The sequence below is a fragment of the Passer domesticus genome, chromosome 10, assembly GCF_036417665.1.
Source record: "Passer domesticus isolate bPasDom1 chromosome 10, bPasDom1.hap1, whole genome shotgun sequence".
Taxonomy (NCBI): Eukaryota; Metazoa; Chordata; class Aves; order Passeriformes; family Passeridae; genus Passer; species Passer domesticus.
In genome coordinates, this window is record NC_087483.1 from 12,286,411 (window position 1) to 13,152,703 (window position 866,293).

General features: G+C 39.4%; 16 protein-coding genes and 9 long non-coding RNA genes across 80 annotated transcripts; 16 read left to right on the forward strand and 9 right to left on the reverse strand.

Moving 5' to 3' along the window:
• The first annotated feature begins 534 nt into the window (after positions 1 to 534).
• On the forward strand, positions 535 to 144,447 carry GULP1 (GULP PTB domain containing engulfment adaptor 1). Of its 11 annotated transcripts, none has more exons than XM_064433787.1 (15): positions 535 to 717; positions 19,866 to 19,919; positions 62,192 to 62,314; positions 69,802 to 69,890; positions 82,333 to 82,394; positions 103,562 to 103,633; positions 112,735 to 112,833; positions 115,058 to 115,195; positions 116,539 to 116,655; positions 117,005 to 117,097; positions 126,006 to 126,230; positions 129,053 to 129,191; positions 135,838 to 135,932; positions 137,669 to 137,704; positions 142,414 to 144,447. In XM_064433787.1, exons 4-15 carry the CDS (start codon positions 69,863 to 69,865, stop codon positions 142,483 to 142,485), a joined length of 1,176 nt encoding a protein of 391 aa, XP_064289857.1. In that variant the 5' UTR covers positions 535 to 717; positions 19,866 to 19,919; positions 62,192 to 62,314; positions 69,802 to 69,862; the 3' UTR covers positions 142,486 to 144,447. The 11 variants fall into 11 exon arrangements, with proteins under 11 accessions (XP_064289857.1, XP_064289856.1, XP_064289861.1 ...); XM_064433788.1 differs by lacking the exon at positions 535 to 717 and adding an exon at positions 1,164 to 1,386; XM_064433786.1 differs by lacking the exon at positions 62,192 to 62,314.
• Positions 144,448 to 151,783: 7,336 nt separating this feature from the next.
• LOC135308613 (uncharacterized) lies at positions 151,784 to 162,758 on the forward strand. Its single transcript, XR_010369007.1, has 3 exons — positions 151,784 to 152,315; positions 158,386 to 158,521; positions 159,219 to 162,758. It is a non-coding gene; the product is annotated as an uncharacterized LOC135308613 (long non-coding RNA).
• A 17,995-nt stretch (positions 162,759 to 180,753) lies between these two features.
• On the reverse strand, positions 180,754 to 223,031 carry LOC135308620 (uncharacterized). Its single transcript, XR_010369012.1, has 3 exons — positions 222,707 to 223,031; positions 216,940 to 217,046; positions 180,754 to 183,455 (listed from the first exon to the last, which is right to left on the reverse strand). It is a non-coding gene; the product is annotated as an uncharacterized LOC135308620 (long non-coding RNA).
• On the forward strand, positions 189,189 to 199,369 carry LOC135309417 (uncharacterized). Of its 3 annotated transcripts, none has more exons than XR_010369689.1 (3): positions 189,189 to 189,302; positions 197,398 to 197,514; positions 199,088 to 199,369. It is a non-coding gene; the product is annotated as an uncharacterized LOC135309417 (long non-coding RNA). The 3 variants fall into 3 exon arrangements; XR_010369688.1 differs by lacking the exon at positions 199,088 to 199,369 and adding an exon at positions 198,717 to 198,750; XR_010369687.1 differs by lacking the exon at positions 199,088 to 199,369 and adding an exon at positions 197,662 to 197,805.
• Positions 201,249 to 203,290, forward strand: LOC135308614 (uncharacterized). Its single transcript, XR_010369008.1, has 3 exons — positions 201,249 to 201,388; positions 201,541 to 201,670; positions 202,283 to 203,290. It is a non-coding gene; the product is annotated as an uncharacterized LOC135308614 (long non-coding RNA).
• A 371-nt stretch (positions 223,032 to 223,402) lies between the features above and the next one.
• LOC135308618 (uncharacterized) lies at positions 223,403 to 311,427 on the forward strand. 9 transcript variants are annotated; one of them, XM_064433811.1, is made up of 10 exons: positions 223,403 to 223,661; positions 226,582 to 226,646; positions 276,023 to 276,147; positions 279,459 to 279,558; positions 284,994 to 285,095; positions 286,439 to 286,598; positions 290,079 to 290,267; positions 295,175 to 295,277; positions 297,262 to 297,368; positions 311,284 to 311,427. In XM_064433811.1, the coding sequence occupies exons 1-7, from the start codon at positions 223,623 to 223,625 to the stop codon at positions 290,232 to 290,234; spliced, it is 747 nt and encodes a 248-aa protein (XP_064289881.1). In that variant the 5' UTR covers positions 223,403 to 223,622; the 3' UTR covers positions 290,235 to 290,267; positions 295,175 to 295,277; positions 297,262 to 297,368; positions 311,284 to 311,427. The 9 variants fall into 9 exon arrangements, with proteins under 9 accessions (XP_064289881.1, XP_064289880.1, XP_064289883.1 ...); XM_064433810.1 differs by lacking the exon at positions 311,284 to 311,427 and having other exon boundaries at positions 297,262 to 297,970; XM_064433813.1 differs by lacking the exon at positions 311,284 to 311,427 and having other exon boundaries at positions 295,194 to 295,277; positions 297,262 to 297,970.
• COL3A1 (collagen type III alpha 1 chain) lies at positions 297,868 to 346,537 on the forward strand. Its single transcript, XM_064433809.1, has 51 exons — positions 297,868 to 298,010; positions 315,527 to 315,732; positions 317,106 to 317,144; positions 317,690 to 317,806; positions 319,383 to 319,454; positions 322,619 to 322,684; positions 323,270 to 323,323; positions 323,537 to 323,590; positions 324,341 to 324,394; positions 324,552 to 324,605; positions 324,948 to 325,001; positions 325,477 to 325,521; positions 325,688 to 325,741; positions 326,667 to 326,711; positions 327,431 to 327,484; positions 327,774 to 327,872; positions 327,986 to 328,030; positions 328,148 to 328,246; positions 329,009 to 329,062; positions 329,194 to 329,301; positions 330,466 to 330,519; positions 330,630 to 330,728; positions 331,830 to 331,883; positions 332,233 to 332,331; positions 332,485 to 332,538; positions 332,651 to 332,704; positions 333,209 to 333,262; positions 333,528 to 333,581; positions 333,811 to 333,855; positions 333,944 to 334,042; positions 334,131 to 334,238; positions 334,725 to 334,778; positions 335,732 to 335,785; positions 335,893 to 335,946; positions 336,549 to 336,602; positions 336,820 to 336,927; positions 337,092 to 337,145; positions 337,635 to 337,688; positions 338,300 to 338,461; positions 338,571 to 338,678; positions 339,506 to 339,613; positions 339,959 to 340,012; positions 340,174 to 340,281; positions 340,908 to 340,961; positions 341,072 to 341,179; positions 342,324 to 342,377; positions 342,608 to 342,715; positions 343,347 to 343,629; positions 344,100 to 344,287; positions 344,463 to 344,705; positions 345,359 to 346,537. Exons 1-51 carry the CDS (start codon positions 297,932 to 297,934, stop codon positions 345,503 to 345,505), a joined length of 4,383 nt encoding a protein of 1,460 aa, XP_064289879.1. The 5' UTR covers positions 297,868 to 297,931; the 3' UTR covers positions 345,506 to 346,537.
• COL5A2 (collagen type V alpha 2 chain) lies at positions 345,535 to 518,094 on the reverse strand. 12 transcript variants are annotated; one of them, XM_064433797.1, is made up of 62 exons: positions 517,963 to 518,094; positions 502,416 to 502,512; positions 490,211 to 490,256; positions 484,712 to 484,802; positions 461,435 to 461,544; positions 403,220 to 403,444; positions 401,763 to 401,776; positions 400,492 to 400,524; positions 399,843 to 399,875; positions 399,159 to 399,212; positions 395,563 to 395,673; positions 393,816 to 393,893; positions 391,824 to 391,868; positions 391,259 to 391,312; positions 390,591 to 390,644; positions 389,081 to 389,134; positions 388,262 to 388,315; positions 387,487 to 387,540; positions 386,458 to 386,502; positions 385,451 to 385,504; positions 384,549 to 384,593; positions 382,253 to 382,306; positions 380,550 to 380,648; positions 380,059 to 380,103; positions 379,844 to 379,942; positions 379,396 to 379,449; positions 378,780 to 378,887; positions 378,232 to 378,285; positions 377,531 to 377,629; positions 376,822 to 376,875; positions 376,226 to 376,324; positions 376,077 to 376,130; positions 375,924 to 375,977; positions 375,378 to 375,431; positions 374,762 to 374,815; positions 374,384 to 374,428; positions 373,863 to 373,961; positions 373,005 to 373,112; positions 372,827 to 372,880; positions 371,238 to 371,291; positions 371,063 to 371,116; positions 369,998 to 370,051; positions 369,124 to 369,231; positions 368,963 to 369,016; positions 368,707 to 368,760; positions 367,425 to 367,586; positions 367,219 to 367,326; positions 366,024 to 366,131; positions 365,823 to 365,876; positions 365,387 to 365,494; positions 365,234 to 365,287; positions 363,856 to 363,963; positions 362,980 to 363,033; positions 362,194 to 362,301; positions 360,014 to 360,305; positions 359,071 to 359,258; positions 358,078 to 358,302; positions 353,797 to 357,259; positions 353,447 to 353,623; positions 351,278 to 352,811; positions 350,042 to 350,180; positions 345,535 to 349,379 (listed from the first exon to the last, which is right to left on the reverse strand). In XM_064433797.1, the coding sequence occupies exons 4-58, from the start codon at positions 484,714 to 484,716 to the stop codon at positions 357,113 to 357,115; spliced, it is 4,503 nt and encodes a 1,500-aa protein (XP_064289867.1). In that variant the 5' UTR covers positions 484,717 to 484,802; positions 490,211 to 490,256; positions 502,416 to 502,512; positions 517,963 to 518,094; the 3' UTR covers positions 345,535 to 349,379; positions 350,042 to 350,180; positions 351,278 to 352,811; positions 353,447 to 353,623; positions 353,797 to 357,112. The 12 variants fall into 12 exon arrangements, with proteins under 12 accessions (XP_064289867.1, XP_064289871.1, XP_064289868.1 ...); XM_064433801.1 differs by lacking the exon at positions 517,963 to 518,094 and having other exon boundaries at positions 353,797 to 354,001; positions 354,680 to 357,259; positions 502,416 to 502,504; XM_064433798.1 differs by lacking the exon at positions 517,963 to 518,094 and having other exon boundaries at positions 353,797 to 354,001; positions 354,610 to 357,259; positions 502,416 to 502,504.
• Positions 364,480 to 365,227, forward strand: LOC135308621 (uncharacterized). The gene is made up of 3 exons (XR_010369013.1): positions 364,480 to 364,519; positions 364,838 to 364,887; positions 365,013 to 365,227. It is a non-coding gene; the product is annotated as an uncharacterized LOC135308621 (long non-coding RNA).
• Positions 518,095 to 518,579: 485 nt separating the features above from the next.
• WDR75 (WD repeat domain 75) lies at positions 518,580 to 535,229 on the forward strand. Its single transcript, XM_064433827.1, has 21 exons — positions 518,580 to 518,708; positions 518,863 to 518,992; positions 519,701 to 519,766; positions 520,330 to 520,423; positions 521,013 to 521,137; positions 521,458 to 521,528; positions 522,069 to 522,182; positions 522,716 to 522,804; positions 523,625 to 523,783; positions 524,091 to 524,150; positions 524,240 to 524,355; positions 524,817 to 524,989; positions 525,742 to 525,905; positions 528,097 to 528,280; positions 529,702 to 529,796; positions 530,175 to 530,270; positions 530,824 to 530,993; positions 531,573 to 531,632; positions 532,694 to 532,837; positions 532,918 to 533,009; positions 534,870 to 535,229. The coding sequence occupies exons 1-21, from the start codon at positions 518,623 to 518,625 to the stop codon at positions 535,072 to 535,074; spliced, it is 2,493 nt and encodes an 830-aa protein (XP_064289897.1). The 5' UTR covers positions 518,580 to 518,622; the 3' UTR covers positions 535,075 to 535,229.
• A 147-nt stretch (positions 535,230 to 535,376) lies between these two features.
• LOC135308639 (uncharacterized) lies at positions 535,377 to 607,330 on the reverse strand. Of its 2 annotated transcripts, XR_010369019.1 has the most exons (6): positions 607,161 to 607,330; positions 602,987 to 603,345; positions 542,950 to 543,092; positions 539,199 to 539,273; positions 537,192 to 537,247; positions 535,377 to 535,535 (listed from the first exon to the last, which is right to left on the reverse strand). It is a non-coding gene; the product is annotated as an uncharacterized LOC135308639 (long non-coding RNA). The 2 variants fall into 2 exon arrangements; XR_010369018.1 differs by lacking the exons at positions 602,987 to 603,345; positions 607,161 to 607,330 and adding an exon at positions 557,751 to 557,890.
• Positions 566,575 to 591,754, reverse strand: SLC40A1 (solute carrier family 40 member 1). Of its 2 annotated transcripts, none has more exons than XM_064433839.1 (8): positions 591,596 to 591,754; positions 582,411 to 582,478; positions 578,093 to 578,252; positions 577,166 to 577,281; positions 576,714 to 576,840; positions 573,467 to 573,709; positions 570,983 to 571,642; positions 566,575 to 569,872 (listed from the first exon to the last, which is right to left on the reverse strand). In XM_064433839.1, exons 1-8 carry the CDS (start codon positions 591,609 to 591,611, stop codon positions 569,553 to 569,555), a joined length of 1,710 nt encoding a protein of 569 aa, XP_064289909.1. In that variant the 5' UTR covers positions 591,612 to 591,754; the 3' UTR covers positions 566,575 to 569,552. The 2 variants fall into 2 exon arrangements, with proteins under 2 accessions (XP_064289909.1, XP_064289908.1); XM_064433838.1 differs by lacking the exon at positions 591,596 to 591,754 and adding an exon at positions 582,646 to 582,874.
• Positions 590,307 to 591,851, forward strand: LOC135308641 (uncharacterized). The gene is made up of 3 exons (XR_010369023.1): positions 590,307 to 590,666; positions 590,793 to 591,188; positions 591,626 to 591,851. It is a non-coding gene; the product is annotated as an uncharacterized LOC135308641 (long non-coding RNA).
• Positions 607,331 to 607,443: 113 nt separating the features above from the next.
• On the forward strand, positions 607,444 to 611,065 carry ASDURF (ASNSD1 upstream open reading frame). Its single transcript, XM_064433857.1, has 4 exons — positions 607,444 to 607,600; positions 609,686 to 609,739; positions 610,265 to 610,340; positions 610,925 to 611,065. The coding sequence occupies exons 1-4, from the start codon at positions 607,526 to 607,528 to the stop codon at positions 610,993 to 610,995; spliced, it is 276 nt and encodes a 91-aa protein (XP_064289927.1). The 5' UTR covers positions 607,444 to 607,525; the 3' UTR covers positions 610,996 to 611,065.
• Positions 611,018 to 617,035, forward strand: ASNSD1 (asparagine synthetase domain containing 1). 2 transcript variants are annotated; one of them, XM_064433836.1, is made up of 4 exons: positions 611,018 to 612,496; positions 613,346 to 613,527; positions 614,376 to 614,676; positions 615,889 to 617,035. In XM_064433836.1, exons 1-3 carry the CDS (start codon positions 611,018 to 611,020, stop codon positions 614,635 to 614,637), a joined length of 1,923 nt encoding a protein of 640 aa, XP_064289906.1. In that variant the 3' UTR covers positions 614,638 to 614,676; positions 615,889 to 617,035. The 2 variants fall into 2 exon arrangements, with proteins under 2 accessions (XP_064289906.1, XP_064289905.1); XM_064433835.1 differs by lacking the exon at positions 615,889 to 617,035 and having other exon boundaries at positions 614,376 to 614,701.
• OSGEPL1 (O-sialoglycoprotein endopeptidase like 1) lies at positions 614,946 to 619,812 on the reverse strand. The gene is made up of 8 exons (XM_064433847.1): positions 619,526 to 619,812; positions 619,137 to 619,386; positions 618,111 to 618,498; positions 617,048 to 617,252; positions 616,819 to 616,967; positions 616,148 to 616,278; positions 615,930 to 616,001; positions 614,946 to 615,071 (listed from the first exon to the last, which is right to left on the reverse strand). Exons 2-8 carry the CDS (start codon positions 619,346 to 619,348, stop codon positions 614,981 to 614,983), a joined length of 1,248 nt encoding a protein of 415 aa, XP_064289917.1. The 5' UTR covers positions 619,349 to 619,386; positions 619,526 to 619,812; the 3' UTR covers positions 614,946 to 614,980.
• Positions 619,813 to 620,136: 324 nt separating this feature from the next.
• On the reverse strand, positions 620,137 to 627,626 carry ORMDL1 (ORMDL sphingolipid biosynthesis regulator 1). Of its 4 annotated transcripts, none has more exons than XM_064433854.1 (5): positions 627,206 to 627,626; positions 626,904 to 626,966; positions 625,630 to 625,810; positions 622,528 to 622,679; positions 620,137 to 621,591 (listed from the first exon to the last, which is right to left on the reverse strand). In XM_064433854.1, exons 3-5 carry the CDS (start codon positions 625,801 to 625,803, stop codon positions 621,456 to 621,458), a joined length of 462 nt encoding a protein of 153 aa, XP_064289924.1. In that variant the 5' UTR covers positions 625,804 to 625,810; positions 626,904 to 626,966; positions 627,206 to 627,626; the 3' UTR covers positions 620,137 to 621,455. The 4 variants fall into 4 exon arrangements, 3 of the variants coding, with proteins under 3 accessions (XP_064289924.1, XP_064289926.1, XP_064289923.1); XM_064433856.1 differs by having other exon boundaries at positions 625,630 to 625,823; positions 627,206 to 627,575; XM_064433853.1 differs by lacking the exon at positions 627,206 to 627,626 and having other exon boundaries at positions 625,630 to 625,823; positions 626,904 to 627,087.
• Positions 627,136 to 703,033, forward strand: PMS1 (PMS1 homolog 1, mismatch repair system component). Of its 8 annotated transcripts, none has more exons than XM_064433825.1 (15): positions 627,136 to 627,264; positions 629,539 to 629,685; positions 633,312 to 633,494; positions 635,430 to 635,532; positions 636,640 to 636,803; positions 647,429 to 647,545; positions 651,199 to 651,321; positions 652,441 to 652,584; positions 653,805 to 654,700; positions 658,675 to 659,130; positions 659,679 to 659,809; positions 667,449 to 667,609; positions 669,341 to 669,528; positions 669,790 to 669,919; positions 702,902 to 703,033. In XM_064433825.1, exons 2-14 carry the CDS (start codon positions 629,554 to 629,556, stop codon positions 669,821 to 669,823), a joined length of 2,832 nt encoding a protein of 943 aa, XP_064289895.1. In that variant the 5' UTR covers positions 627,136 to 627,264; positions 629,539 to 629,553; the 3' UTR covers positions 669,824 to 669,919; positions 702,902 to 703,033. The 8 variants fall into 8 exon arrangements, with proteins under 8 accessions (XP_064289895.1, XP_064289896.1, XP_064289893.1 ...); XM_064433823.1 differs by having other exon boundaries at positions 627,220 to 627,364; XM_064433819.1 differs by lacking the exon at positions 627,136 to 627,264 and adding an exon at positions 627,408 to 627,561.
• On the reverse strand, positions 702,940 to 708,004 carry MSTN (myostatin). The gene is made up of 3 exons (XM_064433852.1): positions 707,527 to 708,004; positions 705,341 to 705,714; positions 702,940 to 703,320 (listed from the first exon to the last, which is right to left on the reverse strand). Exons 1-3 carry the CDS (start codon positions 707,897 to 707,899, stop codon positions 702,940 to 702,942), a joined length of 1,128 nt encoding a protein of 375 aa, XP_064289922.1. The 5' UTR covers positions 707,900 to 708,004.
• A 34,377-nt stretch (positions 708,005 to 742,381) lies between these two features.
• Positions 742,382 to 745,888, forward strand: C10H2orf88 (chromosome 10 C2orf88 homolog). The gene has a single exon (XM_064433858.1). It carries the CDS (start codon positions 742,392 to 742,394, stop codon positions 742,653 to 742,655), a length of 264 nt encoding a protein of 87 aa, XP_064289928.1. The 5' UTR covers positions 742,382 to 742,391; the 3' UTR covers positions 742,656 to 745,888.
• Positions 745,885 to 783,509, reverse strand: HIBCH (3-hydroxyisobutyryl-CoA hydrolase). 4 transcript variants are annotated; one of them, XM_064433849.1, is made up of 14 exons: positions 783,455 to 783,509; positions 782,364 to 782,406; positions 781,418 to 781,558; positions 780,372 to 780,456; positions 779,374 to 779,454; positions 777,346 to 777,398; positions 765,594 to 765,672; positions 761,339 to 761,484; positions 760,610 to 760,696; positions 759,415 to 759,473; positions 758,608 to 758,689; positions 754,030 to 754,149; positions 752,848 to 752,881; positions 745,885 to 747,912 (listed from the first exon to the last, which is right to left on the reverse strand). In XM_064433849.1, the coding sequence occupies exons 1-14, from the start codon at positions 783,496 to 783,498 to the stop codon at positions 747,797 to 747,799; spliced, it is 1,170 nt and encodes a 389-aa protein (XP_064289919.1). In that variant the 5' UTR covers positions 783,499 to 783,509; the 3' UTR covers positions 745,885 to 747,796. The 4 variants fall into 4 exon arrangements, with proteins under 4 accessions (XP_064289919.1, XP_064289920.1, XP_064289921.1 ...); XM_064433850.1 differs by lacking the exon at positions 783,455 to 783,509 and adding an exon at positions 783,286 to 783,392; XM_064433851.1 differs by lacking the exon at positions 783,455 to 783,509 and adding an exon at positions 782,830 to 783,112.
• On the forward strand, positions 748,868 to 781,441 carry LOC135308640 (uncharacterized). 3 transcript variants are annotated; one of them, XR_010369022.1, is made up of 8 exons: positions 748,868 to 749,102; positions 750,109 to 750,154; positions 771,543 to 771,727; positions 773,378 to 773,492; positions 773,750 to 773,838; positions 776,677 to 776,826; positions 777,247 to 777,547; positions 779,048 to 781,441. It is a non-coding gene; the product is annotated as an uncharacterized LOC135308640 (long non-coding RNA). The 3 variants fall into 3 exon arrangements; XR_010369020.1 differs by having other exon boundaries at positions 777,247 to 777,319; positions 779,048 to 781,438; XR_010369021.1 differs by lacking the exon at positions 773,750 to 773,838 and having other exon boundaries at positions 777,247 to 777,319; positions 779,048 to 781,437.
• Positions 783,510 to 785,145: 1,636 nt separating the features above from the next.
• On the forward strand, positions 785,146 to 829,112 carry MFSD6 (major facilitator superfamily domain containing 6). 7 transcript variants are annotated; one of them, XM_064433830.1, is made up of 9 exons: positions 785,146 to 785,254; positions 787,023 to 787,112; positions 795,750 to 795,804; positions 810,301 to 811,897; positions 816,870 to 816,967; positions 822,075 to 822,236; positions 822,796 to 822,894; positions 824,687 to 824,967; positions 826,876 to 829,112. In XM_064433830.1, exons 4-9 carry the CDS (start codon positions 810,354 to 810,356, stop codon positions 827,056 to 827,058), a joined length of 2,367 nt encoding a protein of 788 aa, XP_064289900.1. In that variant the 5' UTR covers positions 785,146 to 785,254; positions 787,023 to 787,112; positions 795,750 to 795,804; positions 810,301 to 810,353; the 3' UTR covers positions 827,059 to 829,112. The 7 variants fall into 7 exon arrangements, with proteins under 7 accessions (XP_064289900.1, XP_064289901.1, XP_064289902.1 ...); XM_064433832.1 differs by lacking the exons at positions 785,146 to 785,254; positions 787,023 to 787,112; positions 795,750 to 795,804 and adding exons at positions 802,174 to 802,332; positions 826,612 to 826,663 and having other exon boundaries at positions 826,876 to 827,019; XM_064433833.1 differs by lacking the exons at positions 785,146 to 785,254; positions 787,023 to 787,112; positions 795,750 to 795,804 and adding exons at positions 802,174 to 802,332; positions 826,645 to 826,663 and having other exon boundaries at positions 826,876 to 827,019.
• On the reverse strand, positions 829,108 to 844,480 carry NEMP2 (nuclear envelope integral membrane protein 2). Its single transcript, XM_064433840.1, has 9 exons — positions 844,123 to 844,480; positions 841,706 to 841,821; positions 839,979 to 840,207; positions 839,733 to 839,805; positions 838,626 to 838,719; positions 837,826 to 837,940; positions 836,962 to 837,187; positions 834,563 to 834,739; positions 829,108 to 832,561 (listed from the first exon to the last, which is right to left on the reverse strand). The coding sequence occupies exons 1-9, from the start codon at positions 844,463 to 844,465 to the stop codon at positions 832,336 to 832,338; spliced, it is 1,599 nt and encodes a 532-aa protein (XP_064289910.1). The 5' UTR covers positions 844,466 to 844,480; the 3' UTR covers positions 829,108 to 832,335.
• Positions 844,481 to 846,251: 1,771 nt separating this feature from the next.
• On the forward strand, positions 846,252 to 852,645 carry LOC135308638 (uncharacterized). Its single transcript, XR_010369017.1, has 2 exons — positions 846,252 to 846,779; positions 848,778 to 852,645. It is a non-coding gene; the product is annotated as an uncharacterized LOC135308638 (long non-coding RNA).
• The last annotated feature ends 13,648 nt before the right edge of the window (positions 852,646 to 866,293 follow it).

Below are 866,293 nucleotides of genomic sequence, written 5' to 3' on the forward strand. Positions count from 1 at the left end.
TGATTTCAGTAACATGTTTTGTTCTGCTCTCTAAATGGCCATTCTTGGGGTTTGTCTAGTGATTAAATGTAGAATGAAAGGCATCTTTCATGTGCTGTTAAGAAAAAATAATCAGGGAGGAATAATAGATGAGTTTCCTGCCTTTCCACAGACACTATTATTGGTGGAAGCCCACCAGGAATAAAAGAAATATGGTAGATATTAATTCCTTGCCTTTCAACAGGAAATGCTTTGTCCATAACTTGCACATACCATCACTGTCATAAAAATGTTGGATGATGCTGTTATGGTGTTTGTGAAGCACATTTTAACGGGGAGTGCGTGCCACAGACGTTCTCTAAAGTGCGATGCTGCGCATCTGTACCCGACAGAATTCATTGCAGCTTTAACCGAGACCAGCACGAGTGGGTGTGTCTTCGATCTTTTCTTTAGGAGATGCTTCCTTGAGGAGCGCAGAGTTACCAAACCGCGTCCCTCACTTTCTCAACCTCCGCCCACTCTTCACGCCTTCCCTCCGCCGCTCGGTGCCGGCGGGAGGCAGGGGGAGCCCGGGAGCAGCGGCGGCGGCCCGGCCCGGCGGCGGCGAGCCCGGCAGCAGGCGGGTCCGCGCCCGCCCGCCCGCGCTGACGTCAGGAAACTTTCGGGGCGGCCGCGGCCGGAGCGGGCGCCGGGAGCGGCGCGGAGAGGCGGCGGGACGGGCTGCTCCATCCCCGGCAGGTACGCGGCCGGCGGGGCACGGAGGGGGCTCCGGGGGGCTGAGCGCCTGTTGAGCGCCGCGGCTGAGCGCTGCTGCCCCGGAACTCGGCGCGGGTGCCGCGGTTCGTTCGCGGAGCAGCTCCTCGGGGCAGCTCCTCTCCCAGCCGGGTCCCGCCTCACCTGCGCGGCCGTGCCCTGCCGCGGGGTCCGCGCTCCCCGCTCCGCGGCCGCCGCTCCCAGCCCGGCACCCGCGCGGACCCCGGGGTCTCGGACACACGGGCAGGGCTTTGTGAATTTCAAGCAGCTGCGAATAATGAGATGCCTTTCATTCGGGGTTGGGTTTTTTTGCCCGTTGTAAGTACAGTAAAGCCTTTATCCGAGAGGAGGTTTTGTTTTCCTCGTGAGGCTCCGCCGTGGCAGCCCGAGCTCGCCGCTGGGGCTGCTGAGCGCTCAGTTGTTGTACTAGGGAGGATCTTCGGCTCGTAACCAAACCCAAACCACCGAGATAATTTTAACTCCGCGTGTGTCGGGAGGGTGGAGTGCTGGAGGAGTTTGCTCGATCATCATGCGAATAGAGAGAAGTCTGAGCAAGGATTGCAGCTCTGCCTTGGAGTCGGGAGGCGGATTCAAGGAGGAATACTCCGTTTGAGAGGGTCTAAAAGTTGTATGGCAATTAGAGGAACGTGTAAAGTATGTTGTTCATTTAATTTCATTGCCTTTCTCATTTATTAGGGGGCACCGCGAGTCAATCAAAGCCCCGTAAAGGTTAATTGTATTCTTCATGCAAAGGAATTGGCTTCCATCCGAAGAAGTAGATTTCTAGGGTCTCTTTTTTGAACTTGAGACACTTATTAGATTTCTAATTTAAATAGCATGCAACTTTTAAACTTTTCAGTTCCTACAGTTCCATTGCAGTTGCAAGTTCTTAAAATGTCATCTTTATAGAAAGAAAAAGTTATCACAACTAAAAAGATGTTAAAGCCCCCCTAATGAACTGGAAAACAAGGCATACGTGAAGGTGATTATGAAGGTGCTTTGAATGTGCAGAGAGTCATGTAAAATACTATAGCAGTATATTTAGTTTATTCAGTATAAATATAAATAAGCATCTGTATTTGTGTGTTATGTGACTGCTTCTCCTTTTAGAAGTTATTTTACATGGTTTTCTTCCCCTGCATGTTAGATGAGCATGTAACATAAGTGGTACCTTTACCTTTGAGTTGCTGTAGGGTTAACCAGTACTTCAGAGCCACTTAAGGTGTTCATGAAAATAAGACAAAATTTACCAGAAAGGAAAATGATATATTTTAAGGTCAAGCTTCTATTTTCATGGTCATTTCAGAATGAACAGTAAGTTTTACCTCATAGTTGTAGATTTACTTGGCTGATTTGTCATGCAGTAGTATGTCAGGTACAACTTCAAATATTTGGAGATTATCCAGTTGAACTTAGAAGCAACAGAACGGGGGGAAATAATTTTGTAATGATTACCCATACATACACTTTTCTGGTATGCATTTCAAGCATATGAACGCGTTAGTGATTATAGATCTTATTAAAGGCATATGTTTACATGAATGGCTTGGATAAAGAGAATGATTTAGGGATTAAAAGCCTGGTGTTTTGGCACAGTGCTGAAGGATGCGAGGCAGAACTGGTTTATACTTTCAGCAGAGCTACAGTGGGAGGAATATCAACGAAAGAGGGCTGGAAATCAGCAGCAACAGTAAAACTCTGGTTGCCTGAGTAGTTAGGATGACGTGATTGGGTGTGTCTTGTGAGAGATGAGTACAGAAATTAAAATGATTGCAACAGTGAACTGTGATACAATGTTCTGTGTCAAGCATTTTAAACCTCATAGGAAATCTTCTGCTACTGGAGAACCAGCAAGAAGGAAGATGTAGCTAACAGGAGTGGAAAACAAGAGGGGATGTTAGACAAACTACTGGTTTGTGCAGCCTCCTTAGTCTTTGGAGGTAACTTTGTAACCTTTTTGAGGGTTTTTCTAGAGTTCAAAGATTGTTCTGCAAAACACTCACCTGATGTGCCGCTTCAGAATTTCCTTTACAAGCTCGTTTGAATTTGCTAGTCTATTGCATGTAGACAAAGTTACATTTCATGGTTCAGTAGCAGCTTGTAAACATTGTTTGTAATGTACAATGTTTGTAAACATTGCTTGATACTCTAAAAGTCATAATCAGGAGAATTGCATGAAGCACTTGAGAGGTCTAATACAATAAACTGGAATTTGTATTACAATTATGGAATTAGTTTTTCTCTTGAGATAATCCCTCAAGAGTGTACTGCTTGAACATGTCATAAGAACATAATTAGAACTACCAGCTGAATTAATTAAAGGACAGTTTCAGCTTGAACTGGGGAACATATAGCTTGAAAGAGAGCAGAGGGGAAACTACCTTATCACTAAATTTTGGTCATACCTAGTACGGTTTGTGTCAGGATTCCTATTCTGTCATTTTTTTTTCAAGAGAACAAATAGAACCCAAGAGTGGAAAAGTCCACCAGGTTCTGTTCAAAAAAACTGCATGTTCCTTACACTTTTTAGTTATTATCAATGGTGGAATGCATGGCAGTAGTTTAGTCTGTATTCCAAGTACATCAGCTCTTGAGACAGGGCAAAAAAAATCATTAGTTCATGAGTTAATAGAGTTGTTGCACAAGAATATGCTAATTGGGCAGAAATAAACATTTTCCCCATTGCCTTTTTTGCCTTACTGTAATCTGCTTTTTGAAGGGATAAGCTCCTTCAGAGACTCAGGTTGTAATCCAGAAAAGAGCAAACAATACTGGCTCTGTTAGAACACACAGTGCCTCTGCATAGCTGCCTAACAATGTTCTCCTTGGTTCTCTTACCTTCAGAATGCAACTATGCATGCAGATATATCTGTCAATATCTTTGGAAGTAATTTCCTTCCTAGTATCTCCTGAATCCCTGAGATCAGAATGTTGGCTTTGTTCATGCAGATAGCTTTGCTACCTCACTGCCAGTGCTCCCCTGAACATTTCCTGTGACTTAAATGCTTAATCAAGCTGTTCTGTGGCTTTGCTGCTGTGGCATGGCCAACTACTGCCACTGGATGTGTAGCCTTGATCTGGGTTTACAGTGACAGCCCATGTTGGTTAGAGCTGGGAGGAAGAAGGAGTTAAGCTTATTCAATTATCTTAATTTCGTTGTCTGTCCTCAGTGTCATCACTGCCCACCCTTTCAGTCTCAGATATGCAGCTGTGGACCTTGTCTGTGCCGCTCTGTTTGCCCAGGGACACTGCAAAGACTCTGGGAATAGTCAGTAGTGGCTCTTAAGTCTTAAAAATATTTTTTTCTTAAGCATTTTAATGGACTTAAAATGCATTTTTAACCTGGGCTGCAGCTCTGCTGCACGTAATAAGCAGACAGTCCTCCCTTAAGAACCCCCTTCCCGTATGGTTTCGGAGAACGTTTGTTACACTAAACTGAACATCAAGAGTCCAAAGTGATGTTACCACAGATTTCATCCAGGATCCCAGTAGAGAATTTATCCAGCTGAAAACACATCATGAATTCCCAGGAAAGCATTTCCACTTTCAGTCCTCCTCTCCTCTGCCAGTTTAACCAGATGTTCTTATCACCAGGCTGAGAGGGCGCTCCAAATTGAAATATGATTGTTTCATCAGGCTGGAGTGACTTGCGGTTCTGATGTGTAATTACATATCAGCAAAGACAGAGTTTTGTAGCTGAAGGAAACAAACATATTTGTAGAACAGACAACACCTGAGTTTGACAGCCATCGAAGTAGTTTTCACTGAAGCAAGAAGCAGAACTCAGGCTGTAACACCTATAGTTTCACATTGGCTGCTTGATAATTTGGCAAAAAGTACCAGAAAGCCTCTTAGATTAAGGCAGTGGATTTCTTTAACTTCTGCAATATTATTTTCTGTTTTGAAGGGCAGCCATTGAAAAATTCTGTCATTTTAATTCCAGAGTCTGACATAATCATCTTATTAGTATATAATCACTTGGTTACTGCTGCATTTATTTTATGTTGCACCCTAAGCTTGCATATTCTGGTTTTATTCTGAGAACTGAGCTGTGTTTTCTCCATTTACTATATCACTTGGAGTTATAAAGTTTCAGCAACATCTGTGCAGCCAAATGTTTTTCTGTGTATTCTCTCAGCAATACCTGACCAATACCCTTGCCTTGCAATGGTGTGCACAAGTGTAAATTAGTAAACAATTCCCTTGATAATGTGCTGGTTGGAGACTGCAGCTGGCTCTGTTGACAGAGTTAAGGGTTTGGTTTTTTTTGGGTTTTTTTTTTTTTTGGTCACCAGAAATTAAAACTATAATCTGTGGAAATTGTGGTTATTCCTGCGATGTAGAGATCCTGAGTAATGCAAGTAAATAACATTTTTATGTTAAAAAATTTGGGAATTCTAAAACAAATCTTTTGCCACACAAAAGTATGTGATGGCTGTTGGTAGCTTTCTTTATTACTTTGTGGAGAAGGGTATGTGGATACTTCAGTACTTGGGAATAGATATGGATACAGAAGCCTAATCTCTTCAATCTTCTCATAATTCCTAAAATAACATGAAAGCTGTAAAACTGCATGCAAATTCCTCCTCATTCTTTTCAGATAGAATAGAATAGTTCTTTGAGGACTGTTGAGTTTTCTGGAATATTTTAAGATCTTTAATGTGATTTCTTTTTTTCAATTCTTCCTCTGCTCTCTCCATCCCCATAGCCTTAATGGGGAAAATTCTGACCAAAGGCAAAATGCAGCTGTACCACAGTGTGCAAATCGGGATCCTGACCTAGTAGCTGTTGTGTGACATTTAATATTCTATTCTGTTTCCATTTTTCATCTTTTACATGCAGATGTCCTATCTTCTAGGCAGAATGGGACATTAGGCATTTAAACATTGTGCTTAAACTTTCCAGGTGAGCTGCTCTAAATCCCTGTAGCCCTTAAAGGCTTTTTCAGAGATCTCAGCAGTCTAGGCAAAATCAAGATTGTTTTCCACTAGACAAAAGGCTGTGATGAGGATGCTCCTGCTGTGGACAGAAATATCGGGAAGAGGGAGGTGGTTGCTCATTCTCCCCTGGGTCTTGCAGCTCTCCTTGTGGCAGGGGTCCCTGGGGAGAGCCGGTTTCTTCCCAGCTGCAGACTGGGTCTGCTCAGCTTTGGCAAGTCTCTTCTGTGCTAGTGCTGGCAATTTATATCTGCTAGAGTGTAATTATTGGTTTTCCTGTTCACAAAGGTACTCCTGATATTAATACATATATTTTCTCTTTTGTCAGATTGGGAGCTTTTTTTTGGGGTCTATGTCTGTGTTTGCCCTTTTTTTAAAGAAGGTGTCTCTTGAAACAGCAGCATTTTTTGCTTAATCTGTTGTGAAATCTTCTGGAACATATCACTGAAGTGAGGTAATGAGCCTAGATAAAGGACTGTGTTCCCAGTAAAATAGATTATTTTTCCTGCAGTCACATCTCAAAATGTTGTTTGGAACAGCAGTCATCTTTGCATGCCAGTTACATTAGGAGTTGTTTAAGAAAGTTTCTTGTGTCCTCAAGCCTATTTTTTTAACGTTTGTCCAGGCCATCTTCCCAAATGCCTTGCTGTGCAGATATGTGCAGTCTCTAATGCCTTCTTCCTACACGCTGTGTTGGCAGCTGAGTGCATTCAAAGATCGTGAGTCAGGTTCCCTAAAAAACCAAAAGCTTAAAAATAATGAGATTTAAAATACTGTAGACTCCTTGTGAACATTTAGTATTGTTTTTCTTCTTTAAAGCTTTATTCTGTACACAGGTGTTTAAATCTGAACTTTATTTTGTATTCAAAACAATATATTTTCCACACAAACTCCAAATTTTAGGACTTGGATATTCAAGAAAAGGTCTCTTGTGAGGCTTGCCCCACAGCTGGAAATTGTAGCTGATAGCTTTTCTCTCTTCTGTTTCCTGATTGATGAAGTGGCAGAACCATCATTTCCAAAGCAATGGACACTTGGGATCAAAGCTAAAGGGTGATTTCATGTTGCAGGGTATTCTATGCCCAAGTCATACCTGTTTTAGAGTATCTGTAGTTAAGATTAATGTGTGGAGACTTGTTTAAACAAAGTAAAAGTGAGAGGTGAAGTGTACATGGTAAATGATGCTGAATCTCTACTTGGGATAGAAAAAGCAGCAGGGGACTGATGATGTAGCCAGCAGAAAGTTTGAGACATTAACCCCCACTGTGGTGCCTCTTAATCTGTTTCACATGTGTAAGCTCTAAAGCAGAGCCTACTGTGGATTTGTAAACACAAAGGTCTTTAATGTCTGAGATAAGGACAGTCTTTTCCTTGATTCCAGCAGCCTAAAAATTGCATTACTAATTTTGTAAGTTACATGTTGCATTAATATTCAATTTATCATGTTGTGCAAATGGGCTTAGTTTGGAAGAAATAGTTTTTCAACAAGTTGTGCACCTGGAGCTGTTACTAATTCCCTAATCTTTCTGTGCCATATAGTAATTGCACTTAATTGTTTGCTTTTGCTGTGTTTTATGGTGTGAAATGCAGTATGTCAACACTGCTGAGCAGCTACGTCAGTGTGTGTAATGCTAACACTCTTGAAAGAGAGCATTTCCAGGTTTCACCTGACTGGATGAAATGGCTCATGTGTACCTACCAGTGCAGTGCTTCATGCATTTTCCTGTAGTCAGAGTTTGTAGTTGGTTTTTTTTGGTGATGGGTTGGTTTTGTCTTTGCACATGTTTTTGTGCAGGGTGGTAAGATAGGGGTTGGGAAAGGGACATGTCAAGTCACATCTTACACAGCCATTTAAAACTGTTAGTATGCCAGTGGTTAAAATTCTTATTAAATTGCTTGTGGTGCTTCTACTTCAGTGGGGCTCTCCACTGCTATTTCTACTTTTTATTATTTGAAAAGCATATTAGGTTTCTTTGGAGACCAAAAGAACTCACCTAGAAGTGTTCCAACCTGTAAAAATGTTTCTCCATCTTCCCTCCCATTCTCTGAGGGGAGCTCTGTTTCTGGTTTAACCCCCACATGTTTGAAATTGTACCCAAGAAAGCAGCCAGTCCTGGAGAGGGCACTTAGGAACTTCAGTTCCCAGGCTAAGTTCTCTCAGGGCCTGTTGCTTCTGCCCTGAAAGACAGCAGAATCTGCAAGCTGTGCTTTAACCTGGCCATACTGACTGGCAATCCCATGTGTTTGTCAAAAGGACTCTGCCATTTAACAGCGAATGTGATAATCTAGAAGAGCATATGAGCTATTGTTTTCTCTTTTAAAATTAAATCCATCCCAGAGGTCTTGGTTCCAATCCCCGTGTTTTATGGCTGAGGGTATTGAATGCAGCTATTAAGCTGTTAGACTGGTTTTGTATTAGTAATTTTCTCTGATATGAAGAGTAATTCATGAATCCAGGTCATTATCTGGCATTTCAGCCTTGATGCACTGACTGATGTGCTGGCATGGGTGATACCCCCAGCTGTTAGTACAGCTATGTGGCTCTTTTTTTACTGGTTTTGACTGGGATGGGATGAGACTGGGATGGCAGGCTACAGCCACTACAAATCTGCCAGTGTGGAAAGCTCAGAGTGAGCAGAGCTACATGGGTGTTGCAGTGATCTGTCAGGAAACTGAAGTGCAGTTGACAGCACTGTTGATTATTTCTCTTAGAAACAAGCAGGTGCTTGCTTGGCTTTGGTACTGATTGGCACGGCAAAAATGATTTAACTGCACAAGTGACAGTGCTGCTGCGAGGAAGGAGGATTTGTGTCACGGCAGGCAAGGATAGTGTGCTGTACTTCTGAGGAACTGCTTTAATGCCCGGTGTTCCATACGGTGTTTATTTCTCCAGCCTTGCACAAGAGTGGAAATGCTGGTTATTATCCACAGCAGTAGATGTAAAATTGTCACTCTGCTTAGAATTTTGCTTCTGTTGTTGGGTTTTCTGAGGAGGAGAAGGAGAGTGTGTGACTACTTACCAGTAATATGATGTCATGGCACTCTGCTTCATGTAGCTATCTAATTAAAACAGATTATTAAGAAATAAGATCATTCTACATGAGCATTTGTATTAGGTAGCAAGCCTAGCATGTGCATGCTAATGCACATACTTAAATTGTTTCTTGTAAAACTGACAGCTTTCAGTCTTGTCTATTTTCAAAATGTATGGTTTGCACCGTGAATTCTAAACCCAGACACAAAAAAGAACTGACATGCTTTAGTGAAAAGTTTGCAGTCTTACTTAGACTTGTTTTTCCCAAGGCTGAATCGAATAGGATAAAGGATATCTTAGGAGCAAATGTGATTTTGTTGAACTAGAATGCATTTATGAAATACCTTTATCTGAATTTTATTCTCATATTAGTCTGTTTTGTCTTTTAAATTCACAGATTTCATAAATAAACAATAACACAGTCTTTACTTTTAAATCTCCAAAGATACAAAGAAATGTAATCACTATAAAAATCGGTGCAGCATCATTTGCTCATATATTTTATTTGAAGCCAGATAAGAAAATTTTGTAGAGCTAATAAAAGTGGGAGGTGGTATTATGTGGGTAGAGTGAATAATTTTCAAGAGCTCATGGATGAGGCTTTTGATGAAGTGTAGCCTGGTGAAGTGTATCATGTGTAGCCTGGTATCAGCCAAGGTGATCATTTAAAATGGAGTAGGAAGCTGCTTCTTCTGGAGGCTCTGTTACAGAGGCTCTTTGAGGAGACTGTGTGGTTTTTTGTGTCCAGATATCTTTGCTGACCACTGATCCACTGATGTGTTTCAGGATTTCCTCATCTGTGAATACTTTTGGCTTGAATCTTAAATTCACTTAAATTCTTCCACTCCTGGAAGAATCTGGGGTACTTCAAACAGAGGTGCAATATAAGAATGAACAGTCACCATCTAAGCTCTTGACATCCAGAATTCAGAGCCAAGTCATGTTTTGATGACTTAAGGATATTGTACTTTATTAAGTAGCATTTTTCTTACCATTCCTGGAGGATATCCTGAGTTTTTATAACTTAATGGCTTATGAAGGATTCCTAAATAAGACTTTCTCCCCCTTCCCATTTTGGAACTGTGTTTCCTCTGAAGCATTGTTAGACTTGATTAGGATCTAGGAAATTTTTGAGTAATGAGTCAGAAAAATAAACAAAATCTGAGCAAGCAAAAGGTGGGGAATGGAAAAGACTTCTGGTTTAGAGGAGTTTAAATCCTTTCAGCTCTAAATTAGAGGTATAGTTTCCCTCTCCTGCATGCACACCTTTTCCTTCCTTTTTCCATGTCCCTTTCCTCCTCTTGCCCTTGTACTCTCAAAAAGCCCCAGGAGAACAGTTGTGTTGTGCCTTACTGAGATGACTTTATGGGTTATGGCATAGCTGTGGGATATATATGTGCTTCTCTAAAAGGCCCTGAAGGGAAAGCTTTCAACTGTAACAAATCTGTCCTGTAAAGGAAGGAAAGCAGTAAATATGCTTATAGTTGTAAACACTAGTAATTCCACAGCATTCCCTTATGTATCTCTTACTCAGAAAATTATCTTTGTTGTGATTCTGTGTGCTTTTCAGTTTGGGATTTCAGGTTTTTTGACACTGAAAGCGAGCCGTGATTAGAAGGTATGAAGAAATGGACCATAAAATAGATGTTTAGTTCAAGATAAGTAAAAGCATACTTGATAGGATTAGTGGAATATATTTGAGATGTGTTATGTTGCTGGCATACCCGTGACTGCTTAACCACTGAAATAATCTGTTGCTATTTAATCCAAATCAATTTCATTTGCTAGGTCGTCTGGAAGTTACCGAATAAGTTACTTAGTTGCTTAGCCAAATGGCAGGGGAAAAAAAAAAAACCGAGTCAAACTACTGAAGAAATATGTCTTGACAGTCAAGAAAATAATAAAATGCTAAGGATCTCAGTTCTGATGGAAATAAGTGGTTGGCTGGAAATACTTGCTTGAATATTTGGAATTCATTATGGTGAATTTTGCCAGATGCTTTTGAAGAATATTTATGTGTGTTATTTGCTGTTGTGTTTCTTGTGCTTGCTGCAAGGCATGTGTACTTCTGGGTAATTTGATCCTGTTTGTTTATGGTCTAAATACTTCTTTTCCCCCCAGACAGCAGTATTCAATTGTGTATTATTTCAGCTGCTATCTGGAAAACGTGACACAAATATAAGTCCCAGGCAGTGTTTGTCTAAGGTAGGATTGTGTTTGTCTAAGGTAGAATCAAGTGTATTTCTTCTTACATGACAAATTTGGTGAAATCTTGACGTATCTTGACAGATTTCTGAAATTTGTGTTTCACAATATACCTGGGAACATTTTATGCGTTAAGATCTTCAGAGAGATGTTGCAGCTCAAATACATTTGTAGCCTGTCTGGAGAAAGCAACTTATTAACTCTACTCTGAGCTTCTGACACTGTGGAAGTGTGAAGGGTGGGGAGAGTGTTTTCTACTTGCTCCCATCTTGTCACTTATCTGGAAATGTGTCAATTATTTGAGTCTGCCCGGGCATGTGGACATTTGGAAAACTGGTATACATGGCAAAGAACTAGCTAGTGCAAGAGCTGAAATGTGAGAAATTGCATTGTGAATGATGGTAATTTTATTAGTTCTGTTTTGTGTAGATGTAGGAATCCTGCTCATGTCTATTTGACTTCTCAGGGTGTCAAGATGTTCACCCTGTAGTTGTGGAAGTCATTTAGAGTGAAATGATGCTCCTGAGATGGTGGTTGAAGCACTTCTCCATATGTTTCCATCCTTTTCCTGTCTGGTGCACCTTTCTTTGGGTACTGGCTCAGGTATTTTGGTATGGGAACTGGATCAAGTATAACCAAGAACTGGGAAGCGGGAGGAGTATGTTTTTTTTAGACATGTTCAGTCTGACTGTGGAGCAACAGAGTAAAATGCTATACAGTTGCTTTTCCTAATAGAACATAACCCAGACACTGGTTTGTGATGCACTGATTTCCTCAGTGCTTGCAGTGAAGTTCTTTGCTGACACAGCCAGGACAGATTTATCCACATGGACATAGTTTCTATCTGGCCTTCACTTTTTGCTCTTCGAGGCACCCCACTTTAATAAATGGGCATGAACAGTGCTGTAGTGCAGAAAAGCAGGAAGATTGTTGTTACTGTATCCAGTTTATTTAGCTTTGTCATGAATTCAGGTTCCTATGTGTGAGTATTAGGAAGGTTTCTCTTGTTTTCCTGCTGAGCTCTATCAGAACAAAGCAAACAGAAAAGCTTTTTTCTTGGTTCTCGCTTCTCTTTAAAAATGAGGAATTTATTAACATTTGAATGCACCAGAGCTCAGTTTATCTATGATCTAATAACAGCAAAGAAACAGAAGTTGCAGCAAACAATGTGGTGGCTCTGTCTTGTCCAGTGGCTGTTCTCCCCTGCTCACCCCCATTTAAAATATGCTATTGCTATAGATAGAATTTTGCCTTTGAATCTGCGCTTTTGTAAGGTTTATCATAGCGTGAAACAACCTGCCAGAACTTAATTGCCTTTTGGCAGATCTTTTTTCAGTTGATGTTGCTGCTGGTGCTGGAAGAGAGGAGGAGTCAGGTGTTCAAGGGACTGATCTTGAAAAAGAAGGCAGACCATTTAAACTGGGTTTTTTTGAGCTAGTCTCTAGTGGAATTGGGCTGCAGAAGACTAGTCCCATATTTCCTATTGCCTCTCTCCCTGGCAATGATTTTGGAACTTGTTGGAGTACTCCAATAAAATTTTCATGCATTTCACAAAATCTGATGAATTGTTAGAGAAGAGAAATTGACATCACTGTCCCTGTAGGAGACATGCAGCTGACTGGAGTATGATGTGGTTGAAACAGTGAGTTCTCACTCATCACTGAAATGTGCTGAGTTTTAGCAATAGTTACCTGTAATAAAGTCTCTGATAAAAAGCTTTTTTTTTTTTCTTGGTCATGAAAATGAATCCATTAATCCCTGTCATGATGGATGCAACCTTTCCAGCACTTTGTTTTGGAGTGGCCTTATAGGGGCACAACATTGTGAATTTTATTATGAATTCTTTATCATACTCATGCAGTTCAGTCATCTCTTTTATTTATCTTCTATTTTTATCACATTTTAGCACATGCTGTTTCCTTGAAGCTTTTGTTTTAGCCCTCTTAGTCTGCTTTTTCAGTAGGCAGTCTTTTACTCAGTTGTGCTTAGGCAGAATTGGCATGTCACATCCAATATGTATACAGTATACATAATTTTTCTTGTTTAGCCCATGTATCTTCACTGTTCCAGATTTTTTAGCAGTGGGCTATCAATCAAATAGCTTACCTGTTTTTCTATGGAATTCTCAGTTTGCTGTAGGTGGCCTCTATGCATTCCATATGCTCCCAGGATCTGCAGCCAATTTTTCTTCTTACAAATATTCCTTCAGAAATCTGGACAGCTTTAAAACTGCATAGTTTGGTTGTGTTCAGATGTCATCTCAATATTCTTGGTTCAGCAGTGTTCTAAATGACCTCTTCCTCTGTCTGCACAAGATTCAGACTCGCCAGTGTTTTTTTTTTAAATTTATTTTTTGGAGGTTTTATGGCTTGGCATGCTTTGGTGCTCTCGAATGAAACCAAAAACTAAAGGAGGAAATCTTGCATGCTGCCTCTGTCTGTTCTCCCCTTGCAAGCAGCTATGTAGTAATGTCCATCTTGAGGCTTTGAAGGTTACTCTTATTACATGAAAGAATTTTAGGATCTTGTTGTTCACTGGGTTGCTTCATCAGCTGTGCTTATTTGACTGGTACCTTTTCTATGCAGTAATTCTGCTGCTTTTTGTTTGAGTTTTGTTAATTTTGTCCATGCTTGCGGGGATTTTTTTTTTCTTCCTATGATTCATTTTAATTGGATAAAATTTTGAAACATTAACTTTTGCCTTCATGTGTTTTTCTGTTATCTGTTTCAGCTGCTTTTTTTTTTTTCTTCTTTGTATTCCTTTTATACCTCTATTTCTCCACCACTTTTTTGGAACTGAATGTGTGTGTCCATCTGCATCTCCCAGTTCATTTAGAGAAGTTAGTGATAACCTAATTGATGAAAGCAAGAATTGGAAGTCTGAAAGAATATCTCCACATTTGTTCTTTTGCCTGATCCCCATCTGGAATTGCTCAGGAGAAAACAAGGAATAGGTGTGACTCCGACACTGAGGATGCAATTTCCATCTCTCCGGTGTTTCACAAATACTCTTTTCCTCTGACCACTTTGTGATTCTCCACATACTCCGATTTCCATTTATGATGTAGGTGATAAGAATGTACCAATACCTCCTGGATTTAAATATGATCTGGTGTTCTCCTCTGGATGGAAAGATGAATCCTCTTCAAAATAATTTTCCTTTCATCTGCTGCATTGCGATGATGTCATGGATGGGACATTTTTAGCCTCTTGTGATTTATTTTTTGTTAAACTTAATATGTTTTACAAAGGAGGCTTTTCCTATTATTGTTCTCTTCTGTGATGAGAAATACAAATGTCCTGAAGAAAACACTGTGTATAATTTTAGATGAAATACACTGCTGATCTAAAGACCAAGTAGGACTCTAAGATGTGAAGTGATATTATCTCAAGTTTCAGCAAGTCTTTTTGGAGGTTTATGGAAACTGTTAGGGACAATATGCTTAAAATATGTTTTTTCTCCATTTTTCAACTAGAAGGAGGAAACAACCATCCAGTTAAAAAAAACCTAAATCTCACTTCTGTCATAGCAATAATCATAGTTGTGGAGGCAGTTTTTAGTTTGTTGGTCTTTGTTTTATATGCAATATGAGTGAATGGAATACATTAACCCTGATGTCCTGGACTTTGGAATAATAGTGTCATCAGTGTCATGCTTCTTTTCCAGTCTGAAAATGCACATTGAATGTGGTGATATCGGTGAAAGGAGAATATATGGGATTGTACAGGACTCTGGACTGAAAATGCAAAGAATATGATGGAAGATTTTCTTGTGGTGAAATAAGGATTAAAAGACAGCTCCTGGCCCAAACTGCACAAGTGAACAAATTAGATGTTTTTATGATGCAAAGTGGGATGTTTGTGGCAGAGAAGTAAAGGTTGTTCTTTAAACTTTGTGCACCTTTGTCTGTTTAGTCCATTGGTTATACTGTTGACACTGCTTGAATTTATATTTCTTGCTTGAAAATAGAAAATATTCTTAAGTCTCTCCGCATATTGTATCCTACATGAGCACACAATTTAGTGTTTGGGCTCTAGATAACATTTTTCAGTGTGCCTAGCTGAATTGTGTATTACAGCCCAAATTTTATGTAAAATGTATTTCTTAATTATATTTCAATATTTCTACTTGATATTGTCTGAATACTTGATCACCTAGATCCTGGTTACTTTAAAAAAAATTATTTCTTAGTTATAATAAGTAGTCTGTTTTACTTGTCAGATTGGTAAGCTTCAGTTAAAAAAAAAAAAATCAGTCCCTAAAAAGAAGCCTTGATTTTTATAAATCCAGAATTTGCAGTCCTATTCTGTTTTATCCAGGTGTAACAGAAATATCAGTGCATGCTGCCTAGCAAGTATGTCACTATGTCCAGTCTCAATTAGCAGACTAACAGTTCTTGAGGTGACTGTGAGTCATTTAAGGACCTGCTTTTGTTAAGATAAATCTGAGTAGTTGATAGTTTTGTAGATGTGGGTGGCTGTGCATGGGGTGTGTCTAATGAAGACTTTGATTTGTGAAGTAGTAAAGCCAAGGTAATTTCAGTTTTTGTGCTGTTTCTTGAATTGGTTGTAGGAGAATATATAGTTACTAACTTCAGCAGAAGACTTTCATAGAGTGTGTCTGTACATCACTAAGATTTTTCAGTAGTGCATATGGTGCTTCTTTTTATGTGCTTATGTTTAGTTCTGTTTGTTGAACCCTGACACTCAATGCAACAGTATCATATGGTTACCAACCTACTATTTAACAGGAGTAAAGAAGCGGGGAAAAATAAGAGTTTTTAGAATGACAACTTTTGTGAATCTATGAAGTCTTGTAAATGAAGAAAAAAATGGGCAGTCCCATACTTGTGGTTATGAACTTGCACTCCAGGGTGCAGACAGAACTGAACACATCAGCTTCTGGTTTAAGCAAACCAGGAGCAGCTCCACTCCAGAAATGCTGTGTTTACCCCCAGAGCCCTGTCAGCATGCTTCACTCCTAAGGCAATTCAGGAGTGTGAGGGTGTTGGAGACACGGCTGTAAACAGTGTGAGGTTTCAGAGGTCATGTGGGTTTCAGGGCATCAGTCCCAAATGGGGTGTTGAAAGGCAACCCATGGAAATATCCAGTTTCCATGCTGTGCCCATACACTGCTTCCTCTCTGCTTATTGCATGCATATTTCTGAATTTCTTGGTGCAATGTCTGGCTGTCTCTACATCAGTTTTTAGTATGTGAGTGTGGTCAGAATCTTTTTGTAGCTTCTTGACAGTTATTATTGCTAGAGTTTTATTAGATTTTCTAGCACTTGAGTCATAGCATATTCGATGTGTTGCAAGATATCTGGAGTAACTTAGTCATAAGTTATTTGGAGAAGCATGTTCAGAGAGGCCTTTAGGTTAATTTTCATATCAGCTAGGTTGTAATTTTAATGAGGAAAAAGGGTTATGCCTGTATGTTAGGCTGAGGAAAGCTGTGGCTTGATATAAAACTTCTGTCTGCGTTGCCTGGTTTGCTTTGGGCTGCCCCTGTGTGAGGAGTAGCCTAAAGATTTGATGTGGCTTCTATGTAGGGGGACAATTTTTTCCATGGTCTGCATACATGTGTATGTCATTGTGCTCCCAGACCCAAACACAAAGGATTTTTCTTGCATAGGATAGAAAGACAGAACTTCTTCCTTGAAAATTTATTGCCCTTTCCAGACCCTGAAATGGATTTTAACCAGTCAAATATAATTCTGGGGAGTTTGATTCCCAACCCCACCCTGTTTTTCCTAATTAGTAGTGGTCAAGGTGCTGTAGGAAGCTTTTTGCTGATGTTAGGAATACCTGCCCCTGGCTTTTGGCTGTGATTTGAGCAAGTGCTGACTCTCATACCTGAAATCAAGGGCAGCCTGCTTTGATCATAAAATACTCCCCATTTTATAGCTCTTTAGGAAATAACACCTGAGGGCTTGCACATGTTTCCTTGGCAGGTAGTTTCTGTAGTTTCTGCCAGGTTTTACTGCACCTGCAGCAAATCAGTTTGAGTGTAGCTGAGTTTAATCCTCTCAGTATAGGAGACAGCAAAATACTTGATGATCATTTCAGATTGGGACCCTCCCAATTCTCTTATGTTGAGTTGCCACACTGGCTAAATGTAAAATAAGGACACTATTTTTGAAACACACTCAAGATTGTGGACCATAAAGTGCTCTGGTGAGAGCTGCCAGAGACAGCTGTCTTGTCTCTTGTGAGTGTCCTCTGGCTTCAGGCTGCACTTTGAGGAGTTTGTGGCAAATAATGCACCAGGCTTTGCAAAAGACCATCGGAGAAGATGTTCATGTGGTGACCTGCATCTGTTTTGTGTACTGAACAAGGCAATAGCCTACAGAAAAAGTGTCATTGTACAATCACATACTGCTGTTCTGGTTACAGGTAAGGGAATCCCAATTATGGTCATGTAGACAACATTTTGCAACAGAGGGGTTTGGTTTTCAGGAGATCAAACTACTTTTCTCCTCCTGGATTGTGCTGGTAGCCAGGCTTGCCTTTTTGTGAAGGAATTTTCAACTGAAGCACCCAGTTCCTGCTATGTCCTCTGTTCCTTTAGGAAGAGGCAAGTTCACTGTATTATGGGGGAATTCCTTCTTTCTTCCTGTTGTGCAATCCCTGCAGATTTATCTCATACTTGATTAACAGCATGGCTTCTGACAAAGGAAATATTGGTAAATCCAGGATTCGTAGGAAGTCTACAAATATTTCATGTGTTCTTGTTCATAATTTAGATTGTTATTGTTAATATAGGTGAAGGAGTTGACAGTCACAGATATAATTCCCATTGGTAAGCTGGGGTTATTGCTCTCATGGGGACTGACAACACACACTTTTGCAGAATCATTGTTTTTGGATCATCTGTTGCTTGTTCAGAGTCCATGACTAATTAACTTATAAAAAAGTCATTGAGCTAATATCTTGCAAAGAAACCTGTGATGTCAGATTTGATCCCCTAATTGCTCTTATAATTGGCATTTATTGGAGCTCTTTCACAAGTCAGGGCAACAGACCTCATTTGTTTTATGTAGAATGTTGTAAAAACAATTGAACTGGCAGCTGATTACAGTTTTCTATTCAGTAAGCAATTCTGGAAGACTGTGGGCTAGACAGTTGTCTGATTTGCCTAGGTTGTACAAGTTCAATATAAAGAGAGATGAATTTTCAGCATATGGCTCTGTGTTAGCAATTACATGCATTAGTGGTTTAGCTGGTGTGTTGTGTCTGCTTTATAAATGTTTATATTGCAGCCTTCTGCTAATAGATATTGATGACAGGCAGTGTTTGGAGGCCCAGTGTATGGCAGTGGTCATTAGTTATGGCCCAGTAATGATCCATCTACTTGTGTTTGCTAGCATATCCAGTTCTAACTCATGCTTGTGGAAACATCAGCTGTTCTGTTGCTCCCTAATGATTTAACACAAGGTCATTGTCAGCTGGGATGTAAATGTTTAACATTTCATATTGAGCATATTCAAGTTTTAGAACTCTTTAAGTGAGCCTGGAAATAAAATTATGCTGATGCTTACATAAAGCTTGTTCTTATTGATTCTAAAATTATTTGGAATGTTTTTTGATTACCTAACGATGTGTGTAAAGGAAATATGCAGTCTCTTTGTCTGCTCTGAAACTACAGAGAGCTCTGTGGTGAAAGGAAACTTTGAAATGTCACACTCCTGTCAAGAACAAATAATTCGTTGACCCTTGTCTGTAAAAATTGGTAGGAGAATTGCACACTTCTGACCAGTCTCTGGATCTCATCTCTCAAAAGTGTGAAGAATGTGATAAGTTTGAATTCAGCTGTGATGGGTATTTTGATACCAAAATATTTAACTTTTGCCATATGGCTTCTCTCAAATTCTGTACTTCTTTCTCAGTTGCACATCAGCTCTGAACAGCATGCGGTTTGTGAAATGTTCTCTTCAAGCTGCAGACACAAAAATGAGCTTTTTTTCAAGTATTTGTCAGTTAGTCTTCTGGAATTGTTGACATTAAATTTTTGTAATTGTAACAATGAATGTCTAATATCAATGAAAAGAATAAATTAAGTATTTCTGGTGGCATTCATCCTGAAACTGAAGCATGATTAGCAAGTAATTAACTGTCACTGTTATGCCTTTGCATGGCTTTACTGGCTGCATCCCAGACATACTGACTTTTCCTAGTAGTGAAAAAGATCAAGGGCTTCTCTTGGATGTTGAGTTCAGGTGGTGGAGAACAAATTCCTCTGACAAATGTGAAAAATGACCTGTGGACCTTATCCCAGGCACATAAACCCATAGAGCAAGGATTGCTGAGCTTTTCTGTGCCCACAGTGCTGTGGTGAACATGTCACTTTTTGCACTGGGAAGCTTTTAGTTTCTTTGGGGATGTTGATACTTTTTTTTTTTTAACCTGGACCTCTTCAGGTCACTGAAAATTGCCTTTTCTGTTTTATTTCTCCACATTTGATAACTTCAGAGGAAACATATCTGCTTATGAAAACTTCAATTTTAATGTGTAACAGTTGGCAAAAAGTGTATTTGATGGGAGTATTCATCACTTTGTGCTGTTTTTATACACAAAGCCTCTGTACTAGATGTGGTAAAATTGCCCAAAGAAGGCACTTAAGTGATTTGTCATAAGATCTCAAAGGAGCCTTGGAAGTTCTGGGGACAGTTGTAGTGGCTGTGTCCCAGAGAACACGTCCCCAGAATTCTTACAAGTGTTCAACCCTTGGGAGTTAGTCTTTGGCACTAGCAAATTTTTCTTCTGTGTGTTTAAAAAGGTTCAGCTGTACCTCAAACGATCTCTTAGTTCGTATTTGATAAATTATTAGGCCAGATAATGTCCAAAGTTTTAGCAATATATGCAAGTATGGAAGGAAATAAAAAAAATTGTTTTAAGAGTTACTAAGAGCTTAATCTAATGATTGTGTTTTCTGAACTTTTTCTGAACATTTCACAGATACCTTTGAGGTGAGATGCAAGACACGTGGAGAGGAAGGAGCCACTAGATCAGGTTCAGTAATAACTTTTTCTGGTTTACTGTATATCTACATTTGATCACATAAATGTCCTTACTAACACAAACAGCTAATCCCTTATATTGGTGATCTGATGTGAATAGAGTTAATTTCTTTGTTGTTGGAACAGAAGTATTACAGGAGGTTTTAGTGTGCTGTTTACACAGGGGAAAATCTGTAAACAACTGTGGTCCTTTTGTCATCTAAATGCTTCTGTTATCACTGCAGGGCACCTGAAACCACAATAATTGTGGGATGGTGAAAGCTAATCCTTGTCCTGGATGAGTGCAGTTGAAATCTTTCTATCCAGCACATATCTGTCAACTTTTATTACTAATTCATGGTTCCTTGATGTGCCTTTTCTTGACCATTATTTATCTCACTTTCACAGGCTGATTGTTTTATCTGTTGCTTTGCTTTTTTCATTGCTAGACTGGGTTAGATCAGAGTGTGCAGCTGTAGTTGTCAGTGCTTTGGGTGATGTGTCTTCAGGGTGAGGTTGTCATCACTGCTTTGAGAGAACACAAATCTGCTTTTTTACCGGGTCAGTTTCTTGGGGAAGTATAGTCATTTAAAAAGTAAACTTGTGACCTTCTGTTGGATTTGTTCTGTTGATTTCATGTCCCTTCAAGTTGTTGCATTCTGACACAAGGAACCAGTGTCACTGGCCAGGTCAGATGGATTTTGAAATTGGTAGGACTGTGGTTAGGATTTGCTGTAGGATTTTAGTTACTGGTATAAATTTCAGGCTCTGTTCTGGGGAGCTGGGAAAGGGGAATGCTTTCAACTTGATAAACAAGTCTATGTGCTGAAGATATACAAATAGCTAGGGTAGGGATTTGTTCCTGATGGAGTCATAGCAAGACTTACCATAAAACTGTGATATTTTTATTATCTGACTTCCTTACAAACATTTAAAATTATTTTCTCTCAAGAGGAAGCAGGATTTAAATCTGAATGGTTTATGTTAGAAGAATGTAATTGCATTTTTGATCCAAGGCATGTGATTAAATAAAGGAGTGTGGGGTGAGAGGACAATGTACTCAAATACTCTGTCATGGGCTGTGCTCTCAGAGTGGGGAGTTACACTCTGTAACAAGTGATGATGTTCTGGCACCTGCAAAGCATCACAGCTGAAGTTTCTTGATGAAAATATTTCTGAGAAATAAATCAGAAATAGCTAGATGGTCTGATAGTCTAACTATGAGCTTTGGCCTCTTAGCTGAATGAAAATGTTATGGAAAGAGAATGCTGGAGTTTTTCAAATTGTTTTGGATTCATTTGGAGCTTTAGGGTTTTTTCATCTTTTTTCCTTTTTTGGGGCTTGTTTTTAACAGAGATAAATTTTATCTATAAAGAGGTGCTGTTTCAAGGCAGAATTTTGTGTGTCTCCAGCCCTCGCCCTGGTGTTTCCAGGCATCAGATTATTTTGGTCTATAGCATAAATAGGGGGGGACATGATAAACAACCCAGAAATGTGTTCTGCAGAATCAGCAGTATGTTGAAAGTCTTCTGAACTTCAGCTCAGGCTCCTAAAGATACATTTCAGCTGTGATTGTTGGAGACAGAGAAATATAAATGGGCTCTTTCTGCTGGTGCTTGTCACATGGGACAGTCACTCTTTGTGTAAGAGTCTGTGTGAGCTTCACTTACTTGCCTTTTTTTCTGGCTTTTGCCTTTCTGCCTAAGAATAAAGCCTCAAATTTTAGTACTTGCACTGTGAAAATTGTTAGATACATTTAGTTACAGTGAGCATTTTTCCAGGGTCTTATTTACTGGGACAGAATGAATAGAAAGCTGTTGTTTATATCTATATTCCCTGATTACTCTTACTAGCATGCCAAATATCTAATGAAAAACTGCCTTGTGAATTGTTGGTTTATTTATTTATTTCTTGAACAAAACCTGGTGTGCTGATGTGATCTTATGGTTCCATAGGGGTAGGCAAATATATTGTAAGTGGCATTAATCAGAGCTCCAGCTCTGTCTTGGTATCTTTAACCCCACCTGTGTGATTAATGCAAGACTTTGTTGTCTTTCCCACTTCCCATCTGTCTTTACTATTAATTTGCATAGTAATACTGCATGCTTATTAAGTTGAAATTAGAAAGGAAAAAATCTGTTACTTAAGTTTATAAAAAGGCAAGCACTGTGATTTTTATTTTTTCTTTTTATAAAGTGGTGCTTGCGTTTGTCTAAGGTGAGAGAAAAAACAGTGGAGCCTATGTGGAATGAAAAAGGAAGTTTTGAGTCCCTTCTGCACATCCAGATGTTCTCACCCTAAGAGAAGCCTTCAGTGTAATAGATGTAATTTTGCATGAGTTATATTCATCCTTTGGGATGTCTGGGTGTACTAAAGCATCTTTAAGGATAAGCTGGCAAACCTCTGACTAGCTTAAAGAATGCCAGCTCCTGATAGTTTTTGAGTTGTACTAGAGTTTGGAGTAGGCAGTATTCCTTGGCAGCAGGAGGATGGGTGTTGATAAACCTGTGTTTAGAACGTCAATGTTCCTTTCAGTGTCATGTATGGATGCCATTCCTTTAGATTTAGAGGCAATTTAGTTTAGTTTTCACAAAGGAAAACCACAAATTACTAACAGGGTACTGAAGTTATTAGCTAATAGCTTCAATTAACATAACAAACAAAATGCAGAATAAATGCAGGAAGAGCAAGACTGACTTAGCCTTGAATTTTCTGCTGTGTCTGTATTACTGTTCTACAAGGCTTCATTCAGTAGACCTGACAGACAACTGGAGACTTAAAATGTTAAAGAATAAATTCCATTTTAATCTCTTTGGGGGAAAAAAAGCCACCAACTTTTGGAACTGAGATAGTAATTAGGCTCAAACAGCATAGATTAGCCCCACTTAATGTGGAATTTAATTACTCGAAAGCAATTAAATTAACATGGAGTCTGCTCAGCTTGGGAAAGGTTTTAAGTATAGGGATTTTTGTCAAAAATGTTAATTCACTCTCTGGGCTATAACTTGTTAATTTAACATAACTTTCTTTTTGCAGTTTGTCATCAATTCAAAGGCAACTAGCTCTTCTTGGTAGGAAAAAAAGGTGAAAACTGGCTGGATTGAACTTTGGTTCCTAGTTAGCAACAACCAGGCAAATAAGACAACATTCCCTGCTTTATTGTGTTTGAGATTTCCAATCATTTGCTTTGGAAGCTTGTTTATTTCCTCTTAATTACCTAGGAATTGGCTATAACTGCAGCACAGCTACCAGGGAAGCAGCTTGTCTGGGATTAAGGAAGAGATGGAGTCATTTTCCTCTGATTTGAGTCAAGATCCACAAGATGCACAGGGCACCCACCTGTTGTGGGGAGGGGAGAGCTCTTTGTGGTGTCCTGATAAATCTTTCACCATGGTTAAAGGAGGAAAGGCCACTGCTGGTGGAGCCACACAGGTGTCAGGAAGGCACTGGGAAAGGGGAAGTCCACTTTGTGTGGAGCTGCTGAATTTTTCATTTGAAGCAAGGATAGGAACAAAGGAATCCAGGATGTAGTGGTCTGGTGCTACTGTCGTTTGTGCAGTGGAGAAGAGGATGTTGTTGGTCACAAAGTGGCCCTAGTTGTAGACAAGGTGAGGGTTTGGGGTCAAGTCTGGGGACTCCTGTGAGACAGAGCCAGTCCAATGCTGCCTGTTTGCCCTGGCTGTGGCTTTTTGGTGCTGATTGCCCATGCTGCTTGGAGAAAGGTTCTCCCAGAGCAGCTGCACAGGAGTCCTTCAGTGCCTTGAGCTCCTCCTGCAAGTGCAAGCCCAGCCTTGGCAGTGGCTGCTGCTGCAGCTGGTGTGGGGCTGGTGGAGCATGGGCTGCTCCCTCTCATGTACCAGTGAGCAGGGGAGGCTGATGGGCTGTGCTAGGATGTATGATTTCTGATTTTTCAAGCTGATTTCTTGTCCACTGCCTGACTTTCAGAAAATAAATTTGGTGCTCAAAACTGCTTGCTTTGGGTTCTAGGAGGGATTAAGTGCCATCCCTTCCTCCCTCAAGAAAACCAAACCCACAGTGCTGCTTTAGTTGCTTTTTGCTATTTGACTGTGAAGTGGAGGACATTGTATTTTTAGTGGCAGCTTTAGTTTCAAAGCATGTTGTGTCAGGGTCTTGAAAATCTTTTGAACTTGTGACTTCTGTTTTCTGCTGGCACAGTAGGTTTAAATGTGGCAGTAAAGAGTAGTAACATTTTAAGTTGGAAATGTCTTGGGAATGTGGTTTGGGCATATATTTTTCAAAGGAGTAACACAAGTTCAGATTTGTGTCTCCAGTGATAGACCATTTTGAAAGATTGTTCGGTTTATGGATAATATTTCCAAGTTTCTCCTGCTGGGTTTTCACTAAGCAGGTTAATGGTGTGTGTTACTCAGACAGATTGCAGTGGAAAGTGCAAAGAGACCCAAAGAAATCTCATCATCCTTAACTTACTGTGAAAACGTTTGCATGCTACTTGGTGGCTACATGAGTGAAGTTGAGATTTAAAGGAAAGAAGGACTGAGCCCAGCTAGCTGTGCCTTTCTTCAGAAGGTGACTGCACTTTTTTGTCCACAAACCATGAACAGAGGAGTGCTGGCTGTAATTTTCCTCCTTAGCCTCTTACATGCCCAGTTAGGAAAGGCAAAAGCTATTCTAAAAGTCCAATTTTCTGGCCTGGATTTGAACAATGGGCTGATAGTCCTGACCTCTTTCTTGTTCTCCCTTTTCCTTGGAGGGGAAGGAACTGGAACCTTTGGGATACATCTATGTTTTAATGCCCGTTGACTGCAAAAACCTGCTGTGTTGGTGGTTTTGTAGCTCTGCAGTGAGCTGTGCTCAGAGGACACTGTGGCTGAAGGCTTAACCTGGCACACCCTTTTGCAGAGTATTTAGGGCATAACAGGCAGGCCAAGGCCACCTTTGGAGGCACTTGGGGTTTGTTTTACCATTGCAGATAAATCTGTTCTGCAGTGTATTCATTGTGCTGTGAATGAAAGAGCGGTTGTTTTGATTTGAAAGGGAATCTTGTTTATAATTCTTCAGTATAAACAAATTGTGGGGAGGAAGCCTTACTGGAAAGCAAAAGAGCCTTCCTGGACCATCTTCTGGTTCAGCAAGTAAAAACCCTTCTGGTTGTTTGCATCAGTGACAATATGTGTACATGTATTTTTAGAAGCGCTTCCAAAGGGCCCCTTGCTGCATGTGGGTTTGTTTATGGTTCTCTATGCAAACCATGGGATGTTCCCAGCTCTTCCCCACCCCAGTTGAAGTTCCCAGCTTGCCTCCCTGTGAGCTGCTGGCTGGTGCAGGGAGTGGAGCTGGTAAAGGATAGAGCTGTCTTCTCACCTCACTTTCCTCATAAATGGCATCAAATGCTAATTGCTTTTCATTCTGCACTTCAGCGGGAGCAGAGTGATACACAGCTAGGGTTTGCTTTTCCCCAGGGTGCCGTGGGTGTGACTGATGGAACAGAGCCAGAAGAATTTGGCAAAGTAGCCGACTGTAAAGGGAATAATCTCTTTTTCCTGATGATGGATGGCACTTAGAAAGCAGCTGAGCCTAAAAGCCATTTCTCATGCTAAGGCTCTGCAATGTGCAGGTCAGCCATTGAGCAAATGCAAGCCTTCAAAATGAGAGCTAATAGCTTGGCAGGTTATGCCTGACAAGCAGCAAGTGATTTGCTTTTAGTTCCTTAGTGTGTGGGGTTTAGTAGGTTTTTTTTGTGGCTTGTAACATTTACTAATTCTGATATTTTTCTAATATTATATGATCATGTTTCTAAGTTCAGAAATTTCTTAAAGAAAACACAGTTAATAAGGAAATATATTTTTATACTCAAATATAGTAAATTTCTCTAATATCTAAAAAAATATTTCTATTTAACTGCTGCACATGCAGCAGGTTAAGAATATAGGATAAAAAAGTACATTTCAGCCGAGCAGTTAAAATATTAGCTCCTCACTTTTCTGTGGAGCAAATTGGCAGTTAGCTGGGACAGAGAATCATGTGTTGCTCCTGAAGAAATGGTCAGGGTGTTGTGGAGGTGAGATTTGAGAGATAAATCCATAGTGGAGTGAAGGTAGATTCATATAGGATAACAGCTGGAAAAGACACTTGTCTAATTTGACATGCAGTACTCATAGCTCCTGGAGAGCTTATGTTGTCATATTTACTGCTGATTTGGTAAAAGAAGAATACTGCTGCAGGAAAGGCTTCCTGGGAAGTACCCAAATACTGAGTTTACCCCTGCAGGTTTCAGAGCTGGTTCTTGAAGAGATCTGAACTTTTCATAGCTGCTTTTGTCTGGTACTGGGTTTTGAGAATTAACAGAATTTTTATATGGGAAGTCCAATAGTCCTAAAGTATCACTATGTGCAAAGTCTTAAATCATTGTAAAATGTGGATTTCTCTCCTAGGAGATGGCCTGTGAGACTCAGTCACTAGCACATGTTACATGTTGCTCTGTGAATACAGGCAGTTCTAATCTTGTTAAGAACTGTACTTCTTAACAAGAAGTTCTTAACTGCTTGTTAAGAACTGTACTTCTGTTTAAAGGGTTAAGTTTTGAGAACTGTTCTCTCTACAGCCAAATAGTGCATTATTCAAAACATAGATTTCACAAATAGGTTTTGTAAGATTGTATTTGCTAAGCAGCAGCATCTTGACAATAAGTACTTTCAGTGTGTCTGAAATTCTTTGTTTACCAATTATCATCTGTGATGCTTGAATTGATTTGTTAATCACAAAACTGGAGTTCTGTTTTACAGGAGTGTATTGACACAGTAATTACAAATGCAAGGTTTTCATCTTTATTGTAATAAAAGGTTTATTATCCAATAATTGAAAAATATTTTTCACAACAGATATATTCATATCTTGATACACATATGCACTCTATGCAGTTTTCCCAAAGATTTTTCACCTTAGCAGTGGCTTAATAAAGTATTCAGGTGAAGTAGGAACATCATTTAAACTTCCACACCAGCCAGGAAGGTGAATTGTAGAATGAACTTCCCTTACAGTTTGAATTCAATGAAATTGAATATGGTTCTTAACTTGTTGTACCTTAGTTCAGTGCAGGGTGGGAATCTGCTTCAAATTCCTTGTTCTACTTAATAAAGTTAAGTATAGAATTTTGAAGTGCTTCTATGGTCCTAGGAAGCGGGGTTTGTTTAGATCTTATTCTGAATTTGTAAATGCATTCCTGCTTCTCTTGTTGCTCTATATCTCTATGTTATGAGAGACAACTAAAACGCTGTTGCAAGGTATTTGTATCCTGTTGGAAATGTGGTCTGATAAAATCCTGTGTAAGATTAGGCTGTTTGCATCCAGAAGTGATTTTTCCCTTCTCAAATAGTCGTGATCAGCAGAATTTGCAAAGCAGTGGTTTGCATCTAAGGCTCAAAGGGCCAGTTTATCATGGTGCCACCTACAGTGTGAGATGTTGCCTGTACAGTTTGTCAGAACATGCAGTAGGTGATGGAATATGCTGGTATGATTTAATTGAAATAATGTTAAAACCATGTACTCCTAATCAGAAACTTGCAACATCATTTACAACTTAAGTGGTTGTTAACATTAGAAATTTCTTGAACAGAAGGACATATTAGAAATATTCAAGTAACTTAATAAGCAATCTTTTTGGGGAGATCAGAAAGAGAATGTGGGTATGAAATACATTTTGTGCCTGTGGTGGGAGATTATCAACTCTAAACTTTTTATTTATGGGAAATAAATTGTGGAACAAACACTGGATGGCTTGCAACATGCATGTCAGATCCATGTAGAAATAATGAATATATTAGTCTTTTGTATGCAAAATATTGCGTTCTCTCTTAAAATTTGAAAAGTAGAAACCTAAAATGTTCAGGGTGATACTTTAGATAAAATGTATCCATCCAGTTTAGGGTGGACCTTTGGCAAAATCTTTCTTCTTTCTGTGTGTGAAAGAAAGGCATAGTTGTACTACAAAATTTAAACAAGAGCAACAGATGGATGATGGAATATGTAATTTCTGCTTGATTTAAGTTTACAATACTCTTTAGAATTTCTCTCTGATTTTTGAAGAGGTAACAAACCCAATGCATGGAAAGAGGAATATGGAATGTTCCTACTGCATTTTCATAACTATACCTTTTGGCAGATAGATGCTCAGACTTTGACTTTGTGCTAACATTGTGGTATATTTTTTGATCAAGCAGTTAACACAACATTTTATTACCCAATGAAGCAATGGAGTGGCATAAAGCATGCAGTTTTCTAGCGCATGTGGCATTGCCATACCATTGTTTAATGTGCTTTGGTTTACCAATACTTCCTTGTTTTTATAAACTCTGGGAATGCTGGCTACTAATATCTGCCAAGCTGTGACATAGCCAAAAATTAGCTAAAGATTATGAAAATCACTGTTTCATTTTGCCTTTGTTTGTACCTGATGCTTTCTGCAGATGTTTCTGTTATTTCCGATATTAAAATCTGACTCAAGTAAGAAGCATGAATTGTTTGGAAACTGCAATGAATATTGTTTGGAAATACTCCTTAGTCATTTTCTGTGGTGTCTTGGTATGGCTGGCATTTTTCCTGGATATGACTGTGTGTCTGCATTCAGAATGTGACAGCCCCAAGCTGCTTTTCCTGCAAGTTCTATGAGGTTGTTTTCATGGTGAAGTGCCATTTTTTTTAACCAGTCTTCATTGTGAATCTTCCTTGATGGCTATGAAGAAAGAATAGGATGGCTTTTAACAAATTTCTTTTTTGTGGCTTTAAAAAGTTGCCTTGCTTGTCCCTTGCCTCTCATATAAGAATAATAATAAGTGTGGCAAAAACATACTGACATGTATCAGAAAGGGGCAATAGTGCTTTGTCCAGACTTTTTCTTAACAAGAATACCCTTTTCTATTTCTATGGAAAAAAAAAGTTAATCTCTGACAGGGTGCAAATGTATCCTGAGTAGCAAAGGTGTAAACTTAGGCACGACTAGGTAACAGGAGACTGCTGCTGCACAGCATGGAACTGGATCACCCACCCGGAGTGTTGCCTGAAACAATTTTGGTAAGGATGGCATTAAAAAAGGTAGCTTGTTTGGTTTTCCTTCCAAGTGAATAAGAATACTCAGAAGAAGCTGAAAAAACATATATCTTCCAAATAACCATGCTAACTTGGTATCTTTATTGTAGATGTGTTTTCTGGGGTTTGGCCACACCTGGAGGAGACACCACTTAGTGCTCTATTTCTGCTCCTTATCATAGATATCTCCTCATTCAGTAGTAGGAATGATAGGAACATGAACAAATCTATCTGTTTTACTGATCTTCTCTTATCAGAGTGATTGCTAAATAAGTGTTGCTGTAACTGCAGTAGTTAAGGTCACTTAAATTTGACACCTGAGTCTCCCAAACTTCTTGTTTTCCCTTCCACAGCTGCTGGACATAATCAAACTTAGGGAAATAAAGGATGAGCTTTTTCTTTTTATTGTGGTAAGGAGAAGGCAGAATTAAAATTTCAGGAGTACCTTATTATACAAATTTTTTATGGTTTGTCAGGAGCTTAAGTGTACAAAAAGGGCTTGCCCATATGCACTTAGAAACCCCATGCTGCTGTATTGGGAAATACTCCTGTTAGCGGCAATTAAGAGGACACATGTGAAACTGTTCCTTTCTTTCTCAAGGATGTGTACTCAGCATCATAAAACCCCATGCATTATGAAACATGAAATTCCAGAGGTGGTAATAAAAAAAAATAGGCTGTTTATTCCGTTTGTCTCTTGAATTTCTTTACTGGTTAAAGGTTTAGTCAAAAGTTTTCTTGTGTGGTTAGAGTTGCTAGAGGCCAAGTTGGAGCTGAAAATCTACAGGATGTCAATATCAAGTGGAACAGCTCCATGTGACACAAAGTTTAAGAGCCCTGTATCACAATTATTCAGGCTTATCAGTTACTCTTCCCATTGATGTACACTAAGACTTTATTAACAGCTATGGAAATACTCTTCTGAGACTTCTACATTCTGAGGAATTTTGTGCTTCCAAACCTAGGAGCTTTTATCTCTTTCAAGATGCTCTGGGAAAGAACTGGGAATAGTGGAAGGAGAGGAGAAGCAAAGGAGAGCTGCTACAGGCTTAATGCACTTCCATGGCTCACTAGGATTAGCACTCTCCCTGCTTTTCAAAGAAAGTTGAAGCCTGAAGGTTGCAGTCACAGTATGTGTGGTTTTGTTTTGATAAAAGATACATGATCTTCTGTGTCTCTCTTGAATGAAGTTTAATAGGGTCCAGCATCATCCAGGTGAATGCATCTTGGCAACTGCTTCCATTAAAAAAAATTTTATTTGTAGTCTCCTAGGTGGTATGCTTCATGCTGTTTAGTTGCAAGATCTTTGTGTCCTGCCAAAATAAAAAAAAAAACAAACATGTATTCCAAAATGTTCCTCTTGTTTTTTAACCAGAGAAGTGGAAGTGGTTTTCTGATATAAAGGAATAAATATTTTCTTCTAAGCAGATACTATGACCACTTTGTGGCTGACAGTATATTATGGCAGATTTGACAATGTTGGAAGCCAAGGGACTTGACTTATATTTAATGCACAGCTTGTTTCTCTCAAGATACAGTTTCTGTTTCTGTCAACCTTAGGCAAGAAGAGTTAAATGAATCAGGTGAGTTCTAGCAGATGGTACACCTGATTGTGATGGCATGCAGAAGATACCTGTTCCTGTCCCAGAAGTCTCAGGCAGCTATTTCATAACCTGCTTGTGAGCAGTTGTGTTGTTTGCTGTCCTCCAGAAGATCTGGGGCTTTTTCAGGCCCATATAAACGAATGGATGATACTCTGATGTGTCTGGGTATGTTGGTGTCTCTGTGAATTACAGTTTTGAGGTCTTGTCAGTCACTGATGTCTGAAATAATGGATCTCTAAGGGGACTGCCCTCTGTGACACTGTCAGCTGGAGGTCCATCATTGTTCTGTGTTAGCAAGAGATAGGGAAGGATGGCAGAGAAAATGAGGTGAAATGGAAATGGAGTAGGTGATTTTTGCTTTGTTTCCATCTTAATGAAGTTGAATTTTAAAATACAGCTGTGACCATGATGCCTCCTTACAAAGTTCTTGAGAGCATCCAGTTGTTTGACTGTAGAAAAGAGCCATAAAAATGTGCAGAAGATTGACAATTAGAGACTTAATGCTTTTCAGAAAGAGCAATTACAAATGCCTTTACTCTATAGGAAATCAGCAGGTAGTGATGGTAGTGTTCTTTTGCAGAGAGACACATAACAAGTATCAATCACTAGAACAGATGCTTAATAACTGGCTTTGGAGGTGAGGCATATGTTTTTGACAATGAAGATGATTCATCTTTTGGACAAGCTACCATTTGGGAAAACATTGTAGCCATCCATTGAGACATTGAAATTGAAAATGTAAATTTTTGTTATAGCTTTTCAAAGGTGGAAATCCTTCCTAGATGAAATTTAATGGCCTGTGACAGGTGCAGCAGGTAATTTTGGTCATGAAATTTAGAAATGCTCTGCCTTCCTAGTTTAGCATTCTGATGTGTTGTTGCCTGTTCCATCTGGAATAGTCTCCTTTGCTTACTGCTTTATTTCTCAAGTGTGATGTTGATCTGAAGGGTCTAAGAGATAAGTTCCCAGAACACTTTAACTGGTCACTTATTGTCATTGCAGCAATGTTGCTTCTTAGGAAATGTCTTTAATAGGCAGCTTCTCTTTTATTTGTGCTTGATTTTTTCACATTGCTCAAAACTCAGTAACTTCCTGTGGTAGTGTTTTAGAAAAGAGCCATTTCATAGGCTTATGGCAGGTATAGATGCAGTTGGTCCTTTTTCTTGTTGTAAAAAGTCATGTTAGAAAGAAGGTTTGGCCTTTAACTTACTGGTAATTTAACTATTTATTATTTATGGTTTCAGGCTGTACTCAGAAATATTGTGGTGCCTTCACCAATGCATTGAGTTTGACTCCTAGCACAGCTGTCTGTAAGATTGAGTTCTTTATGTTGTGGACTCTTCTCATTATGGTAAGGTTGACAGCTCAGCTATGATCTTTAAAAAGGACTAGGAGATTGAGGGGATAGAAATCTTAAGTTTTTTTGTGTAGTGGTTCATTTCATTCCCTGCTGTGTGGGTTTTGATGTAGTATCAGAGGTAGTGTTTAAATTCCTGTAGTTGAAATTTAACAGCAGAACTGAGGTGGCTAGTAGGTGGCTGTGACTTGACAGACTGCTTTCTTTCCATTTCACTTTGTTGCATGCCTGCAATCCTTGTCAAGAGAGTTTGGATCACAGGTGCAAAGTGGGAGATGGGCAGCAGCTCCTTTCCTTGGGACACAGGAATTTTCTATTTTCCTTTTGAGAGGAGTTCCCAGAGACAGCAGGCCTTCTGGCAAGTGCTGCAGAAAGGCACAGCTCCCATGAAATGATGGAAGGAGCAGAGAAAAGCCTCAGAGACTCCATAAGGAAGAGAAGCAGCTAAATTAATCTACAGAGTGACAAACCTGAGCCCAAAAGGATTCACTGGCAGGGAACCAGTGGGCAGGCAAAAGGCTCTGTCTTTTTTTGGATCACTCGCAGTGAATTCTCTTTTCTCAGCTGACTTATAGTAACACATGCTTTGTTGAAACTTAGATTTTTGGGTTTAGCGACCCCTGGGTTGTTTTTGGTAACTTGTAGGACAAATTCAGTTCTAGTCCAGGTCAGCTTGGAGTTCTAGGAGAGCATCACACAGCAGTTAAACAGGAGCAGTGGACTCAAGTGCTGGAGGACTTGGACAACAAAGTTGTAGTTGCTGTGGAATGTACCCATGTCAAGAGTTAGAAATTTTAATAGTTGTATGGAATTACATTAATACTCTTTGTGCTGTCCTGTATGTGGACTCATTTTCTCCTTGATTCTTTGTTGAAGAAGGTAAGAATGAAATAGCACACACAGTTACTTTCTTAGTGATGTGTAAGTCAAGGATAACTCGGATCAAAGCTTTATTTTGTGTTTTAGGGAACTGGATGGATATTTTACCCCTATCACTTTTTCCAGACACTTTTTAAGTGCTTGAAAATTTGGAACATGCAAAACCATGAGCTTTTATCAGTGTCCAAGTTAGTTGGTATGCATACGTGTTGAATACATAGGGGGATTTGTTATTGTAATGGTATTGATACAGTTGCCAAACATCAGTGCTGTTTGATTTGGCATGTGGATTTTAGTTGACTGCTTTAAGGGGTTACTGGACATCTGTTCAACATTCCAGCACACCAATTGAAATAATTGGTTAATAGCTGGTCCTAGCTGTATGTTGTGTAGTATTCCAGCACACCAATTGAAATAATTGGTTAATAGCTGGTCTTAGCTGTATGTTGTGTAGTGCTAACTTTGGGGGTGAAAAAAAAATTTGCGTTTTTATTCCAAGGCAAAATACGACCTTTTTTTTTTTGCTTCTGTTAAATAATTGATGTAGAACAGGGGAAGCTGCTCTGAAGTTTTGCTGGTTACATACACAGTTAAATGGTGTGTTGCTTCCAGAGAAATGAGAGGCGATGTAGGAACTTTCCTAAAGGAAATTGAGCACAATAATGAAAATTGAAAGTAATTCCATTGGGTAGGAAATCTAGTGAATAGCTGAATTGTGAGAGAACAGAGGTCTTGTAGTGGCTGTTCACTGTTCAGCTTTTAATTAAAAATCAAAGCAGTTGTATATTTTTCCAGTTCTATGCACCATGAAAAATGAACAGTTTTTACTTGATTTGTAAAATCCATACCATGTCTTTGTAGGAGAATGCAGGGGGAAGCATGCAACATCTTAGAATTGACTTAGAAATCTTGTGGGATTTTTGAAATAAATGGTTACTAGAAATCATTTTGATACCTATCAGTGTCCCATATTTTATGTAAATGTAAGTTTGAACTGGACCTGTCTGAATTCAGAGGATTTGCTGATACAAAATTGAGAGGGTCGTACCTGACTTAACTTTTGGAATATTGATATTTGATTTATTTAGTACTTGGCTTGTCATTTTCAGTCAATTCAATTATCCTTCAAATGAGGCTCCAAAAGTTCTATCGCTCTAAAAAGATGAAGTATGTGTGCTCCAGGAAAAACTCCAAAACTTGGGTTTTTCTGGTTTGTACAAGGACATTTTTGCAGAAATGAGAGAGGAGAGAAATGGGCTTGCAGCAGTTCTAGAAGTTTTTTGATATGTGAGCAGGGAAGCCTTAGAAGCCTTAGACAGCAAATACCTTACCAAAAAGGGAAGCTTGGAATAGAATTTATTGTAAATGCCAAGATTAGATGTTGCACTCCTGGCAGTTGTCGAGACAGAAAGCAAAAAAATATTTAGGGAGTTTGTGTTATTGCCACATTTTTTTCACAGTTACTGTAGCAGCCATGGGAAGGGAGCAGCAGCTGGATCACATTGGCAGTAGGAGAAAGGAGCTAACTAAAAACCCCCTTGATCTTCAAAACCCTGCTGTACTGAAAGAGAACTTCATGTATAATACAGGAAGATTGCCTTCAGAAGCTTGCCATGCAGAACAGCTTTGTGCTGTAATTCCAGCTTTTCCAGCACAATACAAGTCAATGCTTGATCTAACTGGTATCACTTATGGAAATTGAATGTTCACAGCCACAGTTCTCACATCCCCTGTTGCTTTCAGTGGACCTCAAAGTCAATGTTTCTTGCTGTAAATCTGTTCAGTTTTGTTTATGTTTTCATGCACAACAAATAGCCTATTTTATTGTGCTTATTTGTGGTAGTGGTAGAGATTTGATACACAAGGGTGTCCTTGGGTTATGTACTGTTTACAAGTCTGGTTATAGAAAACTCATTTTGACATGTGGTCACTAATTGGTAAAGCTGTGGTCATTTTATCCTACAGATATACCAAATGATAAGCATTTTTTAAATTAAGATAATGTTTTTCCTATTAACAACTCCCAAAGTGATTGACACATGTTGATAATCATTAAAAAGTTATCTCTTGGGCTGCAGTGCATTAGAAGCAGGATTCAGATTATACTTGGCTAGAGGGAAGGGCTTCTCTCATCTTCCTTTCCCTAGTTACCTGTCAGGGGAGCTTAAAACCCATGGTTTTTAATGATTTCAGATGACATCCAGGGCATTTCTCACTTAGGGAAGCTGATAACCTGCAGAGGCTTTGATGAGCTGGTGAGAGGTTTTCATGTCTCATTCCACCTTGCTATGGTATATCAGAGTCTTTCCTTTGCTCACCCAACAGCCTTGCTTAGGGCTGGCTCTGTGTTAGGAGCTCTGTAGGAAGTTATCTTGGTTGTAACAGGCGTGGGCATTTCTGCTTTTAAATTTTAAAAGCTACATTTGTGTTTTACTGTGGAAAATAGCCTCGTGAAATGAGGGCAGGGGAGCTTTATTTAGGGTTCCATATTTGTCTCATGAATGTTTAGGTATGGCTTTTGTAGTTTTTGCAGTTCTGTCTCTGCTGGCCTAGCCTCTCCCCTACTGTGGGAAGTGTGACTTAATAGCCAGTAAAGTAAGTAAAACAAGTGAAAAAAGTACTATGGGACTCTAAAGTTTTCTTCCTCAAAGACTTCACTGTTATAAAATGCTGATTCCATATTTTGCTAGTCTTTGCTAAGTATCTTGTATCCTGGTTTTTCCCCAAGTGTACATGTCTTAATGTTTTTGCAGTTGGGCTACATTTCTCTTGGCTGTGACTGTATGGTCATTACTGTGCCCTAAGAGAAGGTCAGCTGCATTCTTTCAGCATTTTTTGGTTTTTCAAACGCTTGCAGTCCAGGCTTCTGTAGAGAAATATCTGTTTGCTGTCGGACTACATGAATACATGCAGTCACCTCAAAACATATTTAAAAATGCTATCTGTGTTTTTCCTCTCCATGACAAGATTGAATTATGGTTTTATTCCTGGCTGTTTTGAGCAGGTAAAGATTTGCTCTGTCTACTGCATGTTTAGGTTGCTTCTAATCTGAAATGGAAAAATAGAGTTTTGGTGGGGGTTTTTGTTTCGGTTTGGTTTAGTTTTTTTTAATGTGGTTATTTACTACAGAACTGCTTACAGCCAGAGAAGATAAAACAGATCAGGTGGAAATTTTGCAGGCATATTAGAGGGAGCTTATGTTTGGTCTGGAATTTGTTTCCTTGTTACCCCCTTGGAGCTGGGCTTCTGTGGGTCTTCACTGTTTGGTTCTGGTGCCTGTATGACCATCACCTCTCCAGCCCTCCTGTGGGAAATCTAGGAGGTGTAGAGTTGGAACACCTGGGTCTTGGGGATTCAAACTACTGTCTGAACAGCAGAGGAGCTCCATCTGCTCCTGGTTTGGAGTATATTTCTTGGTGTACCCATGCTTTTGAGACGCTTCAGAACTCAAGATGGGATTGTCCCGCTTGGCGGTTGTGCTTTGGCTCATTAAGTCCATGCAAGAGGATTGTCCGTTGTTAAATGAAATACCAGTCTTTGTGAAAGTGAAGTCAGTATTTTGTCTATGAAATTTAGGAAATGTTAGCAAGGCTGCAGTTCTGCAATACAACCTGAGTTATTGTTATACCATTTTTCTTTCTTTTCTGGTATGTGGTGTTACATTTTGCCTCTGGGCATGAAAAAGCAACATACATCTTAAAGAATATAGTAAAATATCTAGCAACAGACTTAAGAAAAGCAGAACAGAACTGTCCAAATGAGTCCAGTAGGTTTTTACTGCTCTGTAATATTTATGGGAAAGTGGTTACATGGTTGAACCTGTGTTTGAAGTAGACAACCCTGTAACATGCATATGAATGTGTGTTCTTTAACTTGTTTTGCTAGGTGTAAAAGGTTTAATCATAAAATTTACCAAATAATAGAATACCTCAAACTTTTCATCTCATTGGGAAAGGAGGGATTGATTCAAATCCTAACCTGGCATGAAGAAGTTGATGGGTTGAAGTTATTATAAACATTACTCCACAGAAGGCTATGGAATGACAGTGAAGGTTTTGAGTCTGTCTCTCTCTATACAGCCAGTACAACATTTGAACCTTTTTTATAATAGAATTGTGTTTGGACAGCATTTAGAAGTAATATTCTTTAATTTAGTTTCTTTGCCAAGCATGACCTCACCAGACCATCACCACAGAGGTGTTGAACTGGAATAATATGTTCTCCAAAGGCAGCAGTGGCAGTCTGGTGAAGAGCACATAATGCAGACTTCCCTCCAGAAATGCTGGATTGTTGTGTGTGTCGATCTCCGGAACGAGTTGATTGCTATCTCAACGGACAGAAGATTCAACCAAGAAAACAAAGGAGGGAAAAGCAAAAGGTGATGAAAAAGGCTTTGAGTAGGAAGAGAGTAGGAGGTCAGTTATTGGCAGCAAAATGAGCTTCTAGAATCAGGATGATATTTCAGGAAGTTAAATTTACAGAAGAATATATACAGTAAGAACTCTTAATTTCTGTGAAGATAATTTTCATCCATTTTAAAGGATCAAAACAAACTTTAGTGTGGAAGATGTTTAATGTGTACTTTTTCTCTCCTAATTAACTTAGTGTGCTGCTTCTAGGACAGGTGAAATTGAATGCATTTACAGTGCTGAATGACCTTGGCCTGTTCAGCCATTGCAGGGGTTACTGCATCTAAATTGTGGCAAAGCCAAATACTGGGTTTCAACAGGATACATTAGGTATTCATTTGGAACTAGACTAAGATGAAGCATACTGTGCCTGACTGGTGGTGGCTCACTTTGTTGTGAGTGAGGTTACTCAAAACCACAGAATGTCCATGTGAAATGCAGCTGTGGCAGCAGGAGAGCTGTGCTGCTTTCTTAGAGGTCATTGCTACAGTGGAGTTAAAAAGGAGAGAAGCGTTCGTTTTTATGTAATCTACATAATCTTCTAATTGTGGAATCTGAAAACAGCCCCCCAGCTAGACATAAACACTACAGGATGCCTCTTCCTTCTCAGGGAACTAACTCATGGGGGTTGCTTGGGGCAGTGGGGAAGTTGCTTGGAGTCCTTTGGCAAGAGTGATGTATGGTATCTAGTGAAACTGTCCTTTAGTCTGCATGGCCGAGTATCTGCACTCAGGTTGTTCAAGGCATCCTTACTTAAATGTGTGCAGTGTTGAAAAATGTTATACAGAGCTTCCTGTGTGTAGCGTCTAGACTTGGCTTTGCTTGAAACTTTTGTTTGTGGGAGATATTCAAATTTAATCCTATTAATAGATTTGGTTCAGGGATAATTTTTGAGCCTGTTATCTAAAGTTTTTTATCCATTTAATATATTTTCTCACTATGACTTAGGCTTATCTTTGCTTTATGTAATGTGATTTGCAAAACAAAGTTGGAGAATATCTGGCTTTTAGGTCACTGATTACAGCTCTTGTGGTGAATGCATTTGGCAAATAAAAATCTGAGAGAGCTTTTAAAAAGTCAGATGAAAATTGAACTTACCCACCTTAAATATTACACTTGTTAAAAATCTCCATCTGATAAAATTGTTTGATAAACCCATCCAAAATACTTCTAAAAAGATAATTGTTCCACATTCTTTGTAAAAGGGTTTGTCCATTCTGCTAGTATCTATGATATGTCTCTATTCTAGTTTAAAATATGCAGTGAAGTGCACATTATTTCCATATAGTATATTTTGGTGATTGGGCATTAATTCTAGCTATGTAGTTTGGCAGTCTTGTTTTTTGTGTTGCCTCACTTGCCTCTTCCCAAATTCTTATTGACATTTAAAACATATCTCAAGATAGAAATTTCAATTTCTGTAGATAACCTTCTGTACCATATTACCTCATACGAATGAATGCTGACGTATTTCTTAGTTGAAACAGTAGGTTTGCATTGTTTGTCAGCTAACTGTTCTTCATCACTTGTGTCTAATGGCAATTAGGGTTTTTTAAATGAGAATGTATCTATTGTCAAGGCAATTTGAGAAGCTGCCATGGATGCCAGAAGTGTTGCAGCTCCAGTGTTCCATGCATGGTGCTGTGAAACTTGTAGTTTTGCACTTCTGTTCTTTTCTTTCCTGGGTTATTCCTGAAAAACAGGATGAATTACCCAGGATGAGGCTGGATGGTGTTTCTAAAGTCTTAGTCATGCCTTCACCAAGGCAATCTTCTTTAAGACAGGGATCAAGTTCTCTGTGATGCTTTTGTGATATTAGCATAACCCCGAGATCTGAAGTGAAGCCCATGACCCTCATTCCTTGCATTGCTTCCATCTGCAAGGGAGTTGTGGTTCATGTCCTGCTCTTAGCTGGGTGCACCATGCCTGTTACTAAGGGCAGTGGGGAGAGAACCAAGGATATAGAGTATTACTGCGTCCTATGGATGAAGTGGAGTCAAGAGAGGAACAACTGAGAATCTTTAAAAGCCTAGATCTTTGTAGAGAAAATGACATTTTTTTTCCAGAGTAACTAATTAGACTCATGATGTTTTGGTCCCTGTTAACTTGAGTTTTGTTTTCTTTGTCATTTCACTTAGTTACTTGTGGAATATTTTTTTCATTCTCTTACCTATCAATTTTGTGTTATTACACGATTAAAATGTGGAATAATTTAATAGAGGAAGAGAATGTAGATGCTGTCCACTGTGCCTTGATCCACAGAAGCAGCTCAGAGCTGTGAGAGAGGGGTCTGTGTGATTCCAATCTCAACTGAGGTATTCTCAAGTGTTAGGGAAGTTTAGGCTGTGACTAAAGAGCTCTGCAAAGGTGTGCTTTAGACCCTTACAGGATGGCAATAGTAATATAACCAACAGTGTTTTCAAGTATAGTGAAATAGCAGTAAACCTGGTGTTTCAGAAAAATCTAAAGGGATGCAGTGTAACAGCTCAGCAGAGACTTGGGCATGAACTTAATGTCCGAGACAGTTTGAAAGCTCAGGTGAAGGCTTTCCATGAGGAGTACGTGGCACCAGGGTTCACTATGTGATTTCAAATTGGTAAGAGAGAATCATTCTCCAGTTTGAATCATGTAAATTCAGATTTTAAGGAGAGATAGTAGATCAGATTACAACTTTGGATTTTTCTTTTTTTTTTTTTACCTTCAGACATGCACTGTTGTTAGTCTTTCATGTTGGCAACTGCTTGTCTCAGCCCATCCATGCTGATTTGATTTTTATTTGTTCCAAGGCTTGATTAGAAGTGATGTGCTGCTGGAGTGCCTGTGCATATTCTGAAGGTGTCACTCTATCTCATAGAGGAATCCTGCTGGCTGCAATAACTCCCTTAGTCCTTTACACGGTGCTCTTTATGGTTGTTGTAATGACTGTAAGTTGTTTGTTACTAATCAAATGAACCCTTGATACATATTCATGTGCAGATGGCAGGGGCTCATCTTTGAACCCTGCCAATCCTTTGCAGTTGGTTGGGTGTCAACGTGCACAATTCTCTAGTTTTAAATAAGGCATTTTTGATCAATAATCATGACTATTACTGAGTGTTGCCATCACTTTTATTCATCAGTTTTGGTAGCAGTACCAATTAAAGTAGCAGCATCTAATGCATCATTAGAGATAAAATGTATCCTTGGCAAGATTTCTATACTGAGCGCATTTTCTCATATGAAGTGATGGCACCATCAGCTGCTCCAAATGCGACTCTGTATCAATGTGTTCACTATCGATGCTGTGATAAGAGATATCAGTTAGCTGGTGTTATGTATGTTTTAGAGATCTTAATCTTTTATTTACCGATTGGAAAACTTCAAACTGTTTGGGTACTTTTCCTAAGTAAACCCAATACTGAAGAGTTAGACAAAATTATATTTTGATGTTAAATGCATTTGCTTACTACTTTCTGTCTGGACATAGAGCAAGTGTATTTTATTACTGGGAAGTAACATGTCCATTTAGAAAATGACTTAGGCTACATTATTTTTGTTGGCAAATTTATTTTCCAGGCATAGCGGTTCTGGGTTTTTTCTATACCCATTTGTAGAAAGATGAAATCGCCATTAATCATGTTTCAAAGGCTGTGATGCTGAAATTACCCTGTTTTATGCAGTAGTGTGTAGGCAGACTGTCATCCACAACCTGGCCTTTTTAAAGTAATTTCTTATAAATCACAAACATAATCAAACTTTTATCACCAGATAAAAACAATGTTTTTCTTTAAAACTGGCCCCAAATTAGTAACCTGTCAGAATGTTTCAATCAAAATTGCCATCTAAACAGGAGAAAAGGCTGTGCTTCCTTAAATCAACTCAAGGCAAGCAGGTGGCAAGCTTACAAAGAGGTTTGAATTCCAGGTTTGGTTTCATGGACTACTACATTTAGAGAACCTGCACTGAAAAATTGGTGTGTCCAACTGCTTAAATATAATCATGTGGCTGTTCCTCTGGGGCTGAGGAGCAGGGGTCAATCACTTGCCTAGCTTTTGAAATGTTTTAAATCCTGAAACTGTTGTAAGCCACAGAACAAAGTTTTTGCTTCTTGAAGCATTCAGGCTTAGTTTATGTGATGCCTTGCAATATGTTTTTAGGCAGGGGGACTCTGAGGTTGGACATAGGATTGCCTCCGATGTGCAGATGTTTGGAAGTCCAATCAAAAAGAAGTTAGCATACATGATGCGGCTTGTGTTGGCTGTTTTAAAAGTCTTAATTTATTTGCAGTGATTTGGGCTTCAGTAAAGACTGAAAACCATGGAGGAGTGAATAATTAGTGTGAGAGCTGACTAGCTGAGTCTAACCACAGCCTTGTATTTCTATTTGCATGTCAGTTTGACAAGCTGGTAATTTTTGGACGTTCCTCATTTAACTTTCTTCTTTGTTTACTTAAGATATTAAGCACAAAATTATCCTTTTTGAAATATAAAATGTTTCCCAATGCTTTGTGGGGTAGGAGGGAATCGATTTACTAATGTCATGTACATGAGGTTCCCTCCCCACACACTTCCTGCATTGTTTGTGTCTATTCTTCACCTTCCCTGTCTCCACTAGCTGCATTTCCAGCTCTACATGTATCTTCAGACAATGTTTATAATCACTGACTTCTTTACTTGCTGACATAGCATATAATGTCTGGAGTACACACAGAAACCTCTCAGTACAACTTGAGAGTTGTTTGGAGCTCTTTTGTGATTTTCATCTCCAAATGAAATTTGTTAGTGGTGTTTTGTGAAACTTCCCATTGAATGTGTAAAAGTTCTTCCGAAATGTTTTACACTTATGTGGCTCTCCTATCTCTACACCACATTTCCTGGTCAGAGGGATGGGTTTTGTGTCCTCACGGTGCCACTGGTGTTCCCTGCTGCAAGGACTGCTGTTGGCACCATGAGTGTGGCACATTCTGGGCTGATTTCAGCTGCCTGCATGAATTCTGCAATCCATATCCATGAGGAGTACTTCAGGGGAATGCAGGCAGTGCTAGGAGCTTGCCAGGCTACAGCAGCTGCATGAGGAAACCATCCTTGCCAAATGGTCAATCCTGCAGTGCCCAGGGTCACAACATAAACCTTTTCTTACAGTGAGGAGGTGCCCTGTGGAAATAAATTCAGCACAGTGCACAACAGTTTTAGAGGGAGAAGCTGCTCTGGGAGACAGAGGTATTTTTCCAAAATGGTCCTGCATGAGTCATTTGGAGCTGCAAGCAATACTATAATTACATTATAAATTGTACAGAGGAAGGAGCTCTGAATCCCGACTTCTAAATTGAGAAGTTTGTGTTTCTTGACTGCATAACGACTGTTTCTGAGCCTTGCATTGTTCCCTCTGTCTCAGTCCCTCTCCAGCTTGGAGTCAGGGAATAGACTAGCTGAAGGGAAGATTGCTTGCCTGCTTTTGTGACTCTCCTGGATACAGGATTGTGAAGATCCATACTGAAGTACCCAATGCAGAGAAATTATATATTAGTGCACTCTGCATGTGTACACACGCAGATGTGTGTTTGCATGTGCACATACTCCATTTGTTAAGACATAAGGGAAAGTAAATCACTGCCTTATGCATTTTTTTAGAGTGATGTATTGGTGCAGATTTATCACTGTTCAATCTCACAAGGCTGTCATGATCTGCTTGAAATTATTACATCTCATAGGTGTTTTGGAACTGGCATGTGGGTGGGCATAGATCAAAAAAGCTTTTATAAAACCTCCTCATGGATTAAAATGTTCCAACAGTCTAAGGTTTTGTTTTGTTTTTTTACTGATACCACAGACATTTTAAGATTTCTCATCCTGCTGTTTTCTAGCAGAATATAAATATTAGCTGATCAGAGAATTTTTCTTGGTTTTGTGGCATCATTTGTAATAGCCATTAAAATGCACTGAGACAAGCTTTTGCCTTTGTTTGTAAACAGCTATCTCAAGTAGATGTGTATCTGCAGATTGATTTACATGAGAATGAGGGCTCTGTAGGTGTACAGAGACTGGCTGTGGAGGGAGAACTTGTGTGATCATTTCTTAGATAATAAGCTCAAGCCTTGCTGTCCTTTTTAAGGCCAGGAGCTGTGTGTTGGCTGTCCTGGCAGAACTCTATGGAGTTCTTGTTTGATAACTGGTTTGATTAAATTCCTTGTAAACCTTTTTTTGAGGAGATTAATAAATGGGGTATAGTAATGAAAGATTTGTATTTGTACAGAGTACTTCCATATTATACAGCTGAACATAATGCAGTTTCTGTCAGTCTCTGTATTTAATTTGCGCACTGAATTAAGTACCAACCACCATTAGCTGAAAACTCATCTGAGTCTCCTTCCAATATTTCCAGGAATGTTTTGCTTATTTATGAAGCTTGATATGCTCATACCCTCTCCATTCTTTGTGTCTCAGGCATAGATGACATGTAATGGTCAAATAAGAAGTGCAGTACTTCATCTTAACTCTCAAATCTGCATTTCATGATTTGTTTTTCTTTTATGTTTTTATGAAAAATTCTTGTCCACCACTCTTGCAGCGTGTAATTTGTCTACATGTTTTTTTTTTGAGTGAGAATAAGAGCAGAACGAGCAGGAAAAAAAAAAGTACCGATGTTACCAAGAAAAACAAGATATGAAATGTATTGTCTGAATATAAGATGGGTTCACTGAGTGTTTTGTTCATTGTGGCAGTTAATTCAACCCTGGTCACAGCAGTGGAGGCTCATCAGTGAGTCACACAGAGCTGGCCTGTCTGTGCTGAGCAGAGTAATTCACATTAGCCAGTGACTTTTGCAAGCTGACTAAAGTGCCCTGTGCTCCTTCCCAGAGTCAGCAGGGGAGTACAAAGGAATGATCTCTGGAGTCCTGCAGCTGCTGACCTGCCAGGGGTGATGTGCTGCCTGAATACCTGGGGAGGCAAACCAAAATGTGTGCAACTGTAGGAATAAAATGGAGTGGTAGCACCCTGGGATATTGCTTGTTCCTCTAGTCCTAGAGACCTTCAGAATATCCCTGCCAGAAATGTCTCTCATGCAGAAGAATTAAGTAATATTCTACTTGGATGTTTCTTTCCTGTGTAAGAGTGATGGCATGTTTAGTCTCAGCTTTGCAGATACTTTATTACCTAAAGTGTGAGAAATCCTCCTTCCCTCCTTCCCTCCTTCCCTCCTTCCCTCCTTCCCTCCTTCCCTCCTTCCCTCCTTCCCTCCTTCCCTCCTTCCCTCCTTCCCTCCTTCCCTCCTTCCCTCCTTCCCTCCTTCCCTCCTTCCCTCCTTCCCTCCTTCCCTCCTTCCCTCCTTCCCTCCTTCCCTCCTTCCCTCCTTCCCTCCTTCCCTCCTTCCCTCCTTCCCTCCTTCCCTCCTTCCCTCCTTCCCTCCTTCCCTCCTTCCCTCCTTCCCTCCTTCCCTCCTTCCCTCCTTCCCTCCTTCCCTCCTTCCCTCCTTCCCTCCTTCCCTCCTTCCCTCCTTCCCTCCTTCCCTCCTTCCCTCCTTCCCTCCTTCCCTCCTTCCCTCCTTCCCTCCTTCCCTCCTTCCCTCCTTCCCTCCTTCCCTCCTTCCCTCCTTCCCTCCTTCCCTCCTTCCCTCCTTCCCTCCTTCCCTCCTTCCCTCCTTCCCTCCTTCCCTCCTTCCCTCCTTCCCTCCTTCCCTCCTTCCCTCCTTCCCTCCTTCCCTCCTTCCCTCCTTCCCTCTTCTTTTTATAGAGGACAATGTGGTTCTGAAGTGTAAAAAGTCATAGCTGGTTTCCCTTGAGAAGCTCTCTAACTTCCTGCTCCCTGAATTAACCTTAAGAAAATAGTTTGGCTTAGTGGATTTGGATTTTTTTTTTTTTACCAGTTGGTTTACTCCCTTTTATTTCACTGAAAGCTCTTACCACCATGTTGCATACAGTATTTAAAGCCTGTGTGGGCAACAGGTGGTTTAGACAACCCTCAGACTTGTCATGAGGTTTCTTTTCAACTTTAATACAGTGTCTGATATTTAATTCATGTTCTGGCTTCTTCCTTCCATAATCTGCTGTAGCTCACTGTTTTATGGGACTACTGTAGCATTTATATTGCAGGGTGGTTTAATTCCTTTGAGTACAGCTTTGCTTTCTCTCTTCTATCACCTACCGCAGAATTTCCTTTAGGCCTTTACCTATTAGCTTTATTAATTTTCCAGGATTATTTCACATAACACCATAGATACAATTGGGTTTTTTTGAAGCTGTGTTGTCACCATTACTCTGTGGGTATGTAAGTAAATCCAGTTGCAATGTAAAATACATAGATACCACGTTCCTGAGACATACAAGACACTTCTTCTCATCTGTAAAAAAAAGGGTCTCTTAGGTCTGTTGAACCAGAGTATCTATAACAATTCTTTTTATGACCTTGCAAAAGAAGAAGGTTAAATACTTGGCAGAACAAAGAGGAGATTATTAATCACATTAAAATTCTGCAAGATTTCAATAGGGAATTCATTTATGAACTGAAGAAGATAGAGATGGGGTAAACTAATTTGGAAAGGCGAGTTTGGGAAAGACTGCTTGCTTGCCTGTGGCTGGGGGGACTGTGGAAACTTTCTTGTGGATTTAAGGTTTGAAATTAATTTTTTTTTTTAAATGGCATAATCAAGGTAAGTGTGTATATCCCAGATGTGCTATATAAGTCCACTAGGAGAAGTGTGGTTATTTATCTGGAGTTTTCAAAAAGACAAGTTGAAATGATTTGGAACATTTTGTTCTGAGATGATGTCAAGCATACTGTACCTCACAGATTTTATAGCCTTCAGTAAACGCTGTTTGCTGTCTTCTAAAACTGGCATAACTTCTACTAAGCTATAATTATAAAGAAGCATCCTCCCTCTCTTTAACGAAGAGGAAAAATTGAGTATTTAGGAAGAAGCTATACTGCATCATGGGACTGGTACAGTTTGAAATGCATTCTGAAAGCTGAGTTTCTTATACGCTGTTTTATTGTGGGTATTACTGAACCTCTGCAGGATTGCTTTGGATTTGTATAAGTGAGAAAGTACTGGTTTTGATAATGACAGATTTTTGGCAACTGTATGAGAACAAAACACAGCCAAGGTAGTTCCATGTCTTTCTCTGATAATTCAGTTGAAGAACCTCTCTGTGTGTGGTTTCTGCAATGTCTGTGCCTTGAATATAAAGAGTGAATTGCTGTAACTTTCTGCTGCACATCCAAGTCCTTTTGCTGACAACTGCTCTATAAATATAATTCCTGAAATATTGGTTACAGTGACTGTGAACAGTACAATATGAAGGGGTTTCTAAATAAATTTTGCTGGGAGACAGCTGTGTCAACAGCTTCAGGCACTATGGGGTGAACAGCAAATAAGCAAAAAAAAGAGTAGAACCATTTGAGTCAGTGTAATCCCAGTTCCACTGCTCCCTTTGATCTAACCTTGAACGCTGCATTAATGAGTGTTGCCTTCCAGAGTGTTCTATGACCTTTTCTCTTGTTCTGCTTTAATATGAAAAGCACAGTTGGGATGCTGTTACCATATAGTTACAGAAAAACCTGGGAGAGTCAAGTAAAAGTGTTTACACTTTTTTTTTATTAAACAGCATTTGAATCTCATGAGTGAGGTGTCAATCTAGGTGTGAATGACAATTACATATGTGTTTCAGACTTGTCCTCTGGGTCAGATCCTGTGTCAGTTGACAAGGAAATGTTAGAGTGGATGCTGTCTATAAAACCCAAATTTGCAGAGGAGGAAGCTGAGAATTTGGAGCTCCTGCTGTCTTCAGGGGAACAGGAGGTGCTCAGCTGTACAGTCTCAAATAGGGTCACAAAATCATTATGTGTGGAGTAGTTAATGGTTGTATCTTCTGCCTAGAATATAAAACTCTTTAAAAAGCACAGTTGTAGCTTAGAAACAAAAATACATTTGTGAAAAAGCTGAAATTGCCACTCCTCTGCCCTTTGCCCTTGTTTTAGTAGAAAAACTTGCGTGGTACATTATGAGAGTGTGAGTGCAGCACTGGTGTGTTCATCATGATGATGAAATGGTACAGGATACATCTCACGTCAAATCAAGGGAAAATGCATCTCATAGCTCCAGAACACAGTCTCTTAGCCAAATGACCTTCAGCATTTATGATCTTGGTATCCCAATGAAGGCATGACAGAAGCAAGTGAATCAGGCGAGCGTGGTGCATTGTATAATTATTAGAACTGACACATGTTTTGTTTGGCAGAGTAACAAGGCAGTGAAATTGCAACATTGTGGGGCAGTGTACAGCCTGCTAGGGAAGCTTTCTGGTGTTTCAGCACTTGGTTTATGTTCTAATAGCAACCTGTATCATTAGTTGTGCATTTGGGGTCTTCACCACTGGGTTGGTGAGGCAAGTGCCTGGATAGCTGAGACTATCAGCAGCTTGCTAGGTGAAATTATTTGGGATATTAGAATTCAAAGATAGTCAATTGTGTTTGCTAGCTCTGACTTTTGTCCCTGGTAGTATAAACAGAATAATTAAGCACCTGGTGCAATGTCCTGAAGCCTTTTTGCCTCCAATGTTCTTCTGCTTCTTGAATTAACAAAACGTGCCTTTGCCTCAGATAAACTTTAGGTAGGAATATAGGTCTAGATTTGAGTAATATTTGATCATGGGGCTTCAGAGGTTAAAGTTTACTATGATCTTTACTTTCTTACTGAATTTGAGACCACAATGAAAATCAGAATTTCTTGCTGATAGATATCAAGTGCATGTTTAATTATAATGTCTTAAAGATGACAAAAATAAAATAAAATGATAATTCAGACTATGATGTAAGATCAAGTCTGTAATTTGGTTTTTTTACCCTTTCTTCTTGTGTTTCTATGAAGATCAAAAGGTGATCAAATGGTGAGAATTGCATGTTTGATAAGGAATTGGGTACTTGCAAATTTTATCACCTGTTCATTCATTGTGCTGAGTAGGTATGAGGTTGTAATTATTATTGGTGGGTTCTGCACTGTAGCTCAAAAACCTTGGATATTTATGCTTCTCCAATTTGTGGTTGAACTGTTTTGAAATCCTTGAATGCAGAACTTCATCTTCTTGGTAACAACTGACTGCAAAAAAAAAAAAAAAAAAGAAAAAGTATATCAAACTGTAGGAAATTGTTAAATAAAGTGCTAGAGGCATTGGTGTCACCTGGCTTTACTTGCCATCTTGACTAATGATATAGGAAAAAGGGAAAACATAATTAATTGGATTGATTTTGGTGAAACTCTGCTGAGAACTAATGAAAAAATACCCTGTGGCAATTAATAGAGAAAATGGTACAAGGTGAGGAAGGACTGCATAATATAGGTTCCTGGTGTTTTCCTTAAAGTGAATGGGGGAAAAAGCAGCCATGTCAGGGGAAGAGGAATGAAATAGAGAAAAAAGAAATGAAGGAAAAGAAATAGCAGGAATTCATATTCCTCACAAATATAGTTTTTGCACTAAGGCATCAAAAGAGAAATCAATGAAAGGAGTATATAGAGGATGCAAAGTCATTTATTCATTTAATGGATCAGGGAAATAATATTCCCTTGATGATTAGGTAAAATTCTAGGTCTTGATGTCTTGATACTTGAAAGTTAGGAGATCCAAGAGGATTGAAGGAAATAGTATAACTGAATAGCTCAGACTGAATCAACAAAAATGTCAAGATTCAAACAAGGTTGGCTTATTCAAACATTCAGTAAAGGGCATATTTTCAAATCCTCAGTAATGCACTAGAGGGGATTGAACTTCCTTGTGCTGAAACAAGATATGGTACCATTTCTACAGACACATTTCCCACAAGCTGTGGGAGTGCAGTATTCTCTTTATTTTTTAGTTTTAATAGTTATGAAACTGCCAATCAATTTTTCCTTAAAGGACCAGGAGTTCTTGTCTAATTCTGCATGTCTTGTGCACTCATATTTAGTGGAATTAATTTAAAAAGTGGTCAGGCTACTGCTTCATGTGTTGAGTGGTTATTTTGTTGGTGTAGGGCAGATGAGGAAATTACGGTCAAATATATGTATCACAATTCCTATTTGAAAATACAGATCTATTGCTCACAGCGTTTTAGTTTGATTTACACTTCTCCAGCAGAACTGTATTAAATTACATGAAATATATTTCCATTGAGCCCTTGGCATTACATTTCTTAAAATGAGATAACAATTACCGTGCTTTGATAATACTCTAGTTCAGAACTTATATCTTTCATTGCTTCTTTTTATTCTGCTACATCAGAAACTAAAGCAGCAGTAACAAAGGCTGAAAAATGTTGGCAAATGAGTGATCTATTCCACATGAGAATTAGTGTCTGCTCTGTACCTTGGCAAGAAATTGGAATGCAGAAGGGTAAGCTGGTGAAATTGTTGCAGTGTTTTGCAGAAAAGGATTAAGCAAATATTTTAATTTCTTTGTGGTTGAGTAGAAGAAGGTTTCTAATACTGAAGTGAATTATTCAAGTTGGATTTTTGGTTTTCTTTTCCATGTAAAATGCCTGTAAGAAAGTCAAAGGTTTATAAACTTTGGGGGTTAGAGAGATGCTCATTTGTTTCCCCTGTTAAACAGCACCCCTGACACAAGGCCCACTGAGTGTATGTCAGAACTAAGATTTTGACCCAAAGCTCTCCCAGTCCAAGCATCTGTGTTTCAGTAACCCTACTGCTGAATGAGAGAATAATGCTTGCAGGCATGACACTTCCAAACTGCCTTTTCCTCTTTTTCTTCCTTTTTTATATCCCTCTGTTGTCCACAGCTGATAACTCAGGGCTTAGACTGCAGACACTGCTACAGCCCACTGGAGCTGCAGTCTCCTTGCTTCACTTCTCTGTAGCCTAGAAAGAAAGGCTTGCCTGGATAAAGGAAAGGCAGCAACTGTGAGTTTCCATTGATTTACTAGGGGGAAAAAGGGGCAGAATTTGGGGGTCTACAGCACAATGGTGTATAAGAGCTTATTTATGAAAGTGGTTGTAATATACTTGTGAAAAACATTAAATGCTTTAAATGATTGCTAAGTGTGGGTAGGGAACTAGAAGCCTCTGAAAAAGGATGTTTGTTTAGTTTGTGAAAGGAAGGTGAGCTAAAACAATGTATCAAACTTTTATTGATCTTGAGCAAGAATAAGCAAAAGCATTTGTTTAGCAATCTAGTGGTTAACAAAAACTTTCTCTTGGCTGGTTTATTTCAGTTGCTGCAATGAGCAAGTGATTAATTTCATTATAAATCCCCAAATCCATTGAAGTACCTCTCAAAGCATAGAGCTGAAGTTGGCTCAGGCTGTCTGGGGATGCTGCTGCCTTTCACCAAGGTTTTCCTTGACAGGACCCCAGGGTGGCTCTGGCAGGGATATTCCAGCCTCTGCACAGCACCCCCCTGACTTCACTGCTCATCCACACAGCTCCTTCCTGAGCTCCTTGTAGCACATGATCTAGGGCGTGTGAAAATACCATATTTCATGTAAAACTTCCTTGGATTTTGGATTATTGCTGTGGCATTGTCTTGTAGAATGACTTCAGCTACTGCTGGTTTTCAGGAAGTCAGTGTGTATGTTTGTGACTTGGTTGTTCATTCTTTCTGACAACAGTAACTCCAAATCTCTCCCGTGGATGTTGTGGATTCACCTTTTAGCTCTGCACTCAGGACTTCCAGATGGTTCTGTCTTTCCACAGTGAGGGGCAAAGCCAGACACATTCACAGAAACCATTGTTGATAGGACTCATTACCAGTCAAAAGCACAGAATCATTTTGTAAATATAGACCTGTTTGAAACAGATTTGTATAATATTCTTAGATACAAATTCTTTTGCTGATTTGCAGCAGGCTTATGCCATTTGTGGAATTCTGGATTATAAAGAAAAATCTGGTGTTATTGATAAAGGCTTTATTTTTAAAAAAAATTAGTCCTTTGGCTTTTAAGGGTGTATGTACTTCTGGTGTCCATCATTCATTGAGTAAATGAAGCATATATCATTGTAAACTTGGAGCAGAAATTACACAAAAATGCACAGACCAACACTACAGAAACCTTTAGGGCCAGGGTTGATCACTGACGTTTTCAAAATCAGGTGCTGACCAGTGACAAGATCTAAAAACTCCGAAATAGCAAACAAAAGTTCTGACTTCACTGTAGTGGAGTCGGAGACAAAAGACATCTTTCAATAACTCTGATTTTACAGAGAGTTAGAGTTTATTTTTACTCTAGCAGTCATATACTGCAGTAGCAAATAGTAGGAGGTTCTGGCATGCATGACCTGGTTCAGCTGGGTAGCACTATTGATTTGTGTTTGCAGTGCCTCTGCTTTAGTTAATTGTAACTTTGTTTTCTGATCCTTGATTAGCTCAGTGGTAAGTTGTCATTACAGCGTTCAACTCCCTAAGGACATGATCCATAAGGCAGACTTTTCCAGTGGAGGGTCATGATTCTGCTAGTTTACACATAATTTAAACAGCAGTTGGCCTAATAGCCTGAAGTGGAATTTGAGGTACTTGTAGTCCAAGAGTGTAATACCATAAATTACTGTTTGTGTTAAGCACTCTTTAGAGACCTGCAGGAGAGGCCAGTGGGACATAGAATGCACCTTGTGTTTCTTTTTCAACAGGCAAGTGAAGTTAAAATCTCAAGGAAGATTGAGAAGGCAGTTTCACTTAGAGCAAAACTGCCATTTAATGTTTGATTGGGAAAGCTTTGTTTCATCAGAGTTGCCATAATATTTGTTTGCCCAGACATTGTATTTGGATTTGTTTTTAATGCCTATTCCAATAATAATGGGCAGAATAAAAATGTCTTGATGTGGTTAGATTAAGCTAATGAACTCTGAATATTGCACATGCTGGTGTTCTACATTTTGTACAAGTTCAGTGCAGAGCTGCCTTCAGTTACTTTAAACAATTTTTAAAACACAGGGAACTTGACTCTGCTATAGCATCTAAATGTCTTTGTCAAGCAGAGCTAGAGGCAGCAAATTGAGCATAAATGAGTTGAATTCGTGTCTTTTCTGACTCTTTTGGCACAACCTGTCTGTGGGCTGAAGTGTGACTGTCACCACACCTAAGAAGAGGTCGTTACTTACTGAAAGATTTCTGATGTTCACAGAGGCTGGGATTTCCAGTTCAGTAGCACAGCACACGGCAGGGTAGAAGGTGGCAGAGACAGTCCTGCTGCTCTTCTGCTTTCCAGTGTTTACTGTCAGACCTTACTTTTTGTAGTGTGTGATTGGAGAAAACTTCAGCACAGTTTTTTGCAGGGCTTTTTGCCTTTTTTTTTTCCTGCACATTTTCCTTACAGGAACTGTTTGTGCCAGTGCAGAAGGGCAGTATGCATAGGAGCAAATGTTTGGACAGAAGGCAGTGAGGGGCACAATTGCTCCAAGAGTGTGTTAAATCAAATACAAAACTATTCCTGTGACTAATGAAAGAGTAACACCAGATCTGCAGTGTTTGAATGGCTGTGTTGCTGCAAAATGCTTTTCAGCCTATGAGGTGCTGACTAACTTAAGTGTATTAGCAACATTTCTAAAGAAACAGAAGCTACCACCTAGATTGTTGGGTGTTTTTTTAAGTAGCTGTACTTTAACATGACTGAGTCAAAACTGTACAAAACCTTCTCTCTCATAATGTTGTAACTCAAATTTTGGGTCGTGGTTGGATATGGTTTTCCCCCACAGGGTGGTTGGGAACTGGAACAAGCTCACCATGGAACAGCACCAAGCCTGAGTTCAAGTGTTTTTGGACAATTATCTCAGACACATGGTGAAATTCTTGGGCCTGTTCCATGCAGGGCCAGAAGTTGGACTAAATTATCCCTGTAGGTTTTGTCCAACTCAAGAAAAACATACTACATCAAGTAGTATGTTTTAATAAACAATATTAATCATGTAAAACTAGTGTGTACATTCAGAATATATTTTTCCCTTAAAGCACTTAAAAACATTTGTGTAGGAAATGTGAGTGGGGTTCTAAGTATGAGCAAGATACGTGAAGGTGGTGTTCAGGTAGGTGGGCAGAGTTATTTACACAGTCTGGATTCTGAAAATCTTTCCTATAGATGTTTAAGCCTACACAAACCATAGTGAAATCCAGTCTTAACTGAAGATGCTTCCATGACTGGATTTTGCTTTTCTGTTTTTGTTGTGTTTTGTTTGGTTTTCCTGATTCAAAAATGGATTCTGCTTATAGGGGACAGGAATACCAGCGCGCCCATGGAAATCTGTGTGCTCCATACTGTTCACCATGATCAGCTTGTGTAAAGCTCTGTGTGTCTGCTTTGCTGTGTGTGCTGAGCTGCCCCATCCCTGCTGTCTGTCTGCTGCTGGATCTCTGCCTCCTCAGTTGCCAGGCTGGTTTTAGCTCTGCTTTGTCTTGGTTCCTTTATTGCCTAGTGTGGGCAAGGAGCCAGGCAAGGCTGCAGCCAAATGATTGAGAATGTAAAATGTCTTCCAGGTCTGCTTCAGTGCTTTACCTTGAGCATCTTGCAGTCACCTTTCCTATAGGCATCCTGACATTTGGGAGAGTCACTCCTTTTCACAGGGCCCTTAAACTTCTGAAACTTTGCAGGGGGTGAAGATTCCGCCACATCTCTAATTAATCTCTTCTTTATAGCCAATTATCTTTTTTTTAAAATGTGCATCCAGGCTGCATAATGGTTATTTTTAGTTCAGCATTAGGCTTTAGCATCTTTTAAAGTTGAGCAGTTATATCATTTTAAAGCATTTTTATCTCCAGCATTTTGGTGTATTATTAAAACAAATGTGTGCATTACAGTGCCTTTTGGGATAATATGGAAGGTCAAAATAAAAGCATACCCTTTAATTTAAGGTACATTTGAGATGCAATTCTACCTGCTTTATCCCTTTTAGCTTAAATAACCATAACAGAGTCCTCTCGTATGGAAGCAAGGGCTTGATCAATGTTCATAGATGTGCTCTGTCATTCAGAAGGGTCAGCAGCCAGGGAATCCCTGTGCTGCACTTGATAAAGCTTTTGGATGCCCTGCTGCATCTTTACAATTTGGTGTAATCTAGCAGAAAAGCCCAGTTCTTGTTATGCAGGTCACAAGGAAGGAAATTAAGTCCCAGCCATGACCATTTCCAGGTGGAGATAAGTGTGTCTGAAGTGGCTGCCAAAAAAGGTTGTCAATAGCCTGAATACAGGTAATCAGTGATTAAAAAAGCAAACAAAAATCTGATGGATTTTGTTCCTGTGTTTGTATATGTTCCCAGCTGCCCTCCCCAAACCACAAATACTGTTGGAAGGGTGTTTGGGAGAAATCCCATTATGTGCCTGGTCAGTGCTTGCTTGGGTTAATTCCATCTGCTGTTGGTACTGCTCCTCAAAACCTCTTGTTTTATTCTTTGCTCATCAGAAATACACAGTGGCTTGCACTTCCTGCATTTATAGAGCTCGATTCTCTCTTCAGGAGTAAACAGGTGAATGAAAGTATCAGAGGCCACCTCAAATAGGTTTGTGAGACAGCTCTGTAGTGCTTTGTAGTGGAGGTGTAGACAGAGGAGTTTCACAGCTGCCCTCTACCTAACCCTCAATCTGGTTTTTAACTGCAAGTCTCTTCCATATTTCTGACTCATGGCCAAGACAATCCACCTGTGGTCAGCAGCTCAGTGGCTTTGCACTGCAGATATTATTTATCAGGTCTTTTTTTTTTTTTTTGCCTGACACTGGTTAAATGATACGTGAAATTGAGAAATTAATTCTCAACTTTCAAATGCAACCTGTTGCCACTTCTTATTTTCCTGTGTAAATTACTTTATTTTTAAGATCTCTCTCCCCACAGTTAGCATTACTAACAAGCATGGAAAGGGTTGTATTTTTTCCTGTCCTGGAGAAAAAGATGAACTGCAGTCTTTTATTTGCTTCTCCTGAGAGGGGGAAATAATTAGATTTCATATCTCTGGTATGAAAACACATAATATTCTTGTTAAGAGTGAAGGTACTGTCTTGTAATTTGTCTTTTATTTATTCTCCCATAGTTTATGTATTTGGTTTTATATTTATAAATCACTGCATGTAATTTACTCCCAGAGCTGGAAAATTTACACATTTGTTTATTATGTCAATCCAGGTTTTGAGGCTGTTTTATTCTTTTACCGACAGAAGTAATCATAAAAAAAACCTTTAAATGTTACCATTTAGATAGGTATTGCAGCAGTCAAGTGCCCTTGCTGTCCTTTGGGTACTTCCTTTCTGTAGGAAGTTGCTGCTTCATGCTCAGCTTTAGCAGTGTTGTACTGCAGGAGTGGGAGGACTGGAGCTCCTCAAAGAATATTCAATCTATGAGGATTGATGTTTCCACAGTTCTGTAACGTTATTTTCTGATTTTTACTGATTTTATGATATTTGGCACACTTTCACCTGCTCCTGAAATGCAAATACAAAGGCCAGTTAGCCTTACAAATGTTTGAAAAACTGTGTGCTAAAATGTGGGTGTTTTGAGATTAAGTCTCTACTTTGAAAACTCAAAAATTTGATAAATATTTTGCATTGTTAAATTACTGTGGGATTTGAGATGAAGACGAAAAACCCTACCAAAGGAGAATTCTAAATAAATGTAAGTTTAATATTTCTGAATTTAACCCAAAATCTACTTTGACAGGAACATTAAAGTTTGGTCTGTTAAAAAAACAACCAAACAACAAACCCTAAATTAAAGGATATCAAACTTGAATACCCAAATAAATCATGTTTCAATGATGCAGAATAACAGAAAATTGAGATTTGCTGTGTTACTTTTTTTTTTTACACTAGGCCTTTTTTGGAAAAAATATTGGAGTGTCTTTTTGAAGTTTGTCACACCTATATTAAAAGCATTTTGACAAAAAAGATTAAACAATCAGGACGGTTTTTAAAATTAAATTTTTAGTTTCTGCTGTGAGGTTCATGTCTCTGTGATGGCAAGTAGGGATTCTGTCACAGGCTCTCTTCCTCCTGCCTGCATCCCTTGCATTTTGAGCAGGTTTTATTTTCCTGGGTGAATTTAATGCTTTTTGCAGGCTTACTGCTCTGACAGTAACTCTCTGGCATGTCCATTATCATGTGCTTGCTCTGCCATACTGGACATTAATATGCAAGACCCTTGAAAAAGCATTTGTGGCAGAGTGCTCCTGCAGCTCTGGCAGCAGTGTCAGCAGCTCGGGGTGAGGTGACAGCCCGAGGGGTGGCTGTTCTGTTACAGAGTTCTCTGCCACCTTTAAATAACTGCCATGGCTCGATGCTTTTGCAATATTCCCTCGCTGTGTGTTTGAATTGCCATTCACACAACGTTCCAACAGATCCCTGAGCAAGTGCTCATCTAAAACTGCCAGGCTTAAAACTCCATTTATTCCTCTCTTCTGCCGAGGAGTTAAAAATTAAAACATGCCTCTGAATATTCTTCTACACCTCTTGATTGTTTTACTTTGTGGGTGTTGACTCACAACACAGAGTGTGTTTCCAGTTGTTGGCTTCCCAGCACCTGATTCTGCATTTTTATACATTTATAAATACAGTCTCTGCAGTGTTTTATCCCCGAGTGCTAAATGGTGTCAGAAATGTCTTCTCCTGAACATCAGTCTGTGTCTCTGCCCTCCCATCTCTAAAATGAAAGTGAGCTATGAAGGTGGCAAGGCTTTATTATGTGATTAAAGAAGGTGTCAAATACTGTGATAATGGCAGCTCTATGGATATTTAAGAACTGATAGCTAAGCCAGGTGATTTTCTAGGAAGTCAATTGCTATTCACCTTACAGAAATGATTTACTGCAGTTTAGAGGATTTCTGTTAATCAGATAAACCATCTTAATTGCACAGATAATGGCTTACTGACAAGTACAAGATAAAACATGGAATTTTAACCTTGAGTCCAAGTGGTAATTAGTTACATATTTAAAGGCAAGTCTATAATTTTTATTTCTTTACTTTGGAGAGTGGATCTCGTTGCTTGTAAAAATATCCCTGACTGATAACATGATAAGACTGACTTTTTATTTGGCAATATCACCAGTCTGTTTTGTTATACACCTTGGACTGCACTCACGGTCATCCTTTGTGCTCAGATTTGGATACTGCTGGGTAGGTATCTTTCAGCAGAAATGCAGTTTATTAACTCTTGCTGATGAAGATGCACCGATCTCTGGCTAGCAGTCTATTGAATAAAGATAGTTCTCAAAATTAACTTTTTTGACGAGGGAAGGTAGCAGTGTCTGCCAGCGACTTTTCATTTATCACCAAGGAAATTCTTTAGGTTAGTGACTTTTTGAGCCTTGAAAATGTACCAATTTGAAACTATCACAATACAGAGAAGTAAAAACAAGTATCAAAGGGTGATTCCTTGTATGAGTTTAAAAAGAAATAATTTTGACTTGGAGATGAAAAGAGCAGATCTTCTAATGAAATGAAATATTAATTTATTATTTTGATCAACATATTTTAAGGGAGTACTCACAAAACAGGCAGATCAATAGATGTAAATGTCGCCAGTGAGGTTGCTCATGACCCTAAGCAAAGATTTGTTTTCATGTGGATGAATATTCAGTATTCAGTGCTGGAAACCTTGGACGTAGTGCTGGAATACAACTGTATACAAAAAAGACCCCCAAATCCCCCTATTTAATGTGAGCTGTGAGAAAGAGTTGAAGGTGATATGTGTATGATAACTCAGTGCAGAACTGTGTCATTATGAAGAGTAACCTAAGAGAGGATTCCCAGCTAACTTTTACTAGATTTTCCATGTGTTTGCTCCCTTTTGCCTTGGCCAAAAGAACAGAAAAAACTTTCCATGGTGCCTTCCTTTTGCCAGGAAGTTTTGTAAGAGGGCAAGCCTCTACTTGTATCACACATTCAGACCAGTCTGCAAAATCTTTGTCTTGCTAATATTTTAAATAATTCAGTGGCAGGCAAGATAATGACTTAATATCATAAAATAGTGATCTCCACAATTAATCCACAATTAATCCAAAGTTGCACAATAGCCACAAATAGGCAAAGAAAATGGAATAGTAAATGTATGCTTGTTTTCTAAAGCAGATAGTTGAGCAGATTTTAAGGTATGATGGTGAATTGCTCCTCCTTTTATTTCAGGCATTTGGAGGAAAAGCTCTTGGTTTTAAATTTCCTAGATGAAAAATAAGAGTATCATTTGCCCAGGACCTTGCGTGAGTGAACTATCCCCTGTTCATACAACAACAGCAGGGAATATGAGCTGCCCTCAGTATCAGACAGATTAATTTCAGCTTGGATGCTCAGCTGAGACCATTTGAAAGATGGCATACCTATTTCTGTCAAGGAAGGCATAGCATGTCACAGTCATAAACAAAGTGCAGTAAAAGGAATGGAGGTTTGGCAGAGATGGGCAATTTGTGTCCACAAATACCCTGTAGTACTTCATGGCTCCAGTACTCCCAGCTTCCAACATTGCTCCCTCTTCAGTTTCTTTTCAGTTTATCAAGGCATGGATTTTCACATGTAATTTTCTCAAGCTTAAATAATGTTTTCTGCTTTCAGTTTGCAAGGAAACTGCTAATTAGTCAGTTTTATTTTAATCTCTCCCCCCCCACCACCCCGAAATATTTCTTCATGTTTTTTTTCTTTATATATAGAAATTTGTGTTGCAGTTTACATTAGTATTTAGACTGAGGTTTCTTTCTTCAAGAAAGGAGGTTTTTCTCAGGTGGTCTCGATACTGTTCTTTGGCTTTCTCCTTTTTTTTTGTTTCAAAAGCAGAGTCCAAGATGTAAGAATTCAGTAGCAGTTCTTTTTGTCCACCTGCAGGAGACAGAGGAGAGTGCACATCTATGTTTGTGCCTATGTAGTAAAGCAATTTCCAAAGAATGAGTTTTGCTTGAGTTTTCTTGTATACATTTTCTATTAAAACAGAATGGGTTTTAGACAAGTGTGGAAAACTATAGCTAAAGGTTTGATGTGTTTGAGTGGGATAACACTGGCCTGTAATGACTATTCCCTGTTTAAGAAATCTCACATGTTTCTCCATTTCTCAGTTATTATCTTTGTACTCATTTAAGAAAAAAATTGCAACTGCAGTAGAAGCAAGACTGTTTAGGATGGTAATTTCACACAAGCTTAGTTTTTTTCAGTACTCCTTGCTATTTCTTTTGAAATGAACTGTGAAATACATAAATACCAGTAGAAATGCACAGCTTGCTCTCTTGAATTGTCATTATTTGACTGTATAACAACATTGGAGGCTTATTGACACAGTGTCCGTGAAGTTGTGTTTGTATACGAATCCAAACCATCAAGTAATTGAATTTTCTTTGGCAACTACCAGTAGTACTTGCATGTGATTGTCCTGGAAGTAACTTAAGGAATCTGAAGAGTTACTTCTGATTCACAAATTCAGCAATGCCAATGTATGTTGTTGGGGAAGGAGTAGGGGAGATGAGCATGTGTAATTGTGGGATGCAGGCTGAAGTTTAACGATGATGGTGCTGCTTTTGTCTCATCAGCTGATTCCTAGGCTTGGCTTTTGAAAAAAGCGTTTTCTCAAGTCTGTGGTTTGCCCCTCAAACAGAGAGTTGATTACTGTGTAGAGAAGATTCTGTTTGGCTGTGTGCCACTGGGGTATCATGAAGGAGTCCCTGGTGCTGGTGGAGCTGTGCTGTTAGTGCAGGAGCACAGCTGTTAGCCCTGAGCGGTGCTTCCCAAGGAAATCAGGCAGCTCTGGGTGCCCAGGTGCCTTGTGCCAGCTGGTAGGGACAGATGTTAAAGATCTGAGATCAGAGTTTAAGTTCAGTTAGCCTGCAGTCTTCACCTGCACTGAGAATCTCACTCAAAAGGCATTGATACACTGAATTCATGCAGTGAGTTCTTGAAGCCTTGGTAGTGAAGCTTAAGTTTTAGAGGACTGAGCTGCTGCATAACTATCATAGTTTTGTTTCAGTGTTTGCAAATCTAGTCACGGTGTCCAGAGACATAGACCAGGCTTGGTATCTCAGATCTGTAGACAAAAAAAGGGAAATTAAATGCCTGGCACAGGCATTTAAGCTATTCAGTATGAAAATCTAGCAAGGGTCCATTTTTTAAACATTGTACTTCCAAACTTTGAGGTTTGGTGTTTTCTGATTTTGTTTTGTGTTGTTTTGGTTTCTTTTTTGTTTTTTTGCTTTTCTCCCTGTGCTCCCCCTTCCTCCAGGTTTTGAGATGGTAACTTAAAAATTTCTTTATCTGAAAACATAACAGATGTTAGTACCTACTTTTCACATTCCTCTCCTTTTACATCCAGTCATTAAGTTATGGAATCTGGAATGTGATGCTAGCAGGTGCCTAAATTACCTCCCAATGTTCAGGAGGATGATTCTCTACTTCTTTCTCTCCTCTGGTTCTGGAGGTTCAGCCCAGACTGGTGTCTGCCTGGGGACAGAGCTGCTGTGTGTAGAGGTTTAAAATGCTTGTGAAGGGTGGGACCAGGCAGTCTTTCATTACCAAATATTGAAGTTGCCTCACTGAGGGTTTTAAACCACGTGAAGCTGAGCAAACTGCGAACATGACTTGCAGCATGTTTCAACCACATGGATGTTAATTGGAGCAGGGAGTGGGACTGTCCCAGTCCCCAGCAGCCAGTACCATTCTGTGTGTGATGTGGTCAGTGTTTCAGTCTAAACCTGATGGTCTCTTATGTTTTTAAAAACTTTCATGTTCTCCTTATCCCAGCTGTAGTAGAAGATACAGCGAGCACTTGCTAGCTTAGACACTCTCATGTGTATTAGTCTGGATTTCAGTGTTTTCCACCAAATTACTCTAGGATGGATCACTTTCCAAATCTTGAAATAAGATTAGTAATGACTGTAATAGTGTGCAAAACCTGAATGTTTCTCCTGAGTAGACACTATAATGAACTATTTGAATATACACTCGATCTGAATGACAGAGGTGAGGAGATTAATTTGTCATAAATATAATTTTGATTCCCATGCTTTTGTGTCACTTGCATATCTTTGCTTTTAACTTTATGCCAAAATGGTTGGGCTCTTCAGACTGTATTCAGATAAGCTAAAGGAATGTAATGTGATAAATCCTAAAAACCAATATAATCTTGTTTTCAAGATACTCCCTCTGAGATTCATTTAGTACAAGTGAGAAAGTGGATATTGCCAACTTTTCTCAATCTTGAAAACTGTTGAAATCACTTAATAGAGCCCATCTGATCTGTATAAATAAAACTTAATACTGTCCTTGAGGCTAACCAGTTAAAGCGAGGAATCTGAATGCATTAATATTAATGAGAAATCTATTGATTTTAATAGTAAGGGATTGTGTTCAGTATCATGGATTTTAAGTCTTTGTGAAGTGAGTGACACTTTTTAACTCTTGTTAAGTGAATGTCATTGTTTCAGAAGTATGTAATATGTTCATAAATTGATTATGAGAAAGTAAATTATTAGACGTTTTTATTATAGTGATTTTCTTTCATCATATAACCTTTAGCCTTGTAGCTAAATGCTGGTAGGAACTGGACTGTAAGGATAAGAAAACCAGCATATATAGCCTGCATAGCAGTCTGTATGCTTAGTCATTACAGGGTTCTGGTTCTCCTTTGAGGAACAGCTGTGGGAAAAGGGACCCCAAATTAAATTATAAAAGTATGGACTTTAAGTCCTGCAGATAAATTAGATTTTAAAAATGACAACATATTGTACACCTCATTTCCATAAGAGGATGATCTCTCCTAATCTTGAGTATCAATCTTTTACTTTAAAAAACATACCCCAATAAAAACAAAAGCCAGAAAAACTTTTACTGTTCAAAGAAAAAACCCAAACTGATTTCAGAGACTTAGGAAACCATTTGGAATGTTATAGTTCAGATCCCTTGAGGAAAAGGTGATTACCTTTTTCATTTTGCATTTATAATAAATGGGAATGAGCCTGTTGAGAGGATTGTAGCAAAGAAAATATCTAGTGTGTGCTGTACAGGAGTAACAAAAATACAGGAGCATGTGTGGAGAGATGAAGGCACATCTCTTCTCATTCTTCTCTTGCAGGTTGTTCCCTGGTACCTACCCAGAATTTTCTTGGTTGCTTTTGTCTAAACAGACATCTGGGGCTTTCACTTCATCTTAATCATCTTTGGAGCATCAGTAATCAGCTTTTGAACTTCAATTAAGGTTAATGCAGACTGAAGGAAGCACATGAAGTGGTCTTCTGGGACCTGTTGAGCATATGTGCACAATGGTATATCTGAGGCACTTTTCAGGATTGGCCAAGTATGCTTTGGTAGAGGAGAAAAATGATGTCTTTTGTTAAAATCTTGTGCCTCTATAACAGAGTTGCTAAATATGATGAGTTTTTACTCTAAGTGGATCTAAACCTATTTCTGAAATTGGTGTGCTTTGTTTGGAGATTTACCTTCAGAATACCTAATGAGTCTTTTAGTCTCTGCCTTTTCTGTCAGCAGCATTTTTTACAATGTGATCACAAAAATGCAATAATGCAGTAAATGTAACTGGAAAAAATTCAGAAGGTTAACAAAAATTTGCTGCTGTTTTGAGACCTGAAAGTTTCAAATACTTTCCCTCCCTTTTAAGGAAAATACAAGGGAGGGTTTGAAGATCATCTGCCAGTAATTAAATAAATAGGTTATCCAGATTGCTGTAGAGCAATCAGCTCTTATAGAGGAGAAACAGTGATGCCAGCATGGAAGTGACCATAGTCTGTGTCAGGGAATACCTTTCTTCTGACTGTATCTATCCATTCAAGCAAGGACTGTGTGTGAAATTCTGGAAAATTACTCCTCCTGTGAGTCAAAAGCTCAGGTGTCCAGTAATCCCTTCCACCAGAACTGGTTTATTTTTAAGAGCTGTTCTGTGTTTACCTGTCTGTGGTAGATCCCAGTGGTGAACTCTGTGGTGTTAAAAACAGAGCACTCACAAAGCTCCCCAGGTGCTCAACCATCCACCTGAAAGTAGTGGGACAGGCAGAAATCTTGTTTGATTCCATCTAGCTGATCAAATGGCTAATGGGATGTGAAATACAGAAGACTCTTGTCTGCAAGATGTTTGCCATCTGTCTGTCCCTTGGGAGCAGATGAATGTGTCTGAGCTCTTTGGGAGAGAACACACATAAAGCCTTTCTGCTGGCTCTGAGCGTCTGACATTTGTAAGTTCTTCTACAGTGGAGTAAGAATTAGGCTGAAATCCTTCACATTTGACTCACTGGCGCTTGTGGACTGGAGGAAAAAGAAAGCTCCTCTTATATCCTGTTGTGGTTATTTTGTCGTAATGAACCAAATAATAGAAAATGGAAATAATAGAACTGGTTTCTGCAGAAGAAGATGCTCTTGTGTTTTGCAATGACTTTTTTTGTTTGGATAGTATAAACTTCAGTTTGTTCAATGAGTCATGTAATCCACTAATGTGTATCAGCATAATTAAGCATAATAAAAAAATTATTGTTTACAAGTAAATATGCTGAGAAGTGCAATATTTTTTAAAATTACATTGTTCCTAATGCTTCAGAAGACATCTAGAAAATTATTTTTGTGGAACAAGTACATTTTCTATTTGTCTGAGGTTTTTAAAGGTCGTTTCATTATCAACTTGTCTGAGGATTTATTGGTGCTCGTAACAATTATTAATGCATTTTCTTCATAGTTCTATTTCAATACTGAAGTTTATTCTTGTTATATGTATTGATGTTGATATTTCTTCTTGCTGTAAAACAAAAGTTAGTGATCACCTTGCCTAAGGAATTGTTTTTGCTGTCAGCTGAGTTATGTCTCCTTGTCCCCTGTTTACTCCTCTTTATTTTCATTTTTTTCCTATTGAAAGGAACAGATTACTTTAGGAAATGGAAGAGTAAAAAATCACCTAGAAAAGTTTTGTGAAAACCGCTATGAAATGCATGAGTTTCATATAGGTTTTCTGCTTCCTGGCCTCTCTTTGATATTGATATTTATAGCAAAACACTACTGCCTCCTTGTCCTTGGTTTCTGCGAATACTTTTTGGCAGATCTACTGTATGAGAAATGCTTTACCTGCAGTCTGAAAGACTTCTTGCTGTGGGCTGGAAAGCACTTGCCACAACAGTGCTAGGTTTATACTGCTTGAGAGAGGGGAAGAAAATATAGAGCATGTGTGACTCTTGTACCTCCTGGTGGGTTCAGGAGCTTGGGGAGAGCAGGGTGATCTCAGTCAGACCATGGGAGGGTCTTCAGCCTTCAGATTGGGGTGTTCCTGCCCATTCCACTCACAGAAGGGAAATCAATATGTTGGAAGGTGAGCTCTTCTGTAGGGCTGTGGCTTCCAGCTGTTTTGGTGTTAGCCCAGTTCATTTCTGTCTTCTCTTCACTGACACCAGGTGAGCCCCAGTGACACCTCTGGGCACTTCACTCACACACTGCAGGCTCGAGGGCCAGCAGGGCTGTTTGGGCTCTGTCCCACGGGGAATTCTGTCATCTCAACAGCAGTGCCTGCTTTGGTGGTGGGAAGAAGGGAATTTTAGATACAAGACCAGCTCTTTTCCAGTCTGCCCTGCCCCATCCTCTGCAAAGCAGGAAAACTGCAAGAAGTAATTTTGTATTTCTGCAGATTCAAATTCAGGAGGAAATTATGGCTGCCATTTGCCTCTGGCTAATGAATGTGCTTGAAAATGTGGTAATGAATAAAACCTTGAAAGTCGAGTTTTCTGGTGACTGAATGTTTTCCTTTCCTATTTGTGCTTATGTGAATTGTAAAGCACAAGTGTGTAGGCTAAGAATTTCATTTGACAGAAAGATTTTCAATTTTGGTGAAGCCAGTAGAGCCATGTTGGTTTCAAGTTATTTTTCCTGCAAGTTTTTGTAGTGCTAAATTCTATTTAAATGTTCTTGTGCTTTACAGCCCTACAGTTCCATTATTGTTTATAAACATAAATGGCACGTGTGTTTTCATAACAATGATTGAAAGTGCTTGCTGTTCTCCTAGCATGACAGTGCAAGTTTGGGTCTGCACCAAAATGTGTAATTTCTTAATGATTTTACTGTTTCAGAGGAAAAAGGGTTGTGGCAAGTTAATGTTTTAGTTATCTTCATACAAATGGAAGGGAAAGTGCCTCCTGATATTAAGATGTTTACTCGGGTTTGAGTATTACTTAATGAAGTCTTGTATTATTTTTTTCTCTGTTTACAACATGTAATAGGGCAATATTTTCATGGAGTTTCGGTCAAAATCAAAAAAGTACTTACAAAGCTCTTATTATATTTCAGTTTCTCATCTTTCCTTCAGGAAGAACTTTATAAGCCTAAGTTTCATTTCAAGTCAATGAATCACACATTCCTGTGTGCTGCAGCCCTTACAAAACAGGCTTTAAGACATTTTGTGCTTCATTCTTTAAGGAATGTTACCCAGTGTGCTTTAAAGGCTGGGATGTGAGAGGGGGCAGAGTCTGAATGTTCATGTCTTCTGAAGCTAAATTTGCCTTTGTAGGGAAACTCTAGGTGTGCAAGGGAAGGAATAGATTGGATTCTATTTGTTATTACAGGGAGTGGCTGGGTGCAAGTTGGACTTTTTAGGGAGGTTTTATTGTAATTATTTGTGGAATGAAAAAAGAAGCATAAAATCCAAGACTAAGACCAGGTAATTGTTACAGCCCATGCCATTCAAAGAGATTGACTGGGGAGAAAACCCCAAATAAGTCCTCAGGAATAGTTCTAAGAGGAAATAAGAGACAAAGGAGATGAGTTACATTCATGGCTTGTTTTTTTCCGTTCTTAAGTGTGTTCTCTTGGCTTGTCTGAGACAGCTCTAAATTTAGAAAACACATCAAACCCCAGCCTTCTGAAGGAGCCCGCAGGCGTGTGGAGGCGCCTGTGTGGAAGTTGTTGTGTTGTTTCAGCAGGCAGGGAGGGCTGCAGCCCTTGTGCTGGCAGCTGGAAGTCTGCCACTCCGCTTCATTGTTCACTGCCTTTGCTGCATAAGGCAGAGGAGACAGCCACCAACGTGACTGTCAGTGTTAAAAAGTAATTACTCACTAATCTCAGCTTCAAATCTTGCCACCCTTGCACTCCCCAGTCCAAATACCAAGGCCACAAATACCAGCACCAAGGCTACTTGTTTCCCCTTGCCATTCTGCAGTTTCCTCCTTCCTGTGACAAGACTCCCCTGGGTGAAAACCAAGGGGTTAATGACAGTGAAGAAAAAAGGAGATGGTGTTTGCTTTCTCTGTGGCTGCTAAACACCCACTTGCCCAGGACATATGCCCCTGCCGGTGTTCAGTCTGTGGGTGTCAGTGTCTCCTGCTCAGGGTGTTTATCTGTCATTGGAATATTTTAGTGTAATAAAATTATTTTCTACATCTTTTCTCTCTTTTCTTTTTGTTTCTTTTATCTCTGACCTGAAGGAAATAACCTGATATTACCCATATTTCCCCTAGTTTGTACCTGTCAGAAGTCTTCACAAATTTTCAGTTAGGTGCTTTGTGGAATCCTGTGCAGGGTTTCTATTTCCCAGGAGGGCTTGGTTTCTGGACAAAGCTCAAGAAAACTCTTTGGACTAAGGTGGAGAAACATTCTTTACCTAGGTGTGTCTTCCTGAGTGATGAGTAATGGGATGGCTTGGTCCACATTCCTATTCCCTAATGCCTCTGATTGTTACCACTGCTTTACCCTTGCCAGTCAAGTGGTTTATAGGCAGGACTCTCCCCTTGTCCACAGGGCTCCCTGCACCAGAGTGGGTTTCTTTGACTTGCCTTCCTTTTGGCTCTTTACAAGCTTTTAACAGACTGGTCCGTTTGTTAAAAGTGGTTTGGTGTGCTGAGATTTGTCAGAAACTCAATTGTTTTCTGCCAAAAAACCTGTCTACCTTCCATTACCAGAGAACAGCTTGCTTGCTCCTAAGAGTTTAGTTCTTTGTCATTGGACTATTGTGGACAAAGATATTGCAGGATATGTCTAAACATAACTTTGCTTTCCTGATTGAAAATTTACCACTCTGGTTAGCTGCACTGAGGAGATTGAAATGAACCTGGTAGTGTTTGTCTTGGTCTTTTGTTAATAGCAAAATTTTATGGAGCACTTAATTCAGCATCTGAGAGGTTGATGATGATGTTGATATCAGAGTTTGAGGGAACTTTAAATGCAGTTACATGTAGCTAATTCTGTTTCCCTATTGAATAACATCTTCTGTGTGAAGTGGAAGTACACTGCTTAAGTGTTTTGGTATTGTTTGTTGTCTGAACCACATCTGTGTTTTCTTCTACTGATGTTTTGTTGGAATTGAAATTATGAACATTATTTTGGCAATACTGGCCATTTTTAGCTAAGTAGTCAATAAATTTTGGCTTTATTACCATAAATTAATTCAATGGTAATATATCCTTGCTCATGAGGAAGAAGCATACCCTTAGTTACACTGTGTTTTAAACAAAGTACTTGAATGGTGAACTCTAGAAATGTGGCCAGCCAGCTGCCCTGTGATGTGCCTGCAGAGTTTCTATTTAGAAGATGCTCTATGCAGTAATCATCTCAAATATGTTCCTTAGCAGTCTCTTGGATGAGACAAGAATACACACACACAAAAACAAAGGCATTCTGAAAAAGGGCATGTTATGAACCCATCATGGAGGAGAACTAAAGTGTTTGGTCTAATGCTGTGCAAGACAACTGCCAGAGGTATCTTAGAGGGGAAAATAAGTTTTTTTACTCAAAACTGACTGTGGTAACTCATGAGGGTGAACATCCTGAACAAAGTTGTGCTACTGCTTATATATCCTAAGCCTAGCTAACAGGGTTCCTGTGTTAAACCTGTAAGCCAAACACACTTGTAGCTGCTTAAAAAGCTGAAATTCTAATGTTCTTCCCTACTACTCTATGTCAACTGAGTTGATTGTCTTCACTTACACTGGTGAAAGCCCCACACTGCTTACCCTGCCAGGAGAGCTACTCGTGCTTGCTCAGCTTTTGGGGACCCTGATGCGTGTTGGAATTCCCCCAGCAATGCCATTGCCCTTTCCAGGGATGCTGCTACAACCATTCCCAGGGCTCAAGAGGCCTCACAGGTGTTTTTTGTTTCCACTGCCCCCTGTGTACCCCCAGCTTTTGTGTGGTGCTGATGACAGTGAGGGCAGGGATGGCTCTGGGGCTGGGTGAGGCTTCCCCAGCCCTGCTGTTTGAACTGCTGGGCACCAAATGCAGTCTGGGCTTTGCATCAAAATCATGGCATGGAAACTGCATGGGGAAATCCTGCCTGTGCTGATTGTGTCATGCCCTACCTTCCTAAATGCTCAGTAAAATCTGTAAAACAGTGATCTGGTACCTGTGCTTTAGGGACTAAATGGTTGGTTTTATGTCCAGGGTGCATTGTGAGTTTAATTAAAGAGGAATTGTTCCTTCATTCCCACAGGACTGTGTGCAGAAGAAGTCCTGCTGCATCAGTGATTAGTGGAAAATAAAACTGAGGCTTTGTTGTTTCAGTTTGTTTGTTGGGGTTTTTCTCCCTTAGTGGTAATCTCCCATTTAATCCAATCTGAAAAGTATCAAATATTTACATGGAAATTTGGGTATTATTGCCTTAATTAATATTTAACTTACTTGCAAAAGAGGGGTAAGCACCACAAGAAGTATTTGTGAGCTGCATAAAGAATCTTAAATGAGTTTGTCATCTTAATGCTGACATTTGAAACACTGGCTAAGTTTTGTTTTTACTTAAAGCAAAAGTACTGTTCCAGTTGATTTTAAAAATCATCTGATAGCAAAGTCTTTTTATTTTGTTTTTTTTTTTTTTACTGTCCCTTTTTTTATTTTTCGTTGACTGGATTGCTTGGAGAGCAGAGAAAAAGAAACTTTTTGTGATGAAAAGTGAACTAGTGCCACTTCTGCTTGGTAGATCTGAACAGAATGAAAAGTTATAATGGGAATATCTTTACATGTATTTGTAAAAGTAAAAGCTCTCTATTGCAGAATGGGATGGTGTGGAATAGTTTTGGGTGTAGTGGATTTTATTGTTTTTTTATGTTGGTAAATAATATTCAAACTATTGTTGTGAATCAAAAATTAAATAATTTAAGAGTGGTTCCATATTTTTAAGGGAAGAAAATATAGAAATTACTGTACAATTGGAGGAAATTGGAAGAAAATGTCTTCTATCAGTAGCACTGATAGAAGATAATTTTATCAGTATTGAGTCCCTGAGTGAAGAAGACTCTATATGTTGTGATTTTTATTTTTTCCCCCTAGTGTCAAGCCCATATGAAGACGAAAGCCTAGCTTGAAAAAATCTGACAGCCTAAATGGCACCAAACAGGGCAGTGCAAATGTGAACTGAGTGTTTTTATGGAGTCTTATAGCCAGCATTCATTTTAAAGCTTTCTTTCCAACCTATTTGTGTGTAGTATTTGTCTTCATGTATATGTATAATGCCACCTGCTCTGTGCCTCTGAAATCTTTGGGAGAACAGCTTAAAGGAACATTAAAATGTCTTTCTGTATGAAGCACCTCTGGGTGTTTTGAACATAGATCTTCTCAATGCTGAAATTTCTTCCTCAGCAAAGCACATTCATGCTTTCTCAGAATTATTTCAGAATTCTTAAGGTCATTTGCAGTGTCTTTAATATGAAGATAGATAGAACTTCAACTAATAATAATTGATTTTTCTGTTTTCTTATGTGTGTTGTTCTCCAGGTTAAAGTGGGGAGGAAAAAACCAAACCCAGAAGCATCGTTGACGGGGTAGATTTTTCAATATGAATCGTGCTTTTAGCAGGAAGAAAGGTAGGTAATTTAGCTTATATTTCATGGAGACATAAATGCCCTGTAAAACTTTGGAGTATTAAGAATTATACAAAGAAAAACTTAATCATTGCACTGAATTATTTAGATGAAAATGAGCAGCCTTCTAGAAGATGTATGGAGCAAAGCATTCTTGATTGGTACTTACAGAGCTTTCTGCATTCCAAGGCTGAAGTTGAATTTCATATATCTTTTATTGCAGGATATTTTTACACCCACACATATAAATGCATAAACATAAAATACACATTCTGTTATCTTTTTTCCCCTGCACACTCCAAAGAGGCGCTGGAGGGTTTTAGAACTTCTAAGAATCAGTGACTTTTCTTTATATATATTCATTGGATTCTTGTTCTTGGAGAAGCTATTATTTTTTTTCAAACTGTGTTTAATATATTTGAAATATCTCATGCAGCAGGATATTTTTAGCTGTAAGAAACTCTTCTGGATTTGTAGCAATCTGAAATGGCATGCTTTCCAAAAGAATATCAAAGCACTAAATATTCGGAGTTATATATGGTTGCTCCTCTGGCTCACTCAGTCTCTTTTCATGAACTGCTTATGATTAAACATAAGTCTTTAGAAGGAGCATTAGGGGTGAAGCCTTTTTTACTGACAGCTTTGTTGATATTTCCCCCATTTGTTTGTAAGGTAGGAAATACTCAGTAGGTCTCATTTATTTATTTCCCATGTTTTCTTCTAAAGGTCCTTAAGTGTGGCACACACTGAGATGGAGCCCTTGCATGAATAAGTAGGTGTAGCCTCAGTTGGACTGAGTGTAAATATTTTGTTTATATAGCAAGACTTTCTGCCAATATCAAAGCTGGAAATAAAAGAAATATTCTTACTTAGGCCAACATGAAATGCCAGCATCTCTGCATCCCTGTGTCCAGTGCATTTTTGTTAAAGCCAGGTGAATCACGGTGAGAGAAGCAGTCCACAATATCAGCATGTGACCACAAAAGGAAGATACTCTTACAAAGGCTGTAAAATAGGATGAAAGATCTTTTAATACCCTGACAGCAGGAGGAAATAAGCTTAAATCCATAGCCTGTGCTCTCCTTAAGCACTGATGTGTTTCCTTTTGTAGGTAATTGTAACATTGCTATCAACAGATAGCACCTTTCAGGTGCTCGATAGTATTGCCAAGATTCTTCCAGATCATTTGAGAAACCATTTCGTTATTCTTTAATTGAGGATTGATTTATCAAACCTGAGAAAGAAACTTGGGGTTTGCAGATTGTTTTGTATAGGAGACTGTGTTATTATTTTCCTTCTTTTTTTCCTAATGATTTCTGATAACGTTTGAAGCTCAGCCTGCCAAGTTTCAGAAACAGACCAGCTGTGTCTTACTGGTTATTTTCTCAGAGTTTGGACTTGGACCCAAATGCTAAAATGCTCTGTCACTATTTTATATTGCCCTTGGCAGTTTCTGCATCTTACCTTTACAATCAGGTGTGAAATTGTATCCCCAGTTTCCTGGGGTTATTTGAGGGGTCTCAACTTCTCTCTGTTTTCATTTCTTCATAAAAAAATTCTTACTAATTTCTTACTAAGTCCTTATCTAAATGTTTGGGATTTCATTGTATTCAAAGACATTTGCTTTGTTGTTCAATTGATTTCATGTGTTGTTTTCTTTACCCCAACAAGAAAAAAGTATCATATAAAAGCTGTCAGGCACAATGAAATACAATTAGTGTGGATTCCTAATAATGATTCAGAACATGAGGAGACAAAGAAGTTCAACACTGTCATCTGTTTATTTTACACAAAGTAACACTCCTGACATTTCCATTCTTATACCCTAGGAAAAAAAAGTTTCAGTTAAGTAATTGTCAAGAATAAGTGAAAATTGCATATTTTAAATTACATATTTTTAATGCAAATTAAAGTTCAGAAGTTGGCTCAATTAGTGTTCATGCATAATAACTGCATTTAAAAACAGTTTCAATTGCTGAACTTTCTATATAGTATTTGATTTTTCCCCCCAGATCTCATAGATATAGTTATTTCCATTCTTGATGGGTTATTTATCGATTTCTTCTCTCCACAAGAGTGTGGCTAGTTTGAGACATTAACAGTGTGACTGCTGTGGCTTCCCAAGCAGTTCTTGCTAAACCCAAACCAGTTTCCAGCTGGCTGTGCTGCTAGGGTTTGTGTGAATTCCAAGTTTGCAGTGCTCTGTTACCTTGAAGCTACAAAAACAATAGCCTGAAATCCATAGGGCTGTGAGGGGAATTTAAGCAGATGTAGGTGATTCTTGGATTATAGCCAGAGATTATATCTGAGTTGGGCAGATGTACAGAATAAATGTTCCCTAATGTTCCCTGTGATGATCAGGATGCACAGAGGGAAGGTAGTTGCTGGTGCCATGGCTCCCATATTTTTGAGCTGGGCAAACTGGGTGCTGGAATGGCTGGGACTGTGCTGTTCCTGCTGATGAACTCTCTTCTCCTTCCATCACCTGATCCCAGCACCAGAATTTTTCCTCTAAATGTTCAAGAAATTATTTAATGGACAGACATTGGTAGACAAAGCAAGAAAAGAAGCACTAAAAGCAAGCTTTCTTTAATTTTTCCCTCTTTATATTCTGCTGGAGACTGGATAGCAACCTGTGCTTTCATAAAAGAATTGCCATAAAATGTTGCTAAGACAGAAAGTGAGCTCTTTTTAAAATTAATTCTAATCCTTTACAGGCAAAAGTTTCCTGTAAGATAAGATGTGTGGCATAAGTTTTTATGGAGAGAATCTGTTATGGGAACAGCTTTTCATAAATCAGAGCAGTGCTCTTGAGAGCACGCATCTCCATTTTCAGCATTACCAGTAGTTCATTTTGAGGCACAGTTCCTTATTACGGGTATCATATCTGCAGCCCACTGCAGTACTCAGTGTAAGTTGATTTTTGAGGGTCATGGTTTGGACATGAAATAGCCACTTCAATTGACAAGGTGTACTGAGTGCCTTGGCCTTAAAAAATGTGGTACAGCCATTGCCTGATTCCCCAAAATTTAGTACAAACCAGAACTGGTGAGTCTGCTTGTATTTCAGCTGGAATTATTTTTATTTATCTGATAGTCATTTGGGTTGAAGGCTTAATTGATATGCTTAAATCTCAAATTGAAGAAAATCAAGCTGTTCATCTCTCATCCTAATAGTGGCAATGAACAATATAAGAAAATGTGAACTTTAAGCGAATTCAGCTTGCTTCAAAAAGTACTAACAAAGGTAATGATAAATAAATGAAATCTTTCAGCAGTTCAGGTTGTGATATCTGGTCTCTTATGTTACCCATGAGCTTGTACAACAGGGAAACAAATTGTAGGCAATAATATTGACCAAAAAGGTTCATTTCAGCTTTAAAGCTGATACCAGCACTTGCTGTTTGAAGTTGCATGTTTAAATATGGAAAAAACATTCAAAGCAACATAGCCTCTCTCTTGGCTTCAGTAGAGTTTGGTTGGACTAACAAATAGGTGTGTTATAGAGAAAATTCTCGGTTCCAGAAATACTATATGACTCTACAAACTGTACAAAAGCAAGCATTGTTTTCCATTCATTGATCAATGAATGCAGTAAATTACAGTGAAAAGAGGATTATCTTTATTTTAAGGATATCTTTCCTTTACCCACAGAAAGAAATTGATGAACAATATTTATGTTCTTGTTTTCTTGTTATGACCAAGCTTGTGAAAACATTTGTGTATCTATCCCATTATTGGAAGCTTGCTTTTTGTATGTGATCCAGTTTTGGGGAAGGAGTTTTGAGGAGTCCTCCTGACTTTTTATTTTCAATTTTCCTTCAAAGTCACACATGGTACCATGCCCACTTTGAAATGCTGTGGTGCAAAAAGTCTGTAGTGCAGATGGAAGTCTGTTCAATTTGAAATATGTTTGCATTTTGATAAATTCAATCATTCCGTTAAGTAGCTTAGGTATATTAATGTAATTCTCCTGTAAGAGATCTTTCTAAATGCTAAACTGTTACACAAATTTTTCTCATTTTTAGTATATTTGTATCTAAACTGAATTACTTACTTGTTCTTAACTTAGACTTGATTTTATAATGAGATTTATTTGCATGAACAAAATAGAAAATATTAACTATGGGGGTTTTGTTTGACTTTAGTGAAAGGAGTTGCCTCACATAAATGAATTTGGCACATCTTACTGATCCTACATCCTTCTGTTAAAAGATCCTAGTATAAGAACTGGTGCATATAAGGAAGGAAAAAATAACTAGTGTATCCTGGCTTTTGCCTCATCAGAAATGTGAGAGAAAACTCCTGTTCCTTCCAGACACAGACACATCTAAATAAGGGATGATTGTAATCCAAGCCCTCAGCGAGCAAAGGATTGCAACTTTTTGAGTGACCCAAAACAGTGCTAAAAATGTTAGATATACCTGACTACTGAATTACAATGGCTGAAATGGGTGAGGTTGTACAGGATGTAGCAGTTTACTTTAGCTTCATTCTTTATTGTGCCCCAATGATCTTCCTTCATCCCATAAAAGAATGTCAGCCTTAGTTTTCTTATGACATGAAGTTTAATATATGCAGAAATCGAAATTTTCTGAGTTTTTTCCCCATATGGTAGCAGTTAATAAGGTGAATAATTGCTGCCAATTATCAGCTCCTGAGATGTAGATGGTCTTTATAATGCTAAATAGAATATATTGAAGTAATGACCTGTTTTAAATCATAAGTTTCAGCAATGGTGTTTCTGTGAAATGGCTTTTTATGAGTCTTATTTATGAAAGTGTAGACAGGTGCATGTAGTGGGCAGGGGCTGACGTAGAAGAAACTGCAATCAAAGGTTATAGGATGCTTTTTTATGTGGAGTGGCTATAATACAATCTTTATTTTTGTAATAAACGTATGCTGCATTCCAAAGATGAAAAATATTTTGTTTTTTGTTTTATCTCTTAATGAGAAGACAATAGGTGAAAGGCAGAAATTGATGGGGAGAAGCATAGTCCTAAAATAATTTCCTTCTGTCAGAATCTATTCACATCAGTGATTTAAACAAATGGCCTTTTGTATGCTGGACTACCACATTAAGAGTAATGATAAAAAACATAAAGAGGATATATTCACATAGTTTTAAAGGAATGTAAGCAGGCTCCCCCACTGTGATCTGCAGATATTCTTTTGATTGTACTTTGTCCTTTCATAGAAGTGTTCACTTTACAGGGGAGAAAGGGGAAAAAGAAAACCAAAAACCAACAACTTGACAAACCAAACCTGGGTCTAAATCTCTTCTTCTGCCCCTACTGCAAAAAAGCTGCTGCTTGATGTTTGTGGAATTTTCTTGAACAAAATATTTTTCAGGAGTGAAGGGTGAGAGGAAAAGAGGGTGCTTTTTTTTGGTATAACAAATATTTCTGTATTCAGCTAATCTTGACACAAAAATAATTGAACTGTTTTATAACACTGCCACAAAGAAGTCATATATATTGCAATTACTGTTCCTTGTATTTCTTAATGTGGGGTCATGTGTAAAACCAATATTCAGTGGTGAAATCCTTTTTTTTGTATTGATTTTTGACTCTGTTTTTTGAGGTATTGTTTCTACTATTGCTCTCCTTAGGCTATGGCAGGACCCATTCAAGTACAGCAGCAAAGAGTCCTGCAGGGTTTCTGCCTTCATCTGGCAAGGACCCAGAGGTCTTCTCTTGGTGGGACAGGGCTGAGCTCAGTCTGACACTTTGTGTGTGTTTGTAAACATTTGTATGCAGCTGGACATGTATTTATGGTAGTATATCCACATTCTGAAAGCAGAAGGTTCAGCTCTAATTGTTTAGGAAAAGAAAAAAAGGTTACAGTGTGGCTTCAGAGGAGGCATACAGATGAGGAGGGTGCTCTGGAAACCTTCCGTGAAGGATTCTTGGCTCTGTGATCACGCTCTCTGAGCGTGATTTTTCTTTCCTCTCTGGTCCCATAAAAATAGGAAGATAATTTCCTGTTGCTTATTTTACCTGCATTATCTTCAAAAAAGTGCTGCAGAACTGATCTTCTCTTGCCTGCTGTAAGGAATATTCTAGGCAGGTTAACAGTGACATTTACAGCAATAACTTTTATTACTTCTCCTAAAGCTCAGGAGCTCCTTTCCAGAAGACATGTGTGCTGCTGAACCATAGGCACAAATACTGGGAGTGTGAAGCTTTTTGGCTTCTACCCTACTAAAATTTACACAGCCACAGCCTAAATACTTGGGTTACACAGGTACTTGGGTACTGTGAGATTACTTGATGGGTATCTAGTTAAAGGCAAAATATATTATCCTGTGTGAAATAAATTAGGGCTGTAACAACCAGACCTTGACAGGAATCACAGTGGCTACTTAATTTCATAAGATTCTATCCTATAATGCTCTTGGAAAATTGCAGAGAACATCCAAAATAGATCGCTCATGAAAACACTGTTTTGTGAAATCAAATCCTTCTGGGACATAAAAGGATGTACCTTAGGTACATAAGCAAGAGGAAGCTATAGATATATATATATTAGTTGTTCTCACTGCTTGCTCAAAATCCTTCCTTCTCCTTCCAGTTTGAATTTTAAAGAAAGCTCCATTTAAACTTTTATATCACATTATTTCAGTGTTCTGGAATCAGAAAATTAAAATTCTGTTTTAATTATATATTGGGATTGTCATTTATGCTCATTTTCCTTCTTTTTGACCTATTTACATAATGTTCTTTAACAGCAAGAAATTCTTCAAAAGCTTGCTTTTTAAACATTTTTTATAAGCTTAATTGATACTCCTCCAAATTTATTTATAGTAATACTGGAATAGTTCACTGAACTGTTTTTCTACAACAAGACTACAAAAGTGAAATATGGAGTTGGAGGTTTGATCTCTACGTACATCTTAGTGAAAACTTGCAAAATGTGGTCACTTAAATTATGTAATGCCAGTAATCTCTTTTTTTACTTCAAATAGAAGCTTTTATCAAAGAGAGTGGAGCTCTTGTTGTAAGTAGAAGACATATGAGGTATGAGCTAAATAGTTCAAATTTATTTTTCTTGGTTTGTTGCCCTTTGGTTTAGGAATATGAACTAGTTACAAGTTCTTAACATCAAGAAATGAAAAGTGCTAATCACTGGCCAGTTGCACTAACACTTTCGTCCTATTTTCCTGTATTGTCAACACTTACATATTAGCATCCATATCTCAAAAAACATATAGTATGAAATGTGTAGGCAATGCAGTGGATGTTACTGTTGAGGGAAATGCAAATACCAGTCTTGTTTTCATTTTGTTACTATGCCAACCCAGCATTCTGTGACACTATTTTGCAATTATAGCAATCAGCTGTTTAAAACCATTTACAAGGTCCTAAATATTAGAGGAGAAGGACACAGGCAAAGCATTCTGCCAAGCTCACTCTGTTCTATGGAGATAGAGCTCTTTTCTTGGCAAAGAGTAAATATGCATCCAAAGCATATCTTATGTTTTTTCCTCGTTTTGTCCTAAACATAATGAAGGTATTTTTGAGCTTTGTGTATTGATGGGCATTTTTCTCTAAAAGTTTCTAAGAAAGGCTCTGACTCATAATTTCATTTTCTTAGTTATAGTAACCTGTTAAGAACTCTAATAAATTACTGGTGTCAGACACCCAGATTTCACTCAGTCATTGCTCTAGAAGGTGGTGGAACAAATGCTGCAGCTGAACAATGCAATAACATGGGTAGATTTTTTTGTTAGTAATATTTTGGTGTTACATTCTGATGAAAACTCTGGTGGCCAAGCATTGTCTCAGGCCTCAGCCTATCCATTCATGTGTTACCTGCAGTGGTCAGGAAGACAGATTGTACCTAAGTGTCTGACCAGCATAAGGGGGCTTTGTGAGCACCTGCCTGTTTCTGCTGCAGTCAGAAGAAAGGAAATTAATTAACAGGGTGACAGTTCTTTCATGTCCTCTTGTGAAGGTTTTCTTTCTTTACAGATCATTCCTAGGTAATCTAGGAATAATGAAACAGAGTACTTGTGTACGTACACTGAAGCAAGTAAGCTGTTGTTCCTGAGGCAGTAATACCTAGATGTATTATGGATCTCTTAGGATATCTTCTTCAGGAGACTCTTATTATGCTGCTTGTCACAAAAAAATATTTTTGTCAAACCAAGTTTTGTGAAACAGGAAGAAAAGACAGTTCCAAGATTTCTTCTGTTAACAATAAAAGCATCCATCAATGTGAAAAGATCTTAATCCAGTAAAGAATAAAGACATTATTTTCTACCGTTTAGAAATTACTGTTTTCTCTGTGGCACTAAAAAAGAAAAAGTTAAAATCAGAGTCTTTCTCTATTCATTGTATTAAATGAATGGCTACTAGGTCTAATATGCTTTGATAAACACTTTAGTAACATTAATTAATAAATGTTACTTAATGAATTAATAATGACAGTGGGCTTTAGGGAGGTAGTTAACTAAAGCTGCACTGTGAAAATGCCATTCTCCAATCTCTTAGGGCAGTAACATGCAGAGAAATTAATCTCAAAGGGAGAACAATTTCTTGGCACTGCTAGTGCTTTGGTAGATAAATGGTCAGCCGTGCTGTTATCTAACCTAATGCCATCCTCCCCTGAGTGCAGCACAGTTGTTCAGGGCCCTTGACGAAGTCCCCAAGTCGACTGCCTTCAGTGTGTCATTTGTCACACACGTTTGTCCCTCTGCCCTGGCTCACACACAGCATCCAGCCGTGTGGGACTGGGCAGCAGGTGGGAAGTGCACTTTGGAAAGCAGCCTCCCCTTTTTAATGGTAAAGGCTGCCATGGTTCAGGTGGGTGAGAGAAGAGGGAAGGCTCAATTCTGAGTTGCATTACTCTGCCTATGGAAGTGCCCAGCTCCCACCTCCATCCTTGCAATTCAGGCTGTCAGACCCTTGGGTCTCCCACTGTTAACTTGCTGTTTTCTCTTAGCAGACTGGTGTGTGCTGGCAGGGAACAAAACCTGAGAAAATCTCACTCAAGTCAAATTCCCTTAAAAACTGGACAGTGCTGCTGCTCTGGGGGCTCTTTGTGCCTGTGCCACACACTGAGCAGGGCACATGCTGAGATGTTGAGGAGAGGCTGCACACAGGATTGCCAGTCCTGGTTAATCAGGGCTGTGGTTTACCCCATACCCTTGAAATCATGGTGGTGACCCCTTTTTACACCTCTTGTTTCGTGCAGTGCCAGTGAATGTGGGAAAGCCACCACCAGAATATGGCAAAGCCACCACCATACTCAGAATTTCTCATAACCCAGTTAAGCATAGGTTTTGTTGGACTCTGAATGGCTCAAACTCGTAATTCTCAAAAAACAACGGAGCGCTTTTTTAAACTTTAATGTGAACTCTAAAGCAACCTGGATTAAGAACTTCAGACAAGATCTGAAATAGCTGTGGTTTTCACCCAGTGTAACAGCATGGGCCCTTTCACTTTCTATTACTGTTAACATTAGATGCAGGTTGTCAGATTTGGTTTTATCTGGGATTTCAGTCCTTTCTTTAGGACCTATTGTTTTATTTAGCAGCCAAGTGTCTAGAACTCTTTACTGTGTAACTACTAAAATAATAATATGAACTGTGATTTTCATTGTAGGGTTTCATATTTTGCTTGTTGCTTCAGAATGAATAATTAAGTCTTAAGCTGTGAAAACTCTTTAAAAATTAAATTAGCTGAGGAATCATGCAAGCCACAAACCATATCTACATCAGATATTTGACCAATACATTTTATAGGTTTTCTTTTTTCATGTTTTTCTGGTTTATTGCATGCAAAATCTCTGAAATGTGTTTTTTCTCAACTGCTGTGAAATCAAACTAATTCTAAGCAGTATTTCAAATAATTGCTGAGGGTGGTGAAAGTCCATAATCAGACCTTACAATTCAGAAGGAGATGCTGGTAAAAAAACTACCCCATAACAGCTTGCATGATTTTTTGCACGTCTTTGCTGTCAGCCTGAGTTTTGCCTTGTATTGATTTAGTTTAGCATGAAAAGCTCTTTTCAAATCATCACCACTCTGTAATTATTACTTGCCTCTAAGAAATGGACTTCCATTGTCAGAGGAAATCTTCAGTAGCTGTGTCAGTGTCTGTGGATCTACATCTGAATGCTGGACTATTTTAGCCAACAGCACAAGACTCCTGGAGCCAGGTGTCTTTTCATTCCTTGCTAAGTTACTGACTTCATATTGAGCTGGGAGCCCCTGTCCATAATTCCTGATCTTCCTCCCAGTTAGGGGTGCCAACAGTTACAGCAACACTTGCCCAGCAGTGTTATTCCTTCCTGTAATCTCTGTCACATTGCTGTTGGAGGCTGGTAGGAAACTTGATGATTTCACAGAAACATTTGAAGTAAAGCTTTGTACATGATAATAAAATTAGAAAGATTACCTTGCGCTGAATTAAGACCAGCACTTCATACTTGACTCCCAAACTAAATAACATTTGTTTTTCAGATTTGAATTTTTCCTGATGGGGTGAAAGGAGGAAGAAACATTTTCAAGGAATAGTTTTGATGGCACCTGTCTAGCCACTTGTCTCCTTGTAAAATTGCTTTAGGAGCTACAGCTCTGTCACTTGTTTGTGGTGGTACTAGGCATAAAATGAGTGGAGAACTATTGCAATTTCCTTAAGAGGTTCAGTGCTCTATTTTTATTAGATTTTCCTTTATAAATGTATAAATATGACCATATGCCTACTGAAGCTAGTAAATAGAAGAGTGAAGGAACTAGGTAAATGAACCCTTGGTATTAGCAATGTGGCTGCACCTGGAGCAGCTGAAATTCACCCTGAGTGCCAGCTCCCCCTTGCCTGGCCTGGTGACCAGCTGCTTGGCTGGGCTTCAGCTTATCTCCTGGCCTGACAGGCTTTATTCCTCCTGGCCTAACTCAAATTCACTGGGATCGTTCTTTTGCACTTTCAGATAACATCAGCCTTTGATACTCTGCTAAAGTAGAGATCAGGTTTCAGGTGTTAAAATATTCTGGGAAATGATTTCTTGGTTCTGGCAGTCCAATCACAAGCCCCAGTTAAAAGGAAGAGCCACTTTAATCATCCTCCTGGGTGCTGCTGAATGGGCAAATCATTCTTCCTTAATTAAGAAGTGATAATATCACTCTTCAGTAATGGAGCTGAACATTGCTGCCATCTAGAATGAAATTTGCTAAGGGAAAAAAGAATTCTCCCAGCTTTGTAGTTCTGATCCTGTTACTGTGGTGACCAGTGAATAACTTGTTTAACCATTTTCTTGCTTCTGCATAATCTAAAATATTTAATTATTGCTGTAATGTCAATCAGTGCCACAGCTTTTGCTCTTCAACAGTTTGAAGTGAACAGAACTTTATTGTCCTTAAGTGTAACTAACAAAAAAGTTAGTAATTACTGTGACTGCAACTCCCCATAAAGGCAAATGTAATTGTAATTCTACCCTTGAATATCTAAGGGAAGAATTTTGCTTTAAGCTGTTATTCTGTTATTTAGCTCAATAAAGATCCAGTTTTGTGACTTTAATTCATGCTTGTTTAAACCAGGATAGTATCAAGTTACAAAATACTCCTAAATGTTCAATATGTCATATAAAACATTAATTGGATTTGCAGATTTGCCTGAATCCGTGGTAATGAAAATTAGTATTTTGGAATGTTTTTGTTTCTTAAAGGCTCTCAACTGAGAAAACTTGGAAAATTTGTTTCTAAAATTAGTAATAAAAAGAAGCTTTTTCTTAACATTTGGAATTTCATCTTAAATTGTGTAGAACATTCAAAAAGGCCATTAAAGTAAGAGGAGAAGGTGTATTTGACAAATAATTACAGAATTATGTCTTGCAACAGAAAAAGAGTCTTGTAATGGAAAAGTTAAAGGGTAAATATGCAAATTTGTTTAGCATATGTATGGAAAAATTACAGATGATCTGAACTTATAAATCAGATCTAAAAGGTATGATTCTCTGATCTGCCTCATTTTTCTTTTATAGGGATTAGGACTTCTGTCAGTTGCAACTTGGATAATTTTTTGTTTGTACCTTTAATGTCTTGATAATTTATCAGAAAAAGAACATAATTCATCAAAAAGCATCTTTAGATGCACAAGATACAGTCAGTGCTTTAAACAGCAGGATCTGTTTAAAATCCTGATCTGAGGCAGAACCAGCAAACAGCCTCAGACCAATTAATACATTTGGGGGGAGGAGTTGCAGTTCTTATGGAAAATCAAATTGGTTAAAATGGGAAGTGTGGCCAACAGAAAGAAGCAGGTTCTTTCTTCTAGTGTTTGGGTGGGTGTGAGATTATTTCCCTCCAGCGGCTCTAACTACTTCAGACAGCTGGTTTTTTGAGTAAGAGGATGAGTGTTGAACTTTTCCACAGATATACTGTTATACTTAAGTTAACAATCAAATAACCTATTCAGTGCTTCTTTTATTTTGCTTTTCTGTAGACAAAACATGGATGCACACTCCTGAAGCCTTATCAAAGCATTATATTCCCTATAATGCAAAGGTAAGAAAAAATGAAGTTATTTTCTCCTCATACTTTTAGAATGCAGCACGTTCTATCTTGTTTTTGACTTGAAGATTGCAGAGACATAGATTTGCCAGATGAAATAATGAAGACAAGTTTAATAAATGTCTGTTTTGCAGATGAAAATGTTCTGGTTTTAATGGCCAGTTGATTCTTATCCTAAACTGTGGTTTACTAGAAAGCAAGCTAGTGTTCCTTCTTTTATTGATGCTGTTTTTGTAAATGGATGGAAGTTTTGAGTGCAAAGGAATTTAACATCAGGCTGCATGCTTACAATATTATTAAAATTAATGACAAAAACTTATTTTGAACAATATCAAAGGCAATGAGTAACAACCCTCTCTGCTGGATATATTGAAATGTCAAATACTCTGGAAATGTGGTAGAATGATAATGGCATTTTTGCACCACAAAGCCAGAAGCCTTACTTTAATTTTCTTATCCCAATTACAGCGAGATAAGTTTATGTAAGTAATGGTTCTATTTGTCTAATGACATCCCTTGACAGGAAATGCATCTTACCTAAATACCTTAGAACCTAAAGGCTCCTAAATACTTACCTAAATACCAGCTTAAAAGATAGTCTGCTAAAAGGAGGAGAGAATACACAGCCATCAGCATAACTCAGAGTAAACTGAGTAATCTGCAATTATTTGCTCAAACTGAGAGTATAAGTTAATAAAATTCTATTGTGGGCTGTTCTGGATGATGTTCTCTTATGATAGGTTTTTATATTAAGAAATGCCATTCTTAAAATAGTCTTAATAAAAATAAATGTGAAAATTCTTCATATATATACACATACAAAAATATTTGTTTCACAGGCCAGGGCTCAGATTTCTACAAGTGTTCCCTGCTTTTGTATTTGCAATTTTCTTTTGCTTAGCATTGCCACACAGTGAGCAAGTGTTTGTAGTGGAAAGTGGAGTCTCTTTCTCACAGTTGCCAGGTTTTCAATGTGTTTTCGTTCTGTGTTCTCCAACTGAATTTTTGTCCAAAGGATGTGTTACCCTTTAACTGAATAGCCTTGCCAAACACCTTGGCTTTATACTACTCTTCTTCAGAGGGAGGATTACTTGCCGTGGTGACCATGCCATGTGTTTTAAGAGCAAGCTGAAGCCATGAGTTTTTTCAAAGCACTGAACAATGTCTGTTCATTTCTGGTCTTTAAAGAGAAAAAAGAAACCTCCCTCATCTCCCGTGTTTCATTGTCTTGCCTAAGAGCAGATCTGGTGTGTAGGTGTCAGTGCAGCTGTGCAGAAAAAGAATTAGAATAAAGAGGATGGTGCTAAGATGGAGGTAACAGTAGAAACAACAGCATCAGCAACTTCTGGAGCAGAAGGAAAGATTGGACAATTCCAATCTAAAGGAAGTCTGCTCTCAGCCTAGTTAGGAAGACTCTTGGTCCAAAATGTCTTTCCACTTATTTAGGCTGATATGTGCCCATGTGTCCTCTCCAATTCTGCTCCTGTTTGTTGTTTATTCCGGGGCCTCCTCCACCTTTGTGGTGGCCTCTAAGGTCTGCCAGGACACTTGTAGGAAACTGAAATTTTAATACCAAATATGCTGGGTTTTAGTTTTGTTTTTTTTATTTATTTTTCAAGAAAGTTAACCCCTTTTTCATTTGGATCACTGTAGAAAATTCTTATTTAGAACAATCAGTCATTTGATTCAAAGCAAATAAAAAATTTTTCTGCTCTGTAACTGGAGTGCAAAGGGTATGGGATTCCCTACCCTGTTTATTTTTTGACACCTGGAATAAATTTGCAATGCTTTTATGAACTTGACTGGCATATGCAGGTGTAACAATAATAAATCTAGATGATATTTCCACCTCAGTTCTCAAGTATCTCTGCAGTATTTTTCACTGGAAGAGCAAGTTATGTATCTATCAGTACCTTATTTGGGGTTTACAGCATTTTGGGTTTTATGTGAAATGTCTCATTGATTTGATACACAACATGTGTAACTGTGTTGTGAAATAATGATTAAAAGCTTCAGAAAACCTTCATAACACAAGAATTGAAGAAGACTCATTGTTTTTTTTGCCCAAACTGTTCCAATTCTCTAACATTCAGTTCATATGTCTTCCATGTTTGTTGGGAAGAAAAGACAGCGCTTGATCTGATTTATTTTAAAAAGTAATCATGTGAGTGAAGAATGACGTGTTCAGAAAATCAAATCAGTTTGATGGAAAGTAATACCAGAGATGTTATTTGTCCATGAGCGAATGAGCTGTATTCTATTCCACAGTTTTTTGGATGCATATTAGTGTGGATGGAAAAGTGGTTTCTGTTCTTTATAAGACACAAAAATAGTTTCTCTGACACTAATCTGAGATGGTCAGAACACAGGCAGAGCTTGCTGGGAGAGAAGGTTTTGTTGATTCCTAAGACAGCTCGTTGATAAAACTCAGTTCATGAGTTGACTGTTACTAAAAAAAACAAAACTCAAAAAAACCCAAAAAAAAAAACCAACAAAAAAAACCCCCCAAAAATGCAAAACAAAAAAAAAATCCCAGCAAAGTTAACCGGAAATTAAAAGAACCCTGCAATATTGACAACTGGCCTTTTTTCTCTACCAGATGGAGAGGACCTTTTTAACAGAGAATTAGTAATGTCATGTTATCTCTTAGAACATGCACCCTCAGGATAATTTATGGCCATAATCCTCTTTGCAAGAAAACATGAGCTGAGTTTTTTCTTCTGCAAGTAAAATCCAGGAAACATGAGTCTCCTAAGGAAGTATCTTGAATTCCTCTTTTTTATCCAACACACTCCTACCTACTGTTTTAAAATTTGCTGATTTTGGCAAATTTTTCCATGGTAAACCAATGAGGATTTGGGCTTTGGGGTTTTTTATTCGTGGGGGGTGGGGGACTGGGGTGTTTATTTCCTTCTTCAGTCTTGTTTTATTTCCTTTTGTTCTGTTACTGTCATTTTTTTGTGTTTGTTTAGTGGTTTTTATTGGGTCCTTTTTTTCTTATCTTACACATGTCCTGGTCTACCAGAAGGCACTGATAATAAGATTCCTCACCTTTCAACATGCTCTGGATATGCAACCTTGGTTTAGTGAAGCTACAATTTTGACATCCGTTCATGGTCCTGTATTTTTTTATATGTGTCACTACAAATTAAAGCATATTTTTTCCCTCCACAAAGGTAATTTAGAATTTTTATAATACAGTACCAAATATAGACTCATTTTGATGTGGTGATATGATAGTTTTAGTATCACCTGGATATAAAATTCTAAGGCAGACTCAAACTTCTGTGTTAATTTTTTCTGTAATGGTCCTTAATTAAGAAGAGATGTTCGTGTTATTTTCTGTACTGTAAAGAAAAGGCTCTCTTTTGCCCTTAAGGCAATTCTTTTGATTTGAGGTCAGCTTCCTTTCTGCAAAACAAAAGTGATCAAAATGTGACTTTATAATGGAATAAGACTGCAGCCTTTTAAAAAGGGCTGGTGGTTGTCATCCCCTGAGTGGTGCCTTTCAAAATCAAAATCTGCCCCAACCAACCATGTTTACTATGTCTCTCTGTAGTAATTATGTCTGTAGTCCCCTTTAGAGTCACTTGCTTATTTTTGGGCTTATATCAGACTTCCACATGCACAGCTTTCCGTTTTGCAGACGAGAGGTTGTGCTTTGCCAGCCTGGTGTTTATGTTGGCAGCTGGCAAGGCAGGGGTCGGTGGCTCTGACCTTGCACGAGGCAGAAGGGCTGCTCTTTTTCATGGCAAATGATGGCACATTAAACCCTTGGGAGGGTGTTTCACCAAGAGATGTCACAGCTCCCCAGTGCTCACACAGCCCCTGGCCTCATGCTTGCTTCACACTCACTTTCAGAGTTTTTATATTGTCAGCTGCAGATTTGATTCTTGATGTAGTAGTTTCAATTTGAAAGCTTAGAGTTAAATGAACAATGGAAAAAAGGAATTTAGTGATGGTCATGCTTTATGATCTGAAAGGTCTTTTCCAACCCAAATGATTCTGTGAATCTGTAATAAAAGACCTCCCTTGGCAGTACCTAAAGCTCTTAGTCTTCACTGTAGGACAATAAACAGTTTATTTAGATTCTCCACTATGTGCCATTTCTTATTCCATGTATTTTTTATCACCATTGAATGGCAAATAAACTCTTGTGGAGCAGACATTTTGATCAAATGATGTCACTGTGGCTGCAGGGCTCTAGGTGCATTTCTGTCTTTTGAATATCTGCATTTTGCTATCATTAGTGTACAGTGTTATCAAAGCCACATTTTTGTGGCATAAACTGCACTTCTACTACAATTTTTTTTGCTATTGCTATAGAAATCCTCTTCTTCTATCCAGTCAGCATTTCAGCAGAATGATCATGACTGTGTCATTAAAAGTAATGAAAAATGTCAAATTGTATGTAGCTTTCCCAAGTCAGCAGAGTTACAAGGCACACTATTTAAGATATGTGGTGACATTAGATATAGCAAGATATTTCAAACAGAGCACAAAAATGTTGAAAATTAGCAACTACTGCAGTAGAAGGGAAATTATGAGAAATGAGTTTTCCTACTTTAAATTTATTATAATTAGAATTAATAACTTAATGCCAATTAACTTTCATTAGAGTACCAAAATGTCTTGCATGTGATCATAATTAATTTAGTGTTTAAGCACAAGAAAAATTAGTTTTGTGAAAATACCCAAATGAGATAGGAAAGCAAAAATTGTAATTTTACGAGGGAATGCAAATTTGAACTTCTTAGTTATTTCTAATACATTACAGTCATTAAACTGGGGCTCATTATACCAAAGATGAATAAACATGCAAATGAAATATAAAATATTTAAAGTCTGCAACAGGTACTCTCAACAGACTTGCTTTGATTGCTCTTACTCTCCAGAAGAGGATCTTCTTCAAGAAAAGAATCAAATTTATGAGCAATTTATTAGTGTTTCTTCTTTAAAGTCCATTTGTGTACAGTAATGCAAGGCAGCTTAGTATAATGGGTGATGTTTCATTTCTTTCCTTTCTCTAGAGAAGGAAACAATAGAGTGTATGTGTTTCAGTGAAATATTTGTGGTAGGTTTCAGTTAGAAACTAAAAAAAATTACAAGATTTAATTGGCAAAGTGAGATAAAAAACACTGGTCGTGTTTGTCAATACTTTATAAACTCCAACTGAAGGACAAACCAGGAGCTCTTGATCTGTTCTCCATGGCTGTCACCTTCTTTAAGGTTCTGCTTGTCAGCCTTTGGGCTTTTCATAAGCTCCACTTTGCTTGAAATTTCTGAGTCCTGTGTGACATAACTTCAGTTACAATTACGAAACATTTGCAGCACAAGTAAGTTATGGAGCTGGAATTTCTTGCCAGGAATCACACATTTTTGATGCCAATTAATGGCATTCAGCATAGGATCTGAGAAATAATTGGAGTCTCTCTCAGTAATGCAGTAAGATGTTAAAAATGTCATAAAACAGGATGGAGACAGAGGCCCTTGTCTACACTGAAGCTAATATGTGATCCACCACAGCTCTGAAGTATTTCCTGTCCTGAGCAAGTTTTAGGTTTCCTTTGTATCCAAGCAGTTTCTTTCTCTCACATAAATTGCCACACATCCATTTATTTAGCACTCTTACATAAAGAATAATAATTTTTACCAAAAAAAAACCAAACAAACAAACTAAAGAATTTACCTAGCACATGTTGGTTCTCATGTTGCTCACCGGTGTGCCCTGTTAATCCCACCATCCACATAAGTCTTTCATGCCAGAATCCCCTGCTGTGGATTTTCCAACACAAAACAATATACATACTTAGGAAACCAAAACTTTTACTAAAAGGTTGCAAAAAGCTTTGAGCTAGAAAGAATTTCACTATGCATGTATAAACTATGTGCCAAACAATCCAGAAGTAACATAAATTCCAGGAGTTTTACATTCCAGCCCTTTGCAACTGATTCGATGGTTTAGTATTGAACACAGCATCTGAAGCATATTTCTAAAGATGTTAACAATCAGTTTAAAAGTGTGTTTTGAACAGTTGCATCTCTGCCCTTCCCTGGTATTGTCTCAAAAGAAGTGAGCAATGAGATTGTTGAGACAAAAGTCACAAAGTCATTAGAAGATTCATAGCAGCTTTTACAATGTCATTTTCCTATTATTCAGAGAAAGACTAAGTTAGTATTTGAGTATTAATCTTCTGAAGCCTGTGATACTCAGAGTCATGAGTTCCTCAGCCCTGGATAAGAGCAGGCACTCACTGACTAAGGAGCAGTGAGTGATCTGCCTGTTCAAAACAAATGAATAAAGCTCAGAGGTCTGTCCAGTCAGAATTGACAAAGCAAGAAAGAGTGTGCAAAGACCTTAGGTCAACAAAGATTTACTCAACCCTCCACACCCCTCTCTCTTCCTTCTCTATTGCTCCTATTTATTCCCTTGCCTCTCCCTGAGTCTGGTTGAAACTGCCAATTAGCCTCATTAGCATCTCCTCTGGGATTCCCTCTGCAGCTCTAGTTCCATGAGAGCTGGCAGCTGTGGGAATGTGAGGTTTCTGGAAAAAGGCCTCTCAGCCTCTCCACTGTCAAGTATCAAGTGAGTTGCATGTCTGACACTGGAATTAGTAGGATTCAAACATCTGGCTTTTTGTCTTGTGGGCTAGGTGGCCCACAGCAGTTTCTAGATTGGCTTGCTTTAAATTAAATCACGCCTGCAGATGAATTATCTTTATCTCCCATATTTAATCTCAGCCATTCTATGAAGTAGAAACAGAGCTGGTTTATAGAAAATAAGAGAATGGCACAAGATTTTTAACAGAAAATTCTAGGAGATACAATTTTAAAAACAGAGCCATGATACAGGAGTCTGTATCTTGGCTGTTCACCATTCAGGAAAAGTTTCACATATGCTGATCTCCATGAGGAGTCATCCTCAATAAACTATCAGACAAACCACCAGCTGCAGTCTCTGACTTTATTAACTTTAATAAAATAGTAATGTATATTAGTCAGCTGTGGATCCTGGACTGCAATAAATATTTCAGAAAAGCCTCCTTCTGATTACTCTGGGTAAAGGGTAAAACCCATCTTGGCCTGCTTTAAAAAGCGTTTTGAACTTTGACTATGAGAATGTTAGGTGTGACTTAGTAGAACAACTAATAATTTCTGGTTTGAAACATAGCAGAGGAGAAATGTTTGTATTAAGTTATTTGTATAATATTTGTTGAAATGTTTTGCATTTTCACTAGGAATTATCATGTGCCACTAAAAGGGAATGATGGGTTACCTTGGTCTAAACCTTCTTTTTTTTTGTTCTTCAGTATTTTCATAACTAATGTTCTCTTCATTGTGAATCTTTAAGGAAAATCAAAATGGGGCAGGTCCTATTGTTTTACAAGTTGTTTTTCAATGTGTTGCTGTAGTATTACTGAAAAGAGAGAAAATGTGGAATCAAGGATGTCCATTAAATCTTTGAAATGTGTGGAAGCAAGGGTTGCATTTGAAGGGAAAGATAACTTGAAGCATGAACTAGAAAGGTCCTTAAACCCCATCTTGTACCATAGCTATAGCTCCCAGTGCTTCTGAGTAGGGAGAAACTAGGAGGACAGACAAGTAACTCAACAAATCATGTTAATTAGAGCTAAAAGATTAGGTGGGAGGCAAATCTTGTTTACTCATGAATACAGGTTTATTGTGGAAAAATTGATCCAAATCAGGAATTTATAGGTGGTCTTAAGTCAGAGTTTAGAGGCCATATCCTCACTTTATGAGGCATTGAGGACCTGAAACTCTTAAAGGCAAACACATTTTCAAAATGAAAAAGCATTCCCCAAAATTGCATGTACATACTTAATGTTCAGAATAATCTTAAATCTTTAAAATTAGATATAGATTTGGGGGTTAAATTTTGGGTTTTGAAGAGAGGCAGGTGGGAGGGTAGGACCTCTTCACATATTTGGTTTTTTATATTTGAAATCTGCTGAAGCACTCTGAGTGTGTGCTGTGTGACAGAACACTTGGTTAATTTTGTGCTGGTTATAGCTTTTTATTTTTGTTAGTGTTGGCTGTTTGATGTGTACGAGGAAGAATAGGGTCGATGTTTTATATTGATTTTCATCAGTAACACTCAGAGGTACTAACTGAAACTGTGCTGTGCATTTCCAAGGGGTTACTGCAATTTATCACAGTTCATTAGATCATAAATTCTTTTAAGCTAAGGGCTATCTTTTTGATGTTTGTGCAGCCTCTAGAATAATGAGAGAGGGGCTGTAGGTGCTACCCTGATGCAGGCAGTCATAGATCAAAGCTCAGAATAAGTAGGCAACAGAAGACCTTGGACTTCTCTCATGAGCTTTCTTCTCAGCTGGGATAATTAAATGATAATGCAGATAAGAAATGGGTGACTTATTATCCTCAGCTTAAAGATAAGGAACAGAGGTAATACTGAAGGTTTTCCACATATCTGCTCCAAATCTCTGTTCTCAAATCAGACCCCAAATTTTGAACTCTGCTTTCATGCCTTGAGCTCAAGATTAAATGTCTTCTCAGTACCTGCTCTCTTAGTGAAAAGGATTAGGTTGCTATTTAGGGAAGTCTCCAAATCCTGTGAAGGACTTTTAAATGCAGAATCAGACTTTTCTGATTCTATGTTCACCTAATGATATGAGTATCATTATAATGATCTAATCTAGATTAATTTTACCACTTCAGCACCAGATTGAGGTCTTTTATTGGAAAACATTATATTTTTTATGAAGTAAGAAGTGAAAGCCAATATTTTGTTGGATTAATTGCTATTGTAAAATAATTTACAGATTACTTTCCATTAGTTATGTTCTCTTAAACAGTTCATCCAAGATGTTCATCTCATCTGCTGGTGGATCTAAGGTCATAATAATGGTGGTTTCATTTCATATCTCATGTTGTCAGGTTGAAATATTTTTGCATTTTTCTAAAATAATCAGTCTAATAAGAAAATTCAGCTTTCTATTTTGTATTGTTCAGCAGGAAGAATATCTCCTGTTTTAGTAGTGCTCTTCACATTTGTTAAATGATAATATAAAGAGACACTTATTTCTGTTCCAAATAATTTTTTAAAATAAATTACTCTCATCATAGCCGGATTTTGAAAAAAACTGTCTGTTTAAATGTTCTTCAAGTGCCTGAAGGCCAGGTGTTGAATTGCGGTGATCACATCTGTTTTATAACTGTCTTTTATGAGAGCTTGTGTGTAAAGAATGGAGTTTCTTCTGAAAAATAGATTAACAAGAGAGATATAGACAGGCTCATAAAACAGAAATCATCACAGAGAAGACACTTCCAGTTCCCTGGAGGAAAAGTGAAAAATCCAGTATAGCTAAACCAATGGAAGAAGTGCTTTTCTTGTTGAGGCTCGTTGCCTGAGTTGTACTTGCTTCCAGAATCTGTGGTGGAGTAGAAGAAGAGGGATTTAGAGTAGGGTTTGTGTTCTCTGCAGCAGCACTTTCACATGCAATGAGGTAGAGGTATGTTAAGGGTACATTCCCAGACTTGGAAAGGAAGATTTCCAACATGTTTGTTTTTTCCCATAAGAACTTTGAATGCAATTCCCCCAAATCCTTGACCAGCTTACCTTGTGCTGTGGTCATGAGCCTGCAGTAGATGAAAATGCTGTTGAGCTGCTGTGGTTGAAGAGCCACTTCCTCTGCAGCCCCTGCTCTTCATTTGCTTTTCCATTTGCCTCCCAGCTGTGCTGTCTTGTTGCTATTGTCCCTTTTCAGTCCAAATAATCAAAGCACTCAGAACCACTGCAGGTTGCCCTGTCCTTTTTCTTTTATTCCAAGATACCCACTTAAAGATATTTTGTCAGAACTTCAGTCATGTTGCAGTTTTAGGGCATGACTACTGCTCTCCTTTGTTCTCTGTGTATTTCTGCTGCATGGACATTTTCTCCCTGCAGAATTAGTTGCTTCCACAAGTAACTAATTTGTTTTTGACTTGGCTATCCCCGTCAAATACTCTCTGAAAATTTGAGTGTTCTGTGAATATGGCAGATGAGAAAGACCTCTATATGTGTAATTTGTATAAAGTTACCAACACATTTAAAGAAGTAAATTGAGTTTAGGAAGTAGTTTCTAGGAGCCAAGAAAAAAAATTATTGAACACAGACATTTTCTTGTCCACTTTTATCAAAATGCTGATATTAATTTCTGTGAATGTAGTATTTAATTTAGCATATTCATGTAGATTAGCCATGTGATTGTGAATTACACTTTGCATACTGACTTAACATATTTTCCCACTGAAGTTACATTACTAATAAAACTTTAGGCTTATTATTTTTTCTAAATTAAGTGGTTCTCACTATAGGAAATCTACAGTTTAGATGAACCAATGAAAAAACAACAAAGTTTCAAACTTCATGTTCCTGTCCTTTAATACTCCTCAGCACCTGTATCTGCCCTGTGGTGTCTATTATCTTGCCCACAGAATGTATGTATAAATTATTTACTACACACCAAGTTATGATACTAGATTTTAAAGATGATCTTCTCCAGTAATGATAGCTTGAAAAAATGAAACTGAGACTGTCCAAGATTTTTGGTTCCTTTAGAAGCCTACCAAAATTTATCTTGTATTTCCAAGCTGCTAAAGCATTACCTGAACACATTCATGGCTTTTTCTTCAGAATAGCTCTTTACTGGTGTGCTGCTTGTCCTCTCTTTGACAGCACATCGATTCCATGAATCAAGAATTAAATCAGGAGTCATTTATTCTAATTATGGTGCAGAAAGGCTGGCAGTATTAAAAGTCCTGATTCAGAAGCAATGCAGTGTCCTTAAAATAGGCCATTTCTTATTTCACATTAAACTGGAAAAGGTCTTTAATAAACTGAGAGTTCGGGACAATAGTTATTTGTTCCTATTACTGAGGCTGTTTGTGTTGGAATGAGGATTTTGTTCCTAACTGTGACTTCTATTTTTTGTCCCACAGGGAATTCCTGTTTCTGTGTTTATAATGTCATTGCATGTTGCCATGGCAAAAGTATGATAGTACAAGTTAAGTATTATGTTAGTCAAGGACAAGGGAGGGAGAAATTAGATCAAAATAAACTTTAACCACAAAATGGGAAACGTCTGTGGGATTTCATCTCTGCTTTTATAAGATATTGTTAGTGTTTTCTGGTACAGAAGAATAACTTCAATAGTTTTTGATTTGTATTTATTAACATATATATACTATATATATGTATGTAAATCCATCACAATTTTTTCCAGAACTTGCAGACTTTATTTACATTGAGCAGAGGAAGGCTGTAATAATTTTGTGCCCAGCTTCAGTTGCTACAAACTGAATGCTCAGAATTGCACAATCCCACCTTGAACTGGCACATGGAAACTCCTGGCTGGTCTGGTACATGTTGTTATGAAAGAAGGAATCTGAAGCCTGTGCTCAGGGCCCTTCCTAACAATGAACTCATCTGGGAAACATCCCTTGGAAGGAGCAGCTGCTCTCAGTGGTGCCATGGCCTCTTTGCTCCCCTGGCTCAGAGGTGCACCCCAAAGTTCCGAGTGCATCAAAGTGCTCCTGGTTTTAGAAAGCTTCACCTTATAGGTAAAGCAGAGTGGTTCAGTCAGTTTTCTGGATTAAGATGGCTTTGTTACCAAATACTTGACAGCACATCTTGGTTCTTCATAAGAGCTTTTTGTCTCAGTTCAGTTTCCACTCTGTTTTGGGGAGATACGCCTAGCATTTGTAACAGGGGAAAAAGTCAGCAGGACAGATGGAGCTTAACAGAGTTCAAGCTTCAGCTTGCTGAATTTTTTAAAAGAAAATAAGGGATGTTTTCAGGATGTTAATGCAGAACCAACCAGTAGATGCTGCATTCAGAGAACAGTGGGGTTATGAAAACCAGTGTGACAATTCAGCAGGACCAAATTGTCAAACCAGGACAGCAGCTTTGGATGGCTTATGCTGGGTGTTCAAGTTGCTGTGATGCAGCTGTGGATCTTCATCTTTACCTTTAATTGTAGCATTTTACTAGACTGGTGTGTTTTTTGAGGGGCCAGTGGATGTGGGAGTCTGTCCTTTCCATTTGGGAGTGTTGGAGAAGATCATCTTTAAGCTCAGCTTGGGTAGGGTGTGTCTTTACACAAGTAGTGACAGTTAAAGGCTTTCTCCTACAGCAGTGCAGTGAAGTTCTAGCTGAATGGCCAGGGTTCTGGCTGGCAGCTGCAGGGGTGAAGGGGGAAGTGAAGCAAACTAGCCTCTGTGTTCTGAAATTTCTGACACTGCGTTTCACATCTGTATAAAGAATGTAGGAGTTGTTGCAATTTTTCAGTTTTATGTTTAAGGTAAATTAAATCACTGCACTGGCATCTGATTCGTGGAAATAAAATTTTAAAAAAGCAGCAAATGGTGTCAAATTTGGTACATTAAGATATTTGGAAATATCTAGGACTTAATGAAAAACAGTATTTTAGTACATTTAAGGACCTGCTTTGACTTTACAATTTTCATGAACAAATTATGCTTGAGTTAAATTGAGTTGCTGTGGTGCAGAACCAAGTCTGTCTAATAATGAACGTGTAAAGCTGAAAAATCTGTCCACTCTGTTATTGTTTACTTCTGAAGCTCAAAACTTTGATGTATAAAATAGTGAATATGAATTATTTTTAGGTGGCTTTCTTCAATTAAGGTAATTTTTTTTTTTTTACTGGAAGCAATCCACTCAGGAATATAAATTTCCTAAATTGAGGTATTCAAGTAGTGGGATGTGTCTTCAGTATCAGAGGCTTTTCACATTTGAACATCCTTTCTAAAGGAAGTGTCAGGTTTGATAACTAGGTCTGTTTGTCCTGTCTTGATACAGAATGGTTCTTGTGCACACCTTCACTGAACATTGGTTCAGCAATGAAAATTCTTGCAGAATTAAAGATGTGCTGCAGTTTAGGACTGAGCAGTCACTTTAGAGCTGCCAGTTTGTAATTCTCAGAGGACACAAACTAAAAGGAATCTAAAATAATATGAGAGTAACAACAGAGGGTTGCAGGAGCTGACAAGGATGTTATTGAGCATCTGTGGTTGGACATCTCAGTCATTTCCCACACAAGTCAAAAGCAATTCAGGCCACGTGTAGGATCAGGCTAGATCACATTAGTCAATACTGTCTTATTGGCTGGGTTTTCTCCTGGTAGTTATCCTTAAACTTTCAGGCAGTATCCAGCTGGGCTACAGGAGGCTCTGCAGAGTTGATGAGTAGTGGCAGAGGAGCAGAAGACAGTGATTTGATGCCATTGTTTGGTGTAAGTGTCAATAGTGTGTGGATTGAAGTAAAAGAGCTGTAATAACTTGGGGATGGTGCCTTTGGGTTATTCACAGACATCTCCTTCTGCCATAAAAGGATCTGACAGCTTCTCCTACCAAAAAAAAAAAAAAAAAATCTTTTCACAGGTGTAAAAAGCCAAAACTGGAAATACGGAGTATGTCCAAATTTAAGCACAATAGATGAATTTTGAAAATGCGTCATCCTTTAATTTACTTCTTCATTTTGTCGGAGCACAGCATTCTTGCATGTGGGGGTTAAAGAACATTGCAACACACATGAGGAAAGAATGCTATCAAAAGAACCTGTGTGACCCAGTCACAGCCAGGGAATATATGATGAGAAATTATGGTCTCCAGTGATGAATTTGCTCTTGCTGCCATTTTCTCCTGCCCTTGTTTATTACATGCCAAATGTTATCCTTGGTTTTATTTATCAGCTATGGGAAGTGCATCTGGGATTGAAAGGAAAACAGGCCTTCAGCAAGATATACTGCTAGTATTAGCATCCCTGCCATTTGTGCACTGGCAAAGTGTTCCATTTTTAAGCTCTTTTCCCATACATCAAAGTTTTTAAAGAATTTTCTAAAAGTGGCTTGAATTTGCTGCCTTTTTTTTTTGCTCCAAGCTGGACTTATCCCTAAGACATATCCCTATTACCCTCCTGCTTCTGCCTCCCCGCTCAGAGCTGGAGTGAACAGTCAGCTCCAGCTAAGGAGTATGTGGAGCAGAGCCAGGAAAGGTTCATGCTGTCAGAGCCTGAGGTGGGAGTCAGGCTGGGGCAGCTGTGCTGCTCTCAGCCTGTGCCTGTAGTCTGCGTGGATACAGGGGGGCTGCTGGTGGTGTGTGCAATGGGAGGTCAGGGTGCACCACCCCCAGTGCCTGTCTGATCTTCAGGTGCAGCCTGACACCTCTTCAGGGCATGGTTCAGTTTGAGGTGTGCTTCTGAAGTGCTGGGGAGATTGAAGAAATGCTGGCTGCTTTCTCTTGTTCAACTGGTGTTTGCTGTAGTGAGAGTCTTGACAATGTACATGTGTTACCTTTACTCCCTTTCTGTATTCTAGCCTGCTCTTATCTCCCTTGTGTTGGTCCTAGCTGTATGAGCACCATTTTATCATTGGAATTAGATGGTTTAATACAGAGCACAGCTTTGAGAGCTGTGTTGCTATCGGATTTGATTTTTTATTTTATCCTTGTTGATAGCTCCCTTAGTATGTGATCACAAGGGAGAAGATTTAAGTCTTGATCATTTACCAAGAGTGTCGTAAAGTCTGCTGAAGTTCTGCTTACAAACAAGCTGGTTTTAGTAATACAAACATATATATTCCTATTGTAGTTTTCTTTTTGAGTGCCACTTTCCCTTCTGGCTGCAGTGGACTTGAGGAGGAATGTGACCTTGTGTAATTATCCCATTCTTTGGCCTTTAGGGATACACCAAGAGGAATCAGCTGACTTGGCCCACAAGTTCTGACTTTCTTCCAGTCAGCAGCTCAATAATTTCTCTTCTTAGCATATCTGAACATGGGTTAGGAGACAGGTGTAGGTAGGATTAGGGCTGCCACATGCCCTCAGTTTCTCAGGTAGCTTTGACAGATTATTTCTAGGGATTCCTGTTTCCAGACCTTTGGACAGGAGCCACATCCAGGTGAGGTGCACTTCTCCAGGGAAATGTATGTTTTCTCTGTCAGCTGTCTGTTAAGCTTTAATTATCAAATAATGTTCTTTATTACTGATTAATAGAGCCAGACTGAAAGACTGGAATCACTGCTTGTACATTTGAAGGTGTACTTAATTACTGCAGTTGTACAAATTAAGCCAGTGGGGCTTTTTCAACCTAATTATTTTATGATCCTTTCTGTAACACTCTCTTTTTTTTCTCCCCAATTAATTCAATAACTTATTAAATAGATTTTTCTTTTGTCATATCTTAATTACTGTAAATATTTTCTATTGATGGATGAAATACCTGGTAATAATTTATTTCCATTAGATAACCTCTTTTTAAAATGTTTTTAATTGTGCATTCATATCTCTTCTTTGCCAGTAGTAATTGAGCACTCCATCAAAAAATATCTAGAATTTCTTTCCTGTGTCAGGGCCACCATTTGTGCAGAACATTACATGTCAGACAAGCAGGGGATATTCAGGGAATGTGCTGATGTCTGTCTGAGGCCACTTTGTTTCATACTCCCATGTGGTGAGTTGGATTTCTGCTCCTATTTGAGTGGCACTCCTGCCCAGGAGTTGTTTTTAAGGTGGCACTAGGAAAGTGCTCTCCGAAGGGAAAATATCCAAACATTTATGGGCTCTGGCAAAAGCATGTGTCTGTAGAGAGCCAAGGAAGCTGCTGCAGGTGAGGAGCTGGACTATGGGGTGGGGAAAGAGAAGGAACCCAAAATACAAAGTTTTGTTTGTTTTATGATCCCTGTTGTCCTTCTGCTGTTTGAGTGATGGAGAAGGCTCACGAGTGCAAGGCTGAGCAAAACGTCTGCCTGGGCTTATGGAGTGGTTAACAGCTTAGACATTTGTTCAGAACTGCTCCCACTTCTCTTTCATTCTTGTTTTATACACTGTTGTCCTGGTGTTCTCACAACATGGATACATTTGTCTTCCTTTCATCAGTAAATCAGCATCCCTGTAGAACTGAGAAGGTAGAAGGAGCTAATTTGTCAAAAGCTGGCAGCAGGTATCCAGTAATTTTGCATTGGTTTTTTTTTCGCCTTTCTTTATTGTATGAATTTGGTAAGTACTGTTTTCATATAATTGCATTTAAGTCTGCATAAGAGAGAACCAGGAATTTCAGAATAAAAAAGAAATGTTGCACTGTGAAAGACTGGGGTGTTTTTTTGAAGATTGAAATGTGATGACAAAGGGAAACAGATGTTGTTTTATTATTAAAATATCCTACACTGCTCTCTACTGGAAGAGTGGAAGTCTACATTAAATATTCAGAAGTGCACCTAAAACTATTCCTTAATCAAGAGTCGAGTTTATTAGCTTTTTTAGTCTGGTAGAACTAACTTTTCCTAAGCATGTATAGAGTTTTTTTCCCCCTCACCAAGCTTTGAAGAAAAACACCTGGATGTGCTTTGCATGTAAAGCCAATACAGTGTTGAGGGTCAAAATCTAACCTGCCATGGGAAGAATTACTGGAGAGTTTCCTGCTAATGTCAAGGAAAGAAAGTGCACTGCTAACCTTAACAATTCACCTGGCCTTACTGAGACCTGCTGGGCACACCAGAACAGCAGCAGGCTCGTCAGAAATGTAAGGGATTCTGGATGCCTGAAGTTGTCTTACACTTTAATTGAGCCAGCAAAGTAAAGGATTATTTACATTATATTTTAACAGTTTCTCCAGCCAAAGTACAAATCTAAATGCAATTTAATAACTTCACAATGGAATTGGACCAAAAAAAAAGTCTTGTTCATGTTAATGCATAGGGAAATGTCACCTACATTCTGACAAAGATATTCCCCGCAAAGGGTCTGTCTGATAGCTTGTTGTGTAAGACAGCCCTCCTGGCCATTGCAGGGCTGAATTTTCTCTCAGTTGCTGCCAGTGATAAAACCTCTGTTGATTTAATATGTTGAAATAGTGTCTGTTAATTCTTTGCAGCTGCATTATCTTGCAAATCTTTGCATGTGGAGTGAATGCATCTGGTTGTCTGCTAATATTAGATTAGAAACAGTTTGATCTGAGGAGTTTGTCTTGTATGTGGCTGGCCAACAGCTCACTTTCTTCATGGCAAGCATCACTGTACATTAAAGGAACACTTAAATGGTCCTGACTGATAGGATCTGTTGGCCTCATAAGAGTTATATCTGATTGCAGACAGCTGCAAGTGAAATGAGAATGAGTAATATATTAGGAAAATAACTGCTAGTCAGTTTTGTAGGGAATATGTTTGGAAGAACAGCAGACTGCAGTGGAGAATGGTAAAGAAAATTGTTTTGGCTTGCTTTGTTATACAAAATATTAAATGTCATCTTCTTCCAACTTTTTAAAGTATCCAATAAAAATTCGGTATGATCATGATGAACTTAATAGTAAACAATACATAAATACTTGAGTCTCGTGGCATGTCTAAATTATGTATTGTGTCTGAGTAGGCATATTATGCATGGAGTACACCAACCTCAAGAATAATCTTTTTGCTAGCTGCAGACAGTAAATAGATGTAGCAGTCATATGTAAACATTTTTCAGCTGTATTATGTATTTGAACACTTTACTTATGTAAAGAACCCTTAAGCACTTAATGCCTTTATTAGTTTGCATTTAAGATTAATAGTGAATGATCTAAAGGGAAACTGTTATTTTCTGTTTCCCTCTTCTGCAGTGGGAATCTATGTTAGCTTGACTCTCAGGAGCCACTTAGGTTTCTTATGCTGGTTATTCTGCGTGAGTCAGGTTGCAGAAGGGAACCTCAAATGCTGAAAACAAACACTGACTTGCCAAGTTCCCATCTAAAACTCTGGATCAGTACTGCTGCCTAAAGGAGCCTGGGCTTGGAAAGGGAGATTTCACATTTACCCCTTTTGCTCTGAAATTTTTGTTGCGGAAACTCTTCCATGCTGAATAATTGTAATATTCATGCCACAGCTGGACCAACTTCCTGACATAACAAATATTTGTTCTCTGTGTTTGCATGAGATTTGGTGAGAAAAATCTGCTGAAAGGACCATGATGAAGTGGCCACCTTCCCATTTCATGAGGGTGGTGAGTTAGTTGTTGGTGGCTTACCCCAGAAACCCTGGTGCACAGTGACCTTGGCAGCTGAAGCCCCAGCTTTGCAAATGCATCTGTTTGCTTAGCTTAACTATCATCATTAATACCACAGAAATCTGTACCTCATATTAAACAGAAAATTATGATAGATGAGACAGGAAAGGTACAGAGCAGATGAAAAAGCAAGCAATAAAAGCCTCCCATTAAAACATTAGCTGTTTGTTAAGGCTTTATTGCATAGTCATTCTTTTGTTACAAACCTGTCTTGGTCTGAAATTCTGTCTATATTCCTCCCCAAACAGAACAGTCCAATTAATACAAATATTCAGAATATTTCCACTTAATTGCTGGTTTTCTTTTTATTACTCTTACCAAGAAATTAAGAAGGGAGGTCAAGCATGAAATGTGTAAGCAATTTTAAAACACCTGAATTAACAAAAAGTACAGTTCAATTTAAAGAGTTAGAAATAGAAACAGTACAATCCATAGTATAGCCTTTAGTATAGTAATTTTTAAACTATAAACTATATTACTATAGTATAGTAATTTTTCATGGTATTAACACTTAAGTTACAAATCTTCCTTGTATATCTGGATTAAATGTGTCCTAATTATTTTCCTGTGCTCAATATTTTATTATGCACAAGCTTGAATTCGACATCCTGTTCAAAACTGCTGAGAGCAATAGAAATTTCAGTGGTGATGCTTAATGTCAAAACCAACACTCATCTGGAAGAGAGTGAATGACTTATGGAATTCTAGTGGGTTATGTTCTGTAAATGCTGATATAAGGCTCATGGTGTTTCTATATTCTGAGTCTTGGTTATTTATTTTTTTGTAACTTACTGAACAAACACAATGAGTTTTTCTTCAGGTTTTGTCAGTCTTTTACAGTGCTTTCAGCAGTTTATCTTTCTGCTTAGAAATCTACTTCTCCCTCCTCTCCATGATCATAAATGGTAATTTCTGGTTTGGGGAACATTACTATAAGCTTTAAATTCAGTGACATTTAAAAGGTTCCCCAGCTGTGGCAGAAGCTTAATTTGATGCTTCCATTTTCTGAGGCAGTAGTGTGAATTAGCATGAGGTACAAGCTTCTGGGAAAACTGTATTTGTGGGAAGGTACTGTGTGTGGAAAGATTGGTCTGCTGCTGGGATTTACTGAATACAGCAAAGATACCTTCATCCTTCTTGCACTGTGAAGCAGAGCTGGGAGGAGAGTTCTGGGGAAATGACTGACTCTTTCTTAGCTTTATCAGAGCTTGGTCATCTGGATGGAAGTAAGTAAATAAAAAATGTAGGGCAGCCCTGTGCCCTTCTGGAGAAGCAGCTGCAGGCAAGGCAGCATAACCTGAGGCACCTCTTTGTGTGCATGACACAGTTCCACCAGAGGCCTGGCTCTGAAGTATTGAGAAGTACTGGGCTGCCTACACTGATACTGGTGCTGCCAGTTTGAAAACAGCACAAGGATTAGGAAACAGCCGGGGATGAAGCATCTCTCTCAGCTTCTCCATGGGCAGCAGTGACCTGTGCTCTACTCACTGAACCTTGTCCATGCCTGCAGCTCTTGTTTCCTGTGTTTCTACAGGATTTCTGTTCTGGTTATCCTTGAGCTGCTCACAAACCTACAGCAATTATACTTCTGCCTTTTGTGTTCTGCCAGGTGTGGTGGATAGAAGTATGCTTGTGTGCAGATATCTGGTAATGTTGGTGTTTCATCCTTCCTCTTAGACTCTCATCTGATCTTACCTGCTGGTTTGGGGTTTTTTTGCTCACACTCATCTTTCCCTTTCTGTCTCTGTCATGTGCAGTATCCATCATGTCCAAGAATAATTTTTCTTTCTCTACATGCATTTTGTGCAGCCATCACTTTTCCAGACAAAATCACCCCCTTGGTCTGAAGTCATCAGAGATGTTGTGTGAAGGACATCAAATCAATAGCAGAGCCTTCTGCTCTGTTCTTCCAAAGCCTTGGTCTCCTGGCTGGAGAAGTGTAATCATAGAGAGTATTGACAGACAGTGTGTGGTGTTTTGATTGATACTGTTGTTTTCAAGGTGGCCTGTCATATTTCTGAGTCAGTAGCAAATGTCTAATGAGGCTTCATCATGGGTGGAGCTGCACAGTTTCTTTGCAGGAGTACCCTGAGCACACTGACTGTACTAAACATGTTGGAAGGTTTAATAGAACTAAAAACTTCAGAGTTACTCTGCTTAAATGGTCTGTATCTTGGCAAATTTAAATCCCTTTCAAAATGGCCGGGACTTAAAAATGGTACATGCCTCTGTGTGTTGTGATACACAGAAAACTGTACTTTGGGGAAAAAAGGGAGGATTTTTTTTCCTAGAGTTATTTCAGCATGTATATGTACATGATGTGACTTAACTGTTCTTCAATGTGAAAACTGGGCAACAGAAAATCAATTAGTGTATCACACAGATGGGTTTCAGGCAAATTTATCATGCCTTTTGTAACAGTACAGTAGAAGGCAAGTGTGACTGTACAGAAAAGAAAAGCATTTCAGTGTACAAATAAAGAAATAAGGTCCTTTTGCAATGTTATGCTTTATATGTGAAAACATGTTTGGTTTTTTATTAAAGCCTTACTTGGTAAAAATATGAATTGTAATAGAAACTACTTGAATATGACTCTTGTTTTACATAAGCTGGAGCCTAGTTCCTGTAAATCTATGTTACTACCAAGCAGCTCTGAGAGGAAAAGTCAGTTCTTTTAATTTATGTCTTGTATGAATGTTTTAGTGACAGAATCCAAATGATTGGCTCATGTTGATTCATGGGAAGTATTTTCCATCTGTATTTTGTCTGCATTTTTTTATCATTTTCTAAAAAGAGTTGTTACCAAAGTGGTAATTTCCCTGTGGAAAAAGGTACTTGAACTTCTAATTTACAGATTTGTATAGGATGGTTTTTTAAAGTCAATTTTGATAATGCTAATATTAGTATAGAATGTAATTCTTGTTATTCTCTTCATTAGAAATAGCTGTGTGAAGATTTAATTTATCAACTACTGGAAAAATTGCCTTTCCAAAATACTGCTTGAAAATAATTGGGAAATAAGATTACTCAAGTTGATTAGGCCTTTAAATGCATAACTTAGTGCTCACAAATTACAATCTTTTCAGTTTCTAGGCAGTACAGAAGTGGAGCAGCCCAAAGGCACAGAAGTTGTAAGAGATGCTGTTAGAAAATTAAAGGTAAGAATTTTTAATGAAACATGAATGGAATGTACTCCTACTCTCTTTTCTAAGACATTTTGCAGATTTTCTAGGTGAATTCACTGGCTCCAGAAGTGAATTCTCTTTAGTGTGTGGGTTCTTCCTTATTATGTCAGTATGGTCAGGTGTTTTGCTGTGTACAATATTTAATTGTCCTACAGATTTTACAATAATTGAGAAATATTTATAAAGTTTATGTACTTCAATGCCTAATACTGCTTCTTTGGGCTTGTTTAGGGCTTCATTAATACAAGCTGAGGTAACAAGAATTTGTTTCAGCTGCCATCCCCAGCTATTGCTGAGAAAATCAGACTTTTGCAATTTCCTCTTGGCTACATGTGCTTGGGCACCAAGGGACTCAGTGGACAACTAAAAATACCAGAGTGCAATGCCTTGTTGAGGATTGTTTTCATTTAACATGGCTTTTGACTGCTCAGAGCTCTGCAGACACTGTGAGCTGGGGCAGGGATTGCTGATTGTTCCAGTCCACTCCACTGCCTTGTTCCTGTGGAATTGCTTCATGCTTAGCTGCTCTGAGCTATTGGCCCTTCAGTTTACTTAGATGTAGAAATCTTTCTCCCTACTACTGCATTTTTCATAACTTTTTGCAAGCTTTTCATTATTTGTTTAAATGGGTTCCATGGAAATGGGCAGGAAACGTGGAGAGTCAATACTGAAAAAATTGATTGTGTTATTACCATACTAAAGAAATGCAGAAAGGAAACATGAGGCTACTCATGCAGCTCAGCTTTTAAGGCTCAGTTTTCCCTTGAGAAAGCCATCTTTATAAGATGGATCAGTAATCTTATTAAGGTATTAAAACACATTCTTTGCTGTTGTTTTCACTCTACCAAAATAGTACAGCTGCCTTTAAAGATTCATTTAGCTGATACTTGAAGTGTTTTATGCCAAAAAGACTTTATTGTTCTGCAGATAGTCAGAGTCATTATTGCCCAGTTGTTTTCAAGTGTTTTAGGCTAAGTTTGACCCTTTTTAAAGCATTGCAGCATTCTATCAGTGGAAACAAAATGTGTGGGTCTGTTTGCACAGTGTAGTTTGTCTTTATAAAATTCCAATACCCCCAGAAAATTCAATTCTGTGCAGAAATCTGCCACAGTGATATCTTGCTATGAAGCAGCCTTGCTTCTGTTTTAATGGTGTTTCATTGGACTCCTGAATAAACCAAATGCTGAGTGTCTCTGTCTCACTGGTGGAACCCCAGGCTGGGCCTGGGCTCTCACTGATCACTGGAAGCTTTGGGTGCGTTGAATTCTATCATTTCACACGTGGAAATTGTTTCCTCTCTGAAAGAGGGTCCAAAAGGATTTCAAATAACTGCTCTCAGAAGTGTGGGCAAAGCCAGAAATGTGGTGTGTGTGTTTGTGGTGCCACTGTACCTGCCCTAACTTTCTACACACATTACCTTGGAGATAGAAGTCTGAATAGCTGCTGCCAGAATTTTACATTATTTTCTTCAAGTTTGGAATTTTGTAGCTTAGATATCAAGTATTGCATGTGATCTTACATAATCACAAGTTTATTAGAGACCTTCCAAAGTAAATAAACATGACTTTCGGAAGGACTTGAAAAATCTTGGAGCAGAATTCAGAGAGCAATGAAAACGCTTTTATGTTTGAAACAATCCCCAATTAATTGAATACTCATTTGACGACTGACTTACATAGTGCATCTGTAGTTTTTGAAGAGAAGCCTAGAGGTACTGGATTTTTGTATCTAGCACACATCTGGAATTTGTTTTTATAAAATGCTAATTGAAAATTTTTAAGCAGTTAAAACAGCTCAAAAAACTAATGTCATATTGAAAGAAATGTTGAAGAAATATAAAGTGGTTTGGTGGTTGGAGAGTTTTTAAAACACATGTAGCTTCTGGTGTCATATTTATATTTTTAAATTATCTGGATTTGCTTTTAATTGCAATGTTATTGATCATAATTTTTTTTAAATTAAAATTAATAGCTGGCAGAAAAACAACTGACGTTTTCTTAATGTTTAGAGCTATTTTTACAAGTGACATGCATCACTCTAATACGCTTTTGAAGTCACATGCCCCAGTGATACACGGACCATGAAACGCAGCCACCAGAAAGCATTTTTCTTAAGCCCTCATGTCACCAAACTGTCAGAGTCAAGATTTGATGTACAACTGTTTACTTCTCTAAATCATCTGAAAGCCCTTAACTCAGCACAAAAACTTGGGTTGCCCAGCACAGAAAGTGCAGCTGCCATTCCACAAACTGATTTTTCCCAGCAGATGGAGCTGATGTTCTACAGAAACATAAAGTATCCTGGACAAACTTTTTCTTGATGCTTCATTGTACTTTTGTCCCAAATACGACTTTTATATTTTCTTGACAATTTTTCTGGGACAGTTGCAATTAGAAGATTTATTTTTTTCAAGCAACTATGTTTAATTTTTCTAGAGGATTCTCCAGTGGCTTTATCTAGGTGGGATTTCCCCTTGTGTTTTCCAAGTGCTTGGAGCTGTACTGCAGGAGAGAGAAGAAACTTGAACACGAATTTTTACAGTGTGTTTGTTTATTTATTTGTAAGATAAGAACTATTATCATAATTTATTACAAAACATGTTTTCCTTCACGTTTTCTAGCCAAACTGGTTTCTAGAACGAAACAAAAGCTAAAGCACATGGCACCCAGATGCTGTATCCAAACATGCCTATGGTACTCAAATGTCTACATGTTGTCAAATCACACTTTATTAAATGAAATTCTTACTTTCCTTGATTAATGAGGTTTGTAACTTCTCAATCAGACTGTAAGAATTAATTTGATCCTTCTTATTAAGTGTTGGAGGGTTGCCAGAAGTGGAAAGAGGTAGAAAGAGCAGCATGGCTGATGGAAGGAGCAGCATAACCAGAGCAGTGGTAAGAAAGCTGCATGGAGGAATGTTAGAGAGAAACCAGAATAAACACCTGAGTTTTGGCCTGTTTCTTCTACAGTCTTCTAAGGGATGTTTTGTGAGGGCCAAACTGAAGGCTGTTTGCTTACCAGCTTTCAATTTGTTATCCTTTTTTTCTTCCACATTTCTTCTGTAAGTGGAGATGACCAGACAAAATGCAAGTAGAATGAATCACTTTGAAACCACTTGAAATATTTTTCATCATGTCCTTGACCTCTAAGGATACACAGAGTGAAGAGTGCTCGTTCACACACTTCCACACATGCAGAGATGCTGTCCTGCTGCTGCCCTTAAAGGACCATCCATGGATGTTGTTCTGAGCTCCCTGCCATGTTAAAACTCAGTTTCATTTGTTTTTGAAAGGACGGAGGAGGAGGGTGGAGTACAGAGAAGCTTTTAATATTGGGATAAAGAGATTTGCAGCCAAGCCTTCCAGCCATGACTGCTGTCTTTGAAGTACTGCAGAAAGCAGAATTTGTGGTTCAGTGCCAGTCAAGGACATCCTGAAGACCAAAGCACATCAGATGAGAAGAGCTGAATAAGAAAATGCCTATTTACCCTGCCTCTCAAAAAACATAGAATTAGACACTGCCCCTTCCCCTACCCCCCACCCCAAAAAAAATCAACCAAAACCAACCATACAGGAAAAAAAACCAAAAACCTATGACAAAAAAACTCCATGCCACTGGGTGAAATAAGCACAAGATCTCAAAACAGCAACAACAAAGCAGCCCACCCCTAAATACAACAAAACATAAAAAATATGTAAGGAACTGAGAGATGGAAGAAAGACTGCACTGTATTGTCTTCTACACTGTGGATGATAGATGGATAGCCTTCCCCTCAGTCCAGTGTGTGTCTGGAAAATAAAATACAACCTATTCCATAGACATGCACTTCTGGATGGCTTTTTCCCTGCCCAGATGTTTATTGAGAGAATAATTTCGCATTTCATTTCACCCTTTTCTACCTCTTGACAGCTGTTTTTCAGAAGCCATAATTTCATTATGCCCACATCAAATGTCCACGAGAGTTTGGACCATAACAGGAAGAATTAGATGGCATGAAAGCACTGCAAAAAAAAAAAAAATGGGGCCTGTTGGATTTTTTCAGACATGCTTCCTTAGAATGAATGTTGTAATGAAAAAAGGAGGAAAAGCATCTCCTCCAAGAGTGGTTATAAAGCTGTTTCCCAGCTTATCCAACGACCCTGCCCTAAACCAGGGCTCTTTCAGGGTGTGAAGTGCAATGTCTGATTTGTCACTGGTCACCTGCATTAAATGAAGGAGTTGAACCTCTCTTTCCTCAGATGGAGATTAGCATCCAAATCACAGGAATGTCTTCCATTTTGATGTCTCAACTATTTTTAATTAAATCTTGAATAGTGCAGGGAGGTGTAAATATTGAAGAGAAGAACATAATTTTGTTTGCATGGCTTAATTGATTTATAGATCTATAAAGGTAATTAGTCTTAACAATAAATTCTTTAGCTCCAGTTCCTGGCTGTCTTGAAAACGAGATTTTTTTTTTTTTTTTCTTCATGGCATTTTTGTTTGTGGTTTGATAATACTTGATACCTAAACACATCAAATTTAATTTTAATAACACTCTTAGAGTATGCATTTTTCCCTGATGCTGTGATAAATTACTAAATATATGGATGGTTTTTCAGTTTTTTTATTTTTAAAGCTAAGTTAAACTGTAGAAAATAGGTTTATTTGTATTTGTTCCTTTCCCTAAAAATGCCATGAAAATAAAATGTTAATTCTGATGCAGTTGAACATAAACTAGCCCATCCCACTGAGCTGGACGAAACCTGGGGTTCGTGCCTGAGAACATTATATGTGTAAACTAACAGTTTAAGAATTTGGCCCATCATGTCTCTTCCCAAGCCATGCTGTGATTCATTATAATTTTATATCATTTTCCATTTTGATGCCAATGGGAGGCTGCGGATTTTTACCCTCTTAAATAATCTTGTTACTGTGTGAGATACAAATATTATTTGTTTTCAAATGTATGCTGATAGGAAAATATAATGTTTGTACTTCTCCCAGGTCCAGAGATCCCTTGGGGTCCTCCTTAGGTAGAAGAGAAGACTAGAAATAAATAAATAAATTCCTGATACCTGACTCAGTGATGGGAAGTGCTGTTCAAACCCCGCACAGGTTTTAGAGGTGGCTGAGTGAGGCATTCTGGAGAATATCAGCTAGAAAAAAAAATTATATCTGTGTGCTATCTGTTATTGCACAGGACAGTGGGCAGAAAAAATGCTAAGAAAGGAACTGCCACAGATTTTCTGAATTAATCTTTGTGTATTCACTGTACCCAGTAAACCTTTGATTAAAAAGCTCATTTGTCTAGATGTCTGTATGGAAGGGGTTCTTTGGTGCTTGGTTTCTTTCACCATTGTGCTGGTTTTGATTTTATGGAGTGTCTTAAAATGGGTTTTCAAGCTTTCATCTAACTTTGCCAAATATCCTGTGATTTTTTTTCTCCATTTTGTCAACATCCTTCTGCATCTGAAACCCTCAGCAGATAACATTTCTTTTCTTGCAAGCAGCTGATGCAGTGCAGCCATTGTTGTCATCTTAAGGATCTCTTTGAAACACCTTCCCAGTTTTGGTTTCATGAGAAGGTCCTCAGTTAGTGGAAGTCCTACCATATTATCAGACTTCATTTTTCTATCCTCACAGGGTGGTCTCCCAAGAACTAAAGTTTGTTGCCACGTGTGGGGTTTGCAGGATTGCTTGTAGGAAAACAAGGGACTGTGTTGGGATACCAGCCTGTGGTGCTCTGGTTGATGAGGCTTCTCTCTGTTATTTGCCCCTTCATCAGTCTTTGTGGGCTGCAAGTTTCCTCTGTAGCAAATTTGGATTTCAGATCATTAGTTCGTTTTCTCCCCTTTCTTTCCCCTCTTATTTTTTCTGCTAGCAGATTTTATCAGTAATTTTTTTTTTCTCCTGGTCATTGTTCAATAATGTCATGCTTAAGAAATAAACCCTGCTGGAATACATTAGAAACATATCTTCCCAATGACAATTTCCTGTTTATAACTGCATCTGGACACTAATGTAACTAACTTAACTCATGCTTTCTTTCTGTTGCTTCACTTTCTTAAATATACGTGGCATGTACAATGCAGAATTTTTGCTTGGACAAGCTGCATTTTTTGTAAAATATTGATCATCATTAATTTAATCTCACTTGAATTCTCTAGTTCTTGAACTGGATTTCTGCTTTTTGAGAGTGGAGACGTGGTAGGGTCAGTTTGTTCACGCTTTTTTTTGGAATTGGCACAGAACTGCCTTCTGGAACTTCCTCAGTGTTGTAAGTCTTCTTGACTACTTGGAGCAAGCTTTGGCCAGCTGTTCTAAAACTTGTGCAAGCTATTCACATCATTTACTTTAAAACCTTATTCTTTAAAACTTTTCTTTAAAAACTACAGCTTTTTCATGTTGTAGCTCTTTTTTGAGACTCTGAGATGATTGCTGTTGGAAAATCAAACATTCCATAATCATTCTCAATATATACCGTGAGTTTCATGCAGTAAAATCCAACAGTATTTGTGCTTTTTCTTCACTACTGCACAGAAATTCTCGTGCATGGCTTGTTTGCAAAGGGACATTTCCAAAAGGTCAGGATTTGCTGGAGTTCCAGGCTGTTTCAGGATGAGTTGTGTCCCAGGGTTATCTGTTCCAGGGGTGTCTTCCTGGGCACCATCGAGTGCCTTGGGAATTGAGATGTCCAAACTGTCTGGGTGATCTTTGGATTTTGTAATCATTCCATTTGACCTGGCAGAGTACTGAAAAAAGGGCTCACACATGTCCTCCAAGTCCCACCCACTGAAGGGACAGCAGGAAATTACAAATCAGAGAGGAAAGCTGCTGGATGCCACTAATGAATAAATCCATGATCTGAAAATTATCTAAAGACACTTTAAGTTTTATATTCATCTTGGAGAGAAAAAAAAAATTATGCAAATAAAGCAATGGTTGCCCTTTTTCTTTTTTAAGCACAGACTAAACGGAAAATTTGCAGTATAAAACTTACAACAGATTTTGTGTGGTTTAATGAGTGCTGTTTATTAAATAAACATTTTTTTTCTCTGTAGTGAATTTTAATTGTTCTTTGAAGTCAACAGATATCATTGGACAAAATGCTGAAAACCAGCAGTTGTGTTTTTTAAAATTTTATTTTCTATAAAATGTCTTTTTAAAGACATGCATAAATATGCATATGGAATGATATACCTTAATAAAGATACAGGGATTAATGTGTATAAAAAGTGTATATAGCAAGACACAGGCTTGAAGTGAAATACAGGATGGGAAAATGATGTGTTGCAATAAGCATATGCATGGTTCTGAAGAGGCAAAACTAGAAATTATATTTTCTTGACTCTCAACTAATTGATTTTCACAAGTAAATCATCCTGTATGAAATATAAAATACTTTATATTTTATAAAATACTTGGCCAGTGACTGTGGCATTTCTGGATGTTTAAATGCAAAATAGGTATTTATATTTAAGAGTTGGTTTTGAGAATGGCACAGAGTGATTTAGATGGGGGATAATTTTGGGGGGGTTTGAGGTGGAGGGTGCTGTTTGTTTTACCAAGTGTGTGATACTTATCAGCTACTGGGGTGCATTAATCAGTAATGAAGTGCCTGGGTAAATCCTGTTACTGTGTGAAGTTAATAAGATTAATTTTAAATTAAAGTTTAGCTATTAAAAGTCCAATAAGTATGCCTTCAAAATGAGGAATAAAATTGAGAAGAAGGGAAAAACAGGCTGATTTTGTGTTTTTAGGGTCATCTGCAAACTAGTTAATAATTTGCCATGAATGAAGCTGCCCATAAGGAAAATTAAATAACAGATTGACAGTCATATTCTGTAAAGCACTTGTGTTATGGGAAAATTTTCCAAGAACTGGTTGGAAAAGGATCAGAGCAAAAATCCAAACCCTGAACTTTCAAATAAATAATTAATTGTGATCAGAGTTTTTAAGGATTTGAGGGAGAGGTGTCAGTTGGCTACAGCTGAGCCCCTCACAATCACAAGGCCATTCAGGCTGGTGTCTTCCAGGTCTGATAGGACAGCACCATTGGTGACACTCTGGATTCTTGATGGCACTGAAAGCCATTGTCCACACTGGCTTCTGACACAGAGCACTTGTACTGGTGGGGATTGCACACCCAGATTATTCTGGAATGGGAATGTTTTGGATCATGTGTTCAAACATAGAGCTCTGACACAGAGACTCCAACTTCTGGCCTTTAATGGGTCATCATCCTTATTTATGTATTTGAAAATGCCATTCCAGGCTGTCAGAGACTTGGGAGTACAAGGGCAACTTTTGGTCTGGTAACAGAGAAAAATATGAAGCAATCACATATATTTCCTAAGAAAGGTACCCAAATTTAGGGTTCTTCTTAATTGTCATGCAGGAGCAAATTTGAGATACTGTGCTGATTTTATAGATGGTGTTCACGAGAGAAAGAGAGAAAGGTAAGTCTTGAAAAGGATGGAAAGTGCATTGGATAGGAATTATTACCCAACCCAGGCGTATAAAGTGCTGTCTAGCCACCATCTAGTGGCTAGATAAATTCTGAGAACAAAACAGATCACGTACTTCTTAGGTGTTGACAACTGTAGTGCTTTCAAACTGACCCTGTTTAAAACAACTGCTGGAGTATCTTAAAGGAGCATCTGGAGGTGCCCTCCATGCACAAGTATGGAAGTGAGTTTAGAAATAGAGTGGTGTGGAAGGCATAAACATGTTCCCTGCTCAACAACCAGGCAGCTGCTAAACTGAATGTGTTCATGTTTCTGCTGCTTCTCAGAGAAATCTCATGCAAAATCTTCAATTAAGTGCATAAAAAGCAGATAAAAGTTTCGGAGAAATGTGCTAAGTAATTTTAAAATGCTTCTTCCAGAATTTTAGGAACATTCTGTAGTGTGTAGTTAGAAATGCTGGTCTGTGCCCAGCTGAGACTCTTGGAATAATTGGTGCTGTTTATGGGAAGCTTTTTGAAGAAGGAAGGAAACAACTTCAGGTGGAGGGAGTTGAGAGAAAATGAGAATGAATAAAAACAAACTTACTATTAATGTGATTTCTGTTGTGCTTTTCATGTTTCAGTTTGCAAGACATATCAAGAAATCTGAAGGCCAGAAGACACCCAAAGTTGAGTTACAAATCTCAATCTATGGTGTAAAAATTCTAGATCCAAAAACAAAGGTAAGAAACTTATGTGGGTTTTTTTTCATGCTAAACTAGTAAATATTTGTTTCACTGGTGTTGAGGTTTTCATTGTTTTGTATTTTTTAAAGTATTATAAAAAAATCATTCTGTTGGTGGAAAAAATCTTCCAAAATACCATGTTTTGTTTACAACACCTGGGTGACACCTTTCCAGGAAGGTACATGATGGTCCTGAAGGCACACTGTAGCTAACATGATGTTCAATTTTTTTTAATCCTTTCACAGCAGGACTTCTAAACTTTAAGGAAGATGAAGACAATGAGCTAAATAAATGTTTGACGCTGCATGAATATGCATAATAAATATGAATAATATTTATTATAAATATGCAGAATAAATATGACACTGCATATAATAAAAACCTTTCCATATATATGTTGAATATTTAATTTGGAAGATTCTTTTGTTCCTGCTTCTTAATTGTGGAGTAATTGATTTATTCAGGCAGTGGCAGTGCCTTTTCTCAAATGGTAACTATAGTTCAAAGCTACAGATGTTTGCAGCCCATTTTTCCTTCAGACTCTTCACACAACCAGAACTCAACAGTTCACACAGAAGCTGAGGGGACAAGAAATACCCATGTCAACTTTAATTGGAGTTTTTTGCATCTTCCTTTTGCGGTAGGGCAGACGGGTGCTAAACCCCATATCCTGGAAAAAAATGTTTTAAAATAACAGTTTGAAATGCCAAAAGATCTTAGTCTTCCTGCAGAGATTAACAGAAATCTGTGGGATATATGTTCCTGGGGGAGTAGGAACATTCTAATCTCTTAGCAATGTTGTTATTACAACTCAAGTAGTAATCAACTGTGAGCAATCTTTTTATCTCGCCCACTTCATTTCTTGTAGCTGCATGTAAATTTCAATTGAGTTTTCCTTCTTTTTGCATTATAAATGCTTTAGGAAATTCAATTTCATGTTATCAGTGCTAATTAAAGCCTTTTTTGCAGTGTGTTTTTCAAATAAAGCACTTCAGTAGGAATATTGGGTTTTAGATAGTGACTATTAATGGCAGTAGGAACAGGAGGCCAGTTCATATATCAGGACCTGATTCTATACTTAGCACTCAAAAAAAGGATTATAAAAAAGTAATTCTGTCCTTAAACGATATAAAATAATTATATGGATCTGTAAACCTTGCCAGGGCAAGCATGTTGTATTATTTCTGTGTTTTAAGGAGCTACCACAGGACAGGGATTTGGGACATGGGAGAAACTGAATACTCAGAACAGCTGTAAAGACTGAGAAAATGAACTCACTGGGGGCAAGGGCAAAAGATTGCCCATAGGGTGCATTTTTTGGCTATGTGGTTGTGTGCAGAAGGGGCATGGCCTTGTTTATGGGCTTACAGCAAGCTGGGAACCCCAGTGCTGCACATTTTTTAATAGACAATAGTTCACATCTAAAAGGCATATTTTCCTTTAAAGCAAATACTGCTTTCCCATGTAATAAGCCAAATAAAATAAAATACCAAGAAGAGACTTGTTGAAGAAAAACAGCAAAAAATAGCTGAGATAGTTTACTCCAGTCTTGTCAAGCTCTTGCAACTGAAGAGCAGAGCCATTGCAACTATTGCAACTTTTTAAATAGCTGGAAATTTATTTTTAATGGAAAATTAAATACAGTAGCAAAAATATACAAATAATAATGCTTAAAAGCTGATTGTGGCACCTCAAGTAAACAAGTATTTGTGTGTCAGATTTATTTCTTTTTACTTGGTTAGCAAAATCATTTTATTTCTGTTTTCTGTATTTAATGTAGCAAAGTAAGGACCGATTTCAGTAAATCCATTTTAACAAACCTTGGGAGATGATGAAATTTAAAGATCTTGTGCACCTGGAAATGCACAGATTACTTTACATAATCAGGCCCTAAATAAATTGCAGAGAGATGCAAAGCAACAGTAAAATCAATTTTCCAGAACAGAAATTGCTGTCCAATAAACACTTCCAGATAAACGCTGTCCAAATAAACTTTCTGTTTACATTCAGTAAAAACAGGAGCAGTTTTTAGGAGATGAGTTTGCTAACTTCTGTTATGCTTTAAGTCCATTTTTGGGTGCTCTCATTGCAACAAGAGACGTTCAAAAACATTACTGCAGCTTGCTTGCTCTAATGAGGAAATCCAGAGCTTCCCTTCGTGCATCTTTATCTTAAGCGAGTGCAGGAATTTCTTAAAAATTGCCATTCTGTTTGTTTGCAGGAGGTCCAGCACAACTGTCAGCTGCACAGGATATCCTTTTGTGCTGATGACAAAACTGACAAGAGAATATTCACTTTCATCTGCAAAGACTCAGAATCCAATAAGCACCTGTGCTATGTGTTTGACAGTGAGAAGTGTGTAAGTACACGGGACGCTCCGCGGGGCTCGAGGGCGCTGTGCTGCTGATGGGTCTGCCTTGAGATGGGGTGGGAATGGCTAACAAGAGACAGCCTGCCTCTTAGCTGGGACACAGGTTTTCATGTCACTATGGTGTCTTGAAACTTTGATGCATTAAGTTAATGAAGAGTCCCTTTCTTCAGTGATCTGAGGTGGTTTTCTGGGATAATTTCTATTACGGCCCAGCTCAACATCCTGGGGGAAGCATCTGCAATACTCTCGGAGGACAGGCTCCATCCCGCCAGGCTTGAGATGTTTGCACAGCTGTTTGCAAAGATTACTGCAGCTCTGGGGCTCACATACCCTTGCAGGCTTTTCTGCTGATGGGTCTGTCTCTGGTTTTAGTGTTGGAGTTTTTGTGCACTGTTTGTTTTTTGGGTTTTTATTTTATCACAGCAAGATTCTCCCTTCATTGTCCACCCCTTTCCCTGCCACATCTCTCAAGTTTAACACCACAAAGCACTCCCAGACAACTCCTTGCACCAAGAACGGACATTCTCTAGTATCTGAGACAGAACAGTTATTCCTTACTGTGTTTACCTTCTCTGCTAAAGTTCTAAGCAAATGGTGTATCCATATGTTCACCTTTTGTTGGTCCTGCTTTGGAATGACTTATTCCTAAAACCTTGGTGTCCTTCAGCAGCTTCCTGTAGGCTTATTTTACCCCCATCATTTTTGACACAGATATTCTGCACTGACTGTATAAACACATCATAACATAGGGTATGAATCAGCACAGAACTAGTAAATTATTATGCTTTGCACATACAAATGCAATATCTGCAGGTTTTATTTCTGGATATATGTAGTTGGAAATAATTGGGCAGTTTAAATACTTGTCTGCAGTATCCTGAGAGAGCTTTTATAGTACTCACAAAAATAAGTGTTGAAATCCAGATTTAAAATCAATAGGGGTCAAAATATCCACTGGCATGAAAACGTTATTTCATTAAATCTAAAAGACTTTATTTAATAATTGAACAGGCTGTATATGCTTCAGAAATCATCAGGAAAAGCCATTGTGCAGAATGGTATCTGTGTTTTTGGAAATTGAAGACATAATTTATCCTGTCCTGTCTCCTTTCTTTATCCAAAGTATTTTTACATCCTTTCATAGCATTTTGTCAAGGCATTTTGCTGAAGGGTGCTTGTGATGCTCCTTTCTAGTGTTGGCTTCATGGGGGAATGGGGCAAAGCCTTTGGATATGATACATGGTATGAATTATTTTGTGATATTCTGAAATGAAAGGAGCTCCAGCAAATATTCCTAATTTACTAATTTCAGTCTTATGTTTTATGTAAAGGCAGAAGAGATAACTTTAACAATTGGTCAAGCATTTGACTTAGCTTACAGGAAATTTCTGGAATCCGGAGGAAAAGATGTTGAAACAAGGAAACAAATTGCTGGTTTACAGAAAAGAGTAAGTTCTGAACTATGTTATTCTTTCTAAGAGATAAAAGTACGTGCTGCTGTATTTGTATTAGCTGCTTTTTGTGGAAACATAATTTCCAGCATTATTCACAGATTGCTAAGGTTAAAAAAAAAGAAGACTGAAAATAATCAGTTAAAATATTTTGTTTTGCTGTCCTCCAAGGACACAAAAAAGGAAGTTTGAAATATGGAGGATACTGAATATGTTTTGTAGTCAGATAAGGAGTTAAACCTTGATTCTAAATCACCAGATCTCTGATGAAACTTATGCTCAGTAGATGCTGTTGTTGAAATCCATGACTATCCAAATAGCTGTTGAATAACCACTTGCTTTGTAGATTCAAGAATTAGAAACTGAAAATGCAGAACTGAAAAATAAAGTTCAAGATTTGGAAAACCAGTTAAGAATAACACAAGTGCACACGTCTCCAGTAAGTACCTGACAAAACTCTTGCGTCTGAGGCCGCTCTGTATTTATAATCACTTTATGATCATTCTGAGCATCCCTGCTCTTCCCAGAGATTGCCATTGACATGCAGTGATCAAGTAGCATGCCTGTTGAAGGGCGGTGTCACTAGCAGTGACAGAGGGACGAGCCAGCAGAAGTGCAAATTGCAGTCTCTCCAGCTGTGGCCCTTCCATACCTATTTGTTGCTGCCTGAGGACAATAAAAGCTCACTTGAGTAGAAGCTGAATGTGCCAGCTGAGGGTGAAAAACTGTTCTGCACTGAAAGGATCTGGTTCCTAAATGCTGCTTGGGAGCTCCTCACATCTTTGTCACAAGGACATGGTCACCTGTGATGACAACCTGCGTGCCAAGGGGTCATGAGGTTTTGGGAGCTAATGCTGGGTGGTTGGGAAAGAGGAGCAAAGGTGGGTTCCTCGCTGGAAATTCCAGCTGCTCTGCAGTTCCTGTAGGTGATCAGGACAGAAGCTGTTTGAAGTGCTGGCTGGCACTTCCTGACACCTAGGCAAGACCTCCAAAAATGCAGGTTGCACTGCAGACGTGTCCTTATGACCCCTCTTCTCACAAGTGTTTAGGCAGCTATCAAAATAAACCAAATTTCTTAATGTATGTGTGACAAAATCTTACAAGAGGAACTGCTTTTCAGCTGTGCATTTTGGCCTGCCTTGTTCCTGCCCAGAATGTTCACCATTTCCCCTTAAATGGTTGTTCAAAAATGTGGGCAGTGTAAAAGCATATTTGCAGTGGTGCTGACAGTTTCTCAATAGTGTCTGTACACTTTATGTTGATCAGATGCTTGTTCCCATGAGGGACTGCCATTTCATTTTACTGAAATCTACTTAGAGGAGAGAGCACCATAAATTATAAGTACTGTGTAACCACCACAGTGAACATGTTAAATTATGAATGTCTTCTCACTTATGAAGCATTCAGTGATAGGTAATCAATTTTAATGCTAGATTTAATATCATGTTAGTCAATTCTTTCATCTTTTATTTTCCTCAATTGGGATGGCAGTTTGTTTTTATTTATGAATATAATAACTAAATGTGTATTTGAATACAAATAAATAGGCACTAAAATGCATTGCAAGCAATTATTTTCTTTCATTTAAATTAAAAAACTTTGTCATTTCATTAAGCAAAAGAAATTAAAGAAAGTCATTAATAATGCCCCCAAAATATCCCGTAGTTGGTGATTTTTGTCTTTTAAGAAAATGGTGTCGCATCCCATACTAAAGAGTTAAGATCTAAATTTGTTAATTTGACGGCCACTTGTAAACTCTCTCCCTAGAGGGTCTTTTATTATTAATTACTATTGGTACAGTGAATAAGCATATTGCTTAAATAGCACTTGTGCTGCAACAAAACTATAGATAATTATTGATATTAATGAATTCATTTCAATGATCACTGTTGGCTATTAATTTGGACTTTATTGCTTTATTTACTCCTTAATCTTTAAAAGTAAAGCCCCAAACATTTCCTGTCACAAATATTTAAAATTCCAGTAAGAGCCACCTAAGAGCCTGTTCTGCATCCATTCTGACATGAAGTATTTCTATAAATGGATGAGTGTTGGAACAGAATGCCCAGGAGGCTGGAGGCTCTCTGTGCTCTTGGAGATGCTGGACCTTCCCTGAGCATGGTCCTCAACAAACTGGATCCTGCTTCAAGCAGGAGTCTGGATGAAGCTCCTTTCCTTTTACAGGATTCTTCCATCAGTTGTGCAACCAAAAATTAAAAAAAAAAAAAAAAAAAAAAAAAACCAAGCTAATTTTTAGGAAAAAGTCTTTCTCACTCCAGGCCCACAGGTGTTCTCACCAGGCACTATCAACTTTGGCACCTCAGCAAGAGGCAGCTTTCAGCAGGTCCTTTTAAACCAGGTTTTGTGGAGATGGTGAATCAGAGCTCTCAAGTGTGCAGCTTTAGGAGGAACTCCATGTCAGTGCAGCTGTTAGGTTGAGAATGAATGAAGGAATGGGCTGGTGAGGTTGTCAAGTGACTACAATGCAGAGAAAAAGATAAAATATTTTGTTTTATACAAATTAATAAATAAAATTAATATATTTTATTATATCTATTTATTAAAGATAAATTATTATGGTTCATATAAATATAAAATTTTTTTGGGGCACTTTGAGTTTCTTAAAAGGATTATCAGTCAATAATCAGTGAATGTGATGACACCTATCTTCTTTTGTGAGCAACATGTGAGCAACAAATATGTATGAAGGAACAAAATTACAAACAATTCATAAGACAATTGATTGCCTGTTATACTTTACAATTAATTTTTTTCTCTTTTCATTCAAATCAACTATAAATTCAAGTATGATTCAGCGAAGTCTCAATTCCTATCAGAAAAAAGAAATAGTGTAAAAACTTGTTTCCCCCTATTTCCACATGATTAATGAAAAAGGTCACTTTAGTTTTAAACTAAATAATTACAGATTTTTTTCTGAATTTAAACTAAAAATGTCTGTACTGCTGCTGCTCTGTCTTCAAAATTAAAGTAACAGATCTATATTGTGATTATTTTGTCTGAGTAAACTTTTCAGATCTTCTGGTAGTATTTTCTGAAATAAAATAGTTTAAGTGAAGCTGAATATCCAACATAGGGAATAATACCTTTTTTGAGCCCACTTTTGTGTGGATGGGGGAAAGCTTCCTTCCATGCAGATAGTCTTGGTATTACATGCTGTGAAAGTAAGATAATTGTCCTTATGATTTAGAACAGATTTATTAAGCTATAAGTTTTAAGTTTTCTTAAAAAACTTATGATTTTTCATATCACACTGTTGAATCATGCAGGGATGCCAGTGCCATACAACAGCTTTCTGAAGCTTTTCTTAGCCATAATAAGCATTTTGATTTATTTATATTTTTTAATCTTTTATGGCTGGAGCTCTTTATCTGGCAGTCCAGCTGTTCTTCGTGCTGGGGTCTGGGGAAGGGATTGTTCAGTGGCCAAAGGAAAGTTGAAGCCTTGATCCTTGACACCTAATGTGATAAAAGAACACATGCCTTTAACTGGCATCTCAGCAGTTTGTACAGAAATGTTGTTTCAGAAGCCAGCTATAGATGGTTAAAAGCAGAAACATTAACACCGCTCTGGGCTGTGTCCTCTGCTCCCTCAGAGCCACCCCAGGGAAGCCAGGGGGTCTAAGCAGGCACAGAGCTGGCAGCGATCAGGAGGGTGATTTCCATCCCCAGGAGAGGAGGCTGAGGGGATTTTAGAACTTATTGCACCTGTAGTGTGACACGCTGCTGTGACAGCCAGCACATGATGTCACTGTCACACCTTGTATGGTAAGACACTGATCCAGATAGAATGGCTTTCCCACCTGGCAGTCACTGGGAAGCCATGGTACCATTGCATCAGTACCAGTCTATAATTTCTGTGTTCCTGCATTGATTAATCATTCTGCACACATTCATCTTACCATTAGTTTATAACTAAATTAAGAAAGGAGAAAACAGTTCAGGACATTTAAAGTGCACCAGGTTTTTGGGGGTTTTTTTGTATTATATCACTGACCCTTGATTTCTGTGGCTTGGGTTTTTTTGGTTTCTTTTTTTTTTTAAAAAGCAAGCCAATTCTGCTCTTTTTGACAGCTCAGCCTTCTGATTCACAGATCATTTTGCCACAAGCAGGAAGAGATTACATTTTCTGTTTTCACTTCAGTATCAAAAGAAAATAGAATGTGAGAGCATCTTTAAACTGTGGATGGATAACTTAATACATGTATGGTTTTAAGCATCTGGTTCACTGCACATTTTAAAAAAAATTGGTTTCAACATGTTTCAGTTCTAAACAGATACATCCAGGCTGTCATTTAAAATAAACTTTTCTAACTTCCTCTTGTCACTGAAAATAGGTTTGTAGCTAAATATGAGATAAAACCATTTGCTCAGGAGCAAATGTAATATTATCAATACTTAAAATTCAGATCCTCTTTTACTTCTTTTACTTCTAAAATGTTTTTAAAACATTTTGTCTTTGTAGTTTCACAAACTATAGACAAAATGTGATATGCCAGGCTAGACTGCAATGTGTGGCTTTGCTGACAGATTCACTTCTCTAAAAGGAGTTTGCCCTGTGCTCACATATTGAACTCTTGGGTAATAGTGTTGAACACTTTCTTTGCAAAACATAATACTACAACACCTTAATTTTCTGATCCTGCACATTAAAATATGTACAAATTTGGATAGGATGACCTATCCAAAAATCCACACATGGTCTAAGAGAAGAAAATGCAATCAGTGAATTGTAAGATTAAAGCTTCATTTTAAGCACAGAATCAAAAATATTTTGAGTTGATAATTTCATAAGAGAGAACATATTTTCAGCTGAAATATATGTTACTAATTGTTTTAATTAATTATGTTTTAAGTAATACTAGAATTGGAGTATTAGGGAGTTTATTGTGAGTTCTCAGTTGCTCTATTAAAAAAATCAAAAACAAAACCAGAAAAAAATCCCACTGGCATATGAAAATTGAAAGTAGTAATAATTTAAAATTTTAAGGATTACTTTTTCCTGTCCAGTTTATAAGTAGTGCAAGTTTAAGGCTTGATTGGGATGTACAAATGGAAATTCAGTCTAAAACTGCTTTTCTGATGAATCCTGCATGTATTGCAGTTTTTTTGCAGGCCAGCTAAGGGTTTATTTGAGGACATATTTTAAAATAATACTGACAGAGTGAAATGTGTGCAAAATATGTGTGTGAATAATACAATCACCTACTCTTTGCATTTTTGCAGTGTTTAAATGGGTGAAAAGCATTGACAGCAATCAAGTAATGCTTTTCAGGGATACAATTACTGTCAGGGTTCTTTCCTTGCTTGCTTATTAGTATCACTATGAAAATTTTTCTGTAGCTGCTCTAAATCTAGCCATATGGCCAAATCAACATCAATCTAATTTAGGTGTTTTTTCTGTCAGTTCATAAACTCTATGGGAAAAATAAAATTTCTTTCTCAACCTATAAAAGAAGCCATTAAGGCAATGAGATCATAGCTGGAAATGAAAGAGAGAAAACTGGATTGTATAATGAAACACTTTTGCATAAAGTATATTGTGAAAGTTGAACATCAAATTATCAATCTTCACGCTTTTTCTCTCAGGATATTGTAGCTAATTAGATTTACGTTTGCTCAGCACATTCAGTAAATAATAAACTGCTTAGTGATCATGCTTTCTGCAATTGGGTCAATGGTTTTGAGCAGTGCTCCTAGAACTTTGAGAAGTTAGTCCCTCAGATGAGTGTGTTTGCCAATGCAGAAGTGTTATGCAACAGGAACTATCACTTTTTTTTGGTGTCCTGAGTGGCTCTTTCCAGGACATGCAATCCCAAACTAAGAGTTTCCTTAGTTTGCCTCTGGAGCTGCGCTTCCATGTGCCATGGGAAATGTTGGCATGGAATGTTTCCTTTGTCTCACTCCTTTGCACGCACTGCTCATTTCTGTGACTTGTGTATCTGTTGTTTACTTCTCATCTGTTGCAGTGGCTTGGCAATGCTTTAATCACTGATCTGTTTCGCATTTGGTCTTGATTATGTGAGGACCATCGGATTCTCATCCTGTTGTTTGCCTGTGGGGACACTGCTGCAGTTTGTGTCCCCGGGAGGCTTTGGATGCTGCTGCTGTGTGCAACTGCAGCCTCCAGAGCTCAGCACAGCCCTGCCACAGTGGGCTCACATCGTGTCTTCCTTGCTGCTGTTCCCATTGCCAGTGCTGCTCAAAGCTGCCAGGGCTCCCTGAGAGCACTGAAATGTGGGGGAAGCTGAACTGGAGGGCAGCAGGAAGAGGTGCTGGGAGAAGCAGCCCCAGAAGGATCAGTGTTCTTCCATGCACCATAAATACTGCCAAGGAAGCAGTGTGGAATACATACTCCTACATATGGAGGTGGTGCAAAACTCCTCCACTTTTCAGTAGAGCATTAAAGACACTGATGGATTAGCCCTTTGCTCCAAAGTTTTGTTGTGACCCTCACTGGAAAGCTTTACCACACTCATGGGAAAACCCCAAGACAGACATTGGAGCTGTATGCAGATTTCAAAAATCATTTTGGAATGTGTTTATGCATATCACTTGGTTCCTGTTTCCACCAAGATTGCCAAGTGGGAAAATGCATGTGGGTTTTTTTGGGTTTTTTTTCCTATCTTCAGCTTGTTTAGATTTATTATATTCTGTGTTCAGTTGTTTGAACACTTCTTTCTAAGGGTATAAAATTTTGTTGCATTTATAATGTTAAAGAAAATGGATTTGAAATTCCCTATGGCAGATTTCATGTCACTGAAAACGTACTAAATGAACTGAAGATGTAGTAGTTAATGAATGGGAGTGCTAATGCTCATACAGTATTTTATGAATTAGTAAATTATGGATGCGTGAGTGTTCTTAGTAGTCCCAAATCTCAGGAAATGAGCAGGTTCTTGACTAAATGCATAATTTTCAGTTCAAGGCTGCTCACAATTCCCTGGCATGTTCCTGTAGTTTCCTGCCGTGGTGGTTCTGTACATTACCAATTTGAATGTTCTAAGCAGCAAAACCATTTTCTGATTTATTCTAATTCACACTTAAGTGATTGCTGTGTGGGTTTGACACAGAGATTGCAATCAGTGTCGAAAGACATCTTGTAAAAAGAAACAATTTTGAAGTAATTTCCTGATTAATAAAACCTCAATCACATTACATTTTCTGATATGATGCAGCACAAGAGTGCATCTTCAGCACCCTTCTCAGTAGAATGAGTCAAAAATAAATCTTTTGCTGGCACGTAGTTACATCTGACCATGAGAACAAGTCTGCTGAACTAGTATGATAATTTCATGAAGTATCATTTCTTGTTGTTTTCTTATGTTAGTGGAATGAGGCCCAAAATGGAACACATTGTATCAATGCCACTATTGCTGCAGGTCTGAGTGGGCACCTCAGTGCTGTATAAAATGACAATTTAGTTATTTTTGCTATATGTTCTTCCTTTATAAATCGGTGTAAGAGTATTAATTTTCAGGTTGTATTCTTTATAATAAGGGTCTCTGCCTTTCTCCCCCTGCACTTTGTGCATCTGGTGACATTCCCTGTTTTCCATTGTCGAATAAATACACTTCCCTGCTGCCCGTGTGGTGTCTCTGGGCTGCTTGGCTCCAGAGGGCTGTGAGCAGAAAGCCCATCAGCCTTGCAGGTCCTGCTGGGCCCTGGGATGAGACACAGAGCAGCACTCCAGCACCTGATGGGTTCTGTGCTGCTCTGCAAATGAAGAATTCCCAGGGAGAATGCATTTCCTGAGCAGGTGTGTTCCCAAAACTGTGGCGGGAAGCTCACCACCCTAGGTGTGTGGTGTCCTAAGTGTCACTGTGAGACCTGGGACTGCTCCAGTTCAGGGCTCAGATGACACCAGGGCTGTATGTTCTGGTTTTGTATTGAATTTTTCCATTGCCTGGATTTGATATATGTTCAATATCCTCATGGCTTTGCTGCTTGGTGTCCTATGTGCATTGTGCTGCTTTCTGTGTGATTTTTTCATGTGACATCCATGCCTTCTTATGAAAACTACTTATCCTTTGCTGTTTTGCATTTCAGGAGAGTATCTGGCTTTCTTAATTACACTACGTTTAGTCTTTTTGAGCCTTTGTTATTCTGAGGCCTAGGGTTTTTTTCCCATAGTTATGTACAGCAGCAAGGATTCCATGGTAGTAATGCACAGTAGCACTGCAACTCTTCTACCTGTAGTCTGGTGATACTCTTGAAATAATAATCAAAATTCTCTCATGTAGGTTTTTTTATTTCTTTTTGTTGATTACCATTCCAAACCCTCCATTTCACAATTCTAGTATGGAATTTTTTGAAGTTAGGATGAAAATTATTTTTTAATTCTTTAATGCTGAATTGCATGTTTTGAGGAGGGAATTTTGTGTGTTATTTTGATATTCTCAAGTATTGCATCGTTGCTACTTTAGTCACCTATACCCTTAGCCAGGTTAATCTGTAAAGAAAAGCTGAGACTCATTTTAAAAGGATATTAAATGTTTTGTTTTCTACATAACACTGAAAAAAATTGTTTAAAATAATTGAATACTGCTCTACCAAGTTATGCAAACTCCTGATGAAATAATCATGACATATCCTTTGTGTAACTCTACAAGGGGAGGAAGAACAAGCTTCAGAATTCTTGCTGCACTCATCTGCTACTGCTTCAGCCTGGGCCAGTCACAGGGGTTTAAGCAGGACTGGGTTTAGGGTTTAGGCAGGACCCCTCCAGCCCATGTGCAATTTCTGCTTTCTCCATGTGGAACTCTTGGCCATGGTCAAGAAGAACTTTCTGCACAATTGTGCATTCCCTTCTGTTAAGATCCAAAGATTAATTTGTCCTCTGAAGATTGTAGTTCAGTAATGAGCTGTTCTTTCAGCATTGATGGGATATAAATGGTAGATTTTTCCTCAATCAGTTAGAGAAAAGCCTGACCTGTGCATTAACCAGCACAGTAACTCTTCTCCCCAGACTTGTGCCTGCTGCAAATTTACAAGTGCAGATGTGAGAGATTGTTGATACCTTATTGGATTTAGACATTTCTTAGCATCTCACACACTATCAGAAAGATATTGACTTCCTTTTGGTTGGTGTAATGATCAAGGATCAAGTTGTCTTTGTTGGAAATTGGTACTGGGTTACCTCTTAATGTGGCGTATCCTTATATTTTGTTGAAACATTTTCAAGTTCTGTATCTTGTAATTATGGCACTGAACAGCAAGTTGCTGACAAGCTTTTTTGAAATATGAAATGTATTTCTTTTTTTCTTCTTTCCCTGATGTTACCACGTTCTGTTCCTCAGAATGTTTTCTCTTTCTGTGATTCCTTTTCAGCTGCTGCACATAAAGTGTGATAATGATGAACATATGTTTCAAAGACCCTCTACTTTTTTCTGGTGTAACAATGAGGATTCACCTCCTTGTTTAGATATCTCTTCCATTACGCTTACTCCTAGGAGTTCTCCTGACTCTAGACTACCACCTGGATTGTTAATACCACCACCTTCAAAAAGTGGTCTTCCAAAGCCTGCCAGTGAATACAGCTGCCCAAGACCTCGTGTAATCTTGCTGTGCAAAAGCTTTTTCAGTTTTAGTTTTTTATTTTTGGCTTTTTTTTGTTCTCTGTTGTGTATTAACTTGTATTAAAAATGTGCATTTTGTACAGTGGCTAAAGGATAGGGTGGATGAATCTTAGGGTCTCTAGGGTTACTCTTAAAATATGGAATTTGTGAAGAATTACTCTTATTTCTACAGAGCTTTTTCTTTCCCATCCCCAAAACATAAATTCCAGCATGTTTAAATTAGTACATTGATTAATGATCGCTGTAATCTGTCAATATTTTGTTAAATTTTTTTTATATGAAGAATAGCAATTCAAAACAATTCCAAAGGCCCAACTTCAAGGGCTTCTTCCCCCCACGAATTAATAGAAAAGCAATGAGCCATTAAGTAACTTTTAAAATACTTTATTAAAACTGTGCAAAATGAAGGTTGAAAATTATTCTCAAATATGAAATGGGCATATTGCCTCCTTTTTCATATTCATGTGCTTATACCCTAAACTTTTCTTCCATTTGCAAGTAATATTTGGCTTTATTTAGCGACCATCCTGGCTATCTGCATGTGTTCACTAAATAAAAAAATGCTTCTTGTGCTCATACGTATTCAAAATACACATTTCTTAATTACCTTACAGTTTTAATTAAACCATATCAGTAGAATCAAAATGGCCAGTAAGTGACTTCAACTAAATTGAATGTAACTGGGAAATGAGTCTGAAGTTTGGGTTTTCTTTTTTTGCCTAAAAGGCACATTTATAACTACATGTAAGTGCTGTTTATCTGTCTTCTACATAGCCATAAACATGTAGCAGATAATAAGATTCTCCATTAGCACATATGATCTCCAAGTCATTCTAGAATTGCCCATGGGTGTTGGTGGAAATGGAGGTTGATGTAAGCAGTTATTTATGCCTCAAACCCGATCCCACCTTCCTGATGCCAACAAAAGCCTGTCTACAATCAGAGCAATTTCAGATGAAGGAGGGGCTGTGCTTCTTTATTGTATTTACTTTGGGTCCAGCACATCCATTGCCCTGCTTGGAGTGGGAGCAGATGACATCCAGCCACCTGCCAGACTTGGGTTGTCCTGGTTCTCTGCAGGGTTAGTGCAAGGGCCACGGACACTAACAGGAGCCTGTGGTGTCTGAACTCTGCACTGAAATCTTTTCACAACACATGATCTTTGGAACCCCAATAGTAACTCAAGTTGAGGACAGTAACAGCTCTAGATGTGTTAAAATCTTGAAAATTGGGGTTTTTTTGGGTTTTTTTTATGAAGTTGATTCACCTATGGTCATGATTGGGAGTTGCAATGACTGAGAAATATTTTTTTAAAAAGGCAAAAAATAAAAGCAGCATATAAAATGTAAACTTTTTTTCTTGCTATGCTTCTGTATATCTGGGAAGAAATACCCCAGGTTGTTTTAGATATGGTACAGTTACAGATCTCTCTTAATCCAATTTTAAAATATTAATCCAAATTTAAAATATGAATTCAAAACTACTAAGAATCACAGAACTTCCAAGAAATAGGACATGTAGGACTTGAGAGCCCTGTGGTTTTTTCCTCTTTTAACAGTGCATTCTAGAGGAAGCCTGTGGCTTAATATTGCTTCTCAGCCAGTGCAAAGAACTTCCAGAGAGAAATAGCCATGGTTCAGGGCCACCTGTAGACTTGGCTTAGGGATCTGTGATGTGAGCTGTCCCACGACAGCTGCAGGTCTGCAGCACAGGCACTGAAGAAAGCAGCATTCCAAAATAAGGGTTTATCCATGGCACTGTCATGGACAAGCAGTGCTAAGGACTACCTGCTTGCCAGGTTATCATATTTGTGTATTCTGAATAATAGGATCCACGTGACTAATTTAACTTGTGCTTCAAAATTCCTGTGTGGATAGTTTGTGCAGACTAAATCTTGTTTCAAAGCTGCAGGCTTCTGCTGTGCCTGGCTGGCCTTTCTAATACCCAGGGTGTGGGGGTTTCTGTATTGTCTCAGCAATAACATCAACATCCAAACTAGTCATGCCTTCAGCTTGTCAGTCTCAGTTTTAATCTGTTTCATCCTCTGTCTTCAGTGTTCAGTATATTTTAACTTGACTGTGCCTCACTTGTGCCCTGAAGTAGTGGACTGGTGGCAGGAGGAATGAACCATTCAAAACCAAATATGGCTGTAGAACTGTAGTAATTGGTGGATTTGGGGTTTCTTGCTTGCCCAGTATTTTTTTTTTCACCCTTCCAAATTCATTCAAATTTTGAATGAAATCTCTTCAGTTTTACCTCCGAGGACAACAGGTTTATTTTGGATATTAATATTCAGTATATAATGTCTGGATTATTACTTGTGGAAAAACACATTTAAAGTTTTGTTTGTACCAGTTTTTCTAAGCTGCCAAATAAGAGACCATGTAAAGAAGTATTAGTAAACCAAAAATACTGGGGTTGTATCTTTGAACTTGGTTCTGTGCTCTCCAGAGCAGAGCACATTGTTGTTGCCATATTACCTCGACTGGGTCTCATGAAGGTGTCTGTGCTCAAATGTTTGCAAGAGAGCTGCTTGTCACAGCTTTGGCAGGTGTAACTGGGATACATTTTCCACTGAAAATGGAAAAATTGCAATGCTGCTTTTGTACTGGGGAGTGTTAGCATGTGTCAGAGTCTGTACTGCAAATGCCATTTGCTTGGTGTAAGAAACTGGGGTTTGCATGCTGGTGGTTGTTTTTAACTTTTCAAAATGTGACTCTTATCTGCATGCTGAAGAATTCAGTATTGTGATCTTTTTCATGTGAAACATTGCCCTAATATTTATTGTCCTTATTGTAGGCAGGCAGTGTGACACCTAAATCACCCTCCACTGACATCTTTGATATGGTTCCCTTTTCTCCCATATCCCCTCAGTCAACAACACCTACTCGCAATGGTACACAGCCTCCTCCAGTACCCAGTAGATCTACAGAGATCAGTAAGTTTTGTAACAACTGACCTACTTTTTGCTTACATTATTTTTTTCATAAAGCATCTTTAAAGTTTTACGTACGTTTTGCATGAAAAGCCAAATGCAGTTTTTGTAAATCACGTTCACTGATGCCGTTTCATCTTTATACCGTCCTCCCAAAGTCCTTGATGTTGCTGCCAAGTTGCATTATAAACAAACTTGCTGTGAAACTGTGACATATACACTTGGAAGGAGTTGGGTTGGGGATTTTAACTTGGCTTTTCTTTTACAGTCTCTTTTCTGTACTTCAAGGAATACTTTTACTTCCTGTTAGTTCTTTCCTTGTCAAGCCACGGTTCTAGTGCCTAGAGCCTGCATTTCTGGGGAAGGCAGCAGGTGGAGTAAGTATGGTGATGGTGGTGCCCAAGGGAGAGCTGAAGAAACCTTTCAAGGAGACCTGGAATGCTGTTTTCAACAATACTTTTCGTATCATGCACAGCTTTGTTTGGCTGTACTTGATGAACCTCTCCAGTTGTCCAACCGTTCCTAAAAGGTCTTCAAAAGGTTATTAACAACAGCAATTTTATTTTGCAAAGGGTCAAAAGCATCTAGGGTAAGGTTCTTGAATTCACTGGAAATCTTTGGAGTCCAGAAAGTCTTTTTAAAAGCTTTGGGAATCCCTTGAGGGAGGGGAGAGTGGGTCATGCACAAGTGATGTTCAAGGTTGTGGAAATATGGGTCTGTGTTTGTATCTTCTGTTCCTGATGCCTATTTTAGGGTGGATAAGGGACATTAATATTACTGTCTGCCACCATGTGGAACACGTTTGAGGAGATTGTACTGCTTTGGGGCATGCCCCTAAGATGTAGAATTTTCAGCTGTCAGTGGGAGCTGTGCACAAAAAGAAAAAGGGATTTTATGACTTCAGTCAGTGAATGTCTTCCCTCCCTGAGCCCATATGTGATGCACTGTTTGGTTCCATTGCTCAGAATGTCTGCCACCTTCTAAAGAGAAAGTAAATGTTCAGACTCTTAATTCAATAATTAACCCTGTTTTTTAAAAAGAGAGTATTTTAAAATAATTAATTTCTGGGGATTCTCAAAAAGTATACTGATAGAATTTTATATCTATCAATTATACTCATAACTATATTATAAATTATATGAAAATAGTAGTAACTATTTTCATATAATTTAAAAGAATATTTGAATATTCTAAAAGAATATTAGAACAGAACTGCTCTATTGAGAGAATTATGTCTTTGCAATAAATAATTGAAAGATTGCTTCTCTGAAACTACAGGCAGTGCCATAAAATAGATCTAAATGTGCATATACAATTTCAAGAATGGCAACTTGAATTATAGGTCAAGATTTTATTTTTTTACCTATTGTCCTACATCAGCTCCATTGAAATTGTGCCCAGTTCCATAGAAATCTTGTGAGAGCCCACACTCAGATATTGAAGGAACTTGAGGGATCTTGAAAATTCCAGCTATATGGGATTTATAATTGTTTAGGCAGCAGGTTTTGTAATATTATTTAAAAAGAAAAAGAGTTGCTTAATAACAGTGACAGCTGTTGTTTAAAGTAGTTGCTGTTTCTACACTTCACTGATTTGCCTTCAGCTGAGATGACGTGGTTCAGAGATGCCACTTCAGGGAGAGGTTCCAGAGCCCATCATGGTCTTTATACTTTCAATCCCTGCTCTTTCAGTCTGTGTCATGGTGCTCTGTGTTGAAAATTACTGTCTTCATCAGCTGTTAATGCTTTTTGGCATGTTTCAGAGTGCCATTGAAACAGGAGAGGAATATTTTATCATCAAACAAGGGCTTTACTGTCCCAGATGAGAAAGGTCAGCTCCCATAAGCTTGTTCAGGCTGTGCAATGTCCCCTTACTGCAGCAATGTGCAATAATGCACTGCTTTGTTGTGTCACTGCTGCCAGTACCAGCAAGCTGGCATTTCTTTCTCCAGTACAAGTCAGAGGGCTGGCAACCAAGAGGAGCCAAAGTTTGAAGTCTCCATTTTCTGAGATCATCTTTTCCTCTTGCTATCTCTACTTTCTTTATCACTGCACTCAAGCAGAGCTGATTTGGTGAAATTTCAGGGTGATTTTGTTGGATTTTATAATTTTTTAACTTTCACCTTTCTCACATTCAGTAGTAAAGAAGGAGAAAGATGAGGGTTTGCCATCTATTTGTTAGTATCACCTCATTTATTCCTTTTGCCTAATTGGGGTCCGTTACTCAGGGAGGGCACTTGTGCTGCTCAAGCAAAATGTGCTTTTAAAGCCAAAGTTCATCTTACTCATCCACTGGCTAGTTTGAGAAACCAGCCAAAAATAACCCAGAAAGGCCTGGGCACCTGCAGCAATACCAAGCACTTTGCATTCCTCCAAGGAATAGTTGCATAGGTGATTACTGTTCAGCTTCCCATAATGACACATGCCCAGAGTTAGAATTTTGCTCACCAGTTCTTCCCTTGGTAATTTCACAGGAAAAACAACTGTGGAGTGACAAATGGTACCTCTGGCTTTGCCAAGCTCACAGCATGTAGTTTAAGATACTCCACCTTTTAATACTAGAGCAGAACTGTGACCTTTTAAACTTTTTTTTCTTTTTTTTTTTTTTTTTTTTTTGAAAGAGAGCTTTTAGGCTTTAAATATGGATTTATTTCCAGAACTTTTAGGCTTTAAAAAATGAATTAAATTTTGAGGTTTTGAGTTCATATTCAGCAATGTTCCAATAGGGCTACTCAGCAAAGGCCTGCTCACTGCTGGCTATATCAGCAATAACAAACAAATGGGGTGTACCTATTAAAAGGAGAAAGTGGCATAATTTTTGTACAGGAGGTTGCAGATTGGTCAAATGCATGCTGACTCTTTGGGTAATAATTATAACATAGTGAAATGCAACCAAAAATGCAATGCTAGCAATTGCATGCTGCTTCTTCCTCATGGAGTAAGGAGTTGTAAATGTTCTTATAAGTTAGCTGAATGGTCAGAATTAGTTCCTTAATTTTATTTCATTGGAGGAGGAATTAACTTATGTTTCTTATTGGCACAGCATTATTTTCATATCTCAGAAAAAAAAACTGTAGAGGATAATTCTCTATTGAGTTTTTTTGATATCTATTTCACACAAATGCATCATGGACAATCCAAGGTCACAACTGGCAGATGCAGAAATCTGCTCTGAGGTGCTCTTTTTCTGCAGATATTTAAGAGTATTTTGTCAGAATAATGGCTGTAATAATTTCCAAAGAAAAAAATATGGAGTAGCCTGCAGCTAAATGAAAGGCTTTCTGGATATCCCTGTAGCAGTTTATTCCAAATATTTCTTTGGGTGCTTGTCTCTCAGTGTGATTCATTTTTGTCATCACAGCTGCTCCATCTGGGCAAAGCATATACCAGCATAGCTGTGTGCCTGGATGAGAGCTGAGGTAGAGATTGGGATGTGAAGTGCAGCAGAAAAGCCAAATATTTGTATTTTTGCTTAGTAATTGCTAATTTTGAATTTACCATAGAGTGCAGGTTGCTATTCTCCAGTATTATGTGTTTGTTCTCCTGAATGTCATGTCCTAGAATTTCTTACTTGTTCATGTTATCCTGTGGTTTGAGCTGAGGATCTAAAACATCAACATTTCAGGGCTTTTGAATTTGTGGGTCAGTTTTGCAGCCTGTGAATTTATTTACATCCAGAAAGAAATGAGAAAAGGAAAGGAAATTATTTTTACTGTTTGAAAATATAGTTTTCAAAGGCTTCCTTGTTGCTGTTTGTTGGAGAAAGAAATGCCTGTCTATGCTACAGTAATTTTGGGGAGTGTGCCAGGCAAGATATTCTTGTTATAGCTAATTTTCATGCAAATAAAAATAAAAATGGCCTGAAAAAAAAAAGTTGCAAATTTATCCCATCTGTGCTAAAAGGGACCCCCCCCCCACAATAATGAACACTGGTGGATAAGCTTATGGATATCCCAAGGAATAGTGCAGCCCTGCAGGTATGAAATCTTCACATTTCTCCATTTTACACGTGTTCTTCAGCTTTTGTTCTGGAGGCAAATAATGGCAGTGCTGCTGAAAATATTCCATGGAACTGTCTCTCCCTGACTCTTAGCAATGCAGCCTCTCTTATAAGATTCAAACTTTAAATGCAGAAAAGCAGTTGTGGAATGGATAGCAAGTTATGAGAGAGATAATTCCCCAAGTAACAGCTTTGCACAGAAACCCAGCTAGGTAATGCTTCTTTATTTTGAACTTATTCTGTGCAGGGCTTACTAGGCTCTGTCACTTGGAATAAGTCACACTCTGTTTGGTTTTAAATTCTGCCTTGTATACAGTATAAATTCAAAAATCTTTCGCATTAAAGGAAGGAATGACATTAAAGAAGTTAAAACTTGTGCTGTTCTCCTGCTAATGAGCACAAAAGGGCTTTCATTAATAAAAGCCCAATAATAAGGCATGAATGAGATAATAGCCATAATAGTGTACAAAATACTTGCTTTTAAAGATAGTCAGAAGTCAGAATTCAGTACAAATTACATGCAGGAGTTTTGTCCTTCACCATTTTTTCCTAAATACATTAATGGGATGTTTGCTAAGCCCTGGTGTTGAAACTGTCTGCTTTCAGTTGTCTGACCACAGAGAAAGCTGACAGCTCCTTTTAAAGGTAAAAGGAAAGAAAATGGATCTACATAATGAACCATAGACTGTTGAGGGTTATAGAGTAGAATCACTTTTTTGTCCAGTAGAGGTTAGATTGCAAGTCAAAGCTGCTACACATCTGAAGGTCATTTGCTAGGAGCATCAGAGCATTTGAGGACACTGGTTATACTGGAGCAGACCCATTTTGGCTGTGAAAGAGGCAAAGGATGAGGGAGAACCTAATTTTTACATTAGATTATCCGAGTTAAAGTCTCTCTTGCATGCAGGTGGTCTGCCTTTGCCAGGAAAGACTGGATTTCTTCTTGGCTCAAGTGGACTCTTGGAATAAGGCTCTCTTATCTGGGCCATCTCCTGGTCCCGTGTGACAGTTTGTAGCTGCTTAGCCACAGTTTTTTAAATATGTAATCAATCAACTTCTGCTCAAGTTTCTGTACTTTATAATGGGAATTTCTGTACTTTATTGTGGGAGCAAATGATGGTAGTTGCTAGCTATCTAAAATGCCTGCTGTGCAGCCTGATAACACCTAATTGATAAGGGCAAAGCCCCGACAGACTGATATGCACAGTAACTGTTGAAGAGCCCAGAGGACACAGGTGTAAAATTCTGCCTCTGTGGATGCCAAAATCAAACCAGCTGTGCAGCTGTAGCAGGTGCTGCACCACTGATAATGGCACTGGGAACACTGCAGTGAGGGGAGTGGATCCAGCAGTTAATTGTCATCCAGACCTCAGGTGTTAAGGGTGAATTTTGTGCCTAACTGTTCAGTCACTTCAGGATTACTATTGCCCCACTTACTGTCATGCTCTAAAACTAAAATTGTTTTCAGGCAGGTAGAATGCTTGTCAGGTTTCTTGCTAGGCAGCCATGCAAGTTAGGAGAGAGGATATGTCCTCATGGTTCTGGTTTTCTCCTCACCAGTGACAAGGTTGTAGGAACTTGGTTTTATAAATTCTGCAATCAGTGAGGTTGGGTTAGCAATTTATTTTTTTTTAACTGCAGTAGTTTAATCCGATGTGAGATGGGAAAAGTGTCTAGAGGTGGAGCCTTTAAATGTAGGAAAGAAAAATCTATTACTAAGAAGGAGGGAAAAACACCCATAACCTGAAAAAACAAAAAATATTTGAGCAGGCAGACCTAATGAACTGTACTGGTCTAATATGAGAAAAGAACCCAGTTGTATTGGAGGCATTTCTTCTCACCCAGACAAAAAAAAAGAAACACCGCCCTCCTTTTGACCACTAGAATGCAAACTGCAGTTAAGAAAAAGTGAGAAACTTTTGGTATTCACAAAGTGAAAATTTGCAATCATTCTATTTATGCACCCAAATTTAGTGGAATTTTAGCATGACAATTCACGGTCCTGTTGTGGTTTTGGGTTTGTTTTTTTTAAATACTGTTTCTTTCTTAATGTGATCTTCTCCAAGATTTTAAAACTCAGATGACTTTTATTTTTAATTGCTGCTAGTTCTTCATTGAGGAACTGTATAAAATAAAGGCCTTGCCTTGCCTGAATAAGAGTATTTGCATGTCTCACAAAAACATCCTTAACCTGAGGAGTGGCAGACAGGGGACACGAAGATTAATTGGTTAGTAATTTATTGTTGACATAATGTAGAAATGAAATTTGGCAGCTCATGTCCAGTTGCTCCCTCTTCATTTTTGAAACTCCTTCTACACACAGACTCCAGAGCACACGTCAGTACATGATGCCCTCTTCCAAGAGCAGCAGCTTCTCACTGCATCTCGAGACGGCACAAGCATTAAAGGAAGATAAAGAGAGGCTTAAACAGAAGTCCAGTGGTGTTCTTGGAAAAATATTTGGGTATTAAGGTTTGGGAAAGTGCCCAAGAGCTGGCTTGCACACTGGGGTGTTAAAAGTTGTGGTTAATGAGTGTTGTATCTGGTGGTGCTGTTGCTCAGCTCAGGAGGAGATGTAAGGTGGCTTTTTCAGAGCTGTTGTTGTAGCCCATACCTGTTCTCCCAGTGACTCACTTTTCTGTCATTGCAGAGAGAGACCTTTTTGGAGCAGAACCTTTTGACCCTTTTAGCTGTGGAGCAGGAGATTTCCCTCCAGACATTCAGTCCAAACTAGATGAGATGCAGGTAACTACTGTCTTAGTCGGTTTTGATGGCTGTGTGCCTATTCTTGAAATATGTGCTTACTGTACTCTGAAAATGTGTTCTACAAAGCACACACTAATGCACACACAAACCCCTATTTCTGCTATTCCTTCTGTGAGTTTATCTCCTGGTCTCTGAGCTGGAGTTTTTGCCTCAAGAGCCCCACCTGGTACCAATACAGTCAGCTACACTACTGGAGGGTTTCTCAGCAGTGTAACCAAAATGGTTTGGGAGCTGTTATCTGGGAAGGGACTGAGAGAGCTGAAAAAGAGAGCTGAGCTAAGAGCCCTCCAGGTCCCACCATCAGCAGTCTCCACCATCTCAATGTACCCTCCTCAATGGCATCACTTTGGTTTCTCACAGCATTGAGCAAATTTAGGAGCGTCTGAAGCCATGGCAATGTTTTTCTTCCTTTAAAAACAGCTCTATGGCACCCTGGAGCAATTAAACTCTCAAGAATTGATTCAAGAATTCTGAACTGTTGTTGTTTTTATCATAAAATGTTTGTTGATTCTGAAACACTCAACATTGTCCATTTAGTTATTGACCCAATTATGAAACAATTCTAGGAGAAAGTCCTCAAGTTTTGGAACAAATTATGCTCTGCAGTCAGACTTGCAAAACTTCCAGTTTCTTGCCAGCTTATCTCTAGTATTTTTAAGCAGTCTGCCAGCAAAGGAAAAGGCTGGAAATAATGGAAACTTGAATTTCTAGGATCCTGGCTCCTCAGCAGAAAGTGTTCCCAAGGTTTCCAGCCCTCTTGTCTCTTAGGAGCCCACAAAGTTCAAGAGCATTTGCTCTCAGGCTCCTTCTGCTCCTGTCTCCTACCTAGAGAGCAGCAGAGACTTTTTAAAATAGCTTAAATAAATTGAAATACCATTTCATTTTCCTGAGTACATTTTCTTTTCTTTGTCAGTTCAGGATGGTTCCACTGACAAACTCTACTCACAGTGAAGTAAAAAATTTAGCTTCTTGGTCCCCTGTATCATTTCAAAGAGCAGCTAAAAGCCAAAGCTGTCCTCTTTGCAATTCCAACAACATGCTGGTGTTTTGTGAATGCCATGACATTGTTACCAAGCCCTTGAACACAAACCCCAAATCTTATAGCACCTCCCATTGATATATTACCAACATTGCCATTGTTTTTGGGAAAAATAAATTGTAGCCACTGTAGTTACCACTAATAATGGTATGTCAATATTTAAATGTCACATATTAAGAGTTCCTATACAGGTAATATTTTGACAATATTTGGAATTGTTTGCCTATACCAGTACAGAGTGCTGTCACCTCATAAAACTTCAGGGAATTAAATAGTGAATGTGTTTATCAAAGATGTTTGAAGTCATGAAATTAAAATCTCCCATCATTGTTTGTACTCTCTTGATCTAAAAAAAGGAGACAATCAATCTATAACAAAACCCCCAAACACTAGGGTGTTACTGTGTCCTGTGTGAAGAAAGGCACTGCTCCCCAGCATATCAGCTATTCACTAAAAATTAATCAATGGGCCTTTATGTAGGCACAAAACTTGACATTTATGATCCAGCTGAGAATAAGTGTACACCTGCAGGGGTGTGAAAAACCCTCATATTCTAGCTTGAGCCAAAGCAAAGACTGTAGGCAGTTGTTTTACTGTGTGATTGGTGCAAAATGCAGACTGAAACATGTTTTTCCTAATGTCTCTTTTATCTTCTTGTGCTTTCCTGGGTGCGCAGCGTCAGCGATGGTTGGTATATCATATTTTAATAATGGTATTTAAAGCATTTACAATTGAAACGTGCACGTGTTTGTCTTGTGTTTCTATTCTTATGTATATTTGTTTATATATAAAAATTTCAAAAATTATGGTTTGTGTATAGAACTGAGTCAGGGCCATTTCCTTTTTTTTAGGGCCTACAGTCTCTAAGTTAGGGACAGCTGATGGTTGTTTTCTTTACTCTTGTCTTGCCAGGTGCTAATACTAAGCCTTTGTTTTCGCTGCTGTTTGTTTTCCATGTGTATTTGTGAAATCTCCAGTTGTCATTATCAGATTGTCACTAGCGAAATGGTTTAAGCAAAACCTTTAGTACAGATATGGTGTTAGTACAACCACATTTGAGAACAAGTCTTTGGTGATTTAAAACTTTTCAAGGAGCAGAAGCAGCTGTGCTTAGGCACAGCCTTTGAGGAAGGTGAGAGCACAGAACATGTAACATGCTCTGGAAATCCAACAATGAGAATCGTGGAGGAGAAATGTGGGCCTCTCTTCTTTTCTGAAATGCAGTGAATGAATTTGTTATCTTTGCATTATGGAAGCACAGCCTGGGTTTCACTAATTATGTATTCCATTAAATCTGTGAAGGTAAGTTTTCTGCAGACACCTAGCAAATAGCTCCAAGTATGAACTTCCTGTACCATGGTGTGGAATAGAGTTCAGTCTGCAGTGAGGATGTGCCAGCCTGATTGGAGCAGCCCAATCCAGCCTCTCTTTCCCTGTTTCTTGTGAGGAACATGTGAGGTGCCTCAGCACACACAGCCCATGTGCAGAAAAGCTGCCCTGATCTGGCCTTGTGCTTTTGGGAACAAAGTGGGAGAGGAGGGCACAGCACAGAAGAGGCACTGGAGAATAAACTCTTGAGTAGTGGGTGCTTATCCTTTGCATCCTGCATTCTGAACTTAATGAGATCAGATCAAGTTCCCTGGCCTCTGGGGGAGCACTCTTATTTTTAAACTTCAGCAAGGATCCAAATTTCACAGTTAAGCTTTCTATTCCATTTCTCAGTCCAATCTCTGTTGATCTTTTTGGAGAGCTTAAAACTCAAACATTTGCTGAGATGTGACTTTAATAGCTCAGGCCTCTCTCTGATGGCTGTCCAACCTCCTGTTTCCCCGCACACTTATGCTGAAACATATTTTCATCTTTATTTTGACTGTGTCCACACATTAATAAAATGAATGTCTACTTTCCCAGAAATCTTGCAGTGAGAAGTTTCCTTGGATCATGAATCACACCAGCAGCAGCTGCTATAATTTATTAAAATCTCAAGGTAGTTAATATCAGAGAGCTTCCAGGAGCTGCAAGCCATTCTCCCTGAATGCCCTGAAGCAGTCAGTAGACTTGACATCTTTCCATCTCAAGTAACTTATGCTCACCCCTGTAAATGCTCTTCTCAGAGATATGTAAATTTGTCATTGCTTCGTTGGGTTTGTGCTGACTTAAGCTCATTGAGAGAAGTCACTGTGAAGTGATAAGTGAGTGAACTTCTGAGCCGTAAGATTGACTCAGGCAAATTTGTCTTCTGATAAAGTGCGGGTTCTTTGTCTTGTACTGCTTACTGGTTTTAACCAGAATAGCTCACATATTTTTATCCTTGACTCCAAAAAAAGCATGGTTTTGGAAGAGGGATTGTTTCTGAGCTGTTTCGAGTGGAAACAAGCTTTGCTCCTCTCTTTAGAGCATCAATCACATCCCTTAGTACAATACCATTACTTAGTAGGTAGCTAAACTGCTCAGTCCTTGTGTTAAAATGCCTCTAAAGTAAAAAAGCTCCTTGAGGAAGATAGGAACACAGAAAAACAAGGCACAGCATAGATACACACTTCATAGCCCTTCTGTTCCCTCTCCTGGCCAGTGCCACAGGGTGGCCTTCTTCAGCATTTCCTGAAAATGCACTTCATGTCTTCCACTTAAATACCCAAGAGAAAAAAAAAAAATCTAGATTTTACATTCCTTTAATGAAAGGAATGCCCAGCTAGCCACTTGGATTGCTTTGAAGCCCTCTCTATGCTGTTGGGCTTTTTGGCCTTGTGGTTGTCGTGGAAGTTTGAGCCTGCTTGGAAATGCAGCATCTGATGTTGATGATCATGGATTTTGTGTGGCTCAGAAGTGATCATGGAAATGCCATGTCCCTGTTACAGGCAGGAGGGTGCATGAGCCATTGTTCTCAGGAACAGCACCTGGCAACCACAGCACTGATTTCTTTTAGGACAGACAGTTCATTTTGGTCATAAAGTTAAAAAGCTTTTTTAATCATTATGATCCATAAAGAGCAGCAACCTCTGAACAGATTAGCATTGATCACATTGCAAATATGTGGAAATGTAATTGTTTTAAATGCAAAATATCATAGCCTGAGAAGGACTAGACAGGGGTGGGGGGAAGTGGCTGGAGTGAAGCTGCAGAAGGAAAGGCCAAGGAGGCCAAGGTTCTTCAAGAAAGTGGAAATAGTTCTAAGTGAAGTCATAGCAAACATAAGGAAAGTGCTAAGTGACAAAATATCAGTTTGTGTGGAAAAAACTTGACATGCTCAACAACAGAGCAGTGAGATGAGTGTACTTCCAAAATGCATCATCTGATTTGCTCTTCCCTTGCTGGAAACAGGGCAGTGGAAGTGAAGCCACTTAAGACAGTGCAAACTGTGCTTAACAGTAAAAATAAGAGAAAAATAAGAGTGGGCAGGACGGGAATGGAATGGATGTTCAGTGAAGGCTCTGGCTGGCTCAGGATCAAGGTTTCTATCCTTGTCAAACCAGTTGTTGGTGATGTTCTGCTGTTGGAGCTCATCAAGCACCCTCAGGTTGAAGCACCAACAATTCCTTGTTCCTGTATCCCTTTACAGGCTCAAATACAGCCTTCAGATACTTCTGAATTTGAGCATCCTAGGCACACTGTAACTGCAGGGTTTAAAATGTAAGATTAGACCCTAGGGCTAGTTCTCTGCATTCTCCTTCTGGGTAAGCAGTCCTCCTTTGACTGCAGTTACATCAATTAATTTACCCTTTGGATAAATGAACACTGTCTGTTTGTAACAGGATGTGTTTCGCTTGGAATTTCACCTAATGTTCACTTGAAATATCTTCTGCATTGAATGTTCTTCCTTTTAAACCTTGGGAAAATACAGAGAGGAAAAAAAAGGAAAAATCTTAAATACACTAGTGACCCTTGGCAGCACTGTCATCCAGGTGTAGAGAAACTGGGTAGCACAGTTGGGGAATGTTTACACCACAGTGCTGCTGCTTGCTCAGCATCTCATGGTATAGATCTGCCTTCAGGAAAATGCAGCTTTTACTTGGAAATTCTCAGACCATTTAGTAACTATTGCCAGGAGGTTTGCTCTGTTTTTCCACATTATTCTCCTGATAGCAGTAGCTGGCAGGGTTGTTAGATATTCATACACTTTTCAAGTGTTAGCCTGTGATTTGAATTTGTTTGAAATTAAGCTGGTTTAACATGGGATTTATCTTCTAAACCCAAAAGGTATGGTCTTGAGGTACTGCTGTGCATGCGAGGGAAAGACTTGAGTTTGTGCCTAATCCACACAGATGGTTTTACAAAAAGATTTATCTTGTTTACAAGATATTTTCTTGATGAAAGGACCTGTTATTGATTTCATAGCACACAATCAGCATCTCACTGAGCAGAGCACTGTGACTGCTGCCACTGGAGTTGATGTTCTCATGGCATTTCTAGTCAGAGCCCCGTTTCCAATTGCTTAAACCTTCAAAGTTCTTTCACCCAACAGACTGAAATTTTCTTGACTTCAAGGTGACTTTTGAGGTTCAAGCCACAGTTATTCAGCTTATTTTAATGCAAAAAGAGAAATTAAAATAAGAGTGGTTTTCCTATAAGAAAAGTGTAGTTGTTACTTTAGGGCTGGTGTGAATGAAGTACCTTTAGCAAGCCAAACATCTATGAAAGTATACAAAAAAAAAGTACTTGTAGAATTAATTTCTTTTCCATAGAGGAGGTGGTAGCATCCAGCTTATAATCTTTTTTGTGTTTCTTTTAATAAAATGAATGTGAGCAAACTCAGGAATTTTAGTCTGAACTTTCAAAGCAACTCACTGTGCTTTCAAAATACCACTGAGCTTTATTTTAGTGCATTACGTACCCTCAAAATGCACAGATTTTTCATTTGCAGTTGAGCAAGTATGATTTCATTTGCCTTTTTCATGAAGCTCAGGTAGCAGTGGGCAGTAAAGCCCTGTCAATTTAGCTGCACTGGGAGCAATTCAGAGCAGCCCTCTGAGGTGGGGTAGTCAGCATTTTTGTTGGGCTGCTCTTACAGCACCACAGAACACAGAAGATCCCTTGTATCAGTAACAAATTCCATGTCATACCTGCATTTTTCAATATAAATCTTCTTGAATTTTACTCCGGAACAACATGGTGCAAGTCAAACTTGTTTGGATTTCTGTCAACCTATGTACAATATTCAATATTGTTATTGTCTAATATTTTCTTCACTTTATGTACATGCTGTAGCTATGCTGTTGTATGGTGTACATCTTTTATGAGTTAACCACTAAGACTTACTAAAGGTGGCTGACCCAATAATGTAAATATTTGTGAATTCAGGCTGAAGTATCGTTGCAGTTTGTCTGCCTAAAGATATGCTTGGATTTAAATGTTTTTACAAGGAGAATGTAATCCTCCAGAACTCACTTGGCTCTTTACTAATGATGTCTTGTTTCATTGCAGGAGGGGTTCAAAATGGGATTAACTCTTGAAGGCACAGTATTCTGTCTTGACCCACTAGACAGCAGGTGCTGATGCCAAGAAAGTCAATGTGAATTTCCTCCACAGTGGGTTTTTTTTTTTCTGAACACGTACTCACAGATACTATCCATGTGCCAAAAATTGCTTTTTTCAACATGTAAACTCTTGTGAGGCTTGCTTCTGTAAAAATTCAACTTATTTCCAGTCTCTCCCTGTACAAATGTAAAAAGTTGTATTTGTTTATGGATTATGGATTAAATTACGCTGTTGTGTTTCTTTCTGTCACATTTTGGCCCGAGTTTACTATGCTTTATGACTATTAGCTTGGAGAAGTTCTTCAGAAAGGTCACTCATACCTCTCTCTCTGCCTCTCTCTGCAAATGTGCAGGCATGAATTCTACATAATACTTTACCTGGCAGCATTTTGAAATTATGCTTTTAAGGTATTATTTAATATTCAAGCAGTAAAATTATTAATATCTGCTACAAAAATTTCAATTTGCAGTGAGAAAAGCATAAAATACTAACCATTATTATATGCTTCAAAAGTAAATCTGGATGCAGTGTGGTTGATTTCCATCACCGTGTGTGGTTACTATCCTGTACATATGTTGTCATTGGCTTATTCAATCCAGATTTTAGGTCCTTCATTCATGTTTTAGAAACTAACAAGTTGTTAGTCTGCTAATTAGTGCTTAATGAGCCTAGAAGAACTGCTAAATTGCAGAATGGCCAAGCAACCAGCCTTTGTTTTGATATTTTATAGCTGAAGTGTAAAGTATGTAACTTGGAGTCCATTACATGCTAGCCATAACTTAAAAGGAAGATTATGGTCCTGCATTGGCTTAGGAATTTATGTAATTTTGTGTATAAGCAGGCACCGGGCTCACTTCTGTAATTACTTTCAACACCTGAGTGTTTACAGCCAGGCTCTGTTGAGTATAATTCTTTTACTCTCTTCTTTAGTGTTCCATGTCTTTAATTTTGAGGCTTTCTGCAGAGAAACAATTGTAAGTAAGTCCTTTGTACCCACTGGTTGTTCATGTTACAGAAATATCTGCACACCAAAATTCTCAGCTGCTGGTGAGATGAATGCTGACATGTCTATGCATACTCTTCATTAATCTTTCTCATAAGCAATAAAACACCATCTTAAACCTATCTCAGAAAATTATCATCATGAGTTCAATTCAAAAACTTTCCAACCTCTTGTAATTTCCCTTCAAAACATAGAAATGTGGAAACCCCCCTGCCCAAAATTTTCAGATTATTTTTAATGAGAGGCTTTTTGCTGACACTTACAGTTTTGTCCTAAACAGTCACAGTTTACACCAAAACCATATTTTTCAATTTCATCACGAGTATTTTTATGCCTTGTTCAACAAAGTACTTGTGCATGTGCCTTTGGAGTCCTCTAAAAGAATGGGATTATTCCTTTGCTGGGTTTGACACATCCTCAGGTACCTTGCTGAATTGGGGCCTTAACATCCCACATTACATCTGTCTTCCTCTCTCTCATTCTGAGTTCATCATTCATATAGAGTATTATAAAGAAATATATATAAAAAATATATTAAATCACTAACAAATAGAATAGTATATGTTTCATAAAGAAAAGTCTTTATAATTTTGTTTGTCATATAGTATTTTCGAATTTGTATAATGAGGATGTTTAGTAGCCATAGCAATGGCCTTTTTTAACAAATAGAATTTGTATTTTTATTGTACTTTAAAAAGCTTTACATAATAAGCATCTATTTAGTGGTCATTTATTATCAATGGTAACACTAAGATAATATTTGCACATTTTAAGAAACCTTTTTCGTTACTGATTTTTATGATAGTTGACTGCAAATGGCATGGTTAAATCTTATATACCTGGTCAATACATACAAAAGTACTTAAATCAACACAGCAGTGCATTTTTAATTTTTATGTGATCCAATTGGAAACTGTATTTCTATGTAATCTCAAATGTCTGTTTAATTTTGCCTAAAATAAATGTTTTTAAATAAACTGCCTCCTAGAACAGTGTTCATTCACTAAATGCCCAGCTGGAAGGTAGGTTGGGATAGTACTTAAATATTGGGCTGGATCTGCCACAAAAGAGGGTTTAGTCTGGAATGGGTTAAAAGTCACCTTTGGAAAGGATCTGATCTCAGACAGGGTAGAATGACTCCAGTCCATTTTTTTACTGAGTTTGGGCTAATCTGCAATCAGCAGAGGAAAATCTTGTTCTAAATGTAGCTGTATAATGCTGACAATTAGGGAGTAACTCTGCAGTGCTTCCTGGATTTGACTTTTCTTTTTGCCTTTTTTCCCCCCATACTTCTCTGTTAAATATACTTGGCTGCTTGCTGACTATTTAAGGAGGGAAGGATAATAATTGAAGTTTTCCTAAGCCTTAGAAAACAATCTCTGTGACCCAGGTGTGTTAATGGCACAGGCTGCTGCAGACCATATCAGTGTTTCTGAGAGAAGTGGTCTGAAACCATCTGGTAATCTGTTCTCTTGTAAAACTTCCCTTCAAGCTAATGCTCAAAAAACCCATCTAAGCACTTGCATTTGCGGGAATGGGGTTTGAACATCCATGGGATTGGGTGCTGGCAGGTAAGGAGCACATGTCACTGTGTCCTGTGAGCTGTGGGCAGGAGCTGTCCCTCCCTACTGCTGCCAGTGCTCTCTCTCAGGCAGGGCAGCAGCACCTTGTGCCCCATTTCACTGCTGCTCTCAAATACCTGGCTGGGAGCACTCAGAGGAGCCTGGGCCATCGCTCCTGCTCTGGTCAGAGGGAGGGGATGCTGCTGCTGCTCACAGCACACTGTTGGTTGTGGAAGTTGTCTTGTTACAGAGAGAGAAACAGCATCTACTAGGTTACAGATTTGGTGCTAATGAGTCAAGAACAAGATTTTTTTTACTTGTAAATTGCAACAAAAACAAAATACCAGTGCAGCTTTGTGCTGTCTGTTTTGTCAACACTTTTTTTCTTTCTTGTGGGTGCCTTTTCTTTCCATTTCTATTTTTTTCTTCTATAAACTGTGATCACTCTGCTGACCATGCTAACTGTGGCTGTATCACTTCTGGACATCTAATTGTAGATTTTAGTTTCACTCAAATGCCCAGCAACTGTTCTAGCCTGTCATACCAAGCTATATTAACACCTAGAAGCAGGATTCCTGCTTTACTTTCCTTGTTTTCCTATGATATGAACTAATTTTTTCTTGCTACCTTATCCTGGTATACCTGAGTAAATGAGCTGCTTAGGTTAGAATTCTGAAGTCAAACAGCTGAAATATGATGAGTTGCTGTTTTCTTTTTTTTTAACCTTTGATAAGTCACTGAGCATCAGTGCAGGATGTTCTTGGCCTGACTCATCTTTACTCCCAAAGGGTCTGCAGGTGGCTCTTGCCCTTCCATGTGACAGATGGGATTTGTGCTAAACATAAAATTGATCAAGTTGCTGCAATTGGTAAAGACCAAATCGTTCATGTGGTGAAAGGAATTATATTCCATTCTGGCTTCGGAGATGGAAAGGAAGAAAAGAAGGAGAAATTCTCACACTTGTAGAAGCATGGTTGTGTAATCCCAGAGGTGATGGAATGTGCCAAGGAATGGGGCTGGCTCTGAGACTTCATTATGATGATTAATTTTCAATTTGTGGAACTAAGCATGGTTTTATTCTCACTGAGCAGCTCTGCTTCACAAAAAGAGTCTCTTCTGCCAAGGAGGAGACAGTCACTGCCTGAGATACCTCTGCTTAAACACACAGAGCCCCTGTCTGCTCTGTATCTCATCTGTCACTAGAGATTGTCACCCTTTGGACACCCTCTAAAGAGAGGAGCTGTGCTGAGAACAGCAGGCAAGCTCTCAGTTTCCTTATTTCCACACATTGGGGTTTTGTTGTTGCTTTTTAATATTAAAGGGTGCAGAAGTCACACGTAAAAAACCGTCAGAATAACTGGCCATATGTTTTAAAATGCAGCTGAAGATGTCTGCTGGTGGGTGTCTGGTGAGCTTCAGCTAAAAGGCAGCAAGGGAGCCTTGGTACTTCATTAGCCTGCTTTCCCCCCTTTCTTTTTAGAGAGATTCTTAATGAGACACTGAGGCACGAGTTGCACTGTGAGCTGGTGGAAAGCTGGTGAGCAGTTGTCATAAATGAAACAGAGACCAGGATTTCAACTCTGGGTTTGTTCAGTTATTTCAGAAGGGTAAGGCAGTGCTTTGAGGGAAAGCCTGACATTTGTAATACCTGCTGCCTTCCTGGGATGCTTCAGCATACATCCAGTGGTGCTGCATAGATAAAAGAAACTGCACATTTATTTATTCATCAGACCAAAACACTTTCTGGAAGTACAAGACACAGTGGGATTCATGGAGCGAATATGTAGTTCGTGTGTGTGATGCAGTAAAGCTTTCCAAACATATGAATATGTAATTTAACTATTTTGTTTAAGAAATCTCCCAAGAATCTAATTTCTATATAGTTGGTGATAACAAACCCTGCAGGTAAAGTCTCCTAAAGTGGACTCTGGAATGGACTGAGCTTATTTTAAGTCTCATATGAATGACAATAATGAAACTCAGCAGATTTCAGCCTTTGGACTTTTTCTTGGTTTGGTTTTTTTTTGTTGCTTTTTTTTTTTCCCTTACATTTTCCATTGTTTACTTCAGCAGAGCTTATGCCTTGCAATAAAGATTAAGAAGGAACAGAAACAGATTAGGAAGGAAGTATAGAAGAAAATCAAAAAGGGAAAAAATATCATCTTGTGCCAGCACTAAGCAGCTCAGTCATGCTGTATTTTTTTGTGAAACTTAACTGATGTGAGAACTCCTGTTGTTCTGCCCCATCACTTTTTTATGCTATCTCTGGGTTGCACGAGGGCTGCCAAGAAGCAGACTTGCCATGTCTGCAGCTCCCAAGAACTGCTCTTGGAGCTGTTGGAGTGTGCCAGGAATGTCGCCTCACACAGAGTAGGTAACCACAGTGAGCCTTGTCCACGATGCTACTTGCTGCAAGCTCCAGTTTCCATGCATTTATCCTAATTTCTATTAGTTTGTACCATATTAAAACCTGGCTAAGTTGCATATCTGACAGAGGCTTCCAGAAGAAAGCTGTAGTAAACCATCACAAAAGTTCTTTAGCTAATTGCCTTTATTCTAATACTGATTGGAAGGCATGGCAGTCATCCATATTTTCTGAATACCTGTTAATAAAACCTTTATATAAATTAATCTCCTTAAAAGAACTTTCCCAAAAGAGGAGTCTTAGACTAGACCCTTTCAAATTTTCATTGGCTCAGTTTCCTTTGCAGCTTCATGCTACACACAAGCTGCTCTGACCAAAAAGAAACTCAGAAATTCTGTTCAGCATAAGTACTTCTAAAAGCTACCTCTGGTTTTACCATGTGTGACATTTAAATTGTGGCAAGTTTTATTTCTTTTTTGACTGTATCCTGTAAGCATTTTATTCAGTAAAAACAAGATGCTTTTTGAAGCTTCTGCACCATATTAGAGTTGGAATAGTCTGAGCACGTTTTACTGAAAATAACTGAATGAGCTCTCCAGGGATCTGAACTGGTTGGCTTTGGAAAAATATTGTGCATTTTAAATATTTTGGTGTTCTTCTAATTTGGGGATTTTTAAGGAAACTTCATTGTTTTCAAATAAAGCAGTCCTTGACACTGAAAAGACAGAAAATCCTTCTGTGCACTGCAATAGGATAAGGCTCTAAAGATAATACAGTTAATTGAGGGGAAAAAGCAACAAAACTTATTTGAAGGGCCTGGATAGATTAGAAATCTGAGGTTTTTTTACTCTTTATTAATATTTAGAGAATGTTATAACATTATTACCCCTATGCATAGTTTGCTATGGTTTTTGTGGTGGAAGAGAGCCCCCACAATGGCAGATTAAAGTCACCTACAGTGCAAACAATGAAGAAATGAGGTTCCCCTGTTTTTGTAACCCTATATACGATGAAAAACCCAGAATAAATCTGTTTTTTAAACACTTCCACCCTGTAAAATAGTGACATGATCACTAAATAAGCAACATGCAAAAGAAGAAACTACACTTGGCAATAAAGGTAAGAGTTTTCAAGGTAAGTGAGTGAGAAATGGTACAGGAGCATGGAAATGATCTGAGGGATTTCTTGTGTGACTGGGCTCAGCTGTGCTGCACTCATGAGTCGGGCTGTATTTGTGTAGCTTAGCTGATGATCTGCTGTACTGCTGCTGGGAAGCAAAAAAAAAAAAAAATTAACAAAACCATTTAAATCCTTGATGCTGTTTCCAGATTTTGAGTCAGATTGTCTCCTGATGAAAAGTGTTAATTTTGACTTTACAAGTTGTTTGTCTGTTTTCACATCTCGAAGGTTTTGGTGAGTCTGCACTAAAATCTGTCCCCGAGGGTGTTAAGGATTTTTAGCACTCACTGTATGTATTTTGCTAGAACCTGTAGATTGTGTAATATCTGATGTGAAAGGACTGAACAAGGCTGTGATCTGTGTCATCACAGCTGCGTGTTGTGGTAACATGGCAAAGGTTTGATGGATGAAATTTGGAGTAGTATAATCTCATAGAAGATTCCACTATTCAATAGCCCTTTTCAAAGTAGGTATTTTAAAATAATGAAATCTTATTAAAGTCTGAAACATGTGACTAGACAGTTAAGTAAACAAGATAAATTGCCTCTTGGCAGTCTAATAAATAAACCAGTAAAGTCATTAAAACCACATGAGTCATAGAGCCATAATGAATTTACTTGAAACTTAGGAAAACAGCAATTTGTTTTCTCAGGACCACTGATTCAGTCTCTCACAGACCTCCCTGGCTAGAAGTTTGAATGCCAAAGAGAAAACAATCCCACACAATATTCTAAGCAATATTTTATTCTGGTGCAGGGGTCATCCTGAATCTTGGTGTGTGCTCATAAGCAAACTGTTATGGTGGGAAAAGGTACAGGGAAGCAGTGACAAAGCTGATATAAAATGAGAAATTTAGTGTTAGGTTATAAGCAGGAAAATCCTGAGTTTGCACAACCCACAGCCCACAGAAAACACTCACATGATGTTTAACTGCTCTGAAAAGGCATTTAGAGCATCTGTGAATGTATAGCTAAATGCTACTGAGCAGTATCTAAAACTAATGTGTTGCAGATGGCTTTCATTTTTCAGAAAAATGTGTGGACAAGCTGTTTACAATATTTCAAATGATATTTGCTCATTGATCTGTCCACGCTGGAATGGGAATGCTGCACACATGCAAAACAGGGGTGCTGAAAGCTTTCCTTCCACAGGCTGATGCTTCAGAGGTAGCTCTGCAGTCAGGAGGGGCTGAATGGGGAGGTGCTCCAGGCCCTGCAGCTGCTGAGCAGGAATACAGATTGGGAGAGCTGACAGAGTTTTTGGGAATGTCAAGTCAGTCTCCATCAGGAGTTCAAGCACAAGGCAAATAGGTGCAGACAGACACTGAATGCAGTCCAGACACTGGCCCCTCTCTCAGCTGTTACAAAACAGGGAACATTTAAAACTTGTTTTTTCTAAGCCTGAGGGGAAACCCATGGGAAGAAGTACCCTCAAGTACATTCTGGCAAAATTCAGATTAAATAGGGACACATTCTGACTCCCCAAATTTAATTAATAAGCAGCAAAACAACAAGCAGGAGAGAGTTTAATGAAACATATTAAAAATGTATCATCCCTGTGTTTTATAAATGCAAGCCCTTATTTGCAAGCCCCTAGAGAGAGTATTCTAGCTTCTATTTGTTTGAATACTACTTATTTTTCTTATAATTGCTTAGGTTTTGTGAATTAATTTTTATTTTTCCACAATTTCAGTCTTCCTAGAGAACTATCTGGACAGCTGTGAAATATGTGGTGGGTACATATCTCAACATTCTGACATTTCTGCTTAGAAATGGTGGCAAGGCTGTTTTTTGGTTTTCTTTAAAACCTAACATCCAGCCTTCTTCCTGGGAATCACACACTGCATGTTGGTGTTTCAAAGGGCAAATAAGCCTACAAGAAAATTTGGAAAAAAACTCCTGTGGCTGGCCCCAAGGAGCCTGCTGTTTTCCAGGAATGCTGGATTCGTTTGTGATCTACAGCTCCCTGTTTCCTGAGAGCTGTGCTTTTTCCTCCCCACACCTTATGCAACAGCATCACACGACTTGAGCTCTGACTGGAGCTGAGCTAAGGTTACACTCCTGGAAAGCAGCACTTGAGGACACTTCCAGGAGAACACAGCTGGAGTTTGTGGGGAGTTTGTTCCTGTGGGCAGCCAGGGAAGCAAGTTCTGTTCATCCTGAGACCTGACCAAAGGCAGGGAAAATTCAAGATGTAGTAATGCCTCAAACTCTTTTTTAAGGGTAATGTTTGTACAACCTTGTAGTCTGTCTTTTTTTTTTTATCCAACCAGCTAATGATCATTGGTTTTATTCTGGTGTTACAGTTTTTGTCCCATCAGTGCATAAGAAGTATATGGTAGAAAAACCTTGCCAAATTTAGAAAGCAGGTAAACAGGGCCATACCTTTATTTTATAAAAATAAGTTCTTACAAGAATTCTTGTGTGCTGCTCTGGGCTTGCCTTTTCAAAGCTGTTTTGTTAGGGGAAACTGTTTACCTTTCAGTTACACTGCTATTGGATGTCCCCCAGGTTTTGTTACCACTGTAGGTATAGAGAGATAGAAAAATGCTTCCATATCTTTTTCAGTCTCTTGGTGTCACTGGATGTCAGGCCATTCCTTTATTTCATATTGAGATTTAGACATAAATAAGAGTTCATGTATAAATTGTATCTTTTTATATTGTTCCCCTGCAGTGATTGTTGTTCCTTTGAACTGTCAGAAGTACAGGACTAGGGCATTCAGGGCCCTCTGCTGTGGTGCCAAATTCCAGCAGGCCCCAGTGCCAAGGGAGTTCGCTCTGGGCTTTGGAAGCCCAGTGTACACCTCGAGGGCAGCTGGGGCTATGAGCTCTGGGTTTGTCTGTTCAGATGCTCAGCACATGGGTGTCCAGCTCTGGGAAAGAGGAGGAGGAAGCCCAGAAATGCCAGCCTTGTTTTGAGGACTCTGAAACCTTTATGTGCTACAGTGTCTTGCATAAACCAGTGGGGTGTCTGTTCCCCACTCTGAACTTAACCAGGCCTTTGGTGTTTCAGCTCTGGATTCCTCTCCTCTCTTTCAGCTCTCCTCCTCCTCCCCCAGCAGCCTCTGCCCACACCAGAATCATGTTTACACAGCCACAGCCATTCATTAATTTGGGCTCCTGAGCAGTTTACACAGGACTTGCTGTTCTGCTCCGGAAAAGAAATCCTGTCCTGAATCTCACTTGATAGGCCTTAGTTGGGTTGTGGGTTTTTTGGGTTTTTTTTCCCTCAAGCTTAAATTGGTTCCTGTAGAGTGTCTGCTGAGAGGGAAACCAGACTTCCAAGCAGCACTGCTGTAGGACTTGTTTGAAGCATGATCATTTAAACCTCATGAAAGGCAGAATAGATACTCCTGATGAATCAGTCCCAGCTTCCCATTAAAGTCTGACTGGGAGGACTTTCTTTGTGTGGCTGCCATCGTGGTCCTCAGCAGTTCCTTTGCTGAGGAGATGCTGCTTGAGGCCAAGCCAAATGTACTCCTGCTTTCCACAGGGCTGTCTCAAGACCAGACTGTGGCTGTGGCAGATTGAATGCACATGGAAAAGTGAACTGCTGCCCCACAGACTTGGCTGCCTTCACTATCCCAGCTCTGCCACCCACACAATTCTCCGTGACCAATATTGCTGTTAATACTTTCATCCTCCTGTGGCTTGCTGAAGGCCCATATGCCATGTTCTAGGAATTCCAGAAAAATGACCAACAGCAGTGCCTCCTCCAAATTTATGTCTTAACTCAGGGTAAGACCACCCATCCAAGCAGACTGTAAAGCTTACAGTTTCATCTCCAGCACTGATTGATGAGTTAATTTCCATATGGACTACTGCCTTTATCATAGCAGTCTCAATTCCTGGTAACTCCAGGACACTCGGGATTCAGTGCAAGTGGTTCTTAGAAGGTTTTTGTGGTCCAGGTCTTTGCACAATCTTCTTTCCTCTTCAGCTGCATGAGGTATAAGTAGTTTTTCTTCTGAGTGTTTGCCATTGTGGCCAGGGGTTCTCCTGATCTCTGCTGAGGGTGAAACTCTCTTTAGTCAGAGGTGCCTCTGTGGAGAAAAGGGCAGTGTGTGCCCCAGGGATGCCAGCTGTCCATGCACGGGCTGCTGGGCCAGGTCAGGTCCCAACAGCTTTGTCAGCTCCTTTTGGAAGTTGTGGCTGGAGATGGTGTCTGGACACTGTGGCTGGGCAAACAAGGTCTAAGAGGCTGTCTGGAGAGAAGGTTGGGTTGGGGACAAAAATGATGAGCTCTCACTTAGCAACCTGTTAGTGTCATTAAAAGGGAGAGGCACAGGAAAGACTTGCAGCTGAGGACAGAGCAGGGAAAGGCAGGAGGGAAAGCTGTGCAATTCCATTGCTCAATCACTTTCCATCTTGTGTCAGCATTTTCAGCAGCCACCAGAGAGGCAATGAACCACACTCTGTGTGAGGTTATATGTGCACAGCACAGGGATGTTGGACTTCTGTGGCACTGGGGCATCCATCCTCTCTGCCTTCCCAATCCTTGCTGCCTGTTTTTATATCCAGTGATTGATATGTTTAGAGCCCATGGCAATGCACAGGGAAAGCATTCTTCTCCACTTAGTCCGTGCATCCAAACCATGGAAATTTTATCTGCAAGGAACCCCTTGCTCAGAGGGACACAGATTTATGGTGGTGAATGGCAGTATGTTTTGATGTGACCCTTTCATGGATTGTTATGCATTTAGTTTAATTGGTATTGTTTCAAACTAACCTTTATTGACAGAACATAATAAATTTTAGTGTTTTAGTGGTTCTCCCTGTGATTGTCCCATAGGTACCCTTAGACACTTGACAGATAATGTAGACACTTAGCTCCCCCAGGCTTGGCAGCCAGCTCCTCCCTGGAATAATTAGCAAAACATGTTTCCAATCCCATCTCCAGGAAATTTAGTTGATTCTTGTTTTCCCTTTCTGAAAGAAAGAAAAAATAAGTATACATTTCATAATTATATCATTATCTCTGCCTATGTGAAATCAACCTGCAGTCTGGAAAATAAAAAGAACCTCTTCCTTTTCTAAGAAGAGAAGACTGGCTAATCAACACAGTAAACTCCAGCTCTTGCCTTTAACCATGCAAATATTTATATATGCATGTGTTTAAATGGAGTGGCTTAGATATAAGTATATATATGTACCTTCAAACAAACAAACAAAACAAAACAAAAAAAAAAAAAAGAAAAAATAAAACTAAAAAACTTTTGGAAAAGCCCAAAGTAGCAGAGTGAGTAACCATGTGAAATAGATGTAAGAGCTGTGGCCTTCCTTGCTGCCACATCAGTGATGCTGCAATCTATCAGCTTAGAAACCCTAATGACTTGATTTATATACATATATACTTATATGAATTTCTTATTTACATTTGATACACAGTTTATGCCAACTTTATTTTATGAATATGGTCAGAGTAGGAGAAAATAGAAATATTTTATTTATTCTAGCATTTTCAGTGAAGAACAAAGGGGAATGTGAGAGAAAGGGATCAAGGATGCAAAGTTCTTGCTACAGGTTAAGACATGTGAAAGATGTGTGACATACGCTGTCATTCTGAACTGGCTAATGCAGCCTTATATAGAAACAAAAAAGATATTACACATCAGGGAGTTTCAGTGAAAGGGCAATTGTGTCAAAATAACACCACATTTTGAAAAGGTTTTGTTGGAAGGCAAGTCAGTGCATTACATGACCTCAGCAAAGCTAGCTCTAATTACATGCAGGATACATTCTCTATTCCCTGTATCTGTTTTCAGATAAGTACATCCTAGTACTTAGGTTTTATTAGACAAAATGTGAGAATTAGAAAGCGTTATTTGCCAATTTTCTCACTCAAATCATCCTGAGAGTCTCGTTCCAAATAGCCTGTGGTTGAGCAGGGTGTGCCACAGAGAAAAGAGGACTCTCCTCAGTGTGACTGACTGGTAAATTTGCCAGAACCAACTTCTAAATGTAATGTGTTGAAGTCCTAGACCTCCTTAACTAATGTTGTTCCTTCTCATTCACACAGGACCGCCACTGAAAGGGCAGAGTAATGGAGCAAAGAAAAGGGGGGAAGGGGTGTTTTAGGGAAATAGGAAAATAACATAATTAAGATGTTATTCTTTCTTCAAATATACCCAGAGCAAAGAGTTTAAAAATTGCTCAGAAGGCTTTCTTACAATCTAATGATATGAACATAATTTTAATTTTATCCTTTAACAATACATGTAATCTAGCCACAAAAGTATGTAGGTCATTTGCAACCAGCATTTTCAAAGAAAAAAAGCCCAAACCATCAAAAGCAATGGAAGCATTCCTTGGTGTTTTTTCTTACTTTGCTCTGAGTTTATATTTTAGCTGTCTTTAGGGATCTACTTAGCAAACTTTAACCTAAGTTAATTTCATTAATACTTCTAGGCTGCAATGTTTTTTTGGTCACATATTGGAGAGCTTTTTTGCTTCTCATGATATCTGAACTCAGCTATGAATAAAGCTTTCAGTGTGGTCACTGGTAATCTGACCTCCTTTCACATGACATGACCACAAACTGAACTCTGCAATGAAGATTTTACTTCTTTGTTTCATCTGTGATCTGAAGTGATACCAAGTTTCCGTTGTTTCTGGAAAAACTCAAATCCAAGCTAATCTCCAACATGCTCTGTGGTTTTGATCGAAGTCAGAACATGCAGTTTGCAAATCTCAGGCTGCTCTGCTAGGAAAACCTTGACAAGCATCTGCTTCATTTTACTTACCAAAATCCTAGATTATTTTAGTCACTGCCCAAGCTTTTGGCACACAGGGGAGTCAAATCAGGCCTGTCCCATTTCTGCACTCTTTTAGCAGAGAGAGAAGCTCATACTGAGCTGGTCATCATTCACTCTATGGCCATGCCACCACAGCAGTGATTTATGTTTTTGGGATGTCCCATCCTATCTAAGCACACAGCAGGAGGCTGAAGAGGGCTGAGATACCTCCATGTGAAAGCAGAGCCACAGAAACCCTCCCAAACCACACAGGTGCCACAGACTCTGCCCTCCAAGAAATACCTTGTCTCATCCACTCCCTGTGGCACTGCCAGGCTGAGACAGGCTGGGGGGCCCTGCAGGACCTGGTCATGGCAAAGACAGAAAACCTGGGTGCCTTTGTGTTACTGGAGAGCTCAGCAGCAGTGCAGTGAAGCAGACAGAAGCAGGAGTGAAGCAGTCAGAAGGGAGAAGAGCCGGGCAGGAATGTTTCCTTTACAGGAAGGGAGGACAGAAAGGAAGATAGATGAGAGTTGGAGAAGACAGCTAGGAAGAGCTCTAAGAAAAACAGCATTGCTTCTAATCTATAGATCTCACTGGAGCTATAAACAAAATAATTCAAACCACTTGCTGTTAAATGAGGAAATTTAAACCCTTTTAAAGACAACAGCCTTTGGAGTTAGAAAAAAAAAATGAAAGAAATAGGTATCATAGTAAGATATCTAATTATTTTATGCTGTTTTAAAATACTTGTGCTTCTTGTCATTATTTTATTGCAGACTGAACAGGAATTAGTCAGAAATACTCCTATCAGAGGAGTCCAATATGTAATTCTGGTTCTTTCAAGACAGTGAAATATCTGTAGGCCACTTTGTCCTACTACTTTCAAATCCCTGCAATGTGTAATCTCTGTAATGTGTGCATTGTAGAGTGCAGCTTATTTTAGAATGCAGCTTCTTTTGACACTGAAACTCTCTTGCAGGCTCAGTAAAAAAAGGCTGCACAGTTGTGAACTTCAGCAGGGAAAGGGACAGAAGGAGCAGCTATCAGTTCTGCTTGCTAAAATCCTAAACTGACCAAGGATCTTCAGTCCAGTTGTTTCTGTTTCTCTGGATGGATTGCCCATTCAATCCCACTGTTGTACATCTCTGCAGTAAAGGACATCCCAGAGCTGCAGGCTCAAACAATTACATTACAGACCCCCAGTCCCAGCAGGAGCCTGCAGTGGCTCCTTTCCAAAGGATTGCCTGGTGAAATGCTAACCACGGGGCAGTCCATTTGATTTCTATCACATGCAGATGTCCCTTGTTGCGTGGTTTCCTTGGCTGCAGCAGCACTCTGTGTCAAGGTGACACTGCACCAAGCTACCACATGAAAAAATGTACTGATGTGCTCATTAGCCTCTTCTATTTGGGTGTTAGTTGATTTTTATTTTATTGATGTCCTTGGGGAAAATCCAATGTGTTTTTTCTCAGACTGCTTTGGATCTAAAACTAATATTGTCACAGATTATTAAATTATCTGGGCACATCTGCTGTTTCCATCTGTTAAGAGAAAGTGCAACTTCCTGCTTTTGTTCTTTAAAAGTGCCACTATGTGGTTCACTCTGAAAATTTTCTGTCTGGAAGAGTCCTAGTGTTACAAATCTGAGACTTCTGAAAACTTAGCATCATCAATACTGCATTAAAAGATACCCCTTTGAGGTATGACCCCACTCAGATATCCTTACTGTGTAGATTGATTATTTCCTATGTTTTTCCAGTGGCTTTCTCAGAACTCAGTGGGAATTCAGTATCCAAATTCCTCAGAAATTCAGTGGAAAATTACCAGATTGTGCAACTAAGTTCAGGTGGGTCAGCAAAGAGACAGAGGTGAAACCCAGAGGTCTGTGGGAAGAACCTGAGTATTTGTGGGTACTTTGAGCCATTTGAACCCTTTCAGTCCTTGTCTGACCCCTGGATTTCGTCTGACTGCCTCAAGCACTGCCTTGTGCATCCTCCTGCTACAATCAGCCTTTTCCTGGGTGCTCTGGGCTGGGGATTTCACCCCATCCTCTTCTCCCCCACTGACTGCAGGCACACAGCCTGTGCCAGCCCCTCAGGAAATGCCTAAATGAGGTGTTTGGGCCATCTTCTTCCACTCCTGGACAGAGGGAATTGAAGCCTGAATAGAATCCTTTGATTTGTACAAAAGCTTTGAGGGTCGCTCTCAAGAGGCAGGATTTGTGGGCTCCTGCTGGAAGTGGTCTCAAGTCTCCTGTATCTGATCATGCTTTCCCTACAGGAAAACAAAAATCAAAACAAAGAGTTCCTGTGTAAAGAATACAGCTGGAAACTTTGATTTTTGAGGTAAAGCTTCAGAAAACAAGGCATCTGCAATACGGAGTCTTCTAAAACCCAGCCTTGCTGGGTGTCATGGTGCAAAGTGTTGGGTTCTCCTGATGGTACCAAATGAGGTATTAATTACTTATTTGCTTTTAATCACACTGCTGAAAGGGTCTTTTTTCATCTATTTTGGTACATGGTGGATTTCCTTACTGTTGTGAGGCAGAGATGCCACAAATCAAATTACTGAAGTGTAATTGAAAAACCAGCACTGCCATTCATCTATACCTCTCACTAGAACTGTAAACAAGATAAAGACCACTTTCTTATTAAACAAGAAATTTAAAAAAAATAATAATGACAACAGCTCATGGAGTTAAAAAATAAAAAGTGTAATGATAAAATAGCTATGCTTAGAGATACTTCACCAGGGTTTTCTTGATTTGGAGATCTGTGGGGGAGAACTCCCCCATAATAATTTCTAATTTCTTTTCTCAAGTAATCAGAGACTTCAAGGAATTCTCTCTTCCCTATATGTTGTGACTCTCACAGTGTAAACTATTGTCTTAATGAACCTGTCCTGCTGTTTTATATCAATATATCACTCAAATCTATCATTCTACCAGTACCTGACAGAGCCATTACATAATAATTTTGCTCAAGTTCTTTCATTATTTTCCATCCCTCTTGTTTCCCACCTAGCTTGAATCAGAATACTACACCTGAACTGTCCCACTAATCCACTTTCAGGTTGCTGTCACTGCAATATTGCATGTGAGTGACTCTGAGAGCCACAGAGCACACACTGGGAGAAACCCCAGCAGAAAACACGTGCAGCGATGAGTAACATCCAGAGAGTACCAAAAACTAGATAATGTAAAATAAGGTAAGCAAATATAATTATTGCAGTCTTACAGTTACATCTGCTTTCAACTTAAGCACTGTAAATAAGTGCAGTAAGTATATAAAATCACAAGTGAGATAATAAATATAGTCATAAGAGCATAGGAACATTTATATTTCCATGCTTCTAGAAAACTAGTCTGTACTTCTTATGCTGTATCTATTTTATGAGGTGTCTTGTAACTAAAACAGGAACTCTGCATAATTGTGTATTCAAATATGTCAGTAAAAATATGCAAGAATTAAATCCTCTAGGATTATCTAAATTAAATTTTTTAGATTCTTATAACATTTCTGTTGAACCTTATTATTCTTTTAATAAAACCACAGAAAGTTCCCATAGACAGTCAGTTGTAGAAAAATTCCACAGCATTGCAGAGATTGCCACAGATAATAACAGCCATCCTATACAATCTTTCATCTTCATCTAGATATCCATTTAGAGATTGAATACTTGGAGAAGTTTTAGACAGATATGCAAAAAATCTGCAGTTTCTGGGTCATGGTTTCGCTTTTTTTCATCTCATGGTTCAATTTAAATAATTTACTTTCTGTTTTTTTCTTGCCTCTTAAAAATTTTGTTCAAGAAAATCATCAAGCTAATTTCTTATGAAAGCAATGATCTTCTTTTAGAAAATTCCTTACTAAACAAATAAACAAAGCCCATTTTTCTTTTTTAGGAACACTTTTCTGTGTGTTGTTCAAGAAATAAGTGATGTAGATCAGGGGAAAGAAAGGAGAAGAAGAAAGTTGTAAAATGCAGAGGTCTCTAAAGGCCATGTGGAAAGAGGGTGCTGAAATTCTAACAAAAGACAGGAACTGGGATCTAAGACAAAGTTTTGTTGGATACTACTGCAGGACCAGAACAAAACCCTGATAAAATAATTAGAGTTTGGCCAGTCGGTGCAGCTCAGAATGAATGTGTAGAAAGCAGATTATCTTCTCACATCCAGGAGATGATAGAGAATCCAAAACAGTCCAGTTGCAGAAATTTGAGGCCACGACACAGAACATATCACATGTCATGTTTGTCACAGCATACACAAACCAGAACAGCGGTCACCCTCTGGAGGAAGCACATGGTGGTTTGGAAGTGCCAGAAGAGAGACCAGTGCATTGGCAGGCACGTGACAAGAGCACTTTTAGTTTAGGAAGGGTGACAGGATCCCAAGTCAGCCAAGATTTTGAGATCTGTCTGCACCCTTGTTCAAAGCAAACAGGCAAAAACAAAAACTGAGATTTTTTTTGTATAATATCTGGAACAAGGTCATATATGAAACAGAGGAAATTCAAAAGAAAGAGATAAAAATAAAAGGACCTGAACACAGCCTTTACTTTCCCTCTTTGACCTTGAAAGAGAGCATGTGTGCCATTTCCCTGCTCTCAGTTAAGAAACTTCAAATTGCAAGAGATTTTAGAGAGTTCCCTCGCAGAAAAAGCTTTTGATGTCCGCAGAGAGGCCTTGCCATGGCTCAGCGTCCTGCCTTTGCTCATTGCCTGCTGCCCTGTCCCAGCTGTGGGCTCACTCTCTGTTCAGCCCATGCTCCAAGGCTTCCCTGTGGTGCCCAGCCAGCTGCACACAGCTCCACACCTCTGGAGGGACCAGGGGATCTGCAGGGGTCCATGGACACGAGCTCCAGAGCATGGTGCAATTGTTGTTCCAATAGAAAATGGAAATTTTCTTGATTTTAAACTGAACAGAGGTTTGCAACCCCAAGTGATGTCAGTGATGCTGGGACCAATGAAATTAAGAGGACAAGAAGAATCAGAAAGTCATCAAATCCAGAGGGGGTTGGAGCACTGGAACAGAAGGAATGGGGGCTCTAAGTGAGGTTTGGGCATCTGGCAAAGAAACTCGTAAAAAAATTGCTTTTTAGCCCCAGCTGTGGATATTTCAAGATATCACACAGGGATGTGAGATATCTGATAGCTGAAGATCTTCCCTGTGTATGGCAAAAATGTACTGACTTGAGGAGTGAGAAACTACCTGTCTCAAGTTTATGCAAAAAGTATAAACCTGTCTAGACTCCAACCTGCAATTTCTGGGACCCCTGTGAAGGACAAGACACAAAAACACAGTAAAATGGATTGAATTTATTAGAGTAGTCATAGTCATTAGACTACAACATTAGTCCTTAGCAGTCCTAGATGGATTTTTTTCCAACAACAGTATTGATTCTGAGAAAAATGTGATTAAATTGCCATTTAGGGGTCATTTAAGGATTGGGATATATAATAGATGGCTTACATTGGCCCTAAATAAACAGCAAACGTCAAGGAAATTATTAAGGCTTTTGCTTGTGCCAAAGATTATAAAAAAATCTCTAAGGAGACCATGTCAGTACAGTTCCTTGGAATAAGTACAGATAAGCTTAGGCTGGGGAGGGGGGGGAAAGAAAAGAGGTATTTGGCTTAATCTCAGACAGTAAGAATATACTTTCAAGACCTTGTTTAATCAAATCCATTTTTGCTATATGCAGTGTATTTAAATGAGTGTCTGGCAGATGGCAGCAGTTTAGTGAACAACTTCACAGTTTTCTGTGTAGCATGGGGTAAATTCTAAGTATTTTTTCCTTCAATCTGGCAGGTTGGTAAGAAAAAGATGCTCAAATAATTACTTACCAAAATACTAAAAAAAAGCCAACAAAACAACGTGAATATTTTGGTCAGCACTGAGCCACGGTGTCAGAACTATTAAAATACTCTGCACAGTCCCCAGGGAGTGCAGCAAAGAGGAAAACACAAGAGGCTGAGGCCCAGGAGCTTCTATTTGATGAAAGTTGTATCAGCCTGGTGGGAAGCAGGGTGTGAGGGCTCAGGGTGTGAAGGTGCCACCACTCCAAATGGCCCCTGGGGCTGGAGCACAAAGGTGCCCTTTGGAGGGGCTGTTTGGAGTGAAGCCAGGGGCACAGGGAGCTGCCCAGGGGTGCTGGGTGCTTGTGGCTCATCTGTGTCTGCCAGCACTGGTGTGGAGATGCATGCAGAAGTGCTTGGTGCTGTAGGGCATTCACCAGGAGCAGTCTGTGTAAGAGCATTTAGGTTGTTTGCTGTGACACCTTGGTGACCCAAATATTGGTGTGATTGGCAAGAAGCAGGTCAGCTGGCTGGGATCTGGGCCCTTGGGATGGCCCCAGGAAGGAGCAGGTGGAGGCCTCCCTGTGAGGGGTGCAGGGTAAGTGGGTGTTTCACCTGTGCAGGGGCAGAGAGCTCAGTGGTGATGAGTAGAAGGGCAATGAGGACAGAAAGGAAGATTCATAAGTGCACATTCTTCTGGCAAACTTCTTGAGTGCACATTCTTCTGGCAAGCTTCTTAAATGCACATTCTTTTAAGGTCAAATTTTTAGTTACCTACAAGCTGTGTTGTTCCTGCATCCAAATTTCTTCTTTCATTTCTTCTAGCGCTTTCACATTCCTCTGCCCTTGCCTGGCTCTCCTTGTCCCAATGGTCACATCCTCTTCCTCCCTCACCTTCCAAAATTTCTCCACCTCTCCAGGCTCTGGTCATTTCCTCAAAGCCTTCAGCCTTGCACCATGGTAGCAACTTTTAGTTCAAGGGTGACTTTGAACTGCTGCTAACCTCTTTTAAATAGGGCAGACAAAATGGATATAGAATTTAGACCAATTTTATTTTCTTCCTGGGAATAAAAACTGTATGATCACCCACAGTGAAAAATCAAACAGCTTAATGATTTCTTTGGCTGAATAACCTTGGATCATTTTTTAATATGACCAGTTGATGCATTGCACATCCCTCTGTCCAAATGGAAAACAACATAGTCAGAGGCCAGATTTGCAGCTGATTTAAATTGGATGGTTTGATTTTATTCAGCTGAGTTTTGAACAAAATCTAGCTCTCCATCCTGTTTCCTGCTATCAAAACATTATTCTCAAAAAAATATATAGTTATATAATTCTATATTTTCCAGTTAACAGACCAAATTAGATTACGGTGAGACCATTCCATTTTTAATTCTATCATTTTTTAATGATAGAATAAAAATGTCATTAAAATATAATATTGAATTTTAATAATAACCCAAATATTATTTCACAATCATATTTAAACCACATACAACTAATTAATGCAAAGCACATCAGGAAATTCAGTTCTCATATTTTTTAATAAGATCTCTGGGCAAACAAAGGAATATTATTTTATCATATTGATATAAAATCTACACTCATACTAATTTGCTTAGTGAAGATCTAGAGAAAGTGTTGCATGGGGGTTTGTAGGAGACTGCCTGCTGGATCATCTGCATCCAAAATACTGTGCAGTTTCCTCCTTCTTCTCAGGGAGGTGCTGATGCCTCAAAGAAGTATCAGACAAAATTAGATCATTATATTTTGTCAGGAGGAAGTTCAGCAACCCTTATTTTTGTATAAAAATAGGATCTGCTTATCCTAATGTAAGTTTATGCCTTTCCAATTTTTATTTTCTGTGTCACTCTTGAACTGTCCCTTTGTGACATCAAACTCAGTGATCAGCTGCATATTAAGGTGACAGTGGCTGGGTAAGGAGTGGGACCACTAGGACTGGAAGATGGATTCCTGACTGCAGTGGAGGAAAATGAGAAACCTGGTAACAACTGCCCCTCTTGTTTTCACAAATGATTTCTGGCTGTGTATGGGTCTTCCATGAAAATATGGGCCCTAAGGAGCCATGGATGCAAAGAGGAGGAGAATAAAAAACTGGTTTACTGACTGCAGCTTGATTTTTGTTGGGATTGGGATTTTTCTTTCCCTGCAGAACAGCCCACAGAAAATGAAAACAGTGTTTATGTCTTCAGCTGCAAAAAAAAAAAAAAAAAATTTACCATTATTTGCCCTGAGAAGGTCAAAGCGTCCTGGAGAGAAACTAATCTAGCAACAATTGTCTGCTGTCCTTCTTTCCCACCACCATGGGGAAGCTGCCATTAACAGTCTGGCTTTGTTCCTTCCTGGGCACAGGACCAGAGTGGAGACCCTCAGATCCATCCGGGGTAACGCCAACCTCTCAGAGAACATCACACAGTTAAAGTCCCCCTTTCAACCACGCCTGCTTAGGGGAAAAGGCACAGTAAAGACACGTGGATTTTCTTGTACATGTCAGTACTTTAAGGGTCATTACATAAGCTGGCACCAATGTCTTGGCTTTCTAGTCTCTGAGAATTGTGGTGACCATCTGTAAGATCTGAGTTCTGCAGCTGTATTCAATAAGACACTGTTGGACTAAATCTTGGAAAAAAGTGCCTAATGCCAAACTGTCTATCACTGTCAATTTGGCTGTGTTTTAAACTTACAAATATAAATTTCCCTGAACAGTTGGGAAAGAGTAATAAAGTCAAAATGTCTCATTAAGCAATGCATGGTTCGGCCTAATGAACGTATCGCTCAGGAGATAAAGGTTGAGGCATAATTAATGACACGTGATAACACAGAGATTGTCTGGACCACACTGACCTGTCTTTCAACTTTAACCCTTAGAAGAAAGAGGCTGCTTTACATAACAAGGGCAAGTTCATCCAGGGCTTGTCCAGACCAGCACTGCCAAATAAACCAGATTATGACAGTGGTGTCATGCAGATAGCGACTTTCTGTAAGCTGGCTTTCCATAAATTTGTTAGACATGAGAAGGTTTCTAATTTACTTTATGAGGCAGGGAAACTGCAGGCAAAATCAAATGCAGCAAGCCTTCAAATAGTTCAGGCTTAAATCAGTTCTTGAGTCCCTGGGGGGAAAAAGCACCTAAGGAAACAAATCTTGAAACTATTCTTACTCAATATTGATGAAATTTAAGGGGGTCAAATGTCTAAAGGAAGGTGGGAATGAGGCTGATCCTAAATCATTCCATACCAATGAGATTTTTGTCAATTGACTTTTTGGATTCATATTTAGATGCAGCAGATTTTGCCTTCTGATGGTTAAGGCTAGAGCTACCAGTTCTAACATAAAAGCATCATCTAGGAAAACTCATTGGGGGAAGAAAACAGAGTGAAATGTTCTTGCTTACTGGAAAAACTTGTGTTGGTAAATATTTGCTGTTGAACCACTTAAGTTGTAAATCTGAGATAAAACAGGAGGGAAATTAATATTGGTAGATGGAAGCATAAAAGCTAATGTAATATTGACACTTTTATTCCCTTTCAATTGGTATTTAAATTATGTATCATATTTTTGAAAGTGCAGCTGCTATTGAAACTTAAATAGCAAGATTAGCCTAAAGTGTAATGGTAAAAAAGTAAACAAATGTAAAATGTTTAATTTTTCTATTACTTAAGCATCATATTCATGTTATAAAACTGCTAAAAAATACTTCCATTTTGGAAATTTAAACAAAATGAGCAGGCTAGCTTTAAAAAACAGACATATAAACTGCCTTGGGAGGAACTGCAGCTTGCATTAATCTCTGCTTGTGTGTTGTTTGGATTGCCCCAAAACATTCAGCTTGAGGTGCAGTTCTGATGTTTTAGAGCCTCATTTTGTGGTTAGTTCAAACAAAAAATATTTTAAAAACATTTTGACATATATATATATACATATATATATATGTATGTGTATATATATGTGTGTGTGTGCATTCATGCCTCAAATATGTAGCGAGTAGAGATTGTTTCTAACTGAGCCAAAATCAGATTTGGAATTAAGGACAACAAAATTTGCAGAACAGGCATTCTGACTCTGACTAATGCAATGAAGAAATCTTTCACTATTCTGCAGTTTTCTCATGACAGTCCTTAAGTCCCTGGAAGTCTGATTCTAACCAGCAGCCCAATAATCCCTCCGAGCCATCCTGTGATTTCCTCTGCCTTGCCTGTGAGATCTGCAGCCCATTGATTTACAGGAGTTTCCTGGGGCTTTGGTGAGTTCTAGCTGCCTCTCCCTGCCCTTCTTCCCCCCTCCAGGCGTGTGTAGCCCAAAGCAGCCTCCCAGGCAAGGACGTGCTGGAGAAGCAGAAACAGCCTGTGCAGAGCATCTGCTTGGGAGCCTTCCTGGAGGCACATCCCTGCCTCCAGGCTGCTGATGGAAAGCATCTGCAGGAACGCGGAGGGCGTGAGTCACGGAACCTCTTGGGGCTTCATTACTGGGAAGCAAAGTGCCTGGGTCCTCTCCCTCGCCAGCTGCTTTTACAAAACAACAGGAGGAGCGTGAAGCGGAGAGGCGCTTCTCAAACCCCCGCGTACAACGAGCGGCTTCTGCTCCAAATCCATGTCTCCAATTTGCACGGGCCCAAGTGGTGGCCCACTTATGGCTGTGAACAGGAAACACTGGAAAAGAGTGAACATCTTTGTTTCTGCACAGCAGGAAAGCAGGTAGTACAAAGGGGATGTTCACAGTATGCAAAGCAGAGCAGAGGTATCAGATGTAGTTGATAAACAAAGGTATCTTTAATATGGCAAACCTTGTGGAGGGGGCCAGCGTGACTGCCTGCACTAGAATTTACTCCAACAGCATTATAGATAAGCATGTCTGCTTTCTAAATAAATGAAAACTCTGGTGGCTTAAGGTAACATCAGCAGCACTTTACGTTGCCAGCCAAGAAACCTGCAAAGCCTGGTGCAAGACTTACATGACCATGATTAGCACATTCATTCCATCCAGGACAAAATGAAGCTCTGCCAGGTGCTGGGCCAGCCTTTCTGTCCTGTGTATTGCTTTTGCCACATTAATGTTAACAAGAAAACTACAATTATCCTGCACAGCTGTATTTCTGCATTTAGGGAAGGTGTGTTATAGCTCGTAAAGAAACAACTTGCTGGTGAAGATTTTGTTCAGCTCTCAGTATCACTAGCAAGGATGCATTGCAAAACTATTGCATTTTTCTGCAGTTACTGAGCCACAGAGATGTATTTTGTGTGAAGTAATGTATGAATACGTTTCATCCGTTTCTGTTGCAAGAGTTTTCTGAAGCAACATCACCACAGTACCTATTTCTCCTGACTCTTTTCTAAGGTCTTCCATGTTGACACAAAAACACACATATCAGACAAAGGAATTTTCTGTGGTTTGGAGCCGAGATGAATATAGCAACTTGGTAGCTACCCAACACTACTAAACATTAAGAGTTTAGAAAAGTCTTCCATATGGCAATAGTTGAGACCACAAAATTTCCTGTTTCTAATGCAAGGGGATTGTGTGGAAGCTGTTGACAAACATGTTTTTTGTACTGGGAACCCCTGTGTTATGTCTGGGTTTTGAACAAAGTTCTTCCATGCTTTAGCATGAAAAGATGTGACGTGGCCATAAAGCAAGCATGTGACACATTTATAATTCTGGGCTACACAGCATGACTACCAAGTATGTGATGAGGCTGGGACCCTGTCAGATAGATGAAAGCTGAAAATTAGTGTCACTGGGGAGTGACTTCAGAAGGGATAGGCTAGTGGTCAGGCTGGAGGGAGAAAAAAAATGCAGGAACCCCAAGGCAGGAGGCAGATAGGGAGAAGGTTCTCTTTTTTTACAAAATGCTGGAAGACACACTGAAAGAAAAGCTGAGAACACAGAGGCTGGACTGTAGCCCAGGCTGAGTCCCACATCCTCAAGGAGTCTAAAACAGACACTATTTGGAGTCTAGACGTATCCAGCTGGTTGGGGGAAGTGCCTTTCCATGTGGCACTTGTGGAGTCACATCATAAGTATCATGTCCCATTTGGGGCATGCCAGGACAGGAGGGATGCTGACAAGTGGTGGGGATCCAGCAGAGCTCCATCCAGACGGTTTTGGTGGGACCATGTTCATGTACAGAGGGGCTGGGAGGGATGGGCTTGCTCAGCACAGAGAGCAGAAGGCAGAAAACATCTCTGCTTCCTTCAGCTCCCTGGGGGTGAATGTCACAGGCAGTACAGAGCCAGACTCTTCTCAGAGATGCAAAACCAAGGAAGAAGACAGAAAAGACATGACTTGCAGCTAGGGGAACACTAAACACTGCCTGTGCCATACTGCACAGTGGGGAAGTGGGGAGTGAGCCTTACTACGCATGGTAACCAAGGGGTAAACATCTCAGCACTGGTCCCAAGGCCAGGGAGGAGGAATGAGGAGTAAAGCTCTTAAACTTGCCATGTTTTTTGGTATGCTGTCTTATTTTTATACTTCCACACTAGAAATAAAACAGCCTTATCTTCAACTCGTAAAGTTAAACACTACTTGGCTGTTTGTGGTTGCACTTCAAGTGGGGATTTGGCATCTTTGAGGGGATGGTCACCAGCTCTAGTTTGTCAAAAATGGAGGAAAAAAAAAACCCTAAGCCAAATTTGTAATAATCAGCTTGTCAGAGTATTTGTACCGAACTTTGCTCATTGCAGTATTTCTATGCTTGCAGATGGAAAACCCAAATAGGGCCTTTGCTCTGCTTTGGACACAAGTGCAGATGTCAAAATTGTCTGTAGACCATTTCTGATGTGGCCAAAGAATGCTATCTATAAATGTACACAGTCATTTCACTGGTATTTAGGCTGTTGTTTATAAAGAAATAGACTGGTAATAATATGAAAATTTGTATGTTTAGTATTTGTTGGCCGGTAGAAAATTGTTTAAGGAAAAAAAAGCCAAGAAGGGTGTGTAATAAGCCTGTTCCATTTTATTTCTCAGACAGATTTCGTTTGGGCTCTTTATTTATTTATTTGATTTTCCTCTCAGCTGTACATCCTGGAAAATACTCATGAGATGTATGTTCTGAATGCTTTTGTTTAGCCTTAGCTAAACAAACATATGCATGCTTGCAAGTTGACAGACCTGGTGTACATACTTTGAAAAGTCACATGTATCACTCAGAGAGGGTAATTCAAAAATCTCTTTGTGCTTTGTAACCTGGTGTGGCATCTCATTCTTGAGGTGTGTTTTGTTTGAACTCTGGTTTCCTTTCCTGTGTTTTTTTTGGGTTTTTTTGCTAATTCATAAGCCGAAGTAATCCTTCTGCTTAATTTAGTTCCTTTGTTAACAAAAGGTTTTTTTAATTGACATGTTCCTACTTGTAAAATAGGCTAGTGTTTATTTTCTTCAGCTATAGTGTCCCAGGTTGTTATCTGCAGCCACTTAAAGCTTTTTCTCCTGCTCAGTCCTTTATCACTGACTCATCTCACTCCAGCATCATTTGCTAGTAAAACACTAGCAAATGGGACTGAGGCAAATGGGTTTGGCTAGGGGTCAGTTTGGAAGGACATTGTTAAGCTTTCAGTGGTTTCTATTGCAGACTAAAATAAATAAAAGGCCTGTCTACTCACATGCATGCTACTCATGTGAGTAAGGGATCTTAAAAGGTCTATTTCTCTTTTGTAAATCGATTTTATGTGACCAAAAGGGAACTGTGGACTTTATCCTTGTGCTAAATATAATGACTCCATGGTCTTAAGTCTGTAGATTCAGTTAAACTGTCTTAAAACCTTCAATTAACTTTAATTTAAGCTACATCAGGACTTATAGCTATAAGCATTGTTGATCAGGAAAATCTTTTGTTCAAAGTTTGATAAAAGCATAAAGAAATGCATTTGTGAGAGGTTGCATATATTCATGATAGCAATTATTTCTGTCAACCACAGCTAAGTAAAATATGATGTCTGTTTTTTGAAAGACATCATTACCAAGCAAGGCTGTTATTTTCTGCTTCAACATCCAACAGTGCTTGGATACATTAAAGGCTTGTATTGAATGCAGATCATTTAATTTCAGATCCTTTTGGCTTTCACAGAAAACTGGCAAATGGAGTAAATAGAAAACACTCTTCTGGCCACTAAAGCTTTTTATGAGTAGATATGCATAAACATGCAAGTTTCTTTTGGAGTTCCTCCCTAAACATCTCAGTCTCATAGAAGAGGGTCAGACCCTATGGAAAATGGGCAAGGATTTGAACCAACAAACCCCATAATTGTCCTGATTGTGTAGGAGGCCAGACCCAGCAATGGGAAAGATGAGGTACTTTGTGTCAGCTTGGATTGCTGAGACCAAATCAGACATCTGATGAACACAAAATCCTCTTCATCACCAGAATCCTGCATACATTGCAGCTTCCACTAAAATTGCTTTAAGGGACAAAATTCACCCCAGACCACCTCCTAGAAAAGACTCATATTGGAAGCTCGGGATATATACAGTTCCATTTTTCAAAACATCCTGGAACAGTGAATTCAATCTCTTTTCATCTACACTCATTTTTGTATTTTACTTAATTTACAATTTAAGTTATTACATTGAATTTGATCAATATAAAAAAATACACTCTATTAACTATATTTTGCTAAAAAACTGGATACTTCAGCTTTATTCTTTCATTTGAAACAAACAAACAAAAAAAAGAAAAAAACCCTAAAAAACTAAAAAAATTCTAAAAAACCAAACCCACCATCTGAGATAATTATTATTGTTTATAAAACTTAAGAAGTGTAGTGCAGTAAAAGCCAATTAGATACTTCTTTTGTTTAAATCTTGTCCTAGAGCTGAGAGAAGTCTTGGCTATAAACTAAAAACTCTTAATCTGGATCCTCTTTAGCTGGTATTTTTTTATGTATAGGGGATTTCAGTAGGGATGAAAAAATCTAGAAATTCATGTTCCATTCATGACAAAGTCCACATGTGCATCTCCACTTTGTTGTTTTGCTAAAAGTGCAAAGAAATGTGAATGGCAAACTGCAAAGATGTAAAATGGATAATCAAGCCACCAGTGGTAGAGCAGGACACTGGGATTTGTTTGCCGTTGGTCTGAAAAATAACATTTCTTTATGCGCATTATTTGTGTTTTAAACACACTGCAAAACACTGGTGTGTGCTAACACAGTTACTGGCCTCCCCACACTGTTCTTTTCAAGAAGAGATGAAGCCACATCACACACAGCAAGTGACAGCTGGACCATTGAGGGCACTTGTGGAACCTGCTCAAATGCTATGGTGAGAGGACAGGGCATTTTTTCCTTTCCCATTTCAGAGTGAATCCTTTCACAGATTGGCGACATGCAGCAGCAAAATCCAAAAATAAGACAGAAAAAGATATTAGGAAAGATGGATCTGTTGACAGAGCTGCGTCTCATGATGACTGTGGAATAATACATGCTTTAGAGATGGTAAAAAGCTTTGAGGAGAGAAGGGGACCTTGATGGGCAGTTTTCTTACAGGGAGAATCACAAGCTGACCTGAGGGAGTTTTATTTACAGGAATTGGTGAACATGGGATTCACTGAATGTATCAGTGAGCATGTTGCTGAGTGCTGGGTGTGGGATGAATAATGTGTGATAAAGTCATCCAGTTCCCCAGATAATCTTTGCCAACCCTAATGAAAAATAACATAAGAAAAGAACAATAGCTGGCATGTTTATAGGAAATTTGGCTTCTTGCTACTTCTAACTTGGTTGTGTGCGACAGAGATTTTATATTTTTGAGCTATAAAAGTGAGGCTTAAAAAAGCAACTCCCTCAAAGGCTGGAAGCACGTGCAGATGATGCAGATGGCAGCTTTGGCCAGTGTGGGAGATGGAGCCTGGATCTGTCAGTGCCCCAGGGCTGGGAATCTGTTCCTGGTGCCCGCAGACATAGTTTGGTTATTCACCTGCTCTCTCCATGAGGCAAGTGAGTTTTCTGGGCTGCAGCACTGTGCCTGCCAGTCTGAGTCACACTGAAGTTGTTTGTGTTTGGGGATCCTCTGTTTAGCAGTCAGCTGTCCTTCTCTCACCTGTGAAACTTCTGCATGACTTTCTGCTTGAGATGGTGCTCTAAAGTGCCCAGTTTAATGTCATGTGTCTTCTCAGCCACTTCTGGGGTTCTCGGGGTGGTCTGATCACTGCACTGATCCTGAGCTAGTTCTGTGTCCTTCTTTTCCATTACAGCCACTGACTTCTAAATTGCTACACTTAGCAACATTAGACTGTTTCAAATCTGGTTTAAGAGCCTCCTCAGTAAAGCAGGGCTTCATCTGTGCTCTCCAAAATCCTGCACAACAGAGCTGCTAGCTGAAGAGGTGATCCATTATTCATTTGGGATCCATTATTCATTTGAGCATCTTGCTCAAATACATGCATAGAACAGCTACACTTGGCACGATCCTGGAATTTTTCACAGCAGTTGTGTTTCTATCCAGGTGCCTGGCAGCCAAAGAGACAAGCATGGATCAGCACATGCTGTTGCCTTGTATAACTAAATAGGCCCTGAAGCTGGGAGTTCCTTCCTTTCCTTAAAACAAGAGGACCACGTGGAAGGCAGTTTCATCACCCTGAATTTCTTGACGTGAAGCAGCCAGTGAAGTCTCACCCAGGTGAAAGCACCTGGCAAAGAGCTCTGTGCCAGACTGCCAGGAGCAATGGGGAAGTTATCCAGTGGATTCCACAGGTAGGAGCTATGGAGGGATGGCAAAGTGTTTAGGATGGGAATGATCTCTGCCCTCTGCAGAGCACTAAAAAGATGTAACAGATAATGGCTGTTGTATCAGTTGCTGTTCTTGGATTTTGGGACAGAAATGTGCTGCCTGCTGGCCCATGCCTCTCACACAGCCCCTTCTCAGCAATGCTAGGGGTAAAACACAGGGTGGCTTCTGCTGGTGAGCTCCCTGTCCCAGGAATATCATCTCACAGCGGGGACAGCCATCACAGACACCAACAGACATTTCCCAAATACTCATTGCAATTTGCTTGCCTAATTAAATGGGCAGAATTGCTTCATTCCACTTCTGGTGTAAATCTCTGATAGGTTTATCAGTATCGTGCTGTAAACTTTAATGCTGTAATCAGCACAGAGCATTTAGAGGGCCAAAATCTTACATTTTTTGTGCAGTTGGTTAGATCACTCTCACAGCCTCTTCTCTAAATGGGACTTTATTTGCAATTTTAATTTCTCTAGCCGTCCCCCTGTTGCCAGTGAGTCTTAATTTGATTAAAACACTATTTTTTCCTAAATTTCCTTGCATTTTTTTGCATGAGTCAAATTCATTAGCTAGTAGTGTCAGGGGTATGATTTGTTGACAGTTATAAGTCAACAATTAATTAATTTGCAGTTAAACCTGCAAACTGAGGACTGTTTAAAGAATAAAGCACTTCAGTGTAGGAGCTGTAGGTGATGAGACCTCTTTGCCCATTGTGACTTTTCCACACGTCAGGGAACACTCAGTCTGTCATTTGTTCTGCTACCACAGCAGAAAATTATTTCACAAAGTACATATTTGTGTTCTCCAGTCTATAATTTCCTCCCAAAATGAACAGAGATCTTAGAGATCAGAGATTAATCTCAGACATCAATAATATCCATACAAAAAATTATCCTATTAGTTTGTTTTAAATCATGTTGTTCAACTGTTTGAAGCAATTATGGTGCCTAAAGAGGATTCCAGGCACTTGGATTACATCTTGTCTTCTCTTCCTGTTCTCTCATCTGAGTTAAAGCTAGTCTCCGTTTTAACCTTTTAATAACAATTTTATCTATCTTGCAACTTTGTGAGGTAAATAATAAATCTTGATAAATCAAAGCAGTAGTACTATGTTCTACAATCTATCGTGTACTATGTTCTACAATCTATCGTGACTTTCCAAGAGGATATCTGTAGTAACAAGATAAGATTTGAGAGTTTTTTGGGGCTGGTTGGTTGGTTGGTTGGGGTGGTTTCTTTGGTGGAAGAGCATGCACATGGTTTAAATACCTTCACAGGATATATATATATATATATATATATATATATATATATATATTTAAATATCTTCACAGGAGTTTCCAACTCACAAAGAAGTTCCAGTCATGAAAACACGGGAAAAAAGTACTTTTCAGTCTGGATTGCTTTTAGCAAGCCAAGAACTCCTAAGAGACTCAGCTACTTAAACCCCAGAAGCCTTGGAGGTGTCAACTTAGACTGGTAGAGGTGTGAACCCACATTTATATGGGAGCAGTGCAGATAACCTGTTTGGGAAGTCAGGTGCAGGGTTTTCTGAGGTGCTGATAAGAGAGATTTTAGAGTATCTCCTTTGAGCATGGTGAATCACAAGAATTTTTAAGTACGTATAAGTCAGTTCTGAAGAAAAAGCTTGGGAGGGCATCCTTAGCTTTACATTTTAACATAATAGAATGAAAAGGTGAAAGATTAAAGAGCAAAACTGGATCAATAAGGGTAAAACAGGCTTTTAACATGAGTTCAAAAATAAGTACATGGTTAAAAACCTGAAAAGTAATTGCCAAGAAGTTGTAGTTTGAACTGCAATAATACATATAGCACATAAAATATCCTACTGGCTTGGACATTTGCTGCTCCCCTCTTGTCTCAGCTTTACTGAGAATGTCTCTGTACATTAAACAGGCTGCCTTCATTAAAGCACTATAAGGTAAAATTCCCTGTCTGCAAAAATCCTTGCTTGAACCTCAGTTAATGCCATAATAACACACAAATATTTCTTAAATCATTTCCCATTATGAATTAAGAAAAAATATCTTTGAAGGTATACTTTATAAATTAATTTAATCCAGTAAAATGGTCCATGTCTGAAGAGCAGTTCCCAGCACTCTTTAAAAGTAAAGTCAAAGAACACTTTTTTTCTTAGGTGAACTAATTACCAACTCTGGTCATGCCTTGAATGATGTGGCACAGATTTTGTCATTCCTGCTAGAGAATTTTTGAATGCTGCATTGAAAGACCATAAATTTCAATATTTCTGTTTTCTTATCAAGTGTGTCTTTTTTTTTTTTTTTCTTAGTACCTCATTTATTTCCCTATTCTAAAAATATCTCATACAGGATTTGAGTTATACTGCAACTCCAAGCTTCTATTTCTCTAATATATATTCTACCAATTCTCTGTAGCCAAGGGCTGACAAGTTCAGGACTTTAACTTTCTTATCTCTTGCCTTATGCATACATAAAAACAAAACCTGTTAACCAGCAGAAAAAGGGTCAGAAGAAATGAAAACAAACTTTGTACTTGTGTGTGCTTGCTTCTTTCCCTCCCCACTGAAAAAGAAATGGGAGAGAGTTATTCCACACCTCTCTGTTTGACTAAGACAACCATTCCCTCATTAATATAATAAAACAGATTTCCCAGGGGACAAAACACCAGGATAACAAAATAAAAATACACAAGAAGTGTGGGGAATGCATAATTGGAACATACTCATAAAACTGTACTCTATTATCCTATTTTCTCTAATGCTATCTCATGTGGGCTATGAAAGAAAAACCATGGCACCCTACATGTGTACCACCATTTCCAGATTAATTTATGGTCTTTAAAGAAAGCATTAAAATAATGTAATGTAGCTTATGGAGGAAATGCTGTAGACTTTATTTTTTTTTTAATTTATTAAAACAATGTGTGACTGACCAAGCGCATGCTATTTTGAGAGATATTCAATCATGATACCAATTTTATTAGCCTTTCCCTAATTAATGAGAGAGCTCACTCAGCAAGAAAAAAAGGCTTTTTTTGGAAACCATCAATGGAACAGTCACAGAGCTGATAGTCATTAGGTGGCCCATCATTTGGGCCTGGGCTGTGCTTTTGGATCTCCTCTGGTCTGATTAGACATTTACTTGCAATTTAGTGAAAGTGGACTTAATTTTTTTTGGGTGTGGTAGGGACAGCTTTTCCTTTTTCAACATTAGCAAATCATTGAAGGATGGTCACAGAGTACAGCCAGCATCTTCTAGCCTTGCTGCAGAGGTGACAGCTTTGCATCCACCCACCCACCCAGCAGAAATATCAGGATGGATGGATGGACAGATGGATATAACATGCCCCTACATTTCCAGTGCAGAGAGGTCCCATTAAGATGTTCAACAGATCCAGGGTTACCTCCTGCACTCTGGCACGCTTCCCAAACCCCAGCAATACACCTGTCTTCTCCCGAGCCTTAGAATATGGCTCAGACTCTTCGAAGTGACAAGTGAGCATGCGGCATCACTACAGAGAACAGAGTAACTCAAGCTAAAGAGGTGGATTGCCATCAGAAAAATAGTGTTGAATAAGGCAGATCCCACTAGGATCATGAATGTCATTCTTCTTATTTTCAATTTTAAAGAGTGAATACGATTGGCACTTCAAGGAAACCAGAAATCCCTCCAGACACGTTAAATTCCAATTCAGCTTTATATTATTAAGTAACTAATGAGATCCAGCCATCCCTATAAACACAAAAAAGTGCTGAGCACAAGCAAAATAGCCCTTTTTACCATGAATAGTACTTTGTTTTGGACTTCATGGTATCTTTTCCTGCAACAGTCTACAGAGGATGTGCATTCCAATAGTCCATCTTCTAAAAATAGTGAAGCACAGTGTAAATATTCTGCTTTCACTTTTGGGCTGTGCTACCAAGACAAAGAAGATGACACTCTAATGGATATACTTATTCTTATCTCTTTTACATTAAAAAAAAAGCCAAAACAAAACAATATGTTTTGGTATGTAAGGCGTGTTCTACATGCAAAACAGGAAAGTGAAGCAATAAAGTGCAGAGGAGCCTGGTCCTGCAGTAATAATGATGTCCTGCCTCCCCAGCCTTCCTGTGTTAACAGGAGTTAGAACCTTCCCTGTCAACCCAAATGAATGCTGAAGAACATTCCTAAAGTGCTTTGATAACAACAATTGTCCTGTGACAGTCACCTATCATGGCTGTTAATGTTCAGGGTGTTTACAAAGGGCATTTTCCAGAGGTCTTCAGAGAGTTAGGATGCATCTTCAGTCACAAAGTCCTGTGTGGGGATTCCAGACAAGCAAATACAGTGCAGGAGGACCAAGAGCAGCTCTGTCCTCAGGCAGCCAGAAGGCAGGGCTTGGGCACAGCCCTGCAGGACTCCAGCTGTGCAGCTTCTGCTCTCAGCTGGGGCAGTTACCCTGCCATAGTGTTGGATGTGCTGATCTAAGGCTGTGAGGCTCTGAGCCTTGTGCTGGGCTTCAGGTGGGAGATGTGACTTGATTTTTTCTGGGCTGTGCAGCTTTTTGCACTTTCATGGCTTACTGACAACCAGAGCTACTTTTGAGTGGAGGATGCTTTTAGCCTTTTAGCTTGCACCGCCTGCTACCAAGAATGAGCACACGACAGATACTTTTACTCATTTTTACTTGTTCTATGTCACATTCTTTCCCCCTTGGAAAGGTTATTTCAACATCTTGCTGATTTGTTGCTTTTGCCTTTCTTTGCTCTCTGTCTGCTCTCAGCACAGGAGCAGCCAATTGCTTTGCTTCATTGAAACCTTTACTGTAAGAAGGCTGAGATCACTTTCCTGAGCGGTATTAGGTGGGAAGCATTGCCCATGTGTTTTGTGTCCCAGTACTTGTTCTCTGCTGTTATTTAAGGACAACTGCAAATTATGTAGTCATATGTAGACTGACTGCCAGCCCTGGAGGTTCTTGCTAGTGATTTATACACTCTGCCAGTATAGTTAGAGCACTTCTACTACAAAACCTTACATTTCTTACCCAGTTATTTATAACTCTGCCTGCCTTATTTTAAAACTTGCCTTTTTCTTCAGATAGCAGAGGTTCACCAATACAATAATAGATTTTAATGACTGATTTTGTAGAATAAACCTAAAGAATAATCTCTGCAGGAATTTTATCATCCCAGTTATCTGGTTTTAAGGATGTTGCTTCTTTAAGAATCGAGACCAAATTGCGCAATATTTTGTTTCAACTCCTAATCCATATTTTCTTCAGTTCCAGTCTCCCCACTCCTAGGCTGCAAGTGTAATGAATCGGTCTGATTTATAAGATGGATCATGAGAAAGCAGAAAAGGTCTTCCTGCTGCTGTCTGCTGGTCACAGACAATTCCACTTCAGTCTTCCATTCAAAACAGAACAAGCTGCAGAAAATAAGTGTTTCCATGAAAAATAGACAGGGAAGTGTCTGCCATGGAAAACAAGAGATGGCAGTAAATAAAGAAGCTTAAAAAAAAAAGCTGTCCACCCTCTTTCATCAGAGGGAGGAACAAAGAATATTTGCATCTCTTTATAGTTAAGGTAAATCAAAGATTATGCTTTCATGAAAACTTGTCCCATCTAATTTCTGAAGCCTTCCTCAGCCTGACGAAGGAAACAATGCCTTTTCTGTCCTGACGTCAAAGCTCTCAGCCCACCGTGGCTGAATTCAGAAACATACATATCATATGTGATATTCTATTCCAGTTTTAGCAATACGTTTTCTCCAGGATCATATTTTTCAAGCCAGCAATGATGGACTGATGTGGTCAAGGAGAGTCAGAGCAAATCAAATCTGTGTAGTGACATTACATGTTGCAGAGTGTGGGTAGCAAAGAACTTTCTGCTCTTTTTTGGTTGCAATTTTTGAGGCTGCCAAAAGGGGAGATTAATCATATGGTTATACTTGCTGCATGTGGAGGAGCTGTAGAGCAAATAAAAGTTTTACTGAATCAGCAGGCAGCTCTCGAATGCTGTTACTTCTGTTCCTGAGGGCTTTTCCAAGGCAAGAGTTATAATCTATGCAGAAGGAGAGCAATCAAAAGTCTCCAGATTTGTAGAAGTAATGTGATAGGACACATAAAGAAAGGTCAAAAGATCCCAGACACACTGATTTTTAATTAAGTAAAAATTAGGTGCAATGCTGTTTTTCCATTCTTTGTTACTGTGTCTTCCTAAGGAGATAAATTTGAATTCAAAAGCAAAGAGAATTGAAGTCAAGGGATTTCAGTTCGGTCTCCAGTAATCCAGTGTTTGGGGAATAAGATGCTGTCCTGTATTTTAAACTGAATTGTTTGTGTACCAAACACACAAGGTATTATTTCATCCTACAAGGCAATACCAAAGTAACTCACCAAAGTCAGAGTGATTGGCAATGACCTGTTTTTTAAAGTGGAAAGAATTATAGCAGAAATTGAGGTTTCCTCATAGGATTTTATGATTCAGAAAAACAATTCATGCCATATAAACAAAAATGCTTCCAGCCTAAAAGCATGTGCATCAGTTTTGTAGACTGATGATCTCAAAATGGTAAATGGAAATAAAGATTTACAGTAGAAATCAATCTTACATTTTATATTCATGTCACTACTCAGAAGTTGTGCAGTATGTAAATGTCATATATAACAAAGGGAATAAAATATGTTGTATTAGCAGGATTTTGCCAGAACAATACAATTTATATAAATAGTTTGTCTCAGCTAGAAAGAATTCAGCAGTGTTCTCAGTGGAATATTTGTTCTATGCAAATCAAGCTGGATGTAGAGGACTGAAACCGAGTTGGATGCAAAAAGCTACAGCATCTCTTGCTGCATCAATCTTTTTCCCCACACCCGAAGGCTCTGAGCTCTATACGTGTCTGAGGTGGTGTCCAGGCACGCCGGATCCCTGGCAGACACTCAAGGACTCAATCAGCCACAGAATTTCTCCGTGGCTGCACCCACTGGCAAGCTCTGTCTAGCTATGCTCCTTCTCATCAGCTTCCCCTCCTAGGGTCACTCGAGGCCACAGGGAGCTGGCTCGGAACAAGCTTCTGCCTCACTTGACCACAGTGGGAAAAAGGGTGGAGAGGCTCTCAGGTACCTTTCCTGGGGATGAGAAACCAGCTGCTCCTTCCACTGGGACCTCGTGGCTTTGGGGGGAAATTTGTTTAGATTCCTTTAGTTTCTCCTCACCATGTGGTTATTCCCCCTGGCAATAGGCACCTGCTCTTGGCCACATCTCAGCCTGCCTCAGGAAGAGAGGAGTGCAGGAATGGCCAGTGCCTGTCCTGCTCCTCCTTAATGTTCTTTTTCAGGGTGTGACTTTATCCTTTAGTATGTGTGGTGTTCCTTCATATTCAGATGATCCATTTGGTGGACAGAATTAATCTTGATATTTATTTGGGATTCACTGCCTGTGCATAGGGTAAGGTCAAAAGTGAATACTGTGATAATTCTGCCCTGCAACCTCTTCTGAGAGAGCTTAGTAGCAAGTCCATGATTCCTGTTACATCTTTATCAGCTCTAGGAGATACCAAATCCTGGAAAATCTCCAAGGACCTGAGCATATGGGAAAAGAAAAAAGAAATCCAGTTCTTATAGCTGATTTTATTACTAATATTTTATTCTATTTTAGTAATTTTCAATGTTTTAAAAGCCACTTATTAGATCTTATTCTGCATTTATCCATCCTGCTTATCCTGTTGTTACTTAATTATGGGATTGAGGGACAGTCTTCCAGAAATTAAGTGCTGCATAACTTTGAACAAGTTGTCTTCTATTCTTGTTACTTTGATAGACTGTGTGGAGAGGGGAGGAAGTGCTGGCGTGAAAGGGGAGAGCACTTGAGTGAGAAGTGTTTTTATAGAGATAGAAACTAAAATCATCTTTAGGAGGACAGAGTCCTGCAAGACATCAGAAGGATGAGATATAAACAGGTTTGGAGTTTTTTAAGATGTTCTTCTCAAGCATGTTCACAAACAGTTTTTATACCAGCAAAGAAATATGTAGTCAGTGAAATGGAAAATATAAGGAATCTGAAAATTCAAAATAAGTTAACACCTTCTCAAGAGAAATTTTGAAAAATGTTGTATTTGTATGTCTCTTTCTTTGGTTCTTATGCCCTCTATTGCTGTTGGTTCAAGTTAAGTGAGTTGATTTTTGATGACCCGCTTTAGGTGAGAGACAAGCAAGTGAGAAGTTCTTAAAAACATTAACTTAATTACATCATTCTTCCCAGATAACTAGAACTGGCAGGGTACAATGTGTAGCAAAAAATTTTTATTTTTCAGCTTAGAATTACATTTTGTGTAAATGCAGACTTTCAGCTCTCAAGTATCTGTCCTGAATGAAACCAAAAATGGATCATTTACAAGATTTTGTTTTCAGGGGGACGTTGATATGATGACAAAACACAGTTGTTTCAAAAGTTTGCTTTGAGTAACCACCACTAAACAACTGCCTTTGGAAAAGGGGACAAGCTTCTGAGCTTGCTCTTGAATCTGGATGAACCAAAGTGATGTGCCTGCACAGGTTGGGTGAGCAGTGGGTGCTGCCTCAGCCCTTAATTCCAACCCAGGCTCCAGTGAAAGTGCAGCTTCTCCAGCTCCAGTGCAGATGTTTTCCATACAGGAAGCCTCTAATCCAAACTTTCCCTTCTCTCCTCTTGCTGGCCTCACATGGCCTTGTCGTGCTCTTTGCTCATTCTGAAACAATTATATACATTTGAATGGTAGCCAGACCGATTGCAGCCTGTTTTTTAAAAATTAGCCTGTTGTTCTGACAATTGCATTTAGCAGAACATTCAAATCAACCAGGCTGAACATAGAAAATAATTTAATTTTTCTTGTCAATGAGCTTAAGTATAACAATCCACTAAGTAAGTCCTGTTTCTTCTTGAGCCATTTCCCATAGGTCCCACACTCAGGCACAAACCGTGTCTAGGTATGTCTTTATACATACCAGAAAATTTCCAGATTGCACCAAGGAGGCTTTGCCAAAGCATTTCTCTGAAGTGCTTCTACTTCTAAAAAAAAATCAAGGTCAATCCTGAAAGATGCTGTACAGCACTTTGCTTGTGTTATAACTTGTAAAGCCCAATTCAACAAACCAGTTTTCCTGTGATGAAATATTATGTTCTTGCTTAGAAGTGACAGGGTGTCAGGGTGACATGAATCTTTTAGAAAGTTTCATAGCACAGCTCAAGAGATTTGTTTTCAAGGACTCACATATTCCTTGTGTTTGCATAATTAAGAGACAGATTTGTATTTTTTTCTGGTGCCAAAACACACAGGAAAGTACACATAATTTACTGGAATACAATGGGATAAGGGAACCTTCTGGAGTATTTTATTTAGGTTTCTGTTCTGGTTTGCATTTGCTGATCCTTTTTTAGTGTTTTTTTCTGGCAATTGGAATGGATCTGAACTTGCACCATCTCAAAATTTATAGAGCCTGGGAGCATGTGTGTGGCGTGGGTGGCTTAGCAGTATTTGCTGGATCCACAAAAGGAAACTTTTGCATGTATTAGGATGATAAATTTCACAACTGCTTTGAAGGTAAGTAGGAACACTCTTAGTACTTGATTGATTGAAAAGATCTGTTTAATGACCACTATCAATCACATATATTTTAATTTGCAGGTTTCTAATTTGCCCATTGCGTGCCTTAGTCAGAACATGCTTCATGCAAACTAGGGATTTATTAAAAAGCCCAAACACTCCACGTTTGTTTGTTCCTTCTCTTTGTGTTACACAGAGACAGAATAACACCTTTATATCTTTATTTGTTCCCATGGAGATTTCAAGACACCAGTAAGAGAAGATCTACATTACATAAAAGTCATAAAACACATCTCTAACACATGGGCCCCCTGAAACACTATTACACCTTCAGGCTGTGTCTGCATGACCAAATCCAAGCATGCCTGGAAACATTTCCGAGCACCAGGCCGAGAACATCTGGGCTGGTGAAGAGAGCTTTGCCTGCCATGAGTTCATCCTTTCACAAACAGTGCTGTACCCAAACAATTCCTGGGGACTTTTTAGTGTTTTGAGAGTTAAATGACTGTGGTGGCTATTCCCTCCAGGCAGGTCTCCTGGAAAACTCTTGCAGTTGTTCAGCACTGACACAGGCCATCCCAGTCCACTTAGACCCAAACACAGTCTCAGGCCAAGTTCATTTACTGGAGCAGGTATAGCCAGAAGAACTTCTACCAGAAACAGAAGAAATTGTTATTTCCCCACGCCTTGTGCTGTCTTGGAAGGTTATTTTGGAAACAAGAAAACCCAACACCTAGTCTCTTGGATAAGGAACATCTGCTTCTCTGTGATTTTTATAATATCAGGTATCATACCAAACTAACAAAGGGTTCTCTCTCCCACTTGGTTGCAACCGATCCCTCATTTTTGAGAGCAGATTTTCAGCTGAAATATTTCCATCTCGGCCTCTGTCCCAGTTTATTTCAGTTTCCCACAGACCTGCTGAGCTCCATTGTTGTTGCAAATGAGAAATAGGAAAAAACTAAAATTATCCTGAAGTTTCAAGGCAAGATGTGTTTGAAAAGAAACTCATTACTCTGGCTACACATTGGGCCTCAAAAGGGTAGGTCACAGAGTACTGAAAAGAAGAAAAATCACATAAAGTTTTTAGTAGAACTTTGGAGGTTCACAAACTTATTAGAAATCCTCAGGAAAAAAGAAAAATTTGACTGAAAGTTAACTGGTTAAGGACATATTCTACCTCTGGTAAAAAAAAGAAATAGTTAAAGAAACCGATTGGCCACTTGAAGACTTCTGTCATAAACCAAATGACAAAATCACCCAACAGAAGTCAGTGAAGAATCTAGTCTTGATATGACAAGGGTAAGTGGATGTACGAGGTTGTGATTTAAACAGTACACTAATATTTTTACATGCTTGCTATGTACCAAATTCCCAACTAAAGTCCAGTCTATTGACATGGAATAATTTGTACCTCAGGAGGTAGACAGAATTAGTGAGACTATTTTGAGAATATTCAGTGGAAGGAAACCCAAAACATGAGCAGTGTAAGAGGAGGGATTTACAGAGAAAAAAATGGGTTATTTACACCAAGCTTCCTCCTAGAAAGCACGTAATGAGAAATATTTGTAATCACTAGCAAAAACAATTAAAAAAGAAAAAAAGCAGAAGTTCTGCAGTGCTGCTGGCTAGCTTCCAGACCAAGGGCCAGTCAAATGCTCTTCCTCCCACTCCTTTTGGTACTAGCAGGAGTCAGAAACTCTGGGGCCAAGAGCAGCATTAACAGTGTAAAGGTCTTTTTGGATCTTCTAAACAGAGTTGTATTGAATCCTTATTTCTTTGAATTTTGTTTGCTCTCTGCCAATTTGTTATTTCTTATTTTCAGGATATGTCAGGATTGCTTATTTCCTCCTTTCACTGTTTTCTGTTTTTCTTATCTTTTATTACTCCTGTGAATTGTCACGCTCTATATTTTTCTTCCAGGAAAAAGATTTCCTCCCTTCCTGATTGCTCTTCTCTAACTGCTTCTCCATCTTCCTCCTAATCTGTGCCTGTCATATCTGCTTTTTCTCACAGAACTCCTTGTCCAGGTTTCCTTTTTCAAAGGTAAAAGAAATTCAAGAAGTTAGAAACTATTTGTTCTAATATTTTGTAAATTAATTGTTCTTCTGTCTTCCACGTTATCTCTTCCCTCAAAGACTTGTGCTCTACCATCTGCTTAATTCATATGTGCTTTTGTATAATCTCTCTTGAAAAATTCATTATGTGCAAAATCTCTTTCATGATCTTCACTAACAGAATGGTGATTAATAACATGTTGGAATAAGCCAGAAGTGACTCAGAGAGTTTTGGAAAGGTGCAAAGTTTTGAATGCATTCTTGAGCAGGCAATACGACCTTGCATATCTCTTGCCTCTTAGAACTGGAATGCACATATGTTGCACCACTGCAACTGAGAGATGAACCGTCCCTGTCTAAAGGGTCTGTCACAACAATTACTGTGAACAGACCACTGCATGAGGGAAAGCAGTGCTTGCACTTTGGTTTAATAGGCACCCTATAGGTACTGTCCTACCCAACAATTTTTGCTTTCAGTTGATGGGAGAGGCTTCTTAACGGAGCTTTATGATGGCAGCTTTCCAGATGGGATTTATTCATTAAGAGCAGTGCACGTGTGTATTGCTTAATGCAAGCCAAAATGAGACCTTCTTCAGCAGAAACCACAAACTGGAAAGTAGCCCTGGAGGAGGGAATATTAAGCCCAAAGACACCAAGCACCTGGCATCTGGTATTTATCTAAGCATTGCATTTGGCTTTGGCTACTAATCTCAGCAGTATCTGGGAATCTGTTGAGAGAGTCCAGTTGTGAAACACACCATGGTTTGGATGACTACTGGCTTTTCTTGTGGACAAAATTCTTCTTTTAATTAAGCCCTGACGGTCTGATGATGTTAGCTATGTATCATGAATACCAGTAACATTTTCTCTTTGATCTCAATGGGAAGTGTTCCCGCTTCCAAGATGAAAGACATACCAAAAAGGACATTCCCCATTAAATAGATTTGCTGTCCATAATGACCTAAAATTCCACCAAGTCTTAACTTTCAGGTTTTGCTGCCTGCCACCTTTCTGTTGGATAGTCTTGAATAGTACTGAAATTTGTCTTTTTGCATTATTCAGTAATGACATCAGGTCAAAGTAAACTTAGCATTTCTATCACAATAAACCATTTCCCTGTGGTTTACTAGAACAGTCTGAACCTGGCATGTGTAACATTTTCACTGTGGAATGATTAATATCATGTGAGCCAATGGCTGAAATAATTACAAATGAAGGAAAAGGAATTACAGCAAAAGAAATATGGCACTAATGACCAACTTACCAAAGCAAAACTGATACACCTCAGAAAACAGCTGAGCATCAGATGTAGCAAGCAGCAATCCCACCTCTGAAAGGGTCAGAGGACCACCTATAGACCAAATAGGACACTGATCCTTTCCCTATCTAGACATCCCTGTTCTGCCATCCCTGCAGCCTGCAATGCTATCAGCTCTGCGGTTTCCCACTACAGTGCAACTGTTCACGAGGTAGTCAATCACCAGAAATGCTCTAGAGTAAAGAGCAAAATGCATCTGGACCTTGCGATGTCTGAATGGACTCTTAGGATTGTGGGGAGTAGAGTGGTTAAGGACACCTGAATGCTGTTGTATTTTCTGCCAGGCCTCTCATCACCCAGTGGTCCAATCTGTATAGCTTTGCTTCCCACTAATTGGCTTGGCTTGACTGTTACTATTTAAATTATTTTTTTCCTTCTCGAACTCAAGTGATCTTACACTTCAAGGGGTTTGTATACTTTTCTGCAGCTAATTCTACTTTAGTGACTGTCGCTGACTAGAAGATTTTATGCCTAAAATCTTCCTGCTTAAGATCCAAAAGGGCAGTGGATATACTAAGATATGTGCTTGTAACAGTAATAATTGTGTATTGTGGTTCTTCTGTTTAATCATTCACATGACCTTTTTCAACTTGAATTTTTACTTTGTATAAAGAACCAAATTGCATTGATATCTTTAAAAAAATTACAGCCACGTGTGTCTCAGCTGGTCTGATCAGCACTACTCAAGCTGCTAAGAGTAGGAGAAAAAATCCCAATGAGAAATCACCTGAAATCAGAAAGTCACCATGGCAAGCTAGGTTTCCAAATAGCCACTTCTTTGACCTCAGCCAGCTGCTATGGCTCATGCTTTGTAAGGCTCCCAGGCAGATCTGGAGGTTTCCAGTGGAGGCTTTCAGCCCACGTAGCAGTGAGCCTTGTGAGCTCAGAGATGCAGAGGTCTCAGCAGGCTGCACAACCTGTGAGTTTCTGTCAGAGGTGGAAACAAGTGAGATAAATGGAAGCTCTCTTTCATTCCCTCTGCTTAGTTTGTTCGTGATTTTGAGTCTGAAAAGCAGATTCTTCAAGACATAGATCTTTTTATTTGAGTAAATTTATTCAGCTACTTTAATGAGGTGCCAAGAGTAAAGATGTTTAACACACATTGTCCAATGAATGTGGATGAGATTTTGTGGAGGTTTTGGATTCAGATGGCAGGAGATTATAAATTGAGGTAATTATATAGGTTTAGAAACAGGCAACAGTAGGGCCAGTTCTAGTTTATGTCCTCTAGAGCACTAGTGAAATAAAGCTCCAGCTTAGGGCTAGTGATCAAATCAAGGTCAGTGCTCGAACTGAGAGGAACCTCTAGATATAGATATAGATATAGGTATATAGAGGATAGATAGATAGATAGATAGATAGATAGATAGATAGATAGATGATTTTTTTTTTCAGAATGAGATTATAGGTTTTATTTAGGACCCAATGAGTTTATTCTGTCTGTAGTGGTAGCAGTTGCTGGCCTATGATTAAGGTTAAGGCTAAGATTAGCAATAGGGTTAACTTCAATGCAGACAAGTGCCAAGGAGCAGCTCCATGTGAAGCTGCTTGCCTAGTTTTGTGTCACAATGTTGGACTTATAACTAATTCCATTGCCCAGAGAGGATGATCAGTTAGGTTCAAATTTGTATTTTAACTGGCGTTGTTTAAGGAGTTTGAACTGCACAAAACTGAAATATGTTTCCCTCTCACAGAAAAAGAACAAATGCCAACAGAAACACCCTAATTAGGTTCTTTTAGTTGCCAAGAATTTCAGATTAGAGGAAAATCAGTATATTGCTGGATAGAAATTAGAGTTCAGACAAGTCACATGCTGCAGAACTAGAAGTCCATGAAAGGGAAAAGCTGTCCACGTGGATAAATCAGGCCTCTTGCCTGAATCCAGTCTCTCTGGTTTATCTGCAATGCTATGTTTAAAGACTCAGGACAGCAAGGACCTAACCAGTATTGAGAAACACTCGGGAAGCCTCTGGAGGTGGATGTGAGCTAGTGCCAAAGCCAGGTCTCGTGACTAACTGCTTTATGGACAACGACTAGGGGTCACAATCTCACTTGCTGGGGGAACTAAGAATTAACTTTTGAATTAGCAACACTGTGTTGTAGCTAATGAGTTTCCAGGAGCTAACGGGTGTGGGTTGACAGTGTCAGCAAGGGCTGGTTCTGTGGGGTTAGACGTGGGTGATAGAAAAGTTGTTCCTAATGCTGGCTTAGTCATAGCTCCTTGGCTTTCCTGCTCAGGGCTAGCTGTAGTGCTGGCACATGGCCTGGAAGGGCTTTTGAATCCATGCTGGATGCTAGGCTGGGGATTTCATGCGGGAAGGAGTTTCTGTGAGTCACACTGCTCTGGTATCTCGAGTCTATCTCATCTGGAGTAAAGGGGAGGATGGGCGCCAAGGTTAGGCAATGGCCTAATGTCGTCTGAGTGAAAATGCAGATTTAGAACTAATGCTGAGAGGGCCAAGTGCATTTGTGTCAGACAGGACTTGCAAAAATTGCCATTTTATGCACATAGCCAACTTTTGTAATTTCTTTTGTGAATCTAGAAGAAAGTTTGTTTTCACTAGAAATATTGCTGGTTTGGATATGTGATATTCCCCTCCCAAAGCAGCGATACTACTCAAACATAACTAGTCTTCACATTTATGTGAATTATCTTGAAATTTTCTGTGGCATTAGATAATTATTTACTGCTATTAGTATTACATTTTTTTTATGTGTTACAAGAGTAGATGCACTCTATTAAGTCAGAGCATTAGGGGCAGATTTACACTCTGTGGTGTAAACCTGAGGCAAAAGTTCTCTGTGTGAGTATTTTGTTTCTCCATGTGGATGCATTAGAATGACTGTGCCATATGTGTGATGGGGTACAACCCTCATGCTTCCCTATAAGAAGAATGATGGGCTCAGGAAGCAATTTTGAGAAAGAAATTTGGATTTATGTCCTCTTCCTATTCTTGGGATAGTGAGAAGCAACATAATTTAGCAGCAGCAGAAGAGTTCTCACCATAATCCCTTCTCATAATAAACAGAGTTATCTTGTTTCTCGAGTTAAATTCACACCAATAAACATACAATGGGTTCCCACAAGAACGTGCCCAAGGCAGTCCTCCGCAGTCTGAAAATCATTCTAAAAACTATCTGAAAAATGCCCAAAATGCAGGAATTGCTAGGTCTTGTCCTGCAGCTTAAAACTTCACTTCTACTGTGAAGTTTCTAACCCTAAGGATGTCCAGAGTACTCCTAAGCATCTGTAACCTCAGAGTTACTATTCACTGTAATTTTATTCTGTTTCATGTAGGGATAAAATCTTTTATCACTTTGATGATGCTACGGTAAAAAAAGAAAAGTTGCTGAGAGTAAAATGCACAAGCAAGTGATAAGATTTTAGACATATGTAAGAATAGCATTCATAGTGCAAATACTCAAGTGTATAAGATTTTGTTCATAAAGTATCAATGTGGCTGATAACTAACTGTAATGCTGCAAAAGGTCAGTTAGGTGTTCATTACAAAATAAGTCCCATTACAGGCTACTCCTTTAAAATCAAACACTGTTCACAATTTCCTATATCTCATTTTGGTGCCAAAATATTCAGATAATGCTAAAATATTCTTATCTTCTATAGGACATAATTTTTCTTGCCTTACTCCTAACCATGTAATCTCCTTACATTCAAACCTCCCTTCTTTTCTGAGCAATTTTGTGGCATTCGGCATGCCTTTTATATGTTGTGTTTGGAGATGATGGCATAGCTAGTAGTAAATTCTTCAGTCTTTCCATAGCTGCACACAAAGCTGGTATTTCAGTAAAGTTGAGGGAAATTAGACAATCAAATCCTAATAAATTTCAGTGGGTGCTGGACACAGAGCTGGCTCTGCTGCTTTGAAAATCCTGAGAAACATAAAATTTTCTCTGCTTTTACTAAGTAAATAGATCAATCTTTTAAAGGGAAATATTTAGAAATTAACTGAAACACCTGTTCTGAATAAATCTAAATATTACGAAAATCTAGCAGTATAGCTCTTGTAACAGTGTCCATATTCTGTGTTCCATCACTCCTCCCTGTGTAAACTGAGGCCCTGTGGAGCCAGCAACTGAAGTCAATGGAAAGTGAAGCTGCTGAGCAACTCTGTAAACAAACTCTCACAGCTCAGTGAGGTATTCACAGAAAACTTTGATACAATTTGGATAGCAAATTTGGATAGTTTCTGTTAAATAAAATCCTGTTGTGTAGTGACACAGTCTGTGGTGATTGGGAGTGGGGCTGAACCCCATCCCCAGTGGGTACAGCTGTGAGCAGCAGGTGAGCAGCACTGACAGCAACGAGCCATGGAGTGCCCAGGGGCACTGACCAACCACCAAAGGGAGCAGAGGGCACACAGGGGCAGGGCATCAACATCAGGGGATAAAAGGCTGGGCTACACAACAAGAAAGGCTGATGCTTGAAGCCTTCTGAAGTGGTAAGGTGTTACTGTGTAGGGGCAGACACCTGAAGCCTTCTGAAGAGGTAATGTGTTAATCTGTTTGGGTTGAAGCTTTCTGAAATTGTATGGAGATACTCTGTGTATCCTGGTCCTCTTGACTGTGGCATGTGCTGTGGGATATGTTATGACACTAAGGAATTTGATATATCCTAATGAAAATGGTAGGTTTAACATTCATGCCTATGTGGCTGTACAAGCTTATGCTGTACTTTGGTGTGCCTCTTGCAACTCATCCTTCTGAAAAGCAGATCAATAGTAAACAGGAAAGTCAAGGTATGATTAGGCTTGCACACCCTATGGCTTGTCCATCTGAAAAGATGTTTTCTGCTATTGAATTTTCCTATCACATTTTTGTATCTCTCTGTTTCTTCCAGATAGCTGGTTCTCATCAATTATGCAATGAGTGTATCACTCAAAATAAGGACAAGTGATATCCTTCAAAGAATTAATCTGAGGCTTCAACTAGGTCATTCCTGTCTGAGGCCACACAGACCATTATTTTTAACATGCCCCAGCGAAAATAGCCGTGCTGCACAATGTCTAGGGAAATGAAGAAGTTCTCGAGAATCTGGCTAACATGTTTTGTACTGGAAAAGTTACAGAAACCATTGAGGAGGAGGAGGCTATTACAGAAAAAATACCCACAAAATAAATCTAACAGCTGACATGAAGGATTCAGTTTGCAGAAACCAGTGGGGTGTAATTCTTCAATTCTTTTCTGCATATTTCAGAATAAAATCAACCTCTCTCTAGGAAGGTAGAAGAGGAATGAAAGAAAAATGTTCTGCCTACATCTGTCAGAAAGAAATGCACTGATGCATTTTACACCAGCCTTCCAAAGTTGGAGATAAAAAGAAAAGGGTAATTTTAATGCTCAGTTAATATTTTTCCCATTTGTTATTTTAATAATCCAAAATGCACAGCAAGATGTTAGAAGAAGTACCATCTCTATTGTAATCTGAGTGCACCAAATTGAATTGGACCCTTGCTGTTCAAAAATACAGATTTAGAAGTCCAAAAAACCCTCAGGGCTAACTCAAGTGTGCTAAAAATCAAAGGAAAAACAACATATGCATAACTTGAAGCTAAACATAATCCAACTAGTTTAGGTACCCTTTTTTACAAATATTTTCTGTTGTCCTTTCAGTTCTTACTTTTGTGGAAGGATATTCTGTTCTGCCTCTAAACTTTGCAGCTTTAATGGCCACTCCTGTCTAGCTGTTCTTAGTAGCAGATGCAGCACAGTGTGTTGAACAGCAGGAACCCTGGCCTGGGGAGCCATGAGCTCTACTCAGTGAGTACTTCCAGCATGGTTTTACTCTGTTCCTCCGTGCTGACCCAACAACCTAGCAAACATTTCATTATGTAGGCTCTGTGGGACATGTGGGATGCAGAACAGAGAGCATGAAAGGGTAGGAACACTTCACTATTATTTTCTTATTATTTTGCAGTTACAGAATGTTTGGCAAATGATGGTACACCAAGTTGCAAGGCAGATGCTATAAATTGGGTCAGTATGATATATATGTCTGCCAAAGAGCTGTTTAAATACATTTTCACTGTTTCCAGCAAAAATAACAAGAGAGAAGCAAAGACATCATGAAGTAATTTTGTCATTTGGAAAGAAAATGTAGCAGGGATTTTTAAAACATACATGCAAAGGGAAGAACAAACTGAACACACACCATACTTGAAAGCTTAGTGAAAAAGGAGTAATTGATAACACAAAACCAAAGCAATTACCTCCCCTCAATTCAGTCTGAAATCCAAATTATATCACATGTAGGGTCAATAATGAAAGGAAAGGTGGAAACTGTTGCCTTTAGTTTGGATACCACTTTTATTCTCTGCTCAAGGAGCAAGGGGCTTTCTAATGCCAAACATTTTACAAACCAGGGATTGGTTAAAACAGGGGAGCATTGAAGAGAAAGCTAGTCAATTCAGCTATAACCACTTATCACAAATACAGTAGTGCAGGCCTCAGTCTTGCCTAATCCCTAATATAGGGGGCTACACAAGTGTCCTCATTGCACTGTAGAGTCTCCCAGGCAGAGCTGTGTGGTGTTACTTCCCAACAGCAATCTGTCCACACAAGGAAAGGGGCACACTACAAACACCTCTATCCAAAAAAGCAGAAATGAGGTTGAGTACCTAAAATAACTTTTTTTTTTTTTTTTTGAGATGAAACACAAGAGTAAGGGACAAATGGTCAATGAAAAAGGACAGAAGGAAAAAGTTGAGAAAGGAGACTCCTTTGTAAATCTCAGGGGAACTTCCCTGCTCAGAGTGCCAGTAGACAGCAACATGGGAAAATACAGCGAGAACCAAGGCCACTTGATAATGGGCTGGACTGAAAGACTATGGTCATGACTAAGTCAGTCCTAAGTGACTAATTAAGTCCTTTCCATCTCCAGTGTCTCCAATAAAACTTCTTCCCTAAAATATAAAACAAATATCTGTAGACGAGCCAAAACAAAAAAGGGATGTTTCCTCTAGAAAAGACCCAAGGGCCTTGAGGGCAATGCAAATCAAATGCTTTTGGTTTGGAAGGAATAAATATTGTTATGGGCTGTGGAGGCAATCAAAATCCCATAAAGGAAGCTAGTAAATGCCTATTTACCCTAAAATTAAGAGGTGATACTTAGCTGTGTAATGTGGAAATACATCTGTGGCATGTGTTTAAAGACTCATGTACCTTCATGAATGCAATGCTTTGTTATCAATGCTGCAAGTCACTGAGGAGGATTTAAAACTTCTTTTTGTGGGTTTGTTGGTTTTTTTTTTTTCCCTAACAAAGAGACTGATGATTTTAAGGATTTGCTAGCAGGTTTGTGTTACAGTTCCTAAGAGTATTTTCTAACATGCTAAACTTGCCATGCTGATCTCTATAGGCCCCTCTGGCTTGTTGCTTCCTAGTGAGGATAGTGTTGGAACTGACTGAAGTTTTCAGTATCAAATTATATGTGGCTAAGATAGCCCTGTCTCTCCTACATAGAGAAATAATTCCTATTTGACTGTATTTGCATTCCTATTTGCTTTATGCAAATACTTATGAGAGCTTTATGGCCCACTGTCTACAACATGCCACTTTTCATGCTGTTCCTTTTTTGGTCTGGAAAATTTTTTCGGGTTTTCTTTTTTTTTTTTCTTTTTTGTTTTTAATACTATACTCTGCAATGCTGCATTACTCACTGCAGGCTTCCACATTTAACTATTTTATGGGACTGTTTAATGGCTTGAGTTATATTTAGAACTTGCAAAGTCACAGGTTATCAGTGTCAAATGATCTAGCTTCGTGCACTCAAAGGGCCACATTCTGTTCAGGATCTTTCAAATTCTTTTAAGTTATATAGGTCTTTGAAAGCCAGAACATATTATAACATGGTTTCTTCTTTCTTGAGCTTTGCTTTGAACATCCCCATAGTACTGTGTGGAGCAAATCTGAACAAAAGTAGAAAGGAAACTTCAGAATACCCATGAAACAGGGAAAACCTGACGGAAAGGTTGCAAAGATGATTAGCAGAGCTCTCTGAAGTTGAGAAGAAGGAAGCAGGAGTTTGGAAGTAAAAGATAGTTGTACTTTTGCCATAAGCTTGGCCCCCAGCTCTGCTTTTGTGCATTTGCAGATATGTATGCGTGATGAGAAATTATTTTCCTCAGGACGTGCATCTTTGTTATTTATTATACCCCAGCAGCATGATGTGATGTGCCAAGATCTGAGCTGGATTTGGCCCCAAATTCCAAAATTAAGCAAGTAAATGGATGCAAGTCAAGTTATAATTTTTCATTGAATTCAGAAGTCAATACAGTTATGCCATAGCTAAGTCATGCTCAGTCCATGTTGCCTGGCTTTCAGCAATTACTGAAATGAAATGCAGTGTGGCACTGCAGACCTGGGCTCTGCTCCCACATATCAGTTCTCTTTTCCTATTCACATTTCTGACCTCCAAGGGGGCTTTTCTTGTTGAACTCTCTCATTTCACATCAAGAATACTCTTTTGGCTCAGGGAGCCTAATAAAGCTCTAATATTCTTGCACAGTTGTTGTTTGACATCTGTGGTAGTTTTGCATAGGTGGTAAGATCAAAAAGGTTCTTCTAGTAGATCTGCTGAAAAAGAAAGAAAAAGGAAGTGCTTGTCAGGGCAAGCAGGCATCCTGACCAGCTCTGAAGTTACATGGAAGCAAGTTCTATAATATCCAAGGCATGTAATAACTGGCATTCACTTTATCCTTTCTAGTCTGCGTGGGTAAGAAAAACTGGCATGAATTATGTGGCTACAGTTGAGCAAATTCTTTGAATTTCATCTGGTTTAAATAACTAAAAGGTTTTCTCTCATCTTGAAACTATCTTATGAACCTATTTATAATCTTTCCTCCCAATATGGGGATTTGAAATTATGCTTCCTATTACCCAGTAGGGAGGTTTAGTGTCAGGCCTTGAGTTTTGGGAGTGGTTTGGGAGATTCTTTCTTCTTTCTTTTGATGCTGTTCTTGCATTTATAAATAAAGATTTCATAAGAGAAAGGACAAGAATTCAACAGGACTCAATTCCTAAAGGCACAATGTAGCCCACCCATGAATTCAGTCATTTTCAGTCCATCTTAATGACTTCTTCACTACAGGAGACAGGACAGACAGGGAAAAATGAGGAGTTCATCCCAGAACAGCATGCACCAGATCAGTTAGACTGTGTTACCATGTCTTGAATACTTGACTCCCTGTATTGGAGACTAAGTTATAAATAACCATAAAAATGATTTTTCCATAAGCAGAATTATTTGCTTACTCATGTCTGCCAGCTGTCCAAAAGTGACAGGAAGGAATAATAACATGAACCAAGTACAGTTAGATTAATCTTCCTGACAATATATATCTGGCATTCATACAGTGCAGAACAATAAAAATAACAATAAAAAAGTCAAAAGTGGTGTACTTTGTTCTGAATACAGAAGAGAAGAGTGGATTTGCCACACCATTTCTAAAATGGGCCAGCAGGCTTTTGCTGTGCTAAGTTGAAGGAATGTGGGCCACATAACTTCAGTATAGCCAGGAGCTCTAACATTCAGTTAGAAATCTTGTTAAAACCTTTATTCCTAATAAATCTTCTAAATAGGGTTATAATTGTGCCAGGCTTTATTAGTGCATATGCACCCTTCTATTGTATACAGGATCCGTGATTAAAAGAAACTTGCTTTGTCTTTCCTTTAAAGAAATAATATTAAATTAAGCCTGGAATAGAAAAACAAATGCAAAATGTTGTTTGGTTTTTGCAGTTTTTGTTTTGCAGACTTTGTGTAGTTCCCCCAGGTCAGGCTAAAACCAAGTCATTATTGACGCTAACACTCCTTTTGATTGTATAATTTCTATTTTCTCTCTACCATTTATAACATATCTAGCTCTTGTGATTGTTTGGCAGATGTGGTTTCGAGCTGGATTTATTGTTTGGATTTACATAATGGATCTGACTCAATGCTATGAGGATTTGCAGATCCTGTTTTGAGTAGATACCTGCTGAGGCAGCAGCACTTCATCTTTCTGTTTACTGCAGTGGTCTTAGAGCCAGGCTTTGGGCATCATTATCACTCTACTTCCTGTCCCTCCACTTTTTCTTCACATGACCAGAAATGGCTTCCAAAAAGGAGAAAGACTGATAGTTTTAGCTGCAGGTTCAGCCAACAGAAACTTTTTATACTTTTTTTTAATATCATAAAAAATTGTCTTATGTTCAGCTCTGCCCTGTTTCTTTATGTCTTCCTCTTCACCACAAAAAAAATTGCTGTAGTACAGGAAAATAGACTGTGGAAGCCCAAGGTAGTAAATTCTTTATTGTGGCATTCCTCCACACCTCTGCTTTGGTGCCAGTATCTGCAAAAGATTCTTTAGTTTTCTGTGTTGATCTCAATTGCTGAATGTTTCCTGGAAGACACACATTTTTCTCATTCTCATTGCTCATTCCCTTCCTCATTTGATGTCATTAACTGTTGGAGAAGGAATCCCAAATTCCTCAGAAATTAAGACACAGGTAAGGAATAGCTTTCACACAAACTGGGGGTTAAAGATTTCAAGCATTCCACTGTGCTGAGTTGCCCGTCTGGGAAACACATAAAGAGATAGAAAACACTAGAGAGATTGAAATATGTCTCTGAATTCATACAGATAAATGAAAGGAAGTCCTAACACAGTGAAAATATTGAAAACACTGTGTGAGAAGTCCTATGATGTACCATGTTTTGCTTTTCTTCTGTGAAACTGTGAATGCATTATTCCTGAAACCAAGAACACATTTTGGAAGGGAGCCCTTTTCACCACTGGATGCAGAAGTGTTTAATTGTTTGGAAATCGATCCGCTTAACTCCAAAAACTAGTAATAGCAGCATCAATTTTTCCACAAGGAAAGCCTTATTTGCCCTTCCAAAAAGCCACAGTCCCTTGAAAAATTGACACTGCTTGACTTGAGAGCTGAAATGGCTCCAGCTGGAGGCAGTGTGGTTCCTGCTGCTGGTGAGCTGCCTTCCAGGTGTGCATTCCTGCTGCTGAAAGGTGAGAGCTCCAAGCCTTTGAGTGCTGTGGTCATGCTGTTCTTCTGTTCATGACCCTCTAAATTTCAGCTCTCTTGTTGTTTCTGCCTGGTGCAAGGGTTGCTTACAGCCCGCAGATGAACAGGATCCTCTTGTTTCCTTGTGAACTTAGTTTTACTGTCCTGAGTAAGAGGAAGTAAGGCAGTACAGGGAAGAACCCAGGCAGCCACAGCACCCTGTGGTGCTGGAGCACAAGACTGGCTCCTGCACTCCTCTCAAAGCTGTGGCCAATTTTTTTCTATCTGCATTGCCTTCCATCAAAAGCCATCTTCCCTGAAATTGGGTGATTGTTTTTGCTTGTTTGTATGGAGTAAAACAAGGAAGAGAAGGAAATTGGTAAAAGCAGCCTGTGCCTAGAATCTCTTGGCGTCAATGAGTGGTGCATACAAATCGTGTGCAGAAATTCAGACATGTGAAGTTGAGTATACTCCTGTTATTGGAGATGGAATAGGAGCTCAGGGAGGAAGGGGGAGTGCTGGCATGCTTGGAAGCTTGCTCCCTTTCTGAATCAGTGTTTGCAGAAATCACACTGCTAGCCAGCAGTGTGGTGTCTCTTCCAGCAGTGCTTTTAAGGGTAATGCAAAACCCATCACAGCCTAGTGCCATTGCAGAGTACAACTTGGCAATGTACAGCATCAATGGGAGCTCCCAGCCCGTTACCAGGGACCAATATCCAAAAATACACTGAAGGCCTAAATATTCCTACATACACTGAATACCATGCAATACTTACCGTTCCAATCTCCAAATGCAGCATCTGGGAGGAAGCTGCTGGGTTCATTTTCTCAAGACAGGAAAAACATATTTCCAAACAGGTTTTAGCCCAGCTTGTTCAGTCTGCCCCGAACAGATTCCCAGAAAAGTTGCATCATGACATCTCCTGCTGGACTCAAAGCAAAAGCCATGCACTCATAATGTTCCCTGCCTTGGAAAGACACACTATAGGAAGCAGGTGCAGAATAAGCTGCATAGCAGAATTTTGCTTTTACTTTCTTTAATAATACCCACAATGGGGGTAAGGAGGGGAAAAAAACAGATCAGTCCTAGTAATCTTTTTGATATTTGGTTCAGGTTATCAACATGAAGAGAGGAAAACTATTTTCCAAAGTATATACACTGAAATACTTCTGCCACTGAGCCCTCATTAGTAGGATATGCAGAAGAAGCCCTCACAACAGTATTGATTTCACACAGTGAAGATCTAGTAGACTATCTTTCCTTGAAATGAATACCAAACTAAAAGAAGGGAAGGTTTTTCACAAGCAGTAGGTTAAAATGGAACAAGATCATTACTAGTTTATCAGATTAATTGGTGGACTTTGCCCCACATGCTTCAGATACAAGTGGAAACAACTGGCTTCAGGGGCATGGTGGCGTTGGGGGATGTCCAGATAACTTGCTGCTCTCTTGAAGCATGGACATTTGTTCTGTGCTCTCACACTTCTTTATGAAAGTGTGTGGATGACTAATTTTCTAAAGAAGTTCAAGGCCCTGGAGAAGCATTCTGGAATCTTGATATAATATTTCATTCTGTTTTCAGTTGAAGTACACCAGAACAGGAGTCTTTGAGAAACAGTGAAAAGGTGGTGATTTATTACTGTGGTGAAACAGGCAGAAGTCCAGTCTGCAATACTTCTTGTACAGGAATTCGTAATGGGTAAGTCACTGTTAGTCACTACATGAAGTGCTTTGCTATTTTTTTTTTGTTTTGTTTTGTGAAAATGTGCCCCTGCTTTTATTTTTTCCTAAGTATCATGAAATATATCCAGTTAAGTATGTATTGATGATGTATGCTTTTTTGTAGTCTCGTCAATTCAACATTTAAAGAAGCTAGGGAATGATCTTGGGCATTGCAACAGGAAAAGGCAGAAACTGAAATTGTGCAAGAGAAGATAAGGCCAAGCCAGCCATTCCACAGTTTTTTTGTAAAGCCAAGAACAATAATTGGTCTATTTTAAAAAGAAAGATGCACCTGTAAAGATATTCTGCTTGGCAAAATGATTAATATTTCTATGAGGTTACGAAATGTCACATCAGCTTGGTGGTCCATGTTCAGGGGTCTCTGTACAATGTTCCATTGAGTGCTGTGGGTGCACCCAAAACTTCACACTCTAGTCTAGGCACATCACTCGCACGTTTAAGCCCCTTGATCATTGATTTTCTTTACAGTATTTTGACATAACTCAGAAGAGGAAATAGAAAGATATTAAGGAAGTTGTTTAAGTAATCTGTGATTTATACTGTGTCCTTTCTTGATTATTACTCTGTACATAACCATTGTTAGAGCAGAAATTAAGAGAAAGTATGCACTTTCCAGTCATTTAGTAGTTATATATAGTTGTGCTGCATGTTGGATATCATTTACACAGGATATTATTCAGTCTCTACACTCAAGACTATAATCCCTTCGAATCTGACAGGAAAGGACATTCAGAGACAAAACTGCAGAGGAAATAGCAATTCAATAAATATCAATCACTTTTCCAAGTCAGTGCTGAAGTGTTAGCACAGTACATTAGTACAGTATTAAGGGAAACAGTGCAGTTAGAGTGGCTGAGAAACACTCCCAAGTCTGTTCCAGTGTCTTCCTAATGAGGAGGATGTAGAAGGTATTCTCAAAGCCTGCTTCCTGTTGAAAGAAAATTGCCTTGGCATAGGATCTCTGCAAGACAGCTGCAGGCTGCTCCCTTGGGAAGCCCTTCTAGGCTCCACCAACAGAGTGGAGCCAAGGATAAAGGCTGGAGGAACATGCTGAGAACTCAACCTTTACACCACTGCAGATGTTTGAAGTGGCACTATAATCCTTTTACACTGGCTGGAATGTGGCCCAGGTTTTGAACTGTCTAAATTACATTACAGTTGTGGCATAGAGATAGTCAGGAGGACAAGGTAACATTTTAACATTGCTCCTTTCCCCACCCTCACCAACACCCTGGTTCAGTGAGGTCCATGTGGAGTCTGTGTGATGGGCACTCCTCAGAGAAGAGAACTGGAAAGAGATCCAAGCTGCAGTTGACTAAAATTGGTCAACAGGGTGTCACAGACCTATAGGTGGGGTATTTCAAAAGCAAAGTGCAGATGGTTGATGTCTTTGGTGTAAGGGGAAAACGTCTCTTCATCCCACAGAATACTGGTATCTATTCTCTTTATTCCCCTGAATGGTTTCTGATGCAAGAGTAGTTATGTGCTTAGCTCAATACAATGTTTGTTCCTTTTCCTTTTCCCCACAGGATGGATTATAGTTTTTGTATCTACGAGAAATACCCAGATCTACACTTCAAGAAAATGTCAATCATTACATTTTCAGTAGCCTAAATCACACTGCACTTTGTTCAGCACATTTAAGTCTAGATGTCAAATTAGGCATGAAACCCTTCATGTTAATATTCAATTTACTAGCAGCTAATTTTTATTACTTTAAGCTTTACTTATATTTTTATGATTAGGCTAGTTTAAAGCTCTCAGATATAAAAAAATCCCAAGGAATAAAGATTAGCGATATTTATTGGGTTTTTAAATTGGTACTTTAAGGCCAAGAAGTTTGAGATATGACTGGAATCTATATAATATTGGTCTACAATAAACCAATCAGACTTGATTTGGTTTTTTGTACTTAAGACATGGTGTATACATAATCACTAATATATGAGAAATTTACCCATATAATCCTAAATTTAAACTTTTCCTGGATAATATTTAAACTATGTATGACATTTAACTAAACTGGCTTTTCAGCATGCCATGTTTTTGAGAACACAAAGTAAAAAGTGTAAACATTTCAAGGAATGTCAATGGATAGTTTTAATTTAACATATCATTTTTCATACAGCAACTGAAAAAAAGTGATGTTTACTTTTTTGTTAGTATTGCTCAGGCTTTCTGAAAGAGTCAAATGAAAATGTTCTTTTTTCATAATGCATCAGAATGTTCTGAGTTAATAGGTCAAAATCTGTCAAAATATCTGCTCTGAAATGTCAGTCAAAAATTGCTGACACAATTTAAAACTTGTAGATTTTATGCATTATCAAGTGTATCTCAAAAGTAATTTTCAAAAACCCTCTTTTTTTTTTTTTTTTTACAAATTAGAAGCAGTTCTTTGCATGTCCTTGAAAGCTTTTTTCCCTGCTGCTGAAGTACAGTCTGCCTTGTTCACCTAAAATGAGGCAAAACTGAATTTGTGCCAAATAATTGGCATGCATTGACAAAGACTTCAACTAATTGGAAAGAATTCAAAGATTTTTCTGTCATGAAGGAATTTTAAAAATAGAGAGTTTGTCACACATATTTGGACAGACAGCAGTAATAACACTTTACTTGAATATGTTCATTCAAATGCATATTCAAAGCAGGGAAACTGGAACAATTGTACATCCTTTTTGCAGGCATTTTGCATAATTTATGTTAAATTGAGTTGGAGAGTGGGCAGATCTGGATTAGAGTTTGAACAGTTTACAATCAGGTATAAGATGAAAGGGGAGTCAAGTGTAACAGAATTTGCATTTTGGGTGGTTTGGAGGCTACGAGTTCTACAGCGCAGTACTTAAATTCAGAGGGTCAAGGTAGGGCAAAGGACTGCTCAATGCAAGTTGCTCTGAAGAAATCTTATATTTTATTTACTTTGAGTAAGGCATCAGTGTTCCTCATGTGATTGCTATCTAACTCAAGGATTTTTTTTTTTTTTTGGCTGTAAACTTTGACACTCACGCATCTGAATGAAAAGAGAAATTTCATCAATGATGTTTCTCAGTTTCAAAGGAAACATGAAATCAGTTACTATGCACAGGTGAGATAAAAATGAAGATTAAAAAGGTTTACAACTGCTTTGCAAAATCTGGACAAACACTGAATGACTGAGTCATTAAGGGATCTATTATAGAATTAGAGAGCCTTGCAGAACAATCAGACCAGACTGGATCCTTCTGTATGGATCAGATTTAGTTGTAAGCTTGTGGCTAAAGTGAAAAGTTGTCCTCATTCAGACAAGTAGTGTGGTAGCAGAGGGAGGTGACAGCAGAGTTGCGCTTTTTTTGATGCCAAGATTTTAATTTTTGACTCAATAAAAAGTCTTTGCATTGCTCATTTTGTGACTAACCGTTTGGGAATTTACCATTCTCTTTTACCCTGGAGTGAGACAGCTGAGACTTGACTCAGACATGGTGAAAACAGTAAAAATCAGACTCTACTACAGGATATTTCAAAGTAGAATTCAAGCTTAAAAGAACCAGTAAAAAGATAATGTTCATTTAGAGAAAAGTTAGGTAACAAGTTTAAGTTTGAGGCTGAGAAATGACCATGCCATCCTACTTAAAGAAATGAAATGGCCTTTGTCCTTTATATGTGCATGTCATATCCTATAGAAGAGAAAATTGCTGTTTTTTTCCTCCCGGGAAAAAATCCCAGCATGACATCCATTTAACTGGATACACAGAGAATTTTTAAGAAACCTGCACTCAGCCTACCAAGACAACTGGTGCTGTCTCCTGGAACAAAATGAGTATAATTCTTGAACAACTGGCCAACCTCTCACATGGGTGAGTGCTGAGCATAGAGGGTTTGTGTCACAGAAGCCAGAAACAGTGTGGGAAGGAGCACTGCACTGTATCCACATCATGCTTCCCTCCTGTGAAACTGTGAGGGCAGAATTCCTGAAACTAGGAATAAATGTTCATCTTTTTTATTGCAGGATACAAAAGTGTTTAATTGTTGGAAATCTGTCCACTCAATTCCAAAGACTAGAAATAATGGCATCAAGTTTTCCACAGGGGAAACCTTATTTCCTTTTCCAAAAGCTCATAGTCCCTTGAAGCAGGAAGGTATGCCAGAAGTAAATAATCTGAAGTTAAAAGCATTCATAGAAAAAGACTCTTCTTTGATTTTCATGTTCTCAAGAGGAAGAAGGGACATGGGATCTGCTTAAAGATCTCATTAACTGTTAATTGTTGCCTGATAAAGCCAAAACCTCTGTGATATTCCAGGCTGAGTTATTTTAGGAAATTTTGGTTAATCTCACTCAAAAGAAAATATAACCTGTATGCCAAGTAGTAAATACTGTCAATTGCTTATGATAGATAAAGAACGAGGAAAGGATTTATGCATTGTTCATTTTTATTGGAAATCTTAACTCTTTTAAATTACTAAACCTCTGGATAAACTTAATCTGTAATCTGGCAGACGTGGAGAGGAAGCAGGGCAGCTTTGGTGTAAAAGTAATATTCTTGACATAAAAAGAGCTCCTGTTTTATGGAAGATAGAAAATATATAAATACCTGTGACACAGAAAAGGTTAATATTCATGAACTTGGGCTGCAACAGAATTAATGATAGGCTCATCAGTTTAATAATGAAGTGTTTATAGAGCATATCATTTTGGGAGCAGCACCAGGAGAAAAATGTGACTTAAACACAACCTTTTTGCTGTTTTTCAGTTGCCGGAACAACAGAGTAATTTATTCCATCCCTCTCAAGTTTAACACACTCTCCATCATAAACCTGGCCACATCTGTTGGCTGGCACACAGGGACTTTTTGTCAGCCTGAAAAATGCCAGCTCCTTTTGTGCAGGTATATGAAGCATGCTGTCCTTTCTCTCTACTACTGTGCCTGTAGTCACAACCCCCAGGAGCCAGCTAAATGGACGATATTTCCTGCTGCTTTCATGTGTGGAAGCATGTGACTTAGAGATAAGCAAACTTTCACAGTACTTTTCTAACAAAATACCCTGGTGTTTTTAAGTGTTGCACTTTGGGCAACTATACTGCTGTTTTTCTTCCCTAATTTAAACAAGTAATCACATTTGTGACTGTAAGATGATATTTGAGAAGAGGGAATGTTCTATGCAGCAGCCAGCTAAGCTGCTCACACCTTTATTTCAAGTGGGAGAAGAGCTATTTTCCAGCTTGTGACTGAATTTCCAGTCGCACTGCCAGTGATTCCCATTTCTGAATCATCTTTGTCAGGAAAAGACTTCATTTGCTGAATCAATTTGTACTGCTCTAAATCTATATTGAGTACTGTTCAAGCAGGCAGCATTATTATATACATTCCTTTGCAATTAGCTGAAATGTGGGGGCTATCACATTTAAAAGGAAAGAAGTACAATAATTTCTTCTTAACAAATCAATTAATTTGTCGAAAAATGAAGGAGCATCATGACGTTTCTTTGGATTTTGCCATCAACCTGTTCTTTACAAGAGAATAATGATGTATCAGATAAGAAAAAAGTAATTTTAAAATCACACACTGTATTTTAAAAGTATATTGGAATGAGTTTGCATGGTATCAAAGTCAAGGGTTTAAATCACATGTGAAGAAGTTCCCTTTCCAACTCCCATTTAGTTCTTTTTGCTTATACATTTTATTATAACATCATATATTTGATCGCTGTTTCATTCTGTTTGGAGGATTGAGCTTGCCCATTAAAGAGCAATTTCCCATCATGACCTGTACTTTTATTGGTGTGGTCTTGTCAGATGATGCCTAAAATAAAGAATTAGTTGTGGACTGCCTCCCTTGAAGTCAGTAGAATGCAGGATTATTACCCAGACTTCCACAAATGAACCAAACAGTGCAACATCAGAGCAGCTCATTGTCTCAGGTAGTGCAGAGTTTTTTCAAAGCATAGATCTGCAGTTTCAAAGTATGAAAAGGTTCTCCTGTGGCTTGCATGCAGTTCTGCTGATTTTGATTTTAGATTCAATGATCTTAAAGGCCTTTTCCAGACTAAATGATTCTCTGATATGCTCCTGCCCTCACTGGACACCTGGAATAAGTAAAGGATCAGCCATAGACACTGTACATTGAGTGGCAGCGAGTTTTAAATATTTTTAGGGTGGAATTGTTTTGCCATGACTGACAACATCCTTCCTGGCTTGTTTGTTTCTTTCCAGGAGACAGGTAATCTTATACTTCATTCACTTGATTCCATACAGCTGCTGCCAGGGGTGAGGCAAGTGCAAACAAACAAATTACATTTTCCTTATGGATTTCACAGAACACAGAATGATGCAAGAGTCCACAGGGTGGGGGGTGAACTGTGCCACATGAATCAAAGTTTTGCATAGCAATATAAGGATGAAAACTAAGCTCCTGCCAGCCACATGAATCATGAGTTTTCTAACCTCTTGAAGGGGGATTCTGAAACTGTAATAAGACAGATAGCCTTTATATTTCTCACAGTATAAAGGATTCTTGAGAAGCTGTCTGTTACAGGAATGAAATATGAAACAGGAAACATTACCAGCATCTTTTTACATACAAATAAAGCAGGGGTCCTAGGGGTTTTTTCATGTGTTTTTGCAAAGACACAAGAGAAAATTACATCCTTGATTACACAGACCAGATTTGACACCAGTTTTTCAACTGCTTTGTAGAGTAAACTGATTTGTGCAGGCAGCAACAGAAATAATGTTGGCATTTGTTTGCAAGGCAGAAAGAGAGCATTTGCAGGGTAGGATATGTTTTCTCAAACAATGTGGATGAACTGCAGTTGTCTTGCTATTTGTATTTTAAATGTTTGAGATTGATACTGACTGGTCCTGTTCTCTCAAACATTTCTATGTTCCTCTTGATTGAAGGTCTCTGCCACAGAGTAAAGGAAGAGTCCTTCCACATAACTTCATGGTCCTGAGGACACAGTGGAGTTTGTCCAACAGCACAGGCACAATGGCTTAGATTTCTAAAGGGAAAGTACTCAATTTATGTGTTGAGAAGCACATGTGACAGGATTTTCTGCAATCTGCCAAATTCCTTGGGGACAGAAAAGCATCCAGCCAAGATGACCTTAAAGAATCTCTGGTCTTCAAGACAGACTTGTCATTTTATATGTTATACAACTACCCAGCCAAAACATCCAATGAGACTACAGCAAGCTTCAAGAGTTTGGCTTCATGTTCCATTTTAATATCCAGCACATCTCCAAGATGTCTTTGGAGAATACCAACTCTACCTGACAGATGAAAACCTGAACTCTCAGGAGCAGATTTGTTTATGGAGCAAGGACTTAAGACAAGACCCAGTAAAGTTAGTGCTATGCTTCTTCTGCTTTCTCAGTTTAAAGATAGATTTCCAAAAGGTATTGCACAGCTCTTTTAAATCAACTCATACACCCACACCCTCTCAGTAGCCAAGGGTTAATCATGCATCTGCACGTTCCAGGGCTTTGCTCAGTCTGACTCTGAAAGTGGCATGGCAGGCAGCTTCATTCCACCTGCTGAATGGTGCAGATGTTGGGGGGACTGAAGTGGACAGGTAGGAGAAATTTCTTTGCCTTCACAGAATCACAAGATCTGGTACAGTAGATCATATACTAGGTTGAAATCAAATTGTGCTATAATAAGTTGATTGCTAAGAAAAATAATTACAGTATTACTAGGTGAAGAGACATGAAATAAATGAGTTAATTATATGCCCAGTTACCTGTGTGCTAAGCATGATACATCAAATTTAATTTATCTATGCTTATTATAGGAAAAATATAGCTCTATGGAATATATTATAGAGTAAATTAGTTTGCAATCTATTTCATGATGTACCTTTTTAAAATTCTTCTCTCAGTCTAAATTGTCTGGATCATAAAAATCTCAAGGACAAGGAATACAAATAAATAGGACTAAACTAGAATGTGTATGTGCAGTTAAGAGTGAATATTCAGAAAAAAAGCAGTTAATATTGTGCCTCCATTAACAACTTTATGCATTATCTGAAACTGGAATTAAATGGCATCTTAACAATGCAGTGATTAATGATATTAACTCAGAAAATTTGGTGTGCCCCAGACTAACCCACCATAAATGTAAAACATAAGAATAGGAGCAAACAATAACAGGTAGTTTGTGCTATCCCCTTATGTGGCCTACTGGTGCAAGCATTTTTAAATTACCACATTCTGAGGTGACATTGATGAATAGACCAGTCTGCAGGTATTTCTAGGGTGTCTTGTAATCATTCCACCCCTTAGGAATTGGGCAGCATCACTCATTAGTTCTGCTGATTAGTTCTTCTGCCTCCCTTCCCTGGACTTTGGTAATTCCTTGAGCTTGTTTTCAAAATTTAAATTATTTGAGAGCAGGCTTGGCTCTCAAATCCATATGAAATATCAGTTTCTGTACCCCAGTGACATGGTTTCTCCTCATGACTGCTGCACTGTTAATGACACCACTCATTGCTCTTGATGGTGAAGAGTATGTTGCATTGGAATTTTAACTTCATTGGTTCCTTGTTGCTTTGCAGAATGTTGGTATAAATAATAAAGCAATGTCCCATGTATGGTTTAAGTGGTTAAATTGATGGATTCCATTCCTTTTTTCTGATTGTTACAGAAATTGCATTTGTTTAAAGTGTTTGCACTGAGGTACAAAGCACAATCATCTCACAGTTTGGGGGAAATACCACATTATGAAAAGCAGAAATATATTGAGTTCTACAGTTACACTAAGAAAACCTTTTTTTAAGCAAGCTTTACATTTCCACTTGTCATTTTTTCCAGTGATATTAAATAGTACACTGAAATCCCTGTAAAGTCCTGCCAGAGAGAGAGAACTTCTGGATTTCTACAGCACTGTGAGCTTTCTCTGTGTGCTGTGTCTGTTCTGTGGACAGATCAATTTGAGCATGTACCACATTTGCTTCAAACCAGCATAAAAATTAATGAAAGACATAGTGGCCTTCAATTTTCAGGAGGCTGGTGTAGTTTTTGGAATACCCCTGGGTCACCATATGCATTTCCACACAGTGCCTAAACAAGGTTCTATTTAGTCCTCTGTTACAGCTGTTTCTCATTTCCATCTTGCAGATGCTATCTTGCTTACAAGGCAGCTTAGTTAAAAATCCGTGTTGACTCATAAGACCAAGATGTACAACATCCAGTTTGATGGAAAAGTGCATAACCCCTTTATCATCCACAGGGCAAAAAGCTTGAAGGGGGAGAAGATTTTAGGTCCAGAAGTAGTGTCAAAGCTCCCTTTTTTTGTGAAGCATAGTTGACTATTAAAAGCCAAAAAAATGTGCTTATTCATCTTAATATTATGGAAAATCCTGGTGACTCACTGCATGGGCGAGAGAAGTGGTTTAGTTTAGTTATTACTGTTTGTAAGTAAGTTCCCTGTTAAGATGGAAACAAAACAGAAATAATACAGAAGATTCCCTAATGTTCAGGAGTTAAGGAGCAGGAGAGTATTTACAGGCACATCCCTGAACCAGTCAGTTCTTAACACTGAATAAATGTGCCTAAGACAAAAAGAAGGGGGGAAAAAAGAAAAGAGAGGAAATCTCAGTCTTTCCCTATCCTCTCTAGAGCCAGGAGTCGGAACAATGGAATTTCCCTAGTGGGGAAACAAAGACATAATGTCTAATTGCTGGGACATAAAGACTCAGAGGGAGAGCACGCAGTGGCCAGGAGAGCGGAAGAGCACTGACCCAAACGGTCAGAAAGACAGGGAAGGAATCTCAGTTCAGAGCATGCACAAACAGTTCAAGAACCCAAGCACAGCCAACAGAAGGCTCAGGAGTATTGAGGCAAAGCAGCAGACAAGTAGTTGCTAGTCTTGTTTTTATACATTTGTCTATGTGAATGCACACAGATATTCTCCAGCTGACTAAGAAAAGGCAAAACTTTTAAATTTAATTTCCTTTTGTCTTCAATCCATATGTACTCCTATAAATACTGAGATCTCAGGGCAGATTTGCTCAAACTTTCAGGGAGCAGGGAGAACAAGCCTGGATAATGTAAATCTAGGACAGGGCATACAATTCTGATGACTTCAAGAAACAGGGAACTCATTGCCTCCAGTGCATGCTACAGGAAAAGCAGGAGCTGAAAGCTATTATTGAGAAAGCACACTTGGCTGTTGGAATGGCTCCTATACAGAGCAGACTCACAATTCCAGCCAGTGGGAACCCTACAAGCCAGTGAAAGAGGACAGAGTTTGTATCAGGAGATAAGAAAAAGAGTTGTTCTCGGTAAAGGATTCACTGAACTCTGTTTTTCCTGCTATTCCCAAACCTGACTTCTCCTGAAACTTGAGAACTCCTGATTCATGTCAATAATCTTCAAATCAATTGCCAGTTCCTTCCTGGGAAAAGCAAGCCCTTCCTCAGGGAGTAGAAGTTTCTTTTCTACTTGATAAATTTCTGCTCTGCACATGAATCAAGTGCAAATTAACTTTTTCTCCTCTGAACACCCCAATATTTAGACTTCAGCATTTGAGGAAATAAATGTAGGTTCTCAGATTTAAGTTTTTAAGGCCAACATTCAACATAGCATGAAGAATACCAAATCCCAGAAAAGCAGAGAACTAAAAGGGATCAGAAAAGAAACTAAGTAAGTCTTTCAGAAATTATAATATTTGATTTAGAAGGACATCCCTGAGTCAGGAGGACACACAAGGGTACTGGTGGTGTAGAGAGTCAAATCATACAGGCTTTTAATGAGGAAGTAATTATATGGAGGATTTGTTTTTTTCAGAGTGCTTTATAAACACTAATTATGATTTGTTCCTAAATTTTCCAGGTGAATAAACAGAACTAGGAACAGATTAGAGAGCTTGCTAACCTCTGTGAATGAGTCAGCAACAAGCTTAGCAGCAGGTCTTTTGAATTTTTATTGATTATTGCCCTGCTTAAAACCTTACTCAGTGTGGAGAACACTGAATACCTATTAGGCAAAGGAAAGTTGCTTTAAAAAATTTATTGGAAAGGTACTGACCAGTTTAGATAAGGATGCAAGCCTTCTGTACCTTTAGTTTTTATTTTAAATTGCCCCTTCCCTCTCAAGAAGCAGAAATGAAGTTAGATTCCATTTCATTGGAAAAGAGAAGACCTCTTTGATATGTTTACATGCCATTAGTCACTGCATCTGGGAGGTAAGTTGCCCTTGGCTTTCTGCATCTGTCCCCAGTGTGAGCAGATAAAGACAACTCCTTTCCCAGTGCCAGGATTCCACAAGCACAAGGGCCAGCCCTCCACTTCTCTTACATTTCTCCCTTCCCTGCAATCTCTTCAAAAGATCCTGTGCGCTAGAAGAGCCAAGTTAATTATTTTAAAGGTTCCAATAGTTTATTTTTCAGAAAGATTCTCAGACGTATGAATCACCAGGAATAACCGTAGTTCAGGAAAAACTTCTGGGAGTTGGATGTAACTGCTAACACTTGGTCAGAATCAATTATATGGGACCTGGAGGCAAAGGGAAGGGGAAAAGCACAGCTTTGCAGTGCCCTTTGAGCACACAGGGAAGCCAAGGAGGCATTTTAGATCAGCTTAGTGACAAAAAACCAACCCAAACACAAAGCAACCAAGGTCTAAGTCTTTGACCCTGATTTCAATATCTTTGTGTTAAAACAGAATTGACATGCACTTATGCTGAACCTTTCTTTGAACAAGAGTTTTGCTGAAAGGGGAAAAAGTTTGGTTATTTTGTTGCACTTTTCCTTTTCTACTTTTGAGTCATTTCTCAAGATTTTATAGTGGTACAAGCTAAGCTTTTATCTTTAGTTATACAAACTTTATGGTTCCAATAAAAGTTCAAGCAACAAAGGGTAGTTTCAATATTGAATAAAAACAGCAAAACTAGAACACAGAATATCTGTGGCACCAAAATATGTTTCTGCACAGAACAGAGTATTCACAGGATCTGTCGTAACACTATATGGAATCAATTTCTGCCTGGCAAGGAAAATAAAAGTATAACATTTCTTGTGCAAAGATTTTTCCACATTCACTCCAATAGTGTGTGTCATTAGGTACATCTGTGACAAAAACATCACTTACAGCAGGCTAGGAAAGAGAAACCTTGGCTCACTTACCCTATTACTTCATCTCTAGGGTTTGCCCTGCTGCACTTTTCCAGTAACATGATATTTGGATAGATTCTGCGTTGTCTTATATAAAAGCAGTTACTATAACAGCCATCTCCCTGCACTGTATGACTTATCTGTAATTGTTTCATTTGGCTTACAAAGTTATATTCAGTAATTTTATAATAATGGACAGATTAGTCCATGTAAAATTGGTCATACTTGTTTATATATCTGATTAATTAGCAATTTTTCTTTGTTTAGGCTTTAAATTGTAATCCAGTGGATTGAAGATTCTGCATTGGGAGTTGTCATTTGTGGTTTTATGGTAAATTATAAATTACCTCCTAGTGTGACTATATATTTTCACTTATAATTGTTTATGAAAAATTCAATTGTAATTATAAAGTGTTTTTAAACATTTCTATTGCTATAATGTTATTTCACAGTCATGTCAATCTTAACGCTTTAAAAGCAAATATAAGTCAATTTTGTGTATTTCAAAAATTACGGAACAGATTTGACCTTAAAACACCCCACCCATTTTAATGTTTTCTCCCAAAGACTCAGCAGCAGCCAGTACCATACTTTGCTGAAATACATTATATACTTATGAGTAATTTGCTCTGTATTTAAGTCAGTAAGGAGGAAAAGCAGAATTAAATTTGAGAGAGGGACTAGTTCTCCAAGCATTTTTTAAGAATACCTTTTAGATCTCACCCTCAATAGAACTCATCTGTGATTCTTTAGTGAGAGAAGGAACTTGTGACAAGAGTAGGATTTAAACAATTTAGTACTTCCTGTGGTAGATTTTAAGTAACTCCATGGACAGGATGCTGATGTGAGTCCTGTTCTTACAAGCCTTGGTTAATCTTGATCTGTATTTCAGAATTCTGTAACACTTACTGTGCAATGGAGTAGCAAACACCAAGGTGTGCAGGACCCTCTGCTGCAGGAAGGTCAGGCTTTTGCAGTAGTCATTACTCAGGTTTGGGTGGAAAGAGTTGAACTGCCTGTAAATAGCAGACCTCTGTACTGATAAGGTGTGGAGGTCATTTTAGATTATTTCACATATAGTAAGTTGGCTGTCTTTCTTTCCCCCCATTCCTTGTATTTGTTTATACTCTGCAGTGATAGCTGAACTTTTTTTCTCTGAGAATTCATACCGTAGGAAATAAATTTCTTGTCATGCAGATTGCCTTAGGTTCAAATGAAACCTCACAGTTCCAGACATCACTTTTCAGCTGACACCAAGGCTTACTGCAGTAAGCTAACAAGAAATTCATAATAATATAATGTTGTAAGAGCTTGCTCCAATAAATCAGACTCTGAAACTTGGTTGCCTCTCATTTATGTAGGCCATGATGGCAGACAATGCATTTGCAATTCCTATTTGGAAAAAAGGTCTCATTTAACCCTTAGCCTACTGGCCTTGGAAAAGGGTGAAATGAGACTTTTTTATTCCATATGCCTGTATAACTTCCTATCAGAATGAAAAAGCAAAAAAAAAAAATATTTTTAATCCAATTTCTACAATAATAGATATCAGGACATTCGAAGGAAAAAGCCAGCACTGAAAGCCAGTAGAAACCCAAGAGAATTAAATTAATCGTTCTGTAGTAGGCCATTGAATTTCTAAGCTTATCCTACTGCAAAGTAACTGCCCATAACTACATTTTATTATATTAAAGAGCAGAATTGATCTGCCCACTCTTCCTTCTTCAAAAGTGCAAATGCTGAGGTGTCATCTATAGAAGGAACTTTAGAGCTATGCTACTAAGCACCTGATCTTTGGGACGTCACGGTCAAAATTTATCATCTTTAAAACCTTGCTGTTTCCTGATAACTATTATTTCCACTGAAATATTCACCCCTCTGGAGCTCCCCCAGAAAGAAACACTTGGAAGAAATGGGCGTGCATGAATTGTCTCTGGTCCTACCGAGAGTTCTGCTGAAATTATTGAAGATCTTCTGTGCAAGTACACACTGCCAATACCTGTGTTTATGGAATTCACTGTTTCTTATGCCAGAAATGATGACAAAATTCAAGGTGAGTTCAATTTTCACAAACTGCATCTTTTTACCCATTCCTATGGGTACTTCTAAGCTGGCCCTCTAGTCCTTTCAAAAACCCCATGATATTCCAAGATCTCTCAAAGTAACTGAAGAAAACTTGAAAAAATGTTGTAGCATTTGTGCACAGCCAGGTCTGATAAATTCATTGTCCTGAACAGTCCATTTCAGAGCTCACAGGAGGATACAAGTGCAATACCAGTCTCATAGCAGACTATGGGAAATATTTGTTACTGCTGAGCCCTGCATATGTTGCATGCATTTCAAGTCTTACCAAGGATCTGGTTCCCATGACTTGAATTCTGGATTTAAGAGGCAATGGGACATATGGTTTTTAATATCTCCCCAACAGTCTATGATTTCCATGAGTTCAGTATACTTGTCACTTTTAATCCAAGTTTTAAGAAGAAAATTAAATTTCATGGTAAAAAAAATAAATTATGGAATGATTGAATCTTTTAACTTGGAAAGGAATTTGCAAAAATAGTTTCCATTCTTCCAAATTTTAAAGGAAAAAAGTATCATAGAGGAGAAATTGGAGAGATGAAAAGCCAGCATGTACCTCTGCATGGATTGTCCAGCCCCAAGCACCTATTCAGTGATTTATGTAATAGTGAGGCTTGTGGAAATCATTCTCCTCGGGCAGCAGCAGAACCACAGCTGCCAAAATTTGCTGTAATTAATACCACGTTTGTGCCCAAATTTCTGTCTTTCAACCCTGTGTAACCCCACTGTAGTCAGGAGCAGAGTAGAGCATATCGTTCTGCAGTAAATAGGAAACATGATCTAGACTTATTCTTCCCTAAAGATGATCCACTTGTGTCTGCCAGTCAGCTGGAAGGTAACTTGCAGTGTGTTCTGCCTCTCCCCATGCCACGTACTGAGCAACTCTTAATTCCAGAGCCCAAGTTAGTTTGCGTGTGTAATTTGTTCTTGGTTTTCTGCCTGTTTATGTTGCTATGAATCTCAAACTACCCATTAAGCCATGATAACAGAAACAAGAAAATCCTCCCCCTGTCTCTTGCCTCTATCTGTGCCTCTCCCACAACTGCCAGAGGAAGGACAGTGAAGTAAATAGAGGGCTAGACAAGCCATCTCTGCTATTAATAATAACACTGAGGACTGGGAAAAATAGCTGCTCTAGAAACTTCTGGCTGCTGGATTAAGCCAATATGTGCTTCCTCTATCCACATTCATGTAAAATGCTGCTTCTCAGAGATGTTGTCATCTCAGAGCTTGGAGGGGTCCAATTACACAAAAATGTTCTGAAAGTTTTTCTGTCTTATTTTGCTATAACATTTATTTATCCTCTGTTTGTTGAAAGGATACTTGGGGCCAGGTTTATCACATGTGCAACAACCATCCCCAGCTGTGTCATTAGTGCTGGAGTACTGGGGAGGAGGGAGTTAAGAGGTGAGATCAAAGCAGCTGGGATCTATCAAGTAATCAGGGCCCACTGCCAAAGGAAGAGAAGGAACTGGGGCTTTGATCCCAGGAAGAGAGGGCTGGGGGTCAGGAAGCATGAAGTAAGGCTGAATCTGTTGCTTTTGGCCCTGGTTTTGGGCAGGCTCCTCGCCCTTAGAGGTAAAGTTTCTCTTGCAATTAATTTTATAACTTCCTATGTGTTTTTGTTGTGGTCTTGATTCAAATGTACCTGTGTGACAGTAGAGATGATAATTGCTAAGAGAAGCAGTGATGCAAAGCAATGTCTGGATTGTGCAGGAAGAGATTACATGATGTGCAGGCTTGTGCTAGGCTGAGGGCTGGTCTACGTCAGTGAGAGGTTGGCCAGTCTGAGCTGAAATTTGGGGCTTAAGGATGTCTGTCTGGACTGCAAGGTGTTTGAAATGTCACCAGTTTACCCTTCTGGAAGATAAGCACCTAAATGCAAATGTTTTCCTTTGGATTCTGTAGTTTTAAAACCCTGCAGCTTCACTCTTCTGTCTTCAAGCTCCTAAAAAGTTGTGATTTTCTGCCCTTGTAGGCAAGGAAGCAATTTAGTTTGGCTAGCAGAAGTTCTTAGTTTGGTTTGGGTTTTTTTATCTTTCTTCTTCAGTCTGATTCAGGGTAGTCTTGCTGGAGTTTGTTATGGTATGCTACAAAATGGGTGAGACACCAGCATCAGCCATCTCCAGCGGTGTAACTTTGGGTTCAGAGTATGGCACCTGATGGGTTTTAGGTAGGGAAATCTCCAGAAAGCAGCCTACAGGATCTTCTGCACATGGGTAGGGTTCTGGCTCCTTGGTGTTTATTGTTCATCTTGGTGCTTTCACAGCTGCAAGTAGCTGAAGGTGCTGAATGAGGTTTGAGTAATAACTCTTGATGAACAGTTGGAATTAAGAGTTTTCTTTATTTGCTTTATGAAACTCATCAGTGCTCAAGGTCTGGGGACTCACACCTGAAAATTAAGTTGTGCTATAGGGCAAAAGATCCAGGTCTGTGATTTTAGTGAAGGCATCTACCTTGACAGCACAATAACGTCAAATGATAAGCACTGTATTTCATAAATTTGTTGGGTTTTACCTTGTCAAGTGGAAAGTTTACTTTCAAGAAACATCTTCAAACATCTTGTAGTTTTAATATTCTTTTTATCTTTGCTTAAACATATTGAATAGTTGCTAGGACAAACAGTATGCAGGTGCCATACTCTTTAACTAAGATAACTGAATTAAAATCAATAAATTCCTTGTTATGTAATTTATTCCCCTCACAAGTAATTCAAAGCCATCTATTTTTTTTTTTACCAGAGTCTGTATTATTACTTTTTTTTTTTAAATAGCAGGGTTTTGGATAATTTGAGGGGGAAAAAATGAAGTCATTTTGTTCAATGAAATGGAGGTATAATTATCTTGACACTAGTATAAATATTTGTACCAATGTAGCTGCAATGAGTTTAGCTCTACCAGCATAATTATAAGGTGGAATTTATAGTCTTCTCAGAAGAGTCAGATTTGTGTAACAGAATATTCAACTTTTTATAATTTTCCTTCATTTTTAATATATTCATGTGAAAAAAAAGATCTCTTTGTTCATGCATGGCAGTGTAATTGCTGTTCATGTATTCTGGATTAAGAGGTTTTCCCTTGGGGAGCAGGGTATGTTCAGGTGAGATAAAATGAGACCTTATCTTCACCCTTGCCATGAACTGACACCATTCTGCACCACAGCTTTCACAGAAATTAAAAGGCACAAACCATTTCTTCTTCCACCACTTCTCCCTTTAGGCTTCTGTTGCTCTGCTGCTTGATAGAGGTGGGATTCAAAGTCCTTCCTAAAACCTTTTTAATGTACAAATTGTATGAACAAATCTTGAGCATGATGTTTCTGACATAGCCTGGACTCTGTGACTTTCTCAGTCTTTCATCAAAAGCTGCATTAGGAAGTTTTCCTTATGAACAAACCTTTGCACAAGATTACAGAAGAAGTATAGCTGTTAAAATGTATTTATTCCTCCTACTTATGGCTATACAGCAATCCTGTAAAACCTCAGTGATCTCTATAGGTTTTTCTTTTGTGTGGGTGCTCAGAAGGATGTGGTTTGAACCAGAGCACTGCATGTGAGTGGAGACATTCTGGGAGTGTGTGTGTATGAGAGCAATCTCAGTGGAATATTTTGGCACAGGGATGACTATTCATCTGTTGAGCATAACACTGGGACAGTCATGAGTGAGAATCAGTGTGGAGGGAATGAAGTCAAAAGCAAAGTGATGAACTTTGCACTTCAGGCCACGAGCTCTGGAAAGTAACAAGCTTTCTGTCTCTTCAGAAGAATACACTGCCATCAATCATGTATGGCTCTTCCCCTTGGGTTATTAATTTTCTAATAGTTTTCTGAATTATCTTACTATAGCAGCTTTGTGGGTTTATTCTTTTTTTTTTCCTGGATATTGTCAGATAAGTTCTTAAGCCAGCAACAGTGAACACAATGCTTATTGTATTGCTTGTTAACAGCCTTGATCCCTTCATGCAATGAGGAAAAAAAATGAATAGGATCCTTGCATACAAAATTTAAAAGGGCTTTAAAAATTATTGGATTTCTCAGTCAATTAAAAGCTAATTACTTCATATGTCAATGAAAGAAATATTTTCTGGTTTTATCCCGGCCCATTCTCTCTGTACACTTAGTAGTGTCTGATTGACAGACTCACTCAAATTGACAATTTTGACTGCAAATAGAGGGCTGAGTCCACACTGCAAGCCCAACTTGTTTCAAGATCTGATGGGGATGGGTGGCAGCAAGGAAACTTCCTTCATTAATCAGCAAGGAAGATGCTAATGCCTTGTCTAGAGTCATAGACTTATTTATCACAAATATTTGAGAATATGTGAAAATTGTAGGTAATATTGAAGTTGACGTTGTAGCAACTATCAAGTGCAAGAATACATCTTCAAATCATGCAGCTGGCACCAACTCATCCTGGTGTGAATTAGGATTTAGTCAGAGTCAACTGTGAGTTGGCGTTTCCTTATCAATAGAGAATCAGACACCAAAATATGAGGGCAGAACTAATCAAATCTGGAACATATCTTGTTACATATCTGGGACATTCCTATATGAAGTCAGACTTTGTACCTAAGGGGATTACCCCAAAGGGGAAAATCACACTTCATTTGGCATTCATATGATTAAAAGAAAATATTCCTTAATTTGAACCAAGACAGAAATTCTTTACTAGATTCCAAGGGGGATAGGGATATAGATGAAATAGTCTACATAACAATTCACCAGTAGAAAAATAAATGAGGGGGGCGGGGAGAAAGTTTCATTTGTGTCATGGTATGTCAACTACAAGAGTAATGTAGCGTTTTCTTTCACTCTCACAGTTGTGATGTGGCAATATGCTAAATTATCTGTTAGATAAATTATTTGTTCTGAAACTTTTGACAACAAAAATTTGAATGTTTCTAATTTGTTTATTCCTGCAGCCAAAGCACACATAGTGGAGTTAGAAATGCATATAAAATCAACTGGTTTCCTCTTCCAGGATAAAGAAAGAATAGCATTGCATAATACTGACAATAAAATAGCCTGAGATTTTTTGGGTTTCTGTGATGTCATGTTAAGGATTTGATTCTCCCCTTAATTTGGACCAGTTGCAGCACTGGAAGATTAACATTACAGGCTAAAGTACTTTCTGCTACAAGGAGATAAAATACCAGAATGCAATTTGAGTCATCAGAGGTTTAAATTAGTTGCAGTCCTGGGGTATTGACTTTCCTTACCTCTCTCCCATAAGATTGCACCTGCACTGGGATGTTTGTGCAACTTGTGTTGCAAAACCTAGTGGTTCTTTCTCAACATTGTCATCAGGGTAAAAGTGAGTGATAGGCTGTAATAGAAGGAAGAGAAATGCAGACAATTAGTTTTGTCAGACATAGGCTTTCATTAAATATTTCTACACACTTTGCACTGATTATATTTTAAAAATCCACTTTTTTGGGTCAAAATGATTTTTCACTTTTCCAGTTGTGTGCAGGGTGAAAATTTTTTGCTGCTTTCTTCTGGAACCTGACCCAAGAGCATCTTCGTTCAAGAAAAAAGCAGCAGCTCAATGTCTGATACTCATATGATGTTGCTCAAGGTTGCAACAAGGTGGGGATGATCTCTTCTCCCACGTAACAAGGAACAGGACAAGAGGGAATGGCCCCAGGTTGTACTAGGGGACATTTAAATTGGATATTAGGAAAAATTCCTTCACTGAAGGGGTGGTCAGGCCTTGGAACAGCCTGCCCAGGGAAGTAGTGGAGTCATCATGCCTGGAAGTGTCCAAAAAACATGTAGATGTGGCCTTTGGGGACACGGTTTAGTGATGAACATGGCAGCATCAGTCAACAATTACACCAAATGACTTTGGATGTCCTTTCCAAGTGTAGCAATTCCATGACCTGTACCTCAAAACTGAGATCAGACCAGCTGGTTATTGGACACAGGTTTTTTGCAAGCCTATCTCCTTATCATTGGCATTTGTCATAAAATTACATCTTGCTATATTTATAAGAGATCTGGGCCTCATAAATATTAGTGAGCCTAAAAATAGACCAAAGAAACCTTCATTGTGTATCAAAGAAACTGATTATTGCTAAGTAGTCTTCACATCTGGTTTAGAAATCATAATTTAATGATTTTCAAAAGGCGTAACTACTTCAAAATTTAAAGTTCTGCCTGATTTTTATTCTATATTTTTTTCTTAAAAACACATGGATTGCTTGTAGCCTTTGTTAATCCCAGAGCAGTATTTTTGCTGCACAAAACTTTTAAAAAATGCTTGTTTTGCTGGAGTGCTATGAGACTTCTCTGCTCTTCTGGAATCCACTTAAACTCCTTTGGTAATAGGTAATTCTCTTTCTCAGTGCAGCAAAATCTCACCACCTCATTTCATTTTACCATCCAATGTTGTCAGTGTGGTATTTTTAGCTTTCAGCACAATTTAGGAAAACTGGCTAGAAGAGCCAATAGTAGGAAGGAGGTTCCCTGGTCCTCACTAAACCAGATTTTTTTCCAGTGCCTTTCTCCAGAACGGATCTAGTTCCAAACAGAGTTGAAGAGACTACAGGAAATATTTAGCTCTTTATTCCTTTCAGGACTGATCCATTTATGGTTGGAAGACTCCAGCTCTAAGTAGTTAGAGTAGAAATCTATCTGTATGTTGAGTGAATGAATTTATTGTACCTTATTTACTGTTATGCTTTCAGAGTCTTCTTAGTTTGTTAGCACTCAATATATATTTTAACACATCTAAAGGGGAAAAAGAAAACCTTGGCTGGTTTGTTGGCTTTTAGTACACTGAAGTTTGGTCATTGTTGTGATATTTTGGTTGGCTCTCTCTTAGTAGCTAAATCAATGGGAAAATTTAAATTTTATTCTGATGTACTTATTTTTTAATTACAAGTTTATTTTCTCATCCAGCTTAACTAATTTATAAAGTGTAATTGGGTAGTGCCTAACACACCTATCTCAGAGTCCCAGGAAAAGAAATGAAAGGCCCCTAAGTCAGCTGAGCCAAAGAACATCTATGTAATACAGGACAGAACTGGATTTTGGTTTTGTTCTCCTTAGTCTCTTTGAGAAGATTTCTGCTGTTGGACACTGCACCAACTTTCAAGGACATCTGTTTCATGACTTTGCTACTTTTATTTTTAGGAACTCTAGCCCATATTTTCCCCCTTACCTTTTCCTGCTTCAGCCCTGCCATTTCTTGCTCTATCCATAGAGAATGGAGAATATATTCTACTTATCTTCATGTATTTGAAGACCATTTCTATACGTTCTTCTCTTTAAATCAATCTCTCCTTTAAACCTCTCAATTTACTTCAGTTTAATTTTCTAAATTATGGAGTAAAGTGTGAAATGAAATTCCTGTCCTGTTCTCTTAAGTCATTGAGTAAAAATTTATTTTATTTAATATAATTTATGCTGCCTCCCTTTTGACTTTTTCCAAATTATCCACAAATTTATTGAAATACAGTTCTGAGAGATCAAATGCTCTTGAACTTAGGTGAAATAATTCTTTCACTGTGATTTATAACCTAGCCTTTTGTTTCCCTGCAAGTTTAATGCTTGTCTTTTCTTAGCAGTATGACACCAGTGACTCATATTCTGACTGGGATGCAAAATAACACCCAAATAGTCCTCTTCAAAAAACACATCTCACATGTGACTGTCTGCAACAAGTGTGACTTCCTAGAGGCAGCACATGCTCCTCTTCCTGTTTAATGGGATTCTGCTTTCCCAGTCCCTATCTCCAATTTTTCTAAGTGTTTTTTTAATTCTTATCTTGTCCTGCAAGAGAGCTTCTGAAAATCTGGTCTCAGTTCCTTCATTTAGGTCAGAGCTGGCCTGGCTCCAGAGCAGACAGAAAAACCTGGTGTCCCACACCCAGCCCAGCTTTCATTTGTGATGGATGGTCAATAATAAAATCTCAGAGTTTTCCATGTAGCTTTTAATAGTTCTGTCAAGGATTTTTTCCCAAGTTTTCAGACTGTCATGTGAAATGAAGACAAGCCTTATTAAAATCAAGATTTCTCCATTATCCACAATGCTTACAATACTGTCCCCCCAAAATATTGCAGTGATTATACCCCACTTGATCTCAAAAAATTCAGCCTAGACATCACCCAGATCCTTTTGTTCTTTTAGGCTTAAAAGGCTCCCCTGTTTTTCCTGAAACTGTTTTCACATGTATCATATTAAATGTTTAGCACTATATTTGCCATTTTCCAGTCTTCCCTAATTTCTACCTGCTCTCAAAGATAATTGTTAATGGCTTTGAGATAAGTGCTGATTTTCTACATATGTGAGAGTTCCATTTAAAAAATACCTGTTACAACTAAGTACTGTTTAAACTGTTAATTCCCTGCTTAGCTCAAAATAGGACCTTCATACCATCAGCACTCATTTTTAGCTACCTGGATGCTCTTCCTTTTATGGAAGGCTGAGTTGAAACATTGGGCTAGGCTTTTATGGTCTGTCTGTAACTCCTGATGTGTTTTATCGGTTTATTTGCCTTCTCATTTTCTCAAATTCATCTTTTCTTAGCTGCCTAGCCAGCAATTAATGCCAATTTTCTTTCTTTCTGTGTTTGCCTTTGCTCTCTCTGAGTGCTTGCATGTCAGTTCTCTGGCCCTACAGACGCTGGCCTCTTGGAGTTTGATATTTATTTTGTTGCTTTTCCCTTCCCTTTTGAACTTTGCAGCTCATGACTATTATCTCCCAAGATGCCATCCACTAACATTCTCCAAAACGTTGTCACCAAAATGTTCTGAGAACACATAGAAGAGTTGCTCCTCAAATTTCAGGTCTGATTCCCTTTAATTTCTGGGTGTTTGGACAAGTGTTTTGTAGCACATTAAAAGACTGCCATTTCACTCATGCCCTCTTCTCTGAATAAGCTCTGTACTTGACATTAAGAATCAGAGACACAAATATCCTACAAAGCAGCATTACATCAGGCTCTGTAGTGAGCTTCCCTCCTCTGGAGAAGTGAAGTATGCAAACAGGGAATGTTGTTCTTAAACACTCCTGGAAACAATTACATGGGATGTAAGATGTGACTGTCAGGTTTTTTTGCTCACATGAAATCCCTCTGCTGCAACTGAAGTCCTCAAAACCTTTACTGGCCTTGGCTTTCCACCAGGGAGGTTCTAAACCACCCCTGTGACATCCTCTTCTGTCCAAGACTTGAAACAGGAGGCATCCATTTGCAGAGAAAGAAGAGGCTCAAACTTTTGAGGGTTTTTTGAGTTTTGAATTAGTTTGGGAAGCAAAATATGTTTTAATCCTGCTTAATTCTGCTTTAGGCCTTACAGTCAGAACAACAAAATTCTACCTAAAATATTTTTTCTAAATGGAGGAAAACCTTAAGAAAACGGGAGAATTTTTTGTTTACAATCATGTTAGATAACTTGTAACAAAATTTCAGAAATGTTTTACAAAAAGCTAAAATTTAAAATTTAGTCATTTTAGTAATCCATACCAGTTAGCATTTTATTGTAGTTTTAGTTATAGCAAAAGGAGAGTTATCAATTACTCTAGAACCCTTTTTATTTTTATCAGTTTTTAAAGGCAGTTGATTCAAATCACCTCTGTTCTGGTAGGAGAAAAAAAATATTCCAAATATGGTTCTTTACAGAAACAGATTTGACTTATTTTTATTTTTGAGAAACAAAGTTCTTGCTAGGTTGTTCAGGGTAATCTGTTAAATCAAGAGTCTGTTCTGAATTAGGGCTAAGCAGATATACCAAGAGACCGATATTTTTTTTTTAAACAAGCACTTCTTTTTGCCTTTCTTTACTTCTAAACATGTGGGGCCGTGACCAAAAGTACATGCTGACTTAAATTTGCTCTAACTCAAGATCCTTCAGCTAACAGGGACTGGAGGCTACATAACTTCAGAACTGCCTCCACAGTGGAGCTGCACAGATTTAAGCTACACTTGTTTAACGTTGAGCACTTATCAGTTCACCTGAAATTTGTAAGTGCTCCTGTTTAGACAAGAGTTGATGGTATGAGGCCAGGTACTGGTGATTTGGAATACCCAGAGCATGCTGGTTTTGTGTTATGGAGTGCTCACCATTTCAAATGCCTTTATAGAGTTTGTGATCCAATGTAGACTTGTAGATGGAATATGTGCTTAAAGGCGCAGTCTATGGATTCCTTGAATTTAGCAATGAAACTTCCACTAAATTGAAGTGAAAAAAGATTTCTCACATATACTTTGCTGCTGCTAAGCTGCTGGGACAGTATGTAGAGACCTCAGTGCCACTATTCAGAGCTCAGTTTTTACCAACCCAAACCCCTGGATCTCTTTCCATAGGACTGTTCTCCAGCATCTTGTTCCCAGTGTGTTGATATAACCAGCATTACCTGTCCCAGGTGGAGAACCTGGCACTTGCTCTTGTTAAATTTCCCATGGTCACTGGCTCCCAGGTCTGTAGCCTATCCAGGTCCCTCCATAAGGTTTCTCTACCTCTAAGAACACTCACAGCTCCTCTTGGTTTGGTAGCATCAGCAAATGTACTTAATGCACATTTGATATCTGCATCCACATCACATAGAAAAGCATTAGAAAGCACTGGCTGAGGGATTTAGCCCCACTAGTGACCAGCCTGATGTAACCCCATTAATTACATGGCCCCTGATATAACCCCATTAATTATGTGACCCCTTTTACCCCCACGTCAGCCAGCTGCTCAGTGAACACACCATGGACATCTCTTGCTGTGAGCTGGAAGGGTTAACCAGAGGGTGCTGTGAGACAGTAACAAAAGCTTTGCTAAAATCCCAAACCCACCACGTGTGCTGGTTTCCCTCAGCCTACTAAATGGGTGAACTTGTCATAAAAGGAAATTAAGTTGGTTAAACAGGACTTTTCCCTCATGAACTTGTGTTGTGATCAATGACATTCAAGTGTTTTTCAGTAACTTCTCCGTAATTTTACCAGGTTCCAAAGTGAGGCTGGCAGGCCTGTAGTTACAGGGTCATCCTTCTTACCTGTATTGAAAACCAGGATAACCTTAGCCAGCTTCCTGTCAGCCAGGACATCTTCAGAACCCCAAGACTTTTGTAAATAATGCACTGGGGTCCACAATGGTGCCGGCCAGCTCTTTCTCTAGCCTGGGATGAGTTCCTAGGCTAGATGTGGATGGATTTATGTACACGGGCTGACCATGCCCCTGTCACAGTCTGCCTGACACCCATCCCACGGAAGGCAGGTGCAGTTCCAATAACCTCTCTCTCCCTTTCGGGCAAACTGCAGCCCTGGAGTGGAGGCATCCCTCTCCCTGGGCACACCCCGCAGCCGTGCTGGGGTCCCGGAGTCCTGTCGCAGCTCCTGCCTCAGGGGCCGCGTTTTTCACGCAATTAATTCGGTCGGAAAAGTCTTCCGACACCTCGATTTCCCCGCCGCGGAGGCGGCCGCTCGCGCCGCCGGGCTCCCCTCACCGCTCAGGCGCTGCCCGGGCCCTGCGCCCCCCGGGACTGCCCCGGTTCGGGACCCCGCGGGCCGTGCGCGGCTCCCCTCGGGGAAGCAGAGGGCAGTCGCTGTCCCGGATGAGCGTGGGGAGCTAAGGGAAGCCGGGGAAAAGCAAGGAATGAAGGAGGAGGCTGCGCTTCCCCCCGGCAGTGGCAGCATCCCCGGCGGCGCGTCAGGCACGGCTCCCGCAGCCCCGCCGTGAGGGAGGCGTGACCGCCGGGGCCCGGCAGAGCAGCGCGAGTAGGGCTGCACAAAGTGCTTTAAAATTACCTAGAACCCCGGTGCCCCAATACTGTTAGAAAACATTAAAGATAAAACAAAGATGCAGCTAATTCAGGGAAGTGTGTCAGGATATTCAGCGGGGAAGGGAGAGAGTAGAAATCCTTGGTTTGTGTCAGCTACCAAGTTGAAGATGGAGAACACAAGTTCTTCCCCATGAGGGTTGACCCTGGAAGGTGTGGATGCTCCATCTCTGTGAGTGTTCAAGGACTGTACAGGGCTCTGAGCCACCACTTTTAGTATAAGGTATCTGTGTCCATGGCAGGGATTTGGGTCTTTTAGCTCCCTTCCAACACAAAGCATTCTATGTTTATGTGAGAAGGTCTCTGCAGTTGCCAGCTGTTTGTTAGAGGATGCTTTTCCCTTGGTGAAGATGGCACAACAATGTGTGGAAAACAGGGTGTAGGCAGGTGAGGATTGATCTCTCCTCCCGTATAACAAGGACAGGCCCAGAGCAAATGGCCTCAGGTTTTGCCAGGGTGGGTTTAGATTGGATATTAAGCAAAACTCCTTCACCAAAAGGGTTGTCCAACATTGTAGCAGGCTGCCCAGGGCAGTGGTGGGGTCACAATCCCTGGAGGTATTTAAAAGCCATGTAGCTGTGGCACTAAGGGACATGTCTTAGCAGTGGATTTGACAATGCTGGGTTATCAGCTGGAGTCAATGATTCTGGAGGTCGTTTCTAACCTAAATGATTCTCTGTATGATCAAAGTTGTTTTGATCTGGAAAATAGAAAAAACCTTTAAAACCTCTTTGTAGTATCCCTCTAGTAAGAATTCCAGAAGTCTAAGCATAAAAACCGCTAATTTTTTACACTAAAAAAAAACCAAAAACCTGTGTTTTACAGGAGCCTCCTGTTAAGAAAGCAGAGTAGAGACTAGAGACAGTCTTGTCCTTTAAAATCTTCAGCATACTGAGTCTGAGGAATGCCGTTGCGGCACTGAGCGTTATTTGTCTGAATCCTCTGCTGTATACACACAAACAATGTTTTTGCATAATTTATATAACTGACATTTAATTTCAACAATTCTGAGAAAAAGCTCAGCAAATGAATTATATGCGTAAACTGTTGACCATAAATTTATCTAAAAGAAACCTTGGCATTGCTTTTGTTTAAGAATGCACCTGACCTTTTCTGTTCCTTTGTACAATGCAAGTATGACTGTCAGTAGGAGTTTAACAAGACCCAGACAGTAGGAATATTGCCAAAATCTCTTTACAGTGTATGTATTTACTCCATTTCTTTTTTTCATGGGACACTCTCTGTTGAAAAATATCTGCCTTCCAGATAAATTTGGAAGGCTTATGAGGGGAGGGGAGGGAGGGAATTTGGAGGTTCAGGAACATGAAGTGGTTCTCATCTGTGAGCCTAAACTGGAAGAGCTTTGCTAGAGCTGTTTTCATGGGAGTACTTTCTGTGTCATCTTTATTCATGTTAGCACTTATGCCTCAAGACTTTGCAAATATTTCTTTAAGCTTTTCTGTATTTCTCCAGAGCTTACCTGCTTCTGGTCTGTTCACACTGACTTAAAAATCAAGGCAACCAATCAGTATGCTTTGAAGCACAGATTCAGACAAATGCATTATTAACATTATGGAAACCTCTGGAGAGAATAAACTGGCATAGCAGAGGGTTAGAAAAGAATTATCCCGTAAATCAGAGAAGATACAGATGGGATGTTCCTAGAAATTCCTATCTAGTGGATTTCTGTTTCCTCACATCAGCCATTGGGATCATGGGGTGTGCTGGAAATAATCCCATTTGCATCTTTGAGAGTCATTTTCAGAAGTCATTTGGACATATGTTCTTTGGGGGAGTAGAGTGCTATGGTCTGCTGTCTTTGCAAAGAGGAATTCCATTTATTCTTCAGCTGTCAACCATAAATGATTTAGTTCTGGCCTGTCTGAGTCACCACTTTCTTTGTTACACAGTTTGCCCTTTGCACAGGGCCCTCTGCTCTCTGATTCCAAGGAAGACCTCCTGTATAAAACCAGATGACTGCCAGCAGGCCTTTCATGGGAGTGTCCACCAAGGTTAGAGGAATATGCTTCCCACTCAGATCTGCTGCAGATTGCATGCACTTACAGAAGCCTTTGAATCCAGGGGTTTGTGTCCTCATCACAGCAGTGTTTGGTCACACAGTGGTATTTATTGCTTTCTTAGCTGCAAACCACTTTGCTGCAGCAGCTCCCACCCAAACATACAGCACAAGTTTTATTTGTTTGGGTTTTAAATGTAAGCATATGAGAGAAAACCAGCCTAATATGAAAAAGAGAGGCCTATGGAAGCATCTTTTCAAAGATGCTCTTCTGGAATTTTATGTGAAGTTCAAAAGACAAATAGAGTTTCACAGCCAAATCTTCTGGCCTGACATTTCTATAGCAAGCTTTCTGCAAATCAGCCAAGTCACACAATCATATTGCAGTTTGGAGGATCTTTACTTGGTAATTAATTCCTAGGAAATTCCACTTTTCTCACTGCATCACAGAACCAGCTAGGCTGGATAATACCTCTGAGATCATTGACTCCACCCCCTTACCAGTCATAACCTTGTCAATGTGACCAGGGCACTCAGTGCCACATCCAAGCTTTCCTTAAATACCTCCAGGGGCAGTGACTCCACCACCTCCCTGGGCAACCTATTCCAATTCTAATTATTCCTTCTGTGAAAAAATTCTTCCCCATGTCCAACCTCCTTCGCTAACAGTGACATAAACCTGCAGGAAATACGACTGTTACCTGAAACTCAAACAGTTGATTGAGCCAGGGTGCAAGTTTTGCTGCTGTGTTTGTCAGTTTAGTTTTGTGATGTATTTGTTTTCCAGCACAGTTATGAACCAGTGTGATGCTGACTCCCAACACTGTTAGAGTATGTTAGATAAAATTAATGTCCAATATTTTAGGCAACAGTATTTTGAAGGAAAAATTTTAGTGTACTCTTAAGGCAGTGTCCAGGTGATCCTCTTCAGTCTCTGAAGATCTTCAGTTCTGAAGATCATTGCTGTGGGCAGTTTTGTATTTCAGGGTTTCTTCCTTTATTTAAGACTTTGTTGGTAAATACACTTTTTCAATGGAGTCTTAACCAAATGTCAATCTTTTACATAACTTTGCAGCAAGCCAGGTCAAAAACCCTGCCTGTCCTTGACCTCCAGTATGCTGTGCATCTCCAAGAAGTGAGGTAATTCAATTTCTAGGCCAAATGAGATAAGATTAATGTATGAACTGGTCCAGCTGCATGAATTATCTTGCATTAAATACTCTAGGAGTTGGGATATTTGTTTTTAACTTTTTTCCTGCAGTGTTCTTTTAGCAAAGTACCAAATTAATAAGACTTAAATTTTCTGTGAATTGTTTGACAGCAGTAGTGTAATGTCTATTTTTAATTAAAATTGCCCTCTTCTTTATTGCATACAATAATCAGTGATCTATAAATGCACATCTTTTTATTCTCTATCATGCCAAGTCTTCTTTACATAATTCCTTATGTCATATTTCACTACATCACCTAGATGCACTGTCATTTGCTGCTCACCTTTTGATGAAACCCTTCTATCACCCAAAAAACAGGCACTACACTATTAATTAAAAGCATTTGCTATACATTTTCATTTTTCCCTACAATATTAAAACACATTTAAAGCATGGGAGTGGGACACAATGTGGTTTGGGGGGTTTTTTTAGGTAAAGACATTTTCTTTTAGCTAAAGACTGTGTAGCAATACACTGCCTGTGTTTCTTCAGCTGGGGAAGAACTCACTTTAGGGTATAGGTTACATCCAGCTTATGGTAAACTCTTGCAAAAACTGGTTTTGTCTGTGGGTGTTGAGGCAGGAGTTAAACATCACACTGAGAACTGTCTGGCTGTCATAGTAAATTTAATAAGTGTTACTCTGTTCTGCTTTACAAAGAAAGATCTCTAGTCTCCACACAGCAGAAATACAGCAACGGGAAATGCAGAGGAGTGAGAAGTTGACTTATTTTCCATTTAAATCTACTAAATTCACATCTTTCAGGAGCTGCATTTTTTCTGTCTGTTGGTTGCAACACTAAAAGAATAATAATCTTGTCTACTGCAATAAAGAAAAAAAGATAAGACTGTTACCATCATACACTAAGAAGTTGCAAAATCTGAATTTATTCTTATGGATCAGATGTCTAAAGTAAGTGCCATGAGCACAGATGTCTTTGCAAGGTATTTCCTAAAAAGGAAAATAGCCAAGGGACAGAAGGTCATATGTCGGTAATCCAAGTAATTAAGTATTCTTAGGTATAGTGAGAATAATGCAGCCAAAAAAAAAAAAAGTGGACAAAAAATATGCAGTTTCTTTTCTTTAGCTAGGAGAAATTAGATTTAAAATACTATGTTCACATAGCATTCTGGCTGACTTAGTTGCATGAAAATGCCAAAACTAAGTCATAGATTGCATATATCATTTGGAAAAACTAGAGTAAAAAAATGCCAATTTTGTTTTAATATCCTTAAAGCGATTTATAAACTTAAGCTAATCTGTGGCAAAATAGTGGTCTGCAGTTTTGATATCATTGAAAGGTAAGATTCAAAAATTACTTATATGGTTATCCCTTTAGTTCAATTGCTAAAAGGGTGGCATTTAGAGTAGAAAAGTTTGATTTTTGCTTGCTGCTAAAACTGGAAGGCATACTAAAATTTCAAATTTTTTTCTTTATACTCTGATAGTGTTGTTTTAGACTGAGAAATTATTTAGAGCTAATCATGCATTCAAGATAATGATGACCAGGAAAGCCATATCTTATTTCAAGAGGAAGTAGTAAGAGAATATAATAAGAGTTACAGAATATGCAAAAACAGTCAAATTATATCCAAACAGAAGTCAGGATTGTTCTATAAGCTAAAGAAGGTGTTGTAGTGCTGTCCTATTCCTGAAGTATCAGATCATCAGATTATAAGGAAAATAGTTTGTGTATCTGGTGTGGGAAGAGACTGGTAAAAGATTGAAGGAAAACAAAGAGGAGACTACTGAACTCTTAACAGTAAATCTCCAGGATTTGCCATGTGTTGTGTGGAGTGTGGATTTTACTACTTTGAGGTCTTTTTGTAAAATGTGAGAAATGGGACAAAATCCCACTTTAATACACATTGCTTTTTTTTTTGTCATTGTTTGGGGGGATTGGGGGATGGAGAGTTGGTTGCCTGGGGGTTTATTTTGAATCACCTTTTTAAATTGGAAAAACTAGAGCATTTCTCCACTGCAGTGCAGTTATTCCCACATAACTTTCCCTGCTCTTGGTTCAACTGACAGACTGCAAGCATATGGCACTTAGATTTTCAGATGAAAATGTTCTGTACTCCACATGAATGTGGTTTGATGTGGTGGAAACAGGGAGTAATTTGACTGAACCATTCTGAAGAATAAAATTACAGTTAACATATGAGAAAGTAGAATGTGAAGTGAGACTGACCATTTTAAAAATTAGTTAAATAATTAAATGCTAAGATTCCAATTGAATCAGACATGAATATAAATATTTAGTAGGTATCTCTGGATTCTCCATGACTATTAAGAATATTTTCTTAAAGCCAGCCTCCCCTGCCCTCTTATATTCCATCTCTTTAGTCATCTCTATTCCAAATCCACTACCTGGTGCTGGGATGATTAAGGAAGCAATGGAATAAAGGGTCCTTACTTCATTCTTTTGCTGTGCTGCTTTTTAATGCTGGTACCTAGTTTTCCCTTATAAAACTCTGTTCTCAATGCATGGCTGTTTAAGAGAGCTGGGCAGACAGATTTGTTGGGAACTCTCTTTTTATGTGTACAGTCATTCAAATGCAAACATCTCCTGGGTCTGGCTCCAGCCTGCAGTCTAGATAATGGAATAAGTGATTTTTGCTTCTAAGAATGAGACACACTAGTTTTCCAGTTGCAAACCCTTTTTACAGTCAAAAGATCTATTGACCAAGCAAAAAGTCACTGAAAAGTGTGACATTTTATAAAAGGCCTATAGATAATGGCCTATGCTATTTGGAAGTGTTCATTTTAATCACAGCCTAGCTATTTTACTGCAGAAATGTTGCAGCTTAATGTTGTCATTGAAATGTGGGGTTAATGCACATTTTTACAGCATTAAATACTGCACTGACCTAACCTGTCTCTCAAATACATAAGTGGGTGTGCTATGGGTAATTTCCTATACATGACATTTCTAAGGTTGCTCTTTCCATCACCAAAGTGTGGTTACACATATGTAATTTTTTGTCCTTACTGTAGCATTAGGCAGTGTAAGGTGAAGCTGTGCAAGGTCCCTAAGTGAAAAAATTCCAGTGTATAACCTTTTCTTCATAAGTGCTCTTTATTGTTAGTGTTGCAGGAGTTTTTTGCTTTTCTATACTCCAGGTTTCATTCAATTATGTATTCAGGCGAGGTCACTCCTCAATCTACAGTACTGAAAAAGCAGTTGAAAAAGAGGTACTAAGGCTAAGATCTTGGCAGCAGTAAATACCTGGTTATTCCAGAGAAAATTGGAGAGGAAACTTCAAGGAGTTACTGCCAGTTCCTAGAGCTGGGCCCAGCTGAGCTCTGCTTTTACGTTCACATACATTGATACAACTTTGGGTTGGCTCTAGCGTGTATAGCAGGGAACATTCTCCAAAAACCATCTGGTCATTTCAGACAGTCTGAACACACTATACTAAGCCTTTCTTTGCCTCTGGGTTTGTGGCATAGCACTGGCATATTGCAAGAATTTTCCAGAGGCAGCTTCAGGAAAATCTTGTTGGAGCAGGTGGTCTTGATGCCCCAGAGTGGCATGAAACTGTGTGAGACAAAGCCCTTCTTATGTTTTCACAGCATAGACTGCTCCTTGCATTGTGGACACAGCACACAGTCTATGTCAAGTTTGCAGTGCTGTTTCTTCTGTGCAGGATTTCAAGCTTGCAAAACATTTCTGGATGCTGTCAGTTGAAATTTGGATTCTGTAATGCCTTTGGCCAGGGCTTGTATACACAGGGAAGATGTTTTTGGAGCTCAAAACACATGCGTGGAGCTCCACCAAGATGAATCAGCAGCTCAGGAAACTTAGTACATCTTTCTGAAGCCAATTTATTTCTTTTTTTAATCTTATTTATTTTTAACAAGTACTGGCATAGTACTGAACTTTTTTCCAAAAACCAAATTCTTGCCCTGTCAGAGCTTTGACCATTTCTGAACAAATTTATGGGATGGTCAGAAAAGCGGGGTTGCCATGGTATGTTCTGACCAAAATGCAATACTGAACCTATAGTACAAAATATTCAGAATGTATTACAGCACCTTAACAAAGCAGTATGAATATTATAGGGGAAGCCTGTAATCATTGTACTCCTAGCAAGCTCATAGAAATCAATTTTTATCTGGCTTACTAATAGGTATTGAACTGTACATAATCTTGTTAGGTACATTTGGGTATTAGGATAAGCATGGCGTGGATGTGCTTCATTGCACCACCAGAAGTTAATTTTCTGTGTATTTCAGCTAAACTGTCTCATGTTTTCACTAAAGGCAATGATGGGGGAAGGAGGTCTATGTGCATTAATTTCCCAATTAACCAGTACTTGATTATTTCACTGCTTCACTGGGTTTATTATCCCCTGAAGACAGAAATCTTTCTGACTGATGCTGCAGTATGTTCCACAGTTATGCTTCCTCCTTCATACAAATCCAGAAATCCATTTCATATCCTCTTTAATATTGAATATTTGCAGGATATGAAATATTCTATTGCTCTTCTGATGCTGTTTCACAGCAGGAACAATATCCAAGTGCATTTAGGTATGGAAAAAGTATGGTTTTCACACTTTGGTCTGCTTTGCTGGATAGGAGGATGGCATTTCTCCAGAGCAGGGGAAAATCAACCCCAAATATTTTTTGGAGCTTCATGCTTCAGCAGATTCTGCTATTCAGGGCTGATGAATAAATGGAAATATGTTAATGGGAATGAATGAATAGGTAGCAAAATATCTGTATTTCTGTAGCTGCACTGCCCTTACCTTGCAACACAGTTGCAGGTGCTCTGTGAAAACTTTCATAAGCAGTTAGGTTTTATTTAAATTTTTGTATTTGCAGTAGTAGTAATTTCCAGGTGCCAGAGTCTTCTCCATTGGTTTCTGTTTCTAATGCTGTCTGTGTCACCGCAGTTGCTGCAGTAATGTATTAATAGAATAAGGTAACTGTAGTCTAGAACAAAAAAGGTGTGTGATCAGCTCCCTTACCCATTGCCTTGTCCCAAAATTTGGGGGTTTAATCTCTGATCATCTGGATTGTAATTTCTTTGTCCTTAGGACATCACAATCCTTTAGGTGTGAAAGGCTGTGTTATCAACCCAAATACTGATTTTTTTGCCCTGCATCCACCCCTCAAAAATAAACAAGGTTTCCCATCATAACAAACTAGATGTGAGAGAGAACAATTTAATAGAATAAAAGTTTCAGATGGAAGGAGGAGTTGTGTTATTCTCTCATCTCCTATCTTGCATATGGAATTTTCTTGTTTACGGAATCCAATCAGTGATAAAAAAACAATCCAAAGTAAGCAGAGATGATAGGGTAGAACAAAAAATATTATTTCTAGATAGCAAATGCATCAGTGCCATTTTTCTTGCTTTCATTAAATATTTCCTGCCCAAGAAAGGAGAAATTTAAATCTGTCAAAACCAGCAGTTTTACTAAAAATGAATTGTTTTCCCCTCCTGTCCCACGTTGCCTGTTTTCACTGCCAAATGACACATGCCAGTACATTCTAAATTATCTGGAAATAAAGAGGGATCATGGTTTTTCTACAGGAAATTCTTGCTAACTTTCAAATGACACATTTTAAATGTGGAAATAAATAATCCAAATAATGCCAGGTAGAATGCATTTTTGCAAGACAAGCAACCCATCAGAGTGGGTGAACATTCAAATAAAACCTCACTCAAAACTTAATGACCTCTAGAGAAAGTGGAGCCACAGGTCCTTCCAGAATTAGCAGAGGAGTGAGCACTGAGTGCTGTGACCTGAGCTGGCACCTGCCTTTATTTTCATTCACAGAAGTGAGAAACCACACAAAGATAATCTATTCAAAAAATACACACAAGTGAATGAACTCCTCTACCCACCTGACTGTGAATAGTCCAGTGTGCTGAATTCAAAGGGGAACTTCTGCGTCTTCTGCCAAAATTGAAGTAAAAAACCCACTATATTTTTTGCTTTTAGCAAGGCTTCTCAGATTGATATAGAATACCCATAAACTCTGAGCAAACACTCAGCTGAGCAGCTGAGGTTCTTACCAAGTGTTTTCCTGTTACTGCCTGTCATTTACCATTCTCTCCTTACCCCATCCTCTGAAAGGGAATTCTCTGAGGATAAAGCAGCTTAACTAATGAATATCAACAAAGTAAAAGCCAATTGACATGTGCTCAAGTTTTCAGGATGATCTATAGTGATTTAATTACAGGTGGCAATTTCCAGGAAAAGGTAGCATGTAATTTCAGGATAAAAATAGTTCTAAGTTCTTCCAGGAATTTTCAATCAACCTACAGTTTACAGGTCCCTTTCCTATTCAAAAATTTTGGGAATAATTACTTCATGTTACAGACACTTAAGTGATTCAGTTGGTAGAACACATCCATTTAATTCTGCTTTAAAGCTGAATAGCAATATTTGTCACACCTGTGCTTGCCTCTTTCCTGTGATATTCTCACATTTTTGGGATTTTTTATGTGTATTCCTGCACTTTGTGTCTTAGAACCATCCAGAAAAATAACCAGTATTTTATGAGAATGCAAAATACATCTATGCTGGAAGAGAATGATTTATTAGCTCATATTCCTGATTAAATCACTTACATGGCAAATAAAGACATTTGCCTCACTTGCATTGTATGTCTGTTGTGGGCCCTCACTGCTGTTCTGTAGGTTTAGTTTTGAATTGTAGTGCTGCATTTGATTGAAAATTCGTTGTACCACGGACTGTGTTTCAGGCTAATTCAAGATATTGCCTACATTTCTTATACATTAGAAGTTTTCAATATCCCGCAGTGAAAATTCCTCGACTTGGTAATATCCTTCATAAAGTTCTTTGTAACTAAATTTTTATATAGTCTCTGATTTTGATTTAAAAAGTGATAAAAATATTCAAAAAACTTCTAGCTGTGCCTAAGGAAAAAATATGAATGTTCTCATAAATGTTACATGAGTTCTTGTATAGGTGAAAAGAAAAAGTACATAAAGAGGACAAAAATATCGTTTTAATAAAGGCTCCCTGCCATTCTGTCTTCATTCTTTCTCTCAAAGCTATCAAAAGATAGCTTGCAATGCTAAAATAACTGAAAAACTCAGAGTGCGTTCAGAAGCTCCTACTTTGGGCTGTAAAATTTAGCATCCTGAGTAGAAATAGTTGAGCTCAACAAAATGAATTTTTTTATTGCCTAGGAACTCCCAGACTCAGTTTCCCAAGGATTACTTCCTACTTCCTATTTCTTGCTTTCTGGGATACCAAATGCTCTGGTAACAGTCATTCAAAATATTCTTGGAAAGAACTAAGTCCTGTTTGTGTCTTCAGCTTTTTTCCTATCATATTTGCTACTACATAGATTTGTTCATGGATTTCTCGTTAAAGTCACTCATTGTTAAGAAAATGAAAGATACTGCATGAAAAGCAGTAAATATGTCATCCCTTAAGGACTGGATGTTATTCTAATCCAGGTGCTGTGTGTTTAGGTAACCTGACAAACAGATCTCATTAATTTCAGTGACAAGACTTCAGGTATGAACTGAAAATATTTTCATGTGGTTTGATGGACAGTTATGCAGATTATGTTGGGTTTTTCCCTTTAAATTATAGTGTGGAAATGTAAGGCAAAATGAGTCCTGGAATGCACTGACTAGCACTAAGTTTGTACATACCAAATTGTAATCACAGTATAGACAGCATGGTTCTTTAACATTTTGGGGGGTTTTATTAGCAGTGGGCTCCGTACAAAATTGTTGAGGGGAAGTGCAGCTAGAACACAAAGTGGAGAGTGTAAATAAGCTAGGGGTGCATCTCTCCTGCTTCAGGTTATTTCAGCTCAAATGGCATAAAACTGAGTAAAACCATGAACAGTAGTTTTTAGAACAGACACACATCTAACAACAGGCCATGCTAAATCTCTGTAGGACCTTTTCCAAAGTCAGCTTATCTGAAAGCTCTACCTTAAATCAGCTCCTAATAGAAGGCTTGAATAGATTTCCTTTTTTAGGAGGACTTTTCTATGAGGGTAGCTTATCCTCTATTGTTATGATCCTTAGCCCTTAATCTTGATTTAGGAAGTAATTTGGAATAGCTAAGTAGACCATGTGCTCTTCTGCTCAATTTCAGAATTTGTGTGAAACCAATTGGGATTTCCTCAGCTGTATAATTTATCTGGTGGAGTGCCTATAAAAATATTATCAAAACAGGCTCGTATTAGTGCCCTTAGCCAAAGCGTTTCCAAAGAAAATCTTACTAGCCTGTCTGCTAATGAAGGAAGGCAAGCCATAAAGTGGAATCTCTCTTTCCAAGGCATTTGCTGCCTAAGAGCAGTAAATTTGAGTCGTGGCTGCTGGCTCTTGTGCCTAGCCATGTGCAGAGGTGGAGCTGTATGGCGTGCTGTCCACTCACAGATCTACACTGCAGCTCACTTCTTTTCCCCCATGCCCTTTCTGTGAAGCAGTCATGGAGAGCAGTGCAAAGGAGATAAAATATATTATCTATGTAGAGTTAGGTGTGATTTGAGTTCTGTAAGGGCTTGTGAGATGTGTGAGGCTGGAGGGGATACCCAGAATGAAGGCTGTTAGAATGCCTTCTGTGGGAGTGTTGATATAGCAATCATAGCAGGACAGGATGCATTTAGCCAGGAAAACTAAGGTGCCATCAATGCTCAAAAAGTTTTTTGTTTATAATGACAGAAGATAGCTTTTGGGCTTCCCTCATGGCAAGTAGTTATATGGAAATGGAAATTACTGCATGTTCAAGTGCCTTGCCAGTTTAGCTACATTAATTATAGGTTTGGGGTATTTTTTTTCCTTTTCTATGTCACTGTTGCATTTAAGTGAATAAAACTTTGCTTATGTGATGTAGTTGAAGTCACAAAAGGAAATTTTGTGAAATGGTAATTTTGTGAATGGTAATGAAGCAGGACACTGAGCACAGCATGTTGCTCACCCTCAACCTACTCACTGGTGCAGCAAAGCTGTGCAAGAGCTCTTCAGCTATTATTAAAACACTGGTGCGCTGTCAAAAACACAGGTTTGATGACAAAAGTCAAACCCAGCAGGACATGTTGTCCTGAAGAAAACTAACTCCCTCCCAACCACATTCAGTACAGCAAGACAGCAAAAATGTCTGTGCTGTGAGGAAACTTGGTGGTGATTTTCAGGTTTAACACCTGGTAGGTAAACCTGGGTACTTAGGGCTCCAGTTCTACAATAAGGATGAAAGACTGAGTAGCCAGGGTAGGCTTTTTATTGTTGCTTATAGAGAAAGAAGAGGGACTATTTTCACATGATCTCACAATTAATGCTTCCCCCTGATTGCCAGAACTACATTGCAAACCATCGTCCTTTGCTACAGTGTTCAATCCAGGATACAATCAATTCCACTGCAACTGCAGCTTTTCTTTATTAAGTCTTGCAGAACTCTTTCCTCATGAGTATTCCCCAAAGGCATTTGCACACACTAATAAACTTCTTTTTCTTTTTTATGAGCTTCAACAATCTTACCCAGAGTATAGCTACTTTCTTACAGTCTTACAACTAAAAATTGTGGGAAAAAAAATGTGAAAACAAATTGAAACTTCAAGCAAAATTGGAAATAACAAAGGCATGATTTCTCACACTGGAGTTTAGAGAGAAGTCAGAGACACTAATGTTCCAGTGGTCATGATCACACCACCTTCAGCTTCTAAAAAGCTGCCCTCTTCTATTTAACACTATTCTCTATATTAAGGACCAGCTGTAAACCAACTGTTAAAATATCTCTTTCACTATTGCAACAGCTGAAATTGATGAAAGTGATTTCTTAGTGCAGTTGCAATAAAATTGCTTCCACACAGTGTATGGAATGGGTTAGTCTGAGGAAAATCTAAAAATATTGCTGACAGTTCAGAATTATGCAGCTTCTGCCTTTACTTCTGATGCTGAAATACATTTCTTGTTGGTATAAACAGGCAACATTCTGCCTTGGGCAGCTTCCATCTTGCTTGGGCATTTCTTGCTTCTTAAAATACAGGTGTGCTAAAAACTGTACCTCAAAGGTAGAATAATCTGTTTTGCAATAATGGGAAATTGCCTGTGTAGTGAAGAATTGTGTATCCTGGAGAGTTCCCATTCAAAGCAGTTTGTAGGTTACCTGCACAGCAGGTCAGTGGCCAAGACAAAGTACTTTGTGGTAATTCAACAATGACCAGCTTTCTTTCTCCTGACTGCCCAAAAAAAAAAAAAAAAAAAAAAAAAGGAAAAATGGAACCTATGACTTCAGCAGCTCCCAGAGAGATGTTTACATGTTTGGGAAATCTTGATTTTGTTACCAAGTGCAGCACAGTCTTGTAAATCACTTCCAGGTGACGTTTAACTTTTTTCTCCCTTTTTTCTGCTACCCAACATCCATTTTCAATCAATCTTAGTGAGTTTATAAATGTATTGCAATGTGATTTCATCAGAGGTGCCTCTCATATGTTCCACTGTGGAGATGCTGCTACTTCCCAATGTTTGTGGTTCACTTTTGAGGACACAAATAGAATCTCTCTTAGGATGTGGCAGAAACCAGGCTCAGAGCTGCTGTGCATGTAAACAAAACACAGCCAGTGTCTTCTGGCAAGAGGAGAGAGGCACTAAGAGGGTACAGGCATGGTAGATTTGCCAGGTTTCTGTGAGACCCAGCTTTCCAAGAAGAGGTGCTTTTGTCCAGTGACTCAGTCTGGGCTTGTAGCAAGTGTCTTTTTCATGTCTACACGTTGTCACTCCAAAATAAGCCCCCCTGTTAATATGGCCTTCATTAAGCTCTAAGGAAGAGAGACTTTAAAATTTACCTACTGCTTTCAGCAATCCCAAAATTCAAGGCATGTTATTTCTATGTTAGATTGTTTAAACAATAAAAATGTATTGTCTTCTAAAGTTATTTTTGTTTCAAAGTTGACTTAGTCCTTTTGCAATACCAGGGACCCCTTAGTTGCTGTCCTGATGTACTAGATTCTGTAACACTAAAGACTGATAATATATAGTGATACACTATTCTTTTAGAAATTTTTAGGGTTTTTAAGATTCATAGTATCATTTTCTTTAGTCACCAGAAAAGTAATTCATGACTAGAAGGCTCATAATCAGAAACGAGTTACAACACCTGTAGTTTCCAAAAAGTAAATAAGCTACATTGAATAAGCTGCTATTTCTCTCTTGTCAAGATCAAGATTCGTTTATAAAACAAATTGAGGCATTACAGGTGATTTAATGTAGGCTTTCAACAATGTATTTTTTTCATTTAGTATGTGAGAAAATGTTTAAAGTATATAAGTAGTCAGATTAAATTAATATTTTGACATTAGTTAGAATCTAGAAAGAAAATAGTAGGTCTGTCACAGTATGTAAGAAACATTAGTGTACTTAGATTAAAAATGAGCATTTGTGTGCCTGCAGTAATAAAAATATCTTGATGGTTTTGTGATGAAGGTTTATCTCAGTGTATGTCTAAAATCCTTCAAAATCTTTTTCATGAAGTCTGGATAAGGATGGTTGCACTCTGTTGTTGTTTTAGGAGTGTTCTGGTGCACAATTCTCAATATCATGTCACTCCTTTCAGTACTTTTTCCTTGTTGCCTCAGTTTTTTTAGTGCCTGTCCCTCCCCTCACCACCACCACCTCCCTTAGCAAATTCCTGTTGGCTTCTGTGGGGCTGTGTATGCAACCTAGGAAAAGATGAGGATTTGGATAAAGTCCTTCAAGTCCTTTCTTGAGGCAGTTCAAATGACAAGGCAGCTTCATCAGGTATTTCACCATATTTGCTGAACACTGCCTCACTGGGCACTTTGATGGCCAATTAGCCAGCAGTGCTGGGCTGCTTTAATGAGTGCTCAAGAGCTGGAATTGGCACCTAGCTTTGCAAAGGAGCCAGCAGTTGGGGGAATCCTTCCTGATGAATCCCTCCTGCTTTGAAGCCTTCCACTAATGCATAATCAAAACCCTATTTGAAAAGAAATCTATTTTTTTATAGTTTAACATAAGCAGTATGAGTGTGCAGGTTGAGTGGGGTATAAAGTTTGATTCTTTACCTCACTTTAATGTACTCATGCTGATGTCTTCCATGGCATTAGTATTAACTGATAGAACAGAGAAATAAGAATTTCCCTCTGTAAAAACAGTTCTGATGCCCAATTACAAAATGCCATGGCCACAAGATGGCCTTGAAAACTGCCAGAGAAACTAGTAAGTCTGTTCAGAAAGCTACCAGCCATGTGTAAATATTGTTTTTTCCACCCTAAAAATTCATGTGGTCATGTTTACCTCAGAGGATTAAAGACCTTCCACAAGGTCACTTTTTGTTTCTTCTTCCTCTTTCACTTTTTTGTAGAGGGGTCACCCTTTTCATGATGAATAGTACTAAGTCCTGCTTCAAATATTTCTTGGAAAGATTATTTGGGCCATCAAGTGCTATTTATCCAGAACAAATCCATCTGAGCTGGACCCACAGAAGTAAAAAAAAATGAACATGTCTTGATAAAGATCAGATGCATTTCTCTTACATTTGGAAACTCTCTTTTCAGTAACTCCAAAATATAATAGCCATACAGTCTGGGTCATAAGGCTGCCAGGTACCAGTCTCCCATCATATTCAATGCCAACTCTGTGTCACTTCTGCCATTCTCTTAGCTCTGATTTGCACTGCCCCATCTCTGAGATGCCCTTCCCCCTTCCTGAGGACAGACGTGGAGGGAGAGACAGTTCAAATTCAGCTTTTCTCTTCCAAGGGTTTTAATACTGGTGAGTTAATTTATATTAGCATGTTATAAGTAACTCCTTGGTTCAAAGGATTTGTTGACAAAACTGACGCAAGCTTTCTTCAGCACAGTTCTTGTGAGTTTTGCTGTCTGGCTTTAACACTTCACAGCTGACAAAATACTCTCAACAGCAAAACTAGCCTCACAAATCATGGAGGAAACCATCTTTTTTTTACAGTACCTAATTTCACAATGTATTCACACTGGGGAAAAAGAACCCTTACAGTTAACTTTTTTTTCCTCAAGGAAGACTTAATTTAAGCTGTGAAAACCCTTGCATTTTGGAATTTTCTGGTGGTTCACATATGTATCACAAGAGATAACACTTTTGTGCAGGTACCATTTATGTAGAACAGGTAGTCTGTAGACTTTAAAAATATGAAGTGCTAGGAATTTCAAGGTATTACAACATCAAGCTAACCTAGAAAATCACAAAAGGAACTAAGTTATTTTAATGGCTTTATTCTAGGCACACACAGCAGTAATCCATCTTATTCAGCATTTATCAATGTTGACATGTGAGTAATAAGGAATACATGAACATGTATTTTCATGCTAGAACATGTGATGTGAGCTCCCCTTATGTGTGCATTTCTCTGAAATTACTTAGGTGAGGTACCTGTGAAAATATAAATTCTTCTACTACAGTAACTAACAGCATAGAACTTGTATGTTTTAACTGCTTAGAAAATTCTAAGGCAAAGAATGGGAATCATGAATTTGTGCAAACACAGGAGCTGACAGCAGTAGATATAAGGCAAAATATTGTATCCAGGGAGGTAACTTCACACTGCTCAGTAGGTTTTATGTAAAGAGAAGTGATGCTGTAAAAATACAGAAGGATGCAGAAGACCTAAAGAAAACATAGTTATAAGATGTGGTGTTCTTGGAAAATACTGGGGTTCTTTTAACTTAGCCTACTTAAAAACAAAGATTAGAAGAAATTTTCTGTTTACTTCATGACAGCTGTTAATACTACTTCTCTGGAAACCAAACTTAGATAATTTTTTTAGACGTAGATAATTTTTTGAAAAAGACTTATTATAAATTACATTTAATTTCCAATGAGCTGCAGTTCTGAAGTTGTTCAAACAGTTTTCTAATAATGCCCAAAAAAAAATACACACACTCTGTAGTGTAAAGATCCCATCCTGGTACACTGGGCTACTTTGGATCTTATTGCAGGATGGATTTTCTTTGTCTTTGACATGGTTATTGGCAAGGTGTTCTTTGTCCCTTGCAGACAATGGAGAATGCTTTTTATGGTGAAAATGGTGAATAGACCTTAAATGAAGAAGAAGTCTTGGTTTAAGGAGTATTAGCATTTCATGGTTTCATTTTAGTGCCAGATTTTTAATTTCAGATGTTAATGACATAGGCAACTTGCTTCTGAAGAAGCAACATAACTCTTGTGTCACCCTTATTAATGGCTATCCATGATCATATGAGTAGTACTACCAAAAATACATGTATAAACTCTGTGGCTTTAGTTTATCCTTGTTAATACTCAAGTCTACCATTTTGTTCTGAATTGCATAATAGTATCCTTCTCTACCCTATTGGCAAGGTTCAAGAAATGCTTATTGGTAGACCTACAGGAAGACCCAAAAGATTCTGGAATATGTACAATAGCCTAAATAGTAAAAGAACTTACTCTTGTAGGTAAGGTGTTGTATGGAGATAAAGTTGCGGATCAGTAGCTCAAGTTTTTCTCTCAGAAAATGGTGCTTGAGCTCATACATAGCTGCTCCAGCAACCCAGCAGTGTACAGCTGTCTTTTACCTAATGGTGATGAGAAGTTCTCCAGCCTTACCCCTCTCCCTGTTCTGAGGCAAACATATTCTAATGCTCTGAAACTCTAGTCGTGTATTTGTTGATGTGGCATCCACCAACAGCTGCACAAGAGTAGTAACGCTGTCTTTTCCATTAATGGCTTAATAAGGCATAAATGATATATGAATGCTGTCCTCACATGAAGTACTTTCTGAATAATTGTTTATAGAATTAACTAATTGCATATTATTAGTTTAGAGAGAGCCAATAAATAAGGAATGGTGCAATCACTTTGAGTTTGCTGCATTCCACCACATCAAACATTTGGTTTGTTTCAAGTCTTGTAACCCTAATTCTGGAACAAACCATAGTCTAGACTCCAGCTGTCATAAAACCTCCATAGTGGCATCCTCTGGTATGTTTTACACTTTAGCAAAGTTATCTTGTGTGCACCCAAACTTGGGCTCTGGGTTACCGTGATTCTAAGAAACCAAAATTATTGGTGTTGAGGGAAGCAAATAGATGAGAAAAGGCTGGTCTGTCTAAAGTTCCTTCAGGTGTTCTCTGCAAGACTGTCACCATAAATCAAGGTATCAATTTCTGGCTGTCAGTTTTGCCTCTTCAATTGACAGCCATGGCAAATGCTCATCTTCCACTCCTAGTTAGTGTTTTCACTTACCAATGCAGTTCCGAGATTCTTGCACAAAATTTTACATGAATTTTCCAAATCAGGAGAGTTTTTAGCTGAGTGAAAGTATACTTAAGGAAAGTATGCTGGAAATCTTTTTTGATGTTGGGCTATCACTGCCATTTCTTGACTATCACTTCTTTAATTGTTACTCCTCTGGCTGTTTGAACTCAAATTTAGTTCAAACAAGGCAGAGGCACCACTTCCTGAGTACTAAATGTTAGTATGCTTCTTTACCTGCTTCAGGAATTTCACTTCCTGGCACCACTGATCCTCATCAAGTTTAGTTTGGTTAGGTTAGTCAATATTTTTAGGATTGTCAAAAGATCAGAATGTTGAGAGGGAAGTGAATGTGGCCATAGCTTTTCAATGAAGTGAATGTGGCCATAGCTTTTCAATGAAGTGAATGTGGCCATAGCTTTCACACCTCTTGTGACAGGAAGTCATAAAATGAGTCATTGCTCTGACTGAGCAGAGCCACAGAGCACGTATCACTCTGGGAGATACATCATCATTACCTTTTTCTTAGACTGTGACTGATTATTAATGCAAACATTTCTTAAAAAGTTTGAGTACTTAATGATTCAATCTAATGCAGAAACAGTCATTAATTTATTCATTCTATATAGTAGTGTGGCATCACAGTATTTGTTAGAAACATACTATGCATGTTTGTAGACAAACAGTGAAGAGAGATACCTGCAATTTCTACTGAAAGCTGGCCTCAAACTCTGCAGTTAATGCCAGTGTTACTGGAAAAAATCATGGAACCAGAACAGCAAATGTTTTTGTTTTTTTTTTTTCCTTAAGATGGAATCTGAGTTTCTCTGAAATATTTAAGAAACAGTAAGAGGGTTAATATGTCAGCCACTGAGTTCTAAGTAATGCAAATTCATTTTGAAGTTTAGAATTATAGTCGCTGTTAAAAACTTAGCCTTAAAGAGTAAAAGAGCATGTAAGCCAACAGAAAACAATGTGCCAATGCCACAGGATAAACGCAGAAAGGTCAGACACCTGTGTGTTGTATTTCAGTGTAAAGTTTTATAATAGAAGCACTTCCTATGGGCTGGTTGTGGAGATGTCATTGTTCTCCAGAGATTTCAGAAGGGGGAGAATTAAGTCAACACTAGGCGCTTGGGGAATTGCTGGTTTGTTGATGGATATGTTTAGCCATTTTGATTTCCATTTATGGCACTGCGGGATTCTGCCTCATAATGAAATTTGTGTTTGGTTTTCACTCATCATCCAAGACATAAAATCTTCAGATTTTCCATGTAGACATAGATGAAAATAATAAAAGGCTAAAAATAAAGAGGATAGGCAATTAAGACCATGAGAAAGAAAGTGGAGGGAGATTTTTGAGTCAGGAGTAGAGTAAATATGAATTGTTTACTCTGAAAAAGCAGCTTGATGTTCTATAATTTAATTTATTAATCTTTGTTTTATTATCGTGTGATGATTAGCTCTTTGGTTAGGGAAAGCAACGAGTTTGACTTCATCATAAGAAGGGTAATATATAATAACACAGAATCTGGCAAACAATATTCAGCATAATGACCTAAAAGTTCTTCAGATTCCCGAAGACAAAATCAAACCCTTGCTTTTCAAGATGCCTTGCCCTAAGTTAATTATTTGTCATTGTGTGAACCAGCAATAATCTTAATGTTATTCAACTAGTTATAGAAACACAGTTTTTTGAGCTGAAACCAGTAAGAATGAACATTTACAGGAACTAAGAAGCTCACCTTCTTGTAACTACAAACAAAAACCAAAGCAATTTTGGCATTTTGCCACTCCAGACCTAGAAAATATTCTAGGTCTGGATTGGCAAAATGTGTGAAAATTTTCATATTGTGTGAAAATTTGTAAACACTAAGATGTTTTTCAGGGCTTAATCCTGACCATCATCATGAGCTCTGATATGTGTTCAACCTTTTTATTTGGAAATTCAGCTGGTAGATGTAGCCAAAATGTTTTAGCAAAGTAATCTGGAGCATGAGAGTCTCCAAGCCTTGAGCATCTGCCAACACTGGAATAAGAATGGAAGGATTTTTCCTGATCAGGCAGATAAGTTTTCAGGTTTGTATCTTCCTTTGTCCTGTACCTGGGACATCTTCCCAGTTTGAACATTCATGTCTGCTTTAAAATGGTGCACTCCTACATGTGGCTATTTACATGTGGAACAGGACTGGAGAAGGTCTCAGTGAGCAATTGCAGTTTGATTTTTTCATTCAGCTGCTATGAATAAAGTAGATTCAATAATTCCTAAATGGATCAAACCTCCCTACCCTCTCAAAGATTATAAATCTTTATGAATTCTTACTCTTAAGTTGTTCATGGTAATTAGCACCCATTTTCTCATTACAGCTATAAACTCTGCTTTAAACAGCTGTAGTTTTACTATTTTTTTCATGCCATTTAATGCATTTGATAAAATTCTAGATGGCAATCACACCTGTCCTAATCCTTATTTTATCATGTTGAACAGGTAACATTTTGTTTCACTGTGTGAGATAGTGTTTTTCTGTAATTCTAAAAATCTTTCAATCTGTTCTTACTTTCCTTAAACAAAAACAATCCGCACTCTACCTGCTGAATATTAGGGGCACTTGCCAGCACTACCAAGTGGTATTGATGGTTCATCTTCCTACTGTGATTACTATTGCATACAAGTTTTAATCCTTTTATGATTTTAACTAATTGGATTATACTGATTATCCGTGAGGTACACGAGTGTGTGTTTTCTTATACTTAGCTCTGTCCCATTTCTATTGTGTCTGCTGTTGAGATATCAAATTTGATAGGTCATTTCCTGCGTATTTGCTGAAAATACTTCCCACTTCAACTTGTTGAGTGGTATAGTTTTCTTGGTGTAAACATTATAAAAATGTGCCTCATAACTAAAAGTTTAGGGAGTCTTTTTTCTCTTCAACAGCAGCAGTAGTTACATCCCATTTGGCCAAACTTCCCTTCTCAGAACTCATTTATATCTGAAATCTAGGACAACAAGCAACATACTGGGAGACACAATATTGAACACTTAAGCAGAATCTCAAAGAGATTATTTAATTTCCTTTGCTTTTGAGTACCATCTGTCTTATCATAGATGCCACTTCATCAGCTGCCATATATCGTTGTGAGGTCTTTGTTTCATTCTATCACATTTTCCAGTAAGTGTTTTAAAATAGTCTCTCAAATGAGTCCTGAATCTCACGTACTGCTGAGGTCAGACTGTAGGTATCTGTCAGAGCAATTGCTTTTCCATTTCAATATGCAAGAGTAATAGTCTAGGTTTGGAAATGTATTTTTGGTTTGTGTCTAGTACAAAACTCAGCAACCCTTTAGTCATGCTGTTTTAAAAAAAAAAAAGCCATCTTTTGTGGCATTGCCATCATGCTGGGAAAAACCATGCAGCAGCTCTGGAAAAAATGTGGGGGTTTGTATTACGTTTGTCATTTCTCATGTCAAGTATTCAGTTTGTTGCTACCCCCCATATCATTCCATATGGCGACACAATGCTTCTTGTTGATATTTTAAATTTTTCTATATCTGGTTAGTCAACTGTTGCTCACAGAATGTGTATTTCTCATGTGAGGAAGCATAAGCAACCATTCCCAAAATCTCATGCAATTTAGAAAAGTAGACCTCAGTGTCTTATTGTCCTTTTCTCAAACATTAACATTGTTATATAGAGCATTGATTTTGACACAAGTTTTAATAAAAATAATACAAGCAAGGGATATGTTAAATGCAGGAATAAAAGGTACATTGGCTAACTGAGAATACAATAGAAAATACATCAGGAAACTGACAATTCAGTCAGAGTTCTCTTCATTTACTTTTTGTGGATTGTGAGTTCTTGAAGCCATCATGTTTGGGTTTTTTTACCTGAACACATAAGTCTATCAACTGTGAGAACCATTTTATTCATTGAGACTGGAATGTAGTCCACATTTTGTGGAACATGCTTATATCTGTAACACAAAAGAATTTTTTTCAAAAGTAAATGATTGAAAGTTATAGTCTATTTCAGTGGAGACTGTTGATCCTGGCTTGTTGGGATTGTTGTACTGAGAAATGCCTGAAAAAAAATGTTCTTAAAGCCATAAAATGCAGGCCAAAAAGCTTTGTGTTTGGGTGGGTTTGGATGTGTATTTTTCTTTTGTTAAACAGTTGTTTCATATAAGTAAATGCTGCTCTACCCCCTGTTTTGGAAGTTTAGCTTTGCTGGAGAATATGTGAGATGGTTCTGATGTGGATCAGGACCAGCTGTATTAGTGCAACCATAAACATGGTCTTGCCACTTTCAGAGTGTTATGCAGACTTTTGGTGAGTCATCTTCCATGTACAATGGGGGGAAGAGTAATTCTTTCCAGTGTAAAAAGTGAAATTCTGTGGTTTGAATAGTGCAATTCATGAGAATTTAGCTCTTGTTTTGTAGAAGTCAGTGGAATCCGCAGGAGGAATACAGAGTTCTTCTTAATGTAGCTGCTTTGTGTGGAAATATTTAGAACAGCTACAGATGACTCAGTGATTGGTGGAGGATTAGTGGTCATGAGCTGCAGCATCTTAAATCCCCTTGCAGATGATCCTATTTGGATTTTGAATATGCTTTAATTTGTGCTCATTAGCTTCACATAGCTAATTGAGTCTTTCCTGAACATGTCTGCATAAGCAAGTCCAGATGTTCTTTCAAAACATCATGAGAAAATTTCTTTTAGAAGACCCTGAGAAATTCTTTATAGTCCTTGACGTGTTTGACACTATTATACTGCAGTCATTCAATGCCCACATTAACCAGTCTTAATGACCAGGGCAAAACAAGGTTATTTGAAATAACAACTCTGCCAATAACAAACAGCTTGTGTCACTTATGCATTTGTGAAAACTTTGTTCTTAATATTTCATTTTATCCTTTTTTCCATGTTGCTTTGCAATACTGATCAAGTTAGTGCATAACCAAGTATTATGAACTGTATATAAGCTTTGGCATATGTTTTTAGGCAAGAAAAATTACTTTGGTAGTTTTAGTGAAAGGACAATTGGTCCTAAACTTGCTGCCTACTGGTTCTAAATGCCAGTCATATACCAGAGGTCAGACAAAGAGACAAAATGAATCAAATAGAAACCAGATGCAGTATAGACATACCCTGAAATCAACACTGACACTGTTTTTGCAGAATAATTCAGATCTCCTTGCTTAGATGCAACCCAGCATGGGCTTAGATACCCAGTCAAATAACATTTTGCATATTCTGAGCCTTTTCTGAAAGCTCTGCACAGAGAAATGAGACTGGAGTAGTTCACAGATTTACAACACATCTATAAAGCTTGCTATGGCAGGCACAGGGATGGCAACATAAACAAATACACGCATGAACCCTTTGCCCTTGCCTGAAGTGGCTTTCAGAGCCTGCCTTTGGCCAGCAGCTTTGGCCAGAAGCTGTCTGCTGCCAAGTGGTGCTGCTGCCAGGTGGTCTTCAGTCAGATACAGCATTCTGTTGATGCAGTTATAGGGTTTTTGTATTGGAGCTGGTTGCTGTCAATGCTTACTGAAGTTAATATAATTTTTCTTTGATATTCCCTTACCACACTGGCTCTGGAAACGCTCCCAGTGTGCTAGGAAATGGGGATAACATGATCACAATTTAAGGAATTCTTTTGATAATGAATTTTTCCAGCATGAAGCCAGATAATATCAAGGCTGTTATGTAAATATCAAGGCTGTTATGTAAATCAAGCTGTTACAAGACTTTGGTATTTTTCTAATATTTTTTAATTAAGGGGAGCAGGTTCTCCATATCTCTTTTGTCAATGATTTAGTGGCACAGTATTTTCCTTATGAGTGTAGGATGCAAAGACTTTTATAAATTCCATCACTGATGATTTGCACCAAATTTTTGCTTGAAATTGTTTAATAAGTTGTAGTTTGGCTTGTTAGTCAGCTCTATGCTGGAAGTACTGAGTATGTGGTTCCTCCTTTTCCTGTGTTTCTTAGGAAGAGTCAAGAGTCATTTGCCTAGCTCCAATTTTGTTGAAAATATCCAATTTAATCTTCTGTAGAAATGTTGCCTTTAACATCAAGCAAACTATGCTTTTGGTCAAGAAATAAAGCAGCTACAAATTAGTCAAGCATTGGGGAATGAGCAACTTCACCTTTAGTTTTTTTTTAATTTTTATTTTTTAATGCATCTAAATTTAAGTCACCCAGTCTGGCAATAGCCATTCAGAAGGAACAGCTGCCAAGATGGTAAACATTTTGAATTTGTTTGTATAAATGTGAAATGATGTTCTGCAGCCCTAAAATAAAAGCCAAGTTCAAGACTTCAAAGCCCAGGGTTTTACTGGGAAAATAGACCAACTATTCCTATGGGCTTCCTGGAGAGCTGAAATCATAATAGGCTAAATAGAAACAACATAAATAGCAAGAAACCCCAGTATTCCCCAGGGGTTGAATATGAGAATTAAAATGGGGGAAAGAAACAAGAAGACTTGCAAGCTATCTTTTTTCCTGAATACTTCCAGTATTTATCAGACAGGTCATTTTCAGCAGTCAGAAATAAAGACTAAGGGGTGCATAACAAGACTTGCTAAAAGAACAGTATGTTACCTCAGTAAAGGGGGTTATGTTTAAGAGAATCAGCAATGCTGCAATTAATAGGAATCTATGAATGCACCCAGTGGGATGCTGAACTGTAGAGACACAGTCAAAACCAAACAAAATCTCACGGTACCTTGTAATGAGTTTTTATAGAGGAGCTGCCAAAATAAAGACCAGATTAAGAAAACCAATAAAGACTTCTGAAAAGAAATGTGAAATAAGGTGGTTAGTGTGAAATGTAAACAACCTGGAATTGTAAACTGCTAGATTAATCTGAGGATTTCATAAATGCTGTGATGAAAAAGCAGCATGTTCCTCCTGCTCTGTAAACAAGTAGAAGGAGCTTAACTCTGAATCTAAAACACATTAGGGAGATGGATTTAAGCAAAGACAAATTTCAGCAATGTTGAGACAGAAAAACAAGTTAATAGTTGCATATTGGACATTCTGCAAAGCCTTATCAGTGAGACAGAGAAAAATTATCTCTAATCAGAGAGAAAGGTGGCTACAAATGAGCAGAGATTGACAGAGTGAAGACAGTGAGAAATGCATGAATATTGAAGAATATGTACAATATACAGGGAAAGTAATATGGTGAAGATTCCTTAATTTCACCAGAATTATGATCCTGGGAGTGGGAAATGTAAAATGGGCAGTAAAGGTTATTAGAAACAGTAGTAATACAAAGTGTTGCAAAAATTCTTAAAGATTCTAAAGAGAAAAAACAGGTGTTTACTAAATGCATGGCAAAGCTCTCACTAAAACCATTAGGACCAGGTCAGACTTTGGGGACAGAAAAGGAATGGAACAGCAGACAAATGACAAGGATGACAATGGGAGGAATACCAAGATACAACTGGGATGTTATCAAGTTTGTAAAAGGCTAAATTGCTATTAGCAGCTTATGTCTTCTCTGTCTGAAGGCATAAACCTTGCTCAAACCTTGCTGTAGAAATATTTTTGTCCAGTCAAGATATCTTTTAACATCTTCTTGTGAGCTTAAAGGACACTAAATATGGATCATTTTTCCCAAAAAAATCAAGTAAAGTTGATGTATTTCTGTGAGGCTGATATATATAGATAGATATAGGTATGGATATCTATGCTTTAAAATTAAAGATCTATGCAGAATTATTCTGCTTGTTCTCATGAAAAACATGCATATTCCTAATAGAAAGCTGTTATTACCATTATCAGTTGGATATTTTAAAACCACATTATTATTTCACAGTCAGGAAAATATTTGAGTGATTAACTGTGGTTGTCTCTGCTAGGGAACACCTCGTTTGCTCTGTCAGATACTCCCTTTCTGGCAGTGGAAAGGACTGCAAACTCTTTCACATCCCAAATGGGCATATGGCTGGCTTGTGTGTTTTCCAGTAACTCTTCAGAGAATTCAGCTTCTTGCTTCAGACTTTCCCTTTTGATGTAATGGGTTGTCTGCAATATGGTAACTGTATTGTATTTCTTTTTTTTTTGAATGAACCCAATTTTCCAAAAGTTCTTGAAAACACCTTCTAATTGTGCAGTTACTGTAGGAGATGCATTCCCCAAGAAACAAAACAAAAAGATCATAGAGGAAAAAATTATAATTTAAATATTTGGGGAGATTTGTTTCTTTTGTGCAGATTGGACATTGCAGTATTTTTGCCAAACTGATATTGTTCACTTACACTGGAATGCTCAGTTATAGGAATCCATGCTGTGAGATCTTCAGGATGGTATTGTTATTTCACCTCTTGTATTCTGTCTGTGCCAGCAGCAACTTTCACTCATGTAGGGTTCTGCACTTACATTTTTATTTCTGTAAAGGTCTCAGAATATGGTATAGTATTATCCAGTCTCCTATGTCATCACCCACTTTTTCTTCTAAGACCTGGATTTGTACATTTTCAAGCCACAACAATGTGATCCTAACTAATCTAACGACCTGGAGTCCCAAATATGGACAAAGTTAGAAAGGAAAATGTGTATATCTGTGAGTTTCCTTTTTAAATAAGATGTAATTAATTTTTATTCCTATTTTTAAACATCCAGTTTTGGAACTAAGTGGCAGGTTTTTCTGAGTTTTGAAAATCTTGAGGGATTAAATATAAATTTAAAGCCACTTTACCTCTAAAAAACCTTTGCTCCTCCTAAGCCATGAAATCTGTATCCCTACATAAAATGCACAAATAGATTTTATGTCTGTTTCTTCACTGGGCTGGGCATTAGACCACAGGAGAAGGTATTTATATCCACGAGAATGAACCTGATGCTCCACCCTCCACAGGAAGTAACAACATGAAGAGGTCATCTCTGGTGTTAACAGTCTGCTGGTTATGATTTGCCTAAATTGGATCTAACCCAATAATTGAAGGTCTGCAGAATTTCATCACTCTGGGAATGATAAGCATAAATAATTGACAAAGAGATTTCTTACATATGATTTCTTATGTTCAACTACAATGTGCAAATTTAAGCATGTTCTGATAACCATTACAAATACGTTTAAAAACAGGGGAATTTAACTTTTTTTTCTCCAGTCTTCTTGTATAATGGAGAGGTCATTGAAGACTGATGCAACTGCAGTCCTTCTATTTTGTGCAGACACCAAACGATGGTGGTCAAGTGATGCCTGAGAACACAGTGGGAGGATGGAACACCTTTGCAGGACATGCCTTGGGTGGGATTTGGCACAGTGGCTGACTTTCATCCATAAGAACAGCCCGTGCAGAGAGGACACTTGCCAATTAATCAGCTGTTTGCATTTTTAAACCTGTTCTGAATCCCAGAAGACTGCTTTGTGAACCTCTTGTTTCAAACCACTACAAATTTGCCAAAACCAGCAAATACTTGCCTGAGGCCCCAGGATTTATGCCTGTGGGATTAAGCTTTGTAGTCAAGCAGTTCCTAAGCAGTGCCACAAAATGTTACAAAGGATCTGTTGGCAAGGTGCTTGCAGCTATTAAAACATTGTCTTCCTTTCAATATGAGAGTACACGGAGTACAGCAATCCCATCCCAGCAGTGATCTTTCCTGATTATCCTGCCCATTCCTGATTCCCTGTATTACAGCTGTTCCTCTTGGGAGCCATTTCATGGTGAGTCAGCAGCAGCAATGAAAGCAGATGGATTTTGTCTTTCAGATGAAAGAGACTTTGCAGTGGTTCTCATCAGAACCATATAGAGAGAGACACCTAAAGTATCTTTATTTATTGGGACTCAAATTATTTACTAGGATTTTATGGAAAAGTTTGTTAGATTTTAAAAAATACAGCTTCCTTTATACTGGCTGGTCATTCAGATGGAGTGTTGGCGTTCTAACGAGTAAATCAATGAAAAGAAAATCTCTGAAAGTCCTTAATTTAGCTCTTGCTCGAAGGCCAAGGCAAATTCTCCTTCTTTGAGGAACGATTCTGTCAAAAGCATGTCACTTGTATGTACATGTAAAATATTTAACTACTGTGTCTGGCATGGGTAGACAAAGTGAGCTTCAACTTTCTGTTTACCTACCTCTAAAATGAATAGTGTAGTTATATAAACCTCATCTGTAGAATATGATCAAAACCTGTCTGAAAATAACATTTTCAAAAAGGAAAAAGTTGCCTCAGTGTAACACTTCATGTCAAAATATACTGACAAATATTCCTTACAAAGCAGCCAAAGGCAGGGAAACAAATTTTTAAACAAGTTTGCATATTACTCATACAATTTTAAAGACGCTCTGTAAGTATGGGTCATTTAAAATTATACTTAAATATAGGAGTTTGTAACAATAACAAATCTAACAATAATCTTTCTACAGAACAATAATATATAATAACAAAAAAACCCACCAAAATAATTCACCCATCTCTGTACATTTGGCCACCACAGTGGTTGAGCAATACTATTTATTTGTGCTTTTTCACCATGGCAGTAGCTGAAGTTTTATCTCTTGACAATGCTTAAGCTGAATTCTGTGTACCTATGGATCCTCATGCAGCCTATCCATGCTTGCATGATATCCATGTCCTAAAACAAGGGAGGCCTCAATTTAATGCTGTGTGCAAACAGAGCTGCAGGACCTTGTGCTTTTGACTGACAATTTTTTTTTACATTTCTAAACAAATTTTGTAAAAGCAAAGCACATTTTTTGGTCCAAGCAAGGGATGTTATCTGGAACCAATGTTTTACAGGCATCAGCCAAAGTGAGGACAATTTTCCTTCTCTGTGATTGCAGTAGAAGATGAAGTGTTCTCAAGCCAGCTGCAGTGTACTAGGCCAGTCTTTGGATTAAAAAAACGTGTGCTGTGACCCGGGCAGAGTCATCACGCAGCTGATACAGAACAACAAGTCGTTCTTAGGAGCAGCTGCTACACCAAGCCAGGGTTCTAACCCTTCCAGTGTCAGTGAGCCCTGTTAGGTCCTAATTAATTTAAAGAGACCTTATTATCTCAAAAAATGCAACCCTTCTCCTGTATTTGTAATGGAGGTTTGGTCACCAGTAAAGCTTTTGTCTCCAAAACTGTGCTCTCAAACCTTCTCCCAGCAGTGATCAGTTTAGTCCCACCAATCCTGTATGTGGGTATATAGTTTATACAGTGTGTTTCACATTTCAGTGGCAGTGGTAGCATAAATTTTGCCAAGAGGAGCAGTCAGCTCTCCAAGACTTTCCCATACATGTCCCCAATACATGCCAAGCTAAATGAGGTCCTGGTGAGGACACAAAGTGATTGGCAGCAGGGACAGTCAGGCAAGCATGGTGGGTGCAGGGTAGAGTCTTTCCCAGGCACAGAAGTTGTAGTTTCACAGGATCCTTCCTCAACTACAGATACAGCCAGTTCCTTTTATCTGCCCAGTCACATGCCTGTTATTAAATTATTGCCATCTGTTAGTTGGGAACTCCCTTTAGAAGCAGAAAAGAGCCAACTACAGGGATATCTGGCTTAAAAGAATTCTACTTTACCCTGCAGATTGTGGTAACATATCAGTCTTGTATCACAACATGAATGGTATGGTAATAGTGGGAGCTGTTCAGAAAGGTGTTAATTTTCAAACTTTTGAATCAAATGGCTTAATTCCAGTTTTCTCTAAAACAGTTCCGTGACTGCTGCAAAGCATCCAGGCATGTTTTTTGTTAGGTTTTTATGGTTGTTTGTTTCTTTTGGTCGGCTAATTGGTTAGTTTGGATTTTTTGTGGTGTGTTGTGCATGTGTAAAAACACAGAAAAAAGTAAAATTAAGTTCATGTCTTATGCAATTTGATCTTAAGAAGGTTGGTAAACTATGTCTTTTATTCATGTCAGTTTCAGCACCTGAAACAATCAGTTAGTTTTGAACACCTTGGCAAGGTAGCCTTGACTTGTGTTTTCTGTTAAGCTTGACAAGAAAAATCCTGTACTATATCCTATGGGCTTATTATTAATTATTTTTAAAAGGCAAATAATAGAGGTTTGGATCAACTGTTCAGCTGTGTGGAATTACTCACAGTGCTCACTCAGTAGTTTACTGCTCTATCTGTATAGTCAAACATTGCATCTATACCCATCTGTGACTCTCATTGCATACTGGGAAGGCAGCTGAGGGATTTACCTTGTGTGAACCTCTGCTGAGAATGCTACATTCTGTCTCTGCACATGAATGGCCCCATTTTCAGGACAAACCAAACTGATACGTTGTAGGAGTGAATGATTTCTTTATCTCTCACTAAGAAAATTCTGAAGTGCTTCAAACTTTCTCCCCTTTGCAATGTTCTGCATAGAGGTAATTGATGTCAGTAACTGTTATTTATAATTTTAGTAACCATTATGTTAGAGTAAGTTTGTAGCCTTTTATGTAGGTTGTTTATGAGATATAGCATAAATTGCCTTAATATTTTTTCCATCTTCTAGTCTTTACTGTTATTTTTGCAATAGATATTTTTATTAACTATAAAGATGCTTCATATTTGAGAAGTGACTGAAATGTGATGATCCATAGATGATGAACAGTTTTGGCTTCCTATGTGTGAGGATGGGAAACTTTTTCCATTAATACAGTGTTTAGTATTTTCTACTGATTAAATGTCTTCTACTTTTAACTTGTTCACTTTTTATTTAATTTTTTTATTCCTCTTCCCTTCCTGTGCATTTTCATCCAAAACTTTCTTCCTGTGACTCTCACCAAGTGTGACCTCATGAAGGCATCGGAATTTCAAAATTTATCTCTTCATTTTTCCTAATGAATTCTCTCTAAAAAAAATTCTCGGTAAGGTGGAGTCCGTTTTACTTAAGTAACTTTGCTTGACCCAATTCTCTCCTGACCCATTTCCGTATTTCCTGAATTATTTCCATGGCTTTTGAAACCTTAGCAAATATCATTTAGAAAAGCTAAATTAAGGTGTTTATTAAACCGGTGAGGATTGTTGCAGAAAACACACAAAGCTGGAGATGTAATTAAGCTCTTCTTCCGTCCCACTCCCCCCCCCATTCATGCACTGCTCAATGGAAACACATTCTGGCAAAGACAAAAAGCTGTGGCTAAACAACATTAGTGGATGAGTCACTCAGAGAGAACTGGAAAGAAAGAAAGAAAGAAAAAAAAAGCCCACAAGCCTCTGTTGCTAGATAAGAACAAAACTCAGTCCAGATGGTCCTGTACATCTTCCCATACTTTCCTGAAGAAGAGAGCACAGAACCACCATGGGCCATGCTTATGTTTTCAGTAGTTCACACTTTCTTGGTGCAACAGGGACTTTCAAGCACATGCGAACCCTCTTCAAAAGGCTTTGCACAGATTAAGATCAATCAGGCCTTGCTGAGCACTGTGCTGCTTGCTGAGGTGTTGATAACACTTTTGTAAGGATTACAACAACTATTTGCAAGAGTAGTTCAATGACTAGCATGAATAACTGAAAATACGGGATTGAAAGAACTTCATTTCAGTGCCATGACTTTGCAGAGACCACAACAGCTCCGGTTGCAGAGGATCCCTATTGGATCCCTGGACAGATTCCAGGACAGATGGAGTCTCTGGAGTAATGACAATGAAGCAAACCCTCATAAGCATGTGCAGGTTTAGTGTTTGAAATGTTTCTGTGCTCCGCAAGCTTTGGTGGGTTTTCACAAGAAATGTGAAATATGTTAGGCTATGCCCTGCCAAATTTCCACATTTTGTTCCTTAGTTTGGTGACATGAAAGGCTTTCAAAGAATACGCATTATTCCTCTTTGCTTTGTTTTCAGAAGTGAAAGAAGTGTTTTGTCCATGATTGTTCCTCATTATTCTTCCATACTAGTTTGAGAGAGTTTTGTTTTGGATGATTTCTACTTAAGTAGCTAGAACTGTACAAACTTCCAAAAGTGGAACTGTGTGCTGACACACCTGGTGCAGATGTGATCAAGATGATGTTATCAGTATGGTCTGAGGTGTGTTTATGTGTTTGTGAGCCCATGCCCAGAGCAGTACCTGTACTTCTGCATCAGCAGAAGTAAATTCATTGTGCTTTCCACTGTTACCTAGTCAGGAAATATCCTTGATATAAGGAGTAAAAAGTGTTCAAGAAACTGTGCAGTGCTATATGGATACTTCTAATTTATGTAAATTAGAGGTTCTGAGAGTGTTGGCTGATGGTTAGAACTCTGTGAAACAAGATCCTTCAAGTTTAACTCACAGCTCTGCACAGCCATTGGCTGTTGTGGCCAGGCATCACTTGCCACCTATTAATCAATCCATTGAAACTCAATGCCAAGGTGATGCAGGCTGGAATATATTTACAAAGAGCAGTCATGTTAGGAAGCACAATTTTTTGCAGAAGCTATTGTGTAAAAACAAGTGTAAATCACCTTTGAAGTAGCTTAAGCCAACAGGTTTGGGCCTGAAGTTCTTGGCTGAAATATTTCTTGCAGATTAATATGAAAAAGTGATTAGGTGTGGGCCAGTATGAAGTAAAACTGCTGGCAGCTGCTCTTTGAATTATCCTACTTTGACTGTAAGCTGAAAACTGATATTGTAAGTCACTTGTATAGCTCATCAGACAAAATAAAAATAAGCCCTAACTAAGGGAAGGAGGGGATGTAAGCACAGCTGCCTGACCTTTGCCAGGGAATCTCCATAAAACTTCTTTGCATTCACATCATGTTGTGGAGAGGTTTTCCTCACCACTCCCCGTGGGAGCTGCCCCCTCTTCAGCTCTGCAAGGGAAGCAGGCAGGGCTGTGACACTGGGTGACTCTGGATGAGAGTTTGCAGCGAGCCCCTTACTCACTCCTACATTTTGTCCTAGCACAGGTGGGAAGCATGTGGTTACTTTCCCAGAGCAGAGATCAGCCTGCAAATGTTCTCCAGTGGTCAACACAGATGGCTTCGCTTTGGCAAAGGGCAGCACAATACTGCTGTGCATTGCTGGAACAGTTCTCATAGATTTTTCTTTGGCTTTAGTCAGGCCTCTTCAAAATGCAAAACAAATGCCACAGAGACATAGCCTGAAATGGGAGAAAATAGCTCCACAGAGCCCTTAGAAACTAAAGCATCAGTGTGAGGAGCACCACAGAGGGAAATGTGTTTTGAACTGGCCTTTAAACCTGACTTTAGCTGAGGACATGGAGAGTTTTTTGTTGTTTTGTTTTAACTTGATAAAAAAACCTCAGAGTCAAAAGAGGCTTTTGTTTTTAAAAAGCTTGCTTGCTCTGTGAGAAAATCTGGAGGGAGAAAGAATTTGAAAAACTGTCAAGAAAATGCAATATACCCATCTGATGTTCATTGAGTTCATTTTGCATTTTAATGGTGTTGATGTTTGTATATTGGAGATGCTTGACAAAGCATTTATGCACAAAAAGTTTTTTTACAAAAAATGTGACTCTCTACCATAACACAGCTGAATGAAAGAAAAATTTCTTTAATTTAAATTAGCTTCATTTTCAGATTAGTTTTTTTTGTGCTTGTTTGGAAAAATTCTACTGTGCTTTCTTGATTGCTTCCTTGGAGTTATCACACCATTACTCTGCTTCCTTTGTCAAAAGGGTGACAATAGGAGAAATGGGCTCAACTTTTAAACTTCACAAGGTCAGCCAAACCCCAAAATTTGAAAATTCTTTCATGGTGGCTCAAAGGATAAAATAGGTGCTATGGAAGTGCTGTGATAATCCATTTTTTGGTCTCAGGATGAAATCAAAAATTTCTGATTTTTGTTACCTTTTAGAGCTGGTTCTGGTTCGGGTTCTTTTAGTGATGGTGGAATAATCAACAGAAAGAGATGGAAGGTTTTTCATTTGAGATATTTAAAGAATGAAAGAAAAAAAAAGTTGGTTCAAGTATTGCTGAGAATAATCCAGCCTGAATTTGGCTTCTTCCAGTAGTCCATCAATAACAATTAGTTCCCTGGTCAAGAGAGAGTGCCTTTTGCATCCACTGGCTGCTCGTAATAGCTTCCAAAAGGGAAGCATAAGATGAGAAATGCATTCTTTACATAACACATATGCTGCTAAGAAACAGCACAATGCCATTAAAGTTAGTGGGGATTGCAAAATACCACAAGCAGCAAAGTCTTCTCTTGCTTAAAATTCTTTCTGCAGAGTTCTGTTACAACACATTACAAATGGTAGGAACACTATTTATGGGATGCAGATTTTTATTTTATGAAATAAAAAATTAAAAACTATGAGTGACTTAAATGGGGTCATTTTGGTTTTATATAGAGCTAGACATGGAGCACCCACGAGATCTGTTCACTCCGTGGATTGATGATGCTTTACTTTCAGCTGACAGCACAGGGCTGACCTCACACAGCCTCTTCACATGTAAAATGCAAGGTTTTTAAAGCTAGGTCAGTCTGACTCTTGGCTGCTGTGCTTCTACTCTCATCCTGATTTCCAAGAAATCCCTCCTCTGAGATTTCTCACAAGCTGGTTGCATGTTAAACTAGACTCACGCCTTGTCAGCAAGGATCCAGAGTTGAGAGGCAGCGTGACCATGCAACCATGAGCAGGACAGCCAGTCAGATGGATACGGCTGCCTGCAGATTCGTGTCTTCTCTATATGTCTGTGTCACTCAGTTTAGCTCTTTGATCCTGTATCAGAATTAATCAGCTGTGATTAAAATAAATAGAAATTTTTAACTTTCCCAAAGGACCATAAATGTAGGTGGGTAATGTCATTGCCTTCTTGTTCAGGCTTTGGCAGGCCTCACAAACTTTCTGTAAGTGTAGAATAAGACAGTGCTGAGGAGAGACACAGAGTGAAAGGAAAGCAGATGTAAAAATAAATAAATAATACTAGAATGACAATCTGTAGACTAAATGGGAACATTGGTAAATGCAATCTGTAGAAATGTCTGATGCAAGTTCATCAAATGACAGAATACAAAAGTGATGGAATGGGTTAACTTTTCAAAATTTACCACTAAGTTTCTAAACATGGTCAAAGAATTTACAGTAACATGAATTTTTTTAAAGGATGATCAAACTGGCATAGCTTTGACAAAACTGAGAATTATGATACATTGACCTGGGGGAAAGTCTAATGGGAGTTTAGGAGAAAATAATGATTTCAAAGCCAAACATACACAGGTCTTCTGAAAATTATTCATAAATGACAGCTGGGGGACGTATTATATAAGAATGAGTCCAAATTCCCATTTATTTGGCATGGAAGAAAGGAAAAATAATGTAAATGTAATGGACCTGTGATAACTGTGGAAAGTCCCAGACCTTAAGTGAAAATAGAGTTCTTGAACCGAGGAAGGGATGGAAGCAGGTAGCAACTCATTTGATCCAGCTAAGAATAAAGATTGGTGCTGGTGATGATCAGTCATCTTTTCAGAACTATCTTTAAAAGCCATGCTCTGACTGTTCTCCCTAAGCTAAAAGCAGCTGAAGTATTTTTGTGGTGAGCTCATTTCAGATAAAAAACCATTAGAAATGTTGCATTTTTCCAAAGGGCTGGTCTAACAAATACATATGCATTAGCATGGTTCATATTAACATTATACAAAAGTGTTGTGCAGGCACAAACCAGGAGAAAATGAGATGTTTACAACCCCTGTACCCATTTTATTTGTTGTGGTACTTGTCTTTGGAAATCAGACCTTCCTCCCCTCAGATTGTCCTCTTGTCTTCTGCAGATATTTGGATATGCAGATATTTTCTCATACTCACAGTTGCAAATTGCTACAAAAAATTGTTTAACTAGTAAAATTAATAATCACAGAGCATTAAATTTTTCATCAGGACACTACATTTTATAGTCCAAGTGGTCTCTAATAGCCTTGGATGGAAAGAGGGGGCCAGAAAAGCAATATATGTGTAAAGAAAGGAATCTGAGTACTTTGGCAAAACCAGAGACCAATCCTGCTCCCTCTAATCACAAAAGTTTATGAGAATGCAACCAGTGATGCTTAGACATTAAGTGAAGGAAAACAGAAATTAAATCCCAAGTGTCAACTGTGGCACTGTGATACTGTCCCTGAATCACAAAATCTCTGCAAGTACAAGAAGCAACCATAAGTTGATATGTAAGTAGATAATATGATAGACATGAGTAGATATCCCGAGTGCAAAGATCTAATGGATGGTTTGTAGATCTGTCCTACCTGGTGTGATTTCCATGGCTTGGAGTAATCCTCTGCAAGATGCTACATTGATATACTTCTCTAGCACAGCCAGTTGGAATTTGGAAAAGAAAACCAAAACCCAATTCTACAGATGTTGGCATCCACAGTTTCACTTTTAAATACAAACTATCCAGCCTTTTTTATTATCTTTGTTTTAGTCTCTTGGTTGCTCTATTTTTCTCTATTATAGTAAACAAGCGGTGCTTATTTTTAAACAGCTATAAAAATAGATTAGTCCTAAAATAGGTGGAGCAAAACAAGGCTAAATGGGAATACTTGTTTCATACAGTCATGCATTCTAATTCTTATCTTCCACTAGGGGCTGTCCCACAAAAGAGTTTAGGGGGCATAATTGTTCCTATTAATACATGTTAATTGTAAAAGTCTTCTTCACTTGAAAGGTTCTTCTGTAAAACATATATGCTATGAGCAATGACACTATTTTAAAAATACAAAATTAGAAATATTTGGAATTATTTTGAGGGTGTAGTTATATAGAATAACTATGTTAAAGTCCTGTCAGTTTTGGGTGACTTAACATGATTTTAAAATGGGAAATGTACCTACAGTTTCAAAAAGACAAAGCCAAGCAAGAGAGGACATGGGAGGGGATAAAAAAGAAAACAAAATGAAGCATTAATTTAGCAATATCTCAACCTGATAAGGAAATACCACTGCACCAGACATGCAGCTCTTCTGCAACATAAGCTAAATTTAATTTATCTGTGCATAAGGACTCAGTTTTTCTTTCTTTTACATTTAGTCTACTGCTTCACTGGGGCCATAATTTATTAATAAAAATTTATTGTTTTAAATTAAATGTTTTCATGAAGAAGCATTCACATGTAAAGGAGAATATCTGTCTTTTTAGGAGAGGAAGTTATTGCTTCTATTCATTTATTTTGTTCTAAAATCTAATTAAATCTTCTTATAAGCTAAATTCTTTTTTCCTAAAAAGCCAATTTTTAGACCATATCATACTTCCCTGAGGTCAATGGAACTGACCCATTGGCCAGTGTGGGTGATTCCACCCTCATGTTTGGGTTTAACTTTCAGTCATTTTGTGTAACTATTGGATAAAAATTGTCTCAAAAATTCTATCAGGGACCCAAGGAGGTTTTTTAGGTAAATTTGGAGACTACCAAGAATGCTTACTAAAATGAATAATTTTTTAAAAGGCAGGGTTTTTTTGTTTAATCATTAAAATAATATTTTGGATTTCTTGAGAAAACAAATTTCTGTGTCACATGGCAAAGCAAAAACACTGTTCAGAATTCGTCTGCTTTCCTTTTCGAGATGAAAGTTCTCATGATCTACTGTGGCAGAAAATTATGTAGATAAATAAGTATACTTTGGATTTGAAGGAGAGCAAGTTCATTAAAGAAAAAAGAAAGCAATCACCAAGGTATTATGAGTGCTTTTTCCTTTTTACTAGGGGATCCAAACCTACTTCACTTAGAATTTTTCTGGCAGGCCACCTAAGTTCTGCACTACTATTTCACACTTGTGGAAAGGAGATGTTATATTCTGAAGTACAGGAAAAAAGGGGCAAAAACACAACATGTGGTTGAAAGCTTTGGTGTAAGTTTTAAATGAGGAGTGCACAACAGTTTTCTATGAAATAAGAGTGTTTTGAGAGGTTGAGAAGAGGGTGTGAATGTTAAACTTTAGAAAATAAGAGAAGGTACATCTCAAACGTAGAACCTTTAAGAATCACTGGGGAGAAAAAGGACTGAAACTTGTTCCTCTCCAGTTTCTACTGTTGCATTTTCTTGGTTTCTGTGGGTAACATGATTAAAGTGGGACTCTTAGTTTCTGGTGGGCTCCTTTGTATATTCCTTGCTTTTCTAAACTCTTTCCTTAAAACTTCATTTTAACCTAAGGAGCATGGCAAAAAAAAAGTTGTAATAAGTGGAAAGTATGTTAGAAGATAAGGAGATTATTTAAAGCATTTTAGTATTAATGAGGAAAAAAAGTGGAATTTGATGAAAAAGAAATTAATTTTAAGAAGTTCAATGAACCAACCTAAGAAAAGAAAGGCCAAAGCATGTGAGCAGAAAGACTGTCATCCAATGGAAAAAGGTTTCTAAAGAGAGAAACTGTGATTTAGCAAGAGTAAATCCATGCATGTATCTGTTTATGTTGAAAGAAAGGCCAAGCAGCACTCAGATTCCTATCTGTAGGATCTCCAGAGCTCCAGAATGACAGTTGCTAACCATTATGCCATCACAGTGAGTCACCCTCTTCACTTCATACCTATCTCTAACTACTTCAGATTCTTCAGATTTCTTTCTGAATTAAGGAAAACCCACCAGAAATTTAATTAGTTTTTATCTTAAAATAGTAAAAGTTTGCAATACAGACTGAAAAAATGTCAAGTTCCCTGTGTACAGTGTTTCTTTAATATGTCTGTCCCTATGTTTTTGCAGCTTCTAACAATTCTAAGCAGTGAGGCTCATTCAGATCAGACTCAAGATGAGTATCAGGAGCTCAAGGTGCTTTCCCTTTGAGGTCTGCAGTTCTGTGAGAGGATATTCTGCTGTGAATATTACACCCTTTCCTTTCTCTCAAATATCAAATTATCTGCTGCTGTGCGAGTCCTTGGCCCAAACATTTCTCTAACTAAATTAATGGCACAACTTTAAGGTAATGAATCTGTTCGAAAGATGCAGGTGTGTAATTCTGATAGCTTTAATCAATTCCTTTGGATGATATGCCAAAAAGTACATTAGCTGAGTCAGCATGAGCTTCAATTTTACATGGGAATGTAGATATACACTATTATAATCTGCAACTAATTTTTTTTATCCATTCATTTGGTACATAAATTTCATTTTGTATTTAACGCAGGGGAATTTGAAATAATTGAATTTTCTTTCATCATATTTCATGGTGTTTGGCATGCCTGTATACTAAACTTAGTTACTCTTTTCCACAAAGTCTATGTAAAGACTATTTCAACTGAGAAAATAAGAATTTTTACACATAACCAGATTAAAAAATGACATCATGGAGCCCCATGTCTTTAGTGTAAGTGGCAGGACAGAACCCTCTTTAGAGTGCCCGCTGAAGGCAGCGGAACTATAACTGAGGTGGATAACTATAGTGGAGTTAAAAAAATGTATGCTCTGCTTGTTACAATAGAAGAGAAGCAGTTGAAAGAATACCTGTGACTTTTACTGGGTTATTTAATGTTATTACAGAGAATCATCTGATATATTCACAAAAAATATTTGTATGTTTCCCTGTTTATACTGTTATGTTTTCCTTATTCTAGAATGCTCTAAGCATTTAAAGTTTGATTATATATAAATTAACAAAAGTAGGCTCTTAGTGAATTAATTATTCGATTAGAAGTTGTAACAGGCAGTGTTAGAAATGGAAGTTGAGTACCCATTTCCATTCTGTTCAGCTCTATGCAAGAAGGGCTACTAATGACACTTTATCATAGACAGTTTTCAATGTGCTGAATTTATGCTTTTTTATTTGCTCCCCTAAAATATTCTTCTTAAAATTTCAGGAAAAAACATACTGAAGGATGATAAACTTTCCACAGACTTTAATTGATAGTCTTGGAAGTAAATTTCAGTGATCAAAACATTTACAATACAGCACAACAAGAAACAAGGTTTGGAAGGAATTATATAAAGTTGTATATAAACAAAACTTTGGCAATGTCAAATCAAGAGGAGAGATTAATTTGATGGTCTGTTTTTCTGTAGAATTCTTTATGCTTTTCTTGGAAGCAAGTCACACTAGTAAGTATGGGAGATGGAAGTCAGAATAATTGGAGTTATGATCTGATACAAAGTTTTATTGTATGATGGAAGCCTATGTTTCCCTGGTGGTTTTTTTGTATCTTGAATATAGTGTTTAGCTGTGACCCACCGGCCAAATATACAGTTTCTGCAAGAGTACAACAGGAGGGCGGGGTATCTTCATGAATGAAATGAAAAGGCAACCTCCCACAAAAGGCAGATGGCTACCACTTAACCCACATTAGTTCAGTAAGTAAGAATTCAGAAATCTTAAGCTTGGTTAATTTTTATAATTAATAGTCTCCAAAGACATTCCGGGACATGCAGATTTCTGGAGTGACAGAGGATCCCCTACAGTTTATGTCTCATCCATAGACTGATTAGTTGCAGAAGGAGAAGTAAACACAGTCTACGTTTGGAACTTCTGCCATCACTTTTTCATGTTTGCAGAAGCTGTCTGATGAAAGATAAACAGCCCTGAAGGAAGAAATAATTCTTTCTACTGGGTCTTATAAGTTAGACCTCAAAAGGTAACAGCATACTTAACATTTGCTTGCCAATCCTTAAAGCTGGATTATAGGCTTACATTAAAAATATCTGCCAGGGAAGACTAAAGAATAACGTTACATCAAATATTTCCTCTGAAAATAACCTTCAGTGTTAAGAGGTTACACTTTAGTCATGAAAATGTTGCTCTTTTCTTTTCTAATTATTTCAAAGAGAGCAGATTTTATGCAAAGACTCAGGGCTGATCTAGGCAGGTCTTACCAGTTATGGACCTTCTTTGTTAACTTCTCAATTTCTGAGTATTTAAATGAATTTTGAGATACCAGTGGAGATGGGATTGATCATCTCTTTGAGATCCTGAGGGGCATTAGCACAGGGTTTTGCTGTGCAGGATTTGTTTTTCATACAATAAACTTGCTATATGTGACCAAATTGCTCATTACACTGTCTGCAGCTTGGACAGTCACCATGTTGATCATTATTCAAATATAGAAATTTAATGCAAAAATCCTATGTCTTGAAGAGTTAGTTTCCTAGAGTAAGTTTTGCTTACGTAAGACAAGATGTAACGACTTTGTGAAATCAGTTTTAGCAACTTATGGATGACTATGTTTAGATAACCAGAACTTTTAATATTAACACTGTTAAAATAGGCAGAGAAAGTAGAGTGCCTATAAGGGAAAAGTGGTATAAGATCTCTTTAAAGATATTTTTAATAGTAGTAATAAATTCACTAATTGGCCTATTTTATTGTGAACCTTGGGGAATTTTAGTTGGTTATTTTATCAATTCATTTACATTTATGAGCTGGGTTTCAGTAGGAAGTTTCATATATTGTTCAGTGGCCTGTAGTTATGATGAAATATGGGTTTGTAACTTAGCTGCTTCCCAACATCTGAGTTACTATCTCTCCTAAATACTGTGGTATTACCATTTTCTTACGCACTTTCCACAAACTTGCTGATAGGATGAGGCACCCAAATCTCTCCTGGGAATGATACTGATCCTTCCTATTTGTGACATGCTATACTTGAGATAATTCACAGCATCTACAGTCTCCAGGTGTAAGGAACACTTGGTTAAATCCTGTCTTTCCCTCACCTGGAAGGCCTGAAAAGGAACATCTGGCACATTGTACACATTGCTCACATTTGTTCACGGTTGAAAGTGATAAACTGTGGCAGGTTTTCATTCTTCAGAACAGTTTTGAACAGCCACTCAAATTTTTTAGCTTTCAGCTGTTGTCCTTGGCATAAGGAGATTGAAAATCATTCCCCTTAGTTTAAATGAAGTAACTTTGATACTTGGTGGGAATGCTTGACCTCAGGGTTGAATTTCCTATGGCCTGGGTATAGCAGCTACAGTAACAGTAGTTACTGAGTCTGAGAGGTGCCTGGTGTACTGGAGGACACTGGTCACTGCCTGGTCCTCGCCCAGAAAAAATCCCTATTTTGTGCTTCAGCCCAGTAAAATTTAGTGTTGTGGCATTTATGGAACTGGTCTGGGCCTGCATCCCCTCCCAAAATTCCATGAATCTGTATTGCATGGAATAGAATGAAAATGGCGGTTATCTTAATTGATAGAGGACTTTGCCATGGTTTTGTACCTATGTCACAGGGGGCTCTCTGGGTGCCCTGATGTGCTGCAGGGTGGGAATACACTTTTGGGGGCAGCTTAGAGTGAGACCTGTCACCTTCAGTAGAGGCAGGAAGTGGAGAGCAAGCAGCTGCCTTTGGGAGATGAGCACAGCTGCAGGTATCTCCAAATTCCTTGCTGGAAGTAGTAAGAGTCTTTCATACCACAAAGACTCTCAGAGAGTCTTAACCACCTGTGGTGGTTGCTGTTTTACAGATGATATGCAGTGCCTTGAGGCTCAGGGAGCTTTAGCTGATGTCCAAAGAAGTGATGAGTCCTTCTGTACCTTCTGGAACAGCTGTGCTCCCAGCTGTGCACATCTTTATGTTCATGCTGGGTTCTGTAGTCTAGCTTCTCAGAACTGTTTTGGAGTGCCATATTCAAACCCTATTCCTCTTATATCTTTCATTATAGGAATGTTGATTCTCATACTTGAAAGTGGAAGCACAGAAATGTTATAAAATTCACTGAAAGCGAATTATTTTATGTTGCATACTGATGTCATGTTAGGCACAAACCCTCATGAATTAATTCAGATTTTCCAACTTTGCTTAAGGTCTTTTAGCTCAAGGAGATCTTAATTAAAGGCAGATTGAATCAAATCCAAATAATAGCAGAGGGTAGGGGTGGTGTTTACTTTGACTTTAATAGAGATGAAGTTCCAGTTTTATTCAAAGTCATGTCTGAAAATACCTTAAACCCACTATATGATGGCTATGCTGTAGAAATTACAAGGGCTAATACAAACATTGCTGAACCCAGTCTCCTGCTGGATGTAAGGAATTGTACCTAACAAAACAAAAGTTGATTTAGATTTTATCCTTTATACTTTCATTACTAATTCTGCTCTTGTTTTTATTTTATCCATCATTATTATAAGCCTTTGGCAAAAGAAGCAAAACCAAAATAGTTTCCCACCCAAACTATTCAATGGTCTTGAGGCAAGGGAAAAGAAATAACCTTGTTGTTTGTATAATGATAGCTAAAGGTTGCATGGGGTAACATACTTTTATCTCCAACATTATGATCAATATGTCACAGTACTGTTAGAAATACATACAAACAGCATGATTAGGGTCTTCAAATGAGGTGCACTCAGGTTAGGCATGCTGCAAAAGCCATCTCTGTGACCCTTAAAAAACCTCAGTAATTTTCCATTCTTTTCCGTAAAACATATTATGGGCATGGAATTCTGTCCATCTAAACGTGCAGCTTGACTCATTGAGTGAAAGTAATGTAAATGAAATCTGAATTACATCTGTGTTGTGTTATAATGAATAACGTCTGCTTGCTAAGACACTGAGTCAAGGACCTAGTTCTGTGGAAGGAAAATATTTGTGTGTTGCACTGGAAAAGCTGACAGGCATACATCTGTGTGCTCTGCTTCACATGCTGAACACTAGGAATAATGCAAATTGTTGATTTGGCTGGGAGTAGGAAAAACATGGTTCGAGAATCAGACCACTTTCTGCGTGACTAATTTTGAGAAGAAAATGCAAAGTCTTGAGCACTTTTTTTTTAAAGTCTGCTTATTTTGTCTTTCATATTTTGTATTACTTGTGGTATTAGCTTCAGTCTGGAATGTCTTAAGCAAAGTTCAACAAGTAAATCAACAGTTATTTTTATCCAAGATAGATAACTGATTAGCAAAGCAGGATATGAAATAGGGTATTTAATACGGTCTGAATTTTTCATGTATGTACTTGCAGCTTTAAATAAACACTGTAGCTTCCTGAACAAGCAATGCTTGTTACAGAGTTTGAGAGGCTTGTGTAATTTATATGAGGGTTGTTCAAAGCTCTCTAAATCTTTCTAATTTTGAATTTCACTGTGAGGTCAGCACTGAATATGAACAAACTTTAAGCATGACAATGGACTTTAGGCTGTTGATGTCCAGTTGCATAAAGCTATTTGAGTATGCACAAGATTTCTTTCAGAGTAATATGATAATAACACATCAAAATTTCTAAAATGTCATCTCATAAATGTAAGCTGCTCTATCCCTTTTGGCTGTGCTATACATATGCCCATACATCAAATACTAGCTTTAAAACTGCAGGCATTGTTTAGAAGACATTTTTAGAAGCATGCAAAAATGTTGTAAACCTGTGTGACCATGTAACAGATAGGGATTCAATTAATTTTCCAGTGCTCGCATTAAAAGATAAGAGTTTTGTTTGAAATAGAAAGGAAATACTTGTTCATTAGGAAGAGTTGCTCAGTACCTAGCCTGCTGCTGTCAGGAGGTACTTTGGGGTAGTGAATTCTGCTGGATGGCAGGGCCACAGGACACCAAACCTTTACCATTTCAGCAAAACAGAAACAGTGCCAGGGATTTAAACTGCTGTCCCTTCTCTTGGTGTAGACTTTCCTCAAGAGTTGCTCTAATGACTGTGCTGATGCCTCAGGGTCATAAGCCTCAGAATTTAAGTATCATCTTAACTAGCTTAGCACAAAAGCTAGTGAGAAGAAAGATCTTGGTAAAGGCAGTCTTCTGAGGCCAAAGCTCAATTAAAAAAAAAAAATAGTGGAAGTGCTGCTAGTTTTCACCTAGGAATCTTCTTGCTTGATATTACAGTTCCTTATGTACCTTATGCATTGCTTCCTTGCATGTCCAGAACTGCCTTTATCTGTATAGCTCAGAGCCTGTTTTCTACCCAGACTTGATTTTGCTCCAAGAACTAGACAGCTGAACAACTAAACACAAGGCAGCCCCAGTGCAGTGCGTGCTCTAGGAGCACATATACCACGTTCTTGGGAAGCTGGGAACTTTAAAACTGTAATAATTGTGGTAGTTTAAACAAGACCAGAAGAATTGCCTGGCACTATATGGAATACGTGTGCAGGACTACACGTACATTCTGTTGGGGAGCACTTTTGGCTTTTATTTATGCAGGTTTATTTTTAAAAGCTCTAGGGAATGTTCTGCTGTGTTAGGTAGAGTGCTGCAGATGATCTTTGCATTTCCTTATCAGCCTGAAAGGACCCATGCTTTTGTTTCCCCAGGGAGACACTTTCACCATTGGCTGCCTTGGGCCTCTTCAGTGCTTTTCTCTTTGTACCAAATGCTCTTGGTTTACTCCTGCTGGAGTCTCCACAACTTTGCCATTTGTGCAAGTAGGAAGACACCTTGGCTGAGAGACTAACTTTCATTTGCATAAAATTGGGGGTTTTTTTCTATTTTTAGTCCCCTTTGCATAGTGGATATGAAAAAGTAATGTGTATATCAAACATTTATAGAAAACATTAAGTCACTGCAACATTACCTTAAGTTATAGAAATCATTATTTAAGATGAAAGCACTAAAATTGTTAAGATGCACCTATCTGGTATTTAAAATGGCAATAGCCCAAATCAGTCTTAATAAAAGATAGAGCTTTGCAACAATACTTGGACTCCTGAAAATTTGTTCACTTTAAAATAAATATTGATGTAATCCATATATATTAGAAAACAATTCCTTGTGAAGTGACACTGCCATCCAAACTCAATTATTCTTTCTTTGCTGCAGCTGTCAAGCTCTTAGACAAATTGTGTTTTTACATTGTGCTGTTAGTCTAATATTTGCCTCATAATTTCAATGGACACTAATGAAATCCAGTGAAATCTTTTATGAGTGTTTGAAGTAAAATTTATGTTAAAAGAAGATTCGAAATTTCTAGGACTTGGTTTTCTACTTCAAGATACAAACAATTTCACAGAGAGTTTTCCAGAGTGAGAAATGTGGCCTCTTCATTCCTGTGTAGCTTATGTTATTTCACCTGAGTTCCAGCATCAATTCATTTCCCTCAAGCAGTGCATTTTCTGTTTCTATGGGGGTTTTGTGGCTCTGGGGTTGTTTGGTGTTGGGTTTGGTTTGATTTGTTTTTGGTTTGGTTTTTGTTTTCTACCTGAATATTTTTTTTTCTAAAGTCTGTTAGGTAAGTTAAGTTATGAGGAAAAAAAGAAAAAAAAACACTTATTTTTATGCATTAGCTTGGAATAGATCTCTTCAGGGGCACAAAAAAATTTCTTGTCTCTGTTTCTGGAACTAATACTGATTTAAATCTCTTTAGGTTGGTCCATTATTTATTCCCCTTGAAATGAGGCCTCTCTGTGGAAAGTACATGTTTCAATGCTGCCATGTGGGACACCAAGTCATTCTTTTAATAAATCAGAAATATTTTTAATTTGTTTACATTTCAATATTCCATAGCTTTCTACTTGGAACAAAAGTTAATTTTACTAGATTTAAGCATGAGTCAATATTACATAATGGTTTATAATGTCAGATGTAAAACAGGCAAAACTACCATTTAATTTAGGTCACTGGCTATATTTCTTGGTGATTCTGAGTTTAAGTATCTTGGTTTCCTTCCCTCCTCTGCACTTCTTCTTCATTTCTTCTCTTTCTCTTGTCAATTTACACAATATGGTGTTTAGAATTAAATGTTGTCTCAGTCATTTTGTTCAACATTTTAAATTTTTGGCATGTATATTTCATGTACTTGGACACTGAGATCAAGCTTCTCTCTTTATTTAGCTTCTTAGTGCCATACAAGCCATTGCTTCTAGCATTTGAACAGATGCATGCATCTGCTCTGTATTAGCCTATCTTTTCTTGATAATTAGTTGAGAAAGAATAAAAGGACTTTGTATCACATCCTTTCAGTATTTCACTCTTCCTTTGGTGGCCAAATTTGATTGAATAACATCCTAAGTACTCTGAGCTTATATCCACTCAAGACCAATTTAACATTTTCTCAGATAATCTATTGCATTTGCTTGAGTTTTTTCTAATATACACTGACAACTGTACTTTCTTTTAGTAGTCAGCTTTGCTTGGTATTACAATGAGACTTTGAAATCAGGCTTTTTTTTAATTTATGTTGGGTCTAGGGAGGCCCCATGAAATTCCTCTGAATTATGATGAAAGATGACAAAGACAAAGCAACTAATTTTAAAATATTTGAGTGTAAATAGGCATCTGTGGCAAAAAAAAGAATAGTCTGGGGTTCCATCACTTAGAACAGCCTAAATAAATATCACACATTTCTATTAGCATTTAATATTTTTCTGTATTTAGCCACCCCCATACCCTCCAGTGTACATCAGAAGCAAGTGTGAGTGGAAACCAGGCTGAAGCTACAGCTGCTTCTTTGATGTGCTTCATGACAACATATTTGTGTCAGATCTGATGTTGTGAGGCAGTTTTGTTCTTCCATGTGAGTGGAAACAGAGTGCAAGAGACATATTTCAGCTTTCACAATGCCTTCCTGCTCAGCACCACTGTAATTTTCATTAAGTCTCTTTACTGCAAAGGAGAAGGGATTGGCTCCTTGTTTTCACCTTCACATGGAGTTCTGTGCTGTGAACTGAAAATCTTGGTTCTCCTCTGCTTCACCATGAGCTGAGTCACAGAGTTAAACATGCTCAAATTTGTATGGTAAGGAACTGAAATATAACACAAGTGTGAATCCTGGGGCTTGTGTCTACCTCTGCATGTGATTTCCCAGTCACTGCAACTTTTATCATCTTTTTTGCCATTAAAACTGACCATTGCAGAAGTACAGGAAAGCTCTGACATCAGCCAAGGATAACCATCACTTCTATTCCCTGTTTTTTTCAAACTTTCATGGTTATTGTGACTGGAGAATGACAGAAACATTGGGCCAAGCAACCTAAATGTAAAAACCACACTTCCACAGCACACAGTTGTAATCTGGCAATCTGAGTCTCTGTAACTTGTTGGCCAGATGGGAGTGAGACAGGAAGAGCAGCACTTGCAGAATAGCAGTCACCCAGGGCTGTGCCAGAAGGAAAGCGCTACTAGGGCATGAACCTTCAAAGCTACACACCCAGAGTGCTCAGGATATGGTGCAGAGCCAGAAGAAATCTAAGTATTATTTGCTCAATCAACAAGAGGCAAGCTTGTTGTGCTTCTTGCACAGAAGCCCTTCCTGCCTCCAAGTAGTCTGCACAGCACAATTCCTGAGAGAGAGTGAAGAGTCAGGGTATCCATGAATTATAGAATTTTTGCAGCATTCAGGCAAGTATTTGGATTGACCAAGGTATTTTTTAAAGGGATCTGTGCAACAGGGGTCATGGACAATACAAAGGTCATGGACAATACAGATTTCTAATTATGTCTTGGCGGTTTTTCCTTGTCTCCCTAAAAATGCAGCCATAATTTTTATTGCCCATTTCTTACTTACTAAAAATTACCGGACTCATAATGAGAAAACAGAAACACTCCTTGGTGATGTTCCACTACAGGAGAAATGAAGTGCTCAAAGAAAATCCTTTGGAAGTCTTCTATCCTTTAAAATGATAGGCAAGATGCTCAGGAATGTAAAACTGCTCAGATCTTCAAAGGATCTGCAAAGATCTTCTATTCTATTTTCTCTCATTAGCACACTCTGTAAGTAATAGAAGTAAGCCACACTGAAGAGTGGCTTTTAATAGGGTTTTCATGGTTGTGGGGTTTTTAAGCAGAAATTAAAGACATGGTTTCTTGAAGTATTCTTTTGTCATTTAAGAAACTGCTTTCCAAATTTATGACAATCATAATTAATGGTTTTCTTAAAATACCTTCTCTCTCCTTATACTACTTAAAATTATTGTGTATCATGGCTTGGATCTCTCTTTCTTAAATACTTAAATACAGTATATAATTTAAGCATGAGCCAAATCTCTGCAAATGCTATCAAATATGTTGGACTTCTCTAACTAACTTTTCAAGTAACACATCCTGATTTACTGCTTTGCTGGAAACACAGGAAGGAACAATAGGACTTGAATTTTTTTCAGGAAGACCTCTTAACAAAAGTGGTGAAGCTTAGGCATTGACTATTTGTAGAATTTATAATCTCTCTTCAATATTTTCTTTCAAGTTGAAATCTGAATTGTTATTTTTGTTCATGTAACTGTCTTTTTATATACATTTCAGCAAGCATCAGATAAGACCAAAGTCTTGCCTCACAAAGTATGACTTTGATAAAATCTTGTTCTCTTTGGCATTTTCCATCCAAAAATTGAGTTGGAGAAGAACGAGAAGGGAAAATTTCTAGGGGCTGAGCAGTGAAGTTTAATTCCAACACTGAAAGGTCTCCCAGATGAATACAGCAAACCAGACAGCCCAGTAGACATGAACTCTGGCCCATAACCTGCAGATAAATCTGGTTGCACAGACAATTACCTCCACAGCCCAGTGATGTCAGTGGAAATCCATGCAGGGGTAAGGATTTGTGGGCAGACATTTGGCTCTGCTCAGGTCAGGGAAGCTGTTCAGGTATTCCATTTCTCCGTAAAGTGAGACAGATTCTTGCAGCCATTCCATACTTCTACAGTAGACCATGATTCAGTTCAAGCCACTAAGGACTGCTGGCTGTCAGGCTAAGCTGGATGCTGCATTCGTCCTTCACCACTAGAAGTTAGTCCCATATCTTGGATAAGGGTGTGAGTGGAAATAAGATTTTTTTTTTTATCCTATTGTTATTTCCTTTTTCTTGCCACACAACAAAGCTTATTCAGTTTTACCCTGGGTTTGATCATCTGTGAGGATAAATATAAAAAGGTGAAATTTGACTTGTAACAGAGCTTCATGGGGCAGTTGACTATTTGGTAACTGAATCAAAACAATGATGCTGTAATTTTTGTACTTTCATAACAAAAATTCCATTCACATTCCTTATGCCAGTTTATAAATGTTAAAGACATCCTCTACGCATACTTTTCTATGATCCAGTCATCACTTAACAAAATGCAGAAGAAATGTGTTTTATTTATTTATTCCACAGTGTTGCTATTCCATACTTGGATACATATTTTGTAAGTATTTTTAGTTAGTTCCTCTAATTGTCTCTACTTGCTTTCTCCTGTCCTGATGTCATGTGTGCTTGGCCAAAAAGTAACAGATGTCCCATCCATTACAAATGTAAAAGACTGACTTGCTGAAGTCTTCAGTGGAAAAAAAAAGAAGTCTTCTGAATGGTTCAAACTTCCTGGTATCTTTTCCTTCACTCTATCTTTGCTTCTGTTTTCTTTCTTTAGACTTCTTTTTTCACTAAAGTCATTTTTTACTCCCTATGTTCAGAATACTGTTTTGAAAGCTTTTTCTCTCAGAAATCTAAGATAGTTTAGACTAAATTTTGATGGACTAAATGAAACAAAAGATTGCCTTAAATTTGACTTGTTTCATTAGTATTTTATGAGTTCCATGGACAACATCCTAATTAGTTTTATGGTTTTCAGTTTAGAGTTTGCTAGGAACAAAGCACGCAACTGAGAGGACGCTGTAGCATCTATGTCTGTTGTTTTGCCTGATATTTTGGTTAGCACAGGTATCCCATTTAAAACCTGGTTCTTCCATTCTTCTAGTTCTAACACAGATTTTTGGATGAATCATCAATTTATATCCTTTGAGGTACTACAGTAAGAATTATCAATGTATCAATGTACAGTGAAGGCACACTGAAAGTCAGTGTGAGATCGTGATGGCAGTTCCAGCCTTTCCATTTTGGCCTCTGAGAAAACATAGAAGGCAAGTGATGCTGCCAAGTTTCCAAATCATTATTAAATTATGCTTTTGAGTTCATTAATTTAAGCTATTATCTGGATTGCATAATAGTCAGAAGCACCCCACAGAAATTGAGGATAGTAGCTGTCGTGGAGCACCAGTGCTGTGGCTACAGCTGCTCATATCACAGCTTTGCAGTTCCGCATGAATGAGGCTATCAGGGGCTCTTGGCCTCCCCAGTAGGTATTTCCCTGCTTTATTCATTTTAAGAAATACTGACTCCTCTGATTTTTGGCTATTACTTTTCTCTGGCACAGCTGAACTATTTTATAAGACACAAACCTTCCCACACTTCAGCTCACGTCTCTGGCAAGCCAGCAGTCCGTGTTCCTACGAAGCCAGAATGTATGGATGGCAGCCATGCAGCTGACATAGTTTGATTTAAATGACTGTAGTGGGAGAGAGCAAAGTAATGAGTCCTCCAAAACAGGAGGCTCTCGGAAGAAACTCTTGCTGCTGCTCATGACTGACCTTTCTCTTCAGTCTTTCTGGTCTCTGCATTTTGGCCTTCATAAAACATACTTCCCAAAAACCTTGGACTAAATGACGAGGAAAACATTTTTTTCTACTGTATACAAACTTTTCTCTCCAGATAAATTCCCTTCTGAATTTACCATTCAGAAATCCATAGGGTTTTACTTCCTTTTTGCCACAACTTTTTTTCTTGTTCAAATGCTTACCAGACTGGAACACTAGGGGAAATCCTCAAGAGTCTTAAACCATGTTATTTTCTGTGCATATTTGTAAATAACAGCATAGACAGTTATGAATTTATCAATTACAATATGAATAGATTCTTGGGAGTGTCCTGTGCAGTGACAGGAGTTGGACTTTGATGATCCTTGTGAGTCTCTTCCAACTCAGGATATTCCATGATTCTGTGATAGTTCTTGCAGTCTTTTCCTTATCCTCCTTTTTTAGTGTCATTGGGACACAGACTGAAGAATAATAATAGGAAGGAACACCTTTGACTGGTTAGACTGTGTGCTGGTATTTTGCTGCTGATTGTGCCATACCCAGAGAACAATGTCTGCAGGAGCTCAAAGGGATAACTGTCGTGATAATCTGTGTTGTCCTTGCTGTTTCCTGCACACAAAAAGCAGAGTATTCCTGTAGACTTATTCTTCCTGCAGGTTTTGTCACTGATACATCTAACAAAATATTTAGTGAAACCACCTCATGATATGATTACGAGACCCATTCTTTCAGTACACATTTTTTTCCTTTGCATGGAGATGTTCATATTCTAATAAACATTCAATTTAGAGTATTTAATTTAGAACATTACTTTTAACCTAATAGTTTATGTTAAATTTAGCCTAAACACATGGCATGAAAATCCAGAAGGTACAGCTTTAGACCATACGTAGCACTTCTCTGAAATATTGTCCTGACTTAACTGGGATTATTCAGGTATTTAATATTAAGTGCAAAAGTTTTGCTGAGCTAGGACCTTGTGTAAACATAATATCATTCTTGCTTTTACAGTATTAGAGGGAAATATAGGAAAGCTAAACAAGACAAACTCAACAAAGGTATGTGGTATGTCAATCTGAAGACAGAGAAGAAAAAAAAATCAGATGCAAGACTTGAGGAACTGGATTCAGGGTCATGTGAGTAGAAATTATTCTCTTGAAAGATTACACAGAAATTTTTTGAATATAGTTAGGACAGAGACATTTTTTATTTCTTGTTAACATTATATTCCTGTAGCTCATATAGAATAAAGATACAGTTTTTTTTAATTATTATTTTGACATTACCATTAAGGCTGCCACTACATCCTGTGGAAATGGGCTCTTAATTGTCATATAATAGATTATAATTTTGAAGTTTTCCCCTTGCAAGCAAATTTCCTGTTTAAGACACTTGAAACTATAAGGTTGCTGTTATGATGCCTTGCCTACACAGGACCCTGTATATTTTCTTTCCTGCAACATTTTTGCAGTAGCATAGCCTTTTATTTACAATTTCAGAAGCCAAGGATCACATCTTCTGTAATTCATTAGACTCCAATGGCATTTTTTTGAAATTTTAGCCATAAAAAGTTTCCAATCTCCTTTTCCAGTTTTGAGGAAAATAAGCATTTACTATAGGTGATCTCAATAAAAAATACAGAAGCATTGGTTTATGTAAACAAATTAGCCCTTTTGACAACCTTGGAAGAACAAGCAATCCTACAGTTACACACCTCTTAGCTTTTAAGTTGCAAGTAAGCAAATCCATGTTCCGACAGATATCTGAGCCTCATTATTCATTCAGCATTTTGAAATTCTTGTTCTTTCTGTATATACTAATTTCTAATTGGCCAAATGTAGAAAAATGCAGGTAAGGTGGTAATGGCTGACTTGTTTGTGATAAATCATCTTTTAGAGCCTGGGATGATTCTCTACTTACTTAAAATTTTGTAATATTTTTGGCATTAAGCGTCATTTTGGTGTTGAAACCTCTCAGAAAACAGCCACCTTATGCAGCTGAGCCTGAAAGGGAGAACTGAGTTGAAACAAATAAGATTTGGATCTGAAATGTCCATATCCATTTATGAGCACACTTTGTTAAAGGATGTATTACAGTAGAGGCAGTGCACAGACAGAAGGGATGATATGCCAGCTCTGTCCAGTATAAATTAAGTTGCTGAAGCTTTAGCTTATGACGACACTGAAATTTAAATTTTGAGCAAGAAACTAAAAGTGAGGAAATATTTTGCAGGAACAGAATGAAAGGAATGGTTATATGATGTTGAAATACACAGCCTGCAATAGCTTTGTTTCTTGATAGGTTTTCTTCTCAGAAAATTATTGTTTGTGCTTTGGTATTCTGCTGAATGTGGCAGCTGATTCCTTTTAAGCCAAATTATTCCTAACAATCCAAACCGAATCAGTACATATCATAAAATAAAATATTCTGGACATTCTAGTGATATTTTCCAAACTCATTCTGTTTATGCAACACATTCAAGCAGTCATGCGATCTTTAAAATCATACAGTCTTGTACTATAATTGTTACAGATTAATAAAAAAACAAAGCTCAAACACAAAGCACAACTGAAAAAAATTCTATGATTCTGAAAAGAACAAATTCAAGTATACTCCGCTTGCAATAGTCTGGTCCTTCTCTGCTTATTTCTTGCCCAGCAACCCCTGTTACTTTCAGTAAGTTCTAAGTTTATCTTAAAAGTCAGAGGGTAATTCATGTTCCTGGCACAATGATCAATCTTCTGTCAAGAAAACAGTGACCATACATGTGACAACCTGAACTCTTTTGTGGGAAAGACGGGAAGGGACACATTCTGTTTCTCTCCAGTTCCGTGTGTCTGAGCTCAGAGCAATTCCATGCCTGTGTCTCTCAGCTGGCAGAGGAGGTTTTGAGATTACGATTTGGTTACAGAGCAACAATTTGACCAATGCTCCCCAGCCTCCAAAGCAAATCCTGGAGAAAGACTTTGAGTGGTTTATGAAATAAATAATAAGAATGAAAAAGATAAATAAGGAATGGTTCTGTGCTGCCTTCAGCTAGAGGGCATTGAATGAAACTAGCAAATGCCAATAACAAACTACACAAAAGGATTATTTCTTCACACAATACAATGAAATTCAAACTGCCAAGGCCCTGGGCCTTGCCATGGGATGCTCTGAATGCTGTTTGTATAGGTTCAGAATTTTCCCAGAAAACTTGCAAGGAAAATAACAAAAATAAAAAGCAAAATCACATTTGGAAGACATTAAAACAGAAACACTGCTTGTTGCTTAGGATATGCCTTAGCTGTAAATTGCTAGAAGCAGTTTTACTCTGGGAGAGCATCAGTTTCTAATTGTCCTGCTCTAAGACTCCTCCTGAGGAATCTGCTGTTGGTCACTGGTCAAACTAGAATTTGAGTCTAGCAGAGCCTTTATCTGATCCAGTATAGGAAAAAAAATGTTCTTGTTCTAAGTGATGCATATCACATTTTGCAGCAAACTTCCTGATGCACAGTGGTTCATCAGTAAAAGGACAGTGTTAAGGGAAGTAAATTATGTTTCTGACCATGTAACACCTTCGATGAAGGAAAGAAGGTGGGGTAAGGAGTAGTGACTCAGCTGCCAGACTAATTAATGCATTGCTAAATAGCAACTGCCTGATACTTCTGTAAAACCATCTCTTAACATAATGTAATTATGTTCCTATGAGCTGGACATAGCACACCCCAAATTGACAAAGATGGTTTGCAAAGGAGAGGGACAGTTTTCTTATCTGTGACAGATTCCTTTGCTTCTTCATGAAATAAGGCCACACTGAGCATGGTGGTCCATGTGTTAGTCCTAAATAGCTATAAATATTTATGAATCAGGTGTTTTCCCTTATAAATATCCATGCATCTAGTATTGATGGCTTATTTAAATTTACAAATGTTAATAACCTCACTGGGCAACTCTAGGACTACATGAAAATACAAATAAATAATGAATAGTTATTATAACATAAAGCAGTCAATATTCTGCATGTCTGTCTGAAGCACAGTAAAACAGTCCCTCTCATTATTGAGTTCTTACAGCTCAGATCAGTCTCACAACAGCAGATTACTTCAGGGAATATTATGAGGGAAATATGGAGGAAATAAAGGAAATTATTTATATGCTGTATAGCATATATAAGTATATAATGTAGTCAGTGTTTATCTATGATTGCAGGAATAAAATATGCACTGAGTTCACAGGTTTTGTAGGGCTTTATGTTCATCATGTTAATGGTGGCAAGGGCAAGGCCAGAGTATTTAAAAGGTTGCTGTTACCTGTGGACTTAGGTAGGAATAGCATAGTATAGTTTTTCACTATATAAATTATAGGAATTTGCAGAAATCAAAATATGTAAGAAACAGAATAAAATTGAAGTGCTTTCTCTTAAAGAAAAGAGGAGAGTAATTTTTAATGATGAATTTGTCTTCAGTGCAGATACGAAGCAGTTTGCCTGCAGAGAAGCCAACAGCAGATGAAATCTGTAATGGAAACAGAGAGAGAGTGGGACACAGACTGCATAAATATTCACAGTATGTTATTTTTATTCATTCTAAAGTCTGTAATTCAGAAAAGATTTTCATCCTGTTCTTTCAATTTACCAAATAGACCCATTTTACCCATTTTCTTTCTGTACAAGACTAAAGAGCTAATGATGGTTTGCCTTATTTGCTTTCTTTGTTTCTAACAAACTCTTTGGTTAAATGATGTGCAGTTGAGAATATGGAAAGCTGCAATTTTCACAGTAGTGTGACCATGCTCCAAAAAGTACTTGAACTGGTAGTAAGCTGCTCATAGGTCTTGTGCCCTTTGTTTTCTGAGTTAGTTAAGAATCCTGTTCTACTTTTTAACTAATTAACTGTTTTTTTAATTAACTACATTTTGTTTTAAAACTTTCTTCTAATCAGTGTGAGAAGACCCCATACTGGCTATTTTTTTGTAGTTTAAATCATGTGTGGATTTTAATACCAGGTCCATTTCTTTTGATCTTTAGATAAACCTTATGGCTATTTAGTATGAAGTTGGGACAACAGCTGTTTTTTAAGGCATTGAGCTTTGCAAAGTCTGATTCTCCCTTTGGGTTATATATTCTTTTCTCCTCTTGTCAAGTTATCTTTTCGACTTCACCTCTGGTTTAGTGTTGCTTAATACCCATATGAGCTACAATCCTGCATGCAGTCGAGCATCAGAAGTGAAACAAGGTGTCTTCTTTCATTTTGTGTTGCTTCTGATACTCTGCTTAATGTTTTACAATATCACCCATTGCATTAGTTCATGTCTTTTTATCCCATCATGGAGACTTGGAAAATCAAGAACACATGTAATAATTTGTTGCAATGTGTATTTACGTTTCATTCCTGATTCCTGGACTACAAAGTGTGAGTATTTGTATGATTTTATAAACAACTCTTACGTCCTAAGAGATCATAAATAAATGCTGAGATTGGAAATTTATATTTTAGTAAATGTATGTTTTATACCAGAAACAAAGTCCTACTAGAATTCCTTAACAATCATTGTGAAGAACTACTCAAAGAAATTAACACAATTCAAGGAGTTATCTAGCAAAGTTGAGTTGTAATTATTTTTCCTGGCTTCTCCAGCACAGAACTTTATAAAAGGTTCAGTATAAAATCCAATGCTACCCACGCTGTCAGGAAATAAGTTTTCCCTTAGGTAGTATCCCACATCCCCTAAGAAAACATGTGGTCTAGGACCTACAATCCTTTAAGACTGCATCATGTTGCCCTAAATTCTTCAAAAGCAGCCTTAATTTAACTGTTTATATTTATAGGATACATCAGTTTATAATGTAATCCTATTACTTTGAAATTCTGAATCTTGATTTCTCAATTAATATCTTCTAGAAATCTTTCAAGTTGTTTTATTTCTTGCCAAACTGAGCAGCAGCAGCAGCAGCTTCCTTTATGGTATAGGGTGTGGAAGCCCCACTCTCAGTCTGAATAAAGAGTACATGCACACTGTGCACTGACATCCTCTGTAGCTGCTCACAGCTGCACAACAGCCCCATCTGACAACACTGGCTTTACATAGGCATCTAAACAAAAAGAAAGGAAACTAGTCATTGTCTCTGGTGAAGATTGCTGTCCTTGCCAGCAGCATGTAGTCTTTTGCTTTACAGTATTGAGGGGAAAAAAGTATGACCTAGGAACAGTAAATAGTAATGCCTAGTGATGTGTTCACTCCCTTTCAGTGAAATTATGCACAGAATGAACTCTAGCATGACCTAGCAGTTGTAGCTCTTTTCTTTGAGGGCTGATCAGACTTCTCAGTGCTGTACCTTTATATTCAGTTCATATTTAAAGTGCTACATAAGGAGTTGAAAGTGGAAACAGATTTCAAGGATCCCATTTTAGCATATGGGGGAAACACTTACTAGGTTTGCTAAAAGCTGTTGTCAAAACAGCTCTCTGCTCTGGCCTGCCTGTAGAGAAGCTGCCTACTGCCCAGGATGCTGTCAAATGCTGTGTCAACACCTCACAAGCCTGCATGGAGAATTATTCATCTCTTTTACAAAAATTGTTCTTTTTCCAAACAAACTCATCTTCAGTTGGCTTTTTTAATAAAAAATAATCTTTCACAAAGCTCACAAAGTCTTGGACACTAGAAGTGGAAAGGGCTTTTTAGGTCATCCAGTTTACACATCTGCCAGTGCATAATTGTGCACTGCAGGTTTTATTGTTTTTTATTTTTTTAATTTAATATTTAATTAAATTTAATTCTCTGCCTACTGCCTTTTTGTCCCATGTACGAAGGGAAGGAGGATTTATCAGTTCAGTCAAAAATTCGGTGGAGGAATTTTCTTATTTGCAGATTTGGCATGTCTTGTTCATCTCAGTTACCATAAAGACTTGGAGATTTTGCATATTATCCTTTCATACTAAGACCACAACCAGCAATTTTGGCTTAAAATTACATTGGAACTGAAAAAAAAAAGCAAGTTTTGAAGCTCATTCTTCAGTTGTTTATCAGATTCATTTGCATCAGAACTTGCATAGATCTAGGTATGGGAACAGAGTAAAATTGACACAAACTTTTGTTTCTCTTCTTTTTTTTTATTTTTTTCCTTTTTTTAAAGCAGAGCTCTGTCTTTATTTACAGCATCCCTAGTCTAAATCTTTTCTTCTGGTCTTCCAGAAGACAAAAATTGTTATGATGAGGCTCTGTGGGCCATCTTCCACGCTATCTCATTCCTGATTCAGCTCCTTCCCTGCACAAGGCCTGGTGTTCCCCAGATTTTAACTGATTTACAATGACTTTGTTCCTGTCAGTGGAATCTTCATGAGATTCAGTCCTCAAAACTAGGTTTCAAAACAACTTTCATCAGTGTAGCAAGGTACAAGGTAGTTAAGCATCTTCAGAAGATCTATCAGAGCTACCATAAAAGTGAGAGTTTGTTACTTAAAATCCTTTTGGGCATAAGGTTTCTGGATAACCAAAGAGAAATGTCTCTTCATGGTTGGATGTACATGCTAGGCCCAAAATTTCTGCTGCTGTGCTCACAAAATTGTAGAGGAAACACAAAGGCTTTGGTACATTAACCTCTGCATAGACTTCCAGGGCCTGTTCTTTCTTCTTTCCTTCTTTTAAAGCAATTGAAAAGAAACTGCTACCGTTCTGTCTCAAAATGTGGAAAATGCTGCTAGTTCTCTACATAACTGTTCAGGCTCCCTTTGGAGATTCTTCTTCTTGTTTCAAGACTGAGGATATATGACCATAGAAACTGCACTTTCTAAGTTTTGCTGTTTATCCACCAAATCTATTTCTTAACACAGGGCCATATTGTGTCCTAATAACATTTTATCTTTTATTTCAGGTCTCTTTAACTATTGAAAAAGCCTTGAAAAACAAACAAACACACAAACAAAAACAAAACAAAAAAAAAGTGAAATATTGTATAAAGCTACTGAAGTGAACATATTTTCTACACATGGTCAGAAAACACATTAAACATCTTAATATGTTTATGCTGAATTATACCTTGTACAAGGAAGTAATTGTTTATAACATACATAAACGCAGAATTTCCACAAACTGTTACATTGCCAATTTAGTTGCTTACAACCTCTCCTAATATTAAGTTCCAGCTTGCCTTGATTAGGTCTTCATGAGAGCAAGGGAAATGGATTTGACAACAGGAACTAAAAGGTACTGATTTCAAAACACCATGTTTACCTTGCAAGATGTACCCAGAGATAAGGAGACTTAGTTCCAATCATTCCACTGAATCAAGTAATTTTGAACTTTGTTCTGCTGATACATTGGTATAATGATAAAAATGTCTTCTTTTTGTACTTGACAATGGACATAAATTTAGAACATGAAATTGAAAATTTTAGTCCTTTTTTTTATTTGCTCTGGGGAAAAGACCAAGAGCTCTTCTGGATATGATTGCCTTAAAAAGAATACCCTATAACTGAAAAAAAACCCCAAAACCCAACCACAAGAAAACCCCACAGGGATCCACTCAGAAGCTGAAATATATGAAGTTTATGTAATAACATGTACTTATTGGTCATTATGGTATCAAAAGTTACTGACAGTTTATATGTTTTCTGGAACTAAGAAGTCAACTGTTCATTTTTTCCCAGGCTTTTACACATCTCATTGCTATCTAATCTAGTGTCCACAAACCCACTGTAAACACAGACTGATGCAAAGATAAACAGAACACTGAAGATTCAAATTTTTCTCTACATAAGTCTTCCCAACTTAATTTACAGCCAACTTTCCATATGTATCAATTTTCAGGGGACTTTATAAACTTTACATAGTTTTCTTTGATGAAGTCTACAGTTTTCCTGACCATACAGAGGCTCTGATCATACTTTCTGGAGATGGCAATTTGGAAAGTAAAGGAGGTGCTGTGTACAATTAGAAAATATTTATTATTTAGTACAGAGGTCAGGAAGAAAATATTTTTCACTTTTCCCAGAAAAAGAATAAAATTACTTTAAGACCAAAAATGCTTTAAGCTTAACTTCTGTGAGAGCTTTCGTATGATATTTGTAAAATTTTTATGCCTCTCTGACATTAAAATTTCCACAAAAGAGAGGAGCATTTGTGGGAATTTTTGTACACATGCAGAAAAAGTTGTGTCTCAACATTGCTCCTTTGCTTCATTTTACAGAAGCTAGGGGACAAAAAGATCCTGTAAAGTGGTTTTTAATGAGCTAGGTGAAGGCACTAGAAGGTCCTTTGATAAATAACTCTGAAGAGGAAGACAGTGGAATGTTTTGTAAGAAAAGAGATGTTTGGCCAGCTGAGGATTATAGTATTAGCGAAGACCAAAGTGATGAAGTGTGAAACCAAAAACTGAGGAATTAAAACTAACTTTATGTCCAGATACTACTATGGGTGTTTCAGGGGAAGAAATAAATTTTTAAGCATAGTAAACAAAATAATCATTTCCTCTTTGCTAGCAGAGACAGAAACTAATTTTGCAGATGCAATCTAGGGATCTAGTCACCTGGTTTTTTTAGTTCACTCATAAATTTCAGCCAGCAATAGTCTGAAATTTTCTGATTAGAAAATACCAGGGATATTTTTATTGAAAAGGCAGCAGGAAATGGTGTATTAATAATATTTTTTTTATGTGTTACATTTCTCCTTGAGTTATCTGAATAAAAAATACAAAATAGGACTGTTGAAGATGGAAATAAAAATGCAGAATAATGAAGAGGACAGAGGTGTAAACTCAGTCCAAAATGGAAAAGACAGATGTGGCCAGGACCAAGGATCTGCAATCCAAACATTCCAGAGAAATGAGTAACATCTTTTGCAAACACTCCCCAACACAATTAGTCTTTAGTTTTGCGTATTCCGATCATCAGAGGGATTTTCAAAGCTGAGGAGACAAAAATATTTCCATCTAATGCAAATTCCTAACTTGCTTTCAGCCTGATTTTGCTGCTCAGTTACTAATTAATCAACACATTAATTTTAGGTTTTCAAAGAAACTGGTGGCCATTTATTGTAGAACATCAAGGTCTCTCCCTGCTGCTGCATATGCCTTTGTCTGCAGCACCAAAAATACTACTTTATCCAGGTGAGTTAGAATGATCCCTGAGTTTACACACATTATTTGTGCTCCTGATAAATTTATTAACAAATGTTGAAAAAACTGCACACCCTAGAAAAGGAATCTCTGGGCAGCATGTAGTCAATTTATTTGCCATAAATTTAAAAAAAAAAAAAAATCAAAGCAGCTTTTAAATAAACATGTGTCCTTCAAGAAGATCACATGGCAGACATGGCAGAAATTTGCTTACAAGACTGGATTGGTAAAAGGTGGCAGAGAGATCAATACCTCTCTGCTTCTGCTGCAGCAACATCTAAAGTGGCTGCTCGTTTTGTGGGTGGTTCTTTTGCTTTTCAAATTCTCATAGCTGAGACTCTGTCCAGGCCCTGTCCTTCCCAAAGTACACAGAGATTGGGGAAAGGATAGCTAGCAACTGTGAAAATAACTTGGGACATCCAAATATGGTTTCCAAGGCAGTCATCTCATAAAACAGGTCAAATCTTGGGAAAGCAAAGGCAGTTTTTAATAAAATAATTTATATAAAACCATATTTATTTCAAGTGCATTAAGTGTAAAAATACTCTTAAAGGCAGAAAGGCAAGTTACACCTTAAAGAAGTTGCACATTCATAAAAAGGATGATTTGTGTCATTAAAAAAAAGAGTGATTTTGTTTCAGATATGGCATTATAGGTTCAGGTAGATGCAGATTAAAATTTTAAAAATAAATTCTGGTCCAAGAGAATATGCTAAAACCATAAAATTATATTAAAAAGCTCACATGATCTGCAGAAAAGTATAACTGTTATTGCCCTGTGAATTAAGAAAATAAGATTTGTCTGAAATTCAAATAGATCATTTTATCATTCTAAAAATCAATTTAATTAAAAACTACCCATGATTTGCAAGGTCCTTTTGTTAAGGTAATTTTTTAAAGTTCAAAATTTGCAAATCCCAAAGCTTCTGTTTGCACTAAGTGGGAAAGGGTGAAGGTGAAGTGTATAAAGTGGTTTTTGTTGTAGGGTTATCTCATTCCAGAGTGCATTCTGGAGCACAGATGCATCAGTCCTTATATTAACTTATTTCAGACAGAATACATTTTATTTATTAACGTGCCAAAATGTTTTGACTCTGGTTCAGTTCAATGGGTGGAGGTTGTCATGTGTAAAGAAAATATGCTGTTCTGTTGTTGCTGGCTTTGCCTCATGAGTTTGGAGGCAGCAGACAGGAGCAGAGCTCCTCCAGCACGCTCCCACAGAGGCACTGATGGAGCAGGAAGCTCCAGGAGGGCTGGCAGGACTAAGGTGTCAGCCTTTCTGAATTTCTGCTCTGTCCTCATGTGATCTGATGTTTCAGTTTTCTCCATTCACAGAGTCTCTGGCTCAAATGTCAACCTCTTGCCTGCAAAACTGCTTGGTCTGGTTCCTCCCAAAACCCAAGTCTCTCAGAATCCCAATATCCCTTTTCCTGGTCACTCCAACAACACCCATCCTGCACACCTTGAGAGTTCCCCCTTGAAGAGCTGGCACTCTGTAAGTTTTTAGTTACCTGTCTAGACAGGTGATTGTTTTGGTGGTTTAACATTAATTCTGTTTGAAGGGAGAGCAAAAACACAGAACTGCCCAGTTAACAGAGATTAGATTGTAACCCATGGCAGACAAACATGCTTTTCATAGAAATAGAGCTGGCTAAAAATAAAGATCACTGGCAAAAATATCCAAAATATTTGTAGCAATGTGCAAAGGAACAATTTACAACACTTACTTTACAATATCACATGTGTGCAAGCCATTTTACAGTACATCTGGCTTAAAAATTGAAGGGTCTGTAAGAACACAAATATTTAATATATCTGAAATTAATGATAAAACAATGAAACTTGAGTAGCTAATTTAAATTTGACATAATTGTCAAAGAAAAATAAAAGAAAAATATTGTAAACTCTTTGGGGAAAAGTTCTCTGCAGTGAAATTGCAGCACACAAAGAAGCACCGATTGAGCTTTCCTTAAATTTTTATTGTGTTAAGTAGTTTACAACAAAATCATTAGTGTGATGACTGTGAAACTCAGAAATGTTAAAAGAGCAAGCAGCTTCTAGCTCTTGATTCCCTGAAGATAACTGAGAGCCTGCAGGGTCAGCCAAGTAGTGGAAGCAGAGTGTTCTGCTTGTGCCTTGCTGGCTGGCTGTGGGGCTGCTTTATGGCTCCCTGGGGACAGGGGTGAGGGCTTTGGAGAGCAGCCTCTTCAGCTGCCACAGGTCTGAATAGCTCCTCTTCAGTCTCGTTTTCCTTTTGTCCAACTGGACTCCAGATGATCCCAGTGCTCTTAGTTAACCAAATTATGTGTAAGTGGAATAAGAACTAGATCAGCAGCTCTAAAAAAAGAGAATGCAGCAGGTAAAAATGGCAGGTAGATTCACCATCCAGGAGCCTTGAGATCTGCAGGTGCTCACAGATTCTTCTTGTAAATAAGACAATATGTATTGGGGTCCTATTTCAACCTCATAGTAGCTGCTCTCTCCAGACAAATTGGTAGCAATTTTTAAAAAATCTTTTATTTTGTGCTCATCAAGGCACAGTTCAGATGCATTTGAGCCTGGATTCCCAAGGACATCAAGCCAGCCTAGATATGGTTAGTGTAACTCGTGGGAAATCAAAAGTACTTCAATGATAAGGAGTGTGGGAAGTGTCTTTGCATTGGATTGATAAAGTTGTGATGTTCTTATGGTGTTTAACATATCTAAGTTTCTGACTTACATGTTAATAACTAGCAGTGTTTCCCACACCCATTGCTGAAGTGGTAGAAATAACTCTACAGTGAAAGAATTTCTTACATGTGCCATTTTTGCCTGACACTTTCACAGAAACAGAAAATAGAAAAAAATTCTTGCTTGTTTATTCTTTCTTTCCACTACTCAGTTTATTAAAAAGACCTTGGTTCGTCTATAAATATGTTCCCTATCTATTTTAACACTTGCGTAATGAGCATCTATGTGTTTTGGAATTCTGATTTATTTTAAACTGAATCTTCAAAGTTTCCTTTCTGCTTGAAACATATCAGAATGCCATACTTCAATATCAGTTCCAGAAAGAGCCAGATGCAGAAATTTCTGGGAAGGATTAATAGGTTTTTTCTCTTTGGAGAGGTCATTAGCTCTGCATGAACAGATTAAAGATTCCTTGCTCATTGTATTCCAAAATAGGAGAGCACTGGGTCCAAAGAAAAAGTAGTGCACATTGTTAGATTGATAACTATAAGTTATTCAAGGTCAAATTCTCTGAATTCTTATGGTTTGAATTATTTTTCACTCTTTGCTTAGCAGAAATTGCAGTCCACCCTTCTTGTGTACTTTCACGGGTGCCACATTAAAAGCATCTTATGAATATTTAAGCATTGCTGCTGACAGTTTTGTAGCTTTTCAAAGATACTGATGAGGTGAATTTTCCTGAAGGTCATTTTTTTGAAAACAGTGTTTCAATAAGGGTTTAAAGATGAACTCTGAAAAGACACCTTATTGCAACTTTGAAAAGGTTTTAAAAATAATTAATAAAAAAGACCTCATTCTTCCCCCCCTCCCATGTTAGCATATAGGAAGTGTTTGATTTAATATATGTTGTTTGTTCACCTACATGACATTTTATTCTCAAGTTAATGAAAACATGATACGACAAAAATCCATTGCTGAAATTTTGCGTGCTCAATGTTCATCCATCTTTATTAGAAGTCTAAGGTAAAAATCACAAATACACTAAAATGGTGATGCCATAAATTTGCCCTGAACACACAAATCTTATACTAGTGTTTTCTTTCTATCACAATATTATCTGCACTGAGCGGTAGGGAAACTCAGGCTTTCCTATGACATAATTTGTGAGACTTTATTTTAAATGGACACTCAAAACTTTTTTGGTGATAACATCCCATGGCACCAATTTTTATTTCATACACCATAAGTGTTACAAATTCTCACCAAATGTATTGTGCAGCTTTCATTCTCTTGATGTTTCTTGAGGATGTATGCCCTTGCCCTTGGTTTTGTTGAAAAGCATGATACCTGTGGAGGCCAGGTTTGGCAGGAGGGGGTATCTGCTTCAACAGCAGCTGCTTACACGGAAAGCAGCTCTGACTTTGAGGATAGTGAGGATCTATCCCACTAGAAATTCATAAACGTTTCCATGATCTTCCTTTATCCTTAATTTTAACAGTGGCATACCACACACAGGCTTTTCACCATTTTTCAGCAGGAGGTGACTATTAAATATTACCAACTATATCATGTGACAACCTGTTGCAACATGTGGCAAATTTGCTGCTCCTTTCCCCACTAAAGTTTCAAGGTGCTGCTGTGCATTCCTGGCACTGACACAGGAGCCCTGAGCCCCCAGAGCCAGGCACTGCTCAGCTCTGCCTGCAAAGGGTGTGTAAGAGAGAGCTGCAGGGCTGTTCAAAAGGAAAGCATCTTTTATTCTCTTTTGCAATGTGGAATCAAGTAAATAGTCTTGTCAGTATGTTTTTCATACTTAACAACCTACAGGGCTCCTGGTTTGTGTCATACCCAGGCTAACGTGCACGCACGCACCTGGAGAAGGCGACTGTAAAACTTTATCCTGAGGTTGCTCCAGGCTAAAAAGCACTAGAACAGACACTGATGGGAAGCATCATGCATGTTCTGACTTTTTCTGGTTTTTCCCTAGAACAATCTTTGCACATCATGAAAACAGAAGGAATTGCATTTACTGAGAAGAACGGGCCTGGGGCAGAAAGTCATTTATCATTTGTATTGATATTTTTTGTATTAGTTAGTAAAATTGATAAGTTCATTGATCTGTTTTGTACTGCAATGCCCAATTTAACTTGGAACATGGACCTCAACAGCAGTGCAGTTCTCTGTAGCTTGTGCACATGCAAGATTTTAGAAATGTTAACCATTATAAGAATATTGATTAAATATATCCTCAGAAATTTGTTCTGTGCTGCGCCTGTATTTAAGAAATATCTTTTTTTCCTTTCAGAAGTTCAGCAAAAAGTATAGAAGACCTGAATCTGGGGATCTGCACTACCTGAACAGTGGCAAAGGACTAAACAATTTGCAGTGTAATACTGCAGAATGTTGTAATGTTTCATTCTCTGGTGGCACAATTCTGTTTCCGAATGTACCAAGAGTTTGATGGGAATGCCAGTTATATTTCTGAGGAATAATGGTGAGTGTCATCTGGCTGGTGAGGATAGAGTTTGAAGTACCTGACAATCCCCACAAACTGTAATTCACTAAATGTGGCACTGGATCAGGACCAACGCTCATGCTTATTCTGGTCATGTATTTATTTAGCATTTTTAGAAAATATTTTCTCATCCTTATGTTGTAGTTTCCTGTTTGACTAACATAAGGATGGCACTTCATAAAGTTCTCAGACCTCTGTAGATGGTAAATGTGTAAAGTAACTGGTTATTTGAAATTTCATTGCTCTTCCAAAAGAAAAATCTTTCCTGAGTAGTTAAAATGGTCATGGGTGATACCTTGGGAGCTGGAAAATTCATGGTATGCAGTGGTTTAGTCCAAAATGGTAAAACATGGAGACACACAGGAAGGCAGCTTATGGGAAACATAGTACAATAACAACCCTGACCTCCTGGCCTCTAGAAATTAGGAAGTGCAATTCCTAAATCAAAACCAGCATCAGAAGTTCTGGGAATGGAAACAGGCTTAATTCTCTGTGGTGCAAAGGACCCGAGATGTCTGTAACAACGGGTCAGGCTTTCAGTCCTGTGTACGTATCCGCTTGTTCCGTGCATTCCCAGGAGCTGTGTGCTCTCCTGGCCTTGGGAAAGAGCAGAAGCCAGTGGGGGAGATGCAGGGTGGGTGGCAGGGGACTGGCACTCTTTCCATGCTGGAAATGGGATGCAGAGTTGCCCTGTAGAAGGGGGATTTGTGTAGTCCTCTCTTCCCACCAGGGGATCTCTTTGCAATCAAGACTCTGCTTCTCTCCTGTAATGCCAACTGAACTGGTTGAATACTGCCACTGCTGTAAACATCAGCAAAGAGACACCCACACCAGATCTCTAACCTTAAAATAATTACTCATCGGGCATAGTGGCATTCACCAAGTACTGCTCCTTCTTTCTGTTTTCTGTATGCGAGATTTCTTCACTGGTGTGGGTCCTGGAGCTTGACTGATCTCTAGCAAGAGTTTGGTGGAGTTTCCCTTTGAGGACAGAGATTCAGCTGGTCTGGGAAGGTGGGATGGGATGTGTCTTCATTTAAGGCATGCTCTCAATTCTTTGCTCTCAAAATCATGACTATGGTATTCTTCTGTAATCACAATGCTGGCCTTATAGTGTTGTTTTTCATTGTAATCATAGCAGCCTATTCACTCTTCTGCCATTTGAAAAAAAAAAAAGACATTTAATACCATTCAAATAAGGATTTAATTAATTGAAGGAGGCACTTTTCTGAATTTTCCATGTGTGTAGAAAATGATGTGCTGAGAAGAACGCATTCTTATATTAGGAGTAAGAAGATTTCACACCTCAAAGCTGTTTATTGGAAAAAAAGTTATATTGTTCCAATTAAAAAGCATGTTTCTCCTATTATATTTATTTCTTTTTGCCATGAGACACAATTTTTAGGAAAGGAGATAGAAAACATTCCTTGTCTTTAGGAAACAAAGAGCAAGTGGATCTTGAATGAGGAATAATAATTTTCTGATTCACAGAAAAGTTTGAATCCAATTTACATAAGGGTTTCAAGTAAAATTTTAAAAATAATTATGTTACCACTCTTCATGGCACAGAGTCTGCAGGGATGAAAATGAATGAATGTTTGGTATTTTCATTTGGTTCTCCAGATGATTCTTCCTAACTACTGAATTTGGTCACCATAGCCTATCACAACTTGCCTGTTGTTACTTTGGAGGCAGGGGTGGGTGTGGGGTTGTGGTACTTTTTTACTCAGTGTATCTAAGAAAACTTTCCCACCCTTTCCTATCATAGCCCAGACAGTTCTACTGACATGCAGTTATCTGTTTGAAGTGGGGTTTTGTATTCTGTAATATTAAGATAAAACCTGCAAGCCCATGTAAAGCTTAACCATAAAATCAGTTCAAATCAGTAGCATAGCTACATACCTATTTACATGTCTTTAATATCTTCTTTATATGCCATTATAATTGATGTTGTTGGTATGGACTTTGAGACTCTCGAATACCAGGTGGTGATGTAATGTTCTTAGGACAGGATTCATCTTGAAAGGAAGGATGTTTTAAAATCTGCCTTTGAAGAGCAGAACAGATCAACCCATATATCTAAATTAGGGTCCCACGTTGTTGCCCCATGCATGACATGAGTCCATAAGTGGCAGTAGTTTCCAATAGCAGAGGTATAGCGGGCTCTGTGACAGGAAACTGGAGTTTACGGCAGAGAAAAGAATGTGAGAAGGTCACAGATCAGGAAAAAATCCCATAAAATACACGCCGAGAGAATCCTCGCTGTCAGCTCTCTGCGCTGTCCACCCACCAGTGTGAGCAGCAGCAGGGCTGGCCCCAGTGTGGTACACTTCCCCTCTTTCCAGAAAAGCAGCTGGATGCTGTTTCTCCTTTCTAGGAAATCAGTGTGCACTTTGGGACATGTGGAACACTTACAGTCCAGCAGAGAACGTCATACCTGCCTTATACCATCAAAACTGGGCTGACTCTGTTCCTGAAGACTGCTATTTCTTTTCTTTTTTAAACCTGGGATTTCATTTCTAGTGGAAGACTCTTGTATTACAATGGTCTCTGACCTTCTTGTACATCTCCCATGGCCTTCATTTAGAAAAGGTTGTGGTTTTTTCAAAGTTTCCTTTTTTTTCTTTTTTGCCTTGGTAATTATTTTTGCTTCCCAACCCATTAATATTGAACAGATCAAGAGTTAAAACATTTAATCCTGTGTTCTTCTCTTTTCTGTTTTTTCTAAAGGATGAGTCATAGTACGGATGGCCTTTTGTTATTCTTTAGTAAATTCAAACAAGATTATTTATTCCCTCATTAGAAAAACAATAAATCAGCAAACAGAAAAATGTGAAACAATGACTTTAAAAGATATTTGCCATGTTTTAAAGTTATTGGTTTATTTTTTGGTTTGGTATTTTGTTTTTTGTTTGTTTTTTTTTTAATTTGAAAGGGATGGCCAAAAAAAAGTGCTCCTAAAATCTTCTAGATTGCTATTTCTGAAGCCTGGAACCTTTTGATGGTGAGGTACCATAGGAACCATAGCTGAAGCACAATAAACATGGGCACTTCTGGGACCCACATGTGCTATCTGAAGCAATGGTGATTTGAGCAGAGCCAACAAGAGGAAGTGATTTCCATGATGTACCTCCACTTTCCACACCAGCCCTGAGGTCAAAAGAATGTCCTGCTTTTTATGATAATTCATTCTTGGACTGTTCTGATGAATTTAACACACTTTTTGTTACTTAGAGATATATCAAAATACTTTTTCTTTTGTGATTGTACAAAATTAAGCATACACACAAATTCAGAGCCAAGTTTTTTCTTAAATTTATAAATATTTTCTGCCATCCTATATTATCTTGATGTCCAACAACCACAAGCTGCAGAGCACAAAAACCTTTATGAGATCCTCTCCTGACAGAAAATCTTGTAGCCGTTTCATCAAATACTTCCTAAGGTGCACAGAACTGTGCTATTTCTTTAAGAAGTGAAGATCTGGGGTTTTTTCAGTTGCCAAGTGGAAATCTGGATTGGAGACGAGAAGAAAGGATTCCTTTCAAAATAATTTTGACACCTCGGTGAAAAGGAGGAGCATCCTCACAAAGGCATGGGGCCAAAGTTCTGCATTAACAGATTCCATCCCTGGAGACAGAGGAAGGTGCGTGCTCAGTACAGAGAAACCCCGCCCTGGCCATGGATGTCAAATTCCCCAGCACTCAGTACACCCAAAGGTCATTAAACTGCTTTGGCTTCTGTCCCTCCTGCTGGGAAGAGAAAATGCTGTGGGTGCTGTCTCTGCTTCACCCGTATGCAGTCATAATGTTGGCTCTGCCTTAAGAGCCTTCACAGCTGTGCTGTAACACAGTTAGTTCCCAACATGACTCAGATGAAGGATTTTATTTAATCTGCACAGGACTTTGGAAAAAAAAGAGAGAATTTTAGTTTGTGGAAACCTTGAGAATGTGCAAAGCTGGAAAAAGAGGACATGAGAACAAGAGGCTGGGTCTCAAAACTTGATTTCCCATTGTCTTAGCATAAAATTTCAGTGAAAATGGAAAGATGGGAGAAGAATGAAACCATTTCATTGCCTTGGCTGCATTTCATTCCTGTAATAGTCCATTAGAGCTTCAGTCATAGTTTGCATTGCTTCTAGCTCACAAACAGGAATTGTTGAGAAGTATGTGGCTGTGTTTTGGGGTTTTCGTTGTTTAGTAGCTTTAGACTCAGTTTTTCTTGTAGGTTCTTTCCCCCACTGTGCTTTCTGTCACTATTTACACTATTCACAGTGCTTTATTGATGAGAAACGGTGCACTCCTTTTAAAATTTGGAGATTTTTTACTATCATTCAAATCCACACAGAAAAAAAAAAAACAAAAAAACTGTCTTGTTGCTGGCATAGAAGTAACTGCAATGACAAAATTTGAAGATTCTTAGTTCAGATTAAGATCTCAGAAACAAGGAATATTTACCAACTGATTCTACAGGCCAGAACTTTGGGAACTTTTAAAGCAACACTTATATAATTTGCTTACTTAAGGACTGAACATTTGGCAGGGTGGACAAGAGGTCACTTGATAAATATGTAAAAGCAAATCTCTCATTTGTCTTTCTTAGGAAGAATATCACTAACCACAATAGTCAAACAGGCACAAGGAATGCATGAATATTCCAGCATTTGATTAAGAGGTAGTTTTGATCTACACATCTTTTATGGTATCTACTTATGAACAATTGTTTCAGGTTCCTCCATCAAAGATGCGCCAATTTTGATATGAGTACCTTTTCCAGTTTAGTCCAGATGCCTAGACATTGCATCTATAGGAAGACGAGTATTAAACAAGAGCTACCTATCCAAATAATCCAAAATTTCCTGCAAGACTCAAGAACCTGTTTTTTAGGGGGGTTGTTTCTGTGCAGAGGATGTGAAAAGGAAGATTTTGAACACAAAGTGTGCAGAGGATGTTCAAGGAATGTTGCTGTGCCACAGCCTCCTCAGGCCATGTAAGTAAAATGGTGAATGCTACTCAAAAGAATTTGACTTGTGACAGTAAGTGGCAATTGCCAGAGAGTTTTATACCAGAGTTATGAAATCAATTCTACAACCACTATTATGTGAAGGTAACCCTGATGAGGAATTTTTATTTAGCTGAGTATTGCTGTGCATTGTTCCTTGAACCACAGTAAATACACTGCAAAACACAAGGAAGGGTTATTGTTTTATGGGATGTAATCATCAAGAGATGTGGTTTATGCTTCTACACAGAAACCCCAGGATTCATCCCTGTACAAATTCAAGCATACATGTTGATACTCCCATGCCAATGGCAAATAGTAGGTGTTATGGATAAATTTGGGTTCATAGTCTAGCTACAGAATAGCATAACATTTAAGGTGGACAATCCAGAAAAATCATAATTTAAATTTTACTCAAACAAGTGTTGTAGTGTAAAAACTGAAGGTAAGCATTAGTGAAAATAAGGGAGTCACCAAGGGTGTTCTTTTTTTAAAAGCTTAGATTTAAGAAAATTAGAGAAATGTTTATTGTTGTCAAACAGGCTAAAAAATTTGCAGAACTCAACATGAAAGTGTCTTTAAGTCAAAGACCTTGAACAAATTTTTTCCTCAAATGTGAACGCTTACCAAGTAACAGTCATTAGGCCTCATTGAAATTAAACACTTACTGTGGCAAACACATAGATATTGTTACAAGAAATTGACCTGCGTGCCATCTTGATAACAGTTAGTTCAGTTTCATTCACTTTCTATTGCTGAAAATGGTTTTTATTCAGGGTTTGATCTCTTTGTACATTTCTGTTGAAGAGACGCAAACAAATCCACATTCTTGGATTTATTTCTTGTTCTATCTTGTGTTCTAAGCATAACTCCAGAAGAGGAGAAAACCTTATAGCCCTTGCATAAAAATGTGAAGCCTATTGTATTATATTCTAGGATGGCTCAACAGGAGCTGGTTATCTGTTTGTTGATTGCAGCTACTTGAATGCTATAAACCAAATAACCTAACCTGTTATGTGATATGGTCCCAGATATGAAAACCCAAACCTGAAGGAAATAGCTCTGCCAATACAAGAGAGACAGCATGGAGTGTTGGGAGATTCAGGAAAAAAATGTGGTGTGTAATTCCTTGGGAATGAATCAAGGCATTCATACCTTGTAAGCATTTAAGACACAGAAGAAATGCTCAGCATATGTTAAAAGGGACATCAAATTATTTAAGACCTCTTCATACTTGCTTCAGTCTGCTCCACCTCAGGTGACCCCAGCAGAAGAGGGTATTTAAGTTTAAGTACAGATTTATTTCAGACAAATAGGTTTTGCAGTGAGATCCAGCACCTACTAGATTAAACTTCGGGCTGTTCTTATTTTGTGATGCATACAGAGATATGGGCCCCCTTTTTGGATGACAGTTCACGGCACTCACGAATTATTGAGAGGAGAGACAGTTCCCTGGGTCACTGTAATCTCAGCAACACTTGAGAACAAATGAATGAACGCTTCTGCAGGACGTGACCTGGATCAGATTGATTGACTGAGAGCAGCAATTTGTTTGATCATTGTTTGAGCAGAGGTGTCCACTGTGGCAGCTTTCTGCATTCACTTTGGGGTCTTTAAAGGCTACATTCCCAGCAAATCTAGATTCATAACAGAACCTGCTCAAACTATCTGATTTGGAAAACAAGTCTGTGTGTTCTGATCTTATTCGCAGTGAAGTTTTGTGTGGAACAAAGAAATAACTGGGTTTAAAGGGCATTAGTAGTCCCAAGATTTCTTTTCTTTTTTTTTTTTGTCCTCTCTACCTTCTTGTTTGAGGAGCAAATGGACAAAAAAATGTTCTGCATTCCTTTCAAATGTTGTAATTACAGCATCAAACTGAATTACTTGAAAATATATAGTTTGAGAGATTGATGCTTGTGATTTGCAATCTTGTTCTCTTCGTAATTTGTTTAAATGTTTGCTTTCTCCCCAGGTAACACAAAATCACATTGTGAGGAAATGGTGAGGAAAGCCCTGGAACAGAAGTGTGATTTTCAGAACTTCCTTACATTAACTCTGCTCATTAGCAGAAATACCCAGGTTTGCTCCTCCACTTCTGGGATTCTTTCAGTCTGTGCAGCTACACCTCCAGCTATCTTTTATCTTTGTTAGGGAGCACTAACAAATAAAAATCCTCTTGGGGTTTTACCCATTGACTCCTAATTAACACCAAAAAATGCTTTACCCCGGGTGCTTTGGCATGGGACTTTCTTTTCACGTGCTTATATGTCACATAAAGTGCACACTAACTGTTCATATACAGTGTCAGCATGCATTTCGTACGCACACAAAAGTTCCAGATGTGCTGTGTGTCTTGTTTAGTTGACTTTAGTCTTCTGTAAAGCCAAGAGAAATATTAATCATTCATTTACTGTTAGGGGATGGGTCTTCTTCTCATGTTTCAGTGAAGGGGGTGGAAAAGAAAAGTAAGCCAATTTTTTTCCTATTTAAGGCCAAAGCTGGGGAATGCTTGTGGCTGAGTTCTGTACATGGCCCGGTGCTGGAAGGGCAGGGAACAACCGATGTTGCTATTTTGAACAGATTTTTTTCTTCCCCCCCCATTTTTATTTTTGCACAGAGAGTCTCATGTCTAATATTTAGACATGATGAGCTCTGTGCAAAAAGTAACTTTGCTCATTCTTGCCGTGTTTCAACCCTCAGTTATTTTGGCACAACAAGTCGGTGAGTAATTCAAGCTTCTTATGATTTCATGTTTTTTATTTTATTTTTATTTTTACCAATAATTTTAATAGCTTGTCAGAAGTGTGTATGCACGAATCTCACCAGAACACTTTTCCTTCACTAATTCAGCAGTCAGATATTTAATAGTGAAGCTGAAAGCTGCAGGGATCATCCCAAAGGTTTTGCTTTGCTTTGCTTTCTTTAAAGTTAGAAGACTTTACAGTGCTGTCTGTCTTGTCTGCATTTGTTCTTGTTCTTACTTGTTTTCCTGCTACAGACACTGAGGAGATTCTAAGCTGTTTCTTTTAACTCTTGGAATAACATTATAACTGTTAGCTCCGTGCTGCTTGGAAGCTCTTTTTCACAAGGAATATGTCTTTGCTTCCAGCTATTTTATTTGGAGTTCTCCTTTGTACTTGTTTGTCTTACATTGGCAGCGTGGGGGTTTCTTTCAACAATTTGTGTGAAGAAAAAAAAGTCTTGAAATTCTGAATGGTTTTGTTGAAGGAGTTTTTAAGAGTGATATATGAAAATATGTCAGCTTACAGAATTTTTACTTTGGCATAGAACAGGAGGATGAATTTATTCCCTCAGCTGCAATAGTTTGAATCGGGCATCTGCAGGCTGTTTCAGCCCTTCACGAGACAGATTAGCAGTTGATGTTATGTGGAAGTCCATGTGAGTGTGTGTGTGCATGTTTACAGAGAGCAAGAACACCAAAAACCAACTGAACATGGAATTCAGAGGGGAGCGAAGTACTTTGTATACAATAATTCAACCTAGAGTGAAGATAAGTGTGGTATGAGTATTTAAGTTAAACAGATGACATTCCACAAGTACAGCTGACCTTTTTTGGATGTGCTCAGTTCCTGCTTGCCAGATATTGTAAACCAGTCCTTCCTTAAGATAAAACACTTTTCTGTCCCGTAAATACGAAAGATCAGCAATTTATTTATTTCTACAGAGAGGCAAGGAATAATCTCACAATTAACTCAATAAGCAGCAGCCAAAGAAACTGTATTGCTGCAAAGGAAAGCCAAATGTCTTTAAAATCCCACCCCACACTAATCTGTATGTCACACATCATGAAAAAGATTACTTCAGTTCATGGCAAACCCATCTGTCTCACCGTACCTGGACAGGGACCTCTGCCGAGGGGTGAGTGAGTCCACCAGGAGCAGCCTGTTGGCACTGGAGCACTTGGAGCTCAGGAGGATCTGTGCATGAGCAGAGCAGGCAACAGCCTCTGCAGCACCAGCCCCCCTCACCTAGCACAGACACAGGCTCAGCCTAAGTGTCTATTGAAAAAAAACCCCAACCAATGCATATATTCTGTAGAGAGCAAACAGAATTTACTGTGAACTGATCCTTTTCTGTTTCTGCTTTGCCATATACATACTCTCTCTCCAATAATGAGTAAATATTATAAAATGCAGTGATTATCAAATATGAGCAAATATGTGCTGTGAGTTTTCTCTGCTTACAGCAGCAGACAATATATTTATTTTTATATTTAACATGCAGTAAGTGTTCTTTTTTATACCTGTGTCTATCATCAGAGGGATAAGTGCTAAGAGAGAATCCAAAATAAAGAGATGGAACATCAATTTTGTTTTTCTCCATAAACAAACCCCTCCTGAGTGCCAGGTCTCCTTCCCTCACTCTAGTCATATCTCTGGACATTTCTGAGGTGCAACATACATTTGACTTAATAAATAGTAAATTTTGGGTAGAAGAACAATACACAAATGAAGTGTGAATGAGTATTCTCATTTCTCTGCCACATTCCTGTTTCATGGTGTTGTAACATTTCCTTACTGGGCTAACTTCCATACTACAGGGATGAGGTTACACAGAGAGACTGATAAATCACTAGTTATCCCCTTAAAAATTGGATTCTCTCCTCACTTTTGAATGTTTCTTTCCACACATTTGAATATGCTTTTCTCACAGAAAATAGTAATTGAAGGAGTTGATTATTCGTATCACTAATTCATGTGCATGGCAGGGAATGGACTGGGAAACCAAATTTTCCACAATTGAAAAGAGAATTTCCAGACATGCTGAAATGCTCTCTCTTGTCAAGAAAAATGTTTATATGGTTAGTATCAAATGTAAGTCAATATAAAATTTTCCTTAGGAAATCCTGCCAGGAGACAAGACTTGGCAAGATATTAAGGAAACTGCTCAGTATACACTGAGTTTAGGGTAGTCAGATGTACCCCTGGGCTATGTGTTTCTTTGTCTTGCTGTAATAGCTTGGAATGGAGATTTGAGTACAGCCTCAGGCTAAAACCTCTTCTAGAGCTTGGGATCTGGATACTGTGCAGCAAGGAATATTCTGTGAACTCAAAAGCTGTATGTCCTTGTAATCCACCAGGATGTGTTTAGCCTGGAGGTGAAATCACCTTGACACAATCCAGGTTTTCTGATGTGTGTCAGGGCTTTCCAGCCCTGCCCATGTCCAAGATAAGATGCCCCCTGATGGCTGACAGGACACAAAGCCAGCACTTCACACACAGCAGATGATTCAGAGTCCAAGAATGTACACTGGGTTCCACCCTTTGAAGGCACCTTTACATCCTGCATATTAAACTACTCAAAAGTGTAAGATATCAGAATGCTTCTTCAGGAAAGAAATCCATTTTCCACCCCAGTTGTGAAAGCATTTGCTAAGCCTTGCAGCCTGCGTTCATCCCGTTTATCTTGAGTTTGTAGAGGCAATCAATGACAGCTACTTCCAGAAGACAGAGTAAGTTTTAGCTAGCCAGACTGGAGGTATTTGGCAGTTTCCACTGCCTACAAAGGAAGCGCATCCACAGTGCCCTCACATCAGTGCCAAAAGGGAAGTCAGAGGGATTTGGGCCTGTCTCAGCTGCATCTTTGATGCTTAAAGGACACCTCAGTGAGCCAGAGCAGGACACTTCTCCTAGGTACACCCCAGTCCTTGAAGAACTTCACTGAGGTCTTTAGGAAAACTCTACTGCTCTGAAAGCAGCGTGGCAGCAGTGCCAGAAACCCTTCAGTATTATTACAAGTCATCTTTTCTCTAAGGTAATTTAGTGTTTTCCTTGTAATGCAAGTATTATCTTGGATGTTTGGTCAGGAAACACATTTCTGAGGTAATGGCTGAATGCTAAAATCTCTCTGACAAGACTTATTGACCTTTCATATTACTTTCAGTTGCAAATTGCAGTTTTAAAATTATATATAACCATTACATGTAGGTTTCAGGAGGCAGCATGAAAATTACTCTTCCTGCTGTGCACTCCTTTCTGATCCCAGAGAAAAGAATGATATTTTAGGAAAACTTGTAAACAGCTGATTTGGCCATTTTGCTTTCTTTTTTATTAACTGAGAAGGGTTGGATAGCATGTGAAGTGGATGGGTACTGTACAGATGTAGTTTATTTGTGAGACTGCCAGACTGTCATGTTTAGCAGTTAGCTGTATGGAACACTGCACATGTGTGCTCTTTGTTGATAAATTTCCAGTTTAAAGATAATGCTAACAACAGAACTATCTCTCCTCAAAGCTTTTGGTAACTCAGAAAGGTTTCCCCCCAGAATTTTGACAGTAAAACCAGATGCACATCTGTGTGCCAAGAGATAATTAACCATCGTAAGTAACCTGGACTATGCGAAGTAATGAAATATCTGGGGTCTACTCCTCTTCTTCCATTTTTCCTAGCTATTTTTTACCAAGCACATAGTAGACAAGGTTATGCTTAGGAAAATTGAAACATTCCTTTCTGGTCTGGAAAAATCATGCTAAATGAAAGCCTGGGGAATCCACCTCCTCCAAAGATTATATATATGTTCTTGGAAATATGACAAATTTCATAAACACATTTTATATCACACACCCCTGGAACACATTAGCCTCAGGAAAATGAGACTATTATATAACCCTTTCATTATTTTCCAGATTTGTTTTTGACTTGAGACCAAATCACCAAATCTACACAGACTGATTTTTCTGAAAGAGGAGGTGGAGTTGGAAACATCCACTGCTTTATTAGAGGGGGAAGAGGCAGAGGTAGAAGGGTGTTGTTGCTGGCACAAACCTCACTGTTGATGCCTCAGTCAGAGTCATTATGTTTGCTCTCCTCTTAGCGCTGCAGATTACAAGCAGATCCTATTTCCTCTTCCAGCTTCTGCCAAAGTGTTGAGGTTTGAAATAAGCAGCCAGGTGTCACTTGCAAACTCTGCTGATGCCAGACTTACACAACAACTGGGGGAGAGTTGTAATTAATGCTGCTAAAAAAAAAAAAAAAAAAAAGAAAAGAAATTACGGTCACTTTTTTGTTCCACAGTCTAGCTGAGAAACCAGACTGACACTGTTCCATTATTCATTGTCCCAGTTATGTGCTAGTGTTGTTCACACCTTGTTTTAATGAGAAATCTGCAGAAAATGGGACATACCTGCCCTTCTAATTGGGACAGCATAATGAGAGTTGGTAATGGAAGAGATGCAGAGCAGCATTTAGCATTTGAGTGTAAAAGCAGCCTTTTCAGAGTTGAAAGGTTCAGCCTACCAGGAAGGGCAAACCATAACAAAGTGCACTTTCCCAGGCTAGTGGGCACCTGGAGCACTGTATCACTCTTGATGTTTCTGTGGTAGGTTCCTAGTCTGCTGAAGAGCACAAGCCACAGCTGCTGTAAGAGTTGCAAGATTTAATTTGTTGGTTTGGAGTAATAACTTGTCAAAGCTCACAGAATTAGATATTTGTGCAATGGTCATGCCATTTACACTGCAGATTATGCTGTCCTTTAGTCATGCTTGTTTAAGAAACTGGGCAAAAGATCTCAGTTGAGAAAAGGGGAATTGTTGGCAATGGCAAAGATATGTTGTTAACAAATAGGGGGGTTTATAGTCTTAAAATAACCGGATTAGAATCCTACACCATTGCCGTTTGATATGATGAAGCACAGTTCAATTTATTATTGGCAGCACCCAAAAAAATAAAACAGACTTGAGAAAGGTATAATAAAATCTGTTGTGATTCAATACTGCTACTGTTAGCTCATTCTCCATCTTGTAGCCTGGTAAATTGTAGATTACATGACTTTAATGTGGTTTAGAGTTCAGTATCTACCGCCAATGGCCTATAATTTTGAGACATTCTGATTTTGGTTTTTGGCAGATGATAAATAACCTTCAACCTTAAACGGAACAAAAATTTTAGTGTCATCATTTGCCTGCTGCAGTACTTTGCCAGCCTATCCCTGCTTCTATATATCCATGGTGATATACCTTGTACAGAAGGAGGACTGGACACAGATGTGATTCCTGCTCCAGTGTCATTTTACCTCTGTAACTTTGAGTCTGTCAGGCTGTTGAGGGCAGCATGGCTGGGTGCAGAGAAGGCTGCAGCCCTGACCCTCAGTGTGCTGCCCATCTGCATCCCAGGGGATGCTGTGGATTCCTCCTGGAGGGCTGGCTCTCTGGAGCCATGCTGTCACAGCAGTGGTGTCCCTGTGGCAGAGGTTTTGTGTGGTGGCCCACTGCTGGCAGCTTCCCACAGCCTTGGTGACTGCTGCAGGACAGTTATTTCTCTAGGGATTTTCTTCCATTCAGTCCTTTGATGCGCAGGGCTCACGAAGCTTTCTGTTCTGTCCTCTCTGTGGCTTCCCTGACAGGAGACATTTTGTCACTGGAAAAATCTGTAAGGAATTCCCACAAAATTTCCTGATTTTTCTCCATTCAACACAGTCAGACTTTGCTTCAGAGAAATAAGATTTACATATTTATATGTGGTGGCCACGCCATTAATTTCTCACATAGCTTTGAGACTGTATTTTTAAAAAATTCAAATATTAGCCCTTGCATTGTTTCTGACTATGGTTAATCAAGAGAGAACTTCCAAGTAAAAATTTACAAATTACTGGGATCAGAAAATCTCTCCTGTAAGTACAGAGAGACAGGGGGAGATCTGCTAACGCTGTTTAAATCCTGGAAGTGTGAGATCCACCATTGGCTGCAGAGTAGCTCATCTTTCACATATAGGTATAGTACATTGTATTTTTCATTTATATTTTCAAGCAGTCACTACTTTTCCTCATCTTCTCTTTTATAGGAAAGGTTCTTTAAATTTTGATTAGAGGAAACTTAACCTACTTCCAACCACTGCTTCTCTTTGTTTATTTTCACTTCAGAGCCAATCTTGTCTCTGAGTTTGCAAAGTGGAAGCCTCTGCCTGTTTCATGTCAACATGACAATGGAAAACATGATATAACCCCCTCCAACAACAACCGTTTGTTGGCTTTAGTTTGGATAAACTTCAGCTCTGGGACTTCTGGCTTTGTTTAGTTTAGCAGAGGAGATTCCTTTCAGATTAGCTCAGAGACTACTTCCATTTTGCCCCATTTATGTCAAACCCTTCATTTAAACACAAACTATCAGAATGAGAATGAAAACGGTACCTCCTTTAACAATGTCTGCACATTTTTGTCTTGCTTTGATTCACATAAGTACTCTATAAAGAGATATCTGCCAGGAAGGAGAAAGCATGCACAGGACTTTGTACAGGAAGAATGTGAGGGTAATGAAAATGTATGTATTTCAAGGCTGAATGTGGTTTTTTGTTTTGAAAGCCTAGGCCTTCTCCTACAGCTAAAAGGGCACCCAAATGACTGTCAAGAAATGAGGGATGTGACTTGTAGATTTAAGATTTTAGCAGAGTTTGGCCTTCAGGAAAATGCAAAGTTATCTACAGCCACTGGAGAAACATCCCTTTCTGCTACTGGATTTCTCTTTCAAGTCGCTGTGCATGCCACCCTGGAGGGTGGCACAGGCACCTCTGCTCTCCCATCAGGTGAAACCTTTCCTCCTGAGTGCAAACCTTTCTTGGGCTGCTTGGGCAGCTTCAGGCACCCCTTTATTCCCAGCTCCAGCGCCACAAAGGGCAGCAGAATCACAGGAACAACCCAGGCACGTTTTGCAGCAGTAGATATGAAAGGATGATCTTTGTCTGGAAAATACTTCCCACAGCAATTCAGCTCTGGCAGTTCTTGGAAAACTCCTGGACATAATCAGTTCCCACTGAAGCTCCCTGCAGTTCACGCCCAGTGACCAGGCAATGCGTTAGAAGGCAGTCTGCAGCAAACATCTTTTCTTCTTCTTCTTCTTCCTTCCCTTTGTGCTACTTCTTCTCTTTTCCTTTTTTCCATTTTCTTTTAGGAAAATAAGCAAGAACAAAATTGCATCTTTTTTTTTCAAACAGAGGAGACAGAAAAAATTGCTCATCCAAACAGAGTTAATGGGAAATATGGGAAGCATCACTCATTGTTCCTTTGATGTTCACTGTAATTGCCATGCTGAGCATCAAAGGAGAATAAACTACATCCCCCATGCTTTCCTTCAGCTATAAGCAGCAAAAATAGGATTCATATTTTCTTGGAAAACACTTTTATGTTCATGAGAGCCTCTTAAAAAAAAAAAAAAAACCTACAGCTTCTCTGGTTTTGTTTTTCAGTCTACTGTATGGTGTTTGCTTGTTTCCCTACAGAGCAGTAGTCATTCTGTGCCAGCTGTTTAAGAGAGGAATGTCCTAGTGAAAGCAAACAATGGGCTGTGTAGTGGGAATTGCAAATCTTGTAAAAGAGTAATTGAAATCTGCTCAGACATTTTGAAGATTCTTTGCACAATATTCTAAGGCTGTTGGTGGCTTAGCTGTTGGCAGGGTGGTCCTCTTTGTAGCTCCCTCTTTTTTTGTATGAACAGAATAGCATTAATATGAAGAAGGGGGTGGTGGGAGAAAGAAGAGAGGTTTTCTAGTCCAACTGATTATTTCTGAGCAGCTGAAGAGAGAAAGATTGCTGTAAATATCTTTCAGTGAAGAATCAAAAAAAGTGAATTGTACAGAGCCTTTTCATTTATCAGGTGTTCTCTGGCTCCAGCTCTTCCACTCATACCTTTTAAGGGCTGCAGCAGATAAACTGGGCTGGATCGGGTTGTGTCTGCTGCAGATGTTCCAGCCCTCCTGGGCTATGTGGTGCTGTTTATTCTCACCCTGTGCCAGCTGGGGTTGTTGCTGCACAGAGCAGGGAGGGCTAAATGTGTGCCAGGCCTCAGGCAGCCACTTCAGTAGCAAGGCTGCTGACCTCTGATATTAATAAAAAGCCAGCTCTCTGCTTGCAGGCTCTTCACTGCACCAAAAGTGTGAATTTTCACCTCACAAGGGAATTAGTTAGGAAGATCCATAGGTCTTTGTGCTTGAAAAATGGCCAGGCATAGAACTTGATATTTAAAAGTGTTTCCAAAATTAAGTTGTCTTTGGTACCCTGAGAAAATCCTCACAATACTTACTTTAGTAGCCCTAGGAGGTTGACAATAAGAGCGTTGTATCCAGTGTACAAATAGCCATTTAATATCCTCTATGAGGCAGATTAAGAAGAATTTCAAATACTGCCATCCATATCCAACAAACTGTCCAAAATGGATGTGGGGTGAATTAGTACAAACTGGAATAAGGAGTGAATGAATACAAACTGTTTTGCAGATGAATCTAGGTTAATGATGCTCTATGCATTTAGAACCCCACCACAACCTTCTGAATTACAAATACCCTTAATTTATTGGCAGCCAAAGATATGATTCTTTTCTTTAGACAGTATGCCAGAGCACTTTAATCCTTCACTGGAATATGAAATGCAAGAACCAAATCCTTCATTTACTTCCAACTTCTGAAATTACAGGGAAACCAATAAAAATGTGCAGGGACTTAGGCCAGCGCAGAATTTGCCCCCCTGCTGCTTTACTCATCTCAGATGTAAATCCATTATGGCTGTGGAGTTATATTGGGGTGACTTTGTCCAAGGTATCTGAAAATATAAATGATATTACCACATGTATTATACTGCCATTGTAACATTTCCCATCTGCTTCAGCCTCGGGAGAGAAGCATTGAATCAGGCTGATCTCTTCCAAGGCAAACCACAGAAACAGCATTGCATAAATCTGTTCGCTCTCTCACAGAGCTGAGGGGAAAGAGAGGTTCATGTCCCACTTGAAATTTTAATTACCTGCCAAAAATTGTTTTAATTACAAATTTAGACAGTGCAAAACAAAAGTCATACATTTTTTTCCCCACACAGTGTTTAGGCTTTATCATGCCAGAAGCTTAAAGCATCATTAATTAAGTAGTTATAGTTCAGTGTTTAAATGAGATTCTATGTGGACCAAACTTCAACAATTATCAATTTGCATTTGTTCCCCTTCTCTTATCTGATCAAAAGCTGAACCTCTCTCTCATGATGTTTTGGATCTGTCAGAGTGGTTGGAGAGTCTGGGAAGCCTGTGCACAATGACTTTTCCAGTTTTTTATTTATTCTTCCCAGGACAGACTTCTTCAAGAACTGTCTCAAAGAACCCTCTAATGTTATAAACTCTGTCTGGTCCTAGCTAAAATCAGGAATGCAGAAGTATGTCTTTTAGCTACACCTTGGCACTGATTTTTCTTTTTTAATTTGGCAAAATCTTGTGCTGTATCTTAGTAAATTTTTCTCCTTAACATTGAGCTTGAACTATTGATTTTCTTTAGGCAATTAGGTGAGCTTCTTATGGAATACATTTGGAAGAGGTCAAGTGTTCAAAACCTTCACACTTGGTTTCTGACTCTAGAAGACTTCATTGACTGCCCAAGGAATGAGCAGGATGCATGTTTAAAGAAAATAATAAATCCATTAAATCATCAGAAATCATATTAGAACTTGAATTTATGTCCATTTTTGCTTAGTTTAAGACACGTCTTTACGTAAGAATTTGGTATCATTCACTCTAACAATAATAAGTACATTAAAATCATATTTCTGCAGAGTAATATTAGAATTTATGCCAGCACTACAACTAAATATCCACAAATGAATTTCTTGCAGCCTATTGCTTATTTCTAGCATGACACCACATGGCACAAATGGTGATGTCCCAAAAATATTGTAATGTAAGAACAGAGGGGATGGAAAAATCTCATAGGCATTTTACCAGTAATTGAAGAGTAGCTGAAGTATGATTCAATGGTCCCTCTAAAAGGCTTTGACTGCACTGAATTATGATGAAATGTCTTCTTACTTTGTGTGCTGCTCTAATGCTCATATTACCCTTAGTAAAAGATTTGATCTGTCAGGCACTGAAGAGCTTCAGTTACCACCAGAATGATTAGAAGCTAACAACTTTTATGTCTGATTCAAAGCCCAGTAAAATCAAGGGAGGTTCTGATCAGGCAGTGGTTACCCTTAATCAGGGGGGAATTATCTGAATTCTGCAGCTTATGGCAAAAAGAGGTTGATCTCTGCTAAAAAGACAGGAGCATAAATATAATTTAGTCACAGAGTCATCTGTTGAGAGGTGACACTGGAAAGGAAATCCCAGAGTAACACCTCAACACAGATGGTCATTCAGGAATATCTTCCTCCCATGCAAAAAGCAGTTTGACCTATGATGTTGTCAAGGAATAGCTAAGAACAAAACTGGTATAACTGTCTCTTGAATGCAGCCGAAGTTTTTTTCCTCACAATGACTTTTATGAGTTCAGGAACAGACAGTCAACATTTCTCTGGGCAGCTCCAAGAAAGAAGTAAGGTGATGGATATAGAGCAGACTGCCCCTTGTATGACTCAGCTTGAAATGACAGTTCTGCCAAAAAACAATCCTCCCCAACTCAACCAGCAAAGAAACCGCCCTGCACTTTGTTTGCTCTTTGCCAGTTTTGAAACAAGCCAGTTCTTTTGCCACGGTTTCTCATGCCAGACACCAGCTGAAGCAGGGAGGCTGTTGTGTAACAACATCTCTGGTGGGATATCTCTGGTCACGATTTCCTTGCAGCTCTGCCGTGGCAGGGTGAGCTTTGGAAGTTGTATGAAGAACATCATTCCAGGGTGTCAGCATGTGTTCCCAAGTAGAGCAATTTGTGAAACCTAAACCTCTGAAGATAAAACAGAAAAATTAGAGTTTTTTAATCACACTTTGAAAGATTAGAAAAAAAACACAATAATCTGCAGGGGAAATAGAGGCATTTTGTGTTTTACTTGGTAACAAATATGCTTAGGATATATTCTAATCCTGATATTTCTAAAACTTGTTAAAGGCTTCAGAAAGGTTGTGGCATTTGCAGCATATAAAGGCAAATGGAGGGAACAAGGAATGAGCTGTTTAAAATGCAAGCACTTGTTTGTACCAGTGCAGGCCTGCTTTTTTCTTATTTATTTTGTAATCTGACATATAGACTGGGTGGGTCTTGAAACAGGGACAGTTCAGCTGTGTGACACAAGGATCCTTTACCAGAGGATCCTGACTCTTCTGTACATTGCCAGTGAAACAGCACATGACTGCATCCTGCAACACCTTTGACAGACAAGTACAGTATTATGCTTAACCAGCATTCTTTCAAGCAGCTTTCTCTTTCTTACTCTGCATCTGAGAAAAGGGCAAGACTGGGACGAGCGCAGCAGCAGAACTGTTCTAATGCCAGCTTTCTTGGCAGACAAGCATCCCTAGAAGTAAGAAAGCTTCAGTTTCATTCTGAATGCACAGGACGTAGCTGTCCTTTTTGGTGTGAAACTTGGGAAGTCTGTGAGCTATTCATTCATGCTCCTTTTCCATTCCACCTGATAGCTGTTCTTCCTTACACAGCTTACAGAGCTCAAAGGGATTTTTATGGTTGACCCACTCTGGGTCAACATTTAGGTGTTTAGGTCTGCATTTAGGTGTTTAATAAATGGAGGTTTCATTACCTCCAATCACATGTGGACAAGCCTTACAAAATATTTCATCAATACTATTAAATCTGAAAATATCCTAATAGGTATGGATACCTAAATTGGCCCTTATGTCCTCATGCACTGCGTGAAATAGATTCAATTAGTTAACTATTTAAGAAAATTCCAGCTGACAGAATGTTTGAAGGCCTTGCAGTTGAAAAACCCCAACTTGTTAAACCATTTCTTTTTCTTTTTTCCAACTCTTTTCCTGACTCCTGTGACCCAGACAGGGTTTGAGCCCTTTCGAGTACTCAGCACTGACCGGACATGCCAACAAACCAGGCCATCCCTGCTCCTCCAGCCAATTCATTCATTATGAGTCTGCCTGTTTCCATTACTAATGAAGGGATGGAACGAGTGTGTTTGGGTTTCTTGTAAACATCATTCTAATACCAGACAGAGAGCCCAAACCATTTGCCTCGAGGTAGATGCTGTGGCATTCTTTTCTGCTCAGGAAATGGAAAGCAGCATTGCTGCACATGCTGGGGTGGATTCCTCCACCTACTCCAGTAGGGGAGAATGATAGTGTTTGTACTGAAAATAGACAGCATATCTTCCTTCTACTTTATGCTTTGCTTAAACAATGTATCAGACAGTGATGGGGTATGCAATTAACACATGTATTTACTACAGAAGAAATGTAAAACAATTTTTTAAGTACTCATTCTGCAAAGGAAATGACCAAAACTAGTCAGGGAAGCACAGGTTTTGTACATTTAAAAGAGTAACACAAATGTTCTTCTTAACTTCATCAGGCTTTGGATTCTGTCAAAGTCAGAGGCAAGGCCTTCTTCATCTCGGTGCTCTAGCCTTTACCAGATTCACTTTAAATACAGAAGTTGTTTGTTTGACTCATTGTGTTTGTGATCAGATTCTCACAGACCAAAGCTCCTCAGTTTTGCTTCCCAGGCTATCAGCAGGCAGCTGCTGGAGGATCGTGAGTCACCCCTGTGTGGACTATTGCCCTCTCTGAAGCAGAACCAGACAAGTTCAAGATGTTTTTTAATTTCTAACCCTTTAGTCACATCTCTGTAAATGGGATATGTGAGTCTGCTGCTAATGCAATAGCTGGACATTGCCTTTGTCCAAAGTGGAAAAGCCTGTGGTTTTTGAGGATACTATTAGGAAATTTTTTCCTTTTGCCATAAAATTGTGGTTAAGTCATGATCATGGTGCTTGCACAAATGCAAAGCCAAAACCAACTACAGAGCAGGTCAGATTCTCATGTGATAATAAGTTACCTTTCACATCACTGGGATTGGGACTATGTCCCATATGACATCTGTCATCTTTCAGGCCATATGACATTGGCCATCTGTGTTTTCCCTTGCACACATTTGGGCTCTTCTATGTACCCCACTTATAGGTCCTTTGGAACTAAATTGTGATTTTCCTTTCAGCTTTCAATATTGGTCTGCTTATGGACAGTTGCCAATCTTCCTAGAATGGGAAATAATTTAAAACCAACATACAATAATTATTGTCTTGCCTTTTTTTATTTTTTTCACTATTTAGGCTGGCCCAGGGAAGTGCTACACACAGCAAAACCTATAACAACATGAGTGCTCGGTAAACAGCATTATTCCAAATTAATTCAGGCTTCCAAATATTAAACTTTTATAACAGTGCACTCGAGATTGACAGGACTTCCAGCAAGGCATTGCAGTAAGTGCCACAGAAGTGAAGTGCTGTACAACCATCACATGTGGGGCTTTGGGAGGAAGAATAAGATTGTGCATTGCCATAGACAAATACTGTTGAGATCCAATGTTTCTTAAATCTCAGGGTAATGAGTATGTTTAGGAATCAATAAGAAAAGCTGGCTAAGGCAAGTATGTGGCTGTTATCCCACAAGTCTAGAAGCAGACAAGTCAGCTTTTTTATAACCTCATTATTCCTACATGTTACTCACCAGTGCTTTAGCACAAATCAGCTTTCCAAAGGATTTTGGAACTAACAGTTAATCTTTATGAGCAATGTAAAATGCATTATGTCATAACATGCTGACACACAGATCTACATCTGAGCACAGAGGGGGTGTCTTTAACACCCTAAGTCTTCCCAGATGTAAGTTTCCTTTGGAAATCTATTTAATACTTTCATTCTGCCAAAGGCCACAGCAGTTTTCATTGCAGCTCTCCCAGCTTATTTCTTAATTCGTTTAACAATGTCCAGAAAGTTAGAAGCAAATATGAATATCATTATAGCCATATGTCTTCACATTTTTGTCTTCTTCCTGTTAAATGATGCCATCTACTGTAGCAAAACTGAATGACAAGCTTGTAAAAATGCAGTGAAATCTCCTTTATTTCCTTATTCATGTAAAATTATCAGTCATTGTGACATATTTTAAATTTCCGTGTTTTTATTGATATTGTTGAATAATACACATCAGGTGAGTGTTCACCATGTGAAAAATTGGGCACTGAGGAAAGACTCTGCTTCTGTCTTGAAAACAGAATCTTTATTAACTAGCAGTGAAAAACAGGGGAAAGGTGGCCTTTTTCTGCTCCTCACTGGAGCTGTCCTCTTTGCTGTAAGGCAGAAAGATTACATCTCTGAAAATAACAAAACAATAAAACAAATCAATGAAAAAGAAGTAAGAATTATGAAAAAGTTGGTATAGGAAGGTTCAAATCCTTGGATATGAATTTCCTAGTAAATAAGGATCTTGTTGTTTTAAACACATAGTTAAAAAAAAAAAAAGTGGTTTTGAAAGGCTGAGAAAGTGATATTGGGAGCTGAAAATCAGAACGTTACAATTAATGAAACATATCTTCTGGGTATAGAAAAGTATGTATGCTATACATCTCTTTATACGTGTATGCAATTAATATAACTGTATATACAAGTGCAAATAGTAACAATATTAGGTTCTTTTAGGTCCATACTATGGTATTTTTATTTAACAAGTATGACTTGCCCTAGAAAAAAGGAATTTCTCCCTTTCCTTATTATAGTTCCAAATGAAAAGAGCATTTTGACCTGTGGAGCTGGTAGGTGCTCAAGGAGAGTGACAGCTGAGTAGAACATTGCTCTGGGTGATGTGGATCTGTGCCCATCCATGCTCTCCAGGGTGCATCCAACCACTCCTTCAGGATGCCTTAGAGGCTCCAACCTCCCCAGCAGCTCTGCTGAGGCTCTGCCTCCCACAGCACACAGCTTTCAAGGGTTTCACATGTCCAACGAGCCACTCTATGATTTGGTTTTTCTCTTGAGTCACTTCAGGGGCTATAAAGATTTCATTCATAATCCTTCACTTCTGCGTTTCAGTCTTCCTGTTTGTCAGGAAACATTTGTCATTAGCCTTGTCAAGACTGGGCAGCCTGTTTTTTCCCTAAGTGCCCAGAGCAAGATCCTGGTTTGTGAAAAGGAGGAAAATGTTTCTTGCAGAAACAGTCAGCACCTAACGAAGCAGAGAATCAGCTTATTTACCTGGGATCCACAGATATGGTTCTGTGGGGTGAGAACTGGGAAGGCAAGAACATTTTTAGAAACTAGCTCTAGCTTGGCAGATTAAGGAAGGAGGTCTAGACCCTATTTGCAGGTGGACATTGTTAGGTCCTTTGAAGCAGCATCCTCTGATGCCATAACCCTGTGACATGTGGGTGTGGTGAAGAGGCTGTCCTGCAAATGAGCCGTTCCTCTCCATCTCTCTTGTGCACAATATGAAGTTTCTAGAGAGGCCCAAAAGGGGCAGAAGAGGAAAATCTGAGTTTCTAAGTGATAGAGAATGTCTGAGGGGAATGAGTTTTCATATGCCATTGGAAGGTTTTCCATGTTAACAATTTTTGTGTTGTCAAAGGAAAGTAAAATACTGGATCCCAGCTTGATATTGGGCAAAGAAAAAAATATTGGCTTGAAAATTTCTGGAAAGGGTTTTTGAAGATTTGTTGTTCTAATCAAGATAGTGGTCCAAATCAACTGAACCACAAGGAGTACCAGCCTTAACAAGTCAATGTTTTCCTTCTTTTCCTTCTTTTGAAATTAAAGTGCAAAAATAACACAAGATGGTGTGCATGGACATGGACAGCCTGTAGTAGGATTGAAACTGGGAAAGTAAACCCTCCTGTCCCATGCAGTGCTCTGCCCCAAGATCTGTATTCTGGCTCTCCCCTCAGGGAGCCAAGATTGTATTCCCCATTGCCCTTCCAGAGCTTGTAGGAGATAATGAATTTCATGGGTGAAATAGAGGAAAATGTCGTGTCAATGTGACCAAGCAAAACCAGCTGAATGAGAAAGTGGGAAGGGAGCAGGGGAAACCTAAGCTCAGTTGAGCACGTGGTAATAAAGAAGGAGACCTGCTCAGGTACAAAATAAAAAGATTTGCAGAAGATGGAAAGGGAAGTTACATGTTATGGGAAAGGTGAAATGCAGAGGAAGCATGAGAAGTGTGCACATTGCCAAAGAACATTGGTGTGGAATGGGAATACACACCCACAAATACAGAGAGGAAGAAAAAAGAAAAAAAGAGATCAGGGTGCTAATGCAGTGGTGGAAAGATAAAAACAGAGATTAAAGATGGAGGGAGGGAAAAAAAAGGGACTACATAACCCATAGGAACAAACTGCAATAAATTTGGACTCAGTCTCATACTAGATAATTGTGGCCATTACAATTTGATGATATTCAGAAATTTCTGCCTGGAGCCAGTGGCAATTTTGATGTCAGAGATTTGAATTACATCTTTTGTCATTTTGTTTTTCTCTTTGAAGGGTGGTGTATAGTAGGTAAATTACCCTCATATTAAAGTTTTAAGAATGATGTAGGCACAAAAATAGCTCTTTCTTCAGAATGTTGTTTTTATAAACTGAATTATTTTTAATTATCCATGAAAGAAAAATCTTATTAAATTATTCATGACATTCAGTGATACTTATGTTTGCAATCTAAGACTTCTAATAACACCTACAAAACTTAAAATGAGCTTGTAAAACTCAAATTAGATGCTCTTAGTGTTATTTTATATTGGGTTCCTAAATGGCCTGGCTTTCTGGATCATGTTTTTCTAAGAAAATACCAACCCAAAATTTAATGTGTCAAGGCAGATTTTGTCAGCCTTTTCATATTTATAGTCTATAACAAGTTTGATCAGTGAAACAGCTGCTGAAGGAATTCACAAAGCCATGAATATTACAGATGAACAATCTTTTTTTTCTGAAAAAAAAGACACTTGTAACATTTGAGCAGGCCAGGTGATACAATAATTGCAAATCATTTGGGCAATTAATGTGAGCGTTCTTTCAGATCTGTCACATACGCTGGCTTTCAAAAAACTCTTTGAAACCCCTTGGTGGCAGCTATTAATGCAAGATGCTGGAGACAGGGGTTGGTGCTGGACAGATGGCTTATTCCACATCCATGTGCAAATGCTCCTGTTGGCACACGGGGCCAGTGGCACTCCAGCAGGAGAGCTTAGGCACGTTTACTCTTTAGCTGCAGCAGAGAATTCGATTGTTAATTAGACAGCAACTCAGTCTGACACTAAAATTACTCAAGGCAGAAGATTATCAGAGATTTAATTGGGCTTTGACTCAGCTCCAGGAGGTTTCCACTGATGTCTGTTTATAAACTCAGAGCAGACTCTGCAATTAATGTAACAGATCCCCCAGTGCCTGAAGAGCAGCATTTAGCCTTTTACTTCACACGTATGAACCAGGAAACCAAACAAACTATCCAACAGCTTTCATGTTACTCATTTGTAATTTGGAAAACACATTTGAAATAATATCCAACACAATTTTGTCTCTCTTTCCAGTCACAGGATGTACCCATCTTGGGCAGGAGTATGCTGACAGGGATGTTTGGAAACCAGAGCCATGCCAAATCTGCGTGTGCGACTCGGGATCTGTTCTCTGCGATGACATCATCTGTGATGATCAGGAGCTGGACTGCCCCAACCCAGAGATCCCTTTTGGAGAGTGCTGTCCAGTCTGTCCACAAACAACAACACCACCTCCAAGAGTAAGTTTATTCTTACTGTTGTTTCTTTGGTCTTGCTGCCTTCTTGATGCATGTGAACCTCAATTCATTTTGGCTTAGATGTTCTTAAATGCTTTTGTTTTCAATGCCACTTTCTAAATTTAGGTAAATACTTAGGATGGACAATGCAGCTGATAACAACAAGTCTTCTAACTCAGTTTTGTGTAAACAGGCACCAAAATAGTAGAAAGGGACAGAGAGCAGCAACTAGGCATTACATTTTTCATTTTATGGAAAAGCATAGGAATAATGCAAACACCTTATTTTTTACGTCATACTCAATCCATATCCATTAAAATAATGCCAACACAGAGTCAAAGAAAATTAGAGAACTTTCATAGCATCTCTGAGTCTGCATTTCTTATCAACTCAGTTCTACGTCATCACAGAGTGAATTTCCTTTTGCAGGCTTATTTCTGACTTCATTCCCTGTAAGAGAAAGGTGATTATACTGTACATACCTAATTTATCACCATCTTTTTATAGTCACCAACATTGTACAAACCAGTTGCAGCAACTTAGCCTCAGGAAAATCAAGACTGTTAGTACATGCCAAGCAACCTGCCTAAGTCTTCCAGTGAGTGAGCCAGCTATACTGAGCTGTCAGCTTATCTGTACATTTCACCAGTGTTAAAGATCTGTGAGGTTCTGGTAAAGTACCCAGGTTGCCACAGACACATTAAAAATCCTGACCAAACTCCTACATCAAAGAGAGAGGCTGGGGGAAGAATTCACATGTTCTTCATTATCAGGAACCTCAGAGTTTATAAACACAAGAGAGGGAGGTGTATTTAAAATCTCCAGGAGATTGGTCAGGCCACTGGAAGCTGTCCTGATGACCTTGGGTGGTGTATAGGGAAATGCCATCTTGAAAGATTCAAGATCATTTTAGCTGAATATTCTTTGCTACTGAAGGTAGCAGCTGAACACAAAAATTGAAAATCCAGATAGTAACATGTAACTGAACTATTAATTGAAAAAATAAATAAATTGTAGTAGATATGAGAATTTAAAATTAGTTCATTTTAGCTCATTAGCCCAAGGACACAAGAAAACTGTCACAGCATTCCACAGTGGAATTCTGTCCCCATCGCACTCAATGGCAAAGCTGTACTGACTTCATTAGTGCCATTCTTTTGCCTCTAAGATAGGTGTAATTCTATGAATGATCCAAGCAATAGTAGATTGACTGACCATAAAACCTACAGCTTTTAAATATACTGAATAAGCATTAATGGAATTCATGTGAGAAAACGATATCAAATGTTTAAGCATTTTGCTCTTATGTGTGCAATTTGTTTGTTTTATTTTGATTCTGTTTTTTTATTTAATTACCTTTATTATTTTTTTTTTAGACTCCTGGAGTAGTCAGCCGAGGCCCCAAGGGAGACCCTGTAAGTGCAGTTTTGGTTTTTTTTTCCCTTAAGGACCCCATACTTCTAGTGCTGTATATCCCCTTCAAGCTGCCAAGATATCCTGCTTTCATTGATGTCTGAACTGTCTGCAGCAAGACTGTACTATATAGTTGTTTTGAAGTAGAACTTTAGTTTCAACAACACTCTCAAAAATTTAAACTGAAAGAATGCAGAGTTTAGACCAAACTGTAACACATTTGTTACGTTTTATTTCTTTACAGGAGGAGGAAAAAAAATCTTTAAGACTCTACTAGCAGAAATAATTTCAGGTTCAGGAACTGAACTGCTAAATATTTCTGATGTGTTTGATTATATATGAGTTGTAATAAGGTTCCATTAGCCAGGTGTTTCCTTGTGGGAATTTTGTCTGTGTTCCCTGAATGTTTGGTTGTGGCCTTGTAGAGGAGAGGTTTCCCACCCCAGACACACAGCCTTGGTTACAAATGGAAAGGTTTGTCCCTCAATGTCCTTGCAGTTGGAGGAAAGTGACAACACCTGTATCTGCTCTGTTTGTGTCTTTGCAGGGTTCTCCTGGAGTTCCAGGCAGAAATGGTCCCCCTGGCCCACCAGGACAGCCAGGGAGCCCTGGAGCTCCTGGTCCCCCTGGAATCTGCCAGTCGTGTCCCAGTATAAGCGGAGGTGTAAGTCATTGTTATCTTCAGCTTCTACCTTGGTGCTCATAGCCATGCAAAGCAATGCTGTAGGCACCTGTCCCTTACACCTTCCCAGGTGCTTTGCTTTCTGTGGCATCCATCCCATTTGTGCCTTTGGAAAACAGAGCTGGGTGGTAGGTGGGAGTTTGCTGTTGTTTTGGGGGTTTGTCCATAAAATTTCTCTGGAGTGCAATCAAATCTCTGCCTCACCTTATTTTTTAAAACTTTTGGGGGCAGATATGCTGAAGGACTCTGGTAACTCAGAAATAATCAGATCACAAACAGTGTGACGGAGGATTTCCCCATAAGCTTAATTGTTCTGGAAGTCTCCTACTTTACTGTATTTCATCAATTCATGTTTAATAACAGAACATTCCAAGGAGACTAGACTGAAGCATTGCTCCTCTGCTGGCAGGGAAGTGCCATGCAAGTACTATTTGTCATGTCTTTGTTTCTGGCTCACTGAATGCTCACTGAAGTCACTTCAGAAGAGCTGGGCACATCCAGCAAGAAGCTGATTGTAACTGAACTTTATTAGCACTGAGCCCCAGGCAGTGCTTTGTTACAGGGTGACTTTGTCATCCATGCATGTCACCAAGCCCAGGTTTACAAGATGGGATTTCTTTAGCACAAAGCTGATAAAAATTGTATGTTAAAACAATTGCTACTTTTGAATACACTGATTATAACTTCCATATATGCTTCCCACTCCTAGGTAAGCCAGGAAGTGAGGAAAGATGTGTTGTTTTTATTTAATCCTGAAAGGGATTGCCTCTGCAGGACTGAGCTGTTGGTCAGTTTACCAGTCCCAGTGGCCACCTGTGACACTGGTTTGGGGTTTGGAGAGGCAAACACAGGAGAGGAAAACAGGCTGAATTATCCTCCCATTCCAACCCTGTATCAAAGATGTGGTGTTGGATCTTGACAGGAAGATCAGGAACACAGGACTCCTACACCTGGTTAGTGCAGGAGCTGGATCCACGGTGCTTTGGGGGAACAGCACAAGTTCAGCCCTTCCTGCTCAACCACCTGTGGGCCAATAAGGCATCACTGCACTAATGCCACATCATTTGACTGTCTGCTCATGTGAAATGAGTCATTCGTTAGGCACAGGTAAAAGAAATCAGGAAAATGATGATAATAAACAGCTGTGCTCTTTAGTGCAACAGAAAATATTTCATCAACTTCCTTGAGTGAGAGCTAGGTCCAACAGAAAAGAGACAGAGAAAACGGGGAAAGAAGCTAAGAAGGAGTCAAGCCAGAGTAAAAGGAGAGAGAAAGGTAAATTTGTGGTTCAGCTGAGACCCAGCTGTCAGGAAGAAAAATGGATGTGCCCAGCCTAGGCAGCTAATGTCACCACGACCTCAGAAGGAAGACACTGGCCGGGCTTCTCTTATGTAAATATATGGCAGCTATAGGTCAAGCTAATACTGCTCAGATACAAATTAGTTATTTTCATGCATTTGCTGTACCACTGTAAAAAAATACTTATTTGGTTTGTAGCAATCACAATTTTTTTTTTCTTTTTTTTTTCCTCTCTCTTTTTTCTTTATTTCTTTTATAGAGTTTTTCTCCACAGTATGACTCCTATGATGTGAAGGCTGGTGGAGCTGGTATCGGGTACCCACAACCCATTGTAAGATGATAAAGCTTTTTTTCTGCCCTCTCTTCTTTTTAAAGAGCACATTTTCTGCTCATAGATTATACCTTGGGTGTGTATGTATTCTGATTTTAATCTAGCAATATATAAGTTTTCATTTCAATATTGCCTGCAAGTTGAAAAGGCACCAGTTTGTTCAGCAACACTATTCTAGAAAGTAGCTATAGATCATCTAGATGTTTTTATTTTTTGCTTTCTTTCTTCAGTTTCTTACCTTACTTTTCCTGATCTCTGTCTATGATTCACCTTCTTACACTACCTAAACATTTTTCCCTTTCTGTTTCATCTACATTCCTCATTTATCTGCTTGATATTCTCCCACTAATTTCCTCCCTTCCTTCCAGCAATTTTTACTTCTTCCACTGCCTTTAATCTTCCTTCACCCACTCAGTGAAATTTGTCTTTACTGAGTATGATATTCCACACGTGCTAACTTTTCCACAATTCAAACTTGCCTGATAACAAGTGAGTAAACCCTTCTTATAAACTTTGTTAATTCCAAAACTCAAAATATTTTCTTTTTTTCTTTTTACAATTACCATTATTTTACCCACAGCTACTCGGACTGTGTACTAAGGGTGCTGTATTTGCCTGCTAGACCTGGTCCAAGATTTTCAGATTTTTAAGAGAAAAAAAGCATGGACTGCCTCAAAGAGTTGTACCTGAGCTATGCTTCATGTGTAATATAAATCTGAATGTTGCACCTCATGATTCTCCTTCTAGGCACTGGGATTTAGAGATATTCCACATGAAGTGTTCTTGATTCAGGCAACCTGCTACTTGGGGGTGTGGTGAATTGCTGCTACTGGAAATTGGCTGTGCTTCATTAAGCATAATCACTATTTTCAGCCCAATTCTGCATAACATGGTTTGGGTATCACACCTTGTAGCATAGTAAGGCAGTTCCAAGAAAATGGAGGGAGGAGAGGAATTCCATTCAATCATCTTGTGAAATAAGGTTTACTAATCACAACAGCTCTTTTTCCTGAAATATAGCCATCATTTTCTCACATTTATTTTAATCTATTTCTACCTCTTTCATTTGCTAATATGATCATGCATGCATTTTTCTTCAACCATCCACTTTTGTCCTTGTTTATTCATTGATTCATATTCACTCCTCACAGTTTTCACCCACAGCTGTCATACCATCTACAGTCTGCTGCTTGGTGTCTCAATTTCGGGTGTGCTGAACCAGGCAGATAACAGAGGCACCTTCAGCTAACAACTCTGGTTAACTCCTCTCTGTTTTGGCTTTTTCCCTGGAAGTGATTAGTGATTTCTTGTGCTCTGACTCCTGGATTTGGGTTAAAAAAAACCCCACCAAACTACTTTATTGAGCGCCCTAGAACATCTTCAGGGTTGCCTGTATATTTTCAGGTCCTAAGGGCTTTTATATTGCATCACAGCATACATGACCTCAAAGTAAGTGCCAGCAGTTGCAGGCAGATGTGGCTGAAATTACTAAATAGCATTTATAATTTTCATTACATAGACCAATTTCTTTATTATTTTATAAATTCTTCAAATTGAATTTAAATACTCCAAATTAATAAATATACAAACTTAAATAATTTGGAATATTAACAAAACAGTAAAATACAGTATCAATATTGGCTGTGTGTGGTTACCATGCCTGGTATTTCCTCAATCACACATCTCTCCACTGCTGCATTCACTCCCATGGCTTTACACCACTTGTAGACTGGTTTTGTGCTTTACATCACAGTTCCTCTTCACTTGCCCATGTAACATCCACGTATTGTCTTTGTCTCTTTCCACCAGTGCACATTCTCTAACTGGAGGATGCTCATCTGTTCAGAATCTGGAGATTCTAGCAGCAAGCACACCCTAACTATCAGTTTATATCCTCAGTGTGTAACTTGAAAAAGATTATATTTCATTTGTTTATAGCCATACAATTGATTGATTGTTATTGATGAGTTCATGGCTTTGATCCTGGTTGGATCTATAGTTCCTTTATACCAAATGTGTTCTAACAATTAACAGGGACTGCCCATTGTATTCACATATCAGAGGCAGCCCCATTTCCCAAACCCTCACAGCTCTGCCTCTTGCTGTACTTCTCTCCTAGAAAATAGCAAATATTAAAATATCTCTGTTTTTTAGTCAAAAGACAACTGTGAACTACTATTATTTATTTTTGTAATATAGTAGGGTACTGTCCTATATATGCTAGTTTATCAGTAATACTGATAATCTTGTATTATGAAAATTCAGTTGATAAAATTGTAATACATTACTTTTTCTGACTCAATATGACAATATCCCATGAAACACATTCCATGCAATATTAACTATGGAATATTCTGCCAGTACTGCAGCACACAGTGATCCTCATATCATCCATATATGTGATTCTGCTGGCTGTAGGACACGCATGAAGAGTTTATTTTTAAAAAAGTTTTCTTTTAAAGAACCCCCTATGGCTGCAGTAGATCACTGTGCTAACTTATGTTTTCTGTTCTGCAGTATCAAATGCTTTTGTGGCTGTTGCTACAAGAAGTAGAAATATTGAGGTTTTGATTAGTCCAGACCTCATTTTTTTCTTATGGCTTAGTACTGTTGAAGTTCAGAAAATGTTTCACTGGTGAAAATGTTTGCCTTGCTGACTACAGAAAAACTATGGCCTTAATTCAGTGTATCTCTAGGTCATGAGGAGTCTAATGTTGGGCTAATTAAGCTCAGTTACATGGAAGAGAAGCTGACACTCATTTTCCCTATCTAACAAATTCAGTTGTACTTTCTATTCTTCCCCTTCAGGCAGCTGAAAAGCAGGGTTCTGAACATCCCCCTGGGGTCTAGAAAAGGGCAGTAGTGACTCAAAAATGAAAAGCTGCAGCTCTGAAAACACCTTTGGGAGTATTTTAGCCAAGCATGCAAGGAGCAACCCAGTGAAGCCTTTTCTGAAGGGACAACTAGAAAATGTATTTCTTCGACACTGTGTGAATATACTGCTGCTCCCTTTTTACTGCACCAAGTGCAGGTCACTGAGGATTTTTCTCTGAACAAATTATGTAAAAGTTTATTTCACAGTTATTCATGGCTATTGCAGCTATATTAAGCTTCATAGCTATATTACATTAATGTAACTACTGTTTTCTTAATCTATGCTGTAGAGTGGCTTTCCAGGACCCCCTGGCCCCAGTGGCCCCCCTGGCCCACCTGGTCATGCAGGTCCCCCTGTAAGTAACATTAATCTTCTCATAATCATCTTGTATTCTTTTATATGAGCTCCTCCTTTTCCCTGTCATAAATATTAAGCACCTTTTCAACTGATAAAACTGGATACTATGCTGAAGAATTTTATGCATAAATGTCATCTTGGGCTGTACCATCACCAAGACTCAAGAGCTGAGGTCAATATATTGTGCTGGCTTAAATCTTTGTGTACACCTTGAGATTTCTGCAAGTCCATGGGGTGTCAGTCAACATTATTTGAAGACATGGCACTGCCTGACATCCTATTGACACTCCCAAATGTCTATCCTTACAAAAAATTAACAGGAGGTAAAGGAAAGTGGGATACACATTCAGTGAACACACCAAGGGTCTGAGTTTTTCAACATCCATCTCCTTTTAGAGGAGCAGGTTAATTCTGTTTTCATGGAGGCATGTTCTACCTGTTTCTGGTAATTTCACCTTTGGTCACTTGTTGACTGATCTGACTGTATTTTTCTTGACAATTACAAGATTATAAAATATAACTGCACCATGGAATGGTGCATGTAGCTGCTCACATCTTGACTGAGTTTTTTGCTGCATTCCAGGGCTCTGCTGGATACCAGGGCTCCCCTGGAGAACCAGGACAACCTGGCCCTCCCGTATGTACCCATTCAGTATCGCTGTGTATGCTAAAGACATAACCTTAAAAGCATGAATTTCCTCTGCAGTGCATGGAAATTTTGCAGTTTATCCTCTTTGTTTATTACAATGCATGTCAAATGTACAAATATTTATGATGCCTAATGCATTTTTAGCTTGAAAAAGACTTAATATTTTTATTATTGTAGTTAATAATAATTACTTTTCTACAGGGACCTCCAGGTCCTGTTGGAATGATAGGCCCAGTTGGTCCACCAGGAAAAGATGTAAGTTCACTATTATTCATCCCATTATTAATAAATAGGAAGAAAAAAGTTCATTAAGTTGCAAGACAACAGTGGGCATTGATATTATTACGTTTTAATTTTTAACATCTCCCTATTTCTCCATTTGAAAACATGACTTTGAGAAAGTAAATTTAGTTTACATAAGGTCTAATTGTCCATTCCTTTAAAGGTTCAATTTTAGCAGGCAATTTGATTGATTAAAAAAAAAAAAAAAACACAAAAGCAAAACACATAAGCATGAAACATGTTATTTATTTGGTGCAAAATAAATTAGCAGTTATAAAGAAAATCAAACAGTAGTGGTAGCTTTCTGCTCCCTTGAAATCTTACTATGGGACTTAGAGCCATTGACACCATTGTCTCTGGTATAGCTGGGAGTCCTGAACAGGTGGAGTACCAGCCAAGGTGCAAACATACATCTTGTGTCCTTTTTGAGTGTTTTACTAAGAAGTATAAGTTTTCTGGGATCATCTCTTGCTAAAGGTTATCTTGAAGTAACTTAGAAATCAACTAGAATCTTGTTAAAGGCTGAGTTTATAAATCCTGGCAGTTGTTTTCCAGAAGGCAGTGACAGAGTGAACTGTCACCCTGAGAGGATTTGCAAGACCACCACAGTCTTTGGTGGAAGTTTCCCCTGCTTATTCCAACTCACCTTCTTCTGCCACAACTGGTGCCTTGCCAGTAAGTCAAGCAATAACAAAACACGAAAAAAAATTTTTCTTTCAACAGGGAGAACCAGGAAGACCAGGCAGGAATGGAGATCGTGGAATCCCTGGATTACCGGTATGGAAAATCTCCTAATAACAATGCTCTTCTAATCATAGGTTTTGTTTTCCCATATCAAGTTAGTCAAGTGAACATGACATACAGTGAACAATGGCTTGTGTTCTTCATACAATAAGTACATGACTTATTAATCTTTCTATATTTATGTGTTTAGGGTCACAAAGGACACCCTGGAATGCCTGGGATGCCTGGGATGAAAGGCCAACGAGTAAGTATTGAGTATGTTGATTATAACTGAGTCTGTTACTCTCCTTGAATGATGGTGTTGCAGAGTTGTGATCTTCCAGTCATCATTTCCAAGACTGAATCACAGAATTAAAGTTAATTTCTGCACAACGTCATCTGAACTTCCATAACAAAGATTCAAGTTTTTTCTGGTTGCCTCAGTTGCAGAGCTCCATCACTAATGCCAAAAAGGGTTCCAACAGCTGATAGCACTCATTATTGAAAATATGTCTCTTTTGGGGGCTTAATATTTTGCCAAGAGGAATCAAGTTTTCCAGAATGCAGGAGGAATACAATTCACAGATATGGTTTTACTTTCCCACAGGGTTTTGATGGAAAAGATGGTGCCAAAGGTGACAGTGGTGCTCCTGGTCCAAAGGTAAAAATCTAGAGTGTCATCTTTCTAAATAGGTAATGACCCCATTATTTGTTGTATATCTGTCCTTTGCATCTTAAACAATTATAAAAATATAATAAGCATTAAAGAAATCCATTTAATACCTCCATGAAAAGAATACAAACCATTCCAAAGGAGTTAGACATTCATGTCCCAGTTTTCCAGCCATAATAAACATGGGATACCAAAATGAAGAGACAAGCCTTGGTCATCTGACTTTCCTGCATAGTATTTTGAAAGCTTTTGTGGTTGAGTCTTTTGAGTCTTTCTAATTTTTATTTCCTGTTTAATTTTTGATTTGACACTTGTTTACACTTCTCAGAACTCAGTTCATGCTAAGGACACTCAGCGCCCCACAGAAAGGATAGCAAATTGGGCTTTTTTCTGTGTCTCTTTCCCTTGAATAAACCAAAAAATGTTCTCACCAAAGTTCATTGGTTTTTTTTCTCTGTAACAGGGTGAAACTGGTCTTCCTGGAGTAAATGGAGCACCAGGCCAACCGGTAAATATGTGCATCCTGGAGTGTTTAAATGTTAGCTGAGTTGATCCTTTTAATTTTAATTACCACATACAGTGGACCATAGTGAGTTATACAAATAAGAGCAATGTCTCTTTGCTCAGCCATCTGATTTTAGAAGCCATTTAATTCATTTTTACATGTTTTCTAGGGACCAAGAGGTCCAGCTGGAGAAAGAGGAAGACCTGGGAATCCCGGTGGCCCTGTAAGTAATTGCAGACATTGTTCTTATCCAGAGGCAGCACATACTTGGATTCAATACGTTGAGAATCCCCTACTTCCTTAAAGCAGTTGTAATGCAAAGGAGTAAAAAACTATATAGCATTTGAAAAAAAAGTCACATGAAAACTTTTCAGTCCCCAATTAAAAATGTAACACTTCTAACCCACAACATGTTCACCATTTCACTTTTTGAAATTAGTAGATTGCACATTGAGGAAGAGCTAGTGTTTCAGCATAAGCTCAGGTTTGGCAAAGAGAAGCAGGGAGGAGTGGAAGCAAAGAGTGGCTGGGGACGGTAGAGAGAGGGGAAAAAATGCAATCTCAGAAGTAACTTGTGGGAAATGATAAAATTCCCCTTTGACAGGTTAGAGGGTACATCCCTTGCTCTGAAGGAATTCTTAGTTCATAGCATTCAACACAACCAGCAAAGCAGTTTACAGCCAGCCCCTTGTTTGTGCAGACACTGCATAACCTGAGCAGAGGGTCTGGTCTAATATGGCTACAAGACAGGCAGCAGGGTTTAAGTCATCAGTGTTCATCAGGTTTTTGGAGTGAAATTTAGCTTTTTATGTGAATCAGAAGTAACTGTTACTTTGAAGTACACATCTACTGCAATCTTCCTTATTCACACGTGAATGTAGCTGTTATTTCCTTAAGAAATTTAACAGGAATGTATTTTTACATCTTCCTGCCACAGTGCAAGTCACGTAAAGTGTTGGATATTCCTTCACAAAATATTTAATTAATTATTACTTTGGAATGTCTCATTTAAGGAATCCTTGGGTCTTAGTCAAATAAGTGGGAAAGAACAGACCCAAAAATACGGTCTCTGTGTCATGGACACGAAAGGATGTGGGTTCTGTGTCCAAAGTAGTGCTCTGTATCTAATACTTCTCTTCTTTCTGTAGGGTGCCCATGGCAAAGATGGATCTCCAGGAGCAGCAGGTCCACCTGTAAGGCAACTTTGACTTTCAGTATTTGTGTTGTTTTAGTCTAATTACTTCTGGCTGATGTTCTGCAGTACCAACAAACCCAAAATTGGGTTTATTCAAGAATGAGCATTATATTTAATTGTGTTGCAATTGTGTATATTTCATTGTGTTAGTTAATATACTTAAAGGACACAGGGCAATAGGAGAGTTTTAACACTAAATCAGGAAATGCAAAAATCCGAACCCAGATTATTCTCAGATAACTACAGATGGATGGAATTGCTACTCTTTATGAAGATCAAATTTTGAATGATCTTATCAAATAAATTATTCAGCTGTCTGGAGTTGGCAAATATTTTTCTTTCCTATCTGCCTAGAAACCCGAGCATGTCCACTTGTGTGTATAACAGCTGTATTGGCTTTCTTTTCTCCTTTTTGTATAATTAGAAAAAATTTTGAAAGTTTTTTATAACTTAATCTCCCTAATGATAGATTTCATGTTTTAAAATTTAAAACACAGAAATTCAGCTGAACATGTAAAAGTCAGGGTAACTAAGATGTAGGTGTGATATTTTAGGACTAGCCAAATCTCATCTTTTACAGCATGATTTATATTTGCTATTTTCCAGGTGTTTCCTTACTCAGAGAAAAATCCCATAATCAGACTCCCTTTTTTAACTTACGATTAATTCCATATGGCTTTTACCTTTTGCATTAATAGTATTTCTTTCACTTTTAAGGGTCCCCCAGGTCCCCCTGGAACTGCAGGATTTCCAGGCTCTCCAGGTTTTAAGGTATTCAACTAAAGACACATAACTACATGGGATTTGGTCCTTTCTCTAGTTACACAGCTGATGTCACTCTACATCATTATTTTATGAGCCCTCCTTTTCCTGGCTGCTATTACACTCTTTGCAAGCCTAGAACACATGTGCTATATGCAGCATGAGACAAACCCAGTCCTCATCACCTTCATAAATGATCACAGCAAACCACTGAGTGGTAGAAACTATTTAATGCTGATTGCCCTGGAGATGACTAAAATGCCTTCATTTTCTCATTTTACTGGGTTTTTTTCCCTAGGGTGAAGCTGGTCCTCCTGGTCCTGCTGGTGTTAGTGGTAGTCCTGGAGAGAGGGGAGAACCTGGTCCTCAGGGTAATGCTGGGCCACCGGGGCCTCAGGTACATCAATAACACTTGGGACCTGAGAGGTGCTGTGTCACCTGCTCTTCACAGAGCTCTTTGTTCTGGTCCTGGGTTAGCAACACTGGTTACTGAGATATTTATTTTTCCAGGGCCCTCCTGGAAGAGCTGGAAGCCCTGGCAACAAGGGTGAAATGGTGAGTACTTTCCACATCTCTGCCTCTTCTGCACTCTGTTTGTGAGGGTCACTGGACTGGGGAGAGTCCATCAATGCTCCTCTCTCTTCATCTCTGTCTGTTGTTCTCTCTCTGCAGGGACCTTCTGGTATTCCTGGTGCTCCTGGTCTGCCAGGAGGCCGTGGTCTTCCAGGCCCTCCAGGAGCAAGTGGAAACCCTGGGGCAAAAGGCAGTCCGGTGAGTTACTAATGGTACTTACACTGGTTGTACCAACAAATAGAGTGGAAGCCTGATACCATTAAAAAATACCATTGATCTTCTCCTACTCACTAGAAATAGTCTAATAAATTATTCTATAATGAAAATAGGCTCTTTTTTTAATAAGCATATAGCATATTTTGTTTCATACATATAGGTATTGCTATATAAAGATTATATATAAATATGGTGATAATACCTAATTGCTTTCCTAAATTATCTACCAATTCAGATACAGCAAAGATACTGCTTGTATAAATTTGCTACATCAGACAAAATCTGTTGTTTTGCAATCTTATTTTTACTGGTTTTAATTCCCAAGGGCTGAGTCCACAGTCCACTAAACCCCATGAGTTGTACCTGGTCTTTCACTGTCACTTACCCCAGCAGGCCCTTTCCTTACAGCCTTACACCACATGTAGCTCTTTGTCAGAGAAAATATTCGGGGGCTTTCAACAAACGACTCAATGATGTCTGAAATAGCTCAGGAACAGACATCAAATTTTACTCAATGGTTTTTAAGATTCTATCACTTCTTTACTGCATTTTTAAGGAGCCCCATGGCTTCTACTTACAGGTTCAGCCAGTGCATGCTGATTCCTTTGCAGAATAATTAATAAAAATAAAGGAGTCAATAATTTGAAATATTATGTCTACTTCCTAGTATTTCAGTACGTCTAGTAGCTCCAGAATGATGCCCAGCTGCAACCCATAATTTTAATGGGATTTTGTACTTTTTAGGGAGACCCTGGTAAGGATGGTGCAAAAGGAGAGCCAGGCCCAAAAGGCGAGCGCGTAAGTGACTTCAAAATGTGTCCAGAGACTTCTTTCAAGGAAGTCTGAACCCTGAATCTTTCCCTGCAAAACATGTTTGGTTTTTTGGAGACTTCTAACTCACTGATGTGCTTGGTTTCTGTTGTTGGCAGGGTGAAAATGGCACCCCAGGTGCTCCTGGGCCTCCTGGTGAGGAAGGGAAAAGAGGCGCGAACGGAGAACCCGGGCAGAACGGAGTACCTGGTACCCCTGGAGAAAGGGTGAGCTGTGGTACATGGCCTTTTGAGCCAAGAGAGAGACAGAAAATTCTGAAGTTCAAAACACTTCCTAGAGAAATTTGGCTCCATACACCTTCTCAGCATATTCTAGATATGAAACTGGGTTACAAAACTGGGGAGAATTCTTTTCTAGTTTCTCCTCTGAATTGCAGCTCTTGGATCTGTCTCAGTTGGAAAAAAATTAATTTCTTTCAGTTTTTGATATAGAAGAAGCAGTGGTCTTATATATCTGGAAGTTTTACCAAAAGATTTTTGCTGAGAAGCAATCATAAACCATGAGAACTACAAGGGGAACAAATAATCAAAATTTCAAAATTACATCTCAGTTAACAAAAATAAACAATCAAAAGAATTTCTGTTCTGGAAAGTGAAATTAATGTAAATTCTTCTACATTCAAGATATGTCTTTATGTCAACATCTCTATTGTTAATACGTCTTCAATATCAATAACCACAATATTGCCAGGATGTCATCTATGTTATAATATTTCAACTAGAAACAGGCTTATTGGCTAGTATATTAAATAATTTTCCAAAAATGTAATAATTCTCACAGAGAAATCAACAAATTGTTTTATTCAACAAAATAAATAGCAACATCATTACAAATTTTAGATTTCTGTTCCCATCAGAAAGGCAATTGTGCTGATCTATTTGTAAGTCCTAATTTAATAATTGATTGCAATATTTGCTGTGGCTATGAGGAAACCAAAGACGCATAATGAACTAATTAATCACACTAAACATATAAAGGGGTCTGCAAAATGAAATTTATAATTCAAATTTCTTTTAAAAAGATAGTAGCAAATAAATATTAAAATAGCAGAGCTCTTCTCAGTATTGAATTAGAGGAAAATAATTGTCAATACTGAAAGTGATTTTTGTTTTTTGTAGTACTTTAGAAAACTCAAAAGTAGTGATGAAGGGCTAGTTAAAAATAGAGTGAGACAGGGTATAATTTCAACAGGAATGCTACAATCAAAGGCAAAATAGTCTGCAGTCCTTCTTACTACAGTGAATTTCCACTTTTTTCCCCCATTAATTTTCATAATGATAAGTCTAATGGTAGATAGTTTAGAAGAAAACCCAGTTGCTATTACCTGTGTCATACTGCCCGTGATCCATAGTTTGTTTTTTGTCCGGCAGGGTTCCCCTGGCTTCCGTGGCTTACCCGGTAGCAATGGACTTCCAGGCGAAAAGGTACAAATCCTCCTCCAAGAGAGTACTCCAAACTCTTGGAGAATCCATGGACAATTCCAGATTCAGTAGGATGCTGATTCCCTGCTGTGACTCTCCACATCTCTTCCCAGGGTCCTGCAGGTGAGCGTGGCAGCCCAGGTCCCCCTGGCCCCAGCGGACCTGCAGGAGAGCGCGGACAAGACGGAGGCCCAGGTCTTCCTGGAATGAGAGTAAGACAGGACATCTCTGAGAAAATGGGATAACCTCTGTTAGTGATCACTCATCTGAGCTGATGTGATAGACAAGTCCAACCAGAAATCCTTTCTAGGAGTTGCTTTAGGCAGTAGTAGCATCCATTCCTGGTGGGACAGGTAATGGAACAGAGTCACAGGGCATTCCCAGGACACTGCCACAATGGAGTCAGGAGGCTTTGGGAGGCTCCCAGAACATGCCAGGCCCTGCCATGGGAAATGCCTCTAATATGAGTTAGCATTGGGTGATTTTCTGCATTAGCTCTATATATTTCAGCAAATTCTAACATTAGGTATTTAAGGATTTTATTCAAATATGTTTATATTTCAGTTATTATGTAAATAGACTTAAACATTTAAATAATTAAATTAGAAATTAATTTAAGTATTTCAGTATACATGAGTATTATATTTATTGCTTATTTGTAATTAATGCAAATAAGCTGTTGGTCAGTTTTTTACAGTACGTGTCAGTAAAATTTCAAGGGTTGGCCTATTGTGTAGACAACATCTAAGTTGGATGTTCTAAGTTCTACATGGAAAAACATTCTGGTAGCTCTACTAAGAATTAACAACTCCTAACAACAAATATATTGACATTCAAAAGCCCAGCTGCAGGTCTCTAAGAGCCAAACAACATTTTAGTGGCAAGGAAAGTGAACTATTTAAAATACAACAAAAATAATATTTAGAAATTTCAACAAGTTAAAAAAGTGTTGCACATTGTGTTGCTTTCAGGTAGAGGTGTGCAGTCAGAATTGTTGAATTCCTTTTTTTCCATCTAAATATAGTTTTCTTCCCACATAATGAAAGGAAATTGTTGTTCTAGTTGATTAATGTCTGGTGTCTTGCTTATATACAACTCTCAGGAAAAAAAAAAACAAAAAACATTGGCAAATTTGTTTGCTTTCTTCAATTTTCTCCCTTCATGGGCTGAGGGAAATGGGAAGAATTTTATTTTTTATTAAAGAGGATGATAACATGCAATAGTTTTTATATATTTATATTCATTAATTGAAACTTGATTATGTACATTCTAAACTGAAGTATAACACTCTTTTTTTTCCCTTCAATTTGCAGGGCTTGCCCGGAATTCCAGGAAGCCCTGGAAGCGATGGGAAGCCTGGCCCTCCCGTACGTACATTGTGCAAATATTTTATCCCAGTCCCCCTGCTGACCCAACCCTACCCTCATCCCACAGTGTCCACATGACAGGTTGTTATCACAGCTAGGTTAATTCCCTCCTCTCTGCTCGATTTAACTTCCAGAGCACTTTTCATGCTGCATCATTGTGAGAGCAGCCTGCAAGCTCTGTCATTTGGTACTGTGCAAAATACAGAGCAGATAGGCCACAGCTGCAGCACAAAACACATCACGAGTTTTGAACAGTGTCTTCCCCTCACTCAGTGTTGAATGAGTCCTGGGAATTGCTTTATTTCACCTCACAGATGTCATGTCTTGCTTTCCTTTTTGCTTATCCCAGGGCAATCAGGGTGAGTCTGGACGCTCTGGCCCTCCCGGCCCTCCAGGCCCACGTGGCCAGCCAGGTGTGATGGGTTTCCCTGGTCCTAAGGGCAATGAGGTGAGTGGGATTTCTCCTCTTCTGTGCTGATGCCTGATGAGTCAAATGTTAAACTAAATTGTTCCATAGTGAGGCTATCTCACGCTCCTGCTTTAGACAGTTGTCCACTGACCAGAAACAAGTATTTCAAATGTAGTCTTTCTTTTTTGTAAGGGTGCACCAGGCAAGAATGGAGAAAGAGGCCCTGGCGGACCACCTGGACCACCTGTAAGTTTTGCTAATATTTTGTTTAGTAATGACACAATATTAACAATAACTTGCTGAGTCTTACAAAAGTGGTATCACTCTCTAACCATAGCCTAATTTTGTCTTTGAATAGGGTCTTGCTGGGAAGAATGGTGATGTTGGCCTTCCAGGTCCTCCAGGCCCTACCGTAAGTGCCCATCCGAGGCAATGATCAGGGGTCTGGCAGCTACAGATAGATACTGGGAATTTAGCAGAAGGAAAACATTTTTAATGATTTAAAGAAATATCACTTTATGAAGACAAATAAAAGAGCTCTTCTTTGCTATTGTTTTAATGAATGAATATTTAAAACTTTGGTGGGAGAAACCTGAGTCAGGTATACCTGGTGTAGATTGAAATGAAAAGACTATTTAGAGCTCTTGGACTTTTCAATCACAAATGTATTGTTGCTCCCTTTAATGTTTATGGCATTTCAGATTCCTATCAAGTTAAAATGTGTCTGCTGAATCTGAGAGTTGGAGTGAAAAGAGCAAATACCACAACACCAACATACACTGGTTTTTGAGCTTGTGCAATGTCATCATCAGGTCACAATGAGGAGGTGTAGATTAGAGGTGATGAGGAGGTGTTTGTATGTTAAAGTGTTCTCAGGCAAGTTCATGGATTTTCTTCCTCCTTTGTTTGATTCTAGGGTGCTTCTGGGGAGAGAGGAGAACCAGGACCAGCAGGGCCACCTGGCCTCCAGGTGCTGTGTGTTTATTGCTCTCTGATTATTTCTAATAGACTAACACAAACACACCAAATTAAAAAAAAAATAGGTATCTGAACATTTGTATTAGAGTGCCAGATATCATAATATTTTGAATATAATAGAATATAACAGATCAACCACTTGACAAAAGTTACAAGGAATGGGTTGACCACACTTCTTTTTGTCAAAAGCAAAAATGTGAAGATAGAAAAAGCATAACTTATCTCTGTACCATGGATAATGCTGTTCCTTCATGTAGGGATTGCCTGGTGGACCAGGACCAGCTGGAGAGAATGGAAAGCCTGGAGAACCAGTAAGTAGTAAATTCCTTTTTTTTTCTTTTTTTTTTTTTTAAAGTAACAAAAAATTAATGAGAAGTTCTTCCTAAATTTAAGTTATATTTCCAAATTCAGACAGCTCTCAGCTCTCCTCAAAGCAGCAAAGTCTGATTTGTGCAATAATAGGGGAGAGAAACAGGATGCCAATCACAATGCAAATGCACTAAGTTCACGGCTAACTTACATTTATTTTCTCATCACCAGGGACCAAAAGGTGATATTGGAGGACCTGGATTCCCAGGCCCTAAGGTAAATAATAAAGCAAATTTTGTAATGACATAAAGGAATTAACAAAATATGAGCCTGAAAACAAAGAATAACACATTTTTTATCACAGGGTGAAAATGGTATCCCAGGAGAACGTGGTGCACAGGGTCCTCCAGGACCTCCTGGAACAAGAGGTGGACCAGGTCCTGCTGGCACAGAAGGTGCCAAGGTACTCACAGAATTTCTTCCTTTTCTGCTGTTCTGCTACCATTTGGGTTAATTTTGTTTTTTATAACTATTTTTTTGTTACTCCTTAGGGTCCTCCTGGCCCACCTGGTCCCCCTGGAGGCACAGGACTGCCAGGCTTACAGGGAATGCCAGGAGAAAGAGGAGCTTCTGGAAGCCCTGGACCAAAAGGGGAGAGGGTAACACACACTCTTCTGATTTTATGTGGATTTGATGCTAGCATCAAATGGGTTTGTCCATGTCTTCACTTTGGCCTGATTTCAGAGGTGCAGACTGATGCAGCACTCTTGATTTGGCGAGGGGATGTGGGTCCTAGATGTAGAAAAGATGGGGATTTTCCCTCAGTTTAATACATGCTAGATACTTTGGTGCACTGGGTCTCTTGGGGGATGAGTACAGTAAAACAATTCTAATTAATCTAATTAATGATGAGAATAGCTGATACCATGGGCAGACAGTTTGGCCTGGACTTCATTTTGGATCAATTCAAAATCAAACTCAAAGAATGTAGTATCTGATGCTGAATACTGGGCAAAAATATCATCCCCAGTTTAATGAAAATCTGACTACTGAGAGACCCTCAGTAGGAGATCCTTCCCCCCACTTAGGCTCATCTCCTCTTTGCTTCCTTTTCGCTCATGGTTTTTATGTCTTAAACTTCCCAGGGAGAACCTGGTGGCAAAGGTGCTGATGGCCTTCCTGGTGCAAGGGGAGAGAGAGTGAGTATCTAAACATCCAAGAGTTTATCCATCAGCTTTACACAGCCAGCTCTTAGAACAGGAACAACATCACAGTGAATAATACTGTCTACCACAGCTACAGTTGTAATCCATTGTGTTTCATTCCAGCAGTGCAAAACTGGGTTTTTAAATTAAATTAGCCCTAATATTGTTTTTTGTGATTACCACTCCTTGGGTAAATGAAATGGAATTTTTTGGAGAAAGATTGTAGTTGACTGGGACAATGTTTTAGTGGGAAAAAAACCACATGAAAGAGAAAATCTATGTGAGTGATGTTATAATGAATCACAAAAAGACATCAATAGTAAATATTCTCATACAGAATATTCCTACAGGTTACTAAATATGATGTATTTATACATCTATATAGCAAACACACATAAAACAGGCACTTGAAATGTATATATCTATCAAATCACTAGCTGCAGGCAGTATATACATGAAAGTAATGAGGGATGACAAATATACAAATGCAGCTTGGTTGAGTTGGAGGAAATATAAAAAAAATTATTTCAGACCCTAAGGTACACATTAAATTTTCAAGAAAGAAATAAGCCAGGGAGCTAGTCAGGAGATGCTGAAGAAATGTGGATCAACTATGTAACTGAAAATTAGGGCAACAGGTCACTTTTATTGTATACCAGTGAAAGAGAGCTATTAATTTCAGGTGGTTTTGGATTAGGTTTGGATGGTAAGGAAAAAAAAGGAATGACTCAGTTGGAGATCTCTCACACTGCAAAATGGTGTGATTTCAGAGCATCACTCCAAAACGTGGTGTGCAAATGCACTTAGGCACTGTACACTTTCTTCATTTAAGTATCTTTGGCAATTTGTTTACACTGAAACATAAATACTATTGATCAAAACAGAAGAGTTAACATCGTCATATTTTGACACAAAATACATCATTTTCTCATTTTCCAATTGTTTAGGGCAACGTAGGCCCCATTGGCCCGCCTGGTCCTGCCGGCCCACCTGGAGATAAGGTAAAGCATCCTCACAGTGGGGTTTGTACTGTGAAGAGTCCCAGGGGTGGCTGTCTCAGGGGAAGAAGACAAACACCCGTGACCATCCTTGTTCCTTGTTCTCCCAGGGAGAGACTGGCCCAGCAGGTGCCCCTGGCCCGACGGGTTCCCGTGGAGGTCCCGTAAGTGACAGAACTTTTCTTCCTGTGCAACTTCACCGTGGCTCCTCTTGCCTGCTGTAGGCATCAGTGCTGCACCAAACCTGGCAGCAATACATGTGGCTTGGGTTGTAAATAAACCAAGCACTTTCAGTTTCTGTTGACTCTTGGGATTTATAAGTGCTAAAGGCTTCAGAAAATCAGGGCTTTTAACATTGCAAAGGGGTCAGAGGGCTGTGGTGACAGGGCAAGGCAGGAGTGTGAGCAACAGTCGTGTCCATCTTGATTTAAAGTTAAGTAAACTTTCAAAAATACTCTTTTTTTTTATTTATTTTTTTAATATTTAACACTGGGATCTCAGTTGAACACCATGGATTGTGCTCAGGGTTCATACAGGTGTAGTTGAGTTAAGTTTACCACATTTTAGACAATTATCAATTAATTCCTGAACAGTTGTTTTTAGTACTTTGGAGCAAAAGTTGTTATGGATCAGATGTTTTGGGTTTTTCCTCCAAGGGCTGGTAAGACAAAGAAACTTCAACAGCCTTAACAGCAGTATTCTCTAACTTTTAAAGTGAAGTTTATCTTTCTAACATCTTCCATTGCTGACATGTGGTTTTCCACAGGGTGAACGAGGAGAACAAGGTCTTCCTGGGCCTGCTGGCTTCCCTGGAGCCCCAGTAAGTGTCTGCACTACTCTTCCTGCACTACTCAGGCACTCATAGGACAACATGGCTTTGTCCTTCTCCTCCTGCACTGGTAGGGCAGTAGAGTTCAACTGCATTCACATTCAATTTAATATTTAAATTCCCTTCAGACAAGTACCTGGATAGCATTTCTTGTCACAGAATCATCTGCTTTTTTGAGTGGTAATATAACACTATAATTGTTTTACAGGGCCAAAATGGAGAACCTGGTGGGAAAGGAGAAAGAGGCCCCCCTGGTGCAAGAGGAGAGGCTGGACCCCCTGGAGCAGCTGGTCCACAGGGCGGCCCTGGTGCCCCAGTAAGTGTTTGCTGTTCCTTCTGTGTTTCCAAGAGGTTTCTTCAGCCCTCCCTCAGCCTCAGTGGGCCCAAGTGCAGGGAGATGAACTGCCCAAAACTTATTGACACTTCCTATAATTTTAATCTTTATCAAATCCTTTGCTTTATCTGCTTCCTTCCATGTAGGGTCCACCTGGTCCCCAAGGAATAAAAGGAGACCGTGGATCTCCTGGTGGGCCTGTGAGTATCCCTCCAACTTAGTCACTGCTAAATGCCTTTATTTATTACAACAAATGTGATGTAAATGAAAAATAAGGACTTCAGTGACTATAGCATTGGCAGTTCAAGAATATTTAAAGTGTTCTAGAAGGAGTAATTAAAGTAGAAGTTTTTAGTGATCTGGATTACATTGATTTTAATATAAGTAAGGTGCCAAAATAGCTTTTGACACAATGACTCAAAGCTCTAAAATGGCTTATCTCAACAGTTATTGAATTTACTTGCCATCTTTGCCAGCTATCTCAAAACCCATTAACTCAAGTTTGTGGAGAATATGTGACCTCCTCTTGAAAAAAAACCAACAAAAAAACCCCTTCTTCTTCAATTTCAGGACATTTAATTCAGGTTTCAAACAAAACATCACTATAATTTAAACTCTGCAGGTGTGTAAAAATCAATTTGTTCCTGCTTTCCAGTCTTCAGGAAATAACAAGTATTGATCTCCTCTAGGGTGCTGCTGGTTTCCCTGGTGCTCGTGGTCTACCCGGTCCCCCTGGTAACAATGTAAGTTGGTTTATCTCCCTTTTTTTTTTAGTCTTACTTTGTGGATACATTTAGACATATGTTAACATATTATGCAAAAACATTCTGAATATGATGGTTGTACTTCAGGAAAAAAATCTGCAAAAAAGAATTTACCCTCCTTATGGTGTGGAATAGAAAGTAGGGTTTTAATTAAGGTACCATTAGAGTCAATGCAATTCTTTCCATTCATTGGCTCAGCTAAGACTGTAATGAAAGACATTTCATTCTGCACATGTCCAAGACACCATATTAAAGGCATATGGCAGGAGTGATTCAAGAAAGCAGAAGGGCCTGCAGCCTATTTCCAGTTTCTGTGGTAGAGCCATGAGTAAGGAATGTGTACCCTGTGTTGGATGCATTACAGGCACTGGGCATCCAAAATGTGCAGGTGTGTGTCCAGACAGCAGGGATCAAAAATACCAGCTCTGAAAGTGATACATGATTCTCTTACCACACCAGATCAGATTTGGGTGCACAGGGCTGGACCCTCAATCTGCCTTCAGGCAATGACTCAGGTCTGGCTGGCTTTCATGAGACCAATGCCAGTGCATGTGTGCAGCTCACACTTTCCTTCTTAAAACTCTTTTCAGGGAAGCCCAGGGCCCCCTGGTAACGCAGGCCCTGCAGGCAAGGATGGGCCTCCTGGACCCCCCGGTAGTTCTGGTGCTCCTGGAGGTCCAGGACCTGCTGGAATCAGAGGTGAGCCCGGCGCACCAGGAGAAAAAGGGCCCCCAGGAGCCCGAGGAGAAAGGGTAAGTGTCTCACTGTTCCACCAGGAGACAGGGATTCTGTCTGTCCAGAACAAGCTGCCAAGAATGTTAAAGGTGCTCCCAGTGACTGCAGTGACCTTTTCTCAAACAGGGGGCACCAGGTGAGCCAGGTCCTCAAGGCATCGTTGGCGGCCGGGGGAACACGGGACTGCCAGGCCTGCGTGGCCCCAGCGGCCCACCCGGCATGGCAGGGGCCAAGGTGAGAGTCCTTCACTGCAGCTACAGCCTCGACCCAACACAGCCCCAACCCACCTGCTGAAATTAGCCTAGAGAGGAAAAAAGTGCTAAAAAAGCTTAGAGACACAAAAAGTAAGGAATGTATTGGGGGTGTTGGGGGGTTTCATGTTTTCTAGTTCAGAGAGTAGAGAAATTACAGTTATTTGTGTTTACATGCATAAGATCAGGCTTTAAAATGTCTGATATCCAGCTGCTGTGGGATGCAAGGTTGTCTTTCAGATTATATTATATATATCCAGAAGTATATTAGCCACTTCACATGCTTTGGGAGGGTCATGAGGAGGAGACTGTAACCTCTCCCAGGTATAAGATCCAAGTCATAGTCTTATCTACCACTAGCTGTTTACCCTTGCTTAATTCTCAATATGTTTCTTGCTTAAATACTGTGACCCAAACAGAAAAGTACCCTCACCTCCCTTCAGAAAAGATGGGGGTGAGGCTTGGTTTGTATTTTATCACTAATATAGTGATAAGCCAGCATTTCTTGGTTAACAGCTTTGACCATTGTTTTTTGGGTAAATAAGAAGAGACATACCTGTCTATTATTTCCTAGCTGTCAGTTAATGAGGAACGTTCAATGGCCTTGCATGAATATTACCAGGAATGAAAAGAAACCAGTTTGAGCAAGTTTTTATCTCTTGTTTTGTGTTTTCACAACCAGGAAAGCCACATTGGCCCATCACTTCATTAGGTCTCCTTCAAATTCTCTGCATAGTTAATAAGATGCAAAATACACTGGTAACTCCTAAGAACATTATCTGCAATGGAATCCTTTCTCTTTTTGTTCAGGGTGAAGATGGTAAACCAGGCACCAACGGTATCCCAGGAGAACGCGGTGCTCCGGGTCCCCAAGGTCCTATTGGACAGAGAGGCTTACCTGGAGAGCCTGGCAGAGATGTGAGTGGATGGGGTTTCCCTGCTACCTTGTGAGTTACAAATGGGAGCTTCTGGGGGCCAGTTTGCTTTAAGGTTCACAAGGCAGGGGCCTGGGCAGATTTTGGTATGGTGTAGCCTCCTGTCCCTGTCATCCCCTTCTCTGCCTGCAGACGTCATCTGTCTCGCTTGGAACTGCACTGCCTTCAAAATAATGCAAGTCTTACACATGTTTTAGGAGCCACTCCACCTCCAGGATCTCTTCCCTCTTGAAAACTCTATCTTTGATGAGCATTATTCAAGCTTACTGGGAAACAAGATGTCTACTGGTCATGAAGTTTGTGAACAAACTGTGCCACTGTTTTGCAGGGTAACCCTGGCTCGGATGGCTTGCCTGGACGTGACGGATCGCCAGGAGGCAAAGTAAGAAATCAGCAGTGTCCTTAGACTGCCCACTAAATGAGACAAGAACTACATGGCAATATATGTAATCTCTATGCTGTGTAATTTGTTCCTTGAACCTCCTGGGCTCCACTGACTACACTCTTTATGTTGAGTTCTATAAAACATGACATTTATTACAGGGTGACCGTGGTGAAAATGGCTCTCCTGGCCCTCCAGGACCCCCTGGCCACCCTGGTCCTGCAGGTAATGCTGGTGCACCTGGAAAGTCTGGTGAAAGAGGATTTCAGGTAAGACCAAAGTAAATGGGTTACTGCTTATTTACACACCCTTCCTACGCAATGTCCATTTCATGCAGGAATAGAGAGGAAGTTTTGAAGAGTTTGTTACTGTCAGAGTTTTTTGCCATTAAGGACCAGTTCCATAGGAATATCCAGGGGCAAGACATCTCAGAGTTTATGTTCTGACAACGTTTAGAAATTAAGCTCAAAATTCATGTACTCTGTAAGATGCCAAAAAGCACATCATCCCACCAGGCCCTGTCCTAATTTCCATCCCATCTGGTGCTCATGCAGCACAAGCAATGTGTTATTTATTTAAACTAAGGGAGTAATTTTGGAAGCCCTCAAGTTATTTCTCAGGAGTGCTGACACCAGCACAGTGAGCACTGAGCACTCACTGAAAGAGGGAAGGAGGGCTGTAGTGCCTGTACAGATCAGTGCCTACAGGCAGCTGAGAAAGGCTGACATTGGCACAAAAATGGCCTGGCCAGGATGATTGCTGATTCCAGTGTGTGTGGAGCTTCCCCTTGTTTCCCAGCACCTGCTGGCTGTGAACATACAGCTTATGTGGAAATAAAGAGGTGGGCTAAGCAGTTCCAAGTGATCCACACCTTCTCTTTCTTACCATGTCACAGGGTCCACCTGGCCCTCCTGGCTCTACTGGTCCTGCTGGTGCTCGTGGTCCTGCTGTAAGTCATATCTAAAGTATTTGTGATGTCATCCATTCACTATTTCCTGTTATATGAGCAATGCTCTTATCTCTTTCTATCTTCCTTTTATTGCAAATCTACCCTTACAGGGTCCTCAAGGTCCTCGTGGTGATAAAGGTGAACCTGGTGAACGGGGCAGCAATGGCATAAAGGGTCACAGAGGGTTTCCTGGTACCCCCGGTCTCCCTGGTCCTCCTGTGAGTATTTTGCATTGGATTGGGAATTACAACTGATATTAATTTCTGTGCTTAGGCTCCAGGTACCTAATTAACCTTAGCTAAATTGATGGGAATCTATGAAAATTTGGTTTTCAGATGTTTCAAAATCCAGATTCCTTGAATCAACCTGACATAAGCATAATTAAAGATCGAGAAGAAGCTGTTAGGAAATAAAGATGGGTTTACTACAACCTTTTCCATAAAATCTTCTTATATATTCATTTATCATATACTCAGGTTGTTCCTGATTTAATTAGGAAAGAAAGAAGTAGGGGTTGGAATGCCTATGTCTGTTAGAAATCTATCCTAGACAGACAAGCTACTCAGAGTCCAAATGCCTCTCTTCTGCTATGTATCTTTTATAGAAAGTAATATTGGGGCAAAATGGGCAGGAAATTGTAAACTACTGAATTTTACATGAACATGCCATTACCATTTGACCATAGCTAAGAGAATTAAAGAGTAAGAACAGACAGGCATGCCATAGATATTTATGATCAGTAAAGGTTTAAGAAGGGATTTATTCTAAAATAATCTACAAATACCCCTCGTGGTACAAGTGAGAATCAAGAAACCAAAGCTCACTCAATTAACACACCAAAGATAGCACCAGTACCAACCTATTCAACAAGACAATAGAACCTGGAGTCTAACATATCACATGAGGGAAAAAAATGATAAATTCTCATTTGATGATAGATAACTTTTAAACAAATGTCTTACTTCTTTGCAGTGCACACACAGAACGAGTTTGTAAACATATTTGAAATCATCAATGTTTGTCAAATTATTTAAGTAACTTTACTGCTAATATTATTAAAACTGCAGCATTTTGGCTATAGCTACGTATTTTTATGAATATTAGAGTTCATCCAAAGCTCATTGGTGTCAGTTGGCTTTCTTGGATTTTGGACAGCACATCTCTATATGAAAACATATTAGAGAACATTCAATACTTTTTTCTGATTAAAGAATGGCCACCATTCTCTCATGTCTGATATAGCCTTTTTATCAGGATGTGTTTTGTGTAATCTTGAAGACATTTTCAGTGTTTTTATTTAAGGCACACACAGATAGTTGCAAGGTATTACCAGGAGGTGTATGACTGTTCCTTTTTTCTTAGGGTCCCCTGGGTCCACAAGGTGCAATTGGAGGTCCAGGAGCTTCAGGTGCAAGGGTAAGAAAAAGTCCTTAATCAGCCTAACTGGAAGGAAAATTCAGACTGTTTAGTTAATATATCCCTAGATAAAGACATAAATTTTAATTGGCCATCTTACCAGACAGCAGCTGAAGAAAGAAAAAACACCTGATAAATCATACAGAAATATTTGAAATACCTCACCAAGTATTTCTGAATTATCTGATAAACCATTTTGACCATATTGTTTGTGTTCTTCATTGTTCTAGGGTCCCCCAGGCCCAGCTGGCCCACCTGGAAAAGATGGCACCAGTGGCTACCCAGGTCCAATTGGTCCTCCCGGCCCCCGCGGTTCCAGAGGCGAAAGCGGCCCTGCCGTAAGTAAATGGTGCAAACTCACACAAGCAAATCTTTGGGAATATTCATGAAATATAGGATGCTCAACTCTAAATAGCTCCCTCAGAAACTCCCTGTTCCAATGGACAAGATTTGTGGCAGGAGGTTTTCGAGCTGCCAAGGCTAAATCCAAAACCATGCAGCTCGTTTGCAGTTTGGTGCACTATTGGTGCACTGGGTGCTGTGTTGGTCTCAGCTGACCACTGACTGTTCTGCATACAACGGGATCTCCTCCTGCCTGCAGAGCACAGGCTCCCTTTGGGTCTGGGAAGCCATGGAATGGGGTTCCTAGGCTGCTCTAGAGAGGCCAGAGATGCAAAAGGTGTCACTATCACAGTCACCTGCTAAAGCCAAGAAATGGTCGTTCTCTGGATTTTAGTGGAAAGGGTTCCTTCTCAAAGCCCAGACATAAAGATGGACAAACTTGACAAAATGAGGGGGAAAAAAATACCATTTTAAGAAAATAAAGGCCTGGAAAATCTATTAAACAGATGTTTATACATCTGTTTAATTAATGAATAAGTAAACTACATATTTGTGTAAGAAGTCTCAATTTTTTAAGACTAGGGCTCACACAGACTTTTAGTTTTAATCTGTTCACTATTTTTTTAGGGTCCACCAGGGCAACCTGGTCTTCCTGGTCCTGCTGGACCTCCTGGCCCATGTTGTGGTGGTGGTGCAGCTGCCCTGGGCGCTGGTGAGAAAGGTCCACTTTCCTATGGGTATGAATATCGAGATGAGCCCAAGGAAAACGATATCAATCTGGGTGACATCATCTCTTCAATGAAATCAATTAACAACCAGATTGAAAACATCATTAGTCCTGATGGGTCCCGGAAGAATCCAGCTCGTAACTGCCGAGACCTGAAATTCTGCCATCCCGAGCTCAAGAGTGGTATGTTTGGATTTTATTTTCACCAGTGGTAGCAGGTCTTGGACATTGTTTTGGTTTTTCTAACTTGAGAATTTAAATGCGGGCATCTCCCATAAAAATTTGAGGGTTTTTTAAACAAATGTCATGAAAAAGATGATAAACGTAAAAACACATTTAAACACTAATTAATTATGCATTTCCACAGAATATATATTTGACTTCAACTCCACTTATTGTATCCTTAGAAGTGAACATATATTTAAACAATTTTAAGGAAAACAAAACCATTACAAGTTCTAAATTTATTCCAAATTTCATTCCCCTTACACAATTCAAATGAACTCAGTATATGATACTTTTCGTATCATCTTCTTTTCTGTGGCACCTCTTCTGTCAAAATTAATATTTTTCCTGATTTGGCTCAGAATTCTGGCATAGAAATAAGGTTCACCAAATATATTAAACCTCTTAACATTTTTCTTTATCTCTAGGAGAGTACTGGGTTGATCCTAACCAAGGCTGCAAGATGGATGCTATTAAAGTATACTGCAATATGGAAACTGGTGAGACCTGCCTCAATGCTAACCCCAGGACTGTGCCAAGGAAAAACTGGTGGACCAGCGCAAACAGTGGAAAGAAACACGTTTGGTTTGGAGAGTCTATGAATGGAGGCTTCCAGGTGAGAAATGAGCACAGTTAACAGCCCAGATTGTGCATGCTAAAACATACACAACACGCTAAAAAATAATTCTGAAATTAGACTGAGACAATTATTACTATGTGAAAAAGTCCTGATATGGACTGACCCTAGACACGATTGAACAAACACTCTTTCCTGTGCTGGTACTCTGCAGTTCAGCTATGGAGATCCTGAGCTCCCAGAGGATGTCTCTGAAGTTCAGCTGGCCTTCCTGCGCATCCTCTCCAGCCGCGCCTCCCAGAACATCACCTACCACTGCAAGAACAGCATTGCCTACATGGACCACGACAGTGGGAATGTTAAAAAAGCTCTGAAACTCATGAGCTCTACAGAAAGTGAGATCAAGGCTGAAGGAAACAGCAAATTCACATATGCTGTTCTGGAAGATGGCTGCACTGTAAGTAAACAAGAATTTACTTGTTTAGTAATGCTGTAGTGAATAAATAATTCCCTCTAGAGGAGTAGACCCATAATAAAGGAAGAGAGAGCTTTGCCTGGCCTGGGTATGGAAAGGACACAGCTGCAGCTAATAGGGGGAACCTAGATTCTGTGCACCAGAAGTGCAATTCCTGTAGCAACTGTAGGAAGTGAGGTACACTTACACTTAAATCTGTGCTTTACAGATACCTCCTTGCTTTAGAGTCACTGTCAGGGAAGTCGCAGTCACCAATTTTCATCCATCCCCTGTCAACTCCAAAACTAGTCATACCAAAGCAAGACTAGCTGGTTGAAGCCATGAGCTGTGGTTATGGGAAGGGGCACACACAGTCATTTTGCAAATCCTGCATTGCTTCCCTGCAGCAGAAGGTACTGGAGGGGAGCAGGAACACCCCTGAGGCCTGACAGCACCTGCAGCCTTTTCAGTAACAAATGGACAACACTAACTCTGTCCACGAGTTCTCCCTCCTGGGGTCATTTCCACAGACATGGCAACCAGTTGAGAGTGTTTGTTATTGCAGAAATAGGAAATCTGAAATCCTGTGGGATGACTGCCATGTAGGCCATCACTCATGTCTCTAACAATTTTTTCTTTTCTCTTCAACTTCACAGAAACACACTGGTGAGTGGGGTAAAACAGTTTTCGAATACAGGACGCGCAAGACCATGAGGCTGCCAGTGGTTGATATTGCACCATTAGATATTGGTGGTCCTGATCAGGAATTTGGCGTGGACATTGGCCCAGTCTGCTTCTTATAAATCAAAGATCCTGCTTTTTCTGAAACCCCAGCAAACAGATTCACACTCCAACTGTGCTCCTTTGTTTCAGCCTTGTCAGCTAGTACAGGTGCCCATCTGTATCCCAGTTATTTATTAACAAAATTTCTGGGGGAAAAAATCAATTTGATATCAAGGGTTATTTTTGTTTTTGCTATTACACAAAATACAGTAAAAATGCTTTTTTTTTTGCTCTATTTTTTTTACCGAATTCCATCTTCAAAACATGTCTCCGTGGTGCTATAATAAGACTTCAACACTTAATAAAACAACACTGTGTTCTATTAGTTGAATGTTAGCCAATTTACAAAGCACTGATTGCTCCCAGTACCAAAGTTTACCCTTCTTTCAAGATGCAGTCCATAAAGCTAGAACGACCTCCCTGTTTCAACTACCTCAACATGGACAGAAACTGGGATGTGTCTAATGAGTCAAACCAAAAATCAATCAATTCAATCAATATGCATTGGACGCAGTGGTCAATTCCGGGGATTCATTTGGTACAAAATTGTTTATTTCTGTACTGATTAGGTGTGAAAGGTACAGTTTATCTTAAGAGTTTAATACCTTAATGGCAGTAGTCACCATAATTTTATTGTTGGATTGTATTCTGTTGTCAAAGGTGCTTCTCTACTTTCCTGTCATTGCTGGTCAAGACCACTAAAATTAGGGAAGTGTAAAAGACTAATATGATGGTGCTAATCTATTTTTCACTCCTAACTCTGCAAGTCGGGGTTATTGACTTGCTCAAAAAACCAAAGAGTTAAAGGATTTAAAGCAATTGTAAATGTCTCCTGTCAAAGATCGTCATCGGCATGTCATAGTTGAGAATTTTCTCCCTTCACTCTGTAAAAGTCAATAAAGATGCAAAATTGTGAATTTCTTCTGTCACGTTAACACATTTATAGTGTTGAAGGTTAACCATCTTTGTAAGCTTTTATATGGTTGTTGGTCTATTCCTTACAGAGACACATAATAAAATATCTTAATAAAATTTCCTGTTGTTTCATAAAACTGACTCCTTTTTTAATTTTATCTTTTGTGCCTTTGTTCAAACAAATGAACAAGGCAGGACACAACTCTGGTACCACTATGATTTTTCAAAGATCAGTTCCCGTGTTTGAAGGAAGCCCTGGTAAACCTAAGGGATGCAGTTTATGGTGTACTAGTATGGAATCTTCTCTTTCTTGGTTTTCCTACTCCTCTGCATCCAGTGGCCCACATTTGCAAGCACAGGGAGTTTCAGGTGTGACAGCATCACCCAAAGTAGGGCCCTTGCACCAAAGCAGGTCAGGTTGGAGGAAATAGAAGATCTTTGCCTTCCCTAATCCAAGAAACTGTCTCAGTGCGAATAACCAGGCAGTCACAGGCTACCAGCCTTTCAGGGGGCAGCTTAAATAAAGGGTATAAGGCTCCCATAGGGCAGGCCAGAAACACCAGCAGTTTGACAAAGCTTTTTATGGAGCTATACAACTCAGTCATCCCCAGAGCTTAGCAAAAATTTAAGGAGCAACAGTGACCACAGTAACATTTAAGGAGCAACAATAATTTGGCAGTGCCTAAGCTTGAGGCCAGAAGAAGGAACTAAGCACCAAGGAGCCTGGGCCAGGAACGCTCTCCCACAGTCAAATGCTCAAAGATGTCACTCAGCCTTTCCCAAGGAGCAAAGTCCAGAGCCTGTCCCTACATCTTTATTGCACCATTGGACCATTAAAGATACTCTACAATAAGATCAGATACAAAAATTAGGGATTAAAAAAATCAAATTCTTAAAAGTACTCATTGACAATATTGGATTATGCATCCTCAGAGAATACTTTCTGATTAGCCCAAGCCAAGCAGGAGACATGAAAAAAGAAATTATTTTTTTAAGAAATCCCACCAATTTGGGACTGAGCCAAGACACTGCCCTGCTTTGGCACTGCAAATTTGGACATGCTGACACAGAAGGAAAACAGTGAGGCTCTGGGGAGACCCAAACAGCACAAATGCAGCATCACCACAGGCATGACTGTACTTAATGCAACAAGTTAATAACAACAGGGCCAACAATTCATAAAAAGTACTGGCTCTTGCAGGAAACCTCCTCATTGATGATGAAAATAAACTACTATTTACAGAAAATGCAAGTTCCATGTACAAAATAATACTAATCTGACATCAATTACATAGTAGGAAGCCTTTGATTGGAGTTTTATAAAAGCAGCTGGTAAGAATGCTGGCTGGTGGAAAAATGCATTGGAGACACCTGTTCTTAATTCCCACAGCAGAAGAAAACAGCCTTTGCAATGCCCAGTGCTACTGGGGCTGGTGGGTGGCTGGGAACAATGACACAACCTTAAAACTCAAGGTTTGGGGGCTGCTGTCTAAAGCACACACACTCATCAAGCCTTCCATTAATAATGTCTACTAATGAAAGTTGATTTCCTGGAACATTTGTAGAAAACACAAAGAAATAACCAAGACCACCACAAAGCATTTAGTTGATATAAAAGCCTTCATTTTTTTCAGAGCCACTAATTGGGCTACTACGACTGTCGCATATCTGTACTTTTATATCACCACATTACTATTTGGGCAAAACAAGAAAAAATCAACAGTAACAACCACAAATATACAAAACTGAAAGTCTAACCAACCAAACAAACAAACAAAAAAAAACCTGCCAAAAAAAAAGCCAAGAAATACCCCAGCAAAAAAATCCAACCTATCAAACCCCACCCCTCAAAACATGCAAACAAATTAAACCCTGTCAAAAAAAGTTGCCTGAATCATACCAAGAAAGTATCACAGGTTTAGGTTTCAATATTGCCTTGAAACTTCACCTTTCCTACTACTTACAGCTCATCACCTGAAGGTGCAGCTCATTTGCAGGACACCAGAGCTTTTTCTTCTGTTGGAGTCCTTGGCATGGGGACTATTTCAACATCTCCTTTCTGAACTTTTTAAATTGAGATGATGTTTAAAACACTCCAAAACACGGCAGAAATGCAGCAAACCCTGCTCCAGCAGAAGGGCTTTGCTAGCTAATTAGACCCTACTTGTAAACAAATTATACACACCTGTGATTCATTCCTCACCCAGTGTCCTCTTCACAGGCTTGTGCAAAAAGCAGATTTCTTTTGCTGTTCCTAAAGATATTGTCCAATTCCTCACAGGACTGGCAACAGCTTCACAAGAAAGCTGGTCTGTTGTTTGAGGTGTTCCCTTTGTGCACACAAGTTCTCCCTTGGGGCAGGGTTTAACACAGGTGGTTCTCAGCAGTAATTCATCACAGTCTCCATGTTTCTTTCATATTTATTTCATACATTAAGAAGCATTACCTCTGATTTTAACACGGGCTGAATATCTGAATAGTCTGACAGCAGGTAAAACAGGCAGGCTAAAAACAGTCTGAATGTTCTGGTACTCAGATAGCAATTCTGCCCAAATAGGTTCCTTGTGGACATTCTGAACTCTGCAGCACCTGATTGAAATCACACCCTTCAACAAAACCTTTAAACTCCCAGCAAGCAAACTGTGGTGCACTGGACACAATAATCCAATTTTTTTTTTTCCTAGCATAAGCACACCATTTGGACAACATCTATGGATTCCCAGTTTCTCTGGCATTTTCTATTTCAGCCATTGAATTGCTGATTGTTACCCTTTTCATGATTTTTAAACTATAATACCAACATTGTCTGTGATATTTACATTCTTGCAGGAAATCTTTTTCCCTTCATTAGCATTTCTACATTTTCATTTAGTTTAACTTCTCCTTTTGCAACTGTTTTACTCTCTGTCTTCATGGAACCTTCTCTCAGCTAGACCAACTGTGCTGTGAATGTTAAGCCTCCAGTGTAGCCTCAAGTTCCTGAAAAATTAATTAAAATATCCATAGATTAATCTAATAGCTACTATGCTGAGTCTCAGGCAGCTAAAGGGGAGCAAAGAAACCTAGGGGCCCTCACCCTACAGTAAGAGAAAAAAATCATAGTTTTTTGCTCTTAATCCATCTTTAGACTTTTTACTTGCTTCCACAGAGGGACAAACCCGTAAAAACGTAAATTTTTCTTCACAGTTAGTCTAAAACTAAGGTGCATAAATCCAAAACTGTGGGTTGAACAAAACCTCTTACCCACAGAGGGCTGAACCCATGAATTCCCTGTTTGCCTTCCTTACATTTTAAGCCTCCAGAACTGCTCAGTATAAACTGATCTAGATGAAAACACCAACACCTGCTTTCAAGCTGTCTTGGAGAAAAGAAGAAAATGTTGTAGTACACAAAGTTGAAAGAGGCATGAAGCAGACTGAGAGGCAGGAAAAAACACACTAATAAGACTGATACAAGAAATCTCTAATTTTGATCTACAGCTTCTCCTTCAGTTACACCAGCTGATCTCATTTACTTCACAGCACCATATTGTGCTTCTCTCTGAGAGAACAAAGAAACAAGAGGAAAAAGCCTTTCCTCAAGGAGTTTTTCAGGACATACCAATGACTTTAAAATATCACTAATTTAGCCTTTAATATTACCTTGGAATTTTGCCTTTCCAGTTAACTGCAAGTTGTCATCCCAGGGTGGAGCTCTTTTGTAGGACAGCAGAGCCTTTCTTCCAGTGAACATGGATATCCTATTGTCTGTGGCACAGAGACTACTGCACCATCCCATTTCCTTGTTTTTTAGAAAAATTATGTGTAAAAAACCCTAGAACATGACAACAATCCAGCCAGCCCTGGTCTAAGTGAAAAACCTTGCTACCTGATTAGGCCCTAATTGAAACAAATTGTAAACACCTGCAACTCAGTGGGTTCCACCCTCAGCTTCCCCTGGGAGGCAGGCAGGGCTTCTCCATGGCCTCCATGGCTGGCAGCTGCTTTAAACCCCCCCAAGTCCCTCTCCCACCAGTAATTTGTCATCTAGAGCTCAGACAGGGATAAAGCAGCTTTTAGAGTGGGCTCATGATGGTTTATGGGTTGAGCACCTGCTAGGAATTTCTTCTGGAAGCTGGCAAAGTGTCAATAACTTCCCCTCCTACAGCAAAAGGAATCAACTTTTAAATAAGAATCGGGTGCAATTTGCAACCCTTCTTTTGTTGTGGTTTCAGCTAAATAGTATTAAGCCTCCATTTGCAGGCAGTAATCTGGAGGAAGAGCTGTCTACAAGAATTTTGAATTAGTAAAGGAAGTTCTTCCCAACACTTTGCCATGCTGTGGCTGTCCTGATAGCTTCACCAGGAAAATCTAAGGTTCAGTATTCCTTGTCAGGTGCATGTTATTCACACAGACTGGAAAAGGTGTCTTTTTTTTGAAAAAAAAAACTGTCCTTTTGAAGGACTGGTTATTATTTATGGCAATAAGACAGCATTATTGTAGTCATTAAATTAGAAAATGTTTCTTAATACAGATTTCATACCCATTTCAACCAAGACCAAAACCTGATGGCTCAATGAAATATCCAATCCTTTGCACCAGAAAAGAAGCTGGGTTTGGCAAACTCAATATTTAAACCAAGTGTCTCTCTTCTGGAAATGTTATGAGATACATAATGCAAAAATCTTAAGCTACAGTAGCATATGAATTTTTTTATAATGATCTAACATTTTAATTCAACATGTGCTTGTAATAATATGTCCTCAACTATATCTTGTTATGACCTTAAAAAAAAAAATCTGTAGATACTTCTGTTTAAAGTACTAGAAGAGAAAGATTTTTTGCAGGTTTTAGGATTTGGGAGATGAAGAGACACTTTCTATATAGGTTTTTGCCTACCTGTTTATTGGGAGGAAGCAAAAACTAGCTCCCACTACACTGAGGGATTGCCGTTCCAGGATGGATGAAGTCCACCTGAAAAAAATCCTGGTGGGTCTCATCTTCAGAACTGCTCTTCATCCTGCAGTAGCTTCACCCTAGAGCATTGTCTAGAAAGACTGACTGCAACCCACACTGCTGCCTCCCCATCACAGCAGCCCCTCTGGCTTGAGCTGACTCCTTCTGAGAAAGCCACTGACCATCTTTTTTTTTCTTTTTTTTTCATTTACTTTTAATCCTGCAGTTTTATTTGGCAAATCTATACTTATCCAAACTTTCTCTCCTTTCAGTACGCCCCTTAGACATGGGCATCTCTGGATTAAAATTTAAGTTTTGCTGTTGAGTCCACATCCACTGAGAAGGCAGTCATTGAAAGGTCACTCCTGGAGACACTGGAGATGTGCTTTCTGTGGGTTTTTGTGAATATCCCTGTTGTAACTTGCATTTCAGCTTCACTGCATTTGTTATAACATCAATTCAACAAATAAAGTTGTTCACTGTATTTGTTATAACATCTCCAAGGTACCTGGAAAAGTCTGTTCACTCCTCTTCTCAGTTTGGGTGCATCTGTAAAGCAGGAATCAAAATTCCTAGCAGGAAATGGCTGACTTTATATATGTCAGCTACAACAAAGTTAAATTTTCATCCCAGTACTGCCTTGGGATTTGGGATGACAATGCCTCTGCAAAGTGAGCAGTGCTTATATTGAGGCCTTGTCAGCTTCTTACACTGCCCTGCCAGCAAGGAGGCTGGGGGAGCACAGGGAGCTGGGAGGTGACAGCCAGGACAGCTATCTCAGCTGATCCAAGGGACATTCCAGACCATGTGGAGTCATCCTCACACATAAATCTGTGGTGGAAGCTGGCCAGGGGCCACTGCTCAGGAACTGGTGGGCTATAGGTCACTGGGGGGTGAGCAACTGCATTCTATGCAATTGCTTTGTATATTTGAATTCTTTTGTTATTATCATTGTTTTCTTTTCCTTTTCTGTCATCCAATTAATCTTGTATTTTCTAAACTTTTTACCTCCCCAATTCTCCTCCCTGGCCCACTGAGGGGGTGAGGAATAGGCAAGTGCCTGTCTGGTGTTAGGTTAAACCCCAGCAATATGGCAGAAGGAAATGCTCAGACTTTCTCTGATTTTTGTGTGGAATCACACAGCTTGTTCCTCAGAGGACAGAGGCTCCTGAATTACAGTGATGGCTCCTGCAGTCATCACCATCTTCTGTCATTGTCATGCTCCTTTGTGGCAGGAAAGATCATACCATACCAAACATGCAGAAACATTTCACCAAATTTCCTGAATTGTAGTTTTGTTCTTTTGTTATACGTGGTTGGGTTTGCATCAGATCCTTTTCACTCAGTTGACTAAGGCAAAAAATCAGTTCTGTGATGCTTTGGCAAATGTGAATTTGCTTGGTTGTTTTTTTCTTTTTCTCTGCACAAACATTCCTGAATAAGGCTGCAGCCTTTTCTGGAGGATGGACAGTAGTACCTCAATGAAGGAACAAATTACTAATTTTACAATATAAACATTTGATAGTGCTGCACTCTCTGATACTGAGAACATAACAAAACTTAAGCCAGAGAAATGAAAAAATGGAAAATATAGAAAAATGGCTTCTAACTCTACCAGCAAGGAAATGGGAATGTGCCCAAAATAAACATGGGGGAGGGAGTTAAAAATGGACTCTTTAGCATCCTGCTCAAACTAGTGTTGCCTGATACCTTTGTACTTTTCCAGACCTTCTCCCAGCAAAGGATAAAACATGTAATGCCAAGAGCACAGTAAACAGATCAGCAATCAAATTCTCTGGTGTTGTGCAATACCATAAAACTTCTCAGTTTTAATATTTGCACCACTCTGCTCAGGCTCTCCTGAGCTCTGCACAGGCTCTCATATTGTGCCCTTTCTCTTCTGGCTTTTAGAAAAAGCAAAAACTGCTTTTTTTCTCTTTGACTGATCCTGAAGATACAGTAATTGCCTCACAGGAATGAGCAGCAAATTCACAATAAAATTTGCCTATGGGTCTACAGCTTCTAAGGCATTTCTATTTCAGCTATTGAACTCCTGATTTAGTTTTACCTTTTGTCATGATTTTTGAACCTATCTAATGCTCTAATTTTTACCTTGTTATCTCCGTGGTATTTGCGTATTTGCAGAAAATCTATTTTCCATCATTAGCATTTATACATTTCCATTTAGTTTTGCTTCTCCTTTTGCAATTGTTTGACTCTTTCTGGAATCCTCTCTCAGTGGAAAAAACTGCCCAGTGAGTATTAAACTTTCAGTATAGCATGCATTTCCTGAAAAAGTAATTAAAATATCCATCAGTTATCTGAGTGTTTACCAGCTCAATTACTATGCTCAGTCTCAGGTAGTTATAGGAGATAAAAGAAAGCCACAGGGGCTTTTATTCTATAGCAATAAGAATAATAGTGCTTTTTGCTCTTAAACTGTCTTCAGACTCTTCACTTGCCTTTGCAAAGAAAAATCTTCAATTTTCTTGCTCTTTTGTGGGATTTGGATGTGCTGTTTCTAGCTGTAATGCCATAACATTTTCTTTCTTAGATTTCTGTGTTGCTTGGTACCTTCTTCTACTGCATGTGGTACTGCTGGTGCTCTTCAGAACATTTTTAGTGCTGAAAACTTCGAGCTGGTTATCTATCACAACCACACGGAAGCTAGCAGAAGGCAGGGAAGCAGTTTGGGAATTTAATTTCTAGATGAGCTTTTAATGAATGGTTGCCAAACAAATATTGCACTACTGCTTTTAGGAAACCAAGAGCTTTCTGTCAATGCTGGCAGTCCTGGGATTTGTTTCTCCCTGAGGACAGGTTAGTTAAGAAAAACAGAACCAACTCTTGTAACTCAAATTTAATTTAAATGCAGTGTCTGATACTGTATTATTGTAATCACTCTATATTATTTTAATCACTCTGAAGTGCCTTTTTCCTACCATTTTTGAAGCTATTTGTCACTAAGGCAGAACTTCACTAAATGTTATAGCTGACATTTACTTAATGCTACTTCATAAACTACAAATTATTAGCTCATTCATTCTAGGTTGATAAAATTAAAGATGTATTTGCATGAGGCTGTGCCATGTTTCCTGGATAAGAAAATGCCCACCCCCCACACACTTTTTTGTTTTTTCCTTCCTAATATGATTCTACAATACTCTGAGGAATGCAGAAACAGGGAAAGAGGTGCAGTATCTATGTATGCTCTAAACAGAGTCAAGAGAAAAGCATGTCCAACCACCTGCATTACAGACTCCTCTGTTAACTACCTGAGAGCTTGCACTTCAGAGCAGACTTTCCTTTAGTGCTTCTCCAGCCCTGGTTTTTACAGAATATTACCTCAGATGGCTCTCTAGTTACAGCTCTTTTTCAGTGTTCAAAGCACCTGGCTGAGGAAATACTGCACACTTCATATGGAGATAGAGATAAAAAGAGACACTTGAAAAGAAAAAAAGAAAAGGTATTTTTCATAATCAAATAATCTTCTCCTTCAACAACCTTACAAACTACTTATACCAAGCATGGATTGTAATACTTGATGAAAGTTAGAGATTAAAACTAGTTACAAACATAAACCTGTCTTCCAAATGTTATTCATTTTTGTGCATCTGGATAAATGTGCTGTAGAGATATGACCACAGCCACCTTTGCTTGAACATATTGCAGCAAGCCTTTACACTGCAGCTTGAAATTAACATTATCTAAAAGTTCTCTACCAGAATGGTAAGTTAACCCCTGAGTCACATATTTATAGAAATTATTTCATGCCAGTAAGAAAGAAATCATGAAGTTCCTGCATGGGCAGTAAAAGCAAACAGATAACATCAGCATGAACCTGTCAGCTTCCCAGCCCTCACCTCATTTGGGCAATCTAGAAACCTGCAAAGACCCTGCCCCTTTAGGGCAGGGAAAGGGAAGTTCTTGCCTGCTTCACTATAAATGCAACTTTATGTCTTGTCCAGAAGCTGTCACCTATCAGTGTGAACTCCCACTGCCACCAGGAATTGGCCAAATCACATTTCACTCTTGAATAAAAATTCTCCCTGGAGTCTCAAACAATATTATTTATGTAGATTTTCTAGGCCTGCTGATTTCCTTCATAAAACTGACACAGAAGATACTTTACAAATACTCCTGTCTTCAAAATATTTCATAATGCCTTACAAATGATTTATGCAAACAGCAACCAAACAACAATTAAGTACTTCTATTTTTAATTTCCTGGGAATGAACTGATATGGAATGAACACACTGGAAGGAGTTTTACAAAAAGGAAACCACTTACATAGCGAGAAGCATGTATTTAATTAAATGCTTTGCAAAGATACATGAATAAAGCTATGTGCATGACTTTCTTTAGGGAGAGCCCCAGCTGTTTATTTTTTTTTTTAAGGAACAAACAAAAAAAAACGTGGAGAGCACAGATGCAGTAAAGAAACAAAAAACCTAAGTAAGTTTGTACCCACATACTTTACAAAATAAAGCATGTTGGAGGTACAAAACATTCTATATACTGAATGACCAACAAATAAATGCACTGTAACATTGTTCTCTCAAACACTGTAAGCCTAACAGCTAAGCTCTGAACATGACATTGACAGTAGGCATCTTTATTTCATCAGCCTTCTAGAGAGTCATTTAGCACCATCACTTTGTTGCTTTTTTTTTTTTTGCCCTGCCTATCTCCTATCTTGAAATAACAACAGAAGCATAGCACCTTTTAATACCTAAAAGAAAACCAGGAATATTAATTGCATCCCAACTTCCAGAGATGAGGTAGCTCATGCTAAGAAATGATGGAATTTTCCTGCCTTGACAACTCAAGGCCAGCAAGTCAAATTACTGGTGATGTATTTCTGGATGTCAGCTAAAACCAAGGAATTTCTCAACTTTCTTTATTAGCAATTTGGTCTGGTATACATGTGAATGGTCTGCAACACACAGAAATTGGCACCATATATAAGACATCAGTATAATTTGATACGTAATGGCTTCTTAGATGGGCTAATATTGGAAAATCAACAAGTATTGGGTTTAAGACATATTTTGAAGATTAAGGATAATTTAATGGAATTACACAGATACATTGTGAGAAGTGAAATCTAGCCTTAAAAGTTAAGATATGGGACACTCCTACTGAAAACTCATATTTACCCCAGTAATGTTTTTACTTCATAAATTAACCATGGCTATGGATCACTCTTCTGAGCAGACTTACATAGAAAAGTGCAAGAAAAAAAAATGCCAAATTAAGATGGTCTTGTCTGAAGAGATTTTCTTCTATAAAAGACAGATTTCTGTGAATGGCAACCAAAGGAACACAAACTGGGGTAGAGGGAGCAGGTATGATGGAAATACAGCCAACAGTTCACAAAAGTGCTCTACTTTTCTGTTATTCAGTAACATCAAAGCAAAAGAAATAATCATTAGAGCTTTTACATAGTTCCACATTAAATCTATCTATTTTGAATACCTGGAAATGTCAAAATAATTTGAAACAAAACTGAGGAAAAGGATTCATATTACTTTTAGAAGGTTTTCATCAACCTTCTTAAAATTGTACTAAACAGTTGGTTTCAATCATTGAAAACAGAAGGTTTGTAAGTAAAATAAATATTCAAAAGGAGGCCGGGCATTTAGAAAGAGCTGTATATACAATGCTGATCCAATATCAGCCATTACTTCAAGAGTCTCAGGATTAACTTCAATCAGTCTAAGTTCATGTTTAATTGCTGCTGTTGCTGGGTAGTGTGTTATACTCCCCCCTTGCTCTTACACAAAGCAAACTGGCCCAATTTCAATTCCAAACTCCTGGTCGGTACTGCCAATGTCCACCGGAGCAATGTCGATGATCGGTAAGCGCGCCACGTTCTGCGTTCTGTACTCAAAAACAGTCTTGCCCACGTTCCCATTACGTTTCTAGGGGGAAAAGAAGGGGGGGAAAATTAAAAATTAGGCCAGGGCTCATGTCAAAACCAGCCTGAAGTGCAGCTGGTGAGTCAGTTGTCTGATTGTTCAGGAGGGTGTCACTGCACCCTGAGCAACACTGTCTGCACTGCACCTGGGTATTTTGAAATGTCTCTAATGAGTAGATATATGAGACTGACACATCAGGGCTGATTTTTCTCTTATGCTATGAAATTCTTCTCTAGGTGTTCATAATACGTGCCTTCACGTATAATTGTGGGCTTACTTTAAAGCACAGAGAGTACTTAACTTTTTTCAGGTGCAAAACTAGATTTAGGAATATTTGCCAGTATGTTGGTCTTGGCTGAAACTGCTCTTGAACATGAAAAATCTACTACTTCCTGGTTTCTGTGCCCACCATGAACTTTTAGGGAGAGTTTTCCTTTCCAGCTCAGTCATAGTACCAGTAAGTTTTCTCCTCAGAACTGCTGCAATAATCTTGACCATCTGGCAGACAAAAGTTTGTGGTTATCTCACCAGTTTGTGTGATTCCACTCAGACCTAAACAAGTACTGGGAAATGCAAAATGCCAAGATATGTATCTCAGTATTCTCACTAAGAAGGAATTTGCAAATAGCCACTAAATAGAGCAGACTTTTAATATGTGAAGCTGGAATTATAGCAAAATCCCTGTTTGTTCAGTCATGTCTACAATTCATTACAAAGATCCTGCAGAACTTTAATTACTTCCTTGTGTGAGTGGTTTTTTCTAACTTAAGAGGGAAATGAAAATGTACAAAAGTCCTTTTGGGCAAAAGCCCCAAACTTACAGAGCAGCTGTCGTGCAGAACAGTGTATCTGAAGCGGCTGTTTCCCTCTGCCTTGATCTCCAGGTCATTGGCCCCTTTCAGAATCACAGCTTTCTTCAGGTTCTTCGTCTGGTCATCCATGTAGCCAACACTGTTTTTGCAAAGGTAGGTGATGTTCTGGGAAGCTTCCTTGGACAGGAGGCGCAGGAATGTCATCTGAGTGACAGCTGTATCCCCATACACAAACTTTGGAGATAAAGAAATAGATCAATTAACTGAGATTAGGAGTTGGTGAATTTAGAAACATCTGCCATTATTGTCATCTTTCAGACATGACTAGGAGGAGCCCTATTACATAAAATCTAAGGGTGGTTTCTTTTGTAATTTACTGCCAGTTCAGGACAAAGAAATTTAGACATTCTGTAACAGGGAGAATTTTGATCATAATTCTCTGCAACTGCACAAGTCAGAGGAATTTTGGCCTCCACAGATATGCCAAGCTTTGGAATGAATTCTGCCTAATTTCTGAAAGGGATTCTTACATATTAAATAATGCATCAGGGCAACCTTGAAGCAGGTAAGAAACATCAAGCACAGAAAACTCTTTTACAATGCACCTGATATAATGCCAATTTATTAACTTGCTTTCTGTAGGGTTTGTCTTGTATTTAGAAGCAGAACAAACAAAGTTTGACTATTTGGGCCTTATAAACAAACAAAGTTTGCAAATGGGCCTTATAAATTAATTGATTTGCACACGAGTTTGACAAATGTTTCACGAAGTGTCAGTGTTTCTATAAAAAACAAGCAATTTTTCTACAAGACAAATTCCTGAGGTTTTTTTTAGTCTGTTCATGCAGGTTCCATTTTATTCAATTGGTTATAAGCTAGTCAATTACCAACTATAACATTGTGACTGTAGCAGAACCTGCTTAGAGCAGCAGATGAAGTTCCAAACCACAAGGCAACAAGCTTTACAGAAGCCAATTCTTCAGAGTGACTGCATTTATTTACCTGTGATCCCCTGTTCATATCAAGGCCATACCAAACAGGCTTTAAGTCAGAGGACTTGCTGGCCCACCACGTTTTGCGGGGCACAGTGGATGGGTTGGCAGAAATGCAGGTCTCTCCTGTTTCCATGTTGCAGTACACTTTTATAGCATCTTCAACACATCCTTGGTTAGGATCAATCCAATATTCACCTACAAAGAACATAAAACATGACTGTTATATTACAAAGATGTGGAAACCCAGGGCACCAGGAATATTTTTCTGTCTGCTCTGGAGCGCCCTGACTCCCAGGGGAGCACTGACTTTGACCCTCATTCATGGAGAAAGTTTCCAAGACTTCAAGATAGACTAGAATCAACAAAAGTGTGAAACAGGTTATAAAGAGTAGTGTAGGTGTATCACTTGGTGAGAAATTAAGGTTTTGGAAATTTTTGTATGTTGTGGATGGAAGCAAGATGGAGGGCACAGGGTGTTGTCCTGAGTTTCTTCTTCATGCAACTTCTTCCTTTTTCTTTATGGGTTTGGGTGGCATTTTGTAATTGGCAGCAAAGTCCACATTGTGAGCTCTTTGGGATCAGTTATTGGGTTAAAAGGGAAAATCATCTAGGTGTCAGTTCTTAATTGGATAGTTTAGTCTTAGAAGACCTTGTAACAAGAGATTGTTGGCCATTTTGTGCCTTCTAATGAAAAGCTGCTCGACTCACAGTAGTGAGACTGTTTTGCTGATAAGAAATAATAAGCACTTGAGTCCAAATGTGAACTACTGTCTCAAGTGCCTCCAATCCAGACTCAGAAAAACCGACGACTGGAACCCCCACACAAAGATTTTTGAAACAACTGGGAAGACATAAGCAGAATTATGTTGCAGCAGTGCAAAGTAGTGCCCAAAGCCATGCTGGACACGAGGCAGCCTCAGGGGGTCCAGAGCAGAGGTGTGAACACGCACCGCTCCTCTTGGAGGGGTGGCACAGCTTCAGGTCGTCACAGGTCCGTGCCGGGTGCTTCTTGGAGCCATCGGGGCTGCGCATGGTCTCGATCTGGCTGCTCAGGGACTTCAGCGTGGCGTGGACTCCTGGGTCTGTTTTATTGTGGTCATCAGGGGCTGCTTCATCCTCAGTAAACTCTGGTAGTGGGTCCGCCATGGCATCGTCATAGTGTCCCATGATGTCACCGATGGCAGCGGTGAGGTGGCCTGGAGGCCCTGGAGGGCCAGGAGGACCAGGCTCACCTGGTGGGCCCTAAGGTTCAAAACAAGAAGGCAACAGAGGTTCAGTAGAGTAAATACTATGCCAAATGACAGCAAAGCCTGCCACCAAAAAAAAACCCCAAAACTTCAGGGCCAGTCACTCTAAAGCACAGGGAATAATTCAGATATAAATAATTCACCTTTCAAAGAACAGGGATAAGAGATTAGAACTGCATGTGAGATATTTCAGCATTCACTCTGCTTCATGTCCTCTCTGACTGCCTTAATGCCTTGCTTGACTTTTTCTTACTCCTGATTTTAAAATTAGTAGCTGGAAAAAGTCTCCAAGGAATGCCCTCATTCTCTTTGTTAAACCTGTCCCTCCCTTGTTCAGATCCCTGCCTAACAACTTTATTTCTTAAAATTCCTGCTTTCCATAAGTTGCTTCAGGATCATTTTCCTGGATGGAAAATTTGGCACTAGAAACATCTTTATATTGATCCAGTGGAGTGCTGAGCTCTCTGGCCACAGAACTCTGGTCTTTCTGTGGGACAGAATCCACACCATCCTTACTTGGACGATCAGGTGTTTTCCTGACTAAATAAATTTTCCTTCTGTAACCATGAACCAGGACACATGAGAAGATACCTGTTAATAAATATAATCTCACCCTGCCGCCCCTTCTCTGGCAGCACAAAGTCTGTAATGTACCTCCAGGTGAATTTTGATGCTCTGGTGCACCAAGTGGTGGATCAGAACTGGCCTTTCCTTTGAGAGTCATTACTTCAGAACTCACAGCTAGTGCTCCAAATGAACATACAGAGCACACATCCAAACTAACACACACAGTGTCTGAAAAATGAAATCTCAACCTTTATTTCTTGCTTTTTAGTCCCAACTTACAGCTGTACTCAAGCCCCCATGGAAAGCAAAACTAAAAATATTGGAATGTAATATTTCTTGTGTAGTTTCATTACACAGACGATAGAGACATATTATATTCTTATGCTCTGCCACAGACTTTTCATACAGGTCTGGGTGTCTAGACAGAAGTGGAGATCCTGATAATTAGGAGAAATTCAAATGAAATCGGCAGAATATTAGCACATGATAAACACAGGAAACACCATGTCTTACCAGAGAGAAAGTCAACAAAAACTACCTTCCTTTTCTTGCCCATTATTTTGTTCTACCCCTTACACAAAATAAGCAATATCAATTTTTTAATTCTCCACATGACCACCCACACCACACTTTTCTCAAATTCTCTAATTTTTAAAATTTATCTTCTTTCAAGTAGTTTAACTACCCTTTTTTGAGTATTTTGAACTGGTGCATGTGGAATATGCCAGGGGCATCCAGCAAGGTTTAGGACTCTTTCCAAACTGATCAAACCAGTTTTCATCCACAGTGAATCAGCTCATGGTTTGGAGTCTGTAAACCTCAGCCCAGCATGAAGGTCAGCTGGGCTCAGTGTTGGAGTTTGGGCTGTTTATTTGGAATGAAGGATCTCCCTAACATGGCACAGGGGAGGAGGGTGCTGGCAGTCAGGCAGGAGGCTGTGCCCACTCTCTGTGACTGCCAGCCTTGAGCCACTGGTGGCCTGTGCTTGGGCCTGAGGGTTTAGGGCCCAAGTGGCCAAACAGCTGTGTTGGACCACAGATCCTGCAGGATCCAGTAAGCCACCTGCAGAATTGCATCCAGCTCAGCCTAAGGACAGCACAGGTGGATGAGGCTGGGGTCATCCCAGCTTCAGAAGATGAAAATTAGTAAGAAATTCACCTTTTCAATACAGTTACCCAGGATGTTTGTTGGAGAAACTACCACATTTTATCATTTGTCTTGAGCTCATAGATGTTCAAGAAAATAATGTGATAGACTATAAAAAAGAATCTGATTATTTGAAGATAACCTTTTCCCCCATATTCCCATCAATTTACCTCAGGTCCAGCTTCTCCCACAGTCCCTCTAACACCAGGAGGCCCAGTTGGCCCAAGTGGACCAGGACTTCCATCTTTTCCAGAAGGACCAACTGGACCTGGAGGACCCTAGAAAATATAGGAGACAGATGCAATGTCTTTTAGCATTTAATAAAGTTTTACAAAACAGCCCATTATAAGCAATATCTTGTCAGGAAGCAATCTGATTACTTGTGCCTATTACCAAACTTTTTAAAATCACCTCTTTTCTTCTTCTGTAAAAGTAAGAAGGCAGTTTAAAAGCTGCTCTTCTCAAGTGAATCACCTCACATAAAATAACTTGTCTCAGCTATCTTTTTCCTTAACCATTTAAGTTCCAGATTCCAGATGCTGTGCAGACTGCAGTAGCTTCTGTACACCCTCAGAGGTAGATGCAGATGCCTCCCTTGGGTGTTCCCAAGGGACAGTATTTCTCCTTTGTTTTTGGGTTAATGACATACATGGGGAATGAGTGGCAGAGCTGCCACATGCAAGGCTTTGTATCAGCTGCAGCAAAAGTGTTTGGAAAAAGAGACTGCAGCCCTGTAGTCATTCTGAGCCAACATTTTTATCTACAAAAATCTACACTCATGACAAAGCTTTACTATATTAAACAAGGTGATGTCTCAGCAAAAAATATTAGGGTAATGACCACATGATATCAAGGTCAATAAAAGTCATTGAAATACAAGTGATGCAGAAATAGACATCTGAGTAAGAAAAAAATCATAAACCCCAAGCAAGAAAAACCTTAAAAGTTATACTCACCCGAGGACCAAATGGGCCTGGAATGCCAGGACTTCCCTGTTCACCAACTGGACCCTAAACAGAAGAAATTATCATATCATTGTGCCATTTACAGCATACTGCTTTAGTTTTAGGTATTAGTGTGTGATACACACAATTTGGTATGAATAGGATTAAATAGTACATAAATAATGGGTGGTACCTTTATCTTAATCCCTTAGTAACTTAATAAAATTTACTGGTGCTTGGCTGTAAAGCTGTTTCTCTAGAAAAGCCCTGGTTTCAAGGTATTTATAATTAGAGTGGCTTACAAGAGAGTAAATGATAGCACTGTCACCAAGTGAAAAGGTAATTTGGGTGTCAGGCTTTTTGTTGCTGCTGTTCCTGTGCATTGAAACTTCCAACGTTTTCACAGAACCAGTAAATAAATGTTAAAAAAAAAATAAAAGTTTTCCATGATATTTCCATTCAATTGACAACAAAATCACAAAGTTCTTGAAAATATTAGCAGAAGATGGTCTCACAGTCCTTTTGGGATTTTGCACTGGATTCCTTGATTCTAATGAATTCAAAAACTGCCAAAAAGCATTTCACACTCTAAACTGCTTATCTCAAACTACAGCTTCTGTGACCATCTTGTGCTGACAGGTCATTAACTGTAAGGAATTGGCCTTGCAAGGGCAACAAGAACAGAACACATATCTTGCAAGAACAGGTTTATCTCATCAGACAATAGTATTTTAAAATTGCATTAAAAATATTAGCAAGCAGAGACACCAGGCACCTTGTGTGGAAAAAATAACTCGTTTGCTTTTTTTCCACTTTAAACAACTATGTTCCTGCTATGCCATTTAAGTACCAAGCAAATAAAATTATAGTAAAAGCAGAAAAACTTACAGGAGGGCCAGGAAGGCCTTGAAGTCCAGTGAAACCCCTGTGTCCCTTCTGGCCCCTATCACCTCGATCTCCATTGTCGCCTTTGTCACCACGAGGTCCTTGGGGACCCTGTAAATATCAATGATGAAATGTAAAATTCTGAAAATTGGGAAAAAATCTCCAACCTCAAAACTCCCTCATTTAGTTTTAGACACTGCACTCAGAGCTCCTTCCCTTTTAAAGCCAGAAAGATGATGATGTTGAGGCTGCTCCAAGAAACTTAATTTTTTACCAAAGAATAAGTAAATAATTACAGAAAACTGTGCTGTGCTTAAATACAGATGTAGCAAATTTACTCTACGTAGCTACATAATACAGTAAAAAACCCATGGAACTGTACTAATGATAAATAATTTAGAAAACTTTTTTTTTAATATCAGTGTATTTCTTACTGTATATGGCAGATGATTTTTGTTAATGAGATTGAAATATTAAGGATATCTCACAGACTCATTATGACAAAGCCTATTTTCAGTATGAAGTCATCCAGGCTGCATCTTTACTTCTCACAGCTTCTTTCACCTTCATTATGATTCAAGTACAACAGAAGTTGCATTCCCTAACTACAGACAACAACATCCAGGCAGCACAAACACCTTGTTCCTATTACTGTCACAATTTCATTGTTAGTTTTGATAATTGCAAACTTCTTACACTAATTCAAGAATCATTGCAAAACGTAGCTGCTGTTTTCAATTCTATATTTCTCAGCCCAAATTACATGCTAAATTTCTCAATGCCAGATTCCAAATAGTTTATCTATGGCATCATTATCACTAACTACTCAATAAACTTTACTGTCTCTCAAATGACAGCTGCTTAGGGACAGGACAACATTGTTTTGAATTTCCCAAGTGTGCAATTAATTTTCTGTTCCAGGCTTGGATTGTAAAAGACTTATGTAACATAAAAAAAGAGTAGTTTTGTTTATTTTCCTTTTCAGACTGAAGCTGGAAGTTCATGAGTTGAATTAAGGCTTTTTAATGGGAACAGGTGATTTTGCTGTATTTCTGCCATTTTTATCTAAAAACATCTTTTTTTGCTAAGTATTAATTTCCCTAGCCCTTATTTACACCAGACTCCAGCCATTTGCTAACTCAGGTCCTACCATTATCCAGACAGCAACATGCTCCAAATAAAGAGGCTTCCAAAGCACTACTGGAGTATCCAAACACAAATATCCAAATTTGTGCAGCTTTGCAGCTCAGAACTACCTGCACCCACTTGCAGCCAGAACACAAGGTGAGGCCTTGCTTGGCATTCTCATTTGGGCTGAATTCCTCACACAACTTCCTCAGTGGTATCTCAAACAAAACCACAGTGACCATGGGCAACTTACAGGCAAACCTCTTTTTCCTGCACGGCCTGGGGGACCCATGGGACCTCGAGAACCCTACAAAGATTGCATACAGAAAAAATATGAGGCAATGCATGAAAACCATATACAATAGTTTTTGATAAACTACGTATTTTTTTTGAAAGCATCACTTACAGTTTCACCTCTTTGACCTGCATCTCCTGGAGGGCCAACAGGACCTGGAGTTCCTGGACCTCCTGGAGAACCTGGTAAGCCTGCAGGGCCAGGTTCACCACGATCACCCTGCAAAGCAGAATTTCAACTGTTTATCTGAAGAGGACTGGTCTAGACCAATGTAACAAAACTGTAGCACTGCCAGTCTATTTTTGAGCAATTGCAACCTACAAAGATATTCCTGCTGCAAGAACTCAAGTCTGAGTTTGTGGAAGCAGATGTTCTTAACCTCTTAGCCAGGCATCCTCAGCTTTGAGAGGTACTATATTCAAAGCTGGGATACACTTTCAGAACAAGCTCTCCATCCAGGTTAACTGAATGAAAAGAAAATCTACAATAAGTCAAGAAAAAAAATGGGGATTTGCAGAAGCAAGTTAAGAAAAGAATATATTCTTACACGTTCTCCAACAGCTCCATCTCGTCCAGGAGTACCATCATTACCAGCAGGTCCCTGGAGTTATGGAATAAAAATAGAGCTATTGATTAACTCTGTAATCCTGCATTTCTAGAAGAATTAGAAAGTTGTTCTCCACCTCTACTTCAAGTCAAGGAGAACAACCATGTCTTTTCTTGCATGCTACAATACTGTAATACTTACTTCTGGACCAGCTTCACCTACAGGCCCAGTGGCACCTGACTGGCCAATAGGTCCTGGGGGACCTTTGTCTCCAGGTGGCCCTGTGGGACCTTGCTTTCCTGGAGTACCCTAAAAAAGATGACAAATATCATATTAAAATTTTAATCACAAAACAAAGAAAGCACTAAAAACCTGCTGCCTGCCAAACTACTACTGCCAGACTGAAATACCATCTACATTTGTGAATGAAATAAAACCCTGATATTTAAAGAAAAGGTTCTTACATAACTTGAATATGTATTTAATATACTTTGTATTTTTAAGATGTTACTGATAAATCAGTAAGTCTGACATCATTATCTGCAATAGGTATGGTGTTTTGGATTTCAGAAAAATATAATGAAGTTTGAAATAATTAACATGATTTTTCTGTCGCAACACCAAGAAACCTTGTTAGCCTAGAAAATTCTAGCCAACTTCAGCCTTTAGCTATAAAGTGACTTCATGGATCCAGTGGTAATGACAGATCCTCCATATCAATCCTTTTACTAATGGATTTAATACTTTTTAATTGTTAGATGTACTGGATCATTAGACTATCCAACAAATATCTATAAATTCTACATGAATGCAAAAATGCAAAGAGAGCTCAAGTGGCAGTTTGGAAGGCTGTAGTTCACAATTTATGAAACAGTGCTTGCAGAGTATTTACTCACATTCAAGTAACCTTTGGGTACATAAATGAGAGTGTGAGGCTGTTTTTTTCAGGGATCAAGTTTTAAGTCAAATAGGAACACGGAAAGAGTCAAAGTTCTGGAATGGCCTTCCCGGGGAGGTGGTGGAGTCACCATCCCTGGATGTGTTTAAAAAAAGACTGGATGTGGCACTCGATGCCATGGTTTAGTTGAGGTGTTAGGGCATGGGTTGGACTTGATGATCTTTAAGGTCTCTTACAACTTAGTCATTCTGTGAATTTTAGACAAAAGCCTGAATGCTATTATTCACTTTTAATTCAGGTTCAGATTTTCAATTATGACAGAAACAAAAAGGAAGTAAACCTCACGCATTTGCAAACTATTAAGTTCTTTACTATTCTCTCTCTCTTCACTCCTGCAACTGGAGTTTTCCAGCTTTCTCCTCATGCTAAGGAGCACTACACAGCAAATCCCACACAGAAATTGCCAGGCTGGTGGCACACGGCCTGGTGGTCACTTACTGCAGGCCCCGGCAGCCCAGGCATGCCTCTCTCCCCTCGCTGTCCTGGCATTCCAACAATTCCTCTCTGACCAGTAGTTCCTGCTGGGCCAGGGGGGCCGTCTGGGCCCTGAAATCCAGAGGGGAAAGCAATGTCACTGTCATGTCAGCAGTAACAAACAAAGAGAGCGAGCCTGGAGCTGGTGGAGGGACAGTCAAGGGACGTACCGGCTGCCCGTCATCCCCCGGGTCACCCTTGTCCCCAGGGCCACCAGGAGGCCCAGTTGGCCCTCGATCTCCCACACGGCCGTGAGAACCAGGATCACCACGAAGACCTGGGGGACCTTCTTTTCCTGGTTCACCAATAGGCCCAGCAGGCCCTGGGGCTCCCTAAAAAAATGAAAACACCTCATTAACCTCATTACATTGTACCCTTTTCTGACCAGGACAATAAGATTCTAAGGACTGTGATTCAATTAACTATAAATGCATGCTCTGAGGCTAAGAAATGTGAATGAGCTAAAAGCTATCATCTCTTCTATGATCAAATAAATGAAATGAAATAAATATCAAATGATGTCCAAGTTCCATCCATCTCTTCCCCCCAATTTTTGATTCCAAACTCACTCATTTAAAAGACACTTTTATTTCTCTCTTTTTTGTTTTTTTCTTTCACCTCATGTATATAACCACTGCTAGAAAACTCACCCTTGCCCATTCTTTCTAACACCATCAAGCTAAAGTTTGGATATAAACTTTTAATTTCCATGGTACAAATTATTGTTTCAACAAACCTTTGTTCATTTCTCAAATACTTGTAAAAGAATTCACATATATATATATATGTGTGTATATTAAGACTTCACATATATATATGTGTATATTAAGTTTTCCATAAACTTCACATTTGATAACCTTACAGTGACTGCAAGTTGTTTTTTTCATCATAACATTAAAAGGCATATGAAGCATGACACAGTTCTCTGTGTGGAGGTCAAGCCTCAACTTGATCAACAGCTAGTATTTTCTTATAGCATTTCTGAAAATGTTTGAACAGAAGAGATTTTGTGTTTGAAGGTTTCAGTTTATTCTAATGGAACTTATAACCAACTCCACCAATGAGAGAACCCAGTAGAGGCTCTTTTTTTTCCAAAAACTGTTGTAATTTCAGTCACCACTAAAAGGACAAAAAGTAAAATATAGAGAAAAATATAAATTAGGGTTTTTTATTCCTCCAAGCAATTCAGTCATTGGAGCAATTTGAGCAGAAATTTGAAAGCCTAATTAACCCAATGGAAAGGTTTGGACCAATATCAGAAATTGGACTAAGCTGAAGACTAATGAGCTTTATTTAATGATGCAAACAATCAGTCACAGAAGTGAGTGCTGATAAACTCTTCTCTTCAATAGCATCAGGCCATAAACACTGGTTCACCTTTCTTGCTTTATTTAACCTTCAGATTCTTGCAACCTACTAACATAACTACTAGAAAAATGATAATCAACTTACAGTAGGTCCTGGGGGCCCCACTCTTCCAGCAGATCCTGGAAATCCAGTAGCACCCTAAAAAAAAGCTCCTTTTTAATGCCATCTTTATCAAAAGAAACACAGCACTAGTTACCTCAAATGTTCTTGGCTGAATTAATAAGGAAATTATATTTACATACTGAAAAAACAAGCTGAGATAAGGAATTATACACACATCATATAAAACTTCTGTATTAGATTATCTGCAGTGAGGTCTCCACACATAATATCTACTTACAGGTGGACCCTGAGTTCCTCTACCACCTTTCAGACCAGGAACACCTGGAGGGCCCTAAAAGGAAAGGAGATAGAGAGGGATGATAGTGAACATCAGAACTTTTTTAAATGACCAAGATCAGCCCATGTCACTGGTTCTGAGAGGATTTTATTTGTACTTACTGGGGGACCATGAGACCCAGAAAGACCCTGTGGTCCTGGAGATCCAGCATCTCCTTTCTGTCCAGGTTCTCCAGGTTCACCTTTCACACCAGGCTGACCATCAGGGCCCTAGAAGAAAAATTATTTATAAGAAACATTAGGGCAGGCAACACCAAATCTTTTCTAACAAAATAATTCAGTAGAGAATTTTTAAAAGGGTAAAATTTAAATACCAGGGCTAAAAATCAGTCCAGGAAATGCTGTATTTGTTTAATGATTCAGCATGGTCATTAGAAGACCACACATGACATTTTCTAAACATTCTCTGAAGTCAGTATTTCCATTTTAAATATTTTACTTATCTAGCTCACTTCCAATTTTTCTTCTCTTTAGATTTTCTATTTTCCTCAGCTGCTACAAAACAAACACTGTTTTTTCTAGGCTTTTTTTCCCATCAAGGGAAGCAGGTGCAAGACTGTGAAATGGATCCTGAAACAGGATATTTAGGCTGTGGAACAGTTGAGGGTATTCCAGTCCATCTGGTCCATCACCTCGTTTCAGCCTTCACAACTCATGGCACAAATTTTTGCTACCTTCAGTAGACACATTTTAACTTCCCTCATTTTAGTCTCAAAGGAACAACATAACATACTAATGAAAATATGAAATCTGGTGAGCAATTACATAATCTTAACCAGAAAACCACTTTTCAACTGTCCAGGGCACTTACTGGCTCTTTTCTTCACTTGATATACTGATGGGAGAAAGAAACAGCTCTTTTTGCAGCAAAAATGTAATTCCCAATCCAGAATACCACAATATTATTCATAATGAAGGAAATGAAACGTGTCAAAGCATGAGGAAAGGAAACTCATTAGTGTTCCAAAACACATACCGGGGGGCCAGCAAAACCAACAGCTCCAGTTGGGCCATTTTCTCCTCGGGAACCCTGGGCAGAAAAATTGAAATAACTGTATTTAACAAATATCATTCTACAGATATTATCAGTTACAGCTCAATATATCAGAAAGGATGTTAACTATTTGCTGTCATAAGTGTCACTACACTTTTGCTCTATTAATCAGAATCAAATGATCTTTTAATCATAAAATAAAGGATGTTAGCTGTGATGTTAAAAGCTGCCATGTGTTCAAGACTATATTAAGCTTTCAGAATTCAGAGATGGAAGGCATAGGTGAGTTTTAAAACAGCATTGGGAGAAATTCTGATCACAACCCACCCCTTCCAGGGAGGATCATTCAACCTACCACTCCAATCACACTGGGGAAAAAACACAGTAGTTCAAAGATGTACCCTTCCATAAGGTCACAACAGGCTTTGACTGAGCTTTTCACTCAACATTTGCTTGGAAAAGAAGTAGCTGGAGGTTGCCAACTCCAGCACTCCCTAAAAGGGTGGAAGCTGCTCCAAGTTATACTGGAAATAAGAGTGTTCTGATTTATGACAGGGACATAATCAATTTCAAGCAGTATGAAGGATCTAGAAGGGCTGAGCCTCTAATTCCTTAATTGAAGTCAACCCTTAAAATACTTCAAATCACTAATAGATGGAAGATGACAAGAGTTACATAACTGGATGAACTAAGCATTACCTCTGCACTTTGCCCATTAAATATTTGTTTATGTGCAGTGGTATCTGCTAGGGGCAAGCTTTTAAAAACATTGACACAATTACAAGTGGTGGCATCATTTCAAGAGTGAGGTAAGTGAGGGTGACTCTATAAAGTTTGCCCTAAAACAAGTGTAGGTCACAGGAAGAAAATCTGGTAATACTTTTGCAAGTACACAGCAACAAGTCAGAACTTCACACTTGGCTACAGAGAAAGGGAAAGAAAAAGGGGAAAATTTATCAGCAAATAAGAAAAATGCCTGGAGTTTGGATCAGCATTAGGTATTGTTAACTTATACCAGACAAAAAAAAAAAAAGCATGTTTACTTACAGGGTTTCCACGAGAACCAGGAGGACCAACTAGCCCTCGAGGACCTGGTTCACCCTTAAAATAAAATGAAAGAATTTTATTTCCCAAGTAACTAACTTGTTTGGTCATTAAAACACTAATAAAGTCTGATAATATTTAGAAACTCCAGTAGGGAAAGGAAGAAACATCTGTTTACCTTCTCACCAGTGGGACCTGCTGGACCCATTGGGCCTATTGGACCAGGGAGACCCTTTTGAACAAATTAAGATGAAAGGAAGTTAGAAAAGTGATGCTTCAAAAATAAAGTTTAAAACTTCTCATATATTACCCTTTATCCTATTGTATTCCTATTGTATTTCTCTTTTTCCTCATATATTACCTATTTACCCTTTTTGTTCCTTTGAATTCTTTACTTTGTCTCTGGAAAATTATTTTATCATCTTTATTTAAAATTGACTTGCATTTCCTCTCCCAATGACCAAACTCCCCACAAAAGCTCTGCTTTCCTTCATTCTCTCTTTCTTCTCTAAGTTCATCCTCTGCTTTTTGCAGTATTCATTAATAAGGCCAATGATATAAAAAAAACCAAAAGCCCCAGATTTATTTTACTCTCTCATAAAGGTATCAACTCTTTTTTCTCCACTTGCACAGAGCACTGTTTATGTTAGTATTTAACTTTTATAATTATTTGTTAAGTATCCATCATTTTTTCTGAAGATTCATTTAGATCTCACAAACTAGTAAAAAATGTCCTTTATCTCTTCATAAGGCAGGCAAATGGATTGCAAACCCTCCATCCAAACCCACCAACTCCACATAATGATCCTTCAGCTCACCATTACTTCACCTGTTCATTAACTACCATAAGCTCTAAACATCCCTTACAATGAATAAGTACTGCTCTGTATCTTTGGTTAATGTTTGATTTAGATAACCAATTCCAGCTCACAGATAATAACTTTATTAGAGCTTCTGTATAGTAGGGTTTTAGAAAAAAAAGTTTCCTCTTTAACAATAAACGTAGTCTAGACAGGATCCTTGTATTTTCACTGTACCTCAGATTTCCAAATGCTTAGCAGCTAGTACTCCAACTGGTTTGTAAAACCTAAGAATCTCAGATATATTCTCAATTCATGGAAAAAATAACTCAAATAACATCTGGGAAGGAAAAATGGTCAGTGCATACAAAGAAAACCCAGTGCAATTGAGATTATTGGACAGTTGGTCTGTGCAGAGTATGTGCAATGTGTCTTGAACACATCTTGAGCAGACTAAAGACTTTATTAATGCAATGGAGAGTCAAAACTTTCTAGAAGTACCAGCAACTTACTGCTTATGTGAAGCTTAGTACATTTGCAGGAATTTTCACCTGTGAAATTTAAGACAGATTGTGGGCAACTCAATGGAGACAAGGAGAAGGAGTCAGCCCAAGACGGAGAGCTGGAAGGTTTGCTTTTTGCCTATTCATCTCTGCCTGTTCATTTGTTCATATTTTTTACCATAGTCAACTTAGACAAATCCCAAATCAACTCTGAATCCTCTCCATTGAGCTCTTAACCTGCATTACTGATGATACCAAACAGGGGCTTGGAATACAGACACCCAAAAATGTTGTGCACAGCAGTCTTGAAAACTTGAACATTTGGAGGATGAGGTAATGACTGTAAATGTGTGACATACCATGATAACACTGCATAGTGTTTAACTCCACAAGCTGAGTTCCCTAGCACAGGAAACAAACTGTGTGTGAAGAGTAGGTCTAAAGAGAAGGACAGATTTACTTACTCTTGCCCCATCGTTGCCAGCTGTACCTTCAGCACCTTTCTCACCTACGCCACCCTATGGAAAACACCCAGAAAGTCCCAGTTATGGCACTGAATGCTGAGCAGGTCATACCTTGGAATAACTGCAGTGTTAAGGGACGGGTCATGCAACTCAAGAGGACAGCAATAAACACACTTACTCTATCACCCTTAGGGCCAGGTGTGCCAGCAATCCCTCTCTCTCCAGGCATGCCCTGAAGGCCTGGTGGTCCGGGATCTCCAGGTGTCCCACTAGGGCCTGGGCTTCCCTGGAACAAAAAACAAGTTGTTGCCTATTCATCTGAGAAGCATCTTTGTCTCCAGGCTGCAGAACATGTTGTGCCTGTGTTGAAGTCTCTGGGGTACAGTTTTAAGTAATAATTTTATCTGAAATTTGGACTTTATTCATATCCAAATACTTTTCTTTTCCCATTGTGTTACTCAGGAAGTTCAACTGTAATACCGTAGTTCTTCCAAATACATTAATATTTAATCAGTGCATACTGGAGATGAAAATGGACAAAAAAAGACGCTTGAGAATCTTTCTGCCTTGACCTTGATGTCAATAGGTTTAGTACAGAAACTAGGTACAGGTAGAAGTTTCCAGGGGCAGAGATGCTCATGTCTGTTACAGGTCTCACATTAACTAGAGGCACCTCCTGCTTGACCTGACTTTGCTGGCCTAGTCACACGCACAGCAGGTGCATGCATGCAGGCATGAAGCATTTTCTTTTAACTGCTTAGCACTGCCAAGTGTCTTTGTGTAAACTGGCATGGCTCTTACAACATTGCCTGAAGGTTTTCTGCAATTCAGAAATGGCTTTGCCCAGTTCTACTGTGAATTCTCAACATTTACGTATGTTGCAAGTTTTTAATATTGTTATAATCAGAATTGTGTATCCTTCCTTATACAATAGAGACATCCTTCATATTTATAATATAAAATCTCTTATGTTCATGCAAATGAGCAGATTTATTCATCACATCACTGCAGCAATGCAAATCTCAACTCAGTTTACCTTTGGGCCATCAGGACCATGGCCTCCAGCCATACCCTTTTCACCCTGGAGACCTGAGGCACCTGGTTCTCCCCTTTCCCCTGGATTGCCACGTTCTCCCTACAAAATGGAAGATTATCATTTATTTACAAGGCAGGATAGAATTCTGGTATCCTAAATACACCATAAGTGTAGCAGAGCCTGTGAAAAAATTCTAGGAGAACTATTTAAATAAAAACCAGCTTTATGCTTTTGCTGTTAGAGGTGGGCCAAATATGTTGCTCAGCAAACTAAAAATTTATTTCACAGCATCAACCAAATAATTTAGCAGCTAGTACTCAACACCACTTCAGGAGCTAAAAAATGATTAAAGGTGGTAGATTTTACAGAAACTATCTTAAAACATATCCATATTTACACCCATTTTTTTGGTGGGGAAAAAGGTCAAACACCGACTCTAGCTGTTAAAGTCCATTTTATGCAGCAACTTCCAACCTCAGGGAACTGTTATGAATATTTAAACTCTTAAAGAAAACACTTACCCTGGGGCCCAATGGACCAACAGCTCCAGGATCTCCAGGCACACCCTAAGAACAAAATTCACCATTAGAATGAAATCATTATTCATAACTTTATAGTTATGGAAATTAGAGACAAACATTTTTATTTCCAAAGTACTATGAATGTAGATGGCCAGCTCTAAATCCTATCTGTCAATGACAAGAGGTGATAGTCCAGCTCTGTCCAAGAACACAGATTATCATAATTTTATGCCAAAGCAGTTCTTAGACAGCTTTCAGACTACATCAATCAGTAAGTATTTTGAAACAGAGTGGGAAATTCAATTAGAGAAGAAAACACAAAACTACTTTTATACAATAAATTGTATTCTTTTTAATGTTATGTTACACATACATTACCTGATCACCTGGCTTTCCTCCCTCACCTGGAGGACCTGGTGGCCCAGGCAAGCCCTGCAAAAAGTAAATAAAATGGTCACTAACATGATAGAAATTTATGTAAATCCAGACTTAGCTAGGACACCAAGATCATGAATGTTGCAGTACACTCAGTACAAGAGCACACTCTCAGAGGTCCCCAAGGGAAAGAGTTACATGAATATTGCACCAAAGTGTTTCTCCCCCTCTAAATCAGATAGCAGCCCTTCCTTAACATCTGCAGGACATCTCAGCCCTAAAAGTAAAGTTCTCTACAAACAGATAGTGATTTAATTAATACTTCATTATTAAGACAATTATTTTGCTACATATCTGGAACTTTTTTGGAAAGTTTTCAAAGTAAAACTGATTGACATCAAAGGTCCTCTCAAGGGATACAGAGCTGGTGTTTAAGCCTTTGCTAGTTTGGCTTAGTGCACAGCTGATAGGAAAGTTATGGATCATTAATTATTCTCAACATCCTTGCCTTAGTTCTCAAGTTATATTATGCATCACTTGATTGAATTTCTCCAATTTAAATTAATAAAGACATGGCTGTTTATTTTTAATAAAAAAAAATAAAAATGAATGCACATACCTGAAACCCTGTAGGACCTGGAGGGCCTTGTTCTCCTCTTTCTCCTGCCAGACCCTACACAAAGGGAAGTAATAAGTAAACAGAAAAGGAATATAGGCAGGCTCCACAACTTTTTCTTTTCTCTGAATATGCATATTTTCAATTTGGTATTTATTTGCTATACGTTTTTATTTATCCCAGGACAAGATGGCCTATATAAAAGATGTAATAACTGTGTATCATTTCTTTAAAATCCTTCCCCTAAAGATTCTTTGGTAACAAGAAAACATTCAGTTCCATTAAAACCAAGAAAGATGGCGAAATTAACTACAATAATTTTTTACTCCTTGCATAATTTTTTTATAATGGTTAATAAAAGGAATTAGATTACTACTATATATATTTTAATACAAAGCTAGGAATTTTTCTAGGACAATTTTTCTTTGAATGTTCTTGGAATTTTTTGCTTGGAATAAGCTACTGGCATGAAGGTTGATAAGAACAGAAGCCAAAAGAGGGGTGAGTAGATGGAGTACCAGGCAGGCAGAGAGGTAAAAACTGACTTACTGGTGGGCCAACAGGACCAGAAGGGCCAACTTCACCATCTTTACCAGGGGCTCCCTACATTAAAATGACAGGGGAAGAAATCTTGTGTAATGAACACAGATAACAGAAAAGCACCATTTTCCATAATCACTGCAAATTAACAGCCACACTCACTCTCTGTCCTGGGACTCCTGCATTGCCTGCTTCTCCAGGCTTTCCAGGATCACCCTAAATCGCAGAAATAAAAATGACCAGGTTTAGATATTTTTCACCCATAAAATATACAGAAATGGTTCAAGTCAAAAAGGGATTGCCATACTCACACTACTACCCTTTGGTCCAGGAAGGCCCATGCTGCCTGGCTGACCTCTGATTCCTATGGAGCCTGCTGGACCTGGACGTCCATCTTCCCCAGGAGCACCCTGCAGACATAAAGCATTTTCCACATTGAAGTCTAAATATATTTAATCATATGAATTTATTAATCCCAAGAAAATGCTTGTATATACAAAGAAAATAACATTAACCTGGCTTGGGGCTTCACTTATCAGTCAAAATGTCTTTACAGAAGACGTAACAATAGCCACACCGCTAGATTTAACCAAATGCTATGCAATTATTAGAACTTAAACATGTACAAATAATTTATTGTGTCCTTAAAGCAACAACTAGAAAAATATTTCGTTCAGACATTTAACAATGATGCAGCAGGTGGTAAGCAAGAGACACTGCTACACATACAAAACTAAACAAACGTTGTTGGTACTAATTTTGAAGTTAGGAATGTAAAGTGAACTATCAAAAGAGAAGATGAGCCTTAATAAAGAAAGAAAACTCATGTTAATAAAAACAATTTCAGTGAGGTGGGATCTTTGAATTATTGTGACATTAACTGAAAAGACTAATTTTTGTCACTTACCAAGGGGCCAAGCTTTCCTTCAGGGCCTTGAACACCTGGATTTCCTGTCAAACCCTAAAAGCAGGAATAGTATTGGTGTTAGGTCTGTAATTCTATAACAATAAAGAAACATTTAAAAAGCCCAAAGAAATGCTTGATTACTGCTATAGCACAAAGTTCTCCATGTTAAAGGTCTTCATCCTTGTATTCACTTTACACTTTCATCCTCACTATCTTTGATTTTTCTTCTCCCTATTATTTCTTGCTTTACACCTCTTGAGCTTCTCACAGGCTCATCTTTATTTCTGCCATGATCTATATCACATTTTATTGCTCCCTTTATCCCCTTTTTCTGATATTTTGAATTGTCCTCCAATAATTTCCCTGAAAAAAAATCTCTAGATAATATGTACCATTCAGTGTTCTATGTTATCAATAACCAAGTCAATGAAGGTTGGCCTTCAATCCATGTTACCTGTGGCAACTGTGCTTTACAAACACATGTCCTTCATTTGTATCAGGTGTTGTCAATCAGGGCTATTTCTCCTTTTTCTAAGACAAAACCTGTGCTTCCCACCATCAGCAGGAAATAAAGACAGGTCTTTTCTCCTTTAGCCCCACTGAAACCTGTCTGCCCTTCCTTAACAGCTTCTGAATTCCCCAACATCACTGCTGCCTTGGGAAAATGAAAGGTACCACGGTTTATAGGGTCCTGCTCTCAGTCCCTTACCCTTGCACCTGGAAGGCCAGGCTCACCAGGACGTCCAGGATCTCCCTGACCTCCTTTAGGTCCAGAAGATCCTGCTGGACCACGTTCTCCTTGGGCTCCCTAGAAAGACACCAGTGAGCCACTAGTTAATAGCCAGAACAGTGACAGCAGGAGCAGGTGAAATAAAATCAGTATCTTCTATTAAGAATCTGTTTTTGCAAACAAAGTCACAAATCATTAATACTTTTACTATTATTAGTTTCCTAAGAAGTACTAGACAAATGTCCATGTGAGTCACTTCCCTGGAAGTGTTAAAATCAGTTAGGAAAGCCAGATAAACCCATCTTTTTAAGTGACAAGTCCAGAAAATCACACCACACACAAAGAATAGGCAATTTTTCACAGAGCCCCCTCCTACACAGCAGTACATAAAGCAATATATGAGTAGAACAGGTCAGTCCCTTATTGTGAACATTTCAAAACAAGGAAGCTTTAAGCCAGGGACAAGCAAGCAAAGCTGAACATCATGGGAACTGGAAGTGACTTTCCCCAAAAAATTTTTGTCACAAAACACTCAGATTCTCTTTTAGCATTTGTAAATTGAATCTGCCTGTTTGCCCAAAAGCAGACATTTTTAATGCAACAGTTCCTTTTTATATGTCTGTATGTATGACGATTTAACAAATTACACCATAAAAGATAGACAATTTAATTTCATTTACCTTTGGTCCAGGCAACCCATCAGAACCTGGAAAACCACGATTACCAGGAGCACCCTAGGAAAAGCAGTAGGTATGAGACAATTATCTTAATTTTTAAGTACCTTATTACAAATAAAGGACCAGATTTATGGGTTGAAGATTCGGTTAATTTCCTTACAATTCTCTTACTTCAGTACTTTAACTTGGGAAGTGGCGAGTGAAGTTATGACTTAAAAATGGTAAAAACATCAGTGTCTCATTCATGCATGCTGGACAGCTCCTTCTATGTGAACAGCCTTATTGAAAGCAAAGATGAGCAGTTGTGCAGGTGTAGGAAAAAGTCTGCAATGAGCTTCTCTTATCTCCATCCTTTCATACTATCCTGGGCACTGAATCTCCACATAAAAGTATCCAGTGTGAAAAAATAACACACAGTAGTAACTACTGCTAGGAAAATAAGGTTTGACTACACCCACAATCAAGCTGTAAGAACATCCATGGGTAGGTCAAAAGGTTTTTCAGCTTAGCAGTGCATCTCTTAAGACATATTATTCCTCTAGATTTCTTACCCTCTCTCCAACAGGACCTGGTGGACCTACTGACCCTGGATCACCTCGAGGACCTCTTTTCCCTTCTTCACCTATGGGGCCAATGGGACCCTGCGGACCTTGTGGGCCCTAGTGAGAATAAAATGTTATTTTAAAAAACATCGTTAAGCTCACAATTTCTCATATTGAAACAGACTGTCTTCTGGACACTATAAACATTTTTTCCAAATTAAGGAGAAAAAAATAGTTAGGTCTTGGATCAGTTAAAGATAACAGCTTTTCAGCATCTGCTTTTCTCTTTTACAATGTTTATAAGCTAATAAACTAATTCTGCAGTTGGGCTGGACACTGCTTCTTATAATCACCCACAATAATTTGTATTTTGTCAAGCTGCAAAGGAGTCAAAATTCAGTGAGACTAATAGAAATTTTCAAAGGAGAAGACAGTGGTAAAGAACTATTACTTCACCTCTATATTTTTGTCAGTTAATACACAATTATTTAACTGGTGAGAAAGAAAAGCTGAAGACTGGTTGATAAACCAACTCAAACTATGTAGAGTTGGTTTTCTCCCAAAAGTTACATGGTTATAAGTCTCTGTGTTTCCTTTTCATCTTAAAAAGTATATGGAGACTTACAGGTTCACCTTTGGGTCCTGCTTCTCCCTTGAAACCTGGGACACCAGGGTCTCCCTGAAAACAAACACATGGATAACACCAGTAAAGTTAAAAGTCTGCATAAACTACTTCATCATTTTGTATTATGCCATGAAACAAACATTTCCTAGTTTAGTCACTAACTTTAGGCAGTATAATATGATGCTTATAATGGTTTGTCTTTACCCTTATTATGCTTGTTTATTATTATGTTATCAAGACAAAAACTTAAATAAATCTCTTTTCTGAGGTTTATAAAGACACACTTCTTTTCCAAAGGAGTAGTGGTATTTTGGATACACAGCAGATTCACAGGATCTGCATATGCTACTGCTGAATTTAAAGGAAGCCCACTGCTAATCCCTGCTTCAGTTCCATGGAGTGACACGTGCCAGGCACTACAATTCCCAAAGGGACAAAGCCCCATTACCGGCTGGCCTCGAATCCCGGGGGGACCGGTGCTGCCCTGTGGTCCTGGGGAACCAGGGGGGCCTGATAATCCAGGGGGGCCTCCAGTGCCTGGAGATCCCTACAAAAACAAACAGCAAGCACAATAATGAAACACAATCAAAACAAGGGAATAAAAGAAATTAACTTACACAATTTCTTCAACAGACTACTACTACAGGAACTAGGACTACTTACAGTAGGGCCCTTTGCACCAGGGGAGCCATCTGTCCCTTCAGCACCCTAAAGATAAGGTACCAATCATTAAAAGTCATTTTAATGAGATGGGCAACAATCACAAAAGCAGAACATAGTTATTTTATCCACTTTACAAGACCAGAAAATATAGGCTATTAAATAAATGTAGCAACTTATGCAAATGCTAAAAAGAGCAATAAAGCATGCAAGTTAATGTGATTTTTAATGTTGAAAATCTTATGTTTAAGCTTAAGTTTTAAAGTACTTTGCAGTCTGAGACTGTATTGAGATTGTGTAATTTTCAGTTTTCCAATTTGTAATAAAATAACAAAGAGTTATTGTCAACAAATTTAGCACAAAACAAATGAATGAGACTTATTTTCCTTGGGGAAAAAAGGTAATTTGAGTAAAACTCTCTTGTCAGGTGTTCACCCATAAACAGGTGAACACGCACAAGCTGAGCACTGAGGAACTCAATCCAATGTACTTACAGGAAGACCTTGTGACCCAGCTGGACCCTGAGGACCCGTTTCACCTCTTTGTCCTTGGGGACCTTCAGGACCTCGAGGACCTGTTGGACCTGCTTCACCCTAGGATTCCACATGAGAAAACAACTTCAGGTTATTTTGCTCTAAAATGCAGCACTATAAAGTAATGCAAGAGGAATACTGAGCTTATAACAGAAAACCAATTCATGTTTAAAATTGTTTCTTATCCTTAAAATGCAATTTTGCTTACCTTATTTTGCTTCTATTACTTCTAGGTGAATGCAAACATTAAAAGTACAGACAGGATTTTTTTCTCAATGTATACAAGACAAGGAAACTCTGCAGAAAAGCAGCACTATCCAGGAGTCCAAATCAGACCTGTCTCTAAAATCCCACTACGTGTCTGTAATTTTACATGGTTTTTTTAACCTTCATTAACAGCAAAGCTTAAGATTTAGATATGGTAACACATCAGGGATTGGTTGATTTGTTGTTTTGGGGTTTTTTTTTTCACAACACAGATGAACTCACTGTTACAGATCTATATTAAATATCAAATCCCTGTAAGATTAGACTGGATGATAAAAAAATTCCTCCCAGCATCTTCTTTGAGTTTTAATTTTATATAGGAATTATGCCTTTTGGAACTGATGGCTGGCTGTTAATATCACATCTTCACAGTATAATCTGCTGAGTTTTTATGAGTTCAAAGCAACTATTCCAACTTTACATCATCTGATGATCAAACTGGAAGGCAGCTTCTCCTTTTCAAAAGCTCCATCATGTGACAGCTTTTTTAAACATTTCCTTAGGTAAAACCCAGCTGAGCCATACTAAAACATTTTATGACACGCAATACAAGGGCTATCATTTAACTGTACACTCCTCTTGTCTAGACTGTGCTTTTTCCAAGAAAGGTTGGAGCAGATGATCCTAGAGGTCCTCTGGTAACCTGATATTCCATGACTCTATAACTAAGTTGATACTGTATTAAGACTTGTTTCCAAACAGTGTCATGAATCTTGCCAACTTCACAACAGCACAAAAACATCTGCTTATCTTGGCTACCTGACCAATTGAGAGTTTCTTCTTGTATAACATTTTCTTATCATGTTTTAGGAGTGTAAAAGGACAAAGAGGAGCAGCTGGATTCAGGGCATGTATAACAAGTATAAGGGAGCTGTTGGAGTGAATTTTTTTCATTTCACAGAACAATCACTCCAAGCCACAAAAGGTAGCACCTGTAATTTGCTCTGTTGTGATGAACTGCACACCTCTGTTGGGGTTCAGGCATTTCCCCCTTACCAGTCTAGATCATCCCAAAAAGTTTCCTTGGCCAAAACTAGAAGTTTCAGCACTAGAAGGTCCTGCCTCCATATTGTCTTCAACTTGCCTTCACAACTTCACTTCTAGCAATGTATCTTTGAATATTCTGGACAAAATTCCTGAAGCACAGCATGGCAGTCATCTTATAACCACCCCCTGACATGAGCAAAAGGGAAAGCAAGATATCTTAATAGTGGTGAATTGCAATTGCTTTATTTGACTTTGGGTTTTATCTTGTGTCTGAAGGTCTTGACTAAGAGTGATTTCACAGCAGCTCCTGGGGATCTGTACACGTCAGTCTGAACTCTGTGCAGTTAGTACACATTTTTAGTTGTGTGATGTTAGACATTTTAAAAAGACATTTTCATTTTATTTTTTACCTTTATGCCAGGAATGCCAGGAAAACCTGGAGATCCAGTTATACCAAGTGGGCCCTAGAAAAGACAGACACAAAGCTGTAATTCAGTGGTTTAGATCACACAGATTAGTATCTCATCCCTGGGTAAATGTGAGTCTAGAATTAGCTGTATTTTTAGTCATAAAACATTGGATTATAACAAAATCAAAGTAACTATAAATATCAGGTTTTTAAGCAATACATATACATTTTATGGAATTATGGCGCACTTCTTTAATAATGTGTTTGCTGACTTCAGCAAAGCTACAGCTCTTGATTCAGCTATTAATGCCTGAATTGCAATGTACACAATTCATAGTGAACAATTATGGAATCAAGATTCCTAAACTCACAGGAAAATCCATTTGCAAGCTGTAAAACACAGATCTTGTATCAAAATTTCAGGGCTAGAGAGACAAAGATGTTTCCATTTCCATAATGTCTCTTGTGCTGTACAGGACATTCAAGAGAACTTTCTACTGTATTCCAAAGGCTTGGGAGGGCGGCACACAGTGGTTATTAATACTCACTGCAACACTGGTCCCAGATAATTCCTCTGTCTTTTCCTGATTTTCTGTCTTTTTTTTAAAATACAATTCATGCTGAGAAAAAATGTTCTATGTAACAAAGCTCTCCTGACAAAGTTAATCAGAACAATCTGTCCCACTGAGCATTAATTACAGACAACATTTCTGCTGTGACCTTGCACTGGATTTCTACAGAACTGATGTAATAGCTCACCAAATATATTTTTGAAAACCTATGTCCCAGTTTACTGGATCACAAATAATATCTGCCAAATCTCTCTCTTGTTGCAGGAAGAGTTCCAGGATTGGGCTATACCACTGCACTGACCCAAATAACAACACATTTCATTAACTCTTTCTCCAGTGAGAAACATGCATTGAGGACAAGTATCTCCCTTGTGACACTTCAGCTTCAGCTGAGCTCACATTTTATGCCAAAGAAAAATTACAAGCTTCATGTAAAACCTCACAACTTGCCACCCAGCTTCTTTTAACTTTATGGTTTGTTTTAAATACCAAAAAAAAAATAAATTTCTTTGTTTGCAAGTTTCTCCTAGCAACTTACCTTTCCTTCATGATATACTAAATAATTGAGTTTTGTAGCTTTTAGGCACTTACACTCATCTTTTGAGCTTCCATTACAGTTAATTATTTCTTAATAAAGTGTTTAATAAAACAGTCTGTTCATTAAGATGACACAGGAAAATGAATTTTTCTCAGAATTTTGTCAAGTAAATAAAGAGTGTGCACAGAATGAAATTCTAACTGCAAGCAGGTGTCGTTTAGGGGTTTAAGGGGTTTTTTGGTGCAGTGCTTTTGGTGTGCTTGTTTGTTGGGTTTTGTGTTTGGTTTTTGGTTTTTTCTTAGCTGATCACAAAATGGTAAAGGCTGACTATATCAATGGGTAGAAGCTGTTACCCATATCCTACAAATGATGCTTTCAAAAAAAAACCAAACAAACATAAATACTGCATTTTTAAAGTGGAAGTTAGCCTTGCACAAATAGAAAAACATCACCAGTTTTCGCATGCAAAAGCAACACAAAATTAACTGTATGTCTGGGAATAATCCCCGACTGATGTGAATTCACACAAATGTATTTTGCAAATGCAGTGAGATCCTTTGGTACACTGACAGTCCAAATGTAAACAGCCACGTCTTCCTCTTGCAGCCCTGCTGCCATGGTGGGAGAATACCAACAGCCCTGCAAGCCAGGCTTTCTCAGCTTGGCAGACATTCAGACACAGGTCTCCATCCTTCAGTTCAAAAAGTGACTGTCCTTAATTAAAAGGCCCTTTTACACATTTGCGAATGGAACAATTGCAGGGGGCAAGTTGTGCTATCAGTGAGTGCCTTTCTTCTTGCTGACAACAAGCCTCATTTGCCAGCTTTGTATGTGAAGGAAGATAAATGAAGTCATGAACTGCTTTAGATTGCAGTGCATGCACTTGAGGCATTTTCCTCCCTGCCATATGGGCTCCATAAGAGCAGCAGAGCATCACCTCCCAGGAGAGGCTATGGCCAACTCCTCTGCAAATTAAAACCTTCAGATGAAGTAAACTACAGAGGAAAATTTTGCAGAGGGCAGCACTAAAACTAAAACGAGTACACCTAGGAATCGTTCTCAGATAATTAATTCCAGATGCACTTGAATGATACCAGCAACTGCCAACATTTTGTTTTTCTGGTCGTGTCAAAAGGCAAGTGGAAATATAGAGTGAAAAAGTGGGTGATTGAGAACCAACCACTTACCATTGGGCCTGGCTTCCCAGGCATACCATGCTGGCCACGTCCACCCTAGAGACAAAAATAGAAAACACAGAGTATTTGTAAGAACTCTACCTATTTTTTAATTATTTACTGTCAGCATTTGTGATAAAACTAAGGTATACTAAGGTGATTGAAGAAATGCTGGATTGCACATTCATCCAAACACTGGAATGGAAAACTTCTGGAAGAAATTATGCTCCCATTTGAGTTAATGGATTTCTCTATTTCCAGAAAGGACAATATTTTGAGAGTGTCACTGTATGGGGCACATGACACAAGTGGATCATATAGAAGTCATGGGGAGATATGCCAGAAAAACAATACTTGACACTGGATGTAAAAGCAGCAGGATGAAAGTTCTAATTCAAATATGATCTCATAGCAAGCATAATCCCTCTTTTTGCTGAATCAAAATATTTTAAGAAGATAACCTTATTATCTGAAATTAAATTTTTAGATTTAATCTAAATTGAAATCTGAATTGAAAGACTTAATCTTAACTTTGATTTTAAACCTTTTTCCGGACAAAACTGTATCATTATTTCCTGAACAGTAATTTTTGCTGAAAAGAACCTCTCACAAGAAATACAACAGAAACATAGAAGACATTTTTACATCCCAGAAAATCATGCTATCAGGGTATTTGGACTCATGGGCAGCTCTTCTATAAGAAGTTACCATATAGTTACCACTCTCATTTTAAAACTGTTTTTAACTTTTAAAATTTATGGTACAGATGTCACCCCACAAAACTCTTCAGCCCTGTAGCAGGACTCACAACATAAGTGACAAGCAAGTCGCATGAACTAACATTTTCAGGCTCAGGGATTTAAATTGAAGTTAACAAGAGAGGAATTACTAGAGAAAAGGAAGACTTTACTTACAGGAGCACCCTGTGGTCCAATTCGTCCTCTTTCTCCTGGCATTCCCCTAGGTCCCTTGAAGAAAGAACAAAAAGTACATTATACAGGAGATCATCATGTCAGAATAAAAAAAAAGGGTTGGTGTTTTTCACCCCTGCAGGAGTAACTTATCTTGTCCTATAGCAGAAAAGAAGTAGCAGCTCATAAAAATCCTTACAGCTTCACAGGCTTGCCCAGTGGAAATTTAACAAACTGTAATTTCTTGTTTTCTATTCCAACAGTATTTCCAGTTCTAAACACAGTAGAATAAATTCTTTATATACCTACCAGTGATAATAATGCAACTTCTTTCACTAAATCTCATTCACAAATTAGATTCCACTTCAGGGATATTATATTCTACATAACATAGTTCTTCACAGAGAGATGCCATTATCTGATATCAGAAAGAGGCTTTACCTCCAGGAGCACTGCTGAGAGTCAATTTTTGTCATGTAACACTACTCATGCATACTCAGTTGTCCAAAACCACACGTGAATGAAAATTATTCTTTTAAAAATTTCTCCATTTCACTTCCAGGTCATGCATACTTATCCTCACTGTAACCTTCAAAACCCACTGTCCATGGTTTTCTCAGCCAGTTCATTCCTGATCTAAATTACACCAGTTCTACCTCAGAGCAACCCAAGCCAGTTTTTCTCATGTTGAAATCACTCCATATGAGGCATAAACATGCAAAAAAGAAAAATCTATCACCCTACACTTATATGAACTGGGAAGCCATCACCACACCTACAGCCAAGTCTCTGCTGAGCCTTCTGACTTATCATTATTACCTATATCTGTGAATGGAGGGGAAGAACAGCTTACAGGGGACCAAATTCACTGTCAGAGTAACAGAAAACAAGCCTTCATGAAGAGAAAGTTCAGCTCCATGAGCTCAAATGCAGGTATCAAAGCCCTGCAATTCCCACTGGCAATAGCATTTATAATCACTTCTGCAACACCCAAAGCATGTGACACTCACTAGAGGACCTGTTGGACCCATGGCTCCGGTCGGTCCGGACTCTCCCTAGAAAAGGAAATGAAATTATTAGAGAAATGGGTGAAAAGAAAATGGAGTCACATCTCATCCCTATCTTCTGTACTTATGTTGGACCTCAGGGGAAGATTTGCACAGGTACCTGTGTGCATCACACATGGCAAGAACACTGCTCCCCACTCTGATGGAAATGCCATGTTTGTGTCTTCTCTGCCAAGACTGCTGCTGTTGTTGCCTCCACAGAAAGGGGTAGGCAATCTTGGGAAAGAAATATTTTCTTACACAAACTCTCCTTAACTACTGATCTCACATTTAAATTTAGATTTGGAAGATTCCCTTCATTTACTATGTTTTTAATCTAAAGGAATAGTTCTCTCCCACATTCAATTATCACCTATGCCAGGCCAAAAATGTTTCAGCCTCAGCACTGATGAAAGTGGAAAAGCCTGAAAAAAGTGTTCTATTCTCTTTTAAAATATCTTTTAAGCTATCTTGAAAGGACTATCTCCAGCTGGCTATCCTGTGTTACCACTGCTTTGATCTGAAATTGTAAGAGTGGTGCAGTGCCAATGGAGAACAAAGATTCTGAGAATAAGCTAATAAAATGGTCAATTTGATTACAATACATTCCCTCTCCAATGCCTGTTTCTTTTAAGCCAATCTACCACAATTTGAAAGATTTCAGTTATGGATTGCTTTATTTGATTATACCAAGAACCAACAAGAACCATGAACTGTCCAAGTGGAGAACTGCAAGATGTGCATGGGCCCTTTGTTAACAGACTCTGCTGTTCTGTGTTACATACATGTCACAAATGGAGCACTCAGCTCACCCAGTGATCCCTCACAGGCCTGAAGCAGCCCCAGCTACAGCTGGGATTGGAACTTTTGAATTCTCTCCCCCTTATAAAGGACAGAGAGGGTACAAAGCTATCAAAAGATCTCCTGCCCTTCAGGATTTTGGTATTACACAAAACATGCTTAATCATTTATTTGTTTTGGCCATAGAAATACCTTTGCTCCGGCTGCTCCAATTTCACCTTTTGGACCATCAAGTCCTTTCAATCCCTGTAAGTTATAAAAATACAAAGAAATTGTATTTATATATGTACACACAGAGAACACTCCCACTATTTTTGTTAAAGTAACTTGATATTGAAGTATTAAGAATGGATCTGAGGTGGTAAGAGTAAGAAAAGAAAAAAAAATAAAGAAGAAAAAAACAGATGGAATAAAGTTTTTAAACATTTCCTAAATGGAAACCATTTGTACAAGGTACATTTCCCTGGATTTGGTTTCCCTCTTAAAACAAAAAAATTTTTAAAAAAATCCTAAAACAACAAGGAGGAGGCTCTGAGCCATAGGAAACCAATTTATTCCTCCCTGAAGTAAAATTCTGGCCAGAAAACTTGGTAATTTGTAATCACTCCATGTTGCAAACATATCCACCTCTCAAGTTCCCCACCCTAATGCAAGACTTGCCAACAAAGTGAGAGAACTGTCAGGTTTGCGCCTCCTGAAGCTTGGCAGGGCTCATGCAAGCTCCTTCCAGATTCCCAGAACATTTGAAATAGAGTAAAAAAGCACTGGAGCATGTAATACAAAGGTCAGCTTAAAGGGGAATAGCACTGATTTTCTGCAAGGCCCTCTTTCTCTCAAATGCCAGTATTTCTGCTACAGCTGCCTCACCTGTAGCGTAGGCAAATTCTGCACAGATACAAAGAAAAATCTTCATTCTGAAACTGCCAGGAAATATCATCTATATCAGAGGGAAAACCTTGTCTCTTACCCGGTGACCCTTGAGACCTGGGAGACCAGGAGCACCAGGAAAGCCTCGAGGGCCCTAGGTAGGAAAAAAAGAGAAAAAACAAATATAATCCTGATTCTGCAGATAAACCCAGCAATCATGGTACTAACAGGGATAAGGGCAGCAGCAATACCAATATTGCTAACACTCCTTCATCTTTACCAGAGTGAGGAACAGCATTTCAGCAGCTCACAGATGAAACAACCTTGAATTTATTCTCAGCATTATTCACATTTTCACTGACATTAAAAGCTTTATCATTTATATTGCTGTGTGATCAAAGTTCAAGTTTCAGCAAAAGTAATGAAATAAGATGAGTGGCAGGTCAAGTTTTGAGGGTTAATATGGACAGATATTAATTAAGCTGAGATCAAAATTCAGACAAACAATTGAACTAGAAACTCAGACCTGCAAACTGTACTTGTTCTTTCATAATATGTCAGTCCTGAAACATGACAAACAACTGCTACCAAAACACATTTAGCAATTAAACCAAAGCTCTCTTGCACTTAGCTTCCTACCAAGTTTTTCTGGAGAGGCTAACAGAAGTGTCTTGTTTCAGAATATTGGCAATATGAATTTAGAACTGAAATCTCAGATAACAATAGTTATCTCAGCAACAAAACACTGACCTGGAGCTAGGAGTGAGCTAAGACAGGGACTTCAGATACTGAATGGCAAAACTTTCCACTCATAATTAAAAGCAATACCGATGAGCCACATCAGGATGAAGCAATAAGGAACCAGTATCCTATGATGACATATGATTACTTTGTTAAATTTAAATAATCATGCTCTTACTGGAGATCCTGGAAATCCAGGCTCACCGGATTGTCCTGGTCTACCAGGTTCACCCTGAGGAAAGAGAACAAAAAAGGATCACATTAAAACAGGAGATTTGAAAATGGACTTTGTGCATCATTCTTTCACTCAAACAAATGAGGACATTCACATCAGCATTATGCATCCTCTCTTTGCTGTAACAATGTCAGTGACATAAATTAACTGCATATGTACCAAGTAAATGTGCATTGGACACATTAACTCACAAAGGGTTTTTAATCAAGAACAGGGAAAACTGAATGTTGAGCCCACAATGTATCCCAGTCATCAGGAGATGGTGCTGCCACCTGGTTTTCCTGGGAATTAGTGAGTCAACCTTCTGTCATCTTCACACAGAGCATCAAATTGTTGTTCTTTCCCACTGGAACAGCAATTTTAAACTGCACTGTCGTTTGTGACTCTCCTTCTGTTTAAATGTTTTAATACATGTATAATTTCATCCTAGGACATTGACTATTTTCTGTGTGTTGCAATAGGAAAAATAATATGGTGAAACCAAACAAGTATATTTTGAAGATGAATCAAAGCCCACCAGAGTCACAGACAAATATTCCTTTACATGCATCAGTCAGCTCAAATACTCTCAGGATACCAGGATGCAGGAATATGAAAGGTTTCAGAAAAATAGTTTCAGGTCAGAGAGAAGGCAAAGTGCTTCACAAATGCAATTAACAACACCCAAACAAAGGAAATGGGGGAAGTTCTTAGAGCAGTGTCAAGATTTGAATTCCCTGCACTGAGAGTTAACTGTTGCCAAGGATTCTGAAAAATCCTTGTACAGTTTAATGGGAAGGTAGCTGTTACACAATTAATTTCTACACTAAAATGGCATCTGCAGTTTTCTAACTAATTTGCAAGTTAAAAATTATAGTTCAGATGGATTTAGTGTGATTTGCAAACAACTAATATACACCCACCAGTAAGGTCTTGGGCTACTGTTGAGCAGTACATATACACCCATGTAATATATATAAAACATACTTTTTACATAGATATGTATGCATATATGGATAAGGAAAAATCAGTTAGGAGCATAATCAATTATCAATTTTTAAAGAAATTAAATACCAAAATCTTATCCAGACACACGTGTATGCTGCCATTACAGCTCTTCTAACCCAACATGCAATCCCAAAAGAGAGGAGATGCCTCCAACTGACTCCCTGTGATTTATTTTTATGTTTTATTTCAAGAAAGATTATCTCAGTTAAGAACTTACAGAGGCAAGAAAGAGAGATGGTGCTAGACTTTAGGTATGATGATGACACGTAAGGAAAAGAAAGGAGGAGTTGGGAAATGGTTGCCAAGATTCACAGTTGTGATGCTGGATTTAATGAGGAGAACAATTACAAAGGAAAGCAGACAATAGTAGTTAGAACAGGCACATCTGCTGGTTAGTCACTGCCTCACAGATGCCAATGTTTGTTTTATTAAAAATAAAACAAGATACAAAGAATAACAAACTTACATCTTCACCAGGTTTGCCTGGAGGTCCCTCTGGTCCACGAGAACCAACTGGCCCCTAAGAAATTAACATATTTGTTGAGAAGTCAGTTTAGCCATCACTTAAATATCTATTTACTCCATTTCAAAGTCTGGTTTTACAAAAACAGATGTAGAAAAAGGAAGATTTGATGCCTAAGCACATTAGCTCAGTTTTGTGGTGCTCTTTCTAACCATCCTGACCCTAGAAAGCCTGTATTATAGTAGAAGAAAATACAGGATGGATTCTTTAGGAAAAAAACCCAAAACATTAAAAATCACAGCTTCTGTTTGCTTCAAATCTCTGGCTCTTCTTTTTATTTTTGTATCATTATGTTGCCTCAAAAAAAAAAAAAATTCTCATCATCTTTTGTGTAAGTTACACTATCAGGTATGGCTTTACCAGTGCCTAACCATTCTCAGGCCTGTGCTGGAAAAGTGAGAATGATTGTTTCTAATATAATCATTGCTATTCACATTTAAAACAACTCAAATTCACTGATTCATGACGACACATTTTGAACACCACAACTCTTCACTGAAGTTACTTAATAGTTTCAGCTGAAACAACATGACAAAAAATCTGTTCTGAAATTAAAAAGTATAACATATTTTCAATTCTGTTGTAGAAATGTTTGCATTTATTGGTCTTACCATAGGTCCTGGATCTCCAGGTTCACCAGGTGGGCCTGTGGGACCAGCACCACCCTAAAATTAACCAAAGATAAATACAGTTACAAATTCCAAAAGCAATTATAAGGATATAATTTAAAATCCATGACCAGAAAAATCACAGCCTATGGCTGAGAGTCTGGATTCTAATTCAGAACCAGTTCACATTTCCATAGGAGTGAAAGTTGGATAGTAAAACCCCTCAAGCTGTAGATAAATCCTGTGCCATACACAAACCCCACTGGAAACTTAACACCACGCCAATACTGAAACAAGAACAGTCTCCATTTTCATTGCTGCTCACTCATTAAAAAACGAGTTGGGTTAAAACCCTGTTAAAGATCTAATAAACTGTTCTTTTGGAGCCAATTTCTGTGTATAGAGTCCATCTGGAGCAGAGCCCTTGTTTAAATTCCCTTCTGGATGAACGTGCACTCAGCCACAAGTCAGTGAGGATGGACACTGCCCCAGAGATGCACAAACCCCTCTCACCACGAGCTCTGCCTTCAGTTCTGGCCAATTTTATCCCCTCAGGTGAAGCACTCACTTGTTTTCCTTGGAGACCCTGAGGACCTCTTGGACCCACTGGACCCTGTTGAACACACAACTTGTTACACACTGGAAAACAACCTTTCCTGAGTAAGATTCACCCTACAAAGGGCAAAATGGCCTGATAGTGACCACCAGCATTTCTACAGTCTGAAAGGTTTCTACTCAGAAAATTGCATCATGAAACACAAACAGATGCTGAATAACATCTTCAAAGTCCAAAAGCAAGGAGTGTAATTTCATTAGTAGCTGAAAATACGGACTTGGCTGCTTCCTCCAACCTCACAGTCTCTGGAATCACAATAACCAAACTGCCTGTCTAGCTCTATGAAAAAAATGTAGTAACAAAGTAAGAGTTGGGGGGAATAGTCTTCACTTGAAGGGAATGTCATTACTCAGATGAATCTCATCCCACTGGACAGACAAGAATCAATGACAAAAGAAATGAATCTTCTTGTTCTCAGTCAAGCTGAAAAGCAGTAATGAAAGGACACGTTTAAATGTATCATACAAACCACCAATAGAGTTTTCCAAATCATTGTGGTTAGTTACACAAAACTCAGATTGTCCCTTAGAAAGTGCCATGGAACTTTTAGGAACAATCTCAAACCTAATTGTAACTTGTAACATGAAATACTGTTATCTTATTTGAAAGTAATTATCTTGGTTCTAGGAATACAAAAATACCTATAACAGACAACCATTCATTTTGACAGAAATTTGAGACTTATGTATTTTAAAATTCAGTAATTGTTTTACTAACTTTTAAAAAGCAAGTGTAAAAGAGTTAGCAATGGGCCACTGGAAAAAAAAAAACAAAACTAATGAACATTAGAAACAAAACATTCTTTCAGCTGTCAGTTACCCAGTTTACAAGAGAATGAAAAAAGAATGTCACATAACATGACAAAGAGTGAGTGCCAACTGACTTTAGCAGACTTTGTGTAAGGCCATAGATATATTAATATTAAATTTGATCATATTTGAGAATTATAAGAGAAGGGGCAGTAGAAGAGATGCAACACCTTGAGAAAAACTGAGTGAAAGGATTAAGCAAAATAATGAAAGCAACAAAGTAGGACAGACTTGTGGAACAAATCATTTTATGTTCAGAAAGCAAATACACTGCAATAGGACATTCATCAAAAAGTTCTTTGAAGAAATCACTGCAAAAGTTAGTCCTAAAGTATCAAATTATCTTTGGAACCTTTCACATGGCATTGGAACTGATTATGAAGGCTACTAGCAGGGACTTGGATAAGATTCAGGTGGAAAACTCATGGGCAGTACAATCACGAAAGGATTATTTCCTTCAGAATGGATGTTAAAAATATCAGTAAAGACATCAAATGTGAAGAGAGGTATTATTAAGAAACAACCCCAAGAGTTCCACAAGAGATAACTTAGGGTGGTGAAACAGCTCTCACAGACAGCAGAAAATTTCAGTGTTACAATTAAGTCCCCAGTGCACTCAAAGTAAAGAGCATATCTAAATAGTGAGGGATGCTAGTGCAAAAACTGGGCCCACTGGACAGACAAGAATCTGTCTTGTCTTGAAACAACAAAGCATAGACTTAACAGCTAGTTTTGAAAATAATTTTTTTAATTACTATCAAAAAACTCCTGATTTGATGTCACATGTGAAAAGATGCTACATATTTGTTTATTCTGCTTTGTGTTGTGCCTGACAACTTTCAGTCACTCTGCAGTGACTCAAGAGGAGCTGTTTTTTCCTTTTGTACCTTACTATTAGTAGCTGCTATATTCAGAAGGAGAGATGGATAGAGGTGGGAGAAGAAGCTGTCATTTAACAGAAAAACATTTTTTTTCCCCAGGTACTGTGCAAAACTCTACTAGAATATACTGTACATCCAGGTTCTAGAGGCACAGGAAGCTGTAGAGGATGAATTGAAAATGAGCCCCTTTTGGGTTTTTGGACATGCACTCTACTTCCAGCCTCTCTTACAGTACAGGGCTAATGTGGTCTTACCACGGCACCAGGCATCAGTCCCATCTGACTACCAAGTCCAGACTTCTCATCCAGTCCTGCCATCTGAGCTGCAAAGGGCTGGAAAAATAAGATGGGTGATTTTAGCTGTAAGTCATTGTGATTGTTTGTAAGGCAAAAATCCATGCAATCACATCTTCATCATTTACCTTGCTTTTGCAGTGATAACAGCTCAATCCTTGGTTTAAACACTAAACCAAAATGTGTCTCTCCTGTAAATTTGAGGTGTTTAACGCTTCAAAGACCACATGAACACATTATATGCTTATTATTCTATTTCCACGTTAATATTAAACAAGTATAAAATTAACAAAAAAGAGGAAAGCCTCCCACTAAATTAATTACGTTTTTTCATGATTAACAAATTTAGACCAAAACTGCCATATTTCTTCATGTCTTCTAAGTCTTCCTTTTTTTTCCACTTATCATGCTTCAAGTTCAGAAACATCTTAAGATTAATGGAAATGTAACTGATTTCATGATGAGAAATTAGAATTTTTATGCATCTTGCCCTTATCCAGCAAAGCTGAAAGCCACTGCTCTTCCTATCAATTAACAGAAACCAATGAGCTAGAGAAGGGAGAAACTTCAGTGCCCTCCTTCTTATGCAAGCAAATAGTTGAAATCAACAGTTTTATTTTGCTTCATTCAGAGCCAGAGCCTCATTCACAGCAGGCCCAAGCTTACAGTGGCTGAGAACAAGCAACAGCTCAAACACAGATTCAAATCTCCCAACATTTACAGTTAGTTCCTCATTAGATTGGTCCCCAAACACATCTTCTAAAGGCTGGGGACTGCCTGAGGTCAGAGACAGGAATACAAACAAAAAATGAGTTAGATTTCCAGCCACACCTTTCTTCCATATTTTCTGTGGAATTCTATGTAGGATAACAGCCTAGCATCCATTCTGGTGCTTCTGTGATTCTAAGTGATTCCTGTGTGCTGAAGATACTTACGTGGGCTGAGTCTGCTGGATTCAGAACTGTTGGGAAATGTGTCTAGGTCATGAAATGCTGCCCAAAGTTGCAAGCTATTGGCCTAACATGAATATTGCAGATTTCTGTCACTCTAACTATTGTTTTCAGTAACATCTCAGGAACAATGGAATGAGGAATCATAACAGGTGTCCAAACAGCAATAAATGTGTAACTGAATACACTTGACAAATTCAAATATTTAATTATCAACCATAATTAGTATCCAATAGAAGGAGGAGAAGAAAAAAGTTTTGCAGAATACCTTGTCTGTATCTATAAGGTTGGTTAGCATTGCTTTCACAATTTCTCAATCTTCTCAGTGTTTGTCTGAATACTTCCAGCAAGAAGTATTATCAACCACATTTTAGTTTCTCTCATTAGTTACTTATAATTCATTTATCTTAATTTTCACTTCTCTATATTCCTAATTTGGTACACTCATTTCCTCTGTACTATTGCTCACATCCCTTGGCTGGTGGAAGTAAAAGAACCCTTGTGGTGGTTCTAGATTGGGGCAGTTTGGCTTTGCTAGATGCTGTGAAAGGTGCATCCTTTCCCAGGTTTCTCACATTGAACTTGTCCCAGTTTTTTGGCAGAATGTTCAGTGCCACTAGCTGCTGCCCCTCATGACTGGGAGACAGGAAGTGTGGGCACAGTGTTCCATGGTCATGGAACCAAAGGAAAGTCACTGTTTATATCACGTGGATCTGGTCCAACACTCCACTTTGAGCTAGAGCAAATGTACAACTTACCCTGCTTATTCCATCTGGTCCTGGGTGAGTGGGATGCCCTGGAGGACCAGGGTCACCAGGCTGGCCAGGGATACCAGGCTCCCCATCAATCCCTTGAGGACCACGAGGACCCTATAAAAAAATAAGGAATGCCAGCAGTTTGCAAAGGTATTCACTGAAATAATTTTAACTGAGAAACATCAGCCTCTTTGGGATAAATCTGCATTTCTACAGAAAGATCTTCAAACAAACAGCATCCCTAAAGTTCCCATCTCCAGGTCGGAAGCACTGACTGAAATTTATCATGAATCCAACACTTAAGTAAACTGCAGTAATTTCTGTCACAGGCTTTTTTAGAAACTCATGCTTCGTAACATTCTATACTAGAGTACACTATTCGTGAAAAACTCTTTGGCTTTGCACACTGTATAGAATGAAGTTAATTCACTTCTAAAATGAATACAGCTCAGATAAGTGTAAATATACATGGAGGCTTAGGAAACATAGCCTACTTGACACCATGAATGGTTTAGCCAGTTCACAGCACTGTTGAATTCTCAACACAATAATGCCAGAAATGGAGGGAAAGTTACCTGCTGTTGAAGTCAACTCTACTTACAGAATAGGTTGAGCCCACCCTGTGGCTCTCATTTTAACGTGGCTCTCACTTTTTAATTCCTAATCTGCACTCAACTCATATAAGAACCAAAATTAAATATGGAGGCAGCTAATAAAACATTAGTTGAGCAAAATGAGTAGTAATGGGACCAATACAGACACGCTTCAATTATAAATACAGACTTTAAAGTGCTTGTTACTACTTTTCTTCATTAGAATAAAATGTTTGACCAAGGCAATGAAAGGTTTTAGATTATGTAATGAGCTCTTCCATTTTAAGGATCCTTAAACATAACATTTTAGAATCCTGGCTCACTGAGTCATCTTTTCAAACACAATTAACAGACAGATTGCTGGGATTTCCATGAGATGAGGGCTGTGTCTGCAACACATTTCAGGGGAATTTATGTCTGAAGTGGTATGGTGTGAACTAGTATGGCTCACAGAAGGAGCAGTGAATAGATGGCATTCTGAACAAATGAAAAGGTCTGTGCATGTTGGATGGAAGAGAAGGTTTCAGCACAAAACTTCATTCTTAAATATATCAGTTATAAACACAAGTACATACTGCCAAACCTAAAAGTGCTTACAGTCCCCAGGAGGAAAAGAATGAGATACCTTATTTGTTTGTCCTCAAAACAAAAAGAAAACAGAGCTAAGCATTAGAGAAAAAAAACCCACAAAACGACAGCTGGCTATAAAGCATTTGGCAAGTTTATGTCTTTGCCAATTTTCAATACCCACACAAGACACCTTAACAAAATCTAATAGAGAAAAAGGTCTTTTTAAAATTCTTTTTAGAAACTACTTTTTACTCACCAAAACTCAAGCTGCTACAAGAGCAAAAATGCAACTGCATACCTCAATACCAAAAAGTCATCAAAATGCATGTTTGTATTTGTAGGTAGCTAGTGGTATATAACCAATCTGGTGGGTTTTTAATAAAATATTGATTACAATTGATTTCTTTTACAGCATTTATAGGTTTATATGTACAGAAAAAAAGCCCTTTCATTTTTCACCAGTTCAAGTCAGTAAGGTTTAGGAAAAAAAAAAAAACAAAAAGAAGAAGAAACAAGGAGGAAAAATATTCTCACAAGTGCCACGAGGTGGCACCATTTAAACACAATTTTCTCATTCTGGCCCACTGCTGCTGCTGGTCAGGAAACAATTAAAGGTTTTGCCTATAATAAAATCAAAGGAAAAAGCAGCTCACGGTAGGACACTCCCAAATTCTATTTACTTAAACTGCTACTGTAAGTAAAATTGAGTGTAAATCCACATGGAAAGAAAAACATATGAATGGTTCTGAGGATGTCCAAGTTTATTTTCCGTCCTCAAAAGACCATTTGTTAACAACCAAAATATCATCATGGTCCAAAACTCCCCGTCCCTAGATGCATTCTGCAAATGCAGCCATACTATTCCCTAGCTGTCTCTCACTGTTACACTAACAAAGAATCTGGTGTAAAACATATGCTAATACTACTGAATTCACTTTATATCCAAGGGTCCTGCTTTTGTAAAAGGTGGAGATCCACAGCAAGGTTGAGTTCTCTCTGCTCACTAGTCAGAAGGAGCCTGACTTTAAAGAACAAAAAACAATCTGAACAAATAACTAAACAGCTTGGAAATGTGCTTAGTGCATTAGTAACGTACTCAGTCAGTAATGTATTTATCCAGATTAATTTTACAAGGGCAATCTGTACAAGATTACCTGCTCCATGAGGGTTTGGGGTTTTTTTCATAATATAAACTGCAGGTGTGAGTTAACATTTCTTTTCCACAAGTAAAAATAAACCCCCGCACTAGCAGTCAGTGTGTCTCTGAAAACAGTGCTCTTGATCTCAGACCCACACTCTGGCATAGACACAGCTCATCAGAACCTTGATGGAACATTTGCAAAGGAGCTGACTGCTTCTCAATCCCTTGTTAACCTGTGTCAAAGGACTCAAAGCCATTTTGGGATTTTAGGTGCTTGTGGCACCACTCTGTAGAGACAAAGGGATGCATGGCAGGGAATCAGAATTTATTTAGCATCTCATTGGCAATATTGCACATTGTAGGAGAGCACTTCAGACACAGCCTCACTCAGAAAATACAAGTCAAGGTCTCTCTGTGCACCCCAAGACTGCACGACTCCCAGAGTTCTATTAAGCATTTTGATACTCATTCTTCTGACAGATGTCTTCTGGGGATCTGAAGAGCAGCAATGGCTTGGCAAGCACCTCAAAGAGACTGCACACTTCCTGCACTGCTTTAACAACGTCATGACCATCTACAGAGAACAGGCACACACTGGAAACAGGGCAAGGGAGTCTGGGTCATGCCTAACCTCAGCATTGGCTTGCTCTCTCCTGAGGGCTAGGAAAATATACACATTGAAATTACAATGATTTGACTCTCAAATCTGCTTTTAGCAGCTTCTGCCCTTCAACCTAGCTTTTTAAAAAGGAACATGTCATCTGGGGTATTTTCAAGCACTCCTTTTTGGCCTTTCTGTGGTTCTCCACATGCAGACACCGAAATTCCCTTATGAAGTCTTTATTTCCACTGAGCAATCCTGGTTACATTATTCACCAGCATACCAAAAAATGTAGTCACATATTAACTCCTGCTAACTTCTGAGCTCTGTCTTTTCTGCAGTGCTCTGAGCCACACAGCTCACACTGCTTCTGCTGCAGTGACAGCAGTCACCAGCAAACAGCCATGGAGTTCTAATCAAGGGAACGTGATGTTCTAGTTCTGTCTGAGAGTGTTTGTTGAGAAAGTATGGCTTTGGTGGAATTACTGCTAAACCTCTGTCCATTTCTCAAAATATTCAGGTTTCAATCTACCCCAGCAATGATGAAGTACAAATGTTTTGCTCTTTGTTACCTGATTCCTGGAAAATACGAGGACAGTTTTGGTAACTCTAGAAGACATAGAGACAATTTAAAGCCATTTAATCTTTTGAGGTTGCTTCAGGTACTTTATTTCTGAGCACTTTAATAACTTACAGGTCTTCCCTTTGGTCCTCGTTCTCCTCGTGGACCTTGTGAGCCTGGAGGTCCCTAAAAGAAAGTCCAGAAATATTAAGTCTCTTTTAAACTACCTAATGATTAATACAGCTCTACAAATATGAAATCCAATGCTTATTTGAAAATTAATTTCTGGAATTTTTTCTACGTCGTCATGAAGACAACAGCAATAATAACTAAGTATTTAATATTTCTTCTCAGCTGGACATTGCCTGAAAGGAGTAAAACTATGATGCAGAGATCTACAAAATCTTAATCTCTCATGTGCTGCACAGGTTAATCCAGCAAAGGTTTTCTGAATGCTGGGTTTGAGACACCCTCCCTGCTAGTCCAGCACTGCTCTGTTCTCAGCCACGGCACAAAGCATCCTACAGCTCCTCCTGCTCCTGCTTGGTCCACGCTGGAGAGGCATTCCCAGCATCCACCTGGCACTAAGACCTCAGATATCCACGTGCTACAATCCACTCACTCAGGCACAGGCTGCCCTGACACTGGGAAAAACATCCCATCATATTCTTGTCTCCTCAAAGCCAGTGGCTCTGCAGATAGCACCCACTGAAGCGTGGAAGAATCCTCCTTCACATCACCCTCCCAACTCAAACCAGGCATGGCAGGAAGTGGCAGATGCCTCATCAGAGAAGCAGAAGATCAAAAAGTACTCACGGCTGGTCCTGGGCGGCCTCGTATGCCTGAAACCTAGAGCAGGGAACATAAATTAAAGTCACCACATGTCATGGGTACATCTGTCCTGACTGCCCTACAGGAAATCAGTTATTGAAAAGCAAATAGCAAGGCAGGACACTGAAGTACCAAGCAAGATAAAAGTCTTTTTAGGGAAAGGGGGAAAAAAGTAGTAAATATTTCCACTAGTTATCTTTTTCTTGTTTGGAGTCTTTTTATTAGCAATGTGAGCAAAATCTTAGAAATATCAATGTTCCTCTAAAAAAAGATTAAATGAATAAATGAATTACAATTATTTAGGCTCAAATTATTGATTACTTAAATCTGTTTGTCTTCACACTGGAAAGGAATAAATATATAATGAAATTTTATTTCACCTCTTTCTGGATACTAATTTACCAATTACACTTCTACAAAAATCTAACCATAAAAATAAAGATTATGGCAGAAGAACTAACAACTAACAGGAATGTCTGATGTCACATATGTGAAACAGCATACTTAATTCCACTCCTTTCATTCCTAGGCTGTACAGTTTTGTTGTATTTGCTTCATTACTGAAATTCTGCTTTAAAGCACTAATACATGCACTTCTAGTGTGTGCTGATGGATGAAGAAAATACTGACTTACAGGTGGCACTATTCCAGGTTCTCCTTTTTGTCCCTGTAGGAAAAAGACAGCAAAACATCAGATGCCAGAAAAGAAGTGCAAGTACAATTACCAGTACCAGTTTCACCAATACCATCCCTGTAATGTGATAGAAGTAAGGCTTCCTTAAAAATACAAGAAGACTAAATTAAAGAACCTGTGGCAAATAATCCATATTGTTTTAATGACTATGGACACTGATTAAATGAAGGCTATAAATTAACATTAACCTCTAGCTGCATAACATACTGTCTGAAAGAAAAATTAAACTAAAAAAATGAAACTTTTCTGTTAGAACTAGTGCTAGAAAATACACTGGAGCTCTGTTGTTGGATGATTTGATTCGTGTGAAATACAGAGCCTAGAGCAGCATTTAGATTCCGTATCTTCAAGATACTAAATTAAAATATATATCATCAAATCCATGGATATAGAAATCCATCTGCAGCCTAGGGACAGGTGATACAATGATATTGCATAGCTTCAGAGTGAAGGACAACAGCAACTGACAATTGACTTTTCTTTGAGCTGAATGTGTTGACAATGATTACATCAAATAACTGGGTTTAGACCTACCAGCAGTAACTGGTTTTTTAAGGGAAAAAGGAGGACTTTGCAAAGATAAAAAATTTCCTGCCTTGCTTATGAAGTAAAAACTAGTAAGGTGGGTACAATGCACCCACCTTAGTTTTCATAAACTACCTCTGTATAGAGAGTACTCAGTTTTGCTGAGTGCATGTACTTGATCACCTAAAAGTTATTTCAATTATTTCTGTAGTTCCTTACTATCTTAGAAGCCTATTTATGGGAATGCCTTCTCATTTCTTCTGTAAGCTCTGGGCAAGGACACTGGATTCCAGGGCCACCTCCTGCCCACTGGGCAGCTCAACCGCAGCACAAAAACCAGCTGCAAGCTTTAACAGTTCAGCACCTACTGACAGAATGGTCCCTTCCCTCAGCCTATGGCACTGCTAGAGGTGACACAACCAAATTACTCCAACTGGAATTCCTTTGATTCAGACAGCAGGGTTTTTCAGCCAGGGGATTCTCTATATTAAGATCAGGATTTCTGCCTGCATCCCAACGTTTTTTTCATGTAGACTGCAATCTCCTTAGCTACCAAGGAAGGCCAAGAGAAAGAACTACATGTTTTTAACAGAGATTACGTGTGTCTTTTGTGGAATGCTTCAAGGAGATGCATGGGAGTCTTCTAAGGGTAGTAATACATTAAAAAAGAATAAAGGAAATCTTACCTTTCTTCCTCTACCTATGAGAAAAGACAAAAGAAGAAAAGAGAAGAATTAGTGATTTTACTCTGAGAGACAGAATACAGTAAGAGTTGAGTGAAGGTGTTGCAGCTAGAGCCACCCCTGATCCTGGAGGCAGAGGGGATGGTGCATTTCCTACAGGAGCTGGGAGAGCTCCCAGGGACACACATACTCCCTGGTTCAGGTGTGAAGAATCACAATAGTGTGCAAACATGTCCTCTAATTCTCAGCCTTTTTTCTCATTGCACAGAGTAACAAAATACACTTTGGGAAAGCAGAGTATCTTGTCAGATTGTCAGATGCTGCTCTAATGACTGACAGAAAGTCAAGGGAAGCCTTATTACTGACTCCAACAATAAGTGTTGATGGATCCACAACATATTACATGGTATTTTTCAGAAGACAGAGTTTACAGAGGGAATTTTGGCCTTTTTTTTTGTAGAAAGCACCTGCACTACCATGGGCATGTACTCATAGACATATAGCCACACTCATGCCCACAAAAATCCTTCAGAAGAATATTTTATAAATGCCTTGAATAACAATAAGGAATTTGGGAATGTATCCACACTGCTTTTATATTTGCTGGGTGTATTCTGCTGATGTTGGCCCAATGGCTCCCAAACCAGAACAGGATGCACCCTCTATTTATTAATGCTCACCACATCTTGCTCCACTGCTCAATTACAAAAGTCCCTGCTTTTGTCTTTATCTCTGCTTTGTTCAATATTAAGCTGATCAACAGCAATTATATCTCCTGAAGAAATTCATTATTATGCACTGACTGTAGCTCTAATAATTCAATACAAAGTATTATGTAGCTTTAATTTCAAGGTGAACATTTGTCCTTTAGGAAAATTGGGGGGGGATTCCTTTATCCAAGTCTCTCTGGGAAGAAAAAGCTTAATCTTTAAGGTATATAATAGAAAAAATGCAAACAGGGAGTCAGTAATGCTCCATGCTTCTTTTATACTTCACAAAAGGATGTCTGCACTTTGGGGAAACATTTTACATTTACTCAGTTTACATTTATTAGAGGGTCCCTGAACTGAGCATTTCAAAGACTGCACTTATTTTATACAGTTATGTATTATATATTTATATATATTTATATATATATATATATGTTTATTATATATATTTATCTTTCAGTTTCAGATGAACCACAAAAAGAAGCCAGAATTCAGCTTCCTCAAAATGTCAAGACAGATTTCATATCAACCTTTTATCTGTAAAGCCATTTGAGCTTATATGAGACTCATAGTCCAAAGCAAACTGTTTTGAGTCAGCTATGGGGCAGCCCAAGAGGGATGAAAAACAGCAAAGTATTTACTATTTTCAGACTTAAATTTTCACCATAAAAATAGCATTAGGAACTTCAGTATCACAAGGTTCCTAGTTCTTTGGGCAGTCTCTCCTTTCAAACTAGAAAAGGCTCTTACCTATGGTGGGGTCAAAGTCCCGTGGTGTATGGGGGCACACAGGACAGCACTCTCCTGGGGGCACCTGGGGGTTCTCACACTCCAGCAGGTCTTGACACTGGATTTCATCGCAAAGAATGGCTCCATTGTCACAGACACAGATTTGGCACGGTGAGGGCTTCCAAATATCCCTATTCAGGTACATCTGTCCATTCTGAGTGCAGGCTATTTCTTCACCATCTTCTCCTGGAACAGAGGAGAGAATATACAACACATTTTCCAACCATGAAACCAAAGGAATGGGACTGGACAAGGAAAAAGCACATCTGGAGATGAGAAGCAGCATTGTATACACTGAGAAAACAACACACCAGCATAGCTAAAGCTGATGTTAAGCACTTTTAAGGGATGTGTCCTTCTTTCATCACCTTACTTCTTGGTCAGAAAGAAGTAAAATGGAGTCCCCAGTTTACCCACACTACCAAAGGAACTTTGCCTCATGAGTCTTTGGATGTCATTCTCCTCAGTGGGGTGTCACCCCTGCCAGTTCCCTGCTCTGTGTAAGTGCTGAGCACAGCACATTGCAGAGGTCTGACTGGGGACAAGAACCTGTGTCTTCTGTCTGGAACAGCACAGGCTGCTTGCTCCCTGCTGGCCTACGCAGCCAGACGGGACAGGGCTCAACAGACCCTGCAGCAGCTGGGGAAAAGAAAAAAGAAAAAAACCTCATTCCATTTATTGGGTGAGGTTTATTTATTGGTGTGGGAGAATATCAGCACTGAGAACCAAATCTTCCAAAGAGGACAGCCAGCCTCTGTCCAGAGGCAACAGCAGCACCCACTGCAGTGATATTTGCAGCAGGGTCTCCAGCTGAGTAACAAGAGGCTCCTCACATGATTCATGTCCAGTTTTTATAATCTGGCCATGGCCTCACATGATTAACCCAACACACACACAGTACTGCCAATATCTTAACTACATACAAAATACCTCTTGGATATTTTAACCATATATGAAAGACCATCCTTTGTCACCATTTATACAGGGACAGTATGGACTGACTGTATGCATACATCGTCTCTATTTACTTATTCACACAATCACACTTACATTTGTACTATTTTACCATATATAAGTCTTTGCCTTTGTTTTATTCCTACTTTGTAACTAAACACATTGGATATGTTTGGATTTTTTTTTAATCATGAGGTGAGTATATCTCAGTATCTTCTCCTAAAATTAAAATATATCTGAGAAAGAGTCCAAAAAACAAGTAATGTAGAAAGTTTTGCTTGTGTATCCAACATTTCACAGAATGCCCTAGCAGCAAAAAGGACTTTTTCATTTTGTCCTAATGAATATTTCATCCCCTAAAGGAGCAAGCAGCTGCAAAAGAACCGTCCCCAGGCTGTTCACAGACCACGTGTCACAACTTGCAAACCAAGAATGCCAGTGCCAAGACAGTGTCTGAGTCACACACGGCAAAGCTGTCACTCACAGTCGAAAAATTATTCTCTTGACCCCTGAGATGCTGCAGAGAAGACTGATCTTACATGGGTGGGAGCTCCATCTGACCACAGAAATCCCTCCTATCCAAAATATCTTTGAAATTGGACAATCTAGTTAAAACCACTACTGAAAGTTCCCAAACAGGTCTAATTTCTAACTGATACAAGACTGGGAGTAGAGTCAATTATATACACAGGACACATCTGCCTAATCAAACATCATAACCATTGTTTGTTTAAGCAAACCTGTTACTAGTGTAAAAATTAACAGCTCTAAGCACAAAGACAATTTCACTGTTCCATACATTTCTGTCCTAATTTAAACCAGATGTAAACAGAAAATTACAAAGCAATAAATACGAGCAGATTTGGAACTTCAGCTTTGTGCCTCATCTCAAGCCCAGTTACTCCATCAAAGTCAAAGCTTGAAGAAAGGGAGCAGATGTGTCATTAACTGTTGCCTGCCATCACTAACAGCTTTTTAACACAAATTCAAATTGAAATTTTCACCAGGTCAGCTCCTCTTCAATTGCTTTATCACACCAACAGACTAAATGACTCGAAGAGGTGCTGCAGAAGCTCGGGAGGAAATGTTTTCAGTGTGAAGTAAAGACATCAACCAAGTGTGCTGCACAGTCCATTTATGACACTGTGAGAATCATTTTCCAAACTGCAGATCGTATTTTGGAAACCACTCTTCTCATTTCTCCCTTGTGAGCATGACATAATGCACTGTCTGACATATTTAGCCTTTTCCCCCCAGATGTCTGGCATATGGTCTATGTCTTCTTTAACATATCACCCACAGAACTCGTTGTGCTGTTCAAAAGAGCAACAGTTTGCATAAATGAAATTTCTAAGTTATTGAGCCCAAAGTCAGCATTCTGTCATAACTTCAAATAAACCACATAGCAACTGCTTTGGCAAATCGGAGCTGAGCCAGATGGTGACTAGCTTCTGCCTGGGTCCTGCTCAGCGGCCGGGAAAGAGGCAGACGAAGGCAGGGGGGAAAGCACATACCAACTTCTGAAAGCTACTAAGAAGTCTGCTTCCCTATCAGATTGCAGATATGATGACAATGAAAAAAATTTTTTTTTTTAAATCCAAAACCAAAAAACCTACCACCTCGTAATTTCGTCAGAAAACAAGACAATACATCTTTCTTATTACATTCAGTGCTCCTAGGGGTTGTTTTCTGCTGTGACTGCATTACACTGAAAGAGTAACCTGGAAAGGGCAGCTGTTTCAAAGCCAGCTCATTTCACAAGAACATTTTGACATTCTATTCCCAGGCCTGAACTGCAAGCATGTTATCCAGCTACACCCAGAGCAGCAAAGGCAGCAAAGGAAATCATTCTACCATTTCCTTTCTGGCTTGGAAATTTGCAGGTTTGTTTTAATCACAGAGACCAAGTTACAAACTCTTTATAGATCACGTGTTCTTTCTACCTCTACAGCTGTAACATAAGGAGCTGAGTGCCTTGAGAAGCAGACTTGGAAATTTTTTATGAGCAAAAGGATCTGCTAGGCCATTAACTAATTCCTTTCTTACCAACAAAAAAGTACAACTCTAGGTGGTATCTAGGACCTGACTAAAGAACTGACAGGATTCAAACCCACCGAGTCTCAAAGCAGTCTGCAAATATAAAAGGCAAGGTAGGAGAGACACCCAATGATTTATTTAAGGACTCATTCATCCATGAGCTTACTCAACAACCAACCTTCAGAAAGAGGATTTCAATGCAAAGCACAGCAGGTAAAATGCAATTTTTTTTCTGCTGTATGTGTTGAAGTAGGGTTCGACTTTAAAGATCTAATTTATCAGCAGTCAAACTGTTAGTTACTGCTAATTTACCAGATCCTCAGACACTGAAACTATCATCAGCAGCTCGCAAGTAAAATCACACCAGGCACTGCCATACCCAGTTTGGTGTCACCACTGAAGCTGTATTAATTACTGGGAGGGGAGGAAGGGGACAGGGGACCCAACATGCCATGCCAGCCACTAGATGGCCGTCACTGTCCATCAGTCATCATGAGCAAGTGTCAAAGGTTGTGCACAGACCAGGTATGTAAGGCTTCCTCTGCTTTGGGCTGCTTGCGCTGAGCTTGTTTTCATTTCAGATACATCTCTCTCAAGGTTAATTCTCAAGCCAACAGCAGGAAAAGGATTTTAGAAGACAGCTTATGAAACCATTTCAATTTTTCACCACATCATTTTGAAATCAACACCTGAAAATTTACTGCTGCTTCATTTGTTGTTAGAAGTTACTTACTTCACATTATTGTGCCCATACTGCTTTCTCTGATGCCTCGTTCCCATCTTGCACATGGAAAAAGGAAAGTAAGGCCTGGACATGGAACCAAGCAGAACAAATAGAAAGAAAGAAATACAGACAGAAAGACAGACAGAAAGAAAGAGGGAAAATGACACCACAAAAATGTGCACCATAAAAAGCAGAAGCAGTGAACCACCACTACCTCAGCTGAGGTGATGGCAGGTATAGGAACAACAGGAATACATCTTTCAATGACCTACTTAAAGAAAATAAATGGCCCAAGCAAAACCTGCATATATGAATGTTTTCTGCAGACATGAACAGCATTGAGTCATAGATGAAACAAGGAAAAGAAAAGGATTTGGCATCAAAGCAGCTCCATTTCATCACATTTTTACTGGTCCTACCAAATGTGCTAATTAAAGGAATCTAGAGGCTGACAGACCTACAGTGGTAGAGAACACAGTCTAACAAAAGCAAAAAAGATGATGACTGGTACTGAAAGCAGTCTGCCAGTTTTAGGCTTTCCTCTGCCAGGATGGGCTTCTTGATGCATAGTGTAACCAAAGTCCAATTCTTTTGCATTGTTTCACATAAAAAGAATGGAACAGAAGGGGTACAGTTATTTAATGAAAAAAGGTTGGAAATAAAACTGCTTGCACAGGGGTCTTCTCATCTTCTCTTTGTCATCCTCATACTAGTTTGTGAAAAGCATAGGGAAATATAAGATTACACAGATACAGTGGTTTTAAAGTTTAAAAAGCTAGAAAATGAAAAGCTCTGAGTTTTGAGATATGAATTACAAAAGTTGTTCCTGCTGACTCACAAAGCAGAAGTGCAGAAGTAAATCAACATGAAAGACAATACGTGCTAACAACCATTGTGCAGATGCTGTGCATGTGTACAGCTGCCAGGACAGGGACAAGAGGAGCTTGGAATTAATAATGTTTGACAGTCAGCCTGCTGCAACAGTCATGGAGGGCTTGATCCAGATCCCATTGAATCAATGGGAAAAACCATTTACTCCTATAAGAATAATTTATTTTTTTTTTAATTTTATGGGTTTTTTTCTGAGTAGTAAGCAAGTATTATCTTTCATAATAATAATAGACATAATTTATGATACTAATATAAATAATTACTGTGACTTGTAAATTATAATGTAAACATTAATTATTCTGAAAATCAAGTTTTCAAGAGTGCTGAGAAGTATAAAATATATTTTGCATTTGTTGTACAGAAATAATTCTTGTTAATAATGATTAACAGAAAGAATTCACCTAAGTACTTTACAGTTACATATATGAGGATGAACCTGGAATACTTTACTAATAAAAGACTGAATTTATGCACAATTTTGCCAATTTTGTGCACATAAGCATTTAGGAAGAGAAGGGAATTCAAAGTTATTGCCTCACCTCCCTTGTAAAAAAGTGGGTAAGAACAGATCCCTTGCATGAAACTTGGCACATGTACACGGGCACAAAGTTTAAAACACAAACCTGTAAGAACTCAGATTTCATCAGAACTTTTTTAGGAAAAGAGGTGGGGGAGAGTTAATCCATCCTCCAGAGTTCCTGCTTAAAAAAAATCCTAGGGGATAATTTGCAAAGTTGACAATTAATAAGCCTTTTTAACAGCATTCCACAGAATAAAAGGTGTTGAATGCTTTAAAGTCCAAGAGAGTTTTAATGTGATTGAGGAGCTCAGCTCTCCAGTCAAGGAGCTGCAAGACTTCAGAAGTAGAAAAGTTCCAGGGTATTCTCTTAAATAATGTAGATAATTTTAAAATATGTATTTTCAGCTGGAAAATTACAGGCTCAACTGCTTTCTCTGCAGAGACCACAACTACCATTAAGTATGAATAAATACTGTGAAGCAGTAGGTGCAAGTCAGCTCCCAAGAAGAGACTTAACTAATTGTTGGAATTGCTATGACCATCAATGAAGCCTTCCTAAAGCCATACACTGCATCTGGCCAGTTGCTTCTGACTGGGAGGGTGTTCACCCTCAGATATTTTCCAAATAAGAAAACCCAAGCTCTAAACAGCAGTCCACAAGCAGAAAGGAACAGCAGAACAATATACCCTGGCTTGGGAGAAGAAATAAAGTCTCAGGTAAAGCACTGTTTTAGTGTGACCTGGCAGCTGGGGTTTGTTTCTTCCAGCAAACTGTGCTTAAATAAATAAATAAATAAATAAATCTATTAAAAATCAATCAATCAATCAATCAATCAATCAATATGTTTTCCGCTCAGCATTGTGATTTCAATTTTGACTGAATGAGGGAAACTGAATAGGAAAAACTATGCTTAGGATACGTTCTAAAACCTCCAAATTAATTGTAAATCAATACCTGAAGTATGCAACTGTTTCTACACTTACTTGGATGGAGTCAATACTACCCTACAATTGGTTTGGTGGTCCCTATTTCCCCTTTTTCTCACTGGTTCATGAATTTATGTCTCCATCAGGGCAAAGAGAAGTTTTGCCTTTTTATGGATAAGTTACATTTCCAACACAGAACAATCAAAAAAAATGTTTTTATTACAAGATCCAACACATGTTTAATACAAAGGCAGAAAATACTGGGATCCCTTCCAGTGAAAAGGCTTTCTCTCACCAGTCCCACAGCATTATCCAATGTTTATTATACTATTCAATTCCCTAAAAGCAAATCATGGTGTGGTATCTACATCTTAACCTCACTGGTCCTGAGCTGCTGAACAAGACTCAAACCTTGTTGAGTCAACACTCCAGACAAGGCAGGAAAATGTGCAGAAACAACCTTGCTCAAAGTTTAGTCAGACTGGTCCTTCCCTTTTGGTTATACCAGCCTTGGACGTGTCTATTTCAAAAGCACTCAGTTAAACTAACTCATTAGAGTTATCCCATGAACAAGGTTAGATGTAAATATGTTTAACTTTCTTTTTCTCTGTTTTTACTTCAGTTCACAAGTAGGCTGGCTGGACACATTGCTGGGTGCCTGCAGGAGAACGGGGTGAAGGAGGGAGCTGAAGTGCCTGATATGCCAGCAGTGCTTATACAAGTACTCTTGGATGACCACATTCAAGCCTCCAGCATAGACTGGGAAATAAAATTACTTCCAAATGTCCAAGGCAACACAGAGACTGTCATGGGGAGGCATTCAGGGCATGCCTGAGAAAACACTTCTGCAGATTTCAGCAGCTGGAGCAAATCAGTCAAAAGGCAAAGTCAGTAGCAGGGTCCCTGGTATCTGCTGGAGCCCACAGGGTCGCAAACGCTCTGCTTGGACTTTGTCATGCAAGGTAGTTAAAGTCAGTTCAGCTACTGCTGACTCAGTGCAGAAAAAGCCTAAACAAAGTGCTTATCATGGGCAATTATTATGTTTATTATCTCAAAAGAGGCTTGAGGCAACAGAGATCATTCCATTTTATAAGCAAAATGTTGGAGCACATTCTTGACTACGGGATGATATTTTTAAGAGGAATCACTTCATTTGCATGAAGACAGGCTGGTCCCAGAGAAACATCAGGTTCTTTTGGTGAGGAACTCACAAAGAGAACACTCAGCAAACACGTTTCAGGCAGTGGAGGCAGGGCCTGGGCTTGGCACTGCTGAACACGCACAAGTTCAGCAATGCAGGAATTGTCTTTAAAACTAAAACAAAACTAAACCTGAAAATTAGCACATTTCCCAAAATGTAAGAGGTTGAAACCTTCTGAAAACAAACACACCCCAACAGTGGAAATCCTGCCCAACTTGCTGCTACTGGAAATTTAAGCAAATGTGATCAGGACATAATGAACTGAACATAATATTTCTAAACTTAAGTCTAAAATAGCAAGATTACAGTAAAAATGTAATATTATTCTACTGTCTATTTTGGCTCCCTTTCTGGAATCCATAAATGTTTGATTTTGGTCTTTCCAAAAGGCAGACTTGGACCGCTGTGATTTAGTAAAAATAATGCATTTTGGCTGTGAAGAAAATTCTCTCAGCTACTTCCTGTGCCATTATCAGCAAGACACAATTTCCATTCACAGCCCATTTGGAATCCTCTAATAAATCTAGGGACAATTCACAAGAAACCACCCTGGCTGTCCAGTCAGCCAGAAACTTATGGTCTAAGGAACAAGCTACGCCGGGTAAGGTTGCGCTGTGTCAGGCATGTTCCAAAATAACCATCTCTTGGTGTTCCCAGCACTGATCCCTGTGGAATGTCACCATGATCTAGCCACCAGCTGGACTCAGAATTGCCAGCTCTGTGAACTCAATAGTCCCACCAGTTCATCATTCACCTTGTTAGCTGCCTGTTCAGTACCATACTGAGTACTTCCCCAGTTTGTCCATGGGTGCTATGAGAGATGGTGTCAGAAGTGTTGCTGAATCAAAACAGTGGCTTCACTTGTGCACCACGCTAATCATCTCATAGAAGGCAGTAAGATTTAACCAATTCAATGGAAAGGGGGAAATGCATTAAATAAATAGCCCCTAAATCTGCCTGACCTTCTCTGTACCCACCTATTCCAAATCTTACAAGTTCCACTGTTCCAGTTTCACATATGCTCTAACACTCAGACTCTAACTGGTAAAAGAGCAATGAACTGCAAAATAACTGGTTTGCCTTCCTTGTTTTGCAGGATTTAGCTCTTTTGAAGTCACACAAAATGCATATGGATGTCTTTTCTTATTATATCTAAGAGAAACACTTGCTACTGCCCAAACACCCTCATTCTTTGAAGCCATAGACATCAAAGTTCAACAGCAACCTATCATTACACGCTGCCTTTTCCACAAAGCTATTCTACATTGTGGTTTGCAAAATGGACTCCTGTAATCCCCTAAATGCATCCTTGCTGGCTAATATCACCCTCTTTTTCAACTAAAAATAAAGATTTGTAATTAGTAAGAAAACTCAGTTCCATAATTAAAAATCCTTGCATTCCAACAGGATCGGCATTTCAAACTGAAGTGAAAACTACCCAGTGTTTGGGTGGAGTAGGAAGGTATTGCTGGAGAGCTGTACTCATAATGTGCTGTTTGTACAGCAAAGCCATTCATTTGCTGAAATTCTGGGCCTCTATGAAAGTAAAAAAGAAGAATGGTAAGCAAAAAATCTGCAAATATTTCAGGAACAAAGCCTCTTGTTTCTTTTCTGCCACCATTACCTTTACCACAGTTCAGACAGCTCAGTCAGTGACTTCTGGTTCTAAGCTGACATGGAACAGACTTTGGCAGCCCTCAGGGCACCATGGCTGCTTTCTGCACAGCATCAGAGAGGAAGGTTCTAAAAGAGCAGCCTGTTTTCAAGTGTAATCCTGAAGATAATCACACACATGTACATGAGGAAGAGACAGGGATTTAGATGTGCATCATGCCCAAGAGAGAGTTAAACTTATTTATTACTTACAGATATAGCAGTAATAGGCAGTTTCCTCCTTTCAGTGTATTAAAGAAACAATGCTAGTAAGTAACAAGTGACTAGGGTTCAGCTCATTTCAATAAAGGTTTGGGATAAAAAAATTTAAGACTGAATATAGAAGCAAGACAATTAGCATTGCTCAGGAATTTTTCTACAATGTGTGTTGTGGGTTTTTTGAGGGTATTTTTTGTTGGAGAGCATTTCTTTACTGAAATACCAAGGACAGTCCTTTTATTAGCTACGTAACTTGAAAACATTTTCTTTCATTCTCGGGATGTTTGAAATCACCTATTTCAGTCAAAAAAAAAAACCCACTGGGATTTGCTAGAGGGAACCTCACACCAATAAAAGCCTTGTAAAAAAATCTAAGTCAAGCTGCGGAAAAATGTTTTCACTGACCTGACCCAATTCCATCTTTTTCATCATTTCTGAGTCATGAGACCTTTTCAAGGTTGTCCCAAGTCATCCAGGCTGGCAAGGGAAAACTCAGCTATTTAAGAGCAGCTTCCCCTCTAGCACAGGCTGGTGATTGTACAATGCAACAAGGATGACTTCAAGTAGACTCATATTTGCAGACTAATGTACTTTAAATCCCACTGGAAGAAGAACAGAGCTAGGTCAGGTGAAGAACATCCTCATTCCATTTGCAGAATGCTGCATAACTTCATTACATTTAAGAAGCAATTTTAAGCAAGATCCACTTTCTTATTTTGCCCTGATGCAACAGTGCAAAATGGCAACATTAACTTTGCAAAAAAATTCCCATGAAAGAAGAACTACAGGTATCTTTGTCACCTGGAGACTCTGTGTTATGATGCACTGAATAAAATTACATATATTTATTTCCATTTAATTTTTAATTTGTCTTCAGTACTGTCGCAATTCTTGGTCCATACAAATGTTTAAAAAAAGAAAAAAAAAGAGAGAAAAGAAAAAGGTCAGCAAAGAAGACATACTATCCACCCTGTTATTTAGATGCATAGCAGTGATAAATGGATACATACCAGCCATTACTTAGCTCTGCTGCAGGATTATGGTTTCTGGGACAGAGGAAATGAAAGGCTTTTCTGCAGGCTCTCCTGCTCCTGATCATTGGACATCATTCCATACTTCGGGGAGGAAGCATTATGAACTTTGTCAGGCAAATAATCCATACTAAAAAGTTTGGAATGAATTAAAATTCAAGTAGGGATGCCTAGTTTAAAACAAACCAGCCGTCATCACCTCCAGCTACTGTTTGCTTTGAACTTAATCTATTTAGTATTTCCCTTACTTCCTCCTTTCAAAACTACTTCATCATTTTTCAGATCTTTTTAATTTTACCCTACTACTGTTTCTTTGATATAAGCCTTTAAAAGCCCAAGGAGGCAGCATCCTAGTTACAGTAACATTTTTTTTCCAAAGCAAAGCACTCCAAATACTGACATCTTTTTGCACCATTTAACTCCCAAAGCAGAGCTAGGATTGGAAATTAGGTTGATGTAAATGCATAAAATACAAAAGAGAAAATAAAGCATTTATATAAAAGAATGGAAACCTATGTGTGGTTGAGAGAAGCATCCATGTTTAAGGAATGCAACTCAAGCATTAGGCTCGAGGTCACTCCTAGGGAACAATCCAGGGTATGTGGGCACTCCAGTGTGACTATGTCCCATTGCTGGCATCAAAACTTGGCCTTCACTGTGCTCAGTAGCCAGTATAATCCATACAGGGAACCCTGGCACAAAACTGGGCTCCAACATGACCAAACACTGGGCTCTGAAGTGGAAAACACCAGCTGGAAGCCAGGAATCCTGCACAACACCTTTGACTCAGTTTAACAGTGGAAGTGTCTTAGTTTAGACATCTCCAAACTCACACGATAGTAAGTAAAACAAATACATGCTTTTTCCTTAGAGAAAAGGTTTCAAGAAAGAATTTAGCACAAACCCAGCTGAAAACCAGCCTTTGTTTTACTTAAGTCTTCAGTGCCATTAAATGATAAACCTTTGGGGACAGAGCAAACGGCATCAAAAGACACTTATTAACATGAGTGGGCTTTAATCCCATGTAAAGCATTATTGTGTTACATTTAGAGGCACTGAAATTTCATGATGCATCACATCCTTATAAACACTTTTCAGCATAGTTTGTTGTTTTCTTCTCTCTAATGCAGGGGATCATTAGAAGTGATTGTCTGTGGTACAAGAAATGCATCTCAAATTGCATCTTTCACACAGCATTTAAGACTGCAATACAAACAACAAATAACAGCTCAACCACTTGTTTGAACCTTACAGTTCAGGACTTTCATAGAGAGTATAGAGGTCCACTTTGGGGCCCTGTGGGCTCTGCTTGTACAGGAAATTATTGCTGGCTTTGCATTAAAACAATATATTGTGATTGAAACAGCAGTTTGGCATACAAATATAATGCAAGTCCCTTCATCAAATCTATGCAATATTTTTTGAATCACTCCCTGGGGAAGCTCAAATAATGTTTTGCTTGGTTCAGATAAACTCCAGCTTATCACAAGCTCATCAGAGTCTTTGGAGGTCTTATTTTTCCTCAAAAAGCACCCTCATTTCCTATCTTTTTAGGTTCCTACGTATTTTCATTTTCTGAACCACAAAACCCTTCCACTTCAACTTTTCCATTCAAACCCCAAATTCTTTCTTCGAAACCTTTTCCCTAAGGAAAACCCATATATTGGCCTTGCTTCACCACCTCACACATCTGAGTGTTACACCAAGAAGGCACTTTAACATTACAACTCCCCATTCAAGAGCTGCTCAACAAGACTTGTTAGGTATTGATAATTCTAAAAGAAGAAGTACAACATGACACCTTGAATAGACAATCGTTTGACTGCCTTTTACTGTGAATTTAGAAATATTAATCCAGTTCAACAAAGTACTGAATATGTTGGAATACCCTCTAGGTAACAGTAAAGACCAATGCTTGTTATCATCAAAGGACAGAAGTGAGACCATTATCTTGGTTCCTCAAAGCCTGTAAGATATTTATGTTCAAGTCCTTTAAGTGGTGGCTTTATTGCCTGGGTCACTACTTGCATTGTATTGTAAAGCAAGACTGCAACATCTCTGCAAATTAATGTGTTTTCCTCTGCCTGATACTGCAATTCAATTAATCAGTCAAGGATGTTATACTTCAGACTTAACACAGCTTTTGAAACAAATCTGATCTTTTAGCTCCTTTAGGACTTTACATTCACCAAGGGTACCACCAGAACTACTCATTTTTCTTGAAGAAAAAGGCTGGAACTATGTTGCATTCACAGCTAATTTGAAGAGCCAGCTCTGAGAAATCTGTAGCTGCTCCAGTTAACACCAGCTGAAGATTTTGACTTTCACTCCCTTGATCAGGAGCTGTTTTTCACATAGATACCTACCTACTGGACAAATCCCAAAGGATTAGAAGTAGCTGGCATCTATCCATAAAGAGGTTTGTGACACGCTCCAGAACACAGTGTCCAATTTCTAGATTTATTTACACTAGTGAAGAAATGCAAGATTGCCAATGCCCTGCCTCACTAACTCCTTCTCCACTGGTGGTCTGGGCTAACACAGCCTCATGCAGCTACTGCCAACAATCTTTTCTGCAAATCAGGCTAAACATGTCATCACTATATTATATTATCACTAATCCTACCAGGTTGGTAGGCTTGGAATCAAATTCATTAAAGGGTTGTTATAATCAAACAAATTTTCTCAAATAAAATACTCTGCAGGGCCTAAGAAGTGACAATTTCAGCCCCCTGAAGCTGCACACCGGTGCTCAAGACAGAGCACTCTGAGGGAGGAGTGTCCCACAGTGGAGCTACAACACATGAGAGAGACACAATTGATCTGCACAAAGGCAGAGGCAAGATTTGAGCAAGGATTGTATCGTAGGTGCAGCGAGACCGAGCTCTGTATCTCATCCCAGGCAGAGCTGCCTCACCTGTGTGCTGCACCCAGACCTCCCAAACACTCAATGAACAGCCAGTGCTCCAAAACAGCTTTTCACCAGCCCTCAGGTGCAAGGTAACTTCTGCCTTAAGGAGAGCAGTGATGGAAATGTGAAGTGCTGACACAACGAACATCTCCTTGGGAGAGGGCTTTCTGCCTGGCTCCTTTCAAAACTTCATGTGAGAGTTCAGGCTTTCAGTAATGTTGCAACACATACTAGATGAATGTAATAAAACAAATTGATATTCGTAGACCACCCACAAGCAGCAGGCCTTTAGCACTGAGTTGATATCATCATATGAATTAAGTCTTCTCTACTTCTATCCACCAGGGCTTTATTCAATTTTTAAATAAAATCCTTCAAAGCCTGTGCTCTCCTAACCTCTACCTGTTGTCATGAATCTTACTTTTACACATGATAAAACAACAGATACAACTGCTTTAAGTGAGCAAAACAGAAGACCAGACAAATTCTCACACACTAAACACACAGAATTTGTGTGAAGAGCTAGAGTTGCACTGAGGTTAATGGATCAACATTCTCGCTGACAGACTCTCCCACTGCTTACCACTGCCCTTCAGCACAGTCACCTCTACACTGGTTTTAAACTATAAACTGCAGCAATTTTAAAAGCCACAGAATGAGACACATGTCTAAGTGTGGTCCCCTGTGTTGTATCCCTGAAGAACTACCAAAACAGATTAACTGGGAGAATATAAAGGAATATGGCTTTTTGCCTCTGGCAATGAAATAAACAGGCATAAATCAGTATCAAAAGGGAAAACCATCCTTCATAAAGCTCCTCCTTATCACGTCCATAACTGCACCCCTTTATATTAAAGGGAGCAAAATATTTTTGTAGTGATAAGTTTGACAAGAAAAGATAATAAGCAGCTTATTGGAAACAGATGGTTTGCACTGCTATGCTATAGATAAAGTTATGTCAGCATTTCCATAAAAGGCCTCCCTGTTTCCAGCAGTTTCCAGCTGGCAGGCAACACTTCTACCTCAAGGAGCAAGATAAAATCACAGGAATAACCTGGAAAAAGCAGGGGAAGAGTAATCCTTGAGCTAGCATTGGAAAAGAGAGAGGAGAGGCATTTTGGGGGGCAGCCTGGGAGGGGTGTGAGGGTATCCCAGTAGATTCCTGACAGAAAGGAGTGGCTGTGCATGGTCATACCTCAGCCAGCTTGGGTGGCAGCTCAGGCCCTGCTGCAGTGACCCTCACTGACACAGAGCCCCAAACACAGCATCCCTGTCCTGTCCAAGGTGCACAAACACTGTGCCACCTATGCCCAGAGATGCAGATACAATATATATTTTAAGAATAGTCCTCAACCAAGGGTAAGACCTGTTAGAAACCTAAAATAATGCAGATAAGACTGTTATTTGGGTTAGCCCTAAAAAAAATCTCAGTAAAAATCTCTGGCTAATGGATGAGCCAGCACAGATTTCATTACTGCTGAAACAAAACCCAAGTTAACAAGTCACACTCAGATATCTTTTGGAAAATGTAACTTCATCTTTGTCCTTCACAAAAGTATTGACTGCTTTGATCTAGAACTGATGATTACCTGGGATAATTTAATGTATTTTCACTAACTTTATCTATAGAAAATCACTGATTTTGAAGATGTTTGTTAAAAATAAATCTAACTATGTGCCTCTTACTGTGTTCTAGATCCAACCCAGAATTTAATGTTATAGTTTATACCCCCTTAATTTAACAATTACAAAAAAGTTTTTTAGCTTCAATAAATTAGGATCAGGCTCCTCTTCGTACATTTACAAGTCACATTGACTAGCTCTCTGCTCTTCTGCTAGAAACTTTGGAATATTTGAATTTCCTCCTATATTTGGATCACAAATCCTTTCTTGACATGGAATTTGCTCGCTGCTTGACAGAGAAATTTTTGACAGGATTTATTTGCAGTTGGAGGGCTGTTTTGGTTTTCTTACTGTTGTACAAGGCACTGAAAATGAATAATAAGCACTGTCAACATGACAGATTAAATTTGTATCAGATGCCATGAGCTATTGCAGTTACTATCATATGTAAACCATGAAAATGTACAAAGTGCAACAAAGGCTGCACCCACCTAAAGCAGGTAATAACTTTCTATATATATAAATATTAAATTATATATTATGCAAAGTACATACATAGGGGTTTTGACAGAGAAATTCCCCCAGGAGGCAATTTTCAAAAAAAAAAATGAACACTGTTGCTTTTTGGGTTTGGCTGGGGGTTTTTTATGAAAAAATTCTGAGTGAATGCCAGTGCAACTGAGTATTGAGCTCTGTGACATTTCAGCAGGGGTATAGCCTCCTCTGCAATTCTGAATGCATAAATGCAAACACAAGAAATTGATATAAATTTGTGTTTGGTTTGGGGTGCGTGGAGAATCCTCCCTGTGGATGTACTGTAGGACAAACAGGGAAAAGCTTACTTTCAAGATCAGAAGCACCCCACTGTCCACCCTTGATAAACTGCTATATTACATAGAAATCATTCCAATTTGGTTTCAATACAATACTCACCAATTTAGAAATCTAGTAATACAAAACCAGAACAATGCAATTTGCTGGTTTTCTGGGGTTTTTTTACTGTCAGGAGCAAATACCAGAAGTCAGTCTGACTTAGTTCTTGAAATATAATATGCCAAAACATAGACTTCTTTGGTACTATGAAGTATACCTTCATTTTTGTAAATTATCCAATAATATTTTAGAAGATAGTTACTCAACAGAGCTGCATCAAAAACGTTCTGGGATGCAAAATATCCCTTTTTGCAAAAGTACTAGAAGAACAATGCAAGTTACATACTCCCAAGTTCCACATGTTTGGCTGCAACATTTTAACAAATACATTGTGTTCGAAGCAAACCTCACTCTGAGGCATTCCTTGGATATCAACACTTGAAGAATATAAACAGCCTTGTTGTTTCAGGGCCCCTTACACTCTTGATATTAAGCAGAGCAGTGCAGTTGACACTCCATACAGCCTATAAATCAAATATAACAACTTACAAAAGCACATAGCTCACAGGCTGTTGGTACTTCATAGAGTCTTGCCAACGAATCAGAAAGGTGACTGCTGAGTGAGATACGGTTGTGGCATTAATAAAGGACTAATCATAAATAAGAAATGTCCATTCTAATAACCTTGGCTAGTTGCTGAGTGTCTGGCCATTGAAACATGCTAGAAGTCTTAGTATTCTTTAGGTTTGAGTACAAAACCCAGAAATACCTGCAATTGTTAGTTGCTATTCGATCATCAGAAAATGCACAACCTCTAAATATAGAATAAGATATCACTTGATAATAATGGCTACAAATTAACAAACTGAAATTATTACATTATAAAAATAACTCTTTGACACCACCATTTATTGATTTCATTATATAACAAGTCAAATGAATTGAAAGCTTTGGTTTGGTATAGATCACCTCTGTATGCTCTCAGGTACATCTGCAGAAACCACATTCTCCATCATGACTATACAGCACTTGGTCATTACAATTCAAGATCTCATTCAAACAATATTTCAATTTATGCTGCTCATCTAATCTAATCTTTTCTTAACTATCATGTTAGTAGGCCAGTCACTGCTCATTTTTAAGAAATATTAGATATGCAATTAGAGCTCAGCATATAGATTGGATTCTGAAAATATTATTTCTCTCAAAAATAATTTAAATTCTGTCTAATTTCTTAGTGTGTTTTCTTATTATCCATAATGTGCTTCATTGCACTTGGTTTAGCAGCAGTTTCAGGACTTTTACAACTGGAAAGGAAGTTATTTGTACTAGAGCTGATCTCTGAGGCCTTTCCACAGATCCAGGTAAATATCACTGAAGCCCAAACACTAAATCTCACTGTAAGAGGCAGTGCAAACTCCCAGGTTATAATGGGATCCACTATCCCTGGCCACTATTAGAGAATAACCACATTGTTGTCAGCCTTCAAAAAACCCCCGAAACAATCATAGGACAAAATTTCAAGTCCATGTGAATATTGATAAAATGTAAAAATTTCAAACTCCAAGTAACAGAAATCACTGCTGAGCTTTAGTGTCGATGCACTAAAGAATAATACAAATTCTGTCCTGTTAGAAAATGAGTGGGGATACCAGACAAGGCCCTTCAGTCTGCATCTCTGAAACCCCAAGACTTCCAGCATGCAAGCAGACATGACATTAGACCACACCAGACATACTAGACCCCACTGACATTATCCAGAAGCACAGATGGGAACCAAGTGTCCACAAGAACCTCCCTGAGAGACCACATTCTGCAGCTAGATAGGTGTGGAACCACCAAAAAACTAAAAGGTACCTTTAGCAATTCTGCAAGAACTAGGATAATGAGGCACACAACATTTTTCAACAGTGATGTAACCAATAAAAACAAAGAATAACGAGTTCGAGGGTAAAGTGGTGAGAGGGAATGAAGGATGAGATAAAAGGGTCAGATAATGGATGGTCTAACAATTACTTTCACCTCCAAATGCAAGAAACCAGTGAATAATCTTTCAGAAATTTAACCAAGTGCTACAGAAATTTCTGTTTTATACATACCCATATTTACATTTGGACAACATGATTTATTTTTACTCCAAACTATATCATTTTATAGGATTCTTTATTGGTGCTATGGAATAAGTAATTCACTCAAATACTTAGGAAGAATTATTCTTTAAATACTGCAGAAAAGTTCTGGGATTAAACCCATGGCTTACAAATGAACATCATACTGCCTTCTTCATAGTGATGAAATTCCCTCTTCAGCACTTACTGGCCACTTATGTTTAAAAGTAGTAAATGCACAAGGACGCCCAACCTTTTGTATTCACTGTGTATGTATATATTTTTTTATCTCTATTACCATCTATAGAAGTGAGCAATGTTTGTTCCATGTTTGCCTTTTGAAACTCCAGTTCCAACGTGTAGTCACCATACATAGCACAGACACTAAGCAGTTATTCAAACAGCACAAGTTTCAGCCTTTACACATCTGTGTTACAATGCTCCTTTCAATAGGTTGGAACTTTCCCATCTCCACAAATAGGAAATTATTTCAGCTCAATGCCAAAGATGCCACCTCAGATAATAAAACAGGGAAGCAAAACTTCCTCACTTAATCACAAAGGCCTGTGAGAACACATGGTCCAGGATTTGAAATCCAGGTGAGGTTTGGGGATGTTGAAAAGAGTCATTCCTGAGCATTTTCATAACCAGTGATTTCTAGAAATTTCTCAGCACACAGGGCAACATGGAGTACCCAACCTGAGCCCGATTTACTGAGCCTAGCAAAGGAGCCCTAAGTGATAAATTCCATCTCCTGCTGAGTCAATTAGAGAGTAGCAGGAGGGTATTTAAGATCTGTGGAGGAGATTCTGCCTGCCCAGGCAGATGCAGTTTCTCCATGGACATCTCCAAACACACCTGCACTCTGCTTGTAGGGTGAGCTCAAGCCTGGGGCAGTTCCAGCACAGATCCCAGAACAGGACTGTGATGGCACAAAGCCAGCAGGATGCTGAGCCCCAGACTGCAGCAAGCCAGCAGCTCCTCTGGGAGCTGCCTGCATGCCCAGGCCAATGGAACAGTTTGGAAAGTCAGCATACTAAGCTTTATGAAGTAACTAGTCTCTAATCACTAAATCAGCCTGATTTTCCTACTAGAGATGCTTATTGCCACTTTTGTTTGTAAAAGCTTTCATGTAAACTGCGTATTTTAAACAAAACTGACATTTTTTAGATTGTCAGCATATGCTCTGCAGGATGCCTTCATCTCAACAGCATGAGTCAATAAAACTGAAATACTGACATCTACTTTCATGAAATGCAGCAACCAAAACACTGACCTGACCCCCTGGGAATGTCAGATCCCACAAAACAGTCCAAAAGCAACTTGACAAGAAGCAGAGGTAACTAATGATTTCTTCAATACCAAGAAAAGCATATTGTCCTCTGAAATTGATGCACTGTTGCCTGTGCTGCAATAACAGACAAGTCCCTTTCTAAATCAAACCCTAAAATCTGCCTTAATTATCCTTCAATAATTCTCATTCTTCATGAAGAAGCTTTAAAACTGATTCTTCTAACAAAGCATTTCTGAGAAGTAACTAGACTTAAACTAGTTTAAACTACCATAAATGTGTTTGTTTAAGGTAAGATTAACTCAATTAACACCTTTAGACTTCTATTCAATTATTGCAGATGTATTTCTTGGCTCTCAAATCCCAAGTGGTTCAAAACCACCTGTACAGTGATTCTTTCATTTTCCTTCAGTGGATGACTGGTAAACCTCTAATCAATACCTTCAATAAGAACTTTCACATACATTTCCATCCTCACAGAAAGCTTGCCAAACCCAAGAGACAAAAGAGCTTCTGTGCAACATTTTATATCTATTTTTATGGCACAGGAGATCATTTTTCTAGGCTGAAAGTGGTAGTTTCCTGCCAGATCCACCCACTCATACTGTAGCTTCTCATGGTGAACACTTCAAAATACCCAGAGGAAGAACTCTGGTTTAACACAGATCAAAGAACTTTATCTAAAAGAAACATTGATCAAAGTTTTGCAACCTGAGGTTCCAGTACCCATCAATCTTCTGCATCAGCTCTTCACCTTAACACACATGAAAATTGCCCTCTGCAGACCATTGCTGATGCTCAGTCTTTGATTTTCTATTTTTAGTCCATTTTCCTTGCTCTCTCTGTAAATTTAGATTGCTTCAGTTGCTCCACCATTAAGTGTAATAATACATCTAGAAAAATTCTAATACCATTAACAAATCATTTAGAATAAAATTTAAGAAGTTGACTACAGCAAACAAAATTACCCTTTTGTGTGTGTGTGTGTGTGTGTGTGTGTGTGTGTGTGTGTGTGAAGGAGCTTGAAATACCACTTTGAAAAACACCCCATAAGCAACTTTTATGTTCTAGGAATCCCTCCACAGAAGTTACCCATAACTTAGGGTCAAAAAGGAGGCAGCACCTATCAGCTTTTTTTTTTGAACTGCAAACAGGTGGTGAGGGCTTAAAATTTAAACACATTCCTCAAATTTCCTCTGTCTACTGCACATAGCATATTTTAAATGGTTTACTCAATTTATTTGCAATCTTCATGTCTGTTGTAAGTATAATGAATACATGCTGAGATATCCAACAACAACAAACCAATCATCACTTGCCAGGACAACTTCAAAGCTCTGAGACATGTAGTGAAAATCAAAACGATGCTGCAGGAATTTATTTTCCAGACTCTTCTATTTAGAGCTTACTAGCAGCTCTGCCTTTTAAGTGTTCTGTCTCATATGGTGAGGAGAAATATGTCCTGCTGCTATTTACTTATCTTCTGGCACTAGCTGCTAATCACAGCCAGGCTGTGATTCCGGAATTTCATCCCTAGGACCCCAGTCAATCCTACTTCAGGGAACACAGGAGACTCAAACCTCTTTCAACCCTTTCTGTTGCTGGATGGTCTGGAAACCTGAAGCAGCTGAAACAGATACACCCCTGTTCAGAATCCATTTTATTCATTAAGGAAATGGCTTAAACTGCTTTTAAAAAGGACTTTTATACATCTGTCAATAATGGTAAATAACACAAAGTAAAATGAGATTTCTTCTTCTCTTCCTATTTTAAGCTAAACCAAGAATTATCTCACTTTTACAAAGAAATTAATAAAATATGGATTTGAGTCTAAACCAGAATTTTTTTAACAACCCAAAATAATAATTTCTGTTGGCAAGACAAAATCTAAATTACTGACACAGTGTTTTACCAACTTAAGTGTTTACCAAAAGAAACATACATGGCAGGATGTGCAGAATCTCTTCTACAAACTTGTTCATTTGAAGTACCACCATACAACAAGGTTACAATGTACAATGCTGTCCTCAGGTGAAGGTTCTGTTCATGCGGAATCTGTGTCAGAGTTTTCCTTTTTCTTTCCATGAATTAAAATCCCTCACAAAATTTTTCTTCGTGACTTATGCATTACATTATTTTATAATATCCTGCTCTGTGCAGGATAGCATATATAATAAATGGAAAACAGACACGATCACTCTGGGATTTCATTCATTCTGAATTTTTTATGGATTTATATGCATGAAATTTCCTTCTGTCTTTCAAACAGGCCAGTCTGGAAATGTACCAGATTCAACTTACTGTATTTAACAGACATTTTGTTCATGTTCTGACCAGTTAAAAACAGGGACACCATAATAATATAGGAGGCCAGGACCAAATCAGGATGGTAGGGTTGTATTTTAAAAAAAATTCGCACTAATTTGAGAGAGGGCATCAACATATTTGTATTGGGAATATATTATATTACCGTAAATAGTTATTTTATCCTATCCATTTTCTATTTATCCAAGCGTTGCAATACAAAGAGGCATCAAAGACAGAAAACTTCCCGACAGGAAAGACAACAAAAGTGGATTGGGGGGGGATTCCTGGAAAATACTTATTTTTTCCTGTATTTGGATGGTGTTGCTATCATGGCTACCAATTTCTAGCAATACTCAATTCAAATACATTTCTTTATATAATCAAGCAAATGTCCTTGACAAAATCACTTTTCCATTGCAACTTTTCCAGTCTTATAAATGTGTCTACCAAACTTAAATTCACAAAATCGTTCATATAGCTCTGTGAGCTACAAGCAAATACAACTGTTTGCTTATCAAACTGAGAGTATATTACATACACACATTAAATTGCATATGAAACAGGAAAAAACCATTTAAACCCAAACTATTTAAATAGCTCCTTTAAATATATTTCCAAATGGATTTCATGTATCCATTATTAATGTCCAGAGGTCCCCTAAGATAACTACAGCTGTGTATGAAGTGCATAAAATGCAAATGCAGCTGGGTGTCCTGGCTGAAACCAGGTGTCCTGACATTGCAAACCTGGGCCCTGACCAGACGACATGAGAGCTCACTTCTCAGTCAGCCCCTGACACTTCTTCCCAAAAAAACCCAGGGCATAACAGCAAACAAACCAGCCAGGATTGTGGAAATGTCCTCTTTTTCCAACAGGGAACTGAGATGTATACAGCAGATGCGCCTCAGCCCCTTGCTCTAAAGGCAGCCAGAGGAAAAGGCAATGAGTTGTTTGCAGATTTCAAACGCTCTGCAGTACACTGCACTCCCAACGTTTTTCAGGGCCCACATATTAAAATCTGCTAAAAAGCCATTATCCCAGGGATCAGCTGCTCTTAGCAAATATCTGTTGGTTTTCCTTTCCTGCAGTCACTGCACCCCTGCCCCCTGCAGTTCCCATATATTTTGTACTTTGAGAACTAAATAAATATGGAAGAGTTATAAGGGAAAATTCCTGACAGTGATAATTACTAACCCAAGCATGGGGGGAAAAAAAATCTAAATTTCATGTGTTTTTATGGCTGATTACATCCCATCATACTACAAAAGAACTAAAGCACATTTTGCAGTATTTTAGTACATATGGGAAACTGAGATATAGCCAGGAAGACCATTTCAAACGGAAATAGTTTCAGTCTTCCAGAGTTCAGAAAACTATTCCATTTTTTAAAAATATCTCCTAAATCCCAAGGCAGATTAAATCCAGAAAATGTGGAATACAAATCAGTCTGAAGGCCCAGGTTAGCTTGATGAGATTCATTTTCAGCCCTTGGCCAGGGTTTTCCCTTCCCATTTACACTCAACAAATCACTGCTTGCGCATTTTTTCCTCTCTATTTCAGGCTATCACCCTGGCTTACTCAAAATAAAGAAAAAGCCTGGTCTAGCCAACAGCACCTGAAATTATGCCATTCATGGCAAGAGAAAAGCATAACCCAGCAGAGATACACCACTGGGCTGAGCCCTAAATCAGCTCCTTGCTTGGCACTGATTTTTTTAGTCTCAAATACATCACCAAAGAGGAGTTTATGGGGACTGTAGTTCATGGCCAGCAGGCAGTACCAACTGGGTGGTGAGAGGACACCATTTTCATGGCATGGCATTAACCAACATCTACTTTATAAAGCAAATAGATCATAGTAAACGGACAAGAATTCCAGAGAGCTGTAGGAATGCTAGAGTATGAGCACCCCATCAGCTCCAACAAGCCTTTAAGGAAGTACTCCCAGTGTTTGCTCAGTGTGGTGAATGCATGTTCACTACACAGTATGTCTGGGAAATGCAGAGCAGGCGTTCAGGGAGCATTTCCCTTTCAGTAAAGCAAAGCCCCCTGGTTTCTTGCCTGTTAAATTACAACTGCTTCAGGTTTTCATTTCTAAAAATGTTCTTCATATGTAAAATGCCGACCTTTTCTGACACATGGCACTCACTGACACAGAATCATACGTGTTAGTAGCCACAGAGCTTACTTACAACAATGGGTCGATGGTGGCAAAATTCCCACAAAAGGTCCCTTGCTAACACACTAGGTCTTTATGAAGAGCACTTTCCTACACAAGTAATTCCCCCCAACCAGAGATGATGAAATAGCACAACTGAAGATCATATCAGCTCCCTCCCATTTTTTCAGCTTACAACAAAATGTATATATACATATATATATATATATATATGTATGTATATTAAAAACCAATGTAGAATTTATACATAACTTGGACTAAGGGACAAATCAATATATTGGTAGTAACGATAATAAAAGGGGACAGACGCATAAAAGGGGATGGATGTAATAATTGTGTCTCTTCATACTGGTTTAGAGACCGCTACAGATTTCTCCTCTGATGACACATTATTTCACATAACCAGAAGAGCATTCAAGAGGCCCAACACCACCAACCAAGCGTTCAACCCTTGAGTTGAAAACTTCTAAGCCCTTTGAGACAAACCAGTATCAAACCCCTACTTATGCGTGGATTTCATTGTTACATAAAGGATGGCAGGTTTCATCAATTACCCTCAGAAATCAATGTTCCAATACTAACTTACAGGAGCCTCCCACCTGAGAATAATTTCATAGAGTTTAATTAGACAAAAATCCATTAGAGCATCTCTTTCTTTCTCACATACACAAAAATTAAAGTACGGTGCAGTCCGAAATAGCTTTTTTGGAGAGTGTTTCAGACTGGTTATTTTTAAACTCTTGAACCTTATTTCTTAGCTGCCATTTACTTCTGAAGTCAAGTCAGTATCATTTTTTCTTACAGATAGCGAACAGCTTCAGAAATTTCTAGGAGCAATGGTACAAAAAAGCATTTAGAAACTTTACACCATGTCATATGTTGCAAAATCAAGTTTTAGTTTGGTTAGGTATTCCCAGGTATAGCAAATACTTGCACTATATGTTCTAATTCCTTCCTATTTTGAGTAAATATATATCTCTGCATAATTCAAAATGGCAAATTAAGTGTAAATTTAAAATAAAAAGCAAACATTTTAAAATCTTCATTTTAAATAAATTTTGATTTACAGAGAGACAATAAATTACAACAACAACACTGACTAGTCTAACATACATGATTTTCACCATGACACAGGAAGGCATCTATTTCTCTGCTGGTCATCAGTACAACATATTTATCATAATGGTAATAATAAAGATTATTATAAACTTACTATTCTATTATTAAATTGCATTTTAACATGAATTCTACCCATTTTCACCTTGTATATCATCCAAACACCATCACATCTGTCAGTACCAAGGAGTAAGATATAGTGGATGCATTACTGTATCTCCTCTCATGATTTGATGATGAGATAGTGCTTTTCTTAAAACTCTAGGTTCTGGGTCATATTATTTATGAGGACCTAATCTTCCATGAAAACAAAGAGAATTTTAGCCCCAAGCATGCAAAGGAAATCATTAAAACACAAAGTAACTTTAAAAAAAAAGAAAAAAAGCATGGAGAGACAACTAAAAACTTAAACCAGTAGTGAAGACAACTAAAAGCTAATCTTACTTTATTTTTTTTTAATATGACCCATGATTTCATAAGTTTTTCCAATGTCAGCATTGGAAATACTGACACATTTCTGTTCCAGCAATTCCTTTAGAAGTGTGTAGTCAGGACTGCATCCCCTTTCTTACCAAATCACAGCTTGTTCTCTCCCTTGAATTTCAGTTCCATTCAGACCCTAAAAATTCCTTCACCATCCCCTAAAGTTCTCTATTGTCCTTCCAGAAAGGAAAGAAACATCTGGCACTCTCTCCCCTGCTATCTGGGCTTCCAGGTTTCAGACCAGTCCTGCCCTAGTCATGTTCCTTACCTGGTATGATTGCAGTTGCTTGGAAAAGAATAAATATAGACTAAGATAATTATTACTATGAAAAAATCTTTATAAATTTGGTTTCTTAGAATGAAAGTGAAATAGCTGTTTTAATTTTTCCTTTGTTGGACTTTTTTTTCACAGTAGAACTAGCATTAGAACGTGCACTGTGAAATCCCAATGGAGACAAGGTCAACCTGAGTTACCCTGGAGTAACTCTATATCACACAGTTACCTCACAGCAAAATCCAGGCTGGTTTTCCACATTGGCATGAGTAAATGCACATTAATTATCTAGTGGTGAAAACACATCTTCTTGGCACTGAGGACAAAGCTATCTTTTTGTTCACTTTGGCACAAAATCAGTTTTCAGATATACTTCATCTGATAGTATTGAAACAGTTCACAGATTTATTTAGAATGCACAAACTCTCATTTTGGTGGCTGATATGAAGCCAGACGCACCTTTGGTGTTAATTATCAATATACGTGATGTTTAACTATTTAATTATCAGTGTACCTGCTAACCATTAAAGCACTGCAGTTTTAGGCAGCTGAAGCTAAATGGACAGAAGACATCTATAAAATCAGACTCACTACCACACAGGTTTATTCCTGATTTTTCTGTTTTAGACACACAGAATCAGAGAAGAATATCAATCTACAAATCAATAAATTAAGGAAAAATAAAAGTGTAATTCTTCCCAAATAAGTGTGTGTTTGCACCTTTTACCTTAAACCCAGTGGGGTCCCACCCAAAGCTGAATTCCAGAAAAAGGTCATTTCAATTTTGCAAATGTCAGGCAAAATTATAGACAGGCTCTGCTAAGGTGACATTAAGATGTTTCTGAATGATAAGTTGTCCCTCATCAAAACTATACCTTTAATTCTGTAATTCCTAACACTCAGGAATGCTCTTTGGTTTTTTTGTCTCAACCTTCTAAAAAAAATACTTTTGCTACGTTCCCACAACTGTAGCCCAACCCACTGACACGTTTTATGCAAGGAAAAAATGTGTGAAGCAAATGGTAACCAATCCCTTCCATACCTGGTGATGGTGGTAAAAGACAACCAGTACCCAGCCCTTGCACAGAACACTGCAGTTACCTGACTGCACGTGTGAACAAGCCCCAGGGAACACCAGACACTCCGTCCTGCTCTGCAGCTGTCACACTCAGACACAGATTTCATACAGAGCAGTCAGTGCAAGAACTGCACGTGTCTGTCTGCTCATCTCCCCTGCACATAAACAGAACACATCCTCCCATTTTGGCTGCACTTAATCTATTGTTTCTGAGTGGTTGCAGTCTTTTACACAAAAAAATACAAGCTTAATAATGTCATCTCTGGCACCAAATGTACTGTTCAGTCATGGTTTAGACTTTTAGCAGCTAACTTTTCATAGAATTAAAAATCTTAATGAGCGACACAGCATTATCTGTATTTTAGTTTCATGACATTTACCTCATCTACTATTATCAGCATCAGAATGTTCTTTCTTTTTTTTAGTTCTAGTTTTCCATTTCAAAATGCTTTATTAGTAACCAAGTTTTAATTAACTGCACATGCATTTCCCCAGTTTTCAAGAAAAGCCTAACATCAGCAATATACGTATCAGATGCATCTAATCATTTTCCAACTCCTACCTTTGCTCCTACATCCTCCTCCCACAAACCATCTGCAGAGTCATACAAAACAATGTAAAGCAACCCACAGCTAATAAATTCCCATTTAGTCAGCATCAGAGCATCAGGCATTCATCATATGTATTGATCCAAAAACACTGAAGGGTACACTGGTTTTCTGCATTATCAAGCAGTTTGAACTTACTTTACCTTCCCACCTTGTAGAAAACAACTCAATTATAAATAAAATGGAGCTCAGGTATTTTGCTGTAAAATCCTTTCCAGGTCATGAGAACAGAGAAAGCTTAATGATGAGTCCTGGCCTGCTGCCAGTCGCATGTTTCGTATCAGGTTCTGGCAGGTCTGCACAACTCACAATCAATCTTCCTCAAACTGAAATCCTGACATATCAGATATTTATTTATGCTATTTATATAAGGGAAAGCTATTGCATTTACTTTCTGCTTGACATACATCCTCCCGCAGCCAAGCTCAGGATTCCTGAGCCCTCATTTCTGCTCTTGCCCTGGATTTCCTTATCTAGTTCTGATGCATCCCTGACTTCCCTTGATGTCTGTGTGCCACTGAGAACCTTGCTGTGGGCTGCATTGCTCATGACTTCTATGCAACCTTCCACTGATTCACCATCACCCTCTCAGTACAGACTTGGCACAGGTGAATATTAATGTGTGTGCTGGTTTCACTCTGTAATTGCATCATCATTATCAGTTATCCAGTTTTATACACAGCTCAAAAGTACAGGTAAAACACATTTCACTCAAAAAAATTCTTGGCATTTTGTAAGATCCAAAATACCACATTACATGAATTAGTCATTTAAATGGGGCTATTAATTAACCTCCAGAAAACAACCGCAGGTTTGCACTAGACAAAAATAATGTCTGAACATTACTTCAAGTACAAATACCTATCTAAAACAGTGCAGAAGAAAAACTTCCACAGGCACACATTCATCAATATATTTGTCTTGATTCAGTTGCTTCAATGTGGGTCCTCTAGTGGTATTTTGGATACCAAGGTGTGGACAACCTCTAAGCAGGCCTAGTAGATAACAAATACTAATTTTCAAAGTGTGTGTGCATCCAGCAGGCTGTCACGTGGCTTCACCAGCAGGTTGGGTCATGCTGGGATGTTCAGGATTGCAGCTGGCACTGGTCTGCAAGCTCCATGCTACTTTTGAATAACCTACACACCAGGCTGGGAGATTTTTAATATTGCTAAAATAACCTGTGTTTTGGTTTGACTCAACTCCAGTTTCAGTTCGCACATGTCTGGCTTTGCAAAAACCTGATATTTGAATTCAAATACAATCTTTAGATAATCTTCCAGTTGCAAAATTATTTAGAGCCTTAAACTATAATTTGTTTTTACTTCTATTATGAACATGAAAATAATTTACCAGATATTATTTTGCATAATTAACATGAACCATTTGCTGTAAATTTTAATGAAGTTGGAAATATTTTGCTGGTATGTCATGCTTTCCAGAGAAAAGGCAGAGTATGTTGACTAATTCTGAAGTCCTTAAAACATTTGATGTAGCATGACAAATAATGGAATCAGGGACACAATTTGCACACACCCTGCCTAAAACTACTAATGCTAATTGTTCTCAGATAACTCCTTTGAAATTTATTTTTTCCTGATGATTCCTTCTGTTCATTGAATGAATTCAGAAAAGAGAGACTTTGTGAAGTGTCCTGTACAATCTCCTCCTAAGATCAGGATCCTGTACTTGTATTGAAAAAATTCGGTACCATGCATCTATTATGTATACATACTAAAGCATTTCAAATGTGCAGATATGATTTGAGCATGACACCTTTTTATTTATGATTAATATTATTATTATTATTTAATAAATTTATGATATAAAGGGGTCTTTTTCCATTGTAGCATGAAACAGTAATTTGAAGATGACATTTAATTTACATAAAATATTTTCAAACTTAATTATTTCCATCAAAGGATATTAAATACTTTGAAGTTTCAAAAAGAAACCCTTAGGTTATATAATATTACTTTGTTCCTATATTATAGTTGAGGAATGTGTAGTATTTGAAAGTATTTGTCCCTTGTTTGTGGTTGTTCAGCTGGAAAGACTTCTTTTATTGTTGTTTTCTAATGAAATGATGCACAACCACCACTCGACCTGAAGTAAAAAGGGCAAATAAATTGCTTCTTTCAAACACTCAGGCCTACATGTCTCCCAATTTAGAACACTGAAATCTTTACCTCTCCAAAATAGTAGGCCCATTCACCCTGAGATACTGTGAGGACAGCTACTCATCAAGTACATTCCTTCATCTTTTTTTCTTTTGGCAGGCCAACTAGAGGTCACTTTGTAGAAATTTGACCTTAGTCTGCACTAAGCTGGAAAGATAAACTCAATTTTTTTTTAGCTAGAATCTATTTAACACCTGATTTGTTTAAATTAATAGTTTTTATAAAATTTGAAAGCATTTTTAATATCAGAATGAAAATTATTGTTTTGCTCAGTTTACTTGCTTCTCCATGATAATAATAATAATGATGATGATTTTGGTATTAAGGTTATGATGGCAGTTGGACTCCACAGTCCTGGCAGGTCCTGTCTAACACAAGATATTCTATGGTTCTGTGATCATTTCACCATTGCTTGCCTAATCACACATTGTGAGAAGTCATGTAGTTCTGTTTCCTGGAAAGAAATTTGTTTCCAGAATTTTACAGGAGCAATAATGTATTTTACCTGCCTCTCTGATCATGTCAGAAAAGTAGTCAAGAGGACTGCACTTAATTTCACCTGATTTTGAAGGACAGAATATATATAAAGAATATAAATTTAATGAGTATATTTTGCTAAATTTTTTCAGTATTTTAGAAGTTTTTTTGTTTGTTTGTTTTTCTTTAAATGAGGTATCTCTTACTTTGAAAGAAAGCTACATCACATGCAACATTAATAACACTGGTATTGAAAGGACAAATTCAACCACCTACCTTTCATCCACTGGAAAAAAAAGAAAAATCTAGTTTTTTTTCTGAGATGCTCCACAAATATCTGGAGGATTTTTTTCAGTTCTACTAGAAAGTGATTAACCCCTGCTCTTCACAGCCAAAAGTCTCTGCAATACACTGCATATCCTATTTTATCACCCTCAACAAACTACATTTTGATCCTGACAGAAGATAACAGCCAAGCAAAGGTACCACTTAAGCCTGATTTCATCTCATGAGCAATTATCAAATGCAAATAAATCTGTCCAGTTCCCATGGTTTTGGTACCTTTCCTCACAGGAATATTTTTACAACGACATTCCATCCCCTGGCATGGTTGTTTCAAATGAAAAAATGGCTTCTGGCTGCCTCAAAGGTGCTGAGGTTGACTGCAGGTGGAAACCCACATTTTCATGCAGGCAGCTCCCGGGTGTGTTTTTTAACTTTCTAGGTGCACTTTTTGAACATATTTTACTCTCAAACACTACATAGTAACTTCTGCTTATTGTTTTTTACTCTATAACTAAGAGAAATATGATTTCTCCACATTAAACATTTGTCACATGAAAAGAGGATCAACTGCTACACACAGTTACTTACACTACTTTCATCATAACGAAAGAGCCCTTACAATGGGATAACACAACTTTTGTTGCTGTTGTTTTAATTAAGCATTTATGTAAACCCTCCAGAAATACAAGCCAGAACTGGCAGTGTTTATTCCATACACTGGAGTGACAAACATACTTACAGTCAGACATGTTTCCAAACGAAGAGCTACACTTTTAACTCATTTATAAACATACAGAAAGTCATTTTTTAAAGGGCCTTGCCACCATTACACCCACATACTTGTTAACCCAGTACAAGGGTTTCATCTCAGGTACCTCAGAGTGCAATACCTGGATCACTGGAAAAGCAACAGCTGCAGTGTAATACATGGAAAGGCAATTATGGAAACCAACATGATGCCAAGTTACTACGCATTATCAAATAAGTTCTCCTGCCAACTACAGGAGAGAGCTTTAATCCATAGCTATAAAAATAAACACCCCAGCCCACAAAGATTAACAGTATTTCCTGCCTTTCTGCACTGGCTACAAAATATTTTGATTGCACTTCTGTCAGGATCTAATGGAAGTATAGAAAATGCTTGTCAGAATGGAATTTTAGAAAGCTGATGTCAGTGTCATATTTCATACTTCCATTTTCCCAAACTATGTTTATCAACTGGGGAAAAAAAGAGGGAAGAGAGTTATTTAGAGAAACACAGAAACATATCTCATCCCATTATAATTAGTCATTAAACACAAAAGCATGTCAAGCCATTAATTTTTTTTATGTACATTTTCTTGATTATTTTCATTCTGGAACACAAGGCATATTATTAACCAATACACAATATTAAACAATGACTTAAATTCAACCATATTGCTTACTAAGTTCTGAGAAAATCCCAGAGAACACTAAGTAGCACAAAAATTTAAGATCTTAAAAAAAAAAAAAAACCAAAAAAACAACAGAAAATCACTAAATTTTAATTGAAATCTGTGCTGATTTAGCACAAGGCTGAAAGAAAGATATACTTTCCTTTTCCCCCTTTATTTCCTCACAGTTCTCCCCAACAATCCAGTGCTTCTGTGTGATGCTGCAAAGAAAGGAACCAGTGAAACAACAAATGTCTCCTCTCAACATGGGGCTCAACTCTTCCCCCACCTGAGTTTCACAGCTTGTGAATTCTCTGGCTCCATGTCCATTTCTCTTGTTTACATAATTTTTGAATCAAGTCAGTGTACTGGAAACATCCATGGTAGTGCTCTAGCAAGGATAGAAATCTTCCTGGCTCTAGGGACAGCTGTTACAGATGTTGTGGAAGAGATGGGGGTGCTTATCTCACTGTATGAAAGACTACTTACACAGGAACATCAGTTAAGAAATTGTCCTATGGTAAAAACCTGACTTCTAAGTACATTTTTGTCTAGTAATTCAATTTTCTGAATTAAAAAAGCTTAATTTTTCAGAACAAGTTAAATTTGTTTTATACTATTTTCTGCCTCTTTGAGAAAGAAATTTTAAAGCATAAGTTTTTCCTAAACATTTCCATAAAAACTGGGGGGGGGAAAATAAATAATATCCCACTATGCCAACATTCATAATGTCTTGTTTTTCTTTTTAAGTGACACACTTTAATATTCATTCATCAAGATAATCAACGCTTTTCTTACTTTTGCCCACATATGCGTACACAGATTTGTTTACACACACTTCAGCATTTGCCCCAGCCTATTAAAAAGAGCTCTGTAGCAATCAGGACATTTCCATATTTCCAGAAGATGACATGATCTCAAGAACTTCAAATGTTCACTTATCTGGATATTAATCTTATCAGTTGTTTTTCTTCCTGACTTAACATACACAAAAGAACAACATGGACATAATTTCCCTAATTTCATTCCTTTCAATGGACCACAAGCTTGATGATATCCCAATGCTTTATTTAAATAACAAAACATTTCAGTCAGGAGGAGACAAACAAGCCTCCTACAGTTACATTTAGGTAGTACTATTAGTAGTTTTACTAATATCACAGAATCTGAGGCAACACTTGCAGTCCTAACAAGGACTTGCCCAACTTCTGAGGGACCAGACAAAAAGATCTGCTCCTCTTTTAAGACATGTACAATGGTATCAGTGAAAATACAGTGTTATCTATTTCTGAGCAGGAATTAACACACTGAAACCTGTCTGTTTCCTTCCTGTGCAACATCACACGGCATCTGAAATGGCATCCACTGATCACTCAATACAAGGCCATACCAGGACCCAACCCCTCATCCAGGAGGGAAGAAAAGCTATTTTTCATGTTCTCCAATTAGGAAAAAGAACTGTGAATCTCAGTAAGAACATCACAACAACTGAATGAGGCCCTAATCCAAACCTTAATTCGGGCTTTTCAGGGCTGTGTTGGATGAGAACACAAAAAGTAGCCAACAACAGCTTGTTACATTTTCAGTTGTTTTTCCAGTTCAGAAGTGTGTGTGCATTGTGGGAGTTTCTCCTAACCCCAAATTACAGCCTGGAGGTTAGGAAATATTTCCAAATTTATGCATGTCCTTTACATGCAAAGTAAGCTTAGCAAGGATAAGAATTTCATTGCATGACTGCTAACTATGATCTGCACTAGCTGTACACACCACAACAAACACCACAATAGAAACTCATCCATTTTTAATACATTCCAATTTTACAGACAATGGGGCAAAACACAGAACATGGGGCACACCTCATCTCTGGATTATCTTGCAGACCTTTAACTGGTGTAAATTATTCCACTGTAGTAATGGTAGCACTGTAATTTACATCAGATGAAGACCTACTCCAAGATCTGCCTCTTCCAAACAGAAATGTCAGGAGAGTAAGTCAAATGACCTGACTTGACAGTACATTTTTTTTTCATGCATTAGTAACCTAAGTATGACATTGCAATCAAAGGAAAAATATACTGCAAAATTATTTGGTGTTGAAAACCAACCCCAGAGAATCCACTGCAGATGTGACCTTGGTTCAGCACTGCTCAAACAAGCCTTTCAGAGGCATCCTGGGTGGGACTTGGCTGCCAACACAGCACCTTGAAACCCAGAAAACCCAGACTGGTGCTGAGTTTTCTTTGGGGGATAAGGGGGTTGGGTTTTTAGTGTGGGGTTTGTGGTTGGGGTTTTTTGAGGCCATGAGGTCCGGAGACAACTGCTGTCCCGTGGAAGCATCTTGTTCCAATCTCTCTTGTTCCAATCTCCCTGACTAACGTGTACTGAGGATCCCATTTGTATATCTCCATCTACCCAAGCACGGCAGTAGCCAACAATCCTTGAGTTTAGTGCCAAAAATAATGTTAGTGTATTTGCTCTTAGCGAAGTCAGAACAGTCATCTAGAAAGAACCACGGAGACAGAATCAGGCCCGAAATTAGATATCACACCAGCCTCTCCCCAAAATTAATAATCTACCATAAATGCAAAATTATAACTTGATGTTACTACAATTCAAGTATGGCCTTTGACAGAAATTTAATTGCTGGAAAATTTCTCTCGTCTCAGTGGCTAAGAATATAAGTTCTAAACAAATTTTTCTACAGAAACCAAGAGAATCTTAAACTGACAGTTTAAGATCATGAAAGTTAAACACAGTCTATTCCCTTGTCCACTGGAGAAATGAATGAAAGCAGACCCCTCCATTAATTGGGTTTTTAATCATAGTTATGCTCGGATAAGATTTTGCACTAGAAATCTGAGACTTGGAGTACACAGGGAAATGTCTGCAGCATGCATCAATGACCTTTTGCAACTGAGTTCTGGTATTGAAACAGGACAATTCAAATGTCCCAGCATGATCAGTTTTAGGGGCTTGGTCCAGATCCAAAACTCTGGGCTTGTTTAATAAGGAGATTCCAGGCAGCCCACAGCTGACCCTGGGCAGCCACACTGGAGCTCCAGTTTGCTGACGTGGACAAGCTTTGTGCTGGGGACTGAGTAGGTCCAGATGCTCTTTCTCTCTTCAGAAAGGAAATTATAGTCTATAGAAGAGGAGCTTGGCACAGCCAGCTTTCTAAACTAGGAAATTTCATGATCTGTTGGAATATATTAAAATGTACATTTTTAACTCCAACAGAGACATAGCTTGTCTCTGGAACAAATGCTTGATAGGAGCAGAATTAGAGGGCTAAGGGAATGTGAGGGGCTGGGTGATTTAATTACCCCTAAGCTAAGGCAGTTGGCAAACATGGGTATGGTTTACTGCTTTTTTGCCTTTTTTGTTAAGAATTGTATGGATAATTGATGGCAGGTTGCCTAGAGCCTGGGATAGGCCTCCTTCATGAAAGCTGAAGTAAATAAATGGTGGGTTTCCTTTATTTCACTGTTTCTGTGTCAAATTCAGGAATTACAAAGATTGGCTTGGCATTTAAATGTACCAGTCTAAAAGAAGGGAGGAGGCTCATCACACACAGTGGCAGCCTGGACGTCACCCCAGGATCAGCTCATGGGTCTCAGCACTGACATCAGGCCCAACCTCTTCTGGTGAAAGGGAGAAATTTCCAAGCACTTTGTTTATATCAAACTCTGCATTTACACTACATACTGCAGACCAGAGGAAAAACAAATAAAACATGTGAAACAATAAAAAACATGTGAACAAATAAAACCTGGGAGCTGCATGATAAAAAGAAAAAAAAAGTTTCACTCATCATTTTCTCAGCCAAAATTTTTCTTCTACGAATAAACCTGTAAATTTCAGATTCATATAAAGTGTTTATCATCTCAGTTATACACAACATCTGCACAGGTGGCTCTCCTTCAAACAATTTTAGTGAATAATATTTTCACTACATTAAAAAATCTAAGGTTGGTAGTTCAGTGCCAAGCATATCAGAATCAAATTTCCACTTCACAATCACCTTGGTTGTGAAAATAAAACTTCACTGTTAAAAACATTAACTTGAAATTAATCACTTTTCTTACTTTCATGCTGATCTATAAAGACAAACAATGGAAATGTACATGTTTATTCTGTTTTTCCAATGTAGGAATCAACTCAGAATCATAATTAGGACCAGCAGCCAAGCACTGGTTTTCTGTTTGTTTCACTAATGGGAATTGATACATATTAAAGAAACTAGTTCTCTCTTTTTACCCTCAAAGTAATTAATTTACAACAAAAACAAATTTGGAGTGAATGATATGTGTTTCTTTCATGGCAAGAATTGAGGGAAGGCACAGCATGAGGGAAGGCATAACTAACCATGAATTTCCCATAACTGCTATGTAATTTCAATTAACTGCACTGTAAGCTCTATAAAGTCCCTCCATGAAGCAAATTTTCTGTGCACACCTCATTGCTGTGGCTGCCTGGATTTATGTAATCAAGAACAGTTTGAGGTCAATATGGAAAAAGGCCTCATTGATCACTGGCAAACTGTCTCTAAAACAATACACTCCGAGCAGCCCAGTGCTAAAGGCATAAAGACAGAAGAGCCAACTGGTAAAGTACAAAACCTGTGACTGCTTTATTCAGAACATAATTACCCTTGAGAATCTCTAAAGGGCAATAAATTAAATCCCAGATGCACACCTGGAAATAAACACTGAAAGCACAGAATAGCACTGATGTCAGTCATCCACCTGATCACAGAAGCAGCTTCTTTCAAACAGGACAGCACACAAAAATGTCTAACAGTCTTTTGCAAAACATCCTCCTGCAATTGAGCTGCACAACTGAATATTCCTGCCATAACATGGGAGGCAGGCTATGCTTCACACAGGCTCCAGAACTGGCTTTACAAACATACTCCCTTTCAATCAGGCCTCAAAAGCACCTGATGTCCTGGAACCATCTTCCCTAACATTAACTTCTTATGAACATAGGTAACACCTTAAGCTGTTAAGAAAGTGGAAAACTTTCCTACACAATAACTCATTAATGTCAGGTAATTGCTGAGCTATTCACATGTTAGGAAAAGAGAGAATTCAAATGCTCAATGACTCACAGAATATTCCTTAATCAGAAATGCAAAGTTGGGTTTGGATCAAAAAGAGCTGTAATATGTTTCAGTTTTTTCTGTTCTCTGTTCTGATTTTATACTCTTATGCAGACTGCATAACATATAGACCAGTCTGTTCAAGGCATCAAATTTTTTCTTGTTATTGAATATTCATGTCCTGACCAAATAGTCCACATTAGAGTCCATAGTACTTACATTTCTTTCTGCAGAAAGTTTCTCTGAGTAAACACAGTCTAAAGCTCTGGTGCAACACATGCCATGAGCTTTAGTCACATATGACGTGCCAGAAATTTCACAGGCTGCAAAAACCTGCATTTTGCAAGCATGTCAGACTCTTCCTCATAGAGCTCTGAGTGTTCTAACACAGGTACTGGAAAACTCATTATGCATTTAGTTGGACTAAAAGGAGAATATTACCCTTCAGGCACTTTGCATGAAGACAATCTCATTTCCAAAACCAGATCAGTCTGGTTGCAGCCTCCTACAAGTTTCCCACAGGATGGGAATTTAAAAGGAAAAAAAAAAAACAACAACCAACAAGAAAAGTAGTGTAAGCTACAACAGCAAAAAAGGTATTTTGAGGAAATACTTTGTGTTCTTTAGTAGTACATCTGTCATTAGGGATAATATTTAGATCTGCAATTTCTTCTAGCCTCAAATCTCCTACGGGGCTACAAAAAATGTATAGCAGAGAATGGCACATGCCTACATCACCCTCAGGGTCAGGGGCTATGTTTAGTTCATTAAGACTTGAAAGAAACATTTTAGATGCCTGAAAATATTGTGCTGCACTGCACAATTTGTAACTGCCTCTGTAATAACCTACAAGTTACACAGCAGATGTTTTTTCTTTTTCATATCTGCATTCACGAAACATTGTCATTCTATTCCTATTCAAACGGAAGATAAGTTTTTCAGTGTGACAGAGGCTATTGTCAGCCAGAACCACCTGCAATTTTTTTTATTAAATTTGCCTTAACCGGGCTTGTCCTATACCATTTGTTGATGTCTTCTCAGAGCAAGGCAAGCAGTACAAGAAGCACTGTTTTAATAGGACACACAAAGGGAAAGAGAAGCTTCTTCTGCATTAGCTCTGAAATTCCTTGTCAAATCTTCATTATGCTAATAACTCCAGGAGGAAGGAAAAAAAAAAAAAAAAAAAAAAAAACCAAAAAAAAAAAAAAAAAAAAAAAAAACAAAACAAAAAACCTCTGCCCATCCCCCCAAAAATCTAACAAACTTATACCACCCTGTGAAAAAATCTTGCCTTGTGCCTCCTGAGACAAATACAAAAAGAACCAGACCAAAGCTAGATCTAGCTTTAAACTTCACAGTTTGTTAGATATCAAAAGGGGTCATAATAATTAGCTATTTGTCTTGCTTGATTCGGACAAAATGTCCTAAAGCTCACTCTGCCATTTCAATAAATAGTTATAATTCAAGACAAAAGCAAAAGCCAGAGGATCAGTGCGCTGGTATTTACATCTCATTGTGAGCTGCATTCCATTGTATAAACAAGTTACTTAGAATTTTCTAAGTCATGCAAACTTCAAGGAGGAATTTCAGTCCCTCAGTCTGCGGAAGGGAGGAGATTTAAGGGGAAAAAAAAAAGAAAAAGAAAGAGAGAGAGAGAGAAAGTGCATGCACACAAGACTACAACTTTTTTAGCCATCTCATGAAGAAATAAAATCCACTTTGGCGTAAAAAAAAAATTCTGATTTTTTTATTTTGGTGACCGGAAGCATAAGGTGGCAGTTGTGACAAACTAAAAACTAACTTTAGTAAAAGCATATCCTTTCGCTAAAGAAGCCCCAGATCTGTGCTTTCAAAGTAAACAACTGAAAGTCAGAAGATGAACCACTCCATTAATGCTAGCCAGACTCAGATTTATAAGATTATGCTGAGAGATAACAGGCATCCACTAAAGCCAGACCTTTTTTCCTTGTGTGAGAGTGGAAAGCAAAGGATAAACTGGGTAAAGGTCTTTAACCATGGGCTCAGCACAGCCTACACCTCCCTGCAATACCCTACAGTAAGTGCTGCAACAGTGTCTCCCAGCTGTGTCCAAGAGCAAAGCCCGGAGGGCATCATTTGATGAAGCTATACATTTCCAGGAATTATTCCCCTGCATCCTAAGATCACCCCAGCTAATTTAACTATTGGTGCATACTAAGTCTGGGTAACAATACTATTTAAGAGTGCATGCTTTCACTCCAATATTTCAGCCCAAGACCAGCTTTAGCTGAAAAGCAGTGCTATATTTCAGCTATATTTGCAGACTCCTTTTCAGATGTTTAAACATTTAACCAGCAGGGTAAGTAGACTTTAAAGAAAAAAAAAAAAAAAAAGCAGCCCAGGCAGAATGCCTTACTCCTTTTCTCAAGAGAACTCTACCTGGCAGGTAGGACCAATGATGTAACTTGGGCTTTGAATGCAGGGATGTGGATGCAGTCATGAAGAGCAGCAGCAGAGTCGTGCTCTCTCCCCTGGCATTCTGAAATTGCAAGCATGTCAGGAACTGTACTGTCACACCAGAAAGTTTCCTCTCATGGCATTGAGTCAACACTCACTCACATTTATAGGACTCAGACTAAGCCACAGCTGTATGCTGTTAGAAAACAGGACCACAGGAGCATCCCCTTTCCAGCCAGTCACATTCCCTTCTGCTATCATCACTCCAGCCTAGGGGTCCCAAAGCATTCTCCCAGACAGAGCTAGAGATCAGGGTGTTAGAAGTGCCAAGTCACTCTCCTGACTAAGGCATGCTGAAGTCTGTCCCAAACTTAGGCCCTTACTGAATCTCTTGTAGCTAGATATAAAATTGACCAGGAGTTCACCTATTATATTAAGCATTATTAGGCACATAAATCATCTTGAGAACCCCAAAAGCCTTAATTTCCATGGTCTTCTGTACATGTGTATCTGAGATTATGCAAGAACCTTTAATATGTCAGATTTGAGCATAAAGCAAACTCAAACCAAAACCACCAAGATTCCCTTGGTTTCCAGTGAAACCAGAAACTGGGCTGTGTTTCTGTACTGATGTTTACTGATGGCAGCAAGCCAAATCATGTGAATTTGTGCAAAAATGTCAGTATAACTGATAAAAGTTATTTAAGATAGCTATTCCATTTAAAATAACTCAGTGCTGCATCATTTTACCTAATCAAATCTTACTTCAGCTTAAAAGACCCTGAAGCTTGCTACCCTCTTTTAAAAGAAAAATTGAAATAATTAATTTTTTCATTCATTAAGGAGAAAATAAAATAAAGGTATAAGTTGTCTCATTACAATAAATAAGACCATTCATGTGCCTCAAGTTAGGTTCTAAATTACATTCCTGAAAGGGAGATTTAAATTACCAAATATTTACTTTCCATGTTCACTACATTCAAACACAAAAAATAAACTGCCTGTAAAATAGATAAATTCCATACTGCAGAGGTTTCCTAGGAAACCAGGAAAGGCTCAAAGAAACAGAGAACAGCTGGAGGGAAAAAAAAAAGAAAAAAGCCTACCCCAACAACTAAGTGCTCTATAGCCTCATTTTAAAAACCATGAGAATGCAATCACTGATATTAAAGCAGTGCCTCTCACACTGGTTGGCCCTGGTACTCTTCCTAAGGGCAAACATGCACAGCCTAAAGAGATCAAGATTTAGCTCTTCTCTCCCCATCATCTCACCTTGCTCTCCTCTCTAAAAAACAAACCAAACCAAGAAGTGTGAGTGTTTTTGCTAAAATGTGGTAAAACTGCAAAGTGCTGGCGTGTACACTGAAAAGGACAGCCAGCCCCAGAGAGGTGCCTACTGAAACCTTACCGCAAGCAGGTGATTCAGAGATTTCTTTGCTGAGGAGCCAGATTCCACTTCTGAAACCAGCCAGCTATTCAACATGAAAATCCATGCCATTCCAGAAATGTATTATTAGCACAATGACTCAGTATGTATATTACAGTAGTACCCTAAGGCTTCATTTGATATCAAGGATGCTTTGTGCTCTAAGCTGCACAAATTCATAGGAAGCCCTGCACTTTACAGTGAAAAGAAAATCAAAGCATGTTAAAGTTATTCAAGCTCACTGTCCAGGTTTAGATGGAATTTTCTATCATAACAGGAATAAAAATAAAAAAGAAAAAGGGTAAAGGATAACTTACCTAACGTCATTCCTAATTTTTGAAGTAGGCTCCCAGCACTCTGCCAGGCACCACTATAACTCCAGGATTCAGTGTGGTGACAGCAGCCATACTGTCATGTTGGCTCTTCCTTCCCCACATGGCTCCATTTCCCATGTTCTGCTTTGCTTGTCACCAGGCTCAATGCCTCTGACATCAGGTTCTTCCCTTCCTTTGTTGCCGCCAAAGCATGTTCCAGTCCTGTCTGCCTCTTGCCAAAGCAAGCACTAAACATCTGGAAATCATCCTCCATGACTTTCACCAGTGAGGTGCATCTGCCTTGCAATGTAGTTCCCATACAGTGGGAAGACACCACACTCACATATATATGTAAAATTCCCTACAAAAATCTAACACACTGTATATTAAACCACTTTAATCTTTACCATGCAGTAAGTTACAAACATGTTATTTTTTTCAAAGATGTGAGCATATATACTGGGGATCTTTACAGACCACAACACTCCTGATTCCAGAGAGTTCTAAAGTACAGATATTTACTCTTAGGATTGTGTTCTCTTCCTCACACTTGAAATCTTTTTAGTATTCAAAACCAACAGGTTTTCAATGCATACATTATGTGTGCTGGTTTGGGAATTTTAAGGGTAAAAGAAGTCACTCCAATGGAAAATTAATACAGAGGAAAAGAGATACCACTTTTTGCCTGTGCCTCTGAAGGAGTGGGAAATGCAGGCTATTTCCACCCTTTTCCACAGCCCAAAGTCACAACAGGACAATGACCCCTCGGTTGTATGGAGCTGAGAGCTCCTCCAGAGGTCCAAGCCCCATGACACTCCCAACCCCCTTCTGGAAGTTCCTGCCTCTTGCTTCCCTTCCTCTTCTATTCTCAGAGCTTTGGACATGCTGAGGATTATTCAGAAGAATTTCAGGAAGCCTCCAAGAGCCTTTGAGAAGTGAGATAACCCAGCTACTCAATGGTATCTTTCCTACCAAGGGGCTCATCACTGATATAAGCAAGAAAGCCAAAAATAGATCATACTTGGTTAAAAAAAAACCAAAACTTTATTTGTTTATTGATTATATCACTTGTCAACAATAATTCATAATCTGGACGAAATAAATTCAGGGTAACTTGATTTTTCTGAAATAGCATAGATGGTTTAAAGATTACTAAATAATCCTCAATATTTGGAAAATGAGACACTCCAGCTGAAGGAAAAAACTCCTACTTTGAAGTAGACAGAAAATAAGTCATAAATAACTGTCATAGGATAGCAATCACTATGGCAATTCAGTACATTTCTATTAGATCTGAAGATTTGATAGAACCCAGTAAAGAAAGTATTTGTGAAAGGTTGAGTGTAAAACAGCTTCTGTTTGCTGCTTCTTTAATTTAACTTTTTTCCTTAAATATTTTTTCTTGATCTACTGGGATGTTTATCCTGACAGGAGACATGAGATTTCAGACTAGAAAGTGATTTAATATCTATCAAGCTTGTCTATGATTTCTTGAAAGAGAGAGAACTGCTTTAAACAAAATGCTCCCTCAGCATAACCTCTGAGTACCTATGATAATACAGCTGGCCCGAGACAGTTCTCCTCAAATGAGGAACAGTTTCCTTCTGGCTTTTAGCTGGATTTTCACTACCATTTTAACGTGAAGCAATAATCTTGGAGCAACTGGGCCAGGACAAACTCACAAATTGGCAGAAGGCAGGTTTAGATTAGATACTAGAAAGAAATTCTCTCCTGTGTGTTGGATAAAGCATTGGAATAGATTACTAAGAGAAGCTGTGGCTACCCCATCCATGGAAGTGGCCAAGGCCAGGTTGAATGGGGCTTGGAGCAAGCTGATGTAGTGGAAAGTGTCCCCACCCATGGCAGGGGGTGAAACAGGGTGGGCTTCAAGGCCCCTCCCAACCTGAACAGTTCTGTGATGACTCTTCTTTTATCTCCCACAATCTTTTCCTACACTACACTGCCATTATGCCCATAATCCTGCACTTCAGGTGGTCAGCTTGCTGAAGGATGCTGGCAAGCACTTAATGACCAAAGAATATTTGGAGAAGATACTGTATGGACCTTCTCTGCCAGACATCTACTGCTCAGCAGGGAGCAGACCCCAGGGACACAGTTTACTCTTCTGTTCTTACTCTAAATGAGTTCATGTCCAAAGCTCTGAATTCCTGCCAGCAGTATCAGAGTCGCTGTTTGTGTTTCTATTCAGCCACATTATCCAAAGAACAAGGGCACAAAGATTCAAATTAATTCTTTAGTCCTCCCATGCTACTGCTGCATAGTCCAAAGGCTATAAATGAAAAGTAGAGAAGACACAAACCACCAAGAAAGCTTTTCAGTATGAAAACAACTTCATTATATCACTCTCCCAGCTATACTGCTCACACAGAGCAGCAGAAAAATGCAAATTCTCCAAAGCTCCAAACAAGTTTCAGCTGGCAGCAGATGGCCAAGGAACAACCTCAGGACAGCTCTCCAAAGACAAGACCTATCTTCAGCAGCAGATACAAACAGAATCCCGAGGGTCTGCATGAATAGAAGCTCCCTGAACAGGGAGCATCCCACCACTGGCTCTCTGACAATCATTCTTAGTCTTCATGCTTATATAACACATGACCTTTCTGCAGCAAATGCGGGTGGGATAGTGGAATAATGGAATTGTTTCTCACTGCAAGAATAAAAGGCAGCACAGCAGGCTATGAAAAATGTATGTTGCTTACTAAGAAGAGATAATTGTAAGCAACGGTTTGGATGTTTTAATTACCACAGCATCAAGGCTTTATCATCATTCAAAGCTTCCAGCACATAATTGTTTTCATAATTATAAATCAAATTGTGAAATAACCATTTATATTAAAATAATTGTGTTACTTCGTATAGTCAGTACCACTGGTTTATCCTTTCTTGTAGTTCAGGAACAGCACTAACTTTTCAAATTCCTCTAAATTTAAGCTAGGAAAAGCACAGAATCACAGAACAATCCATGATCAAAAAAAAAAGTATCTAGAGAAACGGTATTATTTCTACATACACAATGCACTGATTACATAAAAGACATAAATAATACATCATGCCACCCCCTGGGGTACCTCTGTTCCTCTGTGTTACATGACTGTCATAGATAAGAGCCATTTTTCTCCAGCTTGAAAGTACCTGGTTTCTCATTTTATACAATGGAAAGAAATACATTTTCTTCATTAAACTTGGAATTAATGCATCCTACTTTCCAGCTCAAATCATACCTGACCCTCTGCACATGACAGCCTCACCAGGGCATTCAAGGACAGTTGAACAAGGTGGGTCTGTTGCAGCTTGAGATTTCAGGCAGTGCAACAATCCTTCCTCGTGCTCTGAAAGTTCCAACTCCAAGAAACCTTTGTCAAAAACTGAAATTCCAAGTTAATCTGATTAATTTATTCATTTTACATTAAAGGATACTTGGGTTTGCCTTGTTGGTTATATAAAGAATGGGGGGTTTGTCTACACAACAAAGTGAAGTGCAAGTCCAGTTTCTCTTCCCTGCCCCAACTGAGAATCCACTGGATTAACACTTTGATTTATTCTTTCTAAGAATAATTTCTGAGAAAATTCTGTCATCAGGACTCTGCACACAAAAATATGCAGGGTCACAATGACAAACATTAGTGAAACAGTGCACATATAAGGATAGATCACATGCCTCCAGCTGGAATTTTGACTATTTTTTATTACTTTGTTATTTCTTGGCACTGAGTTTGTTGCCTTCCTCTGTATATGGAAAAATAGTTGTATACAGGCCATGAACATCTGCTCAGTTTTTTTAAAGGATTACATTGTTGCATGAAGATCTGCCCTTGCAGTTCCTGCTTCCCTGCACATACACACAAGAACCTGTGTTTCTTTTCTGAAAAAACACCAAAAACCAAGTTAAGTGGTCAGTTGACCACTTTTAGTTCTAACCACAGAAAAATTGTAACTTACAGTGTACCCAGATAGTAAACACACCTTCAACACCAGGAGTTGTTCCTAAGCAGGGTTTCCTAGGAGCATTTATCATCAGTCATGAGATTTGGTAGATTCTTTTTTTCTGAAAATTTCTAAAGTGTTATCAAGTTAAAAAAGACATATTTTTTACCAATTTACATTTAAGTATTGTTAAATAGGACCAATAGAATGTTTTCACACTGAAACAAACTGCAAGGATGAAAAGACCTAACCAAGAAATGAAGACTGAGCATGTTAAAACATGAGTCATGAAATGACCATTCAGTTTCTATGGCAATAATCCATATTTGTAAACATCAGGAAGGAAAAATGCCTGCACTAACAAACACATCATGCAATTATTCTTCAATCTTCATCATATTCTTCAATGTATTTTCCAAAAAAACTGCAAGTTAATGTAGACAGTTCAACATCACCCTCAATTTTATGTATTCCGTAATTTTGAGCAAAGTTTTGCTCAGGCTGAACAGAAGAAGTCCTCTCGAGAAGTCTTCTTGTAGAAATTTCAGTGTAAAGTATCCTTCCCACACTTTTACAGTCAGGAAAGTTTTCTAATTCAATGAGTTAGTCCCCACAGAATTACAACTTTGTCTCATAGATACTAGATTCCTATTTGCTGCTTGTTTAGAGTTATATTAATTCTTATTTTTGAATTATTTACTATGCTTAAACCCCCAAACATATATACCTACATGCACACATATGCAGGTTTTCTCACTAAGAAAGCAGAGGTACGGACATAATCTGGGGATCTGGAACTTATAGGGGGAAAAAAGAATCACTACAGCATAACCAGGGGATTATCATTTACATACATAAGCAGGTACAGCCAGCATGGGTTTATGAAAAGCAGGTCTTGCTTGACCAACCTGATCTTCTTTTATGACAAGGTGGCCCACTTATGGGACAAGGAAAAGGCTGGGATGTTGTCTACCTGGAACTTAGTAAAGCTTTGGTCACTGTTTTCCATGGCATTCTTCTGGAGAAATTGGCTGCTCATGGCTTGGATGGGTGCACTGTCCACTGGGTAAGAAACTGCCTGGATGGCCAAGCCCCAAGACTGGTGGTGAATGGAGTTAAATCCAGCTGGTATCTGGTCACCAGTGGTGTTCCCCAGGGCTCAGTACTGGGCCCAGTTCTGTTCAGTATCTTTGCCAATGATCTGCACAAGGGGATCACAGCAAGTTCACAGTCAGCACCAAGCTGAGCTGGGGTGTCAATCTACAGAAGCAGTGCTGTGCAAACAGTTGGGTTCAATGATCTTAAGAGTCTTTTCCAACCTAAACAATAATTCTGTAATTCTAAGTACTATCAGATCCTCACTAAAATTGTGACAATTGTAAAAACAGGGGTGCTTTTCCTCTTTCATATAGAATCATACAGTATCATTCTCCTTAGGAGCTGTGTGGACTCTTTACACAGATGAAAGACCCATAAAATCCAAATAAGCATTTGGCACAAACACTCAATAATTCTTTCACTTTCTCATAGCTACAGAGGACTTTCACTTGTCATCTTACTCCCAACACTTGTCTCATTATGGGGACTGCACAATGTAGCAAGGTCTTATCTCCCTAAAGATAGTATCAGTGAGAAGATAATGGACACAGCTAATAGCCCCCATTCCAGCAGCTGAGCTGTTTTTGTCTCCAAAGTCAGCTCACTCTCCTGTCTCTCTTGCATGGTTTCCAGACAAAATGAAAGACCTCGAGAATTCAAAAAAGGCAAAGAGGATCATTAATCTAAACAGAACAATGGCCATTTATTGCTCTTCCTTGTTCACACTGTCGAACAAATTAGTTATTTTTAAATCCGCATCAGGGCTCACACTGATCTCAGTTGAAGGAGGGTTGACACCACAAAAGGTGGACAGGAAAATATAACTCAGACAAAGGTGCATTGCAAAACCTGATGAGAACCAAAGGCAAGTATAGGATTGAAGAGAAATATGGGAAATGGTGGCAATAAACCACCACGTGAAATTTGCACAGACAATTCTTCCTGAACAAAGTGATTCCCACAATTTCAAATCTGATTCAAGTGTACAGATTTTCCACTAAAGGTGTGTTTCTAATTTGTTTTTGAAAAACTTTTACACTCCCAAGGGGACAAGAAAGGATCCCAGAAGCACATCCTGCTTCTGCTAGTAGTTCCCTCTATCCTAAGCCCTAGGAACGGAGGAAAGATCATAGAGTTGTGTGGAAAACACAAAAGTTCAGACTTTTCAGGTATTCAGTGGTTAAACAGCACAGAATTTCAGTCACCTCCTGGGCACTTTCTGATCCTGTTGCATTTCTGAACTAGACCAGGTCCCTACAAAGAAACTAAAACCAGGATCTTTCAGTCCTTCTAGGATTTTGCAGCACTGACCTTATTGATAAATAACTTTTAAATAGGCACATTTAAACAGCCAGTCTCAAAATGACTAATTTTGCTGTAATAGGTTTGGAAGTGTCTGGTTTTCACATTTTCACATGCATTTTAAGGATGTGTACTATGTAGCACTACCAGCCAAATGCTTTGAGCAGAACAGATCAATCTGCAAGGGTTTCAAGAGAAAAAAAAATTAATAAAGAAACTGACATTACTTAAAAGCACAGGAATGGTAAGTGACAAAAAGCTAAACAGTATGTTTGGTTTGAATAAGTATTACAGTTCTTTCATTAAGGTTTTTTAACTATATTATCTGCTTTATCATATTCAACTTATCTAACAATATCAATCCCCCTTATGATAAATTCAGTAACATACTGCCACAAAAGCTGTTTCATTCTGCCACTGTGTCTAAAGCTGACAAGCAGCATTCAACCCTCATTTTTTTTGAGGACTGTCATGAAAAATGACTGGTACAACACTGCTTTATATCCTTTCTGAAAGCTGGATGGACTTTCTAATCTATGCTTTCTTAAGTGCCCTTCTTGCTTTCCCAGATACCTCTAATATTTGTTTATCTGGTAGTACCTATATTCAAGTAAATAAGTGAATGAGAAATAAAGCAGCTCTACAGACAGTCACCTGCAGTAAAATACAGTGTTGACTGATGTTAGACCTCTACACAAACACCAAACCCAAGACAAACTAAGAGTAAAACCTGTCCACTCTTCAGCATTTGTAGGCTTCAATCAGGAACTAAATGAAAGGTGAAATCCCTTTCTTATGCAATTAAACCAGACCAAGGTGTAGAATGCACCCTACTTCTATCTTCACTGCACCAACTCTCAGATCACATTAAAATAGGTTTGGGTTTGGTTTCTTTTTAATATAATGAACATTGGAAAAAGGTCTGTATAGTAGACAAAAGCTATTAATTCTCAAACAGGAAGATGAGTAAGTGATGTAAGTGTAAACAGATGTCACTAATTTATTACAACATATTTTGCTCTCTGACTTACCACGTACCTCTCAGTTGCCTCGGCAAACAGCACATGGGAAATACATCCCAGAACTTGTTGCTACACTACTGGCTTATCCCACAATTTCCATAATTCCAACAATCTAGCAAATGACATGTAATAAACCCACAGAAAACTCATATAAATTTTGAATTTTTTTTAAATAGGCAAAAAGCTGTAATTTTTATTAAATGGACACCAAAAATGAAGTCAGTATTTTCACAAGTGTTTTGTTTGGTATTACATGTAACTGACAAATGCTAATACATGCCTCCCTTTATGGCAAGTATATGAATTACATTCACAAGTTTATATAAAGTGCCCCCTCTATGGGACTTCTTACACAGCTGTGCACGGGCAAGACAGTCTCATTTTGCTTTGTAGAACAAAAGTTTCAGAAATATTGCACTGGTTTATTCATCAGGCTTTGACTCCTCCTCACTTATGCAATCCAGCGTATTACCAGAGAAGTTCCGTTACAAGAAAAATTAGACCTTAAAAATACACAATAAAGTGCAAACTGCATTGTAGGGTACATCCTACAATGTGCTGGAATGCCTTCCAAAGGGACTTTGTAGGGCATAATTTGGAAAAGAAGCCAGTGTTACATATAAGAAGGCTAGGAAGTACGCTCCGGAGTACAACAGCTCCAGACTATCCCACAGCCAGCCTGCTCGCATTTCAGGAAATCAACACAGATCACCACATCCATCCCGACTGATGAAAGAGCACAGTCACTGCTCCTGACCATCAGTGTCTCTCTGGCAGGCACTGAAATGACACTGAACACGAAGGGCTACCAGGCAGCCTCAGCCAGTGCAGGTCGGGGGGTGAAGCTCGCAGCTCCCCGGCGCTCCTGCCCGCTCGGAGCTCGCCCCGCGCCCCAGCCCCGCCGAGGGGAGGCTCTGTGCCATCCTGCCATCCTTGCAGCCCCTCCGCAAGAGCCTGCGGAAGAACGAGCCGGAGAAGGAAAGAAAGGAAAATTAAAAGGAGGAGGGGGGAGGGGTGGAAAAAAGGGAGAATCCACGTTTCTGCATTTCTCTAAAACAAAGAATGTGAGAAAGCAGATGTAGTTCAGCGCAAACGACTCCACCCTGCGAGGCTTCGGTGTTTACTCTCCCAGCTCGCTCGCCCAGCTGTCCTCCAGCCGCGTCCCAAGCCCTTTCTTTTGTTGGGAACTTCCCAGCGGCCGCAGCCCCGCCGGGACGGGGGCTCAGCCCGAGCGCCCCGCGGCAGCACTTGGCCTTTGACCGCCCCTCCCGCTCCGCGCCCGCAGCGAGCGCCGCAAACCTCGGTCTTCCGCTCAAAAACCCAAAGCGCAAACCCCTCTCTGCCTCCTTCTCAATATGTGAAAGCAATACTCCCGTATCCCAGGTTTTCCACTCCACTTACTAGCCAAATCACACAATAAACACACTGCATGCAAAGAGGGGGGATTATGATAATTGTTTAGAGGTAGAGAGAAACTCACCACCTTCATACTCTTCCACTTCTTGCGCTTTTATGGTTACAAATCGGCCTAATAAAGCAGCGAGGATGAAAAAAGTTCTCGTTTGTACCAAGACTGCCATCATGCCTAGATATTAGACATGTATCCTCCCTGGGCAGCAAAAAGTGCAGAATCGTGAGGTTATTTTAGCACCATGAAGCCAGCTGAGGAGTCGTTCTGCCTTTCCGCATCAGTTCCAGGACAAAGTCTGCGAGCCCTCCTTTCAGCACCAGCTCCAGCGCAGTCTGCAAACACTCCTTTCAGGGGATGCAGCTTTAAATAGGAAGAATGCTGCCTCCACTTTCTTCCTGCCCCTTTTCAGCTCGTTCAGGCTCCTAACCATCCACTCCCTGCCAAGCAACAGTCTGATTGATGGTAAATAACCGAATCAGAGCTGCCTTCACTCTTCCTTGAACTTTTCTCTTTACGAGCACACTTGCGGGATACTTTCCTGCTGCTGTGCAGTTCATGTGCTTTTCCAGGACCATTTATTAAGCAAGCAAAAGCAGAGTTTTAAGAAGCTGTCAGGAAGAGAAAGCTCTGCCTTTACCACACCCAGCGCACGCTTCCTGGAAATGGAGGGTATAGCCCCATTTGGAGCCGATTCCCTTATTAGGAACTCGATCGCTTCCAGCGCCAGAGGAGGATTTCCTCCTCTCCCCTGATAACTGCCCCCTGCCTCGCTGTGTTAAACGGGACTCCAGTCCCTTCAGAGGGGCTCTCAGAGCTAAAATAAGGCAGCTTGCTTCAGGAACTTGGAAATAAGCCCCCTTCACTCAAAGGGAAATAATCATTCTCAAATGAATTCTTTTGCTGAATAATCTTTCCTCAAATGCCTACGTGCCCTGTATTTAGTGTCCTACCAGTTGGGAACACTGCTGGAAATCACCGGAAGATGCTGTACACTTTTAATACCAGAATGCCCGTTCAAACTAACCAAATACCTGCTTTTCTTCAAGACTCTCTGCCCCGTTCTCTGACAAGCCTACCTAAGCCCCAGCCTAGTATTTAGCCCTTAACAATGTTCCTTAATTAGCATTCTAGCGTGAGCACTAAGCAAATCTCTCTTTTGTGGATCACTTGCAACTGGGAGTAGAATGTTACATTTCTTTCTTCCCACAGTGTTTATGGTCTGCTGAAAGGAAGCTCAGTCACTAATCCCCTCATTAGCTAAGAATGGGGTCATCTATACCTGCTGCAGGGAAATACAGATTCATCTGCTGGAAGGTTTTCTGTGTTCAGCTATTTCAGCTCGAGAACAATCCTATTTGAAGAAAATATCTTCACCTGGATTCGTACAGATTGGAAACTCCCTGACTAATCACAGGACAATTTATCACCTCAGTGATGCAGAATCCTAAAGCCTAAGAAGTTTTCTTCTGTCTCTTCAAAGGACCAGAATACCCAGAAGAAGAAAGGTAACCCAGAAAATGGCACAGCACTGCAATGCTACATTAAACCTACTCAAACAGCAAAACCAGAAAAGACCGTAAAAATACACTGAAGAACAACATCAAAGTTCCCTGCTCTCTTGCACCAAGCTGTCTTGACACTTTTTTTTCCCCCTGAGGTATTCAAAGATAACTTCTGTGATTTCCCTCCTAGGAGAGATTCCTACAGTGATATCTATAAGTTGCCCTTCATATCTAATTTTGCTTTGGTCCCACCAACAGGTTATGACACCTAACTAAAGGAGATGAACCATAGAATAGAAAAGGATACTAATTGAATCCCTTATAAATACTTCCTTTTACCATGGTTCTGCACTTAGAGATGGTTTCAGTTTTATTACAAGCATCATATTGAATAATTAAGTCTATCATTTTTCATTTCAACAAATTCACTTCCAAGTCTAAGCTATTTGATAGCATTCCACTGGATATGAGTGAGATAAAATCTTCAGGTAGCACCACTGTGAGTGGAGTCAGACCAAGTAATTAAGATTGGGCAGATAAATAATTCCAAGTATGCTCAGTGTCACTTCTCCCTTCTTCCTCTCAATCAGGGAGAAGCCAACATTGCATAGAATAATATTGTATATTTATGCAGAAACTTCTTTCCAAGGTTTTTTTCTTTTTTTTTTTTCCATAGATTTTAGGATTCTGTAAGAATAGAGGAATATGGAATTTCGCAAATTAGCCCAAGGTCATGGATTCACTAATAAAGCCTTTTTTTGGAACTCATTTTTCTTCTGTGCCAAGGAAAACTTACGCAAGAAGAAAATTCCTTGGGAGGAGAATCCTGGGCCCCAACTCCTGGAGCAGATTCTTCCCCAATCCACCTTCATTGTTACACATCCAGCTTACAGTATATAACCATACCTAATTTAGTAGACAGAGAGACTGCAGAAGTCATAGGACTGAATCCTCTTTGTCTAGTCCATCTCAGTAGGGAAATAAATGTGGAAAAGCAGGAAACAAAACCAGGCTCTTTCCACCAGCAGGAGACTCTTCGAATTCAGGATTGCCTCAGCTACCAATTTGTGGCTGATTACTTACAGGAGATGAAAAAGTGATATGACATGATTAAAAAATCACTTTCTAATAGAATCACAGAATAGTTATGGTTGTAAAGAACTTTTACAGGTCATCTAGGCCAAGCCCCCTCCAACAAGGAGGGACATCTTCAAATAGACCAGGCTTCTCAGAGCTCTGTCCAGCCTGATATTGAAGGTTTCCAGATGTGGGGCATCAACCACCCCTCTGTGACTCCTTTTCCAGTATTTCATCACTCTCATCATAAAATTCTTCTTTATACCTAGTCTGAATCTACATTCTTTTTGTTTAAAGCCATTACCCCTCGTCCAATTGCAACAGGCCCTGCCAAAATGGGTGTCCCCATCTTTCTGACAGAACCCCTTCAGCTACTGGCAGAATACTATAAGGTCTCCCCAGAGCCTTTCAACCTTTTCCAGGCTGAACAAACGTCCACCAACTCCTCCAGCCTGTCTTCACAGGAGAGGTGTTTCATGCTTCACATTAGAGCAACCTTCATGTTTTAAGAATCTTTATACAACAGAAAGGGACACAACATCACAATAGCAAAATATTCACACAGAAGCAGTGTGTACTCAGTGATAAGCTCTAAAAAGTCTCAGTGAAATGAGAGCTCCCCAAAGCTAGGACACTCCTAGAAATGTCAAGACACAATATTCTGAAAATATATAGAACTAAATACTCCCTCTTATCCTTTTTGTTGCTATTACCTACTTTTAGCCAGTAAGTTAGTACTGTAAGTTTTCTGACCTAAAAGTCACATGTAAAATTCAAAATTACTCAAAAGTCAAAGCACATTGTGAGTGATAGATGGGGCTAGGGAATACTCTTATGTAATTGTGAGGACACCGAAATATATTAAAATATAATTCACCCACTTAAACCTTTCAAAATCTCAAAGTCAGGCCAGAAAAACCCAATTAGCAGGTTCAGATGCATCTGAGCATGCATACATATGAGCAATTAAAATCAAATATCCATGAGGGTCTCTCCAATGGAGTTTAAGAGCCTCTCACACCTTTCACACTGTTACAGACAGTGCGACAGTGCTCCTGTTCTAAACTAATCTGTGCCAAGCTGATAGAAAGTATCTTTACATAAATGTGTGAGCCATCTGCTACATATGAGAACCTGCACCAGTGTTTTAGATCAATATGAAATCAGTGGAAACTGGGAATAAACTCTAGCTGAATTCAAAGGCTATCTGCTCAAAGACAAGCAAGATTTTCAAAAGCAGTGCGGTTTCACCAAAGGGAGCTCACGCCAGTGTGAGAGTTGCCATCAAGTTTTATGTAGGCAGTTAAATCCACACTAAGTGCTGTTTGAAATTTCCACCTTGTATAACTTCTTCGATCACACACTTAGCTTAAAAAAAAAAAAGCAGGAAATTTCCACACCATATATTTAACTTGCAAAAATATAGTCCACATAAAATGCTTGCCCTTTCTTTGAATTAACTATTAAAATGAACATGACTGAAATAATATATGAGAGGAAAATAGTTCTACCTTTGAAGTGTGTTCACTTTGCACTTTTAAGACCATTACAGCATGAGGAATCAGTTTCCCCATTTTATACAGGCCTTTCACGTAGTAAAAGGAGAGAAAATTCTGCTATTTAAAATGAGAAAATGTAATAGAAAACTACAGAAAAGGGCAAGAATGAAAACAGAGGAATATTACACTACTTTTCAATCATATTTTAAATGGACTAGATTCCAAAATGTACAGCCTCAAAATCATAATCTTCCTGCACATAAATACACCAAAAAAAACTAATATCAGCTAGAGATTTAAGCAATGCTACATCAGTAACACCATTGCCTAGTTGCAGGAGAATATTCCCATCAACCTTTGTGTAGGAAAGTTTAATAAATTAAGTCCTAACAGAGGAAATATATCTTTCTTGGATATATTTCTTTGTAATGTTGTTTCAGTTTCTCTTTAATTTTTGGACATAGGATGATACTTTGCTTTAAAACTGCTAGTGAGGAGTCTTGGATTATGTCAGTCACCATAAATAGGCTTTTGCTATGAGGAACTACAAACCCAGTAAGTTCAATAAGTTATTTGCATTGGCAGCCTTTCCTTTAGAATGTCTCAATTAAATTAAACTCAACATTAGTCTAAGCAAAAAAAGTCAACGAATTAATTAGGGAAGTAATTAGGGAAAGTCTTGCATGAAGTCCTCTGAAAATTATACTTATTCTTTACCTAGAACAGGAAAAACAGCATCATTATTTTATTCTTTATTACAAATTCATTGTCAAGCTGGCTTTTGTCTGCCTAAGAACTTAAACTGATTAAGCGTGAACATAAAAGGATCACAGCAAGCTACCCACTTAAGTGGCAAGGGCAAATGGTAATCTGTAATTCAAATGGGTCCCAGCTGATGGCCTTCACTGTTTTTCCTAATATTTAATTAATTTACCTGATGACCCTGAGACAGCTTACTCCATTCTTTTTCACTGACTGAAAGTCCCTGCAAAAGGAGTTAAAGGCCTATCCAAAAAGCATATTGATAAGTCCAATAATTTTTCTGACCTAGGGAATCACTTAAACCAATGGGACTGTAAAGAAAGAATTTGGCTGAAAGTTTATTTTTAACCCTATTCTCTTGTGGGCATAGGCTTGTTATAAGATGTTGAGGCTCAGGATTACTTAATAACCACCACTAAACTTTGTCCACAGTTTTAAAATAGTATTATTTAATTTTCATTCTTTTAAAATTCATGTCCAAGACTATGTAGAACTATTTTGTCTTAACACAGATTTCAGACCACTGAACTGTGCTTTAATATGCTCAGTGCAGCCCCAAGCACAAAATGAGCTCTTTGGTAACTTGTCATCATGTCCTAGTATAACACAACATGTTTTCAAGAAAAAAAAAAAAACAACAAAACACTGTATCAGTCTTTGGGAGTTTAAATTGTGTAAACTAAGGACATGATTAAAAGCATATGTATTGATTTCATCTATGGTTGTTGAAGTTTTATATCTATTGCTGTTTATTGAAACAGATGTGAATTTTAATTTAAAATTTAAATTGCTGCAGGTTTCACATACTCAGAAATATTACAGAATTTATTCTCATGATCTAACAAGCATCAGTGACCCCACTGAAAGAACAGGAAGATTATGTGGAGCTCAAATTAAACTCATTGCCCATGCTCCTATCTAAAGTCCCATGCAGATAGAACCCTACAGTCACCAGCATTTACGTGCTAGATAGAAACCTAAGAGTGTGTGTCCTCAACCACCAGAAGCAAAATAGTTGTATTAGCACAGCATGCTTCCTGGGCCTGTGTTCAGCTCTCCTGGCTTTATAATTTTTCCAGTTTGGGCAAGAAAAGAGCCCATGGTTTCCATTTTGGTCTCATGGACTAACATCCCAGTGGCCACTACCAGGCTGGTCATTAGTAAATCACCCTTTGGGAATTTACTAGTACGTAGAGCAAATACCCCAGCCAATTGGTTTCCCTATTGTTACACTTTTATTTTTAAAGCATTGATGTTCAGCCTTAGAATTGAATTTGTAGAACACCCGAAGCTGATGGAGTCATCAGCTGAAACCTGGGGAATAAAACATTTAAGTTTGTAGCAACATTCTTACCAACCATAACATGAGCAAGAAGTTCAGAATGCAGTCCTGCAAACCACATTGCTCCCAAGTTACATCTGATTTCCTAGCAAAATAAAAATACTGACAAGCCTGTACACACTACATGCCAATTAACAGAGCTACAGGCCTACAGATGTGACTGGAGAATGGCTAAAGCAGTTCCAGAAGGGACTTTAGAATCACTGAGCCAGTCACAGAACACATATGTTAAAATTAATCTTAGAAAAAAGTACATACATAATGCTCCAAGGAAAGTTAGTTATGGATCAAGCTCTATAGACGAAGTTTCCAAGTTAGCTAAACCCCAAGGTAACCAAATGCACTGGAATGTGTGTGAGCTCAAGCTGAGACTTTGTCAGCAGTTGCTCTGGGCCCGAGCCTGCTGCCTGCAGGGAGCTATGGGGAGCCACGCTGGGTGGCCTGCAGAAGGGAGTGTCCTGAGCAGATGGGGAACTGTGCAAGCCAGAAGTGGAGACAGGTCCAAGGAGGGTCTTCCCTCACAGGAAAAGGGCCACTAAAAAAAGGAATATATTTTCCCCCCTAAACCCCCACATTTATTACTACATCCATATGAAACAAAGTGTCTGTGACTTTACACATATTATAAAGTAGGAGTGAAGGGATCCATTTACACAGGATATTGTTTCCCATGTAAAAAAACCTTAGCAGATGTTTTGTGAGTGTTCAGTATCTATAGACACATTTGGACAACATTCTCAGGCACATGGTGGGATTCTTGGGGTGTGCTGTGCTTGGCCATGAGTTGGACTCAATGATTATAATGGGTCCCTTCCAACTCAACATATTCTATGATATAATGCCCTATATTAAATTTACATTTTCCAGAAAAAGCACAATTTTAACCATGTTGGTTTTTTGTCCTGGATAGTTGAAGTGCCTTTGATTCCACTTACTTGCCATTTAAAATTGGGAAATGCCTCAGCCACATTGACAAAAGGAACTTGGCTTGCTCAATATCTTACTGGAATTGCTCAGCTTTCAATAAGGTAACCTTCTTAAAATAAATTATTCAACATCTTTAATTAGTAAGAAGTAACAGAGTTAATAATTTGGGGGCAGGCATTTTTGATACCAACTCAAAGCAGTAGACACAGGGGTGAAAGATTGACCCTGTTGAAGTTAGCAGCAATATTTCAGCTGCTGAATTAATGTATTCTCTTGCCATGGAAGCTTCTACCCCTTTTTTACCCATCCTTTCATCACTCTGTTAATACATAGACTTTAATCTTCTTTAAAGAATTGGAATAGTCAAGATGTTCCCTTTAGATTCTTTTGAGCACTATTTTTCTTCAAGCAAGAAAATGCAATTTATATAAAGGCTTTTTTTCTTAAAACTAAGTCCTCTTCTATAAAATAGGATCTACCTCTATCAGGTGGTCAGATCTGATAAATGGAAAACTAGGGCATTTATAAAACCCAATTTAAAAGCAATTTTAAAAATCATGAAAAATAAAACTGGTCATATTTTTAGTATTTTCCATGTTGACGTGGACATTCCCTATTTCTTTGTTTTAAGCAGCCAGAGAAAAACTGTGCCAACATGGACAAAATTATGGATAATTAATAAAAGAAAGGGAAATAGCAACAGCAGTGGAAGGATGTAATAGAGAAAAAGGAGGAAAAAAGGAATCAGAATTTGTGTAGGTCGGGGATATAAGATTTGAATTTATGCACCAGGTTCACACAAAGCTGAAAAAAGGAAAAAATTCTGTAACAGAGTTATAATTCTAGCACTGGGGGTGTTGGTGCCACTACTAGAACTATAAGTCCAGGACATTAAATAAATGTCAGTACAGCTGTGTCTAGGTTCAAATAGAGAATGCAAAAGAGGTTTATTCTGCCTGCTTTACTTTTCCATTTCCTTTCCATGCTGTCTTCTTTCCAATATTTTATAGCTTTTATGAGCCTTATTGCACTAAGATTCTGTGAATGCATATGTGGAGCACATTTTGGACTGCCTTTAAACATTAAGTGCTAATTGAAAACATAGTTTACTCCGAAACAATTCATCAAGTTTACATTTAATTTTTGCTGTGAAAAAAATGTGCAAACTGAGCCCTTTTAGAAAACTTTTTAAAAATTTTTATTTCCGTACAGAACTCTTTATGAGATAGGCTTATTTTCAAAGTTATGACCCATCACCAAGTGGATTTTCATCTGGTTAATGGGCTGAAGCAGATTATGGAAGAGAATATCTACTCTCCATACTCACTGATATGCTTTATTTTGCCTCAACTGATTGCTTTCATGATGTAGTTCAGGAAATCAGCCTCTTACTCTTATTACTTTTTAAAGATTGATAGCTTAGATGAGCCTCAGTCATTTTAGAAAATAGTTATTAAAACTTAAAGATGGTTGTATATTTCCACAACAGCATAACTTATTTGCTTCTCAAAAATCCTCCTACCCTAAGATCCTCATGGCAGGCAAAAACTTCTATGCAAAAACTTCTTATACCTCTTGTTACATTATTTCTGGCAGCAGCTGAAATTATTAAACCTGGTGGCCCTGCAGCACATGGACACAACCTTACCTTGTAACCCTGGATCCAGTGATGGGGTGGTTTGAAATGTACCCAGAGATAGGTAACAGCCACAGCAGGCAACTGGACCGCTCGTTTTCCCCTCAATTAATGCCTGTTTGCTATTTGGAAAAGATTGAGGGTTCTTGTTAGAAATCAAGTGTTTCTATAAATTATTCATATTCAGGTACTTTAAAAGTACCAGACCATGTCACATATACTCTCCCTCAAATCTGCTGGGACATTAAATTACACCCACATCACCTCAGAAGGCAAATCAAATCTGACCACTGTTACACAGAGAAAAACCCACACAAACTGAGCCATGTGTGAAAAAGCCTTGCACAAAATGTGGGCAAACCCCAGAGATCTCTCTCACCATGCTAATTTGCATCAGCTAAGGTGCTTTCCATGTGGGTTCCCTAACCAAACTCAGTCCTGAGGAAAATGCAGCTCCCATGCACTGAGCCTCCCGCTGCTCAGGGACACAGCCCTGGCACTGCAGGGCACTCTGCACACAGGCAGTAGGAAGACAGATTTGTAATATTCTCTGTCCACTTCATTCCATGTCCACTATTTTATATTGCTAATTGTCACATATATTCAAAATCTATTGGACAAAGCTTTTTTTTTACTTAATCCAAGCACAAGCACATCCACAAAACCAAGTATAGGTATGAATTAATTGCAATTTGTATTTCTTGTCATCAGGCTGGTTGATTATTGATGTCTCATAATGTATGATCATTTTGATCATGATATTCATGCCAATCATTCAGGGTACTTTCAGAAGGATTGTTTGGCTTTGTGACCATTATATTGTTCCCAAAATACACTCCCAATCACATCTTTAGGAAGAAGAGAGGCCTGAATAGGAAGTACTTATGTTCCACAGATTTTAGGATACTGGAAATTAAATGTTTGATTGTAATTGACTATTTTTATCCTTATACTTAAACATCTCATACACTGGGTAGAAAAGATAGATGAAAATGCTCATTCAATTTCTTTAGTCTACTTCCAACATTCAGCAATGCACTAATTCTCCTATGAAAAGCAAAGTTTAAATTGCATGAAGGATAATTTCAAGAAGGATAAAATATGTGGTTTAGTGTTAAAAGACCTTATTCTTTGCATCTAGAATGCAAGTTTTAACTATCTGCTATTATCAATTCCTATAATATTTTTTATTATAACTGACAAAGGTCACAATAGAAAATGTCACTTCATATACAATTTTAATGAAACAAAGAATTTTCAGATTTTTCCCTCTGTGTCTTGGAACTCTTTTTAGAATTACACCTAAGAATAAGAGACTTGTGTGAAATTCTAGCCCTACTCTTCTAAGAATACAGGAAAAGTTTTAATATAAAATTTTGACCTAATTTATTTACATTCAGGAAGCCTGTGACAATGTGCCTCTAAAGACAAAGCAAACACATGTCAGAGGTAAAGTCCTGTCAGGAACTTGACAATGATCCCAGTCTTACCTGCAAGACTCCCTTAGGAATTGCCAAAAATCTCACAAGCCCCTCTGAAGCCACAGGGCTCCATGCAGATGTTAACTAAAGGATATAGCAAACTCGTAAAAAGTCATCAGCATTTAGTCAAATATCCCAGGGCTTATACAGTCTTCAGGACCCAGTTTATTTAATATATCTTCTCTTTTTCTTTTTTTTTAGTCTTTTTTAATACTTAGATTGAGGTTTGTACCCCAGCCCTTCTGAATAATCTTGTGAGGTTTCTAATGTGTAGAAAATAGAAAAAGAAGGGAGAGGGGAAAAGTTACTCCTAACCTCTCCTCAGTGCCACAGATCCTTAAAAATACTATTTATTCCCAGGAAGGGGGACTTTTAGGACCCTGAAAAATCACTCAAATTGTAGAATAAAGCCATTTCCAAAGGTGAGGGGATCAATAGACCACAACAGCTCACTGCACTTCAGCTTCAGGATCAGTACTAGAAGAAACTCAGCCCACTGACCTGCTAAAGCATGTCCTGGAATAGAATTTCCACCAAAGGAAAGCAAAGGAAATCAACTTGCCTATCACCAGCAAAATAACAAAATACAGACTCTGGCAGAAAAACCCAGCAAAGTATATGGAGCCTTTTACACTCTCTGTGGATATCAGACCTCAATACAATTTTGTTATGACAATCTTGCAATGGCTATTTGAATGTTTGCTGCTAGACCTATAACAAGGAATTTTAAAAGCCCACAATCTTATATATAGGCTCCAACAGACCATCAGAAGGCCAAGCTGAACCTAGCACTCACACAGACTAGAGGAAATACTTAGTTAGAGTGGTACACAGACAAATATTTTCTTTGGCAGAGAACAGGTCTCTATAAACAGGAACATGGTCGAATCATGCACTTTTTGCAGGAACTAAAGTATTCAAGCTCCAAAAAAAAGTCACTACCCAAAGTTATATAGGAAGGAAAAGAACAGCTAAATTATCATAGTGTTATTCCTTTATTTTTATGAAGCTGGATCCTTTGCAACAGCATACCCCTTCAGTGCTATTGTAAGGTTTTAAAACTCTGTATGTTGTGCCCAAAGAACCATTAGTTTCTACAATAGTGGATGCTTCAGTAAATCCTTCAATTCATCTAAAGGCTGTTTGCAATTGTTTATTTTCAAGCTTTATTTAGTGTCACATTTACACAGTCATGATTCAAATCAGCTCTAAATGCCCTGAACACAGAGGCCAGCCAATGTCAGAAAACTCATAGCCAAATGCTGTTTTTCTAATGATAGTGAGAAATTAGTCAAAGAAACTGCAGAAACAATTATTGTAAGTGCTATTGAAACTTAACTCTCTGATGGAAATTCTCCATTATCAATAAGAAGGATATACCAAAAGCAGTTCTGTCTTTTGTTCACTCACATTTACACAGGAGCTACTGGAAGGCTTTAATCCTGTAGCTTGGCTTGTCTAAAATACTCCTCTCTAAACATATATGTGCCCAATATTTATCCTAACAGGCATGCTCTAAATGTTTTGTTCCTGTTTTTATTCAAAAGTGAATACATCCAGATTATTGAGGACAGACAAAACTGAAGTTTGATCTGCTTCTTTAGCAAACATTCATGATCTACACAAACCCTTAGAAAATTAGTCCTTCTTCAAGTTATATCTGTTGGTCCTGAAGTTCTACAAATTCACCTATTTCCTCCATCTCTGAAAGAAGACTTATGTCTAAGGCACTTTAGTAGTTTGTGATTTAACAATCTAGGAAAATGTTCCCAGTGAATACTTTTTCCATATCCTTTAAGAGTGACACAGTATCCCTTTAAAAGCAAATGTACTTCTAAAGTAAAGAGCTAGCAAACAATTCATGTAAATATTACTTTTTCACATTTGAACTGATGAATGCGGAATTTCTGTGAAATGACCCCCTGAAGGCTGTAATGTTACATTCAATTTTATAATTATGTGTATACTCAAACTTAATGAGTAATTATAGAACTTGTTTGGGGAAATCAGGTGAAATCAGCACCGTCCTTCATCTGTGCAATCCTCTGTTTGCCATTGTGGAAATGGGGAAGGGTTTCAATGGCTAACTGGAGATAAATATTTTTGTAAGAAAGCCAGGCATGAAAATTCAGTCACTAGTACTGAAACAAAAAATTAAATACTTGGAAATCTCAAGGTCATCATGCACCTGTGAGACTGTGTAAGTCTCATTAAACTTAACTGACATTTTATACATTTGTTGAGAGCACGACACTCTCCTACAGCTGCAGATCATCTGAATGACTCCTCATTTTCATGGCTTTTTATGACTGTAGGCCAGATTATAATTTTAAATTGCAAAAGCCATAGTATGTTTCAACAGATTAATCAACTTTTTTGGCTTTGGCTTTGTGTTAGCTTAGTCTTAGCTCTGGGAGCTGGATCTGGGGCTGCTGACAGCTGTGGCTCACAGCGACGCAGCTCCTCCCATTGTCCCCACACGGCCAGGGGACAGCGAGGGACTCAGCCTGGCAGCCCAACACAGTCCAAAGGAGGGCACATCCAAGTGACTCAGCCTCTTGTTCTCTGAGCTTTCCCACTCCTCAGAAAGAGACCTGGGCATGAGGAGAGCTGCTGGTGTCTGCTCCCTGTGATGAAATTCCAGAAGGGCTCACGCAGCAGCTCTGGGGATTGGAGACAATTGATCCCTTGTTTGGCAGGGTCCTGTTTCCACAGGACCCATTTCCACCTCTCACTAGGGTTCCAAATACATCCCTTTAAATTGCTATGAAAGCTGCTAGGGCTTTAAAAGCAGGTCAGGGATAGGTCAGAGCCAGAGAACCAAAACTGTTTCAAACCAGCTCAAAAACCAAAAACTGCTTCAAAGACAGTTCTGTGCAAGCTTCATGCAAGTGCCCAACTGAGGACATCTGCAAATTCCAAGAAACACAATTCTGGCCAGATTAAGAGAGCTGAGAAACATGAAATAAATCATCTGACTTTAAAATCCCATCTTCTTCTAGCAGCAGACGTGCCTGAGATTTCCCCTTTCCATCAGATGGCCAAGCATCCTGCCACCAGGCCATCCCTCAGCAGCTGGCTCTCTCCTTTACACAGCCCTGCTTCATCCGAGTCCCTAACCAAAAGTCTGACTCACTTCACAGTGCTGTCCCAAAAGCTATTTTTATTTCCCAGCTTTGTAATTCTCTCTCAGATGTTAATCTATTTGCTCCTCCCTCTTCCTCCCACATAAGAACTTTAAAGTCTTTTTTTCCCAGCCACACTAATAAAATAATAAAGCAAGAAGAGAGATTGTGAGCTAAAGCATTTTGGAACCAAAGAATTTATAATGTATAAAAAATTAACTTCCTGTGTATTTCTGTAGCAATGCAATGTTAAAAGTGGGGTTTTTTTTGGTCTCAGAGCAAAGTTGCCCAGAAAATACAGAGGAAGATTGGAAATTCAGCGTTATGCTAAGGAATACCTCACTTTCCCCTGAACAATGAGGTTACTGCAGCTGTGCAGTCATTCACCAGGAATCCCTCTTACTGGAACATAAAAGCTGCTCTTTTATTCAAAAATTCCCTGCTGGATTTTTAAGTTCTAGTGAGACATGAGACATCCAGGACTGATTCAGGGAGTGCTCAAATTTACTTAATAATAGGAGGGCTGAAAGAAAATATTTCTTATTGAAACTTTTTTTACAAGTATTGAGATTTAATTTAATTGAACAGAAACATAATATCATGTTAGACTAGTTATAGCTATTCTCAGGTTTTGGCTATAGAAAGCAAAATTACGTCTGAAAATCAATCCCTGATGATGAGTCACATTTCAGTCTGTTTTCACTTAATTAGATTTTTTTTTACATATGTAGGGTTTAGAAAAAACAATGCAGACAACTATTGCAACTGGAAAATTATTAAAAGGCAAAATGAAGAGGTTCTGACTCAATGGCTAAGGTATTCCTGACTCCAAGAAAGTTCTGAAGAAGTAACCTTTCTAATTTGCAGAAATAATAAGTCTTGTGAAAGGATGCCCAAAATATTTCTCAAAAGTAACACATGGTCTACTATTTGCCTAGAAAAGGAAACCCTATTTTAAATTAACCTGGCAGACATATCTTACATGAAAAGAAAAAGTGTGAAACAGAATTAAAAACCTGAGAATAAGTAAACAGGAGAGAGAGATAACTACATCCTGCTTTCCATTTTTGCAATTGCTTTTTATTAACATCCAGTGAAGAGATGGTTCCACAGTAAAGGAACATGATTTAAAATGCAAGGTGTTAATAATGGCTAAAAATGAGACCTTAAAATTTATTCTTCTTTGGACGACATGCAAAAGATAAGAGAAAGATAATACTTTTTGAAAGCAACTGAAGTAATTACAAACCTGTTGCCTTGTACTTTTACTTTTGTAGAGGGAAATTATATCTGACTTAAAAATTCCTCAACTGCACCCAGATGAACATGTCGCTCTGAGGTGCATCATGTCACCTTAAAGACTATGACACAAAGGCTGTTGCTGAGCTGAGAGATTCCCATGGGCACTTCAAGCATTAAACCAAAGTGACTTAGCATAAAGATTACATTGCTTAAATACAAGGTTGCATGCAACTGCCTAAGGTGAGAGAAAACATAATGTTTTTTATGTGGACACTCCTTGTACTAGGCTGCCCTCCTTTAAAATAGATGTTATAAGAGGTCCTATTTCTCTTCAAGTACAGGTAATGAGAAAAACAATTCTGTATTTGGGGCATGGCACACTTTTACCTACTCAAAATTAGATTAGAAAAGATTTGCATAATTGGGCCAATTCCATAACTTGCTTTATAACACTGTGCAATGTTATATTTCCATGCAATGGTGTTTATTCCCTAATTGTTTTCATGCTTCAGTACCTGTGCCTTGGGTTCAGGATAAAAGTGTTCCAACTTCACACACACACAAACAAATCAGTAATTAGATCAGCTGGGAAAATGGGCATGGACTTTTGTTTTTCTGCCCACAGCTGAGAATAGCAATAAACACATATTAACAGCCACAATAAAGTTTGACTTTGATGGAGCCAGTGTCCCTAACAATCCTCAGGTTTTTAAAATTTATGTAGTTACCATGTGTAGATAGCTTCTAGCATAACAAAGTTGGAAAATCTGAAATTAACAAATTAGCAGAGGGAAAGACGGCAATAACAACGGCACATAAGTTGCAGATGGTATGTTGGAAACCAGTGGAAAATCCACATTATGGGATGTCATGACAGCTCACAAGATGCAGATCTAGATGCAGTATCAGCAATGCCTTGACTAAAGATTGCCACAGTCAACAGATGAGAGTTTAATCAGTTTGCCTATGTGTAAAACTTGAAATACGGAATTTGCCTGATAAAAGATGATGGTCCAGAAGTGAATACAGACCATTACACTAATATATTACCCAACAAGGCAAAGTTAAAAGAACAGGCCAACAGTAGGAAAACTTTGAGCTAGGACCATTCATTACATTAGGTACACAATCGTTCCTGAATGGGCAAGCTCAAAATGTAAAAACAGGATTTTGGGATAACTAGCAGTATTGATTGCATGTCTTGAAATAGGGGAAAAAAGCCCTGGCCATTCTTTATAAAAATTACTCCTGTCCTCAATACTGTTCAGTGCTTCTACTGCATTTACTTTTGTAGAAGCAATTCACTTTTATTTGAGCTAGGGATGGAAGAAGACTTGGAGTCAGAAGATTTAGCATCCAAACCCCATTCCTTGGTAATCAGATAAAGGCCATAAGCACTAAGGACAACATCTGAGACAAATGTTAAGTAAAAGAATAAGCAGAAAGGTACAGGGAAGAGAGACAAGAAAATGATTAAATTCATTTGTGTTTCTAAAAGCATCCATGTGTCCATGTAATATTCATACTCCCAGAGCTGGAAGGAATGACCAGATTGTTGATTTCAGACTGCATCAGCGTGCAGGGGAACAGTGCTGAGATGTGCCTGTTCTGGAGGCTGCAATTTGTAGCTGTCCTACACCAGAAGCAAAAAGTAAATTCTTAATTCCTTCTCTGAGCCAATGTTTTAGCTCTTACCCAGGACTGTGCCCATGTCCTGGCAGCTCTGCCACAGAGAAATGAAATGAGCTGTATGTTACAATGGGAGCAGGGAACTGAGGGATAATAAGGGCACTTGAATTAAAGGAAATTCCTTGAATAAGCTTATAGGGCCTCAATGCATTTCACCAAAGCACTGGGAATGCCTGATGGTGAAATACCTATTCGGCCTGACAGGAGCATGTTCCATCCCTGCTGGCAATGCCCACAGGAGTGGGCAGCCACAGCTGTCTGACAGGGATGTAAGTAGGGGGAACAGAGACACTGAGACCTCTGTGCTGCTGTTGCTCCTTTCCCTCTCCAAGAGCTTGCATCCCAGATCCAGCCAGAAAAACAGGGGTTAAGAATCAGAGAGCAGCTACAGTGCCAGGAGCACGTGGGCTGCTGGCAGAAAAGTAGAAGAGCAGTCATGTTTCAGACCCAGAATGTCACAGCTTTACCTGAAGTATCACTCTGTAGAAACACGGAGAGTAACAGCTTGCCATAAAAACATAAAAAAGTGGTTTCCACATTAATAGTGATACCTTTAATTTCCAGAAAAGACCAAAGAACCAAAGATACAGTTTCCCTTAAATGCAAAAATTTAAATTGGTCATTATAAAAGCAAAGTAGAAACACATATATCATATTAGAATATTTTTCTGTTTGTTCAAATTTTATTTCAATTCTTCAGCCTCTTTTTAAAAGGTTTTGCTGCTTCTCTCTGAACACAAGTAACTTTTAACTTCCAGTAGTGAATTTACTGACCTTGAAGTAATGATTTATGCATCATTTCCTGCATTGCCAAGCATCTGTGGATGCTCTCAAGTGAACAGGGAACACACAGGTTGAGAAACTGTGTAAAACCAGCAACTGACTTTTTACTTTGGAAGTCCTTCCACTCAGTTGCCTGCTATTTCAATGATTTTCAGTCACTGCAAGTCTAATTGATAGTGAACAAAACTCTTTCAGGCAGGCCTCAGTTTTACCTCATGGTAGCCTAGTGTGAAAGGAAAAATGCAATTTGATGATACTCTTGCCCTTTAAAATCAGTGACAAACAATCCAGCCCTGCCACCATCATATAACAGGCATAATGTGGGCTGTTCTTCCATCAGCACGCCCAACTTCTGTGCAGAATTTCCCTATGGACACTTCCTTTTTATGTTTGTCCCTTTGCTAGAAATTTCACCTGAGTGGCACAAACAGGGACAGCAATTATGAAGGGCATTTCCAGACAGAGAAATCTATCTGCCTGTCATGTAAATACAAAATGTAGCAATTCTGCAACGCTGTTTTCTACAGTGACATTTCACTAAATTATGTCCTGTTGTTTGCTACATAAAATAATTCTGTAAAAATAGATGTCATTTCTCTTTCTTGAAAATCTGTGTAATGGATCTTTAATATATAGTAATTATATTTATCTATATATTATTTGTATTTTTACAGATATTTTTCATTAGATCATCTTGTTCCCCAGTTATTATTAATTGTTATTGAATAGACTGTCACTTTAATCCACCTTATTTTTAATCTGGAAGGACACTGGCTTTTCTATAATTCTGATCTTCATATGAATTTGATTTTTACCCATCACTGACTGATTATGTTAAAAATCTATGCTTCCAAGGAAAACGTTGTCCAAGTTACACAGGTTGGACAAGTTTGATTGTCTGATGGAAATTTTTCCAACCTATGCTTATAGAAGAGATGCCTTTCCACATGTGCAGCCATGCATAATAAAAGGAAAGAGCTGTGTGCCCTCTAACAGGAGACTCAAAATGATCAAATATTGGCATTTCAGAGCAGACAGTAGGAGGTGACCCTCTGACTGCAGTGATGCAGTGGATCTTAAACAATGCCAAGCTGCCACTGACATCCTCAGGGATCACAGCTGGATTTTCACTGCAGGGAAAGCACAAACTGCCTATTCCACTTACTGCTAGATGGATTGCCAAAATTTTGACTCTATTTTTGAGATACCCCCATTTCTTGGGAAGTCTGACTGTCCTGAGTTCTTAACGTTAAGCTCAAAGACAAGTGCAAGTGGACATCTTCATTTCAGTGTACAAAAAAGCCATTATGGAGTTTCATGTGTTTTTACAATTACATGGATTAGCATCTTTCAGTCCCCAAAATAGCTGCATCTGTCATCATTTCTGTTCCTACCAAAGTAGTCTGGTATTCCAAAGTGGTTAAGCTTCTCCACAGCTATGTTCAAGTGAAGGAAATGAAAAAGAAAAATATGAGGAAAGAACCACCTTATTTTGAATATGTGCAGCCTCAGACGTTCTAAAATATCCTTTTTTCTATAAAGAACAGTTCACTTGTCTTACCTTTCTAATATGTTTTCAAGAAAGAGTGCAGATGGTACTTTTTGAAATCTGCTGTTTTAGAAATGTAAATTTCTAAGATTTATAAATATGGTTTACACATTAGTATAGAAAAAAAACAGGGCATTTAGTAATAGGACAATGGGAGATGGACTCAAACTGAAAGAGAGCAAGTTTAGCTTAGATATTAGGAAGAAATTATTTACTGTGAGGGTGGTGAGGCCCTGGCACAGGTTGCCCAGAGAAGCTGTAGATGTTGCCCCATCCTTGACAGTGTTCAAGGCCTGGTTGGATGGAGCTTGGAGCAGCCTGGGATAGTGGAAAGTGTCCCTGCCCATGGCAGGGGAGTTGGAACAAGATGACATTTTAGGTCCCTTCCAACCCAAACCTTATATGATTCTATGAAAAAAAAGAAATCAGAATAGGTTCTTTCTTGCACACCTCTTGATTTTAAAAGTACCTACAACATTTTAAACTAGGTGTGGCAGTCATATTTCATTGCCTAATTAATAAAATACCTTTGCTGAGCAAACATGGGCAAGAGCTCAAACTCATACACATCTTTAAAAAGCAAATTGGTATAAACTCTAAATGATGTGTTCAAACTCTCAATACTGTTAAAAATTCATTCAAAAGTTTGAAACCTGAACCTAAAGGGAAATACTTCACTATGACCAGAACGAAAAGTTGAGAACAAACTTCTGGGCACAGCCCCTTTCTCTGGAGGAGCTGGAGAGCCTTGACCTGCTGCAAGAAGGAAGCAAAGCAGAGCAGAGTCACCTCCTGCCTGTCAGCTGCAACAAACTGGACATATCCTGCTGAATGTTTCTCCTATGCTGCTTCTGGAGCAGACTTCTGGGTGCTTACAACAATTTCTCCAAAACAAGGGAGCATCTCTCCACCTTTTAAGACATTTGTCATCAAATTCTCTAAAACTGCACCTCTCCCTCCCATCGTTTGTGGTTTTTTTTGACGACTACTTTTATCAGCACAGATCAACCATAAACAACTCACTTAACAGACCACTACAGCATTGGAATTTCCCACTTTTAATTCTCCATTTGAGCAATTGTGTTAGAATGTTAGCTCACTGTTCTCTTGGCTATTAATATCATTGTACTCCATGTAACAAAAAGTTAATTGCATCTCAAAGCAGTCATGAAACCATTCAAGAGTTTAACTAAAAATCATCTGACGAAGTGACATTTTGGTGTGGTTAATGATAGAAAAATTGTTAGTTCTGTCTCATTAAAAAAACAGATCTCTGCAGAATAATTTGCAGAGACACAGAAAATATATAATTTAATTTTATTTTTGTCTCTAAAACACCTACAGAACTTCACAGCAACTGTTATGCCTAATTACCAATGCCAATAAAGTAAAATTACATTACAATTATTTGTTTCAAGCTCTCTTTTGAGAACAACCTTCTCTATCCAAACAGTAATAAATTCATACTGCCTTTCCCAGCCAGCATAAGGAGCTTAGTGTAGCAATTATGGATATCTTCATGTAGAGTAGAAAATGAAAAACTCTTGCTTTTCCCAAAGCCATTGTTAATGCATTTTGAAGATTGCATTTTACCCTTTGTGAGCACACACAGCTTTGCTCTCCAAGATGAAATCTCACTAGTGCCACTGGAATAAGTCCAGTTACCAATCTGCAAAACCAGCAGAAGCAAGAAAATGAGGTCTGTTAGGGCCAAGTGTTTCACATTAAACACTGCTGGCATGAAATCTAATGTCTCCAATGTTCATTTCCTTTAAGAAAGGGACAGGATGTGACTCAACAGAAAGCATAAGTCATTTAACTGTGCATTGAAGCGCTTTGCGTTTCTAGTTTGAGTCTAAAAAACATTTGAGGAGCAGACTAAGAACAGATCTTAATTAAGTAGCTCCTTGACAGTAAAATATGGTCCATTTAAAGTGTTCTCCATTGTTTAAAAATATATAGGCTGTGAGTCTTCAGTGCTCATGGACCTGCTGCCATTTCAGGGTGCTAAGAATGAACTTCATTCACCAAGCACTGAATTCTGAATTCTGCACAAACCTGTTTCAAGCCCTGCATTTGACAGAATAATATGCCAAAAAACATTTGAGCAATGCTATCCTGAAAACCACTACACTTGCTAAATAGAGATCACTCTAAATTTAACACATCAGGAACACATCTAAAACTGCAACTTAAAAGTCAACTGCACAGCAATATAGTGTGTGATAGTAAAATTATAGGGCAAATATGACACATCATGTCTAGAGTTCCTCAGGAGACTTGAACCCTGTCTGCTTCAAACAAGAAATGACCCATCATTCTATAATAATTTTCAGAGTACCCTGAGTAACCTAAGTATCCTGCTCAAAATGCAACCTTTCTACTGTGGCAGCTGACTTTTTTTTTTTTTTTTTTTTTTTTTTTTTTTTTTTTTTTTTTTGTCTAGAATATTGCAATTTCAGCCTTGCTTCAGATAATGACTGCCTTTCACAGGCATCTAACTACCACTTACATCATTACAGACAAGGCCAGTAGCTGCTGGTCTGATGATTCACCATCAGCCATGGTTTTCCACTGTAAAAAATGAACACTAGCCAGTTAAGAAGGAAGAAGCACTTATGATAGTGTTAAGAGTAGCAGAAATATCAAAGAATTGCAAATTTTATTCAATCTTTTCACAGTAAATATGAGGCCTGTATGCTATCATGGTGTCTGCAGCTGTCAAAGAAAGCTCCACTGCAAAGAGGACACCAGCAACCTGAATGAATTTTTAAGGTCATGAATTTTTAAAGCTATACTATTAAATGAATTTGCTCTATTTTGTAAAAGCTACCTCCCTTGTACACACCATCTTGACCTTCCATCTCTCATAACCCTGCCCAAGATTACTTTACTTTGACTTTCTAAGTTACCAGTATTATTTACCCTAATTGCGTTAAAATAAACATCAGCTTATTTAGGTGCCTAAATAAAGTAATTCTGGGGAGAAAAGGGGACCAGAGGGTTCATAAAGAAAAAAATATTTTGATTGGTAGGCTTGTGACTCAAATGTACTTGATTCCAACAATGACAGATAGTTAAATTGTGGGATTACTACATAGGCAATCTATGGTTTCAAAATTATTTTCTAGTGAACAAGTGTTATTAGTACATAAACTGTCATAACTATCCATCAAAAGGATGGATAGTTATGCCCTGGAGGCTGAAACATGCTTTAAAGTTGTCTCTCTGAATTAGGGTAAGTAAATTAACAGCTTGATCTATACCTGTTCAAACTGAGTCTCTTCTCGTAAAAGATAAATTTTACTTTTTAGTATTATCAACATGACATATCTCACAAGTATTATGTCTGGTTAAATTAAAAAAAGAATAAAATCTGAGGCCTTACTGTCCTGACAGAATCTCCTTAATTCCCAACCATTTTGCCTAATATGCTGCCAAATTAGAATTTTCCATTCACGAAATTCACTCACTCTACATGAATATACACACTCAACACACACATATCTATACACACGTATAGAATCCATACAAACAGAATGAAGTATAAGGGCAGCACCTAACAGGGAAACACTTACAACCTCCTGATCCCTTAAGTGTGCCTATGGCTAAACAGCTTTAGCAGCCCCAACAATTCCACCTCTGTACCAAAGACCATCACTGTGGCACCAGTCATTTACAGAACTGCTCACCTGGTGATTTCCATGGCAATAATTGTTCAGACAGAAGTCCTGGGGATACAAGGAATCACCCAAACGAGGGAGGGAGAAGATCCATTGAGCCACACAGTGCCATCATCTACCAAACCAGCACAGTACAGAGCTCCCTGAACGTTCATTGCCCGTGTCATGCCCTCCTGTATTTTCACATTCAGTTTTAAATGCATTCATTTTCTGCCAAGACCCTGATACACAGCCTGCTACATCTCACAAAACCTGGAGATTAAACTGATACATTTTAGAATTCTTTTTTTTTCATACTTTTACTCTGTGATTGTTGATTAGAGGATGGCCCTTGTATGCTTTTTCCTTCCCTTCACCAGAAAATGGTGTTTCAGAATGTAAATTCAATCTGTGTATGCTTCACACTCATTTTACTAGATATTCAGAATGGAAGCCATCCACTCAATAGTTCACCAATAGTTCTACTCCTTACAAAACTGACAGCTCCTCTGGCTTTGTTGTTGAAATATCACAATATTTTGTTTATCAGCAATATGATAAAATACAAAAAAGAGAATAGACTCACATTCTCATATTCCAAATGCATTTTACAGTAATTTAAGACTCCTTGGCTCTTAGAAGTTTTCAAATACAAATCACAGGAAAATTCCTTTCACTCACTTTCCTCCGGGAGTAGATAAAGGTGTACAAATATAGGAGTGGCAAATTCCAGAGGAACTTCAAATAGACTCTTCTATTTAATCATATTTATCATAAGATGGTACTAATCCTTCCTTGGGGCTATGTATTTTAAAGCTATATTTGGATACTGAGAAAATTTTGCTTGCAGGGAATGTAAACTATCATTGGCCTGATTTTTAATTTAAAGTGATTTCAGAACTTGCCTGCTTCCAGAATCCTTGGATGGATTCTGACACAAGCCTGAAACATCTTATTTCCCAGTAGGAAAAAAAAAAAAGAATTTGCTTAAGCTTTCAGGCATTTCTTGAGTGAGAACTCACAAGATAATCCAAGGGTGAAATCCTATCACTGTGAAAGTCCTACTTGCATTTGATATGCCCAGATTTTTAACTGCTGTCCATTTTTCTGACACTGACAAGAGTATATAAATAATTGAATTCTGCAGGAGTCTAGCAACAATTAACATAAGTCTGGGGCTAGGGTACAAAAATACATACTGAATAATCCTTTTATTATCAAGGAAATATTAAATTGCCATCATCTATTTCTTATTTTCATCCTGTTGTAAAATTGATTATCAACATACATCTATGCCAGAAGCACATATGCCAAAGAAATCTGTATGCAAATTTGACTGCCAGAGAGCAAATGCATTCTTAAACCTTGGGGAAATGGGAAAACAAAATGTATTGAAAACTAGAGATAAGGAATTTCATTTTCCCTCACATCCAACTACAAATAATGTAGAAGCAGCAGCATGGCAATGGTTCCACCATTGTTATTTTTCTGTAACATTAGAAACATACATTCAAACAGTAATATTAAATATACTTTAAGCATCAAATAAAGATGTTTGTTACTTATTTTGGAGTCAGAAAACATCTGCATACACCATATACATAACACTAATGCTCAGGGTAAATTGACTTAATTTCTCGTTTGCAGACAGCAAAAATGAAAAGGCAATGCAACTGTTGGCCCAGGATGTTCATCGTGGCAGACTAACACTGCCTTGTGCCACTGTCTGCAAATGTCCTTCAAATCAGGAGCCTCTGTTGAACTGCATCTCTTTTTCTCTTTTCACTAAAACAAACATTTTCCTTCCTGGGAGGCTGTTGTATAGTTTCTTTCTTATTGTCTCTTTTTCAAAGGAGCCAGTTTAGAATAAGCAAAGACAAGATGCAAGGTTAGAAAAGATGCTCAGTCACATCCTGCTAAAGACACTTGTCTTAGTTTGTCCATGACAAGCAATGTAGATTTCCTGTAGGTAAAACTACAGTGACTGCTTCTTTGAAGCATGTCTTCAAAAGTCAAAGTCTGCTGCAAAACCTAAATCCTACATTTGGATGGAGAGAGAAGTTTCCCTCCTTCCAGTATCCTCAGGCTGAGAGATGCCAGGGCTTCTCTGCTTTCCCTCACAGAGATTGCCAGCTCCTATAATAGTACTTCATTTTGCACTTGGTACTTCTAGACATTGTTACAAAATAAATTTCTGCCAATTTCCTCTTAGGTATTGAACTTGATAGAGAGTAAAAAAAAAATTCTCTAAAGCCAAAATCATGCTCAGAGATGAGGGGGAAAAAAGAAAATAATTTAGCATTTCAGAAAATTTGGTGGGGGTCAAACATCCAAGTATTTAACACACAACAATGAGAAGCTGCTGTGTTATCACAACCAGAGGATTATTTAGACATAGGCATGAAGACACTTAAACTGTGCATTCTGCATGTACTTGTGCACAAGAGAGAGTCTGCAGTGGGTGGATGCTTTATTTAGGCAAGAGTTACCCATCTGGAACTGCGGGAGGGAGTTGGCAGATGGAGCTCTGGAGTTCCCTGCTGGAATCTGGCCAGGGCACTGCTGTAACCAACCCCTCTCTTCTGAAATGCAGATGGAGAACTTGCATGTCATATGCTAAAGCTGTTAAAGAGCACTGAGCAACCAGAGACTGACTCCCTCTGCTTTGTTCTTTGCAGACCTATTTCTGCCTGATGGAGGTCTGTGTAAAACTCCTACCTCTAAGACAGCAGCTTCATAAACTGCTTCTGTACAAGTATGAAGAACAGGAAGGACACAATGCAGTTTTGATTCTGGTTTTTAGATTGGAATATTCTAAAAAATTTTTCACAACCATATGGTAAGTCTCAATACTACTTTCAAATAATAAAAATCCCACTGAATTAATATTTCTTTAAAACTCTAAAGACTCATTATTCTAAAGGACCTCTAATCTTAGAAACTAATTTAAAATAAAAATCAAAATTGAAGGTGCAATATTTTTTTCCAAATTAAATATCCTCCACCAAGTGGTTTAGTGGTATATAAATAAAGAGGAACAGCTAGTACATAAAGCAGGAAACATTTCATAAAAAGAAAACACTTTGAAATTCACTCAGGCTTTGTTCCTTTAGGGCTTTTCTCATGTGCATCCCTAAGCAGGGAGCACAGACACAGGGGGCATGGTTTCCTTCTGTTATCCTGCTTTTCACAGGCATGTCAAATGAAGGGCTGTTCAGCCTGGATTCCAGACAGAGAGAACTTCTCTGCAAATTCCTGTTGTAGCCAAAGCATAGCATAACTGCTGCCACCTCTACTGCTCAGACACATCCTCTGTTTCACACAGAAACTATTTGGAAAAGATGAGAGAGTTTTCAGTAGGAGCAGGGAACTTTTTTTCATTCATTGGAGACTAAACACAGACCTTTTGGAACTCAGCTTTGACACTGGATGAAAGTAATAGCTGCAATCATAAAGCCTAGCTATTCTTTCAGCTCACATGGAAAACTTGTACAAAGCAAATGGTTATTTAGTGAGCTTCTCAGATTGGAGCAAAAGGCATGTCATGAGTGGCTGTTAGCCTGGAGAAAGTGCTTGCTTTCTCCTTTAGCTGCTAAGCAGAGGTTATGTAATAAGATATGCTCCTCCAGAAATGTGTTTCCCTGCTCATAGAACCTGAAACCTCTGGCTTGCTCTAATACACTGCATTTTTCTGCCTTCTGCTTTTCAGCCAAAGATAATCTATCCAATCACATAGGAAAACAACATCTCAAAGGAGAAAGATGTCCTCCTCAATGTAGAATATGCAGACATGCAGTAAACTTCTCTCCATCCAAGCCCTCTCTGTGCTTTTCTATCTGGAACACTTGCATTGCAGCAGCTTCCCTTCCTCACACCGGCCCTGTCTGCCTCAGCCACCGGGCTTTTATTGGGACACCAGCCATTCTTTTTCTCAGCACAGTAACACTGCAATTCATGATTCTTTAAGGAAAAAGGAATAGAAAAAGCTGTACATTAGAGCCCAAAATACACTGCAAAAGAGAAATCAGCCATAGATCACTGACCACAGAGACAAATGACTTGGCTTGGGAAAACTGCTGAGACAGTGGCCTCAGCGGCCTGGGGCAACGGCAATATTCAGTAATCATCTCCTCAGCTGGCACAGTTCACACAGAATTTTAAGGAAACACAAAACAACAGTTCACTTTTCTTTAAGAGCTACAAGGGAAATTGCAGTAGACTTCAATTCAGGAGCAGCTCAGACAACATGAAGCTAAGAATAATAATCTTATCAGCTACTTCCAGACAAGACACATCTTTTATTTATACTAAAAATGCAATTGAGAAACCAAAGTTTTAGAGCAAACTAAACACTTTTCAGTGTTATTACAAGGGACATCCCTGGGCACAGATGGAAGTTTGCAGCTTGAGCTGGCCACAAACCGCTTGCAGATGCTATTTAGCACACCCACCTGTAATGTCCATATTGTGAAAGCACTTCCATATAAAAAGCAAGGCATTTCCAACCTACATAAAAGCTCTCTCTAAAGAAAGTGTCCTTGGGACAGTGTTTGGTAACAGTTTAAGTCCAAATATTTTCTGGACTGCAAACTCCATTAGAATTCATGAAAAATGTATCTAAAGCATGAAACACACATGTATTTCAATTCTATACATATATTTAAATACTATATTTATATACTATTGCATAAAAACCCACAAATATTTAGCACATTTAATCTGCAGATGAATAATTTATTCTCACATCCTTGGAATACCATACCTCTGACTTTATAATATCTTAACTTTATGTTCTTTGTGGCATGTCTCCTGCTAGATCACATCACTATATGCATTTTGTTAACTGCTGCACATCTACAGTCACTGAAGAGTTAAGTCTGATGGCATAGAAAATATTTTATAAGTCAGAAAGCCTTTATAGTGTGCTGTTCATGTTGCAGGGACTCTACAAATTGCTTCCAGACAGTGCTATTTTTATAATGCCATCACAAAAGCAAATCCTATCCTACCCATTCATGACTTGAGTGCAGCTTTAGATGAAAAGTGCATGTGTCATAAATCAGTCTTTGCCCAAACTGCTGAACAGAAACTTGAAGTTCAGATAAAGCATTAAGGAGGTCAGGACAGGAATTGTCAAAGTCCTCTCCAGTACTCACTTTTAAACTTCCCTCTTACTTTATGTGGGAACCGTTCATCTTAATTTCTGGAGGTTTTTGTTTTTCATTTTTTTCCTCAGTAAGTCAATCAGAAGGTGAGCAGCAGTTGCAAAAACAAAACCAAGAAGTTCTGACAACTACCAGTGATCAGGAGTAAAAGGGAAGAGTAGCAAGAGAGGACCAGGCAGGCAGACACTGAAAATGTTTTTGCTGTTCCTGTTACGATTCCTGCATTACTGTTTTACTTGGTCTGACATGACTGAATTTTCCTAAAGCATTTTCCAGACCTGCATGGGGCCTTGAAGTTTCCCCTCTGTCAGTAATACACAGGACTTGTGCACAGGAATAACCTGGAACTACTGCCAAGACCCAGCAGAAGGAGAGCCATACCTACAGTATTAATTTCTCCCATATAGTTTCCACTGCATAATTCATAGACAGATCTTTGTCTTTCATACCAAAGCAATGCTCCATCAGCTTTTTCTGAAGGAAAAGTGTCCTTTTACTCATCTCTGGGGTATCTCTGGAAACATGAGCCAGGGCAAAGTGCCAGGCATCAGAAATCCCTGAGACCACTGCCCATATGGGTTTTCAACGCATTACATCAAAGGCACTTAATTCCCAGCTTAACTCTGAGAGTTAGATTACTAATACATAGAATATAAGAAGAGAACTAGAGTAATTTACAAGTGCCTTTTAAAAAATTTTGTTCTGATGACTGTAAAGTTAGTTGTCAGCAAATGTCACCCAGGAAGTGATTAGCAGCTCCAGGTGACAACAGCTCCCATACCACTGCCAAGAAGGGATGTGGGGGAAGCACTGATTCTTTGGGATTTGGCATTGTGTTCACCACTGCATTCCCCTCTCCACCTTTCCAATTTTACAGTGTTCTTGTCCTACAGGCATGGAGTATTTATAAAACTTTTTCACCCCCTTTAGAATATATATTAAATTTCACTTTTCCAAGAATGTTCAGGGAAATAGTCTCTTCACACTTTAACCCACTGTGAAAACAAAACCCTTAATAAACGCAACATTTTTGGTTTGTCAGCCTAATCTAAAAAGAGCAGAGTTTTACGAAGTACATTCTGTTGGCTTATACATTTATTAAACTGGGGGAATGCATGATTCAGTCACTTCGAGTTTTCACATTAAAAATAGCATATCATGGGTTTACAACACTATAGAACCTCAGGTTTGAGCTGGTCTTCGGTTGGGTTTTTTGGGGGTGTGGGGTGCGTGCATTTATTTATTTCTTTAAACTACAGAACACTGATAGCAGCAATTCAGTTGGTTTGGAATTTTGTTGTTACTTAGGTTTTTTTGGCTGTTGCTCTCTTTACAAGTTCTCTCATAATTTTTCATAAGTATAATTCTTAAAATAATAGTTCCTTCACCCCACTTTATTAATCATTTTCACAAACAGTGATTTTAGAAGCCACAAATTAATCTGCTTTCTGAACATTCCAGTCATTGCACAAGCTTGCAGGGAGCCATGCAGCCCTTTCCCAATACTCAAATGTACTCCAAGAAGTTTTCAAAGAATAGGAGTTCGGTGTTCAACTACAGCTGAATTTGAATGGGAATACCTCACTATACAGCTGTGAAAGTTTTCCTCATATAAAACCCAGTAGAATTCAGAAGTGCTTTAGAAAGAAGTCATCCAGTTAAAACAGCAAAACCTTAATTTTTTAGAATGAAATTTCCCAAAACCAAAAAATCATGTTTTATATGACTTTTCAATAAAACGGTATGTGAGAGAATATGCAAATCATATAACAAATATGTAGGAAATGTGGAAAAAAACCCAATCCTTTTCTTTTCCTTTGGAGATAACAGTTTCTCCTCTCCTTTCCCACTTATTATTTGGTCTTAAAGTCCGATGTCTCTCTTTTCACAAGCCTCTTCTCTTTTTTCCTCTGCTACATAACTTAGTAAAGAGTCCAAACTACCTGATGAGAATCACAGCTAAGAAAAAAACCCACACATCTGTGCAAGCATGGAAGAGAATCAAACCTGCAGTGACTTACTGCAATGCTTTAAGTGCCTATTAAGTTCCTACGAGAGGAGAGAGGGAACAAAAAACCATGGTGTTGAACTTTATGAGCATAAAATTTAGATCTTTTTTTTCTCTACTTCATAGAACTACAGAAAAAAAATAATACAATTTAACTCTGTAAGTTTTCTAGCAGGTAGTAGCTGCAAGGAGCGTGTTCCTGTGACTGATGTTACAGATGAGACTTTTGCATTCTGGCCAATTTTAAATTATAGTTTTTCTGGAAGCCATAAGAACCAAAGTGAGGATTCACTGAAGTAGCTGGGCTCAAGTGCAGTTGCTACCATTCTTTAATCATTCCAGAGAGCATCTCTGTCACAAAGGCAGGAAGCCAAAGCAGAATTCAAGATGTTAAGACAACAGACTTCAAAGGCTAATGCAAACAATTTGTGCAAGCTTTACTGCTTTCCAAATTAATAAAACACAACCATTCTTAGATACTGCTCATATAAAATGCCCAATTATGTCTTTATAACTTACAAAACTCTATATAAACAGGATTGTCACTTGATCCAAAATATCCCACCTGTAAAATCAATTTTGTTGGGTAATGCAGTTCAGTGACACCACACAGGCCTGCACAAAGAAACTCAAAGAGGCATTTTAGACAACCCTTCAAAAACTGGTCACATTTTTTGTGGCACAAATGCTGGCACATACAAAAAAAATTCAACTAGTGACTGATTTTACAGTTTTTACCAATGATCCCTTAGCATTCTAAATACTGGATGATTTACCAGCCCCAGAGGCACAGGGAGTTTACCAGTGGGATTTTGTGTGTCACATCTCTAATTTGTAAACTTCAGCAATTGGCCTGCAAGACCCCGTTCTTAAAATCTTTAACAGAAAACAATAAAAATTCCATTCCTCAAGATTTATCACATCAGGAAACTGGCATCTAGGAAGATTTCTGTTGGTTCTAATAAAGATAGACAAGGTCAGAACTGATATTTTCAGTTATCTGGACTTGGTGGCAACACCACCCACATTCTTCTAGATTTCTGGAATCTAGAGGATTTGGTAATTTTTACCAAGGGGTTACCAAGTCCTATCACATAGGTAGAAATCCCACAAAAAAAAAAGTATAATTTTGCAGAAAGGAGTCTTTATAGTTGTTTCAAAAATATAAAAGTAAATGTTTTAGCAATTTCTATTACTGCTCTAGTTAATATTTATCAATTTTTTTTTTTGGTGGAAAATATATGAGGGCAAGGTTTGAAACTTGTGAGAAATATTCTCTCTGTCACCAGTAAGCCCTATGAGGGCAAACATCACAAAAATCTGGTTCACACACACACACACATATATATATATTCAGGTGGGGGATTTTTTGGATTCTGGGAGGGCGGGGTTTGGTGTGGAATTGTGGTTTGTTGGGGTTTTTTGTTGCTGCTGTTTTCAAAGCAAGTAAAATACATTAAAAATGAAGCTACCTGAATCACTTCTCTGGAACACGAAGAGATCAACTCCTCCACTTGGCAGTTGATTCATTTTGGTTTTTCCTTTAATATTTTGCATGTTTAGAAGTCCAGGTCAAAGACAGTGCATTCAAGGGTTACTTGCTCAAGCTCTTTGTGAAGGCTACAATTCACCTACCTTGACCCTCCAGCTGACACAGCTGCATGCCACTGGAGAAGGTTTCTCCTGACTGCTTGTGGAAAAGCTCCTACAGTGCCTGGCACATTTTTTCAACTCCATCTAGTACCACCTGGTTTGTGAATTAACCTCTCAGCAACCTGGATGATTCACAGCTGTCATTAAAATTTACTTTTGCTAACAAGTGAGCACCTATGTCTTGGCTGCTGTGAAAAATAATCACAGAAATGTAATCAGTTGCAGATGTAAAGCCAACTCTTTAATTAACATTTTGCAATTATTGGTTGCTATACCTTTTCAAAGCTGTCTTTTCTCAGCAGTTAATTATTCTTAAAAAGACACACCTTTCAGGCATAGGTCTGCTAAGACATTACCCTATTTGAAAAAAACCAATCTCTCAAGTAACCTCTAGTGTTTAAAACAGGACAAATTTTAAAAGGGTGGGGTTTAGGATGGAAAGCTTCATTTAATAGTGGAACACATAAAATGCAATGCTGGCTGTTATAATGAAATGCAGGTTTATATTTTTAATCTAACATTCAGATCTTTATTTTAAAGTGCCTTTGAGAGCTGTTTTTACTTGAGATCAGTGACTCTTCTCTTTCACCCAGCACATGGAAGTGAAAGTTGAAAGAATGCAGTAGGTACTGTAAATACAGAAAGGTATCAGTCCCTTGGATTCAGCTCTGTGAAGCCATAGAAGAATATTTTATTAAATAAGTAAAAATAGGTAATTTTAACTGGAAAAGGGGGGAGGGGGTGGGGGAGTCAAATTAATATAAACCATGTAAGGCAGAAATTACAGAAATTGAGCTCTAACCATTGAAGAAGCTAGTAGTATTAGGCATCATTAACTCAGCCTCAATAAAATCCTTTCTACTGCATGGTATGCTGGAGACTTAAACATTTTAAGACTATAATAAGAATCACAAAATATTTCTGCTACTTACTGCATACAATGTCTCCTTCAGAGTAAAGATCCCATCACTCAAATCCAATAGTTTTCATCCAAATAGATCTTTCTTGTCAAGTAGACCAAATCTGCTGATAAAAATTTCCAGTTACAACACTGTATTTTAAAAATCACATTTTATTTTCAAATAAATGAGTCTTTCCCTCTGTAATGACTGTTTCATAAACATGTTTATGCATACATGACAACTTTCAGGACAGATCAGGAGACCTGCCCCTTTTACACCAGACCATAAATCCATCGTTGTGATTGCTAAACTTTGTCACAGCAGATGGATATTTTGTTTTATATGGAATGTGGTACGATCTCAAATCTGGCTTAATTTGACAGGATTTTGTCTGCAATTTGGACAGGACAGCTCAGCAACTGAGGCTGGGCTATGGCCAGAAACAGCTAAGGACTAAAACTCAAACTTGACATCAGTGGAACCCCAGGTACAGCCTGACTACCGACACAGCCACGCTCATGCTGTGTACAAAACCTGAACAAAACTAAAATTGATACTGGTCTCTTTATAAAAAGTCTTTCAGAGGGAGCAGAAAAAAAGCATTCAAAACCAGCATTTTTTTGGCTGTTTAAATGTCTTTTAGATCTGCCCTTAGACATCTGATGTGAATCTTAAGATGAATAAATACTTCCAATAACCTGGGTTTAATCTTTCCATGATTCTAAATCTCAGGTTGCTTGTCTGACAAAGTATGACACTTATGATAAAGTCCCAAAACTAGAAAAATACAAAGAAAATTATACATTTTCATAGTTTATGAAATATTACAACATTCAGTTTTACTTCTTACAAGAAATCGTGCTGTTTGATAGGTATTGTAAACTGAGAGTTTATGGAAGCTCTGAAAAAAACTCTGTTGATGGACTGGACAAAGCTGTCTTAGAGAAGCAAATTGCTGAAATCCATTACTTCTCCAAAACGTGGGGAGCCAATACTGATGCCATGGTTCCCTAGTTACAGAAACCAGGTCGTGGTGAACCCACAGCCCCCAAGGTCTCATTATCCGTGCTGAGGAAGTACATGTAATGGAAAATGTTATTTTCTCTAACTGGTTTTCAATGAAGGGTTATTACTGGAAATGCTGTATGAGAACTAAGTCTCAGACTAATGTCTGCCCTATTCCTGGTAGGTTTTTGTACCTTTAAAATTCTTATGTCCTGGCTGCATACTTTAGTTGGGTTGTCCATTTTTGCAAACAGATTGGTAACTTCCCACAGTGCAGCACAGAGGTTTTGTCAATGCATTGTTCCACATATCAGCGTGGCCAGATTTCTTTTCCAAAATACAATCTGTGCAAACGGGTAAATTAAATCAGGCTGAGCATGGCAGCAATCTGTGGAGTGCCAGAAAAAGGTCACACTGCTGGCACACAGAACCAAGGGCCAGCCAGGAGATGCCCAACTGGCTTGCACAGTGCTCGACCTCAGAAGCTCATGGCAGGGAAAAGGAAATGAACTGCCATGTGAAGAAGATAGTAAGAGGTACAGATTTAGTCAGCTAATTGAATGCATGCTAAATAGAATTCCCTTATGTTCTTAAGGCCGAAGTGCAGGAAAAAACACTGTTCTGCAACTGAAGTGAATGGAAAAATGCAAAGAAAGCCAGGATTGGACAAGACTTGTGAGTCACTTCAGAGCTATCCAAAGGCATACAGAGGTCGGGCACTCGCTAGAACGTGGGCTGAAACAGCCACTGATTTATTTTCCAAGAATCCCAATAAGAGGCACCCTCAGGGGAGCACAAGACAAGAGCCTTTGCCATGATTGCAGCTACAAAGATGACTACAGTTCAGAAATTCTGGCAAAATTGAGAGGCTACAGTAGAAAGTCAAACTGTACTCTGAAAATTCTGAGAATGCAAGCAGGAAGAGCAGGAAGAAAGACATTACAATGGCAAAACTGCTAGGAGACCTTGGGAGTAATAAATGTGCTTATTAATTTATTTATTCAGATGCATTCTTATCAAAGAAATTATCAAGGTTTCATGGTTTAGACTCCTATTTTATGGCTAAGTGTTTATAGACAGCTTTGGACATCCCTCTCTGAATTACAGTGGGTACTCCTTGTTAGGAAGGAATATAGTATTTACATTTACTGCTGTACTCAGAATTCAGCTGCCCTCCTGCATTCCACAGAAGTGGTGAATTCCAATTACCATTTTCAGACTAGAGAAAAAGACAGACACCTAGGACTACTTGATGAAATGAAAAATTTAGAAGATAAAATTTTATATAAGACATCATTTTGCTTTGGGTTATGGAACAGTCTGAACTAGGTTAAATGTAAGAATTAATAGTTCTCTTATTATTAATTTTAAATCAATTTCTGAAATCTACCTCTAAGGCACTAGATGATTTAATTTAATTACATAAACTGCAATTAAATTAAAACACATAACCTTGGCTAGCTACAACTTTCCTCTTCCATAATCTAAAGTAGAAACATTTAATCTGCCTGGCAGAGACATTTTATTTGCCAGTATCCCTAGATGCCATCAAGTCCAAGCTGACTCTGAGTAAGGCCTGCAAACCCCCTGGTCTTTGAGCCTCAGTGAGATGACTTTATGTACAGCTCAGCCACATTAGTAACAGGGAGATACAGCTCTGGCAGCTCTAATTGTATCTGCAGCACATGGAACTACACGTTAAGGAAACTGTGACAGAAACTGGGCAGAAATAGTAGAAATTACCTTATATGACATCATAAAGCACAGGCCTCATATAAAATTAAATGTATATAAGCCATAGTTTTAAATGAGGAGTTGAGAAAGGCAATGGAAATACAGCAGGTCAATTTTTTGATTTATGAACGATTAAAGGCTGGAGACAAAACTCTGCAATTTGGGTGCTGCAAACTAAAGACTTAGAGAAGTGACCAAGTCTGTAATTCTATGAAGTCATCTTTTGTCAGGTGATTTTGTCACAATCCTATCTGCCCCAAATTCACCTTGGGCATTATTTTCAATATCAAAACTCAATTTTGTTCAACACATGGGTTATTTACCTGCTTTATTATCTTTAAGTAGGATGAACAAGAACCATGATTGACTTTCCCTTCTTTGAAACCTTCTGTTCTCAGTAGCATTTTTCCAGTGCTGCTGAAGGGAGGGCTGGACCATAGCAGCCACACTAAATGTCACTAAGCTGTGATTGAGAACTTCCTTGGTGTCTCCACTGCCCCACAGATTGCTCTCTCTGCTTGACTCAGATGCCCAGGTTACCACTGATTATTGTTTGATGAAAGTTCTTATTCAGAGAATAAGAACAATAAAATTAAATCAAAGTTATGACTAGGGTGTCTGTCCTCCCATTACTTAAGTCTTCATGTTTAACCATTGAAGCAGAGGTGATGTTTTGCAGCCAGAACCTTTTTCCTTTGTATGACAGCATATGTCACCATCCCATAATATTTTTCATGGTGTATGTATTTTAAATGGGGAAAGTAATAACAAAACTGTATAAAATCACTGTGCCAGATGTTGATGTAGTTGAAGAGGAATCCCAGAGATACAAGACTGGAAGCCACAGTCCATCTAGGAAGCCAACCTGGAAAACATGACTAGTGCTGTGGGTAATGCTGGAGTTTCAACATCTTTCTTTTCTTCCAGAAATGAAAAAACTCACACCCTGGAATTTTTTAAAGCTACATATATCAATGCATGGTCTGAAAATGCTGCGAGCTTTTACATGTTATTTTCTGTCTGCTTTTTAAACTAACCTCACTTTGAGTGTAGACATGACCCTTCATTTTTGTCTAGAAAAGATGACTAATAGGATTCTAGTTAGAAATGTGCCGTTTTAAATATATTATCCTGTGCTTTGCATCAACTGTCTACACCAAGATGGGAAATATTAATCATTGTAGCAGTCTGCCACACACAAATAGATTAATTTAACAGATGTATGATTTAAGTGAAACTCTAAGCTCATGATGAAAAATTTGGAGTAAATCCAGTACAAGGAAAATAAAGCACAGAACTTATTAGAGGAAGAAATGTGAGAAAGAATTGTGCTAAACATTCTTCTTATTATTGCTTTCTTAGGAGGACACCATGCTGGGCAAGCTTGGGGAAAGAGGAGATCTGTCTGCTCCCTGAGGAAAAAATGGGGAAGAAGAGATTCATCAGCCCTCCCCCCTGGAAAGCCGAGTCCTGCTCAGTCATTACTTGCACACAAGAAGAGAAGGAGTCTGTGTAAAAATCCTAGACAATGGCTCAGTGCCTACAAAGAGGCATTCTTCTGTCTGACTTCCACTGCTCGTTAGATTTATACTCTGAGACACAAGTAGATCACTTTGCATGAAAGTCTAAAGGATATTATTTTCTATCTTGATGCAAAAAACTACAGAAAGAGATAGAAAGTTTAAGAACTTCAATAAGATTTGGATCTGTGTCACTGAACTGGAAGATGACAACTTTTTTCCCCTGGATAAAACACATAAAATCCACACAAATGAAAGCTCTTCAGTTTTTCAGTAGATCAAGACAAAAATCCTTAAAGAAGACAATTCTTTTCAGTACTCAAAATATTACTTCATCTCTCAAAACATTATTAGCATACCATTTCCATAACTTCAGTTGGTCTTACTACCACCAAGCAGGAAAATTTCAGTAAATAGAGTATTTAATTTGCAGTCTTACTACATAGCTAGAAATACACTGACAGATTGTAATTCTTCAAGAATTATAAACTACAATATATGCTGTGGCTACTTTTTGGCTTCGACGTATCTCTAAAATAGATCAGTATTTCCATTTATTAACCAAGTTATTACAGCTTTAACATATTTTAAATTACTCCTGTCAGAATATACTCAAACAACTGATGACTTAATTTCATTTTGTGGAAGGCCTTAAAAGTACCAGGCAAAGTTTACATTGCAACACCATTATGGTGAGAACAGGAAAGAGTAAGAGAGGAGTGTAACAGGTGGGACTGCAAATCACAGACAGAACTAAAAATTAATAAGCAGATAGGAAGACTAAACAATATAAAATTATAATAATGTCCTGGATAAATACTATTGGTATTTGAGGCACCTACAGGTTGACAGGAATTATAAAGATGGCTCCAAGTAGGGGTTGGGGTTTGGGGCAGCAGTAAGGGGTTTCTTTTTGTCAGGATAGTTTATGAAACAGCATATGAAATACAACTTTTAAATGGACAATACAAATATCCAGATCCTTTCTTACTCATAGCTGCATATTCCAACCTACAAACTCATTTGGAAAAGGGAAAACACCTTTACTGATTAGAAGTGAATTAAATTAATGCTGTGAAATGGAGTACAGGGAGGATTAATTTGGAGGCAAACGTCCCAGAAGCAGCCTCTGTAACTGATAAAACACTTTGTACTTTCCTTGCAGAAACACAGGCTTTTGGGTGCAAGACAAATTGAGCTGCCATTGAGGTGAGTTTGAAAAAGGTATGCAACAATGTCCATAACATGATATAGAGTTATTCTGCCTTACCTGTTTGTTTGTTGAGCTTGGTCTCCCCTAGGTCTTCCCCCCGCCCCTAAAAAAAGGACAGAAATCTTGATAATTGCCAAAAAAGCCCAAGTTTGTAGGAATTCTCACTGCTAAAAAACACAGATAAGAGACCTGATATAAATAGTCACATAAAAGGTTAAAGTCTATTGTTAGCCACTATCTCCTTTTACAGGATGTGAGCATCAAACAGCACCTGATAAAACATCTATATTTTCTAAAGTTCAGGTGTTCCCTTTCCTTCATGTCTTTTTGCTCTGTGTTCAGATCCTGGGGTACGGCATGGTGGGGAGTACCTTCTATTCTCAATAAGGGCAAAGTTGGGGTTGTTTTTATATCTTTTATAACTTAATTTACAAATATGAATTAGAATTTTTCCAACAAAAATATAAATTAGCAAAGCATGTATGCTAGGGCATATGGAGATCTTATTTTTGATATCCGTTATCCTGCTTTTTCAAGGTAATATGAAAAAAGACAGATAAGAATGAAATACATTTCTAGCTAAGACCATTTGCTTATTTCTATTACAAATCTAACCTAGGAAAATAACAGGAAATTTCCAATTCATTCCTATGTTCTCTTAAAATTTAATCTATTTCGACTCTGTGGTCTAGATATGTTTTCATACTTTCTCTTGTTTTTTTCCAGTAATTTATTCTAATACAAACATTAGTTCAGCATTCCTTTCAATTAGAGCAACGTTCCAATTCTCTCACACTCAGTGTTTTCTCTTACCAAAGAGATTTCTTTTTTCAGTACTACTAAGCTAAAGTTACTGGTTTGCTTTTTTTCACCTTCTGCCTCCTCTGAGGACATAATGCAAAATGCAATTGTATAAGTTTATAGTAGAAAATATCAATTTTATAGTGGCAATAGTAGAAAAATTTATCAAGATGTCTTAAACAACAAGATATCAATTGCATTAAATCTTAAGCACTTAGCTGATCTATATAACCAAGGTACTGCTTGCTGTATTCCCTCAGTGATCAGAGATTAACAAGAACTTCTTGAGGCAATGCAAGTCACAGATAGGTTTTACTTTGGTTCACTAAAATGCCTTCAAAACAAATTTGTTTACTCTCCTCAAAACTGAGGGTGTCAGTCAAGAAATAGCATCCCTAACCCTGAACTCTGACTCTCTGCTGTGTAGGAATGTCATCCTTTACCAGCAGTGCTGGCCAAACACTGGCACAAGGTTTCACATCCCTGTGGCCATAAAAAGCAAAGCCAGCCAGCATCTGCTTCCATTACACAGAGTAACTTTTCCCTGGCAAAGTTATGTCCAAAGCTCTTTCAGCCCATAGATCACAACAAGCCAAGAATTCTCTACAGTCCTCTCTAAGGTGACACACAGAACCTGACCCAGAAATCAGATTCAGTCACTGGCCTCAAATCATCTCCTTGCTACTTTATCCAAACTCTTTTTCCCCACATATACAAACTTCAATGTGTTGAGTTGGCATAATTTGTGTCATTCATTACATCATGGATTATTATTCACTTCCAATAATGACCATTTATTTCTTTAAGTTATGAGGCATCTTGGTGAAGTTAATACATTTATGTTAGTCTGCTCTTTGTAATCAGTGTCTAGTAAAAATATTTGCATATAAACAATTAGCACAACATAAATGCAAAATCTGTGAAGATTCCGACAGTCTGCACTTGCAGCTGGTGGTAAAATACAACTAGAACTGGCTATATAGCAACAGTTCACATTAACTGAGCAAAATGGCTCTTGTTTTGTTGATACAATTTATCAAATCACTTTTTTCAGCAATGATTTTATTTTTTAAAGAATCCCTTAATCAGAAGGCAGCTCTCATCTCTAATTCAGTGCAGGCGATGGCTCCTCACGAGTAGGCTCTCAGCACCCAGCCTGTTGAGGCACTTGCAGCCCCTGGGGCAGAGGGGGCACACAGACGTGCCCGGCCCTGTGCCCGGTTAGCGCAGACCAACACTGACATCTGGTGCCAGCAGAGCCATCTTGCACGGGGACAAAGGTCTCACTTGACACCTCAGTGAAGAGGTTTTTTGATGCTAAGATAAATCAGCATCTCCCATTCAGCACCAAGCCACAGCAGAGTCTGACTACAGGGAACAGAAATGAAACTGTAACAATGCCAGGGACATACTTAAAGCCAGAAGAAGAAAGTGAGAGAACATTAATAATATTTTTTCTGTCATATACTTTTTCCAAAATTGTGCTATTGGCTGTCATATCACAAGATAATTATAGCTCCTGCTAAAACAGAGATCCCCATTTTTGTGAGAACAGCATTAAAATAATCTGTGCCAGGGTGAGCAGAGCTTGCACACTAGAAAAAGCACAAGTGTTTCATTCTAAAAGCAAGGGCTTAGATTGTGGTTGGCATGAACTTACCTTGCTTGAATGGCTACAACCACTACATGCCCTATTTTGTGGACAGGAGAATTCCTCTGTGCCAGCACTTTTTGGCTTCTTGCCCAGAACAAATTGTCCGTAGGCAATGGGGCATTGAGCCCAATCTGTATCAATGAGTCTAGCACAGGTAGGGTTTGGGGTGCAATCTTCACATGCACACGTAATGTCCATCTCCTTGTTGGCCACAGCCTTTCACTGCCACAAATATCAAAGACAGGCTGACACACCAGAGAGAATGATCCCAATGCTATTTAAAATACTTTTCAAGACTATGAAGGACCAATTACAACAGAGTATGACTGTCTTACTGAGTAAGAAACTAAGATTTTACACTGCCCTTAGCTCTGCTAACAGCTACTACCTCAAATACATCTGCCCCAAATATAAGCCAACCTCACTATTCTCTCATGCAAGTAGCCAACACAGAACTATTTCCAAAGTGTAGCTGTTCCATACAGCAAAATACTTTGCAACATGTCCTTGTTCCCATAAGGCACTCTGCAGCCAGCAAACTCTTGTAATAATGTTATTTGCAAGCACAGACTTGGAAAAAAATGGCTTTTTATTATTGCATCTTTGTGCCAGTGCAGGCAGCATCCTGAATTACCAGATGTTTCTTATTTCTTTTCTCTAAACTGCACTTTGGTATTTCTAGAATTGAAGGTTTCAGACAAAGAGGTTTCTGTTACCTTAAGAAATCCAATTTAACACTGCCTCAGAAATCTGTGATTACACGAATAAAGCCTGATTGAGAGAAACACACCAAGCCTCCATCCAAAGACAGCACTTTGAAGAACTTTTGTAACCCCACATGTTTAAAAAACATGGAAACAGCAATAAACCCTGCAAGTTCCATGAATGGAAAAGCACTCATTTTATGAAGTTTTGAGGTTTTGGAACACAGAGTTGTGCTTGTGTTTTCCCTTCAGTTTTATTTTTTCCTTTGTTTTTTATTTTATAATTGAGACAGCCAAAAATACTGAAATCCCAGAACCATATAGGGGACTATATTTCATAGGGAAAAACACTATTCGGGATTTTGAGTGCATGTGCAAGGAAGGAAGTGCAATAGCAAGACAAATAAAATGAAGTATGATTTGCCTGATCAGTGCAAAGTGTTGATGATTTGTTTCCATTTCATCTTAATTAATGTTTCAAGACCTTTATTTAAGTACCACAGCTACTTCAGCAGATGCATGGCCAAGGTTTGTGATTTTCCTGCTTGCAGGAGATGTCAGGACATTTCAGTTCCCTGATCTCTAACAAGCACCTTCTGCTCTAAGGAAATATGAGCAAATATAGAAGGCACACAGTTTATAGCACCTTATTTTACTGACTGCTTTTGCCACTACAAGAATTGCACTTAAATTATGAATGGTCTCTAAGCCCTATATTAGGAGTGTGTATTACTTTTGAAAAATAACTGTAAACCAAAGAATGTGGAAAACAAGGTGAAACTCTCCTTCTCTAGATAATAGATAAGATGGAAGGAATTCACTGGGGGGGGGGAATTAAAGCACAGTAGCAGACAGCTGGGCAAGAAACAATGGCAAATAAAGTCCCCACAGCAGTTTATAATTTAAAATCATGTTACCTTGCAGAAAAGACTGTCCTTTTGGTTTATTTTCTGTCTCACTTCCAGATTTTCATCATCAGACTAAAAGTTTATTCAACCAGAATAGATTTTTTTTTCTGATTTACTGGCCTGCAATACCAACAGCAGTTTGGGGTGGCTGCTTTACAGGTTGGACTACTACAGAATATTGCAGTTGCACACTCAGTGCCAAAAGAAAGTTCATCTTTTTGAATCATGCCTTTACTAACTGCTAAATCTTTACATCTCATACTGAGTATGGCCAAGGAGAAACCAGGTTCCCTGTGATACAACCTACAGGCACAGTGAAATCAAGACTCCCTACAATTTCAAAACTCAATATTATTGCATGGCAATAATAATGCCTTGAACTACAAATTCACATTTGTTTTTGTATTTCTGCAATGCAACATTTATATTTTTATTCTGCCAGTGTGTGTGAAAATTCAGGACCCATCACTATACAATTTTCAATTTGGGCAGTCTCTCTGTAATAAATAGTTCCTTGTCTGACTGTAAAACTTCAATGTAGTTACTTCTGACTTCTTCAAGCTCTCAGTCATGCTCCTTCTCTTTCTCCTTTTCCCACCCTTTCCATAGTTAGGACAAGGGATTTCCTGGTATGCTTTTATAAACCTGGGTCTCTGGAAAACAACTGTAAGGACTAGGGAGGGGTGGGCATTGTCCCACAGGCACTTCTAGAACATCCTCAGTTTTGGGGCCTGTTAGAGCCTAATACTACACGGTTTTCAGATTTCAAATAAACCAACTAGAAAAAAAAATGTTTTCTACAACAAGAGCTAAGAATTTAATGAATTCTAAATTGATTCCTGTGTACAACGTCAGCGTCTGTCTTTGAAGAATTTCCATTAAAGAAGCTGTCCAAGCTTATTTCTGCTCCCAGCCCTTCTCATCACAGCAACTGTAACACACATTCAACCACCAGAAAAACATTTGTTCATTCATCTTGTATCTTCTCCTTAATCTGCTACAAAAGAAGAGCCTGTTCTTTTACCAACAGCAATTTACACAAAATGTTTGCTTTTGTTTGACCTTTCCTATCCAGCATAGCTTGGAACACCAAGCTGGCAGTCTCTGATCCCCCTGCATTGGCTCCTCTCCCGGGTGCAGCAAGCACCTCACCAGCAGCCCCAGGAAAGGTGACAGCCATGGGATGGCCCCAGGACCTGCAGTCTGCACCAGGATGGGTTTGTTCCAGGGCAAGGGCACAATGCCAGAGTGAAAAGTTTGCCCTTCCCAGCAGTCACTGGCATGAAGGCCTGGCCAAGGAAAGGTTTGAGTTTCCACTACTGTCAACCAGAACTCTTTCACAGGCACTCTGAAAGCAAGACAGGGATTGCTGCTCCCTCTGCAGTCTCTACAGTGGGACAGCTGACTTCTGAATAAGAGGTTATTAAACAAGACACATAGGTAGTACCTAGAAAAGTTTCTAGGAAAAGAAATTATCTTACTGAGACCAACTTCAGTCTACTGTGCTTATTTTTTAGTCAGTTTTACCAATTTCAGTTAAGCCTGGTATCAAAACAAACAATGCAATTGTTAGTCTTCCATTGCTTTCACTGGAATATGATTTTAATGCAGTGCTGAATGTAGTACTTGGTATCGACTGTTCCACACACTAATGCATGTGAAAACACACACACGTTAATTTCTCAGCATTCTGGGTGGGTTTTACAGCAACACAGCTGCAGCTGGACACAGAGAAAGGCAGCTCCCAGACCCCAAAGAGTCACTAGAGTCTGCTTTCAAACCTAGCCTGTATGCATTCACAGAAGCCTCAAGAGCTGGGTTATGACTCTGCCTGGAGTTTGTGCTCTGGGCACCCAGGAACCTCAGCCAAGTGTGGAAGCCTGGAACATCCTATGATACCATGAGGATCATAAAGAACAGCCAAACTCCAACCCAGTCACACCACCTTCAGAAGGTGCCTGTATGCAGAGAAATTGTTCTTGCAGTTCTACTACCTACCTGTATCACCCACCTTGCTCAGCACTACTTATAAGTTCAATTCTCAACATTTTTTCCTAGATGTCTGCTGATTCCTTAGCCACCATGCAACGGCAACAAATTTTGGCTACTTACCCAAAACAGATCCTAAAAATGCAGATATGTGCCTCCAAAACATAATACCTTCTCTCAACAGACCATGCATTCTCTAATGCACACCTGCTCAAGGGTAGTTTGTTACAAGTGCATATAAATCTAGAGAATTACCAGGCAAAACCAAATCTGCTGCCCTTGCAAGCTTCTCACCCTGAAGTCAAATACACAGCATGCCTGACAATGTAAAAGATCTTTTTTTTTTTAATAGCACCTTTATGTTTACAATATAAGACAGGGGTTTTCCTACTTATAATCAAATAAAAATAATTCCTCACAGGTGCTTCAAGTGGTTTGGGAAATGTGATAGCATGAAGTCTTTTCTTGTTACTTTCCATGAAATAGGTGGGGTGATGGTGGCCATTGCTGATAGCAATGGAAAACTCATCTGCTGTGCAGGAGGTGCACTGAGTTTTAAACTGCGTGGTCAGGATGAAGGTCTGGAGTGTATCCATGCCTGGAAAGCTTTATTACATCCATGTGAACATAGTGACATGCACAGAATACTTAGGGCTGTCCTAAGCTTGCCTTCCTAGACAGTCAGAGAAAGTATTTCTGTCCTTCCTTCCCGCTTTACAGCTGCCCTTTCTGAAAACAAACACATTTCTGGCATATTTCAAGAAGTAAGACATGTAACACCAGATTTTCTGCCACAATTCATGCATTCTTCCTGCTTTTCTCCCAGACATTTGACACAGCAGCCTCCAAAAAAATACCCAAGTTTCATGTGGTATTTGTTGCAGATTATAAAATTCTAGTAAACAATGGATTTTTTTCCTTATTTGAACCATGTGTGTTCTACTCTGTGATCTACCACAGATGGTATTTTTCTTGTTACATAGATGTAGTATCCTCTACTGTTAAGGAGTTATATGATTTATGAGGGAACAATACAATACCATTGTATTCAAGCAAACATTTTTAAAAGCAACTTGAAGGGTAGTTTATAAATTATAGGGAAGCACAAAGCTACCTGGCATTGATGTGCACACAAAAGGGCCACAAAGGACAACAGAAAATTGACTATTTCAAGTGAAGGCCAGACAAGTTGAGCTCCTGAATATTTTTGAGCATATTAAACATTCCTAAGTGTTCTGTTCTATTTCTATCCCCACATTAATTATCAGCCTGTTGATTACTTCTTTGTTTTCAGTTTAGAGCTTGCAAAAAACTGAAATAAAGTCATATCCTTTAACACCTGTAAAAATACTGCAATTAATGGATGCCTATGAAAGTGGGTCAGAACAGAATATTTGAACATAGATAAAAGATATTTCCTTTGGCCATGATAGAATTTTTTATTAGATACATATTTGAGGTCCTTTATTCAAATCCTGTAAAGAGTTTGAAAGAGACTTCAAACTAAAAATTGGTCAGCTGGGTATTAGGAGATCTATGTGGTTCCTCTGATGTAGGATAAATGAGTTAAGGGTGGAGAGATATTTCAGAGGTACTCCTTGGAAGCTATTGTTGTTAAAAGTGGGTTTGATTTACAAATATAAAAGGAAAGACTTTTGAGAATTGGATTACATTTCTGTGGCCATCAGATATTAGAAAGCTCTGCCTACTACAATAGCAGTTACCACACAAATGTGTTTTGAGGGAATCTGTAAGGAATTGTGTCTTCTGTAAGGGCTCTCAAATCCAATGTGCAACACAGGCACATACACATTTTGATATCTTTCTATAGCTACGGCATTTCTACTTTTTCATACAATAGAATTTCATCTTCTCTCCATAATTTTCAGGAAATTCGCTAGATGGACAACAATGCATAGATCAGTTCAAAAAATATTATTCATTGTTGAGAAAATACTTGAGAAAAGTCATTGTTGAGAAAATTGTTGATATGATTCATATGTCTTCATTTTTTCTATTTGGCCCTGCCACAGACTTAAGTCCTGATCTCCTTGGACTAGACTTGTCAAAACTGAACTCCTACTACATTTCATTTCCAGAGACAATTTCTTAGTGCAATTAATGTTTCAATAATGTGAATAATTCATCTGAAATGGCTTACTTAATAGAAATAGGTAATAATTTCCAAAAGCAGAAACCAAAGCTTTGCCAGTAGGTTTTGTCATGGAAAATTCTATCGTGACAGCACTACATGTTATTTCATACTCAGAAAGGGCCATAAGCACAACCAGATGGAAAGATGTACTAAAAGTCTCCTATTATTTTCCTTTCTCTTAAAGAATTTACTGTGGTGGCAGTTCAGCATTCAGTTCCCCAGCAATTCTGGTGGTAAATCTATTTTTGTGAGGAAACGGTCCTTTGATACGCTTGTGTAAAGTGCCAGCAATTCTGAGCTCAGTTACAGATTCATCATAAGCAGGGGTAGAATAGTTGTGCTAACACCATGCATACAAGAAAACTGCTTAGTAAATCCTCAGACTTGGAATTAAAGTCATAACACAGCTAAGGGAGACAGGAGAGAAGGTGATAGATGAAGAAAAATAAGCATGTCTGCAAAGCACAGGCTAGTGCTGGCACATTAAAGATAGATTTATAGGAGGACAGACATAAGCCCATGAACATGCTTTCCACTGATCCAGAAAGGAAATTTCTTATATGCTTAAAACCAATGGGTAAATAAAGTTCTTACTGATTTACAAAGCAGGGGCAGCTGCTATGCCATGTACTTGGTCAATGCAGTTCCAAGGAATATCAATGAAGCTCAAAGGTTAGTTTCAGAGTATTTTTGACTGGCAAGAGTTTGAAATGTTTCCTGGATCGCTATTTGTGGCATCAAAACCAGTTGGACATAATCTCTGGAATATTTACTACACTTTGCCCAGGTTTATTCTCCTTTACAGTTTTAGATCTCCTATTAAGTGCAAAAAAACCCTCAATTTTTCATTCCCTTGCAACAAAGCTTTTCCAAATTTTTTCTTGCTGTACTTTAAACCTACCTAAATGATTTGTGAAGCAATCCTGAAACAGAGAGAAACTGCCTTAGTAGTAAGGTAAAGCAACTCTCGTTTGAAAATGAATCCTCCACAGAGCCAGAAACTGGATAATAGAATAGAAAGAAAAATTACTCTGTAACAGCCCCTTAAAGAGGTTCAAAAGTTTGTTTCATTTTACTGTCTTGGAAAGTTGCTGGTACATATCCAACCAAGTTTTTCTTGTATGTATGCAAAGCTGATAAAGTTAAATCTACAGTGTATGAATACTTCAACTGTTGAAAGATTGGAAACTCCAGGGTCCATTAGGCTCCAAACATATTTTTTACATGTGCACAATTAGTCTTATTTTGGGAAGGGGAAAAAAAAAGTAATAAAAAAAGGACGAAAGCCAGAGACAATCATACATAGCCTTGTTCTTTAACTAGCAAAAACACACTAAGGAAGACAAAAAACAAAATGTATCCTAGAATCCTGCACTTCCCAAGAAAGCAGGCTACGACTTAAAACATATAGCTCCCAAGCCTGAATTGAAAGAGACCTCTGAATGCTGGTTCTAAATGAACAAATAGCTCAATTACTAAATTATCTAATTTTCGCATACGTGATCCCTTACAAACCTGTGACAAAGCTCAGATTCACATTTGTATTCAGAGTTTTGTTGGAACCAGAAGTGGGATTACAAAGCCAGAAGTAGGGTTTTAGCTGTAATGTGTCTTTTGCCACTGAATACACTGTGGATGGAAAGAGCTGTAATAAATAGCACAGAATGTTCCAAAGGCTGGTGAGATGAAAAATGTTGGTTTTTGGTTTTTTATCCTGTTTGGACTAAGCTTTGTAAGCACAGACAAAAATGTGAGCAAGTCACAGCTTGTTCAGATATACGTAAATTTCAACTCCAAACTCAAATGCAAAGGAGTTTTTTTGAATTCCTTGGTCACTTTCAGTCTTAATTCTGAAGCTAAAGCAACAACAACAGATCACAGTAGGACAGATCACATACAGAACTAAGACACCGTTTGATAATTATCCTGCAAAATAATTTAAATTTTAGAACTGAAGAAAAAATATTCCAAAATTCCTGAAAAAGAGTTCAGATAGCTCCAGACTGAGAAAGAGGGGGAGAGGTTGCCAGTTGTCCTACATGAGTACTTCCAGATATGCATGAAGCCAAGTCTTCAATACTTGGAAGTTATTTCCAGCTCTACAACCCTCACTCTCATTTTCCTTACCTGATTGCATCATCTGAGATGCCACAGATTTCCCAAAGCTCTTTAAAGAGGCTTAACAAATAAATTCACCAGGGCTTATTTCAAAGACAAGGCAGACTGACAATAAATAATGCCTTATGCTGCAATGAGAGTGATTTTTAAAAATAAATTATATACATATAATTTGTATTCATATGTAAATAAAAACTACTACCCAAGAAAAAACTTGGGTTATGTATTGCTGCCTCTGCTTTGCAGTAGTGTTTCTAAAGCAGGAACTGTAACTAGAAGATTAGAGGAGTTATGGAAAAACTGATCTCTCAATTGAAAAAAAGTCCACTGGCTTATTTTAGAAATTATTTAACTGGCAGTTGCTATACTTGGCCTTTTATCTGTTCCACAGCATAAACTCTGACAGTCTAACACACTCTTTCTTTCACTGCTGGCTAATGAAAGTGTGCATTTTCCAGTGACTGTGTAATTCTGTTTTGGACTGATGTCATGGCTGCCACTCCAGCAGACCCATTAAAAATAAAAAACATACACACCTAGAACTTGAGCTGTTACCCAAACCAGAAATTTGTGATTGCAGAGGCAAGCTACACCACCTTATAAATGGATTTTGATGTATGGCATCTGTTTTACTGAGAAATGCTGTAGATTCCAAAGCATGCACATTTTAGGAGCATTTAAAATCCAGGAAAAAAAAAATAGAATTGCATGAGGAAAATGTCTGCTCAGTTTGAATTCACTGTAACATTAGATTAAAAAGTGAGAAGACCATTTCTTGGGGGAAAAAAAAAAAAGCTTAATTAAGACAAGTTGGGACTAAAATACAGGCGAAAATTCAGTGTTCCTTCAAAATGGAATCTCTTGCAGAATGCTGCACCATAGGGAAGAAAGCTTTAAATGTTTCTCCTTGACAATACTGATCAGAAGACATGTTGCAAATAATCCGTTTTCATGCACAAAATACACATCTCACAGCACATACATAATTGAGAAGAGATGAACAGAAATTATTCAAAGGCATGCTTTGGCAAATGCTTAATGAATATGCTTTCTTCCCCCTTAACTTAAAAAAACATGCCATAGTCATGAGGGTTTACATTTTGTCACAGCAAGGCCAGAGAACAGATAAACACAGAAGAGCTTTACTTTGGATTTACAAATCATAAGGTCAGTAGAATTTCCAAAAAAGGAGATTATATACATGGTACTAAAACTGTCATCAAAAGCAGTTGCTAGAAGAATTCTAGAAAAAAAAAAATTCATTAAGGCTATTTCTGTCAACATCTTGCTCAAATATACAGAAGCCTGCACAACTGTGCTTTGAACTCAGGTGATGGTAGCTAAACAACATAGTTGTAAATAGCAGAAAATCAGCAGGGTTATTTATCTCTTTTTTCTCAAAATGTACAGTACACCAGGTCAAGCGAAAGTAAGCGACAGGTTAAAGAAAAATGCAGCAGTCACCCTGACATGGCCAGCTAACAGGTCAAAGTCACTGACACAACTTCAAGGCAGACTGTTATGTGCATTGAACAAGGCATTCTAATGAACAATCAAAAGAAACAGAGATCTTGGGGGAAAAATCTATCAACTCATCTTTGGTTTTGGTAACAAAAACACAAAATATTTATGGCTGAAGTGCATTGTATAAACAAATCAACCTATCTGTAAGTCAACTTCCTAACAAAAGTTTTCTCAAGTGTTTTGAAACATACTAACCTAATTATCTTACAGTAGAAGCTTGCCACATACTTTTCTTCCCATTCATCTCAAACACATCATGGAAAAATAATAGTCAAGACACTAGTGAAAATTTTTGTTTCACTACAGCCACACACAGAAGCAATTTCCTTTAAACTACTTTAATGATGCCTGTGAGAGCAGCAGAATAGTCAGAAGATACCCAAACCAGCAAGAACAGCTGATTTCCTACCTCTGGCTGTACCTGTCCTTGGGGACAGAGGGACTGGTATCATACTTCTTCAGCTGTACCTGCTTGGCAGTGCACCAACCTCGGCCAACAGCGGGTGCTAGGAGACAATCACATATACAGGTCAAACATGTACTGGTATTTTCCCACTAGAACTGGTATCTGTAGAGGACTTTCAATCACCCAACCTTATGCAAATATGACAGAAAACAGTTACATGCACAACCATATTTTGTATTCTGTATTTTATCTTGAGAGCCCTGAACAAAGATTTAATTATTAGCTTTAAAAAGTCATTCTTAAACGCAAAATAAGACACATCTGTTTTTATTTCTTTTTAGTTCATATCTCAGGAATACAAACCAAAGCTGTTCATTCAGGTATCTAGTACTTACATGCCCCTTTTAAAATGCCACATTTTCATGAAACAGTGTAGGGGGTTAAGATAAAAGTATCCCACTACTGACCAAAGCAAGGTGGAAGCAAGAATGAAAAATATTTTTGTTAATAGCATTTTGCTGGAAAATCACAAACCTCTCTACAAAAAGTAAAAGGTTTGGTGCTCATACAGAGTCTGCAAAATGCCAATGGTTTGTGAAGAGGGCAGTGGAACATGAAGTAAAGCAACACCATGAGGACCCTGTGCTGCTTCTACTCGAGTTTCTCTTCTGGGTGTGTACCTGCAAGCACAGCCCATAAAACTGCCTTTAGAATTGAACTAGTCTGAAGTTTACAACCTACAAATGACTTTTGTTTCAGTGTACCTCCTGACTATATCCACTTACTATAGCACTACTGTTGTCATCCTGAAAGGAAAATTCCAGTGTAGAGCATTGCAGTTTCTCCCATCCCCACCTTTTGTGGCATCATCTCTGGTAGCAAGTCCAGCCTGGATCACAATTTATGTTGTTAACTGCTGCACAGTGCAATGAATTCAAAAGAGCTACGTGGGGGAACCCACAGTACTTATAAGTAACAAACTCCTACAAGAAAGGTGAACATAAAAAAGCCAAAAGTGAACAAATATATATATATATTTCTCTATTTGCAATCCTAAGTTTTAAAACCTGGTTCTCAGAATAAGTGGATCATGTAACCCAGGAAGATGGGTGGCTAAAAAGAGTCCCAGAATTAGGAAGACAAGTATCACTTGATATGACATTATGTTAAGTCCTTGGAAGATGCTGTGACATATTCAGTTTAGGAAGGCATTCTGTAGGTGTCTGAATTATTCCAAAGGAAAGATTTCACCCTGATTTTCCAATAGGCCCACAGAAATAAACATACAACAATCAAATTCTCTCCCTACTTCTACAGTCACACCTCCTTGAGTAGGAATACAAGTCTTCTCTTTTTCTTACTAAAAGTTGATATATCATTTTGATTAATTACTTGTCAGGGATTTGCTTGGCTGTCTAACAAAATGAGAGAAGGATTTTTCCGCCATAACTTGAAAAAAAAAAAGTTATTCCTTTTCAGCAAATGAATTATGTCTCTGCTTTCCTCTGAAGAACTGGCTTTGGAAGGGGTTTAGGCAACACCTTAAAAATAACATGGACTGGATACTTCTTTTACTCTCTGGGAGGGTCAGTTCTAAGTAAACACTGGAAAGAAAATCTGTCTGTTTTGATGCTCAAAAATAACTAAACTGAAAATATTAAAGAACAGTTTATAAGCTCAAGTAATTTATGGGTAGAATACTGGTAAATGAGATGTTTCACTACAAGGAGAATGTGGGATATGCACTGACAGATGTAGATAAGAAACCCCCTGCCAGAATGAATACATGTTGATAACTATACACATTAACTAGTGTAGCTCTAGACTCTGTTCATGTCAAAATTCTGCCTGCAAGGTAAATGTAGCAGAATGGTGCTTCTTTTCAATCCACAAGTAGCTCATCATCATTCACAAACTAACAAAAGGATCACAACAATTTCACTGCTAGAGAACTCCCAACTACTGAATGGCTTTCCTTTTAACCTTTCACCCTAGAACAAGTTAATCTTTTAGGAGGAGCAGGTTTATTTAGGGTGACATACAGGCTTTGCCCTTTTCCTGACTATGCACCATAGACATTTTGCCACTCTGGTCTCAGTTCAGAACAAGTGATTACTTCTCCAAGACAAAACATTCTTTCTTAAAATTTATCTTTTGAAGTCTCAGCTGTACTCCCAAAGGCCAATTAGAAACACAGGATTCAGGCTTCTCTTAGTGTATAGAGAACTGAAAGGAATTTGCTTAAATTTTATAGAAGACTGCCCCAAATATCTTAGCAATTAGCATTGCCAGCTAGTAATTAATATTTTATTTTCTTTAAAACTTATGAGTCACATTCTGGAAAGCAGATCCTCTGTTTGACAGGGAACAGACTTAAAAGCAAGGTTAAGCCTTTAAGGAAAGGGCAAGTTCTTTCCAACCTTCTCTTTACTTATGGTAAGGTCTCCTGGGACTAAAACACATGGCTAGAATATAGTTGAAGGACGCTTGACTGTGCAGTGCATTCAAAACAAAAATGTCACTATTTTGTTTTCAATTAACTTTTAATCATGATCAACATAAATCTTACTTAATAGCTGGGTATGACTCATTAGGTTCCAGCCACTCCTCTTTTCTATGCCAAAGCACCTCTCAGAGTGTGGGGAGGATGACTTAGGAGCTGACATCATGTAAATTCATTCAATCAGGGCTGACCCCTGAACCCAAAAGCAGGAGCTGGCACAAAGAAAGCAGAGAAAGGGATTTTGAAAGTGTAAGTAGACAAAGGTGAACTAATAAACACCATGGAACGGTTTGATCTGGTACAGACTCCCTAATGTATATTACAGATGTACTCTCCCCAAAGCTCAGACACGGGGATGTCCTTTAGCACCTGCCATGGTGACTATGGAGCAGCTATCAGTATCTACACAGTGAACATTTAAGCATATAGCCTATTGCTGTACAGAAATTGTAATTTCTCCCCTCATGTTCTGAGAGCTGATTTATTAAACACCAGTGTGTAACGTTAGGAGCGCTCGGGAGTTCGCTCAGTGGAAAAACTGATCAGATTGTTGCTCTGCCTGCTTGTCCCTCAGCCTGCTGCCAGAGGGCAGGGCAGCTGCCAAGGGGTCGCACACTCTCGTTCATTGCAGAGCAATCAAACCGGCATCCAACTCACTTGGATTCCCTGCTTTAGCACTCCATACCTTTAACTGTTTGAACAGAAATCAAGAGTTCTAAAGCCAGTCAAGACAAAAACCAAAACAAACCTCAACCCTCAGCAAAAAACCCCAAAACAACTTACAGAACCACCCAACAGCTGCACAGAAGTTATTGGTCCACCTCTTGTCTTCATTTGTTTTCAAATTTCATTTCATACTAGCCCTTCTAGCCAAAGAGTGTCCTGCACCTTCCTTCTCTCCTCTTATCTCCTTCATTTAGCATTTTAAAAATTTAGACCACACAAATTTTGTAATTTGATTTTTCTTTGGCTTTTTCTTTTTTTCCTTTTACCTTTGAAAGCAAACTGAAAACACTGCTGTCAAGGTTTTGGGAAACAGGTCTTCCCTGTAAATATTTACTTAGTTACCTAAGAAAATAAGACTTACCAACACCATACCTGCTCTTAGTTTTAGTTTCTCTAATGCATTTTAAATTGAAGGCATGCATTTAAATGAGTAACTTGAGGGGGAAAAGGTACTTCAGAAAACACAGGTATTGTCACCACATCCTCCCCAGACACATCCAAGCACCAGTCAGCTCTCTCCAACACAGGCACCTGATAATCCATCACTTCCAGCTCCCACAGACAATCACCATTTGCCCCAGCCTGTTCTCATGTGCTGTACCAATGACAGATGTCTCTATCTACATGACAGAGAAAGGCATTATTTGACATGACCCTTTGATGCAGAGATCCAGAATACCTTCTCTGTGTAAAATCTGTCCTTTTCCTCATTAATCAGCTGGTCTCAGCTGTCTGGCAATACCCACTGCAGGTGGTGTTTAATGACCTGTCTCTGTCTCCTCTTTGCAGGTCTGCTGCAAGAGGATGCTCCAGTTCTGACACTGGCACCAGGACTTCCTCAGCTCTGGGGGTACAGAGGTACACTCACATTTAACAAGTCAGCATAGAAGGCTCCAGCTATGAAAATTGCTCTCAAAGAACAGAATGGCCTCAATATCACAATTAAAATCACTTTAAAAACATATTTCAAGGTACCATCTCATTGCACAAGTAACATTAGTCTCAAGCAAATATATAGTCTCAAGTCTTATGAGTTCCAGATAAAATTCTAATTTAATACAAGAATGAGTTCCATATGAAAATTTAAACTGAGTAACAAAAGTGTTCATCAAAATGACACTTTTACATCAGCAGTGAAGATGCAGTTTCCAAGTCCACTTACAGTTTGATCTTCACACTTTCAAACTTGCTTGACATGCTCAGAAGCCCACTTTATTTTTGTAAATTTCTTTGAAATACAAAGCCATTTTAGAGATAAAATTCAACTGCATTCTTTTTCCACTGCATAATTCCCATCAAATATATTTCCAGCATTTCCATTTCTATTGGAATGACTTAATGAAAGCATCTGAAAACAGATGCTTTTCAAATTATCCTTCAACCAAAAGAGCTGGTTTCCTCCAGACTGCATGATGTTCCAAGTCCTAAAAAAAGATTATCACTGAGCTCCCCTCAGGTAAGTTCACTCTATGTATGTTCCATCTTCCACAAGGAATATAGAAATAAACGTCTATAAACGGCCTTCTGTTCTCCTGTTCAAGATAAACAGAGCTTAAGTACTGAAGCAATTTGTCCATTTTGATGGAATTGTAGTGTGATTGTGTGCAATTCTGTGATTATTCTGGGCAAACTGAAAAGGTAGATGTTCATACTTGGTGCTGTACTAAGACTGCTAATGAAAAACCTTTGGGAGGGATACAAAGCCCCGGATAAAAAAGGCCTCTCTTTTTGCTGCCACAATGAGTTCATTTTGTTATTTTGTGAAAGATCAGGCTGGCAGCTTTCCCTCTTTAAAAGTTCTCTTCTTTGAGACTATATGTAATTTTATGGCTAATGAAATGGGAGAGGGTGGTGAAAACCAGGATCTCTGATTTCACCCACACAGCACACACAGTCAGCAGTACAGCATCTCTTCAGCTGGCTCCTCACATTTCCAAAACTCTGGGCAAGTGACCATCTACAAAAAAAGGTCAAATGAAAATAATTTAGTTTCATGCCCTTCTAAGTCCTTTTTACTTCTGCTGGTCCTCTACCACAAGCACAAGTACAAACTGCTTCTTGGTGTGCTGTTGACGTTCCATAAATATCTCTTCTGTCTCTTGATCTAAGTCTTCTCAGATCCTTTCATATGGGGCATAAAGGGAAAGACACTCGTCGCTGTTAATTCTGAAAGTTTCAATGTGGGGACTTGTCTTTTCAAACTAATTATAGTTCACAACATTCAGCTTTGAACATTGTCTTTCCTTCTTTTCTACAAATTCCTGGTGTGCTTAACAAGTCAAAAAGCTGTAATATCACACTGAGATTTGTTCCCTCACTTAATACATGCTCTGTTCACTTACTGCCTTTTCAACATTTTTAAAAGAAAACTCGATATTTCTATTTTCACACTACCTTACTTCTTTGTCATGACTGTCCTGTACTGCCTCCTGTATTTTTTGTACATGCCTCCTTCTTTTGCTGCTGGAAAACTCAGCTGTCCTCTAGCTTTCAAAGTCACACAAAGACAAAAACTAATCCATTTTAAAAAATTTTCCTCTGTCCTTGAAGAGGTCCTTTTTCATTCCCTGGTTCCTAAAATTAATGTGCCTCCTAGGAATCAAGCATAAAAGATTAAATGCATTTGAAGGAAAATCTTGATAGATGTGAAAAGCTATCCTTCAGCTTGAAATTATGAAGCAAAATTATTATTCCATATGCATCCACAAATAAAAAAGGAAATTAAAGCTTCAGTGATTTTGTTTCAAGATTATTCCAATTTAGTTTCATGTGACTGTGTTTTTGACATCAGGGCATCCTGGGTCAAAGGAGGGTCTACACTGAAAGGCTGTTTAATCTAAAGTGTGACAAAGTAAGCATAAAGCATTTATTTCCCTTGGACTTCCCAGGCAGCAAATAGCCTAGCTTACAACTGAAGTGCAGACAGTATGCTGCAGAGAAAAATATTTTTGTTGGCAAGTCCATATCAAACAGAAGAGTTTGGAATAAATATGGAAGTTCTGTGACATTCTGTCTTACACGTCAGTTTCTTCCACACACCTCTATCTCAACCACAACTCCTGCACAAACCCATAGGAGACTTACACCCACCACACAGGGGATAAGCAGGTGAGAAATCTTTCTTACGACATCAGCACATGTACCCAAGGAAGAGAACAACAAGGAAGATGACACAACAAAGCAGCTGCTGCCAGAAACCCACCCAGCAGAGCCAGCTAGGAAGGTCTGCTAGTGGGGAACAGAACATTTCTTGTTACAACATCATAAAATAGTGATACCCAGAAATCACCTTGCATTCAGCTGGCTTCAAGTAACACAAAACAGGAAGAACCTGCAGCACTGCCCATGGAAATAGTTTATAAATATAACAGTATGAGAGTTCTTGTGCTTGTGGGCTCTTAGTAATAAATGGCAGCACACAAGTAAAAGTAAACCGCACAACATTTTGCTGAAACCATTTAATATGGTTTTCTCTCACACTATTCACATTTTTTTCCACCTAAATTGAAAATTCATAATTCACAAAGTTAAAACTGGTTACTCCTGTGGGCCTGAAGGACACCCAGTCAAACAAAATGCAGAGTAAGCAAATTCCAGCAATTGCCATAAGGCTGACTGAAGCCTGGCTCTCTAGAATTGCACAGGAAACTTTTGTTGTATTTGGCAGCCACTCTCTTGTGGGGCTCTCAGAATTTATTTTTTTTTTTTGTCTACAGACCTTATTGCTCAACAGAAGAAGGAAATTTAGCCAAAAAAGTAAGTCGCTGATACCTTTGCTGTTTCCCTTTGACAGCCTAGATTATTTTGAATATTTCAAAAGCTGCGTATCCTTTAAGACAGGATTATTTAACCTGCAAACTATAACTTTTGGTCCTGCTCCTCAGCCCTGATAATTACTGAGCAGACAGACTCCACAGAAGTAATCAACTGGCTAACAAACAATCTGTTTTGTAGAGAGACTCAGTGCTTATCAAAGTCTGCCTTGCCAGCCAAATTCTGCAGTTCCTCCTATACCATCATGTAAGGGACCAAACATTTCCGACGGCTTTCTCTCCTCCATGCAGGAGTGCCTGGAAGCACTGCAGTAACAAAATACTCAGTCTCTGTGGGAAGGGAGGGTCTGAAATTGCTCAACAGCCTGTCTGCTGGCTGACAAAAGAGAAGATTTTCATGGCTCTGGCAGGAGCTCTGTCCAGCCTTTCACAGCCAGTAACCAAGAGTTCTCCTAAATTATGACACCTGCAAGTTTCAGGGAAGAGTGGAGGCCAAATATTTCTCCACAAATGTCAAATACAATCTTATTTATTCATCCCTGAGATGGGAAATACCTGTGTGGTATGTCAATCTGACTGATAGAAGTGGGCACACGGCAGGATCTTGCTGAAATTAAAGGGCATTAGCTCCCTAGACACCCACCTATAATGGCAGCAAAACAGCAGGACACAACATACACCAGCCTGTGGACTGTGCTGGGGACATTTTTCTTCAGAAAAAGAGGAAATTTCTAGGGTGTGGCAATTTATTTACCTTTAATACTGATCAAGAAACTAGTGAAAGATTTGAAATTTGGAAGAAAGAAATTTGAAAAGGAAAAAGAATAGTATGTAAAGCAGAGAAAGTATAGCAGTAACACAGTAAATACACTCAGCTTCACAAAAAAAACCACCTGAAACACATTTAACAGATTTACTGCAGTTTACAAGCAGAATAGCACTGAAGACAGTGAAAGGCAATTGTGAATCTAGAAGTGAAACTACACAGAACATACCACAAGAATTTATATGAATTACCTTCAAAGAGAGTAGAATAGAACTTGAAGTAAAATCTGCCACAGAAACTGTAATAGCTTCAGGATGTGTTAACTTATCCACAGCAAGCCATGAATTAAATGCATAGTTAAGATAGGAGGAGGCATTTACATGAATGGAAAAAAATAAAAGGAACCAAGACAAATAAGCAAATGATTGCAACAAAAAACACTCTGGGTAAGTATTTAGAAGAACAGGTATCTCAGTAAGATTGTCTCTCACAGAAATAACAAGTATGGACACCTAGGGTAATCAGATTAAGATTACTTTTACCTCAATATATAAAGAAGTTAAATTGACAGAAACTTACAAAGGTGTCCTAAAACAATACGACCTAAGGTGCTTATTCATAAAAAGACTTATTAGTCCAACAGGAAGAGAGCAAAACTATACTTAAGCATAATTTGGAACAGAAGACTGATTTAGTGTTCATGAACAATACTAAAGTAATCTAATCCAAATAAATGCTTCCATTGCATAGAGCATTTTATCTCACCTCCAATTAATTAACTACATACTGTATCTAATACCTGGTAAACTCCACCACTTCTGTGACTTCTAAAAGTAGGAGGGTTTAACAGTATTCACTCCAGATGAACCAAAAGCATGGTTTGTAGCAACCTCGGGTTCTTGCTACAAGAATGCATTTCAGGGATAGCATGAAACAAGTCCAGAAGTTCATGGAACTGCTCATGCTGTTCTTCAATAAGACCTACCATCATTTGAAGACAGCAAAGACATGGCTACTGCTGCCTTCAAAAACATGGTGCCATCCTTATTAGTTCACTGGAGCAATACCTTCTTTCTAAGCCACAAATCAGCTGCAGTTCAATACTATGAGCTCTCACTCCGCCAGGGCCCTCCAAGTGCTCTGTGTGGATCTGAAGCACACTGTGCCAGTCGAACATGCAGCCTTAAGAAAAAAAAAATGTCCTAATTAAAGCTACAGAACATTAGCAACATGAATTATGTCAACAATTCCTAAAGGCAACATGAGCCCAAACCCAAAGGAAATCCTTGCTCCACCAGCTAACAAGTTCCAGTAAACTTTGGGAAAAGGCTTCGAAAGGATGTGCATACTGTTTTAGAAGATCCTTAGGTAGAATTGGTGCCTGTGGATTAAGAATGTTAAGAGCAGGTATGCAGCACTACAAGCAAGCAGCCATTGTGGGTTAGGGAAGGCAGAATTTGGAGGGTATAATGCCTACATCACACTTCACACAACCTGTTACTTGCATGCAAGCTAGGAGATGATCTCCTGTTAATTTATGCTTGTCAGTTCAGCAGGGCTTACAACAGAAAGCTATTCCATGATGTCTGGCTGTTGTTTCTAACAGTTACAAAGCCCCAGCTCAGAATACATCTTGGTTTATGTTGGTTTTTCCTGTTAGCTAAAGCAGCAGCATTTACCCAGACTACTAAAAACATTGTGCATTAAAAGACACCACACAACTCTGAAATAAACAACACATTTGGAATCGCTCTCCCCTCCAAAATCCTTCTTTCAGTAGAAATCATGGTAACAACCATTTGGCAATGAAACAGTTTTCCCTGCTATGAAACGCAATACAACTGTTCAAAAAAAAAAAAAAGAAAAAATCCACTCTGCAGCTGCTGTAAGAGAAAAATCCAAACCTTAACAATAGGCATCTGGACTTGGTGCTTGGAAATAATTTGGGAAATGAATTTTACTTCAGCTCGAACACACTTATAAACTAGAGTTCTGTTGGCATCGTGTATCTCAGAGGAGACATTTGAATAGTAAAGGGCACAAACCCTTTAGAATCAACCTCTTCGTGTCAGACAGATGCCAAAAATGCCAAGGCATTGGTGCAAAATGCAGGGGAAAAGTAGAGGGTTCATTTCTTGTAAGAAACAGATGTAGGAGAAGAAAAAAAACAAGTAACCCTGCTAGCTGCAGTATCAGAAAAGGGAAAGTGGATATCTACTTGACCTGTTATATTACATTACTTATGACACCCACCAGTTCTGAAGTATCACTAACTCTGATCTATGAACCCTTGAGGCTCCTCTAGAGTTCTCTCAGAGAAGAAGGTAACTACCATTAAAGACAACCACCTCCAGTAAGGAATTTTTAGAGTTAATTAATGAAACACAAGGAAAAAAAGAAGAGTCTATGCTTGCTTGATTAATTCCTTCTTGAAAAGTAGGGTTGTGGTTATCCTGATGAACTAATGCATTAAAAGTACATTGTTTCCATGAGTTCAAAGATTTTGCAATGAGACTTTTCCCAAAGACACTAAAAGCTGCACCAAGACCCCAGTCTCTTAGGCCAGCTTTCACTGGGCATGCAATCCCAGCTGGCATGCAATCCAGTGCTGGCCCCTGCTCTTGCTGGCTTCAAGAACAGGACAGGATTTTTTAAAATAGGGTGATTATCAGTAGTAGGAATTAACACAAGTTGAGAAGAGAACAGTAAAGCTTGTATGTCCTGCTTTGTTGTTGGAAACACTTACAGCAAGAGAACACTGTTTACACACAGTGATGCATGGTTACAGCTGGTTTGTATCACAGGAGAGGCTGTGAACATTTGTTAGACTGCTTTTAAAACACTGAAAGTCTCTCCTTTTAAGCCAGAATCTTTTTGTAACTATTGCAGCACTTACCTAGCAGTTTTGTTCCCTACCTGAACAAAGCTTTGTCTCCCCTGCTACCAGTAAGGAAAAAAAATAATATTTAAAGACACAGGACAGTGGACACTAAGGATTCAGCAGCTGCTTGATGTAAATAAGATTGAGACCCATTTTAGCTCTGCTCCCTTAAACTATCCTTGCTTACTGACAGCCGCAGCTTAAAGAACAAACCCGTGAAGGAAGACCTCCACATACAATAAGATATACTTAGAGTATGTCTGTCTTTTTAGGGCAGAGTCTTTGCACTGAACAGTTCAGAAGGAAGTTAGAGGTGCAGGCTCTGCTTTGCTTCTCAGGTTATCTTTTGAATACTCAGCATCTGTTTCAGCTGTTATGATTTCCTCCATTTGCATTTTTGTGGAAAGGAAAAGGTATCCAGCAGTAGCCAATGCCTTATTGATAAAGTAACTTAAAGTCTTTAAGTGTCACAGCTAGTTAGGAATTACTTATTATCATTTATTTCAGAGCTTCTTTTCTTTACCAGAATAGAGAAGATACACCAGAATACAAAATCAGCATCACACCTCTACACCTGGCTGGTATTAATAAGCAATTAACAGTGATGGGATTTGACTGGCAGTGCCATGACAGATGTGTACAAGACATCATCTCTGCCTTTCAATGAGGAAAACGTGCTGCAAAATGCACGTGGATCAACTGCCTCTACTTTGTATCTTGGGGTAATCTAGAAGACCCTTGGCACTTTATCTAGCAGGCACTTGTTTCTCCAGTTGAAACCCTGACTCTTCAGTGACTGCCTTGGTGTAAGGCTCACACAGATGCAGAAAATGCATTTGGTGCACAGCTGGTACCAACCACCATCTGGGACAGCACATACACAGGACCATACAGAGCTCCCACAGCAAGGCTCAAAGACTCTTCACCACCTGGATACAAAAGCACAGTTGTGCTAGCATGAAGGCCACTTGGTACCACATCTCCACAAAATGCCCTTTCCAAAGGGAAAGGCACTATCCCATGAATGAAGAAAAGGTGAAATATATTCACCAACTAAAGGTGGGCTTCTGCTGTCATGTTACAGTGTTTTTTCTATTCTAACTACTAGAAATGGTCAGAAAAATCCTATTCCCTTTTTACCATAAAAAAAGGAATTAATGAAATAGGAAGAAATTTCAGTGGGATTCATGTTGTCAAATTCTCATATGAAATATCAATTTTATTTACTTGCAAGGCTTCTCACTGTGTCATTACCTCCTTACTAGGTAACTGATATCTCCTTACCTTAAAATGTTGGTAACAAAAATTCCAAACAGCTCTATCATCAAACTAAATGCACTTCAGTAATTAAGTCAATATTCCCAGAGTACTTAAAGAACTTGTAGAACCAAACTAGTATGGGATGACATTATAATCAATAACTCTGTAGTATTAAACAGTTTAACAATCTTCATAACAAAAAATTACTTTCAAAATTAACTATTTAAATCAAACTGAAACGATACTATTTACTCTTTCACAATTTATCAGACACCAAAACATACAGACGTGAAATAATTTTGTAGACCAACTTCAGAATCACTATCAAGATTCAAATTTCAGTGTATCGAGTTTGCCTCTACTCATTCTCGCCATATGCTCAGTCCAAAAACAAAACTTTGTAAAAGTGATTGCAATGTTTACATTTGTTTTGCCATCACCTGTTGAGCACTGCTGAGGAAACAGTGTCACACAACAGTGCCTCCGAGGTGCCTCCCTTTGCCAGCAGCGGATTCAATAGAACACCAGCGTGCTGTCTGTGGCAGGGCTGGGTCGGAACAGAGAGCTCTGAGGGGCACCACGCCTTTGGCGAGCTCCTCTTTTCGGGGCTTCTGCACTTCACGCACGGAGTTGTTCACGTTGCAGTCGCTCTTCCAGCACCCTCTAGTGACTCGTTACTGTAATGAGTAACTGCTATAAGTACCCTCTCTCCATAAGCCAGGCCTCCCCTCCCGCAGAGCTGCTTCCCACACCACCACGCCTTCCCGCCGCATGCTCCGTTCTCATCTCTGTCACGTTCATTTTTCTTTCAGCAAAGGAGATGTTCATTTTTGTGTACCACAAAGGAAACAGTGTAATTTCCCTTCAAATAAATACATCCCCCGAACTGAAGTCAACATATGAGTATATTGTCTTTGTGTTAAGTTTACTTAGGCAAATTAGTAATCATTTATTTGAGTCAGACACATCACCTCCTAAACAAAGGCATTATTAAACAAGCAGCCTTTCTTATCTCTGATTTCCTTAGAGAAGACTTCAAGGCATGTATTTCAGAACCCTGTTTGCACCACTGGTTGAGAAGGGCCCAAAATGGAAGACAAAAAGGCATTCTAGACCAGCAGTGGAGTTTACAAAGAGAACAGATTTTGAAATGTACCAGATCCATTGCCCCGTGCTGAAATGCTGGCCAGCCAGCATCCCGGTGTGAAAGCAGAGTGTGGGGAGGATTGCTCACAGCTCCCAGGCTCCAGACAGGGATACAGAGCTGGGTATTCTATTCAGGAGCAAGGCTGAGATCAAAGAGAGTACAGGCAAGTAAGAAACCTGCTGAAAACCAAGACAAATATAAAATGTAGTGAGCATTTTAAATCAGATATCTGTCCTGTGTTGTACTACTGACTTAATGAACTGCAGTACCCTTCCTTAAGGACTGTCATTCTGCTTCCTTGAAGTCACAACAAGAGTTTTTTCTCTTAATCACTCTCACACTGTATTATTTACATTGGATTTCACAGGTGTTGGGACAGTTTAGAAGCTTACAGACTAGGCAGAGTACATAACCCTAACTGGTAACACTTGTTACAAAGAACTCACCTCTTGGCCTGGAAGGATTTCCATCTAAGTTGGTAACATATTAAAAGTTATTCTATATTTATTTACAACATTAAAAAAGAGATGTCTCAGAACTACAGCTGCATTCTCTCCAACAAGCTTACCTGTAATTACTTACACAACCACACAGTGAATTCTAAATGCAAACAAATCTTTGGCCAATACTGTTTGCTATGATTTATGAACTATTTGCTCAATCCATTGCAATACATTTCTTCAAAAATATGCAAAGATACACCTTCTAGTAATTGCAATTACATTCTATTGATTAATTCCTCCTAAACAACCATCAACTGAATACACTTGAATCCTTACTGAATCGAGTCACTACTTTGGGAAAGACAAAAGCACCTTTCTGCAGAATTTTGTATACTGGAAATGGAAATTAAAACAAATAGATTAGAAAAAGCATACAAGGCCACCACTTCAAACAAATAAAATCAAACAACAGGTTAGATTAGTTTTGCTCCTTTCTCCATTGAATAACTCAAACCAGATACTCTCAGCATCTTCTAATATCTCAACTTCCAAAAACTGGTACAGGTAAGTCTTGGTTCTTTATACACCTGTGCATCAAACCACACTTAAAATATAGGTTATGACAACAAACTAAAAGGCTGAGTGCATCTAAAAAAAAAGTTTGTTTTTTTCTTTAACACACTCTGTGTGTGTTTATTAGTTATTAATAATTGTATATTATAATTTATAATTATTATTTTTTTCCTAACAAATTTATGGCAACCACTTTAACTTTGAATACAAAAGTCTTTTAAACTCTGCCATAGTGACCAAATCTAATTCACACAAATATTCCATATTTTGAACATCACCACTAAAAACTTTGTGCAGCATTACTTGGAACAATTACACAGAGCATCTACATTTGAAAAAACCCTGTATATAATAACTAACAAGTGAAACTGATAATGAAATCACATTAATTGTGGCTGCACGACTGGGTTTTCTGCTGGAGTGTGGGAAGGAAAATCCAATTAATTGTGCTGCTGGAAGGAGAGAAAGCCAGTGCTGAGAGCAGTGGCTGTGCTGTGGGAGAACAGTGCTCTGCACTGGTGCTAGCAGTATCTGGTTTGCTTTATCACCCTGTGCTCCTGCCCTAGGATATCTGTTTGGGGGTAGTCTTGATCTCTACATGGTTTATCAGCTTCAAAGCCTAGGGCTGATTTCCTAAAATGATAAAAATAAATGTGCATCACAAAAACATAGGCATTAAGATGCACAATGTATTTGCCTTGCTCTTTTATCAAGGAGAAGAATAAGTATGCAAAGTTCCTGTGTTTTAACAAGACTTGACTACATTTAGTGTAGACCTGACAAAAGAGTTCCATTCATATAGTAATGTGGATTAAAGGGACTGGCTTTTCCTGGATACCTCGGGTTTTCCCTCTTTGACAGAACTCTGGCTTTACTGAGTGTCTGTGGCTCAGGATCTGGACATGATATACTGTCCCATACAGGAGGAGCACTAGGTTGCATTTGCCTTTGGGTCTAAAATATCCATTAGAATGAGAGCACGACACAGCTGCTGCACCCAACTGCATTTTCGGCAGCTCTTGTAAATTGTGCCCTAAGCTCCGGAGAGAGTGCACTGTTCAATTGCCAAAGCACCTGAGATTGGCAGCCAGGTTTCTGGGTGCACTGTGCTCTCTCACCCACCCGCAGCTCCCTATGGCCACAATACTGCATGGACATGATCACAACTAGATCATAACGCACCTGTCCCTGCTATTGTCTGTGAAGGGTGGCTGTATAAAAACCAATTACAGGCGTACCAGAGATACCTTCAACAGCGTGAACAGCCGCCAAAGCTACACAGCTGTGCAAGAACTGCAATTGCTATTCCGGAGCAGCACTGAAGGGCGCAGACACCATAAATCACTGCGTGCTCCAGACACTCGCATTGCTTCTGGCAGCGGTTTTCCTCCCGATACGAGAACACGATGTGCTCGGTAACTCGGCAAACCCACAGCTCGTCCAAGTCGGCGAACAAGGGGGGTTTTAGCAAAGCTTACCCATCGGTTTCCTCTGCTCAGCCTTTCTGCTCACTTAAACACGGGAGTTTACGCATTTTTCTCCTCAGACGGGCTCAATTCCAGACCCAGGCAGAGCACTCTCCCTGGCAGCCCGTCCCGCACGCTGAGGCCAGGAGGGACCGGAGTGCCGGCGGGGGGTGACAGCGGCACAGCCCCTCACGGGCCAGCGCAGCCCTGCCCCGCGCTCCTGCCGCCTTCCATCCTGGGGATGGCCGCGGAGAGCAGCCGGGGGAGGTTTCGGACGAAAATCTCGGTAGTGGGCATGGGCAGCATGTCCACAAGCTCCACAACTCCCCACGCTCACGGGCGCTCTGAGGGGCGCTCGGCAGGGGCACTAATGAAGGGCGGAGAGCCCAGTACAAACCACCTGGCGGCCAGGTGAGGGGGGGGGGCTCTGCTCCCAGGAAACCGGCGGGAGCACAGCGGAGGTTCAGGTGGGACATTAACCACTTCTTCAGAGGAGGCGTTTGTCGGGAGCTGCGCAGCTCCCGGCAGTGTTTAGGGACAGCCTGGACGCGGCGGTTTCGGCGCCGCTCCGGTGTCTCCGTGAGGGGGCGCGCGCGCCGCCCGCCCGCAGCACGCGGCGGCGGCGGGGCCAGGCGGGGCGGGGCCGGCGCGCGCGGGCGGCGGCGGGACAAGATGGTGTCGCCGGGCGCGCTCCGCGTGGTGCGCTGCGGCGGCGGCGGCCAGCGCGGCGCCAGGGCCGTGTTCTCCGCCGACTCCAAGCAAGTGGGCCGGGGGACCGAGGCTGCCGCGCTGGGGGTGGGGGGGCCTCCTGAGCTGCGAGCCGCGCTCTGCCCGCCGGTGTCCCCGCGGCCTGCGGCTGCCGCGGGGCGCCCGGGCGCCTTGGGCCGGGGTAACGGCGTTTCCCCGCTGCAGGTACCTGCTGTACGCCTCGGGGGACTTCGTGAAGGTGCACAGCGTGAACACCGAGGAGACCCTGCGGCTGCTGTGCGGCCACGCCGACCTGGTGACCGGCATCCAGCTGAACCCGCAGAACCACACGCAGGTTTGTGCGGGGAGGGCCGGGCTGTGTCACCCTGTGTGCCACCGCGGGGCTGTCCCGAGGCTGGCTGCAGCTTGGGAAGGGGCTGCGGGTGGTAAGGGCATCGTCCGGCTGGTGTTTGGCTGAAATCTGACAAGGAGGGCAGAGCTGTGTCGGTTTCCTACACACACAAACGTGAAGTGTCACGTGGATGAGGCTTCTTGAATGGAATGACAACAAAAGGGAAATGCGGCAGAGTTTCCGGTTGAAATTGATTGAAAGAGTAAAAGAGGCATGTGAGAAGGTCAGAAACACTGTGGTTGGTGTTCGCCCTTCTGTATGTGCTGGTAGTGACGCAGATGGGACTAAGTCCCTTTAACTTGCCCAGTGGCTCCCTCTGCCCCCAGCCTGCCTTCCCTGCTCCTAGTTTGCTTGGGGTTTTTTGGTGTCTGGATATAAACAAGAGTTCTTTTCCAAGAGGGACTGATCTGCATATTAGCTGTGCAACATTAGATCTTTACATAGTGGGTATCTGTGCTTTGTGACAATGTACATTTCAAACTACAGTAACAGTGTTGTGTTGGCACTTTATTGGAAGGCATCACAGAGGTGGTCTCTGTCCTGTATTTTTATTATTCAGTTACCTGGAATCATGGCTGTGATTTTATATAGAATCTGGTTTTGATATATTGCTATTACTTATATAGTTGTTTGTGGTTTTTTTATCCTCAGCTCTATTCTTCCTCTCTCGATGGCACCATTAAGCTATGGGACTTCATGGATGGCATTCCCATTAAAGTATGTTGACTTATTCCTGTTAAGAGCATGTCAAAAATGGACACAAATCAGTCTGAGATGAGTTGTTCTACTATGAATACAACCTAAAACCCATCTAATTATGGCAGTAAGAGAATGTGTGATGATGATAATGATGCAGATCCTTTTGGGGAAGAAGGTGGGAGATGTGCTAACATACTGACTTTGCTGCCTGCTGCAGTTTTGAGTCCAGGGTAGCTCTGGAAATGTTCTGCAGTTTGGGATACACCAATAGGAATTGATCCAATAGCTTGATAATGTGGGCTGCTTACTCTTGCTCACATTTTCTGCTAAATACCCACCTCTGGGTGTGCCTTCTGTTTTGTATTAGGGATCCTGAGGCTTTTCAGTAAATCTGATTTTTCATATTTTATTAGTACTGTTTTAAGATTGATATCAGTCTTGGATAGAATTAAGATGTATTTGTCTTAGAATTGAGAATTTTAATTAATACATGAACATTTCTTTAAGACGTGATTTCCTTATTTTAAAGATGTACACACAAATGTAGTAATTGTTGATTTCCTTCTCTTTTTTTTCTTCAGACTTTCACTGTAGGACCCAAACTTCTGGCACTGTACACGCTTGCTAGTGCTGAGGACTCAGTGTTTGTTGTCATTCCAAAGCAGGGTGAACGAGGTACAGTACAGGCAGCATCATCCATGTCATCTCAGTCATTCTGTGTCTGTGCTGCTCTTCCAGTGGTGTGCTGCAAGAATGGGCTTTAATATGCCACTTGTGAAATATTTTTTAAATCCTGTGGCAGATGGGTGTACTCCTGCATTTTGCACCTCCTTCATTCTCGTTCTGCTCCATCTATCATTCCAATATTTGTCTAGAAGAGTGCTTGTCTTTGCTTTTGGAGCATATACTGCATAGATGTGGTCTCATAGATGCAGTTCATATTTGAGCAGTGCTCACCAGGGTACAGGTTGTACTACTAAAGTTGGGTATGAGTGCTGGGGATTATTCTCTCACTTTAAGCATTTATTACCATAAACAGACTCATCCTATTCACAGCATGCCTAGGTGTTTTTTAATGGGATTTTGTCTGCAATAAATACATCTTGGCCTTGCTGTGTACTATAATATATTGTTACTTCAGAGCAAGAGCAAATGCTATGCAGCTTCCCTTGGCTTCTTCAGCTTACACTTGCAGTGGTACCCACTGCCTGGTCCTCGTTCTTCAGTACTGCTGCTGGTTTCAGACAGTTTTTTCTTTGGTCAGATACATTCCAGCTGGTCTCAGTTAAGCTGACAAAAGGAGCAGGCCAAGATCTGGAAGGCAAGGAGCTCTCAGTGGTTCTGGATGGTGTGGATGCATCAACGAAGCAAATTGCTTTTGGAAGAGAAGTATGTTCACCTCTGGGTTTTTTTCTTCTCTGGATGTTGGTTGGTTGGGGTTCTTTTTTCCTCTTAAATTAACTCCATGCTGTTTATGCCTTTATACAAAGCACAGCAGTACTGAAACAAAACTGGAAGTAAATGAATCAGTGTAAGGACTATACTTTTTTAGTATTACAAAAATGAAACTTTGACACTTATAATGGGAAAGTACTCAACATCAACTTATGTGTTGTCTCCAGAGTAAAGTATTTTGTAGTGAAATATGCTTCATTTTTTTCTTGTGTGAAAATATAATCTGTATGTCATAAATGGCTTTACTTTAACAGGATTCATATGTGGTATCAGTGAAGGATCTGAATCTCCAAGTTTATTTTTTTAAACGGAAATTGTTGAACAGGTAAGAATAACAATAAAAATGTCAGATATTCATCCAGTCTGATATATCCTAAATGGTTTTTAACTCATGATGTGTGCACACATGGTCTCATATTTGGTTTTCTGCTGGAGGGGATGTAGTCACTATATGAGAAGCTTTCTGTAGAAGTGAACAGGGAGCAGATCAGTGCAGTGGTACCTTACCTTTGCAGCTCAGGAATGTATTTTTTTCAGTTAAATACTTAGGTTGTTGCTGACTGAAACAAGTGACATAGTTTGGGCAGTGCCCAGGCAGCGGGAGGGAAGCAGGAGAAAAGAAGAGGGAGAGAAAGACAGAAGCAAAAACTCTATCACCTTGATTGAAGGTGAAGAATTAAGGAAATCAAGAGGAAAATAAGTCTGTCACTATTTTTGAGAGTGCATATAACCATAACAACTTGAAAATATTTCATTTTTCTAATCAGAATTATTTTTTGTGTGCACTAGCTGATCCTTTTGAAGATTTGTTGTAGAAAAACCAACCTAACTCTTACAACTAAAGTTCCTTTCTTGACTTTTGAAGGTTTTCTTTAAGTACAGCGAAGACAAAAGGAGACAATCGCTTCAGTTGTGTCGTGTGCCATCCTACAGAGGATTGCATTGCAACTGGCCATGCTGATGGAAAGATTCGCCTCTGGTATGTGCTGTTTGGTTAACTGTATCCCATTAACTCCTCTGACCGTAGGAATTAAGTCAAACCTGAGCAAAGCAGTCTAATTTGTCCTTAGCACTGCCGTTTTCAGAAGTCAGAATGAGCAATGAACCTGCAGTGCTGACAGTGTATACGTCAAGTGGAAAAATGCCTATGTTAAGTTATGCTGCATTAAATCTAAACTTGGGTATAAAAGGTAATGTAAGAACAGGTGAAATAACTCTTTATGGGTGAGTAGAAGAGCACATCAGTGGAATACACGATTAAAAGCATTACATGGTTAAGTTGCTTCCAGGGCTGGGTTGCTACCTCACATCTAATATGTGAGGTTTGGATTAGGAGGCTTCTGAAAACCTGTAGTGTGGTTCCTTTCCTCCTTCTGCATCACTTGAGCATAGGATAAACTCGTCTAGAAGTTAGAGGACAGGATGATATAATTGATTCAGTTCAATATTTCCTTTGGTTTACTCTGTTGTTGATGTTGTGAGTAAATAATTGTTTTGTTCCTCTCCACACAGGAGGAATTTCCACGACAGGAAAGCGTACACATATTCTGCACTGCACTGGCATCATGATATTGTCATGGATCTGGCTTATTCTATGGAGGGTGAGTAAAAGAGAAACAAAAACCAAAACAAAGCAATAAGAAAACCCTACCAAAAACCCCCAAAAATCTCCATCAAACAAACAAAACCTTCTCAAATTTGAAGTGTTGCAGCAGACAAGAAAGAATCTATAGAAGCTCCAAGTTTGTCCACTTAGTAACAAGTTAGTTTCTAGAATTTTAAGTGTATCCAGGAAGGATCTGAAATAAAAACCAAAGGAGGTTTTTTTATATGCATTTTGATTGGCATTTATCATGTCAAATATCTGCCTCTTGTTGTAGAAGGAAAAATCTAACCCCTTCTCTCAGCTCTTCTCCCTCGCCTCTGCTCTTCCTCCCCTTCCATTTCATAAATATTACTGATGAGTTCTTGCCAGTTTTACTTGCATTCAAATAAAACAAATCAGGCTCTGAGCTCATACCTGCTGTCAGAAATACTACACTTCTATCGGAATTGTGTGATCTGAATTATTCTTCTTAAGGTATTTCTTACTGCAAAGTACTTTTCACAGGAGAACAATTCAGCTGTATCCCAACACAAATATCCAGCTGATTCAGAAAGTGATGGGATCTACTACTCCCAAAGCATTGCTTAAATTTCACTGTAGACACAAGTTCCTGTTACTTAATCCATGTTTCTCTAGCAATTTAACAGGAGATAAAGAGAAGCATGTATGTCTGTATTGGCTTGGTATTATTGTTTACTTGTGACAGTTTAAAAAGTTTTGAGAAACTCATGTCTGTCTATCATTGTAAAGACACAGGCTGCTGATTTTATTTCTTTTTAAGCAAACCTTTTAACTGTATTTTGTTGCTGGAAAAGGAACCAGGTTGCTGAGTGGTGGAGTTGAATCTGTTCTAGTCCAGTGGCACAATGAGTCTTCATGCCAGAAGGATTTCCTGCCTCGTTTGGGGTCTCCTATCGAGTGCATCTCCATGTCCTCTGATGGTGTTCTCTGCTGCACCCTGCACACAGACAACAGTAAGCCAAAACACATCCAAATATCACTTCAATGGAAATGCAAATCTGTCTGAGATTTGTTTTGTTGATTTTGGGTGAATTAACTAAGAACTGCATAAAATTTCATTAGTGATCTGAAAAGACAGATTCTTGTTCTTTTGCTCTTTGATCAGTTCTGTGAATTTGCTTGGTGACTGCTGTAACTTGGCTTTTCACCTTGGTGTCATAAACTGGGAAAAGATGCATTTAACAGTACACATGGTTACAGTTCTTTACCACCATGAGATGTGTGCCTTTTGCAAGACTTGGTCTTTGCTTTCTCTTTCAGGAATTACAATAATCAACAGCAACCTAAGGTTTTCCAGAAGTATTCAAGGGCTAATCAAAAGTAAGTGCAGTAAAATTTGTCTTCCACTTAGAGGATGGAATGTGTCACTTGACAGCTTTGGTCATTTGTCATCTGAATTTTGTTTCCAGGTAGGGATGTCAAGACTGGCCTAGTGGTTGATCCTAGAACCAAAGCTTTGGTCCTGAATGGAGAGCCAGGCCACTTGCAGTTCTATTCCCTCCAGAGTGACCAACAGTTGTTCAGTGTAAGTTGGATGGACTTATACCAAAACTTTAACTTACTTAAGTAACTTGTGCATCAGGATTTGGAGACTTAATATGGCAAATGGCAAAAAAACCTTGCCGGTATCCCACAAGGCTGGATTCCAGGCTGACCTGTTCTTGGCTTTATCTCTGACTTCACGTGCTAAGCAAATCTAAATACTGATATTGAAAAAAGTACTGTAAAACAGTGTGTATCCTCTTAAATGTAAAAAATTTGTAGGTAAAACACCTTCAAATTATTTTTGAATCTTTCTTACACTTTCCATCATTGTGGAACGCATGTGCTCTAATTCTGCTTTCCCACATGCTGGCATACTTCTTCATGCCACAGCCCAGTCAGGTCTAAGTGGAGCCCTCAGAACATCCTTCCTCTGTGGTTTCATGAGTGGTGTCTCTTCCAGTTCTGTCTGAGTTTGAAACCCACTGTGGCCTTGCTTTGCAGCTGGACATCGTGCAGCGGCAGTACATCCACCAGGAGGGCCTGAAGCAGTCGGACCTGGTGAAGGTCGCGTTCAGCGCCCAGGGCACCTGGCTGGCCACGGTGGAGGAGAGCGAGGAGGTGACTGACCCCGAGCTACAGCTGAAGCTGTGGTTCTACAGTGAAGAAACACAAAGGTAAAGGTAACAGCTGCCCTTGCAGCTGTCAGTCACACAAATCCCTGCACAGGCATTGTCTTGCAAAGGCAGGGTTTTTCCAGACCTGGGAAGGTACCATGCACACTACGGCATCTGCAGCAGAGCACAGAGTTGCACTGAATACACACAGGAAATAATTGCTCTGGATCTGTTTTACTTACAGTAATCAGAGACTGTTGTAACCATGGGACTTAAATTCACATATTTTCTCGGTATTAAAAATCAAGGGCCTGACAGAATGGTTCTGTGGCTCATACAGTTTGCCCACCTCTGTGTAATCCATCATTAATTGCCAGAAGGTTCAGAAGATTATAATTTTATTGCTGGGCTTTGTTTTTAGCTAACATATGCATCTGGTTAATAGTCTTTCCCTAATTTTCCTATTAAAAAATTAACATTTTGACTACAAATTATTTTCTTAAAGAAACAAGGCAAAAGAAAGCTACTACACAGATCAACCATGTGACTGATTTTCTAAGTACTGGAAAGAATGCCCAGGTTTCAGGCTGAGTATTTGAGAGATGTTTGCCTACTGGTAATTTTTGGTGCTGGGCTACTGTATGGAAGCCACTAGGGAAACCTGATCTGTCAATGTGATACCATTTGCTGTCTTACTTAGAAATTCCTTTGTTTGCTCTTCTCCCTGCCCATTCCAGAATCAACCTGAACTAAAGTCTTCCCCAGGTTCCAAATTAAATAGAATGGCAAGCTTTTGCTTTCTTTTCTTTTAGCTTTTCACTGAACACCAGAATAAACACGCCCCATGACAACCACATCACAGACATGTGCTTTCGTGACATGGATGAACTGGGAGATGACTCTCTCATACTGGTAACAACTGGCAGAGACTGTGTGTTTAAAGTCTGGGTGATGGTGGAAGACTCTGACCCAGAAGGTAAGCATGACCAGAATATAACTCTTACTTGCACCTTGTAACCTAGAACCATAAGAATAAGCTGAGTTGGAAAGGACCTACAATGACATTTGGAGTCATGCTGTAGGAATTATGACCCTACTTTCATTTGCTTAGTTCCCTGCATTGATTTGCTTCTGCTGCTGCATGAAGTATTGTGTTCTTCTGAGCATCCTGTGATGGAGTTCTGCCATAGTTCCACAGTATTAGTTTGGTGTAGAGGTTCCTGATGTAGCCAAAGACCTTGGCAAGCTGCTGCACAAGGGAGTGGCAGCCTGTGTTCATTGGTTAAAGAACTGTTTGTGGTAATGATTTTTCCATGCTAAGAAAATGGATTTTTGTCAGTCCTCTGGGTCAGCTTTTCATTTGAGTCTCCTGCTCAAAGGAGCAGGATACAGAAATGTGTTACTCTGTTTGAGCTTAGAGTAAAATAATAGCACTTCCACAATTCAACATATCCACCACTTCAGAGTTCACTTTTTGAACATCCTTCCTTTCCATTAGGTACTTGAACATCATGGAATGGGTATTTAGGTATTTCTAAGATACTTTTAATAACCAAATTTAACCTCTTGAAAGGCATGCTGATGTTCACCTCTTTCAAACAGACCATCTCTGTATGTTTATTTATTGCTCTGTATGCCTTTGGACATGAAATACAAAAGATTTCCAACATATTAATGTCCTTTTACTTCAATGTTATTACAGTGTCAGGCACACTTAAGTGAAGTGGCACTTTCCTGCCACTTGGCTGTCTTGTCATTTCATGTTCCTAAGTAGCTCTGGTAGTGGTCTTGCTGAACTGCTGCAGTTTAGTAATCTGTCTTTTCATGGGCAGGTGAGAACATGTTCAAAAGTACTTTGGAGCTAGGGTTTCCATTTGGCAGACTTTCTCTTTCCAATCTCTTTGTCCCTCAACTGTGGCCACTGATGAGAAGAAAGACAAAACCTTGTGTCATTTACTGTATTAGTAGTAATCTCCCCAATGGTATCTGAAAAGTGTTTGGCTTTGCTTTTTTTCATAAATTATTCTGAGGCTAAATTATACCTTAACTTAATGAGAAGCTACTTTGATCTTGATTATAGTGTCAGTTGGGGATGAAACTTAATTTTTTTTCACCTTCCACAAGATAGTTTTGTATCTGCTGACTGGCCTCATCATGGTGTTTGTATTTTAAGTGCTGCAGGGTTCTGTTTCATGGCATATGTGAAAGTACCAATTAGTGGTGACTGCTGTGCTGTATTTGCCCAGTGGGGCAGAGTAAGAATGCTCAGGTAGAAAGGCTTGACATGCTGCAGCTTCTCTGCAGCAAATACTAGTTTAGCAAAGAGCTCCTCAGTTGAGTTAACTCTGGTATGTATTAATTGCAGCAGGTCTCTTGCTGGGCCTCTAGATGGTGCCATGCAGTTGGAAGTACTCAATTGCTTCTGGCTTCCTTTTTTTCTTTTTCTTTTTTTTTTTTTTTTTTACAGGCGGGTCTTTTAATCATCAACTTGTAGCCATTATATAAAGGGTAACTTAGCATAGAGTGATTTTCCCTTGTTTTCTCATCCTACCCAAATGTTTCAAAAGCATGCTGTAGGAATTGTTTTATACTGGGAAATGTGTGTTAATGTGGTAAGTACATCACTTCTCTCCAGTTTATTTTCTGGTAACTGTCAACAGTGGGAAAGGTGTCCAAACAGAATGCAATGGCAGCTGAGCCAACAGAAGGAAGCATGCTGGTGGGTCACTTGGTGATGCTCAGATCCTCTGTAGATGAACCATGGGCTATGCTGGACTCAAATGCAAGCTGTGTTCAGATTTTGAGTAATGCTCCTGTGTTCCTGCTGGAGTTAAGACAGAACAATTTTTCCAGAACACTAAGTGTTGAATCTACTTGAGTATCATTTAACCTAACCTCTGCCTGTGTGAGAGCACAGGTAATGGAGTTGGCAAACTAAGTATGAGTATTGTACCATGTCAGTCTCAAGGTTCATGGTTCAAATGCAAAACTGAGGACAAATGAAAACCCTGCCAGCTGTTTCTCATATTAAAACAGGGCACATTCTCTGCACTGTTCAAAAACTGTGAAAGAAAACTGCCTTGCCTTGAGCCTATTTTGCAGTAATAATTGAATTCTTCTTTCTTCATGTATGGACTTGAATTAACTGGCTCGTTCATTCAATGCAGCACACCAGAGTGTGAGCTGGAGCTGTGACTTCGTGGGCAGCTACCACAACTACCAAGCTACAAACTGCTGCTTCTCAGAAGATGGCTCTCTGCTTGCTGTTAGCTTTGAAGAAACTGTCACTGTATGGGATTCACTTACTTGGGATCTTAAGTGTACATTTTGCCATCCACCTGGAAATATAAGGTACATTTTTCATCTGCTCTTTTATGTCTCATTTGAACTCTCAGAAAAGAAGGAATCAATTCATAGCAGTCCAAGACCTTGTATATGTTCATAAACATATACACATAAACATTGAATTTATCAGTCTTAAATTCATATATGGAAAATACTGAAATGGCTTTTAAGTGTTGGTTAAAAATAAAATAGAGCATTGCAGTTCGTTCTTACTTGCTTATGTCTCTTGTACCTCCCATCCTTAAATCTGTATCATGGAGCACACAAGTAGTGTGTTGATAGTACTTCTCTTTTCCCCCATTAATCCAGGGGTGAATCAGAGTCCTGGAAAAGTGTAAATGCAAACAGTTGGTTCTTTATTTGTGTATGCATGCATGCAAATGGAAATTATATCAATAAACCATAAAGGCATGATGACCTTACCTGTACTGTGAAATACATATCCTGATCCTCTGTAACCTCTGTCCAAAAATCCATGTTTTCCTGGCAGACTGTCCCAGCAATGCTCCATTATATGCTGTCATGATAAAAGACATCATCATTGTGTGGTCACAATATTTTAAAGACTCTTGACACAATGAATCATAGCAGCATACAGAGGTTTCTCCCTTCCATGTGTTGTGTGTATGTTTGTATGCTTTTTTTTGTGTGATGAAGTCTGGTTTATGTTTGTCCTCTAAGATAAGAAATTGAGAAATGTTATTCTGAAACTGGTGTGGAGGAAAGTTGTGGGAGGCATGTGAGCCCAGCTTGGCCACCAGCTTGGTGCAGTGGCAAGCTTTTCCCAGGCCAGCTACCTCCTCTTCTAACCTTTATTGTTTGTTATATTAAAAGGAAGTAAATTACTCTAGGAATAGAATGAATTACTGCATTACCTGCATAATTTCAAAGGGCTATGCTTTAATATACAAAAATTTTTTGAAAATCTTTTATCATTAAAAGTCCCAAGGTTGTTCTCTTATTCTCAAACAAGAGATTGAGAAATTAAATCACATGCTTTCTTCAACTGAAGCAGCCTATAATTACCCTTTTTTAACATCTTTTCTTGTTCTAGTTCCTAAACAATAATAGAACTTCTTTAATTATTAAATTATTTTCCAATCCCAGTGTGAATACTTAAAGTTATGTGTGGGTTTGTAATTTATTTTAGAGTTTTAAATCCCTCCTTTATATTGGAATGCTGTAGAAACATGTAATCCTTATGCATTTATGCACACTTGAACTTACCAGACTTATCTGAGAGTTATATGTGGAGTTTCATGCCACTAGAGGTGAATGCAAAAAGCAAACTTTGGATTTAGATACCAAAACTAAATCATAACTAAATGTTTTTTTGTGACTTGTGAGTAACATACATATGAGATACATAGAAAAACAAAGATGAACTCTGAAGGTGACTAATTTGTTTTGACTTTTTACTTCTGTAGGAACATCTGCTTTGGGAGACTAACATGTTCCAAGTACCTTATTGGTGCCACTGATTATGGCTTTCTGTGTTGCTGGAACCTGCTCACTTGTGCATGTAAGATCAGCTTGAATGTGTGCTAGAGTAATTTATTACTTGAAATTAGTGTGAAACCTTTAAATAAGTCTAGTTCAGTTCCAGATTTAACACACTGCAAAATGCCCTGTGGAAATGGAATTATTTTCATAGTTAGGATAGTATCCTGTCCATGTGCATGTGCTTTGTGTGTGCAGAATAAATCTTAGGTTAGGTGAATGATTACCCAGTAGTAGGTAGTATTTCTTACACTTGTGTAGGAGTTGGTAGCATTTGTGTGTTTTTATTCACCAGGGAATGAGTGGAGCTGCCTCTTCCAGCAGCTAAGGCCCTGTGTGTTTGTTTGACCTTTTGTTTGGCTCCTTTTCACCTCTGGCTCTTGCTGTGCTTGCTTTTCAGTGGAGTGGAGTGCCCACCTCAACGTCGTAGTTCTGCAGGCTGATCCCCTTTCTGAACATATTGCTGCAGTCTCATGGCTCTCCAAAGAGTCCAGCTGTAAGTACAAAGCCTTCTTTCACAAGTCATAATCAGCAGAATTTAAAACTGGGGAAGCACTATTTCTAGAAAAGGTTTTCTTAGAATTCAGACCATGAAAGCTGGAGAGGGACTTCAGTGTGTGCTTGCACCTGTGGAAACTGAGCCATTTCTTACAGCAGCATTCAAATAAAGTGAGGTACCTTTTCTTCCAGCAGGTAGTTTCAGGTACAGGATATATCTCAGGACTAACCACACTTTCTGAGTGAGGGTCTCAAATGTTTTTGACCCTCTCTTGTAAATGCATAACTGTGCAGCTACATTTTAGAGCTCTGATATTAGATTAAGATAACTCTTCCTACAGAAATGTTAATTTCCAAGTGTGTTCTCTGGACTGCAGTACTGTGAAAGGTCCCTTCTATTACTGAGCAAAGTTATCCAGTTATAGTCCTGTGAACTGGTGCTTGGAGGCAATCCTGTCCAGCCTTCCTGGCTGTGATACACAGGGTTTTGACAACTGGCCAGGAGCATAATAATTTCCTGATTTAAAAAGAAGATATTTTTGGTTTTGCAGTGTTTGTGTTTAAACCAAGTGAGCCACGGCCAGTCTACATCCAGAGGAATCTTTGTAAAGAGAAGATCCTGCTTGCTGCTTTCATTCCAAGAGATGAACCTGAAATGATGAGCTCAGAAAAATACCTTTGGCTAAGAAAATCCCAACTGTTTTTTCTTACAGATACACAAGTAAGAAATAGTAATCGGTAGATGGTTCATGGGGAAAACTGTTTTCTTTAAAATGGATTAATAGGAATTCAGAGTTATGCTTATGAGCATGGAAGTTCCTATTTTGATTTCATGTAATTGTAAGCTGTGCTTTGTTGAAAACTTTAAACTGCCAAAACAGCCCAAGATCAAAATTATTTACTGGTTTTCTGCTATTCTTGTGAATAGTTTTATGGTGCTTCATTGAGACAAGACACTAGGTAACATGGGAACATTGCCTGTGCTGTTTAACTTAAGCATCTAGAGGCTGTATGGATTATTGCTGATTATTCAAATGTTCCATGTGATAATCAGTTTCCCTGCAATTTCTGGGTGGGGGTGTGGGTTTTTTTGTTAGTTTTCCAAAAAGCCTGTAGAACCTCTAGGTTCATTCTTTCTTCTCTTCAGTTTCTTTACAAAATAAAGAGGAAGAGATGGTTTTGCCTCTTCCACTTGGCTGATAAAAGTTTTGGGCCAGTTGGAAGCTTCTGTAGGCAAGCTGTGGAAACATAGAAAGCAGTTTCACATATGATAACTGTGCTGCATTCTTCTGTATTTTAGGAGCTAATGACACTTAGCACAAAGTCTCTGGAAGAAAGGCTCACGCCATCAAGCAAACAGGTACCTCTCATAGAAGTTCTGACTGAGATGGGCAGGGCAGTTCAAAATTCTGATGGTTATTTTGTCATACTGAAATTCCCTTTTGTCATGAAAATGCTCACCAGATCTTACCTGGAGTCACAGGCACTTAGCTGAAGGGGCAGTAATCTGGATTTGCTTATTTTTTGACAAGAAGTGCTGTTTGTAAATTTTTTTTTTTTAAGTATCAGTGAGCTGCTCTCCATTTCCCCTGGGGAAAAAAAAGAATAGTTTTCTAAAAGATTCAGCTTACACAAATGAAGCAAAATGTTTGAGTAATTTCTTTCCTTATGTTGGTTTCTGTAACACTTGGAACCTTGAGTGTGGTCTGAACTATGCTTTCTAATGGAGATGAACAGTTGTGACTTACCTGTGAGAAGGAGTTCCAGAATTGCATTCCAGTATGTATTTCTGTGGAGTGGTAGTCTGGGAAATTGAATTTTTTTTTTCTTTAATTAATTTTGAAGAAGTTAAAACTGTAGCAGCAGCATTTGATTATTTGCTTGGTTAGATAAAGTAGATCAAAGTAGAAGTTAGTATCTTTCTAATACAAAATGCTGTGGGACTGTGGGCACGAGCAATCAGTTTCTTTGGAGAGTGGGGAAATAATTTGGTGTTCAGATTAATGTATATTTATGCAGGACAATGCCAAAAGTCAAGGTGCTGTGTTTTGCTTCCCATTATATAATTGAATCTCTCTGCAGGTGATGCTGGAGATAAATGATGTTCTGGTTCTGTGGAATCAGAAAAACCCATCCTTTGGTTTTCTGGCACAAGCACCACCTTCTGTGCTTGGAAGTTAATAGGTAGATCAGCAAACTAAAATCTAGTGTTCTTGGGGCCAGATTCTGGAGTTTTGTAACTGTCTGTGCAGGATTCTCTCCAGACACTTGACAGAGAATGAGTATGAAGAGCTACATAGCTCAGTTGAGTTAAATTTGACTGTAGCCTTTTCTCACTTGGGTTTCTTCTGAGTTTTGGTAACTTAAAAGGAGATAGAACTTAGATTTGTGACACTAAAATTCTACTTACATTTTTTCAAGCTGGCAGTAGAAGAAAGTCTTCCTGTGACACCATTTAGTGTGCTGCTGGGAAAGCACAGACGTCAGCAAGCACAGGAGGATATAGACCTTGGAAAACCAGTTGTTCATACCAAGCAGGAGCAAGCTTCACCTGCTGTCAAAGAGGTAGGAGTAATTACAGTAAATGTACAAGCAAAATCACAACCAACAAAGCCTTTCATAAAGCTTCTGTTTTATCTTTGCAGCTTTTGCACACTCCAGCACACGTTTTGCCATCTGCTTCCTTCCTCTGCACTATATTTATTAACTCATTGCTCATCTCCAAAGAGAACAAAAGGTAAGAAATGTTCAAGGACTCTCTTTAGTTATCAAAGTTATTTTAAATTATGTACATCTTTGTTCAAAGTGTAAAAACAGTTTTCCAACACTCTAGCTATTCAGGAAGTTGGTAGAATACTTCAGTGTGGTAATGGTCTAGCTGTTTAGTGTATTGGCTCTTTTGTTGTTCTTATTCTTGCTGGGTTTTGCATAATGTACTTATACACAAAACACTGCCTTTTACACTCAAATGTTCTCTATGAATTTAACTTTATTCCAGGGATTTAATGGCTTTTTAGTGCTACTTTTGGTTAAATATTAGAATCTCAACTTTATTTGAAATTACTATGACTTGCTGCGTAGCTTTTGGTTTCAGTTTCTAGATACACCAGTAAATTAGGAGTTTGATCTTAAGAATTTGTTTAGAACTTTAGAACTCTAATTAAGCTACAAAATACAAGTGTATACTGTAAGCACATCTAAGTTTGGCTTACAGTGCATTAATGCCAATTTAATAGAGTAGTTTGAAGGGTACATAAAATTGTAGCTTTCTCCTTTGGGATCAAAGGAATGCAGGCACAGGGATTATGACAGTGGTTTGTATTAGGATTAATATCTTGTCATTTACACTGAAGCCAGTTCAGTGATTGCATTTTTGTGCCATCTATTCATGAAGGTGCTTCATTAAACTCTGCCAGACCAGGGATGAAAGCCTGTCCTTGCAATCAGGTGTTGGTGTGGATTTGCCAGACACACGAGTGGGTGGTTTGCAGGTCCAGAGCTGACCCAGGGACAGTCACAGCTCCTCAGTGTGCTCTGGCTGCTGTCACGTTGTGCTGGCCACTGCTGCCAGATCTCTGACTGCATGGCACAACAGAACATCCACAGACCAGTGGCAGAAATCTAATACATGGGAACTTGCATCTAGTTTCAGTCCTGAAGAATGTGAGAGTTCAGTGACCTGCGTAAATATTTGCACTTGCAGAGCTTGTACTTTGGCAGTGGTGACTAGTGTGGCTGTGCATTTAAAGGCACATGCAATTGTAAGCATTGGGCCCTTGAAGACTGACCACAATTTATCACTGTATAATGTATATATTATATAGTGGATATATTATTAACATTAAATGCTTCTATTTTCCTTGGCAATATTACTGTGTGCTTCTCCATTTACATTTTGTGAGTAAAGAATAGTTTGTGTTAGAACAGATGATTTTTAGAAGACCAGTACTGTTTTGCCATGAAGTTCACTTTTAACAGATCTGGAATATTTATACAACAGACACTTCAAATAATACTATTCATTAATGCATTTTAAATTGTAACAGTTCCATATAATTAGTTGGAATTGTGCTTTTTCTGCTTTGTTCTACTTTCTACAGGCTTTAAACTCTTGAACTCAGAAGGGAACAGGCACTTTAAACATCTCTCGATGTTTAGAGAAAAAAACCCCAAACAACCAAAGAATTTTTTTCTTTCCTAGTAATGCTCTAGGTATCGCAGCAGTTTTAAGACCAAGTGACCCCTTTTCAGATTTGAAAGAGAAGAATGACCTTGAATACTGTCTCCTCTAGCAGTATATCCAACGTTTCTGATCCTGTAGGACTGCAATGTTGTAACATTTGTAATAATGCTGACCTACCTGCTCTGCAGTTACCTACTATATTTCAAGAAAGAAAACTATTTTAAGTTTATTTTGAGGAGAGCTATTTGAAAAATTGCTTGAAATTGAAATGGCAAGAGAAGTATAGTAGGTAGACTGAAATGAAAAAAACATATAAAATCTTGTTTACTTAGTTGTTTGCATGATACTTCTCCCCTATAGTACTGTAGTATGTGAGAGTACCTATTAACTGGGTTGTTTCCAACCATCTTCCAGTGCTGAAGAAGTTGCTGATGAAGTAGAAATGGAAAGTGAAAAAGCAGAGGATGATTCAGATGAGGAAGATGTCACAGCAATGGAACAAGAAGATACAAGCCATATGGAATTATTAGGAGAGGTTACATGTAAACTGTCTAAATCCCAGGAAAAGGAGCTACGAAAAATAAGAAAAATGGACTACAGTTGGATATCAGCCTTCTAAACAGACATCTTACTTTTTTTGTACTGCAGGTTGAAGCTTTGTGGATTAAATACTCTTTAAAAATTTTTTTCAGGTCCTCTGGCCAAAAATTTTATCAGCTTCTCTTTCCAAAGGAATGCAGAACTAGGGGGAGCGATTAAAGTTTTGAAAAGCTGTTTCTGCTCTTAGTTTATTACTGATTCTCCTGTGACCTTAGAAAATGCTTAACCTGGTTTGGGGGCTCCCCCCTTGCAAGTGTATGTAAAAGGCTAATAGCAAAACTGAGTTTATTATCTGGCTTGTGATCAGTTAGCAAAGTGACAGCTCAGCTACTGAAAATCTGGGTTACTGCTGCCAAAGCAGCAGCAAATGCCTGGAGTGGTGACAGAGCTTTGCTCAAGGTGTGGCAGGGGAAGTCAGGGTGGTTCTTGGTGCTGTATACAGGTAAGTAACAAGTCTCCTCCCCAGCAGTTCCTCTCCAGCTGTTGAGACAGATGAGAAGTGCCTGGTTAGAGAATATAGATACTAATCTTTTGTAGAGTTTACAGAGTATGGAGATTCTCAGGTGGAGGGTGCACAGTGTATCAGAGCACTATGAAACCTTTCCAGATCTCAAGACAACAGCATCATGTAGGAGATGCATCAGTTTATGCAACAGCCAGTTTAACAGGCCTGTAATGCATCAGCTGCACTTGCTATGTGTCACTTAACTACACAGCAGAGTGTAGAATTGTTTGAAGTGATGGATTTGAAGGCCTAAGTCTGAATACAATCTCTGTGGTGCTGCAGTGTGAAGGCAAGCATATGCAAATGGTACAGGTTACTAAAAGCTCTGAAGAAACAATATTTTGCTAAAACTATTCAGGTTAAAAATGCTGGAACAAGAACAATCCAACACTCAGTGAAACCTGAGTTCTCCCTACTCTGCCTTTCCAACAAAGTGGAGGACCCTTTGCTTCCTCTCCAGTGTTAACACCATATAGTGGAAGGTGCTTATTGGCAACACTTAACTTTTTGGGGGGAAATTATCCTACAACAGACAAAATCTGTCACTTTCACCCATGTATAGAAATACTGAAATTCATCCTTAGGCATCAAGGAAAGCAGCTCAGAATCATTTTCCTAGCAGATTTCTCTCTCCCATTTTAAGATAAAGGCAGTGTTTGCTCCCTTGCTGTGCTGGCAGGTCCATCATCAGCTGCCACAGGGTTAAACAGGCCCAGGCTGCCGCCAGGGAGGAATGGATGTTTTAGCCCCATCCAAAAATGTGGCACAACAGTGACCTGTACATTTAGGAATGAGGTACTTTGGGTGTTGAGCCTGCCATGGTGAAGCTGCAGGGGGAGTCTTAAACCCTGAGAGATGGAAATACTGCCATAGAGACAGGGGCAGGAAAGAGCTGTTAAAAACAATTCCACCAATAGGTCTGAGTCCTGGCCTCAGGGAAAAAAAAAAGAAAGCCAAAAATTAGTTTAAAACTCATTATTACAGAAAATTACCTTTTAATTCTGTAAATTCACTATCATGGATGTCAAAACATGAATGTGAGGATGAAGATACTTCAGAAGACATTGGTATGTCTGCCATGCAACTTGAATTGAGTGATGATAGTCCTTGCACATTATATTGCCTTCCAATCAGACATTAATGTGAAAAATAGTTAATTGATCCAGTTTCAGACTAAACCAGCCAGGGTTAACTTAGTCCCATGGCAGCAAGGGGCTTCTGCATCTCCTCATACAATAAAGTCAGGCACCACAGCTCTTCAGACTACCACTACACAACTGTAACATTTTCTTCTATCACAGATTATTTACTAGGACTAGGATTACTGAGAATTTTAAGGAAAATTTTTCATAATTAGGCATTTTGCTTTCTTGTTTAGGCCTTGGTATGCAGAAAAATAGTATTTTAAGACCTGTAAAAGTTTTTCAAAGTTAGTTTGCCTGTAAGTTCATGTCTTACTTCTATCACACAGGGAGAGAAGGAAAACACACCCTATCATAACTCTGGACAGTTTTCTGCTTTTGCTTTTTTCTCCCCTTGTATAACAGCTTTTTAGATAACCTCATATGTAGCTGAAGCAAAAAAATCACAGCTGCCCAACTGTTAGCAATTTTTATTTCCGTCCCTCTTACCTGCAGACCTGAAACTGATACAGCTTTTCATAACCTTGGACCCAGTGGATTTTTCCCTAAATGAAAAGTTTCAACAGAACAAATATGGAAAATTATTTAAGGCTGTAACTTACAAATGATAGGTTTTGAAAACTCAGAAACATTAAGGAAGTACAGGAAAATAAAAAGTAAAAAGATTCCCCCTCCAAAATATGCACCATACTAGGAAAGACACACTGAAAGGTTTTCGTATTTTTTTAAATAACATCAGACTTCAGCTCTGGGAAAAACAAGTGTGAGTTGAGCAGAGATCTGTACTTGTGTTGTTGCAAAAGTGCTGCTTCAAAGCCTGGGAGTGTGTTACTGTGTCAGCAACATTTAAGTGTGGCTTTAAGGGAGGAAACCTTAATATCTGTTCATGTGGGGTTTTTTAAATTCACATGAAAGTCAAGTGCTTTCCTGGAAGCCAAGCTGGCATGAGCAAGAGACAATCCACGTGCAAGTCAGCATCTGGAGGTGCAGTTCAGTTCTGTGTTCAGGCAGCAGTGCATCGTGTTAGAAATCTTCATCAAGACACAGCTTTTAAATTTAAATCTTTTATCATTACTGACTTGGTTTTGCTTTTCCCAGTAGACTGAACATACTGGGATAACAAAGGGCCCTCACTTTGTAGTTCTCTCTGTGTGTATTTTTTGCTCAAGAAGGAAATACATTTCTGGTTACAGTTTTACTACAGTTAATAGGCATGTTCTTGACCAACCTTTTAGAAAATGTCTTCTAACTGATATTGCAATTGCAACACTGAAGAATACAGTGGGAGGGCTACTACTGATTTGTCTGTGGCTGCTTTGGAATGCTTTAGTTTTAAAACTGTTCTCTGCTGTTCCTTCTTATTTTTTTCCCTTTTTTTTTCCCCCAATCTTGTGTGTCTCAGTAGCCGTAATCAGTCCCTGTATTTACTGTGATGCCCTAAGTGAAACCTTAATTTCATATTTTAGCTTCTGTTTCTTCCTTCTAAAGGCTACTCTACAAGATTTTATTATTCTCTTATAGAAAGATTTGACAAAAAGACCATAGAGAAGAAGATTGAACTTTATCTCATTATTCTAGTTACATGATGAATACAACAGGTAAGAAAACACCTCTGCAACTTGTAGAGGGCAGTGCTCAATACCTGTGGGTGCCCTGTGCAGCACAGCAGGACAGCAATTTCCACAGAAGCAGTCACAGCTTTATTTAGGCTGAGGGACAGAACACACAAGGGTGGCAGGTGCCTAGAAGGAGACTTGTTTACTTCCCAAATTTTCCACTCAGAAAAGTGGATGGATAAACATGAGAGCCTGAATTTCCAGCAGCTATGGCAAGCACTACAAAAAATAAATATACAGGGAAGGCCTTTTGGAGCACATCATGGCAATGGGCTTTGACTGAGGGGCTGCTCAGGTGCTGCTGTAAATGCTGAAGAGATGACCAGTAATTTCAGCCCATTTATTCCAGTCAAGTGCAGTTCCACAGAGACTAAAAATCACTGCTCTTCGCTGGCATTTTGTGAGGCCCAAACCAGTTATTAGTTAACAGCAGCTCCAACACATGCCCTGTCCTTGGTGGGCAGACTTGGCAGGAAAGCCGTGAGAAAGGGGCAGTAGTTGATATAGATTTTTGAGTTCAAGAACTGGGGAGAAAAACCCCCAGCAAATAGTTCCACGTGTTTTAGGATCACCTGGATCTTTGTATTTCAGCCTAACAATCATTGTCTGCCTGGCCTTGGGGAGGCTTTTCCAGCTACCTCCGTGTGCCAAATCCCAGTCTGCAGTGAGCCTTCCAAAGCACATGCTACCAGCCAGAATTAGAACCAGCAGAGAACAGGACAGAGGAAAACAACAGCTTCAAATAAACTCAGAGAAACCTGAACAGATCTTCTGCCCCATAGCAGAGGAACTGAGGTGTGTATATATTCTTGACAGATATTTGTCTAATCAAACCTCTAATGAAAACCATTCTATGGTATGGAATCTGTTCAGTGCTTACCTATTCTGACAGTTTTTCCTAATAAAAGTAGTCTTCCTTTCATGCAAAATTTCTGTGCCATTCTTCAGTAAGAATCTGTAGAAAAAAAATGAAAGTATGCTGTTCTATTTCCTTTAAATAAAATAACATCCCTTTTAGTTTTTATTTTTGCTTTCCCCTGGTCCTTAGCAACACCAGAACTGTCCTTCAGCCCTTCTTTGGGCTGATTGCTTCCAGGTCAAATATTGTTCTGACTAGTGTATCATTTCAAGGGCAAAACTTGTCAGGGTCATTTAATGCATTTTTGGATAGTCCTAAAGCCTCTTCTTTCTGTTCTGGCTTGTACTCCTTGCTGATTACCTTTAGTATCTGAGTCTTTCTGGTGATGGCAGAAGCAAAGGCAGTAATTTGCACATCAGCTAGCAGCCCAGTGCTTCACAGCAAACCCCTCTCCCAGTGCGGAATCCCTGCAGGGCACTGGTTTCTGTGGATACCCCAGTTCAGACTGAACAGGGCAGGTTTAGCTCTGGCTTCTGCACAGCATTTCCTTGAGGAGTTAAGTAGTAGGCTGTAATGATGTAAACTGGAGTTTAGCCAGGGCAGCAAGGTCATTCTCCTCTAAGGTTGCAAAAGACATTTAAATAATACTCTGAACAGCTCTGCATTTTAACTGCTTCACTAACAGAAAGGGGTGAGCTTGTCACAATAGAGTCTCTTCACAAGATGAAATCATTATCAGAGGGCAGAAATCATGAAAAATATTTGTGTCTGTACTGTAAAGCCAACTCAGGATGAAATCCCTACTCTTCAGAAATGACTGACAAAGCACCCTCTCACTTTATAGTCCAGGGCCACAAAGTCACATTGCCAACAATAAGGTAAAGTACCAAATCTTAAAATACTGCTACAAGCAATAGTTCTGTGTGTGGTTTGAAAGTGAATGTAGCCCAAGCTTCTTACAAAGAATTTCTTGTTAATATTGTTGGTAATAGAGGGAACGAAGCCCTTTAGGTAAATACCATAATGTGGCTGTAAGGAAAGTTACCACACAGCTCTGGAACCTGTGTATCAGCAGTTCCTCAGGCTGTGGGTTTCTCAAATGCTTTGAACACACGTGTGGCCACCATGGAAAGAAGGATTCCCACCTCCCACCTAACATCTGCTGCACCTCCTGTGCCAACACAAGTGCCCATTGCCTTTGTGGGGAACAGGCTGGGGAAAAAATCTGCATGTAACCAAACCAGATAATACATGAATAAATAGTTTGAGATGTTCCCAGAACTGAAGTTCTACTGAGAACAGGGCAGGACTTTCTTCAAGAGGTTTCTCTATGCTCAGAACATGAAGTTTTAAAGCTGTACACCCAAACCTCACTCGTTTGTCCCAGAGCCTGTCCCTTGTGCTAGGAGAGCTGCCGCCACACCTAGAGCATTCCCAAGAGATGTTTGCTGGGTGTGACACCAAGCTCAGCTCTCATACAGCAGTTCCTGGTTTCCCCTTACACCCTCTTCCTCTTCTCCCAAAATAATAGGTAAATAAACAAATAAAACAGTGGCCAGCAGTTCAAAGAAAATACTTTTAGACTGATGGCATTAAACTGCTGAGGTTGATTATTCTATTAGCTTCTAAAACGAAAACTGTGAAAGAATTGTGAGCTTTTTAACAGGTAAGGAAGTTTCATTATTGGAGCCAAGACCTTTGTCTTCTGTTGACCTTTCCAGATGCAGCTGTGTAACTAAGAATTAGGCTTATCATTCAAGAACACACATTGCAGCCATCAACTCATCTAATTTCTTCATGAGAGCAGCAACAAAGGAGTAGGTAGAAGATAGTGTCCAGAAAATAGTTTTTACCAGTTTTTCAAAATGGCTTTCTTATACTGCTAGCTCCTTTATTTTAAACTAGCTAAATTATCCCAGCCATAAAGCTGGTTATCAGTTACTGTTATTGATGCCTCAACTTATGTTTGTTTGCAGTGCTTAGTTTACTTTATTTTTAGATTCAAGACTGTGATCAAAGCTTTGAATATCTTGGCTATTTGATTTCCTTTAGTGACCAAAGGAGTTTTCATTTCTTCCTCAAACCAGTGAAACAAGCCAACAAACAAACAAACTCTCCAACATGATCTGAGATGTTATCTCTTTCATTTTTAGTCACTGACTTCAAAAATAATAAAGTAAAGTAACTTGGCTCTCTCATAAAGTTTGCTAGTCACAAGCAATATATAATTTTCACCAAAGTCAGACACTTTTGTAATGAAAGGTTTTGTTCAGGCTAAGTTTCCCCTGTCCTTTGAGCTTCCTTGGCCCTACTCTTCTCTTACTTGCAGTCCTAGCTCTTCTGTGGAAGAAATACAGGGAAAGCAGGGACATCTTCCACAGTCCTCTTCCTTTTCCACTTTGAAAATGAAGTTTAACATAGCATGAAGTTCCTCTTATTCATTAAAATTACATTAAGATAAGTTCTCAGTATGAAAGACAACTGAATCCTGCCTCAGAAGGAGGATCAGAGGGGTTTGACACCATGGGCTGTTGCCTTGGTTCAGGCAGGAGCACAGGGACTGTTGGGATCACGGCTGTAAAGACAGCTGAAAAGCAAGTCCCAGGGAACATCACTTGATCCTCCTGGTTTTTCTTGTGAGCTGCAGATTGCTCCATTTCCATTTCCATCACTTCAAAGAAGGAAAAGTACCAAAAATATAAACACTAAAAAAAAGTGCATGAGCTCTTAGTACAAAGAGACTATTTAAACCCTGAAACAGCCCATCCTGAAAAGAGCCCTTTTTCACTTGGCATAGGGCATATGAAAGCTGGATTTCTGAGAACTATCACATCTGTAGGAAAGAAAAATGTTCATAGCGCTTGCTCCATCAGTCTGTACAGTATGTTATTTCTGGACTGCATATTCTGTGAGTAGGCTCAGGATACAGAGACAGTTTATCTTTCCTTTTCTATGAAATCTACTAGCTGATCTCAAGGATTAAGTGGAAAGAAAAACTCTCATCAGTTGCAAAATAAATACCCACTTCTAAATCAACAGGTTAAACGAAGCCAGAAAACCACCCTGAATGCCCATGAGTGCAAATCACCTGGAAGTCATAAATAACAGTTTTCCAATTAACCAGAAAAGAATGTTCCAAAAACATTTCAACTCAGAATAATGCAATGTAAGTAGAACCACCTACAAAATAATTAAAGATGGGCTGAGATATACAAGCAGTGAAGATTTCCAGCTACCTCTCTCAGCTCAGAGGTAAATCAAGCCACTTACACAGCTCAGGTAAAACAATTCAGTAGATCCTGTAGAAATGCTGCAAAGATCTCTCTATAGATAGATAAATATAATACAACCGTGGCTGAGACCTCAACTCAGAGACAGATACCAATGAAAACACAAACATGTCAAAAAAGGAGAGCTTCCTATTTACATTCCAACAATTTCAGAAGTGCTTAAATAGTTTTCCAGACTAAATACAACTGTGTGATGTATAACATGGAAATCCTGCATCCAGAGAAATAAATTTAAGCATGCTTAGCTCTTTGTTAAGAGAAAAGGAATCTGCAGAGACTCACAGGTGCTGCTCAGGTTGCAAGAGTGGTGTCAGCAAGCAAAGGAACAGCAAAGGGGAAGAGGCTAAAAAAACCCCCATTCCTTAAAGGTTTAGAAGAAAGAAACCCCAAGAAGTTCTGTGCACAGCATAATGTTGATAATTTCCCCCATAATATTTTGGGTTTGGGTTTGGTTTGATCCCTGATGACAACTTTTCATCTACCTGGAGCATTCACGTCCCTTTTCCGTATGAATCTTCTGGTGCCGAGCCACAGACTCCTCTTCACTGGGACGTTCATGGAGACTCTCTCCTCTTAGCAACTGCTCATCTCAATTAACTCCCTGCAGGGCAACTTTCCTGCAAAACTGACCAAAGGGTTCAAAAGTTATTTGGGAAGGGAGCGGGGCTGAGGGAGACGCGCACAGAGAAATTGCAGGAAGTTTCGTTTTTCTCACGGAACCAAGGTAGAAATCAATTCTCTCCTTTTGTACAACTCCCTCCTAGGCAGTCATGCCAAGTGGGAGAGGCAGCTGCTGAGCCTTTTCCCTGAACTCACACTCTGGGCCACCTGCAGTACCACGGAGGGAAGAGGATCCAGATAATCACACAAAAATGCACAGGGACAAGAATCTCACATTAAGACCCTGCTGATCTATTGATTTAAAATATATTCCAAAAAATGAAATCTAACAAATTCAGTCTAGCTCATCGTTCTAAATAAGAATAATTAGGAAAGAACAGAAAGGAGGCTTCCTGCAGGCACATCAAAGGGACTTGAAAGATTACTACAATTTTGTAAGTGTTTTATTACAGTAATTAGTGAAAAGGTGTTCAACCAGAGATGACCCAAAAACTCTACACGTGCAACACAGCAGATCAGATGCTTTAATTTTTATTCCCATTATTATCAGTTGGAGGTTTATAGAACTGATATTCATTTCCTGTAGATTTACTGAAGTCTTATTCTGTAAGGGTTTTCTGTAGCATCTGCTGTTTTTGCTTTCATCTGTTCTGATCTCTGTTTTAATTACCATCTTACTACTTTGCTCCAAATTCACAGGACCTAGAGCCTTACACCAACACAATTTTTTCTTAAAAAAAAAATATCAAAGTTTTAGAGAGAAGGAAAATATGGATGGAATTTGGAAACTGTTTTACTTCTGTTTTGATTTCCACACATAATCAGGCTCTGGGCATCAGGTGTGTGGTTCTCCTAGGTGAGATGCAGTTTGCCCAGGCAAAGCCCTGGCAGGAACAGTGAATTTTGCCTTTTCCAATCCTGCACACCTCCCATTCCCAAGGAATCAAACAGAAACAGAGACAGGAGGGTTCACAGCTGCTTGGTACCCAGCCTGAAATGTGGAACAAGCCATTGTGCTCGGGTCAATGGGCTAAATATTCATGACAAGAAAGCAGACCTAAGCAAAGCAAGCAGGCTGCCTTCATTAAGGAAACTAAAACAATGTGGATGTTTCTGACATTTTTTAAAAGAAATTCAAGAGTTACAAGGAAACCACATCTAGATTAGTGCAAATGTGCTTGTCATAAAAATGAGGTTTAAAATATTAACAGCTTAACAGAACTCAGAAAACTAAAACTTTTAATGAATTACTTGTTATAACTTTTTTCTCCATAAGAAAAAAAAGCCTGTCTGCTTAACAATAGGGATTAGGTTAATTTTCCTAACATTTTACTGAAATAATCACTTTAATTGTAATTTTCCTTTAAGTTTCGTAAAAACTACAGGCTCAGATCTATAGAACTCAGTAAGAATGAAATCAGCAGGGTTCCAGGGAAATGATCTCGGGATCCTGAGGTATTGCTATTTCTCAAGAAATTAGAAGAATAAGAAATACCATAGCAAACATTAAATTCAAAACTATTAATTGAAAAGCCTGCCTTTTTGTTAGATCCAGTCAACACTAATTATTTCTAAAGTAAAATCTGAATGGTACAAAGCAGCTTTTTTTTTATCCTGTATTCATTTTCCAAATTCAACTTGACTATTCATTAATGAGATCACACTACAAAGAATGAAATGTGAACCAAGCCATTGTGCAAGTTTGATAATCCTGTATTTACTTTTTGCCCACAAAAAGGTTAGGTTTTCATGTTCATAAAGGAAAATTAGTGTAAATGAAAGAAATATCTGTTTAAGGGAAGAAAAACTAGAGTAATAGAAATCTGGAAAAATTAACAATTCAGAAATGCTGTAGTGCCCTCTTGGAAGGTTGTTACTGAGAGAGATTCAAAAAAAGGGGGCATTTCTGGGGCTATTTTCTGTAAAACAACAGTGAAATAGGGCTACAATGTGCATATTGCAGATCAGAGGGGTTGAAAGGTACTGGAAAATATCAGGCTAGTCCAAGTTTTTAGAGGGAAAAAGGTCATCATTGCTTCTTTAGACTAAAGGCTGTCTTGTAATACCAGGGGTGTCTGCTGTCTAAATAGAGCACAAACATCCTCTGGGGCAAAGGGGGCTGTGGGTGGGCACTGGCCCTAGCAGAGGTGAGAGGCAGCACCAGGTTTGCTGGGGCTGCTAAGGCCAAATTTATATTCCAGATATGGCTGGAAAAGGGGGCACACTGCAAATAGATTTGTTTTTCTTGACACACTGATGGAGAAAAAAAATCCATCTTAAAAGCCATTACTGGAGGCTCAGGTTTATGAATTTTATGGCTTTGAGGGTTACAAACCAAAAGGCAACAACATCAGGAAAAAAACAATCAAAACCCAGGCTGATTTCCCTTCCACCCTCATGCCCCCAGTTCTAAGAGCAATAATATTTGTCATTTGAGATTATGGGATTTAGAGAAATAGGGTTTGTTAACCCACAGTGTTTCATTTGCTGAGTTTGGAAGTCCCTTGTGCGTAGGGTAAAAACCAAACAACCCTACAAACCAGCTGTGTTTGCATTTAAACAAACATTAATTGATTGAAGTAATGAGTAACCTCAAAAAATGGTTTGGAAAGTTCACAGCATCCTTCAAATGTTTGTAGACTATTAGAAATTAACTAATTTAATTTTTTATGTACTCTTTTGCTACAGCTGTGTGTGGAAGAAAGGGGTGGAAGGCACACCACGCTTGTGTGTAATGGTTAGAAATAAAAGTATAAGTTAAATACTCTGAAAGGTTTTCTTGAGAGTAAATCTACCTTCAGCCTCCAGTGTCCAGAGGACACAGCTCTGTTACACTTCTGCTCTTTAACAGAGGGGAAACACTGCAGCAGTAGCCTGGCAAGTGGGTCTGGGCTTGTTCTGCTCCTGCCCCTCCTGCAAATGCCCTGACACATCCCACAGGTGTGGGAGAGGGTGTTGGGATTTACAGGTGTGGGAGAGGATGGTGGGATTTACAGGTGTGGGAGTGGGTGCTGGGATTTGCAGGTGTGGGAGAGGCTGTTGGGATTTACAGCATGTAAATTCAGAGGAAATGACCAGTCCCACCTGAGAGCTTAGGGAAGCTCTGCAGAGCTGGCTGGAGGCCCCAGAACCCTGGGAAGGAAACACAGCACCCATCACTAATGTAACACAGTCCCAGGGCTGTCCTCAGCCAGAGGAAATGAAAAAATGGAAAGCTAGGACTCATTTTAGATATGTGTAGTACCTCTTCAAAGGAATTTGATGTGTCAATGGTATATTCCATAAAACAAGCCAAAACTTTCTTACTTTCTCAAGTATCACTCTTGTGCTGACAGATATCACTGCCTGGACAGATTTTTCTAACCACTTGTTCCATTCAATTCTTTCAGTGGTGTCTATTGCTGCCCTCTGAAAGCAGCTGGTTACTTTGAAAGAGGAAATGCAACTTTTGGGACTATTTGGTTTTTAATTTATTTACTAAGACTTTACTAGAAAACTGTCTGCTCTTTATTTACACTAAATTTCATACCTGTAATTAAATTATATTCCTATAATACTTGAGCCAATTACTTCTGAGTTTTTTCTGCAGAAATAATAATTAATGTAAAATTTTCCTTTGAGAACCCAATAAATTCAATACAGGGTGATGTTCCATAGCAAAGAATGTATTTCCTGCAGTATTTTGCCCTGTCTTTAGTTTAAGCAATATCAACTCCCAGCTGGGAGGCAGCCATAGAAATCAGGAACTCTCTGCAATGCATCAACGTGCTCAGAAACCACTGAGCTGGTGGCAGCCAAGTCCAAAGCATGTACCTCATTAATTAATACCACATTTGTGTATTGTACACTGATTTGCTGAATAAGTTCCACTGCTATTCAGAAAATAAAGTGGGTAATCAGAACCAGATGATGTACACAGAAAATTTCTTATTTCCTTAGTTTAATTTTTCTAAAACTATAGGGCAGACAGTACTACTTAAAAGGATAAAAAGAAGCAAATTTAATAAAAATTAGCTTGCAGTAATGGTCGTTCAGTGCACTAAATATTTGCCCCCAGATCAAGCCCTGACTGCCTACATAAAGCTGCATGTGCAGGAAGGTAGAGCAGCAGACCAAGGGACACTGTTAATTAACCAAATCCAGCCAGGGAAAATGTTCTCTTTGCCAGACAAGTTGTTCCTACAGTACCAGATGCAGTTTTAGTGCATTGATTTTTACTAGTCCAAGTAAGATCTGGATTTTTCTCAGTCTCTGTGTTCAGAACTTTAAGAGCACTAGAGTTACAAATTATAAGACTCAGTGCATGAGTTCAAGCACAGAAAGTTAGTCTAATTCAATTTACTGGGACAATTCAGATGCATTAGAATTAGAACATACACATTTGCAAAAATCAGAGACTTCTAGATCCTTTCAGAGGGTGAAAATGAGGGTAGGAGAGGAGACAGAAATGTCATGTCAACAAGGTAGGCACCACAGCTGCTCAACCAGCTTCTGGTTTTCCAACACCACAAAAGGTGAAGGGGTTCCAAAAGATGGAGCAGGTGCTGCTGGTGTATAAAACTTGATGATATTCTTTACCTTCCCAAAGATCTGAGCTCCTAGATCTACCAAAAGAAAAGCTAACTGGACAGCAGTTCATCTGCCTGTGCCTCCAGCCACATCCAAGCCTACAAACAAATGCTGCTGAAGCCCGTGAGGTCAATCAGATGGAGAAGTTGGGCAGAGAGGACCCTTGTGCAGAGAAAAAGTCTCAGCTGAACAAACAGTGATTTGATCTTCCTTGGTTCATGCCAGTAGCACATAACAACAGCCCAAGGTAATCAGGCATGTAATTGTATTTGTACTTTGTATTTGCTAAGGTTGCGTGGCTTAGAAGAATTTACAGCTTTGGAATACCAATGCATATCTATAGATGCCTTCTCACATTTTCCATGCTGAGCATGCTCCTCTCTCTGCAAGCATATGGGATGGAGCCTTTCTGAGAGTCATGGCAGGTAGAGGTTACCTCATGTCCCTGGGCTGCACTGTCTCCAAGTTACACACACAATTCCCAGCACAGCAGGAGCTGGTATCTACTGCAGGCACTCCTGAAAAGGAGCTGAGGCTTGTAAAGGCACTGGGAGGCTCAAACCTTTTAATTCTAAGGGAGAAATGATATCACACATCCACAAACCTGAAAGGGAGGCTGCCACCCAAAGGATGAGGACTCTGGCTGCATGGCATTGAAATAATGTATAGTTTGATATAAACTTTCTGCTTCCTTAGGGAAGTTGGCACAAGATGTCACTGCAATATGTCAGCAGTCAAGGAATTTATGATTCATAAATTATGGACAATTGGGAAAAAAATCCCCAACTCCTTGAAAAGCCTTAGCCTTTGTTGAAGACTTACTAAAGACTTGTTTCCTGGGATTATTTGGGTAACTATCTGCATTACCACACAAATTAAGGATTCTCTGCTGGAGAATTAAGGATCATGTAAGAAACTTGTTCTGTGTATCATATGGTTGAAAAGCTTTTACCCCTATAGCCTTTTTAAAAATAGGAGGAAAAAAAAAAAAAGCTGTTCTGTATGAATGTAAAGGATTAGGAAAATCTTGTACTGAGTTACAAAGGCCTCTTACTGCATATCCAGCTGCAGGCACCAGTGCTTGAATGAGCAGCAGTGCCTCCAAGCACACTGGTGGTGTTTCAATACACAGGGTTTGCTGCCACTTCTGCAGATACTAAAACAATCCCAATTAATAATCAAAATCTTACATAGTAGATAAATCGTGGTAGATTCAAATTATCACATGAAATGAGACCGTTTTGAGGCTATATATCCCAAAGACTAAAGCTGAAATCATGATCCATAACTACTGAGAATGCTGATCTTGCACGGGACAATAATGTTTCTGTGGACATTATACCAAAGCAGTTTCATTTAATCTTTTTCTAGTTTTTAATTTCTCACACATGGCTTTTAAATTCATATTTTGCCATGTGAAAGACCTTGTCTTTTAGTAAATGAAAGCTGAAAAACATGCCAAACTTTGCCTTAATTCTAAGAACATATTCTCCAGATCAAAATCATATGATCTGAGGGTAATTTTTATTCCTTAACCATTACTCGTGGTCATTGAACCAGTCACAGCAGTTCTCTGCTGCTAGCAGTAGCTAATGTGGTGAGAAAGCTGACACAGCACACAGGCTGTGGCTTGGATTGCTCAGAAAAGGGGATCTTCCATGCTTAGCAATCCTCACTTGTGCAGGGAAAGGACAGTCTGGCAAACCACAAAAAACCAAAACAACTATTGAGTAATCTGCAGTCTTCATTTTAGTGCTCCCCTGTCCCATTTTAACATGGATTTTTCTTCAGTTTTTCCATTAAGTTTTCTTACCTCACTTATTTAATGATTTTGCTAAAGAATTAATCACAGTAGTTAAAGTAAGGGATGGTTCTGTTATTTCAGTGGAATATACTCCCACAAAGGCCTCTGGAGCCACAGAAAGGACCACAACAAGAAACACAGACAACCCTTAATGATTTACTTCCTACAAAGCACAACTTGTGCCATGTGGTCTCATCCTGCGGGAGCAGTCTATAAAAACAGCTTTTGTCTAGGATAAAATCAACTTTTTGAAAAAAAAAAAAAAACAAAACAGTGTAAAATAAGTGACAGAAAGCATGAAGTGGGCCTTTTACTGAGTGTTTTTTATCTTCAATCTGTGATGTCTGGTAAGTGTATGACTAAGAAAAAATATACTTTTTTTAAATTTAAAAAATGCATCTGTACCAAGGATTTTATACCATGTTTGAATTCCAAAGATGAAAGACATTCAGAGATTAACAACATATACATCTCTCAAACTGCACTTGGCTAAATTAATCACAAAAGTAGCTTGAGAGTGTCTGGGGCCAATACAAAACAGGAAAAGTATTTCCTTCCTCCAGCTCCCCAGAGCTGGCTTTCTTCATGGGACAACATGTATTTCATAGGGCTGGGTGTGGAGGCAGCTCTCCTGCCCTCAGCAACACCACGTAGCCATCCTGACCCAAAACCCATTGTGAAAGAGAAAAAAAAGGTGAAAAAAAAAAAAAAGCAGAGCATGCAAATTCACCCTGTCCACCAGTGAAGGAGAATAAGGGAATGATGATTTCCACTGGGCTCTAGTTGCTAGAAACAATTTAAATGTTCAAGTTTTTCTGTCCCTTACTATGGAAATTAGCCCTCAGGTAGAGCCCCTGAGGAGTGACATCTGGGACAACTGGACTGTGCAATGGGGTTAATGGAATATTTGTTATTCCCCTTGGATTTGACTCCAGCAAGTCTTTTATTCTGAAAAAACAAGTCAGTTTGAAGGCAGGCAGAGATGTCTAAAGCAATTGAAGACAAAGGAAGCACAGTGTTTAAACTGGACTCCTTAGAGACTCCACTTTTATTTCCCTTCCCTAAACACCTCTCTTGGCCTGGAAAGAAATTAATCTTGCTACAGAATCAAGAATCTGTAAGTACAAAAAGAACACATGGTGGTTTAAAGTAAAACTATAAAATAGAAATGTTAACAGCACTGAGTTACAAAGAGGTAGATGCTAAAAAGAAATCTTCATTTGTTGGTCTTGACTGGATTTTAGTGAGATGGAGGTTTGGGGCTGAGGAGAGAGGATTCCCTGTTCTGAGAGGAGCCTTTGCCCATCTCAGTCACACGAGCAGGAAGACTGAGTTATTTATCTGCAAGAGCTGACAGCCCTGATCTGTTACTGGTGCAACAGTGGCCTGGACAGCAAAACATTTCTGCTGCCTCAGCTCCTGACCACAAGGAGTACAGAAGAAAATTTTTGCCTTAGTTTTGTTCTCGGACATAATCAGGGTCTAATTCCATTTAAAAACCATCAAGTCCTTTTTAAAGGGCTGTGAGGCAAATGTAACACTGAAAACCAACTGCACTCACCTGCTGGCCTGGGGAGGCAAAGAGCTTCCTGAAAGGAGTACAGACACAAGGGCTCAAACGGGTGCTTTAGTGTAAATTCATTACAGAAATTAAGCCATTTTAATCTTTCCAGAAAACAGAAACAGTCAGTTCATATTAATTTTGGATGGAGCATGAATTTCAAAAGCAAAATGTTCACAACCAGCCTTCTGCAAATAATGTGCAGAAACAGCACTTTCACAGGCAGAACTGAGTCCCAGAGTACAGGAGGGCCACTGTCACCAGAGTGACAAACTGTTACACCAAGGGATCCCAGACAAGGCTTCCAGCTGTTCTATGATCCAAACAGCACAAATAAAATAATATCGCAGCCCCAATTTTTTTACTAGTTAACAGTGAAATATTCTTTTGTAGAAGAAGCAAATTGTGTAACATGTGGATCAAAAACTTTGGGTTATCTACATTCAAGAACTGTCTCTGTTGATAGAGTCTTACAGTAAAAATATTTATTTTTTTAGTATGAGTAATCCCATTTTTGCTTTTAATTAATTTTCCAAGTATTCTAATTGTATCAAAAGAGGGGTGGCAAACAACCTGTTCAGACAGCAGTTTAGTCCATTAAATAAAAGACATCAGGCTTGTTTTTTCAAAACTCTAACTCATAGGAACAACACAAGCAACAAAATGGTCCTGAGAGGCAAAAATAAAAAATGTAGGATTAGATCACCCAGACACTTCAACTGAAACACTTGGAGATATATCAGACCATAATCACACTGCAATTACACAGCAATTTAGGTCCAGAGATGACTGCTTTTACAGTTCCCTGCAAAGAAGAAGGAATTGGCAATAATTCTTCTTCTGAAACAGCAAACTATCTTTTCTTTCTGGCAAGCAGCTGAATTATTAATGTTTGTAAAGTATGTCAAGATCTATCAATAGAAAGTGTACCAGGAACAGAAAACACATCACCACCCTTGTGTTACAGAGACCTCCCTTAACTTCACTCCTTTGAAATCCAGCTTGAATTGACAGCTACATAAAACTTTGATGTAAAGCAAATAATTGTTCTGCTTAAAATACAAGCTGGTCTTGTGCTTTGAAGATGCATGGCAGTAAAGAGAGGGAAGTCACAAATTATTTCCATGGGAAACATATGACTCCACTGCACTCCTATCATTGCTCAGACATCTACTCCTGGGTCTTCTGATTACACTGTGAAAGGATGTGAAACCTCAGAAGTATTATTTCTTGTATATTTTTACATGTCATGAGCACAATGAATCTGCTTGCTCCCAGGGGCAAATCATAGAGCATGCTTATTGCTAGAATCAGAAAGATCAAAACCTGATTTTAGTGCAATTAAAATAGACTATTTACAGCAAAGGTTTTTTGGTTTTTTTTGAAGGAACTTCCCTTCTAAAATATCAAATTTTTTTGCACTTGTAGAATATATGCTTACATGAGGTTGCACCTTGATGCACAGTGCACTTATTGTGATTTGGTACTAAAGTGCAAAAGCTGATCAAGGATAACCCATTTCCCTCTGAACATGCAGGTCTTCACCAGAGAGAACCATCAAACTCACCTAAGAAACCCACATTCCCTGTTTGCAGAGGCACAGGTATTTTCAGGAGTAATAAAAAATTGCATTTCTGATGCTGTAGTAAAACAAATTGAGTGAAAAATAACTTCCATTCACCAAAATGCAGAGAAAATGCCTAAATGTAGCAGATGACAGGTAAGGAAATTTGTTCTTACAGCTCTGTAGGCAAACAGAATAGGATTTTACATACCTCACTGGATTGTTGTGCTGTTCTAGTTCATTTTACACCACTCACCTCTCAAAGTGTCCAAACATCTTTACAACATCTTGCTCAGAGCACCTTGGCAACCCACAGCCATTCCACAGTTGCTGCCTGCCATCCCTGCCTTTCTGGCAAGTGTCTGCATCATGTAAAAATGACTTGTGGCCCAAAATACCATTTCTACAAAACAAATTTTTAATCAAAATTTCATTTGATTACTTATCCTGGAATCTGAAGGTACTTGAAACTAATATTATTCATATATTTATGACTCATTAAATATTGACCTTCCCTTTTAAGTTGGTCTGGTTTGGTTTTAATTGTTAAGGCTCTCTTAGGGAAAGAAGTGATTTCTCTGCAAGAGTGCAAACAAGAGGTAGGGGTTCATTCTAGACTACATGCAAGGTGAAGGAGTGCATTAGTTCTTTTCAAGGGCAAAAATAGAGATCATGTGAGGAATGTGCCAACTTTCCATAAATAGCCAATGGACAGCGGTTCAAGTTCCTAATTGCATTTCTGTTTTTCCAAGGACAGGGGAAAGAGAAGGATTTCAAGGAAATGAAACTCTCCAAGTACAAGTATCAGCATAATTACATTTGCAATATCTGAAAAACATGAGTTTTTCTTTCTAAGGACAGAAAGAACATGTTCTAACAAGCGACCCTGAGGTAAAGGGCACCAGATGAATTTTCTGGTTCACTCAGAATTAATGTTTTGGAGTTGAAAGATCCTCACATAAAAGGCACAGCAGGCTCTCCTGATGCTGGATGGGCACTGGAGCAAGCTGTTCAGTGGCTAATGTATCCTTGCTATTCCCAGCCTTGGAAAAAGCAGATTAATCTGCTCTTCAGCACCATCTTCCTTATCACTGACTGCATGGAAGACATTTATTTCACGGCTGAAGCTGATTGTGTAAATTAAGCATTGACCTGGCACACTGCAGATGGTGTTTCACCTTGCTGACCTCATAACCACATCTTTTCAATGTGCACAGAAAAGTTTTAGTGCACCCTGCATCTCTCTTTAAGGAAGTATTTCCACTATTTTGTCAGGAAATTAGTATTCAAAGCCTAACAAAGTATAGTCAAGACCACTGATTTTCTTCCAAAATTAGCTTAAGCTTTTCCAGTCATAGATACACTAAGATAGGAGTGAGCCTGTGTCACACTGTGTTTAGACAGGGAGGATGGAGGGAAAATGGGGATGGTGTGGGCAGGAGCTCTGAGACATTCCTTAACAAACCCCTTTAAAGTGCTACCTCTTATGTGGAAGCTCGGGGGAAGAAAAAGCTCAAGCTTGGATATCAAGATAAAGATGCCCAGCAGGTCTGAATTTCAAAGTAACCTTTAAAGGTGGCTGACTCCAGTTCATAGAGGGCCTTTGTATTCACTCTTTTTGAGGGCAGGACAGCTGAAATTTCTACCTTGGTAGTAGATTTAGGTAGAAGTTACCAGAATCCAACAATTTTCTGTTGTTTTTCTGCAAAGGATGACAGACAACAACAATTTGTTTTCAAAACATGAGAGCTTCTTTTACAGTATTGGTTATTACAGAAAATTTTTCTTGTGTCCACTCCTACACATCAGGCAGTGAACAGGACCCAGACTGTTTGGAAAACTTAGATTTTTCACTTGCAGACTCTCAAACTGTGCAGTTTTCCTGGCTTTTGTTTAACTCAGGAAACAGAGCCAATAAGGAGCACTGTTACAGGCAAAGGGAGAGCTCATTATTTTACCTGGAATCCCACAAAGCTTAAATCATTCTAGTGATTGAAAAGAAACTTCTAGAAAAGAAACTTGAACTTGCAACAAATATTAAAATCCTAGCAAGCAGATTATAACTGTTTTACCTCAAAGCAACAAATTACATCCTACTTGGGGTGATACATTATTGTGTTCTGCAAGAGCAACTTTGTGACTTGATAATCAGAATTCATGTTTGTGATATTTAATGCAATTCAAAATATGCATTAGTAGTAATAAACTTGTCTGACAGTAGATTTCCTGATCCTGTGAGAAGAAACTTGTAATCTGCAGTCAGAAAAGTGGACTGTTACTCTGTGCTCAGCTGTAATTGTCATTCTGATAAAACTTTACCAGTAAGACACACAAGGATTTTAGTTCCTTCTCACACCTAAAGGTAATAGTCCATGCAGGAAATCTGTACAAAGTGCTTGATGCAATAGTTTAAAATGAAAGTTTACTTGAAAAAAATCAAGATTTAGGCCTCAAATCAATAGACTTACCACATTTGTAGTGTTGAACCTTTAAGTTTATATCCTTCTCATTCTAATAATAAACATTTACAGAATCCAAAAATGAAGTCAAGTGGTAAAGGCAATATTTTTTTATCTTTGAAATGCTGGAAGATCATGTACAGATTTTCCCCCATGTTCATTAAGCACTGTTTAACGTGTTTACACCACATCCAAGTGAAGTGATTTCAGTGCTTACACCAAAGGGTGTTTGATTTTGCAGGCACCCAGAACCACTGCCATGTACAGTTTGAGTAACAGGATGTTTCACACAGAAGAATAAAGCTAAAGCAGGTAAAAGCAAGGGACATCTCCATCCAGAATCATAATGGGTAAGGGACTTTCTTACAAGGAGATAAAAAAGCTGTCACCACCAAAGAATTTCATGAGCACCTCTACTAAAAGAATCTGAAACCACTGCAAGATATTGCAAAATAATTACCTTTACCAGTGTTTCTGTATAATTAAAGGAGCTGTTTGAAGTGTTCGAAGCTTCCAACCAAATTTCACTGCTTAAGGAATTTCTCAAGGAGTAATCACAGCAGTTTTGAGAGCACTGTTGTAGTTGTTTTCCCCATTACAAAAAAATATTTGGATACGATGTCAAATGTCCTCCATCAGCTCCTCAGAGCCTAAAGCAGGGAGATGTTCAGCACAGCTGTGGCAGGGCTCCAGCAGTGGTAGGAGGAAAGCTTTGTCCTGTCTGCCAAGAATGTCAGGCAGGAGATGGAGAGCAGCAAGCTGAACTTTGCCTTACATAGCGGCTGACAAGGCCAGAGGTCTGTACAGCTTTCATATTTTCATTTGGCTTTACTTGCTTACAGAACTGTTAACTCAGTGGGAATCCAGGAGGAAAAAAAGCTTTCATTGTAAGTAACTAATTCATACAGTGCTAAGCCTGTAGTCAGAGGTCAGCTCTCACTCTGGTACCCAGCTACTACAGAATTCTTTTAACATACCTTCTCAAAAAGACTTCCCACACACACCACATATTGCCTGACAGAGTAGATTTATTAATCTCTTAACCTAAAGGGCCTTGATTTGTCAGAAACACACAAGAGAAAACCTCACATGACATGTCCCCACATTTGTATTTCACTGGTGAGGTTTTAATCTTGCTCATGAACAGCTGAGGGAACATGGGAGCCCCCAAACCTTCAACAGTCATTTTCTTGTTACCTTTACCAAAGGACAATTTACATATTCTTAGAAGAGTTTTATTTTGTTAAAAATTTCTTGGTTTGTTGCTATTCTGGTGCCTTGATGTGACATAACACTCATTCTTTCCATTTCATTTTCATAAACCTTTTACCCCTCTAAAATACAAATGAGAGGACTGGGGGTATTGCAGTCAGGAAGTTTTGGTGGGAATTTAGTTTAAATCACAGAGCAGCTTCAAACAAAATACACAGATTTTCCTCTTCACTGCAGTAAAGAGAAACAAGCAAGTAAGTTGTTTGGGGTCTGACATTTCATAACCTTTTAATGTTCTGCTTTGCAGAGTTACTCTTGATTAGAGATAACTTTGTATAAGGCTCAGTATTTTGTCTTTCCCAAAATATATTTTGGAGTGTGTGTTCTTCTGTTGTTAATTTTTGTTGTTTTTGCCTTAAGTGCTTGAGCCTGAGTAGACCCATGTGTTTGGGATGTTTTTCTCCTAGCCAAAAGTCTCTTTTCCCCCAGCTCAGTCACTGAATCAATACCTTGTTCCACTGACTAATGGACACTTCATATTAGGTCCAGATCATGGACTGGAGCTGCAAAGGCATTTTGGTGCCTGACTCCTGCATGAACAACAGGAATCCCTCCCTCCACTGAGAACTGTGCTGATTATTTTTCACCTTTTCAGCAAGCACTGCACTGTCAGGTCGGGTTCTTTCCACCTCTCATTCCCAGCCCCTCCCTGCAGAGGAAATACCATGAAATGTTTTTCCAGAGGAACATGTTTGATTTTACAGATCATGTTTGATTTTACTGGAAGTTGCCCACACAGGCTCTTTTCCTCTCCATGCAAGGAATGGGGTGAACATGCCAAGGGGCATCAGATGTGTTTTACCCTGAAAACTGTGAAGGAACCAGGAAAGCTGAGTTATGGAATAAGCAGACTACTGTAGCAAGGAGGCCAAAGGCTTTTCCCACAGTGCAACACCAAATCAGGATTCTTCCCAGGGAAGGTCCTTCACATGCTATGAGCCAGTGACCACTAAGACGGCAAAGTTAGTAAAACTAATGTGGTTCAGAATTGACCCTGCCATAGATTTCAGCTATATTTAATTCAAATTAAATATCTAACAAGAATTGAAGTTTGTTAAAGAGTGCCACAGATAATTCCATTCAGCAGGAACACCTTTAGTGATCACTGTATCCGAGTTCTCTCACTATATTGTATAAACCAATGTTTTCCCACACTGACTAATGAGTGATGCATTAATGGAATTACTATATAACCACAGATAAAGGAAGAAAGGAAAACCATTACTAAGAAACATGTGATACCATGAGTCTTAAAATACTCTTGAGATAGGTCTGAACTACTTGCTGGCTAAGAAACTGCTGAATCATGCCCTCAGACTCATACCAAAAATAGCATTGCATTTGGCAAAGCACATACAAGCTATTAATATTCCCTATTGTTCCAACCTGCTGATTAGCTGCTGGTCACAAATGATGATAAAGCATTCTCCTACCTTTTCTGTCTCCTTGAGAGAAAGAGAATAGCAAATATGTTTTCTCTTACAGTAGTTCTCCCTCTCACAATATCAGCTTTTAACAGAAAGGTCCCAAAACCTTTTCAAAGCATTCTGTGAGCTCTCTGCAGTTAGCACACCTCAGACACAGGTGTGCCTTCTTACCTAGAATTGATGGGTAGCAGATGTCACTCATCTCCCACCTGTGAGACTCCTCTGGTGAGACTGATTTTCTCAGTACATGATCTGTAAGTTATTTCTTAGAACTAAGGGGAGAAAAGGACATTTCTTGATCATTTTAGACTGCGTTAATGTGAGGAAAGTGATTCTCTCTGAGATCCAGGAAAAAGTGACTGCTTAATGCCCTTAATGAAGAGGGAAGGGTTTTAAAAAGTTGAGTTGAAAAGCTCCAGCTGGAATTAATTATGTTCTCTAAGAGGCTTTGTAATTACTGTGTTTCCTGGCCTTCAGCATCACCTAGGTGAAAGGACAGGCAGGAGCTGCCTTCTGAGCTTCCTTGTGTGCCTCATCACCTTCTCCCTTATTCCTGCTGGCCTGGTGAGACAGAGCCCTAGACTGAAGTCCTGGGTTTATCAGCAGCAAGGGTGCCATGCAGGCTGCTGGGCTGGACTTGGACACGTCTGTCTGAGGTGGCTGGACACCCCTCTTCCAGCAGCACAAGGGCCACCCTGTTTCCTGCCCCTGTGCCAGTGTGCAGGGCCCCTCGCTGGGGCCCCTGCTGCCAGCTTCACCCTGGGACTGTTAAGGATAGGGCTGGAGATAAGGGAAGGAATAAGCCAGGTAGAGCACTTCATCAGAAGTGCCAGGGGACAGGCAATGCAAAATTGTAGAGGGCAGACTAAGAAGGGAAGAAATATTTTCTCAGTGTGAGAGTGCTACTTCCCACCTCTCTGGCTGACTTAACCTCTCCACAGTGGCTGACTGCCATCCACGTAGTATCTGACTATTTCAAACATCTTGGTGTTTTTAAGAAAAACAGAAAGTGTATTGCCATTTAACAATCTGCTCTGTTCCCTTTACCCAAGAGTTTGGGTATCACATAAAGAAATGTTCTCATGCCTTTTTTAATACAGGAGGGGTAAGAAAAACATCTGTGGTGCCACAGAGACTTGAAGTTGCTGCTCTTGCATTTTATCTGTAACTTAGATTATGTAAATTTTCTTACAAATAAAATCCATCTTTGAAAAGCAAAATAATCTCTAGGCAGGAATAGTGGGTGGCCCAGCTCCCCAGTCTCTGTGGAGGGCAGTTCACTCAGAAAGCAGAGGGTGGTGTTTCCAGAGTTTCCTTTACGGAAATGGAACTTGTGGGAGGCTGGGCACATGGGGTCTGCTGAAGAGACAGGCTGAGTTAATTTGCTGCTTTAGCAAAGCTGCTGTATTCACGTGGCATAGGGGGTTATAGGTACTCTGTGCCACCTATTTCTGCTGTACAGAATGAACCCTCAACACATGATAATCACAGTTAACTTTGTGCTGTGTATTTCTCACAAGTTCATGAGTAATTCATTGAACTCTTCAGCACAGCTCTAACTAGGTAATTCCTCTTGGTCTCTGTTTGATAGGCTGCTCTTTCTGCTGAAATCCCCAAACACGTTTTGCTTCATGATCTTAGTCTTTTAGATTTCAACAGCGAGTAACTGAAATGTTCATAATTCAGAAATGGTGATGCTCTGCAGTCACTGAGCCTGAGACACAACCAACCTTTAATAATTAGCTTTCAGTCAGTGTCAGTGGGATGGTACATGACTCTCTTAGTCCAGGTGACCTCAGAGGCAGCACGAGGATCTAGAGGCAATTTACTGCAGAGGACCAAGTGATGCTTCAGAGCAAGGCACCAGGGAAAGATGGGAATGTTCATAGAATAAATTGAAGGTCTGAATGGTGCAGTGATTTAAATGACTAAAAGAGAGGTAATCCCATGAAACCAGTAATCCTTAATCTGCAGCATGTCCTGTGTCACACACTCCTGCTGGGCTGCTGCACTTCCTTCTTCCTTTTATTATCCCAGTCTCCCATGCCTGTCTTTTTATCAGTCTTACTTTGCTTCTCTGTGAAACCCAGCCAGAACTGTCTTGCTCACTTCAAACTAATGCTTGTACTTCAGCCTCCAGGACTGGCTTACTTTCTCCATCCTGTTGTTTTGTGATTGTAGCCAAACTTCTGGCATAATTTATTTAGCATGATGTAACTTAAGAATCACTGAGTCATCCTCAAGGACATCTAATAATGCCTTGTATCACTTCCTCAGGATGGTCTTGAGAAACTAGTCTTTCCCTTTTTATTAACAGTGTCATTCGCAGATATAAGCAAAGTTAGCTGAATAAAAATGCACTGTAGGAATTGATACAGTACAACTGATACTGACTGAAGTGAGATATTCCTCACTATTTTATTGCTTAAACTTTTACCCAGTAACAATCTTCACAAGCAGCAATATATAATTACTAAATCATGTTTAATGTATCTAACAAGAAGCAGGAAAGCATACTAATATCCTCCTATTCTGAAGTATTAGCAAGGAGGATTAGAATTTTATTTTTTTGTTACTGATTTTGTCTTTTAATAAAGAGAATTAGAAGACCAAAATGGTAATAATCATTCTCTGACTATGTATTTTTGTTAATTCAGTACAACATTTGCTTGTTGTTTTCTCCCAATGTGAAGGTTCTTGGAATTTATAATAGTGTATGGAGATCTCCACAGAATTACCTCAAGTAATGCTGAAGTATGATCCCAAGAAATACTGCACACCTTAAGTGAACTACAGAAATAAAAGTTGCTGTTGCCTTGGCCACCATGTTTGACACTAGGTCACAAGGGTAGTCCATGGAAAACCACTGGGAACCCTGCTGGGTGCCCCCAGTTGGCTGCCCTCTTTATCCCTCTTTTCTGGTGTGAAATTTGTCACTGAATACAAAGTTATCTTCAGCAAATACGTGACGCACTGGGAATGTACAGACTGAGAGATCAGCACCCAACCTGAACACACAGGCACAACCTCCATGTGTGGAGCTCTGTGGATGTGGAGGAATGTGACGAGGGTTGAGGAGATTGCTGACCTGTGCTTCAAATCCTTTGTGACATTTGAGAGGATTTGCCAGAAAGTGCTGAGGTTACTCACATGATCTTCTAGCACTTCTGTTTCCATGCTCTGATACTGATCTAATCTCTGTCCTCTGGGACCAAGTGGGAAATGCCAACTAGACAGTGGAGGCAACATGAAAAAGGAGTACAAAATCAGACTGAAGTTACAGCTTTCTGCCAAACATCCAGCTGTCAGCCTTGGTCTCTTCTCTTTGCTTTGCTCCATTTAGATAAGACAGCATTTAGATTTTATCACAGCTAAACAGATAAAACAAAACTGTACATTCCTATATAGCCCTGAACTTCAACTGGTAACCTGTACTAAGAATCCAAGTAAATAAGCCATGTTACCATTTTCTTACTGAAAATTTATTCTCTGTTAGCAAAGCAGAACTGGATAAGAATTCATTATTTGTAGAGGGAGAACATAGCTAAGCAATCACCTTAAGAAAAGGACAATCTTCTTCTTTTCTAATCAGGTTGCCTTTGGTGTGAAACCAAAGACTAAGCTTCCTCAGGTCTGATTCTGCTATTCACAAAGGCTGTTCCTCATTGTGTCCACACAGTCATAAAAAAATAAAGAAAATAGAGGAAACAAACAGTGGGAGAACAGTTTCTTTTCCCTCTTTTGGCTAAGATGAGCCTAATGACACAGATTCAGGGGAAGGAATTAAAGGTGATGAAATGCATTTTGTAGTTACTGTGAATTTTGCATGGAGGCTGTTGGCATCTGCCAGCATCAGGCACTAATCAGAACAAAAAAAAAAAAAGGAAACAAAAAAGCCAAAGCATGACTGTACTTCTTTGACAACTGAAAATCCCTGACAAGGCTATCCTTGGATAGTAAAGGCATTAAAATTATAGTTAAAGCTCCTTGATGGATGCAAGACAAAAATGGCTTTATAGTAAGATACAAGAGAAACATTGTAAATAGAAAGTAAAAAAGGCTTCCCATCACATACAAAGTTTCTCAGTATTCCAGAGGGGGAAGAAACTTTACAAAAGACATTCAGGAGATGTTCTTATACAAAACCTTTCTCCCTGGAGAAGCATTTCTTTTTCCTTTTTTTTTTTTTTCACATTCCTTTGATGGGCATATACTACCAGCACTATTTTGTGTGTTTCCCTCCAAGAGCTGTTTGTATTCCAAGAGCCTCACTGTGTATAGTGAGGCTGTAGGAGAGTTTTATACCACCCATTCACACCACAGATACCTTGCGATTATCCTCAAGGTATCTGTGGAGTGAAAATTGTGAAATTTGCAGGGGGTTTGTGCAAAGCAGCTGTTGTCTGTGCTTAGACAGCCCCTAAGGAAGCTCCACAGCCTGGATGGGGGGCTTGGTGTCTCTTTGATCCCCAGCTGTGTCACAGTTTGCTCCCATCAGGCATGGCTAAACAATGCCAAGGTCAGTACAGGATGACAGGGAATAGTATATTGCAGTCAAGCAAATAAAGCCAAAACTGTCCCAAAGAATGAATTCTTTATCTTGATTGGTTTAGAAGATAAATGGACTGCAGCACACTTCATACTGTAAACATTAACTTTGACTGGCCTTACTCCAATAGCAGCTGAACCAATATTTCTAACATGCACTTCTCCTCCTCCCTCTTTCCTCTGTCTTTGGACAGACCACATATTTGTATAACTCCCTGTCAGTTTTTACATGTGATGTGGTTGGCCAGTGGAAGGAAGCTCACAGAAATTAAGGAATTTATACATAGTATTTACTTTTTCAGCTGCCTGAGAACCAAATTGTGCTTTTCTAGAAGCTCGCCCAAAAAATACACAATCCCAATTCTCCAAGAGCTGCAGCTCTTCCCTAAGTCAGCAGGGTATCAACAGCTAAAGGAGCCCAAAGAAGGAGGCTGGACAGATGTACACATCAAATGCAGGCAGGCTCTGCACAGGAATATTATGTGAACATTCTGAAAAACAGTGAAGATTTGCTGTATTAGCATTTGTGGTAATTGTTTTGACAGTACTAAAAAAATACCCTTAAATTCTTAAAAAGCTTCCCAAACATTTTACTAATCCTGCAGAAGTACTTTTAATAGCAAGTCCAGAAATTGCTTATAAACTGAAGGCAAACAGTAAGAATAGTCCACTGCCTCAAGCAGCAGGAAACACTGAACTGGAAGAACTGTAGAAATACATCACATGTAATTGGATAAAAACAGAGCTGGGAGAAAATGGTACCAGCTCTTGAATATTCAAATTGGAAACTCCACAACTTGCAGAGTTTCAAGTATGCTGTAATCTGACTTGGCTAATGCCTGCCTTCTAGAGCAAGATTACTCATTATTTCCATCCTCTTTTACACAGGCAGGTATGGTTAGCACATCACCTCAGTCTCTAAATGTCCTGAATTCTTTCACGCATTTCACAGCATTCCAGGATGGGTGAGGTTGGAAGGGACCCCTGGAAGTCACTTGGTCCAACCTCCTTGCTCGAGCAGGGTTCCCCAGAGTGCTTTACTCAGCATTTCCCAGAGCTCTGACTGCAGCTGTTACACTGTTCTGGCTTCTCTTTGGTTATCACTGCTATTCAAGACAGATACAAAGGAAAAATTGGATGCAAGTCTCCATTTTTTATAATTTCAAAGAGAACAGCATCCTGTATGATTCAACTAATGAAGCATACATGCTACAGATCCTATTTCCATTTATTTTTCACATTTACCCATGTTTTCTCTTTGTTATGCTATAACCTCACAATTGCTTTCTACAACAGGGGATGTTGTAGGCATTCCCTACCCAGTATTTGAGGAGTCAGTTGGTTGTGCCTAAATGTAGAGCCTTGCACTGAATTTCAACTTATTTTTTTCTGCGCTACTTCATCAGTTTGTTACAGTGTGCTGTTGGCAATAGACATACTGACATTTCAGACAGGACCTATTTTTACCCACTTTTTTCCAAGGACACAGAACTTACTCAATCACACTGCTCTCTGCCACCTCCTTCACTTCCTGACAAACAGCTTTTGAGCCACTTGGTTAATTCCATCTGAATATGATGAAAGAGAAAGGTCTCAAAGTTTGACTTCGGCAGGTAGGCAGAGCAGAAGCCTGGGACTGTTCGGGTCCCCCAAGGTCTTTGGCAGAGCTGTTTGTCCTGTCAGCTGGTCCATCCCTCCCCCGGAGCGCTCACGGGGCCCGAGCACACGTGGCACTGCCCAGGATGGGAGCAGGGGCTCTGCTCTGCTCTGTGGGACTCCCCAGGATCAGGATGGGAGCAGGGCCCCGTTCTGCTCTGTGTGACTGCCCAGGATCAGGATGGGAGCAGGGCCCCGTTCTGCTCTGTGTGACTGCCCAGGATGGGAGCAGGGCCCCGTTCTGCTCTGTGTGACTGTCCAGGATGGGAGCAGGGCTCCGCTCTGCTCTGTGGGACTGCCCAGGATCAGGATGGGAGCAGGGCTCTGCTCTGTGGCACTGTCCAGGATCAGGATGGGAGCACGGCCCCCTCTGCTCTGTGTGACTGTCCAGGATTCCAGGATCAGGATGGGAGCACGGGGCCTGCTCTGCTCTGTGGGACTGCCCAGGATGGGAGCAGGGCTCCGCTCTGCTCTGTGGGACTGCCCAGGATCAGGATGGGAGCACGGGGCCCGCTCTGCTCTGTGGGACTGTCCGAGGGCACTGGAAATATCCTGTTATGTTGTCTCCCTCCCTCCTGACATGAACAACGACTTACCATGAAAAAGTTGGGATATATTCTGAGCCACTCTTTAACACGTATTTTGCTGTTGTGGGTGGGGTTTTTTGATCTTAATGGGTCATGCTTAGATATCTACTGTCCCTTCTATTTCCCTTATCAGCCAAAGGAAGGGACTCGGATTTTGTAAATGTAACTTCCCTTACATTTTATACAAAGGATTAAGAACTCTTACCTCTGCATGCGTGAAAACAGATTGCTCCATCACCCTATACCAAGAGTAAAAAGCACACAGTTGCACGCTTCCCTTGTGACCACAAGGGAAATAAAGTTTAACTAGAAAGAAATATTGACCCACACAAGGACAAGCTGCAGTATTTGAAAAAGCATTACTGAGCAGCATGCACTTTGTCCATACTGCCTGCAAGCCTTGAAGCAAATATCCTTGTTCAGGTTTCTTTGCCTTTCAGAGAAGCAAAATGGTGTCTTTAAAAGCAGAAGCTGAAGGCATAGTCTTATTGCAGGAATAAAATACTTTTTATTATTCCATCCAGTTAAAGCAGGAAAGAGAATGTGTAACTACAGAGGGCAAGACAAAAAAGGACTATTACTCTAACTTACTACTAACTTCTCTAGTACTAAGTACTTGAGAACGACATGAATGCAGAGTACAGCACAATATATTCCTGGAGAATCTGAAAGTAGGCCAGCCTTGAGACAGACAGACAGGCATTGCCACCTCCAGAGTGCTAGATTCAGAAAAGCTACACCCACTAGTTGCACTCTTCTCTAGCAGAAACAGTCTTTACTCTGATTCCTAGGACACCCACCATGTACAGAAGCAAATACAGAAGGGACTGTAGTCTTTTAAAATTACTAGATATGAACCTACTTACTCCTTTGGAATTTCTGAGCTGGATTTCTCAACAAATAAAACAGTTCAATATGAAGGGTCCGAGTTCACTGTTTTTCCTTTAAGAAGATTCAACTTTCATACCGCATTACCAGTGCTCACTTTATAAAAATGCTTTTGAAAACAAAAGCGGTTAAATATTTCAGAGAAGAATACAACAGAATAAACAATATACCTTGCCCTCCACAGGCAGGGCTGATATCTCAACTACCTGGTAAGCCAAGTAGTGCAACAAGCAAACAGTGGTAGGTATCTCCAATCATTTTACCTTTGGTTGCTGAGCAGTGAATTCCTCAGGGGCTTAAAAAACTCAGAACTTTGCAAAATGTTTACAACTGAGTTAAAAAAAAAAAGGGAAAAAAAAGCAGCAGTGAAACCATCAAATAGTAAATTGTGAAGGGACTTCTTCAATATAAAGAAGTCCATTCTTAACCTATTAAGTACACAATACCATTCACAAATCTTTTTCTCTGTACTTTCATATCTACATGGGTGGATATGTATACCTACATTTTCAAATCAGTATTCTAACACTTGTCAAAATTTTAAGTGGCAGTGAAGAAGGCAAACAACCATAAAGGTCTGTTTCTAGGAAACTCTTAGTTCAAAGAGGAATGAGTTCAGAGAGCTCCTAGTGAACCAGTGCAACATCCTTGTAAAGGTCGATCCTTTGTGCCTGTATATCCTAAATATACAAAGCCAGAAGCAGTCCTATAGAAACATTCTGGGGTTAGTATTGAAAATACTTGACTACTAAACTTTGACTACTCCCATTTCCAGAGCTCTCACCTACAGGTTGCTGCTACAGAAGGCCATCATCCCAAATTCAGTATGGTAAAGATACACGGCAAAGTAAAATAATTTGCTTTCTGTTGCAGGCCAACACACAAAACTGTTCTATTGCCAATGCAAGATCCAGGCTGAGGTTGCAAGAGCTTTATCTATTAACTTATCACTGTGGTAAATAAAAATCAATTCACCAAGAAGTAACAAGATCATTGAAAGACTTTGACATTTGTTATGTGCTTCCTCCTCAATACTCTTTGTTTGTGCTTCATGGCAGTTCCAGCCTGTCATACAAAAAAAGCTTTCGACAAAGGATCCATGATAAGTGTAGCATACCCAGATACCCACAAACTGAAAAATACAGGACAAATAAGTTTTTATGCAAATTTATTAATTAGCTTTAACAACAGTAATACATAAATCAATACTATGTCCAGCATAAGGTTGTATAATAAAATATTCTGGTAAGATTGATTTCTAGTGCGTACATTTTTAAGGGCAGTTTTCATCCAATTTGGACATTTTTAAAAAAAAAATAAATAAATACAAGGCCAAAAATGCTTACTTAATGAAAGTCCTGCTAAGTAAGACTTCAGGCTCCACACTGCTTCAAAGCACTTACTGAGTACAGGTGTGTGCACACATCTTGGACTTGCACACAAATGGGCTGTGCTCAAGCAGCAAACATTTTTTTGACATCCAATGCAGACCAATACACACAAGTTTTCCAATTTAAACCTCCTTGTTCCTCTTCAAACTAGCATTCACTTTTCTGTTTTAGGATTGTCTTGCCTTCCAGCTGTGATGTGCACATATGAATCCTAACCACATCATGTTTACCAAATTCAAAGCTCCAGTCCTCTCCTAATAGTACTGCACTATCTAGTGGAACTATTTATGAAACAAACTGCTGCTCAAATTAAACAAGACTAAATTGTTCTTGGAGAAAGGGAAAAAAAAAAGCCTTTGGAAACAGGCAGGAACATGGCATGCTCCCAGCTCTACTTGTCATGTTTTTGGAACTCTCTAGACTTGAGAAATACATCCTCTCTGGGATGGCTGGTGCTTAGTGCTACAGCATTACATTTTAGGCACCCTGGGTTCTGTGCACTGCAGACAGCACAAAAAAAAGCTGCACTTTCAGCTTTGTTTCCCTGATGGCCAATGAGTCCAAGGTATACAGTGGCATTCAGATGTTTTCTCAAAGTGCAGTATCGAGGCATTCACTGACATTTGGACTACCTTTATTTATATTTAACAATATTAAAATCTGGTCCCAATTTATATACACACGAGAAAATATATTTGGCAAATCAGAGCTATTTTATTTACTAGTGTACTTATCATATACCACATAAAGCTATCCTTTGGACATATTTACTCTACAAATCTAGATAAGCTTGTTTTATTTGTCTTCTGACAAATTCTGCTGATGGCAAAATTCCCTTTTCCTTAAGTTACACTCAGGATTGAGTCACAAATTTTAAACCTACTCTAAATTACGTATTTTACTTTATTATATCAAAACAAAACCCAAATGCTTGGTCAAAGTATAAACACTTATAAACCTAGTGAAAACATCCCTGAGAAGCTTTCAGCAACATAGAGTAATTATTAGGTTTGGTCCATTAGAGGAGAAAAATTGTTACATCCAGTTATTGAAAACTATGGGCTACAAGTGCATTGGTTTCATACTGGATTCCCAGTCATTCCATTTCACACCTCTTACAAAACATTGTATCTGAGATAAAAGCCACTAGAGGTTCTTTACATACTTTGACAGATAATATAATTGTTACAAAATTTGTGATGACTAGCCTAGCTTCAGCCCTGGTGTAACGCCTTTGATTTCAATGGAGTTCACACACTTACATTCCAGGATTGAGTCTGGCAACATATGACTGTGAAGGACAGTACCTAAAATTAAAAAAAAAACCCTTAAAAGTTACAGAGGATACTTTTCACAAGTTGCTGACATTATGTTTTCACATACTACTTATTCTGCAAAGAAATATTTTACCAGTAATTAAATTTAGACTGCCAAGTCATAAGAAAACTCAGAACACCACCAGGTTCAACTCTACTGAGAAAGCAAAGTGCATAGCTTCCACAAAAGTGCACATAGGGTTAATGAATATGGAAGTACTGTGTTAGTACACATGCAGGGTAAAAAAAAAAAACTAACAAAAAAAAAAGGCAAGAACTTATTGAACAGAGGGGATGTATCATTTTCATTGCTCTGAAGTTGCTTTTGAGGGCCTCTCAGTCCATCATCTCATGGGTTTAGCAGTATTTTAGAACAAAGTCAAAATTCACATACACATCAGATAAATGCAAGTAATCCACCTTTTGCATGAAATATTAACTATTTCTAAATGCAATTGTTTTCAGAAACCCCATTAAAGCCTGATATATTGGAAAATTAACTAAAGCTGCTTGTACTCTGAGGCAAAAACTAAGTTAGCACTAGAATTTATCTTTCTGTACCAGTACTCCTGACCTTAGCACTTTCTGCTACATTAAACCCGAGCAAACCTGCCATTTGCAATTTAAAAGCCATGCTTTGTAATATTACATCAATAGCTTCTGCTAAATGAGGCTGTTTTACTCTAAGAAGTGCAACAAAAGTGTAATACAATATCTTGTACCTAACAGTATTCTAATTTGTAAGGAAACATGCAAAAAACCTGCAAAGGTGTTTCCATAAAGTTAAACCAAAACATAAAATACTACAAAGGTTTGTGGGGGGAAAAAAAAAAATCTGTTTCTTAGAAGAATCCAAAAAGGATCATAGAATATTGTGAGTTAGAGGGGACCCACAAGGACCATCAAAGTCCAATGTTTAGAGAGGGTGTTTATATCAGTCTAAGAATAAAGGTGAGCAGAACTGTTCATGGCAAAGGAATATTGGAGAAAAACTCCAAACAATCAAATACTGTATAAAAAGTTATTCTGAAGTAACTAAAAAGAAGGACAAGACCTCATTTTACTCAATGAACACAAGAATTATTCAGAATACATGGTAAACTGAGTATGTATAACCACTTAACCACAGTATCACTGTGAGGGCCAGCCATGGAACTTGAACATTATTTTTGTGATCAAACCCCAGACTTGTGGGGAGCCTTTGACACTGCAGTTGTCAAGATTCATCCAGGCTGTCCTCTGCCAAACACAAAACATTTACAGGGTTACTGTAAAATGAATTTTCTCTCTTGGGGCAGCTTCCCCAAAGAGCTGTTATGCATTCAACTCTAGAGAAACACCTCAAACAGGGTCATAAAAAGAAGTATATGTGCTTAACCATGGTATTTGTGAAGCAAAGTTAGTAAAGAGAAGTGGATCCTTTCAGACAGTAGATGTATTACCAGGTGGTGAACTGTCAGGGGCTGCTTTGGGATCAGGAGTGTGACAAACAAAAAGTTGTTTTCCCAAGCTTTTTTGGGCAAATCTGAAGTACATTAAGTGGCCCATTGCAACAAAAGACACAGAAATAAGCACCAATAAACCAAAAGCTTCAGGGTTTGGAGCCAAGATGACCATGATGAAGTGCAGCAAGTCAAGAAGATAATTCATGGAGTTTTGGACACCGTTTATGATGCCTCTTTCAGATTCTATGACGTTTTCTTGGAGTAACTGTGTGACAGTCAAATCAAAGGACCAAAGGCCTATGGAGAGAGAAAACAATTATCCATACTGCTGGGCTTCCCATGGCAAACTCATCGCTGGCACAATTCAATTCATCCTTCCAAGCACTCACTTCTGCCAAAAATGCACAGCATAAGACATCCTCTTGTTGACTAGAACTGATTTCACACTCACAGTCAAGAGCAACTTAATTTCCTTCTACAAAAAATTTCACTAAACAATACATAAATAAACTTGACACATGAAGTTGCCTGTCACATGCTGTTTCATCATGACTATTGAGCCAATGTTTTACTCATCCTTTCCTTGTTTAAATAGCTGGCTTACAGCTATTTACAGTGTATTCATGCTAGATGCAATCACTAAAGTTCTGCACAAAAAACCCCACCAAACATGTTTTAAACTATGCAGAACACACAATAATTTCAGATGAGTGACATTGGCTTCCATACTGGTTTAGTCTGTTCATGACTTGGGTTCAGAAGCTTATCTTGCAAAAAAACCGTAAGACATGTGAATCAAGTATTTTATACCTCCAGAATTCAGCAAAAACTGCAGAAATTAAGGATAATGATTCTACAGATGACCATTACTGTTCATTACATTTCTATATTTGGCTGCCTATTCTGTTGACAGATACTAGTATTATGCTAACCAACAATACCTCAAAAACTTAAGCTGTCATCCAAATCAAAGCTTCCCTTCTAAACACCAGGACAATTTAAATAAATTAATTTAGTAAACTCTGAAATGTGAAGGTTTTCACAGCAGATGTGTTTGGTGCTGTTTCCTAGTAACAAGTGGTTTCATTTGGATGTGAAAAAAATAACTTTGAGATAATCTTTCCAAAAAATATGTTATAATCATCTCCAAATGTGGTAACTTTTCTCCTATTAGTGACAAAATATACATGGAGTTAGTGCTGCAGTCTTTGTACTAGTGATATTATTGCAGGCTCATTTCATTTTTATGTGAAGTACAATCAACTAGCCCCAGAAACAAGATGTAACATTCCAATTATTGCCTCTAATTCTACAATCAATTGTATTTAACTGACAGGCAGTGTAGCTAATTTTTTTAGAGCTAGAAGCAGATATTAAACCAAACTGTAATAGAGACATAATACTTACCAACTCTAGCAGCAATGACTCCTGCAAACAGGAGACTAACAGAGATTAAAGGCACAGGCTCAGGACTCATCTCTGGGTCACCGTTAGCAGGAGCAATAGACCCGTTTAACAAGCTGGGCATTCCAGTTGCAAAAATCACTTCAGGTTCTGGAGATGCTATAGTAGGCAATGGCTCATTTTCAAACAGCCTGGCACTGATGTCAGCAAATGGAGAAACAGTCAAATCCATAGGACTGCCAGGCATAAATACAGAGATGGCACATAAGATCAGACAAGCAAACTGAGCAACTCCAGAAATAAGGCCCGTGCGAATGAGGCCACACTTGCGCCGGAGCCAAGTGAAAGCAACTGTTCCCATGATTCCAGTGACTGCTGAGGCACCCATGAGGAGGCTTAGCACAGAGCCACTCAGTCCCTGAGTGTATGCATAGCCTGTAGTGATACAATCAAATCCCAGGACAGTCATATAGAGAAATGCAAGGCCCATGCCTGCAAGGAACACTGGCTGGTTGTAGTACGCAACCCATCCGTCCCGGAAGGTTATGAAAGGTTCGGCAATCCGGGCAGCGCAGCCGACTTCCTTCTCCTGCTGAGGCTCAAAGCCAGCTACATCTTTCTCAATAATTAACTGCACTCCTTCAGCAGGCTTCATGTCACTCTCTGTAAACAGAAATGCAGCTGTCAGATACACTCCTGCCTGCAAAATCACAGTGTAAAGCAACAGACGATTGTTTTTGCTGTAAGCTCACTACTGCAGAAACACATCAGTCAAACTCCACTGCCAAGCTCTCTTAACTACCTAAATTAAAATCACTTAAAGCACTCTTAAATCCTACCTGGGGAGTAAGATCAAGTAAAGTTTATCCCTATCAGTTTAATTAATTAAACAGTGATAGGAAAAAGCACTGCCTGCTTCTAGACTTGTGACTGAATGCTCCAGCTCCACAGAGAAATTATTTGCTTAACGAATGCCAGTGTCAGTTGGCATTTTAACACAGTTTTGTATGCTTAAAAGCACTGACTGAAAAAAGGGCATACTTAAACATCTGTCAGTATCTCTTGTCAAGGCTGAAGCCTGTCCAGAGTCAAAAGCTTTCAAAAAAAAAACCCAAACAAACCAAAAACCTATGCATTTCTACAAGCCCATTCACACTGCAATACAAGAAAAAGGCACTTCCACTGATCATAAACAAAAACCCAAAAATCACAGCACTATTTACTCTAGTAAGGAGGATAGAAATTCCACAAATGTCTGGGTGCCTGAGCAGTGCTTTTACACTATTCAATTCCAAAGTAACTCTACATACAGCGAGACACATTAAGTACTTCAGCAACTTTTAAAAACAGAAGTCTTCTAACAAAATCAGAATACTGCAACAGCAAAGATTAATAAGTGTTTCCTACATATTGACATTGGCTAAATGCTTCATTCCCCAGAAGGATTTAAGAGCCAGTTTCAAAGCTGGGGACTGTTCTACACTCTCTTGTTCTCTAATGCTCGACTGCCATCAGCCTGGTCCAACAGCTTACTGGACCAGCTGTTATCACCATGGATCTGATGGCTGGGATGACTGATCTCTTCAGTAGTTTTAATAGCAGCTTTTAACTCACCAGTATTGAGACAAGATTGTTAGTTAGCATTTAAACAAAACCCAGGAATTCTTCATATTTCAAAAAAAAACCTAAAAAACCCAATAACAAAACCCATCACCTATGTTACAGCTGGGGGGCCATAACATGAGCTTTCAGTAGTGCTCATATACTGCTACCTTTAAAATGGGGAAACACTTCAGCTTAGTATTTCAGCAGCTGACATTTCTACTACTTCACAACAAAAAGTTTGCTGCTGAATTTAAATTTCTGATATAGAGTCTATCTAAAGTAACTTTAATATCAATTTTAGTGTTACTTATAGTAACAGCCAGTCATCTGCAAATCCCACTTGTACTGCCAAGGAAGCAGAGCTGAAGGCCAAAAGAGTTTATTTTTCCACCATTTCCTGAAGCATGTAAAAATCATACCATCATGCCAGAATAGAAGACCATCTAGTCTAGAACCTCCTGAAAGCCTGTTAGTACTGTGTGTAAGCAGAGAGGAGTTAGCAAGGAATAGTCTTACAGAGGCTGTAGACACTACACAGCCAAGGGCCTAGTCCAGCTTATCAGCTATAGTATAGATGGACAGGAGTATTCCTTATGATCAGCCTGAAGTTACAAGACAGACTTACTCTTGTCTGTTAACAAAGAGAAGACAATTCATTCTTTATCTGCATTTTATGGAATTCCTCAAAAGGCTGAACAAAGTGGTGTTGCTTAGATTAGAGTCTCTGGTATCTATACCCCAAACCTGAAATCTCCAAGCTAGGAGTAGAAAGCTATTTAGCCTCAAAGCAGTGCCTGTGGAAGACAAAAGTCAACATTTGGCTTGACTGATGCAATGAACATACAGTGAATTTGAACAGCTACATTTCTGTGTTTTCAATACCTTTCTTTACATTCAGCTGTTTCAGTTCCGACGCTTCAACTTTTGCAGATTTGTGAGCCAGAGTAGGGGTTTTCTGATAAACCTTCCAGAGCAGCAGATATTCCACACACATTGACATCAGGTTCCAGCCAGAAATGAATCCACAGCCAATCATGGGGGAGCCAAATGTCATTATCTGACCAACAGCCATTGGGGCCAGGATATTGGTCAGCTGATCAATTCTTCTTATTGTGGCATTCATATCTGTCAGAAATTATTTGATGATAAAATGACTGGTGAACACTTGCAGTGAAATATTCATTAACATAATTGTGAATTGCACAGGTATGAAGGTAAATCTACAAGTCTTGCTCCAATTGTAATTGGTTCCAGAAATAACCAGAGAACCTTCAGACTGTTTCAATATTTAAGTTCACTGCAATCAACCAAGGTGTTTGTAAGCCAAAACCCTACTCCTGCCAGTTTTGCCTGCATGAGGTCTTCCAGGTTTAGCATGCTGGGTTTACCGTGGCAGCATAGTCCTGTTCATCATGACATCAGGTAAAACTGCTCATCAGGAGATCACTTTTACACAGCACTGATACTGTGGACTCTGAGCTCTAGCCCTGTAACACTCAAAGCTGGCATGCACAGCTTCAGGAATCTCAGAAGGTGGAATTGTTTCTTGGGAAGATCATAAACTATCTCCCAACACTGGAACATGTATTTCTTAGCCTCCTCCATTCACTTCTAATAACTGGTGGCCAAAGAACCACTGTGATAGCAGCAGAACTTTGAAATGGCTTTTACATTTCCTTGTTATGTCACATTGGTTGATGGCAGCTGTAGGCATCCTTAGATCTCACTGAGCAAAGTCCTCACTCCTCTCTGGTCCTTTGATGTTTACAGTCAAAACAAGCAACCCATTCTCAGCACAAATGCATCTTTCATTTGCTGCTAGGGAATGCCTCACCCTCAATCTTATCTACTTTACTGTCATTAAATCATCTGGGTTCCTGTAAGCTTCCAATTAATAGTGCCATTCTTCCACTCCTACAAGTTGCTAGACAGTGGTTTCACACATTAAGTCCCTTTTAGAGTCCTACAGCAAAACTAGAGCTTGTGAAGGCCAAGTGAAATTCTACAACAGTATGAAGCTGCTTTATTGAATCTGTACAGAATTATTCCTTGCCATTCAAAGAAACATTTGGATTGCACTATTTCAAAGTCAATTTAATGTTAACCTAGTTAACCCTCAGCCAAATAGTTGTGAGATGCTTGCATAATATTTGGCTTTAAAAATTCCAACCAACTAACCTTTGTTTTTTGAGTTGAGTTATAATTCCACTCAGAAAAGGTACAAAAAATGAGTAGGAAAACTAATCAAGGGCAACAAAGGAGAAGGTAATTTTTTATTTCCCTATTCCTCTAACTTGTATAACTAAGATTTCTTTTTGAGGAGAGGAAACAATGCAGAGATGGACAACAGTATTTGCTGCAAAGTCAGTGTCAGCACTTAATGAAAAAAAAAAAATTAAGGAGTTTCAATAGTCTTTAGGTTATATCATGGTTACACACAAAACAAGCCTGTTCAGCCTGGAAGGGACGTTTCAGATAAATCTGTTGAACAAAGGTGCTTAATCCAGTGGTTGTTTTTCTTCTCAATCAAGTAATAAGAGAAGTTATAAGAAAGCTTTTGCCCGATTTCTCAGTACAAATTGTAAGTGGTCATACAATTGTGCCTGAGCTCATGAAGCAGTCAAGAGGCAGGACTGACTCCCAAGCAGCAGCTCTCTGCAGGTGTGGTCTGTACTTTATCTCCTGTGTATGTGGGACAGGGATGGGGGAGATGATTTGCTGAGTAATACCTGACACAACAAGAAAGTTTTAATAGTTCTCATTAACCTAAGACTTTTACAGATAGCTGCTATTTTTCTACCTGTGATTCACATGTGTGAAGAAAGTTCACCTGTATTGCTGCTCTACAGAAGGCATGACCTAGAAAGGCACAGCAAGGTCAAAATAAAAGATTGAGGATAATTTGGAGACTGGGAAATAAAAGTATGACAGTTTTAATGCATCAAAGAACTAGCCTTTCCTGGATGAAATGGATAAATAACATTCATTCATTGGAGATAAACATCAAGTAAAAAATCTGGAATACAGGATTGAAATTTCCAAAAGGACTCTGAACTTTATGGGCAATTCAGGCAGCTTTATACAAAATTAGAGTCCAGAAGCTGAAATGCTGCCTAAGCCTGAAGGTATCTCAACTACAGAAGTGAGCTATAGAGGTCTGGGTAATGTTAAACTGCTCTGTGCCTTGTCTGCAGTTCAGTATCAGTTCCTCTGTCTGAGAGGGCTTAAGTCTCCTTATGGGGTTGATTCAGAGCCCATATAGCCTGACCAAACTCATCACAAAAAATGCTGCTTCCCACTCTGTGTTACAATCAGAGGAGCAGCACAGCCAAAGATTGTTATACATCCTTTGGTGTAATACTCCTTGTGCATCCTTGGTGAGAGGCCCAATCTCTCACATCCAAGAAGTCCCATGAAAATCAAGCTGCATTAGGATATAAATGGGAATTAATTCTCTCTCCTTGTAGTATCAATGTCACTGTCCAAGTGCAGGGCACAGGGGGAGAAGCAAACATAAATAATCTTTTGCCTAGGAAGTATTTTGTCTGTAGTCTATGCTCAAAAGTACCTGATGTCAAAGGAAAGCAGAGCTTCCAATTCCAACAGAAGGAAAGTTCACAGCTCTGAGTTAGACATCTAACGCTAGAGAAAGGCAAGGTTTCAAATGTGCCTGCATGCCCAGTTTTACCTACTGGCAATTTCCTAATATACCTACTTAACTGTTCTGGACTTCATTCTCATGCATCTTTCTTTGATCCCTATGAGAGGAGCCCAGTTACGCAAGAGCTCTCTGTTTCATTCCAGGCACCTAAAAATAAAGTATTGCAACACTTGGCTTGTTCAGCAAGACTAGTTTTCCTAACAGAGCTGCAGCAGAACTAAGAGGAGGGCAAAACAAGTTTGGGGATGCCTAACTGAATTGTAATCACAGCAGTAATTTGTGATCTCAGTAGCTGTAGTCCAGAGTGAGGAAGAGCAAAACAAAGGCTGCCATTTTACTTGATGTTTTCTCATAATATCTGGAATTCAAAGATGCACTGATCTCTGTAAAACTCTAGTCTTAAAAAAAAAATAAAATCAAGCTTGGAAAGTAAGACATGCAAGGTATTATAAAGGCAATATATTTCACCTGCCAGTTTGCTTCTGTCTTCCCCTGCAACCACAACAATCCAGTCCCTCTGAATTGTGATCGCTGTGGCAGTGCTGGCCAAATTGGCAATATTTGCTATTGTGATAACCAGGATATAGCACAATGTCTAGAGAGATGAGGGGAAAGAGTTATAATGTGAGAAAACTGATGGATATCTCCACTTTCTACACAAGCAGAAAAGAATTATATTTGATTCCATACATTTCAGCATTATTATTATCTTCACAAAACAAGATCAAGTCTACAATTCCTGGCAAAAAACAATCATCATCTGTTTACCTAACAAGTGCAGTTTCATTCGCCAGTTTTGGCTCCCAGAAATGTCTGTACTGATTAAAGAATTAAAGATTAAGATAAAAATTCATCCATCTCCCATGCTTCCCAAAGTTTCTTCACAAATTAATTTCTTATTAACAAGTTGAAGCACTCACAAGAAGCCATCCATGGTATAATGTCAAGAGCTGTGTCTTAAACAAGAAGATAATCATCAGGATCACACCACACAGGATGACAGATGAATTCTGCACAATCAAGGATGTCTGAGCCACTGTTTCAAACCAAACAGAGAGCAACAGTTATGAAGATAAGAATGAGCTAACCATAGCCTTAAGGTGGACATAAGGAACACACAGATTTATTAAATATCCTTGTTTTCCTACCCTCACCCAAAACGTAAGTGGCAAAAGTATACTTTACAGTAGATTCTGAGTCTTCCATTGTCTTAGAGAAACAAACTAATGTCCAATGTAACTTTGTAGCTCTTGATTTAAACTCAGAGTAGGTTTTCTCTCAATCTATGTCCCTGATTAAATGTTGACAGTATGTTTCAAGTAGTAAAAACATAGCTCAAGCCTCTAAAATTCATCTTCAACCTACCATGGAAGGAATACTATTTTCAAAATTTTTGGAAAGTAAAAATTCATTTGAAGAACTTGATCCCATTTTATTTATAAAACAGACTAGAGCATATACACAATATGCTTAATGCAAATGCAGTGTGTTTAAACTTAAGTGAAAGGTTTTTGTATCCAGACAAAAGACAACAAAAATACAAGTGTATGTTAATGTTTTAATGTGAATAGAATTTGGTTTGTAGGCCTTAAAGTTATGTACTTTTTACCTTTAGTGTTTCCATACATCTCTACACATCACATGGGTTTGGCCTGAGTCACAAACATATCATGACTTAGAACTGTTTTCCTCTTGCCTTTGAGAGTATCTCTGTAAACCATCACCACTCTGAGACCATCTGCCCTTCTTAGAAGAGATGAGCAAGCCCCCTTCTCATATTGGACTCTGTCAGCTCCACCTTTTTAACACGAATTTGGAAGGTAAATCGCCTGCTCTAGGCAGCTAACCTTTGAGCCTGGAGTTCTTGTCCACCCAGTCTCCAATCAGGGCTCCCAGGAGAAGCACTGATCCCGCCACAACCAGGCCATAGACCGCAGTCAGGAGCAAGCTGTTTCCATAGAGTTCAACCAGGAACACAGACACAGCAAAATGCCACATACGATCCCCCTTGAAGAGTAAGAACATGCACAACGTTACTGGTTGCTCTTTAGAGGTACACAGGTCCACTGTTTCACTAAAGCTCTGTCAAAATCTGGACTAAAATAGAGGTTTGTTACATGTACAGAGGTGGTGAGGGGTTTTTGTGGTTGTTGGTTTCTTAGGAGGTTTGTTGATTGATACATCCTGTCACCATTGATTTTATCCCAGTGTCATTAAGATCATCTATCCTAATCAAGCGGATCATGACAGTTTGTAAGACCACAAATCCAAAAATCCCAGGTATTTTCTATTAGTATATCACTGGACAAAGTCTGTCACCAGTCACATCCAACAAGCCTCAAAAAGCTTACACAAATTCTCCAGCACAGATCAAATACTTAAACTACTTAAATAACTTTTCAAGGCAGCAGCTAGCTCTTAGATGATCAAAGCTTAACTGCTGCTTTACAACACAAGGGTGAGTCAAGTGGAAACAATCCATCATACAATTCAGGATATAGGTAAATGTTAACTGAAGTTTCTAAAAATCAATGGACTTCAGCTGTTTGTAGTGTTCAGCACTGGCATATTACTCAGAGGAGGCAGAATAGCATAGCTCATTTAACCTGTTGTAAACTCACTGCTAGTTCAGCCTATTGCTAACTTAACCTAGTACTTAAAATAAAACACATTCATGTCCTGATAACCACTTGCTACAGGTACAAAAAGGATACCTAAACTGTTAAACACATCCAAGTGAAGTAATTTTCATTCTATTCAAAACAGTCTTAGGTTTGCTAATAAATACATAGAGATTTTTTTGTCATATCTCACTTAACTTTTGAACATATTGAAACATTACATGACAGAAAATCCTTTCTGTAATCAGTAAAAAACCAGATGAATAGAAATCATTCATACCATTCTAGGGCACAGAGTTTAATAAGGGTCCCTAAGTCTCCTACAAACCAAACATGAAACTGTTTTCTTCTGTTGCCTTATCTTAAACAAATAGTTGCTATGTGATACAGCAAAGAGTACAAATTTCTAAGGACCTCAACTATTCAGAAGGGCTGGGGGAGGTGTAACATAAAAGAACTTTCAAAAATAAAAGCCAGCCAAATCTAACTTACCATGTAACACAGCAATCAAAAGCTACATAAAAAGCATACTATTTAGAGGGCCAAAATAATTGCAAAATGTGATTAGCCCTCAGTATAGTACAGACACAAAAAAGCACTTGCCTTTCAATGTTATTTGAGTTCACTGGAGTTTTCTGCAAACATTGTAACATGTAAACTTTGATACTTGTTTCCTTAAACACAGGCTGAAAAAAATTACACTCCAATCAGGAAAGAAAAAGTCCATCTTTTTAAACAAAAAACCCAGGGTATTTTGTATGCTTTTTTAAACTAAATCCAATGACAAATGTTACTATAAGCATGATCATCTTGTGTCTCCTCTCATATATTATAAAGCATTTTTCACTCAAGAGACACCTAAAGCCTTCTTTAAATATGTTCCACTTACATTCCGTGGTTAGTTAGTAGAAATACATAGAAAATATCCCAGCAATGAATCCACAGGCATATAATTTCCCATTTCCAGCTTTCACTTAATATGACCTGAGGTGCTACTTTATAAAATTTCACTTAAAATACATCTAGCAGGTGAATTAACCCAGATAATTTTTCTAGCTTGATAAACAGTTATCTGAAAAATACTTTCATATTAATTTTGGGTTTTTTTTCTTTATGCATAGATGTTTCAGTTACTGGAGTCTGACAAAATGAAGGCATTTGAAAAAAAACCTATGCATGTGCAAGTCAGTGCCAGGCACTAATGTTGGAGTGAAAAACTGAATCTCACTTCAAACTCATGGCAAGATTCCTTTGACTCCAGAGACATCATGGTTTTGCTGTACACTTATCTGAGAGCCTGTGAACACTGTTCAACTTTATCCAACGCATTTATCCAGAGTATTTTCATCAGGTCAACCCACAGAGAAAATTTTTGGGGAAATCACAGCTGTTACAACCAGAAAGTATGATTTTCTTTCAAGAATTAAAATCATAAATAAAGGAGAAGAACAATATTAGCGAGTTGCAGAGCTTTGTAGCAGGTATGTAATTTCAAGCTAAGAGCTATTGAAATTTGAACAGCAAATATTGTTTTCAGAAACCGGCAGATCCTTGATTACATACACTTAGTCCCACCTTAAAATGTCTCAAAATGTAGTGTTTTGAAAACTTGTAAACAGCTACAGCTGTTCAGCATCCTTATCCTTTTAAAGACAGCTCCTCCCCTTCTGGAATTATAATTGCCTTTATAATTACCTTCTACTGATTGTATACAATCCATGTCACAACTGAAGCCAAGAAGTTGAGGAATAGCCAGGCTACCACCTACTGACAGCCTCCTGAGGGGCACAGATAAGGCTGGGAAGTTGGAATCAGCTGATCTCCTGGCAAACAGCAGGCCTGACACCAACAAGGTGAAGCCAGTTCCATGCTGTTCCTTCTTTACTGCTGAGGATAGGCAGCAACAGCATAAGGTCTGAGACTCCAGTGCAGCATTGCTGGCCAGACTACCAAGATCCCTGAGGCCAGGCACACATTCAAATACTTGACTGAGCAAGGGCCCAACAGAGTCTAGACTTTGTTGAAGTCTGAATATTTCTGGAGATGTGACATGTTTAATAATTTACAGCTTCTCTTGGCATTTGGGAATGGCATAGTAACACAAACAATCAGCTCTCTCAATTACAGCAAAACTCCATTTGTCTTGGGTTTTGTGTTGTACACAGAGCCGTTCTAAAACAAAGATGATCTATCACTTGGTGTTCCAAAGATTCAGGTATTGGTTTACTGTTTCTGGTAGCAAAAACCTTCACATTACAGGAACACCAAAGCTTAGGAGATACAAAAGGTGAAGTCCTGCACCCAGTTCTGTCAAAATAAGCTAATGCAGAATAACTTCTGTTATTTGAGCAGATTTGGTTGGGGCTTTTTTTTTTTTTTAAGTCAAGCTTTTTAGCACAAAACCCACCAGGACCTAACCAGGTTATATTAATCTTGCTAAACAGACATCTTGTAGGCTACCAATTGCTACTTTGTGCAAGATTGTTTTCTAACTCTGCTTTGCCACCTTCAGTCAGGGACTCAGAGCAAGCCCCCAGCAGAGCTGTGAAGCACTCACTGGTCAGACAGGAGTAAGCAAGGCTGGCCAAATAGCCAGTGAGGCACTTTGTGGGCATGACTGACAAAAACTGCAGCAGGCAATAAGCCCCGAGCTCTGAAGGAGCTGTTTGGCTCACTGCTTTTTAATATTAACAACTGCCAAAATATTGCATTTGTTTAAACAAACATTTGATACCACTCAAAGACTTCTTTCATTAAGAGAAACATCAGTACGACCTTTCAGGTTAGCAAAAGCAAGAAGCTCCAGAGCCAGGCATATGCTGTTGTAACTGGAGATCAGCCATTTGTTCAACACATACATCAAACAAATCCCAATGTTCCAACACAGGACCAAAACACAGAACAAAGAAAGTGGGGAGAAACCTTCCATTTATTTTTGAACCAAGCCATTGCATGCAGACTTAAGATATTCTTAATTTTATTATTTGGAACAGAACCTGGCCATCTATTTTGAGTGCATATCTTAAGGTAGCTTTTTCTAGTATTCTTCAAGCAAGTAAAAGCTGGTGTAGTAAGTTATATTAGCACAGAAGGAAATAATTTCAGGAGGCAAGCGATTTTACAGAGGACAACACCTGATGCTGTCAGCAAGTTAGATAGTGAGTGACAGTATTGAGTCCATTGTAAACACTGAGCATTTCCCATTAGTAAATAAGAGTCCTTTACATATAATGCTGCAATGGGCTGTCTCTCATTCTGCTCCTCTATAAGGAGTCTCACTGGCTCTATAGTTATTAAAAAACATTAAAAGGTCAGAACCAGTCCCACCAAAAATTTGGGACTTTTGGGACTGTACTACTCTGCACTAAAACTAAACCTACTGCAACATATCTTGTAAACATTTTGAAGACTTAACAGCAAGGTGTTGTAACAAGACCTCCACGGTGGTGTGCTAATTTGTGAAGGTTTTTGCAAAGCACCAATAAAGCTCAGGTAAATCACAGCCAGATTAATAAAGTCCTACTTCTACCAATATTTTACTTACCCAAGTGGACAGTGCATGTCCAAGATAAAGAAGAAACTTTGCAGACGTAAAATAGGCAATCACAGATCCTAAACGAGAAACAAGAAACAGATGCTAAAGCAGATGCGGGCACATCCACCGCATTTCGGTCCAGCAGGCACAGCTCGCTGCCGGGGACACCGTTCCGAGAGCGGGACTGGGTGCCCCCCACCCGCGGGCAGCCCCGCCCGGTCACCCGCGCCCGCCCCGCACTGACCGCCGCGCCGCCGGCCCTCCGGCTCCGCTGCCCGCGCCATGCCGGCCCGCTCCGCCGCTGCCGAGAGAAGGGGGGGACACGCGGCTTCGCTCCGTGTTGCCTTCCCCGACTTAGCTAGCACTGTAGCTGAAGTCGGAAAGCCTTGGCCTTATGCGCCGCGGGCGGCGGGCACGCTCCGCCGCGGAGGGGCCGAGCGCCGCTCGACGCCCGGCTCGCTGCTCTGCGCCGCCGGACGCGTCGGGCTGCGGAGCGGCGGCGCAGCGCCTTTTGTACGCGGCGAAGGCACCGCCCCGCCCGGCCCGCCCCGGGGGCGGCCCCGGCCCCGGCCCCGGCGCCGGAGCCCGGCGGAGCAGGAGGGGCTCCCGGGCGGGCAGCGGGCGGTGCCGCAGCCTCGGCTGCCGGGCACCGCGGGTGGCACCCCGGCAAGCGTGAGCCCGGCTTTCCGTGCCGCGGGCCCCTAGTGATGCCTCTGGCTCGGCTCTCTGCTGTTGTCGTTTTGTTTTCTGGCATCTTAAAAAACGTGACGTCCTTGAATGCGCGTATTCGAGAAGCTGGGGTGGTAAGAGAAGCGCCAAGCACCTCAATCCTGCGGTTGAAACACTGCTCTCAATTCTGAGCTTCCAAAAAAAAAAAAAATTCTAAACAGGGTACCAAAATTTAAGCTATTTAATTGAAATAGATTTTCTATTCTAATGAAGATGGTGTAGACTTGACCCAGCTGGTGCTGGCTCAGGCTCTCTGCTTCAGATGAAGCATCCCAGTTCCTACCATAAATACCTTTTTTGCACACTATGTGACCTACTTTTGGTCTTGACCACCACAAAAAACTGCATGTTTATAGAATTTAAGAAACGGTCAAAATGTACAATAAGCTAGATCTTTTTAAGGATATTATGAAAATATTCAAGAATTATCTGTCCTTGTGCAGCTGAAATCATAATGATTGTTCTTGGCTGCCAGAGCTGAGATTATATTTTTCTTGTGTAATACTGCGAAGTTCCCTCCTCTGTGCGTAAAATTGCTTTTGGTTTAGGCTGTGGGGTTTTTTTGTTTGATGGGGTTTTTTTTGTTTTTGTTTGTTTGGTTGGTTGGTTGGTTTTTTGGTTTTTTTTTTTTTGTTTCGTTTTTTTTTTTTTTTTGTTTGTTTTGTTTTGTTTTTATTTTGTTGTTTTTTCTTTTTTTGTTGGTTGGTTGGTTTTCCTCCCCCCACCCAGTATATAGGCCACCCCAGAAGCAAATGCCTGACATAACAGACCAATAACCTGTCCTGCTGTTGCCACTCCTGTGATCTTGTTCAAAGTATTCTTACATTAATTAGATGACTTTCTATGCATGAATCATGGATTATACTTTGCATAATGGGAACTATACCTTGGGAAAAAATAATTCAGAAATAAAGTTCAATATAAACATAGGAAGCCTAAAATTGCTATTTTAATGGGATTGGTTATCTTAGGTGAGTTAAGTGTTTCTTCTTATGATATATTCCTTAAAATTTTGCAGGAAATCTTTTCTCAGATTGGCATCAAAAGCAGAGTAAATTTTCTTGGTGGTTTTTCTTATACAGCCTCACTGCTTAAACTGTACTCTTCTTTACTAACAGCTAAAAAGATAATTACTTTTCCTAAACCTTAACAATTTCATTATTATTCCATGTTAACTAAAAACCCTACAGCTGATATTTAGTGCTTTTAAGTCTCTTAACTGTCAGCTCTTGCACTTCTGGGTGCAAGAAGGGGGGTGTATTCCACAGGTAGACACACAGATGAACTCGGGTCTAAGCCCTGGCTGTTACTTGGATCTCAGCAGGGTGGCACAATCTGGAGGAGCTCCAGACTATCCCATTGGACTCACATCTTTGCCAGCCCTGTCCCTGGCGGCACTTGGGGCCACTGCTATGGTTTGGTTGCTGGATTGATGGGGTCTGATCTGCTCTGTCAGGTACATAATGCATACATACATATATGTGGTACAGCAGCAGTTTATCCAGGAACACTTACTGCTGGTTAGACCTTTTTTTGTTACTAGAGAACAATGTGCTCTCTAGTTTCTAGCTCTCTAGAATCAGAGTTTAAATAATAATTTCTGATTGAGTGTTAGCTGAACTTTATAAAAGTGCATTGGATTAGATAGGTGAAATCATCATCTCGGCAATTTTTTCTACTGGTAATGAATTGGGTTTGGGTGATATTTAAGCTATGTCAAGAGGAAAGAAAACATGGACAACAGCATCCTTTGGTTTCTGTATGTCTCTGGGATTTCTCGCATGGAAGAATGTCTGCTCTGTCCAGTAGGACACAGAGTGAGCGCAGTGTGAGGCTGGAATGCTGCTCTAGGGGATGTCAGCGGAGGCTGTATGGTGTGTGCAGTGAGGTCAGCCTGTCCTCAGCACACAGGGGGTCATGCACAGGACTGCACGGTGCAGATAAACCCTGCAGCGTGTCCACTGCAGCTCACACGAGTCCCAGCCACACCAGAGTCACGCACACAGTGACACAGGGTGCTTGCTGCCACCAGGCACCAGCCAGAATGTCTTACATCCACAGGCATGTATGTTATACCCTTTTCTAACAATTTCCCTGCTGAATGTCCAGAGGAGTTAGACATATAGCTAAAAGGCCATAGCTGATTTGTGAGGCATTTCCAAAAGCAGGGGAGTTGGCAGGTAGGGGAAATTCATCATTTTTCTCTTAAATTTGCCACCACTTTGCTGATGATCTTCCCAACATGCTCACTAAAGTAAGTCTGTGCTCAGATTTTTTCCCTTACAATACTGATGTCCAACATAATACAGTAGCTTGAGCACTTTGATTTTTACATCTAAGATGCTGCTAAAAAAAGCCTCAAATATGTTTATAAATACTTCACTAAATCCAAATTTTATCAGATTGCTTTGTGAAGCCCCTGTACGTATATTTTTAAAGATGCAGGTCTTTTTTCAGGTTGACTGGCTCACCAGAGTCTTTTCACAACATTTACAGATTTCTGATGTATTTAGGATGTTTAATAGCTGGAAGTTGTACGAGAGGAGTTGCCAGTTCTACTTGTTACACCCCCGACTCAGCAGTCTTGCAGCAACAATTTACACAATGGCACAGCACACCAGCCATGGATTTGAGACCAGGCCTGACTAATGAACATGGCAGAATGAACATGGACATTTGAATTAACAAAACATATTTATGTTATAGTCTTCCTAGCTAAAGTTTTTTCAGTGGATAAATTCCACAAGCTTTCTTAAAAATATATTACTAATATAATTTCTCTAGTTATTGTTTGAATGAATAAATATAAATACTAAATTAGTTTTTAGATTTTTAAAGTTTCTGATTTAAGTATTAAAAAAATTCATTTAAAAGGCATTCTTCAAAGTATTTCTAATAAGACAGCTGTCTAGAACAAAAAACCCTTATATTTAATTTTTCTGGCAACAAGGGCAACAATTAAACTATAAGATGTAAACAACTGAAAATATTTTCATTATTGGTAAGTGCATAACTATGATGTCAGTAATAGTCAAAGATACACTTCCAGGAAAGACACAGCTTAAAAAATAAGAGAGGATGTATTTTGGCTTTGAATAACTGCCCACATCAGTGGCAACTTCTTTAAGCACCATGCTTGTAATAGAGCTGCTGAATGTAGAACAATAGCAATTTTACCAAATAATACTCACAATTGTCATCAGGGTTTAACCAAAGAGGCATGAATCATAGTGAGACCTCATGCACACTCGGATCTTACACTCAGCTGAGAGGTTTCATGAAGTTTAATTATCATGCTGTTGCCATTCTTCATTAAGACACACCTCTTGGTGTGCAAAGTGGTTTTTTATTCATTCTGCTCACACAAAGCCAAGCAAAACTGGAAAGAATATATATAATCTGTGTCTTTTGGAGGGTGAAGGCTCAGAAGGCTTTACTGCACTGCCCCCTGCTATGACTTAGGCATGGGAAGCTGTGGCTCTGCTGCTCATAACCACACACATTCAACTCCCATCTCTGTATCAGCTGGCACTCCAAGTTTGCAATGCTCTTGCACAGGGAAACAGGCAGAGGTGGGATAGAAAAGTCTCCCAGGTTTTACTCCAGATCTGTTCATGTCACTTACATGTTTTGAACATGTATACCTACTAGTGGTCATTAACTAAATATCTAGTTATATCTAACCTGCCACTTTCTCTAGGATCCACAGTGGGATGCTCTTATGGGATTTGTTTCATTCAGACTTCAAAGCTCCTGTCTCTCAGGGCTGGATGACAGATCAGCTGTTTCAACCTGAAACAACAATTATTTTCAGGACCAGAACTAGGCTCCTGTGACAAACTCTTGTGAGAAAACCATCCAGAACCTCCAGCAAACTCAGAATTCAGAGGGTTGTTTGGAAAAGCTAGAGTTATCTAGCTTATACACAACTCAGGGAGCTGAACCAGCTCTGTGTTCACATAAGCAAGAAAAACATTTGTAACTGATAAGTGACAGCCTGACTAGTGACCAAAACAACTTAAAATCATACCTTATGTGTTATGCCATATGTTATAGGACAAATGGTTTCAAGAAGAGACTCTTTTGTCCAATCTTTCTCAGTCATAAGAAAACACTGTACCCTAAACTCAAATAAAGAAAACATCTTGTACCAAACGAGAAAAAAGTAATTAAAAGAAAAGAAGTCACCACATCTACTTAGGGACAAGTGGATGTTTTGCACCCAAATGTCAAGAGTAACATTTGTACAAAGTGCCTATATCATAGTGCACATTCACTCTCAAGAGAGGGAATTCTTTACTTGAACAGGAACACTGTGTTGAGCAAGGGACTGAAATGAGTCTGGAGGGTAAGATAACAGCCTATCTGCAATTCAAGCTCATTTGGTTTGTTTTCTTCATTAGAACTTACTGCAGTTTGTCTCCTATCAGGTGTCATTGTTCTCTTACTAAACAATAAAACAATGCTTAATAAACAGTATTTTGTTTCCTGTGTGTATTTTAGTATGCAATATGAAAAAGCTGGGATTTGTTATTTTTCCCATGGCCTTCTAATACCTATGAATTTTGCCTTTATTCCTTAATTCATTGTTAAGGAATTTTGATACATACGATAAAATCAAATATGAAAGCAAGTCAGACAGCATTTGTATCCCTTAAAAAAAAACAAACTGTTAGAAGTAAAAGGTATCCTTCTCTTAAATAACTCCTGTTGGAGGTTATGGTTGACCTCTTTAAGACAGTCATATTTTGATATTCCTGTTCACCTTTCTGCAATGCTTTATTCTGATTCTATGCCAAGAAAATACTTAAAAATACATTTTTAACTTCAGGCACATGTTTAGTTCCCATTGATTTCAATGAAATAAAGACCAAACAAAAGCATTTCGAGATTTAAGACAGTGCTGAAAATCTTCTTGGAATAGAAGTGAATCAGGGAATACAAGTTTCTTTTGACCTGCCACTAGCTTGAACTGAACAACCTGTAGTATCAGTGATCCCACAGCAGGAAAAGGGAAGAGCTTCAGTTGCACTATCAATTTCTTTTTTTGGGTGTCTCCAGAACAGTCTTTATAAAAACATGTTTTTCTTTGGAGACCGAGATACAGTTATGTTCAAACCAGCCACAACTTGAAAGCAATTTTTTGGAAGGTAAAGCATAAAGTACAAGATGTACTTAGAATGACGTGGTGAAGTAAGCATATGCCAACAAACAAAATCATTTATTTGAACTGTTCTGGAGTTATGCAAATAACATGCACCTCAACAGCCATCAGTTGTGTAGCCATCAATCTTGCAGGTAGAGCCCTTCACCCATATACAGCACCCTGTGTGAGCAGGGCTCTGCACTGGGGCATGGCACTGAGCCAAACACATCTTTGGTAAAACCTGCAGAGATGAGTCTGACACACAGTTCTGAGTACCAGAAAACCCTTATACTACCACCTGCCTGTATTTGATGCTAGACAGTGATTAACTAAGTTGCCATATCTTATTAAGAATTATAAGCCAGTCTTTTCCCCTTTGCAATGTCATTACCATAACCCTTTGATGTTAGTGCTATATTGATTATTTACAATAATAATGACAACATAATAATCTAGTAGTTAGTCATCATTCTACAATTACTTAGCCTTCAGTTCTCATAAATCCTAACCTTAGCTTTCAAAGAACAGTTTACCCATCAGGCTCAATCAGATGCCTTCTTGTCACTGATGGTATATGCCTTCACTAACACAGCAAACTTCAAATTACAGCCAGGGAAAGCTTTGTCCATCTTCAGGGCATTTTCTTTAAGGGTGGCAAGCATAAAAATCAATTTGAAAAAATTTAAAAACCCCAGAGCCTGAAAAATTCATTTTGTTCTGAAATGTCTTTTATAAGGGCTCTAATAAGAACATTCATATTAATATTATTTTGTTAAGTTTCTAATTAATCTGAAGTAAAAGTTAAGACAATACCACAGCAAGCACTCTCTCTGTTTCATTAATGACACCCAGGGCTTGAATCATATTCCAGAGATACTGCCAGGGAGACCCTGCAATGTCCAAAATGGAACGTGGAATCTGCTAGCAGAAATATACTTAGGTAGTGTGCTCAGGGACAGGACACAAGCTCCTCTGCCTCAGAAAGTTTTTCAAAGCCTTTGGCTCCAGACAAGGTTTTAGTCCTCAGTTTCAGCTCTGTGCAAACACTGTTCTAGCAGAGCTGGAAACATGGCTTACCTGTTTCTGCAGAGCTCTTATTTTTTAAAATATCTTAAGCACAAATCTACTCAGTACCCTTAATCAGCTAACATGAAAACACACATATGACTGGTAACTTGCTGTTATCTAATACTTCTCCACCCTATTATTATGGCTAGCACTCCCAAATGGATGAAATGATCATTAATAAATTAAGGGAACTGATATGGTAAATTAGCAACATCATGGGGTCCTGGTCATATGAAGCCTGGCACATGAGTCTTGAGGTAACAAGAATCTTTTCCTGACATATTAATGTCAGGAGAAAGGGAAATACTTTCAAACAACTTAAAACAACTAGGATAATGAAAAAAAATCTGAAGAAGCCTGTATATTACTGGTACTGCCAAGAACAGATATATAATAGGTAAATTCATAAACTACAACACATGGGTTCACACACAGAAAACATAAAACAATGGCAAGATCAAAGCGTTTCAAATTGTCTCAATACAGTACATTGATTTTTTTTTTTTTTCTGACCTCAGCTGGGGCTGAGGGAGGGCTCTTGCTTCACTGCAGAAGACATTGACTTAAGTTGCTTTTCAAGGTAAATTTCAAGAAGTTTTTTAAATCTATGGGCTGCTCACTAATTATGTCTTCAGTCCTTTAAAACACATAACTGCCTATTACTGTATTCAGTAGAAATACTCAAACATTAATTATGCACGTGCTTCCAAGTGTTTTCAGGATGAGAATCCATGCCAAAGTCAATTAAGTATAGGGCTCCAAAGTGGTTGGGAAATTATAAAGGATAAACAGGCAGAGGATGTTTCTTAAGTGAAGGTGCAATTCTGGATGTCAGACATGGTCAGAAGCATTGTTGTGATGTGTTTAACCTTGCGAGCAAACAGAAGAGTTGTTGTAACCTATAATTATGAGAGACAACGTTGTCACAATTAAACCTCTAACTAATGTCTATTTACACAATATTCACATCCATCCTGAGGAGCACAGGTTTTTCATTTGTGAATTCCTTTCTTCTGTAGTCTTTCTGTTTTGACCACATTCTTATTGTCAGCAATCGATTTCATAGCTCCCCTTGCAAAACAAGTGTTTTGTTTATGCTTTGTGCATAACAAGTTTCAAGACAGTGATTAATTTAGATGAAAAACTTCACAGTGACTACATGTTATGTAGGGTGAAAATAAGTTGCCAAACAGAGGCATCTAACTCAAGAGATCATGTGAAAGTAAAACACCCAAATAGCAACTACAACATAGGTCCTGTAAGAGAGCTGAGTTCTACAGGTGTACCAATTGAGTGGCAGACAGGATAGCCTCTGTCAGATGGTAAAAGATGTCTAAATTTAGAAAAACAGATCAAATTCCTACTCTATAATAACCTTACGGAGGTTTTTGTAACTTCAGGACAGCACGTGCTTACTATTAGTATGGCACACTTTTGTCTTTTCTCAGAGTACTTTGCCAATCTTTCTACACTGAGACTCAGCAGCACTTCTGCACTAGGTTTTACAGCAGCTGCAGGGAACAACATAGGTCCAGGGAGACTGAGAGCCACCTTCAGTCATCCCAAATCTACCTCAGTCTTTGTGTCCAGCATTTTCCACTGGAAACCCCTCCACACCAGTTGAAACACTATCACTTGGTAGCGATTTCTATGGGCTGAGTTTGGCCAGCTTTCTCCAGGATGATGCCTTGGAGCCAAGAGAACCTTTGGATGGACTCTTAGAGGGGAATCTGACTGGTTTTTAGGAGGCAGTCTGAAAGGAGAAAATGAGGCCTCTACAATATATGAGCTTCTGCTCTGGTAGTGAATTGTAGCTGTAACTGGATAAGGTACTGACCAAGAAGGTAAGAACCATCCCAAACTGTCCAAGGGAACATGCCTGTCTTCACAATCATTACTCCTTAGATAGTTAAATACATGGCTGTAGGCTGTGGAAATCACTGGCATAAAACAGTTGAGATCCTTAACATTTTGTGCAGGAACCTAGACTTGGAGATTTATAGGAAACCGTCAAAAGAAGTATTTCATTAATTGATTCAAGACATGAGGTCCATTCTTGTGATTTTTTAGATACAGCCATTGAATTAGAAAAATTACATCATTATGCTCTGCTATGTCAAATTAATGAATGTAAGATTCAGTCAATTCAAGGCTTATTACTTTCTCTAAAATGCACAGTCCAAGGATAGGGCATAAGGGGGCATTTACTTAAGTAGGAAGGATGAGGGAAGAAGAAAAATGAAAACTGTACCTGCCAATTTGCACATGATCTGATCTCCAGTGAGGCCTGCAGGAAGCAGAAGGCAAACGGGAAGAAAGCCAGCAAAACAAAAAAAAAACAAGTCTGGCACACAGGAAGACAAGACCACGAAAGAGACTAAAGGCAGCGAGTGACCAAGAGCGCGGGTGCCGGGCCCTTCTGGATTTTGATCTCAGATTCCGTGCTGACTCACCACGCGGCCACCAACCAATGGCTCCACCTTCGTGTTTCAGTTTCTCCTAGGAAGGCTGCTATTTATCTATTAGCCTTACGGACTGCTGTAAAGATCATTAATAAATGTTTGGAAAGTACTTTGAAGATGAAAGGCCAAATTCATAGTAGGAGGGCATTGAGCTGATTTGTTCATTCCGTTGCATCAAGAACAGTCTATGCTTAGGGAAAGCAAGAAAGAAACTGCCATTTGTTATTGCCATCTACTGCCTTCTCTACCTATTTTCACCTATTATTATACTCTGTGTTTAGTTAATGTTTGATTCAAGTAAATCATATGGGTACAACTATTTATCAGCTGATCATGTGCCCGACTGATTGTCAGATTAGATTCCAAGTGTAAATAATATACAGGGGACTGTGGATTGTCATATATATGACATATATTTAGCATTGATCATCAGCTCTCTGAAATTAGGACCATTTTAAAGAGTTTTTTCCTACCGTATCATCAAACTAAACTGTTGTTTGTTAAAATTTTGTATTACTAAATATATTCATAAAAAATCACCACAGTCTGACTTTCCCTAACAGTTCCTCTGCTCAAGACTGAAGTCTTTCAGGAAGGCAAAACAGTCTTATCTGCTAGGCCACTAGTGTTTTATGGGTGCCATAAATCAACGGCAATTTCCATCCAATTTAATATGCCTGTCTTTTCTATGAGTCTACTTAAGGTTTTGTGTGTCAGGTTTTATAGATTCAACTATCTATGAAATCACAACTTGACCTAATTTGGTAGTGTTGCGTAACAGAAGAAAGCTCACTTGAGAAAACTCATTAGCAATCCTGAAATAGTTAATTTCTAAATTATTCAAACAAATTATTTCATAAATATTTTGAACTATATTTTTAGTTTGTTGAAAGTTTGGTCAGGTATTGCCACTGACTAAAGTATACTATCATGATCTAATATAAGAATAGAAAAATCAGTTATTCTGTGTGAATTAGTACATGAAATACCAGATATGCTACATTAATCAAGTGACTGGTCCACTTCTGTTTCTGCACTACATAATCAGTGAATAAGCCATATTTTTAATTCTAAGGAGAACTAGAAAGCCTGATGAAAGGCCAAAATATTATTAAATTCTGAGACAAAGTTTACTCGTATAGTTTAATACATTTGTAGTTCAAGGCAAGCCAGTGAAAAATAATTTTACATCTCTGCAAGATGTTCAAATGGGAACACAACAAAGGACACATAGAGGTTTTGTAAAAATATACAGCAAGTTGAACTTATTTAACAAAAAATAATAGCTAGTTTAAAAAATACAGGCTGCATCTCCACACTATAAAACACAATTGCTACTTTTGAAGAACAGCACATATAACGTGACTTGAGAAGTTGCAGAAAGTGACATTGCATCTAAATCTTCACATGTGAATATGAAAGAAAAACAAGAATATTTTTGTGGCTTAACTGGCTTAACTGAAAGCTGGATGGAAGCACTGATAATTCACTGCTTGCTTTCTCCCTGCTGATACCAAAATGACATTATATAGCGGTGTGCTAACCAGTAATCCCAGTAATCCTGGATTCCCTTACCTGGGGGTCTTGTCACTGATGCAGGGGGTATCTATAATGCTGTCTCTCTCTCCAATCTCATTCTGGCACCATGGAGTTGAGCAGCAGCTAGAGGGCCTGCCTAGGGAAATAGGGTACAGGCTCAGAAAGCTCCTGGTAAGGTTTATGCTGCCAAACCTGCTGGTACCAATGCTGAACTCATGCTGCACAAGCTCCCAGCCCCAGGAAAAGCATATCAGCAGCTTGTCATATTTTCCTTTAAGTTTTATCAGCAGCTCAGTGTCTGCAGAGTGAGAACCAACTGGTCACCTACTTTTCGTTCTATCACAGGGTTTTTTGTCTCTTTCCAAACAACTGCATTTTTTGTCTTAATTCCCTGTGCTATAAAAAGGGAGAGATTTTCTAAAGTCTTCTAAAATTTGTGGATGAATAGTGTTCTGTACAGTAAATTCAGAGCACTGTCATATGCAGGCATGTCTAGTTTTATGTCCTCCAATTTTTTCATCTATAGAATGAGGATTATTCTATGTATCACTAAGATGTTGAATTAATGAGTGTCACTCAAGTACTCTGAAAACTTGAAAATGGAGACAACATTCAACTAGTTTGCTAATTAGTTCCACCACATACATACTTCCTGAAGTTTAACTCTGCAGAGAGGCCAGGGAGCAGGAGCCAGGGAACAGTGATGTTATGGTGAGCAGGTCAATGCTAATTAAATTAATGACCATTATAAGCAGATGATACTTTATCAACTGACTAATGTTGGCTATTTGTTGGGAATTGGTTTTGTAGAAAATATGTAATTCAATTTACAGATCTATTGTACTAAAAATGAGCTCCTCCCCCAGTCTACCAGTCAAGTTCCTTTGTGGCAGGATGCTGAGCCCTTCTTAAAATCCAAGCAAGAAAAAAAAAAAAGTTTGCAGGCAGTCTGGGCAGTTTGCAAGACTGACATGTCATGATTTGCCACACTGGTAACACCTAAAACATATGTTTGCACACTGTCCACAGTATTGGGTGCTCCTCAGGACAAAGTATTGGGACTACCACTGTATTTTTTCTGACCTGCTGGGTCTGTATATATATGTATAGCAACCAAAAAACTACTGACCAGCTAATATCCAGTGTGTCTGACCTCACTGTAGCTCCCCAAAGAAAGAAGATCCTTGTGTAATGAGTAAAGAGGTGCTAAGTTTAGTCAGACATCACTTTCTCTGAAGGTTCTTCAGGGTCCTCTCCCACTGCATGCCCTGCAGGCATTTGCTGTGTGCTTTCTGATATGCAACAGCTTTTTGGTGGGCAATCTGCACAGGGATTGTGGGATGAAGTGCAGCTGTTAGAGCAGTGACTGTGCAGCCATACAGCAAAGCTCATAGCTGCAGGATCAGAGGGGAATGTGGAGTGAGTAACAGGAACATCTGAAATGCAAGATGCGAGCCATTTATTTTAGGAATTAGAAAACCATGGAAATTAAAGAATGGCTGGAGTAGAACAATGGAAGTGGCTTCACTGACCAGGTCAAAGCAAGCAGTGTGATAAAAGCATGAAAGGAAGAAAAACAGATTAATTGATCTCACTAGTATTGTCAACATGGAAGAAGTAAGGAATTAAATTTCAGCAGTTAAGCATGCAGAAGAAAATAAGGTATACTGCAAATAAAATGAATATGGTACGCACTGCCCTTGTTCTCTCTCTCCACTATAAGTTCACAGAAGTCAAACAGAATTTTTGTTGCAGCCTTGGGGCCAACTGATAAGTATAATCTTGTATTGGAGTCCGTGGCAGATCAGTAAATAAGGGAAATGGGGTTTAACTAGCATTCCACACAGGCCATCTCACAGAAGCAGGAGATGTGAGCAGGTTCATTGGAAAGAGGGGTCATGGATTAAAGGAAGATCTTGCTGGTAAACATTAGGCTACACTGTAGCAGGTTTTATGGACCTTGTGAGATGCTAGGCCCTTTCAAGCTTTTCATGATCTCAAAAAAATTTCAATAGTAGGACAATTCACATTGGAAAAGAGCTCAGAAGGTCTCTTCCCGATTCTCCTGCCAAGCAAAATCAGCTATGAGATCAGGTTGCTCAAAGCTTTATCCAGTTCCAAGGCTGGAGACTGCAAAATCTCCCTGAACAACCTGTTCCACTGCTTCTCTGTCATCATCTGCATCTTCTTTTATCTCATCTGAGAAATTAATTAATGCTTCCAGTTGCCAATATCACCTATATCTGTTCCTGGTTCATCCAATAGTGGCACCTTGGGATTTTTTATTCTGCTAAGGAGGCAAAACTATCTGGTTTTTTTGGTTTATTGTGAGTTTTTTTTGCACTGTTCATACAGTATGGATTGTGGCATTGTGAGGAGAATAAGAGCCAAGGAAGATGATGCTGTGCTAAAAAATTAACCCTTCACCTTTGTTCAAGAGGTGGCCATTAGAGGATGGTGATGTTATGAACAGTGTCGCAGTTGGTGTATTTAAATTCTGTAGGCTAAAAGGCTCTAGTGCAGTGCTTTTAGGAGAACCACCTGACTTCTGTACAAGCTGAAAATATTCTCACTGTCATCAGAACAAAGATTTCAGTCCCCAGGGATGTTTTGTGAGAAAAAAAGAAGCAGCTGTACAAGCATTCCTGCCAAAATAATCAACAAAACATAACTATCAATAATTGGATTACATGGCTGTATATTTTGCACCCTGAGAACCACAGGGAATCAAAATGAGAGCAACAGCTGTGGAAGAAGCCATTAAATCATAAGGGAAATAGAAAAGGACATCAAGACATTCCATGATAAAGATTTTTATTAATTTTGAGGTATGTCTTCGTGCCCTCTGAGACAGAGGTCAGGCTGCTCACCATCTCAGCAAATTAAAAATCAGCAACGTCATTTGGGTACTAAAGCAAGCAATGATAAATGTTCTTCCCACACCTATGCACAAGGTGTGGCACTCTGATCTTTCATCAAATCTCTGTTTGCAGGAAAACAGTTTGTTAGATAAAGACACTGCCTTGCAAGAGCCTTTCATAATGACCACTCTACATCTGGCGGGGTTACCCAGGAAATTTCCTCCAATGAATAATCCTTCCTGTCTGAAGTTGGCATGTTTTGTATCATTCTGCAGACACTGCAGGGTGCTCAAGGACAGAATATTGGCCTGATTACACCACACTCCCTCCTCAGACATAATGCAGAGTTTTCAGTCAGGATGTTGCAGCTGTTCCACCGCTGTGCATCGCAGTGTTATGCAACAATTAAGGCCAGGAAATGGAGATTATTTCATACCTAGTGCAGAGTGGGTGATGACTTTTAAATATCCTCAGAAGTAAAGTTTTATTTTATAATTAAACAATAAGCAAATAAACACATGAAGCAACGGCACTGAAGTCAAGCAGGAAATATCTTAATGACTTTCAAACATGAAGAACTGGAAGTACAGTCTAACATCAAATCACAGTAACACGTGGAACACGAATTAACCAGAGCTAACTGAGTTTACCAGAAATATTTCACCTATTGGGTCATACAGAAGATGCTCCACGGGCAGTGAGAGCTATTTGATCCAAACACACAGTACACTGATGAGAAACAAGCCATAAAGAATTAAACAAAATATGCTGCTAAACAATTTTGCTATGCATGAGCTCTGTTCTGAAAATCAGAAATTGGCAGATATATAATAAATAAACTCTTTCAAAAAGACCTGTGTAGATACAGATATATTGCAAAATCTTACTTTCGAAGATGAACTAGTTAGAAAAACCATGAAAAATTAATTGTGTTAATGTCTAAGCAGAATGCCCTGCAGTTGTATCTCAGGAAAACTCTAATAAATGCTGCTGTGGAAAAACAATGTTCTAATGCTAAAAAGCAAATGCAACAAACCAGTTATTTTTAATTAGTCATGCTAATTAGCACAGTGAAAGCCTCAAAAGTGAAGATGATAACCAAAGCTTAGTATTGCCAACTGCCTATCTACTGACACAAGACAGCTGAGACTACACTGGCATTTGTGCAATTGCCTGAATACTGAACAGCCAGCAGTAGTGAGCACAGGGCAAGACACTCTGCCTTTTTGCTGTTGCTGTTCACTTCTTAGCAGGAACATTTGACCCTGCAGTCTATCAGATTCACCCAAGTTCCTGACATTCTGGCTGCCCTACAACAGCCAGTACTACAGAGCAGATTTCAGTAGCTGTGCAACTCACTGTTCCTTTTACACACACAGCTACAGGAGAGCTAGGGGCTTAAATTAATTCCCTTCCAGCAATTATTTCATTCTACTTATTTATCTGTACTCTATGACAAAAAAAAAAAAATACCATTAGTGCTCAGAAAATTAGTGTATTTTAAAAATCAGCATTTCAAAACTGGGAATTTCTGTGGCATTATAGTTCACCAACCATGGGCAACATAAATCTTTTCAGTTCTAAATATATTAAAACCCCACCACTCAGTGCTTTTTTGTGTTCTAAAACTAAATTTAAAAGAGGCAACAATCTCTAGTATTTGGATGTCTCTTTCAACCATTTTTCCAGTTCTGACAGAGTTGTAAATAATTCTCCCACATGTCAAACACACAGTATCAGTGAAGTGTCAGATCAGAAAGATAACTACTGTCAACACTGTTAGCAAACATCTTGCCAATTATCTAGCAAGTATTTCCTCATTTTTGTTCTGCATAGGGTTAGATATGCAGGCAGAATAGATGGTGCAACCTGTCATTAGAAGCTCTGCTGGGAAGAGGCTGAATACTACAAACCTTTTCTTCCTCCACTTCCCTATCTACATGTTGGAACACAAAACCTTTACCCTCAGTCTCCTCGGCTTTGTCCTCAGCATCAGAATATGATGAGACACACTCAAACTCTGCAATGGCTAGAAACTGAATTGTTCAGTAACTAGAGTCAAATGTTCAGCTTTCTTCATCAGCAATGTGCATGATGCAGCCTGGTCAAAGAAAAATACCTTCAGTTTGAAAATCTAAAAGCAGCTTGAGCCCTGACTATACTGTCAAGATAATATATTGAGGTATACATTTAGTACTGAATATGCTTGCCAAGATATATACTAAGATATCCTGCATGCTTTTGGAGTGGAGTAGTGCCTGAAAGAAAATAGCAAACTGCAGTGGTATCAGATGCATATTTGCATTTGTCTGATTCATTACATGTGAAATTTCCTCCTTTGCAGTTCTGTTTGTATGAATTTTAATTTTGTCCAAGTGTTAACTCACCTGAGTTTAGGTTTTAATGACTTCTGTAAACTTGAAAAAATAATGATTTGAGTTATCCATGATGACTTAAAAATCCTTTTCAAAATAGCATCTGGCATCCTCAAAGGTCATCAAGCCCAAGACAAAATTGTGTATCAGCAGGCAAGACAGATCAGATGTGGAACAAGAACAGCATCTCTTAAGGTATAAAGCTATTTAAAATTTTTTATGTTTTTTTTATTGTTTGTTTGCAGAGGTTTTTAAATGCTTAATATCATCTAACTTCCATATTTACCCTTATTTGACAACATAAATACATATGAAACATAGAATTCTACAATATAAAGAAATGCTACTAACAATAAATAGAATATCTAGGATTATCTAATACAGTAGGATTATGTGCATATATATAAACTTGTATTTCTGTATTCACAAACATCCATGCAGTTAAATTTATATAGATGAGACCTGAAATTTCACTAAATCTAACAAAAATCTTCCAGCAGCAAGATGTTCAAGACTGTGCTGCTTAAATTTCCTGCATGAAGAATGCAATAACCTAAATAGTTCTTCACCACCTAAACCATTATCTACAATTATCTACAAGAGAAAAGCAGCAGAATTTAGCTTTGCAGAGTACTATTCATTTAAACAAGCAAGATGCAGATCACATATCCAGGCTCTTCTATAATAAGATGATAATGACTTTATTACAGTTTAAAATACTAAATACTAGAGTAAACAAAAAAATAAAATCCTTTTTATCATTCTTACTCAGAACAAGAAATGCATTGCATTTCCCAGTGTCATCTCTGAAGAAAATTTTCCAATTTTTCAGCTATTCAAATAATGTATTTTATTCTCCAGGGTGTTAGCTGTTTTATTAAAAAGGCAGAGCACTGATGGAGGAAGCATACAGTCTTCTGGAGTCTAGTTTAGTGCATGATTGAAAATAAGCCTGGCAAAGTCTCCTGGCAACACTTTGTGGAAAAAACAGTAAACAAATAAGTGTAAGTTACATGAACAGCAACCGAATGCTAAATCCTTCATTTCTTAGCCAAAAATACTTCCAATGCCTCTATGTGCAGCTGAGGAGCTGTTGCATCCATTTCAGTAGCAAACAATATAGGCTGTATACAGTGGACATACTATACAGAGGATTAAAAGCCCATTCAATACTTCAGATAAAACGTTTTGGTTTTTTTTAAAGAGCAATTATTGTCTTCCTCTAAATGTAAAGAGATCATGACCTCTCTCTAGTTAACACCATTCTTAATCAGATACCTTAATGTAATCTCTGCAGTAGCTGTGTAAGTAATAGGGTAAATCTGATAGTTGCAAGGAGTATGAGGCCTTTTCAGGAGGTGTTGGCCAAACCTGCTCTGCTTTAATTGTGCTGATTACTGTATAAATTCTAGAACAGTTGTATCAGATTTATTTATCACTTTAACTCTGCTTACCAAGCACAGCTTGTGATACCACTGTTCAGGGGCTCAGGGCTTATTCCTACTGGGACAGAGAACTCAAGAACTCCTGCAGTCAAATCTTAACCATACTCTGTGTTTAGAAGTTGCTTTAAATTTTGAATTGTCTTTTGAGCTCTGAACACTGTCCATAAGAGGATAGGAACCAATGCATGATCTCCTGGATAATAATTTTTCAAGATTTCATTGAAGGTGGAAACAGCAGAGGAGGCTAAGAAGATACAGAGGAAGTAAAAAATAGTTGCCTTTTTCCCTTCTTTAGGGAGGACTTTCATCCTTTTGGACTGGACTGGAATAATTCCAGAAATGAATGTTCCTTCATTACAATTTATTGTCATGCCTCTCTGTTTGTTCTGGTCTGGAGAGAATCAAAGGTAGTCACATCTTGTCCATGTTGCTAGCAATTGTACCACTTTGCTAATGGCCACTCTAAATTTTCTTTCTTTATGCCATGTAAACTGATGCTGACAGGACTGTCACTTCAACCTCTTGAGACCTATAAGCAACCCACAAGCAAAATTTGGCAAAGCTTGTTTATTCTAAATTCAGTATTTTTATTTCTGACTTTCACTGCTAACCAAGGTCACTACTTCTCAGTAAGTCTGTCAAGTTACACTGATACTGTCATATTTATAACCTTGTAAAAAGGTTTTAAAAGTTTGCTTTAGCTGTATTAACTGAACTTACATTGTGTGTAGGCTGAGATATTAATTTCCAAGTATCTAGTGCTAGTTTGGGGTTGGTTTTTTTTCCAGACAGCTACTGTACTGATTTCAGAAATGTTAAATACCAGCACATTTCTTTAAAGAAATGTCAGATTATTAATAAAAAGGATGTTACTCAAATGCTCAATGTTACAAAATTGTGTGATTTATCTAGGCTACCTCTCTCACATGTGATAATGTATGTCAGTAGCAAAAAGACCTTAATTCTATTACCTAAATTGCTGTTAAATTCAGTCATGGGCAAGGTTTCACTAAATATTCAACAATTAAAATACATACCAGGAATTATATGGCAATGATACCTGTCCCTCCCTTGTGGTTATTTTTGCTCCAAATGATGAATTAACATTTTAAAAATCATCATTGAAAATACCAGGAATGCAGACAGCATTACTGCATTTTAAGTAACTATACCAGATACAGATATGGCAAACATTCAAAGCCTATCAGCATTTTCCTAGCTGGTTTCTCCATTCTAGTGGCTCCACCTTGAAAGAGAAGGAAATCTTTTGAGGGCTATTACACTACTTAAAATTTGAGATTCTTACACCTCACAGTAGTGAGGCACCTTTCACCTTTCAGCCTGCCCTTTTGTACTGCCATAGGCCCTTCTTCATTAATTGCAACAGCTGCAGTTACTCCAAAAACTGTGTTAAAGTGGGAAACAGTATAGGATCAGTGATGGTATTTCACAGGAGAGTATTTGGGGAAAACAGCTAAATCTCAGTGATGTTTAGATTTTAAATAAGATCACAATCATTGTAAAGCTTAAAGCACAGCAACTTCCAAACAGGGAATTTTGCCTTTTTAAAATTTTATGGCAACATGACAAATAGAAATGTTTTGTTCTGTGATAACCCAAAATAAATGTTTCATGAACTCTTTTCTGTGAGCTTTTCTGTCAGAGGTCACCAAGCTGTAATGCTTAGTCTGCTGCCCCATGAGAACTTGATCAGAATATTTTCTTTCCAGCTACTGAGATGAAAGGTCTAGGTTGCTAAGCAAGGATGGAGGTTTAAAGCAGTCAGTATAAAAACTGTGATGAAATTAAAGTAGATACTCATTTGTCATTCAGTGCAGTAAATATTTCTGCCATGAGTAGCTTTTTGACTGTGACTTCATAAAACAAAAAAAAGCCCAATTTTGAATATGGAAATAGTAATTTGAACATGGAAATATTAATGTTCATAAGTGGAACATGAATAAAAGCCAGGACCTCCAAGTTCTGCTTCTCCCACTGCCAACTCACACAGCTTTGGCTTAGATTTCCTCTCTGTATTCACTGATCTCAGTTGGGCATTTTGAGTTCTAAGGACCTGAAAGCACTAAGTATCCCATTCACCATAAAAAGATGGTGAACAAGTATAACCCTCAACCCTACAACAAGTATAACCCTCAACTATACTTTCAGTATAACTGAAAGTTCTACTAAGGGTTCAGTTTCTTTGGATCCCAGGTTGTTTTGCCATGGCTGATTTGTACCAAAACTTCTAGTAGAGAGAAGAAAAATAAAAACAAAACTGGAGAGGAATAAGGACAGTGGGTAATGGCATAAATGGGAAGGCCTCAGGACAGCCTAAGACAGAAATAATGTAGTTTAAAAATAAATGAAGCCCAACAAGCTGTTTGATAACAAGGCCTCTGGCATATTAGAATTTGAAAACTTTAGTGTTTCCTTTCAAGTAACTCCTATCTCCAAACCTGGAAAAAAAATCTCTCTAGTGGCTCCATTTGCCCAGTAGTAGGAGATAAATCCAAATGTATGTGACAGTAAGAACAAAGGCACAAAAAGCACATGAGAGCTACACATTTAATAAAATAACCTAGGCAAGGTCCTAATCAAACTGGGCATCTTAGAGCAAACATCCTTACCTTCCCTCTTGCCTCAGAGAGCCTCACAAAGGTATTATGCATTTCCCCCTTTCTCCAGCCTGCTCAGACATGTCTGTTCTGCCCAAGGTGTCACTCAGGTGTCTGTTGTGTGCCTATAGAATGTGCTTTATGGAGCTGTAACCTATCTCAGCTGAAATTACCAATCTCCTGATTCCAGGAGACCCATATCATGGGAGCAAAAGGAGGCTGCCTCTTCCATGCCTTCAGCCCATCCTGCTCAGGCCTGCCTACTCCTCCAAAACAATCTAATCTCTGGGTTTTATCTTCCAGAAAATATCATTTGTACGTAGTATTAAACACAGTACTTACTGTCATGGAGGCACTCCCAACAGGAAAGAGAAGCAAGGCCATAATTATCCCTCCAGTCTTCTCCAGACTTCCTAATGCAGCTTCCAAAAAGCAGACTTACTGGGCAGTAAGTCTTCACTTGAGTGACTTCTTGACTCTTTACTCAGAGTTTTTGGTGCAGTTCTCTTTTCCTTTTCTCATTAGGCAGAAATATTAGCACTAATTTGATTTTATATCAAGATGCCCAATCCAAGATAATCCAAATGAGGTATCTGTCTATCCAAAGTTCCTGAGCAGTTTTAAGCCTCTCATACTCCTGCTCTTTGGTGGCACCAACAGAAGAGCTTCCAGCATCCAGACATCAGGCTTCCATCTTCATACTGCAAACAAAATGTTTGTTTTGTAAGACACAGCACTTGATTTTTTTAAGATCCCTGAACATTCCACTGCTCAAAAGTGCATCTGGGACTCTGATCCCATATTCAAAGTAGTTACTGCAGTAAACCTGTGCATTGGTTATTCAGAGCACGTGAGGGACTGCCCTGAACCAGACAAACCCAAATCTTCTAGCACTAACATGAACTGAACTCTCTTCTAAAGTCTAACAAAGTGCACAACAAATTGTTCTGCACTAAGGGAAGGAAAAATTGTGAAAATTAAAGGTCAAACTGTCTTCTCAACTACAGCAACATAAGACCTTGAGAAAGGCTCTCATTAGAGCTACTTCAGTTTTACATTGAAGAACAGAGTGAACTTGGAAAAGTCTATTTTTAAATCCTCTCTTACTTAAATCATCAGATGAAAGACTGCTAGAAGTATTTTACAAAGAAGCTGTTCAGTTCAGCACTTTTAGAAGCTTTGAGGTATGCAATCAGATTGCAAAAAGTAATGAGAGTGATGATAGTTCTCAGCTATTTTGACAATATCCTTAAAATCTTCCATGTGAAAGTGATGAAATTCTGCTTTTATTTAGAAAATTAATTATAAAAAACCCATTAATAATACTTGTGAATTACACAGATTTTTTGTGCAAACAAGTTCTGAGATTCCTTTAACAGTGTGTCAGGAGTGCTGAAAAAGCTGACTGTACTTCAAGACCATCAAAGTGCTCAGACTTCTTGTTTTCCTTGCAGTGGCAGAACTTTTCAAGTAGAATGATTATAGGCTTTGCAAGGTTTCTTGTGTCATTGATAATCTAAGGTTAGGTTCCTTAGGTTTCCTTAACCTAAGGTTCCTTACGTTTCCTTAACCTAAGGGAACAAACCACAACTTTGCCTAGATTCCAATGTATATATCCAGATCCTTGGCTGTATGAGTTAACCTAACTCCCTTCAAATCCTGATGTCTCAGACAAATTAGCAGAATGATTACCATAAAGCAAACCAAATTAATCTGAACAATTTAAATTTTCTTAGACCCATATAAATTAGCAAATTATTAAAATATAGGTTCAACTGTGAAATTAACACAGAGATTGATGCTACATCTCAGAATGTGCTTATGTGGATTATGATGATACAATGTCTGAATACAAAACAACCCAGGATCAGAACTGAGGATGTTCCAAAACAGACAAAAACCTACACAAATGCAATACCCCCTGACTGTGCTCTCCCCTTTCAGAGACCTCATCCACCTTACATGGTCTCACTCTTTCCCTGAATGTCTCTGAGCAGCCAGCACAGTTTCAGCTTGCTCTCTTGTGGCCAACATTAGAGCTACAATAGTCCTGGTGCCATTCCCCTCCAAGCACCTCTGTGACCAGTTCTTCTAAAGCATGAGGAGTTTCCTCAGCTGAACCTCAGACTTGAACCCACAACTGATCATGATGGCTTAACATGTTTCCAAGCATCAGCTGAGAGATACAGAACTGAGTGCATGTGGATTTCCAACCCACAGCAAAAACCAGGGACACTCTGAGGCTGCTAAGCCTCCAAGGCAGTGTCAGCCCTACCCTGTGCCTCTCACAGCTGGAAAATCCTCTGACACAAATGTTCTGCCAGCATCATGAACAGAGCTCTTCAAGGCTTGAGAGTGCTGTCCCAAGGATGGCCGCACCTCTTCAGTGTGGGTTTAACAGCAGCCTTTTGGAGCTTCAGCTTGGTTGTTTACAGGTTACTGTTTTGGCCATGCATTGCTAACAGGTCATGGCAGCTTCAAAGATTTTCTGCTATCAGTAACTACTTCTGGTTTTTAGCTGTTTACATGACTTGCTGGGTAATTTGTGCTATTTTTTATATTTTTAAAGATGCCAGATACTGAAAAGGTGAGGGCTTTAAAAGACTGAAACATTCTTTGATACTTTATTAACATTGTGTCAGGCATTATTAACATCCAGAAATAGTTTTATGCTAGTAAAAGAAAAAAAGTTTAGAGCACCAGAGGTGGCACAAGTGCACAGACACAAGCAGAATGACCAGAGATGTGTCACTGAATGACATTTCCCACTTAGCTGCCAGCCAGATGAGCTCTAAGTGCCCTCTCCAGCTCTCAGGAATAAAAGTGCAGGCACATTCCAACACCAGAACCGCAGCAGCCCTGAAAGGAGCTTGAATGGAGATGGCACTGCCCTGCACAGGTGCCAACCTTCTCCTTTGCTGAGCTGCAAACACAGCAGCTCTTATTGTGGGTATCACTGTAATTCCAGCAGTGATCTTGTCACAGGAATTCATTCATTGTAAAAGGAACTGTTGAAAGCCCACTCCATATCAATAGAAGAATCATCAGTTTGTGGTAAGACCAGAAGTTAAAACCATTCCACATTTGCTATTATGCCTCAAAACCATTATCATCACTCTTCTGAAACAGTCAATAACACTGAGTGATGGAGTTTTGCTTAATAAACATTAACTGCATTTATTACTGAACATAAAAGGGATAATCAGTACAGGAATTATACTTTGACTACTGGGTTACTTGATCATCAACCTTTGTAACACATGAAGAACAAATAAAACCTGGGCAGCAGAGGGTTGGGAGTTAGATTAAACACATTACTCACCAGAACAACAGAGACAAACTACAAAGCACACTGGGCATAAAACCAAAACTGATCTGTGTGACCCAGATATGTGTATTTCTTCTAGAAGTCAAAGGACAAGCCCCAGAACCACTCCAATCCCTGGGCAACAACTCCCCAGCAGCTTCAGCTGCTCTGCTTTGGGACGCCAGAATCACAGCAGCACTGGGCACTGCTGAGAAAAACAGATCAGCTCCCTCACCTGTCCCTCCACACAGCCCCACACCTTTTGCAAGTGTATTGCCAAATATTCTTATAGCCAAACTGTCCTTCTTCATCCTTCTGCTGGGAGCCAAAATCCTTGTCCTTCCTATGGTGCTGCCAAAAATTTTGATCAACGTTACAGACATTCCAACCAAGCTCATGGATACACCCAAGGTGCAATCTTGCTCACAAACTCTAAGAATTATCAAAGTATATAATATGTATGATTATGTGAGATTAAAGCAAACAAAGTCAACACTCCCACCTCTCTTACTAAAGTTGCAAATATTTCAAACGGTTCGTGAAGATTTGAACTATATTTGCACTGCAGTCAGCAGCACAAGTGGGATAGAAATCTCATAAAATCCTACAACTGAGCAACTGGTAGCAGTCTGTAAGTTTGGATTACTCTTGAGTGTTTAGAATAATTATACGATGTTTAAAAAGAAGGAAAGGGATAAAAATGAGACAATTATGCATTTATTGAGACAGGTAGACATACGCATCACTGTGACATACCTACAGTAGAATGGAAGAGACAAAGAAATGTTAAGTGGTGGACGGCCTTAAACATCCATCTTGTATAATAATAAAATCATGGAATCCTGGAATGGTTTGGGTTGGAAGGGACCTATAGATTATCTTGTTTCAATCCCCTGATATGGGCAGGGACTAGGCCAGGTGTCTCAGAGCCCTGTGCAGCCTGGCCTTGGACGCTGGCAAGGATGGAGCTGCCACAGGTTCTCTGGGCAACCCGTGTCTCACATCCTCTGGGTAAGCAATTTCCACCAAGTATATAATCTAAACATGCCCTCGCTCAGTTTGAGTCCATTCCCCCTTGTCCTGTCACGTGGCCCTCTAAAAACTCCCCCTCTACCTTTCTTGTAGAAACAAGTCCTAATAATGGACACAAGGAAACATACGACCCTAACGTCTGTAAATAGTGTATGATTCATCACTCTTCTGGAGTACCTTTAAGCAAACCGCTCAAAGGGGCTTGTGAGCCCGGGGTCACACTACATCAAGCCGACACACTCCACACGGAGCACAATTTCCAAGCCTCATTCCAAACACCTTCTGCCCCAGGAGCTCGGTCAGACCCGGGACAGGCCGCCACAGTCCCGCCTTCCCCCGCCCGGGGGCGCCAGCCCTCCTCAGGACTCGCACCGCCCTGCCGCGCGCTCTGCCGCGCCTGCTGATTGGCGCCCCGTCAGGCGCGCGCCCGGCCGCCGCCTGCTGATTGGCGGCGTTCCGCGCGGCCCCGCCGGCGCGCATGCGCCCCGGCGCCGTTGGTGTCGGGGGCGCTGCGCCGGGAGCGGCCCGTGCCCGCCGCGGCCATGTCGGGCCGCCCGGCGCGGCAGGACGATGCGGAGAGCGCGGCGCTGCGCCACAAGGAGGAGCTGAGCCGCCGGGTGAGCGGAGGCGGCCCCGCGGGGCTGAGGGCGCGGGTGGCCCCGGAGCGTGTCGCCGGGGGTGCGAGCAGCGTGAGGAAGAGGAGGGCGGGTGCTGGCAGGGACCGGGGCTCCTGTGCCCGAGAGCGGCTTGCATTAGCGAGCCCGTGTTGCCTCGCTGATAGTGTACTTGTGAGATTGGTGTTTTGGGTCTTACTGCTGCAAATTGAGCGTGGAATGTCAAGTGAGACGCAGTGAGGTTTTTCTCACGGAATATCATGAGTTTCAGGAGACGCCCAATGGTCGAGTCTGAGTCCTGCGCTGCACAGGAATCACACCGTGTGCCTGAGCACCTTATCCAAAAGCTGTTCGAGCTCTGTCAGGCTGGCGCTGTGATCACTTTTCCTCGGCAGTTCAATGCCTAATCCCCCTCTGGGTGAAGAACCTTTTCCTGGTATCCACTCTGAACATCCCCTGACCCAGCTCCAGGCCGTTCCCTGTGGTACTGTCACTGTCACCAGGGAGAAGAGATCAGTGTCTGCCCCTCCACTTCCCCTCCTGAGGAACTTGCAGACTGCTGTGAGATCTCCCCTCAGTCTCCTCCAGGCTGGACAAACCAAGCACCCTCACCTGGCTTCTTTCTAGTACCTAGTTCAGCTTTATGTGTCCAAAATGTCCCAAGAAATTCCAGCCACAGAGGGTGGTGTTCCTCATTGATCCGCTCCCTCCTCCCTGGTGCCCACAGCTTTGTTCAGTATGCAATCTGCCAAGCCCTGTGGAACTTTCACCCCAAAAAACCTCATAGCAACATAGCAACCTGCCAGTATTCCAACAGGGAAGCCAGAGAAGGGGCTCTTTGTCAGGAGCTGTAAGGATAAGACAAGGAGTAATGTATACAAATTGAAAGAGGGCAGATTTGGGTTAGATACTAGGCAGAAATTCTTTGCTGTGAGAATGGCAAGGCGCTCACAGGTTGCCAGAAACTGTGGATGCCCCAACCCTGGAAGTGTTCAAGCCCAGGCTGGACAAGGCCTGGAGCAGCCAGGTCTAGTGGGATGTGTCCATGCCCATGGCAGGGGACAGATTGGGACTAGATGATCTTTAAAGTCCCTTGCAACCCCTTAACTTATGTGATTATATTAAAATAAATAGTTCTGCAGGGCCATGTATAGAGACAGTGATGGTTTTGATTGCCTGGAAGCTGCAAAGCTGGGACATCACAGAGCTACAGGTTGTCACTTTGTTGTGCCTAAGTGGCTGCTTTAGTCCCTGGCAGAGGATGGCTCTGCTGCTTTGCCTTGTTGGTGTGTAGATACAAGAGATTGATGTAGCTGCTGGAAAAGTTGCACTTTCAGTGTGCCAGATTCAGTTTGGCTGACCTCACTCTGTGGCAGTGTCCTGCTGTTGCACCAGTTCCAGGAGACACAAAGGAAGAGCAAGGAAACCCCATGTTGTTTGCTTCTAAGAAAAAACAGTGTGCCCTCTGGATAGATTTTTTTCAGATTTTGGGTTTTGCAACAGTCCTGATTACTTTTCAGCGTTCACAGCTGCCATTGTAAAAGAAAATGGGAATATCTGCCACATCTGGCAGTGCAGAACAGAGTGGTAAATCCCACTAAGGAAGTTAATGTAAAAATCCAGAGCCATAGAAAGGCTCCTATTGCTCCTAATACAGTTCTAGAATATTAGAGTATTTGGATTTTCATTAATTTCATTTTGAATCTGGAGCATACCTGTGATTATAAAGTGTATTATTGATATTATGCTAAGTTTTTTTAAAATTTTATTTGATGTTGTATTACTTGTGTACATGTTCTCTTCTGAGGGGGAAAAATGTGCTCTCTGATTATAAATATCTATAGTTACTCTGGCTTCCCAGAGGCTTTTGAGGGGAGGAGAAATACCAATGCATGTAAAATAGCCTGTTTCTAGACAAATTAAGTATGTAATTTTTATACTTACTTTGTCTTCAGTGCTTCATGTGGAGAACTGCAGCTATACGTGCATGTTGCTGTCTTAAAATATCAGCAGACCTGCTCACCACTAGGATTATAATATGATGTCTTGTTTTTATCAGTAAATTCAAATGAATCTTTTGTCTTTCAGATTAAAGAGCAGAAGGTTGTAGTCGATGAGCTTTCTAATTTGAAGAAGAACCGGGTAAGGTTTTACAAATTTGCTTTTAACTATTTCATTTTAGCAGAGAAATAAACATAGAGACAAGAAGGGCAACAAAATCAGAGCATGGTGTCTTTAATTTGTTCTAATTAAGATTTTAATAAACATGTGGTCTGCTGTGCTCCTAATTTGTCCTGCAAATTATTTGATTATGTATACTTGGGCAGTGTTGGGGTTTTTTGCTTTTTTATGTTTTGAGTTATTTATTTCATTAAGATGTTTGAGTTGATCACAAGGATTCATGCCATATTCTTACATTTTCTGTGCATTTGTTTAAAATAGAATGTGATCCCTTGTGGATGAGGAAAAGAGAAATTCAGAATTGTCTTAGGTTGAGCATTAAATGCTTTTAATGGTACAGCATTAGAATGCTGGTGTTCACAGGGCAGAACTTACCCCTTCACTTTCATACCAGGAATGTCTCTTTGGACCCACACCAGCTTCTGCTGCAGTGTGGTTCCAGAATCTGCTGCTTTGACTTAATACAGTGTGGGTTTTGTTTTACAGAAAGTTTATAAGCAGCAACCCAACAGCAACATATTCTTCCTTGCAGACCGGACAGAAATGCTGTCTCAGTGCAAAAGTAAGTTTGCAGTGTAAAAGCATCTCAAATAGTTAATGTTTAAAAGCTGTATTTGCAGCTGATTTCAAAGTTATATTAAAAGGAGAAAATTGCAGCTATGTGTCAAATACAAAGTAATAGGAGCATGGATAATAGAGGTGATGATGGCACAAGCATTAGAAGAGTATAAATTTAGAAGTATAAATTTAATTTTCTGGAGTGAACAATTGCTGCTTCTCTTTGCTTTGATTTGGGTTAATAGCATTGCCATTTTTATTGTCAGTTCCCTTTTCTTACTACAAATGTTGAAGTCATACTGATTATATAGGCAGGAGTTGGCCATTCCCCTATTGCACTGTGGCCTTTTTTGGAAAAAAAATCATCTTTGTATAATCAAAGAGGAATATGCTACAGCAAGCATATCGCTTGTGTTAGTAATGATGGAACACAAACATAGCTCTTTGCTTAATTAGTGGTTTATGTTTATCACTTTAATTGAACAAGTGGCTGGAATTATTAATTTTCTAGATATACACTTAAACTTACCTATGCATAAAATTTCCAGTTTATGAAATTGATTATTTTTGTAATTTTCTCTTACACAGACACATTAGATGAATTAAAGAAGGAGCATCAGGAGCTGGAAAATTCAGAAAAGACTAAAATCAAGAAGTAGTGGATGTGAATTCCCCGTTGCAATGTGTGGTATTTGCTGTGTTGTTACCTTGTGCAGCCAGCGTGCGATTCCTGATTTCCTCAGTGAAGACATCCTCTGCCATCTGAGAAGAAGAGGACCAGACAGTAGCCAACAGTTGATAAAAACTGTGCCTGATCTCTCTTATGAATGTCTGTTTTCAGGCCATGTACTTCACTTGAGGGGACTGGTGACTCCTCAGCCTCTGGAAGATGCCAGTAACAATGTTTTTCTTTGGAATGGAGAAATTTTCAGTGGAGTGCATGTAGGAAGTCTAGAGAATGACACTGAAGTAATGTTTCGTCATCTGGCTTTATGCAGCAGTGAAATGGACATTCTGTCACTCTTCTCATCACTTCAGGGTCCCTGGTCTTTTATTTATTATGAAGCAGCCAGACACAGTTTATGGTTTGGCAGAGATTACTTTGGTCGTCGTAGTTTGCTCTGGCAGTTCAGTGAGGTTGACAGCACTTTCTGTCTCACATCTGTAAGTGCTTGTTCTGAATCAGGCAACCAATGGCAAGAAGTCCCAGCGTCTGGAATTTTCAAAATTGATCTCAAAGCTTGTGCAGCAACTAAATCTTTGTCTTTAACATTGTTTCCATGGAAGTACAGCTGCAGAGAGAAAGCAGTAGAAGAAACATGCATTAATGTTCTTGACCAAGTGTCAAAAGACTTACCCAACCACATACATCTCATGGTCAGTGAATCAAAGCTGTGTCTTAGAGCACCAGTTATCCCCTTAAATAAAACAGTTTCTAAAGCTTCAGGTGCATCTCCAGGCTCTAATTTTAGCAACATTAACTGTGTGGTTTCTGTAGAAACCCTTCGAGAATTTCTTGCAGAGGAACACAAGAAAAAATTAGCCTGTCAGTTTATTGATGTTTTAAATGAAGCAGTCAAGAGACGAGTCCTGTGTCTCTTCAGAGATCCAGATCACATAACAAGTGAAGTTCCAAACATGTCCCATAAGAAAGCACATATTGCAGTGCTCTTTTCTGGTGGCATTGATTCTATGGTTATTGCAGCCCTGGCTGATAAACATGTGCCTTTGGAAGAGCCAATTGATCTTCTTAATGTAGCTTTCATGATGAAAGAGCAAACTAAGCACAGGGGTACCACTAAAAGACATACCAGCCATGAAGTACAGCTTGATTTGCTGTGTCCTCAAGAAAGCTGTCAGGATCTTGCTGCTGACACTGGTACTCATTCATCTTGCTTTGATGTTCCTGACAGAATCACTGGTAGGGCAGGACTGAAGGAATTAGAAGCCATTAACCCTTCAAGAACCTGGAACTTTGTGGAAATTAATGTTACACTAGAGGAATTGAAAAAAATGAGAAAACAGCGTATTAATCACTTAATCTATCCACTGGATACAGTCTTGGATGACAGTATAGGCTGTGCAATTTGGTTTGCTTCCAGAGGAGAGGGCTTCATTAGTAACCAAGGAGAACTGAAACCATATAAAAGTCCTGCAAAGGTACTGGTTTTTTTTTGTTTTCTGCCTAGTGTTTGACTTCTGAATGTAGAAACAGTTTTGTTGATTAAGAAATCAGCTGGGATTTTTGCTATTCATCAGGCTTCTGAAATTCAGTGTCAGAATGTAGAATATTCTATATTTGTGTGATTCTAGAGTTAAAAATCACATTCAATTCTTTTGTCATGTAATGGGCATGGCTTTTCAGTGAACTTGGAAATGCAATAATATCCAATGGAAACAAATAACCACCATCTATAATTTTTTATTCTGATTTTTCACATCTCTGTTCCTGATGGCTTGTGTAGGGAAGAAGGAAACATTTAATTTCAGCTGTTGAAGGCACAGTAATGGGTCAGATGTAATAGTGTTTTTTCTCTTGATGATTTTACTGTACTTACTGAGTAGTGTAAGCCATTTTTACTTTGAGTGAAGTAGTTGTTACTAACCCAGTAGCTGGTAAATGAATAGTGCTCTGAGTGTACATTCAGGTAACTACAACATATGACACAGCCTTTGGCAATAATTTTTAAAGGCTTGTGTTTAACAAATGCTGTTTATCATAGAAACTAACAAAGACATTCTTCAAATATACTGGTGTATTTGTGATACACATGGCATTGTTTTGATGTTTTTTTGTGTCCTTTAAGGTCTGATAATTTAAGTTACCAGTGGCTGTACTGGGAATTGTTTCAGGCTTTGTAAATGTGTGAGGCACAGCCCATTCTGATAGGTAATATCTTTAGAAGATGTGTATTAATTTTTTTCTCCTTAAGATGTAGTTAAACCTTTAAGGTCTGTTACATACTAACTTGCATAGATACTAACAGTTCTTATATTCTGTTTCCTCAGGTTGTGCTTACTGGAATTGGAGCAGATGAGCAGCTTGCTGGGTATTCTCGACATCGTGTTTGCTTCACAAAAGATGGTTTAGAGGGCCTTAATAAAGAACTTGAAATGGAGTTAGGGCGCATTTCTTCTCGAAATCTCGGCAGAGATGACAGGATCATCGGCGATCACGGAAAAGAAGCCAGGTATTAATGTTTTAACACAGAGCAAAACTGGTTTTGCTGGTTAGATGTAGTTTTTAACACCCCTAAGAAAATCTTAATTGAAAATTCTTTGTGTTTTATTGTTTCTAGTTCTGCTGCAGTTTTGTTAATGTGTGCTGTGTTCTGCAGTTTTTTGCTTTGTTTTTTAAAAAAAGCAGTCTGTAGTATATTGTGGAAGAGTTTACTCAAGGAAATTTAGCAACTTGGTTTTCATCTCAAAGTTTTAAGAAGCAACAGATGTTGAAACAGGCAAATTCTAGCTGGTTATATAATTTTAAACTAAACAGTCTTTTGCACAACTTTGAAGTGTTCTGGTGTGGACCTTTGGGGAGTGTCTCTGCAGAATGACAGTGTAACAGGAGCTGTGTATTCCTACCCCTCCAGTACAGCATAGTCAACATCCACCACATTTCCTGCTTGTTAAGTCTGAAGAGAAGAGTTGAAGAATCATTTTATTTGTGCCTACTTCCTCCATCAACTTGAAAAAAATTCCTTAGATGTTGTCCAGGAGCAGAGGCCACTCAGGTGCATGAAAGGTTTTCTCATGTGATCTTTGTGCCAGTATTTTTCCAAATCTCTTCTTAGTTGCACGTTTTCAGTTCAGCACAAGAAACAGCTGCAGTGGTGGATGTGCAGTGCTCCTTAACCATGCACATGATTAGGAGTGAATGCCTGAAATTCAGAATGATACCAGTATTTGGTGTGTAAATCTTTTTGTTTCAAAGTTACAGTGTAGTTTCACACGGTCTTTGCATGTGGTAAAGGGGAAAACCAAGATTATTCCTATGGAATTTTTAAAGGATCTTTCCCCACATAAATCTCTCTTTCAGGTTTCCTTTTCTTGATGAAGATGTTGTCTCATTCCTCAATTCTTTGCCCGTCTCAGAAAAAGCTGATTTGACTTTACCTCGAGGAATTGGCGAGAAACTGATTCTGCGCCTTGCAGCCAAGGAGCTGGGCCTGACAGCCTCCACTGTTTTGCCAAAAAGGGCAGTACAGTTTGGATCTCGGATTGCAAAACTAGAGAGCAACAGTGAAAAAGCATCTGACACATGCAGCAGGCTGAAGTTACTTTCAGTAGATGAATTATAGAGCTGTATCTGGAGATGTTGCATTTATTCTATACACAGAGTCAGTAAATCCAGTTTTCTTAGAATGTTTGGTCTGGGTTTTTTTACACACTTGGGCATAATTATTAATAATCAGAGTTGTACATGTACAAGGAACTCACTGTGAATGCATCCTGCTCTTTTAAGTTTGTTTTAATACTGAGAATGCTTAATTTGGAATAGTAACCAGAATCACTTTGGTGATAGCAACACAGCATTTGTTCCTCTGACAGATGATTTTCAACGCTTGTAATCCAATTACTGTCCCTAACAATAACAGCATTGAAACAGTTTTCATTGAACTATTTATTTTATTAAGTTACTTTTTAAGATGCCAAACATCGTATCTCTTTTAATTTTGGCACCTTGATGGAATCTTCTTCAACTCTTTTTGAAATATCAATTCCCAGGGGAGCTCTAGAAAACAAAATTATGTGTTTGTTAAAAATGAACATTGTCAGTGCCATATCACACAGATGTACAGCTTCACAGACCTTTTTTTACAATTAGCACAAAAGTCAAAATATTTCAGTACATTCCCTGCACTTCTAAGACTGTGACCATTAAAATAGGCTGTCTCAAGCTGTACCTGAAAATATCTTTAAAATGAGGAAATATTTGTGTTTGTAGTCATTCCAAACTCTAGAAACACAGTTGTGATTTCAAAGCCATCTTCTGGGCCTGTTGTTGTATTTAGATTCTGATTTTAGTTGATAATTCAATTTAGGTCCTGCTGATGAATGTAAAACACTAGAAATTCACAGGTAACTCCTATGATAATCTTAAATAATGCATTGTCTACAGCAAACAAAACTTAGTTTTTTATTCACTGAAATATATACAGCAAATTATTTTTGAAGTAGAGTGTTTATAATTTTTCATATGAAAACTGTAATACAATTTTTATTTTTGTAGTGAGACCATCCAAATCTGTTTTTCTGAAAAGGGAAAGGGGAAAAAAACATTAAAAAAAGCCACGGCTTAAGACCAGCTGGTACTTTTGAGGTATCTGCATTTTGTTTGGCCTTAAGCCTAACATCTACACAATCATGGTAGGAAAAGACATAGAACTGTTATGATGTATGATAAATTAAGTTTCTGAGGCAAAATGAACATAAATGATCATTTGTATTTAAAACTGCCTTGGAAGGTAACTTTTAAAATTTCTATGTGCTGCAGAGAGACTCCTCAGCAGCTTGTTCCTCTTTTTCGTGTTCCTGTTCCCCTTTCACAGCCCGCAGTGAGGACACAGACTGGGAATGAGCAGTGCCTTACCTTGGCTCGTAGCGGATGCCAGCAGCACTGGGAAGAACCCCCAGCCCTGCACGTAACCTCTCAATGCCATTCCTGAGCAACAAAGCAATGACACAAAAACGTGCGTCACAACTCTGCGTACCAGCACATCGTTCAGTCAGCACAAAAGGAGCTTCTTGACTCTCATGTCAACTTTGCATGTGCTCCTGTAATATGTGTTAAAGAGAAACAACTCTTACCATGCAATCATAACGCCATTGTCAGTGCAGAGCCTTGGAGGAGGACACAGTAAAGCAAAATTGTTTGCATCTGCCAGATTCTGTAGAGCTTTTCGGTAATACTGATTACTTGCAACTCCTCCTGATACAACCTGACAGCATTTCAAAAAGAAAAAAAGGCATTAACTCAAAAGTACTTATGGGTCACACACAACTAGCGTCGTGTTTAGAAAAGGGTTATCAGTTGAAGTTCTGAAGACAGCAATAAATGCTGCATTTAAGATTAAAACCTATCAGAAAAGAGTATGCTAAGTGAGCTTATTATGCAAAAAGACATTCCTAAAGCACGTCTGTCTAATGGAAGGTGTCCCTGCCCATGGCAGGTGGGTTGGAACTGGATGATCTTTAAGGTCCTTTCCAAGCTAAACCAGTCTATGGTTCTACTGTAAATCAAGTATTCGGCAGCACAAGGGCAAGTTGTTATGGAAGGTTAGATTAGATGGTTAGAAAATCTCTAGCTTGAAACCCAGGTAAATATTTATTATTCCATTACTTTAATATTGTTGGTATTTTAACAATATAATACATACATCTTCCTCATATGCCAAAGGTAGAATGTACAACAAGGCATCTGCCTCTTCAAATGATGTTAACAGAGTCAGATATAAAAAGGAGAAAAAAAGTATACCCACCAAAGTGGCATTTTTTGATGGTAATATGCTGTTTTTGACGCAGAAGAGCATGGCTCGGTACGTCCTCTGGATAATATGAACAGCCACTGCGTGCTGTACAGCAGCAGCAACATCCTTAACACAGGACAGGATCTCACCTTCCTGAATACCTACAAAAGTGTATCATCAAAGGGGGCTCCTGAGTGTAGGTCATCAACAGCTCAGTTTGTATCTGACTGCCTAAAAATACCTTCTTCTTTTTCTTTCTGTGCAATGGCATTATTGACAAGGTTTTGGAGGCCGGCGAAAGAGAAGTCGCAGTTCCGATACTGCTGCATGGGCAGTGGGAGGGTGAGCAGTTCCTGGTTCCCAGACTGAGCCAGGTGCTCTATGGCCTTCCCCCCAGCCATGCTGTGGCACTCTGGGTGTTTTCTTAGGGACAGTCTTCGTGCCACCTAAGGAGATGACAAACAACAGACATGGAATCAGTTCCTCCTGGAACAGCATCACTGTACTGCAGTCCATGGAATAAAATGTGACACCAAAACATCCAATCCAATGTGAAATTCCAAACAGGGCATGGTAAGGGTAAGACATAACATCAGACCAGCAGGATTTTTTTTTTCTTGGAGTATTTAGAAATGCAATTCTAGAACAATCTGGGCAAACATAAGGATCAACAAATTTTGCAGGAAATATTAATTACTCCATTTTTAAGCTATAAGAAACACACATGGTCTGTCATACTGTATTACCAGATAAACAGGAACAAAACTGGTTTCAACTTTTCAAAATCCTCTTTATGATTCCATTTTTTAATTAATATGCACAAATACTGTTTAAAAACAGTGCTGAGAACAAAGCCGTAAGTGAACAATTTTACAAACTGTACTCAGGTACCCAGAAAGACTGTCAGGGCCAAACCATGCTTTTTGATCTCTAAAAGCTAATATTAGTAAGAAATGCTTTAGCACGCTTTGTTTTAAACCTGACAGCATAGTAATACCTCTATAAAATACCTCTATACAACTTCTTTGTATAATCAGTGTCAATGAAACACCCAACACCAGTTTTGGTTATGTTGCCTATTTGCTAAAATATAATTAATATGCATATGTTACAATTGATGCTTTGTGTACATTTTTAACAGTCTTTCATACCTTAAATCTACGGCATTTCAAAATATAAAAAGAGTTACATAAAACTTGTATTGCATTGAATTGCTGTCCTCAGGCTGATGATATTACTACCATTATGTAGTATAAATGCAATAAAGAGGACAACTAAAGAAAGGTAAGGAAAAGAAACATTACCTTATCCAGCATGTCACCCGGTGCGATGTCGATGGACTGTCCAAGCAGGAGGAAATCTGAAACTCCTTGTGCTACTGCCAAGAGACAGTGTCCTCCAGAGATGAGGAGAACCAAGAAGGGGAATTCCAGGGGATGCGTGAGCCTGATGGTCAGTGCGTGAGCCTCCATGTGATGGATGGGGATGAAGGGCTTGTGGTGCCTGCTGACCAAGCTGCGGCTGTAGTGCAGCCCCACGCCCAGGCTCAGAGCGAGCCCGGGCTGCACGGTGGTGGCCACAGCCGCCAGCTCGGCCACAGAAACGCCGCTGGCACTAAGGGCCTCTTGGACCACTCGCTCGATGTTTTCTCTGTGGAGCTGCTGTGCCACCACGGGAATTATTCCTCCCGATCTAGTAAAACCAAGGAATTGCAATGCATTGGTAGTTTATAACGATAGAATGCCATAAAAATAGTTTTCAGGCACCTCTTAACCTTGCTGTATCCTGCCTGTTTCCTTAGTGCATTCTCAAATGCCTTGTTTAGTGTCAAGGGCACTGAAGGGAGCATAATTATCAGTGGAGGGCCAGAAAAAAGATGTAACTTGCCTTTTTTTGGTACAGATGCTTTTAAAATGTATTATCTCAACACTGTTCCAAAACAATTTAACTTAATATTCACAACCCCTCACTTGTCAGCTGATGTTCTTGAACCACCAATGGTTATTTGATTTGATTTTCCTTTTAAAAAGTCAAGACATTTGGTAATTTTAACAGTAGCAATGACTTCATCTTTTATTCAAGCCAGAGAAGTAATCTGTCTCTCTTTGAAAGAAAATAGTGGAGGAAACTTGTTAAATACATGGCATTTATTTCCTCCCCCTTAGTACTATGTCAGGCAGTACGTGTTGAGGCCAAAGCGATACATCTTCACACCTACCCACCACTTACTTTCATGGGGCAGGGAAGACTTTTATATGGATGATATTATAAGTAACAATAACAGTAAAATCATTATTAAGGCAGATGCCTTGACAGAAGTCTGTTCTTACTGTAAATGAACTTCCTTCTGGCAGTGCAGTGCTTCTCCCAGAATACAGCCAGCTTCATCCACCACAGCAGCGCCAGTGTCGTCACAGCTCGTCTCTATTCCCAAGACCAGCCTGTGAAAATGCTGCTTCCCAGAGTGAGCAGAGCTGTTCCTCAGCCACGCAGCTCGGCCGTGCTTCACTGACTGCAAAACGCCTCTGGCAATGCTGTTCATTGTTTATAATCTACCTGGTGGCTATGTCTAGAAGAGAACTGCGTAGTTTATTATTAGTGGAGGGTTTTCAAGCACGTGTTCTGCTCTGATTTTCTGAAGGGCTTTTAAATGTCGTGTGGCCATTCATGACTTTAAGACCCTACAAAAACCAGCTGGGAGGTAACCGCCTGTTATTACCTGAATTACGTGTGAAGAGTTCCCCACTGCGCTTGGTGGCGGGGCTGTCGCAGCCCTGAGCGAGGTCCCAGCCCGCCTGTGGCCGCGGCTGAGCGCTGCCGTGCGGGCAGGGCCAGCCTGGGCAGGGCTCGGCCCCACTCCGCGGATCCTCCGGCCGCGGGCAGGGGGAGCTGCGGCGGGAACCCCCGGTCCCGCCCCGCCCGAGTCGCGGGGCACTCGCGTAGTCCCCGTGTCGCGATCTGTCGCCACCCCCGCGCCGTGCCGGGCCCGGCTCCGCCCCGCCGGGGACGCGGGCGGAGCTCCGAGCCGGCGCAGCCGCCGTGCGCAGCGGCCGAGAGCGCGGACTGCTCCGCAAGCCCCGGGCACCGCGGCCCCGCACCTGCGGACACCCAGCTCGGGCCGTGTCGTGCAGTCCCTGCCCCTCGGCAGCACAGCCTTGGGATGTCCATTATTTAAAAATCAGCCAGTTACCGCTTTCTATGCAAGCAACAGACAGAACTAATTACTTCCAATTGCTGAATAAAATTCGTATCTCATAGTCCTTTTTTTTAACGGCATCTTTATCGATCAGAAAATTGCTGTAGAAAAAGAATAAGTACACCACTGTAGGCTTGTCTTTTGATATTTTTAATTTTTTTTTTCCAGCTCACTGGCTGCCGCTGCAACCAAGATGTAAATCAAGTCTTAAATGGAGTCTTCCGTTAAATCTGAGCTGGTTTGGGCTGGCAGACACACAGCAGACTTCAGAATTCATCCTTTTTTCCACGACAGAGAAATAAGTGCTCAGAGCAGTAGATGTACCTCCTTCACTCTATTTCCAGAGCTGATAATATACAAATTACCCCATACTACACAGTACCCCTAAAACACAGCATTCCTCCACATTTCCAAGACATGCAAGTTATCTATACCTTTTTCTGCAAAAGCATAGTTAGTCCATGTGATTTGCCTACTCACCTACTTCTAGTTCAGCTTCTATTCTAGCTTACAACCTACACAGCTTCCGCGTTCAGACACTTGCTCTGTAACAGAGCACCTTCTATGACAGCAGCAAGCCTTTCCCCACCACCTCACAGGCCTCTCAGCTACTGAAAAATAACCCATCAGTGAATATCAGAGAAAACAGTCAAAAATTCACACCTAAAAAGAAACTGAATTTTTTCAGGACGTCCCACTTACACTGGAAAAGTCAGTATCCTGGTAAGCAAAGTGAAATAAACAAAACAGTGGCAACTTGCAAAAGCGTACATAAATGGAGCTCTTGAGTTGATGTGGAACTCCCCGGAGCTGGCAGTTAAGGACTTTGTTCAGTTATTGTGATTAAAATAAAAAAAAGATAAAAAAAAATAAATCACAAGAACAGAGAGGGCAGGAATTATACCATCAATTTATGCTCGCTGTCACAGTACTTACTGTGGGACAAACTTTTACAATGCAAAAACAAGCACAACCACTTACAATCCATTACAGCAGAAACTACCTAATTTCTCTTAATCTAAGAATGTGGCCTCACCAGTCCTTGGCATCGAGGATTCTGGATTTATATCTAAAGTTACCACCTGCATTATGGATGATGGGTATTTGTGAAACTCTGCTCTGCATTTTAGCTGTTACTTGAACCTTCCTTACAAGCCACTTGCATCAGCCACACGTACAGTCTTAGTGGGGATTAGGCTTTAGAGCTGGGCCTGCCCAGTTCTTCATGAAAATCTTCCACACATTTCCAATCCACACTGAAGTATCTGAAGGCATCTTCTTACAAAGTCGATTTTCATCCCAGACAATGCCGCAGGAAGCAGGAATTGTATCTCAGACGTAAAAGCATCTCTCCCCAGCTATGATGAGATACTCAGCACAGCAGACTACTCGTTTCCTTCACCTGGGGAGCAGCAGTAGCCATGTCAGGGGCAGCCAGTGTTGAACCTTCTGCTCAGTATTTATTGATGCCAAAGATTCGAACCCCATGCAACTGTGGCAGCTTGGGGATAAGCACGGTCAGGAGAGAGGCTGTGTTGAGGATAAAGTGTGTGGGATCATACTTTGTATAGAAACTCGTCAGGAAGTACCTGCAGGAGAAAAGGGACCAAGCTTAGCTGATGGCAGCCTTGTCTAAAACACATACAAAGCATAGCTGAATGAAGTCCTTTAGTGATTAGTAAGATTTTACTAGTTAACATCTGTATCGAATATCTCACCTGAGGCTCTAGAGTATCTACAGCAAAATTATGGTTTAAGTCTCTCCTTCCCATACCTCTCAAGGTGCTTAAAAGCAACCCTTGGTTTACTGTTTTCTTCCAGCACTTCTCCCCACCTCGAGGAGTTATATATATTTTCTCAGTTTCTGACCTTTATGAGCCAACTTTCTAAACATCATGCAGGATCTTCCCTCCCCTCTCACTGTGCCATATAAGTGGACATGTAAATTTTCTTCAGGGACAAACAGAAAGACTTTTAGAGTTGGATATTAAATATGTATCTGATTTTTCTTAGTTACACAACCACATGTTTGTCAACAGAGACAGGTGTATAGAATTCCTACACCATTTGCATAGTGTAAATAGAAGACTATGTACAAAGCAAAACTGACACCAGATCCCATCCACTGAGGAATGACATATTTCTAGCTCACAAGTTGCAAAATGGTTAATAAATGCTGTCACAAAAGCAATTAGTTTAGATTTTCAATATTTATGACTTCACAATCTCTTAAAGAAACTCAAGAGTTAACAGTAAGTTTTCCACACAACACTTCTAATCTTTAAAACCTGCCCCATTAATAACTGTTTACAAACTTTGACTTCAGTATGTGGAGTGTCAAAAGCAGAAGACTGTTGATTACATAGCCTGTAAATAAATATTCCCTACAGCTGTGATGTAGAAATAAACAAACAAATATAAAAAAAGAAAATGCTTTTAGACTGTAAATTGCAACCCATTATGTTGCAGCTTTTGAAATAATGGCTTTATGTGTCAATTTATCTATAACACAGTTTTGAACTCACAGAATTATAGGAGAGATTGTGAAGAACTTCCTTGAAGATGTGAATTGTACTCCATAATCCAGTTGTTCCCAGTGTGTTAGTAGCCTAGCTTTCCCCTGATCAGGTGTTTCAAAAGGAGTTCCCTTTACTGCATGCAAAAACACATACATTCCCTAGAGAAAACAAAAAGTGAATACAGAGGCACTTTTAGTAATATTTTTAAATAATTGTTACAATTTTCAATGCATTATAAAATTTAAAAAATTAAAAAAAAAAAGATTGAGTGAATTCTCACCCAGAAGAGCTGCTAGCCTGTAATGACAAATTATTGAAGAGGAAGGAAGAGACAAGAAGTGATTTGCCTGAGACTGTGCAGAGTCAGAATTAAAGCCCAAGTCTGAGTGACATCCAATCCACTTCCTTGCCTTCTACACCAGTAGGCAAAAGTTCCTCGAATTCCACAGAATTTTAACAAGCTCTGTAACAAGTGTGGGGCTGATGATTGGTATCACCACCTTCCTAGCACATTGTTAACACAGTGATGAGTAGTAGAGTGTGCACAAAGCAAAAAACTACCTGCAAACACTGACAATATCACACCAATTCCTGAAAGCTTTACCAGCTTCAAATCCTTAGAAACTGACTAAGCATTCTGCTGAATACCATCTGTCCACCTCTTTCCTGCTTCTCCTTAAACATGCTGGACTTTCCTTGGGACTGTTCCTGTTTGATGGGAACATGCCATATATGGTTTGCTCTGAAAGCTGTTATGAATAAAAAGTTATCTATTTTTTTAAGGTTGCAGAGTAAAACACGTTAAAGCAGTGCTGTTAAGTTAGCTTCATTGTTAAAGAGTTCTTCTTCAATTACCTGTTAATGGTTGGTGATTAACCATTGTCCCCCTGATGCCTGCCAGGGAGGGACACCGGGACCCTCCAGGTACCAGGAGAATGGGATTGGCATCAGAGCTGGTATGCAGGTGAGAAATGCATTGCTCCGAATTTTGCAGTTTTCCAGATAAACCCCTAAAAATTACGAGCCAACATAGAACTGAGTGACCTAAGTGACGTATAAGAATGGGAGTATAGTCCAGTACCTGCTTGGATCCTTTTTGCTTCTCACCCTAACCTCAAAAGATGTTGATTAAAGAGACGACCAGGGGTGTTGGACCTAAAAGGTGGAATCTGCTAATATCCCGTGAGGACGGAATCCCCAGCTCTGCCTGCAGACCAGCACACAAAGCTGCATCACCCCCCTCCTCCTCCGTGCCACGCCTGGGAGCAGCGGCGGCGTGGGTGTGACCCGTCGATTTCTCCCCACCTGAGCTGATTCTTTTCAATAAATGCATTAAAGAGAAAGATCTCCTGCCCATTTATTTCAAAAGCCCAATTTGGGCCTCTTGGTTTCAAACAGGGGAGTACACTCTCTTCCAGTTTAAAAAAATGCTTGTTTTCTATCAAAGAGAGAACACCAACTCCAGGGAAGAGTCTCTATGAGACAATATCAAAGATTTCCTTCTCTTTCTATGCACATACAGAAATTTTCATAAGAAAGCTTTATATACAAAAAAAAAATCACATTTCTTCCAACTTCTTATAATGGAGGTGGAATCTCAGCAAATCACTTCATGTCTCCTTCCACCTTTTTTTGGAACAGCCTCCAGACCAGAGCCCTGTGAACCTAGGACAATTGATTTGTTTAATTAATTTTTTGATTCATGACATTTGCAGTGCCTATTTTAATAACCATAAAGACACTTTTAGGACAGATCCAAATGCTTACTCCACATTTTATTTCCCAGTGGTACTTGCAGAAAGGACCATCAAAAATGCTTTCAAGGTTAGCTAAGAGTTTTCCATTAGTGGAAATCCAAGATTTTTTTTTGTCAAACCATTTGAGGATTTGTTTCTAAAAGAAGTGCCATTTAAATTCTGAAATATCCAACAGTGCAATTTATACTCATCTTCTTGTGTTCCACTACAAAACTACTTGCCAGTGCATGCTCTCATCATCCCTGTTGTCATTACAGCTACTTGCAATGAGTTCAGTAAGGCATGTGGGAAATATTTAGTAATACTTGTCTCTGCCAACATCTTCTGAAGTCAGACATGTCTGATGCTGTCAAAGATAACACACAAAACGCTCTAATGACAGTTACAATTCCACCAGTAGTTTTAAACCTATCTACAAAACCAAAAAGCTCAAATGAAGATTAAAACTCTACATTTAAGAGGATAATTACCCATCCTCAGTGAACTATCATTTTCCACCTTACATAAGGAAGGAGCTATCTTTTTGTCAAGCCTTCTTTGCAGGCAATGTTAGAAAGCTGAGCCAGCAAACCTCAAGAATGATCTAAATTGCTGGGTTATGTCCCTCTTTTCTCTAGGCATGGCAGGACCAATACAGATAGCTGCACTACTTTAAGTGGTTACAGGAGCAGAAAGCAGCTCACAAAATCTTTTGCATACAAAAATCATCATGCAAGTCACAACCCACTGAGTAACAAATGGTTTCAGGGCTGGGGTCAAAGTACTTCAGTTTTTCCCACTGCTTTCAAGTGAGATTTCTCTAATGTCCTGTATGGTGACAACACTGCATGCTGAAGTCATTCTGAGTTATGTAGCTTGGCCAGAATTAAAACTAGAAGAAATAGAATACAAGCATTTCTCTTAAAGAAAATAGGTAGGCTGCTAAAATTAAATGTTTTGGGATAATAAGATTTGGGATAATAAGATTTATGTGGAAAAATTAGCTGATAGTCTCCAATAATTAAAAATGTGCTAGTTTATGGATTCAGCACAGCTCTCTTTCACAGAGCACCGTGAAAGTTGGTTGGCATGATGATTTTATGTCAGCAGCCTAATGAAACGCCATTTAAAAGAAATCATAATTACATAAAGAATATTTCATGTCTTTCATGCTTAAACTGAAAGTGGCTGTGTATCACTCCTCCTCCCCAAAACAGCCAATCCCTTGTGGATAGGCCAAGGAGAGGTGGTGTTTTGGACAGCAGGATTTCACTGTCCATACAGACTGGCTACTTTCCTCTTCCCTTGCTACTGAAAATAAATACTTCTGAACAACCACTATTCAAATGCTGCTCCAAGAGAGGGTACTCACCAGGTTGTGAATGACATTTGTTAAAGTCCAGGCGACAGGGACACTAAAGAAGGGAATGCTGAGCAGGACAATGTGCAGCATGCCGACTCCCAGCGCATATGTCAGCCACATTCCACGGCTGTTCATCACTCGAGTGTTGGGATTTACCTCGCTGTGGGCAACTCCTACGTTCATTTTTACCCTATAAAACAGATCTGTTTGAAGGCTGAGACTGCTGTTACAGAAGAGTACTTAACATATGCAATTTTCGAATGTGGGAAAAAGCTGCTTTAAAGAAGCAGCCCTGGAGAGAACACAGTGCATAAAGCAGGATCTACCTCAAGATCTTCAAGCTAGGGTTTATGAGAAATTAGTACAAAGGGACAGTTGGCAACCATTTGTTTAAAACAAGTCCAAACAAATAAAACTCACAAGCCTGCTACAGAAGGGACATTAAAAAAAAAGGTAAGCTGTGATGTCAGAAGCTAGAGTTGCAAAGCTGTAAGAAACCAAGCTAATAACTTTTATCCTCTGAATAAAGTTTTGCCATCCATGACAATATCCAAAGCTCCTTTCCACTTCCCACATCAGACAATCTTCCTCCTCTTTCTTGTTCATGTAATGGTTAGTGAAGAATTCTGCATATACCAACTGCACAGCCATCTACTTCTAGAAAGAGCAATGAAGGAGTAATGTACGTCTCTTTTTCTTGAAGCAAGTGCAGATTTCCTCCCCTCCCCATCTATTAGTTTCCAGACAGACATTTTCACCTTCTAAACCTGGCTGAAATTAGAGAACAGGCTCAAAAGTTTTCTAAGCAACAGACACACGCAGAAATACACAGGATAATTTCATATGCTGATATAACCAGGAAACTGACACAACTTACCTACAGTGCCTCTCTCGTCCTATCGCAGTAAAATTTGTAGTGATAATTTGAAAATAAAACCCTAAACTACTGCTTATTTCAAACTCACGTGATCTCTGGGACTACAGATACTCATTTATGGGAGCGGGTTTTTTAGCAATCACCTGAACCAGAATACAAAAGCACTGTTCAACCACCAAAAGCAAGCTTGCTTTCGGTAGGAAGTTTGTTTCCGACACTTACTTAGTGAGGTATAGAGTATAAAATAAATATAAAATAAATATAAAATGCCCGAATATTCTGCAGTATTAACAGCAGTAGGTTAAAAACGCTACGCTGAACCTGAAGCCGAACCGGGGCACAGCCGCCCTTACCCAGCACCCGCCGCAAAGCATTCCAAGCCGCGCACTCGCAGGGCACACGTTACCTGCGATGGGCGACACGAGGCTCTTCCTCTCTCCCCGGGATGCAGCACCCGCCGAGCCAGCACCTAGGCAGACACCGTGACGTGACCCGCCATCCCTTCCCATCGCACGCCGCGATCCCAGCCCCATCCGAGGGGCAGCTCGCCGCGTTTCCTCCGCCATCCCTCCCCTGCCGGCCCCGCTCCTCCGCCGCCGCCCCGGCCCCGCCGCCGCCCCGGGCCGGCCGTGCCCGTGGCCTTCTCCCGGGCCCCGGCGCGCAGGCGGCCCCGGCCGCCCGTCCCTCCGCCCCCCGCCGCGGCCCCACCTTTCCGCAGCCCCGCGGCCGCCGAGGAGCCGGAGCGGAGCGTCGGGCGCCGGCCGCAGGTAGAGCCCGCGGTGCCCGTGGGCAGGGCCGGTCTGGAGGAGAGCGGAGGGGCCGGGCCGGGCCGTCCGCACCGCCCACGGGTGCGGGGCGGGCGCGCAGGTAGCGCAGCCGCGGGGCGGGAGCGGGAGCGGGAACGAAGCGCCGCCGCCTCGCTGAGGCCGCGCCGGGGCCGCGGCGCCGCTTCCCGCGGGCGGCTGGGCCGGGGCGGCCCTGGGCAGAGGCCGGGCAGGCCCCGGGAGCGGTGCCACGCCTCTCGCAGCGAGAACCGGGAACTGCGGACGGCTCTGTGGTTTGGGGTAAACTGGAGGGCCCGCCGGGTTTATCTGCAGCTTTCCCCCCGCTTTTTCGTCTCGTAAACCGAAGAAATGCCTCAGTGCGCGATGAGGGAGGGCCCCTGAGAAAGGCGGTGCTCGCAGGGGGGGCGGGGTTCTTGGTGTGGCTCCGGACTCTGTGGGGCCGGAACCGTGAAATTTAGGGAGATTTTGTTCCCGGTTTGGCTGGGCATGTGTAGAACCGCTGTTGTTGGCGTGTCGGACTTGCTGTAGAAGGTTAGGTCAGTGATGGGGCTCCCACGCGGAAAATGCTGCGCTTTCCCCCAGAGCACAGCTATAAACACCTCTGGTCCGTGAAGAGTTACAGTAGTAAGGTGGCTTGAGGTGAGATACGTGTCTCTTAGCTAAAAGGCATCATAGGCGGGCTGCCTTTCCATGGGTAAGACGTCCCAGAGGTCCCTTTGTGCCTCCCAGGAGGTGTCCCCGAGATGTGGCCAGCATTGCTCCCTCATTTGGGCCCCAGAGCAGGGGACTCCACATGGCCTGGAGCTGATTCCCCTCCCAAGCCTGCATCAGTCACACCTCATAGAAAAGTTGTCTGAGGTCTGCAGCATTTCTGTTTTAAGATCCTCCCGTATCTTAGTCAGTGTCTTTTGATGGAGAGAAATCCAGCTTCCATCTGATTTACTCCCGTGAGTAAATCATGAAGCACTTGACACGGGAGTCCCATACAGTTTGTGAATGCCTCAAAACCTGCCTCTCTGAACACGTGTATATGATACTAACATCTTCACCTTTTCGCCTGCTCCTCTTGTTTTCCAGTTGGTGGAAAAACCATTCATCGGATCCTTTTACCACATTTGAAAGGCAAACTCCCTTTGCAATGTAAATAACAATAATAAAAAACCCCCTTTGTAGCTGTTCCTAGAAAAGTTTCAGTGCTGCTTGTACTTCATAACACTGTACTTCCTCCCCCAGCCCCCCAAACCAAAGCCGAGTAACCACATTTTTACTTTGTCTTTTATGTTTAAAGAGTAGCTGTCTTTGGAAGGATGTTGAGGCAGAGAAATGTCCTGTAATTGTTGTATCAGCTGCATACACCCTGCAGGGCAGTGATGCTTAGGGGTGTTGGCTGCGATCCCTCACCAGGACCTGGCTGTGTCAGGAGGAAATCTGTGTTTGTTCCATTCCTCCACGTGTGCTCATATCCTTGGGACAGGTGCTGAGTGTGCAGTCTGTGTTCTCCAGCAGATACCTTGGACTGAATTAGTGAGAAAGCCAGGACTGCCAGGATTGTTTGCCTTTCAGTGTAAACAGCATTATATAACATAAGCCAGAGAAGAGAAGAAAGCTGTATGAACCATTCACCTGCCTCTCTCATATGCATATAAAACTAATTCTTTTGTGGCAAGCTACAAGGATCAGCAAAATAGTTTTCCTGGGGCTTGGCTGTTTGTGTTAGTGTAGGTACTTAAACAGAAATGCATGCTAAAATTCACAGATCAGTGTAAATTCTCTTCATGGGAGAGTGTCTCTATAATATAGCAATGATTTTATAACCCTTTGTATTTCCAATAATCAAAAAAAGAAATCTCCACTGGTTTATAAGGCATCTTCATTTTCAAGTGAGAGAGAGATAGAAATAAAATGACCTGCCTGAGGGCACACAGTACATCAGATCAGAGAGGCAAGACTCTAATTGAGAGATTTTTGGGTTTGGTTTTTATTTTTGCCAGTAGATCCCGTTGCTATTGAATGTGGCTTTTCCTCAGCACCAATGTGTTGCCTCCCTGTTTCTCTCCCAACACCTATTGAGTGTTGGGAGGAAGAGCAGAGGAAGCTGAGTCCTACTGTAACTTGAAAATTTCCTACTGTAACTTGAAAATTTCCAGCCATTATGTTGTGTTTTTCTACATTTCAAAGTTCCTGTGAAACAGTTTCTTAGAAATGTGTAATTGTAGTGTTCCTTTTACATTCTTTTCCTGTTATTTTTCTGTGCAGCTGAATCTTTCCACCATGAAACAGCTGCCTGGAGAGACAATTCGGCTCCTTTCCAGTTCTCAGGTGATTACTTCAGTTGTCAGCGTGGTGAAGGAGCTGATAGAAAATTCCTTGGATGCCAGTGCTACAGGCATTGATATTAAACTGGTAAGTCTCTCAGAAAGAATTTGATATAAAATAAGATGCCAAGAAAAATGTTAACCTGCAAATGTGGTTTTTTAGGCTATTGTGATTTGGGGAATGGCAATGATTATTATATAGTTATATGTATATATTTTTACCTCAAGTAAAAATGGTACAAAATTAGTTTCCATTTGGGTTTTTGAGGCTCTGCTCTGAAACAGTAAGGCATGTTTGTGCTTCTGAATGTATCGTGTGGAAAAAAAATGTCAGCTTTCTTAATCTTCCTTTTCCTACTTAAAATTTGTGTTTTCTGACTAATAGCCTGTTTTAAAAGTTGTTGGATTTAGGTTTGCTGTTAGGCTGACATACTTAATTCTCATTACAAAGTATTGTAGGAAAGGTGAAAATGGAGACAGTGGAAAAGCTTGATGATCATTCAAAACAAATGATGTTTTTGTAATACAAATCACCACCCTGTCTCTAATTGACATGGTGAACTCTGGCTATTTCTAACTCTTTATAAGCTGTTCAAAAAAGTTGACATGTCGTTCAGGGATAGTTTCTGACTTGAATTGAAAATACTACTTTTAATAAAGAATTTGAGCTTTTTTTTCCCAATGAATTGGGTGAAATGGATAACTGGTCAGCTCCTCTTGCTGTCCTATTTCTGCTTTTGCAGTGTTTTGTCAGCAGCTGTATAGTAGCAGTATCTCCTGCTTAGTAAGAAAGTGTTACTATATCCTGTATAAATGTATGTATTCAGAATTGTATCCAATTTCCTTTATTGAATTAATTAGACAAATGCTCTTAACTAGGAGGACAATTCAGTTTCTCCTTGTTTGTTTGACCATGTCTGTCATATTTTCTGAATGAGTCTAGAGATGTTCCATGTGAGAATGCTTACCTGTAGATGCCAAGGAACATGTTTGTTGCTGCTTTGAGTGAGCTGAAGATGTTCTGTCTTTGCTGTAGTCTCTCATAATCTCTGTCTTCTCAATATTTAGGTTGCAGAGTATCTTGCTTCTTGAGTAACTCCAAAGTGAGTAGTGTGTACACAGTTGTAGGGGTAAAGGATATTGGGATCAGATCCTGGGAGTTGATCAGTAAAGAAATTAACAGAAAGGTTTTGGAGTGTTCCAGAATGGTTGGAACAAACCTTGCAGAGGAGAAAGCCCTCTAACTAGTGTGGGTTTCACAGCACAGTAACCAGTTTTGTCCCAAATCAATGAAAAAGAGCATTTTTAACCATTTTCAGTGCGTGAGTCATCTGCACTACTCTTGCATACTTGTGTTAGTCCAGCCCAATCCTAAACACTGTAGTTACAAACAAACATGGCTTTATGCAAATTGTCAGCAATTAAAAGAAATTTGGTGATTGTTCTTCTGTGGGTAACAGGGGAGAAGAGAAAACCTGCACTCTGTGCAACTCTAGACAGTAATACTGTAAAACAATGGATTTTTTTATGGTATTTTTAATGGGAAATTAAAATAACTCTGACCATGTAATAGAGGTCAATGACCACATTAATTCTGGATTAGTTCAAAAGCATAACAGAGAAGAGAAACGTTGAAATTCCATTTTACAGCTTGATGGGTTTTGCCTGAAACTGCAGCATTTTCATTGTTTTCATCTTTTTCAGATGGAATAGGAGGGCATAGTTTATCCAATTTGCCTGAACAAAGATAACAGTTCCTTTCTGACAGACAGACAGACAGGAATTAACCTGAAGATGGAATGGGTTTCAGATAAGAGTCGTGGCAGTGGTGAGCTGTAGTGGGAAGCTTTGGCTGCTGTTTCAGTCTTGAGTGGCCATAGGTGATGTTATTTGGCATCTTTGCACTGTGTACCAAAGCTGAATCATACTGATTGGCATCAGTGACCTGGCAGAGCAACTGAAACATTTCTTGGGCTCATAACCTTGGTAAGATTCAGCTCATGAAGGAAGGTGTTACAAAATACAAAGGTTAAGCATATTTATGTCATATTTACATAAAACATGCACAAGTAAAAATTAATAAGATTAGAAGAGAAAGAGAGAATCATTTATGTAACAATTGGTTCAAGATAAATCTCACTTTTCTTGAACAACTAACTGGTCAGAAAGTAAAAATTAGAATGGAAAATTGGGCTTCATTGTAGAATTCTCAAACCTTTAATTAGCACATACAGCAGCAGGGTAGAGGGTTTCCTGCCTCTATTTCCTTGTGTGTTTTTGTGCTCAGTTGAGGTGTATTGCTTAGTTCTGTTTTGCTGCCCAGTAGGAAGTTGACTCAAACATGAGCAAAAGCATGGTTTTTCACCTGAAGACAGCTTGTGCACCAATCATTAAACCAGAAAGGGAAATTTCTGTTGTTTTTTGTGTATTGTGGTTCTGAGCCTACCTCAGAGGCTTTTGATGTTTCCTAAATCAGATTGTGTGAGTGCAGATGGTTTCTTTAGATACCTTTCTTTTGTTTTTGATTGCATCTTTTTTTTTTACTTCAAGAAATAACCTTGTGAGTACATAACAATTTTTTATAACTGTTTTCAGCATAGGCCCAGGTAGGACAGCAAAGTTTGTCCTGTTTGATCAGCCTGCTTTCAGTGATCAACCACCACATGCTCTGTGCAGCATCAGTGATGGCAGCCACTGTTTTAAGATAATCTTTCTAAGCAAAACTAGTTGTAAAGTCACCTAGATGTATTACACACTACAGCACTTTTTGGTGTGTTGCATCATAATCTTTTCAAAGAGCCAGTTTTGCTTCTGTAGAAGAAGCTTAGTTAGTGATCCTGCAGCTCTGATTACTTTCTCCTCCTTTCTTGTGGTTCCTCTGGGTGCTGCTCACTTGTGCAGACTGTAGCTGGAAAGAAGAATTTTTTCCTGCACTTGTTTAAGATGTTACAGAACTTAAATTTCATCTTTTATTTAACTGTTGTAAATATCCAGGTTTCAGAATTTTACCCTGTTTATGCTGGTGCTTGCTGGAATGATATCTTTAAACTGGAATTCAGTAAAATATGCATGGTATCTATGTAGAGCTAAATCACAAAGATTGAACTTTGCTTCCCTGAAGGCTGTTTTAAAAGAGCCTCTGGGAACCTTTACTTCTTTTTGTAAAGTACTGTTTCTGTTTACAAGCTTTAATTGCCCTTACAGTTAATGCCTTGTCCCACATTAGAATTTCAGCTTCTATGTATTGAACTTGGAAAGCAGAACTTATAAAATGTAGTGGAATTACATTAATCAAAATTGAAACTGAAAATGGTCTTAAGTGAGGGTCTACTGAATTCAATGGATGCAGAGCTGCATTCAAATGATTTCAAAAAAATTTCTACCAAGTAAGTAAGAGAGGTGAAGAGACAAAAAAATCTTCAGCTTTCCAGTTTTAGGTCTCCTTTTGAGCTTATGTTTTGCTGTTTCTGAATTGCAGGAGATGAATTATGTTATTTAATTAGAGAAACCATTGCTGTTATCCTAACATGGTGTATTTTCCCTTTTCTTTTCTTTCCTTAAACAGATACATTTAATGGTTGCTCAGTTCCTCCAAACAAGCAAAACTTCCACTTCTGTATGGATAGATAGAAGCTGTAACTTTATCTGCTTCAAAATTACATCTTAATTAATTTGGTTGTTTTGCTGCTCCTTTGTGTTTTGTTCTTTTTTTAGGAGAATTACGGGTTTAGCAAAATAGAAGTAAGAGACAATGGCAGTGGAATCAAGGTTGATGATGTCCCAGTTATGGCAGTTAAACACTACACCTCAAAAATCAGCTCTTCTGAGGACCTTGAAAGGCTGACAACATACGGTTTCCGTGGGGAAGCTTTGGGATCAATTTGCAGCATATCAGAAGTGAGCACTTGCCATAAATGTGTAGCCTTTGTGTTATGATTTTGTTGCCTGTCCGTGTTGATGGAGGTTTTATTCTGTGCAAAGAGTTTAAATGTTCCAGTGACTGGGCAGGGATATGTTTGTGTATGCTGCTTTTCTCCCTAGCCCCAGAAGCCATGTCATACAAATTTCTTGCTTGTGTCAGTCCTGCCTTTCTGTCACACAGGTCACAGCAGTGCTCTGTTTATTTTGCTCAGTCATAACAGGTAACAGACAGATTGTGTTGTATTCTCTTTCCTTTTGTGTCAGGGAGTATGATGTCAAAAAGGATGGCTGGCTTTGCTACTTGAATTAGGGTAGACCAAGAAAGGAACAGCAGGTGGTGGCCAGGAGAGGTTATTTCAGGGAACTGATGGCCCACATAGCCACCATTCCAGTAATGATTTCTGCTTTATTATCTAGGTGATCAGCAGTCATGAGATCTTGCTGGGCTCCTTATTGCTCTTTGACATGTATGTGACTGCAATTGCACAAACTTTGTCCCTGTGAGTAAACAGGAACCTGCTACCTGACCTGTCTGAGTCTGAGCCATATGTTTGTATTAAGAGGATTGGCAGTGTACTGACATTTGCTACTTAACTTGTTGGCTAAAAGTAAATACATTTGTTCAAAACAATGTGAAAAGTGTTCAGGCTGCTAAAGGCACAGCATCTGTCAGATCTCTTGTGCTCTCCCTTTCGGAATTCGTGCTGCACCAAGGTCAAGTTTTAGGTGCAAGCCTGCCGAGGATTAGATCATGCAGGGAGGTACCAATGCCTGTCTGGTTGGAGCCATCAGCTGTTGAGGTCAGGAGAGATGATGGTACAGCTTCACTCCTTGGTACCTTGGGCTGCATTCACCTTGCACTAAGCAGGAGTGGGTTGTGCATTTGCATGGAGATTTCCAAAGATGCTTTCAAAAGTGTTGGTGTTTTGATAGATGATGACAGACCTCAATCATTGGTTCCTTCTAATGAGCTCTCAGAGCAGAATGCCATCTGTTCAGAGCTTCTAATCAGCTCTATGGTACATTTCATAAGAGATGGGAGGTGGCCTGAGTGTATAAAGTGCTTTAATAAGTATTACTCCTTGTATCAGTAATTATGTTAATTAACACTCCTGGCATTAATTGTGTACTGCCTACCCAAACTGCCCCCTGAAATTTCAGTTTGAAGGTACTTTGCTATTGGCCCTTAAGTAGGTCTGCAATACTGTAATTCCCAGTTAATCAATTATTGTTTTTTTCTCCAGAGGCATGACTGAATGCTGAATGATTCATGTGAGACACTAAAATAAACCAAAATATCCTGAAACTCTGTATGTGTGTTAAACTTTGTCTTCCAGGTGATTAAAGGGCAGTGGTTCTGTTATTCACAATGTTGGTAACTGAACTCTGATTTATGACTGCTCTTGCTGAAGCAATCTGTGAATTTCCTTAATAGCTTACAAAACTTGCTGTGACTGATTGCCAGATATGTTTAGGTGTGGAAAGAAAAGATATTGTTTGTTTGAGAGTAGTCTTTAAGTTTGTATCTCAAATGAATTTTAAGTTGTCGTAGTCTGTCTCACAGAGGTTAAAAATGCAGAACTGTCAATTGATAAAGTTTATTTAATCTGTGCTAGAATAGAAAATAGAGCAGTGTGTGTTGTAGGTAGCAGGAATTGCTGTGCTTTGTGAATCAGCATGATAGAAATGCTTTTAGTTAAATGGCAGGAAACATGCAGAATAATGCTGAATGTTTCTGTGCCTGTAAAAAACACCTGTTCAAGAAGAATTTTATAAACTAATTTAATGCAATTATGGTGACTAAAGTAACAGAGTGGTGTGGTGAGTGTGGTAGCAAAGCTTATCGAAGCTGATTCTGAACTTTGTCTATCCCTGATTAAGGTAGTTTTTTTTTTACATCACTCTCTTCAGGTTTTGGTCACAACAAAGACAGCTGCAGATGATTTCAGCATTCAGTATGCTTTGGATAGCAATGGACGTGTAACCTCTAAAAAGCCTTCCCATCTTGGGCAAGGTAGGCTATCACTGTTCTGGTGTTGCAAGGTGACAGGTGTATTTTGTGTTTCTCTGAGGCTCTATCTGATGTTGAAATACCTGTTGGGTACTTAAAGGCTGAGTATGAAATCTTTGCAGCTGTAAACGTTTCTTGCCTTGTGTCTGTCAGCTGGGAATGTGTTGTCATAGTGTAAGAAATGATACGTCTTGGAAGTTGTTCTAGATTGTAATTATAAACTAGTTTCTCCTTCTCTGACTCACTTCTTCAAGCTGGCAGTGGAAATAAAACCTGTAAAAATTAAATGCTCCAAGTCTGTATAAGTATATGAGAGATTTCTTCAGGACCAAAGTAAGTATGTAGCAAAATCCTTGCTTAAAGGAGGAAGAGTTGCCCTGCTGCCATACATAGGAATTGCTGGAAGCAGCTTGGCTGTAGGACCAGGCAAAATCACAGTTCTTTCTAACCTGCAGGAAGGGTGTGTACCTAGTTTTTACTAAGGATTCTTTTTAAGATTTAGCCTGTATGTTTTCTACAGCCAGAAGGAACCTGCAGGTTGCAATGCCTTGTCTTTCATTGGAATTGTTGAGTTCTCTGACATATCTAATGCTTTGCAGTATCCTTAAGGGCTAGGAATTTGTGTGGTTGTGTTGGTAGATGAATATTCCTCCTCCTACTGTGTACTGTACCTTGAGCAGAGGTATCTGGCTTTAGGTACTACCCTAAAGCAAGTGCTGGTGAAGGCCCTTAATGAAGCACAGTGTTCCTTTGCCTCCAGATATGTGTGATTAGATTCTAGTCTGTTAATGAATTATTTTGCTAATGAAGGCTAACTTATGCATTGAGACAGTCTTCAGCTTTATTTAGTGCCGGTTGTTGCTATTGTTAGTGTGTAGGGAAGAAAGCTTAATGCTGCATTCATAACTAAATAAAGGAGAAGGATCAAAAGTCTTGAGATGCCTTTTTGGGGGAAATAACTGTTGATTTGGTATGTTTCTTCTCATGTTAATAATCTGATTTAGTGCAGCAGCATACAAACGTGTATGTTTATGTAAAAATTTCCTCAATATCCAGTAGTGATTTGCTTTCAGTATAATTTCTACTTTATTTTTTATCACCTTCTTGCAGGTACTACAGTAACAGTCCTAAATTTGTTTAAGAATCTTCCTGTAAGAAAGCAGTTTTACTCAACAAGTAGAAAATGTAAGGATGAACTGAAAAAAGTCCAAGATCTACTGACAGCATATGGTATCATAAAACCAGACCTGAGGATAACATTAACACATAATAAGGTAATAATGTTTTTTCTGTCAGCTATCTTAAGGATCAGTTTCTGATTAATCCATGTAGTCATGTAATACTTATACAAAATCTTTGATTCCTAAATTTTTTCTTTCATCATAGCTTTGTTTTGGACTTCCACTTACTTTCTCCTTTCATAGGTATATATTTATAATGGCTACAGATTTTGATGTTAAACTCCTAAAACTCAGACTCAAATATTTTTGGTCTCTTGCAAGAGATGCCTGGCTAGATATGTGAAGTATAAAAATTATTTTACATGCTAGTGGTTAGTATAGATGGTGGTGATGTTTTGCAAACAAAGTAAGACCTTATGAGACCACAGGGCCTGATAAAGTGTTAACCAAAGCCACCTGAAAAAAAACTTGCAAAACTTACTATTTTAGACAGTCTACCTAGATAGAAGCTATAGTTCATGCAGGCAGCTTGCTGTATTCTGAGTCATAAGAGCTCAGTACATAACCATGATTTTATTTTAAAAGGCTGGAAAGTTCAAAACAATTTGTGTCATTGGTGTAAGAACAGTAACATGTTACAACAAGAACATTTAGTTGAGCTACTTGCTCTTGATTAAACTTGGGAGGATGAATGCAGAGGTTACTTGGAGATTGCTTTGACTTCACTGCATGCTGAATGGTAATTCTACATCACAGCTACAGAAATGACATGTTGAGCAGTTCATCTTAACCTGACCCAAATTTAACATAACAGATTTCATTGGCTGTACCCTGGCTTTTTACACCTCTGAGGGAGGGGCTGTGCTAATGAACTGCCAAGTTGCCACAAAGTAGAGAGTGACATCTCGTGGCCAGATCCCTCAGTAATTCTGTTTCTGTTCTAAAATAATGCTGTTTGTTGATATTTGTCATGCTCATTGAGACTTGATCAGTTACCCCATCAATCAAACATTCACACTTCAGTTCCTTTGCAGTGGGAGTAGGAAAAGGCACTGTGTGCTTTTCTGAAATGACAACAGATTTCCCTTCCTATTCTGGACTTGTTTAACATGCTTTGATTGTACTTATGTATGTATTTTTAAGTATCACTGTGTAGATACTGTAAAAATCTAAAGCTGGCTACAGAATTAGTATTTCAAGGCTGAGAAAGAGTAGCTACCTGTAGTCTTACTTCATCGAGGACACTGAGAATTTGAAACCAGACATCTTGGGGGGTGTCTGCCTTCCAAGACTGTATTGAGCTCCTTGACATGTCTACCAGTGGCTCACAATACTGATGGTGGCCAATAAAAGTAATTTTGTCGTCTTGGTGGTTTGTTTTTGCTCTCTTCAACAAGTCACATACCCTATTTTCTTTATAGTATTTTGATTTCATCCCTTTGATCAGATTGTTGAGTATCTTGGGGTGGTTTTTTCTCTGCTTATTATAATACAGTGGCAGTAAGGTCCAAGAAGGTGATTACCTGTAGTTTTCCCAAAACTTCCTGCAAAAAGGGTGTGGAAGGTGGCATGATAGTTGCCATTGCACTTTGGGGGGTTTTTTGAACCTCACTTACTAGCTTCAGAGGTACATTCTTCAATACCTAATTTTAGGGATTATATGAATGGGTAAAAAAGTTTCATTCATTGTAATGATAAAAATGATGCTGGTTTTTTGTGTTTTTCATTTTGCACTGTCAGCCTTTTGTTTGTTTAATTTATTTTTTAAAAAGAGGAAAAGAAGTGAGAAAGTGCTCAAACGTTTCATCACAAGAGGTCGCTCAGTAGCCGTTGCTGAGACAGGAAAATTTAAGGCCTAAGTAGACAGAAAGTATAGTCTTTCTTTGTGCATGTGGAAATGCTTTAAAATAGTCCAAAAGTTAAAAACTGACCTGAACTTTATAAAATTTCTATTCGGATTCCTGTCTTTCTACTGCCATTTGGCATTCTGTGCAAAATAAAAAGTCATCTGTTGTATCACACCTTTTAAAATATTTGAAATTCTGCTTTTCCAGTGTGTAGCAACTTACAGTAGATAAATGGTGAATTTGTTTTACCTTATCACAGAACGTGAATATTCTTTATTTCTTTTGCTTTTATATGCTAAATATTGTTGTCATTGCAATAGCTAATTTGGATCAGGAAAGTGTTTTTTTCCATACAGGCACTACAGAATATTTGTGCTATAGTAATACTCTGCTGAATAGTGTTCTTGGTGATTTTATTTGTGTGTTATATTTGTGGTTTTATTTGTGTTTGTTATATTTTTGTTAGAAATGTTCTAGGAGAAAGAATCAATTTCTTAGAATAGGTTTGTTGATTTTTGTTTTTTGTTTTTGTTTGTTTGTTTGTTTTTATGTGGCTCACAGATAGTGTGTTCATTTAAAAGACAAATTGTATATGCAGTTATTCAGAGGACTTCTTAGAATTCAAATTCTTGAGGCTGAACCAGTATTTTGTGTTGCAATGGAAGATGATACACGTTGAGGTTACAATCAGGTTCCTGGGCTTAAAAGGGCAAGAAGATAGCAGAGATGAGCTATTACAGAAGGAGACAAGGAAAGATGGATTGAAAAACTAGAAAAGATAGTAAGTGAATAAAGTGTGAATAAAAATGTATTTCAAGGAAGTTTTCTAAATAAATTACAAAACCAATACTTTTTTTTTTTTAAAAGCCACACAAGAAAACAAAACTAAAAACAACCTTCCCCCAGAAAAACCAAATCCCCCCAGTTTTTAAAGTCCTGTATTTTATATGAAGTTGAAGGAGAATGGTAGGTTTGATGGGGTTTGAGCAGCTGGTCTTGAGAAACGTGCCCATGGCTGGGGAGTTGGAACCACATGATCTGCAAGGTCCCTTTCAACCCAAACCATTCTGTGATTCTGTGAAAGCATAGCCCTGGCTTTACTGGGGGAGAATGTAGTAGGGCTGAAGCTGCCAGAAAGTATCTGAGGTTAGATATCTGAAAATGGTTGCCTGATGAATTCCAGCAGAAAGTTATTTTGGCAAAGGGCTCTTGCTGAGCTGTTGAAGTATAGATGGTTTTAGGATGTATGCTGCATTGCATGTTGAATTTCCACCATGTCTGAGTTTTTTCAAAAGGTGTGTGTCATGCTTTTGAATGAAATTTCCAGAAATTTTTTCTTCTTCCTACATTTCATGTCTGTGTTAGTTTGGAAAATACTGATTGCTGTTAAGTGTGGTTCTTCACAGAGCATAAATCAGATGATTGTCTGATTTCTCTTCCAGCCTTTAGTTGATTTTTAATGGGTAAGAAAATAGATATTCTCTATTCCTCCTCAGATTTGTTTATTGTGGACTCTCCATCAATGGCTTTCCGAGATAGGAAGCACTCAATTGCTCTTTCTGCTCAGAATGTTTTGTTTGCATTAGCAATAAATAATGAATCACTTTGCAGATCAACCCTTGAGGTACTATTGCTATTTTGACAACTTGGATTAGCTAGTGCTCCTTCTTTTTATGAAGGTTTATCCTGCCAAGACATTCTTTGAATACTGATAATGTTGATCCTCTTGCCAGTATGGTTATGTTAGAAAGAGGTATTTTTCTTCTTTCATCACCATGTTCCTTGAAAGCATATTGAATAATGAGACAGCCAAATGGAAATAATTTACATGAGTATTCAGCAAGTTTATTTAAAGTTAATGTTATCTGAAGGCGTGTTAAGAACATTTCAAAGTCAGCTACTGCTTAAACTGCCTCAAACCCTTCAGCCCCAAATGCTGTGTTCTAGCAACCTGTGAGCTCTGGCTGTGTTTTACCCAAGGTGGTAAAACACAGCTTTTACTAGTTCCAGCTCTTCTCTAGAACTGCAGTTTTCACACTCTTCTCTGTTTAATACCAGTAGCCCTCAGTTCAGTCTCTATAAACCACTGATGTTGAAGAAACAGAAGGTTATTTCATCAGTGTTTTGTAAGACTCTTGATATGGAATGCTTTAATTCTGTTTCAGTTGCCTTTATTCCACAAATGCCAATATGAGCAAGGACACCCAGTAACTATACCTATTTTAACAATATTAGATATAGTAGAGCCAAAAAAATTTCAGCAACAGATGGTTCAGATGGTGCCTATCAGCAGGTCATACTGTGCACAAGTGATCCCGTGTCTTGTGCAAAGTACGGATGGGCCATAAGTAGGCTCAGTAAATTTTCCAGTTCCTGTTGAGGAAAACTTGGCATAAGTGAATCTTTTTTCCAGTGTTTTTTCACACATAACATTTGAAGCTTGGTCACACGCAGTTCTGCCTAAAACTGTTTCTTGTTTGTTTCTTAAGAGAGTCATGAGTCAGAACTTTTGGATGCAAAGTCCATTTAAAAAGTCTTGTAATAACTGTGGGTAGTAGTCTTCCCCAAAACCTCTTGCATTGATGGTGTTGACTTAAAGGATGCCATCTTTATATTTTCTTTGCAGTAAGTCTCCTCTGTTTTCCAAAGTTGCATGATCTTAGCCAGCAGTTTGTATGAAATAATCCAAATCCATGTTTTTTTCCTGTGTCCCTGTCTTTGTAATAAGTGTGGATTTTTTGAGATCGAGTTTGTTAGGGTAAATTTACAATTTTTAATAATGTCAATATACTTTGCATTCATTCATTGTGCTTCCAGACTCTGCTGTAGCTGCATGTTGAAAAGAAATCTGAATTGAGCAGAAATAGCAGCAAATAAACTCTATCTTGAGTTGGAAAGGCTACTCTGTTTAATGTAATGATGATGAATGAAATCCCTCCCTAATCTCTGTGTCTTAAAATATATAAAGAGGAATTATGATTAAGAATCTGCAGTGCTCTGCAGCCAACATGCTTCCATTTTAACCTGGAATACAGCTCAGTCTTTGCTTCTATTCGTTGTTCAGTGGCTTTGCTGAGAAAGCCAAACAGAGAGTTAATTATGGTGTTTTTTTGTGCTGAGGACACCTGTCCACTAGGAAATGCGCTGAGACCCTCAACTCAATTTACATCAGCCAGAGAACAGCTGCCAGATGGTAACTACTTTTGGTCACTACCAACCTGGTTGAATTTGAACTGGTGACCCTGAGGTGAAATGCTTTATATCCTATTACTAATTCCTTGAGGTTTCCAGTTTCTCATCCATCACTTTTTACAAATGACAGCACAGTATATGTCAAAAATCTCAAAACAATTACTGTTTCACATATGCAGTGTGTGTTGCAGAATCTGAGATGTGCCTTTGCAAGGCTTTTGCACTCACACTGTCAGCTTAGAAAGGTAAATGGAAAAAAGGATGTTTCTAAAGCTGCATGGGAATTTTCCCTCTTCTTTAGCAATGTACTTTGTCACTGTTATGTATGTTATTTTTGTTAACTGCTGTTTTACAAAAGGCTTTTAAACCTCCCTTTGTTTAAATAGCATTCACTGTGATGTACATTTTCTGAATCACAGTTTTGGATTGGAAAGTGGGTTTTGACAGTAGTTTGATTGTTTAGGAGGCTTTATTTATTTATTCTTTCCTCCTGCTAGGGAAGTGGAATTAATAGAATCTTAGAATATCTTGAGTTGTAAGGGACCCACAGTGATCATTGAGTCCAACTGCTGGCCCTGCATAGGATGCCCCAAGAATCCCACCATGTGCCTGAGAGTGTTGTGTAGATACTTCTGGAACTCTGTCATGCTTGGTGCTGTGACCACTGCCATGGAGAGTCTGTTTCAGAGCCCAACCACCCTCTGGGGGAAAGAACCTTTTCATAGAACCTGAGAATCATTAAGGTTGGAAAAGACCTCCAAGAGGATTAGGTCCAACCTTCGACCAAATGCCACCATGCTCACTAAACCACATCGAGAAGTGCCACATCTGCTCAGTGTTTGAACATGCCAGGGACGGTGACTCTGCCACTTTCCAGGGGAGCCTGTTCCAATACCTAATCACTTGCAGAGAAGAATTCTTCCTGACACCTAACCTGGAGCTCCCTGGTGCACCTTGAGGTCATTTCCCCTTGTCCTGTTGCTGCTTGCATGGGAGAAGAGCCTGACCCCTACCTGGCTATGACGTCCTGTGAGGTAGTGAGCAATAAGATCACCTCTGAGCCTCCTTTTCTCCAGGCTAAACACCCCAGCTCCCTTAGGCTCTCCTCATCACACATTGTGTTCTAGCTTCTCTGGACACACTCCAGCATCTTCATGTCTTTTTTGTAGTGAGGGGCCCAAGACTGCACACAGGACATGGGGTGCTGAGTACAGAAAGACAATCATTGCCCTGGTCCTGCTGGCTACACTATTCCTGGCAGAGGGCAGCATGCCATTGGTCTTCTTGGCCACACACTGGTTCATGTTCAGCTGCAGTCAACCAGCACCCCCAGGTCCTTTTCCAGTGGACACCTTAATAGCCACTCTTCCCCCAGCCTGTAGTGCTGCAGGGGTTTATTGTGATCCAAGTTGAATACCTGGCAATTCATCTTAGGCCACCATTGGCCTGGGCCCATCAATTCAGCCTGTACAGATACCTCTGTAGACCCTTCCTGCCCTGCAGCAGATCAACACTCCCACCCAACTTGATGTTGCCTGCAAACTGGCTGAGGGTACAGTCAGTCCCCATCTCCACATAATTGCAAAAGATGTTAAACAGGCCTGGCCTGCATACTGAGCTCTGGAGAGCACCAGTAGTGACCAGCTGCCAACTGCATTTCATTCCATTCACCACCACTCTCTGGGCTTGGCCATCCAGACAGAGCCATCCAAAAGGATAAAAATTTCTGTTTTCAAGGGCAGTTTATGTAAGGGTTCTCTTTTGGTAAGGTAACTTACCACTGGTTTCAAAACAGGACACCAGTTAAGGCGTGGAGCTGAAAAACAGCAGTGCTTTTCAAGGCTGGCATTCTAAACAATGTGGTGAGGACTTCACATTGATCAGTTTTGATCCTAGCAGATGGGTTTTCTTCCACTGCAGAGAATGTGCCAGCCCTTGGAGCTGGGTGTCTGTGCATCATTAAGATGAAGAGATTATAGACATAGTATTGGAGGATGTGGTTTTGTTTCCCTTGGGCTCAATTCAGTCTTGGGATATTGCTGCCTCGTTGTGTTCTTGTTTGTGTACTCTTAACAGATGGACAGCAATGCTTCCAATTGACACCTAATAAGCTTTTAAGTCAAGAAACTAAGGAACATGTTGGCCCAAAGAGTTATCTGCAGTGAGATCTCAGATGCCAGGGTGATAAGATTTTTGAAGCATGTAGCACAAAACTAGAGACTATGAAATGCAGTTTTCTTTTAAAGAGCTAACTCAAGTTACATTACCAGCCCACAGCTCATGTACAACTGCTTGCTCAACTAGACTTTTACACCCCCAAACCTTATTACAGGGTGAATAACGTGACTGTCATGAAATAAATAAAGAAAATAGGTGAGGTTTGGGTACTAAAAGTCTACTTCAAGTGCACTGCCATTATGTAGTAATAAGTTAAATGGAATGAGTCGGTTTGACTTGTAGCATCATAATTGTACTGAAGTAGCCACAATTGGAAACAGCATCTGGTCCCAGCTCTCATTAAGATTTTCCTTTTATCTGGGATTGCAAATCACTGTAGTTACTGGTAGAAATTCTAAAATACAAAGGATAGTTAGGGATGCAGAGCAACTGCTTTTTTTTCCTCTGTTCTTCCTTGGGGTCTTTGAAGAAACAAATACTGAGCAGCTCTTAATTCTCTCTAGTCCTGTATAGCAGGGACCCCAGTGGGAAGAGGTTGCACACTCTTTCTCCACACTTTACATATTTTTCAAGGAATCCTCCTGCACTACATGTGTTCATCCTGAAATAACAGCTGCCTAGTCTGTGTGTGCATGGAGTCATACAGTCATTTAGGTTGGAGTGTACATTGTCACCCTCCACAAAAGTATGCCTGTGTCCTAGGGCTGCATGGGGTGGAGGAATAGGTACACACAGACACACACATCATTATCTTCTGCATATGTGCAATAGATTTTATATGCATTAGGACATTTTGTAAGATCTGGATCGTGCAGTCCCCTTCAATGAAGCAGAGGGGTGGAATATATTTGGCTAGCTCTTGCAGAATCTAAGATGGGCCATCTGTAATAATATATCTTTGAGTAGGCTGTTTCTGCAGCGTCATCATACTGACTAGAGTCAGATTCTTCCTTGGCTCATCCTAGACACCCGCTTTATATGACCTAGAAAAAAAATATGGGGGGTGTGTGAGAGGGGTGTATTTTTAGCTAAACTAAAGGGTATAAGCAAGGTTAAAAAAATAGGGTAATACAGGAGCCTCATAGCAACACTTTCCAAAATAAATGAAGTGGAACAGGCATTGTTTCTCTGATTTTTTTAGTGCCTGTTGATACATCTGGGGAATATAGAAAAATAATTTTTTGTAAATTACCAGCTCTTCCCATGTTTTTGCTTCATAATGTGCAGTCAGGGCTAGAAATACACACTCTATTATGTCTTTATATAATATAGAATTTAGGAGTTGTGTGGCCTCTTTAGTTTGTGGCTTTAATTTAACCTACAGTGGTAACCATTTCCTAAAATTCTGTCTTTAGTACTGAGTATCTGTGAATATATAACTATTTAAAAAACTAATCTGAACCTATTACAGTATCTACTTTTAGCAAGTTCATATTTAATGAATTCTCATTTTCCACAGCTTTGTTAAAACCACCTTACTCAAATGATCTTTTTAAAGTTCTGAGTGTCAACCATTCTAGCAGGTCAAGCTGTGTAATAACCTTGCATTAATCAGCAGCTAAGATTTATATCTGTACCTGCAGCATCACACTAGGATACCCGAAAATAAACAGCATGATGTTTATATTAGTCATGTAACAAGTGTCTTTCTCAGTTTGGTCACATGCATTTAATTTAAAATACATCCAGTAAAGAAAAAAATCACTTGGCACTTTCTGTTTCCATTTTAAGTAATCAATTTTAAAATAGAAGCAGTACAGGATATGTTTTATAAGAGGAGCTATAAAGAAGAGGACAGATTCTTTCATCACTCCAGAATGTCTTTGAGGAGGCTTAGAGCAGGTGTAGAGGAGAGAGCCTGAGGCAGCCCTGGGCTGTCCTTCACCTTTGCCTGCTCTGGAGCACGGGGGGACTCCCTGCCAGAGCTGTGGACACCCAGCCCGTGGCTCTCCTTACTCTTTTCTCCTTCTCCCCTTTTTCTGTTTGCTGCCCCCTCAATGTAAATTGTGTGTTATGTTTGAGGGGTTCACCTCACTGTAGAATAACCAGCCTGTGATCCAGCATGTGCAAAGGGCTGTCAGGCTGCTCTCTATGAGAGGAATTACATTCGGGCAGGACTAAAAAGCCCCACTTCACAAATGCTGCAGAACGTAGTGGAACTGGAAAAGTAAAGATTTGGGAAATAGTTTAGGGTCAACAGTCTCAAAGCTTTACAATTCCACCTGTCCTGTAGGAAAGGAATATCGTGTTCCAGGAGAACTGTGTTCTTCTGTGGAATTCACCCCTGAAGGCCAGCAAATATTCCACTGGACAGGTGGAATTTTAAGGCTACGTATAGCATTTCTTGAGATGGGTGCTTGTGTATTTTTTGCTCTCTCACCATCCTTTCACTTAACAGCATGTACTTGAATACTGTGAGCTCATTTTGAATTTATTGGACACCTAGTACCTACTGAAAGTATAAATTTCAACAGCACTGTAACATCCAATTTAAAATGCAACATGCTGCATTATATTTCCTTTTGTATGTAAAGGAAAACATTGAACACACTCAGGCAACTAACAGTGGCAAAAATGAAGTGGACCTGGGTGTAGCAGTCTCAGTTGCCTAGAAGCAGAAAATCAACCAAGGATAACATTTTTGTTGTTGATACACAGCAAAGAAAGTCAGCAGATTCAGAATTAAATTTATGACTATTTGGCATAGGACTTCTCATTAGTGATAGACAAAATTTCACCTCCCAAAAGTAAGTAATACCTTCTGTATGCATAAGTGCACTTGGCAAGTAACTTCTGTTGCAAGTTGCAGTTCATATTGCCTTACTGTATTTATTGAGTCTTGGTAATTATATTTCAAGACATGTAGCTAATACAGCAGATGGTACTTCATCTTTCTAACTTGTAAAAGTTTTCATTGGACAAATAACTCTTTTCCTATAGATCCTTAGAAGCTGCTTTTCTTTCTAAATGGCAGGCTTATCATAGACCTAGAGTATCCAGGTGAGAGCTATGGATGGACAGCTAATAGCCTGATTTCTACTGAAACAAGCTCTTTGGTATAAGTAACTTAAGCATTGCAGTGCCCACCTTCAAATATTGACCAGCCTGTGAAAGACCTGTCATAAACCCTCACTTGAACTGCTCAGGAAAAACACAAATCCCACTGCTGCATATCTAAGAGGAGAAGTAATATTTGTATTGACTTGGTTTTAACAGTTGCCCTCAGGTACAGAAGTCCAGAATAGCCAAAAAACCTGCATGAATACAAGCTTTGCTTAGTTTTCCAATTGCTGTGTGTCTAAATAAGTAATACAGTATGAGAAGACGTGTCAAAAGGTACCATATCGAGTCTGTTAACGCTGAAAGTTGTGATTTTCAGAGGGTCAAGGTACAGAATGTTACATATACAGTGTGTGTGCAGTTGCATATGCATGTTCATAGACATGACATGAGTTCAACAAATATAATGTCAAAAATTTGACTCTGTGCCATTTGTTTCAGGCAGTTATTTGGCAGAAGACCAGGGTATCAGATCACAAAATGGCCTGTATGTCAGTTCTGGGAACAGCCGTTATGAGCAGTATGGTACCTTTTCAACACTGCTGCGAATATCCTGAGGTGAGTTTTAACTTCCTTCTCCCAAATTCACTTCAGGTCTGTCAATGAAGAGAGCTAAAGAAATACTCAAAAAGAAGGAGACTTTGAAAAAGAAGGTGTCTCTCCAGATTGACATCTGATTAATGCACTTGATTCTATTACTGTCCTCTCCGTAAAATTAATTGGTTTGGTGATTGAAAATCCACTCCAAGAATCACCTCGTCAGGACTCATGTGGCACTGATCAAATGGCAGTAAAAACAGTTGTGATGACAAATGCAGAATTGCTGATTGCTCAGAGCTGTCTCAGTTGGGATTCCTGGCCCACAGGCAGGTTGTGCTCTCATTAATATCCAAGCATTTAGATGGTTCTCATCTTCATGGCCTCTTAGCCTTGTACTCTGTAGAGTATTCCCTCAATTTCAGTGGGGGCACCTGAGCAGTGAAAGAAACACATACTTAGAAGGGTAAGTTATGCAAAACTTCCACCAAACATGTATTTCAACTAAACACTTTCTGGTTTTCAAAAAATTCTGTGTACTTGGCTTCTTTTTCCCCTTCTGATAATGACGGAATTCCCCATGATACCCTCTTTTGTCTAATGTTTTCAAAAAATTTTTACTCTGCTTCTATTATTGTTGGAGAAATTTTTTATTAAAGGGGAATCTTGCTACTTTGGAACCTTCTAAGCTGCATTTTCCTGTATCACATAGCAATAAACCTTGACAGGATGACATGAATCACTGTAAAGTCACAATGGCTCTTAGACACAAGTTACCAGTGCTGCATTCAGCATGGTGCTTAATGTTATTCAGACTTAAAGGTTTCACTGTTTATATGTGCAGCTTAATAGCATTATTCAGATTTAAATCTTGAGTTTGCCAGAGTGCTTTTATACAGGCAGTAGAATGAGGGGGAACAAAGCAAAGTCACTTCTTGTACTTTAACAAGATTTAGTTGTTTATGTCTGAACTGAGCATCCAGAGCTATTCTTACCTGAACGTAGCTTGGATGTGCCCCCAGGACAAGTGCAGGGGGCTCCAAAGGGAAGATAAGGGGGTATTTAGAAGTGACTAGCTTGGAGGAGGCACTTAAGTTCTCACATTACTTCTCTGCTATATCGTGAGGCATCCATATTCCTTGAATAGAAGTTGGGGAACATTCCATCTCTCTCTCTGTCTCTAAATAGTGTGTAAAATACCATGTGCATCATTTATAGGTGTATAATGTTGACGTTCAGAAACTGGACATTTCTAAACTAGGCAGCCAAACATTATGGAGTGACAGAGTGAAGTTGCCTATGTAATCATTTTTTCCTCCCTTGTGTGCAGGTATTGGAACAGGTATTTAAGGGCAAGGCATACACTGTTTTTTTCCTTCCCATTCAGTCTGTCTCTTGTTTGCTACACAGACCAGAGGGCAGCTCTTTAATTCTTTTAACTCCTATTTCATTGTGTAGGTTCATGCTCCTTTGCTGCAAAGTCTACTCTGAAGACAAAACTAATCTTGCTGTTCCTTACTGCAGAGTTTAAAACTTCAACAAGTGATCCAGGGATTTTAAATACTTGCCTTCTTGAAAATATCTCCATTATGGGCACTGAATGAAACAGGAACACATTTCAAATTAGCTTTGAAGCATGCCAACTCAGGAGCTATGTGTAAAATAAAAATAAAACCAAGAAAATAAAGAACCAAAACAACTTTTTAAACTCTTCAGATTCCCAGTCTTGTAAATGGATATAGATTCATTTGGGCTGAAAACTTTCACAAAGAAAATTTCCCTAGTGTCTTCTTTTCCTATGAATGTTAAGTTTAGCAACTATATGTGCCACTGGGAAAAAAGTAAGTATAAAGAAAGGCATTCTTCTGTCCACCTGTCACAGATATATTTTAATGCATGTAGAAGTTGTGGTTTTTATTAAGGTATTAATTTTGAAAACAGTTGATCTAGTATGAAATCAAAGTTTCATTAATATTTTCCAGTCTCTGTAATTATGTCTTTATACTTCATATACTTTCATACATGAAAATACTACTAAGACTAGTTTTGTAAATTGTAGATAACTTTTAATGAGTATACTGATATTCTACATGGCTGTAAATAGTAACAGCAGTCAGCCATTTCTAAATCTGGCAACTTGTTAAATGAGTTATTTAGAGACTTTCAGTTTTGCTTTAATGTTTTCTGTATATAAAAATATTGTTGGAAGTGAAAGACTGTACAGATATTTGTGAATTGGAAAAAGAACTTGAAGTGCAGAGGAGGAACATTGAGGGAGGATGTGCAAAATCTCAAAGTGCTGCATGTTGTTTTCTGATAATCATCCAACAGATACTTGACACCTCTTTAATTTGACCAGTGGTGTTTGGTTCTTTGCGACGTTGCTGACCAGAACACGCCAGCTTTAGCACAGAATGCTTGGTACAAGGTCAAGAGGGAATAAGGGAGCACATGAGCAGATAGCTGCATGACGTCGATGAATGGGAAGGATAGGCCAAGTCCCATGGATCTTAAATTCCATTTCAAATGCATGATAATTTGGATTTTAGCAAATACAAGGGGTTCTGCCAAAAGCGGAGCTTATGAGGACTCAGTTCTGTGTTCAGTGATCCACCCTGCTACCAGAACATTTTCCAGACTTTCTCATATCTCCAAAATCCTCATGCTACCCCAGTGTTCTTTCACCTGTTAGTTTGGGCAGGTGGAGAAGGTCAGTGGGTGGGGCAGGATGTGGGCTGCCCAGGATGTCAGTTCTTGCATGCTGCTGTTCCTGGCTTTTGAAAAGTTACAATTGCCTTTTCTTCAGTAACGTCATTATCTTGAGGCTGTTCTCTCCAAACAGCTGTCAGTTATCACAGGAATTGTGGAAATACATCTTTGGGATTTCTGCTTCTTTATCTGATTCATTTGACATCCATCCAACAGTTTCAAAGTTGCTTAGTGAGGGAGAGGGGAAGAGATGGGACAAGCAGCACGAGTCATCAGCCTTATTTTGACCTGAAAAACCTGTTAAAGAATCTCAACAGAAAAATCTTAAAACTTGGAGTTCATGTTAGGTACACAAATCATGTGCTGTTTCCAAGGCTCCCTGGCAGTGCTGTGCTCACAGGTTCTGCTGCAGCCTGTGAATCGTGGGTGCTCAGCACTCTTGAGAGTCAGATGATTTGGATACAGGTGGCGTAGGTAAATTTAGGTGCCCTGAATAAATGCCCTGTGACAGGCTATTTAAGGTGCTCTGTACACAGAGAAAGAGGGATTGTGTGTTTTGGGCTTTCCCTGTAGGGGTGGTTCACTGCTCCCTGGCCAGGTTGGGCAGCTCTCTGTGCCTTTGGCTTGGACAGGGCTTAGGTTGGCAACCCCACAGTCAGCAAGCCAAGAGCTGCTGGCCTGGCTCTCCACAGCCTCAGCTCCAGGCAGCATCCTGCTGCAACTGGCAGTCCATATGGGAAATATGTCAATAAACTGATCAAGAGAAATAGATACAAACCCATCTTTCTCAGCCTATTTTTTTTGTCTAACTGCCTTTATCTTCGTATATTGTAGCTGTTGAGAAGCAGTGCATGCATTTGAATGACTTGGATTCCTGTACAATTTTGTTTTACTATCTCACCTTTATAAAAAACATTTTGGGTTCCTTAAAGGACTTTTGCACTGTATTTGTTTTATCATTGCAGATAAATCTTTCTGGATTTCTCCCAAAAGCTGAGTCAGACACTTCTTTGACAAGCCTTTCAAGTTCAGAAAGGAGTTTCATTTTTATAAATAATCGTCCAGTTCTTCAGAAGGAAATACTGAAGGTAACATCCTCTAGCTTTTAATTCAAGGAATAAAAATATGATTTCTTTGAGGACAGAGCAAATCTACAGCTTTTTTCCCCCCATGCAATAGTTTAGAGTATTACAGGTGAAAATACTAACATTTACAACAGAAAGCCCTGACACTGCTGGTCCCTCAGTTTTATTCCATTTGCTGCAGTCAGACCACAGAGCTGGAGGTTGTGTTTTTGGCTGTTTAACAAAATTAATTTCAGGTGTTCTATGCAAGACACCAGAATAGTTGATTCTTTGTATTAGCCTGTAGAAATCACCTGTGCAATTTCCCATAAGGTAAATTTATCTAGTTTGTTGTAAGAGAATTCTTCTGTAAAATGGTTTTGATTTTGACCACTTCCAGCTGTGGGCTTATCAAGCAAACACCCATGCTTTCCCTTTAAATTTGTGTGTGCATTGGGTAGAAATGAAAGTGATAGTGCAGCAGCATTGGCTACAGCTAGGCATCATGTAGGCAGAATTTGATACTCTTGGGTTTCTCTCACTACTGAACCTTGCAGCACTTCACTTGGAGCAGCCTTGCTGTCCTAATCCTTGTCATCGCCAGGGAAGAAAATCCTGCTCATGCCAAAGTGTTCCTGCAGGTTTTAAAGTGGACACAACGATAGTTTTCAATTGGCAGGCAAAGCTTTGTATATGTAAACCCTGAACTTATGTTGGTATGTTAAATGCTGAATAAGGGTAATCCATCTCCATGTATTTATTATTTGATGTGCCCGGCTCTTCTGGGAGTTCAAAGCTTAGTTTGAATCCCATGACAGTGATGGTTCCTTAACAAGAGCAGGGAAGCCTGGATTCAAGGTGGGATTCAGCACACAAAGTAAAAATACAGTGCCCTGTATGAAAAATAGGCTATATATCACATTTACCTCCGTGCTGTGAGGGCATGGAAACCTCCAGGAACTGGCCTTTTCGTGATTATTCTGGCATACATGAATACGAGGACCTTTTAAGCATTTCTTTAACTTGAAAAACTGACAAAACCAGCAAACCAGTTATGCTTTTATAATGTCAGATTTTGTTTCTGTGCATTTTTTGTCTATTTTATTGCCTTTACTGACATCTCTTTATTACATCAATCTCTAGTTAATTCGACAATACTACAGTCAGGTGACACAAAAGGACTGTACTCGTTTATATCCTATTTTCTTTTTGAGTATTACTGTACCTGCCTCTGCTGTGGATGTGAATGTAACACCTGATAAAACTCAAGTTTTGCTCCATTATAAGGTAATTAAGGTTTGTTCTGTTTCTTAGTTGTCAGTCCTTATATAAGCATGACAAGGGCCTTGGGACTACCAGAATGTTCAAACATAAACACTGTCAGGGAGGTTTTGGGGTTTTTTTAGTTGCATGACAGCTTGCCTTTGTCAGAGCACTGTTTTGATCAAAAAGTACTGAACAGGCTAACTAGAGGATTCTTCAAAATTAGTTTCCCAGTTCATTTAAAAGGTTTTGATGCTGTCAGATATATGTGTGTACCACTTTGGTTTCAGATGGCTTTACTGTGAGAGCAGCTAAGTGGAATTATGCTATGTGGCCCTGTATAAATTTCATGCTTAACTTCATATTTAAACCAAGTAATCATTATTTAAACACCACCATTAAGGTGAGAGTGGGCAGGAGGGGAGTTGATTTCTCATCAAAGTACTGTTTTGTCATTATGTGTATATATTATTGACGACATCAATTAAGTGCTGCAAAAATTAGAAGGGTTTCATTGGTGGTTATTAATGTGCTTATTCAAAGTGAATATAGGTAGTCACACCAGTATATTAATCCTCTTATTCATAAAAAACTTTTGTATTTGTCTGTGTTATTCTTGTAAATGTCCTGCCTGTTAAAGGTCACTTGTATGAAAATTAATACAGCATTTTTACATTTGATTTAGTTTTCCTTTGGCATTAGAGAAAGGGTTGGAGTTTCTTTTCTCTCTTTTCTTTTTCTTTTTTTTTTTAACTTCATTTCTATTTTGGGGGGTTTGGGTTTTTTATCTTGCTTATTTCCGTCACTTGGTGCAAAGTTGAATTGGAAACATGGACCATGAAAGTAACTACACAAGCACATCCACATGAAATTGGATGTTGCTGGTGCACCTGTTTTGGCTGTAAACTTCTAATTCCATATAAGGTAGGAATAACTTTACATGATACTAGTTTAAGAAGTCAAACCCCCCTGGTTTAAGAAGTTATAAAGAAAGTATTTAATTGGTTTTGTGATATCAGAGTAAATTAGTGAAGCAGAATACATGTCACAAAATATTTGAAGTTGGAAGTGTCCAGTTCAGAATCTTTTGGAATGTGTGAACAACTGAGATGCAATGATCTGCCCAAATTTGTCTAAAGATTATTCCAAATACGAGTACTTTGCAAATTGTTCCATATTCTTGGTATCTGGCAGTTACATTTTCAGGTGCACTTGTGTGTACGTATTTTCTTTTTTTTTTCCAGGAATCTGTCTTACTTGCAGTTGAAAATGTGTTGAAATCACTGTATGGGCCACTACCTGCTGCAGTCCCTGGTGGAAGTAATAAAACAGATGTTACCTCAGAAGACATGTTTGTTCATAGAACAGACCAAACAGATGTGGCTGTTAATGAAATGGGACCATCTGGAAATGATGAGCTACATGCTCATACTTCATTCCTTTCACTCAGCAGTGATGTGCAGAACTGTCAAGCAGGAAAAAACGCAAAGATCTGCTTAAATCATCAGACGTTTAGTGGTGATAATGTACACAGTTGCCTGGACAAAAGAGAGGTTTCTAAGAGTGATGCCTTTCCAGACAGTTCCTTAAATTTATTACGTGAGGAGGAACAGAATGGACAGAATGTGGCTGATATTCAAAGTAATAGTGTTCCTGTGGACCCTGAGTCTAAAAAAGCCAGTGAGCATCTTTTGAGTTCTGATAATATTGACAAAATAGATAAAAATGAGGAAGCCTTAGTCCCTAGGGGCTTGCCTGAGATCTCTGCTGATAGCTGGAGTATGGGAAGTGCATTTAAAGACAGTCTGGGAGACAAGCTGGAGCCTGTTAAAATCTTGATTCCTGAAGTTAGAGGGACAACTAATAAGCAAAATGAATACACTGGTGAAAAAAGCAGTGAACAACAAAGCTCAAATCAAAGCATAAAGAAAAAAAATGTGATAAGTGAAAAATTTGGACGTGTGACAGCTTATGACTTAATTAATAGCAAAATAATAAAGAAACCAAAGTCTGCATTTGAATTTTTCACACATGAGTGTCGTCCAAAATTGATAGATGATAATCCAAAGACCAGCATGAATGACATCCTGCTGACAATTGAAGAGCAATGGAAGAATTTGAATGAAGAGGAAAAACAGAAGTAAGTTCAGGCTGTGTCTTGCTTCTGAATCTGGAAGCTACCAAAGAGTCACTTGTAATGAATTTTAAAAAATTGTAACATTCCAGTTATTTATGAAAAAATACATAATGAATTTTGACTAGTGAAGATTAGAATTGGTATTGTTTCACTTCAGAGTTGTGTTTTGCTATGAGCAGTTGTGCACTGCAGATTGGAATTACTCCTGCCACTGTGCTGTGCAGCAGTTGGATTAGGGACAGCAGTAATTAGGGACAGTTCTGCTGAACAGTTATTTAAGATAACAGGCAAGAAATTGACTGTTTGAATCCTACAAACTACTAAGGGCAGCCTTTACAGTATCACTCCCAATGCACTGTCCTTGAAAACAAACACGGTGATGGATGAGGCACTGTAGAGTTCTTCAGAGGTTTTACAACTTTTATTATTATAAAGTGAGAATTCTTTTTTAGGAACTTTGGTACTCGAACATTGGGTGAATTCCATTCCCCTAAATTTCATTTGTATCCCAACCTAGGCTGCCTCAGAATTGTATTTGCAAAACCCAGTCAAGTGACACAAGGAATTACTTTTCCCCCTAACCAGCTGTTCCATTGCTGGTTCAGAGACTACAGCACAGTCTAAATTTTAATCTGTTTCAAACAAGACCAAGTCTCTTCCTGGGTTAAAATCTGTGTAGTTAAATCCATATTTTTCTAAAATGAATTGTCACTTAGTTTTTGAAAGCCATCTACAAGAAAAGGAAATATTTTAATAAGACATCTGCATTGTTCTGAATGTTAGCTGTATCAGATTTAAGTGAAACCTTTTCACCCAGCTTCTGGTTTACCTAATTTAAAGTTTACTATGCAAGCAACATGCCATGATCACAAACCTATATATGTGAGAAAGTGTTTTGTCCATCTCTACATAAGCAGAAATATTAATGTAATAGTAGAAATCTACTCCAATTATATTCATGCTTTTAATGAAATGAAACAAAAGGTTCTGCCAGCTGTTTCAGAAAATTTTAATTTGCTCTGCTTTAGCTTTTGAGATTTCATGGTTGCTTTCCTGGTACAACTGTTATGTTAAAGAGTGTGCCTACAGATTAACTTTGCATTAGTTCAGGAAGGAGACCTCTCTGGTAATCAAGTTTTCCTTATATGTAGGACTGAATGCAATATATTACACACAGTGTATATATACTTTCCTTATATGTAGGATTGAATCCCATGGCTGTTGAAGGAAATTAAGAATTCACCACTAGTTGTATCAACAGATACCAGATTTCGTTTACCTTTCCACATTTGAGATCTTAAAATTGCCTCAGAGAATAGCAAATAGGAGGAGATACACAGACAACTTTTCCTGCAGAGCAGCAATCCAGAGGACTTGTGGCAGAGAACATAAGTCTTGCCTCCAGGTACTCTGGATAAATTGGGCCACCTAGAGGTAGCAACAAATGTAAATACATCAGGGCAGCCAAGTGCCACAGCTCTACTTCATGCATCCCTGCTGGCACAGCCCCACATTTCCTGGGCTCCAGTCCTTCATCCTTCTGTGATAAAGTCCTGCCTTGTGCAATGGGTGTGCATGGTTTCAGCATCTCTGTTTCTCTCCGTGGCCCCTCCATCGGGTCTCAATTAATTTAAATCCCTTTTGGGAGTAGTACAAGCACCAGATGTCTCGTAGTGACACAGGATGGCCTTTTCAAAACAAGCCAGCATTTATTACACAACCGGAATGTCAAATGTTATGGTCTTTAGGTTATAATAGAGGAGGAAAGCTCCGTGCATGTCCATGCTGGCAGCATCACATATCCCCCTGCTTTGCAAAGGGTTTCATGCCTTGCAGTCACTCGGCTCCTACTTAATACAGCTTGCATGTGTTTCTGGCCTTCATGTTTCCTGCATATCAGGCTCAGGTAGGAGTGGGAAAAATCCTTCCAAGTGCCATAACAGTGGCAGGAGTAGTTACCCTGAAGGTGTAGGAAAGGTTCAAAGTTGCACACATTGTCATGGGACTAACAAATCACCTTGTCAGCACTCTGCAGTAATTCTTCATGAGTAGATTTGTACCTTGGGAGAAACATTTTTTCAGGTAGCGTGGTCTTTGCTGTCAGAGTTTGCAACAAATACTCAAATTCAGATTATTTGTCTTATATGGGCTGAGAGACATATATTAAAAGGGGATTTTTAGTATGCTTATTAATTTGTTTGGGTTTATGTTGCAAGGGGGAAAGAATCTATCATTGGTCCATTTTTCTAGTTAAACCAAAGCTACCTTTGAAACTAGACTTTGTTCTACTCTTCCACTCTCTGCTTACATCTAGTTTTGCAAATTATCTCGGCTTTAGGTTTTGTAGCGTTAGAAAAAGATCCTGAATTTGCAGTCTTAATTCACAAAGCAGAGAAATGCTCTTCTTGTAGCACTTGTTGATTATATGTTCCTCTGTGGAATGATTTTCAGAAAGGCAAAGGAGTTCCCTCATAGTTTGTAAATCTGCAGTTTTTCTTTGATTCTGGGCAAATCACTGATATTGATGTGTATGAATTTGGAAGATGCTCACAATCAAAGTTTGTAAGATTAGAATTTTTCTGGTGGTAGCCTAAACTGACAGGCAAGTTGGACTTTGTTTGGAAGTGCTTTCATTTCGGATTATCAGCCATCACTAAAAGCTCAATTCTCCTACACTTAAATATTTTCCTGCATTACAGTTAGGTCTCTTCAAAACAAAGTATTTATTGATCTGGTCAAAGCTGTAAATGAATTTGGGATTAAAAAAATTCTGTTCAAGTGATTTCATCCATTCATTTTAAAAGTAGCAGATGTTTTTTATCTCAATGTTTGCTCCATATTTTCTAGGACGTGATTTATTGCAAGAAACTATTTAAGCTGACTTTTTTAGTTAACTAAATATTGGTACCATATGTGAATGCTAGCACATCATAATTAATTGCAAATGGTGACCCTTTTGTTGACCTTAATTTTCCAGCGTGCATACACATAATTGAATCAAACTGTTCCAGCAAGTAGCAATAAATAAATATGACCAGCTAAAATACTTATTTCCAATACTAACATATGATAGTACTACTTTTTTTTTGGTTTTGTTTTAATTGAAGATTAGACTGGTTTGAATTACCTTCTAGAATTCAGACTATCAAATATGGGCAAAAAGAGGCAGTTCAGCAAATCACAACCTTTGCTTTCAGAAAAGTAAAATTCATAAGCAGTAGACAAGCATAAACCTGGGACCTATAAATGTTTAGTTATCTCACTGACATTTATAAACTCATTAAGAATCCATTCATGTTGTAGAGGTTTAGTATGTAGTAATGTTTTAACCATTTAGACAGCATTTAGGAGTAGTTTTTTATTGACTGTTTCTGAAAAATCTGTAAGATTGATTATTACTTACCTATATAACCTCTATTCTTACACTTCATACTGCTAATTTTAGGCCATTTGAAATCAAATAGGCTTTTAAGTAAGTAAGACTTGGGCTTAGGAAATTATTCAAGTTCCTAAGTCCTGCTGGGTCCCATGGCTTCCCCTGGAAGGCTGTAGAGTTCCAGAAGCTCTAACTTCTTTGTGAATTGAGCTGGATGTGCCTGTGACAAAAACTCCTTCCAAAACTCTTGATTTGATTGCAAATTAAACAGGGGACTGAGGTGAAAAGTACCTTGCTGTTGATCTTTATATTGTGCACTCTATTCCTTACAGTAATAGTTCCTCCCCCTTACAGTATTTGAGGTTTTGCTGGCTTTCTTGATGGAGGAAGATTTCCTGCTTTTGTTCAAGATGTGATGTAATAGAGGCACCGTCACCATCTCCATTGCAGTGGGCAGCATGTTGATGTGGGTACTTGAATGGACCATGGATGTGGTTCTTGGCTCTTGAAATGGTTACCTTTCCTTCTGCTTTAGTGTGTTAGGGATTGGGGTCTGGAGCTTTTTATCTGCTGATGCTACTGGTTTGTTTTCTCCTTTAAGTTATGAAATAAAAGCCACTAAGGACCAGGAACGGTACAACAGAGAGGTCAAGAAAGCCAATGCACAGCCAATGCACCGACCAGCAAAGGAGGCAGAAAAACACAAACACAAGCTGAAGAGTTCTTCATCTGACCAGCAGAAGCTTGACAAGATATTTCAAAACCAGATTGAAAAGAAGGGGAAACTGGAACAGCCTGTGAAAATTGTGACAGTGCCTTTTTCTCTGAGTTCCTGTAGACGTCACCTTCAGAGGCAAGAGAGAGATGTTTCAGATGAACATGAGCTTTTCCTGATCCGTCGCCAGAGTTTTCCTGATGTCTGGATACTTGCTTCTGAAAAAAATGTCAAGTTGCTGAATCCATATAGACTGGAAGAGGCCCTGCTATGTAAGAGATTATTGGTGAACCATAAGCTTCCAGTAGAGAAACTGGACAGTCCAATTGTGTTAACAGACAGGTATAGTACTATTGAGCAAAAATGTGTATGTATGAAATATCAGATGATAATTCTTTATAGTAAAACTCTGGCAAGGCCCTGTTTGCTAATCCTGTGCTCATTTGTGCACTCATTTATCTATGAGATAAACAAAACAGAGTTTTGGTTTTCATACTTTGATTTTGAAGCGCTGAGCACACTTGGTCCTATTCTAGTTGAAATAAGTATGATTTTTGGCCAGTTTCATTGGTAGTGCAGCAAATACAAATTTCTTCCCCTGGAAGAAAATTAAATGCTCCACATTTTCACAACTTCACTTTAGCTGATTTTCCTCCAAGAATTAGGAAATGGTTGATAGAATTATTATTGCTGTATGCCTAAGCTTGGTCCCCTCACTAAGATAAGTGATTAGTTCTCATTTTATTCCTTTAAACCATTGCTTTTCCAAAATACTTTATAAAATCTTGGTGACTCCTTATCACTTAATATCTTTTTCTGTGGTTTTTGCACATGTGTAATTTTCACATAAGAAATGTTGGTTTTTAACACTTTGGGGATTTTTTTTCCAGTCTTATTGGTGGATCTCAGTATATGGCTGCTCTTTATAAAATGCAGAAGAATTACCAGAGTTTCCGTGGATCAGGTTATTTGTCAGATCCAAGGCTTGTAGCAAATGGATTCCAGATAAAAGTGGTAGAAGGTATGATGGTTTTAAAATCTATTAGTTGCATTGGAGCTTGTTTCCTATGATTTAATGATGTAAATTATTGTTAATGTAGATCATGTTATTCTACATCACCTTGTCACTAGTATTCTGTTTCCTTAACATTGAGATTTTATTTCTTGGCAAAGAATGTAATCTTCCACACAGAACACTGAGTAATGGAAACTGATGACTGAAGAGAAAACTTTAATAGTATTTCAAAGAATACTCTGAAATGCATGTTTTCCTCACTTCTTTCTTCTTTTCTCAAAATGCTTAATGCCCATATGCTTAATTGCCGTTCTGATATAATTTAGATTAAACTGATAGGAATTCCTGAGCCCAGGCACCTTCTGGAGGTATATGCTTTAGCTGACCTACTCCTGTACAGCTGAGCAGTTGAGGAGGTCCAGTAAGGAGCTGGATCCTGGTTCATGTCATACTTTTCTATTAAAATTGTAACCCAGAGCCCAAAGGGGCCAGCAAAGAGATGGTCAAAGGATCACCACACCTTTTCTCACAGTTTGATCTGAATACATTTTGAAGGAGTATATTTTCAGTACCTCTGTTGATCACAGAAAAATGCATTTCATATAAGATTTTTTTACTTTATCAAGAGAGCTCAAAGGTCCTGACATCTTTCTGAAGAGTGCTTTCTAGGGATGCATTGGAAACACAGGGGTGACCCAGTGGAGGTTCTGCAGATCACGAATTCTATAGCAGAATTCCAAGAAAAGCAAGCATCTTTGGGGGTAGCACCTAGCTGACAGCTCAGGGAAAAGTTTGGCCATAAGAGCTGTTAGAAATGCTATAGCTTTGTGTGTTACAGATCCCCACATATGTACAGTGATGACAGATGTACTGTAACATATGGGATCTTTTAAGGGTAGATACAAAAAAGGGATGTAGACCAACTCCTTCACTCAGAGGCTGGTTCTTGTGAAGAACAGAGCCAAAGCTGTTTTCCTTACTGGATCATGCACAGCAAAAACAGAGAAACTTCCTTCTGACTGACTAAATCTCTACATAAATACCAACACCTTAATAGAAGAGGTGTTGGTATTAATCTTGATAATAATCATGGTGTGAATGATTAGGAAAATAAAGCACATACTGTTAGAGGCTGCTCTTACATGGTTTACTCAGACAAGCAAATCAAAAGCTGAGGAGGTCTATGATAGGTCCTTAGGCAAATATGGGAGACAGGGATTGTGGCTTAGCACTTTTGCTCACCAACCTTTTTTTTTTTAAATCCTGATATTCTAAGTTTGCTCAAAATCTAATTAATGTAAACTAGACATGAATAAATTGAATGTGAAAATTTGAAGACAAATCATTTTTCATGTGTCTTGTCAGTCATATTTATAAGCTTCTGCTGATGACATTATAGCAGTTACAGCCTTTTTAATTAAAAGAGCATGCCACTGTAGATGAAAATAGAAATAGCAGCTAACAAATGGAATTTATTTCTTTTTCACAGCTTTTTTCAAACTGACCCAAGGATTTCTTCTTAATCAGTTTCTCCTCTTTTTCTTAAACTTGTCCCTGAAATACAATAACTTCTACAAATACATATTAGAGTTGATTTTTAGACACACAGGTATTAATTTTTAACATTCCTAATGTGTCCTTTTCTGGGAATTTCACTATGATGTTTAAGGTTATTTAATTCATAGATTCTTGTATAATCTTTACAGAAAGGGACCTGCATACCAGGACTGATTAGTCCCACTTAGACCTGAATATTCTTTAGGATCTCTCAGCTCTGAGAGAACCAGTTTGTTTCATAAAAGATCTTTCACAATCCTTATAGAAGCATTACTTTTTTTCACTGTCTGTATTCAGTGTCTGTTTTTGTGGGGTTTTTGAAATTCAGACACATCCTGAAAGAGAGGCATCATGATGTTTTGGAGCTAGAATTTCCTTCAGAACAGTTATGTTTCTTCAGGATATATTGTCAATTTTTTGGTCCTGAGGTTCCTACTTTGCATGGTGGATGATGCTTTCTGTGGAGAGGTTCTGGAGTGGAAATGTGCCATTAACCCATGGTAACTGGAGAGTTTCTCCTTAGCAGCATCCATAGGAGAACACCAAAATCCCATTCTCTGTGCATACGACCTTTGTAACTAATTTTTTCCAAACTTTTTGGATTGATTGGATCAGTCCTAGTATTTGCTGTTTCTCAGCTGAAAAGTCAGCTCTTTTTCTCTGTCAGGGTCATATTCAGCAGCAGCACATTCAGAAGTCTGTGTTTTCCTCTGGGACTTCAGCCCTGGTATGGTCAGAACAGATAGTCCTTTCTGACTGCTGAATGATTTCTCATTAATAGACCCTTATTAGCACTTGTTAATATGCATGGCTTCCTTTTTCATCCTGAGTGAAGAGTTTTCTTTTCTGTAGTAGAAAGTTTACTTTCTCTGCCAGAGAGATCCTCTTATGTCTCAAATAAATTTGTTGATTGATTAATTGATTGATTTCTTAAGATTTGAATTTCAGCATACAAGTAGTATTTCTAGTAATTCCTTTTTGCAAAATAACAAGCCTCTCTGTTGATCTATGCAAATAAGTCTGTGATGCCATCATAGCTCTAAGATACCTCCCAAAACAAGAGCAAAGGAAATGTAGCTGCTCCAATTTGGCATTCAGAAATTTTAGTCATAGAATAAGCTTTCCTTGACCCGTGGTGGTTTCTTAAGAGGACTGTCAGTTTAGTAGCTTGCACTGATTATTTGTTCAAATCTCTACAGATACTCTTCTACCAAATAAGAGAAGGACCCAGAGTATTGTTACTCATTACCATGTATTAAGTCTACTCATAATACCCAGATGCTAACTTGGAACACTGGACCTCTTGCCTTTGGTATTGTGCACCCCACTAGGACAGTTTCCTAGATGACTATTGGTGCCATAAGTTTTAGCTTTCATATTTTGCAGATTCTGTACTGCCTTAGTGTGTAACTCTGAACTTCATATAAAGTGTGAGCAAGTTCTCCTCACAGTTTAGTCAGACAAAACAAACCTTTTCCAGCCCAAGAACCAAGGACACCGTTGCAGCTTTGGGCCCAAAAATTGTAAACAATGGCAAATTGAGGGGAGCAAACTGGGAAGATGGGACTTCATACCTGAAGCTGTAATTGGACAGTTAACCCCAATATGTAAATGGGCCAAAACTTATAAAAGTGTGAAAATTCATGACTGGTCATCCATCTTGGGTCCATCTTGGGTGTAGCCACAGCTGGGCTCTTGTACTGCCCAAGGTGTATCCTTTGAAGGTTTTTTAATAAATTCCTACTTTATTCCTTTAACACTGTCTAGCCTCTGTTCCAGGTAGCCTCTCTAGGCATCACTACAATGATTTAAATTTAAATATAGGACTTTATATCGGTTTATTCCTTATTTCCTTATGGCGTTGGGGTGTTTAACAAATCTGACTGCTTATTTATTAAAAAACCCTGAGCAGCTGCCTTAATTTGGGAGGTGACCAGTAATTCCTGTGTTGCATTAGGTTTGCATCTCAACTGATCTTTTTTAAAAATGCTTCTTTGCAGTTCAGAATCTTAGCTTCTGGTAACTTGTGGCACAGAGGGGGCTTTTTATGAAGATTTTCATTCTTATGGTTTCTTACATGAAAAACAACCCACCCAGAAAGTATCAATTTTTCCTTATTTGAGTGACATGTGAGGGGCAGTGTCATTCATAGGATAAAAAATTACTCATTAATTAATCTTGGGATTAATACTCAGAAATTGGATTTTATTTCCTTGCAGTGCTTGGAATTCATAGAAATACAACTCTGGTCTTTAATGGCCAACACCTTTTAGCTAGTGGGGTGGTTCTGATCTTTATTTACTTTCATAATTTACCAGGAGTCTTTCTCACAGGCCTTGCTCTGAACCCCATGGCACCATGTGGCACTAGATACTCTACTTCTAGTAGGTTTTTGAAAGGTCTAATTAGCTATTTACTTCCTGAAAAGAACTCAGTTCCACGTTAGTTTTATTCTTGTTCTGCCATTTTGGTTGGAAAACTCCTTAAATGTCTGTATTTTCACAAATGCACCTTTGGATGTTAATTTTTGCAAGAGTGTGGGAGTTGAAGGCCTTGCTTGCCTATTGTTTCATTTGAGGATAAGTCTGCCCCTTGAATGTGTTCTTGCTAGAAGACAGAAAGGAAATCTACCTTTACTCTCTTCAGAGACTCTATATGACTGCAGCCAGAGTTGTTCCAAGTGTTCTGGATTTTGGAAGTGTCCCATCTGCCTCATGTTTTTGGTAGGCTAAGATCTTTGTATTGTCTCCCTGTTTCTCTTAATATTATATTAACTGCTCATCAGTCTAAGGAGTTTTCAACTAGATTTTTCTCTGGATAGCTCACAGTGAAAAACATGTTGTGAAATAGCCAAGAAAATACTTCTTGCTGTCAGTGTGTCAGTTAAGCAAAATCAATGGTTTCTTTGTGGAATGTGCCAGTTGTTGTAATTTGCAAAGCTGTGACGCTGAGCTCCAGTCTGTCTTCCACTGCCCTCCCACCCCCTCGTGTTCTGGCCTTACTGAGGCTTCAAGTGATGCTACCTTTGGGAGAGCAGTCTGTTTGCTTTTACTTAATAAAGCAAATTACTTAATACTCAGTGTTCTGGGACCTGCCAGGCATTTGTTTGCTCACAGTGACCCCTACGTGCAGGGAACACTTCAAGAAGTAAGATGGATTACTTTCTGTCCAGTTCTCCTTAAGATGTGTTTATTATATGTGCCTTCACTGCACATCTGTCTGTTTGCCTTTGGGAAAGGCCTAGAGAGAGATGGGAATTCTTGGCTGGAGAGGAACTGAGAGCAAGGAACACACCTTAGCTGGTATTGTATCAATGCTGGCTCTTGGGCCATGCTCCAAGGCAGGCTTTTAGGGTAGAATTGTCTGGCCCATGCAGTCAACATGACTATATCCAAAGAATGTGCTTATAAGGCCTCAAAGAGCAGTAATAGGTAAATAACCCATTGATCTTGGTGATACAGACTGCCTCAGCTCTTGTAACCCTCCAGTGGAGAACCATGCTGCAATTTAATTTCAGTTTGATTTTGACTACAGTCTGGGAGATAGACAGTGTTATAGAGTCACCTAATCTAGGTGGCAGCTGGAAGGGAGCAGTTTTTCCTGGCCATCAAGAAGGAATTATCGAAAGGTGATTGCAAATGCTTTGTTTGGAAGGAGAAAGGGGAAATTTGTAACAATGAGAAATCCACATTTTTACTTACTTGAAGGCTAGTTTATTTGTTCATGGAATCACTTTCCTTGGAAGTTGCAAAATGTTTCAGAGAAACTACTATGGCAACTGTTTGAGAACTGCTGTTTGAATACTCAAAAATCCTAATATATATTTTGTCAAAAATTTACAAGTACACTGAGGCTTGGACATCTGCTTATATCATCAAGTGTTGCCAATATCAGAGTTCCTGCAGAGGCTTGCAGATAAATACTTGTTAATCAGCATGCAGTGGGGCTACTTTGCAGTTTAAAGAATGTTAGCAGAAAAGGAGAGTGACACACAAACAGAAATACCAAAGAAATAAACCTCCCTTAGCCAGGGTTTGTATTGGTTGTTCTTATGTTAAACTTTCAAGCCCACTCTGACTTTCAGATGGAAGAGGAAAATGGTGAAGTCAAATCTGGCTGTCAAAATTTGCAGGTGGAACAATGGCTATTGCTGAAGCTGAGGAGTATATGAGGAAATGTTTTGCTGTCATAAAATTTTAAAAGGAAGCACAGGAAATACAGGTTTTTAAACTGAATGTCTAAATACCTGAAACTTAAAAAAATTTGTGTCAGAGGGCTAATTATTAAAAGGTTTTCAAATAGACTAATTCCTAATTTTAGAGAGAAAGCAGCATAATCAAATGATCTGGAATAGTTCCTCAAATCTAATCTGTAATTAAATCAAAAATAGGACAGAAATTAAGAGAAAAGAGCTGAAGGAGATTTTAAAAAGAGATTTTATCTTTTCCTCCTGTCCCTTACTGACAGGCTTGCCCATGGGGGAATATTAGCATAGTACATCATCTTTCCTCACCGTAATATCTGCCAAACTTTCATATAATTTAACATTTTGCTTTAAGCTGAATCTGAACACAGGTTTTACGGTATTATATAAAAATATGTCTCTGCTTCCTGGCTGCAGTGAGGGAAAAGCAGCTTGAAAAAGAGAAGGAAGACAATTCTGGGTGAAAAATGAAATAAAGTTTCAGATGTAAAGCAGTGTTTAATACATAGCTAGAAGAAGATTATGTGATTTTTGGGGGGAGGGGGGATGAGGGGCTGTTCCCTATATCAGATTCCCACTGGTCAAAGTATCTCATGGCATGAAGCTTAAAAAGGCCCAAGAGCATTTTTTACCCAGTGACACACCCATATTTAGGGAAATTTCAACCTGCACAGTTATCCTGTTCATCTTATTTAATGACTGTCAGATAGTGCCTGGCCATGGATAACTCAGCTTTATTCTACCAGCTAATGAAGGTACATCATGCTGACTTATGATGCATACATATTTTCTCTCACTTCTGAAATATTTCTTGTTTTTGTTTGGATTAGGAGCAGGAATTATCTCTTCTGAGAGTTTGGAACAATCTATTTGTCTCCAGCTCTTTTGACTTTACAAAAACCATTTATGACTTGAGCTGAAGGTAATTTATCCTTCCTGGACCATTACATGAGAGTGGATTTATTTTCATTAGTAATTCAGTTTTTCTATGTCTGTGTCAAAGTTCATGCTTGCTAGACTTGTAGGGGAGGAAAAGGGAAGGTAGGTGTGCAGGTTGGGCTGAGGTTTCTGTGCACACAACATGAATGAGAGGATAGCCTGAATGAGAATATGTGAGCCTGACCACCAGAGAACTTGCTTCTAACTGGCAGTGGAAAAAGTTGCTGTACCAGAACAACTTCAATCAATTTTTCTTTCCTGAAATGTGAATAAGAAGGGAAATCATACAGACCTCAATGCTTGAATACATACTCTATTAGAAAGGCTGTTTAATTTTTTATTCATCATTCCTACTCAAGAGTTTTACCTGCTCCAGCAGTGATAACATATGAATGATAATATAAAGTTAGTCACAGAGCCTCTGGTTTTATGGGTTTGAACTTTTCCTTAGATGTGGTAGGAGAAAAAACTGCTTTTTATTTCAGTAGAATCCAAATTTATTGTGATAACATTTGAACTCTACAGATGTTTAAACCACTTGCATAGGAAATAGTGCCAACACTGTTTTAATTTTTTTCAAACTAAATTGTGTTTTATTTCTAGCTTCAACTTTAATTTTATGTATGTTTAATTAAAGTCACAGAAGCTTTAATTAAAGCTGTGCTCAATACTAGGAATGTTGCAAATGTTTTAAGCATTAAACAGTGCCAGCTAGGATTTGGATTAATGTAAGCTGAGACATTTGTGATGTGAATAAACACACATCATCATAATGAAACATTGTGCAAATAAATGCTTTTCATTCCAAGGGAGGAACAAAAAAGTTTCCTAATTGTGTTGGACTAAAGTACTAAATTACTTTGCATCAGTTTAATTTTCTGTGAATTGCTATAGAATAGAAATCAAAGCAGTGCATGAATTACTGTTTTGTTTTTGTATTTTCAGGTGCTTCGGCTACAGAATGTCATCTGGAAATAGAAGGGATGGCAAATTGTCTGCCATATTATGGAATTTCTGATTTGAGAGAAATTCTGAATGCAGTAGTTAACAGAAATGCAAAGGAAGTATGTGAATGTAGGCCTCTCAAAGTGATAAATTACTTGGAGGTGAGACAGAAGCTTTCTTTTAGTATTAGCCAGCTAAACTTGTAATAATTCCTGAAAGAGCTTGAAAATCTTTCTTCAGCTTTGTGTTTTAATTAGTTCCATTGTGTTCTAAACAGAAGTTACTCTTGAAAAAGAGAGTCCTCTATCCTCTCTGAGTTGTGTATTCCTTAGCAAAATATTTCCATCAGATATACCCAAAAGCAGTCACCCAGTGTGATATAACACATGCCAAAAAGTGATTTTCACAAAGTGTTTCCAGTGTAAGACACTTTTCAAACTGGCAAGGCATTTCTCCATGTTAGGATACAAAACTGCCACAGAATGGCAGTAACTCATGTGAATGTTTTCTGTGCAAATAAATAAATTGTCCATCCAGAGACAATAATGGCATGAAGTTTCAGAGATAACTGATAAATGTGGTACTAGTTAATGCTGGAGTAACCAACAGCAATAGTAATCACTTCCTGTCTAGCTGTTTCACTAATTCTCTTCAATTCCAGACCTCTTCAAAAAGGTTACCAAAGTATATGTAAAGTCTCTTTTTACTTGGGCATTTATAAGATACCTTCCTGAATTGGGTTACCTCAAACTGGGACCTAGGCACATACTTACACAGGGTATAAGTTTCGTCTTTTAAGCATTATTACACAAATCTTTCCCTATCTTGTGAGGGTTTGCAGCAAGTGATTCTGTTATGTACTACTCAGCCAGTCTCCTGCACTCAGGAAAGAAGCTTAACGAAGGGATAAGTTCAGTGTTGAGACAGCAGTGGTTTGTAAAAAGCCCCAGATAACTGTAAAAGCTGTTATTCAGAAATAAGCACTGAATTTTTTGGCCATTCTGGGAGGTTAAACACTGGAAATGCCATTCATTGTCATGTTCAGAATCACAACTTTAATCATTCATTTCATGTTTGAGCAGGCAGCACGTCTGCAGCTTTTGCTGTCAGTAGATAGATGCAGAAGAAAGCACAAGTTGAAGCAGCAGACTTACAGGGTATAAAACAGTCCACAGTGATCTTTTTCCCACTTGGAGGAGTGGGAGAAAATCTCAGACAAAGAAAATGAGATGATTTAGATTAAATCATTATGAATGGTGCTCAGGTTTGTACAGTATGAAGGGAGGTTGTGTGCCACATACATTTCTGTCTAGGTAATGTGACTTACTTACAGAAGGGAAGGCAGTGGCAGGGAAGCCCATCTTGGAGGAAACACAACTTCTTTTTGAAGTTCCTTAGTTCTTTGAGGGAGGGTGGGTGCTTCAGCAGTCACTTCTGCTTTCTAGTGTTAAGTGGATGCAATAGACCATAGTAAATACAAATTAATCTATGAAGTTTTGCTGTAGTATTTTTGAAATTGTACTTACTGACTGCTTGAATTAATTTATGATACCTCTAAAGTTTGTGGTGTGAAATGTGTCTTGTGAACTAGTAAACATGTACAACTGATGCTGGTGACAACAGGAAATAAGAAACAGAAAGCATCTTGCAAAAAGACATAACCAGGGGGCTGATTGTGCATGCCTCCATTGTAGAAATGTCATGAACTGACCAGTAAAAATTGTTTAAAGTTATATTTAGATTTCTGAGATTTGGAATATTTAGCAGCAGAAAAGGATGACCTTTAAACAGTGAGTTTTTAATTCCTGTTTTGTGGTAGCCATAGGCTGATGTGTTAAAAAGTGGTGTTTTAAAAACTATTGGGGTTTTGATTTTGTTTTTCCTTTCCACAGGGAGAAGCAGTACGTTTAGCTCGGCAGCTGCCCTTACATTTGTCAAAAGAAGATGTGCAAAACACAATTTACAGGATGAAGCAACAGCTTGGAAAGGAAAATAAAGGCTGTGTTCATGGTCGTCCTTTTTTTCATCACTTAACAGATATTCCAGAAGTTGACAAGCACAACTCCATGGAAATTATTCAGTAAATGGAACATTTTGTTTGGGGTCATACTTCTCTTGCTTAATTTTGATCACTACTCTGTAATTTCAGTATGTTTTGTGCAAAGCTTTGTTAAATGACTTTTCATTGTTACATGTTCACCTCCTAAAGACTTCATTTAAATAAAAATGCTATTTGAAAACAGAAAAAAGTACTGTAGAAAAACAACTCACCACTATTTTTTTAAAAAAATTTATTAAAGAAATGTTCTCAACTGGTTTCCTCCTTCTCTTATTGCTGCAGGTTTAAGAAATACCAGTATGTCAGAATTTTTTAGATGTGAAGTGGTTAGAAGTTGCTTTCAACAGAGCATGGCAAAGTTTATTATACTAAGGACTTCAGCTGTTAATATTCAAAGGAATGCCAGATAGCTGTAAGTATTTGAATATGGCATTGCCATATGAAGTTATTATAGTTAGATTTCTATGGTGTTGTATTTCTATCTGGAAATTCTTAGCTCATGTAAATGAGTATTGACAGCCCGAGTATCCAATCTCCAAAAATTCTACACTTACAGAAGTGTGGTTCTTAAAAGTACAGTACATAAGTTTAAAAACTTCAGATCAACAAAAACTGGCCAGTTCCCTGAAAGCAAAATGGATGTGAGTCACAGGAGCACAGGTTGGCACTGAAATCAGGTGCCCATGGATGTTTATTGGTGCAGTGCTATACACAAACTGTTTGGGGGTGGGAAACATAAACTGTCCTCCCTCAGGGAGAATGTGGCATAACTAGGGCATAGTCTGCTATATAGAGAGCTACTGATTTTGGTAAACTGGTTCATTCTCTTTCTACCAGAACACAATGTTTACTCCTCTATTTCAAGTAGTGGCCTACTTCTGTAAACCTAGGCCTTCTGTGCACAGCAGATGCCTTGTCTCTGGAAGAGTGTTTTAAAAGTTTCAAGTGCACCTGAAAATTCCTGTTTATTCCCAGCTGTTGTTTGCAAACCTTGGCACTATAAAAATGTGGTGGTAGGACCTAGCTTTGTAGTGTTCTGTGGCTGCTGGGTAAGTGGTTGAAGGTTGCTGAAAGGCCCAAGTGCAAGTTAGTTTGGGGACAGGAGTGTTGGACCAGACAAGCAAACGTAGTGTTTGAATGTGTAAATCACTGATGCTGAACTGGTGAGCTAATTTAAGAAATCACATCACAGCCATACATCACAACATGTAAATTCTAACCTGAAAGGCAATGATTATCAATTCTAACCTGAAAGGCAAGGATTATCTTTTTCACAGAGCCTGTTGCAACAGAGCAAGAGGTAATTGTTTTAAACCAAAGGAGGATTGATCTATATAAGAAAGTTTTTTAAAATGAGGGTGGTAAGGCACTAGAACAGGTTACTCAGACACACAGTAGATGACCCATCTGTGGAAATACTCAAGGTCAGATGGGATGGGGCTCTGGGCAACTCGATCTAGTGAAGATGTCCCTGCTCACTGCAGGGGACCTTTATGATTATTTCTTTATGCCATTAAAGTAAGTTTGTCCTTTTCATAAAGAGCAAGGATGATCAGAGGACACAAGCAGGATAGCTTTCCAAGCTTAATGGTAGCAAGGTACAAAATGAGAATGTCACTTGCAAACTGGACACTTGGCTCTAAATGTCACTCAGTGCAGAAGATGTGAATTTTTAGAATCGATGTGAGAAGGTGGATGGAGATAGAGAAAGGAGACGTGACCCTTGGCTCTGGTGGGGAAACAGGATCCCAGCCTTGCATGGGATACAGAAGGTTATAGTTTGTTTATTTTTATTCTTGTTGGAATACAAATTCTGAGAGTTTAGAGAGGTGCCATTACCGTGGGAAAAGCCAGAAGCAAGCTGCAGAATGGAAGTTTATCTCCTGACTAAGGTTGTTGGAAATTAAATTAATGTGTGCACCACTTTTATTGAGTTTGGAGTATAATATACAGTGTTTAATGAGATTAATAATTGCTGCTTCTTTTCCAAAAGGTAAGATAGCTATATCCTAATTATACCGAAGCCAGTGCGAGTATCTTTCGTAACACTTGAGTCTACATCAAGAGGACAAGTGTTAATTGGTATTCAGGCCCTAGACTGAGGACAAAACATGATTGGCAAAAGGTATTCACAGGTGCCAGGGTGAGTTTAGTTGCTATGGAAGCAAATTAGCATCAGGATTTTAAGTGCAGGTGCACCAGGTTAATCAATTGTGAGGTGGGGCTTCCCTCCTTTCCTTGCTGTGTTTGCTGGACTTACACCTCAGAGCTGCTCTGGCGTTCTTCCTTAGGTATGTGTACATACAGTTTGCTTTCTGTCTGGGGGATGTGGTGTGGCTGGCTGCCAGCAGTGACTACTGGAGCACGGCTTTGGAGCTGTAAGTCTGGGTGACTTCTCACCACAGTACTTATGGTTGGGACTGCAAGCTGAAACTGGGAGTTATAGTGTTGTTCTGCTGATGGGAGATGGCTTTACGTAGGACAGGGTGGAGGTGTCTCCTTGCTTTTTTTCAGTGTGAACAAAAAGAAGTGTTACTTTCTGTTTGTAGAGATGTTCTCACTGATGCCGTTTTGTTCTTTGTTTGAATAATAGAAATTCCCCAGTTCTAGATTTTTAAGTTGGAAGAAGTTAAACGGTGTGCCTGAAGTAGCAGTTCTAGAGAAGGGCTTCTGCCATTGCACCATCACGGGGTGCTACACGGTGAACCAACCCCACAAAGCTCTCGGGAAAGCGCACAAAGGCTGCCTTTGCCTGCAGTCAGTCCATCCCAGCTCCACGGGCAGTTTGTTTAAAAGGAAGTAGAAAACCTGAAATGTGCAACGTTGGGTGGAGTTGCATATTGCCGTATTGACCTCTTCCCACGGAGGAAGAGCTGCAGAGTGCGGCGTGGTGGGTGCGCATCTCAGGGCCAGCGAGTGGCAGCCACCTCCTTGTGCCCCACGAGTGCCCGGGCTGGGGCACTCCAGGGACTTCTCGTATTTGCGCTGCCCTCTGCTGGCATTTCGGTTTTGTACAATTTGGACTTAAATTGAGGTCTGGGGCTGACCATGGATGAGCATCATTCCTTCCTTGCTTCACGTCCCCGGCAGGTCAAAGCGATATCATTCACTTTGCTCCTCGTGGTGTGCGCGCTTGCTTTCCTAAAATACATGTAGAGCAGGTAGCAGTTCCCTAGGGCAGGGTCAGGAGCTTTTTTGTAGGAAAACTTCCAAAGCCTTTTGGTTGTGCGTAGTTTTGCATTTTTCAGAGGATCGTTTGTATCATTGTTGGGGCAGGTTTGGTTCTGGTAGTGTGTTTGCAGCTCAGGTGTCCCCCTCACCCACATTCTAAGAAGGTGCACATTCCTTTAATGGGAAACATCTGAATATAAATTTGACTTTATAAATAGAGGAAAAATCTCCCTGAAAAAACAATTCTTTTTCCTTACAGATAGATATGGGTGTGAACATGAAATTGAGGTAGCACCTTTTGTATGTGTCTTTGCTGGATGTAGTAGGAATCTTATTAATGAAGTTTCTGTTTCAGTTTACCAGTGTGTGCATGTGTGAAGGGGTTTGGACTATGTCTTGTTTGGTTTTTTCCCCTTTAACATGAAATAGTATAGTTGAGAGAGCTATAGCAAAACCAGAGGAACATTGAAATAATTTCATGAGCACCTAGCAGTCATTGGCAACAGTAGAATTTGGAGTTTGGGATTTATTAGAATGGATTCTGCTCTATTTCCATATTCTGATATGGAATATTTAAAATATCTATCAATAGGAACAGTATTCCCCAGCACTTTAGTTATACAAGCAAACATGCCCTAGTCTCAAGGTTTTCATTCCTTTTTTTTCTTCTGCAAACTTACTAGTATTACTTTAAAGAAAATTAACTTTAGCAAACAACTTTTTAGGTTTTCGAAAGTGTTGTAATGTTTGGTCTTCAGAGTTTGTTTTATCTTCTATAAAGCAGGTCAGGTTTTTGGTTTTGTATTGAAGTTTGGTTTCTTTTACTAAATAAACTTATAACTCTGAATTTATTTTATGGCTGGAATAGAATATTGAAGGGTTTTTGAGAATTTTGTATCATTTGTACCCAGCATTTAACAGGATGGGTTAGCAATTATTAGAAACTTCAGGTACATCCATTTAATTTTGCAAATGGAAGGCTACCAGAACTTGCTTTTATTTTTTCCCCCCCTCTCTCTGTAAGTATGGAGTATCATATCTGAAATTATGGAGAGTATAAATGTGGAAATGTTAAATCTTTTGTTAATGGCTTCGAATTAAGCACACATTGTTGCAGATTATTTGGAGGACTTATTTAAAGTAAATATACAATTTCAAGCTCAATTATCATTCATAGTTTAACCGAGCATAGTGAGATATTCAGTCTGTGAATTTGATACAGTGTTACTTCATAATTACGATGCTTTTTTACAGTAAATTTGATATAGAACAGTTGCTAAAGGAAAGCTGCTGAACAGTGTGACCAACCATTTTATGGGACACATCTGGTGCATTAGTTCAGGATGTGCAGTGCAGGAGAACAGAGCCTTTTGCCCAAAAGGAGAAGGAAGCTAACTCCACATGTATATGTTTTGGGGACATGCAGAGAGGTTAAACAATTACGAGTTAATTGTGTAAGCTAATAGGAGGGGTGTTTGTAATGTCATTTCAGAATAGCTAAGGAGGAAACAGAGGAGAATTATTGTTTTAAAATCTCAAATGAATGGTTTACACCTGTTAATGTTACATTTAGAACAGCTGTTTCTTTTATTATCAGTAAACAGATGCAGAAAGTAATGGAATGTTTTAAAGCAATATGTTAATCCTCTCTTCCACTACTGAATATTCTCATAATGTCATGATTAAATATTAACTGTACTGCTGCTGTCATCTGCAGTTAAAGAATATTTACTTACTTTTTAAATCTTTTTATCTGGAGTTGTAAATGTTTATCCAAAGTTATTGTAGTCTTTCATCAGCCCAGCCTAAATGTTTTTTCACATGAGTATTTTATTTATGATTTCATTGGACTGAGCTACTCAGTCAAAGTAACCCTGATTTTGGTTTTGCTCAAGAGTTATTTCTGTATTTGAAATTTCAGCTGAAATGAAACAAGCTATATTTATAAGGGGTGGGGTAGGGGAATTGCTCTTAAAGGCCAAATCTAGTACATAGTTTATATGAATTCCGTGTGAAGTTGATTATAGGTGGAGCTTTCCCAGAATATGCTCCGGTTAAGCACTGCAGTTGGAATAGTACCAGTTAGATGGTACAGGAGAGGGTCTTTTTTCCTTTTTTTTTTTTTTTAGGGTTGTGTGAAAATAGTTTTACTTAATTTCTTTTCAAATGTGTTGTGCTGCCTCAGTTTTAAAGAGAAGCTGTGAATCTGACAGTCTCTTGGAAAGAAATACCTAAAAACTGCAGACGCAGTATCGTGCACTTAGAAAACAAAACCAAAACAAGTATTCCAAAATATTTACAAACTAACACCTAAACTCACCTGGAGCTTCCTAAAAACCTCTAGCATCCACTAGATGCTCAGAGGTGACAGTAGGAGTTCTTCAGCTGGAAAAGGCATGGCAAGGCATTTGGACTGGCAGCGTGTGTGAGTGTTGTGAGGCGTGCAGCGTTGCGGTGACCCAACGCGCGGTGGTGGAGCATTGCTGAGTGACCCTCGAAGAACGGAAGCGCAGCAGATTCATGCTGTATGACTTGTTTGGCAGATTAGTTTTCAGGAAATGCACACACCAACGAATATGGCAGCTGCATTATTAAAAATACTGTATTCAAGCCCAGGTCAAATTGTTCATTCATGCACGGAGTAACTCGGCATTAATTGAATCATTGCATTTTTTACATATTTTACATCACTGATGTTTTTTGCTTCAGCACTTGAAATGCCTGATAAATTACTATATTCACAAGGGGCAAGCATTTTGACAGAGGAATGCTTTATAAAGCGTTCGTGTGTGAGTGTTGCTCATCAGGTCATTGCAGTAATGAAAATGCATTGGTAGAACTAAGATTCTCTGTTAATTCTAATGTCAGGCAGTCTATTTTTGGAGGATTTCAAGATGCTTAGGTTAAAATATCTAAAGTTATACAAAATAATTAAAAGGGAATGTCTTCCTTAGTTCTTATTAGCTTGATACTGCTTATGTTAGATAAATTAGAGATGTTTCTGATGAAGGGTAAGAGAGTTAATTTTCTCAATTAAAAAAACAAAAGGGGGGAGTAGGGAGAAACCCTCTCATGTCCATTAAGTTATCTCACTTCAGTAGAATGAAAAGGAAAAATCTTTGTGAAATAATTTGAGTTTTTCATATAAATTAGTTTTTGAAAGGCTAATAATTCCAGCCTGTGAGGAGCAAATCTAGGTATGATTCTTGTTAGACTTTGCTAGAACAGACTAGTGGTAAATAGATTATTTCAAAGGAATGATTTGTTGGAGGTCTGTTCTTCCCTTAAGCAGACAGAGTAGAAATGTTATTTAGTCAATTAACATTTCTGATGCTCCCTGATACCTTAGGTGTGTATAATTTAGAATAGGAACTATTTAATAGTCACTAAGACAAACTATAGAAAACTATTCCCTCATCAGAGGAATTGACTCAGTTACTTCTCCCACAAGAGAGTTACAGAACCTTTCCCTGAGGCTTCACACTGAGCTTCAAAATGCCATTTTCCAAAAGTGGTTGTCCCAGATCCCACTGCCATTTAGGAGAGCCATGTCTTCTATGCTTTATTTACAATGACCTTTGAGCAACTGAAAATGCTGCCAGCTCCTTTAGAAAGTGTAGCTTTGAAATTTCAATTTTGATCTGTGTTTGCAAATGAGCAACTGTGATTATGTATCAGTTATAACAGCAATAAAATGGATACTGACATTTTACAATAATGGTGTTTAATACTCTTAGTGAGCTTCACTGTAGAATCTGAAAATGCTTAATAGTGCACCAGCTACTTGTTATAGAAATTAAAGAAACAGCTCAGCCATGAGAGGGATGCAGAGTTTACAAGGGTGAAAACTCCAAATGATGCAATTCAGATTTCCACCTATATTTTTACTAGGATGAGCATGAACCTAATGTTTAATGGGTGTGTGCAGTTCATTCTTGCCTGATTGCAAACTTCTTGTGGAGTTCTCAATATAATTTTTTTCTATTAATCCAAGTCATCAGAAGTTATGCATCTTTTCACTATTGTTATGTCTTGCTTCTTAGTTTCTTTAGATGCTCTATAGCAACAAGGTGTTGTGTTAAATTGTTTATTCATATCAAATAATGAAGGTTTCAAGTACCATGAGATTTTTTTTTAATTTTGTTTTTTTAAGCCTGTGTGGATACAGAACTAATAAAAATCAAGTCAATTTTAGGAAAGGTTTGAATTACAAAATACAGTGCAATAACTCTCTTGCCAATTTTCTTCTGGTTACCAGTCTAAGTCTTTTAACTCTAGCTCAGAAATCTGGAGCAAGTATTTTGGCATTGCAGTTTGTTGTAAGGAAGATTTAATAGCTTGTTATGTCCTATTTCTATAAACAGAAGTCATTTAGAGTTCAACAGATATATTTAGAATCAGCATTTGTGCTGGTAGTTACAAGCTGAATAAAATAATCTTTGAAAAGCTCAATATGCAGAAGGGGATATTCAGGTTCAAATTTACTTCACAACACATTCTCTTTTAGGAGACTTGGGGATTTTCACAAATAGGAACCTACAAAATTGAGTATCACACTTACTAATTCTTTTAAATCTTTTTAATAATGAGGTTTTGTTGTGTGCAAATGTTAATAGTTTTAAGAGAACTATGTGGCTACTGCTGTTCAAGAGGTCAGGTCCTGTACTCTTTACTCTGGCAAAATTCCCTAACCTTCAGAGAGGGACATATCCCTGTCTCAGGGAGTACAGAGTAAGGCCCAATAAAATGGAGAGCCAGCAGCTTTGGAGAGGTCTCCTCTACTCTCAGCTGGTCTGGGACAGAATATTAATACAAGTTTACTCTGAGTGATTTGTAATCTAACCTCTGATTTGTTGCCTTCAAGGTATGCGTGATAACTGAGAAACATATGCAAAGTCAGTTTAAGAGATGAGTTTTATAGCAAATAGTAAATTAAAACCATAGTGACCTTTTAGTCTTGCTGATCATGTGCAGAAGGATGTTCATGTGGTGCCCTGTACTAATCACAGTAACAGGGCTCTTGCTCAGGGAGCAGCAGGCACAAGCACTACTCTTGTGTATTTGTTCTACTGCATTTTTAATTGAAAAAAAATTGCAATTAAAATGTTATACCTTGATGCAATTTTTGCATATTGTGTGCTATAAGAGATAGCACTTCTTTTCATATGAAAAAGGTTTTTACTTAGTGGTGCAAATAATCATCAGTGCCCTAGTTCAAATTTCAGTTGTTATTGCTGTCCTGATTGCTGGCTCTGGCCATATTTGATACAAAGTCTAATAATTCTTATTCTAAATTTTTTTATTATAAAAATTCTTGTATACATTTTGCTAGATCATCCAGAAGCTTGAAAACTACTAACTAAAAGCATCCGAGATGTTTAACTTAAATATATTTTTCCTCCTGTATTTTAACACAGTAATAACTGCTGTAGTTTATTTTATATTGAGTGTCCATACTCTCAGCATCACAAAAAATTACACCCAATCATATGATCACCCCATCCTTAAAGAAGTGCTTTGTAAGATTGGCTTTGCAAACAACAAAAACTTTTGTTTTCTCTTCTCATATCTAAGCAGGTAATTTTTCAGTTTTTATCATGTTTGAATTCTGGTTGTTTCAGTAAGCTTCAGAGAAGCCTTCATGTAGGTGTATTTTTTTAAATGTCAGTGATAAAGAGAGGGAAAACAGTACTTTTTTTTTTTTTCCCCCATGTTTTCATTCTTTACCATGTTGCTAGCTGTTCACCCAAGTGTCAGAGGAGTGAAGTTGCACACAAATGATCCTTATGATGCCCTTTTGTCCCCTCATCAAACTGGAGTATTGGGAAGAGGACTGGCAGTGTGGCTGGCTCCTGGCAAATCTGGTAGCTGAACACACTGATAGAGTTTCCCCATTTTAACTACACGGGAACTCTACTTTAGGGGGAAATTATATGCTGGTACCAAATGATGTATATGATGTGCAACACAAAAGTTTTCCTGTTTTGTGGGGATTTCTATGACATGTCCTGTGGGCTAACTGAAGAAAACATCACTGGGAAAGTGCTCCATATACAGATACAAGTGCTCCTATTGATACATTATTTTTCTAAGATTTTGCTGAGTAAAGCTCTTTCCATACATAAGCATTTTGGCCATCTGCAACTGCTTGTCAGTGAGGCTGGTTTGAGAACACTAGCTGTAATTGTAACCTCAGGAATGTGTGACCAGCTCGCGGCCAGCTGTGCATGCCCTGACTTTTCCCAGGTGTTAAGATACATGGCCACTTTTGTTCCCCTTAACCAATGGGGCAAAATACAGTCCTTGTTTTTCTGCACCTTGTATTAAGCCTAAGAACTGCTGGGTTTTGTTAGTTTTTCAATAGGTCATAGCAAACAACTACATGAAGTTGTCCGTGTTGTTTAATTATTGGGCATCTGTGACACAGTGTGCTGCATCTGTAGGATAGCATGTATTTTGAGAAATACAAAAAGGGTACTCAGTTCACCATGGCCTTGCTATAAATTAGCAGTGCTGACCCTGCAAATCACATAAGTGCTCCTTTTTTATTGTTGTTGCTTGGAAAAGATTTTACTTATGTTTTGATGGCATAGGTATTTCTAGAGTTTAAGCCTCTTGAGCCAGAGTGAGTTTTGATGCATTTTTCAATTGATCTTATTTTAATGACCCATTTCATGTTCAGAGGAGCACTTAGCTGTTTTCTGCAAAGGAACCTAATTGGAACAACTCCTAAATCCAGCCTGGAGTTGTCTGCATAGTGTTCTGCATTTTGTAATTGCCTGTGTAATTAAGTAGAAAAGCACTTTGCTTGTGTAGCATTTTCTACGTTCAAGGTGAGGCACAAATAGCTTGAAAGCAATGTGTATGCTCACAGGTCTCCTTCTTAGAGGTACTGGGAGGGACAGCATTTCTAGTGATCACGAGAACAAAAATTGCTGCATGGCCTGTGATGCTTTAGTCAAGTAAAAACATGAGATTAATTTATGTATGTGATAATTTGCATGGTGTGATCGTTATAAATCCATGTCTCAAGTCACTGCTTTTTGCTCTTATTTGCCAGCAAGCTGACATGATCTCTACATTGTAGATATGGAAAAGGAATTAGTTTTTAACTTAGACAAATTCTTTACATGATCAAAGTTACACATATCATCTGTAAAAGTAACCTACCTATTCATATCAGTTTCTATGTCCATGGAATGAGCTCAGACCTCAGAGCAGATTGTACTCTGTAACACATTCTGAGCTCTTCTGTTATGAATTTCTGCCTTTTATGGACTTTGAAAGCTTGCACTTTTGGGTTTGGCCATCTTTGAGCATAAGAAGGGGACACAGATTCTAAATCAGCACTGGAGTTTTTCTAAATGCTCAGAAGTCAGGGATGAGCACATGTGAAAAGTTTCATGTGCCTAAATGCTTTTAAAAATCTAGTTTTTAGGGACTCAAAAAAGATCATATCTTGAGACTCAATGAAAAATATTAGGCTCCTAAACAACCCTTCAGAAATACACCAGAGCTGACTGGGGAGGAGAAGAGGAGCACACCAATCCAGTGCTGAGACTTGTTTGAACATAAACACCTGTAGCAAGGCAAGTTCTCCCTTACAGCTGCAGGGATATGGAGCAGTCTTGCATGATGGGCTTATATAAAAGAGTGAAGGATGGGCTTTTTCAAAGGTTTTTCTGTAGTTAAAAGTCCTGGTCTGTGAATCCTCTTAAAAAAGCAGGGGCTGTCCACTCTTGCCCAGAGCACACAGAGCTGATGAGTCTGGGATAAGACTGCATGATACAAATCACTCATGATTTGTGCCTCTGACTGACGTTCCTCCAGCGAGGACTCCCAGATATGTACCAGCATTGTGAGATTCCTGTAACCACTGGTCTTCGGTATTTCCTGTGAAACTTAAACCTAATGTTGGAAATCTGCATCAGCACTGAACTGTTCTGCCCTTTGTTTTCTGTTCGTCAAGGTGGCTTTTCTAATTAGCATAAATCACAAAGCTCCTGCAGCAATAGTGTTGTCCATGTGATATACAGCATCTCTGCTGTGCCCAAGGAATATTTACAAGCCAAAGGGCTCTGCTTTGCTTGATTTGGAGAAGCCTCTTGTTTCTTCTTTCAGTTTCTCATTATAAGATAAAACAAATAAGGGGCTTTAAGAGAAAATAATGTAGAATACCATGATACTTTTATTATTAGCCATGTCTGAAGTGAACACAATAAATCAGCTAAAGGCAAAGGAAATACAACCCTGGGGACATTCAGAAGTTTAAAAACAATGAAGTAAAAAAATCTGCACTACATTACATTAGACTACAATAAAAAAGTTAAATTACTCTGAATTGTGTGTAATCTAGTTGAAAAATAAGACACTTCTGTGGGATATGGATACATAATGTAAACTATTTCAAAGAGTATTTGTCAGTCTCTTGGAATTTGTTCCAAATGCTTTTGGTTCAATGGGAGTGAAAAGCCATGCTCCATTACAGCCTCACTTGATATTTTATTTTAGAGGAAAGAAGCTTGGAAGCAAGTCTACTTTGTTTTTTTTTTAATTGCTTTAAGGTAACAGTGACAAAAAAGTAAGATGAGTTGCATGCCTGTATTTCTTTTACCTACTCATCTTTCTTATTTTCATTGTTGCCTTTTCTTTCACTTGAAAATGTACATGCATCAGATTAGAATATTAGAATAATTGATGACAACTGCTCCCATCATTTAAGAAACTAACTGATCTGTACACATGCTTTATTTTCATGGTCTTTCTCAGAGGCTGATTTTTGAGAGGCAATAGGTGTTTCTGGTGTTGTATTCCTAACCTGTATATCTTTATAATGTTTATTTATTGTTATACCATCTGAGATAATCTCGAGTGCTTTGTGTGTGAGGAGTTAGAACATTTAGGAGTAGGAAACATTTTTTTTTTTACTCTATGGCTTTAAAAAGATCAATTAAGAACAGCTCTGATTCTCTGCACTTTTCATTCCTGTTGCCTTCTGCTGCATTTTCATGAAAAGTTGCAGCCTAAGTAGTATTAATCTGCTTAGTAGTGGGTGGAAGCAGAGAACAGCTAGAAGTTGATTTTCCCCGTTTCCTGCAGCGCACAAACCCAGTTGAGCAGAGCAGTTAGCCTTGCTCCTGAGGGCTAATATAAATTAAAGGTCCTGAGCACTAGGGGTTGTTAAAATTCTCAGAGGGCTCTTTATAAGATGTTAACCCCCGTGGTCTGGCCAGGCTCCAAACGGGGTAATTACATTCTTCCTACCTAAATTCCCCCTGCAATTGCAATTCGATGTGCTGGTATTCCTCACTTCCTCTCCTCTGCCGTGCCCCGTGGAACAGTTGTTGCATTTCATCCCAGAGGTACTTGCTTTCAGTGACTGATGGAGTGATCTGTGTGTAGAGTCGATAAAGCATTTTAAGAGCCTTTTGGATGAAATGTAATTTATTATGCCTAATTTTTTTCTTTTAATTATCTCCTGTTTAAAATGAACTGGGTTAATCTGAGCCCTGAATGAGTGTGAGCTGTGTGCAACAGATCTGGAATGAGAAAGCATCAACAACTGTTCTCATTCCTTGTTGAACTTCTTCCCAGAGGTTTTTAAATAAAAAAGATAAAAGATCAAACTAAAGGTATAGGAAGCCTTTCTAAAGGATTCCTTACAAAATAGGAAGAATATGAGCTATATAAACAGGTTAATGTGACTTTTGTCTCAATTGAAGTATGTGTGTGTATATATATATAAATATATATAGATAGAACATTCCTCCTGCTTAGGCATTCTGTTGTAACCTTAAGAGCAGCAACTAAAAACTCATGTTCTGAAAGATACTCTTTTTCTACCCCTTTTTATACTAAAAAAGCTTTTTATTATAAAGGCACTATAATTTTCATTAAGGTATTGCATCCTAATTGTAAGTAGACTCGTGTAAATTTAAGTCCTGCTTATAAGAAGAAGAATATGTAGCTAGCACTCAGTGTTTAACAAGATAGTGGGGAATATCTATATGCCAAATATATAGAGATTTCATTTACAGATTTCTCTAAAGATGGGATTTGCATGTCAGATATGTGCAATGCAAATAGGGTAAACATCTTTCTGTTTAACACTGGTTTCTATTCACTCTTGGGGTGGCTCATACTAAGCTTAACTTTACTACATATGACACCTTTGTACAGATGTTAGCGTGAATGTGCTGAACTCTTCTTTCAAGAGGTTTCTTAGTCTGGTCTAACAGCCTAAAAGGTTGTTTATATCAGATATTTTTCTCCTAGAACACTGGCAGATAGAAACAAAAGAGCGGTGTTGATCTGGGCTGTAATGTTCTCTCTAATTAAGGGGCATGCCTGAAGGTGACCTGCTCACCATGCTGCAGGGCAAGGTGAAGGTTTTACAGGTGACTTTTCTGGTAGCACAAGAAGTGTATTTCCAGTCCCAGATGTGAAAAAATCAATGTATTAGCCTACACAAGTGAATGTGATGCCCTATCTGAGCTCCTGAGGGGATTCTTTTTGTTGCCTTCTGAGTCAGGATGCTTGCAGATCTGCACTGACCCTACATCAGCCATTTTCTGGTGCTGCTGAGGAAGGTTAAAAAAGTAAAAACAGCCAATAAAGAAACTGGAAAAACTCTTCTTTACATAAAAAAATCTAAATACATGTCTAATCCAATACAGATAGTTTGAAAGCCTGAAGTTTCAAATGTTCTTGCGAGGTCTTCCATTATGTTTTAGTGAAAAACTACACTATCACAAACATATCTTTCTCTCTGATCTGCAATAAAAGCTGAAATAAATTTACATATTTGACACTAAATTCAGCCCAATGTGCTCTGTTGCTTGTTGCTTAGAAAGGAGCCTGCAATAACTATACAGCCAGATGTTCTTATGAGCTGTACCTATATAATCCCATTCAGTGTGGCTATTTAATGGGTTTTAACTTAGAGTAAGAAATTTAGTTCTCTTTCCTGTACTCTATTCTGGCATATTCTTATTTAAAAGCACATTGATTATAGTAATACAACTATACAAACAGCTTATTTGCATTCTAAATGGCAATGTGCTTTTCTAATTGCAGTGTGTGATAGTAAATATTTGCATAAAATACAGCTGTGCTCTGAAGCGTTTCTCTTATGCTTTCTAGTTGCTATTACCAGTACACTTTAAAAATGTATTTAGTTTGTAAATATATTTCATAAAGAAATTTGTTATTTTTAGTTAGTTTGTGTAAATAAGTATAAATAGCTTTCTTCACACTGATGGTCTCCTGACAGGCACAAGAGCTCTGTACTTGCTGTTCACATCTACACTCACATGTCTTCACATCTTCTAAGCATCCTGAAGTGTTCATGTTATTTTATTTGTAAGAGCTTTGGCAAATCAGCTTTTGGCATATCCTTTTATGTTTTGTACTAGGTTCTGTTGCGAAGACAAGACACAAATTGCTGGAAACTTTAATGCAGAAAAAGAAATCCATGTATTTTAATACCTGAGGAACATTTAATTTATTGAATCATGTTTTTAGGTAGTCTGTTAGAATAAGGTGGCAGAGGGTTTATTTAGATGAAAGGTGACTCACAGCAGGACATTGCAGAGGTGCATAAACCATAATTTTGTGTATATGTGATCTTTCTAGCTCTTTTATGCTTTGTATTTTTTTTCCTTGCATGACACGTGCAACTGTTTTCCACTAATTGAAGTATCAAATTTATTTTTTCATAAATTAATATCAAAAAAACAATTTAATGAATCAGTCTATAGCCTGAATTATTTTTAATCCTGATATTCATTCAGAAAATAGTCTCTGCTGTTTGTGCTTTGCCCCTCAAAGCTATCACACTTTATTTTTCTCCAGTAAATTTTCTAGTTTGCTTTCTGTTGGATGTTCCTGCTTCTTACATCCTCTTCCTCTGTAGAGGAGGGATGTGCTTTTTTTTTCTGCTACTCGTCCATAACTTTTTCTTTTGCTCTTTCCTTTTGTTACCCACAACTGTCTGCGTGTTCTTTTTAAACTCTCCATCTACAGCTTTGTTCCCCATAGCATTCTCTGGCCTAATTAACTTTAATTACAAATTCCTTTTTGTTGCACTCTAAATTCAGTTTTATAGCACTCAGTAAAAGCTTTCATATCCAAGGTTGAAAGAAATAGGGTTTTTCAGTCTCCTACCTATTTCTTCTGTCTTTTTAGGGTTTTTTTTCTTCATTGATACCATTTTCTTCTTGCTTAACCTGTATCTTTAGTACTCCAAACTCAGCTTTCCTTCTGTGGCTGTATTTAATTAAAGACACAGTCTGATAATTAAATATTCTAAAATATGTTAAAAATAAGCGAATTTGCATTAAGGGATTTTCAGGTTTGTTTGGGTTTTTTTGTTTGGGTGTTCTTTTGTTGTTGATTTTTTAAATAGTTTTCAGTACCAGTATCCTAGTCATTATAGGAAACATACTTAAGAAATTTCAGAAAAAGCATTAAAGTGAATTTTCTCAGAGCCCCAACCTCCTCATACTTAGGAGATTATGTAGTTTACCCAGAATAATAGATTATTATTGCAATTCATTAGAGTGAAACTGTAGCAGTATCTGTAGCTTCTCCAAAAATTCATCATCATTATGGGATGTTGTCTTTAATGACTGCTCTAAATTCCATTTCTTTACAAGTATTTCGTTAACTTGGTTGTGGAGACAGGTGGATTTTTACACAAAAATTTTGTTGTGCTCTTGGGGAAACCAGCCATGCCAGTAATACTCACTTTAACTGCAATTGAGATGAATAATCTGAGGGTGACTTACTTAAGGTTTGAAACAGTTAACACTCTCTTAGGAGGAGATGAGGAGTAGATAAATGGTGAACAACTGGGAAGCTGGCTCTGAAGGACATGCTCGTGAATTTGGACACCGACTAATCTGTTTTGGCTGTTGCTGGCATGGCAAATAACAGCCTAATGCAAAACCTTCCTGTTTCTTCCCACTCTGGAGTTTTAACTTTCCACTGAGGGCAAGCAGCGGCCACGGGCCAAAGCCTTCACTGGCAGAAGTGGGAGCAGCAACCTCCCTCTCTCCCTGTGGCTCTTCTGGCTCTTGTGCTGAGCAGTGCCCAGCAGAACACAGGCTGGGGAGGTTTTCCCCCCTCTTTGCCAGCCTGGAATCAAGCTGGGACCTCAGCTAAAGCACATGGCCTGGGAAGGGGTGTGAGCTACAGCCACGTGGCTCGTGTGTGGCCAGGAACAAAACCAGATACCTGTAACTGCGTTAGGTTGTACCGTCTTCCCTGTTTGCCTTGGCAGAGCTGCTGGGCTCAGAAAATCACCTAAAGAGAATGGCTAATGTGGAGGTGTTGCCATTCAGGATTATCTCCTGCTGTATTCCTGTTAACTTCTCCCACTGTTGAGTTGGGACAGCGGTTGCTATCAGGTTTAGGGGTTGGGTGGATGTTTTTCCTTTTGACTGTCTATGAAGATGATGAGCTGGCTAAATGACTTGTTCAAAAAGCTCATTCACTGGAAAGAATATTATGGGCTGCCTTGCCCTCAGGTCTGATCCTCTCCTTAATGGTCCTGTTCTTGCCTTACTAGCACCCAATCCCTTTTTAGCACTGCATACTCTTTTGGCACTGTCCCATAGAGCATCTAAAGGAGATGTTCACGGAGCAGCTTCTCCTCTTCCATTCAGCCTGGTTTGGTGGTTTCCTCACCCTCTGCTCAGTGTAGGTACAGGACAGAGTCCCTGCTGTCCTTGTCCTTTCCAGATGTTCCCAATGGCAGCTCTCTGGAAAGCCACAGCTCCATCAGAGTCTGGCAGCCTCTGAGGACTCTCACATGTCTGTTGTGTCACTGGACTGAGAAACCCCCCTACCCACTACTGGGAATTTTAAATCATTGGAGTCTTCTATATGGCTATTGCCTCAAATTGAAGAGATATTATGGAAAGGATCTTGTGGAAAATATTTCATATCCTGTGTTGTAATAAAATTTAGGTATGTTCTCAAGTTTCTATCAAAGATAGTTTTAGGCTTTCAATGTAACCAAATTATTTATCTTTCCCTCCCACCCCCTCTCAAAACCCCTGTTTTATTCTGAACTATGCTAAATTTTGTGCTTGCTGTGTGGAAAAAGTTTTGTGTTTCAATGTAGAGAAAAATGAATTTTCATTTTTTCCTAGAACTTTTTCATACCCTCCATGTCTTTTGCCTACTTCATAAAAGTAGTAAGTTTTACCAATCCTGTCTTGATAAAGTCAGCCTTCATCTGTTTCAGACTCTTCTAACTATATTAAGACTAGCTATCAAATAACAAGGAACGTGTTAAAGTCCTGTTCCTCTGAGGCTCAGACAGTCCATGCTGCTTCTCTTCAGCAGTTCTTTGGAGTTTTTTGGTGTTGCTGTTTAGAATCAGGTTTATGCATGAAATTTTTACCTGTTGATGCAGAACTGTAGAAAGGATTTGTAGTCTGCTCTCTTCAGTCTTTAAATTGCACTGTTTTGTCTGAAGCTCAATGTAGTATGAATCCTATAGATGAGAGTATGTGGGGAATAAATTTCATTTTTGCTGCAACATGTATATCCCTTTGAAGTAAATTTGTGTATATTTTGCAATGATCACCTACCTCTGTCACCCACCCTACCCATCATCCCAATTAGGTGAAGAAAGAAGGGTTAAAAACTCTGAAGTCTAAAAAAAGTCTGTCTTGTTCAAAAAAACCCAACCCATCAACCAATCCTCCTGAAGTGCAGTTAAAGCTCTGCTACCCTTTTAAAGGATAGGGCAAACAAGGTACAGTCACACCCAAAGGAATGTTCATGCCAAAAAAATCTAATTGCAGGCATCTAGCAAATGCGCAGTTCATACAGATCAGTGTGAACAAAACATTTTCAAGACCTATTCCTCTATAAATAATTTAATTTTTTTTCTTAGCACTTCCCGTAAGAACAGGAGATATTTTGAAAAATTAAGGGAAAATAGATTGATCATAGTTGGGAAATGCTGACTGGAATTGATCAGAATCTTGGGGTGGTGAAATTCCTACGTTTTCCTTATGGTCCAGTTTGCTCCTCAAATAACCTCCCATCCTTTTTTTGTTTTAGCCATGATGTCAATATTTTGGACAAAGCTTAGCAAAGGAACTCTATCAGTTTTAAATTTTCCCAGTAGTTCCTTACATCATATCATGGCTCCAAAATAACTAAATTTTGTCACCGTGTTTGGTTTGTACTTTTGATTTCAATTCCTGAGTTGTGTAACTATCAAAAAAGCTCAAGCCTGACTCAAACTTCTAGAGCAATTGTGATACTGAAAATGAGAAGAGAGATTGGTCAGTGTTAGTAGAAGACCATCCTTTGCTTTTATGCCTGTACTTGGAATGATGCTTGTGTAAGTTACTGACACTGAGAAGTAAGATCAGAAGCAGCAGACAATCCTCAGGGATGAGGTTTCTGTTGGAAGGGGCAGCTAAGAGGAGTTTGCTTATATATGTTTGGTGTCAGTCAGCAGATAGGTGGCTTCAAAGATCTTCAAGGAAATGTTAAATGAACGCATATTAGGTGTTCTTTGAATCACAGAAGACTGGGTTTGCATGGTCTTGGTAGTGAGGGTGCTGCAGTGTCCTACTCTGATTTGATTGGTGATAAATTCAACTCATTTCCTCAATTCCTGTATGTTTACCTGTGAATGGCAATGGGTGAGTGATCTCTTCTTGACCTTCAGATGATGAACCTTAAATTATATTTTGTATTACATTGTCTTCTCTGTCCAGATGAGGAGGGGAGTGATAGAGCAGATTTGGTGGGCACCTGGCATCCAGCCAGGATCAACCCACCATGCTGATGCAGGAAAGCAAAATGGCAAGGGTTTTTGGGGGTTCTCTGTCATTGACAAAGTGAAGACCTAAGGCAGTAAGAGGGTGTTGAAGCAGGCATAAAGGAAAGTGAGTCTTGCATGAATGTAGTCAATCAGATGTAGAGTCAAGGTAATGATAAATAATGCCTAAATACATTTGTAAACAGGTGCAAAACACTCTTTTCCCCTGCCTGGAGAGCTGCCACTGTTATATGATAGCTTAATGTTTCAGCTAGAACTACAGCTGAAAGGCAATGATATTGAGTGGTTTTCATTATCCATTCAGTGTGGTTGAAATGAATATAGCCATGTAAAATAATACTGAAATAAACTCATCAAACAGACTTTGCAAAAAGCTTTGCAAAACTGGAACTTTTTTTTTTCAAATAATGTGTATTTGGGGAAACTCCTCTAAAGAGCTCTGAGTTTCTGAATGAGTTTAAGTAATTTTTAAAAACCTGTTTAAAACTCTGAGCTACAGCTATGAAAGTCCTTACCGCTGAATTTGTAGCTTCTGCTGCTCTTCCATGTGCCAAATAGAGTTTGGGAGTGGGTCACTCACCAGGGCAGTGTGGCAGCAGCTCATGATTGTACTCTGGTATTGCTCTTATGGCACTGGGATTCTGCTGAAGATGCTCCATTCACTTGCAGCAGAGGTGCTGCCCTTCATATAGGACAGATAGGGACAGTTGCTGGACTAAAGTTAATTATAAAATCAGCAGTAATTTGTTTTCAAACTGCATTTCTTGGCTTTTCTAGGTTTGCACTAAAGGTGTTCAATTTTGGTGAGATCATGATGTTGACTTGGGTTTTTGGGTTTTTTTTGTACTTCCTTATGTTCAGAGCATCTATTTTTATGATTGAGCCTTATACAAACCTGCACAGCAGAGATTGTAATATTTCTGAAGCTAAGAGAAAAGCAAGAAAGTAAAAACGTCACTGGCTAACTGAGGATTACAATTTTAAGTTTGGTATATCTTATATAACCAAACTTGAACAGAACCACTTGGTTTAAACATCTAAGAGAGGTTCTTAATATTAAATACTTCTTCTAGCCTTGGACTTCTGGACCTGAGGAACAGATGACTTTTCAAGTGCTAAATATATAATGTAGTTCAGCTTTCCACCCATGTTTTTGGTTTCTTAGCTGTTTCTAGATGTTTGGTTCCACATGTAACAATGTGAACAAATAAAATATAAATATCATCTTTAGAGTGCAGGATAATATCTTGCCTTGTCTGAGTTGTGTTTCTGCTTGAATAGTAGAATGTCAAGCTGAGAAAGGAGAATATCAAAATACAACCAACCACGTATCCAGGTATTTAAAAAGCTGTACTCAATTTTGTAAAGCCACACTTGTAAAAAAATATCTTATGTTAATAACAGATAATTTATTACCTCAGAAAATCCATTCTGTATCTTAAATAGGATTACCACTGGATTCAGGAGGATGAAAACCACTGTTGAAATGTATCAGATTATTCATGGCCCATAGGGGAACTGTGCACTATGGAAAAGCAGGTGTCTCCTTTCATGAGGAAGGCTTCCCATTACAGGAATAGGATCAGAAGGACACAGGGATCTTAGAAGAATCTTTAAACTTTCTGCTTCCTACCCCTTTATAGGTTTTGAACAAACTTTTGGAAGGATGAGTTAAAATTGTGTTTACTGGAGTGTTGCACTTACATAGCAGAATTGCATTCTCTTTCAAGTAATTTTATTTTTGGCAAGCTGCTTCTTTCTGCTGGTGATTTAAAAAATTATGTAGTTTGGTTTAGTTTTTTTACTGTCACTTTTTCATTATACACAGATTGTAGTGATAAAACCATGCAAATTTCTTCCAAGTTAACCATATTCAAATAGTTTCAGTAGGTATTATGTGAAAAAAAGCTAAAAGCAGCAGATCACTGTTGAGTGCCTATCAGTGCTCAACATAAGACAAATTGTGGGTCTTCCTGGAAGGGCAAGAATTACCAAACACTGGGTGAAGGTCCTGGAAGAAGGCTAAGAGGTGGCAACTGTCCAAAAATGTCTGACTGCTGTTAGGGTAGGTCATGGTGGGTGATGGTGTGTGATCCATCCTTGTCTCATCAAGGAATTATTCATATTTGCTAGATAGTCTTCCCTTTCTTCTGTATGTTACATTTCAAAGGAGTAATTCTTCCAGAATTAACATACACTTTGTAGTAAAACCAAATGTCCACGTGCAGAGGTTATTCTGGAATGGCTGTCTGGTAATGTTTTATACTGAAGAAGTGTTAGCAGTTTGTCTTCTTGATGAGTAGCACTAATTCTCTGCCATTGGGAAGTCACCTGCAGCAGTGTTCTTGAATCAATGAGTTTGTTTTTTTTTTTTTTATCACTGATAGGTTTTTAGCTCTAGGGATGAAAATGGAATTTCCAGTTGAATATAGGGTGATAATCACCTGGTGACAAAGAGTTTCAGAGAAACGGACAGATTGGAAAATGTCTGGTGCTCTGTGCTGTGAGATTAGGTGTCAACAGCATTCTTGTGAAATGATGTGAAGTCTCGGAGGAAACACCCTGGCAGCTTTTTATCCAAATCACAGAGGAGTGTTCAGAAACGGCAAATCCTGGGGAAGCCTTCACAGTGCTATGCTCAGAGTGGATGTATCACTTCAAGATACAGTACTGGGCTTGTCCCTGCCATGATTTATTTCAGGTTGCTTGTTTAGACCTTGGACTTGCAGAGCTGGGGTCCCCATTGTGCACTGATACATTGGCTCTACAGAATAGTTTAGCTGTGGTAAACTATAATGATGGTGGAGGGAGGAGGAAAAAATGGTTTAGAGTGTTTCAGTTTCCTACTGCTTTTGAAGTCAGTTCACCTCCTGGAATAGTACTTTTGAAAGCAAACTGTATTTCCATTACGAGTATATCCTCACTGAAAGGCTTAAAATATTCTAAACTTGTCACTCAGTAGGAAATTTCTTTTCTTCTCAAAAGCATTTGGTGGTGTAGAATCCTTCTGCTGCAGGAGTGTGCACATTCAGTAAGGAGCCTAATTTAATCCTGGAGTATAGAGCTAGTCAAAGTCCCAAATCTAATATATGCTCTAAGTAGTACATATTAGGAGTTGGAGAAATTATTTAATATTTATATCTCTGGGATTTTCAATAATCTGAGTGTGTTGCCTACCTGTGGTGGGTTTACCCTGGCTGGATGCTGGGTGCCCATCAAATTCACTCTGTCCCCTCATCTGGACAGGGGAGAGAAAATATAAAAAGAGTCTCATGGGTTGGCATAAGGGTGGGGAGATCTCACTCACCTATTAGAGTCATGGGCAAAACAGAGGGGAATTGAGGAAATGAGCTGAATTGATCACAAATCAAATCAGAATAGGGTAATGAGAAATGGAAACAAATCCTAGAAACACCTTTCCCCTGCCCTCCCTTCTTCACAGGCTCAACTTCCCTCCGAGTTTTCTCTGCCTTTTCCCCCAGCAGTTCAGGGGAGTGAGCAATGAATTTTGCAGTCAGTTCATCACATTACTCAGAGAAACATTGGGTGTATTACCTGAAAATGCAGGAAGATGAGGCTGTTTGTGTCCCCCCAGTGTCACAGTCACCCCAAAAGAGCAAGTCTGGAGTATGGATTAGCTTCTAACCCACCTTTCACCATTCTACGGTCATGGTAGTTTTAAATGTTTTTATAGTTTAGTCTTGAAGGTAGACTTTTGCATAGTTTTGGTTTAGGAGATAACTGGGAATTGAAGTGTGAATTAGGGTAACACAAAGGTTGGCTGCTTCAAATTTCTTAACTCTACTGATGGGATTAAGAACAGCTATCATAGCCAGAAGTACATTTCCAGATCTCAGCATTTCACACTGGGTTTCCTGACAACAGGAATGGAAAATTCTTTCTGTGACTGTACCATTAATGTAGGATTGTCCTAATTTAAGTGTGAAGTCTTCATCTGGATACAGAAACTCTTTTACACTTCAATTTTTCATTAAGGTTTTTTTTGTTAGTTCCATCTTCTGATTGGTGGTACATATTTATATTTACAATACATATTTAGGGAGGATGGAGTTTCCTTTTAAGTCATTTAAAAATATTATATGGATTTTGATTAATGTATCTAATATTTTGTTTTCAGTAGGGAAATTATTAGATTAACTACTCATAAATGAATTAATATTGTTAATCTGTGTTTGGTTTTTTTAAATTATGTTTCTGTTTCTTTGTATGGTACTTCATGTGGCTCTACTATGATTACTACAAGCCATGAAATCTGCTTTTAGCATTTGGAAACAGTCTGGTGTTTTGGAGCAGTGGCAGAGGAGACAACAGGGTATCCCTTTATGAGAGTGCATGTGTATCCCAGTCTGTGGCAGTCAGAGTTCATGTCCACAATGATATGAAAAATAGATTTTTGAAATACACAGCTAATTATGGTTTTGATTAAAGAGTAATCATTCTGCTATATGAGAAACAGTTCTGGTGCAAATGTTAGTTGTAAGGGACGAATATATGGTAGAAGTTTCTTTCAATATTTATTTCAGTTGATGTGTCTTTCTCATTTCTTCATTTGTGTAGCATTAGTTCGGGTAACAGGAACATGGGGTTGTTGTGCTGCCCTTTTTTAGAGCAAGCCTGCCCTGTCCTGCTGAGTGAGGCCATGCATTAGCTGAGAAAAATCTGCTGTACTTCCCAAGGGTGCCAGGTCAACAGCCTCATGATAGGGTCACTTTGTGCATTGAACAACACAGGAGTAAAACTGTCAGAATTTTGTAGTCTTAAGTGTAATTTACTATAAATTATAGCCTGCTCTGTTGAACTCTCAAGTAGTAATGAAACTATGGAATAATGCTGAAGTCAAAGCTGTGTGTTAAAGCCACTTTCTCACCTAAAGGTTTATTCACGGTCAGATTGTCCTTTAAACACAAATATGTGAGATATAAAAAAGCATTCCAAATGTCCAACTAAAAATTTGCCTCTGAGCAGCCAAATTCCACTGTCTTCCCAACAGTGAGAGTGGAACTTCTTTGTTGTTAACAGGTATAGCCAAAGGAAAAGGGGCTAAAACATACACAAAAAATCCAACCAGAAATCTAGGCTCCTGGTTTCTGAATAGCAGTCCAAATCAATGTTTGTGTGTTTCCATCCATTTGCTCATATGGGTTTCCTGGTATTCCCAAAAAATTTCTGGGATAAAATGCATCTATTTGTAATAATCTCTGTAGTTAAAGCAAACCATCACAGTGGCAATATTCTCTTACATTCTTTCCACATATATAGAATAAGGATTGCTTGAGTATTTTAGCACAACTGAAACCTGGTATTTAAGACTTTTGTCTCACTTGTAAAATAATGGTCATGAAATTCAGATTCCAGTCCAGGATTTTCTTATGGAGTCCAAGGGGTTTTTATTCATTATTTCACTGTTTGGTTAAATATGACCATCTGGGCAGAGGGAAAAAAAAAGAATTTTTCTGTGACTTGTTTTAGTAATAATGCCAATAATTCTTCCAATTATTCATGCTGGTCAAGCATTTTTGAAAAGGTTCAATATTTTTAAAAAATCGTTAAAGAATGTAATTATTTTTACCAAAAATTTACATAACTTTCTTTCTTGTCTGAAGCCCACACAGCTCACAGAGTTGGGGTGCTTGTTGGGAGTCTCATGATCTCCACCACTGAAGAATGGTGAAAGAAGATTTCAAAATTAATTGGAGCAAAGCATGAAAATAATATTCCTCCTCCACCCTGGTAAATGAGGCTGTGCCATTCTCCCATCACTCCAAATGCTAACTAATTATTTATCCAAATTAGGTAGTAGTACTTTATCAGGAGAGTTCTCCCATAGCTTGAGAGTGCATTCATCCAGAAGAAAAGAAATACAGAATTTAGAAGGCTTCCCCATACTTTAAAAAACCTAAACAAAGAGAAAAGCAAACAGAAATGTATTTCTCTATGGAATATAAGTTTAAAGTCAGATGCTTCAGTGCAGTAGGAGAACCAGTGGAAAAGGGGCTTTTCAAATCCAGTAATCACTTTTCTGTCATCACTGTAGCAATAATGAAAAATATTGGCAATTCAAGGTGCCTGATTCTGATGTCCGTGTTGATGCTACAGAACCTTATTTTTGCAAAGTTGCTCTTCTGTTACTCTGCCTCTCTCATTTCCTTTGCCCCTACTGTGTCAGTCACAGAATGGCGTGGGTTGGGACAGAACAGTTACCCTGAGTCATCTCTTTTTACCAAGGCATGAGTAGCAGTGCCAGTGAAGAGTCTCTTGTCCCAACCATCCTCCAGAAATCTCTAGGATTGCTGATGCCCTGCTGCATTGCCTTTCCTGCAGGTGCTGGGGGTGGTTAAAGTCCCCATGTTAACCTGGAATTATGAAGTTTCATCTAGTTCTTTAAAGCATGCTTCCCCATTAGATGTTCCCTGATAGATACCCATGATATCTCCCTTGGTGAGGACATGAGTTTGAGCCCAGTGGCTCTGCAAATGCCTGGAAAATAATCCTAATTCCTCCTGCATGTTTATCTCTGTGTTTAGGCACTTTTTGTTGTGAAAATGCAGTGTCAGGTACAGCTACGAGAACTCAGTCTCGTGCGGCACAGCATTCCACCCTCCCTGTGGAAGGAAATCATGGGCAGGATCTCATATGGATAACTTCCAACTTGTGGTATAAGCAAGCTGTGGGTGAGCTGCAGACGTTGGTGTTTGCTGTAAGCTGGTGGAGAATGTGTTGCTAAATCTCTGAGTGAGATCCATGGCAACGCTGCCAAGGAACAATTGGCTTCCAAACCAGAATTAGGGTCCGTGGGAGCGGATCTGGAAAAGCCTCATGAAGGCTGCGTGGCCAAAACTGAGTAATTGCATTTTGTTGTAACTAAGCTCCTTCTTAATCACGGTTAAGAGAAATCTGTGGAACCAGTTTTCAGTTGTTTTTCAACAGGAGACCTGAAGTTTAGCCATGTTAAACCCAGACAATGGGTGCTGAGGATTGCACTGTGCCTTCTATAGACACGATTTGTTTTATCCATGAGGATTGTCATTCCTTTCATGAGGTAGTAGCAATTACTACAATTGTGTTCAGATGAGGTCTTGTACAATTGCAGTGGATGTAAAGAAGTGGGCAGTCAAGGACAGCTACAGATTTCTGAAGCATTTTGTTAAGACCAGTAGTCTTCTCACAAGTGAACGGATAAAAATGAGACCTTAGGGTTATCACTGTGATGAAAAGAAAGTTGTGGTAGAAGGCATCACTTGGTGTAGGATCCAATTCCAGAGCAATATCCTGTTAAAAATTATGGTTATGATGGAAAAGTGCTTTTTTGAAAAAATACCTTTTCTAGTTTTTTTAAATGCTCCTAAGACTTCAATTTTTAAATACAAATCACTAAATTAATCCCTTAGGTGATAGTCAGAATTGGGCTTATAATTTTGTGATAACTAGAACTTGTGTCTAGATCTGTGTTGGTTGAAAAGAAGTTGAGACAGTTGTTTGGGAACAAGAATAGTAAGATGCTCCTAGAAAACAGAGGAGAGTTTTGTGAGGATGCTTTAGTAGTATTCCCAGGTTTGGTAAGGTATTGGAGAACTGAAAATACAGCAGTACAAAAAAATTGTACAGCAGTACAAAATAATAAATAAGTCACAAGCTATTAAAAAAAAAGGTAAGACAAGTATGGACTATTTCAGAGATAACACAGTGGCCTCAAAAGAGAATATTTTGAGTAGCTGCCTTTTCTATCTCCTTAGACAAATGTAAATGGGATGGTAGCAAAAACCAGATTAAATAAATATTATTAGTTTGATTTATCAAGTGTGTTGCTGACTGTTGATACATGGTGTTGTGAGGACTCAGGTCTGTGAGATCTGACTGCAGGTCAGAGTATAAAATTCTGATGCTGCATCTGCATGTCATGATATGATGAGAGGAACACTTCTGCCTTTGGGAAAAGCCCAGTTTTAGGGTGCTCTTAGAATAATTCCTTTCTAGAAAGAAAATACTCAATTATGATGAAGTCATGCTGCTGTTTGTCAGCATAGCCCACGTTCTTTGGTACCTCTGGGCACACAGTGATCATGACTGGAATGCTGTGAGATTTGTTGTCCCACCCCACGGCGGGTGAGCAACAGAAGCGAGCAGAGAGCTCCGGCCAGCCAGCAGCACATTGTGGTAGGTGTCACCTACAGCAGCAAAGCCATGGGCATTTTGCCCTGGACCAGCACCTAGGCTGAGCTTTCCCACATGACAGCAGCATACAGTAGGCAGCTGAGCTCAGCCTGAAGGCATGTGTTTGACGTGCCTCCCGCTCCTCCGACCACCTGGCGCTGCAACCTGATGCCATAATGCGTGACAGCCAGGTGTTGGGTTTGCTGCTTCGGATGTCGGCGTCATTGCCGGGTTTGAGGGATAACAACGGGGGAAAATGACGGGGAAAATGTTAGTGGGAGAGATGGTTGCTGTTTGGAATCAGAATAAACCTCCTCTTCAAATGCACAGATGCTAAAGCATAAAGAAAATTTTTGCTCTTCATGCTGTTGTGTATGATGTGTGAGAAGGCCTAATTGGATGCCACAAAGTGCCCTGAAATAATGCTCAAACTCCCTGATACTATGGCTTGGTTGGGAAGGTAATTGATCCTCTGCTGGGTAAAAAAATTAATAAGGATTTCTGCAGAAAGAGTGCATGAACCATGAACCTTAACTGCAAGCTATTAGCCAAGTTATGAGTAATTATATTTTGGATGGCTACATATTCAAATTATGATGCAACAGATTATACTTAAGTTATATTTGCTGTAAAACTTTTTTAATTTTGGCTAAGAGCAGACCTTTTTAGGTTAAGCATTCTTAAGATAGAGGAAGTAAAACTTTAGCAAATGCCTTCAGTATCATCCTGGATTTGAGAGGATAAAATCTTTCTTGCTGCCTTGGTTACATCCCTTAAATTATTTAACTGCTTTAAATTTCACTTTTTATATTGTACTTAGCTCCTTGAAATGCATAGAAGCAGACCACTGTTAGCACGACTGCTTTACAATAAGTGTTACACCTTACATGATTTCAGCATATTGTCCTGTTTGTGCTGCAGCTGTCTCTCAAACTGCTTTTTTTTTTTTTTAGTTTAATGGAAGCTGTCTATCAAGTAATGCCTCCATAATGCTTTCCCAGGTATTCCTCCCTTCCCATTAAAATCTTTAAGTGCTTCTGGTAATTTTACTGGTGAAACATGGAACATAATGCCAAAACCAAGCATTTTTATTCTTTCCTAATCAGAGATGCTAACAAGATCTCACCCAAGGCATACAGGCTTTGTCAGGAGTAACAGGAAAGGCACTGCTGAGCCAGGGCTTTTTCCTCTGCCTTTGCACAGGTGGGCTTCATTCGAGGTGAATGCTTTCAGCTCTTGAGGGATTCTCTTGTACAGAGGTAGTATGATAAATAGAATGGAAAAGCTACAGGTTTGAAATCTAACTTGGTTATTGACTCGTAGGTGAAAGGCATTTCTATGGGTACAAATTGCAGCAGCTTTTAGAACCATTGATTACTTTGATTCATAATTAGATTTAGAGCACAGAGAGCCTCTAAGTTAAGAGCACAAGTTCAAGATCACAAGCTGACTCATGGACACTAAGCTATTTTGTATTTTCTGAAAGCACAGTTTTGAAAGCATGTATTGTGTGAGAGTTATGTCCACTTGTAAAGAAAATGAACAGGTTTTTACTGTAGCCTCAGAGAGCCTTAGTGGCTAAGGCTGGTGAGAATTGGCCAGACTTATACCCACAATGCTGCAAGGCTTGTTGCTGGTCTTGCGACCTCATCTACAGAGGACTTCATTACTTGTTCTCATCTATATTCTGGAGCAAGAAAAACAGGCAGTTTTTTCTTTTATAGTCACTGTAGTAGTTCTGCATCCCTCAAATTCACTGTCTAGCCACCAAAGAGAATAATTCTGTTTAATTTATCAATACACCTAGTAATTAATTGGAGTCATTCACTGTTGAATGAGCTGTATGTTTGCACTTCTCCATTTCCTTTTTTGTTTTGCAAGATTGCTACAACAGATGTTAGCACTATCACTTTTTTTGAGATTATTTAGAAGTGGCCAAGAGTGAACAGAGCTGTACTTCTTTTCTATTCAAATTCAGAAGTTGGCTTGTAGCCCTAACTGTTTCCTTTGGATATTGTCAGGGCTTTTATAAACTAAATAAGAGAATTGGAGCTTTAGTGTTTCCAGAGTTTGTTAACATTTTATTTTTATGGATTCAAATGCATTTCAAGCCAGAGTTGTAGTCTTACTTCTTGCAGGGGAAGGCTTGACAGAAAAGCAGATGAAGTTGCATTACTGGTTGCATTGCTGGTGTAAAATCAATGTATAGATAGCTACTTGCTGCAGCTAACATTGTTGGGAGGAAGCTCAAGTGGAAGCATTGAGTAAGTTAAAACGCATTGCTAAGGTTCTTCCTGACAATTCTGCTGAGTTACGTAGGTACAGCATTGTTTGTAAAGATTCTAGCTCGTGCCTCCCATAATGTACTGTTTCCTAAGTTAATTTTTTTTATTGAAATGTACTAACTTTATAAGATGAGGTGGGATATTTTGGTGTTTAAGTTCCAGTGCTTCAGATTATAATAACCTGCTTTGTTTTACTGCAGCTTTAACAAAATCTATCTGCTGGGACTGAGCTGTCCAAACCTAATCTCAAGCAGATTTATTTTTTCAAACATTTAGCCAAAATAGGTCATTCACATCCAAGGTCTGATTAAAAAAGAAACCACCCAAAAAAGCTTTCAAAAACCCCCAAACGCTCAATGAACGACCACAAACCCCAAACCTAGACTCGACAGAATTGAGGAAAAGCTACCTAAAGCTATGAATGGATTTGGCCTTTAGTTCCTCCTTTGAAATCTGCTCATATTTAACAAAACAGTCCATCTGTGAAAAATCACAGTGCATTTATAGCTTAGTGGTGATGACTTCTGTGTTCAGCTGTTAAATTCCCCACAGCCTCTCTTGAGCATTGTGGAAGGTTTCTCCCCTAACCGCAGCTTCCAGCAGGAGCAGGATGCACTGGATCTGCTTCAGGGACAGGAGGGCAGTACTGCAGGGGGCTGCTCCCCCTGCAAAAGGGGCTGCAGGGCAAGAGTCTGGGGAGGGATGGAATGGGAGATGCTGTGCGAAGTGGGAGGGGAAATGCTGCTCGAGTTCCAGTGTAACTGAAGCTGGGTGGGAGGTAGGGGTCGAACAGTGCTGGAAAAGGACTGGCTCGTGTTGGGAGGGAAAGGGCTGGGCAGCAGAGCCAAGGGGAAGAACTGAAGCAGTGTAGAGATGAGGAACTGCCCTGTTGCAGGTGTGCGTGTGCATCTTGGGGCACTTGGACAGTGCCTTGGAAAGCTGGACTCTGCCTGGTTCATTCCTGCTGGGATTCCAGGCAAGGAAATGATGCTGTTTCTCACACACTGGATATTTTCATTATTCTGAATACACAGCTTAACAGTGAGGTTTGAGAGCTGTACAAAGTATTCACAAATGCTGCTGAAGTCTCTCAGACCTGAGCCTTGCAAATAAAAGGATGTGACAATAAGAACAGAAGGAATCATTGACATCTTAAATTGATTGTCAGTAAACACATTGATAATGAACTATTCAGCAGCTAAATCAACAAGATCAAAGCCCACAGCATGTTCCATGAGTAGCCACTTATCAGTATTAAATCACAGGAGCCATAATTGCTCTATGATCATGTCAAGTTTGGCAAAATATAAAAGATTCATACTGCATAAAATTTACATGGAATAAAATTTGTCTGAGTGTCAAGATGGGGTGCTGGTTGGAGTAGATTCTTTTTGGAAGTCATACTACTTATTTTCTTGCTTTAATTTTGCTTTCATTGATTCCAGGAATAAAAAATTCCATCCCTTTTGCACTGCCTTTGTGCAGGGTACAATTACTACTAGGCAGCCAATGAGGTCACTTGTGTGGGGGTAACTGAATTTGCATTAACTTTCATTTACCTATCATGAGTAAAAACAGTCCTGCAGGTGTTGTAACTGAACTTTGGTGCAGACTGGGAATTTGTTTTGTTCCCTATCAACTGCAGAATCCACGCTGCTGCATCTCTGCAGCTGTTGCTATATGAACTGGCCCAATTAAAGCAGTGAATGTTTAGCTACAGGGTATATGGAAGTTAATTGGAAGTCTCTGAATGGTTTAAGAGCCTCATGCAAGGAGATGCTATTGATAGTTCACATGAGCAGGATGGCACTGCTTGGTGCCTGAATGTCACGAGTTAAAAGTCAGAGGGCAAAAGGTTGGTCTCTGTTAAAGGCAGTGGAAGTTTTGCCATTGACTTCATCAAACAGAGGATTTCTCCCTTAATTCTGGAACTTTGTTTAGGAGGTGAATTGTGTTGTACTTTTAATTCTTGTGGCTTCACCAAGAGTCTGTATTCCAAAAGATTTTAGATTTTTCATTTAGTCTGATGGTGTTTTGTGGGAAACTAAATTGAAAGTGTATTTAAGGGCCCCAGGGACCTGCTCTGGTGAACTGCATCGGGAGAGGCTGAACATCTGCTTGATGCCTGGACACAGCTTTAGCAGAACTCCCAATCATTCAAAAGAAATTGCAGAAAATCTGTTTGCTTTTAAAATTCAAACCTCATCACTCAAACTTTAAGTTTTAATGTCCTTACATACAAACTTTTTAAAAAAGTAAAAAAAACTCAATACAAAATATTTACCACTGAGGCAGAAAATATATAAAAGAGGAAGGGAAAGGAAATCAAGCAGTTTTGCAATTTTAGGGTGGTTTTACACAAAGGAAAACTCAAAACTGATTTCTGGAATATAACAAAAACGTGCATCATACTAACATGAAGATGTTTTAACAGTGATTGTGTTGTCTTAACAAACACCTAGTTTATCAGTTCTATTTCACATGTGAAATAAAATGGACTTTATAGTAAATAGATCTTTTTAATTTCAATGAACAATTTTTTACCATAAGGAAAATGTACAGAATTTGTGTGGAAATCCATGTACTATGATTACTCAAATACAGAAAATACTTTGCTGCAAACTTTTAAATATAATAAAATGCATTTAATAGCAATTTTTTGTGGTATCATTATTATTTATGAACATAACATTTAAAATATGGAAATTCAGTTGTGGATCAAAATGACCATAAAAACAGTAACCCAAAGAACCTTATAAACATGTCAACTGCCATCATTTATCCTAGATGGCTCATACCAATGTAAAAAACATATAAAATGTAGAATAATTCTCAACATATGGTTTACTTTGTTGCATTGTTCCTACATATTATTTGTGTTAAAATCCAGAAAATTATATTATGAAGAGAATATTGGGGTTTGTTTATTAAACCAAAGTATACAGGTTAAAGTCGTTCTTTTCTTGTGATGAACATATACCAACAGTGATTAAAAAATAAACATTTATTTACAAAATATTGATGCATACATATTACACAAGTCAGTTATATCAAAGTGGTTTTTAAACAATATCTGTAGCAACCAACTATTTGCATTGGTTTACCATAGTGCAAACGGTAATGTTGCAAAGGCAGGTTAAAATGTGGGATTGCAATTTGAATGTTGGATTTCTCTGCTGCCTTCTGTTTTTCTATGTCTAGAAAACTATTCCTTTTCATTTAAAAAATATCTATTTCTTGAGAATGTTGAATAGTGTACCTGAGGATAGGGCAAATTCATTATTAAGCCTAAATTCTTTCACTTATATAACTATCTTTCTATTTATTCAGCCTGCTTACGTAGCACCATTGCCATTGATTACTAACATACTAATGAGAAAAAGGAATGGAAACACGCTAAATACACTATGCCATCCCTAATTTCAGGGTTTGTCCATTTATGTGGAATTTCATCTGATACATTTCACAAGTCTGCACTATATATTCAAGTGTTTAAGGATGATTCTGGTGGTATTGTGTAGTGGTGTATATGTTACCAGTATATATGTTCCTGTAAATATGACATTAAGTGAAGCTGTGAAGAAAGGAACCCAAAAGCCTGCTCCTTCTGTCCTCAGGTGAGAAGGAGCTTGCTTTTGATTACCAATGTGTACTGAAACCTGCATATAAATTTGCATCCAAACGACTGAATATTGATTCCCTCATAATGTAAGAACTTTGCGGATTAAATCCGGTGATTTTGATTGTAGCTTTTCTCTTTTGCTGGCTCACAAGCAGCCATCAGGTAATTACATTGTCCTTTAGTTCACGTTCTGTAACTGCTGCTGGTAGCACACAGGAGGTCGGCAATGCCTTGTGTACGTAACTTCACAGTTTGAGAGACTGGTGAGGGGGTATAACTTCTTCTATTTTTCTCCTTATTTTTTTTCTTTTTTTTTTTCCTTTTTTTTGGTAGCTTCCACGATGTGTGAAGCGGTGGATCCGGCGAGGATCTCATGAGCACCCGCAGCGGTCTACAACCATGGCTGGTATCTTGCCGTAGATGATTTGTTCTTTGCCGTTGAAGTACAGCATATTGATGGGGGACATCTTGGTGGGCGTGCAGCAAGGGCCTGCCGAGCCTCTGGGGTTGGCTTGGTGCACCAGGTGGGTGTGCGGGTACTTTTGTAAAAACACAAACTCGCATTCTCCGGAGCAGTAGTTGGCTTTGTATCTTTTGGGAGCGATAATCCAATCCCACCCGAAGGCTTCGAAATCCACCGTCAGCGGGTAGCGGCAACAGCGGGATTCTGTCGAGTGCTCGTCGCAGTCGAGACCGAAATCTCTGCGGGACCGTTTTGGTGTGTCTGTAACTCTGACCTCTAAAAATGGGTTCTGTGAGAAGAGGAGAAGGAATTGGAATCATTTCTGAGGTAAGCCCAAGTTCACTAAAAACATGCAAACGATATTTGAGATGTAGATGTTTCAGACTAATATTCTGAAATGAAGTTTCTGAAATCTCTGCATTTCCCTGCTGTTTCTCTATACAGAGCTTTAATACCTGAGTATTTGTCCCTGCAATCACCACTGTCTCAGTGCTGACATTCTTTAACTGCTATAACGAATGCTGGATTTTTACTTTTGATGTGGATTTTGTTTGTTTTAAACTCCATAATAAGAGCTTTTGGAGTCCCTCTGAAATTCCCTTCATTAAAGTCATATTGAATGCAGGCTTTCTGGATATCAAGCAAAGTTTTTTGTCCAGACCAAGGAGGACAAAAGTTGCTCCTCTATTGCTGCCATGCTTGAATGACTCTGACTGAATGAATTTGGAGGGGCAGCTAAGTATTTTAACTCCTGGAAGAGTCCTGTGGCTAGGAATGTATTTTTGGCAGATCCCTGAGCCACATGCCTCCTACAGAAGGTGTATTTCCACAGTCACCAACTGAGACTAGAATGAAATTGCAACCTCTGTGACCGTGACTTTGAAAAAGTTCCCAAAGTTGCTGCCTTCCACACACTGTTTTCTGCCCTGTGTGTTAGTTTGGCACTGATGGGGCCATCCCATGGAGACCATTCCTCAGGAATAACAGCCCAGCTAACTTTATTACACAGGTTTTCCTCTCCCCAGATACCTGCGAGCTGTGGAGCTGCTGGAAGTGCCCATTCCAAAGGTAAATTATACGGGGAGGTGTTTGGTGAAAGGAGCACCCCTGTACTGGAAGCTGCTGGAGAGGAGCTGGGGGGCAGAGAGATTTCCTCTCCCATTATCACCTGTGCCTCTAACCCTGTTCTGCCACTGAAATGTTTGTTTATAGATGGTGATAGCCATGGGTTATCTGTATGTATCATCGTTTGAATGGATGGAGGTGGTGAGGACATTCCTGATCGTGATATCCAGCCGGCCTGTTTCAAATACAGGAGATCCACATTTATATTGGATGGACGATTAAGATATCACAGAGTTTTTCTTTTAAGCACTTCTAAATTATATTGTACTGCTGTGAAGTTAAATGTTGTATAAATGGTTGGGCACAATGGTCTTCTCCAACCTAAATATTTCTACGTTTCTATAATCAACAGATTCATCTACTACATGGAAGTAAAAGTAGAATAATATTCTTCATACTTTATGCAAAAAAGGTATCACTTGGTTGTGGTAAGTATAGAAATTTGTATGGGCTGTAGGTTATTAGTGATTTACAGAAACAAATAGCAAGGGAAATGCTGTAGTTTCACGTCAGGTTTATTTGAGGTGTACTTGTAGGTACATTTCAGATTTAATTTGTTCATCTGTTGTTATAAAAACAAACCGGTTATTTTGTGCACTTTCTTATCATTGTGACTCGATTATTGTATCAAGCAGAAGTTCTCTATTCAGATGTTTCTAATAGGTAGAATGATGACTACCAAATAGTGAAAGGTAAAGAACTTAACATTATGAAGAAGATCTATTCTCACCTTCAGAAAGAGACAATTTTTGTTGTTGTTAATAGAAAATATATGCATAGAGAGTATGTAGGAACTCCCTTGCCTTCACAGCAATATTGGAGGCATCTTTCCTAACCAGTGAAAGAATCTAAAGACTGTTCTTTATGTGAAATAGCTGCTTATTAAGTAGTATTTGCTCTCAAAATTGTAAACAATGTTACTTTGATAGCATCATCCATCAATAATTGCCAAAACCTTTTCTAGCTAATGCCTCACAATGTCTCTCGGTTTCTGTCAATTTGTTAGACAGGGAAATGGAGGCAGAGGAAAGCTATTGATTTTTGGCATGGTCAGAGAGCAAAGAATGAAAGAATTGGATACACAGAACTTTAATCTTCCATTCCCTAAACAATGCATCCATTTTATCCTTAAAACAGAGCTTAAATGCTTTTCAATGAAATAGGATTTTTCTAAATAGACTTACCAATCCATCTTCCCCCGGTCCTGGGAAAGTTACAGCAAGATTCCGTCCGTTCTCATCAAAAGCTTTTATTTCGATGCCTAAATTGGATTCAGGCTGTTTGAGCCAATTTTGCAGCACTGTCTTCACATCAATGCTCTGCCAAATACCGGTGCCTGGGTTCATGTCAAGTTTCAAAGATCGAATTCCAGTATATCTTGTACCATCTTTCATGGGCTTAATAAGTCTCAGGATCTGCACAAACACCGTTGTAGGTTTTTGGACTTGCCTCAAGTATATCCACAATTGTGCCTTTACTACTTTGTTATATTGTATTTTAGAGCTAAACTTAAAGAAGCAACATTTTGGTTTTCCCTCCATTTGTACAAGAAAATCAGCTATAAATGAATGGAAAGAACAGATTACTGAACAGGGAACAAGAAAAAACGCGTATATAAACCTGACTATTTTTTTCAGACTGTATAAAAAATATTACAATATGTTATAAAGAGTTCCAGCAACAAATTGGATTTAACTTAATTCATTTTCTATGGTTTATACTGTACAGCAAATTTATTGGATGTCAACAAAATTACTCTATCACCTACTACCAATTCACTTCTGCTGGTCACCTCCTGAGGACCTTCATAAAGCATGCAGAATAGCAACTTTGCATAAGCTGACTCAACACGTGTGTGGTGATCCAGCTATTTCTAATTTACTCCAAAGCCTCAGCCTGCTGCAGACCATACAGCCCTGGGCAAACTGCACAAACACATTTCTTTTCTCAGTGGGAAGAAAATAATTGAGGGGATTAATATAAGGATCATTTTGTTTTCATTTGAATAATATTAGAGGAAAGTCACGTGCAGTGCTGCGTTCCCCCTTCCTGTAGCCTACGATGCAGCTGTCATACCTAGTCATGGCAATATCTTTCCATGCCAGGATAAAATGGGTAGTACTAATCCTAAATGGTGCAGGACTTTAATGTTCATAAATCTCATCACTTAAGATACCTGTCTCTTTAGTGCATTTAAAATAGCTCAAGGGCTTTTTATAAGAAGTAGGAAGTGAACTCAGAGCAATGAAATACAATGACTTTTCTTCAGTCACTGTAAATATGAAGCAGTTTGATTAAAAATAATTATGAAGCCTTGAATATAAATGTCTGGAATAAAAATGCAGGCAGCCCTCAGCTTTGTTATAAGGCTGCAGTAAAATAATCCTATTAAGTGCCCATCTTAATAATTACTAAGTTGAAAAATTTAACTGAAAAATTTCCTTTTTCATCTGTGGCTTCATTTTTAGATGTTGAGAGCAACAGATATTATTCTAGTCTGCATATCATAATGATATCTGTAACTGCTAACATGCCTTATATGTCCTGTCATATTTTTCCTTTTTGACATCATATTCATAAGTGTTATTTAAAAAAACAGCTGCCATAGTCAAATACTTTAGCTGATGAAGAACATAAGATACTACAGTATTAGCTGTGCAAAAGATACTTGATAGGAGGCATAGCAGATGTTTAGCACTTGGAAGATAACTCAGAATCTGCTCATTCAGTAAATGCCTTCATTCTTCCTTGGCACGATTACATGAGCTGATTGCTATAGCACGGACATTTCCACATTTAATCTGTTACACACATATTAATATATAGTTTTAACTCCGAGGTGGGTGGTGCTAGTTTATGGGATCAGCAAAGAGGCAAGAATTTAACTCTCTGCTTGCACTTGCTGTAGCATGTTGCAGTTAGGTAGATGTAGTGCTCTAAGCTGCATTTCTGTTGATTTCTATTGCTTCTAAAAATACTGGCCAGCGAAACCTCCCTCACAAAAATTTAGTTCTCTCGTTATCTGCACTTGTACTTTATATTTGCGAGAGGAAATGCCCCGAGTGCTGCAGATAACGAAGTTGACTAAACTGCAGATCTCCCTTTGCTTTCTAAGGCAATGGGCAAATCCTAAGTGCTACAGGGCACACACATTATAAGGAACTGAAAACCGAACAGTAAAACAAAGGATCGCCACACGGTCATCTGAACCTGGCTCAAATTCTTTAGAAATAACTCTCTCCTCCCTCCCTCCAGCAGACTTCAGCCAGCAGCCTGTTGGGAGAGCCTGAGGAGGAGTTGTGTGGCTCTACAGCAGGGAGACAACTCTCTCGGAGGGGCAGTGGGAGGCGAAAGAAGCAGGGTTACTTACACTCTGTAGGCATTGTGATAATCGTTTCGGTGGTGGCATGATAGTCATCATCTTCCAAAGAGCCATCGCTACTGTCATCTCTCTGCACATCATACTGATCAATCAGTTCCTGCAGTGGAGGAGCCTTGGGTAAAAGTTGTTTAATAACATCCCTGCTAATGTTAGGAGCTTGTTCCAGACGCAGTTTGCTGAGGATTTGAATTTTTATGGCTTCTATTCTGGAAGATTTTGTATTCTGTCTCCACGTACAAGCATTGCACAGTCCGTCCTTTTCAGCGTTCTCTGTGGGCTGACTACTGTCATCAAGAGCCACCGGATCAACTGAAATCAGCATGAACAGGTAAATAGAAGCATAGAGCACTAGCTTTTGCATGATCTCACATTCAGTGCAGCACTTTTGCCTTCTTTTTTTTCCCCCTCCCCCTTTCCCTTTCAGTACTAAACAGATCCGTGAAAGCAAATGCAATCTGAGAGACAGCTTGCCACACTGGTGTACCTTATATATTCCAAGGGGGCTTTTTATACTCCAACTTTGATTAGGCTCATGTCGTCAAACCCGACGATTGGTTGCTGTCCCAACAATGAATCTGGCTGTCAGAGGGTAAAGCCCTGTCGATCACAAGTCACTAGACAGCGTTTAGTTACAGCCAAGGGTGAGCTGATTTATCTGGGTACTTTGCAGAGGATATGCCTTCACATTCTGAAAGGATATATTTCCAAGTATTGTGGGCAGCAGTACTGAAAGACAGCACTGTCATTCTTAAATATTATACCAACTGTGAACTTGTACTATGAATCAAGAGAAACCTTGCTCTAAACTTGCTTTAGGCTTCTACCAATCTTTCTGACTTGAAAGTTTGTTCTATTTAAAAGAAAATCCTGAGAAGTTACTTTTAGCAGGCAGGAAAATTATACTTTAGAAATGGATTGCAATGAGCATTAATTTATGTTGATCAACAACTGATATATGTATATATTTAGCAGTTCCTATTTCAGAAAACCTTACTGGTTTTCCTGGACACGAGCTAAAGCTGTATTGGAGGTTTTGTGCATATCTGACACTTATACAAATGACTGTTTTATTTGTTTACCCCTTTATCATATATCAAAATCCACAGAACAAATCCTTTACTGAATTAGCAGTCAGTAATGAAAAATGAGTCTGTCCCCTCTTCATGCTGTCACCAGAATCTTGGGCAGTAAATTAAGTGTCTTTAGTAGCAAAGGTATTTTTAAGGAATATCTTTAGCTACTCACTCTAATATTACACAGGAATAGTTCTACTTGCTTTTTCCATTATTAGTGAAAGCATTAAAAACTTGAAATATTTAAATCTCTACTGTGTATTTATCTTCTTTTCTGTGTAATCTTTTTATTTCTCTTCAAAATGTTTCTGTATTATTCCTGCTTAAGTGATATCTGTGCTTTATTACTTTCTACTTAAATACTTAGAAATTCTCTTATATCCTGCTTATGTGTTAAAAAAATACAGTTTTAATATGCTTTCTGCATAAGAGATATATCTTTGTGTGATTGCATAGGTTATGGCTTATAAAATCTTACATTTGATCTTAAAATCAAATGCAATAATTATGGAACCCTTAGTGAGGGGGGTGAGGGGGTTGCTGCTCAACACAGGCTGCACGTCACAGCAAACAGAAACCCTGGAACTGGTATGGATTGTATATATTTGAATATTTGCAATCTGTGTATTACAGCAAAGGGAAATCCTGGAATTTCATGCAGTATGCCAAAGTTTGCCTAAGTTAGGACTGAATTTTCAGTTTCTAACAGAGTTTCTTTTCTTTTCCCATTCTGAGTACTCCTAAGAATATGTCAGACAAGGAGTTTTGCATATGATCATATAGGAAAAACATTTGTATAAGTAAAGATGTGGACAGAACTCTCAAAATTTTTTTTTTTCTTCCTGGTCATTCATATTTTTTATCACCTCTCCAGGGCATGCAAATTCACTGAGCCTGATATTCAGCTCATAACCAGTGACATAAATCACACGTATTCAATTGAAATTGGTCATCCTGCCCTGATGTGAAGTTGATGCAAGTGATAGATGTATTATCCTCACACATTCCAGGCATATAGCTTTTGGGTCAGATCCTGATATTCTGATTTTAGCCAAAACCCATGTTTAAAGCAAACAGTTTGCTGCCTTAGCTCCTGAGCATTTGATTTTTATACAGAGACAATGCAGCTACTTTCAGCATGTGGTAACACAAATGGGCCATGGTTCACTGGAACAAGAAACTGCCTACCATGCCCATAACATATTTAAAACAGACTCTTAGTACATTTCAAATGATAGAAATGTGTTTTTATGGAACATGCACAGGATGATTCACAGTAAGAATCTTTCTGAAAAGCACTGAGCTGTTAGTGCATTTTTGGGAGATTTAAGTTGGGGGTTGTTTACTATTTCTATAGTTAATGTAATAATTATTTTAAATTATTTCTTTATTTTAAACTAAACTTAACCTATAAGCCTATAGAAGGGAATCTACCCCAAGTGGAAAGTTCAACAGGTACCAGGTTTCACACCAGAAAGAGTTTAAGATGATGATGGAAATAATGATGCACTCATTGATATGACAGTAATTCAGTGTTCTGGCAGACCATGGCTAAAAGCCACTCAGGAGGCAGAGGGGCAGGAGAGGTGCTCAGCAAAGCAGTGCCTCAGCACCATGATCCTGTTGGGCTGTGCTCTGCAGCCACACTGGGACCTTCCTGCTCCTTCTCCTACCAGTCCTCCTTCTCTGGCCAGCCAGAATGAACATGCAGAGCTTCCAGGTTCTTTTCCCAGTCTTCTGCAGAGAGTCCATTAATCTGCAAGCAGGAGAGCCTTTGCTCCTTTCTGTGCAGCATTTAGTTATGGCTGCAAGCCCAAAACCCCAGGGAGCTCAGAGCAAGGGCTCAGCTTGCTCTCAGGTGACACGTGGTGGCAAACAGACCCTGCTGAGCACCGCTGTTTAGGAGGCAGCAATGGCAGCTGGAGTGGTGGCACAGGGCCTGGGGGTGACAAAAGCACCCCAGAATTCACCAGCAGCTGCATAACAGAGAGCAATATTTCCATTTCCCTCATAAAATGCATTTCAGAGGTACTGTGAGTAACTCTAGGCTATTAGTAGAATATTTTTCATCTTTTCTGGTTGCTGGCTTATTCTTTTTTTGTCTGAAATTGTGAGAATTCAGGAAAGGGCGCAAAGAGTTGCACTTGATCAGGAGCTATTGAAGGATCTAATTTATTTGATAATACTAATAGAATATGTGATTTATTTTTCTGTCTAACTGACATTGTAGTGTTTTTGGAAAAACTGATGACTACAAGTGATGAAAAGTGATGACTACAGAAGTAGGTGATAGAATAGAAAAAAATAAGTGATGAAGAGAGCAGGTAAAAGTTGTTATAAAATTTATTAGTCAAAAAAAAATTTTTCAAAAACCTCAACAACAAAAATCTAACACATTATCACTAGCAAAACTAAAGAAGAGTTAAAAATGAAATGCACATCTTACTGAACTTTATGGCATTTTAATATTATCTTTGGGATTTGTGTCATTCTACCCGTTGTGCCTGCCAATAGTGAATAGTATTCCCAATCCTGACTATGCGAAGATCATGGCTCAGGCCCCCAAAATCAAGCACTGCAAGAATGTTCCTTTGAAAATGAAAAAGGCATACATCTGTCTACCTGGCAACTTCTCCTCTACTTTCCCCCTTCCACCACAAGCTTTTGGAAAACCTTAAAAAAAAAGTTGAAGAAAAGGGAAAAGAAACCAAACCCACCCCTAAAAAATTTGATAAAGAGGTTTCAAAGACATGCTGTAACTGCAAGTTATGTGGAAAAACAGTGACTGTGCAGAGGAAAAGGAGATTACTAATGCCCTCCCTGAGGAGAAGGCAAGCAGAGCCCAAGCATTACCCATCCTTTTTGGCAGGCTCTGCTTAGGCAGAGAGCTCGTGCTCCCTCAGCACGCCGCTCGCCCTGCAGCATCCGCAGCCTGTCACCCCTGCCCGGCCAGCAGCGCCCGGGGACGGCCAGCTGACAGCTCTGCTTGTTTTGGGGCAGGACCAAACGGACATGGAAGGCAACCAGGACATTTCTGAGAAAAGGGAGAGTTACAGGAGTATGAAGGAGCTGCTTTCCTGGCAGGGGAGGGAAAGGGACATGGGTTATAACCCTGCCCTGGGTTTTAACTGGAAGACTTCATCCTGCTGCAGGCTACATTTTCAAACACTTCCTTACAGCCTGTGGGACCAGAAATTCACTTTTCTTTATTCTGTTGTTTAAGTTAAATGAAATAGTTCTCATAATTGATTCACCTCAGAAGGCAAACTGGAAGAAACAAAGCAGGTGTTGCAAAATGCACTGTAAATCTGTGATTGCTATTTACGTTGATGTCAAGTCCTACCTCTGAACCAGTTGGCTTCTCTCCCTGATTTGCTTATAAGGAAGAGATAACATTCCTTCTGAGCTGCTGAGGAAGGTACTAATTGAGTAAGCTTTTCTCTCACTTTTGTCAGCACAAAGCCTAAATTCAAGAATAGCAAAATGAAATAGATAGAAAACTCCATTTTAAATCTTTTTGGGTTCATCTCTCTCTTTGCTGCTATAAGTTGGAAATAATTTTTGTGCAGTTATTTTGTTGGAACAGTTAAATTTGAATAGAAAAATTCAGACATATCATAAAATGTATTGGAGTTAGGGTGTTTCAAGTGCTTAACTATGAGTCCAGCTCACCAGGTGCTTTCTCTCCAAATCACAAGATAAATGCATTACTTTGAACCACAACACAAATATGCCTATAAAACACATAGAAAGAGCTCTTGAAATAACAAAATGCCTTATGGAAACATCATGCCAGTTACATTATGTAAATGCATCTACTGTAAGACAAACACAGCCACTTTTAAACTTATTACCATGAACTAAAATATGAAAGCTGTAACTCATGTGAGTTCTTGCTCTGGAACAAATGGCCTGACAGAGTTTGTCCTTTGCTATACTGTTTTTTTTTTTGCCCTAAAAAAGTAAAAAAGTCATATATAAAACCTTCTAAACATTCTGCTACTGGAAGTCAACTTCATAGATGTTGATGGTATGACTATTTAACTCCCTCAGCTTACCAAGAAAGAAATCCACCTTGGTTTTACCAGTTTTGAGTTCTAGATATCCTATTTCGCACAAGGGAAGAGCGGGTGTGGCTCAGGGTATGGACACCGAAGACATTCAGCGATTTGGGATTTTGAGTGGTCTCCACTGAGGTGTACCTGGGGTCTGTGGTTTGAGTACAAGATTATTTCCTCCACTCAAGAGCTGTGGGTGTTGCACTGGTGACTCCTGCCTGCTAAGGAGTGTACACAAGCCATGGTATGCAATTGTGCAATGGATAAAATGGGGGAAACAGGTAAAACTGGTGGCAAAGGGCTGCCATGGCCATTGCAGCCCATGAAGCACCTCTCAGCTTGCCCAAGAGATGCTACTGAACATAGGCTTTGGGGAAGTTGTTCCCTTCAGTTTCTGGCCATCTCCCTCCTCCCTGCTGCTTTTGTGCTGCCCTGTATAATTGTGCCTGTGGAATTAGACCAAAAATACCCTGTTGCCTTTTCCTCTCCTGCGTGTTAGAGTACACTTTGCTCCAGAACCAACCTGATACAATAGTTAAAATGAATCCTAGAAACAGATAGAGAAGTTCATTAAAAGCTTTTAAGGGAGAATGCAGTTATAGTGAAAGCTTCCCGTTTTTCTGGTTCTTTTGTATTCAGGATTTTATTGTGCTTCCTTTACTATGGTGTCTATATATCTTTTATCTTGTAAAAGAGCCCTGTTAAATATCTACTTAATTCTAAGGATTCTGCCCTTCTTAAAGGATGCTGTCTTTGCTTTCTTTTCTTTACAGTTGTAGGTTTTCTGCTTTTACCCAAAATTCCTGACATTCATCCTGACTTTCATCTTCAATGTCTTTTAAAATAGCTGTGTCAGCTGCTGCATCACTGATGGGAAACCTTGGATTCCTCTCAAGAGTTGTTACCGTGCTTGGAGAGGCTTCACTTGTGAATTTGCACAATCAAAGTGCTTGAAATACCACAATACTTTGCCTCAGCATCACTAGCTACAAGAATGCTTGTATTTTCTCCGAGGCATAGCTCTTCGGAGGGGATTTTCACCCCAGGAGGTCAGTGATTTTGTGTGAGTGGCCTGTCCTCTGCTGGGTTCTTCTGGAACAGCAGCTGCTGGGAAGCAGGGCCGCTGCTCTGAAAAGTCTTTTTGCTTTTCCTGTTGTTTTGTTTTGTTTAATACATAAGGGTTTAAAACTCTCTGGTGTTCCCCTCTTGGCTCCAATCACCTCACAGTCCCCTGGCTCATCTCTGTAGACTTCAGGTGTGCTCCAGCACAGCCAGTGTGTCCTGTAGCCACCAGCTCAGGGCTCTCACTTGCATCCCAACCCCCTAACCCTGGCATGTCATCCCACAACTTGTCATGGCCAATCCTGATGTTATCCCCTTCAAGTGTAGTTCAAAGCTCTGTCAATCAGCCCTGCTGGCTCATAAGCAAACACCTTTGAGGAAGGTGAATTCCATCAATAGGATGAACTTATGGCAAAATTAAGCTACTTTCTGCCACCTGCTGGTCTATGGTGAGCTTTAGACAGATTAATTTGAGAGAAAATTTACTAGGATTGAATGAAAAGTGGTAGTAACATTCTCCAGGAAATCAAGCAACATTCACATCTGCAGTCATCTAAGGCCTTTGAATCTGGCATACTCATCAGGAAGGGTCAAATTAACAACTTAGAGCTGGGCTAACGGATTCAACCTTGGCATTAAAAATGCTGGTAATGTAAATTTTTAATAACCCTATAGAAAAAATTAATCAGGTATTTTCTTATAGTGAAATATAACCTATTACAAGCATATAACCCTACAAAGTAATTTAATGTCATAAGTGTATCATGGGAAAAAGCAGGCACAAAAGGCTGTGGCTTCTGAGGAAGGTGCTTCTTTTAAAGTAAGACCCCAAAGAATCAGGTATTTATGGGAACCCCTGTACAAAATAATGCAGAGACAGGAAATCACATAAGCTGCTCTAGAGTTTTTGAAGGCAAAGAGCAGATCGGAGACTGCCTAAAATTTCTTGATGTATTTTGATTCTCATTTGGAGGAAAAGAACATGAATGCTGAGTTTTTAAAATAAATTAGGTACCTTTGAAGGATTTTCACATAACTAGTACAACTGCTTAAAGGTATTGGGGCATCCAAGAAGAAACTCAGCTTTTACTCCCCCTGCTTTATTTATATCTTTCCTTATTCATTGTTCACTCCCTGCTGATGCAGTAAAGATGTCTCCTACTTATGAGCTCCATTATGAAGCATCACATAAGAGTATCAACTGAAGGAAAGCTGCCTATACTGCCTAAAGCTTTAGCTTTACTGCTCTTCTCTCTTGGGAATTGCTTCTGGCTGCTTGAGCAGACACTTCCAATTCCTAACAATTTTAAAGGCTGATGCTTTAAAAATGTACAAGTTTTCTTTGGTTTTTGTTTTTTATCCTTGGGATTTCAAGTTTTTCTCTCCCACTAGCCTGCTAGTTGGCAGTATTAGCAACAGGTTGATAGGAAGCAAGGATAAACCACAAGGGAATTGCCTGTTTGGGGATTTTTTACCTTCAGTAACAAACTTTCAAACCCCCTCTACCATTCTGCAGAGATATAAAACTGCTTAAGAATTAACTCTTCACAGCAAATATTGCTTTATCTATGGCTATATGCCCTACACTCATGGAAATAATGTAAAGATTTTATACTCTGTGTTGACTATGCAAATGATCGAAAGGATGCTTAAAAATTGGAATTCACACAGGAAATCTGAAATTGTTACAGTAGCTGTTGCTTCAAAGTTTAGTTTTAAGATGTCCCAGCATAATGAAGGCTGGAGAATGGCTTTTAGTGAGTAGATCTGGAAGAGTTGATGGAGAAAAATATTCCATGGATACCCAGACTAATGGATACAGAGTTATTTGCTTGCTACTGACTTTGTGATAACTACACAAAGCTTTTTTATGTCGAGTGAACTTTGTACCAGGGTTTTTCCAGTAAATAAATCTGAGGAACTTCACAGCTGCTTCTGAAGTTTTGAGAAGAAAAAAGACTTGCTGCATACAAAGCTGAGGTTATGATCAATTAAAAATATAATCACTTGAACAAACTTAAAGCTTTCCAGAGCATACTAATAAACGAGATTGATGGTACAATTAGAAATGCAATGCAAAATGGAAATAAAATTGACTACATCAAATTACTTTATTTTACTTCCTTCAATTTACTGAAGTAGCTCAACATTAAGAAATGGAAGCATTTTGTCATTTTGTCCAAAGCCTCTAGAACAAAGGAAAATTAATAAATAACTATTGAATTGTGCAGTTGCCTGCTTTGCTAATTCTAAGCCTTAATTGATGTATCTAATGATTATATGAGTAACTCCAAGAAAGCAGTGTGGTAAATTTTAACATCCCAGTAATAACTTGGTAGAGAGAAATTGCTTCATTAGATCCTAAATTGTGTTAAAAGTTACTATGTTGGTATACTTGGAGTTATAGGTTTGAGTACATGTATTCCACATAGATATGTTTAATTAGGCATTAGACAATCAGTTTCTGCTCAAAAGCTTTCTCATTGCAGTGGCTGATTTGAGAAATGAGATTTCCTTTCTGTATAGCCCTTTCTTCACATCAGTCAATGGCATCATAATGGCACAAAATACTTTCCACAGCTGTGCTACCTGACAAATTCTGTATGTTTCACAAAATAATGTGAAGGAATTACTTATTTCATTATGGATCTGGAACGGTATGAAATGTTTATTTACAGTTCATATAGGAATAATGCTGTACTTAGAAATGCTAATTATTTAGTGATAGAAACATCTTGCACTTTGGGCTTACATTTAGAGTCAGCTGATATTAATATAAAGTAATAGTTTTTAATAATAACTCAGATTAACCGGTTTTGGGGTTGTTTTAATTTCAACATTGCTGTATAGGGCTACATTTCATGTCCTTTCAGGCATTTAGAACTAACAAAGTGTAACAAGAAGAGGAAAGCTGGTAAGCAATCTTGTAGCCTCTTCTGGGAGTAATTTTGCAGCAAGCATATGACAAGGGAAAGGATGTTAGTTTTGCTTTATGATGTGCTGTGTTTCAAGAAGCTCTTTGAATGCCCCCAAGCTGTGTTAGCCCAGAGTGAAACAGAACAGTGCAGCAAGTACAAACTCAGAGGATAATACCAGCAAATACCATAGTGCAGAATTTGATTTTTATTTTCTGGAGAGAATCTAATTGAAAAATGTTTTCCAATACAATGGTGTAATTTGGGGTTTGCAGGCACTGAGAAAGTCACATCTGTCAGTAATTTCTCCATACAGCAAGGTATGAGGTGTATTCTTTTTGGTTAGCTTTTAAAGGATTAGAGCCCCAGAATGCTCTGTTTGTAGCATTTGGAAAGGGTTTTAATTCCTGAAAACAGCCACCTTCCTGAGCTGGAGCATTGGAGCAGTCTTTGGGTTTGAGCTGCTCTTTGGGAACTGGCATTAATATGCAGTTCCTCCAACACACCCGTCATGCTTTATGCACCACTTCCCTCTCAAATTAGAGTGTTTGCCATCTGCAGTGTATAAATCACAGTCAACCTTTCCCATATCCTCCTTCCTTGGGAAAATACCAGGCACTGGGACCAGGGCATGGCTGGCTGGATGCTCCTACTGAAAGGAAGGGCAATCAGGGAGCCCACACCCTTACCAGAAACACACCAAAGGATCACCTCACATGAGAAGGGTGGTGGTGGCCTGGCCAAGCCTTTCCTCTTTCTGTGCAGAATAAGAAAAATCAGCCAATGGTGCAGGGGGGTGTTTCCACCTCAGTTTTCTCACAGGACTGTCCCCATGGAGTTTCTCTTTCGGTATAAAAGCAGACAGCACAAGAACACACAACACAAGTATTCCCAATCCTTGAAATTTGTGGAGGTTAAGGGAACACCAGCGTGCCTTCTGCAGCTGCCTGGGTTGTGAAGTAACAGCTATGGAGCATGGGAATGGCTCCTCTTCTCCAAGCTGCAGGTTGTGGTGATGCTAAACAAATATTTTTCCATCTTCCAGCAGTGAATGGAGCTTGGAGTGTATTATTTGGGCTTTAATTTGGGGGAAGTCAGATTTCATCTGAGGATAAGTACATTTTCCAGCTTTGCCTTGAGAGACACCTTCCTCACGTTGTTTATTCCTGAGAAGTGCCAAGAAGGGAAGCAAAGGCAAGGGCAAAAATGAGGACCTGGAACCAGCTTGCCCAAATACCCTGGCACTGGCTCAGCTCAGCTGGTGATGAAGGTTGATCTGAGATATGGCTAAAGAACTGAAATAGTCTTACCTACACTGGTTCATTTCCCCCCCACAGCACTGGAGAAATATCCATCACAGTTTGCATCCAGGCACTCCATTCACAAATTTCTGTGGCAGGTGCAGTAGCTATCATAAAATAGAGTGGGTTTTGTTTGGGGTTTTCCTGGAAAATCTCTTTTGGCATTCTACAAATGATGGAGTAAGAGCAGGTGTTTAAATAGAGAACCACAATAAAATACAAATCTTCTTAATGAGTTGTAACCAGCCAAAAGCTAATGAGGTTGGGGCAGTTCTTGTGAGTGTCTGAGGAGTCTCAGGCCTGCAGAGCAGGCTTTGCATCCATATGATAAAATCCTTGGGAGCCAGGAATTCTTTCATTCCCCTTCAGACAAGCCTGGTAAGGTTTCTCTGCTTTTGTAATGATGTAATGCAAATATCTTTTCAATATCTCATTGCTGACTCTCAGGGTTGTATTCTTGGATCTAATTCAGCCATTTAGGGTTCTAAGCATTAACATTCAGTTGATTTCTATTTCTGTGCTTACAAATTGCTAATTCCTTGAAATTTATAGGCCTCTTTTTCATCAGATTCAAGGGGCTTTATCCAGAGGTATGAAGGGAAATGTGGCTACAGGGAATGCAAACTTTTGTACTTGAGCTTCTGTTCCCTCATTTATCTTTCCATTCTCTCTTCTTGTTTTCACCAGTGTCTTTTGCTTTCCAGGGAAACTGTCTTTAAGCTGCAAGTTCTATGAAATACGTGCTTTTCTGTTTTCTGTTGTTTAATTAACACCTCACCAATTTTGGCTGAGGCTGTGAAATCAGAGATAACCTGTGCTTGTTTGAGTATAACCAGGTCCTTTGCTAAATTACCAAAACCATGGCTGTAGGAAACTGCATAATCCTCAAGGAATCTCAGCAAGCCTGGAAAAGAATCTGCCACCTCATGCCTTGAGCTCTGCTAAAGGCTGGATTTAGTGGCAAAGCATGGGATGAAAAATCCTTTCCAAGCTTTGAGGTGTACACTGCAGTAAATCTGGGTGCTCTAAATCCATTATAATGGTGGCATCTCCTGGGAGCTCATTATGTATTAGATATTATCTTTTAAACACCTATGGAGTTTCTTTTCTTTCCATTCCATTATATGGTCTATTGTACCCTTTAAAAAAATTATTTATTTTTACGAGAAATCGGTGATTTCTTATCTTCCTTCTCTGTTCCGTGCATAACTTTAGATAATTTATTTTGTTCTTTTTTTTCTATAGTAAATAGCTCTGCTTTTTAGGTATTGGTGCTTCAGCTCTGTATCATTTTTGTCTCCCTTCTCTAGGGTTACACTGCAAGGAGTTTCTTTCTCTGAAGATGGTGTAATCAACAATATTCTACAAATGTCTACAGTATTTCTGGCAAGGTAACATAGAATAGACAGATGTAGCTAAACCAGAACTGTCCTATATTTACTCATTCTACACACCAGTATTTGGAAGTTACAAAAAAAAGCACCTGCATGTTGAAGAGAAGTTTTTAATTAAGCTATTCACAGTGGCATGCTTATTAAATAATAACAGTTTTTAAAAAGAATAATAAACATGGAACCCTGTAAGCTTTGCAGGTAATTCAGTTGTTCCTCTGGCTGACTGAGTACTCCCAGCTGAACAGTTTGCTCCACAGGTTTGCCTGGCTGGAAGGCAGAATGACAGCATTTTTGTCAAAGTGCTCCCCATATAGCTATGGCCAAACCTCATGAGAACTGTGGCTCTTAAAAAGCACTAAACTATTTCACTTTGGATAGTTCTGGCTACTTCTATAATATGGAAATGTCTTGAATGTAAAACCAGATTTGCATAGGTTAAATTTGTGCAAACAATGTATTATTAAGTTTTTTTTAAGTCATGTAAGAGTTTTAAATACTGCACTTGAGTTTACTGGGGTGATAATTAGAATACTAAATATTTCTGTCAGTGAAATCCCTTAAATATAATTTAACAGCGGATAGGAGCCCAAAATTTTTCAAATATAAGATTCTATTTCTTCTAGAATATCTGAAATGTACTCTTCTTCATGGGGTAAAAGTAAAATGTAGCATTATTTTTACTACTACCCAGTGGTGTATCATGCAGCCAGTGTACACACCACCACCTGTGATTTTGCCTGCTGCATGCTCAGTGTTCAGGAAATAAGCTAGAATAAATTTATTTTCCATCTGCTGTATGTTTGAGTGTGGGAGCAGCGTGACTATATTTAAAGAAAATTCATGAGGAAAAAGAAATGTTTCAGAGCTTAAATAAACAGACTTTGTTCACTTGGCTGATGCTCAGTGATGACTTTTGGAATTGGCTGAGAACCTTCCAAAATGGCTTTTCATGGCTGTAGGACTGAGCTTGGGGGTTTTGATTGTGGACAGGAGGGTGGGATATGGATACTATTGCAGGGCAATGGCATCATCATCATCCTCCTCATCTCTAACACCATCAAAGTCACTGCAGGGGGGAGCACAAAACCTTGCTTGTAGTTTTCTGCTAGGGAGAACTGAGAAGCTGTATCAATATCTAAAAGGATGCAGACAGCTTTTTTCACTAAATTCTTTATTCATGCCTAAAATAGAGACAGAGTCCACGACAGAGCTATCATAACATGAAGTGGCTTTCTTCTTTCTAAAGATGAAATAACAGTAAATTTGAAGCATGGTAAAGGTACAAGAAAGTCACAGTGCTGGTTGAAGAGATAAAAAACTGTGCAGTTCTGTTCTTTAAGAAGCACATACACAAAGCCATGAGTAAATACCAATAAAACCTGGCAAAATATCACAGAAGACAAAATATTCCAAAGGCAACGTTATCAAAATCCTTTGAAACTTAATTAAAAGATCATATGGACTTGCAAAAGCTGTGTGGATCAGGGCCCAAGAGAAGTCAACTCTAGACTTTAGTTTCCAGTGTCCTTTGCCCTTTTGCATCAAGCAGGAGCTTCTTCCAAAAATAATTTCCTGAATGCAAATGACCTGTTATAGCACTTATTACTTGGGGTATAATGTTCGAAGCAGGAGTGACCCTTAAATTAGTTGAGGAACACATATGAAACTTGCAACTTCTAATAATAGTGAGGCAAGTCTTCCATATGTTGTTATAAATTTCAGTCCAAGATGATTAACGTGGCTCACAGGCTACTCTTGTAAGATGATAGAAGAGATATTTTTGCTGCCTCTCCTGAGAGGGCTAGTGTTTCAAATTATTTCCAAACAAGCTTCTTCCAAGTGAGAGATGGTTCTCATTTTTTTGTCACCTTAATAAAAAGGTGATGAACACTCTCTTCTTAACTGTGCCCTTATATGAACATCAAACAAATATTATGACAGTATGATGTGATAACAGCGTGTATCCATGAAATAATGCTATATTCATAAATACAAGTCATTAATTTATTGTGCCTGTCGTTATGTTTGGAATAGAGTGCTTGTATTGTAAGCCTGCAGGGAATCTCAGAAGTGAATTCAACAGCTACATCTTTATTCAAAGTTATTTTTACTTATAGCAGGTCTCTATCTAGTATATTTTACATCAATTCTGTCCAAAGACTTCAAGACAAAAAATTTTATGAACTCCTTTATTAATTAAAGCCAAGGCAATAATAAATAGGGGAGGAAATTGTTCACAGCCATAAACAAGATGGAGTGGCCTAGGATTTTTTTTTTGGTGTAGAAAAAGCTGACTGATGAAGCTCAAAGGATCGTATTTGGTTATTTATTTATTTATTTATTTGTGGATTAGTTCTTTATTTATTTACTGGTACTATGTGATGCTATTCCTAGATGAGACACATAAAAACTCTAAATGTTCTTGTTTGGCTGAAACTATTCATCCTGATTCATCCTCTCTGATTCAGAAGAAGTGAGGCTTGAAATGCCTGTCTGTGGATTCTGTTGACGCTGGCTGAAAAGAATTTGTCAGACTGTGTGTGTTTGCGAGCTCTTAGCTGTGCCACTGAACAACTCCTTTAGTTCACTAAATGCAGGCTTGTTTTGAAGCTAAGTGACACAAGTTTTGCTGTGGAAACTGCATCCAATTGTTGGCCTCTCATCACAATGCCTGTATTTGAGTAAAGTTTTCCAGCTAGTAAGAGGTCATGCCACATACAAGCAGGATCTTGAACTTCGAACTGTGTGAGATGAACAATCTTTAATTCAGACATCAACAAGCAGGCTTCTGACATGAGGGAAAGGGGAAGAAGGGACAGCCAGAAAGAGAGTGAGAAGTTATTCAAGTTAGTATTAAGTTATAGGGTTGTTGGCAGATCACCTGGGATCAAATGGCCTTCCTGGGTTTTTTGTAGCCCATTTGTCTCTCAGGGATTATATTACTTTCCTATATTAACTACTTTATTAAAACATAACTATATAATCATACTGAAAACCCCTGCAAGGCACGTTCTAGTTTTAGGAACTACTGGATTATAGATTATTAGGGTACAAAACTCCATGGGTGTGTATGTACACGTCTGAGTCGTTAAAACTCAGATCCACATCCCAAAGCAATGTGATACAGGATGTCTGCACCCTAAAACAGCCAGAGGCTGATCCAAAGAGGTTTAATTCTCACGTAATACTCATGACATTTATCTCAGATACACTTCTGCTTGGATAACAAAACCAAGCATCAGTTTATACTGCCTGAGGTATGCTCTTCTATAAGCTGAAAAATGGATGGAGATTGGAGCTCCTGCCATTAAACTTCCATGGATAAATTTTGTAGCCTTGGTGGTTTTTGGCAGGCTTCTATAAGCAAGATTTTGCCTTGGATCCAAGTTTGCTTCCAGCCTAAACCCTATTTGCCTTTGCCTAACCCAGTGCTTAGGCATCACTTCTCAGGGATATTGGCAGTGTACTTGTGGATATTTATTTTTGCTGTAGGTCTGACCTGCCCCCAGCTCCAGCCCTGGTTTAGCTCAGCAGCCTCTGCCAGTCCCAGACCTATAGGTGCACCCACCATCTGTCAAAGGTGAACACTCTATCTCAATTAACACTAAAACCAAGGTATTAATCCTGATGTTATTCGATTCCAAAGGTTATTCCACAAACCCTTTAATATTCAAATCACGCTTTCTCAATTTTTAGATCTTTTTAGCAGTAGAAGATCTTAAGCTTCAATGGCTTGTTTAGAATGATGCATATTAACAGATCAAATACTTTGAGTCTTTTTAGTCATAAAAACTTTTTTACATGCACTCAAGACTAGCTTTTCTTCAAAGCCCTGCCTTAATGAAGTGAATGTGTAGCAATCTTATGCTATCTAACTCCATATTCCAACTGAAATATCCTCTCCACTGCTATATTTAGGTAGGAATGGGTATCATAAAATTAATTAGAAACTGGGGAAAATGAGACTTGAAGCAGAACTCTAGTCCAAAAGGGCTTCTGAAATGTGAGCTCATGCTCTGTTGAATCTCTGAGCATTGAGTAACTGTTACACAGACCATCCACAACTAACATTATTTCAGCAGAGTTGTTCTGCTTGTTTGTGTTGTCCTCAAGACAGCTGTGTCCTCCCAAGTAAATGACTTTTTCCATGTTAAAAGTTTTTTTCTCCTCTTGAAATCAAATTGCAAAGTTATGTGTATAGACATCTACCTATGGCATGAAATTTGTTTTTTTTTTTTTTCTTTGCCATTATGTAGTTACAGGTAATATTTCTATAGGTTATGTCCTCCAAAAACTATTATTGTATCTTTCTATTGAGCTATATAGTGTCATAAATTTCCCTGTGTGCAAGAGTTCTGATTTGAAGATGATGCAGCTGAAAAACCTCATGATAGAGTAGAAAGGACATTTAATATTGGATGGTATATCAGATAAAATAATAACATCATTTGGGTATTGAATAATGTCTAGAGCTATCAAAATACTTATTATGTGAAGTAATCATGATGACATTGTTGGTAAATTAGACACTTCTGAAAATTAATTTCAAATTTATCATCTCATTTCAGTGACAGTTGAAGTAATTTTGTGACTTTGTAAAGAAATTTATTTGCCATTTGTGCTGCAAAAGGTGATGGTGTATGAGAAAAAGTACAGAGGGCTTGATCTTAGCCAGCAAGGCAATTTAGGAAAATGGAAGTTTGCAGCAGCAGCAGCAATAGCTCAGATTCAGTCACCCATAAATCTCCCCAAGGGATGCAATTCCTCAGCATCTGTATCCTTCAGTCTTTGCTTTAATGTATTCTCTGAGGGAGTCACTACCCCAGCTTCTTTCTAAGGCATCTTCTGGCTCATTTCTTCTGGCTCATTTGAAAATCCATTTGCCCTGTGCTCAAAGGGAGCCGGTTTTATTGCCCAGCTCCTGAGCACACTGACCAGTTCTGCGTGGCAGAACAGCCTCTGGTGCTCTCTCCAGGAGCTGCCCTGAAAGTCAGGGGCATGCAGGCCTGCCCTCCAGGAGCATTGAGAGAACTGGGCCAGGCTCTTAAAGCTGCAAAAGCCATCACCACTGCTCTCATGGCCGCAAGAGTCCAGCCTTTCACATGTTTGTACTGCTTAATCCTTCAAGGTGGAAAAACTGATCTGATGGAGAAGGGTAGTTTGGGGGATTACTGTAGGTACTAGGAAAAACGCTGCATTTCACCCCTTCATCATCTTTGGCCTTGTCCCTGAAAACACATGAAGAACTAGTTCTTAGGGGCAGGATGCCTTACTCTGAACAAAGCTGGGATAAAATACTGGGTTAAGCTCAGTTAACAGCCACACACCCACCTGGCTGCTCATGACCTCCCCTCTCCTGAAGAAAGGAGGAGGAAGGAAAGATTGATGGATGGACATAAAGATAGGCAGGTGCAGCCAAAGCAAGCTGTGAAAGCAAAGCAGAGGAGGAGGAAAAGGGAGGAGCTGTTGCTCATAATAACATTGATCTCAGTGTGAAAATTGGAGATGCAGACGTGGGTACAACATTCCTCTGAAACACATGACTTCCCTACATGAAGTACATTAATGTCCACAGATGTCACAAAACTGGTAGGAGCAGGGTTTTAGTGTGTCACTGTTGTGCTGATCCACAGCCTCGCTTGCAGTGATGTCTGTTATCTCTGCTGGGAGGCAATTTCCTGTTTAATTATTAATTTTAGGATCTTTTTGGAGTGTGAACTGACAGTGATTTTTATTTTGGAGAAGGAAATGTTATGGCAAGATTGGGCCTTAAGTTCCTCTTACTTCTCTGTATTGTTTCCTTTTGTATGGCAGTTTTTGTACAGCTACTGCTTTGTTGCTGCCCTCAGGGCTCTTTGTTTTAGGCGTGCCAGTGACCATATTTCAATGGGATTTTTACTGTTTCCAGCTAATATCTGACTGTCACAAAGCTATCATTTTCAGTGTAGAAAGAAGATGGCTTTGTCTGCAGCCCCGTGTCTCAGGGAAGCCTGATCTGGTGCTGTATTGCAGTGCACATCCTGAAGTTTAAGTTTATTCTAGGAGACATCTAAATGCAAAACATTTACCCACTTTCTCTCAGTCCAGCTTCTCAGCTGACTGTAATTCTGGTGGGTGGCTTTTCAGTCGCAAATCTCTTTTGATCCTCTTTGCAATATTCTAATGCCTCATGTTTGGTTAATCCTCTTGCTGTGCTGCTGCTGGGTTTTCCAGAGCTGCAGTTTGCATGTCTGCCTAGGCTTCATGCCTTAGTGCTGTTAGGTACTGATAAAAAATGAAGTAAAAGAGGACTTGCATATAAATTAGGAATATTTTGTGGCTGGTATACCGCCTTATTTGAAAAAAAAAAAAAAAAGTGAATAAGATTTGGTATTTATTCTATCTATTTCTATTTTCCAGCCCTGCACATGGGATAGGGATGGTCTCTGCTCAGCAGCAGGTAAGTGCCTGAGTGCACAGGGTGGTGCAAAGCACACCAGGGCTGCTGCTGGGCCCTGGGTATCCACATTGCCTCTCACAGCCAGTGTATGCTCAGACTCACTGCTGACCTCCTGCCAAACACAATCTTCAGTTTCATAAAGAGACTGACAAAAGCTATAGCTGCCTCTTCCCCAGACAGAGCTCCTGGTGGGGTTGTTGCTGCTGTTTGTTTTGCTCCATGATGGATGTGCAGTGCTGCTGTGGTGATTTAGCACACGGTTTCTGTGGGCACCACAGAAGGAGCCATCATGCAGAAAGGTTTCTTAGGGTAAAACATCCCTAGTTCTTGCTGTGGTTTCAAATCAGCCCTGGTCCCGAGGCCAGTGTGAGCAGGGGAGCAGAGCAGGCTGCACTCCTCTGGCAGTGCAGAGCCCGGCTCGGGCTCACTGCAATCTCCCCCTGCTGGAAGGAATTCCCCTCTTCTGAGGAAACTGGAAAACTGGCACCTCGAGTCAAAATTAATACTCAATTTCTCGTCTGCTTCTGAATTCCTTGGGTGTCTTTGCTCTGGGGTTACTCAGCAATACTGACCTCACTGCCCTTGGGGAGAGTTTGGAGAGTCCCAGGGAGTCAGCACCACTGTCCATTCCAGGACACAAAACCTGGAAAGCCAAAAGAGCAAAAATTTCATTTTAAAGATTCCTAAAATTGTCTACATAGATTTCCATTAAAAATATTCTAATAATTTCTGGATTAATTACACAAATTGAAACAAAAGGATGTAACAACTCTTACATTCAGTTGGATAAACATTTGTGCTGTGTAGAAACGTGTCATTTATTTTTCTTCTTGATTATCTTAGAAGCTTCCCAGCCTAAATCATTCTGTGATTCTGGTTTCTTCTTTTTAATTTGATGCTAAGTGTACGTTGTTGTATGGGAGAAAAAAATACCCACATATTCCATCTCATTTTTTTGAGCAGAGTGCCTTTATAATGTAACTTTGTCAAAATTATCTTCTTAGCACATTTTAAGCATCTAGACAAATTCTAAGTAGATAATGTTGGGGTTTTTTCCTGGAAAATTTTGCAAATATGGTGACTTAAGCAGTTCTAAATATCTTTGCACAGGTGTTGCTGACTGGATGAATTTAATTTCTGCAACTCAGCCCCTATCCAATGAAGTCCTGCAGGACACACTGAAGTGTAAGTACATGTGTGAAACTGGGCATGTTCTTCAAATTCTGCTGTTAAATGAGGTATTCTATAATTTAAAAAAAAAACAACAAAACAACCCAAGTCCTTCCCCAAATGTCTCACTGTGATATTCACAAAGTTCTGGGGGTTCTTTAATGGGTACAGAGTTCAGTGCACACACTGATTTTGTGTTTTTTCTTTGAGTTATAGCAGTATATGCACATCCAGCTAACACCAAGAGAAGTAAAACTAATAGCAAAGTGTTAAACCTTTTAACACTTTCTAAATAAGTGTTAAATAATCAGGATCTCTCCATACAAGAAAGTGGAATTAGGCTTTGCATCTATATTCTATTGTATTTTAACTTAAATGTAAAAGCTATCAAACCTCTTTTTGAGAGCAGGAGGATGGGATATTCCAAAAATAATAATGATCTACAAATCAATGTTGTGCCCTAAGGTTTGGAGCCGTCGTGCAATCCCCACTGTCATGTACTTTTGGTAGTAACAGAGTTGAAAACTAGGGCAGCACTGAGGGACTGCCATGGCATTGCTTGGGTATCCTGCAATCATATGTGTCCTTACTTTTAATCAACATGCTTGCCAACATCAAGGAAATATTTTAAAATAATAAAAGCTATGAGAAAAGGCTTTGGTAAATCTTGGCTGTGCGTAGAACAGCGAGAGCAGCTGAGAGTGGTGTATAATGAAAAAAGAATTAAGTAAAAAAAAAGAAAAATCCATAGTTGAGGAAAAGAACACCTTTCCCTTGCACAAAGTTTTTGAAAATAGAGCCTTTATTCAGATGGTGGTTCCTTAGTCTATAAAGCTGTGTTGCAGTGACATTCTTTGCATCATGGGCTTGATTTTGAAACTCTACCAAAGTACTTATTAGAAGGTATTCACAGCATATCAGGTACAACTTCAAGGCTTTTGGATTATTAGGAGGGTTTAGTCAATAACAAAAATTATCAGGGCTTTATAGCTCTTTAGACTATATATTGATTCTTCTCAGACTGTGCAACATTTTGCAACCCGTACCGTTAAGTGGATTACTGCACGTAAAAATAGATTTGGTAAAGTCACCACGGGCATGTGGGCATGCTGGGGGAGCTCCTGGGGCAGAGAGTGCTTGTCATGGCTTCCCTTTAACTCTTCAGCTGAATTAGAAATATGTGCCTCAGTGAAGCCCTCCCTAATACCAGGGTCTGTTTGTATAGTTAAAAAATGAATTGAGGAACAGAGCGAGTGTTTCAGCCAGTGATCTCTGACTAGGGATTGGGTTGGTGGTTGGATTTGGATAAATTAATGGAGTTTTGTACCCCTTTTTTTAATGCCACATCATTGGGTTGTCAGTGGATTCTTAAATGAATTTAAGCACTGCTTGGGAAAAATTGTATTTTCTCTGCTTTCTGTCAGAAAGGCAGGGAGAGTCTGGCCCAGCATCTGTGGTGAGCAGGACTGATGGACTGAGCATCTGAGCAGCACCTTGGCAAAACCTGAGCAGGTGCTACTGCTGCCAACCACACAGCTCAGGTCAGAAGATGTGGAAGAAAGCTGGGATTACTGGATATTGGGCACAATTTACAGGTGAAATGGGAGGGAGCTGAGGCAGAAGAACATGTAAGTAGTCCAAAAATGAGAGTAGGATATTGTGGATGTGTGAGACAGAGAAGAGGAATTGAAGGCTTGGACAGGGGTTCACAGATGTGGAGGAAGTGTGAAGGGTAGCAAGGGCAGGAACTGTGAAATTGTGTCAGAGGGAGGCAGAAACCAGATTTCATTTGTTCTGTTACCCTTGGACAACCTCATTTAAACTTTGCCATCTGATGCAAACGTTGTTAAGTGACAAATTTTAACCCAAAAGAAGTAGGTTAGCAGTTTCTTACCCAGCTTCCTCTGAAGCTTCAGCACAGCTGAACCATCCAGTCTGGATACCATTGCAGCAGTTCCAACGCTAACACCATTCCCTGACTTCTGTGGTCCAGTTTGCACCAGTTTCCCCCATTGCACCTGTGTTGATGCTGCATCCACATCACTCTGAGGTGAACACGTGCACACAGAGCAGGGCATGCCAGGAATTTAGAGGGTTTGGGCTATATTATAGGAAGAACTTGCAAACTCCAATAAGCAAATAACGAGTAAAAATAGCTAATAAAATAAATACAGGTCTTATGACAACAAAAAGTCAAACTTGTTTTAAAACAATTTCTTCTGGAGGGGAGAGTGTCTTCCCTACCCCTACAGGAAAGTGGTTTCAGACACTGAAATTGGGGAGAAGGGTGCAAGAGGCAGCATTATCTGGCAGGTTGAGTTTCAGGAGAGGCTTTGATGCCTGTGCCGTCCCAAACTAATCCATGCCCAGCAAGGGCTCCTGCACCCTGGCACAGGGGGGACCTTGAAGCCCCATAGCCCCACTCCCTGGGGAGCTGCTGCACCTCTGAGGCCTCCATGTGAGGGCTGGGGCACCTCAGATTTGGGTATTGTGGTTTTCAACATCACAGCACCCACATCTGGCCTCAGCCTTGCACATTGAAATGCTTTACAAGCTAAATATTTCATTGACTGCCTAGCGTGTGCCTGGCTGTAGCCATTTCAAATGGATACTCTGCATTTAAAAACACTGACTGCTTTGCCCCAGCCCAACATAATCAGCTGTCTTGCAAACTCCACAGCTAATGAAATATTAAATCTGTTTTGGCACTCAGAAATAAATATGGGCTCGAGATTCTCAGCACATGTATCTCCCTCTCCTTAGCTCCCTGTCCCTGCCACATCACACTGAGGTGCTGCTGCTCAGGACAAGGCTCGTTGTTGGGTGGTGGCACAGGAGATGAGCAGTGCACCAGACCAGACTGTTATCTATTGGGATGCAGTGAAGTGATCCAGGCAGGCACCAGCTGTGCTTCAGCCTGTGGAATGTCTGCCCCACGGCACCAAGTTGCTTAGTGGGAGCTGCATTCATTTAAAAGCTGAAGATAAAAGTAGAACCTTGCATTAGAAACCAGGCTAGAATAATAAAGAGCACAGTAGGCATAAGCCTATACAAAGATATTTATAATTTAGTTACAAAATCCTGTTTAAAAACAGGATGTAGTTTAAAAGTCACTGTTGTACTAATACCACTGTGTTAATGCAAGGTGACTGTGCCTTTCCAGTACTTCATCTTCTTTTAATTTTCAGGGCTAGGAGTTTATTTGATTTTCTCCTCCAGCCACCTACAGATGAGCTAAAACAGTAATAAAACATTTGCACAAGATCTGCCCAGCTCAGCAGGTCCCACGTCAAAGCTCCTTGAAATCAGAGGGCACAGTGTCACAGGTTTTGGGTTGAGCTCCTCAGACCTGCCCCTGCAAACCCTTGCAGCACGTGCGGAGTGCCCAAGGGGCTTAATCCTGCCTGGGGAACTTGTCACTTAAAAATCACACCTGGAGCCGACAAGGACCTGAGGTTTCCTGCCCTGGGAACTGCTGCTGAGGGTTGAGCTTTGGTCTCCTGTTGCACCCCAGCCCCAGAAACTCTGCCTTTGGTCTCTGAGGGAGCATGGTCCCATTAGAGCTGGATGAAATGACACAGCACACACAGTGTGTACAAACCTGCACCCAGCACTTGGCAGCACAATGCTTTCTCCAGGCCCCAAGGCAGTAATTAGTAAAACATGTGGGGTTTTTAATTCACAGGTGGGCTGTTTGCAAGTAATGAGTGTAATATTGTGTGCTGTAGCAGCAGTCCTTTCATACAAGGAGCTGCTGGATTTTGGGGTGGCTGCCTGCTCCCTGTCTCCCAGCTTTCCAGGCTAGGGAGGGTTTCCCAGCCACTGGAGGAGCAGAGGGATATTTTTCTTATTTTTGTGTACCTGTCCATCCCCTGGTTCTGCTGGCCCTGCACAGCCCCTCCAGCATGCAATGGATAATCTGTGACCAGCAGCTGCAGTTACAGTGGTGCTTCTCTTGATGAATGTTGCCAGTGCAGTGTTTTCTTTGGCTTTGAAAGCACTGCAAGAAATTCCTTGGCAAGGCAATGACTGACTGGAAATGTGTTAGAAACCTACTTGACAGCTGGAGACCTGCTTGGCAATAATCACTGAGGTGCTGCAGTGTGCCCAGGAGCAGGCAGCAGAGCTGGGTGAAGGGGTTAGAGAGTCAGTCATGTGAGGAGGGGATGAGGGAGCTGGGGTGCTCAGTCTGGACAAAAGCAGGCTCAGGGGAGATCTGGTTGCTTCCTAGAACTACCTGAAAGGAGGCTGTAGTGAGATGGGTTGGCCTCTTCTTCCAACCAGCAGTAACAGATCCAGGGGAAATGGCCTCAGTTGTGCTAGGAGAGGTTTAGGTTGGATATCAGAAAAAATTCCTTCATCAAAGGATGACCAAGCATTGAAACAATCTGCCCAGGGCAGTGGTGGAGTCACCATCCCTGGAAGTATTGAAAAGCTGTGTAGGTGTGGCACTAAAGGGACGTGTTTTAGTGGTGTGGTGGACTTGGCAATTCTGGGTTATCAGTTGGACTTGATGACCTTGGAGGTCCTTTCCAATCTAAATGATTCTCTGATTCTATAAAACCTGCCTAAATAGATAGGAAACTTAGCCAGAGTTCAGCACAGGCACTGCAAGTGAGTGCTGACTGCAGTGAGGGGCACGAGCACAGTGCCCAGCCCTGCAGCACCCCTGGCTTTAAGTCTGTTGCTGTGGGACAAGCCAGGACCAGCATGAGCCTTGTGTCCCCAGGCTTGTCACCATCAGGGCCAGGAGACTCTTGGGGTGCTGTTTGCCAGCCCCAGTCAGGTGTGAGCTCTGTGACAGCCTCCCAGAGGGATGCCCAGGCATGCTCATGTGTTTTGTACACTAGTTTGGGTGTCAAGAACTCCCCAAAAGCAGGAATGCTTTACCCAGGGTGTCTGTTTGCAGCCTCTCTTAGAGAATAGTTTTCAGTTTTAGCATAGCTTTTTTTCTTTTTTAATTGAAAATGCTATTTTGGTTTGCTCAGCTTTCATTCTGATAGTTTTCTTTTGGAATGGGGTGTTTCCTAAAAAGCTTTGGTATAATTAATACTTCTCTGTGGTTGTACATGATTTGATGCTGCCTGACAGGATAAAATCAGAGAAGCATCACCCAGGCCTCTCCCCCAGTCTTTTCCATTGTTTTCTTTGCTTTAATGCTCACCAGTCCTTGTGTGCTCAATGTGTTCTGGCACCTCAGGGCTGTCCCAGGGCTGAGTGGAGCACGCAATGGTGATGGCCCTAAGGTTTTATAAGGCAACTCCATTCTTTGAGCATCTTTTCCACATTTTACAGAATCACAGAATTGTCAGGGTTGTTGGAAAGGGCCTCTGGAGGGCATCCAGCCCAGGCAGGGTCACCTGGAGCAGGGGGCACAGGAACACACCCAGGTGGGCTTGGAATGTCTCTAGAAAAGGAGACTCCATGACCTCACCAGGGAACTGTCCCAGTGCTCTGCCACCCTCAGTGTAAAGAAGTTCTTCCTCATGCTGAGGTGGAACTTGTGTTTTAGTTTGTGGCCACTGCTCCTCATCCTGTCCCTGGGCACCACTGAGAAGAGTCTGGCACCATCCTCTTGGCAGCTGCCTTTGAGTTATTTATATGCATTAATGAGATCCCCTCTCCATCTCTTCTTCTCTGCACTAAACTGGTCCAGCTCTCGCAGTCTCTCCTTGTGACTGCTCCAGATCCCTCATCATCTTTGTGACCTCTGCTGGACCCTCTCCAGCAGCTCCTCGTGTTTTGTACCGAGGAGCCCAGACCTGGACACAGCGCTCCAGATGTGCCTCGCCGGGGCCGAGCAGAGGGGGAGGAGGATTTAAAGGCGGAGAAGCCAATGAGAGGCGGCTTTCCTGCCTGGGTGATTTTTTCCCCCTTTTCCCCTTATTTTAAATGGCAGGGCCGGTGCCGGCAGCGCCGCTGTCCCCGGGCGGGGCAGGAGCGGGGGGCCAGGTCGGGGCGGCGGCGCTGCTCCGGGCTCGGCGGCGCTCCCGCCCCCGGCCCCGCCCGGCCCCGGGAGGGCGGGGAGCGCCCGGCGGAGCGGCGGGAGCGCGGCGGGCGCGGGGCCCTGCCGGCGCTACCTGTGCGAGCGCCGCGGGGCCGGGCGCGGCTCCCAGCATGGACTTTGACGGTGGGTTTGCGTCTTTGCCGTTCAGGAGCCTGGAGGAGGAGGAGACGGCGGCGGCGTCGGTGGGACGAGGGCCGGATCCCGCGGGCACCGCCGGAGGAAGGGGCAGCCCGGCGGGCGGGCACCGTGCGCGGCGGGGCCGCGCTGCCAGCACGCTGCTCGCACGGACACCGCCCCGCCGCGCCGGTATGTGCCCGGCTCCGTGCCGGGAGGCAGCGGGGATGCGCGGGGAGGGCGAGCCTGCCGTGGGCAGCGCTGGCCTTCAGGCGCCCCGGGCTCGGGTCGTGCCCGAGAGCAGGGACAGAGCTCCGAGGTGCGGTTTGTCAGGACGGGCGGCGGTGCTGCTTCACGCCTCCCATCAGCTCGCAGCGAGCGTGCCGGCCGCGGACTGCTCCGAACTGAGCGAAGCGGAGCGGGAAGGTGAACGGCGTGGCTGGTTCTGTCCAGCTGTTCTGCTGTGGGGAAGACGTGAGGCTGCTGTATTTGCCGGCCGAGGTGATGCGAGGGTCTGTCAGCCCTTTTTTTTCCCTGAGTACCTTTCCAGGCTTCCACACTGACCCTTATGCAGAGCAGGTTACCTTCTTCTAGCATGTTATAAAATACAGATTTAATAAGGCAATATCCATCACGGCAAAAATTCTTAAACATTTAGAAACATATTATGCTTTCTCATAGTTCAGTAAGTAGCAGTCCAAATTAGGTTTCTAAATATAGTAATTTTAAAAAAGGAAAAAATGCGGGGATTTATCCTGTAGCCTTAACCATGTGGCATTTTTAACCTTCAAGTACATACAAATTAGTTTTTCTTCTGAACATCACGTTCTGCTGAGAACGTTCTTGGTTTGTCCAAGTTACCCAAGGGGTTGGGCAGAGCCTCAGGACACCAGTGCCCCTGGGGACGAGGTGTTTCCGTGGGCAGGGTCCCGGGGGGCAGAGGGCTGGCAGAGGTGCCAGCTGCACAGGCAGCCTCGCCTGCCTGCTGCCCTTCCCGCTCCCAGGCGCCAAGGCAGCAACTGCTGGAAGTGGGAGCTGGCACCTTAGGAGTGAGGGAATTCAAGGCAACAAACACCGGGGGAGAGCCGTGAGACAGAGTGGTTTTTAAGGCTGACATAGTTTTTTGTTGCAATTCGGGGCAGCTTTTGTACAGTTGGAGCACCTGGTTGTTAACTCCTGGCTTTGTCCTCTTACGCCTTGGTTTGTGCAGTAGTAACATAGTTGTGATTTTAAAACGTGGGGCTGTGTTTTCCTGTGTCTTCCTGTGTGAGATGTGGAAAAAGGCTTTCCTGGTGCATTCCTAATCCCCATTTCCCTTTTTATAGTTGGCTTCTGGAGATTAAAGAACAGACTGGGGTCGTGTGCTGCTTTTGTTGTGCTCTTCTGTGGTTCATCTTGGGCAGATCTTGACCATCTCCTTCCTTCTGACTTTCATTTGTGTTAATCCAGTGGAGCCCTCAGCTTCCTGAGGGTGTCACAAAGGCAGGCAGTGTCCCTCATTCATACCTTATGCTCTGCAGCTCCATATGTTCGTAGTTGAATCTTGTGACAGCCACTACAATAAAACGCGACCCTGTCAGCCTGAGATGCCGATCCGCTGCTTTAGCTGCTGCTGCTGCTCCTCAGTTCCTGCTGGCAGGATCCCCAGGCTGGGCAGCAGCCAGCAAGAGCTGCAGGAGGGGCTTTTCTTGCTCGTAAAGATTTGTGCATCCCTTTTCATTGTCTGCAGCTCTGTCTCTGCCAGGCACCTGTGGAGGACAGTAACGCACCTTTACAAACCAGGCTAGGTCCTGAGCCTTAGCCTGAGTTAGTAGCTTAATGTTTCAATGTGATCCTGAGGAGGACTCTTAGTAGGAAGGCTGTGACTCTACAATTGAGTCACAAATGGAAGTTTTGTGGTATATGTAGGAAAATTCCTGTTTCCACTCTAGTTTCTTGCAGTGTTGGAGCGTTGTGATAAACCAAGAGGCTGCTTTGTCTGGGCCCAGTGCTGTGCCTTGGAGCAGTCTAAGCTCAGTGTAGGACTTGGCCAGTGTCTCTGACACCTTTGGTGCTGTGCCTTGTGTTTTCCCCTGCTGTGGGGATAGTCTTCAGACCATGGATTTGCAGCTAGTACAGATGGGAGGGGCTGATAATTACAAGAGCTGTGGCTTTGCTGAAAGAAATGTTGAACCTGCATCCTTTGGTGTGACTCAGGACAATAAAACAGCTGTACATATAGGTCAAAAACTTTATATCCATGTCTGGTGTTTTGTTTCTGTTCACTCACCAGTTTTGATCGTTATTTTGTATTTGGGGTCTTTGAGAATTCTGGATCTCCTCTATCTCTATTAGCTTTCCCTTCCAAAGGCATTCCTCTGTAGTTTCTGTTGTTGAGTTCCTTAAGTCTTGGGTAAACTTCCTGCAGATGGAGTTTCTGAGAAGCCCTGAATCTTTTTCATGCCCTATCTTCTCCAGTCTCACTCCAAGGCCTTAATTGTTAAGGAAATCCATTGGTTCACTGTTACCCACTCAGGAAATTAGGAAGGCTAGAAAGCCTAGAAAGGCTTCCATCCATGGTAGGTATCCTTCTCCTGTTCTTGTGGGGGTAGTTAAGTTAATGTTCCCTCTTGTCCATAGTCTGGCAGAGTCTGTACTGGTGCATGCATGTATTCTGAGACACTGGGGGGAAAAAACATCAATACATTGTAAACATTTCTGTCCCAATTCGGACTAACAGCATCTGCACAGCTGTCTGGACAAGTAGCTGAGGTAAAATACGAGCAGGACCTGTAAGAGGTTTTTAGCATCCTCTTCTCCAATGGCCTTTGGGCTGCCCCCTGAGCTGTGTGTGCAGCTCTGGTGAATAAACTGCTGCACTGGAGGGAGGATTTCAGGGCAGGCCAACTGGGTACAGTTTTACTTTCATGAAATTAGACAGCTACCAAGCACACAGTGTTCTTTGCTTTTAACAAGACTTCTTCCTGAATGAAGAATAACACTGTGGCTGCTGAGGGCTGTACCTACTGGCATTGCTGTTCTCTGAACTACTGGTGTTTTCATCCAAAGGTTTCTTTTGGTATTTTATCTTTGTTTGCTGCTTCCCAAAGCTTGGGTAAGATTGCTAGAATAGTGCAGAGAGCACTTTTTTTCTTCTTGGCTTCTGTGGTCGTGTGTCTTGGGGAGGGGCCAGTTTCTTGATTTTATGGGGGCTTGCTTTTGCCTTTTTAAAATTTTTAAGTCAGTACTAGTTTTATGGTTTCAGTCTTTGTCAGCATAAAAACTCACGTTGACACAGCTGTACTGTTTACCAGCAAAAACACCCCACTTACACTGTGCATGTAAATCATAAAGTGAAGTAAGAAGAAACATTTTTTCTCTTGTGTTTTTCCCTCTAGTTTGAAGATTTTCATGTTCCTTAACTGCATTGCTAAAGTGCTTGAGAGATGAAATTTGACATGGAAATTGCTTCCATTAAGTAACTCAGTGCTCTGACAAAGGAGGCTGTAGGCAGGTGGGGCTCAGTCTCTTCTCTCAGGTAACAAGCAATAGATCCAGAGGAAATTACCTCAAGTTGTGCCAGGAGAGGTTTAGGTTGGATATTAGCAAAGGTTCTTCACTGAAAGGGTGGTCAGGATTGGCACAGGCTGCCCAGGATGTGGAGATGTGGCCCTTAGGGACAGGTTTTAGCTGTGGACATGGCAGTGCTGGGATAACGGTAGGACTCGATCTGAAAGGCCTTTTCCAACCAAACCAAATTTATGATTCTGTGATCAGCTGTGCTCTTAATGAAAAACCTGTTAAAGTAAACTAGAGGTCTGCCTGATTTGGAAAAGCAAATTTATAATTCCCCATTCATTTAGAAGCTGGCTTAAAAGCCTGGAAAAGCTTTGTCAATTCTGGCCATGGAGGGGAAAAACCCAAGCCTTTGAAACTTCAGGACGTTCCTTGAGACAGATAGCCAGGAGACTTTCCCTTCCAGCTAATCCTGCACAGCAGTTGTTTGCAGTTGCTGCATCCAGCCTTTTCCAATCTGTAGCTCTTATCTCTTGTTAGCAATAAGCGACAGGAGAGCAAGGGGATGGCTCTGAGAGGAATGAGAGCTCCATTTTTGCTTTTCGTGTCTTGAGCTGTTTTGGGATATTTGGATATCAGTGGCTGCCTGAGGCAGCAGAATCTTTGGTATTGTGCTTGTCTTAAAGTAACTGTAGCTGTTTAAAACTTCCTTTTCCTATGATTGGGATGAGTTGTTCTAATAAATGTTGTGTAGTGCATCTCCTCTGTTGGATTTGCAGGAAGCAAAGGAGAGGCAGGACTGAAAGCCTGGTGGGTTGGAGTGCTCTGGGAGCCCCTGCCTGGGGCTGCTTTGCACAGGGAGCTCTGAGTCCTGCAGCGATGGAGGGGGTGCTGTGCACAGAGTGATTCATCCCTCTGCCAGTTATGTGCTGCTGCTCTGCCTGCAGCTGCACAGCATCCAAAGGCCAGTGCCACGAGTGCTCCTGAGTTGTTTCAGCCCTCCTTGCTGGGCAGAGAGGGTGTTCTGGGTTTGCTCTCTGTTATCACATGGAGGGTGTGAATATTTGAAGTGATTGAGTGCAGTTCAGAGGTGTGCATGCCTGAGTGCTGTTTGGTTACTTCTGCTGGTAGGTCACCTGCCCAAGCTCCAGCTTTGAATACCTTTGTTCCAGAGTTTATTGTTTCCATGATAATGGCAGCACTGGGATTGTCTGACTGTTCTCCCTGTGTCCTTGGATGGTCCAGGTCTCAGCGGGAGCTTTGAGAGGTAGAAGGGAAAATGGGAGAGAACTTTTGAGGCAACAGATGGGGCATAATACCCTTCCCATATCCTTGCTGAAATCCTCCTGACCTGGACTTGCTGTGGGAGGAGGCTGGCATCCTAAAGATGGCCAGGAGCCACTTGCCCAAGCAGTGGCCCCACTCTGAGCCCAGCATTAGGTGCTGTGTATATTGTTGCAGCCTGTCATTCAATCCAATTTATTAAGTGCTGTATCATCCTTTTACCTTTGTCAAAGTCAAGTTCTGTGTGGGAGAAAAGGCAGGCAGGCTTGTGCAAGGCCAGCACCACAGACTGATCACCTCTGAATATTGTGCACCTCTGACATCCTGGAGAGTGCTAAGCTCTGTTCCTGGGTTCCCTTTGCAGGGTCCCAGACGTGAAGCTTTCCTGGGGACAAGGGGACAACCTGTTAGAAGCAGACGTGGTTCTGGTAAGTGGCACTCTGAGCTTCTCCTGCAGATACCCAGGGGAAAACTGAAAGCCTCCCTGCTGGAGGAGGAGTCATATTTGAACCAAAAAGTTTGGCTCTGTCACAGCAGGAATTACTTGCTGCCTTCAGCTGGGCAAAGCTGCACATTTTGAAGCTGTTTTGAAAACTTTGACTTATTTTTAATCCAGTGACTGCTGTAATATAAAGTGTTGCAGAAAGCAGTTTCTTATAGTCTAATATTGAATTTCAAGGTTTTTTCCTGAGGTTCTCATGGATGGAAAACATTTAAATGGTAGCAGGAACATACCTGCTTATGATGGCTACAGATGTTGCATAACAGCAAAATGCTTGCTTTTCTGCCTGTTGTCATATGATGGTGGATTGCAGAGGCCAGTGAAACCCTTAATTTTTGATACTGCACATTTACCTTTTTGCAGTTATTTTTATTTATTATTTTAATGCTTTTAAAAATCAAATTGTTTTTTAAAATGGCAGTTATGCAATTAATGCTTTTTTTCCTCTCATTTATATTGTCTAATAGTGAATTGCAGGCATCCTTTCACCATTTTTTTGTTTCCTTCAGTAGCTAGAAATGAACTTACATTGGCAGGAAACACTTTGCCAGGCTGGCAAAGAGACTGCTTAGTCCTCATGTGCCTGCTGAGTTCAGCTACCACCCCCTCAATATTTTCTCACTCCTAGTATTACCACAGTAAATAAAGTATTAGGTGAAAAAACATCTGAACTTATCCTTGGGAAGTTCCAATTCCAATATAGAATTGATTGTTTTCAAGACTTCCATTAAAATCATACACAGTGTTGTGCTGAAGTTAAATGAAGCATTTAAAAACATCTTGACTGTGCATCCAGTAAAATTGAGCACAACTAGCGGCCTATGTTTTTCAGATGAATAAATCAGCATTTCACCTACTGTAAAATCTGTCTCTAAAAGGAGAAGATGAGTTCTGCTTTCTGATGATGCTGCTTTAGCTCCTGGTTGAGAGTGAGCAGAGCTCGCTGACCTCTGGCTCCAGCTAAGCCCAGCGGCTTTGTCACGTGAGGAGCTGCAGAGCTCTTGGCCTGAGCCCCAAGCCATCTTTGCAGTGATGTCTGAGGCACAACTGGCCTCAGAGCAGAGCTTGGGCACTGACAGAACAGGCTCCTGTCACACAGTTTTGCCTTGTGCACTTACAGGATGCAGCATCGTGCTGGGAGTAAAATGAGCTGGTTTAATTTGTTGGGGTTTTTTCCCTTGCAGGGTATGAGCATTGCGAGGAAAGGTAGAGATGTTAAAATCTGTCAGAACTTAACACTCTGGAGATGAGTTAGAGAGGATTTAAACAGCATTTCACCATGTGCGTGCAGGCAAGGGCTGTCAGCAAAACACGGAAGCAGCCAGAAGGCTGAGGGCAGCTTCATTTGCAATTATTTCTGTGCCAGCAATTATTAACTCCAGTAGACCGGGCAAACTGCAACACTCACTGCAGTGGCTTGGAAAGCACTGAGCTCTGTGAAGAATGAAATGAGCAACAGGCAGGAATTCAAACTGGGGTCCATAACTTGGCTTTGAAGCTCAACCGATTTGGAACAGTTGAGTTGTATTGTGTGCCTTGCTGTCTGCAAGCTTTAGAGCCGCCCTGTCCTCTGTGTAGGACAGTCCCAGGAGCGTTTGACTTGGCCCAGATGAAGAGGCAGAGGTGGGGAGTTCTGCAGAGGAAGATGCTGACCTTAGGGAATTTCTCCCTACCTGCTTTAAGAAGAAGTTTATCCTTCCTCTACTGACATTCTGTCCTTTCCATTAGATACTAACTCATACGCTGGTGTCCCCTAACAGAAATCTCCAGCTGCATGAGGGAAACATTAAAGGGAAACATGATAAAATCCTAACTAAAGCTAGCTTCTATTTAACAGACCTCCATTAAAAAGCTTAAAAAAAAAAAAGGAAAACTGTACCTCCAGACTTGGATAAAAAAAATATCCGAATCTGAATAGACTGTTTCAAGGAAAGTGTCAGGGATAAACTCTGATAAAAATACACTGCAGCTGTGTATTACCTTGGCTGGATCAAAGTGCAGCTTTCAGGCATCAGCAGTGCTGGGTGGTACCTGCTGTTAGTGACTCTTTACCATGTACTTGGATCTACATATTTATCCAGAAGAGCAAGTGGAAGTGATTAGTATTAATGTTTTATTGATGGTAAATATTGAAATTAGACATGCACAAGATATTACTATTAAAGCTTTGAATTATTCAGCTGCCTGAATTGCTTTCAGGCCTCTCCTTGGCCTCTGGTCTGGGGGCATGTTAAGTTTCTATGTGGATAGACATGGGTATGAACCTCCATAGGGATAAATGTAGTTTTTTCTGCAGTGAAGGGAACCCTGCTGTTTACTCATCTCATGACAAGTTATCCATCCAGTCTCTACTCATTTAATGATGAGTTATTGGAATAAAAATCTGATAGCTTGGCTGTCCTCTGTGTTGGGTAAAACTGTAAGTAGAGATCAGCCTTTGGCAGCAGGGTTTGTGTTTGTACAGTGCCTGTCCCAAAGCCCTGGGCACGTGCTGCACAAAGAGACTCACTGAACTTCATTGAGGTGGTCTACAAACATTCCTCTACAATGCTGAAATGTCCTGCCACCAAACTAAAGGTGTGACAGTGTTTCTGTGGACTTGGTGGTTTCTGGAGCCCTTTAGGACTGACTTCTGCCAGGAGCACCAGCCACTCCTGTGCTGCACTTCAGCCCTACCAACAGCTAGCAATGGTTTTTATGAAGCAGGAGGGGAACTTATCCCAGGAATCTGGTTCTCCTGAGTCAGCTGCTAGACCGGGGAAGTCCCATCCTACCTGTGAAGCACCATTTGCCTGCAAATGGGATTGATTTCCTCTGCAAATATTTGCCTGTGGTCAGGTTACTGGATTGGAGCCCCTATTTCCTCCAGTGTATTAAAGAAATAAATAAGGCTTAACATCTCTGCCACGATTGTGTTTTCAAAGGCTATTTACAAAAAATCTTTTAACTTTGGCTGACCTTAGTACAACGTCATTGGGTGAAGCTGTAGGGAACAGTTGGTTTCTGTGCTGCGCAGTCTTTATTTTGGCTGGCAGTCTGTTAACTCTGATAAGTGGGTAAGAGCATGCCAAGCAAAGTCAGGCGTATCGTGAGATTCTGCTTTGCCTGAGAGAAAGTAGCCCCAGAAACAGCTTTGTAGGCCAGTAAACAAAAACCCATATTTGGAGTTGACCAATTCTGGATCTTGAGGACTGGAAAAGGTCTCTGCCAGGTGTTTCATTGGTCACTTTCCCTTCTCTAGATGTAGAGTCGTCCTGCTCTAGTGAGAATGGTGCTCTGGCTCTGTTGGAACTGCCTTGGTCACAGCAGGCTGCTGCTGCTTTCCCTACCCTCTCCAGGGAAAAAACAAAACCAGCTCTTGTTCCTTGTGAATACCTTCTGGTGGCTGCGCTGCTCCAGCCTCCTTCAGCAACAGCAGAATGACACTGGGAGTTAGTGTCACTGTGCCCAGAGGGCGTGTGGCAGCCATGACACGGGACTCTGGCTATGGTGGTTGTGTGGTGCTGCTGTGGGGTGGTTTTGGTGTTTAATTCCAGCAGCAGCAGTCCCTGAAGCTAAACACTATTTGTTTGCAGTTTCAGGAGAAGTGTAATGCATTGTCAGCTTGGAAGAAACAGACTTTGTTTTTTTTGTAAGACTTTTACATTCCTAGATGGCCTACATCCCGTACTGGGAATTGCATTCAAAAGCAGCGTGAATTCAGGTCAAACTTTGCCTACTTGTAGTAGATGGATGTTACCGATAAAAACATTTTACGCACGCTGGGCAGAGATTTACTTAAGCCGCTTCTACAAGCGCCTGTAGTGAATTTACGTTTCCTTTGAGCTCACTGAGAATGGTAATGTATTTATTGCCTTTATATGAAACACTGTTTTGACAGATTTCCTCAGAAGAAGCACAAAAGGAGATGTTCTGTTCTTTGAAAATAACTGGAGCCACTGGCAAGAAGCAGCGACACTGCATCGAAGGAGGGAACCACTTCCAGCTGATCAAACCATGCTGCTGAACTGACTTCTGCAGCTGCGTTTTCCAATGTACCATGGGATGCATCAAATCCAAGGCTGCCTTCCAAGGTTCCAACGCTGTCCAGGATGAGCGGATCGGGGCGGGCGGCGAGGGGTGCACTGGGGAGAAGTCGTCGCTGCTGGCGGTGCAGGCGGAGGAGAGGGGCCCCTCGAGCACCATCGTGCTGGACTACGCGCAGCGGCTGTCGCGCGAGATCCTGGAGCAGGCGGTCAAGCAGTGGGCGGTGACCGAGAGCAAGTACAGCGACATCCCCTTCATCGAGAGCGACGTGCCCTGAGCCTCCTGCCAGCGCCCCCGTGGGGAGGTGGCTGCAGGGAGAGCCCGAGAAAATTTGCCTTTTAGATTGCTAACAGACTAATTGGATCGCAGTAGAAGCCGTTCGTCGAGTGTCATTCGTTGTCAGCCATGTGTTGAGTCAATCTCTGTCTTTGTACGTGCTGGATGTGAGCAGAAATCAGCGCTAAAAGGAGGATGAGAAGACTGTGGCTGCCCTGCACCTCTACAAGCACTGCCACAGAGGACAAAACGTGCATTATTTCTGTGTTCTGCATTAAAGATCAGAGGTCTGTCTGTAGGTGAGATGAACTTGCTGTGCTTGGTGAATTTGTCTGCTGTTTCGCTGAAGTGAAATCAAGGTCTGCATGTAGCAAAGGTTACTGCTATCATAAATTTTACTTTTGATTCTGTGACCTAACCAAATCTGTAAAATCACAAAATGAAGGTGATGGGAGGCACTTTGTAAACCCCAGCAGTATTCAGGGAGCCATTTGGATGATGATGCTATTCACCTTCCATTGAAGTGAACCAGTGAGAAACATGCCAGTGTCGATAAGCAGCGCATTATCATTAACAGATGCTTCTGTAAATGCATGAGCTTGTCTCTAAAACCCTGCAGTAAGATAGGTTAATGACATCTGGTCGCTGTGTTCAGACCAAAGCTCTTTGGTTTTTTGGTTTTGTTTGGGGATTTTTTGTGTTAGGGTGCTGGTTTGAGAGGATTTGGTTTTGTTGTTTTACTGTAACCCAGAGAGATGTGCAAAAACTACTGATGGTAACTAGTGAAAGGAACCTTCAGAGGTGTGACAGTGCTTCAGGACAGTTTATTTCATGGGAGCTGTGGCTGCATTACACTGGAATTCCTCTCTGAATACCATCCTTGGGACAGGACATCTTTCAGCTTCTGTCAGCTGCTGCTTCCCCACTGGCAAAGCTGTTCATGGCAATGCCAGCAGGAGCCACAGGAGCCCCATCCCTGAGCAGTGCCCTGAATGCAGAGTTAGGGACTAAGCCTGAGGCCCAAAGCTCAAGGGCTGCATTTCTCCCCCAGTGCATCCACACGCTGCTCCCTGCTTGCCCAGGACCCACAGCCTGACCCACTGCACTCACAGCTGCCCTTGGACAGATCAGGACACCCATGGATCAATTTCATTCATCCCAAAGGTACAATGTTGCTGATATTTTATACAAAGTGAAGCCTTCTAACAGCTTGGCTTTTACCACCTGTTGGTTCCTTTCTCTGTGATGCCCAGTGTAAAAAACAAAGTTCTTTTTCCCAGATCAGAATGCTTTCCATTTTGTTTTCATTTTATAGAGAAATGCTTTCCATACTGGCTAAAGCTGTTACTATTTTTAAAAGGTACACATAGTTCTAGTAAATGATCCAAAGCATGATTTTTCAAGCAATGGGAAGCAAGCAGAAAGAGGACCATGTCAAATGCTGTAGACAGTCTATGAATTGAGCTGTTTTGCAAATGTTGTGACACAAACTTAGATATTTGAAATTTACCTATATGGGGAAAGGGTTTTATCTGGAATGAAGGGTGGAAAATGCTTCCCTGTGACACAGCACAAGACTGCCATTAAATCCCAGTGGCCAGACTGGATTCCCAGTGACCTGCTATTAGGGCTGTTCTCAGGCTTTTGCTGGAAAAGGGAACAAAATCAGCTTATGCTGTAATGTCCTCTTTGAAGTTACATAGCTGTCTTCAAAGCCATTTGCAAAGTGGGACTAAGGTTTTATGGTTCACTTAAATTCTCCTGCTAACAGTGACATTCCTTCCAGTTCTACAGCATATAGAACATTTGATCATACCCTGTTTGCTCTAAAATACCTCCATGTATTAGTGTGTGTTAGAAAGCAAAGCCAAAACACTGATCAAGTCAGTACATATCAATTGGATATTGCTTAAGCACAGTATTAAAAAAGATTCATATTTTTACTTTAGCTAAAATAAAGCTTTATCACAAAATAGAAAAAAAAAGGGCCAACCTTTCTAACATGAGTGTGGGCTTGAGGATGTGAACACTGCTAACGACAGTGATGAAAAATAAAAAGCCAAAGCTCCACAGCCATTGTTGGCCAGGCAGGTGAGGAGCAGGTAGAACACTGCACTCACTGTCAGAGCACCTTGGGGTGCATCTGCCCTGGCCCTTGTACAAGGCTCCCTGGAGGCTGCCACGGGCAGCGAGGTGCTGCAGTGCTTCCTCTTGCCACGTCTCAAATCCTTCCCCTGGATGCAGCCTTAGCACCTGACACTCTTCAGGAATATCAGATGCCCTTTTGAAAGCAGCTCCCTGCTGGCAGCTGCCTGCTGCAGGCAGAGCTGTAGCACAGCCTAAGGTTCCACTCCAGCATCCCTTGGGATCAGCACTTCCCCAGAGGAGGGGACGTGCCCCAGGGTCTGCTCCCCTGTGGAGGAGCTGCTCTGTGGGGTGGCTGCCCTCCTGCCCCACAGCACCAGCTGCTGGTGGCCCGACCAGTCCCTCACCTGCAGCCACCAACCTCAGCCCTCGCTGGTGCCTGAAGATTGCAGCAGCTCCAGAATGGCCCCAAGTGCAATTCCAGCTGCTTTGGGATGTTTTCCATGACACTGGCACTTCAGGGAAGGCACGCAGCAAATGGAAAGCAAACAACAGGGAGACTGCTTCTCACCAGGAAAATCATCTCTTTTCCAGGATGCTGTCCTTATAAATAATGTACTTACCCTTAATAGAAAATAAATCTGTTCAGTGCTAGTCTGGTAAGAGATGGAGGGAGGTCTCTCTCCAGAGCTCTGCTGTACATTTAACAGGCACAATACTAATACATGGCAAAAATCAAGACTTCTTCACCTAAATAAATTTGTGCTGTGCTAGTTTTACAGAGCCACTGACAATGGGTTTCCAGCTAAGTTACCATTGATTCTTTGACTTCATTTTGTGTAATAAAGGCGCTCCAGTTTGGGACTGGCATACTCTGCAAAACTGTTTACTTCTATTTAGGAGTTAAAAATACATTTGCTTTATATTTTCTCCAGGAAACAAGATTAATCTGAGTGGGTATGATGTGACTGACTTGATATTCTAATAATGGTTCAAAATACATTAACTGCAGCACAACTTTGTAAAGTTGACATTTCTGGACTAAGGCACATCAGTATTCCCAAATAAAACACACTACAATATATTTTTACAATATTTTTTGTGGAAAATATTTTCTTGTGGACCAAATAAAATTCAACTTACCATCTGCTTGTATGCCTTTTATTTGAAAAAAACCACAAGATTGCAAAGATTGGACAGGATCCAGTTACCTTGAGCTTGGGATAATTCCTGTTCACAGAAATTCTGGAAGCAATTGAACATGCAAGTCAAAGTTTATTAATTCAAAAGTATGTTCTTCCTAAGATCTTGTACAATCAGAGGAGCCATGATCCCTACTCCCTGGGAATTACTGTGTTTTTCATTTAATGTAGTTGACTGAAGACTGCTCCTTTTATACAAAAATAATGGAATTATTAAGACAACTCATTTTGAAAAAATAAATTTAAAATAGCAATTGTTTATGGATATAAAACACATAAAAATTCTAAATAATACAGGGGGAGGTTTGCACTTCTTATGGGACCAACTCGAGCTAGAAAATCATGTGACGCTTTCTGAATTACCTAGACATTTTCATGAAATCTCAATTACTTTTGGAACTAAACTCAAGGACAGTCCCACAACAAGTATGTCCATGGTAACATAAACTCACAGCTGAAATTTCAACAATTTTATCTTACAACACTCTAGTGCCAAAGCAAGGCGCCATTTCTTCTTGATTTAGCTCCCCATTTGCTCACCTCTGATTTTTTGAAAGTCACTCTTGGTAGTTCACCTTGGTACCTGAATTTCCTGGACTGTGTTTCCAGGCAACAGCTCCTGGAAAGGAAGGAGCCTTAAGCCATTGCAGACCATTGCTGTTGGTCATAAAAACTGCCCAGAGCTGAAAACTCCACAATGGTTCTGCTGCAGCTCTGAGTTTTTGATTCCCCAAAAAGTCAGGTGGTGCTGGTTACTGACTATGGCATTTGAGCAGAAGTTTTCTTCCTTTGGTCTTCAGAGAAGCCAAAATTTGTACTTGTGACCTGCCTGTAAGTGTAGAAGTAAGCAGAAAGAAACACTGCTGCGTGATCTGGTGAAGCATAAAAAAGAAGGCGTAATGTTGAAGAAAGGTTAGTAGCTGTCTGTTGCATATACAATAGAGAAAATAATTTCCCTCCCACAAATACTTGTATCAAGGGGTTCTGGTTATGTTGTGTAACTTAATGTATTACCAGCATCAGAACCCTGCCACCTGGAATGCACTGGGATTTGCTGCTTGGTGTTCACAGCGAGGTTTGAGGCACTTGTTTCTTCACCACTGTAAGACCAAGAAAAACCAGCAATTTTCTGAATTTGTGAAATACTGATCGTGCAGTTGAATCAGACATAATGACATTTTAAAAAGTGGGCTATGCAAGCGAAGAGAAGTGTGCTTCAGGCTCTGGCAAGATTATCATGTTTGAAACAATGTTTACATCACACAGCAAGGCTGAAAAATGACAAATGTTTAATCAATACAACAATTTCTTGTTCTCAGACTAATAATGTATCAGTCTGAACTTTTATTTAAAAGGATATTTAACACCATGGATTCTGTCTTGCATTTTCCTTTGTAGCTCTGACTGCATTAAAGGTTAACCATATTTTATTTTTATTGTACACAGAAGAATCTGTGGCACAAATCTCAATTTACCAGATCAGTGACAAAGCCAAGAACACAAAAGGTCTCTTGACTTTTTCTTATTAGGTCACCCCTTAAACTGTGCTCTTTTCCCCAAGGGCTCCTCCTAAACTAAGAGTTGATGCAAAAAATTAAATGTTAATCACTGTGTAAGCAGTAAAAATAACAATTTGTCTTGAAGTGATTTTTCCCATTATTAAACAGAGATACAATTATTTTCTCATTACAGAGAATGTTCCTGAATGCAAAAAAAAAAAAAAGAAAAAAGAAAAAAAAAATAGACTTGTGAATCTCAGGCTAGTTAAAAAAGTCTTGTCCAAATTGATCACACTGCAGTTAGTTTTTGTATCACAGAACTAAGCAGATAGATAAGATGTCAATAGGTTTGATCTTTACAGCTTGAGATCGTTGTTTCCCAGTGGTTTAAAACAACTGTCCACAAATTCATCGCTGACTTCTTCTAGAGCAGCAGGCTTCCATTTGGGGGACTGGTCTTTGTCAATCAGCACTGCCAGGTGAACAGAGAAACACCAAAGTTACTCATGAACTTCCTCTAATTAAAGTGACTTAAGGCTGCAGCAAGGCAGATCACTACAGTGATTCCATGGGGGAGACAAATCTGTGTGCTCTGGAGAAGGCAGAGTTCCTGTAACACAGATGTTTCTACTCTAATCAAAGTTCCTGAGTTGTGACCTGCCCAGAGATGTCTCTGGGAGTTGCTGGATGATGAAAAGAACAGTGAATCACTTCAGAGCAGCCCAGCATTTGAAGGAACAGACCTGAAATGGGTGTTTTAGTCAGGCCTGCCACTCTTGGCTGCCTTACGCTTCACGGGAGCCTGCGAATGGCACTTTACAGTGCTGCTTTTGGACAAGGCTTTCACACCTCTGTGCAAAATCTGACTCTTGGGAGAGTACAGGAGGTGACTCAGTGGTGCTAAGTGCCTAAAGCTAATTTAAACACATCACATTAATAATGAAAGAACTCATGAGGAGAGAGTAAAGCAGGGTATCTTTGTGGGAAGCGAGGGTGTTTATTTGTAAATACTGACAGCTACTGAGGCCTGGGTAGATTGAACTGTGACAATCTGTATAACCTTAGTACACAGACTTCATGCTGCATCCTGAGAAATACATCACTGAAGATAAATACCATCACTGAATGAATCACATGCAAAAGGCTAACAAGAAAATGCCAATTCCCAAAGAACATTCCCTGTATCCGGAATGTCGAAGGCATGTCAGCAATGGCTGCATTAGCAACAAGAAAACAAAAGGGAGTTAATTTGTGTGTAAAACTGACCAGTATGAATAGAATTCCAGAGCATCCTTCCAAGCACCATGCAGGTTTTAAGAAACCTATAAAGGTGCTACTGAAAATGTGATTTTTTTATCAATTAAAGAAGAACAGCTGTAAGAACTGTTCTGATTGCCAACAACCCTCACAACCCTCATTCCCTTCAGATGAGTGAGATCAGCACCTGATTTGGAAATGCACCTGTGGCCTGGGGGAACCTCCTGACCAACACAGCCCACAGCAGATAAGAGAGGATGGGCAGGACAAGGAAATTTCTCTCCTAAGAATGACTTTTATTTGTTTGTTTTCTGACAAAGAGTTTAGAGGTGGATGGTTCTAAAGGCAGGTGAACTATAACACTCATAGAGACCAGATATTTCCAAGAATAACAGCTATTTTTGGGTAAGTTGTCATGTTTTTCTAAACTGAGTTGGTTCTGATTGAGTGAACTACAAATATCCAAGATGAGGAATGTGTAAGGGGGTGGAATGTTGTGTTCAGTTAAAAGAATACCTACCTAGAGACTGTGCTTACCAAAAAAAACAGGAATTATGGTCTGCCTACCAACTTGTTGTAAAAAAAATGTGACCTGAAAACTTTTCTTTAACTTTTCTCTTTAACCAATAGTTGAGAATGGCTAGGAAATACACACCGTTCAAATGACAACTGCACTAATAAATATTTCTGTAGCTGAAGGCATACAGACATCACAATGCTTTAGCTATACCACAGAGAAAGGCAAACCAGAGCCCCACACCTGTTTACTTGTTAATGGGGAACTAAGGACTCCTTAGAAACAAATTAATTGTGAAAGGTAACCCATTATATGGGAAACTGCAATTCCACTGAAAACAGAATCCGTAAGGACAATTCTTTAAAAGAAAAGTCCTGTGAAAGAGTGCTTTTACTATGTTGTTCAACTGGGTAACTTACTGAAAAGCTGTGATCTTGCAGGGTATTTCTGAACACAGTGAAACCACTGATTGGCTTGGGTTAAAAGATGTAATTATCCCAAATCAACTATATTTATTCTATTGGAATAGTGCTTATCTACAAATTTTCTTCAATTTCAGTTGAAGTTCACAGTCTAACTGTTATCCACAAAAAAGTCAGCATTGAGTAGAGATGGTTTAAATAAAGAGGAAAATGTGTCTATGTGTATGTTACTACAGCTTCCCCTCTGCCAGGCTGTAGTAAGTGCTGCCAGTTCTCCAGGGTACTGCTGTCTATTCAAGTTCATCTTTCTGTTTGGATCTGTGGCCAGTTTTACTGTGGAGGAGAAACTCAATGCTCATAATGGTGTCCCCACTGGAGTCCCTAATCTTGTATAAGTCAAAATGGTTTTCTGGCAGTATCATGAAAATAGTCCCTTTCTGCATTAACTTCTTTACATTCTCTATCTCTCCAGCTTGAGATCAATCATGAAGAAAACAGAAGTTCTGAAGACTTCTAAGGTAGGCTAAGGAAATTCATTATGATAAAGGTAACTGAGCACAGACATTGTGTTAAAGGTTTGTTCTTGTGTGTCACCTTTTTTAATCAAAATCCCAAAGCCCTTCTCTTCAGTAGCAGTGACTTTACCAAACTTCAGTTAGTGCTCTGTTGCTGAGCTTCCTCCAGCACAGTCAAAACTCTGGTATTTCCAAGCCCTGACATTCTGTTTGCTGCCATAAATCTCAGCTCGTGCAGGGCCCTGGGGTGCCCAGGGTACAGCTCACATCTGCCAGCCCTGCAGGGGAGGTGGCAGAAGCTGCACAGAAATACCATCTCTGCAGCATCAGCAAGATGTAGAAGACCTTTACAATTCCATTTCAAGTGCACATTCCTGCACAAAGAGTTAGGAGGGTGAATTAACAGATATTTGTCCCTGAGATTTGCTGCTGAGATTGTATCCTACCTGGACATGTCTCAGCACTGACTCCAAAAATGAACATTTTTCTTAGGCAGAAAGATTTGAAAAACAATTCTTGGCAACTACCCAGACCTATGCATTTCTTAGCTGACATATTATTCTATTAATCAGGGTGAAAAATTGATACCTAATGTGTTCAAAGTCCACATTTACCATTTTATAGGAAAATGCTGATGAAATATGATCCATGTGTTTTATGCTTTTAAGAGTTTTGGCTTTTCTTTAATCACTCCAATCACAAGAATCATAAACAGGGAAGACTGCCACAGCAGATTTTCAGGTTGAAAGAAAACTGGCTAAAAAAAAAAGAAGAAATTTTGACCTCAGGTCAAAGCAGGTTTAAAAAGCTTTAAAACTACTCCCTAGAAAGCCTTTTAAAATTATGGTTTGAAGCAGATGAAAGGTATTAGTAAAACCTGACCTGTGGCCATTGGCTGCCGAGAAACATTCTTAAACTAAAATCTGATTGTTGTAACTCAACTTCTTTTGATGGTAGATCTTTTTGTGGTAAGAGGGTCAAGAGCTGGCTCTTAAATGCTTGTAATGTAAGGCTTTAAGAAACAGAAAGCTAATATGTAACACTTTTATCAGTTTTATTCACAATGGTTGGTCCTGTGAAGTATTTACTAATCTTCCTTCCTGTTAGAAAGGATGCTCAGCACACTGATGGATAATGATTTTTAAGAAATTAGACCAAATTACAGAAGTGATCTTGAGTCACATTCTACACTCCTCTGCAACAAGAGAAACAAATCTGAAAATCTGAGAACAAGATCTATGCAGTAAGCAGAGAACAAAAGTGCTACAGGAACAAATGATGATTATTATTATTATTATAAGCAATCCCCTCAGTGCACTTGGATCTTTGGTGGGTTTGTTTTTTTCCTTCCCCTGATACAGTTGAACTTTTGCTACATCATCCTGTATAAAAGAGAAGTTTCCCAACTGCTGTTCTTGCAGCCTCTTTACAGGCAGTTTGTGTATTTCCTGGCCATTCTGACAAGGGATTTGCCTTTGTACTGTACTGCAGTCCCAGGTGGTTTCATGACCTTGTGCCTCTCAAGGAGAAATTCAGTTGGTGTTCTTCTGACTCTCAGACTTGGAGTTTGTCACTTCCTGAATAACTACATTTCAGCAGCTTATTTGCTGATTTAGAATATATCCCAGAAACAGTATTTTTAAGGTATCCTTGTCCCCATTGCCAACATAATGAAAACCACTTCTCAACATGTGTGGTAAATTCTTCAAAGGAGTGTCTGCTAGTAAGTGCTAAAGACTAATTAATTGAAGTCGGAAACCTTCCCCATGCTGTATGAATAAATTTTGCATCTCTCACCCCAGGCTATCTTTAGTAGAGTGTTACTAATAGCAGCCACTCCAACTAATATCCATTCCTCAAGTGGAGTTTAAGCTGCTTTAAAAAGACAGATATAAAACAATGAGGAGGAGGTGATAATACTTGAGTATGTAGCCGTGTGAATTAAAAGTCCAACCAAAAGTTATCCATCCAAATGCTTTGCACTGTAAGCTCCTTGGAAAAATAAATGCCTGTGCTTTACTTCATCTCGTGATGAACAGTACATAAATAATTGCTACAGCTCCTACCAGATGTGACTTTGGATTTGACAAACTGCACAGTGAATCAGCAGTAGGATCAAGGACAGGCTTGGAGTCTGTCCCCTGCATGAACTTGCTGAGCCATTGCTCTACTTTTACCACTACTTCTCTTGACCAATGCCTTAAAGTGCTGAATTAGTTAATGTTAAGTTTACATATATAGTTTTTTAGTAGTAAGGCACTTCCGTTCAGAGATATTCCAGACATGGGGGAAAGTAAGTCTTTGTTCTAACAGTTTTCTATACAAACAGTTGTTTTTGATTTTGAGTCTCAAAGCATTGTGTAGCTGGCTGAACCAGCTCTGTGGCAACACTAAACCTGGACACAAGTGATGCATGCAGCTACTCAGTACTGTCAGTGTTAAATGTGAAATGGTGCAACCAGGTGGATAATAACAGTAGGGAACTGAGATTGCACAAAGGAAACAACATGGCTCTTGTGCTTTGGAGCAATAATAAATTTTGGCCACACAGAAGTTCAATAAGCAAAACCTAAGGAAAGCTGGGAAGTTTTTTCCTACAAGTGCTGCATGCACTTGTAGTGATTTCCAAAGAAGCACCACAACTGTGAATTTGTGTGCTATTAAGCTAGAGGAGTGTTTCTGGTGTGGATACTTACCTGCTCGAACCCCTTCGTAGAAGTCATGGCCTTTCTGAAAGATTATAAAAAAAAAACCTGTTAACATGACAGGTTACATTTATCCCATCCTTCCCTATCCAACTTCTGCTTGAAATGCAAGTTCTCAAGATTCAGTTAAATCCCACTTGTACTGTTCTTTTCTAGGCCTTTTTGTCTTTACTTATTAAAGAGCTCTGTATCTTCTTAAGTGCAGCCACATCTCTTAAAATCAGTCTGTTGACCTGTAGCTCATCAGGCACTGTGCCACAGTCCAACTTCTCTCTGTGTAACACCTCAGATCTCTTTCCAAAGAGGTTCACATAATGGGGCTAAGGTGTGTGGTATCAGAAATTCTTTTGAGAAAGGCCAGTCTTCAGGAACTGTGATGTATTCTGCATACCTGGAACACTTTGCAGTTAAATAGAATCCCATAAACATCCAATTCCTTTTTAAAAAAGGGAAATGTAACACTTAATTCCCTAAGCATGCTTCATTAGTAATGGAGCCACAATCTTAGCTTTAGTCAGGCATTAGAACATCAGAATTAGACAGATTTTCATTTTTTAAAGTATTTACTTTAACTATCACAGATCATTTAATTGGACATACAAAAAACTTATTTTAAAATGTGACAAAACTAATAATAAGGATGCCATGGCAAACCCTGTAAGGCATTTGTTCAGATCATTCAGCTAGCAGCTCTGTTCCACTGCAAGGATCACTTTCTTATGTGCTATCCAAGTACTCAGCACTTAGTACAAATAGCACTAAAATCTCTTGCTGTGATAAATTTTTCATAGACAACACTCTTGAAAGGCAGTGATAAACAACTATTTGCACCCTGCTGCTGGGAACTGAGGCAAGGACTAAGTAATTTGAATAAAAAACCTGTTCAAGAGCACCAGTTTTCAAATGACAATCCAAATATGAAACTATTTTCTTATGTTTTTAACAGAAGTCTTCTACATTCCCATGTGACCATCATTAATGTAGTGTCCTTTGCATTCCATGTAATAACATGAAACAAGAAACAAGTGACAGCCTCACAAACCACAAAGATGATATTGAAACTTAAAACCTGTAAATTATAAACCCTTGACAAAATCTACATAAAATGTTTAGTTCTGGTGAACTGTTCTCCCCCTGTGGCTGGAGAGGGTCAGGGGCTCAGCTGTTGCTTACCATGCACGCCTGGCTCAGCCTGTATTCCATCCTGAGTACCTCCTGTAAGCTCATGGAAGCTCCTTCTCTGAGCTGTCTGAGAGTCAGCTTTAAAGACGTGGGTGACATCTTATTAATAGTCTGGGGAAGACATTAACATTATTTTTATTTTCTTCAATTTGGACATTTCTGCAAGTCTGTCTTTTGTGCCTTTTAAACTTTGTGATGGCTCTCTTCCCCCTGAGCTCCCTCTGTGACACCTATTCCTCCTCTCCCTCCCACCAAGCTATCACATTTTAAATGAACTTCCCTGCATAAGCTTTGATCAGCAAGATCTCTGGGATGTCTGCCATCACTTGTGGAAAACCTAGAACTCCTAAGGTCCCATCATTTAAGATAAAATTACTACAAGCCAGAGAAATTACTGTAGTTTGAAAGACATTTTCAAGGAGAATCTTTTGATAAGTGAAGGCAAGTGTTACAATCAATTATACTTTTTTTTTAATAGCATATATATATATTTTTTAATGTGAATTATTCTTAGATTTACTGATATTGTAGGTGATATTAGTATTGCTTAGCATTTATTTGGTACAATAGAGTGATAAGGTAGTAAGAGAGAGATTGGCAACAAACTTCAAGTCGTTGCTTCACGATCACTGGCAAAGACCAAACGATATGCAAAGAAGAAATCTGTGTAAGAAAATATTAGAATAAACCAAACATATTTATTCAGATTTCTTGTCTACGACCAACAGATACTGAAGTAGTTTAGCCCTACATTACTCTGCTGATAGGAAGCCTAGAGGTTTTGCCTTACTTCTTTTGACAGAAGCACAGGCTATAAATACTGTGCCACAGACAGGATTCTTGTAAAGCACACAAACAAATGCTGTAAATCTGGCTCTCAGGAGTATCCTTTGCTGAACTGCATGCCAGTAAACAGTAGGGGAAAGTGGGGAGAAAGACAAAAATCCTAGTTAAGAAAAAAGAACTGAGCTTTAAAGCTTCATGGGGTTGTGGGGAAAAGGAGTTAAATCTTATTGTAGCTTATCATTGTTTTCTTACTCTAAACACAATCCTCCTTTCTCTGTAAACCCAAATAAAAGGTATGTACCATTCATGATACAACAGACATTTCCTGATAATTAGGACATTTTTTTTATCACTATTAAAAAGCAGCAGATGGTAAGATTTGCCTCTTTACATTATTTTCATTGCAGACATTAGGCTCCTTACCACAGCCTGAAATGGCAGGTTTCCAGTCATCAGCAGCAACATTTTTTTCTAGCTCCCAATTACTCTTCATCCCTCCAGACACCAGCTGATACAGCAGTGACCCATTTTGCCTAGTTAAGCTGGAAAACATGTGATTGCCATACAAGCAGGAGTGTGTGGAATTGTGCCTTCAAAGCCCTGGCTCTGTCGTTCTTGTAATCACTGTGCTTGAGAGACAGGCTGGCAAAGAATGAGCCAACGTTGGCTCCAAGGGCCAACAGTTCCTCAGTTCTGGTCAAACTCTCCAACAATGAGCTGCCTTTGAGCAGATTAAGAAATCTGGTATACCTCTAACTACATCACTCTGTAGGTCCCAGTTGGGTGGCAGCTCTTAACTGGATCCCTTTTTTCCTCTAAGATGCTCTTGCTGGCCTTATCTTCAGCTGGACCTTTCCTCCTTTGAGTTTCACATTCTGTCATTTAGATTAGGAAGTCTTTGCTCAGACCAGGTTAAATGCTAAGCATGGTACAGCCAGATGGCTCCAGGGCTGAAATGGTCATGGCAAGTTCTGGTCCAAGCGAGCATTGGAATGGGGAAGGTCTGGAAAAAGCACTTAAGGCAGCAGCTAGATGCACTAGACTGGTTATCTTGGCATATCAATGAGGCTGAAGGTGGAGGAGGTACTGCCATAAATCAAGCTGGAGGAAGAGGAACACGGCAGGAAAATGGGTAGGTGTAATTGCAGAAAAATGAGTCACCAGTGTAGCTATAAATACATTCTCTGTACAAAGAGGAGGGGACTGGTGCTAGGGAACAAGCCTGGAAAAGAGACAGGATAGGCTGGAGTGGGGAGTACTAAAATGCAAATAAGTCTTCATAGAAGTATTTGACATCTATTCCAGTATCTTTCAAACCATCTTCATTTTTACACAATGATCCCCAAAGCTCTAAGCTGAATTTGCAGTAGACTGAACACCAATAAAATGCTAACAGAAGATGACTGAATTAAGTGGCACTGACACAGCAGATTTCCTTACAAGCATAAAAGTGGGAATAGTGACTTTCTTTCAGTTAAAAACCCCAAAACCTCCCAGAGGTCCAGTGCATCACTCTCCTTGTAATAGATGAAGACATCCATCATTTACTTACATGAAAACTCAGTCAAGTATCTGATGCCTTTCAGGTTTAGACCTTGCATTTACTTTGTGCCACTAGAAATGACACACCTACCCCTCAGATTAAAGCTTTTTGGCTCATGTAAATTCTGAAAACAAAGTAGCACTACAAAGTTAAAGCTTTGAAAACTACTGAACTCAAAGTGTTAGCTCTCTAGCTTTCTACCAGTTTGTAGCTGGGTTCAAAATGTGGTGTAAATCATGAAGTCATTCTCAAGTAGGATTTTAACAACTTTATATTCTTCTTCACACAATATTTCAGTATCAAATATGTGACAGCCTGCCAAGCAGGCATGTTTTGAAAGTAAAAAGCAGGAGTAGTGTAGGTCAAAGAGAACAGGGTACATGGGATAGCATGGCTCACAGCATACTTGGATTACTGCAGAACTAGGAGTTCCATTTTGTTAACCTTGCTGATCCAAGGTAGATGTACCAAGGGGTACCTCCAAATTAGGATATTTGTATCAAAATTTCAGTTAGGGCTTATTCCATAAGCTTACTTATACATATAATAAATACAGGAACAAGCAAGGAGAATAAGCAGAGACACTGCTGCTACTGAATCAGCTGATATGACATTTATCGGGTGTTTGCTGTTGTTCCTGTACCTGGACACTGAAGTGAAACCTTGGTTTCACAACCTTGCCTAATCCTACTGCTTAGCACAGCATGTCTGCTGTCAGAAAGTCCTCTGAAATTTAAGTATTTGTTCACACTAAAGTCTTGCATCCACTAGAAAATGTGGGATTTGTTTCATGGTGTTTTTCCCATGAATTTCTGCATGGACTGAGGCAAGTCATACCAACAGAGTCTTATCTCTTGAACAGAACAGATGATTGTTCTGAAACACTGGTCAACTCCAAGGACATTCATTTATGAATCACATGAAAGAAAAAAGTTGTTATGAAGTCCTATTAAAGACATAAGAGAGCTGAAGAAGCAACAAAATAGCCTTTTGTTGTTGTTGTTGTTTTTCAGGAATTTAAAAAAATCAGTGACACAAAATCATAACTTTGAAGTAGATGACCTAATTTAGTCATCAATAGATTACTTAGTTTTCTAAGTTCTGAATTGAAACTGTTAAACAAATGTACTATCATAAACAATAAGGAAAAAGAACAAATAATTCTTTGTTGTTTTCAACATTCACTGAACCTAATCAATATAATATGAATAGTTAACATTTTTATTCTGGCACCAACTCGACTTGACTGCTTAATCCAATGAAACTTGGAATAGTAGGGGAAAAAATCAGCCTTCTCTTCAATTTTGCTTTTATAAGACATATGCTAAACTTCTTGCAATGTACTAGATGTACTGATTGGCACAAAGATAGTCTTAGAACTTCCTTTCTCAAAAACTGTTTGATAGTTCCAGTGACAATGTGTTACATTTTGAATTACTTTTTTTTTAAAAAAAGTGACAGGGTGCCTAATGTGAATACTACCTTATAACATTCCTTCTGCTCATATCAAGTCAGAGATGATGGATGTTTTATTTTACTGTGAAAGGAGGATTTCTTCTGTGAGCTGTAACTAAAGTTAAAATGACCCTTTTGCTGGAGGAACACTTCAGTTCTATCCAGTTGGAATATTTCACTAGTTCCAAACAAAACTTTTACAAGGCACCTGAACTTCAAAGGAAAAAAAGAAAATACACATATTATTTATAAATTAATCTAAGTTGCTTCTTACTTTTGAGGCTGAAGTATGAACTATGTGTGTAGCATTGCTGCATGTTTTTTGAGTAGTGACTACATCCAACACTCAGAAATGCATTAGAAAGATCAAAAAATACTTTGTGATTATAATTTTTTTTTGCTGTTTACCCAAATGAGATATCTGGAATGGAAGAAAAACAACAACACTTTTCTGGCACTGTTTTATTCCCAGCCTTGGCAATATAATGAGAAGCTATAAAGGGAAAACTTGTTCCCAGCAATCCCCTGACTGTGGGGAGGGGAAAAGAAAGGGGAGCTTGGTTTTTTTACTAAGTTATAATTTTATGCACCATAAGATAGTGCTCACATTGTGTGATTTTAGAGGAATACCCTTGTCTGAGTAGAAGTACTGACAATCCCTCAGGACTGTGTGTGAGAACCTGAGGCTCTCAGTCCAAAGCTCTATAGGGTAATTAAAGTCTGCCCTATAACAAGAAACCATAAAACCAGACTTAAAATCTCTAACAAAAATGACAAAACTTTACCTCTAGCTGCTTCATGGCAAAAGGAGAACCATCTTGCTTTAACTTTTTAACAATTTCTTCCATACTATTTGCTGAAAAAAGACTAGAAGAAAAAAGCAATCAGTTAACAAGCTGCTTCAGTCTCTGTTTTATCTTTGAAGGGATATTGGAAACACAGCACAACCAGCTGATTTGGCTTTTCTTAGCAATGTCTTCCATGTTGTTCAGTTTCAAGTAACTCAGGCATCTCCTTTTCCTTTACAAATCTCTAGTGTTTCAATAAACCTTACCAACAAACTCTGGTATTTATTTATAAACTTCAATTACTACCATCAGTCTTAGCTGTATTTTTAGAACATAGTAAATCTTTAGCTATCAGCTCCATTCTACTGGTTTGGTGTCAGCATCTTTTATCTCTAAATGTAGTTACTGCCATCCTTCTTGCAGAGATTTAGCTCTTTCTTATCACTCTCACTTATTTCTGCTTTAAATTCCAAGCTGTCATGGCCTTTACCCAATGAGTCCTGTAAATGTGTTAGGTAACATTTCCTGTTCAATGGAACAGTTACTCTCACAAATTCCCATCCAATATCTACAGAAAATGTTCATTTTAATGTGCCATAGGCTTTGAATCAGGTTATTTTTTCCAAGTATTTAATGTACTGATGAGTGAAATATTAATGAGCTTCAGATAAAGCTCCCTATAGACAAAATGTTACTTAAACTTGGAGGTAATTTCTCTCACCTTATCTGTGAAATACTGTTACTAGATTTAACTTCATGTTCTCTACCCACAAGAATAAAAAAATTTAGAAGATTACTGAATACCTGTTAATCTTCTCCATATGTTCATCAAGTGAAAACTCCTTTTCTTGATCAATTGTGCACTATTTAAAAAACAAATACATATTTTACTTGGTTGTTTTAGACTGAAAGTGTATCAGTACCAGAAAATTTCAGTGACTTGTGTTCCAGAAATATTGTATCATATATGAACACCTAATGTTCATAAGACAGTGCAATTTTTAATGAATTAAAATTTTGCAGTGTGTATCTATGAACTTGTCCCTATCCTGTGAATATTAAAGATGTTGCCTCATACTGCAGTGCTTGCTCTGAGCTACTACATATGCTATTTTTCTGGGAGGTTATCTTGTACACCAGAATTCTGATTATTCTATCAAAACACTTCTGTGCAATGCACTAAGAATGTCAGTGCAGATAAATCTACTCAAGAATCAGATTATTTTTAAAAACAACTTTCATTTTCTTTAAAAATATACAGGTCTGTGTTTAGGCTTTTTTAATGACCAACAAAAAAAGGCATTTCTCTTCCTTTTTATGTAATTTAACAAAATCTTATTTAGACATATAAAGTGTGTGACAGATCCATTGGCCTTCTGTAGGAAGGCTGTCAAATGTTTCACATCTTCTGGCATTAAGGGTTTGGGACATAAGCAGATGTTTCAGGAACAGCAGCTGAAGCTGAAAAGGTTCTCTGGCATTTCAGCTCTGATAACTAAAAATACACAGTTTCCTTTTTCATTCAGTGCAATCTTACTGCAACATATAATCACTCCTATTTCATAGCATTCTGTTTTGTCAAAATAATCAGCACTATGATGTAAATTAGCTTATCCCATTTATTTTTCCAATTAATCTTATTTATGAACTCAGTAATTACAAAACAGCAATAACAAGAGTAGACACAGCTGATTTTAAAGCTGAACAACAGCAGAGTAATTGACTGAGTAACACTGAATACTGGTTTGACTCTAGAGGTTTTCATTTGAAAGAGAACTGCAAAGCACATCAAAAGAGTTAAAATAGCCACTGATTGTAAAGGCAAAACCTTTTATTTTCATGCCCATTGTTACATGGGGCTAGCACAACTATTATGGAGAGAGTGCAACGAGTTTGGACACTCATTATTTTCAAACACAGAAAAAGATAATCAGTAATGTGGGAAAAAATGTCTATATATATTTAACAATTTTGCTTGATTTCAGTAATTTCAAATTACCTTCATGTGGTAAGAGTTCAATAAATCTGCAATTTTTTCTTTTGAAGGAGATTTCAGTGCTATCAGGTCTTTCTCCAAGGCAGGCAGCTGTTAAAAATAAGATTTAATTACAAGTCAAACAAAACATACTACTTGGGCTATTACTATGGTAATAGTAGGACATACATATATAAACACCCCCTCATCCTCCCCAACTTTCTGACAGACCCTAAAGAAGTACAAAGCAAACAACACAAGGAGTCAGTTCATGTGTCAGTGTTGAACCATCCCAATTTATTATGTCTGCAGTGACCAGCAAAGAACTGATTCCCAAGCAGCCCCCCAAGGCAGTGCTACAGCTGCACCAGCCTGAGAGGAAAGAACATTTGAATGGAATGTTACCTTCACTGCAAACTTTGCAGTTGTATCAATCTCTTAGTTTCATACACTGTTGCCTAATCTGCACAATTTTTTAAGCAACTTCATTCTGCTGAGTAGATGATGCCCTTCCAACAGTGGGATTGTAAAAACAGCACCATTTGCTCCTTCCTTCAAGCAAAGCTGTCACCAGCTGGCAAGAGTCAGAAGGACAGCTTGAGAGTGTCTCACCATGCCCGTTTGCAGGGCATGGCCAGCTCATGTAAGTGCACCTCTGCAGAGCTGGGTGTTGGTAACAGGGCACCGGGGGCTAAAACCCCAAAGCTCGCTGTGGCTGTGGCTGTGCCCTGGCCAGCACTGCTGGCACGTTACCTTTTCAGATTCTACAAAATGCGTAGCGATGCCAACTTTGAGCACATCTCTTCCTTTCAGCCTGCAGCCTGTCAGCGCGAGGTAATAGCCAATCTTTCCTGAGAGCCTTGGCAAGAAATACCCTCCACCTACATCAGGGAAAAGGCCTGCAACAAACAACACAAAACAAAAGTGAAGGGAGGAGGTCTTGCACTAATCATCACTAGCAGCAATTTTTTCTTGTCTCATTTTCATCTTCCTTACATAGGCACAGGAACCTTGCCTGAATTTCTCCTTGACTTGGCTTGACATTTCTGGCATCAAAATCCTTCCTAAAAGCAAACTCTTGAACACTTTCCAAACTTCATCCTCTTCACTGGCACACACTTTACAAATATATACCAAAGAAGAATATTTATTCTATTTGCCAACAACTTGAGACAATTTTAGGTGCTTGAAAAAGCAACTGTGTTCTCAGCAAGGAAAAAGAAGACCCAAAGAATTGTGAAATAATTTGTGCAAGCTCAACCTGGATGCTGATTTTTCACTGAAATCTTTTATTATGATAAAAATATGAAACACTGATGCAGTGCCTCTTGCACAGCTTAGTTAGAACAAATTTTGGGGCTAGGACTGCAGTAACAGATCAACAATATTGATAGGGACTTCCTGAATGTGGAGGCTGACTTAGTACTTGGCTCTTTGACAGGACTGTGACTAAGCTAAAATTTAAAAATAATATTGAACTCTCCAGTTTAGTAACTCTCTTATATACTTTTTTAAATCTACAGATTAGGGTATTTTTTTTAAGAATTTTAAATATTTTAGAAGTTTTATTGGAAAGTATCTACCTTCTGTTATATAAATTGCTCACAAAAAATAAATTTAGACATCTTTTTAAACGTACTTAAACTTGAGAAAACTTTAGTTTAGTTATTGATTTTAGTATTTAGTCTTGGTTTCAGAAATCTGAATGCATAGAAGCAGGGTCCAGCTACTACCCTGAAATCATGCCAATGGTGCATTTATGAAACTGAAGTCTTCTAAAGGAATTAAAGGTGTGGTGGATTTTTTTTTCACTTTCAGAGAATGAATCAAGTTAATCAAAACAAGTAAAACAGAATACAAATGAGCAATAAGAAACTTGTAAGACAGTTGTCAAAGAGATATTAACTGGGAAAATTCAGATGTACATAAGGAGTTTAAATGGGGATATGATAGAAGATGGTGATTTTTCACTCGTGTGTACTTGCTTTTGTTCACAAGAGTCAATGTATGCATTACAGAAAGACTCTATTCCAAGTATTCTGAAACATGAGAAATTAATGCTCCCTGAATAGTCCTCCCTCTTGGATGCAATAAGGGGAGTTTTCTTTCAGACAGCTGCTCTTCAGTGTTTCCCTGTTAATAATCTTAATATCCCATCTCAGCCTCTCCTCTGGCTCCCTCTTGGTCTTCTTTTTGTTCTGCTGCTTCTACTACATCAAAAGGTTGGGTTTAAGAGCCACTTCCTATCAGTTACAGCTGTAGTATTCTATTCCCACTGATGTGTGTGCTGTCATTAATTGATTTATCCCTCATCTCTCAGGCTACTGAGACATACAACTCTTCTGAAATGCTGAATGCCTTGCTGATACCCTTTAAAAGCCCTAAGCTGTACTAGCTCCAATTCATCACTTACCTTTTTTTTATCTGTACTCACATTCTCAAATAGTCTATTCTACATTTTACCTGCTCAGCTTGAGCTATCACAACAGTGATGCCAAGACTTCTATTTAGTTTTATGTTTCTATTCATCTGTCTCCCCTTGGATATCCTTCTACTGCAATAAAAAAAACCAAACCCAACATCACTTAAAAGGAAAACCTATCTTAAAAATGCCCTCCAAAGCAAAAAGGCAATTACATTATTCTCTCCATCCACCAGAACAACAATATTTTTTCTTTTTGCTGTATTAAAATAATACTGATGCTGGACTACTGCTCCCCCCACACTCCAGCACACTTCCAGAGGAAAAACATCTTTCTATTGGGATCCATAGTGTCTTTCCACTTGGCCATACATGGGAAATCAGTTCTAAATAAACTGTGAAGTTGATTAGCTTAAGTGGCTTTAGAGGCAAATAAACCTAAATTGAATGAAGGTTTCTTTAATTAAGGAATTTACAAACAGGATTAGTGAAGGTCTACCTAATCCACTTTAAACTTACTTGGTTGCATAGTCTGCTATAGCTTCTACTGTATCCTTTTCAATGTTCCTGTCTTCCTTTTTCTCTTATAACTCCTCTTGTCCATGTTCTACATATTGCCCTTCTCTCAGTAACACTTCCCATATGTTTCTCTTAATGTATTCCACACCTGATTTTTGGTTTTATGTTAACATTTAACTATCATTTCTCAATTTCAATTCTCAATTAGTGAAGTAAGAGTAGAGCTGTGTTACTGCTGGGCTGCCCAGGCCATGATCCTGTGCCTGTACTGCTGACTTGCAGTCTGTGCTCTGACACAGGTGCGACGTGCTCTGCTGTAATCCCAAAGGTGAAACTCTGCATTTGCCAAGTAGAGGAAAGGCAGTGCTGCTACATTCTTACCTTGTCTGGCAGAGGGGGGTGGGAATTTATCAGTAGTGACTTCTAGAAAGCTAAAAACTTAGCAGGGAGTATCCAAGGAAGTATCCATTGTAGGTGTAACATCACCTCAAAGCCCATACCTTATACTTTCATCCTTTGTTCTCCCCACTAGTGGTTTTTCACACCTTCCTACTTCTGTGCTGCTTTCCAGTGCTCTATCTTATCCATGTCAAACTCCTACAGTCTAGAACAGCCTTTTCTTTCTATTTGCTAAGTGGCATATTTATCTATATCCTTTTATTTATATGGCGCTCTACAAATGCAGAATAATTGTGTGGAAATGGAGCAGCTGAATGAATGCTTTGTTTTCATTTCACAGCAAAGGTGTCATGCCTACTGAAATTAGTGAGCACATGAAAAAAACAATTAATACAGTATCTACAGAGCTAGACATTTTAAACACACCCCACAGAGATCAAAACAGCTAAGCCTTTAAATCCAAACAGATTTCAGTGGTTTTACTTCTAAGTGATCCTAAAAGGGGTTTAATTACTTTCTTTCCTAAGCAAGTTCTAAGCTTTTCCTTCATGTCTTCACAATCTATTTTTGTTTAAATAAGTCCTTGTCAACACAGGAAATCTGTGTAAAGTACATAGTCCTTGTTAATATAAAACTACTCATATCTTTACCTTTGAAGAAAAAAGTGAAGGTACTTTTATTGTTAGAATAATTTCATATGCCAATGAACCTCCATTTAGTTAAAAAAAACTAATACAAATTGTTAACTTCAAATGGTTTCCATATACAACAACTGATTATTAATTTCAGAGCTTAGAAAACTCATGTTGTATTAAAGATTAAGTTTAGTTTACTAAGTTTTTCTTCAGCAATAAGGCAATACTTGGAGGGCTAAAGTAGTTTTTGGTTTTTTCATCCCAACTGTACTTTTATAGGAAAAATTACATTTATCAACTAGCAGGAATTGCTCTAATATTTCTCTCTGTAATTAAAATGGTAACAAGCTTCCTTGTATTTGGGTGGTTTATTATGCTTTATTGTGCTTGACAGCTGCATCAGGAGAGTTCCCTTTAATCTGACTCATTTTTCTTGAGCCATACCTCTATCTTTATGTAGCTCTGGGATATATTTCTTTTTTCTACCCCTCAGAATTGACAAAGAAACTGTAGGATCAAACATTAGAAAACACAAGGTACATGTTGCTGTTTAAAACAAAAAAAAGGTGACACTGTGATCTTGCCTAGGCACAATCTGTGCACAGTTGTAATGGGTCTACATTAATAATCCAGAAGAAAAGCTAGAATTCCAAAATCTCTCTCATTAACATTGCAGAGCAGCTTGTGGTACACCCGGTTTGACTCACACCGAGTTCCCAAGGTAAAGCTGGTGTACCTCCGCTGGGAGCTTCAGACTTTATCTGCTCCCATCTGTAGCAAGACTTAATTCTGTTTTTAAAAAAGTTCTATCCTGACATTCTTTGTGTCAGTAAGTCTCAATGATCAACTCCCAGAACACAGAGAAGCTTCTGATAATTTAACAGAAAATACTTTCCATATGTGGTCATCTCCAATTCCCTTTTAAAATTCTTTCCCTACCACCAAATCATCCAGTCAAAGACATTTCACCCTGATTACACAAACACTGAAACCCTAAACGTGTTAACATTTGATAATTTCTTAAAACACTTACCTATTGCTGTTTCTGGCATGGCAAAAACAGTCTTTTCTGTAGCAACTCGAAAATGTCCATGGACTGAGACACCAACTCCCTATACAGGCAAAGGACAGAGCTATAAAATTACTGGTAAAAATAACCATAACCACAATTATGGTTCTGATTAATCATAAAAATAATCAAAATAATAATTCTATGTAACATACCTCTTGCTTTGTTTTACAATTTAAATAATACTAGATTTACAAATATGCAGCTCAACAAAATATTAAAAGGCCTTTTATGGTTCAAACACCAATAAAGCATCATATTATCTTCATCATTGGCTGAAATAGCTTTTTCTATGCTTTGAAAGATTGGTGAGTCATACAGAGAATAACTTCAGAAAACCATGAGTGACCCCATTATCTCCACTGGACTACTAAAGCAGTTGACATCCTTTTGCTAATGTTACTCCATCTATAATTTTTGCACGTACTTCAAATCACCACCAAAAAAAAACCAATACTTTGGAAAAATACATAAATTTCACAAAGTTGTCATCCTAATACTTTAAAAAGAATTAATAATTAACTGTTCTTCTAATGTGATAATTACCTACATTATAAACACAGAAGTATTTCAAGCAGAAAAAGCCTTCAGCATTATTAATTAAAATTCAAAATACAGGGCTAGAAACTAATTTTTTATCCTGGGCACTTGTGTTCACCAAGTGTGAACACAAATGTATTCACATTTCTAAGCATCTAGCACAATTCTCTAGCAGCCTGTCATGATGAAACCCTTCCCTCAAAAGCAGAAGAGTTTCTGGCGTTGTCTGTGCCATATTTTAGGTAGTAAGCAGAAGCAAGTCCCAATTAAAAAAAAATCACTTTGCACAAAATAAATTTAATTTAGATAAATCTTCAAGAGGCAAACTGATAAAACAAAACAGAGGCAAACAAATAAAACAAAAATATTCTATGTAATCCAAGAATACTTAGATTATAGAGCACAACCACAACATACATACTGAGGTCTCATTTCTCTCCTACATTATACTTGTCAATAGAAATGTGTGTTTGATCCTATCTGGAGAGAAGACCCTCTGCTGAATAATTTACAAGTAGTTATTTCACGCAAATATTCTCTTTCATCCTTTCCACCATTTCAGTTTACTTCCCTTTCTCACTGTTAATTTTCCCCTCGCTCAGACCTTCCAGCATCCATGTTTCATGTCAAAACCAAGATATATTAAAAATCATTGGCCGAAAGAAGCCAGTGTCTGATGAGGATAGAATAGATTTTAAATAACATTTTAAATTCTTTAAATACTAGAAAAAGGGCCCTTTACCCAACTAAGGCTATTAGTCTTCACAAATAGCTTTACAGTATTTCATACTTCCCATAAAAACAGTGGGATTAATTGGGTGCTACTCCCTTGGACAAGCAGTATGTATTTGACAGGTTTTTAAGGTGAGAGTAGAACTTCTTTTTCTTTTGCTTATCTACAGAGACATTTGATTGGGTTTTATGTCAAAATTTTTTAAAGTTATCTCAATTTAATATAAATTAAATTTCCTCTCACCCTTCCCTGGCCTCTCTTATAATTCTGCCCAAGAAGAAATTAATTTATTCCATTAGGGTGATACACAACTAAATCTGAAAAGATTTTCAACTATCTGCCGCTCTCAGGTTTTAATATAGATGTATGAAGTTTTTAAGATTCCAGTTTAATTTCCTGAGAAATGCACCCATAGGGTGAGTGGTTCTCAAACCCAATTTTATATTCAGGAACTAAGCCAAACGTATTCACATGAAGCACTGCTGCTCCAAGGAGGCAAATGGGATTTGAGCAAACATCTGAATCTTATTTGCACAGGGTAAACCCTTATGTCTCACCCCTTATCTGTCCTTCAGCCCTTTCTCTGAGCACTGGTCAGGTCTCATCTGAGCAGCAGCAAGAGCAATAGGCCTGTGTTTGGTTGTCCTGAAAATGTAAAGCTGCCTTCACTCCTAAAACAGCTCCAGAACTCTTAAATGAAATGGAAATGTGACTTCATCACTTCCAGCTTCTTTAATGTCATAATAGCATATTTTCACTGCATTAAGTAAAGCCTGCTGTTATTTTTATGCATGTTCAGCAATAACTATGACATTTTTCTAAAGATAATGAAATACATTCATGCCCCTTTTGGTATTTCTAATGCTTAAATTAGTATTTTCTAATCCCATATCTAAAAATACAAATACCATCTATCTCAAAGTGGTTTTTTTCTGGCTTGTTTTCTTGACAATCAGAATTTTGTTTAAGGATTCAAATTTTTGGCTTGAGTATTAAGTACCAAAGATTCGAGTGTGAATTCCATGAAGGGAGCTTCTCTTCCAAGCTTGTTCTTTTTTTAGAGTGATAAAAATAAATGCTGGGTTCTAATAATAGAAAGCTGAAAGATGTAATTTTCTTTTGAAAGAAGTAATTAAATCAGTTTTCACTTTCTCAAGTGCTTTAGCCATAATTGGATTTGTTTCTAGATAGCCTTCAAGTTTTGTACAGCCTTATTTCAGATGTATATTTAAGAGACTAAAACTGTATTTTCTTTTTAGTCATAAAGAAACAGGTGTAAAGATGTTCTTGCTTCTTTGAAGATAATTTCTAAATAATCCAGTACTGAGATAAAATTTTGAAAGAAAAATTAGTTAATGGTAAAAATCCCACTAAATTCTTTACTGGTGTTCATGTTTTTTTGTTTATTTGTAACTTCCTAAATGGTTAACATACCACTGCATGTTTAACCTTCTAGATCTAACACAGAGGACAGACAGTCATTAGATTAATACATCCTGTGAAAAGAACAAACCAGTCAGAAGCCTAAATGCATTCCTCTTTCATTTCTGGATTTTCTAATTTTGTTTTGCTTTCATTTAGCTGAACTCTTACATAGCTGGAGTCCCCCCTAGGAGGCCCTTCACACCATTAAAAAAATCTTTTGTGTTCACTCCACCAGGTCCTTCCAGCATTTACACATACAAGTCTTAGCACTATAATATCTTTATTAAAATAGACTTTATTCTGCACTGTCAGAGTTCTACTTTTCATGATCCTAGATAGTAAAGCTGATGTCTTCCTTCAGACTTCTCCAGGGTAATACACTCCCATGGTCAAACAGACTTTTACTGCTGGAAACTTCTTTTTCCACTGACAGCTGAATTTTGTAAAGGGTACTCATAGAATGAGAACAGAAGTTAAGGAGAATAAAGAAATTAACAAGCAACCATTTTAAACTGCTGGGCTGGTTTTGGCTGAGATAAGTTGATTTTCTTCACAGGAGCTTCTTCATCACATGGGGCTGTGTTAGTCTCAGCATACCTCAAGGAGGCCAATCATTTTACAGGCAGTTCAGTCTGAATTCATCAACAAGCTTCCAAATTAAAATGTAGAGTATTTGAATTTTATATCCCATGCAAGACTGCCCACTCAATGCTGTATTTCAAAAGTCATTATGTGACTGTGTATAGAAACTTTATCATTGATTTCCTTTTTTTTTTTCTCATGATGGATACAGAACCTTATTACAAGTATTTTTCTAATGAAAAACAACGTGACCAGCAGATGCAGAAATGAAATGCAACTACTGTGAATCTTGTGTCCCAAAGGTTGTATTTCTTAAATGCAGAATGACCCACATTTAGTAAATCAGAGGATTTAGAGAAGTTATTCAGAAATTGAGGGCCACCATAACAGAGAACTATACAGAGGGAAATAAGTACTCCCTTCCTGGTCACCTATAGGAAAGCAGACCCACAGCAAAACCACACATTACACCTGGCTATTTACTAAATAATCTATCTCACATTGTAAAGGAATCACTGCCTAGGAATGCTTAGGCAGCACAATAAAAGAAACATAAATAGAAAAGGTCTTCAGGGATGTTGCTTGCATCACCTTCACCAGGTTGGTAAATAATTTTTAGCTGTTTGGGTAAGCAGTGTTATGATAATACCAATACAGACTGCAGTGAAAGTCCTTTTGTAACAGCTCCCATCAAGTGACTGCATTTCTTACATTTTTAACTGCATGAGAATAGCTTCTGGTAGAGCTAGAACCAAAAAGAAATGTAGCAAACAATTGAGCATAAGTGAGCATAACACAACCAAGGGCAAATATGTCTGCATATAAATGTGCAAATATAGCCAAGGTGCAGCAAAAATGTTTTCAAAGTGGGTGAGCAGAATTGATTCAGGAAGCAGCAAGAGCTTATAGCTACAGTGGATCAAAAATCATGGATGTAAGAGCATTACCCCCTGCATCCAGACACAATGAATCTTAAACTGAATCAAAATTAATCTTTGTTTATCATTAATGTTATGGCCCACTCCAAAGAGTATAATCCACTTTCATCTGTAGATACCAACAGACAAGATGACACAGTGAGCCAGAGCAATGCAGTGTGGCAGATCAATCTGGACACAGAATATCACCTTCTTTGGCTGCTGACATATAAATCAACTCTATACAAGTGTTTTAACAATATCATTAACCACAGTGGGTATTGTGACTGTTTCAACAATTTAGTGTGGTATTTTAAAACATAAAATATTGATGTTATATAATTTAAATAGAAAATATTTATTTCCATATACTGATTAGGTATTAGAGAGTCTCAGTCCAAGTTGCTACAGACACATAGAAGCACAATGAGCTGACTGCAGACAGATCATCTCTAGTAATATCTGATGTCTCAGACTTATTCTTCTGACCCCTAAGTATTTAAACAAATTGAGCCAACTACATGAATAGTGATCATCTAGGTCAGGCTCTTCTTACAAAGAAATTTAGAGAAAAAGACTCATAGGCCACCCTATGCACCAATGCTGCTACGGTGAGTGTCCTTTATCAACCAGATTTAGATAGACTTTTTAAAAGCCCTGGTTTTCAGTTATCACAAACAATTTTTACTGGGGTAGCTATCATAATCTGCACAATTTTTATGGACACAAGACCTGCACTGCAACAGAAAGAAGACATGTAAGAAGACCTGGATCTGAAAAGCCTATAGCTCTTAATTAGTAGCAACTGCAACTTTTTCTAATTTTACACTTGAAAGTATTCTTTTTATCCCAATTTTGTTTCTTTATACATAACTAGCCATGTGTTTTTAAAAAAAAGATAGCAAATGTGGCTTTTTTATTGTTTCTAAAATTCTAGAAGAGTTGTTCCTCTGTATCACCTAAAAATGTAGCTACTGCAAGAAATCCCTGTGTCCAGCTCATCAAGTCTTGATGTCTGCAGGGAGGGCAAGCAAGTGGGAGGGAACCTGTTCCAGCACCTTGCATCAGTGCATAATTGAGCTTTTAGGTTTTATGTTAAAATTGAATAAATACTTCTTGTTGTTAAAGAAGGTACGTGCATCAGAACTTTATTTAACAGTGGCACAGTTATTTGGGATAACAGCAGTGAATCCAGAGGATTTTTGTAATGATGTTCTATTTTGCTGAGAAAAGTGCTTGGAAAGTGTAAGACTGCTTTAAAGTCTTGCAACTCAAGGAGAAAATGAGCACTGAAATTCTTCAGGAATTGAGGAAAATGGGCAGAAACATGAAAGGATGGAGAAGCAGGCAAAGATAATTCCCTTTAGAACATTTACTCCTTGATCTATAATAAAGGGAAGGGGAGGGAAATAATGAGGTAACTGTCAATATGAGGCTAGGTAGGTACACAAAGGCCTAGAATTAGAGAAAAATAGAGACTTATAGCATGCAAGAGTCTGGCATTAAATGGTAAGAACAAATCTGTGCAGAAGGTAGCAAAAATCTCAATCATTGTACAGTAAGGAGAGGGAGAGAAAAGGAGTTTTACTTACTGTACCAGTACTGAGCTATAATTTAAAATACTTGTATTCAAGACAGTGCTTTATGATTCCCTTTGGGAAATAACATCATGTGCAAATGATTGAGCATTCAGTGTTTCTTTCTGTTGATGTCAAGAGCTGCTGGCATTCCAGTCTGATTAGCCACAAAATGAAGAGCACCATTTATCCCTGGGATCATACACCAGAGCCAAGCAGGAAGGGCAGCGTGGCCAGATGGCAGAGAGAGTGGAACAGCAGCAAGGAGTGAGCCCTTCCTTAGGATTGCCTCAGCATTGTTTTCAACACCCCACATTTCAGGAGGTAAGTGGTGCACAAGTCAACCTCACAACTATTTGTTTGTACTTGCAAAATCTGTATTCTATTTCACAGCAAAAGCTGCCTTCAGCTTTGAAGCGCTGGCAACAAAACAAGCCACAGGCTCCTCTGTGGTACACAGGCAAGGGGGGAGGAGGACAGGCAGAGAGGGAACTGGAAAGCAGCTTATCTAGGTTTAGTATGACAATTACTTTTACTCCAGGGCAGATTTTAGAGTGCAAATTAAAACAAAACCAAAGATGCTCCAGAGCATGATGGCTGACAAGAGGTATGACATACTTACAAAAAGGAAGAAAAAGAATAAGAATCAGGACAAGTCCCAAGAAGTACTGACACTTCTAGGTTCCAGTTTCATAGCTTTAAAAAGGGCTGAATGGGTAATAATATCCATTAGAGAAGTACTATGTAAAATCATAATATTTTGTGAGCTTTCATATGCTGCAGCTAGTCAACATGAGCCCCATATGTATATATGAATATATGTATATCTGTATAGATATATATCGATAACTATTAAGCAAAATTTCCATGATTTGCAATAAAATTTGCACCTCAAATTAAACTAAAAATGAATAGCTTTGTTCTGTGGGCAATATCCACTTGTAAATGCACATTCCTGTAATTAAAAATTGCATCACATGTGGGCAAAAACAAGTGAGATTTTATAGAGAATTTTCATCCTAATGTTTCCTAGTTTTTGAATGTTGGTCTCAAATGCTGCTATCTGCACTTCTGAGTAGAAGTTACATGCACACAACTTACATGACTAAATATATGTTGGTAGTGAAAGGAACATTCCTGAAGAGTTACAGCTGCACAATCTGAGTAAAAATGGGACAGGATAAAGACAGGTATTGGTCACCTCAGCTCCTTTGTGTACTAAAATTCTATTGACTAAAATGGATAACATACAAGCTGCTTATGACATCATTACCAATTTACTTGAGAACAAATATTAATTTAATAAGGATTGTTGACCAAATCCTGCTAAAGTGTAAATGTAGATGTTTGTAACTATTGGTAGATGTGCCATCAGGTCCTGAGATCTGACTTACAAGGAAAGGCAGATTCCTCTAGCAATGTCAGCATCTGGAATATTCTGCTAAAAATGAAATGGCACTAAAGGTGAAAAAGAGCTAAAGCTCAATATTGGGTACTGAGTTTACTCTTCTACTGCAACATGGATGCAGTAATTCTGATTCTGTATTCCAGAAGAGAAGCTGCACAGGTAGATGCACAACAGAATTAGTATTTCCAAACCATGGAGTAGGTTCAGGAATTTGGCTGCATGTGTTTCTCTGGAACACCTGCATTACCCCTTGATTAAAATGACATCACTCATTAAGCAGCATTCTGAGAAAGCTCCATATTTTAAACTGCAATGTTTATAATGTCTCCCATCCACAGCATTGCTTCCTTTCACAAACAAGCCAGGCAAGCACAGCCTAGATATAATCATTGGGAAATGGAGGGCACCATCCTCTGAAACAATATTAAGAGTTAGCAGCAGTTTTCAATAAAATTGAGAGGGTGCCCCAGCTGAGGTCATGCAGAGTCAATCATCAATGAAACTTCATTTGACAGCTTCATTATCTGCTTGGATGATGAAGTAACACGGATTTCTGTAATTCACAGTTTACTTTTGGGGAAGGCAAACATTGAAGGGCAAGATTCAAAACCATCTCACTTTGGAGAAACTAACTAAATGAAAATAACTACACTGAGGAAGGCATAATCAAATACAGATATGGTAAGTGCTTCCCATGGAATAAATGCCTAGATACTTTTCAGGGGTTTACAGAAGCCATACAATTAGTACAAATAAGGCAGTGCTGGTGTGAAAAGAACTACTGAAGGTATCACACTACAGCAGAGTCTGCCAAAGGCTGAGGGGAAATCAGCCTAGATTCACCACACCAGGGCAGCCTCATCAGCCCAGGGCCACCTCCTAAGGCACTCGGGTTTCTTGGAATTCAGAGAAAAGGAATACTTCATTTTCCTTTGTAGTCTTTGAAGAAAAGGGTGGCTCTGCAAAACTGACTCTTTGACAAATCAGTTCAATCAGTTCAAGGAAGAAGATTTAAAATTGATAAAAGGTAAGCAATAAAGAAATGTACTGTGATGGAAGCTTATGGTAAGCAAGGAGGAAAGAGGTGACAGTAATAGTTTTGGGAATAAATAGAAGTGGTGGCCTCCTAGGACTGGATGCTTTCAAAACTGCTATTTACATGGATTATTTGTGACAGAATATCTCTGTAATATAGGGAGGATAATTATTCTGCTCTACTTGGTGCTGATGAATCCTCCAGCTAAAATATTGTCTGGTCTCTGGCAATAAACTGTAAAGTACACAAATGGGAGAGATTCCAGAGGATTGCAAGGCTAAAAGACTTAATCTATAACAAAGGCTGAACAGCTATCCTTATCCCTATTAAAGACAGAGGACTAGGAGTAAGGAGTGCAAGTATCTCAAAATGTCCACAGGGAGTGTGATTAAGACTGGAATATGTTGATTACACATACTAAAGACTTACAATAGACACCAGGGAAACCAAGCTAAGCACTCAGTTGGCATATCTAGAAAAAACAGCATCCCTGCTGTTGGAGAGTTCTGAGTGCACCAGGTGAAAATCAGCTAGGCAGTCATCTAGCTGTACTTAATCCTAACGCAAGTGCAAAAGTATAATCCTGATGATCCTCCCAGCTCTGCACATCTGTGTAGTCTAAAGCTTAACTTACTTCATATTACACAAGAGAGTAACACTCAAACAGTTCTTAAGAAAATTCTACTGTCCAATAGTCACCCTAAAGAAACTCTAAGTAAATAACTCAGATGTTGACTCTCAGTGTAAGTAAAAGACCTTGCCTAAAAACCCATACTGCCAGGTGACAAAACTGAAGGAAAGCCACTCATGAACCCAAAGACCCAGTCACAGGTTAGTACTGAAACTGTACTTCTCATTTTGTAAAGCTACTGAAGTTTTGTTACAGATTTTTTTAACTGTTTTAAGTTAAGTGACCTTGACCATTTTCACCAACTTCCAAAGTCTGTGCCCAGTTTTTCTTTTTTTTTTCTCTGTCAAATAGTCTCCTTGAATTCCAAGCCAAATCATTGAAAAGCCACCTCTCAAGACTGTCTAGTGTGCTTTATTTGGCTCTGAAACAGGTCTGAAAAACAATTTTATGAATCTTTCTGTTTGTTAGAGAGAGTATCTGACGCAGGAACTTATTTTGTGCCAAAGCCTTATTTAAAACCATAGCTTTGGCCTGATCTTATAAATCACCTATATTCATCTCCAAAGAACTTAAGAGAAGACTGTGACTTTTCTAAAACCAGAAGACCAAACTTAGGACATCATTTGCAGAAAATAATATTTTTAAAAGCCCCAAACATCTGAATTTCTTGTTAGCTGCTCAGGCACTTAATTTCAAGGGAAAGAAATTTTACAGACAGAAACCAGCTAAATCTGAAGTAGTTTTTAGGCACCTGAGAGTGTGTGCCCAGTGTTCCTTTCAACAGTGCATATCCTTTACCCTGCAGTAAATGTGGTATTTATAACTCATTTCACTATTCATCAGCAAACTGCAGTCACCTTTGCTTCTATCAAATTTGTCTTACAAATTTGAACTTACTGCTCCAAATAAGTACAAAAAGATGAAAGATACATTTAGATTGAATATCAATTTTTGATGAACTACAGAACAGACAAGAAGGTGCTGAGAAGAAGCTCCACAGCCCCATCTGTTGGCTAATGAAACTCCCAAAGCCATCCACCAGCCCCTAGCCAATAATGAAATAGAACCAGTTCATTTTTTAGATAAAATTCCAGGTTTTATTTTCACAGTTCTATGGCATCTGTGCACCAGTAGCAATTTTTACTATCCAAGCACATAATAACTGAGTTTTTAACACACTTCTGTCATTTTTTTATTTAGTTCCCCTAAATTAGGCTGCACACTTTGAGTCAGAATCTAATTCCCTACCCACAGGTAAAGATGCTATTTCTAGTATATGATAATCAAGTTAAATTCAAACCCTAATGGCAGTTAAACTGTGTTACAGTCCCACTAAAATTTGGCTATCCTGCACTAAAATTTGGTTACCCAAAAAAAAAGTTTCAGGCTAATTGCTATCTTTTTGAAGTTCTTTAGAGGAAAGAGAATTCATAACGAATCTTAGTAAGGCAGAATCATCTGACTCCATTATGTTCTTTTCAGTCCAAAAATACACTTTCCTTTCAAAGGACAAAATTCTATTCCTGCTCAGGCCACAGTCATAACAAGCCATCTGCAGGACCTTTAAAAAGATATTGGCTGCTGGGCAGTTTTGCTCATTCATAGCTTTCCATCCTATTATTCAAAAGTCCATAAAATAAATGGACTCCCTCTCTTTTATCTGCGAACCTTCAGGACTCCTATGGTCAATAAAGCAGGTTTTCTGCAAGAAGAGCTACAGAACAAGTCCCCTTTATGCTGGAAACAATGTATGTATGCTAGGCTGGGGGGATGGCTCTCTAGCTGAGATCTGTGGGGCTTGTAGCAAAGAAGCAAAGGGCAAGAGAGCTACTGCATGTTTACATCAAAAGCTGAGAAGACCAAAACAGACAAATGAAAGATGAAAAGGAAGGAGTCATGACAGGTCATGGATCATGTAGTGTTCCACTTCTTGTATCTATCTTTGACAAACTTTATTTAAATAAACTCTACACCTACATCATAGGGACATGCCCGAAAACAGCACAAATCTAAGCAGTGACATGGCAGACAGGCTTCATAGTTAAACTCAGTGTTAAAAATAACTGAAGATTATTTTAATCCACTCTATGATGTGATGCAAATATATCCTACAGATGTGACACTCACTAAAACATAATTTTAGCATGTAAAAAAAGCACGATGTTACCCTCTTAACAATCTCCTTATGGTGTTTGCAGATAACAACTGATGAAAAAATGATTAACACTGAGTACAACAAGCAATATGATGGAGTCTTCTCTATGATGCTTTAGTAATAAGGTGCAGCCCTGGGTGACTTGTGTGTGGAATCAGTATCCCACAAATGATGTTTTAAAAGTACTACAGAGGTGAGAAAGTAGATGCATTTCCAGATTATTTGTTGGAAAAACACAGAACTCGTGAATGTCTGTTAAGGTGTAGCTTAGAATTTTTCAATTTTTCAAAGAGCTGCTCTTTAAATGTATTTTTATATATATATATATTTTTATATATATTTTTATATAATTCTATTTTTAACACACTGAGAATGGAGAACTGTTCTCAGATTTTGTATGATCTATAAACTCCCCCTAGGTATTCTGAGAATCTTTGTGAGGGCTATTTCCAGCAGTGAGGGGATTCTGCTCCCTTCCTAGAGAAAGCACTTGTATTAGCTATCAAGGAACAGCAGAGGCCCTACAAGGGGGTACAAGAGGCCCTACAAGCATTGCACCCAGACAGGCAAGAGATGAAGGTTCAGATTATGATGTTTGTTCTTCAATCCACAGGTTGGAAATGCCTTGTGTGCACTTCATTTAACTCACAGACACAAGAAGAGATGGCTTTAAAACAATCTATCAGGTATCACACCAAGCTCCTTAACTTACCCCTCCCATTGTAATGCCATCAATAAGTGCCACATATGGCTTCTTGCAGGTGCCTGTAAAAAAAGGTAAACAATCATTCATCTTTTTCAAGAGTGGGCCTGTGACTGGCTGCCACATGACAGGCTTGCCTATGTCTTCAGCAAGAGCAGCAGAAAATAAATGAGAATTTAAGCAGTAATCATATTATCATCTTACAATGAAGGTACCTCATGTAATTCTTAAGTAATGAAAAGAAACACCAGTTTCTGATTTACTGGATTGTGAGTGTTGTAAGAGAACAGTATACAAGTATCAAACATTGGACTGTTTGTTATGTGAGTACCTGACAGTTTAGCCAGCACAAATAGCTTTGTCTGATGTTGGGACAGAGCAGATGCCCTTTCACCCCCTCTCACAGCCTGGATTAGGGGCACGGGGTGTGTTCCAGCCCTTCAGCCTTTATTACAAAGCCAGAAGAATGGGCGGGTTCCAGCCACAATGTGTCTGTAAATTCTGCAATGCAGGCGTGTTCTGTCATGGCAGCTCTTGCACACAGCCCTGAACGTGGTGCAGGCAGGTTCAGATTGCAATGTCCTGAATTACCAACTTCATCTCTTGGGCCCTTTAGAAGGCACAAAACTAAACCCCAATGCTTTCAATTGCCATTCATGGAAAGACTCAGAACTTCATTGTGAATGAAACAGCTGCCCTGTATTCAGTGTTTTCAGGTCAGAATTACAGTCCAAAGAGATTGCTGATACAGGTATCCCCTGCAACCGTGTTGTGAGTTTTTCTGTAACAACTATATAGAGCCTTGCTTAAAATAAACTATTTTAAAAGGCAGTTAAATCCTTCAAATTAGCAGTTAGAAAATGTTAAGAGAATTGTATTTTGAACTTTGTTCTTACATGAACAGACAAGCTAATGCATGGGCTGTAGATGCTACCCCCTGAAACAAATTTCTGTAGCAGCAAGCCTTTCCCATTGCAATGCAGCACCTCCCTGCTGTATTTTTAAGTTGTAAAATGTAAGATACAAATAAATATTTTTAGCAGAAATCTCAGGCTTAAAGGAATACAGTCATACTAAAACTAGCAAAAATCTAGGTTTTGTAATTACGTACATTAGAGATACTGAACACCTAATAATTAAAAAAAATTTTAAAAGAAAATAGACTTTTAAATTATGTACCCTTGCAACAGAATCGTCATCAAGTTCAACTGGCAAGGTAATACTATTTTTTCCCAACTATTTGAAACCTTAAACTATTTTTTTGCCTTGTATTGGTGAAGGAAAGAAAGGTACATGACCAGCATGCCCAGTTCTGAAACTCTGTCAAACAAAGTGAAAATAACTTTTCAGGAATTACTCTAATAGCTGTGCTCTTCTGTCAATGCAAGGAACAGCACCCCACTCCTGTAGTGACTAACACTGGACACCATATTTTAAAACTCAAACTGTATTCAATTAAAATGTGTTTGGAGTAGTTTCTTCTCATGAAAACCTTCAACTCTTGACTTTTAGAATTAATAGCCTTTTTTAACATGCTTTACTCCAGTAAACTTCACCCAGTGTCTTTGCAATAAACTAAGGCAGCTCACTCCTGAGTTATGCAGCCCTAGTCTTTCATGCAGTCTATTTAAATGGAAAGCCTTCATATAATTTAATCTTTTGCTTTCTGACTGAATATTAATGACTTTCCACACATCTATTTTTACCTCAGGTCTTCTTTGAAGCAGATCAATGATACTCAGGGCAGAACTGCAGTGTCTGCAGCTAAAACTAATTCTTCCACAGAGGAAATAGAGCTAACCAGAACAATGGGATGGGATGAAGTAGCTGTCACAATAACTTACACAAAAGAAACACATTCTGCATGCAAGGAATAAAAATGGGGTACGTTATATTACTGGTATTGAACTTGGTTTAAAAAAAATTACTACTTCTCTGATGTTACCACAGTCTTTAATAGATTATCAAAGAGATACATTTACATTTGAAGCCAGTGTTATGAAAACTGTACTGTTTCAGAAATTGTTATTAACATACCAATGGCATTGTTCAGCCTATATTCTCCTATGAAGAAATCTTGTGTCAGTCTATCTCCAACTTTTCCCGCTTCTGTGATGGCTTAAAGAGAAATAAAAATTCCGAAGATAACTGTAAGTTTAGTAGAAAATACAAGTAAAAGAAAACAATGACACATAAATTGGGTCTTTTCCTACAGCAAATAGAGACCTATTTTATCTTGCTTTATTATATTTGAGAAAATTTGCTCAAATTTCAATATGAACGCAAGTCTCAAATTTGATTTAACTGTATTTTGCTGGACACTTTGTCACATACTTGTGAGAGTACTGTCCATTTTCTAACCCCTCCTAATGTCTAGTACTCATTTCTGTTACTTTTCATACCAATATTTAGAACAGTCACTTAAAACTGAATATACTGAAGACTCGAAACACTAAAAATGAGAAGACAAGTAGAGCATGGCATTAAAATACATTGTTATACATTGTTATAACAAAAACCTGTGCTGCTTGCTTACCTACAATTTACAAAAATTTTGCTTATTTTGTCACTTTGGAGACTTCCTGCAGTTCATAGCTAAAAAATAATCCCAGATACATTGATCACCCTTGTCAGATCTGTATCTAGCCACCTAAAACATTAGACACAAATTATCCAATACTACCAGAGCTACCTGTTAGGGCCCTTCCAATTTCTTGGAAAGAAGATGTCAGTAATGAAAATGTGGGAAGAGAAATGTAGAGACATGAACCCTCCCCTCCCAGAATGACTGGCTGCTGTAATCAGTTATTCATAAAAATGTAATTTTTACTCTTTTATACACTGTCCTGACAGCTGTCTGCTGACAAATACCTTGATGTGCAGATGCTATTTAAGCTATCATAAGAGTCAGCATAACGGATCTTTTATTCTTGTGTAGCAAGATTTTGCTTACCCAAGTCACACTAAACAAAGGAAATCAACACAAAGTAGTGACTGGGGAAGACATGAAATGTTTAAGTGAGGATAGTCCTTACCTCGGATGTCACCCCCAGCACAAAAAGCTTTTCCTCCAGTTCCTTTTATAATTATTAGGAAAGTTTCAGGATCTTGCTCCCATGTCTAAAAAAAGAAGTAAATATTTCCACAGAAGACTAAAATCTGTATAAATAATTCTTGTTCTGTTTAGTGTCCATAACTGTTACTTCACTTTTCCAAAAAGCAAATGAAAGCATACTTTAAAATAGATTGTCTTAAACTGAAGTCTGAGATCTAAATGTCTTTCTGCCACTTCTACATCTTATTCAAGCATGAGAGCAGAGATCAGCAGAGCTGCCTTCCTATTTCAGAAAAACACCTGTGCACAGTTCTCAGCCTCTGAAGAAAGGCAGCACCCCACAAAATGGCCTGACAGAAATCAAGAACTGACACCTTTTCAGGCTGTGCTTCAAAAATGTCTAATGAACACCAAAAGGCATCAGACAATTATCCAACAAATATTGGTATCTAATGAATTTGACTCTGTGCATATGATAAACAGTAGCATTAAATTAAAAGAGACTAATTTTATGCTTCAAGTGTCATGGTACTTCACTAGCTTGTAGAAACAGTGCCTGCAAATCCATGAGTTCTCAGTTAATGACTGACACTGACAGCCCCCTGCTTCCTAGTGCCTGGTGTCTTTTATTCTCAGCCATGCAGCCTCTCCACAAAACATGCACTCCATCAAGAGGCAACACCACTGCATGGGTTGAAATTTGAGCCAACTGACCAGGTGGGTGCTGCCAAAAGGAACTCACAAATGCTGAGCACTGCTTGCTCTTAATTCAGTCCTGGTATTAACATGGATGTGCATTTACTTATGGAGATGCTAAATTTATCTCTGTCTGAGAGCTTGTTCTTTGATGTATCTCCTCTTTCTAATTTGCTTGAAGCTGCCTGGTTTTTCCCATGCTGTAAATCTGAGCTCACTGTACTCACACAAACATTCATCCTTTAAGTCAGTACACTAAGAAGTGTATAATTGCATTTTAAAATTGGTTTCAAATAACATATGTGGATGAGTAGAAGTGGAGCTACTAACCTTTATTTGAGGATAAATTTTTTGGATCATGGACAGATTTAGTGCATTGAGAGCCTTGGGTCTATTCAAAGTTATTATTCCTGCACCTCCTTTCTTTTCCAACAACACTTCTGCTGCTGCATCTGTCTGCTTAGACATTTTCTGTGCATGCAAAAACACATAAAGCAAATTTCATCAGTTAGGTAACTTGAGTAACATATTTACAAAAGTATTTATGGAAATATATTCTCAAAACACACCATGTAGGATCACAAAACATGCATTCTGGAATTGTATCCTAAGTTTTTTCCCTCTGTACTTCTATTTGCATTTCCTAAACAGTTCTTTGGAAACTACTTTGAGTCCTTCAGAGTAATAAAACTCAGACAAGTTTTTTGGACCACACATTGTTTTACAATAACATTTTGAGTTCAGTTAAATAAAATTCACTACAGAAACACATACACAAAAAAAAAAAACCAAATCAAACAAGCAAAAAATTCTCCACCCTACTAATAAAACACAAATCCATGGTTCCTTAAAACTGACATTCTGAAAATACTTGTAACAATTACAACAATGACAGTTCCATGTATCCTTACTGGTAGTTTGACACTGCAAACCCAAACACCCTGCTTTGTCTTTAAGCAACTTTTAACAGCAGAAAAGAAATCCCCTCAACTATTTTCACACACACAGAGGAATTTATAGAAGCTAACACAGAAACTATCTATAATGTAAAGAAGTATCTATAAAGTAAAGCAAAAAATCAAGCTTTAATTTACAGTATAATAGACACCTGTAACTGAGTGCTCAAAGATGTGGGCAATACTATGCCTGAGCAATAAATGCCAGAGTTCAGAACCACTGTGTGCAGACACATTAGAAGTTGCATGTGCTGTGTGCCTCAGGGGGGTTAAAGAGTCCTGAAAGCTTCCAACTCAGTCAAACATGATGCTGTCCTTACCAAATGTTGTAATATTACTTGCAGTCTGTTGAGTGCCCTCAGCCTGAAAAAAAAAAAATTAAAAAAACCAGTTAAAACCATAAACCAGCCACACAATTCCCTGAATATCTGACTGCTGGGTTAAGCAAAGCAGTGTCCAAAAAATTTGGGAACACAACTCTTTTACATGCTCCTCATAATAACCAATTAAATTAAGGCAAAATTTTGTTATTGAAACAGTTGGAAATTCTTTGCTTACTAGTATATAAACAGCAGATACCAATACCAGCTACTAATATTTTAAAGTCAGGAGAACCTGAAAACACCAGGACAGAGGGATTGAGGAGATGATTGACAGGCTGTGTCTTTTAAAGATTTACAGCCTTTTACGGGCACGGTTTAATGTTGACATTACAAAAAAAAAAAAAAAAAAAAAAAAAAGTTGTCAAAACCCTTGTCTATTTCCAAAAGTTTCAGTGACACAAACCTGCCCTCGTTGTATTTCACACACATTTACAGCAGGTTTGTGGAAGTTGTCTAAGAGCTCGCAGAGTGCTCGCACTTCTGTGGGTGACAGACCCAGGCTGTCAAACTTTGCCAACACGCCACTGGCTTTGAGCAGGGAGGCTGTAATTTATTAATGGCCACTGAGGCAGGCTGGAGTGAGGCCACACATCAGAGCTGCAGTGGGAAACTTCACCTTCCAGCGCCTTCAGCGCACAAACCCAGCCAGCCCCGTGTTATATGTTAGTGCCGCGCTACACTACGCCGCTTTTTAATCGCATGCTTGTTTTTGAAGGTGAAAGTTAGTGAAGGCCCGGCTGATCTAGGCCCGAACTACAGCTCGCAGCAGCCGCGGGGCTGCGGTGCCCGGCCGGCTCGGCCGGCGCTCCCCTCGCTCCCCGCCGCCGCCGCTCCAGCCCCTCAGGGCGGCCCCCGTTACCTGGGCAGCGCCCGCAGCGCCCGGCCCGCCATGGCGGCACCGCTCCCGCACCGGCTCCGCGGCACGGCGCGGGGCGCATGCGCGCCGCTCCGCCAGCGGCTCGTGAGGGGCGGCCGCCCGCTCGCCACCACGGGCAGCTCTTTTGTAGTAACCAAGGCAAATTCCCTACCTGGGCAGGGAAAGGGTGCTGCCCCCCGGATGGTGTGAGGGCATCTGGTGATGCTGCTGCGTTGCCGGTGAAGGGAGTAATGCCGCGTGTGGCAGCGACTCAGCCGTGGGGCTGGCGGCTGAAGGTGGGGAAAGCGCGCATTGCCAAACTGCCCTCAGAGCTGAACTTCGTGCGCCGAAGCTGCATTTTGTTATCAGGCTGTTTGTTATTTTCAGCAGTAAGACTGGTTTCTTAATTTCTGCCCTCCCGGCTTCTTTTCATCCTTAGCGGCTGAAACACCCGGCAGACCTGTGCTGCCCTCGCAGCTGCTGGCACACGGACAGCAGGTGAGGTGGGATTAAGGAGCCGTTCTAGTGTAACATCCCACCAAGAACTGCTTGTCCATGAAGGTAAATACACGGAGAACGTGTATTTATGTAAATGTAAATACATGGAGAACACGTATTCACATTTAGAACTAGCACGGTTACTGCCCCAACAGTGGCTACAGACGACGGTGAGCCCAAACACAGCCTGTGCCTTCAGCAAAAATAGACTCAGAAATTGCAACTGTGAAAATTGCCTTTTTAAAAACAAATAAAATATTGAGGCACTTCAGAGTTTTTCACACTAGGAGTCAATAATACAAAATTCACTTTGATTTCAGTAACTAAGACCATTCCATGACTGTTTTTTAGGCTGAGACATGAGACTGCTATTGAAAAGACATGATGAACCATGGAATAAATGACAATACAGTGCATTAGGTTGAAATGTAGCTTCATCATATCTTGGTGTAACAAGTTCTTAGCATCAGCTGCCCTGATTCACATTTGTATTTTAAAAAAAATAAAATAAACTTAAAACCTTTTAGCAAATTTATTTTGCTGGGAAAAAAAAGAGTCCTAGCTCTCAGAAGCACTTCTAGAGAAGTCTCCAGAGGGCAACCTTGCTCTTTATTTCTAAAATGATTCAGCCCCTGCTTACATCAGCGTCATCTGTGTTGGCATTTCCGTTGCAGTGACTCTCAGAGTATATTAAATCTGGTTGTAAAAATTTTAATCGAACTAAATAGGCACAAAAAATCCCCAAACCAGAACGTTTCTGTATTAACGCAGTCTCAGTTTTCAGTCTTGTACAATGTGAACAAAAAATAACTGGGAACAGAACATGAAGTGCTTTTGCAGGCACTGGGAGACTGTCTGTTACAAACTAATTAATTGCAATAATTCATTAGGTGATCCTGATTATTCAAACTTTCACCTAAAGGTTATATGATAATCAGTGATGCAGCTTTTTGGTGTGCAGACAGCCCTACGTGCTGCATTATGTCAAGTGCCATGCAATTAAATCTAAGCCAGGCTAAATGACACCAAATTATCACAGTTGGCAAACCTGAACCCTGACTTAGATAATTATTTAGAAAATTATTTTTGAGGATAACGTTGCAGCTCTCATCCAGGCATCACTAATTAGAGGGTTTGATAAGCAGGTAACATTTTTGTTTCTCATTTCCTGTGACTGAAATTCTCTACATTTCACAGACAAATATGAAAAGAACTTTTCTGTGGGATAATGTTTGTTAGTGTTGTTGTGAAAATGAAGAGATGGGTGTGTGGCAGCTAACCTTGGGTAGGAGCAGGTGGAGGCTGTTTGAAATCCCTGGAAATCTCCTAACAAAGTCCACCTGCACTGGGGCAAGGCTGTGATCAGGACATGGTTACATGGGATGGCTGTTTCTGGGGGTCCAAAATAGAAGCTGGTGATCTGATTCATCTTTTACTTATGCTGATTTTGGTCTGTTCTCCTGCTGTCCTCAGTGTAAGTAATGGTGTAAACCCCTTGTGGTCTTCCAGCTGTATGTCTGATTTAGGACACAAGTGGGCCTAGTCCTTTGTAAACAATGAAGTAACAGCAAGCCTTGCCTTGAGACAACTACTGATTTCTCTCCACAGTGCTGACATTGAATTTATATTTAATGTTTTCTTTAAAATCTTTCCTTTTTTTTTTTTTTAAGTAGTTTTTAAAAAGAAGGGTTGGCAAAATAAGAGCCATCTTCCTTGAGCCTTCATTTTTAAACCTGCTGGTGATGGCTTGAATTTACCTTTTGTTTTTTTAGGGGCAGAGGATTCGTAAGTGTTAGAAAATTACTATCTTTTCACAGCCATTTAGCTGACTGCAGTCCTGTCCAAAAAGCAATTCAGATATCATCCTATTTTTCAGTAGTCGTCCTGCACAGCCTATTTTTTCCAGAGGGGAATATCAAAGTGAAAATGCTTTCTAAAATGTAAATAAAATACTTTTTTAAGTAGGTGGTGGAAAAAGAGTGAAAATAATGGAGTTGCCTGAGAAGGAGCAGAGTGAGATGACCTTTAACCTGGGAGTTTATGGATTATTTTACAATTGGCAAAGAGGGCTGCACAATACTGGACCAAGCCAGGAACAGAGAGTGTAAGTGCAATAGCCAGAAGGAGAAGCAGGTTGTAATTCCTCCCCCTGGAGAAGTTTCCTGGCAGCACCTTCAGCAGGTTTGAAAAGAGAAAACAAGTTGCAGACTGTAGGAGGTCTGTAGAGTTGAGCAGATGTTTTCAGGTTTTGTTTCTGGTTTGGGTGGGTTTTTCTGGGGTTTTTTTGGTTTTTTTCCAGAAAAACATGTAACTTTAGGATGTGGGAGCTCAAGAAGGATTCCAAGAGCAGCTCAGCTGCGTTCTGTGTGCCACCTGTACACCCCTAGTTAACCATTAATTTGTGCCTCACATTTGCCTCTGAGAGCTCCCAGAGTAGTTGATCAGACCAGATAATAAATGGTACAAGAACTTCATCATGTCCCATGCTGCTGTTTCCAGGTTTGCTGTAAATTCAGTCTTCTCCTCTGCTGGTCTAACAGCTGGCATCTCATTTCTGTATGTGTGGATAGTAAGTGCATCCTTACAGCCTGTGAAGGTTAAAGGAAAATGAGTCTGTGAAGGTTTGAGGAACAGAATGGGAAAATTTCCAGTTCATGCCTGCTAACTGGTTATTACTGTGCTGACAAACAATCCTCACATTGTTATTTCTCAGTCCAACTCAGCTGACAGCCCTTGAAAACAAGTGACACAGGTTGAAATTTCCTTGTGCCACCTTGGGTACCTAAGAGCAAAGGCTCAGGTCTGCAGTAGAATCTTCCAGGGACATCACTGAGAGCAGAAGTAAACTTAAAATAAGCAGAAAACAAATCTGTTTCTTCACTCTCTAACAGCAGACCAACACAAAGAAGGACTGAAACACCTGTGTAATGTGGGGAAACAAATTTTGGCTTTTGTCTGTAACCTGAGTCACCTCTTGTGAACAGCCTGCCTTCCCCAAGGCTTTTGGTCAGAGACCTTTCAGATGATGCACTCATACAACATCTGCACTCATAGATTTGGGATGAGGGCATATGGCTAATGGCAAGCAGTAGTGAATCTCTCCTGTAGCAAGAGAGTGTGTTTCTTCACCAGTTAATTTGCATTTAATCAGTGGGGAACTACAAAGTGTTTGGAAAAGGCTGAAAGCAAATCCATAATGAAACTGTGTGAGCGAAGTAGTTTTCATTTTCTTTTGGCCTCAGAGAGCACCGGGGAAAGCGTGGGAGTGGCTGTGTGCTGCTGCAGATGCTGCCGAGAGGACGAGAGAGGATCCAAGCGAGGTCCATCCAGCAGTGAGTTCCTCTCCTCCCACCAGCCACAGCACTCGTGCTGCAGCCACCCTGCCAGAACCCCCTGGGTGAGACGGGACCCTGGGCAAACACCCTCCTACATCTTTCTTCCCTGCTGCCACCAGCAATCTGTCACTCCTCTCCCCGAACCACCCTCCACCTACGTACAAAGCCATAACTGTAAGGAACGCCCTCTTCCCTCCTCCTTTTCCTCCCCACGAGCCTGTTCTCCGTGGGTGAAAAATGCTGTCTTCCCAGAGATCTGGTCACCCCCGACTTTGGCTTTGAGACCCAAGCTGTTTGATACCTTTTAGGACTACAGCTTGGAAAGCTCTGCTTGCAGATCTATTGTGTTCGTTTTTCAATTGCATCTAATTGCACATGTGCAGGTGGGAAGGGGCTATTTGCTTCCCACTCGCTTCGGTACGCCTCCCTTCCTAAGAGGACCGCTTCCTTCCCTTTCTGCTCTCAGCCTCCCACGCATTTAGCAATGAGAAATGCTGCAGAAAACTGACCAGCTACCAACCCGCCCACCTGAGGAGGAGGAGCAGCAGCAGCAGCACATTTCTCTCGCTCTCAGCTTTTTAAACACAGTTAAAAAGAGCTGTAGCGTGGGTGGAAATAGCTGTAGGGAGTGTGTGTGGGAATGGGGCTAGAGGAAAGTGCATTTTTTCTTGGTAGGACACTTAACTTCTAGTGGACCAAAAAAATACCCCAAAGATATCTCACTGCTGAGGGTGTCTTTGGCTGTATAATCAGTTCTTGAGTCTCCCAGGTCTGGAAAGGATGAAGCAGGGAATAAGGCAAATGATGGCAGGGAAGCTTGCCTTCCAGACTTGAGGAGTCTGTTAGGAAATGGTATCTGTATTGCATCTCGTTGTGTCATCACGTCTGCTGTTCTCCTCTCAATGTGTGTGCTTGATTCTGTGAGAGTCAGAGCTGCCGGTATGTAGGAAGAGAAAAAGGCATGTGGTTTTCACACCATGTGGGTCTGTATTTCAAAATACTGTCCCTGTTGGACCTCTTGAAATAGCACTGTCCCAGAATATCAGTTAATTCAAGATTTACTCGGCGTGCTTCTATACGAAATTCAAATCAAGCTTATTTGCGTGAACTGGTTGTTATTTGAGGTGCTTTGCTTGTATTACATGAAAATAGCAGTGGAACTAGTAAGGAACTATACACTGGTGTAGAGTGCAAAGTGCTAGTGCTGTTTCTTAAGAAATCTCTCTGATAGACTCCAAGAGCCAAGGGTCCTCAACAGCTGTGAGTTTCTGACTTGGTTTGACTTAGCTACCTGAAATACAGATTTTAGAATATATAATCCTCCTCAGCATTGTCTTCACACGAGTGAGCTGCACACATTCTTCTCAGGCCAAAACTCTACCCATGCATTGGTTTTGACTAGATTTTTCACCACCATCAGACCTTCCATATATGTTACTGATGCAGAATCTTATATCAGGATGTGGTCTTCAATGATTCATAGTAACAGTAACGGCCAGCTAATGAATTTGACTCTGAAAGTACTGGAGATACCTGAAAAAAATATTGTGCAGAGCATGTAATTTTCTCCTAGTGAGTAGAAGCCTCAAGCCTGGGGACTGGGCTCACTGACTTCAGTGCCTTCCTCCACAGCCTGTCTCCTGTAGCTCTGAAAATTTTACCTTCGTCTTGGAAGGCAAATGTAGGCATAATTTTAGGCTTTGAAACAAAGGAAGTTATGAATAAGCCTAATTAACACATTTCTATGTGACACAACAGACAGATGAGCTGATGGACTTGTGCTAGCAAGAGGCAGAGCCCTATCAATGGAGATGTAACTTTAATGGAACTAATTATCCTGGTGTTTTAAAAGTCTTATTTATGACAGGTGAATTAAATTTTAAATATATCCTTCTAACCTTCCACTGAATCTTATGTAGCTCATAATTATAATCTACTGGAATTACATAGCCAGCCTGAGGAGGAACAATATTCCAAATAGTAAGTTCATGTCACTTGACTCATTTACTTTAAAACATTGCAGCAATTCCTTTGTCAGTAGCATTTTGAAGCACTGTTGGCTTGCTTGTAATTCTACCTCATATTTAGCATTGGTTCAGTTAACTTTGGAGGTAGTGCTTTTCATACCTTTTATATCAATGAATGTATATCAGATTTAAAATGCAGATTATATGCTTATCTTGCCAACTACCATTAGCCTGAAATTTTTCTTGTGTGAGCTATCTGTTGTGGTAGAATTATATTACTCAAGAAGCAGGGGGGAAAAAAAAAAAAAGGAAAAATCACCCAAACATTTATAATCATTAAAAATCTATTTTAGGAGCTCAGTGCTGTATGTAAGATTCCTCTTGGCCTCCCTGTTCTGTCTGTTGTTCAGCTGGAATGTCACACACTTTGGTCTTGAGCCATCTGCTTCCCTCTCAGGGGTCGTAGTGAATGACTGGTTACCTATTTTGTCTCCATCAGAATCAGGGGGAATTAAGCACAAAAGCATTTGATGCAAATTAGTAGCTTTCTGGCAGACCAGGGAATCGAGCACCTCAGATGTTTATTTCAAGAATTTGTTACTCTAATTTAAAGTGAGGCTCTTCAGCAGTGCAGTTTGGCTGACAGCGTGACAGTCAGTATCTTATTAAATGGATGTGCTGTCTTCAAACCTTTCTGTTTCTAGTCTGGCACCTCACACAAGTATTATTTTCACTTGAAAACATCTGCATTTTGTTTTAAAAGTCAATATTGAGAATATTTTTCAAAATTTCTTTCTGTTTTATTTCATCCTGGAGTACAGTGAAAACTGTTTGTAAAATAATTACTTGAACATTGCCTAGGGAAAGATACCTCAATGCCACAAATGATGCAAAGGACAGCAGAGCAGAGTGGAAAAACTTAATAATGAGGGGGAAAATAGGTCAGTAGAATAAACAGAGGCCTTTAAGCTATTTAATAAGCATCTATCACTCACTGCTGCAGATGTATTCTGTTCAAAGTATAAATTATTAGTGTCCAATATGGGGTAATCATGAGTTTCAATGCAACTCAATTTATCAGCTGTGTGTATAATGATTAACCTGGCAGAAGGATGTGTAGCAGGTCAGAAGGAGAAGTGTTTGTCTTTGGTTTTGTTGTTTTTGTTTTTAGTGGTTTTTTTTGAGGAAGAAATATGGTCACCCTGGATCATAAACAAACTTGCAGTGACAGGGACAGAGTACTTGGTTCCTTGAGCACTTATTGAGTGGATTTACTTCCCTGGGGATACAGTGCTCAGTGAAGAAAGGCAGTGGCAGCTGTGGCAGGGCACAGCCTAGATTTCAATTGTTCCAAAGGAAATGCATGATTTCTAGTCTCATTAGCTCCTCTCTGTAATCTCAGTCTTGCATCTGCTCTGTGGATTTCATGTTGCCACTGGTTCTCTGTCCAGCCCCAGACAGGAGCCCCATCATTCTGTGTCTCCCTGCAATAGCAGGCTGGAGCAGAGGCTCATGCTGCTACCAGCTCTTGCATGGGAATATATATAATTATTTCAGAAATAACATGGAACTCAAGGTGATTGAGTCATACTTTGACACACCTCTGTCTGCCAAGTAAAATGCAGGCACTCCCTCACAGAGCTGTTGCTAAGAGCACTTCTTCAGGCTCTAGGAGTGAGAAGGTGCTTTATTGTACAGTTAACTGCAGGAGTTAACAGCAGGGTTTCAATCTGGGACCTGCATGTAATTAAAGCATGTAATTAAAGGCTGTGCTTCTGCCTAGGAGAAGTTGTACCACGTAGAATTAGTCTGAGACACTATTCTGTAAATGTAAGTCCTTTGAAAAGTGATTTTATTGGCATTTATAGCTTAAAAATAAAGAAGAGGAAGTTCTGGCCAGCAGTAAGACCAGCTAGCTGGTCACATCTTTTGCTTGTTTTATGCTAAATTTAAATAATTTCATAACAAAGCAGAGATTTTATATATTAAAAAAAAAAGGAGAGAGAGAAATTCATTTTCAATTTGAAAAGTTAATAGATTTTTCTTTTCCCCCGTGACTGAGCAGGAGAATCATGAAACACACTTGAACTGTGCATTTCCTTTCCTGTGTCACCACTAGCATCCCTTAGCTCTTGTGAGCCTTTTGGAATATTCATTATTGACCAGTTCCCTTCCTAGTAAGAGAGAATTTTGCAGGTACAGCTGTCTGTCACCTCAATTACAACAGCAACATACAATTTTCAGCATATTTTGAATAGTCTGAAGAAGCAGGCAATGAGAAATTACTTTGTTGCTTTTTCAGTCTTCTGTTTTAGTTCTCACTTCTGTGAAGTAAAGAAAGTCATCTGTTTCATTGTAATATCAACATTAACCTTTTAGCTGACACAGTAGGACACCATACACTGGTGATAACAAATGGCATCTTGTCATTGCTCCTATTAGTGAGCTAAAACATAAATATAGTTTATCTGTATGTTTGCAGGGCATGTACCAGTAAAAAGCCACACAGCACAATGACCCAGGATTATGGGATCCGGAGGAAGAAGGTTCAGATGCTTTGAATTTCTGTATTGCTTTACAAATCAACACATGGAATATATTTTCCAGTTATCTCTTAAAACTGTTCTGTGAACTGTTATAAACTGATATTTAAAAGGATCTTACAAGGGTCTTACTTGTGTTACAAGGGATGTATGCTTTTTCTTTCCAAGCAAATAGTTTGACCATGGCTTCACAAGTGAGCCTGTAACTCTGCCACCTGTTACCCAGTTCTGCAGAAGGCAATGAGCCTATTTTTTTAGCACAGGACAAACAAATCCTCCATATACTAAAATGTGCTCACTCACACACTCCTTTCCACAGGAGTCTCAATTTATCTTTTCTTCTGAAGAAATTTCCCACCTATCTAAGAATTTCCCACCTTCTCTACTTCTTAGTATTTATATTTATAGAAGTAAAAAGCCCCAAACTCTGTCATGTTCCCCAGTATGTCATTTCAGGTGGTTGTAGGGTATTTGCAATCATCTGTCTGTTTCCCAGGGACTCATTTGCTTTTGTTAGTTATTCACAGTAATCAGTCACAGTGCTCGTAGGTACCATAATTACTCAGCACAGAATGACTGCAGCAAGGGGTTGTGACTTTGTCACTGCAGAGTAACAACCAGAGCAGTTCTCTCTGGAATATGTGTCATCATTCTGGGAGGTGAAGGAAAACATTCTGCCTTCAAGACGTGACTTCAGCGCCCAGAAACTTGACTGCAGTGACCCCCAGAGTGTAACCTTCACTCTCCAAGAGGAGGAACTCTTTGCAGATCTGTTAGAATCTTTCACACCTATCTAATATGTAGAATGTGAGTACTGTCGACTTACCTCAGAAAAAAACAAACTATAGTTCAGAAGGCTTTAGCTCAGCAAATAGCTAAATTGAAACTGTAGTTTGTTCAATTTCTGTCTCCCTTTCCTGAATAGGCCTGGGTTAATTAGTAACCAACCTTCCAATATCTATTTCCTCCTCTTGCACCTTTTCTGTATGAACTGTGTATATTTGTTGTTGGAGGATCACCCCCACCCTGCTCAAGTCCAAAGGTTTACCAGTTTTGTTTAGCTCATAAATTTAAAGACGAGTAAGATAAGACAGGTATTGTAAACTAATTACTGCATTCTATTTCAATGATACTGCATTGACTTCAAATTTGTTGCTGCTGAACCAAAATTTAAAATATATTGCAGTCTGAAGTCTTTGTAATTCTTCTCCAGTATTACTATTTGGAATGCTAGTTTATGCTTAAGTTACTAATTTAGGAAGTGAGACATATGAGGTAGACAGACAACCTATGTGTCATGTACATTTGTGTCTATCCACATTTTCATTTTTGCCAATGAAAATTATAAATAACACGGTTTCCTGGAGAATTTTCAAGATTAGTTGTGAGAGTGCTGTCAGGAGGGCTGATTCACAATTGTACTCCACAGTGTTTAGTTTAATTGTTTAACTTTTTTATTCCACTTCAACCTGAACAACAAAACCCCCCTACAGTTCAGAGCTGATGGCATTTGCACTCTCTGTAGTTACGTTATTCAGCACACATACTACAAAGAAAGAAGGAACTGAGACCTTAGGCTTTCCTTAACATTCCCTGCTGTTCCTGCTAGCAGTGGCCAAGGCTATGGAAGACAGGAGGAACATTTGACTACTGCTTTTCTGACTTAGATACAGCTGATGACAAGGAGGGGCCAGCTGCTGATAGCTGGCTCTGGCTTCTCCTTCTGTCACTCACATAGGAAATGCTGCTACTTTAAATAAGTAAGAATGGCTCTGCCATTCTGGAATAGGAAAAATTATTTCCCAACTCAGTACATCTGTAAATTATTTTTGAAGCAAAGTTTGAGGATTAGTGATGTTTACTGCATGGAGGCCACGGGAACTGCAGGGCTCGTGAAACAACCTGTGGTCCAAAGAGCTGCAAAACCTTGAAACATTTCATTATAAGAATGTAAGATATTTTGAAAAACTGAATGGGAAATAAATTGTGATACAAATTTTTTGAGAACTATTAATTTATTGTTATTCTAGTATCTTTTAGTTGTTCCCCAGAATATTACAGGTCTTGGAAACAAAAAATCCAGTAACCTGGGGAACTTCTCTTCCATACATGTTCCTTTGCTGGCACTTGACAAACCTTTAGCATCCACAGTTTCTTTGCAAGTTTTGGACAGGTCTCCTCATAGCTTCATTTGGTGTTTCATTTTCCATGTATGAGAAGAAAGAGTAAATGAATTTGCCTTCTCCAATTCAGGACTTTCTAGATCTGCTATATCCCTGCTAATTAGCCTCTTTATCTGACTGGTGAATACTAGACTACTCAGCTGTTCCAGGCAGAGAAGTCAGTCCAAACTTCTGAGCATCCTTCCTGGAACTTTTCTAACACTAACATATTCTTTTTAAAAGTAGGAGAACCTCCTGATTTTTTTTTTTTTTCCCTGTAAACCTTACAAAATCCATGTCTGAATTTCTCTACATGTGAAAAAAATAAAGCCATATATTATGCTAAAATAGAATTATCCCTCGCTTTGCAATTGTTTTTGCACATATAATTATTTTTTTTTCCTCCTTCATAGGTGCTTTGACAGTTTTGAACCTTCTGGTAACAAAGAGTTAACAGCATGCTGTAGCAATACAAGAAGTCCTCAGGGAGCTAGGCTGTACATCTGAAAAGCAGATAAAATAGTCTAACTCTGCAGGCAACAGGCCTTTCCTCAACTATTTATAGAGCTATTTATAGGGGAAGAGAAGGGAAAGAAGAAAAGGAATTAGTAAATGACTTTAAAAAGCACAGGTGCTTAGAATTCATAGTTGATGTGCTGTTTTAAGAAGTCAGGAGATGTGACAGAAAAAGGGTAAGGAATGCTAATAGCATTACATAGACAAAGACTATTTTTTTCTACTTTTGTTGCCTTCCTGTGTTTTGGATTTTTTTTTTCTTTTCCCACCCAGCCATTTCAAAGGCATATCCTTGCAATGACGCATCAGTTTTCTGTCTGCTTGAAGTTTAGAATAGCTGAGCTGTTATAAATAGATCGCAATCTGCAAGAGACTAAGACAATGGAAATACTGGGAAAGCTTCGCTGAAATATTTAGAGGTGGATAGAGATTCCAGCTGTCTCCTAGGGTAGAAGTGCTCCGTTTGAAATGCTTTATTAGCCGCTGCAGAGGAACCCGTGCTCTTTGTGCAGCAGGGGGGAACAGCCAGGTGGAATCAGGTGGCACTTTTGGTCACGGTGCCAGGCACAGAGAAGTCCAGCCCCGTCCCTGGGAGCTCTCAGCTCAATGACGTGAGAAGGAGGCACTTTGCTGTTCCTCACTGCAAAGCTTTATAAAACACCACAGGCAGTTACTCTTTTATACACTGTAGAGACACTAAATCAGAATGTTTAACTTTTCCACCACGGTTTTTCTGGCAGTACTTGTGCCCTCTGAATTGATAGCATTCATCAAGTTTGCTCCCTTTTCCCACTTTGCCTCCAAAACACCTTGAGTGAGGTGCTGTAGCATATGGTTGAAAGCTTGACCTTGTTTAATAAGGCAGTGAAAAAGTCAGAACTGGGAAGCAGTTCAATATCCTTTTGTTTCTGTTTGAGAAATTCCTTTGTAAGGTCATTTAGATCCTGCCAACGCTTCCAAACAGACTTCAAAAAACGAGTAGCTGTCCTGCACTGAAACCTGATACCTGGGAGTGTTGTTATTCCCCCAGCCACACACAAATAGCTGAGGTCCGTTTTCTTATACTTTACTATAAAATTCTGTAAGAGAGACTGAAAAAGATGCTTTGGTAACTGTGGGTAAAATAAGACATTAAATGGAAGGAACAAACTTTCTCAAAGATGTGTTTCAGCCTTAAAGAGGAGCTGCTTCTTTAAACCAGGCTATATAATAGTATCTATAGCATGGCAACTAGCTGAAATAAACTATCCATTCTCAATCCTTGCCAAACACAAACCACTAATGTAGCACCGGGTCTTTGCCTGAAGTCTGTCCCCAGTTGTTTTAGTAGAACTTTAGGCCATACATGTTGCAGAATCAGGTCCTTCAGACCTAAATTAGCATTCTGTTGAAAACTAAACATATGTTGTTGTTTTTTTTTTTAACTGTCAATAATTTTGTTTCCAGGTTAGGAAAAGAAACATTGCTGTGGAAGAAGCCAATGAATTTATTAATGAGCTCAGTAAGTATGTGACTATTAATATCTTCTGAGATTTTGTTTGTCTTATTTTTATCTTCAGTTCCAGACTCTGAAATAAACAGATGTTCTGAAGCTTTCCACTGAGAATACTACAATATGCTGTCTTAAATACATTGTGATAACTGGAATATTGTAGAAAACAAGTAAATAGCTGTGTACAGTATTTCTGAAACAATTTGTACCTTTACATGAAGTACTTTATCTCACTTATAGCCCTAAAAAGAAAACTTCTAAAATATTTCTTGGATGTTGTTAAAGATTTTTCTTTACAACCAGAAAAGAGAATACAAAAATTGAAAAAAATAAGTAACTTTGTCCTCTAATATTATCAGAGAGCATTAAATCTGCTATTATTATTCCATGGCATGACTGGCAATATAGTTTACCTGTCCCAAGCACATTTTCAATAGCTGAGTCCTTCAATTTGTCAAAAAAGTTTCTATTTGTTTCACAATCACTTTTGATCAGAGATACTGCTTTGAGTCCAGTGTAACTGAAGTCTGTGGCAGTCCTCTTACTGAGACTTAAGTACTCAGGTCCTTACAGTGAGGATATCTTCTCAAGAGTTTGAGAAGGGCATCAGTAAATTGCTCATTGTTTTCACACTTCAAGGGGAGGGACCCATTTGAAATTCATCTAGAAACTAAATTCAACTACTAGTATTGCTTGGATGTTCTCCTATTAACCAAGAAACTAAGAGATCAACCCATCAGTTAGGTTGGAGGTCCTGAGAGGAAATACAGAATAAAATGATCAATATGCTTTCTGGGAAAAGAGGCTTATGACTTTGCTAACTGTGACTCCCTTCTGTATGAAAAGTGACATTTACTGCTTTTATTTATACTGAGGCAAGTTCAGCTCTAGAGAGAGTCAGATGTGAGGCCTCTGAAATCAGCAGCTAGCCTTGGTCTGAACTTGGTGCAATGTGTTCCTCAGCACAAAGGATTATTTCACTGCTTGCGTCACTTAAATTTACAGGTACTAAACAAAAATGCTTTAGTCCTGGTTCAGGTTTACAAAGCTACACTGTAGAAAATAGGAATTTAAGCAGGGAGATAAGACTACATGACTGCACTTGCATCTGATTAAAACAAACAAACAAAAACCAGTTCAAATGAAAAGTGCTCTGAGTTATCACTATTTTTTTAAAGCCATATAAATTCTGAGAGCTAGTCCTTTTATTAAAAGAGAAGAACATGTAGTGCTGTATAAAATCAGAAGTAATTTTCTTGAACAGTCTTTCCATATGGAGAATATGGAACCTCAATTTAAACTTCTTTTGGTCAGGGAATATTTTGCCATGCAATGGTATGGTATTTCCTTTAAAAGTTATTGTCAGAAATATAATGTTTTTAAGAGCTGAGAACTCAAATTCCCATTGACCTCAAGTCACTGTCTAGTAATTAGGAAAGCAGGGATACCTGACCCTACATGCATTTCTTTTGTGGATATAAATAATAGTAAAGAATTTCTTGCTGGAATGCTGGTGTTTGCTCAACCCCTTGCTCTCAGAGGGGATAGAAGGAAGTTCCTGGGGATCAGAGAGAAGTGGGCAGTTTGCTGTCCCTTGGTCACATACCTGCAGTCATCAAACACATGAGCCTCAGGAGGTACTTGGTACACTCAGAACACAGCATAAAAACCATACACTTGTTTTACTGGAGTCATGTAGAAGTAAGGACTCATTGTGCAAGGACATAGTGGGCAGAGGAGGTAGGAGGATGTGTCACATTTTTAACTGCTTTGCCTGCCCTACTCATTTTGCATTTTAATTTTAACATTCCTAGTGTTTATTTAGAATAGGATGTATGAGCATGTGGGAGCTATCCTTTTAAGTTTGAAAAGTTGGATTTTTTTCTGGGGACTGTCCACTAAGGACCCCAGAGGGTCTAAGTAGATCCATCTCTAAGCTCTGGCCACTTAAGCATCCTTCCCTCTGTGAAGACAGGCCAATGCAGAATTCATTGCAGGTTCAGTAGATAAATTGCATAAATTGTCTTTAGCTTCTGCCTGGGCTACAGGCTCAGCAGGGCTTTGCACACTTCCCAGTCTGGAGGGTCATGACAGGATCAAGAACATCATATTTTTGCACCTATTCAATGGCATCAATGTTGTCTGCAGCCCACCTTAAACATTTATTCTGTGGACAGCAAAACCAGTGAAGTTGTATTTCCTACGGGTTTGTGTATTTGTATTTTTACAAATGCAAATTCCTTGCACTCCCTTGTGTCACCACTTTAAAAGTCTCATCTGTTTCCTCCCCTTTTTCTCCAGTTCCCTCCTCTATTCCCTTACCTGCCTCAAGGAAGTTCTTCACTGCTGCTCAGGCACAAAGAGTGATTCACAGGACAAATGGGCACTGGACACTGTGGAGTTCCTGCCCTGGAATTTCCTCCCATGGAGGGCACTGTCTTGCCTTTCTTTCCTGTACTATGTTGTAGGAACTTAACATTTGTGCCCATCAAATTTACTATCTGCCAGTGGGTTCAAAGGTCTAGAGATGAGGAAAGGTTCATTTCTGTATAAGCAGACACCATGCAAAGACAAATCTGAATTCAAGGGCAAAAAAAGGCCTATCTAGTAGGAAAAAGTTGGTGTATACACACACAGTAAAGATAGTTACAGTATGCACAGTTTCTGTCTTTGTGCATTGCTCTCCCTTTGCTAATGAGTGTAATGCTTCTAAAAGTGTTAGATTAAAATTCAGAGGAAGAGAATACTGTGTTTGCCTGCCAAACCGGACAGACCACTGCACTGCTTGTCTTGCTGGCTGTGAATATTTTGTCCTTGGTTACCATTAACATTGCTGCAGCTGTGCCTGATTTGCTGATTCACTTGGTGACTGTTTCTCAGTTCCTCTGTTGGGATTTTTCTCTAACTGGTAACATAATTGCTCTTAGTCTTTGAAGAAGTAACGAAAAGTCACACTGTTCCTCATGCTAACTTAAAGTCTTCCCAGATTTACCCTGGGATATGTACAAACTGTTGTATTATAAACAACTTCCACAAAAGAAAGAAATTACTATCATAGCTGCCTTAATACAATGCCTCTCCAAGCAAAGGATTGACTGTAAAAAGTAGTTTTCATGTTATGCAAAATATATTAAAGGTCTCATGGAAAGGAAAGCTTTTCTGTTGACTTCATTGTATTCTGGAACAAGTCCTAGCAGTATAAATCTCACCTTCAACTTATCTTTCTAATCTGACTGATGTAAATGATTGTTTGGTTTTGCTTTTGGTGGTTTTTTTATGGTTGTTTTGGCTCAGAGTTAAAAGCTGCCAAAGGACAGTAGAATATTTTATATCAACCAGAAATTCTTGATTCCAAAGTACAGTTCCAGCTTATTAAAGAACCAGTAAGTTTATTTAAACATGAAAATTTAAGCTCCTAGAAACTATATTTGCTTTATTTCCCCTCTAACCTAAGGAACAAATCATGGTGTCAGCTGATACCACCTTGTTCTTTTCAAGCAAAGTCTTCTATTAGTCTGCATAGTCTACTGGTTAGCTATGTGCAGTCCTAGCAGGCATTTATAATTCATTTTTTTATTTTACTTTAAAAATATATAATTTTTTCAGTTTATTTGGTGCTTTCTTTTAGACATTAAATTTGGTTCTTTTGCTTTTAAGCCATTAAACATTTGTAACTATTTTTGGCAAGCATTCTCATCATGAGATATGGTAAAGTTCTATGGGGAACACAAATCAAAATCTTTAAAAAATAACATATGCATTGAAACAAAATCCCACAGAAATCTAAAGGCATGGATAAGTTAACCCAGGTGTGTGTTTATAGTACAGAGGTTTTTATATGGCATGTTTATGTATGATTTATATTCATTTTAGAAAGTATGACTTCTGAATTTTAGAATGTCCAGTGGTCATGTACATATTTATTAATATCACTGTCTTAGCTAAGAGAAAAAGATTTTTTTTGTATATCCCATTTCTGTATCCCGTTTTACTGCCATTCAGAGCTTGAGGTTTTTGAAAAAGAGGTATTTCAATAATTTGAATGTATTTTACACCTTACTCAGCTTTTTGTTTTGTTTCCTACTAGCAACTATTTTTTTAAAAACAACTTTATACTTCAAGTAACTTTAAATGACATTTCTCTGAAGACTGCTTTGACTAGAAATATTTGTGATAGATACATTTGGACAGTTTGTGAGCAGTGCAGCAGTTTGCCCATTTTTCCTAATCCTCATTTTCATAGCTGAAAAAACTCCTAGCAAGTGTAGTAATTTGTAACAGGCTGCAATCCAGCTGTTTACACACATCCTGGCTGAAAGAAACAACCATGCAGAGCCCCTGCTATGTTCAGTTCTGCCCAGGCTAGAGCAGCTTGTCAGGCTGGAATAATGCTATTCTGTGCCCAGGCTTTTCACAATGCTCACCTCACCACACTCAGTGGGGGATGGATTGGGCTTTTAGACTCAGTAAGAAACCATTTTTTATATAGATGTATAAAAACATTGTACATCACTCTTTATTGGTCATAGTCTGTTCTCTGGTCCTCAGCTGTAACTTCTTGTTCACATACCAGGTTATGCAACAGCCTGCAAAGAAATGTTATGTATTTGGTCTTGATTCCTCTATTCAAAGAGCATTTAAATATTTATTTTTTAAAAAATTATTTAGGAGATTACCCTGGCACCTCTGAGACCAAGTAGAAGGAAGGGGGATGATTACAATGCAAGTATTTAAAAACACAGCTATAAGAAAAGGAAAAACACAGCTGCAAGCAAGGCTGCAAAAGATGGTCACATTCCTAGTGTGATAGGCAACAGTGAAGTTATCAGAGATTAGAGAAAAACTGCTTTTAAGAATTGAGTAAATGTAGTCTGTGACTACAAAGATCTGCTTTTCCTTTTCAGTTGACAAACAATGACTGCAAATTATTTGAATTACATGTTCTCCCTAAAAGCTTTTCTAGTAATTTGCCAGAACAGTCTCCATCAGGATGAAATAATTTTGTTTTGAGCTTAGATCTGGTTTATTACAGTGCCATTTTGTAGTAAAAGCCCCACTACATGAGCTGATAATTGTCTGTCTCTGAGTTCTGCAAGATTACAGGAGGCCTGCACTCCTGGTCCCAGACGTGGTTTCTCTTTGTGGTTAATTAGCCATGGGGGAGATTCTCAGAGATGACAAGTTCTGAAAATCATTCCAGAGACAGATGATAAACAAGCCTTCTCGTGCCCCAGGTCATCTCCCCTAGGAAATTCAGCTTTAGTCTCCTGCCTCCTTCTTTACTGTAGAGGCAGGCAGGATGTTAATGGGATGCTGTCCACGGTGGCGGGTGAATCCACACAGAGAGACCGTGTCCCACTGGTGTGTCACCGTGGCAGGGGAACAACCTGGAGAGAGCTTTGCCTTCCATGCCGGCTGGAGCCTCTTGCACTTCGGTGAGAACTAAATTAAGTGGGTCGAATGCCTGTCGTGCCTCTGTTCCTGTTCGTCTGCCTCAATCATGCAAACTTGTCGTTTTCATTCAATTTCTTCCCTTGGGCAAAAGAATGCAAATTATGTTTTATTCTTTGAAAAAAGGGGGATCCTCCCTCAGAAAAGGGAGGTGCAAAATAAGATGCAAGTAGTGCAGTGTTTGTTCTGTGGTATCCCAGTGAACGATGTCTGCAATCAGGTCACTGTCCTGGGCAGAAGCTGCCGTGCTGTGCCACTGGGAGAGCTGGCCACTGGAGCTTGTTCATTTTATCAACCTGCTTGGACTAGGGCCCAGTGTGAACTCTTGTGTAAAGAACACCATCATTTGAGCTCAATCCTCAAACAGCTTCAGGACCTCCTGTTCGGTTCAGGGCTGATGAACACCCCAAATCTCTGGCTGGCCTTTCACTTCGTGACTATTCCCCTTCTTTAGTTTAACATCGCTGACCTTTTGATATTGCAGCACGACTCAGCTGTTGCTCGGGAGTTACCCTCCCTCCCTTTTTCTGCCTCAGTAACTAGTGTGGGGGGAAGTTTATGTTGTTGTTGTTGTTTTAAACATTCAGGGAATTTTATTTGTGCGCAAATCTAGAAGCAGCCTTACCGAAGAGGTGATGCCGGTGGCTGTGAAGGGCACCACGGTAACTAATTCGTTACGCTGTATTACGCGATTGCAACTTGCGAGGAGCAGGAAGCGCTGTGAATGTCACTGGGCAGTGCTTTTAAACCCGAGGCCCCGCCGTGTCCCAGCAGAGGCGGGGCGCAGCCCGTGGCGGGACCCCCGTGCCCGTGGCGGGACCCCCCGCGCCCGCGGAGGGCCAGCGCGGCCGGGCCGCAGCGCGGGCCCGCGGAGGCGTTGCCGGCGCTGCGCGGCCCCCCCGCGGCGGGGCGGGGGGCGGCTCCGTCCCTCCCCGCAGCGCCCCTGCGCGGCGGCGGCGGCGGCGCGGCCCGGCCGGGGGGGCGGGAGGTGCGCGGAGCCGCCGCCCGCAGCAGCAGCCGCGGCGGCAGGGAAAGGGGCTGCGATGCTCCCGGCCGAGCGCCCCCCCGGAGCCGCCCCCGGGCGAGGTGAGTCAGCGCGGCCCCGCGGTGCGCGGCGGGCCGGGCCGGCAGCCGGGGCCGCCCGGCGGGGCGCCGCCGCCTCCCCTGCCCGCGCTCCGCGGGGACCGGCCCCGTGGGGCGGCCGGGGCCGGCTGTGGCGCACCGGGCTGGGGAGGCCGTTCCCCCCCGGTGGCGGCACCTGCTCCAGCGCCCTCCCACAGCGGCGGCGGGCCTCGTCCCCGCAGCCGCCCGGGATGCTGCCCGCGGGCCCGCGTTTGGTTTGCTGCCGCGCCGGGGCCGGTCAGCTGCGCCTCCGCGGAGCCGCCGGTCGTGTCAGCCTTGGCGGCCGCTCTGGTGGGTGCCGGCCTCGGTGGAGTGCCGGCCCGCTTCTCCTGAAGCTCAGCATCCTGGGTGAAGCGTGCTGCGGCCGAGCCGTATGGTGCCCCTGCCCTCCCCGGGGACAGTCGTAGTCCCGGAGGTGGCCGGGCCGTGTCCCGCGGGAGCTCCTGCACAGGCATCCCCGCGCTTCTCCTTGCCGCCTGCATCCAGGCGTGGCGTTACGTGTGGCTGTCACTCGCATCCACAGCCCTTACATGCTTAAAATACCGTGGGGTTTAGTAAGCGGGTTGCTCCTCTGTTTATTGGAACAAGCGTAGGAACAGATACTTATTTGGGAAGTCAGCGCTGAAGGTGCCATAGCTGCTACGGATGCCTGCGATGTTCTAAGTTAGATGGAGTTTAAAATCCGTGTCTGTTCAGCGGCTCTAAAGTTTTAGCAGCAGGTTCTTTTTAAATGTTGTGTTAATGAAAAAGTGCAGTGTTGAGGAGTGATAATCTTGGTTGGATAAACTGGTGCAGAAGAGAACAGCTGAATAAACATATGAAGTATTTCCGTAAAAACTTCTCCAAACATTATTACATTACTAAGATATATTCACTCCTGTTGTCCACTGGTTGGTAATATCCAAGGAGAGAGATTACAAAATGCTAGTTTTCTAGCTTGGTTATTTTGTGTATGTTTTTTGTTTCACTGGGTAGGAATAGTGGACAAAGGTGACATGTATTTTGTTGTTTCTATTCTCTGAAGACCCACCAAGAAACAGGGGAAAAGAAAACAATCATCCATTTAAGGATGGTGTTTGTGGTAGTAGTCATAAATCCAGTAAAAATCGTAAGAGGACTTAAAAATCAAACAGGTGGGGTGAGAATATGCGAGCAGAAGCTGTCAATGTGAGGAGCTAATGGGAGGAAGCTGTGATTTATCAGTAACATAGCTGGTGCTAGGGCACAGCTTGAATGCAGCCTAAAATTCATCTTAATCTTCAGCTGCAGTACAATGGGCCTGAGTTTATGTAGCGGTGTGGGAAATTGTGAGCTGGTGACATGATCCACCTGCAGGTGTGGATGGCCAGGAAGGCCCTGCTGTCCTGCAGCAGACCAGGACTGTCCTGCTGCTGCTGCCAGGCTTGGTGGGGCAGCTGGGTGCCCTTGTCCCTCCCCGCCGCTGGCAGCACTCTGCTCCTGGAATGTCCTGGGCACTTGCCTGGTTTGTAGCTGAAAGCGCACTTGGAAATTACCATCATTAATCAAGTGCAAACCTTGGAGGCAGTTGACAGCTGGAAAACTGGTTTAAAAAACTGGAGGCTGAACCAACTAAAAACAAACTCTGTAACAACTAGAGTCTACTTGTACATCTTAACATGCACATATTAACTGGAAAACAAGATTGGAATGCAGAAGATGTCCTAAGATGTGAGTTTAATGTTTTTTCTTTAATAGATGAGGATTCATAGTGTTCTTTACTTTAATGTTAGTACTAGCACTATTGTAGCAACTTCAGATCTATCTTAAGTACATTAAACCTATTATAAACCTGATCTTGACATATTTCAGACATACTGTTATCTCCCAATCTAATTGACTAAAGGTGTCAGTGTGTAGAGTTTTTATATCCGTATTGAAGAAGCAGAAAAACCTATAGCCCAACACATTAAGTAAGTGCATATCAGCGACACAAAGTAAAACAGTTTGAAGTGCTGTAGAACAAGGTGGTTTCACTTTCACGGAAACCCTAATTATGTTGGTGAATGTTACAACACTTGTGTTTTGCTTTACAGTTGAAACAAGTACATTTCCCAGCACAAATGCACTCTGTGTGACTTATTTCTGATTTTATAAATTCAGTCAGGTCTTCCTGCTGGGGCCTCACAGGAGGAACTGCTTACCTTTAGAGAGCAGGGGGTGATGTGGGGCAGGTGGGGCAACCTGTGGGCGTTGTTCTGGATGGCTCGGCAGGGAATAGCCCATCCAAGGGCTCCGCCTGGAGGTTGGCTTATCTGGGAGAGGCTTGGGAACTCTTGTGGTGCAAGAGTGAATGAAGCCTAGGCACTTCTCTGTCATGATGTAAGTTGTTTGCATAACATTCTCCTCCTTTTTGGCATGGATGCAGCAGGCGACAGCACCAGGCTGCTCCTTAGGGGTGAAACTTGCTTGAAAATGGAAAACATGGTCTATTATTTATGGCTACTGCAGCAGTGCCTTGTAGGCCTGCTGGATGCAGGGCTTCCTTCTGGAGGAGCTGCACAGATAGTGGAGCAGAAGGTTTTTGACCCAAAGGTTTTGCAGCTTGGATTGATGGGGCAGGGGGCTGGGGAGGAGGTGGTGTGCATGAGCTGTGTGGTGGATGCACTCATGGCAGTTTCACCAGCTGGGGGGTGAGTGAGGTGAGCCTTTGTGTAGTTTTCAAGTCTTCTTCTCTAGCAGAACTGTTCTTGATCAAACAATACTTGTTTGAAAGCACTGAAAGTGTTTTGAAGAAATGTGTTTTCTGTCAACAGATTTTAAAATGTTTGTATGAAAACTTCGGGTGTAGTTTAATGTATTTGCTACAAAGTGAGTTTTCTAGTCAGTGAAAGGCTGGAAGGGGTCAACTAAAATGTGATGCTGTTCTGGCTGGCTTTGATTTATCTGCACAATGCAAACAGCAAGCTGGCCTGCTCTGTTCCTACAGCTGTGTGTTGTTTGAGAGATTAATTGTTCATTCTTGTTCTGAGTATGTTTTCTGAGGCTGTATAAATATAAATCTTCTACAGTGAGTCATTTTTTTAGGTATTTAATGGGTTAAGCCTCTCTTGATCATTTGCACTGTCTCCTCGTGAACTGTCATGGGTTTTTTGGTGGTTTGTCTTTAACATTCAAACCCACATTTTGAGTCTCTGCTTTGTGAGTCTTAATTATATTTTAATTCTCAAAGCATAGTAAATGGAATATTTATGCTGAATTAAACTTTATTTTAGAACAACAGGACGCTTTCACCTCAAGTCTAACTTTCTGTTGGTCTGCAAATGAAGTTTCAAAGCCTGGTTCTGTAAGTACTGTGGTATTTTCCCTGAGAGGTTTAGGGATTTGCTACCCCAGGCTGATCTCTTGATTGACTTTATTTTTTTTCCATTTTTTTTAAAATTTGAGATATAGTTTAAAGTGAGGGAATTTTTTGTCCAAGGTTTTGGGAAGAGTGACTCCAAGGGGAGAACTGAGTTTTTAGTGTAGTGTGTTGTTATTATTCTTTGTTTCTTTTGTTTTTATTCTTGTAATGTCAGGTTGTCTTGAGTAGATTAGCTTTTTATCCTTTCTGATCTTGAAATCCTGTTAATTATTAGGAGAGACAGACTAAATGAGGATCGATTTAAGAAATAAAAGCAAGAATGCCAAGAAGATACTTAACTAAATGTGGAATACCCTCTTTCTACTTACGTGCCAAAGAGGCTCATTACAGTTTTTAAAATGACCACTGCACTGTCATCACTGAATTTCTTGGGACGAATGGTTTTTCCTCCATTCCCAAGATAGCTGCTCAAAGGTGCAAGTCTGCAGGGAAGTTGTATCTGTTTGCAGGAGATGACTGGATAAAAAATGTTCTAGATGTAAGGGCTTGAAAGTGGATTTTGACTTGATAGAGAAATAGATATTAAACCAAGTGACAGCAATCTGTGTCAGGAAACTCAGAAAAAATAATAGTCTCTACTTAGATTTTTTAAAAAAGTCTTTATCTGTGCAAATCTTGAAGGGAGAAGAGCCTTGTGGTTAACAAGTACGTTCTTTATATGTGAGGAGAAGCACATGCACTGGTGCATAAAGAGGTTCAGAGAAGGCATGATCTCCCAGAATAATCCCCAGTCTGTGCTTGCCGTGCAGCTGGGAGCGAGGGATGCGCGCTGCCAGCCCGGCACGGTGGGATCACGGCTGGGGAAATCAGCACTGCAGCTCTCACTGAGCTCCTGTCCCATTGTAGGGGTGATGGGGTGGTGAGGAAACAAGGGCTTGGTTCCCAGCTCTGAGTTCTGTAGTGGTTTGGAAATGGAAACCTCTGCAAGATAAAAGCTCGTTTGTTAGTTGGAGGACCAAAGTGCTGTCTTGTGACACTGTGCTGCTGTGCCCTTGCTACGCCTCTTCCCTTGCCCTTTGCAGGGCTTTCTCAGGATTCTTGGAGGAGTTCTTTCCAATTTACATCTCAAGGCTTTCTTGTGTGTTTCTGAACCCTGAATTTGGGGGTAGCACCTCCAAACCATTATTCCTGTTTTTAGAGTGATGGTACCACTCTGCAACGTCTCTGATCTCATTAGTCCTGGCAGAGCTGATTACGTTCAACACAACCAGAATGTTGTGTTCTCTTCAACTGAGTTAAAATTTGTATTCACTCTGAAGTCCATCTGTTAACTCTCTTAACCTTTCTTCCTTACTCTTGTTCTCTGTTCATTTTAAACTTGCCAGTTGTGCTTGTCTTCTGTCCTCCTATTGTCTTACGCATTAGAAAAGTATTTGCAAAGTAAAGATACAGTATTTGAAGGCAGTGGTTAAAATAACCAATAGATAACTAGTCTCTTATCTCTGAGAAGTATATTGGTTTTTCCATCTGTCTAGTTTGCTGCACGTTCAATCCCTGACTGGCAAGGAGTTTTTTGTCATAGAAGGAAATCCCCGTAGGTTCAGGGTTTTTGTAGATTTTTTTCAGTAACAATACTCTGTTCAATTTCTTGTTTTCAGTCATTTATTTTTAGAATTTAAAACATTGCTTAATATGACTTTCAAAGCCTGACTCCTAAACAAACTAGTGATCAAAACAATAAAGAATGCCATATGGCTCCTACCACTCTTGATGCTGTTATATTTCTGAAGAGTATATTCTGTATTATTAATAACATTGAATGAAGCTCTCAGTGTGGGAAAATATTTACTGAAATTATTATGAAATACACTTTTCATAGTGTTCTAACCCAGGATGTTCTAGTCAGAGTAGCAGGAGTGGATCTTTTGGATTATGCAAATGCAGTGTGTTAGAAGATGGATGCTGAGGCTGATACAAATTATGGAGGGGGGAAGAATATGCAGCAACTGAAGAGCTTAAAGATTAACAGTATCATCATTTGTTATGTCCTCACTATTCATACAACATATGGAATTGAAATTCCACTTCAAGAGAAAAGGGAAACAAAATTAATAGTAATTGCTCTAAAAGCCTTCAGTATTATTTATATGAAACCAGATGGTTCAGAGCTCATATACAGAATAAACTTGTTTAAATGAAGATGATTTCAAGTCATACTTACAAAGAAGTTTTCCTAAAATATCCACATGGTTAAAATGTGAGTTCTATCTTGTAATGTCTATTCTTCAGAAGTAAATGCTGTAAAGCTCTGATGCAGCAAGCAAGCAAGTTGCTGTAAACAGATGAGCATATACTGAAAGCTCAGTTACATCCCCTTGACATAAGTGGGGCCCTGCACAAGATCTCAAGTCTTTGTTTCAAAGAAAGGGAAGGCATAAAGAAAATAAGAGCACAGATGATGACTGATGATCTAATTTACTCATTAGAAGGGCTTGGTTTATGGATATAGAAATGAGCAAAAACCCCACAGTTCTTCCACCTGTCAGGTGGATGTGGTTGGCTGAACCAAAAATTGCAGGAGCTCACTAGACAGCTGCTGGGTTTTGATTCATGTGGCTTTTGATGGTAACAGGTAAGAGCAAGAAAATGTGCTTTCACATTTGACTGCTCTAACAACTTAATTAGGACTGTCTAATCTTTTGACAGTTGAAATACTTTTTATAAAATTTAATTGGATTGTCTGAAGAAACTGGAGGAAAAAACTTGAATCTCTGTGTATATGCTGGCATGGTTTTCTCTTACTTCTGACCTTGAATACATGAATATTTAAGGTTTCAAGATTTGTATGTAGCCTTTTCTCCCTAAGTGAAACCAGAGATCTTCATAGATATTATCTCTTAGAAATGACATTTAAAAGTGAAAAACATAGACAAACCTTATGAGTGTTTGGGATTTTAATGATGGTATTTTTAGACATGTCTTTCACTGAACTGTGTAACGTTTAGATTATTCTCATGAACTGTTGTTTTTAGAAATATCTATGGCTTGTTGACAGCTGTTACATGTATATTGAATCAATAGGGAACAATTAACATACTAGTGAATGTTAGTCTCTTCTCTCTTATTAGCCTAAATAATCCATTCCAAATCCATTGTCAGTATTAAATAATGATGAATTATAAGTAATTAATTTAAAGGCACTGAATATATTGTTGTGTGACTAATTTTAAGGGGATGATATTGTACTTTCAGATGAGTAATGAAGGACTTATTTCATTGTCCTCTTCTACTTGGAATAAAGTACAGAACTGCAAAAGCATACTTAGCATAGAATGATATAATATCCTGAGTTGGAAGGAACTCAGCAGGATCATCCTGTCCAACTTCAAATTCCTTGAGCCAATCAAGATCATAAATGGAGTGCTCTTCAAGGAATTTCAGGTTCTTCTGGTTCTCCTTTCAAATATTGGTCCTTGAAAAAGTTCCTCTGTGATAGTAATACTAATTCAAACAGCAAAGGATTACAAAACCAAAATATATAAAATGTTTAACTTTCTCACAGTGAACATGAGCTAATCTTACTAGGCTAAATTTAAAGGTACCAATAGAGCAAAAAAAAAGGTTTTCTAATAATGATTTGGAGCTGATAGCCTGCTGGAAGAGCTGGGTTTTGTTCTTTGAAAAGGAAGCTTTTCTTTCCAGGGCTAAGAACCCCATTTATTGCACTGTGTCATTTTTAAATGTGAACCCCATTTATTGGAATAAGTTGTTTTTAAATGTGAAAGCTGTTTGGTCACTCAAAGTCTAAGGAGTGTTTATTTTTTAGTGTTGCTTATCAATTTTGCAGGCACTTCTGCAGAAGATAAGTGCAGGCAGCTGCAGTGCTGTTACCTTCCAGTCTATCTGTTTTCAATTTCAGAATTTGACTTGAAGATACCTTTATAGGGCCTGTCTCTGTTTCTTTGCTCCCAGGTCTTTGATGTCTTTGAGATTGTTATCCTAATTTTGATCTTAAAGCCCCATCCTAATTCCTGTAGCGTAGAAGCTCAAGCCTCCCATCAATTTCTGCTGTAGTTGTGGAGTGCTTAGAAAAATATGTTTCAAGAGGAGACTGATGAGCCTTTTGGAGGCCATCATGAGGCTTTGGATAATATGTTTTGATTATTAAAATAACGTGGATATATATGGCTGCATTGCTTAGTTACAAAATCATGACTACCTTTTGGCATAGGAGGGAATACTGGAAATAAAGCAGTTAGCCTTGGGGGAGAAAAGCCAACTTGAAAGAAGAGACTTGCAAATGCTAGCACTTAATTGCCACACTAATGCTGAATATATAAGTTATTCTCTCTCCTAAACATGAAAGATGTTTTATTGCACCATATAAAAGCTGATGTTGGGAGAACTTCACAGAATTGGTCATAAAACACATTTTTATTGATGTTACCATGTACCACTAGTCTAGACAAATGGCTTTTCCACCTTGAATACTGTGTTATTGCTCAGGAATGTTACTTACAAGAAAGAAGCTGTCTTTGTCCTTGATGGCTGGCATTGCAGGTCTGCTCCCCTGTGGTACCTTAACCACTCTATGTTTTATTTGTTCACAGGGTAGCCCTAGTTCCTTGAGAGTCCACCAGACACTGGATGCTTGTGGTAAACCATGGCAGCTGATGATAAGGTGGCCATTCTAACCGACGATGAAGAAGAACAGAAGAGAAAGTATGTGCTTGCTGATCCTTTCAATGGCATTTCCAAGGATCAAGACTTGCCACCCAATAATGAGTCCCCTTCGACAGAGACAACCACTGCCCCAGACGAAGAGCTGGATTGGTTAGAAAGGCACTGTGTCAAAATAAACAACGATCTTCTGATCTCGAAGGTCTTTTATTTTTTCTTCTATTCTGCGTATGGCTCTCTCTACCCCTTGCTGCCCGTGTACTACAAGCAGCTGGGTATGACACCCAGCCAGAGCGGACTTCTGGTGGGCATCAGGTACTTCATTGAGTTTTGCAGTGCTCCCTTCTGGGGAGTGGTGGCAGATCGCTTCAAGAAAGGCAAGATTGTCCTCCTGTTTTCGCTTTTATGCTGGGTTTTGTTCAACCTGGGCATTGGATTTGTGAGACCAGCCACCTTAAGATGTGTACCAAAGGGCCTTCCCCCTGCACATCCCACCAACGCAAGCAGCCTTTTAACAACAATTCTGCAAAACGCCTCGGTGTCTTCTCCAGTGACCACAGTGAGTGCTGCATCCCCAAAAGTTCGTGGGAGGAGAGACCTGGTCACTTCCACTTCAGTCACTTTGGAAACAACAGGGACACCTAATCCCGAAATAACATTCCTGATATCTACGCAGAGCAATGGTGAGGATTTTACCTTGGAAAACAGTACCCATTTGATTTTGCAAAGCACCACCACTAGCCCAGCCTCACTAGGGAACACATCTCTGAGCACCACCCCAGCTTCCATCAGCACAAAGCCGATGCCTTCTGACCAAGCTGTGCTCGTTTATGATCAGCAAGAAGTAGAGGCCATCTTTCTACTTATTCTGCTGGTTGTCATAATAGGAGAATTTTTCAGTGCTTCCTCTGTTACCATTGTGGACACCATAACTCTGCAGTACCTCGGCAAACACAGGGACCGCTATGGATTGCAGCGTATGTGGGGGTCTCTGGGCTGGGGGCTGGCCATGCTCTCCGTGGGAATTGGCATTGACTATACTCACACAGAGGTTGCCATTGAAGGTCAAGGATGTAAAGCTCCAGAGTACAAGAACTACAGGATCGTTTTCATTGTTTTTGGTGTCCTCATGACAATGGCACTAATTGTGGCCACCCAGTTTCGATTTCATTACGCGCACTTCAAGCAAGATGAAAATAAGAGAAAAGAGGTTGAGATCTCACAGGTGGACAGAAATGCCTCCAATGAATCTTCAGATAACACTCCTACCAGTATGAGCCAGTCACAGTCTTTCAGTTTTTGGGACCTAATTAAACTGCTGTGCAGTATCCAGTATGGCTCCGTGCTCTTTGTGGCCTGGTTCATGGGGTTTGGATATGGCTTTGTGTTCACCTTTCTGTACTGGCACTTGGAAGACCTGAATGGCACCACCACTCTCTTTGGAGTTTGTTCTGTGCTCAGTCACGTGTCTGAGCTGACTGCCTACTTCTTCAGCCACAAACTCATTGAATTGGTTGGTCACATCAGGTAAGATGGCAGCAATCATTAAAGAGCTGTACAAAAAATGGTGACTCAGGCTCAGCCCTTGTGTTACAAAGTGAAACTCAAGCTAATCTTTCTTTATTTTTTAATTCCTGCTCAGCTATGTGGCTCACATGATGGATTTTTTTTTTTTTTGGTATTTTAAGATTTGAAAATGCTCTGAAATGCTTGCTTTGCATCTGAGTTACATGTTAGTATGTGCTTTCTGCCTGGCACCATAACCTTTTGCAGATGGTTCCAGAAGATATCCTTGTTCCCTGATGCATCACTCTGAGATCTTTACAAATTGCCACCCACTCAAGGGTTGTCTGTTTTGACATACAAATACCATTAGTTTTTCAGTTTTTTTCCTGTGAGTAGCAGCATTGTGCAAACCTCCAGCTTTAGCCTAGTTCCCCTTGCAGGGCAGTTCTTTGCCCCCACAGTAGCCTGGAAAGGTGTCAGCTGCAGGCTGAGAGGGGAGAAGCTGAGCTGAGGAAACGAGGTGAGCACCTCCTGTGTACATGGCCTCGTAATCAGACTCTGGGTGTTGGCAGAATGAGGTTGCAGCCTGGCAGTGTCACTTACTAGTTCAGGGCTTGCTCTCCTCCTTCAGTTGCAGCAGTGTGTGTCAGCTGTGAAGTGAGATGGCTGCAGGGCTTGTCCTGTTGTTTTTGCCCTGTGTAAGTGAAAGCGACTGCTTCCAGCACGTTAGTGAACATTAATTTCCAGTAAATTCACTAAATTGACTTAATAGCCACATATTCTAAATCCCTCTGCTACTCTTTAAAAAAAGCACAGGGGAGGAAAGATGGGGAAAACCTGAGTTAATGAAGCTGCAAAGGTGAATTTTTTATATTTACTCAGGTATTCTGTGCATCTAAGTTCAGAGCTGTGTGTTAGCACCATATCCTTTCCAAATGCCTGGTTTATAATCATACGATCATACGGTCATTGAGATGTATTTTTAAGCTGTTTGCACTGTTCTTTTTGTGTATTTTGTTCTTTGTTTTGCTTTTATTGTTATTCATTTGACCTCTACTAAAAATGTTTGAGATGTTCAGCACAGTAATTTGAGAGATTACTTAAAAGATGGAGTTCTTTCTTACTTGAAGCTGAGGAGGATCTCTTTACTTAGAGTCAGTCTTAATCTCTGAATTTGACAATAATTAGTAAGAGAAAATGACACCTTGCATGCAAAGCCTGGAGGAAGGATATGATGATGGAGGAGTGGTGAGAACAGATCACAGTCTTCATGGCTAAAGATAGCTTGGGTATGCTCTTTCAGTGTATGTTATAGTACAGAATTCAGGCTTAGACTTCAACTAAAGAATGAAAACCAAAAGAGTGGTAGGATTGTGAATAGGATGGAATAGAAGGGATGGGGGCATTGGCCAGTGAAAAGAAGGATGATATATGGAATTAGCTCCCTTTTTTTTTTTTTTTTTCCCTGCTAAGCCTGTGAAGCCAAGATTGAATTGTTTAAACACTAGTCCCTGTTTGCTATGAAACAGCATTCTGCATACCTACACCTGGGAAATGCACATTAGTCATATTTTAGTGTTATCTAATGCTTGTGTTTAGTCATCACAGTTTGAGATGACTCCTCCTGGTTGCCTACCACCTTGTACTTTCTGAACTTTGTGTGTTTGAGAGGAAGCAAGCTTTTTTTTTTTCTTCTCCAAACAAATATGGATAGGAGTTCATAGTTCATCTTCTTTGACAGTTCTGTATATGTGTTGTCTGCTGCCTTCTAGTGCAGATAATAATTTTCCTATTAGGAATAAAATTCCAATAGCCTCCAGCTCCATATCCTTAGCCAGAAGCATTTGGTGTTGATATTTTATCTATTTTTTAATAGATCATAATTCCTTTCTTATGGGTTGTTTGATTTCTAGATGTAGACATTCTTTCTGCAGTATTTGAATACTTATCATTCAGTCTTTCTTTCTGTGCAGTTTGAAGACAGGATAAGTACCAGAATTGCATGCATTGTCACTGTAGCAGGAAAACATGCTATTGAATGTCCTTTGTAGAACTGCAAGGAAATAGGTGTTACACCTTACTAGACTCAGTTTCCCTTTTCAAGTCTTAAAACCATTGTATGTAGTGGCATATAAAACCCTTACAACAGTTTGAAACCTCTTATGTTTTCACAGTTTTTTAAAACTAATGTTCAAATTATTGTCCAAGCATTTTATGCATGACCATATTAACTATGGTCATGCATAATATCTGCTGATTAAAATACCCAGTTTCTGACTTCATTAGCTCTACTATTCATACACTTGTGCAGTGCATGTGTGCCTCTAGTATTTCTTTGAGAGGATATTAGGAAGAAGTTCTTTACTGTGAAGGGGTGAGGCCCTGGCACAGATTGCCCAGAGAAGCTGTGGCTGCCCCATCCCTGGAAGTGTTCAAGACCAGGCTGGGTGGGGCTTTGAACAACCTGGCCTAATGAATGGTGTTCCTGCCTGTGGCAGAGGAGTTGGAATTAGATGATCTTTAAGGTCCCTTCCAACCCAAACCATCCTATGATATTATGACCAAAAAAAATGTACAAAACTGGTTATGAAATATTTAGACCCCACCTGGTGTAGGAGCACTCAAAACTGCCAGTCACTTAAGAATATGATGTCAAGCTCTGAAAATAACTTCCTGCTTGAGGTTGAGCTAGAATGTGTTTGTCTGACCACAGTTCCAGCATGTGAGCTTTTATGGGAAGCAGAGACTGGTAGTCATGGCTGTAAACAGCTTAGACTTCTTGTCACAAATATAGATTCAGTGCTTTAAATGTTTAACCTGTGAAGTGAGTCTGGTGTCTCTGTGGGTGCTGCATATAGGGTTCATAAGGAACATCTGTTTATATTTTCCATTTAGGTCTGATAAGGAGCCTAAGTGATTATTATAAATGCATTTTTTAAAAGACTCTGTAAATATAGAAAAGTTTTTGGCATATACCCCTCCAAAACCATATTTATAGAAATCTTCATAAACTGTAATTTACCTAAAACTCTGTACATATGTTCTTACAAATTAAGAGGTAGAACCTGACTAAATTGCTGCTCTTAAACTCCGAATCCAAATCTTTCTGCCAATGTAACATATTGGAAAAAAGATAGGTGAGTGGTTAGTGTTGATGGAAGAGCTCTGAAGCAGCAGGAGGTCACATCTCTGGTCTGGCTGTGCTAGGGAACAGCTGAGATAGGAAGACAGTTCTTGGTGAACAGAAAAAGTTTTTGCTAGGCAAAAATGAAATTAAGCTGTCTAGAACTCATCCTGAACAGAGAGGTGCATCTGTACTGCTGCTGAGGAAAAACAAATGTATAGGGTGAGGCCATTCCTTTGTATTCCTGAGAGTATGCATCACCCTGGGCCTTTCCAGTAGGGCAGTGAAGACAGGAGCCTGCAGACCTTGTGAGTTTGGTTACCTTTTGAGGCTGATGTGTCCTGATACATTTCAGCAATGTGGTTGTACATAAGAGCTACATGAAATTGTGGCTATGAAAGGAATCAAGTTATTTGTTTGGAACAGAAGGCATTAATTAAAGGATGAGATGAAATTTATGATTCACAGCACAAAGAACAAGTTTGTTCTCATTATTGTATAACAGTGAACTTTTCCGTGGCTTCCCATGTTTTCTTCCTTGAATGCTTGGGCTTTTGTTGCCTAAAGGCAGCTTAAACCAGCTATTCATGGACCTCACATGTATCTGGAAGCAACACAGCTTGGTTTGATGTATGACTGAGGGGAGATGACTTCCTGCCAGCTTGCCCTACTCGTTGAAAGTAAATTCATGTTGTTGTGAAATGCACAGGCCTTTTTTGATATCACTGACATGATAAAAACTCTGGTGCTGGATTTTTCACTGTCAACATGTGTATTTGGAGACCTCAGATGCTGTGTTTTTGTGATGGTGTCTCACTCTAGATTTTCCAGTGGTTCTGTACCATTTAATTAATACTTGGTGTGCATTTGTAGAAAAACTAACTGAAAAGGCAGCAGAAAGAATAGAGCCCTTTCACAAGGTTAGTGCTTCACCTTAATTATCAATTGCATTTATTTCACTTATGTCAAACCAGGGTTCAAACAACAAGCCCTGTTGGGACAACAAATTATCCTCGTCCCTGAAAAAAATCTTTAGAGGTTGAAATAGCACCCTTTCTCAAGCTGTAAACATGTTTTCAATTAAGTCTTTGTTTCCCAAGATCCATCTAAAAATAAGAGGAAGATAGCTGGATGAATGAGCACCCCAGAGGGAAGCTATGCTAAATCTAAGAACTGGAAGGGAAGAGTCATCAGGTTAAATGTGCAATGGGAAATGCACTTCACAAATAGTCTTTGTATTTCATTGTTTAAAAGCTGTTTTAAGAGGTTTTGTTGGGTTTTTTTCCTCTAAATTCTGAGATGCAGCATCTGCTGCTTTTCAACAGGATGGCTAAGTTTTATCCTGAGGCATGTTGTTATAAACCATATTGCTTCTGTGGGATGTGTTTTAGAGTAGTTCTGAGCAGTTTGCTGATACTGGGACTATAAACTTATATTAATTGGGTTAAAATTAATTCCTTTAATACAAACCTGCTCCAGGCTTTCATTGAAATGGCAGAATGAATCTCTGGATGATTAGAAAAGCAGGTTGTTTGGAAAGGATGTTGAATGCACTCAGAAATTCTCTCTCTGAAACACAATCCCGTTTAGAGTGTGGCATAGAACTACAGAGCTCAATTAAAAGCTCAGTGGGCTTGCTGTCTCTTTGATTTATTTATTTTCTATTAGGATTTTGAATGTGTTGAATGGGCAGGAGGAGAGTTTATGTTTGGGTGTAGGACTTGAAGGATATATTTTCTGTTGAGCAAATGCTTTAGACTGGCAAACCCTGTGCATGCAAATAACTTCTAAATTGGTAAGCTGTATTATAACATACCAGAAAGGCAAAGTGCAGACTATCCTGACTTCTCCTTCCTTTATTTCCTTTAGAGTGCTTTATATTGGCCTTGCCTGTAACACAGCACGGTACATCTACATCTCGTACCTGGAAAATGCCTGGACGGTTCTTCCGATGGAAGTGCTTCAAGGTAAGACCTTCCAGCACAAGATCAGGTGCTTCTATTTATCTTGTTTTCAAGTGAGCTATGATTGAATAAAAAATACGGTATTTCACTATTGTTTTGACCACAAATACCCCAGAAGATGCAGTTTCATCAAACACATAAACCATTACTGTTTATCCTCGGAAAAAATTTGACGTTGAAAGGGTGGGTGTGCATTTGATTGTGCACAGTTCTCTGCTTATTCAAACAGAACTGTGTGAGACCAACACACCCTTTAAATAAACAAAGAGACAGAAGCATGAGCTACGAGGGTACACACCTACTGCAAATCCTGTTTGGTGATAAATGTGAACGTCATTAAATGCCAGAGGTTGCAGTCCTTGAAAGGATGCCGCAAAAAACCTCCAAACATAGTCTGGGTCGTTCTGTCTCTGTTAACATATTTCAGTTTTCCTGTTCCATCAGTACTTTTAGATGATAGAATTTTTGTTTTAATAGCTACAGCAGAAGTTCTCTCAATAGCTTTCTGAATGCTAAGAGAACTTCTTTAAGAGACATGCCCTTTCACAAACTTATTTCCAAGGACAGAGGTGTGGTCTATTGACAAGTAACTTGAGTCCTGTTTTCAGATCCTGTTGTAGAAGTCTGTAAGAACTTCATTGCAATGTTAAAGTATACATTGTTCTAGCTTAGTCTTTATGACTTTTTTGTGTCTTTTTTGTGACCTTTTTTTGTGGTGGGTATCACTTCTCAAAACCATGAAAACGTGGAATTGTTTTACTTTCTATTTCTTCAATGTTTGAAGAGTGCCATTTTTTACCATCTTTTTAAAGCCAATATTTTGGTTTTAAACAATAATATTTAGATTTTTTTCCTACAGATTATACTTAGAAGTTTCGTTCTTCTGTATGCAGCATAACTTGAATTTAAATTAACTTTTTTTACTATACTTACAGAAGTCTTTGTAAGGTAGGCTTTGAGTTACAAAATGCCATTAGAGAGCACTGTGTGGATCTCTGCATACACACAGAGTGATCCATTTGTGTCCTGGCTCCTTAACGTTCTGAGCTAACAAAATCAGGTTATTATATTATAATTGCCACAACAGCAAGCTACTGAATTTTCTCATTAAAAAAGCCCCCAAACCCCCAAACAACTATTGAATTGATGCTTCATTGTTCATACCAAGTGTTAAAATAGGAACATGTTAGAAAGAACCTGAAGAATAAGTATGTGTTATACTCTCATCTGATCAAACATCTAGGGAAAACAAATGATGAATACAAAGCTTTGGATGTTGCCTTTTAGGTAATCCTGTTTTAAAGATATCACATATCAAAATACAGGAAAAATTCCTTTTGGTTTTACCTATACAGCCATAAGTTTGTGCCTGGAAGTATCCTATAAGTCATTGCTGAAAAAGACATTTCTTGTACTTTGCATGTGGTTTTTATTCTGCTGAAATTTCAAATGCATAGGTTTGCCTTTACATACAGCAAAGTATCCAGTACACAAATCCTGAGTAATTGAGATTTGAAGAAAAAATTAAGGACCTTCAGAATAATACTTTGTCATAAATGTATCTGCCAGATGTTACCATATTTAGCCACTGCTGAATCATGGGCTCCTTGGTTAATCTGGCTATTTGCAGTTATTTATAGTCAGCAAATGAGAGAGCTAAACACAAACCAAACCCACGCACAGCTCCCCCACCCAGCCCCCAGGTCTCTGTGTTCTGTGTGCCCTTTTCTGCCTGCATCAGACGTCATTTGTTGGTCCCTGATGTCCACGGGTGCCCCGTGTGTGTCTAACCACTGCCACTGCATTTGTAGGATTCCAGTCATCTCACTCAGTATTGCCAAATGGGGGATCAAGGTTATCTTTTTAGAAGTACTGCTGACTTTCCCCCCACTCATTTATTCATTCTCTTCCTCCTTGTAACAGTTTTCATATTTTCTAGAGTTGTTTTTTTCTGCAGCAGTTCCAAGTCCTGTTTCTTTGTGCTCTGCTTTCTCTCCTACATGACCACTGTATTGTCAGTGGCAGTAAGAAGTGGTACCTTAATGAAATTTGGTGAGGTGCAATCTCTTATTTTTAAGTGAGCTTATTGACAGAGGGAAGCAAGAGTTGTAGCTCTTTTCTCTATGTAAGGATTGTATTGAAAACCAAAAAAGAGTAGATTGTGTACAACATGTGGGCACCATGTGGGCCATCAAGTTGACAGGTCTTTGAAACCCCTCAGTGAAATCCTTGCTCTAATTGTGCAGAACTTTTTTCCAGGAAGCTGTCACATGTATATAAACTCCAGTTCCATCAACTCGAGGGGTTTTAAGGCTAACAGAAGTTTTAGTTGACTTCTGTAAAAAATTTATTTTTCTGCTTAATGTGTTCCTGCAATACAAGCAGGATTATCCCCATGTGCTGTTGCTGAAGGGCATGGAGACCTTTCTGGAAGATGACTCTGCAGACTGTGTCTATTGATTGTAATAAGAACCCTGCTATGTTCCAGCTGCTGTTTGTAGATGGGATGAGGACATTGTACTCTCAAAGGAGTAAATGAGGAGATTTAAACTCACTTCTCAATCCAAAGTTTTCAACCACTATGCTGTATTGACTTGCACAGGCAATGTATGAAAATAAGAGCTAAGGCTGAATCTGTAATGACTGAAGATTTCAAGACCTCCTTATAAAGCATATATATCTATGTATATTGCACACAAGCAATCTTGTTTATTTGGCACTTAGCAGATAAAGTTTTGCTATGCTAGTTAGCTGTAATTTATTGTTCCAGGGCACTGGTCCAGGTTCTCTGATAACAGCTATGCTAGCTCACTAATTTGCATGACAGGAATTTTTTCTAAATTACAAAACTACCTTGTTAACCTGAAAATGAGCTGTTTTCACTTGGCAGTTGCTCAGCAAGCTCCAAAACAAGTACTATTCTAAGAAGTGACTCCTACTGATGTTCCAGCAACACAGTTATGTCTAGAGAGCAAAGAGTTTGGCCTTTGGCTGACAATAATTATGATACATATTTCTCTTTAAATAAATTTGGATCCCCAAACCTTCAGCTCACGGTTTATGTATGAATTATTCTAAATTCACTAAAATTACAAGCATCACTCTAGGGTTGCTGCACTTGTTGGAACTGTTGTGCAGATGATGAAATGGTGGTTAGTGGTTTTAGCAAATGATGTCACAATATATATAGTGAGCAGCTTCTTTTAGAAAGAATTGTGGTTAGCAGTAACAGTAATGCAGACCAGACTTCTTATGTAAGCTGTGGTAAATACTGTTTCAAATAGTTACTGTTGTATAAATAATTATGATAAAAATCACATTATTAATGTACTCATACTAAAATAAAAGGGCTGTGCCTTTAAAGGCAAGTGTAGTGAGCTGATTTAAAGGTATGGATTTGTTTTCAGAGAAACTGAGAACACTGTGTTCTCGTGGGGCTTTCACTGCTAAAGATGAAAACATCCTAGAACCTGTTGGTTAAGTTATGGCCTTTTGTATTCAAACAAGCTCAGTTCAAATAATTTCTAATGTGTTTTTTATTTGCCTGGCTTTACGAATTTACTTGCTCCTAAGAGCCAATAAAACTGCATGTTTTATGTTAATTGATGTACTTTCTAAACCAAAACCACTTTACCTATTTTAAATTAGCTCTGCTTTGTTATTGGGACAGCTTTTGGTTGCTATTTGCAATGTGTCCATGCATCTGCATTAAAGAAGGTAGAGATTCAGTGAATTTTAAAACTCTTAAGCTTTTTGCATAGAAAATCTGTGAGTTTTAAAGCCTTAAACTCTAAATGGTAAGGTAATACAGACTCATTTTAATGCAGCTTTTTGTTTTTCAATAGAGATGTTCTAGTACCAAAACCTTGAGAGAGAGATACATGCACACATATATGTGTAATACCCAAAGCTTGAGGAGTTTTGGGTTTGATTTTGAGTGAATTTGACCTGGACAGCCTGGTGGACATCTAACATGTGTATACCTGCACTATATCAATTTCATATAGTGCTATTTCTCATTTCACCTAAGCAAAATCCACATTATTCTGTATGTTACGAAAATGTGTTTTCTTGCTTTTAGGAGTCTTCAGCCTAAATGCCTAAGTAACTATTGATTGTCCAACTGTTCATTACTAAGTCAAGTGTAAAGGACAGAAACATGTTGACTGAATCATCAGTTGTGCCAATATTTGTTTAAAACTGAGGCAGTAGAGCTTAGGAATTGGTAAACTGTGATGACTATTTTTAATACCTCTGAAATAAGGAAAAAAAAAATCCCACTCAATCTGAGGGTGGCAAAACAGTTCAGGCTTATTTAATGTGTGATGAACTACAAAACTGTTTTGTTTTTCTAACTTCTCCACAACCCTGCCTTTTCCTGTCCTGTTCTTCCCCACTCCACCCCAGGCAGGTGCTCCAAGGCGAGGGCTCCACCTGCAGCCAGCCTCCCACATTGAGGGTCATGTGCTGGCTGTCCCTTAGCTCTCCTGCAGGAGGAAAAAGTGATCCCGACCCTAAATCTGCTGGGCAAACACTTGCATGGTCTCTGATGGGGGCTGGGACTGCCGTGGGGCCGTGGTTGGTGGCACTGAGGACTGGGTTTTTGTGGAGAGTAAGACGGGCAGGAGGGGATTAATTCTTGCCTATGAATGAATAGGCATGGATATCTCTGATACTGTCTGGGTTTTATGACCTTTGTGCTGCCTTCACTGTGGTGGTAAGGAGACTGCTGAGAGGCATCAATGCTTTAATTGCCTGCAGCTTGTGAAACTGGGACTGTATTCCAAAGGCCCTGGGTCACTATGAAGGCACAGTGAATCTGGCAGAGAGACTTGTCTCCCTAGGGACTATGTCTCCAGAAGAGAACTGAGGTCATCTTAGAGGGAGAAAGAGCTTTTGACAGGCTCTGCAGAAGGAGGTGTCCTGTCTCTCTGTGGCTTGGTTGCCAGTATCACACTACCAAAAGCTGATTTGTACTTCACAGACATTTGTCACTGGAGGGTGTTTGTTGTTTTTCTCTCCATGTGCTCCAGCTGGTGAGTGCAGTGGCTCAGATGTTGTGCTGGCACCCCGTGGCCCTGGTGCTCCTGACAAAGTCTGCTTTCTGCAGGTGTCACACATGCGGCAATCTGGGCAGCCTGCATCTCGTACCTGAGCGCGGCCGTGCCTCCGGAGCTCAGGACGTCGGCACAGGGAATACTGCAAGGTCTCCACCTGGGGCTGGGCAGAGGATGTGGAGCCATGGTTGGAGGGGTTTTGGTCAATTACTTCGGTAAGGAAAAGTAATAGTGAAAATTTTAGTTTTCTTTATTCTGGTTTTACCAAACTGTCGGGTTTAAACTTCTTTATGCTGTAGGTATTGTTATATGTTAAGGAGTTGTACATTTTGTATACGGGATCATAGAACTTCTCAGGCTGGGGAGGGCCTTGAGATCTCCAGTCCAGGCCCTGATTCAGGCAAGGTCAGCACTGCATTCAGACCAAATTGCTCATGGCTTTGTTCTGTCATTGTTCCAGATTGATTCAATATGTTACACGTAGATATTTTCATTATCATGTTGAATACCTAACCTCATCTGTAAGATGAATGAATCCTTTATGAGAGAATAGGTTGATACTATAAAGCCTCTCGATGAACAAATGAGAATCTAATTACTTGCTTAAAAATCCTTTACAAAGCCTGTTGAAGAAGTGATGGGGGAGGAAAATGTAATGAAACAAGCTAATAAGAGTCTACATGGGCAATATGTAGCCAAGAAGCACATAATGCTGACTCATTTTATTTTATTAAGTAAGTAGCTTCTCAATTTAGGAAAAAAATCTCATTACAGGTCCTGCTGCCACATTCAGAGGAATAGGGATGGCTTGTTTAGTGATTCTGCTTCTGTTTGCACTGATCCAGTGGATGTTGGTTCCTGATGAAGAAGAAGGTAAATGTTCATGTCACAGAGACACTACAGAATTAGAAGTAGTGAAAAAAAAAGATCTCTATGTAGCTGCTCCTGCAGCTTTACTTTTGTATGTTTGGTGTCTTGACTCAACTGATTTTGACAAAACAGCTCATTTTCAAGTGGGAAGTTTTTGTCCTGAGCAATGAAGAAATTGAAGTGGTATGCTGCTGCTCCTGCAAGAAGGGCAACATTGAGTTCTTGAGTGTCCATAGAAGGAAAGCATGATAGATTTTGCTGCCTGTATGTCCTCTCAGTTCTGAGAATCCTTAGGTTAGTCTTCACAGCTGTAGTGAGTCATTTCAGTTGCATCAATTCGTTAAGGTCACCTCAATCCCACTTTGTGCTCTCATATTCTGCCAGTCGAAGCCACCTGCTAGAAATTGTAGAGGTGGCTTCAGAGGACAAAAAAATTATATAGATTTTTTTTTTAAACCTGAGATTCTCCGCTGTGGTGGTACTTGAACTTTTAAATCTCTGTCTTCATCAATATAAAGGCAACCAGAAACTAAATACTTGGAGCAAAGTTAGAGGTTTGCCATGCATTAATTCTTAAAAGGACAATAAAAGTCTGGCTAACTGTGAAAAGTCATGAATTTTTGAGCTGCTTTTTACCTAAATACTTTCCAGTATGAGTTTTGAGTATGAAATGAAAGTTAGGGTTTTTTTAGCTGGAATATTAAATTGACTAGTTATCAAGCTGCCTGTACTGAAGTGTTCACATATATATTTTGCTAGTGTTTTCTTCACCTGTATTCAAATTATAATGGCAGAAAATGGAAAGGTGAAAAGGCAATTTGCTGCTTCATTTTCCTGTCAGCATTCAGTTAATTACAAATGAATCTACAAAAGGCCAGTTTGTTCATAGTGGCCTTGTTCTCTTTGTTTCTGTCTTTGGTTTTCATTTAATACACACTATCCATTTTAACAGTGTGTATATTAATTTAAAGCATGACAGTAATTAGGCTGCTTTCAAGCAGACCAGTTGGATGAGTAAAATTAAGTATGTGGTCAAGTGTGTACAGAATTAGTCTCTTCATTTCTTCACTCCTTGAGAACATTCAGCCCTTGCTTAAAATACCCAGTACTATCTAGGAGTTTGTAAACCAAATGTCATTTTATAATTTAAAAAAAAATATCCTCTTAATCTGTAAAATACTGTCTTCAGAAATTTTTTTTCAAAGTTTACAGAATATGTTTTTACAGAGAGCACAGAGCTATTGCTGAAAATATCCCCCAGTTACTAAAAATCTGTTTCATTATTTTTGTATGAATACTCTGGCTCTTCAAGATTGTAAGGCACATTGTGTTGGGTCATGGCAGTCATTTTATGGATGACATTTCAAGATAGTTACAAAAACTATTACAGTTTATTGGAAGACCTGAGATGTAAAGGTCTCTTGGGAGGATTTCTTCCTTTACCTGAAACTCTTTGACAGATATTCTGTGTCTTCCAGTGTGTCACCATCCTTAATTCTTGTCTCACTAGCTGCAGAACTCCATAGGAGCTCTTTGCTGGGGACAGCTGGAGTTTTTCGTGCTCCTCAGGCCCCGTGCAGTGGCACAGCAGCTGCTCTCCCCAGGCACCACCACGTTTCCCTGACCAGACCGTGCTGTGTCTGGCTCCTGGTGGCTCGTGCCAGTGTTCTGCTTTCAGGGCAGTGATAACCACGGTGTGAAAGCAAGGAACACTTCATGCTCGTTGTCTGCTTCAGGGTTGTTCTTTTTTTAAGCTTGTTGGCTTTGCCAGTGATGATTTTGTTTTAAACTTCAGAAAAGACAATGCTGGCGGAAAGGATTCCAGTGCCTTCCAGTCCTGTTCCCATAGCAACTATTGACCTTGTGCAACAGCAGTCGGAAGATATCATGCCTCGGACTGAGCCCAGACTCCCTCCAAAGAAAACTAAACACCAGGAAGAGCAGGAGGATGTGAACAAGCCTGCCTGGGGCATCAGCTCTTCTCCATGGGTCACCTTAGCTTATGCTGTCTACCAGATAAAAGAGATGGTTAAACTATCCAAAACCAATCCCACTCCTGAGAATCAGCCTTTACAGGTAATCTTCTAATGTTCAGGAAGCTTTTATGTAATTTTAGCTGCTTTAAAACCTTTATAGCTCTGTAAATCTGTTAGTACCTGGTAGGTGTTTTCTGTCAGCTTATAGTAAAACTGGACTTGTGCACAGTAGATGAAATAGAGTTGTTTCCTATGTATAATGTAGCAGGAGTAACTTTGCAAGTAGTATCTTCCTGAAGATGGTAGGAGAAGAGACAGAAAGGGACTCTGTATTACAGACTTGGATATATTTGGATTCCTTTTAAGTTTACATTTCTTTTCATATTAGTTGGAATCTGCAGGTTATGCATTTTGTAAAATTTACAAGGTGATAATTGAACAGGAATATACACAGCTTCTTAATGCACTGTAAAATTATTTTTATTTAGTTTTGCTTAGATGATGCTGTCAGACGTGTATGGCTGCTGATTGGATACAGAACCTTTTTTTCACATGAAGTTAATCTCTTTTTTACCTAGAGTTACACCAGATAAGAGCCAATCTGTGACTGAAAAATATCTGGTGGCTGGTGCTTACTGTGCACCATTACCCTTCTGTTCAGTCTCCCCACAGAGCAGCTTGCAGTAGCTGCCTCAGTGGTTGGATGGGCTTGGATCTTGAACTTGTAATGCTCTGGCCATGCCTTTCCAACTGGAGCTGGAGCACACTGCTGAGCCAAGTAGGGAGGTGTTGTCTGTCGGGGTTTGGAACAGCAGGGTCAGTCTCAGCCCTGTGTTTACCTGTCTGAAGTTCAGGGTGGGTGAGGTTCCTTCTTGCACCCAGTAGGCGTTAACACAGAAATGCTTTTTCCACAAGTGCTGTGAAGTGCCAGAAGGGCTTTTGTGCCTGTTCTCTAAGGCACATGTTCTCTTTACAATGCTTTTATTCCTGTAAAAATCCAGTGCTGATACAAAAGTACTTCTTGATAATGTGCCAAAATTCATTGCACCAAGGAAATTGTACCATTTTCTTTGTCATGTGTATTCTCCAAAATTTCTCGTCCCTGTTTCTGGAGTATGCTCCAAGAGGACAAACTTGCTTCAAAATATTTCAGGTTTTGCGCTCAGTCATTTATTTTAGGCTGATAATATTAAAATACTGAAAGTAGGAAAAGGCTGCCAAGCTCTCTTATTAAATTTGTTAAATAGCTTCCTTAAAATGAAAATTGGTCATTTGGAAGGAGGGTCAGTGCACAGAGAACTAGGGACAAAAATGATTCCTTCTTCCTTAAGATTTTGGATCAGTTTTGCTTCTGCTCGCTCATAGTCCTTCAGACAAAGGGACATAGTAGCCTTATTCTCTGTGCTTCAGTGCAAAACAAATCATCATAGGCAGTGTATCATCTTCTAATGAAATGTGTTAGTGTGGAGGTTTGCTGTTTCAGCCCTGGGAATGTATCTGGTGCTCTTATGTTCCCTGATAAGGCTTGTTTGAGAAGACTGGATAGATTTGTACATCAATATAGCAAAAATTGTGCCAGTCAGAAAGTCTCAGCAGTATCTTGGGGAGGGTGGGATCAACTGAGAAAAGCTGTATTTAAGAAGCGTGGGGGAAAAAAAAGTAATAGACTTGCTTAGTCATAAGAATTATCTTGTCTAAACACTTTGAAGTCCAGTTAATTGTTTTTTTCCCCTTGAAACACAAGTTTGTTTTTTGCATGCTTCTTGGGAAAGTGCAGTTAGGAAAAGATATGGAAGGTAAGCTGCTGTCTGCTTGCTATTAGTGTCATCTGGATTTAAATGTATTACTTTTGCTTTGCTGCTTTAAATTTGACTTGTTATGTTGCATTCAAAGCAAGTGCTTTGTGCCGTTCCAGCAGTGCCTGAATGCATCTGGGGGGTGCCAGTGGGGACAGTGCCCTGAGTATTTGTGTTGACTTTTTGTATCTAATCCTTCCCCCTCTTTTTAGAAAACCAATGAGAATTGCAGTGCTTCATCAGCCAGCTCAGCAAGACAACCCCAAAATCCAACAGATTCTGAGCAGTCCAGAAATTGTTCGGCACCAACACCTACAGCACCATCAGATTCCCAAGCAGATGGCAACCATGTGGTGTCAGATCATGCTGCTCAGCCTGCTGCTGCAGGGCCCTGAGATTGCTCATCTTACCAAATCCAGTGCATGGAATTCTGCTTCTCACCTGGGAAACGCTGGAGTAGGAGCTCAAAAGTAGGACTTCCTTCATCTTAACAATCATAATGTGATGCAGTGCAAGCTTTTAACTATATAAAGAATATTCATATGACTACACAGAGCAACATGAGCAGGGAAGCCAAAAGGTCGGATTCGTGAGGGAAGTGATGTGGCCAGATACAATGGTAGGAAGAATTCTCAGCTGCTTTGCTAAAGCTGAGTCAAGTGCTATGAAATTTCTTTGCCATCTGTGGAAGAAAGGGAGTTCGCTCCTCATTTGTTGAGGCACAGTGTGTCTGACTTGATTGGATAATTTTTTTTCTTTAAATTTATTCCCAAATCATAATTAAATTACTTTTTAAGAGAATTTCCCTGAATAGTCTATGAGAAAATACCAGATCTAATAATTCTAGCAATGTCATGAAACTGTCTCTGGAAAGATTTCTCAGAAACAGAGTAGCTTAAGAAAGTCTATCTTAAAATTATGGTGAGGGATGAAGTAAACCACATGCATATTCAAAGAATATGTTTTTGAAGCTAATGTTCTGTTGTTTGAGATAGAAGTTTAGTTCTGCAAAGCAAAAGTTTTGAACTGGCGTTTTAGTGCAACACAAAAGCTGGAGGAAGGCTTCTGAAGAAGTCCCCCTCTGTGCTTGCAGCCCTGCACGTGGGCATAAGGTGGTGTGCATTTGGGTACTTTTTGGTTTGATGTTATATTGAGACAAGAATCTTTGATCCAGATTGCACAGCCTGAGATTGATCAATGATCTTTTTGGGTTTTTTATTTCATCATCTATACAGGGGTTTATTTAATGCAGTGTAGTTTTTTATTTCATCATCTATACAGTGGTTTATTTAATGCAGTGTAGTTATTATGGTTATTTATTAAGAAAAGAGTAAGCTTTAAGTGCCTAGGGAAGGTGGGGGGGTAGGGAGGAATCACCTAAAAATCTTAAATGTTTAGGATTGTAGGGGCAAAGTAGTGGATGCAGAAATCAAGTAGAGTGAGAGATTCTCAGGAGGAAGCAAATGTAACTCAACTGCAGTATGTTTAGGAAGTTACTTTGCCCAATGTCAAGACACTGGAGGACTTTGGATTATGTTTTGTTATGATTCTTAATACTGTCTGCAGCCAGCTCGTGCTGGTGCGTAGTGAAAATTGCTGCTGGAGGGAAATCCTTGGGCTCAGGGAAGAGTCGGGGCGGTTTAGTCAGGACACTGTTTTGGCCATTTTCTTAGATGAGCAGCTTGTTCTGGGAGATCCTGAGCACTCTGCTCCCATGGGACTGGGGAGCACTGCTCAGCTGCCCTCCTGGAAGTGAGATGTGTGTGAGGTACGCGGCCTTCTGTGGGGAAGGTCTGGGGGACTGAGCCAGAGGCAAGGCCAGCAGGAGCCCAGAGTCAGGGAGGAGAAGGTGGCAGCAGCTGAGCAGGAAAGGGGGTGCACAGGTTTACCCACTTTGACATCTGTTAGCTTGACTGAAGGGGTGTCCCATAGCTGTGCTTTAGCTGTGCTTTTAGAACAACCCACGTTCTGGCAGTGCCTGGGACCAACACCATAGACAATAAAAGAAACATCAATGACTAGCCACTAGTTACTTTTTTTGCACTTGAACTTAAATGTACTGTACTCACATAAATCCTCATGACTTGTCTAAGTGTCCTTTAAAATCAGAAATGTATTTATTGTATGTTTGTATAACTTGGGGGAGAACTAAAGACTGAACAGGTGACAGGACAGAAGGATGTTAAAAATCATCTTGAGGCTAACCAACCATTTGTTGAGTTCATGCTGTATGGTGTTACCTCAGCTGCTACTGCATAGCACCTGGATTGTGAAGTGAAGAGCTTGTACACTGTGTTTACACTTCAGAATTGTGTATTTGAAATGCCTGCTCTTTTTGGAATTGTATAGTCATTCTATGTTGCAAAATGGACATGTACACCTGGATTTTGATATTTGTGAAACTGTAAAAACTGTGGTAAGAAATATAAAATATCCATAACATATTTAATACATGAACTTTTATTTTATTTGTTCATATTAGTGTCAGCAGTGAACATAACCAACCTGAAGTGAAAAGAATTCAGTGATAATGACCTTTTACTAAAGTCACTGGAGGATGCTGAACCAAGAGCCTGGGAACCACTGTGTTAAAATAGTATTTGATAATAAAATCTGACTGTAGGCATCAGTTCCCTTCTGTGGGGTGCAGGGACTGTAAGGGACACAAACCCATGTGTGTTGTAAACTGGTCAGTGTGAAAGAGTGCAGGGCATCACTGTGAACACCACAGACAAAAATGTAATATCCTTTGTGAAGGGAGAAAGGCTTTTGTAAGAGTTAGGGCAATGGATTAATGCCTAGATTCTGTTCCTAGATTTTCTAGCTGAAAACCAAAACAACAGTACTTAACAATTGTGTTTCAGTAAGGCTGTGTCATCTCCACATATCACAGAAGCACTGTGCAAGTGAACAGGGCTCCAGTGACAGCAGCTGGTTTTGGTAGGTTTTGTTTATGGAACCCTTTCAGTGTTGGAACAGGCTTGGGAGGATTTTTAAGGTCACTATTAGCTACCCACTGGGGTAGCCATCATCTTTCTCCTGTTGCTGCCATTCTGTTTTGCATGCATTTAATAGTTTTCTGCTCTACTTTGGAGAGTATTTACCCATCCCTGCCAAACAATGCATCCCACAACTACATACAGCGTGAGTTGGTTTCTATTTAATTTTTATTGCTCTTTAACTTTTTTCCTTGTTGAAGTAGGTGTACCTGGTATTCTTCTAAAATGTAAAATAAACTGGGGGGGGGGGGGGCGGGGGGCTTTTCCATTTAACATATTGCTTAGGTAAAATACTACCTTAATGTATAATCTGGGCTGTTGTATGTAAATACATGTTATGTACTTACATGCCTCCATATTGTGAAAGAGTCATCATCACTACCTCACTAAAGAGAGGACATTCAGAAAAACTGTAAGCTCAGACAAATCTGATTCTCTTCCTTGGCCTCAAATTGCTTGGATGGGAGTTCTTGGCTAACTGAAGTACACTGAAAAAAAACTCTGTACTTCAAAACATGCAAAAAACATTAAGACATCTCTTTGAGTATCCTTTGCCTAATCTGTAATGATTTTAAGTACTCCATTTTCATGATGATGACACAAAGATAAAATAAATCTGATTTGGTCTATGGTTATTGTTCAGGAGGGAGTTTTCACCCTTCTCCCAAACCAGCCAAGATAATGAGGCCCTCCTCTGTTTTCACAACTGCTTGTTCCTAGTGCCAGAGTCCCCCAAGCCAAATCTGACTTCCTGAGTGTGGATCAGCTGTGGATTTGGTAGCACCAGCCTCTCTTAGGGGTGAGTCTTGCTGCTAGTAGCCTTCCTAAACAGAACTCTTGCTCTGGTTTTGGATGTTCTTGACTAAACAGCGAGTGCATTTTGGATCACCTTCTTGACATGGCTTTTCTCTGCTAAACATGCTTTAGATTCTGCATAGGTACTTAAAATTTTATGGCACTAAAGGGTGTTAAGTGTCTCTTTACTGTAAAATGGAAGTGTTTCTTTTAAACTGAAGCAATATAAAGGAGAAAAGACCACATCAGTAAGGCTTTAAGGCTTTCAAGCACCAGCTCTGAGTCCTTTGTTACACAGAGGAGCTCTTGGATTATGGTATGGCCGCACTTTTTAGCATCATTGGAGGTAACAGGTTTGTCCTTGCTGCAGCAATGGACAAGGAGAAGCCAGAACAGCACCTGCACTGCTGAAGTCATGCTGCACCACTAGGCATGTTATCAGGAACAGATAAAGCAGACAGATCCCAGGCTGACATGCCCTTCTTGAGCACCAACTGCTCCCCACTGCTTACAGTTCCCAGTGGGTTTGTGAGATCAGACGGTGAATTAATCAGAATTAACAATCTTTTGTTTTCTGCAGTTTGTAGGACAGGAAAGGAAAACAGTAAAGTTTCTCTGAGAAGAGAAGAATAAAGGGAGGGACAGTCTAAAGAACAAAAGAAAGAAATTACATCTGCAGGTGGATGAACTGAGGTACACACACTACTCTCTAGCCTAGGACTGTGTAAACATGAGCTGAAAGACACGTGACTGCCTAAATTTCTTTTTGGTCCTCCCCACTTCTCCTGTGACAAGTCCCACAGGTGGCTGAGAAGGGAAAGGTAAAAGGTATCTTCCCTCATTGTTTTGCCAGAAATGATTTTCTGCTTCTTAACTCAGTGAACAAACTACTGAGTACTCTGAGGCCAGTGGAGCTCAGAGTGGGTTATCTGCATTCCCAGTTCCAGGCTCACAGCAGCACTCTGGCTCTGCTAGTAGCAGTTTCTCCAAGCAGCTGGAACAGCCTTTGTGGCCTTTTTGGGACTCTCCAGAGGCCTGCAATAGACAGCAGCACCTGCCTGAGGTAAGCTGACACTGAAACCAAAGGCAGTAACAAAAATGTTTAGGGACGGAAAACCTCTCCTAAACCATTGTCAGAGGTGGAGAAGCAGAGGGCTAGAGAAGGGCTTAGCAGAAGACCTGTACAAGAGGGAAGAAAGTATGTAAATGAACTAAGACTTGGAAAGAACAAAATGCAGTGTAACTACAGCAGAGGTCAAGAACAGAATAATACGGGCAGAGGGTGAAAAGTCAGGCAGTGTTGAGGAACAAGGGGAGCTGAAAACTAAAGGCAGAGGCAGTATGAACCTAACAGACCAGCCCAGCCAGAAGAGGAAACAAACCTCATTCAGCTGCATCAACTCTATAAAAAGTCTCACAACAAACACAATTTATGGACAATCTAAGAGCATTATCAGAAGTCTTGACACAGGGGGTACTTAGTAAAAGCAGAGTATTAAAAATGGCTTTTCCTCCCTCTAGTGCTCAGCACAGAGGACTTGACGATGGAAAGGGCCAAAACAGATTCTCTGTTTACTAGAGGTAGTGTCCTTGGTAAAAGAAGGCATCCTGGTGGACAGGCTGCCTCCAGTACTTGCCTTGGAAATGCACAATGTTTGTTTCCCTAGTGAAAATTCCCATAGCATGAGATTCCTCTTCACTTCAACAGCCCCTGTGGTAATCAGGTAACATTGGTGGTACAGGAAACAGTTTTTTTCAAAAATCCTTCTTTGTCCACCAGCAACCACAAGAAAAGGCCAAGTGTGAGTTCTCATTCTGTATCTTCCCTTTCTAGGAGAAGTGTGTTTTCTGTCTTTTTTTGTTGTTATTTCTCAAAGCTCAGAGCAGCTCAGTAGCATATGGAAATGGAATTTGTGTATGCATTTCATCTTCATTCTCCTCATCTTCTTCATGGACAGAATTGGCTGGCTCATCTTGCTCAGGCTGTGCCCTTGTCTCAAACAGCTGCTCTTCCAGGAAGAAGCTCCCAATGCCATACTGCTCATCATGTGCCTTTGTTTCTGCAGGTGAGACGTGGGGAGATCCCAGAACAAAAGCTGCAAACCTGCCAGATTTTGAAAGGGAGAAGTTATCAGCTGGGAAATTAAAAGAAGAAATACTGTAAATTCTAGGGGTATTGCTATTTAGGAAGAAGTGTTGTAAGGACATCCCTACAGGCAGTGCAGATGAGGGGAAGTTCCAATAATGGGTGGCAACAATTACAAAGATTGGTTTTCTTTTCAGTATTTTCTGTAGAAGTAACTTTTGCTCTTCTGGAAACCTGCAAGGTCTTGTGACTAAGCAAGAAGATCTAACTTTGTTTTCACATCTTGTCAGTACTTGCAGGGTAATCCAGAGTAAGCATTTGTACAGTGGGGTAGTTGGTACTTTAGTTTCTAAAAATAAATTAAAGCTGTAGCATATTTGAGACAAAGGCTGTAAGAATTCAGGTGTGTTGATATTGCTAACGGAAGGAAAAAATGGCAAGAGTTCTGCACTCCTACGTTGTATGTAGTCACCTTGTTGCTGGTGCTGTGTGTGCACTGTGGGCAAGCTGAGCTCAAGTCTTCCCAAAGAATTCCTGCCTCTGGTGAAGTTGGAGCTGCAGACTGGGAATTCTGCAGCTGCTCCAAGTAAATTCCAGAATAAAGCATGAACTTAGCACTGTCCCTATACTGCAATCCCCCACAAATCTTCCTTTCAGTGGGCAACTCCATTGAGGAGAGAGAACAGAGCTGGAGGTTTCTGGCAAGAGTGTGGGAACAGACGGCAGTTCTGACACCTGGGTAAGTGTCGACAGCATCAGAGAAATGTATGAACAAGGAAATGCAGCTACATTCTGGAGTTCTGGTAAACTGATCAATAATTTACATTTCTGGGAGATGAATGTCGTCACCTCGCTGTTCTTGGAAGCTCTGCTAGTCTAAATGGGGAACAGGTTTGCCAGGGATGAACCACAGTCTGATGCTTAATGGGAGCTGGGAGGGGTTCTCTAAATCTGATTGCTGTTGGTTCTCTGTTTTATTTCCCTTTTCACAACCAGTGAACAGTCTATATCAACTCTATTAATGAAGTGATGGCTAGAAAATATGTGTGTCTCAAGTTGTTCTACACATTTGGTGGTATTTAGTTCTACAATACAACAGTAAGCTTTCACTTTTTTATCTCTCCATCATTCTAAAGAAGGCAAGCAGCTTAGAAAGTAAGACTGTTTAACAGTAAATCTATAAAACCTGGCAGAGAGGCTGTCTGCATGCCACTCCAAGGAAGATGAAGATTCTGAAACTGGGTTTAACTTGTTTCTGAATGAATTCTAAACTGACTGGGGTTCCTTTAAATTGTGACACTTGGTTCTGTGCAAGAACTAAGTCTTTGGGGCTGGCTAATACATGAAACTCTGCTCTGATATCTTCAAGTTTTTGTTTTGACAGGAATACACTGTTATGATTAATTTTGTATTCTGCAGGCTTTTCTGGCTTTGCTTGCTTGACCCTTCCTGACCTATATTTGTCTTAGGTTTATCTCTTAAGCTATACATGGCACAGCTCTTCCACCTGTTCTACTTGCTCGTTGCAGGTATTGATTTCTTTCTCTGTATTCTCAGTCTTAGGTAGTGATACTTCAAAAATAGGATTCCCTGACTGTGCAGATTTGCAGTTGGAGAGCTTAATATAGGTAATATTTGAGTTGGTATCTTCACTGTGCCCCAGTTTTACACCACAGAAGAGGGCACCGCTCTAAAACCTGGAGCAGGGCACTTTCACTGGTTAGAGAGCCACCAGGGTCACAGCAAGAGCTTACAGAGGCACTCTAGAAGCCTTTAAGTTCTATGACCATGAATCAGCTGTGAAGGTCTGCAAACTCCCAAGAGCAATTTGTGGTCAGGGAGGAACAAACAGAAATTCAATGCCACCAGCGAGTAATACCCTTGAGAGGTGTGGCTGTGGTCCTGAGTGGGATGTGCAAGATAAACACACCTGGAACAGTGCCTGAAGTGGCATTTATGTCTGCAGTGTGTTTAGGTGTGCAATGTGTTTCCTGCTTTAGAGGAGCCAGGTTTTCTTACCTGTGTGGAGCCTGGAGTTTGGATACAGCTATCCATGATGGGAAGTCAGGGCTCCTGCAGAATGAGCGCAGCTCCTCCAGAGCTCTGATAGTTTCACTCTCACCTTGCTCTCGATACTCCTCTTCAGTAAGGTATTTAAACACCATTTTTTTTGATTTAAAGTGATGCTTCATTTTTCTAGAACAAAATTAAAATAATCAGTATTTATGAAGTCTTCTGGCAAGTAATTATCTGCCCTTGTTCTCTATACCTGTTATTAACATGCATTAGTCACCTCTACCCTTTTAAGAGAACAAGCTGCATTCTTACATTTGAGGGCAAGGTATGTAATGTTTGCTAGCCTGTTTACCCTAGGTCTTAAGCAAAACTGCAGAATTTCACATGGTATTTAATGAGCTTTAGATCAGGTCCTTATTGTGTATGCATGGACTAAAATCTCACAGAATTAAAGAGATGGCTGCTTGCTCAGCCATTTTAAGGTGCAAAATGCAAAATGTGTCTGTGCAGACATGGGCTGAATCAAAACTCAGTCTGCATATGTTACTTCAAAGATAAGCAATGCTCTAAGCCTGTTGTGAGTTGTTTGTGTTGTTTACTAGCTAGCTTCTCTTAAATCTTGCTCTGAATTACAAAACTGAGTAGTCTGAGGCCAAAATGTTTACAATCTGATGGTTTTTTAGCTGCTGCGTAGCGATGTATAATATAATTAGATATAAATTAGAAAGTGTGCCATGTTCTGTTTCCTTCTGTCAACTGCTTTCAATTTAAATGTTGTGATGAGCTAAGATAAGCAAGGGATGGATGCCCATAAAACTTTCAGCTCTGTATAAAAACACCTGCTCCAACAGCAGCAGCATTCAACTTTCCTCCTTATATCTCTTTAAAGCAGAGAACTGTAGTTGTTGTTTAGGTCAAATGGTGAAGGATCTTGCTGGCTCAGTGGGATCCACTGTTCTTAACAAGAAATATTGCAAGACTCCAAATTATTTGATGTATTTGCTGCTCTGAACTGTGTATCTGGCATCGTGGCCTCACAGTTTGGTGCTGTGGCTTAAGGATTTTGAAACAGAAAAATTCAAAAGCCCTTATTCTCCTAAGAGAGATCACTTACAGAGCTCTGTTTCTTTATAGAAGCATCAGTTCATGAAAACCAAAAAGAAAGAACTACATGGAGAATAAGCTACAGTGTTTCAGAGTAAAACCTGAAAGTAAAGTAAAAATGAACTTGTGGCCACATCATACTGATTCCAGAGTGTTCTGAACCTGCTTACAACAGGTGCTGATCTTACATGTTGCTTTTGAAATCGCTGTTGCTCCTCAGCTGCAGGCAAAAATTGGTCAACAATAAATGATAAATTCTTCCAAAAATAAAAAAGCTTAAACTCAGGCCACACTTCAGCATGTAAAAAGAGAAGACAAGACTAAAGCAATATGTTTTTCAAAACTAAACAGTGTGTATTTAAAAAAAAAACACCCCAGAACCTAATTATTTGTGTTTTATTATTTTGGTTATGCCAATTCTAGCTTTTGCCTCTTTCTACTTCTCTGTGGTTCAGCAAAGTCCACAGCTATGGAACAGTCTGTACTAAAGACTCTGAAGCTGGATGCCATCTATCACTGAAGGTAAAAAACAGATGTCAACTGGCAGGGCTTTTTAGAATCTTCATTTGAGTGTTGCACTTGTGCTAAAACATACTTCAAATTCAAGGATGAGCAAACACGTTGTTCCTGTATTGCTATTGCAAACACTTAGCAAGTTAAGGTCTACCTACTGCAAGCAGTTCCTGTTCCAAATCCACAATGTAAATGGGCCTCTAGGAATACTGAGGAATATCTCCATAGTTCTGATAGATTGCTTCCATGAATGACAGGGAGAAAAACTAAAACTATGGAGAACAGTGTTTTGTGGCCATGTGATTTTAGTCTCTGAACTCTCTTCAAGCTCCAAGGACTGTCACTTTTGAACAGCTGCATCCTTGGTGATGGTACAGTGTTTTATCCCTAAGATTCCATATGAGTTCCCTGCAGCTTCTCTCACTACACGTCAAACCAAGGCAGTATTGCTGCAGTCTCATCAATCAAACAGAAATGTTCTGGTTGCCATATGCTGTGGACTAGAAGGTGCTACATTTGTCCTTAAGAACACAGTCACACTTCTCCATTATCCACAGAACAAAACTCGTGCTTAAAACTGCCAAGTGGAAAATCATTTCTGTGTCTCTGGACCTTAAACCTTTCCTAAGGCAGTTTTACATCTGGCAAAATTATGAACTAGTACTAGAAATTCCTACACCATTATTGAAGTGTAGGGTTTTTTTCATGATCAGCTTCCAGTATTGAATAGCTTCCAGTATTTCCTGGTTCTCCCAGGACTTTGACATTGACAAACAGACACAGACCTGGCAATATGACAGGCAGCACCCAGGGGGTAACACAGGCCTTTGGAGCAGAGGCTGACTGCTATGACTGCATATGCAACTTGAGGGATGGTGACACCAAAGTAGATCAGGACAAAGGCTGTTAATTGGAGTGTCCATGTGAACAAGGTTATGCTCAGCTCTGTGGTCAGTGGCCCATGCTGATAGCAAATGGCAAAGCTGGTAACCCCAACAGCCAGAAAATACCCTGTAGGAACAGAAAAGGACAGGGTGAAAAAAATGCAAACTATCCCTATAAACTTAAGTTTGCTTCACAAAGCTTGCAGCTCCTGTGAAGTGCAGCCTACTGATTCTTGTGTTGTCTTAGAGACATGATGTTTTATGTGCTTTCTATTTCTAGAATGTACCAGGAGTTCACAAAGTTATCTCTGAACAGCCTTTAGCCAATGCTGTGGGCTGCACATGAATTCTCCTCAGGTGAGCATGTCGAGGCAGGTGCCAGATCAATAATAGGTTTGTCAGCCCCTGCAGCCACATCCCATTCCCAATGTGTGCATCCATTTCCCACATCCAACAAACAGCAAACCAGAGGAGCTGCCCTTTTGCTCTTCCAGGGAAAGTATGCAACAAGAGCAAATAAATGAATAAATACTGCAAGCAAAATCTGCTCTTAGAACTAGTCCTCTACATCAAACTCGTTATTCAGTGATACAGTGTGAGTAAACACTCATTTGAGTGGATTAGGAACCTTTAGAATATTTCAACAGCTATGGCTTAGGAGAAAATAGAACTCTATATGAGTCACTTGATTTTTTATGGGCAGGTATTCATCTGATCACTAAAGTAAACTAAAATCTGCAGCACATCTCTTGGTAATTTTCTTACCCAACAGGTACTTTTTATGTTCAGACCACAACCACTGTATATTCTCTTTGAAACAGTAAATAAAATAGAGAGAGACCATCCAGGAGCCACTCATTAAAATCCAGAAGGTACTGTGCTAGAAATTAAAAAAAAAAGAAAAGTAAATAAAACTTCATTAAAAAAATTCAAGCCAGAATCAGGACTATTGTTTCCAAAGGAACTCACAGGCAAAAACAGATGTGAAATTCTTTAGACCTACAGGGTTTGAGACTTCCACTGCACAGTCCTCTGCATGCTACAACAACACAGTATCAATTCCAAGCAGAGGAACTGCATCCCTGTATTTGTATATCATGTCCTAATGTCACAGTATAACCATAATGGCATGTGTTCCCAATTAACATATCTCAGCAATATTATGGGAATGCACAAGCTTTGTAAAACTAAAGGAAAAATTCACATCTGCCTTACAATGAATTGTCTTTGGTGAATGGAAGAGAATCTCTTTCAGTTGCCACTGTATTTCTATTTAGATTGATTCACAGATTCAGAGATAAGCTTAGCTCCAGTTCAATGAAAATAATTTATGTTTCAGAATGAACTCTTGTACATCACCAACGCCTGGTCAGTTTAAACTCAGGAGGAAGCTAAATAGAACTTGACTCTGACCTAACTCTATTTACTTGATTCAAACAATCCTGCAGTCATTTCAGCGCAGTTACCTGGCCACAAAACCAGAACAAGGTCAGAATCTGCCTCTGTACTGTCCCTTCTTGTTTTAGGATGATAACTATTATTTTGTTTTATAAATGTAGATTTACCCTTGGAATAAACCTTTTAAGTGTCAACAGGACAAAGACTAGCAGAGCAAGAACACCCAGTATTATTCCAGAAAGGTAAAAGAACTTGGCACTCCTGTAAAGAGAACAAGAGAGAATATGGTGAGAAGTATCATTTGTAATTGCTTAAGATGCCAACATTTGTAAAAACAGCAGTGATGGTCAATAAGAACTTAAATCAGCTGTAAGTTAGAGTTGTAGTAATATGGTTAACAGGCCCAGTTCAGGTATTAAATCTGTGTAAGGAAAAATTCCCAACAGATAGTTAAGGTCACTGGAGTTGTTAACAGGTTAAGAGACTGTGCTGGGGTTTTTTAAAGCTCATGCTACTTCTGATTGCATTGACCTTCTAGGCTCTAGTACACAGAAGAAAATGAAATAACCAATATGGTTCTGTACTGAAAAAGAAGTTTTATTTAATTTAAAATGCAGAAAATGCTCCACAAACTCACAAGTTGTTTTTTTTCCTAAGCATATGCATTTTTAAATTTCATCTTCTTAATTCAGAGTTAATGCTATAAAACCTATTGCTGCTCTGCAATAGGTTGTTTTTAGAGGTGCCTCCTGACAATTATTTTGTGACTCACTTTGCTTTGAAGTTGTGGGCACATATTTTGCTGTAACAACTGAGTATCCTCCCTTACGTGCTATGCAAAATGTGCATCAGAAGAAAGGCTGGCACAAAGGTGGGGGCAGAAGAGGCCCCGATGATTTTATCCTAACATTTCCCCCCAAGGAAAGGCATCATTAATAATCAGCATTATTTAGCATTCAGCTGTCCTCAGTGGTCTACAAAAGGGACTTTTCTGGTCCACACACTTGCCCACTGAGGATTGATTGTCCTGGTGTCCCCCAGTGCAGGAAGCTTGGATACAAAAACCCTAACACAGCTGACTGATAAACAGCATTAGGCTGTTTATATATACCAAGGTATATCACAATCTGGCCAAACACAAATGGTATGAGGAAGTTTTAAAGATATATTCAGTTCCTTATTTCACTTTCCCAAAGAACTGCCTCTTCAGCTTAGCAAACAGACCAAAGATGCACAAGCTTTGGGAAAGAAGGTCAAAAGCAGCCAGTACTCACCTGCTCAGGCTGTTTGCAAAATGGAACAGAAAAATTCCAGCTACAAACAAAAACAAGAGCTTTCCATCTAGCACTAAAAAGGGGGGAAAGAAATAGAAATTGACTTTAGACTAATTCAATCTGAAATGCTGATTATACAATATATAAACAGAAAAGTCCCAATCTTCTTACAGAAGAGATGGTACATTCAGTAGCACTGGCAATACCAAGCCATCTGTAATCTGAACTCAAGGATTTGGTACTTACTTTCTCTTTTCACCCGCACAATGTACGGTTCAATTTTGAAGGGTTGTATTTTGAAACAAACATCCTCTCCATATTGTTTTATGCTCAGAAAAGTTTCTGTACATGTCTCCGGCTTCCAGAGGATTTGAACAGCACATGCAACAAACTCAAAAACAGTTTCTGAATTCCTACAGTTGTTTTTTTCTGAAATAGGCTCAAACCGGAACTTTTCTCTGCTGTTAACTTTTATCTAGAAACAAAGAACAGAATACACAGAGAAGCAGCTCAGAATCACTGTGGGCTTTTGTGAACTATACTGCATCTCAGCCATGCATGAGGTAATAAAAATCATCTCAATTGTTTAGTATTGGTTATTTGTATTATGCAAAGATTGTTTATAGTTAGCTTACAAGGTAATTCAGAGAACTCACCAGCTGCAAAGTTCAGTGGAGGGGCCTCAACCCATCCAACAGCACAGTGGGTTTGGTTTTACTGTGGCACTTGCCCACACAGAAATTTTCTAACAAAGCCAGAAATATCTGACTGACCACAGTTTGTTTTGTGAATGTTCATACCTCTCCTCCTTCCCCTCCTGAACTGTAACAAATTTGACTTGCCTTTCTTTACAATGCAATCTTCACGTTGGGGACATAAGAGGGATGAGGGAAACGAAAAATAGCAATTTAAATAGAAATTTTAAAAAATTACATAGAAATTTAAATAGAAGCACATTCCTGTTGAGTATTTTGGGGGTTTTTTGGCTGGTTGCCAGTGCCTTCCCCCACCAAACTGGTAAAAACTTGTCCATCTTCTAAGCTGAGGTGATTTTCCTGAGGATTCTGATACATTTATCAGGGCCTACCAGACAACAAAGACCCATCTGCAAAAAAGTGATGCAGCAGGTAACAAACCAGGTTTGTACTAGGAAAGGAGAAAAGGTGTCAGCAAGCAATTTGCTGTGGAAATAATCTAAACTTCCTGCTTTTAAACACTGACTCCAGGAAAGTTTGTGTGACTGATGGAAGGTTTTACCACCTGGAGCCTGCTACCATTCATAAAAACACCTGCAACATGTTCCTGAGGAAAACAGCCCTGGGAACAGACAAAAGGATGTTTCACTTTCTTATACCTGAGAGAAAAGTCCTCCAACAGAGATAAAATGAAAAGGTTTCCTTCCTTTGTCTGGAGACATACTTCTCAGGAAAGAAAAGGAACCATGGAGATGGTTAGCTCATTCCTGTAGCTGTTACTGATGCCACTCTTGAAGGGATTTTTATTTGCTTCAAACTCGTATCTACATGTGTGTCTTGTAAGATGACCCTCTGCTACTCAGGAGAACCCACTGCTGCTGCTGTTTGTTCATTAGTCACAATCTAATGAGCCTTTGGTCTGCTGTGGTGAGAGAGCCACAGAACTGCAAGTAGTCCTCAGATTTAGGAGCTCCATAAAGGCACTGGTGATAGGCAAAAGCATTTGTTGCTGAGGTTAACAGTGATCCACCAACAGAAAAGGTGTGCAAGAAAATAATACACAATCCTAAATTAATGTTTTTGTGGCACCATCATACTCTAAGCCAGAGACCAAATCTCACTGCATCCCAGCTGGAGGCTCATAATGCTGCATTTTTATCATGGTCCCAGCTATTTCATTCCACAGAGATACTGCCCTGATCTTGCTAACTGGCCACATGATTTGCTGGGAAAAGCTCACATGAAATGTACTGACTGACCCCCAGAACAGCCTCTCACCTGGATACTCGACCACAGGTACTGTAAATGAATGGTTCTGTTTTGCACATAGCAGTAACAGTTTTCATCCTGCTTCTGGATGACATCCATTTCCTGCAATAAGCTGCAGTTTTTACCTGGGGGGAGCAAAAAAGTTAATTTTAGGCATGTGTCAAATACAAATGTCTAATTACAGTCCATTTCATTGTTGTAAATGCTGACAGAAACATGTTCAATGTGATTTAGATGGAAATTCAAATTTGACTTCTAATCAAGTCATTTAGGCACTAAAGTAAACTGTGACACCTTTGAGAAAAAAAAAAAAAAAAGAAAAAAAAAAAACAACAAAACAGGGTGGTATTTTTAAAAAAATGTAATCCAGAAAAGCTTGGCTTCAGCGTCAGTGTTTTGATGGCAGTGGAACAGGGCCTCTGGGCCAAATTCACTGCTGGCATGAGTGGGTGTAACTCCACCAGAGTTCCCTGTACCAGTGGTGAATGCAACTGTGGGAGTCTGAGCAGGTAAACAGACTTACATATTAACACAGTCATTTAGCACATGACACGGCTGCTGATCACAAAAGTCATACTCCTCTCCCTCAGAAATGTTTCTGATGTTAAATCACACAACTCTTCTTTTTGGAACATTTTTTCTCCTGTCCCAGTCCAGCCGTGGCATGTAATAAGGAAACTGCACTGACAGCTCACCATAAATCGTTGAATTAGAGGTGTGAATTGTTCTAACTGTGAATTGTTCTAACCCTCCTGAAACCTTAGTGAGCCCCTATGATCTTCAGAATTAAGACTGCACTTTTGAGCAGAAATGGACCTAAAAGATTAATGGTGCAAAGTTTTACATACATTCTGATCTATATACATTGTAAAATATACGCTACAGTGCATTACCACACTGTTTCAAGAACATAATTAAAGAGAAGCATAGAGGAAATAATTACACATCCGAACAGAGGGACTCATCTAGCTTACTGAACAGAAAATGTAGGTCTCAGCCAAGCTCAGTAATAACTGCTAACATGCTGTCATGCACTCACAGCAGCACAATGGGTATGTGCAGTCTCAATCCAGACAAGGAGATGCTGTTTGCAGGTAAAAACCTGCTGTGTCTCTATAAGAAAGATGAAATTAAGCTAAATTATATTTTAACAAATTTAATGAAGCCAATGAAAAATACTGTGTGGATGTTCTTGCTTAGGTTTATTATAACATTACAGAATTATTGTCCACACATGATCCTACTAAACTGGTTTAACCTTAAAATTTGGGCTTTTTTTCTTGTGGAAAAATTACCCATCGGATTAATTTTCATCCATGGCAAATCCAGTGGGAGGGAGCACAACCACTCGGACAAGCACTGGCTGTACCTTTAGAGAGGCACTTTCACAAAGTCGTCGCACGATGATGCTACAAAAGGATTATTTGTCACTGACATGCTGAGACTGACGCAGCAAGGAGGTGAGGCTGGGCACTACCCAGCCTAAAACCAGGATAATCCAGCGACAGGAAATGGCAGGGCCAAAACACAGCCCAGTGTCCACACCTCCCCTGAAGGGCATCCTAGGATTTCCTGCCACTATGGATAAAAGTATCCATCCGTGTCAACGGCAATGTCATCCACGTGCAAGGCTGGCAAGTATTTTCTTACTACCCATAGTTTTAAGGCATTTTTCTTGAGAAAAATCAGCTGCTGGAGATGTTGCATCAGCTCCACAGAGTGAAACAATGGTGCTCCAAAAGGAGAGATGCTTCTGAATGGGTATCTCTGAGGTGGTGCTGGGTTTAGCTATTAGGAGGACACACAGGGGGAGTAACTCTCAAATTCTGAGACTCGAAGCAAAGAAATTCGAAATTATGAGCCACCAGCATCTGCTGCAAAATCCGGAGGACGCCCAAGACTCGAGAACGTCAATGCAAGGAGGAAGCCGGTTCTCGAGTTCCTTACTGCTACTACAACTGAGCACAGCCTGTAGGGGTTTGCCTGCCCTCAACTATGTTAATAAAAGATCTGTTCTGCACCCGATTGCCCTGGCCCGAGCTCCTGAGGGAGTCGCACACCCAGAGGCAGCTCCCGGCGCCGCCCTTTGTGCGCCGCGGTCCCTTTGTCCGTGTGCGGCTCGCCCGGGCCGGTTCCCAGCGCCCCGGCCCCGCGGGGCCGTCCTGCGGGAGGGACCGGGAGCGCCCCGGGAGAACAGGGGCACACGGCAAAGCGCCTCAGGCCGCGGCTGCCCCGGCTCGCTGCAGCTGCCGGCGGGGCCAGGGGCCGGGCCCGCCGGCCGAGCAGCGCCATGTTGGGCGGCAGCGGAACCGCGGGGCGCAGGGACAGCGGGAGCGGAGCGTGTCCCCGCTCCCGAAGGGATGGGCTGAGGAACCCCGGCCTGGGAGCACCCGCCCTGCCCCGGGGCCGGGGGGGACGGGCAGTACCTGCTGGCGGCGCCTCCCCGCTGCCCGCGGCCGCCCCGGGCAGCGCCAGCCGGACGAGCAGCAGGAGCAGCCCCGGCCCCGGGCGGGCCCGCGGGCGCTGCCAGCGGCGGGGCGGCCACGCCGGAGCCATGCGGCCGCCGGCGGCTCCAGGCTCGGCCCTCGCGGCCGGCGAAGGGCGGGGCACGGGCGGGGCGGCCCCGCTGCCCGCTCCCCCCGCGGCCCGGGCCGGGCTCCACCCGCGGCACCCCGGCCTTGTGCGGGGCTGAGGGCGCGTCTGCAGGGTCACACCCGCCCTCGCCTTCCGCGGGGTTGAGAGGGTGCAGTTGGAGAGGACGAAAACCATCGAAGGTAACAGCTCAGCCCAAAGCGTGTCCTTGCGTTGTGATGCCCTCAGAGTGAGAGCTGCCCTGTAAAGGTGTAAAGCAGTTCCAAAGCAAACGTGGACAGCTTGTGACACTTGCAGACAGCCCAGGCGGTCACCCAGCTGGACGGGAGGCGGTGGATGTGCTCCTTGCACACCCTGCTCCCAGCCCCAGGGAAAGGTCACCGGGTCACCCGGGTGCCGGCGAGCAGCGGTGACACTGAGCCACACATTCATTTTCAGCCCCTCTGTCCCCTCAGAGAACCTGCCTGAAGGAAGTGTTGTTGGATGTCGTGGTGGAGGTGAACATGCACAGCTATTCTGTATTTCCTGGGCAGCCACAAGGGAGAGCCAGGAGCAGGACACCGTTCCCCTGTCAGCCCTGTGGAGACGGGAGCGAGGTCCGACTCAGCTCAGTCCCCGCTTGCTCACTGCAGTCATTTTAGATCGCTAGTGAGTCACAGTCAGCAGTCAGGGGTGGAAAGGGCTGGAGCTTTTTTCCCTATTCTATGAAAATCAATAAACACAATTTTGCCAAGGCATTCTGGCATCACTGTTGTCTATTTTTATACTGAGCCCTACATTTGGCTTTTCCAACCTACTTGCTTTGCTCCAGTGCGTTCCCTTCCTTGTTCTTAAAACAATGCCCCTTCTCCGCGTGAGGGTTGCTTTTAGTTTTTATTGTTTAGGGCTGTATCCAGCTTCTGGGGGTGCCAGGATGGGCTTTTTTAACACCTGAAGGGTGCTGCCCACTGCCTCGCACCTTGTCTCGGCGCTTACATCTGCAGGGAGTGGGTGGTGCAGGGCTGTGGCTCTCCTCGCCTCACCTCCTACGCCCGCTTGGTGCTGGCTGGGCTCACATCTAACTGTGGATTTTTTCCTTGCAAACACTGAGGAAGTGAAGGATAAGGGCAAAAATAGTTGGGATTTGATAGCATGTGCAACATCTGACAAACTTGAGTTCCTAAAGGAAGCAGTAATTGATTTATATCTTTGTCTTTATGTAACTTGGGTGTTGTCTCTATGTAACTTTCCAGTCACTTCCTCTAGCAAATTAAATAAAGATAGAAGTACTGGGATTTGTTTCTTGGGTCCCTGATAAACCCTTAGGAATATGTTACCTCTCAGCTGTGTGTCTACACAACAAGGGACCAAGTTATTAGAGGAATCCCTCTCACATTTTCAACTTGCCATATTTTTTTGGTTATGTTAACCTTCTTGACAGTATTTTTTCTGGGAAGGGAGACACTCTGCATTCAGTTCTCGCTTGTATTTTCATTTTTAGAGCCCTTAGCACTTCACCGCTAATTAACTTTCAATAACTGTCGTAGGGTTACAGTTAGTCAGCATGAATCAGACAGAAAATGTAGCTTTAGGGGACCACACTCTGTCAAAAACTATTAGAAACCTTTGCTTGATTTCCGAGGAGAATATACTCGCTCAAGCAGGATACGGCAGCTATTAGGCAGCGTTCTACTGCAGCAAGAAATCCTCAATAAAAGAGACTCAGTGGTTTTGGTAACAGCCCTCCTTGCAGGGTGGCTCTGAGTAATTATGCAGCATTTTCCTTTCTTCCCATTTGTTTGTCTGATTCCCTAAATGGTGGTGGTGGTTCGTAGGCAAAGGTGGGGTTCTGAGCTTAAAGGCCGTATTTTCACCTGTTTGCTCACAAATATAATTCAAAACAGGGGGAGAAAGGGGACGTCACTTAGAGGGGCAGGCCACCTCTGCCCTTCTCAGGTGTTTTCAGCTGTGGAAAATTGAGCACTCAAGGGAAGACTTGGCTGTGGCAGGGAGCAATGCTGTTGGGCCCAGCGATGGGTGACATTCCTGGGATGCAGCATGCAGAGCTCTCAAGCTCCATGCATGACAAACTAGCATTTTAGTAATGGGGAAGGAGGAAGGGGAGCAGTGCAGAGCCATGTCCACAGCATGTGTTTTCCTCACAGGCTTTTGGAGTCCTGCCACCCCATACACTCTGACCCCTAAAACACTCAACATCATCCATCTAGGTGTATAAAAACGGCCTGCAGTGTTAGATGGGATACCAAATCCCCTCGATGCTGTTAATCCATGTTTTTCCACAAGGGCCCCAGGTGCTCCCTGCTGGTGATTTATTTGGCCTGTGCAGCAGGAACAGGCAGCAGCTGTGTAAGGTGGGGAGGGAGCTCCTGTGTGCTCCCCAAACCCTGCCTGCCTTGGGTTCTCATGCTGTTGGAGGCAGCTCCTCTTCCCTGCAGCACCTGCAAGGCTGGGCTGAGGAGAAGGCACTCCAGTCTCATTCCCACCCCACGAGGTAATGCTCATTGCCCACTTACAGCCTGCTCTTTACTTTCTAGCAGAGCTAATAGAGGCTTTCAATTTCCAGGTGTGCTGTTAAAATCTCAACACGCTGCTCTGGATGACTAAGGATGCTTCCTCTGGTTTATTTAATTTTTCTTTTTTCCCCTTTGCCCTCCCTTCCCTCTCCTTACGTCAGCAGTGGGTATAATTTGTTTGCAGAGTTCCAGGGTGTTTCATCTTTCTTTGGCTAGCCCCAAGTGCATGGGGGTTTGTTGAAGCAACAGCATTCTTGATTTCTTAGAGCTGGTATGTGGGTGTTGGATTGTGTCATTCGTAGGAGGTGAACGTCAAAGGAAGCGGGATCAACTCCTGGAGGTTGGTAAGCCAGGTACTTAATATTTGGTTTCCTGGAAAAGCAAGGAAAAATAGCAAAACAGGCAGCCTTTGAGTGTTTAGTTTTCCCATGTATTCAGATGAACACAATACCTATGTATGCTCAAGAACAGTTTGGGTTGGTTTTGGTTGGGTTGGGTTGGTTTTTTGCCCTTGGTTTATTCAGGATGGAGAATGACTGTATTTTCCTTCAGACAGTTTCACATGTTTTGGTGGATTCTGTTGAATGTTTATTCCAGTAATACAAATAATTTGTGTTCTGTTAGTGCCCTCACAAATAATGCAATTCATTATCAGGTACATTATGTTGTCTTTTTATTTGATGTAAAATGGTGTCTTTGAGTTAAATTTAGACAGAAGAGCTATTTGAGACTATTTTGTTCATCTGCAACTGGGTTTTTTTTTTTCAGAAGTGCATTAGTCTGAAGTATTTCATGGGCAAAATACTGAGTTATTTTGGGGACAGACAAATTGTCTACAAAAGTATAGCTGCTTATTTTTACAGTAGTTTTATGGAAATCGCTGTTTTATTTGACAAGTATAGATACCAAGCTAGATAGAAAATTCCAGCAGAGTACTTTCTCCTAAAATGCTCTAGGGAGCAGGTATCTCTTGCTCCTTGTTCAGGCTAAGCTTAAAAATTAAATAGGACACAGGTGCCCATTAAAAAAAATTATTTATCCATCTTATGGATTAGGCAAAAGGACTGTAGAAGATTTCTTGGCATTTCCCCTTATGCTTGTTTTCCCATGTCTGTCAAAGGGATCTGTAGGTCAGGGGAAAGAAAACTGATGGTGAAGTGTTCATGGAAGGACTTTTCTGTAATCGCTGGAAAAACAGTCCTTCAGCAAAGCATTGTGGTGTAAATTTATGGATCTCACTGATATTTCTCCCGATTTACACAACAGTAAGCAGTATGTAAGCACAACAGTAAGTGAAGAAGCAGTGGGCCTTAAATATTTATCTGGTTTATTTTTAGAATGGCAGTTGCAGCTATTTATAGAGCAAGGAAGCAGTGATACAAATCTGACTGGATTCCTTCTTTGCTTTGAATCTGCAAGAGAGAAGCAGCTGGGGCTTTTTGACCACGAGCTCTTATTTATTATGTTAAATTTTCACTGATTAATAGGTTATAGGCTTCATTTTTCAAGAACCTCTGAACCTCTGCTTACAAGCACAAGGGATCTTGTTCCCTCTGTAAAGGAGCATTGATGGAGCCTAAGAGCAGCTGTGAGAGTGCCCTGTGCTGCTGTGCAGCACTAATACCTTACATGGATTTATCCATGGGGACCGGTCCCAAGAGAAAACACATTTATGGTGGGTCACTGCTTACCCATAAAAGCCCAGAATGGAACATGTTCTCCTGTGGGAGGCTGTGCTGGATGTGGGATGGGCGGATGGGGGTGTAGCTGTGAGTGAGCCTGGGTCTGTGCCAGTGTGCTGGGGAGGGACGCTCCCTCTGGAAAGCAAGACTAGGCTGGTGGATGGAGATGCCAGAAGAGAGCATGCCAGTAGTATGTGCTGACTCAGAAATCAGCACTTTGGGCTCTTAGGCCACTGGTTGATGCATGGCTTAGTTTAGTAATTACCTAAATCTGTTGTTTCCTTTTGATTCCAGATGGTTTGGAATCTACCACTGGTGTTGACATCCTGACTGAATCTCAGACTCCTGGGCTTCACTGCAGCTGGACAGCCCTCACCCCATACAGACAGGCAGGTCAGCACCTGGCAGGACCAGTTTTATTGCTGCATCCCTCCTGTGGAGAAAGAGGGCTTGCCCACTCTCATGAACTTCAAAACATCATTTTGTATTTCATTTAAAAACAAGCCTTGAAAGCCTGGGAAGGAAAGAGAACTAACAGAAGTAGTCAACCCCCTGTGTTTGCTATGAGAAACCACAGAAGGTGGTATGGTTTTGTAAGGAGGCAATGGGAGCAATGTTTTATTTATGGATAAGTGCATGTCTGTCTGTCTTGTGCCTTCAGATTTATCTTTATACTGACTGTTGTTTCTTGTTTCCACAATTTATACAGTAGCCTTCGGTAATTGTCCTGGGATTTGACGAATCACTCTTGGAAGAATGAATTGCTAGTACTGTTAAACAAACGTGAAAAGAATTATTCTCTTTCCAACATTTCTTGAAATTAAATTTTAGCCCTGGTGTGCTCAACTACCTTCAGGATTAGTCTCTGTATTGTCAAAGGAGCCTGTCAAGCCCTTTTAGATCAAAGGAGGCTGTTTTCTATTAAGAAGGTTCTGATGATGTTTTCCAGCTCTCGGGTACAACACAAAGGCAACCTGTGGCTCTCCACTGCTGTTTGACCCATTAAGTGTTTGAGTGTCTTGCTGCTTCCTATTTTCTTTGTGTGGGCTCTGCCAGGTCCAGCTCAGGCAGGTGGTCATTGGCACAGCCATAACCAGGCACCTCCAGCCTACCTGAAATATCTCCTTGCTGGTCTGGTCAGGTTGTTGATGGTTCTGTTCACAGCTCGCTGTTCCTTGCGGACGCACCGCTGAACTCCTGCACCCGCGTGGAATCCAGCTTGGCATGCTTCCCCTCCCTTCCCAGGATGCCTGGCCTTTTTAAATTCCTACTTTTCCTGCTTTCAGATACAGCCCTCTGTCATTGCACATTTTCTGTGCACTTCTGAACAGGCTGCTTACTGACTTTTTTCTCCCTCACCAGCTCAGAATTTTTTGACTGCTGCATTTGTTCTATTTGAATATAAACATGGGAGAGACAAAGAAATAAGTGCTATGGAATGATTAGGTAGAGATATGCCAGTGGCTTTGCCTGATTAATGGATTTACATTGTACATTACTCACAGGCAGCTTTCCAATGTCTTTCTCTAAAACAAGGTAATTTGTTTCAAGGGCTATCTTTCTGTAAAAGGCTGATAAGCGAGCCATACTTGGTGCATGTATGGATGTCTAGGCAGGCAGAGCCAGGATAGGATGTACAGTCATTTTGCCCCTGCTAGTCACAGCCATTCCTGCAGGTACTTGAGGAATGCAGGATGTGCCCCAAATAGATTTTAACAAATATTCCCTGATGGAGTCATTTCAGCCTCTCCTGACATCCGTACCAGCTCTTGCTGACAACAACAGGATCTTTGTGACAGCGACTGCAGCAGAGTACAAATGCTTTTCTTCTCCTTTCGTGCCAGACAGCAAGTGAAGGTAAAGACTTGCTGTGCTGACTCAGAGGAAAGGTTAAACAAGCCTGGGCTCCTGCCTCTGACAGTGGCCAGAGAATCTTCAAGAAAGTCACAGAAGAAAACAAGCACTTTTCCCTGATTCATCCTCTTCACAAAATGAGTATTTTCAGCTCTGGCGTCTATTCTGACAGGATGAGAAAGGATTACTTAAAGAAATAGTGTGGCAAGGTGAGGAGAGAGGCTTTCTCTTCAAAGTACGGGGAGGGTTTAGTTTTCTGATCTGGTGCCAAATGCAACAAAGGTACTTGCCAAATGCCCTTGCAGTAGGACTTGTCCAGAGGCTTTACAGCTTTGCACCTCTCTCTCTTTCTGTGTCCTGCTGCTCTCATTCTGTTGGAGTCAGTGTGATCCTCTGGTGCTGAGCCTGAGTGAAAATCTGGCTTCTCCTGGCTGCAGGGCACGTCTCCAGAGTGTGAAAGAGCAGGAGAGCCCAGTTCATGCCATTAGCAGGGCAAGGTGTTAGTGAGAGCTCTAAGTTCTTCTTGGCTGTTTGGGACTGGGGAAGGACACATCCTTCCTGCTGAGCAGGGAGACAGCCTGGTTTATCTACTGTCCAGTTTACCACAGTGTGGAGAGAGAACACCTTCTGAAGGTGTGAGGGGTGATGCTGGGCTGGTCCCTGTGGTTCCTACCATCTACTCAAGACCAGCCTTGTCTCATGTTCCAGTTTCCTCTGGATGTGGAGCCATGGTCAGTGTTGTTATAAATCTGCCAAAGGTTGTGGCATCAGTACCAGGCTCCTCTGAGGCACAGGTGCCTGGAGGAGCCTGGCTCAGGATTAGGATGCTGGATTAGATATGTATATAATGATGAAAATACACAAGAGATGCAGACACAAGAGTGTCTGCAGGGTGAAAGTCAAAACTCCTTTTCCAAGCACTTCCAGCTTTTTAATTGCACAGCATTCCTCTGGCCTTTCCAGTTCTATACTATGGATATGAATGCACAAGGATATAAAATATTTTATGTCAGTGTTAAAGTTAACTGGGGACTGAGCTTCTGGCTTGGTTTTTTTCTTTCACTCCTGGAAAAAAAAAAAAAGAAGCAGTTTTATAAGCTGTTAATTTCAAAAACAGCATGGTCTGGAAAAAAAGAGCTTTTCTTCTGTTATTAAACTTCAAGTCTGTTCCCAGAACTGTATGTCCAAAGGAAAGCATCCCTAGGCAGGTGTTATTTGCCAGCTGACTTGGACCTTTGACACTTCCCAGCTCTGAGCAAGCTTCCTCAGTGTGGAGACATGCCAGAGTGAGCTTGCAAACACCCTCCCCTGCTTCAAAGGAGCTCCAACAGCAAACACACCAGGGGATGCTGCCAGCTCCATAAGCCAAACACACTGCAGTCTGAAGAGGTCAGGAACAACTTAGACACACCTGGAAATACTCATAGAGCCCTTGGGCCTCATCATGATTGCTCAAGGTGTCCAGCAGCTCTGCAAACATTCAGATGGTGTCTGAGCCAGGCAGGTGTGGCTTCAGCAGCTTGTGTGCCCAAATAAACTCAGCAGGCTGGAATCACACAGCTAACGCTTGTCTGTTTCTTAATTTGTTTTTATTTAAGTGTCTATAATCCTTGTAGGGAGATAAGATGCTGGCTTTGCCAGGTATCCACACGTAGAAAGGACAGGGATAAAAATATCTACAGTTGTGTTCAACGACAGCAGGAAAAAGCAGCTCCTGCTGGCATCAGGCCAGGGCAGAAACATCCTACTCCACAGGCAGGTCTCCTGCCCTTCCAATCCACACTGCCTGTGGTCAGCAACAGCATCTTCCAGCCCAAAACACCCATGTTCACTGAGCTGGGCGTGTGTGGCCACAGGATGCCTTAAGACAGAGTATTGCCACTTGCTGAGAATTAAGAAACTTCTAAAACATCTCTAAGTGCCCAAAACTTGCAGTGCTCTAAATCATTGTTCTGTAGGCATGTATTGCTCTGCAAATGTTCCCTGTTGCTGGTTTTGCTTCCAAGCTGTGCATCCAAGCCAGGTGCTATATTAGTTTCTTTTGCTGTGAGTCATAGCACCACAGCCCTGAGAGAGACCATTGCTACATCCACTGAAAATGGAAGCTTCAAGCCTTTGAAGAAGAAAAATGTGGAAAATTGTGGAAGAGTAACCCATCGTGTGCACAGAACTTAAAAATATGGGGAAACAGGACCAGGGAAACTGTGGGGGAGCTATGGCTGGGGTGTTCCTCAGCCCTTTCCTGCAGAAAGGTGGAACACATCTGGGTCCACTGAGTCCCTTTATTTGAAGGATAATTAACTGTTGAGCTTTGAAGTCTTACCTGGGTGGCTAATGTGTGATTAGGCTGCCCAGCAGTGGGGCTGAGTGCTGAGATGTTCCACACTGGGTTTCCACTGCTGTGGAACACAACACTCTGGTTTTCCACTGTGGTGCTGCAGCTGGGACCAGCTTTCAGTGGGGAACCAGAGCAGCTGCTGCTGCTCTTGTTGTGAGCACTCATAAATGGAATTTGCTCCCTCATGAGAAATATCGATGACATTTAAATTGTTTTGATGCAAAGCAATGGTGTTACAGCTACTGTGCTGTTTCTGATTTAGTAGGATTTATGTTTCCAGTGTGGCTAAGAGGTAGTCAGTGCAAACCTTGCTGTAGATTGTTTGATGTTCCTCAGAAGCAGATGTTTTTCAGTCAGGTCTCTTGTTCCCTGATGCTGCAAAGCACCATGACCTTCCCTGTCCAAAGGCAGCATTCCTCCCTTGTTCACTGCTGGTATTTGCAGGAAAGAAATTCTTCAGTTTCAGGCTGCAATAATTCCTCCCCATTTGTTTTCAGCTGTATGTTTTCAATGTATTGGGGGCAGAATGTCAGACTGGTATTGTGTGGGGCATGGCACGTGGATCTGCAGGACCATTTTGGTCTTAGAGGCAAGTAGGGATCCTGAAAGCCCTAAATGGCACAGAGAGAAGGTGATGCCAGGACTAGGCAGAGTGAGGGTCAGGCAATGCAGTGCCTGACCATCCATATCCCATCCCAGCATGGATGGGATATGGATGAGCTGGGCTTAAAGAGTCTTGGTTTGGCTATTAGTCCTCTCAAGTGATGCTTGACTATAAAATCATGGCCCTCAGGCAGTTTGGAACTAGGATTTCTTGCTTAGAGATGGAATATTCCCTGCTACAGAAACTGTATTAACTTCTTTAGTGACAGTTTGTAACACACATCCTGGCTGTTTAATTGGATTTATCATGGCTATTGGGAGCATAAATGTGTTTACAGATTTGTTTTGAAAGCTTTTTTGTGTGTTTTTCTCATAGCAAGTCAACTTCCATGTGGTGCAATTATGTTCAAGATGTTCCCTGTAGCACTGGAATAATGTCAGATTATACTGTGTATGCATGTTATTCTTCGAAAGGATTTTATCTGAGGCATGATACACTGTGGCAGGAGGAGAAAAGAAGCTTAGTTTTTATTAAGAGAGGTATAAAAAGCTTAAAACACAAAAATTTCTGTCAAATCCTGTTTCCTTATTATAGGAAATACTTGTCTCTGTCTATAGAAATGTGAAACTTTTTCCCCTTTAACTTCCTTCCTGCTCCATCCAACTCTGCCAGAACTCAGTCCACACAGCTTGCCACTGCTGTGCCACAGCCTTTCCAGCATTGAAAGGTTGAGGCAAATGCAGCAAGACATGTCAGAGACAAGCATTTAGGGGAAATGAAAGAAGAGATGACTTTCATTTGTTTTGAGAAGTGTCTTAGTTTTTCTTTGGCTTACTGTGTGACCTGGAAACCTGCAGGGTGTTTCATGCAGTGGAAGCCTGCTCACATCCCAGCCACAGAGCTGGCTCCAGAGGGATGCTGTGGTACAGGGACCACCCTTGGGTGCCAGGGGCTACAGCACACAGTGCTTACTGTTAGATCTGTCTTATTTTTCTGCTTTATTTCTTTCATTATTATTATTATTAACTTGGATAACAATGCAACTTAAAGTGCAATTTCCTGTCTGATGGCAGTTCAGATATTAAATGTCACATCTGCTTGGTACTTTAATCCTTAACTATGACAAGTTTTCCCAGCACTTCTAAAAGAGACAGTTGTGATATGTTTCACTCCCTGCTGAATGATAGTCAGAACCCCAAATTTGTTCTATAACCCATTATTACTATTATTACTACTCCTAATTGTTGTTATTAGTAAGCCTTGTAAGAGGAGTTACTTGGAACAGCAGCACAACAACTCTCCCCACCGTGGGAAAGGGTTTTCAGATGTCACTGTTTGCAGCCTGTCATTCTGTGTGTTGGTCACAGCTTTCCTTTCTCAAAGCTGCACTGAAGGATGACTTTCAGGAACATGCCTCTGCCCTCGCCTGCTGCCTCCTGAGTCCATCCCCTCCCCACGGAGCCTCTCTGTCCCAGGGAAAGCTGCCAAGCCCTTGCCTGAGGTTGGCAATGCCGTAAACAACGCAGGCATTTGAAAACTAGAAAGCTCAAAGCTCCTGTTCTGGTGACCAAAGGGATGGATGGATGGAAAGATCAAAGAAGAGGACACACAACTTGGGAGGGTGCAGTGGGTTTTGGAAGTAAGCAGCAGTCAGGCTCAGTGCCTGTGATGCTCAGAGCATTGCTGCTGTGCCACAAAAATGCTGATGGAAAGGCATGAGGAGCTTGCAGCTGTGCTTTGCCTCTCAAGGAGCTCCAGGCAATGACTTGCCTTTCTGTCATAAGCTCTAATGAGGTAAGGGAGTAGGAGAAGGGATTCAGGCACATCAGAGCTCAGTGGAAAAGGAAATCCATATGGCAGTTGCTCACTAGAAACAAAGCTGAGTGATCTTTGGCAGATTTCTGGTGGCCTTGTGTGGATTTACTCCACTGAGAGTGGCAGCAGAGCTCAGAGCCGTGTAACTCTATCCAAGCTTCAGGTAACAGTTCCCATTGGCTCAGCAAACCCCAATCTGCAGATCTACTTTGCCAGTTGAAAATTTGGCCTTGATTTTAAAGAAGGGGAGGAAAAAAAAAAAGATAAAAGACTGAAGCTCTGGGCAGGTATGTAAGAATGTACCCAAGAATGTAGAAACACATTCTTAATGTGGGCTTAATCAGGTAGATATTTGTCAAATTTTCCAGAATAGTTTGTATATTCAGAAGAAAATCACCTTTGAAAATCAGCGTGCTTTGCAGAAACTTGGTGTGCAGACCATTTTACAGAACTTGGGTTTTTACCCTGCTTCAATCAGGGTAAAAAGCTTGAAAGATGAGCTGTTTGAAAGCATTTCACAAGACCCGTGAGTCATGCAAAATCCTATCGCATTTTTCCTCTGGTTGAAATCACAGGAGTTACGAATTCTAGAAGAGTTATTAGATCACAGATAAAGAATGCTGCACAATGGGTTGGTGAAAATAAATAAATAAAACCCCCTAATTTTCCTCCAGCTTCTAATTCCCTGGGGAAGAATTCAGGAGGCAAGAGTGGAGTATCACAGCTCACCCTCAAAAAGGAGTGGCATGCAGCTGCATCCCTTGCAGAGCTGCTATTCCTTCTCTTGGTTTCTTCAGTGCTCCAGGCAAAAGGAGATTTTAAAACCACTCCTTTATCTAGCACAGTTAATTTCCCCACCCTGTACCAGCTCAGCTTCTCTGGCAGGTATGTTGGGGGATGGTGGACCCAAGCTTTCATCTGCTCCCAAGGCTTCTGCTAACAAAATTGCCCATTTGTGATCCCACAGAACCTGCTCTGTACCCAGAGAGATCCAGGCAGGCAGGGAGAAGGTGACACTGTGTTTATGTAACTCAGCTCTACCAGTGCTGCCACTTCTGTCACATTAGGATACCTGTATCCCCCAGGTATTTTTGTTACTAGAACAAATCCTGCCTGCAACTACTGCTGGGATCTGTGGGTAAGTGCTAGGCTGGCCTTCCAACTTTTTCTCCCCACATCTTTCTCATATGCAGCTGTCACTTCTGAAATCCTTCTCCTTTTAGTTTCTTTTCCTTGAAATGCTGTGGTTGGGTTTCCCAGATGTGTTCCTTGTCGATCAGGAATTTCTAAACTCTGAGAAGGAATTGCAGGAAAGCACTAGGGAGTGGGTCTTGTGTGACCATAAAAACATTTCATCAGATGGAAAGTCTTGCCTTCTATTTCAGTCACCAGTTTTTGGAGCATGTATTAGATGTCAGAAATTAATTTTGGCACAAATAAAGTAAATTCAAACAAGAGGAGAAACATGTGCCATTTTTGTTGGTGTTTTGTGGGAAAAAACCCCAAACCAGCTGAGGGAAAACAATTATTTTTAATTGCTTACATAATTGAAATCTGTATGATTAAGCTGGTGCGTAGCTGAGGGAAAATAGTGTAGTTCAGTGACTTTGCATGTGGCACAGAGATGAATAGTTCTGCTTCTCAACAAACCTGAAACATTCTCACTGTTCAAGAGTTTTCTAATGACCTCTCATTGCTACCTTCTTCAGGTTCCCTTTTTCACACATTTTTTTCTTTCCCACAGTCATTTCATCCTCTCTCTAAACAGTTCCCTCTGGAGAAAAGACAATGGAAAAGAGAAATGCAGCAGCAACCTTTGGGCATTCAGCTTCTTCCTTATTCCCAGCACGGCGTAGGATCTGCCATCTGATCTTCCCTCTAGCAGTACATGTGAAGGGTCAGTAACACCCTCAAAACGTAAAAAGGTAAAATTAAACCTGTCCTACTTTTGGAAGGTTGCAAAATTGCACACATAGTAACAAACAGCGATACTAATTTACTGTAAAATCTTCAGTGTATGTTAATAAGCTAGGTCTTGCCAGTGCTAAAAATAAGTCTCAGTGTAGAAAAGGCTTACAGAACAAGCAAAATTGCTCATTACCAAATAAAAATTTCATTTGTTGTCAAAAACACTTGATCATGCAAGATCTCCACCTCTTTGTTTCTTTTGGGTAACACCAGACCAACTTATCCCTGCTCCTGAAGGTAGTGGGTGTACAGTTTTAATGTCTTCTATATTGAGGGTAGTGATACAAGACCTCTCAAAACAGGTAAGAAGATGCATCAACTCAAGGTAACTCAGCCTGATTATTTGGATTGAAATTTTCCATGTCAGAGTTTAACCAGAAAGTTTCATTACAGGAAATGTTAGGTAAGGGATGAAGCTCCCAGCCCTGATAGTATTCATCACCTTGGGATGGATCAGCACCTTAACCAGATCATATGTTGTTCTGTCTTTGAAAAGATGGCAGTGAATTTTAGAAAAAGCCTATAAAGTGATTATTGGAGTCAATTTTGCAGCCATCCACACAGTACTCAAAGGTGACCATGTCTTTTCTGCTTTGTTTTCTTAGCAAACCCTTTGGAAGAGGTTCTGTTCTGTGTGTATGTCAGTGTTTTCAGTGGGGTTTTATTTGTATGTGACCTTTCTCACTGACAAACTTGCACAGAGGGAAGCAAAGCTGCAGGCTTGGTTTTTGCTTGCTTGTTGCTAAATCCCAGGTCTCACATGTCTGTGTTGGCCAGCAGTCACTTTCTGACAGATCACAAGGCTAGTCTTTGCTCATCCAGCTGTCACTGGTGCTCTCTAAGGCACCACCACTTAGGCTGTATGTCAGGAAAAGGCAAAATTTGCTGGTCTGCCTCAAGGAAGCAGCTACAGGAAGAATGCAGTGGGAGTCTTTACTCTAGATCCCATGGAGGTGGCCACTGGTGGGACTGGGGACAGCTGGTGGAGCTGGTGATGTATGTTGCTTTGATGCAAGGATCTGAGGTGATCACATGTGTAATGGTGGACTAGAGGAAGAAATTTTATTGCTTATTTATGTGTCAGTAGCACCAGGATATCTGACAAGGATGGGTCAGAAGCCCCTGGTGCTGGATCCCAGTGAGAAGACAGCTCCAGATTCAGGAGATTGGGAGTGAATGTGTGAATTCAGCAGGGACAGAATCACAGAACTGTCTAAGCTGGAAGGGGCCCACAAGGATCATCAAATCCAACCCTTCAATGCATGGCGTGTACAGGGGCTTTGATGAACAGATACAGAGTTTAGGAGAAAAACAGCACTCCCCCTTTTCCAAGGAGAGTGACTTGCAGGCATTGCGTCAGGGCTGCCTTAAAAAGACAGCAAACTGCCTGCTTTATAGGTTTGGACAGATGTTTTGCCATGTGAAGAGCACTTTCTGTAAAATGCAAAGGGTATGTTTCTTTGTTGCTGTGGGGTGGATGTTCCCTGTGCTGGTGTGTCGCCATGGTGCTGGACTGGGGAAGCTGAACATCAAAAGCTTTAGGGAGCTGTATGGCTCAATTGTTTCTGCTTTCATCATCCATTAAAAAAAAAAATCTAAATGGAAGATGAGAACCTGCCTGCCTTAGGTTCATATGGAAGCAATTGTAGGACCAAGCAGCAGCGGGGTACTTTCTCAAAGATGAGTAGATGGTTGGGCCTCTACAGGAAATCTGCAGCAAACAGATAATTCAAAAGTAACTTTTTGAGGCTATGGGATGTAAATGAAAAGAAATAGCAAATCAAAAGGAGAAAACACTGAAAGGAAGTGCTTCATCTGATGTCAGAAGCTGTTGGCTTTCATTCTGATCTTCTTGGTTTTTTCTGTATATAGCTTTTAGAGTGCCCTTAAGTCTTCTCAAAAGGTTATTACTCTTCCAGTGGCATTAGAGAGGCTGAGATGATATTTGCAATGAGGGTAAGTGACTCTCTTGAGGTTTTGGCACCCACAGCTCCAGATTAACTGGAAATGTAGGCATTTAGTAAATCTGAAAATAAGTGCCTCTTGGCCCTGTGCACTTCAGAGAAGTCAACCGGAGTTCTGTGAGAGAGACCAGAGCAGGAACACAGTATATTCCACACAAAGGATGCATTTTTAGAAAAATTAAACCCCCCAGAACGAATGCCAGCTCATAAGGTATGGCCTCCATTCTTTTTGTCCAGACTATCTCATCAATGGAAGTCTGGGAAGCCCTGCTGTTAGGTCCATTGATGGGAACAGCAAGACTTCCCTTTCTGGTATTAGTTTTGGCTGACCAGAGGTGTAATTCTTACAGATTTCTGTTATTCAAAATCTCCTCAGGTTTCCAGTTTCCCAAGTAAAAGAGCTCCATTTGAGGTCTGGAATGGAGCAGTGAGTGCTAATCCAGAACTGGTTTGTGAGGTGCTGCACTGGTAGGGAGATGGCTTCAGCCATGATGAGGTGGAAGGCAGGACCAGGCAATCAAAAACCAGAGCAGGAGACAGAAGGATAATACCAATGAGGCATGTGCACATATGTACTCCCATACACACAGCTCTGTCTCAGTTGTACAGAAATGTTCTCTGCCTCCCCAGCAACCACTAACCCACTGGTTTTCTTCCAGAAAGTAAATCCTTGACAGACTTGAAATGATGAGTAATGACTCCACTTTCTTCCATTCCAGCTGCCACACAGGCAAGTACGTTGGTCGCTCATTGACCCAGCAAAATTTGAATGTCTTCCCCTTCTCTTGTTGTCCCATGTCCACCCCATCACTTATCAGTTGCTTGCTGTTATGGCACGGTGGGACCACCTTCTCTCAGCAGGCACTGTAATTGCTTTTTACAAGAAGAAAGAAAATGCTGGTAGGCAGTGGTACACATCTAGGGAAAATGTCAGCACTTAAACCTGAGCCTTGCTTTTCCCTCTGAGCTGTCAGAGCTGGATCCTCTGCCCTTCCTTACAAGTGGGTTTGAGGAGGTGGTTGTTTTGGCTGGAATTGGAGAGGCACAGGTGGTACCACCAGCTGTAAATTGGAGGAGGCACTTCCTGATTATGACCACTGCCTACACACAGCTCACTGCCAAGAGAGGAGCTGGAAGGCGCAGAAGCCTTCTCCTTACTTGGAAAAGGAGGGTAGTCATCACTCCCCTCTCCTGCAGGCTTTCACCTGTACTCTTTGGGCTTCTTTGTCAGGGCTTGGCTTCCTAAAGTGCTGTGATGTGAACAACCCTCAGCCACCAGTGAGAGATGGATAAACTGAGGCACAGAGTGTTTAAATTCATGAATCTAACATTTAGGTACTCGGGTCTGTATATACAAATGCACGGCATGTTTGAAAGCCAGCTTACTTTTGTAAGAGGCTTCAGATGTCTACATAGCCATGGCAAAGTAAGTGGTGAAGGACTTCCTGACCTCTGCAACATCAAGATTTTGCCCTCTGGCTCTAAATGTCAGTGGTGAAAGGCTTGTACCAAGCTGCAGAGCAAGCATGCAGCAGGCTCACCTGTGAGGAGTTTGGAATGTTGCTCTGGGAGTGGGGGGAGGAATTTCAGAGGGCACCAACAGCTACCTGGTCTCAGCTGCAAGCACACGCCCCCATTTGCACCAATGTATTTTTATTTCCAGGTTACAATTTTTAAATTATTGCCTGGTGCTCATGTCTCCACTTTCACATTATGGAGACCTCTGTTATCTGGCCTTGATTTGCCTCGTCTCCAGGAAAACTGGGCTGCCTTGTCACCCCATGTGCTGAAAGCCCTTTCCCCAGGGAGATGCCTTGGCCTATTGCCACCTCACAGTCTTGGTTTCCATTCCTTGTCCCAAACGTGGATCCACCCCGTGGGGTGCAGCAAGTGAGGGAGAGGCACCGCAGGGTTCACCCAGCGCCGCGCGCTCCACGCCCACGAGCAGCAGCAGGAGAGAGCCAGATTAAAAGATTAAAGTGCCAAACTGCAAAGCCCTTTGGGCTCCTGATGAGATCCCAGTGCCTGGCTGTGAGGCCAAGCTCCCACTGCGGGGGTGCAGAGCTGTGGGTGCTGCTGCTCACGCTGCAGCCGCTGGCTCCCAGCATCCCCTCACTGGTTTTACAGACCAAGAGTTAAATAACAAACCAGTTTTGTCCTGAAGGAAGGTCCTGAGTGATCATCCCCAGGGGCTCAGGGGTGGTTTTACGCTCCCCTCGTTGCACACCTGAGTTTTGGGTTGGTGGCTTTCACTGGCACCTTGCGTGCTTGTGTTGTGCTGGTTGGATTGCTTTGCTTGGGTTGTGGGATGGGGCTGGAGAGGGAGGGTGGCAGTCAGCAGCATGGTAACCACACGAGCAGGGTTCTGGTCCTTTGATGCCATTTCTTAGAGGTCCCTTACAAGCCTCACTAGCAAAATTACCACTAGGTGTGTGCTCGTAGCTCACAGACAGTGCATTTTCTTTTTTTCTTTTTCCTTCCACTTGATCTTCATTAGAACTGGGCAAATAATTGCCTTTTTGAGTTTATGGCTGAAAGGCACAGAAGTCAAACTGTCACAAGCACTGTTACTGTGTTTCTGTCTGTAATTTTTGTTTGACTAAAGCAGTGAGTCCGAGCCAAAATGATGATTCCAGCATCACCACAGTACTCAGCATGCTGAGCTCTCAAAAGCAATTTTTTCCCAGTTTTTTTAAATATTGGTTTTATATTTTTAGTGCTTTTTAATCAGAAACAGGTAGTTTCAAAGCAAAAAGTTCAGCCCTGCTATTTTGAAAGTGTTGAAATAGTATGTTTTGGCTTCTCAGGCATTGTTCCTCCTCCTCCCTGTGCATTTCAGACCAAGCTCTTTGTCAGACACAGGCTGAACCTGTGAAGATGTTCAGTTCTGGAGCTCCCTGTTTCAGCACATTTCCCGGCTCTGCTTCCCAAGTGCTCAGGTGACACTGAAGTACAGTGTGTGCCAGCACCTTCTTGTCCTTGCAGCAAGGCTGTGGGGCTGTGTGGTGGCCACACCAGCGGGGCCAGAGTGGCCACGAGCTGCCCTGCCCAGCCTCCAGCTGAGGAAGCTTTGGCATCTGTGCCTCCAGGGAGAATGGCAGCAGGACCTGTGTTTCCCAAGCTGCTGAAATAACCAAAATATCACACAGGCACAACCCTAAAATGGAGTAATTTCCAGGTTTGTGGCTGTTTTGATGAAGACTAAAGGCTAAGTTTTAGCGAAAGTCTTTTTGCATTAACTGTATGCTCATAGGTCTTTGTGATGCATCTGTATCTTCCAACTGATTCTAATTAGTGCACTGTTTTATTTACATAGGATTAATGTAATTCAAATGACTAGATGAAATTCTTTGATCTCCAGGGTACAAGAGGTGAGATTATGATGATTTATGATTTTAAACAGTTGCTCCTGGCCATAAAATCTATTCATTTGAAAATCAATAGAAAGATATCACCTGCCATGTTGATGAGATAATTTCTTCTGCTATTCAGCCCTGACCCTATTCTCCTAGCTTGCACCATCCTATCAAGTTTGGATACCTTTTTTTTTTTTTCCTGGAAGCTCTGCTCCACCTGATCCTGCGCAGCCCTTCTGTGTGTCTGGAGTACTCTCCTTTTAATTTGAAGCCACTTTTGGATTTATATGCTCCAAGCATGCAAGCTCTTCTTCAAAACTCTTTTCCAAACCATGCATTCAGTCAGATGGTGTAGCTGCCAAAAATATATGCAGCTCCATATTCGTTCTTTGTTGCATTGGATGAATTTATAGGTGCAGTGTATTAGAGACTGTAAACTTTCTGATCTCTAATGAGGGCTGTTGTCTGTTCAGCAAGTCCTGCCCATTGCACAATGGCATGAATATTTATGATGCTAAATAATAATGCTTGCCTCTGACCCTCTTCATCAGCAGATCTAGCATTGCTTCACTGAGGAAGCAGTCGAATCATTATCCTAATATCCAGATGGGGAAACTGAGGTGCTGCAAGGTGAAATAACTTGTCCAATGTCAGCAAAAGAGAGCTAGAAAGGGAATGCAGCTGTCTCCATCCCCAGCTGCATGGTACAGCCACTAGACCCTGCAGCCTTCTCAATGACAGCTCATGAAATTTGTCTTTTATGTAATGCATTCTTCTTTATTAACAGCAAGCAATTCCAGTGTTTTCTTCACAGGTATTAATAGCCTCCCTGAGAAATATGCTTCAACATGCATTTTCAGCAATACTTCTGTGTGTGTTGTGCCCCAGCCAGCAGCTGTGACCTGCTAGGAGGAGGCAAAGTGGGGCAAGGTTGCAGCTACGCCCCTGCACTCTGCTCCTGTGCTCCAGCACCCCTCCGCTCCTCCAGCGGCAGTCAGGGAGGCTGGGACCGACCACAGAGATGTTCTGCAATACCAGCTGCTGTGTTGGCAGCCTTGGAGTTGCCTCTGGGTCTGACTTACTGTCTTGTCTCCTTGAATATAATTGCTCACTGCTGGTTTTTTTTTTCCTTTCCCTTTGATTCCGTAGCGCTCGTACCCTACTCGGATTCCTCATCAATCTCGCAATCTGGGGAATCTGAGGAAATACAGAACTATCATCTGCAGACTTCTTCTGTATATTATGAAAGTGTCCCTGTGCCATGTGTGATTCTAATCTCTTTTTCCTTTAATCAGACGGAACATCAGTGTGTCAGACTGCACCAGCCAGGTCTGTGTGCTGGGCGGGGAAGGACGGAGCCGCTTCTGCCGAGGTGCTCCCGGCTTCCTGGGGTTCCCCCTCCCTAACCCTTCCACTTCCCCACCCTGCTCAGCTCTGCCTTGCAGATGTTCCATGGCAGGGCATGTTCTGCCCGTGGCCGAGCCCGCTGGGGCAGGACTGCTTGAGCAGCACTGGCTGCAGGGAGCCCTTGAGGAGTGGCAGAACACGTCTGCCTGGAAGCCTGCGTGTGCCGCAGATGAACCCGTTCCTCGCTGATTGGAGGTCTCCAGGGACCAAATAATTTCTTGGAATTGGCCAGAATTGTAATGATTTCCACCCAAGCACTTTAGCATGGTGGTAGAAAAACCATGTGTAGAAGGTTGGGTGGGTTTATGTGGGTGCAAGGGTGCGTGTGCTCTTTATGCATTGCACTGGAAGTTCATCACAAGCTTTTCAGCACTCTGTAGGGCCTCTGTCATGAAGATCAGACTAGGTAGTCCACACTAGGTAAAGGCCTTAAATTTTGGCATTTATTCCCTATCTTGTAAGCATTTTTGGAAGGAAAGGAGATCTGAAATAGAAGTGAAGTTCTGCCACCTTCATCTTTTTTTAGTGTTTTATTCACTTAGTGTTACAATTTTTTTGCTTTTACCTACCTGTACTTTCAGCACGCTACAGCCATTTCAAACAGCTATAAAATTAACAGGACTATATCCATCCCTCCCTTTCCATTTGTGCAAGGCAGCATCTCAAGGACACTTTTACCTCCAGATGTCAGGACACGTTGGGAGAGGGAGCAGATTCAGAGCCTGTGTGTCCTCTGTGGGATGTAAGCAGAAACAGTACCTAGACAGGAAAATGAATGTTAATGATAGGACAGTGCTAAAAAACACTTTATAAACACTTCCCTTCTTTTTTTGCTGGGGAAATCTCAATTTGTTGGCTGCCACTGGCATTTTGCCCAGCGTTCTCAGATCTGCTGGTGAAGGGAGACAGCAGAGCACGTTTGTCCTATTCCTCTTACCCAGAGTGAAATGCCAGACTGGAGCAGACATGCTGCTGTTCCTACGGACACACTACAGTGGAGATTAGTCTGTTCAACCCTTTCCTACACCTGCCTTGATGTATTCAGTAGCCCAGGCAGGGCTGAGTGACACCTCACTCACTGGCAGCCCCTGGAAGCAGAGCTAAGTAGTGTGAGAATCTCCACAAATCCATGGGAATGCTCCTGGAGCAGTGGTGTTAGTCTCCCTGTCCCTAGGATACACACTCACAGCCCCAGGCACGCACTATCCCTGCATCACACATTGCCCTGGGTGGACTTCAGCAATGTCCCAGGAGCTTCTTGTGGGAGAAGGGATTTGTGTTTTCCACCCCGGGTTAAAATTTGGCTTTCCACCTTGATGTGCATTGTTCCTGCTCCTTTTGTTTTCCACGGGAGTGGCTGAATTTCTGTTGCACGATACGAAAAATGTTGCATTTAGGACAAAAAGTCTGTAGAAGTGTGATACTAATAATATTTTACAGCTTTAATTACCATGATTGTAGTGCCTAGAGGCGTATGCAAAAACATTCTGAGTGGGTGGAGGGGAGGCAGTGCTGTGAACATTTTTGTGGTTTTGCTGGGCAATGCGCAATGGAGTTTTCTCATGGGAACCACAGCATGCCAGGGAGAAAAGCTGCCTCTGCCTCCTCATCTGCCCTGCTGGGATACTGGGATCTTTGGGATCACACCCCAAAGACGAGCAGACAGCCCCAGTCACTCCAGTTTTGGGGAAAAGCTGGGCTGACCCACACTCTGCTTTGCAGAGGGGCTCTCGGGGCAGGTGCTGCCCGCTCCTCCAGGCAGCAGGTATTTTTCCTCAGGCACCATCCCTGCCGTGCAGCCAGCTTCCCCCGGGGGTGATTTTCGGGTCGGGCAAGGCTGATCTGGGGCAGGCCCTGGCAGAGGGTCGGGGCGTGCAGTGCAGACAGGGCTCCCGCCAGCCGCCCACCCGAGCGTGCCGTGCCCGCGTGGGACACACAGAGCGCTCCTGTGTCGCACCCACGCTGCCAGCAGGCCCACGGGGCACCGGGAAACCGGGAAATGGCAGGAACGCGAGTTCTGAGAGTCCGGGTGTCGCAAAAGGAAAAGGGTATGGGAAAAAGGGTGCTCGCGCTTCCCCAGCTCCAGAAAGCACTCCTGCGTGCTTAGAACTTCTTAAAACTTTGTTCCTAGATAATTTATTAATTTTTGTTCGTTTTTATGTAGTTTTGGTGACAGTGATTTGGCATAGGTGCTACAAAGCCTCAGCCTTCTACTGGAAAAACTGAAGGAGAAATGCAGTTTTGTCGGGAGCTGTTTACCAAGGAGCCGGGTCAGGACTCTGCCTCCTGCCTGGCCTGACCCTGCCCAGACAAACAGCCAAGGTATGGATTAGCAGGCAAGGAAAAAGGAAAGGAAGCCCTGTGAGAAAGGTATTCCCAGCTCTAGGCAGAGCTGGACGTTGCTTACAAGACAAGCTTCTTTTACTGAGGCTTTTTTTTTCCCCCTCACTTGCTATTTTTTCCCACATATGTAATTTTTTTTCTATTGTTATCGGCGCTAAATA

Bases quoted from the DNA above. Each gene is read 5' to 3' on its own strand.
- GULP1 (XM_064433787.1), top strand. From the start codon at position 69,863: ATGAATCGTGCTTTTAGCAGGAAGAAAG. The intron at 103,634-112,734 runs GTAAGAATTTTT...TTCATGTTTCAG, and splicing joins ATGCTGTTAGAAAATTAAAG to TTTGCAAGACATATCAAGAA. The intron at 115,196-116,538 runs GTAAGTACACGG...TTTTATGTAAAG, and splicing joins TGTTTGACAGTGAGAAGTGT to GCAGAAGAGATAACTTTAAC.
- LOC135308618 (XM_064433811.1), top strand. From the start codon at position 223,623: ATGAGGGTTGACCCTGGAAGGTGTGGATGCTCCATCTCT. The intron at 279,559-284,993 runs GTATGTTATTTT...CATTAATTTTAG, and splicing joins AGACTGCATAAATATTCACA to GTTTTCAAAGAAACTGGTGG. The intron at 286,599-290,078 runs GTAAGTTTTTAG...TTTTCCTTTCAG, and splicing joins CCTTGAAGAGCTGGCACTCT to AAGTTCAGCAAAAAGTATAG.
- COL3A1 (XM_064433809.1), top strand. From the start codon at position 297,932: ATGATGAGCTCTGTGCAAAAAGTAACTTTGCTCATTCTTGCCGTGTTT. The intron at 327,873-327,985 runs GTACATCAATAA...TTATTTTTCCAG, and splicing joins CTGGGCCACCGGGGCCTCAG to GGCCCTCCTGGAAGAGCTGG. The intron at 328,247-329,008 runs GTGAGTTACTAA...TGTACTTTTTAG, and splicing joins CTGGGGCAAAAGGCAGTCCG to GGAGACCCTGGTAAGGATGG.
- COL5A2 (XM_064433797.1), bottom strand. The intron at 403,445-461,434 runs GTAAGGTTGTGT...CCTCTGTTCCAG, and splicing joins ACTGGATCCAGGGTTACAAG to GAGAAGATGGTGAAGAAATA. The intron at 360,306-362,193 runs GTAAATTGATGG...TTTGAACCTTAG, and splicing joins TGGGAGAAGCTGGACCTGAG to GGCCCACCAGGTGAGCCTGG.
- WDR75 (XM_064433827.1), top strand. From the start codon at position 518,623: ATGGTGTCGCCGGGCGCGCTCCGCGTGGTGCGCTGCGGCGGCGGCGGC. The intron at 522,183-522,715 runs GTATGTGCTGTT...CTCTCCACACAG, and splicing joins GATGGAAAGATTCGCCTCTG to GAGGAATTTCCACGACAGGA. The intron at 533,010-534,869 runs GTAAGAAATGTT...ACCATCTTCCAG, and splicing joins ATCTCCAAAGAGAACAAAAG to TGCTGAAGAAGTTGCTGATG.
- SLC40A1 (XM_064433838.1), bottom strand. From the start codon at position 582,685: ATGGCGCGGGCAGCGGAGCCGGAGGGCCGGCGGCGCGGCG. The intron at 573,710-576,713 runs GTGAAATATATT...AATTTCTGACAG, and splicing joins AGACAGAAGCAAACTGGCAG to ATATGAATGCCACAATAAGA. The intron at 569,873-570,982 runs GTAAGTATTATG...CTCTCTCCATAG, and splicing joins AGTCATTGCTGCTAGAGTTG to GCCTTTGGTCCTTTGATTTG.
- ASDURF (XM_064433857.1), top strand. From the start codon at position 607,526: ATGTCGGGCCGCCCGGCGCGGCAGGACGATGCGGAGAGCGCGGCGCTG. The intron at 607,601-609,685 runs GTGAGCGGAGGC...TTTGTCTTTCAG, and splicing joins AGGAGGAGCTGAGCCGCCGG to ATTAAAGAGCAGAAGGTTGT. The intron at 610,341-610,924 runs GTAAGTTTGCAG...TCTCTTACACAG, and splicing joins AATGCTGTCTCAGTGCAAAA to ACACATTAGATGAATTAAAG.
- ASNSD1 (XM_064433836.1), top strand. From the start codon at position 611,018: ATGTGTGGTATTTGCTGTGTTGTTACCTTGTGCAGCCAGCGTGCGATT. The intron at 612,497-613,345 runs GTACTGGTTTTT...CTGTTTCCTCAG, and splicing joins CATATAAAAGTCCTGCAAAG to GTTGTGCTTACTGGAATTGG. The intron at 613,528-614,375 runs GTATTAATGTTT...TCTCTCTTTCAG, and splicing joins GATCACGGAAAAGAAGCCAG to GTTTCCTTTTCTTGATGAAG.
- OSGEPL1 (XM_064433847.1), bottom strand. From the start codon at position 619,348: ATGAACAGCATTGCCAGAGGCGTTTTGCAGTCAGTGAAGCACGGCCGA. The intron at 616,968-617,047 runs GTATTTTTAGGC...ACACTTTTGTAG, and splicing joins ACAGAAAGAAAAAGAAGAAG to GTATTCAGGAAGGTGAGATC. The intron at 615,072-615,929 runs GTAAGGCACTGC...TTTGTTTTCTAG, and splicing joins GGCATCCGCTACGAGCCAAG to AGCTCCCCTGGGAATTGATA.
- ORMDL1 (XM_064433853.1), bottom strand. From the start codon at position 627,063: ATGGCGGAGGAAACGCGGCGAGCTGCCCCTCGGATGGGGCTGGGATCG. The intron at 625,824-626,903 runs GTAACGTGTGCC...GCCTTCAAACAG, and splicing joins CCTCGTGTCGCCCATCGCAG to ATCTGTTTTATAGGGTAAAA. The intron at 621,592-622,527 runs GTGAGTTCAAAA...TTTCTCCTGCAG, and splicing joins ACAATCTCTCCTATAATTCT to GTACTTCCTGACGAGTTTCT.
- PMS1 (XM_064433825.1), top strand. From the start codon at position 629,554: ATGAAACAGCTGCCTGGAGAGACAATTCGGCTCCTTTCCAGTTCTCAG. The intron at 635,533-636,639 runs GTAGGCTATCAC...ACCTTCTTGCAG, and splicing joins GCCTTCCCATCTTGGGCAAG to GTACTACAGTAACAGTCCTA. The intron at 659,131-659,678 runs GTATAGTACTAT...TTTTTTTTCCAG, and splicing joins CCAATTGTGTTAACAGACAG to TCTTATTGGTGGATCTCAGT.
- MSTN (XM_064433852.1), bottom strand. From the start codon at position 707,899: ATGCAAAAGCTAGTGCTCTATGCTTCTATTTACCTGTTCATGCTGATT. The intron at 705,715-707,526 runs GTAAGTAACCCT...ATTCATTTATAG, and splicing joins TATCACAATGCCTACAGAGT to CTGATTTTCTTGTACAAATG. The intron at 703,321-705,340 runs GTAAGTCTATTT...CTCTTCTCACAG, and splicing joins GACCGGGGGAAGATGGATTG to AACCCATTTTTAGAGGTCAG.
- C10H2orf88 (XM_064433858.1), top strand. From the start codon at position 742,392: ATGGGATGCATCAAATCCAAGGCTGCCTTCCAAGGTTCCAACGCTGTC.
- HIBCH (XM_064433848.1), bottom strand. From the start codon at position 782,291: ATGCAACTTCTAATGTGTCTGCACACAGTGGTTCTGAACTCTGGCATT. The intron at 761,485-765,593 runs GTAAGTGTTTTA...TGTTTGTTGCAG, and splicing joins CATGCCAGAAACAGCAATAG to GCCTTTTCCCTGATGTAGGT. The intron at 760,697-761,338 runs GTAACGTGCCAG...TATTTTTAACAG, and splicing joins ATTTTGTAGAATCTGAAAAG to CTGCCTGCCTTGGAGAAAGA.
- MFSD6 (XM_064433830.1), top strand. From the start codon at position 810,354: ATGGCAGCTGATGATAAGGTGGCCATTCTAACCGACGATGAAGAAGAA. The intron at 811,898-816,869 runs GTAAGATGGCAG...TATTTCCTTTAG, and splicing joins GAATTGGTTGGTCACATCAG to AGTGCTTTATATTGGCCTTG. The intron at 824,968-826,875 runs GTAATCTTCTAA...CCCTCTTTTTAG, and splicing joins CTGAGAATCAGCCTTTACAG to AAAACCAATGAGAATTGCAG.
- NEMP2 (XM_064433840.1), bottom strand. From the start codon at position 844,465: ATGGTTTTCGTCCTCTCCAACTGCACCCTCTCAACCCCGCGGAAGGCG. The intron at 841,822-844,122 runs GTACTGCCCGTC...TGCTCCCCCCAG, and splicing joins CGGGGAGGCGCCGCCAGCAG to GTAAAAACTGCAGCTTATTG. The intron at 838,720-839,732 runs GTGAGTACTGGC...TTCTCTTTACAG, and splicing joins TTTGCAAACAGCCTGAGCAG to GAGTGCCAAGTTCTTTTACC.